Raw genomic sequence first — 1,153,433 nt, 5'->3', positions numbered from 1 at the left:
GTGCCTTTCCCGGTGCCCGGGATTCCCCGTAATCCTCCTATCCCTAGGAGGGACCGTACCTTGTTAAGCCATGACCCTCCGAGGTCGTGGCGGTACTCTCGTCTCTCCGGCGTCTCTCTTTTCGCCGTTTCCCGCGGTTCTGTACACCTCCGGCGGTCCAACTCCTGTTTCCTCGATGGGGCTGCCGGTGACTCTGTTCTCTCGGTTGGCGTTCTCTCCTGTACGCACTGTTTCTCCGTCGCGTCTCCTCTGCTTCCCGGATCGTTGTCCGTCTTTTGTATTGCTCCCGGAACCCGGAAGTCGTCGTAGCTGTTCCGGCGTGGCGTCCCCTCGTTGTCAGGGGAACGCAACATATTCTCCGGGGAGTCTGCCGAGTAATGGCGAATTCGGGGTAAGTTAGACACGGTCTCCGAGACCCGTCTACAGGGACTCAAAGGCATTCCAGCCCTGGAACTATTGCTTACTGCTTCCTCCAGCCCCAGTATGTAGAACTGCGGAAAGTTGTAAAAAAAGAAATTGCTATAGCAGGGACTGAAACTGCATGTATTCAAGCCCTACTATATTAGTAGCCTGGCAAGATCAGAGAGGCTATTATCAGAGCTCTTACATAATAATATTGCTGCCATAATTTGTCGCCGCACTACATGGTACCAAAAGGATAAGTAGATTTTTTTTACAGGACAAGTAGATTTAAGAAGCAACCTGTCCCATGGACCAGTAGATATTTTATTAAATTCCACACCCCTGACTAGACTACAAAAATAGTGCAGAATAAAATAAAAAAAACAAGACCAAATTGACTAAAATCCAATCAGTAGAACCAGAGTTATATATTTTTAAAGAATAAACTGTGAAACAGTGCCTAAAAGCATAAATCGACAACCACAGCTATCTGGTCACACAGGACTGGGTCAAAATCAAAAGTTTAGGCTGACCACAATGGCATGTGGGTCGGACAGAGTCCTAGATTAGTCGTGATGAAGTTTTACCTTCTCAGGTTTTGTGCTAAGAGCCCCTTTGCGTTGGAGAGGGTGGACGGGATCAAGGAGAGCATCGCGGGGGGTTGTCGGCGTACCACGAAGAGCAGACCAGGCGTCACAACAGGTGGGCTTGAGCTTTCCAGTGGCGCTCTTCTGTGGACAATTGATGCTTGCTACGCAAAGAGACAGGCTGGCAGCAGCTCATGCTGAATGTTGGTGTGAGCTGCACAGTTCCAGTGTGAAAGAGCACGTTTGCAGTTGGTAAGAGCCCAAAAGCTTGATTTCAAGATCTCATGAGCCACACCAAGGGTCCAGAACCTAAGAGGCACCACTTTGAGGTTAGGACCTATCTGCAGTTGGGTCCAGAAGCTAGTTGAGGGGCCTTTTATGCCTCTGATGCTTAGATCAGGGGGCCAGCAGGCTAGCCCTTTGGGTTACTCTGGAGTCCTAGATCCAAGGTGAAGTTGCATGTCCAGTTCTTCTTCCCCAGGCAAGAGGGCAGCAGGTGAGCACAGCAGGGCAGCAGTTCCTTTGGAGCAGCAGTCCAGCAGAGTTTCAGTCCTTGTAGCAGCACAGCAGCAGTCCTTCCTTGCAGAGTATCCATAGGACCAGGAGTGTACTGAAGTGTTGGTTACTGAGGTCCTACCTATATACCCTGGTGCTCTGGTTCTGAAAGGTGGGAGAAGTTTCTAGACAGTGGCTCCATAGTGCACGGAATCCCCTGCCTCTTCTGCCCTGGCTTCAAGCTGGCTGAAGTGTCAATGCAGGCTTGTTCGACCCTTTGTGTAAAGGCAGAGGACAGACTATTTAGTTGTAAGTGGAGCTGGGATCACCTCCACCCCACATCCTGCTAGCAGATAGCCATCCAGGCACACATAATCCCTCTACTGTGTGAATGTTTGTGAGGAATTCACAAAGTCTGTCAGCTGCATTCTGTCATGTGACCCAGCCCATCCAGGTACACATTATCCCTCTACTGTGTGAATGTTTGTGAGGAATTCACAAAGTCTAATTGTCAGCTGCATTCTGTCATGTGACCCAGACCAGGCTATAGGCACAAAAGGGCCACTGGCAGAAAAATGCCAATATTCTAAAAGTGCAATTTTTATAACTTGATCAAAACCCCGACTATACCAATAAACAGGACTCCTCACCACAATTCCAAAGACACCAAACATGACATAGCCACCATTTGGGAAGTACAGCTTATTAAATGGACAAGGAACCCTCAATGTTACAACTAATTTATCCACTATTGAGTCACATTTGCAATACACTGTTTTGTTCTTGGCCCAGTCACTCCAATTTGACATCAGTTGCCATTGTGAACATACCTAAGGTTTGTAGCACATTAATTTGTGTTTCCAGTTTGTCTGCATGTGGTCTGCTAGCCATGGTAATGGCTGATAATCTTTTTATTAGAGCCTCACCCCTTATGACTCTTCTGACTTTGCTGGGGCTTGGCAGCAGAGACCCAGGGGCTCAAGAATGATGATCTATCAGCGTGTCCCCTTTAACTCTCGCTAATGGGATGTACTGATGGTCATATTCAGCCACAATAGTTGTGATCATGCGAACTTCCTCCTCCTCCTCGACGTCCACTGCTGTCAGAGGGGATTTGCAAGCTGTCATAACCTTTGAGTTGACTACGTCTGGACTCAGGTAAAGCAGTTCTCTGATACTGGAGGAGGGGAGCAGTGGCAGTGATAGATGATCCGCATGAGAAGTGGAGGGAGAACTCTGGAAAGACACAAGCCACACTGTACCTAATTCAGCTGCCTTCACATCTAATAGGCTCAACCACAATGGCAACACCCTGATGCTGCCTCCGCTTTCGATGCATTTTGATGTTTTTATCACTTTGTCACTCACTGCCTCTTCCTACCACTCTTTGCCCAGTTTCCACCCTGTCAGCCTTCGCAGCACTGCGGCAGTTCAGGAATTCAATCGGCCTTCTCCCCCGCCAAGTGCCTCACTAGTTCAGTGTGTTGTGTCATTACAGATATTAGTGCGGCCAGACACCAGGTGCAAAGAGGAGGAGCAGAATGCAGGATGGTCACAGAGGGGTTACATTAAAGGAGAGGCCATTGCTCCCAATACTGCTGCTCCCAATAGCACTGCTGCTTACTGGCCACCTCTCGCTTCAACCATGACCACCAATGTCGGCCACCACATCTTGCTCTGTGCTGCCGGCATCTGCTTGAATCTCCTCCTCTTTGCTCCAGCAACAGGTGCGGAATGCAGAAGAGGGATGGGCATGTCCACCTCATAACGTGCATGAGATGATGCTGGCAAACCGGAGCGCTACAGAGAAGCAGTGTAGGAGCCTGTGAGTACCGCAGCCGGGTAAGGCAGCAATGGAGACACCTCAGCTGCAGCTCCCTGTTCTGCTCACTCTCTCGCTCAGCCGAATGGAGCAACGATGGGTTGGTATGCCATACATGGTAGGCATTCACTTCCTTCCTTCCTGATGAAAGGAAGTCCCAGTAACGTTGATGCCTGGGCTGTGACTGCTCCAGGCTATACTCCTCTTCAGCCTCATCCTCTGTAAAGGACAAGTTTACCATGAAGTGCAACCCTCCACTGAATTACCAATGATAATTATTATACACCTTTGTGGTAGAGAAAGATTAGGTGGGGACCACCCAAAATAAACATTTCTTTAGATCTTCAGAATCATTGAAACCTTAGGCATAGCCAAAATGATCATTCAATCCTTTAGTTTATTTGATAGAGACAGCCGACACGTGTTTCGCCCCTTACATGGTAATCTACCCGGGGATTTCTCAAGGCTGTAAGCTTGATATAGTCTTTAATTTCAATTTCACACCAAATAGGGCAAGTAATACATCAAAGTCATATAGTTATTCCCGGGCTAAACCCCATACAAGCCTGGCAGCACTTTGCTGCGTTGTGGGCTTTTGGAGCTGTCTCAACCAATACACCTTTGTGGTGTCTTTTTCATTACCTCAGAAGGGTGAAATGTTGAGTGTACTCATTGAGATTTGTACCTGTTATGATGGGGTCAAGCACTGATTTCTGCAATGAATGAATTCATCCACTGAGTAATCAGACCTGGCTTCACCCAAGAACTCCACTGCAATGCTCCCTAATCTATCTGTAAAACTTCCATCGACTTATTGTGTAGCTGAGCCACATTCACAAAGGATATTAGTATTTATTTACTGATTCCAGTGTTCATTGGTTTGTTGCAAGTCTAGGTATCGAATCTGTGTTGTGAGGCCAGGTTATTTGATCACACTTCATGCCCAGTTTCCTTATTTCATGTATGTTTGTAAAGCACTCATCTTTGCAAACGTGGGTTTATTTTTAGGTTATTGGAGTGCCCAAGAATATAGCAGCGAATGATATTTGACAGAAGTGGAGACTCAAGGGTAACAAGTAAAAGAATGGAATACAGATTCAACATGCTGTGTGATATAAAGCCTAGACAAAAGATACCCGCCCACCAGAGAGAGTTGTTTCATATACTAACTTCTTTCCTGAAAGAACTAGGGTATTGTGTGCTAATAAATGCAGTATTAACACAACACTAACTAAAGAATTGTGTTTGTCCTGCACCTTTTGCCACATTAAAAAAAATATGTGGTGGAGGGCGCAAAACAATATTTTTTAAGACTTTCACTGTAGAGAGGGAGAGTGTGTGTGCGTTTTCCCTTGTGTTTATGTGAAAGTTCCTCGTAAAATCCAAGAGACACCTCACCATACCATACTGAAAGCACATGTACCCACTACTTTCCAGAAAATACATTTATTACAGGGGTGTAACACCCCAAACACCCCCACAAGCTACGCCCCTGCATATAACCCAGTCTTTCACAACAAACGTTTCCATATCCTGTCATCAATCGCCTTCCACACGATTAATAGATTATCTCCTTTGAGTGTCATTTGTTATCTTAAGTTCCATCTTCCAGTTGGTAGGTTTTACAAATAAGACACCATTGGGAAATTACTGACAACCCTGATAAATCAATAGTGCAACTGATGCTACAGAGCCCATCTTAGCCGCACGTCCGACGTCTAACTTCTAACATTGCATCCTGATTTGATGGTGATTGTTTTTCTTCACTTTTTAAATTCAATTGTTCATATTAAAATACTGACTAGAAAGCTTTTGTGTCACCTTCTACACACTAATCTCCTAATTATTAGGACATCACATGCAAATATATAATGTGTATAACTTACAACACCTAATCCTTGAGACTTTTTGTGAATCACTTAAAATTGTGTTAAATTGTAATCGGAAACCCATGGTGATTATACTATCAACTTTTGAAATAAGCTTTATCCATCTGCTATGGTTATAAATAGGTCTCAATTTTGGTTACTACACATTTCCGACTCCTACGCATCCTTCATCTGCAACTTACACACAGTTTGAGCTAAGCAACATGCAAAAACATTTTTCAAATATATTTTTACCCTTAATCTCAGCTACCCCCCTTTTAAGCCTGCCTTTAATGCCTCGATTTATCTCCTACTCATCTTGTAGCTGTCTGGTGACATCTCTTCTACACTCAGTTTTTTCTGACTTCTATTCCATATCTACCTCAGAATTCCTTAATGCTTTATAAAGCTTTATAGCCCACCATAGTGGGCTATACTGGCCATTAAAGGCCCGCTCCAGTGTTAAAGGCCATTATTGTCTGGTATAGCCCAGCTACAGCAGGCTATAAGGCTATCAGCATTACAAAACAGGCCAGCTAAAAGAACTACCACAGGATTCTTTTAGCTGGGCCTCTTTTGTAATGTTATATAGGCTATAAGGAGGACAGGCCCAGACTCACAACCTCCTTCTCCCTTTGTTTTTGTATATAAGGCTATTAAAACATTCTGCCACTAGAGGGTGAAATAATAAATAAAACAAAGGCCTCACGGAGCCCGATGGAATTTCACAGCTGTTGCTGTGGGACAAACACTGGATCCATCAAAGGAACACAGCTATGAAGTGGTGCAGTGTAATGCATGTTACCTTCAGTGTGTACTGTCTTTAGTCAAGAGCATATTGCAATTTGTTTTAAAATTCTAAATATGTGCTTTGAATGCTAGATTATCTGAGAGACATGGTCTTTTCCCAGCTATGAGCACGTCCTAACTGAGGATCACATTTAACAGCAGCCATTGAGTCTATTCTTTTACTGTGGGCCCCATTCATAATTTATTCCCATGAGTATGTGCATCATACAGCATGTGACTGTGATCTAAACAACAGCTAAAAACTCAGAACAAGCACCGGTAACGCAAATGGGCTTAGCTTCATGTGAAGGGGTTTGAAAATGGCTAGCCGACTTCCATAATAAAGCAACAATATGGGCTCCAACAATTGCTAATGCTGGAAGTAGGACCCATTTGCTGAACACGATGCATTATCAGAGCTAAGATATAACCTCAAAGAGCAGGTTTATAAAAATAATATTACGTTTGAATAGTGTGTTGTGAACCTAAAATGTGCAGGCATAAACATGTTGCATAGTGGTTACTTTTGACAAAGGGTCAGTATTTTAGTTTGCATCTTTAGGAAAGCCAATATGCTCACGTATATTTACTTTGTAAAACACAATGATGTAAAATCGACATGTTTTCACACTACCACAACAGCAAAGCGAAACGAATGACAGCTCAAAAGCAATTAGTGAGAACATTGTCTAATGAGAGAGCATCCAAACATCAAGCATCTCCTAAACAAAAATTCCACAAATCAGCAATTAAAATGTTGTTGCTCAAAAAATATTCTAAGTTATAGGGAGGGTGGGCTGAGGCATAGGGAATGAGCCTTAAGCCATGCTCGGATGCACCATGCTTATTGAAGAGACCAAGGGCGATTTGGGGGGTTCCTGCAGCCAATGGGAATGAAAGGCATTACAATGCTGAGAGAAGAAGGGGATAAGGATAAAGATGTACTATTTATTCTGGATTTCGCCTGCTGGATTCAAACAACTGAACTGTTGATATGTATTGACAATATATGCACTGCCACATGTTATATCTGTAGCAAGAGCTACTGCCACTCCGTGGTTGGAAAACTAATAAAAAGATTATGAAAAAATATACATATATGTACTGTATTCTCAAGCTATATTTTGCATCTGCAGTATAGCAAAAGGGTTATTTGATGGTCCCATCACCAAAGCCTAATGGGATCCCCTTGCAACCTTGTGTACCCTTGGACTGTAACTGCGTAACCTTGGACAGTCCATCTAAGCAGTAGCAAAACACATGAAAGTCAGTGGCTAAAGGGGGCTGACCTAACGCCCACTCTCGCCCTCTAACTCTTCTATTTGCACCTTTTTTAAGAATTGATAAAGCGAGGCGTTCCAAACAGCTAAAGCAGTAAGCAGTCAAAGCTAAAAAAAGGTTGTGACTTGAACCCTGTCTCTTTATCACACCCACCTCAAAGCACATCTTTGTCACTTCTCTCTTTATCAGAAATTATACCTGTTTTACTGTACGTTATTTAATTTAGCCTTTTCATGATGAACAGTACCATGTATGCCTCTATATGTAGCGCTTCGTGAAAATGCTTAAATTAAAAAGCAAGAGGAAAAAAGTATTAACTTGACTGCACGTATGTCTTAAAGCAAACCTGACTCAGTCCTGGATTTTGCAAACATATTCCTGAATATAAGGGGTAAAAGGAATTTACAAACGTGAGCGCTATGAGTGTGAGAAATGATAAGCATGACATTTTTATACAGACAGTAAAGGTTTGTGTCACTCACCCAGCAATTTGAATGTCTTCTGAGTTTCTTTCATATCCGCTTTATCGTCAACTCCTTCAATAGTTATATTTCCACCCAGTTTGGTATAATTAAATTCATTTGCACTCACTACAGATGAAAATAATATTTTATGTCTCACACTGTACAAGTAAATTATCAGCCAAGTTCTCTAACGAATCAGACGTACCCAGGTGTAGATTCTTAAATTCTTGCAGCGATGCACACGCACAAAGCTGGTAGAATACGTGGTAGTTTCTCTCATTTTCTGACTAAAACAAATGCAACAAAATACAAGAAAACGTTAAAAGTGTAATGTTAAACACGTCCGTGTTAACAAAATAAAAATACAATAATTAGTCGAACAAAGAATCAAGAGAATAATTTGTAAGTAATGCACTACATCTAAAATAATAGCCTAAATAAAGATTTACTGTGAAAAGTTGCAAACTCCGTTTGAGGAAGGCAGCCGTTCCTGCAACATATCCACTTACAGCCCCAAAATCATTTACTGCCCACAACAAAACATTATTGCATAATGTTTGAGGTGTGCTTGGCAGAAAACTGCTTGAGACTGACAAAGAGCCATGGAATGTTTTCGAAAAACAAACAGGAACTTCACAGGTGTGCTGTTCGGGAGTTATTTCTTTCACTGAAGAGCTACTATTGTACTTGACGAAGTGGTCGAAAACTGATTGCACGTAAGCAAAAATCACGGATTCCTCTTACTATGTAATCAGTGGCAGCCTGTAATTTGGGCATAGAGGGGTGGGGAGGCCACACACGTACACACATACTCACACCGATGCGTGTCCTAGTGTGCTCACATACGCATGCACACACTTATTCACAGCACCCAAGCACAAAAATACATACACACAACACACACTAAACATAAAAAAAATTTAAAAAATACATACTGGCTGCTAGCTGTGAACTTGCGTGGCCGAAGGGAAGCCTCAGTGGTTCCTGGGGGGTTGGGACTGCCGCCTCCTCTAATCGGCTGGCCTTGTTATGGGTTAGCAAATTAGAGAAGGTGGCAATCCCTTGCTTGTCACAGAATGGGATGTGGTCAGTGAGAGTGCTGTCCGCAGCTCACGCTTTGATGAGTGTCACTTATGGACAATCAGTCCAGGACACTTAGGCCTTAAAACTGAAGATTCCAGGTCTATCTGTGACGTGCCCCTTTGTCATGAGGGGGAGAACCTCCAAGCACCTTGCCAAGCTGAGGAGGTCCACCCACAAGGGTGTGAAATCTTTAACCAGGCAGAGTTCAGCTCAGGCAGCCAGACACGTGTGCATTTAGCTTATGTAATGCACATGGATACCATGGACAGAATATTGTCTGTCAGGCTGAGCTTTGCTCAGTCTGAAAGACACTCTTCTTATTTGGAAAATGGTGGGGGTGCAGGGCCGCTCCACCTTTAAGGAGAGGCTGCTGCTGTATAAAATGCAGATTTTTGCGGTACACTACCCATCAAAGTACATATTCTTATTGATCCAGATCCCTATAAAAATTAGAAAAAATATTGTTCTATGAAGGCGCAAATACCTTACCAAGTATTACTTAATAATAATATCGGAATAGCAGAAGAAATTCAAGTTCTATGTGTTTTTAGACCAACAGAAAGAGCACAGTTGTAACAAGGTATTATAATTCCTGCTTCTACAATGGTTGTTATGGCATTGCTGTGTTTACGCAACCCAATAATAATTAGTAATAGACCACACTGCAACATGGCCCCAGTCTTTAATTCACCTGTCCTCTCAAAAATGTTTGAGCCCATGTAGAAAACATAATTCTGAAAAAAGGATCCATCAGTATTTCCTCATATGAATCTCACTCAGAACTTCTATTGCCATAGAAGCATCATGAAATTTGCCTCAGTTTAAGCACTAGTGGCATAGGCATTTACAGTGCCCCTGAACAGTATATCACTTATTTAACATTCTCAGGATATTACCAAAGATGATGCATTACCCGTTACTGCTAGCAACGAAATCCCAAAACAATGTCTATTTTGCAAAAATCAAACATTACAGAGTTCCAAAAGAAATAACAATTGTTAAGGTTGGTTGGTGCTCAGTTATTCCTTGCATATAGCTGTTGTATCTGCCAAATTGTGGGTTATTTCTTTGGCTAACATACGTCTGCACTCTATCATTTTATACTGAATCTCAATAAAGAACTGGTGCTAGAAAGGCACAGTGTTTACTATGGAGATTCACTTTAAAGACTGCCCAGAGTCAAACGAGGCTGCTTTGAAAAAGGATAGCCCTGGCTGAAACTTGTTTGGGATTGCTTATGGTCCCTTTCAGATGGTGCATACTCTGGCTGTTCAGGTTGGATATCTATTGGACCAGAACCAAGGCTGATTTTCTTATTGTTGCTACCTATCTATAATGGCACATTTGTGCAAAAAAATTGATGGAAAGGAATGCAGTCCAGATTAATTACAATTGGCGGAGATTAATCAAGCATTTCACCCATCACTTTTCTTTTATGCCCAGACCTGTGTTCATTAGCTCACTGTCTTATAAGCATGAAGATGCACTTTACTGATGAATCCTAAAAATGCTACAACTAGGCTGGGGTTGTTTATGTTCTCATTCAGTGCGAATGTGTCCTAGTAGTTTGCACTGGACTCTTCCTGCTGGAAGAGTACCAAGGCTGATTTGCACTTGGTTAAAACGTTAAAGTGTTTGACTGCAACAAACACTGTAGCGCACTCCAATGACAGTTGGCCAAAGCTGGTTTCTACCTCAGAGTCCTACATAATTCTTAACCATGGCAAATCCACAGCCTTTCTTCAATCTTCCTACATTTATGCGAGCTGAAACAGGAACTACTTTTTCAATTCCTCAACTGTTCCACATGCCCATATTACACCTTTATACAGTAAATAATGCGTATTACAATTTCTACGATATAATTTCACTTACTTGAAAAACAACTCTGGATTTCTCGAGCAGGTAAGTTCGCATGTTCGCACCAATAATTTGGTATCTCTTGTCAAAACTGATCTCCATATATTTTCCAAATCGGCTGCTGTTGTCATTCCTTGTGGTTTTGGCATTACCAATAGCCTATAAAATAATGCAAGTGATATGCTGATTTAGTTTTAGTTAATGTGCCTAACTGAAGACTTTAGCTCGTGTGCATTCTTATGTTTGTTAGGGAATGTATTAGAAAGTGTTTATTTGACCTTAAAATTCAGGAACAATCACACAATTATCTTCCAGGTAATCTTATAAAAAAAAGTAATTCATGGTTTTGTGGGATGTGAATGAGGTCAGAATGGAAGCATTTACCACAGACCTTATGATGATGAAGTATTCTACCTATCACTATCACTGTTGTCTTTTGGCGATTATGCTGGTCCTGAGGCAGAGAAGATCACTCTTACTTAGTATGACCTTTTTCGCCCACTGGGGCTGTATAATAATTTTGTGACAGTGTGGTCCTAGTCATTATTATTACAATGTTTATGATACCTATCTTTTTCTACAGAGGATTTAGGGCCATATGTACAAACACTTTTTCCAATAGACACAGAATAGGTAAAAACCTTTGCTACATCTGGCCCTTAGTGATTTATTCGCATGGCAATGTGGATGTACTGTTATGAGATTACACCTTATTTCAGTTGATATGATGCGCTTGGTTTTTATTTCTATTTTCTTTTATGATTAATTTTTTCGTTGATTTGTTGGCTAGATTACAACAATTGTTGTAAATAGTTATGAGGTATTTCTTCTTTACCCGGGAGGATTAGGAATCAGTCCTACTTTAAGGTGGTGCTCGTATGTTTGGTTTAGGATCATTGGGGGTGTTACCTGTTTGAACACGAGTGCTTCTTTGTTGTTTGTTCTTTGCATCTGGGTGTTACTTAAACATCATGCACAGATTGTTTTGTTTTCCGAAATGCGTCTCTGTCCAGAGTTCATCTATTTCTGCATTGCAATCTGAGTGAGCGTGTTTCTATTTCTTAGTTGGAATTGCATGTATAAATAAATAAATATATATATATACTTGCTATAATAATACATTTTTAAAAATAGTAAATTATTATAAAAAATACAATCATTTTAATAATAGTTTTATATTACATATGTGTAAATATGCACACACATATATATGTGTGTTAGTTTAAATAAGTATATATATATATTTATATATATATATATATAAATATATTTAATTTACAGTATATTGTTAGATGCTAATATATTTAATGTTTACTATTTTTAACGATATATATATGTGTGTGTGTATATATGTATATATTTATATATATATATCTTAAAAACGATATTTTTGCATATATTTTTTGATATTAGTGTAAAAAGTTATTTTTTTTCAACAACATTGTAGTTTCCAATGTAGGTATAGGAAAACAATAATTTTGTGTTCCATATTTTTGAGACAATGTTTTTGTATCACACTATTTTTAGTTTTGATATTATGGGGCCGAATATGAGTTGGGCTACTGGAAAAACCAGGCTGCCAAACTGCTGATGAGGAGACCGCTACAGTGCTGGAATGCTCCCCACTTGCCCTATTACATGTTTTTTCCCTGGGCTGACCGGGGGAAACCTTGGTTTCCGCCGATTAGCCCTGTGAAAAACGTGCAGTGGCACTGGACTCGGCTGCTGCACTTGGGACCCCCCTAGCATCCTCTAAATGCTGCAAGGCAGATAGTGCGGTGCTCGGGAGGGTCCCCTGCACTGCCCACGATGATGTCGTGAGCAGGGCAGGGGCCCCCTTGTGGTGGCGAGCACTTGCTCTCCGCCAGACTTTTCATGGTGTTTGAACCATCATAAAAAGGCTGGCAGAGAACATGGTTGTAATCAGCACAGCGGCACTGACTTCATTGCTGCCGTGGCTGATTACAACTATGACTACCATCATCCTGTCATGATCAAAGATCTTGGCGGAGACAGTGGTCTTTTGGCTGTCCGACTGCAAGGGCCATAATGCAGTGGTCAGACCACCACAGCCGCAGCGGTACGACCTCCACCGCGAGTCTGACGGTCTTCAGACCGCCAGACTCATAAGGCCCTATGTCAGAGAACCCAGTAACCTTTGAGAAATCAGTCAACGTTGGAGTCAATAATGGAAACAGGAAAATCAAATCAATCATTCCTGCTTTTGCTAACCTACTGCTCCACTTGGCTAGCAGTTGTAGGAGATTTCTCTTCTGTTTATATCTTCTTCTCAGCACACTCTAAGCTTTTATGTTCTTTTGCAAATGTACTTCTCTTCCAACCAGCGTGCTGCCTAGCAACCAGCATGATAGCTTGCACTACTGAATTATTGAGCCTGCACTAGAATAAATATCTGAATTCTCTTAAACTACACATTTTTCAATTAATCATATTCACACAGCGGCAATATTACCTGTATCTTCTTGATGAAATCCACTCTATATGTACTGTTGGCTCCCTTTAGGGGCAGAAATTATGCACCTGCATTTAATTCATTTGCTTTATTCTTCATGTACCACAGTTATAAAACAAAACTCACTCACCTCTGTTATTGGATTTGTTGCAAGTACTTTGTCTTCCACATTTGCTTTACTGCTGGATTTACTGACTGTAGCAAAATATCTCATAGCATATCTGGCAGATACTGTCTTTCCTGCACCTGATTCTCCGCTAACAATGATAGATTGATTTTTATTGTTTCTAAAACAGAAAACAACATGCAAAGGTAAGTTATATATTTTATTTTAAATTATATAGGCATCTTCTCGGAATATGATGACATTCAATTCTCTTTTACAGAATATTATGGATTTGAAATGGATCTTCCACTGTAAATGAATCCAAAACCTCTTAAAAATGACTTCCACATCTAGGCTCCAGACACCATCATTGGGTCTGGCTACAGACAACTTTAGCTGCCTGGAAGAACGCAGTTCATCAAGCCTTCAAAACAGTACAAAAAGAAGTGGTATAGAATGAGTGTTGGCTTTAGGTTGGGCCCATCCGATGTTTTTTGAGAATTGCCATTGCTCAGTTGGACTGTCCTGCCATGCAATTTCATTTCTGTGGTTGTGACATGATGTGTTGTTTGTAATGGAGTGTCAGTATTCCTTGTTGTATTTACTTTGATGATTCAAGAACAATCTCATTGCTGCTTCACTTTGTTTAGTTCGTAAGGACATAGTTCTTGGATGCCTTAGCCTGCCAAAAATATGGGGCCTCATTCAAACGTTGGCGGTCAGAATGATTTGACAACCAAGACAGCAGTGAGGAGGCTGCTGTCATACTGGCGGCCTCCCCCCAAGTCATATTACGATGTTTCCATCAGGATGACCGGTGGAAACATAATATTACAACATTTCCACCAGTCAAACTTACAGAAACAGTGCCACGAACAGTGCCACGGTTTTGGCCTCGCATGGCGCAACAGCAACTTCGGAATGGGCACTGTCTGCACAGCATGGGCATTGCAGGGCCCCCTCTGTGGTCCCCAGCCCTGGCTTTCCGCCAGCTATTTCATGACGGGACCCTGCCATGAAAATACAGGTGGAAACAGGACTCATGATCAGCATGGCCACAACTCCGACCACTGTCACCCCATTGGGATCCATGATCCTGGCCGTGGCGGCAGTCCCTTGGTGGTACGACCACCAGGGTTGTAATTTGGCTGTCGGACCTCCACCGCAGAGCAATAAGCAGGTACTTCAGAAAATATGACAACATGCATAACTGCCCAAAATATGTGACTATTTGAGGGAAGAATTTGCAGTAAAGGTCTTGGGGTATCCAATGTAGAACCTGGAGCACAAGGTGCGGGCCACAGTTTCTGGATAACTATTGTGTATGTTATTGACCTCTCCTTAGTTCCACAGAATTTAGCTTATATGTAAATTCAGAAAATAGGAAATGTATCGGACCATCTCTAACATACACTGAGCATTCTTTCGTTACACTCTATCAAAAAAGCTAAATCAGTGCTATACATCATTTTTAAACTGCCACACTCATGGTAATCTGTATTTCTGGTGCCAAATAATGCTTTATTGAACTAATTTGGGAATCCTATGCTCACAACTGCTATTGAGGCTTTCAAGTGAAGGGCAAAGAGGTTAAAGGTGACTTCTTGTGGTGTTTGTCCTTGTTTGGGTCTAGTAGGGCATACGGCCAGACCAACTATTTCTTTGCATTCCTCTCACTCTTATCCTCTATTAAACCCCTCTCAATTCACCTACCCATATAATTATTTTCCTTCCAAAACATTGCTCTGCTCTCAAAACTATAACAATGAGAGAACTAGATATCTATTATATTGTTACCATCCGGTTGCCTAGATTAACTACACATATGAGTTCGCTCTGCTGCTTGCAAGTAGCACGTGGCTATGGATGGCTCCTCTGTTGCACCTGCGAAAGCCTGTAGAACACTTATTCTGACTGCCTATACTCAGTGCACACTGTGAGCAGCCCCTAAATTGCTCCTGGTTGGACCTTGCACAGCATTTATCATGGATGTATGGCTGGATTCTGTAGAGATCTACTGTATCAGGCACAACAATAAATTAATTCAAAATGCACAAATTAATCTTTCACTCCTCTTGACGTGAGTACATGCCAAAGTACAGTGACCTATAACAGGATTAGCGCATTATGTTGGTCTCATGAACACAATACCAAACCACTCCCCGCATTTGTCACACTATAGTTCATAATTCTTGCAGCCAAGCACTCACTTATGGTGTAGCATGCAACCCATGGGCTAATACACTTGGGCACATCATCAGAAGTATGAAGCACTTTATAAATGCAACTGCAATAAACACAGTATAATGCAGTACAATGCAAAGTGATCCAAGAAGGTACTGATCATAAACAAATTAAACCAACATACAATATTTAGGCATGTCCACCTACTCACCTACACCTACATTTTGGTAAATTATCAATATTCAATTAGGAGTAAGAAGAGAAATAAGGAAGGAAGCATGCTTATTGGGTGTTGCAGTCTATCAGTCCTAGGCAAAGAGTCAGACAGTTTTATAGAATCTATGAACTTAATAGAAGTTATTTCTTTCAAATATTTAATAGTTTCTGTGGATATGTTGTTAAAAATGACTGGACACTTCTTTTACACCTTGCCTGAATTAAAACATTTGTAAGCCCTTGCCTTGTTAACTGATTTCAAAACATTTGTACCTCGTACATGTGATAATGTGCTGTAGCTTGCTCTAATGATTGCACTGACGTATTATGTTGTGTGGCATACTGCAGTGATAGTCCAGCGACCTCCACCTAATTAAAAGTTGCCCTGTATTTGGAGTAAAATTAACATTCAGCAATATCCTACATACCTTGCCATTTGCTTGTATGCCTCTTCTGCCACAGCAAATATATGTGGATCCATATCACCCATATTTTGACCACTGTATGCATGGATAATGGCATCTCCATAGATTGGCAATTCTTTGTAGGGATTAATGGCAACCAAAATAATTCCTGTATAAAGGTAAAACAGAAATAAATATTACAATTTATTTTTCTACATTGAACATTTATTTAAGCTTCCTTAGTACTTGCCACAAATAAATGTTCAGTTTTTTAATGACAAAATGTTACGTCCAATATGTATTCTATGCTGATAGTTATAGAGCTGACCAACGCTTACTCATTCTCTCATTTTCATGTAGATAGCACATAGGATCACCATAGCATAAGTTTTATAACTTATAAAATGTTCCCTACTGTAGGATGTCAGAGGAAATGTCAACATCTGAAGACAGGTTTACTAAACTTTTCTTTAATGGTTTAATCTTACTAATATAAATTGTACCTCAGGATTGGCAAAGAAATTAGCCAAATAATCAAGGTTTTTGACTACTGAAAGAGTGTGTATGTAGGAATGGTCCTGTTGCATTCACTTCATTAGTCAGTGGTTCTGTAGCTTTCCTTCGGGACAAGGATTCATAAAAAAAACATATACAAGCTGTATTTATGGGAAAGTCGGGATGTTTGAGTTCATCAACGTAACCACATGTCAAATCCTCAGTGGCAATCACTCCTTTTTTACCTTTTGCCCTACAGCAGTGGTTCCCAAACTGTGCGCCGCGGCTCCTTGGTGCGCCGTCAAAATTAGCACACAGTCTGGAAACCACTCGGAGGTGCTTTTAATCGGTAGCTTTTCACCGTGGTTTTGGAAACAAAACCCCCTGCATTAATTATTGTGACCAGCGGAGGGCGCCAGAGTACCATTAATAATATCCCTATGACAAAAGAAAAGAAATAGTTTAAAATACATGGTTTTCAGGAACCTGAACGAGAGAATAAAGAAGTCAAACTGTAAATAGTGTAGGTACAGGTACAGGCTGGGATTACGTTCCCCCACCCGCCAAAAAAAAGTAACATAATGGGGAGCCGTGGCCAACACGGCCAATAGGTCAAAGGAGCCGGGGATCGAAAAAGTTTGGGAACCACTGCCCTACAGGATATCAAGGGTGATACCAAAGAAAATACCAAGTGCAACCAATAAAGAGGAAATGGTGGGTGCCTTTATGGGGCCACCACTTCCCCATCACTCTTGGAATGCTTCCTCTAGGCTGTAAATTGGAAGCGGCATATGAAGGTACACCCCTTGCCTATCCACAGTTTCTGCATCTGTCGGGCAATGCTGAGAGACATGATGAGGTGTTTTTCTTCTTGCCCAGCATCAGGGAGAACTCTATCCTCTTGGTACATCTTATGGTCATCTGTTCTTCTTTGGTGACTTCTCATGGCCTCCAGGTCAGGTCCACTCTGGACTCTTCTCATTCATGTTCATGGGTGGCTTAGTAGTCCTCAGGTCTTGAAGTGCGTGCCCATTATACTTCTTCTTAAGTCTTCTGGCTACCTGATCATAGCTGCCTGGTGTTTATTGGATTTACATGTTACTTTTCTAAATTTTATGTGTGACATTTATGACATGTTATTGACTAAGGTGTGAGTAACACTTTATCATTAGCAGCAAAAACAGTCATGTCCATGTAAGTAAATTAATTTCATGAACAATATGGATTTTTGCACTCTGGTAACTATGGCAAAAGTGCAGTATGAAGCCCTCTTAAAAAGTTACAATTACAGTATGAGAGCCATTTTCCAAATTATGAGTTAGTTCGGTTTAAGCATCATTAGAACATGTTCTTCATTGATATACACTGTGCCTATTGATCATGGGAAAAGAAATACTGTGTACAGGCAAGCTTTGAAAATAATTATGGGGGTCACTGCGACTTCAGTGGACGGAAAAGGCCGTCGGCTGAAGTCCCAAAGATCAGGTTGCTGCCAGTGCAGCCACCTTCCTGTGGGCCCCATTAAGAGTTTCACACTGGGTCAGCGGGCGGAAATGGTGTTTCCGCCTGTTGGCCCAGCAGGAAGCAACCTACTACATTGACGCCAGCTCATAATAGATAGTGAACATCAAGACGGGGCTGGCAAGGGGGGGCCCTGAACTGTCCATGCCAAGTGCATGGGCAGTGCAAGGCCCCTTTGAGCCCCCCGCACCCGGTCTCTGCCAGTAGTTACATGGCAGTGCCACCGCCACAGAACTGCTGGCAGAGAAGGGGGTTGTAATCCCCAGGGCAGCCCTGCTTTCAGCTCAGCCCTGGTGGATTAGGAATGCTAGCCCCTCCTATGGAGGAAAACAGGCGGTGCTGGTCGGTTTTCCTCCACAGGTCTGACCTCCACCGCGACCCAGGCGGTCTTAAGACTTAATGAGGCCTTATGTGTAGTCATATCAAGCAGAGATATTTCCTAGCATTCTAGGACTAGTAGTATTTTAGTAATGTAAAACCAGGTCTACAAATCCCAGAAAGCAAATAGACAACTTGGAGAAGGACAGTTAGTCTTGTATGGATCTTCGAAGGCAGCTATGCCCATGCCTCTTTCTCAATTGATGTGAACTCTGGCCCTCTTATTTCCTTATCAAACTCTCCTGGAGTGGTCCAAAGGAGACTTGGGTGACAAAGTGGAAGCAACATCAAGGTAGAAGCCCGTCTTGGACTGGATGCGGTTTGCGCTCCTCAGTCTGCTCCTACTTCCTCTGCTCTTACTTGTCACCTCCTTCATCATTCCACTGTTCCACTGTCCCCAGCCATACCTGACAGAACTGTGACAGTGAAAAAACTTATATCAGGTAGAATAATTTCCACCAGATATTGTCAAACAACAAAAACTCAAATGCCTCATTTGGGAGTTCTTAAAGGGAAAAAATAATCCCTGCTTACTTCTTAAAAACATATGAAGACAATTCCATTCCTATCTCAGTTGCGCAGACAGGGATAAAAAGTGAATCAGGAAGTGGAGGAATTACCCTAGGCTGTGCCTACAGATGATCTGTGTAGACTAAATACCCTGATTCAACATTGAAACGATGTGATCCACATTAGTGGTAAAATAGTCCATCCAAGAATTTTTGCCCAGTTGGGAACAGCAGGGAGGCTGAACAAGCTACACCGGCCTCACAGTTACCAGTTGTGCTGCATTACACCATGCTGGGCATTTCTTCTTTAAAGTGAGCCTCTGTGGCGGCCAGCAGGGGCATGGAGTCATTATTACCCTCAATGTTCAAATCATAGAAAAAGTCAACAATGCTGTTTCCAAGTACCCCCAATAATAATTATTCTGTTTTTTCAGATATTTCAGTGACTCGTGATCTGTCACTGAATCCACCTGTTAGTATTTCATCAGATTATGTGTGCTTTTCTAAGACATTTCATAGCCTTGAGTGTATTTTGTCTTCTATTATGACATTATTGGAAAACTCTACAGACAGCTCTGATCATATCTTGGATATCCTAATGGTAATACTCAAAGAATTACCATTAAAATTGGTTGCCAATTTCAATCTTAACAGTTTAAAAAGTTCCACAACCCGTTCTGTTGAGTCCGGTATACAAGTTGGTCATCTTGGGTGAAACTCACAGATGAAGGTCAAAAGCTGTGATTCATCAATGGATCTTTCGCCATCTGAAAGATCTATTTAAAGAAAAAAATCCATCTGAACCAGAGGTTGACAATAACCAGGTGGGGTCTCTTAGCCTGGTTCAGGAATAAGTAACAAAGTCTTTTCTTTAAAGAACACAAAAGGGAAAAAACGCCCTCTAATGCGCAGTAAGATGTGTCTGTGACTGGTAAAAGAAAGGTGAAAATAAAACTATGGATAATTTGTAAGAGAGGTTCAAGAACAGTTACATTTCCTATGTTTGATTTGCAGGCTGAGGTGCCTGCCACCCAACCAATATTATCCCAGGTGCCAGTACATGTAGTACCATGTGGAAAAAAAGCAAAGGAGGTCAGAAGTCCAACCACAAATAGAAAGTCTGATGGTGTTATAGTTAGTATGGAAATTAATCGGTTACAGGACATTTCCATTGTAAACGATGGAAGGGGTGATGCCTTTATACTGTTTTAAACCATCTGCATAACCATATGGTCCATCAAGAGGGCTTAGATCAAGGTACATTCTACCTATCAAACATAGATGCTCATTGGCTCATCAAAATGGATGAGCTCTGTCTGTGATTTTGATGACTCTTGATTTCATTTCATTGTTCTGTTTGATGATGATGATGATTATTGAAGTAGATCATTTTTGTTGAATTTCTTTAGCTCAAGTAGCTAATTTGATAGTGAACACATATAAGTTTTTTATTTCTGAAGGGATTTATATAGGACCATATTTTCCAAAATCATATATGCCTATAGTGAACACGTCACAAGGACCTGAACAAGTCAAGCCTTCTACAAAATTGCACAGTCTCAGCAGAGGAATTGGTGCACAATGCAAAACTAACCATAGTCTCTTACGAGGCTGGTAGTACAAGGGTAACTCTATAAAGTCAGAATTTAGTCCTCGAGATGAAGGATGGTGAATTGTCACAAATGCAGTGGCTGGCAGGGGCCTTAATTAAGGATAAGGATTTGAGGGCTCCCTTGTGGAAATCTATTTAATAATCCTAGTAAAATCCTCTCCTGGAATTTAGCAGTCCGCTCAAAAAGTGCAGAGAAAATCCTCAATCTTCTCCTATTAAGTCCAGGCACCACATATCTACAAGAGACATGGTAAAGATTACTTTGGGCCTGAGTATGACTTTAGTGGTCTGACTGTCAGACAGCCAAAGCAGCGGGTGAGGGTGCATCAAGCCTGCGGCCTCACCCCCTGTTGCTTACGGTATTCCCTCTGGTCAGCCTGGTGGAAACATTGCGGCCGCATAGGCCTCGGCTCCCTTAGGGAACTGAGGACAATACCGTCGCACACCAGCACCTCCGGAATGCGCTCTGTCTGCATTGTAGACAGAGCGCATTCCGAGGGTGCTGGCAGAGGGGCCCCCAGCATTGACTTTTAGCCAGCTTTTTATGGTAGCGCAAATGCCATGGAAAGGCTTGCTGAAAGTGAAGTCGTGATCAGCACGGCGGTGCCCCCATGGGCACCGCTGTGGCTGAAAACAATTTTGACCACCGCCAACCTATCGGGATCCATGATCCTGGCGGTGGCAGCAGTCTCCTGGTGGTCCCGCTGCCAGCATCATAATCCCGGACCACCATAACTCATAATGAGGCCCTTAGTCATTAGCAGTCCTGCAGAAAAATACAGGAAAAAGCATGCTTGAGGTGGCTTAGCCACATTGATGAGTACCAACTATTTGTTGTCACCCTATGGTACTTCGATAATTGATTATAAGCTCCTATTCGCTTTTTTCCTTTCTTAATGATTTGATGGTGATCAATAACATTTGAAGTGACCATAGAATCTTAACATTCAATATTGATGGCAACCATAAGATTATATCCCCTTGACAGATTGATAAAACTAAGGGGCACAACGGGGTGCATCTAAATATCATTAATGGTAGGGTATCTTGGAATATTCTGAATAAATTGAACCTATCTAGAGAAGTAAAAAAGAGCCATAGAGAAAATTCCAGCACATGGTTCGATTTCAGCAGAGTCTTTTGCAGAAGATATGCAAATATTTGTAAGGGCTAATTCGATTCTGCCAGTGAATACTTGCAAAACACCTTAGAAGCTTAGGAAAAATCCTAACGGGTTTTTATTTTTAACAAGTTAACAAACTTCAAAGACAACTCATTTAGTGCTCAAATGCTACATAGTAAGATTATAGATTGTTTTAGAAGGAGGTGGTTGGCAAAAAAAAAAACAGACATGGCTTGGGTAGAAATGCTGTAAAGGGGTGATAGTATACTGACGACAAATCTTTTACATGGACATGAGCATTTTAGTTTACATTTGGTAGATATGCAAGACATAAGTTATAGTACTCTTGAAAGTTATTTGAAATATTTTATGAAGAATAGCTCCATGGAATGACATTCGCCTTGTGGGGAAATATAGAGGCTGGGAGAATTAATACAGACTGGATGTGTCCCGGCGTGTCAACCTTTTTTAATCTGGAATCTAGAGCACAGTGTTTACTGCTGTATGTTATTGTATAGTCTGATCTGTCCCCCTCTACCTTGTGTCACAGATGTTTGGCGGCAAATAAATTGGGATAACAAATCGTGTAATCTATGTAAGGGGGCTGTACAAACGGTAGATCATGTCTTATTTGGAGGCTCTGCTTTAAAATTCCCTAGATGTTGTTTCTTAAAATCTCTCTTTGTGAAATATGCTATTAAATCAGCTAGAGAAGTTTCCGAGATGTTATACAGCTCAGCTAATGAAATGATGCACTAATGAAATTTGGGCAGACGATATATAGCTCTAACACTCCATGTGAAGGACAAGGTTGCGCAATGTGCATTGTTTGCTATTTATGTCAGACTTCCCCCATTTTAAGGAACTTTAACCAATGGGCACAGGATCAAAGCAAACAAAGTGCCATTCACTCAGATAGAGCTTACTGGATGTCTTCATGGAGGCATTAGTGGTAATGCAAAAGCCCTAGTAGGGAAAAAGTGCTATTGAGGCTGGAATGCTCACGAGTTCTGAACCTTGCTTTGTCCCAGTCTAAAAAGAGATGGAATTCCACAAGATGTTTTGTGGACTTCGCTTCTTGCAAATCACTTCAAAAGTAACAGTGATCTCCTCATTAAACAAAACCAGTTGTTTGGACATTTGTAATCTAAAATTCCGGCATAACAATTTGGCCTGTGTATGTCAGCAAGTGTGTGCCAAAGCCTCGCTCTTTCTGTGTCCATACAGGCAAATTCTTTGAGCAGTCAGGCTTGTACCTTTAATCCATTTAGTGGAGAGGAAGAGCGTCCCCTGCACCAATTTGGACTGGTGAGGTACCAGTGGAAAGTGGGCAAATGCTCCTCCTTTCCAATGTTACTTTTGCTGAGGGAATTCCTGTTCAGGGATTGCTGCAGGACGTCGTTGGAGGAGCATATTGGGGGAATCTATCTCTAGTCAACCTAGGAGGGAAGTAATTCTTCTATATCTAAGAAAATAATTAAAAAGGGAATGAGGTCATACCAAGCCTGTTTTGGCATTGAACTGTCCCCTGTGGGCCGGAGACAGACTTTCTGCCCCCTGCCTGGTCAGATTCTTTACCCCCAATCTGCACATCAAAGGGGCATAAAGATCACTAGGGTTAGAATTTTTTTTTAAAACCTATGAGGAGGGAGTGGTTCTTTGCTGGCATCAAGAGACCCTCGAGCTCCCTAAACCCCAGACAGTTTTCTGCCTCTCCCCTCCCCAGGGACAGATTGGGGGATTGATCCAGCCAGAATGTGGAAAGCCCAGTAGACACCAGGGAAATAAATGTAAAAAAGTACTGCATTCCAGACCATCTTTTTGTTCCCTGACTGGAACATTGTTATGAAAATAATTATGTTTGACCACTGACTTTGTGTTTCACCACTGTGCATATTACTTGTTCAATGTTCACCAGTAGCACATTACATTCTGTATTCGGTTTATCTGCCTATTGACTTTAACGTGGCATTATACATTACATTCTGTATTCAGTTTAGCTGCCTATTTCGACATTGAAACCTAAACCATTCTGTCAATGTGGGTCGCTGTGACATTTGGACAGGTGCTCAACCGTCACAAGCGCAATCTAACAAACACATACATTTATGAAAAGTAGACACCCAAGGCACACCTGTGTGGTGTGACTTGTGTGGTCCCCTTCCCAGAATGTGATTCAAGCATCAAACTTTGGTTACAGTTTTTTCATATTTCTGAGTGGGAAAGTTCCAAAATCTGTGAGCTTCCACAAACTTCATTTCATACAGTGTTGCCACACTTCACCTGATAAGAAAGGTACCCAAACCCATATGAGCAGAATTTTTTTTTTTGTTTTATTTGTTTTAGAGGGAAAGAAATGCCTTTTCCCAGGCATAGAGAGAATGTTCCACACCAATGACAATACCTGGTGTCTAGTGTGCTTTCTGCCCATCCGAGGAGGTCTAGCTGAGGGTAATCCCCTCCAATCTGAGACCCGTTGAGGCAGGAACACTGATATAGCCTTTTTGGGGTGGGGTCACAGACTAATGCTAGAGTGGGCCCCAGCACTCCTGTTTTAAAAAGAAAAAAACTCCCTGCGATGCAGTAGGCTTCCTGCCACTGTGGTAGGGGGGCAGATTGATGGCAAACTACCCATTCATCCCCCGGGGGCAGAAAGCCCTTTTCATTTTTTAAGAGGGGAACACTTGTCTGTACCCATGGGAGCCCTTCTCCACCCAAAGACAATTCCTGGTGCCTAGTGTGCTTTCTGTGCTTCTTTGTTAGGGCTGATCAGGGGTAAACTTCCCCAATCAGCCCCCAAGGGGGCAGAAATTCTGTTGTGGCCATGTTGGGGTGGGGTCTTGCTCAATTCCAGTTGGGGTGGCCCACCCCTCTTTTGAATTAAAAATATTCCTTGTTATCCATTAGGCAGGGTTACCCTCTCTAATCTGCAGGTTTATCAGAGATGAACGATTATTGGAATCCTTCTTTATCGCCCTTCTGCAGCAATTCCCAAGCAGTGATCCACTAGAGAAGACTGCTGGAAAGTGAATTTTGTTCAATTTCCTCCTATACCTGTCCCTTTTTGATGGATGCTCTGGGGACTGAGATATGCTGGCACTTTCACTTTCAAATGTGTTGCATCAGCACGCTGTATGAGCTGCTTGTCACACAATCTAATAAAAATAAACTTTGGAGGTGATAGCTCTTCCCTGGTGTTCCAACTTTATTTTAAAATAGAAAATCCTTTTAGTGTTGTAACCAGAAGTATTTTCTCACTGAATATAGCGGATGAGTTGTTCACATCCTCCATATTAAAGAGGCCCTGCAGAGGATGTCGACATTTCATCCACACTCAGCTAGTTCATATTTGAGAAGCAATTTAAAAACCTCCAGGCTGAGGCAAAAACTTCTTCCTAAGGATTAGACTTCAAAACTCAGCCTGATTTAGATATCAAAGCACAGCCTGGAAGTGCACAGCTTTGAAGGACAGAAAGGAACTACATGCAAGTGAGTTCTATGTAGTTTGTAATTTTTAAACAATTGTATAACACTTTATAAAATCTACTACATGATGGGGCATTAACTTCACATCTTCTATTTTCAAGATGGTGTACCAAGAATATAACCACCTCCATCTAGACTCCACTAGAACCATCTCTTGGCTTGCCATTACGGACGTTTCTAAACCTTTGGGAGGAGAAATGGACTCTCTGTTTGCTGTCTGCGTAGTGATGCTATGGGAAAGAAGATCATCAGAATCAAGACCACTTAGACTGGAGGATCCTTGGAAATGACAGTTAAGAAAATTAAGAATCCTACCCTTCAGCTCAAATCACCAGATACCTTAATATTGTCTACAATTTGTATAGTGTCACTATGCCTCAATATGATAGTTTTGACTTTGCTGGAGAGTTTAGTGGTTTTAGGCAGTGCTGGTTGTTGGAAAGCTGCTCTTTGTATGATCATATCAGATTTCTTCAGTTTCAGACTAGTGTGACGGGAAACCATATGACTGTTATTCAGGTTTCAATGCTTGGGCCCTAAATATAATGTACAATTGGCTAAACCTAACCGGCTTTCTGATGCTACAGTAAGTTAAGAAAGTCCAATAGGTAGAACAAACTCAGCTTCTGCAAACTTACCATACAATATGTAGTTAGAAAAATCTACCTTCACCGTTGAGCAAGATGTTTGCTAAATATTAAAGATAAAGTTTGAATACGTTATCTAGCATCAGTCCAAAAGTTTGAAAAGTATCTTTTAATCACAATCAGGCCTCTTCATGGACAAATGAACACATTAACCTATACAGTAAAAACAGAACTTTGTAGCTGATCACTCTAATGACACAGTATTCTACATAATAAGAATATTATGTTTCGAGAGCGACCATGCACTTTTCCAGACAAAACAGCTTGTCATACATGGGATTCTGATGCCGAAACAAAAGTTTTCCATCTGAGCCCGATTCAGAGTATCTCAATGTCAGGGGATGCACGATGGCTGCAACATGCTGCCTTGTCCTACAGGAGGAGCTTGACTTTCAGAAAAACAAACCTAAGGGCCTTATTAAGAGTTAGAGGGATGAGGGACTGTAGTGCCGCGCACCAGTGATGTAGCTGGTCGCTGGGCACTACTATAGGTGAAAGAACTGGAGGGGTAGTTACACAGTCCACTCATAGTATTCCCCCTCGGGGTTTAGTATGAATGGGCCCTACCCACGGTCATGTGACCTAGCCAATAAATAAAGCTGTGGCCGGGGTGTGGCAGTTAGTGTAGACTGCAGATGGACGCACAAGAGAGAGTCTCCGTGCACAGCGCCATTCTAGCACCGCACGCCGCCGCACACCAAAACGAACCGGTGTGTCCTGTGTGGTTATTTGGTAGTGCTGGCCACCGCCGACACTACAGTTTTGACGGCCAGGGAGTTTGTTCGCCCTGCGCCACGTGGCGGACGCTGATTGCGGTGCTCGTGCCACGTGGGCTGCATGGCACAGCCTGCCCTCGGGCCGCCCGGCCCTGCTGTACTGACGCTGCTGCCGACGCCCACTCACACCCCAGTGAGTGATATTTATAGCCTGGAGGCTCGACAGCCTGCCGCTCGGCGCCTCGACTATGTGGTCCCCACCCTGTGTTGTTTGCCTCAGCCTGCAAGGCCCAGCCACGCACCCAGCTTCATAGATGAGACGCTGTAGTTCCCAACGAGTGCTACACGTCGTGGGTGCAATTGAAACTCTCCCCAAGTAGCTTTTCTGCTACTCACTACAAGCACTTAAAAAAATAAATTAAAAAGTGACTCTCTCCTGTTTGCTTTGCTTCCCTACTGACAAAGCCTGAACTGATCCCACTATATTTCTCTCAAAAAAACAAAACAAAAACAAACTATATAGCCCACTGCTACGAGGGACACTCGTCAACATTGCCTCACACCCTCCGATCAATTATTACGCCCCCCCCCCTTACGCCATGTCGATCATTCCGCCTGTTGAACCCTTCGTAATGGAAGGAGCCCCTTCTGCACAAGCTCCAAGGTGGAGAGAGTGGGTGGAGATGGTCCTATTGTTTTTTGAGGCCACAAAAGTAGAAGATGCACAAAAACGAGCCCTACTCATCCATTTAGGGGGAAAAGACATCTACAAAATTTCGAAAAACCTCATTGAAGACATCCATTAGACACACACCACCTTAATAACGGCCCTAAATAGACATTTTGAGCCCATGGCCAAATACTGACTACGAGCGTTTCATTTTCAGACAAGCCCGACAACACACGGAAGAGTCCATCAACTCTTTCCACATGAGGCTACGTGACTTGGCCAGCACCTGCAGATTCACAGATGAAGCAGAAGAGATACCGGGGCAGATAATACAAGGGTGTGAATCGAAAAAACTCAGGGAACGGGTCCTCGAAGAGTCTGGGAGGTCCCTGGCCGACATCCTCATGATGGGACGCACGAAAGAACTATCAAAAGCCTGAGCGTCGCATATGGAGGCAGTCTTGCAAAGGCCAGTTAAAGAGGAGACTGTCAATGCAATAGCCATGCCCATAAATTGGGCAAAACAACGCACATACAAACCACTGATGAGACCGTGTGGACACTGTGGTGGTCCACCACACAAGCTAACCGAAATGCCTGGCGAAAGGAAAGAAATGTGTTGGTTGCAGGAAATTAAACCACTTCAAAGTGTGGAGGTCAAGTAGAACCCAAACTGGAAATGCGTCAATTAACGCAGCGACAAGTAAGTCAGAACACAGCAGTGACATGGACGATGACGAGCCAGAAGAACATGTCATCCACACCCTGTTCACAATAGGAAACATGACTGAGTCGTCAAAGAAACTACCCAAGTGTCAGATCAAAGTGGATAATCATAACATTCTAGCAGTTGTTGACAAAGGAGCGTCACTAAACATCCTCTTGGCCAATGAATACGGCCAAATGAAACCACCCCCGACTTTAAGCAAAGGTTAGAGTATAGGCATATGGACAAAACACGCCGCTAGCCCTAAAAGGAATCTTCCAGACTACCATCACCTATGAGTCTAAAATCATCCGTACAAAGGTATACGTGGCTGAAGAGGGACATGGAATGCTACTGGGTTGCAAGACAGCAAAATAACTAGAGATAGTTATGTTCCCCTTTGGCATACACCAAGAGTCAGTAGAAGAGCTCCTCACCCAGTACCACAAAGTGTTCGAAGGAATTTGGTGTCTGAAAAACAAGAAGGTGAAGCTACACATTCACAAAAAAGTCCAACCAGTCGCGCTTCGTCACCGACACATAGCATTCCACCTCAGACCACAAGTTGAAAAGGAGTTAGACCACCTAAAAAAAAGCTGGCATCATGGAGAGAGTGACGGGGCCAATGCCGTGGGTGTCGCCTATCGTAGTGGCACGGAAGCCAAAGCAACCCGGTGAGGTCCGCATCTGCATTGATATTGGCCTTCCTTATGTGGCTATCAGGTGAGAAAGACACTTAACACCCACGATAGACGTCATAATCGGAGAACTCAGCGGGTCGTGCTGGTTCTCAAAGCTCGACCTATGGTCAGGATACCATCAGCTAATTCTGTCCAAAGAGACACGCTACATCACACCTTCTACGCACACGTGGGTTTAAGGCGCTACAAGCGTTTAAACTTTGGAATATCCAGTGCGGCTGAGGTGTTTCAAAATAACATACAGGAGCTGCTAGTGGACTTGCCAGGCACCAACAATGTCAGTGATGACATACTGATTCATTCACCAACCATAGCGGAACACCACTCTCGGCTCCAGAGTGTTCTACAGAGAATACAAGAGTCAGGTTTGACCCTTCACCGCTGGAAATGCACATTCCTAAAAAATCAAATACAATTCTTTGGATACGTATTTTCCGCTGCAGGAAGAGCATCTGACCCAGCAAAGGTGCAGGATGTCAAGAATGCCCCTCCCCCTTCCTGTGTGACAGGGGTCCAAAGTTTTTTTAGAGATGGTGAATTATTGTGGTCGCTTTATTAAAGATCTCGCATCACTAACTCAACCTCTCCGAATATTGACCAAATCGTCAGAACAGTGGACCTGAGCTCAAGTCAACAAATGGCATTTGAAACAGTCAAAGACGCTTTGTCTAGCGATACCATCCTAAGATACTTCGACCCAAAGAGAGACACCAAGGTCGCTGTCGATGCCTGGGTGCGGTGTTATTTCAGAAGCAAAAGGAGGACGACTGGTCCCCGGTAGCCTTTGCAAGTAGGTCCCTCATGGAAACTGAACAGAGGTACTCCCAAATCGAAAAATAAGCTATTGCGATCCACTGGGGATGCAAACACTTCCACATTTATGTATATGGCCGCCCCTTTTTGGTCACCACTGACCATAAGCCTCTCATACCTCTCTTCAACGGCACCGCCTCGAAGCCCCCTCCAAGGATCGAACAATGGATGCTCCAACTGCAGGACTACGGGTGCTAGCTGGAGTATCGCCCAGGATCCAACAACCCTGCAGATTATCTATCCTGGCATCCCCAAGCCACCTCCCACTATGAGGTATGTGAAGCGGAGGAAACTAAAGAATACGTCAAGCTAGTCTCCGGCAGATCCAGACCACTACCTCTGTCAGTGGAAGAAGTAGTCCAAGCAACAGCCAGCGATGAATTCCTCCACAAGGCCCTGCAAGCTACAAAAGACTATCTATGGTTCCAAGTCAAGAAACAACTTCCGACCATGAAGATCACTGCTCAGCGCATCCTAGGGAGTTTGTATCATGTACGAGATGAACTAACAGTGGATGCTGAGGGTGTCTCCTCAGAGGGTGCCGGCTAGTAATCCCTTCGTCTCTCACATCCAGAGTAGTGCAATTCGCCCACAATGGACACCAACGAATAGTTAAGACCAAAAGCTAGCTAAGGTCCAAAGGTTGGTTTCTACTCATGGATGAGCTAGTGGAAAGCACAGTAAAGGCCTGTGAGTGGTGTCAAACATCAGGGGAGCCCAGCCGACCGACTCCAGTAGAAACGGAGACGGATCGCACGTCACCCTGGGTGTCAGCCAGCCTAGACTTTGGGAGTCTCCTGGACAGCCAGCATACTATGGTCATGATCCATGACTTTTCAAAATATCTTGAAGTTGAGGTCCTCCCCTCTATCTCGGATGAGGTAGTTATGCCTCGTATTGAGAAAATCATGGCAACTCGTGGACTCATTGCGGAAATCAAGACAGACAATGGTCCACCATTTCAAAGCCGAGAGTTGGCTGGATACTTTGAAATCGCTGGCGTCCGACATAGACGGATCACCCCACGATGGCCACAAGCCAACGGTGAGGTCGAGCGCTTTATGAGGACCTTGAATAATGTGATTCGCATTGCACATGCCAGTGGGCAGCCAGTTGAGCATGCAATATACTAATTTCTAAGGAACTACCACCAGACTCCTCATTCCACAAGTAACAGTGCACTGGGGCATGTGGTCTTTGGGAGAGCGGTCGTCTACTCAATACCACATCACCAGTCCTGGAGTCCCAGCTCTTTGGATCCTGACAAAGTTCATGAGTGACGGCTGGCCACCATTCGATATGCCAGTCATCTTCGACGAGCTCAACAGTCGGACCTCAAAGTGGACGATTTAGTACTGCTCAAGGAACTGTCTCCAGGCAGCAAGTTCTGCATGCCTTTTGACCCTGCCCCATGGCTGGTTGTGAAACGGCATGGATCTTCAGTGGTGGCTCGACGTGGCACAGACCTTGTGACACGTAACGTGTCACTGTTTAAGAGGTTTCACTCCAATACTGCACCTTGTCTGGGTTCAGGGTCCTCGGAATCAACAGATGATCACTCATCCATGCATGATGATGATGATGACAGTGATGTTCCATCTCATGAGGTGATGAATGAAGGCTCGCCCATCCCATCATCAGACGTGGTGTCTGCTAGTGATGGGACATTCAGTGCTAGCCGAGGAAGATCTGAAAACACCAGATACAATCTACGCAGTGACCCTGCTCCTTCAGTGAAGCTTCGTGACCATGTGACAGATGGGTGACTGTTTGAAAGTATTTGCTATTCTGCATTTCTGTGTTTTTCTTTTAATTTTTAGGAGGAATGTAGTGTCGCGCCAGTGATGTAACTGGTCGCTGGGCACTGCTATAGGTAAAAGAACTGGAGGGGTGGTTATACAGTCCACTCATAGTATTACCCCTCGGGGTTTAGTATGAATGGGCCCCCCGTGGTCATGTGACCTAGCCAATAAATAAAGGTGTAGCCGGGTGTGGCAGTTAGTGAAGACGGCAGACGGACGCACAAGAGAGAGTCTCCGTGCAAAGCGACAGTCTAACGCCGCACGCCGCCGCACACCAAACCAGTGTGTCCTGTGTGGTTATTTGATAGTGCCGGCCCCCGCCGACACTACGGGGGACATCCACTGAAAAGGGGCACATATCCCACAAACAATATTAGGAGGGCACTGCTGTCGAAGTACAGCAGTACAACAGACTGGACAGCCACAATATTTGGAGAATGTCCTCCCAACCTCTAAATAAGGGCCTATGACCCAAATTAAAATTTTACTGTCACATACTCTACCCTTGTTCTGTCACAGTCAACCTGAAATTGCAAAAACAATCATGGTATATTGCTGTCATTAACTTTAGTCAGCTCTTTTTGTTTTCTTGGGTCTTTTGCCTTAAAACTCTGAAAATTCATATCTAAGGTAACCTTAATCCTATGTGTATCCTATTACAAATATCCTGTCTGCTAAATTTGTTGGACGATATACTATTTGTTTTTCTGACTTTAACATTGTTATTTTGATGCTTAAATACTTGGTACACATCTCACTGTGGAAAAGTCTTTTGCTTGTGAATAGCCATCAGGGCTTGAGAAGGATTTTCTAATTGAAACTGCGCCTGAATCTAGCAAGATACTGTGTTAGGTTATTATGATAACTACACACTTATTAATGATACAGAGCTTCACACTACTAGTAGGCATGTACTACAGAAAATGTCTGGATAGCCTTTAACGCATGGCGTTGCTTGAAATACAAAATAAAGGCATCCCGATTAAGTAAGGAAGAGTTTCAACTGTCAAAGTACTTTCTTGTATTGAATCATGATATTTCTGACCGGCATGAATAAGCAGTATGCAATTAAGGAAAATATTTCACCTTATCTTGTGTATTCAGTGATAGCCAAGTCATATTGTAGTTGCATCTGTTCCTAAACAAAATTTATGTTTTTTTAATCCTGTGTGCATCAGCTGCCTCGTTATTTAAAAATCTGTGCATGATGCCCCAATTCTGTATACTGCACTGACCACATTGAGATAGCCAGACGTCTGCTATTTTCCAAGGAGGGGCAACATAAATTATTATAGAATATAATCAATATTATATTCCCTTTGATTATAAGAGATAGTAAATGTGTATAGTTTAACTTACAATTGCATTTAAATAGAAAATGTAGGTCAAATAATCTTTTCCAAGGCATTCCCTTAACCCCTCTGCAGTTAAACAAGGCTCTAAAAACCTACCCAAATAAACTGGCGTCTTCATAACTCAGTATGATTGTCCTTTTGCTTTATCAGTCCTCTCATCTGTATGCTGATTACCCTATCTTTCCTCTTACTCTCTCATTTAAAAAGAGGATGTGCCTGATATCAGCCTCTGGCCAGCATTAGCTGAAATTCAATTCAATTAATACGGCTTAAATCATTATTGTTAAGAATCCTAGATTCTAACATGCATTGAAATTAATTCAGATGTTAGCATGGAGGTTTTCGATGTGCACTGAACATCTTTGTTCTTATGTGACACTCAAGAAAAGACATCTGACTTACCACTGTAGGTGTAGATAAGCTTGGATTCCACAAAGCGAACTTTAAGGTTGTGTAGAACAGCAGGTTCATGAAGGTAACTGAGTGCTGTAAGGTCATTTTCACCCACAAGTATATCAGGGTTTCGCAGGGGTGGCAGATCTCGCGTTGCGTCTTCAACTGAGTAATCAATTGCCTAGGAAGGTCAAGATGCACAAATCAAAGTAGTCAATGCTCTCAAATTAATAGTATCACCAGAATTCATGGTCATCTCACAGTCACAAATATAGACATTATCTATTTACTGTTATCCTATCGTCCACGAGAGAACTTGTAACAAGCCAGCATGCAAAACAGAATCAACATATTTGTGGAAGATATTGGCCCATTTACTTTAAAGACCCCATGTGACCTTTTTGAGCTCGAAATAGGTAGTTTCTGCCTTTAAAGTACCTCAGAATTTGCTTGTGATTGATATGGTGCAACACAAAACTATAAAAGTACACAGAGGTGTGTTCTAACTGGTGATCTATAAATGTGGTTTATTTGTTGCACTCACCCCCTGACAAGTGAGTAAGGTGGGAATAACATACAAGAACATATCATGCAAGCCAGACAACTCATGCCCTCTATCAACATGTTACCAGTGTCATGCATAAAAATAATTTCTTGCGAAAAGTATTGCCCAATATATTTGGCACTGAAGCACAAAATCAGGCTAAAACATTTAGGTAATAGAGGGGATTACGGTAGTTTAATGATTCTGATGCATGTCAATCAAAGGGTTTCAAGACATTTCTACAATCCCAGAGTATGTGAGAAAACAATCAAGATCAAATTCCTCCCCACCTAAGAAAAAAGCACAGTGAGCATAATATTCGGTTCAGTACTATTTACCTCTAAGGTTCCGGGAACACTCAGTCTCCATTAGTAAGAAAAGCTACAGTCTCTTTCCTCCTTCATTCAAATTCCGAGGGTACGTAGCCAGTGGACTATTTGGACACATGTTGTTGTGTTACTGGAAAGCCACACCCAGGATAGCTTGAGTGCCTTGCATTTTGTCCAGTTCAACTTGTTTTATAGTGAAATGCCTTCCTTCACAGCACACAGGTTTTCACTTTCCTTGCCGTTTTAAATGAGAGAACTATCTACAAGACTATTTTTTTTATCTTCCCATTGAAACAATATGGTTCAAGTCATTTCATTTTGCTTTACCAAATGGTACTGTGGGTGTTTCCCAGATGGTAATTTCATCCAACTTTTCAGGGTTTACCCGTAGCACGTTCTGGGCAACTCTGACTCAACCCAGTGGTAAATGAGTATAACTCAAACTAAGGGGGTCATTACGACCTCGGCAGTCTTGGAAAAAGACCGCTGAGGCCGCGGGAGACTGAACACCGCCATTGCCGGCGATATTCCTGTCTCCCTATTATGATATTTCCGCTGGGCCAGCGGAAATGTCACATCAACATTGCAGCCGGCTCGTAATAGAGCCGGCGGCAATGCTGATGTGCAGCGGGTGCGGTAGCACCCGTCGCGCATTTCACTGCCCGAAATTCGGGCAGTGAAATGGGCGATGGGGCTATGTCTGGGGGCCCCTGCACTGCCCATGCCAAGTGCATGGGCAGTGCAGGGGCCCCCAGGGGCACCCCAAGTCCCCTTACCGCCAGCCTTTCAATGGCGGTGTTTACCGCCACGGACAGGCTGGCGGTCGGGGACTCATAATCCTCAGGGCAGAGGTGCTCTGGGGATTATGACCGCCAGGCGGAAACCTGGCGGTAAATTGGAGGGGCCGGCGGTATGGCCGTGGCTTTTGCACCACGGTCATAATTGCTGGCAGAACACCGCCAGCCTGTTGGCGGTGTTACCGCCACCTTACCGCCGGCCGCCAGGGTCGTAATGACCCCCTAAGTCACATGCTATATTGGTCGGTTGTTTTTAAATGTCACAAGATCTCATTGCCTTCCATTGTCTTTATTCCAGTCTACCCATTCCCTTCCTTTACTTTGGTATGCCCTAACTGCGACTGTTAGCCGTGGTGGATGCCAGAGCTCATGGGTGCTTGGTTATTCAGCTTACCAATACATTTCCACTATTCATTCAATTTTTTTTTTAATTATAACATTTTGACAAGTTTGTTTGTGCCTCTGCGTACATTGTGAGCACCATCCCCAAGCACTGCACCTCTGTGACTGCGTTCTAACTAATACTTTTGAAAGAATCTTTCTACCTATTGGATTTCTTTCTATATTAGGTGCCATTCATTATCTACAGTATTCTTGACTGAACTGTTCTCCTGTCACACTTTGTAACGCTCTACAGCTCCACCGTATATCAGGCAATATCGCCTCAGGCGTTTAATTTCTGCGCCGATCGACGATCCGTTTTATGTAAAGGAAAGTTGTCAGAGGTTTCAAGAGGGCAAAAAGTTAAAGAATAATCTGAAAACTTCCTTACAGCATTAACATGTTTGTCAAAATCATGCATCTTTGGGGCATTAGAAGATGAACTGATTAGAGACCAATTCATGGTTGACACAAATTCCAAAAGAATTCAAGTGAAATTGTGAGTATTAGGTGACCAAATTAAATTAAGGAACTTAGACAGCCAACGCTATTGAAAAGTCAGTCTATGTTATGGGTCCAAAAGGTCAATGTGAATAAAACAGAGAGTAACGAAGTATGACGTTTTTTCGGAATTAAATGCGACACCAGCAAAGAAAGTAGTAGAGTGGTATATTACTGTTGGGGCAGCATATTACAAGTAACTGATTCTGGATTGCCATTCACCATTAGCACCAATAATTTATTTAACAATCACTTTAGTTACATGGTATCCAAATCACGTGACCCAGATGTTAGAGCAGTATCCTCTGATTGCAATAACATTGAGTTTATTATTCATTTTTCTGCACAAGTGTTTTTCAAGGGAAGATTAGGATTGATTACATTTTACGTTGCTGTTAAAGGTGTGTGTGTTAGGGTGCCAAGATTATTGGAGATTGCAAATCATTCTAAATCCTTGTATGACTGAACAAGTACTAGGTGCAACAGAAGAATCTATCTGATCAAATTGTTCAACAATTTCCTTTCGCAGTGATTAAATATTACAAAAGCTAGTCAATTCCTCACACAAAATTGTTTTACAAGAGAATGTAAAGCCTGTGAAATGGAAGTTAATGGGGTTCACATTTGTGCAAGATCCGAATCACCACAAGTGTTAGACAGAAAACTGAAACAAGGCATAATTGAAGAGGTTTAGTCTGCCCTATGCATTTACCCTTTTGTGCTCACAGAAAAAGACAGCAGATTACATCTTTTTATAGATTTAAGTGCATTGAAAAAAACATTCTGGTTGACAACTGTTCCATGCCAAAATATAAGTGTAATTTAGCTTTTGAATGGTGCTATAGTTTTTCTCAAAACTTGGTTAAAAATGCGCTTAGCCATATGTGAAACTAGCAGACTTTTAACAATATTCATCATGTGTATGTCACAGCCGAGGAGCCATGCTGAAGCGAGGTTCTGGACTTGGGCCTGGGCTTCAATTCAGCTGCGCTGCGCTGGGCTCCACTTCAGCTGCACTGCACATTCGCCGCCTGCCCCCCATCGGCCCAGGACACACAGCTGGAAGGCGACGGCGGTGCAGAGGACCTGAGCTGCATAACCAGGCCCTTGCGGTGAGGAGCACAGTGGGGCTACTGGAGAAAGAGCAAGGTTGCAGCATGGTAGGCACTAAACTGTACGGTAGAGGGCTGTGGCACGCAGAAGTGGCCAGCCTAGGAGCTGGTGTGGTTTGCTTCTGCTGCTTTCACCTGCCCTCTTTCCCTTGTGCACTCCCTTTGGTTTTAGCCGGCAGTCTGCCGGGCCTGGGTTTTCTCTGGGTCTTTTCCCTGGCTTGGTTCTTTTCCTGGGGTTACAGCCTGCACGTGTCTGCCTGCCAAAACAACAAGTGATGGACGGAATGCTGAACATTGTCAAACACTCACCCCCAGTCATAGATCTGGGTTTAATCCATCGTTCTTTTGCTCACCATGCCATCCCAGTTTGGACCCAGCCATATGCATATCAGTCTTGACCCTGTTCCTCATGGGAACAGTCCAGCCCGAACTGCCAAGCCAGGTCCTCACTGGACCGGAAACAAGCATCCTGGGACCCTGCCTGCCTGCCTGTTATCAGAATTCTCCAGGGGCTGTAAAAGGACTCCAGGACGCGTCTTGAAAGGAGGAGAGGACCTTAACCTCCAAAAGAGGTGGGGCACATGGCAAGCACGCCAGCCAGGCGCTTCATTAGCCCTTCTACTTTCCTGTGGTGTGGAACGCTTTTTGAAAGGGGGAAGAGGACTGAAAACCCCAAAAGACCTTGCAGAAGCTGTGAGGTAGGAGTTTGGTCCTCCCCTTTTATCTTGATGACCCTTTTATCCTTCCCTGCAGAATCTGATATCCTGTTGATAAACTTTTGTTATGACATATTCTAACCAGAGTTTGAGCGACATGATAGAGCAGATTTACAACTTTTTGTAAATGTTTTACCTGAAGGCAAAACATACTGTTGTGTTAATATGGATAGAGGATTTTAATGTTAGCTTATGTCAATTTAGTGGCAAGCTTGTCTGTGGCTTTATGAATCAAAAAATGAAAATCTAACACATTTCAAGCACACAGTGTATGGCGAGGCACTAAATTCTCTTATATCGAAGAATAATTTAATTTTCACTAGTGATTGCCAGTGGTACTCACCTTAGAGAAGAGGAAAAATTAGATTCGGAGTAAAGCTTGGGAAACAGTGAACCATCTTTTCTTCTCATGGTAAGTTGTACCAAAGGTTAAATATCTGATTACAACAGAATTGTGGGTGTCTATTCTTCAAAAAATTTCCAATTGGGAAACAAGATGGCCTAATTTCCCAATTCAGATAGTGGGCTGTGCAGGACTCCCCGAAATCCACAGGGCCTCTCTCATGTAACAGAAATCAATAAGGTGGTTTTAGCTATTGAAAATTGTGTTCCTGGGAAAACACCAGGTCCAGACGACATCCCTGCTGATATTTTAAAATCGAATATTCATTTATGTGTCCTTCTGTTAACAACTGTCATAAAACCTAGGGTGAGAGGTCCCAACCCAGATTCCTGGAGAACAGCAACCATTGTCCCTATTTAAAAAAGGAGACAGATCATCACCATCATGGTACAGACCATTATCCCTGCTGGGCTCTAGTGTTAAGATCCAGGGTTGTGTGCATCTGTCTCGCCTGGAAACCTGAGCTGAAGAAAATATCATCCTGACAGAGGCACAATACAGCTTAGACCAGGAAGTGGCACTGTGCACCAGTGCCTAATTATTCCAATCAATCAACTCAATCAGTGTATTTTTAGAGTGTGCTACACACCCGTGAGGGTCTCAAGAGGCTTTGAGGAGGGAGATGGGGTGGGGAGGGGGAGAGACTGCTACTGCTCACACAGGCAGGTCTTGAGGAGTCTCCTGAAGGTTAGTAGGTCCTTGGTCTGCCGTAGGTGGATGGGGAAGGTGTTCCAGGTCTTGGCCACGAGGTAGGAGAAGGATCTGCCGCCGGTTGTTGCCCTGTGGATGCGGGGGCGAGGGCGAGGTTGGCGGAGCGGAGCTGGCGATTCAGGGTGTAGAAGGTGAGACGATCGTTGAAGTATGCTGGTCTGGAGTTGTGGAGTGCTTTGTGAGCGTGGGTTAGGAGTTTATGGTATAGCAGGGAAATATGTCATGGCCAAGGAGGAAGCTTTATGTCAGGCCATCCATTCGATATTTTGTTTTTGACTAATACTAAAGTATTGTCATTCTTTACACTTTGCTCCCACGTATCCTTAATGAAAGCAGGGATGTCTATAGAAAGAATTGCTTCATCTGGTGGGTTAATTCCTTGTGCACAACCATCTACAGGCATGCAAGATAAACAATCAGCAACATGGATCTTAACATCGAGAAATTAGTCTCGCTTAATGGTGTACCTTTGTAAGCCTAATACCCATTTGGAGATGCACGGGGGTAGTTTTCTCTGAACTACTAGTGGTGAGCATAGGGACCAATGGTTTGTGATCTGTCCTTAGTGTAAAAGGCACACCCCACAAATAAAACAATTCTTTTAGTTTCCCTCAACTGAGATAAGCTAGCAACTCAACCTTTTACTTGCATCAGAGGTTAACAAGGTCTTGAACTTGACATCAAAGTTTCCTATATGAGGAAAATTAATAATTGCTTCCTTGATCTTGGCAAAGGTCTTGACACTCATTCGTCCATTCTAAAGGAATCCCTTTTTTTCAATATGGACCTCAAGAGATACACATGGTCGGCAACATTCTTGATGTACTTGGACATATATTCAAGTGGGCCCAAAAATGATTTAGGTTCTTCTCTACATGTAGTAAATTGTGCTAGCCTGGCCGAGCCTTCTAAATTCTAATTGGCTTAATCCCTTCTTCAGAGATGGTATGCCCAAAGTATTCAACTGATTTGACACTTATTTTAAATTTCTCAGTTTTTATGTTGAACACTGCATTTTCAAGTTTGCAAAGGACTTCTCTCAGAGTGGTGTTGTGCTTGTCTTCCATACCCTCATAGATTAAAATGTTGTCTTGGAAACATAGAAAATTTTGTATACCTTGTAATATATGGTGCATTATGCGTTAGAAAACCACAGCCGCAGATGCAAACCCAAACAACATTCCACAAAATTGATATGCGCCAAAAGGATTTATGAAAGATGTGTGAGACTTAGAATCGGTATGGCTACCTACCTGATGACAAACAGATGAAAGGTCTAAAACACAAAAAAAAATGGCATCCTGGATGAGACTCAACATCTCATTGATTTTAGGCAGAGGATGTCTCTCCATTCATATATTTGAGGTTAGTTCTCCGAGGCCTACACATAAATGTACACTGCTGTCTCTATTCTTGGCAGGAAACACTATAGAGGATAACCACACTGAACATTCAAACTTTTCAATGATCTCTTATGATTCTAGCTTGTAAGTTCTTTACTAAAGGGTTCTCTCATTAGTAACGGAATGGGTCACAATTTATGTACTACTAGAATGGCATTAGGTTTCATCAAGAAACTCCTTACATGCTTCCATTCCTTTGATCGATCAATTGACTAGAAAACGTGTTCTACAGCATCAGGATTAAGTTTGATCTCTATGTTCTTCTGGTGTTTCCAGTCTGAAAGATTGAACTCTTCTTTAGTAATTTCCACTTTTCCCAAAGTAGTTCCATCCTTGAATGCAATGTGCATTATCAGCACACCCACTAAAGGAATGGGATATTTAATATATCCCCTTGTCTAATATCGGGTGACATAAAAGTGTAATACTTATCAGAGAATTCTTCCATGAATGTCATTTCATCTATCAAGGTGTACGGGGAAGATGAATCTGTGAAAACCTTGAAAGGTACACCATCTAAAAATATATCCCATGTAGGGTATATAGTTTCCGAAATCATACTCATGGTGCTAACTTCAAAAATAATCTATTCATTCTCAACTTCCTCTTTTTTTTAACAATGTGAAAATTTGTATTCTATAATTCCCTGCAAACATTGGCACTTCCTGCATGTCACTTCTTTTGCAGGGTATTTGGGATTGTTGGCTAGATGATTGTCGTTACCACATCTAAAACAGTTTAACTTTTCATACCCAACTTTCTGCTTATGCACTTATGTCCCACTTAAATTACTTACTTCATCACAATCAGATATGTAATTTATTCTGGTGGTTACTTTATGTTGCTCATGGGACTCGTTCATTTCCATAATACAACATGCAATCTGTTCAATGCTTTTAGTTATACATATGGCTTCAGGTAAATTAGGATTTTCAGATAGTAGTTTGTCTTACATTTTGAGATCATTGGTACACCTAACCAGTTGGTCTCTCATAAGAGAGACAGCTAATGACCCACTTTCAAATGTTGTAAATAATGCTCTATGTGCAGCAATAAAATCTACAACTTTCTCATTCTTACCTTGAGAGCTAGAGAAAAAGAAAATCCCCAAACTGTTCTTCCTATTTTCTCAACGTAATCTGGTATACATCTAATTGTATGTTACCATGTGCTTCACCATCATCCTCCACTTTCATCAGTCCCTAGTTCAGGTAAATCAAATTCTAGCTGTCTCCACCTATAGCAATTAGATATGACAGAAAAAGTCTTACCCATCTCGTCTATGGTAATAACGAGGTTCATTAAAAAATGCTAATAGCTAGAACATACTGAATGTAGCAATGTTAAAAATAAATCACATTCAAAATAAGAAGAGAAGCTCAACTAGCTCTAGGATCATTAGGGGATACAATAATCAGGGAGTTAGAGTCTTGTAAAAGTTGAGAATGACTAGACACTATAGAATTTGGTAGAGTTAATTTAAAGTACAGGCTGACTATTGTACAGATACAGCAATCAACAAATGTTAAGTTATCCAGACAGTTATCTGGAATGAAAGTCCTCTAGAAGACAATCACTGCCATTGGAGGGTTGTCAGTCATATTAACTTTAGCTTAATCAGTACTCTCTATCTCAACCCCTCTAAATGAGTGCCAGGCTCTGACAAGGAGATCTTTCTCGCCAATAATACAAAGAGAGAACAAGAAGCACCTCACTCAAGGATGGAGTTGCAACCACAAGGCTATAATAAAAAGATTCTCCTCAGTACTACAATGTGAGTGCCAAAACACCTCACCTCAGGATGCTGTCACAGCCGTAGCATGTAGAAAAACTAAGCCAAATATTCCCTAACCTCAAAACGAAACCAACTGTAGTACAATATTCGGCTTTTAATTCCTGCTCACAAGTTCTGTAATAGGCGGAGCGGGGCGTATTTACCTCTGTCAGGCTACGCTGAGGCAGATGAGCATGTTACTGCATCTCTCCTAGACAACACCTTGTAATGAGTCTGTTGCATTGTTGGAACTTGAGGCAAAATTGGTGAATGGTTGCCTCCTTTCCTTAGGGTTGATGGGACTGCCACCTCCTCAGGTGCTTTTCCCTTTAGCATTGTTGCCACTAGTTTGTAATTGCTTTGCCGCTTCCTCAGTTGCCTTTTCCCTCAGGAGTGCTGCCTCAATTTTGCAGCTGCATATAATTCTTGCGAAGCACTTACAAAATTAGCTTCGATTGCCACAGGCTCAGTCTACTTTTCAAGCCTATGTAGTACATTCAACGACACTACAGTTTAAATGAAGGTTTCCATCAGACATCATCACATCAGGGGTGAAGGCACAAAGCTGCCCCTACACAGCATCCCATCCACATTGCCATGTTTGAAACAATCTTTGGGAGAAGTAGGTGTTAGACCTGGTAGAGCGGCTGCCGGAATCCTCCCCGCTGGAAGGCGACGACCCCGCAGGCCTGACACCGCTGCAGCTTCGTTGCAGTCCGCGACTCAGTGGAAGTCGTCGCACTACGTCGTGACCACCAGATATCGACTCGGCTGGAAGTGCGCGGATCCAACGCCTCGCACTGATGCCACCTCACTTCCACCGCCCCGCAGCAAGTACCCGATGCCTCTTCGTGAGGCCTCTGCTCCGCAGCACCGGAACCGACGCTGCCTCGGATATAGTGACGCTGCGATCCCCAACTCCGTGCACCGGCTTCTTTCTTCATTTTCACGAGGTACTGTACCTGGGGGTCCATGTGACTCGATTGTTGGGAACAACTCTGTCACGACGCCGTGATATCACCAAATCGAAGCATTTGTGTTTCTAAGCACTATATTGAAGTTTAATCTTTTAAAAATTAATAACTTTCGGTCTTGTTTTGTTTAGATAAATATTGGCTATTTTCTAACCCGGTCTTGAGTCATTTTGTACTGTGTGTGTTAGTACAGATACTTTACACATTGCCTCTGGGTTAAGCCTTTCTGCTCGTGCCAAGCTACCAAGGGGGAGAGTGGGGGTTAACCAGGTGTTTCTCCTTTGCCCTGACTAGAGTGAGAGTCCTTGCTTGGACAGGGGGTAACCTGACTGCCAACCAAAGACACCATTTCCAACACTGGTGATCAGTGATGAGGAATTAACTTGTATTTGTACTTGACATACAGTGATTAAGTGTACACTACTATTTTCAGTGCAGACCATTACGTAACCAGATACCACTTGTTTTTGTGATTTTGCTTTTTTCTCTTCTTGGACTTCATCTGCTTCCATTTTTTTCTCACTTTTGAACTTCTCATTGGGAACTCTTTGTTCTGCCTTGGAACTTTGCACTTTTTACTTCATCTGGAGCGGTTTTTGAGTTGGAGAAGTGGGAGAGTTATACAGTTGCTCAACTGAAACACTTCAGTAAAGATCTGGCCTGTCCCATTAGGAGCTCTGCCAGGAAGGAGGAGCTGCAGAAGGCACTGAGGTCCTGGGTGACAGCCAAGGAGGTTGGGGGGGCACAAGAGGAGGAGATTGAGGGTGAGGAGGTGCAAGACAGCTATGAGGGTGTAGTAGAGGTACCTCTACTGCCTGGGAGAGGGTCTCCAGGGCGGGTGGCAGTATGTCCTCTAAGGGTCTGCCTCCTGAAGAGTGGCAGGACAGACAGGCAGAGAGAGTGCACCGATTTGAGTTGGAAAAGCTCAAAATGGAGATGGAGGAGAGGAGGCTGGCCATTGAGGAGAAGAAGATACTGCTGGCTTATGAGCTTAGTTTAAGGGAACTAGATCAGAGGAGCCAGTCTAGTAGAGATAGTGGCAGCAGTACTGCAGTGCAGTCTGAAAGGAGGGTGCACATTCCCAAATACCTAGTTAGGGATTACAAGAGGGAGGATGATATCTACTTGTGGTTTAAGGGGTATGAGTCTGCTCTCCACATGAACATGGTCCCTGAAGCACATTGGGGGCCGGGTCTCTGCAAGCACTTTGAGGTAGAAGGGAGGATCCTCAGGGACTCACCTACACGATCATGAAGGATGCTGTACTCGCAAGGTATGGTCTCACTCCTGAACAGTATAAGGCTAAGTTTAGGTCCTACAAGAAGAAGGAATCCCAAACATTGTTAGAATGTGTTGACTCTTTCTGCAGGTCACTGGATAGTTGGCTGAAGGGCAGTAAGGTAACAACTTACCTTGAGGGGCTTTACAACTTAATTGTTTGGGAGAAGTTGTACAGTCTTTGTTTTCCGGAGCTGTGCCAGCACCTGATTGACATCAAGCTGACTGACCCCATGAAGCTTGAGCAGGAAGCGGATCGTTGGAAGAGCACCAGGGTCTGGAAGAGTTATGGGGGAGACCATGCTAAGGGTGGGCAGAGTCCCTCTTAGAAGACTTAGGGGGGTAAGGGTAAACAGGGGGAGTTCTATAAAGGGCCCCTACCTAGTTCCCAGGGTAAGGATTCCCAGCCCCCAGGTGAAAAGAAGCCATGGTTTTCTAAAGGGAAACCGGCGGAGGGGAGTCCCCGCAAGTGGTTTGCATGTGACCAGGTGGTCATGTGAAGGGGCATCCCAAATGTCCCATGTGGACACCGGCGCCCACTGGTGCTCAGTCACTGGGTTTGGCCAGTGTAGCGCTTGGGAATGAGGTGGTTCCAGGTGGGTTTGAGTCAGCTGAGAGGACCCTTGTCTCACTAGAAGACAGTGAGATGGTATAGAGAACTCTTGTGCCTGAGAACACTAAAAAGTACCAGCAGTGGGTGGCCATCAATGGGCAGAGGGTGGAGGCTCTGAGAGACACAGGAGCCAGTGTGACTATTGTGAGAAGTCACCTGGTGTCTGAAGAGCAGGTAGATCCCCATGTACTTCACCAAGTAGTTGCAGTAAACAACTCAGAGCACCTGTGCAGAGTGGCACAGGCTCCCTTTGAAGGGGGGGGGGGGGGGGGTTATCAGCTGCCTTCAGAGTATATGTGAGTCCAACCATGCCTGTAAATTGTCTGCTTGGCAATAACCTGGAGGATTCCTCTTGGAAGGAGGGTAAACACAGGTCTCACTTGGAGATGTTGGATCTGTCTGGGTGGGTTTGTGTGTCCACAGGGTCAATGGCAGTCCGTCAGCGTGATCAGGAGAACCACGAGCCTGAAAGAGTGGCCCAGGTGTCTGCTAGAAGGAGGAAGGGCAAGGGGTGTGGGAAACCCACTCCAGACGTTCCCAGGGTCCGGGAGGAGGCTGAACCTGAAGGGGATGCCCCGGAGCCTACAGGGTAACAAGTGTTGAACTGAGGGAAGTCCCTGAGCTGATTCAGTGGCAGCAGGAAGGGGGCCCCAAAAAAGAAGCACGCTGTGAGGCACAGAAAACATGCCCTACTCTAGAGGGTTTGTGGCAGCAAGGCCATCAAAGACTTCCTCTGCCAGCACCTGGACTCTCTGCTGAGGCTCCTGCCAAGTGGTGCCTAATCAATTTCCTGGGCCCTTGAAAGGAGAAGCTGGTGGAAAGCCATAAAGATCCAAGGAAACCAAGTTCGGACGACTCCGGACTGACGCATCTGCCAAATCCTGTGGCACCGCACGGAACCAAAGCTGTGGTCCTTGCTGGAGTGTGATGACCCTGCAGGCCCAACGCCACTGCAGCCAAGCTGAAGTCTGTGACTCTGTGGAAGTCGCTGCACCATATCATGACGGCCGGGTATCGACTACACCAGAAGTGTGCAGATCCAACGCCGCCTCTCCTCCACCAGCCCGCAGCAAGGACCCAACACCTCTTCGTGATGCCTCCACTCCTTCGCTCTGTGGCACCGGAACCGACGCCTCCTGGGATCCAGCGATGCCACTATACCCTACTCTGAGCACCAACTCGTTTCCTCATTTTCACAAGGTATTGTACCTGGGGGTCTGTGTGACCCCGTGACCGGCACCATTAGTGTCGAATTGTTGAGAACGACTCCATCATGACGCGGTGATATCACCAAATCGAAGCATTTGTATTTCTAAGCGCTACATTGAAGTGTAATTTTTTAACAATTCATAACTTTGCTTGTGTATGTTGGATTCTTGTCGTTTTGGTCTTGTTTTGTTTAGATAAATATTGTCTATTGTTCATACTTAGTGTTGAGTCATTTTGTAGTGTTTTCACTGTATTACTCTGTGTGTTGGTACAAAAACTTTACACATTGTCTCTGGGTTAAGCCTTTCTGCATGTGCCAAGCTACCGAGGGGGCGAGCGGGGGTTAACCAGGTGTGTTTCTCCTTTGCCCTGACTGGAGTGAGGGTCCTTCCTTGGACAGGGGGTAACCTAACTGCTAACCAAAGACCCCATTTCTATCAGTGGGTAAAAATGAAAGTTTGTTAAGTTTGCTGTCATAACAAAATGCATCTCCAATCTCTCCTTTGCTCCGCCAACTGCCGCCTCAGAAATACCACACGTCAATATTCTAATCAGCCTTAAAGCTAATGTTCTACTCAGGCTCACTAGTCAAATGTTCAAAGGTTAAAAGGTGGGGGAACAAAGAAATGGGACATACCACAATAGCCCACTCCTGCATGGGCTGTCTGGCTCCCCATGTGACCGGTACTGTCCTCGCCAGTGCAAGAACCAACAATCTTCTTCCCCCATGCCGGCTCCATGTTGTATCAGGTGGTGGCTGCCCCGCTCCACCAGACATGGGTTGCGTGGGGAGGCACCACCATTGGTGGGAGACAGGATGGCAAGCCTCCTGTGTGAATCCACCAGGTTGCAGGCAACTATAGTCTCACACGCACAGCCCACACACGTGTGCATCCAAATGTATGGGTAGGCTTTTCTTTGAGAACACAAAATGACTTGAGTTGTCATCAGATCAGAAAATCTCCACAAGCTGAGAGACTCGCTTAATACTTGTCATATAAGGCACATCAGAAGGGCTTTCATATTCCATCCGGCATGTACCAACAGGATTTCCGAGGCCAACATTCCCAACAGGGGAGGTCTTGCTGAACAGGTGCCTAGCACTGCCGATCCCAGCTGATTGTCCAGGTAAGGCAAGGTATGAGTGAAGGCACTATCACAACCAGCTCCTTTGTCAAGGCTCACAGAGTGGTAATGAGACCAAATGGAAACAGAACAAATTGGTAGTGCTGAGACTTCATTGTAAATTAGAGGTAATGCATTCATTCATGTTCTGCTCTCTGCATGATAGGATGGTGTGCCTATGCTGTCTAAGATCCAAAGGAAATCTATTGGGTGTGGTAGATTGACACCTGAAACGCGACTACTTGGTCGGCATGGAATCCGTGTCAGGGCCAAAGTCTCTGGAGGCGAAGAGTCAAGAGGTGTCAGACTAAGGCAACATATTTGCCAACCTCTCAGGATGAGGGCTACCCATTTGAAGCGACCCATAGGGAAAAGGCGCCATCTTGAAGATATAGAGCATGATCTGTCAAAAAGCCGTGTGTGTGTGTGTATATATATATATATATGGAAAATGTCACTTACCCAGTGTACATCTGTTCGTGGCATTAGTCGCTGCAGATTCACATGCTGTGCACATCCCGCCATCTGGTGTTGGGCTTGGAGTGTTTCAAGTTGTTTTTCTTCGAAGAAGTCTTTTTTCGAGTCACGAGACCGAGGGACTCCTCCCATTTCGACTCCATCTTAGATTGTTTTCCCCGCAGAGGGTGAGGTAGGAGTTGTGTATGCTAGTAATAGTGCCCATGCAATGGAGTGAATACGTATGTACATAATGAAGTTTAAAGTAATATATTTACAAATTTAAAAATGTTCAAGATCAACTTCTAAACGGCTATAGGCTCCCGGGGAGGCGGGTGGGCGCATGTGAATCTGCAGCGACTAATGCCACGAACAGATGTACACTGGGTAAGTGACATTTTCCGTTCGATGGCATGTGTAGCTGCAGATACACATGCTGTGCATAGACTAGTAAGCAGTTATCTCCCCAAAAGCGGTGGTTCAGCCTGTAGGAGTTGAAGTTGTTTGAAATAATGTTCGTAGTACAGCTTGACCTACTGTGGCTTGTTGTGCCGTTAACACATCTACACAGTAGTGTTTGGTAAATGTATGAGGCGTAGACCATGTTGCTGCCTTACATATTTCGTTCATTGGAATATTTCCTATAAAGGCCATGGTAGCACCTTCTTTTCTGGTTAAGTGTGCTTTTGGTGTAATAGGCAGCTCTCTCTTTGCTTTAAGATAGCAGGTTTGAATACACTTAACTATCCATCTAGCAATGCCTTGTTTAGAAATTGGATTCCCTGTATGAGGTTTTTGGAAAGCAATAAATAGTTGTTTTGTTTTTCGAATTAGTTTTGTTCTGTCAATGTAGTACATTAGTGCTCTTTTGATGTCTAATGTATGCAGTGCTCTTTCAGCTACAGAATCTGGCTGTGGGAAGAACACTGGTAATTCTACCGTTTGATTCAAGTGGAACGGTGAGATCACTTTTGGTAAAAAATTTGGATTTGTCCGTAGAACTACTTTATGCTTGTGTATTTGAATAAATGGTTCTTGTATGGTAAATGCTTGAATTTCACTCACTCTTCTTAGAGATGTGATGGCAATCAAAAATGCCACTTTCCATGTTAAGTATTGCATTTCACAAGAGTGCATGGGCTCAAAAGGTGGACCCATGAGTCGTGTTAAGACAATGTTGAGGTTCCATGAAGGAACTGGTGGTGTTCGTGGTGGTATAATTCTCTTTAGGCCTTCCATAAATGCTTTTATGACTGGTATCCTAAATAATGAAGTTGAGTGCGTAATTTGCAGGTAGGCTGAAATTGCGGTCAGATGTATCTTTATTGAAGAGAAAGCTAGCTTTGACTTTTGCAATTGTAGTAAGTATCCTACTATATCTTTGGCAGATGCGTGTAAGGGTTGAATTTGATTATTATGGCAGTAATAAACAAATCATTTCCACTTATTTGCATAGCAGTGTCTAGTGGTAGGTTTCCTAGCTTGTCTTATGACCTCCATACATTCTTGTGTGAGGTCTAAGTGTCCGAATTCTAGGATTTCAGGAGCCAAATTGCTAGATTCAGCGATGCTGGATTTGGATGTCTGATCTGTTGTTTGTGTTGTGTTAACAGATCTGGTCTGTTTGGTAGTTTGACATGAGGTACTACTAAGAGGTCTAGTAGTGTTGTGTACCAAGGTTGTCTTGCCCATGTTGGTGCTATTAGTATGAGTTTGAGTTTGTTTTGACTCAATTTGTTTACTAGATATGGAAGGAGTGGGAGAGGGGGAAAAGCGTAAGCAAATATCCCTGACCAGCTCATCCATAACGCATTGCCCTGAGACTGATCTTGTGGGTACCTGGATGCGAAGTTTTGGCATTTTGAGTTTTCCTTTGTTGCAAATAGATCTATTTGTGGTGTTCCCCACATTTGGAAGTAAGTGTTTAGTATTTGGGGGTGAATCTCCCATTCGTGGATCTGTTGGTGATCCCGAGAGAGATTGTCTGCTAACTGGTTCTGAATTCCTGGAATAAATTGTGCTATTAGGCGAATGTGGTTGTGAATCGCCCAATGCCATATTTTCTGTGTTAGGAGACACAACTGTGTCGAGTGTGTGCCTTCCTGTTTGTTTAGGTAATACATTGTTGTCATGTTGTCTGTTTTGACAAGAATGTGTTTGTGGCTTATTATGGTTTGAAATGCTTTGAGCGCTAGAAATACCGCTAACAGTTCTAAGTGATTTATGTGAAACTATTTTTGCTGTATGTCCCATTGTCCTTGGATGCTGGTGTTGATTGAGGTGTGCTCCCCACCCTATCATGGAAGCATCTGTTGTTATTACGTATTGTGGCACTGGGTCTTGGAAAGGCCGCCCTTGGTTTAAATTTATACTGTTCCACCATTGAAGCGAGATGTATGTTTGGCGGTCTATCAACACCAGATCTAGAAGCTGACCCTGTGCTTGTGACCATTGTGATGCTAGGCACTGTTGTAAGGGCCGCATGTGCAACCTTGCGTTTGGGACAATGGCTATGCATGAAGACATCATGCCTAGTAGTTTCATCACCAGTTTGACTTGTATCTTTTGATTTGGATACATGGTCTGTATCACATTGTGAAATGTGTGAACTCTTTGTGGACTTGGAGTGGCAATCCCTTTTGCTGTGTTGATTGTTGCTCCTAAATATTGCTGTGTTTGACACGGCAGAAGGTGTGACTTTGTGTAGTTGATTGAGAAACCTAGTTTGTGGAGGATTTCTATGACATATTTTGTGTGTTGTGAACACCGTCTTAGCGTGTTGGTTTTGATCAACCAATCGTCTAGGTCCGGGAACACATGTATTTGCTGCCTTCTGATATGTGCAGCTACTACTGCTAGGCATTTTGTAAAAACTCTTGGTGCAGTTGTTATTCCGAATGGCAACACTTTGAATTGGTAATGTATCCCTTGGAATACAAACCTTAGGTACTTTCTGTGTGAAGGATGTATTGGTATATGGAAATATGCATCCTTTAGGTCTAGTGTTGTCATGTAGTCTTGTTGTTTGAGCAGTGGGATTACGTCTTGTAATGTAACCATGTGAAAGTGATCTGATTTGATGTAGGTATTTAATGTTCTGAGATCTAGTATAGGTCTCAGACTCTTGTCTTTTTTGGGTATCAGAAAGTACAGGGAGTAAACTCCTGTGTTTATTTGTTGTTTTGGTACTAACTCTATTGCTTCTTTTTGTAGCAATGCCTGAACTTCTAGTCCTAGAAGATCTATATGTTGTTTTGACATATTGGGTACCGCCGCCCGCCAAGCGGGAACCGCCAGAAGACCGTACCGCGGTCAAAAGACCGCGGCGGTCATTCTGGGTTTCCCACTGGGCTGGCGGGCGACCGCCGAAAGTCCGCCCGCCAGCCCAGCGGGAAACACCCTTCCCACGAGGACGCCGGCTCAGAATGGAGCCGGCGGAGTGGGAAGGTGCGACGGGTGCAGTTGCACCCGTTGCGAATTTCAGTGTCTGCAAAGCAGACACTGAAATTCTTTGTGGGGCCCTCTTACGGGGGCCCCTGCAGTGCCCATGCCATTAGCATGGGCACTGCAGGGGCCCCCAGGGGCCCCACGGCACCCCATACCGCCATCCTGTTCCTGGCGGCCGAACCGCCAGGAACAGGATGGCGGTATGGGGTGTCAGAATCCCCATGGCGGCGCAGCAAGCTGCGAAAAAAGACTTCTTCGAAGAAAAACAACTTGTAACACTCCGAGCCCAACACCAGATGGCGGGATGTGCACAGCATGTGTATCTGCAGCTACACATGCCATCGAACATATATATATATATATATATATATATATATATATATATATATATATATATATAGCATTTTGTATAGTATAAAGCTAGCCAAAAGGCAGCAGGCCTAGGAAAGATCAGTGGATAAAGCTGGAAACTCTGGTTTTACTGTTTCAAGACCCACAATGTGATCTGAATAAGAGCAAGAGATCAGCATGGAAAAGCACTGAGTCTCCGAATGTTCCCTGGGAGTGCAAATGTTTCCTTGCGGAAGAAGAGGATTTCTCTTTCCTGTGACTTTTTCGTGTATCATGTTGGAGGACACCTTGAGGGCCATTCTCTATCAGGGGAAAAAGCATACTTTGGAGTATCCTTCCAAGCCCTTGCCAAAAACAGATTAGCCTCTTTGATAGACTTGGGGTACATAGATGAACAAAAGTCACAAGCTGTGGTGCTGAAAGCGCAGACACTACATCCAGATGCTGAGTGGATCTGATAAAGATATCTTATTGAAACTCTGGCAGTGTTTAAACCCCAAAATCTTAGCAAGTGACATTTGACATAGTTCTGTTGAATTTCCTGATCAATTTAGATGGTGAAAAGCAGAGAGGATCTCCGGGGCTGCATCAGTTAGGAGTGAAAAACAAAAAACTGACACAAGTGCACCAGACAGCGACATATATCATCTGAGGTCACATATGGGGTGGCTGAGCCACGACTGGAGTTATGTGACTCTGAAGAGTTATTGTGGGTGAAAAAAATATCATATTCAAAATGGCAACTAAAGGATATTTTAATCTGTGGGCAGGAGTAGTTATCAGAAATTCATAGATGATTTAACTGAATACATTACCTCACAAGACACTCAATAGCTAAAAAAAATTATCTCTTCATCCTAAACTGATCCAAAGTACCCATAGGCCTAAACATGCAGCAGATGTCATTTCACTACCAGAAGGCCAAAATTCTCTATCTGGTAACCTCTGACATAATTAACGTAGACTCTCCCATGCAGGTGGTTGATCGGATCACTTCATCACTCCTTTAATTATTAATTATTTTTTGTGTATTCAAGCCCATCCTCAAGAGAACACTTAGTCATGTGTTAGTTAATTTATTGCCTGAGCTGTGAATTTTCAAACAGTGAAGAATCTAAAAAGCAACAAACACCACAAAATCCTCTTTTAACAAAATTAACCAAAAACTACTCAATTAAGTTACATAATCCCTGGATTTGAAATAAAACAGCTGACACAAATAGAGAATTGCGTGGAAACCCAATCAAATAAAGTCGTAAAAGCTGCCAGGAAAAAGTAAAATATGATCTCTTCAAAACAAAGCTCAACTCAAATGCTAATAAGAATTTTGTGCCAACTGGGCAAGCAGGGTCAAATCCTTACAACACAAACCCACTGGCTGCTAGTTTACAGTGCCACAGTATGGTTGCGAGACAGAGAATAATCAGCTGCTAAGGCAAGTTGCATAAAGAATGCATTGACACATGCTGTACGTAAAATTCTCATCCATTCAGTGCATAATCTATTTTCAGAATCTAAGTGGAGGCAAGACTATAATATGTCTCCGAGTATTATCCTCTGTCACTTTAACCTTGGGTCGAAACAATCAGAACACCATCATTCATACAGCATTTCAAAAAGATATGAAAGTTACCCCATGAGTCCCTTGCTCATCATGAACAATCCATACTCCTGGATTTAATTCAGTACAGTGCCTTCACTAGCACTATTTCCTCAGAGACAATCCATCACATACAAATGTCAGGCTAGTCCATGGCGTTCCTTTCCCTGTTGCTGACTCCTTCAACTACTTTCCTTAGGGGTCAAATCACATGGGTGTTGCCATCTTATACTCTGCCCTTGGCTATGCTGTCTTGCTGTTTGAAACAAGCTGATATAGAGGATAATATTCTTTCAAGCTTAATGGAGAATCACTTCATGCAGAGCTCTTTTGCCATGTTTAAGACTAGGGTTGCAATGACGAAATGACCTATATGATGGATTGAGCTACTTGACACTGAATTCTGTCTGAATAATAAGGTACTGTAACCAAATGTGTGGGTTGCATTGGATTTTAACGTAATACCGCTACTGAAGTCCTGATTAAAGCTCCTAATGGGTGCATGAGAATTGAAACATGTGACTAAGGTGGCAGGGGGTATGACTGTCCCTTGTCGAATGTCTGTGAGAAAACAAAAAAAGTAGATGGTTAGTACACTACTTACACAGTTTTAACTTTTGGGGTATTGTTTTAGTAACAAGCCCATTGTCTGAAACAGAGGTCTTTAACACATGATGGCAGTATAGCTGGGGACAACCATTACAAGCTCTTTTAATCTCACACAACAATTATAGGTGCATAAAAACCACCTTCACACTCTGCACAGCAATAATGCACTCAGGTGCCAGACTTGTATCTGGGCCAAATGTTTCAACCATGTTCCACCTCTAAGACATCCTCATTAGTTTTACAACCGAAGCCTGAATCGTGCATCTTAAATGTCCAACAAATTCCAGGTGGTTTTTAAAAATGTAAGGCGTACAGACATTCTGACTAGAAACAACTCCACCTGGTGCCACTCCAGCATTCTAGGGTGTTACACTGTTCCACTGGAAATGTTCACTCTAAACCCTCAGATGTTCAGCAAACCTCCTTCAATTGTGGATAAAACTAAAAATGCATCTATTCATTCTTGAGCTTCAAACACTTGCACCACTTCCAGTCAATCAATCAATCAATCAATCAGTCATTTGTAGAGCATGCTACTCACCTGCTAGGGTCTCAAGGTGCTGGGGGGGTGGAGGGGGTGGTAGAGGTGCTAGTGCTCGAACAGCCAGGTCTTGAGGCATTTCATGAAGGTCAGCAAGTCCTGGGTCTGTCGAAGGTGGACGGGGAGGGAGTTCCAGGTCTTGGCAGCGAGGTGGGAGAACGATCTGCCGCCGGCTGTAGTTCGGTGGATGCGGGGAATGGTGGCGAGGGTGAGGCTGGCGGAGCGAGTTGACGGTTGGGAGTGTAGAAGGTGAGTCGCTCATTGAGGTAAGCAGGGTGTGCTTTGTGAGCGTGGGTGAGGAGCTTGAAGGTGATCCTCTTGTTGACAGGGAGCCAGTGTAGATCTCTCAGGTGGGCTAAGATGTGGTTGTGGCGTGGGATGTCGAGGATGAGGCGTTCTGTATACGTTGCAGTTTTTTCTGGAGCTTGGCCATGGTTCCCACGTAGAGTGCGTTGCCGTAGTCCAGTCTGCTGCTGATGAGGGCCTGGGTGACCGTCCTTCTAGTTTCGTGGGGATCCTCCTGAAGATCTTGCGGAGCATGCAGAGGGTGTTGAAGCAGGAAGATGAGTCGGCATTGACTTGCTGGGTCATGGTGAGTGATGAGTCCAGGATAAAACGTAGGTTGCGTGCGTGGTCAGTGGGTATCGGTGCGGTTCCTAGGGTGGCCGGCCACCAGGAGTCGTCCCAGGCGGAGGGGGTGGAGCCGAGGATGAGGATTTCCGTCTTGTCTGAGTTCAGTTTCAGGCGGCTGCTCTCCATCCAGTTGGCGATGGCCTTTATTCCATTGTGGAGGTTGATTTTGGTGGTGGCGGGGTCCTTGGTGAGTGAGAGGATCAGCTGTGTGTCACCAGTGTAGGAGAAAATGTTGAGGTTGTGCGATCAGAAGATGTTGGCGAGTGGTGCCATGTAGATGTTGAAAAGGGTCAGGCTGAGTGAGGATCCTTGGGGAATGCCACAGATGGTCTCAGTGGCTTCAGAAAGGAAGGGAGGGAGGAGGACTCTTTGGGTTCTGCCAGAGAGGAAGGAGGTGATCCAGTCTATTAACCCATTCGGTTCTTGACAATCCTCCTTGACCCTGCTAACTTTCCTCCATTCCCAATGTATATCAAATTCATAGCTACCTATTGTCCATGCCTACTTGCCTTTAATCTCTTTCTGAAGACTATTTACCTTTTCTTGCTGTCCAACCTTCCTCACTTCTTTTTTTTTTTTTAACTACATTATACCTGGCCCAAGATCCATGATCTAAATTAGCTGTCCAACTCATCACTGGTTTAGTGTTTCATTTTTCTTTATATGGAGATGCTGCTCAATGGTTGTTTGACATAAATTTCAATTAGATCAAAATCAAGGCGGATACAATAAAAATGCAAAATAATAAATCCTTTATGACATATCAAAATATCTTCTTAAATACCTCAATTAATAAATTGTATATTGACATACAGACTGACTAATGGGCTACACCATAATTACATTGAAGGAATATCAGAAAAATAAGAGATCTGAATTTCAGATTTTTCCAATTGACAGCTTGTGTCACACCTATGCGAGAAGAACACTTATAAGTTGAAATATTTATTAAAGAAATGTTAGAACTCCACATAGGCCAAAATGTAATGTTTTGTCATTATATGAGCACCTTGCACAGTCCTTATTTCCACAAATTAACATTATGTTAGAGTATAAGTAGAAGTTAAAGTGTTTTAAGCGCTATAACATATAAAATTAAATATAAAGAGAAAGTATGTCATGTAGAATAGATTTATTTTATCAAACCAGGAGGAACCCATTCTAAAAGATTATATGGGTTGGAACTTGATAGGGTAAAGAATAACGGGTGCACCTTGTTTTTGAAAAACAGAAAAAGAAATGCCTAGTCTGTTTACTGAAAGTACTGACAATGTAAAAGCAATAGTGCAAAAACATTTTTTTACTTTTACATTCTGAATGTTTAAGGTTGCACAGCTTTTTTAATGCCACTGATTACAGACAAATATTTCAGAAACTTAGACAAAATAAATAAGGTTTTCTTACTGTTCCATCTTCCAAGCAAAGAAGAAGATCGTTTGCTCCAATTCTATAGTCCTTTAGGATTTCAGCAGACTTCCAAACTTCATCTGGATCAGGGATCCAAACCTTGTTGTACTAAAAATGGGGACGAAATATGTGTTAATATACTACAAATACAGAAACATTCATGTGCATATGATGCAGTAGTACAACATACGTGCTCCGCAGACAATCTAGAATCCCTCTACATAGCTTTGCTGGAAACCATATCCTCATACTATCAATTACAATTGTCAACTCAACTGTAGAAAATATTTTAGCATTTTACACTGTCTCATTTTACTACTAATAGTCATTTGCTCAGGTGCCTTTCACGTCTTTAATATTTTTATTTTTATTGGAAATTCTAATATATTCCGATGGTAGCTGAGTTACATATTTACCGTTTATATTTGTATTTCACAAAACCCACCCTTTCACAATCATCTGTATTGTTTGAGCAAATACATGTTTTCTTAATTTTAGGCTATTCATCTATTGCACTTTTGAATACTCATTTGTGTATCATTCAAAGTATTTTGTACACAATCTAATAATCACTTTGAGGAATCCCCCATATTGTCATGAATTTATTTATGTATTTCAGTGATTTGTATAAAGTGACAACATTAATCTTCGGTCACTTTTGCATCCCATGCATACAAGCAAGAAAATTACTTTGGCAAGCATGGCATATTCTTAGTAGTTACTCATCTATGGCAAACACTCAGCACACCGTTCAAAGTTGGTTTTAACAGTACTCGGGGAAGGTTATTAAGATAAGGTATATAGTAGGAGTGTCATGAAGAAAGCAGATGTTGAACAAACTAGGAAATAATGCTGCTGTTTGGTAACAATGCAACAGACTCACAGAAAGAAGTAAAAGAAACAGATGGCAGATGGGTGCGGGAATGAGTCATGAGGTGATCACCACTGCTATACGAAGTAAGTGACAAGATCAGAACTCTGAACTCTAGGCGGCATACGCCACACTTTTACGCCATGTTTGATTTTTCTTTAATGTTACATGTCAGGGAACGCTGAGGTAATGTCACTGATAGCAGGGAAGGGCAGTGTGGGTGGGACGGGATCACATTCAATGAGTTTGCGCTGCCAGTTGACATCATCACACTCCCAAAACGAAAGGAATGTAAGCCAAATGACTGGTATGTGTATAAGAGGACAGGACACATCCTAAGAGTAAGACAAGTGGTGGGTTATTACTGACTTGGAATATTAGAGACCTGAACGATGCCCGGAAAGTAAGAGGAGTAGCAGCAGACAAAGACACAAAAGGAATACTGCATTCTTGCATGTGACACATATGGTACCATTACATAAGGAACTGCTCCTATGCCTCATACAGTACTAAATCCAGGTGGGTGGCCATTCAGTTTAAGAGGGGAACACCATTCCGAGTACTAAGGAAAATTTCAGACCCAAATCGGAAATATGTCATCCTACAGGGAGTACTCAAGGAGCACCGTATAACCATGTTAAATATCTGCAGTCCAAATAGGAAATGCCCACAGTTCAATGCAGAAGACATATCTTTATACAGCAAAACAGAGCCTTGTCTATTACTAAGGAGAACGACCTTAACATTATTGCAGACATATTATTAAATAAATCAGCTGCAGCGCGCAGAAGATTGACTGCCTCAATCAGAACAATAAACCCGATAATGGAATAGAAATGCTGCGTTTATGTATGGAGACAAAACATTACACAGGTAATTGATACGCTTTGTTTGTCAGTGCATGGTGTGTATTGTTAATACATTACTGCCAAGCGTCAAAGGATATCTTCCATTGAGTTAGCAAATTTAGTCATCCCCCATGGTCTTGTACAATTAGAGATAAAACTGACAACTGAAATACAGCGCATCAGAATGTGGTGTTTCCTATCCGACGCACTGCTGGAGAGCACTTTTACAGCAATGGCCTGTTCAGAACTCTCAAACTATTTTAAAGACATTTTTACAGAAAGTACTGATGGGTAATGAGCTAACCCCTACACCACTAACTGCCTTACTGGGTGATATGTCAAAGAAATCCTCCTGACTGAGAAATGCATGACATTGGGCGCCCGCGCTGGCCAAGCTAGAGTTTCAATGTGCTATGGATGAGGGCCTAGCCCTAAACTTGATCAGTGGATCACAGACTTGGTTCTGTAATGATTCCTCGAACCATTACTTGACACTTCTCCCATGACAGGCATTGACTCGTGATACATCTTCACCACTGAGACAATACCTACACCTACAAGGGCAGTAATCACAACTCGGATGTACAATGGAAACTAGTGAAGGAGTTGGAAACACATATTAATGACCATGAGGTGACAAACACAGCACCAATTCCAAACATTTAATAGAGATGAGATCTACAGAGAGAGGGTCGGTCACACTGGGGAACGGAATGTATATACGATGCAAAAGGGGAAAGGTTGGAAGGATGATTATATAATATGAGATATCAGGAAAGCTAAACTTTTGTTCAAGAGACCTGATATTTGCTTGCACACTAATGAACATGAGGAGGTCAACTGAATATTGCTGTCTTATCACTAATAGTATTGTTTTACCTTTGGCTGTTGGTGTTTTTGAGTTGCTGGCCAGTTAATATACAATGATATGTCACTGTTTAAAAAAAAAAAACACTCAGCAGAAGAAACAGGAATTTTTCAGAAACGTGGCAGAAATTCATGGAGCCAGAATGACCAGAAACGATCCAATGGCACTATGCTCTTTTTGTTTCAATACAGCTGTTGCTTTTTCTAGAATGTTCCAGCTTAATGCCGGAATGCTCAGCATGCTGGGAATTGTAGTTCCAATGGCTACCACTGTGAAACTCATCACCAGAGACCACAACCTGCTGAGAACTGTAAGTTCGAGAACTGCAAACAGTGCATCAACATCTGTGGCGGCCAGTAGACCATGTATTCAAACCATCACTTTTATGTCAAAGATCAATAAAGTCTTGACGTCCCCTACATATAGCTAGGTGCCTGACACCTCATCACTAGTTGTGCTCATAAGTGTGATGACTGGGAGCAAATTATTATATTCTATAAAGTGCCTGCCCTTTCAACTGCTGCAGCACAGACCTCAACGCAGTTTTACATATGCACAGGCATACATTATATTGTTAAGAATGGCTGTCATAAACAGCCTCTATCCTTTACACAATACTCTAAATCTAGTAACTCATTTCAATGACGTAGCAACAGTCGTTAACAAAACTCATAACCCACTGTTGCCACTTCATAATGGAATTCCCGGTTGCTCTGGCTGGGTTTTTAAGAGCCTGTCAAAGAAGAGCTGGAAACCAGAAGCACAGCTTCTGTTGGAGATAGCACACAGAGAGTGGGGGTGGGTGACAGTAGGCCTGTTTTTTCTTTTTTTTAAACATTTTGAACAGGGAATGGAGCCCATTGTAAGGATGGCTCCCCCATTACTCCTCTGCCCCTGTGTAGCAATTGAAAGCAAGGGCAGATGATTGGGAGGGGGGTATGGAGAGAAAAAAACATAAAAATATAGATGAGTAAAAGTGAATTTCATGTCGGTGTCTGAGTGACATCATCAACATTTGAAGCTTCCCTCTCATCTATATGATATCACTTAGATCTCCTCTGTGAAAAACATTGTTGTAATTCACTGCTACCCATGTATAATTTTCTACAATATACACCTTCAACTGTGAACTCTGACAGAATAGTATCCTGGCAGAGTATGGCCTGTGGTCCCAAGCCTTTGAGGATGTGTGCGACTTCCAGCAAGAGTGGGTGTATTCTGTGTGAGCACTCGCCTGCATGGGAGGCCCCAGGCAAGATTTCAAAGGGCAGAGTCAAGCTGACCGACACTAGCAGACCTCGAAGTGTCTCCAGGGCTCACCATAGCTCCGCCTCTTTTGGGAACGGTGCAAAACACAGAACACCACAGGGTGGACTACTTTACAAGTATCTCTTGAGCTGTACATTAACCTAATGCATATTCCCCAATAGGAAAAACATTGTTGCAACCGGGAATTGCGAATTTGTACAGGGTATCTGCTATGTAACACTTATAATAGGGTGCCAGAATTAGATCCAGCAAATGTGTTCTCTTAATTAGCATATAACGAGCTAGCAGACTGTAGCTTCGAGCTTATAACAAATAAGAATACATTGCAGAGCATATTCCGGGCCACTCATTGTGAATTAACAAATGATCATCAAACTCCCTTCAACACTACTGTGTTCTAAAGAAAGTGTGGAAGTTCCCTTTTGACACATGGGGGGGGGGTCAATCTCACGCGGTCAGGTTGCCGCCAGTGCAGCCGCCTTCCCGTGGGCCCCATTACAAGTTCCCCACTGGGTCAGCGGGTGGAAATGGTGTTTCCACCCGCTGGCCCAGCAGGGAACAGCCCACAACATTGAAGCCAGCTCATTATTGAGCCGGCAGCAATGTTGCAGTGGGTAGGGTGCAACAGCACCTGTCGCGCTTTTCACTGTCTGCATAGTCCATGGGGGCCACTGCACCCCGTCTCCACCACCTTTTACATGGCGGTGCTACTGCTTTGGCAGCAGGCTGACTACCACAGTGGCCCTGGTGGTCTACAGACCACCAGGGTCATAATGAAGCCCATGGTCTTGTCTGGCCTAAAAAATATGATGATTCTTATCTCCTTTCCACTATGACGGTCTCTGTACTTAATTGTTGTATTTTAGATTTGGCTACTCAAGTGGAAGAAAAGCATACGTATCAGTATAATTTATTTCAAGAGTTGAACAAAGTCCACCATAGTAAAAAAGGACTAAAACAAGATTAAAAAACATCTCTTTCCATACAGATATTTATCAGTAAAGCTGCAAAAGAATATGCAAAACTGTTGGATAAATTAATGGATTTACGACGTGAAATTTCACTATGGCCACTCCCGGTCAAGGATCAACTAGCAGAAATACTAATAATGGCGAGTGACTGGGTTGATAAAGACACTATTTTCCATGGTCTCTATGACAATTATATTAGAGTCTCTGGCATGGTGAATGAGGGTAATCTTAGTTATCAGAACAGGCCCGATAAGAATAACTGGTTTTCTGATGTGTTTCATTATAATGCAAACCAGTCATAGTCATGGGATTCACCTAAATTATCTCACCTTCAACAAGCTGACGCTTGAATAAGGATGCTCAGGAAAGCTATTCAGAACCTGGTGCATTAACACCAGGGTTGAAAGATGACAGAAATTAACACGTGCTTTCCTTGTCTGACTATCTATATTCCTCAATTTAACTGGACAGATTAATTGAGGTAACTGACAAACAAACATAAAAAGCAGACAAAAAAAGAGACTGTAGTCCCTCACTCTCACCTTAGCACTTGGGATTTTCACAGACATTCACTGTAGCCTTGTAGGAACTGCTGCTGTCAATCTTGCACAGGGGTGAGCAGTAGTTGAGAAGACTGAGGCAAATGGAGTGGGATCATTATGAAGTCAGTCCCCTAAATCTAAGATGTCTGCCATATCATCACCTTAACATGGAGACTACCTTAGTTAAGGAGACTGAAAATGTAATAATAAAAACTCATTTGACTGCAAAGGGAATCTCCTCCTGTACGATGACCATGTGCCAACGTTATGCAGAGGTCATTTACACTGAGAGGATTTTTATCAAACTTTTAATGGTGTTTTTAGCTAGAAAAGTCCTCAAGGGATAGTACTGGTAGACCCAAAGCATTTTGCATGGATCAGATTGAGCTCAGTCAGCTGCTCATCATGGCACAGTCCAAGAACATCTTGCACCAGTACATGTACTTTCAAAACAAGAGTAAATGCACAGCACCTGACAAAACCTACAATCAGTGTAATTTGCTTGGGAAAATCATCAATACAACACCCAAAAAGGCAATGTAAATGCATGCAAAATGCCACGGGCAGATTCAATTTGTAAAGGGCATATCAGACAACCAACGACTGAACTTGGTTCACCAAACCAATCCAATGGTTGATGCGTGCTCAAGCAAATCCACTCTTTGTATATTGTTTGTTGTACATTTTTAACTTAAACAGTGTCGTTTTCAACTTCATAAACACCTAAACTGTCCGAAGCCCGACCTAAGAAAGAGACATTTTACTATTTTTATGTATTTTAGTTCCAGACACTGCCTACTGACGTGTGCCTTCCACTAGAACTTACCTGTCACTGGATTTGGTTACCTGACGACATGTCATGCAGTTTGATAGAAACTCTCTAAATATTACATGAAACAAAACTTTGTTTTAGTAATTGCAGCCAAACTGCAGAATCACAATGCATTAATGAAAGTAAAGAACGACTTGAGTTTGTCGTCTTTGTACTTGTGTTCATAGATATTATTACACCATCTACCCTAGGCGTTATGTGGGTTGTGTGGAAAGTGCAGAGTGAGCAACAGACAGTGCTCAAAGGGTGTTGAAAGTCTTTGGACTAATATCAGTTCTTTAACTCATAGTGTGAATGTATTTTTAAACTGCATGAGATTCTTCACAATCAATGAACCAAAATATTGCATACTGGTTATGCTTTTGCAAACCGCTAAAATAATGTATTACCAGAGCTTATAGTGCATTAGTTGAAACAATGTCTAAAATGTGCAATTCAATAACATAATAACCAACAAACTGATGAACTGGTTGCTACCATCCAGCCAGGAAATGTGTCTCCAAATGCTGGTGCTGCTCCTTGACACATCCTCTGCCTTGGAAGACAAGGAGAAGGTTCCAGGTTTAGGACCCTTATATTTGTGATATATTTGACTAACATTGCGAGGTTTTCAGAAAGAATTCAACAGTACTAGAGAATGAAATGATTAAGGTCTGCACACTGACATTTTACGTTTGTATAATGATACATTACAAAGTGAAGAAACTGAAGAATTTAATTTTAAAAACTAAACAATGCTACTTTCTCATTACAAGACACTTCTCAGTGTAGTATTTGAAATCATTGCCCAGAAAGAACATTACTTTCGAAAGTAGTGTGGTTTCATTTTTTAAAGCTCCAGATGTTGGTTGAAATACTAGTTTGGCCACTTCACACGGTTTATATTTCTCTGCCTTTCAAAATAAATATGTAAAATCAATAACTTAACAAAAATTATGAACAAAAAATACACCTAGATGATAATGCGAGAACGTTTGCAAATAAAATATCCATGTAAAAAAACAAAATGAGTTCTCCGTAGCAGTGCCTCCAAATGCAGGAAGCCACAGTCCGACGGACGGGGAAAAATGCCATTTAAATGCATTGCTTTTCTGCATGAAGGAAGAAAACACGTGGATCCTGGCCCTGGAAGGAGAAGAACCTGATATTGCCATCTGGCTGACATTCGAACCAGGAAACTACCTCCCCAGCTCCTTAAAGGCGTGCAATTTTGGAATTATTGTCGGCAATCATGTCTAGTTCCTACTCCAGTTCAAAGTCCCACTCCAGGACTCTAGTCAGTAACTATTCTCTTCAGACTGACTAGTAGGTGGAGCTCACAAGAGTCCTGGAATTGACAGGCTCAGACTATTACAAACAGTTAATTTCGACATCAAAACATTTACACTATGAAATAATCATCTCACCATGTACAACTTAAAATAGGCAAATGTCCCGAAACACTATCTAAACAAAATGGAATCAAGAAAAGAAACTATGCATCATCTTGTTCAGTGTAAAGAGCTGGTTCAAAAGACTGGTTAACAATGTGAGATATGTAAAAAAAAAAGTAGCTCCCAGAATCTGTCCCTAGTCATAACTAGCCCAAGGAGGATCTAGGCTAGCCTACTCACGGCCTGCCAGGCTCTGCCCACCCACCCACAATGCCCACCATGTTCTTTGGTACCCCTCCTCAAACCCCCTCAAAAACTAACATTTCCTACCTAGGCATATGAGCAGTAAACAGGACAAAATTTGGATACTACTTGCATGACTGCATTTTCGTTAGGCTATGATTACCCACCGAGTATTACTCAACCCCTCTGTCAATCTGGGGTTGTGCAGGCAATCAGCAGTGTAGCAAAGAGACTACTATTAAAAACCCTTGTCTCTCAGACTTATTAGGTACTACCAGTGAGGATAAGGCATCACAAAGCCAAAATACAAGAAGAAAGTGTAGACATCTAAATTCCTTAAATATATTGGTAAAGGTAACAATGAAAGGCCTGGCTGGAGTAATAAGATAACTGACAAACGTCACATGGTTGACTACAGTAAAGAGAAGGAATTAGAATTTCATCTATGAGGCTGCAACATGTCAGGCACATCACTCTCCTTGAGGGGACACATGATGTTCTATATTGGGAATCATGCAAAGCTGCTAGAAGCTACGTAAAAAATATGAAAATTAAAAAATAAGGCCAAATATGAAGACATTAAAAAATATGGCATAGGTTGATTACCCTTTTCTACCTGCATTATAGTGGGGGCTCCATATTAAATATATGGGCATTTGCATTATACTGGAGGCTCCATTTTAAATATATGGGCATTTGCATTATACTAGGGGCTCCATATTAAATATATGGGCATTATTGCTGCATGAAAGCACCACACATTACATTATATAAAACTGATTCCTAATTGGAGTGGGCTCAGGTCATTCTGAATCGATCCATCATTCATCACTCGAAGCTGGGTGGGGTTTCTTTTGCATGGGGGTGCCATAATGTGAAGGAGGTCTGTAGTGCTTTCCTCTTATTTAGTTTCTAAGCACTAACATAACACAACAGAAATGCACTTCTGAGGTCAAAGAAGACTTTTATTGTTGTTAATTCTTCCCCAACCACAATATTTATGAATGACGAATTAGTAGCTTTCAAGTCCGCGTTAATCAAACAAAATATATCAGTTTGCAATATACACAGCAGGTTATATTTATAAGATATTGAATGCAAAGCAAAACAAATACTTCACCGTGTGGGAACTATCTACAGCTTCATCTTTCTAAGGTCTGCAAGCTGATGATCCCTGTCAGCCGCGAGAAAGAGAGATTCATCTACCCACACGGGATTGCTGGCAGCCTGCGCCAAGCTCCAGCACGAGGTCCGGCAGATTCGAATCTGACCCTCTGCAGCCTGTTACATTCGTTACAAAGGTGTGCCCCCTCCTCTCAGACCTGGGAAACTGAGCAAGCCTTTTGGAGACTGGCCAGGTCTCCAAGACTACTCCTGTTCCCAAGCTCAAGCGAAGAAAAAACAACACCCATGTACTCTCTCTTATCATGTCTAGTCTACTGTGAGAAAAACATCTTGGTTCTCTGGTGCAAAAACACAGCTTGGAAAAATACAGCTTGGATTCTCAACTGCAAGATCTAACTCCACGTTAAAGGCAATAGGCAGCTAACCTAGATATCAAATGCAATGTCATGTTAAAGGCAACAGGCAGCTAACCTAAATATAAAATGCAATGTATAATATCATGTCAAAGCCCATAGGCAGCTGAGCTGAATATAAAATGCAATATATAATATCATGTCAAAGCCAATAGGCAGCGGAGCTGAATACAAAATGTAATGTATAATATCATGTCAAAGCCAATAGGCAGTTAAGCTGAATACAAAATGCAATATATAATATCATGTCAAAGCCCATAGGCAGAATATCTAATAGCATGTCAAAGTCAATAGGCAGCTAAACTGAATACATCATGTCAAAGCCAATAGGAATGCAATGTCAAAGCCAATAGGCGGCTAGACTGGATACAGCATGTCAAAGCCAATAGGCAGAATACAGAATGTAATGGCTAATGCAATGTCAAAGCCCATAGGCGGCTAAACTGAACAAAACATACCATGTGCTACTGGTGAACATTGAGCAACTAATATGCGCAGTGGTGAAACACAAAGTCATTGGTCAAAACAAAATTTATCAAATGGCAGTACATTCCGTCCTTTGACCAATGAATTTTTGTTTCACATATCTCTTGTTTCAAACAAAAACAAAAAAACATCAGCACAAAAAAAAAAACATTATCAGCAAATCAAATTTGAATGATCAAAGCAATCCCTGTAAAGCAATAGAAGTGAATTAACACATTGATCTCATAACCTTTCACATCAGATACATCTACATAGAAAAGACTGAGCAATTTTTTTTCTCTGAATGAGTCTCTAATTCAACAGTGTTAGCAATTTGATGTGGCATGAGTTCTGCTCATGTAAAGGTGCACGGTCCACCTGAAAGGTTTGCTGGAAGATAAGCAAAAGTCAGAGTTCCATACGAGAGGGGAAAAAAAAAAAAACACAGCTTAGTTCCAGTGGAAGAATGCAATCAAACAAGTTGAACTTGAACTGAAGGCGCAGTTTGCGCAAAATGGATCCATGGTGCTGGCACTTTACTCAGCCAGGTTCAGGTTGGGGGTTCGGACCCTTCCCCGACCCCACACGCACACACCGGAAGGGGGACCACACAGCACACTCAGGGACAGTGGCGAAACGTGGTAGGATCTGCAAAAGAAACAAGTATGACTTTTCTTGCAAATAACATTTTTCATTTAAACTGCATCCATCCTCTTTCTTTCCCTGTTTTATAATCAGCAGGACGTTTTTGAGGCCCTTTGTTATATTTTCTGCAGGTTCTGGAGGGTCACTTGGGTCTTCAACCCACACACCAGCACTGAGGTTTTTATCTGCTGCGCCACAGCTTCCCTTTTCTTGCACTGTCAGAAGGGCTGGGGCAGACTCCTTCTTTACCAAACCTCCATTCACTGCATTTTTGTCAATTTGGGCCATTCTGTCTCCAATTTGTATGAATGAATCAGATTATTTTCTAGGTATCAGCATAATTTCGATTTTTCCTTGGTAATTTGCAGCAATCACTCTCCCTAAAACCTGATCAATTTGCCATTTCTGTCCTGGTAACTTTCCTCTCCCCAACTGCTCTGTGACTGCTTGCATGACAGATTGCTTTTGTGCGTGCTGCACAGTTTTTATCAAAACTAGGGGAATGTGCATCTCTCTCATCTCTGCCCACCTGTAAGTGGCTTTTTCTCTCAGCTGTTCACATTTCTGGGGCACCCACTTAGCCATCCCCACTAAGGCAGAATTCTGGGTGTACACTTCTCTCTCTGAATTTTTCTCATTAACATCTGCAAGGTAATTGAACCAGTTAGGTGCTAAAACATTAGCAATGGACCAAAAATCAGCGTAAAAATGACACATCTCACGTAGCTCTTGCTTTAAAATCTGACACACATTATACAACGCTGTTCCTTCTACTGTGCCAGAAAACAACATTTCAGTCAATGAATCATTAGTAAAACAAACATGCTTTTTATCTTCAGTAGACACGAATTCAAATGGTGCACACAATTTCATTGGTAATTCTTTTATCTGTGGTACTCTAGCCCTGTCTTGCAAGTACCAGATCCATTGTATGATTCTAGCTAGGGGCACTATTTTCTTTCCTTGTTCTTGATTTACATGTACATAAGTATTTTCCTCTTGCACTGCGCAAAAACCAAAAGTCTGCATTATTTCATTTGCCAAATCACAAGCGCGCAGCTGCATATTATTTTTCACAGTGACCATATACAAAAGTGTTAGGATTTCACTCAAATGAGGGCTATTCTTTTTCCAAAAATCAAACAAGCTAATGAAACTCGGGGTGTCTTGCTCTAAAATCCTTCGTTTTACTTGTGCATTTTGCAACAGTAACTGGTAAATCACATTCTGGTCTCTCTCGTCCATGTTATCAGTTAAGGAATGCATTTTGTCTGCCAAAAACCCTGGCTCACACGAAAACTCAGTGCAGCTCGGAGCTGTCTTAACCCCCTCATTACTGGAATGGGACAAGAAAGATTCTTCAAAAACAGCCCTTTTATAACTTTCAGTCGGGCTAATTTGCTCACGTAAATTCCTATTTTCATGTTCCAACTTCCTACATTTCTCCTGCATTTCTCTGTAAGCAGATAAAGGTATCCAGACCTTTCTGTCATCATTACTTCCAAAAGACACGTTTTCTACATATGTACAACAGGAATTATTTCTCAAAGCATTATCAGGCATTTTAGCTACACATGCATTTTCTTCTGTAATTCCCCAAACAGAAAACAATTCACAGTTTTTCTTAGCACCATCAGGCAGTTTATCAACACATGTCTCAGACATGGTCTGCCGTGCTACTGTGATTCCCCAAACAGAAAACAATTTCTGTAATTCTCCAAACAACAAAAAACAATTACACTTTTAAAGTGTGCACTTAGAAATCTACCAACTCGTCAACACCCTCTTAATCACCTCTTAATGACCGACCCCACTCCTGGTACCAATTGTAGTGCTTTCCTCTTATTTAGTTTCTAAGCACCAACATAACACAACAGAAATGCACTTCTGAGGTCAAAGAAGACTTTTATTGTTGTTAATTCTTCCCCAACCACAATATTTATGAATGACGAATTAGTAGCTTTCAAGTCCGCGTTAATCAAACAAAATATATCAGTTTGCAATATACACAGCAGGTTATATTTATAAGATATTGAATGCAAAGCAAAACAAATACTTCACCGTGTGGGAACTATCTACAGCTTCATCTTTCTAAGGTCTGCAAGCTGATGACCCCTGTCAGCCGCGAGAAAGAGAGATTCATCTACCCACACGGGATTGCTGGCAGCCTGCGCCAAGCTCCAGCACGAGGTCCGGCAGATTCGAATCTGACCCTCTGCAGCCTGTTACATTCGTTACAAAGGTGTGCCCCCTCCTCTCAGACCTGGGAAACTGAGCAAGCCTTTTGGAGACTGGCCAGGTCTCCAAGACTACTCCTGTTCCCAAGCTCAAGCGAAGAAAAAACAACACCCATGTACTCTCTCTTATCATGTCTAGTCTACTGTGAGAAAAACATCTTGGTTCTCTGGTGCAAAAACACAGCTTGGAAAAATACAGCTTGGATTCTCAACTGCAAGATCTAACTCCACGTTAAAGGCAATAGGCAGCTAACCTAGATATCAAATGCAATGTCATGTTAAAGGCAACAGGCAGCTAACCTAAATATAAAATGCAATGTATAATATCATGTCAAAGCCCATAGGCAGCTGAGCTGAATATAAAATGCAATATATAATATCATGTCAAAGCCAATAGGCAGCGGAGCTGAATACAAAATGTAATGTATAATATCATGTCAAAGCCAATAGGCAGTTAAGCTGAATACAAAATGCAATATATAATATCACGTCAAAGCCCATAGGCAGAATATCTAATAGCATGTCAAAGTCAATAGGCAGCTAAACTGAATACATCATGTCAAAGCCAATAGGAATGCAATGTCAAAGCCAATAGGCGGCTAGACTGGATACAGCATGTCAAAGCCAATAGGCAGAATACAGAATGTAATGGCTAATGCAATGTCAAAGCACATAGGCGGCTAAACTGAACAAAACATACCATGTGCTACTGGTGAACATTGAGCAACTAATATGCGCAGTGGTGAAACACAAAGTCATTGGTCAAAACAAAATTTATCAAATGGCAGTACAAGGTCCCACCCTCCTTCTAGCAGCAACTCTGAAAGCTGAATGTCAAATTAGCATTATGGAGCTAGTGGTACAAGAACAAACCGATCAAAAGGAGACCCACATTTGCAGATCTAGTTTTCAGGCGGCGTATGAGGAGTGCATCAGTGAATTTCCTCTGGCCCACTAGATTGCAGGGATCTTTTGCATCCCAATGTTAAGTTACTCCCATCCACCTCAAGCTCAACTGCTGAACTAAGATTTTTCCGCAACCCTTCCACCCCACATTTTTAGGCAGAGGATGGGACTGAGGGAGAGGAAAAAGAGGGGGTCAAAAGAAAGTCCAATGGTAAGAACAAGAACATCAAATGTAGACAAAGAGCCAAACCAAAAGAAATTAGTAGTGAATCTATCTACAAAGACACTATCTGCAGTTGAGACCAAAGTCCTCCAGAAAGGCCTTGGCTTCACATCCCGGGAAGACAAATCAGGCTCTGTTCCTTTTTCAAAGACAAGCCTCCCCTGAATTATTATATAATCCTTCCAAATGTATCCCAATAGCAGGCATGATTCCACATGACATGTTACCCCATAAACAAGCAGTACTAAAAGAAATAGGAGCACTCAACTGTGGCATTGCATTCCAGAACAAGTCCAACGAAGAACTTTTGAAATAAAATCTTTAGACTATGAAACGGACATCACAATAAAACAGGCAGACCAGGGTGGGGCAATAGTTATCATGTCCACTGTGGATTATAACAATGAATGTCTCTACCAACTAGCTCATTGGAAGTACTACACCCCTACTGATGACAACCCCACAGAGACACTCAGTGCTCAGATTAACTCTCTAATTTCTACTGCAGAAACGTAGGGATTGATAAGTAAAAATGAGGCACACTTCTTAATTAATCCCCAAACTAAAATTCCTTACTCCTACATCCTCCCCAAAATATACAAGGAAGTTACCTCTACTACTTCCTGCAACCTTTGTTCACCAAAACACCTTCCTTTTCAAAAGACACAAGGGATGTTCTAATTCTGATAGATGAATCTAACAATATAAGCAACATTGAACATTGACCAGTCAGGCTGTCTTCCTGCGATCCCTCACTCCTGCACTGATACATGATTCGCTGGCACCTTGTTACTGGGGAGGAGACTATAACTGTGTCCCCGATCTAGACCAAGACCGCTCATGCTACCCTATGCCTGATGCTCAATGTGAGGTGCTTACTCACCATTTGAAACACTGGGCTTCCCACACACAGGTGCCCAAAGCCTGGTGCACCCTACATAATTTTATATTTCAGTTCCTGGCTTAGCCAGGGGGCGATGCTCCTTTGCCATTGTGAAAGAGCCTCCCCTGCATTTAGGTAAGAAGGTGCCCTTAAAGTCATATGTTTTTGATGCAGAGACTAGAGACTTTCTTATCTGATTCCATTATAGAAGAGAAAGTTGAACGTCACATTAAAGATATCTGGCTCTAAACATAATTGATGCCTTGCCAGCCCACAAATGGTGAGTGTACCTTCTTTATTTTAGTATGCTAGTTGATATTTACTTACTTATAAATGACAACACTAAAGAACTCAAGAAATTGGGACATGGACCAACACAGGATCCATTTTTTATTTACGGTTCATAATAATCTTTGGTTTTATGCACTAATATATGCAGGTTGACAGGATTTATTTTGCTTCCCTCTCCCACCGATCAGATGATATATTATACTTGGTTATAATTCAACCACGAGACACTAAATCACTGACATGACTATGTAAAAGTTGTGATATTTTCCTGAGACTGTGTTGCTGTTCTGTATAAGTTATGACCCGTCTGTTTTTTTTATTTTTATATATAGACTTTGTTTTTTAACACTGCATGCCTTTTTGTGTCAATGTAATTATGGTATGAATTATGTAATATTTTTTATAATTTTGGTGATATCGATATATAAGAAATATATGTAAGAATTTTTGTACACACTTTTACAGCCCCAAAGAAACTTCAGGTGGTAGAACAAAACGCGTTGGCTGAGGTTTTTATCATCTCGAAATCTATTTTGAATAAAGACAACTCCATGCCCAATTTCATGCGATTGGACTTTTGACTTGAATGAAAAGACTGTTTCCAAGTTCATTCTTCAGAAGGCATTGACTCAAGAAAAGTGGGAATGTGTCTCTCACAGTTGTAACTATGATCCATTACACTCATGATATTATGTGCAGAAACACTAAATAGCATAGTGGAGTATGCCCGATGTAGGGCAGTGTTGCACCATGCAGAAAATTAAACTTTACTTTTCAAGATAGAATCGTATGTGCAGTGGGGAACACTGATGTAAGATATAGTAGGACACAAGGCAGAATTCTATAGCAGCTTCATTTTGTGCAATGTGATGGAGTGCAGTATGACTGATTAAGAACACTGTAGCCCGGTGAAGTATGCTATATATGTTCCTATTGCTTCTTGAGAGTGTGCTACTACAGTCATGGTCATATGAATATCTTTAGGAATGTTTCCATTCCCTTCGACCAAGAGTCCGGTGATCTGCAAATTACACACAAGATCTCTTTTTTTTAAGTTTGAGCAGATCCAAACAACTAAGACATTTTGTGTTTTTCTTAAACATTCAGCATTTTTAAGTTTTGCAGTACTTAAAAATGGTACCACTGTACCTCCGAGTCACAATAAAATGATTGTTGTGATTGCATTGATGTATTTCGAAAGTGCTGTAGTACTTTTACGGTGATTAGGGAGATGCACTAGAGAGTATACACATCCTCTGCACTGTTTTCTGACTTTTTTCAGTAATTTTTCAATTTGTGAGAGTAATCAACAAAAAAAAAAACATAGACGATGACGTGAAGAAGATAAGGGTGGAGCTGAAGAGTCTCAGGAAGACCAGCAAGAATTGTATCCATCACTCCTGGAGGGAAAAAAAGTGTTTCCTTATGTAGTAACATGAAACGTGGCAGACAGAATTTTCAAGGGGTATTGGAAAAAAGTATTCCTTTCGGAAATCATGAATGATCAAGTACCTCAATATGTGGCACTCAATGCAATTCAATGCGGCTGAGAGAAAACTGAGTAAGATGAGAGAGTGTCAAGATCTTCTGCTCAAGTCCAGAGTTTTCAACCTAGTGATATTGCCACCCATACCCGAGACATCAATGCCTTGTATCCAATAATTGTCTTATATTGCATGATGGGCGACCAAATAATACCTGTTGATGAAAAGTGTGGCAACTAAAGATCAGCAGTTTGCTGCTCGCCAGGTGAACTGCAATAAATAACCACATTTTTATTTCTGCCAGGGAATAAAGGTATCTATCTTTTTTGTTTTCTCTAGTTAACGCACCTCAGAAACAAATTAGAACAAGCATTTGCAATGCAATAGGACTCGCATTTGCTTGAGTCAGAGCTATTGGTGCTGTAAATGCATAACTGGAATTTTGTTGCCACATAAATTGGTCAACCCTGCTGCATAATTTGGTCCTCTCTGCCACATAATTTCAGTGGCTGTAACAGTTTCATCATCATAGCTTCTCTGTAGCAAAACAAAACACACACACACACACACTTGTGCCTGGCGGCAGCAGAATCCCGCACTGGCATCACCCAAGTGCCAGTCTAGTGCCATTAGTGATCTAGAATGATATTTACTGTACAATTAGAGGAGATGAGCTCTACCTATAATCACACCAATACAGTTGTGAGGATCTCTACTCGGTAAGAAACTGACTCATTACTTCAGGTCCAAACTTTGATGTCTGGTCTAATACCAAGCCTTGGGAAACCTTAGTCAGCTCTGCACAGAATAAGATTTATTTCCCTGGGGTCACACAATGCATTGTTTGTTACATTCCTTTTCGATGAGACACTTTAAAAAAAAAAAAAAAAAACAATCAGGGGCTCGTGTGAACTTAAAAAAATCTTTAAGCCTAACAATACAACTTTTAGTTTGTCATGGTGCAAAAACTGCCCTGGAAGATAGTACCTAAGCTGACAGAAAAATATTCTGATAAACAGCTCTACTAAGGTGGGCCTTTTAGCTGCTCATGTCTGAGAACCCAGTCCAACAATTTATTGGACAGAAGCATCAGACATTAATCAGGGTTTTGGTTTTTAATCTATGAATGCTTATTTTTCAGTTTAAAGCGTTCTCACTCTCTGATGATATATGAAATTAGAAATGTTAATGAAAATTTAAATCACGCGCATCTAAGTGCTTAACAACCACAGAGAAGACCTTTGAGGAATGAAGATAACTTTGGGCTCTGCTGCAGATTATACATACTCGTTTTTTCTCACAATTGTCAATGGGGATACTGTGGCCCATATTTATACTTTTTTAGTGCCGCAAACAATTGTATTTTGTACGTTTGCGCCGCTTTTGCGTCAAAAAGCTGCACAAATGCAACGCTAAAAAAGTATATACATGGGCTCGTGTGTCTGCAGCTTGCACAAATATTGTTATGTGAAACTACGTGGCCGTTTTTAAAATGTTTTAAAAATACAGAGTATTTCAATTAATAACCTGCAGATCAAGACAACTGAGATCTACTCCTTGTGCCAGCAGCTCTGGCCTCCCTCGAGCATAATCAGTCAAGCTGCTTAAACAAGAACAAACCCAAAATAAAGATCATTGCACAGAAACCTTGCAAAAAGTGTTTCATACATGAGGGAGGAAACTGTCATCTATCCTCGCTACTTAGGAGGGATTTTCGCTGACTGAAATCTGATGAAATGTACTTGATTTGGCTCTGACCAAAGCAGTGATTTCTGTAATGAAAAAGCACCTGAGCAGCATCTGCCTCCACCCAGTCCTCACAGCAGACCTGTGTTTGTTTGCTTCAGCTGAAACGTGTGTGCTCCATTGCAACCTCTGTTCCAGAAGCTTGAGGCCTGGAAATTATGTTTGAAAGCAAGAGGCGCAGTGGATGAATTTTTACTAATAAAACACTCAGAAAATGTTTAAAAGGTCACCAAATGTTACAGAAACTGAGCAAGGGTGGGTGAGAAAGGGAATAAAGAAAGACACAAATTTCTGCAGGATGGATCTGCGGACAGAAATAAGTTAACAGGCTTGGAGGAGGGTGGCGGGAGACGGACATTGTGAAAACAGAGCAGTGTTTGGTTTCCGCTTAAGATTTATTTTCAATGATAAAGCAAAACATTTTTTTAAAGTCACAAAATAGAACAGAAAAGGCGCAAGAGAGAGTAAGGAATGGAATAAACAAAGTCACACATGACTGCAGATGAAAATAAGTAATAAACTTGGAGCAGTGGGAGGAGAAGAACGAGTGTGTGAAAACACGGGCGCTCCAAGACAAAGAACAGCAGTTTCTCCACTTAGTCTTTTTCAATGCATTACGGATCTTGCTCTTTCAATGTAGGCAGGTGGTTCTAATGAGGGAGTGCAGGCTCGGCTTCAGAGGACACCTCAAGACCACCCCCGGGCCCCCAGTCTACAGGGCGCAATGAGACGCCAGCAGAGCCTTTGCCGCAAATAGTTATGACACTAAAGTGTGGCAGCAGGGGGCCTAAACAGGCGCCCTCATAAAACAGCCTCTAACATTTGACCTCAGTCTTTGAATGCACAGCACATGTAACCAGAGAAGAACATAGTTTAGAGCCCTGTTAACAGAAACAGACTGGAGCCACTGAAACATCCAGTGGAAGGGTACAAATACTAGGGCCATGCTCCAGAGGAGTGTACAACTGTGGAAAAGGTGGGACAAACAAGAAGAATTCACCACTAACAAGCATGGATTTTTTGAGGACACTGAAACAACCAGTCAAAAAGCAGAGACCCCACAAAGAAGTATAAAAGTATATACTAAAGTATATACAAGAGGTCTCGAATGCGCGACCTAAAAATTTGAAAATGAGAAGGTTCTTCTTAGAAATATCTTTCCTGGTTAAAACATAGCAAAATTATTTTTGTTTCATGTGCCTGTAAATGTTAGAGTATGTCCCATGTATGAGTTTTTACCCAATCCTCCACTTTAAGCCAACATCCGTTGTAGGCCCTGATTTCAACCAAACATGGGGTGATCAACCACAGTAGCATAAAACCATGTGCATAGGGGGCTAGCCGTAGCACCTATCCTGTGGCCAGGCCCTCCTCCCAGACCATCAGGAAGCAGCCAACGCCCTAGCACAGGGCTTAAAACTATGCACAATGGGGGTCAGCCACAGGACCTGACCTGCAGCCATATCCAGCGCCCACTCCCACATGGAGTGGACAAACCACACTGTGCACAACCTTAGCAGTGCCCAGCAAGGGTTGGCCAGAGGGTCTGGCTGCTGGCCAGGCCTTGCATCCAACCAGCCTTGATGGCCAGGACTTTCAACCAACCTTCTCTATGGGGTGGCCAATTCAGCTGTCCATGGCCTTTGGGGGACTACTATTTTCTCATTTATTTATTTTTAAATGATTTTCTTGATACCACGGTGGGAGTACCACGGTACCCCCCCTTAAAACAATATCAGTGTTTAGACAAAATGTATATATGGAGAAAGTGTCTGTCTCCCCCACATGGGTATGGAGGTCAGTATGTACTCTCTCTGCCCACTATATCCCAATTTTATTGAGTTCCTGAGTCCTGTAAAAGCAGCCATCACATCTTTGCTGTTTTTACCGCCAGCCAATCAGATAAATTTGGTACAGTGGGACAGGTGCCAGTCTCACTGTAGTGAAATTGCATGCAGGAGAAACAGTTCTGATGAACAATCAGGTTCTAGTATATATTTTTTTTTTGGTACTGCGGTACTCCTCCGGTACCGTGGGAATATAACAGGACTAACTATCCAGATACACCTAATTTCCTCTAAGAGTTACCAGCTTCATGCCCAACCTGAGCCCCTCAAATTTCTCAAAAACAGCTGAATGTATTTCCATCAGTCCACCAAAAGTGCACTTTTTTTTAGTAATGTTCAAACTTTTTTGCTAAATTTGGTGTTATTCCTTTCAGCTATTTTTTCCGTAAAGGAGAACAAGGTTTCCTGTGGAAATTAACATTTGAAAGTGTCAGTTCCTTACCCAGAGTTCAAAACACCATTGTAGCAAATCTGCCTTTTCTGTATGGTCACCCCATATTTTTCACCTTTTTCCAAACTCGTTTAGCTGGGTTTCGGATTCTGTGCACTTTACCACTGCTAAACAGTAATAAAGTGCTTGAGCTTCCTCTCAGGAACATATGCTGTGCAATGGAACTCCCTGTTTAGCCTATATAACTACCCTATAAGTCCATTGTCAGTGGTGCCTAAAGTGCCCCTATGAATTAGAAATTTACATGCTATGTGGTGTGCGGTGTAAATATAAACTACCCACATATGTGACAAAATAAATTTCTGCCAGGAGCACCACTGTGCTTTGCCTGGGCTGCAGTTTGAATGCAATATAGCAACAAGTGGCAGTAAAACATGCCTTTGCATCTAGGAAAATCATATTTTTATATGTTTATGTCACCCTTAAAGTATGCCCTGTAAGCCCACAAAGCAGGGTGGTAATATATAAAAATGGGGCACACTACATATTTGGAATTATTGTGCACTCATAGTGAAATAAAACACAAAAGCTATGTCACTTCGGAACTGGCTAGGCCTTTCCCTAACAGGCCTCAGTAGGATTAAACTCTAATTTCCATCACTGCTTAGTTAAGAGTTATACAATGCTTTAAATTAATTTCCTGCTTTCTGACTTAATGATGAAGTCAAATTTTGGATTACTTAAGAAGAAAAGTAACTTTGTAAAAATGTACTTTAGGCAACACAAGCAAAAACTGGCTTAAAACTAGTTCTGCCATTCGTCACACCTCTAGAGCTGAAATACACATCCTTGGTTGGGTGAGTTACCAACGCTGGCTCAGAGAGCAACTTCCTCCTTCTGATCCCAGAAAGGGTCAATGAGTGTTTACTGCTGACCACTTAGAGGGGATAAGCACAAGCAGTTGGTAGCACAAATGGTCAGCTTTAGCACTACCTCTTTAAGCTTGGGGTAAAATCTTTGACCAAGACAGCCTGCTTGGTCTATAAGGCCTTCGCTTCATTGTGGTCCATGTCAAATTGTGCCTAGGCCCCAGTCCACCGTAAACTGTTATTTTTCCATAGTGTTTGACTTTTTCCTCAGTGGTTTTTGACTTAAAACCTGAAAACGTTTTATCTCCGGTTCTTCTTAACCTATTTTGGTTATCTTGGTGACTTTTTGCTCATTAAAATCTACCACTTACAAAGGGTTATTCCCTTTTTAATCATTTTATGCTTTCTATTTTCGCACTATTATGTCAGTTTGTTCTGTGTTTCTAGTAATTTCCTTCCACATGGGAGCCTGTGCGAAGGGTTTGGGGTTGCTGGCCCCCTGTTAAGATTTATTTCTTACATTTAGGCTGTCACAAGTGCTGAAAAGAGCTGAGACCATGCCCCCGGCACGCCCGCTTCCATGGCAGGCTATTTCAACACACAGACAGCCCGTCCGTGCAGCTCTACGACAAACCTGAACGGAAGCACACGTTTCTTTTCCTTGTAGCACGCTTCGTGTCTGGCTCCTACGCTGTGGGCGACATATTACAGAGGGTTATTCCTTTTTTTAATCGTTTATGCTTTCTATCGTTTCCCAGTAACGTCCTTCCACAGGGGGGCTGTGCAAAGGATTTAGCGTTTGTGGACTAGGGTGACCACCTGGCATTGAGGCAAATTCTGGACAGGACTGTAAATAATTCAGGACAAATGGTCAAAATTCAGGACAAAAATTCAAGAACAAACATCAGTTTTACAGACACATGCAAGAGAGGCCATGCCTCACTGTGTTGTCAGAGCATTTATTTACTCTTTTTTTAACATGCACTATTTATTCACTGTGGGCTTTTTCTGATTGCCTTCTGGTATGCTACACTCAGGCGTCACATTACGTCCTTATTCAGTAGTAAATTAATGCCCTTCAGTACTGCGGCAAGGCCATCACTCCTACCCAAATCTACACGCTCTTTCTTGAAGAGAAAGTAACAGCAAAATTTTGATTATGTTTCTGAACATCTTAAATCCCCTGGCAAACAGTTTGGGAAACATTAAGGTAATTAATATTATGCTAGTTTAAACAAATTGAACAAAAACATCTGGCTTACCCCTACCGTCCATGGACTTACAACCTAAAGTTTTTTGAAAGCGGCAGGGCAGATGGTGTGGGCAACAGTCTCACACCTAATGTCAGTATGTGGGGTACCCACAACTTGTCTGTAGTCTCACAGCACTAGAGTGTATGTCTGGAACTACATTTATCTCAGAAATGGGAGCCCGGACTACCAATCAAAGATAATAAAAGAGGAGGATGAAATTGAGATCAAATGGGAGATCCTCAGCAAGTAATTCAAAGGGTTGTTGCTAAAAACTGGATAAATAAAGAAGAGAAGAACAAGGTGGGACAATTTGTAAAATCATACAAGATGGGTCCACCAAGACTATTGGAACGTATTGGAAACCTGGGGAGTTGTCTCTGCACACAGGAGAGAAACAGAAGAGGCACTGTCAAGTGGCTGAACAAGCAACACCCATCCACCTTGGCAAACTCTTCTGGTGCAATGGTCCGCAGTTCGTGCTTGTGAGGAGTGAGCAGGGGACAGACCCCTTGCAAGGTTGTGCAAGGCAATAGTCCGCTTTGTCCATGTCTTTAAATGGTTTTTAAATTGAGCAAAAGCCAAACTAGTGATCTGGGTTAAGTACACATAGAATCTTCAAAATATTTGGGATGTAAATTGCACAAACACAATGTAAACATTTTAAATTGTAATTAGTGTTTCATGAACATATGGTACTGTTTTCCCCTTTACATGCAATTAGTTCTCAGATTGAACTGGAAACCAGTTACCTTTTGATACCTAGTGATTAATATCTACGATTCTCCCACTGATTTGCAGGATGGAAATCTAGGCAAAGCGTCACGGTCCCTCCAAGCCCAGTTTGCTTTTTGGTCTTCTCTTGTGCTTTCTGTAGTGAGCCACGTGGCACTAGTGAAGATGGTGTGCTACCCCAATGATAGTATTATTTTGCAAACCTTCCCCTGCTCATCCTTCATTCCTTTTTCAGACATGCCACACATCTGATTTGGTCGCTGCGGCGCCGTTGGGTAGCTCTTTCCACTGTTAAGCTACCTGTGACGGCAGGTGGATTAGGTCTTCTGGATTTAGAATGCTATTATTCAGCTGCACAGGTCCAATCGGTGGCTCGCTGGCTTTCTGCCCACCTCCCTGCATGGAATGGCCTTTACCAGTAAAGACTTTTAAGGAAGGCTTAATGCACTGCTCATTGTTTCCTCTTGACCATTCTACGGATCACCATCCGGGGTTATCATGCACAGCTTTCTCGTGTCTTGCTAGAACCTGTAAACTCACTGACACAAAGAAACCCTATGCTCCTGCACTACCTTTGCTAAGCCTTCCCACTTGCACAGGACGGCTATGCTCAGAGCAACTCCATCAGTGGCGTGCTGCAGGTATCTTAAAATTGGGGGATTTATTTCTGAACAGCGAGCTACTAAATTTCCAAACCCTTGTGGTAGACTACCATCTTCACCCCGGTCAACTCCTGACTTACAACCACCTTAAATAATCATTAAATGCCCTATTTCATGTCTTCCACCTAGCACTAACCCTACAAGAGGTGTGCCAGAAGCTCTATACCATAGGAAATGGTGGCAAACTGATAGAATGGGTGTACAGACCTTTCCTGCAACATGGAAACTACTCCAGGTCTTCTCGTCATACTACCTGGGTGATTGATGTGTCCTAACCTCTGCAAGATATGGACTGGACTAAAATACTGGACTTTCCCCACAAAGTATCCCACAGCTGTCACTTTAAGTAAATTCATAGTGCTTCTTTGTGACTGCATTCTGCCCATTGCTTGCCATTGACCTTGTGGTTTGTAACTCACATTTTGTTGCTTTCAATTTGCTGGCTTTATTTGTTTTAGGCTATGCAGCTTGAGTTCATCTCTTCCCATGACAAAACCTTATTTACAGTATCCTTCTGAGTGCTCCCTTTCTGTAAGCAGGCTTGTAAATCTTGTTCTTATCTCATCACATTTGATGTGCATTCAAAGAACAAAGTCAAATGTCAGGCTCTCTCTTCGGTGTGAACTTAGGCCCTCCTTATGACAACGGCGGTATTGACAGGCTACTGCCGCAGCAACGGACACCAAAAAACCGTCGCTGTGGCTACCTGCCGTCCACCATATTATGACCATAGCCGGAATTCCACCAGTAGGATGGCGTAATTCCGGCTGCGGCCATGGTGGCGGATGGCGGTAAGGTGTCGCTGCTGCCAGCAGTAGCGCCACGCCAGTAGACCGCCGCAGACCATATCATGACACACGATATGGCCTGGCGGTGTTCTGCTGGCAGACGCTGTTTCTGGCAGCAGCGCCCCGTCCCGTCTCCTGCCAGAGGACCCCCTGCAATCAGGTAAGTTGGGTGCTCCGACAGGAGAGGGGGGGTTGTGTATGTGTTTGTGTGTGCGTGCATGTGGGTGGGTGGCGTGTGGAATGCGTGTGTGCATGCATGATGTGAGTGTGCGTGTATGTTGTGTTGTGTGAATGTGTGGGTGCCTGTATGTATGTGTGTGTGGATGTGTGTGTGAATGGATGTAAGCATGCTTGGGTGAATGTGGGTATGAGTGTGTGTATGATGGTGCGTGAATGTGCATGTCTGTCGTGGGGGGGTCTGGAGAGGGAGGGGAGGGTGGGGGAGACCCCTATCAGTGACAGGAAAGAAATTCCCTATCACTGATAGTGCCTACCACCATGGTTTTCGTGGCGGTAAGGCAGCCACGAAAACCTTGGCGATAGGCGGGGTCATAATCCTGTGGATGGGACAGTGACGGCCGTCTGGCTGGAGACTGAAGTCCAGCCCGGCGGCTGTTACCGCCCTGACAGACGGAGTGGTACATTGGCGGTTTGGCTTAAGCAAAACCGCTAGTGTCATATTTTGGGGAGGAGTACCGCTAGCCTGCTGGCAGTACTTTTCTCCAAAGTACCGTAGTCCGCCAGGGTCGTAATGAGGGCCTTAGTGTTTACTTTTCTTTCTCTGACTTCAAAGTGAGAGGATTTTTGCGAGTATCTTGCTGGATACTGGGGTTAGGAAAGAGTTTTTTCTATCACATGAGAACATTTAAATAAACTTCAAAATATCTCAGAATTATGAGTACAAATGAAGCACATTTTTGTTAATTCTGAACTGTGCGGGAAACAAATAACTTTATATGATTAAAACAAATCATTGCATTAGGTGATGCAATTTCCAAACATCATCATCTGTGCACAGAATAGTTTGATTTGAAAAACTGTAAAGGTCATTTCAATCAAAAATGTGTTGTCTGTAATGGCAGTGTGTTAGCACACCATGCATACTTCACTCTGCTCTGCACCACTCGCCCTACTCTGTATCACACTACTTTACACCACTCCATGCCACTGCACTGCACTCTTCTCCATTCTGAACCACTCCACATTATGCCACTGCACTCTATGCTACTTCACACTATGCCTCTATTCTATGCCACTGCACTTTACGCCTCTCTACACCACTGCGCTCTGCTCCTCTGCACGCTATGCAACTCCAGTCTAGACAAAACCAATCTAATCCACACAACTCCACTCTCTGGCACTCTACAACACTGCACTGTACACCACTGCACTCTAAGCTAATACACTCTATGCTAGTGCACTTTACTCTGTAACACTCAACTCTATGCCCCTGCACTCTACATCAATACACTGTACGTCACTCTAATCTACTCTGCACATCTGCACTCTACACCATGCCATCACACTCTATGCCACCCTATGCAACTCCACTCTACCCTGCACCTCTCCACTCTAAGCCACTTCACTCTACTGTGAAACAATCTACTTTATGCCACTGCACTCTGTGCCACTGCATTCTATGCCGCTGTACTCTACCCTGCACCAATCCACTCTATGCAACTGCATTCTACTCTGAAACAATCTATCTACACCACTGTACTCTATGCCACTCTGGACTCCAGTTCAATGCACTCTACACCACTGCACACTGACACTCTACTCTGCAACACTGCACTGGCTGCCACTATACTCTACTCTGTACTACTGCATTCTGCACAAATACACTCTATTCCACCGCACTCAATGCCACTCTACTCTGCCCATGCCACTCTATGCCACTGCACTCTTCACCAGTGCCCTCTAAACAACTGCACTGTATGCCACTGCCCTTTACTCTGCACCACTGTACTCTATGCCACTGTTCTCTGTACCACTCCACAGCACTGCACTGACACTCTACTCTGCAGCACTGCACTCTACACCACTCTACTCTGTACTATTGCATTCTATGCCACGGCACCCTTTGCCACTGCACTGTGTATCACTGCACTCTATGCCACTGCACTCTGGGCACTATACTCTACTCTGCAGGCACGCGAACCTGGGTAGGTTAATTGCTGTATCGGGAGAACACAAATATTTTCCCTTTTACTTGAGGTTCGCGCATGCCTAGGATGCCTTTTCTCTATTATGGGATGGGCGACCTATCAACTATGTGACGATGACAAAAGTGCCTTCCTTCTGTAAGTGACTATATAGCACTTATTTCACTTGTTTTATATAATTAGGAGTAGTTATTTTGGTCCTGATGAAGCGCCATAGGACCATTTTTGTGACCAAAGCGGCGCGAAACATGTTGACCACTTTTTGTTGGGACTAGGTACACTTCCTTTTTCCTTTCTCTGGAGTGCTGTGAGACATTACTCCCCGTTCCCACTCCCATTGTTTCTTTTTAATCTTGGCCTGATCTTTATCCTGATTCATTAAATTATGATGCTTATGGGTCAGAGTCAATTTTAAGTATATTCTTTTTTCTCTCCTTTTCTCAGTATCTCTCGCAGACCTTATTTTCTCTGCTACACTACTTTCGGTTGAGTGCCACCACCATGTGTAGTTGGTCCGCCAGACATTGCAGTGCCGGTCTGACGAAGGAGATAGCCCAATGATGATGCTCAGCACCCTAGTGGATGCGTGAGGGCTCTCCTGCCAATACTGACCCCCTCGCTCTCCCTGCATACACATTTATTGGAACAGTGTACTATTTTCATTTATATACGTAGACTCTGGGAGACTGTACACTGGACCATAATTCTCCCAGTCCCTCTAATTTTTTTGACTATACTCTACTCTACAAAACTCTACAATACTCCACTATGCACCACTCTACACCACTGCACTCTATGCCACATGAGTCTACTCTGCACTCTGACACTGCACCACTCTGCATTACTGCACTCTCTGACACTTTATTGTATGTCACTCTACTCCACTCTATATAACTCTACCCCATGCCACTCTATGTCACTGCACTGTGTGCCAATGCACTCTAATCAACTGCACTGTACGCCACTGCCCTCTGCTCTGTACTACTACTCTCTATGCCACTCTACTCCACATCACTGCACAGACACTCTACTCTGCAGCATTGCACTCTCTGCCACTGTACTATACACCAATCTACTCTTTACTACTGCATTCTATTCCACTGCACTCTATGCCACTTTACTCTGCATCACTCCACTCTATGCGACTGCACTCTTCAGCACTATGCTCTGCACCACTCTACACTACGCCACTGCACTCTCTGCCACACAAGTTTACTCTGCACTCTATGCTACTGCACCACTCTACACTACTGCTCTCTCTGCCACTCTATTGTATGCCACTCTACTCTACTGCACTCTATGCCACTCTACTCTGTCCCAAGCCACTCCATGCCACTGCACTTTACGCCAATGCACTCTAAACAACTGCACTGTACCCCACTGCACTGTACTCTGCACCACTGGGCTCTACGTCACTGCTCCTATGCCACTCTACTCCACACCACTATGCAACTAACTTTAAGCCATGCTGAACAGCAGCCACTATGGTGCATAACATGGCTAATGGCTAAAACACAGTAGCAAAGCCAATAACTCTTTCGTAGACGAGACCTATTGGCTTTGCTAATATTTGTTAGTAGTAGGAGGTACCGAGGACCCTGAAAGAACTGTGAATGTGTAAGTCCTTATTTTAAACATGCATTAGATGCCTCGTCAGGGGTAGAAAGCGCTTTATTAATACAATTACATCATATTAAAGGCTGCTACAAAATACGCTAATACCTTTCGGTTAAATTTAAAAAAGTGCTTCTCAAATACAGATTTGAATAATATACAGTTTATACCTAGTACTAAAAATTGTTATAACACTCCATTAAAACCACACACTCCACAACTCACCTTTGAACACCATTTCAGTACCTCTCTAACAGAAAATATATTTGCCATCAGAAAGCTTCAAGTGACTTCGGTTAAAGTCAATGCAGGTTTCAAGCCCCTTTGCATTTGCAGATTTACTAGTTGCCCACATTTGCATTTCTTTAGGGAAGGAGACACCCTAGCAAGAAGGTCTGTTTCTTATCTGTCTGCCTCTCCCTCTCTCAGAGCAGAGGAGACTCCCTGCTGTTCAATCCAGCTGGGGAAAATAAACTGCCCCTAATTTCTACCTTCCATTGTCCTTTTGGTGAAAGGCTAAAATTACGGACAAACGCAGTCCGTTAAGCCTTTCATCACGGACAACGGACAGCAGGGCGAAATTACGGGCAGGCCATGAAATTTACAGACGGGTGGTCACCCTATGCTGGACTCCTGTTAAGCTTTATTTTACTCACCTGTTTCGGCTTGCGCAAACGCTGACAAGTGATCAGGCCATACCCCCTGGCATTCCCCCCTTTCATGGCAGGCTATTTCAATATGCAGACAGCGCAGACATGCCAAAAGGCATGCCTTAGGCAAGCCCGTCTGCACCCAGATCGCGATGAGCGCCAGAACAATTGCCAGTTTTGAGACCCACGTAGAATCTGTTATTTGAGGAAACAACTAATTTCTCTCAATAAAGTAGGTAAGTGTCCCAGTTGTATGCCTTAGATTTAAAGCCCACTATTCGAGTCTCTTATACTACCTGTCACGCATGTGTCTTTTATATAAATAATAATAGGGATAGTAAGCCAGTGACAAACCCTCCTTTCTGCTCTAAAAAAAATACTAATGATAAATGATGAATAAATGTGAGATTTCTTGTAAAACATAAACATGAAACTGCAGACCTTTTAGACACACATAAAATTGATATTCTGTTTATCGCAGAGACATGGGCAGACTCGATGTCTGGCCCAGATATGGTAACAGCTACTCCTTCTGGATTCCCAATTTATGGAGCTGACAGACCCGATAGAAGGGGTGGCCATTATACATCAAACTAACATGTCAGCCATATTTTCAGTATCCCTTCCACACTGCGAAGTACTCTCCTTCTCTATTGAAATCGCTAACTCTCAATCCTTTAATGGGGTACTAATCTATGGCCCATCTGGCTCTAGACACACCCTCATGCAGTCCTTGAGCACTATACTGGACTCAAGTACACCTGTCAATGGTTTTAGTTTCTTGGAGGCTTTAACTACTATTTAGAAGACCTAACAAGGACACCAAATTTTTACTTGATATGTCGTCCAGCTCTGGTCTTACACAGATAGTTATAGATCAACGCATTCTGCAGGCCATTGTCTTGATGGGATTTTCACAAATAATCCTTGGCTAAAGAACATTTATAGCCTGCTGATAACTTGGTCTGACCACCATTGCAGTAATGTTTGATTTAAATCGTCTTCCATGTTCACAAAAAACCCTCATAATGCACAAACTACTCGCTCTTGGCACAGGATACTACCATATGACCAATTCAATCAGATCTTGACTCAATCTCATTCTGTGATGACAGAGGACATAGACACTTTGGTCGCTAATTACTCAGCGTGGCTATGCTCTGAATATGTTATCCCCTGCCAAGATATCCACCAACCATAAGAGACATAAACCATCCGCACCATGGTTTAATGATAATCTCAGAGTTCAAAAACAATGGTGTAGAAAGCAGGAACATGATTGGAGAAAGAATTATCGCCTGTCTGAGAAAGAAATATACAAGGAAAACCATGCTGAGTTTTAAACCCTGCTTGAGAGAGAAAAATCATTTTATTTTACAGAAAAAATTGAGGCTGCAAAAAACACAGTGAAATAACTCTATCAATAAGTAAGCTTCATCCCTAGCAACAACCTAGCAGCTAGTAGCCAAGTGTTTTGTAATGCTTTGGCCAGTTTCTGTCACAATAAAGTGGTTTCAGAGTAGGTAACAGAACAAAAACAACCCTCTTATCAGCCACAGAAGAGCTCAGGACAACTCTGAATAGAGGAGGCACCACAGCCTTGATCCTGTTTCATTTAAGTGCGGCCTTAGATACCGTATCACACACCATTCTGATTTACAGGATGGCAGAGGTAGGAATAGCGGGAATAGCGGGAATAGCGCTCTAGTGGCTGGCCTCATAACTTCATAAAAGAGCTTTTCAAATTCATTAGGGAGACAAACACTCAGATTTCTTTCATCTGGATTGTGGTGTACCACAAAGCTCCTTTCTCAGCTCTATGTTATTTAACATGAATACTCGCCCTCTGGCTGAGATCATAAAATCATACAGTTTTATGGCGATATTCTACGCTGACAATACACAATCGTTTTACTTCTCCCACAGCAAATAGAATGCATGTCCAAACTGCTTAACAAATGCTTGACTCGTGTAGTTGAATGGATGGCAGGCAGCAGTCTCAAATTAAATGCAGAAAATAACAGAAGTGCTGGTAATATGAAACAGCCCCACTAGGCAGTTAGATCTGAACTGGCCCACTTGTATGGGTAGCCAGCCCATGCCTAAGGAGGAGGTAAAAAGTCATGGAGTCTGGGTCGACAGTAAACTTACCGTGGGAACACAGGCTAAGAAGCTGGCTGCCACTTGCCTTGGCCTCTCTAGTACTCTAAGAAGACTACTGAGATGGTTGCCAGATTCATCACAGAGAGTGGTGCTTCAAGGCTTAATTAACTTCCATCTAGATTACAGGAATTCTCTATATTTAGGAAGCCCAAAGACAGTCATAAACAAACTACAGGTTATACAAAATACGTCTGTTCGAACAGCCAATGACTGCTGCTACAACATCTCTACACTGGCTTCCTGTTCATAAAAGGATTCAATTCAAAGCACTTTGCCTGGAGGATAGAGTTGACCATAACAAGGGGTCTAAACGTATTCAGAAGCTAGAGACACTTCATTACCCAGCAAGACCGCTGCACTCATCAAGTCTGCACCTTCTGGCAGTGCCAAAGATTATGAAAGCCAGAGCCAGCAGTCGTTCATATTCTTACACCACTTCCCCTTAAATCAGGAGGAGAATCGAATCAGAACCTAATTTCAGAAAAATGCTGAAAACATTTGTTTTTTCGAATATTGACATTTTGTGTTTTTTGTGACCGGAGATTTAGCACTGGAAAGCCCACGGGGTAGGTATGCAATCTCTGGGTCTAATCTAGGTGAGACTAGACAAGAGGTTTACAAAAGATTTTCTTCCATACACTTTGGAGTATATGGCCGCATTCCCTACTCGTCCCAAATCTGGCAAATTTGTGAAATTTGAAGTCTAAGTCCCCAGTGGATCCTTGTCCACCATCAGTGGCCAAATCAGCACCTGACACCATTGTCACCAATTTTAATGCTATTTTTGACCAAATACTTGAGACTGGCTACTTTTCGATAGCATAGTACTCCCACTGATAAAGAAGCCTATTCTCAATCCAACCAACCCGAATAGCTTTCATACTATATCTTGCTTGCTGTTACCAGCCACAATTGTGAAAAACTTCATGAACCTGCAATTGGCAGCCTACATACATGATAAAAATCTATTGGATCCCACTCAGTATGGTTTGAGAAGTGGCACAGCACCGAGTTGGCATTGATCATGGCTACTGAAGAGATCAGAGAAGCCCTTGCTCAAGGGGGAGTCCAGCCCTTGTCTTACTTGATATATCAGCAGTACTCAACATTGTCAACCATGAGCTGATGATTGACCATCTCCAAAACATCGGTATAGGTGGAGCTGCTATTACCCTCCTGAGATAATTTCTTCTTGGTAGAGAACAGTCGGTGGCACTTAATGAATTCACTTCCAAACCATTCCCTTTGCCTAGTGAGGTCCCCCAAGGTTCCTCGTTAAGCCCCACACGTCTATGTTACAACCTTGGCTGATCTCATCAGATCGTTTGGTTTCTCGCTCATGTCTTATGCTGATGAATACACAGATCATGGTTTCTTTGTCCAAGAGTGAGCAGAACACGGACACCAGATTTCATGATTGTATGCAAGCATTCATTGACAGGATGGCCAAAAATTGCCTGAAGCTAAACTCTGGGAAAAGAGCAGGGGCGTTTCCTCCTGAGGAGCGGAGAAGCTTTGCCCCACCTGCTGCAAGCGGGGCAGGCAAACAAATAAATAAATTGTCATAATTAATGGCATTTTATTTCGCCCTCACACTTGCGCTGTGTACAGCACAAATGTGAGGGCAGGGGGCAGGGCTTGATTCTGAAATTGCAGGATGACTCCTGCCACTAACAGTACACATGTCAGGTTGGCCAGCTCTCTAGCTACGGCCAGCCCGGCACTCTAGCAGTCCCTGGGCTGTAAAACAGCCAGTGGGTTCCTGGCACAGGCTCCCAGCCTTAAAATGAGCGCTGGGTTAGCCTACTCCCCACCAATCCTGGAGCTGCTTTCATTCTCAAATCAGCATGACAGCAGTGTCAGGATTGGTTGGAATCCTGTTCCACTAAGCAGGAAGGAAGGGGGAGCTGCAGATATGGTGAGTTGGGCATTATCGCACCCCATCATATTTATTACCTGTAGGCCACCGCTGTAAAAGAGAGGTCATCTGTTTGAAAATCAAGTTTCCCCCTGGTCCCCTCCTTTGTGGCCTCAGGAGTTGGGCAACCTCCCGAACCCTGTTAGGAAAGTACATAACCTGGGTGTATTAGTTGACGATAAACTTACATATGGTGCTCTGGCAAATGCAGTCATATCTGCTTCCTTTCACACCCTTAGGACTTTAAAGAAGATTCCTCCTTACATCCCTTCAGATCTACAGAAAACAGTTGTTGCGTACATGGTCCTCGCAAAAATCAACTACTGTAATGGCCTCTACACAAACATGCGACAGCAGCATTTGAATAGACTACAAACTCGGCAAAACGCAGCAGCACAACTGCTGTTAGGAATCCCTAAGTTTAAATCTGCTTCCATGGCATTAAAAAAGAAGCACTGTCTGTCGGTCAGACAGGATTGTCTTTAAGGCCCCCTGTATCACTTGCAAAACCCTGTATGGAATAGGATATAACTATCTGTAAATCAATCAATCAATCAATTTTTGTAAAGCACAGCTATTCACTTGTGAGGGTTTCAAGGCGCTGGGAGGAGGGGAGGGTCCTCATCTGAAGAGAGACATCTTAAGGTTCTTCCTGAAGATGGTGAGCGATGGGCTTTGTCTGAAGTGCAGGGGAAGGTTGTTCCAGCTCTTTGCTGCGATGTAGGTGAAGGATCGTCCTCCAACGGTGGTTTTAAGAATGCGAGGGATGGTGGAGAGGGCCAACTGGAAGGAGCAGAGGGATCTGGCGGGCAGGTGGAAGGAGACGGGGTGGTTCAGGAAGGCTGGTTTTGCGTTGTGTATGGCCTTGTATGTGTGAGTGAGAAGCTTGAAGGTGATTTGTTTCTCGACTGGGAGCCAGTGGAGGTTCCTCAGGTGTTGGGAGATATGTACTCGGCGTGGGAGGTCGAGGATGAGTCTGGTGGTGGCAATCTGGATGAGTTGTCATTTTTTTATGTTTCTAGTCGAGGTGCCAGCGTAGAGGGCATTGCCATAGTCAAGCTTGCTTGTGACTAGGGCATAGCTGACTGTCCTGCGGCAGTCTGCTGGGATCCATCTGAAGATCTTCCGAAGTTTGCGGAGTATGTGCCAGCAGGAGGAGGTGATTGAGTTTACCTGGTGGGTCATAGATAGGGAGGAGTTGAGGATGATGCCTAGGTTGCGAACGTGCTCAGTAGGTGCAGGGGGGCACTGAGGGATGTGGGCCACCGGGAGTCGTCCCAAGCTGAGGTGGCGTGTCTGAAGATGATGAGCTCAGTCTTGCCAGAGTTGAGCGTGAGGCAGATTTTTCTCATCCAGGTGGCGACATCTTCCATTCCTGAGTGGAAGTTCCTTTTGGCCATGTCAGAGTCTTCAGTGAGGGAAATGATGAGTTGTGTATCAACGGCATATGGCACGATGTTCATACTGTGGCTTCTGACGATGGCTGCGAGAGGGACCATGTCTACGTTGAACAGTGGGGGACTCAGTGAGGATCCTTGGGGGACTACGCAGTCGACTCCTGTGGGTCTGGATGTGTAGGGCAGGAGTCTGACCATCTGAGTCCTCCCGGAGAGGAAGGAGTGGATCCATTCCATGGCTCTTCCGCGGATTCCTGTGTCATGGAGTCTGATGCGTAGAGTGCTGTGGGAGACCGTGTCGAAGGCTGCTGAGAGGTCGAGGAGTATGAGTGCTTCAGGAGGAATCGGATGTCGTCGGTGGCTGCCAGGAGGGCTGTCTCCGTGCTATGGTTGCTACAGAAACCATACTGGGAGCTGTCCAGGGAATTGTTGACTTCGATGAAATTCTGTAATTGTGCTTTGATTGCTTTCTCCAGTACTTCAGCGGGGGTAGGATAGTAGCGAGATGGGCCGGAAATTCTTTAGTTCTGATGGGACTGCAGAAGGTTTCTTCCAGAGAGGGCGTATTTTGCGTGTTTCCAGTCCTCGTGGTAGGTGCCAGTGTTGATGGAGCAGTTCATTGTGTTTCAGGGGTCGATGGAAGTGCTGGCTCTGATGTATATGTGGTGTGGGCAGGGATCCGTGGAGGCTCAGGGGTGGGTGCTGTTCATGATGCTCATTGTTTCCTCCGTGGTGAGTGTGGACCAGCTCTGGATGGTCTGGGTGGGTTCTGGTGAGGGGTCGCAGGATCTGGTTCCAGGATTTTCCGGGAGGAAGCTGTGTAGATTTCCTGGATCTTGCAGTGGAAAAAGGTGGCAAGTTTGTGCAGAGGTCCTGTGACGGGGAGATGCTGGTGGCTTTGAACGGAGGATTCGTGAACTCATTGATGTCGGCGCATTCGTTGATCCATGTGTTGAGATTGCGTGCTGCTCTGTTGGCGTCATCGGAGGGAGGGATTTGGTGAGAGATGAGGTGAGTTGCTCATTGGTGATTTAGTTCCATTTCCCGTGGGAGGAAGGGTTCTGGGGGTGCATGTGCCGCTGCTGGGTGCTGTAATTGTGAAGTGTATGCAGCGGTGGTAGGTACAGTCTGGGGTGGAGATGGGCTCAATGGTGATCCGGTTGCTTAAGGTGAAGATGGGGTCCAGTGTCCTGCAATGCATGTGGGTGCGGAGGTCAGCTGTCTGAGGCCGAGGGAGGCGAGGTTGTCGAGTAGAGCGGTGATGTTTAGGTCGGCGCGGTCCTGGAGGTGGAAATTCAGATGCCAGGGCTTGGGGGGTAGCAATGTCTATAACGTCGTCTATGAATGCTGGGCAGGGGCCGGGTGACCTGTACATCAGGGTGCCACCATTGGAGGAGTTGTGGTTGAAGTGGACCAGGAAGTGAAGGTGTTCCATGGTGGTGCATTGTTCTTCTGGGACAGCCTTGATACATAGTGAGGACTTGTGTATGATGGGCGAGTCCTTCCCCCTTAGGATGCTGTATCAGTGGGGAATGGCGATGTCTGGTCCCGAGATGGGGTTGGTCCAGGTCTTGGTAAGGAAGGTGATGTCCGGTTGGGCAGTGTTGATCAAATCCCAGAGTTCAGTGTCATGTTTGTGGAGGGAGCAGATGTTTAGGAGCAGGCAGTTTATGGGGTTGTGCAGGATGTTGGTATGTCTGTGTGGAGAGTACCTTCAGCTTGTTGAGGCTGGTGCTGAAGGTGAAAGGTCCGTGGGTGTCCTTGGAGGGGGATGGTGCAGCAGTTGCTGAGACATCCGGTTCTGCGGCAGAGGATGGTCTCGGCGTCCTAACAGAGGTTGGCCAGGGGGTGGTTTAACGGAGATCCAGGGTTCATGGCGCTGTGCGCAGTCTGGGCGCCAAGAAATTTAAAAGGTATTTACCACCAAGGACGTTACGTTCTTATGTAGTCAAAGATGCTACGGTTTCAAAATTCAGATGCACCACCTGGGGAGAGGAGGGGGAGAAGTTTTGCAATCAGTGCAAAACTCTGAACGTTTTACCCATTCATGTCAAATCCATGAATAATCTGCTCCCTTTTAGGAAAGCTTTAAAAATATGGCTTTTTGCGTCTGAGTGAGCTTCTTGTATTAGGTTTCAGTTGAGCTACCGCCAAGACACCTCTGGTTATACCTGAGCTCTAGAAATAAATTTAACATTATATAACTTAACAAGACATTTTAGCCAAATACGTGCCATGATCGGGAAAGAGTTAACTTTGCTCTGGGACCTTAGCCAACATTTTGTTTAGAAAACAAAAATCTAAATCTGTTCTCAACTTTTTTCCATCCAGAAAAAAACAATCATCATGAGAACAATGTTTGACATTGGCCTATTCCTCATCAAACCACGCTCTGATAACAGTAAGAAAATGGCCCAACTGCCCGATTTGTGCAATGCAGGTAAATGTAACATGCTTGAGTAAAGGCTATAATTCCTTGTGCAGCTCATATACTTGAATGTTGTAAGCAAGTATTTTTCTAAATATCTTTTTTACATTTCAGAAGGAATCTTAGCCTCTCGTCTGCCCTGCTACTTTGACTTACTGCAATCATTCAAAGTGTAGAGCATGGGCTTACCCAGGAAGTAGGCTGTTTTATAAGCGGAAAGTGTATTTCTGTTAAGTAACTAACTTCCAGAACATGAGGTTTCAGTGATTACTTTTGTATAAAGCAACGAGAGCATGATCTACTTATGTAGTTCAAAAACTCGTAAACACTGTTAAATGCATATGGAGATTACACACAAGGACATGGAATAAAAAGCAGTTTATCAACTTCCTTTTGACATTGGCTTCACTGAGGCATACTGCACGCCTCAGTGACTGCAAAGCATTTAAAGGTTGAAGTTAAAAAAACAATACTTTTGCTTTCCCTAAATGTGGAATATTTTACTAGCCTTTTCATTATGGAACTGTCTGAATCATTAGCCTTAATGTTTTATGAGCCGATTTACAAAGCTTTTGCTGTGATCTCTTGCAGTGCGCCTGAATTCCAGGAGTAAGCACGTAATACGCCAGGAGTACTCCACCCTTTGCTTACCCATGAAATTCAAGAGTAAGCAAGGAGTACTACAAGAGAAAGTCATACTTAGGGATGAACCAGTGTTTGAGAATCGTCTCTTCGATTTCAAAGTATTCACCAATCCAACAAATGCATAGGTAAACGTATATAAGATAATGTTCTTTGACTACTCTTTATTCTGCCTGTGTTGAGAGTTAAAGAAACAAAAAATAACGATTAGGTAATTTTACCCTAAAGATATACTTCTCAAAACCTAGTGGTCTACTGCTCAGTTATAGTTCGTCAGCTAAAGTGATCTATTTTTATAATAAAATAACATTCACGGTAAACAAATAGAAGGTCATTTGCTGTATGCTGCAAGACGTCGACACTCAATATTTGTATTCTAACACTTAACAATACACCACGCATACTTACAAGCATGCCTCCGTCGTGGACAGGTCAGCAGTATCACATAAACAATCTGATCCGTCAGGTGCACTTTCTTCCCCGTTTGTGTAAGAATGAGTATTCTTTGTCAAGCAAAAAGATAAGTTTATGATTAAGACAAGTTTATTCTACGTGGAACGTTGCTGCTGTTCTAGTTGCCTCCACGGGTAAATGCAGCCTGCCAAGTAAAGGTTTAATTTATCAAAACCCTGCCTTACAAGTAAACACGAAGCGTTTACTCAGCCAGGCAGCACGGTACGCCCAGTTCTGTTCTACGAACATTTCATCGTCTATCGTATATCATTTCAGATTAGAAACTGCATTTTCAGTTTATCTTCCGCACTATTGTACTGAATTTGCAGATAGTTGTTGCTTAAAAGTCTGCACCGATTTCTTTTTTGGGGCGCATACAGCAGAAATGCATGTACAGTCTTCATTCAGCTAACACAGCCGGTATTGAAAATGTACGATGGAAAGCCAACATCCGTTACAAAATCCACATTTAGTTATTCTTTTGTGTGTGAAGAATAAAAGTAAGAAGAGACTGACCACACTTCAATACACTTTATCATTACCATTAAAATTATGTTTCCATCAATTTCAGCATGTTTTAAGTTTATCCTGTGAATGCCAATCTTTTTGAAGATATAAGGATAAGGCACTATAGAGTTCTATGTGGGACTGCATGCTTTTCTTAATGTTTGAGCATGACAAGAGTGCAAGTCTAAGGCTTTAGTGACGGAGTTTAGCTGTTTTACTGTGCAATTATGTCATCACTGTTTTCACTGTAGGTGCCAGTTCAAGAAATGCATGTCCTCACAGTGATCTTGTTTGAACCAATCACTACTGAAATCTTGATTCAGAGCAAAGCAGAATTGCATGTCTTTGCTTTTCGAAACTAAAACCCTGTGTATAAAATGTTTTGGTTTACTACAGATACCACCCTTTTAAATGTTAGATTTGCAATGCTGGAAAGTAGCAGCTACTTGTGGTTGTAAAGAATGCATTTTCTGTTCATCATGTAAAGCACCTAAAATTTAGAAAATACTTTCTCTCAAAAATACATACTTAGGGCACAATACATCTGAGAAAGTAGAAAAACAAAAAACAAATTGTGAGAAAGTGACCTTTGGTGCACTCGCACCCACTCTTTGCATTGATGCTGCTGTTTTTTGACTCTCTGCACTGAAATACTACTAACAGGCCCAAGTGCATGAGTACTGACCCATAAAATGTGGGTAAATATGCTAAATCTTAATGGGCATATTTAAAAGTCCTATTAGGCCATAGTAAATGGTACAGAAATACACACATGGCATGGAAAGTTAAATGTCACCTGTGGACTGCAGAACGTACTGTGCCATCCACAAGTGTGACAGGGAAAACATGGCTTCAAGCCTACCAGAACAGTTTGACTGCTGCAGATTAAACCTGTAGCCCAACCGGTCAAATAACCTTTTGACAGGGATAAACCTCCCTTTTGCATATTGTCACCCCTATGTAGGCGGTGTAGCCCACAAGGTAGGATGCATAGTATTTAAATGTGGGGCATGTAAAGGTTTCTATCTCTCTAAAGTGAAGAGGGTCCAAACACAGTTTTTTTTGTCCTCATTCATTCCAGGCACCAGGTCTTTTTCTTCACTCTTGTGATCGCCCATCCTCCGTGACCGGAGAAGGAGGGCCTCCTTCTTTCTCTCTCAACATGTCCACCTCACAATAAACCAAACACTGTTTTCACTGTGGATGGATCTGGCAGTCCTATGAAAAAGCTGGAGTACAGCTTAACAAATTAATTCTGCTATCTCAAGTTTGGGACCAGCTAAAAATAAAATTTCAACCTCTAGTTGTCTGTCAAGGAAAAGCGACTTAGAAAGTTGACATTTCACTGCCTGAAGCTCCTGAAGGTTAATTTTCATTAGCTATCCCAGCAGCTACCAAGCAAATATTTGGCATTAATGAAATGTGAAAACTGCTCCCAGAGCAGAGACAATGGCCTGGATGTGGGCAAGTTCTTTTCATTCCCTGGCAGGACAACCAATTAGGGTTGGCACATGAACATATTCAACCCAGTTAGTGGGGAGTTACTTCAAGAACAGCTTTTGAGTGACCACAGAGGAGGAGGACTGTTCATTTCCCTGGTCACCCCTCTAGGTGGGTGTGAGGAAATGCCTCCTTGGCATGGTTACCCCCTAACTTTTTGCCTTTGCTGATGCTAAGTTATGATTTGAAAGCATGCTGGGACCCTGCTAACCAAGCCCCAGCACCAGTGTTCTTTCCCTAAACTGTACCTTTGTCTCCACAATTGGCACAACCCTGGCACTCAGGTAAGTCCCTTGTAACTGGTACCCCTGGTACCAAGGGCCCTGATGCCAGGGAAGGTCTCTAAAGGCTGCAGCATGTCTTATGCCATGCTAGGGACCCCTCACTCAGCACATGCACACTGCTTCACAGCTTGTATGTGCTGGTGGGGAGAAAATGACTAAGTCGACATGTCACTCCCCTCAGAGTGCAATGCCAACCCCACACTGCCTGTGGCATAGGTAAGTCACCCCTCTAGCAGGCCTTACAGCCCTAAGGCAGGGTGCACTATACCACAGGTGAGGGCATATGTGCATGAGCACTATGCCCCTACAGTGTCTAAGCAAAACCTTAGACATTGTAAGTGCAGGGTAGCCATAAGAGTATATGGTCTGGGAGTTTGTCAAACACAAACTCCACAGTTCCATAATGGCTACACTGAAAACTGGGAGGTTTGGTATCAAACCTCTCAGCACCATAAATGCACACTGATGCCAGTGTGCAATTTATTGCAAAATACACCCAGAGGGCATCTTAGAGATGCCCCCTGAATACCTACCCAAATTCTAGTGTAGGCTGACCAGTTCCTGCCAGCCTGCCATACGCCAGACATGTTGCTGGCCACATGGGGAGAGTGCTTTTGTCACTCTGTGGCCAGGAACAAAGCCTGTACTGGGTGGAGGTGCTTCTCATCTCCCCCTGCAGGAACTGTAACACCTGGCGGTGAGCCTCAAAGGCTCACCCCTTTTGTTACAGCACCCCAGGGCATCCCAGCTAGTGGAGATGCCCGCCCCTTCGGACACTCTCCCCACTTTTGGCGGAAAGGCGGAGGAGATAATGAGAAAAACAAGGAGGTGTCACCCACCAGTCAGGACAGCCCCTAAGGTGTCCTGAGCTGAGGTGACCCCTGCCTTGAGAAATCCTCCATCTTGAGTTTGGAGGATTCCCCCAATAGGATTAGGGATGTGGCCCCCTCCCCACAAGGAGGAGGCACAAAGAGGGTGTAGCCACCCTCAAAGACAGTAGCCATTGGCTACTGCTCTCCCTGACCTAAACACACCCCTAAATGCAGTATTTAGGGGCTCCCCAGATCCCAGTAAATCAGATTCCTGCAACCTGAAGAAAGATGAAGGACTGCTGACCTGCAAGCCTGCAGAGAAGGAGGAAGACGACAACTGCTTTGGCCCCAGCCCTACCAGCATGTCTCCAACTTCAAAAACCTGCTCCATCGACGCATCCGACAGGGACCAGCGACCTCTGAAGCCTCAGAGGACTGCCGTGGACTACAGCAGGGAAACTCCCATGAACAGCAGCCCTGTTCAAAACCAGCTACTTCTTTGCAACAAAGAAGCAACTTTCAAAGGCTGCACGTTTCCCACCGGAAGCGTGAGACTTCACACACTGCACCTGACGCCCCCAGCTCGAGATCCAGAGAACCAACACCTCAGGGATGACTCCCCGGCTAACTGTAACTGGTGAATATCTGTGGTTTCTTGAGTTCAAAACTATAATGTTGCCACTGACATAGGCCTGATTTAGATACCGCTGGACGGATTACTCCATCAAGGTGATGGGTATCCCGTCTGCCAAAATATAAATCCCATAGGAAATAATGGGAGTTATATTTCGGCGGACGGGATATCCATCACCGTTGTGACAGAGTAACGCGCCCACTGAAGTCTAAATCAGGCCTATATTCACCTAACTATAATGTTACTATAACCTTTGTTTTTTCAGTGTAGGCGTTTTTTTTTTTTACCGCTTCTGTGCCGAAGATGGGCTGGTCTCGCCCTCTGCACCTGTTGTCCCGGGGCCGAGGACGAGACCAGCTCGTCCTGCTATGGGCCCCCGGGGGGAGCGCTAGCAGTCCCCCCGATGGCCGAACATCCCCCTCCACTGGGCAGAGATGGAAGGGGAATCGCTTTCCTTTCCACCCCGCCCCCCGTGATCCCCGTGGCATCTGATGACGTCAGCACACTTTCGCACGCTGACCTCATCAGAGGCCTTCCCTCGGGCGCTGGAAGCTCAGCTCCTCCGATCACGTGGAGGGGCCAGAGAGGCATGAAGGGAGAGGAAAGGCCTTTCTTCTCCTTTCATATACCACTAGACACCTGGGATTCTTTTTTCTTATTTCCAATAAGGGGAGTGGCCCCTTGGGCAAGGGCCGTTCCTCGGGGGCAATTTATTTCTTGGCTATTTCTGCCCCGGGCAGAAATCCACTAGATACCAGGGAAAATTGTATTAATTTTTTTTTTTTTTATGTTTGGGGAGCGACCCCTTGGGCAAGGGTCGCACCAGGGGGGGGGAATTATTATTAGCCCATTTCTGCCCCCCCGGGGGCAGATCGGCCTTGCGATCTGCCCCCGGGGGGGCAGAAACCACTAGACACCAGGGAATATTTTTATTGGTGGGCTATTTCGAGTAAGGGGAGCGGCCCCTTGGGAAAGGGCTGCTCCTCGAGGGGCAAATTATTTCTAGGCCATTTCTGCCTTCCCTGGGGGCAGAAAGCCACTAGACACCAGGTGTACATTTTTTTTGTTTACTTTTATTTTTTTATGTTTGGGGAGCAACCTTTTATGCAAGGGTCGCTCTTGGAGGGGGCAAATTATTATTAGACCATTTAATTTAATATAATTAGGCCAATCTGCCTCCAGGGGGGGCAGAAACCAGAAGACACCAGGGTTTTTTTTTTTTATACTAACGCATGAGGGGAGTGGCCCCTTTGGCAAGGGCCACTCCCCGGGGGGGGGGGGGGGGAAATATTTTTAGGCCTTTTCTGCCCCCCCAGATGCAGATTGGCCTAATATAATTAGGAGGATCTGCCCCCGGGGGGCAGAAACCTCTAGACACCTGGGATTTATATTGTTTTTAATTTACTTTATGTTTTTATGTATGGGGAGCGACCCCTTCAACAAGGGTCGCTCCCCTGGGGGCAAATTGTATTTAAGCCATTTCTGCCCCCATTGGGGGCAGATCAGCCTCTTTTTGTTAGGCCAATCTGCCCCCAAAGTGGGCAGAAACCTCTAGACACCCTGGATTGGTGTGTGTGTTTTGTTTGGAGGGGGCAGCCCCTTGGGCAAGGGTCTCTCCCCATGGGGGCACATTACTGTTGGCCATAACTGCCCCCTTTGGGGGCAGATTGGCCTATTTTGGAAGGCCCATCTGCCCCCAAGGGGGACAGAAAGCCCACCAGAGACCAGGGAAGATTTTTTTTTTCAAAATAGGAGGTTGGTGGTATGGCCATACCCCCACTCCAAATAAATGGGGCCAAAGTTGTTCTGCCCACCAGTGGGCAGATTGGGTAATTACCCCCGATCCACACCCCAGGGGACAAAAAGTCTACTAGATGCCAGGGAGTAAAAAAAAATAAAAGAAAATAGTTGGGTGGTGCCTACCAACCAGTATGGGCCTGGTTATGCCCCCACCCGAACTGAAGGGGCTAACAGTCTTTCAGCTCTCCCCCACACACTAAACCATCTTATCCCATGGCAAGCAACAGGACATTTGATTATTTTGGGTTTTTGTTTCACATTTGGGCCATGAGAGGTTGGTAACTCTCAAAATCGTCCCACTTGGAATGGTGAGGGCTGCAGTTTTTTTTACTTTGGGACACTGCCATGTAGAAAAATCCACAAGACCTAGACACATCTGAAAACTAAACATCTAGTTGATTCCAGGGTGGTGTGCTTCACAGGCACCCCACACCATTTCCTTACCCACAATGCCCTGCAAACCTGCAACTTTGCGGGAAAGCACACATTTTTCCCACATTTTTGTGATGGAACCTTCCGGAATCTGCAGTAATCCACAAAATCCCTACCACCCAGCATTGTCTCATCTATACCGATAACATTTCTGCTGCACTTGTCAGCCTAAAAATGTTTTTTTTCAAACTGCCCTTTTGGACCCACTTTGGTTCCCCCTCAATTTTGACTTTTTTTTGGCTCTTCCCTGTCACAAACACTTCGCCCACCTACACAAGTGAGGTATCATTTTTATCGGGAGACTGAGGGGAACGTTGGGTGGTAGGAAATTTGTCCCGGTGCAGTGATCCCACACAGAAATGTCTGAAAAATTTGATTTTTTAGCTAAATTTAAGGTTTGCTGAGGATTCTGGGTAACAAAATATTGGGGGATCCACGCAAGTCACAGCTCCCTTGACTCCCTCGGGTGTCTAGTTTTTAGTAATGTCTGGGTTTGGTAGGTTTCCCTAGATGGCTGCTGAGCCCAGGACCAAAAACGCAGCTGCCCCCCCGGCAAAAACAGGTAGTTTTCTATTTGATAATTTTGATGTGTCCAGATAGTGTTTTGGGGCATTTCCTGTCACGAGCACAAGGCCTACCCACACAAGTGAGGTACCATTTTTATCGGGAGACTTGGGGGAACGCTGGGTGGAAGGAAATTTGTGGCTCCTCTCAGATTCCAGAACTTTCTGTCACCGAAATGTGAGGAAAAAGTGTGTTTTAGCCACATTTTGAGGTTTGCAAAGGATTCTGGGTAAGAGAACCTGGTGAGAGCCCACCAAGTCACCCCGTCTTGGATCCCCGTAGGTCTCTAGTTTAAAAAAATGCACAGGGTTGGTAGGTTTCCCTGGGTGGCGGCTGAGCTAGAGGACAAAATCCACATGTAGGCACTTTGCAAAAAACACCTCTGTTTTCTTTGAGAAAATGTGATGTGTCCACTTTGTGTTTTGGGGCATTTCCTGTTGCGGGCACTAGGCCTACCCACGCAAGCGAGGTACCATTTTTATCGGGAGACTTGGGGGAACGCTGGGTGGAAGAAAAATTTGTGGCTCCTCTCAGATTCCAGAACTTTCTGTCACCAAAATGTGAGGAAAAAGTGTTTTTTTAGCCACATTTTGAGGTTTGCAAAAGATTCTGGGTAAGAGAACCTGGTGAGAGCCCAACAGGTACCCCTGTCTTGGATTGCCCTAGGTCTCTAGTTTTCAAAAATGCACAGGTTTGGTAGGTTTCCCTAGGTGGCGGCTGAGCTAGAGGACAAAATCCACAGGTAGGCACTATGCAAAAAACACCTCTGTTTTCTTTGAGAAAATGAGATGTGTCCACTTTGTGTTTTGGTGCATTTCCTCTCACGGGCACTAGGCCTGCCCACACAAGTGAGGTACCATTTTTATCGGGAGACTTGGGGGAAAGCTGGGTGGAAGGAAATTTGTGGCTCCTCTCAGATTCCAGAACTTTCTGTCACGGAAATGTGAGGAAAAAGTGTTTTTTAGCCACATTTTGAGGTTTGCAAAGGATTCTGGGTAACAGAACCCGGTGAGAGCCCCATAAGTCACCCCATCTTGGATTCCCCTAGGTCTCTAGTTTTAAAAAATGCACAGGTTTGGTAGGTTTTCCTAGGTGGCGGCTGAGCTAGAGGCCAATATCCACAGGTAGGCACTTTGAAAAAAACACCTGTGTTTTCTTTGAGAAAATGTGATGTGTCCACTTTGTGTTTTGGGGCATTTCCTGTCGCGGGCACTAGGCCTACCCACGCAAGTGAGGTACCATTTTTATCGGGAGACTTGGGGGAACGCTGGGTGGAAGGAAATTTGTGGCTCCTCTCAGATTCCAGAACTTTCCGTCACCGAAATGTGAGGAAAAAGTGTTTTTTTAGCCACATTTTGAGGTTTGCAAAGGATTCTGGGTAAGAGAACCTGGTGAGAGCCCAACAAGTACCCCCGTCTTGGATTGCCCAGGTCTCTAGTTTTCAAAAATGCACAGGTTTGGTAGGTTTCCCTAGGTGGCGGCTGAGCTAGAGGACAAAATCCTCAGGTAGGCACTTTGCAAAAAACACCTCTGTTTTCTTTGAGAAAATGTGATGTGTCCACTTTGTGTTTTGAAGCATTTCCTGTTGCGGGCACTAGGCCTACCCACGCAAGTAAGGTACCATTTTTATCGGGAGACTTGGGGGAACGCTGGGTGGAAGGAAATTTGTGGCTCCTCTCAGATTCCAGAACTTTCTGTCACCAAAATGTGAGGAAAAAGTGTTTTTTTAGCCACATTTTGAGGTTTGCAAAAGATTCTGGGTAAGAGAACCTGGTGAGAGCCCAACAAGTACCCCTGTCTTGGATTGCCCTAGGTCTCTAGTTTTTAAAAATGCACATGTTTGGTAGGTTTCCCTAGGTGGAGGCTGATCTAGAGGACAAAATCCACAGGTAGGCACTATGCAAAAAACACCTCTGTTTTCTTTGAGAAAATGAGATGTGTCCACTTTGTGTTTTGGTGCATTTCCTCTCACGGGCACTAGGCCTGCCCACACAAGTGAGGTACCATTTTTATCGGGAGACTTGGGGGAAAGCTGGGTGGAAGGAAATTTGTGGCTCCTCTCAGATTCCAGAACTTTCTGTCACGGAAATATGAGGAAAAAGTGTTTTTTAGCCACATTTTGAGGTTTGCAAAGGATTCTGGGTAACAGAACCTGGTGAGAGCCCCATAAGTCACCCCGTCTTGAATTCCCCTAGGTCCCTATTTTAAAAAAATGCACAGGTTTGGTAGGTTTCCCTAGGTGGCGGCTGAGCTAGAGGACAAAATCCACAGGTAGGCACTTTGCAAAAAACACCTCTGTTTTCTTTCAGAAAATGTGATGTGTCCACTTTGTGTTTTGGTGCATTTCCTGTCACGGGCACTAGGCCTACCCACACAAGTGAGGTACCATTTTTATCGGGAGACTTGGGGGAAAGCTGGGTGGAAGGAAATTTGTGGCCCATCTCAGATTCCAGAACTTTCTGTCACCAAAATGTGAGGGAAAAGTATTGTTTTAGCCACATTTTGAGGTTTGCAAAGGATTCTGGGTAATAGAACCTGGTGAGAGCCCCACAAGTCACCCCATCTTGGATTCCCCTAGGTCTCTAGTTTAAAAAAATGCACAGGTTTGGTAGGTTTTCCTAGGTGGCGGCTGAGCTAGAGGCCAATATCCACAGGTAGGCACTTTGAAAAAAACACCTGTGTTTTCTTTGAGAAAATGAGATGTGTCCACTTTGTGTTTTGGTGCATTTCCTCTCACGGGCACTAGGCCTGCCCACACAAGTGAGGTACCATTTTTATCGGGAGACTTGGGGGAAAGCTGGGTGGAAGGAAATTTGTGGCTCCTCTCAGATTCCAGAACTTTCTGTCACGGAAATGTGAGGAAAAAGTGTTTTTTAGCCACATTTTGAGGTTTGCAAAGGATTCTGGGTAACAGAACCCGGTGAGAGCCCCATAAGTCACCCCATCTTGGATTCCCCTAGGTCTCTAGTTTTAAAAAATGCACAGGTTTGGTAGGTTTTCCTAGGTGGCGGCTGAGCTAGAGGCCAATATCCACAGGTAGGCACTTTGAAAAAAACACCTGTGTTTTCTTTGAGAAAATGTGATGTGTCCACTTTGTGTTTTGGGGCATTTCCTGTCGCGGGCACTAGGCCTACCCACGCAAGTGAGGTACCATTTTTATCGGGAGACTTGGGGGAACGCTGGGTGGAAGGAAATTTGTGGCTCCTCTCAGATTCCAGAACTTTCCGTCACCGAAATGTGAGGAAAAAGTGTTTTTTTAGCCACATTTTGAGGTTTGCAAAAGATTCTGGGTAAGAGAACCTGGTGAGAGCCCAACAGGTACCCCTGTCTTGGATTGCCCTAGGTCTCTAGTTTTCAAAAATGCACAGGTTTGGTAGGTTTCCCTAGGTGGCGGCTGAGCTAGAGGACAAAATCCACAGGTAGGCACTATGCAAAAAACACCTCTGTTTTCTTTGAGAAAATGAGATGTGTCCACTTTGTGTTTTGGTGCATTTCCTCTCACGGGCACTAGGCCTGCCCACACAAGTGAGGTACCATTTTTATCGGGAGACTTGGGGGAAAGCTGGGTGGAAGGAAATTTGTGGCTCCTCTCAGATTCCAGAACTTTCTGTCACGGAAATGTGAGGAAAAAGTGTTTTTTAGCCACATTTTGAGGTTTGCAAAGGATTCTGGGTAACAGAACCCGGTGAGAGCCCCATAAGTCACCCCATCTTGGATTCCCCTAGGTCTCTAGTTTTAAAAAATGCACAGGTTTGGTAGGTTTTCCTAGGTGGCGGCTGAGCTAGAGGCCAATATCCACAGGTAGGCACTTTGAAAAAAACACCTGTGTTTTCTTTGAGAAAATGTGATGTGTCCACTTTGTGTTTTGGGGCATTTCCTGTCGCGGGCACTAGGCCTACCCACGCAAGTGAGGTACCATTTTTATCGGGAGACTTGGGGGAACGCTGGGTGGAAGGAAATTTGTGGCTCCTCTCAGATTCCAGAACTTTCCGTCACCGAAATGTGAGGAAAAAGTGTTTTTTTAGCCACATTTTGAGGTTTGCAAAGGATTCTGGGTAAGAGAACCTGGTGAGAGCCCAACAAGTACCCCCGTCTTGGATTGCCCAGGTCTCTAGTTTTCAAAAATGCACAGGTTTGGTAAGTTTCCCTAGGTGGCGGCTGAGCTAGAGGACAAAATCCTCAGGTAGGCACTTTGCAAAAAACACCTCTGTTTTCTTTGAGAAAATGTGATGTGTCCACTTTGTGTTTTGAAGCATTTCCTGTTGCGGGCACTAGGCCTACCCACGCAAGTAAGGTACCATTTTTATCGGGAGACTTGGGGGAACGCTGGGTGGAAGGAAATTTGTGGCTCCTCTCAGATTCCAGAACTTTCTGTCACCAAAATGTGAGGAAAAAGTGTTTTTTTAGCCACATTTTGAGGTTTGCAAAAGATTCTGGGTAAGAGAACCTGGTGAGAGCCCAACAAGTACCCCTGTCTTGGATTGCCCTAGGTCTCTAGTTTTTAAAAATGCACATGTTTGGTAGGTTTCCCTAGGTGGAGGCTGATCTAGAGGACAAAATCCACAGGTAGGCACTATGCAAAAAACACCTCTGTTTTCTTTGAGAAAATGAGATGTGTCCACTTTGTGTTTTGGTGCAATACCTCTCACGGGCACTAGGCCTGCCCACACAAGTGAGGTACCATTTTTATCGGGAGACTTGGGGGAAAGCTGGGTGGAAGGAAATTTGTGGCTCCTCTCAGATTCCAGAACTTTCTGTCACGGAAATATGAGGAAAAAGTGTTTTTAGCCACATTTTGAGGTTTGCAAAGGATTCTGGGTAACAGAACCTGGTGAGAGCCCCATAAGTCACCCCGTCTTGAATTCCCCTAGGTCCCTATTTTAAAAAAATGCACAGGTTTGGTAGGTTTCCCTAGGTGGCGGCTGAGCTAGAGGACAAAATCCACAGGTAGGCACTTTGCAAAAAACACCTCTGTTTTCTTTCAGAAAATGTGATGTGTCCACTTTGTGTTTTGGTGCATTTCCTGTCACGGGCACTAGGCCTACCCACACAAGTGAGGTACCATTTTTATCGGGAGACTTGGGGGAAAGCTGGGTGGAAGGAAATTTGTGGCCCATCTCAGATTCCAGAACTTTCTGTCACCAAAATGTGAGGGAAAAGTATTGTTTTAGCCACATTTTGAGGTTTGCAAAGGATTCTGGGTAATAGAACCTGGTGAGAGCCCCACAAGTCACCCCATCTTGGATTCCCCTAGGTCTCTAGTTTAAAAAAATGCACAGGTTTGGTAGGTTTTCCTAGGTGGCGGCTGAGCTAGAGGCCAAAATCCACAGGTAGGCACTTTGCAAAAAACGCCTCTGTTTTCTTTGAGAAAATGTGATGTGTCCACTTTGTGTTTTGGGGCATTTCCTGTCGCGGGCACTAGGCCTACCCACACAAGTGAGGTACCATTTTTATCAGGAGACTTGGGGGAACATAGAAGTGTTATTGCCCATTGTTTTTCTCTACATTTTTGCCTTCCAAATGTAAGAGAGTGTGTAAAAAAGATGTCTATTTGAGAAATGCCCTGTAATTCGCATGCTAGTATGGGCACCCCAGAATTCAGAGATGTGCAAATAACAACTGCTCCTCAACACCTTATCTTGTGCCCATTTTGGAAATACGAAGGTTTTCTTGATACTTATTTTTGACTCTTTATATTTCAGCAAATGAATTGCTGTATACCAGGTATAGAATGAAAACCCACTGCAAGGTGCAGCTCATTTATTGGCTCTGGGTACCTAGGGTTCTTGATGAACCTACAAGCCCTATATATCCCCGCAACCAGTAGAGTCCAGCAGACATAACAGTATATTACTTTCAAAAATCTGACATCGCAGGAAAAAGTTACAGAGTAAAACGTAGAGAAAAATGGCTGTTTTCTTATCTCAATTTCAATATTTTTTTATTTCAGTTGTTATTTTCTGTAGGAAACCCTTGTAGGATCTACACAAATTACCCATTGCTGAATTCAGAATTTTGTCTACTTTTCACAAATGTTTAAGTTTCTGGGATCTAGCATTGGTTTCACACCCATTTCTGTCACTGACTGGAAGGAGGCTGAAAGCACATAAAATTGTAAAAATGGGGTATGTCCCAGTAAAATGCCAAAATTGGGTTGAACAATTGGGTTTTGTGATTCAAGTCTGCCTGTTCCTAAAAGCTGGGAAGCTGGTGATTTTAGCACTGGAAACCCAAATTTTCACTGCATTTTGGCAAATTTCTTGGTCTCCTTCAGGGGAACCCACAAAGTCTGGGTACCTCTAGAATCCCTAGGATGTTGGGAAAAAAAGGACGCAAATTTGGCGTGGGTAGCTTATGTGGACAAAAAGTTATGAGGGCCTAAGCGCGCCCTGCCCCAAATAGCGAAAAAAAGGCCTGGTACCTGAGGGGGAAAGGCCTGGCAGCGAAGGGGTTAAAACAAAAACATCTTTTGCTAACACAAAACTATAACGATACTTTACCCTTAGTTTTTTTCTCAGTAAATTTCTAGGGGTTTATTTTAGTATAAAGTAATATTTTATTACCATATTACCAACACCACAATGTGGCCAGGCCTTGTGACCAACCCACCTGGAGGCAGACAACCACTCCCAACAGGCAGCCAACCCCACATTGCGCACAATCGTTTGTTGCACAAGGTGTGGGGCTGGCCGCAAGGCCTGGCTTACAGCAAGGCCCTTTGTCCAACTCCCCGCAGGCAGTCACACAGAGGCAGCCAACCCTATAACACGCACAGCCTTTGGCCGTGCACAGCAGGGGGTTTGGCTGCAGGGCTTGTCCTGCCACCAGGCGCTGTGGCCAAACTGCCAGCAGGCTGCCTTTAGTGTGGGCAGTGTAGGGTTGAATTCAGGCCCCAGGGAACCCATCTCCTGGGGCGAAAACATATATATTAAGATGAGGGGTATGCAGCCCCCTTCCCAACCCTTATCTGGCCCTGGGGACCCCAACTCTGGGGAGCCAGTTCCAATAAAAAGGGGATGAGGTAATGCCGCCTGACTCCCATTTCTTAAAAAATCCAGGAGACCCTATCCCCCAGGACCAAATACAAAAAACAGGGAAGGAGGGTGTGCCGCCCTCCCTCTAGTAGCCTTACTAGGCCTGAGGGACCCTATCTCACGGGAATAAATATAATAAAAAATGGGAAGGGCATATAGGACCCTCCTCGACCCTTTATAGGCCCCAGGGACCCTATTCCCCGGGATAAGTAATTAATAAAGGAAAGAGGGGCAAGAGGTCCTCCTTCCTGAGCCTAATCAAGCCCCAGGGACCCCACTCTCTGAGGCCAATTATAATTTAAAAAAAGGCTGCTGCATGCCTCCCTTCCTGAGCCTTATTAGACCCTGGGGAACTCCCTGCGCGTGGATGTATGTTTTCCTTAAAGGGGAGGAGTGCTGCGTGTAACCCCCACCTGAGCCTTCTCAGGTGCTGGCGACATCATCCCCCGTGGCCATCTACTTTTGTGAAAAGGAGACGGGCTGCGCAGTTCCTCTCCATGAGCCTATTTTGGCCCGGGTTCCCCATCACCCAGGGATTCTATTTTTTTTAGAGGTAGGAATGACCCAGTGCCCACCAGGGGCACCCACCAAGTACAATGGGGGATCCCTAGGGTCCCTGCCAGCTCCCTGTGTGCTGCGGGAGCCTGCATTACCCCTGCATGGAGGGAGCAGGTATTTATGCTGCCACTTCGGGCAGGAAGAAACGGTTGTTTGATTTCCCTGCTCACATTAGTGCAGGCAGGAAAACAGAATACAAGTCTGCCCTCAGCCAGTGGGAGCATTTTTAAAGCTCTGCCCACTAGGAGAGGTCTGTGTTTGTGAGTCGGCCCAGGAGGATAGTGCCTGTGTGGCCATTTAAGGCTCAAGGAGGGGGGTTTCCCTGTACCCCACCCCTTATTAAATACATTGGACCCAGAGGGCTGAGGACTCTGGAGCTGAATATGGTTTGGGGAGGGAGGTCGTGCGCCCCCTCCTCTAAGAAACTAAATTGGGAATCAGGAGATAAAGCCACCGGGGTTAAAAATGGCTAAGGAGGGGGGCTGCACCTCCACTTTTGCTTAATAACTCATTTAGGTCCCTGGAGATGGGGGTCCCTGGGGCAGAAAATGGCGCTGGGAGGGGGACCATGCTCACCCTGCCCTTAAATATACATACATGGCCCCGGGGACGGGGCCCTTCTGGGTCCCCCTAGGTGACCTAGGGGGGCAGGGTATCCTTACTCTGCCCCCAGTATCATTATTTTTTTAGTTCAGGAGAGGGGACTAGGTCACCGACTCCTGTAATGGCTGTCAGCGACATTTTTTTCATATTGCTGCCAGCCAGTTGCTCCTACGTGGGTTTGAATCCTGAGGAAGCGAATTGGCCTATAGGAAATCTGGTGTAATTCCATTCAGCAGTTTTTGCTGTAGCCCTGCCTAAAGAAGTCAAGAGAAAATGCATGGGGATTTTTCCTTTTCAGACCCCCCTTTTTACCAGACCCCACTTGACGGATCACCCTAAAACCTTCCATTCACAAAGTAGTCAAATAGTAGCACCATTTTGGAACGTTTTTTGGGGGATTTGTCAAACTGTGACAAAGTTATTAGCAACACAAAAAACACATTTCCTTTAGAAATGCTGACCTAACTATAACTGCTCAGTGGCGACCACCACTGGGTAATATATATGCATTATGCAGATGTGCAGAGTGTAATGAGCTTGCCTAGGGGACATGACTCACAAGAGCAAAAGACTTGAGTGGCTCATGATGCCACTGTCCCCTCAACAATGATATATAAAGGTAATAAATGGCATATTACTCTTTGAGCATCTGCATGCTTGGTTTATGCCAAACTATCACTGGTACCACCTTTTCCACTGCGTATGTCACATATAACGTGACTGATGACATCACAAGCGGCATTATTGACTGCCACCAGGTGATATATATATAGATATATTCACTAGAATGGTTGCCTTATCAATCAGAGAGTGGCATATGCTTCGGATGTTCCTGTTTTTGAGCTCTTTGTGGCATTAGTTTATTTGTAAGTACATATATCCTTTCAAAATGTATGTTTTTTACAGCAAAATGCTGCTTTGATGTGAGTTGAATAGTTCATACTTCCTGCATTCATGCTATATGATTTAGAGAAAGACACACAATAGCTGAAGGCAAATGTGCAACACAATACATGTTCCTTTTCACACCTTCCATCACAAGTCAAATGGCTTGTTTTGTTCTCATAATAATGTTGGTAATCAGTATGGAAGACTGATATTTTAGCTGAAGAGAGGGGTTCAGCGTTTCAAGGGAGCTTTGAAGTCACAGAGTGCACTTGAAGGTCACACACTGGTGTAGGCTGATGCTATCTGTCACCTTCTCGGGAGCAGTACAGCATAATAAACACACAGACAGATCTTGCTTCCAAAAGGGAACCTGCAGACTGGGAAAACATCGTCTAACATAGGAAATTTGCTTATACAGCATTTTGGTGCTAATGCAAGGATTAGCTAGTGGCTAAGAAAGGAGGGTTTTCCAAGAAGATTCATTACATCACTGAATTCATTTAATGATTGCCATCTAATACGAAGCTAGCTGTCATGAACTACATTGATTATTTTCATTATAATCGTTTAACTCTCGCAAGTCTTCCCATAGAACTGTTACTAACCTACAGTAGGGAAGACAGAAACTCTTTATTGAGCTGCCACCTGGCTATTGTTTGACCACCAGTACCTCATCTACACTATTCAGATGACATGGAGCAAGATTGCACAATTGTTTTTCTTCCTGTGATGTGATCTTGATTTTGAGAATTCTCAGCAGTTCCTGTGCAATTAACACCTTCAATGTCACGTTAAATCCTCTGAAAAGTGTGTGTGTAAGTATTTGTGTGTGTGTGTGTGTGTGTGTATACACATATATACACACACATACTTTGGTGATATTGTTTAACATACTGGTGCAGAGTGTTCTGGCCAGGCACTTGAAGTGACGAGTTTATATTTTATAATCAGCAGAACATTTCTGTGACGAACCCTGCCTTTAATATAGCCCCTCTAACTAAGGGGGTAGTTGAACATGATTTAGAAGTGGATTCTAATTTCTTGTGTTTGAGTGCTTTTTGGAAGCACTGTGGATTTCTGCAACATATGGTCGTTCTCCAACAGAGGTCATTTTTATAGGCGAAGGAACCCACGTTTATTTTAGAAAATACAATGGACATCATCTAGTGCCTGATACTTTCAACGATAATCTTAGAGAAAACTGTTCTAAAGGAAATTACAACTCTTAAGGAAAGCTGACATTCATAACTGATTTTCTAGTTCTATTCAGGAGACAAGGCATTCTCTAGTGAAAGACACATGACCGCCCTTATCCAGCAGGCAGGGAAGGGACAGCAGGAAGCTAAGAATTTACTGTGATTCTCATGAAGTTAAAAATAGCAACTCAGTCGGACTAAAGAATGCATCGCAGTTATTTTTATTTTGTTCCTTCTAGAATTTTCTCCAGGCAGCCTTACTTTAAAATCTACTCAAGGGACCGGCTGTTTTCTATCTGCATACAACTCCCAGTCCTTTTATCTCCTATCTCCAGGCAATTAGTAACTAATACGGTATAATTAAAGGTGACTGAATGTAATTTAAGGTCAAAAGTAAAGAAATATGACCAAACATAAGTCAAGTCAATATCAAATCAATGGCAAGAAGAAAAATAATCATCTACAACGAAAGTGTCAATCTGATTAGGAAATAAATAACAAAACTGTAACCGAACAATTATATGAACAACTATAGAAAGAATGTGCATTCTCAATGGTTGAAAATTTTAGAGGGAGAACGTACCACACATGCAGAATGGTCCGAAGCGCCCTGAAGTAATGAAACAGTCTGCTGCTTCCTTTGGGACAAGTGCAAGGCAATTTAAGGTTCAAAAATATCCTTTAATTCAGCGTGATAGCTGAATATGCACTATTACAGAATAGCATATTCAAGACACTCATGTAAATATTCTGTGCCTACGTGTTGAATTTCTTTAAGATAGCAGGTCTTGCTCAAATACATTTTACACAAAATTATGTTGCTTTAATGCCATAGGTAGTCCAATTAGGTCGAATTGAGGAAATCAAGACAAGCCCTAAGATGCAATAATTTTATAAATGACATTTCAGCCTGCCCTAGGTATACACACAACTTTGCATCCAGCAATCATGCCAAGTTTAATTTGTGACAATAAACACACATTTGATGTTTACGATGTTGACAACAAATTTAAATTACCTTATTTTCCTTCTTGGAAAAGCCAATCCTATTATCATGGCAAATTGCAGAAAGCTTCCTTACTATAATACTAATATTTGTTTTTAGGGTCGAGTCTGGAGAGAATGCACTAGCGCATGCGTCTCCCTTGTGAGACACTGTTGTATACAAAAAGGGGTTGGAGCCGGCACATTGCTTTACCATTTGTTGGCTTGACATCATTCTTCTTTGTAGCCTCCTTAACTGGCTGATACAGCCGAAACACCATTTCCGTTTCTTTCTGTGGAGCAGGGACCAAGCACAGATTGATTTAAGTTAATATGAGCCAGTCTGCTGTGCTCAACCTGATTGAGGTACTATTTTTCTTTGTTGATCCTTGCTTGCCACTCCTCACTGCCCTGTTGTTGCTTATTTTGTTTTTTGTTTTGGAAGACTTGTATAGCATGAATGCACCTGCAGGTATTGTAGCTCTTTACATGAGCACCTGTCAAGCTGTCATGCAGGGTCGGTCCTGGGACTGTTGGGGCCCCAGACAGAAAGGGTATGTGTGAGGCCCCCCTAATTTGCATACAATGTGAAATCATAAAAAATTACATCATAGGAAGGACCATCAACTGATTTTTAATAACCGACTTTACAAGAAGCAACTTGGTGCGGATATCAGTAAAACAAAAACGTAAATATTAACACTGATAAAAGAAGTACATATATATTAAATTTCCGTTAAATGGAAATACCGTATTTATCGGCGTATAACACGCACCTCATTTTAAGAGGACATTTCAGAAAAAAAAACCTTAACATTATATCGGCGTATAACACTCACACATCATTTGCCCCCTATTTTCAGGGAGAAAAAGTGCGTGTTATACGCCGATAAATACGGTACATTTTATTATCAGACTGGATGGAAAGGTGTGGCCTAGGTCTCTCCAAAAGTTATTGTTCAGTCAAATGTTGATTTGTTTCCTCATTAGTGCATTAGATCTGTATCTGTGTATGCAGTGTTTATATAGGGCAAAACAAGCTGAAAGGCTGCGAAGCACTCTGCAGGGTAAACATGTGGTAAGAGGAGTAGATGGTTTATGTATTGTGACTGAATTATGATTTAGTTGTTTCATTTAAAAAAAGTTGAATATTCGTTGTTTTCTAAATTGGAGCTGACTTTGGGCGCCCTTGATGGATAAGGGAATATCATTACAGATTAGGTATGTGCAGAGTTGACAGAGTGAGACTCCGTGGAGTTGAAAAAAAACTCCATGGAATTCCGTGGAGGTGGAGTTCCGTGACCCTCAGAGTCCTGAATGCGCCCGATCTCAGAAGCACTAAGTCCGATCCTGCTTAGCACTTCCAAGATCGGACACATTCAGGAGAGGTCCTTGGCAGTGAAAGGTGCAGTTTCAGACCTCTTGTGCACCGGCCTGGGACAGGCCGGTGCACAAGAGGCCTGAAATGGCAGCTTTATTTCGCTTCCTACGGCCCTGGCCTGAATTTAGTAGCAGTACCCCCCCCACACACACACACTTTTTGCCTGGTTTCTGGATGCAACTTGGACTGGAGTGCGCTGGGATCATGCTAGCTAGGTTCCCACTGCCTGAGTTCTATCCCTAAAACATTGTAAAGGTAACTGGAAACACCTTTAGATACCACTATAAGTCCGTAGTAAATGGGTACCTAGGTACCCAGGTCATGGGGTGCTATGGGTAGGCCCCTGAGGGCAGCAGCACTGATTGTGCCACTCTCTAGAGCCATGCATCCAGATGCCCCCAGCACTGTCATTGAAGGCTGAGTGTCCTGGTGCTAACCTAAAACACAACTCGACATGGCACACTACCTGTGTGCCCTGCCCACTATTCACTGCATACACTATGAAGAAGCCACCCCTCTGGCAGGCCTTCCAGCTCTAAGGCAAGGTGCACCATATTATATGTGAGGGCATAGCTGCATGAACAATATGCCCCCACTGTGTCCTTGCCAAACCTGCGAGTGAACAGAGCAGCCGTTTTAATATATGTGCTGGGCACTGGTCAACATGTGTTTCCCAGCTACATGATGGCTACTCTAAACCCTGGGTTGTTTGGTAACAGTACTGGATTTATTATAGTATGTCACCTTAAAGGTGCCTCATGCAAAAGCTAACTACTCTGGCATGGTTGCTGTCCGGTCACAGCCAGACTGCCACCACGGACAAGATTCTGAATCCCTGGGGCAAGCCAATATACAAACCTTGGAGGAGAGCCCTGTCTCTCTGGTTTGTAAAACAATGCACTTCCTGGGTGGAGGAGCTAACACCCCCTCCCTCAGGAATGTGCACTGCCCTGGCGGTGAGCTACAATGGGCTTACCGCCCTTGAAACTCAAACCTCGGGCCTGCTGCTAGCAGCAGATGGCCTCCCCCTTTTGCAAACCCCCACTTTTTGAGGGACCCAGTCGGGAAACCACACAAAGTGTAGGAGGAGTGGCCCCACATAGCATGCACCACTCCTAAGGTGTTGCCTGCGAGATGGACACTCCATTTCATTTTCCTCCATCTTATATGGAAGGAAAATAGCAAATCAGGTTTAGGGAAGTGACCCTTCCCACAGGAAGTGGTCACTATAGTCAGTGTAGCCACCCAAAGGTAAGTGTCCCATTGGGCACTACCATGTTATCCCTAAAACGCCCACTAAATTCAGTATTTAGTGGGCATCCCTAGACCAAGAAACCAGATTCGAAGGACACAAAGAAGACCAGCACAAAGAAGAGCCAAGGCACGAGAACTGTGGACCTGCTGAATGAAGAAAAGGTGCAAAACCCTGCCCGCTGCACCCTGGACCCGACAATCATCCCTGCAGAGAAGCTGGACACTGGACTGACCTCAAAAATCCCAGAGGATCTCCAGGCTTCAATCACTCAAGAACTCCCTCCAGAGTGGAGGTACCACTCTGCAACAAACCAAGAACCAACAACCCAGTAAGGGTCACTTCACTGACCGGCTGATATTTACCAAACCGGACATTGCAGCCAGAACCAACGAGACACCAATGACTGGGAGGACAAACTCCGCAAGTGTGCCACGTTTGGTGGCACTGTACACTCCAGTGGCCGAATCATGTCAATACCCTGAGTACTTGTCAGCTGACTTCGGACACCAGGAAAACTAGCTCGCCCAGGGCTGAAAAAGGGCCAGGAGGAAGAATTAGTCGAGGGACTTTAGGAACCCCCTGAACACCCTGCCAGAGTGCCCCCGTTGTCCTGTAAGCAACCGTCAAAAAGACCTACCTCCAGATTCAAAGGGCATCTTTGCGCACAGCCTCTGGCTCACCGATTTGCTTTGCACCCGTCTTCCCTGTGACCTGCAAAGGAGAACCAGCTGTGCCCCAAGGGTCCCTCACCCCTTGGGACCTTTACACTCCAAGGGGACCCCAAGGCACCACCTTTAAACTTGAAAGAGCAGGCATTTTCAAAGTGGTCCCCCTCAGTGGCCCTGCACGAGCTCTAAGAGACTTTTCACCGCTTCTCCCGCTGGAACAGGTAGCACCAGAACATTTACCACTGGCACAGTGTACCCACCGATGACCTCAACCAACCTGCAAAAGCAGAACTTGGTAAAGCAACTGTGTGATTTTTTATAAATTTTTAAAGATGTCTTCCTATTGTTTCCTATGCTGCGTAATTACGCACAGAAAGACTGCATTTATTAAAATGTCAAAAATCCATATTTTCCAAAGTACTTAACCAATTTTGATAATCTTGGTCCTAAAATGTATATAAAATCAGAAGTATTTTTATCAATTGGTCTCAAGTTATCCTTTCGAAATGTGAGTTGCATGATTTTGTGAGTACAACAAATGCTTTGCACTTCTCCAAGATTAGCCTAACTGCTCGACCAAGCTTCTTCAAAAATTAGTGCATTAGGTGATCTTATTTTTACCTCTGGAAACCAACGTTTGGTTGCCTTGACCCCCTGCACTGTGTGCCTAGTTTTGCACACTACATAGAGGGACAGCCTTCTACAACGAGCACTTTATAGAGCCAATGACAAGTATAAAGCCAAGGACTGATGGGAAAAGGAGCAGGATTTGTGGTCTGTTAATGCACTATGCTAGCTTTGCAGATAATGCAGCTGAGCTTGAAGATGGTGCAGGCCAAAAAGGAGGACATGTGGAGTTCCATCACTGTGTTATGATGTTGTCATATTTCTTCAAGACATAGTTAGTTGTGCTGCAGCATGTAGAATGCCATTGAAGGGGCAAGTGCGGATTAAAGTTTCAAGATGGTTTTCCAGATAACTAGTGAAATATAGGGTATGCACAAAAAAGATATGAAAGCAAATTAAACAGTTGAAAATAGCTTGACTTCTACTAAAAGCATCACCTGAGTCACTGAAAAACACCAGAAACTACCAGAATGCATATGTAGGCTTAAAGAGATAAGTGCCATGAATGATGGCTACAACAACCCTATCAACATCCTCTGAAGCCTTTAAATGTTCTGGTACTAATAATTAGTATACACTTAAATAGCTCCAGAGTGCATTTAATTTTCTAAATTAGTATAATATGGATTCAGTTAACAGGTTTGAGATACCTCTCCTCTTATTTGATTTCTCCTAATTTTGAACAAACCCTGGAAAGCACACATTTAAATGCAATTAAATAATGCTGCGAGCCATTCCTAATAACCGGTCCATTTCCTCGGGCCTCACAGGGCTGGACTATGGCTACAAGGTCCATGAGAGAGAGGCCAGGTCTCTAGGTGTGTGTCTGGTAAGTATTTTATGATCATAGATAGTTTTTTCATGTCTAAGACAGAGCCTTGACTTCTCGCAATTGCAAATTTTGTGAAACATATTTAGAAAATAAACTCTGGTATTCAAACAGAATTAAATAGTCTTATGCTTCAAAACACCGATAGTTAACAGCAGTATCTACCACGCATACTGTCCAGTAAGTACCCAATACCATAGCACCTGGTCCAACTGGTACGTTTTAACCATTGAAGTACCAGCACTACACCATGGCTGCGAGGCACAGGGAGGGTCCCCCCTCCTTTTTCCCAGTAAGAAGACACACTTCTCCCTTTATTGAAGGAGAGGGGAACACGAAGATGAGTGCTCCAGCCTGGCTGTGGTACACTGGTGCGAGGCCCCATGTGGATGGGCAGGGTGCGGGGCACTGGATAGTGGCCCATGCTGCCCATGCCTAGTGCTGGCCCTGCTGCCATGCATAAAACAAGATGAAAATATACATTTAAGATCATGGGCGGCTCCTCCACAATGGCAGAGGAGCGTTGGTTCCACCACCCATGGAAATGCCACCAGAGTCCATGGAAGATCCTGCGCTGGATATGGAGGCAGCAGTGGTAGCACATGGGCCATGACCTACAGAGAGGCACACACAGCCAGCAGCAGGAGCAGTGCGCAGACGCCGACACAGAGTGCAGTCTGTGCACATTGAGGATGTCGCAGATGTTGAGTTTCCGGGACTTGAGGCATCACTAGTACAGGGTCAGCGCCTGCAAAACAGACAGTTGAGGTCAATTAACAGGAACCTAACAAGACTGCAGGCCACTATGACCCATGGGCTGGCTAATGTGGACAATCAGTTACAAACCATGAACACACATCTGGGGAACCTGACATAGTCCATCGAATTATTGGTCAGGGAACTGGTGGCTGACAGGGCACAGGCACGGTGCAGGGAGCGCAACACTGCAGCCCGGTTCGACAGACTTGCAGCATCCATTGTGCACCTGGCTACAAACACCACCTGCCTGTCAAGGCGCACTGTCAGCCTGCAGGTCGAATTGGGTCATTTTGCTGGTGATGTGGCACGGGGACTTGGCCGCATCAGCCATGCGGTTGACATAATGGAGACCAGACAGGCTGCAAGGGGCACAGGGCATACCCTGCCTGACAGCGAGGAGGGCTCTACAATCAGCAGTGTCTGCCACTGATGCGCGTGTCCTGCGGAGTAGCAGTGCACGGCAGGGCTCAGGGGGCCCACCAGGAGTGAGCCATGGTGGCCACAGTTGGAGGAGGCTGTGAGCCACTGAAATGTACTATTACTGAGGCACATGCAATTAATGTTTCTGATTTGACTGTTTACAATTCCAGACTGTGGCATACTGCACATTTCTAATGACATCATAGTTTAGCAATAAAAAGGTTTGTTTGTTTCACTACACAACTGGGCTATGTGGTTCCATCTCTGTCTGCCCTCATTTGCGATGCTTCTAACCCCAGGCTGTCGGTGTGGTAGCTCTTGCTCCTCATCCTCCGTGTCTGTGTCTTCAGGGGTGAGATGTAGCCCACGTCTGGTGGCAATGTTGTGTATGATGGCACAGGCGGCAACTATCTTGCATACTGTTTCTGGGGCATACTGACGTGTACCTCCACTTTTGTGGAGGCATCGGAATCTTGCCTTTAACAAGCCAAAGGTCCTCTCGACTATAGTTCTGGTCCGCCGATGTGCAATGTTATTTCGCCTCTCGTTCTGATTGCCAGGTGTTAGGTATGGGGTGAGTATCCATGGTCTCAGGGCATATGCACTGTCGCCTGTTTGACAAAAAAGGCAAATTTAGAACGGCATCACAGGGTTACACATTGACCTGTATGTAAGGCTTCAGAGTGTAGTCACCAATACCTAATAGATATCGGTCTCCAAACTCCCCACGTTCTAGGCGTTTGTGTATCCCACTGTGCCTGAATATGTATGAGTCATGTGTACTCCCTGGATATTTAGCTACAATGTCAGTAACAACATTATGGGCGTCACATACAACCTGGATGTTTAGTGAGTGGGTACATTTCCTATTGCAGAACACATATTCCAGATTTTCAGGTGGGCAAATTTGTGTATGTGTCCCGTCCACACACCCTATTACATGGGGGAAGTTGGCAATTCTGTAGAAGTCCAACTTGGTGCTGTTGATTTCTGCCTCATTCCTGGGAAGGTATATATATATGGACATGTGTGCGAGTATGGCATCTAAGAAACGTCTGAAGAATCGTGAGAGGGCACTTTGGGATACCCCACCTGCCACTCCAATCACCCCCTGATAGCTACCCGAGGCCAAGAGGTGCAGTGAGCATAGCACTTGCACATGTGTGGGGATGGTGCTGCCGCGCATTGTCTGTCGTTCAAGCTGAGGTTTCAGCAGTTCAATTATTTCTAAGATAACAGCACTGCTCAGTCTATATTTGTCATAAATCTCCTCCTCAGTTTGTTGGAATAGTGTCTGCCTGGTTCGGTATATCCTCTCCTGTCTCTGCCTCCTCCTCCTCTGCTGGGCAGCCTGGACTCTCCTCCTCCATGCAATCACGTACAGTTCAGCCAGTTTGAGTCACCCAGATGCCTTCTGGGTCTCCTTTTATACTTTGGTTCTGGTTACCACCTGAATCAGTGGTAATCTGGGTGTGCAAAACGGGCTTTTTGCAAATAGTCGCAATTTGCAACTGGCTTTTGCATATGGTTTGCGACTTCCTGATTGCTGGTCGCAAAATCAGGTCGCTATTTTTGTGAGTCGGTGCTGGGTCGCATCGCTATTTGCTAATCGGAAATGGGATTTTTGCATCCCATTTTGGATTTTGCGGGGTCGCAAATAGCGATTCGAGTCATTTGCGACTCGCAAAACTTTGCTACATCTGGCCCTTACTGCCTTGTAAAGTGGAAATGCATACTGGTTATCATTGCTTCCTTTAATATGGTATCTTTGGTCAGGATTTCACTGCTTGTTATGATTTAGAAGGCTAGGTTTATTAAGCATGGAATCACCGAACTGCAAGCCCTCTTTAAGGTCTAAAGGATCAGTCTGAGAAATCAGTGTCAGAGGCTGTGCTGAGGGTAAATTCTTGCACCCTGCACTGCCACCTGTGTCTATAAACATTCACCCAAAGCTAATTTAGAGCAGACTGTAAAGCAAGGACAATATGTATTAGGTACTGTTGAAGTTTACAGCAGACCCGGAAAAGTTCCTTTAAATTCCACCTAAAGACGTCTTCTAAGTTTACTATTGCTCAGGACTCGGAGACCTCACCAATTCCAAAATAAGTATCAAAGTGTACTTCAGAATCTGACAACAAGGCGCAGGGGATTCACTGTGACACAGTTGACAAGTGTGATTGTACCGTTGTTGCAGTGCCAGCATTCATTTGGCAATGGATACTGACATCAAAATGTCGGTTGGACTTGGGCGGGTTTTCGCCTATGGGACAGCCAACATCTAAATTGGGCGGGAGGACCACCAAGGCTGCGGATCGGTTTTTAGTCAGAAAACTAACTTGGGGACCGTTATGACCAAGATCTAAATCAGTCCCTAAGTTGTTTAGTAATGAGTATGTGGTTGCCTAACTTGTATTTTGGGATCCCTAAAGTCAGGTAATAAGGTCAGTGAAGCTATAAAGGTTCGTGTGTCATTTCATGTGTCCCTACTGTTGTTTGGAATTAGTGGAGAAATGGGTAAATGAGCACTTAGGGAACCCTAGAATTAACTAACATGCCTGTGATACAATTATGTTTTGTTAAAAAAAAAAATTTAAAAAAAAAAAATCAAATGAAGGACAATTTTGGATAGTGTTCTTTTTTTCCCTTTGGTCCAAGTTGCTGCTTGCTGCTACATTGTCTTAGTTGTATGGATTTCTTGAAGGCATGATCTGCCAACCCACATTTATGTTTTTAATCTTATCTTAACTTAATTTTATCTCAGCTGAAGATTACAATTATGGTTATGTTAGGAGGTTGCTCGTAAAGTCACACCTGCAACGCAAGGCAACTAAAGAATGAGGACTGATTCGAGGCTTGCTTGGACACTTTGATCGGGTGGCAGGAAGTCTGAACACCTGCTGGATCAGATGCGTTTAAATCCTGCAGTATTCTACAAATGAACATCCAGATGACACTGGAGATGGTTATATCAGATGCAAGTATAGTTTCCTGAATTGAATATCGCCTATTTCAAAACTGTTGCAAAACACATGTGGTTACGTTTCCAACTAATTTGCAAGATACATTTTTAACTAAGTTAGAACTTCCTATCCCACACGTCTTGCTTCAAATATGGAACTACAACTTCTAATCAATCTAGTAATATCAAACCAAATGGAACATTCCAGGATGCACTTTTGCACTTTGTCCTTGAGCTACTGCCGCCTATAACTTTAATTTTAGTAAATGACCCAAACAAAGAATCCTTTTAACTTCAACTCTTAATGACCATTTAGAACATGCTTGTCCAGCACAAGGCCAGGGGGCCATAATGTCTCCCCCTGCCACCTGCATGTCACACAGCCAATAAAGGAGTACTGTGTGTTTTATTGTATTATTATTTTAGCACCTAGAAGAGAGAGAGGGCTCGTCAATTTCTTCACATTGAATAGTGCCCAGGGAGCATCGTGCAAGCAGCTTCCAACAGCGGTGTAACAGAACATAAGGGCCCCCCATGCAAAGGTCATGGATGGGCCCCTTCCCTATCCACACGGAGCTAACAGGCCGGAGACCTGCAGCCTGGGCACATTGTACTGTGCTGAGAGAGCCCCCCTGGAGCTCGGGGCCCCCACCACTGTGGGGGTGCGGGGTCTACTGTTACGTCAGTGGCTCCCAATCTTTTGCTTTGCTCTAGGTGGATAAGCTGCAGGCAGAAATTAGTTAAGAGAAGTAGGCTTTCAAAAGACTTGGCAATTTGAATTCCCTCATTAGGTGTTAAAAATATATTTTCACACCAGGGGTCACACTTGCATGTCAACATTAAACTTGCTATAAATAAAAAAATAATGTTTTATGTATATTGGTCCGCTTAATTAATGCTTTTCATTTAATATTTGAACTCAACTTGCAGCTACTTTCCCTTTCTTCTGCCGGGGCTATTCTGCAAACAGTTAGGCCCCCCCATTACGAGTGGTCTGGAGCTGTTTCCCAACATGGAATTCCACTCCAGACTACTCTTCATTTCCTAATGTCTCCAAGACCAGAATAATTGAGTCTGCTATCTCCAGACCCAATAATTCCAGTCCCAGAGATATTAAGCACCAACTTAAATGCAGTGCTGCAAGTAGCACCAGAGCCGGACCCTGCCCACGCTGTAATGGCCAAAGGAGAAAAAAGGTGGTCTGCCAAATAAGGACCCATGGGACTTGGGTGGAGGGATGCGGGGTTGCATGTGCCACAATGTTCATGAATCATGCAAAACAATTATATTACAGATTTGTTGTACATTTGGCATATCAGAGATTTAATTATAAAAATTATTTAATATTAATTTCATATTAATTGCACATTGAACAGGTTTTACAACACACATGGAGCCATAAAATAAACTCGCACATTCGGCTTAATTTAGAATCTTGTGAAAAAGCTGCAAGAGGTTAAAAAGAAAAAAAACATATCCACAATCACGTATAGCATCATTTAAAATAAATCAATTACTCATAGATTAAATATTTAATTGGTTTTGCCGATGATCCACTATGTGTGTCTTAAATCAGTCGATACAGCATTTTTTGGTGAGTGAAATAGTAAGAAAGGCCCCAAACCATGCGAGTGTAGATTTAGTTTAACAAAACATATGTCTACCTAATTTTTTTATGGATTCTCCGCTTGTTCATGAAACAAGGAAATCAATGGTATGTTACTGTACATGCTATATTAAGTTCCTGAGAGGTACTCTTAGGAATAGCTGGACCAGAACATTCATTTTAAATTTAAGGTACATTTGCTTCCTGTCCCTTGTCATGTATTTTTTGCTGCCCTTTAGGAGGGGCCCGTTTTAGCAACCTGTGGGAGAGAGGGCCCTTCGTGAAAAGCTGCAGGCAACTTGAGGGAGTCCAAGAGGGTTGAACCCACAATGGAGAACCTTGCTGGCACCGTTTGTTTGCTCCACCTCGGATCGTGGACGCCAGGTGCAGTGGTCACTTCGGGTGTTCCGGAGGCTGCAGAGTCTTTTCTTGAGACTTTGTTGCAGAGCAGATTCACTGCTCACAAGAGTCTGAGTCTTTGTGGAAGGCAAGGCAGTCATCCTGGGTTTGTGGAGGCTTAGCTGCAGGATGAGTCGTCTTTTTTGTCAGAGTCCGTCGAGGTCAGCAGGCAGGCAGGCTGGTGGGGCTGGTACCAGGTCAGCTTCTTCTTCTTTTCTTTTCAGGTGCGACTCCTCTGTCTCCTTTTCTTCAAAGATCATCAGGACTGAATTCAAGGGTTCAGGGGTGCTACCTAAGTATTCAATTTAAGGGTGTTACAGGGAGTAACAAGTGGTAGTTAATGGGCTGACCACCTTTAGGGTGACTACACCCTTTTTATGATCACTTCCACTGGGAAGTGGGCATAACCCTAACCGTAGTGGCCGAATTCCTTCCAAACAAAGATGGAGGAACTTACAAGGTAGTATCCACTTCAGCTCGCCCACCTTAGGGTGGGACTGGCATGATGTGGGCACTCCTCCTAATCTGCCTAATTTTCCTGCCTGTTCTGCCACCAAAAGTGGGGTCAGGACAGGAGGGTCGGTCATCTCTGTCATCTGGAGAGACCTGGGTTGCACTATAAAAGCGGCTAGGTCTTTGAAGCTCCCTGTCCATCCTCCTCACCCAGTACCTGGCCCTCGGGAGTCCTTGCTCTTATCTTGAGGGGGCCAGAATTGTGTCTAAGGTGGCTGAACTGGTTAGGACCAGTCAGTCAACACACTAGTAGCTGGTAGGTTTTCTGGAGGCACCTCTAAGGTGCCCTCTGGGTGCAATATTATTACATTTCTCATTGGAATCAGTGAGGGTTTTTTAAGCTGAGATGTTTGATACCAAGCACCCTTATATTCAGAGAAACCATCACATAGCTGGGAAACTCGTAGAGACCAGTGTCCAGCACATGCATTTAAAATTGCATCCCTGTTCACTTACTATGTGCAAGAAACGACAGATATACCAAGGGCATACGTGCTCATGCATATATGCCCTCACATGTGTCAGGATGCAGTCTGGCAGAAGCAGTGGTAGGGGACCTGGCACACAGGGGTGTCTGACAGGTTGTGTTTTCAATGTTGACCTGCACCAACACATGCAGGCTGCAAAGGCAGCACTGTGTGGGTTTGGTGAGGTGTCCCTGGGGGTGGCACGATTGGTGCTGCAGCCCTCAGGAACCTACTGTAGTACCCAATGCCCTAGGTACCAGAGATACCATTTACTAGGGACTTATAGAGGTTGCTAAATAGTGTGCCAATTGTGCAAAAACAACTGTGCAGTTTTGGGAAAGAGCTCTGGCACTGGGGATCTGCTTAGCAGGGACCCAGTACACTAACAGTCGACATTATATCAGGTACCAGGCAAAAAATGGGCCAAAAAGGTGCTTTCCTGCAATCAGAGATTAGGGCCCTTTAGTATTTCTCCACGTATGTCCAGAAGCTTGTAATGTGATGGGAGGGCCAAGTTTACAGTTCTTTATTTGAGGCACAAGTCAGACTTGTGATGGGAAAAGTACTTGTGTGCCTAAATAAACTTTAAACTATTCATTAAAACAAAGGCATACCATCCGCAAGTGCTATATATATGCAGAAGTGCGCACTATATTAATTTCAAATGGGTATAAATATAAAGGTTTCCCCGGGGGCATGCCACATGGAAGTGCCTAGTATCTTTTGAGCAGTGCCTAAACCGCTCAAATAGTTGCAGGTGAATGGTACTGGCATTCATTGTTTTGATCCAATGAAAAAAAGAGAGGAAGTCAAAAAGGACACAGAAAGATAGGAAAACAGTGACAAAAGGAAAAAGCAGAGATGAAAAATAACCTACAAGAGTGAGAAAGAGACATGCAGTGTAGGTGTAGCGGAAGAATGATTTTGCAAAAATGTCAATCTGCGTCAGTAGGCTGTTATGAAAATGCTGGGTTAGTGCACATTTTACTTACTTAATGTACATATTTTTACAAGTACTTAGTTTTAGTCATCAACAAACTTTCCACAATTACTTTCCACCCTTACTTGCACACCTAACTATAACTCAATTTGATCTGTAGAAAGTAGTAGAATATTTGGAACAGGTCAGCGATTTATCACAAATATTTTACTAGAAAAAAACAATTGTGGCAAATGTCCATAGGCATACTTAATGCATAAATTGTAAGGGAATGTATACGACTAACCACAAAATTGTACCTTGCATTCGTGTGAGGATAATCTGCATACTGCCACACCACACTAAGAGGACGGCAGTGGTGGTCAGCGTGGTCGGACTTCCCCTACAGACCTACACATCCAAACAGGTACTGCTGGAGGGTGTGGGCCACAAGGAGCTCACAGGACATCAGCACTCCATGGGAGGCTACAGAGGGTGCAGGCGATGGAGCATGGTGCCGCCTCAGTTCCTGGCACTGAAGGAGAAGGCAAGAGCCCCAGGGCCCAGGTGGAACTGGAACAGAATGCACAGTGCTCCATACACAGGCGGACCAAATAGCAGAGTGCCTTGCGCAGTCCGAAGCCCTGACTTGGTCCAAGCTGAGAGCCAATCCCCAGGCAGAGCTGAACCCACATGAGGCCGAGGGGGGCCTCAAACTGTCAGAGGCTCCTCGCAGTGCTTCAGTATGACCTCACAGCTCGGAAGGCACAACAGTCAGGAGGACCACAGCATCACAGGTGCACACCACACCTGTTCAATATGTAGTATGGACCACTAGTGGCGGGGTGGTGTAGGAGGTTTCCTCCCCATGCTGATAATAGAGGTGGGGATGTGGATGCGCCTGGTGCCTTCCGCAATGGTCAAACTCAAGGTAGCATCAGCACCGTCCAGGACTGTAGCTGATATGCTCAGGCCCATTAATCAGGTGAAGGGCCACTAAGTCAGTTGGAGTCCACACTGGGGAAAGATACATGGCAATTTGAGCACTTCCTCTAGGTGAAGCAGGTCACCAAATCCACTCAGGAGGTGAAAATGGACTCAGTAACCATTGAGGTGAACCCGTCTGCGAGCAGAGCACCAGAAAACCAGTGAATCGCGTGGATGATACTGAGTCAGTGCTGACCTCAATGTGTCCAACGGTGAAGGAGGTACAGAGGCAGCTGCACAACTTAAAACAGAAATAAAGGAACTGAAGCAGTGAGCAGAAGATGCGGAGGGCTGATCCTGGCGCAACAGCATCCATCTGCTGGGGATTCTGGAACTGGCAGTAGGTCCCATCATGGAACTCTTTCTCAAGAAGTGGCTAGTGGACCATGTTCTGGCTAGTCGGCTTCCTACGTTTTTTTTCTGTGGAGCATGCACATCGCCTGCTGGGCAGCCCTCAACCTCTGGCAGGCTGCACCATGACCTGTGCCAGGCTCCTTAATTATCATGACAAGGACCTCATCCTACAACTTTTTCACACCAAAGGCCCCTGGCTCTATGAGGGCACTACAACCACAGCATACCCCAATTACACAGCAGAGGTCCAAAGGCACTATGAATCCAAATATATCTGTAATCCAGAAGTGGAGAACAATGGGCCTGAAACATGCCCTCCTCTTCCCCTCTAGATTTCATGTTGGAGACAAAGCACATTTTTTCGAAACTCCAGAGGAGGCCAGGAAATGGATACAGTCAAAGGGGAAAGACCCTGGAGGCATATGTACTGGGGCCCCATACACAAGTCACATATGGGTGAGTGCAGTTCCACGAACGCCCAAAGGATGACACACACAGACGGGGCGCACTCCTCCACCTATAAAACAATGACATGGAACATACAAGGCATGGCTACCCCCAAGCGTCGTCATGTGATAAACACATTTCTCATGCTCAGGCATATTCAGATAGGTTTTTTGCAGGAGACTCACCTGGTACAGGCAGAACTCTCTAAGCTTCACAAGAGATGGCAAGGACAGATGTATGGCACGACCTATTAGGCGTCTGCCCGAGGGCTGCTGATATGGATGGAACCGAGGGAGTACCCTTTATTTTAGACACATACAAGACCGACCCGGAGGCTAGATACGTGGTAGTGATGGAATGCCTGGATGGCGAATACCTGACATTTATTGTGCTGTATGCTCTGAATGTAAACCACTCTGCTTTTTTAGACCAACTCACCTCAGCATTCACAAGCAACTGGACCAATCTGCCCCACCCATGTCCAATGCAGTCAGCAGCAAATTAATATGACATTTCCAGAAATAAGCAGAGGGCAGACAAGTCTGCAAGATCTAGAGAGCAATGCACCCAACAGAAAGAGAATACTCCTCGGTACACCAACTCTACACACAACTAGATATGGTCTTTGATGGTGCGCAGCTCTCCTCCAGAGTGGTAGACTCAGAATATCTGTCTCACAAGATTTTGGATCACTGGCCCCTAAAGATAGTGATCCAGTGGGGTAGAGGCAGAGCAAGGGTACCTACTTGGCAACTGTGCACAGAGGAACTGCAGGATGCACCATTCCGCAACACTATTGAGACATGCATAGCTCATTACTTTACAGAAAATGTGGTGTCGACTACCACTAGAACAAGTGAGTGGGATGCATTTTATGTGGTGGTGCATGGCCGCTGCATCACCACCACACAGGGGATCAAATACACACTACACAGGAAGGTATTAGACCTTGAGCAAACCCTGTGCTGCAGAAAGGGGCAATACTCACACAACCAGATCAGTCAGACTGACTAAGAAAGCCAAGCTCACATGGGGTGAGCACAGGTTCATTTAGTTCACCCTTGGGAGAGCACCTCTTTAAATATTTGCCTTCTGTGGAGTCTCATGCGCATTGGTGACATAGAAAACAAAGATTGCTTAGCAGTATCCGTTGATATTGAGAAGCCCTTCGACACTTTGGGTTGGCCCTACCTCTTTGAGGTGCCCAAAGCAATGGTCCTTTGGTCCTGTTGGAAATGGGGTTCCTGGTTGGCTATGATAGGCGCCTCAGCCAGACAGGGACCACCACTCTAGTCAGGGCAAGGGAGCCACACGCCCAAGATAAGCCCTGCTCACCCCCTTGGTAACTTGGCACGATTAGTCATCTTATCTCAGAGATTATGCATAAAGCATCTGCACAACACACACAACACTAATGACACAATAAATACACGGCAAGAAAAACTCCACAACAAGTTATATAAAAATAAACTGTATTGCATAAAAAATCATTAGACCAAAAATGACATAAATCAGCAATATTTTCTGCCCAGCCGGTAGTTGTCAGACTCTCATAATGCAGTCCTAATGAAACATTTGCATCTGGCACAAGTCAGGAGAAAAACATCATGGAAGAAACATTACTGTGCATGTCACAGGGTCCCCTGAAACAGTATTTGCAAATACATCAACCCCAGAGTACAAAACAATGCAGCAGATAATGAATTACATATCCTCAGGAATACCTTCTCGATAGGTTACCAGCACAACCCCATAAATCCAGTTCACCTGCACCTCTGTTGTGTGGGAGGCAGTAAATACAGTGAAGAACATCACAATGATCACTCCACAATACCTCCCATGTGTAGGCCACTGTGCATTTGCGAGCCTTTTTAAAGTTATTTGGTAAAATAAATCTCACCACGGTCCTCACAGGAGCTCCTGTGCTCCTAGTATAATCAATGTGTTACTTTTTCCCACCCGCAGGAATGGGACCTCCATCAAGGTTTCCATCCATCCTGGTTAGGGCAGATGTAACACAAATGCCCCCAAAGTATGCCACCACTGAGGGAGGCGCACACACTGCTCTTGTCAGCGGGGAGACCTCTCTGGGTCCCCCACATAGGACAGAACACCTGGGAGCCGCCATGTGGGAGCTGCTATTGGACACTGCGGCTTCCTCTCCATCTGCACTTCACAGAGGAACATGTCCAGAGCCCTCCAGGGCCACTCGGACCGCTACCCTCTCCTGCTTGAGGTGGCCCGATTTGGGAGAAACCTTCTCATACTTTCAGCCGCGAGTCAACTCCGCAATTGCTCCGGGTCATGGCGATGAATCCTCCTAAGTAACTGTCCAACTGTGGCCTAGGGCACTGGATGAAGCACTCCTTGTTTGCTTGTGGCGCAGGTCATGAACACTCCTCGCTCTTCAGGTCCGGTGCAGTGATCTCCATGCCTTGCATCAGTCATGGGGAATGAAGTGCCAATTCACAGTCAATCAGGCAAGATGTTTACCAATGTTTCCTTTTGCAGGCACGTCGAGGTCATCAATGGATACCATGGACCAGCAGGCGAAGTTGAGGCAACTCCTGGTTCCGCCGGGAGCAGCTGCAGAAAGGTGATGGAGCTGGTGCTAAGCCACTGTGGGGGACCACTTGGAAGAGCACTGCACAGGCGGACTTAAAGGTAAATCCGGTGGGTCCGCTTGGGGTGTTGAGGTCACAAGAGGTGGGGGACCCTCAGGGCACAGCTGGATCTGCAGTGCAGGGCACCAAGCACAGAGCGGTTGAGTGCAAACTGAATCAGTGAGCCAGGAGTTGTGTGCAAAGGTGCCATTGGAAGCAGGAGGTAGGTACCCGGGTTGGTCACTTGCAGGTCAGCAGGGAAACTCTGGTGGGAGGTCCAGGTGGTTCCTGAAGCCTCTCAACTGGCGCTTCCTCCTGGTCCTTTTTCAGTCCGGAATGGACTGTCCTTCTGGGTGTTCGATGTGAGGTGACCAGTACCTAAGGCTATTGCATGGTCTGGCCACTAGAGGGCGCAGTGACACAAAACTTGGTATACTAGCAGGGTTTGTCCTCATGGTCTGACAGGCGAAGTTTGGCCTGACTGCAGCATCTGGCTCCTTAGTCAGGAGCTGGTCACTGAAGTGGCCTTCACTGGGACTGGAGGGAGATCTTTGGCAATCTTTGAAGAGTAGAGGTCCACGTGGGTCTCTAGAGTCAGTCTAACATCCAAGCAACCCCTCAGCAGCGATTGTCGAGCCCTGGATGCAGAAGACAGGGTTTTCTTGGTGCAGCAGTACTTCAGTTCTCAAGCCTTGGGTCTTCTTTGTTGCTGGTCTTCTTTTGTCTTTGGAATCTGATTTCTGGGTCTTGGGATGCCCACTAAATATTGTATTTAGTGGGCATTTAAGGGGGTAACTGGTAGTGACCAATGGAACACATTGGGATGGCTACACCCACTAAGTGACCACTTTCTGTGGGCAGAGGTCTCTTTCCTACACCTGACTGCATAATTTTCAACCATCCGAGATGGAAGAAAATGAAATGGAAAGGTCACCTCACATGTAACACCTTAAGGGTGGTGCAAGCTGAGGAAGACCACTCTTCCTACACTTTGTCTGTTTTTCCACCGTTGCTCCCACCAAAAGTGGGGGATTGCAACAGGTGCGGCCATCTGCTGCTAGCAGCAGACCTGGGGGTCAAGTTTCAAGGGCGGTATGCTCTTTGAAGCTCACCAGCAGGGCAGTACACATTCTTGAGGGAGGGAGTGTTAGCACCTCCACCCAGGAAGGGCTTTTTTCTGAATCCCAGAGAGGAGGATCTCTCACCCCAGGGATTCAGAATCTTTTCTGGTGGTGGCAGGCTGGCTGTAACCGGCCAGCAACCATGCCAGGGTAGTTAGCTTTTGCAGGGGGCACCTCAAATGTGACTCCTGGGTACATTTTGTAATAAATCCAATACTGGTACCATTCTGTGTTGTTTGATACCAAACAGCCCAAGGTTCAGGGTAGCCATTGTGTAGCTGCGAAACTCGTACTGACCAGTGTCCAGCACATGCAGTAGTATGGCTGCCCTGTTCACTTACTATATGTACCTATATTGCATGTAGTGTATAGTGAAAAGGGCACAGAAGCTGTGTGCCATGTTGAGTTTGTCTTTTAGTATTGCATCAGAACACTCAGTCTGCAATGGCAATGCTGTATGCTTCTTGATGCACGGCCCTAGAGGGAGGCACAATCCATGCCCTGGGTACCTAAGTGCCATTTACTAGGGACTTAGTGTGGCAGCTAAAGGTGTTGCCAACGGGGGCAGTGCATCACAACAGCTTTAGGGAAACAGATCTGGCCCAGGGAACATGGTTGCCAGGGGCCCTGGGCACTAACAACTTTGAGGGTACACCATATACCAGGCAAAAGGTGGTGGGCTAACCATGACAAAAGAGGTTTTTCTCAGCCCGTGCTCTCTGGGATTAAAGAAAGCATTGCTTTTGTAGCACTAGAGAGTAGGAGACAGGAGGAAAAAGGGCACACCACCCAGCCCCTGGAGAACAGCTGGGGAACAGTAGCAGGCCAGCTCATCAGGGTCCTGCCAGCAAGATGGCAGTCCTACTAGCAGGTCACAGGTCAGCACGTTAGCAGGTCAGTCCTAATGACAGTTCCTTTTTGTAGCATAACAGTTCCTCCTGGCAGATCCACGCAGTATCTAAAACCATGGGGAACAACCTCTGTACTTATACTCATTTTGCCCAGCTTCTAGAAGTTGGGAGAAGGTTCCAACCAGTTCTAACCAGTTCCAGGAATGCCCCTTCTCCTACACACTGACTCCAGACATCAGTGGGGGGTAAATAAGCCCTTTGTGTCAGGGCAGGACACAGCCTATACAAATGTAAGTGCACCCGCCTCTACCTCTCCCTCTCCCAGCCCAGGAAGATGACTCAGTATGCTGATGGACTCCTATTACACCTTCACCCTCCCTGTCTGATAGCTGTTTGGAAAGTATGCACAAAGCCCAGCTGTCACTTTACCCCAGACGTCGATTGAAGTCAAGCATCAGAGTTATAAGCACAGAGAAATGCCCACTTTCTAAAAGTAAAAATAAATATAAAGTGGCATTTCTAAAATAGTAATGTAAAATCCACCTACACCAGTAAGAACTTTTTTTCACTACCATTCCAAACATACTAAACATGCCTACGCTGCTCCTTATAGATCAGGACATACCACTTAGACATTTGCAAGGGCATTTCCTAATGCAAACCTATGAGAGAGGCAGTACTCACAGCAGTGAGAAACCAAATAGGCTCTTTGTCACACCTAGGACAGGGTCACACAAAAGGCACATGTCCTACCTCTTACCTACACAGCACCCGTTCCCATAGGGCTACCGAGGGCCTACCTTAAGGGTGACTTATATCCAGTAACAGGGGAGTTCCAGGCCTGGCAAGTAAATTTAGATGCCAGGTCCATGTGGCAGTAAACTGTGCACGCAGGCCCTGCAGTGGCAGGCCTGAGACAGGTTTGCAAGGCTACTTCTGTGGATGGCGCAAGCTGCACGGCCCACTAATAGCATTTAATTTACTGGCCCTGGGTGTAAGGAATACCACTGTACAAGGGACTTACTGGTAAATGAAATAAGCCGATCAGGTGTAAGCCAATCGTTTAGAAGGGAAAGCACATGCACTTTAGCACTGATCAGCAGTGATAAAGTGCCCAGTGTCCTAGAGCCAACAAAAAGAGGTCATTAAATGAGAGGAGGAAAGCAAAAAGTTTGGGGATGACCCTGTAAAAAGGGTCAGGTCGAATATTCCTAAACTGGATAAAAGTGTTATACAATAGGCCATCCGCCAGAGTCAACATGGGATGCATGATCGTCTAGCATTTTGACATACAAATGGGCACTCAGTAGGGCTTCCCCCACTCCCTGCTCTTCATTGCATTGGCAATGGAGTCCCTAGCATGTGAGATACGCTGGAAGACCCAATACTGGGGGGGTGAGGTGGTCTAGGAGATGGCACATAATATCCTCGTACACATACAATGTGCTAATTTATCTGCGGAAGGCAAGGGAGTCCTTCCCAGACCTAATGGTGAAATTGGAGAGTTCGGGGATGTATTAGGGCAGAAGGTCAATTGGAACGATTAGGCTAGAATGGCACTATGACTCATTCAAATACCTAGGCATGCAAATTTATCATGCGGAGGCAGATATCATAGATAGCAACTTAGGTAAAACACTAACATCAATCAGACAGTCTATGACATTTTGGACTTCCTTACCACTCTCCCTAATGGGCCGGGTGGCGATAGCTAAAATGCTAATAATCCCCAGGTTATTATATTTCTTTATGGCATTACTGGTGTAACCTTCCCGTCTCTTTTTTTTAAGGCCCTTAACAGTTCTCTATCAGATTTGATATGGGGAGGCAACAAGAAGAGGGTCGTGCTCTACCCTACACAGTGTCCACTGCAGGAAGGAGGCCTGGGCACTCTCAACTAAGCACTGCATTATGCCCTGGCGCAACTGGCCCTGGGTGGAAAGGTCAGAAGTCAGAGACATCCTAAGAGGCGATTCAGTCCTGGCATGGCTATTGGCCCGACTAGTCAGGTATAGGCTGAGACTGTGCTCATGGGTGCGGCAAGAATCTGCTGGAGTAAGCACCTTAACTAGTGTGGGTCACCACCCTCATATGCCTCAACACTAGATCTGTGGGCAATCCCTGAATTATGACATTCAGCTACGATACGGGGCAGAGTTTTGGTGACACACCCGGGTGACTTAAGTCAGGGACTTCTTTGCGAAGGGGAAGCTGCGCATATTCCGATGTGCAAGACACGTACAACATAACCATAACACATATGGTCAGGGCCCGATGGTGCCAGGGACAGGAGGAATCCCCGACATCTGTACTCCTCCAAGGGATTCTGCCATATGCTATGGCTCGTATAGCCATAACAGTCCTATTTGCCCTCCTGAATGCACAATTGTGTGCAGCTCGCACAATACACAGGGCCGCATGGGAGGGAAACCTAGGGTGGGAGATATCTGTTGAACATTGGCAGAAATTTTAAGGGCCGGTCAAGAGTGTTTCAAGGAACCTGAGATTCCAATACACTGATTTCAATTACCTTCATCAGACATATCTCACCCTGAAATGTATACAATGCATGTGCGAGGGGGCATCTTCGGCCTGCCTCATATGCCACTGCGTGGAAAGCAGACTTCTATCACATGGTTTAGACATGCCCCCAAACTGCCCCGTTGTGGGAAACTGTGGCTCATATGGTGTCCAACCTGGTACACCAGTTAGTGGTACACCCCTCAGCTCTTCCTGCTCGGGCTGATGCTAAGAGCAAAAACAGACAAAACTACACAAATGCGCCAGGGCAGAGGCAGACTCCGTGACAGAGGGGAGAGTACCAGATATCACCATATGGAATGGTACATTTCCAAACTGGAAACGAAAGACGACTCCCACCCACCCTGATAGCGCAGGACGCAGCGCCCACCAATTAAGGTATCACATAAGGTTCCTACACTCAGGACATGACCACTACCCATGACTTTGACATCACCCCCAGCTCCCTGACAGCATGAGAACTCCCCCAGCAATAATCATGGCACCCGCACCGTATACGCCACATTCTTACCATGACTCTTCCACACTTGTGGGGTCCCACTCACAATACTATCCTTTATCCCCGTTCTCACGACAAAGTGTCATGAAAGAAAGATGACCGAGTAACAAACCAAATTTGTAGAAGTTGATATGGTGTATTCATGTTATTGATTGCTGCACTTATTGTTGCCGATCTGATATCGACTAACGCTGTTGACAACAAAATCCAAAAAATCCAAAAAATAAATGTAAAAAAAATGAATCAGGCCCCAACTATGCAGCCCTCCAATAGCAAATCAGCACTAGTCTCTTACTTAATGTCCCTCATAAAACTATGCAGCAGACTTGCTTCCAAATTTCTGTTTTTCTACTAAACACTAGAAACTATGTCAATTTTTTTGCCTTATGCTTTGCCACCTTGCAGCTGAACTACATTATCACCTCGACCTTTTTGGGCACTTCACCAAACATGCATTCTTTGCTGCAATGCAGACTCCTTCTCTAACCCCATTATCAGACATCCTCTATATTGTTATTACCAATAAGTAAATGCACTAATACACATTTGTTAAGCATTCTTGTTGAAATTGCGCACAAGGAGTGCATACCAAGTGTGTGTTGCCAAAACATTCCTCTCTTCAAACAATTAGTGCCGTCAGCCATTAAAACCAGGAAGCTGAAGTGAGCCAGTCAGAATGTGAAACCTGTACAACGCCTTCAAAGAGTGCAGAAAACACAGCGAATCACTAAAAGTAAGCTAACACTTTTAAAGGAAGCTATTTGTTTGTTGGTGGAGCAGCATAATTTTGCCTGCACTCCTACACGTTACAGAAGTAACACAAGATGTAACTGACAACATTTATCTTGTCTGACTTAACATTACTAATGTAAAGTGAAGCATCAACTTGTATTACTGGAGGTGCATTCACTGTACGTATTAGAGTTCCATATATACAAGTGTGTCCTAAAGTTTGACTGTAACATAATGATTTGTAGCTCTCATTCACAGTTACACTCATACCCTGATGTATTGCATTTCCTGAATATGCATTTCATATGTTATCATGGATTTACTTATTTGTGTTTGAATTTAACATTATGTTGCAATTATATTCACGTATTAAAGAGTGTGCATTAACAATGATTTATTAAGTTAGAGTAAGTAGGCCACTCATATTACTATGAAATTTTTTTTTTCCTTGCTCTGCATGTTTCTCTTTGCAGGAGCACATTCTTGATTGCTTAGCTCGTATAAGGAATATTGTGTATTAGTGTTCGCGAGGCTGGAGCAAGAAGACCTTGGCACGGACTGGATGATTTGGTGTACCTTCTGTTCACCTTCTGTCTGGGAAGAATCCACTCAAGGTTGACTTGTTTGTTAGTGTTCCGTGGGATGGGAGAAATGCTTCATGTGGCAATTGTGATCTGTGAGAAGGGGGAATAATTGGGCTTTCAGGTGTTCAGAAGATACGCCTGGAACTTTCCACGTTAATTAAATGCTCAGACTTTTAGAGTTATAGCAGACATCCTTTGGACTCCAAGCAGTGCAGACCTGTTAGATCTCGTCCTCACAAGGTATAGCTTTATGCTAACACTGGATTCTTTATCTTTCAAAGACTTTTATTGAGGTCTTTGAAATGCTGACACCTGCCTTACTCTGTCCCAACCCCTTTACCTTTAGTTCAATTAGGTCAGAACTTAGCTGGGTGGCTGTACTTTTATTCTTGATGTCTAGAAAGAAACTGAACTCTTTTGTAGAATTCCAATTCGTATTGCTTAGTTTTGCATTTCTGCAACTGTAGTTTCCATACAGGGAGTGCAGAATTATTAGGCAAATGAGTATTTTGACCACATCATCCTCTTTATGCATGTTGTCTTACTCCAAGCTGTATAGGCTCGAAAGCCTACTACCAATTAAGCATATTAGGTGATGTGCATCTCTGTAATGAGAAGGGGTGTGGTCTAATGACATCAACACCCTATATCAGGTGTGCATAATTATTAGGCAACTTAACAAAAAACAAATATATACCCATTTCAATTATTTATTATTACCAGTGAAACCAATATAACATCTCAACATTCACAAATATACATTTCTGACATTCAAAAACAAAACAAAAACAAATCAGTGACCAATATAGCCACCTTTCTTTGCAAGGACACTCAAAAGCCTGCCATCCATGGATTCTGTCAGTGTTTTGATCTGTTCACCATCAACATTGCGTGCAGCAGCAACCACAGCCTCCCAGACACTGTTCAGAGAGGTGTACTGTTTTCCCTCCTTGTACATCTCACATTTGATGATGGACCACAGGTTCTCAATGGGGTTCAGATCAGGTGAACAAGGAGGCCATGTCATTAGATTTCCTTCTTTTATACCCTTTCTTGACAGCCACGCTGTGGAGTACTTGGACGCGTGTGATGGAGCATTGTCCTGCATGAAAATCATGTTTTTCTTGAAGGATGCAGACTTCTTCCTGTACCACTGCTTGAAGAAGGTGTCTTCCAGGAACTGGCAGTAGGACTGGGAGTTGAGCTTGACTCCATCCTCAACCCGAAAAGGCCCCACAAGCTCATCTTTGATGATACCAGCCCAAACCAGTACTCCACCTCCACCTTGCTGGCGTCTGAGTCGGACTGGAGCTCTCTGCCCTTTACCAATCCAGCCACGGGCCCATCCATCTGGCCCATCAAGACTCACTCTCATTTCATCAGTCCATAAACCTTAGAAAAATCAGTCTTGAGATATTTCTTGGCCCAGTCTTGACATTTCAGCTTGTGTGTCTTGTTCAGTGGTGGTCGTCTTTCAGGCTTTCTTACCTTGGCCATGTCTCTGAGTATTGCACACCTTGTGCTTTTGGGCACTCCAGTGATGTTGCAGCTCTGAAATATGGCCAAACTGGTGGCAAGTGGCATCGTGGCAGCTGCACGCTTGACTTTTCTCAGTTCATGGGCAGTTATTTTGCGCCTTGGTTTTTCCACACGCTTCTTGCGACCCTGTTGACTATTTTGAATGAAACGCTTGATTGTTCGATGATCACGCTTCAGAAGCTTTGCAATTTTAAGAGTGCTGCATCCCTCTGCAAGATATCTCACTATTTTTGACTTTTCTGAGCCTGTCAAGTCCTTCTTTTGACCCATTTTGCCAAAGGAAAGGAAGTTGCCTAATAATTATGCACACCTGATATAGGGTGTTGATGTCATTAGACCACACCCCTTCTCATTACAGAGATGCACATCACCTAATATGCTTAATTGGTAGTAGGCTTTCGAGCCTATACAGCTTGGAGTAAGACAACATGCATAAAGAGGATGATGTGGTCAAAATACTCATTTGCCTAATAATTCTGCACTCCCTGTATACCTTATATTGAACTTGTTTCGGCATGTTAACATGTCAATTTGGATTTTTGTACCTATATGGCCCGATTTTGATATGCTCCTATATTGGACTGACTGCTAAGTTGTAATAAATTTACTAAACTTCAATAATGATTCCTGGTCCTTCTTGTATAGCCAAATGGGCTGCACAGAATTGAAACTGTGGATTTGATACTAACTCCTTTGTCCACCAACACTCCGTAAAATATCAAGAAGACTAGCCACTGTTTCCATGTGCACTCCTGCATTGGCAAATGTCTTTAAATTGGTTTATATCAGAAATTCTTTCTTAAATATGACTAGTGTGGCTTTTCTAAACTGTTGTTGGATTTCAGCAAGTGAATGAGAAGACTTGTATACTATAGCACATCAAACTGAACTGCTCTGCTCGATTCCAAGTTGAGAAGATAAACAACTTTTATACACCACCACATATGAGGTGCTAGAAAAGAAAAATATTGTTATTTTGGGTAACATTGGCTACCCCACAATTGGCATATTTAATTTACTTGTAAGTCTCTAGTAAAGTGCATTATATGTGCCCAGGGCCTGTAATTTAAATGCTACTCGTGGGCCTGCTGCACTGATTGTGCCACCAACTTTCTAACATGTCTCGAGCTGCCACTGCAGAACCTATGTGGGCAGCTGCAAACTGACATTTTGACCTGGTAAGTGTACCCACTTTGCGAAGCCCAAATCTTCCTTTTTATTACATGTTAGTCACACCTAAGGTAGGCCCTAGTTAGCTCAAAGGGCAGCGTGAAGTGTATTTAAAATGTGAGGCACGTATGTTTAAATTTAACATGTCCAGATAGTGAAAAACTCTAATGAGTTCATTAGAGTTTTTCACTATTGCAAGACCTATCCCTCCAATAGGATAGTATTGGTATTACCTTGAAAAAATCTTTTAAGTGTAGCTTCTAATTGAAAAAAGATAGACTTCGAAGTTTGGTGTCCCTGGACACATAAATAAAATCACAACTTATGGTGAAGTCGGATTTTAAATTGTAAGTCTGAAAATGCCACTTTAAGAAAGTTGGAATGTTCTTACTTTAACCATTCTGTGCCTCTGCCTGCCTCTGAATACACATCTGGGGTTAGTGAGAGCTGGGCTTTGTGCATTCCCTTTATACAGTCACACACAAAGGGAGCTTGGGTGTGACACTTGCATCCTTATGGCCCATAACCAGGCTGAAAGGTCTAACTGGGCTAGATGGGTGAGAGGAGCTGACACACGTGAATAGGGCTGTGCCTCTCCTCACACAAAGGGCTGCCTAAAGCCCTGTAGAGTGTTTGGTGCCAGGGAAGGGAAGGGCAGGGACCTTGTGATTTTCAAAGGCCTCTTTGAAGTCTCCTCCCTCCAAAGGTTCATTTGGGTATAAGTACTCCAAACCCCAGAAAATCAGATCTCTACTGGAACCAAGGACACTGCCAGGAAGAAGGAATGTTGAGCTGGCAGGAGGAACTGCTATTCTACAACTGCATTGCTGTGTTGGCCTACTGCTTGTTGTGCTGTAGCAAGTACTACCACTTTGCTACTTGCTTTGCAGTGTTAGCTTGCTGCCTTTTGCCTGCAGGGAAAAGGTCTGGACTTGTTCTCTACAACCTTGAACCCAAGCATCTCCAAGGGCTTGCTGGCCTGCCCCCTGTTCTTCTGCAGTCTTAGGGACATCAAAGACTGCTTGCAACTCTTTTGGTGCTGCTGGACTCTGCCATCTGTGAGGCCTACCCTTGCCTGAGGTGCCCCTCTCCAGTCCTGGGCCTCAGATGTGGGTTCTGTAACTAAAAACAGTAAAACGTGATGCATGGCACAGAGTGCAGTAGAAAAATTGGCGCATCGCTCATCGACCCAGCAGCTACCTGGTGACAGCGGATTTACAGACCGCGTGGCCTGACGACAACATTCTGCATGGCTCGAAAACAACGCATCGCATTCACTTCCACGGAGCCCAATGATAACGGAGTGCCCTGAGTGCAGTAAAAATATCAATGCATCATGTCCTAACTGTCGATGCATTCCTCCTTCAAAGGTACTGTTTCAGCGACCCTGCGTGGGTTCTGTATCCAACCTACTCCTCATCACGGTTTGCCTGGATTTTGGATTTGCACTGGCCCCTCGCAACCTCAAGTAACCTTTTGACTGCTTTGAGTTCTGAGCTCTGTTTTCACATTTAGGGGGTTTATTTTCAAGCCCTGTGTGCCGCCGGTGCTTCCCTTTTTGTGAGGCATTGGCAGCACATTTTGCAGGCCCCATCTACAAGGCTACGCAAAGCCACTTTGAGTGGCTTTGCAAGGTCTTGTAGATATGGTGTTCGGCAACGCTGCGCAAGTCGCTGAGTTGCCTTATACTGTGACAGGAGGTTGTTGCAGTGGGTTCTTCCATGCAACATCCATGGGTTTTGGCGCATTCCTAGATTTACAGGGCATTGTAAACCTGGGAATGCGTCAAAAACTTACATCCCCCCACGGGAGGTGCAACAATGAGTAACATCTTTAAAGGAAAATGCCTCCATGGATTCTTTTTGTGAAGGAAGGCATCTCTTTCTGCACAGAAACAATCCTGTCTGCGACGCAGGCATCCTTGCATCATCGGTGCAAGGGTGCTTTAATATGCGCAAGGCATCCCAATGTGTGCCAGTGCAGAGGGAGCGGACAGAAATGCGCTGTATCTTGTAGATATGATGCATTTCTGCCCTTTCCCGGTGGTGCAGGGCAGCGCAGGAGGATCACTTGCTGTGCTGCCCTGCACCACGGGGCTTGTAAATAAGCTTCTGAGACTTTCAGAATTCATATCTTGACTTCTACTGGTTGGATTTGTGTTGTTTTGGTCTTGTTTTACTCAGATAAATATTTTATATTTTCTAAACTGGTGTGGAGTCTTTTTGTGGTGTCTCTCACTGTGTTACTATAATCTATAAGCCTGGCTGCTCTGTGCCAAGCTACCAGAGGGTGAGCACAGGTAATTTAGGGTATATATCTGAATTACCCTAACTGGGATTGTGGTCCCTACTTAGACAGGGTGCACACCTCTGCCAACTAGAGACGCAATTTCTAACAGTTATCTAATCAGGTGTGCTTTACATTTGTTAAATTTGGTTTCAGGAAGATTAACAAATTCCAGTAGTAGAAATATATGAAAATGGTTGTCATCTTTCAAAAAACTAATGAACAGATTTACACCAAACCTCGGTGAGGAGCAGACCAAAGAGCATTACATAACAGCTGCACAGTACGGGCTGCCATTCCAGACAAATCATTCACTGATGACTGACTTCAATGGTACAGAGAAAGAAACACAGAAAAAAATATGACTGCTCTCATTAGTGACCCTGTTAACAGCCTAAGTTAACATTCATTTATCCAGTGCATCCTGCTTCTAGGGACTTCAGAAATCTGCCAATGTAAGTAGGAAGACAAGGAAACACTGACTGGCCCAGCCCCAGGTGCAGTGAGGGAGCAATATTTACATATACACCAAAAAACAAGGATGCTGTACCCAGAGAGTCTGGAAAGAGCATCTGACCAGAGTATTAGTGAATAGAACAGTGGCTAGACTGCGATCGTCTGAGTAATCTTGACTCATGTCAAAAGCTATAAAGTCTTCATACATGTCTGAAATAGTGGATCATCTCTACTACACACCAGGTTCCTGTGCATGACTTTGAGACTTGCTGGATGGGGTGGCATGTTAAGTGAGGTAAAGCCCCAACAAATACCAATGAAGGTAATAAATGCAGCTCTTATATATATGAATGATAAAAAATATGGACTGCAAAATAATGTGTAACAAAAATATTGTGACAAAAATATTGCCAGTAGAAAAATATTCAATGGCAAAGTACAGAAGATATGAATATTGCTTCTTAACCAGATTACATGTTTTTTAACCCTTTTGCTTCTGAGGGGACTGAGAAAATAGGCAAAATTTTGAGAAATATAGGAAAAAGTGCTCCAGATAAACGTGCCTGTTTTTTTCCTTAACAATGGCATCCACAAATGTTTTTCTGTACTAAAGTCTCCCTCTTCCCAGCTTTCAGGAGCATGCAGAGACAAATAAAAATAAATCGCCTTTTTACCATCATTTTGGCATTTTTTTTAAGAGGCAACCTATTTTCCCAGTTTATGTGCTTTCAACCTATTTCCTGTTTGTGGTGGAAACCAGTGTGAAACACATGGGTGATTCAGAAAAGCTTTACATTTCTGAAATCTTGACAATATTCTGAATTCAGCAAGGGGCCTATGTGTTGATTCCTCAAGGTTTTTCCAAGCAAAATAACTGTTGAAATAAAGAAATATTTAAAATGAGTAGGACAGAATGGGCAGTTGTGTCAACATTTTCATCTGTAACTTTTTGTCACAATGAAAGATTGACAAAAGAAATATACCATTACGTCCACTAGACCCCTCTTGTTGCGGGAATAAGTAGGCTTTGTAGGCTCTCCAAAAATCCAAGGTACCCAGAGCAAACAACTGAGCTGCACCGTACAATGGGTTTTCATTGAGTCCCGAGTATAGACCAATTCCTATAGCGAAATAGACAGAGCGAGAAATGGGTATCAAGAAAATGTATGTATTTCTGAAATGGGAAAAAGATATAGAGTTTAGGAGCTAAGGTTTTTTCTACATCTCTGAATTTGTGGGTACCCGTACTAGCATTTCATTTGGAGGGTATTTTTCCAAATCTCATCTTTCTTATATACTGGCTTACATTTGAAAAGGCACAAATGCATAGAAATCCAGGTGGTAATAACTAATGTTCTACTATTCTATGCTCATACAAATCTCCAGATGAAAATGGTACCTCACCTCTGTGGGTAGGCCTAGTACCCGCAACGAGAAATGGCCCAAAATGCAGCACTGACGCAGCACATTTTTCCACCGAAAACAGATCCTTTTTTCGATGTGGGTAGCTCTTGATTTTGGACCCTAGCTCAGCTGGCACCTCGGGAAACCTAGCCAACCTGTACATTTTAGAAAAAACAGACACCTAGGGAAATCCAGGATGGCATGACTTGGGGTGATCCCATTAGTTTTTTTTACCCACAATGCAAACCTCAAACTTTGTCTGAAGTCACGCATTTTCCTTACATTTTTGTGGTGGAAACTTCAGAAATCTGCAGGAATCCACAAAATTCCTACCATCCAGCATTGCCCCATTTGTGCTGATAAAAACTCTGCCCCACTTGTGTGGCTGGGGCTAACACCAGTGACAGGAACTGATCTAACCACGGTCAATAAAAGACTCCTATTGACCTCAGTCAAAAAAATAGTCCCTGGTGTCTAGTGTACTTTCTGGCCCCTGGGCGGTAGGTGGTGATAATAACCCCCATCTGCCCCTCAGCAGACGCACAAAGACAAAGAGTGTGCCCATTGTTTTGGGAGGGGGTGGTGGCATTGCCATGCTCATTCTTGGAAGCCCCCACCCCTCGACTAACAAAAATATAGTCCCTGGTGCCTAGTGAGCTTCCTGTCCCCCTTGCTTGCCAAGGGGCCGCTCCTCCCTCCCTGGTGTCTAGTGTTGGATCCCTGCTTGGGGATCGCCCTCTTGTGGTGATCCCCAAGTAGAGATCCAATAGGTGAGGGTGCTACTGGAAAGGGGAGATATTGCCCTTTCAAATGATACCTTTGCCATCTGCCTCTGTGCTCAGGGGCTGATAGCACCACTAGCACTGAGGCAGTGAAAGTGAAATGAGCCATGTTAGAAATTGGGTCTTTGATTGAAAGTCAGGTTACCCCCTGTCCAAGCAAGGACCCCCTCTCTAGTCAGGGTAAGTCACACACAATCCAAATTATCCTGTGCCCATCATCTGGTATCTCGGCACTTAGCAGTCAGGCTTAACTTAGAATGCAATGTGTAAAGTATGTGTGCAATAAATCATACAATACCACAATATAACACCACAAAAATACACCACACAGTGTTTAGAAAAATATATAACATTTATCTGGGTAAATGCAGGTAAAAACGTTTAAAGACGAAATAAGCAAATGTAGGGATATCACTGAAAGTTATACCAAGGTGGTCATTCTAACCCTGGCGGTCGGTGTTAAAGCGGCGGCCAAACCGCAAACAGGCTGGTGGGAAAAAAAATGGAATTCCGACCCTGGCGGAAACTGCCAACAGCGACCGCCACATCAACACACCGCCCGCCACGGCGGTACAAACAAACAGCGCGGCGGTCACCGCCAACAGACAGGCGGGAGACAATGTACCGCCCACTGTATCACAACCTACCAATCCGCCACCTTTTCCGGGGCGGTAGCCCCACCGATAAAAACACGGCGGAAACAGCCATTTCGAAGGGAAAACGCTCACCTCCATACAGGCCACGAGGAATCAGGACAGCATGGAACCCGAACTCCACATACTCCCAGCGATAGTGTTCCTGCTCCTCTACCAGGAGCACGAACGCCGGCGCAGAAGACAACGGTGAGTACTGCACCTATGACACAGGGGAGGGGGGAGGGGAACTTATTACGGGTACGCATATACGCGACACACCCACCCTCACCCTCACCCACTACAACACATGTTGATACATTACAGTTACACCCCCCAACCCCTCAGAAGAGTGCAAAGACAAAAGGAAATGATTGTAACGATTGTAGTCAATTAAAATCCAGTACTCAAAAATATATATACACTATTAACAAATATATACACCAAGAATTCAAGTCCAGGTACTGCACCATTTATAGTCTGTGGACTACTGGGCCCAAAATGCATGGGCAAAGCCCACAAAAGATACCCTATCAAAACGGAGAGAACACTGCAGGGGCATCAGATAGAAATACAACAGGCACCTCAGGGGGACGTGAAGGGGGGCACCTCAGCCGGATGAGTGCACGATGCCAGATCCACGAGAAGGCCCCATGCCCACTGCTTTATCCTGGGGAGTGCAAAGCCACAGTCTCACAAGTCTCTCAAGTAGGTGGTTTGCCCACTGCTTTATCCTGGGGAGTGCCAAGCCACAGTCTCACAAGTCTGTCAAGTGGGTGGTTTGCCCACTGCTTTATCCTGGGGAGTGCAAAGCTACAGTCTCTCAAGTCTCTCCAGTGGGTGGTTTGCCCACTGCTTTATCCTGGGGAGTGCAAAGCCACAGTCTCTCAAGTGGATAACAGTCTCCACTGGTTCTGGAGGGGGCTTGGTGCTCAGAGTGCTTCATCTTGCCAAGGACAGAGGTAGTGGATGTGAATCTCCACTGGTTCTGGAGGGGGCTTGGTACCCAGAGTGCTTCATCCTGCTCATGGCGGCCTCAGTAGCGGCGGTGCTTGCGGCGCTCATTGGCCTGTGGTGCTGGTAGGTGGCTCAGTGAGCGTGCTGGGGGCGGCGGTGTCCTTGGCAGCGGTGCTGGTGGCGGCGGTGTCCTTGGCAGCGGTGCTGGTGGTGGCGGTGTCCTGGGAAGCGGTACTGCTGGCGGCAGTGTCCTTGGCAGCGGTGCTGGTGGCGGTCATGTCCACCGTGCAGGTTGGCGGCGACTTCCCTTTCTTTCTGTTCCCCTTCCCCACCTTGGATGGTGGCGCAGCTGTCTTCCCACTCCCAACTGTAGTCCTGGGAGAGCCCTTGGTGGCAGGTGTTTTGCCCTTCTCCCTCCGGGCAGTGGCCAACTTCTTATGCTTCTGAGGTGGGGGACTGTCCGTAGTCTGGCTACTTGGCACTCTGGCCGCCCTGCTGCTTGGCGCACTCCAGAAGCCGGTTACTGCTGGCACCACTGTTCCTGCTGATGTGGTGGCTGAGGTGCTGGGTTGGGACCTGGAAAGGTGTGCCCTAGGGGACTGAAGGGGTGGGGGAGGTGAGGGGAAGAGGTCAAGGTTGGACAGGAAAATTTTTTAGACACACTGGGACGGGTAGATGGGGGGGTTTTGGGAGTGGAGGAAGAGGTAGTGGTTGTAGGAGGTGTACGTTTGCTGACTTTGGGTGAAGGTGCATGGGCTGGAGGCTGTCGTCAGGTGGATGGCTGTTGGGTGGGTGTGTGACTGCGTTTGTGTACCTTGGGAGGTGGGCTCACAGACACACTGGGAAAGGACACAGGGGGTGGTGAGTGCACGTGAGCGGTGTGTGGTGATGGGTGTGCTGGTGATGGACATAGTGGCTGAAGATGTAGTGCATGCAGGTGTGAGTGGAGACGTGACAGGGAGGGAGGAGGGAGACGAGAAGGAGGGGGACACAGTGGAAGCAGTGGATGTTGGTATGTCTGCATGAGTATGATGCTTGTGTGAGTGCCTGTGGGATGTGTGGGGCTTATGTTTGCCAGGGCTTCCCTTGTGTGTTGAGGTGTGTGCATGCTGGTCTCTTGGTATGCTTGGGATAGGCTGAGGTACAGGGGTTTGGGTCTGGGTGGAGGAAGTTGGAGGGGGAGGCTGGACACAGGTACAATGGCTGCCATCAGTGCTGAGGCCAGAGTCTGAAAAGCTCACTGTTGGGCTGCCTGACCAGAATGAATGCCCTCCAGGTATGCATTTGTTTGTTGCAAGTGCCTCTCTACAACCTGGATGGCATTCAGAATGGTAGACTGCCCAACGGTGAGGGATCTGAGGAGGTCAATGGCCTCCTCACTGAGTGCAGCAGGGCTGACTGGGGCAGGGGCTGAGGTTCCTGGGGTGAAGGCGATGCCCACCCTCCTGGGTGAGCGGCCACGGGACACACGCTGAAGGGCTGCTGGGAGGGCAGTGCTGGTAGGGGGTGGCAGCTGTACCTGTAGATGCGGGGGCACAGAGGGGCCCGCCTCCGCAAAGGAGCTCCGATCAGAGGAGGAGTCCGTGTCACTGGTCTCAGCTTTTGTCCCCGCCATGTAGCGCCCCTCGCCCTCCATCCCACTGGTGCCTTCAGACTCCGTTGTCTCGCCCTCCAGGGCCATGTGGAATGCAGCTCCCTCCTGCTCCGGTGCCACTGCACCTCCGCCTGATGATGCTATTGCACACAAGAACAGGGAGACCACATAAAGGGGGGGGGGGGGGGAGACAGAAGAAAGACATGTTCAGTGCATGCAATACTGCTACCGTTGGTGGACACTACAGACACAGAAGCCCTCTGCACTACGCCGTGCACTTAGAGTTCCCTAATTAATCACAGGGACATGGGGTACAAGGCGATTGCTGCACACATGGAAGTCACACGAGCCTGACTAGGTGTAGTTGGCTCTCAACACTGATGGAGTGGGGTGCCACATGGCCTGCCTTACGAAGGGACCTTGCCTACTAAACTCCCCCTGGCCTAGGGGAACCCACAGCCCACCTCCCCCACCCAGACACCTCCAATGCATGCTGATTCAGCTGAATGAGTGTACTCACCCCCTTGTGGCTGCTGTGATGTTCTCAAGCGCCCATCCAACTCCGGATACGCCACCACCAGGATCCGGAACATCAGGGGGGTCATGGTGCGACAGGCACCCCTCCCACATTGGGAGGCCATCCCCAGCTGGGCCTCCGCCGTCTTCTTGCTCCAGCGGCGAATGTCCTCCCATCTTTTCCGGCAGTGGGTGCTCCCTCTGTGGTAGACCCCCAGGGTCCGGACTTCCTTGGCGATGGCACGCCAAATATCCTTCTTCTGGTGGGTGCTGACCTACAGGAATAGTACAGGGGAAAAGGAGAAGATATAACCGTCCAGACCGTCACAGTCATTGGCCCGCTTTCCTACCCTTGCCATGACACACATGCACTCACCGTTCTTTCATGCACGCCTCATTCTCCCCCCCCATCTTCCATCCACACCACTCCACACAGGCATTTCCCATACAGCATGCTCACAGTGTACTTACCTGTTTGTCTGGAGGACCGTAGAGTAGCGTGTACTGAGGGAGGACCCCATCCACTAGTTTCTCCAACTCCTCCATGGTGAAGGCAGGGGCCCTTTCCCCAGACACATGAGCCATTGTCTCTTCCAGACTGAGGACACAGCAGCACTTGCAGTGTAGGTCCTCTCCTGTCGAGAATCAGGTATCAAGTGAGTAAACAGATAGAAAATGGCGGTCACGTCCGCGGGGGTGCGGACCATCACCGCCGGCGTAAATCATCATTGGCTCCTGGGACCCATAGGGTCCAATGTTAACCAATGCAGGATTGGGCCGCGGTCTTCGACCGCCTACCGGGACGGTGTACAACGCCAGCGCAGTTACCTCATTTCCCCTTGTCCCACATTACAGGTCAGGCAGCCGCCATTTCAGGGGGCCACATGGCATTATTTTTTAATGCGTTACACATATCTAGGCCTTGCATACACAATAAGACAGGCACATAGCGGATTTATAAATGTGTGGAATAAAGTTGTGTTTTCGTACCTCAGTGTTGGCTGACCCTCTGCTCGCTGTTCTCCTCCATAGAGCACGTCCGCTGGGGCAGGTGAGGAGATGGCGGCATCCTCCGGTGTACAGACCGCTGGTGGACCTATTGACAATGGAAAAGCGACATATAATTGTCACCTACAGACTGGACCGTGCCACAATCCATGAACTGTGTGCCCAGTTGGAGCCGGACCTAATGTCAGCTATCCGCCATCCCACAGGTATCCCCCCTCTTGTTTTGTGATTTAAGGATGTTTATTTAAGTGCTAAATAGTGGAGGCTGTTGTAAAATGGTCAGGGGGGATGGTGGAGGAATGTCCATGGCAGAGTCCAGTCTATTAGTCTCACAGGTGAATTGTCCAAAGGGGCATAGGAAGTGGAGCTGGGGCAGTTGATGGATGGACAGGGGTGACAAAGTGTGACAAAAGGATGATATTCAGGGTGGTCTCATTTCTTGGCGGGGGTCTTGGCATTGTTCTCTGTCTTTGTCCTGGATCTCAGGGACCACTTGCGGGGTGGTTCTCCATCTGCAGGGGGTGGGGTGCTGGTGTCGTGATCCTGTGGCGGTGCCTCCTGTCCACTAACGCCGGCGGAGGTGGTGGGCAGTTCATCGTCCAGGCTAGTGTCAGGGGCCCCTTGTTGGGCCAAGTGTCCCTCCTGGTGTTGACGAGTTCCTTCAGCACCCCTACAATGGTGCCCATGGTGGTATTGATGGATTTGAGTTCTTCCCTGAACCCCAAATACTGTTCCTCCTGCAGTTGCTGAGTCTCCTGAAACTTGGCCAGTACCGTTGCCATCGTCTCCTGGGAATGGTGGTAGGCTCCCATGATGTTGGAGAGGGCCTCGTGGAGAGTGGGTTCCCTTGGCCTGTCGCACAGCAGACCTCCCAGTTCCCCTGTGTCCCCTGGACCGTGTGCCCACTGCCACTGCCCGAGGTCCCTGCTGTTCTTGGGGTAGTGGGTTAGCCTGGGTTCCCTGTAGTGGTGGACACACTGCTGCTTGACGTGTCCTGGGGACAGAGGTATGGGCCTGCTGGGTGGGTGCTGTGCTGGTGTTTCCAGAAGGGGGAGGCTCTGTTGTGGCTTGTGCCAATGTGAGGGGAACCGGCTGTCCCGAGGTCCCAGATGGGCCGGGCTGGTCATCTAAATCCAGTTGGACAGAGCTGCTGTCATCACTGTGGGCCTCTTCTGTGGGTGGAGTGGACATGTCTGGAACCTCTTGTCCAGTGACTTTGGGTAGGGGTCCTGCAGGGGTGTAAAGGCATGATTATTGCATCTGTGTGTGCCATGGTGTGCAATGGGTGGGTGACCCTGTACCCCAGTGCTTGCATTCTTGTGTAGGACCTTGTGTGCTAATTGTTTAGGGGTGTGTGGGTATGTGCAGTGGCTATGCATTGGTGATGGGTGTCCATGCTTTGTTGTTGCATGCAGGGCTTGGTGTTGGGATGTGCGGTTAGTGATAGTGGGACATATGTGAGGAGTTGGAGTGATGGGGGTGAGGAAGCGGGTGGGGGTATGTGATAGCATGCAGGTAGGGTGGGTGATATGGTAGTTAAGATTTGACTTACCAGAGTCCTTTCCTCCTGCTACTCCTGCGAGGCCCTCAGGATGCAGTATAGCCAAGACCTGCTCCTCCCATGTTGTTAGTTGTGGTGGAGGAGCTAGGGGTCCGCCACCAGTCCTCTAAACCGCAATGTGGTGTCCTGAGACCACGGAACGCACCTCCCCCGTAGGTCGTTCCACCTCTTCCTGATGTCATCCCGTGTTCTTGGATGCTGTCCCACTGCGTTAACCCTGTCTGCGATTCTGCGCCATAGCTCCATCTTCCTAGCTATGGTGGTGTGCTGCACCTGTGATCCGAATAGCTGTGGCTCTAGCCGGATGATTTCCTCCACCATGACCCTGAGCTCCTCCTCGGAAAACCTGGGGTGTCTTTGTGGTGCCATGGGGTGGTGTGGGTGGTGTGTGAGGTGGTGTGTGTTGTGATGTGTGGGGTGATGTTTAGGCGTGCGTGGTGTTTTGTGCCTGGATGTGTATGTGTGATGGTGTTGTGTGCCTCTGTATGGTGGGGTTGTCTTTGCTGTGCTGTCTCTCTGGCCTTCATCTAAATTTCTGGTCGTAAGGGTTTGTGGGTGATGTGGGTGTGTGTTTTATATTTTATTGAGTGTGTGGGAGTGGTGTGTGTATGTGTATCAGGTGTGTGTATTTCGATTTGTCCAATGTGGTAGTGTTTTGTAAATGTGTGTGTATTTGGAGCGCGGCGGTGTGTACTGCCAATGGAATACCGCAGTTGAAAGACCGCCGCATGGATTCGTGGGTCGTGATAGTGTGGGCATATTCCTGTTGGCGTGACGGTGGAGGTTTTGTTATCGCCAGTTTATCACTGACCTTTGGTGTGGTGGACTTGTGTGGGTGTCTGGATTTTGGCGGATTCCGAGCGCTGAGTCGTAATAGCTGTGGTGGAATTTCAAGGCTGCGGCGGTGTGTTGGCGGTCTTCTGCACAGCAGTAAGCGGGATTTACCGCCAATGTTGTAATGAGGGCCATAGTAATGTCTTTTATATGTCCTGACAGTTAAATATTGCTAAATTCGTTTTTCACTGTTGCAAGGCCTGTCCCTCTCATAGGTTAACATGGGGGCTACCTTTAAATCTGATTAAAGTGTAGATTCCCTTTGGGAGCGGATGGACATGTGGAGTTTGGGGTCTCTGAGCTCACAATTAAAAAATACATCTTTTAGTGAAGTTGATTTTTCAGATTGTGTGTTTGAAAATGCCACTTTTAGAAAGTGAGCATTTTCTTGCTTATACCATTTCTGTGACTCTGCCTCTTTGTGGATTCTCTGTCTGGGTCAGTTTGACAGTTGGGCTGGTTGCACCTCACACTAGACAGTGACACAAAGGGAGTTAGGGTGTAGTCTGCATTGCCTGATGAGCCATCTGTGCTAAGAGGGAGGGGAGGAGTGGTCACTTACACCTGAAAGGGCTGTGCCTGTCCTCACACAATGCAGTCTCTGAACCCCTGGTGAGTGTCTGGGCCCTGGCCTGGGCAAGGCAGGATTTCACATTCACAAGACACTTTACTTTGAAGTAGGCCTACTTCCAAGGAGAATTTGGGTATAAGAAGGGCACCCAAACCCACAGACTTTAGATCACTTCTGGACATCAAGAGGAACCTCTGCCTGGAGAAGAGCTGAGGAGAAATGCTGCCCTGCCTGTGACTGTGCTTTGTGGAGCTATCCTGCAGTTGCTCCTTCTGCCAGAGTAAGAGGGCAAAGACTGGACTTTGTGTGCCTTCCATCTTGTGAAGAAATCTCCAAGGGCTTGATTTAGAGCTTGCCTCCTGTTGTTTGAAGTCTCAGGGACAGCAAAGACTTCTCTCTGCCAGCACCTGGAGTCTCTGGAGAGACTCCTGCTCTGACAAGTGGTGCCCTATCCAGTCCCTGGGCCCTTGAAAGGAAAGCTGGTGAAAATCCAAGGAAATCGACTTCGGACGACTTCAAACTGACGCCCCTGCTGAATCCGGTGACGCCGCCTGCAACCGACTCCGTGAACTTCACTGGAACGTGACGACCTTCGCATGCCCGACGCTGCTGCAGCCCCGCTGAAGTCTGCGACGCCGTGGAACTAGCCGCACCACATCGTGACCGACATCGCTCGAAGTGCGCGGATTCAACGTTTCACACAGACGCCACGATCCCCGACTTTGCGCATCAACTTGTTTTCACTCTTCACCAAAGGTACTGTACTTAGGGGACTACGCAACTCCGTGTCCAGCTCCGCTCGTGTCGGCTTGTTGGGAACAACTCCGTCACGACGCTGTGTTAACACCTCATCGAAGCATTTTGTGTTTCTAAGCGTTATTTTTTTGTTTAATCTTTAAAAATTCATAACTTGACTTGTGTATGTCAGACTTTTGTCGTTTTGGTCTTGTTTTGTTTAGATAAATATTTCCTATTTTTCTAAACTGTGGTTGTGTCATTTTGTAGTGTTTTCATTAAGTTACAGTGTGTGTTGGTACAAATACTTTACACCTAGCACTCTTACGTTAAGCCTACTGCTCTGCCAAGCTACCAAGGGGTACCCTGACTAGAGTGAGGGTCCTTGCTTGAACAGGGGGTAACCTGACTGTCAACCAAAGACCCCATTTCCAAAAGTGTGCCATAAAAAAACTTTCAAATCCAAGAAATAAATAGTAAGTCAGTCTTAGTTAAAGCATAGCACCCTCTCCACTCAAATTCACGTAAAAACTCTCTTTAAAATAACTTTGCATTTGGTCAAAAACTGTTAAAAAAAACACTCTGAAATTGGCCATTTGTGAAGAGTTGCACAAGCAATATTTTACTATGCGCTACTCATGACGTCATGCATCACTGATCCCATCAATTATGACACAATTGATCACATCGTTGATATCACTGCATAACATATCTGCAATATGACATCACAGTTGACAATGTATATTGCATTTTTGAGGCCCACCCTGAGCTCTCTCATGTTTTCACACTATCAACTAGCTATGAAGGTAGGTGATGCCAAGTCGTTAGTAGACACTCGATGTGGCCGCATCCATGACTATTATTCTGTCAGATTCCCCCCCCCGACCCAAGCCCTCCTAAGTGGATGTTCTATTCAGAGTGTGGTGGTAGGCCTTGTCATGCACCGGTTCTTGCTACCCCAACACTAAATAGGCACAGTATGCACTTGTATAGCCTCTACCCAGTCCACTTGGCACAGCCTTCGGTAGACTTGATGTGTGTTTTCAGCCACTTTCTGTGTGTGCCCTGTCACTTTCCCACAGCGCTCACAATGCATGGCTTTTGGACATGGTGAGCGCACTGTGCTTTACCCGTGCATGTGTACCCAGAAAATCTGAACAGGACTGTAGAAAAACACACAAAAGATTAATCCTCTCAAATTCATTTGACACCTTTGTTCAAACAAATAAAACAGTGAACAGATTTCACCAAGTCACATCATTGGCATTATTCATGACGAGCTTGGTGTAGTTCTGTTCAGCTACACATTCTGTAGCTTAGAATATTTCTGCGGGATTTGAAATTAGAAATGTTGCTAACAGATAACCCCAAATGAATCTCTCAAATTTACCGATCCGCAGGAAATTTGAAAACAAACGAATATCAGTTGGATGAGCGAAACATGTGCCGAATTTTCAGAAAATTCGTCAAACTGCAACAAAGTCATTAACAAATGACAATAACCATGCCCTATGGATTCCCCGACGTAACCATAATTACAAAGTCGCTATCATCATCTCTGGAGTGTAATAGGGAGAAAGGCTGCTGCAATTGCACTTGTAATTAAATCAAGACCGTCTCAAACATTTAACCCATGGCTGCAGTACCACTGCCGACATCTAGATATCCCTGCATCAATTGCGAAATGCTCCTCTGGTTACACTTCTAAGCAGCATGTCGCCATCAGCATTCGGTTGTAAGGCTGTAGTACCACTGTCATCAACCAGCTAACCCCAAATATGTCACAGTAATAATAATGGCTGCGGCAGTTACTCTCACAAGCAATAGACTTATTCAACAAAACTGAAAGCACTGGTAAGGCTGCAGTACCACTTGAAAAGTGCAGTGAGAGGCAGTTTGTGCAATGTCACTGATAATACTACTGGTGAAGCCTTATGTGATTCCATCGGTGATACCAGTGGTGTAATTTGTGATGTAATCATGAAGGAGATGAGCAAAACAATAGGGTGCAGACTATGACAGATGTATAACTAACCCTAACTAGTGAATTTCTGTGGCTTTTGGGTTTTGGATCATAAACATTACATTTCTTCAACTATATAGTTTAAGAGAATATTACATTTTTTATTTTGTTGGTATTGCTCTCAGTAAACAATTGTAGTGTCTGTTGACGTACATTTGCCAGTGAATTTTGGGGGTTTTGTAATGATAAACAACTGCCTGCGGTTTGCCAATGCCCTGCCCTCAGAGCCAATGGGGCTGCAATCCATGTATGGTGTGCCTTAGGTGCAGGACACAGGCTTCGGCCATGTCTTGTTCCACATACCTCGCGCCAAGGACTCATTGGGTATAGACTAGTGGTGGACGAAACACAAAATGGGCAAGAAGACTAAAATATCTCAGCCGATCACATTCTAAGGTCAAATTAGAATTTTATTTTGTGAACTAGGTCACAAATGCGACCCTAAACAGTTATCAAAACAGATATGTTCACATCAGAGAAAGAAGAGAAGAACAAGTGCTGTAAGCCAAATCTGATGCAAAATAATCCAGTTGTTTTGGATTCACTATTCTGCAAACTTTGGTAAAGGGAATTTGAATGTAAAATTCATAATCGGTGACCTAGCTGAATCGCTGTCTACTAACAGAGATTTTAGTGAATCAGACTATGGCGAATTCCAATGCTCTCTGGTATCCCTTGGATGATAATACAACAGCAATAGCAACAGTCAAAGAGGCAGCAATGCCACAGGGAACTAACAGAATCCGAGGGTGGAGGATGGAGAAGCACTGAATAGCATCAAGAAAGTACACTGCTGGTGAAAAGAGCTTACTTAACTCAGCAATCTAGGAAACAGCTGAGATTAGGTGCACCTTAAGGCAGAAGCTAAAAATAAGTGGAAGAATTGGGAAAGCACAAGTATTTTTTCAAGGATCTGAAGGACGAATGTAGCAAAACAAAAAAGGTGAGAAGTGAAGGGGCAGGCCAAGCGCAGACTGGATGAATGTGGCACATCTAAAGCTACCTGTGTCAGTCCTGAGCCGGACCATGGTTAGTCCTAACTATATCCTCTGAACTGCTTCTAACCAATATGTACCTTTTTGTAGAATGTCATACAGATTTATCAAACATGGCCAAAGTTATTAGTGAGCAAGACAAAGCATTTCCTAGCTAAGCGCAAAGTAACCATAACTACAGACTTCCGAAAACTAACTCTTTAATAACAGGGTTGGCAATAGTGCTCTTTTAATTACATCACATTGACATGATTGGCTAAATTACAGCTGACAGTCAACAGTTGCCCTCACAGACAATGCCTAGAAATCAGAAGCTGCAGTATCACAGCCAGCAAGTGGATGTCCGTGCAGGGATTACAGAGTTAAAGCTTTTGCAGTTTCAATTGCATGGTTTCGTTTATTCCATAGCATATAGCAAGCAGATTTAAATAGGCAAGCCCACTAACCATTGAAAAACACTGACGTGACGTCGACAGGGCTCTGAGCCCTTTTCTAATACCTAAAGCGTCTCGCTGCGATACGCATGCGTGAGCGCATGCGACACAGGCTCGACCCTAAAAAGAGTGATAGAGAACACAATAGGAGAGTGTAACGATTATGATTTACATGTTGATACTTCCAGTATTTAGTATCTAAAACATTTACAAAACTTTCCTGTGGTACTCCCAGTCATGTTAATAATACTGTTTTAAATTTGATACAGGTGGTAGGAGAAAGTAAAAGGGCCTGAGGAATGATGATGGGCATACAGAAATAGGGGAAGCTACAGATGGGGAAAAGGAGGTGAGAAAAACAGTGTTACAAACCATTTTAATCTTTTAAAATGTAGATAGGTATGCAACCTTCAACTGAAGAATTTTAGGCAGGGTATGTGTTTGATATGTAAAAACTCTTCCTCTGAATTGATTTCAATAGCTCAACATCTCCCATGAGGACAAACATTTTCGCCATTCTTCCCAAAATGGAGAAAGTGACAACAAATTTATCTATGGATGAATACATTTTATATACCACGTAATAACTCTTTCTACTGTGAGAACTGTGAAATCAATTTAAAATACTATGGCTAACGCATTTTAAGTGACACAAGATTGGACCTGTCACAAGGGACTCAGGGAAGATCCATATTAGGCTGGGAGACACAGACATGCTAGCCTGTGCTCGAGGTGGAACCCACTGATGCAATATACCACTCTAGGTAGGTGAGGGTTCATGCTACTACTTGAGTACAAGACTGTACGTGATTCCATGAGCGATATCACTGTTTCTTCAAGTAGTTTGGTATTTCTTACATGTTTATGTCTTTTTACAAAGCACGTACACCAGTCCTTTAACTCATCTCACATTCTCTTTAATGTGTTAGCTAATTGTGTTGTACCTGCCCTGTATATGTGAGAATCATGTGATGTTCCTTCATCAACTACCAGTTATTATTTACTTATTCTTTGCGTTTGTGGGTTCCACTGCTGTGCCCACGTTACACCTTCATTGCGTTGTGAAGCTTGGTATAAAACTTTTGTCTACAGAAAAGAAAAACACTATTTGCATTGTGTTAGAGACTAAACATTATTCATAACATATGAGTAGACAAATCTTATAAATTACATGAATTAAAAGGAAATCAAACTAAAAATCTAAACGTTCATGTTTGAAATGTGGTTGACAGTGTCCACCATCTTGAGTTCTATGTGAATTAATAAATTACTTTGGAAATGTATTTTGATGATAATAACCATTTGTTCTCACAAAAGATAATTAACACTGATCAATAAAACTGATGATTTGAAATTAATACTGATTAAATATTGTACTAAATATGATTTGAAATACGTGACATTAATTAAGAGTTATGAAATACTAATTATGAGACTTATATGGTTTGAATATTAAAATAGTTTTATTCTTCATGTATTAGTATTATTCAAAAGACCTACGCTTTAGTATTTATCCACAGTAAAGTGTTAAGATGTTATGCTGACTTGATTTAAATTATTTTTGCAAATATTGTCTATTAGTCATTTTATTGAAAGCTCACAGTGGAAATCTACTGTCTTTTTCCACCCTGTTCATTCTGTACTTCCTTGTGATAAAACTGAAAGTTTTAACAATGGGTCTAAGTTTGTGGAAGGAAGTAATGTTTGCTAAATTGTCATGTGCTGTGCTGTTTTTTACAATGTTAATATTCTGCCAAAACTGTTATCCAGAGAGGAGCGTCAACATGGGTCTGTCTCGAAGAAACGTAAATAAAGTTACAAAGTGGAGAAAGGATGTAATCAAATTGGTTCACCGTCACACCTCATAATCTTGTCCAATAGGAGTCTAGTTAATGATTTTTATGGCTTTAGTTAGGCAAAGTTCTAGATGATGTAGTTCAGAACTTTCAGATTTCCAATAGAGCAGTTATACCTATGTCTAGTTATATATAGTTCTATAGATGACTTATAATTCTAACAGTTCAGATACTTTAGGCCCAACTCTACTGAGCTCTTGCCCTTTTCATATTCCTGATGCAGATCGCTGAAGACCTGCTGTTCCTGCGCTCTGCTGACGAAGACTCTGCTAACTGCTGTCTCTTTTAGGCGAGATATAACAAATGTGCATTTGTTTTCTTTGCAGGTTTCCTTAGAAATCCAACCACATTTTTGCTAGTGCCATAGTTTAGATGTTTTCCAAATTAATTTTTGCCTTATTTTTATTTTTGCATGTGCCAAAGCCCAGCCCACACATGCTTTTCAAATTAGAAACAGAAGTAGGGATGTCTGACCCAATAATTGAATTGGATGTTTATTAATTGATTATGACTGATTCAACTGCACAACTAATGAAATATGTTGCTATTTTTCAAATAATGCTGTTGTTATACTGTATAATTCTTTTGGAATGTTTAATGGTGGTTGCTATTATCAGACTATAATTCTTCAGACATTTTGGACAATCTGTTTTGTTTTTGCATTGCTGTCATCTGGTTTTGCATATTATTTGCGTGACTTTAGCATTGTTAGTATAAGGACAATAAGGCCCATATTTATGGATGGTTAGCGTCGCTTTAGCGCCATTAATTTTCGTGCTAAAATGGCCCTAACCTAACTCCATATTTATATTTTGACACTAGACCTGTCTAGAGTCAGAATATTGGAGTTAGCGCCATGTTCAGGATGGCAAAACCACCATGCGTCAATGAGATGCAAGGTAGGCGTTCCCGTCAAACACACAACGCTAAGCCCCTAGTGCCATATTTATCTCCAGGCGCAGAAACGGTGGGCAAGTAGGAGGTGGGCCTTAATAATGGTGCTAAGCCCGCATTGGCCCATTATATAACGCCTGGGTCAGACAAGGCATTAGGGTGCAGGTAAGCCCATTTCCATGGTGGAACACCATGGACTGGGCACACAGATGCCCACCCCAGGCCCCAGCAACACAACCACCCGCACCAAAGGGACACTACAGGAGGAGGTAGCCCATCCCATGTAAGTTGCAGGTAAGTGTATGTGTGTGTAGTGCCATTGGGGGCCCCTTACATGGGGCCCTCTGCCTGCCCCTGGGTATTTTGGGCTTGCCCGTGGGACACTGGTCCTCTGTGGTGGCCATTGGGGTGGTGGGCATGACTCCTGTCTAAACTTCGACAGGAGTCATTATTTGGCTGCGTGTGCATCAGAAAATGCTGCTAGGCTGATTAAAGCAAACAAACACAAATGATGGATGGAATGCAGAGAGAATCAAAAATTTACCGCCAGTCATAGATCTGGGTATAATCCATCAATTATTTTTGCTCACCATGCTACCCCAGTTTGGACTCAGCCATATGCAAATCAGTCTTGACCCTGTTCCCCAGAATATTTGCTGCCTAACGTCTTTTCAGACCCACTAGCACCATTCCTCTTAACGCCATTCCCCCGGCTATCGTCATTTTTTTTTTTTACACTAACCATTCCTTAACGCCATTGTGCCCCATTACTTAAATATGGCGCACGGCTGGACCTATGGAATGACGTTAGCTCACGCTAAATAAAATGACGCACAACTGCATTAGCACAGTTGTGAGCCATTTTCCATAATTGTGGGCCTAAATGTTTAAACTTTACTAAACTGGTGTGGTGATTCATGGCCACATAGGTCATAGTAAGTGTAAATTACTGACTCTTTAGTGCCTATTGTTGTTTATTGCTATTGGTTCGTATTGCTTGATTTGATATTACTCCTGTCTGAGTCAAAAGATTTGAGTCGACCTCTGAGGGTAGTAGATGTCACTGCCCTATTACGTGTCACCTATTCCTAATTTAGGAGGTCACACACCCACAATTGTCAATATCGGTATTAATGTACGATGTTAAAGAGAGAGTGAACAATTGTGGAATATATGTCAGTAGACTTCTTGCTTGGTTTTACATGTGAAACAATCAGTTTTTGAAACAGACTAGATTACATTTTTAAACAGTGATACTCACAGTGCGGCCCTCCTGACCTTTACATGCAGCACCTGGTCAAAAGCAGCACTTAGGTGCTGTTTACTCGACTCGGCACTAAAACTAAAAAAATGTTAAATAAACAGGCAAGAATTTATTGAAAGGGTAATTGAACTTAAAGAAAGTAAGTATCTAGGGTGCCCTGCACTGCTAAATTTTAGAAACGCCTTCATTTTTAAAGACGTCACGCAGCAAAAGTGTAAAAGTATGATAATGTTCCTTAAAAATTCAAAAACTGTACCATTTTGCCTTAGTATATCAGATTATAACAGTGCATTAACAAGTATTTTTTTTTTTAAAGTGATAATTTTCAAACATTAATTTAGAAACATTCACTCTTCCCTCCACCCTGGCAACAATGCCAATAGTGAACTAAGACACGAGTCACTTGTTATGTGAATTATTTGGGTGGCCTGGGTTTCTATTTTTATTATTCCATTACAGTCCATTAAATAAAACACAGAAGGTTTTGTACAGCACACATTGTGAAGCCATGTATGTGATAACGAAGAAAAAGGAGGTAAACGGAAATGAAACCATTGCCTAGGATCCCACAATTTGGTTAAGTGGAGAAGCTGGGATTATTCTCAAGTTTTTGGTTTCACATTGTGTAACTCAGACACTAGGGGGCTGATTCTCAAAGGTTAATTTACACTTTTGTGTAAGTTTACAATCGTTGGCTGTTCACTAAAGAATTTACAAGTGGTATCTTTACCCTTGTGGAGTCTCTACACATAAAGAGATAGGACTGTCCTATCTATTTATGTACGGAGGTTCGGCGCTCAAACATACTACTCGTAAATCCCTTTGTGAATAGCCAACAATCGTAAACACATACAAAAGTGTAAGTTTATTTTTGTGAATCAGGCCCAGATGTATATGCTTCGTTACATGTTGGGGTTTTGAGTCCATAGTAACACTGTTAAAAGCACAAATACAAGCCCCACCGTGCAACATTGTTGGCTTAAAAATAGTGATGGTATATGTCCCGGTTCCATTTGGCAGACCTAGTGAAATGCAAAATGAAAATGAGCTCCTGACTTTCTGCCTTTTTCTTCCAGGGAATCATAGGTTAACATCGCTTTAGGTGAGAGGCCAGAGGTGGTCTTTCCCATAGAAATATGAGTACTTCACTACTAATGGGATAACAACCAGAACAAAGCAAGAAGCATCGGTTAGACCTGTCTCAAGAGACAATGAAGGAAAAACGATGTGCTGGCATCCCTCTTCCGGAGCCCATCTTCTGCCGAGAGGCTGGTATGATTTTAGGTGGAGCGACCGAGTCTAAACTTTAACACGCCTTTCCTTGAACAGGTGCGGCCACTGCGGGGCAATGGTGCAGCCCTTGCTGTTTTTCAAGGGTCGCTAGTGTGGGTGCTATTTGTACATCGTCGCCTTAAACGCAGTGTACCTGCACGTCACTCCAGACTCCTGTGTAATGCACGGTCTAGCGAACATCACGAAAGAGACGTTTGAAAAAGACCCGCGGAATGAGGGAGCTGTGACCCGATGTACCCGATGAAATAGTCCCCTTCAGGCTGGATTGTGCTGGTCTCCATGGAGAAGAGTTCAGCATTACCACAACACGCTCGACGCGCAGTCTCCGCAGTGAGCGAGGGCCCGTGCCAATGCACAGATGCAAACATCACAAAGTTCAACTGCACTGCTACTTGCTACTTCATGCAAAAAAGATTGCGGGGTTTGTCAAAGAAAAAGCAGAAAAAAATACGTAAAAAATAACAGTTGGGCTCACATTTCGCGAGAGGCCGTCCGAAACCTAACAGGTGCAGTTCAGAAGGGGTGGGGGCGCTACAGGTAATAAGCACTGTTAAGAAAGCAGCTGGGAGACAGTAAACTCCCCGGGCTCCAGGAAGGTTCCTGTAAAAGACTCTCCGTTTAAGAAGACCCCAAGCATGCAGCACTTTGTTCGCAAGTTTTACCTGTGTATAGAGCTCGGCCAGCGCCATAGGGGGGGGCGTCCGGGTTCCGGAGGAGCCAGATCCCAGCTGTCACCGTCGTACAGGTGAGAAGCGGACACTCCGGGCGGTCCCTCCTGCTGCATCCGCCCCTCCCTGCTGCCTGGTTTCCGCCGACGGCCCCCGATCCTTGGCCGCCCAGGAGTGCCTTACTTCCAGACCTCGCGTCGGCTGCCCAGACCGCCCCTGCTGGTCCCAAGCTCGTTCCCTCTTGTCTCGTGCGCACACAGGCCACCTGAGTCTCGCGGCGCTCTCTTCCGTGAACCGGCGCGCGCCCTGAGATGGCCCAGGGGTGCGCGCACTAGTGACTGTGCATGCCCCTGGGCATCGCGTGGCCAGGACGCTGAAAACTTCTCTTTGGCTAGTTAAATAAGAAAACAGAAAGTATTTACCAAACATAAAGCACCTACCTCCCCAGAGCAGATTGATCTAAACAATGTAGTACAGGTAGGTACATATGACTTAAATGCTTCAGTCTTAGACATGTTACACAGGCCCACAGGCTCTACATTTAGGCAGCACGTGCCCGTCAGGGAGAACATGACTTACACGTTTAGGGAGTGGGGCAACACCAACGGCGGCTCCCACAGCTTTTCCTGCCAACGTCCTGCCTACTCTCGATGTGCTTTTTGCTTCCAAACAATGGAGAACTAAATGCATTTAATTGAAGGAAAGACAGCAGCAAGATGCACCTATAGGTATTTGATGTGGGCTGGACTGAGGCACTAGCTTCCGAGGAATCTGGGTGGGGGCTTTTTCTTCTCCAGAATACCACCAAACCTTCACTGTCACATCTCAACAGCAAACTGTGTTCCAGATGCAAGACCAAGATTCATTTTTTTTTCCAGAGCTGCATCCGGGCTGAAAGTAGGTCTTGGAAGTCAAGTGGTGAACAGCACCCCTTCGGGTGAAACTAAGATTCACCCCACCATGTCACTTCTCAAGTTAGCCAAGAGATAAATCGAGCAATAGATGTATTTTATGCCTTCAGCTTTCTTTAAAAAAAATGCAAAAGCCTTCGAAAGGAAAAGTGAAGAAAATGTGTTTGATGATGTCATTAGAACAATGAAAGCCAGGGTCTAGTGGCTGTTTAACCCCTGGTCTAGGTTTTCCTTGCCCAAGTTCTGACCTTGTGATCATTCCTGTCAATTAGACAGGTATTTTCTCACAGCCTTAAATCTTTCTACTATTTATTTTACTTTGGTTTTAGTATAGATTAAATATATATTTTTCCTTTCTTTCTCTCTGTTTGGAAATATTCTATCCTCCCTACCCATTAGACTGAAGCCACACTCTACTATTGCGTGAAATACCGTGGCTGATCTGAAGAGATATAGGGGGTCATTCTGACCACAGGAGCACCCCCAACAGGCTGGCGGTGCTCCCACGAGCATTCTGACCGCGGCGGTTCAGCCGCGGTCAGAAGCGGAAAGTCGGCGGTCTCCCGCCGACTTTCCGCTGCTCGGGGGAATCCTCCATGGCGGCGGAGCCATGGGGATTCAGACACCCCCTACCGCCATCCTGTTCATGGCGGGAAACCCGCCATGAACAGGATGGCGGTAGGGGGTGCCGTGGGGCCCCTGGGGGCCCCTGCAGTGCCCATGCCAATGGCATGGGCACTGCAGGGGCCCCCGTAAGAGGGCCCCGCAAAGTATTTCAGTGTCTGCCTTGCAGACACTGAAAAACGCGACGGGTGCAACTGCACCCGTCGCACCCCTGCAACTACGCCGGCTCAATTCTGAGCCGGCGTTCTCGTTGCAGGGGCATTTCCTCTGGGCCGGCGGGTGCTCTTTTGGAGAGCGCCCGCCGGCCCAGAGGAAATGTCTGAATGGCCGCCGCGGTCTTCTGACCGCAGTGCGGTCATTTGGCGGCGGTACCTTGGCGGACGGCCTCCGCCGTCCGCCAAGGTCAGAATCAGGGCCATAGTGATAGAGCGAAGGGATATTGGACTGTGTTGGACCTGGCTTTTTGACAGGGTCATCCCCAAACTTTTTGCCTTCCTCCTTCTCTTTTTCTGATCTCATTTTTGCTGGCTTTTGGACTCTGCGCACTTTACCACTGCTAACCAGTGCTAAAATGCATATGCTCTCTCCCTTTTTAAACATGGTAACTTTGGATCATACCTGATTGGACTATTTAATTTACTTATAAGTCCCTAGTAATGTGCACTATATGTGCCTAGGGCCTGTAGATTAAAGGCTACTAGTGGACCTGCAGCACTGGTTGTGTCACCCACTTAAGTAGCCCCCTTAACCTTGTCTCAGGCTTGCCATTGCAAGGCCTGTGTGTGCAGTTTCACTGCCACTTCGACTTGGCATTTAAAAGTACTTGCCAAGCCTAGAACTCCCCTTTTTCTACAGATAAGTCACCCCTAATGTGTGCCCTAGGTAACCCCTAGAGCAGGGTGCTGTGTAGGTAAAAGCAGGACATGTACCTGTGTAGTTATATGTCCTGGTAGTGTAAAACTCCTAAATTCGTTATTACACTACTGTGAGGCCTGCTCTCTTCATAGGCTAACATTGGGGCTGCCCTCATACATTGTTGAAGTGGCAGCTGCTGATCTGAAAGGAGCAGGAAGGTCATATTTAGTATGGCCAGAATGGTAATACAAAATCCTGATGACTGGTGAAGTCGGATTTAATATTACTATTCTAGAAATGCCACTTTTAGAAAGTGAGCATTTCTTTGCACTTAAATCTTTCTGTGCCTTACAATCCACGTCGGGCTGGGCTTGGTTGACAGCTCCTTGTGCATTCACTCAGACACACCCCAAACACAGGGTACTCAGCCTCACTTACATACATCTGCATTTTGAATGGGTCTTCCTGGGCTGGGAGGGTGGAGGGCCTGCTCTCACACAAAGGACTGCCACACCCCCTACTGGGACCCTGGCAGACAGGATTTGACTGAAAGGGGACCTGGTGCACTTCTTGGTCACTCTTTGAAGTCTTCCCCCACTTCAAAGGCACATTTGGGTATAAAACAGGGCCTCTGCCCTACCTCATCAGACACTTGCTGGAGAAGAAACCTGAACCAGAAACTACATCCTGCCAAGAAGAACTGCCTGGCTGCTCAAAGGACTCACCTGTCTGCTTTCTACTAAGGACTGCTGCCTTGCTGTTGGCCTGCTGCCTTGCTGAACTCTTGTCTGGCTGTGAAAGTGCTCTCCAAGGGCTTGGATAGAGCTTGCCTCCTGTTCCCTGAAGTCTCAGGACCAAAAAGACTTCTCTTTTTCAGTTGGACGCTTTGTGCGCCGACATTTTCGACGCACAGCTTGTTCTGCGGCGAGAAAAACGCTGCACACCGACGCTGATCGACGCGACGCCTTCGGGACAACCAGAACTTCGACGCACGGCCTCGCAAGGACAACGCCGCCCGACCTCCAGAGGAGAAATTGAAGCGACGCCTGCCGTGTGAGCGAAACTTCGACGCGCAGCCCCGCAGAACAACGCGCAGCCGGAAAACAAGCAGGAGAATCCACGCACAGACCCAGGACATCTGGTAATCCCCGCGATCCACAGAAAGAGACTGTCCGCGTGCCGGAAAACGACGCACGACTTCCCCGCGTGAAAAATAACGACGCAAGTCCGTGTGTTCTGGGGAGAAATTGACGCACACACCATTTTTCCACGTATCTCTTCTTCTGTGGCCCTCTGAGGAGGTTTTCCACTCCAAACCAGGTACTTTGTGCTTGAAAGAGACTTTGTTTGCTTTTTTAAAGACTTAAGACACTTTATATCACTTTTCAGTGATATCTCTACAAATTCACATTGCAACTTTATTTGTTTTGACCTACAAATATCCTGATAAATATTATATATTTTTCTAAACACTGTGTGGTGTATTTTTGTGGTGCTATATGGTGGTATTGTATGATTTATTGCACAAATACTTTACACATTGCCTTCTAAGTTAAGCCTGACTGCTCGTGCCAAGCTACCAGAGGGTGGGCACAGGCTAATTTTGGATTGTGTGTGACTTACCCTGACTAGAGTGAGGGTTCTTGCTTGGACAGAGGGTAACCTGACTGCCGACCAAAAACCCCATTTCTAACTGACTGTGACAAGGAATACCTAGTCTAGGGATGATGACGATTATCAGTAAATAAGAGGTTAATTTCCTCTACGTCTCGTGTTCCTCGTTCCAGTCCTAACATTGTGAAAATGTATCAAGTAATCAAACAGTAATAAACAAAACATTGGAACAGACAATTGATTTTATTGTGTATTTTCATGTATTCCCTTTTTCGTGATGCTTTAAAACCAAAAAGTATAAGCTACAGCGATCTTACTCACAAATATGAAATCTAACAAAGTGCCTTCTGATTTATCTGTTCAAACACAAGACAATACTCCTGCTTGGCATTTACAATCCTGACCTGTAGTCTGCAAAGATTGATAATGAGTCAATGTATCCAATGAAAGCCGTGTAGCACCCATGCATGTTTCATTTGATTATGTGCCTTTGATTTCATCACAAGAAGCCCAGGAACCCTGAATGTCCAAATTCATTTTTTCACTCACTGATTTGATGCAGGCAAAAATGCAAATTTGACCCACAGACTGTTAGTAGGAGTTGCAGGTCTTTAGCCCTTATTAGTTGTTCCGTAAGTAACCTAAAGAGAATTACACAAACAAAAAGATTCAGATCTTTGTAGGTAAATTAATATTTCATACTTAATGTCTTGTAAGTGTATTTTCTCTTTTTCCAGTGATGAAGTATTTGAAACAAAAAAAAAGAAAAATCCTTGTTTTAAATTAATTCTACAAATAATCCTTGAAAAAATTCTTGCAATGGTTTTAGGATTACTTTACCAGGAAAATTGTATCATATGGAGCATCTTTTATCAGAGCCCCTATTTCTTGTTTTACTGAAGTGCTTGCTGAAAGAAATGCAAAAAGGTGTACTGACTGATCGTAATGACTCAAAAGGGGAATCCTCTAGCCCCTTTAAACGTGTTGGTAACAGTACCCTATAGGCTTAACTTCTCATGGGTACTTTGGGAAAGGACACCGTCTCTCAAATTTATCTACATTGATTAATAATACCCCCAGTGATCTGAACAGTGCTTAATTTGTGCCTGTTTCCGGTGCTGAGCACTGGCACTTTTTTGGGGGGACCAGGGCTTATTCTTCTGCCTCAAGCATTTGCTGTGAGCAAAAGACACATATGGGAAAGATGGAGGAAGGGAAACATAAAAAAGCGTCACAAAGGGAGAAAGTAGAAAGCTGCTAGAGCGAGCTGAAGGGACAGGGAGCGGCTTTATATCGAGTGAAGAGGCCCAAGATGGCTTCATCAGTATTCCTTGTTCCCACGTTTAATTGCAGCAGCCGGGGGTTTAACCGGAGGACTTTGAGCACCGGCACGTTTTTATTTACAAATTAAGCACTGGATCTGAACCATCTCAGGACACGATTGGAGGGCTGGCTGGGAGCTATGGAGGATGATGACTGGCATAACACATTGATGGCTCCTCGAGTCATGACCATCTTCTCTAGATTATGGCTGGTACAGACCTACTGTCTCTACTTTGCCAACCTTACTCCAGATCGAGTGTACAGGATGGGCACCTTCCCGAGTCCCGCTTCCTTCAGATGCTCTCACACTCCTGCCAACTTCTACCAATATAGTAAACACAAAAAGAGGTTTGTAATGGGAAAAAATGCTACATTCGTAATTGCAACAGTAAATACATGAATTAGTCACTGGAAATATAGTAAATCATTGCTTAGAACACATTTATTATAATTCATCAGAATCATGCAATAGCCTGTTGCTTAATGCACCTAGTACCAGAAGTATGAAAACATCATGACATATCACATACATCAACAAATCACTAAAGCTCAAAAGACAAACAAAAACCGTGCCAGATTTCTGGCTGAAGATACAAATACAATTCACTACAGTCTTATTCCAATCTTCCAGTTTTACTCAACCTTGTGTGGCAGTAGTCCTCAATTTATGAAATCAGTCCACATAGAAGGTAGTTTGAACAGAGAATACATCTAGGGGACACTTCCATCCACTTCTTTTCAAACAGATGTGATTTCCACACACATTTTTATGTCTTTTTAGTTTCAAGCAACTCCTCAAAATAAGGTGTTGACGTTTTTTGGTCCCTGTCAACTACAGGCCTCCTCAGGACCATGGAAGAAAGAAGTGCCTCAATCAGGGCAGGGGGAGCACACATACCATCCACTCAGGCATGACAGTCCTTAGCCCAAACTGTTCGTATTATAGCATGTAATGTAGCAAATGTGTGTGTGGAATCACATCTTTTTGACGGGCTGTAAAAAGGTAAGCCCAGATATGCACAGTGGGCTGCCTTTCATTGCCTGACTGCTCATGCTCCGTATGAGGGTGACAGCTAGATAGTTTTAGCGTTGCATACTTTTAGCAATGCATTATAACTCTGGATATTAGAGGTGTTTGACCCCAGCGCCCTAGAAGAGAAACCCGCCCTGTCTGTAATACAGATATCGCTGGTTCTATCTCAAGAGGGATTTCCTGATTTGCATGGGGGAGTGGCTCCATGCAAATGAAGGAAGTACTTTGCCTCTGCACCTACACTGGGTTATGGATTCAGGCTCAGACACAAAGGGCCGTTAGGAGGCGTACTGTGTGCTACACTATAAGTGCACCTCTTGAGGGCAGTCCTCCAGAAATTCCCCGGGAGGCAGGTACAGTCTTTCACTGTACCCACCTGCATGGAGTTCTCTGTCCCCCTTTTGAAGTGCTGGCGGATGCCACCTGAACAGTGTAAGCGCTCCATCTTTGACGAATGTGCTGCCCTCATGGGAGTCACCAGCTAGTGTCTGCCTTGCGGGCAGAAAGTTATCAGTATTAAGGTGTACTATCCCTTTCTGTGCCCAATGCACCAGTTTGAAACTTTATAATATGGCCACTTTTTAATAGGTCTGGATTTGTCTTTGCATGCTGCTTTCTGACAATGAGCGTGCCAGTGAGACGGCTTTCTGCTTTGTTGATTGAAGGTTGATGGGATCCATGAAAAAACTGAGATTTTACCCTCTCTGAGCTGAAAGGTTGCAACAACTTCTTGTGTCCGCAGATGTTTTTTTTAGAATGCCATCTAGTTCTGAACCAAAACTTTTCTGTCCTTTAAATGTTGGATGAGAAATAAAAGACCTTGGAACTACCTCCAATTTCCAAACTTCCACACGAAGTACTGTCCCTGTCTCAGTTGAAGCTGAACGCAGAACAGCAAAAGTGGTGTCTGACAGAAGCCGTACTACCATCAGTGCCGTGTCTCCCAATGTTTTATTACAGTCCTCACCACTTTGTATGGTGTCAAACGAACTGAACGCCGCTAATAAATCCTGGTCAAGTATACACTGCATAAGTTGCTGTTTAGAATGAAAAATCTATAGCTGCACAAGCTCTCTTGAAAGTACCCTTTGCTTTCTTGCAATTAGGTCTAATAGTAGACAATATCTAGAGAAAAAACATACTGGCTAGTTCAGAATTAAATTGTCCCCAATATGCTGTATCGTCTTCACCCACTCGGACTCTTGGATCAACTTTCAGCATCTGATGGAACCAATTCAGTTATTTTTGAAGAATTTTCCAAGACTCTATTAACTGCTTTATCAATAATCGCCTGAAGGTCATTGTATGAAATGTAGATTAAATCCTCTCTGCGGGAGATTCGGAAGGGTCCTTAATATGTCACCTTTTGGCTGAACTCTTTCTTGGCTCCGTGCTGCCCTGCACATGATATAAAGCTCAGCAGGGCTTGGATAACCCTTACACTCAAAATGAGACGAAGTACACAAATAGCTCTAGACAGCCCCATCAACTGTCTAGAACGATCCAGGAAGATGCACTCATAGCTACCTTTGTCTCGACTCAGCACAAGCTTTCGAAGTACACATCTGCAGGAGGTCGGCTTACTGAGTCCACTCGCCTGCCCTATGGTGCACTGTTCTCATTACCACAGGGTTCCAGGAGTCCCACCTGATTCTATACCAATCAAGGCAGAGGAGTCATTCAACACAACGATGTTAGAAATGGGGTCTCTGGTTGACAGTCAGGTTACCCCCTGTTCAAGCAAGGACCCTCACTCTAGTTAGGATAAAAGAGAATCACCCTCAGCTAACCCCTGCTTACCCCCTTGGTAGCTTGGCAGAGCAGTAGGCTTAACCTCAGAGTGCTGGGCGTAAAGTATTTGTATCAACACACACAGTAACTTAATGAAAACACTACAAAATGACACAACACCAGTTTAGAAAAATAGGAAATATTTATCTAGACAAAACAAGACCAAAACGACAAAAATCCAACATACACAAGTCAAGTTATGATTTTTTAAAGGTTTAAAATAAAAAGTCTTTAGGTAGTTGTAACACCACACTAGCGCTGCTAGCGTGAAAATGTACCTGGTTTGCGTAAAAAATAACCCCGCACGGGCGGTGTGCGTCGAAAGTACCCCTGCACGGCTGTGTGCGTCGAAAACAACTCGGCACGGCGGTGCGCGTTGAAAAAGCCAGCCACACGACGATCCGAAAGTCCCGCGGCGCAGGGTGCGATCTCTCAGCCTCCGTCAGCGATGCTGCGCGTCGTTTCTCCTGCTCCGGGCGTCGGTTTTTCGGTCGCGTTTCCTGCGGCGTCGTTTCTCAGCTGCGGAACCGGCGTCGCGTCGTTTTCTCAGCCGCGATCGGATTCGCGTCGATCTTTTCTCCGCACGGCGCTCGGTGCGTGTATTTTTGTCCTTAGGCTGCCAGCCTCTCCTTTCAGGGTCCCAGGAACTGGAAGGGCACCACAGAGCAGAGTAGGGGTCTCTCCAGAGACTCCAGGTGCTGGCAGGAAGAAGTCTTTGCTATCCCTGAGACTTCAACAACAGGAGGCAAGCTCTACGTCAAGCCCTTGGAGATTTCTTCTTCAAGGTGGAAGGCACACAAAGTCCAGTCTTTGCCCTCTTACTCTGGCAGAAGCAGCACTGCAGGAAAGCTCCACAAAGCACAGTCACAGGCAGGGCAGCACTGGTTCCTCAGCGATCAGCTCTTCTCCAGGCAGAGGTTCCTCTTGATTCCAGAAGTGTTTCTGAAGTTTGTAAGTTTGGGTGCCCTTCTTATACCCATTTTAGTCTTTGAAGTCACCTTCCTTCAAAGGGGACTCACACCTTCTTGTGAAATCCTGCCTTGCCCAGGCAAGGCCTCAGACACACACCAGGGGGCTGGAGACAGCATTGTCAGAGGCAGGCACAGTCCTTTCAGATGAGAGTGACCACTCCACCCCTCCCTCCTAGCAGAGATGGCTAATCAGGAAATGCAGATCACACCCCAGCTCCCTTTGTGTCACTGTCTGGTGTGAGGTGAAAAACAACCCAACTGTCAAACTGACCCAGACAGGGAATCCACAAACAAGGCAGAGTCACAGAATGGTTTAAGCAAGAAAATGCTCACTTTCTAAAAGTGGCATTTTCAAACGCACAATCTCAAAATCAACTTTACTAAAAGATGTATTTTTAAATTGTGAGTTCAGGGGTCCCAAACTCCACATGTCCATCTACTCTCTAGGGGAATCTACACTTTAATCATATTTAAAGGTAGCCCCCATATTATCCTATGAGAGAGAGACAGACCTTGCAACAGTGAAAACGAAATTGGCAGTATTTCACTGTCAGGACATATAAACCACATTACTATATGTCCTACCTTATCCATACACTGCACCCTGCCCTTGGGGCTACCTAGGGCCTACCTTAGGGGTGCCTTACATGTAAGGAAAGGGAAGGTTTAGGCCTGGCAAGTGGGTACACTTGCCAAGTCGAATTTACAGTGTAAAAATACACATACAGACACTGCAGGGGCAGGTCTGAGACATGATTACAGAGCTACTTATGTGGGTGGCACAACCAGTGCTGCAGGCCCACTAGTAGCATTTGATTTACAGGCCCTGGCACCTCTAGTGCACCTTACTAGGGACTTACTAGTAAATCAAATATGCCAATCATGGATAAACCACTTACATACAATTTAAACAGGAGAGCATATGCACTTTAGCACTGGTTAGCAGTGGTAAAGTGCTCAGAGTTGAAAAGCCAACAGCAACATGTCAGAAAAAAATAGGAGGCAGGAGGCAAAAAAGTCTGGGGATGACCCTGCATAAGCAAAAGTCCAACACGACCCCCTACCAGCCTAAAGCCAGGGGAGAACAATCAATACCTTGATGTACTTCCCTGATTGGGGCGATAGAACAGGGACCCAGGCCCACAACAGCAGGGGCATGTTCCAGTTCTACGCCTTCCTGACTCCAGTTGGATCCCTCTGTCCATACTCTCAGGGCCCACTAAGCTAACCCATGGGGAACCCTTCTCCACATCTACAGACACCATCTGTGCAACACCTAACTTTACTTTGCTCACAGATGTATTGCAATGGGCAGATAGTACCACCAGGGCCAACACAGTGGTGTTGCCCACTCCACCCCCGGGGTGTGACTCTCGTCCTCCCCCCCCCAGGGGCAACTCTGTCCACCAGGACAGCAAGCCACAGTGGCCCCAGACAACTGTCAGGGATGAGAGCCCGACCTCAGGCCTCTCTAACCACTGTGACTGTGGAGAGTGGGGGGTGGTAGCCCCAGGTGCCTGGCACCCTTTGACCACTCTCTCTTCCACCAGGTCAGGGATGTTAACCTGACCCTGGTCCTCCCCTCTGGGGCTCTGTACCCTCCCTGCAGAAGCGGCACCCCCAGAGTCAAAAACTGTCAGGGTGCTTGTAGAAGCAGTCCTGCACAATTCTTCCATCAGTGCAGGGATGTTAACCTGCAACTGATCCTCCAACCTGGGGTCTGTACCTTCAGGTTGGACCAGGGCCAGGGGTGAGGCTTCCCTCCCCCTGCCCTCTCTTCTGGGGTCCTGAACCACCCAACTAGGAGTGGCCCCCCCAGAAGACAACATGGTAGGGGCACCGTTAGCAGTAGCCCCTTCCTCCAGGTCAGGGGGGACACCCTTAACCGGGCCTCCCAATCCAGGGTCTGTACCCACAGACTGGATCACTGCCTGGCAAACCAGGGCTTCCTGGGGGGCATACCTACCCCCTACCAGGTCAGAGTTTACCCTCTGAACCTGGTCATCCAACCTAGGGTCACCACCCTGCGGTTGAACCACTGCCTGGCACACCAGGACTTCCTTGGGAGCACACTTACCCCCCATCAGGTCAGAGTTTACCCCCTGAACCTGATCATTCAACCCAGAGTCACCACCCTGCGGTTGAACCATTGCCTGGCACACCAGGACTTCCAGGGAGGCACACTTACCCCCCTCAAGGGACACACTGTCCCGAAGGGCCACACAAGAGTCTGGCTGGCGCAGGTCCCCTGACCTCTGCCCATCTGACAGAGTCTGGATTCCCCCAACCCAGAAATGGTCTCACCAAGGTCATTCATGGGGGGCTCTGCTCTCAGAGCTGACCCCTGACCCTCCAGGTTCTCCACTGGGGTCCGCAACCCCCTCTCAACCCTCTGTCTGGACTTCTGCACCCCCTCACTAGGAGTGGTACTGCCAGACACCAGAACTGGTGGGACGCTGGCTACAGCCGCCCCCCCAAGTTCTCCTGACACTGTGGGGTCTCCCTCAACAGATGGCCCTATGGTACAGGCTAGGCTCCCCTCCTGGTGTTCCCGCAGGGAACCCTCCAGGACCTGGGACCGGATCTCGGGCACCTTGGGCCTCAACCCATCCCCATTCCCTCTCCTCTGAGACGGGACATGGGGTCCCTCACCCATCCCACTACACTGGGACCTACCTGGGACACTACAATCCTTCCCTACCTCACCTGGTTGGGAACTACCTAGACCACTCCTCTCAGGAGCACCCCCAAATGCCTCTTCAGACTCTCTGGTACTCACCAAGAGGTCTGCCTCCATTGTAAGCTCCCTGGGGTCAGAGAACTCACACTCCACCTGGTGTTGGCATAGCTCTGGAAAATAAGGACTAGACATATGCTCTCCAGCAATTACATCACTCAGCCCCTCACATGAATTAACCAAAGTACCCTTCACCCAACCATCCAGTGACTCTGCTTTGACAAAGCACCCCACATCACCCTCCTGAGACTGGTGAGACAGTACCTGACTGTCCCTGACACTCAACCCACACTCTTCTGGGATGTTTTCACACTCCATAACCAGGACTTCTACCTGGGGGGAACCCCTCTCCCTGTCACTCTCACCTAGAGTCAGTAGAGTGTCCCTCCCACCAGTAGGAATATGACTCCCCATGCCAGTTCCCCAATCCACCTCAGGGACCCTGTGCATCACTGGAGCTACCTCATACCCCTGAACCTCCTGGCGTGTGTTAACTCCCTCCTTCAAGTAGGGCACCACCTCTCTGGGCATGTGCACTTCTGCAGCATCACTGGATATACAATTGTTGCTGCCACCATTCCAGCTGGACTCAGCCCTCATGACTTCCAGCTCTTTCAATTTAAGCTCGTAAGCATAAATCATTTTTTTAATCTCTAAGTTCCTCCTCCTTTCTTCCAACTCTTCCCACTTGTCATACTCCCTTTGCATCCTCAACTTTTCTGCCTCCAACCGGCGAACCCTTTCTGCCTGTCTGTCCTGTAACTCTTCAGGAGTCAGACCCTTGGGTGACACCCTGCCATCCCTCCTGGGGACCCTCCCCCCAGGCGTAACAGGTTCCTCCACTACACCACTGTGTATCCTCTGCACTTCCCCCCCCATATTCTCCTCCTCTGTGTGCCTTCCAGCCTTCTTGATTGTCACCCAGGCCCTCTGTGCCTGTTGCAGCTCCCCCTCCCTGGTGGAGCTCTCAGTGGGACAGTCAAGATCTTTAAGGAACTGTTTCAATTGAGCAACTGAGTACTCCTTCAGTTTCTCCATTTCAAACACAGCTCCAGCTGTTGCATCTCCAGATTGAGACATGATGGTCACAAGTGCAAAGTTCCAAAGGCAGAAAAAAAATAATTTCCCAATGAAGTAAAAAGAATCAGTCAAGGGATCAGCAAAATCATGGAAGTAGAATAAAAAGAGTCCTTAAGAGAAAAATCAAAAGATCACCAAACAAGTAGTATGTGGTCACGTAGTGGTCTGAGATCAAAACAGTAGTGTACGCTCAATTACTGTATGTCAAGTACAAATACAAGTCCAAATCCCGACCGCTGGTCACCAATGTTAGAAATGGGGTCTCTGGTTGACAGTCAGGTTACCCCCTGTTCAAGCAAGGACCCTCACTCTAGTTAGGATAAAAGAGAATCACCCTCAGCTAACCCCTGCTTACCCCCTTGGTAGCTTGGCAGAGCAGTAGGCTTAACCTCAGAGTGCTGGGCGTAAAGTATTTGTATCAACACACACAGTAACTTAATGAAAACACTACAAAATGACACAACACCAGTTTAGAAAAATAGGAAATATTTATCTAGACAAAACAAGACCAAAACGACAAAAATCCAACATACACAAGTCAAGTTATGATTTTTTAAAGGTTTAAAATAAAAAGAGTCTTTAGGTAGTTGTAACACCACACTAGCGCTGCTAGCGTGAAAATGTACCTGGTTTGCGTCAAAAATAACCCCGCACGGGCGGTGTGCGTCGAAAGTACCCCTGCACGGCTGTGTGCGTCGAAAACAACTCGGCACGGCGGTGCGCGTTGAAAAAGCCAGCCACACGACGATCCGAAAGTCCCGCGGCGCAGGGTGCGATCTCTCAGCCTCCGTCAGCGATGCTGCGCGTCGTTTCTCCTGCTCCGGGCGTCGGTTTTTCGGTCGCGTTTCCTGCGGCGTCGTTTCTCAGCTGCGGAACCGGCGTCGCGTCGTTTTCTCAGCCGCGATCGGATTCGCGTCGATCTTTTCTCCGCACGGCGCTCGGTGCGTGTATTTTTGTCCTTAGGCTGCCAGCCTCTCCTTTCAGGGTCCCAGGAACTGGAAGGGCACCACAGAGCAGAGTAGGGGTCTCTCCAGAGACTCCAGGTGCTGGCAGGAAGAAGTCTTTGCTATCCCTGAGACTTCAACAACAGGAGGCAAGCTCTACGTCAAGCCCTTGGAGATTTCTTCTTCAAGGTGGAAGGCACACAAAGTCCAGTCTTTGCCCTCTTACTCTGGCAGAAGCAGCACTGCAGGAAAGCTCCACAAAGCACAGTCACAGGCAGGGCAGCACTGGTTCCTCAGCGATCAGCTCTTCTCCAGGCAGAGGTTCCTCTTGATTCCAGAAGTGTTTCTGAAGTTTGTAAGTTTGGGTGCCCTTCTTATACCCATTTTAGTCTTTGAAGTCACCTTCCTTCAAAGGGGACTCACACCTTCTTGTGAAATCCTGCCTTGCCCAGGCAAGGCCTCAGACACACACCAGGGGGCTGGAGACAGCATTGTCAGAGGCAGGCACAGTCCTTTCAGATGAGAGTGACCACTCCACCCCTCCCTCCTAGCAGAGATGGCTAATCAGGAAATGCAGATCACACCCCAGCTCCCTTTGTGTCACTGTCTGGTGTGAGGTGAAAAACAACCCAACTGTCAAACTGACCCAGACAGGGAATCCACAAACAAGGCAGAGTCACAGAATGGTTTAAGCAAGAAAATGCTCACTTTCTAAAAGTGGCATTTTCAAACGCACAATCTCAAAATCAACTTTACTAAAAGATGTATTTTTAAATTGTGAGTTCAGGGGTCCCAAACTCCACATGTCCATCTACTCTCTAGGGGAATCTACACTTTAATCATATTTAAAGGTAGCCCCCATATTATCCTATGAGAGAGAGACAGACCTTGCAACAGTGAAAACGAAATTGGCAGTATTTCACTGTCAGGACATATAAACCACATTACTATATGTCCTACCTTATCCATACACTGCACCCTGCCCTTGGGGCTACCTAGGGCCTACCTTAGGGGTGCCTTACATGTAAGGAAAGGGAAGGTTTAGGCCTGGCAAGTGGGTACACTTGCCAAGTCGAATTTACAGTGTAAAAATACACATACAGACACTGCAGGGGCAGGTCTGAGACATGATTACAGAGCTACTTATGTGGGTGGCACAACCAGTGCTGCAGGCCCACTAGTAGCATTTGATTTACAGGCCCTGGCACCTCTAGTGCACCTTACTAGGGACTTACTAGTAAATCAAATATGCCAATCATGGATAAACCACTTACATACAATTTAAACAGGAGAGCATATGCACTTTAGCACTGGTTAGCAGTGGTAAAGTGCTCAGAGTTGAAAAGCCAACAGCAACATGTCAGAAAAAAATAGGAGGCAGGAGGCAAAAAAGTCTGGGGATGACCCTGCATAAGCAAAAGTCCAACAAACGCGATAATAGTGCTCGCTATAGTGAAGCGCAGTGAACAAATGCTTAGACACTATAGGTGAACCTCTAATTTTGAAGAAACTGCCATCCCACCTTTCTGATAGGGAAAGAAACAAGAAGTAATGTGTGGATAAAGTCTTATGGGCGGTGAGGACGGAGTATTTTGGAACAGAGAGAAAGTAAAGACAACGACATTCTATTTCGTATGTATGAATATGAAAGTAAAATAAATGGAAGAGCGATTCAAGGAAAACACTTCCTTTATGAACAGGAATGCTTACAAGATTAGGACTGGGATGAGGAAGACAAGACGTGGTAAACCGTCATACTTACATAGGTTCGTGTGTTGAACTGAAGGTAAAATACATTGTGCAGCAGACATGGTGCTTGCATAATGACGTACGGTAAGACTTGGTGTATTTCGTTTCATCACTCAGTTTCTTCCTTTTTCCTCTCATCTCTCTTACAAACGACCTTAACGGGGGATTTTTTGATGATCTGCTTTCATATTAAGAGACTTTTTCCTGCACTGTATCGTAAGGAAATAAACCAGCTAAACTGTCCTATTCACGTCCCTGGTAGATTCAGTTCGGCATGAAGGCGCCCGAATCACCGACCAACAACCCCACCCGTCTCCCTTCCCCACCATGGAGCGCCATGCCTACTTTTTTGAGGCAGTTTACTTGTTTCCTGCAGTGATTATCCTAATATATCACTGCTAGTTCAAGATAAACCGGAGTTCAATATAAAATTACCCTAAATTACACGTTGCATTGCGAGTCTGCTGTGCAACATACCACAGAAGTGACCTCTTCGCCGCTTTATCTGGTTGGTATGTTAGGTACAGTGCCTGTACCGCCTAGACTCTGCTGGTGCACTCAGACCGCAGTCCTGTGCACTTTGGTAGCACTGTGAACGCCGGCTGCAGGTGCAGCCCACGGAAGGGCGTGTCTGGCAAGCATTCCACACGACTCCCGAGAAGAGGAAGTCAGTCTTGTTCCTTAACATGTTTAACTTTTTCTTTTACCTTCAGGTTGGTTAATCACCTGCAGCTGAGGTAAAAAAAAAATGGCAGAATAAAAACACCTAACCTTAAGTACAAACACTCTGTTCTTCAGTGAGCAACACGAGAGCGTAATGACGTGTAAACAGTGGTTGTTTTCCTGAAGAAAAGCACAAGAAGGAGGCAAGTCATTTTTTATAGAATTTTGTGCATTCGTCCAAATCATATTTTCTAACAGATAAGAGTAGTTTACACTGTTTTCTATGAGAAAACTTGAGTTTAGTCTCCTCCACCCCCAAAATACCGAAAAACAATGGTTGGTCCATGACTAAATATTCCTGAATCAGAAAGAATTAATATATTCTTAGTAATTTATGAAGGAAAGTCTTAATTTTATTAAAGATACAGAGGTGAGTATTATGCTATCTCTTATCTTGCTTTAATGAATAACAGCAGGCAAGAAACTTAAGAACTACACGTCCCATGAGGCCAAGAACAACAGGCCAATGGGACCGAAGCATATTCGTAGTACACTTCACCAACCAACACTAAGGAATAGTCTATTATACCTAACTTCACTTCAAGCAGCCCAAGATAAGTACCTCACAATTTGTTAAATGTGACATGTCCCCAGACTCGTTGTTGACTTCTCTACAAATGAACCCTTGAAGTCCTGGTCTTTTTCTTTCTCCATTTTCTATAGTACTGCTCATATTTCCTATCACTATCATTATGGAACTGGACAATTCTTTCTGTTTTGAAGAAAGTAACGAAATAAGAATAATTTAACTGATTTAATTAAATCCTCTGTGGCTCAAGCTGTTTTATCTTCCATGACTAAAATATTTAAAAGACTTTGAAAATACTATTCTCAATTTGAGGTTGTGAGAGAACAGGGCTGATTGCAGAGGCCCCCTAATTTTTTGCCCCCATTTTCCACTTTTTGCTCGTGTTTTCCTGACTCTGATGGTGCCCTGGGTACTGCTAACCAGTCCCAGGGCCTGTGCTCTGTGTAAAATCAGTATGCAAATTAGGCTAATTATAATTGGCTAAGTCAACCTACCTATAAGTCCCTAGTATATGACAGGGCAGGTAGGTTTAGGGACCCCGGCAGAGGTAGTGCTCCCATAGGTGCACTGCTGAGGTGCCCAGTATCATTTTAAAGGCAGGCCTGCCTTGCTGGCTGCTTTTAAATTAAAGTTACATGCAAATTCGACTTTGGAATTAAAAGTAGTTCCTAAGTCTTAAACTACCTTATTTGTACACATAAGTCACCCATAAGGTGTGCCCTAGGTGCCCCTAGGGCTGGGTGCCATGGAACTATAAGCAGGGACTTTATAAAAATAGTTTTATAAGCCCTGGTGAGGTAAAACAGCCAAATTCGTTTTTCCCTCATTGTAGTGAATGGCCTCCATAGGCTAGAATGGGGAGACTTTATTTTAATTTTTAAAGTCCCCTTAAGTAACAGATACCAGAAGTTTGGTATCAAATTAATTGTTATAATAAATCTCACAACTTCCAGTTGTTGGATTTAATATAACTTGTTCAGGTAAAGAGTTTTAAACTTTACCTGAAAAGTTGCCAGCTTCAGCCCAGCAGTGTTTTTGCTGCTGTGCTCTGATTGGCCAGCCTCTGGCAGCCTAGCCAGGCTGCCTTGATGAGGTGTGAAGGGGCCTGGCTCCACACAAAGAGATATGTCTGGGGGAGGAGGTCTCCTCTCTGCAGATAGTGAAGCAGGAAAGGGGAGGGCTGCCAAACTGGTCTTCAAAGGCAGAGAAGGACATTTGGAGCAATCCAGCAACACCCTCACATCCTACAAATCCAGACAATTAGGTGCCCCCTTGATTAGATTCGGAGAGGGCAGGATAGGGGGGTGTTTAGGATTTTTAGCCACACCAGTGGGTGGGCTCAGCCAGATGTAACCTCCAAAAATCACTTTCAGCCATGATGGATTTTTGAGGAATGTTGCTCCCTGGGATTGATTTTTGCCACACTTCCCAGGAAGTGGTCATCACAGGGGGAAGGACCCTGCACCTGATTGGAGAACCAAGACCCCTTTGTTTTTCACCCAAGAGCAGGGATAAAACTGGTAGACCTGCACCCACACCTCAGTTCCCTACCAGATCCCTACCAGGAAAAACTATAGAAGAAGAAGGACTGCCATGCTGGACCCCTAGCCTGCACCTGGACCCTGCACTCTTAAGGACTCCACCAGCTGCACACTTGGGCTTCACCACAAGAAGGACTTTGCCTGGCTTCAACTGGTTCAAGGAGGAACTCCCTGTTTGCTACAGGTGAAAAATTGCTAACCAGAGTCCCCTGCACCAACTCCTTAAGAAACCAACCAGCTGACCACTGTCCAGTGGCCAAAAAGGAGTTTGCACCAGGTGCATTCTGGGAGTTGTAGTCCACACCCCCACGGAGAATCTTAGAGCTTCTGGAACCTTGGGGTGAGCTGTGGACTCCAAAAGAACCTTAAAGGAACACCTGGAAGAAGATCCAGAAGTTTGGAGAACTTTTGAAAAAAAGCTCCATAGAGGGACCGACCTGCCACGGCAACTCTAGAGTGCTTGCCTCAACCGTGACTCGGCCTGACTTGCAGGTTCGTCCCGGTGAAGAAAATCTCCAAAAAAGAGACTAAGTCCGAACGAAGGAAGTTGACCGGGACCTCCCAGCCAGCATATCCGAGGAGGGCTCCAAGGACGTCAGATCAAGATCCAGGTTTGCCCCAGTCGAAGGATTTTCAGCTCGAAAAAAGGACTATGTCCGAAGGTAAAAATCTCCACCGAGGACTCCCGCGACGCTTATCCAAAGAAGAGTTCCAGGAGGTCGGATTGGACTGGCAGGTTCGTCCCTCTGAAGAAAGTCTTCAGAAAAACGACTGTCCTAAGGTAAACTTTCGACCCAGGCCTCCTGCGGGCTGTAGCCGAGCCGGGCTCGATTGCGGTCGGCCATTAAACTTTTGACTTTGCCCCGGTCGAGGTGCGACCAGATGACCAGATTGGCGCTTTTTTGTTTCTAGGAGCTAGAAAATAATAATTCTTTAAAAATTCATATCTCCGGTTCCTCTTATCCGATTTTATTCGTTTTTGTGTAATTTTAAAGATGAAAATATAATCCATTTTAATAAAATGATTTTGGATTTTTAAACTGTTTCCTGTGTTTTATTTAATTACTGGTTTGTGATGTTTGAATGCTTTACACTCTGTCCCCTAAGTTAAGCCTAGTCGCTCATTGCCAAGCTACCAAGGGTTGAGCTAGGTTTAATTTACTGAGACCCAACTGGACCTAAGTGGAGGTTAGTGGCTTATTGCTAAGTGTAGGTACTTACCTGCCCTTGCCAATAACCCATTTTTTCAACAGATGTCCCAGTCCAAATTGGCTCTATCTGTGGTGGACAGCAGAAAGCACAAGGCCACTGTGACTCAACCACTCAGTCTCTTATGTCTTTCTGCGTTATTGACAGGTGAGGATTCCTCACATGGGGTTAAGGTCGATGTTCCTCCAGGGCCTCCATCTCAGGAGGGGAATATTTCTGGTGCTAAATAGAAAAATAAATAAAAACACTCAGACAACAGTAACCCAAAAATTATTATATCTACTATCAAAGTTTAAGATGATGAAATGGGTGACCTGGATATTGACAATGATTCAGATGCGGGGGATGATTCAGACTCTTGGTCAGGCCCACAGGCAAAGAAAAATAAATTAGCTCCCTCCTCTCATGATCCTTTTCATGCCAAGACCATACTAGATGCCGAAGGTCAGCCCACGTTTGATCCCAGTTTGATTCACCACCCCAATTCTACAGAGTGGCTCTCTTCAGAACATGTGGGGGAATATCATTTACCCTTAGATAAACAAATGAGCAAAATTACAATCTGAATGACCCAGACCCATTTAATTGATGTAATGGGCCCACTCAAAAACTGAATTCTAGACAACAGAACAGTTTAAAGATGTAATCACAATTCAAAATAAAGCTCTATAGAGTCAATGCCATAACCAAATCACCCAATAATAAAAAGCAAAACCTTTTTGATGCAAATTACAAATAATAATAATACATCAAAATCACAGTAATTAAATCACCAATGAACTCAACACCAACATCACATAACCAAAAGCCTCACAGAGAATATAGCAACCCATCATGCATCATTAGATTCAGTACTTCAATAAAGCACTTGAACACACTCAACCATCAGAATAATTCTGCCCTATTTATACTTGCAATCCAAGTCATTCTGGAGCGTGAACAGCACTGCAAGTCAGGATCTTGGCAAAATCCACCAAGAAGATCCCCACCGAAAGGTTCACTAACTAGGGACATGCACGCCTGGGACAAAAATAAGGGAAAAATATTAAAAGCAAAAACTTGGTGCTGCTCTTTACCTCAAAACCATCCTGTGATACCACAAATTTATGGGCGCTTGGGACCTGGAGAATTTTGCACCCCCTCCAAACATTTCTCAGTAAAATGGCCACAATTTGATGAAATAATGTGTCAAATCTCAATTTCATGAGGCCATGTGTCTCCATTAAGGCATCTCTGAACATATGACAGTAGCAAAAAATATAGTTAATTAAAAGCCCACTCAAAAACGGAGTTCTAGAGCAGCAGAATAGTTTAAACATTTACTACAAATTCAAAATAAGGTGGTACAAAGCCAATGCCATGAAGGCACTCAATCAATCAATTAATCAGTGATTTTTGTAGTGCAGCTAATCACCCATAGGGTCTCAAGGCACTGTTTGTGGGTGTGCTGCTCAATCCACAAGCCAGGTCTTGAGGTCCTTGCAGTCCTTCCTGAACTGCTTCAGTGATGCGGTCGGCCTGAGCTTGAGAGGTAGCGTGTTCCATGTCCGGGCTGCAAGGTAGGAGAAGGAGCTTCCTCCTGCTGTGCTTTTCCATATCTTGGGAACAGCTGCAAGGGCAAGCTGGGAAGAACGGAGATATCTGTTGGGTACATAGAAGGCGAGACGGTGGTTGAGGTACGACAGTCCTATATTATGTAGTGCCTTGTAGGTGTGGATCAGGAGTTTGTATGTGATGTGCTTGTTGATTGGGAGCCATTGTAGGTCTCTGAGGTGGGAGGAGATGTGGCTGTGTAGGAGAAAGTCCAGGATGAGTCTGGCTGCTGCGTTCTGGATTCTTTGTAGTCTTGATTGTAGTTTCTTGGTGATGCCGACATAGAGTGAGTTGCCCTAGTCCAGTTTGCTAGTGACAAGTGTGTGGGTGACCATCTTCCTTGTGTCGGAGGAGATCCACTTGAAAATCTTTCACAGGAGTCGGAGGGTGTGGAAGCATGACGATGAGACGGCGATGACTTGGCACATCATGGATAGAGAGGAGTCCAGGATGATGTCCAGGTTACGTGCATGGTCCGTGGGAGCAGGGGCATTTCCAAGTGTGGTGGAAGGGGTGAAGCTGATTACGAGGATCTCTGTCTTGTCCGAGTTGAGTTTGAGGCAGCTGGCTTCCATCCAGGTGGCGAATGCTCTCATCCTGTTGTGGAAATTGCTCTAGGCCTTTGCAGAGTCATCGGACAGGAAAAGGATCAGTTGGGTATTGTCGGCGAAGGAGACTATGTGCAGCCCATGTTGTTTGATGATCTTGGCTAGCGGGGCCATGTAGATGGGGAAAAGTGTTGGGCTGAGTGATGATCCTTGGGGCACTCCGCAGCATGTGTCTTTGGGTTCTGACATGAATATCGGTAATTTGACAGTCTGTGTTCTTCCAGTGAGGAAGGACCTGATCCTATCCAGTGCTTTAACGTCATGTAGTCTGTCACAGAGGGTGGAGTGGGAGACGGTGTCAAACGCAGTGGAGAGATGGAGGAAGATGAGTGCAGCTGTGCCTCCATGGTCTAGTATGATGCGTATGTTGTCAGTGGCTACTATGACTGCTGTTTTGGTGCTGTGGTTGCTTCTGGATTGGGATAGGTCTAGGATTTGATGTGTCTCAAGGAATTCAGTGAGTTGCTGGTTGACGGTTGCCTTTTCGGTTACTTTGCCTAAGAAAAGGGAGTAGAGAGATGGGGCTGTAGTTTTTCAGCTCTCTTGGGTCGGCGGTGGGTTTCTTGAACAGCGGGTTGATCTCGGTGTGCTTCCAGTCTGACGGGAAGGTGGCGGTCTAGAAGAATCGGTTGATAGTTCGGCAGAGCTCAGGTGCTATGGTGGTGCTGGCCAGGTTGAATATATGATGAGGGCCCGGATCAGATAGTGCTCCTGAGTGGATGAAGTTCATGAGTCTTTGGGTGTCTTCTTTGGTGATGGGGTCCAGGAGTTCAGGATCTGGTGTCGTGCTTGGTCCATGGTGGTGTTAGTGGGTTTTGGTTCCTGAATCCTTCATAAATGTCCTGGATTTGTTGGTGAAAAAAGGTGGCAAGGTAGTTGCAGAGGCCTTGGGAGGGAGTGATGGATGAGGTGTCTGTCTTGGGGTTTGTGAACTCTCTGACGATGGCGAAGAGCTCTTTGCTGTTGTGAGCACTAGTGCTGGGGCGTTTTTGAATGGCGGCTTTTTTTGGCTGCTCCGATGTTCTGGTGGTGCATGGTGACTGCATTCTTGTAGGCTGTGCGGTTTTCGGTTGATTTGCTGTTCCTCCATTTCCATTCCAGTGTTGTCAGGAGTGATTAGATTCTTGAAGGTCTGCTATGTCAGTTTCCTTAGGGGGGCTACGTTTCTGGCATATTCCGATAACCAGCAGTGTAGATTGCGTGCGGTATCATTAGCATCCAATGCATCTGGTTGGGGTGGGGGTTGAGAGCATTGGTGCGTTGTGCTTCTGTAATTTTGCCTCAGCGTCTGCTAAGGGGGTGGGGGCATCGTGGCATGTAGTATTCTTTGTGAAGGTAAAGTGGATGCACTTGTAGTTGGTCCAATGGTGTTCGGAGGTGTGAGAGATGGTGATGTTGTTCCCTGCTGAGAAGACGGGGTTGAGAATGTGTCCGACTCTGTAGGTGGGGACGTTGATGAGTTGTTTGAGGCTGTGTACACTATGTAAAAGTATAATTACAGAGAAATGAGAAACCTAAAATAATTCCCAAGTAGGCAGCAAAACTGAGAGAAAAACAGATAGCATCTTAGGAAAGGCTTCTTGCTCTCCCACCAAATAAAGGCTTTTTTATTCAATATTTGCACATATCACATTAGCAGTACTGCAGATTTATCATGGTACGATCATAAATGTTACATTCATAGCAAATTAGAGCACAGCCTCCTAAAACATCATATTGCCTTAGCACTTAAGCACCATCCCCCACATGAATAATTATTCTGCCCCCTCTATGCCAGCTACATGAACAACATTGTTTTATATGAATGAATAAGGTGCAGTTATGTAGCGGAAAAACCTAAAGGTAATAGTTGCAGTTTGTGACTGAGGTGGGGAAAGTTAATCAAGAGCACAAACAATGGAAATTAACAGATGAAATCTTTCTTGATTGTGTGCTGCAGAAAGTGTAAGGGAAGAGAAGGGCAAGGGGACAAACACAGAGGAAGTCATTTTTGATAAAATGATTGACAGGTCTGGTTAAGAAGAGTCAGAAAAATGCACTTATATACAACGTAGGAAATTAGTTTAGAAGGCAGTAGAACTATATCAGTGTTTATATGTCTAATTGAGTTTGAAACTGTATTCTATTCTGCACATTGTTAAAATTGCAAAAAAATACATGCAGACAAATCCTCACCTTTGATTATTCTATAATCCTTAAACACACTACTAATCAAATTAGTAGACAATTATAACATAGTCTGCATTGCCTTCTGCTGCCTTCGAGACGATTCCTCCATCATTTCTAAATGGTTGTAAATGTGATCCTTAGCATCCTCCCATTCTAATTCTTCCCTCTTTCTTCTGAATGATCTCTTTTCACCCTTACACCAATATGTTAGGAAAAGATACTTTGAAAATTTGAATTATAATGACAGACCAATTGTACAAATCAATACAATTATGACAGGGGTTAAAATTAGCCTGAACATACCCACTCAGACTATCAAACCATTCACCAGCTTTCTTAAAATCCTTTCCTATCTCACCAATCCAGGAACCTAAAGCTTCCCACAAGCCATGCTCTTTTAAAGCATGGATTTCACAAGAAACATTAGTTAAATTTTGGGCATATTCATTAATAACCCTGCTGTTATCAGGTAAGAAGGTGCAGCACCCCCTAACCTTCAGTAGCTTGCAAGCACCACCTTTCTTTGCAAGAAAGTTATCTAGCACTAAGCAGTCTTGCATAATCACGGCACACATAGAAATTAAGTCAGAAGGAATCTGGCTTTAAGCGCCAACAGTGTTAGAAGCAAGCCGATCCACAACAGGAGACATATGTCTAATCTTCACAGCATTTATAGCCACACCTATAGATGGAATCAGAGCTCCTAATATATCTAATACAATCTGTCCAAAACCAGGTTTCAGTCTCTTCAAACCAACAGCATCATTCATTCCAATCATATGATAGACTCTAGGAACCTGAAGCAAGACAGCATGAACTCACCCAATTATGTGTCAGGTTGAAATAAGCAGTCTTACCAGACATTTAGTAAATCCCTCTCAGAATTGGTTCTTCAGTGTTAGGCCTGGCATCCTTGGGGTTGTATCTTATAACTTCTTGTATAGACCTGTTTTGCCGACTTCATTTTCGCTGGCCTTAGGATTCTGTGCACTTTACCACTGCTGACCAGTGCTAACGTGCTTGCGTTCTTTCCCTAACTCATGATAACACTGGTATATACCCAAATGGCATATTTAATTTACTATAAGTCCCTAGTAAAGTGTACTACCTGTGCCCAGGTCCTGTACATTTAATGCTACTAGTGGGCCTGCAGCACTGACTGTGCCTCCCACTTAAGTAGCCTTTTTAACATGTCTCAGGCCTGCCATTGCAGAGCATGTGTGTGCAGTTTTGAATTCTCATTTTGACCTGGTTTAGCAAAGTGGATAAAGAAGACCCAACAATAATACAACTTAGATTCTTACTGTCAATATCAAGGACATTAGGACAATAACATTGCAACATTTGCTATACCCCATTTTTATTGAGATAAAAAAGAAAAAGAAAAATGGAACTCAAAACAAATCAACAAAAATTTTGTTTGAAATCATTAATAAAGGTTTTCTGCTTTTCTTCTTTTCCCATGAACGTGATAATCAAAATCAAACTCAAAATAGACTACAAAAGCTGTGTTTTTATCAGTTCTTCTAGTTCAATTCATAAAGCTCCGTTTCCCAAACTCAGTTCGTACTCTGGACTCTTTAAACAAATGAAATTTATCTCTTTCAGTCTTTCTTGAGCCACTAAAGTGCTTATTCTTAATCTGGCTCACTATCAAAGATGTATTGACAACAGTTATTCGACTGCACACCCCAGTATCTGACTCCTCTTCTTCTTCAGATACTGATGCATACTTTCTATCGGGGATTCTATTGCTTGCTGCCCATGTTCACTGTTCTCTGAGTCTTTAATTTTGCCAATGCTTTGTTTTACAGGTTCTCTTTAGTGTTTTTGTTGATGTGATCCATGACTACGGATTAATATTCTCCACTCACTGCCAGACTTGAACTTTGATCAGCATCTGCAACTTAATTTACTGAGAACTGTTTTATTCCTCTGCGGGTTCTTGTGAATCAAATTTCCAACTGGAGATTTTCCAATGAAAATGTGAGTCTGTGGTGACGTCTCCCCAATCCCAGCTTGACTCCTCGGCTGACTAACCAATCGTAGAGCTACTTCTTTGTGAAGGCAGAAACAATTGCACAACCCTTCTCAGTGTATTCATGCTGAATAAACAAATTAAATATTGTCTACTCAATTCAACAGGAGAAAATCATCAGATTAAAATCAATTTCAAGTCACACTGAAGCAGAATCCTGTCAGGGACTATCCACTTCCGGCTCATATGGTTGCTCCCGTGCATCAATGAGTAAAAGACACCCACCTAGATTAGACACACAAACCTCTACAAGGAAAAACTAGTTAATTCAAAATACTCTATCTGTGTGTATGTTGCACCTCGCAAAACACACCACCTTTGTGCAGACAAGTTAGCTAGCTGTTTCAAGATCTTGGATTTCGACTAATTTGATAACCAAATCAAACAATGTTAAAACCAATTTTTTTTTCTCGCAAATCACAAATAGGAATAATGCATCAAAGCCACACTAGTCAAACCACTAATTGAACCCAAAATCAACATTGCATAACCAAAAATCTCACACCCGGTACACACATCATAAGACTCAGTACTTTAATAATACACTTGAACACTGTCAATCATCAGAATCATTCCGTCCTATTTTACTTACTTCTACAAATTGTTCAGCAGCAAAGCAGCACTACAGATGAAGATCTCAGAAAAATCCACCCAGGAGATCCACACTGAAAAATCCACTAACTAGGGACATGCAGACTGGGACAAAAAAGAAGGGAAAGACCTGTAATGCAGAAAGTTGGTGCTCTTTAGCAGCCATCCTCTGCTACCAAAAATTAGTGGGTACAGGGGATCCTGAAACTTTTCGCATCCCAAGATTCTACTTCAATAAAATGCCCACAATTTGATGAATCGGAGACTGTGTTAAACCTCAATTTCATGAGGCAATGTGTCCCCGAGTTAGGGCCCCCCCTCTACATATGACAGTATCAAAAATACAGTTAATTAAATTAGAGGACTCACTCAATAATTGAGTTCCAGATCAGAAGACTAATTTACAGGTTTAATATATAATTTAAAATAATGCTGTACTGAGTCAATGCCATAAAGGCTATCAGCAAATAGAAATGCAAAATCCCAAATTATTCTAAGTCCAAAGCGGGCATCAAAATTGAGAGAAAAATGAACAGCATCTCTAGTAGAACATGAAAGTCTTCTGGCTGACCCCCAAAAGTGAGGGTTTATTGTACATTTGTTTCGCATATCAAAGTAACGGAACTGCAGATTCATTGTGATATGATTGTAAATCTTGTATTCATAGTAAATGCTGCTTCTTCATCCTACGAATGCTCTGCAAAATATTATAATGGCTCCCCACTGACACCAGATGCATGGCCACCCAGTCCATCATCACTAGCATATTAGACTATGGCAACACACTCTACAACGGCATTATGAATCAACTTATTCAAAGACTTCAGGCCACCTAGAATACCACCACCAGACTTCATCTCAAGATTCCCCACAGCACACATATAACGCCCCACCTAAGAGAGCAACACTGGCTACTAATCCAGAAGCAATGCTAATTCAAACTGCTTACCGATGCATACAAAGTCCTCCACCACATTGGTCCTGCCTGCCTCAACCACAGCCTCAACTTTCACCAACCACCCAAGGAACTGTGCTCAGCCACACTCCACCTCATGCAAATACCCCACATCCACAGGAGCAAATCAGGAGGACGATCCTTTTCCTACACCACCATCAAATCCTGGAATGACCTTCCACACCGCACCAGGACCGCCCCATCCCTGCTCAAGTCTGCAAGAAATTGAAGACCTGCCTATTCAACTAGGAGCCCAATTGGCCTACTCATTTACTCCAGTGCTGAATTCCCCTCAGTCAACGCATAACAAAACAATCACAGTCAGTTTACTAAAATGTAATATTGCCTTAGCACTTAACCACTATCCCACTACATGAATAATTATTCTGCCCCATCTATAGTAATGTCAAATTGAGATGGTAGAACAAACTAGATACATGAACATCAGTGTTTTATATGAATGAATAGGAGACATTGATCTAGCTTAAAAAATATGAGGTAGTAGTTGCAATTTGTGACTAATCCGGGAATTGATCATTGAGAATAACTTAAACAATGACAATGGAAATAAACAGATGAAATATTGCTTGACTATGTGCTGCAGAGATAAGGAAAAGAAAGATGGGCATGGGGGAAAACACAGAGGAATCAATTTTTGATAAAATGTCTGGATGGTCTGTAATTAAGGCCTGGTCCACAAGAGTTGGAAACATGCACTTCTATACAACACAGGAAACATGTTTCAAAGGCAATAGTACTTGATCAGTGTGGATATGTTTAGGCACGTGTGAAACTGTATTCTACGTGTTGTTAAAATGCAAATAAATTCCACTGACCCTTGTAAAGATACCGTAAAGTCCAGTTTTCCACATTTCTGCTGGACCCATGCTTCAAAATGCATCCATTGTTGCAGCTTGCTAAGAAAGTGTGCTCATCCGCAAGTAAGCCTTACTGGCTATTAAGACAGGATGCATAGTAATTAAAAATAAGACATGTAAAGGTTTAATGTTAAACATGTCCTTACAATGAAAAGGACCTAAAGCCATTTTCACAGTAGCAGGGTTAGCCGTTCAATGGGAAAGCCCTGGAATGCAATATTAGATTTAATATTGCTATCTCTGCTTAGGAAATAGCTACAGAGTTCATTCTTGGACATTTTCTAATATAAATTACAAGCCCAATTCATTGGTAAATGTGGATTTATAATACATTTTTTATAACACTTACTTCTAAAAGGTTGGTTGTTACCTGGCTAAAGCCTCTAGAAGCCCATTGGCATGGGCTTCTAACTGTCACCCAGGAGCTGAATAGCCGCTTTGTTGAGGTGTGATCTTGTTCTCTAAGCTCGACAAAGGCCTTGGTCTGTGCCTAGGAATTTACCCTTAAAGAGGACTACTGTGTCTGAGGCAGATATAACTAACATTTGAGCCTACCCCATCCTTTGTCATCCTAATCAGGCAGGCACCAGGCCTAGTGAGAGAGGATCTGCCCAAAGAACAAGTTTGAGTGACTACAGATGAGGGGTTGCTCATTTCCCTGGCCACATTTCTAGGGTGGGCAGAGGAGATCTGAAATAGAAAAGGAAGGTTCTCCCAGGATTTGGACAGAGAGGGGCAGTGTGGGAATGGTTACAGTAAGATACACAAGAAGTGCCAAAAACATGGGTCACCCTTGGGATCTGTTACCTCATTGGTTAGAGACTGGTAGGAGTATCCCCCACTTACAATCTGCACTGGGCATAAATGTGACATCCCATGCCCCTACTCAAATCACCTCTGGGTCTGTGGATGAAGAGGATTTGGATCTGTTGCCCATGACCTGATAAGAGCCCAGAAGACTAGATCATCTCTCCCTCTTGTACCTTGGACAAAGAAGTGAACTACAAGAATCATAAAGCTGGCTTCTTGTTTGAGCTACAGGGACGCAAAAGGATTCAAGAGGCCTTTTTCTGTATTCCCAGCTGTCTAGTCCCAACTGTGCGTAACTTGGTCCCCTCTTTTGCCCTATGTGGGAGTGCTGACCCCCCAAGTACTGTGAATGCTGTCATTACATCAGGGATTAACTACATTTATCAGCTAGGTAGAGTTTGCACTATACTGGATGAATCAATAGATTGTCAATAGGAAGAACAATTATTTGAGCACATCTCTCTTCTATGAAATTCAGATAAAAGAATATCAGCATTCTTCAAGTACTGTAGAACCAAACACCAGTATCAAAAAGTGCACTCCTTCTAGTTGCCACAAAAAGCCATTTTTTAGGATTATGCATTTTAATCTAGTCTGAGCAAGCAATACACGTAAAACTCAAGTTTATAGATTAGTGTTCAGATTGCCCTGTTGATATTGTATAGAGACCTGAGAGAAATTGAGGTCAAGTGATAAAGACCTAATGAAAGTACAGACGCAATTAGGTACAAGTTCAGGGGCATAGGCCTTTTCAGGGCACATTTTCATCCTGTGGAATTAGCTACCTACTTTGATGATATTTGGCAACAGGTTCACTGTCTTCCATATGTCAATAAAGATGTTCCTATTATGCAAGGCAAGGACATTAAAGAGGTGGCCAGATAATACTAAAACACTTTGCCAAGTGCCAACTAAACACCTGGCAAGCGTGACCCAAAAGATGGGCTGGCACAAGAAGCTCACCTTGGAGACTCCTCTTTGGAACACAGTTATATTGTATTGCATGAATCCCCCTCCCACTCAACCACTCTAAAGTGGTTGTGGGGCAGCTCCCTTTACCACCAAAACTAAAGCAAGGCAGCTAAAATGTGCTTTGGGATTAAAATACACCTCTTATCCAGGCTTCCGTTATAACTAAATTATAAAAGTACAGGTATCCCCTGGTCCCTTTTAAATTAGCGAAATTCCTGGAAATTCCTAAACTGCCCTCCTTGGATTAAGCTAATTCACATTCCTCCCTTGAGGCATCCTGCCAGGACAAAGCTGTTGTCTGTGCTCTGAGAGCAGTATTTCACACCTCATCAAAGCAGCACCTACAGCCTAATTAGCTGACAATGGCTGCAGGCAGGGCAAGTCTTAATCGTTGAACTGGTAAATTAAATTTGATTATTAGTTGTGCAGGTTATGAGGAACAAGTAATAGGTCCACAGTTTCCTCTTACCGGGAACCAAGCACCCCATTGTAGTGCTGAACTCTCTCAGTGTAGTGAAGCTGAGTAGTCCAAGGCCTATTCCGGGGAGGTGGTGTGGACTAGTAATCACCATATGCTGACAAACAATAATAACGCTCAATAAATTATTGTTCAGGCAGATCTTTTTCACAAAGCACATTTAATACACACACACTACTAAATAGTATGCATTAATTTACAAATATATACATCAGGCAGATTAAAAATACCTTTGTGACATTCTGGAATCACATTTGACCCCTTAAGGGCTATAAACCTTAACATTATAGTACCTTCCATCTGCACAATAGTGGGGGTATCACTTTCAATAAAAAAAGGCCTGTTAGCTTTGTCAAAGGATCATCACAACACATACAAGGCAAGACTTTTGGCTTTGACAAATGTTCCCCATGTTAAAAGACAAATAACCCACATGTCAAAAACGATCATCATATCACTGTGTTTAGTAACCCCGTGTAATGCAATCCTTAATTTTAATAAAGCATTGATGAATAATTACTATCAGCAGTATAATGTTAACAAAGTATTTAAAATGAACATAACATGTCTGTGTCTTTTTATACACATTTAGGCAACATAAAATGCAATAATAGAACCAGTCCTCAGAAGGTGCTGCACTCTGAGATGACGAGAAAAAGCACTAGCCATAGAAGTACTTAAAACACAAACATTGACAAAGCCAATAAGTTTCACTTATGTCAGTTCTATTGACTTTGTCATTGTGTTATTTACATAATGCAGAGCAGTTGAGCTGCTGTGCAGTATAACCTAAAGTTGAACAAAAAAAGCACCATGACATGGACAATAGGAGAAACCTGTTGGTTTTGCCAATGCTCGTTTGTTGTTGTTTGTAAAAGATGTCCTTGACTTTTGTCATTTTGGTTGGATTGTTGTGTGCCCTAGATTCATGGTTCTGATGTTCAGATGATCACAAGTCCCTTTCATGGGCAAAGACTGTGGGAAAGGGAGGCAGAAAAGAGCTACGAGCAAGATGTGCAGAGAGAAACATTTAGGCCCTCATTATGAATTTTGGCTGTCAGCGTACTGTCAGTTGATGGTCGCACCCCCGCGGGCCCAGCGGTGAAGACTGCCATATTACAATTTCTGGAAAGGTATCTGCAGAACACAGTCCAAATCACCGTCCGGCTCGCCCCAGCGGAAGTGCTGGTGCACCAGGCAGTAGCCATCTTCAGCCTGGCGGTCAGGCAGCATCCCACGACCATATTACGAGGTTGCACACGCCCAGGATTTCCAAGGCAGAACCACCACCACCAAAAGCCTGGCGGAAACTAACAATATAAAGGGAACACCCACTTTCAGGAACACAAGCACATCCATAGGCACCATGGCATGCAGCTTTCAACTCCTTCCAATCCTCTACCTGGCCCTGCAACTCCTGGACCAGCGACAGCGACTACAACACCAACCGTAAGTACACCAGCCTAGCACACACTGGAGAGAACTACATTAGTACACACACACACACACACACACACACAACACACACACAACACGGGAAGCCATGCCCACACACACACACACACAAACACCCGTACCAACACACACACACCAATATCCACCACCACCACACATACATGGTGAATGAAAGCCAGGACTAGGTAGGTAACAACGACACCAACGGTGTAGTGTCCCATGAGAACCATGTATTGCTAAAATGTGCAACAACAAATGTACATACAGGCCCAAGGGCCAGTCCAAAATCCATAGTGCCCCCTAGCACACTGGGCACAAGATGACGCCCCAACTTGACCCCAGACTGCAAAGTGCAGACCTCCACAGGGCAGGGGCATCAATGGGGAATGCTGGCACCTCAGGGGTGAGAGGGGGTGGGGATGGGAAGGGTGGGTCCTTGGGCTTGGAGGGGGGTCCTTCTGTCTGGGCCTGGAGGGGGGCCCCTGGGCTTGCCCTTGGATGGGGGCTTAGCAAGGGGGGGGGTTGAGCTTGCCCTTGGATGAGGGGGCTTAGCTAGGGGGGTTGGTATGGGCTTGGCCTTGGAAGTGGAAGGAGTGGGCTTGGCCTGGGAAGAGGAGCGAGTGGGCTTGGGTTTGGCAGCAGGAGCAGTGGATGTAACAGGGGTGGAAGTGGCAGGTGGTGGAGAGGGGCATGGGCAGTGGCAGACTGTGATGCAGAAGGCTGGGGCAGAGGAAGGGTAGCAGTGCGCTTCGGGAGAACACTGACTGGGTCAGTGGTGGAGAACAGGGAAAACTCGTAGGAAATGTTTTTTGGGAACACATTGGAGGTCAGACGTTTCGGAGTGGGTATGGTTGTGAGGTGTATAGGTGGATGTGCCATGGGTGCAGGGGCCTAGGTGAATGAAATGTGTGTGCTAAGGGACTGTTGGGCGTGTGAGTATGCAAGTTTAGATGTACTGGGAAGAGGTGGGGAGGAGATGCAGGGAGATGGCAGGGGGAAGTATGAGTGTATGTTAGGGTGGAGTCTGCGGGTAACGTGGATGTGCTGCATGTGGGTGTGTTGACATTTGTGGTGTCTGCACCAGTGGTGTATGGGGTGCATGAATGGGGGTCAGAAAATGTGGTGACGGTGGCAGTGAGGGCACATGTGGCAGAAACAGTGACTGATGTTATGGTAACTGCAGGTGTGAGTGTTGTGTCGACTGTGAGGGGAGAGGTGATTGGGGAGTCGGTGCAGGGTGTGGATGCTGACATGCTTGCATGTGTGTGTTGAGTGTGTGCATGACGGTGGAGGCGTCTGTGGTGCCTATGTTTGTCCTCCCGTACCGTGTCTGTTGATGTCGATGCATGTGGGTCAGTAGGTGTGCCTTGGATAGGTGAGGGGAGAGGGATGTGGAATTGGGAACAGGTAGCTGGCGGGGTGGAAGAAGAAGGCACACTGGCTGCTGTCAATGAAGAGGCCAGAGCCTGATACGATCTCTGTAGGCCAGACAAGGCACTGTGAATGCCTTCCAGGAACGCATTGCACTGTTGCATCTGGGATGCCAGTCCCTGGATAGCATTCATGATAGTCGTCTGCCCCACAGAAATGGACCTCAGGAGGTCAAAAGCCTCCTCATTGAGGGCAGCAGAGCTGACTGGGGCAGGGGCTGAGGTGCCTGTCACAAAGGAGATGCCCACCCTCTTCAGTGAGCGGGCACGGCAACTAGGTGTGAAGCTACAGGGAGGGCGGTGCTGGTATGGGGGGAAGGCAGACAGGGATGGCCCCAGATGGGTCCGCCACATCCAGGGAGCTGCCATCGGAGGAGGAATCTGAAGATGTAGTGGTCGATCCGATCTCCCCTGTGGCACTCCCCTTGCCCTCTGTCCCACTGGTCCCCTCAGCCCCGTTGGTGTCAGCCTCCTGGGTCCCATGAGCTGCAGCTTTCCCACTCGCCAGTACCCCTTCTCCTTTGCCAGATGATGCTGATGCACACAAAGACAGAGGAGGACAGGGAGGGAGAGAAAGAGAGACAGGGTGCAATTGGTCAATGCATGCACAACCGTCACACAGGGTAGAACAACAGCATTTTATGCCATGACATTATACATTATGCCCACCTCTGAACATCCTAATACTTGGTGACACCATGGGGAAAACAGAAACACTGCACATGTCTACCGCTGATGGTCTGACTGAGGCATATCTTTACATGAGGGTGTCATACCCCTGCCACACCTGTCCAGTACCTGACCACTACACTTGGCCATTGAGACAAGCATGCAAAGGACTGGACACCCAAGAGGATCCTGCATGGCTAGTTGGCAGGCCCCCTTGGCTATTGTCAAAAAGCACTGTAACCACTTTGTGTACCCGCCCCACCATACATGCAGTGCCTGCCAGCTGATTGAGGTCATCTGCCCCGCTACCACTGACTGCATGGCATTACTTACACCTGTAATGTCAGTTGTGCCCTGATGGACACAATCAGTGTACCTAGCATCCACGTCACAGCTACCCATTGGTGCACACCCAGAGCCACCATGTCAACACATGTCACAAGTGAGAATGAGTACTCACCCCCATGTGCCTGCTGTGCTGCCCTCACGCGCCCATCCACCTTGGGGTAGGCCACCGCCAATATGCATGGCATTAGGGAGGGTCAGGGTCCGATGGGCACCTCTCCCTCATTGGGAGGACGTCCCCAGCTGGGCCTCCGCGGTCTTCCGGGCCCAGCGTCTGAGGTCCTCCCATCGCTTTCTGCAGTGAGTGCTGCGCCCAGCATGGATGTGCACTTGCTTGTCAATTGCACGCCAAATCCCCTTCTTCTGATGGGCACTGACCTGCATAGGTGACACAGACAGAAGAACACAGGCATGTAGGGTGGCATTCCAGGGACAGTAGTGGACAGCACACATCACACTTCCACACCCACATGCCCTCAGCCAATGTAGCCCTCAGCCCCTCACCCATGTCCATGCTCCAGTCACACTGCCACCTGCCGTTGACAGAGCCCACATTGCCCTGGTGCCATCCAGGAGGAATGAACAGGTGTACAGAAACCGCAAAAACTTTCATTTGGTCAATGTGCAGGTGGTTTGTCTCGCAGACCAGTACACCTCCCAGGTGACGGCCAAGTACCCAGGATCTTTGCATGAGTCCTACATCCTGCGAACAGCAGCATCCAACACATGATGCCACCACTCAAGAGGGACTGGGCCTGGCGTATCGGTATCTACCCCAGCATATGTGTGCTCCTCAGCTCACTGCACCCTTGTGTCCCTGCCCTATTGCCCTTCCAGTCCTGATATGCCTCTTCCCTCTATGCACACAGGTGACTCAGGCTATCCCAACCTGCCCTGGCTCCTGACACCCGTGAGGCGTCCAATCTCAGCTGCAGAGGACTGTTACAATGAGGCCCACGGTCATACCAGACGGGTCTGGTGAGTGATGCTTTGGTCTGCTGAAGGCCAGGTTCCAGTGTTTGCAGGTCTCTGGGGGTGCCCTGCTCCACAACCCAAAGAAAGTGTGTCAGATCATTGTGGCCTGCTGCATGCTGCACAATCTGGCCCTGAGGCATCACATCCCATTGCTGGATGCAGAGGAGGGTGTAGCTGTGCCAGTGGCTGATTAATGGGTCCCTGGGGCACAGGTCTGGGGTTCTGGATCTGGCTGTGGTATTGCTGCCACATGGGTAGGGTCTTCCGGTGTGTCCAGGGTGGGTGTGCCATTGGTGGACTGCCCAGTGGCCCCAGGGGGCCCAGGCAAGTTGTCCTCATCTAGACATCCAGTGGGGCCTTCATCCTAGGGAGGGCTGTCTGAGCCTGGAATCCTCTGCAGGGTGTCAGTGGCAGAGGTACCTGTGGATGGATACAGTAGATGTTCGTTGTGTGACTGTTGTTGTTGTGTGCCTGTTGTGAAGGCATGCAGTGGCTCGTCTTCTTTCCCAGTGATAGCAATGACAGCTGCTGCACTGCAGACATTGGTTTGGATTGGATTGTGGGAGCTGTGGTTCTTCACATTGTGGTTGACATCAGTGCAATTGGGGTTTGTGAGTAAGGAAGGTGGGAGTGTGGTGGTGTGGCATGCAGAGGAGGGGCATGGGGTGTTTGGGACTGGGTCAGTGGGGTGGGTTGCAATGGGTTGGAGAGTGGTGGGGTAGCATGCTGGGCATGGGTGGTTGGTGCTTGGGGGGTATTGCTGACTTACCAGTGTCAAGCCCTCCGCTGGTGCTAGCCAGGCCCTCGGATTACATGATGTCCAGGACCTTCTCCTCCCAGGTTGTCAGCTGGAGGGGAGGTGGTGGGGGACCACTACCGGTCTTATTACTGGCTATCCTCTGCCTGGATGCCATGGAACAGACCTTCCCCCTGAGGTCGTTCCACCTCTTTCTGATGTCTTCCGTTGTGCTTGGGTATGTGCCGACTTCATTGACCCTGTCAACGATCCTCTGCCATCTTTTTGGCTATTGATGTTTGTTGTACCTGGACACCCATGAGCTGTGGCTCGACTCTGATGATCTCGTCCACCATGACCCTGAACTCATTGTCGGTGAACTGTGGGTGCTTCTGGCGTGACATATGGGGTGGGAATATGTTGTGCGTTTTGGGTGGAGTACGGGGTGTGTGCTGATGTGGGGGTGTTTGGCTGTGTGTGTTGGTGAGCTGCAGTGTTGCTTTGTGCAATGTGTGGTGTGTGATCTTTGCTGTGTTTAGTGTGTGCTTAGTCTCGAGTGTGGCTGTTTATATTTGTCGCAACAGTTTGTTGGGGGGGTTATATGGTGGCGTGGTCAGGTGTGAGTGGTGTGTATATTGTTATCAGGTGTGGGATATTTGAACTAGCCAATGTGGTGTTAGCTACTTTCCGCAGTGCCTTTTTGTTCCACCGCGGTTCGAAATGCCTACGGTGTCCATCGTGCATGTTCCGCTGTGCGGGAGTTTTATTCATAATATGTTGGTCGGAATGGTGTCAGTGTGGCGGGCCCAGAAATTGATCAGTCACTCATTCACCGTGGGTTGGCCAGGTGGTGTTGGTTTTGTGTCTGCATTTTGGCAGTTTGTGGGTCATTCTGACCCCCGCGGGCGGCGGAAGCCGCCCGCCTGGCGGGAACCGCCAGAAGACCATACCGCGGTCGAAAGACCGCAGCGGTCATTCTGAGTTTCCCGCTGGGCTGGCGGGCGACCGCCAGAAGGCCGCCCGCCAGCCCAGCGGGAAACCCCCTTCCACGAGGATGCCGGCTCCGAATGGAGCCGGCGGAGTGGATGGGGTGCGACGGGTGCAGTTGCACCCGTCGCGATTTTCAGTGTCTGCCACGCAGACACTGAAAATCTGAATGGGGCCCTGTTAGGGGGCCCCTGCAGTGCCCATGCCAATGGCATGGGCACCGCAGGGGCCCCCAGGGGCCCCACGACACCCGTTCCCGCCAGCCAGGAAGGGGGTCGGAATCCCCATGGCGGCGCTGCTTGCAGCGCCGCCGTGGAGGATTCCCAGGGGCAGCGGGAAACCGGCGGGACACCGCCGGTTTCCCGTTTCTGACCGCGGCTGTACCGCCGCGGTCAGAATGCCCATGGGAGCACCGCCAGCCTGTTGGCGGTGCTCCCGCGGTCGTTGGCCCTGGCGGTCCATGACCGCCATGGTCAGAATGACCCCCTTTGTGTTTTGTGACTCAGAATCTGGCGGTCGCGCTATTCCGGCCATAATCATTAAAATACTATAGTTTACCCATCTTTTTAACATAATCACAAGAATCTTATGTTCAAATAGACTCTTTGAGGAACAGATTAACCCGTAATGTGGAGTGATGTAGAATTGAGAAGTGCACTCCTTCTAATTAGTGTAAAGGGAACATAATTCGCTCCATCAACACAGTAGTGGAGCAGTTTTTCCTCCAGCAGCACTGGCATAACATAAGCAGAAATACTAAGCCTTTCATTATCAGTGGCTTGTTTTGGATGTGATAATTATAGCATCTAACAAAATCCAGCAAAAAAGTGTTAAAAATGTATTGGACACAATAATGGTCTCTTTTTCCATGTTTTGCCACAAAGTGGGGTGTAACATGCAGTTTTTGATGCTTAATGCATTAAAATCCTAATGTCCCGGCATTACCTGAGCATTTTCCCTAATAAGTTTAGCCATCTATGACCTGTTAAAGCTTAACTAGAAAAGATTGTGAAGCTTCCATGTTTGCCATAAAACTCATAAATCCATAATGTGCTTTCAAGGAGTTTCTGCAATAAGACAAATGCTAGTAAAATAAATTACTGTAGGTGGATAGTAAGCCTGTGGGCACGACGTAAGCCCCTTTTAAGATTTTTGTTTTCAAATATAAAATATTTCACCACAGCGCAAGCACTGTGCAGGCGAAACCTAAAAATCATGGATATCTTGAGGGGGGGTCATAATTTCTTTGACCCGCAAACATAAGATCAGTTTTTAAAAGTTATTTTCTGGGAGGCTGGTGTGACTCCTACAGCCCCCACAACACTTTCTGAATTTGTTGGTGATGCCTCTGTCATCTGGGCACTAGAGTAGGGAAATTATATACAAATAAGCCTCCCCTGAGAGATTATGGGGTACTCCCAGTCGAGAAGTTTTGAATATTTTAACAGTGGGTCTCCCACTGTGCTCAGGAGCCCAGGTCTTTGTCTTTCTTTGTTTATTTCTTTCTTTTGCCTTCTTCCTTGTTGGGGGCAGTCCAGGAATCCCACTTCGACTGCTGCAGCCGGCTCCCTTCCCTTACCAGCACTTCTTATTGGTGGCACAGGAGCTAGCAGCTATGTCCTATCTGCCCGTTCCATACGGGCGGGGTGTTGCTTTTCTGGTGGCATGAAGCAGAAGCAAGCCCAACATTACTACTTCCTTCTTTACTGCAGGGTGCCAGAAATGATGTCCGTGGCACCCATCATTGTTTATGTGGCCCGTTGGATGGGGTCTTCAGGCAATAACAGAGTATGTGGTAGGGGTCCCATGCACACCACGTCCCTGGAAAAAATAAATTAATAAGTCTTGAACCAGCCCCCGGGCACTGGCTCATCTGAGGGTAAGTTTAGGGAGCTTGCCAACCTTTAAAAGGCCATTGCTCGGATCCCCCCCTTTGGCTGATTTGGATGATCTTGGGCTCATTATACTTTTGTAGCCACCAGAAACAGTTCCAGCATGTCTCCTGGCCTCAAAGTTGGCACAATTTGCTGCACCAGCATTTCTTCTTTTCTAAGTCTCTGGTGTTCCTTTCCTAATTCTGGGGCACAGAACTCCAGATCTCCCCCCCCGGTCCTCAAAAGGTGTAAAGGGGCCATCCTCACTAGCCCTTGGAGAGACCCCTGGTCCTGAGGTCAACCTGGGACAGAGTCCTTAGTCCTCTTGGGCATCAGGGGGCTAGTACTTCCAGTTGTCCATAGCTGCTGCAGCCATCCAGTTCCAGTGTCTAAATCCATCAGCAACAACTTTATGCAAGAGTTTTTAAATTGGGGTACAAGGTTCTAGAAGCCCCTTCACCCTAGTCCCAACCTTTCTGCAAATCATACTGTGACAGTTCAAGATGACATTGTCCAGAAGTCACTGATCATATCTCTTCTGGGAGCTTCGGCTCTGCCCCTAGCTAACCAAAGCTTAAAAGAGGACCCCCCTCCTGTGTTGGCTCCAGTTTTCTGGGTTTCCTCTTTTGTTAAGTGGGCCTGGGCTGTCCCACCTGTGTACAGTGTGGTAGCTAATTAACAGATGCAGTTTAATTTTAACCACCTCTTCTTCTATGGCAAGCACTGTTAATTACTCTTTTTATGTGGGGAGACCTTTGCTCCCTCTTCTGGGAGCAGTGTAATTAACCTGGCCCAGCAGTGAAATAAAGGACTGGGATCTGACCCTGAGCCAATGAAATATGAAAATTCTGGGCGACCCATGAGGTGTACATATATCTGCTTGGGATTCACATAATCAACCTTTGTGCAAACTTTTCACCTCATTATGATAACATGCTGGACCCTGTAGGCCGAAGGAAGTTGAAAATGCACTCTCTCGCACCTATTTATATAATAAAGTGTCACTGCAAGCAAAACTTTAAACTGTACTGACTTTTCCTATGAGTTCCCACTAATAGTATAAGACCCACCCTAGGTCAATATCTTACCCACAGAGTACCCCCTGCAGGCTACCTGAGTGCAGTAAGTGGGCTGCACATGACAGTAGTGCCACATGTGTAGCTCTCATGCATGTGCACGTATTTATGTACAACCAGCCAAGTGCCCCTTACCCTTGCTGCAACGCTGCAGCCCTATCTTAAAAGGTGGGCATTGGCTGTAAACACGTGTAGTCTGCTTACCATGTAATTGCCACGGGTGAAATACAATTAGTGAGCCTCACCCACAGTGAAAAGTCCAAAACTGGGTGATCCAAAAGCAAAAAATATGGGTGTATTAAATGGGAGGAACCCATTTTGCTACAGTTGGATTTTTATAAAATATTAAAATCAGTGGCTGAGTCATCACTGTAGCTTATTCCAGACCAAATATTGAGAACTTTAGGTTTTCATTAATGAAGTAGCTGCAGCCCTAACAGTGAAAATAGGTTTTGGAGGCTGGTTACTATAGGAACATGCAATCATTAAATTCTTACATGCCACACTTTTAAAGACCAGGCAGTCTACCCTGTGGGCTACAAGGCCTACTTAGGAGTGACTTAGTCAATATTTAAAAGTAAGGTTTCACTTCTGTCAAAAGTTTTATTTTGGCACGTCTTGCTGCAGGAGTCAGGCTTCACATGTAGGCCTGAAGGTATGTTTTCCTTTCCAGCCCAGTGAATTACACAATTGGTAATGAAGTCTACAGGCAACATTTAACTTTCTATGCTATAGGAGTATTTTTTCCATTATATACTATGGTCTTACTGGAAAGTTAAATATGCCAAATGGAAAATAGCCAATTTCACCATGCCAGACAATTTCACCATCTCTTTTTAGCAGACCTCTCAATTAGATTGTGAGGCTCTAAATTATAAATGCAAGTCTTGCAAAAAGGAAGCATTCAATGGGCTACTTATTTATCGACCCCAGGCCCTAAAACTAAATTTGTTGAGTTGTGTATACAATATCCCAATTTCAAAATTTTAGGTATTTTAATTTTCATTTGGAGAATCTAACCAATAAAGAAACTAAGTAATTGAATGATAATTTGCATTGTATTGACCCAGAACAATTGGTTAATAATGCCACTCACATAGCAGGCCCTACTCTTGATGGCATCTTCTCTAATACCAAGAAATTAAAGGTAAAATCAGTTATAATCTCAGCCAATCCTTCTAGAAGGCCTACATGTAGCTACTAGTAATTACACATGTCCTGAGCAATGCAGCAGTGACACTAACAGCCCCTATAAAATGTTTTTAAAAACTTAGAAACAGACCTACTACCCCCAGGATTTCAAAAGCCCTTTAAATTCTAAAATAAAAATGCAGTCATCAAAAAAAGGTAAATGGAGGGAAAATTATAGAGATGTAGAAAGAACCAAATATAAACAATATATCCTAGAATATAAAAACCTGATTATAATAAATAAATCAAACTTCTACACAGAGAAAATTAATCTGGCCAAAAACTCTGCCCAGGAATTATTCAAAACAGTTAAACTGCTGTCCAATCCTAACACCCCAAACACTCTGGTACCCGACTAAGCTCTGTGTAACAAAGTAACAACCTTTTTTTCAAGAAAAGATACAGGAAACATGCTGCAAGTTCAATCCCGGCCAAAACACAAAGGCTACGTGCACTAGGTTGGACAGCTCACTGATTTCACATGCTACCCTTTATGAGTTACCTCTGTTTAATGAGGAAAAAGACAGCATGCTCATAGATTCTACTAAATCAGACTGCCCTTTGGATCCAGGTCTGCAAAAAATCATGCAGATGGTAACAAGTTCGGTCTCCGCTTATTTTTCTAAGCTTCTAAACGTGATTATACAAGCTGGAATTTTCCCTACTGATTGGAAGAAAGCCTCTATTCTTCCCTGGATAAAAAAACCCTCACTTGACCCCAATGAAGTTAAAAACTACAGACCTATCTCCTGGCTTACCTTTACAGTGAAGATCATGGAGAAACACATCAACTCTGAACTTTCATCCTTTCTATACGAGAACAAAATATTAGATAATGCACAGTGCAACTTTGGGAAAAACCACAGTACCGAGGCGGCGCTAGTCACAGCATCTGAAGAAATCAGAACGATCATGGACAGCAGATGAAAAGCGGCATTGATCTTTCTGGATCTTCCCACCACAGTTTAATACCATTTGCCACTGAGTGATTATTGACGACTAGAAAGCATAGGAGTCAAGGGGAAATCGCTTATGACATTATTTCTCTTAAACAGAGAACAAACTGTAGTATTTGGAGATTCATTATCTGTATCTTCCACCTTACCATGCAGTGCTTCTCAGGGATCCTCTTTTAGCCCTACCCTATACAAATTTATGTGCCACCATTGGCCAAACTGATCAGATCCTTTGGCTTTTCCACAGTTTCGTATGTGGATGATATGCAAATTGTAGCCTACATCTCCTGTAATCCCTGCGACACATAGACAAAAGAAGCAGAGATAAAAGGACCAGAGAACAAGAAGAGAACAAGTTGCAAACAGACCCACCACCCACTAATGCAGACACCCCAAACGGCTCAAAGCTAGGATCCACCCCCCAAACCTGCAAAAACGCAATCAAAGACCCACAACATAGTGACAGGACTCATCCATGGGCCGTAAGGCTAGACACCCAACCCGCCAACCGAACCAAGACAGGGAAGGGAGGGCAAAGGGCCCAAGAAACAGGTATAATGTCAGAGCGGCAAGTGTGAAAAACAAAGATACTACAGCAGTGCCCCCTTATAATCATCAAGACCTACTGGTCCTCCGGCACCCATAGTCATTTAATCATTGTCACTTAGGTCTGCTCGCTCAGCTCCAGAGTCATCCGTCCTCACAGCCGCAGGCCTCCGGGGAATCGTTTTAACAAATTTAGCCGCCAACTTCGGGTCCGTAAAAAAATGTAATGTGCCCCCATGCTGTGCTCGGAGCTTCGCAGGGTAAATAAGAGAAAATCTAGCATCAGTCAAACTTAACGAGCGTTTAATTGGCAGGAAGGCCTTACACTTGGGGTGTACACCGAAAAGAAGTTTAGCTTAGAGTTCATATAGATCACCGGATGTCTCTCTCTGGCTATCCACAGCACAGCATCTCTATCGCAGTAGTTCAGCAGGCGGATAATAATGGGTCTCGGCAGAGTCCCAGATGGAAGCCGAGGCCCAAGCGATCTGTGGCTCTCTCCACCACGAGCATCCCGGAAAGCTCTCCAGGAAATAGGTCTGCAAGCATTTTCTCCACAAAGTCCTCCATCCTGACACATCCGTGGATTCCGGGAGACCAATCATTCTGATGTTGTCATGGCGCGACCGTGCTTCCAAATCTTCATTTTTATTACGAATGACCTCCAGCACCCGTTCCATCCGCAACAATTGCTCCAGTTCTCCGTGTTGTTGATCTTCCAACTCCGAAGTGCGCGTCTTTAACTGGTCAAAGCGAGCATCATGATCGTCCACTCTGGCTTTGATGCGGTCCATCTGTTCAGTTAAGTGATCTAATTTAGCGTCTATGCCAGCTAAGCTGTTTTTAAGATCCAAAAACATGGCTTTGACCGATGTGTCCGAAGGTCCTTCCTCCGCCGGCAGATCCCCTGATTGAGAGGCAGAAACGCCTCCCTTCCTCCTACCTCCGTCAAAGGAGATCTTCGCCTTCCTCTGCTCCGCCTTTCCCATACTGACAGCCGCCGAGAGCCCACAAAGGAAGACTCACCACAAATTGCTGAAAAGAGGAAATCAGCGCACCAAGTTTACACAGGGGGTAGCACCACAAATATGAGGCTCCAATAATAGCGCGATGTCCCTCAGGTAGCTGGCCTCTCATCCGTTACTGCCGGTCCCTGTCCACCTCTAAGATAGGCAGCCCACCACCAGTCCGCTAGTGGGACCAAGGCAAGCCCCAGATCAGGCCTACTTAGGGCTCAGAACATCGCCGCCAGCCTCCAAAGGACCTAAATGACCCCCCGGTCTGATTTGACCATCGATGGGGCCGCCCGGAGGGCCCTCCACCAAGCGCCTCCGCCAGCGAGGCCAGAGAAAGCCCCAATCCGAATGCAGGCCGCGGCGTCCAGGCCCCCTCCAAGACAGAAGGGGCCCTGCCCGACCCACAAGTCCGGGGCAGCCGCCCCAAACAAAGTCCTCGAAGGCCAGGTAGGCCTCAACAAGCCACCCAAGTGCCCGGGCCCATCAAGAGCCGCCCAGCCTGCCGGCGCCAAGGGCAGGAAAGCGCCGCCCCCGCGGGGCTGCAGGGCTCGAGAGGCTGCAGGCCACGAGACCGCAGGGCCGCGGTCCAATGTAACCGCAGAGCCAGCCCAGCAGAAGGTCGCCCCGGCCGGCCTCAGTACACAGCCAGTGGCAACTCCTCCTCTACAGGCCCAGCTGGCAACCAGCCCGCAGCAACACAGGGGCATGGCTCCAGCGCCACGGGCCGAGCACAGGCCCGAGACCGCCCCTCAGCCGCACGCTTCCAGCCGCCGCAGAGCCTCCACCAGCCCAGAATCGGGAGAAAACGGGAGTGCCGCCACCGGCGAGGACACGCCCAGCCCAGGGAGCGCTATAGCAGCCGCTTCGACAGGAGAAATGTAGAATTATGCCCTAAGCCCGGCAGAGCCTCACAAAGTGATGGCCATCTTGCCGGCAGGCTAGCCACGCCCCGACACTTCTCTCAAGTTAAGCTCTGAGAAGCAGAGGTCCTTCTTTCCAGTTACCAAAGTCAGACATCTGGGGGTGATTTTTGATAGAAATCTTGCGTTCTCGGAGCAAATCAATCAAATCACATTGTCTTGCTTCTATCTATTAAGAACTTTGATAAATAGTCTCCCTTTCAACCTGTTTGATCTACAAAAAAGAGTGATTACCTCACTCGTTCTCTCCAGGATCGACTACTGTAATGCCCTTTCTATGGGCATACAACAAAGGCAGTCAAACAAACTGCAGACAATGCGGCAGCCCACCTTCTCATGAAGATCCCAAAATATACTTTGGTTTCTCAAACTATTGAGGAGCTACACTGCCTACCAGTCAAAAAAAGAGTAGCCTTTACGGGGTTCTGCTTGGCACACAAAGCACTTCACGATTCTGGCCCAAACTATTGGGAAAAGAAATTCCACTGGTATATTGCTGGAAGAACTCTCCATTCTGCTTCCACTAAATCTATGGTATTGCCCAAAATCAGGAAAGCTTCCTGAGGAGGAAGAAGTCTTTCTATTGCTACAGTTAGACTGTGGAATAAGCTGCCTTATTCTCAAAGCTCAAACCATCCTTCTGTAATTTAGGAAACAGCTCAAAACCTGGTTCTTCTCACATTCTCTGTACCGTTCGCATTTCCTCTTCCTTATCTGCACAGACATGTTTTTCTGGCATCAAAAAAGGACACTAGCTCTAAGATGCCTTGGGAAATCAAGCGCTTTACAAACTATCAATATCAATTTGAGGGGCCAGAGGACACATACTGGAGGCTGGACAATAGTACCACAGTGTGCAGAGTTAAAGTAAAAAAAAAAAATCAGTATCATCAGTCCACAAAAAAATGTGGATGACCACACAAAAAGAGGCACTTTCTAATAGGTCTTGATAGGCATCAAGAAGCAAGGGGACATTTGGGGCTAGAGGGCCGTAAAACATTCAAAAACCTCAAGCAAGAATTTGATCTGGCAAACACCCAATACTACTAATACCTGCAATTCAAACATGCAGTGGTGAAATGCACCCATCTCCTACAAGGCGTACAAGATAAATCACCTATGGAATACACTCTAGTGGTAGAGCCATTCTACAAACACATCATTTCACAAATATACTGAACACTGATCAATAATACCTACGAGATACTTGCAACACCTAGAATGAAATTGGAAAACAATATTGGGACACTGGACTACATTGACTGGCAAGAAGCAGGCAGACACTCATGTGAAGCAGCAATAAAAGGAAGGTTTATAGCTGGTGCAATTTTACACCAAACATACTAACCACAGAAACAAGTGATGACATTTTGGAATGTAGGAACCAACAAATAATTCTGATGATGCCACCGGGTGAGAGCATTTATTGCCACTGTATTGGAGTGCTATGAATAGAAATATTTTGGAAAAGGGTTAAATATCAGATTTGAATGAGGTTTTAACTGCTGCCGCATTTAGCACTGTTTTACATGTGAAGAGCCACAAAAACAAAATATAACTGGTGATTCTGTAATATAGCCTTAACCGCTTCAATGCAGAGTATAGGTTGGAGCTGTCCTCCACCATGGTGGACATGTGCTGAGGATGGCTCTAAGCTGCTCTTGCACCCATCTGTGTTGGGAGCACCGGTGCTTCCCCTAATGGCCCCCGCAATATGCCCCACTAGGGATGGCAGTGGAAGCGCCTCCGTTGCCCCTTCGCCAGCGATGTGATGACATCAGTGTGCACACTGTGCAATGATTTCATCCAAAGCCTCTGAAGACGCGCTGGAAGTCATTTGCTTCCAGCTTTCCAAAGAGCAAAGTACATTTTCCTCCGGATAGGGATTGGGGAGGGCAGAGGGGCAAAAGTCTTTCCTTTCCCCTGGTGTCTCTTTGCAGTACATTTCTGTAGCAGGATTGTGGGTGTGGCCGCAGTCCTGCAGCAGGAATGCACCCACTTACCAGGGATTTCTTTTGTTTTGGGAGCGGCCCCTTAGACAAGGGTTACTGTTCTTTTATTGGGTCATATATTTTGACCATTTCCTACCCCTCGGGGCATATGAGCCATATTTTTTAGGCCGATCTGCCCCCAGAAGGGCAGAAAGCCACTAGACAACAGGGATAGTTATGTATCTGTATGTAAGGGAGCATTCCCTTGGGCAAGGGATTTGTACTGAGAGCACTTATTATTGCTGTTTTCTGCCCCCCAACCCCCGGGGATAGATCAGCCTTATTTGTAGGCTGTCCCCAAGAGGGTCAGAAAGCCATTAGACAAAGGGATATTCGTATGTGGACGTTGGGGAGGGGCCCCTTGAGCAAGGGTCACTCCCCATTATTTGGGGGAATACATTTTGGCCATTTTCTGCCCCCCTTGGGGACAGATTGGTCATATGTTTAGGCCAATCTATTCCCAAGGGGCAGAAAGCCACTAGACACCAGGGATGTTTGTGTGTTTGTATGTGCATGTCAGGGAGCAGCCCCTTGGGCAAGGGTCCTTCCGCATTATTGGAGGCACTTATTATGACTGTTTTCTGCCCCCCTGGGAGCAGATCCACCATCTGTTTAGCCCCATCTGCCCCCAACAGGGGCAGAAAGCCACTGGACAACAGGGATTAACTTAAGTACGTCAGGAGCAGCCCCTTGGACAAAGGTCAATCCCTATTATTGGAGGCAATATTTTGGCTATTTTCTGCCCCCTCAGGGGTAGATCGGCCATATTTGTAGGCCCATCTGCCCCCAAACTCACTAGATACCAGGGAATAGGTTTCTGTGTGTATGTGAACTGGAGTTTGGCTGACGGTATGGATGTACAGTTGTTTGGCTGGCTGTGTGTGCACTGGCATGTGACTGGCGGTGTGTGGGGACTGGCATTTAGCTAATGGTGTGTTTGAACTGGTGATTTTGCTGGCAGTATGAGTGGACTGGCTTCTGGTTGGTGATGTGTGTGGCTGACATTTGTATGGTGGTGTGTGTGAAGTGGTGTTGCCTTTGCTTTGTGCCCCCCTTAGGGGTCGATCGGACATTTGTGATGTTGATCTGCTGGTCAGACTTCATAGTGTTTTATAATGTTATCTGTTTTATTTTCTGTTCACATTCATATTTGTGACCTTAATGTTTTATTTCTCTTTTTTATTCTAGTGAAAAACTTTTGATTTCCTTGTGGGCAGCTCCTGGTTGCAGTTTTGACACTGGTAGATTTGGAGTTTGTGTAGTTGCATGTGTTTGGTAAGAACATGTTTTTTGTACTGCTACATCAAATGAGTATCATTGCCCTGCATTAATGCATTTTTTGAATGGTCTAATCATTGCAGCATATTTAGCTTCTGTTTTATTGCACAAATCTCTTTTGATTTATGCAAGAAATGTATTATGTTGTCTTGTGAGTAATTTTATTTTGTTTTTCTTCTTTTGAGTAGGATATTGTTGTTGCTTGCTGTGTCTGTGCCGAGTAGGTGCAGGTAATCCTCAGTTTAACTGTCTCTGGCAAGTGAGTGGTATTGTTATTGAGTAGATAGGTCTTTGTGTGCTTTGTACTGATTGACTTTTCCTTCCAGATTACTAGATGCCAGTAGTTTTACTTTCTGTTTGATAAAACCACATGATCCAGGGTTGCCAGGGAGGGTACTGTATTATAAGGGGCCTACTACACACTCAGACCAGTCACGGAGGTGGTAGTTGACAAAAACAAAACTATTTATTCTGTTTTCTTTTACAGTATTGTCTTTGACTCAGAAAAAAACCCAGGGAAAATAAAATGGAGATAAGTAAAGGTCAACGTTCTGTTCATTCTGCAGCATGCATAGAAAGAGCAAAATGCCAGACATGATTGTTTATGTGGGGCAAGGTGTCCCTTCCTGCACATAAACAATCATTTCAAAATGACGTTTTGGCACTTCTGTTTGTGCTGCATTCTGCAGCACACACAGAAGTGCCAAATCGCCATTAGTGATTGTTTATGTGCAGGAAGGGACACTTTCCCACATATAAACAATCCAATCCATCAACGCAGACATCCTTACACGATGGTGGAAGGATGCCTACGTTGGCGCAAAGCAGTTCAATTTAGCGACAGCGCAGGGGAAAACACAGGGGTGCGCCGTATTCAATTAAATATGGCGCATCCCTGCATTCTGAAAATGACGGAGCGCAGTGCTACCAATTTTGGTGCAGCGTCATGCTCCATCATTTTCCTTAAATATCGGCCTTTGTTTATTACTTATTTTACACAGTGATATTTATTTTTGACTGATTTGTCACATTATTACTTTTATTGGTAAGGATTATGGCTAGCTGCAGGATTACATCTCTGCACGTTGTTGGTTTGCTTTTCAAATCTTCTTCGGACCATGGCTCTGAAACGGACTATGCATCTGAGGCAAAGGAGAAAGTCCAATATTCTGGCAGTGTACTTTCCGTCCGAGTGGAATTATCGGATGATGAAGCCTCTCTCTGTGTGGAGGAATTGCCTCTTTTAGAGGAGGACACTGATATGCCAAGGAGGAATCTGGATTGCAGCCTGGGGCGGAAAGACTTCCCATTGGAAGTGCTGAACTCTGGATTGCCCCAAACATGGTGCAGCTTCTGTTACCTGCATTTAGTGGTGTTGCAGGGTATAGAGTCAATACCGAAAACCTTTTGTCTATACATTTCTTCCAGTTGTTTATGGATGATATATTTCTGGATGAGATTGTTGACCAGACAATGTAAATGCAGAACAGTATTTGAGGGACAACAGTGCCTGACTTAAGCCCCACTCTAGAACTATCCACTGGACTCCCACAAATCTGGATGAGGTGAAGAAGTCCTTGGGCTTTACGTTTTTGATGGGATTTGTAAGGAAGTGATCTCTGTTTTTAATACTGCTCTAGTAGTGCAACTGTGAGTTGTGATCGACATTTGCTTCTGCTTCAGATGCTGTATTTTGTTGATAATGCTTCAGCATTGCCAGGGGTCCACCCTGATTATGACCATCTCTTCAAAATTCAGCTTGTCCTTGCTCATTTTGTAGATCGCTTTTCAGGGATCTATGTTCCAGGGAAAGAAATAGCTGAGGTTGAGTCTTTGATCCTGTTCAAAGGCTGTATGCTTTTCAGGCAGTACATTCCTGGGAGAATGACATGTTATAACATTAAGATGTCTATGCTGTCTGATAGTAATACTGGATACATCTATCATTTCAGTGTATACTGGTAGGGATTGTTCTATTGACCTCCCCTGGTTGTCCGTCCACTTTTGGAGTCAGTGAGGAAATTGTGTGAGAACTTGTTAGAGGGCTTTTGAACAAAAGTCACCATTTATACATAGATCATTTTGACACTGGTTTGCAACGGTTCAAGGAATTGTTCAAAGTGAACATGGTTGCTTGTGGCACAATCTGCCCTAACTGTACTGGTTACCCTAAAGAACTTGTATGTGAAATGCTTCAGAAGGGACAGTGCAGTTCCTTGCAAAGTGATGAACTTTTAGTTGCGAAATTTTGAAACAAGAGAGATGTCCACAGGCTGACAACCATTCATGATGAAAGTACTTCACCTGTGACTGTTTGAGGTCAGGTTGCTGAAGCATGGAAACCTGTGAGCATTTTAGTCTACAATATGCACATGGGTAGTGTAGATAGGATAGGTCAGAGGTTGGAGCCTTACACTGCTGTTGGGTCATATGTTTGGTTTAAGAAGTTGGCTGCCCATTGGTTCATGTAGTAACCTACAATGTTTTTGTTGTATTCAAGGATTGTTTTCCAGTTTTAAAAATTACTTTTGTTCACTTTCAACTGTGTGAGATAGGCAGCCTTGTTGTAGTAGAGCAGGCAAGTGTTCCTAGAGTTGGAGTCATGGAGGAAGTAGCTAGATTAAAAGATCACCACTTTCCTGATTACATTCGTCCCACACCAAAAATAACCTTTCCTTGTAAGAGATGGAGGATCAGTGTCCAAAGATGCATGTGGAAGGAGAGTCGTATGTACTGCCCGAGTGTCCTTCTAGCCCAGGCAATGTGTGCCCTCTTGTTTTAAATTGTACCACATGCAACTGAAGTACTGGGAGCAACAATGACTGTAAAAGTTAACTAACTGGTCTGTGTTGTTTTATACTTTTTGTTCAGTTTCACGGTTGGCTGTAGTTTGATGTATTTAATTAGACCTGTTGTGTTTGTAGTCAGAGTGATTTTTGATTAAAAGAAATGTAATGGCAATGTGTGTGGACTGGCTCTTGGCTGGTGGTGTGTGGACTGGCATCTGGCTGACAGTGTGTGTGAACTGCCACCTGTCTGGCGGTGTGTGCGAACTGCCACTTGTCTGGCAGTGTGTGTGGATGGAGCTCAGTTGATGGTGTGGGCTGGGGGTGTGCTTGGACTGGCGCTTGGCTGGTCGTGTGCATAGACTTTTGCTAGGCTGGCAGTGGTCATTGGCTGGCAATGTGTGTGGACTGGCAGTTGGCTGCTGTTGTGTGTGAGCTGGCATTTGGCTGGCGGTGTGTGTGAAGTGACTTACTGCTTGTCACTACACACACACTGCCAGCCAAATGCCAGTCCATACACTCTGTCAGCTGCCAGACAGTGTGATTGCTGTGTCATTCCTGTGGGCATATGAGAGTGATGGGCCCTTGAATGGCGCTATCTGTTGATGTGAGTGTTGTAATTTGGTGGGCCAGCGGCTGGCGGTGTGAATGGTTTTGTGTATGTCATGCATGAAAGGTGGGTGAATGGCCTGTAAAGATGTTGGTGCCTTGTGTGGCTTTATAGATCATGAGCTGTGAGTCATTAGCTCAGTTTTTTAACATTCAATTATTAACAGTGTATTTAATTTTTGTGAAATCTCTTGTTAATAAAATTTACATTTTGCGCCTTTCACTCACCCTCACGCCAAATCGAACCAGTAGTGTGTGTACCTGAAGAACAGATGGTTGTGCAGTAATATTTATCTTTTCTGTCTTTCTCTGCCAGGGTGTACATTGTCTCTAGGGTTACTCTACCAGCTCTAGAGATTTTTGTACACTAAACACCAGGGGGTCTCCAGGGTGGGTTACTTGAGTCCCTCAAAGTACTGGAATCTGCTGGTAGCCTCAAACCTCCTGCAACCCAAAGCTGCCACATATCATCTGATAAAAATGGTATCTCACCTGTGTGGGTGGACCTAGTGCCTGCAAAAGTGCAGGGTCCAAGATGGAATGTGATAATATGAACAAATGGGCAGTGTTTGGCCCTCAGTTTAGCAGCCACCCAGGAAAACTTACCAAACTCAGGCATTTCTGAAAACTAGACACCCAGGGGAGTAGAGGGTTGTGTGCCTCTCATGGACCCTGTCAAGTTTCCACAATGCAGTGAAAACCTCAAAATTTGACTAAATACACACATTTTCCTTATATTTGTGTGCCATTTTCTTCCAGAATCAGAAGAAATCCTCTAAATTCCTAATACCGGGGTTTCCCCACATGTCCCAATAAAAATGCTACCTGACTTGCGTGGCTGGGCATAGTGCCCACAACAGGAACGGATCAAACTAACATCAATGGGAGTCCTCGCAAAGGGACCGTCATTGACATTGGCTTGATTTTTTCTGTCAAAGACACTAGTCCAGCTACACAAGTGAGGTGCAGTTTTTGTCAAAAGACTTGGGCTAATCTGGGTGGAAGGAAGTTTGTGGCCCTAGCAGATTACAGAACTTTCCATCATAGAAATGTATGAAAAATTAGTTTTTAGCCAAAGTTTGAGGTTTGCAAGGGATTCTGGGTAACACAACCTGGTGAGGGCCATGCAAGTCACCCCATCCTGAAAGACTTCCCCTGGGTATCTAGTTTTCAAGAATATACAAGTTTGCTAGGTTTCCCTGTGTGCTGGCTGAGCTAGGGCCCAAAATCCACAGCACGGCACATTGCAAAAAAAGCTTCCGTTTTCAGTGGAAAAATTTGATGTGTCCATTTTCCATTTTGGGCCTTTTCTTTTCAATTTTTATTGGGAGATTTAGAGGAACACAGAATAGTGGATCAAGTGTTATTACCAATTGTATTTGTCTGCATTTGTGCCTTCCAAATGCAAGACTGTAAGAAAGAAGTAATTTAGAGAAATGCCCTGTAAATCACATGCTAGTGTGGGTACCCACAAATTCAGAGATATGCAAATAACCACTGCTTCTAAACTCCATATCTTGTACCCATTTTGGAAATACATAGGTTTCTATTTTACCATAAGAACTGCTCTATACCCCGTATACAATGAAAAACCATTGCAAGGTGCAGCTCAGTTATAGGCTCTGGGTACCTCGAGTTCTTGAAAATCAGATGTAATTTTGTAAATTGCCATCCTGATGAGAAGTTACAAATAAAAACATTGTCACAAATGCCCATTGTTTCATACTAATTTTTTATATATATTTTTTCCAACAGTTAGGGCCTGATTTAGATCTGGGTGTTAACAGTCCCAACGATTTTCTGTCGGATTTCCCATCCACCTAGTAGGTGGCCCACCCACTCTATTTAGATGTTGGCAGGTCTGTAGGCAAAAGGCAACTGATGAACCTGTCACCACTACCATGAATCACAACCCGCATCAACGGCACCATAGGAAAAATCAGCTGGTGGCTGGACTCCAGCCACTTTTACCATGAAGCCAATCACAAAGTGCCTTCCCATCGATGCAACTGGGGCGGCTAAACCTCCACATCTGAGTAGGCAGATTGGCAGGGATAAAATGACGAAATTCATCTTTTTCTGAGTTTTCACATTTCCTGCTGCCATGAACCTGATCATAAAAGTCCTGCTGTTGCTGCTACTCTTGGACCAAGATGGAAGTCAACCCTGTCATCGCTGGAACAGAAGGTAAGTCACTGTTTACTGTGATTGTTGCTGCACATTAGCACTGGACTCAAGCATGTTTAACAAATACTTGCAAGCAATAGTACAAAGATGTGCAGTGCATATGTGTGCAATGTCGTAGTTAGAATTTGTTTTAAAAACAACACCCACCAATCTGGTTTTATCTGCCTTAATGACAATGGACACCTACACAAAAAGTCACAGCAATCCCAAATAGAAATGTGTCCATACATGTGTGTGCAATAATTCACCTAAACTACCATATCATATACATAAACAGAATCCCCAATAGGACCTACTGAAATCCATGATAATGTAGCAATTGCACTGCAAAATGCTACAAGTGCTGTACACAAAATTTACAACCAAAATTATTTCCAAACTGAAAGCATGTCAGAGATGTATGAAGGTCACATATCCCCTTAGTTTGTGCACTTTATGACAAACACACTATATGTAATTTACTTTACAGTGTCAGGTTCCCTGTATAATGCATATGTACACATTATTGACACAGTTAAAATAAACACACATGCAGTCTCCAGTTACAATAACAGAAACACATTTTAGTGTTAGTGTCCACAAACATGATGAATGCTTGCACCACAACTGACAAGTCCATCACAAATATACACACTAATGTATGCGTAATAAAAATATCTAAAAAAGAAAACCTGTGCCTGTCACTGTCACAAATGAGAGTAAGTGCATTGCACACACATGAGCAGAAATAACATCATAAGCAAACAATTTGTAACAATACAAAGGTATTCTCAAAATAAAAACAAATATAAATCCATAGATCCATAGGTTTGGGAGAGTTTGGGCTTGGAAGGTGTGGTTAGGATTTGGGAGGGGATTTGTTGAGGTGTGGAAAGGATTGGTTGGGGTGTGGAAGGGGTTCCAAGACGTGTGGGTAGGGGTAATCTGGGATAAGGAAGGGCCGAGGGCAAACATCAGGTCCTCCTTAGGGAAAAAGTAGGGTGTTCGGGAGGGATTTGCAGTTGGGAGGTAGAGGGAGTGGCAGTGTCTGATGTGCACGTGTCTGTTGATGGTGGGGTGCCTGTGAGTCTGGTGTATGTTTTGGTTTGTGTTTTTACTGGGCATCTATTGTGTGGGTGGGTGTGTGTGGGTGTTTGTGTACAGTTTGTGAGTGTGTATGGATCTGCTGTGGAGGTGTTGTGTGTGGTGCCTGTGGATTTGCTGGTGCATGTGTTTCTAGTGGTGGTAGTGGTGTCTGTGGGTGTGGTGGGTGTTAATATTTGTGTTGTGGTGGTTGTAGCGTCTGCAGGTGGGCTGGTGGTTGCTGGTGGTTGCGGTGGATAAGTGTGTCATGGTGGGTGTACTGTCTGGGTGTGTGCTGGTGGTGAGTGTGGATGTTTGTGTTGTGATGGGTGGGGTGTCTGTGTGTATGTCTGTGGTGTTGAAGGTGTGTGGTGTCTGTGTGTGTGTGTGTGTGTGTGTGTGTGTGTGTGTGTGTGTGTGTGTGTGTGTGTGTGTGTGTGTCTGTGTGTGACGTCACCCCTTTTAGGAGGCAGCTTCAGCCAACTCGGTAGGGAGCAATAGAGAGGGTGGAGATGGAAACATGAGTGGCAGACAATGATGCACGTGGAATTGTCGCACTAGGGTCCGTCACCACTGGGAACTGGTCTTCTGTGGAGGCCTCTGAAGATGATGTTGAGTCGCTGGTGGCCTCTGTGCCAGTCCCCTCACCCTCCTGTGGCACTGGGTCCCTCAGTGTCGGTGGTGTCTGCACCGGTACCACAATGCCCACCTTCTTCCCCACCGATGTGGCCACTGTCACCTTCACCTTACTCTAGTGATGCTAAAAACATAGATACAACAGTTTGAGTGTATCTGTGTTATCAGAATGGAACAACGGTACATGAACTTTCTCACAAAACATTTGCCAAGTGTACATATTAAACCGGCTTCAAGGCCCTCAAATGTGGCTTCTTTGTCATCAGTATCTCATGCATGTGGGGAAGAATTCCACAAACCATTTGCTTACAGGCTAGAAATTCCCCATACTAGCTCCTATATCATGTGTGCCTTTTGTTTCTCATCCACTTTTAATTCTCTGCATGACAAATGGCTTTGACTGCATGGATAAATACATAGGCCTGGATACATTCCTAACCCAGTACACAGGAAAAACATATCCACATTTCCAAAAGATTCATGTTTTCGGCCTGACATTGACTCATCAAGATGGGATACTCCAAAGTCTTTGTGATGTAACCTTCCATCTGCAAACATGCTTTTAAGTATCACTTTTCTCAACATCATTAATATCTCAACTGGACATAACTAAGGACACTTAAATGTAATTTAGGGTAAATGTAACACTGTCATCAATATGGACACATTCCTGTCTGTTTGAATCAATACAGTTTGGCAAAAGAATTTATGTTGGTTGACATAGACTGGCTTATATTCACATTTGTAAAGGAGTAAGGCTTCAGAATAATCTGCTACTGTCTACATGAACTGACTTGAATCTTGCTGGGGAAACATATTTTAGACTAGGATTGATGTCAATGTACACATGTTCTCTGTCCTTTTGGAGAAGATGCTCATGATCATATTAATATTGTACCAACTTACCAATGGAAAGTCTGACACATCAACTGTATCATAAGTGTATACTATGTCATGTCAGCAGTAATAGGGCCTACATTACCTGCTCACATTTGTGATGAAGCATCACACCTGACTCAATTCTCAAATGGGGCATGTTAAGTACAAATGTCCCTCATAAGACGGAGAAAATACAGGTACCCCTTTTTCCATACAAACACAGCATCAGACACCGTCTGAAAAATAAACACCTCCAGAAATCCTCGTCTGCATTGGATGTTTGGATGTATGTCAAGCGCCATGTTGATGGCAAACAACATTGCTGTAAATTAAAAAGTTTAAAGATTAGCTACATAACTCAACCTGTTGATGCTGGTGTTAGGTCCTCAACTACACCATTACCACCATGTTTGGTCCTCAACTACCCATGAAACTCCGGGTAGGCCACCACAACAATGCAGGCCATTAGTGAGGTCAGGCTGTGGAGCATGTGCTTTCCTCGTTGGGAACCATGGCTGAGTTGGACTTGGGCTGACTTCCAGCGTCGGAGGTCCTCCCACCTCTTCCTGCAATGCAGGCTGTGCCGCTTAATGACCCCAGGTCCCTTTTTTCATGACAATGGCAATAGATGTCCTGCTTTTGATGTGTGTTGACCTGAATGGATGAGAAAAAAAAAAAAAAAAAGAGGTTTTGAGTGCTTTTGTTTACCTATAGTGGTGTGGCACAATTTTGTTCCATCTCACATGCATTCCCAAAACAGTCAGTACAGTTTTTTTTTTCAAACATAGAACATTTCCTATGAAATACTAATTGGCAGCGATCCGTTGAGTACTCTCAACATTTTCTATCTCCTTATGTTTCCAATCCAGGCCACAAACATCATCTAGGCCAGGTCTAGGAAACCTTTCCTGTAGTGAGAACCAATCCTGATTAGTCCAAATAATTGTGAGACACTAAAGGCCAATCAACCTGTACATTATTTGCACATAACCCTATGCACAACTACATTGGTTTCATGCCCAGTGTTCATAGAGGCAGATACCATGGTTTGAACCACATGCAGTGACTAAGGGCAGTATGAGAGGGCTGCCATGTGTCAGTTAGAGGATGGTGTTGGGTGAACAACTCTGTGTCTTAATGGGACATACGTGTATGGATGACTTGAATCCTGTGTCATTTAAACTTGCAGCACAGGAAATACATTTTCCTAAATGTGGTACCATGACATGTTTAAAACATACAGATACTCTTCTTTCAAAATATGGGATGTAATTTAACTTGACAGAACAGCATCTGACAACTACACAACTCTGAAGATTCTTCCTGCACTTTACATTTCACTCATTTTCACATGGGTTGTATGCTTTCAATTATACTAGTGGTAAAGTGTTTATTTGCCACTGGAAGTAAGGGGCCTGCAGTTTGTCTAATGAAATCTTGAAATGCGAGTAACTTGGACTGAAAATTGAGCTTATTCTTTCAGGTGACTTTTTGTTTCAATGTACAGACATTTCTAACATTGTCAAACAACATTCTGCACCCAGCTACCTCATTCATTTCACTACACCCCAATGACAACACTTCACTCATGGGCAAAAGGGAATAAATTAGCTTGTGTACAAAAGAGGAACAAGTTAATTTGTGAATCATTTCCCACTCAAACATGTACCTGTTCCTCTGGATTCCCATATAGATGGCTGTACAGGGACAGGACCTCCCTAGTGAGGATCTCCAACTCCATAAGGGAACAGGCAGGGGCCCTGTCACCTGCTTTGGCCGTCATCCTTGAACTCAGCTGTTGGTAACAGTAGCAAACGTTGAGGAGGTGTTGTTGGCTGCAGTGTTAGGAGGCAAGTGAGCTTTTTTCCAGACACCGAGTACAAGTACACGGCTTACACGCTCTGCGGAGGAATCAGTCACAACCATTGGCTTTTATGCGTAGCCGTCACACACATTAGCCGGTGGCAGTGTCCGTCATTGTGTGTTCCACCTACTATGCGGTCAACTTCCACTGGATAGCCAATGCCATGATAGCAAGGTCACACACCTGCCATTTTAGGACATTTAGCTGTGTATTTTTAAATTGTTTGTGAGTCACCAGCACTCAACATGGTGTCTACTTTGTATACAAATCTCAGATACGTACAACACTCTTTTTGGCAAGATATGACACATAAAAAAGTGAACCGTTACTGTGTTTGGCATCAAAAGTGCTGCGGTATATGTAAAACTTCTGCTGTCTGTAAAAAAGAAATAAATAATGTACAAATAATACATTTCAAATGTATTATTCACCCATTATTTGTAAAAAAATGTCAGGCCTCTAAAGAAATATTGATTTGCATTAGCAAAGATGTTTGAAAATGATGGTAACATATATGACACCTTAATATCACTAATCTATCCTAGACGAGATGTGTGTTGATTGTGAAAGTCTTGTATGACAATTTTTTTTGATAGTTTGTTTTCTTTACATGCAGACATATGAACCCAGTGATGGGTAGAAGAAGGCATCCTCAAGCCTTCAGACCGTTTCCAGGCCTTGTCACCACAGAGGAAAAGGACATAATCAAAAAGTTCAGATTAAATTGACAAACTATCCTGGATTTGTGGCAGCAGCTGGAGTCTGATCTCATGCCTCACAATAGGAATGCAACAGCAATAACACCAATAGTGAAACTCATGGCAGTACTTCATTTTGTGGCCACTGGCTCTTTTCAATACACTGTGGCAATATCTGGAGACATGTCACAGCCAACTTTCAGTGGTGTGCTCCAAAAAGTCCTTGCTTCAATGATGAGACACATCAATAGTTTCATCCAGTTTCCAAGAGTTCAGAATTTGGCCAATGTGAAGGGAGAATTTTATGATTTTGGTGGCCTACCACATGTGGTTAGAGCAATTAATGGCACACATATTGCCTTGACGCCACCACACACCAGGGAACAAGTCTACGGCAATCAGAAGAACTTCCATTCCATTAATGTGCAAGTTGTCTGCTTACAAGATTTATAAATCTCAAGTGGTGTGCCTGCTTTCCTGGGTCAACACATGATTCATTTGTACTACAGAACAGCACCATACCCCTGCAAATGCCAATCAATCAATCAGTATTTGTAAAGCGTGGCTACTCACCTGTGAGGGTCTTAGGGCGCTGGGGGGAGGGCCTTGATCCAAAGAGCCATGTCTTGAGGTTCTTCCTGAAGATGGTGAGCGAAGGGCTTTGTCTGAGGTGCAGGGGAAGGTTGTTCCAGCTCTTCACTGCAGTGTAGGTAAAATATCATCCTCTGGCGGTGGTTTTGCGGATGCGAGAGACGGTGGCCAGGGCCATCTGGGCGGAGCGGAGGGATCTGGCGGGGGTGTGGAAGGAGACCCAGTGGTTTAGGTAGGCTGGTCCTGCATTGTGTATGGCCTTGTACGTGTGGGTGAGAAGCTTGAAGCTGATTCGTTTCTCGGCCGGTTGCAGGTGAAGAGTCCTCAGGTGTTGGGAGATGTGTTCTCGGTGTGGGAGGACCAAAATGATTCTGGCGGGGGCATTCTGGATGAGTTGAAGTTTTTTGATGTTCCTAGTTGAGGTGCTGACGTAGAGGGCATTGCCGTAGTCGAGCTTGCTTGTGACTTAGGCGTGGGTGACTGTCCTGCAACAGGCTTTCTGGGATCCATCAGAAGATCTTCCGGAGTTTGCGGTGTGTGTGCCAGCAGGAGGAGGGGACCAAGTTTACCTGGCGGGTCATGGACAGGGAGGAGTCGAGGATGATTCCTAAGTTGCAGGTGTGCTCTTCGGTGCAGAAGGGGCCACCAGGAGTCGTCCCAAGCTGAGGTGGCGTTTCTGAAGATGAGGAGCTCCATATTGTCGGAGTTGAGCTTGAGGCAGCATTCTCTCATCCAGGTGGCAATGGCTTCCATTACTGTGTGAAAGTTCCTTTTGGCCGTGTCCGGGTCTTCGTTGAGGGGAATGATGAGTTGTGTGTCATCGGTTTATGACACAATGTTCATACTGTGGCTTCTGACGATGGAAGCAAGAGGGGCCATGTGTACGTTGAACAGTGTGGGACTCAGTCAGGATCCTTGAGGGACTCCACAGTGGGTCTCTGGAGGTGTAGGACGGGAGTCTGACCCTCTGCGTCCTCCCAGAGAGGAATGAGTGGATCCATTCTAGGGCTCTTCCGCGAATTCCTATGTCATGGAGTAAGGTGCGCAGAGTGCTGTGTCGAAAGCTGCTGAGAGGTCGAGGAGTATGAGTGCTGCGGTATGGCCGCGGACTAGGAGTAATCAGATGTCGTTGGTGGCTGCTAGGAGTGCTGACTCCGTGCTGTGATTGCTGAGGAAGCCGGACTGGGAGCTGTCCAGAGAGTTTTTGGCCTCAATGAAATTCCGTGGTTGTGGTTGATTGCTTTAGCTAATACTTTGGCGGGGTAGAGTAGCAGCGAGATGGGCCGGAAATACTTTAGTTCTGATGGGTCTGCTGAAGGTTTCTTCAAGAAAGGGTGTATTCTGGCATCTTTACAGTCCTCAGGGAAGGTGCTAGTGCTATTGGAGCAGTTGATTGTGTTACGAAGCTCAGGGGCGATGAATGCGGTGGCTCTGATGTATATGTGGTGCAGGCAGGGGCCCGAGGGAGCTCCAAAGTGGGTGCTGTTCATGATGTTGACTGTTTCCTCTGTGGTGAACGCGGACCAGTCTTGGATGGTCTGGGCGGGTTATGGGGGGATGGGTCGGTCGCTGTTTCTGGTGCCAGGTGACAGGAAGCTGTCATAGAAGTCCTGGATCTAGTGGTGAAAAAAGGAGGCAAGCTTTTCGCAGAGGTCCTGTGACAGGGGGATGCTGGTGGCTTCGGAGGGGGGATCTGTGAACTCATTCAGGACTGAGAAGAGTTCCTTCGAGTTGTGTGTGGAGGAGGAGTTGTGCTCCCGGAGTGCGTCCTTCCTTGTGTTCTTGATTTTTTATCAGTGGGCGATGGTTGCAGCTTTGAATGAGGAGAGGTCTGTGCTGGATTGGCTGTTCCTCCATTTTTTCCCTAAACGTCTTATGGTATGGTTTGATTCTTGGAGTTCAGTGGTGAACCAGCTGGCCTTCTTAGGTACGTGTCAGGCCAATGTCAGCTGGAGAGGGGCTAGAGTGTCGGCCCATTCGGTGATCCATGCGTTGAGATTGCGCACTGCTGTATTTGTGTCGTCAGAGGGGGGAGGAAGGGATTTGGTGAACAATTAGGTGATTTGCTCATTGGTGATTTAGTTCCATTTCCTGCGGGGTGTCCTGGAGGTGCGGGTGCGGCTGCTGGGTGCAGTGATTGTGAATGTATGCAGCAGTGGTCGGTCCACTCTGGGGTGGAGATGGTCTTGATGGTGATTGAGTCGCTTGAGGTGAAGATGGGGTCCAGTGTGTGTTGGGCGATGTGTGTGGGTGTGGAGACCAGCTGGCTGAGGGCCGAGGGTGGCGAGGTTGTCGAGTAGAGCGGTGGTGTTTGGGTTGGTGCAGTCTTCGGAGTGAAAGTTCAGGTCACCGAGGAGGAGGTAGTTGACTTACGCCAGGGCCTGGGGGGTAGCGATTTCTACGACATCATCTATTAAAGCTGGACAGGGGTCGGTTGGCCTGCACACCAGGGTATCGTGGATGGAGGAGTTGTGGTTGGAGTGGCCCTGGAAGTGAAGGTGTTCAATGGTGGTCCAGTGATCTTCTTGGATGGCCTTGACACGTAGTGAGGACTTGTGTAAGATGCCGAGTCCTCCATCTGGGCGGGAGGGTTGGTGCCTCCTTAGGATGCTGTAATAGTTGGAAATGGCGATGTCTGGACCCGAGTTGGGGTTGGTCCAAGTCTCGGTGAGGAAGGCGATGTCCAGTCAGGTGGTGTTGATCAGGTTCCAGAATTCAGTGGCGTGTTTGTTGAGGGAGCGGATGTTCCGGAGCAGGCAGTTGATGGAGTTGTGGAGGTTGTTGGTATCTTTGAGTGCGAAGAGTACCTTCGGTTTGTTGAGGTTGGCACTGAAGTTACAGTTCCTGCAGGTGAAAGGTCTGTGGGTGTCCTTGGGTAGATGGTGTAGCAGTGGTTGAGACGTCCCGTGTTGAGGCAGAGGAGTGTGTCAGAGTCATTACAGAGGCAGTCCAGGGGGTGGTTTAATGGAGATCGAGGGTTCCCTGGGGCTGGGCGCGGTCCAGGTGTTGAAGGGCGCTGATGGGCTTGCCTTTGGTGTGCCAGCGGTGCATGCCCACACTGCTGCAGCCATTAAGAAGAGGAGGGGGCGGGGTGAGCAGTCAGCTGGGAGGCAGGAGGGCAGGTAAGGTGCTTTGCGGGGGGAGAGGAAGAGGGGAGAAAGGAAAAGCCACTAGGGAAAAACAGGGAATGATAGAAGAAAAAGGCAGAAAATGCAAGAGTGAAAGCGCGACAGAGAGAAGAAAAGGAAAGGAAAATACTTACTTGTGATGGCCACTAGACCACCAGAAATGAGGCACAGGGACGAGCCTGCGGGCGGAGGAGGGCCTAGAATTGAGAGTCAGGAGACTCACAGCTTGTTCCAGGAAAGAGGCAGAGGCAGCAGCAGCAGCCAGTGGAGCTGGAGAGGGCAGCAGACGCTCACCAGGAGGTCAGTGTCGTTGTCCTCTCGCAGCACTGCGGCCACCAGTAAGAAGGGGAGGGGGATGGGGGAGCAGTCAGGTGGGAGGGTGGGAAAGGTGCTTCGCGGGAGGGGAGGGGGAAGAGGGGAGAAAGGAAAAAGCACTAGGGAAAAACAAGGGATGATAGAAGAAAAAGGCAGAAAATGCAAGAGTGAAAGAGTGACAGAGAGAAGAAAAGAAAAGGAAAATACTTACTTGTGATGGCCACTAGACCACCATGGAGGAGGCATAGGGATGAGCCTGAGGGTGGAGGAGGTCCTAGAACTGAGAGTCCGGAGACTTTCAGTTCGTCCCAGGCAAGAGGCAGAGGCAGCAGCAGCAGCAGCCAGAGGAGCTGGGAGGGAAGCACACGCCGACCAGGAGGTCAGTGCAGTTGCCCTCTCACAGCGCTGTGGCCGCCGTTCAGAAGGGGAGAGGGGTGCGGGGAGCAGTCAGCTGGGAGGCAGGAAGGCGGGAAAGGTGCTTTGCTGTGGGGCAGAGAAAGAGGGGAGAAAGGAGAAAGCACCAGGGAGAAACAAGTGATGATAGAAGAAAAAGGCAGAAAGTGCAAGAGTGAAAGAGTGACAGAGAGAAGAGAAAAGGAAAATACTTACTTGGGATGGCCACTAGACCACCAGGGATAAGGCGCAGGGAAGAGCCTGTGGGTGGAGGAGGGCCTGGAACTCAGAGTCAGGAGCCTCTCAGTTCGTCCCAGGCAAGAGGCAGAGGGAGCAGCAGCCAGAGGAGCTGCAGAGGGAAGCAGACGCTGATCAGGAGGTCAGTGCAGTTGCCCTCTCACAGCACTCCGGCCGCCATTAAGAAGGGGAGGTGGACGGGGGGAGCAGTCAGCTGGGAGGCGGGAGGGAGGAAAAGGTGGCTCACGGGGGCAGAGGAAGAGGGGAGAAAGGAGAAAGCACTATGGAGAAACGAGTGATGATAAAAGAAAAAGAATGAAAGTGCAAGAGTGAAAGAGCGACAGAAGAGAAAAGGAAAATACTTACTTGTGATGGCCACTAGACCACCAAGGATGAGGTGCAGAGACGAGCCTGTGGGTGGAGGAGGGACTCGAACTGAGAGTCAGGAGCCTCTCAGTTCATCCCAGGCAAGAAGAAGCAGCAGCCAGAGGAGCTGCGGAGGGAAGCAGACGCTGATCAGGAAGTCAGTGAAGTTGCCCTCTCACAGCGCTCCGGCCGCCATTAAGAAGGGGAGGTGGGCGGGGGGAGCAGTCAGCTGGGAGGCGGGAGGGAGGGAAAGGTGGTTCACGGGGGCAGAGGAAGAGGGGAAAAAGGAGAAAGCACTATGGAGAAACAAGTGATGATAAAAGAAAAAGGCTGAAAGTGCAAGAGTGAAAGAGCGACAGATAGAAGAGAAAAGGAAAATACTTACTTGTGATGGCCACTAGACCACCAAGGATGAGGTGCAGAGACGAGCCTGTGGGTGGAGGAGGGACTCGAACTGAGAGTCAGGAGACTCTCAGTTCGTCCCAGGCAAGAGGCAGAGGCAGCAGCAGCCAGAGGAGCTGGGGAGCTGCATGGTTTGTGAAATGCATATTTGATTGTGTCACAAACTTGTTACCTAAAAATGTACGACATCAATACATTCAGATTTCATTGTTTCTATGTCCATTTGTTTTTAACATGGGAAACATATTACCAAATTTGTATCTCTTAGATCCAATGCATCCAATGCGTCCTTAGAATGGTGGTCAGCAGTGGAATGGGAAAGGATCATGGTCTGAAATGAAATGTGTTTTATAGTGTGTTTACAGGTTTAAAAATTGTCCAATATACATTAGGTGTGGGCTGCTAACATCCATCCAATAGCTACAGCTATAGCCAATGCTGAACAGGTCCCAGGATGGACTCCTGCTGTCATGGGACCGCCGCTAGTACACCGTCAGCTCGACTGTGTTATCTAAATATGGTTGGTGCAATGCCGCTGCCCCAACAGAGTGCTACTCACAAGCACTGGAGGCTGCCACTTCGCTGTGGGTTACAGCTTAGTGTCACAGGGTGCACTCCATACGCTGAACTGCCACAGGTTTAAATACAGCCATTGGAACATCGTTAGCTTGAGGGAGTACGTGGGACCACTGCAGTGGCAAAGTGGCAGTAATACCATCAAGATCTAAATCAGCCCCCAAGTTTCTTTGGGAAAACCTTGAATGATTTAAACAACTGACCCCTGAATTCAGAATTTCTTCTGGTTTTCAGAAATAAATAGCTTTCCATGATCCACCACAGGTTTCATACCTGTTTCCGCCACAAACTGGAAGGAGGTTGAAAGCACAAAAAAAAGGATAAATGGGATATCTCCCAGTAAAATGCCAAAACAGTGGTACAAAATCTGGTTTTCTGAATCAAGGCTGTCTGTTTCTGATAGCTGGGAAGATGATGATTTTAGCAGCACAAACCTTTCATTGATGCCATTTGTAGGACAAAAACAGACACTTTCTTCTGCAGCACTTTTATCTAAAAAAACAAAACGTAGCTATATTTTGGCTAATTTCTTGGTCCCCTCTAGGGAAATCCACAAACTCAGGGTACCTTTAGAATTGCTAGGATGTTGGAAAAAAGGGTGCAAATTTGGTGTGATTAGCTTATTTGGACAAAAAGTTATGGAGGCCAAAGCAAACAACCCCAAATAGCCAAAAAAGGCTTAGCACCAGGCCTAGCTGGAGGAAAAAGGCCTATCAGCAAAAGGGTTTATGGAAACAAGAACAGACATTGCAAGTCTCTAGGGAGGGTGGAACCCCACCCTCTTCAGAGAAATGGGGCAATAACAGAGATTGCTGCATGTTAGCAGAAAAAGTGATATATGCAGCCCGTGGTTACTACAAAAATGTTACAAAATCCGGGGAGCATGAAAAGAGATTTGAGACATCCAATTCGGGATAGACAAATAGTACAAAGGGGAATTTAGCACCACAGTATACATGCAATTATATGATGCAGTGAGACAGGGAGGGGATAACAGAAACCCAGAGTCCTTACAAGACCAGAGTAACAGATCTGGCATCCAACACACTTGGATGAATAAGGTATATAGAATAGAATTATACCTCCTGGTGTAAAGTTTTTGGTTTCTGGCTAAACTGTACCTTCTGAAACTTAATAAAAATGTTAAAGCAAAAATTACACTCCAGTTGTAAGATCGCTTACTCTGACACCTATAAAAATGTTCATTTGCCCAACAGTATTAAGAGCTATACAATTGATGATAGGCAATATTGCAGAAATGTTACTTTTGTTGCCATACACCTTCTTCGGATTTTCCCAGGTCACCCCTTACATTAAAAAATGGTATCCTGCTACTCTTACACAAATATAACAGGGGTTCTCAGCCTTACTAAAACAGAAAACAACACCTGCCATTTCAGGAATACCCTGACCCGAAGTGGGGAAGCAGTATTTCAAACCACTCAACCTTGGTCCCTTCAGTGAAGGAAAGGCTGACTGTCGTCATGTAGTATGGGCGCTGTATTGGCTTAGGTTGCATGGGCAGTATGCCGGCAATGAACTAACAACAGGCCTGAAAGGCCATGAATAATTGCATCTACCAGAGAGATGGCAGCATCTTGGATTTTCGAGTAGAACTTCCTTGTGGTTTATAGGGCCCTTTGCAGGCAATTATGCTGCAATCTTACAATTTTCCATGCCAAGACCTATTGTTTCGTAAAGGACCTTTTGACTGATATTTGGATTAGAGAGGGATCCTGAAATTCATGTGTTGATGAAAGCACATTTCAAATTATTTCCCTGCATGTATCTGAATTCTTAAAGATTAGGGTGGTGTATTGTACTATGATTGTCTCTGAGAAAACATTCCTCCCACATACCTCAGGTCCCCCATCACATAAATATATAAACAAACCTTACCTCTTCCACCACCATCTAGGCAGACACATTTCCCTACAAAACACACTATAAATAAATGTTATAATTACAGTCAGCCCAAAATGTAAACAACACTTGCAGTCCCCAGGTATAGTTACCAATGGAGCCAGCCGTAATGCTTACACTCTGCAGTTACTTTCGTTTTACACTGATTTGACAGCCAAGAGTGTACAAAAAGTCTGCAGTATTGGGTCTTGCTCCCAGAGGATGCCCATACACAAGAGACTTTACACCATATCATTTTTAGCATTACTTTAATACTTTTAGTAATAGATATATATTGAAGTCGACAATGTAGTTATAATTGAGTTTGTTATTTCATTTTAAAAGGCAGTTTTTGATTTTTATAATTTTGACCCCATTTACGGATTGTTAGTCTGTGGTCAGGGTAGGAGTCGCAGTTTAGAGGAAGCGGCCACCGTAGTTGCCAGTGCCGTTTGCCACACCAACCCTGCTCCCAGAGACTTCTTAAGGCTTTTGGGGGCCCTGGACCAAACGCATTTTGGGGGCCCCTGTTTGGAACAGCTTTGAATTTATGATGCAATTCGCGATAGAGACGTGTGTTTTCAACACTGTAACAACAGCAGCTAATTTTATTGCAAATATTCTATTATGCCGTCCCAATTCCCATATGCGAGGTCCTGTTTTGATAGAAAAGAGCTTTTTAATAGATGTTGCATTAAACATAAACACACCATATCCCTGCACAATGTCTGTATTGGACTCTCACACATCACCAACATTAAACATAAATTTAAGGAAATCAGTATTTACAACAATCTGTTTAAGAATTATTCAAGATCATCAGGGCAAGAATCTCTTCATAACAAAGATGGCTGTATCAGGGGACCCCTGAAAGGCTGGGGCACAGAGCCAGAGCCCACTTCACCGGTGCCTTAAAAACTCTCTGCCTGCTCCTCCCATTCTCTGCCGAGGACGGAGGCTAATCAGTACATAAGCAAAAATAATCCTCAGCATCAATATCGCAAATTTTGGCAAGCGTGGGGGAGGTGCTGTGCAGACTTGGAGCAGCGGGGCTGAGTGGACGGAAAACTGGAGTGAGATCAAGAAACGGGTGGTGTAGTCTCCTCCTCTCCTGCTTCTCCACGGATATGAAGATAAGATTTTCCCTTCACCCACTGTAACCTGCTAGGAGTCTAGAAAGATATAAACTTGTGTATGGGCTGTCAGGCACGAGAAACAGTTAAGGGCTGAAAGTTGAAGGGGGTTGAGGACCAGAAAGGGATATGGTGAAGAGGTAGTGCTTTAATATACAGGCCAGTATCCAGCAGCCTGTTAGGCCCACTAAACCCTAACAGTCTCAAGCCCAGCACGGCCGGTACTCTGATCTTGGGGGCTTCAAACTTTGAACTCCCCGATGCCCTCATCGTATCTGCCACATCCGAGCTACACACCGCCTTCCATGCTGTTGCTATGTGCCAACAGTGCGACGGGCCCACACCTGCATTCTGCCAACTCTCTCCTTTTGTCTGTGCCTATCTCGCCAGCACTTATTGAACTTACACTTTCAAATGTGCCTGTACCTGCAACCTATCTTGTGCAACCCTGTTTAATTTGGAGCCCTGTATGAAATAGTTGCATTCTGACTACCTGCTGCCCATCCGTGCCAGTATAGCTACTGGTGAAAAAAGAGCCACTGCAGGTCAACTACATCTGCTCCCAGCTTACCCCATCCTCTGTAGCAAGCATAGCTACTACAGTGCCTGGAGTTTGGGAGCCATGGTTGCGGAATTTCCACCCATGCATTGCGCAACATACTGAGAAAGGGTCCGAAGGTTTCCAAGTAGCTATTCTGGAGCTACATATGAGCTCTTTTGATACACACTGACCACCTTAAAGGACTTAAAGTACATCATAAATGCAACCAAAGTGCAGCTAGAGTGCATGCAGTGTGGTCTAACAGAATTAGGAGTGATTCGAAAAAGAGCAAATTCAACTAAGTCTGGCAGAGCAGCAGATCAGGGGCGAGAGCCAGAAATAGATAAACATACAAATGAAGGACGCATAGAGGGAACCACAGATGAGGTTGAAAGGATTTCTAATATCCCCAGTGATGTAAAGAACAACCTCACTTTCCTAATTTTATTAACTGGGGCAATGCAGAGTGGACGACACAGGGCCCAGAAATGTCTGTTGGACAAAACTAAGGGCTCTCCAGTGGCAATTGAGAACCATGACATCAAACAATGCAGTTGTTGACCCCATTACTCCCTGCCACCACCTGTCTGGGGTGGGTGGATCAGTACAAAGCAAATCACTAGAAGCACAATATCTATAGCACTCATTAAAAACAGACACATACCAGCAAAAGGAGAGAGTTTCACAAACTTCAATCTCTGATACAGTGAGAGAAGAGGAGACACCACCTGGCCATCTAGGCTGAGAGACCATAGCTCCACCAGATTCATCAGATCAATCACACCCGTTAGAGCCCTGAGGAGGGAGCCTCAACACTAGCAGTGCTCTGTCATTATGTTCTGCAAAGTACAGGACACACAAACTGGAGGATGTTAGACCCAGCAAGTCCAATGTCAAAATCCAGCAGATCTAATGATAGTGGATTGCATTATCATTGCCCTGTCATTGAATCCCTTCACATTTGATAATGCAATTCTTAATTTATACATAGTATATTTATCATCCCTTTTTGCAAGGCAGCATGTATACCTCTAAAGGTCGTAAAGATAGTGCATTTATCATATTCTTCAATTTTTCCCTTCTCTTCCATTTCCCTTCATTCGTATTTTCTAACCTCAAAATTTATTTGGCCAGACCCACCTCAAACATTTGGTGCCCTTGTTTTCACCTGTCCCCCTGTCCTGCTCCCCACAGCCCAAGAACCCCCTCCTCCCCTGCCCCAGCCTCCACTCAAAACAACAACCCACCCACAGCAGGAAGCCAGATCGGCCAAGCAGAGAGAGCAGTGGCAGACCTGAGTGTTGAGTGTGCTGGGTGCAGCCCAATTCCTCAGTGCATCTTAAAAGGAATAACAGTTAAATGCAAAATCACAAAAGTTAGATCAATGTCTGTTGGACTTGGCCCTTGTGGCAGGTTCATTCCCTGAATGTTTGCCTCCTTCCTCCTATTTTTTCTGACTTGTTTATGTTGGTTTGTTGAACTCTGGGCACTTTACCACTGCTAACCAGTGCTAAAGTGCATATGCTCTCTGTATCGAATTGTACCTGTTGATTGGTTTTTCCATGATTGGCATATTTGATTTACTGGTAGGTCCTGAATACAGTGCACTAGAGATGCCCAGGGCCTGTAAATCAAATGCTGATAGTGGGCCTGCAGCACTGGTTGTGCCACCCACATTAGTAGCCCTGTAATCATGTCTCAGACCTGCCACTGCAGTATCTGTGTGTGCAATTCTAAACTATCAATTCAACTTGGCAAGTGTACCCACTTGCCAGGCCTAAACCTTCCTTTTTCTTACATGTAAGACACCCCTAAGGTAGGCCCTAGGTAGCCCCATGGGAAGGGTGCAGTGTATAGTTGAGGTACGACATATACTAATGTGTTTTATATGTCCTGACAGTGAAATATTGCCAAATTCGGTGTTCACTGTTGCAAGGCCTATCTCTCTCATACGTTACCATGGGGGCTGCCTTTAAATATGATTAAAGCGTGGTTTCCATTTGGGAGTAGATAGACATGTGGAGTTTGGGGTCTCTGAACTCACAATTTAAAAATACATCTTTTAGTAAAGTTGATTTTGAGATTGTGTGTTTGAAAATGCCACTTTTAGAAAGTGGACATTTTCTTGCTTAAACCATTCTGTGACTCTGCCCGTTTGTGGATTCCCTGTCTGGGTTAGTTTGACAGTTGGGCTGTTTGCACCTCTCTCTAGACAGTGACACAAAAGGAGCTGGGGTATAGCCTGCATATCCTGATGAGCCATGACTGTGCTTTGTGGAGCTATCCTGCAGTTACTGCTTCTGCCTGTGCAAGAGGACAAAGACTGGACTTTGTTGTGCATTCCTGCTTGTGAAGAACTCTCCAAGGACATGACCTGAGCTTGCCTCCTGTTGTTAAAGTTTCAGGGCCATCAAAGACTTCCCCTGCCAGCACCTGGACTCTCTGCTGAGACTCCTGCCCTGCCAATTAGTGCCCTCAACAGTTCCTGGGCCATTGAAAAGTGAAGCTGGCAGACCAAAACTTTAAATACATGCACAGACTGCCATGCGAGGACATTTTTGACGCACCTTCTGAGATGTGGCTGAGAAACGATGTGCCGCCGGCCTCGCAGCTGAAATCAATGCTCCACCTACATCGCAGCTGGAAGATCGACGCACGTGGCTGGAGAAACGATGGGCAACACTTGCTGATGGAGGCTGTTAATGACGCAACCCCACATAGCACGGTTTTATGATACTGTGCGACCGGATTTTCAATGCAAACCACGCTGGGCGCGGAAAAACAATGCAAAGCCTGCCCGGACCCGAGGTGCCTGTCCGGACTGACACATCGCTTTCCTGCGGAGAGGAAAAACATTACACGCCGACCCGACCGGAGGAGGAACGACGCACGGTCTCACTTGTGAGTGAGAAATCGAAGCATCTCTGGCCTTTTCCGACGCACACTCGCCCGTGCCGTGTTATTTTGTCGCAACCCAGATACGTTTTCACACTAACAGTGTTAGCACTGTTTTCTAAGGATTTAAGACTCTTTTTGCTTTTTAATTCATAACTTGACTTGTGTATGTTGGATTTTTGTTGTTGGGGTCTTGTTTTGTTTAGATACATATTACCTATTTCTCTATGCCTGTGTTGTGTCATTTTGTTGGGTTTTTACTGAGTTACTGTGTGTGTTAGTACAAATACTTTACACCTATACTCTGAAGTTAAGCCTGCCTGCTCGTGCCAAGCTACCAAGGGTGTGAGCGAGGGTTAGCTGAGGGTGATTCTCCTTTACCCTGACTAGAGTGAGGGTCCTTCCTTGGACAGGGGGTAACCTGACTGCCAACCAAAGAACCATTTCTAACAATGTCTATAAACAACCTTCTTTTCATTTGCTAGTTAAGTAAGTGTCTCTTAGTGTTTTTGATCTCTTGCCAGCTCAACAAGTAGACTTGACACCCCCTGAGTTGAAAGAACTTTATCCACTGATGGAGCCTCCATCTTCTTTCCACCATTGCATGACAAAAGTATGGTCTCACAAAGAAAGCATGGCCATCTGTCTCCCTCTTTGACTCAAGTTGAGCTTCCTCGAATACTTTTTGCCTCAGTTAACAATTACTGAAAACATTTTTTATAGAAATCTCTGCACTCACTGTATCTTGTGCTCCCTGTTCCATTCTGCTATGTCAGGGAAAGCAAATTTAAATAACTGTATAACTAATCTTCTAATATTGTTTTTCTCCGCTTTCTTATGAATACTGAGAATTCTTTAGTTATTTCATCACTGGCTATTTACAGCATCATTCAGTTTCTATTGAACACTAATGATTTGTGTCTCGCAGCCACTTGTTTTGTCGTAGTTTGGACTCTTGCTCTGAGCAAGACTGCTGGTTTAAGGATGACAGTACTTTTGTTTGTAGGCGACTACGTCTTTCCTACAACAAGTCGCAACTGTTGTCCCAACCTTACCGGCTCACTAGCAGCACCTCACCAGAAACACAATAGTAAAAGGTGATTTATGGCAGCCGTTATGCATGAACTCGAGAATAAGATATCTCAGGGAGTGTCGTGGTTAAACGGAGATTACCCTTTTCTCACAGATATATCATGTCTCATACAAACACAGGCAATGACACAGATGCAGTAGAGTTACAATAGTTTTTATTTAACATAACTGCAATTTGCGATAAGTTGCATGGGCTGCAATGATTAGGATAATGACTAATGTAAGAAACAGAATTGTGAAGACGAGAGTCATTATTACAAAGACCCCCACCATCTTGCAATACGTAGAAAAGATATATGAGATGTAATATGCCCTAATACCCCAATGTTAAAGGCCTAACTTCCTACCTAAAGGAGAGCTGGGTTTGTTAAGCCTAATCTGCCAATGCCATGTCCATGAGAGGAGCCCCCAACCCTCGTTACCTTGGAATGAGGTCTCTATCTCAGACTCCGCAGGGACACGAAGACTGGGTCAGCGTCAAGACGACTGCAGCATCGGTATCAGCGATGGTGGCGATGCCCTCTGGTCAGAATCCCTCTGATTATCTGTCTAAAGTGTGATGTGAAACATGTCGACCCTTTCCTGAGGGTATTGTTAAACTACAGACCCTGGTAGTGTGTTTGCTCTTTGAAAGTAATTGAGCATTAACACTCAGTCTATTACTTTCACTTTTGGATTTTAATCTTGGTCTTCATCCCAGTATATGGATTAAAAGGTATGAAATAACTTTGGGATGAATAACTAATTTTATTCTCACTCTCTCCGAGCGTTTGCTGGTGCCTAAATTATAGGTATTTTTGTCTGATGAGATATTGTCAGAACAGGACGGCTGAGTGCCCCCCTTTTTAGGGGAGCCCGTCAGGCGTTGCAGCGCCAGCCTGGCGAGGAGCAATTCCCAATGATGATGCTAGTCATCCATTGTGATGCTTGAGGGTTTTGCTTCTGACACCTCAGGTGCCCTAGGCTAGTTATACACTTTTGGAACAGTGTACCTTTTTGTATATCATGCTAAAAATAAAACCTCCCTACCCTGTATTTGCCAATGTTGTGTTCCCCATACACTTTTCAAGTCAATAGTGGTCTTCCAGTATTCGTAACCCTCAATTGCGAGCCGGGAAACAAAGGGATCTGAATAAATCAATTTTGTATCAGTTAGCAAAATTTTCCTAATTTGTGCCGGAGGTATTTTAAAATAATATGACTCTGCTTTTCTTGTATCATGCCCAGAAAAGTATGTAAATTTATCGCTATAATACTTTGGACTCCCTACCAGTGGTGTAGAACAGTGTTCCCACTGCGTGTAGTTCAATACTGGCCTGTATCTAGTGGCACGGTGTAGGTAGTAATGTCCTCAATTGTTATAGCAGAACATTTCCCCATAATTCATTGTATAATCATATACATCATCACTTTCAAAAGCGGAATAGTCCTTCATTTCAGCTAGCATGGAATCAACTGTTTGGACATCCCAATCATCAGAGACAACATCAAGTGTAATTACATCAGTCATTGAAATCTTGAACACGTATGGTATTTGAATAATTTCTGTAGGCCTGTATATATCGAATGGAACTTTGTCCCACACAATCCCATCAGTAATCGGTATTGCTGTAATATTTACAGGGGACAAATCCCTCCGGACCTTATGTGAAGAATGATGTGGTGTTAAAACTTCATCAACAGGCTCCACTGAGGAGCGATCAGGAATATAGTGACCATTTATGAGCAAAAAGAAAACAGTCACAAAACCAATCCATAAAAATAATGCAAAAAATGTCAAACAGAACCACAAGTAGTTCCATGGGTATTTCAAATAGTTATTTTTAAGCCATCGATACAGCTTACAACTCTTTGAAAGATTGTCAATCACAGTAGTGGATGAATCTGAAGAAAAATCATCAATGTCAATGAAATAGCCAGAGGTAGTCTCTGCAAACACAGGAGCCGGTGTACTCTGATCCACTGCACGTGCAGGCTCTTGGTAGACAACGTCATCCGTCGTTGAATAGTTTGTGTAAAATACAGCTAAATTTTGAAGCGGGGTGGTCACTGAAGATGTGACTGGAACCAACAAGAGTTCATTTTCCACCCTCCCCATGGCCGAGGAGGTGTCTGGAACAGCAGTCGACACTGTTGCATAGTCTGTAGTAGCGATGTTCATCCTACTATGTAGATGGATGTCTTGTTGGGTAGTGAGAGGGGATCGGGAACCACCCAAGGGACCTCCTGGTCTACTGTGAAGGATTGGCCACATGGTGTAGTTTGATGTCATCAATGGAGATGAATCTGTTCGTCTTAGAACCAGACAGTGGTGGTAAGATGACAGTCCTGGTGCCTTGTATTCCCAAGACTGGTACAGGTGCTCTGTATGATGGACCGAACTCCTTCTTCACAGCGATCTTCTCACAAACCAGATCCCCAACTTTAGGAATCCAGCCAGTTGAAGTTTTCGCCAAATCCCTTATTCCTAAGGTGGCAGCACTTGCAGATGATTTATCATCACAAAATTGTTGAAGCTCCTGTAAAACAGTGAGACGTTCTTTTATGTCAAATGGTGTTTCTGCTGCCACCATACCAGGGGCATCAAGATCTGGGACATACATAGGTATCCCAAAGAAAACCTCATATGGAGAGCGTCCCCCCAAGGACCGTCTTGGCAGATTATTCAGTGTTCTCTGGACCCCATATAGGTGGTGTAACCAACTGCGGCCTGAACCTAATACTCGAGCTGTTAAGGACTGCTTTAGATCACGATTCAGACTCTCCACGACCGAATTTCCCTCGGGGTGGTATGGTGAGGAGTAATGGAGTTCAACACCCATCATCCCCATGGTGTCCCTGAACACCTTAGTGGCAAATGCAGGGCCCTGGTCCAAATGGAATGCTGCAACCGCATATGTACTGATAAAGATCAACAAATCTTTTATAACAGTCCGGGCGTCAGCCGACCGCTGTGGCCATACCCACAGGAATCTAGAACAGGAATCTACAGCCACTAAAATGTATTTGTATGTACCATCAGGCTGCGAGGGGCCACAATGGTCTAGGTATACACATTGTAGTGGCTTGTTGGACACTAAGAGGGATGGCTGCGCTGGGCGTTTGATATTAGAGCCCTTGATCTGCTGGCAAATGTCACAGCAAAGGACATACTGTTTAGTTTGTCTGCATAGACCAGGCCACCAAAATTGTTGCTGTAGGAGTGTTATTGTGGCCTGTATACCAGCATGCGCAGAAGCGACACCCTCATGCGCTGCTTTAATTAGGTCTAATCTCTGGTCTTCATTTGGGATCACTCGATCTCCAACTCCAGGAATCGTTGTGTAAGCAACGTTCTGTGCACTGATATGGTAAGTATAGTTCGTAGGGTATCCTATCGGAAGGGGCTTGCCTGCAGCCGAAGATTTAACGGCAATCAATATTTCATTATCCATTCTCGTTTGTGAACGAGTCACTGCAGCCACAGAAGCCGTAGCTACTGCTGTTTTGGCTGCCTCATCAGCCAATGTATTACCGGTAATATGTACTCCTACACGTTGGTGTCCCAATGTATAGACTACATGGACATATGGTAGCTTATCCTTAAGATCAGCCACCCTCCCCACAATGTCTTGTGTTTAATGGTGTTCCCTTTAGAATTTCTAAACCCGTTCAGTTTCCAATGATTGAGATATTCATTGTATGACTGGACGCAGTATTATGAGTCACAGACAATCAAATTCTGGCTTCCTGTCTCACTATGTTCGAGCGCTAGAATAAGAGCTTTAAGCTCAGCCAACTGGGCCGTGCAGTCCCCTAAGGTCTGCGTGTAGGTATTGTGAGGGTGGAAAACTCCATCTTCCATCACTCCGCTCACGGCTGCGCAAGCTGCCGAGTATTGATCTTTAGTACCTAGAGCCGGTTGTGCCGAACCATCAGTGTATATGACAGTATGGTAGCTGTCAAGTGGCAAGATATTCAGAGGAGCGAGGTACTCTTGTTCATACTGGAGGAATTCCTGTGTCTGAAGTCTTGGATCGAATATATAAATCGACCTCAGTGGCGGTCAGAGACGTTGCCCATTGAATCCAACGCGGATGTAATGCTTTAGCGTTAGGAACGCTTGCTTTGGTGACAGCCTCTAAGGCCGGCACCAGGGAGACAACAATAATACGTTTCCCCTGGGCAAGTGGCCTCTCTTTTATGACGGCCATTTGAACTGCTGTCAGAATCTTTTCTGTAGGTGCAAAACATTGTTCAGCATTTGAGTATAAATGTGATTTATATGCTATTGGTACCGTGTCATCCTCATTAAAGGTGACATAAGTAAATCCAATGCCACCAGCAGTTATTCTGATGACCAAGTTTGTTTTATTGTCACGTGTGTGTAAGTGTTTAGCTTCTAGCATATCCTGTTGCATGTCCCTAAGGATGTGCGTGTGTTCAATTGTCCAGTGTCGAGGACTTCGTCTGTGAGATATAGGTCATCCACAAAGGACAATGCCTCAGAATCAATATCATGTAATATTGATGTTACTCGGGCTGAAAATAGTCCTGGGCTATTTTATAGCCTTGAGGTAAACGACAAAAGCGTTTCTGAGAGCCAAATGAAAATGCACTTAGGTCCCGACTTTCATGTGCTAAATTCTGGCAGAAGAATGCATTAGATATGTCTAACATTGTTTATATTTTTTACACACTATGGCCCTCATTCCGACAGTGGCGGGAGGCGGGCGCTGCCCGCCGAGCGGAAACCGCCATTTGGCCGCTCCGCGGAGGCCATTCTGGCTTTCCCGCTGGGCCGGCGGGCGCCCGCCAAAGGAGCGCCCGCCGGCCCAGCGGGAAAGGCCCTGGAACAATGAAGCCGGCTCCGAATGGAGCCGGCGGAGTTGCAGGGGTGCGACGGGTGCAGTTGCACCCGTCGCGATTTTCACTGTCTGCAATGCAGACAGTGAAAATCTTTATGGGGCCCTGTTAGGGGGCCCCTGCACTGCCCATGCCAGTGGCATAGGCAGTGCAGGGGCCCCACGACACACGTTCCCGCCATCCTGTTCCTGGCGGTAAAAACCACCAGGAACAGGATGGCGGGAAGGGGGTCGGAATCTCCATGGCGGCGCTGCTTGCAGCGCCGCCATGGAGATTCAGCCCAAGCAGGGGAAATCCGGCGCGAAACCGCCGGATTCCCTTTTCTGACCGCGGCTTTAACGCCGCGGTCAGAATGGGCATTGAAGCACCGCCAGCCCGTTGGGTCTTGGACCGCCAGGGTCAGAATGACCCCCTATATTGTTTATCAGTGCTGTGCTGTGTGAATTTTGTATAGCATACGTGCGTGTATGACTATTTAAGTGTCTATAATCAACTACTATTCTATATGAATGGTCTGACTTTGCAACGGGGAATAACGGGTTATTCAATGCAGATGTACAGGGCTAAATTATACCCTGGTACTCAAGTTGTGATAGGATCTCCTTTACCGGAGCTTTCGCTCCATGTTTAACAGGGTATTGTGGCTGCGGTTGGGGTGTAGACCTAACGGGAATAATATGACAAGAAGACTTCTTGTCCCAACCTACATGATTGCGATATAGCGCAGGAGGCTGCGCTAAAGCCCATTCAGCAGCATAGGCTTCTTTTTGCGGATTCCGGAACAAGATCGGAGAAAGAAGGCAAAATGGCATCTTCCCCATGCGGGAGCTTGCGGACGTGTTCAGGTGGCCAATCTATTTCGGCCAATAGGATATCACTAGTAAGTTCATCCCAAAATATCACACTAATAGTAATGCGCTCCACGTCTCCCTCTATCTGAACTTTGAAATCATAAACCCTATTTGAGGAAGAACGCGGCCATCCGCTGTTTCAACCGCAATGCAATCGCTAGTTGCTGTCACATCCAGATGATCTTAAAGACTCTGGCGACATATCGTGACTTCTGCCGCACTGTCTAACAGAGTCACTGCCCACGTCTTGTTCCTCAACAGCGTTCTCAATTTTACTAGCATTTCTAACTGTCAGTGCTGCCACCTTCTTCTTTTTAACCTGTGGCTTTTGCTGAGGAGTCTTTTCTTCTTTTTTAATGGTAGATTGTTGTGAGTCTTTCTTCTCTTTCACGTATTCCGGACGTCGATCTGGACGGCCCCCTCTCTAGCTACCTCTATCCGGCGTGTCCTGAAAGGAATGAGAGGGACGTGAATCAGTATATCTGTCTGGAGTTTTAATGTGCTCCCTATTTCTGAGATTATATCTTCTTTCGGAGTTCTCCGGGTGTGGAGAATCATCTCTCTTATTTCTCCTTTCTTTGAAATCTTTTTGTTTGTCCCAGCGCTTCTAAGAGCCCTCTTGTGCCTGCTTCGTACCCTCCTTGTGGGCGGTACCTTGTAACTCCAATTTTTTTAGATTTGGCTCCCAAACTATCCCGTCCTATACTAGTATAGGTATCGGAAATTATTTTCGGTAGCTGTCTCTCTTGTTCCTGGTTTGGAGGTCCCGGAGACACGGACGAATTGCCAGTGCTACCGCTTCCTCCTTAATATTACTGAGTATTATTGAGGATACGGCGTCAAAGTTACGCATTCATTTCATCCCCAAATCTAGGGCTGGTGCAGCCCCATGCTCATTTTGTATTTGTTTGGTGGTAGTATATATGGCAGTGAAGACTGTACCCCATGTGGCACAGTCATCCACCGAGGGAACCATCCCAAAAGGCAAGCACATAGTGAGCAATCTATGTTTTTCCTGTGGACCCGTATGGGGAAACACAGCTTCCAGCTGATTCGTTTTCTGGGCAATCCAGAACAGTATTTTTTCCCGTTCCGTGGGCACTTTACCCATAATAGTATACACTGTTTGTGGATTAATCCCAGTAGCCAATTGATGACCACCAGCCACTGGCGGTGCTGGACATGCTGGTGTTGTGTTCAAATTTTGCAGTACGAACTGGACTAATCGTCTATATAATGCTACTAATTCATTATATAAAACTCGTAAATCTGCTATCGGCATATTCTGTATGCCTGGGTGAGGTGTGTATGTTGCAAACATAGGCCACGTAGGTCCATCATTACTTAAGGGACCTAACCTCACTCTTTGTAGTACATGTGGTAGCGCACCTTCGAACCAGTTCTGATGCTCCTGGTAGGTGAGCGATATTTCATGATACTGGTATGCTTGGTATCGTAAAGGTATGTTCGCAACTTCATATGTTTGAAATGTGTGCGTTCTTTGGTCAACCTCAGGAAAGGTGACCCAACAGTAAAATGTTTCTGTTTGGTATGCTTCATTAGCTTCTATTATCAGAGTAACATCCCCGCCCTCCTCGGTAAGGCCATGCGTTAATAAATGTTGTGTTAGTGCATGTCTAGCATTTTCAGGAATGTCTATGGCATCAGCCATATTTGTTTAGAGAAACGGAACACCAAAAATGAGTAGTAAAGTCCTTTTATGAGCTCGAACAACCTACAGCTTAATCAGGTGTTACCTTTTCAGCTGAGGAGTATTCTCCCAAAGACCACGGACGTCTCCGTATAATGGTACTTAGGATACCTGTTGTCTGTGAGACAGTGATAGTCAGGGTATCCGTAAATTAGTGCCTAAACACCATCGTTGGTAGCGCCATGTCGTAGTTTGGACTCTTGCTCTGAGCAAGACTGCTGGTTTAAGGATGACAGTACTTTTGTTTGTAGGCGACTACTTCTTTCCTACAACAAGTCGCAACTGTTGTCCCAACCTTACCGGCTCACTAGCAGCACCTCACCAGAAACACAATTGTAAAAGGTGATTTATGGCAGCCGTTACGCATGGACTCGAGAATAAGATATCTCAGGGAGTGTCGTGGTTAAACAGAGATTACACTTTACTCACAGATATATCATGTCTCATACAAACACAGGCAATGACACAGATGCAGTAGAGTTACAATAGTTTTTATTTAACATAACTGCAATTTGCGTTAAGTTGCATTGGCTGCAATGATTAGGATAATGAATAATGTAAGAAACAGAATTGTGAAGACGAGAGTCATCATTACAAAGACCCCCACCATCTTGCAATACGTAGAAAAGATATATGAGATGTAATATGCCCTAATACCCTAATGTGAAAGGCCTAACCTCCTACCTAAAGGAGAGCTGGGTTTGTTAAACCTAATCTGTCAATGCCATGTCCATGAGAGGAGCCCCCAACCCTCGTTACCTTGGAATGAGGTCTCTATCTCAGACTCCGCAGGGACACGAAGACTGGGTCAGCGTCAAGACGACTGCAGCATCGGTATCAGCGATGGTGGCGATGCCCTCTGGTCGGAATCCCTTTGATTATCTGTCTAGTGTGATGTATTTATACAGATCTACAAGGACCCCTGACGTAGGTGTGTTCCTAAACAATAGATAACAGACATGCTTGGGACACCAATTAATATAAACAATCCCTCGAAAGTATAGAGATGGAAAATCCCTAAGTTTGAACACCTACTGTTTGTTTGTCTTTGGTGCTTGATCTTGACGCCTTGGCGCGGTGACACTGATAATGTTACCCATAACAAGTGGCCTATCTATAAACAAGGCAGCCATCTTAGAAGAAATAAATAATTAAATGGGCTAAGACAGAGCAAGCTAAGTAGGTTAAAAGTCACTAGGTGACGGGGGCACGGGTCTGCAAGCAAGAGGCTAAGCTAACTCCTGTTATCCCATTAAAACGAACTAGGATTCACTACAGTTTGTTCTTTCACACCTATGAAATCAGACTTTTATGCTGCAGCGCATTTTCCTACTGCCCCTGAAGTATCTTTGTTGTAGCTCGTGCTTTTCTGGTAACAATCCACGTCTCTTGTGATGGGTCTTGGTCCTTTGATAGATAGCCACCAAACTATGTACATCTCTTTGTTCCATTATCTTTTTCAGGAAAGCAGATGTGGCTAGTGGTGTCTCACTGATAGCGTTGTGTTAGTATATGGGGAGAGACATAGGGGGTCATTCCGTCCCTGGCGGTCCATGACCGCCAGGGCGGAGGGCAGTGGAAGCACCGCCAACAGGCTGGCGGTGCTTCCTGGGCTATTCTGACCGCGGCGGTCAAGCCGCGGTCAGAAAAGGGGAACCGGCGGTTTCCCGCCGGTTTTCCCCTGGCCCAGGGAATCCTCCATGGCGGCGCTGCTTGCAGCGCCGCCACGGGGATTCCGACCCCCTTCCCGCCTGCCTGTTTCTGGCGGTCTTCACCGCCAGAACCAGGATGGCGGGAACGGGTGTCGTGGGGCCCCTGGGGGCCCCATACAGATTTTCACTGTCTGCTTAGCAGACAGTGAAAATCATGACGGGTGCCACTGCACCCGTCGCACCCCTGCAACTCCGCCGGCTCCATTCGGAGCCGGCTTCCTCGTTGCAGGGGCTTTCCCGCTGGGCCGGCGAGTGGCCTTTTGGCGGTTGCCCGCCGGCCCAGCGGGAAAGTTGGAATGGCCGCCGCGGTCTTTTGACCGCAGGGCGGTCATTCGCCGGTAACCGCATGGCGGGCGGCAACCGCCGCCCGCCGCGGTCAGAATGACCGCCATAATCTTTGTCTTGCACAATGTTGCTCAGGAAAGACAAACCACTCTGTGATTTTGCAACAGCCAGGCACATTCACTCATTAAGTACATTTTAATTTACCTGGCCGAATGGTCCCATTTCTCAGATGCAGAACTGTAATGGAAAGTTACAAAAGACTGCAACCCACTGACTTTCTTATACAAAAAGTCCATGTGAAGATCAACACAATGTGTCTGTCCCAGACTTTTCCCTGAAATTTGAGGTAGACTCAGACTTAAATGGAGAGAAGTAGAAAATGAAGCTCTAGAGGAATGGAGTAATTGCCCCACAACGAAGAAGACAGCTAATCCTCAGCCTCTAGAAGAGCAACAAAAGTTGAGAAGTGTGTCATCTGAAGGAGATAGCATGACTCTTCCCTGAATAGACAACAAAAAATCCAGGGAGAAATCAAGTCCAAGAACACAAGCAAACTAGTTGCTAAACACTGACAATCACCTTGTTAGACAAATAATGTGCTCTAAATTGATGTTACAATTGACAGAACAAGAATTACTCCAACAGATGAAAACACCGGGGACAACAATAATCTTAATAATGAAAAAAGAAAAGTGAATTCTACCATAGGAAATGGAAGGAGCTCCAGAAGCAACCAAGACATTAAACGGTTCTGCAAGGTGGCCTGTTGATTGCCGATGAAGTCGCTGGCCTTGTGTTCAAGATTCTTAAAGCTGCATATATTATCTATTTCCAGAATTTTCCCAAACAACCCTACACTAACCTTCTTGAGTAGTACATCAACGGATCGGGCAACTTCACTTCCAAATCATATAAGACAACTCTAGAAAACAGTCACAAGCCAGCATCTTTGAAAAAAGAAATGGTAAAAGAACTGTTTACCAGTCAACAGAACATTTGCATCATTCGAAACCTCCTATCAGGGAGCAACACAAAAAGGAAATCAAAAACTGATTTTCTCTCAACCAGATTATCTCAAGCCTAAAAAATTCAAAAGTACATGGATCGAACCTCCTCCCACATAGCTGTTCAAATCATTTTCAAAGTGGTGCGCGGAAATTCTGAAGACACATTAATCTCTGTAATAAAACCTTTTTCTTCCTGCACTTATCCTTTATAGCAGTGAATTTCTGATTTACATTAAAGACAAGATGACATATACTACATAATATATGCCCAACAGCTTGACACTGAAGCCAAGATGTTGACCAGCATAACCTGAAAAACACCTCAAGAACTGGAAGAACGTGAAGCATCTTCACCATGTTTTAAGGTATATTCAGACCTTGACTTACCACCACTTGCCAGGCCTCTAAACTATCAACTTTAGGGTTGAAATACTAAAAACATGAGAAGGAACACTTCTATGCCGCTTTTCTAGATTTTTCATCAGCAGTTGAATTTACTGACCAGAAAACTCTTTGGGTGAAGCCATGGACATCAATTCATCAAAATTTCAGGGGGAGCAGATTTGACACCACGTGCCCCTGGACCTCCACTTTCTCTCACACACACATACTTACACTCAAATTCACACTTGCACACACACTCTCTCACATGAATACACTCTCACCCGCAAGCATGCACACAACATACATTTAAACCATTTTTTCTGACCTTAGCTGCCATGGAAGGGCATATTCCCAACTAATTGTTCTCCAGGTTTATTACACTAATAGTGAATAATATATTATTCTCCATTAGTGTAATACAAATTGACAGAAAACAAAGAGAGTGGAGTACCAACTGAGGTCCATAAAGATGAGCAGCCACTATGTTCCTGACACTGAATTTGCCACCTCTGAGGCCAGGGGTCAAAAGGCAATACTAGGGGTCGAAAAGGGCAAGCAGGGGTCACAGATGCGACCCCTAAATTACATCCATGGGTGAAGCTGGGTCAAATAACCCTGAACCTTTTCCTGATTTTACAAATCAAGAAACTATACACAGACACATCCATACAGATGAGACATTGAGCCTGATTACGAGTTTGGTGGTTGGAAAACCCGACCGGGAGACTCATGGTGAGGAGCCTGCTGTCGAGGTGGCGGTCTCCCCACTGGCCCTATTACAACTTTCCCACTGGGCTGATGGGCGTGAACCTTGGTGCTCATAATTGAGCAGGCGGCAATTCTGACGCACACAGGGTGCACCAGCAGATAGTGTGCATTTCAAGGGTGCTGGACAGGGGACCGCATGGGCAGTGCAAGGGCCCCCCCTGTGGCACCCTGCACTTGTTGCCTGCCAGCCATTTCATGGTGGTGGAACCGCCATGAAAAGACTGGTGGAGAACAAGGTTGTCATCAGCATGGAGGCGCTGAGTCCTGCACTGCCATTGCTGATTACAACCAGGACTGCCGTCAGCCCATCTGGATCAGTGATCCTGGCGGGGACGGCGGTAGGTTGGATGGTCTGCCTGCGAAACTTGTAATGTGGTGGTTTGACCACCACAGCCGTGTTGGTCTGACTGCCACCACAAGGCTGGCGGTCTTCAAAACCTAAACATCTCTGTTCTCCTTCATGCTGATGACTCCTCAGTATTTCTGGAACATTCATCAAACACTAAAGCAGTTACTCCTTTACTCAGAAAACTATTGTAAAGAAAATGTATCATGATCAACAAAGAGGAAAATTATTATCATGAGTTCAGGACCCCAATCGAAGAAGTCACAATCTAAGCAATTCTACGTAAGGGGAAAAGGTGCAGGCCTTTACCTATTTGGGAATAACCTTTGCCCCCTCGGGCTTATAGAAAACACATGCAGCGCAGTCCTCTGGATAAACATAGGTGATTGTCAAGAGGACCCTTCACTTCACACGCCGGTTTACAGGCAGACAGAATACTGTCTGCCTATGTGCCACCCATAACACAAGCAAAATATCCACCTTTGGTGCGGAGGTATAGTCAGTGATAGAGAAAATCTCAGATCTGGGAACATGGCAGAGTCAGCTTTGGAAATCTCTACTTCAGATGCTTCAGTCTTTACCATTAGTATACCACCAAACAAATTGTGCATTCACTCTGGCTGAGCTACAGAGGGGGATTTGTGGCTCAACCAGAGGTAGCAAAGCACACACAGCTCACCTGGTCGACTGATGATGAGAAGAATTTGTCAATCTCAATAACAAAACCACCAAGAAATATCTATCAGAGCAAGAAGTAAGGAATCTCATTTGAGATGTTTTTCCCCACTGCTTCCCCAAAAGGCAGGAGTATCACAAAATAGTATTCAAAGAAAGTACACTACACTCAACCAGGGAGAATTGCAAGAAAAAGCAGACATGGTGAAGAGTATGCCGTGGCGTAGTGGAAGGAGAGAAAAAAACTTACCGCTCAGTCCCAATGTCCTGCTCCTTTGACCACAACCAGGAAACAAAAGAGAAGAAGTTAGCCGATAGAAAGGACAAGATACAGAAAGTCAAGGGGAAAGAGGATACACAAAAGAAGGACTACTGTTTCTCCTCCATAATCCATTCCCAGAAGGGGGAAGAGCGGGGGTGTTTCAGAGGCCTGGAAGAAATCACACAGAGGAATGAGTGAAGTTGGAAGCTGGCTTCTATAGCAAAAGAGTCAGAACAATGTAGAAACTGGAGGCAGCGAGACAAGGAGACCCGGAGCCCGAGGCACAGCAAGACAAGACTTCACAAAGAGCCGCCAAGCCTCTTTGCTGCTCAATAGACCAGAGAGGTGCCCGGCCCCAGCCACACTCCTGGAGCAGCTTGGCTTACACATGTGGGTTGATGAATAATTGCAAAACTGGTGACACGGGGGCTAGGGTCCACGGGGCATACAGCAAACTGGTAAAAGCCTAAGATGGGGAAACTGAAAAAATGCTGATATTGGGAAAGGAATATGAAAGGACCTACCCTACAAAGAAACACAAACTTTTTTTTGAGCTATGCACACTTGAAACAAGGGTGGTGCAGGAAGATGACAGAAAAATATGCTTCCTCACCTAACATTCAGAGGGCCCCTGGTGAGAATTAAATAAAACCCAGTCTTGGTTTAAGAAAAATCTAGATCCCTTATTTCATTTTTTCCTTTGTGGTTTATGTAGAAAAAGGTCAGAAACCGATTGTGCAGGAAAAAATTATCACTGGAAAGTAAGTGAGTGAGATAAGACAGGAAGAAATTCTGAAAATAAAGAATTGACAACTTACCTGTACTCCCTCTCTTCTTCTGAAGAATCTCTAGTCCGAAGACGCCTACGCTTATTAAGTTAACAGAGTTGGAGAAAAGGAATTGAGACCAGGAAGCTGGGAAGTAGTCTGTGACAAGAGAGCTCAAGAAACACTAACAAACTAATTATTAGAAATAAAACAAAAGCCAGTTTGAATCCCAACCTCGTGATGTTAGCATGGATTTAATTTCTTTGGCCATTTTCTGACTAAAGACTTAGGGGGTTATTACAACTTTGGAGGAGGTGTTAATCCGTCCCAAAAGTGACGGTAAAGTGACGGATATACCACCAGCCGTATTACGAGTTCCATAGGATATAGTGGACTCGTAATACAGCTGGTGGTATATCCGTCACTTTACCGTCACTTTTGGGACGGATTAACACCTCCTCCAAAGTTGTAATAACCCCCAATGGGGGTCATTATAACCCTGGCGGATGGTGTTAAAGGTGCGGTAATACCGCAAACAGGCCGGCGGAGAAAAAAAGGGAATCATGACCCTGGCGGAAACCGCCAACAAAGACAGCCACTTTTTTTTTTTTTTACATTGTTTTTTTATTGGAGAAAAAAACATAAGACGATACACAGTATGCATTGACATTTTTCAGTAATCCGTGGTTCAGATGATAATTTTACAAATGATATCTGAATGTACATTGTCTAATAGGTACATTGAATCGTCGGCATAGACTATGGGTTGAAAATTAGGAAGGGTGAGGGGAAGGGGGTAGAGGTTATTGGGGGGTCAAATTGTAATAGAGGGGAGCAGGAGAGAGAGAAGCGTGATAGAGAGGAGAACGGGGAAGTATGAGGGTTAGGTAGAATATTAGGGGGGAAAGGCAAATATTTTGGCTCCGTGCTTCTGGGTTATTAGATGAATATTCCGGTTGTTCCTCGTTATTTGCCGACGATCTTATAGGATTGTGCCATGTGATACATTTATCAACGTGTATTGTAGGATGAGCCAAAAGGATATAGTTATGGGGGGGGAAAGGGCCATTCCAGGGGAGGGTAGACAAGGGAGAGTATCTGTGTGGATTCAGGATTAAATGTATAAAGAATCCGGTTTTGCCTACTAATGTTGGACAGTTAGCCTCTGATCGAGCCAAGCCAGGAAAGATAGTTTCTAGTACGTATTTAAGCGGGTCGATATGGCATGGTGTAAAGGATGTTCTCTGGGATGAATAGTCTCTGGAGTGGAGGAAAGGGGTACGAGAGCAGGGAGGGAAGCGAGGGAAGGAGAGAAAGGAAGATGGTGGGGTGTCAACTGCCATCCACTGACCATCAGCCAGCTGCCTCATGGTCTTGTCAGGAAGGGGCTCCAAATTTCTGTAAATAGGGCCGCTTGATCCTGTAGGTTATAAATGACTCGCTCATGGGTAGCTGTTTGGAACATGGCTGTCATCCATTCCGTTGGTGTTGGGGCAACAGCAGACCTCCAGTGTCGAAGAATACAGATTTTTGCTGTGGCAATTGCCGTGTGAAGTAGGCGTTTATGGGGGCGTGATAGGGAGAGGTATGGGCGCATGTCGTGTAAGATAATGAGTGTTATCGGTGACAGGTTTGGTATTGATATGAAATCCCTAAGTGTCTGGAACACAGCTTCCCATAGGGGCTGTATCGTCGGACAGTGGCACAGAATATGAAGTAGATCACAATGGAGCTCTGCTCATCGCCAACACCTTGCATGTGGTATCAGACCTGCCCTGAAAAGTTTTGTGGGGGTCCAGTACCAGTCCTGGAGGATTTTGAAGAGACAGAATTTCAGGCGGGCCTCGCAGACCCCTCTGTCTAGGGCTTCGATTATGTCTTGCCAATCTTCTACTGTGTAGGCTATCGCTAGTCGATCTTGCCATCTGAGACGCAGTCGTTCTAGGAGGGGTTGCGAATAAAGATGGTTCGTAATCTCTGCGTATAGACCGGCCATAACTCCTCTGTGCCAGCCCCATTTCTGTAGGTAATTGACAACGGGTGAGGTTTTAATCGTCCACGGGGGGGTCCTAGGGCCTTGCGCATACAGTGCATGAGTTGCCTGTACCTCCATTCCTGATTTTTGTGGATTCCGAACTCTTCCTGTAGGGATTCAAAGGACCGGAAATCATTGCCATCTATTATTTGAGTTATGTTGTGGATACCAGCGTCGTTCCACTGGGGCCACCTTAGGGTACTTCCCCCTATTTTTATACATTTGTTTCCCGCTAAAGGGGCTTGAGCATGTAGAGAAGGGTGCGCTCCCAGTAGCCGGTGGGCTCTGCGCCACGCTGTATTTGTGGCCGCGAGGATAGGATTGGACGAGTGAGAGTAGTCAGTATATATCCCGCCTAGTTCGGAGTGTTGTCCCTGTATGTGTTTCTCTGTGATTGTCCATTGTGGGGGGTCTGGAGTGCCTGGTAGTGTGTAGGCTAGTTGTGATAGTTGTAGGGCTAGAGCGTATTGTTCTACTGAGGGTAGACCTAGTCCTCCATAGGGTCTGCGCGCTAATATTGTCCCCGGTTTTAGTCTTGGCCGTATAGAACCCCAGACAAAGGACCTTATCAAAGTATCAATCCTTCGGAGAAGAGAGAGCGGAATCTGTAGGGGGAGCATGCCTAAAACATATGTGAAGCGGGGAAGGGTGACCATCCTAACCGCCTGTGTTCTTCCCCACATAGATAGGCCGAGAAAGGTCCACTTGGCAAAGTCCTGTTTCATCCGGGATATAAGAGGGTCTAGGTTGTCCCTGACCATGTATTCTAAGCCTCAGTTAATATATGTCCCCAGATATTTGAGGTGGGTTGGGGTCCATTTGAATGGGCGGCCATGGATTGCAGCTCTCGTTGTTACGCGAGATAGGGGCAACGATTCACTCTTGTCCCAGTTTACTCGATACCCGGACAAGGGTGCAAAGCTTTCTATGATAGAGAGTAGGGATGGGATGGATCTCTCTAAATCAGACAAGGTTAACAGAATATCGTCTGCATATAGATAGATTTTGGAGGAACCCCCTGGTAAGGAGATACCGGTTATCTGTTGAGAATTCCTTATAGTTGCGGCCAGCGGTTCCATTGCTAGTAAGAATAAGAGCGGAGACAAGGGGCAGCCCTGTCGAGTGCCCCTTCCGATGGGGAATGGGTCCGACAGAAAGCCCCCGAAGTTAACTTGTGCCGTAGGGTGATCGTATAATAATCAGACTTTAGAAATAAATTGATCTCCGAGACCAAAATGTTTCATGGTGGTGAATAGATAGGGCCATTCGATGCGGTCGAATGCCTTCTCCGCGTCGAGGGATAGTGCCAAGGCTTCTTCTGGCAGGTTTAACGATTCAAGCAGGGTGTGGCATAGTGTGCGCATATGGTTTCTGGAAGTGCGGCCCGGTACGAATCCCACCTGGGTATGATGTATTAGGGAGGTATGACTTTGCGTAGACGTGCTGCAAGGACACTAGCTAGTAATTTAACGTCTCCGTTTAAAAGGGAGATGGGGCGATAGCTACTGCAAAGTAGGGGGTCCCTTCCGGGTTTAGGCAGGACGACAATCGTGGCCCTGTTGGACAGGGCACCCAGAGAGCCCTCCTGGCACGCCTCCATGAGTGCCTCGTGTACTGACGTGGTTGTCTCCTCTCCCGACCATCTGTAAAATTCCGCTGGGAATCCATCTTCGCCCGGGGATTTATGGTATGGGAATTTTGTGATAACCTGTATAATTTCTTCCTTGCTTATATCGCCCTCAAGGAGAGCTCGGCCGGCTTCTGATAGGCAGGGCAATTTTGCCACAATGAAAAATGCCTCTGTCTGTGCCTGGTTGGTCGGGGTTTCGGGGGTGTAAAGGAGTTGATAATATGTAGCAAATTCATTCACAATGTCTTGCGGGCGGGTCAGTACTGCCCCGGAGGGAGACATTATAGCTGGGATAGCTGAGGCAGCATCTCTCTGTCGGAGCTGTGCCGCTAAGAGGCGTCCGGCCTTTTCTCCTTGTTCATAGTGGCGGTGACGTAATCTTTGTAGTGCATATTCTGCCTGCGTTGTGTAAAGATCGTTGTGTGCCATTCGGGCTTGTTCGAGGGAGCGGCGCAGCACTGGAGACGGTTGAGTAGTGTATTGTTTGGTGAGGCGTTGGATCGTGTCTTCTAGGGTGCGGTAGCGGACCTCCCTATCTCTATTGGCCAGTGCTGCGTCCCTCATCATGTTCCCTCTCAGAGTGGCCTTAGCCGCTGCCCATAAGACCCGCTTGGATGTCACAGAGCCTATGTTTTCGGTCATGTATGTGGATATGTGGGCCTTGAGTTGCTCTTTCCCCTGGGGGGAACGGTATCTGTGTATGGCAAAGCGCCATGGTTTACGACCAGGAGAGGTCAAGCCCACCTGAATAGAGAGTGAAATCGGGGAATGGTCTGAGAGTCCGCTATCTAAGATGCTAGTGTCTAGTATTTGGAGGATTATGGTATGTGATACAAGAAAATAGTCCAGGCGTGATTGGGTGCCATGGACGGACGAAATGAATGTGAATTCCTTGTCCTTTGGGTGTGTTAGTCTCCAGCAGCCGACTAGACCTACATCTGCTGTGATGTCCGTCAGTAAGGCCCTATCGGGATTATTGCCCACATCGGTGGGGCCTGTCCTGTCCAGTATGGCATCTCTAGTAAGATTCCAATCCCCTCCGATGATATAGCGTGTGGTCCTTATTTCGGTCAGTACGCGATTGAGTTGTAGGAAGAAGGAACGCTTTGGTCCGGTTGGTGCATAGACAGAGCCCACACATAGGAAGGTATTTCCTATTTTCAGTTTGACAAATGTATATCTCCCTTCTGTGTCATTGCATGTTTTAATGATCGTGGTCGGCAGGGATTTACGTATTAGTATCGCTACGCCACATTTACGAGGAGTGCCTCCCTTGATTCCCTGATCTTCTGGACAGCAGCTGAAGAGGACCTTTCCTACCCAGTCACGTCTGAGTTTGTCGTACTCTATATTATCAAGATGCGTTTCTTGGATCAGGGCTATGTCTGCTTTTTTAGATCGGAGATATGACAAGATCTTTTTCCGTTTGATGTAATTCGTCATGCCATGAACATTCCATGAGAGGATTCGTAGAGGGCGTACTATGTGGGGGGTTGTCGCTGGCATACTGAGTTAGAAGAAGGAATTTCAGCAATACTGGGGGTGGTAATCGTGTGGTACTGTGTTCGTTGTAATATGAATATTTAGGAGTTCGAGGGGTGAGACAGAGGCAGCTGATGAGGGTCGGGTACCCCGACAAGAAAGGGGGGGGGGGGAAACAAGAACGTGTAGGGGTTGGTGATGGAGGGGAAAGGGATAATATGGGAGGAAAGAAGGCTAGAGTTAGCGTTTATCTGTAAAGGAGAATGGATGTGATGATTAGGAGGGGAAGAGGTTAGAGGGATATAGGGAGGATCGGGAGTACTATGCTCCCTTAGGGACGGTCTGTAAACGGCGAGTCCGAGTCCTATCCGACCTCCTAATGCCGTCGATGCAGCCTCTCTGCCGAGGAGGCGGCGTTGGGGCAGGGGGAGGCCAGTATTGATCCAAGGTGGTCGAATGCACAAGTTCTGAGCTGAGCTCTGGAGGAGGGGAACGGATATGGGGGGAAGCCATGGGCATATTATGGAAGGGGGGGGCCGGGAGAGGGTAGTAGCTATGTTGATGAGGGAGGGTATGATGTGTAGATAATGGGGGGGGATTTGGTGACATAATTTTAATATGGCGAGGGTGGGTACAGTGGGAAAGGTGGTAGAGAGGGAGTTCGCACTGGCCTGGATTAAGAGATGGAGAAGGATCCAGTTGATACCTCGCAGTGTCCGGTGTCTAAGTTAATAGGGTAGATGTTTATCCTATTTTCGAGTGGAAGGGGGCTAGCGATCACTGTACTTGATGTATGTCATCGCAATGGGTTCTATGTTGTGATGGTATATATTGGTCGAGGAGAGGGTGTGGGTGTGGATCAGGGCATATATTTGTAATCATGATTATAATGATAGATATAAATGTGGTGATGGTTGTAATGTAGATGTTACCGTAGGTGTTGGTATTTGTGTAAGGGGGGGGAGAAGTGATTTGTGGGATCAAGGGGTGGGTGTCTAAAGGGCCGGAGGAGAGGAGAGGGCAGGGGGGGGGGGGAAGGGAGCCAAGTAACATAATGCCGGTTCAGATCAGGATATTGGAGTACATTTGTACATAACAGTTGAAATATTACTATACTTATATAGCATAATATCGTTATGTCAAACAACATAATGTCAAACAGCATAATGTCACTGCAATCTGTTAATTTGTATAACATAACATAGTATAATATAGCATAACGTAACGCAATATAACTTATTTCCACACAGGTAATCTTATTACATTCTATTAGTTTATATGTCGCGGGACCAGCCCCGGCGTGGGTGTTGTTATTATTGAAGGGTGGAACATTGGTTGTGTATACAAGTGGTTGGTCTACTGCTCATCATCTACGTGGTCAGGTGTCATCGCGAGTATATGGGGGGGTTACATCCCCCTCATGGGGAGGATTCTGGGGGATACGTATGAATGTCGACCTGTTTGTCATGTCTCCATGGAGATATAGGCCCTCATTCTGACCCTGGCGGTCAGTGTTAAAGCGGCGGCCAACCCGCCAACAGGCTGGCGGCCAAAAAATATGAATTCTGACCCTGGCGGGAACCGCCAACACAGGCCGCCGCTTTAACACTCCGACCACCACGGCGGTACAAACAAACAGCGCGGCGGTCACTGCCAACAGGCAGGCGGCAGACAATGTACCGCCCACCCTATCACGACCCACCAATCCGCCATCTTTTCCGGGGCGGGAGCCCCGCCGATAAAAACACGGTGGAAACAGACATCTCCAATGGAAAACGCTTACCTCGACACACTCCACGCGGAATCGGAACAGCATGGAACCCGAACTCCACATCCTCCCAGCCATTGCCTTCCTGCTCTTCTTCCAGGATCACGAACCACGCCGCAGACGACAAAGGTGAATCCTGCACCTACGACACAGGGGAGGGGGGGAGGAGGAAAGGTTACGGGCACACACATACGCAACACACCCACCCCCACCCTCACCGAAATACCTACACACCTATGCAGATAAAAAAGTCAGAGTGACACCCCCAACCCCCCCCCAAACAAAGACAAAAGCCAATGCATGTAAAAGTAGAACCATATAATTGCAACAATAAAGTATAGCGACCTTAGCAATATATGAAGAATGAATACACATCTAGAACTCCATCCATACAAGCAGCAAAAGTCCGGCCCAGTCAATCAAAGTCCCAAGGTCCGTGGGCCAATGTGCAGCAACACATGGGCAAAGCCCACACACGAGATCCAGTCCATTGGAGAGAACACTGCTGGGGCATCACTAAAATAAAAAGACAGGCACCTCAGGGGGAAGGGAAGGGGGGCCACCTCAGCCACATGAGTCCACAACGCCAGATCCACGAAGGGCCTCCATGCCCACTGTGCCATCCTGGGGAGTGCAAAGCCACAGTCTCACAAGTCTCTACAGTGGGTGGATTGCCCACTGTGCCATCCTGGGGAGTGCAAAGCCACAGTCCATCAGGTGGATTACAGAGACCACTGGTCATGGAGGAGGCATGGTGGGCAGAGTGCGTCGTGAAGGCCTGCCCGACACAGAACCGGGACTGCCAATGGGCCAGCGGTGCTTGACAGGAAGGGCCCAGCGGAGCAGTGCTTGACAGGAAGGCCCAGCGGAGAGGTGCTTGACAGGAAGAGCCCAGCGGAGCGGTGCTTGACAGGAAGAGCCCAGCGGAGCGGTGCTTGACAGGAAGAGCCCAGCGGAGCGGTGCTTGACAGGAAGGGCCCAGCGGAGCGGTGCCTGACAGGAAGGGCCCAGCGGAGCGGTGCCTGACAGGAAGGGCCCAGCGGAGCGGTGCCTGACAGGAAGGGCCCAGCGGAGCGGTGCCTGACAGGAAGGGCCCAGCGGAGCGGTGCCTGACAGGAAGGGCCCAGCGGAGCGGTGCCTGACAGGAAGGGCCCTGTTCGGCGGTGCTTCTCGCGGCGGGGCCCTGTTCAGCGGTGCTCCTCGCGGCGGGGCCCTGTTCAGCGGTGCTCCTCGCGGCGGGGCCCTGTTCAGCGGTGCTCCTCGCGGCGGGGCCCTGTTCAGCGGTGCTCCTCGCGGCGGGGCCCTGTTCAGCGGTGCTCCTCGCGGCGGGGCCCTGTTCAGCGGTTCTGCTCGCGGCGGGGCCCTGTTCAGCGGTTCTGCTCGCGGCGGGGCCCTGTTCAGCGGTTCTGCTCGCGGCGGGGCCCTGTTCAGCGGTTCTGCTCGCGGCGGGGCCCTGTTCAGCGGTGCTCCTCGCGGCGGGGCCCTGTTCAGCGGTGCTCCTCACGGCGGGGCCCTGTTCAGTGGTGCTCCTCACGGCGGGGCCCTGTTCAGCGGTGCTCCTCACGGCGGGGCCCTGTTCAGCGGTGCTCCTCCCGGCGGGGCCCTGTTCAGCAGTGCTCCTCACGGCGGGGCCCTGTTCAGCGGTGCTCCTCACGGCGGGGCCCTCTTCAGCGGTGCTCCTCACGGCGGGGCCCTCTTCAGCGGTGCCTGTCTTCTGTTTCCAGTGAACCACACCTGGCCAATATTTGCTGCTCACTCTGCATCGGACCTTTCCATTGCGGGGCCCTCCTGTGATGGAGTCCTGGGGCCCTGGCTCTCCTTCGATACCCCCGGAATGGGGCTGGTGGGGCCCTCATGGCCAGGTCGGCTGCTCCCTGCCCTTTGCTCCTTGCCCTCCTTGGCAGACTGTCCGTGGCCCTTGGCTCCCTTACCCGATGTGGCAGGTGACGGTGCAAGGCTACCCTCCTTGGGGGCAGGCGTATCAGGCCTGTCGCGCCTGCCCTTCAGTTTCTTGGTCCTCTTCCCAGGGGGGGGGCTGGCTGTGCCTTTGCTGCTGGACGATGTCCCAGCCCAAGGAAAGGGCGGACTCCAAAAACCAGGCAAGACGTTCTTTGGAGTTGCTGGGCTGGTGGTGGCTGAGGTGTCTGTGGAACTCTTACGGGATGAAGGGGGTGGGTCAGGTGAGGAAAAGAGGTCCACTTTGGAGAGGAAAATTTTCTTGGGAGCCATGGGAAGGGTGGCTGGAGTGGGTATGGGAGTGGAGGAAGAGGATGTGGTTGTAGGAGAGTCAAGTGTGCTGTCTTTGGGTGCAGGTGCTTGTGACGGAGGCTGTCGTGAGGTGGATGGCTGTTTGGGTGCCTGCCTGCGTTTGTGTGGTTGGGAAGCGGGGGTGACAGACACACTGGGAGAGGACACAGGGGACGTGTACATGGCAGTGGGGGTGGTGACTGCACGTGTGCGGACTGGTGTGGAGGGTGTGCTGGTGATGGGTGCAATGGCTGATGGTGGTGTGCTTGCAGGTGTGTGTGGAGACGTCACAGGGAGGGAGGAGGGAGACGAGGAGGTGGGGGACACAGAGGAGGTAGTGGCTGTTGGCATGTCTGCATCTGGATGTTGCTTGGGTGAATGCTTGTGCCTCCTGTGGTGCTTATGTCTGGATGAGCTGCCCTTGGGTGTTGAGGTGTGTGCAGGCTGGTCTGTAGGTGTGGATGGGATAGGCAGAGGAACAGGGGAGTGGGACTGGGTGGAGGGAGTCAGAAGAGGGAGGCTGGAGACAGGGACAATGGCTGCCGTCAGTGCTGAGGCCAGAGCGTTGAACGATCGTTGATGGGCAGCCTGACCCGAATGAAGGCCCTCCAGGTATGCATTGCTTTGATGCACCTCCCTCTCCACACCGTGGATGGCATTCAAAAGGGTAGACTGCCCAACAATGATGGTCCTCAGGAGGTCAATGACCTCCTCACTGAGGGCAGCAGGGGTGACTGGGGCAGGGCCTGAGGTGCCTGGGGCGAAGGAGATGGTCGGCTTCCTGGCCTTGCGGGCACGGGCCGAGGGGCTGCTGGGAGGGCGGAGCTGGTGCGCTGGGTGGCGGCTGTACCTTTTTCTGCGGTGGCCACGGATGTTGCCGCCACCGCAAGGCAGCTCCCATCCGAGGACGTGTCGGTGACGCTGCCGTCTCCACGGGTCCCCGTGGTGGAGCCCCCCTCGCCCTCCGTCTCACTGGTCATGTCGGAGTCCGTTGCATGGGCCTCCGGGGCCATGTGAGATGCAGCTCCCTCTTGCGCCGATGCCACTTCTCCTCTGCCTGATGATGCTAATGCACACATTCACAGAAAAACAAAGAAAACGGGGGGGGGTGGAAAACATAAAGACAAGTTGAGTGCATGCATTGGGGACACCGTTGGCGGAGAGGACAGACTCAGAAGCCCCTTGCACTACGCTGCGCACTTGGGGTACACTACTCATTCACTGGGACATGCCCTACAAGCCTATGGGCGACAACTGCCCACACAGTATACACTGGTCCATGAATCGCGTCACTAGGCACCCTACAGAGGTGGGGGGCGGGGGCACAGGACCATACTTCACGGACGGGCCTATCCTACAGAAATCGCCTTGGCCTAGGGATACCCACAGCCCTCCTCCCCCACCCAGGCACCTCCACTGCGCGCAAAATAGCTGAATGTGCTGGTACTCACCCCCTTGTGTCTGCTGTGATGTCCTCAAGCGCCCATCTAAATCGGGGTAGGCCACCGCCAGGATCCGGGACATCAGGGGGGTCAAGGTACGACTGGCACCCCTCCTAGGTTGGGAGGCCATCCCTAGCAGAGCCTCCGCGGTCTTCCTGCTCCCACGGCGGATGTCCTCCCACCTCTTGCGGCAGTGGGTGCCCCTTCTGGTGTGGACCCCCAGGGCCCGGACGTCCTTGACGATGGCACGCCAAATGTCAATCTTCTGATGGGCGCTGACCTATGTGACATGTACAGGGGGGGAAGAGAAATCATCACTTTTCTGCATGCTCGATGTGAGTGGCCCCCCCCTCCCCAACCTTGCCATGTGGCACATGCTCTCATCTGTCGGGCCATGCATTCGTCATTTGCTGCCCTCCCCTCCATCGTACATCCTCCCCACTCAGGCCAGGCATTGGGCACTATGCATTGCCCCCCGTGTACTCACCTGTTGGTCTGGAGGCCCGTAGAGTAGCGCATACTGGGGGAGGACCCCGTCCACGAGCTTCTCCAACTCCTCGGAACTGAAGGCGGGGGCCCTTTCCCCAGTCGCAGCAGCCATTGTCACTTCCAGACCGAGGTCACAGCAGCACTTGCAGTATAGGTCCTCTCCTGTGGATGCTCCGGTCTCGTGTGGTCAAGTAGAGAGAAAATGGCAGTTACGGCCGCGGCGGTGCGTACCGCGGCGGCCGGCGCTCATCGCCATTGGCTCCTGAAACCCATAGGGTTCAATGTTGTCCAATGCGGCTTAGCGCCGCGGACTGCGACCGCCTACCGCCACGGTGTGCCACGCTTGCGCAATTACCTCACTTCACATTGTCACACTTCACAGGTCAGGCAGCCGCCATTTCAAGGGCCCACATGGCTTCATTCCTACTGCGTCACACATGGCTAGGCCTTGCACCGACAATCATACTAGCCATTCAATCCCGAGAGATACATGTACTGGGCATGCTGTGGGCACTTACCTGTGGGTTGCTTGACTTTGTGCTCCATGTTGTCCTTCCTAGGCATCGTCCGCTGGGACTTGCGAGGAGACGGAGGAATCTTCCCATGTACAGACCGCTGGTGGACCTGTCGACAATGGAAGAAAGACACGTCATACTCACCTACAGACTCAACCGTGCCACTATACAGGAACTGTGTGCCCAGCTGGAGACAGACCTGATGTCACCCATCCGCCAACCCACAGAGATTCCGCCTCTAGTGCAGGTGCTGTCAGTACTGCATTTTTTGGCAAGTGGATCATTTCAAACTACCGTGGCCATTTCATCTGGGATGTCTCAGCCTATGTTTTCGAAGGTGTTGTCCAGAGTGTTGTCTGCCCTGATGAAATACATGCGGAGCTACATCATTTTCCCTGAGGTGGGTGACTTGCCTACAGTGAAGGGTGATTTCTATGCCCTTGGACACATTCCCAATATCATTGGTGCCATTGATGGTACCCATGTGGCTTTGGTTCCCCCAAAAGACGATGAGCAGGTGTACAGGAACCGTAAAAACTATCATTCGATGAATGTCCAGGTAGTCTGTTTGGCTGACCAGTACATCTCCCATTTAAATGCCAAATTCCCAGGGTCAGTGCATGACGCGTACATCATGCGAAATAGCAGCATCCCTTATGTGATGGAACAGCTACAGAGACACAGTGTGTGGCTAATTGGTGACTCTGGTTACCCCAACCTGCCTTGGCTATTGACCCCAGTGAGGAATCCCAGGACCAGGGCAGAGGAACGGTACAATGAGGCCCATGGGCGGACTAGGAGGGTCATTGAGCGGACCTTCGGCCTCCTGAAGGCCAGGTTTAGGTGCCTGCATATGACTGGTGGATCCCTAATGTACTCACCAAGGAAGGTGTGTCATATCATCGTGGCCTGCTGCATGCTTCACAACCTGGCTTTGCGACGCCAGGTGCCTTTCCTGCAGGAGGATGGTCCAGATGGTGGTGTTGTGGCCGCTGTGGAGCCTGCGGAGAGTGAAGAGGAGGAAGACCAAGAGGACGACACAGACAACAGGGACAGAGTGATACTGCAGTATTTCCAGTGACACACAGGTAATGATCAACTCCAGCATTGTATTATATCTGTAACTGTAGTGGCTCTCTACTGTCTGACCTTTCACCCCAATGTATGGTAACTTAGTTGTGTATATCACTTCCTATTTCAGTGATCTGATCCCCACGGAGTGCCCTCTGGTTTTTTGTCCCCATGGACTACCGCTGTGTGACACGGGTATGTTGTCATCACAATGCAACTAGAACTGTTTTGTTGGTTATATCGAATACATTTGGTTTAAATAAATAGATAGCAGAATCCAGTTGGTTAATGTGCAATAATTAATTGTGTTTATTGAATTTTTAATATAGGTGTATGGTTCAAACAGGGTGATGGTGGAGGCATGTCCATGGCAGTGTCCAGACTGTCGTTCCTACAGGTCCATTGTCCATATGCCTGTGGAAGGTGGAGCAGGGGCAGTTCAAGGTTGGACAGGGTAAACAAGTGGGACAGTGGGATGACATCCGGGGTTTTCCGTGCATGGCGGGGGTCTTGACATCCTACTCTGTCTTCTTCCTCGATCTCAGGCCTTTCTTGCGGGGTGGTTCTTGTTCTGCAGGGGGTGGGGTCCGGGAGGGCCGTTGCTGTTGTGTCGGGGCCTCCTGACCACTAGCGCCGGCGGAGGTGGTGGGCTGTTCTTCCTCCATGCTAGTGGCAGGGGCCCTTTGGGGGGCCACATGGTCCCGCAATGTGGTGACAATCTGGTTGAGTGCCACCACGATTGTACCCATTGGGGAACTGATGGTGCGCAGTTCTTCCCGGAACCTCATGTACTGGCCCTCCTTCATGGCCTTGATCTCCTGGAACCTGGCCAGGACCGTCGCCATCGTCTCTTGGGAGTGGTGGTACGCTCCCATGATGGTGGTGAGGGCCTCTTGGACAGTGGGTTTCCTAGGCCTGTCCTCCCTCTGTCGCACAGCAGCCCTCCCAGTTCCTCTTTGTTCCTGGGCCTCTGTCCCCTGGACGGTGTGCCCACTACCAGTGCCCCCAGGTCCCGGTTGTTGTTGGGGTTGTGGGTTACCCTGGGTGCCCTGTACTGGTAGACACACCGCTGATTGACCTGTCCTGGAGACAGAAGCATGGGCCCGCTGGGTGGGTGCTGTGCTGGTGTTTCCTGAGGGGGGTAGGTCTGCTGTGGCCTGGGGCTGACTGAGGGTAACCGACGGTCCAGAGGTCCCCGATGGTCCGGGCTGGTCACCAGGTTCTAGGTCGACAGAGCTGCTGTCATCACTGGGGGCCTGTTCTGGGGGTGGGATGGACAAATCTGGACCCTCCTGGCCGGTGTGTTGGCGTTCGGGCCCTGCAGGGGTAAAAGAATATGGTTATTGATTTTGTGTGTGCCGTGGCGTGCTATTTGTGGGTGCCCTTGTCCCCCAGTGCTGGCAGTCCCATGTGGGAGGAGTTGTGAGGGTGGTTTGTGGGGGGGGATGGGTATGTGCAGTGGTCATGTTTAGGTGATGGGTGTCCATGGTTTGTGTTGGCATTCAGGGGTTTGGGTTGGGTTGGGTGGGTTGTGCTGGTGAGACATTAGCAGGGAGGATATGTGCTGGGGGGTTGGGGGTGTGGGGAGGGGTGTGGGTTGGCAGGCTGGTGGTTGGGGGGGGGTGAAGTAGTTGAGATTCGACTTACCAGAGTCCATTCCTCCGCCTAATCCAGCGAGGCCCTCAGGATGCAGGATGTTCAAGACCTCTTGCTCCCATGCTGTGAATTCGGGTGGAGTGGGTGTGGGTCCGCCGCCAGTCTTCTGAACAGCGATGTTGTATCTTGACACCATCGACCGCACCTTCCCCCGTAGGTCGTTCCAGCGCTTTCGGATGTCTTCCCGATTTCTGGGATGCTGTCCCACAGCGTTGACCCTGTCGACGATCCTTTGCCATAGCTCCGCCTTCCTGGCTATTGTGGTGTGCTGCACCTGTGTGCCGAAGAGCTGGGGCTCTACCCTGATTATTTCCTCCACCATGACCCTGAGTTCTTGGTCCGAGAACCTGGGGTGTCTTTGGGGTGCCATGGGGTGGTGTGGATGAGGTGTGGGGTGGTGTTTGTGGAGATGAGTGTAGTGGTGTGTGGTGTTTTATGCGTAGATGTGGTGTGGGTGATGATGTTGGGTTCCTGTGTGTGTTGTGGTTTGCGTTCCCTGTGCTCTCTCTCTGTGTATTGCGCCGTGTCTCTGAATTTCGCTTTGTGGGGGTTTGTGGGTGATGTGGGTGTGTGTTTTATATGGTGATGGGTGTGTGGGAGTGGTGTTTGTATGTGTATCAGGTGTGTGTATTTGGAATTGGCCAATGTGGCTGAGTTTTGTTAAGGTGTTGGTATTTTGAGCGCGGCGGTGTGTACCGCCAATGGAATACCGCGGTTGAAAGACCGCCGCGTGGATTCGTGGGTCGTAATGGCATGGGCGTGTTTGTGTTGGCGTGACGGTGGAGGTTTGGTCATCTCCAGGTTATCGCTGACGAGGCGGCCTTCAGTGGATGTCGGGTTTTTGATGGTTTGGCAGTTGTGGGTCAGAATGACCGTGGCGGTTTACCGCGGCCGTGGCAGGATGATGGCGGTCTTCTGACCGGCGGTAAGAGCCTTTTACCGCCAGGGTCAGAATGACCCCCATAGTGTTCCCGTAAGAAGTAGTGGTGCATCTCCGTAATATGTAATGTTGTGTTGTATTGTATTGTATCTTATCGTCCCCTGTGGCAGTACTCTAGTGATCGTCGGGATGTGTATTGTTGCATGTAGATTATATTACATTTGTTTCGTTTCCTGGAACGGCCGTTTAAGGGAGAAGTGGGGGGTGGTAGATTTAGCTGAGAGGGGACAGCGTTACGACTTGTTTGCAGGATCGGGCCTGTTCATGTAGTCTTGTTGTTATTGTGTGGTGTTGTGTTGTCAAATATTCTATATTGTAGTAGCTTCTCTTTAGGTGTTGGAACTTGTCCCTACTGAGCAAGGTCCCGATGTATGTGTTTGCATCACCTGTGGGGTCTGCAAGATCCGGCTTGTGCGTTTCGTGTTATACAGTGGATATCTATGCAACAGTGTTATAAAATAAGGCCCGTGTTATGTTGTAGAACATGTAAATATAATGGTCGTCTAATGTTGTAAAAAAAATAAAAAAAATAAAGGGTTATTGACAATTGTTAAGTAATAATGGTTACAAACAAAACCCGGGCTTGTACTCATCCTTCCGTGAGTTCTCGTCGTTCCGGTTTCAATGTCTTGTAATCATCTCACATGCGCCCAACGAGGGATCGGTGTTTCAGGGGGGTACAGTCATTGGTTTTAGAGGTGATCTGGATTTGTCTCTTTCTGACAGTTGGGTGTAGGTTGCCACAGCGTGGAGAACCTGACCCCTGTCGTCGTGTAGTCTGGCTAGCCTCTCTGTGTCCCTGCCCCTTTGATTGAGGTCGGTGTCATGATGGAGCAGGCCTTCTTTCTCTAGGCCCGGGGGTAAGAGTCCTCCCCCTTCATTTTCTCTCCCGGTATCTTGTGAACAGTCTGGATTGGTAGAGTCCATAGGCTGATGTTGAAAAGAGTCAAGGAAAAGGCTCAGTTCGTCTGGATTATAGAAGTCTTTAGATATACTGTTATTGGTGACCCACATTCTGGCAGGGTCGAAGAGGCCGAATTTCATCCCCATTTGGCGAAGTCGAGGTCTTAGAGCTAGGAAGGCTTTTCTTCGTTCGCTGGTGTCCTTGGAGTAATCAGCTGTTATTCGGATGTCATGTTGGCCTATCCGGAAAGGGCCCTGTTTACGCGCCGTTTGTAATATCTGTCGGGCATGGTTGTGGCGTAATAGACAAGCGATTATCGGTCTGGGTCTTAAAGATGTATCAGAAAGTTTCGGGCCTACTCTGTGTGCTCTTTGGAATTCCAGCGGTGGGTCGAAGTCCAGGGAGGTTAGTTTGAGGAGAACGGAGCCCAGGAAGGCCTGCATGTCTGTACCTTCTTCATGCTCCGGGATTCCCAGTAGGCGAATGTTATCTCTTCGGCTCCTATCCTCTAGGTCTGTGAGTTTACTCCTAAGGTAAAGGAGGTCTTGGTCTCTGTCTCGATAAGTGGTCATCTGCGTTTCTAATGAGCCCATGCGGTGTTCCAGGCCGGTCACCCTGGTTTGAAAACCTGCAATGTCTAATCTCATAGATTTGGTTTCCAGGGTCAGTGAAGACAGAGAAGCGTCCATTCCCTCTATTCGGCGGCTGACAGCGGTGATCTCCTGTAGTATTTTTTCCATGGTTATTGATTGTTCCTTGTCAGACATTGTGGTGGATTGTGTTGGGGAGGGTGGTGAGTGAGGTCCTGTTATCGTAGATATTGGACGCTTGTGATGGAGAGCTTCGGAGAATAATAATTGTTGTGCCGACTTACCAGTGGGTTTCTGGTTTGTTTTGCTGCCGGGCATCGCCTCGTCCGTCTGTGTGTGTTGTCCAACTGGTTTCGGAGTTTTCCTCGAAGTCTGGCGAAAGCAGTGTTACGCAGTCAGCCGGCTCTTGTCGTGTTCTGACTTTTGATGTTCTCCCTTTTTTTTTTTTTTTCCCCTCCTCTTCTTTTTTTGTTTTGTTTTGGGGGGATTTTAGGGTTGAGGCGGTAATTTATTTGGTCCTTTTTTCTGTTCCCGGATGTGTTGGGGGGGGGGATTTTTGGTGTGTTTCGTCTTTCTTTCTGTCTTCTCCTCCTGTTTTGTTTTTCTTTCTCCCCTTCCCCCCCTTTCGCCTCCCCTCTCCCTCTTTGTTTAGCTTAGTTCTTAGCTCTCTTCTTCCCCTTTTCTGTTTGCTCCTTCTTCCTCCTTCTCCTTATTTTTCCCTTACTCCCCTTCTTCTCTTGTTTCCGTGTCTTTATTCCTTTCTATTGTTTACTGTCCTGGTTCGCCCCTCCTCGCCTCCTCACCTTGTTCCCCTCGCCGCTCCGCGGTATTGTCTTCTTCTCCCGGGCCAAATAGAGGATAAATGCTCATCGCCTCCCTTTGGAAATAGGATGCGAAGGACTGTGCCTGCGACTCCAGTCGCCGTAATGGTAGGGAGGCCGGCTCCTCTCTCGGCTCAAGAGCGCGGCTCCTCCCCCACAGTTGGGCCTACCTCGATGTTGTGCACCCTAGGTCCCCTGATGCTCCGGAGCGTGTCCCCACTCAAGATCGGAGGTCCTGGGCTTTGGGGGGCTCCTCAGGGTCTTCCAGACTGGGTTCCTCCGTCCTTAAGAGAGCCGGTTTTCTGGTTGAGGAGACGCGGCTCCGCCCTCTCTGTAGGCCATTTTTCCCCCTTTCCCTCCGAGGCGCGCTGTCGGCCGATAGGGTCTCGGCGGCCAGTTGTTGAGGTTCGGACGGAAACTCAAGGTTGTGGGAGGGTTTCGGCGTGCGTTAAGGCGATTTTTCGGCCTCCATAGGGCCCCCGCCACCTCCTCGGGGCCACTGCGGCGCGGAGCTCGGGACTTAGGCGGCCATCTTCTTTCGTGGCCCGGCCACGCCCCCCAAAAGACAGCCACTTTAACACACCGCCCGCCACGGCGGTACAGACAAGCAGCGCGGCGGTCACCGCCAACAGACAGGCGGAAGACAATTTACCGCCCATAGTATGACAACACTGCGGAAACAGTTACTGCAATGGGAAAACGCTCACCTGAACACATCCCACGAGGAAGGACGACTCCATGGAGCCAGAACTCCAAATCCTACTGCCCCTTGTATTCCTACTCATCTACGAAGAGCAACGCCTGCGCCGGAGACGACAACAGTGAGTACTGCACCTATGACATAGGGGAGGGGGGAGGCAAAAGTTAGGGGGACACACACGCAACACCCCCACCCTCACCCCACCCTCGCATATTACAACACACACACCAATGCATTCACAAAAATCACAGTAACAACCCACAACCCCCCCGGATGAATGCAAAGACAAAACGAAATCAGTCCAAACATTGTAATGTATCAATATACATGTCTCAAAAATATACAGATATATTAGAAAATCATACAAAAGTATATACATTCTGAGAAGTAGTGCAGATATGCACATATAAATGTCCGTGCACCACTAGTCCAAAAATGCATGGGCGAGGCCCACAAAAGATACCTGTCCACACACGGAGAGAACACTGCCGGGGCATCAGATAGAAATACTACAGGCACCTCAGGGGGAAGGGAAGGGGGGGCACCTCAGCCGGAGGAGTGCAAAGCCAGGTCTACGACGGGGCTCCATGCCCATTGATGTATCCTGGGGAGTGCAAGGCCACAGTCTCTCAAGTCTCTACAGTGGGTGGCTTGCCCACTGTTCCATCCTGGGGAGTGCAAAGCCACAGTCTCTCAAGTCTCTACAGTGGGTGACTTGCCCACTGTACCATCCTGGGGAGTGCAAAGCCACAGTCTCTCAAGTCTCTACAGTGGGTGGCTTGCCCACTGTTCCATCCTGGGAGTGCAAAGCCACAGTCTCTCAAGTCTCTACAGTGGGTGACTTGCCCACTGTACCATCCTGGGGAGTGCAAAGCCACAGTCTCCCAAGTCTCTACAGTGGGTGGCTTGCCCACTGTACCATCCTGGGGAGTGCAAAGCCACAGTTTCCAAAGTAGATAACAGCCTCCACTGGTTCTGGAGGGGGACTGATCCCCAGACTGGATTAGTCTCCCCGTGGAAGTTCCTGTCCCGTCACTGTCCCACCTGCACATAGGATAACGATGCTTGATGTGGTGGCCTTTTCATTCTTCCTAGGTGCATGCCCTGTTCAGCAGTGCTTTGCCATGGCGGTTCTGGACTGTTCAGCGGTGCTTTGCCATGGCGGTCTCTGGACTGTTCAGCGGTGCTTTGCCATGGCGGTTCTGGACTGCTCAGCGGTGCTTTGCCATGGCGGTCTCTGGACTGTTCAGCGGTGCTTTGCCATGGCGGTCTCTGGACTGTTCAGTGGTGCTTTGCCATGGCGGTCTCTGGACTGTTCAGCGGTGCTTTGCCATGGCGGTCTCTGGACTGTTCAGCGGTGCTTTGCCATGGCGGTCTCTGGACTGTTCAGCTGTGCTTTGCCATGGCGGTTCTGGACTGTTCAGCTGTGCTTTGCCATGGCGGTTCTGGACTGTTCAGCTGTGCTTTGCCATGGCGGTCTCTGGACTGTTCAGCAGTGCTTTGCCATGGCGGTCTCTGGACTGTTCAGCGGTGCTTTGCCATGGCGGTCTCTGGACTGTTCAGCGGTGCTTTGCCATGGCGGTCTCTGGACTGTTCAGCGGTGCTTTGCCATGGCGGTCTCTGGACTGTTCAGCTGTGCTTTGCCATGGCGGTTCTGGACTGTTCAGCGGTGCTTTGCCATGGCGGTTCTGGACTGTTCAGCGGTGCTTTGCCATGGCGGTCTCTGGACTGTTCAGCGGTGCTTTGCCATGGCGGTCTCTGGACTGGGCATTGGTGTGTGGCATGACGTTCCCTCATTGCCCAGTGGGACTGTGGCAGCCGGGTCCCTCCTGGTCACTGACTCCGGCGGTGGTCTCCTGACCAGTGACAATACTTGGGCCCTCCTGGGCACTGACTCCGGCAGTGGCAGTGGTCTCCTGACCAGTGACGATACTTGGGCCCTCCTGGGCACTGACTCCGGCTGTGGTGTCCTGACCAGTGACGATACTTGGGCCCTCCTGGGCACTGACTCCGGCGGTGGTCTCCTGACCAGTGATGACGGTGCTGTTGGTGGCGTCCCGACTGCCGGGAAGGATGCTGCCCTTCTCCGCCGTGCTGCTCACACTAGGCTGTGCAGACTCCTCTGGCCCTTCCCCACCTTTGGAGGAGTCACAGCTGACTCTGCAATCCCCCTGGAACCCCTGTGAGTTGTTTTGCCTCCAGGAGTCTTCACAGGGTCCAGTCGGCCACTTTCCAATTTCAGAGCCTTTACAGGGGGTGGGCTGCCAGTGCCTTGGCTCCGGGTCACACTGCCTGCCCTGGTGGCCGGTGCACTCCACACACCTTGAACAGGCACCATTGGTATTGGAGGCTTTTTGGCTGAGGTGCTACGACGGGACTGATGAATTGGAGGGGGGGTGGGGGCAAAACGGTCAACTTTACACAGGGACAGTTTCTGACGAACACTGGGGTGGGTAGTTGGAGGGGGTCTGGGAGTGGAGGAAGAGGAGGTGGTTGTAGGAGGTGTAACTTTAGGTGTTTTGGGTGCAGGTGTAGGTACTGGAGGCTGTCGTGAGGAGGATGGATGTTGGTTGTGAGGTGCCCGCATTTGTGTACTTTGGGAGGGGGCGTCACAGACACACTGGGAGAGGACACAGGGGACATGTAAATGGGAGTGGAGGTGGTGATTGCAGGTGAGCGGGTGTGGTGCTGGGTGTTCTGGTGCGAGTCCTAGTGCCTGTAGATGTAGTGCATGCAGGTGACAGTGTAGACAACACTGGGAGGGAGGAGGGAGACGACGAGGAGGGGGACACAGTGGAGGCAGTGGATGTTGCTGTGTCTGCACGTGGGTGATGCTTGTGTGTGTGCCTGTGGGTTGTGTGGTGCCTATGTTTGCCTGAGCTTCCCTTGTGTGTTGACGTGTGTGCATGCTGGTCTGTAGCTGTGCTTGGGATGGGCTGGGGTACAGGGGATTGGGTCTTGGTGGAGGAGGTTGGAGGGGGGAGGCTAGAGACAGGGGCAATGGCTTCCATCAGTCCTGAGGCCAGAGATTGCAGGGTTCGCTGAAGGACAGCCTGACCAGAATGAATGCCCTCCAGGAATGCATTACCGTGTTTCAACTCCCTTTCTACACCCTGGATGGCATTCACAATGGTAGACTGCCTAACAGTGAGTGACCTGAGGAGGTCAATGGCCTCCTCACTGAGGGCAGCAGGGGTGACTGGGGCTGGGCCTGAGGTGCCTGGGGCGAAGGTGATGCCCACCCTCCTGGGTGAGCGGGCACGGGGCGAACACTGAGGGGCTGCTGGGAGGGCGGTGCTGGTAGGGGAGGTGGCGGCTGTACCTGTAGAAGTGGGTCGCACAGATGGTGCCGCCACCACAAGGGAGCTCCCATCGCCGGACGAGTCCGTGTCGCTGGTTGGTGATCCGGTGGCCGACGTGAAGCTCCCCTCGCCCTCCGTCCCACTGGTGCATTCCGAGTCCGTGGTGTGGCCCTCCATGGCCATGTGGGATGCAGCTCCCTCGTGCTCCGGTGCCACTGTACCTCCACCTAATGATGCTGATGCACAAAAGAACAGGGAGAGCACAAAAAGGAGGGGGAAACAGAAGAAAGACAGGTTGAGTGCATGGCATACCGCTACCGTTGGCGGACAATACAGACACAGCAGCCCCCTGCACTACGCCGTGCTCCTAGCCTCTGCAGATGTAATTTCTGGGATCTGGCCTACATGGCTATGGTGGACATCTGCACACATGGATGCCACAGGGGCATCTATACCTGTACTTGGCACTCTACTGTGGTGGGGTAGAGTGCCACATGGCCTGCATTACGGAGGGGCCTAGTCTACCTATTTCTGCCTGGCCTAGGTACACCCACAGGCCTCCTCTCCCAGCCAGACCCCTCCACTGCGCGCAAAGTCCGCAGAATGATGTTGTACTCACCCCCTTGTGTCTGCTGTGATGCCCTCAAGCGCCCTTCCAACTCCGGGTAGGTCACCGCCAGGATCCGGAACATCAGGGGGGTCATGGTGCGACAGGCACCCCTCCCACGTTGGGAGGCCATCCCCAGCTGAGCCTCCGCCGTCTTCTTGCTCCAGCGGCGAATGTCCTCCCATCTTTTCCGGCAGTGGGTGCCCCGTCTCTGGTGGACCCCCAGGGTCTGGACGTCCTTGGCGATGGCACGCCAAATGTCCTTCTTCTGGTGGGCGCTGACCTACAGGACATGCACAAGGGAAGAAGAGAAGTAATTAACAACCGCACCGTCGATGTGCTTGGCCCCCCTCCCTACCTTAGCCATGTGGCACATTCATTCACATGCATTAATGTTCCCTGAACTCTGCCCCCTTCCCTCTTCCAACCAGCCCTCTCCACCCAGGCCTAGCCCATACAACGTGCTACCTGTGTACTAACCTGTTGGTCTGGAGGACCGTAGAGTAGCGTGTACTGGGGAAGGACCCCGTCTACCAGTTTCTCCAACTCCTGAGCAGTGAAGGCAGGGGCCCTTTCCCCAGACGCAGCAGCCATCGTCGCTTCCAGACCGAGGTCACAGCAGCACTTGCAGTGTAGGTCCTCTCCTGTCGAAGATCAGGTATCTAGTGATTGAACAGCTAGAAAATGGCGGTGACGTTTGCGGCGGTGCATATCATCACCGCCGGCGCACTTCCTCATTGGCTCCTGGGAACCATAGGGTCCAATATTGACCAATGCAGCATTGGGCCGCGGTCTACGACCGCCTACCGCGACGGTGTGCAACGGCAACGCAGTTACCCCACAATCCCATTGTCCCAGTTTAGAGGTCAGGCATCCGCCATTTCAGGGGCCCACATGGCTTAATTTACTTCTGCGTCACACATAGCTAGGCCTACACTCAACACACATAAAGGAAGGGTTTTGTGTTTGGTGTCGTGTTCTGTGTAACTGTGGGTACATACCTGGAAAAAAGTTGACTCGATCCTCGCTGTTGTCCTTCCTAGGCGCCGTCAGCTGGGACATTTGAGAAGATGGCGGAATCCTCCGGTGTACCGACCGCTGGTGGACCTGTTGACAATGGAGGAGTGACATTTAATCGTCACCTACAGGTTTGACCGTGCCACAATTCTGGAACTATGTACCCAGTTGGAGCCAGACCTGATGTCACCAATCCGCCATCCCACTGGAATCCTCCCTGACGTGCAGGTGCTGTCAGTGCTCCATTTCCTTGCTAGTGGGTCTTTTCAGACAACAGTGGCCATGGCATCAGGGATGTCCCAGCCTATGTTTTCCAACGTGCTGTCCAGAGTGTTGTCTGCCCTGCTGAAACACGTAAGGAGATACATCATTTTCCCTGAGGTGGAAGATTTGTCTCCAGTGAAAGGTGACTTCTATGCCCTTGGACATATCCCCAACGTCATAGGTCCTATTGATGGGACCCATGTAGCTCTGGTCCCCCCCCACAGGAGTGAACAGGTGTACAGGAACCGGAAGAGTTATCATTCCATGAATGTACAGATGGTCTGTTTGGCAGACCAGTACATCACCCAGGTAAATGCTATGTTCCCTGGCTCAGTGCATGACGCCAACATCCTGCAGAATAGCAGCATCCCTGATATGATGGGTCAACTCCAGAGGCACCGTGTGTGGCTATTAGGGGACTCTGGTTACCCCAACCTGTCCTGGCTATTGACCCCAGTGAGGAATCCCAGGGCAGAGGAACGCTACAATGAGGCCCATGGGCGGACTAGGAGGGTGATCGAACGCACCTTCGGCCTCCTGAAGGCCAGGTTCAGGTGCCTCCATATGACAGGTGGTTCCCTATTCTACTCACCGAAGAAGGTGTGCCAGATCATCATCGCCTGCTCGATGCTTCATAATCTTGCTTTGCGACGCCAGGTGCCTTTTCTGCAGGAGGATTGTCCAGATGACGGTGTTGTGGCAGCTGTGGAGCCTGTGGACAGTGATGAGGAGGAAGCTGAGGAAGAAGACAACGACAACAGGGAGTCAGTCATACAGCAATATTTCCAGTGACACACAGGTGAGAACATTTTCATTTTTAACATTACATTCACTGTCACACGTCTTACTCTATCCTGTGTGTAATTAAATGGGATTATTTGGTAACTGAGTTGGTCCTTTTCATTACGGTTTCACAGGTGTGGTTACCAACGTGTGTCATCTGCATGCATCCTTCAAGGACTTGTGATGTGTGACATTGGTTTGTTGCCTTAACAACTAAAAAAGCATTTTGACAATGTCATTGATAATACATTTGACAAAATCATAGACTTACTCCAGAATGTTTTGTGGTTCAAGGGTGTTTATTTAAGTGCTCAAAAATGGAGGGTGGTTGTAAAATGGTGATGGGTGATGGTGGAGGAATGTCCATGGCAGAGTCCAGTCTATTAGTCTCACAGGTGCACTGCCCATCTGGGCATAGGAAGTGGAGCTGGGGCAGTTAAAGTATGGACAGCGTAACAAAGTGGGACGGTGGGGGGACAATCAGGGTGGTCTCATTTCCTGGCGGGGGTCTTGCCATCTTGCTCTGTCCTGTTCCTGGATCTCAGGGACCGCTTGCGTGGTGGTTATCCGTCTGCAGGGGGTGGGGTGGGGTGCTGGTGTGGTGGTCCTGTGGCGGGCGTCCTGTCCACTAGCGCGGGCAGAGGTGGTGGACAGTTCATCGTCCTGGCTAGTGTCAGGGGCCCCTTGGAGGTGCCACGGTGACCCTCAAGGCCTGCTGTATGTCCTTCGGCACCCCTACGATGGTGCCCAAGGCGGAGCTGATGGTCCTGAGCTCCTCCCTGAAGCCCAAATACTGTTCCTCCTGCAGGCGCAGGGTCTCCTGCAACTTGTCCAGGACCGTCCCCATCGTCTTCTGGGAGTGGTGGTATGCTCCCATGATGGAGGAGAGGGCCTCGTGGAGAGTGGGTTCCCTTGGCCTGTCCGCCCCCTGTCGCACAGCAGCCCTCCCAGTTCCCCTGTGTTCCTGTGCCTCCGTCCCCTGGACCGTGTGCCCACTACCACTGCCCCCAGGTCCCTGTTGTTGTTGGGGTGGTAGGTTATCCGGGGTTCCCTGTAGTGGTGGACACACAGCTGATTGACCTGTCCTGGGTACGGAGGTTTGGGCCCGCTGGGTGGGTGCTGCGCTGGTGTTACCAGAGGGTGGAAGGTCAGTGTTGGGCTGTGCCTGTGCATGGGGAACCGACTGTCCCGAGGCCCACGATGGTCCGGGCTGGTCATCAGGCTCCAGTAGGGCAGAGCTGCTATTGTCACTGTGGGCCTCTTCTGTGGGTGGAGTGGAGATGTCTGGACCCTCCAGTGTGGTGATGGTCCTTCGTGATCCTGCAGGGGCATAAGAGCATGATTATTGCATGTGTGTGTGTCATGGTGTGCAATGGGTGGGTGTTTGTGTACCCCAGTGCTAGCATTCCTGTGTGGGGGCTTGTGTGATGATGGTTAGGGGGTTGTTCTGGGTATGTGCAGTGAGCATGCTTTGGTGAGGGGTGACCATGCTTAGTTGTGTCATGCAGGGCTTGGTGTTGGGATGGGTGGTTTCTGTTATTAGTACATTAGTGAGGAGTTGGAGTGATAGGTGAGGGGGTGAGGGTGGGGGTGTGTGATAGCATGCAGGTAGGGTGGGGGATCTGATAGTTAAGATTAGACTTACCAGTGTCCATTCCTCCACTGACTCCTCTGAGGCCCTCTGGATGCATGATGGTCAAGACTTGCTCCTCCCATGTTGTTAGTTGTGGGGGAGGAGGTGGGGGTCCGCCGCCAGTCCGCTGTACTGCGATGTTGTGCCTGGAGACCGCTGAACGCACCTTCCCCCGTAGGTCGTTCCACCTCTTCCTGATGTCCTCCCAATTTCTTGGGTGCTGTCCCACTGCGTTGACCCTGTCGACTATTCTGCGCCATAGCTCCATCTTCCTGGCTATGGATGTGTGCTGCACCTGTGAGCCAAATAGCTGTGGCTCTACCCGTACGATTTCCTCCACCATGACCCTGAGCTCCTCCTCGGAAAAGCGGGGATGTCTTTGGCGTGCCATGGGGTGGTGTGTGTGATGTGTGAGGTGGTGTATGTGGTGATGAGTGTAGTGATGTGTAGTGGTGTATAGTGTTTTGTGCATGGATGGACTGTGGGTGATGGTGTTGTGTGCCTCTGTGTGGTGGGATTGTCTAATCAGTGCTGTCTCTCTGGCCTTCGTGACTAATTTTTGGTCGTAAGGGTTTGTGGGTGATGTGGGTGTGTGTTTTATATTGTGTTGGGTGTGTGGGAGTGGTGTTTGTATGTGTATCAGGGTTGTGTATTTGGAATTGTCCAATGTGGCGGTGTTTTGGATATGTGTGTGTGTATTTTGAGTGCGGCGGTGTGTACCGCCAATGGAATACCGCGGTTGAAAGACCGCCAGGTGGATTCATGGGTCGTAATAGCATGGGCGTTTTTCTGTTGGCGTGGAGGTGGAGGTTTTGTTTTTGCCAGTTTAACGCTGACCTTTGGTGTGGCGGAGTTGTGTGGGTGTCTGAATTTTGTAGGTTTCCGAGATGTGTGTCATAATAGCTGTGGCTGAATTCCGCTGCCTCAGCGGTGTATTGGCAGTCTTCTGCACGGCGGTAAGCAGCTTTTACTGCCAATGTTGTAATGACCCCCTTAATGCTTCACCACACAAAACTGTGGTAAATAATATAGTTGACAAAAATATTGTGTCAAAAATACAATTTACCACAATATCAAGCCCCTATGCATATAATGAAAATGTCAAAACTATTGGCTCAAAAAATATCATGGAAATATTTATTGTCCAAAAACAGGTAAATATATAATTATTTAAACATATATACACTTTATAGTAATTAATTTACATAAAGAACATCAATATAATGCAATATAAATAGATTTCACTAATTATATCATACTATATATTTATATAAACACACACATATATAACAATATATATAAAACTCGTTAGTTTCAAACTCTAATGCAGTTTAAAGAAAATAAAGAACAATATTTTTATAATTTTACAAATAAAGTGAATTTTAAATATTGTGATTTAAAAATAAAAACAGTAACCATGTGTACAACCAACCAAAAAAATTACATACCAAATTATTTAATTTAAACTATTACTTCAAAAACATACAATTTAAAAGCAAAAATCATTCCAGAAACAGAATTTAAAAAACTCTTACCATTAAATTAATTAATAATAAGTACAACGGTATAAATATACATATGATCAAATTATCAGTTACATATAAATAACAATTCAAATTAACAAAATTAGAACTTTAATATTTTCCAACCTTATTACCCTGCAAAAGAAAACAGCATTAAAAAATAAATGTGTAATAAACATATAAAAAATTTAAATACACATTAAATAATAAAACATCATAACATTAAACATCAAGTAAAAAAGTAAGTAATTTACTTTTTTAATATTCAAATCATATTTAAATAACATAACCAAGTAAATATTAAATATTAATAATTTTTTTTAATTAACTAACCCTATTTCCCTACAAACCCAGCAACCCACTACTAAAATATAACTTACTATTGCTAATAAGAACATTAGTATGTACATTAAAATTAACAAATTAAACTTATAAAATATAATATAACAATTTATATACTTAACAATCAATTAAATAATTAATTCACAATGAAAAAACCAATCACCATTATATTTAAATTAGATATATTTTAATCACCTTCCAACTATTTTTCTCTACAAACCCAACAAACCACTACTAAAATGTAACCTGTAGTCCTGTTTCTTCTCTTGCTGTGCCAGCTCTTCCAAAAGCTTTGCAGCCTTTTGTCCAAAGGCAGTTGTAACAATGGCAATACCGCCTTTGTGCCTGTGTTGTAGTGGTGTTATGACCACCCCCCATTGGCACGCCAATAAATGTACCTTTCAATAGGGATTGTTTGTTCCTTTCTGCTGGGCTGACCGGCAGAAACCTTGGTTTCTGCTGGTCACCACAGCGGGAAAGTGGCGGCAGCATTGTCTCCAGCTCAAGCAGGGGGCACCACCGCCCTCCAAATGCACACTGTCTGCACAGCAGACAGTGCGCATTTCAAGGGTTCTGGGCAGAGGTCCCCCTGTGGCCCACTGCATCTGTTGTCTGCCAGCCTTTTCATGGTGGTGGTACCGCCATGAAAAGGCTGGTGGAGAACAAGATTGTAGTCAGCTGGGCGGTGCTGTGTTCAGTGCCGCTCTGGCTGATTGCAACCTGCTGTCAGCCCACCAACCTCGTAATGTGGTGGTTGGACCACTGCAACTGCTCAGACCGCCAATGTCATACTTGGGCCCTGAGTCTCCCCTTACATTTTTACAAGATCATGGACAACCTTGTATGGTGTGGGAAGATCGGAAAGAATCTTTTGAAACTTACTGGGTTGCCATTGGGGCGATGTATTTGCTGCAAGAAGGAAACCTGCCATTTGCAAGCAGAAGGAAGAAAACTGCTTAAAACGTTGCCAAGACCTGGAGTATAAGGTAGAGAAGGTGATGCAGGGGTAGACAATGATTAAGAAGGTGAGTATGAAGGTGCATTAAAGGCGTTAGAAGAGAATTACGGAAAAAAATATGTTTTGTGGTTGAATGACAATTTTTTTCACATTCTCAAAAACAAGGCCATCTGCCACATGAAAATTCAGAGACTTCAGAGATAAAATCATAAGGGACCAACTCATTAACAGAACATATAATCTAAAAATATAAGAGAATTTATTGTGGTTGAAGAATCCAACGTTAGACAAAACTATAGCTGTGGCTAGACATATGGAAAATACCTCTTGTTATGTCAAGGAATTGGGTGGAGCAGGGTCTAAGGGTAATGAGGAACATGATTAAGTCCATAATGTTATTGAGGTAAAAAAAACAGGGTATGAGAAAAAATACAGTTGAATGAAAAAAATGATAAGATCCAAAACTTGGAAAGGAAGAAAACGTGTTATAGATGTGGCAATTCTAGGCACACAGCGGAAGTGAGTAATTGTCCTGCTACCAAAAGTAAATGTTTTAATTTCAAACTTTTTTGCAAACTGTCAGAAAAGGCCACCACAAAAAAGGCCGGTAAATGTGGTGAATAAGGAAAGAACAATGAGGGAAGAAGAAGAAACTTATGTAAGTGAGGCAGAGGAGGTTGATGATGTTGAAGTGCTGGTGGTGCGTGGAGTGGAACAAATAAATGTGTGGAAATTCATGTGAAATCAATAATGTGTTTCACCTCCAACATCAATGATCCAAATGGATGGGAATGAAATAACTGTGGGCAGATTCATGTTAAAAAAAACATGAATGCACACTTCCAAAAGAGATCTAAAAAATATCGATCTAAACCTAGTCCAGGGGAGACCAAGATGCGGTTCCTGTGGGTAACCTAAATCAGGAACAAGTGCCCTCACTCACCTGTTGGTGACATGTTTCATCATCGGGCTTTGCTCCTCGTCAGACCAGCACTGCAATGTCCAACGGGCCCCTATTGGGGGCTCTTTACCGGAGATCTTTTGAAGAAAATTGCCATAAGTGAATGCAATAATGTGGGACTGGTGTAATTAACATGAACTATTAAAATTGACTAGAAGGACCATTTAGTGAACTGTTTAATGAAAATGTGGGCCTCTGTCAAGATTAAAAACAATTTAGATGAGGGGAAGAAAGAATGATGTCGGTCTTACCCTATTCAAAATATGGTGTCAAATGTTGATGAGCCCTATAATCTAGCGATCAAGTATGTGTAAGGCAGAATCCCTACAATACCTAGATAGAAGGCCAACATGTTTCTCTCTGAAATAAGTCTAAAGACATCTTGGTGCTATTCTACAGGACCTAAATATAATCATTCCTAATCCTCACAGCTATAATAAGTCAAGTTTGCGATACAAGTACCTAAAAGAAGAGAAAGGTTCATTAGGAACACAATAGTCTAATAACATATGGTGCCAAAAATACATGCCAGTGTCAAACAAAAACACTAGTGAGGATCCCTAGTGGTACTTATGTTACATGTGAATGAACACTTCTAAATAACAAGGCTGAGGTTCTTACCCTCCTCAAATTAAAGGATGGGCCCCAACTGGAATAGCGGAGCGCCTACGTGATTATGCCAATATAATAATCAGCAAGTCTGGAGTGCAAGGAAGAACAAGTAGTCATTGCATATCGTCATTAAATATCTTGGGACCATATATAGGAATCTAAAGTACTCATCTTTAAATGTAAACATATATCAGGGAATACCCTAGGGTCAGGTATTGAATCAAGTATAGTGGATGATAAGTTATGTGTATATATCACCTAATAGGTTATGACATTGATGATAAACGTTCATCTACGTAATAGTACTTATGTCAAAAAACATGGTGGTCATATATAAGTCATCTGAATGTATGTGTAGGTATCAAAAATGTAGGGAAAATAGTGGTATAAATCCTCTAATGTCAGGTAGATAACAGCTCACACCAAGGTACACATGAATCAGACGTAAGTAAATAGTGTTGTCCATTGTGTAAAGTGACAGCTCCCACCAAGGAGTTAAATGAATCCCGAGTCTTAAAACATCCGATAATCTGATCATCAGGGGGCAATCAGGTCATCAGAACTAATCATATTGTGGAGGCCCCTGGATGCCGTAATAACACGTGGCTCAGGTTCGGCACATTTATGTGATCAATACACAAGTATACTCACCATGGAAATGGTAAACAATATCTAGAAGTAAAATATGCAGACCACTAGTATCATAATAAAGCGTGGCCCAGGAGGAGGTTGTAAAACAAGGGGTCCCCGGGTGTTATAAACATAAATAGTGCAGACTAGAAACACTAACATCGTTCATGGGTGACAAACACATCATATGTATGCAACACTCGCCAAAGGTAGAGATCAACATGTATGCCGTCATCGAGCATCAAGGTCATGAATGGCTCGGGAAGGGGGCACTTACTTGGGTGTCAATCAAGGCTTGCGTTAGCACCTACCCCCACTCCGCAAATCCAGAAATGGCTCCGGTGTGGAGAGCCTGGTATTTAAAGGGGGATGTAGCTTCCTGCGGAGCATAAATATAAAAAGGGGACTAGAGGTGCTTATAAATAATGGCGTCTGCCATCTTAAAAAAGTCAAATAATTCAGAGTGCCTGGTTGGAAGGGAGACTGCCTACTGCGGATCGTAGAGATAAAAAAGGGGACTTGCGGTGCTCATAAAGAATGGTGGCCGCCATCTTGAGAAGGAGAAGTCAAATAATTCCAAGCCCTTTCATAAACAGTCTGCTATGAGGGTGCTACGTGTTAACGGTACATTAATGTCAATCCATAGTAGTCATTGATCACTCCATAATGTTTGAAGAAAACAAGTGGAACTCAGGGCAATAATAGAGGTGCAAGCAAAAAGGAGATTGCTGCTGGAAAAGCATAACCGAGGTCCATATCTAAAAGTGGGGATTGTTGATCCAAAAACAGAATATTCTCATGGATCTATTTTCCTGCCACAACCCCGTACATAAAAAAAACCAATGTAAATAATACATAAAATAAAAAAATAGGGGTTATAATTCAAGTACTGGTCGGAGGAAGAATCTGCTACATATATCCTCACAAAACAAGTTGATCTAATATTGGTAAGTAAATTACGTGGTAGAGTCATATTAGTTCAGATCAGGGAAAATCATCTTTGAGCCCCTGATATGAGTCCTCAATCTGTGCCCCCAGCGCTGTTCCTTCTCAAAGAGTCTGTTACTGCAATCTCTGTTGTCCATAACACTCTGCAGGATGACCCATTTCATGTCATTCGGTGTGTGTTTATGTGCAATATAATGTATTGCCAACTTTCTAGAAGCTCGTTGGCATCCTATAGTACTGTGGTGTTCATTAATTTGTGTTTTGGCCATCCTGGTAGTCATTCCTATACATCAGAGATCGCAGGGAAATAGAATCATATACACACAGTTTTTGGTGCAACAGTTTGTATGCCTAGTCAACTGCCACTTATGTGTCTCCCCTAAATCTAATTCCACAGTACTCATAGATAGGGGACAAACATTGCAATGCCCGCATGGGTGGTGCCCTTTGACATTTAGCCATGGTTGTGGCAAAATAGTGTCCATGGTCTTTTTTAATCTAGGTCTAGTGTGTACAATGAGGTCCCTGATGTTCTGTGTCCTCTTGAAAGCAAATAGGGTTTTTTCTAAAGACTCCCTATTACTAGTCAAAATCGACCATTCAGAGGTGTGAAGGTAGTCACACAGGTTAACCTAGTCTGCTGGCCTTTTGTAGAATCAGTCAATAAAGCCTCTCTCGGAATATTGTGGGCTCTTTTCCTGGCCTGCGCAATAACCTGTGGGGGGTAATGTCGGTCCTTTAATTTCTGGCTGAGCATGGCAGAATGTGTATGGAAGTCATTGGTGTCACTACAGTTACGCCTTAATCTTAAAAATTGACCACAAGTTAAATTGGTCATCAAGGATCTTGGGTGATGACTATAAATAATAATAAACTGGTTTTTTCAGTCTGTTTGTGAAAGATGGAAGAATGTAAAATTCAGTGTTTCAATATGGTCCGTAAGTCTAAGGGCGCTACCTCCTTATCGGATATAGTGGCAGTAAAACATAAGTGTTGGTCGAGTGTATTAATCCAGCCCACAAACCTACTGGCCTCTTTTGTTTCACTCTTTCATACAATCAGGATGTCATCTATATATCTTCGCCATAATTGGATGCTAGAGAATAAGGGTTGTGTAGGTTCCAGAACGTGGAGTTTCTCAAAAGTGTACATGTAAAGACAGGCTAGACTGGGAGCTAAGGTGCTGCCCATAGAAGTCCCTTAAATCTAGTGATATAAGTCATCCTCAAATTGAAAGAAATTATCTTTCAGAGCTAAGATGGCACATTCAAAGACAAAACTTATGGGGGTCTTATAAGGCCAAAGGTTGGTAGTCAGAATCTCCTTAACCACTTTTAGAGTGGCATCCTGTGGTATATTAGTGTAAAATGCCTCAACATCCAGGCATATCAGCATATCCGTGGTTCCGCTGGTATTGATGTGATCTAACAGTATCAAAGTGTCTTTAGTGTCCTTAAGAAAGGTGGGTGTTTGCTGGACAATAGGTTGGAGAAAAAGTCACATAATTTGGATAAAGGTTCCAGAATAGATCCTATCCCTGAGACAATTCGGCAGCCCGGGGAGGGGCCCCTTTGTGTATTTTGGTAATTCATGCTCACCTTTATCGACAGAGCCATGAGGGATAAAGTGAGATTAAGTGAATTACACCCAACTGATGTTGAACCCGAAGGGTATTGTGGAGTCAAAATGCCTGTGTTGGGATATTTTATAGCAGAGTTAGAGTTGCAAGGCAGAAAAGCTAAAGGGAAAATGCATATCGTGGAAAAAAGGAGGTTATTGGTGGGATGAAAGTTTTCATTGGTAATAGTTCTTGACCCCAGTCATCCCAAATAGGTATTGTTAACTGAGGAGCATTACACAAACAAATGGGTCATCAAGTTTCCAAATGATTTAAAAAAAGAGTTAGGATGATTAAGGAAGTTTGAACATTGCATAGTGACCAAAGGTGGAGTAATTCCGAAGGTACACAAGGTGCAAAATGTTTCATTAGGGTTGCAAGAATTGTTGAAGGAGGAACTACAAAGATTATGTACTGAGGGGGGATAGAACCCATCAAGGCTTCAGATTGGTTAAGTCTTATAGTTTTCACAAGGAAAACCAAAGGGACTATTTGTATGTGTGTGGATTTGAATAATTGCATACGGATAGATCGCCATCCTCTTCCACTCATAAATTAGATGTTAGCAAGTGTTCAATTCAGTTCAATTGTAATTTTATACCACATGGTTACCCGAACCGGCTTCCCAGTGCTAGATGCAAGACAACTCTTCTGCAAGACTGAAATGAATCATTTCCCCAGGACACGTTTAAAAAAAAGGTGGGTTTTTAGCATTTTCCTGAAACATGCTTCTGACAGTTGCCTTCTAAGGGAAGCCAGGAGAGCATTCCAAAACCTGGATGTGAAGAAAGCAAGAGTGACCTCCACTCCTTGCTCTTGTGAAGAGTGGTAAATGTTTTACTACTTTGGTTTTATCCAGTGCTAATCAGCAGATATGTTTACATAATGAATCAGGGCATTTGATGTCATTCATAACACCAGAAGGGACACATCAGTTAATTTGCATGCTTTTGGGGTTGGCCTCTGCATCAGCCATTTTCTAAAGAGTCATGCAGAATATGTTGAAAGGTTGGTGAATGTACTGTTTTTCCAGGGTGATGTGTTTGGGGTGAGAATATAGCAACGCAACAAGATTATGGACGGACTGCAGAAACTTTTTAAACACCCCCAGGCACAGATCAAGGTTAAATCAATTGTTATTTTGCTCACAATGCCACCCCAGTTAGGACCTAGCCATATGCAAATCAGTTTTGACCCTGCTCGTCATGGGAACAGTCCAGCCCAAACTGCCAAGCTGAGTCCTCCCTGGACCAGAAACAAGCATCCTGGGACCAGTTTCGGGGTACCATCCCTCATCAGCTAGGTTAGGTTGAATCCAGTGGCATAGTAAGCAAGAGACCCATGTCTGGGCATACCCTGCTGAATGTTAAGGTGTCCCAGGACGATGTGTTGATTTGGAGTGAGAATAAACAACATGATGAGATTCTAAAAGAAGTGTTGAACAGATTAGAGAGAGCAGGGCTTACCACTATTTTGGAAAAATGCAAATCTTGTGTCAATTAGGTAGAATACCTGGGACATACCTTGATTTATGAAGGGGTGAAACCCAAGCTCAGTTTAGTGGAGGCTATAGAGAAAGCTTCCTCTCCAAAAAACAAGGATCAATTAAAGTCTTTCCCAGGCCCTGCAGAATATTATACAAAGTTTGTACACCATTTTGCTGAAAAGGTGCATCCATTACATGAATCAATGAAGAAGGGAGTAAAGGTCCATAGGTCAACAGAATGTCAACAAGCATTTGATTTGGTGAAAAGTTATATTATCAAAGCAGTTGCCCTAAAGCCATTGATCCTGAAGACAAAATTATAGTTTCAACAGATGGCAATAGTTATGGTCTGGGAGCAGCATTTGTTGCAAGTCCGTGAAGAGCGAGAAAGGGTGGTAGCATTTGAGCCACATATTCTGAAGGGAGCTGAGAGCACATATTGTACAGTTTAAAAAGGAAGCACTGCCATGTTGAATTGTCTTTTGGGGTGTGGAGCATGAACTTCACACAGACCATAGAGAGTTAATGGACTTGTTTTCCATGGCGGGGCTGGCAAGGCCACACCATGCATAGCGGAGTGGTTGTATTGCCTACACAAATACATATTCACTGTAAATGTAAAAAAAGTTTTTGCAGAATGTTTATCAAGATTACTGTTGAAAGATGTGTTAGAAAAAGAAGAAGAATGGATGGTAGCTTAAGCGGCAGACATTTGTGGGACCATAGAAAAAAATGAGTGGAAGGAGGCAGTTTTTAGCCGATTCCTTATTGGTGAAACTGATAGAAGCTTTGCAAAGACTCAGAACTGGAAATTAGAGCACGAATTGGTAGAGTTAAAAAAAAGTGTGTGAAAGGTTATATGTTGTGGATTGCATTCTGAGAAGAGTGAAGACTGGTAGGATCTGAAGGGTTACCAGATAGACTGTTGAAACAATTGCATGAACGACATCGAGGGATGACAGCAATGAAAAGGAAAGTGTGTGTTCACTTTTGGTAGCCAGGAATGGACATTGAAATTGAAAGATTTGTCCAGGAATGTATTCCATGCATGTACAGTGACAAATCTCAGATGCTACAAGCATCGACTATAAGTCCTGTAGCACTACCAAAACGAGCATGCAATAGACATTTGTGTCTTGAGGAAGGTATGCTGGTGAGAGCGTACACAGGAAACATAGCGAGGAAGGCTATCTCAAAGGTATCTGAAGCAAAGGAAGTAGGTAGTAGAAGTGAAAGGAAACACATTAAGATTGTCAGATGGCAAGTGGTGGAATATAAGGAGAGTGATAGTGTAATGATGTGGAGAAAAATGGAGGAGAAATGAGTTCAGGGTCAAACGGTGTGAGGAGAATTCCTAAAGAGACAAACAAGGTCTATGAAGACAAAGATATATAGGAAAGGATTTTGAGTTCTCATGTGAGAGTAAAACCTAAGTAACTACAAGATTATATATGTACTTTATCACAAACAATGTTATGATTATATAAGTAACACATTTTTAATAGAAAAGGGAATGTGTTCTGTTTGGAATGTCATTATGTCAAAAATGGGATGTGGTGCTTAGCAATGGTGTGCTTCCACTTCGGGAATCTGGTGTGTGGATTGGCAGAAGCTGAGGATCCCTGGTCAGAGGTTGTTGGATTGAGCTTAATAAACTCTTTTAAGAAAGTATGGAAGCAGTGTTGTTCACTTCAAAGGAAGCCTCAGGAGGGCTGCCTTCTCCTCGCCGCACTACTCAATAGCCTGCACCTTGTAGACTGGAGATCCAGAGACCTGTTTTGGCAGCGTGCCTTCTTAGGGGCCTGGTGGTTATTGTGAACACCTGATGCCACGGAGCCAAAAGGCATGTGAGGGGCATATGGACTATGCCTCATCGCACTGGAGATCCTTCTCTGAGCATTGACTGGGCTGCAGCCTACATAGCTGCCTTGACCCCACACCGTTGGAAAGATCAGTTGGGATTTATCACTTCCAGGGGCAGCCAGGGGTTTACTAGCTGAGACCCAAGGGGACAAAGTATACGGCATGGGGCACTGTGGGGGTTTTGCCATTCTGTTGCATCCACCGTGATATAGAACCAGCTCCATTTTATGTATGTGGATGGCTGACCTTGAGGCCAGGCTCCCCTCATGCCCCTCCCTATTCACTGGTTACATTTTTGGGGGAAGGTTGGGCCTACTGGACACCCCATCGCTGCTGTAGGGCTGCAGTTGACCCTTCCCAGAATAACAACTTGCAGTCACCTGGCAGTGTACACTTTGTAGCTGTGGTACACGTTGGCTGTGTGTGGGAAGTCATTCTTACCACTGGGAGGTGCAGAGTTGCTTTGTGCATATGTTGTAGATACTCGTGTACTCATAGGGACTTTCTCATGGCTCTGAGTGACCTGACTTGCAAGTCCCCTCTTGACTACAGTGCCCAATATAAGTAGTGGAACATGGCACCAAAAGGCACCTAGCATGCAGCCACTATGAATAGCAGGTGCTGTGTTCTACTACTTCTCTCATACAAAAGTGACACAGGACAGTGGATATTAGAAGACTTGTTTGGATGATTTTCTAATGATTCTCTTCTGGAATGTTATCCTTCTGATGAAGTCCTATTAATGAACAAAACACATTGTGCTGACAATTATTGTTGAAAGTTTTTATCAAGAAAACAAGAAAACTGCAAAAATATATGTGACACTTTTTACAAGAAATTGTGGATTGATTCTTGTGGATGGATGGAAAAATAATTTAAATGTTTCTACAAACATGACAGACTGTTGAAATTTAATTGAGTTTAATCTCCCAAGAGTGCCTGACAATGCTTTATATTTTGTACACTTTTGTGTTAACAAAGGGTTATTTGGCAGTGGAACCTCATGGGGTGAAGCACCATATAATGATACATTGTTGTGAATTAGACCAGTGCGGTGTGATAGAATTGCTACTGCCACTAAACTTCAGCCTTTCATGACAAGGACACAGCGCTGCAACTAGCCAAAGAAAAACAGAATTTTGAGAAGGCTGGCATAACAGGAACCGGCAGGGCTAGGAGGATTAATAATTAATGTTCTGGGCCTACTGAGTCTATATACGAACTGCAGGAGTTCACATAAAAGCTCAAATATTATCCTTGCCTGAGATATGTCCAAATAGGTTGTGTGCCATATAATACTTCCCCTGCCAGCCTTGTTTAGAGGCTGAGTGGGACCACGTTGGCTTCTCTGCCGACCCCCCTCAAGAGTTACCGCTATTATATTGTAAGTCTTATTTTGTTACTTGTCCCTCATCTTGTGGCGGCCGCTGCATATGTCAATGTGGGGTGGGGGCAGGGGGACAACGACAGGGGACGATAGGGTAAACAACATTTAAACAAAAAGAAAACACTTACCTCGTGCTGCCTGTCTCCTGCTGCCATCTCCTGCCATCTCACTCCTCTTGTGGTGTCCCAGCATTTGCTGGTGTCCCAGCATTTGCTGGGACACCAGCACAGGCTCTCCAGCAATCCTGGTGCTGCTTACATGCTAAACATAGTATGTAAGCAGCTTCAGGATTGGTTTGAGTGGCAGTGACTGCTGCCCAGACAAAAGTCTGGGGTCTCTGCTGTTTCTCCAGCCCGGCTGTAAATACAGCCGGGTTGGAGGAACCTAAGTGCGTATGTGTGTTTGGCCGGCCGTAGATGGCCGGCCAAACACACATGTGCACTTAGGGACATATTAAAGAGCCCCTAGCGCCTCCTTGCACCACATTACCATGAATTTGTTCTTAATGCTTATATGGCCCAACGAGGCCAAAATCGTGGCGCCATATTTACAAAGTGGCACAACGCATGCGTTGCGCCACTTTGTAACCCATTGCAATACATTATACCTGCACCAGGCATAATGTATGCAAAGGGGACATTCCTCCTTTAGCGGGGGTGAAAAAAATCGGAAAGATTTCTTTGCATCATTTTTTTCAACAATTTTAGCAGGCGTTAAAAGGAGGCATACCATTGAATAAAATGGGCCTCAACAGGCTTTGCAGGATTAGCAGCAAAAAAAATTATGCTAATCCTGCAATGCTCCGGCCTAGCGTAAAAAATTCTGACACTTCTCCCCTAACTACTGCCATGGTGGGCAATAATTTAAATACAGCGCACACATGGAGGCATCAAGGGGCTGCACTGTGTGGGGGCACTGTGTTAGAGCACTGAGGGACCACCAAAAACCCTGACAGGTCCTGCCATCCTTGGACAGACACCAGGTTAAAATTGCATTGTTGCAGGAGACAAACATTAGTACCAATGCTGATCCTATCTATGCTAAAAATAGGCCTCATACGATATTATGGTGGTCATTATGGCATTGGTGATAATGACCGCCAAATAATGACCATGGCGGTGATCCCTCCCATAGATAGCCAATGTATCACCCCAACTGCCAGTGCGGTACGACCACTGAACATGGCGATAGCAATCTCCAGGCAGGCGGAAGACAAGGATCCACCCACCATATTATGAGATAGCAGACCTCCAGGATTTCCGGGGCGTTAGCAACGCCACCAAAAGCCTGGCAGAAACACATCATATAAAAGGAGACACTCCCCTCCAGGGACACAGAGGAGTCCGCAGCCTTCATGGAACCAGAACTGGAAGTCTTCCTGATGCTGTACCATGCCATGGCCATCCTGGAGCACCAACGCCAACGACGACGGTGAGTACAGGCACCTAGCACACAAAGGAAGGAGGGAGGTAGGGGAGAGTGACACATACACGCACAACACACACCATACACACACACCCAAAATCATCTGCAGAGTAAATCGACAGTAACAGGACCTAGGAGCAAAGAAAGCCAGGACACATACCTCTGTTCCAACCACTGTAATCCAGTAGGATGAAGAGCCCAAATCCAAACAAATACAGAATTGCATAGATACATGCAGGGCCATTGGCCAGATGAAAGTCTGAAAATGTCCCCAGGACAAAGTCCAAGGCCCAACTTGACTCCTGACAACATCGGGTCTCCACTGTGCAGGGGCATCATGTTGGAAATGGGTAGGTACCTCAGGGGGAAAGGGAGGGGGTGGGGGTGTTGGGGGAGCTTCTTTTTGGGACAGGGTCCTTGGCTTTGGGAGGGGGTGAGTTTTTACCCTTCCGTTTTGGTGATGGAGGAGTGGACTTGGAGGAGTGGACTTGGGGCGGGGGGCTGGAGTTTCACTCATGTGCCCCTTAGTGGCACCTGAAGTCTTAGGGGGTCAAACAGAGCTAGATTTGGTGCTAGAGGTACTGGGCGGGGGAGTGGTACCTTTCTCTTAGGGGCAGGACGGGGGGAGGTAAGAGGTGAAGAAGGCAGGAAAGGAAAAGCTTCTTAGGACCAGTGGGGTGGGCTGTGGGAGGAGGTATGGGAGTGGAGGTAGAGGAGTGGTTGTAGGAGGAGGAGGTGTGCTGGACTTGGGTGCAGGTGCATGGACAGTGTGCATGTGTGGATGGCTGTTGGGTGTCTGAGTGCGAGCATTTGTGTGTCTTTGGAGGATGGCAGACAGGGTGGACGAGGTCAAACAGGACGTGTGGATGGATGTTGTGGTGGTGTCTGCAAGTGAGGTGGGTGTCTTTAATGAGGTGGTGATGGTGACTGCAGATGTGGTGTGTGGTGTGCATGTCTGCTGTTGTGGTGACTGTGGGCAAGGCTATGCAGTTGGCAGGTTCTGGGACTGTTGATGAGGTGCATCCAGGTGTGAGTGTTGATGTGACTCTGAGGGAGGAGGAGGAGGGGGAGACAGTGGAGGCAGTGGATGATGTTGTGTGAGTGCTTGTGGTCTGAAGTGTGCTGCCTGTGTTTGTCTGTGCGAGTCTTGTCCGTTGTTTTGGTTACATGCTTGTTAGAATGTGTGCGTGGGATGGGCTTGGGGAGAGGAGACTGAGAATGGGAAGTGGTAGTTGGAGGGGGGACAGGAGAAACAGGGACACTGGCTGTCGTCAGAAAGGAGGCCAGAGCCTGAAACGATCTCTGTAGGGCCGCCAAGCCCCAGTGAATGCCCTTCAGAAGGCATTGCATTGCTGCATCTGGGATGACTATCCTACAGAGATGGATCTCAGAAGGTCAATAGCGTCCTTACTGAGGGCAGTAGGGCTGACTGGGGTGAGGCCTGAGGTGCCTGGGGCGAAGGAAACAACCATCCTCCTGAGTGAACTGGCGCGGCCAACTCAGTGGGGGGCTCCTGGGAGGGCGATGCTGGTAAGGGGGGTGTCGGTAGATCCTGTAGCTGGGGTGGTCCCAGAGGGGTCCACCACCACCAGGGAGCTCCCATCGGAGGAGGAATCAGAGTCAGTTGTATCAGCTCCTTTCCCCTCCATGGTGCTCCCTCGCCCTCTGTCCCGCTGGTCCCCTCTGCATCGGTGGACTCTGGCTCCTGGGTCCCGTGGGCTGCAGCTCCCTCATTCGCCGGTGCCCCTGCTCCTTCGCCAGATGATGCTAATGCACACATGGGCAGGATGACAAAAGGAGAGATGGGGGAGATAGAAAGGGAGCACAGGGGCAATCACAGCACCAACACCACAGATGGCATACACATCACTATCACTTACTGAAACTAAGAATGGGCAGTTTGGACCATACTATAGTGGCATACCATTGCAGGTAGGGCCCAAACACTGCCATCTGCACACCAACTGGGACCAATTAAGCCCTGTCTGACATAGAAAGCCAGCTACCTAGCTATCAAATGTATGCATTCCACCCAAAATACCGAAGCTGTACCAGGCAGCAATGTCTAAGCTGGCATATTGGGGGCATCCACTGAATAGAACCCAGCAGCCAAATCCCTTGCCAGGCAACAAAGATGGTTGTCACACACACTAAACTCACCCGCTTGTGGCTGCTGTGATGCCCTCAAGCGCCCATCCAGCTCTGGGTAGGCCACTGCCAGTATGCGGGCCTTCAGGGGGGTCAGGTTCCGACGGGCACCCCTCCCTCATTGGGAGGCCGTCCCCAGCTGGGCCTCCGTGGTCTTCCGGGCCCAGCGTCTCAGGTCCTCCCAACGTTTTCTGCACTGGGTTCTCCACCGGCTATGGACTCCCAAGGTTTGCACGTCCATTGCGATGGCACACCACAACCCCTTCTTCTGATGGGCGCTGACCTGCAGAGGAACCACAGACAGAGGGGCACCATGAACCACACAGTCCAGCCTATCACACATATGACCTACATATGCATTTGCCCCTCATTAGGCACACACATGACCCGTACCTCTGCATTAACACTGCCACCAGCCATACCCTCCCCAAATGACACACTGTCAGCACGCAAACACATCTACATGCATCCATGTCACATGCAATGTACCCATGATGTACCCACCTGTTCGTCTGGAGGCCCATACAACTGCCCATACAGGGGTAGGACCCCATCCACGAGCCTCTCCAACTCCTCTGACGTGAAGGCTGGGTCCCTTTTCCCTGTAGCATGGGCCATGGCAGGCTCCAGACACAGGTCACAGCAGCACATGCAGTGGAGATGTAGTCCTGTGGAAAGTCAAGAATGAAGTGAAGTGATAGACAGAAAATGGCGACCACATCCGCCGGCGTTGATCATCATTGGTTCCTGTACTCCATAGAGCCCCATGTTAGCCTATGAGGAATTGCACGGCGGTGCAGACCGCCTCACGACCATGACGCCTAACGCCGGCGGAGTGAGGTCACTTCCACCTGTCCCTACATACAAGCCGGCGGTTGCCATTTTCTACTGCTAGTACACATTGATTGATTTAAAAGTGCATCATTGGTGTTGAATGTACACACCTAGACAATTCCAGGGTCCAACATACAAACATGCTCTGTGTACACTGATGTGTCCATAGTTCCTGTTTTCACTCCCTTCTTACTTTTGGGTCACTTAGGTACCAACCACTGGGGAGGAATAGGAGGAGGAGGCAAGCACCCGTGTACAGACCCCTTGTGGGCTTGGCTACACTGTAGGACAGGCACATCATACTCACCTATTGGCTGGACAGGGCCACAATCACAGAGCTGTGTGCACAACTGTGCCCTGATCTGCTACCTGCTATCCGTTGCACCACAGTAATACCCCCTATTGTGTAGGTGACAGTGAACTTGGCTGCAGGAATGTCACAGCCAATGTTCTCTATTGTGCTTGCAAGGCGTTTGGCAGCCTTGCTCAAACACGTGCAGCTACATTGAATTTAACCAGGCAGATGAATTGCCCACGGCAAAGGCTGGATTCTATGCAGTGGGACACATACCGCATGTGATTGGGCCCATTGACGGGACCCATATTGCCTTAGACCCCTCCCCCCCCAGGGCCAATGAACAGGTGTACAGGAATAGGAAGAGTTTCCACTCTCAGGTACACCTCCCACGTCACTGCCAAGTATCCTGGGTCAGTGCAGGATGCTTTTGCCCTGAGGAATAGCAGCACTCCCATAGCTGATGGCACAACTACAGAGGCACAGAGTGTAGCTTATAGGGGAGCCTGAGTCCCCACGGAATGTATGTCAGTGTATGCCTTCAGGAGTCACACCCCATGCAATTGTGCAAGGCTAATGTGTGTCCCTCACTTCTTCCAGGTGACTCTGGCTACACAAACCTGTCCTGGCTGTTGCCCCCTGTTAGGAATTTGAGAACAGGGGCTGAGAATAGGTACAATGATGCTCATGGGCGTACCAGGAGGATTGTTGAAAGGACCTTTGGTCTCCTGAAGGCCAGGGTCCGATGCCTCCATCTGACAGGTGGATCCCTATGCTACTCCCTTGAAAAGGTCTGCAAGATTATTGTTGTGTGTAACATGTTGCACAATTTGGCCTTAAGATGCCTTGTGCCCTATATGCAGGAGGAGGGGGATGACAATGCACCTGTGGCAGCAGTGGACAGTGAGTACATTGAGGAGAAGGATGTGGACAACAGGACATATATGATACAGCAGTACTTCCAATGACACTCAGGTAAGTCTGGTAAACTAAACATTTCTCCATTTAAGTGTTGTGCTGGCTGTGTGGCTGTAGCATAATGCCAGTCACTACCTTTGCATCCCAACTGACTATCACCTATGCCTTCCCTTATTGCAGATGCTGATGTGGTTACAACAGTGTAATGCTGTGATTTGTATAGACTGCTGAGACACGTATGTAGGACGGATCAACATATTCGTGGACATTTGCACAGGATTATGTAGTTCAGTACAGTTCAATACATTGGACATTTATTTCAGATAAAACACTATTACTCATGTTGTTTCCAAGGGTGTTTATTAATTAATCAGGTATACAATGCAAAGTGCAATAGGGTGCGGTGATGGTTTGGAAAAGTCCAGTGTAGTGGGACAGCCTGTTTGTTGCACAGGTCCAGTGTCCAAAGGGCCATAGGAAGGGGAGCAAAGGCATTTCAAAGTGGACAAGGTGACACAGTGGAACACAAGGGGGACATTCAGGAGGGGTTCATTTCCTGGCGGTGGTCTTGGTCTTTGCAACTGTCTCTGGTGTCTGTCTAGGCCGCAGGGAACATTTGCGGGGTGGTTCTGCTTCTGCAGGGGGAGGGGTGCTGGTGGCCTATGGGTCCTGTGACAGGGCGTCCTGTCCACTGGCTGCAGCAGATGTTGATGGCTGATGGGTGGAGTGGCTAATGGAAGTGGCCTGCTGGTGTGCTCTGTCCTTACGCAAGGTGTTGGCCATCTCACTTAGCACCCCTAAAATGGGGGCCATGTTGGCATTTAGGCCCTGCTGCATGACCCCCTTTTGGTGTACGCCCTGCAGCCGCCGGGTCTCCTGCATGATGTTGATCACCTGACCCATCCTGTCCTGGGATTGTTGGTATGCCCCCAGGACATTTGTGAGTGCCTCCTGAGCAGTCGGCTCCCTGGGCCTGTCCTCCCCCTGGTGCACAGCTGTCCTCCGAGTGTCCCTGGCCCCCTGTGCCTTTGTCCCCTGAATGGTGTGTCCACTCCCACTGACACCAGGACCCTCATTGTCTTGCCTGTGAGGTGTCGACTCAGGTCCCTGTACACGTGGGCACACTACTGATTGACGTGTCCAGGGGACAGAGGTCTGGGGACGTTGGCTGGCTGCTATGGTGTTAGATTCGGAGGGGGGTACTCTGTAGTGGACTGGCTGTGGGATGGGGTAGCTGAGTGACTAGTGGTCCCACATGGGCCAGGGAGGTCATCCAGATCGAGTGAACCACAGTTGCTGTCATCACTGAAGGCATCTTCTGGTGGGGGACTGGGTTGCCGTGGTACCTCCTCGCCGCCTGCATTGGCTGGGGCACCTGTGGGGATGTAAGTGATGTATTATGCTACATGTCTGTGACATATTCCGCATTACTAGCTTTCCCAATGTTATTCCTGTTGTCCTCCAACCTTTGGTTGTGTATGTTGATGGATTGTGGGATTGTTAGTTCTCCATGCTGTGCATGCATTGGTGATGGGTATGCATGCAGAGCTAGAAGGGATGTGCATGCAGTGGGTATGGAATGCAGGGCTTGGAATTTAGGTTTAGTAATTGGGGTGGTGCACTGAGTGGGATTGAGTGATGATGGTCAGGGTGAGGGGTCGTGGTGGCATACAGGTATCGGGCAGTGATAGGTGGTAAATGGTGACTCACCACTGTCCAGTCCTCCGGCTACTCCAGCGAGTCCCTCAAGATCTAGTGTTGCCAAGACTTGCTCCTCCCATGCTTTCAGCTGTGGGGGAGGACGTGGAGATCCACAAGCTGGTGCCTCGCTGCAATAGAGCACACCTTCCCCAATAGATTGTTCCACCTCTTCCTTACGTCGTCCCTTGTGTGTGAATGTTGTCCCACAGTGTTCACCCACGATTCTCCAACATAGCTCCATCTTCCTGGCAATGGAGATCTGCTGTACCTGTGCTCCAAACAGCTGTGGCTTTACCCTGACTATTTCCTCCACCATGACCCGCAACATTTCATTAGTGAATCGGGGTTGCCTTTGTGGGGACATGGGTGTTGTGTGGAGTGTGTTGTGCAGAGGGTGATGTGTGAAGTGGTGGGGTATGTGGTGTGTGATGGATGAATGGGTAGTTGTGATATGTGTGTGCAGTTCTCTCTGGGATTGGTGTGGCAAAGTGTTGCGCTCTTCTTGTGTTTGCAAAGGATTGTATGTGATATGGGGGTGTGTTTTATAGTGCTGTTGGTGTGTGTGTGGGGTGTGTGTATTTGTGTCAGGTGTGGGTTTTTGGTTCTGGCCAATGTTGTCTTGTTTTGTTTTTGGGTGGCCATATCTGCCGTGGCGGGGTGCTGCAGTTGAATGTCCGCTGTGGTGATTCGTGGGTCATTATTTGGAGGGCATTGTTTCGGTTGTGTAACGGTATCGGTGGTAGTACCGACAGTTCAGTGGGTCTGGCGGATTTGTGGTTGTGGCAGATTTCTGTCGGTTTTGTGTGTATGTGTCATAATCTGGCAGAAGGATGTCTGCCTCTGTGGTGGTATGTTGGTGGCAGTCAGTGCAGCGGTAATCAGTTTTTACCACTGTTAGAAATGGCGTCTTTGGTTGACAGTCAGGTTACCCCCTGGTCAAGCAAGGACCCTCACTCTAGTCAGGGTAAAAGAAAATCACCCTCAGCTAACCCCTGCTTACCCTCTTGGTAGCTTGGCAGAGCAGTAGGCTGAACTTCAGAGTGCTAGATGTAAAGTATTTGTACCAACACACACAGTAACTTAATGAAAACGCTAAAAAATGACAACACCAGTTTAGAAAAACAGAAAATATTTATCTAAACAAAACAAGACCAAAACGAAAAAAATCCACAACACATAAGTCAAGTTATCAATTAAAAAGCAAAAAGAGTCTTTATGTAGTTTAAAACACACACTAACACTGTTAGTGTGAAAATGTACCTTGGGTGCGTCAAAAATAACCCCGCATGAGCGAGTGTGCGTCAAAAAGGGCTTGCGATGCATCGATTTCACTCACGAGCGAGACCTTGCAACGTTTTCTCTTTTGGCCAGGTCAGGGTGCATCGTTTCTTCTCTCTGCAGGATGCGTCGATCAGGTCAGCACTCTTGGGTCCGGGCAGGCCTTGCGTTGTTTTTACATGACCAGCGGTACTTGCGTCGGAAATCCAGCCGCATGATGATTCAAAAAGCACACAGCGCAGGTTTCAATCCCTGAGTCTCCCTCAGCGATGCTGCGTGTCGTTTCTCCAGCTCCGTGCATTGATTCTTCGGACGCGTTTCCGGCGAGCGTCAACCTTACCCCCGCACGGTGCTCTGTGTGTGGATTTCCTCCTCTTAGGCTGCCAGCTTCTCCTTTCAGGGTCCCAGGAACTGGATGGGCACCACAGGGCAGAGTAGGAGTCTCTCCAGAGATTCCAGGTGCTAGCAGAGAGAAGTCTTAGCTGTCCCTGGGACTTCAAACAACAGGAGGCAAGCCCTAAATCAAGCCCTTGGAGAGTTCTTCACAAGATGGAAGGCACACAAAGTCCAGACTTTGCCCTCTTACTCTGGCAGAAGCAGCAACTGCAGGATAGCTCCACAATGCACAGTCACAGGCAGGGCAGCTCTTCTTCCTCAGCTCTTCAGCTCTTCTCCAGGCAGAGGTTCCTCTTGGTTTCCAGAAGTGTTCTAAAGTCTATGGTTTTGGGTGCCCTTCTTATACCCAATTTCTCTTTTGAAGTAGGCCTACTTCAAAGTAAAGTCTCTTTTGAATGTGAAATCCTGCCTTGCCCAGGCCAGGCCCCAGATACTCACCAGGGGGATGGAGACTGCATTGTGTGAGGGCAGGTACAGCCCTTTCAGGAGTGAGTGACCACTCCTCCCCTCTCTCCTAGCACAGATGGTTCCTCAGGAAATGCAGACTACACCCCAGCTCCCTTTGTGTCACTGTCTAATGTGAGGTGCAACCAGCCAAACTGTCAAACTGATCCAGACAGGGAATCCACAAACAGGCAGAGTCACAGAAATGGAATAAGTAAGAAAATGCTCACTTTCTAAAAGTGGCATTTTCGAACACACAATCTTAAAATCAACTTCACTAAAAGGCGGTGCAACCGCCATGTAAAAGCCAGTAGAGAGGGGAATCGTAATCCCCAGGGCAACGTTGTTTGCAGCTCTGCCCTGGTGGATTCAGACCGCCGGCACTGCCAGGCAAAAAAGTGGCAGTGCCAGGTATCCAACTGTGGCGCGTTCGCCACAGTCGTAATGTGGAGCCCGGACCGCTGCATTGGCGTCGTTCTGACTGCCACAGTGAGTCTGGCGGTCCTAGGACCCCCAGACTGGCAATGAGGACCTCAATGAGGGGCCATTGGTGATGGATGTGCACCACCTGGCTCCAACTGTCTTGGAACACTCTTTATTGGTGCTGACCCTAAGACCCCCCCAGAATGCTGATGTCCTGGATGTTGTGGAGATTGAATACAGAAGCACTCAAGGGCTTTGTTTACTTTCAGTTTAATATGGGCTTAGTGAACACTGTATGACTATATGGGATGCCTTTAAAGTTACAACGAACAGCACATGCACCGTGAAACAAAATGTGATTTCAAAATCTATTTTCATTCCCTTGTTTCAACTTGAGCAAGAACTCAATACATTGGAAAAGTCCCTAGCTTCCACAAATCATGCCAAGGTATAGGGGCAAATCAGATACACTGACCGAGCATTCTGAAGTGGCCGAGAGGGATTGAAGGTATGCTCAGTCAAGGGCATGTGGGGAGGGAGAGTGCCAGGAAGGTCGCTAGTAACCATGAATAAGTGCCTTGGACGGCCAATGACATTACACAGATAGAAGATGAGGCAGGTAACTGTCACCAGGACACCCCGAAGATATTATTGGCTTTCCAAGCATATTTTTTAGAGTTATATTCTTTTTCCGGATCCATGGCTAATGCAGCCATGACAGGCTGCCTGGATAGTACTGCTTTGGGATGGATAAGTGATGGCCATCCACAATTTCTGGAACATCCATTTATCTTTGATGAAATAAGAAAGGTTATAAGTGGACTACCCACATGAAAAACTCTTGGATCAGATGAGCCGCCTGCTGAATTTTATAAATACTATATAGATATACTTGCCCCCATTTGCTGGCAGTATTTGAAGAGTCCTGGAAACAACATCAGGCAAACAGGAACTGTACTGTGAGTGATACTGCCTTCTACATCTTCTCAAATGTGATACTAAAGTAGTAGCTAAATGAATGGGGCCCCGTCTGAATCAGTTGTTAACAGACTTGGTGCAGCTGTATCAGTCTGAATTTGTTCTGGGGCACTTCACTGCCTACAGTCTTGGTATATAATTCATGCTTATGCAGGACTTGAACCCAGAACTAGATTCAGTGGCTGTATTCATAGATGTGTCTAAAGTGTTTGACTCCATGGAATTGGATTATGTCCTCACAATTGTATCCAGTTTGGACCTGCCTAGTATATTGATAGGCTAGATAAAAACCCTTTATTACTCCCTTATTACTAGGCTTCAAATAAATAAATGTCTATCATCCACTCTGTGATTGCAGGGGAAGGACACAGGGCTGCCCCTTGCTCTGATTTTCTTTGCTTTGGAGCTCAAGCCTCTTGCAGCCAAGATCCAGTAGCATATGAGCTAAGATACAAAAATCGGTCAATCATTATATCCCTTTATGCTGATGACATGATGCTGTGTCTCAGGAACCCTAATATTATGTCTTAATGAGACTCTTAGGGAGTACCTTAGATATGAAACACTGTCAGGGATAGCCAGTAATGGGTCCAAGTCACAGTTTTTTTCACTTACGGATGGCACAAGTAGGTTTGTCCCGGAGTTCCCACTGGAGTGGTGCAATGTGTGGCTTAAATATTAGGCATATGGATAAACCGCAATATTTAGTCCATCATTAGTGAAAATTATGGGTTTGTTATCTGTAAGATGTCTGAGCATATTACAAGATGGATTTCTCTTCCATTATCAAGACACATAGAAAGAGGAAAAAGTCTCAGAGGATTGTATGCAGCAAAGTGTCCATTCCTGCACACAACCAATCCTGCCTACAACGCAGGCACCATTGCACCACGGCGCAAGAGTGTCTGCATTGCTGCAAGGCAGCACATTCTGCTCCAGAGCAAGGATAGGATAAGAATACACCCCATAGTGTTAAATGCTGTGCATTCCTTCTTGCTCCCTTTCATGAATGCAGCAAGGTTTTGTGATAAAACCAGGTCACAATTTTTATTTCTTAATGGGAACACTCCATGCATCCCCCTCAATTTCTTCCTGTATTACAGGTTAGAGGGAACACTGAGAGCTGTTACCCATGACTTTCCTAATGAAAACACTTCTTGTCATGCTCTAGAATTATTACTCTTGCCAAACTCTACCAAACAATTGATCCCTAAACTGTACCATGCAGGTGTCGACTGGTGGTAACTTGGCGGTGCCGGCGGTTGGACCGTGGCTGCTCCGCCAGAGTCATAATGTGGAGACCGGACCACTGAGAGTCTGGCAGTCCCAGGACTGCCAGACTCATAATGAGGGGCTTAGTCTGGTTCACAAAACGAGGTTCCAGAGGGAGGAAGAAATGGGCTTAGAGGAGATGTGGAAGTTTTGCTGTGCACAAACTGAGATGATCTTTTCTACCAGTACATAGAGCATCATTCACTATAGAATTAAACAGTAGGCATACTACACCTCCAAAATCCCACATGGATTTGGCTTGCAGGAGGATTCAAAATCTATCACATGTGGAGAAGTGGGGATGGACTTCATCCATTTAGCATGGTCCTCCTCTAGTACACAGTCTTACTGGCAGGAAGTCTTTGAGCCATTATAGGTCATGATAGGACAGGATGTACCTCGATACCCGAGGGTCAGAGTGTTGGGATGGGTATGGGCGATTCTGGTTTCATAGAGACGCTGTATAGTCCTAGTGTTTCTGCCGGCTAAAAATTTGGTTGCCTTCTGCTAGAGCGGGGAAGATCCCCTAAGTACAGACAGTAGATGGATTCCCTAATACACTGTAATGCGCAACTTGAACTCTATGTCAAATTCTTGCTACCCAGTTTTCGATGTAGAAATATATGCAGTCCACTGAAATCATTCTTGCTGTCTGATCCCCACCATGAGTGAACAACTGGGACATCAAAGCTGGTCAGCCAGAATATATGGGTTATACCAGAGGGACAATGATGTCCAGGCAAAATGGCTTCTCCTTAGAGATTGGATTCTGAAGTAGCATCTGCTACATTAGTATCCGAGGTGAGTTGGGGCCTACTGAGGTCAGCTAGAGGTGGTGATATTGCCAAAACCTTAACTGCTTCATTTGGATATCATGTGTTTCTGACTTCATGAGACAAAATATATAGTTGTAGAGTTGCAGTGCTGAAATGTTGCAACCAAGCTAAAGGTTAAAGTGAAGTTATACTTAGGTGAGAATTGCAGCAACAATGTAACATTATAAATGTACAACACCAATGAAATTTACCAGTTATAGTTAGCTCATGAATTCCTAAGGTTTTTTTTTTATGTAAAGTGATATTTTGCTACCACACCTTAAACAAATCCCCCTGTGGCCCGGCCCTGTATCCAGACAACCAAAGGCAGCCAACCCCATGCTACGCAAGGCCTTTGGCCAGGCCTTTCAGCCAATCCACCTGGAGGGAGCCAACCACCCGATATGCATGACTTCGGACCAACACAGTTGGGGGGGGGGTGACAAAAGGGCTGGACCTGCTGCCAGGCCCTCCTTCCAAACCCCTCTCCCCCCAAAGGCAGCCAAACCCATGTTGAACACAGCCTTTAGTGGCAGTGTGACCAGATCCAGGTGCTATGGATGGCCAGGAGACATTTCTGCATTCCTGAAAAAAACATAAAAATGCTGATGCAAGGTTTGCAGAATGCTCACCAATTTGTTGAACCGTAATTGATGACCTGGCCATCCCAGTTAGAAACACAATTTCTGTGAGCTTTGTGGAGGTAGAGAGAGCACATCCTAATCGCCTGGAGCAACTAGCTGAGTGTAGCATTGTTTTTTTCTGAAATTGTTTTTAAAGGTGCAAGGTTCTTGAAATGGCTCACTCTGGACATTAACTATTTTGAACATTTTTAGAAATCATTTTACACTTAAAGTTCCAAAACATCAATCTTGTAGGTACTGAAAAAAGGTTAAGAATGAAAAAAATAAGGAGTGCCTGGCATGGCAGAGAAGGAGGCCAGTAGAACATTAAGAAAAGGAGCCAGAAAATGTTTGCATTATTGGTTTGGAACCCCAAAAGGAATACACAGCAAAATATAGCATAGTAAATATTTTTGTTGGAACTGGCACCCAGTGCCAACCCCACCTAATATAATGTTCATCAGCCATGGAAGATATTTTGTATTGTTGGTAAATAAAATAATGAATCAAATAATGTTGTGATTAGATGCTATGATCAGTATTTTGGAAATTGTGCCACAGGAGGGTTAAAGCTACTGCATACAGGCAAAGGCAATTAGCACCAACCTACTGCTATCGCCTACCTAAACTAGGGAAAGGGTTTAACCCAAACCACTGCCTACAATAGTCACCCACTAGCTTCCAGGACTGGAGGGGCCTGGTGGTACAAAGGTGGTTAGCCCCATGCTACTGCCCACCCAGGAAAAGCTTCTGACACTGGAGGGGTCCAGCTGCTCACAGGCAATAGTGGTAAGAAACAAGCTCCCCATCACCCCGCAAGACCAGCACCAGGGCATGCATCATGGATTGAAGGGCCTGGCTGTGAAACTGCCAAAAGGCAAAACCGGTTAGGCGTGGGTATAGGCAGTTACCATCAAGCTACGGCCCACATGGTAGATCTCTGACAGGGAGTCTTCCCATACTGGAGGGGTCTGACTGTGTACAGGCAAAGGCAGTTATTGCCAAGCTATGGTCCACATGGTAGGCACCTGCTACAGCAAGCTGCCCGGACTGGCTGGTCTCAGTTGCACACAGGCGGTTACCACCAAGCTACCACCCACCCAGTAGACCCCTCCCAGGTAAGTCCCCCAGACTGGCCAAGGTACCATCTACCTTTAAAGCAAGACCAGGGCAAGCTTCCTGGACAGTAGAGGCCTCGCTCCGCACGGGCAAAGGCAGTTGCCAACAAGTTACTGCCCATCTTTTAGATCTGACAGCCTTAGGGTGGTCACCCCTAACTTTTTGCCTGCCTCCCTCCACTTTTTAGATACTGTTTTTGCTGGTTTTAAGACTGCACACTTTACCACTGCTAACCAGTGCTAAAGTGTATATGCTCTCTCCCTTTAAACATGATAACATTGGATCATACCCAATTGAACTATTTAATTTACTTATACGTCCCTAGTATAGTGCACTATATGTGCCCATGGCCTGTAGATTAAATGCTACTAGTGGGCCTGCAGCATTAATTGTGCCACCCACTTCCGTAGCTCCTTAACCTTGTCTCAGGCCTGCCATTGCAAGGCCTGTGTGTGCAGTTTCACTGCCAAATTCACCTTGGCATTTAAAAGTACTTGCCAAGCCTAAAACTCCCCTTTTTCTACATATAAGTCACCCCTAAGGTATGCCCTAGGTAACCCATAGGGCAGGGTGCTGTGTAGGCAAAAGGCAGGACATGTGCCTGTGTAGTTTACCCGTTCTGGTAGTGTAAAACTCCTAAATTTGTTTTTACACTGCTGTGAGGCCTGCTCCCTTCATAGGCTAACATTGGGGCTACCCTCATATACTGGTTAAGTGGGAGCTGCTGATCTGGAAGGAGTAGGAAGGTCATATTTAGGATGGCCAGAATGGTAATACAACATCCTACTGACTGGTGAAGTTGGATTTAATATTACTATTTTAGAAATGCCACTTAGAAAGTGAGCATTTCTCTGCACTTAAATCCTTCTGTGCCTTACAATCCACGTCTGGCTGTGTTGAGTTGACAGCTCCCTTGTGCATTCACTCAGACACACCCCAAACACAGGATACTCAGCCTCACTTGCATACATATGCATTTTGAATGGGTCTTCCTGGGCTGGGAGGGTGGAGGGCCTGACAATTACATGTCAAAGGACAGTAGCCTGCCCTCACACAAAGGACTGCCACATCCCCTACTGGGACCCTGGCAGACGAGATTGAACTGAAAGGGGACCTTGCACACTTCTAAGCCACTCTTTGAAGTCTCTCCAACTTCAAAGGCACATTTGGGTATTTAAACAGAGCCTCTGCCCCTATCAACTTATGACACTTCCTGGAGAAGAAAACTTGAACCAGAACTTACATCCTGCCAAGAAGAACTGCCTGGCTGCTCAAAGGACTCACCCGACTGCTTTCTGTGAAAGACTACTGCCTTGCTGTTGCCCTGCTGCCTTCTTCTTCTTCTTGGTTCCGCATTCCGTCCATCATTTGTGTTTTGCTTTGCTTATGCTGCCATAAGTGCGCCGGGTATGCCTAGACGTGGGTCCCGGGCTCACTATGCCACTGGATTCAAGCTAGCCTGGCTGATGAAGGGTGAAACCCTGAAACCAGTCCCAGGATGCTTGTTTCCGGTCAAGGGAGGACCTGGCCTGGCAGTTTGGACTGGACTGTTCCCATGAGGAACAGGGTCAAGACTGATTTGCATATGGCTGGGTCTAAACTGGGGTGACATGGTGAGCAAAAGAACGATGGATTAAACCCAGATCTGTGACTGGGGGTGAATGATTCATTCCGCATTCCGTCCATCGTTTATGTTTTGCTTTGCCCTGCTGCCTTTTGGCTGTGGTGAGAAGTGCTCTCCAAGGGCTTGGATAGAGCTTGCCTCCTGTTCCCTGAAGTCTCAGGACCAAAAATACTTCATCTCTACAAGAAGGACTCCTTGTGCGGTGAAAATCGACGCACAGCCTGCCAAAAACAATGCACAGCCTGCACCGGAGTGAAAAATTCACCACACGCTGAACCGGAATGCCGCAGCCCGATTTCACAACGACAAGATCGACACAGCGCCAGCGTAACGACGCACGGCCCCCTGGATGGACACATAGCCGAGCCGGAACAAGGCAGCCCGACTTCCAGAGAGGAATCGACGCATTCCATGAAACCCCCACTGGATCGATGCAGCCCCTGTGACTTTGTCCTGTCAGCACCAGAAATCCGCACATCGCCCCTGGGGCGTCTCAAAATCCCCCAACCAGAAGAGGATCCACGACCGAGTGCCAGAAATCAATGTACAGCCTTCCCTGCGTGAAAACTAAATGACATATCGCCATGTGCGGCCAGAGAAAACAATGCACACCTCCTTGTTTTACACGCATCTCCTCCTCTGCGGTTCTTTTCAGAGATTTTGCACGCAAACCAGGTTCTTTGTGCTTGAAAGAGACATTTATTGCTTTTAAAAGACTTTTACAGTGATATCTCAACATATACTTATTGCATTTTAATCGTTTTGACCTGCATCTTATCAGATAAATATTATATATTTTTCTAAACACTGTGTGGTATATGTTTGTGGTGCTATACTGTGTTATTGCATGATTTATTGCACAAATACTTTACACATTGCCTTCTAAGATAAGCCTGACTTCTCAGTGCCAAGCTACCAGAGGGTGGGCACAGGATAGTTTGGATTGTGTGTGACTTACCCTGACTATAGTGAGGGTCCTTGCTTGGACAGGGGGTAACCTGACTGCCAACCAAAGCCCCCATTTCTAACAACATCCAACAGACCAAGGCCAGGTCTCGTTCCACTGACTCAAGTGGTATCCCACTGCACATGGCTAAACAGCCATGTCAGGCCCTAAAACCCTGCATCCCTCTCATGCAATGTAAAACTTTGAGATCATTGGTCTCACCCCAACTGCAGAAAACCAAAGATCACCCACTGTGCATGGTAATAGCTCACACTCTCCCTTCAACCTCTGGCACACAGCCAAAGACCACTTATTGACATTTTTGTTCAGGGCCTAACCTGAGAGGACCTGTGGTCTACCCCTACTCTGTACAGTTAAGGAAGTACACAGTGCAGATTAGTTATTGATGTAGGTTTGAGAACAGTGTCTGCATACACAGTTCCTGGTGTAACTAGAATAAAGGGGCTTGCCATAAAACTTGATATCCAGTCAACCTCTGATTCATATGACTACATGCCATGTCCTATAATGGTTAAATTGTGTACAATAGATTTCTACAGAGACCACAGCTGTTCTCTACTTGTCAAAGCTACAATATGTTCACAGCAATGGTAAGACTTTAAAATAAGTTAAGGTGTGTTAGACCTATCAGCATTAGGGCGGTCTTTCCCCAAACTTTTTCCCCTCATCTCCTCCACTTTTGCTGGACTTACATTTGATGACCTTAGGACTCTGTGCAGGTTACCACTGGTGCTTGTGCCCACTCCCCTTAAACATGGTTGCATTGGCTTATACCCAATTGGGATACTTAATTCCCTAGTATATTCCTTACAGAGATGTATACCATATACCCATGGCCTGTAAATTAAATGCTACTAGTGGGCCTGCAGCACGTATTGTGGCACCCACTTAAGTATCACTTTAAAACATGTTTCAGGCCTGCCATTGCAGCCTGAATGCTGTTTTAAACTACCATGTCAACTTGGCCTTTAACCCTCATACTAGCCTTAAATACCCCTAATGTTTTACTGATTTATTACATATGTCACCCCTAAGGTAGGCCCAAGACAGCCCATAAGGTAGGGTCCTGTGTAATTAAAAGGACCTAACAAACCCATATTGTTACTGCAACTAGCTAGGAGCCAGGTCAGGGGGAGTTAGGTAATTCCATGCACTTTCAAAGTCACTGTCTAGAAGCTTCTGCCACCTTACAGAACCAGGGCACCAGGGTATAAAAGTGGGACCTCAAACACCAGTTCTTCAGTACACTTCTAGGCCTGTGGGTACTCTGCCAGAAAGAGGGACTGCCGTACTGCTGGAGGAACTGCCACTCTGCTGGACTGCTGCTCTACAAGACTGCTGACCTGCTGGATTGCTACCCCGTTTATCCTGCTACTCTGCTACCTTCTGCCTGAGGACAAGGACTGGATTTTCAACTGTCTCACAAGGACTAGTTTGCTGACCTAACATTCAAAGCAACAGGGACACCAAAGGCTTCCTCCATCTTTAACCCTCACCGGGAGCCAACATGAATGATTCCTGACCTTCTAGGTGGCATCCCTCCAGTCCTGGACCCTTGAAAGTGGCGCTAAAGGTACAGAGACAGTCAAAATTCAGATGTGGAACTCAAGACATTTATGGCTAAAAGCTACTGTGAGGACCAGGAGGAGACCAGGGACAACCTGCTTGCCTATCTAACTGAGATGCATCACCTGCCCTAAAGACTTTGTGGCTTTTCCTGCTACTTTCTTCTCTGCAGCAGCAAATCCATTTCAGCGGTCCTTCACCAAAGGGTTATCCAACCTCATGAGACTGTCTTCAGCTACAGCCCTCTGTCTCATCCCGCTGGAGGTTTTCTACTTCTATTTCAGAGGCTAAGGCCAAACATTGAAATCTTTACCGCAGCTTCAACCCAAAGCTATCCAGCATCAACAGCCCCTCATTAGACATTTCCTGCAGCCATGTCCCGCTGAACTTTACACCCTCAGAATATTATTCTCAAGGATTTTTCTTAATCTGAAGGTAAGCGCCGACTTGGGCCAATACACTTCTAGTATCAAAACTGCGCTCCATTGTAGTCGGACATATTTTTCAATTTAGATGTCTACAGCTGCTGCTTTGATCTTTAAGGTGCTATTTTTACTAAAAACTTTAAAAATCCATGACTCCAGTTCTACCAATTGGATTTGTGTTGTTTTGGCTTCAAATAACTTATTAAAGTTTGCTCTATATTTCTTAATTCTTTTGGGAATTTTCTTCTATTGTGTTTTCACTCAATTACTGTTTGTGTGGTGCATAAACAATTTTCACATTGCCTCTAAGTTAAGCCTGAATGCTTTTTTTTGCCAAGCTACCTAGGTTTAAGCACAGGTTAATTTGGTGATTTTTTTGTAGCTTGTCCCTCAAGGGATTGTGGTTATTGCTTGACCAGGTCTCACACCCCAGTCAACCAACAACCAAATTTCTAACAAGGTGCAAAATACTTCCATGTTGATTAAAAATGAGAAATTCAGTGAAAAACTAAAAAAAGGACAGTTGTGGCGACAAAATAAAATTGCAAAGTCATTGAAATTTGCAAGATATGGTTTAGTAAACTAATCAACTGGCCCTCTAATTCACTGTTTATGACCTAACATACTACCTTAGCCATGGCATGTTATGACATTGCCTAATGACTCCTCAAATGACATAATTGATAATATCATCCAAATATGCCATTATTCTTCCACTGGTCATGAATTTGATCCAAAGGTATTTGTATTTAAATGGACATAAAACACTTCAGTAAATAAATATATTGGATAAGATTTAAAACAGACTTACAACAACATTTGTCACTTGAGGATAGTCACACATCCACAACTTCCTCCTTAATGTTTTGTTCATGACCTTTTGGAAGCATTTTTTCTAGATCTGTGCAAAAAAAAATAACGAATAATAATAATTTCTAAGTTGGCTCAAATACACAAATGAGAAACTAACATGATTACAGTGGGGATAAATATAATCCTGTGCATATGTGTGTTTATTAATGTAAATTAGCTAGGTCACATTGAGATGAAAATGCCATATTAGATCAAATGAATGCTTTCTGTCATTCACACCCCTGTATTCACTCCCTCCCACCCTGTTCCCCTGTGTATCTTCTCTCTTCACAAGCTCTGCAGAGCAAAGACCGCTTATGTAATGGTTTTTCCACTTTTATAAATACAAGCTTTCAATGAATTTCTGGTGTTCCCAACCTATTGCAAATTCAGGGCCCTTCCTCTGTAATTCAACTGTGTAGATGGGTCTTGTTCATTTGTAGGAAGTGATATAATTGAAATGTTTCATATTTTGCTCAAACATTTCAGATGACAATAGCACTTAAGATGCTGAATGCTTTCTTAAAATGTGATAGTGCTAATGTGTTGAGGTAATGACGTTCCTATGTTCTTATTACTGATTTGCTAAAGAGTTGTTACTTACGGTCATATCATGGTGATTTTGTTGTTTTACTACTTTGTTATGCACAAATTGTGTATAAGAAGCCCTTGAATTTGGGGGCAAGCCAGATATTTAGACATTTTTTTTAGAAGACTTTTCTGTTCTACTAGGGATGCTGTCCAATCTTGTTCAGACTTTTTTACTATATTCATTTGGGTCTTAGAATGGTTTCTGATTTTAACTACTTTCTATAGCTGCATTAAGGAACGTATTGCATTTATTCTGTATCACTTCATATTGACATTTTTGTAATAAAACTCTTTAGCTTTTCTATGATCTAGACCTTCATTGTTTAGTGGTCCCAGCTGCTTGTTTTTGCTACTCTGGTAAATTGATGTTGGGGATAGTGTCTTTTCATGCAATTTCTTAAGGTAGAGTACCGTCTAAAGTGAATTTTTAGCTTTCTTGAGTTTTGGGGTGTCCTGAACATTAGGGTAGGGGTTTTGCTCCCACCTCACACATAATCTCATAGATAACACTACTGATGACCTCACACATGACATCATCATTTACATCTTATTTATGTCCAGGTTTGTCCCTGCTGAGAGAGGTTGTCCAACTGCCATAATATGGCCGCTGCGGAGCCGCCATGGTCTGACTGCTGGCACCACCAGGTTGCCGCCAGCTGATGGCCTGTTGGTGCCAGTGGTCTCAATCTGCCAGGACAGCTGTGCAAGCAGAGCTGCCATCCAGATTACGACCTGTGTTTCCACCATGCAAGGCTGGTGGCCACGGGGGGCCAGGGGGGACCCATGGAGGCCACTGCACTGCCCACGAACTTGGCATGGGCAGTGCAGGGGCCCCCATGGACATCCCAGTATTGCTTTTCTCTGCCCGAATTACGGGCAATGAAAAGTACTACATTGCCGCTGGCTCTATTACGTGCTGGCGTCAATGTTGTGGTGTGTTTCCCGATGTTTCCGCCTGCCGGCCCAGCAAGAAACTCGTAATAGGTACCACGGAGGGACGGCCACATATGCGGTCCTCCTGACGCGGGAGTTTGGCGGGCGGCGGCCTCCATCCCCGCTCGCCAAAGCCTTAATGAGGGCCTCAGTGCCTTAACCATATCAATGTAGAGGTAAATGTGAATGTGCAGGACATTTACCTGTAATGCTAACATAATAACACATAAATCTGATACTTGAGGTAAACCACAATCTTAATACCTGGCAACTGTTCTAGGTGGTCCACACTAATAGCAAAGAACTAAGCACGGAATATATATATATATATATATATACATATATATATATATATATATCCCTACACATACACACATTAGTGTGAACATGGATTATCTACTTCTTCAGTACAAACAGTTCCTTGAAATTATTATGAGGTGGCCTTCAATATAGGACAGTCACATAATACTAGTTTGTGCAGAAAGAAGAGGTTACCAGTATTTAAGTCAGGTTAGACTACCGCATATGGTGATACTGCACTGGTTTCTGGGTATCAGGAAAAAGGATCAGACTCATGGAATGACTTGAGGAAATTGGGCAGGTATCATTGATTCCCCATTATATGGAGGCCTATCATATTAGTTGTAATCTTGTGCTAAAAGCAGAACACAAAATTACCAATACCTCAGAGTATCATCAATACTGTGTGCGGTGCCTCAATAACCTTACAAGTTGCGATGGAGCCTTTATGTGTCTCTGGCTTCTGCTTAATGAAAGTGATGATGCAGAAAAGAAGGTCTAGCAAATATTCATATATCATATAATCAAAATCGTATAAGGTAGTGTGATTTTAGCAAAGAAAAATAAGGTACGTGGGAAATTTGTGCCCACGGGATAGTTCACCATTATTATAAATGAGCATAATTAATCATGAAGAATTGAAAATGTACTAATTCGTTATAATTGCAAATGTATTCTATGATTTTCTTGTCAAAACTGTTATATGCTTAGCTTAAATTTAGCAGAGGCTTTGGCCTAGTTGCCTGGTCTCAAGTTTAACTGCGTGGTTTTCACTTGCATTAACAAAGACATTGCTTTACTTTAAAGGTTGTATTTTTCCAGTAGAGATGATTAATACACGTATCTCAAGGTTTGTGCTAGGCCAGTTTCATCCCTTTAAAAGCAAGGTCAGTTTCTGCAGGTGCGGACAATAAAAGCACTGATACCGAAATAATTGGCAAACTTTGTTGTAACTTGTGTTCCAAGGCCCCAAGGACACCTTATGTAAAATTGAGTACTAGGAGAAATACACTATTCATTGGTCAAATTGAAGCCTCCCTATGAACCCTCCAATGTAAGACACTGGAGAATTTGGAATGTTTCTTACTTAAACCCGCCGGACAAAGAGAAGTCAGCCATTTTCCTCGATGCCATTTTGAAGCAAGATTCAATAAGCCATCTTGAACGACCCTTCGATAATTTTCTCTGTCGCAGAGAAAGAGACTTTAAGAATTCTCACCCTAGAGACTTTAACTTTAATGTTGCCCCGTCTTGCCCATGCAGTAACTTTTGCCCCATTCTCCTTGCTGCCGCAAGGAAACTTGCATTAACTTTGCCCCCCTTGAAATCTGCCCCATGTTGATCGAACTGATACCTGAAGGACGAAGACTTTCTTTGAATGCTGATTGTATTTGGTAAATATGAAAGGATAATTGTATTATGCATTGTGTTTTTTTCCTTCCTAAGTACCACCTGCTTATTTTGATAGGGCCCAGGCTAGAAGTTTTCTAAATTTGTGTTGACTGAATTCATTTTGCATTAAGCCCCACATGCCAATGCTAATTAGAGGCTAGTCGAGGTATTCATCTGATGCACCATGCTAAATTGAAATCTTGTTATGCTGACCGATGTATGAAATTAGTCAAATTCAATTGCTTATATTAGTGATTTGCATTGCAATAACCGAGTGCATTATAATCCAGATATTGCGTAGATTGCGTTTCTTCCGTCGCTATGTACAGCTAGTAATGTTCGTATACATATATCATTTGGTTTTGAGACTTATATACATTGTGCTAGCTTTGTTAATATAGGGAAATAAACTCATTAACTTTTAATAAACTGTTGTGGTTATTCATGACTGAAAGGTCATGTTGCGTCAAATTACTGATTGTTATTGATTCCAAATGTGTTAACTGATTATTAATTGATTATTGGTTGTTGAGTATAACTGGTTATTGATGATTAATTTGAGTGATCCGACTATTCTTGGATGAGGAGAGCCCAACTAGGTCAAAAGGTCCACCGACCTCCAGCGTGTCCAAGTACAAGTAATTTATAAGGACTGGACGCGCTATCAGTAGATGGTAGCATAGGATGGTTACGCCCTTTGGGACCCCATCCGAGCAATAGGCGGAGTCAAGTTAGAATTTTCTTTGATAAAACAAGTTGGAGAGATGATGATGCCCTAAGTCACCAATGACTTCCCTGGAATCTCGGAGCTTGCGAATGGAGGAGATGGAGGTGTGAGAATGTTTTCGGCGTTCCTAGTGACAGTATGAGTGAAGTTAGAGTTTCGCACTTGCAAAGCGTATGCCGCAGATGAATTGTGAAGTTTGTGAGGATTTTTAGGGGGTTACGAACTCCAATTGAAATTTTAGAGGAGTGGTACTCCAAGGTGTGAGAGTAGGGAAGTCGAACTTCATATGTGTGTAGCGCTTTGTGCAGGAAAAATTGTCCACGTGGTTGTTGATGTTGAGACGGGCCCTGCGAGGTCAAGAGACTCCGGAGTATGTTGAAAAGTGTATGAGACACTTGATTGATGTTGTAATCTGTCCGGTTTAGTAGGTTGATCGGGCGTGGTCAACAAGTCAGTATGAATATTGAGGAATGAAAGAACTATTTTCGACTTTGAGATTTGACGAATTCTAAGGCGCGCTAGAATAGTTCATTGATCAGTTGAGAGTAAAGTTTGCGGGTCAAATTTTGCTTGCGAAAGTGGTAAACCGAGAAAGATGGAATAACTGCTGAGGCTAGTGAAAAATCCCTAAGGTTTCTGAAGCGATTGTATTACCCTTCCTGTAGTAAACCGACAGATTTGTTTTCTTCTTTTGGTTAGTGCTCACGATACATTGCAGAAATAAGCTTTGAGTGAAGCTGAATGAAGGAGGACAAGCCGCAGGACTTTGTCAGCCGCAGTGTGTGGGTGTGACATCACTAGGAGCCGTGCTGGGATAGGTTGGTTGGCAAGAAGGGTCGTGCACGGATTGGACACAGTCCGTGAAGCGCAATTGGAGGGGAAAGGCAAGCGAAGAGTATTCCGGGAATTAAAGTCACTTATTGGTTACATTTTATTAAGGAAAATAAAAGACGGAAAGATGAAATTTTTCAAAGCATTTAAGAGTGCCTTGAGGGGAGATGTATATATTAAAGCAAATGTAGGAGAGGAAACACCACCTGAGGGTACACCAGCTTACATCATGCTTGAAGAAAAGGGTGTTGCACCAGGTCTTTGGCTAAAGCAATGGTGTAAATTGACAGAAAAGCATGGAAGTGTAGCGTTCCCTATCCACAGGTCGTTTAATCTAAGAGTTTTGGAGAATTTAAGATTTGCGCTATACGACATGAAAGTATCCCCAAGACCAGCACAGTTTGAAGCATTAGCAATTTGGGAACTAATGGCTAGAAATCAACAACAAAAGAAATTTGAGACAAGAGTGAGAAAAGTAGAAAAGACACTAGCGGATGCTAGATGGGATAGTACTCAAAAGGTTTGGAGATCAGACGTATTGCAGGGAATTAAATTGTTTCCAGCAATTACTGACGAAGCAGAGACGGAAGGAAGGAAATCTACCTATAAAACAAACAGGAGTCAGTCCAGAGATAAAGAAAACAACAGAAATTCAAAAAGGTCAGACGAGTCAGATGATGAGGAGTTTATTATACAATTGCTAAATGACCGCCCGCCACCATATGTGGAAAGCGAAAATGGCCCAAGCACCAGTACTGCCCCTCCAGAACCAATACAGGGTAATGTAACACCAAATTTGGGAATATCACAGAGGCAAAGATATGCCTTTTACACCACAAATACCACAAGTTCAGAGGATATATCCTGACGTGCCTAAATTGAAACCTGTCAATAATTATCAGCCGCAGGTTCAAAGGCGCTGTTGTGATGAGCATAATCTGGAAATGACTCCTAATCTAATGGCGCAGGGAGGACAGAATTATCAAAGACCGACATTGATTCAAGCCAAATCAACACAACTTTTGATGCCTCAGAAGCAGATGCAAGAAGTGCCGAGGCACACTCAAATAGCAGAAAACCAGTTAGAATTGCCAGCAATGATGAATCATAATGTGGGAATTAGCATGCCACAGAATTCGGGGAACAGACAGAATCCAGACGCAATATCTCTGCCTATCACTGTAGGTCCGCCAGTACCATTGTATGTACAGGCAAAGCCGAATGTATGCGACCAAGGGTTAATGACACAAAATGAGACAGGGAGAAGATGCATAGAAAATACTTCAGAAACGACTCCGGTAGGTACACTGCTAAATAGATCTGGGTCTTTGTTGGAATTTAGTCCGATTCCAATTTGTGCCCCGTCAACCGTGGCAAGGTCAAGTCCACCACTAGTAGTACCGCTAACCTCAAAAACAGAAGTGCTACAGAAGCCATCAGTAGCAGTGGACGTAAGTGCCACATTAATGGGACTGAATGCGCAACAGTTGACACAATGGTTAAATAGCCTGAACTCCCCACAGAGTACACCCAGCGGGAAGGGAGAAGGGTATTTGATTAAAATAAGGTTGGGTATGGAAGCAGATGAACTAGTCGAGGGAACGATGGGTCTGAACAGGTTAGAATCATACACCGAAGAAGAGCTGAGATACATGTGCCCTAGAATTACAAGAGAAGTAAGCAGCATACATGAGAAGTTACAAGAGATTGCAGACAGAAACGAAGTCAACATAGGTAAAACCAAGCACTTGAGCAGGAGTTACAGGTTAGACTTTGAAACAAAAGATTTTGAACACATGAGGTCTGCAGGAATGAAAACACACCTTAAAGAGATACTGCAAAGCGCACAGGTTTGGCGATGTTTAGACAAGTGGGAGAGTAGGTGGGTCAAGAAAGAGGATAAGAAGAAAGAAAGTACCCCAGATCGGAGTGATAAAGTACAACAGAATGATGACCTGATAACCATGTTGCCAATGAGAGAAACGGCAGGGGGAAAGCTTGTCCATGTGCCGTGGCACAGGTGTGATATTTAATCCTTTACGGATGATTTCCCCAAATTGAGAGAGAATCCGATCGAATGGTATCAACAAACAGATAGATTTGTGAAACTCGCAAAATGTCTTTGGGAAGACCTGAATACTTTATTCGAAATCGTGGTTCCGGCAGATTTGTGGGAAGATTGTAAAAGGGCCGTAGGGTGGCCAACAAGTGAACCAGAAAGAGATAGGGACACAGGTGCACCATCACCTATGGTAATGAGTTTATACCATAAGGTGATTGAGTATTTGAAAACAAAGGTTGCGTCGAAAAATGTGGATTGGCAGAGAATTGACAGAACAGCACAAGAAGTTAAAGAGTCGATACATGCATACTATGAGAGATTGTTGAAAGTGTTTAAAAACTACAGTGGTACGGAAACGATTGAGGCAAAGGACATTCTCCACTTTGTGTTCAGATTTGTGGAAGGATTGAGACCCGAAATCAGCCAGATGATTAAAATGCATTTGATTTGTTGGCAGTCAAAATCGATCGATGAAGTGTTGAATTATGCAAAATACTGCAGTGATGAGATTGAGACAAAGCTGAAAAGGTTGAAGGAAAAAGTGATGGTGATGCAGCTTAGAACAGCTCATACAGGTTTGCAAGGTTTCCAACAACAGTTGCCGCAGCAGCAACAGTAGGGAAATGCTATGTTTCAGCCACAGATGAGAGGCAGTGGCCGAGGAGGTTTTGTGAATAATGGTCCTGATTTAAATACTGTTATGATTCCAAATTGTATACAGGCAATGAAGAAGGTGATGCCATGTCACACGGGCGGAATCGTCGGGCATTGGAAACGGGAGTGCCCAATGTTGGTGCAGGAAGGTGTAGGTCAGCAAAACAATGATGTCAATTCCTTTCAGAATATGAGAGGACCGAAAATGAGGGGTCCAAATCCAAATTTTCAAAATAATGTGAATCAGATGCAAGGTTTAAAACCCATACAACCACAGCAGGTGCAAATGCCCTGTGTACAGATGGCGCAGTTGCAGCCAATGAAACAGCAGTTTCCCATGGTACCTAATCAGCAAATGCAAATACCTTTAGCACCAATGAATCAGCAACAAGTAATGCTTCCTCAACAGGTCACGGGTCAAGGAGTGAATCAAAATGACACAGTACAACAATTCCCGTTACACAGTGAGAATGGAATAAACGATGTGTGGGAGAGTGAAAGTTCAGATGAGGAGGGAAATTGTGTGCTTGCAGCATCCTTGGAAGTTGATCAAAAGGGACCATATGTTGAAGGACGAATTATGGGTCATAATGTTTCGTTCTTGGTTGACACAGGAGCTACACGCTCTACAGTCAGAAGTATCGAAGTACCAAATTTGACACTTTCAGGGAGAACGGTTCAAGTAGTGGAAGTAGCAAATAGGTATCTGACAAACCCAATCACAGATCCAGTGCAAGTCAGGATTGTTAACTATCAAGGGTCACATAAATTTGTGGTGTGTGACTCAAGCCCGAGAGTCTTATTGTGCAAATTGGGATGCTCGATTATGTGTTCAAATGATGGAATTAAAATTCAGACGAACAGTGATGAGGAAGAAGAGGACAGTTTAGGAGGGGACGAAGTGGAAACCGTCGATGAAGAGTATCCCCTGATTACTCTCTATCCAATGCTCACTGAAGCAGATATTCCTGCAGAATTACAGGAAACAGTTGGAAAGGAAGTGTGGGACATGACAGGGGAAGAAGTAGGCTTGGTTAAAGGAGCACAACCAGTGAAAGTGACTGTAAAACCCAATGCAAATTTTCCTCAGACTCCACAATACCATATGTCACAAGACACTCTCATAAAGGTCGCCCAACTCATTGATGAGTTTGTGAAACAGGGAGTACTGAAAGAGGTACTAAGTAGTCCATGTAATTTACCAATCATGGGATTAATAAAACCGAATGGAAAGGTCCGAATTGTTCAAGATTTGAGAAAAATAAATGACATAATAGTCAAGTGTTGTCCTGTAGTACCAAATCCAGCTGTGATAATGTTTCAAATTCCCTGTGATGCAGAGTGGTTTTCAGTCATCGACTTGTCACAAGCATTCTTTTCTGTGCCTCTTCATGAGGACAGCCAATTTCTCTTTTGCTTCAAATTCCTAGACAGAGTCTACAGTTGGTGTCGAATTCCTCAAGGGTTTTCGGAGTCACCATCAATTTTCAATCAGATCCTAAAGAAAGATTTGGAATCATTGGAATTACCTTTTGAATCAACCTTGGTACAGTATATTGACGATTTACTGATCGCATCCAAGACAGAGAATGACTGTACGGTTGACACTATTGCCCTATTGAACCACTTGGGAAGGAATGGACACAAAGTGTCTCCTTCAAAATTACAGTTCTGTCAGAAGAAAGTGAAATATTTGGGTCACCAAATAGAGAAAGGGTCGAGAAGAATTATGAAAGAGAGAATAACAAGTGTACTTCAAATGAGTCCACCGAAGACGAGAAGAGAGGTGAGAAAGTTTTTGGGAATGGTGAGCTACTGTCGCTAATGGATTCCCAGTTTCTCGGCTCTAGCCAAACCTTTGCTGAAACTGACCCAGAAAGATGCGCTGGATGAAATAGTGTTGAAAAGAGATGAAATGGATGCTTTTATTGAATTAAAGGAATGCATGTGCAGAGCTCCAACTTTAGGTATGCCTGATTACACAAAGCCTTTTACATTGTTTTGTCATGAACGTGATGCATGTTCCTTGTCTGTCTTGACTCAAGCCCATGGTGGCGTAAACAGACCAGTAGCATATTTTTCAGCTACTTTGGATCCAGTCGCAGCAGCCTTACCAGGGTGCTTGCGTGCTGTAGCAGCAGTTGGTATCAGCCTAAATCAGAGTGAAGGAATAGTGATGGGACATCCTTTAACAGTCATGGTCCCTCACTCAGTCGAAATACTTTTGACACGTTCCCGAACACAGCACATGACCGGTGCTAGGCTTACAAGGTACGAGACAATCATTCTGGGTTCACCTAATGTGCAACTGAAAAGGTGCACTACGTTGAATCCAGCAACGTTGTTTCCCAGTGAAAATATCGAAATTGAGAAAGCTGAAGACATCGAGCACAACTGTCTTCAGGTGACTGAATTTTGTACAAAGCCAAGACCTGATATCAAATAGACCCCATTGGAAGAAAATGATCAAATTATTTTTGTTGATGGTTCATGTTTAAGAGATGCACTAGGAATATTGAAAGCAGGATATGCCGTCTGTACAATAACAGGTGTTCTGGAAGCATTTTGGCTTCAGGGAGTTTATTCTGCACAGGTAGCGGAACTAGTAGCCCTTACTAGAGCTTGCCAACTTTCCGCACTAATGAAAGTCACCATTTACACTGACAGTCAGCACGGATTTGGAATAGTGCATGATTTTGGACAATTGTGGTCACAGAGAGGCTTCATGACCTCTTCAGGATCACCAGTGAAGAATGGTGAAAGAATAAGAGAATTGTTACATGCCATCCAGTTGCCAGGAGAAGTAGCAGTGGTAAAATGCAGTGCACACTCGAAATCACAAGACTTAGGCCCTCATTCCGACTTCGGCGGGCGGCGGTCGCCGCCCACCGGTCGGAAACCGCTGAAAGACCGCACTGCGGTCATAAAACCGCAGGGGTCATTTTGACTTTCCCGCTGGGCCGGCGGGCGATCGCCAGAAGATCGCCCGCCGGCCCAGCGGGAAAGCCCCTGCAACGAGGAAGCCGGCTCCGAATGGAGTTGCAGGGGTGCGACGGGTGCAGTGAAAATCTGTATGGGGCCCTGTTAGGGGGCCCCTGCACTGCCCATGCCAGTGGCATGGGCAGTGCAGGGGCCCCAAGGGGCCCCACGACACCCGTTCCCGCCATCCTGGTTCTGGCGGTGAAAACCGCCAGAAACAAGCTGGCGGGAAGGGGGTCGGAATCCCCATGGCGGCGGAGGATTCCCTGGGCCAGGGGAAAACCGGCGGGAAACCGCTGGTTCCCCTTTTCTGAATAGCCCTGGAAGCACCGCCAGCCTGTTGGCGGTGCTTCCGCTGCCCTCCGCCCTGGCGGTCAGAGACCGCCAGGGTTGGAATGAGGGCCTTAGTTTCTTTGGGAAACGGATATGCAGATCAAGTCGCAAGGTTTTGCGCATTGAACTGTATATTGCTCAGAGACGAATGGAACCTAATAAATGAGCCAGAACTTGAACCAAGTGAAGCTTTTGCTCTAAAGGCTGCAGATACAAGGGAAGAATTGAAATTCCTACAAAATAATGTCAGTAAGGATGAGAAACTATCATGGAGCAAACTACAATGCATAAAGAAACCAGATGATTTGTGGGTTTCAAGTGAAGGGAGATTGGTTCTACCAGACAGTCTTTTAATGCAATTGGCCAGGTTGTATCATGGACAAGCCCACCTTGGAAGGGATGCCATGATTAGACTATTCAAAATTGATTGGTTTAATCCCAAATTCCGTCAAGTTGCTGAAGCAGTTTGCCATCGTTGTGTCATTTGCCAACAAATGAACGCAGGGAAGGGAACAGTAGTAAATTTGAGCCACATTGGAAGAGCAGGTGGGCCATTCAGCAGGATGCAAATGGATTTCATTGAGATGCCTATGCATGCAGGCTTGAAGTATGTGTTGGTGATTGTGTCTATTTTTTGTCATTGGATTGAAGCATACCCTACACGCAGAAATGACAGTCTCACAGTTGCAAAACTACTCTTGAGAGAACTGATACTACGTTTCGGATTCCTGATCTCTTTAGAATCAGATAGGGGAAGCCACTTCAATAACGAAGTAATCAAATTATTGTGTGCAGCGCTGAACATTGAACAAAAGTTGCATTGTAGCTACCGTCCTGAAGCATTAGGACTAGTGGAGCAAATGAATGGCACATTGAAATCGCGGATGGCGAAAATATGCGCATCCACAAACCTGAAATGGCCTGACGCGTTGCCTTTGGTGTTAATGTCAATGAGAAACACACCCGATAGAAAAACTGGACTATCACCACATGAAATCCTCATGGGCAGGGCCATGAGACTTCCAGCAGTTCCTGCAAATGCTCTTGTAAATATTACAGATGATATGGTGTTGGACTACTGCAAAGGTCTGGCTGATGTGGTCCGCTCTTTTTCTCACCAGGTGGAGGCAACCACCTTGCCACCGATCCAAGGTCCAGGACACGCCCTGAAGGCAGGTGACTGGGTCGTGATAAAGAAACACGTGAGGAAGTCGTGTCTCGAACCCCGTTGGAAAGGACCTTTCCAAGTGATTCTGACAACCACAACCGCTGTGAAGTGTGCGGGAGTTCCCAACTGGATTCACGCCAGTCACACGAAAAGAGTGACGTGCCCCACAGAAGAGGAAGTCGAAGGGCTGAAATTACCAGCAACTGACAGGGAAGTACCAGGTACCGAGACAAGACAAAGAGAACCTTAAGGCGATCAAGCAGAAATAGCAGAAGGAGAAATATTTTCTGAGGAAGAAGCAGTTGATCCATTTGAGGATAACCGAGGAGGAGCCTCGGGAAGTGACGAAGATCCTGAAGGTGACAAAGAGCCTACGACAGGTGAAGAAGCAGGAGAGCCTGATCAGAGGAGGGCTTTCCCAGAAGCAGACGATACAGGAAAAGAAAAAGAAAACCTGATTGACCTCCTAGGTGGAGAAAACGAGGTGGGACAAAGTGAAATCGTTCAACCTCTTCCAGAACTGGTTGCAGGTCCATCAGGTGAAAACAGTGTGAAAAGGAGACAAAGCATATCGCCAGTGGGATCAAAGACTAAAGAAATATTAGAAGGAGGTGAAGGGCCAAAGTTGAAGGAGAAAAGAAAAGAAGTGTCTGTCACAATAACATCACCAAGTGAAGAAAAAGACACAGCCAAAGAACAAGACGTCAGCAAGAGGGAATCAAAAGGTGATGCGAAATTGAAGAGGAAAAGAATACAGAGCAGAAGATATTCTGGTCCTGAGTGGGCATACACAGCCACTAACGATTGGTCAGACGAATTTCTATCTCTCAGCCTCGAAAACGAAGAAGCAGAACAACACTTTGGTACTTGAGAAATGAAAATTCCATGAACATTACCGAATAAGACATTGACAACCTAATTGACTTTGAAACTGATTTTGAGACAAAGCTGCTAACCGATAAGAGACTAAGCTGCTAAAGAAAACCGTGTGAACATTGAACTCGTTCAGCTACATATATATATATATATATATACATATATATCTGCAAATTTGATTTGATAAAGTGTCTTCAACTTTCTGATTCTATATAGATCATGCCAGGCAATAATACAAAGGGACATAAAATGAAGTGTTGTAAATACATGTGTATAGGTCTAATAATTGCATGTGTACTAATAATTATAGCAATAGTTCTTGGAATGCATGGAAAGAATGAAAGAGATGCGAATGATGCTTCTACTTCTTAAACCTACTACTGAACTAACTCCTCAGCAGAAACTCGAATAAGATAAGAAATATTTACACGACAAGAAAGAATTGTCCTCAAACGCTTTCTATTGCTTGCTGAATGAGTATGTTGAGACAATGGATGCGAAAGATTGTTATGTGTGCACACAAATACCTACTTCAGTAAAAGAAGGAGTGACATATCATAGAATGCCTCTTACGTATGGAATTTCATGTAGTTTATTAATGACCAGATTATATGGCCAGGAGTATATTCACTACTTTTATTCCAATTATGATGTTGTATTTGCATATATCCCCATAATAGAGCTCCTGAGTAAAGCAGCAAGAGATTATTATATAAAGTTAGTTAGGGGTTTCTTTGAGCCATTTTCACCTTTTCACACAGCTTACGCTCACAGAGAAAACCTTACATGCTTTCTTTCACTGATAGAGAAAAGTTTTTTAGATCACACTGACGGTAGGAGGAAGGAGGGGAAGGAGAAATTAGAAAGGGAATTACACCAGAGGACATCTGTAGATAATTATGCTTTTGCCGCGATAAAGACACAAGGGAAAATAGCTTTAGATGCAATACACGTAGGGAGGCTTTGTGTATATAGACCTAAATCATATTATGACACAATCTTTGTGGGAACGAGTGAATGTAAACATACGTTTTTGTTTCAAGCTAAGTGGACATTCATGTTAAATGGCCTAGACCCAGTTATTCCAGGGGTATATTATATTTGTGGTCTTAACGTCTATTATCGTCTTCCAAAAAGATGGTATGGGAGATGTTATTTGGGAATAGTATTTCCAAAGATTTATCAACTAGACGACTTAAAGAAGCTTCCAAAGCTGTCTGAATCACATCAAGTTCAGAAAAGGGAGACAGCTTCTGGTGTGGTAGGAGATATATTTGGAGCAATGATTCCTTCAGTAGTGGTCATATTGAATTCAATTAAAATACGAAAGTTGTCTACTATTGTGGATAACATGTTGACAAAATTTTCAGGAGCCATAATCCTGATGGATGCTGAACTTGCTGCAGAAAGAGCTATGACTCTTCAAAATCGGCTTGCTTTAGACATTCTTTTAGCAAAGGATGGCGGAGTTTGCAAAATGCTTAGTGCACGTCATTGTTGTTCTGATATTCCAGACAACAGTGCGCAAATTAGGAAAATACGTACAAATTTAACTAATGAGAGTGCAGGTTTGAAAGAATTGAAAGAACAAGAAGTATGGGAAAAGGTTGGGAATGGATTTGCTTCCGTGGGAAATTGGCTCAGCAACATTTGGAACGGACTATTACTGAAAATAGTAAAAGGATTATTAATAGTATTAATTAGCTTGTTAGGTATTTGGGGATTATGGAAAGCTATTAAAATATTGAAATCAAGAAGCAAAAGGAGGAGAGAAGAGAAAGAACAAAACAAAATGGTAGAGATATACAGAGAAAAATCCAAAGGAACCAAAAGAAAGAGGGAATTGACTGAAGTGCCAAATTACTAAAACAGAATTTTAATGGGATAACATTTGTGGTGGAAGATTTGATGTGATGACATAATTAGTCATCAGAGGAGGGATTGATGAAGCAGAAAAGAAGGTCTAGCAAATATTCATATATCATATAATCAAAATCGTATAAGATAGTGTGATTTTAGCAAAGAAAAATAATGTACATGGGAAATTTGTGCCCACGGGATAGTTCACCATTATTATAAACAAGCTTAATTATTCATGAAGAATTGAAAATGTAGTAATTCGTTATAATTGCAAATGTATTCTATGATTTTCACGTCAAAACTGTTATATGCTTAGCTTAAATTTAGCAGAGGTTTGGCCTAGTTGCCTGGTCTCAAATTTAACTGCGTGGTTTTCATTTGCATTAACAAAGACATTGCTTTACTTTAAAGGTTGTATTTTTCCAGTAAAGATGACTAATACACTTATCTCAAGGTTTCGTGCTAGGCCAGTTTCATCCCTTTTAAAGCAAGGTCAGTTTCTGCAGGTGCGGACAATAAAAGCACTGATACCGAAATAATTGGCAAACTTTGTTGCCACTTGTGTTCCAAGGCCCCAAGGACACCTTATGTAAAATTGAGTACTAGGAGAAAGACACTATTCATTGGTCAAATTGAAGCCACCCTATGAACGCTCCAATGGAAGACCCTGAAGAATTTGGAATGTTTCTTACTTAAACCCACCGGATAAAGAGAAGTCAGCCATTTTCCTCGATGCCATTTTGAAGCAAGATTCAAGAAGCCATCTTGAACGACCCTTCGATATTTTTCTCTGTCGCAGGGAAAGAGACTTTAAGAATTCTCACCCTAGAGACTTTAACTTTAATGTTGCCCCGTCTTGCCCATGCAGTAACTTTTGCCCCATTCTCCTTGCTGCCGCAAGGAAACTTGCCTTAACTTTGCCCCCCTTGAAATCTGCCCCATGCTGATCGAACCGATACCTGAAGGACGAAGACTTTTCTTGAATGCTGATAGTATTTGGTAAATATGAAAGGATAATTGTATTATGCATTGTGTTTTTTTTCTTCCTAGGTACCAACTGCTTATTTTGATAGGGCCCAAGCTAGAAGTTTTCTAAATTTGTGTTGACTAAATTAGTTTTGCATGAAGCCCCACATGCCAATGCTAATTAGAGGCTAGTTGAGGTATTCATCTGATGCACCATGCTAAATTGAAATCTTGTTATGCTGACCGATGTATGAAATTAGTCAAATTCAATTGCTTATATTAGTGATTTGCATTGCTATAACCGAGTGCATTATAATCCAGATATTGCGTAGATTGCGTTTCTTCCATCGCTATGGACAGCTAGTAATGTTCGTATACATATATCATTTGGTTTTGAGACTTATATACATTGTGCTAGCTTTGTTAATATAGGGAAATAAACTCATTAACTTTTAATAAACTGGTGTGGTTATTCATGACTGAAAGGTCATGTTGCGTCAAATTACTGATTGTTATTGATTCCAAATGTGTTAACTGATTATTAATTGATTATTGGTTGTTGATTATAACTGGTTATCGATGATTAATTTGAGTGATCCGACTATTCTTGGATGAGGAGAGCCCAACTAGGTCAAAAGGTCCACCGACCTCCAGCGTGCCCAAGTACAAGTAATTTATAAGGACTGGACGCGCTATCAAAAGTGTCTCTATAAACATTTCTGTACCACTGCTCAAGCCTTCAGCTAGGATGAATGACTTGTTTAAAAGAAACAGTTTGCAACAGTTCTAGTATTTGTATATTTCTAAAGCGCACTTTCTTTCAGGGAAAAAAGTAACGCATAGCTATACGGGGTCCTTCCACACTTCAGCTTCCCAGAGGGGAACGCACTCTTCTTACAAGGAGCTCCAGAGATAAAAAGCATGTTTTTAAGCACAACGGCCTTTCTTTTCTGAGACAGATCTCCACCTTTCGATCGGTCTGTGCCTTTCCGTTCTGCTTTTTTTCGCGCACAGTTTTGCAAAGAGCACATCCTGCTAGGATTATAGGCTTTCCGGAAATTAAAAGGTGAAACAGAGGCTTTCTGAAATGCTTCTTTTCTACATCAGCATACTGACTTGTTATATATACAGTTCTGTTTTCACTCTAAGTAATCTGAAAAGAAATGACCTCAGTGCAGCTAAATAAAGCCCCAGGAAAAACAGTCCATTCCAGCATTTAACTCATTTAGATGTAGCATTTTTAAAAATATTATGTTTAACATTATACGCATATCACATGTGCGCAATGCATGCACCTTACCATTATTAGAGGCGCATATTAGTAGTACATTCAGGTGATATAAGTCACTTGGGTTTCATGTCCCCCGTGAAAATTACAGAATGAACGCCGCCCTGCACTGAGGCTCCAGAAATAAGGCTGATTTTCACGTTAAGTGAACGCAAAACAGGTTCACCAAGATCTGCAATGCCTTGGCATCGCCAAGAACCATTCAGACAGTCCTACTGCATAAAACACTTTCATTGGCCATAGAAGTAGAGCATGTCTCCTGTTTGGCTTGGGTGCATCGAGATCGTGAGTAGAATCTGTCCCTGATGACGATATAATGGCATTAATCAGTGCCCCTTGTCTTCACTTTCATCTGGATGGACTCTTTGTTTCCAACTCCAAACGTAGTTCAGTGATACTCAACCTACGACTACTGTTTGGAAGGGTTCTCACCGTTACACCTCAAATTAAGGCAGTGAATATAAATATTCCATCACTTCATCAATATTCGTCACCACCCCCACATGATTGTCATAATCATTTAAGTACTCTTATCTCAATTGGGCTATAGTATTGCTATCTGCACAGGGCTCGAGAAAATGTCTTCTACAACGTATAGCAATCCCAGAACCCCGAGGCGTTGCTCATATTTAACAAGAGCCACTAAGTGCACATACACACATTCTTAAACATTACAGGTCCCCCTATTGTCACATTGGGACTCTGTGGCTGGAACACAGGCCACTGAATGGCCACACCCCTAAGTGTTTCAGCTCCACCTACCATCAAGAAGCCTCTAGGAAGCCTCATACAACACCACGATGGAACAACCTACCTACCCAACAAATACATCTTCATGTTCCAATGAGGCTGTAAGCCCGCCTCAGTTAATTAGATATGGCCAGTGAGCACTCCGTGACCCAGCACTCTGATATGCTTGGTGACCCTCGCCACTCTGGGTCGATGTCTAAGACTGATCTTGTTACCAGTCCTTCACAGATGGCACAAACGAATCTGCCTAAGCGAGACAATTGTACTTCTTGCTTATCAAGGCTTACTCGTGCTTATGCACCTCTAAAACATACTAAACAGTTTGAGCTAGTTCCCTGATTTATGTCGTATTTCAAACACACTTGACTGGGAGGAAGCCAAGATAGCAATACATAGGATGCAGCAGGAGGAGATATAGGGATTTTACTACAGAGGAGGCAGCTTGTATGGGCACAAAAGAATGAGTGGGCTCTCTGAGAAGAGAAGAATGGGGCATAATTAATGAGAAGAGATGCTCTCATTACCTATTTAAACAAAAGGAAAGCAAGAAGGCAGGATTTCAGAAAAGAAGGAAGGTTCAGAGGTTGTAAGCAGGCAAAGTGGACAAGAGCAGGCGATGACATTGTGTGCTTTCTGGAACACTGGGTTTCGCAGCAGACTCCCTTATTGGTGCACAGCATGGAAAAGGAGTATAAAAGAGAAAGGAGAAAATGGGAGCAAGACAGGCTGTTTTTATCCCATATCAAAGGTTTTAATACAGTGATAGCTTTATTAAAATCACAAATATATAGTTTTCAATAGAAACCACATCTATCAATAATGCATTCTTTTGGTTACAGTCTTTGTAAATCTGATACAGAAACTCACTAGAATCCACATGTATCACTTTCTTTTCTTTGTGAAGCTCTAAAGAACAAACTCTTTTTAGCAGGACGTCTCTGATGGAGATTCTTCAGAATGTGGATCTATGGTTGGGCAAAAAACTGATCCAAGGGCAGAGATGCGAAAGCAGGAAATGGTCAGATACAGAACTTATTCCAAAAGTCCACTTTTAAATGTTATTAAACATAATAAATGAAATATAGTTATAAGTGCAGAGATAGTGTGCACAGGACTGTACATGCTTTAGTGAATGCGTTAATCTGTTTTGCAGCACACACACACAGGTGTTCCTTAATCTGCCAATCAAGCAACTATATGAAAGGGTCTCTGCAGGTTGTTGTTGAACTGCATCTAGCCAGAAGTACATTGGGTAGAGATAGAAATTAACATGCAATCCTTGTAGAGCAATATATCAAGGTTGCTGGAGCATTTTTCTATTCAGGAATATGATTTAAATAGGTCAATAAATCTTTTCACCCAGAATAAGGGTGTGGAGACATAGGCATCAAACTTCACAAACAAATAAACGTACTATGACAGTATGACCAATGAAGGAAAACTCCAGTCTGGAAAAAGTAAAGGGGTTTTATTACAGACTCAGATTCAAAGTCATGCAGGCAGTTCTCAAAGGGTATAAAGGTACAAGATCGCCAAGGGTTGACCAAGGCGACAAAAAAGATTCAAACAAACTAACATTAGAAGAGACAAACATTAAACAATAGTGGTGCAAAATATCAAAAGAACAACCTGTGAAACAGAGAGCAAGCCCTGATCAGTTTTTTTAAGCATCAATGCAATTTAAAGTCACCCAACCTCAGCTAGAACAGGTGGGCAAAAAGAAAAAAAGACAAATAGAACTTGGAAAAATGACATCTGCGGCAAAAAGTAAGTAACTAAAGTTGGCAAAAAGTAGGTAAAAAGGTAAAGTGTCAGCATTTCAGAAGCTCAGTCAAGAGTCTTCTTCTTGGGGACAAGGGAAAAGTTCCCAAATCTAAGCAAAACATTTCAAAGAAGGGGTAAGGGTAGAGAGGACTGCACCACTCAGAGTCTAAGGGTCCAGCAAGCAGGATGAAAAAGAACAGACTGCTGCTAGTCCATTTTGGGAACGGTATGTTAAAGTTAATAGAGGAAAATGATTTGTCCATCCATTGCTGCACATGACGTGTGAAGTGTAACTGTGCAATCATAGGCAGGCATGCAACATAGTACTGCAACATCGATGAAGATTACCATTAACGACATATAGGAAGCATCCATGTTAGCCTATTTGTCCAGGTTGGAACATTTGTATGCATTGTCCATTCCACAGTTCCTGAATGTACTGTTTTCCAGGTTAGTTTCTCCGGCTCACTATGTGTAAAACAATAGGGCATCTATTACCAACCTAGCATCTCATGGGAATAAGTCTGAAAGAAAAGTTCATGTAATCAAGAATGACTAAACATTTTTCCACACAGTCAGGAAACGGGGCCTTGCAAACCTCACTTAGGCTAAGCAAAGTGAATGAAAATGGCACATTCAATGATGCAAATAATACACACAACATTCATAGTTATGAATTCAACATTAATAATATTTGTAAGTCTTCATTGTTACAGTAGATTTAAAACGAAAAATGCTGTTAATACATTGCATTGAGTATGGTGCAGGACTCCAATTTTCAACTTTTGCATGTAACATTTAAAACATTTCTCTTCAGAAAGCTAGTGTCATTTTAGGGCATACTATTAATTAACATTATGAAATATAACAGAGTTGAATTAATTTGTTATATATGCAGTGTAAAGGCTTTACCACAACACTTTGTTCTAGTGACCAACAGTGAATGCACATTCAGAGAAGCTTTCAGTGCACCACTTTACAACAGAACGATTAGTACTCTGATAAAAAATATTCAAATATTGTCACATATAGGTAATCATTTTGTCGTCAGGAGTAGTGATAACATTTCTGCTACATCAAGGCAGAACACTTTTACAACTCTGAAATAATCATATGAAAAGTAGAAAGTAGAAAACAATCTAAAAAGGTGAATGCTTTTTTAATTAATGGTGCCAAATACAACCTTACGGAGAGATCAGAAAAAATATTTTTCTGAACACGCTTTCCAGGAATGCAATTGGCTCAATGTGAATGAATAACAAGTTATTGTGCACAAAGGCTTTTATTTTTTTATGCCCTCCAGCAAATTAAACCTGCTTTCATGTCCAGTGTTGTTTTATTGTGGTCATATGTTGCACAAATTAGAAACTTGCTTCCAAGAACAAAAGGTTGTTTCCGTGGTAACCAAAGAGATTGTGTGTAATTATTAAAGGACTTGATGATCCATGTTTGATGCATTGTTTTTAAAGTGCGTGATCTCTTTGCCTAGCAGATAGTACTTCATATTGGAAAGGGGGGGATTTGACATAAGAGATGCTTACAGTAATGTGATTAAACTCGCTACATCTGAATTTGGTTTACTAACGGAATTGAATGTGTACACTCTACAGACAGAGATTATGTGTATTCCTGAAGTAAATGGTAGTGTATGTTTTATTAGGGTAACTGAAATATTGAAAGCATTTTTTTCCAATTGCAGCTCTGCCTAAGTCAAAGGAAAACTAAGTCAAAGTTAAAAATAATGTTGGGCTTTTAGCTCACAGTATAACATCTGAATTTAGAAATTCAAATTTTGCTTCAAATGTGCAGTTGAAAAACCCAACTGTGTCTGTCTCTCTATTTTAGGAGCCTCTGAACAAAAGAACTTGTTCTCATCTCAAGTCACCTCAACTCCCCAGTCCTGTCTACAGTGACACCCTCTCAAATTCATGAACAAAATTCCCAAGCAGTCTCAAATGCCTGAATTCAAGTTCAGAATCTAGTCTATCAGTGGAATCTCCAACTTATCAGCAACTCCAGCTAAATAGACTGCTGTCTAATTCCTGACACCTAAAGTCTCTATTGTTCAGTTTATACAAAAATATATTAGCTAGGCCTGGTGTCATCTCATTGTCTACTCATTTTAGCTGGCAATCCTGAGCTGTTGGATACGTTAATCTCTGTCAGATGATGGTTGCTCCTATAAGAATCGATCCTGTATCTTGGAAGCTGACCCTCAATACCAGCTAATTATTGCATGTGACTGTTGTCCGTACAGATGGGCACTTTTCGTGACTTTCTCATTTGAAATTGATTCTCAGACCCACCTCCGAGGATGGAATTGCTTGGGTATCTATTCAAAGTTAATGAATCTGCAACAAGAAGTCTTCATCAAATGAGCAAGTTACTTACTTCGGTATTGCCTTATCTGGTAGAGACTAAGGGGGTCGCCGCCCGCCAAGCGGGAACCGCCAGAAGACCGTACCGCGGTCAAAAGACCGCGGCGGTCATTCTGGGCTTCCCACTGGGCTGGCGGGCGACCGCCAAAAGGCCGCCCGACAGCCCAGCGGGAAACACCCTTCCACGAGGAAGCCGGCTCGGAGTGGAAGGGGTGCGACGGGTGCAGTATCACCCGTCGTGAATTTCAGTGTCTGCTAAGCAGACACTGAAATTCTAAGTGGGGCCCTCTTACGGGGGCCCCTGCAGTGCCCATGCCATTGGCATGGGCACTGCAGGGGCCCCCAGGGGCCCCACGACACCCCATACCGCCATCCTGTTCCTGGCAGCCGAAACCGCCAGGAACAGGATGGCGGTATGGGGATCGGAATCCCCATGGCGGCGCAGCATGGAGGATTCCCCTGGGCAGCGGAAAGCCGGCGGTACACCGCATATATCTAGCTGCAGAATCTTTACTGACCTAACCATCCTCTGCTGTGCCAACAGATTTCTAGGGGCATGGATTTCCCTTTTAGGGACCTAGTTTTGACCAGTGGTCAGTGTTCTTCATGTATCCATGCTTCTGGGGTGGTAAGCCATGAAAAGAAACTGATGTCTGCATGCGTGGGTGGTGCCTGTATAGGAGTCACCATGCCATTTCCAGTGTGGATGACGACGGCCTCAGAGTTGATCAACACCACCTACTGGCACACAGGTGTACTGCTCACAATAAATCTTCCGGATCCAGTCTGACACCTGGGGATAATTCAAAGGTAAGGAATCTACAACTAGATACACTCCCTACCAGATAAGGCGTTACTGAAGGTAAGTAACTTGTCCTTCAGAAAGAGGACTGCATCTTCTGTGACCTGTGAAGGAAACTCCAAGGGCTGGACGTACTCCCACTTGTACCCAGGACAGAAGAGTGGACTCCAAGGGCTAGTTGGCTAACTTGTTAATTTCCAAGAACACAAAAGCTGCGTGAAGTCAGAGAATCTGCTGAGCCCAGCTGACCAGTTCCAACTGGGTTTGCAATGAACCTGGCCTATGGCCTAGAAGAGTCAGACCTGACCCCTAAGTGCTGCCCAAAAGGTGTTGGGCCCTTGGTTGGTGTTCATGTCCACTCCTTCAACCTCAAAACTGCTGGAACTGAACTTTGAAAACTTGGTTCCAACTTTTCCCTTAACAAAAGTCAGAGACTCAGAACCACATGTGACTGTTGTTCCTAAGGGCAGTCTTCTATTCGATTTTCATGTGGATAGATACAATTCTAATTAACTAAATGGAACCAGGTCTATAACATCATTCTTTACACTAGATCCTTCCACAAGCTCTTCAGATTAGGTCTGAATCATGAAGATTTTATGTGTGCAATACCATGATTTTATGTGAAGCAATATCATGTTTGTAGCACTCCCAAATCCTGCGTTCAGCTTGGGGCACATGCCAAGTGTAAATGAGAATTAGGAGCATTTGCATTCCACGTTCTATCTCACTTGTGAATTAAACAATCTCAAATTTACCATTTTAGTTTGCATGTATTTTGATAATTTTAGGAAGCACCCTTACATCCTACTTATTACATCCCATTATGAGTAATATGTTAATTTGATTAGCACAAACACATGCTACACTTATATCATTCTTTTCTATTTCTATGCTAGATTCCACCTGTGTCCACTATCCCAGACCCCTCATACTGCTAAACAGCATCAGCTGGACTTTACCCACCAGTGAGCATCAAAACTGCTCAAGGGAGGGGAGGAGTCTGTTGACCTCTCTGATGAGACTTTCAGTCTGTTCAAATTGTGATGCTAGCACTCTTTAAGTAATAAAGACACTATTCCTTAGTAAGTCCAGGTAAGTTCCAGTAATTTAAACTTGAGCTCAACCCTTGGTAGCTGTGGCATAGAGCAGTCAGGCTTAACTAAGGAGAAGTTTGTAAAGCATTTATCAGTACCAAATAGTTAAAAAGTAGAAAGCACAAGATCATAACATCTCCCTCTAATTTATAAAAATAGAGAACATTTTAGAGGGTGAATAAATACTAAACAATAACGTGGTGGAGGGGATTGCAGATATGATTTTTAGGTGTTTCTAGTGCCAAAAAGCACAAAGTGTCAACAGTGGTTATCTGCTTGTGCTAGAACGGGCCAAAGTCAAAAGTAAAGACCAACTGTGATGGAGTGTGGGTCATACACAGAGACCAGTGCCATCCTGCTAGAAAGTGTACCTTCTGACTTTGTTGTTTTTCAGAAGAAACATTCTCGTAGACAGGTTTGTCGATGGGTCGGGGTGCAGTCTTGATCAGAAGAATGGTTCATCAACCGCAGCCTGATGAATTCCTAGTCCTTGGTTGGTACTTTGCATTGGCAGGAATCACATGCTAATCGTCGTCGATGCCAAAACCTAGTCGGCGGTCAGAACCTCGAGTTTCATGAAACACGGGGCAGTCACCAACGCAAAGAGCTCTGTGTGAATGAAGACCGGTGTCTGTCAGAGAAATTGGGTTATTGGTTGAGGAAGGTGTTAACCCTTCTGAAGCAAAAACCTCAATCCTTTTCAGGGTGAACCACAAAAGTCACTAAGTTAAGTTGTGCTAAACCCTTTGTAGCTTGGCATAAAAGTAGTCAGGCTTAACTTCGAGGCACTGTGTAAGTAATTATGCAGCACACAAACAGTAACAAAGTTAAAATACAACACAAAAAAAAAAAAAACAATTTTAGAAAAATAGATTGTCTTTTTGGCCTTTGCTTATTTAATAAATAGCAATCAGTAGAACTGGATATATTGAGTTTTTAAGGTTCAGAAAAAAGTAGTGCCAAAAAGTGAGGGGATTGGGTCATCCTGGGCCAGGACAAAGTCACAAGTTCAGGCTGACCACGATGGAGCACGGGCCGGTCACAGGACCAGGTTTGGCCCACTGAGGATTGTGCCTTATGTCCCTGATAAGATTCCTCTACATTGGTTCGATAAAGCTTGCAGGTGTGCAGCAAGGCTTTATGCTAGAGTCAATGGAACCTTCAGTTAAGCCAGGAGTAGTTCTCTCTGATAACAGCCAATAGTCCAGGACCGGTGATACCTCATAGGGATCAGGGACACACTATAGCAGAGGCCAGCAGGGCCCAGGCACGTCTAGTGCGGCAGTTCAGCTGGGCAGTCACAGGCAGGCCTCTGGAGCTTGCTGTGTCCCTCACAACAAGGAATGCCGCCTTGGCTGAGGGTGAGGCTATTGAACACAACTGCTCCTTGATCCTTCTTGGCGATGCCTTTCCAACTCTAACAACGGCCGAAGTGGAAGATGTCCTGTCCTCCATGGTCACAGAATCGATTGGAACTTTACAAAAATAACTTTTCCTTTGAAAATTCGGTTTTATGTCACATGTTTATTTTTCAAATTTTTCTTCTACATGTTCATGTGTCCCATTGACTTGTCATAATTGACACTGCTTTTACATATATATCTAAGGTTGAGCTTTAGTAACAATTTTATATGTTTAGACTTTGAACCACCTTCAACAAACAAGGGAAGGGTGTTGTGTAGCCACTTTAGCCATAGCTCCATGCACGTTATTTTAACAATCTAGGCCAGGCCTCTGTGCACCTTAACCTAGATATATTTTATTTGGCTTCATTTTATTATTGTTACAGTAGCCACTTTTACGGTCTTGTTTTATTTTCTGTTTATCTAACTGTTTTTGCCTAGGCCAGCACTCTGTTCTCAAACAAGACATTCTTGATCACTCTGTGCTTCTTCCATGGCTACAGCACGGTGCATTGCCGGTGAACGTGGTAGAAGTTTAGTCTCCAACATTCGTAGAAAACACGCATCCTTACGTAGGGATATTTTCCCAGAACATCAGCTGTGTTGTTATAAAAACACTTCCTTGTCCCTTACACATTAGAGGGAGATTCCAGCCAGAGAACCACGACTGCATGCTGATTGCTTCGCTACAGATGCTAACGCAGACTACAGGCCTTTGCTCAGATATGGGGAATGATGTCTTCCCAGGGGAACCTGAAGGGCAGAATTAGAGCTTAACATGCTGTGCTCTATCATAGGTTAGGCAGGAGATAGTCTATTGGCAATAGTGACAATATGATAGCATTGTTTTTATGCTTCACTCTTCTCGTCACAATTTTAATACTGTCATGTTGTGTCGTCCTGGTTATTGCACCTCACACTTTGCTATCTAAGATGCAGTTGTTTTATTAAATTCATTACTAAAACCTACTGCCTCTGCTTTTCATTTATATATGAGACTAAATGTAATTGAGAGAAACAGATGAGACCTGAATAACCACGGCTTCCATGAGAATCCAATTATGTCATGCGCTCGGCTGCCTAATCATCCCTATCCTTGGGTAGAGATGAGGCACTGCTAGTTAGCCGGAGCAAAACCTGGATTGGAGTGACAGGCGACACCCGAAGTGGATTAGACTTAGGGGGTCATTCCGACCCTGGCGGTAAAAACCGCGAGGGCCGGGGTCCGCGGGAGCACCGCCAACAGGCTGGCGGTGCTCCTTTTGGCATTCTGACCGCGGCGGTACAGCCGCGGCCAGAAACGGAAAGTCGGCGGTGTACCGCCGACTTTCCGCTGCCCATGGGGATTCCGACCCCCTCACCGCCATCCTGTTCCTGGCGGTTTCGACCGCCAGGAACAGGATGGCGGTGAGGGGTGTCGTGGGGCCCCTGGGGGCCCCTGCAGTGCCCATGCCAATGGCATGGGCACTGCAGGGGCCCCCGTAAGAGGGCCCCACTTTGAATTTCAGTGTCTGCTCAGCAGACACTGAAATTTGCGACGGGTGCTACTGCACCCGTCGCACACCTTCCACTCCGCCGGCTCCATTCGGAGCCGGCTTCATCGTGGAAGGGTGTTTCCCACTGGGCTGGCGGGCGGCCTTTTGGCGGTCGCCCGCCAGCCCAGTGGGAAACCCAGAATGACCGCCGCGGTCTTTTGACCGCGGTACGGTCTTCTGGCGGTCCCAGCCAGGCCGGCGGCTACTGCCGCCGGCCGGGGTCAGAATGACCCCCTTAGTCTTCCACACCGCAGGCGATTCTGCCGCTCAAAATCCAGTAGTCTCATTAGAATAATGAGAGCCTATGTGACATGACTATCCAGGCAGTAGTGCTTGGTAAACATGTGCAGAGATGCTCGCATTGCTGTCTGGCACATGTCCAGGACCAGAACTCTGGTATGCTAATGCAGTGGTCACAGCCTTTGTTCTTGTTGACTGCGCTTGCAACCCCTAACAGGGTTGCTTCTTGGCCCGTGTGTAGCAGATCTTGATGCAGAGTAAGACCCAACAAGAGATGGTTCACTTCTGCACCACCTGACCTTTCTGTGCACCCATATACTCACTAAGAGTTGGTCGTCCACTTAGAACTCTTGTTCGATCAAGGTAGAACACCAATGCTCTTTTTGGGTCCAGGTAGTGGAGTCTTTCTGCTTCCTTAAAGGGATGTGGGGGGGTGTACAAAGTAGGCATGGTGATAAATTTGGCCGAGAGGAAAAGGCGTGACCACTTTCAACAGAAAAGAGGCTAAGGATAAACAGAGAGGTAAGGCGGCTTACATGTTAAGGTCTGCAGCTCACTCACTCTGCAGGCAGATGCAATTGCAACAAGGAAAGATGTTTTTTTATTGCAAAAGCCTGAGGGGACAGTTGTGAAAAGGCTCGAAAGGAATGCACATCAAAAAGGTCAGAACCAAATTAAGTTCCCACTCAGGCGTAATGAATGTGGATGAAGGGAAAAGATGAGTAAGACCTTTGAGGAACAGTAGATAACATTAACAATGAGGGCTGATCAGACCGGTGCAAAAAAGCAGAAATAGCAGACAGGTAGCCCTTAAGAGTGCCCAAAGCAGAGTCCAGTTGGGGAAGGTAAAGAATGAACAGCAGAACCTCAGAAAGAGGGGGAGAAAGTGGGTCACCAGACTAGTCTGTGTACCATGCCACAAATTTCTTCCAACGACAGGTGTATACTGCATTGGTAGAGGGAAGCCTGGATGCCAAAATGATGTTAAAGACTTCAAGAAGAATGTCAAAAGCTATCAACTGCCTCTGCTCAATCTCCACACAAGAAGGCGGAGAGCGGACAGGTTTGGATGAAGAGCCCCTCCGTGCTGCTGCAACAGAAGATCTTACCGAAAGAGCAACTGATTGATGGACATGCTCAGCAGCTCGGAATACCCGACTCTCCATGCCCAGTCCGAAGTGGTATGGGCAGAAAGGCATACAGGAGGCCTGGATTTCACTTGAGTCTTAAAGTGCTTCTACTCAAGTGCCATCTTGGAAACTCCAACATGCACACCTGCCGACATTGTACATTCTCGGCAGAGGCTAACAGATCTAACTAAGGCTCTCCCCATTGCTGAGAGGCCTTGTGCCACTTCTGAATGAGCCACTAGGCATTTTCGGCTGAATTTGCCTGCTCTGGTGTTCAGAGAGCCCACCCGATGTTGAACAACTAGGGATACACCCTCCTAGCCCAGCCATGTCCAAAAGCAAAGAGCCTCTTGATAAAGGGTCCACGAGCCTCCCCGCCCTGCTTGCTGCCTCATGGTGGTGGTGTTGTCCATGAACACATATACTATCTTTCCCTTGACCAAGGGTAGAAAGGTTTTCAATGCCAGTCGGACTGCTCAGTGTTCCTGCACATTAATTTGGAGTCCCGCTTCCACCGGAGACCAGATTCCTCTGATCTTCACCTCTCCCTGATGGCCATCTATCCCAGAAGCTACGTATCTGTCACTACTGTCAGAACTGGTTGAGGAAGGGAGAGGGATCTGTCTCTGGCCCAAACGCAGTTTGTTGACCACCACTGCAGATCTTTTGCAGTCCCATCCGAGATATGGACCATGTCCGAGCGATTCCTCCTGATGCTGTGCCCACAGTAACTTCAGGGGCCACTGCAGAGCTTGTATATGCCAACTGGCATGTGTCACCATCAGGATGCAGAAGGTCATGAGGCCCAGCAGCCTCAGAGTCAACCTCACCAAAATCTAGGATAGAGGCTGAAACATCGGTATTATAGTCTGAATATCCTGGACTATCGGCTTGGGACGATGAGAGAGAAACTGCACCATGTCCAGAAAAGCCCTGATGAAAGGGAGCATCTGAAAGAATGTCAGGTGTGACTTTGGCACGTTTATAGTGAACCCCAGTGAATGCAGGAGGTTTGCTGAAGTCTGGAGGTGGGAGGCAACAGCCTGGGCGCAACAGCCTGGGCGAGCCCGCCTTCAACAGCCAGTTGCCAAGATAGGGGAAGACTGATACCCCCGATCTCCACAGATGAGCTGCAACCACTGCCATCATTTAGGTGAACACCCAAGGGGCATTGGCAAGGACAAAAGGAAGCAGGGTAAAGTGAAAGTGCTTGCGACCTACCATTAACTGCAAGTAATGTTTGTAGGCAGGCAGGACGGGATGTGGAAATAAGCGTCCTGCAAGTCCAACTCTACCATCCAGTCTTCTGGGTCCAGGGTGTCACGACTCCATCTTGTGCCCTTTGTGCTGTGGATTTTACTCGCCGGACACGTCACCTTTCCCTTGTGCCTCACTATTCCTATTACTCCAAGTCATTCTTCCCTTGTAGCATCAGCACTCCATGGCCTTTCTCACAGGAAGCTTGAAACTCTTGACCCTCCTTCTCTATTGCTATGCAAGTTTAGTTTGTTATGCTCCTGCAGATTGTCACTTGTCTTTTAGGACAAGTTATTTCATCCACTGTGGCCCATGGAATTATATCATCATGCACTTGGGTTCCGTTATACTTGTTAATTGTTGCCAGTTACTGTCTGCACCAGACATCTGCAAAACCTTATATACATTGTATGCAACATGTGATTTTCCCTGGGTTCGTTGGAATATTCCACGCTTCCATGTGGGACACATGCCTTTCTGGAACACTCTTTCCTTCCAGTATAAATAACCCCTCTGAACCTGCATCAGCGCTTGACCTCGTTCCAGTTCTGTACGAGCAATGTGCTTGCACTCATCTGCTGACTTGCCCAGAACTTCCAGCTGTTCCAAGCTTTCCTGATGATCCAGGCTTCTGCGACGATTCCAGTGACTTCCTTCACGAACTACGATTCCTCATCCTCTTGCGTATCTCACACTGAGTCTCCTATCATCTTTGGATTTCAGTCCAAGCACCGCCGTGTCTAAGTACTGTCCCCTCAGGTTATTGCACACTAATCCAAAGGTTAGCAAATAATCCAAAGATTGTTTCCTTTGAAGGTGCAAGCATGTTTTCTGATATTAGACACTGTTTGAGTATTAACCCCATGAGGCCCAAGGCTCTGGACTCTTTCATTGCAACGTTCTGAACTCCATAGTACCTGAACTGAAAGTCTGCCACTGTGTTTCTTGACAAGTGGTATCCAGTATTTTGGGAAAAAACATCTAGAGCTTGAAGACCTGCATGTTCCAGAGTGCCTGAAAATCTCCAGTTTATTCTTGGAATAGTTTCTGCTCTCTCATGCAATATTTATGACAAATTCTATAAGTGTACAAACAGCATAAACAATTGATAGATCATTCTGAGTTTGAAACCTATGGGGAACATTGCCTCTTGTTTTTAGTGTATCACACCAGCATTCAGGATAACAAGGTCCAGGGAGTCCTGATCCTTCTAGGCAGTGCAAGAGACAGCTGAGCAGTTCCCTGAGTGATGCAAGTTCATCTTTTTTGTTTTATCCCATCCCCTTTTCCCTCTGGGGGCAGCTTGTAGAACCAGACACGTCTTACTTGTTTCACGAGGCTGCCCCAGCTGGGTTTGGAGGTTCAGCATTGTTTCTGCAGTTGGAACCAGGTGAGTGCATGACAAAGTGCAGGCAGGCGCCAACGTGAGAATTTTGAACTTCTCTTTCTTGAGATAGAGATTGAGGGCTTGTAGGTCTAGAACAGGGCGAAAACCCTTGTCCTTTTTGGGGACCAGAAAGTAGGAGGAAAAGCAACCAGAGTCTACTTCTGGCCCTAGAACCCTTTCTATAGCTCCCTTGGCCAAGAGAGCAGCAACCTCCTAAAGGAGTAGGGACAGATGATCCTCCGTCATTCAGACGTGAGATGATGGCATGGATAGAGGGGTATGACAATTGAGATACCACCGCCGGTGCTAGGGAAGGTTGAGGAGGTATTACTGGACTGGTTTCCTGGGAGCCCACTGGTGCTGAAGCTGCTGGCATGTAACCTCATGGACCCCCTTCCAATTCTACCAAGACTAAAGGCACGCCAGTGGTGTAGGACTGCACAAAAATGAGGCATATGGCCTTATAGAATTCTGAAAGAATCTGGCCAGAGGATGGTCTGGCTCCCAGAAAATCAAGGAGGCGCAGAGTCTGCCCAGATGCAGGCTCCACAGATGGAGGCCTAGAGCGACAATGCTCCCTCGTCTCATCAGCCAACGGGTGAGGTGAAGTTGAAAATTTTTCTTCTTTGACTTCTTATGCCTCGACTTACCCAGTTGTCCCTAGAAGTTGGAGTGGGACGATGATGATGGAGGACTCTGTGACCACTCCTGGGACCTTCTTCTTGACTGGGAACTCGACTTGCGCAGGGTCAAGCATCAGGGAGCCATCAGCTTCAGGGAGGGCTCCCTCAAAGCCTTCAGATGCATGGCCTGATACTCGGAGCAGAACTACGGGTTGCGCTCATGCTCCAGGCACCAAAGGCACACGAGATGGAAATCTGTCACAGACATCGCCGGATGACAGGAACCACAGGGCTTGAAACAGGTCTTCCTCAAAAACATCCCTCAATGTACCAGGAGTTAAACAACTCAAAAAAACATCAACATAAAGTTGAAAAAGAACAGTCAAAAAATGACTGAGGGGTAGCTCAATCTGAGGATCAGCACTGGCTTTGTAGAAAGAAAAGAACTGACGTCAGTGCACCAGGGAGGGGCATATATAGGACCTGCAATGCCATATCTGGCACGGACGGCAACTGATGTGGAGCCGATCAACGCCACCTAACAGCGCACAGGGGTACTGCTCATGAAAAATGTCCTGATCAAGACTGATGCCTGGGAAAATTCTAAGGTAAGGAATCTGCAACATGATGTCTATATCAGAAACAGTGCAATAATCCTAATGTGTTTTCTACTACATGACATCGGAAATATCCAGGATATTTTACTAACAATAGCTTTGAAAATCATTATAAAAGTACAATTTTCAGCTTCTGCCACCCTGCAGGGCCCAAAAGGTGTGCTGGCAAGTTCGGAGTGCCCAAAAATGAGGCTCATGGCCTCATAAAATTCTTTCATTTGGGCAGGGTCACTGTCTTCTCCTGGAAGCTCTGGGAGGCACAGAGTTGGCCCAGGCTCTGAAGAATGAGGTCTAAAATGATGACGCTTCATTGTTGCGTCGGCCGAAGGATGAGGAAAAGTCGAAGACCACTACAACTTCTTCCTCTCGACACAACCTCGACCTGCGTGGAGTCATGTGCCGGCCTGCCATCAGCTTTAGGGACCGCTCCCTCAAGGCCTTCGGATGCATGGCCCAGTACTCGGACCACGACTTCGGGTCATGGTCGCATTCCAGTCACCACAAGCAGACAGAGCGGATCGATCACCGACATCACCTGAGAACAGGAACTGCCGTTTAAAGCCTGTCTTACGTGATGACATCTCGAAACACTAGGAGGAGGAAACCTCAAAAAAGTTTGACAAAAAATCAAAAAAGGCCAGTCACAAAATGACTGAGGGGTAGCTCTCTCTTGGATCTGCACTGGCTGGTGAGGAAATAAAAAAACTGACGTCGGCACAGCACCTATATATAGGAACCGCAATGTCAGATCCGGCATGGACAATGCTGATGATGGATGCGGAGAGGATCAACACCACCTACTGGCAGGCAGCGGTACTGCTCATGAAAAATCTTCTGGATCAAGTCTGATGCATGGGGAGAGTTCAAAGGTAAGGAAGCTGCAGCTATAAGTCTCTACCAGATGTTAGGGTTCAGCAGATGCAGTCTTCCTCTGCTCCAACAGTGTTTTGAGGAGAGTGTCCAACAGTGCCATTTTTATGCTTGGCACTAGCCTGTGGGTGACTCCGTGACCAAAAGGGAAAAAGTTCACAGAGGTAAATATATCACCTTTGACATCACTTCCTGGGGGTTTGGCCCGTAACTATTCCAGTGTACTGCTTTGCCCACATCCACATCTTTACCTGGTCAGAGCTCTGGATACACCCTGAGGTGTGTCTAGGGAACAGCCTGATAACCAGTTCTGTGACAGGTTCCCTCTTCTGCGATTGGTACTTTTCTTGCTACATGGGCAATAGCAGGGCCAGGTCCAGATGTGAATTACAACTGCCCAGGGATACTCCTTTGAACGTGGGCAGTTGGTTGCCACATCCCCCAGGCCATCCTGTAGAAGGAGGTCATACCTCCTCCCAGTCAAGGCCCTTTTTTCCCTTTCCTGGGATTAATGTAGACCTCCCAGTAGGATGCCAAGTGACAGTTATAGATAAACTCTGAAAAGGCTACCAGACGCTTAGGTAGGAAAATGCCAACTTTCTATTTCAATTTTCAAAATAATAGTGGAAAATCTGACTCCCACAAGTGACTGGATTAAAAAAAACTATTAATTTTAGTTTTTGAATCATGGTTGCGCTATTCCCAAATTGAAGTTATGTGTTTTAAGGTGTTATAATGTAACCCAGTTCTTTTCTATGGGGCAGCCAGTACAATGCCAATTAGGACTTTTAGCCAAAGTAACAAATGTTGAGGCATCTGAGTATATGTACAGGGGATTGATTGTCAGGGATCCTATTAAAAAAACAACAGCATCATCATCCACAAAATAGGGGTGATCATGCAAACAGAAGTGTTTTTTATGTACACCTGAAGATAGGACACTGGGCAGGCACTGTCCGCTCATTGTGTGAGCTTCTGAAGCATAGTGCAAAGATGTTAATACAGAATTATTGTCCTTTTCTCAAGCCATGAACACTGGTTTATGTCATCTGCAATCGACAATTATGGGCTGGGCTAGGGTCAATTACATAATTACGGAAAGGGCAATTAATAGCTATTAATGCTCGGCAGCATGTGGACAATACGGCTGTTAGTATGAGTCCTCGGTGCATTATTTGTAAAATAATAAGTGTCTGGGCCAAAGATAATTTCTAGAAGCCACAATAACGGGCACCACCCACTGCACATTCCACCACAGCCTGAATATCAGTCAGTGCCCCATACTAACCATGTGACTCATACAGACAGGACATTTTGGAATATTATGGGCCACTTTATTCTGTAACAAATGGGATTGTTGTTTTTATTATTTTAGAAGTATGTATTGAATTGTTAAATGATTGCATTATTATTCGATTATAAACTAGACAAGTAGCGCCAGCATGTGGTGGACTGTCAGAAATAAGTACTGGAGCCAAGCACCGACAAACAGCAGCAAAAATTAAGCACTGTGAGTCCCCTGCATATCATCCAACTCGGGCAAAGAAAACATGTCTAATGAATTTTGTGCCTCATTTCCTTGACACTGTAACTAGGGTACACACAGACAAAAGTAGTTAGTGCTAGCATATTCTGAGCATTCCGATAAAGTGAAACATTTCTGCAATTTATACAGAGTAATACTAAAGAAATACTGATCACTTCCATCAGCACCAGGTCCTATCAGTCACTCTGTGAAATTCTGATTAATCACCTATGTGAGATAAGAGAAAGTAAAATTTTCTGTTTTTTTACATTACCCATTTTGTCGGCACTGTGCTATCACAATTTTACTTAATGTATATACCTATATTACACACTTGTTGTACTCTGCGTGCTAGTGGTGCAGACCAAGAGGAACAAAAGGAGAGATCAAGACATGGAAACAAGGAGCAGGAGAAATGGAAGGAAGGTGCAAATGTCCAACTTCCTCCAGCTTCATTAGTTATGAAGGGCCTGGCTCGCTCAGATTTTTAACAACAAAGCAGCATTATATAATCTTCAGGCCCACTTCTACTATTGCATTACATACTGCATTCAAGTAAGTAAAAAACAAAGCAGGTGCAGTTTCTAATAATACCATTAATCAGAATACATATAACAAGATCAATTGCCTAATACTCAAAAAGCCCCCTCGAGATCAATATCAAGAAATGCCCCAAGATGATGCAGTAGGTAATATGTAGAACCTTCTGCTGAAACTCGACTATTAGATCCTTCAATCACATTGGATATGGAAATTGTGCAAATCTCGTGCATTTGCACGCCGGGGCACTGTTTTCATTACACACAGAGGAGCACTTCGATGGTGGTGGTGTGTACCAAGTCAGGTAGGGCCTTTGCACACTGACAGGTTGATTTGGTGTTTTTTGCACTTATTTTGTTATTCAATTAAGAATATCCCTGTTGACATGCATGCACGTAATTGCGACACTGTATATATTGTCTTTGCAGCCTTTAAAAAGTCATGATGATAAATGACGTGTCGGCTGTTCTATCGTTTTGAAAAAGCTGTAATAAATTACAGATTGTCACACAATACTGCTGGAGAATTCTGGCCATTTGGAAGAGACGTGTAGTCGCTGGACATTCATTGTGTGCCTTGGTTATTTTGATGGATTTATCAGCCTCACTGGGAGCCTTTCCAATTGGGCATCTACACCCTAGGTGGCTGGGTGTGTATACCAAGACGGCACCACCTGCAAAGTGCATTTCACGTATAACAGTACCCCCAATACTTGTGGATTTGCTTTGGGATGTGCAAACAACAAAAGCATAGCCGCCTTTATCCTTTGATCTGACACAACAGAATAATGTATGAAGAGAGGCGGCTGAATGCCCCTTCAAGTCAGTATATTCTACATATAATTTTCCTAAAATCAAAAGTTCTTGGCTAATGCCAGATCTAAAAATAGGAGAGCTGCACTGCTCAACATGATAGTATAGGAAAAAAAAAGGGTTCCAGTGAGCAGAGGAGACTGCCCTAAATCAAGGAATTGAAATAAAAAGTAAAACAATCAAGACACTCCCTGCTTAAGAGGGCAAATAATGGGGGTCATTCTGACCCTGGCGGTCTTGGACCGCCAGAGTCACGAATGACGGAAGCACCGCCAACAGGCTGGCGGTGCTTCAAATGCCATTCTGACCGCAGCGGTAAAGCCACGTCGCCCTGCCGGGGCTGGCGGTTTTCCGCCGTTTTTGCCCCGGCTGGGAGAATCCGCCAGGGCAGCGCTGCAAGCAGCGCTGCCCTGGGGATTCTGACCCCCGTACCGCCAGCCTGTTTCTGGCGGTTTTCACCGCCAGGAAGAGGCTGGCGGTAAGGGTTGTCCTGGGGCCCCTGCACTGCCCATGCCACTGGCATGGGCAGTGCAGGGGCCCCCTAACAGGGTCCCGGCCAGCTTTTCACTGTCTGCCTAGCAGACAGTGAAAAGCGCAACGGGTGCAACTGCACCCGTCGCACGGCTGCAACACCGCCGGCTCCATTCGGAGCCGGCTCCTGTGTTGCGGCCCTCATTCCTGCTGGGCCGGCGGGCGCTAACTTGGTTAGCGCCCGCCGGCCCAGCGGGAATGTCAGAATGGGGGCCGCAGAATTTTGCCCACATGGCGGCCAAATGGCAGTTTCCGCCTGGCGGGCGGCGGTAGCCGTCCGCCAAGGTTGGAATGACCCCCAATGTGTTGTAAAAATGTACCTGATGAAAACATATTTGTCACTATAGAGGGAATTTACAAGAGTTTAGAACTGGTTCAACACAAAGGGGGTCTTCAGAACAGTTGTTTAGCAGGCTTGTTTTTCTTGTACCTCAAATGCAGCCTTTGATGGAGGGAGCCTTGCACTGCTGCTAGCCGTGCTGCATAGGAATGGAATGGAAGTTTGCACTACTTCTGTCCATGTGAAAGCTGTTTTATGAGGTTAGGTGTTTTGTACCTGTGCTGCTTATCCGGGGTAATGTTTACTGTTATAGAAAAATATGTTGAGTGTCTCTTAAGAGCAGCATTAAGGTGATGCCTGCTGGGTTGCAAGCCATTCCTTTCTAATCATCATTCTCTGACCAGCAAGGTAAATTTGCAATCAGGTTGATATGACACTTCTGGCACAACTTTAATCTTTCACTACTCTGACCATGGGTTGTGGGATATCATCACATTGTGGAATGGCTTCTTTATGAATGCTTATAGAAGGTAGTGTGACACAATTATGATTTGGTGCCAGACTAATAAACAGGGTTTGTTCACTGCCAGAGGAGTGGACAGATCGAGAACTGGGACAATGATCCTAGAACTCTTTCTCCATTTGTAGTAGCAGTGAAACATACTTTGCCAGCTAGTAAATGGTGTTCTTTTTCCAAGTTAATTAGTTGGCCAGGTGTTAAGACACTAATCAGCTAGGAGTCTGCCTATTTTGGAGTTGCTAAACAAGTTTACCCTGATGCTTCTTCAATGAAATATCCGCATTTTTTACAAAAGTGTCTGAGGGATAGAGAGCTTCCCAATGCACAAGATGGTTCTTGTGCAAAAAAAAGAACTTTAACATACCAAGGGACACTTATAAACACTGACCTTCAGAACCCCTGCAGGATTGGATGTGGGGTAGCAGAGCTCCATGGCTACATATTTAATGAAATGGAGTTGGATTTGTAATCATGGGGTGTCCTCTTCCAAGTCATAACATTATTCCACTGGTAGTGCCTTGGAATTATTCCTAGTCGCATGCAATGCCCCATACAGATTTTTTCTTCCTCCATTTTCCTCTAATAGGTAGATTTAAAGAGGTTTTGTGCTGCAAGCCAGACTTTGGAATCTCAAAGACAGCCTTATCAAACTTTGTTGTTCTTAAGAGAAATAATATTTGCACACAAATATACTATGCGTCACATCTAATGATGTAAGACTGAGATAATAGCTTGTTATTATGAATCCTACTAGGCTTTTGAGAAAGGATGTTCTGCCCCTATTTAAGCAGTGTTTTTAGGCTCATGTCCCATAAATCAGTTGTTCTCATGTGTAGGTTAGGTGGCTTCCAAATGGAACACAATTATTTATTAGGGGACACTTTGGCATTTCCACGTATGGGGTGAAGGACATCGAAGTTAAGAAGATACTAAGCTGCTAGTAGTCTACAGTTTTACCTGTGGATTGATATGGAGCTGTAAATGGGAGTGATTAAGAAACTGCAGTTGGTGTGGACAACACTGGTAGGCACTCTAGGTTGACGTGTCATGACTGTACAGTGAAGTCCAACATGAAGCAAAGGCTTCTGGGCATACAGGTCTGTAAATATTGCAATCCAGGTAGTAGGCAAAAGTCCTTATGTGTCAGTGCTCCTGCTCTGCCTCTTGGAAGACGGCTTCCATATTTGTGGTGACAAAATTTATTTAACACAATATTATTCAAATCTTTTGATAGGGTGCATAATCCTACCGTGTTGCAACCTTGCTTAATTACTTCTCCTTATGCCATCTTTATTGTGTCTTTCTGCATATTTTTCCAACTGTGTGATCTAAAAACTGTACTGTACTGACACCTAACTAAACTGACTGCAACTCTGGCCACTGTTACCCTCAACCTTGCACAATGAATGCTATGCCCATTTAGGTATCCTGCAGTGAGAATCATAGCTTCAGACACACTGGTATTGATTAGTAAGACTACCAGGTGGGCGTGTTAAGAATGGCTTCAGTTTTCACTCAAAGTTGTAGCACAACAGGCATTCTTTTTATGTCAAGTTAAAAAAATAACAGCAAACTTGAACCTGGATCACAGTCCTTTACATGTACCATGGTTTTGAAAATGTTTATTGACATGGACCCATTTTGCAATATTAAACATTGTTCAACAGCTTCAAACCCATCACAGCCTTCTACCTTCCCCAAGTTCTCCATCCTCTAGTTTAGGATACTCCTGCTATATGGCAATGTTCTTCTTCTACCAACACCCAGCACATCCAAAATAAAACAGTGTACTAGACTAGAAATCTATGTTTATTTCTTTATTTGAACAATATGCAGTGATATTTAGATACACTGTTTATGATGCTTACATTTATAACGTACGATGTCAGACACTGAAACAGAGCTTATATAGTCAACTTTATGGTATTGGGTTTTGTGGAGAAACCATTTCATGAGTTTTGCGTGTGAAGAGATGATTAAATAACCATTGAAAAAACACATTTGTGGAAGTTGGATTGGAGTGCTATGTTCTGAAGTAAATGATTTTCAAACTAATTCACATTTGTGGTGCAGTACAATGTAGATGTGTTAGGTCCATGTGTGATATTGACATTAAAGTCTTGTGTGCTTACGTTTCCTGCTGTACACCACTTTCTCTGCAACTACCAGTTGGCTAGATTCTTCTTCTTTACCAAATTAGTAGAACATCATCATGGTATTTTGACCAGCCACAATCTTGTGGTATTTCTCTGATCTTGTCAGTGATAACATGGACATTCGGAAAATGGTCTAATTCAATGGATTAAGGCAGCAGCATTAGCATTATGGCTCATTTCAACAAGTCAGTTTAATTTCTCATGTCTTAGAAATAAAGGTGCGTATTGAGGAAGTTCAGACAAGCTTCATGATTGCGGTATTAAGACTGAGCAGGGAATATAGAGCCAGACTTTAATAATCCTTTAATGTTTAGCTGACATTGAACATATGAACAATAAAAGAGACATGATCAGCAACCACTTAGACATCACAGACAAAGAAAACGCTGTGATTTAAGAATGTCTTGACAATGGGTCTTCAGATGTGTGGAGATACCTGGGAATTGGCATAACACAGTCATTGAGCTCGCTAATATTGACTGCTCAAAAGGTACGCAGAAACAAGCTTGTCAATCTAAATCCAGCCAGACAAGTTCCAAGCCATAGATCAGCACTTTTAAATAATGCACATTCTTTAAAATAAGCTATAGCCTTAATTAAAATATATATTATCATGGTATTTGTTTATGTCAGAAACATTGCTTGAAATGGCAAGACTAAAAAGCACTGGAAAATAAAAAAAGGAACTCCATGAGGTAATGACTGAGTAACGAAACAAAGTTATTTTATAAAACGACCATGGAAACATTCAGAAATGCAGAGAAAAGTATCAACAGATAATTACGATAAAACACTTTTAATACATGTTGCTCCAGAAGTTATACTCCATATATAAAGAAAAACAAATGTTGATCATGTTCCAGTATTTATTCCTTAATTTGAAGAAGACAATCAAAAGATTAAATTGACAATAAAGGGAAACAGAAATGTACAATTTGTTGCACGTTGCCAATTAGATACTTGTTTTTATGGTGCTGGTACCTCTGCGATTAGTTACAATATAAAGTGCACTACTAGGTAAGTAGAATATATCTACACATTAGGTACCCAACAATAATGTGACTGTATTCCTGACATGATATCAAAAGCAACACTGATTAAACCCCTATTTTTGAGCTTAGTAAGTAGTTCGATAAAATAAACGGCATCCTTTGTAAAAGATAAGGCTTTATACATGCAAACAAAACAAAATTGGAACATTATAGCACAAAATATAATTAAGCATACAGGTTTCCCTCAGGAATGTTTTTAAGTGAGTTTATATATATATAATAATTATTCCAGTTTGTAAGGCAAATTATTGTTGTAGTTAACACCACGCAACAAGAACGTGTGTCTTTACAATGTTAAGAACGATTTCCATACTACTAACAGATGTTTAAATCAGTGGTGGCCAACGTGTAGTCCGGGAACCCCTGGGTGTCCGCGAAGCCTCTTTAGGGGGTCCGCGACTGTTTAGAAAATAAGATGATATGAACAGATTAAGCCCATAACTTTCTGTAATGACTCCGTAGGGGGTCCCCAGATTCGAATTATGATTCAGTGGGGGTCCTCAGGTTACATTAATGATAAAGTGGGGGTCCACAATAGTCAAAAGGTTGGGAACCACTGGTTTAAATCTTTGTGCAAACACACAAAACTCCAGTTTTTGCTCATGTTAACAAAGCACATAGCAATACAAAACTGTTTATTACACTAGAATAAATACTAAGGGTCCATGGTGACATTTTGGGCTTTTTACGAGTTGATATCTAAATGTTTTAATTTTGCAAGTGAAAAGCACAGTGCTCGACAACGGAAGTCCAAATTCAGCAGTGCAAAACTGAATACGAATAAATTCATTTCAACGACCAGTCAAAAAAACATATGATTACACTCTGAGAAAGCAAAAATACTTTTATATATTTGGAAATTTCCACTGGGACAAACGGCTGGTATCAAATGTATAAAAACAAAATGAAGACTACAATTTATATTAGGCAACATAAAAGTGCATTCATGTCCAACAACAGTAAACCAGAAACATATTATTTGTGATAGAACCTGCATGTTTGCTACTAGCAGTACGTGTAAACAAAATCTAAAAACACAGCAGGTGCATTTCATGGTCATTTTTTCTATTCCATGCATTAATGAGCAACGTTCATATGTACTTGCTAGGGCCTTTTTGGTAAGTAAAAGGAAACTGCGTCTAAATTGACACTCGTCAGTAACAATAAAAGTGCATTACCGAAATTAGGTTTCTTGAGGAGATAAAGAAATGTATTATTTTTACCTCCAGTGATGACCAGTTGTATTTTAAATGTGTGCAGGCAAATCCTTGCCAATTTGACTTTCTAAAAAACAAGTATGCGTGTGTGTGTGTATACTATACGTAGGTGTTACTCTAAATCCGGTTATTAAGGAAAATAAATGCCTTCAGTTGTTTATATATATACATACATATCTATATGTATATATATATATATATATATATATATATTCGGAGAGGAAAGAGATGTAAGCTGAGATTTCATGCCAATTTTCTTCTGCAGCTGGACGCCTCTCTTAGATGGGGTAGCTGGTTTTCCATTCTGCTGTGAATGGCTGGTGCCTTCCAGACATGACGCAGGGCAGACTTCTATACATTCATTACTGGAGTAGTGGCCCATGAGTGCTGCCAGGACGGTAGAGAATGTAAATGAACTGCATTAACTGGAACAAAAGATAACTGAATGTGTAGAAACTAAGAAATTCGCCAGTCAGTAATGCAATCGTCTTGAGACTAGAAGGGGGCGACTTTCTGCGACAATCATACTGATTTTTGGAACCATTAGGCAACGTGACAAAACTCAGGAATTTAGGAAATCTTTTAAGCTATACAGACCATTTGGATTTTTTGTAAAGCTTCCCCGAACACAGAAAAGATGGTTATGACATTTTGATATTTTGCTAGTGAAAAAAGTTCCCATTAATGTCCACTATGAGTATTCCACATTATCCTGCCTGTTTTATGTTAAGAATGGTAATTTGTAATCATGAATGAAACGCAACTTGAGGCTCAATATCCAAGTTGCTACAGGGGTTTACCATAGAAAAGAGTAATGTGGCTACAGCATGTGGGATATGTTTATGCACATTTTCTATCACGGAAATAAGTTGACGCACAAATGAACAAGCCACTGTGCACAGATTAACCAGATGTCAATATTAAGCCAATGTAAATGCCCCACACAGGACATACAGACCATCCGACAAGAATGCAGACACAAGATGGCAACCATTGCTTTAATTATGATGTGGTCAGGGTGTCTATGTTAACTTAAACAGGGAGTATTCTCAGGTAGGGTGGATGTTGAAACAGCACTTCATGCTTCTTCACCTAATGGATACTGCCTGTGATAATGTTGGGATCGACAGCTAGGGAACCGCCTCATGGCCTTGATGCATATACGAGTTTGCAAGTGCAAGCTCTTTGCTCTTGAGAAATTCTGAGCCTTGAGCAACAACTAGAATGGAGATACAGATGCTTAAACGCTCTGCTCTCTTCCCAGGTGAACCAAAAAAGAGCTGGTTTATTGCCATTATGCCCCTTAGTAGCTGTTGGAGTCTTCAATAGCGTGCTCATTTTAATTCATAAGCACTGGGCATCTTGCTATCTATTGTAATGAGCAGGTTATACCATTCTCCCACTTAAAAAGGAACAATGCATTTTTGATTTTTTTTCCATAAGAACCATTGTTTGATTCAATGCATATATATATCCAATAAATTTGTCAAGGCAGAATTTCAAAGGAAACAGCCCTAGGTGACTAATTTGCAGTCTGAGAATACGCGCTGCAGTGAGTGGAGCTGTTTGCTAGACTGGGCAGACTAAAAGGTTGGCTCTCAGTTATGCAGCAGTGCTTCAATATAGACAAGGTATTAGAGTACACTACATTCTCACCAGTCTTCCTCGCCACAGTAATCACAGAATGAGCAATAGCTCCTCCCCAGAACCTTTTATGCAGAACTACAGTCTAGTTGTTCCCATCTCTCCCCTAAGATAGCCAACTTTCTCTTCCTTTAAACTAATGTACAAAAGAAAGCTCCACCCTTTCTTCCGCTTTTTTTTTTTTGGGTTCTATCCTAAACATCTTCAAGTAAGTTTGCATGTAAAATTGAAAGAATCTTTGATACCGGATCACATTTTAGGTACTGCGTTTAGTTTTCTGATCAATGCCACTAGCTGCTTCAGGAGGTGATGTGCTCTGGGTGCTTCTCTCTGTCTGAGAATCAGATGGTAAACAAGAGCTTCTGATTTGACATGCTGACATTGTTTCTCCCAATATCAGAAAAGTCAGCCAGAGGCATCCTTCTATGCACCTTCATGAAAAACTCATGTGCAATGATTGGAAATATACTGGCAAATTATCTCATCCCAGATAACTTTCAAGGAGGTATTCAGTTTAGAAATTTGCCAATTATTTTTTCATCCATATCAGTAAAGGTGGACTCGTTAATAGCAGAGCTAACATCACAAGGCATCATTATTTTGGAGTTTGCTCCCCTTCAGATCCTATTGATAAGAGGGTGGAAACAGCTGTAAAGTATACGTATGCAGCACCAAATGTTTCCATCAGGGCAGCTGCACTTCGTCTTACACTATACAATAACTTTGAAAGGTTTTTCAATGTTTGGGGGAGCAGATTGAACAAGGGGCGATATCACGTCCACTCTAGCAATTATGCTGTTGGATATTTTCTACGATATACTGAATGCAGTGGTTTCCTCAACCAGTTCTGTGATTCAACCAAGAAGGAAACTTTGACTGAGACACTGGAAGACCGACACGTTAGAAAAAGCTCATTTGATGAAGAGTCCCTTTTCAGGTCCTAATTATTTGGAGCTCCTTTAGGGGAGAAGATGAAAAAAGACAGTGGAGGACCAGAAGCTACTAACTCCTACTAAAGCCCAAAAGGAGAGGTTTTTAGATTAAAACGAACCTTTGGCTCATCTTTTAGGGACAAGTTGAATCAACCCTTTCGAGAAGGTGGATGTGGCTGGGGAAGGTGGGGGTTCCCTTCCTCAGACAGGTCAAGGTTCCAGCATTCAGATGGTAACTCCCAGTCACAATGAAGATGCTGACTATATAACTAAGGACATCCCAGTTGGGGCTCAAACCTTTTTTTCCTGGAAACCTTCATTATCAGACCGATGGGTTCTGAATGTTGTTGAGAAGGGGTACAAGATTGGTTTGACTCTCTGCCCCAGAGCTTTTTCAACAGACTTCCCTTCCAGGAAACGCTTTAAAGAGAAAGGCACTTTTTCTGGGTATTCAAGATCTGTTATCAAGAGCAGCTATCATTCCGGCACCACATTTCAGAAGGTTTAGGGGGTGTATTCAATACTGTTCTTGTCCAGAAGGTTTTCAGGGACTACAGACCAGTACTGGACCTCAAGAAGCTCAATTCATTCATCCCTCATGTCCCTTCGTGAGATCCTGCCATGTTTGAGAAATCCTAGCTTCCTTAGTTTTACTGGACCTTTATGTGCCAGTTCATCACATCCCGAAGATTCTTCAGGTTCTGTGTGCATAAACAGCATCACCCGATCCAGGTAATACTATTTGGCTTTTTTTCTTCACCAAGGATTTGTATAAAGGTGTTAGCACCATTGGTGGGTTTCATTCATAAAAAAGGGGATTCAGATCTTTCATTACTTAGATGAATGGCTAATCTCTACTTCTTCTTTTTCCAAGGAGACTCTGCATGTCTAAGACATGCACAAGGTATTGCAGGAACATGGACCTCTTCTCAACAGTAAGACGTCCTGCATTATTCCCACACAAGATCTGGTTTTTATTGGAGGCCATTTCAACATTCAAGTGGGTCAGGTGTATCTGCCAGCACAAAGAAAGGCCACTCATCATAGGAGGATTACAGCCTTCTTAAGACAACATGCACCTCCAATGACACAGTGGTTGAGAATTCAGGGTCTGATGGCAGCGGCACTAAATGTGCTACCTAATGCATGGCTATACTGATATCCCTTGATCAATCATTTACTGGGCCGCTTGCTTCCTTGTTCACAGTAGTACACTCAACAGGTGGTCATTTTAAACCATCTCAGGAGTTTGTTGGGTTGGTGGTTAGAGAAACGTAATCTGGCCAGAAATCTTTTTTTCCATGTAACTCCTACAATAGAGGGCACCACCAATGCCAACATGCTGGGTGGGGGAAGAGAGTACCTTAGAATCCTTGTCAATTCAGGGGAAATAGGACCAGCTACAGGCTTCCTGTTCCTCAAATTTCAGGAAGCTGAAAACAGTTCAGTTGGCTGTACAGGGTTTTTCTTCATATATTCTAGGTCACCATGTACAGATTTGAACAGACAACAAGATGATAATGGGTTATATGAACTATCAAGGAGGCTGCAAATTCCCGTCTCTCTGGGTATTGACACAGGAGATTGCCACGTGGGCAGAATCCAATCTGGAGTCCCTGAGAACGGTTTATATCACAGGGAGGGAAAAGTGGGCAGCAGACAATTTGAGTCAGATAAAAGTGTTGGACTTTTTGTCAGATGGGTTCAACTTTGGGTTTAGAGCCTTCAACTTTAAGGGCTCAGTGGGCGGTTCTTAAGGTTTTCAGAAGTGCTTCTCTAGATCATCTGGAAGCAATGGTGTCAAGATTATTGAAAACATTTTTCTTGAAGAGACCCAGAACAGTGTGTCCGTCACCTGCTTGGAATATTATCTTGGTTTTAAGAGCTGTGCAACGGTCAGCCTTTGATCCACTAGACATGGCAGAGTTGGCATTTCTGACATATAAGTTGTTATTTCTGGAGGCTATTGCGTCAGTTAAGAGTATTGGGGAGTTGGGGTCCTTCCAGAAATCGGAAATGTTTCTGAAAGTTTGTCCAGCTAAGATTGTCTTGAGATTCAACCCAACGTTTTTGCCCACAATTCTTTCAATAGCCAGCAGAACATGGGAGGCAATGTTACCAGTGTTTTTCCTGAATCCCCAGTCAGAGGAGGAGGAGGTTGAGTTACACCTCTTAGATATAAGAAGGGCAGTACTATTCTATTTGCAAAGAAAGGAAGGGTTCACAAAGATGGATTATCTTTTTGTAACTTTTGGTCCAGTTGGTAGAGGACTGGGACATCTAATTTTATCTTGAACAGATGGTTTAAGCAATTCATTCTGCTAGTGTATGAGGTACACGGTTCAGAATTAGAATGCTGAGTCCAAGAGAGGGCTTGAAGGAATATATCAACGTCTTGGGCCTATTTTAAGGGAGTGTCAGTGGAAGACATCTGTAATGCAGCCACTAGGCCTTCTCCCTACACTATTATGGATCATTATAGATTAGTGTTGGGTGGTAATTTGTCACATTAATTTGCATTGACTGTTTTGAATGGTAGCAAAATCTGTAGTATATGAATCATAACATAAGATATGGTGTGATGATGCATTTTGTGATCATTAAAATTTGTGTTTTGACATGACATGTACGAAGTTACATCTGTGTTGGGTTAAAAGTGTTTCATGAAGCCGTTAATAGCTTTAGTACCTGCTCATTCTGTGATTACTGTGGCAAGGAATACTGGTGAGGAAGTAATGCCCCAGCTACTTTCCGGTAATTTTTATTACCCTGAGTCCAAGTCTTCCTCGCCACAGTCGGATTTCCCATCCCATTCCTCCCTTCCCTTTCTTGTTTTTGGTTTCATAAACAACTGTGAGGTGTGGCAAGGAAAAAGAGAAGGAAATGGTGGAGCTTTCTTTCGAGTCCCCATCCACCAGCCTTTCCATGGTGGTTTACACCGCTGTAGAAAAGCTGGCGGAATGAGGGTGCCGGGGCACTTGGCATGGGCAGTGCAGGGGCTCCCACGCACAGCCCTGTCACGCATTTCACTGCCAGAATTACAGGCAGTGAAATGTGCGACGGGTGCTGCGCCACCTGCTGCACCGCCACAATGGTGCCGGCTCGATTCCGAGCTGGCGTCAATGTTAAGGCCCTCCTCACCGCAGGGCTGGCGGGCGGAAATACTGTTTCTGCCTGCCGGCCCTGTGGTGAACTTGGAATAGAGCCGGCGGTGTACTGCCTGCACTAGCGGTCGGTGTCGGGATGAGTTTGGCGGACGGCAAACTCAGAATGACCACCTGAGTCTCCTCACTCAAACCGAACCATGTAAATTGCAGGTTATGCACTGAACTTTATTTTATTTGGGTTTTTATAAGATGTGCATTTCACTAAAAAAAAGCATCAAGATTTTACAGGATTGCAGGAGAAGAATTAACCCACTATTCTTTAATTTTTATGTTTGACCTTGCTTATTTCAGAGCATTCATATCTAGTCACCTATTTAGATTTAAAAGTAGGTATATATATATATATATATATATATATATATATATATATATATATAATAATATTACAAAATATTGTGCATAACTGAGGGCCAGATGTACTTACACTAGGAATACCAATTTCCTAATTGCAATTCTCTCTGAAGCGCAGTTAGGAAATCAGTATTCGTAATGTATAAAACCTTTTTGAGTTTCATTAGTGATACCTAGTAGTTTGTAAATAGACCTACCTCGTGCACATTAATAAAGTAGGTTGCATTATGCGACCTAGGAATTGCAGCCATCACTGGGATTGTGGCCTGCTACGGCCGGAAGACCACCATGTCTGTGATTGCTTTTTGATAAAGCAATTGTTTTTTTTGTAATACAGCTGTTTTTTATTAAGGGAAAACGGGATGCGTTGAAAAGAAAAAAATGAAACTTTGCAGTTTCATTTTTAAGAGTACCCAGAAGTCTGTGGGACCACTGCCTGCTCTTAAAAAATATTATTTGCATTCTCAATGGGGTAGAGTCCCTTGGGAAACTCTTTCCTTTTGCCCGCAAAACAGTAACACATATCATACCGATTCGTTATTTGGAAGGGGTGCCCTAAATACACCCCTTCCAAACACCGAACTGCAAATTCAAAATGTTATTCAGTAACAAGTTACTGAACAACATTTTGCCTTTTGTACATTAGAAAAAGCATTTTAACGGTCACATGTGGCCCAATTCTGAGAATCTGGCCATTTGCGACCGGAAAAATCCTTTGTATAACTGGCCCTAAATTCCAATTATCTACCGCATTTGAAAGAATGAAACAATGATAGAAGAGATATCACTGTTCTAAATTATGGAATAATACTTTCACAGCAAAACTGTTATGTGACTAATTGCTAAACTATCCAAGGTACCTCTGCCACAGACAGAGTTTCCAAAATATAATGGGTTAATTGGAAGAGCAATAGCTAACTTTAGTTAAACTTTAGGAAAAATGGTTATGGATTCTGACATGCATTTCATATAAACAATTAAGATATAAAAAAATAAACGAGTTATGAAAAATAATTTATGCAGCATTCAACATGAAAATCTGCATGTTAAGAAGACTTTGGAATTCCCAGTGGGTAGCACTGCTAGGATTACTTAAAGAAGTGGGGGGCCACGGGGTGACAGGTCGCTGGTGGGTCTAGGCACCTTAATTGGTAAACAAGATATAGCCCGTAACTGGGCCAAGCCTGAAACCCCATCATTAAAGGCTTGGTGCAAAGAGATGAACTGGTGTGCAAAATTGGAAGAACCCGGCTACATTGACGGCGCTTGCCTGCACGAACACAAGAAGCTCTGGGGCGATGGTGGTGGCACTATGGTCTGAACTGATTGAGACTCTCTCAGGGATTGGCAGGATAATGGTGTTTGTAATGACTGACTGCACATTTTGATTTTGTTTCACTTGATGTAATGAGAAACATGAAACAAAATGTTATAAAAATAAGATTTTGTGATCCGGAACAACTATACAATCCAGGGTGAGAGAAGACATGTCCACAAATGTCCATCTATCTACAATTTCTGTGTAAATACCAGAGACTAGTATATGAGTTTTTGTACTTGCAATGGCTAGTTCCTTCGTCTCCGTCAAGCTGTGCTCTCATTCTGCCAGATGCTGCCTATTAACGTTCGTCTTTAAAAAGTAGATTGTGACAAGCCAAAGCCTTCTGCCAGGACAGAGATGCCGCTGTGCTATAGTCACATTATTACCATTAAATATTTACCCACGTTAGAAAGTAGCTCGTTTCCAAGCAGTCGCCTGAAGGAAGAGGATTTAATTTTACTTCCCGAGTATGCACTATTTATTATTCTGATGCGATTTAATTGTTGAATTTCATCAGAGCACAATTTTTGTTTTGACTGCACACAATTGTAAATACGCTGTAGTATTTTTTCAAATTGGCATTTGCCAGTTTTATGGCAATACATCCGTTGAAAGTTGTCTATGCAGCTCATAGTCACCAGTAAACAGAATTGTTGTTTGTTCCCTGTTTGAATTTGTCTACAGCTGACCAGTGATATCTGTAATAAAATACTCAGTCACAGAAACCAGGCTATCTCTAGTAATAAATGAGGTATGTGAATGTTGAAAGCTTATGGAAATCAAACGCATTTTTTTTACATTCTTAACATATGTAGTGTTTGGCATACTTTATATAATTTTATGTACGTTGCCTGCATATCACTTTTCAATCTAAGACATTTCTGCTAGTGTATTGCCTTCTGTTTCAAAACATACCTCAAGTTTCATCTTCAGTTCAAAATATACCCAAGGTTCTACACTCCTGCCTAAATCACACCTGATTTTTCTACCTAGCCACAGTTCAAAACACCTTCATACAAAGCTAAGGCGTTCTGTGCCCGGCTAATCAACTAAGGTTATGGTGACCTCTGAACTTTAAATAGGTTACTGCGGTTCAGTTACGGGGAAATTTCCATATACTGCAAACAGGTGGCGAATTCTACCCTCCTCAACAGTACAGGTATTTGCAACATAATTTTCGTTAACACATTATAAAATCGTGCCAATATTATACAGAAAGCATTCAGAACTCTGCTAAACGTTTCGGTGCCATGTATTTTCTTTTTTCCAGAAATCAAACTGTGAACATAACAAAAACACCTACTTAAAGACACTTTGCGACCAATATTCAAAAAGTCAAGTACAAAAAACATAAATACTGTCTGTGTTGCTGAAACATGTGGAAGCATCGCTTTAAGGGCAAGGGGTAAAAAAAAAAAAAAAAAAAAAAAAAAAAGTAACAAATCCCATCTAAGTACACTTTTAAACGTAAAGTTCCACTAACTCAAAGAAACCCAGCTCGAAAAAAGGATTTATTGTCCAACTTTTCGTGATCTTTTTCTGCTTTATAGCCTCTTCCCTCTAAAATAGTTTTGAAATTCACAAAATGAAACGAAATAGGCTGCACTGGACTGTACACAAATTGAAGGTGATAAACGTGAGCATTTTACTCTACACTGCCTAATATACATATTGTTGTTTCATTTAAGATAGCACAATATGCAGCAGCAATTCAATGTGTTTAGCGCACTACAGAATAAACAAGTTGAAAGCTATATTATTCAATAAACTAGCAGATCTTTATAATACGTATTCATTTACATCATACCGATAAAAACAAGGGGGCAAGTGAGAAGTGTTTGATATTCTCTCATCCTAGGTTCTGAAAAGTTGAAACATCGTGGAGAACACACTTCTGAATGCACTAAACTACACAATTTCTTATGTCTGCAGCTGTGTCATTTCTTTATTCATTAATGATTGTGATCAAACTGGCCCTGAACTACACACTGGTTTGCTACGAAATGTACACAACTGAAGCCTGTCACTAATCTTCTAGAAGTACCTTTAGGTAATTTAAGACAATTTCTGCTTAAAGACCCGAATTATTCTAATTAACATGTTACATAAATGTCAGTATGAAAGTAAATATCTATACAAATGCCTCACATCTTCTTAAAGCGATCACATATGTCTCGCGTAAAAAATCTCCAGCAGAGTGATGTCCTCTTCAAAAAATGTGTTTCCAAGTGCTCACTGGGCATAACATATATATTGCAGGCAAAATACATCTTACAGGTTAATAGTGCAATTCTGTTCAGACTCGAGTGAGGAATCCTAAGCCGAGGCTACTTGGAATCTGTATGGTTTCTAAAGCGAGAGATGATGGGTTGAATGGGAAAGTTACAGGGAAGATGTGTTTAGCATCCATTAGCAGCTGAGGGGAGTCCCTTCTGTCTCGTAAGCGCAACTGGAAAAAAGAAAATACAATTAATCCTTTCACTATGCAAATGAGAAATCTAAATTAATCATGCAATTAAGGTGAAACAGTATGGCTAGAATAACTAAGATTCCAAAACATTAAGAAATATTGTAAACCTGGGAATCTATGCACTGTTAGGTTTTCTCCAACAATTTCTATACATTTTGGCTTTCTGCGATTTCACAATATTCCAAAATAGTAGAACATCTGGAAATCTGGTGCCATCTTAACTTCCTTTATTCTTACTTCTGAGATTTGTTCACTTGGTGGATAATTTTCAGGAATAAGTGTAACAGGAAAAAAACCTCCTTAATCATTTAGTTCCTTTTCTGTCCACCTGATATATTTCCAGGTGAAGAAATCATTTCCATAAAAAAAAAATCAAATTAGGTGTGTGTGCATCCTGCATAACTTCGGTAACACCTTATCTGGTAGAAATGATATCTAGCTCTAGGTTCCTTACCTCTGAATTCTCCCCAGACTTCAGACTGGATACAGAAGATTTTTGTGAGCATTACCCCTGCGCGCTGTCAGGTGCTGTCAATCAACTCCAGTTCTGTTGTCAGTGTTGTCCACACATTGTGGGCCCTATATAGGTGCCACCCTGGTGCACTGACATCAGTTTCTTTTCACAACTTCTGACACCCGAAACACAGCACCAAGAAGAACACTGACTACTGGTATGTCAAAAACAAGGTCCTGAAAGGGGAGTCCCCTCCCTTAGAAATCAGTTTGCAGAGCGGGGAGGATGGGTGGGTCGGTAAGGAATTTGCAGCTATATGTATTCTCCACCAGATTAAGCGTTACCAAAGATAATTAACTTGTCCATCTGATAAACTTATAGCTGCAGATTCCTTACCTTTGAATGGATTCCCAAGCAATACCAGCACCAGAAGTGGGTCTGCGAACTAATTTTAGACTAGACAGTCCTGTGGGACCAAACGGGCAAAGGGCTCATTTCTACAGCCCTCACTGTCCAGGCAGTAGTGTTTGTTAAACATGCAGAGATGTCCATGTTGCTGCCTGACAGATGTCAAGGACCGGAACTCCTTGTGCTAATGCAGTAGTTTCAGCTTTAGCTCAGGTAGAATGAGCGTGCAAACCCATCAGGGGGTTGCTTTTTGGCCAATGAATAGAAGATCTTAATGCACATGTGGACCCATCTAGAGATGGCCCACTTCTGCACTGCCTGACCTTTCTTTGCACCCAAATACCCTACAAAGAGTTGGTAATTCACCTGGAACTCTTTTGTACGATCAACAGAGAACACCAATGCTCTTTTTTGGTCCAGGCAGTGGAGTCTCTCCTCTTTGTTAGAAGGATGTGGGGGTATGTAAAATGTAGGCACGGGGATGGACTGGCCGACATGAAGGGGTGTGACCCCTTTTGGCAAAAAAAGAGACTCTAGTGCTAATAACTGCTTTGTCTGGATAGATGGAAAGGTATGGTGGTTTAGATGATAAGGCCTGCAGCTCACTCATTCTGCAGGCAAATGTAATTGCCACAAGGAAGACTGTTTTCAACATGAGAATCCTGAAAGGATAATTGTGGAGCAGCTCAAAAGGAGAGCACATTAGAAAGGTCAGAACCAAATCCAGATCTCATTGGGGCATAATGAAAGGGGATGGAGGAAATAATGTGTAGTACCTTTGAGGAACCTGTGTACAAAAGCAGAACTAGCAGACAAATATCCCTTAAGAGTGCCCAAAGCAGAGCCATGCTGGGTAAGAGAAAAGATGAACAACAGGACTTCAGAGACAGACAGGCAGAGAGGGGGTCAACAGACTTGTCTATGCACTATGCCACAAAAATCTACCAAAGAGAGCCATATACCGTTTTGATGGAGGGATGCCTGGGTGCCAAGGTGAAGTTACAGACTTTGGGAAGAAGGTCAAAAGCTGTCATTTGCCACTGCTCAATCTCCACGCAAGAAGGTGATGAGTGGACATGTTGGGGTGCAGAAACCTCCCTTGCTGGTGCAACAGAACATCCTCCTAAAGGTGCAGTTTGATTAGAGGATCGATGGACATGCTCAGCAGCTTGAGATACCAGACTCTTCATGCCCTAGTCCAGAGGGACAAGGATTATTTGGGCCCGGTTGTGCCTGATCTTCTTGAGAACTATGGGTAGGAGTGGTATGGGTGGAAAAGCATACACAAAGCCTGAACTCCATTCAAAACATAAAGTGTCTCTGAGCGATTGCCGTCTTGGAAACTCCAATGCGCAAAACTGCTGACATTGTGCATTCTCTATGGAGGAGAACAGATCTAACCAAGGCTCTCCCCACTGCTGAAAGAGGCCTTTTGCCACCTTCGGATGGAGATGCTATTCGTGACCTGCTAGTGTTGGAGGCAGCACGTTCTGGTTGGCTGAGGCAAGGCCTTAGGCAGGCAGAACCTGTTACTCCCCGCAAGTGTGGGTGGTACACTCAATGCATAACCTGAGCTCACCCTTGGATAGCTGGGCACACAGCAGTCAGGCTTATCAAAGAGGCAATGTGTAAAGCAAGAACACCGCAATTCCCAACCACAATCATGCTGCATGGTACAAATGAGACTTCACACACAGTGTATGTATAAATAGATTGTTTTCAACACACACATCGTCAACACAGCATGATGATAATGTAACCCTGGGCCCACCACACATGACGAAAATAGTACATTACCTCCCCGCACCCACATAAGGTGCCAAACGTGGTCAGCACGAGTCCTGCCCTAGACTTCCCCACAATCAGTGTAACACATAAATTCAGGGTGCACCCCGTTTCCCATCATTAGCAGCAAACTGTACATACAAGGTTTACCACACCTCCACGAAGCATTGCAGCTGAGGCCGCACTAGTAAGACGTAATGGCACCTGTAAGAACTCCCTAACAGAGTAAATGTGACAGGCAGCACCAGGGTACTGCCTTTGTTTTCACCTGCACTCACTCCCGCACATCTACTCTGCACCGTCGTGTGGTACCATGGGTATCAGTCAGTACATGGACGCAGTCACTCATATGCACCTAAAAACATGGCTTTTCAAGCATTAACCGGCTCCTAACCCCCGCCACCGCACCCCCCACCCCTTGAGACCCTAACAGGTGAGTAGTGTGCTTAAGAAATTATTTGATTGATTGATTGATTGACTGATGCACTCACTCCTGGCAACCTAATGCAGTGCCCTGATAGGGGATACCACAGCGTTTGTAAGTACCCTGTGTCCCAAACCACCTTCCACCCACCAACTCGCTTTGGGTATCCCCTACAGAAGACATAAATAGGACATAGCATAATTATACAGTTGTTTGTGCTGCTTGCAAAGTGAAAAAGGCAGGACAAAGAGGCAGAACTGACCATTAGCAAGCAAGGATTTTTAAAGGACACTGTAATCAACAAATAAAAACGCGGAAACCCACAGTATACTTAAAAGTATACAACACGTTGAATGCTTAGGCTCGACCTAAAAAGGGCTCAGGATCCTATCAAGGAGGCAAACTCCTGCTGGCACCAGCTTCAGTGTCGCAAGAGGTCCATCTGGTTCCGTGTCGGAATGGGGCCAGTCTGCATCCAGGATTTGATCCCTGGGAGCCTTTCAGTGATGAAGCCTCTGGTGCGAAACCCTATTGGGCCCCATCCGACTCCACGGAGCCTGAAGGTGCTCCAGTGGGGTTGGGTGCCCAAAAATGAGGCACATGGCCTCATAGATCTCTCTGGGTTGGGCAGCGGTAGCTCTGGCTCCTGGAAACTCAAGGATGTATGGGGTCAGCTCAGGCACAGGTTTCTCAGAACAAGGCCTAGAGTATTGACACTCCCTCATCTCGTTGTCCGACGGACAAGCAGAAGCTCTTCGACTCTTAGATTGTTTCTTGTGCCTCAACTTACCCAATACTACAGAGGACTTGAAGTAGGGCAACAATGACTTTGGACTCAGTGACAGATCCCAGGACCTTCCTCTTGACCAGGATATCAACTTGCGTGGGGTCGAGCACCAGCTTCAAGGACCAGCTTCAAGGACCACTCTCTCAAAGTCTTTAGATGCATGGCACAGCACTCAGAGCACAACTTCAGTTTGTGGTTGCGCCCCAGGCACTAAAGACACATGAGGTGCAGTTCTATCATGGACATCGCCTGATGACAGGATTCACACAGCTTGAATCCTGTCTTTCTAGAAGAAATCCTCAACGTCCCAGGAGTAAACTTGAAAAATACTTTGACACAAAGCTGAAAAAAGACAGTCAAAAATCGACTGAGGGGTAGCTCTTTTTGGATCGACAGGAAAAAAACTGAGGTCAGAGTTCCAGGGTGGCATCTATATAAGACCTGTGCTGTCATATTGGGCAGGCAATGCCGATGACGCCGAGCCAATCGATTGTCACCTGATGGCGCACAGGAGTATTTCTCATGAAAATCTTCTGGATTCAGTCTGACAACTGGGGAGAATTCAAAGGTAAGGAATCTGTAGCTAGAAGCCTTCAGCAGCTTCAGGGACTTCTCAAGCCCTCAACTGCATGGCCCGGCATTCCGAGCACTGCTTTGGATTGTGGTCGTGATCCAGACACCAAAGACACCCGAGGTGCAGATCAGTCTCGGACATCGCCCATGACAGGACCCGCAAAGCTTGAATATTGTCTTTCTAGAAGACATCATCAATGTACCAGGAGTAGTACAAAAAAGCCAGTCAAAAGTTGACTGAGGGGAAGCTTCCTTCGGATCAGTGCTTTTCTGGCACAGAAAGAAAATAACTGACGTCAGTGCACCTGGGTGGTGCCTATATAGAACCCACAATGTCATATCTGGCGCGGACCCTGCTGACAGTGGACGTGGAGCCAATCAACGCCACCTACCCTGCACAGGGGTACTGCTCATGAAAATCTTCAGGATCCAGACTGACGCCTGGGAAGGACTGAAATGTAAGGAATCTGCAGCAGGATGTCTCTATCAGATTAGTCCATTCAGGTAAAAATTTAACTTGAAAATGTAATTTTGAGTTGATTTCTGGTTGCTTGCATTCAGAACACTGCTGCTTGAGTTCGGATTCGCACCTTCATGTTTCTTTCCAAATATTTGTGTAATGTATTTTCAATTACATTACCTTTGCAACTTTTGAAAGCATACCTCTATAAATATTTAATAATTTGGACTTAGGCACATGTATCTTTCTTGATTTATTTAACTACTAGCAATTGCTGCCCTTATTTTGTACATTTATGCAACCTATAAAACCTCTTCTTACAGCATGTTCAAAGGACATGCCTATTAGGTGCTGGATGTATCTCCAGGGCAATATACAACTATTTGGTATCTGTGGGTAGCCTTATGGGGTGATCCTGCAGTCTGCTGCCAGGGCTTAATGGCGGAGTTTCCCAGCCACAAGCTAGGTCCCTGGTTTCTTTTTAGTATTCATAGCTCTGTGCGTTTAGGCATGCAAGCTGGCACTCCTCATCTTCCCACCCACATCTATGAAGGTAGGGTTAATGGTGCAGGGTGCGCCCTGCTTCCCTCAGTCATAAGCACAGGAAGTGGGAAAGGCCCAACACAATGCTCCCTCAGCTCTGGTCTGTCCAGAGCCTAAGCAAAGTTGCAGTCCCTCTGGGCGAAACCAAGGTTGGGAGTGGGGAACGGTAGGCACTCAGTTGTGCATCGTCAACTCCTGGAGCTCTTGCCTCCCAGGGGATGTGAAAAAGTGGGGCGAGGGTGCTCTAAGTTCCACCTCTCATGTTTGTTTCCTTGGGTGCTGGCATTCCTGGGGCTATTTAGGAAACAGCTAAGGGCAGTTAAGGTTTTATGATCCCTGTGGCACCCTGTGGCACTATGGTTGGCAGCTTCTCCAAGAGCAGAAGAAACAAATGAAGGTTCCACTGGTTCCACTGGAGAAAAGGTGAGAATATATTATCATCTCTAACAAAGGGCAAGTATGTTTAAGAAGATATACTTGAGATATATACAAAATGTACATGTGAAGTGCAACTGTGTAAAAACATTGCAATAAAGAAAAGAGTTCACAGAGATAAGCATAGAACCGCATCAACAACAGACAAACCAAGGTCCCCAATAAAGAATCGGCTATGTAAAATCAATGTAAACACTACATTTGCCTTAACAGTAGCCTTTCTGAAGGGCAGATTGAACTAAGGAAATGTATTATGGTATACATATGTCTAAAATGAAATCATCGACCCATTGTTTCCAAAGTTATTATGAAACATTTTAAAACAAACAGCTTTAAAGACCTAATAAGCATACATTCTCTAACTACAGATGTGTACTTGCTTATACAGCTTTCATCACATCAAACCTTTAATAAATGAATTATGTTTTTTGTTAAAACAAAATAGAGCATACTCAAATGCAGAGAGCAATAAATAAACGAATAGTATCTTACCTGTATGGTACGTATAAATGATACCAAAACTCTTTCTTCAAATTCATTTACTGGAGTATATAAATTCAAAACCTTAACGATCTGTGAAGGAAAGCATATTTTTGAGTTACAGCCAAAACTGATTAACATTGGAAATCATACATGTCCAGTGTTCCTTTCCTTTGCAGGTCAAAATACCACCAGTATCATGTTTATTAATGTGACTTTGGAAACACTAACTAATAGTTGAAAAAAACTGTGGATTTTAGTTTAGGCACGTGACTACTGAGGTATCAAATAATGCTTCTAGTGGCCCCTGGTCAGGGATCCCCAAGGCTATACTTGTGGAGGAAAACAGGGCCAAATGTATGAAAATGCAATTTTGCATTTCTTTACTAGCGACTTCATAGAAATCGCTATTTAAGAAGTGCAAAATGCTATGTACAAAGATACTGATTTCCTAATAGCGATTCCTAGAATGTAGGAACCTGTTTTCGGAAATCGGTATTAAGAAATTCCATTTCATTGTAGTCAATAGGCTGGTTTTGCATTTCCTAAATAGTGGTTTCTTAATAAGAAATGGCTATTAAGAAAATGCAAAACCAGGGGTGGCAACGGCAAAAAGGCCCCCCTTGGTGCACCCTAAAAATCGGGGTGCACCTGTAGAGCACACATATGCGTAAAGGGCATGTGTGTGCTCTATTGCAATTAAAAAAGCATCTTGGGGTACTTTTTTTTATATTACACTTTACACACATTACCAACGACTTCAAGTCGGTGGTAATTGCACCTCCAAAATGTCCAAATCACATTTTGGCTATGCATGGTACATCAGAATAGAAAATGCAAATACGAAATCCCTATTTGAATTTCCTATTCTGGGCTTTGTACATTAGGAAAGCACAGTTTGCATTTCTTAACAGCCCGAAATATCGATTCGGACCGTTAATAAATGCAAACAGGCTTTATGCATCTGGCCCATAGTTTGTTGAAAGTGTCCAATAAATGTTGCAAGCTACTATAGCTCACTGTACTGACTTAATGGGACAGAGCTAGACCCACCTGTTAAAAATTCTTCAGTGGAACAATACTGCACTCTGTATATGGCCAAAGATCCTGTTTTGTCAAAAGGGAAGGACAAGGAGACAAGGAAGACTATGGGCCTCATTAAGAGTGTGGTGGTCTTATGACCGCCACACTCACGGTGGAGGTCTGGACCCCAACTGCCACATAACAACCCTGGTGGTCCGACTGAAGGAACCACCAGCTTTGCTAGGATCTTGGATATGATGGCCAGAAGGTGGCAGAGATGGTAATACACCAGGGCAGCTCTGCATGAAACGGTTGAGGGAGAAAAGGTGCAAGGGTCCACAGGGGGGCTCCCTGAACTGCCCATGCACTTGGCAATCTGAATCGTGCAAACTGCAGCATGATGTGTGCGGCAGTATACCCTACTTCTGATCATGAGATCATTCTGAAGTATCATTCAATTTTTTTGTTTTATTCTCTTAAGACAAAGGAAGAAGCTAATAAAATATTAAGGAAGGCAGACTATTCATCTACAATAGGAAGCATTATGTTACCGCAAGAAAGATTTAATTTCAGAATGTATAATTTGCCCAAACTTTAATTTAACAGAAGGGAAAAGGGCAACAGCTGTCACCTGCTGAACTTGATAAAACAAAATGCTGCACACACCTTGGTATAACAATGGATACAAATAAAGATGCATGGAGTGCATAAGTGTGTTTACCTGAGCTGTGGTAAGTGCATTGCACATAGAACAAATGGCCTCTGCATCTTCATCGGTTTTCTTTTTGACTTGCAGCAACTGCGCAGCTTGAATTAAGGGCTCTAGTGTTTCTTTTGCACCGCTGTTCATCAGATTCTTGTCTCGTAGCCACTCTTCAAGTTGACTCACATTGTACCTATAAAAATAAGGGATTACTAAAATCATGTTTTTTTATTCACTGCAGAAGGAAAGGATGTTAAAAAATGCTAGTACCTCATTGGTTCTAATCGTTTCTAAAACCAGTGTGCAAGATCATATTTCAATCAACAAATTGCAGAATATCCACACAGCCACCAGAAACTGATGATGATGAAGTCTTCTTGGAAGGCATAGTAAATGAGCTCTTAAGTTATTAATAATTGGAATGGACAGGCCGGGCGAAATTCAAATTATGCTGGTGTAATTTAGGAAATTGAATGTATTGCGAATTCACGATATTACACCAACACTTAATCTCACATAATTACGCTGCTGTTCACAGCAAAATTATAGTGTGAGAGCAAACCGAAAGTGTGCAGCTGTTGTTTGTGGCTATAGTATTTTTTGTGCTTTTTTCTTACTATGAAATATATCCTTGCGACAAAAATGTTTTTTTATTGATGGAATAGTACACTGCATTTCCAAATTGAGACTGGCCTTTTGAATCATTTAATCATATACTACTATACCCATAGGAGTTTGGTTGTTTTTGGGTTAGCAGATCCTTGGATATGACCCATGGGACCATTGTGTTTGTGTGCACAACCCCAAGGAGCCTCAACAAGAGGAACCATGAAAATACACTAGAGGGGCAAATGCATAATACCCTGCCATCTGGGGACAGCAGTAAGCCATGCAAATTGAATGAATCCAAACATTCCTAAGGAGTACTACCTAAGGGCAAACATCTCCTACCTGAGTAGCAGTTACCAGAGCCCCAAGAGAAACAACAGAGCGCTGCCACTAGAAGAATATATGGTGTGGTAGTGCTTCTATTTCTACCTCAAGGAGAAGTCAATGCCCGCTTGTAGATTTTGGATAGGTGCTGGAGTAAAGACAGAAGGACCGAAGAGGAGTCAATATCTCTTTTAAGGTTCTTAGGATTACAATAGTGTGAGGAGGAAATCAAGGACATGAAAGGGATTGGAAATAGGAGGATAAGTGAGTAGAGGGAGCACAATCCTGCAACCAGTGAGTGGGGGCATATACACCAGATTACAGTGAGGTCATGGGGAAGATGTTAGGTGGTTGCAGAAGTCTTAGACCTTAAGAACCAGGCAAATCTCAGTGTTCCTCACATAATAATCCCTTTGACCTCCAGAGGAATTAATAGGCCATGACAAAATCTTGAAATTAGGAAACTTGGATGACACTATTCACCTAATTTACAAGCTCTGTAACAGAATTAAATAGGGATCCACTTCTCTTTGCTCTGGTGCTAAGGGGTCACAGAGTTGAGAATTTGTGGACTAGGGCAATGAAGCATACACAACAAAGGAAGTGGAGCTATTGACCTTCTGAAAGTTTTAAGCCTTCAGACTCTCAGTTTTCCATGGGGCTTACACCGGGAAAGAGAATTTGCTGATGGGTCCCGGTAGAACATAACAGCCAATCAAGTCAAATGTATTAGAAAGATTCTTTTTTTGAATGTTTCTGCTTTTGAATATTTCTGCCTCATTCAAAATATCATAGGAAACAATGAAAAGAAATGTTACATACAATAATACAGTACAGAACTACTTGCACCCAATCAGGGAAGATAAACAGAAATAGCAGTTGTTCAATAATTGTGATATCCTTAATGTCAGAATAGTATTCACAATACGTAACACTTTCAAAAGATATATGAAGCTCTAAGCTGAAAAGTCACTACTGAATGAATAATAACATTACCACAAGAAATGTTAAGTCTAGTCCAACATTTTCAAAGAATGCAATGAGAGATGGCCATGATTAGAAGAAATGAAGCATAAGCAACTTGTACTAAGTTAAAGCATGAATTGACAAATCACCACTTCTCACCGTATCTGCATTCCTTTGCTCCACGAGCACATGTCCTTTCGCAACAGCAGGTTATTAAGAGTAACTGCACCGATGATATAGAACATTTGCTTGATAACCTGCTTTATCAGCTCTGGATCCATACCATGTTGGCACATCACTGAATGGAAGGCGTTCAACTGCCTTACAATAGAGTCCAATGTATATGTTCCCTCGTCAGCAATACTCGAGGTTCTTTTCCGCAGTCCTGTGGGCTTCACACCAGAGACACCCTGAATAGTTTCATGCTCCAGCATACCAGAAACTGTTAAGAAACAGTAATGTTATACACTACAGTAAAAAAACTAAATTTCTTTCAGAAATAAAACTGTGGATGAATATATTGACATGAATAGTGAAGACCATTGCAATACTGTTTATAAAAGTGACATAACCCAAACTTCAGAAAGTAGCATATCATGCACAATGTGCCGCTACTAAGGTAGGGCAATACTCCACTCTATAGCTGTGCAGACTCCACACTGGCTCCCATTCAGGGCATTCTAAATGTTGCAGCATGTCACAGCATGGCATGTAAGATGCGCTTGAGGAAACTCCCCTGGATGGTCAGCACTGTGTTAAGAAAGAACTCCATCAGTTACAAAACAATCATGACAAGCACTCCCATATTTCTGGGTGACACGCTCAACATCTCTGTTGGCTCTTGCACACTCCCAGCCAGGAAACATCAAACTGGAAGTGGACAGGTGACATAGACAGCAAACATCATCGGGCTTGTTACAACACTACTGGGGGTGCTCAGAGTGAGCATCAAGCCCATATTTTGTGCACTACGCCTAGGACTGATTGGTACTGTATCTGTCTGGACTTGTGAGGCGACAGCTGACTTGACACCTGGGACACCATGGGCCCACACAGTGGTTCCATCGAGGAAGGATGCCAGAAGCTCAGGTGGGATGTGTAACTGTCCCACTCAGGATAATACCTACTCCTTTTCCGTGTATTGTCAGCCCCTTTGGTCCTTTGGTACAAGGCAGACTGACTAATGCTGAGGTACCACAAATATACTATTTTCCTCACCAATGGCCAGCACTGCACACATGCTCAGATTGCGGTGACCTGTCTCCCTAAGAACAATAGAGTGAAGGGTTTTCAATCTTCTGGTCCTTTGCTGCAGACTTATAAATGCTGTTTGCAGAGTTTGACAGAACGTTTTAAGACCGGCCCCCATCTTCCAGGAGGCCCTCTGAGAATGTGTTTGTCTTTATTTATCATTCTCAAACTCCTCTCTGTCTGCCTCTGTCTACTTTAGACTCTGTCTCTCTCTCTCCTCTCTACCCACTTTCATCTTAAGGATTTTTAGGCTGTAATCAAAACATATTTTGGCTGTTTTTGTGTGACCCAGATAATTTAACATATACATCAATATTTGTTGTTATATTACAGGGTTGAATGAGCAGAAAGTAGGCTATTAAGTTCCAAACTGGGGCTCCAAAATATGTCTAGCGCAGGGTCCTAAGTATTCTTAAGATGACACTGGACTTAGGGGTCTCACCATCAGTTTGAAGTACCTGGAAGGTCTGTAGTGTTCTCTGTATTCCCTGCTCCAATCGCCCACATCTGCAATCACCAGCGGTCGCTGTTTTTTTTTTTTACATGCCTCCTGTTCAGTCACCTTATGCCCAACCCTAGCCTTTTCTGATATCTACACTTATCTGCACCATGACACACTGGTTTAATCGAAGTCGTCTCTCAGCTTGTTCATGTAACTAAATGGGCCTGGCTTCCCTCATACAAGTTGAGCATTCCTTTGTCACACCCAACGCCTCTGAAATAGTTACTCTTTGATGAAACTCTCCCTGTTAAACTAAGGAGTAACAAAAGCACTCAGGACCCAAACGCCAAGGCAAAAAAAACAATGTAATCTATCATACAGGTACTTACTGCCATCGGAGTGTCCATCATGCTGTCTAAGGAAGAACAGTGAATGAAAATGACAAAATCTTATCTATTCATTTGGACATTGTCATGGTTCAAACCAGTTCAGACTCAATGCAATGCTGCCTTGCGGCAGTTGGCAGCTAAATGGGTCTGCATGGCACTGAACAGCAAGACAGAAGCAGAGAAAACAATGGCAGAAAATTAGGGGTCCCAGAAAAGGTTGAAGAGGGCAATATAATGGCCTCCTTAAGCAACTTTTTGCCTATGTTACTGAACATGAACTTCTCTCCATCCTTGGAATTTTGAGGTGTTCACCCATCGCGGGATCCCCAAAGGCCTACCCACACTTCCTTTCTATGCCGTCAAATGAAGAACAGATCATCATGGCTGCTAAACGCAACAATGGTCATTTATTTATGACAGTGAAAACACCTTCATCTCAGCAGTTCTCTCATGAAACAACCATTAAGAGAAAGAAATTGTTTCCTCTCTGTCCACAACTCTGTAAATGTGACATCAGTTACAGACTGCTAGAACCATTCACCATTTTATTTACGACTAATTGCAGACACTAAGAATTCAATGAACCAGGAGATAGGAGATCTAGAAAAATTCTTGAAGACATATATAGAGGCCCATTTAGCACATCTCATTGAAAGGAGTTCACCCCTTTAAGCTCAATTACATCCCTAAATATCTATGAGGGACATGAATGTTCCCAACTCAGCAGAGAAAGGAGACTGAACAGAGTTCATCACAAAGAGGTGGGTGGCCAGGGAACATAGTAGTTAACATCTAAAAACCGAGATGGGGATAAGTTCAGATCCCTATACAAATCATGTATATATGATGCCCCAACAAGGTCTGGACTCAAGGTCATAGAGGAGTAATGTTAAACTCAACCCCCCAAACTCATAACTGGATCACACTCTTGCCAATCCTCCTTCACTTGGTCAAGGGGACTGGCTCCACTGCCTCCCCTAGTATAATTTAGTGAACTCTGTGGAGGCACCTGCCATAGTTAGTGGGCTTGCGTGGCTCTAGAAATGCGACAATGGGCACAAGTTGTGACTTAAACATGAAGAACAGTGAGGCGCTGCCGGAGACCCCAATGGTTTAGTTTGGTATTCTGTATTTTGTTTGGCTGGATGTTCTGTATTTTGTCATACTGTTCTCCATCCTCAATTCCCATCTATACTAGTGTATTCCATCTTGTCCATAACCTTATCTTAGCTCATCACAATGCTCGATACCTGTGCTTTCGGGGTGGGCGACAAATTGGTAGTGCTTCACTAACCTGCTTAAAATTAATGTTTGAAGGATTTCATATGGTTAGTTTTATTGTAGCCCCCTTAATATTGTTCTGAGGAAATTTCATTGTTACTGATTGTTGTTTAGGCTTGTGCCACTTTTCAACCTGGTCCACACCTATGTCGTCTCCTCATTTCACAACTTTTATCTTTGGCCTGTATGCACACAAGCCTGTTATCCTTCTGCTTACCATTTATGAAATCTTACTTCTTAGTCCACCAATTATCTTTAATCTCACGTCTGTTGATATGCTGAAACAAGTTCACGTGGGCCCTCATTGTGAAACTTTTGCTACCTATGAAAAGGGCTCTTGGCCTTAGATACAACAACTCTCCAAGGCTTAAGTCAGACATGATCCAATCATGGTGTGCTACAGCTCTTGAGTGGCATAGAGTCCACAAGCTCATGAAACCAGACCCCTGAATGTAGTTGAATGTGCCTATATTGGGCAATGCAGATTTTAAAATCAGTGGCATGGAACTACATTGCCAGGCTTGGGAGGAGGCAGGAACTCACTCACTAGTCCACCTCATCTTCAACTGCTGTCTAAAATCCTTTGATGAACAACTGACCCACTGTTCCAATCTGACTGGTCCATTGTGTTAAGACTATGCCTGGGTGCCTTGGTTCTCACGTCCTACCTCTCACATCTTAAAATACAGTGAAATATGGTTACAATTTAGAGGATTTGTTTCAGGCCTACGTGCAACATTAGTGACGCTGAATACACTTGATGCAAGTGTATGATCGGAGGTGGTATGATATTCTGCTATATCAGGAAAAAGGTCAGTGGGGTGGGAGGCGTAGTTACATCAACGTTGTACATGAATGGCATTAGTCTCTGTGGCGGTTACATCTGTCTCAAGTGAGTCCAGACCAGACCTGCTGGAGAAGCTGCCACGTGGATTGTAACATAACGTATATGCTAAGGTACTTTGTCAACCTTGCCTACATTTGGACACAGGAATGGGCATCCATGAAATTGGCCTACGTCTTATCCATACAAAGTAGACCTTTTTAGTCCTGTTACATGTTATGAAGGCTATCTCAGTGATTCAATGGCTGCAACAGCACTCTATATTGCAACGCTATCTATACTTAGGGATATAAAATACTTATCAGCTCATCTACTCCAACTGGTTCAAAGAAATAGCTTAATACATTGGCCGTCACTTTATAAAACCAAAGGAGACTGGACCCACTCCCTAAATCACTTGGATCTCATCCCCCTTGAGCTATGATATTCACTACCCTAATATGTACCATAATTGGCTATCACTCATTGAAGGCATTTACCGTCCAAACACCTCAGTCACACCCCAATTTGATATAACTATACAATGCATTTCTATGACACCCCAAACCCTTATGCTACCTATAAAATAAAACATATCCATTTGCCTAAGCATTCTTAGCAGCCAACAACAAAGGATTTCCACAACAGGTCTGCTGGCCATTGCAATTTCCTTCGGAGGGCACCCTATTCTCTGTCCAGCACTGGTTCTGAATGATTGGCTCCTGGACTTGTATTCCTCACTATACCATGAGTGCTTCTGTTTTTACTTTTGAAGACGGTATTCGTGTTCATCCTATATCCTGAAGCAACACCCCCTTGAATACAGTACAAGTTCAAGTTTGACTTTATTTGGACAATCAAGTCTAGAAACATATTATTTAAATTAAGTGTTCAACACAATCACACGTTTCTTGTTATCAAAATACAAAAAAATATATAAAACTAAGTACAATATCCATTAAAAAGTGCATTTACAAAAGAGTAATGATCATAAAAATTATTTGACCGCTAACATTATCCTATGAGCATATATATTAATTACAAATTGCCATGTGCTTTAAACTGGCTTTGGTCAAAGCTGCTATAAAGACATGATGTAGTAAGAAAACTCTGCTCAAACATCAAAAGTTTTTAAAATCTTATTTCATTAAAAAGACACACAGACTGAAACTAATTGCTGAACGTTATGATGCTGATAGCGGCAGGATAGTTGGGGCTGTCAGCTTAAAGCTGTCATTAGGAGAATGATTAATAAGTAAAATCAGAGTTTGATGAAAACCCTCCACTAGCAACCCAACAGCTATGAATTGCAGGTGCTTCGTTATTTAGCGAGAGTCCTCCAAGATGGAATACTGGCAAAACTGTGTTCCTTAATGGTTTCTCTGCTTCATCCAGAAATCTTACAAGACTTACGATTTCTTGTGGATGAGCTCTATTTAAAAGGTAGTCAACAGACACCTGAACCGTCCGTAAACCCTGATTAATCAGAGGCCATCGAAGAAGTCTTCTGCGTTCGTTTATTAAGTGTGGACAAATGCACAGGAGATGTGGCAATGTCTCCTGGTATGGGGGGCATACACAACATTTGTTAGAGGCAGGTTGAATCACCCAAGGTGCCAAAAGATCAAGGGCCAGATGTACAAAGCCATTTTGGATTTCTTAACAGTCCGAATTGCTATTTTGGGCCATTGAGAAATGCAATATGGGCTTTTCAGATGTACAAAGCTGTTTATGGAATCTGCGATCCTCTGAGTAGGAAATTGCAAATAGGGATTACCTATTTACAATCCCTATCCAGGTGTACAAAGCATTTCCTAAATGTGAATTGCCATTTAGGAAATGCAATTACCATTGACTTCAAGACAATTGTAACCATGTGCAATTTTAAAAGAGCACCCCAAAATGCTTATTTAAAGTGCAACATAGCATACAAATGCCCCTGGGCATGTATACGCTCTATATGTGCACCAACATTATTGGAGTGCACTTTGGGGGGCTGTTTGCCCAAAGCCATCCTTGGTTTTGCATTTCCTAAACAGCAATTTTCTAATACGAAATCGCTATTTGGGAAATGCAAAACCGGCTCATTGTCACAAACGGCATGGGATTTCTTATTACTTTGTAGGAATCGCTGTTTGCGAATTGGTATCTTGGTACATAGTATTTTGCATTTCCTCAGATTTCTATGGGGTCACTATTTAGGAAATGCAAAATCGCATCTATGTACATCCGGCCCTTAATGAAGAGAAACACATCTATATCTGCCAGAACTTCAGTTTATAATAAACAGTAAAGGGTTCGCTAAGATATTGTTGTGTCCCTCATAGCTATCAATGAAAAGGTGAGCATGTTTTCTTCTCTTTATACTGCGTCGGTCTGCTTGCTGTACTTTTTCAGGTCCTGGCAACGGCTGCAAGGGCAAGCTTGGAGGGACGGAGCCACCTGTTGGGTACTTAGAAGGTAAGGCTGTGGTTGAGCTATGCCGGTCCTATGTTATGCAGTGCCTGGAAGGTGTGGATCAGGAGTTTGTACATGATGCGTTTGTTGACTGGGAGTCAGAGTAGATCTCTGAGGTGGGAGGAGATTCAGCTGTGTCAGGAGATGTCCAGGATGCGTCTGGCTGCTGCATTCTGGACTCTTTGTAGTCTTGCTTGAAGATTCTTTGTGATGCTGGCATAGAGTGCTTTGTCATAGTCCAGTTTGCTTGTGATGAGTGCGTGGGTGACTATCTTCCTTGTGTAGGGGGAATCGATTTGAAGATCTTCCGCAGGAGATGGAGGGTGTGGAAGCTTGATGAAGAGATGCCGTTAACTTGGTGGGTCATCGATAGAGAGGAGTACAGGATGATGCCCAGGTTGCATGCATGGTCAGTGGGGGCCATATGCCAGCATGGGAAATATCTTTGCACTGATTATCTTCAGGACGGCTTCCAAAGTGGCTGTTTTATTGTATTGGAAGGCAAATTGAAGAGATGCAGACTTTGGTTTCAGTGACTTAAGGTGTGTTAAATTGCCCCCTGGCCAAGGTATTTAAAATTTGGTGGTTTTAATCAAGCAATTCTTGTCTATGAACAAGGCACCTGATATATTTTTCTGCCAAACATTAGCGCTAGTTTTTTCTAGATTTATTTTCATTGCATTTGTACTACTGTGTTTGTGCAGTGCATTAATCAGTCTTGAGAACACCACAGCAGTATGACTGAGAGGGACTACATTGTCCAGATAGAGCAACGCAGTTATATGTTGATGCACACGTTTTGCAGCCTGGATGACAACTGAATCCAAATCATTAATCAAATGTATAGATTAAAAAGGGCTGTGGCCTGCACACACCCTCGTTTAATACCATAGTAGATGTTAATTTTGCTGGAAATAATGTTGTTTCCTAATTTTACTCTGGCCCAGGTGTTACAGTAGAGCAGTTGAATTCCACACAATAATGGTAATGGAATTCGCCAGGTGGAAAGTTTTGCCTAAAGCAGCTGGAGATTTACATGCTGAAAGGCTTTGCTATGATCTATAAAACAGTAGTACAGTTGCTCTCCCTTGCATTTTTTTTGGCCACAAGCATCATAATCGCCAGCAGGTTATCAGCAGTGCCGGAAAAAACTCTTAAGCCAGTTTGATTGAATGGTATTACATTTCTGGAGTTGGCCCAGGCTTTGGGATCTTCCAGCAAGAGAGGAGAAAGTATTTGGCCTTAACATCCAAAACAGCAGTAAATGTCCGGAGCCACCACTGGACCTTTCTTATAGGCTGGGTGTAAAACCGAGCCTTGTCAATAGGATGGAATGGAGTGAGTACCTATGCATGTTCTGAAAAGCTTTTCCACGGATTTAGACCAGAAGCCGGCATCCTGTTCGCAAACTGACAACAGGATGGCGTTAGGACCGGAAGCTTCATCTGCTCTACTTCTTAGATCGGTTTCCTGATCCTTATAGCTATAAAGGTTAAAGTGAAAGACTGATGTTGATCGCGGCCAGCCTAAAAGCTTGTATCCTAATTATTTTGCCTGCTGATGCTTGGTGGTGGTTTCACATGTTTTGTTAAATCACCATAGAGGGAACTAATGTGAGTGATCCAGTCTGCTGGGGCAACATTATTTTCATTTACATTTGCAGTCTCAGATCCCGTGTACAGGGGATTGATGATGATCCAGAACTCTTTTGGATTTCTATTTCAACAAGCAAGATCAAATTGGATTTGCAACTTTTCCTCATAGTTTTGATTTGTTTACCAGGTCTGTTATTTGTAAGAACTGCGTAGAGCATTTATTTCTACCAACAGAGATGCATACACAGCCAAAGATTTCAGTAATCCCAGCTTCTTATTAAGTAACCTTTTGCTTAAAAGTTGGCCTTGGGGCTCTGGATGAAGAATTAGGCCAAGGTCTGCTGCCCCAAAAATGCAGCAGCTGCTAAATGAACAGTTCCCACGATGTCTCCACTTTTTCTTGATGTATATTCGGGGTGTCAGATTGGTATCAGAGCTAAAGCATCTTGGGTTGTACGATTGTTTGATAAGTCTGCCAGTGGTTGTGCTAAAGAACTTGATTTTCCAGCATTTGTAGATTAACTTTTTATGCATGCACTTAGTGCATTGTCATGGCCTCGGGCCCATATGGTTCGGATGTTGCAATGGTGTAGTTTCACCCCTCGAAGGCCTTAGTGATGATGGTGGCACTAATATATGAGGGTTTACTTATGACACTTTACTTTAAGGAGGCCACAGAGATTCTGTATGAAAATACACTCCCGTAGTTGCTTACCATGACTGAATGGGCTCTCGTAAAGTTGCAGGGCCAGTTGCTACACTGGCTGAAACACTTGTGACAGTTTGCTGCTCCATGGATGGGGCATTTGGTCCTTGCAGGCATTTGCTAAATTCCATTAGTGGCTTATCCATGGCTGTATGGGATCAGTAGCCGTTAAAGTGATTTTTTGGAACAGCGAAAATAAGTTGTCAGTCATACTGGCCTGTTTGGTGGCTCTCAAGATTTCTTCCTGTTTTTTATTTTGTTTTTCTAGTTGCTTCCTTTTACGTTGTGACAATTGATTAGACGAAATTTCATTAGTTTCAACTACTTCGTTAGTGCAAGGATAGTAATTCCAAAGTCATCTTTACCTAAAGGTGTTCACCAATGTACGAACTGTTTGCAGTACACTGTACAGCTATGATTAGAAAGTAAACATAGCTCAGCGCACTGTTTCCACAATGGAACCACTCCCAGCCTGCACACAAAATCTGCCTGTTTTAGAAGCTTCAAGGACCGGGAAGAAGAGAAACTCTTCTTAATGACTGCATGATGTGTGTTATGTTGTGGAATGTGCGTGGGAGAGCCTGTGAGAAGTTAGATTAGGGAAGTGTATGCAAAGACCACAAAGGGCCCTTAAGAAAAATTGCCAGGAGACCTCATCATATCCCATTATCTAGAACTTCTTAGTTTCCCACTACTTAATGCAGGAAAGTCCTATAAAAACGTACCTGTTGCTCATGACAAAACAGGGTCTAGATAACACCATAACAGACACTCCCAACAGAAGAAGACACGCCACTTAGAATAACGCATGCGCTGCATGCCAGCAATTATGCCTCATGAACATGTCCTGAAGTACCTCTGATTCTAATGATGTTATGGGTCCTACTGAGCAAGTGATGAGTTTACTAGAAGTGTACAGTTGACAAGACCACTGGAGTTAAGCGATTTTGCGGCTGCAGCGTTTATATATTTATGAATTTGATACATTTGCCACATTGTGGATAACATGCTTCATAATCTGTAGATTTCAACAAAAGACATGTTTGCAGCTCAAACGGACCAAAAGTTACTTAAGTGCAGCAACACGTGTTGCAAAAGTTGACTGGTCAACTTTCTGTTGCTTATTCCTGTATTTGGGTGTGAAAGTGGTACTAATGAGGTGAAACATTTGCCCAGATAGTGTTAACAAGTGTAAAAAATGCTAAAAGAATGAGGTACCACTAATATTAAATGTGCAGCATTATGTCTCATAATATACCTTTCTTGCTACATAATTTGGTCAACCCTGCTATATAATGTAATCCTCATCTGCCGCAGAATTCCAGTGGCACCGGCTATTAGGCATTCGCCATTTAAAGGAGTAGCTGAGTCAAAAAGGAAGTCTAGTGATTGGCCCACGCTTTTACATGTGCTGAAATGGGAAACTAAAATCCAAGGTTTGGACCTCAATCTCTTTTTCTGTTACCTTAACAAAGTGAAGAGAGTTCACACAGGACCTTCGGAAACAGGGAGCGCAGGTGCACACAGACTGACTAACAAGGGAACGAGTAATGTAACTCGATAATGCCTGCTTCCTGACATGCGACAACTGTGCGGATTGTGAACTCCCTCTGCATACTGCTGTTTTCCCAAGACTGATTCATGTTTGCAGAAGCATGACTCATCGACCAATCATCAAGATAAGCTTGAACAGGGATATAGCTGGGACGTTGCAGCTGGCTTTCCACCTCACAGGAATGAGGTCATACATTCAGGTGAAAGGTTCTGCCCAGTAAACAAAGTACGTTTGAGATTAAGCATTTCTAATGAAAAAGAAAGAATGGATTAAAAAATATCAACACATAATTTAATTTTAACTTCGCTGCAAGCTCTCCATTTTAATAACTTTTTTTTAATGGTGGTTTTTCTATCAACATTTGTGAACACTAACAGGCGGCAGAAAAACGAAAAACCATAAATGCATCTTGGTAGATGGCGTAAGCATATTTTTTGGTAAACCAGAGTGGCCTTTCGAGGTCTCCCAGTGATGCCTGAAACAAGTCTCTTGATAACTCTTTCGTTGCACTCCCATTTTGTGAACATCGAAAAGCTTCTCTTACTAATGGCCAAATCCTGAATGAACTGAGGAGGGTTGTTTTGGAAAGAGCTGACTGAATTGTACAACAGAGCCGGATTACTGGTGACTTAAATCTCGAGGCATAACAAGACTGGACCCCAAACCTGGCCACCTTAATAAACCACTTGACAGCAGGAACCCCAAAGCAATGGGTTGATACTGCTGAGCAAGAGTATTCAGGCTCTTGACTAAAACCTCACATTAAGTAATCTTGATAACAAAAACTGGTAACTCGAAACGCTCACAGGCCTGCCCACATTTCGATAACCAGTTAGCTGATTGCCAGCCCTCTAAATCAATAATCTTAGTACTCAGCAGGGCAAAAAAAAAAAAAATATGACTTCAAATATTTGATGACAATGCAGGGCTGCTCTTGAACAGATGAAAACCACAGGAATGTCAAACTCAGCAGAGGAGACGACAAAATCATACAATACCACCCTAGCTGCTATTACAAATTGTCTAGCACCACTTAAGCTGCCACTAAATTACACTGAGGCAAGTTTGTTCCGAGGTCGTAAATTGTGGTGCTCTCTGGTTTAAAATCCAAATTGAAGAATGATATCTTACATAGCCAAGATCCAAATTGATAAGGAAGCTACCAATGTAGTGAACATTTACTAACAGCCTATCGAAGGAGCTAAAAATAAATACTACTTTTCTAGGCGTCTGAGCAAAGGTGGGGATGGTAAAAGAAGGTTTCAAAGATCCGTGACCAAGGAAATCACGTTAAAGTATACACCATCAAACTTGAGCAGTTCAAGAACTTCACTATTGTAATTAAAAACAATCTGAAAATAAAAACAACACTATGGCAAATTATTAACACCTGTTCACCAGAAGGATCTATTAGCAGGTCAGTCTCAATAGTTGTTGAAAATGCCAAGGGGAAGATTTAGAGTTTGGTAGAGGGGTTTACTTCATCACAAAAGTGACAGATATCCCATGCACCGTATTATAGTTCCTTTATAGCCTATGGAACTTATAATAGCGGCAGATGGGATATCCGTCACGTTTGTGATGAAGTAATCCTTCTGCCAACCTCTAAATCAGGCCCAAAGTCTTTATTTTCTGCTAGTAGTCCCTCGAAATCTGGGTCATTTGAGGAGCTTGGATACGTAACTGAGGGTATAAATGATACTAAATTCGGTGGAAACTACTTTCACACTACTACTGTAAAATAATGTATTCACACTCAAGGATTACTGCTACAACACTTAATTCACTAATAACAACTTCTGATGATAAGTCCCTAACAGCGCAAAGTTGTTATGGAGCGCTCTGGTGTTGTGATGTTAAATGCATATGAGGGTAAATGATGCTGAAGGATGTTCATACATGTTATGTTCTACATTCTGGGTTGGAAAGTTCATGTTTGGTTTGGAGGACAGTTGGTTTCTGGTGCTGTAAAGATAAGACATGAATAAACCTCAACTGATACTGTGATTTAAGTTTCAGTGATTATTCAACTTCTACAATCCCCACATATTAAGGTGCTGTCTCGAAACACAGAGACCCAGCCAACTATCAATGTATGGTTGGTGACCCTTGTATAATCAATATATGTCACATATTAGCTCACATAGCATTTACCATTTAATGGCATACTGAATGCCAGGCAGTTGAACTTAAGGTAAGATAGAAGTCAAGTATCCTCCTTTCTTCATGTGAGAATACAGTTTTAGGGGGTGGCAGAAATTGCGTCAGAGGCTGACCATGACAATCTGCTACATATCTGCAAGAAGCAGCAGATTTGGATAACCAATCCCTTAAAGGGCTTTGATGATTAATAATGAATAGGTTAATAGGACGGTGCAGGAGGTCACTACGATCACATAGCCCTCATGAATGGGATGCTGCTGGAGGTCATCATGCTCATGTAGCTCTTGACCTGTAGCATCAGGCTATATAAACAATCTGATTTTCCTCAGAGCCCCTGAACAGATAGTCTATGCAGACCATATGTCCTAAGTATAAATATACATCTAGCTATATTCAAGTAGTTACAGTAAAATAGTGATTATATGATACATGTAGCTGAATGAAGGCAAAAGAAGGCCTTGTGCCTGACATGTGCAGTAGGTAACCTTGTAAAAATAAGATACAATGTGTAGGAAAAAGTATTATTATTGGGGGTGGGTAGTTGCCCACCTTGAGGAATAATAACACTAGCTTGTCAGGGTGAACTCCTAAAGTCATTAAATTATCCTGAATACAACTACTGGTTCCTATGACACAGAGGCTTAAACTTGGGCAATGTGTAACGTATTTACGGAGTAGCAAAGAATAGAAATCCTAAACAGAATTATAAAAACAGAATACATTCTAATAAAAAGAATGATACCAAACCTCAAAAACCCAATAAGGGGAACCAGAGGTGTGAAGTTTTAAAGTTGTTAGTAATCATAGCTCCAAAAGACACTAAGAGCAAATGATGGTCCATGGAAGCAGTAGACTGGGACCTAGGTGCAATTTCAGGCTGACTGTAATACAGCATGTGACAGACACACCAAGCAAGTTCCTATTTGTTAAAGATTTTACCTTTGACTTACTCTTTTTTATGGAGCACAAAATCCTCCATCTGGGAAAGCCTGATGCTGAATCCAATAGGGTAACTTAGAAATTAGACTGCATTGCCGCTAAGCACTAGTGATGCTCTGCAGGTCTTGGCAGCAACATTCTAAGTTCTACCTTCTCAGATTTTCTGGAGCAGCTCCTCTTGGCCAGTTCTAGTCTCTCAGGACCTCAGGGACTACATTTTAGGAGCCAGGACTCACTTCAGGAGAGGACACCAGCAAGGTCCAGTTCTAGTTGCTAGTGGTCAGCTTGGCACTTCAGGAAAAATGCCTCTTGCAGCTTGTTGTGTCTCTGTAGCCAGAAAGGAGTTCAGCTAACTGACTCTTGGAGCCCACGTCTTTGTCCAGGGTACAAGAGGGAGCACGTCTAGTACTTAAGGGCTGCCCTCAAGTTACAGCAAGAAAGGTTCAGTCCTCTTCTGATCTTCTGCAGTTCTAGAAAGTGTTCTCAGGAGGTTTCCTTGGGGTGACACCATAATGGTGTGAACTAGTCAGTGGATTGGGGTGACGTTTGGCCCCTCCCTAACCAATGGTGTAAAAATGTCCTAAAGTAACCTTACCCACTTTCTTTCAGAAGTTCTTGTTTGCCCTAGTGCAAACAATCCACCAGTGCACCAGATTCCTAAAATCTAAAATGGGGGAACCTTTCCTGTATTATGCAGAGCCCATTTGTCCACTCAGAGTTCAGACTAGAAAAATGAGTAAACCCCTCCAAACTGATTCTGGGGGTAGCTTAATTCCCACTGGAAACAGAGGCTTTCCCTTTCTCACGTCTCCCTTACACTAATCTATGAATCGGCAGGCTTTACCTCTATCCCTCTCAAGTTAATGAAGTGCCTGCACCCAGCCGAAATGTCTTTCCTGAGCTAAAAGCCATCACAAGCCCAACACCCAGACCATCAGGCTTAAACCACTGTCGTGCTCTGGAAGCAGTTTTCATACCTCATTAAGGTCAAGCAGTTGATAGGCAGCAGCTGGTAAGCTAATACAAATTAGCCTATACATAGCTTCAGGTATAGGCTAATATTTCCTAAATATTTTTTATAAATCCAACTTCAACCAATGAATTGGATTTTCAGTAAATATGGATAATAGAATTTCTACGAATATTCTAGACATTTCCTGTCAAAAGTTACACATTAAAGATAATAATGTGTAGTTCGACATTTCGCAGGATTAAGCTACAGCCCTGTCAGTGGAAATATCTTTTGGGGACCAATCACTGGAGAAACACGCCAACTCTAATTTCCCACAGGTCTCACTTTTAAACATCAGGTACCTTACCTTGTGGGCAACATGGTGTACTTAGGGATCACTCAATATTTAAAAGCAGGGTTATTTTGAAAGGTTTGATAGTAGATTTTTAGGCTTTGCTGTCAGGCTGCACAAGGTGGGGCAGAAATCATGTTTTACAGGCCCACACAGTAGACTGCACAATAGGTGCTGCAGTGGCATTTAACCTACAGGCCCTCGGTGCTCTCAGTGTATTTTCTACACCATATACTAGGGACATGTAGGCAAGTTAGATACTGCAATCAGAGATAAGCTAAATTACCCATGTTTAACAGGGGAGAACAGGCACTTTACTCATGTTTAGCAGGGGTGAAGTGCGCAGAGCTCTATATCCAGCAAAAATATGATCAACAGAAAGTCAAAAAAGCTGGGGTGACCAAGCACAAAAGGCAGATTTGCTCCACAATGTAGTTCTAGATTCAGATCAAGATCTACATTAGAAAGATATGCACTTCCTACCACTTGAAAATGTGATATTAGTGAGAATGATATGACTGCAACTATGAAGAAAATGAATCATATATGTTATAGATTACCATTTACTTTCTCAAAGAACTGCAGGTCCAAGCTAAAACAATGTGTTGAATAGGCATGTCTCACTCTGTGTCAGAATACAATGAAGGTTCAAGATATGTAAATTGTATAAGGAGCTTACTGCTTTCTTCGGTGCTGGGTAGCACAGTAGCTAAAACTGGCAGCCTCTTAAGCAACTGGTTTTTACAACAATCATTAATTCCCCAAAATACTACAAGTACAATGCATATGGAGATGATACATTACATTTTCAAGTCTGCATTTTAATAAAACTGCTACTATTCTTTTTTAAGGACAGTAATGTATGGACTTGTTCAGGAACTGAAGGATCTAGGCAAGAAAAAAACAAGTCAAAGTGTCAGAATGAAAGGACTGACAAATCTGTCCCTCTCCAGTGTAGGTGGAAGCAGGCCTCTTATAAAAGTAGAAATAAACTGTGTTCTGAATGAGCAGGAAAAAACTACTGGTGTGTAATCTTTTTTTGACACTACACTGGTGAGATACCAATAAGTTATAATTTTAGAGACTGAATTATGGAATCGGGACATACCTAATGTTTCTGTGTGATAATATATCTCGGACCCATAACATACATTTTCTGGTGTTTGATTCTTAGATAACGAATGTTAAGGGAAGCTAGTTTGTTGCATAAGGTGAGCTTTCAATAATCACACAGGAATGTACAATAATATTGGGATATGTCATAGTAAAGAGTGGTCAGTGTACTTTTCCAATTCGCTACTATTTATATGCAGAGGTAATTGATCCACATACACTTTACATACTATGCACAAAAGTCATAATTCTGGTGTGAGTTATGAACATGCCACATAGGGAAAACTAAACAAATTTGCTACCACCAAAATGACCATCAAAGATTTACATAACCCGGGACATGTAAACTTTATTATGCCTGTGGGTGGGTGCCTTGGATACCCACCCACCATACTCGAGCCTCTTGGTGGCGAACATTTAATCTACCTTTCATCAACTGCTAACCCAACAGCCTGTAAGGTACTGCTCTTAACTCACTATGGACACCAGAGTCAATGCTTAAAATCCATATCCACCTGAATGTAAATGTTTCCTTTACATGAACCTGGAGGTAGCAGAGCACTTCTTTTATTTGCAGCAAAACTACAGATCCCTTGGTAATACTGCTGCTGTTTACAAGAGGACAGAATAAGCCAAGAAGGACAGAGTTCCCAGCTGGGGTCACCGCCAGAGGTCATTCAGGTGGGGAGACAGGTACAGAAAGACTGGAATATCCTCGTGTATGCATGTGTCTTTGTGTGTGATCAATGAAAATGTAATAATTATTGTCATCACTTGTGAAACATCAGGGAGGATGAAAACAAGGACTCAGATGTGGAAGGTGCCATAGTGCCTTCAGCAACCAATGTAAAAACAAAAAGTCACTTTAAACTGATTGGAACTGGAGAGGGATCAGGACCCACATGAAGCTGGGCCACTAACCATTTTGCAATTCTGGTTACTTGTCTCTAATGCTCAACAAGCAGTCAAAACACCATATTTCAGAAGCTGCCCGTAAGAATGATTTTGATGCCTGCAAATTTATAGAGATAGTTTATTGCTATCTCTAGCTGTGACCAGCTAAATACTTTTTTTCCATTATTAAAAACATGTTGTATTTTAAAGTAAACACAAAGGGCTTTATTCACAAATGTATTTTGTGTTGTAAAAGTAAGTTTATGGCCTACATTTTTTTTTTACACCTGCCATTAAATCTCAAAGGAATTCCTGACGGGAGTAAGTGCGTTCACTATTGCAGATAAGGAGTGCAAAAAAATCTGCAGTAGTAAATCACAATAAAGGGTTGGGAAGTGAGCATCCCGAGCCATGACTTGCCTTGGAAAAGATAGATTTGTGAGCATTCCCAAATTTGTCTCAGACCACTTTTTAATCATAGAAATGGCTATAGATGTACTCCTTTTCCATGATGGGAAGAGAAATGGACCACATGCATTTTCATAGGAGACTCAATCGTTCCTCTACGGATATTTATGCTATGTAGTACTGCCCACAATGGTATGGAAGCCTGCTGGAATAGTCACATGGCATTCCCAGTAATACACCTGGAAACCTGCCCTTGCCACAGTTTTCTTGGCATACTGTTAGATTAAACAAATACCTTAAGAAAAGGATTTCTGCCTGTACTTTACAGATACTTAGTGCGTAGAACCCACATGGCCCCATGATCTGTCCGCCCTCGGTGCAAGCTCTTTTCCTCAGCCTGGTTGAACACCTTACTGGCCTCAAGACCAGAGTTAAGAGAGAATATAGATGAAGCCTGTAGTCTGCGGGAACAGTGGATTGAGAGATCATTAGACGAGTGTACCCCATAACAAGAATAGGAGACAAGTGCAGCACAAGAAGGGCACCTTGGTTTAATGGCCACCTTGCCTTAATGAAGAAGCAGAGCAAGAAATTGGCGAGATCATAGAGGAATAATTACGATCTTTACCTACAAATTGAATACAAACAGGCTTTTTTAGTTTATCATAATTAAATTAAGAAAGCTCAAGCCCTGTTCTATGAGGAGAAGGTAAGCCAGGCATCCAACTCTCCAAAGCAGTTTTTTAGTATTGTCAAATCTCTTATGGTCAGTGAACAGGTTAATATTTTACTGCCATCTTCTGCAGATGGATATAATGAACTAACGGCTTTCTTAAAAAAGAAAGTCATGGATATCTATGTCTCACTGGCACGTAACACAGCTGCACCTGTAGTCCAGGAAGATTACATCCTCCCCACCCCAGCATTGGCTTCCCTATCTCAGTTCCCAGAGGTTGATGAGGAGACTAGCCTTGCCTTGATTAGTAAATTCAAGTCAGGTTCTACCCTAGACCCAGTCCCTTTGAACATGCTTTCCAAGGGTCTACAAGTGGTACTTCCCTGTATAATTACTTTGATGAATCAGTCATTAAGGTCAGGGACGGTGCCAAAAAGTAGAAACAAGCTGTGATAGACCCCTGTTGATGAAGGCCCACCTTCATCCTACCATACCCACCAACTATCTGCCCATCTCCCTGCTGCCAGGGCTAGGGAAATTGCTAGAAGAACATGTCAATGGCACTTTTTAGAAGATAACCTCCTTCTATATCCCACTCAAATGGTTTTCGTTCACAGCACAGCACAGAATGTGTACTTCTGGTAGTGACAGAGGAACTAAAAATTCTACTGGATCAAGGAGCCACTGCGGCTTTTCTTCTATTGGATTTAAGCACAGCATCTGATACCGTAGACGTAGTCCTGGAATGAAGGCTCAGAAAAGTGGCCATACAAGATGGAGCTTTGGAATGGCTGTCGTCTTTTGTGAAAAAAAGAACTTTCCAAATAATGGGAAATGCTTGCTTTTCGGACATCCTGCCATCCAAATGCGGGGTGCCACAGGGCTCAGTTCTGAGTCGCATTTTATTATCTATATGCGTCCTCTGGCTAACAGTACAAGAATTTGGGCTGTCTAGTCTCCTGCGTGGAGGATACCCAATTAGTTTTCTCTTTACAAGTGGATCTAACTTGGAAAATCAGCTTCTAGCTCCTTGCCTAGAAAAAGTGGCTAACTGGATGGCAAGCTTCTGTCTAAAACTAAATGGGGAAAAGACAAAGCTAATATTTTTAGGAAATAATCTTTCCCCTCAGCGGGCTATTAACTGGCCTTGATGTCTGGGACTTTTTCCTATCCAGAGCCCTATTATTAAAAGCTTGGGAATGTGGATGGATCAATCCTTGTTGACGGATGTCCAGGCAAAAAAGCTTGTGGCCTCCTGCTTTGGTATACTTCTAACAATTCGGAAAATAACTGATCTTATTCCAGAAAACTCAAAAAGAAAGATGCTCCAATCCCTGGTGATCTCCTGTCCGGACTACGGGAATTCGTTGTTTTAAGTTTCTCAAAAATGTGTTCTCAAATGATTGCAAGTAGTCCAAAACACGGCAGCCAGACTTCTAAGAATTCTCAGCCATGAACCCAAAGTCCCCTGGTTGCCTAATGATGCAAGAATTAAGTTCAAAGCTCTGTGCTTGTCCATAAAGCTATTTACAACAAGAATCTAGTGAAAATCTGGAATCTCCTCTCCCTCTATGTTCGGTCTAGACCTTTAAACTCACCTCACCAACACCATTAGTTCCTCATAATGCAGAAAGTTATGAAATCTAGGTGGGGCGGTAGATCTTTCTCCTATCTGGTACCCAAACTCTGGAACTCAATGCCCCTTCAGTTAAGATATTTGAAGGACTAGACCAGCTTCAGGAAAAATGTTTAAGATTGGTTTTTCCCCCTGTACCCAAGATGTTTAAAATATACTTGCCACATTTTGTGAAGATTTACATTGTTAAGTCTGGTCTGACAGTGTAGCTGACTGCATTATTAGTTTATGTTATGTTAGAAAAACCCAAAATATTTAGTGAAAAAAAAACAAGTGTTAAAGTGAAATTATAGTTAGGAGAAAACGTCAGTTTAAATGTAATGTTAGTCAATGTATGTTGATATTTTACTCATTGGAATAAAATGAGGGAATTGGCATTCTTTCCCCTTAACCTTCTTAACCACCTTACTCTCCTTCACTTACACCAGAGAGGAGAGAATTCTGAATGGCAGCACGAGACAGAGACGATGGAGGTGAGTGGCAGGAGATGGAAAAACAAACAGAGAAATGAAATGATAAAGATACAAGAGAGGAAAATTATTGAAGTTATACAAAATACGTGCACAAACAATAAAGCAGTGGTGACTACATTGTGATATGAACATCACAGACTAATGGACAGTTATTTTCTAAAGGAAAAATCTTTGGCCTATGGATTACTTCATATTCAATGTGGCAAGGTGTGCTGCAGAGTTAAGATTTGTGTTATTTCACTCACCTATCATCGGCTGCAGGATGCCTTCCAGTGCCCTGACGAGCTGCTGATAGTTCTGAATGGCTAAGTCGCTGAGCACTTGCCTGTATTCAGCAAGATCAAAATTAGTGAGGCAGTGATCGTTCTGACGAGGTGTGTTGTGCTTCATGAAACCCTATAATCACACAATAAAGCAAACATTTTCAAGTATCCAAAACTCCCCGATACTACATAACAGATGTAAAATATGTGAAAAAAAATAAATTCTGGACTAGGACAAACTGTAGAATTCTCGTTGAAGTATAACTGCAAACCAGCTAGAAGCATGTGATAAAAAAAACCGTTTACAGGTACTGGTTCATGTTGTAACACTTTTTTGTGTGCTCATGAAAGTGTGTCTAGCCGTTAAATATTAGGCCCAAGGAGTAGAGACTGTCATTATACCACTAATGATAAATGACGTCACTTTTCAAGTCCTTCTCTCCCCATTGTAATAATTATTGGTGAGGAATGAAGCAGCACTGTACTACACAGACCACTGGCACTTTTATATGTTCTTGTAACATTGAATGTGTAAAGACTCTTCAATATCACATTTGCCAAAGAAATGCCTTCTGGCTCATCGTTAAAGATTTGAGAAGAGGATTAGCTGAGTACAACTGGGATCAGAGGAACAAACTGATTCAGAAAAGGACTGACCCATTAACATTTTTTTTTTTACAAAAGTTATCCCTTTTTTCTTGAGCTGAGACCGTACTTCAAAATGCTCTTAACCTGACTGAACTAAAACACAAGGAGTGTAGCTCGGTGATGACGGGTAATCACTGTACCTCTTCTCCACTGTACTGCTTCAAGCAATGCAGGAATCGGCAGGTATTGGAAAGCCAGAATGAGACTGTTTCAAAATCATCACCTCTTTTCTGAAAATACAAACAGATGATACAATTTAAAGGTAAACAGTGCAGTAGTGTAGCTATAATGAAGACTAGTATTAAACATAGTAACATGTGAATACAACGCATAGCACTTACTGATATAACAGAATTTACCATTGGAAGGCTAGGGGCTTCATAACAGGGTTTTAGCAAAATAGACAGCTAATTACCCTCAGGAATTAATCGGAGACTACCAGTGGTACTCTTAGGTTCCCCTTAAATATTATGAATTACATGCGTAATCAGTGAGCCCACATCCGATTATCCTAGTAATTCCACATTTCCCCACAGCTTTTCTTCCAGGAGATATAGGGCCTGAGTTAGAACTTGGCAGAAGGGTTACTCAGTCACAACGGTGACGGATGTCCTGTCCGCAGAAATCTAAATCCGATTATATTCAGTGGGAATCAGATTTCGGCAGGAGGGATAGCCATCACTATTTGATGAAGTAACCCGTCCACCGAGTTCTAAACCAGGCCCACAGTCTGTTTGGAGGAAACGAAATCTAAAGGAGAAAAACAAATGATTTTCTCTAAATCCTCAAACCTTGTCATTCTGATGGGACCGGTAACAGGGGTTACTGGCCCCATCAGAGGTATAGGGCAACTAGTAAATAGGGTAAATCTATACTGCATTTCAAAGAAAAGGTATATGGAGGTTTCTTTTTAATATCACATCACTGGCAGGACATTTTCACATTCAAACATAATACACAACAACATTTGTGTGGCTTCTGCTTAAAAAACGAATATGATTCCCCCCCCCACACATGCAACATAGTCAGTGGACGGTAATTTTAGAATGGAGGGAAGGCAGGCGGAAGACACACTCACACTCATTCATTCATACACACACGCACATCCATTCACAACACTCATCAACATTCAAACATACACGCATGCACCAAACATTCATTTAAAAAACACACACACACACACTTACCTTCAGCTCAGAGTTCCAAGCGGGGGGTTGGGACTGCTGCCTTCCCTCTCTTGCAGACCTTAGGTCAGCCAATGAGGGAAGGCAGCAGTCACAGAATGGGATGGGGTCAGTGAGTCTTCTGACCCCACCCCACGCTGTGACGAGGCGTCACTGGGTGCTTCAGGGCTTAGCCCTGAAGCACCCAGTTCGAAGTCAATCGATGACGCTTTCCCTTGCCACCGAGGGGAAGGGCCTCGAGGGACATTTGCTGAGCTGAGGAGGTCACGCCCATAGAAGCTGTGACCTCTTCAGCCCAGCAAATTTCAGCTCAGGCAGCCAGGAGTCTGTCTCACTCCTGGCTGTCTGACCTGAAAATGAAGAGTGTCTGTCAGGCTGACCTTTGCTCGGCCTGACAGACACTCTTCTTGAGGGGCAAAAGGGGAGGGGGTGGTGTGGCCCCTCCGCCCTAAAGGACGGGCCGCGGCTGAACATAGTGGATATTGGTTCTCATCTACAGACTATGATTTGCCTGAGTACCAACCGCCATATCTACTGGTGTCTTATTTATTATCATGTAGTGTATTTTTACATATGTTTTGTTCTGTTACTCTTACTGTTGATTAATGTACCAGTAAGTGGGTTAAAGAATTGTGCCATGAAGTCATGTGATACACTTCAGAAGTCTCTCCCCATTAGATCCTCTCCTGTTTACACCTCTTTGAAATTTGGCACTCACATGGCAGAATTGGAAAATGTAGATTAATAGTGAATAATACAGAGATCGGAAAAAGCACATTAAAAAGAGAGGGAAAGAACAGTAAAGACTTTGTTGAAACACCTCAAAATAGTAGACGGATGGGAAGCATTATTCATCCCAGACTGAAAGTTAGAAGTGTTAGCACAAAACTAGCCAGTTTTGTTTTGCCAATGCTGTTCCATTGCGGTTATTGGCTTTCCAAATGCTGGATGCTTTTGAAATGACCTGCATTGCAAAAGCCAATAGAGCCCATCTCAAAGTAGAGATAACATTGTCTTCTATACTTTATATACTGGCAAGATGGCCGCCACTTTGTGTGATGCAACATGATGGCACAATTGCTGGACATCTTGAAAGTAGAGAAAAACAATATTTTCATACTTTCAAGATGGCCATCATGGCGCATCACACAATGTAACAAAACAACTCTGCAGCCACCCTAATAAGACAGAAAATAATGTAACAACATGGGGCCATTTCAAAATATGAAAACACTGTTTTCTATCCTTTCCAGGTGGCTGGTGGGTCGTGTTACTACAGTGCACTGAGCTATGTGGCAGCTTCTTCTTGATTTGGTCAATGGTACTTTCTCCCACAGACCCGATCACGAGTAGAAACAGTTTATGCTATGTTATGCAGTTCTATACAGTGCACTATCACCACGAAGGGTATCCTCAGATTAAGCAGATTTGAGTCTAGGCAAACCTAACATCTAGTGGGATTAGTAGGTCTTCAACTTCTTGTGGAATTCAAGAAATGAAAGGGAGGCACTTATATGCAGTAGCTGGTCATTTCATGCTTCTGGAACAATGTAGAAGGCTTGACTGCAGATCTGATTTTTCAAATGCATGGAATTTGTGGTAGTAGGAGTCCAGGCAAGTGGAGATGTCTGGAATGTTTGTGAAAGCAGATATGGTTGTTGAGGGATGCTGGGTGAGTGTGTTATGTAGTGCCTTGAATGTGTGGGTGAGGAGTTTGAATTGAGATTGTTAGTGAATGGGGAGCCAATGAAGCTCCTTCAGATATGGTGTGATGTGACTGCGGCATTGGAGGTTGGGATTGATTCTGGCCACTGAGTTCTGAATGGTCTGCAGCCTTCTGGTCTTCTTTCTGTAGGGGGTTGGATGGGGTTTGGCTGGGACACTGCAGGAGATTCAGAAGGATGAGGCTCGCAGCATCTCCTCTCTCCAGAGTCATAAAGATGCCAACTGTAGCAGCTATGAAGGCAGTTTCCATGCTATGGTTGGGTCTGAAACCAAACAAGTGTTGTTGCTGGTTGAGGTATTCAGTGAGATGCCTGTTGATGATTTTCTGTAAGACCTTGGCTGGAAACAGTAGAAGGGCAATTGGTCTGTAGTTGGTGAGCTTTGAAGGGTCCGCAGAGGTTTTTTTCAGCAATGGGAGGACAGTTGTGTGTTTCCAAGCATATGGGAAGGTCTTCCATGACTGCTCTTGAATTGGGGTGGGTGTGGTCTTCATGTGGAAGTTCAGGTCTCCGAAGAAGACAGGTGTTCCATGTTGGAGGATGTGGTGCAGCTGATAGTGTTCTTGTAGATGATGGTGATTCTGCCTTCGGACTTGTGAAGTTATTCTTGCCTGGAAATCAGTGCCAATACAGTGGTCAGGCAGGTTTGTGTGGGGAGAAGCAAGTCAGGGGCATGGTCATGCAGCAGGTCCCAGATCTCTGTGGCATGTCTGGAGAGTGCGCGGGTGTTGAGGAGAATGCATAAGAGTGTGGAGTGTTCTGCAGATGGTTGCAGGACTGTGTGAGAGAGTGGAGTGCTGTTGGTGTGGGGAGTGTTGGGTGAGGGTAACAGCATGAAACTTTGCAGGTAGCGCAGGAGAATGCTCTTTCAGTAATGCATGGTGTGATGAAGCAGCAGTCTGTAGCACAGAGGCAGGGGCTGAGGGTGCAGAGGGTCGTAGCATGGTAGCGGTGAGGGTAGAAGACCAGGGTTCCTGGAGCTGGGCGCGGTCAAAGCACAGATGGTCTTGCCTTTAGTGGGCCTTTGGCACGTCCACTGTGTGTCGATGCTGCAGCAGCCATTAATTAGGTTCTGGGAGGGGACAGGAGTGATGTCACTTCTTGTGCAGATGGGTGATGGGAAATCCAGTGAAGTCACTTCCTGAGCAGATGGATTGTAGGAAATCCAGCAGTCACTTTCTGTGCAGATGGGTGATGGGAAATCTAGTGATGTCATTTGCTGGACAGATAGATGATGGGAAATTAAGTGACAAATGGGAAATCCAGTGAATCCATGATATGGTTAGGCTTCAAAATGCACTGCCAAAATTCCAGTGTTCTTAAAATAGCCACAAGGCCTTAGCCACTTATATCATCCTGGAAGTCCAACAAACAAATGAAGTCATCAAGAGTGAATGCTTTGTCAAGACACAGTGATGTGTGTAATATGGTATTTAGCCCAACAAGAAGGCATGGCCAACTCATGATGATGCAAATATGATGATGCAAATATGCTTTCCTTGAGTTCCAACACTCTGCCCTGTTTCTAGGTCTGACAGCACTATGCTAATATGGAGGAAAAGTGGTTCAGCACAAGGAAATGCAACATTGGCCCTGCAGTCCTTAGTAGTTACTGGAAAACACAGCCCCAAAAGTAACCTCCCCCAAGCATGCTGGGCAGCACTAAACATCAAAGCTCCTCACTCAGTCCATGCCTCATGGAAGTGACCCTATTTCTATACTTTCCTTGACACTCAGAAAAGAAGCACATAAAAAAGCCAAATATTCAGAGAGATAATGATTTACTATTCTAGTTGCAATCCTCGAATATTTGAGAGCAGTGTTTCTTTGTTAACCTTGCTGTGCTTTCGGTAAATAGCCCCCAAAAAATGCCAGCACTTTTTTGAGCATGCTTGAATTGTTTTTGCATGTATACCAGAGACTCCAAGGCACTGCAAGATGAGAAGCTCAAATAGATGAACACAGGCCTGTGAGGGGCTAGGTGACTCAGACGTTTCTTCTCATGGTTGGTAAGGCGAGGGGCTAATGAGCAGTATTTGCTCAGAGTTACAGGGGACTGAAACTTGAAGATCTCAGGGGCCTATGGGTCTGGAAGTCTTTTTTAAAAATGTATTTATTGAATTTCATAAAAGATTAAAAGAGTAACATTAAACGTTGTGCCACAGATTCATTACATGTACAGTGCTATTATCCAATCATGACACCCTCCCCTCCCAGGTAGGTAATAGGTAAATATTACCATGGAGCAAGTTAGAATCGGCATGAGGGGGCAAGGCTTAGACTGGGCGCAGAGCTTGATAGGGTGAAGTCTAAGCGGCAGCTCCATCTCACTCAGTGGTTTTGCTGTGCTCAGCAAAAGAAGTCTTGTCAGAAGAGGCTGTCAGAGGGGCATACAGGGGCATATATATGTATGAAGCGCATTCCAAATATCACGAGGTCTGGACATGGGAGGAAGTAGCTCAACATATAAAAACAGTTGCTCATTATTGTAAGATCAGTAAGCCAATTCTTTGAATTTCAGTGCCCTCCCACGTCCCAAGCAACAAGTGACTCTGCGTTTAGACAATAACAGAGCAAGCGCTATATATTTCCTGAAACCAGCCTCAAGCTCGCCATCATGTCTGGAAAGCACCAGAAGTGGGGTCAGTCTCAGGGCTTGTCCCACCATGAGGGAGAGTGCAGCACCCACCTCACACCAGAAGGTTTGCACTAGCCCACAGGACCATGCCAAGTGCAGGAAATCATCTTCGGCCCTCCCACATTTGGTACACCCATCATCTGGTCAAAGTCCATATCTATGTAGACGGGCTGCAGTATAATATATCCTATGAAGAAATTTGTAATGGATAATGTGGAGTCTATTACTGGCAGCTACCTGCCCCGTTTGCACACAACAATATTGCCAATGCTCGCCCGAGAGGACAGTCCCAATATCTCCCTCCCATTGCACTCGAGCCCAGCCCTGTGAAACAGCATATTTCGATTGAGCAGTGTGATATAATTAGGAGGATTAGGCCGGCTGCCACTGAGAGCAAGAACAACTGCAACAAACCTTGGCACTCAATTCCTGATGGGGGACCTGAGCTGCAGGCTACTTTGTGGCGAATTCCCTGTGAGATGGGGTGTGCCCTTGTGACCTGTGGGGCACATATTTTTGTTTTGGTCGCAGTGTCAAGTGCAAGTGGGTACGTCAAGTTATGAAAGGTGAACTGATGCACATCTGTCTCGCCTATATAGAATTTGGGGCTGTCTGCCATTGAGATCCAGGGCCAGATTAGGAACCCAAAGCAGCCCTGGCAAATTTTGTCAGACCAGTCCCCGTCTGGTCTGCGTAGGGTGCATAGCGAGCGTCTGGCCACTACAATGAGACTTGGGTGAGGGAAATGGGGGGGTTGGGTCTTGTCGCCCCCAAGAAAATTTGGGCAAAAATGGTGTATCCTACAACACATTTCAGTTGTATTCGTTTTTAAACCATAGTAAATGATGACTTTACAGTGCACCAGGATACAGCAATCTTTATTGGGGTCCTTCAATAATTCCCTCACCTTCACCCTCTACCAGTGCCTCTCATCTCTCCATAGCCCCTCTCTCACATGTATCTCATTTGTTTTATAGCCCCTATTATGCCAGTGTAGGGTGTTGGATCACCTTGCATCACACACACACATACAGAGACAGTATGTGTGTAAATCTGTATAACAATGTTGACAAAGGGGACTACAAGGTGTAGGATTCACATGTCATCCATACAGGTAGGCATTTTCTGGGAGTGCTTGGTCTGGGAAAGCATAAACTCAGGATTCAGAATGTAACACAGTAGTTAGGGCTGACTTTACTAATATCAATTTATTTCTACACAAACAATCCCTTTTAGCAGCATTAGGATAATCAAAGACTGAGGAAAAACACATAACTTTCTAATCTGTATCATGCAGTTTGCATGCAGCTCTTTGATGGCAGATCATAGCTCACTGTGCTAAATTATGATTGTAACTTATGAACCGCACAATAATAGAGGGAGCTCTGTGACAAAAGCAGTATCCCCCTGAGCATTGCACATAAAATACTTTTATGGAACTGCCACTAGACAAAACCCAATCTCTCTTCAGCAAGTACATTAATCTGTCGCCCAAGTTATCTTGGCTATTTTATTGTTGCCTTAAAACTTTTGTATCTGCAAGGAACTGTGCAGTGCTTTTAACCCTGCTACACTACTACAACCCTGGGCTCCCAGCAAGAACAACAACCCCGCCCACCCTTCCAGCCTCCTGGGGAAATGCCTGATGCCTGGTATTGCCAGTCCAGCCTTGTTGAGATCTGGCTCTGGGAGAAGCTGCGGTGCGGAGTCTGGTGAGGAACACTTCCTATGGGAAGGCTAGGTCTGCCTCTGTCCCTCTATTATAGTCTGGCACGTAGCGGCGAGGCAGGACCTGTCTTTGGACAGCTCTATTTCTCACACGCTATTCCTGGGTCTCTGATCATAGGGTGACATGGGAAAATCCGATGGTCGAGAATCTAAAATGCATTTTGATATTCACTAGAACTCCATAATAACGGACACCGGGTTGGGTCCCTCTCAGACTGACCCCCACCTTTAGCTGACAGACATGGGGGCACTCCTAGGGATAGAATACAGTCTGACTCCTACCTAATCCAAAACGGACTCCATGAGTGCCAGGGTAGATGCCATCACCCACAAACCTGAAAAGCACGATGGGCGACTTCAGGAGGCAGAACAACACATCAGTGGTTGAGGACACAATGCCCTCTCCAGTGGATTTGTTATTTAACATGAAGAAGGTGCTCAAAGTGGGAGCAGCAAAAAAATGAAGATTTGGAGGAGAGATCCTGTTGCAATAACCTTCGCATAGTTGGTGTACCCGAAGCAGCAAACACGGGTAAACCAGAGATTTATGTTGGAAGAATGTTAACCACTCTCTTTGGGGTTGACTCCTTTTCGTCTCTTCCCATCATAGTGTGTGCTCACCACACACTATTCACTTGTCCCCTGCCAGATGCTCCTGCACTCCTAATTATTGCCTGTCTACCCAACTTTCGGGACCATAGCATTGCCCTCCAAATAGCTAAGGAGAAACATACACTGAACTTTGACGGAAATACAATATCTTTATTTCCAGATTTCACAACTGCAGTTCAGGAGGCCTGCTGTAAGTTTGTTTCAATCAAGCACAGACTATGCCAAGCTGATATTCCGTATGCCATGCTCTACCCGGCGTGTCTTAAGATTTCAGTTAATGGCAAGATCACATCTTCAGGTGCAGGCAACAAGTGTCAGACTTCATGCGCAGGCATCTCTCCAGTGACCATGAGAGGGCACGGCACCTGCCCCTTCTAGGGCTACTTTACCAGCTGCTGATCTGGGCTGACCCGGAACCATGGGTGGGACCATGAACTCTGACCTGAGTATATTAACACTACAAGGACCCGAAGGTTTTGACGTTCATGCTCCTTAATTGTCCTTTGGTTACTCCTGCCATTGGACACATCATCTCTAAAAGCAGGGGTTTAAAATACTTTCCCCGGTCACCCTCACCCTGACGTGGATGAACCCTAATGGCTACCTGGCTGCATCCTACAGGCTACCTCTTATTCACATGCTTGTTTTTTTGTCTTGTTGTTCTCTGATTGGGGCTTGCTGATGAGTTATGTATGTTGCAGATATTTTAAGGGTTATGTTTGGGGAGGCAGCATATTTCTGATCAGATTGGGCTGTCAGTGTGGGCTGGGACTTAGAGGATTGTTTGTGTTTGTATGGTGTGCCGACTACTTTAAAATTCACATTGTGGAGTATTGCTGTCTTGGTTCTCTTGCCTTATCCCCCGACATGCGCTGCATGTGCCTGCTTGCCCCGTCACAGACAGATTAACGTACAGAAGGCGAATGCCACCGCCTTGCAGATGTCCTGCAAATACATCACATGGAATACTACGGGGTGGGAGACCTGTGCAAGCACAGGCATATAGACATGGCTCCCAAGTTGCTCTATTACAAGAGACTCACCTGGTTACTGCTGCTGGCATGCCTTTTGCAGATAAATGGGCGCGTACAGACTATTTTCCATATAGTCCTCATACGCTCGTGGGACAGTCATTCATAAGCAAGGGAGTACCGTATATACCACGGGGATCGTTATCTGATGCACTGGGTCGTAACACAATTGTGTGGGGGAAAGAACTATCCCATGACATTACGATTGTCAATTACTATGGGCCGACCACTGTTGACCCCACTTTCCTTGATAGTCTCTGGGGCCAAGTTACCTCAGTAGGTATGTCGTTGCTAATATGGGGTGTGTTCTATCTGTGGATATGGATCACTTGCATATACCGCCCACCTACTGCAGCACTTTCTCCCGCCATTTCCAAGATATTATTGAGCAGCACCCTTTGCTTGACGTTTAGAGAGCACATTATCCTATGGTAAGGGAAGGCACTTTCTACTCCGGGGTGCACAGAGGCTGGTCGAGGCTGAAATTACTAGCTGGTTTCCAAGGGGGTGTGATCCTAGGTACAGGAGGTTGTATATCCTGTACATACATACTCTGACCACTCTCCAGTCCTACTTGCCGAATCCATACCAATCCAGACTTCCCTCAGCACAAACTGGCATCTGTCCTCATGCTTGTTCCTGGATCTACACTTCAGAGAGGAGCGTAGGCAAGACAACTTTGATTTCTTCACCAGAAATACTGGTTTGGTGCCATTGATAAGTACAATTTGGGAGACCTTCAAGGTCACAATGAGAGGGTTGTGCCTAGCTAAAAGTGGGGGAGTTTTGCACTCTTTGTGAAATCACCTTGCCTGCTTGGAAGGCCAACTTAAACAGTTAGAGCCTCAGATGGGAGACATGGCTGATCCTTGTGTGACTCAACAGACCAGGGTGGTTCTATTGGAATTTTATGAAGTGGCTAACGGAGAATGCCTTTTTCTGGGAATGCTATTCTCTAGCCGTTATGCAACAGCTAGAGAATGTGGGGAGATAGAGCGTTCAGTGCACACTCTGGTTACCATGACCAGGTGACATTTGGGCACCAATACTATTCTGGGCATTTGAGATGTACCACCTCAGCTACACGTGGACACACAGGATACCCTCCAAACATTTTCCTCCTTCTATAGCTCCCTTTACACTTCTAAGTCGGGAGACCCCATTGATGTGCACTTTTACCTAGAAGATGTGTTGTTGGGCTGTCTAAGGGATACACAAAGGAACGTACTAGCTCAGGGTTTTACTGTTGATTAGGCATGGGACCCTATACATCAATTACAGGGTGGTAATTCGCCAGGGCCTGATGGTCTCCTGGCCAATTTATACGCAGTGTGTGTTGATCTCTTGGCATTAGTATTGGTTTCTGCCTTTCAGGAGGCAAAGATGGAGGGACCATTCCCTCCTTTTATGCATCCAGCCAAAGATCATTACATTGCTTAAACCTGCTGACCGATGGGAGTCCTAAACGCCAATGTTCTTTATTCACTGTGATGTTAAACTCTTAGCCAAATCGCTTGCCAACTGCTTATCTCCTCTCATGTCATTTTTGGTTCACCCAGATCAATCGGGCTTTATTCCTGGCTATTTCACCTTCTACAATATGCAAACTCTGTTCCCGGTACTGCAGGACATAATCCCGATCTGACCATGGTGGCAGTCTTTGTAGATGCTACAAAAGCCTTCTTCTCCATAGAGTAAGACTTGATGGTCCAACACCGGATGGGCCTACCCAACACTGTCATGGATTGCGCTCCTTTACTCCAATGCTGTTTTTAAAGTTCGCATTAATGGGGCGATCATCTCTCCTTTCGGAATCACACATGGCACACATCAGGGCTGCCCTTTATTGCCCTTACTTTTTGCTCTGGTGGTGGAGCCCCTCGCTACAAAGCTAAGACAACACCATTATAACTACACGCTACGATACACTAATCGGCATCTTTCGATATCTTTATATGCTGATGAGAATACCCTTTTTTCATGCAATCCCCTCTTAGTCTAAACGCTAAACTCTGAGAATTTGTAAGGTCCGGCAGGCTCTCTGGCGTTCAGATAAATTGTGAGAAATCGCAGATTTGCCCTCTAACACTGGCTACTAAACTGTTTTCCATTGCAGTGGTGACGGACCTCAAGTATCTGGAGGCTGTGATATCTTGGGATGGAGAGAAAGTGATCTGCTCCAACTATGGCACTGCACGGTCTTCCCTTTTCGATCCATAACTCGTTGGATCTCTCTCTCGCTGTCGGGCCGTATTGCCCTAATGAAAATGGTAATTCTGCTGCAATTCTTATAACTTTTTTTTTTTTTTTTAAATATACCTCAGCCATTATCTTGCTCCTTTTTCCAAACGCTGAAAACTCAATTAATTTGGTTGGCACAGGCAGGGGAACAGCCAAGCTTGTAGTGGAAAATTCGGACCTTACCTTTCTCAAAAGAGGAGATTCGAAGTTCCTTATATGGAGCGGTACTATTTAGGCGCTCAGGCTCACCGTGCCATCCACTGGTACAGACCCATCCGGCAGTAGAACACGGGTACGTGGCCTTGGTTCCTTCATTCTCCTTTCTGGGCACCTCCTCATCCATCCTCACCCACCTAGTAGTGTCTCCACGGTGGCATGTACCTCAAAAGCATGGGATGGTTTAGGGCGCAAAATGCGTATGACACACTTCTATTCTCCTTTGATCCCTCACACTCATCACCCATTACTGACAGTCACTCATGAGTCTTTACGCAAACCTCAGCTCAAACGTCATGGTTTCAAACAGTCTGACTGAGACATAACGTTAAGGCAGTCACACCGGATTTCCCGGCTGAGCTTCCTACTCTTAACACCTTGCAGATCATGCTTGATGTATATACAAGCCTTGGATCCAGGATCAGGAATTCCCACTTAGTCACATGTGGATGAGAGTTTTGTGCCCCCTGGCGTAAGTGCCCATAGCGAGATCAGTGAGGCAGGATGATGGCACATTTTGTCCCCGGACTGCCAGAGCCTCAGGTGCAGCCATCTAGACTTCTATTGACTTGAAGACATTAGTCACTAAGCAGCCTTCTACATCACCACAAATAATGTATAACATAAAAGGGTGAAAACTATATGTGTCGGACGCAGCAGCCATACATACCTTACTTGCACTATCATGCCTATTATTTTTTATTTTTAAAGTACAGAATTCACATTGAAAACTGAAGAAAAAGTTTGCTTTTAAAAGGTGCGCTTTAAAGCAAGAGTAGTCGCTACACTGCATGCAAAGACACATCCAAACAATGTCAAAAGCATATGGTTCCTTGGACTAGTAACTGAACAGCAGAAAAGCATAAACGCGGAACTTGTGCAGGTTTAGTTTCTGGGCTCACCTATGTTGCAAAAGTTATTGCATTTGTTTGATCCACCACTAGATGGCACCAGTTTCTCAAGTGGTGAGATTAGAGTCCAAACAAATTGTGCAGTTTCACTTTATGTCCGGAATGTGATAAAGGTCTGGCGCAGCGTCAATTTAGCACGAAATTAGTAAATCGTGCAGGGCTGACATCCGTCCACATGGAAGAAACCAACGAAACACAGGGAGAACAGGACTGAATTGACTGATATAAATATGTAACAAGAGTTAACAGTCAGTGGCGAGTCATGGATATCTGGATTGAGACTGTACATTTCACAGTAAGAGCACTCAAAGAGCATGTCTGTCCTACACAGGCACAATAATATAGCAATGCCCAGGATTATCTACATTATAGTATACGAGTTTGAAAACATCTAGTTTGGGGGAGCATTTATTAGATGATTGTTATCGCGTCCCGAATATACTCACGTGCCCTAACGTCTGTGCTTCCAAGAGCCCTGCACCCCTCGCTGTTCGTGGAACTCTACCCACACAAGTGCTACTTCCGAAGCCTCAACCAGTTTGTATTTATTTAGGGCTTTTTTGCGCTAACCAAACTAGTTCCTCTGTTTCGTTAAGCTTTTTATTGGTATTCGATAGTATTTGATCTTTGCCTTCCATATACGCATTTGTCAATCAAATATTTTTAAAATGTATTAGATGAAGGGGAAAAGGATAAAAGAAAAGCGGAGGGGCAGGTTAAAACCTATGAAAACCTTTAGAATAATGTGTTAACGTTAAAATGAAAATCGGCAGGTATCTTGCTTGAAAGAGGGTAAATAAAGGAACTACTGACCATATCATAATGGTTGCACATTATTTTCTAGCTCTTCCTCGTGTGAACTCTTCGTGTGAATTCATCTCTCAATTGGTCTCAGCTCCTACTTACAGGTCCACTATTGGATAGTGTCCTTTCTGGTCATAACCATAGCTGTCAAGTTTTCAGATTGCTTATGTGTGATATTTCCATGGTTTCAATTAACCTATGAGTGACATTCAACTGCCAAATGTGTGACACTTAGAGTGACAGTTGTTCACAAGTAAAACAAAGCAATGTAGTCCGTGGAAAGCGATAAAAATAATATATTCTACATTTGTGAGAAAAGATCTTGAAACCGCAGGAAATCCTTAGAAATGGAAGGACACTAACTTACTGCCCCTATTTTAAAATAATGACTTGGAAGTTCACAGTGTTTTCGGTTGCAGGCTAAGACCTCATAGCACTATAAATATACATTATGCATTCTCCACTGCACCAACCAGGATTTAATTCTGTTTCTCTCTGATTACACGCACATTCACATACATACATCGCTGCAGAGATTACATTAACCAACTGAGATTTCATATCGTAAAACAGTGCAATAATGCAAATCCAGACGACGGTGAGCAGGTAAATTCTAATGTCTGAAAATGTGCAAGTTTGCTCTCTGCAATGGTGGGTAAAACAATATCCCTCCACCACTGCAGGAGTAACAGACCAGCGTGCAATAAATGTGAGCTCGCACAGGGAGGTTAATGATGTGTGATGTGAGTCTGTCCCCGTGCTTGCGGCCGTGAGAATGCAGACTGACATATACTGGAAAAACAGACTGCATGCCTGGGTCAATCGGTATCATGACATGGGGGAAGAGAAAACGGCGCCTTGTTTAATATTGTACCAGGATGCACTGGGTCGGATTCACGTGGCCCAGGGAGGCCGGACCAATTCGTTTATTCACTCAATAAAACTAATGTTGCAGAAGCTGTTTGGCAATCAGTAGCCTAGCAAAACTCACACTGCCCAGCCCAGCTCACAATGACTCACAGACAACACAGATCAATTAAAGCCCACTGTTTATAGAAATACTGCAGCACCTCAGTGCACACATCTGCAGCAGGTGCTGCAATATGAGTGACCAATGCATTTTAGTGCAGTGAGGCGGACACCAGCACAAAAGTACATTAGTCTCACCCCTGATGTATGGTACTTGGCAGGGCTGCATAACAACGTTCAATACGATAAACTGGAATCCATGCTCTCCTTAAGTGAGATGTGGTCCTTTTCTGAAAGTTGGTTTTCATTGTATTTTTGTTTCCATCAGCCTCAAATTTAAACTTTCTGGCTTCACTTTAGGAACAATAGTACATTTCTGGTTACATTGTCCAGCTCATCACTAAGAGCTATCATTCATGTTTCTTCATGGAAAAAGGCTTAAAGTTCAGTTTAAGGGTCTTTTGATATAATTCCCGCTCCTGGTCATCTCTAATCCACTCCTGTACGTAAATCAAGGAGGCGTCATGAATCATCACACCATGGTCATATATCAATCATGCGCATAGGTCATTCATAGATCATACATTGCTGTTAGGTAATAAACAAGAGTTTACACATCTCACTCCAGTCCTGTCATCTGCATTGCCTCCTTTCTGGCAATTTTCCTGCTAGGCAGTCAAATTCATTTTTTTCAGGTCTTCAGAATATTGTTGGTTTACCATGCTTGTGAGGGGGTTAGCCTCTTACTTCTGCTTAGGTCCATATTGTTACCTAGTATGCTTTAGTGCCCTGCCGTCCGTCTGGCTGGTCTGGGCTGTAAGTGCTGTGCTCCGCTTACTCCCCCTCCGGCCCATTAACCCCGCTGTGAGGCATTCCCAGGTGAGTGACCTTTTCTTGGCACACCGCCTTACCAGGTGAGCTGCCTCACAAACAACTGTCCCCCTTTTTTCCATCATGTCTCCAGGCGGCTCCTCACCTGTCAAGTGTCCCCTCTTTTTAAAAAAAAAAAATTATGTGCAGCCCCACAGGACCATGACTGTCCATAGATTCCACCAAAACACACCCATCCTTCCTTGGACAGGTACACCTGTCAGGGCGTATAACTCTAGGCGTCGCAGGTGGATTGGGCCATGCCCGATGCTCTCAAGACAGTTCACCCTGCAGCATTCACTGACTGCAATATTGAGCTTTTTCCTGGGGTTGTCCACCGCACTATTAGACATGGCCCCATGCCATGTGAATCTGGGGATAATTTCGGACCAGATTATGGTTGTGTTGCCAAATGCTCTTGCCACCTTTGTTAAACCCAATCAGATATTGTTAAAGAGATCCTTTCTGCCCAAATTGCCCCCCATGTGTATGATCAAAACCTCTGGGAGTTTGGGCATCGCTGCGCACAGTCTGTCCAGAATCACAGAAAGCTGACCCCATCTCATTCCTGGGTAGCCCCACCATTTAATGTCTGTGTCTCTTGGGCCTCCTGCTAGTCTGCCGCTGCTGTGGTTCCACCAAGCTTGCATTCTATGGATAAACGAGTGCCGGCCACACACACTGTTCTGGGCTGAGCCCCTGTTAAGGTAACCATAACACTTCTGTCAATTGTAATTGTGGTAGGACGTGACCTGTTCATAGCAAATGTGGTTGTATATACCTTTTGTAATTGTTGGAACACCATCTGTCCAACTCCTTGATGCCAGCTTCGGGTAACCCATGCTCTGGTGCTGTTGTGGACGCCCATATCCTAAATGAGTGAGACCCAAGCGAGTAGGGGTTATAACCTGCATGACCCAGGGCTTTGCGCATGACTGCTGTCAACTGGTATCTGCTTAGCATCTCCCTGTACCTGTGCACGAAGAGAGCACCCACCCCACTAGATCATATTGCCAAGTAATCCCGTCAGCAACACACTGAGCAGTAACTTGTATCCTGTAAGCAACTGTGCTGTACCCACGCGCCCTCGCTTAGCTGATCGGTTTTGGATTTCCTGAGAAGCAAATGGACCTTTTCCGCATCTGGCCTAATATTGGAGACCTTCAAGCAAGCCGATCCCGTGTCTCTCTTTGCTGGGGACACTAGTTTGCTCAACCTGAATACCCCATAAAATGCAGAAGTAAAGGCCGCCCTGAAGGTGAGAACTCAAACGGTTGTCTGCCACTATCTCAAGGGTGTTGATTATTATGATCAGCTTTTCGAAATGTATGTGGAGGCTTGTGTCATGCTTTTTCCCTTCAAGGTATTTCCAACCTGTTGGAAATGGCCCTTTTTGCAGGGTTATCCCCAAACCTTTTGCCTTCTTCCTCCTATTTTTTCAGGTCTGTTTTTGCTGGTTTATTGTCTCTGCTCACTTTACCACTGTTAATCAGTGCTAAAGAGCACGTTCTCCCCATGTAAATTGTACTGTGGATTGGTTTATCCATAATTGGCATATTTGATTTACTAATAAGTCCCTAGTAACGTGCCCTAGAGGTGCCCAGGGCCTGTGAATCAAATGCTACTAGTGGGCCCGCAGCACTGGTTGTGCCACCCACATTAGTAGCCCTGTAAACATACTCAGACCTGCCATTGCAGTGTGTGTGTGTGTGTGCAGTTTTAAACTGTCAATTCGACTTGGCAAGTGTACCCACTTGCCAGGCCTCAAACTTCCCTTTTACTACATGTAAGGCACCCCTAAGTTAGGCCGTAGCTAGCCCCTAGGGCAGGGTGCAGTGTATGTTTAAGGTAGGACGTATACTAGTGTGTTTTATATGTCCTAACAGTGAAATACTGCCAAATTCGGTTTTCACTGAACAAGGCCTATCTCTCTCATAGGTTAGCATGGGGGCTGCCTTTAAATATCTTTAAAGCGCAGATTCTCTTTGAGAGCAGATACAAATGTGGAGTTTAGGGCCTCTGAGCTCACAATTTAAAAATACATCTTTTAGTGAAGTGGGTTTTTAGATTGTTAGTTTGAAAATGCCACTTTTAGAAAGTAGGCATTTTCTTGCTTAATCCATTCTGTGACTCTGCCTGTTTGTGGATTCCCCGTCTGGGTCAGTTTGACAGTTGGGCTGTTCACACCTCTCCTCTAGACAATGACACAAAGGGGGTTGGGGTGTCGCCTACATATCTTGATTAGCCATCTGTGCTGGAGGGGAGGGGAGGAGTGGTCACTCACACCTGAAAGTACTGTGCCTGCCCTCACACGATGCCACCTCCGACCCCCTGGTGAGTGTCTGGGGCCTGGCCTGGACAAGGAAGGATCTTGCAAACACTTGAGACTTTGCTTTGAAGTTTGCCAACTTCAAAGGCAGAACTGGGTATAAGAAGAAGACCCAAAACCCCAGATTGGTACAATCTTTCTGGAATCAAGCGGAACCTCTACCCAGGAGAAGAGCTGAAGGAGGAGTACTGTCCCTTTGCTGTGCTGCTTTGCTGGACTGGTCTGCCGTTGCTGCTTCTGCCTGAAAAGAGTGCAAAAGGTGAACTTTGCTGTATGTCCTGCTTGAGGAAATTCTCCAAGGGCTTGGAGTAGAGCTTGCCTCCTATTGGAAGTCTCAGGGACACCAAAGACTTCAGTTTCCTCGACCTGCAGCACTGGGAACTGTGTGTTTTGTGCTGTTCAAGAGGAGAAACCACCGCGACGCAGCCAACGACGCCGGTGGCCTGCACAGTGACCTGCCGACGCCACACGGAGTCGCATTGCCCCACTTTGCACCGTGACCCTGGTCTCCCCGACGCCATCATCGGACGACTTCACTGAGCCGCTGCTCGCACCGCGACCTGTGGGCCCTGCACTCCGGCATCGCCTGCTCACACCGCAGCCTGTGCATCCCAACGCCGCTCCTGCTGACACCGGCGCCGCTGCCTGCACTGTTGCCTGTGGACACCGCTTGTGAGGTACACAAAGCACCATCCTGTCCTGCGCTGCAGCCCTGGTCCACCGACGCCAGCACCATCGACTCCTGTGTCGTCACCAGGCATCCTGTCTGCACCGTGGCCTGTGGACACTGCTCGTGAGGGTCACAAAGCACGTCCCGTCCTGCATCGCTGGCTTGGGCCTACCACCGACAGTGCTTCAGCAATGACGACGCCGCTGCCTGCACCGTGACCTGTGGACAGCGCACGTCGCACCGCCCGCTTCACACCGAGCCCTGGTCGCACCAACGCCGCTGGATGCCGTCACTGAGCCGCTGCCTGCACCGTGACCTGTGGGCACCGCACGTTGCATCGTCCCACTTAGCACCGCAGCCCCGACACCATCCACGCTGGTGCACCTGAGTTCATCAGCCTGGAGTTTGATCTGCAACGTGTGTGACCTCAAGGGCCCGACGACTCCTGCACCAACTCCGGACCCGACACTGCGACGTCAGTGATGCTGCCCTCCGGAGCTCACCATGAGGATCACAACTCCTTCGAATCCAAGGTACTGTTTGCGGGTCTTCCCGACACCGTAGCTGGCCCACAACGCCGCAGCCGGCCTGAACTTTTGGTTTTGTTGATCACAACGCTGTGATAGCCCCAGGTGGAGCTATCGACTTCAAGGAACTGTAGTTTTGAGTAAATCTTGCATAATTCATATTTTTCGTACTGTATGTCGGATTCTTATCATATTTGGTCTTGTTTTATATAGATAAATATTGGCTATTTTTCTAAAACTGGTGTGGTGTCCTTTTGTAGTGTTTTCACTTATTACTGTGTGTTATGTGCAAATGCTTTACACATTGCTTCTGAGATAAGCCTGACTGCTCGTACCAAGCTACCAAGGGGGTGAGCAGGGGTATCTCCCTTATCCTGACTAGAGTGAGGGTCCCTACTTGGACAGGGTGCAAACCAACTGCCTTCTAGAGACCCCATTTCTAACACAACCCTTCATGGTAGCTCTAATGTAGTGGAAGGCTGTAGGGTCCCTACCATTCTTAGCTTTGAAAAAAGGCCCACTTCCGCTATTTGAGCTTGTGCTTCTTCCGTTGGTATGCTTTTTCGATGAACCATTCCACTGTCCCATCCATAGCTTCTGGGTCACCTAGTGTCTGTATCCCCCCACCTGCATCACTGTGTTGATATATTTGTTGTAGCACCTAGCTGGGCTGAGTGTGGGGGAATGTTCAACTAGTATAGACAAGTCTGCTCTGCCAGCTCCTACAATTCTCCTGGAAAAGGTGTCATTGCCTGGTGAGCCTCCAGTGCTAGCCTTATGAACCTGTCCATCTGAGAAAGAGAGAGTGCATCCGCCAGGGAGTTCTGTATGCCTGAAGCATGTCTCACCCTAATGTCAATGTTCTCCTCGAGCTGCAATCTAACCAAGCGCCTCATAAGCCTTAAGACATATGGGAATGTGGCTGTTCCCCTATCAATGGCCACTCCCTGGTTGTCAGACCAAATTGTGATTTAATATCCAGCATACTCTTTATACACACAGTTAGGCCTAACACTATGTGGAATAGCTTGAGAAAGGTGATGTTGGCCATACGCCGAGTTCGTGACATCTATCGGGCTACAGGCCTGTGCATAAGTCCTTCACCAGTACACCTATGGAACAATTTGTGCCTATGTGTTGACCTATACTTCTCCTGCTTCCCCTTGAAATAGTTAGTCTAAAAGGGCTGCTTGCCCTTCCCTGCCCAAGCCTTGACCTCCTCGACTACCATCATTTTATGGATGTATCCAGACACGTCCTCTACGTTCCACTCCATCTCCGGGTGTGCCTCCATTTTTTGCCTGAATCCCTTGTTATACTCAAGGCAAGCATCACCTGGAAATTGTCTATGCGCCTTGTGTATCTTGGACCCGTAAAGCCAATGGTCAGCTGTGCAGTGAGGGAATGTATCCACTATGACATGTCATTACCCTAAATGGGTCCAAACAGTTGTCAAAGTTCCATTCCTTTCTCACTCCCACCGGTCCTCTTCCTTCTTGTCACACAAGATGAGGTCTAGACCACAAGTTGTATTTCTAGGAGGGTGAATATGTCAATAAACTCTTTCTCTCCTTAACCACTAGGGGGATCAGGCTTGCTAACCATGTAGCCTTCATGATCACTGAGGGTTGTCCTAGTGAGGGTCTTGTATATGCCTCCAGTGCCTGACCAGCTGCTACCGGGCCTTTTGTTGTGGGTGCCCTACTAACCGCGACATTGCCCCTTGTTGCTGTGGGTGACACAGAACAGCCGTGCTCGCACATAATCGCTTGCCCTTCTGTCTCCCTCCCACCGGTAGGCCTTGCTCTGCTTACCTCCTCACTGCAGGAGCCTGTACTTGCACTGTACTACTGTTTTTGAATAGCATTCGTGAGAAAGCATTTTTTAACTATTATACTTATGTGCTCACCATCAGATGTCTTTTCTCTGTCCTTGCAGTTGGATCCTGCTGTCGCCTTGATGGCCGCAGCCCCAGATGGTTGCCCCGCTTGCCCGAGCCCCTTCTTGCTGCTGCCCTTAGGTACTTGCTGCCGACCCTCTGGCGCTTCTTTGGTCTCATCAATGTCTCCTCTTTGGTGTTTGCGTCTTCTGATTACTCCAGGGTGCTTGATGATCCCCCAGCCTGTTGTTCATTGGGACCTTCTTCCAACTCCTTTACAATCTTTTGGCGTAGCCAATGTGACCGGCCCTGGTCCGCCATGCTTAGATGTGCTGCCAAGTGCCATTAGGCTGCCCTCGCTGAATAGGGTCTGGGTCGTGCCACCTTGACAGGCTGTCCCCAGTCTCAAGTAGTATCGTGGGCAGGGTTGCGTTGCCTGTACTGGCTGTCCCCAGCTTTCTTAGTGTCCTCCTAATGACTTACCAGAACAACTTCCTCAATGGTGGTAGGCTGAAAATGTAAATCTCTACCTCAACTTGGCACAATGTATATCAGCTGCTCAGTCATTCACCTGCACTCCTCAACTAGACCTTGCAAGCAGATGTGGCAATTGCAAGTGGAAGCCACACTTCAGTGCTGTGATTTTACCCATTTAGCAGTAACTGTGTGAAAGTAATTATGAGCAGGTGAGGAATCGTGGCTAGGGTCCATAAACAAGTCAGTCAGCAAACTGAGGCTGAAGAGAACATGCACAAAAGCAAACCTGGATGAGGGTCTTACTCGGCAGTGCACCTGACTGCAACTGGTGTTGCGAATCCTTCCTGCCGTTTATTTGGTCCTATGTGAGAGACTTATTAACCTGACTCTTTGCCTAATAAGATACCAGGAATTGAACCTTCAACCTAGTGAATGGCAGTCCAAGAGTTTTACCAGTAGGTCAGAATCGGGCTACTTATGCTACTTGGGCACCCTCCCAAGAAGGGCCGGTAAAAGGGACTCAACTGCACGTGCAAAAAATCCAGAGCTGTCCCTTTAAAACAGCTCTCTTCTTGTGGGTCGGGCCATGATTTCTTTCTCGCCTGCAGTGCTCCTCTACTGCTACACACGCGCCTGCCTGCCGTGGGTGATGAGAGGTGCAAGATGTTAGGCTCACTGCAGGCTACAGACTTTCGGCGCTAGCTGTGCAGCGGTCCTCTGCAGCATCGGTTTCCCCGGTCACAGCAGTGTCCTTAGACTGCGATGGAGACCCTTGATAAACCCTTGTTCTTTGATGTGGCTGCCTGCCGGCCACATAACCAGTCAAACCGGTCCTTATGGGTCCAAGGTGGCCTTTATGGCGCCAGCCATCGATGACTACTATCAGGGCAGCCTCTTCAAATCACGTTGAAGCACAGACATTCAAAGTTGTGGATGACATCTTTGTGCTTGGAGGTAGTGCTTTTGCCGAAGATGGACTCTAAATTTTCTTTCCATGTGAAATGTTCCAGAATATTTGTTTGGACTAGGTCCGAAGGTACTAGGCTTTTCTAGGTTCATGAGTTATTCAAAGTGGTGCCTAGTGTCACATCAATATAAACATACTCACCACATGTAACTCGTTCCCCTTAAATGTGACACCCTGGTCAGAAATACAATAACAGAAGGTATTAGAGAGGGATTACCAGGATAGTCTGAAGAGAAGTCTATTCAAATTAGCTTTCAGGCATATTTTTTTTTAGCAGCAAAATATTTATGATTGGAATCTTAAGTTCCTGCCCCCTCTTACCTTTGTGGTGCAAGATAACTTCTCTCACATACACCACGGAACGAAGAGTCCCACTTTTAAGATGTTGAATCCTTCTGACCCTATCACACACCTCAGGCTGTTAGTATCTATTCCCGTCTGAACCTCTAGTCTTCTATCTTTGCACTAAAATAAATCTTCTACCCTTTCAAAGAAATGGTATTGTCATTCTTAAGTTCACGGCGGAGCTCACCCATCTGACTTACCCCTCATTAACTCGTCTTCCTTTCTTTGTTTTCCGATTTGTTTGAGTCAGCCAATAGATGCCTGACCAGAAACTCCCTGAATATAGAGAGAGGGAAATCTGAGGATGCAGACAACTTGCACATTACTGCTGAATGCGGAGGAGAAACAGGGAAAAGAAGCCTAGAGCATACACAATATGCCAATTACTCTACCCCTTCTTCCAGGCAGATCCACTCCCAACCGGCTTTGACCAAATTGTTCTCTTCACCGCCACAACACAACTATTCTTGCCCATGAATACTAAACAGCAAGACCAAATAACAGGGCAAACGTAGTCGAGAATCCAACACCGTTTCAAGCAGCGAAAATGTATGGACATGCCTCTATATTCTTATAGAGTCTATAACAAAGCAGCAGCCAAGCAACTTTGACTATATTGTGAACCCAATATATAATGCTCACTTTTAATTAATCTGAATAAACTTTATTGTTCACTGAAATTGTCTGTTCCTTCACATCTCTACCAAGTGTTCCCTTTTCCCTGAGATTTACCATGCCATATCATGGATGATCTGATAGTAGGGATACCTCTGCTGTTTTCCCACTTTTGCTGCAATGGCCTATGATAGTACTGGGAGTTTTTTTTTCCTTCAGCTCCTGTTTTGTACACAGGGCATTTTTTGGTCTGGAACATTTCTGCATCTATTTTTAACATTCTTGCTTCTGTAGCCACAAAGGACTTAAACCTGGAGGATGCTGGGTCTCTAATGACTTGAGGCTAGGTATTGCCAACAAATGCAGTCAATAATGGAGGTACTACCCTTCAGTGCAACAACTCCTTGCTCGCTTTTTTCAATTTCAGTGGCAGGCCTGTGGCAGGCATAAAAGCTTCTTACACAAGTAACTTTGCCAAACTAATCCAAATTTAGTCATATTGGTTTGAACTGCACCCAGAGCTAGATGTTGTAAGCACTATGGAATGTTCTTGGCTTCAGAAGCACAGGGTTTAATTAATAAGGTACCACATACAAGGTGCTGTTTCCATAGGGCTTAAAAGGACCCTCTAAGCCACATGTGCTTGAGTCAATGTTTTCTCTGCATAGGTCATCCTATAAAATGTTGAATTTAACCAGGCCCCTCTGTAAGAGAAGATATTTACCATTTTCAGCTTTTTGCTATTCTGCATACACTTTCATTTTGCCCTTTGGCATCACATTTCGCTCAACAAGACCATGGGTTTTGATGATTCAATTTGATTAGTTGTCAGCTATCCTGTTTAAGCAACCTTGAAGGCCCTTCAGTGTCCTTACACTGTCTTCAAATGATAATAAATGTCCTTACCAGGAAGATCGAATGGTCAGAACTAAGCAGCAAATGGACGTGTCTCATTTTCTCAAAAGCTCTGTAGTGAATCCTCAGGGCCTCTGGCAGGTCATTCACAGAAATTGTAAAAACAAAGGGCCCAGATGTCGTTGTGTCAACATCAAGAAACAACAGAGACGTTGGATTCTAACCAAAGAAGAGTCTGTATTAAATATCAAAATTGCTAGTTTAAAGACTGACAAAGTGGGGCAGGGTCACATCAACAAGCAACAATAACTTATATTGAAGTAAGTGCCATAGGAGGTAGCAGTTCAACTCATGGTAATGCAGTCATATGTTTGAGAATCAGAATTAGAGCTTGTTTTAAGCAAACTGCAACTTCTACCCTGCTCACACACCAAACTGATGAAACCTACGGCACAGGCAAAGTGAGCTGCATAAACAGAAGAATCAAACACCCAGCATCAGGTTGGCCACCTGCCTACCTGCCATTAACACTGCTAGATCTCGGTTTCTGTGTTCACTGGCAGGCTATTATCACAACCCTCAGATGTTACCATGTGTTTTAAAATGATATATTAGTATTTCTCTCCAAAACTCTTTAAGTCATCTCGCCAATAAGCTAGCCTAGTCTCACTTCTGGTTGTAATAATTAGCAGCTCACAAAACCTTTGGCTTGTAGAAAGCCTAGTTTTTCAAAAGCCTATCAGTCCCAACCACTCTGCACTACACTTCTATAAATAAAGAGGTTTATCAACACGGTGTTATCTTATTTACAATACACTTAAGGTAATTAGAAAGGCTTGCCTCCACAAAGGTTGTTACAAAATGAATCCCCAGATCACTCCCTGCTTTCAAATCTCCAGCACGTTTAAAAAACATTATCTGAATGGAGCAGTGTAGTTGTGGGAAAGCCCATCATGCTTCTCAACCAACGGGTACTTCAGCCTTAAAGAAGAGATGCATGGCAGAGCAGTTCCTCACCAAAACACTTATGCAGTGGAAGAAACTGGCTGCTCCATCCCAGGTGCAGGCAGTATCTCAGCACCCCGCTAAGCTGCCTCATAGTGATGGTCAGCATGTCCCCTGTGGAGCCTGCTGTGCAGTCCCTTGCCACCATTACCAGCATGAATGCTCAGTTACTTCCTAGCACGAAGATTTATTTGTATTGGGACTACAGGGCCCACTGAGCTCTCCACCCATCAACAATCTTATCATGTTGGGGATGAACATTGCACAGCAGCATGAAGGAGTGCAGTGGGAGACATGAATGCAAACTGCATCATCATTTAGCAGTTCAGCCGCTTAGGCTCTATGCCTTGTCCCATCCATTTTACTCTCATTCTCCTAATACTGTTCCTGAGCGCACTCCATTAACTACTTTCCATGGCAAATGGGTTATTGATGTTGTTCTGGTCCAATGCAACTTGAAACATTGGTACCTTCTAATCTCATTAGCCTAACTCCCTCTTAGGTGTCAGTGAATGAAAAATTCATCCTTTCTAGAACTGCAACTAACACTAACTGGAATGACAGTTGTTTTTGGACATCCCTGACCATGGACCGATTTGACTTGAGTAACTAAACAACTGTGAACTGCAGTGATTTGGGTAATTTACTCCTTCCTCCATCCCCTGAACTGCAATCCACTGTAACTTCAGTGAATCATTTCCCTTGCTCCCTCTCAACTGGCCCACAGTTGGTGCCACTACATCCCAGGGACTACAATCCACTCTTACCTGAACATATGTTACCTCAGAACAGGGCCCTACTGTAACATGTTTGTGGTACATTCATAATCAGAATAATGAACCACTACAATATAGTTGTGGTGCAGCAGAGAAATGGCTACTACTAGGTAGTGGATTTTCAGCTGTTGCAAAGTGGTTTGGAAAACCTAGGAAGTAGTATAACAGGAGGTATTAAGCAAGGACCCTCACTCTAGTCAGGGTAAAAGAGAATCACCTTCAGCTAACCCCCACTCACCTCCTTTGTAGCTTAGCACGAGCAGTAGGCTTAACTTCAGAGTGCTAGGTGTATCAACACACACAGTAACTTAATGAAAACACTACAAAATGACACGTCACAGGTTTAGACAAATAGAAAATATTTATCTAAACAAAACAAGACCAAAATGACAAAAATCCACAATACAGAAGTCAAGTTATCAATTCAAAAGTAAAAAGAGTCTTCATGTAGTTTTAAACACAACGCTAACGCTGTTAGCGTGAAAATTTACCTGGGTGCTTCAAAAATACCCCACACGGCGAGTGTGCGTCAAAAAGGGCTTGTGATGCGTCTATATCACTCACGAGCGAGACCTTGTGTCGTTTCTCCTTCAGTCGAGTCGCGTGCATTGTTTCTTTTCTCTGCAGGAGAGCGATGCGTCGATTCGAACCATGCTCTCGGGTCCAGGAAGGCCTTGCATTGTTTTTGCATGTCCAGCAATGTTGGCGTCAGAAATCCTGCCGCAATATTGTTCCAAAAACCACACAGCACAGGTTGCGATCTCACCGGTCTCCGTCAGTGACACTGCGCGTCATTTCTCCAGCCGCAGGTGTCGATCTTCCTGTCGCACTGCAGGCGAGCATCAATTTTCAGCCGCGAAGCCGGCGGCGTGTCGATTTTTCAGCAGCAGATTGGAGTTGAGTCGATCTTTTCCCCGCACGGCATTCAGTGCGTGCATTTCTCACTCTTGGACTGCCAGCTTCTCCTTTCAGGGTCCCAGGAACTGGATGGGCACCACTTGGCAGAGTAAGAGCCTCTGCAGAGGCTCCAGGTGCTGGCAGAGAGAAGTCTTTGCTGTCCCTGAGACTTCTAACAACAGAAGAAAGATCTAAATCAAGCCCTTGGAGAGTTCTTCACAAGAAGGAAGGCAACACAAAGTCCAGTCTTTGTCCTCTAGCACAGGCAAAAGCAGCAACTGCAGGAGGGATCCACTAAGCACAGTAACAGGCAGGGCAGCTCTTCTTCCTCAGCTCTTCAGCTCTTCTCCAGGCAGAGGTTCCTCTTGGTTTCCAGAAGTGTTCTAAAGTCTGTAGTTTTGAGTGCCCTTCTTATACCCATTTTTCCCTTTGAAGTAGGCTTACTTCAAAGCAAAGTCTCTCTTGTTTGTGAAATCCTGCCCTGGCCAGGCCCCAGACACACACCATGGGGCTGGAGACTGCATTGTGTGAGGGCAGGCACAGCCCTTTCAGGTGTGAGTGACGACGACTCCTCTCCCTCCTAGCACAGATGACTCATCAGGAAATGCAGACTACACCCCAGCTCCCTTTGTGTAACTGTCTAGTGAGAGGGGCAACCAGCTCAACTGTCAAACGGACCCAGACAGGAAATCCACAAACAGGCAGACTCACAGAAATGGTTTAAGCAAGAAAATGCTCACTTTCTAAACGTGGCATTTTCAAACACACAATCTTAAAATCAACTTTACTAAAAGATGTATTTTTAAAATGTGAACTCAGAGACACCAAACTCCATATATCTATCCCCTCCCAAAGGGAAACTACACTTTAATCATATTTAAAGGTAGCCCCCATGTTAACCTATGAAAGGGACAGGCCTTGAAACAGTGAAAAACGACTTTAGCAGTATTTCACTGTCAGGACATATAAAACACATTACTATATGTCCTACCTTAACCATACACTGCACCCTTCCCTTGGGGCTACCTAGGGCCTACCTTAGGGGTGTCTTACATGTAAAAAAAGGGAAGGTTTAAGCCTGGCAGGTGGGTACACTTGCCAAGTCGAATTTACAGTTTAAAACTGCACACACAGACACTGCAGTGGCAGGTCTGAGACATGATTACAGAGCTACTTAGGTGGGTGGCACAACCAGTGCTTCAGGCCCACTCGTAGCATTTGGTTTACAGGCCCTGGGCACCTCTAGTGCACTGTACTAGGAACTTACTAGTAAATCAAATATGCCAATCATGGATGAACCAATTACATACACATTTTGTAAAGGAGCACTTGCACTTTAGCACTGGTTAGCAGTGGTAAAGTTCCCAGAGTAACAAAAACTGCAAAACCAGAGCCCAGCACACATAAACAACCTGGGAAACAGAGGCAAAAAGTTAAGGGAGACCACACCAAGGATGAAAAGTCTAACATCTATTTATCCTGGTGGTATTTGGGTCTTTCAAGCAGAAAAAGGGAGAAGACTAGAGGAAACACAATTTGAGAATAGGATAAACATCTACTGCAGTGACATTAAACACTTAGAGAAGTCCAGACCTTTCCTGGATCAATCCCTGAGATTTTGATGTGTATCATTGATATGAGAGGTAACAGAAATCAGATTGTGATGGCTTGATTCACCATCAGAGGGGGGGAACTGGTGCAGCAGAGAAATGGCTGCCACTTTGACGTCACAATTTTGATCTACGTGTGACCATAACAACATTATAATGCATGAATTGATGCTGAACTAATGTAAAGTGGGCACTCGAAGTAAATAATGAAGTGCATTTACTATAGTGTTAAGGAAAGAAATATGTGTGGTATAACCATATTAATTAAAAAGTAATCACTGATTGTGATTTTATAACCATCCTTGTATTAACAGAGAGTGCTTATCTTTAAAACGATAATGATTTTCACAACGTGTCTATTAATGCTGTTGCCTAATGTTGAGAAATGTAGTTCTTCATCATATTAATTTACATTTATTGACAGTTTTATTTTGTTTATATGAACTGTAACATGAAGCTAAAATGTGAACGTAACTGACATCTTATAATGAAGAGTTGACATGCTTAAACTAATATGAATTACATGTGTAATTGAAATATTGTTTTAGTTAGCTTTATTAGGCCTCAGTTTCCTAAATGTGAGAGTTTTTTCCATTTCTGCTAACATGTCATCTCATTTCAGGTGGCTTTCACATGAAATGTTAGTTTAGAAGTAGAGGTGCTACTGTTTTACTCAGAGCCTGAGAAACTAACCTAGGAAGAGGTACTTGGATAGACCGAGAATGTTAAGACAGTCATGCAGCGGACAAAGGACAGTTATATTCTCAGGATGCTCTTCGGAATGAAGGAACATGTTGCAAAAGTTGCTGTGTAATGTGAGGAGATTGGACCACGTGGTTATCCGATCCTTGGTTGTTACCTATACAGTAATCATCATTTTAACTAGGACTTTCACTGATTGATTTTAGCTAGTAGCCAGTATACAGTAGTAAGAGGCAGGAGCAGATTCCTTGGACTTGGAGTAGACCTCTTTTCCCTGGCCCCGCATGTTTCCCAATGCTTGCTGAGAGCTGCTTAGACTTTTCCTGTCCCATTAGGAAGACTCTTGACTGAGCTTCTGAAATGCTTTCACCTTCCCTTTTTACTTACTTTTAACCTTCTTTAGTTAGCTTCTTTTTGCCCCAGATGTACCTTTTTCCAGGTTCTTTTAGTCTTGTTTTAACTTTTTAACTTGTGTCCTCATGTGCTGTAAGTATGGAGAATTCCCATGGGCTCTAGCTAGATTAGTTAGAAGACTTTATCTACACTAATGTGTAAATGGTTAGGGCAACGCTTATTTTCAGAACATCAAGTTTTGCTGTAGTTCTGCATAGCAATCATTGAATCTTTAGTTTGTCTTATGATCTAAATTTATTTCGGATGATTCAGTCATCCTATCTGTTTTTGAGAACTGTTTATCTTAACCTGAGTATTAATTTGTAATAAAACCCTTTAACTTTACTTTCGGTTTGTTTTTTCATTGTGTGGCCAAATTGGTCATACTGTAAATTAAATGTAGATTGATGTCATGTAATACTAGTTCCTCACCCCTTCTGGGGTGAAAAGATTTGTGCTCCTATACCCACTTAAACTACAACCTACTATTAGTTTAGTGACTAGTGCACATGAACCCCTAGAATTATACAATGTGCCCATAGAATTGTTCCTTATTAAAAGCAGATAGGGGCGTAGCTACCGTACCGTAGCTACCGGGGGCCATCACGGTGCCACAATTACTTAATGCTCCTTGTAAGCCTTCACAATCCTCCCTTGTTACAACTCCATAGGCCCATAACAGCTCCCTGCACTGTTGCTTGCATTTTAGGAGGATAAGTTGGCTTCCCATGATGGATCCCAAGAATGCTAGGTGGTGGTAGGTGCAATGACCGGACCAGGAGGAAACAGGCCGGACCCTAGATGTGTTCCTCCTTGGAAGGCAATTTTATGGGATGCTGCGTTGGCTTAGACCCATGCCATGGAGGAGCAGTGCCACAAAAGACAGACATGGTCCCAGTGAGACTGGCCAGCAGAACAAAATGCTGGACTAGTTGGGCTTGGGTCTGTAAACTGGCCCGCTGACAACAGAGTGGTGGTTCTCAGCAATGTATTGAGGTACCAGCCAGGCTGGTGAAACTCTAAGCTGCACTTGGGGGTTATGCTGGGCAACCATGCCAATGAGTGAGGCAGCACAAATGGTGAGGAGTTGCCATGCTACTGTGGTGTGCTCACTCTGCTTTGGTTGTGGTCCATGGAAGAGATGTATGGTTGGGGCCTAGGAGTGACTGCTTGTTTCTGAACGGACCCAGCTGTGAGGGAGATAGCTGGCCTGCAACACAATTATGTTGTGAGATAGTGAGGTTCCTGAAATTGTTGGGGTGCCCCCACTTGTTGCCTCACATTCCTTTTAATGGCAAAAGACAGTGGGGCATAGAGTAACCCTAATACTGCCTGAGAATGAAGTCTGCGAGGGAGAGGAGGACTCTCTCTTTCTCCTAAACAGAGTTACAGGATAGGAACCAGCATGATGAGCACCGCACTAGCCTGAAGAAAACAAGCTTCATATCTGGGCTGCCCAGTCCCATGGGGGACACTAAGAAATATCAAGAAAGATTCAGCCCACAAAGTCTCTGTGGTATCTCCAAGAGTGCTGCCAACATCCAAGATTTGGAAGAAGAGGTGGGGAACCTGCCACCATCTGGCCAGAGCACATCACTCAGGTGAACAGAACATTGCCAAAGGCTTGCTGTTGAAGCTATCTTGGAGAGGATGCACTCAAGCGCAAACCAGTAGTATCATTATGGGTCCACAATAGAGGCATGTTACTCACCATGGTAAAAAACAAGTCTGCGAAGATATCCCAGCAACCCAAAATCCAGATAAGCGCCATATCTACTGCTGCAGGGGAGGGAGCCGTGCTTTTGAAAGTGGAGGGCTCCAGGAGGGATCTGGGAGAGCCCGCCAAAACAATCAGTAGCTTGTAGGTTTCAGAGAAACTTTTGAGGGATTCAAACCTAAACGTTTCTTACACTACTGATTTAAATCCTAGATCCCAGAGGAAGCACGTTTCACATGTTTTGTGGTGAAATGCACCAAGAGAGCCTTATCTCAGAGACCCTTCTCTGGGAGCTCCCCCAAGCCTCGTTATATCCTGCATCTTGGACCCCATGGATACAGACATCATATTGCAAATATATTACACACACACACACACACACACACCCCAGGGTTCAGTCCAAGTTTGATATACATACATTTTACCTCTTAAATGAATACCATTCAATGCATTAAAAATTTAACCAACGCCACTATTTTCAAAATAATGCTTTTCTAATTTTTGAAGAAAATCAGTAAATAATCGAAGTGCAGATGGGACAGTGCTCATAGTGGTGCAAATGTTTTATATAAACAATAAAATCACACGAAGATCAAGGATTCTAAAGTCAGTCTTATCTATAGGATGATCAAAATCAGAATAATCCTAATGTAAATCTTAATCACGCAACATACTAGGTATAGTGTCAACATTTCGACCCAGTATTTTTCCTATGGGTCCCATCATGACTAGGCCATTTGTATTAACATTCTATAAAAGCAGAAAAGAATGTCATTTGTTACACATTACACATTATTAACAATGAGTCCTCAAACAAATTATTGGATATCACGTATCTCAAGAGATAAATCAGGTAGTGTAGTTACAAATATTCACTCGTTACACAGCTCAAACATGGTGTTCATAAAGAATGTTGAAACTTTAACAAAAAACACAACTTACCTTCAATACTTTCTTGATGCCATTAATAGAACAAGTCAGCAACGAACGCACTTTTTGATCATCATTCAGGTAGTCTGCATGGCGGACACACATAAACAAGATATATGCTGGCAATCCTGGGATGAGGTTGACTGCAACACCTCTTGGCTTTAATTCTAGGACAAAAATACAATTTTGACTTTAAATAAGGAACTGTTGTTAAAACCCCAAATTGTCCCCTGTGGGTCTACAACATATGAAGATATTCCCTCTGCCTTTAATAGTACATTAAAAATAATGAAACATAAAATGCACCACAAGGTGACAAATGTTATTTGGGCAGGGTGAGGGTTGACTGGCAGTGGGAAGGATCCATTGTTCACTGGTATTGGTACTTTGATATTATTTATAACCTCACTCTTTTCTTAGTGGCATACAAGGCACCAAGTTATTTTTGGCAGAACAGAAAAAATTCTGGAAAATCAACAGTGCAGAATCCATCCCATTTAAAGTCAATATCACCCTTTTTGTAGAAAGAAAATACAACAATAACCCAAGAATTCATACAATTTTGAATTGTTCATAGTTTGATTTCTATATTATTCAATCACATTTTGCTAAATATATGTATCATATTAAACAAACCTTTTCACCAGCCACATGATTGCAGACACAGCTGCTCAGTTTTCATTAGGTACACTTAAACATGAAGATCAAGCTTACTAATAATAACTATGTACTTAGTCTCTATGATGGAAGTCATTGGATCTAACTGAGCTTCAGTGTCAGAATGTTCACAGGATTCAAACCATTAAAGTCCCTTTTGTATGAAAAATTGCACTATCACCAACCAGAACAAAACTTCCCATTTTCCCCTTACTACCACTCCTTAACCCACATTGGAGTTTACTTGTTTTGAACATGAAAAGGAAAGAAAGGCAGACCCACGGTAGGGATATCCCCAGTATCACGCTTCCAAGACCTCACTTTGTATGAATGCTGCTATAGGAGTGTCCTCCGTAGACTAAATCAAAGGTGAGAACAGATGTATCCGTTAACATGCCCCCTTTTCTGTGGGCTGGAATCTTCAGTTGTCAGAAGGCTAGTGAGTGAGGCATAAGATAAGGGCAGAATCCGGACTAACCCTCCTTAGAAAATACTTAAAACAGTGCACTCACCCAGAGACTGGAGCAAGGAACTTTAGTCTTCAAGGTTGTAAATAGTGTGTTTATAGGATGCCATTAAGAGCTAACCTCAGCCGTTATTTCTGGATAAGGATTCTAGGGAGGACATCATCTTGCCATTTAATAATATGTGGTCCAGTTTTATCACCTATTTCAGTATGAAGTCCGTCCATACAGGTGCTTTACTCACAATACAGCTGTGTCTGCTTGCAATAGATAATGTGCTATGTACCATGCATGATGTGTGACCCACAAAACTGGGTGATAACGAACGAGTTTTAGTTTCTCCATTGATTTCAAAGTACCAATGCCCAACAGTGCATCGGTGATTAAGACCCAACTCATGTGTTTCAGTGCAGAGTGCATATAATAGTGAATGTTCTCCATTTGGAATACAAACCAGTAATATTCAGGATTTGGCAGTAGGAAACCTCTACATTCTGTGCTGACATGTAATTTGCTAATTCTCAGTCTTGGTTTCTTCCCTTCAAAGATAAACAGTTTGATAACTTGGGAAAGGTCCACAAGAATTGTTTTTAGTATCTCAAAAAGGATAATTGCAAAAGATGGTTAATTTGTAGCTTCACATTCATTTTTAACATCTTGCACCCTGCTCCATGACAATAGGTTCAAGGTTAACCTTCTCTCTATATCTAGCCTGATTTCGGACAGCAAGGGATGCAGGTTATCTTCCATTATGTTAGAGAGTCCTTGGTTGAGTAAAAATCCCAGATAGTTCAGGCTTTTTGTTTGCCATCTGATAGGGTGGGGTCCTACCGAAGCAACTATAGTAACCAGGATTAAAGGCAAAGATTCACATTTACCCCAGTTGATTCAGTATCTGGAAAAAGCTGACAAATCAGATTTGAGAGATAAGCTAAGGAAGTAACTGGAGTAGCTGGTCAAGAGGATGTCATCGGCATATAGTAATGCCTTCACCTCCCCTGCTGGAGTAGGTATTCTGAGGATCTTGGGGTGTTGTTGAATGGTATCTCAGAGGCAGCAGGACAATCACAAAAAGCAGGGGTGAGAGAGGGCACCCTTGCTTTGTTCCCCTAATTAATGGAGAAGGGTCCGGAGACATGTCAGTTGTAAGAAACTACTGGAGTGAGACCAGTGTATCACGGTTGCTAGGAATCTGTGGCCAACACCCATGACGTCCAAAACCTGAAAAGACAGTCATACTTCATCCTGTCAAAAGCTTTCTCTGCGTCCAGGGAAAGTACCATCCTCTCAACCATCTCATCTCAGGTTTGCAATAGCACTTGTGCCAATATTTGTAAGTGAGCTGCTGATGACCAGTGTGGGGTGAAAACTACCAGATACGGAGTGTATCAATAAGAGTAACAGGCCTCTAAGCCTATTGGCTAACAACTTAGCTAAGATCATCAAATCAACATTAATTAGTGAACTAGAGCAGTAGCTTGTGTAATATAATGGGTCTTTGTTAGGCTTGAGTATGACAGATATTCTGGCTTTATTAGCTTTGGTGAGAGGAGGTAACTGTCCAGAACTTCAATGAACATTTTGCACATGAGGGGAACCAATAGTTTTCTCTACTGATTTTATAGAATTCAGCTAGTAGCCCTCTATCCCTGGTTCTTTGGAGGCTGGTAGGTCATCTATAACCTGTCCTACCTCTTGCAAGTATAGACTCTGCAAATTAGGCTGTTGTCTCCAGAAAGAGTTTCTGTATGGGCAACCTGAGCAAATTAAGGATAAAGTTCTCCTCCACTTGTGTGGAGGTGAGACATTCGGATCTATATATTTTTTTGCAGGAAGAATGGAACATTGATATAATGTCAATAGGATGTGCCAGTAATTCTCTGGAATCGTTTCTAATTACCACAACTGTGTCTTGCTGCTCCATTTGATAAGCGAGTAGGCACCCTGCCCTCTCACCTCCTTCAAAAGGCCTCTGCTTTAGACTTAAGAGATCTTTCTGCATGTGAGGGGTAAATACTATTAAGTTGGGATTTCTTTCCGAGCATAATGTACGCAGAGAATGCATTTTAGTATAGCTCTTGTTGAGATGGGCTACCTGTGTTTCAGACTCTAGACCTCTCATTCATTTCCCTCTAAGACTTGCCTTCCCTGCTCCCCATAGCAAATGGGAGAGAAGATTACAGAATGGGTGTTCTCCTCAAGGTATGTGTGTATAAATGCTTGCACTTGACTTCCTTGGTCCTGTACCTCGTGGCATTAAACTGCCATTAATTTAACAGGGGTGTTGGGATTCTTACGGCCAGGCGAAGTCGCACTACTTCATGATCAGATGGCCATTCAGGGAAATATCTACGTCCTCCTTGTATGGAAGAAGGGTAGATGTTGTGAGGTAACAATCAATCCTAGAAGGTGTGCCATATGTGCAGGAAGTGAATGTAGAGTCACAGGTGGGGGGTGAGCCAGTCACCAGGGATGGGTCAGCGAGGGGTCGGATATTAAATAAGTAGGATTCTGCCAGTCTTTTTCAATAGTGGAGCACATGAAGGTCTGGCTTATCCATAACTGGGACCAAAACTAGGTTCCAGTTAGCTTCAAGATGCACTTTAGCTCTAGCAGGGCAAGGAGAATGTGATATACTGCTCTGAAAAATTGTCATTTGTCTCTGGTTCGGGCATATACAGAACCAAGACTTAGTGACACAACCCAAGTGCTTTCTTTACGAAGTAAGATGTGGCCCTCTGCTCCAACCCACATTTTTGGAACCTTCAAAGGTAGGCCTTTCCGGAACAAGATTGCCACCCCTCCTTTATAGTAGGACTTAGAGGAAAAGGTACCATTTTCTTCTCACTGCCTACCAGCCATGGCAGGGATTCTCAGTCTCCGAGTTGGAGAAGTGTGTTTCCTGGATGAACACTACATCTAGGTTTGCGTGTGTAAGGACAAGATTTTCTTTCATCTTGCTTAGTGGGTGAGGCAATTTACATTAAGAGAGAGTATGCTTGGGGCTTCTAGAGGTATACATGAGCTCAAAGATTGCTGTTTTAGGTTGTGATGAAACACCTTTGTGTCTGTCTTGTGTAATAAAGTCAGCATGTAGGTGTGGATCGATTAGCAGGAGCTGAAGCAAAAGAAGGGGGAAGAGGCAGAGTGAGTTTGTGAAACTGACCTTTTCAGGATGAAGCAGTAGTTGCCATGGGCATCGGCATATCTGGCAGCGCTGCTAACCAAGGCCCTAAGTGTAGAAGGAGGTGTGTAGTATGGGCTGTGACTATAGCTACAAGTGTCAGCAGTGACAACCACAGCCCCAGTGTATAAAGACAGTACACAGAATGTTCAGCGACAGTAAGTGCATAAAGTTTGTAAAATGCAAATAAATGATAATGAAAATGTCACTTACCCAGTGTACATCTGTTCGTGGCATCAGTCGCAGTAGATTCGCATGTTCTGCAATAGCTCGCCATCTGGTGTTGGGCCGGAGTGTTACAAGTTGTTTTTCTTCGAAGAAGTCTTTCGAGTCACGGGACCGAGTGACTCCTCCTTTTGTCTCCATTGCGCATGGGCGTCGACTCTATCCTCGATTGTTTTTCCCCGCAGAGGGTGAGGTAGGAGTTGAATTGTAGTAATAGTGCCCATGCAATGGAGTGACTAAGTATGCACCTATTTAAGGTTGAGATGATACATATATAAATAATTGAAGGTAACTTCCAAACTGCTACAGACTCCCGGGGAGGCGGGTGGGCACATGCGAATCTACTGCGACTGATGCCACGAACAGATGTACACTGGGTAAGTGACATTTTCAGTTCGATGGCATCTGTCGCTGTAGATACGCATGTTCTGCATAGACTAGTAAGCAGTTATTTCCCCAAAAGCGGTGGATCAGCCTGTAGGAGTGGAAGTAGTCTGAAATAATGTCCTCAATACGGCTTGACCTACTGTGGCTTGTTGTGCGGATAACACGTCTACACAGTAGTGCTTGGTGAATGTGTGAGGCGTAGACCATGTGGCTGCCTTACATATTTCTTGCATTGGGATGTTTCCTAGAAAGGCCATGGTAGCACCTTTCTTTCTGGTTGAGTGTGCCCTTGGTGTAATGGGCAGCTGTCGTTTAGCTTTAAGGTAGCAGATTTGGATGCATTTAACTATCCATCTGGCTATACCTTGTTTTGAAATTGGGTTTCCTGCGTGAGGTTTTTGAAATGCAATAAAGAGTTGTTTAGTCTTTCTGATGTTTTTTGTTCTGTCAATGTAATACATTAATGCTCTTTTGACATCTAATGTATGTAGTGCCCTTTCAGCTACGGTATCTGGCTGTGGAAAGAACACTGGAAGTTCCACTGTTTGATTTAGATGGAACGGTGAAATAACCTTTGGCAAAAATTTAGGATTGGTCCTTAGGACGACTTTATTTTTGTGTAGTTGTATAAAAGGTTCCTGTATAGTAAACGCCTGAATCTCGCTTACTCTTCTTAGGGAAGTAATGGCGATGAGAAATGCCACCTTCCAGGTTAGGAACTGTATGTCGCAGGAGTGCATGGGTTCAAAAGGTGGACCCATAAGTCTAGTTAGGACAACATTTAGGTTCCATGAAGGAACAGGTAGTGTTCTTGGTGGTATAATTCTCCTAAGGCCCTCCATGAATGCTTTAATGACTGGTATTTTATATAGGGAAGTTGAATAGGTAGTTTGCAGGTATGCAGATATTGCTGCAAGGTGAATCTTAATGGAAGAGAAAGCTAGGTTAGATTTTTGTAAGTGAAGCAAGTAACCCACTACCTGTTCTGGAGTTGTGTGTAACGGTTGTATTTGATTAATATGGCAGTAGCAAACAAACCTCTTCCATTTACTTGCATAGCAGTGCCTTGTGGATGGCCTTCTTGCTTGTTTTATGACTTCCATACATTCTTGGGTAAGCTGTAAGTGCCCGAATTCTAGGATTTCAGGAGCCAGATTGCTAGATTCAGCGATGCTGGATCTGGGTGTCTGATCTTTTGGTTGTGCTGTGTCAACAGATCTGGCCTGTTGGGCAATTTGATGCAGGGTACCACTGATAGGTCTAGCAGTGTTGTGTACCAGGGTTGCCTTGCCCAAGTTGGTGCTATCAATATGAGTTTGAGTTTGCTTTGACTGAGTTTGTTTACCAGGTAAGGAAGGAGAGGGAGAGGAGGAAAAGCGTAAGCAAATATCCCTGACCAGTTCATCCATAGGGCATTGCCTTGGGATTGTTTGTGTGGGTATCTGGATGCGAAGTTTTGGCATTTTGCGTTCTCCCTTGTCGCAAACAAGTCTATCTGAGGTGTTCCCCAGAGTTTGAAATAAGTGTTCAGAATTTGGGGGTGAATTTCCCATTCGTGGACCTGTTGGTGATCTCGAGAGAGATTGTCTGCGAGTTGATTTTGTATCCCTGGTATAAACTGTGCAATTAGGCGAATTTGGTTGTGAATTGCCCAATGCCAAATTTTTTGTGCTAGCAGGCTTAACTGCGTGGAGTGCGTCCCCCCCTGCTTGTTTAGATAATACATTGTTGTCATGTTGTCTGTTTTGACGAGAATGTATTTGTGAACTATTATTGGTTGGAAAGCTTTTAGTGCTTGAAAAACTGCTAGAAGTTCTAGGTGATTGATATGCAGTTTTGTTTGATGTACGTTCCATTGTCCTTGTATGCTGTGTTGATCGAGGTGTGCTCCCCACCCTGTCATGGAAGCATCTGTTGTTATTACGTATTGTGGCACTGGGTCTTGGAAAGGCCGCCCCTTGTTTAAATTTATGTTGTTCCACCACAGAAGCGAGAGGTAAGTTTGGCGGTCTATTAACACCAGATCTAGAAGGTGACCCTGTGCTTGAGACCACTGTGATGCTAGGCATTGTTGTAAGGGCCTCATGTGCAGTCTTGCGTTTGGGACAATGGCTATGCATGATGACATCATGCCTAGGAGTTGTAATACCATCTTTGCTTGTATCTTTTGTGTTGGATACATGCGTTGTATGATGGTGTTGAAATTTTGAATTCTTTGTGGACTTGGAGTGGCTACTCCTTTTGATGTGTCTATTATGGCTCCCAGGTATTGTTGTACCTTGCGTGGCAGACTTTTGGATTTTGTGAAATTGACGGTGAACCCTAGTTTGAAGAGGGTTTGTATGATATGATTTGTGTGAATTGAGCACTCTATTAACGAATGGGCCTTGATTAGCCAGTCGTCTAGATATGGGAACACATGTATCTGCTGCCTTCTTATGTGTGCTGCGACTACCGCTAGACATTTGGTAAACACTCTTGGTGCGGTTGTTAATCCGAAAGGCAGTACCTTGAATTGGTAATGTATTCCTTTGAATACAAACCTTAGGTATTTCCTGTGCGATGGGTGTATTGGTATATGGAAATAAGCATCCTTGAGGTCTAAAGTTGCCATGTAGTCGTGCAGCTTTAGCAATGGCAATACTTCTTGTAGTGTGACCATGTGGAAGTGGTCTGATTTGATGAAAGTGTTCACTACTCTGAGGTCTAGGATTGGTCTCAGTGTTTTGTCCTTCTTTGGTATCAGAAAGTACAGTGAGTAAACTCCTGTGTTTATTTGTGTGTTTGGCACTAATTCGATTGCATTCTTTTGCAATAGTGCCTGCACTTCTATCTCCAGGAGATTGGAATGGTGTGTTGTTAAATTTTGTGCTTTTGGTGGTATGTTTGGAGGGAATTGTAGAAATTCTATGCAATAACCATGTTGGATAATTGCTAGAACCCAAGTGTCTGTAGTGATTTTCTCCCATGCTTTGTAATAATGACCTATTCGTCCCCCCACTGGTGTTGTGTGGAGGGGGTGAGTGACATGTGAGTCACTGTTTAGTAGTAGGGGTTTTGGGGCTTTGGAATCTTCCTCTATTTCTAGGGAATTGCCCTCCTCTATATTGTCCCCGAAAACCTCCTCTATACTGTCCTTGGTAACTGGACGGTGTGGCTTGTGAGGTGCTGGCTTGTGTGCTTTGACCCCGAAACCCCCCTCGAAAGGGCGTTTTACGGAATGAGCTGTAATTCCCTCTGCTCTGCGGGGAGTAGAGTGCGCCCATGGCTTTGGCAGTGTCCGTATCTTTTTTGAGTTTCTCAATCGCTGTGTCCACTTCTGGACCGAACAGTTCTTTTTCATTAAAAGGTATATTGAGAACTGCTTGTTGAATCTCTGGTTTAAATCCAGACGTTCGGAGCCATGCATGCCTTCTGATAGTTACGGATGTATTAATTGTCCGTGCAGCTGTATCTGCAGCGTCCATGGAGGAGCGGATCTGGTTGTTGGAGATGGCCTGTCCCTCCTCAACCACTTGTTTTGCCCTATTTTGTAAGTCCTTGGGCAGATGTTCAATGAGATGTTGCATCTCGTCCCAGTGGGCTCTGTCATAGCGCGCAAGTAGTGCCTGGGAGTTCGCGATGCGCCACTGGTTTGCAGCTTGTGCTGCGACTCTTTTACCAGCTGCATCAAACTTGCGGCTTTCTTTATCTGGGGGTGGTGCATCTCCAGATGTGTGAGAGTTGGCCCTTTTCCTAGCTGCTCCTACAACGACAGAGTCTGGTGGCAGCTGTGTAGTGATGAAAACCGGGTCCGTAGGAGGCGGCTTATACTTTTTTTCTACCCTTGGTGTGATTGCCCTACTTTTAACCGGCTCCTTAAAGATGTCTTTTGCGTGCCGGAGCATACCAGGGAGCATAGGCAAGCTTTGGTATGAGCTGTGGGTGGAGGAGAGTGTGTTGAATAAGAAATCATCCTCGACCTGTTCTGAGTGGAGGCTTACGTGGTGAAATTGTGCTGCTCTAGCCACCACTTGAGAGTACGCGGTGCTGTCTTCTGGTGGAGATGGCTTCGCAGGGTATGCCTCCGGACTGTTATCTGACACTGGGGCGTCGTATAGGTCCCATGCGTCCTGATCTTGGTCACCCTGGCTCATGGTGGTGTGAGCTGGGGAGTGTGATGGAGTTTGTGCTGGTGAAACGTCAATCACGGGCGGAGGTGAGGGTGGTGGTGTAACTCTTTTCACCACTTTTGGTTGTGGTGTTTGTTCCGTCTGGAACTCCAACCTCCTCTTTCTCCTAATGGGGGGAAGGGTGCTTATTTTTCCTGTCCCCTGCTGAATGAAGATACGTTTTTGCGTATGGTCCACATCAGTTGCCTGTAGCTCTTCCTCAAACCTATGCTTCTGCATTTGGGAGGTTAGCGAGTGCTCTTCTGTATAAGAGCCTGAAGCTGGGTCGCTTGCAGTTTGTTTCGGCATCGAAACTTTGTCTGCGTGTTTTTTCGGCTCCGAGGTGACTTTTTTTCTTTTCGGGGCCGAAACCTCTCGGCGTCGATCTGTTTCGGTGCCGCTGTCTCGGCGTCGAGCCGTGTCCACACCGGCATCACGGTGTCGAGGCTTGTCTCCAGCACTTTCTCGGTCCCGAGAAGGCTGCGTGCCGGTGTCTCGACCGGAGTCGGACAATCTCGGCACTGTTTGGGCCTTTTTCGGTGCCGACGGTCGGTCACCGAATTTACGGGTCGAGCCATGGCCTGGTGGCAGTGGCGTCCCCTGGGCCTTGTAAATGTTTCTCTGTGTGGTTTTCGACGTCTTACTCACGGTTTGTGTATCGTCGAATCCTTCGGAGTCTGAGTCTTGGATCGAGAAGGTACCTTCCTCTTCCTGTTCCTCGAACTCCCGTTGGGCTGTCGGTGCGGACGCCATCTGAAGTCTTCTGGCTCGACGGTCTCGGAGTGTTTTTCGGGACCGGAACGCACGACAGGCCTCGCAGGTGTCTTCGCTGTGCTCAGGTGACAGGCACAGGTTGCAGACCAAGTGTTGGTCTGTGTAGGGGTATTTATTGTGGCATTTGGGGCAGAAACGAAACGGGGTCCGTTCCATCGGCGTTCTTCAGCACGCGGTCGGGCCGACCAGGCCCCGACGGAGGATCGAAAAACTACCCCGAAGGGCACCGGAGCTCTTCGATCTTTGATGCGGTGTTGAATGTAAGTACGCCGATCCCGAACGCAACAATACCGACGAAAATCTTCCGAAATTAGCTATCTTTCCGTTCCGAAACTCGGAGCGACAGGAACACGTCCGAACCCGATGGCGGAAAAAAAACAATCGAGGATAGAGTCGACGCCCATGCGCAATGGAGACAAAAGGAGGAGTCACTCGGTCCCGTGACTCGAAAGACTTCTTCGAAGAAAAACAACTTGTAACACTCCGGCCCAACACCAGATGGCGAGCTATTGCAGAACATGCGTATCTACAGCGACAGATGCCATCGAACATACAATTCTTGTCATCTTCCACCCGCCCTCACAATTCACCTATTCGTGAAGATAAAAGTGATATAGGTGCCAACTGTCCTGCCACTGCCGGCAACAGGGATGAACACAATCTTCATCAAATATTATGCACACTATGACCCCCTCAGCTACCTCAGCATGGAGCCCTTATCAGCACGCCATGACCCAGTCCAGTAGGAAAAAGAGACTATAAACCAGCTTTTGTGTCCATGCCAAGACACTGTGACAACTGTCATATATTCTTTCAGTAGTGGGCACGATGACTTGTCTCTTGTGGGTGGGCGCTCATCCTTGCTCTTGTGGTTCGGGCCATGGGACCAGTTCTCAGTAACTGCAAGTCTACCCATCTCCTGCTAGGCTGAATCATCTTGCATGCCCATTCTCTTGTTGGTCTCCAATTACCGCTGATCTGAGGAATGAGCCGTCTTTATGTCTTCTAAGTCCAAAGAATCAAGGAACTTCCCCGGAAGGCAGGTGTTGTCCAATTCTTTCATTTGGTTGTCTTTATTGATCAGCATTTGAGTGGGATCTGGTAGGCCATTTCAGAGGTTGAGGTGTTTCCTTATAGGTAGCAGTGGGAGGAAATGCTTCCACTTGTGAATAGTTTCCTAGGAAAAGTCTTGGTTCACATGCATTTTATGGTCCTCCAAAAAGAAAAGCCTTTGCTTTTTATCCCCTTTGGATCACTCCTCTAGCTTGTTGGTGCCATAAAAAACAGACAATTATCAATCCAGGGAATCCATAGCTCTGATGTTTCTCAATTTGATTCTATGGGCTCTCTGCAGCTCCAACGGTGGTTGAAAGACCATGTTGATGAAGGATGGAATGCAACGGAGAATAAAGGCAACATGTTATCCCCTCCCAGTTTTTCTAGGATACCAAAAAATGGTTTTGATGACAGATGCTAATAAACAATCGTAGTAGTGCAAGTGTCTCTCTTTTTCAGTTGAGGGTGACTGCAAAGAAGGTGGGCAACTAAAAATGTTTCACAGGTACAGGTGAGAGTAATTTGCAAGGGAATTTTGTCTGTTATTGCTGAGGTATTTTACAAGTATTTATATATGTTGTCTATATATGGTTATGCCATCATATTTACCAATATGTGAGAAAAAGGGAGAGAGAGAGAATGAGTGACAGAGAGTGAATGTGTGTTTGTGTGAGAGACAGAAACCCTGCAAGTGCAGAAAATATATGTAGTTGAAGGAATCCTGCAAAAACAACAATTACATTCTGTTAACTTACCAATGTAGAAACTACAATTAGACTACCAGCAATGCAGTGTAGCCTTAGCCTCTTGTATTCTAGTACTAAACCCTTGTAAAAATGAGAATGAGAACTAAACACTTGTAAAAACGACAATGTCTGAATTGTTGGTTACCTAGTGTGACCATACAACCTGGAAACTAATAAATTAGTACGTGTTTAATAGTACATAAAAGGAGGCATATCTTAATTGTTTTAGGAACACTTCTGAGAAGGTATGTGTTTACCCACACTTTAAGCAACTTAAACAATCGGACGATGAGATTGTGTGTTACACACAAAATTGACTGAGCATTGTTTTAAATTTGAATTTATTACAGTGACTTCTATTTTCTACAGCAATTATGTTTCATTAGTAAGTGAACCAATGTGGTATGGCTTGGTTTGTTCTATAGTCTTATAAAATAAAATAACAACTATGAAACAACTTGGTGCTGAATTACATGCATTATAATGTTATAAATTATTTCAACACTGAACTTTAAAAAAACAGACAATTCAATTTCTTTAACATCAATGTGAAAATGTTGCCTGCATTCTTACACAAATGTTTCTATACTAAAAGTATATGCTTCATCAGATACACAATCCAAAGCATTCAATCAGACACTTGCCTAAGATAAGATTTTTGATTAGTTTTGGCTCATCGTCCTTCTTATACTCCAGCATTCCCTGGAAGTCCTTTTCTTTTCTTGGAATGCTAACTGGTCGAATGGGTTCATCGATGATCTGCCCGGGAGATATGTTTTCAATCTGACCCACTAACACAAAGAAAACAATTGCAAATCAGTATATTAAAAATGGTGAGCACACAGGCCAGTATTTCTTCATGTCAAATACAGGAAAATCACAAAAGACTGAATTAGGGAGATATCATATAATTTAATTTGTTAGCAAAAAAACAAATGAATAAAAAAAATAAGATTAAAAAGTATTGAAAACAGGAGAAATCATAAAACATTTATTACAGCAGAAGTCGGTCTATACTGGAAGGAAATGTGAAACTTTCATGGATATATAGTAGGAAGGTCTAATTCTGTCTCCATTAATACCTTCCGCCACCTGTAATTTAGGATTAACCTTATCTGTTCAGACTATAACTTGTCACTGGTCATGTGCATTGAACCGTACATAGGAGTTTGCCTTCTTTCTCTGTTATATCAGGTAATTTATTTAATTATTGGAGAGCTGCAAATCAAAATGTTCTACTTGTAGGCTGCTTCAGTACGACCAAAAAAAAGTGTAAGTGTATTAGGAGACCAAACCAAGACTTAGACAACAGGAATTATTAATATTTGTCTTTGAAAAAGCCTTGTTTTGGCCTGGTTACTCTCAACCCTGACAAATATAGGTTTTTGCCAACCTTCACAGGGCTTAACCTGAGGTGCCGAAATTGATGCCTGGCGTATACTTGATGAATCAGCCATTTGTTTGTCACTTGATTCATTTTAACAGTATTTGTAAGAATGGCAAGCAGTCATGAATTTCTCTCTCGATTCAACTGTTATGCAGGTAGACAATAGGTACCAGATAAGGGTGCCCTCTTCTCCCTACTGTGCTTTGCTCTTCAACTGGAACCATTGGCTGGTAACACGTAAATGCAATGACAAAGGAATTAAGATAGGACAACCTGATATTTGTGTGCAGATGATATGCTTATCTATGTTGCTAACCAAGAGCTATCAATGGACAGGCTTCTCTCTCACATTTAAATGTGTCATCACTAGGCAGGGTTCAGAATTAATTGGACAAAATACATTCTCCTTCCTCCCTCAATCTCCAGTGGCACAGGCCTGATAGTAGCAGGCATTTCTCACATTAGTCTATACTCAAGGTTCTAAAAAAATGAACACTCACTAAACGAGATAAAGCCTTCTCAGTAGTGACAAAAAAGACTTGTAAATGGCATCCAAAAGTATTAGCTAAGCCGTATAAGGTACAGCGAGTTGTCAAAAGCATTAGTTCAAACTTATAGGATCACTTTGTCCTTGTAGTGTTTTATGTATAGCGTATTCACCTTTTGACCTGTTGGGGCCTACATTCTTGATACCTTAAGCTCAGCTCATGGAGAATTACTGTTAAAGTTTGACTTTAATATGTTGGTTATGAGCTGCTGCTACAATGACAGGATACCCTGCAACAATAAGTACAAACAATATACAGTGTGTACATGCCCGATTGTTACATTTTCAAAACATGCAGATCACATATGTTTGTTCTATGCTGCTGGTGTTCACTTTCAGTATTAGAAAGTGTTACTGTACACTTGTCTTGCAAATAAAAAGTATTTGAATAAGCATTTAATTACTGCAGTTTGTTAGTTTAGGAATGCAAAACAACTCATTTGGTCTGAGGTATTCATTTAGTAGTTCTTAAATGTTTACCTCTCTTCTAGAATTTATCACTGAGAAAAAAGTTAAGAGAAATAAATATGATTTCTCCTTTGTCCTAAATGTGCCTTTTAATTGATATCTACATGTTTCCTGCTTTAACTTTGTTACAGTCAAGTCACTTAGCAACCAAATGAGAAATGTGCGAAAACAAGGCATACCTTCTAGTTCACCAATCTTCTTGGCAAATACCTTCAACTGTTTTTTCAGTTTCCTGATTGTTTTGTCCTGTTTTTCAAGTTGCTCCATGAGGTCCTGTAAATCATAATGAGATTTATTATTCAAGGCAAAACCAAGCATCATCTGGCGGGCTGGAGACACAAAGTCATGGTTAGTTGTGAGCTAGTGACAAAAGCTGCAGTGAGGTGCATCTTGTGCTGACAATTTCTATGCTTGAATTATGCCAGTTATTAAAGCAACACAATCTTTACAAATATTATATCATAACCAGCATGATGGAGACAGTGCTTATTTTAGCACATTCCAAGAATGTGAATAATTTCAGAGTGTGAGAACAACTGTACAGGAATATGGGGAGCGGGTTAAAATTAGTTAAGACAACACAAATTAATTGAGAAGGTGTAAACATTTTAGGCAAATTCCTGATGCATGCATTTGTTAGAAGAAAGCTGAAAAAAGAAACAATTTCTTGTGCAGCATGGGTAATCAAGTGGTGGAAGTGGGATGAAACTATGCCACAATAATAATGGGAAGTGTTTGGGAGATTTTCCCTTGAAAAGGGAACTTTTTACGAAATATATACCCTAACGTTTAGGTGATTTAGAATGGAAAGTTTAGGAAAGAAACAGTCAAAATATAACTACTTCATCTGTTCATTAAATTGCAAAGATGTGGTTGGCAAATAATTTGTAGTGGTTTGCTAAACACTCCTAAATAAGTATTTTAGATGTTTTATTAATGATAAAGTTGGTAAGGTAAACTATAACATTAGAAAACTGAGTTTAAAGATCTTAAAAGATTTGTATTATGATTGCAAATGGCAATTTAAAACTATAATATGATTCTACCTTTCTAGTGGTGTTGGAACTATTTGGATTGTTTCTAAGTAATTTAGCAGTAATTTAACAGAGAGAAAAAGTTGATTTGGAGTTTCAGAAATATTGGACTTGTTCAATAAAATCAACCATTGGCTAATAAAACATGAGTTCTGTAACATAAATTGTGATTTACCATGTTAAAATACTTGAACACTTATTTTGAACTTCTGAAAAATCTTTTGAACAAACAATCGCACCTTTTCCTCTATAAATATTTTAGGACTTTTTAACAGAACACTCCTGCTATGTATATGAATAAAAAACGCTTATGATTTTTTAAAATCCACTCCAATGTGTATAAAACAGCTATTAAAATTCTATAATCATTCAAAATGTAGTAAAAATCTATATGATTTAACTGTGCAACACTAAAACAATTTAGTACGTTTTGAATCCCAAGCAAATTAGCCAAGCTAATTTAAAACTCCAAAATAAACGTAACATTTATTTCAGTTTCAACCCTTTTTCAGAACATCATGAATAAAATCTGATAACTTTTACATAATTATGTCTGCCTCTGTAATCCTTGAATACAAATATGATACTTAAAACCCATATATAATCTTAAAACTATGAAGCTGTCTTTTTTATAATCATATAGTTAATAAAACAGTAATCAAATGTAATTTATCCACAATTACACTAGCCATAGCAGTGCACACACTCAAATCACAGGCAATAGGGACAACTTATTATCAGGAATCTTTAAGAGTGTTTATATAAGATAGCCAAACAATGTTTATGAGTATGAGTGATTAACCCCTTCTGTGCCCAGGATGTAATGGTTACGTCCTGAGGCACAGTGCTCCGGGTTTTTTTTGTTGTTGTTGTTTTACAGATGGGGAGCGACCCCTTAGGCAAGGGTCGCTCCCCTGGAGGGGCAAATTGTATTTAGGCCATTTCTGCCCGCTATGGGGGCAGATCGGCTGATTTTAGGTCAATCTAGGCACCAGGGATCTTTTTTTTTTGCGCCGTCACGCAAGGGGAGCGACCCCGTAGGCAAGGGTTGCTCTCCGCGGGGGGGTTGGAGGGGGGGGGAAATTTATTTTAGGCCATTTCTGCCCCCCCCGGGGGCAGATCGGCCTATTGTTATTAGGCCGATCTGCCCCCGGGGGGGGGGGGGGGGGGGGGGCATAAACCTCTAGGCGCCAGGGTGAATTCTTTTTTTTTTTTTTTTTTAGAGATGGGGAGCGACCCATTAGGCAAGGGTCGCTCCCCTGGGGGGCAAATTGTATTTAGACCATTTCAGATCGGCCGATTTTAGGTCAATCTGCCCCCAAGGAGGACAGAAACAACTAGGCACCAGTGATCTTTTTTTTTGCGCCAATGTCACACGGGGGGGGGGTGATCCCATAGGCAAGGGTCGCTCCCCGGGGTGGAGTTGGGGGGGTAAATTTATTTTAGGCCTTTTCTGCCCCCCGGGCTGAGCTAGAGACCAAAATCCACAGGTATGCACTTTGCAAAAAACACCTCTGTTTTCTGTGAAAAAATGTGATGTGTCCACTTTGTGTTTTGGGCCATTTCCTTTCTTGGACGCTAGGCCTACCCACACAAGTGAGTTACCATTTTTATCGGGAGACTTGGGGGAACGCTGGGTGGAAGGAAATTTTTGTAGCTCCTCTCAGATTCCAGAACTTTCTGTCACTGAAATGAGAGGAAAAAGTGTTTTTTTGGTCAAATTTTGAGGTTTGCAAAGGATTCTGGGTAACAGAACCTGGTCAAATCCCCACAGGTTACCCCATCTTGGATTCCCCTAGGTGTCTAGTTTTCAAAAATGCGCTGGTTTGCAAGGTTCCCCCAGGTGCCGACTGAGCTAAAGGCAAAAATCCACAGGTAGGCACTTTGCAAAAAACACCTCTGTTTTCTGTGAAAAAATGTGATGTGTCCACGTTGTGTTTTGAGCCATTTCCTTTTGTGGGCGCTAGGCCTACCCACACAAGTGAGGTACCATTTTTATCAGGAGACTTGGGGGAACACAGAATAGCAAAACAAGTGTTATTGCCCCTTGTCTTTCTCTACATTTTTTCCTTCCAAATGTATGGCAGTGTGTAAAAAAGACTTCTATTTGAGAAATGCCCTGTAATTCACATGCTAGTATAGGCCCCCAGGAATTCAGAGATGTGAAAATAACCACTGCTTCTCAACACCTTATCTTGTGGCCATTTTGGAAATACAAAGGTTTTCTTGATACCTATTTTTCACTTTTTATATTTCAGCAAATGAATTGCTGTATACCCGGTATAGAATAAAAACCCATTGCAAGGTGCAGCTCATTTATTGGCTCTGGGTACCTAGAGTTCTTTATGAACCTACATGCCCTATATATTCCCGCAACCAGAAGAGTCCAGCTGACGTAACGGTATATTGCTTTAAAAAATCTGACATCGCAGGAAAAAGTTACAGAGTAAAACGTGGAGACAAATGGCTGTTTTTTTACCTCAATTTCAATATTTTTTTATTTCCGCTGTTATTTTCTGTAGGAAATACTTGTAGTATCTACACAAATGACCCCTTGCTGAATTCAGAATTCTGTCTACTTTTCAGAAATGTTTAGCTGTCTGGGATCCAGCATAGGTTTCTCACCCATTTTGGTCACTAACTGGAAGGAGGCTGAAAGCACAAAAAATTGTAAAAATGGGGTATGTCCCAGTAAAATGTCAAAATTGTATTGAAAAATTGCGTTTTCCAATTCAAGTCTGCCTGTTCCTGAAAGCTGGGAAGATGGTGATCTTGCCACCGCAAACCCTTTTTGCTGGTGCCATTTTCAAGGACAAAAACCACGAGCTGCCTTCTGCAGCCCTTTTTTCCCATTTTTTGTAAAAAAACAAAATTTTCACTGTATTTTGGCTAATTTCTTGGTTTCCTTCAGGGGAACACCCACAAAGTCTGGGTACCTCTAGAATCCCTAGGATGTTGGAAAAAAGGACGCAAATTTGGCATGGGTACCTTATGTGAACAAATGGTTATGAGGGCCTAAGCGCGAACTGCCCCAAATAGCCAAAAAAAGGCTCGGCACAGGAGGGGGAAAAGGCCTGGCAGCGAAGTGGTTAAAAGAGAACAGTTGATATGGAAACAATGGGAAAGTGTCAGAACACATTATAAATTGTTTTTCATTCCTTGATTATAGACCAAAACGAGGAAACATCTTTTACATTATCTTATAGGTGCTACAATAGTGGGAACAGTCTATCATAGAGGTGGCTTTCACCCCAGCGAAAATGCAACAGTAAATGTTGTTTATTTCAGTGGGAACACATAGTGCCTCATTATGAGTCTGGCGCTCTACTGACCGCCAGACTTGAGATGGCTTTCGGACAGTCTGAGTATCACATTATGACCATGGCCGTCGTGCCGTGGTCGAACCACCAGCACCACCAGGATTAGTCATCCTGGCGGCCCTAATCCAGGGGATTATGACCCCCTTCTCAGCCAGTGATTTACTGGCGGTAATACCGAAGAGGTGCAGAGGGCCACATGGGTGTCCCTGCTCTGCCCCTGCACTTGGCATGGTCAGTGCAGGTGCCCCCCTGGCCAGCACCGTGGCAATGCTCACTGTCTGCTTTGCAGACAGTGAACACTGCAACGGGTGCTGGTGCACACTACGTAGTACAGACGGAGACAATGGTGTAGGCCGTTTCCCACTGGGCTAGCGGGTAAAAACTGAGGTTCTGCCTGCTGACCCAGAGGGAAACTCGTAATGGCAGCAACCTTCCCGTCGGAATTTTGGTGGACATGCTTTTCTGTCCACCTAAATCATAATGAGGCCCAAAGTGTTGTACAAGCACTGCAAGGATTATGCTAGTTAAATGAAATGGTTAGTATATGTGCACACTCTGGTTATCCTTTTTTTTTTTTTTTGTCCTCATTTCACCACCCACGCTTTGGTTAAGAGGAAAAAGGCAATGGCCGAGGCAATATTGGTATGACTCCAGGTGTGCGGTCCGCAACACCGCTGGGCCGCCCCACCTGTTCTACTTATTGCACTTTTCCCAATCGACTGCCATCGACCAAGTCTTACTGTTTTCTTCGAGACCTGATCATAACCAAAGCAACACCCAATAAGGTGAGGGGAGTTCTAATCATTGGACTTAAATTTCAGGAGGAGGAGACCAAACAAAGAAACTACAAAACACAAATTATATAACTGAAACTACTCCACACTTATAAGCTACTGATAAACATTTTCCCAATCCACCCCAAAATTATCTCTTCTAGTAAGAGGACCTCGTTGTTCCATTTTGCACAGTCGATTTACAGATGTTTGCCAATCCTGAACAAGGGGGGGCAGAGGATCCACCCATTTACGACATATTTCCCGTCTGGCCAAAAGCATTAGTACAAACAACAAGTGTTCCTGTTGTACTGACATTTTCTGATAATTTATACCCAGCTCACAGGCCCCAAACACCACCGTAAGAAGGTTTATTCTTAAGTTTACATCAAAAATTACCTTCAGAATACTTCCTATCTCCTTCCAATATTTAATCAACATTGAACATTGCCAAAACATTCTGGTTATCCTTATAACATGTGGCTGGGCTTCACAGAGTGTCTAGAACTCTAGAAGGTTTACACAGAATATGGGTAACGATGAAAAGGGATTAGTGCTATCATAAATGTCGATAATAGCCAACTTTTACTAGGAGCATGGTGAGTTACGCTGTCTTGGTTTGAAATAAAAGTGTATTTTTGATCACATTATAATTAATGAAAACATTTCAGTTGATGTGAGAACTAAGTGGTATTTTATCATTTCGCAACACTTTTTCTAATTTTCTTTGTATTCTTGTTTGCTTTTAACAGATAATGTAACATTATGCTGAATCAAATTATTGGATTTTAAATACACTTTATTAATTTATTGCTCTTTCACTTTAACTAGTGTTTCTAAATTTCCCTTTTATCACCAATGCAAATGCAAGTGAAAACCTCTCATTTAAGGGGGGAGAAAGGTTGCTGTCACTTACATATATTTATGCTCTCTTAAAATTACCTGTAGGATACATGTGCACACTGTGGTCAAAATGTTGAAATTGTTGTTGAGCCACTGAATGACTATTATTATACCATTATCTTATATATTCACTACTGAACTGGAGGTAAACTACTCACTTGCATTTTTTGGGCTGGTATATGGAACTCTATAACAATAAACAAGGCATTGGGACACACTGGTTAACTATAAAATGACCATAAAGCAAACTATCCTTTAACAATGATCCTGCTTGTGCAAGTAGGTTCTTTGCAAAATACACCTGTAATGAGCATTTGAATCTATGTTTTGTGTGCTATGTTAGAGGAAAAACATTCTGTCAGTACTGGCGAAGGTGAGGGTTAGGTGTCTTTTGACTAACAATAGACAGCAATACATGCAGAAGTACTAGAACAACAGGATCCAGTAAGAGAATGAGAAAACAGAGATATAATTTGATAGTTAGTTGCCTAATTGGAGGGGACACCAATGCGTTTGGTTATGTAATAGAAGGTAGCTTAACATGCAAGAAAGGGTTACACATTGCACAGACTTAAGACTTTATTTCCTTACAAACACATAACAACAAAAAGGCTATGTATTACCATTTTTGGCAAAAAAATTAAGTTTGCAAGCAATGCTGTGCTTAGCGAACCATTTTAATTCCCATCCCATTGTCAAAATAGAGCTTTGTGTCCATCATACTGTAAAATTTTGATTAGTGAAAATATGCACTTAAATGGCATGCTGTGAGAACAAAAAACACTGTGTTTGCAGTCTAAAAGCTGTGGAAAGAAATAACCACCATCAAACCCTCATAAATACACTTCCTCAAGGGTAAGTGGGCTGAAGGACTGCTCTTGTGTTAGTTCTGCAGGACGAAAACAAAGAACATTGCAACAGAGACAAACCATTTGATCTACATACAATAATCCGTCTGTAAAGGGAAATCCGGTAGGACTGATACTTCATGGGATCATCTGCATATAACTCCTCAAAAAACTGAAAAAATAGGCACAGTGGTTTCTTTTATCCCATATGGATGCTTAGTAATCACGATAGTGACTAATATGTATCATACATAAAAAAAGACAACAGTGCTTAACTTATGGCTGGCATACAAACATTTGTATGCCAGTTATAAGTTACTTCCTTACAAACATGTGATAAGGTAACATTACAATGACTTGGAAACAGCAAGGGGCTATGTATGATGGATTTTTTAACAAGACCAACCTATATGTAATATATTAGAGACAAATTACAACCGAACATTGCCCATTTGGTTAAGGGATTGAGCTAAATCTCTTTTTTCACCTTCAGCAACACTGATAAATCTCTGGCATGAGAGGCCAGGACCACTCACTAGAGGGAAGAACTGAAAGGAAAACATGAGGAATAATAATAAAATACAGAACTTTGCCCAGTGCATGCATCGCACACATCCTGTCCTTTGATATAAAGCAAATTCAAATACTATCAGAACTGAAAAAGGCTTTCAATTTGATGTTTATCTTATTCTACATTAGTTTCACATTTTTTATTACAGGGAAATATGTAGGCTGTGGTCCACATTACTTTTATTTAACCAGTTCTTAAACCAGGTAACAATATATAGAGACATGTAGTTCCACATTCTTGGCACTGATGACCACTTATAGAACTCTAAACTAATTCAGGGGTTTTCCTAAAAATAAATAAATTAACCAGAAAACAATGTTGATGCAACAAGTGCTTCAGAATAGAGCTAATTTAATTCTATGAAATTTGAGAAATTCACAGTTTTATCACATTACTCAATACTATGGGGGTCATTACACGTCTGGCGGACACTAGATGCTACATTACAACCCTGGTGGTTGGGCCGCCGGTCTGCCAGGAACAGAGATCCCAGTGGTGTTGCGGTAGGTGGCGGTCCTAAGCCGCCAATGCAGCCCTGCAAGCAGCGCTACCCTGGGGATTACAAGCCCCTTTTCCGCCAGCGGTTTCATGGCGCTACCACGGCCCTCACAATTCTAGCAGAGAACGGGTGCAGGAGGCCCAAGGGGGGCCCCTGCCCTGCCCACGCACTTGGCGTGGGCAGTGCAGGGCTCCCTTGGCCAGCACCATTGCAATGTTCGTGAACATTGTGACGGTGCTGGTGCACCCTGCGTGCTACAGCATTGACGGCAGCTCGATTACGTGACAATGCTGTAGCCTGTTTCCCGCTAAGCTGGCCAGCCTAGCAGGAAGATCTCAATGGGGCCGGTGGGGAGGTAGCTTGTGTGGCAGCAACCTCCCTGTCGGAAATTCGGCAGACTGTAAAAACCGTCCACCAAACTCGTAATGACCCCCAACGTGTCTTTTTCTTTCCTGGGGGAGACTATTTCAGAAGAAAATGCATCAACATGAGGCATTTTCTGCTCAAACCTCTTTCTTCCTGGTTTCTTGCATGACATATTTACACGAGGTATGCCCTCTTCTACAAATGCCCTGCAAACTATTGGCAGATTTGTATGATTTGCATAATTGTGTGTGAAATTGAACAGAAAATAATTATGCAATTTCACACATCTTTAATCATTTATATTGGCTTTCCGTTGAACAGAGGATTCTTTTCAAGTCTATGTGCATTGTGTTTAGGGCCTTTCAGGAAAAGGACCCTGTATTGCTGCAACACAGACTGAAAAGATAAGTTCTGAAGAGGCTCCTGCAGTCTAACAGTGCAAATTTCATGCGGGTACCCAGGTTTCGGAAAAATCTACAAGGGGGCCGAGCCTTCTCTATTAAAGCTGTTCAAGTGTGGAATAAGCTCCCGGCCACTCTGAGAGTGCACAGATTTCCTGAAATTCAGGAAAGCCTATAAGACATGGTTGTTCCCAACATAGTAATAGTTTTTACTTGTCGCTTAAACAACTTTGCTTCAGTGCCAGGTTACTAGTCTCATCACAGTGCGCTTCACAAATGCTATATTATAATAACAATAATATTAATAATGATAATAATTTATAGCCTACACATCGTACTACCTAAAAGATTAATACTGACTAAAGAGCTCATTGTTAAAGTAAAGCTCCATCTGCTTTAGAGGTGGGTCAAGTCTTTCCTAATGAAATGGTAAGAATGTACTCTATTACCCAAATTCGTGAATTGGTGGTCAACACATTGATTTTAAGATTATTGCAGTTAAGAGTTCCACAGGTGTATAAAATGTACATTCCAACAAAACCAAAGACAAAAAGATATTTTCCGCAGATGGATTCTTAGTAAGTGGAAGACTACATGACAATGTGCCTCAGTCTCCTTTAAGGGAAATATCTGCATGGATTATAAAGATTATTAAGGGCCTGATTGCGGCTTTGGTGGAGGATATCACTCCGTCACAAAAGTGAAGGATATTCCTTCCACCATATTACAAGTTCCATAGGATATAATGGAACTTGTAATACTGCAGGTGGAATATCTGTCACGTTTATGATGGAGTAATCTCCTCCGCCAAGGCCCTGAGTGTATCAACTGAATTGAATTTCTGGTAAAACTGATCATCAAGACCAATTACTACTTTTCTCCCTTATTTTTGTCACTTACTCATAATGAAAAGTACGAATGACAAAATATCTAACAGTTATTGCAGTAAACATGCAAAAATATTATATTAAGATTATTCCTTAAAAATCTCCGACTCGGGGCACAGTCCATCTGCTCCTTTAAACATATAGCACATGACACTTACATTAAACCTGTTCAATTTTGGCAAAGCTTTATTTTATTATATAGCTTTAAGTTGCACTTTTGACATTTTAAAAAGTATATTAAGTAAATATAAAGTGTCAACAAAATTAAATTGAACTCAAATCAATAACTACCCTTTGTTATCAAATATTTCCTATCTCTTACACAAGTATGTTTAAAATGTAGTGTTTTGTCGTGTGAGTAATGTGAGCAGTAAGAGTGTAAATCAAAAGCTGTAGGCCATAAGGTATGGCAGTGCTGCACCGTGTTGCTGTCGGCTCAAATAGAATGCTTACCAAGTTCTCATTGGTCAACCTGGTTATCTCATGCTGCAGACTTGCTTCTATGCGGGCTTCAGGTGGAAGCTGCAGATTTTGAGCCAAGAGCTGCTGCTGGCGATTGTTCTCTTCCTTCAGACTCTGGATTTCTCCACGCAGAGCTTCCACCTCATTTTCATTGCTCTTTCTCTGGGCTTGAAGTTGAGACTCCAACAGTCTATGAAATGGATCAGAGAGATAGTTTATTCTAGTGGTTGAAAAGATCTTGCTAAGTAAAGATTAGCCACATATTTTCCCTAAAAAAGCATTAGCCATCACCATATCAGCGTCAAATGTTGTTTAAACCCATGCCTGCCGGTTTAGCAGTGGGCAAAATGAAACCATGTTTAGATCTAAAGGTATTTATTCACCCTTCCTGGTTCTATAAGCCATTTCATATCTGCAGCTTTGCACACTTTACAATACAAAAACCCATCTATGAAGCATAAATAGGCAATAATTTACTTAAAGACTGTAATGGCACCCAAAAACGAATTTATGGGCCCACCACTGGAAATTATTTAACAGAATATTCTAAAAGTCCAAGAGGGGGACACTGCCTTTAAGCCAACTCATAACACAATTAAGGGCAATATCCATTATAATGGCTATGACAATCACATCAACAAGAAAAGTGCCATTGTAATATATATATATATATATATATATATATATATATATATATATATATATATATATATATATATATATATATAGACACACCTTCTGGGTTAAAATATGCAGAGGCCTATCTAATAACCATTACAAATGCAATCATTCACTTCACCCATGTGCCTTAGCATGGGCTATTGCCATTCAGTTCAGCACTGGCATAAGGAGCAAAAGTGCATAGCAGACGGTCTGTCCTTTCCGTCACCCATAAAACATACAATTAAAGTTAGTCTTCAGCAGGCAGATAAAGGAAGGTTATTTTTAGTTTGTGCAAGCGCCAGGCAAGAGTAGATGTATTAGTAAGCAACATTTGAACTGCACTGTTTGTCCTCCTGGTCATCACTTTGTTAAGAATCATCTGCTGCTGGATGAGTGGCGGCAATTATTTGCTTAACCTGGGAAAAGTTTCAAACCTCAGTGGGCATGTCCTGACCACAATGGACAACGCTGTGCTTACTCTGACCATGCGCTCTGCCACACAATGACATTATGGGCTCGCCACAGTATCTGGAGATGCCGTATGGACTAAAGGCTACTGACTGAAAGCTCTTTACTCATAGCTCCTGCCTTGGGCAGGGCCAAGTCTCTGACAATTGCTCTCCAATAGGCTACTGTTCTCCACAGCCACCTGGAACACTTTGCTCATGGCTCTAACCCTATTTCTAGGTGGCCTTATATGTTTATCACAATAAACAAAAGACAAGCTGTAGACTTAAAACAGTTATGCACACCAGAGACCAATAGAAATCAGAGCAAATTATGGTACACTGTAAGCTAAAAATATTTATTTTACATTTTAAGTGTTGACTCCTCATTTCAGATAACACAGTTTGCCCCTTTAGGCTTACTTCACTATGTACGTGGTGAAAATATCACAAAGAGCAATAATTTCCTCTAATGATAGATATCTGGTATGATACCACCAAAACAGGGAAAACAGAGGGGCATGAAAAACTATTGGAATGTTTCTTTATAAATTAAAAGACAAAAACAAATGTGATTAAAAAAATGAGCATTCAAAGTCATTCAATATGAAAACTTTGAATTCATACATTTCATTATATTGTAATTATTATTTATTAAGTATTAATTCACTTCACTTCATACGTAGTTTTGATACTTCATCATTGTGCTATCTTAAATGTAGCTTACGCAGGGAACTGTCAACTTAAAATAGCTGTACAAAATCTCACATGGCTCTAATTAGCCACTAGATTCAGGGGCAAAGTTCCACTAAGTAGCACCAATAATAAAGAAAATCCTTTTCCCATTATTTTCAATTGAAACCATGGCATCTCACACAAAACTATTTACAGAGATTACAACAACATAAAACATACTATAGCAAATTTCATTAAAGTACATATTAGATTAAATAGGAACGTAGGTATCAGACACTTAGGGCCTCATTACGAACCTGGTGGACTTAAGGCCTCCGGGGTAGTGGTGGCAGTCGGGCTGCTGGCAATGTGGCAGTCCGACCGCCACAGTAGGGCGGTGGTCGGACTGCCAGCACAGCCAATCCACTGCCACAGGACGTTGTGGCAGTGCTGGCGGTCCTAATCCGACAGGGCAGCAGTGCAAGCAGAGCTGCCCTGGGGATTACGAGTCCCTTCTCTGCCAGCGGTTTCATGGCAGTGACACTACCATGAAATGGCTGGCGGAGGCGGGCTCCTGCACTGCCCATGCACTTGGCATGGGCAATGTAGGGCCCCCCTGGACAGTCCCATCGCAATGTTCACGGTCTGCTTTGAAGACAGTGAACATCGGGACAGGTGCTGGTGCACCTTACGCACTACGACATTGCCGCCGTCTCTATTATGAGCTGGCGTCAATGCTGTAGGCCGTTTCCAGCTGGGTCCACGGGCGGAAACTCTGTTTGTGCTCACTTGCCCAACGGGAAACTCATAATGGGAGCCCGCGGGAAGGCAGCTGCACTGGCGGCAACCTGCCCGGTCTGGACTTCGCCGGACAGCCTTTTCCATCCACCAAAGTCATAATGACCCCCTTAGTATATTTGATGGTGGGCACATTTATTGAAATCAAGGTACAATCACTGTCAATTGATCTGATGAAAGTGGTGGTAATGTAATAGATGATTTTAAGACACTCAGAATCTGTCCGAACAGAATACATCAAGACCCAAGCTTTTTTTCAGGGACAGAATTCCTTACTAGATGGCAAAGTAGTGTTCCACATAAAAACTGCCCCTATTGTGATACAAAATCATCACCCTAAAGCAACGTGATCAGTCTGTGAATGGCTAATAGCTCGAGTTTCTCAGCTCTTCTTTCCTTTGCCTTGGAAATTTATATTTGTCTTGACTGAAATTCGTTATAAGTGCATGAAGCAAAACCTACGAGAAGCATAGGCAACTTAAGTTCTGTGTTTGACTTTACACAAAATGATCTGTAGCCTTTAAATATGGCCGAAGCAAGTGGACAGCAAAGCATTGGTTAGTAAGACAATGCAAACTGGTAAAACCCCACTCAGAATATCTGGTAACCTGTTGGACTGTTTTAACCCTTCATAAACCAGCCATAGCTCTCCATCCTCATTCAGCATTTCGTAGTCCTGAGGAAGTGATCTTTAGAGAAAAGTTTAAAAAAAACGTTAATATGTTAAACGGATTTATGATGGTTAATCGACATGTTAATGTCCTGAAAAGCACAATGATTATGTATTGAGCAAATCTGACCAATACGTTTAACTGCATTCAATTCTCAACACTGACCATTTATGCTGTGTGCTGCCTATATCACATTCCATTCATACAATCTGCCATTGTATTTTCCAAACACAATTGCAGGGCTGTTAACAATTCCAGTTCTTGTACATGGATTAGAGAGAGAATGAGTCTGCTTTACGCACAACTGATTTAAACAGCATCACGAAACTCCAAGAAATATACTTTAAAAAAATATTCAAGACTTACAAAGCCACCTCAAATGGCCAATCCTTTACCCATAAGTCTGTCCACAGTGATTGCCACAGTACGTAGCAATCACAAAAGCAAACCTTATTTGCACTAATAAGACGTTTGTAATGAATTGTGAGGGAAGATATGAAGGGGGTGTGTTGCAGAGAATATCTGCTTCAATTTAGGTTTAAAGCAATGTTTAAGTAGTAGACCTTAACATTTTCCTTCCATCTTGATGAATACGACAATTAGGACATCAAGATTCTCACTGGAGCTAGCACTGTAAAGTGGGCTAGTGAACCGGCTGATTGATCAGCAGCAAGGATTACCAATGAGTGGAATATATTCGTCGTGGATAGTAAACACTATATAAATACAATTAAATATAAACAGAGAGTGTACCATTATTCTTACTCTTACATCATATATGATTCCTTGCACTCAGTAGTGGTACTGCCTTAAAGAGTGAAGACAAGGAATGCCTTTTTCTACATGGCAATATGGCCTGCTATAGACGTACCTCCTCCAGCCAGTGTAGAATAAAGGGAATGATAAAAAAAAAACTCCTGCCTGAATTGAAATATATTCGTAGGAGTACTCCCCATCTACGCCCATTTCCCCTCAAGGAAATGACTAACTGCACATTTCCACTTTGAAGAAATATGATCCTAAAGTGCATTTTAAACTTATAGCTTTCATATTTTGCTTATTTATGAAGTACAACAGTTTTTGGGGTGCTCCCCCTGAAAATGGGATGAGAATTTTCAAAAGCTGTACAGGAAGGAACAATGATGTAATAAGATTCTGACACCCATATTATCAAACAATTATACCAGATTGTAAACAATCATGGAGATAGGCACCCAACACCAAATATACGCTGATAAGAGACTTTGGATATTAAACATGTTGAGCCTTATTCATGAATAATAAAGCACATCGTGAAGATTATTATTTGTTTACGTGTATGCATTTTTGTTATTGTGAGTAGACATCAAAATCATAATCTAAGAAAATGGCAGATTTCCAAGTATACAAGGTAATGTTAATTTTCTTCATGGAAAACCTGCTCTTCACTCACGATGTAGCCTATCCTTTCCCTCCATAGAAAGGCATTTACTCCTTTTTACAGAAGGAAACATGCCTGTCTTGCCAGGATGAAAAATGAGCTGCAAACTGTGGATAACTATAAGTTTAAACATTTATGGATATTCATTCTAGTTCGAACGACCACCACCACTCTTCACCATCTACAATAATGCAGACATATCTGTCAGTATGCCTTCAGTTATAAGTGCAGACTGTTCACCTTTTGCAGTCACAAGCATGATTTGCAGACAGAAATCCGGATTCTGTAGTCAGGATCACAGCCAACCTAATTCTGAAGTTACATTCTAATCAGGTGAACAATGGCCCCTAAATTTGACACGTGTCTGTGTCGCTGTTTTCACAAGGCTGACTTCTCTAAACTCGCTATAAATCTAGAAGGAACTTAGAGCTTCATTTTTGGAAGGTCTCTTTACTTCAGATAGAGCAGGCTTGGCTATTCCAACTTTCATATTGCCCTTGGTCTCGCTCAGCTCACATTTGGGTCCCTCTACTAGCCCTCCAGGATTATGCAAGATTTTGTTTTTACATTCAGTACCTCAATCCAGCACACCCTGTCTCTCTAGTGAGAGGGAAGCAGCCTGTAATGGCAAAGTAGAACCAATTGATGAGCCTCCTTCCTCAACATTTTTAAAGGAAACCCCATTTTGTCTACATCTATTAAAATGAAGTTCTAGATTTGTTTCTGTGACAATTGAAACACTATTCACTTGTCTCAGTGGCTAAGTTATAAGAACACAACAGTGCTTCCAAGCACAAAATATTTTCAGGAGACTAAAGACTACGCTTAACTTTTCATTAAGACTTCTTTACTGTTCTCCCTAGAGAAAGAGAACCTAGCCCTTATAATAAGGCAGCATGGAAAAAGAGAATGAAATTTAGGAACTCCCCAGAGCAGAGTTTTATAAAACATAGGTTATATGTCCGTACACAACAGAGTTACTTATGCCTGATTCTACTGAGCTGCTTTTACGTGTACAGAGAAGAGTATATTCTCGAACAGTGGTTAAAGTCCCATTCTATCAGACCAATAGCAAACAGAGTCCTGGGTTTTGATTCGTATAAGACTAAATATACTGGTTGTTCCCTTTATATGTCTATGTTCTTAAAGTTCTTCTATTTGGTTTTTCCTTTGGTTCCAAATTCAGCATTCAGAAGTTGATAAGCATCATGTACCGATGCTACGAATCATTAAATGTACAGTCACTTACTAATTAAAAATATATCTCAAGATTGGGAAATTTTTGTGCTATTGTGCATTGACAGTGTGGTTATTCGCACACGTCCGCTATCCATTTGAGGTCTCCCCATTACATTTAAATTGTAAACCAGAACTTCCGTGCAACTTTGATCGTAACGTGGGAACCTACAGCAATTGTAACTTCTGTAATTTTCAACATGTCTTTGAAATAATTTACTGAGAACGCAATACATGGATCTTGCTGCTCTTCCATCTTTTCTACAGGGAGGCAATTAATAAGAGGTTTAATTTAGCCAGACAAGCACTAAACAATGGAAAATGCCAACTACTCTGGGTACATGAATAAGTCTAAAAAAACAAAACAAATAGAAAATAACCATCTAACAATGAAACAAAAATGTAGAACAATAAAGACAGTTTAACGGATTCATCGAAATATTTCATGAACACATTAGGCTGCAAGTATAAAAGATTATTCAATGTGACGCCCAATTAAAAATCCTTAATTGACTGATGATTAATTTCTCTCATTACAGTGAAGTTGAATCCACTAACACAGGCCATGTGTGATGGTAGAAAATCGCATATCATGTGACGTACAATCATCTTATAGTGTTTTACAAAATGTAGGCTTACTTTCGGCTACAGTGAAAGCAAATATCTGACTTCATCCACTTCTTCTACCTCCATCTACAACAGATTTTATTCTGCATCAAGAGACTGAACACTCACTAAATGTCTTTATGAGATTTACAGACAGATAAAGTGATTTCTTCAAAATATGGGCATCTGTGTAAAACATTTTTAAAGACGTGAATGAGACAGATAGATTAACAATACATGATCAGGATACAACAGTCTGTATATTACACAAAGAAACATAGCCACAAAAATATGTGAAATTTGAGAGGCGCAGAGCTTCATCAACCAAGGTAAATGAATGACATTACAAAAAACATCATACTATTACGGTGAATAGTCCAGTTACTCAAAGTGGCAATCAACTCAACCATCACAGAAGGAACTAAAATAAAAAAAGCTTGCAATGTTGTCAAGTGACCCAATGTGAGATGCCACACCTTCAACTAATCCAGCCCTTTACTTAAAAGCAATGCGCTGGGCTTTTCTACCCTACCCCCTTTCCAGCAGTGAGACCAGTGTCGCCACACTGGGCACAATGCTTGGAGGGCATTGCATTTTAACCAGTTGTGCCTTGTGCTTAACCGAAGGGGCGGGCGCACTTTTTTTGGGGGTGGGGGGTGAGGAGAATTAAACTGAATAAAAACATAATAATAATTAAAAAAACAAACACGTACCTCCTCCGCCGTGCGCCGTACTCTCTGTCCCTCGACGACTGCAGGCACAGGCTCCCAGGCTGCCCTGCTGCCAATCCTGACACTACTTAAAGCAGAGTCAGGATGGGCTGGGAAAGTCCAGCCAAGGTGCTCCCAGGCCGACTGGGAGCCTGTGCAGGTTCTTCTCCAGCCCAGGAACTGTGTTGCTAGGCTGGAGAGCCCTGTGTGCATGTGTTTTTGACCGGCTTGAGACCGCCGGCCAAACACAGATGCGCTCTGAGGGGGAATGCTCTGCACTCCCCCCAGTGCACGTCACCCCCGTGGCCCCACCCTTTTCCCCAAAAAATAATCATAAACACAGTTTATGATCGGTTTTGGGGAGAAGGTTTGCAGCTGCCGCTGTTGGCTGCCCTTATGGAGGAGCCATCCCTGATTTTAACATATCTTAGGGAGAAAAAAAACCTTCTGCAGAGATATTTGTGCACCTAGACATTTTCAGACGATAATAATAATGTCAAGATTAACTCTTCTAATTAATGTACTTGCTGATGCGCACTGTGTTTTGTCTAGTCACACTTTTCACTCATCAGAAAGCAGAATAGAGAATGTGCCTGCTGCAAAGCACAACTGTAACGTGCACATTACAGATTTGTGATTTTATGTAGATAGCTTACTGCTTTTGTCACAGGGATCCTTTTGGTACTCGCAGTTCATAAGTAAAAATCCTTCTAATATAGCACAATGAGCTATGATCTGGCATAAAAATGCAGGGTATAAGTTTAGAACCTTATTGTTTTTTCCTCAATATTTCATTAATGTAAGGTTGCTAAAAATGGTTAATTCGGATAGAAATACATTCCTAAGAGTGGAGGCAGCCCCAACCACTGTGTTACGCTTTAATTACTGAGTTTATATTTTTACAGATCAACCACTCTTTTGATTATATTGTTATGTGATTCTTACACCTTGTAGCTCTTATTGTTTTATGTAACATTTCCTATACATTGTTTTATACACTTTTATGATTCATTGTCTCTGCATGATATGTGTGTGATGTAAAATACTCTGACACCATACCAGTGGCGGCCGGCAGCTTTAGGAGGGAGGGGGCGGCGGGAAGCACACACACACACACACACACACTCATTCTTTCACACACAGGTACGCATGCACATCCATTAACAACACTCATACCATTCAAACATGCACGCACGTACCAAACATTCATTTTAAAAGATCACACACACTCATTCTTTAACACACACGCACGCACCTCCATTAACAACACTCATAACACTCAAACATGCAAGCGTGCACCAAACATTCAATTTAAAACATCACACACATACACACACACACTTACCTTCAGCCTCCAGGTCCCAGGAGGGTTGGGACTGCTGCCTTCCCTCATTGGCTGACCTTAGGTCAGCCAATGAGGGAAGGCAGCAGTCCCAGCCTTGTCACAGAGTGGGATGGGGTCAGTGAGACTACTGACCCCACCCCACTCTGTGACGAAGTGTCACTAATTGACACTCGCCCTAGGCGCTTCAGGGCTTAAACCTGAAGCGCCCAGGGCGAGTATCAGTGGGTGACGCTTTCCTCGTCACCCAGGGGAGGGCCTCAAGGCACCTTTGCTGAGCCGAGGAGGTCACGCCCATTGGAGCTGTGACCTCCTCAGCCCAGCAAAGTTCAGCTCAGGCAGCCAGGAGTCTGCGCAAATCACGCATGGCTCACTCCTGGCTGTGAGCTGAAAATGAAGAGTGTCTGTCAGGCTGGCCTTTGTTCAGCCTGACAGACACTCTTCATGAGGGGCAACAGGTGGGGGGGGGGGTGGCCCCTCCGCCCTAAAGGACGGGCCGCCACTGCACCATACAATGGGAAAAGTAGGGCTATGAAAATAATTCAACATGAGAGGGGCTATGGAGGCATGAGGAAAGCCGTTAGATGGCAATAGTGAGGGAATCTAGTGAGAAAATCAGTGGAGAAGGAGGTCATTAGACAGGTGCCTACAACAATTGTTAGACAGTGTACTGTCAATACTAACATCAGCCCTGATTGGCGTCAATGCTACGACTAAATGAAGGTGTCACATATAGCACAGACCCACTTGACAGTTCTACTGTTGGTAATTTCAGATTAGATAGTGAAGGAGTATTGGCTTATTCAAATCTCTAACTCAAGCAAACCTTCCCCATGATAAAAATAGTCGTAATGTAAAAAGTACAACAGAAAAACTTCTTCTGCATTCCGACAACAATATATTTCAACAGAGAAGCACCGATGGTCTCTAATTGTACTCAACATAACGTAGAATGAACTATCAATAAAAATGTTCAGAATAACACATAACCAGTTTGGAATACACATTGGGCCCTATGCATGCCAACAAAAGTCAACAACAATGGATGATAATGCAACCAATACCATTTTCTTATCCACACGTTACACTAGACTAACTACATACTACACCAAGTGGAAAGCACTTAAGAACCTTGACTAGAGATAGGAGGGCTTGAGAGAAATGCTGCAGCACAAATCATTAGAGATATCCGTTTTTCAAAGGTCAAAATGGGAAATCATAACAGACGACATAGTAACACAGCGGTTGAATGGAGACAAACAGATACAGCGTTCACTTCCCGTGAGGCCAAGAAGAAAACACACACTTTGTTAGGTTTACATCCTCACTTGCCAATAGAAAGTTTCTAAAATGCACTTTCCCTATAACTATATTAGTGTAAGAGAAAACACACACCTGATGGTTTCCTTCAGCCCAATGTAGGCCTGTGCGATCTCGTCTTTGTCCTTCATCTTCTGCACATCCTTAAAGAGGACAGCAGAGTCGGTCATGGTATCCTGCAAGAAATGAGTCAGCTGAGTTAGCCTCCAATTACAAACATTTTTGTTGCCATTTATCAAAAAACTGCAGTTCAAAAAAGTAGATTTATCAAAGTTGCATTACACAAAGCTGAATTGTGATGATGCTGATGGAGGTCGGTCTGAACTGTTAACTAATGCTTCTTACCACTGCTTCATTTTGATTAATCATACTGTCAACCAATCAAAATAGAGTACAATGCATAACAAGTCACCTGTTATGCTTATATTGCCTTACTAACTGAGGAGTAGCGTGTGAGCTACTTACTGGTAACTCTCCAGCTACCTAGATGTAGCTCTTTTATCTGAAATCAAACCTACTAAATTACAAGTTTTTGTATGTTTAAATTATTCTATGTATGACAAAATCAAAAAGCGTGTATTGGAGACTAAAATGCGTGTGTGTTTAGAACTCCTTAACTGATGCCTGGAGAAAATGTCTAATTTTCCAAAATATATTTAGGGCTAACTTTTGTGTAAATCATACAGCACTGATGATACTTATTACTAATATTATAAACTTGGTGGCAGGGGCATTGCAACTCTGGCTGTTCTGTATTACCCAAGCAGAGGCACTCTACACTGACAAGACATTTTTACATTATTGCTGGCAACCGTGCCTGATTCACTGAGGTGATCAATGCTGGTAATCTTGCATATGCTGGTCCCGAATGTAATTGTGTCTGATGTGGTCAGCACTGCAACTCTAATAATAATAGGAGCTCGGGTGATTTTCATTGAACATGAGTAGCTCTTCTCACAGTTCCAAGTAATTCTTGTTTTCATTTATTTTTTATTTCTATGCAGCTGTAGGGCTGGCAATTCATTTTAGTCACTTCAGAGTGCTGGCACTAACTGCACTAACAAATTGTAGGACTGGATTTCACTGGCCTATCTTTGGCGCTTGTAGCCTCCAGGTCGCAGTATTGGCAGCCCCAGTTTCTGTAAATGCACTTCTGGATCAACAGTGGCTCCTTGCTGTACCATAAAAACCACCCCAAGTTATGCTGAGCTTTAAAATCGAGTCCCACACTGTCAGCACCCTGGCCTGGTCCTTACCCTGTACATGGCAAACATGTACATTTTCTTGTAGAAAAATAAAGGTGGAAATAGTTAATGAAAAGCAATATTTTTAAAGAACAACACAGATCAAGAAACGTTTGTGAATGAGGGAGACAGACACTCCCTTGAATATCTGCTTGTAAGCTCAGCCATTCAAATCTTTAAATGTGCAGACATAAAACTGACTAAAAAAGCATGGAAAGTTATAAGGACATATGAACTCATGATTTTATATGGACGATTAGAAATGACAAGACTATCTTGGGAAACTTTCAGGTAAAATGTCTGCTACACTGCACATTGAATGATGGGAAGCCTGTCCTTTAACTACAAATAGGGTTCACTAATAAGCATACTGCAGATCCTTTGGCTTGTCTAGTCTCATAGCTGTACGCTCAACGAGGCAACAAAAAGAATATGTTTATCACCAAATCACCTAAAGCAATTATGATGCAGAGTTTGCCAAAACAAAAATACACATCTGCTTCGTGAATTCACCCTTCCACGTGTTCTGCCTGGAGCCATTTCCAACCATGATTTGACTAAGCAAAGTTCTTGCAAATTAAATGCTGCTTAATCACAAATGAGATTATACATTTTAAACCAACAGAGAGATGCTAGAAATGAATTTGCTTTTCTTTGAAACGTCATCTGTTTCCCTAACCACAAACAGAAAAAAATGGTCAAAGGTTTTTAAATACTTAGGGGGTTATTCCAACTTTGGAGGAGGTGGTAATCCGTCCCAAATGTGACGGATTTACCACCAGCCGTATTACGAGTTCCATAGGATATAATGGACTCGTAATACGGCTGGTGGTATATCCGTCACTTTACCGTCACTTTTGGGACGGATTACCACTTCCTCCAAAGTTGGAATAACCCCCTTAATCTTTACCACAACATTTACCATATACGCTACAGGAAAATGATAAAACTGAAATCTCACAAATAACTGAAACAAAGTGAAAAACTAACTTTTACCTTGTCATCCTGGAATATATTTATTAGAGAACAGGGAAGAAAGATAAAAAATACAGTTTTAATTTAGTTGGTTCTTCCTAAAAATACCCAGATAATCATTGCGTAACAAACAATTATGCTCATATAAAGCAAAGATCTTAAATTTATTATACATGTGATGGTTCAGATTTTGCTGCATCAAATGGAAGATTCTCTTCACAGTTTCACCAATAACAGTAAAATGACAGGTCTCATTAATATATGACTTTAGGCCTTATTTAGAGTTTGATGAATAGGGGATTTTGCCACAAAATGAAAGACCACCTGTTCTATTTACAGTCGGATGGACTATCATGTTTCTGATGGCAGGCACCCCAATGCCAGAAACCCCTCTGTTGCTACATCAGGTCGTACCCTATTTAGAGCAGAAAGTCTCATGTATGTTGTTTTCTGTTTAGTACCGCCAGGGCAAGCATGGGGACCTTGAACACCACCCCAAGCTCTACTTTAGGCCGTTCTGTAGTTGAAAAGGTCTTCATTTTGTGCCACAGTAAGTTATGCCTAATTCACAAAGCATTTCAAGTAGAAAGAAACAAAATAGTAAATCTTAACGTTTTTCAACTGCACTAACCATCACCATGCATGTCTTACACTATGTAAGACTACGCATATGTAATGTTAGAAAAACAGATGGCAGTATCCTTTCTTGGTGAATACTTTTAACGTTCAGTTGTTTCCTTTGACAGGCAGAACATAAAAATGCATAAATCTGAATATTTGGTTAATTAGAAAAGTAGATGTAAAGGAGGCCCACAAATAGCTTTAATTAACACACAGTTTAAATCTGATCCAGTATGTTTAGGCCACTAGAACTTACGCAACGTATGTCCTTAGATGCAAAAACCTCAGGAAATGGATTGAGTAACCTCGAGGCTGAGGTAAAAGGATTTTTATTAATCATAGGGCATTTCCCAAGTCGGGAAATGCAGCGGAAAAACATAAGCATTCAATTGAGGTGTGGTTTCTTCAGCCTAAGTCTAACAAACGCTATTGTATGGCTTTTAAATCAATTCTAAAACAGATTTACTCATCGGTTGTGTGTCATGTCACAATACATAACTCAGAGGTACTGAGAGATATCCATTTCTCATGCACAACAGTGTAAAAGAAAACAAATGAAACAACCCTTGAAATAAATCTTTAGACGGCTTACGGTGGCTACACAGAACATGGTCATCATCAGATTGTCAGTGCGACCAAAGACGTACACGGCTCCTTACCTTGGGTTGAATAGCTTCCTTCTGGCTAACCAGCTGTGACCTTAGGATAAGGACTTCTTCCTTGCGCACATCCAGTTCCTCACTAATAGCCATAAGCTGTTCTGAGAGGACTTTGTAGGCTGGTGCCCCCGGGGCAGTTACTTCGGGGGAGCCCTTTTCAGTCAGGGCCTTGCGCATCTCGTTCAAATCATTTTTCAGCTTCTTGTTCTCAGACTCTAGTTCTTGGCGCTAAAAGGTTGCACAATCACAAGAATATACTTAGCTGTTAGGCTATTCCAGAAGGAAAAGAAGTGATGAATGCCTTAATTGGTTTGAACTCGTTAGCGGTTGATACATTTATAACAAAAGTTCTTGATAAGCACCTGAATGGAGTGTACTGAAGTTTCTGCTCAAAAGCCAAATGACAATCTATCAACAACTAAGTGAAGCTAAACTAGAATCATTAAATTACATCACACACCTGCTTAAGTAGGCAATAAAATGTTTTTGTCTAAATATTAAAACATCTTTAAGAAGGAAAGGGTTAGGTATTCATTGAAGTGTAAGCAGCGAAGGTGTGCACGCGTATGATTTTTATACAGTGCTTTGTACTTTCACAAAAAGTGTATATAAGCGTTCCACACTACAAGTAATTAGGGCTCGTGGGCATTAAGTAATTCCACAAGATAATATATTCTGGCAAAGTGGAGAAGCTAGAATTGTAATGTAGATTTCAGAGTCAACAGCCTACCCATTCGAGAATACTACCAATAACCTACATCATTAAAAATGAGTGGTTACCTTCAGTGACTCATACTCTAGTTCTGCTCCTCTGGGTTTTGCATCCTCCTGGAAGAGAAATAAGACTGTGTTAAACAACGTCAATAAAAACATGGAACAGTCCTTTATCCTTACTATTTAAGGACTTACTGCAAGTCTGGAATAGGAGGTATCATCAGGCCAGATTATGAGTTAACTGGTGTTACTGTAACTGGAAATAAAAAGTGCAGGAATATCAAGCCTGGTTTTACTGTGTATAATCCGCAACTGGTAAAATCACGGGAACCAGGGGGCTAAGGCAGAATCTCAGTCCATACCCCACCAACCCACTGCCAAAGCACAAGGAGCATTCACACCCAAACCCAGGCCATACCCAACCCTTCCCTCCCACAATGGCTCTATTGTGTGCTATGCTGTGACTCAACATCTGACATTTAGCACCCTGAGTTTCTGAGTCCTAATATGTATTGTCTATTCTGGGGACAAATACCCCCAATGACTAGATTTTGAAGGCCCTTCTTCACTAACCACTGCACAGGTAAGTTTAACCATGCCATCTGTCTTTTTATGTCTTGTAGTACATGTATTCATTTTAGCTGATCAAATACGATCTCTGGCTTTGAGTCTAACAGTCAATAGTTTAGAATAGTGTAGAAATGATTGGTGAATGATCTAGTGTAGTAAGAATGTCATGTCATGGACAAATCTTCTGTCAGGGCCCTGTTTGAATCGACTTTGTGCGAAGGCCGATGGCAATAAACCTTATCTGGATATCTACATTCTAATATCTTGACAAAGGGTTGTTATTTTGTTATGGAAACCCTATCAAGGCCTGAGGCAATCTGCTCTAAACCTTTCTCTGGGTGCTCTGAAGATATTTTCTCACAGCTTATGTTCTCAAGCAGGGAGTCTTGGAGGGGCATTTTCAGATAGCAGCACATAGAAGTGTGCGCATGCGGTACGCCATGGGTGATATCACCACACTGTGCAACCTGGCAGTATAATTGAACAAATGCATAGAATCTGACCTCGGACAACTGTAAGCTTGGAGGTGTTTTGAGGGACTTGGCTACTTCCCATTATGAAGGTACAAAGCAGATCAGTTTGGTGGGGCTTGCTGCTGTCAGAGTGAGTGTGGTCACTGTGCTGTTGCGCAGTGGACCTGCTGAGTTACTTATTACATTTACCTTTTTCACTTTTGTTACATCTTGTGTATTTGTCTGAAAGACTGACAGGTTATACACAATTATTGCCTTATCATGTCAGCCAATGACTCAGAACACCATGCAACCAGTTTTACATCCTTAGTATTCCAGCAAAAGAGCTTAATCCATAGTGATTTCTAGTATCTGTCTCTAAAGGGATTGTACCATCACACCAGACAATCGATTGCATGTAGGACTGTCTGGTATGCTCAATGGCCTTGCTTACTGGAGTTATAAGGTCTAATGACAGAAGGAAGGAATCCCTGGAGACATCCTCTCAAGTCCTAAGGGCATTATATATCACTGGACTCAAAGTATTACCTCCTGTGGGGTACTGCTTTTATCCTGGTAGGATCCAGGAGGTGAGCTAACACTACTCTGCTCAGAATTCATGAAAACAGTTATCAGATGAAACATTAGATGTTTCTGCATGCACTGTCACCTAGAAGCAGTTAACATTTTTGCAACTTTCACAGCACATTCAAAGAGTTTTCTAGTCTCGGGCTTCATGACCTAAGGAAAATAAATAAGGCTTCTCATGTCATGTTTAGACCAGCTGCTTGTCTCTTCTCCCTCACTTTGGCTAGATAGGTAAAGGTCATCATGGCGGGTGCAGGAATTGAAGTGATTCATTCCAGGGCTTTTATTCTACCAGAGAAGAAGTGAATTCTGTAGCATTTGAAGCGGATGCTACGCTGGAAGATTTTAAGAAAACTGCAGTCTGAATACTAAATTATTTTTATATCCATTCTAAATCTGTTGCACAGCGTGGAGCCTGCAGGCTTCCCATTGAAAATCAATGATTTATATACTATTGTATCAGTAAATCAGAATTCTGTTAATGATAAAGAGGTAGATAATGCCCAGTTTTGCTCTCAAGCCAGTCCTTATGTAGCATCTTTCTTTAGAAATTGTGCACTGTTAGAGTGCTGGAGCTATGGCTATGTATCATGTTTTTGTCATGTGGATCCCTCCTGGATTTTGTTGTGTTTAAATTAATTTTCACTCACTTATGGTTTCTCATTAGAATATTTACTTATACAGTCTAAACCGTTTACATTTACCAGTTCTATGTAGTGATTTGGTTTTTAGCTTTGTCTTATGTTTTAAAACATGTCTCTACATGACAAATTATAAAACACCAGCATTGTCTTCAATACACTTAAATGATAACATCAGGCCACATTATATAAGACAATGATACTCAAAGGACCACTAACTTGAAAGTCATCTCAATGAGCAAATGCATTTTGAATGTTATGAAATACACGATGAGTAATTAGACTTAGTCAATTATTAAAAACTTAGAAAATCTTGTAAAAATAATTACGATGAACATAATATGCTCAGCATTTGAAATTTGCCAGGATGATTTTCACATTCCACATTGCTTAAAAATGCAAACCCAGTGAACCCCTCCCAGTAACCTTTGCTTTGGCTCGAATGGCTTGATCCTCCTTCCTGTCCAATTCATCTTGAAGAGCTTGCTTTTCCTGTTCTAACTCCATAACCCGTTTCTGCAGCTTCAGGAACAAAGACATGTCAAGTGGGGCCTTCTTCTCAGTGGGCTCCTGTCAAGAAGGAAGTCATAAGGAAGTCATTAAAAACACAGAAGTGAAAGATAGCATTGGTAAAATGTATGAATACGTTGATGCCGTTTACTAAGCACTAAGTATTGAGTAGGCACCTGGACACCTAGCCTGCCACTCCCTGTGGCATACAGTTCCTGCTTCTTCCAGCCTGATCCAGTGACACCATGCTGCCTGGGTTTTCCCACCCGGGTTTTTCCACTCACTGTTTATCCTGCCAAAGGAAGCCCGCCTCCTCAGGACCTACTTAATGCAAGCTGCAGCACGACTGGGCAGGACACGGGCGTGCCAAAGACGAGCCCATCTGCACCTGCTTCACAACCCCTGGCCCTCCCTTCCCCCCAAGATACACAATCACCGAGCTCTGCAACCTCAACCCAGGATGTCGCAACCAACACTGTCACCATGTCGACCCTGCAACAATTGCCACTTCACCTGCCAAAGCACACACACCAGCCTACCCCGAACACACCACAGGCACCACCTGAACAAAAACACCAACTCGCATGCGCCCTTCTCAACACACGCTAACTCTGCACGTACTCCACTGAGATTTAGGACCGCATCTCTACCCTCAAACCCGAAGTCCTCTTCCTCACTGACACCCGACTCAACCCCACTTCCATGCCAGACATCGCCACTGCAATACCTGAAGGATACAAGATCACCCACCCCAAATGCACCAACAAGCCTGGGAGAGGGATCGCCATCATACACAAGGAATCCATCCAGTGCACCACTACGAATGACATCACCCTAACCATGGAGCACCTCCGCTTCCAACTCTAAACAGACAGCAAAACCACCATCAGGGACACCTTCGCATACTGCCCTCCAGGACCGCGTCAAGACTTTTGCAACTTCATCGCCGACTTCATCGCTATAGGCTCTAACAATCGCATAGTCTTCAGCGACCTCAACTTCTATCCAGACGACCACAATAACATCAACACTGTGAGAAAGTCATCCTTTGAGCTCCATTCACCCCCATTTGTTTAGACTGAATCTGGTGGTAACATACTCTGAATGTGCCCTGGGTTTTGCTAACCAGGCCCAGGTCCAGTGCTCTGATCAAATAGGTACATGGTAATTAAGTATATTTACAATTGACAATGACAGACCCCTGTAACTCCCTAGTAGATAATAAGGCAAGGGGCATTCAAACTACCTATAAGATCCTAGTATATAATAGGGCAGGCAGGTTTAGAGGGGCAGTAGATTTCCGGCACTGCAATGTACACTGCTGTGTTGCCTGCTGTCATTTTTAACGGCAGCCCTCTTTTTCAGATTATCTTGAAAAAGTAAAATGTTTGCAAATTTGACTTTGGAATTAAAGGTACTTCCAAAGTGGTAATCTACCTTGTATTTGCATATAAGTCACCTCTAAGATCTTCACTAAGTGCCCTAGGAGTAGGTGCCAGGTAACCATAAGCAGAGACCTTATAAAGTATGTTTTATATGCCCTGGTGAGGGTAAAACTGCCCATTTTTTTTTTTTCCCATTGTAGATACTTAGCTCCACCATGGAATATTTTAAGTATAAATATTGCTAGGAAGGAACTAGAAATGTAATTCAAGAAGTTATAAGACTTTTGTTTTCTATGAGCCCTGGCCAGAAAGGGGTTCGGTAAATCAAACCGGGCTTCAAAGAGAATAGGACAGAAAGGAATGACAGCCAGGCCTACCCCTTCTCCCTGTACCCCACAATCCCCATGCCAGATGGCAGGCTAAGGAAAGGAATTTGCAGAGAATTTGGAGGGGAGTGTTAATGGAAATAAAAAGTTTAACAGAAATGAGCCACACCAGTAGGCTAGTTTAGCCTGGTCTTACTCCTCTGGAGAGGGATCCACCAGCTTGGATTTTTAATGTGCAGTGCTTGGTGGAACAAGAATATGCCACTCTCTGGAGGAAGCTGTCATGCTTTTTTTGTGGCACTCTGCTTTTCATTGACAGGGGTTCTCCCCTACTTGTCCCCCCAGACCACTGAATAAATATGTGAGAACTGCATAGCACCTCAGTTCTGCTGCCTGAAACCACAAGGAGAATGAGGACTTCTGCACACTGGAGACTACAGCCCTGAGGACTTTGCCTTGCTTACAAGATGATTAAGGAGTGCACTCCCTAAAAGCAACAGGTTAATAGAGCTTCCCTGCACTATCTCCCAGGAGAGCCCCCAGACTGCAGTGATTCTAGTGGACGTTTAAAGATTTGGCCAGGTGCCTTGTGGGAATTGTGGTCCCAAACTTCCAAGAACCATCTCAGAGTTCCTAGACCCTTGGACTTGTGTTTTGGAAACTTTGTACCCTCAAGGAGAACTTCAGGAAATAGTTCTAAACGTCTGGAGCAGTTCGGAGCAACTTTTGGAAAAGGTTCCAAATATGGCCCAACCCCCCGTTGTGAGACAAGCAGTCTACCTTCAAAGCCGACCCGGCCTGATTTTCAGGTTCGTCCCACTGAAAGCTCTGGAGCTCCAGACTTCCAGGATTTGACCAGGGCTCCACAGAAAAGCAATCAGACAATGTTGCATTGAAACTGGGTTGCTTCTTGCATGAGAGGACTGGATGACATTCAGAAGGAAAAGCTCCAAAGGTAAAATTTTAACTGAGGCCTCCGCTCAGTGTGTCCGAGCAGGGCTCCAACGTGGTCGGCCTCAAACTGTGACTTGGTCTCAGTCAAGTGCGACCAAATGTCCCCAGTTGGTGCTATTGGCTTTTAGGCACTGGAAAGCACATTTTTTATTTGATTTAAAAAAAATCATATCTTGGGTTCCCTATTTTGGATTTTTGTTATTTGGTGTCATTTTAGGGATAAAATGATTGCCTGCTTTCATAAATTAGTGTGTGATTTTTATTGTGTGTTTTCGTTACTTATTAACTGTATTTGAGTATTTAAATGCTTTACATACCTATCTCCTGAGTTACGCCTGCCTGTTCACAGCCAGCTTACAAGTTTTGAGCCAGACCTTAGTGTGGGGTGGTGGCCTCTTACTAGGTGTAGGTACTAGTAAGCCGCCCTCCAATAAACAGTACCAATCTAGTAGACAGCATGAACAACATCAGGCTCACCCAACTTGCCCATGACCCCACGCACATGGAAGGCCGGACTCCATATTCACCTCTAGCGACCACATCAGGGACAGTCACACTAAGGAGCACATCTGGACTGACCGCCCATTGTCCACTTCAACATCACCAGCTCACGGACCTCCACCCCCCCCAGAATGTCCACCTGGAGAAAAGTCTCAAAGGAAATATGGATCAACACCCTTAGCACCACCTCCTCCATCTCTTGAAACAACGTAGATGAGATCCTGCAGGAACCACAGGACTGAGAGTCACCATTACAGCAACCAATGACATCCGAGCCCTACTCGAGCGAGGAGAGACTGCAGCTCTGATCCTTCTAGACCTCTCAGCAGCCTTTGAGACTATCTCCCACCACACACTCATCCACAAGGCTGCACAACATAGGCATCCCAATGGCTGCCCTCAGATGGATCACCTCTTTCCTCACCAGAAGACCAAAAAAAAGTCTGAATTCCCCCTTTACCTGTGAACCCAAAGAAATCATCTGAGGAGTACCCCAAGGATCCTTGTTTAGTCACACCATCTTTAACACTTATAAGACAGCTCTGGCCGGCATCACCAAAACCCACAGACTCAACATCATATCCTAGGCCGAAGACACACAACTCATCCTGCCCCTCTCCAAAGACACCACCAAGACCAACTTCCAAAACTGCATGATAGACGTCACCAACTGGGTAAAGGACAACTTCCTAAAGCTTAACACAACATGATAGAGGTCCTGATTTTCAGAAACAAAAGCTCCACACTGAACGCATCCTGGTGGTACTCAGAACTTGGACCTACTTCTACACCCACCGACCAGGCTAGGAACCTAGGCAACATTCTGGACAACAGGCTAACCATAATGACTCAGGTCAATTCCGTCTCCTCCTCACCTCTGCATGTTTCGTAAGGTATTCAAATGACTACTCCAAAGCGCCAGACGCACCATCCCCAAGGCCCTCATCTCCAGCCAACTGGACTATGGCAACACTCTCTACGCAGGGATCACACTTCACCTTCTCAGATGACTACAGACTATACAGAACGCTGCAGCCAGACTCGTCCTAGATCTCCCTAGATTAACCCACATCACTCCCTAATGCAGAACTATCCTTTCATCAACGGACCTCCCTATTTCTTCCATAGAATAGAAAGTCCCTGAAGACCTGGCCACCTGGCTAATCAACTGTACCCCGCCAGACTCAATATACCCTCACAAGTGACAAATAGAGCTCTACAAATCTACTGATTGATTGAAGTACTCACCATTCTCACAGACTGTCTTCAAGATGCTGCCACAATCAAGATTAAAAACAAGTGCCACACATGACAATGTTTTGTGTCTACCTTTGTCTAGAGAATGCATCCAAGAGCACGCTTAGGAACAGATGCCTCCAGGACCTTAAAGGTCTGACCATGAGCTGAGGCATGTACCGCCCTAGGTAAAGTGACCTACTGCACCACACAGGCACAAACTCTGATTCTCAAATAAGAAATGTGGTGCCTCTCCATCGCTAGTTTCCAAGGCAGCAACCAAGTATTGCCTTGCCACACAATGGCCCTGCCACAGGTTAGGTGCAACATGGACTGTTCTCTCTAGCCAACAGAGACGCTCCACACAACTTACCATAGATCAGTGGAAACAGATATTTATTTCCATAAGGACTACCAGGAAATATATATTTGTGAACTTAGAGGTAACAATGAGGGCAGCCCATAAGGAAACCCAGCTAGGACAGAGGTTTGTCAAACTACCCATCACATAACTATGCAATATTTTGGGCTTGCAAACACTTTACATCGGAGGGCCTGAACAAGGATCAGATATATCTCCAGTTTCCTATTCCTTGATCTGTAGCCCCCACCCCATCTAGATATATTGCTGGAAACAAGGTTAGTACCCGATATATATGGCTGGTTTCTGCTATATTTATTTGCATTGTGCTGACAATGTGCTTCAAACTAATACGTTAGCATACTAAGTATGAAAGCATATGGTCCCTAGTTGAAAATACTTCACTCAAAACGTGCACAGTCATGAACAGATTAGGGCACTACAAAAATTTTATTTTAACTTCTAGGGTAACTATGCACCTCAACATGAGTATTATTTTGAATCTGAGTGACAGCAGAGCAGTATAGGTCAGAAATTTGCCTACACTATGATTTCACCTTAATATGTTTGAGTGGAATGTAACTTTCACTCGCATTTTGTTGCAGTGTTTCCCTATTAAAAGAATGTGCAAAATATTTACAAGTGGGAACAAAGGTTATACTCTGTGTAGCAGAAATCATCTCTTGTGTTGGTCTGAAGATGGACAGCTCCAAAAGCTACATAGCAAGTGGGCATATTGCTTTTGTTGGAAACTCCCATTTGACAATCAGCACTTGTCGTTAGAAGGTGGGTCAGCACATAAGCACAAGAACTCTACATGCAGATTTGGGCTGGCCCTCAGTACTTAAAAAGAAAACAGAGCTGTAGCCCACTGCTTAGTTATGAAATGGGTCCCAGGGCCACATATGTGTTGTAAAGGGGCCCAGTTGATGACTGCAGGTACACAACTGTGCATCTATATCTCTCATGGGAGCATATTGACATATACAGGTCTCAGGAGCACCCAATAATGTCAATGAAAAGAATTACATTTCCACCCTTAATTTAGAGGTAGAAATTTAATTGCATAGATTTAGATTTCTACTACTAACTTGGGACTTGAAATATTAATCTACATTCTGCCACTATTGCATTTCTTGAGAGGTGTAGTTGAAATTTGACAATGCAGAATGAGGACATTCCCGTTCCCCACCTGCACTGTGGTATTGTGACACAACATAATGCCACTGCCCATGGATGGTGCTACATACTTCCTGGAAGCATTTGTGCAGGATTTCAGGAAGGCTATGAAATGCCAGGGCAGCTACTTCAACACACAGCATGAGTGCAGGATGCATTAAGCAAATAATATTTGGTTTGCATAGCACCTAGATTTTCCAGGGGAAAACATTCTGATCAAAAGTGTCTAAATGCTTCAACTTGCTATGAGGTGAGATAGAAGGAATCACATTCTGCTTTAGTGTTGATGAGTGCTCTAGTGTTGATGAGAAAGACTGTACTGCAAGACAGATGTGGATAAGGATAGGCTAGATCAAAAGAGGCAGAGACAAAGTTGTAACCACTCCTTGTGTGTGTGTGTGTGTGTGTGTGTGTTTCAGGGGGGAGGGGGGTGGGGGGGTTTCTCTTTCCAATTTTACTTGATCCATCCGGGCCTCACCTAAAGGTGATTTCTGTGGGTTATTTGTGAGCCAACAGTCTGAAAACTGATAATTTTGGGTGTTCAATAAGTATGGGAATGGCTAAGGTCTCAGCAGCATTCTTAAGTATAGGGGTAAAGTAGGATCACTCGTGTGGCTTGGTACTCTGAAATCTGAACTGTGGAAAGGCGCAAGAACCGCTAGCAATTTATAAGGTTGCTAGCATTGCAGATGCTAGCTGAGGTTTAGGCAGTCTTGCTTCACTGTCAACACCTTTGGGGTCTGATTGATTTAATAAGGGACTCTGAATCAGTATCACTGATCCTGAGACACCAGAATGTTTTCTTTCTAGTAATAAGATGTATCTTGGAGAGCTCCTATTTATGGAGATAGCCTCTTTTGCTTTAGGCAGTACTTAAAGAACCTTTACTTTTATGGTCAGCTGCAGCAGATTCTAGACCTTGCTATATGCCAACTTCAATAGCAAACTGGTTGGAATCTATGAGACCCTTCAAAGGTAGGGTGACCACTGATTTCACAAAGGTCTTGTTTTCAGAAGCCAAACCTAATTTCAATAGAATATAAGAAAATAAGTTACTTACCTGTAACTGTAGTTCTCCAGTATTGGAATCTTTCATAGATTCACATGCTTGAATCATTCCCCGTCGTCGAGATGGGAGTCCCGGTATAAATTTTCATAAGTAATGTTAAAACATATTGAAGAGAAAAAGGCCCTAGTCCTCTTCAATTTGATAGTCTATCAGAGTCATTTTGTGAAAAGGACCAAACTTGATCCTCCACCAATCAGGCGACAGCACCCTTCAGAACCTCCTGAGAGAAGCTCTAGCACCTCAGATTTTCCACGCACAAGTGCGTATATTACAATGAGTATATGTATTACTAGAAAGAAAGAGGTGAAGTGAGCTTCTCCGGGGAGGTGGGTGGGTCGCATGTGAATCTATGAAAGATTCCAATACTGGAGAACTACAGTTACAGGTAAGTAACTTATTTTCTTACTCCAGTATTGGAACTTTCATAGATTCACATGCTTGAATCAGAGTAGAAAGCAATAAGTATGCACATTGTAAATTGACAACCCTATTAATAAACAGGTTATCTTAGACCACAAAACCTTATCATCATCATGTATAAAGTGATGAAGTATATAAGTGTACTGACATATGTCCCTACATATATATCTATATATAGATATACATATATACACATCTATCTATACACACGTATATATACATAAATAACAGTATGTTTTTATCTCTTAATATAAATAGGTATATTCCTGTGAAGATACATGCTGAAATTTAAATAACAAACCAGTATTAAAACATAAGACAGTAATGTAAGCTGATCAATATCTGATAACCCGCTTACTATGGGATTATGATTGTGTTCTATTATCTTTAGATACATTTTTTTTTATTTTTTATGTGCATACCTTTTCTAGGATGGAGGGATGGAGGAGAAATGGCTCACCTTCACCTGAAGAGATTCCTGAGAACCGCTTGGCCCACTGCTACCTCTCCGTGCGAGAGGGACTCCAAGCAATAGTGCTTAGTAAAGGTATGACAGCTCTTCCATGTTGCTGCCCTACATATGTCCTGTAGTGGCACTCCGGCAAACAGTGCCGCTGACGATGAGACTTTTCTCGTCGAGTGAGCATGCACAGATGACTGCAAAGGTTTGCCCACTGCCTGATGGCAGAAGCGAATAGCAGAGGCAATCCATCTTGAAATACTCTGCTTGGATAGCAGGTACCCCTTCCTAGGGGCACTGTACGCCACAAATAGCCGATTAGAGCGTCGAAAAGCTTTTGTCCTGTCCATATAAAATTGAACGCATCTTTTCACGTCTAGAGAGTGTAATGCCCTCTCTGCTGGAGTAGATGGATGAGGGAAAAAAGACTTGAAGACCAAAGGTTCGTTAATGTGAAAGTCTGACAGAACCTTTGGAATAAAATGCGGGTTAGTGCGCATTAGTAGTCTATCTTGTTTAAACTGTAGGAATGGCTCTTGGATGGAGAGCGCTTGTACCTCACTGACCCGCCTAGCTGATGTAAGAGCTATCAATAAGGCAACCTTCCACGATAAATGTTTGAGGGAAGCACAGTGGATCGGCTCAAAAGGATGCTTCATCAATTGTGCCAAAACAATGTTCAGGTTCCACGAAGGAGGTGGAGGTCTGAAAGGAGGGTAAACTCTGAACAGCCCCTTTAGAAATCTCTTAATCAGCCGAGAAGAGAAGAGCGAGGGTGTGTCCTCTGAACGTCTGTATGCAGCTATGGCTGCTACATGAACTTTAATGGACGAGTGTGCTAGGCCAGATCGAGCTAACTCTAAGAGATACGGCAAAATCTCTTCTGGTAGTGAAAGAAAAGGGTCAATTTGACGTTGATGACACCAGGCACAGAATCTCCTCCATTTACACTGATACGCCTTGTTAGTGCTATCCGCTCTGGCCTGTGACAAAATATCTCTGCAGTCCTGCGGGATATTTAAATGCGCAAATTCTCTGTGGTGAGGAGCCATGCCGCTAACCACATTGAGTGTGGATCGGGGTGTTGAACTTGGCCGTTGTTCATTGTTAGTAAATGAGGTAACGGCTCCAGCGGAATATGAGGTTTGACTGAGAGAATGAAGAGCTCTGTGAACCAATGTTGGCGTGGCCAATACGGGGCTATCAGTATGAGAGTGCACGGTTCTGTTTTCATCTTCGTGAGGACCCTTGGGATTAACGGAATGGGAGGAAAGGCGTAAGCAAAGATGTCTGACCAGACTATCGAAAACGCATTCCCCCAAGATCCCTTTTGGTGATGCCAACTTGCGAAGAACTGGCATTTGGCGTTGTCCTTCTTCGCAAACAGATCCACTGTTGGTGTTCCCCACTGGGAAAAAATCTGGGTGAGTACCGTCTGGTCTAATTTCCAGTCGTGGCATTCCGATTTCTGTCTGCTGAGTGCATCTGCTGCTTTGTTGTTTATTCCCGGCAAGTGCACCGCCGACAGTGTGACGCCTTGCTGCGAGGCCCAGTTCCAGATCGCTTGGGCTTCCCTGGAGAGGGTGAGAGATCTTGTACCTCCTTGTTTGTTGAGATAGTGCATCGTAGTGGTGTTGTCCGTTCTTATCACCACTCGCGATCCATGGATTCTTGGGAGAAATGCTTGTAAAGCAAGGTGCACTGCCCTGAGTTCTAGCCAATTGATATGCCTTGATGCCAGATGAGTTGACCATCTGCCACTTATTTTCAGGTCCTGTAATACTGCGCCCCAGCCTTCCAGTGAGGCATCTGTTGTTATGGTCCACGGGGCTGGCTGTTGAAGAAATGAGAGACCGATTGAGAGATGATGCTTTTGAGACCACCACTTGAGAGTTTTGATCATTATCGGAGTAATTTGTATCTGGTCTTCGAAAGTTCCTGATACTTGAAGCCATTGACGGTTTAGCTGCTCCTGCAAGGGGCGCATCTTTAGCCGACACAGAGGGATCAGAGGTATGCATGAAGACATCATGCCCAATAGGGATTTGAAGAGACGGACTGTAACCTTTCGTCTTCTTTGTATGAAACTCCCTAGGGTTAGTAACCTTTGTTGTCTCTCTAACGTGGGACATGCGATGCCGGATTCCGTGTTCAGTTTTGCTCCCAGAAAAGTAATACTGCGGCCTGGTAGAGGGTTGGACTTCTCCCAGTTGATCGTGAATCCGAGATTGGTCAGCAAGGAAACGCACTTTCTTGTTGACTTGTGTGCTCCTGTGTAAGTCTTTGCCTTTATTAACCAGTCGTCTAAGTATGGAAAGACCTGGTGCTTTCTTCTCCTGAGAAAGGCTGCCACTGGTGCTAGGCATTTGGTAAATATTCTTGGGGCTGATTTGAGCCCGAAGGGAAGGACGCGATATTGATAATGGCTCCCGGCTACGGTAAATCTCAGATACTTTCTGTGGGCAGGGTGGATTGGTATGTGGAAGTATGCGTCCTTGAGGTCTAGCGATGACATAAAATCTCTTTGATTGAGACGCAGAAGGACGTCTTGCAGGCTGATCATTCAAAACGATTGCTTCTTTAGGTATACATTTAGTTGCCTTAAATAGAGGATCGGTCTCCAATCCTTCCACTTTTTTCAAATTATGAAGAACCTGGAATAAAATCCTGTTCCTCTTTGAACCCACGGCACCTTCTCTATAGCTCCCTTGAGAAGGAGCTTGTAGACCTCTTCTTTGAGTTGTTGAGTGTATCTTGAAGGAGTCCTGCGGGGAGGGTTGGGGGGAGGTTTCTGGACAAATTCTAAAGTATGGCCCCGTTCCACTAATTGTAGGACCCACTTGTCTGACGTAATGGTTTGCCATTGACTGAGAAATAAGGAAATTCTTCCGCCCAGGGTGACAGGAGGAAGACTGGGCGTATCCGGCGCCTCGAAGACATCAGGTTCGACGAGCTGCATCCTTAGCAGGGCGGGTTGAGCGTCCACGACCTACCGGTCTATTATAGGCTGGTTGAGTCGGTTGTCTTTGGGAATAGTATGGCCGAAATTGTTGTGAAGATGACGGATAGGAAGAGTATCTCTGTTGTTGATACCCTCCTCTGTAAGAGGGCTGGCCGCGCCCCCTAGGACGAAAGGACGATTTCCAAAATTGCAGGGTCCCTAGTGACCTTGCAGTGTCCGTGTCCGTTTTAATTGACTGTAGGACTTCGTCCACATGTTTCCCAAATAACGCTTGGCCATCAAAGGGTAAGTCTAGGATCTTATTCTGGACTTCTGGATGAAATGAGGTGGCTTTGAGCCAACCCTGTCTTCTCAATACAGCAGCGCCTGCAAGCTGTCTGAAAGCAGTGGTCGCTATGTCCATTGCGCAGTCTATAAGCTCTGCAGACGCGCGTTGACCCTCTTGCACAGTCTTATTTGCCTCTGATTTTACGTTTTACGTCAGTTGACTAATGAAAGGTGCAATATCTGCCCAAAGCGGTCTGTCATATCGAGACAAAATAGCCAAGGAGTTGGCAGCTCTAAGCACTAAGCTGGCCATAGAAGAAAATATTTTTCCTATATTGTCTAGCCTTCTACCCTCCTTATCTGGGGGCACAGGAATTGGAGCAGAAGGATTCTTTGATCTTCTTTGAGCCGCTTGAGCTACTACGGAATCTGGAGGAGGATGGCCTGTCAAGCATTTTGGGGCATCATCAGGAGCTTTGTATTTCTTATCCAGACGTGGTAAAACTGCTGTGACTGTTGCTGGATTAGTCATGACTTTAAGGCCTTCTTCCCACAAGTAGTTCACCATCGGGATGGAACGCACAGACTTCTGGAAGGGCTCTTTAAAATCATAAAGGAAACAATCTGTTTGCTTCGTAGGTAGCGGTAATGCAAAGCGCTTGGCTGCCCTCTCTAAGAGATTGTGAAAACCTCCAATGTCTTCAGGTGGGGACTCCACCTTCGAATGAGAAGGAGAAGATGGAGCAGGAATAACATACTCGTCCCACTCTGAGTGAGCATCTATGAGCTCTCCTTCTTCTTGATCTCCATCTGAAATGTCAGTGTCCTGGGGAATTGTCATGTCTGGGGTAGCCACATCTGTGAGATGCAGTCGTCGGTCTTTGATGTGGAGTAGAAGGACCAGAAATGGGCGATGGATGAGGCTGTTCTCCTTGTGGAGGAAACCTTCTGTTATAATCCACCAACATGGCTCTAAGGCCAGTAAGCAGGTAGGAACGGATAACGTTCCCTGTTGATACTGCTGATGCTCGAAGGAAGCCTGGGGATCATAAGCTTCCTCATATGCCTCCTCTTCCTGATATTTTACATTCAATTCAGAGGGGCTGTGGGCCGTACCAAAAGGCCCATCTTCGTCTGAATCATCATCTCCCTCCAAAAGATGTACTGGTACCAGGGATGATACCTTACTAGGTGAAGTGTGGGTTGGAGTTAATGTTTCTGTTCTTTTTTGGTATTTTTCCCTCGTCGACCGTGTCGTCGACGATCTCGTCGATGACGTGTAAACTGACTTTGTCGTAGACGGTGCTGTCGATGCTGGACGCACTGTTATTTTAATAGCCGCAAGCTTCGCCGACGAGTCTACCGTCGACGAAGTCCTCGTCGACGGTAAAGCTGATACTGACATCAGCGTCGTCGACGATGACGAGGTGTAGACGGTCGTCGACGCTGAAGTCGTCGTTGTAGTTCTCGTCGACGGTGGTGTACTCATCGACGATGTCGCCGACGGAGCCGTAGACGACGGAACACTTAAAGTAGTTGGAGTCGTCGGCAATGCGCCCACCAACGGTGCCGTCGACGGGGAATCCGTCGACGAGGCCTTTTTTCCAGTCACAGAAGATGGCTTTTTGAAAGGCACAGATGGTGGAACAGATAAGGATTTTCTGTGCCTCTCAGAACTGGAAGAATGTTTTTTCCCCTCTTTACTTGAGAGTCTAGTTGGGGAAGAAGATGGGCTGCGACCCTTATAAGACCCTGAAGCAGTCTTTTTGAGGGCTTTCCTTGAGGTTTGTGAGGGAGATCTAGAGCGAGATCTTGCTCTTTTAGTTGATCTCTTGGAAGTGGATGATTCCTCACTCTCAGAATCAGAAACTGGATCCTTCCTATGCTTCAGTTTCTGCAGCCATATTAGTAATCTGCCTTCTCTATCCTTTAAGGTTTTAGAAGAAAAAGTACGGCAAATCTTACAGTCCTTGGCTGAATGATCTGGATAGAGGCAGTAAATGCAGTCTTGATGAGGATCTTCAGAATGAAGTCTTTTCTTCCCACAAGTCTTGCAGTCTCTAAAGAGACTTTTCTTTTCCTTGTCAGACATAGTTGAAAAATAGCTGACAAATCAAATAATTGAGTTTCTCTGAGAGAAAAAGAGCTGAATAAAGGTGTGAAAACAGAGCAGAGCTCTGAGGAGACTCCCTAGCACGACGTGCGGTAGAAAATCTGAGGTGCTAGAGCTTCTCTCAGGAGGTTCTGAAGGGTGCTGTTGCCTGATTGGTGGAGGATCAAGTTTGGTCCTTTTCACAAAATGACTCTGATAGACTATCAAATTGAAGAGGCCTAGGGCCTTTTTCTCTTCAATATGTTTTAACATTACTTATGAAAATTTATACCGGGACTCCCATCTCGACGACGGGGAATGATTCAAGCATGTGAATCTATGAAAGTTCCAATACTGGAGTAAATAAGCCTTATTGGCTTCAGGAGGTGTGGCAGCGTGTGGCAGCAGGGATCACAAGTATAGCCTTTTGAATGGCTGAGAAGCACCAGCAGCAAGAAAGCTTACATGTTGGATTGGTTCAGTTCTGATGAGGCGATGAGACACACTTTAGATTTCTTATGATTTGGATGGCTGTCTTGTGCTCATTAGTGAGTGTGCTGATATTGTTACCAGTTACAAAAGCAATAACACCCAGCTCAGCACATTTGGAAATTAACAGATAAATGCCTCATGTGAGAGACCTAAACTACTGTGATTGGTGGCGCCAACAACAATTCCCCATCTTTTATGAGAAGCCACACTGTGCTAAAGTCTTTAAAGAAAAGTAGGAGTGTTGTTGTTATCACATTTGACAAAAACATGGTAGAAATAAAGCACAGAAAAACCACATAGATGCATTAAAACACAACACAGAGGAACTCAATGAAAAAGAGATGAACGATCAATCTCCCATAGACATCCTGCCGCCACCAGCTGAACTGATCATGGAGTGCTATGGCCAGATTTTTAAGAAAAATATAAATAATTATTCTGTACTAATGTTTTCTGGAACAATTGCAATATAGGACTGCAATTGGAAATGGTTTACATTTAATTTATCCCATGTCATTGCTGTAGCAAAATTATGTTTTAGAATGTTCATTTGGATGGATTCAATTATCTAAACTGTAACTAATCTAGTCGCTACACTGGTTTGAACGTAATATTTTGCAATGTTCATAACCTATCAAAAATGAGTCTACCCTAGATTCAGTGATGTCCACTTAGCATCAAGAAGTCTCTTATAATGTGCAACACATGATTTTAGTACATGGTGAATAGCAATAGCTTCCATAGACATTTACCTCTCCTCTCAAAGGTGTGTCATCGGCCTCTGTGACCTCTGAGCTGAAGGTATATTCAGATTCGTTGCTGCTATGTGTGGAGTCTCTTCTTCTGTGTCCGGGTTTAGGAATGCTCTGTGAAATAGAAGCTGATTAGAATAAAACTATCCCACATTGTCATGTTTGAACAGCAAAATCATACTTTGGGACCGGTGTGATTTTATCTGCCACACTTGAACAATCTTGGTATCCTGTACGATGCTGACAGGATTACACAATGTCTTGTTCAACATTAGGCCATTACTATTATGTGTTATTATTTTTATTCTATTTGTTCTTGCTATTAGTTACTCTCCTTCATGTCAATTGGTACTGTCCCTATTCTCCGTTACGATCACCCATGTTGGCAGTTAGAATGCTGATGTGAGGAACTGTGGGAAACCTGCCTGAGAAAAGTGTAGGAGGCGATATCTCTATACTCAACAAACCGTTTACTTCTTTTCCTTTTTAATCGTGTCTTCAGGCAGCATGCTTTCACACTCTGTTTTTTAACGTGAGCGTTAATCAGCTCTTACTAGCTGGGGCAGCACCTGATCTACTGAAAAGGGACAGTTGAAGGGCCAATTCTTTCTGGTTTATATACAGTGCGATCAATCAGCCCCTCTTGGCCTGTGCAATGCAAATTCTGTTTCAATACATCTGAGAACAGGAAAGGGGCATCTGGGAATGCTATAGGGTCAGGAAAGATATTCAAACAGTTTAGTCTGTTTTTTTCACTGTGCAAGGGAATAAGGGAATGTTGTTAAGATTGTAGCCGCATGAGTAAATGATGGTAAGGAACTGAAAGCAAGATACTGCTAGCATCCAAGCTAAGGGTCGGAAGGATGAAAAGACTAATAAGCTGAACAGTTATACGCTCACTATATTTGAAAATGATATGGCAGGGAATGGTACAGTTTAATGAATGAGCCATGAAATTCAAGCTGGTTCCAGAGGTAACCCAAGCTGGGTAAAAATCTGTAATTGGTAGGTCGAGCAATCTAATGTACATTCTAGCTTGGAGCTGCTTGGTGGCTAAGGGCGGCAAGTGAGACCAGGATGTCAATCGTTGACGCTGCTGCACGGAAGCTTGTCTGAAAGAATGGAAGAATGCGGTTATCCTGAACCCAGACCTCTAACTGCTTGAGTAGTAGTTGTGCATATGTTTTAGCCTCAAGGGCTAATAGGACAATCAGGTAGTAATTCTGTGGCTTTGTTGGGTCCTCTTTCCTGAAGATGGGGCACAAGATATGGCCCCTCCACGCATCTGAGATTTGGGCAGAGAGCAAGGCTTGATTAAAGAGGGGTGTTAGTACCGATGCCCAATCCTCCAATGCACTTTTAAAGATTCTGCTGGTAGACTGTGTGGACCAGATGCCCCATCATTTTTCATTGCCTTGATGGTTTTTCTGACCTGAGCCTGAGTTGTAAAATCCTGCTGATTCTGAGAGATCTGGTCAACAAGCCCACATCTGACTGTGTGGGCTGGTGCAGCTGGGTGGCCTGAATATAGAGCTCTTACGAAGCTCACCTAATTCCCTTCAGAAACCTTATTGACCCTAGTTGAGTTTAAAGCTTTTAATTTGGTAATTTAATTCCAGAAAAGGAGTAGGCTTCTTTCTTGGAGCTTTTTTTTGGCTACTTGTTGTCATATTGACATTTTGAATAGATATTCTTAGTTCAGCTCCCAGAAGACATACAGCTTTTATGATGGAACTTTTAAGTGATGATTCAGCTTTGTTATTTAAGTTCTCCTTCCTCAGCTGGTCATTCGCTCACAAGGACCAAAGCCATGGCAGATGCCAGATGTATAATTCACAAAACTGCAAGTTTATAAGGTTATCCCTGCAACTAACTAAGCACCTCCTACATACTGATAAACTACTAAAATGTACTGCTCACTGTAGTTAGCTGTACCGAAATATTACTGATAAGCCTACATCAGCAAAATGAATTCCTCTTGCATATATCACACTTACCGTAATCACATTTATTTCATTCATCTCATCCTTTAAGTCATCATAACGCTCTTCTAATCGGCTATATTCATTCAGAAGATTCTGGTACCGTGACCTTTCATCATTCAAATCAAGTTCCAGCTGTTTTGTTTCCTCTGTCAACTTTTTTTCCATGGCCTCTATCCGATTAAAAAACATAGACATATCAACAATTACGTATAAGTCTATCTCGCCTGCATCAGTCCAATTTGAAACATATTGAACACTGAGACATACCATATGCAGTGCCTACTACATGTATAAACCCCTCATGGATGAAGTGCTGAAGTTTTGTAAAATATATACTTGAGAGAAGAAAAATAATTATGGCTTATTCTCTGACTTCATCATTATGCAGAAACAGCATATTTAATTTTGATTTCTTTTGCATTAATATTTCACACAAAGGATGGATGCAACAAAACACACAACACATTTGTTAATTAATTTGGTATGTTGATTTAGAAGGCATTCAAAGGTTTGAAAAAATTGCAGACTTAGATTCTACCTTACATCAAAGTGTAAATTAAAGCTACAGTGTGATACCAACCTGTCATAGTTTTGACTTGATCGTGAATTAGTTGATTCAGTTCCTCTTTTTCAGTCTTAAGCAATATGTTCTCATTTTTAAGGTCTGATATCAACTAAAGAAAATAATGAATGTTATTTTGCTCAAACTCGCATATTCAATTCAATCTACACACAAAGAGCTAGAATATCAGATGGTTACCTTTTTAACATTGCTTATTCATTATTAGGTAGCTGATGATTTCTATAAAAAAAAATCTCAAATTTTTCCAATTCAGGAACAATACACAACTGAAATTAGAGCAAATATTCTATCTCAAATGTAGGAGGACATGTCACCTGCCAAATCCGATCCTATCACATATGACTATTACAAGTACGGTGTCAACACCCTGGTAAATTACAACTCAAAAATCCCCAACATCTTATCAAATGTTTGCAAAACTCACACTGACAATCTGTACAATTTATTGCCAAACAAGTACATTATTTCTGATTGGTTCATGTGCTAATTACTGCTATAAATCCAGTGAAACAGATGTTCGATATGGCAATTTTCTTCGGGCATTCATATTTGCTAGTACTGAACTATAAAGTACGTAAAGGCCCAGTCGAGGCCAAGGTGAACAACATCCTCCCAATACCTTATGTGCTAAATGAACGTCTACAGGTCCACAGTTTACTCTAAAAAAACTTTGGATACGGCTTACCAGTTCACTTTCCTTCCTGTAGGAGCCTGCTTGTTCTTCAATTATTGCCTTCTCAGTCTGTGTCTGAAGCAACTCTTTCCTCAGCATGGCTAGCTCATCCTCGAGACAAATGAGTCGGTTTGTAGCATTCTTAGCCTCTTCCTCACTCATCCGGAGACGGTCTACATCGCTCTTCAACTTCTCAGTTTCAGTTCGATATGTATTCTCCAAGTTATTGAACCTCTCCAGTAATGATTTATTGTCTCTATTCTTTTAAAATAAAGAAGATATAAAAGAAAATACAAAAGTTCAGATGCACCTTGCAAAAGATTCTTGCTTCCTTTATCACTTTACAGCACTCTATGCAGTCTTTGAACATAATAATGAAAACGGTTGGCTGGTTGCCACTCGACATACACTTGCGTCATGACCTATTGCCATTATATTTGCATTTTAATTCAAAGATGTGTTCACTGACGTATATGAATATGACATACTGTCAGAACACATAGGCAAATCAAAATAACAACCCAGAAGGTATAAAGTAAATCACAAGAACATCAAAGTAAAGTGACAGGAATGTAGTTATTTGAAGAATGTTGCCTTTTCTCGGTATGTACTTAAGACCAGAAAGAAGGCCTGTTTGGCACTAGAACACATGTGCCTGTAGCTGAGATTACCACTAATAATTATATGTTCATTCCTTTGCTGCCTGTTTTTTATTTTGCACAAATGTTGCCCACTTTTGGGTACAACCTGATTGAATTTAACTCATGCCATTGATAGAGCATCAAATAATACCAATGTCGGATATCGGCACATACAGTAATTCTGTTAAAACATCTAAAAGTTTGCAAGTGGAACTCAGTCATTCAACACATGAGAACCTCAGTGAATTTACCCAACAATCATTCAGATCATCTCATGGCAGCACCCAAACTATGATGTGCCACATTTTTGATATAGTACACAATTAGTATTGAAATCCATTAGTAGTGTAATTGTGCTATACCAACTAGGAAGTCTGTAGATCAGATATATCTAACACTGGTAGAGGAGAGGTAAGATTAATGCCATGTTTCCAGGATAAAAAGTCAACAATTCATATTTAGCTGTATTGTAAGAAAATATCTCATGTGGTATCCAGATAGTCTAGCTAGGCCCCCTGTATCAATGTTGGAACGCCCTTGCTGTAGAAGCTGGCTCCCCAGTGCGGTGGCACGCTTGAAAACATAAGCTAAAAGCAAAGCTTCATTAGGTTCTTGTCTGTTAAAACAATAAGGGGGCCATTATGACCCCGGCGGACGGCATTAATATGGAGGAAAGTACTGCCAACAGGCTGGCGGTACTTTTCTCCATATTAAGACATTGGCGGTTTGGCTAAAGCCACACCGCCAATGTACTACACTGACCGCCATGGCGGTAATGGCCGCCGGGCTGGAGACTTCAGTCTCCAGCCCGGTGGCCGTCACTAACCCACCTGCAGGATTATGACCCCGCCTACCCTTCCCTGTCACCGATAGGGGTCTTTCCCGCCGCCTCCCCAGATTGCCCCCCAACCACCCTTTCTCCCCAGGCCCCCTACTACATACATGCACCTTCATTCACATACGAACACATGAATACACACATGGATACACACACTCATACCCACATTCATCCATGCATGCATACATCCATTCACACACCCACACACACTGACATACATACAAGCACACATGCATTCACACAACACAACACAAAATACATGCATTCACACATCCATACATGCACACACAGACAACACACATCACACACCCGTTCAGGCATACACACATCCCCACACACACAACTCCCCCCACCCATGTCGGAGCACCCGACTTACCTGATGTCAGGGGGTCCTCCGGCAGGAGACGGGACGCTGCTGCCAGCAGCAGCGTCTGCCAGCAGAACACCGCCAGGCCGTATCATGGGTCATGATACGGTCTGTGGCGGTCTACTGGCAGCGCCACCTTACCGCCATCCGCCGGCATAGCACAGTCGGATTCCTGCCATCGTTCTGGCGGAAATCCGGCTGTGGTCAAAATCCGGCTGACTTCTGGTAGCCGCAGCAACGGTCTTTTGGTGGCCGTCACCACAGCGGTAGGCGGTTTTTACCGCGGGAGTTGTAATGAACCCCTTAGTGTTTTTTATGTAACAAAGAGCCTTCCTGGCACAGTGCTTAAGACAAAATTGTTCAGGTTTCTCTGTCTTTGTACTGACAGTCTACGTCTACATAGTCCTACTTAGCATAAAACATGTGCAATTCTTTTACAGGGTGTATGCATTCATGTTACATTGATTACCTGGTCATCAATTTTACGCTGCAGCTGCATGATTTTGTTCTCCATGCCAATGTTCAGTTTCTTGTAGCGCTCCACTGAACGTGCTTCGATCTTCAGGACCTTCAACTCTCTCCTGGCTATCATTCTGCGGCAGCAGCACTGAAGGTAGATGATTGCCTTCAAGCTCCTCTTGTAGGTGGTACGAGCCAACCAGCCCCTCACATGCTTCTGAATAATTGTGGCCTTGTGCTCCCGAAGCATCTGGGTTTTGAAAAACAGAATTCAGGTCACTTATATGAATACTTTAACACAGATATCGCGGTCTACTTTAGACAACGGCAAAAAACATACATTAATTTAACCAAGCACATAGTATGCTAACTTAAGGTCAAAAGATGCCAGGAAATATTAAAAGGAAACAATTACAATAAAGTTCAAAGAAAAAATTGCTGGCAGGGTTACAAACAGAGGCTAAATAAATGACCCAAGTTGCTAAATTTACATTTTGCAAATAAATTAATAAAAATTTGACAAACATGCTGTACCGTGGCCTAAAGAATTTGGTCATCCAAGCTGCAAGATGGTTAAAATATGCACTTTACCTATTTTCTAACTGGAGGTTGGCCTTCTAAGACATAAAATTTACGAAACCTGTAAAGTCTAACTTATTATCCAATGTTTTTTCTTCGGTTACTTTACTGTTACTTCTTTCTGTTTGATTATCTCTGACAAACTTTGATACATGGGAAACACAAAATGACTGCAGTAAATAAAGACTCAAAGTTAAATAGACAAAAACGTCAATCAATAAAGAAGTGTTTAATTTAAAATATGCTAGACTACTCCAATTAATATATGCTTCTAGTCTGAATTCCGATAAAGACTGATCAGCAGGAATTGTGAAATGACATAACTTTAGCATCAAGTGTTTGCACTGGAGAAAACAAACACAATGTACAACATACAAAAACACTACAAAAAGGACTTTGAGCAACTGTACAAGTTGCAAGCTACATGAGAAACACATACACCTTCAAGGCAAGACTGAAAATCAGACAATATGATTGCCAGAAAGCCTCTACCACTGGTCATAGCCCATGACCACTACATTTCCTTTTATGGAGCACTCAAATTCTAATGCTACAGTTCTACAATCGATTTAAATTGGGCTGAGAGGCAGTGCACCAATGGGGCTTGAGTCTTTACTTGGGAACCGAAAGTAGTTGGGTTCACTACATACATATTAGTCACCTTCTTGACACAACAAAACCAACCTGATAAGATCCTTCAATTTGAAATGCAGCTACCAGTCAAATTGTTATCTCACCAATGATGAGCTCAGCTTTATGCCAAAATTGTTTTAAGGATTGATTAAGGGCTGTTTTGATTAATCTAAACTCATTGTGTTTTAGATAGCAATAGGATGTAGGTGGCAGCAGTGGGGCATTCTACCTCTTTCACGCGTGACTTTTGGTCACCATCAAATCTTAGCAACCTTCACTCATATATGCCATCTAAATACAAATTAGAGTTTATCGCTGGCATGGATATGTTATTTCTTCTCAAGGTTTATAAGCTAATCTTACCTTCCTTTTCCAATTGGAAATGTGCTTTTAATGAGCTTTTCTCAAACTATGGTCCACGCTGTGATTGCTTCCTGCCTACTGTATCTAACTTCTTGATCTACAACCAAGTTGCAACTTATTCAGAATGGTTAATGTTTGTTCTTTGTAGGCATAAATACATCTCTCATCTTATAATTATTCACTTGCTCTCTGTAACATAAAGTGAGGTTCTGAATTGCAGGATCGTTTAACAGAGGGCCATGCATAATCACTCGGCTCCATGGTATACTGCATCGTTAAAAATCCTCAATCCTCTTGTGAGTCTTTGTTTGTTATATGTGGTTGTGTGCATTGGCCCTCCTTTTAGGGAAATCAGTAATTCAAGAAAAGGGAGCCTCTCAAAGCACATGTTTTTGGTGAATCTAATCAAGGGATTCAAGGTGGTAATCCATTCACAGACGCTGTTACTGGTATCACTGTTGCCTTGTTCGAGTATTAGTATATCATCAATGTAACAGAATCATACCTTCTTATAGGCCGAGAAAGGATTGCCAACACTGCAGATCATATCTTTTTCAAAATGGGTCATATATAAACATGCCAGGCTTGGGTCCAAAGTACTGCCCATAGATGTGCCCTGTGTTTGATGCTATAGCTGGCCTTTAAGTTGAAAGACGCTGTTTCAATGCAAGGACAGCACATTCCAAAATAAAGTCAGCTGAGGTGAGCGATGTCCAAACTTCTGACTGAAGAGTGCTCTTTATAACTTCTATGGTGGCATCTTGAGGGATATTGGCATACAGAGTCTCTATGTTCAGGGAGACCTTCTCCTTACATATCAGTTTCTGAGGCAGTTTGGACCATTGTATCTGTTGCCTGTCTATGCCACATCATTTTTAATCATAACAAGGGTAGATGTATATTAAATAAGATTAGGTATCCCTAAGTTATTCTATCCTCACTTCACACCAGTCTACTCACATCACCACAGAGAACACTGCACCTCACTCTTTACATTGGTAAGACATAAAAGAACTCTGGCAAAGAGCCCCCCCAGTAAGGCCCGTTGGGTACTGCAGCGAGGGCCCAAAAGAGAGACGCCCGATGACGAAACATGACACCCATTTGAGTGTGTGAGGGCCCTTGCTCCTGAAAGACCATATACTCTGATCTGTTTTTTGGGTTATCTCCTTTCTCTCCCTTCTTTTTCTAACTTAGGAACTGCATACTCTTTCTACCTTATTGGGGGTGTGTATGTTGGACCTTGATTTGTCCCCTGTCCCTTCTTTTTGTGTTTAGGATAACACTTAATAGGCCAAATCAGAGCCCCTAATAAAGAGGCATCAGACATCTATGAGTATATGACTGAGGAGAGCTAGCATTCCTAATAAGAAACACATATTTAGAGAATCTACTGGTCAGTGTTGTTTTTGATCATGCCATTACAATTGCTACACATGTGTAGGTATTTGCAATAGTTTAGTGAGGTCAAACTGGCTTTATTGCAATATGTCTTTTTGTAAGGAATTACCAAAACCATTTATCAATAATGGTGTTTCGACATAAACTTCTAAAGTTTAAAGTCAGAAATGGGGTTTACTGAAGTTAACTGCTTTCCTTTACACAGGCCTGACCTACAACAGTATTCTCAATCACATAAACAAGGAAATTCTTTTCTACAGTCTAGGTGTGAATACCAATGTAACTGTGGCTATCAGTTTTGCTACAAAATGTGTAAACCACTTCCAGCAGCACAACTCCTTCAAATGTATCACCTAACTAAATAACTTAATCAAGCCCTTAACTTTTACGAGCAAAGACAATAGATTTGCTACCATGTATAGTTCAGTTTTTCTACTTAGGTGACTCTCTTTTGGATCACTGCTCAATATTTATTATCTGTAGCATTTTGTTGCTCTACTTTAATTCTTCTTATTACTTATAAACCCATGCTGTATTTTATCCTATACAAGTGGAGTATCCAGTGTCCCAATATAAGTCCATGCGGTTTAGCTCCAACCAGACTTTTAGGATATCCACACAAGATGAATTGGTATAGAATTTTATTTAAATGGCATCATGACATACCAAGTGGTTATTCTGAAACCTGCAATGGCTCTAGCACTCTGTACCAAACGCTGGACAACTCTGTTCTTCTAAATAAATTCTCCCAAAGTAATTAATGTAACTAGGCAGTCAGTATAAATGATGGAGACATCTACAGCACTGGATAGTGACCAGGCTACAGATAAAATAATCAGCATTTAAATACAAATCAGTGAACAACCAAAATATAGCTGAAGAAGTAAAATATAAAACAATTAATGATTCATAGTTATAGGTTATTAAGAACAAAATACTATGCACACAAATATCACGAAGAGGGGCATACTGTCTAAAATTGTTGTCTCATATGATGGAACAGGCAGTGACAATAAAGGTAGAAGTATTGAAATTGTTCTCAAAATAAGATTTGAGATGGTCTCAATATGGGAACCCCCTATCCCCCCTAAACAGCATTCATAACAAAGTATTTATGCTTTGTCACCAAACATTCAGGTATGGCACAGGTGCTTTCTGTCCGGCAAAATAGCTATCCCAGTTGCTGTATTTTTAGCACCTAGCAAACATTACCACCCTGTGTTAAATGACACCCATCTACCTGTATTTGTTTATCTGCTAATATAGGTAAGTATTGCGCAGACTGTATATTTTACTAGCAAGTGTAAATTAACTTCAATATTATTTCATTATAAACAGGTGAAGGTAATGGAAATTTCCAGTACCGCTAGGCTGTAATCCTGGTTGCGTTTAACTAGGTGAAAGCAAAGATAAGCTGGGTCTTAGTGGACCCATCTTTAAACAACATGTAGAACTATCCAATTAACATATCTATACCATCACTCACCGCTTGGTAGCACCTCCTGGCTGCGTATCCCCGTAAACGGGCCTGGAGTGCAATGGTAAAGGCTTGCATTCGCCGGTACTTCTGCCGAAGTACAAACATACGCTGGAACTTCTGAATAATGATAGCTGCTCTGGTTCTGCGTAGAAACTGGACGTAGCTAAGTAAAACAATAAAAAACTGTTTGAAAGCCTAATCTTTGAATATAAACAAATAAAAAGTACACAAACACAACGTTTTTTATAGTGCACTAAAGGTTTTCCTAGAGATTACAATGGTTTTACTTTCCAAGACAAGACATAGCATGAATCTTCATGCTATGTACATGCTACCCATCTTCCAGACTGTAATGGAGAGGTACCTAAGAAACAAAATACAATTTGCGACAGGGCTCTAGAAAAATTCACCCACATATCCTACAGGCAGCAGTTGCAGAGGAAGGGACAAAGGGCAGGTCAGATATCTGCATGGCTCAAGAAAGGTGGAAACGTCACCAAAATGTATAATACATTGTCAATATATACTTTTTATTGACAATGCCTACTTAGGATGGTGACCATTAATGAATTTTTCCAACAGTATCTGCAATTATATACATAAACTAACATATTCTGAAATTAAACAAATGGACATATATCTGAGATAATACTGTGTTTATAGGCTTACTCTGAAGGCAGGAATCTCTAGTCTCAACCCCTGATACGAAACAGGGAAGGACTCTGGGCATTTTTTATGCTTCCTGCAAAAAGTTATCAATGAAATTCAAATTCAACTATTGATAAATTACCTGGGTGATTGGTGGAAGAAGATGTGACTATTCAGGTAGGCAGGATTAATGTTGTGTAGTGCCTTGTAAGTGTGAGTGAGCAAATTGACTAGAGCGTATTCATGTATTGAGTCAGTGGTGTAGGTGATGTGTCCTCTGTGTGGTAGATTGAGGATGAAACTTGCTCCTGATTTTTGGCTGGATTGAAGTCTTCTGTGTGGCTCATACACATAAGGATATGTCAGATTTAAGTACAGGATGAGTAATTGTAGAATTAAATATTTCTATAGTGTTCTGTTCCTCTTTGTCCTCTCAATGATAAGTCATCATGTGACATTGCCCAAGACAATGATACTTCCCAGATGTGCCAATGTATTACTTGGCACAAGTCCCTTTTGTGAGATACATATATAAAAAATAATGTAATTCTTTGATATTGTCCTTGATGTGAGCGAGGCCATGACCTAGGGTGAAACTCTGGGCACTGAAGCTCCCCTTGGAATAGGACACTTTTTCCCCTTAATTTTGAGCTGACCTACCTTGTTACACAGTTGCAGCACCCAATGAGTTGGCTAGATGATTGTCAGAACCCTTAGAAACTTTTCACACTAAAACCATGAACTAAAACAAACTCACTGTGTCTTTGGTGAAGGTTTAGGCCTAGTGTGCTATACGTGGTTTCCTACATGAACAAGGTTGGGACTCGCATGTACAAGAAAAGTGATAAGGCAAACTTCTTATTTCTCTGGAGCCCCACTGTGTGATTCATCACATTTCCAGAAACTAGAGGAAGACCCTATATTGACAAGATGTGTGTGGATGCATGGATGTGGGTACCTGTTTGAAAGTGGCAAATCTCTTAAGTTCAATGAAGTATAGTCATGGTTTGCAGTAAACCTGGGACAATTGCTTCTGATATATGCAATGCTGACTACAGCGGCCTAGTTGACGTAGCACAGGCCTCACATCTGACGACCTCAATCCTAAACCACTGATACGCGAACGGACGCAAATGATTGCTAATCTACAAGGTAATACGTGAGGATAGTTCCAAAGCTACTCTGGCTCTAGGAACTAACTAGAAGACGGATTATGAAATACCTCTGACATATAAAAAATGAGGCAGAGCATTCACATTTGCTGGAAATGTGATCCGCAATGCTCTCTTTAAACTCACACAATTCAACTTCCCCTCAAAACCTCCCTTACACCGATGGGCCTGAGGGGAAGGCCCCAGGAGCAGAGCCGGACCACATGGTTTGGACATGGCCAGGGGTTGTTAAATACTATGAGAGCAAAGTAACTAACGTTCAGAACTCTATGCTGCAGATTATTGAATAGTCTACATACACTGCATTATGAGCCTACATCTGATGCCTTATGCAAAGTAGAGTAGTAATATTTTTGTTGCACACAGGTCTCGGGTTGGACTTGAAACGGAAAGAAATACTTCTTAGGAAGCAGTGTAGAAGCTACCTTTGTGCACAATGTACACCAACAAAAAATATTGCAATGATTTAAATGACTGTCATGCATAGACCAACGCCTTGTTGTACCCATCTGATACTCTGTTGCCATGATCATGCTTTGGATGCTCTGGTAGTGCTGTTGTAACGAGACAATTATGCAGTGACTATCTACTGAATTTTATGTGCAGAGGTAGAAATAGCTCAGTCAGTCTCCTTGCTTAAGTTCATTCTGTGTTTCTTAATTGACTATTATACTGAGACTGCTTAGTTGCTATTGTATAAACATGAATACAAATATTTCCCAAAAGTTTTTCAGATATACAATGTCTTGCCTAAACACCATACACGTATTGTAGTCAAACAGAAACCATTTAGCTGTTATGCTCACCATCGTGCCTGATATCCCCTAACATATCTCTGGATGTTGATAGCTGCATTCTTCATGCGCAGGTACTTCTTTCGCATTAGCCAGCCTCGGATGGTCTTTTGGATTCGGATACATGCCACTCGCAGTTTGTCTGCGCGTATTTTTTCCATATAAGCTACTTGGCCGGCTCGGAAGAAAATTTTGGTCTTGCCAAACTGGTATTTATTCTTGTCCTATTTCCAAAGAAATCATATGATCAGTATTGTAGCACAAAAGCTCAGAGATGTGACATAGATCATTTAGGTGTGAATTCCTAAATTTAGACAATGCCGCAACTTATCTCATACATACACAGATATTGATTTCAGTGCAGAAGAAAACAGAATCCTTCATGTTTATGGTAAATGTCTACTTAATTTTACACTATGCATCCTAGATTGGTTATATATTGTTATAAGCATGACCTTCATAATCCTTTTCTAAATATTAACAGAATAAGTTAGAAAAAAGTATGTGAAAAGTTAAATTCCCACAGATGTGCAAAGAATGAAATCAGACATTCTTTTAGCTCACTCTTCAAACAAAACACAGCAAACATTGTGTTTACTTTTTTGTTAGACGAACACAACATGCTGAGATAAGTGGTGGAGGATAAGACATGAGCAGGCAGTGCACACTGGGAGGAAGAGGGGGCCTCTTCAGTTTCCTTTTAAGAAGAAAATTGACCAAATCCAAGAAGCATACACAAGGAAGTAAAATCAAAGTCACAAAGATTTTCATCTTGTGAAATTCTCTTGACCTGAAGCAGTTGATGTTCATGAATGCTGTATATGAAATTTTTGAAAGCTGCGAAAAAATAAAGGAGCATCAAACATAGTCCAGATCATTTTCATTGAGATGAGATTCATTAACATCTGGAAAAATATAGGTGCTTTATTGCACACTGGCAGTCATATACTTTGAGGTGAGGAGCATATCACAAATCCAACAACAGGTTTCACAGCACGACTGAACATCGTGCAACGCTTTGTTTTTATGTAAGATGGGCCGAGTTTATTGCTAATACCATGGCCTTGACTTGGTGGTCTTTTCTTTTATTTAACGCCCCATTGTGAAGAAATTTTGTATGACATGCCTGCCTTTATTTCCAGTTTTAATTATCATAATTTATCATTTTTTTGTAACAAGTAAAATGTAATTGTAATTGACATATGTGTTCCTGGTGATTGTAATACTATTCCTTGAACTTTTAATTCACTTGGTCCTCACGTGCCTTTTTTCATTCATCTCCTACTTCAAATTAATCTGTGCAATTTCACATTTTGCCTTGCTCCTCTCTGGTAAGATCTTCCCGGTTGCTGAATTCAGTTTTGCAATATATAGATTTCCGGCATATTGCTTTAGGAGTTGAACATTGTCTAAGAACATGTTACTAAAACCTTTATACTCTGAGGCATCTTCTCCAGGAGGATAAAGGGTAGCCATTTTGGCTGATGATGTTGGATCTATATTTCACTTCTGTTCTATTTTTAGGATGGTTAAAGGCACTCTTTAGTCTGATTTCTTTGCACAAGAGGACTTGGTCCATTCCCTTTCTTGGACTGGATGATGAGACCTGAAAGTAGCCTGACCTAATTAATTTGTTGCCCAGGGCATTTCGAAGTTTCAAAGCAACAGCAAACTAAACAAAGAGTAACACATGAAGATCTGTAAAATCAGCGGAAAAAATAGACTATCATATATTTCTGTATCCTCTTCTGAACAGGTTATTTGCAATGAAGGGTAATGGTGTGAAAGAAATGGAGGGTAATTCAGTGGCCAGGAACAGGATATCAGCACTGGAGGGATTACTATATAGAAAAACTAGTGCACATAAATGTGAGTGGAGTACGCCTAGTATGGAGCTTCCACCATCTGCAGGCTATGTATGTCAAAATGGTTTGCCTGTTTAGGATGTCATGCAAGACTCACACCTGTTCATCCATTATTGTCACTCTCCATTTAATGGAGGGGGACACACCAATTAAAAAGCAAAGGTAATAGATGGTGGTGAAATGCATGCCACTGAGAGATACAGAGCAGCTCAGAAGGAACTAATATCCAAACACATTCACCTCTAAAATACAGTACAGTGACATTAACATAGTTTCCTTGCATTCCTGTACAACTGACTGGTGTGAAATATCTGCTTTTTAATTCCATAAGGTCAGTGAGAGTAAGTGCAGCCAGGTTTGGAGCAGGTACCACTGACGAAGATGTATCTTATGTCATAACACACATGAGCACCTGGAATAGGACCACATTTGGTCTAAAAATATGAGTCACAAAAACATATAAGTGGAAGATATATTCTTCAAAATGATGACTACAGTTTGAACTTGTTGGGGAAATCCATATGAAGACCTTCAACACTCCACTCCGAGAAATCCTCATCTTGTAAGAGGCCAATAATGTCAATGCAATGATAAATAGTAATCGAGAGGGGGAGAAAATGTGCAGGTACCAAAAGGTAATCTGAACTTTGATCAAATGCTGTGTGATCAAGACAGAGTGTCTACTAGAGATGTTTTCCTTCCTTATTTATCTTTTTACACATGAAGAGATCAGGACCTCAGGAGGATTTTCACATCCACAATCACTGCATGAGATTTACTCAGACTTCATATAAAGCATTCTGTTGAAACCTTACTGAACATCATTGATATGGAGGTATCATACATTTTTTGGAGTCAACAGACTCATGCCTTTGATCCTCAATTGTTACCATTTTACTGAGGTTTACAGAAAAGCACAGGTTAACAGTTGCAGACAAGCCCGCCCTTCTTTCCCCATAGCTACTGAAGCAGTGGAATATCTCTGAAAAGAGTGACTAACACTAAGAGTCTTGTCAAGCTTCCCATGACAGATACTCCAAAGTGAAGTCTATGCATGGAGAGAGTCAGATTCCACTAAGCATGTCTCTGAGCTAAAAAAACTCTAAGGAGGCGTGACCTCTCTGTAGTAATATCCAGAGATTCAAGGCATATGTGATTGGCAGAATATTAGCAACTGGAGGGTAAGGTATGCAGAGAACACTTGGCGGGTTAGAGCACACATGGTAAAGGTGTGCATTTTTCCCCCTACATGCTCACACATTTCTACAAATGATGAAGCACATTCTCCAATCACACCATAATATGTAAAAAAAAAATCCAAACTATTGGGAACGGAAGAGTGCTGATTGTGTAGGCCTATATTTCTGTTAATATATTTTTTCTTTTGTGACACTACCTTTCTGCATGCATTATTAAAACTAGATAAATTATATATTGAAATATGCATGACGTGGTAATTAAGAGTAACAAAAACAATATGTGACAACACATGAATGTCGGAACTGAAAACATGGGACTTTTGTTAGAAACATTAAACAATCAGCACTAATATAGCCATAAATTTGTGGCAGCCTGCCCAGATGGAAACCTATACTTTTGGTCTGTTTATCCACCTAGCAGCACAATACCAGGCAACTCATTCAGAAAGAACACCTATCAAAAGTCTTCTTAGGAGCAAAATATTTCTGTGCCTGCTGTACATCAATATATATGCAATATTTGTGTTCGCTCTATGTATGTACTCTGCCTAATATCCCAATATTCAGCATAATCACAAAGATATGCCAAATACCATTCATCCAATTGCTTAACTATATGAAACACAGTCTGCAACATGACATCCCAAGACAAGTTTTTGAAATCATTACAATTATAGTTCAACTAAAATACATATAAAAACTTAAATAAAGTTACATTTTTATTACCAGAATAAGCTTTTCCAACACATTTTTGCATGTTTGCTTTTTATCATTCAGGATATCCTTTTGCTTCATCAGCACACGATACCTGCTGAAAAACTCTTGATATGTCCACCTGTATAGAATTGACAAACATTTCATTAAATCTCATGAATGCGGCAATTTTTCACTGTTTATTCATTATACTAAACAATAACCTTCATGTCTAAGAAGTGACAGAGATCCCAAAATGTAAAAAAGGTGCTAACAATGCAACATTGAATGTAATTACAATTGAAGAAATAGTATAACAAAAGCAACAGATACATTTGTTTATACATTTATATTTCATTTGCCATTGTATACAATGTTTGGTGTTTTTGAAACCACTCTAAATGTATAACTTTTTTTTTTACAATTTTCTCAAGAGTAGTGAAAGAAAGATTTTTTATTTTCTTTATTTCCCATTCGGTTCTGATGAACAGAACACTGAATCTGAGGAAAGGTAGTAAAAACATAAATTGCTCTTTATTATTACCTATTATTCACCACATGTCATTAATGTATGTAATGTCTTCCTAATAAGTACAATTCACTTTTTGTTTTTAGAAAAGATAATTCTTCACCTTTGAACTGTATATCTTTAAACAAATACTTTTCTTACCCTGTTCTTCATAAGTCCAAGAGAGATTTCAAGGGAAACTACTGACTATCTGGGAACCATAACATATACTAAATTCATATACTAAATTCAATTTTTAATAATCACATTTAAAAGTATGTATAAGACAATGTAATTCATTTCACAGCCTGCTTTCTTTCTCTTATATTTAATTGTTGATTCAGAATAGAGAGATATTGTAGTGTTGAATTCCCCAGGCTAATCTATGTAAGTTTATATATTTTCACTAAAATGTCCCTGATAATCTGTCAGAAATATTTTACTTCGTCAGAATCCCAGGGTGTGCTGTTTGCTAGATGTTTAAAAAACTAGAAGGAGATGCCTCTTGCTTTTTTGTCACATTTGGATCAACATTGCCATCATGGCGACATCAAATGCCTTATTGGTATGGAACATATGATTTGCCACCTCTATTTTTTTTTTTTTTTACTTTGGAGCAACATTTACCCAACTTCACGTATTAATATTAAAAGCAATTATTTTCAAATCACAAAAAAAAAAATTATTCTGCTGGTTTTATCCATCTGATATAATTGTTTATGAACATTTCTGAGACCTTGGAACAAAAACCGTGCATTTAGATGTTACTATTCACAATATTTCAATACAACTGAACATCAATTTATTAAACACTTTGGCCACACGGTGGGCACTGAGTTGGTTGCATAAACAGAAACAGATTCTTTACCCACCAATAAATCACTGAGGGAAATACAAAACAACTGCATTAGGTATTTAATGTTCAAGTCCAGACCCTTAGGACCCAGAGCAAAGCAATCATCATACTCATTGTTTTGACACTAGACATACAAGTTTCAGTATGGAAGGGACATTAATTTTAGGTAGCAGTTTTTCCTTTGGCAAATACATTGAATCGTCTTGGGAAACTATCACTGAGTTTTTAACTAAAGTTGAGGTAAACAGTAGGACTTTTCTATAGCATGGTATGGCCACAAGTGTTTGAAAGATCTGATCATGGTATTGTTAGATTGTCAACTTTCAGCACCATACTTGTCTCCACCTCAGATTTAATAGGTTTTCATACCTGAGGAGAAATATTTAAATGTTGTGACATATGACCAGACATATGCCTTTAGGCAAGTGGAGCTAGAGGCTTAATTCCGAAGCAAACAACTTTATGTTGTGAATGCAGCTGGCAAAGAACAAAACATATTGTGAATACGGTCCATGAACGTGGTTAATATATTAAAAACAGACATTTCTAAAGGATGAGCACATGCTGGACAAATACAGAAATAAGTCAAACATTAAATACAACATTTAAAAATGTTGACAATTGTTACATTGTATGATCCTCATAGTTTAGAAAAATGTGTTTATAAGGCTAAATCATGAACAAATGTAATAAATGACTGGAAGTACCTTGAAGGGAACCCAGCTGCGCTGATACGAATTGTTTCTAGGACACCACAGGCCCTGAGCTGCTGTACTGCTCTTTTTGCATCAAACCTACAAACAAAGAAGAAACTGTTAAAAGCATAATGGAGAATTTCAATGGATTTCTAATTCTGCTCTCCCCACTTGAGATTTAAGACAACAAGCAAAGACATGTTTACAGCAAACCCACAATTACTCCAAAACATAAATTAGATTCAAATATAGGATGCTTAGGTTTATGGAAGAATATTTTGAGAGAGCAGAATGAACATTTATTAAAGTATTAACTGTACATTAACTGACTATTCCTTCATGGGCATGACATAAGGCATTCAATAGACCCTTAAGTAAAGACGTAGACTTAGAAAAAGACTTTCAACATAACTGTGGCTTGGAACATACCATAACAAGTAAGGCTCATTCCACAGCCACTTGCTAAAAACTAAAACATTTGCAAAAAGGTACGTATGATTCTTCAGTCAGTATTTACTATGGCTGCTGGCTGAACATTGGGTAACAATCCAACAAGAACGTTAAAAAGAAGCAGGGAAATAAGTTCTAAATATCTAAAAACAAGTGACATTTAATTACTTCAAAAAAAAAAAAAAAAAAGAAAAGTCATCGTCATCCATACAATTAAGGAAAACTACATAGCCATCATCAGACTAATTTTTGCCTGAAAATCATTGGAAGATGTTTGGCCTTTAGCATGCAAATCAAAAACACAATGTATTGTGTCCTGCATACAAAGGGGATTGGAAGGGAGAGAATTAGGGGACATGAGGGCTGGTCCGATTCATATGGATGTTGTTATTCATTATCACAATTTACTGGCAGCACATCAGTCTGGTTTTCATGGTAGGTATAAACAACAATCTGCTACTGCAGTGGACCATAAACTGCTATTTGACAGTCCTAAACAGGATGACCATTGACTGAAACGCTCATAATTGGTTCCTCAATGAACACTTTCTGCAGGCAAAAATTGGAAAACCCTTCTCAGATCCACCCCTTTCCCTTTTGATGTGCCTCAAGGATTCTTAATGTTAAACCTCTGGGGAAATAGCTTACAGAACTAAGTATCTCTTTTCATCAGTACACAAACAATATCCAATTGTAAACAAAGCTAAGCTCACCATTATTTGTCAAACGCGTAAAATCTCAACTTGACCGAATACAACTGTGGATCAGACAAAGCCACCTAACATCCAACTCACTTACGGCAAAACTTTCTCTTTCTGACTCCATTAAGAACAAACACATAGTACAATCAAGGATGAAAGCCATGAAGAAGCAGCCATTATGCACAAAACGGCTAACTCAGAAACACCCCTGGCATTCTGGATTCTTATTTTACAAGAATCTCTACTGAAAATACACCTGCAAATTATGGTGGATTGGCGAGATTTCATCTACAAAGAAACAAAAACCTCTAACGGGCACTATAAATCAAATGCTACTAGTGGATCTGTAGCATAAATTGTGCCACCCACTCAAGTAGCCCTTTAAAAACCTCTCAGACCTGCCATTGCAGAACCTGTGTGTATGGAGTTTTAAACCGCCATTAGGAATAAACCTTTTGTAAGGCCCGAAAAATAAAAATTTACCAACGCATCTTCTCTGCTGCGCAGCACACGCCCGTGTAGAACTGACATCTCCGCTACTGCATGGATGTGACCCATCGCGAAGACTCGCTTCACCACCACAACCCTCATCGCTTCTGGAACTGCCACTGAGTGATGCATCCTCAGCGCAGGGCCTTGCATCTCTCATCAACATCAGCCTCAAAAACGACGCCAGATTTCGCACTGCAGTCTCCTCATCTGTTTAGAACCAACGCATCACCCAGACTGCACACTGCAGCTTCAACACCAGACTTTGCAAGCCCCATTAATGGGACCCTCAACACAAGACCGTGTGCCGCAGCCTCGCTTCATCTCGGAACTGACTCATCTTCAACATGGTTCCACATAATGCTCCTCAAACCGGGATTGAAGATACTTTTTGGCTTAACTGGGTCCCTGCAGCCGGTTCATGGCAGTCGGCCTGAACTTGTTAATCTATCACAGTCTGGCACTATTTTCCCTAAAAATATTAAAATCGAATATCCCCAGTTTTATTGATTGGATTTTTGTCACTTTGGTCTTGTTTTATTTATTAAAAACTACACTATTGTTATTACTCTGGTGTGGGCTCCTTTTGAGTTGTGTTTTCACTGTGTTACTGTTTGAAGTGTTGAACAAATACTTAGACATTCCATCTAAGTTAAGGCTGACTTCTCTGTACTAAGTTGCCAGGGGGTTGAACACAGGTTAATTAGGGTTCACTTGTGCCTTACCCTGACAAGGATTGTGGTTGCTGCTTGACCAGGGCTCACATCCCAGTGAACCAACAACCCAATTTCGTACACATGCTATCCCAATAAGACCTAAAAACAGCAGTTGACTTCTAGTTATATCTTGACTGAACTACAGGTGTATCCTACTCACTGTCCTCCCAAGGGGCCACATTGTCCAATCTATGCTATTCGCCATCGAGCAGCCCGCTTCATGACAAGCACAAAACATGATGCACACATTAACTGTGCTCTCACAACTCTCAACAGCTACCTGTAGAGGAAGATGCTCCCTCAAAACAACCTGCATCACATATGAAGCCTTCCAACGAAATACTCTTTATATAGAAGATAGTAAGGAGACTGCAGATTTTTAGAAGCAGGAAAAATATCTTGCAGTACATATAATACATCAAAAAGATAAATACCTGTTAAACCTGTCAGTTTTAGGGTAGATTTCCCCCAAACATTTTGCTTTCTCTCTCCAATTTGCTATTTTGCTGAATTTGGTTGACCTTAGGAATCTGTGCACTTTACTTCTGCTAACCGGTGGTAAAGAGCTTGTGCTTGTTCCCAAAACATGGAAAAATTAGTTTAAATGTGATCAGCATATTTAATTTACTTATAAGTACCTAGTAAAGTGGTAAAGTGGTATAATATATATATATCTCCAGGGCTGGTAAATTAAATGCTACCAGTGGACCAGCAGCACTTATCGTGCCATGCACTTAAGTAGCCAGGGGTGGTTTCTCTACTAGGGTTGAGGGGCTGCGTCCCTCTGAAATTCCTACACATTTATATTCAAAAATATTAAATACATCAATTTGTTTAGAGATATAAAGGTATCGCTAAACAAATTGATGTATTTAATCTGTCCCAGCATGCTTGGCCTGCCTCTTTTTGAAGCACGAGATGGAAGCAAGGCAGTAAATCAACTTTCTACACTGTGACGCACAACATAGGGCTGACTGCTCTAAAGCCCTTCATTACCATTGTGGTCTATGGCAATATTCACTATAGGCCAGTGATGCTTTTAGTGTCATGATTTTGGGCACTGTTTTAATCCCTGCGTAAGGGCAGCCATCTGTCATTCTCAGGCACAGATCCTACCCTTTCCCCATTCGGCATGCATTAGGAGTGGATGCAAACAAGTGTGATTCAGTGCCTTGTCTTTGGTAAGTGTTATAATGCTAATCTTGTGCTACTTTTATTGTAATGTGACTTTTCGTCACGCTAACCTCCCCCTTGTGACACCCCAGGTCTTGGCTGCAGATCGCTGGCTCCTTTAGAAGCAGAGCTGCTGTATTTGTTCTAAAAGACGAGAAGGGTTCTTGTCGCGTTGCGAAGTTGATCCAAATATCCAAGTCAAACGCAAGGAGAGAAATATGTGCTTACAAAAAGGCAGTTATCTGCTGTATGGTGTTAAAACTGGCCCTATTTTCATGCCCTTAACATTAATGCCAAAAACATGGATTGATAAGCAAATAATAAATGCTACAATGTGTGTAATATGTGTCAGCCACTTAGTTCCTCTTATTTCACATGTTTTACTTAATGTTGCATTCCTCAAGAGAGTTAGCTGTCTCACCATGCTGCGTTTCTGTCCATTGTATTACTCTTGCATAGTGCATACTTTGACTCGTGCCAGGTGTTTATGAGGGGCTTTGACTGAGAGTGCTTGTGCTGAGGCTGAAGGCAAAGCAAAGTGTCTGTCAGTGGGTGGTTTCTCTGCAGAGCACACAGAACAATGGTCATATATTCCAGTTGCAAATTAAATTCAGTGTACGTGTGTGTGAAGGGGTGCGCATGGGTCAACATATTTAGAAGGCAAAAGTAAAATGAAATAATGTGCTTGAATGTGAATGTGAGTGCAGTGCATGTTTGGAGTGGTAAAAAGAGGGAGCTCCGAGGGAGTGCATTCAGGGGAGTGAAAAGAGGGTGCTGAAGAGAAAAAGGGCATACGCATCTACATAAAGCACACAAAGGCCTTACTTCTTTCATAGGACTCAATAATATTTAATTCACAGTATCACCATTTCAGAATTGAAACATTTTCAATGTTGATTATTTACAATTAATCATTGTTGTTACTCATTTATCTTAAGTAGTTAACCACTGACAAAGCCAGTAGAACTGACAGGTTTTAGGAGTATGTCAAATGTGTTATATTTCTGGATGCAATTACATCTCCGAGATACAGGCCAGGTGGTGCACTATGAGTCCCTTTTAGAGAGCTCCCACTTTTTTAATCCGACTTTTAGACCTGTCTGCACATATTTCTGTATGAATGATTGCAGGCAGTAGTTGTGGGTGCTTCCTGATGCCTGGTTAGGGAAATTTCTTCCAAAGTTGATGCCACATGCAGGTCAAGACACTGGGCAAGCACACACTTTAAAGGGCCTGAACTTATTGTGCTGTATAAGTTGCACATTAAAGTAACTGTTGAACGTATTAATGCAGTAAGCTATGGGGCAGTTCTTAATGTGTTTACTATTTAAAGAATAAACGTTCCCACTGCTTTATAAACCTTGATTCTCACTAAATTCATTTGCTTTCAAATGCACTATTTGTCAATCTTTTTTCAATTTTTTCTTTGGAGGAGGATCCACCTTGGACCCCACGTTTGTTTATTAAACTTGCTTGCTTCACTTGCAACATAAAACTCATACCCAACTTTTACGTCCACCCACTTTCAAATATCACCAGCCGCCACTGTAAGTAGACCCTTAAAGCATGTATCAGGCCTGCCATTGCAGCATGTGTGCAGTTTAAATATGCCAGTTTGAAATGGCAAATGAACACATTGCCAGACCTAAAACTCCCTTGTTAATACATAAACGTAATCCCTACTGTAGGTCGCAAACACAGAGACTTTTTAAGGCATGGGCAAAGTGGGCACTAGTTTTTCATGGGGCCCCCTGATAGACTAAGCTCTGTCCTGCAGAGTGTCTTGCCTTGATGATATTGAATAATTCATAAGCAAATGGTTTTAAATACCAGTTTCCTTTAATTTATTTGTATATTTGGTTTATGTGTGAGTCTGTTACAGATATTGTCCAGAGAAATGTTTGGTTTAGGTTTCAGGCAACATCCATAAAAATGTTTCTTCTATATCAAAACAGGACCTCTCTTTTGGGAAATGAGAGGGTGTCACAGAGAGTATGTGCAATAATGCCCAAGTGCTGCTGCTGAGTTACAGTATTAAAAACACACATCACTATCCCTGCATAATGGATGTGAACACATTCAGAATTTGGACTAGAGTGCCACTGCATTGTAAGTGACCTGGCCAAAGAGGGCATGAAAGAACTTAAATTATATCATAAATTCAAAGCTGTTCCGAACAGAGTCCCACAAAATACGTTTAACCCAGGGCCCCACAACACATACAATGACCTTGTCTAAACATAAAACTAAAATTTGCTTTTCACTACTGTGAGGCCTGCCTCTCCCATAAGATAATATTAGGTTATCTTATTATACATAATTATAACTTTTGTATAGGAGCAGGTGGACATTTCATGTTTGGTGACTAACTAATTGTAATTTAAAATCCTCTTTAATGGCAAAGTTGGACTTTAAGTAACAGTTTGGAAAATGCCACTTTTAGGACGTTATACTACAGTATACACAAATGAATGGCTGTAATGCTTGAATTATTCTCAGACACTGGTAATTACTTGGGCTGCATCCTTTTTGCACACCATGCAACCTCAGGAACTGGGATATGGCCCAAGCGACTGCCGGGGGTTTAAATCAGTTCAAGCATTCCAACCATCATATTTTTGTTATTGCTGTTGACTTTGAGAAAGTTATCATTTTCTTTTCCTACCCATTTGGTGTCAGCAGCGTGTTTCCAGGGTTACATAACAAGTTGTAATGTATTTGTCATTTGTGCATTTCTCCCAGACAGCCACACAATAGAGGAACTGGGTGTTGGCAGGATAAGCCATCCTAGCAGGGCGAGGGGAGCTGAGCTCTGCACAACATCACTTGCATTTAAAAGACACTGCCTCAGCTGACACACAACAAACTTCACAGTGACACATTGTGGCTGCAGACAACCTTGGACCAGGGTAGGGAGACAGGGAATTCCAGGCACATCTGTAAGGGGAAAACTCCAGACAATTCTGCCATTTCAAAGCTGGCACCAGGTATAAAATTAGGAACATCAGACCCATAATTCAGCTCACTTCTGGGCCTTTGGAATGACTCTCAGAGGACTGTCCTGCTGCCTGTGGCCTTCTGTGTATTTCAGAAGACTCCTGCTGCATAAAGAGGACTGTCCTGCTGATTGACACCTGCCTTTCTGCAAGACTTCCAGAATGACTCCAAGGGCTAGTTGGCTGTTCTCCTGATCAGATTCTCGTGGACAGAAAAGACTCCAACCATCTTGAACCTGCACCTGGACCCTCCAAGTATAGCCACTCCTGTCCCGGAACCCTGGAAGTGATGCTGAAGGTACCTAGATAGCCCAAATCCAACACTTGGATTTTCAGCCAAAAGTGCTCTGAGAACAGAGAGGACACAAGGACCTACCTGCTAACCGATACGCCGAATGTGCATCGCTCGTCAGTCTGTCTCACAGTAGCTCCCTCAACGTTCTTCTCCACAGCAGCAAATCCTGTTTAGCTGCTCCTTCCACAAGTGGTATCCAGCCTCTTGGAGCCCTCCTTGGCTGCAGCATGCAGCTTTATCCAGCTGTGGTTTTGACTTCCATGAAAAAGACTAAGTCGGAATGTAGAAATCATCACTATGATTTTGTTCAGTGGCTCCCTGACAATGGCACCTTCTCTTCATCCACCACTGGCTGCGTTGCTCCACTGAACTTTACTTTCTCATACCTTGTTTTTCAAACTTGTTTTTGAAGTCCAAAGGTAAGTGGAGACCGTGCCAATCCACTTCATATATCTGAACTGCGCTCTATCGTAGTTGACTATTATTTTCATCTTTGCCTTAGTGTTGCACAACTGGATGTCCAAATTTGGAGCTTTGATCTTTAGAAATTCATAACTCAGGTTATACTGATTGGATTTATTTAAATGTATTCTAGTCTAAATTAGTGTAGGATTTTTATTGTGCTCTATTTTCAGTTTATTACTGTTTAAGTGCTGAATAAATATTCTACACATTGCCTCTAAGTTAAGCCTGACTGCTTTTCTGCCAAGCTACAACAGAGGTTAATTTAGTGACTTTTTGGAGTTCACCCTGACAAGGCTAGTGGCTGTTGTTTGAGTAGAGCTCATCCCCCCAACTACAACCCAGTTTCTCACAGTTATCCAGATCCATCATAGGCCATGCACTCTGAATCTGGAATGCCTTACCAAACACCAAGAGCGCAACATCATTCTATGTTTTCAAGGTATGTCTCACAAATCTAGTCATCAACAAATACTTGATCATACAAAGTCAATTGTTGTATGTCTATCTCTAATTTGTATACTTTATTTCTCTCCAAAGCTGTATATACTTTACCTCAATGTGACTGATGCCTAAATGATTTGGAATAAATTCTCTAAACACCAATCTTCATCATCTATAATGGAACAGTAAAGACCCATGGTACAGATGGTGTTTAAAGATATGTAAATGTAAAGCTCGATTGATTTTGCCTTATGGATGTGCCAAGCAATATGTCACTGACTACAGCGATGCTTATTTCACCTCTCAAAGTTTTTTCTACACATAATTCACATAATACCAACCCACTGTAGCGGCCTTATAAATAAACTTGCAATTATGTATATACTTAGCATCCAAACCAGATCTACTTAATTACTACCAATGTCTAAGTGTAACCTCAGCTACTATATTAACACCTTTCTCTCTGTGATGAAATGGTTCTGAAAGGGGTCTCACTGTAATACTAGCCCTAAAACAATCTCTATATATGTACCCATAGCAACTGTATATTTTTCATAATCTTATATTAGCTTGTATGCTATAAGAAGATTGAATTATTTTCATTAAAGTATGCTGAATTATACTAACTTTACTCCATGTTACATTGTTTCACTGCCTATGAAGTGCTCTGAAGACCTTTTAGATATAGACTGAGTGACCTAAAACAAGTATAAATACATTAAATAAGTAAATCAGCAATAGTGTTTTTAATTGCTGATTGCATTACACCAATGAAAATATTAGTAAGATGCAGGATAATAAATTCAGGTTTTCTGGAGCTTTAGTGGTAATTGGTACCCTTCACACAGAAAGTTCGAGCTAATGTTTCAAACTGATTATCAGGATGATTATTACGTATATTTTCAAGTATATATATTGGTGCGAATGGATGAAAGCCCAGCATTCTTAGCAAGACAGACACTATTCTGATTGATTTTGGCCTCTCCTTTGAGAGCAGATTTTCTTGTAGCACAAGTTTTCCTGACTTTCCCTTGAGGCATTCCTCAGCTGCGGAGCAACTTTAATGCTCCTTTTTAACAAGTAAACGTCTCCCACTTCCCATCTGTTTTGTATGATTTTATTGTATGGTTGTGTTAGTGTTTAACTAGCGTATTATGTTTAGAAATCTTTGCTTGCTAATCGTCAATCGTTTGTAAAGTAATGCTCATGTACTATGCTGAGGTTCCACATATCTTTAGCTTATGATGAGAGGTGAAATATATCTTTAATAATTAGCTTATAACATTTATGTTGTGAGGTGCAACTACTTGAGGCAAACAATTATAAATATTTAATTATCATTGTTGCAATATTCACAAGTCCAAAGCACTGTTCAGTAACAGACACCAAACCAAAAGGAAAGTGAAAAATCAAATCTTTATGGTGTATGAAAAATAAAGGATATGAAAAGTGCACACAACGACCTCAGAAAGTATCCAGGAGCTGTAGGAAAACTACAAAACAAATATCCTATCAAGTTATATTATTATATAAATCTTCAGCTGTTTGCCAAAGAGCTGTAGTTTGGCTTAAACATCGAGAGAATTTGAACACGAGGTCAAGATTTTACGAGTAAGAAATAAAAGGCACGCTTTTAATGTCAAGTCCAGCAGATTGGGGTTCTTTAAGCAGCTAGCCTATAGAAGAGCAGAGCTGATAAGATGTCTTATCAGTAGTTAGAAAACCAGACAAATTCATGGATGAACCAGTGACAAATGCAAAGGCTGTTCTTTATAACAGACGCCTGTAGACTCCGGTCCCTTCAGAGAAGGCATTGAAGTAGCCTTGTCGCAGCATTTTTTATAGAATGCTGCAGGGCTACCACCATGTATTAGGTCATGCCCAAGTGTACAGATTTACTGTAGTCAAGGCAGGAATGGACACCACTGCATGGGTCACAGATTTAACTAAATAGAGCAGATAGATCTTGCTTAAATAGAGCAGATAGATCTTGCTTAAAGGTTTAAGGTACAGAAAGTGTGCATGGCCAGCTTGTTAATCTGTAACTTAAAGGTGAGTATTAAGTCATAAATTACGAGAGACTGTAAAGCTGCTGGAAGGAGCAGAGGAGAATTCAAAGAAGCACATCAAGTTTCTGACCAAGGAGAAGGAGTACCACTCAAAATAAGGACTTACACCTGTAGAGCTTTTAGGAATTCAAGCTCATCCAGTTATCAGTGTACATAAAGAACAGGCATGAACACATTTGATCAGGCTTGCTCATACAGATGCATGTGTGAACAAAGCAGCGCTCAAGCCACAATGCTAAAGGACCCCCACAAAAAAAAGGCCAAAAAGCACACTCTAAGTTGGAGGGGTGGAAACAATCTAAAGGAAAGAGGTGATCCAAAACAAGATAAGGTCTGTCACAACTAACTCCCAAATGAACTGCAGTAGAAAGTGGTGTCTAAAGCTACGGATAGGTCAAATAAGCTAAGAACAACTATTGTCCAAAGTCATTCACAATTCAGAACTGTGCTGTAACTCGCATCTATTCCATGCCCTAATTATGAGGCAAACATTTTATTTATGTTTTTTTTTTTTTTCCAATTCAATTAAATTCTTTATTTATGCTTTGGAACTTAAAAGAGGTCCACATAAAAACTAGATATAGCAATAAGAGTGAAGCACATTAATACAAATAACACAAAGTTTTTCAAGAACATTTGTAGAAGTAATTTTATGTATCAGATATTTAGAAAAAGTCTCTGCCACCACAGCTCAATTAATATTATTCTTAAAAACAATTCTGCTTAGAATTAGATGGTGGAAAAGGAACAGTGCAGTGCAAACAAATGGCACACGGAAAAAAAATCCTTAATGCCCATATTATCAGGGTACAAGGGCCATGATATAGCAGCAAACCTCAATCAAATTAATATAAATTCATAAGCACCTCTAAGAAAAATTAAATGTATGTGCAAATAAATTAATTTTGAGTGGAGAAAAAATAATTCTCACAGCGCTGCAACTGATTTGATATTAGTCTTTAAGAACATTGTCTTAGAAAGAGGCGGCACTGAATGGTCAGTGCGGGGCATAGCACAATTGTTGAGATCCTCAATACCCATGCTACACAGATTGCACACATTGTCTTTCCCAGCATATCACCTGCAACAATTTTCCCTAGATAAGGACTTTCGACCTCCATCTTCTCTGAACTAAAAACCGAGACATAGTTACTGGTATTTCAGCCTTGCTCTTTGAGACATTAATCTTCAAATAATGAATAGTGCCGTACTGTGTAATGAGACCTGCCTATTATTCAAGCCCTTGCGAGTTAGATTCAGGATTGCAATATCATCCACATACATCTAGCAAGGGAAAGGGTGGCCACCTATCGTAGGAGCATGGAGGTCTGAGACATACAACGAAAAGAGTTAACGAAGCCAGCAGGCAACCCTGTTTCCAAGTGTTTTTAGTTGGAATTATTGAGGATAATCCCTGATCTCTGCCAAGCAGTAGCTGAAACGAGGTAGATGAATGGACAGCGATTATTAATGAAAGGAGAATATCGGGCATAACTTCTTTAATTTCTTACATAATGTTGGACGGTCCACCCTGCTGAATGCTGTAGAAAAATCTATGCATGCCACATATACACTGAGCCCTCAAACTGAAGTATACATTTCCACTATGAGTTTGAACATGCATATGTTATTAGGTATACAGTGTTTCTTTCTAAAAACCAATTTGTTCAATAAGGAGGATCTGGAAACTACCTTGTAAAAGGTCCAACAAGCTGCTGTTCCCCAGAAACTATGAAATGTTCTTATTGACAACACTTTCAGATGATCGTAAAAGAATTAGTAAGTACTTGTACTTAACCATATAACTACATGTAAACATTTTATACTGCATTAGCTACGTACAGGTTCCCTGAAACCTATTTAGTGCTTTGTGTTATTTTAAAGACCCTGACTGTTTTACCCTTCTAAAAAGTTAGAAGCACTATACTGCTAAGACTTGTTGTCTATGCACACCAATGGTAAAGAATATTTGATGAATACTTCTTTCTAAGCCCCAAACCTGAAAATAACTATTTCATGACTGTTCTGTGATACATAATAGCACAATATTTGTTCTTTATGGATATGTGCAACATGTTTTGTGCTTTTCATTGCAGCTCTTCTTTACTCTGAATATTTATAAAATTCAAGACCTCCAAAGCACCGAACCAAACATTCTCATATGCACAATAATCTTCTGAAATCCCTTTCATCAGACTTAAGAAATCAAACCAAACTCATGTCTTTCAGGAAATGATTAAGATCCCACCTGTCCCTAACAACCTGAAGGACTATGTTTCCAGTTGAACCCAGAGCTTACTCAATGGTTTAACTATTACAATGATGTTTCAACTTTAATGTTCTTATCTTTGTATTGTTTCTTTACTTAACTGTAAAGTGTAATGATAATGTATGATGCAGCACTGATGTTAAGTAAATAAAAAAAGAAATATCTGTTCAAGCATTTTTCGCTTTTAGGTAACATCTTCACATAACAGTATAATATTTATTGGGATAAAGCACTACAGAATCACAATAAATAAACACAATATAATTTGATGAATATAAAAGGCAAATGGCTTACATTTGCACAGATTATACATAAACCTTAACTGTAAGCCCTGCAAGGAATATGGTCGTTATAAAATATAGGTCTTAAAAATACCAACAAAGTTAAACACAAACCACTACACAGTAGAATCTGCATTATGCCAAATAGCATCAAACATTGCAATCTCAAGCCATAATCTTACCATGTAGATAGCCAGAGAGACAAAAATGTCTCTTCTAGAGGCTAATTCCAGTATGTATTGAAAGGTTGTCCATGATAGGTCTATAAGCGCTGGCCCCATGCCATATTTTCAATATAATCTCTGCCTAAGTATATTAGTTCAACTGAGTTTCAATGTATTGATGTATCCTGAAATTCTTTCAATGTATCCTGAGATTCTAGCATTGATCTTGTCCTCCAGTACCTATGTTAAAGACCCATAATACATAACTTTCAAATGCATAGTTATTACTTCCAGTAATATTGAGTGGAAACGGCATGCTTAAAGCACACACATAATGTTACACTAACATTGATCCCTTGTGCTATCTGAAGATCATTGTCAGACAGAAAATGTCAGAGCAGTCCAAGATAACAAATAATACATTTACACTCCAGTCCGAACAAGCTGTGTCATTTGTACAGAGGAATAAAACTATTATGTTACAGCATATATCGAAATACATATTTTCTTAAGATTCTTCTGTACAACAAATAGCAAGCATTTGTCTGTCGCATACAGATAGCATTTGAAGGAATTGTAGATGGAATACAATGAGATCTTTAGACTAAAAAAACTCAGTCAATAAAAATCAAGCAATGGGACGGGAAAATAGACATAGCATAGATTCATGGCAGAGAAAGACAAACACTTCAAACCACAGATGTCATGCTAAAAAAAGACAATTGGAGTTTTTTTCATCTCAACCTGAGGGTGAAAGGATGTTTCAAATACCTGAGCAGTAAAATGTTCCTTATGATTAGTCACTCTGCATTCATTTTCTACAGTTTCACTGTAATCGCTTAGGAAAATTCTGTCTTCTTTAACTACAGGATTTTAGCCATGCACCTGTAGTTAGCTTGTAAGGAACACAACAAAAGCATGCAAGCAGATCCACCTTCTCTAAAGAGATTTTAGTAGGAAATACAATTTCTTTCAATGATTTCAACTTACGTGAAGGGGTACTTAAAATCATTGGGTTTAATGCAGCGCACATAGTGTGGTGTGGTGGCATTTAGGGTCTCCATCAGCAGGTTCAGGGAGTTCCGAAACTGCAACATTGGAAGAAAGGGGAGATGTCATCACAGTAAAAATCCATATGCGTGCCAAGATGTTTAAGACAATTATCTTGACCTTAATTTTCGTGGCTATTATTTTTTCATTGTCACTTGCGAATGTGCTCCCACGTTGCAAATGTTGACCACCTAGCCATAAGGGAATATTTCTTGAACATACATTCAAGCTGATGTACAAACCAGCGTATTCCTCCAATGCCTTTATTATCAGCAAGCTATCCAAGCAATCCAAAAAATCAAAACATTACAATAGGTAGCTTTCTTCATCTATGAAAAACACCCATCCTAACACTGACCAAATGCTACAAATTGAGCATTCTCATAATACAGTAATAAGTCGTGGAACATGTGTACATTAAATCAGTAAGGGTCCTCTGTATTCTGTGTGGCCTAATATTGTAATAAACAGGTTTGTTGAAGATTTCATAATGAAGGAATTAGCTAGAATTTATCTCCAAACTTTTTCAATATCCTGCAGCTCAAGTAAGATTTTCCTGTGTGAAGTTTACTTTTGTCTCACCACCATATAATATTTTGTGTCATCACAGATGCTGCAAAACCAGTCTACAAAAGGAGAGAGCAGCTGAATCGGTGGCTTGGTAATTCATGCCAACAGACTAGCAGTCTGTTCCACTGAGGTTTACAGGTCTCAGCACATCAAAGGCCAGCACGACAAGACAATCCTCAGTGAAAGTGCACATAGTTATTGTGCATTTCATACCAACCACCATACATTTAGAACTTTCATGTCACTAATTATTTATGGTTTAACTCTTTTTATAGATATTGCATACAATTAAACACTGCCTATATCCAGAGACCAGCAGGATGGTGAGCGTAATATATCATGTTAAATTTAGTCCCTATCTCGGATTATTACGATGTAACAGTAAATCCAGGAGCGGCTCGCAGGGATTTTTCGGGGCGGAGGCGCAGGAGAAACTTAATAAAAAAATTGCTTACCTGCTTTGCTCCTGCGCCATTCCTCTCACGTCGCTACTGCAGGCACAGGCTCCCAGCCTGCTCTGCGCCAATCCTGATGCTGATTGGCTGGGACTGCCCAGACAGGGTACTCCCAGGCAGACTGGGAGCCTGTGCAGGCTCTCTCCAGCCAAGCAACTGTGAGCCTTGTGTGCATGGGTGTTTGGCCTGCCGCGCCTGAGTAAACTCCAAATAAACCAAGCTTCCCTCCCCGCTTCATCTCCTGTTTATGGCTCCTTGACCTCTCGTTTGTACTCCAGTGCATGTTCTTTTCTTTCCTATAGCTCTTCACCCACTTCCATTCCTAAATCACACACGCCATTCCCACTGCCCATTTAGCATTGCTCTCGTCCTACAGTAAGAAGGACCCTCAAATAACCTGGGGCAAGTAACCTCCCAGAATTCCGATGTCAACAGACCCAAACCTGATTTCCATAGTATTGCAGATTTGTTTCCGCTTCTCCATTCCAGTTACTTCCCAGATCCTTTATAACCACATTCTGTAACTAAGAGCATCCGCCTTGCCCCACAGTCTGGGCACAGTCAGTTTAGCTGCATTCTAGAGCAGAGTAATTAAGCTTTGGGAGTGTGCTGGATCTCAAAGTCTGTTCGCCACTCTCAAGATAATATATGCTGGAAAATGAATACCTTTAATATTAAACATCAAGTCTAGCAAATCAAGAAATTCTGTCCAATATCTTTTAAGCTTCGGACAATGCATTAGTAGGTGGAGAAGACAGCCTGTTCCCCCACATGCCCTCCAGCAACTGGTATTTCTAATATTATTCTATTATTGTACCCCGGAAGATGTGTAATACCAATATAAAACTATTTTAGTGATCATCTCTTAAGCTGGCAGTATTACTGTCTGATCTAGCATTGGTCAGCCTGCGCACCAGCTAGGCTTCCCAATGTTTCTGCCTGGTTCACCCCTAAGGAAGCTACATATTTCAGTAATCACCAATTTTGCCCAACAACAACCTTTCAAATAAACATAGGTGCCTCCTTGCCATACCTTTGAACTCCTTCTGTGTGACCTAGGGCTTTTTTCATGACACTGGCTGTCTAATGTCTGCCAGGGTCGCGGACCTCCACATTACGGCCGCGGCGGTAGCGCCGCAGTCGGACTGCCAGCACTGCCACTTTTCGCCGGCACGACAATGTGGCAGTGCTGGCGGTCCTAATCCACCAGGGCAGAGCTGCAAGCAGCACTGCCCTGGGGATTACAACTCCCTTCTCCACCAGGGGTTTCATGGCGGTAGCACCGCCATGAAGCAGCTGGCAGAGACAGAGTGCACTTGGCATAGGCAGTGCAGGGGGTCCCCTGGCCAACACCATCGCAAATTTCAATACGTACTACACATTGCCGCCAGCTCTATTACGAGCCAGAGACAGTCCTTTTCACACTGTGCCGGCTGTTTCCGCCCACTGACCCAGCGGGAAACTCGTAATGGGGCTGGCAGGGAGGTGGGCGCACAGGTGGCAACCTACCACTCTGGAATTTGGCGGACGGGCTTTTCCATCCACAGAAGTCAAAATTAGGGCCCCAGTGTCTAATCTGACAATAGCTTAGTACATCTGCTTCTGGGATCCCAAACTGATTTACTCATTTATATTTGCTTAAGGGTTTTAACACCCTCTCTTTCATACAAACCTCCTACTCTCTTACATCCCCCTGGCCACGTGAGGTACTGCTTTTTATCCAATACAAGAGTAAAAGCAGGGTTGCCTATAATCAGATTGAGAGGCGATGAAAAGGTTGACAGCCTCTCCATAGTCATCTGAGTGTCCCAAACAGCCAATGTAACCATTGTCACTGGTGACCAATGCAAACTCCAAAGTGTACTTTTTTTCGGCAGTCAAATTGCTTTCCAGATATGAAACCTGGTATGGACCGATCCATAAAACAACAATGTTTCTTGTTCCCCTCTGTATTCCACAATGTCTCTGTTTATTTTTCACCATTAGAACAACAAACTAAAAATAACCAGCAGATATATTACTCAATGGAAACAGTGGACAATTTTGTTTACAATACCCGAGGACCGACAGTCTTCTTCACTTGTTTGGCCTCGTTTGGATTTGGTTGAATGCACAGATGTAGTTCTGGAGCGACCTCGCATGATAGAGTGAGGACAAGGGAGCACTCTCCCAAGACACAGGGATATGATAAGTTCAAACTTTCAAGCACAAAGAAGGACATATTTGAGACTCGATATACATGCAAAATCATACCTCTCATGACTTTGGATAGTTTGTTTGTAATGCAGAGATCAGATACGAGTAGTTCTAGCCCTGAAGAGTTCTGTTGCGACATTGGCAACAAAAGACGAAACACGTGTTGATCTGGGCGTTACAATGAGGAAATAAATCAAACGCATATCTGATATTTTGGAGTGCTCGGAGGCTCAATTTGCTGATTCTGGACATGTTCCAACAGAGCGAGAATGCGCGGCTTTCTCTCCTCCTAGAGGACCAAGTGATTGGGAGCAACAGTGGAGACTGATTGGATTACAATGGCTTTGGGCTACAGTGTGTTCACCTGTAACCCCAGCAAACAGTAACTTGTCTAGTTAAGGTTCCATGTGCTCTTAAAACAATTTCCAACCCACATCTAAATATTCTGCATGCAGGTTAGCTGGAAGTCTCACAGAGGTCAGAAGCTTCTTCTAGATCCATAGGTCCTTCTTCAAGCCAATGCTTACAGGAGGCAGAATATCTACCAGGGAAAAACAATCAAAGCCTCAAAATCTCGAGTTCCAGATCAGATAACTAATGTAGTGCAAGTCATTCCCAGCAGTAAAATGTGAGTGAGGTCTTTGCAAATCCCTACGTGTTTTATCAAAAGTATAACAGGAACGTTTTTAAGCAAAGCTTCAGTCTTCGAGTCTGGAACACAGTGAAATGGGCTGTGCTGGACCTTTAGAGAAAATACTAGTGGCACAATGTATCGAATTCATTTTGCTATTATGTATAGTATGAACATGGCTCTAGGGCATTAGAGTGCCTAACTTTAAAATAAACCAAGTTATGCGCAATAGCAAGCATAAGAGCAGCAAAACAAAACAGCATTTAAAGTGCAAGTCCTTTGGATGAATACGAGAGAAGTAAGGAGGCACTAATTCAAACAAACATCCATAAGAGCAGAGCCAAGATTGTTTTTTGGCAGAATATAAGTAATTCTTAAAAATATAGCGGCTTGAAACTATTTCCATGTGGGAAGATCAAAAGCAGGAGGTCACGACAGAAGAAAAGGGTTTTTATAGACACCAAGTAAGATGGAACCTACTCAGGCAAAGGTTATTGAGGACAATAGAGTAGGAAGAATGGAAGCCAGTTAAATAAACCTAGAATATGTGGAAAGACCAGGGAGAGGCACAGGAGTGGCATGCAGTGCTGACGTAATGAACAACTAGCAGGCTTAAATACAAAAGCAGGAGGAAATTAAGAGCCAGATGTAGCAAAGGTTTTTCCCCATTCTGTGTCTATGGGAAAAAGTGTTCATACATATGGCCCTAAGCCTCTAACTTAAATTGCCTTTGTAACAGGGGGGCTTTCTCTTTTCTTTCAGAATGCAAGAAGACAAAAAATGTTGCAAGAGTTAAAGTGTCGTGCACTACCTAAAAATGACTATGACAAAGCTGCTCTGTTTTTGAGGGATCATGGTTTAAAAAACGAGGGGCTCAGAACAGCGCAGGAGCTACTGCCCCTGAAATGTTTTTATCTTTTCTGCCTTCTGTATGAAAGCTGTCTTGATCTGGGCTCTAGCTTCTACAAGAAGACAATGGAGTGTTAAAAGCACAGGGAAAATTTAGTCATATTTCTTAGAACCATTTAGTCGACAAGGAAAATAACTTAGATTTATGCCAGAACTTCAACTGATCCATAGAACATAATAAGGGGCAGGTGTGTTATTTTGGGACAATCATGAACATACTGAGAAAAATGCAAGAATCCGTATATGAAGGTTAGCAACTATGCGGTATGTTGACTCTTGTTAGCATTCCGTTGTCAGCTCAGTGCATTCATTTGATGCCAAATCAATGAAAATTAAAAACGAAACTTAAGATTTCCTCGTAATACAAAACGTCCTAATTATATTTTTCGGAAATGTTTCAAAATGTAACCAAACTCGCACTGACAGAGCAATTAATTTAATGCTGAGTTACAGAGCGGTTAGATGGATCTTTTTTTAATTAAATCCAGATCTGAAATGTATCTAAAGTTAAACTCGCCATTTTAAAAAAATCTCTTGGTAGAGGAAGAAGATAGAGAAAAGCAACTAAAAGAGAGGATCACAACACATCAGTGAATGTCTGACGTAACATATCAACTTTCTTAATTGAAGCCTCTGTTTATTTTGACCATTAAAACAACAAACTAAACATAACTGGCACACAAATTACTCAGTGGAAATAGTGGACGTCTTTGTTTACAATACCTGATGACCGACAGTCTTCTTGTGTTCTTTGCTTATTTGGCCCGGTTTGGATTTGGCTGAATGCACAGATGTTCGAGACAGGAGAGTGCGACCTTGAGGGGTTACCGAGGTGGGGCTCAAGGACTTTTCCTCGACTTGAAACAACTGTGTTAACAGCTTGAACTGTTGGCATAGGAAAAATAAACACAAATAACAGTTATGAATAATTGCGGTCAATCCCTGAATGATCATATTTTACTAAGCAATCTAGAAAGCAAACATGGGTCAGGAGTACCAAAGGAGAAGGGGAAGTTCCCTCACTGCCACTCTGCTGTGTCCGCATGTAAAAGTGGGAATACTTTTGCCTTTGTAGACACTCTGTTTTAATGAACACCTGACAAAAAGTGCCGTGGAGGAACACACTAAATGTGTGAGCAGCAGTAGGCAGCACACCGAAAGCTCCCATCGGGCACTGGGAAGCTCAACGTGACTGCGAGGGATCTTTTCTCCTGCCAAATGGGAGTCGCAGAGTGGCACAGTCACGCTGTCAGTACATGTGCAGGGGTACCCAGAAACCTGACCCCTGAAGGTGGCTTCACAGATCCTGTTGAGGGGTGGATTATGTATGTGCATTAAAATACCAATTTGTGTGGATTATTGCTCCGTATTTCAATGCTGCTCTTGGCTGTTTGTTCAGTTGGTGCATGCACAGTAAGCAGTGTGCATGCCAGAACAAACATGGAATGTGCATCCCATTTTTAAAGCCACCCACAGTCTCGTGGAAAAGGACCTTAGCACTGCCCACCACCTGAGAAGAATCTCTATTAAATCTCAACAACATCATCCTACCGTGATATGGTTTTGGAATCAGCTTCGTTGCCATCAATTCATGCATTTAAAAATATAGCCACCATTGAGACCCTTGGTCAACTATCTGTTCTATTGCACCATCCGAAAGCAAGGAACGGCAGATTGTGCTCCAAATGTTCATGGCCATGGAAACACAGAGCACTGAGAACTTAACTCCACTGCCTCTTAGAATACTTTAAACTTTAATTTTGGGATGCTTCTGGCTTTGTAAAGGATAATGTTTAGCTCCTATTATTAGAGACTAAAAGCAAGGGGATGTTTTACGTCCGTTGCCTCCCACCAAGCACACTGCCTAGATCTTTCAGGGTTCAACCCGCTTGCCTTCATGCAGTAGTTAATACACTAACATTTTTGAGTCAGTAGTTTGACATAGAAACGTTGGGGTGAAAATGTTTAGATCAGGAGGAAAACGTACTGAATGCGACCTGCTGGCTTGAGAGATTAGTATTGTGAACCTTATGTGCCACTTAAAAGGACCTTCAACTACTCCCAGTTCATGGCAGCCGTATGAGACCCAGACACACTGCTGGGTATGGGAAGGGGTGGTTAAGCTTGTCGTCAATACTCACCTATTTATCTGATGATATAGGGAAGCTTATTGACTAACCCCTATGACACTCCCTGAGAAAAGGGGAGTTGAGCTTTTGGTATATAGTTGCCATGGTGCGATCTTTGATCATTGCTGGGGTGCTCCATTTGATTACATTTCACCTACCAGCTACTCCAAGTTGCTCCGTTAATTTTATACAGCATCATTAAGTCTGCTTCTGACTGCCATCGATAACATCTGCATCATGTTACCTACATTCGTGGCTGCACTAAACTGGAAAAAAACGGGCCACTATCATTCAAATAACCTAAGTGCCACGTAACTCTGGTGCCTGCTGTGTCTGAAAGTACTCTGCCTTAAGCACAAAGAACACCTTATAATGTGCAGCGTGATGTGCCACTGTATTTCAGTTTGGGTCAAATGCAATCACTACATTTTTTCCTACTAAGCAACCTCCCCTCATGGTCCAGAGTATAGGTCACTTGCTGTAAAAGAAAAAAGTTACTTACCTAGAACTGAAGTTCTTCAGTATTAGTATTTTTCATAAATCGACAAGCTTGTTTCATTCCTGTTGTCGAGTTGGGAGTGCCACGGTAGACACAGTGAGCAGTACAAAATTAAATACACACAGAAAGATGTTAACATAATCGCAAAAGTAGACTGTTCACATCATTAAAATAGGTCCGAAACTCAGCCAATCAGAACAAAACAGTCTTCACCTCTCCCTACCCAGGCCACCATACTTTAGATTTCATAGCACGTGTTAAAGTAATTTTTTGTATAAAGGAGTGTCTGAGTTTGGAAGAATGCATGTGAATCTATGAAATATAACGCTGGAGAACTTCAGTCACAGGTACAAAACGTTTTTTCTTCTCCAGTATTGGATCATTTATACATTCACATGCTTGAGTCAGAATAGCAAGCAATAAGTACAAATAGAGGATGATTCACTGGTTGGAGGGTAACAAAAGGTAAACAATCTTACCATATTGAAGTAGATGACCTAGAACCTGGTGTCCTTCTACAGCATCCCTTCATACTGAAGAATCTAGACAATATTGTTGTATAAATGTGTGCCTGTTTTTCCTAGTTGCTCCCTTGAATGTGTCCACAATGGATATGCCAGTCAACAGGGCTGAGGATGTAGACATGTATCATGTGGAATGAGATTCCGTTGAAGATGATCCGCTTCTTTATGTAAAAAAAAACATGGCTGAAGACACCAAGAGAGCTATACTTTGTTTCGACAACTACTGACATTTGTGTAGGTGACCATGTGCCACGGGTAACTGAACACACTTCCTACATCTGTCAATGTAAAACTTTAAACATCTTTTACCATCTAAATGTGAAGCACTCTTTCTGCTGCTGGAAAATATATTTTCAAAATCATTGTTTCAATTAGGACAGTGATTTTTTAACAATTTCTACTACCCCCTTTCTTAATATGATTGTGATTTCCCTTTGTAATAGATGGGGATGTCGACAGGGCATCTTGCGTGGTGGTATTGTTGGAGGGTCTTGGATAAACTCCAGAGCTGGCCTGAATTTTATAATGCACAACATAAAGTGGTCTGATGTTATTTTGGCTCACTGGTTCTAATGAAGAGATCGTTCCACCTACAAGCACGTTCTGTTTTTTTTTTATCGATGCCAACTTGCCACTGATATCTCAATCCACCTTTTTGTTCCCAGATTGGTTTTTGGCACTTCTCATTGAGGCCGTTCATGGTAAGAGGTAGATGGAGGAGCACTATACTGTTGCTGAAAGGACTGGAGGTAGTGCAGTCGAGGAGCAGTAAATTGCTGATATCTATAGGGTTGGTACCCTCTTCTGTATGAGTACATGCCTCTTCCTCCTCGAAAGGAGAGTGGGCATATTTGTTGAAGGCCACCTAGAACTGTTGGTGTCTCAGTGTATGACTTAATGGGCTGGAGAGCCTGATGATGTTGTAGACTTTGAAGCTTTTCTTTTAGGTTTAAAAGGAGGTGGTTCAGGAAAGCTTGTACAGCAGTCAACAAGCATCGGACAAAAATCCTTTGCACAGGCCAGGGGTACCCACATCATCTCCTCATCCTTTGTTTGTAGTCCTCTTCTTCTACTGGATCCTGGTACTTTACTTTTTAACTATGTAGAACTGTATGCCCGTCTAGAAAGTCCTTCATCTGAGTCTTGTGTGTCTAGAAGACACTGCAGTGGATAAGGCAAGACCTTACTTTGCGAGGTTATGTTCATCTATTACCATCATTGAAATACCGTTATCAGAAATCAAGGTTATTCTACATTTTTGTTGTTGCAGGGTATACATTATCGCTGACAGTGAGGTCATTATCAACAATGTGAAGGCATTCTATCTGAAGCTGTTGTTGATGGTGTCATCAATTTATTTGTCAGGGAGAGTTCCTTCACACACAATGTATGGTAGAAATCTGAATTATGGTGGCCGGGTGTGGAGAGGTGAACATTGTGCTTTACTCTGGTTGGCTGAGTCTTGGATCTTTAATAATGATGTGAACATGTTGCTGTTGCGTGTATGTTAAAATCTTTCTGTGTATTTTAACAGTGTACTCTCAGTATGTCTATTGTGGAACTCCAAGCTCGAAAACGGCGATGATTCAAATATATGAATCCATGAAAGATCCAATAATGGAGCATTTATCATGTTGCTTATCAAAAAATAAAGTGACAAGCCACATGCAACCACAACCCATTCGTAAAAGACAGTTAGACCTGCCAGTAAACCTCATTCAGTGGAAAACACTGATTAGTCAATTTTCCTGAAGCATTGCTAGCTGTAATCTATCGTGGCATAATGCAAAAGAGCTGTAACCAAGAGAGAAAAATAGATTTGAGACCCATTGGTTGGTTACATTCTTCAACATCACTGCAATGAAAGCTGGATCGGCACTGAGAAAACAATTCTGAAATGTGTTCATCCATACTTTACTGCTACTTGTTGGAATTTGAACTTGGGTAACTCAACCTACTTTAAAACTGAGTACTTTTCTGAAATACATGGTTGGAACAAACATCAAATAGTCTTACTTGTCTTGTTCCAGAAAATAGCTTTTTGAAAAGCTTTTACTTTTAACACTGAACATTAATCCTATGTGTAGTATCCTGTAAGTATCCTGTGGAAACACAGAGTATAAGTGAAACTCTTCCCTTTTCCTACATTCTAAGATATGGGCTGGCACTGTATAAGGTATGCAGGAGAAGGTTCCTCACTTGCCCACTGAAATGTGAATGTGAATATAATTGGCTTTATATAGTGCTTACTACCCCTGGTGAGGCACTGAAGTGCTTTATGCCGGGTAGCCCGCTGCTCCGGAACCCAAGTTTAGTAGTTACTCCAGTGTTATTGGCAATCAAGTAAACTCGTCCATTCCAGTACCTCTCATCATACCACTCCCCACAAAACATTATTGACTTGACCACAGAGTACACCTCATACTATTTGTTTGTCAAGCATCCACATTATTTGGATTTAGTCACCAGCTATCTTCACAACTGGTCTGGGCAGTTCTATTTACTCAAACTCACATATTTGAGAAGCCAGGCCCTTGTGACACCTTCACTCAGATCAGGACTAGAGAGAGTACCCACACGTTTTGTTGAAATTCCTCCATAGAGACTTCTCATCTTGATCACAGGGCTGCTACAACGTGATGCAGACTGAAGAATCCTTATATTTCCCCTTCTAACTCTGTATCTACTTACACATTTAATCTATCATTTACTTAGTATCTTACAGAAGTCTCTCATTCCAGGATGTCTCACTTGAGTGACATCCATTGAGGCAGGTTCAATACTAATCTCTTTAATATTTCACTTTAGCTTTCACCCAGCCAGAGATTTCCCATTAGGACCCTGTGATGGCCTGATGTATACAATTAGAATAGCTCCTGTCGGCCTGGCCCAGGAGGGTGTAATTCACTCCCACAGACCCTGGGTAAATCAAGTCCTTCTCATCTTATTCTGCCCCATACTGAGGGTTAGGGGGCCCTTGTATCATAGGGCCACTCTTTTTTTCTTCTTGACGTATGCCCTAGAGGTCACTCCCTCTTCAGAGCTTCTAGTGAAAATCTAAATTCATGTCCCTACTGTGTGAGCAAAACCTTACTCCCTGACCACGGCAGAGGAAGTGCAGCCAGCACTCCCAGTCGGCATCCTATGTCACCACTGGCTCGTCATTCATCAGTCCTACCTGTTGTTAATATACGTCAGCATCTATGTGCCCTTCCCAGCAGTGGCAACAACTAGGATGCTCTGGACTCACCCAGAAACCTAGGCCTCTGAAGTCTTCCTCTTAACAGTGGTGAGTTACGGCCTGAAGAACGAGTTACTTACCTTCGGTAACGACTTTTCTGGTGGATACATTAGCTACCTGTGGATTCCTCACCTGATGAATACTCCCATGGCGCCAGCATTCGACGGAAATCTTCTTACTAGTCTCTGCACGTCGACGAGGACGTCACTCTAGCCCACGCGACGCCGTCTGACGTCATACAGGCAATAAGAGGTCCTCGCCGACGTGCCGATGACAGTACCAACATTTTTTACGTGCATGAGAATAATAATAACCCAATGTAATGAAAGAGCAAAGCAACATCTCTTAATATTGTAAATCACACAACATTGCAATAAAATAGCTGTAGATTTAATATAACCTTCTTTTTTTTTTTTTAAACAAATAAATATATTTATACATACGAATCATGTATATACACAATATATATAGATTTATATATAAATATACACATATATACAAATATCATATATGCAAAATGTATTGCAACTTTGAAGACCAAAAGGAGCACACTCAAGGATTGCTTGGAGAGACCAAAAAGGCAACGGGGAGGCGGGTGGGACCGTGAGGAATCCACAGGTAGCTAATGTATCCACCAGAAAAGTCGTTACCGAAGGTAAGTAACTCGTTCTTCTGATGGATACAACTACCTGTGGATTCCTCACCTGATGAATAGAGTCCCAAAGCAGTACCACGCCCGGCGGTGGGTGCCTAAATGGTCAAACCAAGAAATCCTGCAGCACTGACCGTGCAAAATGACCGTCCCTTCTGACCTCAGAGTCCAAACAGTAATGTTTCACAAAAGTGTGAAGGGACGACCAAGTTGCGGCCTTGCAGATGTCGACCACAGGAACACCCCTGGCCAAGGCCGAAGAGGCCGACTTAGCTCTGGTGGAGTGAGCTCTAATGCCCTCAGGCGGATCCTTCTTTGCCAAAGAGTAACAGATTTTAATGCAAAGAACAACCCACCTGGAGAGTGTTCTCTTGTGGACTGCCTTTCCTCTCCTCTTGCCCACGTATCCGACAAACAGCTGATCCTCCAGCCTGATATCCTTCATTCTGTCGATATAGAAGCTCAACGCCCTTTTTGGGTCCAGGCGATGTAGTCTTTCTTCCTCCTTTGAAGGATGAGGCGGAGGATAAAACGTGGACAAAGTGATTGTCTGAGCCAAATGGAAGGGTGAAACAACCTTCGGAAGGAAAGCAGCCTTGGTCCTCAACACCACCTTATCCCCATAAAACGTTATATAAGGGGGTTTAACCGATAAGGCCTGCAACTCACTCACTCTCCTTGCAGATGTTATAGCTACCAGGAATACTGTTTTGATAACCAAATACCTTAAGGGGCAAGAATGCATAGGCTCAAAAGGGGACCCCATAAGGAAAGTCAGGACCAAGGACAAATCCCATTGAGGCATAACGAATGGTTTTGGAGGATATTGATTCAGAAGACCTTTCAAGAATCTGAGAACAATAGGGGATTTAAATAACGATGGTTGGTCTGGAAGACAAATGAAGGCTGACAAGGCCGACAAATAACCCTTAATGGTAGCCACTGCACAATCTTTCTGCGCTAGAGACAGTGCAAAAGACAAAACATGTGACAGATGAGCATGTAAGGGATCAATCTGTCTCTCTCCACACCACATAACAAATTTAGACCACCTATTAGCGTAGATAGATTTAGTGGAGTGTCGCCTGGCCGCTAAGATAACATCCACTACATCAGGCGGGAGAGAGAAGGAACTCAGGTTGCCCCGTTCAATCTCCAAGCATGTAGGTGCAGACTCTGGAGGTTGGGGTGTAAAACCTGCCCCTGCGACTGCGAGAGGAGGTCTGCCCTGAGAGGGAGACGGAGCGGAGGGCACAGTGAGAGTTGGAGAAGGTCGGAGTACCATACCCTCCTTGGCCAATCCGGAGCTATTAAGATGACTTGGGCCCGGTCTTGGCGAATTTTCCTCAACACTCGAGGAATCAAGGGTATGGGGGGAAACGCGTAAAGCAACTGGTCGCACCAGGTTATCTGAAACGCGTCCCCCAACGCTCCCTGCATCGGATACTGGAGGCTGCAGAATAACGGGCAATGCGCGTTCTCCCGAGTGGCAAACAGATCTATCCGAGGAAACCCCCACATCTGGAAGATTAAACAGACTTGATCTGGATGGAGACGCCACTCGTGGTCTGCCGAGAATTGGCGACTGAGACTCTCCGCACGTACATTCAAGACCCCGGCCAGATGATTTGCCACCAAGCAAATCTGATGGTCTTTTGCCCAGGACCATAGCCGAAGAGCTTCTCTGCAGAGAAGGTACGACCCTACTCCTCCCTGTTTGTTTATGTGCCACATCGTGGTAGTATTGTCCGTCAGGACCTGTACCGACTGACCACGAAGGGATGGGAGGAAGGCCTTGAGAGCCAGACGTACAGCCCGTAACTCCAACAGATTGATATGAAACACCTGTTCCTCTGGAGACCAAAGCCCTTTGATCTCCAGATCCCCCAGATGAGCTCCCCATCCTAGGGTGGAAGCATCCGTTATGACCGTGGCCACTGGTGGCGACTGCGCGAACGGCTTTCCCTGTGAAAGATTGTTGCCCGCAATCCACCACTTCAATTCCACAGCAGCATCTCTGGAGATCTTGACAGTACCTTCTAAATCTCCCTTGTGTTGAGACCACTGCCTTCGGAGGCACCACTGAAGAGCCCTCATGTGCCAGCGAGCATGCGTGACCAACAGAATGCAGGAGGCGAACAGACCGAGCAGACGAAGGACCTTGAGGACTGGAACTACCGCTCCATTTCGAAACATTGGAACCAATTCCTGAATATCTTGAATCCGCTGAGGCGGAGGAAAGGCTCGACTCAATGTTGTATCCAGTACTGCCCCTATGAACAGGAGGCGCTGAGAGGGCTCCAGGTGAGATTTGGACACGTTCACCGAAAAGCCCAGGTCGAACAACAACTGGGTTGTTGACTGCAGATGATGCGACACAAGCTCCGGGGACTTGGCTTTGATCAACCAGTCGTCCAAGTAAGGGAATACTGCTATCCCCTTCCTTCTGAGCTCCGCCGCAACCACTGACATCACCTTTGTGAAGACTCGAGGTGCTGAAGTAAGACCAAACGGGAGGACCGCAAACTGATAGTGCTGCGACCCTACCACAAACCGGAGATACTTCCTGTGCGACTTGAGTATCGGGATATGAAAGTAAGCATCCTGCAAGTCGACAGACACCATCCAATCTTCCTTGTTCAACGCCAAAAGCACCTGTACTAGGGTCAGCATCTTGAACTTTTCCTGTTTGAGGAACCAATTCAAGATCCTCAGATCCAGGATTGGTCTCAACTGACCATCCTTTTTGGGAATCAGGAAGTATCTTGAGTAACAACCTCGACCCTTTTCCTGCTCTGGGACCAACTCTACCGCGCCCTTTGAAAGGAGGACTTGAACCTCCTGTTCTAGCAACAGGAGGTGTTCTTCTGAACAATAAGATGGGCGGGGCGGGATGAGGGGCGGGAACTCCCGAAAGGGAAGGGCGTAGCCTTTCCCCACAATGCCGAGAACCCAAGTGTCCGTGGTGATAGACTTCCACTTGTGGAGAAAATGCTGTAATCTTCCCCCTACAGGAGAGGAGTGAGTGGGAAACGGTGGAAGCCTAAGGCTGCTTCCCCTGCTGCACCCCTCCAGAGGACGAGGAAGAGGCAGAGTGCTGTTGAGAGGCTCCTCTGGTACGGGCCCCACCCCTCCCCCTCCCTCTAAATGACCTATAGGGGAGGGAAGAGGCGGGTTGCTGGAACCTCCCCCGAAAGGAAGAGGAAGAAGAGCCACGCCCAAATCCCCGAAACCTCCTGAAAAATCTAGAAGAGGCAGAGGAAGAAGTAGCTTGCAGTCCTAACGATTTGGCTGTGGCTCTGCTCTCCTTAAATCGTTCCAAGGCCGAATCTGCCTTGGCTCCAAACAGTCTGTCCCCATCAAACGGGAGGTCCAGCAGGGTCGACTGCACATCCGCCGAAAACCCTGAGTTTCGGAGCCAGGCCTGTCTTCTTGCCACCACAGCCGTGCCCATCGCCCTGGCCACCGAGTCGGTCGTGTCCAGCCCAGACTGGATAATCTGGGTCGCGGCAGCCTGGGCGTCCGAGACCACATCCAAGAGACCCTGGGGGAGCTCCGTAAATGAAGACGAAATATCATCCATCAGAGCATGGATGTACCTCCCCAGAATGCACGTTGCGTTGGTGGCCTTCAACGCCAAACTGCATGACGAAAATATTTTCTTGGACTGCGCATCCAGTTTCTTGGAGTCTCTGTCTCCAGGCACCGTCGGGAAGGAACCAGGCGCTGACTTTGAGGAACAGGAGGCTTGCACCACCAAGCTCTCCGGCGTAGGGTGTCTAGAGAGAAAGCCAGGGTCAGATGGTGCAGCTCGATACCTCCTGGCCACAGCCCTATGAACGGCCGAGGAAGACACCGGCTTCTTCCACACCTCCAAGACCGGATCCAGCAAAGCCTCATTAAATGGCAAGAGAGGCTCAGCTGCAGCAGAGGCCGGATGCAATACCTCTGTCAGCAAATTCTGCTTCGCCTCTGCCACCGGCAAAGGCAGGTCCAAAAAGCTCGCTGCCTTCCTCACCACAGCATGAAAGGAAGCAGCCTCCTCCGTATATTCCCCTGGAGATGAAAGGTCCCACTCAGGGGAAGTGTCCAGCCCACTGGCTGTATCCAGACCATGTAGTCCGTCTCCAGAGTCCTCAATCTCTCCCTCCTCTAAGACTCGCTGGTACTCCTGCTCTTCTAAAAGACGGAGAGCACGCCTCCTCGAATGAAGTCTCTCCTCGATACGCGGAGTCGACATGGCCTCCGCCGACGTCGAAGAACGGCGCCGATCTCCAGAAGCATCTGACGCCGCGTCCGGCGCCACAGGCAGCTTCGGCGCCGAGGTAGGAGCCGGAGGACGAGGTCTTGGAGCCGATAGACCAACCGGAGTCACAGGGCAAAATCCTGACTTCGACGGAAGGGCAACCTCCGGGGCCGAAACATCCGAAGCCACCGGAGCGGCCACCGACGCCGGCACCGGCGCCGAGCCCACATTCCCAAAAGGGAGAAAGGGCATAAAGGGTGCCGGCCGAAGAGGCGCAGGATCACCCAACGAAAAGGCCAAGGGCCCCGAAGTACCAGCCGGAGCAGCTCCTGGAGCCATCTGCTGAAAGATGGTATACATCGCATTAAGAAACGCGGTACTATCGGCTCCAGGAGTGGGAAAAGCCGGATACTGGGGTGCCTGGATCGAGGGCGACCCCGACGCCGGCCTCGACGTCTGCGACGCCGGAGAAAACACAAGAGGCTGCACCACCTCAATCACTGACGCCTGACCAGGCGAAGTCGGTGACGCCGGAGAGGGCAACGGCGTCGATGGATGCGGCGTGACCGTGGGGCTGACCTCCCAAGTCCTCCGACGCCGAGCCGAAGGTGATCTCGAACGAGACTCCTTGCTGGAATGACGTCGTGAGTCTCTACGGCGCCGGGAGTCTCGATGACGCCGGTGAGACCTTGGCGAAGAAGACTTCTTATGATGTTTCTCCTTCTTCTTTGACTTTGCCATGAATAACTTGGCCTCACGCTCTTTGAGGGCCTTCGGATTCATGTGTTGACATGAATCGCAAGTCGAGACGTCGTGGTCGGAGCTCAAACACCATAGACAGTCGGAGTGAGGATCTGTAACTGACATCTTGCCCCCACACTCTCGACAGGGCTTGAAACCCGACTTCCTCTGAGACATTATTACCGCAGAGAAGACTACGCAGCAGACAATACACTGTAACCACGAAGGTAACAGTAGCTCCCTCGAAGATAACCGTTTCGAATGCACGGAAAAAAGGGAACTGTCATCGGCACGTCGGCGAGGACCTCTTATTGCCTGTATGACGTCAGACGGCGTCGCGTGGGCTAGAGTGACGTCCTCGTCGACGTGCAGAGACTAGTAAGAAGATTTCCGTTGAATGCTGGCGCCATGGGAGTATTCATCAGGTGAGGAATCCACAGGTAGTTGTGTCCATCAGAAGGTGATGGCTTACAGAGGTCTGAGATGGCACCTGGCGGCTGCAGCCCACCTCTGGTTTATTGGGAGAGACACCTCACACTGTGTTTTTGAAACATGCTTTACCAGGGACTTGTTCTTTTGCATGAAAAACCTCTTAGGGGACTATAGTGAAGATAGGTTGTACTTTTCTTTTTCTTCCATGGATCCTTGAAGCCACCTGTCCTTGGTTCCAAGAGAGAGAGTCACATGATCAGATTTACACTGCAGACACTCTCCTGGTCATAAACAATGTAAACAAATGCAACAAACGTCCACACCTGCTGTAAAATGTGTATATAAAGAACTGACACCTACGTGGGAGTTACATACGGAAATGTGGACCCCCCGCTGCTTGTTTACAATGCAGGGTCCATCAAATAGTTAGTTTCCTCTTAAATGCTGAGGAATTTTTCAGAAGTCTTGCCTTCATTAAGAGAAGGTGGTGAAGCACCTTTTAGTAATACAAACAAAATCAGTTGTCTCCAGGAGATAATTTCTAGAAAAATTATTCTGAACTGGGCATACAGTCTGGAACAGTGAACGGGGACAAATGTTCGGAATCCTATAGAGGCGCCCCGTAAGAACGATGCACACGCTTGAAACTTAAGTGCATACATGAATATCTTGCAAGCTGAATGTCAACAGCCAAATAATTTTACATCTCTAAAAATGTTTATGGGACCACAGTAAAGGCATGGAATATATGATTTCTGCATTTTGCTTTTCTCTGCTCGGTCATGTAATTTAACAAAAATCAATTCATGATGCTGAGCGAAATATGTTTATGAAAATAGCACGGCTGAGCAGCACAGAAAGCAGAGAGGTATTCTCAAGACCAATAACAGCATGTTTTTTAAGAAGCTGGAGCCAAGGAAAACATATTTGCACGATACCTTTAATAATAATGATCTGCTACACATACTGTGACGATGATCAGCATCGGCAAAGAAAAGAAAAGGCAAGGCCAGCACAATGATGGATGTGGGTGCATGCTGCATCATCACGTAAGCACACGTACATAAGTCATGAGGCTATGGTATTATGACATATATGTGCAAATGCTTCACCATGCATGCGCATGTATGCTTTACAAAGCTGACATTTTGTGACTATACAGTTCCAATGTGATGAACGTCTACTTTAGAGCGGTGAATCAAAATGGTTTAAAACTTCTTCTTTTTTGTTAACAAAAGTGTAGCCCAGCAGCAGCAGCAGAATGCAGCCATCACTGCATCACCACGTCTGTGCATGCCTACATCAAGAGTGGGCACCATTTCTTTTTTCATTTAGCGTTCTATGACTGCATATGCCATACAGAGCGGCAAATACAAAAATGATTATTTTCATTTGCATAAAAGTGCTACTTTTGAAAACAGGGTGGTCTGGCAGCAAATGACAGCTGCCCGGAACTCCAAATAAATTGGAAACAAATGTTTTATTATAAGAACCGTGAGTGGTGATGGCAGCAACGTAGGACTGGGTGGGGGTGGGGGGTAATTGGAGAGTGGGTGTGGGGAGCAACAGACAAGCTTAACGTCGAGAGGGGAGAGAAGCCATTAAAAAAAATGTTTAAAAAAAAAAAAAAGATGCGATGGGGAAAGCAATGGACAGGGTGTGGGATAGAGCGGATGAGCAACACAGAGGACGTGGAGTGGGGTGAGAATTGAGGAGGAAAGAAAAAAGTAAACGCACAGTGTAGAAAGGAAAAAAAATCAGGTACACTCAAGTGGACTGCAGATAGCAACGGAAAAAAAGAGTTACCCTGAATTTGTACAGTGAGAACATAGAAGTCACCCAGTCACAAGAATGGTAAAAAAAAAGCTATGCCCCAAGGGAGAGGCAAGCATAAGAAAAGGAAGGAAAGCCAGTAAACGTTGAACAAGAAGCAAGCAATTGAGATTGACAAGACAGCCAACCAATCGTAAACTACAGGCTTACCCTAAACCCACTGTAAGTATCGGTCTTCAATGACAGACACGTAACAGCTAAAAGCTGTCTGTAGGCGAGACCTAATAAGAACAAAATAAACGGGACAGGATTTCTCTGCTCCGGCCCACCAACACATCCTTCACACTCCAAAAAGCAGAACTGCTCTCAGTCCAGCCCTGCCAAGTTTCCCAGATCCAGGCGTGATGTGCGGCTCCATTCCCGGTTATTCTTTGAATTCTGGGGCTTGTATCTTTGTTTTTTTCCATTATGAAACAGGATTACAAGTCCCAGGTTTTAAAGAAAAAACATTACACGGACTAGAGCAGCACAACACTCATGGACCGCGGAAACTTGGCAGCTGCTAGTAACAGTTCAAGAGTATTCAGCGCAGAGTAGTTTCAAAATAGCTTAAAGACAGACTATAAAGACAGGCTGCACATCTGGGGCAGAGGTAGTCAGTTTGGTCTAGGATGTATCTTGTCCAAACGGGCAAACTCACTTACTAGGACGAATGCTTCCCTGGGCGCAGCTACCTGCAGGTCTGCTTCTGTCTGGATTGATGACTTTTGATGCTGCAATCAAGTGAGTAATTTATGTGCTCTTCCCGGGTGAGCAGTACTAGACGTTTGATCGGGAAATGCAGTGGAAAATGAAACGCAACCTTTTTTTTGGTCCCCCACAAACAGTAACTCGGAACACAGACTGACCAAGAAAAAACATTGATAACACCAGAGACTGAATTCTAATGTGTGTCATAGTCAATAGCAATTCTCATTGTATATACCTAGTTGAAAGGAAAGTGTCATTCTGAATGCACGGTTTTTGCAGAACGGATTGCTAGCAGACAACTCTAACTGCTCACTTTAGTGGAACCTCCGCTCCACCAAGCCACTGAACGGCTGCACTTTCACATAACACCACTGTTCAGCTGTTAGTTTGTTTTCTGAAAACAAGCATTAGCTTAGCACGCGAGGGCCCAGGGCCTCGAACATGCAAGGTTTTCCATGTGTGCGTCACACAGACTCTGCATGAAAGCAATTGGGCCATGCATTGTGGAGCAGACTTAGCATTTCTTCCCGCTGTCTGCTACGTGTCACTTCAAACTGTGCCCATGCAGGGATAAATGCAGGTTAGAAAAGGTAAATGCTGTATTGCAGAGTTTGTTTACCTTCTGGTGATCAGGAAAATCAAACCCAGGGAAAGAAAACGAAAGCAAATCAGTTTCAAATGCAATGTAAATATATCAAACTAGATGAGGAACACCAAATCATTTTTACACAACGTTTAAACTTGATAAATTGCTCTATACACCTTAGCATCCGCATTGATTTAGGGGGGACACAATAGCCAGTTCGTGTGATTAGGGCCGCGGTGTCTGGTTTTTGATTTCCAGAAGCGTTAACATAGTAAATGTCTACATGTACATATGGGTTTCATTACATCGTTCGTAACCTAAATATGAAAGATGTGTGATGAGTAAAGGGAGAAACTACCCCATATAAGTAAAAGGATGCCGTATGCCACTGAAGCTCTGAACAGTAGCACTGTCCATTAAGTCATGAAATTCCAAGTCTAAAATGATTACGTTTTTCCATTTCTGAAGGAGCCTAAATACTTCTGTTTCCAACATCTTGTGGTAAATGTTTATTATCTTTGACTTGCACTTACCCTTCTGTGCTCAGCAGGCGTGTGAGTTAAATATTCCAATCTAGCAGGTCGTGCACACATTCAACGGTGAAAGGCTGACGGGGACTGCTGGCGACACTTACAGAAAGGATTCGCGTCTTTGAAGGATGCAGTGAGAGAGGTGCCGGAGTACAACCCAGGAGACTGCTTACCCATGAAGCCACGCTTTCACAAAGGTTGCACATGGTGACAGCTAGTTTGAGATTATCTAGTTCTTCGTGGTCCAGAGCGTTCTTACTGGGTCATTAAGAGTACTCAGCTACTGCAGCCAGGGCTTTATTGCCAGAATTTATGGTTACCCTTAAAGATTATTTGTTAACATTTTTGGACGAGAATTAAGCCTGAACTGTATACAGTAAAGTATTCGTAGGAATCAAATCGTTGTTTGGAAAGAAACTCTATTTGTTTCTAATAATAATACAACAATAGATTTAGAAATGCAGAAAAAAACAACAGTAATAACGGTTTATTTGCACAGTTTACTGTACTAATCTGTAATAAGAAATCACATCAGTCATGGGACCATTTCAAATCGGAAATGAAGAGGGGCTCTGCCCTCATGACAAAAGCAGATGATTGACATTTACTTGGCAGTGTAAACCAGGATGATAGAAAGGCTTTAAAATCATGATGGTGCGTCTGTAATCTCATCTCAGCTTTAGTCCCAAACACGTTCAAGAGGCAGTAATAAAAACAACAGGGGCCCCGTTAAGATGAGAAATACAGATTTATGCTCGGACCAACAACTAAGTGGTATCTGGCAAGAGCATGGTGGGAACCCCACTGGACCTTCAGAGTTGGCACTCATTGTTTGATCACTGCTAGTCACACACCTCAACTGGGTGCCTTGAGAACACGGTAAACCGACCTTTTATTAGTTGGATCTTAAATTCAACTTGACCTATCCACAAGTATTGTCAGGTTGCTATGATTGAAACAGGGCAGGCACCAATCCCAAGACAGCTTTGTGAGTGTTTCCCATGGCTCTTAATATTGCGTGTATTAAACGTTCGTAAGAAAGAAAAAACTAGCAAGTTCCACTAATTATGCAATGACGAGCGAATGAGGGGTGGACATCCTATGCAAGATCTTTTGCCAACTCAAGCCAGCCTCAAAATTACTCAAGATCAATCAGTAATAATAGAAATTACCAAACAAAGTCTAGGTGAATCGTGGTTAAACATATGTCTAGGTACCCAAATCGTGAAAGAAGAATAAAGTCAGAGAGAGCTAAAAAAAAAACTATGTAGCAATATAATGATCAAGCCATTCAAGAGGGGCTGGAGGCTAATTACGGCATTTTAGATTTGTCAAACTTTATAGAAGATTTCTGCAGATTGCATAAGGTTGGTGATACGAGTGACAAGACTAATAGAAAGAATGGCCATTCTGATGGCAAATGCCAATAGAATAAGGTGTTCAAGTAGTTACAGAAAACATTTTCTTCGGTTTATTTTAGCGACTGACACATCTAATTTGAAAAAGCCCTGTAGCAGACTGCCATTTTCTTTATTTTATGGGAAGACCGAGGGTTGTGAGAATAAGATATGGTAGGTGGATATTCCTCTAGACCATATGCCACTAGAGGTGGCAAAGAATTGTGGATTATGGCCAAGAATTGGTCTGTACACGTTGATATCTATGCATTGTCAGAGACAGAACCAGACCCTCTGGTTATCAAATAATTCTATAGCAGCATGTCTTGTGTGATGCAACTGGTGGCCTTGTGTTTAAAATCACCAACGCCTGCAAAAGTGTTTGCATATGTGTGTGGGATTTCCCGAGGTGCTAAATGCTACTGCAAGAAAACAGAGGCAAATACTAACTTGTGAAGAATGCAAAGAACCATGCAGGATAGTGAAATTGTGAACTCAATTTTGGACATTTACTTGCATCATGCCTCTGCAGATGAATAGGGCTCTTCTTGGTAGTCCATAACCCTGGAAGGCAATCAACATTTACCTAAACGGATCTTTAACTTGCAATGAGAAATATCTTCTTGTTGCATGGAAATCAGTGTGAGGTAACTGTGCCTAGTAATTACTATCTTTATTGAAGTCCCTACACGTGTAGATGAATTTTGGATGCAGAGGGACTGAATGTTGCATTGAAAATTGTTTACTGATGTTCCTGCTTCACAGTTACAGACCCTCCAGAAAAAAATGGAAAGGGAAAAACCCCACAAACTGCATGTTTGTTGAGTTGGCACTCGATGCTGAGCTCATCACATGCTTAATGTTGTAGAATGCTAATGCATACCCTACTCTTAGAGAGGTGAGATCTAAAATCATGGCCTGTAGCTCTCCTGCACAGTGTTGTATGTCAGCACTCTAAAACCAGTGTCATGAACTGCATCAAAATAAGAGTGTATTTCAAATAGAACATGATCTGCTCCTGTGCCACCAATCAGATTTGTTGTTATTGTTAGTTGTTACTTGTATGAGGCAGTGAGAACAGAAGTGGGCAACTGACCAGCACACGTTTTGAAACCATCTCTTGAATAGTACAGCTCTATGCTGTGTGAGTGTGTGCATATGCATATATGTGTGAGAGCATGACTGTTAAATACGCCCTTGGTACCGGCTGAAAGTGGCGTACTGTTAGCATCCATAGTACACGAATGCCCACACCAGTCCGCTGGAAGTGTAACAGACCTTAAATAATGGTGGAAAAGCCTGGCAATGATAAGCTTTTGGTCTGAGAAATTTGCTCTATTTTCCTCTAGGAGACTACCCTCGTTCATCATGCATCTTGCAGACATGAGTTGTACCCACAGATGTATTTGCTGCTCATCCATATACAATTCCATCCTGCTCTCCATAGCAACTTTTAATTTGCAGCAATTATTTTCTTTTGCCTAGGCAGCAAATTAATTCGGAGGAGAACAATGTTTTCCTTGCAGGACATGTATATATCGATTCACTCCTCATTATTTGTTTGTTCTAAATTCATAAAAGGAGCAGTAATAACGATCTCACTTTTGCCTTCAAGCACTCCAACCTGAATAAACCCATGTATTTCAACGAGGATCCATTATTTAACTGTGCATGACAATTGTACCTACAAACCTCAAGTAAAACATTATCCAAAGTGTAACAAAAGATTATTACATAAACATTAACTTAGTTTGAATTTAGATCACTAGAACTGTTAGTATGACTTGTTCGGGTAGACGTTACTTTTATATTTCAAATATACTGCAATGTACAATCAAAGGAGGCACAGCATTTTTCATCCAGTTAATATTCTGAAAGATCTTAGAAATAATTGCGAAACTGTTCTACATTCAAGGAAAGATCTGACAAGGCTTCATTTATACAAGAAAATAATTCATCCGAACACTAACCTTACTTGATTTAATAACCTTGATTTGTTCGTCAAACACAGTATCCTTGTTCTTTTCCAAAAAACCATCACACTGATACTCAACCTAAAAATAAACGAAACACGTTTTATTTTGCCATGCTTATTAGTTTAGAAAGAGGCTTATTTAAAATATTAGAAGATGACTTTCATACAAAGAATATCATTTTGTTTATGGAAGTAAACTTGAGTAACAGCAAAATTAAACATTTGCAATTCATGATGGTAGTGCAATCAAATCCGGGTTGAGCAGCTGTCGAATTGCAAAAAACAGGCAAAAACGATCCACATACTGCCAGTGAACATTTAGTAATCTCCCTCCAAAATAGTTTATGGGGGGCGTGGTCTGGCCGTGGGTTATGATGGGTGTGCAGCATTAATTCCCCAACGAACCATTCAATTTGTGGCCCCACAGGGACAAAAGACGCTTCCAGTGGTGCCTGAATGGGGGAGATCTTTGGTTGAGAACACTGGGGTCAGCAGATGGATGCCTGATGGAGGAGGTGATGTGGGTCTAGTGGGGAATGGCGACTCCTGACCTCGAGGTGATGCCCTTGAGGCCTGGTTGATCAGGCGCTGAGATCGGGTGGGCAAGAGATGGAGCGGCTTCAGGATGATGAGCTTAGAGGCCCATACGGATGGGTGCCGGGAGGCCATGGCTCCTGAATGCACAGCCTGGCTGCGGGGCACAAGGAGCCCTTGGGGCTGCTACCACCGAACACTATGGTGTGGCGGCAGAGATCAGAAGCGGCCGATGTGAGGCTAAAAGAAGGCAGTGAGAGCTTCATGGCCAAAGATCATATATGGAAGACCCTCTGTACAGTGAGGAGAGGTGGGAATCATATTGTCTAAGATGGGCTCCTTGAGATCATCACACTGTGTCAGCATGAGACCTAAAACTAGTAAGGAACTTCAAAATGGTGCAGCAGACGCACTCCACATGCCTTTAATTGACAAAAGACGAGTGACTGATTGTAGGAGGCTGGCTTGTAGTGGGTACCAGAGGTACTTACACCTTGTGCCAGGTCCAGTTATCCCTTATTAGTGTAGAAGAGGTGTTTCTAGCAGCTAATGCTGATAGGAGGTAGCTATGGCAAAGCAGCTATACCACTGCTGTCATATGCACAATATCATAAGAAAACACAATACACAGATATACTAAAAATAAAGATACTTTATTTTATGACAATATGCCAAAAGTATCTCAGTGAGTACCCTCAGTATGAGGATGAGAAATATACACAAGCTATATGTACACAAACCAAAATTATGCAGGTTATAGCAAGAAAAGTAATGCAAGCAGTGTAAAGTTACAATAGATTGCAATAGGAGCACATAGGTATAGGGGCAACACAAACCATATACTCCAAAAGTGGAATGCGCATCACAAATGGACCCCAAACCTATGTGAGCTTGTGGAGGGTCGCTGGGACTGTAAGAAAACAGTGAGGGTTAGAAAAATAGCCCACCCCAAGACCCTGAAAGGTAGGTGTAAAGTGCACCTACAACCCCCAGAGAGCACAGAAGTCGTGATAGGGGGATTCTGCAAGGAAAACCAACACCAGTAATGCAACAACAGTGGATTTCCGGACCTGAGTACCTTTAAGACAAGGGGACCAAGTCCGAGATTTGCGACAGTGTAGAGAGTGGGCAGGAGCCCAGAAAATGCCTGCTGAGGGTGCAAGGAAGCTGCCACCAGATGGAAGAAGCTTGGTGTTTTGCAAGAACGAAGAGGACTAGGAACTTCCCCTTTGGAGGATGGATGTCCCACGTAGTGAAGAAGCTTGCAGAGGTGTTCCCACACAGAAAGACCGCAAACAAGCCTTGCTAGCTGCAAGGGTCGCGGTCAGGGTTTTTGAATGCTGCTGCGGACCAGGATGTCGCCACTTGGATGAGGAGAGAGAGGGGGCGCCCAGCAAGTCAGGGAGCCCTCACAGAAGCAGGCAGCACCCGCAGAAGTACCGGAACAGGCACGTAGAAGAAAAGTGAACTGGAGTCCACCCGAAGTCACAAAAGGGAGTTCCACGACGCCAGAGGACAACTCAGAAGGTTGTGCACTGCAGGTTAGAGTGTTGGTGACCCAGGCTTGGCTGTGCACGAAGTAAATCCTGGAAGAGTGCACAGGAGCCGGAGCAGCTGCAAATCACGCAGTACCCAGCAATGCAGTCTGGCGTGGGACGGCAAGGGCTTAACTCCACCAAACTTGGACTGAAGAGTCACTGGACTGTGGGAGTCACTTGGACAGAGTTGCTGAGTTCCAGGGACCATGCTCGTCACGCTGAGAGGGGACCCAGAGTCTTTTGTTGCCTGCGGTTGCAGGGGGAAGATTCCGTCGACCCACAGGAGATTTCTTCAGAGCTCCTGGTGCAAAAAGGAGGCAGGCTACCCCCAGAGCATGCACCACCTGGAAACAGTCGAGAAAGCCGGCAGGATGAAGTGATACAAGGTTGCTAGTAGTCATCTGGCTACTTTGTTGCAGTTTTGCAGGCATCCTGAGCAGTCAGCGGTCGATCCTTTGGCAGAAGGTGTTGAGGGAGATACAGAGGAACTCTGGTGAGCTCTTGCATTCGTTATCTGAAGAATTCCCCAAAGCAGAGACCCTAAATAGCCAGAAAAGGAGGTTTGGCTACCAAGGAAGGAGGATTGGCTACTAAGAGAGGTAAGAGCCTATCAGAAGGAGTCTCTGACGTCACCTGCTGGCACTGGCCACTCAGAGCAGTCCAGTGTGCCAGTAACACCTCTGTTTCCAAGATGGCAGAGGTCTGGGGCACACTGGAGGAGCTCTGGGCACCTCCCCTGGGAGGTGCAGGTCAGGGGAGTGGTCACTTCCCTTTCCTTTGTCCAGTTTCGTGCCAAAGCAGGGCTGGGGATCCCTAAACCGGTGTAGACTGGCTTATGCAGAGATGGGCAGCATTGGTGCCCATCAAAGCATTTCCAGAGGCTGGGGGAGGCTACTACTCCCCAGCCATCACACCTATTTCCAAAGGGAGAGGGTGTTACACCCTCTCTCAGAGGAAATCCTTTGTTCTGCCTTCCTGGGCTAGGGCTTCCTGGACCCCAGGAGGGCAGAAACCTGGCTGAGGGGTTGGCAGCAGCAGCAGCTGCAGTGGAGACCCTGGAAAGGCAGTTTGGCAGAACCCGGGTTCTGTGCTAGAGACCCGGGGATCATGGAATTGTCTCCCCCATGCCATAATGGCATTGGGGGACAATTCCACGATCTTAGACATGTTACATGGCCATGTTTGGAGTTACCATTGTGACGCTATACATAGGTAGTGACCTATGTATAGTGCACGCGTGTAATGGTATCCCCGCACTCACAAAGTCCGGGGAATTTGCCCTGAACAATGCGGGGGCACCTTGGCTAGTGCCAGGGTGCCCACACACTAAGTAACTTTGCACCCAACCTTCACCAGGTGAAGGTTAGACATATAGGTGGCTTAGAAGTTACTTAAGTGCAGTGGTCAATGGCTGTGAAATAACGTGGACGTTATTTCACTCAGGCTGCACTGGCAGGCCTGTATAAGAATTGTCAGATCTCCCTATGGATGGCAAAAAAAATGCTGCAGCCCATAGGGATCTCCTGGAACCCCAATACCCTGGGTACCTCAGTACTATATACTAGGGAATTATATGGGTGTACCAGTATGCAAATGTGAATTGGTGAAATTGGTCACTAGCCTGTTAGTGACAATTTGGAAAGCAGAGAGAGCATAACCACTGAGGTTCTGGTTAGCAGAGCCTCAGTGAGACAGTTAGTCATCACACAGGGAACACATACAGGGCACATACTTATGAGCACTGGGGTCCTGCCTGGCAGAGTCTCAGTGACACATAGACTAAAACAACATATATACAGTGCAATATGGGGGTAACATGCCAGGCAAGATGGTACTTTCCTACACTGATTAGCTGGGCGCAATCTCTAAAGGGGAGACCCCCTGGAAGTGCCTATTTATAATTATGGAGCAGCTCTGGTTGATGCTCGTCTTCCCTCTTCTCTTATACTTCATGCAAGATTCGAAGCCCAGGGGTGACTCTTATTTGGTTTAGGCCAGTGCCTCTGAAGAAACCCAGCAAAAAACGGTTTAAAATCTACTTAGGCCCACAAAAAGAGAGACCCATCGGCCCGGGTATCAACGGTGGAGAGTGCCGTGAGTCTTTGGCAACATTCAAAGCTGTAGACAAATCCCTGCCCACTAAAATGTTACTGAAAAAGTCTGATTTAGTTGAGACTGAAAATATTTAAGTCCGAACTAGCAGAAGTGATCCAATTTGGACCAGGTAACATATCTAGAGGAGTTGCACGCAGATCTGGGTAAAAATAACCCTTATCTCCAAACTGATGTTGATGCTGCTGGCACCAGAGTTGCCGAAGCTGAACATAAAATTCAGCAACTTAAACAGAATACTCAGAACCTTAAAGAACAGATCCATGCCAAGGAGACTCAAGCAGGGATAGCAACCCTAAGACTTGAAGACTTAGAAAATCATACCGAAGAGAGAATCTGCAAGTTTGAGGCCAGCAGGAGAACTTAACAACATTAGTGAGGGGCGTCTTCTCTACCCTGCATGATGACCAACTGGAGATGAAACTAGACAGATGGCATTGAGTTAGTTGGCGAGGTATGGGAAACATTTGTAGACTGCTACTTTGCAGATTCTAGTGAAATTCTATGACTTTGAACTTAAGGAGAAGACATTACCATCAGCACTAGAGTGAAACAGCGTCAGCTACCTAAACTAAAACGGTGCACTTTTTCAGGATGTTGCTCCATCAACCTTGGGGCATTGTCATGAGTTCCATCCCATCATGGACAAACTATGACAAAACAGAATATGCTACAGCATTCAGCCTCACCTTTGAATTCAGCAACAAGAATTATGAGACGGCACGACTCTTTGAGGCGGCTTGAATCATGAGTTTATGGATGGAGGCTCAAGCACCTGGCAATTTTTTTGTGCATTTCCCGCTCCTGCTGACCTAGCAGGAAATGCATAATGGGGCAGGTGGGAAGGAGACTGCACTGGCAGTCTCCTGACTGAAGGAGTTTGGCGGGCGGCCTTTTCCGCCCACCAAACTCGCAATTAGGGCCTCAGTGTTGTAACTTTGTGCAATGAAATCTCTGATTCATCTACATTACAATCTGCTTTACATTCCTCTAAGGAATTAATTCTCCTGTTATGAACATGTCAGGGATCATAAGGCAGGCCCCACTCTGTTGTGTTGAAAAGGGTACCCGGTAAAGTGCTGGTCTAAATGTGGGATTAAAACAGATGGGTGTGCTGAGACAGGAAAGTAGTCAAATGTAACATTTTGCTTATGGTGTCCCAGCGGAGACTGGAAAGTAGCCAAATGTAGATTCAGCTTAGGGTGTCCTAAATCTGTAGTGTTGGGAATGTAGGTGTGCTAAGATACAGTTTTGTTAGGCGGTCACACTTTGCTTTCCTTAGGACATCCCACATCCCACAGTGTCTGTGTGCACCAATATATTTCAACTGTGCAGGTCTATAGTAGGGTCTCAAGTCAGGAAGGGCCAAGTCTCCTTTGTCTTTGAGTTGGCACAGTATTTGATATGAAAGCCTAGGACAACTTCCTTTCTAAATACACTTAAGCATTGCTTTTTTTAAAGTTGATGAAGAAGCTCCCAGGTAGTATAACAGGCAAAGCTTAAAAAAAGGTACAGGACCTTAGGAAACAATGTCATTTTACTAGTTTTAATTCCACCTATCCAAGAAGTAAGATCATCAACTTTTTATACTTCCTTTTGTAATCTAGCAAGGGGAGAGAGGAAACTGGCTTTATTTTGATATGAAGAGTCTGAGGGTAAAAGAGCCCCTCAGGTATCTAATGGATTTTGAGGCCCAACAAAACATGGTACATTCCTTCCATGCAATGACCTTTGCATGTGTGACTGTGAGACACAATATTTCTGATGTGGTTATGTTCACCTTAAACCCTGAGACTGCGTCATATTCTCTCAAAAGCTCTTGTAAGCCTGGAATTCAAATAGCAGGGGATGGTACTGTTAACAAAAAGTCATCTACGATCAGCATCAGTCTGTGCATGTCTTGTCTGAACTGTGGGTTCAGTGTCACATCACCTCCCCAGATTTTCCTTGCCAGAGGCTTTATCTTGCAGGGGAGACAGTGGGCAAACCTGCCTAATACCCTTTCTCAGTCTTAAGGTGTGGGAGAGCCATCCATTCAGGAATATACTACAAGTGTTTTATAGCCTGGCAAAGCCATAGCTATGGATTTGGGACCAAATCTCAATCTCTGGAGAATCTGCGTTATAAAGCCTCAGACCATCTGGTCGAAGGCCTTCTCTGCACCTCAGGGCACTTTGACCACTGGTTTTGACTTTCTCCATGCCTTCTCTGCCAGGTGAAAGACCCTACTTAAGTCATATGTCTGGCAATGTTAAATAAATACATGTGAATCTGGATAATCAGATCCGGAAGAAGGTGTTCTGATGGTGTAGCTAATATGTTTGTAAAAATCATTATATTTAAATGAGGCAGGGCTGTAGGCCTTTAGGAGGTGCATAGTTTGGGATCTTTACCCTGTTTGTGTATGAAGGAGATCACTGTTTCAGGCATCATGGGAGTGACCGCCATCACCTTTGAGAAAATATTAAATAGATTTGTGAGGTGTGGGGACAGGAAGCTTCATTAAAACCACCCATAAACCCATCCAGGCCTGACGCCTTTTAAACCTCAGATGCTTTGACATTCATTTTTATAAAAATATAATTATATTACTTTTAAATAATTCAATGCATAACTTTGAATTATTCTTAATGCATAAATTTTTTTAATTAAATTTCAGAAAAATAAAGTTTAGTTAATTATTTATTTTTAGACAAATTTAAGATTTAAGTCATAATTGAGTGAATATCGCCATATCATTTTGTTTAATTTAAAAACAATATTTACATTAATATTTAACATAAAATATTTTGACCAATAGTGTTTAAGTTAAATACACTTTTTACTTTTCCCTGTACTTTACAATAGGGAGCCTCCACCATTGGTGTGGAGCTCTACCTATTGTAAAGAATAGAGAAAATGAGAAATGTTTGGGTAAACTTTATAATGAATTAGTAAAACAAATGTTTATATTAATTAGTACTGTAAATTAATGTTACATACTTATTTTAAATGTAGAACAAAATGTGAATGGTGCTACATCACTATTAACCTAAGTTAAATCTTTAAGTTAAATATATTAAATTAAATACAAAATATGTTTCAGAGGTTTACATTGAGACAAAAATCCCACCTAAACCAAAAACATATCATGCATTCCTAATTATTAACAGTGATGTTTGGAACCGATTAAAATGAATTTACATACATTCTAATCTAAAAAGTTATATTAGTCTTTACATTTAAAATAGGGCTATTGAAATATTTTGCAGTTAAATAATATATATGTACTATTTATATATACATATATTTTAACATTTATTTATGTTTTTAACTATTTTAAATAATGTCATTTAATATGCCATTATTTACGATAAGGTTTATTTGAATACCTCCAATATTTCAATGGAGGTTTTTGCAGTGGAACTGGTTGGCCATGTGTGGTGCTGGCATTACTGCTGTTCTTTTTTTCTTAGTAGTAACTTATACTCATGAATTTTTCCCTACTCCCTATATCAGAGGGTGAAGTTTACACTTTTGAGTAACTTTACACTCAGATTTTGCAAATAGCCAAAAGTAGTAAACATACTCGAAAGAGTAAGAGTAAATTACTTTTGTAAGTTATTCACAAGTATAAGTTGTTTTTTGAATTGCCTCATATCTGATCGGTTACACCAAGATGTGTTCTGCTTGTCAGCTGTTGAAAGTCACACTCTGCTTAGGCACATCCTAGAACTTTAGGGGTTAGAGAATGGGTTAATAAGTGACACCGGAAAGCAGATTGAAGAAGATATTTGCCTTATAATGGGACAAATGGAGTTCCGTGCTCTACGCTTCTGCTCCATTGGACAGTAAATAACCTCTAGGTAAGGTTCAGGTATAATCTGTAAATTTGTGGTATTAGGTGCATGGCGCTGATTTTCAGAGTTCACGTGACAAATCCACATGCATACCATCAAAATCTAAAATAATTTACAAACAAGACATGTTGGTGACACCTACAGCAAAATTAACACAATCCATGATATGGTTGATACTCTCGCAATCAAAATGTCATAATTTATTTAAAATGTACCAGTGATATCACATGAACAAGACTGATTTTACAGAGAATGTATTAACATCCACTTTGATATACATCTACTGTAACCCTTAAATTGCAGTTCATCATACCAAGTACCTCTATTAGGACTTTGGGTAGGTAGTCACATTCAAGTAAATTATATCAATGTTACAAAAAATCTGAAATTGTGACGTTAAAAGCACACTCTCTAGTTCAGCTGAATTTGGCTATTAACAGACATTTACAGTACTCAAAAAATGATACAATCCCATTTTTTTTATTTCTAAAAACATTTAGTTCAGTCTCCTGTTATTTGGAAAATGCATATGCACCACAATAGGACAAATCTATAATGTGCAAGAGCTTTACCTTGTCTGCAAAGTGCAAAATGATAAAAGCTTGGTTCGACATGCGTGGCTTCTCAAAGTGAGCCGATTTTTTTACATGAGTGTTGTACAATTTCTGAGCCCAGGTTTTATCTGTTCCTCTAGGCATCTGTGAGAAAGAAGTAAATAGTTATTAAAATCTGACATTTCTACCTTTGCATTTTTTTACTTATGTGCAAAGTTTAAGGGGTTAGCTTTTAGAGACACACGGCTCCCCTTGTAATGCTGCTACCTGTATCCACCTCATGAGGACCTGCATTGGTTCAATCAAATTAGATCTGTGTTAATGAGACTATAAGGGGACCAAACGTTTGCCAGTAGCATCCTTTGTTCATTGTCCTTGGTTCTGTCATTGATCCCAGTAAATAGGGGATCAGTGACAGATACGAAGGACATGCCATTTAGTATAACAGTAGAGCGCCTAACAAACTCCAATTCTTTCTCCGAAAAGATACTTCGTGCAGTTATACTAATCTCAAGCGAAAGAGAAATCTAACTTGGGAGCTGAAGCACAAGATACAAAACCCTCCCATGTCCCTAAAGCAAAGATCCAGTTACATCCATGGCTATTTTTTACTTACTTTACCAATATATTTGCAATGGGTTGGTATACATATTGTTAAATATATAATATAAAGTTAGAGCTAACAGAAAAAAATGAAATGAAAAGAAATGCACTTAAACACACTCTTCAATGATACAAACATGGGAACATATGCTTATCTCAGAATGTATAGCTCTTGAATATTTCTTGTAAGTGTGTGACACTGGAATGAACATTCCTATCTCTCCATGAAAAGCACAATCTAACAACCCTTGCCGTTTCGTAGATTATAGATGAAAAGATGGATTATATTGTAGTAGCCCACCTTACTAGACTGATTTCTCACCATCATATTAGAGTGAGACAACACTATGCCACTGCTAGTATAATGTTGTCTTCTAATTTTTCTCTTAAAAAATAAAATAAAAACAACCTGCTCACTCCTTCCTGCACAGCAGGACCTTAACCAAGCCCAACATGTTCCAGATGATAAGCCACTACATAATGAGATTATGTGAGGACATTGAGGCGGGGAGGAGATTCGGCAAGGAAAAAGATAACTTGGAGTAATGAAGATTTCTGGTACTGTAGTTACATGTTTCTTCCTCATCACTCTAACTACAGTCAATAAGTAGCAATCCGTCTTTGATCAGAGAAATCACACAAAATATACCACACTCTTTCTATTAGCACAAACGTGTTTATTGAGGAGCAACTAGTATTTTCAAAAACCTTCTGCTTATATCACTTTAAACTACAACTACAGTAATAAGACCCTCCCGTTGCCAGTCTGTAGTACTAGACAACCTTGACAAGCAAGTAAATGTAGAGCAGATTTCCTGCAATGACACGGTTTGACTTGTGGTCCAAGATATAACCGCCCCAGGTAGAGTAACCCTACAAAAGACCATCAAGGTGTTAGCAGTGAAATAATAACCATGATGCACTTACACCATGCGGCAAATTTACAGCATGCCGCATGCTGGTTAACTGACAATGACAACTGGGAAAAACAGATAATACCCTGGTGTGCCTACTGAGGGGGTGAGGGATCGATAGGATTGTCCCATTCCTTACCTGGCAAGGCAAGTGGCGCTCTGGGAAGAAGTGGTTGGGAAGGTATTGTGAAAGACCCCATGTGACAGGGATCTGGCATGTTCAAATCCCTGGATGTGGGTATGTTCATGGACAGATGGAGGGCAGGGGGAAGCTGGAACAAGCGACTTATACCCCAGAGAAGCCTCTATTACCTTTCAAGAGGTGCAGGAAACCTTTGGAGTGGGGCTGGGCCAATTTGTGTATTATGCTGGGCTGGAGCGTACTGCCAGAGAGATATGGACTGGGTTTCCCAAAGTGACAAAAATTCCTACTGTCACTTAAAACTGAGCCAATTATTCCATAAAAATTAAATTAATCTAACCCACATCCAACGAATAGAAATGAACCTCTGTCTTTGATGCCGACTTTGAAGATAAGTAAGGTATCACCAAATCCTTCTCTAAATAAAAAGGAAAAAATAGCCTGTGGAAAACCTTCAGTTTGTTACGGAGTGCACTAAGTCACCCAGTTCCCCAATTGTGCGTGCATGACCAACTTGGATGTCGCAGTAATCAATGTCACCTCTGCTAAGAGGTCAAATGTATGGTTCTACAGGGTGTGCAAAACCAAGAGAATATCCCATGGTGAGATTAGACCAAAGTATCAAAGGGCCCCTGAGCTACAAATTACCTAAAATCCTTGTAGCCAGATGTTTAACAAGAGCAGCACTGTCCCAAGAGTCAGCAAAGTTCCCTCAGCATGAAAAGCAAACCCCATTACTAACCCCCCAGAGTAATTCCAGAATGTTCTATGGATTTTACACCCTATGACATAAAACCTTTGATAATCACAAAATAATCAAATGTAACCAGTGCCAGATATATGCAGATACCTTAGTCACTTGTCATGAATCCTGAACACAGGCAGATAGTTCTCTTGAAGAATCCGGCCTGAACATCGTAGCTTTTCAAGGGTCAGACAGCCAGAGAAAGACACTGGAAGACTGGAAAGGAAAGAGTGCCATAACTCAGAGTGGACCAATGTACATTGGTCCCCTAGTGGGGCTCCAACCTGGGTCTCTTGAGAAGCAGGAACCATGGTAGACATGATTAACAATGGACAGCTAGCATCATCTTCGCCTCCTCCTCCTGCATCTACAGCAGAACCTCTGGGGAAAAAAGGGTTCAAGCTTAAAGAAGGATTTCCAGCTAATGGAATGTAATGACGTCTAACATCAAAGGAATGGAATGTGGTGTCCAGAAGCAAAGAACTGGAAAGATTGCATCTTTTCCGGTGCACAGATATTGGCCACATAGAGCCATTTCTCTCAGTCAGCTCCTTTAAGGCACAGGAATGGAGACAATAACTCACAGAGAATAGCTATAGAGTGCTAAGGTGATCTGAGTCCCAAGGGGATATGTTGCCTTTAAACAAATCAGATTCGTTATCCCCAATGTACAAGGAAACAACCAAATGGAGACATGTATGAAGTATATTTAAGGCAACTCAATAAGCTCCTTGTTGCCTGAATTTTGCTTTTTTTTTTTTACTAGGACTACTCACACTATCTATAAATACAAAATACGTGTTCACAATATACTGTTTGTTTGGTTGAAGTAAGCACTTACGTGTATTTTTGTATTTTTGTACTTATGGGTAGGAAACTAAGTGAACAATTAATTCTCTTGGGATTTAAACCTTATTATACATTTGTTGCTTGTCTTCACACTATTTTCCCTTGTGGACTAGCGGTACTTAGTATCAACACTCTATGTAGTGGGATGTTTCTATAGTTAGAACTTAGGACAGCTCAACTTTATGTATTGGGAAAATTGTGTTTCCTTACTTTTTTAAATATTAATCTATACTTACCTCTATGCACTCTCTCTTTTCCGTCTATTACTGTTCTTTTTTTGTTAAAACAATAATCTTTTACTGTCATGTTATAAGTGATATGGGTGGTGGCCATCTCGGCCATGTTGTGAACCAATTTTCTAGTTAAATTTGGCACAAATAAGAATGCGGACCTTTTCTACAGGACAGGTTTTGTCTATTTTGTCTATTGTTAATCAGTACCAACTGAGGGATACTATATGGGAGAGTATGTATAGAAATATTATCGAAGGGTTAATTGCCAACACTAACCCGTAACAACTGTAAACAGATCATGTCGGTAGACTGGTATATTTAGAGGTGAGTTGCACCATCATGTGGGGCAGGACTGTTGAGGGATATTTTCTCTCCTTTAGAAGTATGTTTCCGGGATTGTGTTTGACAATGTAGTTTAAGGTGTAGTTCCTCCTTTTTTTATCTCCTGTGAAGGACGATTGAAAAAATGGTCCTTCCTCTATTGCGTTGGTCAGTTATAACAAGGCACACCAATCATAGGCGTAGTCCCTTGTCTATGTTGAATGTGGGACGTTCGTGAACGGGTCCTTCCTTTATTTCTTGGATTAGGTAAAGTTTAACGGTCGATTACATGGACACGCCGCTTTCAGCTTCTACGCATCCTTCTTGCGGAGACACACGGAGGTTGTGTTTACTTCGGCTGGTGTCGGGGCAACTAGGATTTTACATGAGGTACGTGGTTCCCACTAGGGAACCGGAATTCATAACAATGAGGCTGCAGATGGGGTATTATTGACTTGTTCTATGGATAGCAGGGTATCTTACACTATGATAACAAATAAGGTTTATAATAATTGTGTTTGCAGGGCAGTGGATAGCGTCTCGTCTGCCGTTATGCCTGGGAAGGCAGTGCGTTGATAACCATTGACTGGGGGTTCACAGGAATATATGAAGTCTGTGATATGATGTTTTTGGAGGTATAGTGCCAATGGATAGAATATATTGGGCCATTACTTTGGTGGCTTTCAGTTATAACATGACAGTTAATAGTTTTATCACAATCTTTTTCTTGTGGATCTATATCTATATTTTGTATTTAATTTATCAACATCTCTTATTTACTTAGGTACACCAGGGTGATCTAGATTGCACGGTTTGTTCCCACTCTGGGTGTTTGCATGGATTAATAGGGTAATACTCTGAGTTATAATTGGTCTGTTGGACACTAATCCACCTAGTAAGTGTTGGAGTACTTGGTCTTACTATGGATTAATGAAACTTACTTTGAGTGACTTTAATATGATTACATTGAATGTATCTTTTTTTTTTTGATGATTCTTGTGATTTAGATAATTATGTTATTACAAGCGACTACATCCCAGTACTGAAGAAGCTGAGCGACGAAACACGTGTTGGCTGTGAGGTCGTTGTAAGGATTTGGGATTTTTTTGTTTCAATTTGGATATTTTGCTTCAACCTAAGACCATAAGAAGCTTTGGAGGAACAGGCGGTGAGGTCGTTGTTAGGCATTTGGATATTCCGTTCAAATTTGGATATTTTGCTTTAACCTAAGACTATAAGAAGCTTTGGAGGAACAATCAAGATTACACATAATGGACTTTGGAGATTATATGGAACACAATTAGACTGTTCGGTGAATTTGGAAGGAAATGAACTTACACTTATAGACTTTTGCAGGAAAGATTAATGTATTATAAGGGGGAGTTATGATGTATTTGTTTGAAAATGAAACAATAAGGCAATTTTTTGATCTGTAACATTTTTGATGTATTGCTTTTCGTCTAGCCATTTACAGTGTAATATTTGGTTTTAATCTTGATATACTTAGGAACTTATTGTAATGGTGAAAACCTTTATGTTCAGGATAATTATACACTTGATCAACGGGTGCCTCAATTTTCTCACTAGGTTACTGGCTGTCTTTTCAGTCAATATTAGGGGTTTTAGGGTGTATTTCCCTTTGTAGTGCACCCTTGCAGATATTAACGTTGGTCTAATTAAATTTAAGCTAGTTCTTCTTGGTGCGCCAAATCTCCCTCCACAATACGCCCCCTTTTCTAAAAACTACTCACACTGGGATCATGAGAGCAAAGGGTAGAGGAGCACGGTGCATCAACAATAGTTACTTCCAGCTTGAAGAAGGGACTCATCCTGCAACTGTTGCACTGAGTAATCTTCTAGGGTTGTCCTTCAGCCTCTTCCAATTGACAACAGTGGTGAGGGGACAGAAGGGTGTATGGATTTCTAGAAGCAACTCGCAAGGCAAATTCCTTCCTGACAAGCTGTAATACTGGTATCAAGAGTTGAACACTAGAAAGCAATAAGATCCAAGCTTCTTCAGACATAAAACCAGAAGGATTAAGTTGTGACACTGAGTTACCTCTGAACACGCTGCCATTTCGCCTTCAACCCTGTGTCAATTTCACATAGGTAGGAACTGTCTCAATTGTGGATGTCTCAGCCCACACTGTAACCTGATACCCTTAGATTGGGCCAAGAGACATAGGAAGGACTCTCTCATTCCTCTGGGCTTCAATGAGCTCCAAGAAGACACTGGCTGGAAGACAGAGCTTGTTTTAATTGAGTAGAAAGGTGAGGAAGAAGGAAGGAGCACATACACTTGCCTAATGGTGGCTTCCAACTTTGAAAAAGAAGATGCAAAGACTAAGCAATTATTAAAGAGGGACAAATCTGCACCTTTTAAGATGCACTGCTTCTTCAACTTGTGCCAGAACATTAAGAAACATTATAATTGTTGCCACCAGATTAAACATCAGGGGAGAAAACTGAAAGTGATGACCACTGACAGTGAAACAAACTAAAACAACAGGATGAATTAGAAGGTGTAAGTAAGGAGAATAGTAGTAAGGAGAATAGTTGGGGTCAAGAGAAACTTAATATTCCCCTGCTTACACCAGAGAACTAACTGTTGGAAGGGAACCCCCCTGAAAGGCTAATATGCTACCACTGTATTCACTCAAATCCATGTCCAGCCATAACTTTTGCATCAGGTACAGCAGTGATATTTCACCTAACCAAAACCCACACAAGTGAACGGCCACCTAGCCAGCTTCACAAGATGAGCTGAAATGTTTTCTCCTAGCACTGCTGGTTTGACTTGATTTTTGTTGGTATGGTATTTTGTGCATTTCCTGGTTCTGGAAAAGGGGACGGGAAAGCTAAATGATAACTTTCAATAGCTGTAAAATCCACAGACCATAGATGGAGGCATTCCAATCCTGGACAAAGTGTTGGAGAAGACAGCTTTCCTGACCTCAGGTCCATATTTAAATGGGACATCTGAGGTCTTGAATGGTGTCCTTTCCACACCCTGCACGTCAAAAAAGATCTTCTAGTTATGCCTCAGGTTTCTTCTTTCCTCCCCTTCTTCAATAAGATAAGGCCTCTCACTCAAAATAGATGGCCTCCCAGTAACAAATGAAACAGGGGATAAAAACATTTGTCTTCTCTGCCTGGGAGGTACTCATCTATAGTTTGTGCTGCTTTTGAGGACCCCAATGGAAAAAGTGAAATGTGAAAATAGTTAAACCTGCTGCTCCAGGATAGCCAGCAGTCTTCTTGCTTCATTAAATAACTGATGAAGGTTTTCAAGTATAGGTTGGATGGTATAGGAGCATACGTACTGGAGTGAAATACCTTCTTTACAGCCACATCTATTTTCCTGTCAGGTGGTTCTGTAGAGAAAGTATTCTTTGACAATTTCTGGGAGAATGTGCTAACGATTTGGGAAACCACCTTTAATACTGGTAGAAATGTAGGATTAAATGCCTAAAGTGGATACCGCTAGGTCAAGAAAATGGAAGGGATGAACTAGCTATATCCCTCCATTAAAGGAGAAGGACTTTACAAGCTGCTTATGCAAAGGAAATCAATCTGGGACTGTGGACTCATGGCAGTGGAACTGATGCTTTAGGTCAGAGATAAATGCTGGTTCTGGAAGGGAGAGATGCCTCAGATGACAAAGAACATCTGCCCACTCAACTTTGTGAACATGACTATCTGACTCCCCCTATGGTAACACAAAGTCTGCATCCCTGTGTATCATTGTTCATTTTATTGGAGCCTCCTGCTCATGTTCCCATACATAGGGCGAGACTGCTTAATTTAGTAATCCCAGGTAGTAACTGCCCCCAGGACTTAATAGAGCATGGATTGTAATTTTGCTAAGGTTACCCAGCTGGCCAGTGGGGCTGCATGCCAGCCTGCAGCACAACACTCAACCTACGAAAACTCACTCATGTGATGCATGAAACCATAGGGGATTAATGTGAATTGGCCCTGGTCTCCCTTGATCTGGAGAAAGCTTTTAATACGTTGGAGTGGGCCTACTTGATGGCAGTTTTGGGAGGGTTGGGATTTGGACCCATCTTTAGTGGATGGGTGCTCCTATTGCACACTAATCACATGGATCTTTTAAAAATAATGGTACACCTCTCAGAAGCGTGGTCGGTGGGAAGGGGAACCAGGCAGGGGTGTACCCTCTCTCCGCACCTTTTTTGACCTGGTGATTGAGCCACTGGCTCTGTTGTTGCACAAAGAATTTGAACCTTGTGGGATCTGGGTGGGAGGTCGTGACCACATCATTTCCTTAGACGCTGACAATGCCTTAGTATATGTCCATTCTCCAAGTAGGTCGGTACTGATATTGACGGGCCTGCTCAGTTGGGTAAGGTCTCTGGGTTTAAAGTTAATCTCTGGAAGACCCTTCTGTTTCTGCCTGGGTGCTTGTTTGGGAGGACCCTGGATCAACTACCTGCGGAAGGTCTGTTGTGGAAGACAGAGGGATTCAGGTACTTGGGCATGCAGATCATGTATACAAATGCATCACACAAATGTCTGAATGTTGCTAGGGTGGGGAATGGATTGGAAAGCATGATACTATTCTGGAACATACTCCCCCTCTCCGTTATAGGAAGGGCCGCAGTAACCAAAAATGTTTTTCTCTCCCTGTATCTATTGTTTCAGAACACAATATCCCCCCTGCATCCCCCACTCTTCCGCGAGCTGGATGGCCTGCTTGATGTGGGCTGGGAAGCGTAGCAGGGTAGCCATGTCAGTCCTTTTACGAGATGTGGGGGTCTGGATATCCAAGATATACTCTTGTACTATTATGTGGCAAATTTACAGCATGCCACGCACTGGTAAACTGACAATGACAAGTGGAAAAACAGCTATAAACAGATTTGCTAGGGGATGATACCCTGATTTGCCTACTGACAGGAGGGGAGGTCGATTGGATTGTCCTGAGGCAGGCAACAGTGCTCTGGGAATAAGTGGCTGGGAAGGTTGTGCGCAATGCCCCACTTGACAAGGATCTGGCATATTCAAGTCACTGGATGTGGGTATGTTCATTGACCGATGGAGGGCAGAGGTTAGGTGACAAGAGACTTACACCCTGGGGAATCCTCTATTACCTTTCAAGAGGTGCAGTAAACCTTCGGAGTGGGACTGGGCCAACTTCTGCACTATGCTGGGCTGGAGCGCACTGCCAGAGAGAGATGGGCTGGGTTTCCCACAGCCCTTTAGAGTATTACTTGGTCTGATTCAATGGGGGGAAGGGAGCCACTTGATCATCTTATTATTTAGGACTCTCCGTGAAGAAATGTTAAGTTCTCCCTATGTAGTGCGTAGGAATTGGGAGAGGGAATTATACGTATCCATCACGGATGCAGACTGAGCACTGGCCTGTGAGCTGGTGTGGACTGTGTCCTGTAATCAGCAATTTAAATTGATACATTTTCATTTTCTGCATCATACTTACATGACCCCCAGTCACTTGAACAGGACTGACCCTTCTAAAAAGGCCAAATGTGCACAATGCATCTAGCCTGGTACTGTGATGTGATCCAGGTTTTTTGGAAGGAAGAGATTCCTAAAATTACAAGAGCCACCGGTATAGTGATCCCTCTGACTCCGATGGCCTGTCGCCTGGGTGTGACAAAAACAACCTAAAGGGGGAAAACTACAGTACTAGTTCGCCCAACGTGCCTTTTTATTAGCCAAATGGAGAGTAGCCATTAGCTGGATGAGCACTAGATCGCCAGTCTTGAATGGGTGGCTGCGGGATCTCCTTGAATGGGGGGTAGCTTTAATGATGAACACTCTTCCAGCTTTGAGGCCAGTTATAGCGATGAGGAAAAAACTGGTCGGAAACTGTGTTAATGTGTTACAAATATGATAGCCAAGTGTGCAAATGATGCATTCCTCACTAGGTGACTATTGTTGACAACTTGGATCATGTGATGTACTGACACTCGAGAGACTTCCAGAAGGCCCCTGTCCTCTGTTGCAGATATTGTTGCTACTCATACTATATGTGATCATGATACATTTTCTGCATTGTACCTAGGCACTGCTCAAAGCTTAGCATGTATATTTTTATGAAACTTAATAAAATAGAGTTTAAAAAAAAGTTATCCTGATGGCTCAAGCTGGTTGAAAACAGGTTGCCACTTCTCTAATTAAGTTTTTTTGATTCCCTCTATGACAAAAATACCTCAAGCACTGGTGAGGTACTTTAGTTGACAACACACATTACTTATCGCGACCACGAGGTGCCCTTCAACGCAACCGACTGGACAGCACTCTTGTTTTAAGAGAATCTGCCATAACAGAGTTACTGACAATCCACTATAGCCCTCATTCCGACCTCGGCGGTCTTTTCAAAAGACCGCCGAAATCCTGCTGGACCGAAGACGGCCAACCAGATTATGACTGGTGGCGGCCCTCCGCCATTTGTTTGGGCAGTCAGCGGTGTAGTGGAGGCTGCCCTTCCGTCACCGCCACATCATCAGAACACCGCCCACCAAATTACGTTCCAGTATTCGGCGTGGCGGTGTTCTGGTGGCGGGGTGCTGGAGGCGGAGTAGCCCCCATGGATCCCATTCCCATCCGGATAAGCACTGTGTCAGGCAAGGTGATCGTCCGACAGGGGAGAGGGGTGGGGGGTGTTGTGTGGTGTGTGTGTGAATGGGGGTGTGAGTGTGAGTGTTTTGAGGGTGTGTGTGGATGTTTGCAGGGGGGTGATGTGTGTAGTTGGGAAGTAACATGTATGCATGTGTGCATGTATGTGCGTGTATGTGTGTGTGAGTGGTGTGTGCCTACGTGAGTGGGGGGTTGGAGGGTTTGTCTGGGGGGCCCATGGAGGGAGGGGGCCCTACCACCTTTGGGGGATAGGGGGGTCGTGGGTGTAGGGGGAGGACTCTTGGGAGAGGGAGAGACCCCTATCAGTGCCAGGGAACAAATTGTGTGATAGTGCCTACCGCCATGGTTTTCGTGGCGGTTCAAAAACCACAAAATCCATGGCGGTATGCGGGGTCATGATCCCGCAGGCGGACTAGTGACGGCAGCCAGGCTGGAGACCGTTGTCTCCAGCCTGGCAGTCATTACCACCGTGGCGGACGGTGTGATTCATTGGCGGTTTGGCATTTGCCAAACCGCCAATGTCATAACGGGGCAGTAATTACCATTAGGCCTGTTTGCGGTCCTACTGCCCACATTACACCGTCCACCAGGGTTGTAATGAGGGCCTAAGTTTCCACATCCTGAAGCACTGCAAGCAATCCTAAAAGACAATGCTTGCCACTTGTTGCAGCAATGGAGGCACTGCTGAGCTGTATCCTGAAGTTCCTGGACCAGACACATACTTAAAAGTGATAACTAATATAATGTACCACTAAACAAATTTATGAATGACTAGAAGCCTGTCTTGTATGGACACAAGCAAGAGTAGCTTGGGACTAAATCAGAACCAATTTAAGAAGGAAGAGGAGAGGTGAAGGTGTTTTCCTTTTCTTTTTTTGTAGAAGAATTACAAGAAGCTTGTTTTTCTCTTTAGAGGAGGCTTGGGGATGCCTGTCTGGTCTGTAACAAGGAAGGATAAGATGGTAATGGGAGTCACCATGGGCTTCATGCTCAGTCTCCAGGAGTTTTTTGCTTTAACTATGCCCCTGGAGTTACCAATACCAGGGGCACTGAGTATTATGAGTGGGAATCTGAGGGCCCCTTTTAATGAGGATTTATGGGGGTATTTTTGGTCCCAATATACCTGGTCAGTATTCATTTCTCCCAAGTATTACAAATGGAAACTCACATGTCTTTAACTGGTAAAATCTCCTGGTGAAAGACGCCAGATCTGCTGAGTTACAGCAGGACATGTAATTCCAATGGGATCAGTAATCGAGTTACCAGTCCCACTGTAATTATGAGGCCACTTGTAAAAAGCCCATGTATGTTTTTTTAAGGAAATGGGAAAGAGACTTACCTTGCATTCTTCATCCAACAAATCAAGAATTCCCATTTTGGCTTCTATGAGGTTTATACATGGCTGATTGTCATAGAATTTAATAAAGTCCCATGGGATTTGTTCCTTCAAGTATTCTTCCTGTTCCAGTTTAAAAACATGCTGCATAAAAACACAATCATGTATTAACAAACATTTGGATAGTGTGTGTCAAGTAAACTGTGCAAAAGAAATGTTTCTGCCAAAACTATATGCTTTCTAAAGATGGGTCATTCTTTTTTTAGAACGATATTCACTTTGGTTTCACACTATCACATTCTAATAACTATATATTTCAATTAAATTACACTTAGTACCTCTTGAATGCCCTTCTTCTTTGTCATTCATGTTTTGTAACAGACAAATGAATACACTTCCCTCCCCTTTCCTATTATCCAGTGTATTGTTCTAATCTAACCGAAACATTTCAAACCTATGAAACTACCTGTAACATAATGTATAACCATCATTCTCAAACTCAAATCGGTCGCCACTTCTCTAAATCCCTGAAACTTTACCATCAATAAATGTGGCCAATAGGCTATTTTATGTCTCTTCTCCAGATTAATCAGGATATGCTTCTATGCAGGGTTTGTACCTAGCAAACTTAAACATGCTACTGTCACATCACTGAGCAAATGGCCCTAATGTCCTAGTAAACTACTGAACAAATCAGGCCTCCTTACCATTGTCAAAATCCTGTAAGACGTTGCCACTACCTAAGTGTCTGACTACCTACAAATAAACCAATTCCTCAACAACTTCCAATAAGGCTTCAGACCTTGGTGAGGCACCGAAACAGCCTTGATGAATTTTAGAGAGTAATTCCTCTCTACCAGAGACAATGATCAATGTTGTGCCCTTATTTTCTTAAAAATGTGTTTTGCCTTTCCATGGTGGACCACTCAGCTGGGAACTGCATTTGGAATCTGTGACAGTGTGCTTCAAAGATTTAGATCATTCCTCTCACACTGCATCTACTAGGTAAACTGGGCCCTTTCCATCTACAATCAATCATGTGACTTGTGGGATGCCCCAAGGATAACCACTTACCAACTATATTCAATACCTACATGGCTCCACCCACAGTACCGCTTAACAGCTGCAACATTGGCTACTATATGTATGCCGATGGCATGCAAGTTCACATTAACATTCCGAAAAACCGTAAGTAAACAAATTAAGTGCAACACTGCCTCCAACAAGTACATAAATTAATGACAAATATATATATGGATTTGCGCGAAAAGTATGCAAACTGTGATCTTCATCATCTGCTGTGAAAAACCTGAAAATGTTACTCTAATCTAACCTCTGCCCGTGGATACTCCTCCTAACTTCTCCATCTCTATCAGGATTATCTTTTTCCTGTTAAGTTAACTCAGACAGACAAATGTGCTTTCCTACCTGTGCTGTTTCATTGAGGTACTCAAACTCCCCAAACTGAACACCACTTCCCCTACTCCCTGCAGATGTTCTCTCTTGTACTGCCTGTTGCCATGGAGTTTATGGGCGACCTCAAAGCAAAAACCTTGAGTAAACTACAAAAAGCACAAAACTTCATGGCTCGACTTATTTATTGCCTGAAAGGTTCAACCATATGGTTGCCCATCAAACAAATTACTGATTTAAAAATGATCTGCCTAGTATACAAAGCCATTCAAAGTTCTGCTACAAACTACTAGTTCAACTTATTCATCTCACATTGTCTGACCACAGGCACAGGTCAGAGTATGAGAACCATATCACACTGAACTGACCAGCAATAAAATAGGTTGATGGAAAGCCTATGCACCATTGATACACCTTCCTTTTAGAACTCTCACCCTCGGCATTTGCACAACCAAAGACTCAATTCTTCCTCAATGCATTCGGCTCCTGAATTACTTTTCCTGCCAAATGGCTTGTCAGTGCCAAACCCTTTGAGGTACTGGCATTCTGTTGCACGTTTTAGACCCATCAGCGTAACATATTACACTTCAAAGAAAATATAAAATAAAATAAATAATAGTTCTCTTTTAAACCTGAATCATAAACCCAGGGCTAACGTTTGATAGAACTTTGCCCAGGAATCGGGATTAAGAATTGTGTGATCATTATGAGATCCTTGCAGTTTTCACTGACAGATTCCGAGATGATTGCCCTGCCAAAAGTTATCGGGGGGAAATGGCCTGTTGAAAAGGCAGAACAGGTGAAATGTGGTATGTTAAAACATAATTCAGGTTATATATCATTTCTAACTTGAGACAATGGAAAATGAGATGTTTACCATACGTGGTGTGGTAACTACATCACCTGATTCCAACAACATATAATCTGGGCCGTAATGGCCTGTGATTTGTGTGTGGGACAACTATTGCTTGCCTTTAAAATGTGTAGTATCGATATTGGAGTGCGCTTTCACAAGCTAGTGTTAATATGGTCTCATCAGTTTAAAGTATAGTCAGGTGAACAAGTGGACTGCAAACAATAAGAGTTTGTTGAAATTCAGACAATGCTGCCACAACCAATTCTTCAAGTAAACATCAAGCTAGAGTACTTTCTACTCACCATATTAAACTGCTGCTGTAGTTTTTCATTGGCGTAGTTTATACAAAATTGTTCAAAGCTGTTGATATCAAAGGTCTCAAACCTGCAATAGCAATAATTTTATGAGAAGGCTACACACTTTTTTCCCCCCAAAATCATGAAAAATTAAGCCATGTGAAAACGAATTTACTTACCACAGTAACGTTTTTTAATCCATTCACTTTTTTCTATTAATAGTGCATGGGAAAAGTCAAGCTAGACTAATATATCAAAGTATTTGTCACTACAGCTTCACAAAATACCTAGGCTGTGAGTCTGTGCATGCACAGTTACACTTGGACATTCCCATCATGACCTTAGCAATTATTCACAATTTATTAAATGACTCAAAGTTATTCCAATATGGAGTTATGTCAGGTTATGTGTATTTGTAAAGCGCATAATCACCCACAAAGGTATCCTGGCACTAAGCAATTTGTGTGCTTAGCCCTGTCTATGGCAGGTTGGTTAATTGAAAAACTTGGTCTTCAGCTTCTTGCCGAATTCAAGAAAAGAGGAGGAAGCTCTGATGTGGAATGTGAGGCTGGACCTCGCTTTAAGAGTGATGTAAGAGAACACCGTCCTCCTGATCTTGATCCTGATCCTGATCCTGATCTGGTTCTGAGTATGTGTGGGGTGTGTTTGTGAAGGAGTCCTCCGGAGCGAAGGTATCTGGGTGGTTGGTGGAAGGACATGCAACTGTTCGGGTAGGTGGGGCTTAAGTTGTGTAGTGTCTTGAATGTATGTGTGAGGAGTCTGAAATAAGCATGTATGTGTATTGGGAGTCAGTGGAGCTTCATGAAGTGTGTTGTGATGAGGTTGATCAGGAGCCCAGCTGCTGAATTTTGGATGATCTGTACACTCCTAGTGAGTTGTTTGGTGATCCTCGCACAGACGCGTTCCCATAGTCCAACTTGCTCACAACTAGGCATGAGTGATGGTTTTTCTAGTGTTCCTAGAGAGTCATTTGAAGATTTTCCTCAGCATCTTAAGGGTGTTGAAGCAGGATGTAGTGACAAGGTTGCCTTGTGCTGGTCATGTCCAGTTTGCTGTCAGTAGATATTCCAAGGTCCCTGGTGTGGAAGCTGGGTGAGGGTCAGAGTTTGGCTGGCCACCAGCTGGAGTCCGATGGTGATGTGTTCTTGTCACAGATCACTACTTTTGACTTGTCGATGTTGACCTTGAGACTTCCAGTTAGCGGTTTAGGTCGGGGATTTTGTGTGTTGGGTCTTGCAGAGAACGAGAGCATGGGTTTCATGTTGTAGGCATGAGACAGGATTAGGATGCTGGGTGCATGGAAGCGGTTGGCCAGAGGGATCATGTATGAGTTGAAGAGAGTGCGTGCGTCTGAGCTATAAACCTTGAGGCACTCCGCAGATCAGTTTGCAGGCTTCCAAGCAGTAAGGTGCCAGGTTGGCAGCTAGACTTCTATCTGTTAAGAACATCAGATACAGCAAAGAGCAGGTCCTTGGATGCCAATCTTATGCAGGTGCCTGATGAGGATGCTGCAGAGAGGTCCAAGAGAATGAGGACTGCCATGTCTCTTTTGTGAAGGATCCTACAAATGTCATCTGTGGCAGCAATGGGTGCTGGTTCTGTACTGTGGCTCGGCCTGAATCTGGTGTTAAGGAGCTGATATTCCCTGAAGTGTCAGTTGATTAGTTCTCTAAGAAAGGGTATGGCAGGAGGGAGATGAGTCTCTAGTTGGAAACTGTGGCTAGATTAACAGATTGCTTCCTTAGAAGGGCATGATAGTGGCATATTTCCGGGTGTCCTGGAATGTGGTTGAGTCAATGGAGGCACTGAAGATGGATGGATGCTTCACTGGTCAGCAGGCAGGAGTGCTTTGGTGAAGGCGTGGTGGGCCCCCCTAAGTGCATGATTGTACTGATAGCAGTCATTTCAATTGTGCTGACAGTGGGCCACAAGATCAGGGTTCGTTATTCGGCCATGATGGGAAGTTGTATTGCAATGGTGAGGGGATCTTGGTTGAGGGTCGAAGCTGCTGTATTTGGAGGTAATGTTGCAAAGGTCTTATGATAGGGTGATGTTGCTGAAGGTGGCAAGAGACAAAGTAAAATCTTTTATGATGGCAAAGATTTCCTTGCTGCTCTTTATGCCGGCGTCAATGAAATCTGCAACAGATGTGCACCTGGTGCTCCGCATCTACTGATAGTAGCATCATAGGGCAAATTTGAAGTTGTCTATCTGTGGTGTCTTCACTTGTTCTGCATTTGTGCTCCAGTTGCTTGCAGCTTGCTCTGTGTACCTGCTGGCCTGTGGTCGGGCTCTTGACAATGGGTTCCACTTGAGAGGAGGCAGGGAGTTCCGGTGGAGGTAGGTCTGTGGTGGTGCAGGATGGATATGCTGAAGCTGACGAGGGTGTGGTTTGTCCAGATCTTAGCTGCTTGATTGTGTTGACCTTGATGTTGCTGATTGCGGAAACAATTGAATCCAATAGCTGTCTGGTGCTGTGGCTGGGTTCGGTAATGTGCTGGGTGAGGCAAAGTTCCTTAGATTTTCTAGAAGGGACAGAGTTTGGGCTGGTGGGTTCTTCTAAGTGTCAGTTAATGTCTCCGAGGAGGATGAAGGTGCCGGCACTTATGATGAGGGGTGTGATGAAGCCCCGTGATGTCGCTGGGGAAACAGCGGTGGAATCCTGGTGGTCTGTACATGAAGATTCCGCCCAGAGCGAGGATGCTGTGATGCCTAAAGGTGTGAGGTCAACCTGAGGTGTTTTATGTAGCTGGTAGGGGTGTCCTTGTTGGTGGTCTGGCTTGTCAACTACAATGTCGCTGACTGAGGAAAAAATCAGATCCGATAGGTTTCCAGCGCTGTGGGTGGGTTAATAATTAGTTTGATGAGGCCAAATTTTCTGAGGCCAGCATTAATGATGTGGGGTGTGATGAAGCTGTTAATGTTGCTGGCCAAACTTGTGAGGGATCCTTGTGGTATGAATTCGAGGGTTCTGCTCAGGGAAAAATTGCAGTGATGCATATCTTGAATGTGAGGTGTTCTATGTTGGTGGGAGGGGTGAGTTTGTAGGTGGCATAGCTGATGGTGACATCACCTCCGGGCTTGTGCTGACAGGCTTGCCAGGTAAGCTTATAGCCTTTGGGATGGCTGTAGCGATGTCCATTGCACAGGTTGGGTTTAGCCATGTTTCTATGAAAAAGAGCAAGTCTTGAGCATGGTTATACAGATGGTGCCATACCTCTGTAGCTTGTTTAGTGAGTAAGCAAATGTTGAGGGGCAGATTTAGGTGAGTGTTGTGTGGGTAGTGTTTGGTCTGTGTAAGAATGAGAAGGTGGTAAGTTTGTTAGAGTGTGACTGAGGGGGGGTGCTGTTGGTGCAAGAGTGGTGGGTGTAGAGTGTGGAGGAGTGCAAGATAATTTGCAGGTGCATGTGAACACTTCTTCCTTGTTGTGTGGTGTGCCAGCTGTGCGGCAAGTGGCAGTCATGTTTGCGAGCTGGAAGATAGTGGTGGGTAGGAAGAAAAGCAGTGGTTAGAATATTTAGGCTGTTTATACAGAGAAAATAGTCAGGGATGAAAGGATGCAAAAAATCAAGGAGTATAGGCTCAACAAATTTACCAAAACCCGAGACGAGAACGTGGGTGTGTAGAAGAAAGTGGGGAAGCATTTTGTTTTAAGGATGTTCTGGTGCCTGGTGAGAAATAGATGTACGGAGCATGTGTAACAAGAACTCTTGGCCTCAGGATTTGCACACATTCCATCGAAGGATTATGCTAAAAGACGATATTGGTGATTTGCAGATATTTAGTCAATGCCTTCATGCATCCCTGCTTTATATTCATGATGGTGCAGGCATAAAAATGTCTTCTGATAAAACCATCACAAAGCAAACAGTACATTTTAAAACCAAACTGAAAGCTCCATTAAGATACTGCAGGCAATCAGAGGCATAACATACTGACTAGTGAAGACTTACAGTGATTCCTCTACTCACACTTTCAATGCTTTTTTAAAAGCTGAGAATGTTGATGGCTGAGAGATTGTACAGTAAAAGCCAATGTTGTTCACCTTAGGGTTATCACAAGGTATTTAGCTTTGTTTTATCCACAGCTATTATATAAAATCTGGCAAACAGCAGCAATCACTGGCAGTCTTAAGAAGGCAACATGGCATCTCTTAGATGCTAATACCTTTTATTAAACAAATAGAATAAATACAAGTGTTTACAACATTGGAAATCTCAATTACACCATGATCTTTATGCTCCTTTTTTCGCTCCACCAAAGGTACACCCTAAACACAACTCGAAATGATCTCTATTTTGACCTGGAATTATTGATGTGTTAGGAAGTAGCCTACAGTGGTAAGGTGGAACTCTCATGAATTTAATAAGTGCCAACAATGAGGATAGATACCTTGTGAATGACGGGCACTGAGGGCGTCCATACGCAAAGACACAAAGACAAATATCGGTCCACTGACATTTCTGCAAAAAGAGATTGTTCGACCTGGCATCCTTGGCCTGGTCTCTCCTGTCTTTTTTTGCCTCTACATCCTGCATGCTGTTTTTGGACTCTAGGCACTTTACTGCTGACCAGGGCTAAAGTACAAGTGCTCCTGTGTAAAGGGTATGTGAAATGGGCTTTTCCATGATTAGCATATTGGATTTACTATTACGTCCCTGGTAAAATGCACTTGAGGTGCCCAGGGCCTGTAGATCAAATGCTACTAGTGGGCCTGTAGCACTGGTTGTGCCACCCACATTAGTAGCCCTGTAAACATGGCTCAGTCCTGCACTGCAGTGTCTGTGTGTGCAGTTTTAAACTGCCAATTCGACTTGGCAAGTATACCCACTTGCCAGGCCTAAACCTTACCTTTTTATACATATAAGGCACCCCTAAGGTAGGCCTTTGGTAGGCCCATGGGCAGGGTGCAGCGCATGGTAATGGTGGGACATGTACTGATGTGTTTTACATGTCCTAACAGTGAAATACAGCCAAATTCGGTTTTCACTCTTGCAAGGCCTATCCCTCTCATAGGTTAATATGGGGGCTGTCTTTAAATATCCTAAAAATTCAGTTTACCTTTTGAGAGCAGATAAAAATTTGGAGTTTGGGGTCTCTGAACAATTTAAAAATACATATTTTGGTGAAGTTGTTTTTTAGATTATTAGTTTGAAAATGCCACTTTTAGAAAGTGGACATTTTCTTGCTTTAATCATTCTGTGACTCTGCCTGTTTGTGGATTCCCTTTCTGGTCAGACTGACAGTTGGGCTGTTTGTGAATCTCCTCTAGACACTGACACCAAGGGAGCCGGGGTGTAGCCTGCATAACCTGGTGAGCCATCTGAGCTGAAGTGGAGGGAGGAGTGGTCACTTACACCTGAATGAGCTCTGCCTGCCCTCACACAATGCAGTCTGCAACCCCCTGGTGTGTGTGTCTTGGGCCTGGCCTGGGCAAGGCAGGATCCTGTAAACAACAGAGACTTTCCTTTGAAGTTTGCCTACTTCAAAGGCAGAAAGGGGAATAAGTACAGGACCCATAACCCCAGACTTTAGATTACTTCTGGAATCAAGAGGAACTTCTGCCAAGGAGAAGAGCTGAAGAGCTGGAGGAGGAGTACTGCCCCTTTGCCTGTGACTGTGCTTTGCTGAGGTGGCCTGCAGTTGCTGCTTCTGCCTGAAAGAGGACAAAGACTAGACTTTGTGGTATATTCCTACTTGTGAAGAATCTCCAAGGGCTTCAACTGAGCTTGCCTCCTGTTTTGAAGTCTCAGGACCATCAAAGACTTCCTCTGCCAGCACCTGGACTCTGCTGAGACTCCTGCCCTGCCAAGTGGTGACCCCATCCAGTCCCCGGGCCCTTGAAAGGTGAAGTTGGCAGACCAAGGGCTGAAATCCATGCACAGAACACTGTGTGGGAAATTTTCGGCGCACCACCTGCAACGCGGCTAAAAAATTACATGCCACCCGCTTCGCATCTGATACTGACACCCCACCTGCATCGCGGCTGGGAAATCAATGAATCGCGGGTGGAGAACTGGCGCAACACCCGCTTGCAGCTACTGATAACGACTCAAATCCCATGCAGGGCGTTTTTTCAACACCGTGCAACCTGATTACTTATGCATTGTCGCTGGGCGTCAAAGTCATTGTGAGCCTGCGCAGATCCAAAGTGCCCTGTCCGGAAATCGAGGCATTGCTCTCTTTTGAGGGAGAAAAATGACACATCGCCTACCTGACCAGAGAACAAACGACGCACGGCATCACTTGGAGTAAGGAATCGATGCATCGCTGACTTTTCCAACGCACTCTCGCTCGTGTGGCTTTATTTTTTACACAAACCACGTACTTTGTGTAAAATCAACATTTTCATTGTTTTCTGGAGTAAGGGGGTTATTCCAACTTTGGAGGAGGTGTTAATCCGTCCCAAAAGTGACGGTAAAGTGACGGATATACCACCAGCCGTATTACGAGTTCCATAGGATATAATGGACTCGTAATACGGCTGGTGGTAAATCTGTCACTTTTCCGTCACTTTTGGGATGGATTAACACCTCCTCCAAAGTTGGAATAACCGCCTAAGACTCTTATTCTTTTGAAAATTCATATATTGACTTTTGTATGCTGGATTTTTATCATTCTGGTCTTGTTTGATTTAGATAAATACTGCCTATTTATCTAAACTGGTGTGGTCTCCATTTTGTAGAGTTTACACTATATTACTGTTTGTGTTGGTACAAATACTTTACACATAACTTCTGGGTTAAGCCTTCCTGCTTGTGTCAAGCTACCAAGGGGGCGAGTGGGGGTTAACCAGGTGTGTTTCTCCTTTGCCCTGACTACAGTGAGGGTCCTTGCTTGGACAGGGGGTAACCTGACTGCCAACCGAAACCCCATTTCTAACAGAGATTATGATACTACGTTTCCACTCCTTAATGGTCAGCTGAAATGGAGGAACAGAGTGGAAGGTGCCCATGGGATCAGAAAGTGCAGATGGATATTCAATGGAATCACAGTATGCCCTCCTGGTCTCCCACGTTCAAACAAACATCCAAGGCATAGTTCTAGTTCTGCCACGGTGTGGTGCACAGTACTCATAAGTTGGCATTAGTAAGAATCCAGCAACCAAAAGAGCAATATGATTTTTCATCATTTTTTAAAATTCAGAAATCCAGGTATTGTCTTATCGGAAGAATGATTTCAAACTAAGACAAGTGTCTATTGCATACCGTTTTATGGCCCTAAGCCCTCTAAAGGTAATTAGAAAGCGATAACAGAGCACTGACCTTACAATGGAATCAGGTGGATAGCCCCAGAAAATGTATGAACTTTGTCATAAGGGGGTTGGGGTCACTCATGTATTATCTGTCTTAGAAAGCTGCTGTACTGTCCCTTTTAAGAAAAGGAAACACTCCAAGGTTGTAAACAAAAGCCTAAGAGAAACAACAGTAACATTTTTTCTATTTGAAGGGCCAGACATGTACAAGACAATCCCAACACTCCACTGATGCATTAATCTTTACGTCTGAACATGCCAAATAACTGCCATAAGGAAGGCAAAAACGTGTCTTTCCTTGCTTCGATGCTTTGGGACACTTTTAGCAAAAGAAATCAGGGTCTGAATTACAGAGTATACCCCAGTTTAGGTGTGTTCACATGCCCTAGGTCTGCCCAGATCATGTTCCATATTAAAAACTCAGCAAGTTAGTGGTTACACTGGAGACATTACTGGTCACCCATTGCTCAGTATTTCTGTACAGGTTCCCCGAAGAGTGCTGAGATGATGGTAAAGGCATCCATTTAGGAGGGGACAGTCACAGTCTGCACCCTCGGGGTTCTCTAGAACATACACTGACAGCCCAGCCCATGCCACTCTCAGTACAAGACACCTTTGGTCTCTCTTTTGAAGAGGGCCAGCCTCATCCCTCCTGTGGAGCACTTGCATTCTCTGTCCAGAGAATTTATACTGTAAGTAGCAAGTGTTCATCATGTAGCATTTACCTCAAGAGTCTTATTGCTAATGTGTTTGAGTCTCTAATACGCTGCAGGTGCACTTTAAAAAAGCACACTAGCTTAAAATAGGACAGCAAAACAGAGTTTTAGCAGTGGTATCCCAGGAACAATTCAACAGCATAACACACTTTATACTAGGCAGTTTCCTTTTAGAAACTGAGATTTTAAGTGATAACTGTTTATTTCTAGCCTAACCATAAAATACCCATAATTGTCTGAAGAGAAAGGATTAAGAAGGTTGAAATCGGACAGAGTCTCAACTAGAAATTTCATGACTGCTGTCAAAGTGATAGTCTGTAAAACTAGAGTCCATTGATCTGCATTTTGCACAACAGAATAGATGTTTATGTGTCAGATATGGTTGTATATGTTTCTCCTTTTACTGTTTAACAAACTGGTAGTGACACTTGTCTACCCCTTCCCCTGGCTAAAGTGGGCTCTGCCTAGAGACATTCAACTTGGCTAAGAGTTGACGATACAGAATTAAATATACATGTTTAGTTGCCTGAGAAGGTCTTCCCATTGACTTGTTATTTTTTCAATACTAAAAGAAAACATACAATGAACATGGGTGTAGCACTTCAATACAAAACACGGACAGAATGTACCAACCATCGATTTGGAACCTTTTTACAATTGTTTATGACAAGGGTGTGAAAGGAAGCTCTACCTCAAATATATAAATGAAGATCAGCATTCTGACTGAGCTTTTTCATTCCCTGTCATTTCAGCTCATCTATACACTTAAAGATACTGCACCTGCCAACGTGTGATGACATAATCCAGAGACTTCATAGTACGCATAATGATGATCAGATACATGACCGGCGGAATTGGATTTTTTTACGCCTGTCATGTTGCAATCAAATGGGCTATGCCCATGCGCTATAAAAAATATCCGCATTAAAGCCTGGGCCTTTTTATGCTATTTAAAGCAGTATACTGTTCAGTAATAGTTCCCGGCACCATAAATAACGTGATATGACACCGTAGTGCTTAAAAACATATCTTAGCCAGTTTGAAATCCAAATAAAAAAACTTCCATGTTTTAGAACTATTTGCACTCACAGTGGTTCCTTCTCTTGGTTAAAGATCAGAAGAGGCAACCATCAGTCAACAGTCAGATAGCTAAAGAATAACAATAGAGCGTCTGCAGAAAAATGAAAATCTAAGAGCAGGGTCAGTGTTTGTAATGGTTGAATGTCTTTACTTTGATAGCTTCATTTTCCAACAGCATAAATAATTTGTCCTTATGATACATATTAAAAATACATTACCTGATATATTTCTTTAGAACAGTACATATTTTACCACATAAAATGTTGTTGCTTGATAGAACTGCCTCACCACACAATTCGAGCAGATGTTTACAGTGAGATCATGCAAAGGTATACATACCCATAGATATCTAGCACGCCTATGAATGAGTGCTGTTTAATGGAAGCCATAAGAGCTTCATTGACACGGTCAACAATCCAGCCGAAGAGGTTGGCATAGATATGCTTGGACAGAGCATCTTTGGCATTGATGGCCTGTAATTTGCTGATAGGTTTGATAAACGTCTCTGTGTTGGTGACCAGCTTCCGGTGGCAGAGCCAGTGGTTCATCTCTTCATAGTCTACTCCCATCAGGTCACAGAAGATCGTCAGCGACTCGTTTTTTGGCTGAAAGAAAAAAAAGACAGTCATCGCCCCTTAGCACAACAGAAACTCACAGGAGCACTGCAACGCCTCACATTTACTTAAGAAGCAGATATAAGTTCTGCAGGTCCAGGGTTTAGGACTTATAGGGGCGTTTGAGGGAGAAGAGAAGGGGCCATAGGATCTCATTTGTTGCATCAGGTTAGCAGTGGTCTTGAAATCTATCAATATTCATTCTTTCAATCTGTTTTTAATCCTACTCAGGAACAGGGGAGTGTCTATCTAGAATAAGGTATTACCTAGCTTTATGTGCCAGGATATTTCCTGCCTTCATAAAAATCCTAGGAGCATGCACAAGGATGCTATCTCACTACCTCGAGCCGACAAGATGAAATCTGTGCATATACTGTGTTGCACTGGTTCTGCTCTTCACTAGCTATATTACTATACTAATTGGTATTTTTTTGCTTTTTTGAAAATGTGCAGCGCCCTGTACTGTTTATGTCTTAGTACTCACTCTAGGCATACTTCAAATAAATAAACTACAAAACCCAGCCCTCACCCTAATCAAGCAGCAACAATGGTTTTGAAAAGAGGTGGAATAAACACATGGCAAGTTCTGCAGAGAATGCCAGCAAACATGTATTTCAATATTTGAAACATAGCGCTTTATGACTGAAACCTACTTTTGTTCCTACAAGATTTAGATATCTGAATTATATTGTTGAAATCCTGGTGTAGGCCTTCTTAATCAGAGCACACAGGCTTGTGAAATACTTTGAGATTTTTGCAAACTCTATCTTAATGTCATACAGCTGCACAAGTGTACACATTTCACAATTGTATAGTGTTCCAATAACCAGTGTGTATTCCGGTCACAGAAAAAAATATCAGTTAATGGGATTTAGTCTTCTGAATTCAAGAAACTCAAGGCAGCACCCATGTGCAGATTTGTGGACTTGGCATTTTGTATGATTTGCTTGACTATGCACTTTTTTACCAGGATGAGGCAAGCTTTTTAACAGACCAGGAATTCAAGGAGTTAAAATTTGAATGCAAAATTATTAATCGCTGTATAGTGCAAACCAGCATCTCTATTGTTGTGCATTCTGAATCTGGGCTCCCCTTCGTACGGGCCTCTGAATCAGAGGTTTATGATGCTTGTTGGTGTTTGATATTGAAGACTTTGGGTGTTTAGTTTTGCAGTGGTGTGTGCAGACTGCTGTTAGTTGTGGGCATGTAGCTAGTTGTGCCGGTGGATTCACATGCTTTTTTGCAATGGGTGGTCAGATGTTCATTGACCGGTATGAGTAAAGTGTTCTCTTCCAATGCATTAAAGTGCAGGTAGGTGATAGTGGTGCCATGTTTTCAGTATAAGAGGTAGCGTGTTTATGCTGCATTTATCAAAATAGTTCAACAGTGTATGTTATTGAGGTGTGTGAAAGTTCTGCTAGTGTGGCAACGCTTTGCCATCTATAAGGCTCTGGTGCTGTATTGTTGACATGAGTGCCCCGTGAAAAAAGTGCAGCAAACTCTGCTCAACCTAATATCAAATGTGCAAAATGCACATTTTATATTCGAGCAGCAGAAATCCAGCCAATAGAAACAAAGATGAATTGGTGTCAACTTACGGGTATTTGACAGCTGTCCGCATCGCGTGACATAAATTCCACATTACCCAGGTGTAGAATGGATGCCAATATTTTGAAAATTCCCATCTGATAAGAGTCGTTAATTCCTTGAAAAAAATAGTGATCGATTAGTCTGACTTGGCAAAAATGTAATTTAAATAAAACAAGCATACAGCAGTTACATGTATTTAACCAGTGCCTTTGCTAGCACACACCAGTGCTTCAACTGAGGCTACCAATCATTCATACTAGTATATTTGATTTGCTGCACTTATTCAGGCCCCCTAGGCGAAGCTTCAGGTGGGTGTCTGGGGTGTTACACTCCCCTAATAAATAGTTGGGTACATGTGCACAAGGAATTTTTATATACACAGACAAATACACACACACTCTTTTTTGAAAGACCGCAAACATATTGGTTATGTTACAAAAAGGTGTATTTTCTCGCTTAGTACTCCTATAAATCCACATTCTTCTCCCTTTCTACTACCCCTTAGACCCCTCTCATGCGCTCTGCTTGTCCTATGATGTATTTTAACATTATATGCCAGCCTGGTTGACGGAAAATCTGAAACTTACATTCTCCCAATCTTACTGACCAGGCTTCACCCGTCTGACCCCACAACTGAAGCTAAGTATACCAACTAAATTGTTAGCCTCCAATTTCATATTCCTTCACATTTACAGGGCTTTTTTTTTTAATTTAGCTTTTTTAATGTATTATTTAATTTTCTAGATAGCAGTGGACCCCAAGAGTATGTGACACTGACCACAGGTTAAGAACCAGTGATGTCAACCACTCCCCCAGAAATGGACTCCACCTTAAACAAAATATTAAGGGAAATGGTTAATGAGAAAAACGTCTCTGTAAATCGATGTCCCCTATTCTGAGAGCAACAATTTTTCAGTCTCCTCCACTGGAGTGGCTGGCGGTCCTCATCTGCCAGGGCAGAGATTACTAGTCCCTTCTCCGCTGGTGATTACATGGCGGTAGCCCCACCAGGTAAATATTGGAGGAGACAGGGTGTAGGGGGTCCCATGGGGACCCTTGCACTTCCCATGCACTTGGCATGGGCAGTGCAGAGACACCCATGGCCAGCCCCATCGCACTTTTCACTGCCTGCTTTGCAGACAGTGAAAAGCACGCCGAGTGCTAGTTCACCCTAAGCACCGCATAACTGCCACCGGCTAAATTATGAGCCGGCGTCAATGTTGTGGGCTGTTACCCACTGGGAAACGTATCCATCCTAGGTGCTGTGAGGAGGGGACCACACTGACAGTAACCTGACCGCTGCAATTCAGTGGATAGCCTTTTCCATCCATGAAGTCGTAATTAGGGGCTATGTGTGTTGAAGAACGAAATGCTGCGAAGATCAAAAGGTTAGAGAAACAGACACTTTAGTTTCAAAGGGTCTGGATATTCACTTAGGCTGAGATCATCAGGGGTGCAAAAGCATTCCAGGCAAAATAGTACCAGGTTCATGGTTTATACTGAAAAATATGAAAGATGTACTCATACTGCCTTTTTTAAAATCATACTAACATTATTGATGACAAGTGTCCTCTGGGTTCAATGTGATAGAGACATCACAGCAGAGAAATATACAACATAACTCATGACTCTTCCAGTTTTTTTTTTTTTTTTTTAAAAGGACAGATAGTGAGCACCCAATCTTGTCATGACAACATAGAAAGAACTCTTTTTCATAGTCAGGCATAGCAAGGGCAGGAGCACTACACAAATTGCCCCTTAGTTCCAAGAAGGCCTTCATACATCTGTCATCAAATAGTACTGGATAACAGATATGTTTGTTAGTTATTCTTATTAAAGGTTTCACAGTCAGGGAAAAGTTTGGAATCCACTGGCGACAGTAGCCAATAAATCGCGGTAACATCCTTCCCTCCCATCGGGTGGTTGAAGGATTCATCTTCAGAATAGCAGAAATGTTTTTTTAGACTTTCATTGTTCTTTTTTTCAATGTAATGACTAAAATAATAATCAGCATATCGGGAGCAACATGGCGTCGGCGTAGCTGCGAGGCTCGCAGCCCCGCCCACCAGGAAACCGAGCACACAGCTTCCGATGTGTCCGCAGCGGAGCGGCCGAACAAGGATTGCACACCGCCTAGAGGGGAACGAGGAGTCCCCCCCCGGGTGCCTGGTTGCCTGCCCGCCACCTGCAGAGGGATAGATGAGGCTGCAGCGGCACTCGGGTAGAGGACGCAGAGCGCCGTGATAAGTTTAGAGAGACTGCCTGGGAGCAAACGCGCTGGAGCCCTAGCCGGCCCAGCGCTCGAGGCCGCGTTGGGAGGCCTGAGCAGAGGTACAACGAGGAGGATCTGTTTCGACCGCTCCTACTCACACCCAGAGGAGAAGAGGGTGTGAGCAGGCTGGGCTAGCCTTTTGACTTTAACCAGATCACCTGTGGAAAACTTGCAGCAACCAGGTACCGGGAGGAGGGCATAAGGAGAGTGTATATTGCAAGTAACCTGCTTTTCATGTAAAAAAAAAAAAAAAAAAAAAAAAGAGGCATCAAACGGCCAGAGACTTTTTGTAAAAAATCCCCCTCTTTTTTTTTTTTTTAACATTGATATAGACGGCGAGGATATTTTGATTGTCAACCAAACCCCCATCTTTAATAGGGACTATTCAGGTTAAGACGTGGAGATCTCTAAAAGTCCGATACACTCTATATTGCCTAATATTATCTGATACTGCCCCTTTTTTGCCCTTTTTTTCGTAGCTGGGAAAAAAGAGGAGGGGTGTTACCTAAAAAATTAAGGGGAAAAAAAAAAAGGGGAGAAAGGAATAAAAGGAGAACTTAAATACTTGGGGGCTCTAATGTTGTCGGGTGTGCAAGTCAATCCATCTTGGCATCTATATACCCCCTCACGGCCCTGGAGGAGTCTGATAAAACGAGCAATTTCTGGTGCACTAACTGCACCAGCCGGAATAATAGGTCTCTTTAGGCTGTTAGCCCACGTGTTAAAAACAAAGATGGCACCCAAAGCTACTTGGAATCCTGGAGACAAAACTGAAGGAGTAAAGGCGACACGCGTCGGAAGAGATAAAGGAGAGCTAGCAGGAGTAAACAAACGCCTGATGTCAATAGCAGGCAAACCTGCTGGGAAAAACATGTTGAGTCTGGGGAAAGATGCTAAGATGAGCGATAGTACTACCCCCCCTGGAAATCAAGGTAAAAGGCAAAAGTCAATCTACTATTACGACTTTTCTTGCAGGTGGGGCGCAAGATAGCCTCTCTACACATATAACCCCCCTCTGAAATCAGCATGTTAGGGAAAGAACCTACTCTCCCGAGTACCAGTAGCAAGAAGTTGTGTATCGAGAACAATGAACCCCTTATTAAACCTATACAAGGCACCAAGAATGTGTCAGAGATTGAAGACAATAATAGGGAGACAAGAGAGAAGGAGCCCGGCCCTCCCGCTGGGAACAAGCAACCTCAATTTGACCAATTTGAGCAACTGGAGCATCAGAGCGGGGAAGGAGCTGTAAGCACATCAGGATCTGCAACGGAAAGAGAGAATCTACATAAGTCTTCAGGAAGCCCTAAAAGGTGGGGTAATATAACTGGAAAAGACCCCCAATTTGTGGATTGGGGCAAAGATAATACTGATAAATTTTACTCTCTGACAGAAGAGTCTGATCTCAGTAGCGGCGATCACAGCTTTGGTGGATCTGAGGATAGCGAGACATCTGAGGCTGAAAATAAATCATCAAGTAACAAACCTACAAGCTGCGCCGACAGCGGAAATCTGTAAAAACACGACCCTGTTCTCAGGAGGGTCTTGAAAATTCGACATCCACGGGTGGTAGGACTTTAAAGTGGGACTATTCCGGTATTGAATTAGCAGACTCTCCTTCTATAAGCAACCAGGGCTCAGTTAACGGTAATAAGGAAACAGACACAAGACCCCCTGCTTGTAATTCGTCTGCGATGGGCACCGAGGCATGGATGCTGCAGTCAATATATAGTTCAATTAAAGAGCTGCAAACAGAGACTAGGATTGAAAGCCGGCGTGCAAGGATTGCTACAAAGAGATTGCAGGGGACGGTCCGTAAGGTTGCAAAATCTTGCACGGAAATCGAGACTAAGTTAAGCTCAATGGAAGAAAGGATAGTGGCATTCGAGGAGGATGTTGATACTCTTAAAGAGCAGAGAGCTACGAGAGACGAACAAATGATGGATGTAATGTGGAAATTGGAAGATTTTGAGAATAGACAGAGAAGGAATAATCTTCCATTTTTGGGTATACCGGAAGGGCTAGAAGGAATGAAAATGTCACTTACCCAGTGTACATCTGTTCGTGGCATCAGTCGCAGTAGATTCGCATGTTCTGCAATAGCTCGCCATCTGGTGTTGGGCCGGAGTGTTACAAGTTGTTTTTCTTCGAAGAAGTCTTTCGAGTCACGGGACCGAGTGACTCCTCCTTTTGTCTCCATTGCGCATGGGCGTCGACTCCATCTTCGATTGTTTTTCCCCGCAGAGGGTGAGGTAGGAGTTGAATTGTAGTAATAGTGCCCATGCAATGGAGTGACTAAGTATGCACTTATTTAAGGTTGAGATGATACATATATAAATAATTGAAGGTAACTTCCCAACTGCTACAGGCTCCCGGGGAGGCGGGTGGGCACATGCGAATCTACTGCGACTGATGCCACGAACAGATGTACACTGGGTAAGTGACATTTTCAGTTCGATGGCATCTGTCGCTGTAGATACGCATGTTCTGCAATAGACTAGTAAGCAGTTATTTCCCCAAAAGCGGTGGATCAGCCTGTAGGAGTGGAAGTAGTTTGAAATAATGTCCTTAATACAGCTTGACCTACTGTGGCTTGTTGTGCGGATAACACGTCTACACAGTAATGCTTGGTGAATGTGTGAGGCGTAGACCATGTGGCTGCCTTACATATTTCTTGCATTGGGATGTTTCCTAGAAAGGCCATGGTAGCACCTTTCTTTCTGGTTGAGTGTGCCCTTGGTGTAATGGGCAGCTGTCGTTTAGCTTTAAGGTAGCAGATTTGGATGCATTTAACTATCCATCTGGCTATACCTTGTTTTGAAATTGGGTTTCCTGCATGAGGTTTTTGAAATGCAATAAAGAGTTGTTTAGTCTTTCTGATGTTCTTTGTTCTGTCAATGTAATACATTAATGCTCTTTTGACATCTAATGTATGTAGTGCCCTTTCAGCTACGGTATCTGGCTGTGGAAAGAACACCGGAAGTTCCACTGTTTGATTTAGATGGAACGGTGAAATAACCTTTGGCAAAAATTTAGGATTGGTCCTTAGGACGACTTTATTTTTGTGTAGTTGTATAAAAGGTTCCTGTATAGTAAACGCCTGAATCTCGCTTACTCTTCTCAGGGAAGTAATGGCGATGAGAAATGCCACCTTCCAGGTTAGGAACTGTATGTCGCAGGAGTGCATGGGTTCAAAAGGTGGACCCATAAGTCTAGTTAGGACAACATTTAGGTTCCATGAAGGAACAGGTAGTGTTCTTGGTGGTATAATTCTCCTAAGGCCCTCCATGAATGCTTTAATGACTGGTATTTTATATAGGGAAGTTGAATAGGTAGTCTGCAGGTATGCAGATATTGCTGCAAGGTGAATCTTAATGGAAGAGAAAGCTAGGTTAGATTTTTGTAAGTGAAGCAAGTAACCCACTACATGTTCTGGAGTTGTGTGTAATGGTTGTATTTGATTAATATGGCAGTAGCAAACAAACCTCTTCCATTTACTTGCATAGCAGTGCCTGGTGGATGGCCTTCTTGCTTGTTTTATGACTTCCATACATTCTTGGGTAAGTTGTAAGTGCCCGAATTCTAGGATTTCAGGAGCCAGATTGCTAGATTCAGCGATGCTGGATCTGGGTGTCTGATCTTTTGGTTGTGCTGTGTCAACAGATCTGGCCTGTTGGGCAATTTGATGCAGGGTACCACTGATAGGTCTAGCAGCGTTGTGTACCAGGGTTGCCTTGCCCAAGTTGGTGCTATCAATATGAGTTTGAGTTTGCTTTGACTGAGTTTGTTTACCAGGTAAGGAAGGAGAGGGAGAGGAGGAAAAGCGTAAGCAAATATCCCTGACCAGTTCATCCATAGGGCATTGCCTTGGGATTGTTTGTGTGGGTATCTGGATGCGAAGTTTTGGCATTTTGCGTTCTCCCTTGTCGCAAACAAGTCTATCTGAGGTGTTCCCCAGAGTTTGAAATAAGTGTTCAGTATTTGGGGGTGAATTTCCCATTCGTGGACCTGTTGGTGATCTCGAGAGAGATAGTCTGCGAGTTGATTTTGTATCCCTGGTATAAACTGTGCAATTAGGCGAATTTGGTTGTGAATTGCCCAATGCCAAATTTTTTGTGCTAACAGGCTTAACTGCGTGGAGTGCGTCCCTCCCTGCTTGTTTAGATAATACATTGTTGTCATGTTGTCTGTTTTGACGAGAATGTATTTGTGAACTATTATTGGTTGGAAAGCTTTTAGTGCTTGAAAAACTGCAAGAAGTTCTAGGTGATTGATATGCAGTTTTGTTTGATGTACGTTCCATTGTCCTTGTATGCTGTGTTGATCGAGGTGTGCTCCCCACCCTGTCATGGAAGCATCTGTTGTTATTACGTATTGTGGCACTGGGTCTTGGAAAGGCCGCCCCTTGTTTAAATTTATGTTGTTCCACCACAGAAGCGAGAGGTAAGTTTGGCGGTCTATTAACACCAGATCTAGAAGGTGACCCTGTGCTTGAGACCACTGTGATGCTAGGCATTGTTGTAAGGGCCTCATGTGCAGTCTTGCGTTTGGGACAATGGCTATGCATGATGACATCATGCCTAGGAGTTGTAATACCATCTTTGCTTGTATCTTTTGTGTTGGATACATGCGTTGTATGAGGGTGTTGAAATTTTGAATTCTTTGTGGACTTGGAGTGGCTACTCCTTTTGATGTGTCTATTATGGCTCCCAGGTATTGTTGTACCTTGCGTGGCAGAATTTTGGATTTTGTGAAATTGACGGTGAACCCTAGTTTGAAGAGGGTTTGTATGATATGATTCGTGTGATTTGAGCACTCTATTAACGAATGGGCCTTGATTAGCCAGTCGTCTAGATATGGGAACACATGTATTTGCTGTCTTCTGATGTGTGCAGCGACTATCGCTAGACATTTGGTAAAGACTCTTGGTGCGGTTGTTAATCCGAAAGGCAGTACCTTGAATTGGTAATGTATTCCTTTGAATACAAACCTTAGGTATTTCCTGTGCGATGGGTGTATTGGTATATGGAAATAAGCATCCTTGAGGTCTAAAGTTGCCATGTAGTCGTGCAGCTTTAGCAATGGCAATACTTCTTGTAGTGTGACCATGTGGAAGTGGTCTGATTTGATGAAAGTGTTGACTACTCTGAGGTCTAGGATTGGTCTCAGTGTTTTGTCCTTCTTTGGTATCAGAAAGTACAGTGAGTAAACTCCTGTGTTTATTTGTGTGTTTGGCACTAATTCGATTGCATTCTTTTGCAATAGTGCCTGCACTTCTATCTCTAGGAGATTGGAATGGTGTGTTGTTAAATTTTGTGCTTTTGGTGGTATGTTTGGAGGGAACTGTAGAAATTCTATGCAGTAACCATGTTGGATAATTGCTAGAACCCAAGTGTCTGTAGTGATTTTCTCCCATGCTCTGTAATAATGACCTATTCGTCCCCCCACTGGTGTTGTGTGGAGGGGGTGAGTGACATGTGAGTCACTGTTTAGTAGTAGGGGTTTTGGGGCTTTGGAATCTTCCTCTATTTCTAGGGAATTGCCCTCCTCTATATTGTCCCCGAAAACCTCCTCTATACTGTCCTTGGTAACTGGACGGTGTGGCTTGTGAGGTGCTGGCTTGTGTGCTTTGACCCCGAAACCCCCCTCGAAAGGGCGTTTTACGGAATGAGCTGTAATTCCCTCTGCTCTGCGGGGAGTAGAGTGCGCCCATGGCTTTGGCAGTGTCCGTATCTTTTTTGAGTTTCTCAATTGCTGTGTCCACTTCTGGACCGAACAGTTCTTTTTCATTAAAAGGCATATTGAGAACTGCTTGTTGAATCTCTGGTTTAAATCCAGACGTTCGGAGCCATGCATGCCTTCTGATAGTTATAGATGTATTAATTGTCCGTGCAGCTGTATCTGCAGCGTCCATGGAGGAGCGGATCTGGTTGTTGGAGATGGCCTGTCCCTCCTCAACCAATTGTTTTGCCCTATTTTGGAAGTCTTTGGGCAGATGTTCAATGAGATGTTGCATCTCGTCCCAGTGGGCTCTGTCATAGCGCGCAAGTAGTGCCTGGGAGTTCGCGATGCGCCACTGGTTTGCAGCTTGTGCTGCGACTCTCTTACCAGCTGCATCAAACTTGCGGCTTTCTTTATCTGGGGGTGGTGCATCTCCAGATGTGTGAGAGTTGGCCCTTTTTCTAGCTGCTCCTACAACAACAGAGTCTGGTGGCAGCTGTGTTGTGATGAAAGCCGGGTCCGTAGGAGGCGGCTTATACTTTTTTTCCACCCTTGGTGTGATTGCCCTACTTTTGACCGGGTCCTTAAATATGTCTTTTGCGTGCCGGAGCATACCAGGGAGCATAGGCAGGCTTTGGTAGGAGCTGTGGGTGGAGGAGAGTGTGTTGAACAAGAAATCATCCTCGACCTGTTCTGAGTGGAGGCTTACGTTGTGAAATTGTGCTGCTCTAGCCACCACCTGAGAGTACGCGGTGCTGTCTTCTGGTGGAGATGGTTTTGTAGGGTATGCCTCTGGGCTGTTATCTGACACTGGGGCGTCGTATAGGTCCCATGCGTCCTGGTCTTGGTCACCCTGGCTCATGGTGGTGTGAGCTGGGGAGTGTGATGGCGTTTGTGCTGGTGAAACGTTAATCACGGGCGGAGGAGAGGGTGGTGGTGTAACTCTTTTCACCACTTTTGGTTGTGGTGCTTGTTCCGTCTGGAACTCCAACCTTCTCTTTCTCCTAATGGGGGGAAGGGTGCTTATTTTCCCTGTCCCCTGCTGAATGAAGATACGCTTTTGCGTATGGTCCGCATCAGTTGCTTGTAGCTCTTCCTCAAACCTATGCTTCTGCATTTGGGAGGTTAGCGAGTGCTCTTCTGTATAAGAGCCTGAAGCTGGGTCGCTTGCAGTTTGTTTCGGCATCGAAACTTTGTCTGCGTGTTTTTTCGGCTCCGAGGTGACTTTTTTCCTTTTCGGGGCCGAAACCTCTCGGCGTCGATCTGTTTCGGTGCCGCTGTCTCGGCGTCGAGCCGTGTCCACACCGGCATCTCGGTGTCGAGGCTTGTCTCCAGCACTTTCTCGGTCCCGAGAAGGCTGCGTGCCGGTGTCTCGACCGGAGTCGGACGATCTCGGCACCGTTTGGGCCTTTTTCGGTGCCGACGGTCGGTCACCGATTTTATGGGTTGAGCCATGGCCTGGTGGCAGTGGCGTCCCCTGGGCCTTGTAAATGTTTCTTTGTGTGGTTTTCGACGTCTTACTCACGGTTTGTGTATCGTCGAATCCTTCGGAGTCTGAGTCTTGGATCGAGAAGGTACCTTCCTCTTCCTGTTCCTCGAACTCCCGTCGGGCTGTCGGTGCGGACGCCATTTGAAGTCTTCTGGCTCGACGGTCTCGGAGTGTTTTTCGGGACCGGAACGCACGACAGGCCTCGCAGGTGTCTTCGCTGTGCTCAGGTGACAGGCACAGGTTGCAGACCAAGTGTTGGTCTGTGTAGGGGTATTTATTGTGGCATTTGGGGCAGAAACGGAAAGGGGTCCGTTCCATCGGCGTTCCTCAGCACGCGGTCGGGCCGACCAGGCCCCGACGGAGGATCGAAAAACTACCCCGAAGGGCACCGGAGCTCTTCGATCTTCGATGCGGTGTTGAATGTAAGTACGCCGATCCCGAACGCAACAATACCGACGAAAATCTTCCGAAATTAACTATTTTTTCTGTTCCGAAACTCGGAGCGACAGGAACACGTCCGAACCCGATGGCGGAAAAAAAACAATCGAAGATGGAGTCGACGCCCATGCGCAATGGAGACAAAAGGAGGAGTCACTCGGTCCCGTGACTCGAAAGACTTCTTCGAAGAAAAACAACTTGTAACACTCCGGCCCAACACCAGATGGCGAGCTATTGCAGAACATGCGTATCTACAGCGACAGATGCCATCGAACGTAATATACGGACGTACATGGTCAACCTCCTGCGTGGGGCCTTCCCGGAACTGGGGAATTGGGACTGGGAGAACGAGTTGCAGCGGGTTCATAGGTTTCCGGTAACCCAGCGGGAGGGGGGCCAACGGGCAGATTCTAAATACCCCAGAGCTATCCTAGTTTATTTTGGAAATTACTTACTGGGACAGGAGATATCTGATAAAGCTCGTCCTAACACCCCACGTACCGTGGATGGGGTTACTTTCTTCACTCACCCTGATTTCTGTCATGCCACTGTCGAGCGGAGATGGCGGCTCCGACAGCTTACTAAACCATTCTCAGACAAAGGCGGGGAGGCGTATCTTTTGGCCCCTGCTCGACTTAAAATAGTAATGAATGGAAAAGTAAAAGTATTCACTTCAGAAATTAAAGCAAAAGAATATCTGATGGGGGTCAAGTAGCAAAGCGCAGAGACACATAGTAGGCAAAGGTGTTCGGGAGACTGGTGGGTGGGTGGCACACACATACACAACTCCAATACTCAGGCCATCGGTGGTCTGATTGCTCAGCAGGATGGGGGGCCAGTCCCGGGGAGGGAGGAAGCATGGGAGGGGGATGGAGGAGACTGGTCTGGAGTGGAGGAGGGGGGGGAGGGGAAGGGGAGGACGGAGGCAGAGAGGGACAGGGGAGAAGGGTAGGATATGGGGGAAGGGATAGGAGAATGGGGGAATAAAATGGAAAGGAAAGGATCAAGGGAAGCAAGGGAAATGGAAAGAATAGGAAGAGGGGAACAAAGAGAGAAGAGAATTCAAGAGAGTGTGCAGTTGGATAACAGAAAGAGAAAAGAAATAAAACAGGACAAACCAAGAAGGGGAAAGGAAAAAAAAATAGTAAATGGCTAGACTTCGAATTGCCTCAATTAATATATGCGGACTAAATGATCCTCATAAAAGAAGGAGAGTGGTTGAAGAATTAAAGACTTTTAAGGCAGATATTTACTGCCTACAGGAGACACATGTGGAATATAAAAATTCTGGAATTCTTGCCTCGCTCGGTATGAAAGTGATCGTTCGGTCAGAACAAGAGGTTAGAACTAAAGGGGTGGCAATATTAGATCGGACTAATAAATTAAATTTCACCAGGCAGAAGGCGGACAGGGGTGGAAGATGGGTAATTGTAGAGTGCAGTTATGGCCATAGTAGTTTTACATTATGTTCTTTATATGGGGTACTCACGGACGATCCAGTAGTTTTAGATACATCCCTATATTCTATGTGGTGATTTCAACTTCAATGGCTCTTGGGAGGGACTACAGGATTTATTAGCACCCACACCTAAGAAGTATCAGAGCCGTAAACCTCGGGTATATAAGGCAATGGTCGCCATTCAGAAAGAATTAGGACTAGTGGACGCTTGGGTGAAATTATGTAAGACAGACCCTGGATATACTTAATATTCGCTCCCCCATGCGAAATTAGAACGACTCAATTATTTTTTGACATCTCCTGTATTATTAAAACAGGGCAGGATGGAGTCATATCCACGAGCTATATCAGATCATAATCCCTTAGTATTCGATCTGGAATTAGATGGGCTGGAATCAAAAGCTAGGAGATGGACGTTTGAAAGAGGGCTCCTTAAGGACTCGGAATATTGTGAGTATATGAGAAAATGGATAGTTGAATTTTTGGGGTCAACCAGGGATCAGCTCCAGTAGAGATAATCTGGGATACTCTAAAAGCAGGAATTCGAGGTGAAACGCGGAGTTACAGTTTTAAAAGGCAGAAAAACTCCCAGGGCAGAATTAAAGACTTCCAAATGAAGCTGAGGGTAGCAGAAAGACAACTGGTTATAGCTATAGAAACTGGGGTGGGTATAAAGAGGGCTCAGGAGGAAGTAGCTATAGTTAAAGCAGCAATGAATGAGGTTATGGCTCAAAGAATAGCAGAGAAATATTTAGCACAGCGCTCACAAGGGTATGAGTATGGAGAAAAATCCGGGCGCTTGCTAGAAATAAGGGCAAGTCAGAAGATAGCATCCGGGGTCATTAGAGAGATTAGAGATTGGCAAGGACAGATAGTATCCGAAGTGGATGGAATTAGGAAGGTGTTTCACAGATACTATACACAACTATATAACGATACATCAGGGTATCTGGAGGGAGAAATGGTGGAATTTCTATACCCCATTAAGGTAGTGATAATCTATATGTGGGAGAACAGATAGATATCTCGGAAATTGATAAGGCAATGAGTGATATTGCCACTGGAAAAGCCAAAGGCCCTGACTTGATTCCCTTAGAGTTTTATAAAACTTTTAAAGCAATATTATTCCCGGTAATGATAGAGTTATTTATCTATGTACAGAGTGGAGGGGAAACCCCCCCATCATGGGATATGGCCAACATAGTAATGTTTTTGAAAAAAGGGAAACCCCCATTAAACCCGGCCTCATATCGGCCGATCAAATTAATCAACAGTGATGCCAAAATATATTCAAAAATATTGTCCGCTCGATTATCTCTGGTGATTAGGAAGCTAGTTTCCCCTAAACAGCATGGGTTTGTCCCGGGAAGGGATACTACTGATCATATTCAAAGAGTTCTCGCACTCTTTGATGCTACGGAAGAAGCAGAAGAACCTATGGCAGTTGCATTATTAGATGCAGAAAAGGCGTTTGACCGGGTGAACTGGAATTACCTGTGGTATGTAACGGAGTATTATGGGTTAGGGAAGAAATGTATTGTAGCAGTAAGGGCGCTATATAAATCACCAGCAGTGAAAATACAACTAATGGGAGGACAGTCCGAGGGTATCCAGGTCAGGAGAGGTACTAGGCAGGGATGTCCATGTTCTCCGCTCCTGTTTGTTTTATATGTAGATCCCTTGCTTAGACAGTTGGAAGAGAACTGCAAGATTCCACTGGTATGCAGGCAGGGATGGGATACAATAGTTCTAGCATATGCAGACGATATATCTGTATTAACTCCCACCCCTGATACGGCATTGAGAGAGGTTGAAGAGGTGACGACGAAATTTGGAAGATTTTCAGGGTACCTGTTAAACAGAGCTAAAACGCAGTTACTGGTTAATCAATATACAAGCACCCAGGATACTCGGAGGGTGGATCATGCAGTATATCTGGGTATAAATATTACACCAAAAGTAGGAGAAATTGTTAGTCTGAATCTGGATCCCATACTTTCGAAAGTCAGAAAGGATATGTGCAGATGGAATAATTTACACTTGACTACTATGGGGAGGTGTAATATGGTGAAAATGATTTTCCTCCCTAAGCTGTTGTATCTGTTTCATGCTATACCACTGAGCTTTACAAATCTAAGATTCAAGGAGATAAGATAGACTGGTTATGAGATTTATCTGGGCATATGGTAAGTGTAGAAGAGCAAGTAAATTTATGTCTCTTGCTCGAGAAAGGGGGGGTGGTCCCTACCGAATATAAAATTACACTAAATGGCTGCATCTTTTCAGTATATGCGCCCATTATGGAGTCCTACGAAAGAAGGGACCGCGGAAGAGGATTGCTCTAATATATACAAGTTGCAGATAGGAGCAGCAGCCAATGGGTGTCTGGTAACATTCCATGAGCCTGGATATTATAAAAAAAACAGATTTAAGGTAATGGAAGCGGCCTATAAGTGTTGGTGATCATGGTATAAAAAGAAAGGACTTGGTAGATATAATTATTACACCATGATTGAGAAGAATCCATCGCTCCCTGAAATATTTAAGGATAGGTGTATGGCAAGTTGGGCCTCCCTAGGTATAGTGAGATTAGGGAATTTTTTCAACAATTTTGGGGTCAAGCGGTTTGTGGATCTACAGGAGCAGTATGGTTTAGAGCGAAGGGACTTTTTTAAAAATTTACAGATTCAAGATTTTCTCGCAAGGAAAACAGGGGGTGTGCAGGGATTTAGAAGTAATCAACTGTTGAATGATATCCTGGTCAACCCTAATATAGCAATCAAGTCGATTTACGCTTTACTGCTGGCAGAACAGCCTGATGATTTAGAGAAGAACAAGGAGAGGTGGAGAAAGAAGCTAATGGACGGGAGTAATAATTTTATAAGGTCACTAGAGCTGGGATATACTATCTTACTCTCCTCGTCCCTGCAAGCACAACATTATAAAAGCATGTTTGACCTGTATCATATCCCAGCTCATCTTGTCAAATGGGGGAGCTTGTCAGGAATAAACTGTCCAAGATGTGGAATGCATGGAACAGACATTGTACACATGATGGCTACATGTGGGGAATTATTGGCTTTGAGGGAGGGTATTCAATCTGTTTTGAAAGGGGTTCTGGGATATGATCTGGTTCTCACCCCAGAGATTATGGTCCTAGGAGTCAATGGAGAAGTGGGTGGTTCACATAGAGCATTTATCTTTGTAGCCATGGCAGTGTATCGAATATGTATATCATCTGCGTGGTTGAATGTACGGCCTCCGTCCTGGCAGCAATGGTTGGCTAAATTGTTGTCTGTATATTATTTGGAGATGGCACTGTATGAACGCAAGGGGAAACGCAGTAGGAGGAAAGGGAAGGCAATTTGGGGGTCATTTCAGGACTGGATCCTGGCTCATAATGATTAATGTTTCAATTGAAACCAAATTATCCTCCCCCAATTCAATTTAATTTAAATATTTGGGAAATCTCTCTCTGTCTGGATTAGTCAGGCTGCTGTGTTTCCCATTATATATTTAGGTGCTACTTTTCTTCTAATGTTTTTTTTTGGTTTTAATTTCTTCCATTCAGTGTAAAGTGATGTAAGAGTACATTTGCTGTATTATTCCTTTCCAGGAAAAAATAAAAATAAAAAAATAAAAAAAGTAATGACTAAAATAAATCATAGTGCTACATCACTGTAGATGAAACTTTATGGCCATTGTCAGCAAAATGGTTCAGCTTACAATTCTCCTTTGTCTTTGATGAAGCTGTATAGAAAACTGTAAATGAAAATGCATAAAGCCAATGCCACAAAGGCTCTCAGAGACAGGTCAATACAAAATAAACAGCAAATTAGGAAACAAATGGCAGTCGCAAATGAACATCAAAATCAATAAGAAATCAAACAGCCTCCCTTGTAGCATCGGAAAGTCATCTGGCTCACCCCCAAATTTAAGGTTTTAAACAGAAAACATTCTCAAAGACTAACACTGAAAATGCTAAATCATCATGTTCTGAGCAATGAGTTATAATTTCAGCAAATCCGAGCACAATTCTGTTAAGTGTCATATTGCCTTTCCATCTAACCTATAGGTGTACCTGGATTCACAATTGACATGAAAATACTCCTCGTAACAAGGATGTGCAGTTTCCTTTAGAGGGTACCTTTAACTTTATATTCTTGTTTTTCTAAGGCAGACAATAAATGCAAGGAAGCCACTATCTAGACATTCACAGCTTGAGGCATTGGATAAATGGGATTGGATGAAGAAGAAGGTTAAGGGCTCATTTAGACAGTGGGTGTAAAAAGCAAATGGGAACATTTCGGAGTGATGATGGAGAGAAGATATGATAGAAGGAGTGAGAGATTTCCCCTGCAATAGTTAAAGAATGAGCAAACAATAAGAACGCTGATGAGGGTATCAGAGAAACAGAACTGACAAAAGGATTCAGATGAGGACGATATCTTTATAAATGGTCTTTTGAGCTCTAGATCTCCTCCATAAACTGATGGTTTACAAAGACAGGTGCAGGTCTCTATATGGATGCAGTGGGAGAGGGCACATGTGTACAGGCACAGGGATTGACAGTGTTTGCAGTAATGGGTGCATAAGCAAGCGCTGCACCTGAGAATACATTGAAAACTTTGCCAAATACTAGTAGAAATGCTACTGTTGTCTCAACTTCGGTTTCCAATGATATGTCTATTACTGAGCCTCCTGAAAAGAGGGAGATTAACTTGGGGCTTTTTGTTACTTCCAATAGTTACACCTTTAATTTATGTATAAAATGTGTTTTTTTCAATATTACTAATGTGAATTCAATGGTGCTCTTTTTCTCCAATTCCTTCTCCCCATTGTTTCTCTAAATACAATCATTCACTGTAGAGATGAGGTACAGCCATGACATATAATTATACATTAATTTTACTACTGTTTTGTTTAAAGGATACCAGGAAAGTGTTGTGGCGAGAGGTGTTCCAGTAATGAAAACTGTTTCAATTACAGTCTATCCTATTTTGTGAGCACCAAAGAACAGAACAGCAGAATCCATGCCCTGTCTAGTGCCATCTGTCCAGCATAAACTCCAAGATGAACAACTGCATCATTGTTGAAGCCCTCAAGCTCCTTCCACATCAAAGGGACCATATCCCAGTGATGCCTACAGAGTGTTTTAAACAGGATCAAAAAGGTGAGATTAACAACAGCACTGACAAGAGAAATTCAATGTCATCCACTGCAGCCAGGTGATTGGTACATGTAAAGAAGCATGCCAACAAGAGCTGGCTTAAGGCATGATGGAAAGGATCTTATCAAGTCGCTCTTGTGACAAACAGTCCTGTGAGGGGTGCTGCAATCCCACCATGGATCTATGCAGCTCACACAAAATGAGTGAAGATGGCAGATGACGGAGTGGTGATAACACACACTAATTCAGGGTCAAGCACAAGTTGCAGCATTGGATCCAGAGGGGGAGTGCAGGATAATGTGAAACTTCAAAATTGTAATTTCAAAAACTGTTTCATCATAGTGGCTGTTCTTCTAGATAATTGTCACAGATGAACTGGCAACAGCTTATTTAACTGTAGAGCTCTGTATTTGGCTCTTCTTTACAAACATATTCCAGATCCAGGTGAAGTGTACTTTCTATTTGAAATTCTCTTTCTTAATGGTCTCTTAGAAACAGGCGATTCACTCTCACTAATCTCTGAATCAATTTCAACTACTTATGATTCGTTTCTGATTGTTTCTAACTTTTCACTCTCCCACTGTTTTCTTTTGTAAGTTATTTTCATGCTGTAGATGACACGACTTCTTTTCCTCTTCTACAGCACGACTCACAGTGAATTGATGAGCTGCGAACCCTACAGGGCCTGCCTTCATGGAGTTAAGATGTAGTGGAAACAACACATTTCATGAAGCAACGAAAATGGCAGGATCAAACAGCCTGTTTTTTTTTATGCTTTACTGTCCTAAGAAAAATATAAAATCAAGAAACATTTTTTCTTTGAAACTATCACTGTTTTGTGTTTTTATATGCTTTGTTATTTTTTTTAAATATTAAAATAAGTATTAAGTTAATGTATTATTGCCACATCTATTTGTTCTTTTCATAGTTTTGCAGGACTACTGTCTAAATTTGCTTTTAATACGTTATCAATCTTTTTTCTTGTGAACAAAACTGCACTTTTTTTAAAACGTAAGCTATTATGTAGTGGATCTGAAACTTACTGGCATCAGTCCTTTAAATCTGGCCACTGCCTTTAGTACTGGCTTAAGAAAACATGGGAGGACATTTAAGTTGCTGGGGAGGATGGCGATGCTCGCTGATTCAGTGCTTATTAGAGGTACCACGCAGCATAACATGCTTAAGTGCAAATCCTTCATACTGATTGTAGGAACATATAATTGCTTTATTCACAGCATTTACTAATATGCAAGAGCAAATAGTGAAATTGTAAGTGAGCACACTGTTGGTAAGTTTCACCAAATAATATATAGGCAGTAAACCATTAATAGTTATTATCTAGATAGTGAGAGATAAACACTGGTTTTTGTCATTTAAATGTATATGATTGGTGCAGCTGTACATAGTCATTTAATTAACAGTTCTTCTAATGATTTAGTTATAAAAATGACATAAAAAATAATAGTTTACCCTGTGTTGCTGACGTCCTCACATCACAAACAAAGAAAAACAGGAAGATGTTGACAAGAAAGACACTGGATGAATTTGCACTTAAACTTCTGGGCAAGGGGACACCCAGATACAATATCTGCCTACTTTGTACAAATACTGCACCAAGGATATTGTTAGCATTTGTTTCCCAAGCCATGAAAAAGCTTGTAGGCATTCATTAGTCTTGAGCAAAATACGCGTTAGTTATCCTTTCAGCTGTGTGATTAGCATACTCATGCTTCTTGTATGTAAATACTGACTGCATATCCATTACTGGATATTTGAATACATGATTAGTAAGATTTGTGAATCCAGTAAAATGATGGCTAAAAGGATACAAGAATCACATTATTATGACTTCAGCAGTGCTAAGTGACCTCTTCATCTCGGATAGTCACTGTCCTAAGGCATCCCAAACAGCATTCTTACCTCTAATCTTGCAACAAATAACAATACTGGCAGGTCCGTGGACAGTACCAACCAAATGTCCTGTACATACCATTACGTTTCCAAATGCTTCTCAAAACCCAATGTACTTTAGGTTTGAGAAGTGCACAATGAATGATGCACTTTGAAAATGCAGCATTCAAGCAAATTCCACATTTGGGACAGTTCAATTCCTTCTTTCACAAATACGCAATATGCCTCTTATTTGTGAATATCATTCTTCCGCATCCACTCCGTAAGGTCTGTCTACATAAAAAAAATATGCATCGACTATTTGTTGATAAAAGTAGCTCTGTAGTTATTAATTCATACAATCTCACTGTAGAAGAACCAGAGCACATTTCATGCATGTTCGCATGATGCAGCTTTATTCGCTGCACACATCCAACACTGGACCTGTGCTTTGTATGAGGTCTCAGCTGTCACGTGGTCTTTTAGTGCTACAGGCTAAGAAGATACGGAGCTGAGACACAAAATCTATAAGTAGTGGAGGCACCTTGAGGTTGGCAATATCAAAAATGTCCTGTTGGTATGGATGTGGAAGAGGTGAAATGGCTGCCAGATCGCCACGCTCTCCTATTTATCTTCCCATTGCAGCAAGAGCTGCAAAAGTTATGTTTGCATGCCAAGAAACTTGGCCTTTGCATTTTCAAATAATTACTCAAAAAAGTAGAAACTGTGCTCTTCTAGGAATTGCTATGGATAGATATGGAAATTATGTGGGAAGAAGATATGGAGTAACAGCCAGAGGTGTCAAATTTAGAAGTGGGGAACCAGGTTCCGAGTCTCAGTGTCAGCTCAACATCCTGTCATTCTGGACAAATCACTTAGGGCCATATGTACGAACACATTTTCCCATTGACACAGAATGGGAAAAACCCTTTGCTACATCTGGCCCTTAATCTCACTGGGCCCAATAAAAACAAAAACATTTGACTTTTTGTAATGTAACTTGTACTCATTTAAAGCGTTCCAATACCTTTGGGTCAAGTTCACGCTATATAAAAAAGCAAAAAAAATAAAAGTACGGTAGTAGAACCTTATATTTACCTAGCAATGTACAGGCGTGCCTCGTATTCGCCATTTCTTTGGCATCATCGATTCCATCAATCAGAGGATTTCCTCCTTGGCTCGTATAACGGAAATGATTGGCATGGCCTGCAATGAAAATACACAATTTAATAGTGTGAAAAAGTATTGCTCAGCCAATGAGGTCAGGGTGCTGCTTCTTGTGTTCTCAACAATATGGCCTGCTAAAAAATAATTTACTACACAATGGGGCATTGTAAGCCTAGTTCCATGCCCCACAGAAACATCACTGGAATATAACTCAGGCTTAGTACCTAAAACAAATAACAAAGAACTAACAGTGGGTGTAATGGACGGTAAATACTGGTATACAGAGAATGAAAACACACGTAACCCTCCTCCTCCCCCGCCACAGCCACACTCATTCATCCAATACAGTCCACAGAAAAAAATCTTATGGACTATGCATTTAAAGAATATTTTGTTATATCAACACATGTGATATTGTTAAAGCCTCCACATTACCTTCCGTCCCTCCCTCGCCTTCCTTTCCACCAATGAGGCTCCCTGCCTCCCCCTAGACACCTCCCTTCACCTTAAAAAAAGCCCACCCCACCACCTCCTGTTCTTTTTGTCTAGCCCCGCTAGACTTACCTTTTCCTTCTCCTCCACGGCGGGGCCTGGGAGGGGGGGCATTGTCTGGACTCTTGACGAGCACGGAGCACCTCGCTGGGAGTTTCCCGGCCATCGCATCTTCCGGTGGCAGGCGGTGCTGCCTTGGAGACGCGGCCTTGGAGTCAGCTGACGGAGTCGTCGGCTCTATGGTGGCTGGGTCTGTGCTTCCAGATCTTCGGCTCGCGTTTGCTGGGCTGATGTGCCGGTGGTGAATATTTGCATTTTGGCGGCAGGATGGGCGTTTCTGCCTGCGTTTTTTATGATTTTGGATTAATTGATGCACTTTTCTCATTTGCTGCTGTTGAATTCGGGGGGGGTGGGGGCTTTCTCCATTATTTTACTGGGTGCTGTTGGCCTCTTGGGTACATTTCTTGTTTGGATAATGGTGAGGCAGGTTCCTTCCAAGCGGCGCAGGATTGTCTCTTCTTCTTCAGGGGAGGATGTTGCGGTTCCCCTTCCCACTCCTGGTGGACACCAGGTTGCGCTAGGGGCTCCTGCGCCTCTCATGTCCAGAGAGGAAGTTCAGGACATGATTGAGGTGGCTGTGTCTCGTGCTCTTCAGGCTGGAGCATCTCGACCTGGACGTTCTACGGCATCCCGTCCTTCAGGGGCTGCAAAGGGGTCCTCTTCATCGGATGAGGACGCTCCTTCTCCTTCTGGTGGGAAGTATGTCTCCAGGGAGGAGATGTGGGAGGTTCTGACGCATGTTCGGGACAATTTAGGTTTTCCTGTTTTTCAACCTTTGGGGACGGATTCACACTTGTTCCCTCAATATCAAACACCTTCGAGGTTTGCCATGCCTTTTCAGGGCCCTGTTAAGGATATGGTGTTCCGGGAGTGGAAAGATGTGGACAAGTCTTAGGTTTCGCGCTTCCTTCAGAAACTGTACTTACTGGAAAGGGAGGATGTGTTGCCACCTTCCGTTAAGCTTGATTCCATTTTGGCAACTTTAATTGGCAAGACGGCGGTCAATCAGTAGGGCTGTGTTCCTGCTGATGCCACTGACAGAAAGGTGGATTCGGGTCTGAAGAGGGCATTTGCGGCAGATAATTTGGCCCTCAGAGCTGGTATTTTTTCTGCTTATTCTGCCCAATCCTTGGTGCAGGATTTTGACAAACTGGCGGTAGCTGTTCAGGAGGGTTTGGAGTGTTCGGAACTGCTGGCAGTTATGGAACAACAGGCCAGATTGCTGGCGGACATGTCATCTGATGTTCTCCGCACTTCGGCTCTGGCTTCGGGAGCTTTGATTGGGGCTCGTAGGTCCCTCTGGTTAAGGATGTGGAAGGCGGATCCTGGGGAGAAGTCTGCTTTTCTGAGGCTACCTTTTGAGGGGTGCAATTTATTTGGGGATCAGTTGCCTTCCATACTTTCGAAAGCTTTTAAGGAGAGGAAGCACGCCTTGCCTTACAAAGGTGGTTCTTCTTCTGGCAAGGGTTGGCGGAAGCATTCTCGTACTTCTCCCAAATTTAATTCCAAGTCTTTTTCTTCCAGGAAGCGTAGTTTTCAGCCCTGTTTTTCTCCTAAAAAGTCTGCTCCTTTGGGGCGGGAAGACTCAAGAAGGGCTCCTGACAATCACTGTGGGCCTGGCAGCGGGCCGGTTGGGGGGCGGCTGAGGCACTTTCTTCACATATGGCAGGAGGATGTCAACGATCGCTGGGTGCTGGACATTGTAAACAATGGCTACGCCATAGACTTCGACGTAGTACCTCCAGATACCGCGGTTCGTCCTACGCCACTGCCTGCGAAAGGTGCCCAGAGGTGGGCATTGTTGGAGGGGGTCCCGGACTTGCTTCTCAAGAGTGCCATATCACATGTTCCTGTGGGGGAAGGGAGGTCTGGGCACTTATTCCATCTTGTTCCTGGTTCCAAAGGTGTCAGGGGGCTTTCGTCCTGTCCTCAATCTCAAAGGGGTGAATTACTGGATCAAGACTGTACATTTCCGCTTTCCATTCAGTCGATTTTTCCTCTGGTCGGTCCAGGGGATTTCCTGGGGTCTCTGGATCTGCAGGATGCTTACCTGCATGTTCCAGTGCCTATATCTTCTCAGAGGTTCCTACGCTTTGCAGTGGGCCAGGACCATTTTCAGTTTTGTGTTCCGCCGTTTGGCCTCAAGTCCTCTCCACAGATTTTCACCAAGGTGCTGGCAAATCTGGTAGCTCTTCTACATTCCGAGGGGGTATTTGTTCATCCTTATTTGGACGATATTCTGATTCAAGTGCCCACTCAGGTTCTGTTAAAAAGTCATGTGGCCCGGGTTCTGTTGGTCCTGCAAAATCAAGTTTTTTTGGTCAACTGGGGGAAGTCAGATTTGGTCCCTTCATAGGATCTGGTTTTTCTCAGACCCGATTTCTGACTCTCCAAGGCTTGTTGACTGTGTTGGAGAAGCGGTTGTTGTGCCTCCAGTCACAGGTGTTGTCGATCTTGTCGCAGCCTGCTCCCAGAGCCCTTCAGTGGTTGTGTCTGCAGGGTCATTTGGCGTCTGTGGTTTTCCTGGTGCCATGGGCACAGTTTCACCTTCTTTGCCTGAGGAACTGGTTTCTCGTTCGTTGGTTTCCGAGGTCGAGTTCTCTTCGGACAAGGATTCCTGTGTCGGAGTTTGTTTGCAGGGAGTTGGGTTGGTGGCTGGTGCCAGCTCATCTTCGTTTGGGGGTGTCTTTATCTCCTCCTCGCTTGGTGGTAGTGACGACCGATGCCAGCCTCTCCGGTTGGGGAGCTTGGCTGGGGTCGGCTCAGGTCCAGGGGTTTTGGTCGCCTCTGAAGGCCAGACGCTCCTCGAATTGGCGGGAGTTGAAGACGGTGCTTCTTGCTCTGGTTCATTTTCAGGAATCCCTGAAGGGACTGGATGTTCTTATCTGGACAGACAACTTTGTGACCAAGGCTTATGTGAACAGGCAGGGAGGGACCAGGTCGCAGTCGCTGTTCCGCATTGCAAGGGACATTTTTGTTTGGGAACAGGGGTGGGTTCTATCTCTGCGAACCACCTACATTCAGGGAGTGGTCAATGTTCGGGCAGATCTTCTGAGCAGGGTCATTCCTTCGTCTCAGCTTTTCTCCCTCCGGTTGTCACTGTTCGGTCGTCTGGTTCGCCTGTGGGGTCTTCCGGTGCTAGATGTGTTTGCCTCCCAGAGAATGCGAAAGTGAGGCGCTTTTGCTCCTGGTTTTGTTGTCATCAGGCTTGGGCGGTGGACGGGATGTCGTGTCCTTGGCCTCCAGATCTTTTGTACGCATTTCCGCCCTTCCAGTTGTTCCGTGTGTTTCTGGTGAGGGTACATCTTCTGAAGGCCAGGGTTCTCTTGATCGCGCCCCATTGGCCACGGGCGAATTGGTTTCCGTTGCTTCGGTTGATGGCATCCGGTCACATGTGGACTCTCCCTCTCTGTCGCTCACCTCTGGAGTTTCCTTGCCTCCCGATGGGGTCGTTGCGGCGGATGCAGTTGACGGCTTGGAAGTTGAACGGAGGGGATTGACGTGCTTAGGGGTTCCGGTTGCTTTGAGTTCTACTTTGCTGGCTTCGCGGAATCGTTCCACGTTGCTATCTTATGGTCGGCAGTAGAAGGTTTTTTCTTCCTGGTGTTTGCGGCATAGGTTGGATCCTACGGCAGCTTCTCTGTTTGAGGTGATGCAGTTTCTGCAGGATGGGGCCCAGTTGGGTTTGTCTGTGGCTTCACTGTGTGCAGTGGGCTGCGATTCAGGCTTTTAGGGGTCCGTGGCGTAATCTGTCTTATGAGTCATTTGATGCCTCGGTTTTTCCAGGGCCTTCTTAACTTGTTTCCTCGTCCGGTGCGGGCCTTTCCTTCCTGGGATCTTTCTTTGGTGTTGAATGCTTTGACTGTTCCTCCCTTTGAACCTCTGGATTCATGTGACTTACGTCATCTATCTTTGAAGACTTTTTTTCTGGTGGCCATTACTTCAGCCCGTCGTTTGGGGGAGTTGGGGGCCTTGGCCTGCTCTTTTCCTTTTTGTAAGGCTTTTCCTGATCGGGTTGTGCTTGTTCCGGTTCCTTTGTTTGTTCCCAAAGTGAATTCGGCTTTCCATGCTCGACAGGAGGTTATCCTTCCTGCTTTTTGTCCCGATCCTTCCTCGGATGAGGAGGTTCGGTTACATTCTTTGGATGTACGTCGGGCTTTGTTGGAATATCTACGGGTGGTTGCTCCTTTCCGGAAGGGTGATTCCCTGTTTGTTAATTTCGGTCCGGCTCGGAAGGGGGAGTAGCCGTCCACTGCTTCCTTGAGTCGTTGGGTTCGCTCTCCGATTTTGATGGCTTATTCTTTGAAAGGGGTTGTTCCACCCCAGGGGATACAGGGCCGTTCTACCAGGGGTATGGCTGCTACGGTGGCGGAGCTGCAGGGCGCTTCTGTGGTGGAAATTTGCAGGGCTGCTACTTGGGCCTCACCTCCTACCTTTGTTCGTCATTACAGACTGGCGGACTTGGGCGGTTTGGAGTCGGTATTGGGTCACTGTGTCTTGTCCTCTATGATGTAATAGGGGGGGTGGTTGCCCGGTGTCCTTTTTTGGTTGTGATTAAACTTGTTGCAACTCAGTGTCCGTCTCCTGTTTTTCTCTTGCTATGTCTCATTGGTGGAAAGGAAGGCGAGGGAGGGACGGGAGGTAATGCGTCCATTACTTACGATAATGGCATTACTCCTAGTCCTACTCCCTCGCCTTCCTTTCTGTTCCCTCCCGCCCTCCCGGTACGGACCGCCTGAGTTGCTGTTTGGGCTTGTTTCTGTACAGGAGGTGGTGGGGGTGGGGGGGGCTTTTTTAAGGCGAAGGGAAGGGTCTAGGGGGAGGCAGGGAGCCTCATTGGTGGAAAGGAAGGCAAGATATATTGGTGGAAAGGAAGGAGATATATTTTGAAATATGTGTCCAGTTCACCAAAACAGCTCTCAAACTGGAGTAAAACACAAGTCTCTATGTTAAAAAGAACTAAGCAGCAATTTGGCAGAAGACCCTGCGGACATCTGACCTCTGTCTGAAAGCACACTAAATGTGACAAGATAGAAAAACTTTAAGGGCATCTTCAATGCTCATTCTCCTTTTGAACGCCAACATGATTATTTTGGGTGTGCTGCAGCACCCTGACTCCCCACTTCCAGCACTTCTGAATGTAGCTACGACGAGTGCAATAAAGAAAGCAGATGGCGCTGCGAGGAGAGTGCAATCATATAAGGTCAAGCTGCGCTCACTGAGTCAGACCTTGCTCAAACAACACTAGTGTTCTGAGGCGTAGCCAATTAGGGAGTTAAAGGATTTATTTTTCAAATAATACTACCCCATTTTTCAGTAGTCATAGAGACTTCTGTTTTTCGTTGTTAGGTCAAACCTATTAGGCAGCACATGTGGTATCTGTTCTGAGGCATATTGTGGCATACCCTGAACACTTGCTGTCAACTCACTGCTTACCAGTGCTTAGTGTTCTTTGTCACTTTCGCTTGCCTGCTTCTTATTTGTGTCCGAGCATCTCAACCTTGTGTTTGTCCTTCCCATGGAGCATGGCCTCTTTCCCGTGTGTGTTTGACCGGTGTCTGTACTCAAAGTTAGGGAACTACTTTTTTCTTTTTGCGTAAGCACTCACAGAGAGTGCATGTGCTTTTGGGCTGTCTATCTCATGTACTTCTCCCCCACTTGTGATTCTATCTCTGCGTGCGTCTCCCCGAGCCATGTGCTTGTTGATCCTGTCCATAAGTTTGTTTGTGTTGAGTCTGAATGCGTTGCTTCTGTGGCCCTTCCCTTTGTTTCTTCTGTCTCCGGCCCTCCCCTTTGTTGTTTCCATGTCCCTTCGCCATCCCTGTGGTGCTTCCATGTCGCCACCTCACCACGTGTTGCTTCAGTGTAACCCCCAATGCTTTGTCCCTGTCGCATCTGCTCCACCGCCAGTTTTAAAGAAATAAAAATATTGCTTCTGATTATTTTGTTTTGAGTTACTGATCAAAATCGGATCAGTAACTCAAAAAAAAAAAAGAGGCGGAGACATTTTGTAGGCCCTTGCATGAGCCCGTAGTGCACGCTACTGCTAACAATTCATCATGCAGATTGAAGCAATTATGCCAGCCCGATACTTGTACACCGGGTCACCACGTGGGGTTCTATATTGGCGCCCTCTGTTTTCTCGAGGCCTGTATTCCCAAGCACAGGTGTTTGCCGTGTTTGAGTCTGGCAATGCACTGAGCCCTGAGCCTTTTGACGGTATGAAATCAGCACAGGACAGGCTGAATGAGGAGCACAGCCTATGTTCACAGCAGTTCAGTGTTCAATAAAACATGTTCTCTGTACTTCACAAGCATGCATAAATTGGTAAATGTAAATGAGGTATAACAATGTTTATTCCATAAACTGCCTTAAGACATGTTAATGCAAGAGGCAAGAAAAAGTTCCTACCTAATCGAAGCGTTTTGAGTTCTGGCAAGGCAGCAGAGGCACACAGCTGATAAAAAATGTGATAGTTCCTCTCCTCCTCGGCCTTAAATACAAAATACAATTACTAGTTTGAAACATGCACTTTTAAACAACTGCAATTCTCATTTGCCTCAGTGCATATTTAGCAAGTAAGATTAAGTTTGGGACTGTAAGTGGTAACATAAAAAGCATCAGACACGCCTCATCTTTAGCTTAGAGCTCCTGTTCATAATAATTATGCTGTCTCGGCAAGTATATGCACAGGCAGGAACAATTAATTGCAAGTGCACCACACACAGTATACACAGGCAAAAACAATATCTTTAGGAGCAATATAAATGCTAGGACATGCGGATAATTCTTTGTTAGTCTACATGCCAGCACAGAGAGCTAATTCACCGTAGGCACTGTGTACGCACTACAGGTCTTCATATGCGCGCTGTACACGCTACGCATAAGCAGAGACAATTCTCGGAAAGTTCAAAATAAACACTGCACAGGGCGAAATAATTATTTCCAAGTACTCTATACCCAATATGACAGGCAGGTACGAATCTTGGAAGGCACTACACACAGGATCCAACATTGGAAAATACAATGCTTTACCATCAGAAGAAGAAATAATTCAAAGTAAATACTGTAAAGAGACAGGGAATTCTTTGTACGTGCAATGTACTTAGTGCACACGTTAGAAACAATTCTTCTGAGTACGCGCTCCACACAGACAGCTATACCTCTATGCATGCGCCAAATAAATACCAAAGGCGAGGAAAGACGATCCTTAGCAAGCAGCATTATGCACCATCCAAGGCAACTTTAAGTGCTATAAATGCACTGCGCAGAGGCAGGGGCGGTACTCTCTCTGTAAGGGCTTCATGCACACTGGACAAGGTCAGGGGCATTTTAAGCAAACGCTATACACACACTGCGCCGTGGACGTACCTGAAACACTACCCGAGACTTCTCTAAAAGGTAGGTTCGCATGTGAGCACCGATAATTCGGTACCTCCTTTCAAAGCCAATTTCAATATACTTTCCAAAGCGGCTGCTGTTGTCATTCCGAGTGGTTTTGGCATTACCTATGGCCTGTGAAGAAAACAAGTACACAAATAAAGTCTGAAAGCAGCATTGATGCAAAGGTCGAAACACATTTTATGTAAAACTCTCTCTGATGTCACCCTGTTCAATAGCAACGAGTGGCTCATCACAATAACAAAACCATGGGGTCGTTCATCTTGCAGCTGCTTGAGGAATCAGTCGGGAGGTGAGGAGCTCAGTCCTGTACGAGGCGTTCGTTCAGTCGTTGATTGGCTCTGAACACCCCTTCTAACTTTTGTCTCTTAACAAGGAAGGTTAAACACCCTCAAAAAGAGGCAGTCCCTGATGTGCGGACTCTGATAACTGGGTATATGAAGTGCTTTCAGAGGGTAGGTACTGAACCAGTGCTACGTTTATTTAATAAGGAGAATGCCTGCACTCCTCAACAGAGACACATTACTGTCAGAGGCAGAATACTGTCATTTCTCTGTAGGAAGAAAGTTCTCTAGGTTATAGAACATGACACGTGCCAGGGTTTAACATGAATGTATATCCTAGGCAGCAACAAAAAGATCAGAATATCACGAGTGACGCTGATACCTTCAAATGTATGTACAAATGCAGCACACAGTAAAACAATCAGGTCTGTCAGGCTACCAGAAACTTCCCAGAAGCAAAGGCAAGCATTCAGCAAGACCATTTGCAACAGTTGGAACTTTCAAAGTGTTGCGAGCACCAGTATCAAGCTATATTTACAAATGTAGCAGTAGCGGGTATTGGAACATCCTAGAATCTACCAGTGAAGAAAATGCTATGAAAATATGGAGTATTTTTTTCTATTTCTGGAACCCACGACTCAGCACCTTTTAGGTTGGTACATGAGTGAAACACGCCATTCATGATTTGCTGAAATAGTTGTGAGTTCGTGTCACCTAACAAGCAAGAAGCCATCCATGACTGGCTAGAAAATGAGTAAATATATAACAACCTCACAAGTATTTGTAAAATGCACACTGAAACTGCTAGTAACAGATTACATTTTTAAGCTCTGTGCATGCTGGTCTCTCATCACCACACCATGCCTACTACAAAAAAAGTTTTCTTGAAAACAAGTGCAGTACGTGTAGTGAAGTAATTCGGCACACTTAATTGGTGAGTGCAGCTCTGTTACCTAAGAGCAAATAAAGGATCTAGTCCTTGACCGTTATTTTTAGTCAACCATAGGTATAAAAACCCATGCAGTAAACTCGTCTTATACTACTGCAATGACTCATAATGCAATATATCATTAAATTCAATGTAAGTGTATTTCACCAAAAAAACACAAACTGTCTCACCTCTTGTAAAAAACCAGTAAAATATCAGCATTTAGCCATACATATTATTTAGTTCATGAAGTGACTAACTTTGGTGCACCACTGTCACAAGGAATGTGGAGTGATGCTTGCCTGAGTGTTTCTTCCGCCTGCCTCCACCTGAATCTTACTGCACAACTCACTGGACGTGGAGCATCAGGAGCTGCCAACACTGACCGTGGGTGAGAAAAAAAATGGAAAGATTCGACTTAATTCCCTTATTCCAGTCTATTGAATAGTAACATTCCTTTGAGTTAACTGGGGCACTTTGCCAAGCTTTTGCATTGGTTAATAGTTGATTCAGCTCTGGCTGAAGGACTCGAAATCCAATTACTTAACTGAAAGAACCATTATCCTGACTCCTGTTGACAAATTTGGAGCATTTCTTAGCTCCAGTTAATTATGGGCAATGATACTTAAGTAAAGAAGTGCAGCAATTGCAAGAAGTTGTTTATCTGACCGGGTTGTCCTGCACAATCCACTCTATGTTACTAGTGCAACATTGCAGGACACAGAAAGCCATCAAATAATTGTAGCTAAAACACTGCATGCAGTGTATACATTTTTACCCACCACATATTTTACTCCTGCTTTCTTGAATAGCATCATCAGATAATATCATACTCTATGGGTGTGATTACGAGAGGGTCGGTGTATTTTGACATGTGTGTGAACCTGTGGACGGGCTAGAATTTTGAGCTGGGAGTTATTTATCACATCACAGAATTATTGGGTGCATTAAATACCTCAACCATCATTAAATTTCGGCAGGTCAAACCTGCTGAAATATAGCAGGGGAAATGTGTACGGTATTTACTGTACCATAAGAATTTTGGTAAGATAAACATCAAAATCTGCATGTTATTCGCGGAAAACACCATAATACATGCAACACATAACATAACCTGGGGTATCATTTATTTATGAGGTGCAATAAACACCTTGTTTCAACACAAACCCATAATCAGGCTTTATGACAGCCTTGCTGAAGCTGGAAGGGGGACAAGTTAGACCTTACTCTCAAGTGGTAAGGGCATGTCTACTTATCCTGCAATTTAGGAAAAGGAACGGGTCATAGTGCTCTATTTCCCAAAGGAAAAGGATCCCATTTTCTCCTGAATTGTATCTGAATAGGTATTGTTATTGTAATTCATATAGCTAACCTTTGTGGGAAACAGTAGCTGAAGGATTTCCTTAATGTCTTATATAATTTATGTACTTTGTGTGCAAGATGCAAAACGGGAAATTCACGCAATCAAAGATTCATACGAGTGTGTCTTTTATGTTGACCACATTCAGGAGGAGAAAAACAGGAGTGTACAAAAAGGGGTGATCTCGGAGAGAGTGGGTGCTTGGGAGTATTTCACCTACTCCTTTGTCTGCAATTCCACAATGAGATTCCCCTATGGTTGCTCATGCAATAGCAGTGAAAGACGCAAACTACACCACCTTTTAACACTCATATGCTGCACTCATTTTGGTCTAGTTTGTCACAATGTGATACTTTGGTGAAACATTTTGTTTCCACAGTAACTTGTTTTTTCCACAACTATGAAGGCCAGCTAAAATTCTCTGCTGAGTGCCTTGCCAGAGCGAGTATTGTGAATCCAGGATATCATCAAATTGGAGGACCACCCACCATCCAGAACAGTACAAAAAGAGAATCCAACCACTACTCAAGTTACGCACTGCGGCAATGACCAGATATACATCGCTATTTTTTATTGTGTTAGTGATGAAACATGTCTTTGATTCATATGTTGCTACATATCCACATAGCTATAAGAAAGCAATAGCACTAGTCTGCATATAAGAAATTTACTGAAATCTGTTATACTGATGATTAAGTCAGCTGAATTTTATTTTAGTACCACGGCTAGCTGTGGCACAATATATTTGGGCATCGTGGAAAAAGCACAGAAATCAAGAATGCATTGAAGGGGGGGCATGGCCAACAACATGGCGGCCTAGACATGCCAGTGGCGAGCTTCGGCCTAACCCACATACATCCTGCTTGAATCCTGTTCCCAACACCTATCCGACCTATGAATATACATACAAAGAGGTCAGTGATGGTAACTGCCTAAGAGTCGGTGTCCCCTGAGAGGCAGCGACACCGCACAGCGGAGAGATCATGGAGCCGTTACCCCAGAAGAGGCCTGTGCAATATGGCGACTGTCATCGCTGCTGCCAGTGGGCAGGGTCTGGCGTGTAGCTGAGTGAGTGGCACCCCATGGGAGGAAAGCTGTGAGATGCTGCTGGCACAGCGCCCTGATTCCCCCTCCCGGGGAGTGATCCTACCACCAGGGGCACAGCGGATGTGTGCCTAACCTGCACGGGGAAAGGAGCTGCCTGAAGTGGGGCCTGCAGCCCTGGGAGTCAGCACTTGATGGTGGAGGGGGCCCATTGGAAGACAGCACCTAGATGCGCTGACTCGATCCTCCCAGTGATGAGCCTGCCCGGTCCTCGGGTTACGCCGTGGCCTGAGGTCTCAACAATGCTGAGGCTGGGCACTGGTGGAGAGTGGCCCTAAAGAGGTCAAAACAGTGAGAAGTGAGGAGGGACCGGCAGATTTCTTAGTGGTGGATTGGGGTCACCTGTCTAACCGATCCTGGTGTGGAGAGATCTTCGACAGTGCGGTGGAGCGTGCTGAGTGCGCTGGTGCTCCTTCAACTGGGCCCTCTCCGCCTCCACATAGTACAACAGAGATAAAGAGGGCCTGCTGTTTTGGCCTACAGCTACACCCCGAAATGCTCCTCACTTCATTGGACTGAAGTCAATAAACTGCCCTAAGTGGCCCAATGTGTCCTAATGTCCCTCCCTGTTATCCTGTAAGGTGCACTGCTAAACTGTGAGATAGACTGGAGGTCTCGTCTCTGTGGAGATACTGTATCAGCGTAGTGGCTTTCTTCTTCCGCACTTCCTCCAGAATTACCGCAGCAGGGGTTAATACAGTGGTCTACAGCCTTCTAATAGACTAGGAGCGAGGGCAGGTATCATCATAGGAGCCCTACTTTCTCCTAACCTCCAGTTAGTGGGACTCCCCCTCAGTGGAGACTAACTGGGAAAGAGCAGCAGCCCCAACAATCAATACATGTTGGAGACTGATTTTGCAACAACTGCGGCTCTCAGTGATCAGCCGCAAAACGACGGCCCGGGCAAGTAATCTAGGGACAACACATACTTACTTCATCTCCCCAACCCCACCATGGCAAAAGATAAGGATCCCAAACAGGGGAGGATTGACAGATATACTAAAACTCTGGAGCCTCTCAAGTGATAATACTGCCCAGATGCTGGATAATGCAGCCTTACTACTAGTGATCCAACAATCTAGAACAGCCCTAGAAACCAAAGTGGGCGAAGTAGCAGCAGAAGTCTCCTTGCTGCGACAAGACCTTCACAAAGTCACCGATATAGTAACTGAAGCAGAGATGAGGATACCTGTTCATGAAGATGTGACCCAAACCCAAGCTACAGACTTGACTACTGTAAAGGCACTTACTAAAGACCTTCTCTGAAGAGTGGATGTTGCAGAAAATTACGCACTAACCTCCGATTTGTAGATTTTCCTGAGGGATTTGGGGGCAAAAATACACCTGCTTTTCTGAAAAACTGGCTTTGTTCCTGCCTCACCTCTGCTAATTTCTTGCATGCTTTGTGATAGAGAGAGCTCAAAGAGCATTGGCGCTGAAACCGCCAGCTGGATCTCCACCAAGGGCCCTCATAGCATAGGTTTTGAATTATCATTATAGAGATCTTATTCTCAGGGAAGCACGACAGCTGGGCACGCTCACTTATGACTCTTGTACCATACTCATCTTCCCAGACCATTCCTGCAAAGTACAGAAATAACACCGCTCCTTCGATGCAGTTAAAGTAAACCTTCATGCAATGCAACTGCAATACATGTTCCTTTTTCCTGCAAAACTGAAGTTAATCCTGCAAGATACAAATACTTCTTTGAGATGCCGGAAGATGCATGGCAATGGGTGGATGAGTGACCCCCATCGCAATCACATTGGATGATCGAAGCTGAGAACCAGGAAGCAGGTCACTAGTGGTCAGACCTAAGACCGGGGCCTCCAAGAACATATGAGGGAGCCACTCGAGGAATGTTTGTGACGGATCCCATGGAACTTGCCCCACAAGACTTCCAATAAGGGACCACTCCTCAGAATCACACACTTGCAGAGGGCGGGCGTTGTCCCCCACTCGTAGTGAACTCTTCAAACAGTTGCAACTGTCACCAACGAGAGGAGATGGATCTGAACCACAAGAAGGCAGCCTCCCACCTGAGAGGCGCTAAACTGGCCAAGGTTACCCAAATAACATGGATCCGAGAAGAGGGACAGATTGTGACTCTGAACTCTGATGTACTTCGGGATATAATTATCTTCTATCCTCCGGGCTGCTGGATAGCTCCAGTGTGCAAATAGCCAAAAAAAAAAAATCACCTTTTCTCTTTCTCGCTCTTTGCCATCTCTCTACTTCCCCTTATCTCTCCCATCTACCATTTTCCTCTCTTCCCTCGTTAGTCCTTTCCCCTCCTCACTCCCCTCATCTCCCCCCATTTGCAGAATTCTGTCGAGAGTGAGTGTTTATTGTGATGGCAGTACACGGTTGGCTACAAGCTGGGAGGTAGTGATAGAGTGGCAGTTGACCTTCACCAGCCTGATTGCTTGTTAACCTGTTGCGAGGTGTGAGTGGTGGTGAGTGAATGCCTTCCTGGAGGTAAGTTAGGAGCTTTTAGAGTTCTAAAGGTGGGATAGGGTGGTCTACAGAATCTCAGGCCTGATCCAGTTACGCAACTGCCATAGTGGCCATGTGGCTTTAAGCAAGTGGGGGAAGGGGTTGGCGAAGGGGAATCTGGGTGGGCCTGTTGTGTGTTGTTTTGTTTATTTGAATGTTTTTCATGCTTGTTCATAAGACAACAAGGAAAGGGTACTGACAAAAAGCGATGTCCCATTCCACCAAAAGGGGACAAAAATGTGCATCATTATGGTAATAATGTCAGCAACTGATTCTGAAGCTAGGACGCATTCCATCCTCACATGGAATGTCAATGGACTGGGACATAAGGTTAAGAGAGGTCTAGTGACCACCTTTATTAGACGCCAGAAACCAGATGTTCTTTTACAGAAAACCAATATTTGGGGCAACCACTGTTGCTTCCTGGCTAGGGGAGCTTACACTCTGCTGGCATATGCTGGGTTTACTCCTGGGGCGAGAGGGGTAGCTGTCCTTATCTGGAAAAACCCTCCCTTTCAGGTCCACAGAACATGGTTAGACCCCAACGGGACTAATGCAGCTGTTCAAAGTATGTGGGGAAGAGAAGATGCTTCCATCATTAGTGTTTGTGCATCTCCCTTCCTACAACAGCCCACGCTGAACGAAGTGGCTGAGATCCTTTTGGAAACTGAGTCTTCCTTACATATTATCTGGGGTGACTTTAATGATGTGTTGGTAGCTGGGCTAGATAGATCACGTAAACCGCACACCACTCATGTGTCCCGGTCCACGCCACGGAGATGTTTTGTGGATACACTGAGCATGACTGACTTGTGGCGACGACATCACCCATAGCAACACAAAAGGATGATGGACGGAGTGCTGAACAATGCAAACACTCACCCCCAGTCACAGATCTGGGTTTAATCCATCGTTCTTTCACTCACCATGCCACCCCAGTTTAGACCCAGCCATATGCAAATCAGTCTTGACCCTGTTCCTCATGGGAACAGTCCAGCCCGAACTGCCATGACAGGTCCTCACTCGACCGGAAACATGCATCCTGGGACCGGTTTCAGGGTTTCACCCTTCATCAGCCAGGCTAGCTTGTATCCAGTGGCACAGTGAGCAAGGGACCCACGTCTGGGCATACCCTTTCCACATAGGGCAACTTTAGGAACACAAAAGGATGATGGACGGAGTGCTGAACAAGCGTTTGACGACATCACCCAAGCACAAGAGGTTACTCCTACTATTCTGGAGTCCATAAAGTGTTTTCCAGGCTAGATTATATATTCACACTTGCTGGGGAAGTGGGAACAATACAGAGAGCAGAATACTTAGCAAGAGGAATATCTGATCACTCTCCACTATGGGTTTCCATGGGCCAGCGACAACCGAGACAGGTGTAACAGTTGGAGACTGAATGCATGGGAATTAAGAGACAAAATGATCATTAGGAAAATCAGGACAGACACCAAACCTTCCTTTATAGAGAGCAAGGACTCTGTGGACTCAACAGTGACACTGGGGGAGGCTTAACAGATGGTGATGGGTGGTAGGACACAAGACATTATCGTCTACAAAAAAAGAAAGAAATTGAGGAAATGAAAGTCATAGAGGGCAGACTGACATGTCTGGAAGCAACGAATACGGATTACCCTACTGCTTTGACCCTTAGACAAATGGAGGTTTTACTGACTGATTATTAAGTACTAGCAACTAATTAGGTGAGAACGCATCTGTTGGCCACGCAGCAGTGCCTTTATGACACGGGTGATAAGGTGGGCAAACTGTTGGCATAGCTGGGACGTCAGGAACTACAGGCGAGATGGGCGTCTTGGATAGAGGAAACCAGAGGCACCCTTTGTGTAACTGACAAAGTGATAGTAAATGAGTTTGCCTAATTCTATGAGGCCCTCTTTAAGAAGCGCTAGAGTTGAGCAACAGCAGATAGAAGATTACCTAAGCGCTATTGACATGCCCATGATCACGACTGAGGACAGAGACTCCCTAGAGGGTGAGACTTCCATCACAGAGGTGAGATCAGCAGTGGCAAAACTTTATTCAGGGAAAATCTCTTGTCCAAATGGCTTTCCAGCAAAACTTTTAAAAAAGCGGATTGATTTATTAGCACCCTATTTCCATAACTTAGATGTGGCAGCACTACAGGAGGCAATAGTGCCACCCGACTTGCGCACGGCCATGATAGTGGTCAGCCACAAATCAGAGAAACCCCCCTGCTGAGTGTGGCTCTTACCTCCCGATATCTTTACTAAACATTGAAACAAAGGTCCTAGCCACAATACTTGCCACTAGACTCTAAAGGGTCATCCCTCCTCTCATTCATCATGACCAATACGGGTTTATGCCGAAACGCTCCACCAGAGGTACTCTAAGCAGACTCCATAACTGGATTCACACCCTGATTCCCATATATTTGTGTCACTAGACTCGGAAAAAGCCTTTGACGCCATTCATTGGCCTTTCATGATGCCTAACAGCCGGAGATTAGGATCTGGGGAAACATTTCTGGCATGGATAGCTCTGCTTTATAGAGAGCCCTACGTTGCAGTGTGGGTCAATGGAGTGATGTTGCCGTAATTTCATATTCAGTGGGGCACACATCAAGGTTGCCCTCTCTCTCCCCTCCTATTTGCACTCACATTTGAACCCTTGGCATGTCAGATCCATGACATCCCACTAATAAAGGGCTTTAGGGCCCTAGCTTCCACCCTGGTGGAGGAGAAAATGTAATTGTATGTGGATAATATTTTCCTCTACCTATTCCATCCGAATACTTCAATCCCCTAAATATTCCAGACATTTTAAAACTATGGTATACACTCCGGTTATACCATCAATTAGAGCAAGTTAGCTGTCTTTTATAACCACATGCCGGAAGCTGACCAGGCTAATTTAGGTAGATCGACAGGACGACTGAAAGTGTTCCGTGAGAGTTTGAGCTACTTGGGCATTTAATGCAACATTTAACCCTGACAGCCGTATAAATCGCAACGTCAGTAAAATATTATTTGATTTCCATGGGGACGTTGTGCGCTGGAGGATGCTCCCGCTCAGAATAAAGGGGAGAGCAGCAATGTTCAAGATGGTCGCTCTCCCCAAATTTCTCTATGTCCTGCAAACTGTTATTACAAACTCCTAGATGAATGCTTCACTAAAACTGACAGAGAGCTATGGAGGCTCTTGTGGAATGAGATGCATCCTAGGATAAGCCTAACGACACTGCAGCGGAATTGCTGCAATGGGTGTATCGCCCTGCTTGACCTTAGAGCATATCACTGTGCCTCTTATTTGATAGTAACCAATGATGGTGGTCATGCGGAGGGAGCCTGCCCCACGTACTCCCTGTAAAGAGTACAATTCAGAGACCTTCCCTATCTACACTACCTCTGCGGGCCTTCTGCCTGCAACCAAAGTTGGTATTAAGATATGGCACAAGACAACTAGTGGACATGAAATATATATTTAGAGAGATTGGTAAACTAAGAGGATTTTATGATGGGACACCACAGGAATCTCTAAGGTGGGTGACTTATTGAGAGAGGGAGAACTGATGCCCTTTTCGTCACTTCAGCAGGAGTATCAGCTCCTTGACACAAAACATTTTAGATACCTTCAACTTCAAAACGCATGGGGCCAGATGTACAAAGCCATATTACATTTCTTAACGGTCTGAATCACTATTTCAGCCCATTAAGAAATGCAAAATGAGCTTTTCTGATGTACAAAGCCTTTGAAGGAATTGTAAATTTTTATTTCTACCCTGTAGAAATCGCAATTTGATTTCCCCTGAATAGGAAATCGCAAATAGGGATTACCTATTTGCGATTCCGTTTCAGATGTACAAAGCATTTCCTAAATGCGAATTGGGCATTTAGGAAATGCAATTACCATCGTCTTCAAGTCGATGGTAACCATGTGCAATTTAAAAAGCACCCCAAGTACAATAGAGCATACACATGCCCCTTGAGCAAATGAGTGCTCTACATGTCCACCACTATTTTTGGGGTGCACCAAGGGTGGTCCTCTGCCTATAGCCATACTTAGTTTTGCATTTCCCAAATAGCGATTTCCTAATAGGAATTGTCTCAAATACTTTGTAGGAATCACTATTAGGCAATCAGTAGCTTTGTACAAAGCATTTTGCATTTCCTAAATAGCGACTTCTATAAAGTCGCTATTTAGGGAATGCAAAATTGCATTTTAGTACATCTGGCCCATGGAAAGCACAATCTATTTTGCCTCACCTCCGGGAGTACTCACCCTTGGAGGGCAGGCTATTAATGGGGAAAATAACAGAGAAGGCAGTCTTATTCATATACAAAACAATTAATATTAACATGCCTGGACACCCTACAAAACTCAGAGGCACCTGGGAAGCTGAAATCCATGGGTTTGAAGACATAGACTGGGAGGCTGCTCTCATGTTTTCCTGAGAGGGAGCGATCAAAACTATATCACAACTCATTCAGCTAAAAATACTTCACTGAATCTATCACAACAGAGCGTGACTCTATTATATGGGAAGGGCAGCCTCTCCCGACTGTCTATGGTGCAGGGGCCATAGAGGGGACTATCATCATTTGCTTCAGAACTGCCTGGTCATACGCCACTACTGGCAATACCTGCTTGATGAACTACTCAACACTACACTGCCGGAAGATCCTAAGCACATTCTTCTGGGAACACCATGTGGCGTAGATCTCCCTCATATGAAACTGCTGTTTTGTAATTTAGGCCTGCTGATAGCCAAGAGAGACCTTGCAAGGCATTGGGGTCGCCCCAGCGCACCAGAGGCAGCTGAGTGGAAGCGAAGGATCGACATGTACATGGCAGTGGAGAGGTTGGTTTACAAGAGCAGAGGTTGCCCACGTAAATGTAAAAAAATATGGGTTGACTGGATCAAATACTATGACCTCAACCCACAAGAAGATGATAGCTCTGAATGACATGATCATTGATAATTCCTCAGTTTGTCTGTGGATCTGCTCCAACTGACAAGTTGTTGTCCCCATGTATGTTGCTATATTGATGATGCAACGTCCTGAGACGCTACTAAGTGTACCTCAGCCTCTCTCACCATCTTCAATTGTATCTTGGGTATAGATCTATGACACCATTGTTTTGTATCATCAAAAATTCAATAAAAATATTTCCCAAAAAAAGAGTGCACTGAAGTAGGATAAATATAGTGCCTGATGAAACCAGACTGTATAAAGCCAGAGGGCCATTGAATACTTAGTGAATCTCCATTGTGAGGTTTTTATTAGCACCTTAATGGAAAATTTTTTTTTTTTCAACTTTACCTTTTTATTATAATATAAAATGCTGGACTTCAATTTAAGAAATACATCTAATACGTCTAATTAAAAAAGAAGTGAGTGGAATGCAAAAGGCTTTTGTGAGATCACAGGCTTAATAATGAATTTTGAGATTCCATTCCTGAATATTTCTTTTGATGGGGAAAACTGAACATACAGTCCGCAAAAGGAACAGTCAAGGGATCTAAAATCTGAAGCCTTACAGAGCCAATTCAACGTGCATCTTCAACCTTGTATGCGCTACCCACCTACTACATGACAAATAGGCTGGTGGTGATTTGTAACCACTGTATAGAATATTTGATTGACAGATGTCTTAAATGAAAGTTTATATAAAATACGAAATGTAGGTTTCCCACTCACCTCCATAATGGGGTTTGAAGCCAATACTTTCTCCTCCACATTGGTATCGCTGGCAGAACCACTGACAGTGGCAAAGTAGCGCATTGCATATTTGGCAGAGACAGTTTTTCCTGCTCCTGATTCCCCACTTACGATGATTGATTGATTCCGTTCATCTCTGAAACACAAGCAAATTTTTCATTACTCATCCGCCTCCTAAAGAGACAGATGTTTATTTTACTCAGCTCCTCAAATGCCCAAATCTCTTATACATTTCAGAGAAACCCAGAAGTCAGCCTTCTAGACACCATGGCATCAAGAGCTGAGTCAACGTGACAACCCAAATCAGAAATACAGATGTAATGCAACCAGCCCACAGCCCACTAGGCAATATTTGAGCATGCTTTGTTTGAGGTAACAATCAAACCCATGAGACATTACAGGAAAGTTAGTGGAAACTCAAGCCCTCTTTCATTAAGAAACTGCACACTCAAGAACACACAAGAGATACCTTTTAAAGGCTAATTTTAGAAATCAAAAGTCTAGCCTAGTGCAAAGGCTGGCAGAAAGCCAGTGTCGGGCCACAAGGGGGCCCCTGCACTGACCATGCCATGGGCAATGCAAGGGCTACCCTGCCCAGCACTATCGGAATGTGCATTGTCTGCTTTGCACCTTCAGAGGGAGCTGGAGTGCTAGGATATTGGCCTTGGCTCCCTTAAAGGAGGCAAGACCAATATCCTAGCACTGTTCCTGCTGGTCAGCCTGGCAGGAATGCATATTGCAATGTTCCTGCTGGTCAGCCAGACGGGAACATTGTAATATACAAGGGGGGGAACGTCACTCACTGCGCAGTGGCATCCTCCCTGAGGCTTTGGTAGTCCCCTGTTGGGACCACCAATGTCTTAATTAGGCCCTATCTTCTTCTGAATATCATTTGTGACTGACTGACGTGTAGTAAGTAAGTAGTACTACTGTAATAGCCAAACCAAATGACAAACCTGCAGTTGGAAACAGCCATGTCTACCTCTCCTATATTTTCTATGGGAGATCATCACACATGTAAGTTTTCTACTTAGTAGTAAAATGGGGGAGGGACCAGGGGAGTGTCTGGAAAATCTACTTCTAAAGCTCTGAATCCAAGTTTGTCTAGAATACAGGTGTTTTTTATCACGTCAGATAAATAACAATACCTTGGAGCACGTTATTTATTGGCTGTGTTAAATACAACATATTACAAGTTTCAGGTGAATAAGATACGTTTTGATGCTTAATGCACCAAAATCCACATGGTATGGCTCATACAACGCACATTTGACTGGTTAAATTCTGTCAGGCTTAATCTGCCAGCGTTTAATAATGGATGAGCTAGTTAATGCACTTGTAATTCCCGAATGCGCTAAATACTGCTCAATTTCTAATTTTAATTGTAAATCTAACCCCTGCATAAATAGTTATGTAGGGATTTGTAAACATGAACCCACTAGTAAGAGAGCTTAAATGGGAAGGGTTCAGGAAGGAATAAGGACAGGCTTAAGGAGTGGTTTAGAAAATGAGAGAAACCCATCTAGAAAAACTTAAGTCCATTACTATTCATAAACTGCCCTTCTAAAGATACTACAGTCAAAAGGGACCCTACACACTAGTATATGTAAAGCTACACAATCCCATAAATAGACTTAAAACAGGAAATAAGGTCAAAATAAATTAACTTATTTCAGCTCTATCAAGATATATACATAAATGCATTCAATGTTAAAAAATATACATGAACAATTTGTTTTAAGATAAACATGTTTAAATATAATAAAATTAATTTATATTAATTCTATAACTATTTAAGTAATTTTACTGTATAACAAATAAATAAAAAACATTTTACTATAGGAGGGATTTAAAAAAAATAAAACATTATAAAATTGTGATTTCATTTAATAAATCCAAGTTAAATATTTAGTTCAAAATTTAGTTGATAGTACCGTAGCATGTATTATTTTGTTCTACATTTAAAATAAAGCTTAAATATTAATTTACATTAATATTTAACAGGTACATATTTCGACTATGTTTTAAGCAGAATACACTTTTAAAATTGTTTCTTTACTTTATCATAGAGAGACCTCTACCACTGTGATAGAAAACTCTGCCTTTGTGTTAATTGTTACTAGTAGTAATTTTACATTGGTAAATTTGACCCCATGTAATTTTCCGGTGGGTGGAGACATACAAGTCTACCCTTTGTAGTAAATGTACACTCAGAAATAATGAATAGCCAAAATTAGCAAATTTACTAAAAAGTGTAAGAGTACATTCGCACATGTACAGTTACTCACATGTAACCAAACCCTCAAGCCATTGGCTAATCTGGTTCAGCCCCCCTTAGCCACTGTTTGAGACTTTTCCAGACACATATTGGACCAGTCCTGAGATGTGCACTTAACTCATAATGGCTATTATGTATAACATTCTACCTCCTAAAAAGTGGTTCCACTACAATGCATGATATTATGTTATATTGATTTGATGTGTACAGCACACTAATCAGCTAAGTGGGTACCCAGGTGCTTGGGCAAGTGTGTAGTTTTGTACAGTGCTTAAATTTGTAAATAAGAATGTGCTGGTGCACAAAGCCCTCCTCTTAAACACACGGCTGCTGCAATTAAATGTGCAAACATGGAATACTGAGGCAGTGTAACCCTGAAGCCATCTCGGGCCTCTTTAATCCATTAGCACCCACTTCCTGCCCCTTCAGCTCACTCTTGCGGATTTCTGCTTTCTTCCATTGTGACGTTTTTTCATTTTTCTCTTACTCGGTTTTTGCCATATTTGTCTTTTGCTGACAGTAAATGCTTGAGGCAGAAAAATGAGTGCCGGCCCTCAAAAATAGGTGCTGGTGCTCCGCACCAGAAACAACAAGCACACATTAAGCACTGGTTTTATGAGCCCCAATGTGCTTATAAGAAGAGCCAAGTCTTCAGTTTGTCGTGGAACACAAAAAGCGAGAAAAAGGCTCTGATGTGCAGAGAGGTCATTCCACGTCTTGGGTGCTTTGTAGGAGAATAAGCAACCTCCAGGTTTGATTTTGGGGAAGTGAGGAATGAGTGAGAGTGACGCAAAGCCTAGGTGTCTGGCGAGGCTGTTCAGGTATTCTGCTCCAGTGTTGTGTGGGGCTTTGTATGTGAGTGTGTGTGAAGTTTAAATAGACTGTGCTTGTGAATGCAGAGCCAGTGAAGCTTCTTGAGGAGCAGGGGGTGCAGCATAGGAGGTTAAGCACGAGTTTTCAAGTAGTGTTCTGGATGGTCTCGAGCCTGTGTAGGAGTTGTTTGGAGATTTCGGAATAGACAGTGTCGCAGTAGTCCAGCTTGCTGTTGATGGGTGCTTCTCTGCTACCGTGGTCATGCAGTTGGTGAAGTTTCTTCTGGCAGTGGTTGTTTTGTTCATCAAGGAGATAAAAATTTAGGTGTCATTGACGTAGGAGATGATGGTGATGTCTAGTGATCAGATGATGTCGGTGAGCGGTTTCATGTATATATTGAAATGGATAGGGCTGAGGGACGACCACTGTGATTGGTCTAGGGTGATTTGAATGCATTGATGGCCACGATGAGTGCTGTTTCGGTGCTGTGGTTCTTTAAGAATCCTGATTAAGTGTTGTCTAGAAGATGGTGAAGTTTGTTGTGAGTTGCTTGTTGATGGACTTCTCAATCACTTTGGCTGGATAGGGAAGCAGTGAGATGCATCAGAAGTTGCTCAGCTGATTCGGGTCGGCTTTGGGCTTCATGAGGAGGGTGTGGATTTCTGCATGTTTCCATTAATCCTGGAAAGTGGCCGATGTGATAGAGGTCCGGATGATGTGGGTAAGGATGCTGCTGATTGGTGATGTTTCAAGGTTGCAGATGTGGTGGGGGCATGGGTCTGCTGGAGTCCCTGGGTATCTGAGCTGCATGATTGCTGCTATGTTATTTCTAGTGATGGTTATCCATTCATTCAGGTGGCCATCTTTTTTGGAGGTGAGTAAGTTAGCAGTGAGTTCTCTGGGGTTGCACTGATGTGCGAAGTTGCTGTAGATTTTTACGATTTTGCTGAGGAAGAAATTGGATAGGTTTTTGCAAAGTTGTTGGGAGGCAGCGATGTTGGTGACTTTGTCTGAGAGGGAGGTGAAATCCTTAACGATCGAGAAGATCTCCTTAAAGCTGTTGGAGCTTCCTTCAATGGGGTCCACTAGTGTTTTCTTTTTGGTGTCTCTCATTTGCAGGCTTGTGGTTTTTCCCTGAAAATGGCATCAACAAAGGGTTTGCGGTGCTAAAATCACCATCTTCCCAGCTTTCAGGAACAGGCAGACTTGAATGAGAAAACCCCATTTTTCAACACAATTTTGCATTTTACTGGGATATAACCCCATTTTTACTATTTTTGGTGTTTTCAGCCTCCTTCCAGTTAGTGACAGAAATTAGTGTGAAACCAATGCTGGATCGGAGAAAGCTAAACATTTCTGAAAAGTAGACAAAATTCTGAATTCAGCAAGGGGTGATTTGTGTAGATCCTACAAGTGTTTCCTATAGAAAATAACAGCTGAAATAAACAAATATTGAAATTGAGGTGAAAAAAATACCGTTTTTCTCCACGTTTTACTCTGTAACTTTTTCCTGCGATGTCAGATTTTTTAACGCAATATACTACTACGTCTGCTGGACTCTTCTGATTACAGGGATATATAGAGCTTGTAGGTTCATCAAGAACCCTAGGTACCCACAGCCAATAAATGAGCTGCAACTTGCAATGGGTTTTCATCCTATACCGGGTAAACAGCAATTCATTTGCTGAAATATTAAAAGTGAAAAATGGGTATCAAGAAAACCTTTGTATTTCCAAAATGGGCACAAGATAAGGTGATGAGAAGCAGTGGTTATTTGCACATCTCTGAAATCCGAGGTGCCCATACTAGCATGTGAATTACAGGGCATTTCTCAAATAGGCTTCTTTTTTACACACTGTCTTACATTTGGAAGGAAGAAATGTCGAGAAAGACAAGGGGCAATAACACATGTTTTGCTATTCTGTGTTTCCCAAGTCTCCCGATAAAAATTGTACCTCACTTGCGTGGGTAGGCCTAATGTTCGCGAAAGGAAACACAGCATGGACACATCACATCTTTACATTGAAATCTGACATGCTTTTTGCAAAGTGCCTAGCTTTAGATTTTGGCCTCTAGCTCAGCCGTCACCTAGGGAAACCCACCAAACTTATGCATTTTTGAAAACTAGACACCTAGAGGAATCCAAGATGGGGTGACTTGTGGGGCTCTAACCAGGTTCTGTTACCCTGAATCCTTTGCAAACCTCATAATTAGGCCCAAAAAACACGTTTTCCTCTCACTTCAGTGACAGAAAGTTCTGGAATCTAAGAGGAGCCAAAAGTCGTCCGCTAAAAATGGTACCTTACTTGTGTGGGTAGGCTTAGCGCCCGCTACAGGAAAAGGCCCAAAACACAACGTGGACACATCACATTTTCTGAAAGAAAACAGAGCTGTTTTTTGCAAAGTGCCTAACTGTGGATTTTGGCCTCTAGCTCAGCCGGCACCTAGGGAAACCTTGCAAACCTGCGCATTTTTTAAAACTAAACACCTAGGGGAATCCAAGATGGGGTGACTTATGGGGCTCTGACCAGGTTCTGTTACCCAGAATCCTTTGCAAACCTCAAAATGTGGCCAAAAAACACTTTTCCCACTCATTTCGGTGACAGAAAGTTCTGGAATCTGAGAGAAGCCACAAATTTCCTTCCACCCAGTGTTCCTCCAAGTCTCCCGATAAAAATTATACCTCACTTGTGTGGTTAGGCCTAGTGCTTGCGAAAGGAAATTCCCCAAAACACTATCTGGACACATAAAAATTATCAGATACAAAACTACCTGTTTTTTGGGGGGCTTGGGGGAGGACACCGGCATTTTTGGTGCTGGGCTCAGCAGCCATATAGGGAAACCTATCAAACCCAGACATTTCTGAAAACTATACACCCGAGGGAGTCCAGGGAGGTGTGACTTGCGTGGATCCCCCAATTATTTCTTACCCAAAATCCTCAGCAAACCTCAAATTTACCTAACAAATCACTTTTTTCCCACATTTCTGTGTGGGAGCATCGAACTGGGACAAATTCTCTACCACCCAACGTTCCCCTCAGCCTCCCGGTAAAAATTATACCTCACTTGTGTAGGTGGGCCAAATGCCTGTGACAGAGAAGAGCCAAAAACATGTCCAAATTGAGGGGAAATCAAAGCGGGTCCAAAAGGGCAGTTTGAAAAAAAAACATTTTTTAGGCTGACAAGTGCAGCATAATTTTTATTGGTATAGCTGAGACAATGTTGAGTGGTAGGAATTTTGTAGATTCCTGCAGATTCCGAAAGGTTCCATCACAAAAATGTGTGATTCCAGCAAAGTTGGAGGTTTGCAGGGCAATGTGGGTAAGAAAATGGTGCGGGGAGCATGTGAAGCACACCACCCTGGAATCAACCAGATGTTTAGTTTTCAGATGTGTCTGGGTCTGGTGGATTTTTCTACATGACAGCGTCGCAAATTTAAAAAGTGCAGCCCTTGCCATTCCAAGTGGGACGATCCTGAGAGTTACCAAGCTCTCATGGCCCAAATGTAAAACCAAAACCCAAAATAATCAAATGTCTTCTTGCTTGCCGTGGGATAAGATGTTTTAGTGTGTAGGGGAGAGGTGAAAGACTGTTATCCCCTTTAGTTGGGGTGGGGGCATAACTAGACCCATACTAGTTGGTAGCCACCACCCCACTATTTTTTTTTGTTTTTTAATTCCATGCCATCTAGTAAACTTTCTGCCCCCCTCCGGGGTGTGGATCAGGAGTAATTGCCCCATCTGCCCACTGGTGGGCAGAACAACTCTGGCCCCATTTATTTGGGGTGGGGGTATGGCCATACCCCCACCCTCTTATTTTGAAAAAAATTAAATCTTCCCTGGTCTCTGGTGGGCCTTCCGCCCCCCTTGGGGGCAGATGGGCCTTCCAAAAATAGGCCGATCTGCCCCCCAGGGGGGCAGATATGGCCAACAGTAATGTGTGCCCCCTTTGGGAGCGACCCTTGCCCAAGGAGCAGCCCCCCCAAACAAAATACACACACAACAATCCCTGGTGTCATGTGGCTACAATACTTCTGCCTGGTGACGCAATGACGTGTGCTTGACTCAAGAGAGTTATGGCTTTGGATACTTCATCTTTGTAACAGACACTTGAAGCACTTGCAATGTACTAATGCATGCAACCACAGGCTTAAAAATGTGGTTTTCATTCGATAGCAAATGAACCCAGGCCTACTTTGCAACAGTAAAAACGTGTTTAAACAAAATGGAACAATATCTATCAAGAGGCATACTAAATGTTTATTCTTGCTGGAGTTGACACAGTTTGATTTGTATATTCACCCTGCCTTTGGATAACTGAGACACGAAAGATTTAAATGTATTGCTCTCCTGAAAGGTTGATGATGATTTCTGTGCTAGATGCACAGCTAAATATTGATGTGGCAAGGATACTGTTTTATGTGTTTAATGTGCATGCACCACTTAATGAAAATATCAATCTGTGTCAATATTATATGTATGTACCATAAAATACAAGTCTAGTTTTCTGATTTGACAACTGAGGCATACTTAGTTTACCCAATGCAACAAATAATGATGACGATAAGCCATCACTTACAACTGTGCCGGAATGTCAGATCTGCCAGAAGCACATCATCACACCATCCTTGCTCTTTCTGTGCTTTTAGGCTACTAATGCTAGGGTGTGATTTGTAATGATATATTTTCAGGCCACACTTGCATTGTTTTAATATATTGTAACTGTATGTATTGTTGATGTCATCCCACGTGTATTCCGTCCCATCCGACACGTGGAAGGGGGAGAGAAGCAATAGATAACATCGCCAGGAGTTAAGTTACCGCCTGCATTTCCCATAATACACACTTATTAAATACAGACTGGGGATACCTAATGCACTCATAGTGCTACCAATGTTCATAAAGTGAGCAAGATGTCTTACTGTAACCATCTAGTCTACACGTTTTACTGCATTTAAAAAATGGAAGTGTCAGAAAGTGGGCACATGCACGGGACTGATTGGAGGGGGTCCCTCGGCAGAGGGTGTGCACGCTGTGAGCTTGGTAGCCTCTCCCAAACATATAATAAATAGATAGATAATAAGGGCAGCTGATAAAACAACAATCTTTATTATTAATCCCCACTCTTCTTTCACTTTTTGAAGATTTAACTTTAAGGATTTGTAAATAACCCAATTTCTTTTCGAAGTAATATTTAGCCACCCCGCCCATTTAAGAGCATATTTGCTGCCAATCACATTAGCAATCAAAAGGAATTTTCATGAACAGACCCCACACAACTACTTAGCTATCATCTTAATACTGAAGATCGAAACCGAGTTGGGTTCAAGACAGCATGTATCCACTAAAGAACCACAAACACCTAGAGTGCATTTTTTCACGCCAGGTTAAGGTGTGATTTTCAATGGTGGGAGGAGAGTGAAACAGTCCCTGGTCCTGAGGCTGTTGCCACTTCCACGAGCCATCAGCTCGATCAGGTGGCACCCATTAAAGCCAACTGTATTTTTTTCTACAGAGGTCAACACTGCTGCAGAAATCTGGACCTCAGAAAAACTAGTGGTTCATATTCTTTAACCAGAAAAACGAAATGACCTCAATCCACGCATTTTGAAATAAAGAATTATCCACCTTCATTCAAAATGTAAAACAACGCAGAAGCTCTTGAATGCTAAATGGCATTGATTACTTTTTTGTCAAGTCAAAGGCTCTGTGGCTTTTTAGATCAAGGAAGTAGCTTTTTATGTACCCTGGCAAAAAAAGATGTGAGATAGTTGTTTTTTGTGCTCACAAAAGGACAGCACAAACAGCGTTGGGGCCTTTATCACTCTTCTCTCCATCCTTCTGTCCCTCACGCTCCTTTCGTGAATCAATCAGTATTTGTTTTTCGGTTCCACTAATCTCGAGCAGCTCACGCCCTGAAGCATCCCCTCTTAATCTTCATAGAACAACTAATTCATTTTCTGCACTTCTGCCAACAATTTCTGCCACTCTATGCTCCCTTCTGCTATTTTTACTTCTCTACATAACAGTCTTTTCTTGCCTTCCGCTTTCAGTATTACCATTAAGAAATGTGCTAACTTTTGTTAGCCCACCAATACATTATAAGGGAAGGTTATGATGCTTTGCACACCCTGACACCACTAGAGGTCCTCATCGGACTCTCTGTCTTATAGGTCCATGCCAATACTAACGCCGCTCTGCTGCTTTTCCAGCTGAGTGCACACAATGCACAGGGCTCGAAGTCTGACCAGCATCTGATGACTGTCAAGGATAAGCCAACGCCGGCGAAAAATAAATGAAGAGAAGACAGAAGGCTGACCCTTTCAATCATTCCCTATGTCCCACTGAAATTAGACTTGCTCAACCACCATCTAAACGAGTCCAAAATCTAGGTATTCAAATTTATTCCAACTTTCCAATGAAAGTACAGGTCTCCACAGTTGTCTCTGAATGTTCTTTCCAAATGAATACATTTCGGAAGAAACTGCTTTTTCTAACAGCAATACTCATCAATATGTGCTATCCAGCCTGATTGCAGCAAGGATGGACTACAACAATGGACTTTGTTTAGGCAGCAATAAATCTCTCTTCTAAAGCTTTCAACCTCTGCATAACAGTGCAGTCAGAGAGGGGGTTTCTACTTCACACCCGTTCGAGATTGTCTTTCTCTTTAGCAACTATTCTCTTCCCTGCACAAGCTAGAATTTCCTTCAAAATTCTGCTTACAGTTTCACACAATCTGTGGTTGATTTTTTCAATCTCTACTGAGCAGAAAGTTCAGCATCATTCGTTTACCTTAGACATACCCTGAAGAGGTCCACGATTGGTGGCTGTCTCTTTCCAGTTATATTACCTACACGATGGAACATTCTGCCCATTGATTTAAGAAAACACCCTATCTTCTGTCCTTTAGGAAAACACTTAAATCCATTATCTCTGAACTACAAGCCGAACTGAATTTCTCACTAAACAGTAAAACTAATCTACCACGTTAGACAGTTATGGCTAGTGTTACAATAGATGTATTTTGTCCTGCCAAGAGACACCATGGGTGTAAACATACTATAATAAGCTCTCAAAAAGTAACATAGGTTAACTGTAGGTATCTGGAACTTTAAAATGGCTTTGGAGCAAGCCAAAGAGGTACCTACAAACTGAAAGGAGTATTAGCTGTCTAGGACTGAATATCTAATTTTCCCTCAGCAAAAGCCTGTGGGGATTCTGTGCTACTACTCAATGACTTGTGACTAGGTGTGACTTTACTAATAACAATTTATTTCTACCCTAACAAACCCTTTTTAGCAAAAGTAGGATAATCAAAGAAAGGGAAAAAACATAACTTTCAAACCCGTACTACGCAGTTTGCGTGCAGCCCGTGGATGGCAGTTCATAGCGCACTGTGCTGGATTATGATTGTAATATACAAACTGCAAAAGGATCTCTATAACAAAAGCAGTACCCACTGAGCATTGCACACAAAACACTGTTCTGCAATCTGCATAGTACACGTTATTTGCAGCATGCATTTTAACCAGCTGTGCTACCTTGGATGAGTCAAAACTGTAACTAGCGAAACTCCGATCTCTCGTCAGCAGGTACATTAATCACCAAAGTTATCTTGCCACTTTTATTGTTGCCTGAAAACAGCTGGATACATACAGGGAGTGCAGAATTATTAGGCAAATGAGTATTTTGACCACATCATCCTCTTTATGCATGTTGTCTTACTCCAAGCTGTATAGGCTCGAAAGCCTACTACCAATTAAGCATATTAGGTGATGTGCATCTCTGTAATGAGAAGGGGTGTGGTCTAATGACATCAACACCCTATATCAGGTGTGCATAATTATTAGGCAACTTCCTTTCCTTTGGCAAAATGGGTCAAAAGAAGGACTTGACAGGCTCAGAAAAGTCAAAAATAGTGAGATATCTTGCAGAGGGATGCAGCACTCTTAAAATTGCAAAGCTTCTGAAGCGTGATCATCGAACAATCAAGCGTTTCATTCAAAATAGTCAACAGGGTCGCAAGAAGCGTGTGGAAAAACCAAGGCGCAAAATAACTGCCCATGAACTGAGAAAAGTCAAGCGTGCAGCTGCCACGATGCCACTTGCCACCAGTTTGGCCATATTTCAGAGCTGCAACATCACTGGAGTGCCCAAAAGCACAAGGTGTGCAATACTCAGAGACATGGCCAAGGTAAGAAAGGCTGAAAGATGACCACCACTGAACAAGACACACAAGCTGAAACGTCAAGACTGGGCCAAGAAATATCTCAAGACTGATTTTTATAAGGTTTTATGGACTGATGAAATGAGAGTGAGTCTTGATGGGCCACATGGATGGGCCCGTGGCTGGATTGGTAAAGGGCAGAGAGCTCCAGTCCGACTCAGACGCCAGCAAGGTGGAGGTGGAGTACTGGTTTGGGCTGGTATCATCAAAGATGAGCTTGTGGGGCCTTTTCGGGTTGAGGATGGAGTCAAGCTCAACTCCCAGTCCTACTGCCAGTTCCTGGAAGACACCTTCTTCAAGCAGTGGTACAGGAAGAAGTCTGCATCCTTCAAGAAAAACATGATTTTCATGCAGGACAATGCTCCATCACACGCGTCCAAGTACTCCACAGCGTGGCTGGCAAGAAAGGGTATAAAAGAAGGAAATCTAATGACATGGCCTCCTTGTTCACCTGATCTGAACCCCATTGAGAACCTGTGGTCCATCATCAAATGTGAGATTTACAAGGAGGGAAAACAGTACACCTCTCTGAACAGTGTCTGGGAGGCTGTGGTTGCTGCTGCACGCAATGTTTATGGTGAACAGATCAAAACACTGACAGAATCTATGGATGGCAGGCTTTTGAGTGTCCTTGCAAAGAAAGGTGGCTATATTGGTCACTGATTTGTTTTTGTTTTGTTTTTGAATGTCAGAAATGTATATTTGTGAATGTTGAGATGTTATATTGGTTTTACTGGTAATAATAAATAATTGAAATGGGTATATATTTTTTTTTGTTAAGTTGCCTAATAATTATGCACAGTAATAGTCACCTGCACACACAGATATCCCCCTAACATAGCTAAAACTAAAAACAAACTAAAAACTACTTCCAAAAATATTCAGCTTTGATATTAATGAGTTTTTTGGGTTCATTGAGAACATGGTTGTTGTTCAATAATAAAATTAATCCTCAAAAATACAACTTGCCTAATAATTCTGCACTCCCTGTAAGGAACCCTTTAGTGGTTTTAAAACTGCTGCACTGCTACAAAGCTGCCCCCCACACACTCCCCCAGTAACAAATGCGGCCCCCGACCCTTGCAGCCTCCCGAGGAAACACCCAATGCCCAGTACGGCCAATCCGGCCTTGTTACTACGTCGTCTCGGCAGTACTGAATGTATGTAAACCGGTTTGATAATTCTGCGCTAAATGTCTATTAGTGCAAAGGTCAGCGATTCTGAAAAGGCGCAAAACCACCTTGAAAAAGAAGGCAGGCTGCTATCATCGACCTTCAGCAAATGCAAACCAGTCCACAGAGGGAAGCTGTGGGCTATATTTAGCTTTGCTACAGGGAGGATGCCAGTCAATTCTATTTATACATACTGTTACATGTTGCTTTTCATGCATCAGCACTATGTGCTGTGTCCTTGGTGATGGTACGTCACATAATACCGCATTATGTAATGGGATGGAAACATACATTATCCTGACATTTTTTCATAGACTTCCCAAGAGGGATGCCTTTAGACCTAGTCATGCTTGCATTCCCCACAAAAGGAGTTTGGCTGGTGAATGCGGGTGTCCTCAAATCAAGCCCTTTGGTACCCAAGGGGATGCGGATTCACAGTAAGGCCCTGCTATAGGAACAGGAATACGGTTACCTTGATTTATTGCAAAATAAACAGGCCCATAATCCTGCCTGTAAGCAGCTGACCTTCTGGCCCACTTTACTGTGACCGCGGCTGAAACCAGTTTAGGCAAATGTGTCTTCCGGTGCTCTGTCGTGACAACAAAGCACAACTGTAGTGGAGAAGAAACGCTGAGCATTAGGTCGGGGTCCACCTGGTTTCGCTCGCAGAACACGCCAAAGGCCTCGAGCACACGGGCTCAGCCTTATTGCATGTAACTCAAAATGAGCAAAATGTAACGTGTGGGCTGAGTGTAGTCCTCTTAAATGTGTTATATTTATTAGCAAATAGCAAAGCGGCATTTCTTTAGGGTCTTCCCGGAATACCTTCTATGAATATGTAACACAAAATGTGTGTTTCTAATCCCCGGTGCTAAAACAGAAAATAACCAAGGGAAACTAAAGTGCAGTAGATGTATTATCTCACGAGAACACGAAGTAAAGCAGTGTTATTATAATTTTACGTTTTTTTCGGTCAGTTCTTGGTAGAATCAGATGTAAAAAAAAGAGGGGCTTATGGACTCCTTCCGCTGTATAGTTAAACAATAAATCAGAGCATTTGTGGCAGAAGGGAGTGGCTGTAGCCTATTTAAGCAAGCGAACATAGCAACATCAGCCCCTCTTTAATAATGGGTCGATATTTCAGTGTTGAAGGTTTCACGTCAGCTATGCATTGCCTGAATCCAGTCTCACAATGGTGCAGAAAATCAGTTCCAGGCCACTCAGTCCTGCTTTGCAGTGAGTTCAGACATAGACAGCGTTGACTGGAGTATGAAACAACATTTTGACTAAACTCGCCCAATGGAAACCTATTCATGCGGCCTTCTTAGGTCTCTTAACACCTCCTCTCCCCTAACATCATGAATTACCAGTTTACGCCTACATTGCCACTCTTATGCTGATGATGCTCAGTTGTTTTTCAATGTACTAAGATCAACAATTATGTTGATCGTATGCAGGATTGGTAACATTCCTTAAAGAACCAAAAAAATGGAAAACAAACAATTGCACCTAATTGAACTATTCTAAAATGGAGGTCATCCTTGTTGGTTTACTACACGTCCTCGCTCAGCAAATCTGTTGCATTAAAGGCGATTGTTAAAACATGTGGCAGGGGTAAAAAAATGACTGCTTCTATCCCCCAGAAGACTGTGCAATGGTAAACGGAGCTGTAGCCATCTCACTGATATGCTATTGCAATGGCTTAAACGTCGGTCTGCTGACAAGCTTAGTTAAGTCATTACAGATAGAACACAATTCGGCATTAGGATTTGAGCGAAGCCTCTTGAGAAACAGAAGTCTGCCAACCAAATACGGTATTTCCATTCACTTTCTATCCATGTCATCGCAATATTAAAAAACTTTGTCTCACACATAAAATTGTTACAGGCAGCAGCCTCAGCAATTTTAAAATAAGGCTGATTGCACAACACCATGACATACCATCCAAAATAAATGTCCCTCAATAATTCCTATTTAAAAAACAAAGACTCTTGGGAAAAGAGGGTTTTAAGGTTCAAGATATTAGTAAGTACGAAGATTAAAATGCTGTTGTGTCTTGGACAAAATGACTAGATCTTTCATAAAAAATTATAGAACCATCTTATAGGCTCTTTCCTGTTTAAACGAATGTTATTTGACTATGTGGTGACACAATAATGTGCACTATGTGATGACACATACTGCCATGCATCCAAGACTGCAACAATAACAAGGTGATGGATGAAATGCTAGAGATAATCTCAGCCACCGGCACTCGGGCCACATTCCAGTCCATCATTTTTCACTCACCATGCCTCTCTAGACATATGATAGCCTTATGCAAATCAGTACCGACCCTGATCCTCATGGTAACAGTCTGCCTCAAACTGTCAGGTGAGCCCCTCCCCCCCTCCTCCCCGAAGAGACCACTCGCAACCCCAAACCTGTTTTGCCATTCTTGGGGCTCATCAGGAGGGTGTAGCCCATTCTGAAGTTGCAGATGTGCCAGTAGGAACTACAATGAGAGTAAAATACAGACTGACCCATGAGGATATGGAGGATGACTACCACTGAAAACAGACCTTTTAAGAACTGGTAATGGAGATGTTGGCATGAACTACAATGGACAGAGAACAAGACTCCTACACAAAGTAATGGTAACTGAAGTGGTACTTTGTTAGATTGTGACAGTGTTATACTATTGGATAAGCTGGTGAAGTTCTGCGTCTTAGATGCGGTGGGCTAAGCTTAAAACAGCCTGGAATGATGAAGCCTATGAAAACTTTGTTAAATGGCAATAAGAGCTCTAATGTAGAAGGAAGGCACAGGCAGCAAAATTTTGGTTAGACGTTTGGCCATAGTATTCACTGTAAGGAGCTGTAAAACTAGTACCTACACAGCTCTGCATACCACCACGACAAAGTATCCAGACCCCTTACAATTTGAAGATCAAGGTACAGTCAATATTACTGTAAAGAGGGGTGAACAAGTGGTACATTTTGTTATTGTCATCTTCATTGTGTGGACATGCTTAAGTCCTAGAAGAACATCAGTAAGCAGCACAAACCAAATAAAGGAGGAACATGTACTAAGGGAGTCAAGGCATAGATTGGTGCAGGAAGTAGTGTTATCAGTTCATATGGGGTCAAGTCGGCATCAAGAGAGGGCACACAGGCAGAAGCTTGACTGGAGCTCCCAACAAATCTGTGGCATCTGGAGGCACACCAGAGGGGTCCTGAACCATCTAAAAAAACAACAGCTAGACGGATGAGATGTGCTACAGAGTCAACAATGACCCAGGAAACTCTGGTGCATCAACTCCAGAACTGAAATCGGTTCAAAGTAACATATCAAAGCTATAGTTCGGCCTTTTGGGACCTGGCTATTTGACCTCTCCCCAGAGCAGGTGCATCCTGGAGATGAAGAGCTTCGCTTGGAATTATTGGGTTTTCTTACTGGCTTGTCTCTCAACTTCACCTTGACTTTCTGAAGATGGCGAATGGGATCAACCCACAACTGGATTAATGCCTTTTTTGTGCTCACCAATATAGAGTTTAGCTTTTCATTCCTACATGGCCTTCAGATGCATGCAAGGCTTGAAATTATGAATGATGCACCAAAGACAGACGTCATCTGCATCAGTGACTAACATCTGTTTGTGATACCCACGGCACGGTTGAACACTTTACTTTTTTTTTGGGGGGGGTTATCCCTATACATGGTGAAAAATCTTCTGGATAAAAACCTTGGTGAAAATTTTTAATAATCTAAGGAACATAGATCCGAAGCCTCATTGAAGGGCGTGGAAAAATAGGAACTGACAGATGCACGCAGTGGTGGGGAGAGGCATTGTGTTTGGAGGCAGGATAGAGTTGTGATGGAGGGAGGCCAGTGGTATCACCAGCCAATACGCATGACCTTTTACAACATTTTCCAGATTGCGCCTAGTTCCTAGAGAGATTCATGAGGTTCACAAAACGTCTCACTTGCCCAGTCTTTCCCAATACAGTTGATCAGCTTCACGTTGGTGCATTAGAAGTCTTCAAATCCAAGTTGCTCACTGCAAACAAAATACATGCATCGCATTTTTCAATTAGTTAAAAAGAGGTAGAATCTATTATGGAAAGCTCTAATGATGAAATCCCAAATAAAGGAATCCATGGGAAACCGGGCAACTCAATTTGCCCGCACCTCTGAGTTTAACTGCTTCTGTGCCGAGGACGTAATGGTTACGTCCTGTGGCGCAATGCTTTGCATTTCTCTTCCGATCACGTGGGGGAGGCAGAGAGGCTTCAAAGGGAAGGAAAGTTATTTCCTTCCCTTTGAAGTCTCACTCTGCGTTTTGGCAGCCGGATTGTAAAGCAATCCGGCTGTCAAAACGCCCACTAGACATCAGGGATGTCTTTTTCAAAAAGGAAAGTGGCATAAGGGAGCGACCCCTTGGGCAAGGGTCGCTCCCAGGGGGGGCATTTTTCATTAAGGCCTTTTCTGGGCCGATCTGCCCCCAGGGGGGGCAGAAACCTCTGGGCACCAGGGATAAAAACATTTTTTTGTTTGTTTACTTTTTTGGTTTTTGAGGTGGGGAGCGACCCCTTAGGCAGGGTTGCTCCCCTAGGGGACAAATTATATTTAGGCCATTTCTGCCCCCCTTGGGGGCAGATTGGCCCATTTTTATGAGGTCAATTTGCCCCCAAGGGGGGCAGAAACCACTAGACACCAGGGAGTTTTTTTTGTTTGTTTGTTTTTCACGTAAGGGGAGCGACCTTGTAGGAAAGGGTCGTTCCCATGGGGGGCTAATTTATTTTAGGCCATTTCTGCCCCCCATGGGGGCAGATCAGCCTATTTTAATTAGGCCAATCTGCCCCCACGGGGGCAGAAACCACTAGGCGCCAGGGCAATTTTTTTTTTTTTTTTTTTTTTTTTTTTTTAGAGATTGGGAGCGACCCCTTAGGCAAGGGTCGCTCCCCCGGAGGGGCAAATTGTATTTAGGCCATTTCTGCCCGCTTTGGGGGCAGAAAGGCCGATTTTAGGTCAATCTGCCCCCAAAAGGGCAGAAACCACTAGGCACCGGGGAGTTTTTTTTTGGCGCCAATGTCACGCAGGGGAAGCGACCCCGTAGGCAAGGGTCGCTCCGGGGGGGGTTGGGGGGATGAGGGGGCACATTTATTTTAGGCCATTTCTGCAGATCGGCCTATTGTTATTAACAGAGTACGGGGGGGAGGGGACAAATTCCAGAACTTTCTGTCACCGAAATGTGAGGAAAACGTGTTTTTTTAGCCAAATTTTGAGGTTTGCAAAGGATTCTGGGTAACAGAACCTGGTCAGAGCCCCACAAGTCACCCCATCTTGGATTCCCCTGGGTTTCTAGTTTTCAAAAATGCGCTGGTTTGCTAGGTTTCCCTAGGTGCCGGCTGAGCTAGAGGCCAAAATCTACAGGTAGGCACTTTGCAAAAAACACCCCTGTTTTCTTTAAAAAAATGTGATGTGTCCACGTTGCGTTTTGGGGCATTTCCTGTCGCGGGCGCTAGGCCTACCCATACAAGTGAGGTATCATTTTTATCAGGAGACTTGGGGGAACGCTGGGTGGAAGGAAATGTGTGGCTCCTCTCTGATTCCAGAACTATCTGTCACCAAAATGTGAGGAAAACTTGTTTTTTTAGCCAAATTTTGAGGTTTGCCACGGATTTTGGGTAACAGAACCTGGTCAGAGCCCCACAAGTCACCCCATCTTGGATTCCCCTAGGTCTCTAGTTTTCAAAAATGCACAGGTTTGGTAGGTTTCCCTAGGTGCCGGCTGAGCTAGAGGCCAAAATCTACAGGTAGGCACTTTGCAAAAAAACACCTCTGTTTTCTTTAAAAAAATGTGATGTGTCCACGTTGCGTTTTGGGGCGTTTCCTGTTGCGGGCGCTAGGCCTACCCACACAAGTGAGGTATCATTTTTATCGGGAGACTTGGGGGAACATAGATTAGCAAAACAAGTGTTATTGTCCCTTGTCTTTCTCTACATTTTTTCCTTCCAAATATAAGAGAGTGTGTAAAAAAAAGACATCTATTTGAGAAATGCCCTGTGATTCACATGCTAGTATGGTCACCCCGGAATTCAGAGATGTGCAAATAACCACTGCTCCTCAACACCTTATCTTGTGCCCTTTTTGGAAATCCAAAGGTTTTCTTGATAGCTATTTTTCACTCTTTATATTTCAGCAAATGAATTGCTGTATAACCGGTATAGAATGAAAAAGCACTGCAGGGTGCAGCTCATTTATTGGCTCTGGGTACCTAGGGTTCTTGATGAACCTATAAGCCCTATATATCCCGCATCCAGAGGAGTCCAGCGGACATAACGGTATATTACTTTCGCAAATCTGACATTGCAGGAAAAAGTTACAGAGTAAAACGTAGAGAAAAATTGATGTTTTTTTCACCTCTATTTCAATATTTTTCTTTTTCAGTTGTTATTTTCTGTAGGAAACCCTTGTAGGATCTACACAAATTACCCCTTGCTGAATTCAGAATTTTGTCTACTTTTCAGAAATGTTGCGGTGTCTGAGATCCAGCATTGGTTTCATGCCAATTTCTGTCACTGACTGGAAGGAGGCTGAAAGCACAAAAAATCGTAAAAATGGGGTTTGTCCCAGTAAAATGCCAAAATTGTGTTGAAAAATTGGGTTTTCTGATTCAAGTCTGCCTGTTCCTGAAAGCTGGGAAGCTGGTGATTTTAGCACAGCAAACCCTTTGTTGATGCCATTTTCAGGGAAAAAACCACAAGCCTTCTTCTGCAACCCCTTTTTCCCATTTAAAAAAAAAAAAAACGAAATTTTCACTGTATTTTGGCTAATTTCTTGGCCTCCTTCTGGGGAACCCACAAAGTCTGGGTACCTCTAGAATCCCTAGGCTGTTGGAAAAAAGGATGCAAATTTGGCGTGGGTAGCTTATGTGAACAAAAAGTTATGAGGGCCTAAGCGCAAACTGCCCCAAATAGCCAAAAAAAGGCTCAGCACAGGAGGGGGAAAAGGCCTGGCAGCAAAGGGGTTAATATTATTCATATATCATATTGATAATTTATGTAGGTGCCACCTTTTGGTGTTCGATTGTTCACATAAGCAAAGAGGAATAGTTCAATGAAAAAATGCAAAAACTCTCATAGAACACCGGAACATGTGTACAATCTTTAAACTGAACAAATGTGCATTAGATTCTACATAAACATCGCTACTAACTTGATAACATGGGACCAGCAGATAAAACTTCACACACAGATCTAATAAAACCATACTAACAGAATACAGATCTACAACAAAAGAGGAAAAACACGACATGTACTACAACATTGTAATTTGTAAGCTCAGAAAAGAACAAAAGAAACCCAATAATCAAAATCTGCACGCTCGTGATGTTAAACTATTTCTAAAATGTGCATCACCCAGATTTAGCAGTTCGAATTCCTTTTTTTTTGTTTTGGTCATTTAGACCCAGTGGCACGTGTAAATTTGGTTTGGATGTAAGGGGTTTTGTGGCAGTTCCTACAATGCCATTTTTGCTTACTTCTTTCTCAGCACAGGCTAATACCACTGTTGGACTTTTTTGCTTATGCAGGGTCATCCCCAATCTTTTTGCCTCCTGCCTCCTATTTGTCTGACCTGTTGCTGTTGGCTTTTGAACTCAGCACTTTACCACTGCTAACCAGTGCTAAAGTGAATATGCTCTCTGTGTAAATTGTATTGTTGATTGGTTTATCCATGATTGGCATATTTGATTTACTAGTAAGTCCCTAGTAAAGTGCACTGGAGGTGCTAGGGCCTGTAAATCAAATGCTACTAGTGGGCCTGCAGCACTGGTTGTGCCACCCACATGAGTAGCTCTGTAATCATGTCTCAGACCTGCCATTGCAGTGTCTGTGTGTGCAGTTTTAACTGTGAATTTGACTTGGCAAGTGTACTCACTTGCCAGGCCTAAACCTTCCCTTTTCTTACGTCAGACACCCCTAAGGTAGGCCCTAGGTAGCCCCAAGGGCAGGGTGCAGTGTATGGTTAAGGTAGTACATATAGTAATGTGGTTTATATATGTCCTGACAGTGAAATATTGCTAAATTCGTTTTTCACTGTTGCAAGGCCTGTCCCTCCCATAGGTTAACATGGGGGCTACCTTTAATCTGATTAAAGTGTAGATTCCCTTTGGGAGCGGATGGACATAAGGAGTTTGGGGTCTCTGAGCTCACAATTTAAAAATACATTTTTCGAAGGTGGATTTTAAGATTGTGTGTTTGAAAATGCCTCTTTTAGAAAGTAGGCATTTTCTTGCTTATACCATTTCTGAGACTCTGCCTGTTTGTGGATTGCCTGTCTGGGTCAGTTTGACAGTTGGGCTGGTTGCACCTCACACTAGACAGTGACACAAAGGGAGCTGGCGTGTAGCCTGAATATCCTGATGAGCCACCTGTGCTAGGAGGGAGGGGAGGAGTGGTCACTCACACCTGAAAGGGCTGTGCCTGCCCTCACACAACGCAGTCTCCAACCCCCTGGTGAGTGTCTGGGGCCTGGCCTGGGCAAGGCAGGATTTCACATTCAAAAGAGAATTTACTTTGAAGTAGGCCTACTTCAAAGGAGAAATTGGGTATAAGAATGGCACCCAAAACCACAGACTTTAGAACACTTCTGGAAACAAGAGGAACCTCTGCCTGGAGAAGAGCCGAAGAGCTGAGGAAAAAGAGCTGCCCTGCCTGTGACTGTGCTTTGTGGAGCTATCCTGCAGTTGCTGCTTCTGCCAGAGAAAGAGGGCAAAGACTGGACTTTGAGTGTGTAGGAGGCTGGCCTGGCTTGTAGTGGGTACCAAAGGTACTTACACCTTGTGCCAGGTCCAGTTATCCCTTATTAGTAGAGAAGAGGTGTTTCTAGCAGCTTAGGCTGATAGAAGGTAGCTTATGGCAAAGCAGCTTAGGCTGAACTAGGAGACACGCAAAGCTCCTACTATACCACTTGTATCATATGCACAATATCATAAGAAAACACAATACACAGTTACTAAAAATAAAGGTACTTTATTTTTATGACAAGATGCCACAAGTATCTCAATGAGTACCCTCAGTAAGAAGGTAAGTAATATACACAAGTTAAATGTTCACAAATCAAAATCAGGTAGGCAAGAGCAAGAAAGGTAATGCAAACAGTGTAGAATTACAATAGGTTGCAATAGAAGAACATAGGTATAGGGGCAACACAAACCATATACTCCTAAATTGGAATGCGAACGACAAATGGACCCCATACCTATGTGAGCTTGTAGAGAGTCGCTGGGACTGTAAGAAAACAGTGAGGGTTACCAAAATACCCCACCCCAAGACCCTGAAAAGTAAGAGTAAAGTGCACCTACTACCCCAAAAGGGCACAATAGTCGTGATAGGGGGATTCTGCAAGAACAACAAACACCAGCAGTGCACTGACAATGGATTTCCGAACCTGAGGACCTGCAAGCCAAGGGGGCCAAGTCCAATAGTCGCAACAGTGTCCAGGGGGGGCAGGAGCCCAGGAAACCCCGGATGAAGGTGCAAGGAAGCTGCCTCCGGATGGAAGAAGCTTGGAGTTCTGCGAGAAAGAAGAGAACTAGGAACTTCTCCTTTGGAAGACAGATGTCCCACGTCGCGATGAAGCTTGCAAAGGTGTTCCCACGCAGAAATACTGCAAACAAGCCTTGCTAGCTGCAAGGGTCATGGTAGAGGTTTTTGGGTGCTGCTGAGGACCAGGAAGGACCAGGATGTCACCTTTTGGAGGAGGAGACAGAGGGGGCGCTCAGCAACTCAGAGAGCCCTCACAGAAGCAGGCAGCACCCGCATAAGTACCCCAACAGGTACTTAGAAGAAAAGTGAACCAGAGTCCACATGAAGTTACAAAAGGGGGTCCCACGATGTCAGAGGACAACTCGGAAGGTTGTGCACTGCAGGACGGAGTGCTGGGGACCCAGGCTAAGTTGTGCACGAAGGAAATCCTGGAAGAGTGCACAGGAGCCGGAGCAGCTGCAAATCACGCAGTACACAGCTTTGCAGTCTAGCGTGGGGAGGCAAGGACTTATCTCCACCAAACTTGGACTGAAGAGTCACTGGACTGTGGGAGTCACTTGGACAGAGTTGCTGGGTTCCAGGGACCATGCTCGTCAGGATGAGAGGGGACCCAGAGGACCGGTGATGCAGTCTTTTGGTGCCTGAGTTAGCAGGGGGAAGATTCCGTCGACCCACAGGAGATTTCCTCGGAGCTTCTGGTGCAGGGTGAAGGCAGGCTACCCCCAGAGCATGCAACACCAGGAAACAGTCGAGAAAGCCAGCAGGATTAGGCGCTACAATGTTGCTGGTAGTCATCTTGCTTCTTTGTTGCGGTTTTGCAGACGTCCTGGAGCAGTCAGCGGTCGATCCTTGGTAGAAGGTGAAGAGGGAGATGCAGAGGAACTCTGGTGAGCTCTTACATTCATTATCTGAAGAATTCCCCAAAGCAGAGACCCTAAATAGCCAGAAAAGGAGGTTTGGCTAACAAGGAAGGAGGATTGGCTACCAAGAGAGGTAAGAGCCTATCAGAAGGAGCCTCTGATGTCACCTGCTGGCACTGGCCACTCAGAGCAGTCCAGTGTGCCCCCAACACCTCTGTTTCCAAGATGGCAGAGGTCTGGGACACACTGGAGGAGCTCTGGGCACCTCCCCTGGGAGGTACTGGTCAGGGGAGTGGTCACTCCCCTTTCCTTTGTCCTGTTTCGCTCCAGAGAAGGGCTGGGGGATCCCTGAACCGGTGTAGACTGGCTTATGCAGAGATGGGCACCATCTGTACCCATCAAAGCATTTCCAGAGGCTGGGGGAGGCTACTCCTCCCCAGCCCTTCACACCTATTTCCAAAGGGAGAGGAAATCCTTTGTTCTGCCTTCCTGGGCCAGAGCTGCCTGGACCCCAGGAGAGCAGAAACCTGTCTGAGGGGTTGGCAGCAGCAGCAGCTGCAGTGGAAACCCCGGAAAGGCAGTTTGGCAGTACCCGGGTTCTGTGTTAGAGACCCGGGGGATCATGGAATTGTCCCCCCAATACCAGAATAGTATTGTGGGGACAATTCCATGATCTTAGACATGTTACATGGCCATGTTCGGAGTTACCATTGTGACGCTATACATAGGTAGTGACCTATGTATGGTGCACATGTGTAATGGTGTCCCCGCACTCACAAAGTCCGGGGAATTTGCCCTGAACAATGTGGGGGCACCTTGGCTAGTACCAGGGTGCCCACACACTAAGTAACTTGGCACCCAACCTTCACTAAGTGAAGGTTAGACATATAAGTGACTAATAAGTTACTTATGTGCAGTGGTAAATGGCTGTGAAATAACGTGGACATTATTTCACTCAGGCTGCAGTGGCAGGCCTGTGTAAGAATTGTCAGAGCTCCCTATGGGTGGCAAAAGAAATGCTGCAGCCCATAGGGATCTCCTGGAACCCCAATACCCTGGGTACCTAAGTATCATATACAAGGGAATTATATGGGTGTACCAGTATGCCAATGTGAATTGGTAAATTTAGTCACTAGCCTGTTAGTGACAAATTTGGAAAGCAGAGAGAGCATAACCACTGAGGTTCTGGTTAGCAGAGCCTCAGTGAGACAGTTAGGCACCACACAGGGAACACATACAGGGCACATACTATGAGCACTGGGGCCCTGCCTGGCAGGGTCCCAGTGACACAAGGACTAAAACAACATACATACAGTGAAATATGGGGGTAACATGCCAGGCAAGATGGTACTTTCTTACAGTGTGCCTAACATCTTGTGAAGAAATCTCCAAGAGCTTGATTTAGAGCTTGCCTCCTGTTGTTTGAAGTCTCAGGGACAGCAAAGACTTCTCTCTGCCAGCACCTGGAGTCTCTGGAGAGACTCCTGCTCTGACAAGTGGTGCCCTATCCAGTCCCTGGGCTCTTGAAAGGAAAGCTGGTGGAAATCCAAGGAAATCGACCTTGGACGACTTCGGACCGACGCCGCTGCTGAATCCGGTGATGCCACCTGCAACCGACTCCGTGATCAAATATTATTTGCGATGGGTGTTTTTGCAACAACTATTTACATTGAAGATTAAACCACCATGTTGTAACAGCTGTGCACACACAATAGCTGCGGCAATGAAGCAAAATTGAGGTTTCTCACTTACTTTCCGTATCCTCATAAACTGGCATTAACGCTGATATACTCCAGACAGCATATATTCAGTTGTTGCAAATGCAATTCTGATAGGTGGTACTTAAGTTGTAAAAACTATCTGGATACTCCAGGACTGAACATGCGATAAGCAGTGGGTGGGCCCGTTATTACTCTTTGCTCTAAGTGCTAGATGATCTACGTCTGGTAAGAGAGCACAACTGTGAAATACTAGAACAAAGGCAAGAGGCATCATTTCCAGGTCTCTACTGAAGGGGCGGGCCACCTTTTCAGAGGCAGCCATCCGTGTACTAAGTGCTTAAAGACAACGAACAATGAAGGCAGACGCAGCAGCATTCCGAGGTTTAATAAAGATCTAGCTGGATAACATGGGGCAGATATCAATCCTGCAGCTCACCAATATAGATTCTTTGATAAACTACACACATTTGGGTGCAGTATTAAGCTCCTTAATGTTGGATAAAGAAGAAAACAACTTTATGTGTGTTAATTTTGTGCGCATGAGCCATCATTCTCCCCAACTATGTGCACGATGCCTTGCCTCTTAGGGGCACCGTTAGTATGCTAAACTGTGCATACAGATATTCCATCCTCATGTTTGTAAGCGATCCCTTCCCACTGCGCGTTCAGATTCTTCCAACCTTTCTGTGAACTATACCCTGTGGCACTGGAATTATGCGATTCCACGGCTGTGTTGGATTATCGATTTACTCCACTTGCCACATGAAATAATCCACCATCCTCTGCATAGTTTGCACAATTTAACATAAATGGCTTTTAGTGCAAACGGAACAACGGTTACTAAAATAGCTTCCACATGTGTTGCAGCACCGAGGCAGGCCCTTTGCTCCTTAGTGGCAGGTCGCTTTCCAGTTGTTGATTGCCAGCCTAGGTAGTCCTGACAGCCAGAAGAGATCCTGAGCTCACCCCTCACCAGATGATGAAGGTGGGATTAATATTTGACAACCCCGGGTGTTTGCAAACTATCAATAAAGCCCATTCAACCTCTCAACATGCAAAGGTTGCGGGCTCCCTAACAGATTAGCCACTGAGTGACAGAGCCTGGAGAGTGCGCCACCTTTTATTATTTTAGGCCATTTAGTTGCTCTCCTTCTGTCCTCTCGCGTGCAGGGGGTCCAGCACTGAGTTCAACTGGACAGGTCCAGGGAGCTTTAAATTCACAAACTCCTAGATATTGTCCCCTTGCCGCTAAGGCCCCTTGACACTGTTGATTCAAAAGAGTTCACTTTCTGTCGTTTTATTAGCTGTCCATTAAACAATCAAAGAGATACTATGTAACCTGTTTTGGCAGAAAAATCACGAACCACAGTTCCCTTATGCACAGACCTTTCGAACGTTACCTGTTCATGGACCTCATAGTTCAGTATTGGGACTGCTTGCAGCCTGTGTCTTTCCAGTTCGTCTCAAGTTAGAACAGTCTGCAAGCATTGTATAGTATTTATGTATTTATTTGTTGTGTTTGCTGCCCAGTAAACCTGCATGAGATCACCATTGTCATTGTGAGGTTTCCAGTTCAATGTGTTAATACTATATTATATTCAGCAATGTGCTTGATTCAGTGGTTTGTGATTCCTAGTAATTTGGCTTAGTTGTACTGAAAATACAATTACATTCTATGTAATAATATTAAAGGTGTTGTAGAACACACAACCATAGTTGTAAAAGTAGCATTTCTTTGCTGCTTTGACTACCTGAACTTAAACTAGACATTCTCTCTTCAGTTAAGCCATCGTCTGCTCACCTCTTTTCCTGAATGTCAAGGATGCTTAACTAACTCCCATATTTTGGGTTTGTGAGTTTCGTCTCTGCGCTAGTGACCAGGAACACTGAACTTTCCCTCTTAAATGAGTGTTAATACATTATTTTCATTAAAAAAGAAATACAAAATATCTTGGCTCATAATATTATCACACTGATCCTGAAATCCCAAGCTTGCCTGCTATCAAATCTGCCAATCGATGGTGTAGTGCGTTTGATATCATGTGTTCTAGGGCCCTCGAGGTCTTCGGTGGACTCTAGACAGGAATTATTTAATTGAATGGGACATGTTAAGGTGTGGTTATAAAAGTCATGACGCAATGCATCGAGAGCGCCATAGTATGCTGAAGAATAAAGATGTCTGTTACAGAGCTCCATGTGTGGTGTGTTCTTTTACATGCCCAAGGGCAGGGGAGCACACAACAACCTTTGATGAGTAGGGGATTCGCACCCTGAAGAAACAAAGCTGCTCTCCCTGAGAGTTTGCAAAAGTCCAGCAAACTGCTCATGCTTGCCAAATGCGCCCCAAAATCCTTGCAAAGTGGTTTGCGAGTGGCATATGTGGAGCTGAAGCCCCACTCCAGCCTACCCACGGCTATCAAAGAAGTTGAAGGCCCTGCAAAGGAGCACATTCGAACAGCCCACCATAATCCACTGCTAAAGCTAAAAGAAGAAACACTGCGCTGTGCCATAACACAAAGCCATCATCAATACGAAGCAAACACTAAAGGCAGTGACAACCAGGCACAAAAACAAAAACCTACTGCAGGAGGGAAGGGTGGATATAAGGACATGGGGGCTACGTAGATTTCTGAATTGTGAAGTTTTATTTATTTCACAGTATTAGGCTGAGACGTTTCTTTGCGTTTTCGTGGGGTTCTTAGGATTGACAGTCTTTTCCTTCTCTTCTATATGGCTGATTCTGGCCTTTATGTTCTTCTCTCTCGGTGTTCCCGAAAGGATGGCACCACCAGGATCCTCAAGATAAGGAAAAGCAGGAAGTAAGAGATTTGTATAACTTTTGTTCTCTTCAAATCACTACTTCACTCGTGGTCTTACTTAGGTTAGGGATAACCATGTATGAACCAACCCGGGTCTAAACAAGACTCTTGGAAGTGTCTTTTGAGGATGTTGAGGGGTTCCTTTCTATGGCTCCTGTCAGATCTTAATTACCGGAAAACAATCACCATGAAACAGTCTCCATGAAACAGTCTCCCCTTGAAAAAGGTTTATCACAGCCAGTTTCTGTAAACTCCACCCAGTCTTTGTGAGAAGCAATCAACAGTATACCTCACACAAGTTAGTGCATAAACCTAAAAAGAAATGCCCCTTTTTTCAGTGTCACCAGGTGAATTAAACAGTTGTGCCCATTTATATTCAAATGAAAAAGGGTCCTGTTTTTTTACAAATCATGTAGTTGACCTTCAGGTGGTGTCAGGGGCAATGAGGATAGCGGTACTCTTACCCCTCCCCCAAGGCTTCTCACCCCGCGGTGTCCCGCTCCCTCCCTCCAATCTGCCCGTGTACTATGAAGGCGTCCACCATACTTTGGTCCACATCTCCTCAGACTCATCGAGGAGGGGGGGGATGACTTATTTTTCCTTCTTCTGCTTCTTCTGGCATCCAGTGGCAGGATTCCTCTTTATCTTGGAATCCTGTGCAGTCTCTCTCCTTCCTGGCTCTGACGGCCTTGGTGGTTTTGACCCCTAACTCCTTTGGTCCACCACCTTTGTTTGAGACCACAAAGATTCAGAACATTGGTGCAAGGTAGACTGCATGGATCGAAACGTTCAATAATTTCATAGATACTCTAGGAGAAGAATAAGATAAGAAAATCATTAAGTAATTGAAAAATCTTGTAGATGATGGAGTGGTCTGAAGAAAGCCTCAGAAGCTGATGCAACATCATACCAAAAGATAAAAGAAGCGTTGGATGCCAAGTTTAATCAGATGCTGAACGTCAACTATGAAAGTTAGATCTTCAACCAAGCTTGACACAAAAAACTTGTGAAACGAAGGATGAATTTGTTGAGAGACTTGATGCGCTTCTCAAACACTGTAAGTTCTGTGACTTTAATGATGAAGAAGCTATACACCTCAGAACTATTGATGGCTGCCTTTCAGATTCCTTCAGAAACGGAATGCTGAGACAGCCACTCAGTTTCCAAAAAATGCATACATCTGCAAGGGCAGAAGAATGAGTAGATCAACAAGCTGCTGATATGGAAGCAGTAACAGTGCGTAATGAATCAGCGTTGATCATGAAAAGCTAGTACAAGCACAAAACAGATGCATACTCTCTCTTGAGAAGAAACAGTTATGCTTCCAATGTGGGTTTTCATTTCCCCATTAAAGTAAATGCCCAGCCATGGGACAGACCTGCAAGGCTGCAGTAAAGAAAACCACTTCTTAACGGTCTACAAAGTGATAGAGAAACCACATGCATCACAGCGAGAAGAGAAAGTGGCCACCAGAAGGCTCCTCAGCCATTCTAGTCACACCCACAAGGCCAAAAGGCAACATCAGTTGCAACAAGTGGAAACCAAGCACAATCAATCATCGCTAAGTTCATCGTATAAAGGCTCTTCAATGTCAATATCAAGCACTGATAAAGAAGATGGATGCGCACTAATGATATATCAACTAAGGAAGGATATGCACATGTAGGGTTAGCTGCTTGCAAAAAACATCAAAGTCAAAAGAAAGTCTCAAAACACAGCGACAAAATTCATTAGAACATTGTCCTAAAATCACCTTAAAAGTGAACGGCTGCTCCATAACCATCTTTATAGACAGTGGTGCGTCGATTAACATCATGCCAGCAGAAAAATTAAACAGCTTGTCTCCTGTGACACACCTGACTCCGTCAAACATGAAGGTATACATGTGGGCTGCTTCACAACTATTACAGAGTCAAGGGTAATTTACAGCAACTTTGTGACATAAAGCAACATCAGTTCAAGCACCAATCCATGCCCATCAACTTACTTCATCTTGCACATGCTTGCTTAGCTTTGGCACTGCTGCTGACGTAGGGCTGACATCTCTCAACTATAACATACATGCTCAGGCTGAAACTGTAAGTCAGTTCCCATTGTTGTTTCATAGCTTAGGAAAACTTAAACAGATGAAAGTGCAACTTCATATTAATGAGGACATTCAAACTGTTGCCCAAGGACACTGCAGAATTGCATTTCACTTAGAAGCAGCTGTTGAGAAGGAAATAGAAATACTGTTGAAACATGACATCATTGAACGCTCCACCGCTTCTAGGGCATGGGTTTCGCCCATATCTGTGGTGCCAAAAAAGGACAGTAGGGGTGCACTGTGAATGTGTGTTTATATGCGCCACGCCAACAAAGCAATCTAGAGAGAAAGACATCCTGGTCCTCACATTGGAGACACGATCATGCAGCTGAACTGAGCTAAAATCTTCTCCCATCTTGACCTGAACAAAGGATATCATCAACTTGAGCTGGAAGGATCTGCATGTATATTATCACTTTTTTTTAATAATGTTGGTTTGTTCAGAGTATTGGAGTATCCTTAGCTGCATAGATATTTAAGGATGCTATTTGCCAAATTATTCAACCTGTTCCGAATGCTTTCAACTACAGTGATGACATACTGGTATGTGGGCCTCACTCTGAATGCAGCAAAGTATGAGTTTCACAAAACACAGTGTTTAAGCACATACTCTCTGATGGGAGAATGACTCCTGACCCAGATAAGGTGCAAACACTGTCATCTACATGCCCCCCACAAGATGTAACCATGCTACGAACCTTCTTGGGTATCGCCAGTTACTGTTCGAGGTACATTTGTGACTTTGCTACAGCGAGTGACCCACTGAGAGACTTGACTTAAAAGAGAATGTCCCATTTCAGTGGTCTCCTGAATGTGATCACAGTTTCAACAAAATAAAATATATGATTGACAATACAACTGAAATGGCCTATTTTGACCCAAGTTACATTCTGAGATGGGAGGCTGGTAAAAAAGGGGGAGGGGAATAGTTGGGGGGATTGGACAATCCTTGCTCAGCACAATGGCCATCCAAATGCCCAGAGACAAACTGTGGCCTTTGCTAGCAGAAGCCTGTCTGAAACAGAAAGCACCTACTCTCAGCCGAAGAAGGAGAGTCTGGCTGTAGTATGGGCCTGCAAACATTTTCATGTGTTACTATATGGGAAAAGGTTCACTATCATCACCAACCACCAGGCATTGTTCAGTATCTTTGGAAACCCAAAAGCTAAAATGCCACCTCCCATTGAGAGGTGGGGGTTGCAACTGCAAGAATATGATATGTGATTGTACACAAGCAGGAAAGGACAAAAATCCAGCAGACTACATATCAGAAGTGCCGCTAAATCGCCACAGTTCAACATCTAGAGCGGCTGAAGACTATATCAATTTCATTGAGAGTTCCAGCACACCAACAGCTCTATTCATCGAACAGATTTATCTACCAAAGCAGATAAAGATATGCTCACCCTCAAAGACCTCATTACAACACAATCTTGGAAGACAAGTGTTTGACCTTTTGCTAATGATGTTGAATTCCAAGAGTTCAAAAATGTACAGGATTAGCTATCCATCACTCAAGAGGGTATCATATTGGAAGGCTCGAGAATCATCATACTTGAGAGCTTGAGGCAGCAAGTCACCAAGCTAGCCCATGACGGGAATCGTGGCACTGTAGCCTAGACAAATGAGTTAGGAGAGCTACAAGCATGGCATCTTTGTAACTGTTTATCCCACAAGATAACACAGTATTGTCATGAGTTTTTTTAAGCATTTATGAAGCCACATTTATTTTAGCTTCGGTCCGAGGCCTGTGCACTCTCACCTAGTCACTTGTCGTTTTATTCCTCTTATTATTTTAGCAAAACTTTATTTTAGTAGTGATGTTTTATTATTTTTACAGGTGCCCTTCCATGCAGAATTTGTTATTCATTTCTTTGCACAACATTTCATCCTGTGCTCGATCCAAGGCTGTATGTGATAGTTTACTGGGTATTGCCGGTCCAGAGAGTACAATGTCAACCCTACACAGAAAAGTTACGTTGTCACATCCGGGCAGTTCTCATAACAACAAGATATTTTATTATAAAACAACATGCTGCCCCCACCAACGTAGAGGGGACATTCCACCCAGCCTGCCATCTCATGCTGCACATTGTCGCAGTTTCTGCAGAAACCTTGCAATTCCTCTTCGTCTACAAGGGAGGTCTCCCAGCAGACCAACAGACCTCTTCTTTACCTCTCTTTAGATCCCTTCCCAGGACCAGAAGGGCAGATTAGGGCCTTGCTATTTGCTCTCATGTACAACTTAATAGTGTAGGTAGGGATGTTAGACACGCTATTGTGACAATATGGTCAAACTCTTCCTGTGTTCCACGTTGCTGGTCACTGCCGCAATTGTGTTGCATTTCATTATCCTCATAATCGCAATTCATGCCATTTTACATTGAATGCAGTTGCTTCAATAAAACCTACTGAACTAAGATCCTGCTTCTGTTTTGTCTTTGCATGTATGAGACTTGTATAACAGAGAAAGGGGTATGATCTGCTCCAGTACAACTTCCCTGAGCAGTCTAAGTGTCATAGACTGCCACAAATCACTTTTACTGGTGAGGTGCTGCTACCTAACCAGAAGGGTTAGGCCAACAGCTGTTCCACGGTGTGGGATCAGTCACCCACGCCCAGCAGTCCTGTTACTACAACAGGAGTTCTACGACAGTATCCAGTGACAATGTCCAACCTCCCTGTGCATGCCTGGGAGGGAGTTGCAGTTCATTACTTTGGGTTTCTGGAAAATGGATATCATCTGATGGTAGTCATTGCTGATTACTCGTGTTTTCCGTAGGTGGAAGACTTATCATTGACAACCCATGAAAAAGTAATCGAGCAGTTTGATGATATCTTTGCAGTGTGGGGCATCACCGTTATTCTCAAATCTGACAATGGCCCATCTATCAATAGCGAGGAATTCAAAGAGTTTCTTGATCAGCTCAATGTTAAGCATCAAAAGAGTACGCCTCTCTGGTCCCAAGCCAATCGTGGTGTTGAATGATTTATGGGCACCCTCAGGAGGGTAATTCAGCGAGCAACAGTGGAAGGAATCAATCTAAGTCAAGCCATGTGGCAGTACTTCATGCCTTTCGATCAACTCCTCACTCCACCACTGGTGAGAGCCCTGCCACCTTGCTATTTGGGAGAGCCATCAGAATCAAACTACCACAATGGACATTGAGCCGATCGGTGTATAGGGATAACGAATGTTTCACGGACACTTCTAAAATGAAAACATATGCTGATCAGCACCGACGTGCCTAGGAAACAGTCTTCGAGAAAAGGGGCTAGTACTGGTCAAACAGAAACGGAAGGGTAAAACAGACACTCGGTTTGCCATCAACCCTTTGAGGGTCATGACTTGCAAAGGACACATGGTGACAGGGCATTGTCCAGGAAACTTTATCACAGGGACTCATCACACTTTAAACATCTACCTTAGTGTTCGTCAGATCCTGGGATCGCAAGCAAGGAAACCCCGCCTGAACATCCAGATTGCACATCTGACCCTTTGCCCGATGAGGCTGCACCTCAACTACCTCATACCACCTGTTCAGGCAGATCAGTGCGAGCGCCTCAATGGCTTATTGAGGCAATATGATGCTAATGTTTTTACTTTTCATTTAACAACGGGGGAGATGCAGTCTTTGATAGCATGAGCATTAGGACCTTTGATGTCCTGGGTGGACTTTAGACAGGAATTATGTAATTGGATGGTAGGTGTTAAGGTGTGGTTATAAAGGTTATATCACAACACGCAGAGACTGCAACAATATGTTTAAGAATAAAGACGTCTGTTACAGAGCTCTGTGTGTGGCATGTTCATTTACATGCTTCTGGACTGGGGAGTGTGCTACAGATGGCAGCAATGTCAATGATGACAAGTGCTTGCCACTTCTATTAAGGTATTTTGATTCTTGTAATGATTCTCATACACCTTCAATAATCAGGAACTCAGCAGGTTTCGCAGCCACGTTCAACAAACACTGGGAAAGTCAACTGGTATGGCTTTAATGTCCTAATGCATGCACAAATGTGCTTTGCATGTGTTGCGTGTACAGTTGCAGTATAGAGTGTTAAAGCCTGATCTACTGTCTTTATCAATGGTGGGGAAAACTATACTACTTTCTATATTAAATGAAAATAAAAGTTAAAGGAAGGAAAATGACAGTGTGATGTACCTTTAAGATCTAACAAAGTCCCTCATGCATTGCTGGGAAAGCACTTGCAAGTGGATGGAATAATATAAACAATATCCAACAGCATGTGGCAAAAGAGAAATTTTCCATTAGGGAAGTCAGTACCCACTGTATGTATATTTTAAAGAATTGGAAATAATAGGTAAGGAAGCAGCAGTGCTGTCAAGCCAGACCTAAAGGCTACTGGTTTGGCACAAATGGACCATGGCTTTACCCCTTATGTCATTTTAATGTAGCAACTGTTGATTTTAAAGCATACTGAGCCAACAATGTTGGTAACATTAAAATACGCATAGCTTCTGGAACAGAAAACACATTTTATAAGCCCATACCTCACCCCCACATCAACACAAACACATTGGCCCCATAGGAGACATGTCTGTAAGAATGAGGGGCAAACAGTGCATTTCATAATACATCAGACCAAAAATCTAAAGGATTTTAAAACTGTTTTGCAGGACTGTAGCAAATAGCATGATTTATTACCAAATAGTCTGATTTGTTTGTACTCCGCCAAGAGTTTATCCAGGACAGAGTTTCCCAAACGTTTAAGAACCATCATCCAATTTTTAGAATGAAAAACCTTTGCGCCCCACTTAGCTTTAATGGACGTGAGACAGGCAATATTTTATTGTGACTAAAGCATCATGTGGCAGTGCGCTGTCATTTACAGACAGCTCATTTTCCAGTGAAATGGCCACTAAATGTACACAGGGATACAGTTTTACTAAATGTGTGTAGTGCTGGGTGGAAATTGGATTTCAGTGAATATTTATCATTTGTGCATCACCAAGCAAAGTGTCCATTTGTTTTGATCCTAATAAAATCTAAGTTGCCATCACAATTTAAAACGCTGTCATAACTGCTGAATGTGCACAGTTCCTCGCTGTTTACATTTTTTGTGTGTTACAATAAATGACATCCTAGATTACTTCTGTCTAAACTGAGCATGCCAATAAAATGTGGAAGAGAAAGAGAGAGAGCTAAATAGAGAAAAAACAGATAAGAAAGACAGATGAGGAAGAGGCAGCTGAGAAAGAAATGACACGTGAGAGGGGAAGAGAGAGAAGGAACAAGAGGGTAAAGAAAAGGAACTGGAGAGACAGATGAGAGACATCTGAGAAATACAGCTGAAAATTCTGAAAAGCAAATATTAGCGAACGCAACCTACATTTATGCTTAAATGTATGTCGAACTTGTTAGCAGATAAGGCCAAAGAACAGGAGATGCCAAAGGGGAAATGCATTCACATATTTTGAATACCAAAAGCAAAATGAAGCTCCAACGAACTTAAACTGGAAAGGTGAGCTATACTACCACTGGGAAGTGCACTGCACAAACATTTGCAATGCAATGGGTCTTGCGTTTGCTCGACTTAGAGCTATTAGCGTTGTAAATTTGTAACAGGACTTTTCTTGTCACATAAATTGAAAACGAAAAGTAAAACAGTTGACATAAGAAAGTCAATTCAAAACGCCATGGCCGCCATGAGTGTGACCGCGAAGGAGAGACACAAAAAGAAAAAGAAGTTCACTCGCATTCAAACGTATCGGAATGATGTAAAGAAACTGGAAAGTGTAGGATAAAGGAAGATAGAGGGTTGAGATGGAATAAAAACCAGACTAGCATTGGTATTTAGCAATCCCAGAATTCAGCAGGACTGGCAGCTGGCTCCCAAGAAAACGTTTGGGCCACTGCACAAATTATTTTACTTATTTGTTTATCTCGTTTTTTTTTAAATTAAGTACTATGTGCTCTAAATGATTTTACCCTTGATAGATTTACCAATTAGCAAAAGGTCAGATACCTTATTTGAGAACATTTTAAAACCATGCTTCTGATGTGAATTTTATAAATTGCCTTTAACTTCTGTACTACAAAATTAGTTCACAGTAGGAGAGAGTTGTGGCCTTCATACTTATCAGTAGCAAAAAGTGCAAAGTAGTTCCTCCATTTTTCTGACCTAATTTTTGCTGGTATTTGAACTCTCCATGCTTTCCCGCTGCTAACCAGTGCTTAAGTTCTTGTGCTCTCTATCCTGTGAACATGATAATACTGACTTATCCCCGGTTGGCATATTTATTTTACCCATAAATCCCTATTTAAGTGCACTACATGTGCTCAGGGGGGTTCAAATTAAAGGCTACGAGTAGGCCTGCGGCACTGATTGTGCCACCCATTTAAGTAGCCCTTAAAACATGCCTCAGGCCTGTCATTGCACCACCTGTGTGTGCAGTTTTAAACTTCCATTTCAACCTGCCAAAACACCTTTTGCCAGGCCAAAACCTTTCTTTTTAATACATGCAAGTCCCCCCCTAGGGTAGATACTGGATAGCCCAGAGGGCACAGTTGGTAGTAAAACATTCCTAAAGTTGTCTTTTCACTACTGCAAGGCCGATCTCTCAAATAGGATAACAGTGGAGTTGCATTATTACCCTTAGAAGTGTAATTTATAATTAGGAAGAGATAATTCTGTTCATGTTTGGTGTCTCTGGAATCACAAATGAAATTTCTAACTTATGGGGAATTTGGATTTTAAATTGTAATTCTGAAAATGCTACTTTTAGAAAGTTGGAATCCTCTTATCTCAGTCATTTGGTGCCTGCAGCCTGACCCTGATCACATGACTGGGTGTAGGTGGCAGTTGGGCATTTTATAGACATTGCCTAGACAGCCACACACAAATGAGAGCTTAGCTATGCCTTTAAGGACAATCAATGGCAGGATGGGAGGAAGGAGCTGGGCACAGTCTGACACCTGAGTAGGCTCAGTCCTATCCCTATACAAAGAGCCGTATACCTCTTGTAGTTAGTCTGAAGCCACAGAAGGGAGGGTAGAACATCTGTGCATTTCAAAAGCATGTCTTTAGAAGTCTCCCCCAATTCTAGGGCACCACTGGGTATAAATACTGGACATCAGACACCACCACTTATGTACACTTCTGGATTCGTGGACACTCTGCCAGGAAGAAGGACTGCTGTTCTGCTGAAGAACTGCCTCTGTGCTGGACTGCACTCTGCTGCTCTCCTCCTTTGATGTGCTGGCATATTGCCTGCTTGCCTCTTGGCTGGGTGAGAAGGACTGGACTTGCATCTCTTGAACCCAGAACCCAGAGTGACTCCAAGGACATAAACTTCCAACCACTATGCTTCTGCACTTGGACTCTGCCACTGAGAGGTTACCCAGCCAAATGGTGCCACTCCATTACTGAACCCTTGAAAGTGGGTCTAGGGTGCTTGACAGTGCAACAGGCACATCCTCTCTGCTGAGCAGTTCCTCCCCAAGCAGAACGGGAGCATCTCCTCGGCTGAACGGTGCATCCCCCGAGCACAACCAATGCTTCACCACTGCTGCATGGATTGGACCACAGGCAAAAGATTTGCATCACCGCTAAATCCTGCATCTTGGGTCCGATGTGTTGTCTTTGGAACTGCCGCTGTGCAATGCATTCACAGAGCAGATCCTTGCATCACTTATCGACGGCAGCCTCAACAATGAACCACACCATTGCCACTTAACTGTTCTTTGAAATCGGCGCATCGCCTCGACTGTGCATTTAATCCCCTGACACCGGCCTTTGCATCACAAGACATGTCGAAATGATCCTCGACGCAACAGCACCTTGTACCGCAGCCTCACCACGCCTTGGAATCGACAGAGCACCTCAGCTGCGCAATGCATGTTCGATGCGGATCTACACACACACTCCACAACCAGGATTTAGGGTACTTTGTTCAGAGGGCCTAACTGGGTCGCTGTAGTCGGCCCGCGCTCCATCGCGGTTGGCCTGAACTTGTGACTCTGTACCGGTGCAGAGCAACCAGATATCCCCAACAGATCTTTGTGCTCTTTAGTGCTATTTTCACTTAAAACTTTAAAATTCAATATCTCTGGTTCTACTAATTGAACCTTTGTTTTGGTCTTTTTTCATTTATTACAAACTACTCTATTTTCCCAACTCTGTTGTGGGCTGATTTTGTGGTGTGTTTTGACTGTATTACTGTTTAAAATGTTGCACAAATCCCTTACACACTGCCACGAAGTTAAGCTGGACTGCTCTGTGCTAAGATACCAGGGGATTGAGCACAGGTTAATTTGGAGTTAGCTTGTGCCTTACTCTGACAAGGAAGGCATTTGCTGCTTGACTAGCGCTTTCCCCCAGTGAACCAACAACCCAATTTCTTACAAGTACTGTCTTTATATTTTGTTTAAATATTTTTAGGTGTATGACAATTAGAAAACACTCCAGGTCCTAGAAGTGGAGGGTCATGTTTTAACACATAATTACTATTGGACTGGCCTTCTCTGCTGGGTCACAGCCAAACATTTTCTCTTCCTCACTCCTGTTTTCTGAACCCAGTTTTGTTGGCTTTTAGGACTTTATCTCTGCTAACCTGTGCTAAAGTGCTTGTGATCTCTCCCTTTAAACATGGTAAAATTGGCTTACGCCCAATTGGAACATTCAATTTACTTTTAAGTTCTTAGCAAAGTAGTACAACCTGTACCCAGGGCCTGTAAATTATATGCTACTGATAGAGAGCAGCACTCTTGCTGCCTACTGAAAGTAGCCTTTTTGAAACATAACTTAGGCCTGCCATTACTGCCTGTGTGCAGTTTTAAAGTGCCATTTCAATATGGCAAAGTAAACCTTTTGCCAGGCCTAAACCTTCTTTTTTAATACAAATAATTAACACCTAAAGTAGGCCATAGATAGCCCATACAGCATGGTGCATTGTATTTCTAAATGAGCACATATGCTTTCAGGTTGTACATGTCCTGTTAGTGAAATACTCCTACATTAATTTTTTACTACTGAAAAGCCTATCTCTCCCATTGGGTAACATTGGCTTAATTCATTACATTTAATAAGTGCTAATTTTTGACTGGGGACTGGTAGAAATGTCATGTTTAGTCTCAAAAGAATTGCAATTCTGAAAATGTCCCTTTCAGAAAGTAATCATTTTCTTGTCCTAACCATTTGGTGCCTGCAGCCTGTATCCTGAGTCACCCGGCTGGGAGTAGTCGGCAGCAGGCCTTTCTGTATTCCTCCCAATGAGACAAAGGGGGGGTCTAGGTGTTGGGAAGATGGGACGTCCTAGAAGGGAGAGGCAGAGCAGTTACCTACCCCAATTGTATTTCAAAAAGTCTGCTTCCAGCACACCCACAAAGAACTTTAACCAGCGTATTGTCACCCAGACCTAATGGATCCTGGTTTGGGGGGGTTAGAGGGGAAAGGAAACTCCAGAATCAGATGTGGGAGGAATTCTAGAGGTTTCTCCCACTTCACAGCTGTACCCAGCGATAAATATTGAACACTCAGACCAACTCTTCAGTACACTCTTTGACCTGTGGAAGGATAGAAGGAGGACTGCCCTGCTTGCATGAGGCCTGCCTTACTGCTTGAAGCCTGCTCTGCTCTCTGAGAAAGAATAGTGGGCCTGTTCCCTTCATCCCAAGCTACCTCAATGACTTTAAGGGTCAGCTGGCTGACCTCCTGTTGTGAGCTACAGGGACACAAGAAGTAACAGAGGCCTCCTTGCAACTGCCCACCTGACCTCAAATCAGGCACGGAAACCTGAGAAGGCTTTGCGAACTCCCAGGAGTTACTGGACCACAGGTTAAGAACCACTGATATAGAATATCTGCCATGACTGCTTGTATCGAGTGCATGCTATGAACTGCTCCTCTGTTGCTAATGGGTAGATTCTATAAAGACCCACTCAATCAGAAACAATAAATATTGTAATGTGTGTCTTACTCCTGCAAATGGACATCCCTGATCCACAATCAGTACTTCACCATGTACTGGGTCCTTAGCTTAGCATCAGAGAGAACTCCTCCTGACCTAACTGAAGATTCCATTGAATCCAGCACCTCACCTCACAATTGCAAGCTTCATCAAAACCAATGCTGAGCAACGTATAACATCACAAAGCCTTGCTGCACAGCTGAAAGCTAAATTGGACCTGACGTCAAGTGGGGCAGTCTGCAAAACCTCACCACACAGCTGCCAGCTTCATTTAAACTGATGCTGACCGATGCAAAGCCACGCATAGCCTCGCTGCACAGCTGAAAGCTTCATTAGAAGAACACTATATTTTGCAGAGCCCCACAAAGCCTGGCCACACAGCTTCATAAGCACCGATGCAGGACAACTCAAAGCCTTGCAAAGTGATGCTGCCCAGGCATCACACCAAGGACATAAGGTACAACTCTAACTGGGACAAATTTAGTCCTGTGTCCGGCCTGCGCTCCATCGCAGTCGGACTGAACTTGTGACTTTGTCCTGGTCCAGTGCGAATAGATACCCTCAGTTGTCACTTTGACCTTTTGGCACTACTTTTATTTAAATCTTTAAAACCCAGTATCTCCAGTACTAGTGATTGGATTTTTGCTGTTTTAGTCTCAAATTAGTTATAAATCACAATTTATTTTTCTAAATTTGGGATTCTTCTTGAGTTGCGTTTTCACTTTATTACTGTTGGTGTGCTGCATAAATACTTTACACTTTGTCTCTAACTTAAGCCTTACTGGTTTTGTGCCAAGCTACAAGATGGTTAAGCAAAGTTCATTTAGTAACTTTTGCGATTCTCCCTGACAGGGATTGTGGTTAATAAAAGTTTCCTCGTCTAAACCATTAGCAATCTCTCACAATTACATTTTGACTTCCCACCAACAAAAACATGCAATCGTATACTTTGCAATATTACTGCAGGGATGCATCAGCAGCCTGCCTTTTTTCTCATGTTGTGGTGTTACTTCTTATTGCAATGGTCAATAGGATTTTGCAAAAAAGCCTTAGTAAGAAACACTTTAAAAAACAGAGGACAGATGGAAATAGTAATTGTTTGTGAAGTGTGGCATACATTAAAGAAGTAGCTGTGAAGAACCACACAATTCTTAAAGGTCTGTTCAGTAGCAGAAATGTTGCAGTGCCACAGAACTGCATCAGGTAACAAGGACACTCTAAGTCCTGAAAAGTGTGGTGTAACTTAAAAATGAGACTGAGCTAAGGCTGGTGCTGTAGAGAGTGAGGAAGAGAGGAAAGGAAGACATTCTACAGAGACACAAGTGTGCTCACCTTAACCAATGTAATCAGACCACAAAGCAGAGTTAGAAGCCACTAGCACCACTGCACAGGTATTTTGAGATCATGGAGCCAAAGCAGGAAGGAAAATGTTAATTACCCAGTACACATCTGTTTGTGACATGTAGTGCTGTAGATTCACATGCTCTGCATTCTCCTACCATCTAGTGTTGGTTCTGGAGTGTTACAAGATGCTTTTCTTTGAAGAAGCAGTGTTTTACCAAGTCACGGGATCGAGTGACTCCTCCTTCTCGGTGATACTGCGCATGGGCATCAAATCCTTAGTTAGACTGTTCTACCGCAGGCGGGTGAGAAACAGAAAAGTGAAGGGAGCGTAGAATTTTTTTTCCATGCAAATGTATCTAAATATATATAAAATATATACAAAGGTAATGTAACTACAATGGCCATAGATGTCTTGGGAGGAGGTAGGGTGCACGTAAATCTACAGCACTACATACCACGAACAGATGTCTACTGGGTAAGTAACATTTTCTGTTCAATATCATGTGTGGCTGTAGATACACACACTCTACATATATTGTAAAGCAGTCGCTCCAAAAAAGCGGTGACTAGCCAGTGGAAGATGGAGTTGTGTGGAAAGGTATTCTTGAGCCAGTCTGACCTACATTTGCCTGCTGTCTTGCTTGTACATCTACACAATAATGTTTTGTTAATGTCTGAGGTGTAGACCAAGTGCTGTACAAATATCAGCTAAAGGAATATTTCCTAAAAATGCCATACTAGCACTTTTTTCCTGGTTGTATGTGCTCTAGGAGTTGGTGGCAATAGTCTTTTTGCCTTAGCATAACATGTTTGTATGCATTTTTCAAACCATCTAGATATGCCATTTTTTCTATAGGGGCCAGCGCAAAGCGCTCCGTCCCCTGATGTAATCTCTCTTTGGGCTTCTAACCACACCCATGTCACGTCAGTGCCTTACGTTGGTTCGTGGGCTTGCCTTTTACAATCTGCTTGCTTTCATTAGTGTAAGGCATACATATGTCATGCCTTTTCCAGTGTTTAGCCGTCCTCAAGCGCACCCACCAACTACCGGAAACATACCCATGTTTTCCGTATGGTTTCTGGACTAGTTTTTCTCTTTATTTTGCAGCGCGATTGCGCTCGTTTTTGTTTTTTTCCATTTAATATGGCAAGAAAAGTCTGGTTAGGAGTTTACAACGCTAATAGCTCTAACTCAATTAAATGCGAGACCCGTTGCATTGCAAATGCTTGTTACTGGATTGCCCTTGAATGGAAAGGCAAAAGCCATTAAAAGTTGTTTGGTTTGGTTTTCCTAAACTGTCCTGTTCTGTCAATATAGTACATGAGTGGAGAGCTCTTTCTGCTATTGAATCTGGCTGTGCAAAAATGACAGGCAATTCAATGGTTTTATTGATATGAAATTGAGTTACCACTTTTGGTAGAAAGTTTGTGTTTGCTCGAAGGACTACCTTATCTTTATGAATTTGAAAGAAAGGTTCTCCTAGAGTTAATGCCTGAAGCTCACTGACACGTCTAAGTGATGTGATTGAAACCAGAAAAGCTACCCTCCATGAAAGGAATTGAATAGGACATGAGTGAAATGGCTCAAATGGAGGACCCATGAGCCTAGTGAGTACAATGCTACGATTCCATGGTGGAACAGGAGGAAGTCTTGGTGAAATTACCCTTTTAAGCCCTTCCATGAAAGTTTTAGTAACAGGGATTCTGAACAATGAAATATGTTCTCTATTTTGTAAGTATGTGTGTATGGCTGGAAGGTGTAATCTGACTGAAGTGTAAGCCAGTTTAGTTTGTTGCAAGTGTAGCAAGTGTAGCAAGTAACAAATAATTTCATGGACAGATGCTTTAACTAGATCAATGTGTTTGGACTGGCAGTCCAATTTTGCTGCATAACATGCTCTAGTTGTCTGTCTCCATCAAAATGTCTGCTGAGCAGGTCTGCAAAGTCCATCCCTTGGAGATATTCTACCACTAGATGAATGTAGAGGTGATAAGAGCCCATTCCATATTGTTTGAGCCTGTTGTGATAACTGGAACAATCATGTCCCCCTTGTTTTTGTAAATAATACATCTCTGTATATTATCTGTCCAGACAAGGACAACTTTGTGTGAGAGGTCAGGTAGGAAAGCTTTGAGGGATAGACATTGATGTGCATTGAATGCTGTGTATAGTCCCAAAGACCCTGCACTGTGAAGTTTTGAACATGTGCTCCCCAACCTGTCAAGGATGCATCCTTGGTCAGAATGAGTTGAGTCACAAGGTCTGGAAAAAGCTGCCCTTTTAAGAGATTGGTGGTTTTCCACCATTGGAGAGAGTGGTACGTTTGGTGGTTTATCAACACTAGATCCTGAAGACGACCCTGTGACTGAGACCACTGACAAGACAGACATTGCTGTAGCTGACACATTTGGAGTTTGGCGTGAGGTACAGTGGCAATGCAATTTGCCATCATCTCTAAAAGATGCATGACAGTTTTGACTGTGGGAGTGTGATTCTGTTGAAACTGAGGACGCAGATGCTGGAAATTTTGTACCCGAGCTGCATTGGGGTATGCTAACCCCAATTGAGTGTTGAGAATGGCCCATATATGTGGTTGAATCTGAAGGGGTTGTAGATGAGATTTTACAAAGTTGAGGGTGAACCCTAACTTGTGAAGAAGGTTCATTGTAATTTTTATGTGGGACTGGTGCTGTTGCAACATGCTGGCTTTGATAAGCCAGTCGTCGTTATTTGTTTCCATTGAGTGTAGAAGTCCTGAAAGTGTCCCCCTTCTGGTGTTATATATGATTTGGGTTGAGGCAGTCAGTGTTTTGTTGTGGAACCTGAGCCCCAAGGCAGAGTTGTTTTGGCCCCTGCCTCTGAAATTATTACCTCTGAATGCCCCTCTGAAAACTTGAAGCCTGTTTGTTTTGAGGTGGAAGGATCTGATGATTATGCCGATTGGTAACCCCCTTTATAGAGTGGACGACAAAAAAATCCCCTCTGCTTGTGACATGGACTTTGCATTGTCTGTGTTCTTTTTTTAGCTTTTTCCAAGGTAGAATCAACCTGTGGACCAAAAAGGTTTTCTCTATTTAAGTGCATATTTAAAACTGCTTGCTGTACTTCTGGCTTAAAACCAGAGCACCAAAGCATGTCTTCTAATTAGGACACTTGTGTTTATACCTCTTGCTACGGTATCTGCAGCATCCAGTGCACACCTAATAGAGTTGTTGGCAATGGTTTGCCCCTCAGATACAATTTGTAGACCATGCTTGTGATGTTCTTCTAGGAGATACTGGAGGAGATCCTCCATTTCATCCCAGTGGGCTCTAACATATCGATAGAGTAAGGCTTGCAAATTGGCTATCCGCCAATGATTAGCGGCTTGCGCAGCCTCTCTTTTGCCTGCAGCATCAATCTTTTTACTCTCTTTGTCAGGTGCAGGAGAGTCTCCAGTGGCCTGGCTATCAGCCCTTTTTACTGGTGGTAGTAGCCACTATGGATTCTGGCGGCACTTTTTATTTCATAAATAAAGGGTCCAAAGGTGCTGGCTTGTATTTCTTATCTATCCTTGGTGTTATTATTCTGAAATGGACAGGCTCTTGGAAGATGTTCTTTGCATGTTGCATCATATCTGAGAGTATAGGGAGATATTTGGTGTCCCTGTGTAGTGATAAGAGTATCAAACAAAAAATCCTGTTTAATAGGACCCTTATGTAAAGCTACATTATGGTACGCAGCTGCCCCAGCAATGACTTGTTGGTAGCTGGTAGTATCCTCTGGAGGGGAACATCTAGAGGGATACAAATCTGGGTCAGTATTAATAACTGGGTTTGGATCATAAGAATCTCAGGGGTCCAGATCTTGTTGTCTGTCCTCTAAATAGTTTTCAATAAATAATAGTGAACCTTGTGGCGTGTGGTCTCCTGCAGTAGGAGAGGCGGGAGAATGAGGTGGGGGAGAAGTAAGTGGAGGTGAAATAGGAGGAGAGGGAAAAGGACGATGAGCATGATCCTCAGTGGAAACGTTCTTTTCCCTAGGGAGTTTTTAGGAGGTGGTGAGGTGTCCAGTGCCTCCTGAAAGGTTAGCTTCCTTTTAAAAGTAATTGTAGGGGAAGCTACAATTCGTCTTGTGCCTTCTTGAGTATATATTTTGAGCTGTCTAGTATCCATTGTCTCCAATAAGGGTTGAATAGGCAAAGGCGTGGTGGAGTGGCTTGAGTCCAAATTTTCCGAAGGAACATTTTACTTTGTTTTCTGTACCAAAATGTTTGGTCTGAACTTTTTCAGTGCTGAATTCGGATCTAAGGTTTGTTGGCCTGTAAAAGATGCGGTCAATGCAGAGTGCTTGGTGGTGAAAGGTTGGACCGAAGTTGATGAGGTTGGAACAGAAGATGCAGCTGCAGTCTTTATGGCTTTCGGTGACGAGCCAATGGGCGGGGCATCGGAAATTTCTTTCTGAGACTGACCATAGCTGGAGTGCAGTGACCTGGATATGGATTCTTTTTGGAGTTTTTGTGGGAGGAGGTGGGGCCACTGTATTCAGTTTGCGTCAAAGTCAGTTCTTGGCTCTCTATGTCAGATTGGATGTCTGAATCCAGATCTTGGATGGAGAGGGCTTCCTGTTGCTTGGTCCCCTCCTGTGCACGTTCTCCCTAAAAATATCCAGGGTGCCATCTGGAGATCTGCGCACCATCTCTAGCCTAAGAAATCATCTGTCTCAGAGAGTCTTCTTGCACCGAAACGATCAACACGCCTCATAGGTAGCCTCTTCGGGGTCCGGAGAGAGGCATAAGTTACACACCCGATGATAACCAGTGTAAGGGTACTTCAAATGGCAACGAGGGCAAAACCGAAATGGTGTCCATTCCATTAGGTTTACTTTCCTTCTGGTGCCAAAAGTATCGAGGACTAATGGCACAACGGGCCCCCGCCACAAAGGACATGCCGTAGAAAACTGGAACCGATGAGGCAGAACTGTCAACTTGAGAGTCAGAAAACCTGATTGAATGGACAATACCTTTGAACAGAAAAGACAGAGGGCAAAGTCTTAGACCGGAGTGAGTCGAAGACAGAGCGAAAAACTACACATCTGAACACGACAGCGGAGAGAAAACAATCTAACAAAGGATTCAATATCCAAGAAAAACCTCTTGTAACACTCCGGACCCAACACTAGATGGCAGGAAAATGCAGAACATGTGTATCTACAGCCACACATGCCATTGAACAACCTATTACTGTAACCCTTGCAAACACATACACGACAGATTAAAGCGGATGACACCACTGCTGTGATTAGACAGTGATAAGGAGACATCTCTAATCTTGAAAAAACATACCGACTTTATGGAAAGCACAAACTAAAACTCAACAAAAAGCAAGGCACGTGTTTTGTGAATGTATGGTGGAAAAATGGTGATCAATGGCAGGTGAACAAAAACAAATTAACTGAAAACTGACATAATCTCACTGGGTAATGTTCTGGGGACCAGACTGTGCGCTGCCTAGATTCTCTCTTCATAAGATAAAATGTGAATGATTTTTTTTTTTTTTAAATGCCTTTAAAAAGAATTGTTGCGCTAATGACAAGATTTTCTCAACTTGAAAGTGTAGATGGCTGCAGTGATCGGTGCAAGGTTTTTAGCCACCCAATGTAAAGTGACATTTATACCCTCACCGTAGGAACAATGTTGGCTTCTTGTGAGGACTAAGACATCTGTCCTTGTTGTCCTCAGCGACCACCTTTACCTGTCCGTGCGTTTTTTAGACCTGGATAATTGAGCTTCACAAAGTAATCCGTAAATGCTTTCTAATGTGCACCATAGATGAACATCTGTAGGATTGGCCATGTGGGCATACTCTAAAATGAGAATGAAATGTGACGGATAATCATTCATCTTCCCGTGGCATAACAGTTCCAAATATTATTCTTGCTTTAGCCCCTAATAATGTGGCTTCTCAGAGGTTCGTTGTCTTACCTATGATCTAAAAAGTCACTCTCTTTAACCCTAACATTCAAAATATTTTTCAGCTGAAAAAGACACATTTATCGAAGCCCTGGCTAGAAAACGGGCCTGCGATTCTGACTGTACAGTGCTAGCTCCTCAGACCGATGCCAGTCTCCGCTGTCTTACTACATTTTTGTTCACCAAGTCCTGTTTAATTCCTACTAATTCTGAGGGTTTTGGGGCATCAAGGGAGCTGTTGGATAGGCTGGCTGGGCGATTCCCATTCTGCAGCAACGATTAAGTAGTGTTTACGTTTACGAAACGATTTTAAGTATTTTTTGCAAAAGTTTGTTAAGTGTACTGTCCCAGTTTGAAGTGGCAAAGACAATGACGCATATTATCTCTTTAGGCTTATGCAACAAATGAAATCTCTATTCCACTGTATTTCATAACACGCACTTTATTTTACACATATTGCAGATTTCAAATTGTATCCAAATTCAAAATAATCCCCCAGTACAGATGAGAGTACTATATTTGCTACATACTTATATAAACCAATGCAGTTACAACGATTTTACATGTTACTAAAACATCTACAAGCCGTTGCATCTAAGATCTCGTGCACAGTCCTAATCCACTGCTCAACTTCAACTTGTTGAAGAAATACAGGGAGTGCAGAATTATTAGGCAAATGAGTATTTTGACCACATCATCCTCTTTATGCATGTTGTCTTACTCCAAGCTGTATAGGCTCGAAAGCCTACTACCAATTAAGCATATTAGGTGATGTGCATCTCTGTAATGAGAAGGGGTGTGGTCTAATGACATCAACACCCTATATCAGGTGTGCATAATTATTAGGCAACTTCCTTTCCTTTGGCAAAATGGGTCAAAAGAAGGACTTGACAGGCTCAGAAAAGTCAAAAATAGTGAGATATCTTGCAGAGGGATGCAGCACTCTTAAAATTGCAAAGCTTCTGAAGCGTGATCATCGAACAATCAAGCGTTTCATTCAAAATAGTCAACAGGGTCGCAAGAAGCGTGTGGAAAAACCAAGGCGCAAAATAACTGCCCATGAACTGAGAAAAGTCAAGCGTGCAGCTGCCACGATGCCACTTGCCACCAGTTTGGCCATATTTCAGAGCTGCAACATCACTGGAGTGCCCAAAAGGACAAGGTGTGCAATACTCAGAGACATGGCCAAGGTAAGAAAGGCTGAAAGACGACCACCACTGAACAAGACACACAAGCTGAAACGTCAAGACTGGGCCAAGAAATATCTCAAGACTGATTTTTCTAAGGTTTTATGGACTGATGAAATGAGAGTGAGTCTTGATGGGCCAGATGGATGGGCCCGTGGCTGGATTGGTAAAGGGCAGAGAGCTCCAGTCCGACTCAGACGCCAGCAAGGTGGAGGTGGAGTACTGGTTTGGGCTGGTATCATCAAAGATGAGCTTGTGGGGCCTTTTTGGGTTGAGGATGGAGTCAAGCTCAACTCCCAGTCCTACTGCCAGTTCCTGGAAGACACCTTCTTCAAGCAGTGGTACAGGAAGAAGTCTGCATCCTTCAAGAAAAACATGATTTTCATGCAGGACAATGCTCCATCACACGTGTCCAAGTACTCCACAGCATGGCTGGCAAGAAAGGGTATAAAAGAAGGACATCTAATGACATGGCCTCCTTGTTCACCTGATCTGAACCCCATTGAGAACCTGTGGTCCATCATCAAATGTGAGATTTACAAGGATGGAAAACAGTACACCTCTCTGAACAGTGTCTGGGAGGCTGTGGTTGCTGCTGCACGCAATGTTGATGGTGAACAGATCAAAACACTGACAGAATCCATGGATGGCAGGCTTTTGAGTGTCCTTGCAAAGAAAGGTGGCTATATTGGTCACTGATTTGTTTTTGTTTTGTTTTTGAATGTCAGAAATGTATATTTGTGAATGTTGAGATGTTATATTGGTTTCACTGGTAATAATTAATAATTGAAATGGGTATATATTTTTTTTTGTTAAGTTGCCTAATAATTATGCACAGTAATAGTCACCTGCACACACAGATATCTCCCTAACATAGCTAAAACTAAAAACAAACTAAAAACTACTTCCAAATATATTCAGCTTTGATATTAATGAGTTTTTGGGGTTCATTGAGAACATGGTTGTTGTTCAATAATAAAATTAATCCTCAAAAATACAACTTGCCTAATAATTCTGCACTCCCTGTAGAACTTTTCTGTTTAACTGTACGGTGTTCAACAGTGCTTGTTTATTTACGTATTCCAAAAATGCTCTGAAGTCCCGGCTTGTGACAAGACGCTGCCTCCATGCACTACGTGTGAAAGACTGCTTACCCTATGCAAACAGATCACATTCCTCAGACGTATACAACCTATCAAGAAATAGAAATTTAACAGCAGTATGTGTTTGGCGGGACAAACCAGAACTAAAATGTGAAAACTCATCATTCTGTACTTTTGTTACCAGGATGCAAAATAATGCTGGTAAAACACACACTTTGACATATACTGCAATAATATGTAATACATTTACAAACCTGGCCATTTGTTTGTATGCCTCTTCAGCCACTGCAAAAATATGGGGGTCCATATCCCCCATATTCTGACCACTGTATGCATTGATGATATCTTCACCATAAATGGGTAACTGTTCATATGGATTAATTGCAACCAAAACGATACCTAGAAAAAGAGATACACTGCATATTGAAAACGTTTATATTTAACAGTACCACTGTTAAATAAAGAAACATTTAATATAATCTTTTTAATTCTGGGTGTACGGCAGCAAATAAACATTTGCTCAATTTCACAATGCAAAGGCAGTTTTTAACTATCACTCCTAAATATGAATGTATATGTGCGATGTCAATTCAACGCCAATGCGTTTTTGCAAGGTTCCTAAAAACCACACAATAAAACTGAATGAACAAATAAAGAAGTCATTGTATTTATGATAGATCGGCCATCCCAACATTTACTCTTGAAGGCGGTTCTGGATCTAACCACTGCAGCCAGCACACCAAGACAAAAAAATAAACAGATTGTTGACAGACCAACACCAAAAAACCTCTCTGGTTCTCTGACACCCTCAAAGAATCAAAGAAAACTTGTCGTGCCCTTGAGAAGGCCTGGCGCAAGGACCACACCGCTGACAACATGACCGCCCTCAAGAACGCTACACGCGAACACCACCACCTGATCCGCACTGCCAAAAGGAACTTTTTCACCGACAGACTAGACAAAAACAGCCACAACAGCAGAGAACTCTTCAGCATCGTCAAAGAGTTCTCCAACCCCAGCGCCAGCGCCAACGCCGTCACGCCCTCACAGGATTTGTGCGAATCCCTCGCCACTTTCTTCCATCGCAAGATCAGCGACCTCCACGACAGCTTCGGACACCAGACCCAACCATACACCACTGAACCCGCTTCCCCGGACATCACCCTCAACAACTGGACCCACATCAACACGGAAGAAACCAAATCCATCATGAACTCTATCCACTCCGGCGCCCCTTCGGACCCCTGCCCGCACTTCATCTTTAACAAAGCCGACGACATCATCGCCCCGCACCTCCAGACCGTCATCAACTCTTCTTTTTCTTCTGCTACCTTCCCCGAATGCTGGAAGCACGCTGAAGTCAACGCCCTACTAAAGAAACCTACGGCTGACCCAAGCGACCTGAAAAACTTCCGCCCCATCTCTCTTCTACCTTTCCCAGCCAAGGTAATAGAAAAGACCGTCAACAAACAGCTGACCACCTTCCTGGAAGACAACAACCTGCTCGACCCTTCACAAACCGGATTCCGAACCAACCACAGCACGGAAACCGCCCTCATCTCAGTCACAGACGACATCAGAACCCTGATGGACAACGGTGAAACAGTCGCCCTCATTCTCCTCGACCTCTCGGCTGCCTTTGACACCGTCTGTCACCGCACCCTAATCACCCGCCTACGCTCCACCGGGATCCAAGGCCAGGCCCTGGACTGGATCGCCTCCTTCCTCGCTAACCGCTCCCAAAGAGTTTACCTCCCTCCGTTTCGCTCAGAACCCACCAAGATCATCTGCGGCGTACCTCAAGGCTCATCGCTCAGCCCGACACTCTTCAATGTCTACATGAGCCCCCTCGCCGACATCGTACGCAAGCACGACATCATCATCACCTCCTACGCCGACGACACCCAACTTGTACTCTCCCTCACCAAGGACCCCGCCAGCGCCAAGACCAACCTACAAGAGGGTATGAAGGACGTCGCAGATTGGATGAGGCTCAGCCGCCTAAAGCTGAACTCTGAAAAAACGGAAGTCCTCATCCTCGGCAACACCCCGTCCGCCTGGGACGACTCCTGGTGGCCCACGGCCCTCGGCACCGCACCGACCCCCGCAGACCACGCCCGCAACCTCGGCTTCATCTTGGACCCTCTTCTCACCATGACCAAGCAAGTCAACGCCGTGTCCTCCGCCTGCTTCCTCACTCTCCGCATGCTCCGCAAGATCTTCCGCTGGATCCCCGCCGACACCAGAAAAACCGTGACCCACGCCCTTGTCACGAGTCGCCTGGACTACGGCAACACCCTCTACGCCGGGACCACCGCCAAACTCCAAAACCGCCTGCAACGCATCCAAAACGCCTCGGCCCGCCTCATCCTCGACGTACCCCGCAACAGCCACATCTCCGCACACCTGAGACACCTGCATTGGCTCCCAGTCAGCAAAAGGATCACCTTCCGTCTTCTCACCCACGCACACAAAGCCCTCCACAACAAGGGACCGGAATACCTCAACAGACGCCTCAGCTTCTACGTCCCCACCCGCCCCCTCCGCTCCGCTGGCCTCGCACTTGCTGCCGTCCCTCGCACCCGCCGCTCCACGGCGGGTGGGAGATCTTTCTCCTTCCTGGCGGCCAAGACCTGGAACTCCCTCCCCACCAGCCTCAGGACCACCCAGGACCACTCCGCTTTCCGGAGACTCCTAAAGACTTGGCTGTTCGAGCAGCGATAACCCCCCCTTTCCCCCCTAGCGCCTTGAGACCCGCACGGGTGAGTAGCGCGCTTTATAAATGTTAATGATTTGATTTGATTAGACATGGCAAACGACGGCGACCCGGCAAAGAGGCAGGTTTTCCACCAGATGAAGCGGCGGGTCCAGTGATAAACAGAATCCAAAAGTCCCAAATAGCTGTAGTGAATTGATGTCTTACCAATGTTTCTAGTACTTGCCACACTTACTAACTCAAGAATTCTAGCACACCGTTAGTAGCCCCTAGATTAAAGTCAATCAATCAATCAGTTTTTGTAAAGTGCGGATACTCACCCGTGAGGGTCTCAAGGCGCTGGTTCTTAAAGACGGTCCCCTATGTATTTTCAACAAGCCCTGTAATCACCGGACACCAGACAAAAGCTCAAGTGGACAAAACTAAAGCATAAACCACTCTATAAGGAAAGGCTTTTAGCATAGTCTCAGTTCCATAAAACCTTGACAAAAGAATAGACTAAAGACCAATGTCTCAGCATCAAGGTTGTAGGGTCAACAGTTTTCTGAGGAAGAACGATCACAGTTGTCACCTGCCTGTCCCCAAGATCTATTAAATAAAAAAATCGGAATAAGGAGGATTTAATGTGCAGGAAGTGCAAGCAAGATAAATTGCTTTTCAGATACTCCTTTATGTTTTCCAGTTAAAGCTCCCAACAATACGGTGGCATTTAACCACAAACTCTACTTAGGGGATCTACATGTTTGACGAGGCATATCCCCCTTGTCAGCTTCAATAATAAACCAGGAATTTCTCAAATCATACTGTTCAAGTTCAATAAAACATTGTCTTGTAATAGCAAATGTAACACTGCACTCACTAGTCACCATAGTCGCTATCTTACTTGTCACAAGACCTAACAGCTTTGTAAGCTTTCATTATGAGACTGCATGCACTACTTTATAGGAGTATAATTGGCCAGGATGCAGAGTCTTAGAAGGCTAAGCTCTAGTCTAAGATGCACCTCAGAGGTCAGTTCTTTTAAAGTCAGACGTTTCTTTGTTACAAGCGCACTACTACAATTTAATTGCCTCCCTGAACCCACTGAATAGCTATTATGACAGACTGAAAAATTAATTGCCCATGCAAAAGCTTGTGAAATGTATTTCCCTGGCAGATTTACTTCTGTGAAAAACTAGAATACATGCCTTTCCGGTTTGGGAAAAGAAAGGATCCTCCCCCCACTTTCCTCACATTTTATGGGATTTAGGAGAAGGGTGTCTCCTTGATGAAAGCTGTTTTCCCAGTGAGGGAAAAACAATACTAAAAGAAACAATGTGGTCTCCCTCTTTGATGGCAAGTGCACACCTTATTCCATCCTTAGCACCTCTATATTTTCCTACCTAATATTGATAGGTTAAGGGAAGGGCAAGTAGTAGAAATTGCCACAGCCTTCATGATCCCTAAGACAAGGCATAGCAATTTCACAACTAGGGGTATTAAACGGTAAGTCAGGGCTAGTAGAAGGGCTTACAACTAGATACCAAAATCCTACTAATTGTATAAATCTTCTTAGATATTATCTGAAGTCCCTGCACGAAAATCTACCATATGGACATTATTTTAGATTGCACAGAAATGGTAGCAAAATACACAAATCTGACTCACAAGCTAATGACTTATCTGAGAAACATGGAGGCAAGAAATACCCCAAAATAAACAATAAATAGGTAAACAAGAGATCAATGAACACTCACAGAGACGTTGTTCTGCAAACAAATAAAAAACAAAAACAGGATACTCATGTGTCTCAACCTTCACCCCAATTTCCAATTATATCTAACGACTAATAATTCAAAATTGATTAATCCTAAATATAGGTAAAATTACCATAAATCGACCATTATTTGCCTTAAAGAGAACTACAAATCTGTGTGACATCCTGGTGCATACCAGAATGCATTCTACAGACAGGACTTAATCCATCACAAGCATCTGTGGTTCTCCCCCTCGCCATCGCTGGGCATTTCCTTTGTGGGAACTATAATGTGTGCACCCTCACAATGAAATCGGCTTAGGATTCCAGCACAAATGGACATTACCAAAACACACCAATTGTAACTCAATAAATGTGTACCAGATAACATTTCTTGCAGATTGCGATATGTAGGAGTGACAACCGGGAAAAAGAAGGTTAGGATCAATGAACACTGAAGCACTACGCAATGTAGAATATCCAAACAAAATTGACTGTCCGCTATCTGGGGAAAAGCCATCTCCCCAACAAGATGGAATGTGCCATATCAGAATCATTAATAGGCAACCCATTTGTTAAGCAAAGACTTTTTGAAAAAGACCAAAGACGGGTTTTAAACTGAAAACTGATCATATTGGGCTTAATGACAAAATCCCCTGGAACTCTTTAAATTAGTGATAAAAAGAAATACTTGTATCCATAGACACTGGTTACAGGATATTCCTGAATAACCCAGGCAACATCTAAATACCCAAATCATCTATAGTATCTATTAACACACATTGGTGGCCATATAAAAGAGCTTGGCAAAGAATTCAACACACATATTGCGCTCAATACATTGGTCATAATTAGGCACTATCACACGGCTAACTATTAAGTTATTAATGAACTTTTTTTCTCCAATCCTCAGAAGCCACCTTTTTAATGAGGACATTCTATTGATACATCCTATCAGCTTTGCTGATAATTATAACTATGATTTGTACAGTGACAGTTTAACATTGTACAGCACTATGTGGTAACCAGTACTTAAGCTTACGTGTTTGTGTAACATACACAGCCTAGTAGGTACTTGTTGAATTTTTACAATTTTTTAAGGCACACTATGTCACCAAACATATACAATTAAATTCAAAATAGCATGCTGAAACAAGCTACACATAATTTGTCTTTTACTCTACAAAAGAAATGTGTCTGAATTTGTCACCACTAAAATCTGGTGGCCACATTTCAGAGTTATGAGACAGGCTAACAATGCAGAATCATGCCCCATGCAGATATGTATTTCTGCCCCTCACTGAAGGCACCTGGAAGCCATTTATTGAAGCATCTCAGCTCCCTTTTCAAACGTGAAGGAAATCCTCACATTGACCGTTCGGTGATGCAAAGGCAAGCATTTGGGGGACATCATCAGTTGACTATACCTGGAGAAGTAGGTATATTTTTGGGTGAACATGGCGTTCTTAAAGTAGGAGACAGGCAGCACTGGGATTCTTCTTTTTTTTTAGAATTCTCTCACAGGATGCAGAGACCCCTTAGTTCCCTATGTAGCCCTGATTATTCCTAGTTAGAGTCTGGGAACTGATGCATGCAGTTTCAGTGTATTTCATACAGTGTGTGGTGCAATGGCATTATATATTGCGCCCCAATGGAACTACATATCTAGTAATAATTCACACGCATTCCCTTTCTGTGAACAGCTATGCTGATGTCTGATTTCGCTTTGTTTGTTATCCCCCATAAATCTTCCTATGAGTTTTTGTTGTGTTGTGCACAAAGATTGAAGTCATAACATGTAGAGTTGTAGAGCGCACTATCACCCAAGAGGGTGAGCAGCTGAGCAGGTCTGAGTCCAGCCAAATCTATGGCCTAGTGTGACTTCACAAGGGCAGCAGTTTCTTCTGGCGTGATGATGGCAATGTGGTTAGCATTGGATCTTTGGATAAGATAAGGAGGTGTTTGAGAAAGTTTGTCAGGATAGGTTGTGGGTTGCTGTACATGGCAGTGAGTTTGTTGCTAAAGAATTGAGAGAGATTGTTGCAGTGGCCCTGTGAGGGGGGAATCACATTGGAGGCGGCCACTGGTGAGTTGAAAACCTCCACAATAGCAAAGATTTCTTTGCAATATGATCCACCAGAGTGGCAAGTTTGGTGGTCTGGATCATTTGATGGCAACATCTCAAGGCGGATTTAAAGTGCTCCTGTCTGCATTGTAATGGCTCATACTCCATTTGCGCTCCAGTTGTTTACAGTGACTGTTCATCAGTCTAGTTCCTGCACCTACCAAATGGCATGGGGTCTAGATGTTGTTGTAGAGGGGTCAGGGGCAGGGAGTCAGGGCAGGGGATCCAATTGTAGAAGTTCTTGATGCATTTAGGAAGGCTGCTCCTGTGTTCGGGTAACTTACCACACAGTAAGATTAGGGCTTTTGAACTTGATAAGTGCCATGGACCCTACAGGGACACCAAGGGCAAGAAATATGTTGACCTATTAGGATTCTACAGATAATTGCACCCATCGATTCACTACTGTTTTTAACCATAGGAATTGCCATAGGTAAATGTATCCACCTGTTAGTTATTGGCCCACTCTATTATTCTAAAAGAGAGATTTGTCAAAAGGAGTAAGTTCGTTAGCCCTTATTGGCTTTTTGAACATAGGATAAAAGATTTCTGTAAGGAGCTCTGTAAGGATTTCTTCGAGTACTGCATCCCCCACCCGAAGAAGAGCAGGTCCCAATGACAAAGCATGATACTTTAGAGGGTGAGGGCCCTATATCCTAACAATAGATTCCCCTAAACATGGGATCATTCTGTTTGTAGCATTACAAATTATGTGTTGATCACAACTGTGTACACAGATATATCTCCAGAATGTCATACCCGTTTTTGCTAATTGTACACAAGCACATACAACCTACCTACCACTTTGAGAAACAGTTTTTGTTAATGTCATATTTAAATATACTCATTTTGATTTTGGAACCCAACCACATTGGTTAGAAACCCAGATTCAACATGCATAGCGGGTGCAATGTCCTAAATTGTAATTGTGTGTCATATAAAAATGTGTAATGTCAAACCTGCCGCTCAGTGACTCTCTTATTAGCATGTGGCTATCCCCTACAACCTCATCACATTCTGTTTTAGTAATCTTGTTCTAACAAGGGGTGAAGGTAACTTGTGGAGGTCTGGGTAGCATAATCCCTCAGAATTACCTAGAAAATGTAATGAGATTATGCAGGATTATGCAAGAAGAGTAAGTCTTCATTTAGGGCTATTTTCTTAGTGCAAAAATGTCCCAGAGGATGCATTTTGCACTAAGAAATAATGCGAAATGCAACAAAACATGAATGGCTGTGTGAGTAGCCACTCACACACACTAAACATGCACTTGGTGTACGATTTCCCCCAATTTACTCTCGCCATTTATCACTAGTTTCTCAGTGCAAAGTCCACCCTTGCATCCAAAATGGGTGCTTGCTAAATGTGCTCTTGTGGTAGGATTTTGTTCGCCAAAACTGCTTTGAACTACGCAGATAAGAGTAATCATGTTATTATCAGTAACTCTGCATCAAAGGGTAACACAGAATTACCAAAATTACTCCGGTGTGATTACACTTATTCCCAGGACTAGTTCTAACAACATGCCTTGCACACAATATGAGTTATTCTACTGGACCTCATATTTCTGCTGATATAAAAAATGTTCTTGCTAATACCCTATATTATTTCAAGGAGTTATGGGCAGACTACATCAAACACTGAGCATGCAATAGAAGTAATCATAGGGTTGCTTACTAACATATACATACATACACATTCTCATCTCACTCTCTTTGGTCAGTAGGGGCATTAACCTTTGAAGCCTGAAACTGGCACATTACCAACATATCACAGTAGCAGACATAAGAGCGCTTATCAAAGTCACTGAAATCAGATCCTGTGATCTGTGTAATTTTAGATGGCATGTGCTGGAGGTACATTAACCCACCAAACTATCTCTCTGATATTGTAATCTTTGATATGCAGTGTACAAACAGATCAATGCAGCAGCAGACGCTCAACCAAATTAGCTATGTTTTTGGGACTGGTCCCTGTACTCAAAAGGAGTAGCAGTTTGCATGCCATATGCTCATTTCCCTTTCCCTCTCTGTATATTGCCATATTTTCTCAATCTCCTTTTACATAAAGAACATGCATTTCTTAAAAACATTTGAAGGACATGAATAATATTTAGAATATATTCATTTTTTCCTACTGGCACCACTGACTGTCATAACTCTACCTATAGCCCTTCTTGATTCCTGCACTCCACCCTCTGCCTGCATGTTGTACCACTGATTTTTGTTGGGTAGATAGAAGTGATTTTGGGGGAATCTCAGGATGACACCCCCACAATTCCAGTGACTAAGATACATTCTGTGTGAGCACTGAGAGCTTGTACATCATATATGCAATGGTTGATATACGTTGGGCTATATGGTGCTGTACTATGAGCAACACATTGATTTGCAATACAGGAGCAACGTGTGATGGATGCCTTCTAGTTGTTCCATGTCAGATGCGAGTAGCACATCTGTTCCTTTTTAGGGATTGCTTAAAAAAAGATTGGGTTCTGAAAAGGAAAACACACTGTCAGAGAGTGATGTAATTACATGCAAGTCCTGGAACTGTCTTTACCACAGAGCACTTTACTTTTGATCCCTGATTTTTAAGAGATGCTGCTACATCCAACTCTCACATATGGGACAAAGTGGAGCCTGATTGTTCGTGCCAGTATATGCTCTTTTAACTCATTTACTTGGCAGCTGATTGGTTATCCATCTCCCATCCATCCATCTGTGTCGACTCTTACAGAGGAGAACAAGCCAATTTTGCTTGTTATCATTACATACTAATACCAAGAATAGTCTTTTAATGTATGAAGCACTTATGATATTTGTGTTTTTTTTAGGTCCTGCTATAACCAACTCTCAAATTTGGGACAGATTGCAGTTTGGTAGTTGATGCCTGTGGGGGCAAACTGCAATGATTTCCCTTCCATCTTAAAGGCCACTCACTTTCAATTATGCTTAATAGTCTCTGCCAGCTACTACAAAGGAGAACAAGCCAATGCACAGCGTCAGTGCACTAAGCGAGTCCAGTGTGTCACTAACATGCTGAATGGTATACTGGACATGTATATGAGCTAGGGATTCTGGCGATGTCTTTATAAATATATGTTTCAGTTAATTTTTACAGTTTCAGTTGCTTTAGAAGTATAACCACTTATTTCTTCAGCATGCCCGTGGAGAATTTTGATAAACAGAATTGTCACAAGTAAAACTATTGAGAAACCTGGTTACTATCGGTAAGGTTTTAGCAGATCTGATACAGCCCACTGGAAAAGAAGATGAAAAGGAACAAAGGGAACAGTGTAGGTCGCAAGCATGTTGGTGCATTATTATTGATTATTACCAACCAAAAGTTGCTAGAAAGGATATCATTACAAATAAGAGACACTCTACATATATGGTCTGAGAGACACAAGATTCTTATAATGCTATTATTCATATATTAGGGACAGGCCCCCCTTAGCTCCCCCACCCCATCCCTCCCCCCCACCCCCCCCGCCGCAGGCAGCACACCCGACTGCCCAAGGCCTTCAGCAATGCACAGGTCCTGTAGCCAGCCCACCTGAAGGCAGCCAATCTGCCCCATAGGCTGCCAACCCCGTGCCACACACAGCTTTTGGCAACACAGCATATGGGCAGTGAAGAAGATCTTTGTCATCAAAATAAGTTGTAAAAAATCAAATCTTTCTTGAACTCAGTCCTGGAGTGCGAATTAGGTGTCTGGAGGGTGAGACACTTTTTTGTTTAATATATATATATATATATATATATATATATATATATATATATATATATATATATATATATATATATATATATATATATTGAGAGAGAGCGAGAGAGAGAGAGAGAGAAGGGGGAGGGTTATTTCTGCTACTAAAAGCTAACTAAGTATAATGTTTGTATATATGCAAGTATAAGTTAATTTCAGTTCTCTGTTAAAAGAAAAATCTACTACCTTTAACCTTTTCCCTTCCCTGCTCTCCCTAACCCATCTCAAACGTTCCCCACTCCTATGAACTCCTAAACATCATTTTCAAATTTACCTGAACTTTCAAGCCAACTAATAAAGCACACATACACAATTACCAAAATTCCTTTACAAGCTTTCCCCTCATTTTAGCTACTTTACCAGACTAACAGGCGCACATGCCCACTACTGCTAATAACAACTTACAACCTCCCCTTTTCTAAGCCTTTCCCATTATTCTATCCCTACTAATGACACTGCTAAACACACAAGGACTCAAGAGCACAAACTTCCCACAAAAATCAACAAGGAAAAAAGGAAAGCATATTTAACTAATTTACTAACTATTCAACTCTAATATTAGGTTCCGGCGTAGCGTGCTACTTGCCACAAAGTACTTCAACGCCTTGTCAGGGGTAAACACAATTTACAAAATATGCCAGATTGACATGGACCACTTACCAGCTTAAACATAGGCAAATGGAAAGAAAATTATGGGAAGCCCAAAAGTGATTCGTCCTATAAGTGTTTTATACTTTTGATGTTAAAACAAGGGTGATTTTTTATCAAAATACTATGATGCTCCTAAATGTGATACTACAATGCTGCTGAGGTTAAATTGTACCTAAAAGTGGATTTTCACCTATTAATTCACCTAATAGTAATGTTACACTTAAACGTAATTTTTGTTTCCAAACACTTATGTTGATGTTGCACTAAGGGAGATTTTGCACCTCGATCTGCTGTGAACCAAATCCATGATCCCACTGATTTTCCTACTAGGGTACAGGATCCTCCAACTTAATATAATGAAAAACATCATGGAGAGTTATTTTATCCAAAAGACGTCTATTAAATAACAATTGAATAACTCACGGTTTTAATCGTTCAAGTGCCTCACTGTAAAGATACCAAACACTGCACCTAGACAGCTGAGTTTGAACAATATATACCGGCCACCTGGCAGTAAACAACAGTTTTATTGCTGTTTTTCTTGGTTGTACCACTGATAAAATTACCTCTTCATGTGGCAAGATGTTTCTTGGAGTCTGGATAAAAAACAAAATAGGGTACAAACGGAAGGAGAACGGTTCTACAGAACCACAGCACAAATGGTTTGTGTGGTGAGGTTGCTTGTGTTGGTACAATAAATAGTCCAACTATTAGCTGTGCCAGTGCTATAACTGGATTATCGCAGAATGCAGAAATAAAATATCAACACCAGACATGCAGCTTACATTTGACAGTCTGAAAGGCAAATACAGGCATTTTCATCCAAACCTTCTAGACATACATCGATCACAAGAAGGTAATTTTGCAAACCTAGAAGAGGTGTCATGTCATGTGAGATCCTTCAGCCAGCCCTGCAGTATTATCCAGTAGCAACCTCGATGCTTGGAATTTAGGCCCATACTCATGATAGTAAAAATAAAAGTAAAAGTCTCAGAACCAAAAGTACTGTTGGCTAAAAAGGAGGGACAGTTCGAAAAGTGTCACACGTACCAGCTACATACATCACAAATGGAAATAAGAGTTTCTGAAGGCTGCATTTCCTCTTTTTGTTAATAATTTGTTTTCTTTTTCTTTCGTGCTTTAAAGCAATTTTTGAGTTGAAAAAGTTTGAGGAGCTACAGTGGTCATTCTGAAAAATTGTTTGTAGCCACTGAATACATTTCAATGCAGCCATGAAGCATCACAAGCAGTACGTTCTGAATAAATGCACCTTGTAGATTAGACAATGTACTGTCAGACTTAAATAATTGCTTTGAAAACTGAATTTCTTTCTAGCTGAGCACGAAAGCAAATATCATATGCAAAGCATATAAACTCCATTCCTGAAGCATGAACCTCACATTTAACTGTTGCTCAACCATCCTCAAAGCTAGCATTGCAACACAGCACATCCATTATTCCTATTGTCTGTGTCAGAGGAACTGTCACAGCAATGGTGCATACGTCATCCATTAAGCCAAACCTAAACAACCTCACCAATCCAGGTTAGATAAGAGATAACCTAAGTGGTAAAACTAAAATTCAAACGGCCTAACTGTGCATGACAAAAGCGTTATAAAATAATATTTACATTCTACAGAAGAGAAAAGCTCAAATACATTTAAATAAAACGTCTGGCACCATCTGTCCAACCTTCTCTGACCTGTGTTTATATTTGATGATACTACAGAGGTTCGGCAGACAGGGCTGGGTTTTATTTTCCAATTTTTCCATAGGAGATTCTCTTTCCAATACTGTACCTCATTGGTACGTAGCCTTTTAACTTCAGTGGGTCCCCACTGAATCACTACTGGAGCAAGGGATCCCTGCCTAAGTAATTTCGCTATTCTGAACCTCAAACCAACAAAAAAAAAGCAGAAACAAGTAGACATAAAACACACGCACAAATGATGAAATACTTTATGTAATTCACAAATAAAAATCTACATACAAATAAAAATATACAAAACTGAAATGTTAATGGTAAAGTTGTAGTTTTTCAGAATTTGGTTTTATTTCTTAATACAGTAGACTTTAGCATTTGCTTTTTCTTTTCTGCTACTTTTGAAGCTCTTTTTAGGTCTGCGTATACCAGAGCTTTAGTTGAAGCCACTAATCGTCCATACTTGAGTCTGTTCACTGTACTCTCGCTTCTCCCATGTAACAAGCTTAACACAGCAAGGTAATGTTTTAGCATCCAACTTGAAAATGTCCACTTTTACAGAGCGTTTTAAAATGTTCATTCTTTGGTTTTATATATATGCACTATATTAATGTGCTAATAATATTAAATTTTCTAAAAAGTCAGGGGCCACCTGAGTAGGTGCCGTGGACCACTGCTCTTCATAATGCGCGTCCAAGAACACACAGAGTCAAGGGACAATGTTTCAGTAGCCCTGTGTGCATTCAGTGGAGCAGTGCTTATGTGAGCCTGTGGTAGCCAGTGGGGGGCACCGGCACCTATTTGTGGGGACTGGCACTTAATTCTCAACATCAGACATTTCCCGAGATTAACAGAGAGAAAAACAAAACCAAAGAAGGAGGAAGAGAAATACAGAAAATCCGTCACCAAAAGAAAAAGCAGAAACGTGTAAGAGTGAAATAACGGGGCAGGGAGTGCCTGGCAGTGAATTCAAGAGGCCTGAGGTGGTTTTAGGAATGCGCGCCCTTGCTGTTAGCGCTTTGACAATTTATAGCGCCAGTGGTAGGTGTTTGAGCACCGGCACTTATTTTACAAATAAAGCACTGCAGTGTACTTGTTACTGAAATGAGAGCACGCCAGTATTATTGCGTGTTTTGTTGCTAGAACAGAGCTGGCATTTCATATTCATTAAATGGCTTTTTCATTGTCAAAACATGTCAAATACATCACCCTGACATGTTCTAAGTAGAGTAACATTTGCCTGATTGTTTAATCTCCTTGAACGACATTTGCTTTTGCTACAAAAGCCATGTTTAAAGAAATGCAGTCTTGTGAATCATAGACTTAATTTGTTGGTGTAACAAATGGGGTTTCCGTGGTGGCAAACTGCATCCCGATAGCTTTTGCCTCTGAGTTAAAATACCTCGTTGAGGGTTTGCCTATAATCAAATAATGAAAAATCTTTCAAGAATGTACCTTTATGTGTTTTTCAATACAAAACAAAATGAATTGTGAAGCTTTAGCGGTGGCATTGTCTTTTGGGCCTGCAGCTACACACCGTACCGAGGCACAAAAAACAAACCACGTAATTCAACATCCTACCACACTATACTTCACTACATTACACTACATCAAATCCTATCTCAATGCAAGACAATACATAATACAATTTTACACTACACCTCACCAAAGAGCATGCCACACCTCACACCACAGCTTCGTAGACTGCTCAACACCTCCCATTAGGCATTATGCTATTCCACAATGGTTGTATAACAGAATAGCAACGAGTGACATGAATGCTTTGTCAAAAATATTTCCCACAAAAATATTGAGTTTACATGCATTGTATGTAAACTACAGAAATATAATGATTTCTATATATAGCATAATTATTTTATTTAAAAACGTACATAGTTCAAATAATATAGGTATATATTCCTTAAAAATATATAAAATGAAAATTAATCATTTTTAACCCTTTGGGTGCCACGTACGTGATGGTTACGTCCTGGACTCGACCCCCGGGGAGTGCTAGTGGCCCACTCCCTCCCACGGAAATGGCAGCAGAAGACCTGCTGCCATTAGTTCTAACCCACCCTCCCCCCTACCAGTGACATCTGCATAGTTTCCAGCGCGTCCCGAAGGGGTAGGTCAAAGAGGCATCGAAGGAAAGGAAAGGCTTTTCCTTTCCTTTCACGTTTCTATGAGCATTCCTGCAGCACAATCGCTGAATGCCCACTAGACAACTAGGGAGTTTTTGCTTGTGTGAAATGTGACATAAGGTGAGCAGTCCCTTAGGCAAGGGTTGCTCCCCATAAGAGCCTTATAATTTAAGCCTATTCTGACCACCTTTGGCGGTAGATCTGCCTATTTATAATATGCCCATCTGCAAGGGGGGCAGGAACTACTAGACACCAGGGATTTTTTATTTTTATTTTTATTTTACATAGGGGCAGTGTCCCCTTCGGCAAGAGTCCTTCCCCATAGGGGCATATTATTTTAGGCCATTTCTGCCCTCCTTTTTATTAGGCCCATCTGCCTCCAGGGGGGAAAGAAACCACTTAGGCACCAGGAATTGTGTGTGTGTTTTTTGTTGGGGGGCAGCCCCTTGGGTAAGGGTTGCTACCCTTTGGGGGGGGACATTCATTTTGGTCATTTCTTCCCCCTTTTTATTTGGCCAATCTGCCTCCAAGAGGGGGGGGGGGGCAGAAACCCCTTAGGCACCAGGGATTGTTATGTGTGCGATTTCTTTCGGGGGCGGCCCCTTGAGCAAGGGTCGCTCCCCATGAGGGCACATTACTGTTGGCCATTTCGGCCCTCCTAGGGGGCAGATCGGCCTATTTTTATTAGGTCCATTTTCCCCAAGGGGGACATAAACCACTTGGGCACCAGGGTTATTGTGTGTGTGTAAGTGTGTGATTAGCTTGGGGGGAGGGGTGGCCTCATGGACAAGGATCGCTCTTCATGGAGGCATATTACTTACTGATGGCCATTTCTGCCCCACTAGGGGGGCAGATCGGCCTATTTTTATTAGGCCCCTCTGCCCCCAATGGGGGGCAGAAACCACTTAGGCACCAGGGATTGCTGAGTGTGTGTGCTTTGTGTGGGGGGGCAGCCCCTTGGGCAAGGGTTGCTCCCCATGGGGGCATTTTACTGTTGGCCATTTCTGACCCCTTTGGGATTGCTCGGCCTATTTCTATTAGTCTCATCTGCCCCCAAGGGGGGAGCAACCACTTAGGTGTGTTTGTTTTGTTTGGGGGTTGGCCCCTTGAGGAATGTCACTTCTCATGGAGCACATCAGGGTTGGCCATTTCTGCAACTCTTGGGGCCAGATTGGCCTATTTTTATTAGGCCCATCTGCCCCCATGGGGGAAGAAACCACTTAGGCACCAGGGATTGTGTGTGTGTTTTGTTTTGGGGGCGGCCTCTTGGGCAAGGGTCGCTCCCCATGGGGGCACATTACTGTTGGCCACATCTGCCCCCCTTGGGGCTGCTCGGCCTATTTTTATTAGGTTGATCTGCCCCTAAGGGGGCTAGAAACCACTTAGGCATCAGGGATTGTTGTGCGTGTGTCTGTTTTTTTGGGGGAGGGGGGGCGGCCCCTTGGCCAAGGGTCGCTCCCCTTTGGTGGGACATGCATTGCCCTTGGGGGCAGATTGGCCTATTTTTGTAAGGCCCATCTGCCTCCAAAGGAGCAAAAAGCCCATGAGACATCAGGGAATTTTAAAATAAAAACAAACACAAAAAAACAAATAAATGGGGACAAAGTTGTTCAGCCCACCAGGGGGGCAGATGGGGTAATTACCCCTGATCTGACGCCCCAGGGTGGCAGAAGGGCCACTAGATGCCAGGGGATTTAAAAAAAAAAAAAAAAAAAAAAAAAAAAAAAAAAAGAGTGGGGGGGTATTGCCGTACCCCCACCCCAATAAATGTGGACAAAGTTGTTCTGCCCACCGGAGGGCAGATGGGGTAATTACCCCTGATCTGCCCCCCTCAGGAGTGGCAGAAAGCCTACTAGATGGCAGGGAATGTAAAAAAAATAGACGGGTGAGGGCTGCCAACCACAATGGGCATGGTTATGCCCACCACCCCAACTGAAGGGGGTAACAGTCTTGGAGCCCCCCACAAACTAAAGCATCTCATCCCAATTGCAAGCAAGATGACATTTAACTCTTTTGGGTTTTGATTTTACGTATAGGCCAAGAGAGCTTGGCTAACTCCCACTATCGTCCCACTTGGAATGGTGAGCTGCTACACTTTTTGGACTTTGGTACGCTACCACCTAGAAAAATCTCTCAAACCTAGACACATCTGAAAACTAAACATTTGGGCAAACCCAGGGTGGTGTACTTCAAATTCACCCCACACCTTTTTCTTTCCCACAATGCCCTGCAAACCTCCAACTTTGCTTGAAATCACGCATTTTCCCTAAAGTTTTTTGTGACGGACCCTTCTGGAATCTGCAGAATTCCTCAAAATTCCTACCACCCAACACTGTTGCATCTATACCGAAAACTAAATCTGCCCCACTGGTCAGCCTAAAAACGTTTGAAAAAAAACTGCCCTTTTGGACCGGCTTCGGTTCCCCCTCAATTTCTACATGTTTTTGGCCGTACACTGTCATAAGCACTTGGCCCACCTACACAAGTGAGGTATTATTTTTATCGGGGGACAGAGGGAAACGCTGGGTGGTAGGAAATTTGTGCCGGTAGGGAAAGTGTTGGACTTTGCAGGGATTACATTCACTATTCTCACTTCGCCATGAGCAAAATCAGTGAAAGTGTTGCACTTTGGATGGGTTAAATTTACTATTCCCATTCCAATGTAAGCAAAATTAATTTTCACAAGCTAATTAAAAAAAGAACACAACAAATTGATTAAAACACACTGAAAAAAATATACTTATGAAAATACAATTTAATGTAAATAAATTCAAATTTAATTAAATATAATAAAAAATAAAAAACGAAATACATGTAAAATAAAAACTCTCCTCCATGCTACCCCAAATTAACCACAAGCACCCCAAAAAGGTAAATGATTAATAAAACAATAATATTAAAATAGTAATTAAATTAAATATAAATAAAAACAAATACATTCAATACACTTATTAATTGAATACATTCACCAACAAATTAAATAAAACATACCAATGGATATATATCTCTCTCTCTCTCTCTCTCTCTCTCTCTCTCTCTCTTTCTCCACTAACATTATCACTTGAAATATCTGAGAAAGGCACACTCCCTCCTGACGCTATGCTGTTTATGCTTATATTAAATGATTTTCAGCCCACAATGCAATGGTACAGGAAACACATCTAACACACACAGAAGCGACTTGGCACGCTCAGTTATATGCCAGCAGTTATTCCTCTCATGCCAGGGGTAGACTAATGTGGATATGTTCTGGAGTTCCTTTAGCAGTAGAGGAGGTGATGGTGGACCCTGAAGGGTGACAAGTTTTCCTGAAAGGCTGCCTGGACGGCCGCTATATTCTTATACAATACATTCAGAGCAAGCTCAATTCTTTCACAGTTTATCTGGGATTTTATCCTGCTGGTGTGGCCTCCCATGGTTTATAGCGTGCAACTTTAATTGTATATTGAACACGACATTAGATCACTCTTTCCCCCTCATTTGTCCCGCAAAGATGCTACCACTAACACCCATGCCTTAGGTAACTGGCTGCAACACTGATTACTTGGCATTTGGTGGAAATGCAATAAAACCACCACGGTGTATTCCATTTTCTCCTCACCTCATCACCTCCATGTACAGATTGACTGTCTCGTCGTCACACCCGATGATCTACTGTTGATCACTCCTACAGAATATTAGGTCGCACGCACTCTGAACACAATACTCTGTACCTACAAATTACATGGGAGGCAGGTTCTCGACCTATGCCCACTTGGCACTTACAGACAACAGCACTGGAAGACCCTCCCTTTCACCTAGCTCTCAATACGGCCATAGAGGACTACTTCCAACGCAATACCAAAACAGTATCCACCAAAATGATAGAACTGGATGCCTTCAAAGCTACAATCTTGGGGCACTGCCAGGGAGTCAACTGGTGCATGCGTAAGCAACTTGACTTGGACATATTGACCATCAATTCCTAGAACATGAGACTCTGGTAATACATGATCTTTCCCACATCCATCTCCTGGAGGTGGCGCAAAACGAACAGGCCTCCTTGCCACGTTTTATAGCATGTCACTGTTAGCACATGGTAGGAAAGGGTGGTGTTGGGGCAGCCATTTTAAATACAGTTAGTGCCTTTGGCATCTTAAGTTCATTCACCAATGACAGTCTGAACACTCCATGCCCTTTAGGCAGATCATCTGCTATCTGTTGGCCCTCAAGTCTCAGTGTTGAAAAGAAAAGAAGAGATAGCTAGAAAAATTGAAAGAATTAAGGATGGAATCTGGTGATATGAAATTGCTGAGCTGTAGACAAGCAAGATTCAGTCCCTACCTACCAAAAAAATAAAGGAACTTGAGAGGAGCGCTTTTCCAAAGCAAAAGGGATCAAGTACATGTTGTGATGTATGCAAAGCTATGAGTTAAACATCTGCGTGAGTGGCATAGTACTTACAGATTTGGAATACAAGAGGCTCAAGGCATATTAATATTATATTAGATATACGTTTGGTTTATTCTGAACTTTTGATGCAGTTGGTGTGAGAAAACAGGGCTGATTGCAGAGGACCCCTAACTTTTTATACCCCCAGTTTTCACTTTTTGCTGGTGTTTTTCCTGACTCTGATGGTGCCCTGGGTACTGCTAACCAGTCCCAGGGCCTGTGCTCTGTATAAAATGAGTATGGAAATTGGGCTAACTATAATTGGCTATGTCAACCTACCTATAAGTCCCTAGTATATGGTAGGGCATGTAGGTTCACGGATTCCAGCATAGGTAGTGCATCCATAAGTGCACTGCTGAGGTGCCCAGTGTCATTTTAAAGGTAGGCCTGCCTTGCTGGCTGCTTTTAAATTAAAGTTACATGCAACTTCAACTTTGGAATTAAAAGTACTACCAAAGTCTTAAACAACCTTATTTTTACATATAAGTCACCCCTAAGGTGTGCCCTATGTGCCCCTAGGGCTGGGTGCCGCGTAACTATAAGTAGGGACCTTATAAAATAGTTGTATAAGCCCTGGTGAGGTAAAGCTGCCAAATTTGTTTTTCCCTCATTGTAGTGAATGGCCTCCATAAACCAGAATGGGGAGACTTTATTTTAATTTATAAAGTCCCCTTAAGTACCAGATACATCACGTTTGGTATCAAAGTAATTGTTATAATAAATCCCACAACTTACAATTGTTGGATTTAATATTAAACTCTACCTAAGAAGTTGTCAACTTCAGCCATGTAGTGCTCTTCTCTGATTGGCCATCCTCTAGCAGCATGGCCAGGCTGCCTTGATGAGGTGTGAAGTAGCCTGGGCTGAACAACACAAAGGTCTTCCCTCAGCAGATGGAGAAGCAGGAAGGGGAAAGGGCTGCCAAACTGGTCTTCAAAGGCAGGGAAGGACACTTGGAGCAACCCAGCACCTCCCTCACATCCTGCAAACCCAGATAATTAGGTGCCCTCTGGTTAGATTAGGAGAGGACAGGAGAAGGGTGTGTTTAAGATTTTTAGCCATACCAGTGGGTGGGCTCAGCCAGATGTAACCTCCAAAAATCAGTTTCAGCCATGATGGATTTTTGAGGAATGTTGCTCCCTGAGATTGATTTTGGTCATACTTCCCTTGAAGTAGTCATCACAGGGGGGGAAGGACCCTGCATATGATTGGAGAACCAGCACCCCCCTGTTTTTCACCCAGGAGCAAGGATAAACTAGCAGAGCTGCACCCACACCTCAATTCCCTACCAACAAGGAAGAACATCAGAAGAAGGACTGCTCTGCCGGACCCCTGACCTGCACCCAGACACTGCACTCTGAAGGACTATACCAGCTGCACACTTGGGCTTCACCACTAAAAGAACTTTGCCTGTCTTCTACTGCTTCAAGCAGGGACTCCCTGTTTGCTACAGGTACAAAGGAGCTGCCCATAGTCCCCTGTATCAAGTCCCACAAGAGGAGCCCAGGTGAACAGCGCCCAGTGGCCATTTGAGGACTCTGACCAGGTGCATTCTAGGAATTGTAGTCCCAACTCCCAAGGAGCAATACGAGTTTCTGGAACCTTGGATCAAGTTGTGGACACTTCAAGGACCCAAAAAGGACCTCTGGAAGGAGATCCAGAAGTTTGGAGATGCCTTGAGCAACTTCATAAGTTGAAGAGGTGCATTGTTTAGTCCCAGACCCCAAGAGGCAAACCAGAGCCTTTGAACTCTTGGATAGTGCTGTGGACCATTTTCCTGAATCAAGAAACACTTCTGAAAGCAAGTGTGACAGTGTTACCTCGTGGTTGGCTGAGCTCTGGACTTCGTTCCTTTCTAGTTTGACCTTTTTTTTTTAACCCTTTGAGCGCTAGTTGCTTCTATGTGCTAGAAAGCATTAATTCCTTAAAAATTCATGTCTCCAGTTCCCCTTATCTGATTTTAATCGGTTTGGTGTTGTATTAAAGATAAAAATATAATCTATATTTATAAATTGGTGTTGGATTTGTATTGTGTTTTGTGTTTTACTTATTTACTGGTTTGTCATTTTTAAATGCTTTATACATGTCTTCTAAGTTAAGCCTTGTCGCTCGTTGCCAAACTAACAAGGGCTGAGCTGGGTTTAATTTACTGAGACCTAACTGAACAAAGTGGAGGTTAGTGGCCTATTGCTAAGTGTAGGTACTTACCTGCCTCTATCAACAATGGGCAGTTGAATGTTAGGATGGTCTTTTTTTTAGGAATTGCATTGTGGTAGAGTTAAAAGATTCTCATATTTAAACATTTCTTAGATATCATTAGCAATGCTCATAAATCAAAAGAATGATTCCCTTGGATATTTTGCTGTGCATCCAGCAAGAACCAGGGTATTTTACCTAGGTACCCCATGCAAGGACATTGTAGACAATATAAAACGGCAGTCAAAAGTCTCAACTGAGAACCGTGCAGAACTTTAGACTCAGATATAAAATGACACAAATCTGTTGATGTTGAGAAAACAGTGGATAATTATTATTTTCCATACGTGCAGGACGGGGGGAGGGGTAGGGAAGAGGTCAAGTTGGGAAAGGAAAATATTTTTAGGGACGTTGGGGCGGGAGGAGGGAGGAGTAATGAGAGTGGAGGATGAGGGAGTGGTTGTTGGAGGTGTATGCCTGCTGGATTTTGGTGCAGTGCATGGGGTGTAGGCTGTTTTGAGGTGGATGGCTGTTGGGTGTCTGAGTGCTTGCGTTTGTATCCTTTAAAGGGGGGGGAAACAGTGGGAGAGGACACAGGCGGCGTGTGCATGAATGTTGTGGAGGTGTCTGCCAGTGAGGTGTGTGTTCTGCTTGGTGTGGTAATGATGCCGGTAGTGGATATTGATGTAGTGCATGCAAGTGTGAGTGTGGACGTAACTTGGTGGGAGGAGGAGGGGGCAACAGTGGAGACATTGGATGTTGTCGTGTCTGCAACTGAATGGTGTTTGTGTGAGTGCCCGTGGGATGAAGTGTGGTGCTTGTGTTTGCCTTTGCCACTCTTGTGTGTTGTCTTGTGTGCATGCTCGTCTGTATGTGTGCTTGGGATGGGTTTGGGAGAGTGGGATTGGGAAGTGGAAGTTGGAGGGAGGATGGTAGAAATAGGGACAATGGGTGCCATCAGAGAGGAGGCCAGAGCCTAAATAGATCTCTGTTAGGCGGCCAATCCATCGTGAATGCCCTCCAGGAATGCATTGCTGCATCTGGGATGTCAGCCTCTGGTCAATAGCCTCCTCCTCACTCAGGGCAGCAGGGCTCACTGGGGCAGGGCCTGAGGTGCCTGGGGCGAAGGAGATGCCCACCCTCTGGGGTGGGCGGGCACGGGCAACTCACTGAGGGGCTACTGGGAGGGCGGTGCTGGTGCGAGGGGAGGTGGTGGTAGCTGTACCTGCAGCTGGGGTGGTCACGTAGGTGTCTGCCACCACCAGGGAGCTCACTGTGGAGGAGGTATCAGAGTCTGTTGTCCCCTCCAGTCTCCACGGTAGTGCTCACCTCGCCCTCCGTCCCACTGGTTCCCTCGGCATCGGTGGACTCTGCCTCCAGGGTCTTTTGGGATGAAGCTCCGTCTGTCGTCGGTGCCTCTGCTCCTCTGCCAGATGATGCTAATGCACATAATGACAGGATGACAAAACAAAAAAAGGGGGGGGAGAGAGAAAAAGGAAACACCGGGTCAATGGCTGCACCAACACCACCACTGGCGTACAAATCACCCTCACACACAGGGAACAGGCCTACGCACTATGCATTGCACTACCACTGAAATGGCTAGTCACCCAGGCATGAGGAGGGGCACACACCACCAACTGCAGCACACCTGCGACCCACGCAGCCCTGCCCAGAAGTGAATACTAACAAGCTATGTAAGCAGTATTTTCAATTCAAACCTTTAGCCTCCAGAGGACCTATGCTGCTAGGTCTGGCCTGGCCTAGGGGCACCCATTGACACACAACCACCACCCGGATACCACCCCACCAGCTGTAAGTTGTATTGATAGCCACTGTACACACCCCCTTATGGCTGCTGTGATGCCCTCAAGTGCCCATCCAGCTCAGGGTAGGCCACCACCAGTATGTGGGCCATCAGGGGGGTTCAGGGTCCGACAGGCACCCCTTTGTCATTGGAAGGACATCCTCAGCTGGGCCTCCGCTGGCTTTCATGCCCAGCGCCACAGGTCCTCCCACAGTTTCCGACAGTGGGTGCTCCGCCTTCCACAGACCCCCAGGGACTGCACATCCTTGGCGATGGCAAGTCATAATCCCTTCTTTTGATGGGCGCTGACCTGCAGAGGTAATACAGACAGGAGAACTCCATTAAACAAACAGTCCAGCTTGTCACACACATGGCCCACCATACCCGATCCCATCACCATTGGCACACATATAGGCCAGCTCACAACATGTACACCGCCAACATACAATCCCCCCACCCCACCCCCAATGCCTTCATGCCACATGCATCGTGCCCACAGTGTACTCAGCTGTTGGTCTGGAGGCCCATACAGCAGTACATACTGGGGTAGGACCCCATCCACCAGTCACTCCAACTCTTCGGAAGTGAAAGCTGGGGCCCTTTCCCTGGTCACACGGGCCATGGTAGGTTCCAGACACAGGACACAGCAGCACATGCAGTGTAGGTCCTCTCCTGTGGAAGGTCAGGAAACAAGTGAGAAATGTGAAATAAGATGGTGTTCACGTCCGCGGCGGTGCATACCATAACCGCCGGTGTAGATCCCCATTGGCCACTGTACCCCATAGGGCCCAATATTATCCAATGAGGAATTGCACGGAGGTTCATGGCCGCCTACCACCACAGCGCCCAATTTCGGCGGAATTACCTCACTGCCACCTGTCCCTCCACATAGAACAGGAGGGTGCCATTTCAGATGGGGGGTAAACAGGCCTATCGATAATTGCTGCGTCACAGGATAAATAGGCACATACTTTGAAACTACACTGTCCCAAAAAATGATTGCACGATGTGGACTGCTGTTGTGATATAGCTGTTCAAATTGTGACAGCCTACCACTCTTGTGTCCTTTAGATATCTACCGCTGCGGATGCATAAGAGATGGAGACATACCCCTGTGTAAAGACCCCTGGTGGACTTCGCTACACTGGAGGACAGGCACATTATCCTCCCCTATAAACTAGACAGGGCCACAATCACAGAGCTGTGTGCCCAGTTGGAACCTGACCTGATCTCAGCTATCTGCCAACCGACTGGGATCCCTCCTCTTCTGCAGGTTCTATCAGTGCGCCATTTCCTGGCAACTGGCTCTTTCCAAGTGACAATGGGCTTGGCAGCAGGAATGTCACAGCCAATGTTCTCAATCGTGCTGGCAAGAGTCTTGTCTGCCCTGATAAAACACATGTGCAGCTACATTGCTTTCTCCCAGGTGGAGGATTTGGCCACTGTGAAGGCCGGGTTTTATACACTGGGACATATCCCCAATATAATTGGGACGATTGACAGAACACATATTCCGTTTCGACTCCGTGAATATGCAGATGGTGTGCCTGGCGGACCAGTACATCTCCCACACATCAGTGCTAAGTATCCTGTGTCGGTGCATGATGCCTTTAGCCTAAGGAATAGCAGCATCCCAAATGTGATGTCCCAACTACAGAGGCACAGGTTGTGGCTAATAGGTGAGCCTTGGTTCCCACCCAGTATAAGTTGGTGTATGCCTATGCTGTTGGCCATATAGGAAAGTGTGTAGCTAAATGTTGTCCCTTAATATTTGCAGGTGACTCTGGTTACCCAAACCTATCATGGCTGCTTTCCCCTGTGAGGAATGCCAGGACAAGGGCTGAAGAACATTATAATGAGGCACATGGGCAAACCAGAAGGATCACTGAGAGGACCTTTGGCCTCTTGAAGGCCAGGTTCAGGTGCCTCCATCTGACAGGTGGATGGATCCCTGTGCTACTCACCCGAGAAGTTCTGCCAGATAGTAGTGGCATGCTGCATGTTGCACAACCTGGCCCTCAGACGCCATGTACCTTTTCTGCAGCAGGAGGAGACTGGAGATGCCCCTGTGGCAGCAGTGGACCCTGAGGACAGTGAGGATGAGGAGGCAGAGGATGAGGATGTGGACAACAGAACATTGGTGATACATCAGTACTTTCGATGACATACAGGTGAGACAGTGCAACTTCACATTTCTATGATTGTTGGTGTATTCTGTGTGGCCTTGACATGCTGACATTACACACTTCTTTCCCCTACTTACTGTTACTTATGGATATTCATTTTACAGATGTTGGTGATAGGACAACATTGTCCTGATGTGATCACAACAGCCAGCAACAGGTCATTAATTCTATGCTCATTCTATTTACAGTTCATTTGAAATGGTTGTAGCAGTTTCAAACAATACAAATTTGCAATACATGAAATACTAGTAGTCGAGTTTTATCCAAGGGCTGTGCTAAAATATAGCGGGGAAAGTGTAATGGAATGGGGTGATGATGGAGGAAAGTCCAGAGTATTGTTCCAGTCTGTTTGTAGCACAGGTGCATTGTCCATGGGGACATAGAAAGGGGATCAATGGCAGTTCAAGGTGGATGAGATGACTGAGTGGGACACAAGGGGGACAGTCAGGAGAGTCATTTCCTGGTGGTGGTCTTGGCAAGTGTCTCTGTCTTCTGTCGGTTCGCAGGGAATGTTTGTGGGGTGGTTCACCTTCTGCAAGGGGAGAGGTGCTGGTGGCTTGTTGGTCCTGTGGCGGGCCTCCTGGCCACTAGCGGCAGTGGAAGTGGAGGGCTGTTCAGATGACTGTCTAGTGGCAGGGGCCCGCTTGTGTGCCGTTGCCTCCCTCATGATGTTGGCCATGTCTGCCAGCACCCCTGCTATGGAGATCAGTGTGGTGTTGATGGCCCGCAAGTCCTCCCTGATCCTCTGATACTGTCCCTCCTGCAGCTGCCTGTTCTCCTGCACATATTCTAGTATCTGGCCTATTGGGTCCTGGGAATGTTGGTAGGCTCCCAGGATCTTGGAGAGTGCCTCCTGGAGAGTCGATTCCCCAGTCCTGTCCTTCCCATGGCGCACAGCAGTCCTCCCACTTTCCCTGTTGGCCTGTGCCTCTGTCCCCTGAACGGTGTGCCCACTGACCCCAGGTCCCTGATTGTCTTGTGTGCAAGATGTGGCCTGGGGTCCCTGTACAGGTGGGCACACTGCTGATTGACGTGTCCTGGGGACAGAGGCGTGGGTACGCTGGGTGGGTGCTGTGGTGTTGGTTCCTGATGGGGGAGGCTCTGTGGTGGTCTGTGAGTGGGCTTGGGTGACCGGCTGTCCAGTGGTCCCTGATGGGCCAGGTAGGTCTCCAGATCCTGAAGTCCAGAGTTACTGTCATCACTGTGTGCCTCTTCTGTTGGGGGACTGGATAGTGGTGAAACCTCCTCTCCAGTGACATTGGCTGTGGTACCTGTGGGGATGTAAATGATGAATTATGCTTGAAGTGTATGACATTTGTACTTCTGTAGATTCCCCTCTATGGTGGTTGTTACCCTGCCAGCTTTTGCTTGTGTGTGTTGGTGTATTGTGGGATTGTTAGTTTCCCTATGCTGTGCATGCTTTAGTGACGAGTGTCCATGCAGGGCTGGGAGCGGTGTCCATGCATTGGTACAGCATGCAGGGCCTGGCATTGGGATTAGTGAGATGTGTTGGTGGAGTGTGTGGGATGTGGTGATGTGAAGGGAGTGAGGGTGTATGATGGCATGCAGGTATGGGGGAGGTGATAATTGTTAAAAGTTGACTTACCAGTGTCCAGTCCTCCGCCAACTCCGGCGAGTCCCTCAGGATGGAGTAATGCCAGTACCTCCCATGCTATGAGTTGTGGGGGAGGAGGTAGGGGCCCACCGCCAGTCTTCTGTATGGCAAGCTGGTGTCTTGCTGCAATGAAACTTACCTTCCCCCACAGGTCGTTCCACCTCTTCCTGATGTCGTCCCTTGTTCTTGGGTGCTGTCCCATGTCGTTGAACCTGTCCACGATTCTCCGCCATAGCTCCATCTTCCTTGCTATAGATATCTGCTCCAAATAGCTGTGGCTCTAACCTGACGATTTCCTCCACCATGACCCTTAACTCCTCCGTAGTGAAATGGGGGTGCCTTTGGGTGCCATGGTTGTTTGATGTGTGCTTGTGGTGTAATGTGTTGGGGTATGTGATGTGGAGTGCGTGAGGGGTGTATTGGTGTATGTGGTGTGTGTGTGTCTAGTTGTCTCTGTGCTCTTCTTCTCAGTCTTCTGGTGGCAATAGTTGTTCGTAAAAGTTTGTGGGTAACGTGGGTGTGTGTTTTATAGTGGTGTGTGGGTGTGGTGTGTGTATGGTTGTCAGGTGTGAGTTTTTGGTAAAGGCCAATGTGGTGCTGTTTTGTATGTAGGTGTCCATTCTGAGTGCGCCGGTATGTACGCCAATGGTTTACCGCCGTTGAATGTCCGCCGTGGTGATTCGTGGGTGATAATGTGATGGGCATTGTTCTGTTGGCGTGGGTGTGGGTGTGGGTTTTGGGACCGCCAGTTTATCACTGACCTTTGGGATGGCAGATTTGTGTATGTGACTGTATTTTGTCAGATTGTGTGTGTCATAATATGGTGAACGGATATTCGCCAGCACTGCGGTAAGTTGGCGCCCACAAGTGCGGCGGTAAGCAGGATTTACAGCCAATCTCATAATGAGGGCCTTAGTGCCTTAAACATTTTCAGGCCTAGCAGGGCTACTGCAATAATATTACAAACAAGGCCTTTAAAAATACAAACTACTCCCAGCCATAACACAAAAGTTCCAGGCATGAGAGCTTAAAAAGACACTGAATAGTGGGAGAGGTTATTATTTTGGGGTCCCCCTTAGCCTAGTGTGGGGACCTAAAGATGACCTAGACAGAAAGAGCATGTTGTGCTGAACAGTTTGGTGGTGGTCCTATTGTCATAGGAGCACAGTAAGCTTAACACACGGGGGCACTGAACGCAGCCTCATTAAAACGCATTGTGCACCAAATGCAAAAACTGTAATGCGAGGAAAAACAATAACATGAAGCATCAAACAAGTCTAACTTTTCCGTACCTCTCCCCCCAAAAAAAACGTAAGTTCCATTTAGAAACTGCCTTACAAACAATAGAATGTAATTCAAAAGAGGGCATATAACCACACAAAACAACTTAAGTCCACAGTCCTCGTAAAGTAGAAGTACAAAACATTACCATTTCAAGTTTTTTATCCTTGCCCAACCATGGAATATGAGGCAAACAAAAGCTTCCAACCACAAGTAACAAACTAGCTCCGTTTCAGACACAAGAGTGTTAAGTGCAAACATCCGTCAAAAATTACCTTCTTTATTTCGTTTATTTCGGAACAAAACTCACCACAGAAGGAACTTCAAACAAATATATAGCATCAATTCAAAGAGCCTTAATTGGATATAAAAACCGTTCTTTCTTAAAGGAAGAAAAGAAACTGCAAACACGTTGTGCACCTACAATAATTTAAAAATTGTAACAGCCCACAAAAAAACAGTAATATAACTTTCAATCTACAACAAACCAAGATTCATCTGGAGAACTAAATTCCAGTGCTGTGTGAAGCTTCGCAAACGGTGATTTACGGCAATATGCGTCATGGCCACAGTCTAAGCTATGTTAGGGATCTTAACAGTTATGTTAATGGAGGCTTTTAACTAGCGTAGCTAACACCTTTTTAGCACAAACTTCAAAGGAATCAACCTTCTTCTGGGACTGCAGACTCCATGGAGCATCCTTCTTGCTAACAAAAAAGTAAGCACATTCTATGAAAATACTTACCTGCTCAACATAGCCTAAAGGCTTATAAATACACAATTAACTATTAACCACCTTTGAAAATATTTAAGTCACCGAGAAACAGCAAATTAACAAAACCATAAGTCTAGAGTGTTAGTAAACGAATAAATCCTTTGTAGCTGTGTTGGAAAAAAAGAGAGATATGCACAATCCGTAAAAGAGAAATTGACTTGGCTGTAAAGATCGTTATCATCAACAGCAGCTGTGATTTTACCTGCACAAACTACAATAAGAAACATGCGTAAATATAGTTCAAAACATATAAGTGGGCATACCAGTTGTTGGAACTGGCCCTTTTTGCAGGGTCATCCCCAAACTTTTTGCCCTCTTCCTCCTATCTTTTTTGATCTGGTTTGTTGGCTTTAGGACTCTGGACACTATACCAGTGCTGACCAGTGCCAAAGTGCAAGTTCTCTCTGTCTAAAATTGTATTGGTAATTGGTTTACCCATGACTGGCATACTTGGTTTACCAGTAAGTCCGTAGTAAAGTGCACTAGGTGGGCCCAGGTCCTGTAAATCAAATGCTACCAGTGGGCCTGCAGCACTGATTGTGCCATCCACACGAGTAGCCCTGTAAACATGTCTCAGGCCTGCATTAATTTATATAAGGCACACATCCAACATAAAGTCCATTGGAAATCAATGATTGTGTCTTTATTCTTCAATTCAGAAACAAACATTCATATCTTTGTTCTTCAATTCTTCAATTTCCAGCTGTTACTTGTCGGTTGCTACCAGAACTCGCCGGATGCCAACACGTGTTTCGTCAGGGGTGTACCCCAAGACTTCATCAGGGATGTAATTATATATTGGGCCTTTGGAAGTGGAAACTGATGACCTAAAGAAAAATCCGCACACCACAGCCATGGATTTTCCATGCATCGTCCCTGGCCGTCGAATCTTCAACATCAGCGCAAGGAACCAAGGCTGCATGTACAGAAATCAACGCATAGTTTTCTTGCAGGGAAGGAATCGACGCATCGCCTACTCGGCAGAGAAAGAACCAATGCACAGCCTCACTTGTGAGTAAGGAATCAACACATCACTTGCTTTTCTGATGTTACACCTCTTCTGCTGCTTTATTTTTGATGCATACCAGGAACTTTGTGCTAAAAACAACGTATGCATTGATTCCTATGTATTAAGACTCTTAACTTTGAAAATTGATATATTTTTCTTGTGTATGATGTATTTTTTTCATTTTGGTCTTGTTTTACTCAGATTAATATTGGCTATTTCCTAAACTGGTGTTCAGCACTTCTGTGGTGTTTTCATTTTGTTACTGTGTGTGGGTACAAATACTTTCCACATTGCCTTTGAGGTGAGCTCAACTGCTTGAGACAAGCTACCAAGCGGTGAGCAGGGGTTATGTTAGGTGTGTGACTCCCTTACCTGACTAGAGTGAGGGTCTTTACTTGGACAGGGTGTAAACCGACTGCCAACTAGAGACCCCACTTCTAACAACAATATATTCTTTTAGAAAATGTTATTTACATACAGAAATCACAGTTTATCACTCAACATATATATGTCATTGATCCTGCAGTGCACTATACATACATAACTGTAAGCACAGTACAAGCAGATATATAAGAGTGGTGATACGGCTACACACCTATTCCCCCGCACCCATTTTTTTCCCATTACTTACTGTCTTCTTTGATGTGTAAAAGGGGTTCTCTACACCCAAATATGGGGAGTCAGATTCCAACGGGAGAAAAAACAATTACATTATACAAATTGTTCTCTTGCAAAAGGCAAAAAACACATTAACTATGCCCATATTTTACACAATGATCACAAAAAATGCATGTTAAACCCACGGAGTGCACTCAGGAGAGCGCATTTAATTCAGTTAGCGGTCTGCGCACAGCCTGTTTAACACACAAAGTGCACAAAGCACAAGTTATTAATACATGGGATGCATTGATAAAGCGCATTTGAAGAAATATGGTAAGAGAGCGGACCATGTTTGACATGTGAGGCTCCGAGTGCTACATTAGCAACACACAAAATGCACTAGGCGGGGCATGATTAACGAACGAGGTGCACTAAACACACAAATTTAAACACAGGGGTGAATTGAACACAACTTGTTTCACACACGGGCGACTAAATGCATCATCATTACATAACAAGCATTTGCAATGCAATAGGCCTAGCATTTTCTTGAGTTAGAGCTACTGGCATTGTAAATTCAGAACTGGACCTTTCTTGTCACAAAAATCAGTCAACTCTGTCTCATAATTTTGTCTTTTCCTGCCTTGTTTTGGTGGTCACTGGTGGCTACTGACATCAGAAACGTCTGAACAGAAATTGGAAAATAAGGCTGGAAAAGTATTTTATTTTTATTTTAACGAAATGAAAAGTCTTGCAAGAGTTCCTGCCACACATTTACACAAAGCTTTAATGAAGTAAACAATAGCAGAGCAGCCCGAGAAGATTTATGGCCCCAAAAAAGGAGGTAAGCAATGCCCTGTGTGGGATGTCCTGAGTGCTGGCAGGGAGGGGCAGTGGAGAGAGAGACTCTGCCATTTACAGCAAGTTTCACATCATTGTTTCTAGGTTTAGCTACATTCTACTAGAAAGGGCATATTGTGGCTTTTGTGAGCAGTGAGCTAAACAACTGGGTGTTTCTTTTGTAAAATAGGCTTATTTTAGGAGCCAGAGGTAAACGAGGACTGCACTGGAATAAAGCCACAACAAATGTCAGCGACATGGGAGGAGGTGGGAGGAACAGAAGGTTGCAATAAAACAGGCAGCTACCAGCCTAAAACACCCACAGTGAAAAGGCAGCAACAAAAAATAATAAAAGTCTGTTACAGCAACAGATAAAGAAACCAAAGTGAAATAATACAGTAGTTGGTCACTGCTCTGAAGCATAAAAAGGAGGGAGAATAAGGCAGAACTGACCACAAGCGAGCAAGAATTTTTAAAGGACACTCCAACCAACAAATGAAATTGTTTTAAGCCATAAGAAGTATACTGAAAGTATATACAAGGTCAAACGCTTACACTCGACCTAAAAACAAGCATCATGCACTGAACACGGAGAGTGTAACACAGTGGTACACTGAGCACGTCTTGTTTAACACACAGGTGTAGTGAACGCAGTGTGATTAAAACATAACATATACCAAATACAACATCCTGCAATTCTGGGCATATCACTTAATATCCCTGTAGATAAAAAAAATGAATATGTTCTTGTGTAATGTAACTAGTGCTTATGTAAATGCACTAATAACTTAATGTCAAGTCTGCATTATATAAAACTGCAAAACAAATAAATAGCTATTAGTGCACAGTAACGCAACTTTAATAACGCACTTGTTTAAATAAACAAAAGCATAATATGTTTCAAAAAGCATAAATATGCATGGCAATGCATTCAAACAACACTGCTCCGCACATACACACAATAACCATGAGGCATCAAACAAATCTAACTCATCCGAGTTTATACAAAAAGACACTCCATATAAAAGTTTTCATCAAATACAATGGTATATGAGGCACAAGAGTGTTACCAACCACAAAAAAACTCCTGTTCACAAGCAAACGTACACACAGTTACGCGAGTCAAACAAATGCAAATCTCCCCATTTCTCAAAAAAACACATTCCATTTAGGAAATTTCCTTCAAAACAACATAATGAAAGGCAAAACAGGGCTTAAAAACACAAAAACACTCATGTTCACATTCACTATAATGCATCTGTAAGGAAATGCCTCCTTGGCATGGTTGCCCCCTGACTTTTTGCCTTTGCTGATGCTATGTTTACAATTGAAAGTGTGCTGAGGCCTGCTAACCAGGCCCCAGCACCAGTGTTCTTTCCCTAACCTGTACTTTTGTATCCACAATTGGCAGACCCTGGCATCCAGATAAGTCCCTTTTAACTGGTACTTCTAGTACCAAGGGCCCTGATGCCAAGGAAGGTCTCTAAGGGCTGCAGCATGTCTTATGCCACCCTGGAGACCTCTCACTCAGCACAGACACACTGCTTGCCAGCTTGTGTGTGCTAGTGAGGACAAAACGAGTAAGTCGACATGGCACTCCCCTCAGGGTGCCATGCCAGCCTCTCACTGCCTATGCAGTATAGGTAAGACACCCCTCTAGCAGGCCTTACAGCCCTAAGGCAGGGTGCACTATACCATAGGTGAGGGTACCAGTGCATGAGCATGGTACCCCTACAGTGTCTAAACAAAACCTTAGACATTGTAAGTGCAGGGTAGCCATAAGAGTATATGGTCTGGGAGTTTGTCAAACACGAACTCCACAGCACCATAATGGCTACACTGAAAACTGGGAAGTTTGGTATCAAACTTCTCAGCACAATAAATGCACACTGATGCCAGTGTACATTTTATTGTAAAATACACCACAGAGGGCACCTTAGAGGTGCCCCCTGAAACTTAACCGACTATCTGTGTAGGCTGACTAGTTTTAGCAGCCTGCCACAAACCGAGACATGTTGCTGGCCCCATGGGGAGAGTGCCTTTGTCACTCTGAGGCCAGTAACAAAGCCTGCACTGGGTGGAAATGCTAACACCTCTCCCAGGCAGGAATTGTCACACCTGGCGGTGAGCCTCAAAGGCTCACCTCCTTTGTGCCAACCCAGCAGGACACTCCAGCTAGTGGAGTTGCCCGCCCCCTCCGGCCAGGCCCCACTTTTGGCGGCAAGGCCGGAGAAAATAATGAGAATAACAAGGAGGAGTCACTGGCCAGTCAGGACAGCCCCTAAGGTGTCCTGAGCTGAGGTGACTCTAACTTTTAGAAATCCTCCATCTTGCAGATGGAGGATTCCCCCAATAGGGTTAGGATTGTGACCCCCTCCCCTTGGGAGGAGGCACAAAGAGGGTGTACCCACCCTCAGGGCTAGTAGCCATTGGCTACTAACCCCCCAGACCTAAACACGCCCTTAAATTTAGTATTTAAGGGCTACCCTGAACCCTAGAAAATTAGATTCCTGCAACTACAAGAAGAAGGACTGCCTAGCTGAAAACCCCTGCAGAGGAAGACCAGAAGACGACAACTGCCTTGGCTCCAGAAACTCACCGGCCTGTCTCCTGCCTTCCAAAGATCCTGCTCCAGCGACGCCTTCCAAAGGGACCAGCGACCTCGACATCCTCTGAGGACTGCCCCTGCTTCGAAAAGACAAGAAACTCCCGAGGACAGCGGACCTGCTCCAAGAAAAGCTGCAACTTTGTTTCCAGCAGCTGTAAAGAACCCTGCAAGCTCCCCGCAAGAAGCGTGAGACTTGCAACACTGCACCCGGCGACCCCGACTCGGCTGGTGGCGATCCAACACCTCAGGAGGGACCCCAGGACTACTCTAAGACTGTGAGTACAAAAACCTGTCCCCCCTGAGCCCCCACAGCGCCGCCTGCAGAGGGAATCCCGAGGCTTCCCCTGACCGCGACTCTTTGAATCCTAAGTCCCGACACCTGGGAGAGACCCTGCACCCGCAGCCCCCAGGACCTGAAGGACCGGACTATCACTGGAGGAGTGACCCCCAGGAGTCCCTCTCCCTTGACCAAGTGGAGGTTTCCCCGAGGAATCCCCCCCTTGCCTGCCTGCAGCGCTGAAGAGATCCCGAGATCTCTCATAGACTAACATTGAAAACCCAACGCTTGTTTTTACACTGCACCCGCCCGCCCCCGCGCTGCTGAGGGTGAAATTTCTGTGTGGACCTGTGTCCCCCCCGGTGCCCTACAAAACCCCCCTGGTCTGCCCTCCGAAGACGCGGGTACTTACCTGCAAGCAGACCGGAACCGGGGCACCCCCTTCTCTCCATTCTAGCCTATGTGTTTTGGGCACCACTTTGAACTCTGCACCTGACCGGCCCTGAGCTGCTGGTGTGGTGACTTTGGGGTTGCTCTGAACCCCCAACGGTGGGCTACCTTGGACCAAGAACTAAGCCCTGTAAGTGGCTTACTTACCTGGTTAACCTAACAAATACTTACCTCCCCTAGGAACTGTGAAAATTGCACTAAGTGTCCACTTTTAAAACAGCTATTTGTGAATAACTTGAAAAGTATACATGCAATTTTGATGATTTGAAGTTCCTAAAGTACTTACCTGCAATACCTTTCGAATGAGATATTACATGTAGAATTTGAACCTGTGGTTCTTAAAATAAACTAAGAAAAGATATTTTTCTATATAAAAACCTATTGGCTGGATTTGTCTCTGAGTGTGTGTACCTCATTTATTGTCTATGTGTATGTACAACAAATGCTTAACACTACTCCTTGGATAAGCCTACTGCTCGACCACACTACCACAAAATAGAGCATTAGTATTATCTATTTTCACCACTATTTTACCTCTAAGGGGAACCCTTGGACTCTGTGCATGCTATTCCTTACTTTGAAATAGCACATACAGAGCCAACTTCCTACATTGGTGGCAGCGGTGGGATACAAAACTTTGCATTTGCTGGACTACTCAGCCAATACCTGATCACACGACAAATTCCAAAATTGTCATTAGAAATTGATTTTTGCAATTTGAAAAGTTTTCTAAATTCTTAAAAGACCTGCTAGGGCCTTGTGTTAGATCCTGTTTAGCATTTCTTTTAGAGTTTAAAAGTTTGTAAAAGTTTGAATTAGATTCTAGAACCAGTTGTAGATTCTTAAAAAGTATTCCAACTTTTAGAAGCAAAATGTCTAGCACAGATGTGACTGTGGTGGAACTCGACACCACACCTTACCTCCATCTTAAGATGAGGGAGCTAAGGTCACTCTGTAAAATAAAGAAAATAACAATGGGCCCCAAACCTACCAAAATACAGCTCCAGGAGCTTTTGGCAGAGTTTGAAAAGGCCAACCCCTCTGAGGGTGGCAACTCAGAGGAAGAGGATAGTGACTTGGAGGAAAATTCCCCCCTACCAATCCTATCTAGGGAGAACAGGGTCCCTCAAACCCTGACTCCAAAAATAATAGTCAGAGATGCTGGTTCCCTCACAGGAGAGACCAACACCTCTGAAATCACTGAGGATAGCCCCAGTGAAGAGGACATCCAGTTAGCCAGGATGGCCAAAAGATTGGCTTTGGAAAGACAGATCCTAGCCATAGAGAGGGAAAGACAAGAGATGGGCCTAGGACCCATCAATGGTGGCAGCAACATAAATAGGGTCAGAGATTCTCCTGACATGTTGAAAATCCCTAAAGGGATTGTAACTAAATATGAAGATGGTGATGACATCACCAAATGGTTCACAGCTTTTGAGAGGGCTTGTGTAACCAGAAAAGTGAACAGATCTCACTGGGGTGCTCTCCTTTGGGAAATGTTCACAGGAAAGTGTAGGGATAGACTCCTCACACTCTCTGGACAAGATGCAGAATCTTATGACCTCATGAAGGGTACCCTGATTGAGGGCTTTGGATTCTCCACTGAGGAGTATAGGATTAGATTCAGGGGGGCTCAAAAATCCTCGAGCCAGACCTGGGTTGACTTTGTTGACTACTCAGTGAAAACACTAGATGGTTGGATTCAAGGCAGTGGTGTAAGTAATTATGATGGGCTGTACAATTTATTTGTGAAAGAACACCTGTTAAGTAATTGTTTCAATGATAAACTGCATCAGCATCTGGTAGACCTAGGACCAATTTCTCCCCAAGAATTGGGAAAGAAGGCGGACCATTGGGTCAAGACAAGGGTGTCCAAGACTTCAACAGGGGGTGACCAAAAGAAAGGGGTCACAAAGACTCCCCAGGGGAAGGGTGATGAGACAACCAAAACTAAAAATAGTAAAGAGTCTTCTACAGGCCCCCAAAAACCTGCACAGGAGGGTGGGCCCAGAGCCTCTTCACAAAACAATGGGTACAAGGGTAAAAACTTTGATCCCAAAAAGGCCTGGTGTCATAGCTGTAAACAGCATGGACACCAAACTGGAGACAAGGCCTGTCCCAAGAAAGGTTCCACTCCAAACTCCCATCCAGGTAACACTGGTATGGCTAGTCTCCAAGTGGGATCAACAGTGTGCCCAGAGCAAATCAGGGTCCACACTGAAGCTACTCTAGTTTCTGAGGGTGGGGTGGATTTAGCCACACTAGCTGTCTGGCCGCCTAACATGCAAAAATACAGACAGCAACTCTTAATTAATGGGACTAGAATAGAGGGCCTGAGGGATACAGGTGCCAGTGTCACCATGGTGACAGAGAAACTGGTTTCCCCTGGCCAATACCTGACTGGAAAAACTTACACAGTCACCAACGCTGACAATCAGAGAAAAGTACATCCCATGGCAATGGTTACTTTAGAATGGGGAGGGGTCAATGGCCTGAAACAGGTGGTGGTCTCCTCAAATATCCCAGTGGACTGTCTGCTTGGAAATGACCTGGAGTCCTCAGCATGGGCTGAGGTAGAACTAAAAACCCATGCAGCAATGCTGGGTATCCCTGAACTGGTGTGTGTGAAAACAAGAGCACAATGCAAGGCACAGGGTGAAAAAGTAGAGCTGGAGTCTGGAAAAATGGCCCAGCCTACCAAGAGAACAGGAAAGTCAGTTGGGAAACCAACTGCAACACAGCAAAAGAAAGGGAACCTCTCTTCTCAGGAAGAAGTTCTGCCCTCTGAGGGAACTGAGCCTTTGGAGCTTGAACCTTATCAGGTTGAGCTCTTAGGCCCAGGGGGACCCTCAAGGGAGGAGCTGTGTAAGGGACAAGAAACCTGTCCCTCTCTTGAAGGCCTTAGGCAGCAAGCTGCTGAAGAGTCCAAAGGCAAGAAAAATGGAACACATAGGGTCTATTGGGAAGATGGACTCCTGTACACTGAGGCCAGAGACCCCAAACCTGGTGCCACTAGGAGAGTGGTAGTGCCTCAGCTGTTCAGAGAGTTCATCCTAACATTGGCCCATGACATTCCCCTTGCTGGACATTTGGGACAAACCAAGACGTGGGAGAGGTTAGTCAACCACTTCTACTGGCCCAATATGTCCAACATGGTTAAGGAGTTTTGCCTCTCCTGCCCCACCTGTCAAGCCAGTGGTAAGACAGGTGGGCATCCAAAGGCCCCCCTCATTCCACTTCCAGTGGTGGGGGTTCCCTTTGAAAGAGTGGGTGTGGACATAGTTGGTCCACTAGAACCTCCCACAGCCTCAGGAAATATGTATATCCTGGTAGTAGTGGATCATGCTACCAGGTATCCTGAAGCTATTCCCCTTAGGTCGACTACTGCCCCTGCAGTAGCCAAGGCCCTCATTGGTATCTTTACCAGAGTGGGTTTCCCTAAGGAGGTGGTGTCTGACAGAGGTACCAACTTCATGTCAGCATACCTGAAACATATGTGGAATGAGTGTGGAGTGACTTATAAATTCACTACACCTTACCATCCACAAACTAATGGCTTAGTTGAGAGATTCAACAAGACATTAAAGGGCATGATCATGGGGCTCCCAGAAAAACTCAAAAGGAGATGGGATGTCCTCTTGCCATGTCTGCTTTTCGCTTACAGAGAGGTGCCACAGAAGGGAGTAGGATTCTCACCCTTTGAACTTCTGTTTGGTCATCCTGTAAGGGGACCACTTGCCCTTGTTAAAGAAGGCTGGGAGAGACCTCTCCATGAGCCTAAACAGGACATAGTGGACTATGTACTTGGCCTTCGCTCTAGAATGGCAGAGTACATGGAAAAGGCAACCAAAAACCTTGAGGCCAGCCAACAGCTCCAGAAGTTTTGGTATGACCAAAAGGCTGCACTGGTTGAGTTCCAACCAGGGCAGAAAGTCTGGGTTCTGGAGCCTGTGGCTCCCAGGGCACTCCAGGACAAATGGAGTGGCCCTTACCCAGTACTAGAAAGGAAGAGTCAGGTCACCTACCTGGTGGACCTGGGCACAAGCAGGAGCCCCAAGAGGGTGATCCATGTGAACCGCCTTAAGCTCTTCCATGACAGGGCTGATGTGAATCTGTTGATGGTAACAGATGAGGATCAGGAGGCAGAGAGTGAACCTCTCCCTGATCTTCTGTCATCAGACCCAAAAGATGGCACAGTAGATGGAGTGATCTACTCAGACACCCTCTCTGGCCAACAGCAAGCTGATTGTAGGAGAGTCCTACAACAGTTTCCTGAACTCTTCTCCTTAACCCCTGGTCAGACACACCTGTGTACCCATGATGTGGACACAGGAGACAGCATGCCTGTCAAGAACAAAATCTTTAGACAGTCTGACCATGTTAAGGAAAGCATCAAGGTGGAAGTCCACAAGATGCTGGAATTGGGAGTAATTGAGCGCTCTGACAGCCCCTGGGCTAGCCCAGTGGTCTTAGTCCCCAAACCTCACACCAAAGATGGAAAGAAAGAGATGAGGTTTTGTGTGGACTACAGAGGGCTCAATTCTGTCACCAAGACAGATGCCCATCCAATTCCAAGAGCTGATGAGCTCATTGATAAATTAGGTGCTGCCAAATTTCTAAGTACCTTTGACTTGACAGCAGGGTACTGGCAAATAAAAATGGCACCTGGAGCAAAAGAAAAGACAGCATTCTCCACACCTGATGGGCATTATCAGTTTACTGTGATGCCCTTTGGTTTAAAGAATGCCCCTGCCACCTTCCAAAGGTTGGTGAATCAAGTCCTTGCTGGCTTGGAGTCCTTTAGCACAGCTTATCTTGATGATATTGCTGTCTTCAGCTCCACCTGGCAGGATCACCTGGTCCACCTGAGGAAGGTTTTGAAGGCTCTGCAATCTGCAGGCCTCTCTATCAAGGCATCCAAATGCCAGATAGGGCAGGGAACTGTGGTTTACTTGGGCCACCTTGTAGGTGGAGGCCAAGTTCAGCCACTCCAACCCAAGATCCAGACCATTCTGGACTGGGTAGCTCCAAAAACCCAGACTCAAGTCAGGGCATTCCTTGGCTTGACTGGGTATTACAGGAGGTTTGTGAAGGGATATGGATCCATTGTGACAGCCCTCACTGAACTCACCTCCAAGAAAATGCCCAAGAAAGTAAACTGGACTGTGGAATGCCAACAGGCCTTTGACACCCTGAAACAGGCAATGTGCTCAGCACCAGTTCTCAAAGCTCCAGATTATTCTAAGCAGTTCATTGTGCAGACTGATGCCTCTGAACATGGGATAGGGGCAGTTTTGTCCCAAACAAATGATGATGGCCTTGACCAGCCTGTTGCTTTCATTAGCAGGAGGTTACTCCCCAGGGAGCAGCGTTGGAGTGCCATTGAGAGGGAGGCCTTTGCTGTGGTTTGGTCCCTGAAGAAGCTGAGACCATACCTCTTTGGGACTCACTTCCTAGTTCAAACTGACCACAGACCTCTCAAATGGCTGATGCAAATGAAAGGTGAAAATCCTAAACTGTTGAGGTGGTCCATCTCCCTACAGGGAATGGACTTTATAGTGGAACACAGACCTGGGACTGCCCATGCCAATGCAGATGGCCTTTCCAGGTTCTTCCACTTAGAAAATGAAGACTCTCTTGGGAAAGGTTAGTCTCATCCTCTTTCGTTTGGGGGGGGGTTGTGTAAGGAAATGCCTCCTTGGCATGGTTGCCCCCTGACTTTTTGCCTTTGCTGATGCTATGTTTACAATTGAAAGTGTGCTGAGGCCTGCTAACCAGGCCCCAGCACCAGTGTTCTTTCCCTAACCTGTACTTTTGTATCCACAATTGGCAGACCCTGGCATCCAGATAAGTCCCTTGTAACTGGTACTTCTAGTACCAAGGGCCCTGATGCCAAGGAAGGTCTCTAAGGGCTGCAGCATGTCTTATGCCACCCTGGAGACCTCTCACTCAGCACAGACACACTGCTTGCCAGCTTGTGTGTGCTAGTGAGGACAAAACGAGTAAGTCGACATGGCACTCCCCTCAGGGTGCCATGCCAGCCTCTCACTGCCTATGCAGTATAGGTAAGACACCCCTCTAGCAGGCCTTACAGCCCTAAGGCAGGGTGCACTATACCATAGGTGAGGGTACCAGTGCATGAGCATGGTACCCCTACAGTGTCTAAACAAAACCTTAGACATTGTAAGTGCAGGGTAGCCATAAGAGTATATGGTCTGGGAGTTTGTCAAACACGAACTCCACAGCACCATAATGGCTACACTGAAAACTGGGAAGTTTGGTATCAAACTTCTCAGCACAATAAATGCACACTGATGCCAGTGTACATTTTATTGTAAAATACACCACAGAGGGCACCTTAGAGGTGCCCCCTGAAACTTAACCGACTATCTGTGTAGGCTGACTAGTTTTAGCAGCCTGCCACAAACCGAGACATGTTGCTGGCCCCATGGGGAGAGTGCCTTTGTCACTCTGAGGCCAGTAACAAAGCCTGCACTGGGTGGAGATGCTAACACCTCTCCCAGGCAGGAATTGTCACACCTGGCGGTGAGCCTCAAAGGCTCACCTCCTTTGTGCCAACCCAGCAGGACACTCCAGCTAGTGGAGTTGCCTGCCCCCTCCGGCCAGGCCCCACTTTTGGCGGCAAGGCCGGAGAAAATAATGAGAATAACAAGGAGGAGTCACTGGCCAGTCAGGACAGCCCCTAAGGTGTCCTGAGCTGAGGTGACTCTAACTTTTAGAAATCCTCCATCTTGCAGATGGAGGATTCCCCCAATAGGGTTAGGATTGTGACCCCCTCCCCTTGGGAGGAGGCACAAAGAGGGTGTACCCACCCTCAGGGCTAGTAGCCATTGGCTACTAACCCCCCAGACCTAAACACGCCCTTAAATTTAGTATTTAAGGGCTACCCTGAACCCTAGAAAATTAGATTCCTGCAACTACAAGAAGAAGGACTGCCTAGCTGAAAACCCCTGCAGAGGAAGACCAGAAGACGACAACTGCCTTGGCTCCAGAAACTCACCGGCCTGTCTCCTGCCTTCCAAAGATCCTGCTCCAGCGACGCCTTCCAAAGGGACCAGCGACCTCGACATCCTCTGAGGACTGCCCCTGCTTCGAAAAGACAAGAAACTCCCGAGGACAGCGGACCTGCTCCAAGAAAAGCTGCAACTTTGTTTCCAGCAGCTGTAAAGAACCCTGCAAGCTCCCCGCAAGAAGCGTGAGACTTGCAACACTGCACCCGGCGACCCCGACTCGGCTGGTGGCGATCCAACACCTCAGGAGGGACCCCAGGACTACTCTAAGACTGTGAGTACAAAAACCTGTCCCCCCTGAGCCCCCACAGCGCCGCCTGCAGAGGGAATCCCGAGGCTTCCCCTGACCGCGACTCTTTGAATCCTAAGTCCCGACACCTGGGAGAGACCCTGCACCCGCAGCCCCCAGGACCTGAAGGACCGGACTATCACTGGAGGAGTGACCCCCAGGAGTCCCTCTCCCTTGACCAAGTGGAGGTTTCCCCGAGGAATCCCCCCCTTGCCTGCCTGCAGCGCTGAAGAGATCCCGAGATCTCTCATAGACTAACATTGAAAACCCGACGCTTGTTTTTACACTGCACCCGGCCGCCCCCGCGCTGCTGAGGGTGAAATTTCTGTGTGGACCTGTGTCCCCCCCGGTGCCCTACAAAACCCCCCTGGTCTGCCCTCCGAAGACGCGGGTACTTACCTGCAAGCAGACCGGAACCGGGGCACCCCCTTCTCTCCATTCTAGCCTATGTGTTTTGGGCACCACTTTGAACTCTGCACCTGACCGGCCCTGAGCTGCTGGTGTGGTGACTTTGGGGTTGCTCTGAACCCCCAACGGTGGGCTACCTTGGACCAAGAACTAAGCCCTGTAAGTGGCTTACTTACCTGGTTAACCTAACAAATACTTACCTCCCCTAGGAACTGTGAAAATTGCACTAAGTGTCCACTTTTAAAACAGCTATTTGTGAATAACTTGAAAAGTATACATGCAATTTTGATGATTTGAAGTTCCTAAAGTACTTACCTGCAATACCTTTCGAATGAGATATTACATGTAGAATTTGAACCTGTGGTTCTTAAAATAAACTAAGAAAAGATATTTTTCTATATAAAAACCTATTGGCTGGATTTGTCTCTGAGTGTGTGTACCTCATTTATTGTCTATGTGTATGTACAACAAATGCTTAACACTACTCCTTGGATAAGCCTACTGCTCGACCACACTACCACAAAATAGAGCATTAGTATTATCTATTTTCACCACTATTTTACCTCTAAGGGGAACCCTTGGACTCTGTGCATGCTATTCCTTACTTTGAAATAGCACATACAGAGCCAACTTCCTACAGCATCCCTCCCCAAAAATATAGGTTTGGTGTTTTTTTTTTTCGCTTGCCAAACCACAGAATAAAAAGCAAACAAACGCTTTCAAATAAACACGTCATTAAAACACAATGTGCACCAAGTGCAACACCCTATAATTGTTAAAAAAACACCTAATATACCCATACCCCCCAAAAAAACCATATCCTTACGTAATGTAACTAGTGTTTATATGAAGCACTCCAGTAACTTCGGGTTAAAGCCAATATTTTAGAAAGCGATATAAAAAGAAAGCGAAAAACATGTTAATGTGCAGGAGCACAACTTTGAAGACAGAAAATTGTTTCAATAAACAATTGCCTAAATATATTTAAGAACACCTAAATGTGCATAGCAATGTATTCACACAACACCGCACATACAATACAACAATAACCATGAAGCTTCACACAAATTTGACTCGTCTGCTTTTGTTCAAAGACAACATGTTCGATTTATAGGTTTTCATTACAAACTACAGAATGAAAGGAACAAAAGGGCAACCAACCACGCAAAACAAACTCAGCCGGAATCAAACATACATGCAACCACATTAAGCATCAAACATGTCTAACTTGTCCGCATTTCTCCAAAATAAAAAGACATGTTCCATTAAAATATTTTCCTTCAAAACAACAGAATGTACAGCAAAAGAGGACTTTCGACCACACAAAACAATTCACGTTTACAATCGCCGTAAAGCAAAAATCTAAAACATGGTTATTTCTGAAGCTTTTTTCCCATATCCAACCCCAAACACTGCAAAGAAACAGTGGCATGCCCAAAAGCAAAGAGGGTGAAGAAACAACATACGGCACAGAGCACGAACCAAAGAGGCAAAAGAAAAAAATAGTGTATGTAACAGGGTCCCCAAGGCGGTAACAAAACAGCCTCATGGCAGGACAAATGAAAAGCATTTGCCTATAATATACAGAGAACTTTGAATGACAAGCCAAAGAACAAATGAAAGTGATGGGAGTGAGATGGGCTGGTGAAAACCCACCAAATTAGATTACAACATGTCGAGACCTGAAAAGGCTCGACCTGAAAAGGAAGGCCTGTTGCTTTAGAAATTCTGCTTACTGTTCATCTCTACATTTTTCTATTTGTGAAAAGAGTGTCTTTATGTTTGTACATTTTCTAAACTAAAGCCTCCTTAGTATAGCGGGATTGTGCTTAAACTACAAAATATAAATTAGAACAATATTTTTTACAAAAGGTTGCTGAATCTCTGAGCTGGTGGATTTAGGTTTGCTACTCCTGCATAGAACTATTGACACGACAGGGAGTAGCAAAAAAGAACAATCATTCAAGGACCACAGTGACCTGATGATGACTGTATGATGTCATTCCTGTGAGAGAGAGGTCAGCATAAAAAATTGGCAGAGAACATACATAACCAGAGTTCCGCCCAGTTGGCACATTGTCACTAGAAGCCAGGCAACACATGGCAATTTCAAATTGTCTCATCTATGTTACCGCCTTTAAGGACAACTGGCTCTTCTGGAATGCCAGCAAAACCGAGGTCCTTACCCAGGTCCAACCACAGTGTGTCATCAATTATACCAGTGACCTGGTCCAAGGGATTAGCATTCAAACTGGAGGTCACTGGCGTAGCAAAATTAGCAGTTCACTCACAGCCAAACAACTGGGACTTTCATTACCGCAACAGAAGCACATTTAGTCCTGAGTACCAGCAAATGCAGGATCATGTTTGACGTACCACAACACAGTTGATCTGTTCTACCTTCAAAGGTGAAAATTTGTTTACAAGAGCCCTAATATGAGGTCACTAGACTGATTTACACTTACAAATGTAGCAACTATGTGAAAAGAAGAGTGTGAAGTGGCACAATTTCCAACACACAATGAAATGATGTAGGGTCTTTTGTATTCTGCATAAGGACTACTTCATTAAACATTATGAATGAAGAATAAACTGTGTGCCCCAATATGCGCTAGGATTTATCACTTTTCGGTTCGAAGTAGGAGGAAGGTGAGCATGTTTATGGAATACCTTCTCTTAAGACTAACACACGTTGCTAGATACATCCTAAGAAAGTATTATGTTGCAATACTAATTGGCTGTTTTCCTTTCTTTCTCAATAAATTCTCTGATATATGTTAGCAGCCGTAATGGTTCAGTGAGCGTACTTCTTGTGTTACTGTTGTATGCGTTGTTTGATGGCACACAGAAGAATTATCGTGCAGTTTCTTCCAAACCATGTGGACTACCTTGCAACCCCTCTAGTGTATCCAATTAAAATACAGCTCTTTTAAAATAGATATTTATGTTTTTATAGTTTATGCAATTTATCAATTACTGTTTATTAACAAATTACAGTGAAGGGTTTTGACATAAAAACAGCATATAGACAAGAGAACATAGCACTGCATTTGTAGGGTTAAAGGTCATTTAATGTTGCAGTGAGCACAAAGCATGTACTGTTACTTCTACTACACCTATAACTCCAGTGAACTGACCATGTAATTTTGAATGTGTCCTCACATGGCATGCTCGTGTTTTGTAAATTAATAAACAATAACAATTGTAATTCTCAAAGACTTACCACAATATGTGTAAATAAGTTTTGACTCGATGAACCGAACTTTGAGATTGTGAAGAACAGCAGGTTCATGGAGATAGCTGAGAGCTGTAAGGTCATTTTCACCCACAAGAATGTCCGGGTTCCTTAAAGGAGGTAATTCCTTTGTCTTGGGGTCTATGCGATATTCCAAATCCTGAAAAAAAACATTCATGAAGTTAAAGTATATAAGAGACATGGGGCAGAATTCAGAGGTTACTGTCTAGTTTAAAGTGTAGTGCCACAGAGTATTGTGGCTGAAACTCTTATCACACTTTGTTACAAATTCGTACTATAATTTTGTTTTGACCTCTTAAACAACAACTCTTAATTTAGCTCATAATTACAACTCCAGCCAGATCATAACTTTATTAGCTTGCTGAAAGTAACAGAGGGAACAGATCTTCTAACAATGCTTTTATTGCCAGCAGTTCTATGCCTTACACTTATACAACAGTCACCACAGGTTGCTTTAGTCTAACTGCTTGCCGGCTTGTAAAAGAACTGAGAGAAAGTGCATTCTTAGTTAGGTGACTGGTAGTATATCACCAGTAACAATGTCACTATTCTTGTTAGGTTCAGAAAAAGCTTCAGTAATTCAATCCTGAGCTCAAGCCCTGGTAAATATGGCATAATGCACACAGACTTAACTAAAGAAAATGTGTAAAGCATTTAGCAGTACCAAGGTCAAAAACAGAACACAATAAAAATCTCACTCCAATTTATTCATATAAAGAATAGTGTAATGAACACAATGGCGTCAGAATGACAAAAATCGAATAAGGGGAACCGGAGACATGCATTTTAAAAATGTACATTAGAAAATAACACCACAAGTGTTAAGCGCCAACTGCGGTCATCTGGCTGCACTATATTGGAGCCTAGGCACGATTTAAGACTGACCGTAGTGGATCAAGGGTTAGATACGAAAACCAGATTCAGCCTGATGAATGAGTTACTTACCTTCGGTAACGACTTTTCTGGTGGATACATTAGCTACCTGTGGATTCCTCACCTAATGGATACTCCCATTGCGCCAGCATTCGACGGAAATCTTCTTCCTAGCTTCTGCACGTCGACGAGGACGTGACATTTGCCCACGCGACGCCGTCTGACGTCATACAGGCAATAAGAGGTCCTCGCCGACGTCAGTACCAACATTTTTTACGTGCCTGAGAATAATAGGCCATTGAGATAAAAGAACAAATAGCAATATTTAATGATATTCCAAATAAATACATCATTCTAAGAACGTAATTCTTCTTTTTATTGTTTTTTTTTTAAACAAATAAATAAATATATGAGCAATATATATACATATGAACATATATACAGAATATATACAAGTCCTCAAAACCAAGAGGAGCACACTCAAGAATTACTTGGTTAGACCAGACAGGCAACGGGGAGGCGGGTGGGACCGTGAGGAATCCACAGGTAGCTAATGTATCCACCAGAAAAATCGTTACCGAAGGTAAGTAACTCGTTCTTCTGATGGATACAACTACCTGTGGATTCCTCACCTAATGAATAGAGTTCCAAAGCAGTACCGCGCTCGGTGGTGGGTGCCTGAATGGTCAAACCAAGAAATCCTGCAGCACTGACCGTGCAAAATGGCCGTCCCTTCTGACCTCAGAGTCCAAACAGTAATGTTTCGCAAAAGTATGAAGGGACGACCAAGTTGCGGCCTTGCAGATGTTGACCACAGGAACACCTCTGGCCAAGGCCGAAGTGGCCGACAGCTCTGGTGGAATGAGCTCTAATACCATCAGGAGGATCCTTCTTTGCTAAAGAGTAACACATTTTAATGCAAAGAACAACCCACCTGGAGAGTGTTCTCTTGTGGACTGCCTTTCCTCTCCTCTTTCCCACGTATCCGATGAAAAGCTGATCCTCCAGCCTGAAATCCTTTGTCCTGTCTATGTAAAAGCTTAGCGCCCTCTTTGGGTCCAAACGGTGTAGTCTCTCTTCTTCCTTTGAAGGATGAGGCGGAGGATAGAACGTGGAAAGAGTAATTGTCTTGGCCAAATGAAAGGGTGAAACAACCTTCGGAAGGAAAGCAGCCTTGGTCCTCAACACCACCTTGTCCCCATAAAAAGTTGTATAAGGGGGTTTTACCGATAAAGCCTCCCACTCACTCACTCTCCTTGCAGAAGTTATAGCAACCAGGAAAACTATTTTAAGAACTAACAATCTTAAGGGGCAAGAATGCATAGGCTCAAAAGGGGACCCCATAAGGAAAGTTAGGACCAAGGACAAATCCCATTGAGGCAGAACAAAAGGAGTTGGAGGGAATTTATTCATAAGGCCCTTCAAGAATCTAAGTAATATAGGAGATTTAAATAATGAAGGCTGGTCTGGAAGACAAATGAAGGCTGACAAAGCAGACAAGTAACCCTTAACAGTAGCCACTGCACAACCCCTCTGTGCTAAAGACAAAGCAAAAGATAAAACGTCTGACAAATGAGCACGTAAGGGATCAATCTGTCTCTCTCCACACCATACCACAAATTTAGACCACCTATTAGCGTAAATAGATTTAGTGGAGTGTCGCCTGGCCGCTAAGATAACATCCACTACCTCAGGTGGGAGAGAAAAGGAACTCAGGTTGCCCCGTTCAATCTCCAGGCATGAAGGTGCAGACTCTGGAGGTTGGGGTGTAAAACCTGCCCCTGCGACTGCGAGAGGAGGTCTGCCCTGAGAGGGAGACGGAGCGGAGGGCACAGTGAGAGTTGGAGAAGGTCGGAATACCACACCCTCCTTGGCCAATCCGGAGCAATTAAGATTACTTGGGCCCGGTCTTGGCGTATTTTCCTCAATACTCGAGGAATCAAGGGTATGGGGGAAACGCGTAAAGCAACTGGTCGCACCAGTTCCTCTGAAACGCGTCCCCCAACGCTCCTTGCGCCGGATACTGGAGGCTGCAGAATAACAGGCAATGCAAGTTCTCCCAGGTGGCAAACAGATCTATCCGAGGAAACCCCCACTTCTGGAAGATTAACCAGACTTGATCTGGATGGAGACGCCACTCGTGGTCGGCGGAGAAATGGCGACTGAGATTGTCCGCACGTACATTCAAGACTCCGGCCAGATGATTTGCTACCAAGCAAATCTGATGGTCCTTTGCCCAGGACCATAGTCGAAGAGCTTCTCTGCAGAGAAGGTACGACCCCACTCCTCCCTGTTTGTTTATATACCACATCGCGGTAGTGTTGTCCGTCAGGACCTGAACCGACTGACCGCGAAGGGATGGGAGGAAGGCCTTGAGAGCCAGACGTACAGCCCGTAACTCTAACAGACTGATATGAAACATCTGTTCCTCTGGAGACCAAAGCCCTTTGATCTCCTGGTCCCCCGGATGAGCTCCCCACCCTAGAGTGGAAGCATCCATTATGACCGTGGTCACTGGTGGAGGCTGCGTGAACGGCCTTCCCTGGGAAAGATTGTCGTCCGCAATCCACCACTTCAAATCCGTGGCAGCATCTCTGGAGACCTTGACAGAACCTTCGAGATCCCCTTTGTGTTGAGACCACTGCCTTCGGAGGCACCACTGAAGAGCCCTCATGTGCCAGTGAGCATGCGTGACCAACAGTATGCAGGAGGCAAACAGACCGAGCAGATGTAGGACCTTGAGGACTGGAATGACCGCTCCACTTTGAAACATTGGAACCAACGCCTGAATGTCTTGCATCTGCTGAGGCGGAGGAAAGGCTCGATTCAATGTTGTATCCAGTACTGCCCCTATGAACAGGAGGCGCTGAGAGGGCTCTAGGTGAGATTTGGGCACGTTCACCGAAAAGCCCAGGTCGAACAACAACTGGGTTGTCGACTGCAGATGATGCAACACAAGCTCCGGGGACTTGGCTTTGATCAACCAGTCGTCCAGGTAAGGGAATACTGCTATCCCCTTTCTTCTGAGCTCTGCCGCAACCACCGACATCACCTTCGTGAAGACTCGAGGTGCTGAAGTAAGACCAAACGGGAGGACGGCAAACTGATAGTGCTGCAACCCTACCACAAACCGGAGATACTTCCTGTGCGACTTGAGTATCAGGATATGAAAATAAGCATCCTGCAAGTCGACAGACACCATCCAATCTCCCTTGTTCAACGCCAAAAGCACCTGTGCTAGGGTCAGCATCTTGAACTTTTCCTGTTTGAGGAACCAATTCAACATCCTCAGGTCCAGGATTGGTCTCAACCGACCATCCTTCTTGGGAATCAGGAAGTACCTTGAATAACAACCTTGACCCTTTTCCTGCTCTGGAACCAACTCCACCACGCCCTTTAAAAGGAGGACTTGAACCTCCTGTTCTAACAACAGGAGGTGTTCTTCTGAACAATAAGATGGGCGGGGTGGGATGGGGGGCGGAAACTCCCGAAAGGGAAGGGTGTAGCCTTTTCTCACAATGCTGGTAACCCAGGCGTCTGATGTGATGACCTCCCACTTGCGAAGAAAATACAGTAACCTTCCCCCTACAGGAGAGGAGTGAGTGGGAATTGGTGGAAGCCTAAGGCTGCTTCCCCTGCTGCACCCCTCCAGAGGAAGAGGAAGAGTAAGAGGCAGAGTGCTGCTGAGAGGCTCCCCTGGTACGAACCCTACCCCTCCCTCTAAAAGACCTATAGGTGAGAGAAGAGATAGGCTGTTGGAATTTCCCCCGAAAGGAGGAAGAGGATGAGCCACGACCAAATCCTCAAAACCTCCTAAAAAATCTGGAGGAGGCAGAAGAAGTGGCTTGTAGTCCTAACGACTTGGCCGTGGCCCTGCTCTCCTTAAAACTCTCCAAAGCCGAATCTGCCTTGGCACCAAAGAGCTTGTCCCCATCAAAAGGGAGGTCCAACAGGGTCGACTGCACATCCGAAGAGAACCAAGCCTGTCTTCTCGCAACCACAGCCGTGCCCATCGCTCTGGCCACCGAGTCCGTTGTATCCAACCCAGATTGGATAACCTGGGTTGCAGCAGCTTGAGCGTCTGACACGAGATTCAACAGCCCTTGAGGAACCTCTGTATGCGTAGATGTTATCTCGTCCATCAGAGCATAAATGTACCTCCCCAAAATACACGTAGCATTGGTGGACTTTAAACGCCATGCTACATGACGAGAACACTTTCTTTGATTGCATATCCATCTTTTTGGAGTCCCTGTCCGCCGGCACTGATGGAAAAGATCCAGGCGCAGATCTTGTCGAATAGGAAGTCTGGACCACCAAGCTTTCAGGCGTAGGGTGTCTGGAAAGAAAGCCAGGGTCAGTTGGTGCAGCCCGATACCTCCTGGCCACAGACCTATTGACAGCCGAGGAAGATACCGGCTTCTTCCAGACCTCCAACACAGGTTCCAGCAGCGCCTCGTTAAATGGCAAAAGAGGTTCTGCCGATGTAGAGGCCGGATGTAAAACCTCAGTCAGAAGATTTTGCTTCACCTCAGTTACCGGCAAAGGCAGTTCCAGGAAGTTAGCTGCCTTCTTTATCACAGCATGAAAAGTGGCCACCTCTTCAGTATTCTCCCCTGGAGATGACAAGTCCCACTCAGGGGAAGTATCAAGGACACTAGCTGTGTCCAGCCCATGAAGACCCTCGCCATAGTCCTCAATTTCTCCTTCCTCCTGGACCTGCTGATACTCTTGTTCTTCCAAGAGACGGAGTGCACGTCTCCTCGAATGCAGCCTCTCCTCAATCCTCGGCGTCGATCACCGGATCCGTCCGACGCCGGGTCAACAGACGCCACAGGTAGCTTCAGCGCCGAACCAGGAGTCGGATGAAGAGAAGACTGCCTCGGAGTCGCAGAAGGCCCAGACGGCGTCACTGCCCGAAACACCGAAGCCGATGGAGCCGAAGCCTCTGGAGCCGAAGCCTCTGGAGCCACCGGAGCAGACACCGACTCCGAGCCCACGTTCCCCAAGGGGAGAAAGGGCATGAAGGGTGCTGGTCGCAGCGGAGCAGGAGTACCCAAACTGAAATCCAAAGGGCCCAAAGGCCCAGCCGGTGCGCCACCTGGAGCCATCTGCTGAAAGATGGAAAACATCGCATTTAAAAATGCGGTATTATCGGCTCCAGGGGCCGGAAAAGCCGGATACTGGGGTGCCTGGATCGAAGGCGACACCGACGCCGGCCTCGACGTCTGCAACATCAGTGAGAACATTTGAGGCTGTGGCACCTCAAATACTGAAGGCGGCTGGCCCGAAGACCCGGGCGAAGTCGGCGAAGCTGGAGAAGGCAACGGCGTCGATGGATGAGGAGTGACTGTGGGACTGACCTCCCAAGTCTTCCGACGCCGAGTCGATGGCGACCTCGACCGAGACCTCTCCTTACTCGACCGGCGCCGTGATTCCCGGCGGCGCCCGGAGTCTCGATGACGTCGATGAGACTTCGGCGAGGAGGATTTTCTATGGTGCCTCTTCTCCTTTCTCTTCGACTTTGCCATAAAAAGTTTGGCCTCCTTCAGGGCTTTCGGATTCATGTGCTGACATGAATCACACCTGGCCACATCATGGTCGGAACTCAAACACCACAAACAGTCCGAATGTGGGTCAGTAACCGACATTTTGCCCCCACATTCTCGACAGGGCTTAAAACCAGACTTCCTCTGAGACATAGTAACCTCAGAGAAAAAACACACAGACAAAAACACACTGTAACTGCCGAACAGCAACAGTATCTCCCTCGAAGATAACCGTTTCGAATGGCACAGAAAAAAGGGAACTGACGTCGACACGTCGGCGAGGACCTCTTATTGCCTGTATGACGTCAGACAGCGTCGCGTGGGCAAATGTGACGTCCTCGTCGACGTGCAGAAGCTAGGAAGGAGATTTCCGTTGAATGCTGGCGCAATGGGAGTATTCATTAGGTGAGGAATCCACAGGTAGTTGTATCCATCAGAACATAATTTTTACCTTTTGAGTTTCTGAAATGAAAGTGAATAAGTTACAGCAAGGCAAGGCAGCAGGCTGTAGCCAAGATGAGCTCCACAAGACCAGAGAGCCGTCGGGCAAAGCCCCAGTGAAGCCACTGACTTTTAGAGCAAAAGTTCTATGAGGGTGAAGTTGAAAATTCATGTCCGAAGAAGGTCCCTTGCCAGCATGATAGTTTTAGCGCCTTCGCCAGGTAACAAGTTCTACCTTCTGCCACGTTTTTCTGAGCTCAGATTCCTCCAGTAGGGGCAAGGATCAAAGCTGTAGCTGAACAGGGTTCCATGAGGCCGGATAGCACGCTGACATCAAAATTCAGATCACCCCAAAATTTTAAAAAAGACGGTTTTACTCCAGCACCCTTGATCTTGGGATAAGACTCAGCACCCTCCTCGACGTCAGGCCCAACAAATTAGCACAGTAACTTAAATAGTGACTGGAACCACTGAATAACCGAGTTCTAGATCAACAAAAAGTTTAAGGTTTTTTTTTATTTTATAAAATCTCAAACTAGCAATTACAGAGAAATGCTAACTACATATGTCATGAAGGCTCAGATACAGAGTATACAGTAGAAAATCAGAATTATTCTAAGAACCAATAAACATCAAAAAGTCATAAAGACTGCTTCTCTAAGTAAAATGAAAGGCTCCGAATAAATGGACAGCAGTTCCTGTGGATCAGGGAAAGTCTTTTGCTCATCCCCAAATTCAAGGAGTTTTTATAAACATTTTATGAATAGGTAATAAGCAATGATGGAAAATTCAGCATAGCACGACTAGTAGTAACACATATTGAGAGAATCAGGATTATGATTGTCACAAAACAATAACACTGACCCATTTCTATAGAGAAGAAGTCTCCAGCAGCTTCCGCAGCAACACCGCATTCCAGAGATGTTCAACACAATATGAAACATTTTCAAACAAAAGCTTATACACTGGTGTATTCTAGCAGGCCTACATCAGAACTTCTTGTAGAAGTGACTTTCAATCTGATACAATCAGTACACAAAGAAAGTTTCTTTCACAATACATGCTATCTAAGGAACATAACCAGTAGCGTCACAGTGTTATGTACTCTGCGAAGACTGTCAGGGACATTGATTGCGAGAGGTAATGAGCATGAGCAAGATGAAGAAAACATCAAAACAGTATCCATATTAATAGAATGGTGTCTCTGCAAAAGTGTGGAACAAAACTATAATAATAAACTCAGTTGTACACATTTAATAAAAATAGTTTAAGGTGCAAAGCTAATAATTAATTGGTTACAACTATATTGATCATAACAATAATTCTTATTCAAAAATAAATTGTCACCCAGCATTGCACATTTAGAAAAGACTACCACATTTACCACTGCAGAGACTACATAGCAGAGGTACAGAACTCCGCACATAAAAAGATGTACTATCTTTTTATGTGCCGCATTCTCAACCTTGAATGCGACGGCTCAGCAGTCGTAATCTTGCTACTAACTAGTAGTTTGTGAATAGCAAACAAAATAGTAAACTTACACAAAACTACAAGTTTACCTTTTTAAATCAGGCCCACAATGTATTCATAATGATGTCACAAACAATTTTCCTTGACTTGTGACTGTAGTGTCAAAACTCACAACTGGTTATCGCTGTAGATTATCGGGACACATGGTGAGCTTCTTGCAGCAAACCGGCTGCTATATGCTAGACATACTGTATGTATAGAGATTCTAAAGCTGTCATCTAGACAGCCCTCAGTTAAGTTCAGACTGGTGAACAACTATTTTGATTGCTGAACAGAATTCCAAGCTGTGTCTGTTGTGTGACTTTAATTTGTACATATGACTCCATTTAAAAAAAAAAAATTTAAAAAAAGGATTGAAGCTAAACTGTTCACAGAATTAGAGTCAGATGAGTTTATCTTTTTGTTTCCTGTATTTGCCCAGCTCACAGTTTATGGTGTGTCTTGAGGACAGGCCCATTCAGGAGGCTTAACGGTTACAATTTTAGACTTTCTTTTGCTAATGTGCAAATTTAAGCCTTGAAATAGCTAAAGGAAACTGTGTAGAATTCAGGCCCCACAGAGTTCTTGGGTTACTCCATGTCAGGCGCGAGTAGCACACACGTTCCTGATTTTGTTCCTGATTTTGTTCCCTTCTTGTACTTATCAAGAGCTTTATTAACAGGTTGCCAGGTGGTTCGGATACAATCTAAGTGGACTTATGAGCTGCAGTGGCTCCTAGGTCCACAGACCATCAACCGCAGCACAAGCCTTACTATCACTTATGTGGCAGATTTGTAGCAATGCACTCCACATTTGTATGGTTGTCACTGCACCCTCACCCACTTTACAGCTAACCATATACCTTTACTCTTTAGTTGTGTTGTAAACTATTGTATGGTACTAAATTCAGTTGAGTGAGGAATTACTGCTTGGCACTTAATATCCAAAGACTTTTGGCAACATGTTCTTTTTCCCCTCCTGTTTTAGCCCTGAAACCCAACCTATCTGGGACATGCCTTTATAGCTCTTCATCCTCGTTTCAGAAGTACACTTATCTATACAAAATTAACTTTATTTTAACTAGCTATTTTTGATACTGTCTTTTTAAATCTGATATTGACTGTGCAATTGGCAATAAGAACCAATCTAATGAAACATTCATTCATTCATGAACTGGATTTCCTTTTAGCATGGGAACAATCTGCACTCTACAAAAAATAAAAAGCAGAGTTGTCTCTGCCAGGATTTTAGAAGATTGGACAGTCTTTTGGTACTCAATGTAACCATAACCACTAGGCAGAATAAGACCCTGTTTGGTGAAGTGTGCAATCAGTAGGTTGCACAGGCAAGACATACTGGTATTGCCAATGCTTGTTTCCTCATGCACCCGGACGAACCACTGATAAGATAGAGGAAGTGAAAATGTGTTTACATGAACCATGCTTGGGTTTGTGGAACAAATTTGAGTTCTAAAAGAATCTGTCCATTATTATACACTGCCCAGAGCAGGAGCTGTTCATTAATCTAACAGAATTACCACCTGAAGAAGAAAGCAGTCATAATAAATGTGAGATTTGCATTAAAAATGTTATTTACATTTCTTATGCAGAATTACTACCCTTTTGGAATGCTACTATTTTTAGAGAAGATCCAGGGAAAAATGAAAATGTGGAAGGATACTTAACAGCTCTGAGCTAGTGAACACCTGCAAATTTGAATCTCACACTGATGAACCAATTAGAGATCAATTACACTCAATTGTAAATGTAAGAAATCATGCAAGTAGGTATAGCTCAAAGATAAGTCATTACACAGTGAGGTCTGCAGCCATAGAAGTGGAACACATTTGTAAATGTTTTCAGACTACAAAGCATGATGCCGTGAACGTGTCTGCTGAGAGTGTGGCTGCATGGATGGGTTCAAGCAAGGAAAAAGATAAGAGTGGATTTGGAAAACATTTCAAAGGCACTTGCTTCAGGTGTGGCAAGAATAGTAATTTTGCAAATGCCAAAAATCACCAAGCAATGAAAGCGGACTGCAATGGTTGTGGTAAACAGGGTCATTTTTTTGTTGCAGCATGGATTGGCAATACAAGGAAAAACTGAAGAAAGGGAAGTGTGAGGAAAGAGTTTTGCAATTGGCATGCAAGGTGGCTGATCATCCTGATGTAGTTATGACTGTAAGGGTTGAGCAAAGGATGATGTTCGACTTCTGCCGCATTTCTATTGTATCTGAAGAGTTTCGAAAATAAATGTACATTAGAGAAAAGGGACATAAACATGTAGTGCATGTTGGATAAGCCAATAAGATTATATTTTCTTTGAGGTGTGCATGGATTTCAACAAGATAATTGTAGGGGAAATATATGTCGCAGTCAAAAGTGATTGCATCATTGGATGGCCGCATCTAAAGTAGTTAGGGACTGACCTGGACCTTATGCTGAGCCACAGATGCAAACATGGGATGACTCAAAGAAATGACAGGTTGTCAGTGAAGGCTGTGCCAATTTTGAGAACATTTGCCCGAAAGACTTTTAAAAGAGAATTGATTGTTTATGGAATAATATTCATTGTAATTGTCTAAAGATGATAGCCAAACTTGTTTCAAATTAAGATAACTAACTTTGGGGGAACACTAGGCAGCAAAAATAGAGTTGAACTAGTTGTGTGAAGAACAGGTTGTAATTCCCAAAGAAACCTCATAATGGTTGGTGTGGGTTGAAGTGGCCAAGAGACTTTCAGGCAAGATGTGTTTATGTATTGATTTTAGAGCCTCAAATCATGAGGTGGTGGTGGATCAGTTTCCCCTTCCCAACATCACAGAGTTTCGGTCAGTAATGAGCAGAGAAAAAATATTTTCAAACTGGGATTTAGCCCTCTTATTAGGTGAGGTAAGAGGAAAGTTCCCAATAACTCACTTTCTTCATTACACCATTAAGGAAGCTTAAATTCTTATGTAAGCCTTTTGGGCTGGTAAGTGCCGCCTTGGTCTTCCAGCATACTATGTCTTTGTTGCTGAGGGAGCTTGCAGAGGTACGGTTTTATCAAGTTGACATTTTAGTGTACGTAAAAACATAGGAAGAGCACAATTCTATAGTTATGGTTGGTCTCTGTTGATTGGAAGCACAGGGTTTGATTTTGAGGCCAGAACAATGTTGTTTTGGAAAGGAGAAAGATACCTGCGTAGATCACACAATCAGTTCATCTGGTGCTTTAGATAAAAAGGATTAGACAGAAACTACTGATCACCCGGACTCTTTTAATAACAAAGAAGAGTTACAATATTTTCTAGGCATGATTGAATTTTGTAGCAAATTTGTGGAAAGACAGGCTGAAAAAAACATGCCATGTGTAATTTGCTAAGAAAAGGAGTAGAAAGTGTTTAGATCACTGAGTGAGAAGAGAGCTTCAAAAGAATCAAGTCAAACTAGAAGAGATTTCCATGTTTAAAAATGTGAACCAGGCAGGGATTGTATAATAACCACGGATGCCAGTGTGTGGGGGATAGACAGGAATAATGCTTAGGAGGCTCATCTAGTACTGTTTTACGAATGATAGCTTTATCAGGAATTAGAAAAACAATCTGAATAAAAGTCTCTTGTTTAAGTCCTTTTTTTCCACTTCCTATTTGCAGTGGTTGTGTCAGGTAACATTTCTTCTTTCTTTTTCCTTTGAAGGATCTTCGTAGTGGTGCCACCAACTCCCCTCAGGAAAAGGACAACCCAGGTAACCCATTTAACTATTAACAATTTGAGGTTCTATCTTTTATCCTGTCTGCCTGTCCCTACAGACTCTTTCACCCCTGCTGTTCATGAGTCTGGAGTCATTGCAGAAGCATTATCCATGTTAACTCAGTCTGAAGTACCAAGTACCCAGAGCTCTATCGTCCCTTCTCCAGTATGTATTGTGACCCATGCCATGATCTGGTGATGACGACCCTTCATCTTATATCAGGAAATCTAGGAAGTGGCTGCTCTTCAGCTTAGTCCTATCCTTCTACTACTGTTAGTCTCTTTCTTTGTTCTTCTCCAAGCTTACATATATCAGCTTACCAACCATTAAACAAAGAGACAAGCATTTCCCTTCACTTTATCCACCAGTTAGGAGAAAAGTAAAACAAAAATACCTTCACCAAATAAGTAAAAGAATTACTTTCAATCCCCTTCACCGTCTCCCACAATGTGTAGGAACATGACAACAGTTTGGTGTCGTAAAGGGGATTAGTCACACTGACCTGTGTACCCACAGCCCTCAGGAGTTGTGGCAGGCTGGGCAGCGACTGCTGGTTGCGTCCTGTACTCTCAGTCCACAAGTCTTCATCCTCATCTTCTTCTTTCACTGTACCCACTGGTTGCAGCGTCGCTCTGCCATCTTCCTCTCTGCTAAAGCCCCACAGCCTCATCCCGACTGCCTTCACTTCCTTTCTTAATACTCGCTGTCCTCTGGTTTTTGCTCCACGACGACCGTTCTCAATTTCTCTCCTGCTCTCCTTCCAATTTTTTATAATTCTGGCCTTTTCTGTCTCATGCTCCTCCCCCTTCGTGCCACAAAATTTCCTTCTTTACTCTCCTCTTTTTGTGTGCCTCTTGTGTCGTCTCTCGTGTCACCCCAGCTCCTTCCCTGCTTTTAATATTTGAAATTTTTCTAGGTTGGTACAAGTGTTATTGTGGGACCCCTCACCTTTCCTTTAACCCACATTTTTTCCACACAGTGTTTATGGCTTCAGACTGGATTTAGTTAAGGTGCGAAAAAATGGAGAACAAATGATAGCCTTTACACCCAGGGCATTAAAGGAAGCATAGATAAATTATTTCATAATAGAAAGGAAGCGTTAGCTGTTCATTGACCATCAACAAATTCAGAGAATTCATGTGGGAAAATTTGTTTACAGTGGGAACAGGCCATAAACGTCTAAGAGAAGTTTCTGAATGAAGCGATTGGACATGGTGCCTGGCCCATTGCATGGTGGGGGTAGGCCTATAGGAATACCTCCCAGGAGTAAAGAATCATGCTGAGGACTGTCTGTCTCGACTGTAACTGAAGAACAGGAGGAAGTTCACCAGGATGGGATGTGGGAGGGGGCTCATTGAACTTCGACTTTGGAATTTGATCTCCTGAAGCCCCGAGGTAGAGAGTTGTTTGGACTGCTTGAGCTAGCTTAAGATACACTGCAACATGCCTGGGAGGCTCAGGAGCACCAACAAGAGCCAACAACTGCCAGTAACACCAGCTAAGCCGTGGAAGTAGCAGGGTGCTCTCACCTAATGCCCTTGTTAGGGAGGCTCCTGATGCACCCCTGCACCAGTCCTCTGCGCTATCTGACATTTCCCCCTCACAGTCCAGGAGGTGGAGAGCCGCCCTCTGGAGCTGGAGGTTACACAGTCTACACAGTTGTGATATAGCGATAGGGCGAGAGCAGACTCTCAGCAAAATTGGCCCTGTTCCATTTGCTGCCCAAAACTCAGGGATGAAGCTGTGCTGCTCTCTGGTCCCCCGGGGTTGCCCATTCAAGTAAGATTTGCCACACTGTTGAGGAGGAGGAATCTACAAGATATTACTAAGGCCAGCTGCTTTAGTCAAGCAGGATGAGGAGCATGCTCACACATGCCACATAAACCACATGCCACCTACGGCTCGTTAAGCCAAGACACGTTTGGTACCTGTGACTTTGCTTGCACTTGTCTAAGGGCCACGATCTGCTGATAAAACCGCAATGCTCTCAGCCATTATCTACGTCAGTACTGTGCGTGAACTGTAGAAAGTGACTGGCTGTGGTGACTGTCCTCCTTGAGTCTTGAACTGTCAGTCACTAGAAACATAACACATTCTAGCAAGAGTTACATTAAAGGGTTGTATCCCCGTGACATTTCACCCCTTACTCCTCAGCAAAGTAAATATTCAAGTCTCCCTAGTACTATAAGGATTTTTCAGACTAAGAGGATCTCATAAACACTTAAGAGTCCCTATTTCTTCTGCTTCCTTAGGGCGCTGCCCATACAAGGTCATATTTAAAGGAAGCTACCTGGTTAATAACACAAGGAAAAGGTACTTCTACAGGAATCCTGGGCGTTGGAATCAATACCATTGGTAGGATTCATTGAACATCTTAGGGGGAGGCCCAGTGACATACATTAGCACGAGCATCCAAGCAAAGATCACAGAGCACAAGGAAGAAGACCTACCCTTCCTACTCATCAGGCTTGACGGCTGGGGAAAGAATATACAGGATCCAATGATCCTAGTCCATATGTACACCAATCCAAAAACTAAAATAATTGAAGCAAATAAGTTATTACCAGAACTGCATGGTATTACCCGAAAAAGCATGGTACAATCAGCATATTGGCTAATATCGGGCGATTTTAACCTCAATCTATTCCACACGCCTGGCGAAAATCATATCCAAACAGTGGCAACAGTGCCCGATCAATCTCTCCCATCTAAAATCAGGAAAGACAAATTAGGTGAGAGTTTCATACGCACCTGTGAAGGTATAGGCCTCTTCGCTCTAAATGGTCAAAAGCTGCCGACATCCATCCAGCATGGACAAGATCCTCTGGGAAATCCGTCTCCCACCTAGACTATACACTGGTAACCCCCACCCTGTACACATTAGTGAGTAACTTCGGCATTGTGGACCGAGTGGAAAGTGATCACAAGCCCCAGGTGATAGGGATCCGCTCATCACCACTAAAACCGGAAAATGCGGTAGCCCTGGAAGGGTCTTTTGGAACCGAAAACCTAAAACGACTTAAATGGTCATCCGATATCATTGTAACCCAAGCAGAAGGGGCTCTACTAAGGCTAGAATCAATGGCCAAGGGTAGGGCGAATTTAACAACGGTCTGGGAGACCACCAACCTTATTAACGCAGTTGACGTAGGAAACACAAGAAAGGAAGTGCAACTGAGCAACCAAAAGCGTTTATATCTTCCACAACCTATACAGAGAAGGAAAGCAATTGTAGCCAGAATTGTAAGGCAAATGCGAAAACTCGCAGACAACGGACCTCTACTGGCTGCTCTGCGAGAGCAGAGGAAACTTTTAAAAAGCAAATTATGGTCTTTTAAAAAACTGCAGCAGGAGACGCTCTGAGCTAAACTACACTATGCATCTAAATCATATGACCCAAAAAGATTCTGGAAAATCATCAACACAATGGACAAGGGACCAGTGGCAGCTATTAACGCAAATATTTCAGAGGAAGCATAGGTAGACCATCTAAAGTCGCATCTAAAGGAATTGGACACTGAAATCGTTCCGCAAACTTAGGGGTTCTCGGAGAGACAAGAACCCGAGGTTGCAGGAAGCCTAAAGATCTCAGCATCAGAATTAATAAATATCATTGGGAAGTCGCGAACTGATTGCGCCCCAGGGCCAAATGGTTTACCACAGGCACTGTTTAAACAGAAAACAGAAAGATAGGCCAAATTCCTGGCTGAGATGTTCAACTGTGTGCTCATACCGGGAATTGTCCAGGCAACCTGGAGAGGCTCAAAAAGGAGGGAACGCAGCTTCTCCAGGCAACTACAGACTCATAGCTCTCCTAGATGTCGACCTTAAGTATTTTTCATCTTGTGTGTTAAAACATCTACAGTCTTGGGTTACAGACAATAACATATTGCCATTCAATCAAAGTGGTTTTACCAAACATCAAGGAACACTTACGAACCTGATGGCACTGGGACTCATTATAAAAAGAGCAAAAACAACCAGCACCCCCACCTACCTGTGCTTTGTTCACTTTAAAGCTGCCTTTGATTGTGTTCCCTGTGGTAAACTGTGGGTTAAATTACAGCTTTGGGGACTTCCAGCTACTATTTTAAAAGCCATTGAATTGATTTATTCTGACACATGGGTGAAGGTAAAATTAGGGGGCGGCTCACATTTATCTAGGGCAGTTAAAACAACAGCTGGTGTTAAACAAGGCTGCGTATTGGCCCCAACACTCTTTAACCTGTATATAGCAGATCTGTCTGCAAAGTTAAACGTAGATCCATCCCACTCCCCCTCAATGGGCGGCCAGAAATTATCTAATATGTTATATGCAGACGACCTACTACTAATTAGCAACACCATAATGGGCATGCAGAAACTGCTAAATAAATTAGCAGAGTTTGCAAGGATAAACAAATTAGAAATCAACCACAAAAAATCCAAAATGATTATCATCAATCGCAGGCCCACTGGCCAGCGTAAATGGCTCCTAAACGAAAAGATCCTGGAGGAAGTAAACTCCTACAGATACCTAGGAGTCGTGGTTGACACTAGGTGCAATTTTGCGGCTCAAAAAGAAGTAATAAAAAACAGTGCGCAGACTATTGGGTATGCATTCTGCAAACTTGCTAAATCAATCTGTGGTCATGCTTTGAATCCCTTAACAGCCATAATGAGAGCTAAACTATTGGCAACTCTCTCGTATGGGGCAGAAATAATGAGGGGTATGGAGGAAACTCTTTTGGATAAGCTTTTGATAAAGACGTACAAGCGTGTCTTCCGGCTACCAAGGCATGCTTCCGCTGCCCAGGTCAGACTAGAATTCATGTTGGTTAAACAGTTGCTGGCTCGCCCGGCAGCTTTCATCAAATGTTATTACAAACTGAGCCGCGCCCAAGAAGGGTCTCTAGCCAACCTAGTCTGGCAGGAAATCACCCTGGAAAGAGGCAACGGAAACTACAAAAGGTATCTGGAAAGAAGTATAAGCCTCTTGAATCTAGTGGGGTATGGGATCAGTCGCTTATCACGCCGGCCTTTAACAAAGCAGTCAATAAGTCATGTAAATAACTTAGTTGGTTAAAAGACAAAGAGGCTCTGACCAAAAGGTCGCATGGCTGGCTGACCCTTAATTCGCATAAAGCTCTAAAAGAATCCACACTCTTGGCCGCCCCCTACTCAAGGAAAATTAAGCAATGCTTTTTAAGGCTTAGGCTGGGCGATGTCCCAATGCCAGACCTCCTCCCGAATTGGAAGAAAGGGCCACAAGTGGGTTCTCAGGAATGCTGCATTTGTCATCTGGCGGTAGAAAACCTCATGCATGTGGTCTGCATCTGCCCGGCACTGGCTGGAGACAGAATACATCTTTTGAAAAAATAACTGAACAGCCTAGGGATTAGATCCTGCAGACAAGCACTAATCGAAGCATTCAACCCACAAAACACCATATTGAATATTAGATTGGTTACATTTTTGGAAATTTACTCTGGTAAAATAACGGCTGCTGAAAGAAGCCTGTGATAAGGAGGGCGCAAATAGAGCCATAATCCACCTACACTGAGTAAAAACGTCAAAGAAAGAAAGGTATTTTGGTAATATTCGCCACACGGCCAGACCGCTATGAATTACTGTATTAGAACCCGGAGTCAAGTAGGGATTCTTCTTTTCTTTGTGAAATATATTTTCTCTCAGTTTTTAAAGAAACAAAAAGGGGATTTTATGTAATTTATATGCTTTAGTGTATGAGCACGGTTCTGTTAAACTTTTATGTTGAAGGATTACTTTTATGGTTTTAATTAACTAATAAAATAAACAATCTCTCTCTCTCACAAGTAAAAAAAAAAAAAAAAAAACTGCCCAAACGAGAAAACGTGTTGGAAACGTTTATCACACCCTATCCTTCGTAAAAAGATATTACACACTCTATAAAGCCATGGCCCTCAAAGAGGTGATCCTGTAAGGGTTAAAATAATGCTAAACCAAACCTCAATAAATTAATTCAAGATCAAGAGTTACCAATCAAAGCCATGCAACTGAGGTTAAAACCCTCTGAGAGCTCCCCACGAATATTAAGAACACCTCTGAACCACAAAATGATTTAGCCTAGGGTGAACGACGGAAAAGTGCAATTTCAGTCTGATAACCAGAACAAGGATTTGAGCACCTACTAGATAACTGCCAAAGATCGTTTAGAATAAAGAATCCTAGGTCTATAGCAGCCCTCCAATGAAGGTGACTTTCCCCAGACCAAGTAGAAAGAAAGAACGAATTGGCGAACTGGTATGAGCTCTCCGCTGCACTAAATGTAAACATTTCTGCCCTTTTGAGGCAAACTTTAACCCTTGTAAAAAAGTTACATTTAACACTAAAACTAGAGATTTTATTAGGGATTATAGTTACAAACCTGCAAAAACTTAATTCACCTATAAATCATGTACAAAATGAGGCTAGTGGGGTGCCTCCAACCTGCCGAGGCACGTGTTCCAGTCATTCTGCAATAAATTGTGAAGGACTTCAAATAGCCTCACCAACCCAGTTCAACCACTTAAATATGATTGTGACTAAATCACGACAGGCAAGAGATTTCAGTTACAGTACAGGTACACCAGCAATCTGCACAAGAGGCAAGACTATCTGACAATTTCACTCTTCCTCAGGATTGCAAAGAAATAGAAAAGACTACACATCTCTGCCAAGTTCCTCCATCTTGACTGCTGACGACGCTGTAATGAGCAACCTAAACCCCTACTCACTCTATGGTAAGGAGAAGCCAATCACTCCAATTACATGGTCTACCTTTCAGTTTATTCACATGTGTGACCAATAGTAAGAGGCTTACAATCTGCTAACACTCGCAGAGCTCCCCCACCCAACAGAATTTGAGGGCATGAAGAAAGACAAAAATATAGCAAGCAACAACGACCCCACCAATAACCTTTCCTGTGGGCCTAATGCCCAAGCCCCCGGTCCAAGTATTCATAATACAGTAGAAAAAACACAGAAGACGAGTTCACAATCTCTCAATTCAAATTGGTTCCAGAGAGAATGGATACTTACCCGTGAGTACCAAGGGAGACCAACCTAAACCCCTGTGATGGTATTTCTGCTTGGACTATTCAATCACCAGTCCAGGATAAGCACTCAAAAGGATAGCCCATAGGACTGGCTGATAAATTCAGTCTGGCAACCACGTCACCCCCCCCCCCCCCAAACATTTATCTGCAGCAAGCAACCAAATCTAAGCCTGCTTAGGGTTCAACCATGCAACCCACAAAACTGGATTTGACTTGGCGATACTAATGAAAAACAAAACTGGAGACAATATATCACCAGCTAAGGTGGAACTTCGCCAACAATTCTAACATGAGCTCACCGACTCTTACAGTGTTGTATTAATGAAACCTCTATATATTTCGAAAGGCCCTCAGGAATACCTACATTTCAATCAACACAAACTCCCAAAGTCACTTTCAATGCAACAATTCACTCTCAAAGCATTTCATTGTAAGTATTGCATTCCTACCTTCTCAGCAAACAATAACGATGAAACCACGGGAATGGCTCCAAGATTCAAAAATTAATTTGAATACATTATGCCACAAAAACCCTCTCTGGGAAATTATTTTTTCTGTACATTATACTATAGCTTTCAGATCAAATTTCACCAAGCCAATATCATTATCGTCTGTATGAAAAAGTATTTTACCACAAACTCCATTAAAGCCCCAGTCTCAAGAGACATCCTGCTACAATCCTGCAAACACCGAAGGTCTTGTAGGGTACCATGGAAAGGCCCATCAAAAAGAGATCACAGAAGCAGCATTTGGTCAGCTTCCATTTCACCACGATAAAAAAGCAATTCTCATTATTGTTAAAAATCGTTGTGACAGATTCCATAGACTGATATATACAGAAACAACAAATCGGGATTGGTCGTGGCTACTAGCAATACTTTCCAAGAACAACCAGACCTTAATCGATAACAGGATCCAAAACCATATTCCTAAAAAGAACTAAAGGAAGACCAGGCACATGGTGAATGCCAAATACACTAGCTGCAAACCGCTCATGGAATTTATCAGACTGGAATCAGCACATTTCCAGAGAGGCTGCAACTTACAATCTAACTGCATTTGACATCATATGCTTGCAAGAAACTTGGAAAATCGAAGAGCCTCATCTCCCATGCTATGAAGTCTATCGTAATCCTGCTTTAAAATGGAGAGGCCTGCAGGAGGTCTTGCAGTCTTCCCCAAAACAATACTTCACATCGAAAAAGACGATCTCGGGAAACCTTGGCTCTTAGGAATCAAACCGCATATACCAAGTGCCACTACACAGAAACTGAAAATATTAAACATATATTTAATTTACTGCAGTGGGAATTTTATTAGGGATATCCCATTTGCTCAGTTTATCCCAGAGCTACGGAAATGAAATAATTTTACTCTATACAAACAATTTGATTCAAGTTAAGTAGGGTGTCTGTAGGAAACACTGTTCATTAACAAAGGACTGAAACAACGTGTCCTGGCCCCAAAATTGTTCACTTTTTTTGTCGCTGATACAGAGCCGATGCTTCCAAACCATTTGATGCCCAACATCTTATCCCCTTAGAACACAGAAATTTATCTCGGGATTACACTTTTTTAATTATCCTTCTCTCTCAATAGACTTCCCCCCCCCCCTCCCTATGTGATAGACATCACTGCTACCCTCCTTCCCTAGTCATCATATCATACACCTTGTGGACTATTCAACTGTTGTAAACATTGTAACCATAATGTTTTACTGTACTAGGCCTCACATTGTCATACCATAACTCGACTAGATACATTTTCTTAGAACTTATCTAGTGTCATTTTATTTTCTCTGACTATTCCCTGCATACCTCCAAGTTCATTTTAAATTTTAAGTTGTGATACGTACTGTAATTTTTATTATAAATTGTCACTAACTTCCCCATAATCTAAAGTTAGCTGTATATTAAATAGAAACTACCTTCTTTTACATATCTTTCATTAAGAAAAATTCCTACTCAAATTTGTATCTCCCCACCCTACCTTTATTAGTATATATCTGCACCTGTCTCTTTCCCAGTACTCTAACCCACTCAGGCCCTCATTATGAGTGTGGCAGTCTGGAGACTGCCATACTCGCGGTGGCCGTCTTACCACTGCTGTGTCGGCATTGAAAACTGCCGAAGCCAAACTGCCACAACAACGCCAATACCCCCACTCACTCGCATGCACCCATACAAACACCCCTACTTGCATGCATCCCAATACACACACCTACTCACTCGCACCCCGACACCTCCTCCCCTCCGCTTCCATTCAGACACACACACACACACACACACACACATACATGAACTCACGCACACCCATACTGCTACACGTACACACACCACACACATGCACACACTTCCACCCTCTCCTCCCCCATCTTTCAGATGGTCCACCTACCTGTTTGCGCGAGGCGGTCGTCCGGGAGGGGATGGGTGTCAGCATTTTCATCGCCAGTGCTGCACTGCCGTGGAGGAACTGCTGAGCAGTATTATGTCTCGTAATACAGCAGGGGGAGTCCTTTTGGCATGGTGGTGCTGGAACTGCCTCTCACCCGCCGTCGGGAAGGCCAATGGTGTCAGATTTCCACTCTTAAATGGGCAGAAATCCTTGGGTGAGTCCTGATACGGCAGTCTTCGGTCTTTGGGCGCCAGTGACGACTGCGGTATTTCCAAACGATTGCCAAAGTCGTAATGAGGGCCTCATTGTTCTCACTGACAATCTAAGGAATTGTTTTTGTTTCTCCTGATAAATTGCTTGCAACAAAATTGTGTGGTTTATTATTTAACACTAAATTATGGCTCCTTATGCTAACCAATGTCAAAGTGTTGAAATGATATCTGAAGTATGCTTGGGCTACGTTTTCTCTTTATGTACCACGTCTAAATAAAAAAATTTTAAAAACTGAATACCGCCCCAAGCAAATAGAAAAGCAATGCAACCCCCTGAATGGGTACTGTTAATCAATGTATAAAAAGATGGCTACATCTAAAGAATTGTGTTGGGGAAAATAGAGCAAAAATTGGAACACAATATTTACTCGTAGGCCAGATCATTAACTTGATTAATGTAAAACGAATGGTGTTCTTTCGGCAGATCAAGATTAAGTAGACATGACAGCTCATTAAAGAAATCCAGAAAAACAAAACACTGATCATAATAAGAATAATCATCTTTGTTTTTACAAGCTATTTAGCATGAACAGATGGATAGTGCCAGAGCATAGCTGCACAGAAGGACATCCTACAAAACAGTTATCACATATTAGAAGTTCTATGTGCAGCACTTGAAAAACTATGAAAACAGAGTGTCTACTTGGCAGTGTGGAGATCCAACTGAGTAATGTCCCTTAAAAAATAGGTGCAGTGAGCCTAGCTGTTCCTCCCTTATATTGGGCAGTGTCTGTATAAGAACAATAATGAGTGCTATTGTTCATCGCACCATTCTGTTCCAATCCGATAAAAGTAAGTATAACTGAAATGATAAATAAGAAAAGAACCTAAAGGCAACATAGAACAAGCATTTGCAATGCAATGGGTCTCGTGTTTGCTCGAGTAAGAGATATTCGCATTGTAAATTGTAACATGCTCGATGTGATGCAAAGCGCTCAACTACTGCCAAGCGAGATCGCGCTATATAGGAAATAAATAGTAGAAAGTAGTCTAGAAACCATACGGAAGACACAGAGCCTCGTATGTTTTCGGTAGTTGGCCAGTGCACTCGAGTAGGGCTAAACACCGGAAAAGGCATGACGTAAGCATGCCTTCCACTAATGAAAGCAAGCAAATTTTAAAAGGTAAGCTAAAAAAAACAACCAAACTCATGGGTGCTGGGTGGGCGTGGTTACAAGCCCATGGAGAGATAACAGCAGGGACAGAGCGAATTGCGCTCAACACTAAAAGAGGGCGGGCTAGTCAGACCAGGAGCATGTCCTGGGAGAGTGGGGGGTTCTTAAGTAGCACCTATTCCACCACTTAGCACTTAACAATTTCCTGCTAAAAGGTGTAGGGAAAATCCTGATCAACAATTTATAATCATGAACATATAACCATTAATCTCTTACAATCATGGAACAGTACATCAATAAAATTCCGACCCAAACCACAACCCCAAATCTCCCAACCACTTTGAGTCACCCCTTCATGGGAAGCTTTGCGACGCTAGATTACCCCACTGCTATCAAAAGGGAGTAGCCAAGGTATGCCTATCGGGTTTCAAACTTCTGATGTTCTGACTGATCTCATCATGTGGAAATAAGTTAAATGATTTTTATTACTTTTCAACCTCTACAAGCTCCTCGCTCAGCCCTCAATTCCCTCAACTCACTACATTTGTTTTGCAAACCAACCTGCATCCCTCATCCCTCCTACCCATGGCGTTAAGGGTTTCAGCATCTATCTAGATGCATCACAGCAACACAAAAGTACGGGGTCATAGTGCCTGAACCCATAATTTTCCTCTTACTGATCATTTTCTTCTTGGCATGCTTTGTCTGCCGATACTTTGAGTCAAGGAGATAATCTAGCACATAATGGTTATATTGCAAGTAACCCCAACTAACCAGGACACTGGAAACTTGCTCTCTGATTGGCTCTTCAGGTACCAAGGTCAATCAGCCAAGGCTTAGCTAAAAGGAGGGGACATGAACACTGAGAAGGTCATTAAGAGTCTGGTGGAAGGAAAAGGCCGCCTACCAAACTCCCGCAGTCAGGTTGCCGCCAGTGCAGCTGCCTTCCCGCGAGCCCCATTACGAGTTACCTGCTGGGTCGGCGGGTGGGAATGGTGTTTCCGCCCGCTGGCCCATCGGGGAACAGCCTACAACATTGACGCCGGCTCATAATTGAGCTGCAGCAATGTTGCAGTGCATAGGGTTCGCCAGCACCCGTCGAGCAGTTCACTGTCTGCGCAGACAGTGAATTGCATGACGGGGCTGACCATGGAGGCCCCTGCACTGCTTATGTCAAGTGCATGGGCAGTGCAGGGGCCGCCCTGGGGCGCCCTGCGCCCTGCACCCTGTTTCTGCCACCCTTTACATGGCGGTGCTACCGCCTTGTAAAATCTGGCTGAGAGGAGGGTCGTAATCCTGAGGGCATCGCTGCATGCAGCACTGCCCTGGTGGATTAGGACCGCCAGCACTGCCAGCCTCTCCTGTGGAGTAAAAATGGAGGTGCTGGCGGTCCGACTGTGGCGCAACCGCCACGGTCGTAATGTGGCAGTCAGACTGCCGCCAAAGCGGTCAGGACCACTGCTTTGGCAGCAGTCAGACCACCACCAAGCTGGGTCGTAATTAGGCCCTGAGTAAATGTACCATACAATATAGTTATCACAACTACAAAGATGGACTATTAGGCAGGTAACATTATAAAAATACATCTAATACATATAAGAATTACAGTAAAAAGTTAAACAAGACGAAAAGGACATTAAGTCAAATAAAACAGCAAAATAACACAAGTAAATAATGATGCAACTCTGAGCATCCGTGTAACTCATAGCAGATAATGCTTTTTTTTATATCAATAACGGATTGTGAACACTGCACTACTTGTAAATGAAGAAAACAGAGTAGTGCAGTCCAACTGTCACAATCAGATTTTACACACACAAAACCATAGAAATTCAAGTATCAAAAAGACCGCCCTTCTAATGGGTTGGTGGCGTTCCACCATTGCAGAGAGCAGTGAGTAAGGCAGTCTAACAACCCTAGATCTTCCAGGTGACGCTGTGACTGAGACCACTGACGAGACAGACACTGCTGTAGTGGATGCATGTGGGGTCTGGCATGAGGAACAATGGCAATTCAGGATGCCATTATCCCTAAGAGGCGCATGACAGTCCTGACTGTGTAGGTGTGACTGTCCAGAAATTGGGGAATTATTATCTGAAAATTGTGAATGCGTCCTGGATTTGGGAATGCTAATGTCAACCGTGCATTGAGACAGATATGGTTGAATTTGAAGAGGTTGTATATGGGATTTGAGAAAGTTGATTGTGAACCCTAACTCGTGAAGTAGGTTTACTGTGGTTTGAGGACAGGATCAACACTGTTGTAGTATGCTGGCTTAGATGAGCCAGTTGTCTAGGTAAGGAAAACATGTTTTTTTTTATTGCCTTCTGAGATGTGTCACAACTACAATCAGGCACTTGGTAAATACCCTAGGAGCAGTCGTGACTCCAAAAGGCAGGACTTTGAATTGGTAATGTTTCCCTTTCACCACAAACCTTAGGTATTTCTGGTGTACAGGGTGAATTGGTATGTGGAAGTATGGGTCATTTAAGTCCAGGACTGTCATGAAATTGCCCCATTGAAGGAGTGCGATAACATCTTAAAGAGTGACCATGTGAAAATGCTCTGAGAGAATGTAATTGTATTTAACGGTCTCAGATCCAAAATAGGTCTGAGCGTTCCATTCTTTTTGTGGATGAGGAAGTAAAGGGAGCATGCTCCTGTTCCCTGATAGTGTAATGGAAGAGGCTCTATGGCACCCTAGAGGAGCAGTGATTGTACTTCTTTTACAAGGGTGAGATATTAGTTAGATAGCCTATGGGAGCAGGAGGGAATGTTTGGAGGTGTGGATGTGAGCTCCAGACAGTAACCATGTTTGATAATGGAGAGGACCCACAGGTCTGATGTTATGTGTGTCCACTGTGTGTAGTAATCCTGAAGTCATCCCCTACTGGTGTGGTGTGGGGTTTGGGGAGATGTATATAGTCCGTGTTTAACTGCTGAAGAAGAGCCACGAGTAGTAGTGGACTTGCCTCGGCCTCTATTATTTTTGCTTTTGTAGGCTCCTCTGAAATAACCTCTAGAAAAGAGGTAGAAGGTTGCCTTGGGTGGAAGGTAGATGGGTCAGAGACTGTTGGTTTCTAACTGCCACAAAAGGTTGGGCGATGAAAATTGCCTCTATGTGCCTCAAGACTGCAGAGCACCCATGACCTTCCCCGAGTCACTGTCCTTTTTTAGTTTCTCAAGTGTGGAGTCCACTTGAGGGCCAAAAAGATGCTCTTTGTCAAAGCGCATGTTGAGCACTGCTTGTTGCACTTCTGGCTTGAAGCTGCAACATCTAAGCCATACATTTCTCCTCAGAACTATGCTGGTATATATCCCTTGTTCAACTGTGTCTGCAGCATATAATGCACAGCATATTGAATTAATGAACATTGTCTGCCCTTCAGAGACAATCTGTTGACCATATTTACGGTGCTCATCTGGGAGATATTGGAGGAGCTTCTCCATCTCATCCCAGTGAACCCAATCGTCTCTTGATACCAGGAGCTGCGAATTGGCTATGCACCAGAGGGTTGCTACTTGCACAGCAACTCTTTTGCCTGCTGCATTAAGCTTTTACTCTCCGTATCTGGTGGAAAAGAGTCCACCTTAGCCTGGCAATTAGCATGTTTCATTGCAGTGGTAGCCACTAAAGAATCTGGTGGGCCATGAGACCTGATATATAGTGGGTGTGAAGGAGCAGGCTTGTGCATTTTGTCCACCCTAGGAGTTATAATCCTAGAGCAGACTGACTCTTTGAAGATATCCTCTGCATGACAAATCATGCCTGGGAGCACTGGAAGGAATTGAATATCTTTATGGGTAGTGGTTAAAGTGTCAAATAGAAAATCCTGTTCTATTGGATCTTTGTGCAGTTATACATTATGAAAGGCAGCCACCATTGCTATAACCTGTTGGTAACTGGTATGGTCTTCTGGGAGGATGGTCATACAGGATACAAATATGGATTGGTACTGATCATAGGATCGGGGTCATATGTATCCTATGAGTCTGGATCTGGAAATGTACCACCGAGATCGCCCCCTACAAAAAATGTTGATCCCTGAGCTGTGAGATCTCATTCAGTAGGAGAGGTCAGAGAGTGAGGAGGGAAAGAGGGTGGAGTAGAAGCTGAAATTGGAGATGGTGATGAAGGTTGTTGAGGAGGAGGAAGATGTAAAAGCCTAGGCAAAGAAGTGGTGGCCTTTTCTTCAGAGGTCTTTTTTGGAGGTGGTGATGTGTCCAAGGCCTCTTGAAATTATAACTTCCTCTTAAAGGTGACAGGGAGAGATGCAATAATACATCCTGTCCCTTCCTGAATGTGAAGACAGCGCTATTTAGCATCCGTGATCTCTAAAATCGAGTCTAGCTGCTCTGAAGCAGCGGTCTCCTTTGTTTCCGGTTTTGAAGATTTCAATCAGGGAACCTTTTTCAGTGCCGAAGCTGCAGGAGATAAGGGTTAGCTCAGAGCCGATGTGCTTGGTACCGAAGGCTTGGTGGATGACGGTCAGACCAAGGTGGAATAGGCCGGTGCCGAAGACTGAGGCATAGTCTTGGCTACTTTTGGGGCTGAGCCTGGAGGTGGGGCAGCGGAAGTGAATTTCCAAGACCGACCATGGCTTGGTGACAGGGGTGCTCCGGTGACCTCTGAAATATGTCTTCTTAAAGTCTTGGTATGGACAGGAGGGGCCACTGTACTCACTGGCTGCGCCGATGTGATGTTGTGACTCTTGATGTCGGATTGAGTGTCAGAGTCCAAGTCCTGAATGGAGAAGGCCCCCATTCTGGTCTGGTTCCTCCTGCGCAGGTTCCTCCCCAAAGTTATCCGGAGCGAAGAATACACGTCTGAATCTGATGTAGAGAGATACAAACTAACAAAGGACTCAATGCCCATGTGCAGTAACACAGAGAAGGAGGAGTCACTTGATCCCATGACTCAAAACATGCTTCTCGAAGAAAAACATCTTGTAACACTCCGAGCCCAACACCAGATGGCAGGAGCATACAGAGCATATGTATCTACAGCCACACATTCCATTGAACTATTAAATTATCTTACGTTAATCCAACCCTCGCCACGCCAGGCCTGGCCAATCCCCCATAGGCACCCTACTCCACGCCACGCATGGCCTCTGGCCCCAGGCCCATCGAGGACACAGAGTGTGCACTTTTATAAATCCTGAGGTGAACAAGGATGTATTCACCTCCATCGACTATTTTAAAGCATTTTCAACATGAAACTACGAAGAAAGCACCCTTGCTTTTTCTTGGATAAGTTCAAGAAGTTGGGAGGATTTGTCCTTTACATTTGTGCAGCTTCAACTGGGTCACCTGCTATATTTATATTTGAAGGTGCTTCCTGTTGAGGTTGAATTTCTGTGAAATGAGCATTGGTGCCAGAATGGATCATCTCCTGCTTATTTATCCAAGAGGAGTCCACGGTTGTACACAAAATGTCTACCCAACTCAATTACCCCAGGTCCCATTGCTCCAGCACACAGGGAGCAGCAAGAAATGCTGCTCCCTGCATATGGAAGCAATCATTTCATATGTTTTTTCTGCCCGCTTAACAGAGAGTAGGAAAATAGATAAACAGTCCTCTCCCAGCAACAGGAGCAGTTTTCCTTGCTCCTCCCTGCCTGGAGAGAACTTACAGTATGCACTCTCTTGGCAGGAACTCTCACTTGGCAGAAACTGTCATAGTTCCTCACAAGAGACAGCAAAGTACTATGTTCCAAGGGTGGGCGCCTCAGGATACAGGGAGCCGAGTCTGGGTGTGGCAGTCCTCAAGGCCACTAATGGATCCAGAAGGGGGGCTGCACAGCCCCCCTTCCTCTTTCTTTCAGGGCCAGCTCTGGGGAGGTGGTTGTTCCCAGGAGCAGAAAATGACTAGGGAAGGGGCCCGCACACCTTTAAATGGAAATCATGGCTGCAAGTGGGCCCCACAAAGGCAAAGGAGGGGGGCCCATGCACCACCCCGCCAATATTTACATAAAGACCCAGGGAGGTGGGGGTCCCTGGGGGTCTTAAGGGCCTCAAGAGGGGGGCTGTGCAGCACCCTGCAATCAAATCTACAATCAGCCTGCCCGGAGAGGGGGCGGTTGCCGGGGCGAAGATCGGCCATGGGGAGGGGGGGATGCGTGCACCCCTCTCCCCAAAATGTATACAGGTATATGCCCCCAGGACCTGACCCACCAGAGGGCTAAACTTTAAACAAGCTCAGGAGACTGTACTTGTTTTTTTTTTGTTTTGCTGGGATTTATGGATCCTCCGAAAATTTGCTGCATAACCTTTTTACAAAAATGCTTTTTGGCCCAGGCAGGGTTCCAGGGGGACCCAAGCACCAGGTCTAGTGGGTGAGGGAAATCCTAACCTGACCCCTTTTCTTTATTTTTAACTTTTGTTTTGGGACTTGGCTGAGTCAAAATACCATAATGGCTGCCAACACCTCCTGGTTAAAGTGCTGGCAGCCAATCGAGTCTCAGCTGGAAATCTGTTGGATCCATGGAGGATCCGCGTCCTTAGATATCTATACTCGTTTAGTAAAATGTACTCGTTTTGAAAATGTTGTAACGATTCAAACAGCACCAAAGTTATTAGCAAAACAAAAAAATGCTTTCCTTATGGAAACTAAGTTCTAACTATAATTAGCTACAGGTGACCGCCAGTAGGCAGTGTATGCGTGGGTTGGGGGTGGAGGGGGCGAGGGATCTGTGTGTACACATATACACATAGACACACACACAAACACTGTTGCGCTGTTTGATGAATCTTCACAAAACTTACCAATGTTCAGCCACCTCAGCTCATCCTATAAAGTTTTAGGGTAATCTGTCAAGTGAGCCGAGAAAATGCAATTTCCCTATGCAATTTCCATAGGGATTTTTGAACAGCAATATATAGATAATGGCTGAATAGAACTATACCAAATTTGGCAGAAAGCAAGATCTTCATCCAGAAAGTGTGCTTTTTGTGATGCGTCTGTTCAGCCATTTTGGAGTAATAAGAGTTCATAAAATAAAGATTTCTGGACGGCTAGTTGAGTAAACTATAACTTGTGATTAAATGTTAGTTTTTGTCTATCTCATTTCTCTGACTGCGTTTTTTTCCTGCAGCCAAGACCCGTGGCCAATCCCCAAAATGCACCAAACCAGCATACTCCATTTTTTTACATTATGTTTTGGGGTAACACTGCAGTAACATGGGGGGGGAGCCTGTGCGTGCAACGCTTGCAAAAATTACACAGTACCTCACAGGAAGGCAGCACCGGGTCCCACTGAAGTACTGAGGTACTGGTAGGCTAATTTCGGTTTTTAATTTTAACCCCTAGGAGGTTCCTCCAGGTCCCCTGCAACAGGTGTTTGGGGGGTTAACCTATCCCTTACACCATTTTTAAAACCTTTACAGGACCTTTTCAGTCCCGGAGTCCTGTTGTGGCAGCAGCAACATTTTCTTCTGAGGTGCAGGCAGCCAGTGATATAGTTTGGTTATGTTGTACCAGGACTAATCTTTAGGTACAAAAATGGCCGATGGGGGAAAAAGCTTCTTTGGTGCAAAAAGAGGGCCTTTTTTTAGATTTCTGTACCATGGAACTCCCGAGGGACCAACTGTTCAGTTATACCTAGCTTTTTAACATCTTCAAACCCAACCCAAACACCTGTTTAAATGCTAATTTCTCAAAAATTCCATAAACAAGTTTTCTGAATAAAGTTCTAAATCTCCAGATTTTTTGTAGTTCCGGTCAGCTGCTTTTTTATATCGGAGAGCAAAGTTTTCTATGTGCGTTAACATAGGAAATGAAAGCATTCGAACGCCCCCTCCCTGTTTATTGGTTCCCACTTGGTGGATCTATGCAAAGTTTTCCGCAAAGGAGCAGAGGTCGATCAACTTGTTTTTTGGAAGTTTCATGCAGATTTGTCAATTGGCAGCAAAGTTATTATGAAAACGAAAAACGTTCATATTTAAATTTAAAATGAATATCACATGCATTGTAGTGAGTTCAGAGGTTAAGGTAGGAAAGTGTACCTGCTTTATAGTGACTACGGATGTGGAACCGTAGCATCCGCTTCATAACTGCTCCCAGTGCAGAACCTCTGTTGTAAACAGATTACACTGTTCAGAGTTATGGGACTGGAAAATCATCTGGATTGTGTCAGGAAGACACACTTATCACAGTTTATTGTTAAAGCCTGCAAGTATCTTTAAATATGGAGATCTTATAACCTAAGTGTCCCAGAAACGTTTGGTCAGTGACACCATATTCATGTGGGGCAGTGGGCAGAGATCTGTCTGAACCAGACAGTCAGTGTGTTGGACTAGAGGTACAATGGCGCACACCTGGTCACAGTAGGTCCTCTTTAAGGTATCTGTATGATATGCACAGGCAAACCAGTCAGACTTCTACACTGCAAACTCTATTTGAGCAAAGGTGTGAATCAAGAGTACTTTTTCTGTCACCCACACTTGTACAGGTTTGTGATTTCCCCATGCCACACAATACTGAGCGATGACCAGTGGGTTTCAGGAAAAGGCATGTTAAGGGGAACTCACAAAGGTGAACAAAAGCAATTAAGAAAACATTAGCTCTAACATGGAATACGTACATCAGCCGCTACTCAACTGACCTATAATTGTGAATAGTACTTTCTTGGGTATCCCTCCTACAGTCCCTGCTGGGGGTACCAAGGACAACATTGAGCTACATATATATCTTTTGATGGAGTTCTTGGGCTGGTTAGCAGCTTCCATGCTGGCAATGACAGCAACAGCATCATGCCAGACCAATAAACTTCAACAGGTCACCAGGCGTAGTCGTAGACTTTGGGAAAAGGGCAACATGAAACTTTATATTCTCACGCCAGGCTGAGTCAGTGTACATCTTATATGACTTGAGTTTATCCACAACTTATATTTCCAGCCCGCAGCAGTCCAAATAATTACTATTTTCAGCTGATCAGGTAGGGTCGAGTTTCCCTCCTCAGACAAACTAGAATTAAGGGCAGACCTTGCTCTTTTCTCAGTGAAGAAAGTGAAGGATGGCGAAGTGTGAAGAATCAAAAAGTATACAAGGGTGACCGACAACCAAGCACTTTAAGTTACTGGGGAGGAATGCATCAACACAACAAACATGTGAATGTTAAAGCCACTAATCACACAATGCAAATGCACACTAAAAAACCTGTTATTTTGAGATACATGATTCCCTTCAACACCCTACTGGTATTTTGTACCTCCTAACTCATGGAAACATATACACAGGAACATTCTGACACATGTGAGGATCGTAGGCAGCAACAGTTATGGAAACTAACTTTGTTTTTAGGAACCACAAGGGTGACACATGACAGCAACAGCATAGCATCTGATGAAACTTTCCGTATAGTTGTGTCTCACACTTCAGTCAACCAACATTGACCATGAGGGTGACATGATGAAGGTACATGTTTGAAGTGAAGATCTGCTTTGTTCATTAAGTACATGTTTTACTTTATTTCAGATGTAGATTGTGAGTCACCCAAAGGCTCTGCCAATCATGAGTTTCAACTTAATGCATACCAATTCAAGTATGACCCTCTAAGAAGCCTCATTGTTCCTTTGGGGTATGTTCACAAAATTCATCATTCAACCCTTTCAAATAAAGATTACTTGGAGACTGCTTCAGATTCAATAAGTGCAGCTGTGTTGATCAAATAGTATTTGTGCAACTCTGACAGCTTTAACAGCTACATCATATAAAGATGAATCCATCAAGAGTTGTTAGGCACCCACTTATGTTTCGACATCCAAGTAGCTTTACACACGACTAAGCTAATGTTGCATTATAGGTAATGAAGACATGCCCTTACGTTCTTCCCCCGTAAACGGTTTTCATGGTTGCTCTGCTTCAGCAAGGTGGAAAGATAATGGTGGCGAGATAAGGGTGGAATTCAGTCGTGGCCCGCTTCACTCAAAAGGAACGGGGGGCAGGGGTGATCACTTAAAATTAAATTAAATTAAATAAAAAAATTAAAAAAACACTTACCTTTTCTGCGCTGTTGTAGTGAATCCTAGTTTGTTTTAATGGGATTACAGGAGTTAGCTTAGCCTTTGGCTTTCAGACTCGTGCCCCCGTCACCTAGTGACTTTTAACCTATTTAGCTTGCTCTGTTTTAGCCAATTTAATTATTTAATTCATCTAAGATGGCTGCCTTGTTTATAGTTAGGCCGCTTGTTATGCTTTGCATTATCAGTGGCATCGCACTAAGGCGTAAAGATCAAGCAACAAAGACAAACAAACAGTAGGTGTTCACACTTAGGGATTTTCCCTCTCTATATTTTCGAGGGATTTGTTTATAATAATTGCCGTCCCAAGCATGTCTGTTATCTATTGTTTGGGAACACACCTACGTCAGGGGTCCTGGTAGATCTGTATAAATACATCACACTTTAGACAGATAATCAGAGGGATTCCGACCAGAGGGCATCGCCACCATCGCTGATATCGATGCTGCACGTCGTCTTGACGCTGACCCAGTCTTCGTGTCCCTGCTGAGTCTGAGATAGAGACCTCATTCCAAGGTAACGAGGGTTGGGGGCTCCTCTCACGGACATGGCATTGGCAGATTTGGTTTAACAAACCCAGCTCTCCTTTAGGTAGGAGGTTAGGCCTATCATATTAGGGTGTTAGGGCATATTACACCTCTTATGTCTTCACTACTATTGCAAGATGGTGGGGGTCTTTGTAATAATGATTTGTCTTCACAATTCTGTTTTTTGCACTTTTCATTATCCTAATCATTGCAGCCCATGCAACATCTCGCAAATTGCAGTTGTGTTAAATACAAACTATTGAAACTTTACTGCATCTTTGCCATTGCCTGTGTTTGAATGAGACATAATGTATCTGTGAGAAAGGGGTCATCTCCGTTCAACCACGACACTCCCTGAGATGTCCTATTCTCGAGTCCATGCGTAAAGGCTGTCACAAATCACCTTTTACTATTGTGTTTCTGGTGAGGTGCTTCTAGTGAGCCGGTAAGGTTGGGACGACAATTGCGACTTGTTTTAGGATAGGCATAGTCGCCTACAAACAAAAATACTGTCATCCTTAAACCAGCAGTCTTTCCTAGAGCAAGAGTCCAAACTAAAGACATGGCGCCACCAACGATGGTGTTTAGGCACTATTTTACGGATACCCCGACTATCACTGTCTCACAGATAACAGGTACCCTAAGTACCATTATTCTGAGACGTCCGTGGTCTTTGGGAAATTCCTCCTCAGCTGAAAAGGTAACACCTGATTAAGTTGTAGGTTGTTCGAGCTCAAACTCATAAAAGGACTTTACTCCCCATTTTGATGTTCCGTTTTTCTAAACAAATATGGCTAACGCCATTAATATTCCTGAAAATGCTAGACAAGCACTAACGCAACACTTATTAGCGCATGGCCTTACAGATGAGGGCGGGGATGTTACTCTTATAATAGAGGATAATGAAGCATACCAAACAGAAACATTTTATTGTTGGGTCACCTTTCCTGAGGTAGACCAAAGAACACATACATTTCACACGTATGAAAGTGCGAACGTACCTCAACGGTACCGAGCATACCAGTATCATGAAATATCACTCACATACCATGAGCACCAGAACTGGTTTGAAGGCACCCTACCACACATATTACAAAGAGTGAGGCTAGGTCCTTTAAGTAATGACGGACCGACGTGGCCTATGTTTGCCACATATACGCCGCACCCAGACATACAAAATATGCCAATAGCAGATCTGCGAGATTTATATAATGAATTAGTGACATTATATAGACAACTAGTTCAGTTCGCAATGTGAACTTTGAACAACGTATCAGCGCATCCGGCACCGCCAGCACCTGGTGGTTATCAATTAGCTACTGGGATTAATCCACCAACAGTCCATACTATCATGGGTAAAGTACCCACAGAACAGGAATAAATACCATTCTGGATTGCCCAGAAAACTAATAAGCTGGAAGCTTTGTTTCCCCATACGGGACCGCAGGAAAAACATAGATTGCTCTCTATGCGCTTGCCCTTTCGGATGGTTCCTCGGTGGATGACTGCGCCACATAGGGTACTGTCTTCGCTGCTATTTACACTACCACACATGGTACCCCGACACTTGCCAATTTACTGGCGGTGTTAAAACAAATACAGAATGAGCACGGGCTGCACCAGACTTGGATTTGGGGATGAAATTAATGCGTAACTTTGACGCGGTTTCCTCAATAATACGGAGTAATATTAAAGGGGAAACGGTAGCACTGGCAATACGCCAGCGTCTCTGGGAAACTTCACACCTGGAACAAGAGAGACAGCTACCAAAAATTATTTCCAACACCTATACCAGTATAGGGCGGGATAGTTTGGGAGCCAAACCATAGAAATTGGAGTTACAAGGTACCACCCTTAAGGAGGGTACAAAGCAGACACAAGAGGGCTCTAAAAAGCACTGTGAAAAACAAAAAGATTTCAAAGATAGAAGAAATAAGAGAGCTGATTCTCCACACCCGGAGAACTCCGAAAGGAGATACAATCTCAGAAATAGCGAGAATATCAAAACTCCTGACAGATATACTGATTCATGTCCCTCTCGTTCCTTTCAGGATGCACCGGACAGACATAGCGAGAGAGGGGGCCGTCCTGATCAACGTGCTGAATACGTGAAACAAAGGAAAGACTCTGCAGTCTACCATTAAAAAATAAGAAAAGACTCCTCAGCAAAAGCCACACTGTAAAAAGGTGGCAGCACTGACAGCTAAAAATGCCAGTACCCTTGAGAACACTGTTGAAGAACAAGACGTGGGCAGTGACTCTGTTAGACAGCGAAGCAGAGGTCACGATATGTCACCAGAGTCTGAAAGATCATCTGGATTCGACAGCAACTAGCGATTTTATTGCAGTTGAAACTGCGGATGGCTGTATTCTCCCACCTCACAGGGTTTATGATTTAAAAATTCAAATAAAGGGAGATGTGGAGTGCACCATTGGTGTGATATTTTGGGATGAACTTACTAGTGACATCCTATTGGCCGAAAGACACTGGCCACCTGAACATGTCCGTAAGCTCCCGCATAGGGAAGATGTCATTTTGCCTTCCTTCTCCGATCTTGTTCCGGAAGCAGAAAAAGAAGCCTACGCTGCTGAATGGGCTTTAGCGCAGGCACCTGCATTATACCGCAATCATGTTTGTTGGGACAATGAGTCTCCTTGTCATGTTATTCCCGTTAGGGCCACACCCCAACCACAGCGCCAATATCTTGTAAAACATGAAGCGAAAGCTCCGGTGAGGGAGATCCTCACCCAACTGGAGTACTAGGGTGTAACTGAGCCCTGTACATCTGCAATGAATAACCCGTTATTCTGCGTTGCAAAGCCAGACCATTCATACAGAATAGTCATTGATTACAGACATTTAAATAGTCATACACGCACATTTGCTAAACAAAACTCACATAGCACAGCACTAATAAACAATATAGTGCGCAAAAAATATAAAACAGCATTAGACATATATAATGGCTTTTTCTTCCAGAACTTAGCACCTGAAAGTAGGGACCTGAGTGCATGCTCATTTGGCTCTCAGAAACACTTTTGTTGTTTACCTCAAGGCTATAAGAACAGCCCACGGCTATTTTCAGCCTGTGTAACATCAATATTACATGACATTGATTCCGAGGCGTTATCATATGTGGATGACATGTATCTCACAGACGACGACCTCGATATTCAACTTGCAAGGGTCGATCAGATCATTTTAGGATATGCAGACCTCGGTTACAAATTCAACTTTTTAAAAAAAGTAAGATCGCCTTTCTCAGTGTATTGTTCCTGGGATACGAGCTATCAAACGAGGGAAAGAGCCTGGCCCCGCACTTTCTAGAGAAATGTGCTCAACTGCACCCTCCTAACACACTTAAGAAACTGCAGTCATTACTAGGTTTCTTTCATTTTGGTAGAACATACATTCCAGATTATGCACAACGTATCAAGCCACTTTATGAATTGGTTCAGCTAAATTTTTCTAGCAGACAGTGGACAGTTGATTACACACGCATCCTTAGGGAAATGCAACAGGACATGCTAGAAGCTAAACACTTACACACATGTGACAATAAAACAAATTTGGTCATCAGAATAATTGCTGGTGCCATTAGATTTACTTGTCACCTTCAACGAGGGTGACACGGTACCCATAGCATATAAATCACATTTATACTCTAATGCAGAACAGCGTTTTGCACCTACAGAAAAGATTCTGACGGCAGTTCAGATGGCTGTCATAAAAGAGAGACCACTTGCCCAAGGGAAACGTATCATTGTGGTTTCCCCGGTGCCGGCCTTTGAGGCTATCACCAAAGCAAGCATTCCCAATGCTAAAGCATTACATCCACGTTGGATTCAATGGGCAACGTCTCTGACCGCCACTGATGTTGATTACATTTTTGATCCAAAACCTAAGACACAAGAGTTTCTCCAGTACGAACAAGAATACCCCGCTCTTCTAAATATACTGTGATTAGACAGATACCATACTGTCATATACACTGATGGTTCAGCATAGCCGGCTGTAGGTACTAAACATCAATACTCTGCCGCTTGCGCAGCCGTGAGCGGAGTGATGGAAGATGGAGTCTTCCACCCTCACAATAAACTACAAGCAGACCTTAGGGGACTGCAGAGCTCAGTTGGCTGAACTTAAAGCTCTAATACTAGCGCTCGAAGATACAGAGCCAGGAAGCCTGACTTTAATAGTCTGTGACTCATATTACTGCGTTCAGTCATACAATGATTACCTTAATCAATGGAAACTGAACGGGTTTAGAGATTCGAAAGGGAACACCATTAAACACGAAATATTGTGGGGGAGGGTGGCTGATCTTAAGGATAAGCTACCGTGTGTCCAGGTAGTACATACATTGGGCCACTAACATGTAGGAGTACACGTTACCGGCAACACACTGGCTGACGAAGCGGCCAAAGCAGCAGTAGCTACGGCTTCTATGGCTGCAGTGACTCGTTCACAAACAAGGTTGGATAATGAAATATTGACTGCGGTTAAAGCTTTGGCTGCAGGCAAGCCCCTTGCAAAGGGATACCCTACAAACTATTCTTACCATATCAGTGCACAGAATGTTGCCTATTCAACAATTCCTGGGGTTGGAAATCAAGTGATCCCCAATGAAGACCAGAGATTAGATCTAGTAAAAGCAGCACACAAGGGTGTCGCTTCTGCACATGCTGGTATCTCGGCCACAATAACACTTTTACAGAAACGCTTCTGGTGGCCTGGTCTATGCAGACGGACATAGAAATACGTCCTTTGCTGTGACATTTGCCAGCAGACAAAGGGCTCTAATATCAAATGCCCACCGCAGACATCCCTCTTAGTGTCCAGCAGGCCACTACAGTGTGTGTACCTTGACCATTGTGGTCCTCTACAGCCTGATGGTGCATACAAATATATTCTAGTCACTGTAGATTCTTGTTCTAGATTCCTGTGGGTATGGCCACAGCGGTTGGCTGACGCTCGGACTGTTATAAAAGACTTGCTGATCTTTATCAGTACGTATGCGGTTGCAGCATTCCACTCGGACCAGGGCCCTGCATTTGCCTCTAAGGCATTCAGGGACACCATGGGGACGATGGGTGTAGAACTCCATTACTCCTCACCATACCATCCCGAGGGAAATTCGGTTGTGGAGAGGCGGAATCGTGATCTAAAGCAGTCCTTAAGAGCTCGAGTATTAGGTTCAGGCCGCAGCTGGCTACATCACCTATATGGGGTCCAGAGAGCACTGAATAATCTGCCAAGACGGTCCTTGGGGGGACGCACTCCTTATGAGGTTCTCTTTGGGATACCTATGTATGTCCCAGATCTTGATGCCTCTGGTATGGTGGTGGCAGAAACACCATTTGACATAAATGAACGTCTCACTGTCTTACAGGAGCTTCAGCAATTTCGTGATGATAAATCATCTACCAGTGCTGCCACCTTAGGAATAGGGGATTTAGCGAAAACTTCGACTGGCTGGATTCCTAAAGTTGGGGATCTGGTTCGTGAGAAGATCGCTGTGAAGAAGGAATTCGGTCCATCATACAGAGCACCTGTACCGGTCTCGGGAATTCAAGGCACCAGGACTGTCATCCTACCACCACTGTCTGGTTCTCAAACAAACAGATTTATTTCCATTGATGACATCAAACTACACCATGTGGCCGATCCTTCACAGTAGACCAAGAGGTCCCTTGGGTGGTTCCCGATCCCCTCTCACTACCTAACAGGACATACATCTACATAGTAGGATGAACAACACTACTACGGACTATGCAACAATGTCCAACGCTGTTCCAGATACATCCTCAACCATGGGGAAGGTGGAAAATGAACTTTTGCAAGTCCCAGTCACCACTTCAATGACTCATCCTTTCCAAGATTTGGCTGTTTTTTACACAAACACTTCACAGACTGTTGACACTGTCTACCAAGAGCCTCCACGTGAAGTGGACCAAAGTACAAGTAATGCACCGGCTCCTTTGTTTGCAGAGAGTGCCTCTGGCTATTTCATTGACATTGATGACTTTTCTTCAGATTCATCCACCACTGTGATTGACAATGTTTCAACAAGAAGTTAGCTGTATAAATGGCTTAAAAAGAACTATTTAATATACCCATGGAACTACTTATGGTTCTGTCTGACATTTTCAGCATTACTTTTATGAGTTGGTTTTGTGACTGTTTTCTTTTTGCTCATAAATGGTCACTATATTCCTGATCGCTGTTGAGCCTGTTGATGAAGTTTTAACTCCATATCATTCCTCGCATAAGGTCCGGAGAGACTTGTCCTTTGTAAATGTTACAGCAATACCGATTTCTAATGGGATTGTGTGGGACAAAGTTCCGTTTGATATATACGGGCCTACAGAGATTATTCAAATACCATACGTGTTCAAAATTTCTATGACAGATGTAATTACACCTGATGTTATCTCTGATGATTGGGTTGCCCAAACAGTTGATTCCATGCTAACTGAAATGAAGGACTATTCCTCTTTTGACAGTGATGATGTATATAAACATACAATGAATTATGGGGAAATGTTATGCTATAACAATTGGGGGCATTACTACCTACACTGTGCCACTAGATATAGACCCTTAATATCACCGAGAAAAGGCTAGATGCAATGGTTAAGACTGGTACCTATAATTCTTCACTTTCCAGTCCCGGCGGGTGGTTAATATGGCCCACTGATACTAATGAGTGTCAAGCGCGTTTTTTGAACTCGTCAGTTTTTTTTTCCATCAACAGGCCAGACCCTCGCTTTATATCGGGTCAACACACAGTATAATTAAAACATACAGTGTGGGTAAACTATGCCAGCAATGGGTACAGACTAACACATTAGCCGCAGTTAAGAAACATCTGAACACGAAGAAGTACACTTGCAGGATTTTCTGCTGGGTCCTAGAAATCAGCACTCGAAAAGGTTCCTGTATGCTATGTACAATGAAATCTAGAAACTTTCACAGATTGAGGCTGCTGCGCGTTTAAGGCAATTGGATAAGGAAAATTTAGAGAAGGTTTTATCGGTTGTCGATAACGGCATGAATACTCTGTCCAACAGGATTTATTCACTATCAAATATAGTATCATCTGCTATTGATATCACTCAGACAGACTTGTCCCGGGTATATCATGGACAGACACAGCTACGTTCCATCATGCAGCTGGGTTGGACTTTACAGACACTGAAAAATGGCCGCATTCCATGGAAATGTATTAACAGGAGTGAATTATTCACTGCTTTTAACTTTTCTGGGGAACAACAGAGAAATTGCTAAAAGAGAAGCTATTTCCACCATGCTTCACGTAGAAAAGTTAGATAAGTTGCCTTTCACGGTAGCAGAGAGTCCTTCAGCTATCTGGCTCCTACATCGCATAATTAATTTACCCATTTTGACCTTTCGTTTCTCAAGCTGCCTTAAACATCTTGCAGTGGGAAGGTACGAGCAACTAGGCGATAGCTATATTAAGGAAGAGTGGGAGCTGCCCTTTTATTATAGATGTCTGAACAGCGAAACAGAGGTCTTTCTTAGCGGAAGCGAATGTGAGACTACTGTTAGTCATTCAATGATATGTAAGCAGGTGTCCCTTCACGGTCTTTGCTATGCGGGGGTCGCAAACTTGGCCTGTTTTCTGAAGGGTACTCCCGTCCCTTTGCTTCACCCGGTGTTTTATGTACTTTCCAATGGAAGTTATGTGGTACTGAACGATCAAAGCTGTTGCGGCATGCGACCAGGAATTGCCTACGCAATCTTGGTCTCGAAGGTCGTTACGCGTTGTGGACATGTTTAATTCCCCCCACACGAGAGATAAAAGTATCTGACATGTGGCCCCACATAGATACTATTAATGTGAATTTTGACAAGCTGAACAGGCTAAAGGCGCTATTGTTTCAAAAACAGGTCACCTTGGCATCCACCAAAGAGACGTATGCTCTCCAGATTGCGAGATCATCAGGCGAGATACAATCCCTATTAAATACCAACTTCCCCAAGCACTTTGGAGAACTGGTATCCAGAATATTCAATGCTTCGAGCACTACAGGGATTGTCCATTTCTTTAAGACTGTCGGGTCTGGTTTTGTGTCCATCTTCCAGACTGTCTTCGGAGTCATCCCGTCGGCCATCCATTCGCTCTTTTCAAGTGTGTTTGATGGCTTTCCAATTATTTTGGCTTTGATTGCCGGACTACTACTGCTATTTCTTCTGATTTGCAGTGGTTGTTTCTTTCCAGCTACGCAGAGCAATGGAGCCACTCCCACTAACTCCGCTGTGCCATGAACGCATGGTTCGGATCTTCGGTGTACCCTTGCTGGTGGAACTGGAGCATGACTGGTCTTTGTCATTTCCGCCCCTTCTCTGGTGCGTACAACCAGTTTTCTGCTGCACATGGTGCCTCTTTGAACATCTGCCTATGGTCTGTCTTGCTGTCGCACCAACATCTCCTGTGGACCACGAACTGCTGATGTCCCCGATGAGGGTTCATACATGGTCATGCCCCTTGAGACTGAGGTTGCTCCGCGAGGCCACCTACGAGCCTTACGTTTTAAGGACTACCATGGACCATGGCACTGCAACAGATGACTTTACACTAGAGACTACTGCTCACTACTGCTCTGTGGATCCGTTTGTCCGCCCAGCACTCGATTTAACATCAGATGATGTTGGCTCATTTTTTAGATCCTTGGTTGGTGACTTCAATGACACTCTTCAAGATCACGCGTAAAGCAAATAATTTGATGAATTGGCTTGCCATTTCCCGATTAAAACTATGCATTTAAATTAACTTGCTTTGGCACGCTGTGCTTGTCATGGTTGACATTAACATCTCTGTATGTATCTTAGCTGAATAGTTTTTATTCCTTTTTTAACACATTTTAAAGAGTTTTTTAGCTCGTTTTTATGCTTTTAGCTTTTTGGTTCAGAGCAATTTTAGCGTTTGGGTTCCTGTACCTTCATCATACCTGTTACGGCAATGGGGAGGGTGTAGTGAATCCTAGTTTGTTTTAATGGGATTACAAGAGTTAGCTTAGCCTTTGGCTTGCAGACTCTTGCTCCCGTCACCTAGTGACTTTTAACCTACTTAGCTTGCTCTGTCTTAGCCCATTTAATTATTTAATTCATCTAAGATGGCTGCCTTGTTTACAGTTAGGCCGCTTGTTATGCTTTGCATTATCAGTGCCACCGCGCTAAGGCGTCAAGATCAAGCAACAAAGACAAACAAACAGTAGGTGTTCACACTTAGGGATTTTCCCTCTCTTTACTTTCGAGGGATTTGTTTATAATAATTGCCGTCCCAAGCATGTCTGTTATCTATTGTTTGGGAACACACCTACGGCAGGGGTCCTGGTAGATCTGTATAAATACATCACACTTTAGGCAGATAATCAGAGGGATTCCGACCAGAGGGCATTGCCACTATCGCTGATATCGATGCTGCAAGTCGTCTTGACGCTGACCCAGTGTTCGTGTCGCTGCGGAGTCGGAGATAGAGACCTCATTCCAAGGTAACAAGGGTTGGGGGCTCCTCTCATGCACATGGCACTGGCAGATTAGGTTTAACAAACCCAGCTCTCCTTTAGGTAGGAGGTTAGGCCTATCTTATTAGGGTATTAGGGCATATTACACCTCTTATGTCTTCACATACTATTGCAAGATGGTGGGGGTCTTTGTAGTAATGACTCTCGTCTTCACAATTCTGTTTCTTGCACTGTTCATTATCCTAATCTTTGCAGCCCATGCAACATCTCGCAAATTGCAGTTGTGTTAAATAAAAACTTTTGAAATTTTACTGCATCTTTGTCATTGCCTGTGTTTGAATGAGACATAATGTATCTGTGAGAAAGGGGTAATCTCAGTTTAACCACGACACTCCCTGAGATGTCCTATTCTCGAGTCCATGCGTAAAGGCTGCCACAAATCAGCTTTTACTATTGTGTTTCTGGTGAGGTGCTGCTAGTGAGCCCGTAAGGGTGGACAACAGTTGCGACTTGTTGTAGGATCGGCATAGTCGCCTACAAACAAAAGTACTGTCATCCTTAAATCAACAGTCTTGCCTAAAGTAAGAGTCCAAACTACGACACTGTCGCGCGTTGCGCTCCTCTTCCCTGCTAGCTACAAGGAGGCACAGGCCCCCAGCCTGCCCTGCGGCCAATCCTGACGCTGCTCAAAGCAGCATCAGGATTGTCTGGGAGCACCCTGGCTGGGCGCTCCCAGGGAGACTGGGAGCCTGTGCAGGCTCTCTCCAGCCCGGCAACTGTGTTGCCAGGCTGGAGAGAGCCTACCAGGCATGTGTGTTTGGCCGGCCCTAGCCGGCCGGCCAAACATACCTGCATAGTGAGGAGGAGTGTTAAGTACTCCCCCTCACAGCTCCTCCTCCCAAATGCCCCGCCCCTTTCATTGTGAAAGTTTTGCAGCTTCTGCTGCTGGCGGGGGGCAATGCTCCTCTGCCCTAACGGAGGAACCGCCCCAGCGCATTTAGTGAGAGTGCAAGAACTAAATACACTAATAGAAAATACAAAATCATGCTGTCAGTGTGACTGATCCTTAGGTCACATAAGCATATACACATAGCCAAGGCTATGCATAACAGACCACCACTTGACATTAGACCTGGCCTAAATGATAGGATGGTCCGCATTAGGCATAGGTAAATATACCACCTACAGAGTGAGGAATCTAATGGTTCAACCTAGAAGGTTCATAGCCCTTGATGGACACTTCGTGGCACAAGATACATTTTTTAGCAACTTTCAGTAGAGGCACATCTCCAGCCAGAGGCATTTACAAAGCAGGGACACCAACATATCTGTAAAGTGCTGCTTATGATTTTCAGTCCCCATTCCTAAAAATACTAGTTAGTGAAAAAGTACCTTGTTTGAGGCACATTCGGTGTACAGTATGCCAATAAAATGCATGGGTGCTTCTTAAACTCATCCAGTGTTGAGGGCTTTTCTTCTATGGATGTGGGGTCTGTTGTAATCAGCCTTCGCCCCTATTCTCCAGCTAATGGGTCAGTTCTCCCCCAAGATAGCACAATAGACGTTTATGAAATATTTATGAAAGTCATGAATATTCTTCAGTTGGGTTCTGGAGCTGGTAAAGAATATGCATATGTTATTATGAATCGAACAGTGGCCAATATGCAATGTGTTCACTGTGCACTTACGACTGAGATGCTCTTAGTTCTAAGTACATGTTAAGTGATGATGGTTTGGAAGGAATTCCAAATGATCGCCTTCAAAATTAACATGCTAACAGGACAAGGGTCAGCCTCGAAGTTACCAACTAAATTGACTGGTTAACCATCCTTGGAAATTATAGACAGGTTTTAAAACAAAGTCATTCCAAAAGCATGGGGTTATAAACGACTACCAACACTTGCATTTTCACTATATTTGTATTTGTCTAGAAGTCTGAAGTAAATTTGGATTTCTATTATTTGAGAACATATTGCCCAACTCACTAGTCACACACGCCTCGGAGACATGATCACTTTGAATATTCGAAATCCAACCGATTTCTGACCCATCATCTTCCACTTCCAACCAAGCAGAGTCAAACAAAATACTGAAAATGTGTTTTCTTACCGAGCCTTCTTCAAGACTGAGCTGAAGAGCTGCATCTCCTTGCTTGTAATCCTTGCGGAGCTCTGCTGATTTCCAGACTTCTTCCGGGTCAGGTATCCAGACTCTGGCAAACTGAGAGAAAAATGAATAAGCAACTTTAACAATATTTCTGATGGAAAGCAGAAAGTGCCACAGCTTTATACATTCCAATACTGAAAAAAAGTTATTGGCTCAATTACAGCAGTCACATTCTAGGAAATCATATACGGAAACTAAATTTGTCCCACTTCACAGCTGTTTGCTAAAACAAAACGAGGACAAGCACAGAATGCAAGTACAGAATGAGGACAAATTACACCTTTTCTTTTTCATACTATTCTTTTCCTTGTTTGTGAAGATGATGTTTTATGAAAAATAATTGACCATCAGGACTGTATCTACTAACTGGGGCTAGAAGTAATCAAATGAATAAGATTAAATACCTCCATGACAGTGGGAAATTATTTATTGGCTGTACTACCACAGCCTCTGGACGGTATGTTTGGTGATAAAATAATAGACCAAACTAATATATGAAGCAGCAACTTACTGCTATGAAAATAAGCATTGGCAAAAGCAGGTGGTCTGGTGGGGACTGCCAGCCTTTTGGCTTTGTCAATGCTTCTTTTGCTTTGTCATAGTTTCTGGAACGTTTTACTGTTGGGGAAGCGGACAGGCCCTTGCCGAACTAAAAAAAAAAAAACATTCGCTTTAAGCAAAAATATGTCTTATTTCAATATGCACACATTACCATAATAGTTCTTCATGCTGAAACAAACAACTATTTGGGGGGATCTGTTCCTTGTAAAAAGAAAATGGAGCAATGCTGTCAGCCAAAGGCTGAAGTGGGCTGATCCACTATCCCATGCTTTATGCTGCAGTGGAGGGAAGAAAAATGTGAATGACACAATAATACATCATTTTATGAAGAGGGCTGGTTGAAACTCCCTATAAGTATATTATTCATATGATTTTAGTAAAATCAAAAGGTCTTTGCTAAAGCCATAACGAATAACCCAGACCTATACATGGCAGCATAAGTCCATACTGTGAAAGCAGCCAATCTGCAGTCAGATTCCAAATTCCATGAAACTATGGCATCAACCTAAAGAGGAATATATGTATTTTTATAGAGCCATGTAGACCTGATAAAATAGTATAAGGGACAGAAGACAAAATCAATAACACCAAGAGATGAACTCTAGTGGCCGTTTAACCTTACTAACACACATTACTCAATATACACTAAGGGTTCCCAACCTGTGGTCCGCGCCCCCCAAGGGGTTCGTGACACATTCCATGGGGGTACACAGGCCTGGGCCGGCAGGAAGGCACTTCCCCACCCGGGGCCTCTGACGGAAACACTTGAGTGGTTTTATATGTATCACTTCCTTTGTGAGCAGTTTTAAAAGCACTGCAAAGTTCCTTGTACATCCAGCATCTTTCAGGCAAAAATGAAAGTGTCAAGTTAACTCTGGTGATTAATGTTCCTACTGAGGAGAGATGCAAGTTTTGTCCAGTGGCAGTTTTGACTCATCTAAGGTATCGCAGTTGGTTAATATGCCTGCTGCAAAGAACAGTATTTTATGTGCAAAGCACAGTGGGTTACTGCTTGTGTACAGAGATTTATTTGTTACGGTGCAAATCATAATTTAGAATCATAATCTAGCACAGTGAGCTATGAACTACCATCAAAGGGCTGCATACAAACTGCATGACACTAAGTAGAAAGTTATGTTTTTTTCCCCAGTCTTGTATTTCCCTTATGCTGCTAAAACATCCTTCACCTTGTAGTTCCCAGTAAAGCGCTCAGACACCCTACAGTGGTATGAGAGGTGCTATAAAATAAATAAATTACAGGTGACAGAGAGGCTAAGGAGAGATAAAAGGCCCTCATGGTTTTACTTCCTTTCCACACCACATATTTATCTGAAAAAGCTTTCTCATGTCTTATGTCCCTAAAATATATAATCAGAAATCGCTTGAAAAATATATAATCTAACCTGAAGATTCAGCTTTCTAAATAAAACCAAACATTAAAAAGTTAGTCGCCGATATGCAGCACCAACCTTCCCACAAATGTTTTTCAATTTTTTCACATTTTTTCAATATGAAATAATTATATCTTTAGTAAATCGAGTATTTGTTTGTTGTGTACTTGTTTCTGTATTTTTGTGAATTACTGTTTTAATGTTTTAAATTTAATTGCCTGGGGGTCCCAGGCTTCCAGTAGTGATTCAGTGATGGTCTTCAGGATTCAAAAGTTTGGGAACTGCTGACCTACACCGCTGGTGTGAGGTTCCCCTTCAGTGGGCGGAGACGGAAGGTGGGGCACTGCACAGAGAGGCGGTGGAGTCTGAAAGCACCCCATAATTGCACAATGAGATTAATTAACGCTTGCCTTCCAGGAATATATAAAGAATCACACTAGACCATATTGAACAGCTGGGTTGGAAAATATGGTACTGTGTCTCTTTCCACACTCCACTTGCCAAGACACTTAGAACCCTCTGCCCCTTTCTCACACAGGTGTCCAAAATGTTTCAGGCATTTTGAGGAAGCTGTGACAATACATGGTGTTGTGGGAGACGGAAAGTCAGCGATAAACAAACTAATGATATTGTGCATGCTTTCCACTGGTACCCTTCATGGACTTCACTGCCAGGCTTTGTCGCATTTGAGTTCTTGCTTATTTTACTAGTTTCTACGTTTCCCTTGCTTATTCATTTGTATGATTCTTTCAATGCTAATCAGGATGAAATTGCTGTGGCTGAATTATGCAGATGATACAATCGCTTGTCAGCTATACTACTATGAGCTATTGAAGCCAAAGACATCTCCTAACGATACAAATGTTAATATCATATTTTTACAACTAAGAAGATTTCCATGCATACATAATATGTGTGTTATCTCCTAAAAAAATTTTTTAAAAGAACATTACTCAAAGGGGCTCAGAGAAAGTACATCGACGTCTTTGTCAGGGAAGGGGTACTTGACTAAATACTAATTTGTTATAATTTTTTTTAAAAAACTATCTACACCCTGGGTTCACAATATTAGACTGAAGAAGTTTTCCTAAAATAAAAGTACTTCCAAAACATACAAAGTAGTTAACATGAACATGTGAATATGAATTAGGCAGAAAGGTGCGTCTATGTATGGGCCTCCTACGTGATAGGCCTACATCTAGCAGTAAGTTACCACCAGGAGTTCTCTCCTATTATTACAGAAAGATACAGTGAGAAGCTACATGCAGCATTTATATACCTTCATGGTACCACTGATAGCCTCACTTCAGCATTAATTTGATGAATTAATTTCCTAAGAGAAGGACCTATACCCCTTTCTCAGCCAGCACCCATGTTTCTATGCTGGATTGTAGAACTGGCTGAGTCAGAGCATCACCACCATAAATAAGATCATCCAGCAGATATGGCAAGAGAGCAGCATAGTCCGAGGATCACCCATTTCTCTTGGTATAGTGGTATGTGTCCTTTCACACTGAAACAAAGGGGGAGCCAGCGACTATCAGCCAGTTATACACTAGAACTTTAGTCATATGGTCATTGCCCTTATGATACGCATACAGCGTGGCCACACTGGTTCGTCTGCTTCATACTGGGATCCATGAGAATACACATGACTTGGTGAAGCCCCTTTGGTGCCGTGATTTAACCCAATGAGGGCTCTAGTGCAAATCCATCAAACAATAGAGGCAGGTCAGAGCATTAACAACTGATGGCCCCACTCACAGGAAGTGGCTCTTTGGGTGGTCGATTGTGGCTAAATACAGGTATGTCATGATTGCCTGGAATCTAAATCTCCTTTAAAAATACTTTCCATTGTTTGTATCCTGCAGCTGGTATCAAAGCTAATTTTAGCAGCCGTGGTGACTCCTAGCTTATGGCCTTAGTGCTAAGAATTAATAATTAGCGTTGGGTGAGAGGATCATGGATATATGCATGGTTACTAGTAAATTTAGTGTTCAGGAACACTGATTGTTTTGTGCCTATTGAGTTTTAGTAATCTAGGATGCTGGTATGCCAGAGAGGTAGGTTTTCAGTGACTGGTGAGGCTTTGCTGATGGATGACACATGGGTGCATAGTGTGTTACCCGAGTAAGAGTGCTAGAAGAGGTTGCAACTGCAAACCTTAATAAGAGATGGTAAAAAGAGGCCCTGGTGGGACTCCAAGTAAGATCTTATGAGAGCCAAGCTGGTGTTAGCCCAGTTTATTTGCAGGGCAAGAAGGAAGTAAAGCAGGTCAGAGAGGAGTCATAGACTCAGGTTCCCCAGGTAAGGTAACAGAGTACAATCTTGCGGTCTATGGCATAATACGCCTAGGAGCCATGCAGCCTCTTTGTCATCTGCTTTGAAGGGGTCTTCACAGGTTTTTAAAAGAGCTATTTACAAAGCATATCCAGAGCATAAGAACCTTCACATTTTTTATCACTAAGGTTACAGCGAAGAGGACTGCAATTTTGTGGGCCTTTTTTGATAAGGCAGGTGATTTTTCATGGCCGATGAACACTCCAGTTTTAGCCATTATCTAAAAGAAAAATGAAGTTTAATAAAAAAGAAATTGTATATATATGTTTTTAAACAGTAGGTCTGATTCACTGATTTCTGAGAAGCCCAAAAGAAATAGATATTTTCTTACTAGTCAATATTGGATACCTAAACTCCAAATAAAGGACTTATTGGTTAAATACATGCCCAGTACAGTCATTCTTTTAATATATCCTGAAGCAAAAAACTCAACTAATACACTAAAACTTTAAAGGTACTATGGATTCCTCCACCCTCCAAAAAAACACATCATAACATTACAGGAGCTGGAGCCAGACATATTTGAAACATAAATCGAGAACAGATGTGAACATCCTATGTATACCTTGGGATTTATGGACCTTCAGTTCAAAGCTATTTTGCGGTGGCAAAGACTCTGAAGAGCAAAACCAGAGCCTTTGGGACTGCAAAATAGCTTTTCGATATGTACAAACCCCAAATTGAGATTCAATAACTTTTTACTGAATCACAAAATAGATTTTCGACTACATACCGAATCACAAATTGAAAAGGGCATGTTTAGGCCATCACTTACAATATGCGATTCCCTAAGGCATGTAACCACAACTGCTGTCAAAAATCATTGATGGGTTACAGACACCTCAAAGGACATGGTAACCCACTCATAAATGTAAAGGAATGCCTTAGAGACCCCTTACCCTCTGTCAGAGTTGTAAACAACATTTTTCAGGAGTAGGCAGGGATCCTTGAGGTCACTGCTTACTCATAAAAAACGTTTTAGAAACTTTTCTATTTCTTTTTTTTTTTTTTAAACATATACCATTTTCCTTTAAGAAAAACTGCCTGCGTTTAAAAAACATAAAGGATTGCTTTATTTAAAAGCAATCACAGACATGGTGGTCCCCAGAAGGCCACCACATCTGCGATGGCAGCGATTCATAGTGTGTCCCAATTAACAAACTACATACACTATGCATATTAATGAGATAGGTCAAACTGTGACCCCTCTCCCCCCAAAAATGAAGCAGAATTTTGTGAACCAACATGTTTGACTATATGACGTTCGCAAAAAAACAGTGCATTTGGTAAAAGTGGGCGCACAAATTGCAACTGCTTTTACCCAATACGTTGTACAAACAGACGGTCCCATATTTTTTTAATGGATTAAAACATTTATAATAAATGAAAAGACTCCTAGCTTAGGTTTTTATGAGTCCACGGGGGTTTCTCTGTGGAATCATTTTAAAGAGGTTTATGGCACTGCTTAATTTGTGCTGGTGTTTTAGGGGTGATTGATACTGGAACTCATTTTGGAGGCCAAGACTTATTTTTTTTTTATCAAGAATAGGAGAGAGAAAGAAAATACAGAAAGGAGGAGGAAGAGAAAGTTCAGAAAACAATGCTAAGGATACAAAAGAGACTGCAAGAGCGAGATTAATAGACAGAAGGTGCAGGGAATTAGAAAAAAAAGAGGGATGAGGAAGAACCTAGACTAGAACACCTTGCTATGCAGCAAGCCTGGCATTCGACAGCGCTCACAGCAGGATCACAAGAAAAACTTTGGACCCCTGCCCTTTTTTGAATAACCTAAGAACTGATTTGAGCTACAGACTCGTTTTAAATTGTTCTGTAGTCATTTGTTTCTCTTTTCTTTTCAGTACCAAATGGAGCTGGGCTAAGGCACAATGTGAAATATGTCATTTTGTTTTCTCTGGGCCGTCTAACCACTGCCACATCCATAAAATACGGTGCACATCCGGAACCAAAGTAAAAAACACACGCAAACTCTGAATGCACTTTAACTCTTTATTAACTCTGCTGATCGCACCACATATAGGATTATACCAGCCGTATCCGTGGGTTCAGGGCCGGCTTTAGGGGGGTGCGACTGGGGCGGTCGCACTGACGCAAAACCTGGGGGAGGTGCGCTGTGTTTAGCAATAACTTACAATTTAAAAGCACCTAAGGCAAAGTTCCTTGTGCACCAGCTGTCAGGCAACAATAAAAATGTCAAGATAACTAATGTTCCTGACACAGAAAAATAGGAGTTTTGTCCGGGAGCAGATTTGATTTGCTAGAAAGTAGTGCATAGGGTTATTAATAGGCGTGCTGCAATGAACAGATGTGTATTTTATGTGTTTTGGTGAGTGGATATGTAAAGCCAGCCAGTGCTTTAAAACAAATTAAATCTATGTGAGAGAGGGGCTATGGCGAGATGAGGAGCACTTTCACCATATAGTGCGAGAATCTGAAGAGGAGCTCCCAGTTGTTGGGGGGGGGGGAGGGGTCAAAAAAAGATTGTCGCACAGGGCGCCACCGGTGCTAAAGCTGGCCCTGCGTGGATTACCCGGGAACACGTTTCATGGTTGCGTTCCTCCAGGGGACTCCAGGTTAACACCTGCTTGGAATAATTTAATTGAAAATCTTTAATCTCAGCGGGAAACTGAAAGTGACTTAGAGGAAAGCTACTTATCTTAGCGGAGTTAAATGGATCCTTACTGCACGGCCAGAGACTGAGGGAGCGGGTTTGATCCAAGTTTGCAGACTCTCTTTAGCAATGCTGAAATCTAAATAGCATACTTCAAGTACAACCACACACAAACTATAAGTACAGCTATTACAACCAGTGCAATGAAAACTATCACAAAAACTAAATAACGTTTATTGACTGTCTGGTCTCTCTATACGATATATGCAGAGAGGTGTAGCAAGTGTACAAGGGCCACAATCCAAGCTGGGAAAATGGACCCCTGTTGACCCTTGCTGGGTGGTCAAACTCGGCCATCACAGAGAGGCAATGAGCCTCAGCTGCTGCTGCACTATTAACAGTAATAAGTGACCCCTCTACCAACCTGCCTACAGCAGCACTTTAGCTAAATTACACAGTTTTAATTTCGGTAAAGTCCTTCATCTCTTGAAAATTATAGTCAAGGATATTGATACGTTTCGATTATTCATCCCTCACTAAAACATTTTATCTAACTAATAGCAAGAAAAAAATACATTTAAAGACTGGCAAGACATAGTTAAACTAGTAATGGTCACATGCACTTGTTCGGACCCCCATCAGGATACTCTGCTGTGCTGCTCGGTGGGGTGTTTTTTTGGTGATATTATTCTATTTGTTTCCTAAGTCCTAATAGGACGTCATGGCGTCCTTCTTGTCCCAGTCCTATCAACCGAGGGTTTCGCCATCACCACAGAACTAGCACGTAAGTCCTCTTTTTTGCTTTTCTGAAAAAAAAGAAAAAAAAAGTTCCTGCCCACTCACCTCCTCCTTATTCTGTTCCTGTCGCGGCCATGCATGCTGGCCTCGGATGTATCGGGTGAGAATTCCTCATTTCTTTTTTCCTCTCTCCGATGTCCACTTTTGTTTCTGTACTGCTATCTGCCCCGCTGAGCTGGGAGGAGCGCGTTGTCGCCGACTGTTGGTCGCGCTCCCTGTGCGTGTACTGAGCTGGGGCAGGGAGCCTTTTCCTTCGCGCCTGATAGCCAGTCCATTCGGGAGTCAGTATATCGATTCCCGAGCCCCCGCCCCACCGGTGTTGTTTCCTATGCGGTGTGAGGGAGCTGGATGCACATTTTTATGGTTCTCACAAAGCAAGATTTTGGTTCCCTAAATACCATATACAGCAGGAAGGTGGACACTGCTATAGCGCATTGATGCTTCCTGTCATTTGTTTGCGAAAAATGGATACTGCCAATGCTACCAACGGTGCTCCAGCTCAAAGAGATGTAGAGGAGGTCCTGCATATTTCTAGGGGAGATCTGAAGGCCTTATTAATAGAGCATTGAAGGAAGCCATTCAAGTGAAGGTGATTCCTTCTAAACGTCCTTGCCTTGATGATGATGATGATGAGCCTGGTGACTCAAAGGGGAGATATGTTCAGGGTGAGCAGCTCAAAGACCTTTTGGCCCATATCAGCGTCCTTTTGGTGTTTGCCCTTCCAGATGAGGTGGATGAGGACTTTTTGGCTCAAAACCATTCTGTGTCTCAAGATGTCCTGACCCTTCATGTTGTAATCCAGTCCTTGCTGCAGAAGGAATGGAAGGGCATTGATAAATCTACTGTTCCTGGTTTTCTTTACTTGCTGGAGGAGTTCGATGAGAAGTTGCCTCAGGCACCTAAGTTGAATACTATTCTTGGTTCCATATCTTCTTGTTCGTCCTTGGCTTCAAACGACGCTGTACTCTCAGATCCAGTGGATAAGCATGCTGAAACCATCTTTGAAACGGCCGTATACTATCTCCAACTATGGCATTTGGGTGGCCATGGATGCAGCCTATGCTACCCAGGTACTTCTTAAGGACTTCCATGCTTTCTTTCATTGTTTTCAAAACCTGGAAGATCCCAGCACTCTTCTCTTTAATATGGAAAGGCTATGTCAGTTCTTATCGGACTCTGTTTTAGTCTTTGGGCTTCCACAACGTCAGCAGGTGCATCCATTTCTGGTCGTTGGTCCCTGGAGTTGAAATCCTGGAATTTAGAGGTTTCCCAGCAATCCATGATTCATAAGCTTCCTTTTTTGTGACCAACACTGTTTGGATCTGAGCTGAGTGACATAGTGGAGAAGGTGGCGGAAGACAAGTTCATCTTGCAGCCTTTCAAGCAGGCACAGGAGAAGAAGCAGTTTGGGTTCAAGCAGCCTACTTTTCAGTTGGCTGAGAGGTGTTCTTTCGTGGGCGAGCCCATGGTGGGGGATTGGGGGCTTTTATAACAAATCCGGACCTTCATCCTCCAGTACAGCAGATGTCCAGCAGCAACAGAAGTGACTTTATGATGGTGGGAGGTCGTCTTTGGCTGTTTCTCCCTCAGTGGAAGAGAGAGGTGACGGATGCGTGAGTCCATTCAATGAATATCCCATTCTGCTGCCTCACTTCAGACCTACCCCTTCTCCAAAGGACCCTGTCAAGCTTCAGTGACTCCTGCTAGGGGTCCAGTCTCACTTTTCAAAGGGACGATTGATCCAGTTCTGGTCGGCCAGGAGGATTGGGGGTTTTACTACATTCAGTTTTTAGTCCCCAAGCTGGACGGGTCCTTCCATCCCATTCTCAACCTAAAAGCCCTGAACAATTTTTTTCAGTTGGAACATTTCCAGATGGTGTCTCCAAGTCATCATTCCACTGCTCATGAAGGGAGATTTCCTGGTAACTGGAGGTATGCAGGACGCATATTTTCACATTCCTGTTCATGTGGAGAGTCAGTCATGCCTGAGGTTTGCGGTGGTGGATTTTTATTACCAGTTTCAAGTTCTTCCCTTTCGTCTGGCCACACCTCCCAGTGTCTTCTCTAAGGTATTGGTTCCGCTTGTTACTTTTTTGCATTTGAAGAGGGTTGTTTTGTATGCTTATCTTGATGACTGGTTGATGTCCTCTCATTCTCTTTCCAAGGCAAATCAGGATGTGGCTCTCGCCTTCTCCACTCTACAGGACTTTGGTCTTCTAGTGAATGTGTCCAAGTCACATCTCACTCCTAAAATACAGACGTTCATCGGTGCTTGTCTGGACACTCGAGTGGGTGGTGCTTTTACCCCGGAGGACATGCTGCTCTCCCTTTAGTCGGGGTTTAGAATTTGTTGACATGTTTATAAAGCTCTGCACTGTGTTGGTTGCAAGTGCAGGGTCTTTTGGCGGCCTCAACAGCAGTGGGCCATCACATCACATTCAGGCCTTGGTGGACAGGAAAGGAAGGAGTATGCAGGGGCCTTGCTGCAGGCCAGGTGTTGTCACCTCATCCCCATTGTTTTCCTCGGCTTGGGCGGAGGGGTGATGCCGGTGTGTTTGCACAGGCCTAGCTGTGAGGCCACCTTGACCAGAGTTGTCAACTTTGAAACTCAGGAACTACTTTGGAGTCCTGTCGTTGGCTCAACATCTTGTGAATCTGGGCAAATCACATAGGGCCATATGTAAGAACACATTTTCCCATTGACACAGAATGGGAAAAACCCTTTGCTACATCTGGCCCTTAATCACCTGAGGCCTAAAATAAAAATGAATTTAATTTCTTCCAGTAATGTAACCGCTGCTCATGTAAGTCACTCCAGTGCCCTTGGGACGAGTTCAAACTATGTAAAACAATTTTTTTTTTTTTTTAAATAACAGCTCACTGTTCATGTTTTTAAATTCTGCCAGGGCCCGAGCATGATAATTAAAGAGGAATCTTTATATATAGAAAGCATATTACTTTTTAACATGGCTTTTCTGCCTTTGTTAATTTGACGATCAGTCACGGCTTATTAAGTCAACTTTAGAAGTCATTATAAAATGCATTTGCATTACGTTTACTGTCATAAGTACATACTGATAAGGGGAACAAATACTGGAATCAGGTGATTTTCTTCATTTTCATACCCGCCAGGATATTAAAATACCGCGTTCGATCAAGTGTTGTGGCCCTTTGATATTATATTTCACCTTGCCTGCCAGGCCAAAATGCAGTGTTTCTAGTTTTTGCCCACATTACTGGCTCTATAAGCTACAAAATGCTAAAGTTATCAAACATAAATACTATAACTAAAAAATCCCTGTAACCTTTGGTGTGTGTGTGTGTGTATATATATATATATATATATATATATATGTGTGTATATATATATATATATATATATATATATATATATATATATATATATGGAAAATGTCACTTACCCAGTGTACATCTGTTCGTGGCATGAGAAGCTGCAGATTCACATGCTTTGCACATCCCGCCATCTAGTGTTGGGCTCGGAGTGTTACAAGTTGTTTTTCTTCTAAGAAGTCTTTCGAGTCACGAGATCGAGGGACTCCTCCCCTTTCGGCTCCATTGCGCATGGGCGTCGACTCCATCTTAGATTGTTTTCCCCGCAGAGGGTGAGGTAGGAGTTGTGTATTATAGTAATAGTGCCCATGCAATGGAGTAAACATGTATGTACATAATGTAGTTTAAAGTGATATATTTACAAATTTACAAATGTTCAAGATCAACTTCGAAACGGCTACAGGCTCCCGGGGAGGCGGGTGGGCGCATGTGAATCTGCAACGTCTCATGCCACGAACAGATGTACACTGGGTAAGTGACATTTTCCGTTCGATGGCATGTGTAGCTGCAGATACACATGCTTTACATAGACTAGTAAGCAGTTATCCCCCCAAAAGCGGTGGTTCAGCCTGTAGGAGTTGAAGTTGTTTGAAACAAAGTTCGTAGTACTGCTTGACCTACTGTGGCTTGTTGTGCTGTTAACACATCCACGCAGTAGTGCTTGGTAAACGTATGAGGCGTAGACCATGTGGCTGCCTTACATATTTCAGTCATTGGAATGTTTCCTAGAAAGGCCATGGTAGCACCTTTCTTTCTAGTTGAGTGTGCCCTCGGTGTAATAGGCAGTTCTCTTTTTGCTTTGAGATAACAGGTTTGAATGCATTTAACTATCCATCTAGCAATGCCTTGTTTGGAAATTGGATTTCCTGTATGAGGTTTTTGGAAAGCAACAAATAATTGTTTTGTTTTCCGAATTTGTTTTGTTCTGTCAATGTAGTACATTAACGCTCTTTTGATGTCTAATGTATGTAGTGCTCTCTCAGCTACAGAATCTGGCTGTGGGAAGAACACTGGTAGTTCTACTGTTTGATTCAAGTGGAACGGTGATATGACTTTTGGTAAAGAATTTGGATTTGTCCGTAGAACTACTTTATGCTTGTGTATTTGAATAAATGGTTCTTGTATGGTAAATGCTTGGATTTCACTGACTCTAATTAGAGATGTGATGGCAATTAGAAATGCAACTTTCCATGTTAAATATTGCATTTCACATGAGTGCATGGGCTCAAAAGGTGGCCCCATGAGTCCTGTTAAGACAATGTTGAGGTTCCATGAAGGAACTGGTGGTGTTCTTGGTGGTATAATTCTTTTTAGGCCTTCCATAAAGGCTTTTATGACTGGTATCCTAAACAGTAAAGTTGAGTGGGTAATTTGCAGGTAAGCTGAAATTGCGGTAAGATGTATCTTAATGGATGAAAAAGCTAGTTTTGACTTTTGCAAATGTAGCAAGTAGCTTACGATGTCTTTAGCAGATGCGTGTAAAGGTTGAATTTTATTATTATGGCAATAATAAACAAACCTTTTCCACTTATTTGCATAGCAATGTCTAGTGGTTGGTTTTCTAGCTTGTTTTATGACTTCCATACATTCCTGTGTAAGGTCTAAGTGTCCGAACTCGAAGACTTCAGGAGCCAAATTGCTAGATTCAGCAATGCTGGATTGGGGTGACTGATCTGTTGATTGTGTTGAGTTAACAGATCTGGTCTGTTTGGTAGTTTGATATGAGGCACTACTGAGAGGTCTAGTAGTGTTGTATACCAACGTTGTCTTGCCCAAGTTGGTGCTATGAGTACGAGTTTGAGTTTGTTTTGACTCAACTTGTTTACTAGATATGGAAGGAGTGGGAGAGGGGGAAAAGCGTATGCAAATATCCCTGACCAACTCATCCATAACGCATTGCCCAGAGATTGATCTTGTGGGTACCTGGATGCGAAGTTTCGTCATTTTGCGTTTTCTTTTGTTGCAAACAGGTCTATTTGTGGTGTTCCCCAATTGTGGAAGTAAATGTGTAGTACTTGGGGGTGAATCTCCCATTCGTGGTTTTTGTTGGTGATCCCGAGAGAGATTGTCTGCTAATTGATTCTGAATCCCTGGAATGAACTGTGCTATTAGGCGAATGTGGTTGTGTATCGCCCAATGTCATATTTTCTGTGTCAGGAGACACAACTGTGTTGAGTGTGTTCCTCCCTGTTTGTTTAGGTAATACATTGTTGTCATGTTGTCTGTTTTGACAAGAATGTGTTTGTGGCTTATTATTGGTTGAAATGCTTTTAACGCTAGAAATACTGCCAATAGTTCTAAGTGATTTATGTGAAACTGTTTTTGCCGAGAGTCCCATTGTCCCTGAATGCTGTGTTGATTGAGGTGTGCTCCCCACCCTATCATGGAGGCATCTGTAGTTATTTCATATTGAGGCACTGGGTCTTGAAAAGGCCGCCCTTGGTTTAAATTTATATTGTTCCACCATTGAAGCGAGGTGTATGTTTGGCGGTCTATCAACACTAGATCTAGAAGTTGACCCTGTGCCTGTGACCATTGTGATGCTAGGCACTGTTGTAAGGGCCGCATGTGCAATCTTGCATTTGGGACAATGGCTATTCATGAGGACATCATGCCTAGGAGTTTCATTACTATTTTGACTTGTATTCTTTGGTTTGGATACATGACCTGTATTACATTGTGAAATGCTTGTACTCGTTGTGGACTTGGAGTGGCAATCGCTTTTGCTGTGTCGATTGTTGCCCCTAAGTATTGCTGTGTCTGACACGGCTGAAGGTGTGACTTTGTGTAGTTGATTGAGAAACCTAGTTTGTGTAGGGTTTCTATGACGTACTTTGTGTGTTGTAAACACCGTTCTAGTGCGTTGGTTTTGATTAACCAATCGTCTAGGTACGGGAACACATGTATTTGCTGCCTTCTGATATGCGCAGCTACTACTGCCAGGCATTTTGTAAAAACTCTTGGCGCAGTTGTTATTCCGAATGGCAACACCTTGAATTGGTAATGTACCCCTTGGAATACAAACCTTAAGTACTTTCTGTGTGAAGGATGTATCGGTATATGGAAATATGCATCCTTTAGGTCTAGTGTTGTCATGTAGTCTTGTTGTTTTAGCAGTGGGATTACGGGATTTCACCATGTGAAAGTGGTCTGATTTGATGTAGGTATTTAATGTTTCTGAGATCTAATATAGGTCTCAGTGTTTTGTCCTTTTTGGGTATGAGAAAGTACAGAGAGTAAACTCCTGTTCCTTTCTGTTGAATTGGAACTAATTCTATTGCTCCTTTTTGTAGCAATGCTTGGTCCTCTAGTCCTAGAAGATCCATGTGTTGTTTTGACATACTGTGTGTTTTCGGTGGAATGTTTGGAGAGAATGTGAGAACTGTCCCCCTCTATATTGCCCCCAAAAACTTCCCCGCTGATATTGACTTTGATAAGTGGGCCTTGTTTGTGAGGTTGTGGGTTCTGTAGCTTGTCCACGAAACCCCCTCTAAACTGTGTTTTGCGAAATGTGCCTCTGCTCTGTGGGGAGTAGAGTGCGCCCATGGCTTTAGCCGTATCAGTGTCTTTTTAACGTTTTTCTATAGCAGTGTCCACCTCCGGCCCAAACAACTGCTGTCCATTAAAAGGCATATTCAGCACGGCTTGTATTTCCGGCTTGAATCCTGACGTACGCAACCATGCGTGTCTCCTTATTGTTACAGCAGTATTTACTGTCCTTACAGCTGTATCTGCTGCATCCATTGCTGACCGTATCTGATTATTTGAGATACTTTGTCCTTCCTCTACCACTTGTTGTGCCCTTTTCTGGAACTCTTTGGGTAAGTGTTGTATGAAATGCTGCATTTCGTCCCAATGAGCCCTATCATATCTTGCCAGAAGTGCTTGTGAGTTGGCAATGCGCCATTGGTTTGATGCTTGTGCTGCAACCCTTTTCCCTGCAGCGTCAAATTTGCGACTCTCCTTGTCTGGAGGTGGTGCTTCTCCCGAGGTGTGAGAGTTTGCTCTCTTGCAAGCTGCCCCTACTACCACAGAGTCTGGTGTTAATTGCTGCGTGATATACACAGGGTCTGTAGGCGGTGGCTTGTACTTTTTCTCCACCCTTGGAGTTATGGCCCTGCCCTTCACAGGCTCCTGAAACACCTGTTTGGAGTGTTTTAGCATTCCAGGTAGCATAGGTAAGCTCTGGTATTGGCTATGAGTGGAGGATAGTGTATTAAACAAAAAGTCATCCTCAATCGGTTCTGCATGCAAGGTGACATTATGAAAAACCGCTGCCCTTGAGACCACCTGCGTGTAGGATGTACTGTCCTCAGGTGGGGACGGTCTCGCTGGGTAACAGTCTGGGCTGTTATCCGATACTGGCGCATCATAAAGGTCCCATGCGTCGGGATCGTCCTGACTCATTGCAGTATGCGTTGGGGATTGCATCAGTGGTGGAGTGGCTACCGGTGATGTGTGCATTGATGGTGGTGGAGATGGAGGCGGAGTTGTTTGTCTTGCCACCTTTGCTTGTGGCTGCTTGTCCTTTTCTTGAAAGGCAAGTCTTCTTTTCATTTTAATTGGGGGAAGAGTGCTTATCTTCCCTGTGTCCTTTTGAATGTGGAGCCTCCTTTGAGTGTAGTCTGGCTCCATTGATTCTAGTTCTTGTCCGAACTTATGTCCCTGCATTTGGGAGGACAACCCCTGTTACTCTGTGTAGGAACCTGATTTCGGTTCCGAGGCTGGATATTTCGGAATGGAAACCTTTTCGGTAGCCTTTTTCGGCTCCGATGACACTTTCTTTATTTTCGGCGTTGTGGTCTCTCGGTGCCGACCAATTTGGTGCCGCTGTCTCGGTGCCGAACTTGCTTGGAGCCGCTGTCTCGGGCTCGAGATTGCTGTGTGCCGGTATCTCGACCGGAGTCGGGTGACTTCGACACAAGCATGCCCTTTTTCGGTGCCGATGATCGGTCACCTATTTTACGGGTTAAGCCATGGCCTGTTGGCGGTGGCGTCCCCTGGGCTTTTGTGGTCTTCTCGTGAGTTTTATGTTTCGACGTCTTACTCACGGTTTTAGGCGTTTCTTCGGGATCGAGCTCGTCCGACTCCTGGATGGAGAAGGTTTCTTCTTCCTCCTCCAAATGCCTTTGTCCTGTCGGCGCTGACGCCATTTGCAGTCTTCTCGCTCTTCGGTCTCTTAATGTTTTCCTCGACCGAAACGCTCGACAGGCTTCACAAGTATCTTCTTTGTGTTCTGGAGACAAACACAAGTTACAGACCAGGTGCTGATCTGTATACGGACACTTGTTGTGACATTTTTGGCAGAATCGGAATGGGGTCTGTTCCATCAGCCTTGAAGAGACACGAGGCCGGGCCGACCAGGCCCCGACGGGGGATCGAAAAAAACCCCGAAGGGCCACCGGAGCTCTTCAAAAGTCAGTGTCGTTCTGTAGTAACTAACCCGATACCGAACGCAAACAATACCGTAAAATTTTCCGAGATTCTAACTAACTTTCCGAACCGAAACACGGAGCGAAAAGGAACACTTCCGAACCCGATGGCGGAAAAAAAACAATCTAAGATGGAGTCGACGCCCATGCGCAATGGAGCCGAAAGGGGAGGAGTCTCATGACTCGAAAGACTTCTTCGAAGAAAAACAACTTGTTACACTCCGAGCCCAACACTAGATGGCGGGATGTGCAAAGCATGTGTATCTGCAGCTACACATGCCATCGAACATATATATATATATATATATATATATATATATATATATATATATATATATATTATATATACATGACCTTCTCATCTAGGCTTACCAGATAGCTCAATATCATTGAGACACTGTGTGCACAGCCCTGAAAAAATACATATTATATATATAAATAAATACATATAATATGTACTTGTTTCAGGGCTGTGCACACAGAGTCTCAATGATATTGAGCCATCTGATAAGCCTAGATGAGAAGGTCATACAGACATGGCTGCTTGGCAGCTACACATACCACATGTTCTGTAATCTCAGAACACCATTAAAAAGACGTCTGGCTGAACGGAAACAGTGATTTGTGGTATCGGTCTTATTTTTCAAAAGTCTAACTTATTTTTGAAATTTTGAGACTGTTACCATGTTTCTACTTTTTTTGCGAAAGCAACTGCATTCTTCTGAAAAATCTTAACAGGCATCCATTCTAAAGAAGGCGCACACAGAACATTAATCGTCATGGAAAAGGGCTTGCCAGCTGTGTCTTCCATATGAGATAAGAGGACAGATATTAACTTTGCAGTAAGAACATTAAACGCCAGAGAAGTCACAGGGCTGTGATTTGATAATGAAGGCCCAGGATGTGACTCAGGAACCACCTGCAGCTAGTGGTGTGTGGCTGGTAGTGCTAGGGGTACCAAAGCGCAAGGGTGCGACATGTGTGGGCTAGAAAATAAATCAACATGTTGTTTCACATCGCACCAAGTAGGGCTTGGCAGGGAACACATATGAGCTCTTGTCATCGGCTCGCACTTTGGTACCCCTGGCACCAAGCGCCCTGCTCGTATTGCTAGAGCAGGTGTTTTAATAAAAATATTAATGACTGTTCATGTATTCTGAGTAATGGATTTGTGCAGAAAATGTATTAATATCGAGAAACATAATGCACGCATTTGGAAATGTGTCCACGTTAGTGGCCGCCAGTGTTCACGAAGTTTATTTATTAATGGCTTATTACTATAAAATATGGAGCTTATGTTTGACTAAATGTAGTAGTACATTATATTGAGGGTTATGTATTATGTAGTAGCTTTATTAATTGTAGGCCTTAACTTAGTGGAGGTCTTGGCCTAGTTGCACAGCCTCATGTCAAGCTGTATTTCTGAACCAATTAGAAAAATGTTTGCTTAAATAATTAAATTGTGATTTTCCACTGTGCTAACCAAATGTGCTCGTAGCTAAAAGTCTTTCTCATGAGAACAGCTTGCTAGAAGATGCTGTTCTTGTTGAATGAAACATTGTAGAAGTAATGTGTGTAAGACTCACTTTCTCAGGAGAGAATAATAACCGCACTGACTGGAGTACAAGCTGCAACAATATTTATACCTGACGAGTCGGATAATGAGGACATTACGAGAGAAGCCAATCAGCGACATGTGAACTGGCTACTAGTAGAAACTGTAGATTTGAAGTTTTAGTTTTATTGGACAAAGTGTGAGCATGCAATCCCTTGACCAATAGGGACTTAGGAAGTAGTTTTAGGAAATCTAACTTAGCCGGACTGCACTGATGGAAGACAACGCATTTGCCCATTTTCTTTCCTGCCGAAAGGCCATCACTTTACTGAGCATCTAGATACGTGCCTAACTTTAATGCTTAAAGACTTTGCACTTCCTGAACTTTGATGCTGAATCCTGATGCCTTGCTGACCAAACTGATGTCCTGATGACGAAGACTACCTTAGCTTGCCGATCCACTTGAGGAGAGGTACATTGTTACACATGTGTTAGCTATGCCTATTTGCTTTTTCTTTCTAGGTACCAACCACACTATTTTGATAGAGCCATAGTTAGTTGTGCTCTAAATTTGTGTTGACTTAATTGTTTGGCATGAAGCCCAACATGCTAATGCTAATCTGGTGTTAGATAAGGATCCTCACTAATGAAAGTTCACTATAGGGAGTTACATTTGATGTCTTTCCTTTGCTGAATCTATATGTATAGGATATCGTTTGCACAATTGTTCTTGTTATTAGTTTGCACCGTAACCTTAGAATGTGTAATTGTTCAAGCTTTGATTAGACTGCGTTTTTTTCGCAGCTTTGGACAGCCGGTGATGTTTCTGTATGTCTATTATTTGATATTGAGATTATCTTACGTGACATTAGCATTGTAGGGAAAAATTCTAACTTTTACTAAAAGATGTGGTTATTCAGGACTGTAAGGTCATGGTGTGTGATAATTACTGACTCCGATTGATTATTGATTAATTTTTGATCTGCATGTACTGGATCTATGGTGGGAACATCTTAAATGCGAGTCAAAAGGTTCATCGACCTATTCGCGCGCCCTTGTAAGTTTACTTATTAAGGTCCGACGCACTAACAGGCGTGGTATGAGACTGATGGTTAGCCTCCTTAACTGCCCATCGTAGAAGTGTGGTACATGGTACTGAGAAATAAGAGGTGTTCCCAGAGATGGTGGTAGTCTGATGGTCTTGTCTTTGAGAGTTCATTATTACTGAGATTTGGCTTTTATTTTTCAATGATACGAATTGGAGAGATAATGTTCCCTTAAGCCCTCAAATGACTTCCCCAGAATTTTGGAGTCCGAAAATTGTTGTTTGAGGATGTTCTCGGCGTTCTAGTGACAGTGTGAAGGAAGTAGGTTTTGCACTTGCACAGCTTATGCAAATCGCAAGTGAATTGTGACATTTGTGAGGGTTTAGGGAGTTTGCGTACTCCAAATGAAATTGTGGAAGGAGTGTACGTACTCCGCAGTGTGAGAGTAGGGACGTTTTCGAACTTGTGTGGCGCTTTGTGCAATAAAATTGTCCATGTGTTTGTTGATGTATGGACCCTGCTTGGTCTAAAACTCCAGAGTATATTGTAAAGTGTATGAGACACTTGGTTTTATGTTGTAATTTGTCTGGTTTAGTAGGTCGATCGGGCGCGGTCGACAAGTCAGCGTGTGAGTCAAGGTGAATCAAAGAAAATTTTGACTGAGATCTGGTGAGTCCTATGTGCACAAGGACAGACCCACTGATCAGCTGAGAATAAAATTTGTGGGTCGAATTTTGCTTGCAGATCAGAGACCGAGAAAGAAGGAGTAGCTACAAGAGCGAAGCGCCATCAGTGAAAAATCCATAAAGTTTCTGAAGTGATTGTGTTACCTTTTCCTGTAGTAAACCCGCAAATTTGATTTAGATTTTTGGTTAGTGCTCGCAATATTTTGCAATAGTTTTGTGTGTATCGGAATTTGGCCACAAGACTTTGTCAGACATGTGTGAGTGTGACGTTAGAGCTGCGCTGGGATAGGTTGGTTAGTGAGAAGGGTTGCACACAGATTGGCAGTCGTCTGTGAGGCGCAATTGGTTGAGAAGGTGGGTGAAGAGAATTCTGGGATTAAAAGTAATTTCCTGATTTGATTTTGAATAACAAAGGTTGAAAAGATTACATTTTTCAAAGCTTTAAAGAGTGCTTTCAGGTGAGATACGTACATTACAACGCGTATAGGCGACACTACACCGCCAGCAGGCACACCAGCTTACATTGTGATAGAAGTGAAGGGTGTCATGACATGTCTTAGGTTAAAGCAGTGGTGCAAACTGACAGAGAAAGATGGAAACTTAGCATTTCCTACAAATGGATCATTCAATTTGAGGGTTTTAGATCATTTAAGGATGGTGCTATATGAATCGAAGCCCCTCCCGAGACCAGCACAGTCTGAGGCATTAGCGACCTGGGAGCAAGTAGCCAGACAGCAACAGCAACAGAAATTCAAAAGGAGAATAAGAAAATCTGAAAAGACGTTAACAGAGGCTAGGTGGGACAGTGTTCAGAGACTTTGGAGAAATGAGACTTTGCATGGAATTAAGTTGTTTCCATTAATTATGCAGGACAATGAGAAGGAAGGTAGGAAAGCTACTAGAAAGACTAACAGAAGCCCGTCCGAAATTTGGGAAGCTATAAAGTTTTCAACAGTGGAGGAAGAATCAGATGATGATAAATTTATTTTACAGGTACTGAGAAATCGTCCACCACCATATGCAGCTCAGAAGAGTGGTCCGAGCACCAGTGCTGATCCTTAAGCTCCGACACAGGTTAATGGGATAGCAAGCCTGGTGCAGGTTAATACTAGCCTGACACAGAGTCCGATGAACAGTAGTCTTAACGCGCCTACTACTCCAGTGGTACGAAGTCAGGTGCAACCGCCACAGAGCCAGAGAATTTACCCTGATATACCGATCTTGGAAACAGCTACACACTTAATGGTGCCTATGGAACAGGTTTTCCTGAGACCGATGTTGGCTCAGACAGAACCAACTCCACTTTTACTGCCCCAAGTGCAGCCACAAGCCTTGCTGAGTTTCACTCCAATAACAGGGACACAGCCAGATATGTCTTCAATCATGAATCAAAACATGGGAGTTACTCTCCCACAGAACTTAAGGTCCAGACCAACCCCAGATGCTATATCTCTACCTATTACTGTTGGTCCGGCCATACCCTCATTTGCACAAAAGAAACCCAGTGTATGTGAACAGGGCATCATGACACAGAATGCAATGGGGAGAGGAGATAACAAGAACAGATCGAGATCATTGTTGGACCTTAGTCCATTCGGAGTACTTCTGGATACTACAATAGGGTCAAACCTTAGTCAGAGCTTGAAATTGCTGACACCACAGACCCCGATTGCAGTTGTGCAACAGGTGCCACCGGTACAGGCTAGCAACATATTGTTGCAAGGTTTGACTGCTCAGCAATTGGCTGAATGGTTAGACATGCTGAATACCCAGTGGAGTGCTGCTAAGGGAGAGGAGTATTTGAACTACACTAATCTAAGCATGGAAGTGGGTGAGCTCTTTGAGGGAACTATGGGTGTGAACAGGTTAGAATCCTACACAGAAGCAGAATTGAGATATCTGTGCCCGAAGATTACAAGGGAAGTGAGCAATGTGCATCAGAAGCTAGCAGATCTGGCAGAGAAGTATGGCACAGAAATAGAGAAAACAAAGCATTTGAAAAGGAGTTACAGATTAGATTTTGAGACTAAAGATTTTGTACACATGAGATCTGCTGGAAGGAAGGCACACCTTAGGGAATTACTTCAAAATGGCCAGACCTGGGAGCATTAGACAAATGGGAAGGCAAATGGGTAAAGAAAAGAGACAAAAGGAAAAGGGATTCTGTGGAGCGGACTGCAAATGTGCAGCAAGGCCAAGATCCAGTGAAAATGTTATCAATGAAAGAGATTCCAGAAGGAAATTTTGTTTATGTCCTTTGGAGCAGAAGTGATATTCTATCATTCACAAGTGATTATCCAAAATTGAGAGAGAAGCCAGTAGAATGATACCAGTAGACAGACAGGTTTGTAAAACTTGCAAAGTGTCTATGGAAGGATTTTAACACTTTATTAGAGATAGTGGTCCCAGGGGATCTATGAACAGAGTGTAAGAGGAGTATAGATTAGCCAATAAGAGAACCAGAGAGAGATACAATTACAGGTGCACCAGCTCCTGAGGTAATGAAATATTACTATAAGGTGACTGAATTTTTGAAAAAGAGAATTTCACAGAAGAACACTGATTGGCAGAGAATTGACAGGACAGCCCAGGAAGCAAAGGAGTCAATACATGTGTATTATGAGAGATTGTTGCAGGCGTTCAAGCATTACAGTGGTACAGAGACAATTGAGGTGAAAGATACGATTCATTTCATATTCAGATTTGTGGAAGGACTGAGACCTGAAATTAGCCAGATGATTAAGAGTCATTTGATTTGCTGGCATGCAAAGCAGATTGATGAGGTGTTGCAGTATGCAAAATACTGTAGCGATGAATTTGAGTTGAAGCAGAGAAAGCTGAAAGAGAAGGCAATGGTGATACAGATTAAAGCTGCACAGACAGGCATACAGGGAAATTTTCCACAACAGTTACCACAGCAGCAAACAGGGAAACATGGTGTTTCAGCCCCAGATGAGAGGTAGAGGTCGCGGAGGTAATATGAATCGTGGCCCAGACTTGGGTACTGTAGTAGTTCAGAATGATGTGCAGGGAATGAAGAAACTGTTGCCTTGTCACGCTTGCGGAGCCATCGGACATTGGAAACGGGAGTGTCCAATGTTGGTGGAGGATGGTGTTGTTCAGCAAACCTATGACATCAACTTGTTCAGAACACGAGAGGACCAAGAATGAGAGGTCCTAATCCAAAATTTCAAATTAATGTGAATCTAATGCAGAATTTTCAACCTATGCAGCAGGTGCAAATGTCAGGTGTACAAATGACACAGTCGCAGCCAATGCAGCAACAGGTTCCCATGATACCTAGACAGCAAATCCAAATACCTCAATCCCCACTGGAACAGCAGCAAGTGATGCTTTCTCAACAGGTCACAGGTCAGAGGCTTAACCAAAATAATACAGTACACCAATTCCCATTACACAGTGAGAATGGAATAAACGATGATTGGGTGAGCGAGAGTTCAGATGAGGAGCCATGCATGCTTGCAAATTACTTAGAAGTAGATCAGAGAGGTCCCTATGTGATGGGAAAAGTCATGGGCCACCGAGTTTCATTCTTGGTTGACACAGGAACTACACGCTCTACAGTAAGATCAGTTGAAGTCCCGAATTTGCCCCTTTCAGGAAAGACAGTTCGATTGTGGGGGTAGAGAATCAGTATTTTACCAACCCGATTACAGAACCAGTTCAGGTTAAAATTGGCAACTTCCAGGGATTGCACAATTCATTGTCTGTGATTCAAGCCCTGTATCCCTACTGGGGAGAGACTTGCTGTGTAAAACAAGATGCTTAATTAATTGTTAAAACGATGGAATAGAGATTCAAACGAACAGCGATGATGAAGATGACCATGCCCCAGAGACAGAGTGTGAGACAATAAATGAGGAATAACCTCTGATTTAATTTTTTCCAGTGTTCACAGTGAAGGAGCTTCATCCTGATTTACAGGGAACGGTTAACCCCTTCAATGCGGGCGTCGGCCACTGCCCGACACCCGCACTACCTCCCTGGTGCGGGTCACGACCAGTGGCCGACACCAGGGAGGGGGTTAATAAATCCTCAGGTGCGTCGCAAAAGGTAGGTGCCCCCTGGGGGGGGGCGCGATCACACCCCCTCCCCCCCCCCCCGGGCAACATTATCTTTTATATATATATTTTTTTTTTTAAATGGACAGGGGGTCGCCCGTGGGCACGGCGACCCCCTGTGGGGGCAATCATTTTTTTAGTTGTTGTAGGTTTTCCCTGGGGGACATTTTGGCCCCCAAGGAAACCATACAACAACTAAAATATATATATATATATATATATATATATATAGATCTATATGTATAGATATATCTATGTAGATATATCTATGTAAATGGATATATCTATAGATAGATCTATAGATATATATGTGTATATATATATATATATATATATATATATATATATATATATATAAATATCTATAGATCTATCTATAGATATATCTATGTAGATAGATATATATATATATAGAGATAGACACTTTTGTCAATATATGTGTGGTTTCCCTGGGGGCTGCGATCGTGATAAAAGATCGGATAAAAGTGATTATATATATATATATATATATATATATATATATATTATTTCTTCAACAGATGGACTGATAGCCATCTGACGGCTGCACCGATCCCATCACGTATCTCCCAAGTGTCGAAGTCAATTGAGTCCAAAGCGCTCGTATTTAGTTCATAAAATTTATTTAGCTTATACAGGTAATTCAGAGTCCCGAATGAGATGTCTGTCAACGCGTTTCGGCAAAACGCCTTCTACTGGACAGTTTGGCTAGTCAGCCGACATCATTTTCATATAGCTATTACGTCCTACATTTATTTCTATAACACTGTGATGTACTACAAACGCGGCGGCCATTTTGAAGTGTGTAATTATAATTATTATAGATACAACAATTAATAGAGGAATAAACCTACATTGATGCCAATATTTACAGATAAGATCAAAGTTGAGATTAGACAGTCCTAAGGAATAAATATTGAATAATAAATATAATAGGAAAAAGGACAATTGCTTCCAATAATTCATAATATTTGATCATATAAAAACATTAATTAAATAACAAGAACAGTAATAGTGTAAATATAAACGAAGAAACGGTAATATCAATTTTTCAATTTTACAATGTTTAAATTATCATTCGTTATATATACATATAATTATTAATAATTAGTTAGTATCTTGTATTAAAATCATGTTTAGGTAGTGACAATAGTTATGTTTTAATACTATAGTTTTTATCGGATGCCCGTATAATCAAATCTAGTTCCTCACTGTCCTTATCTGTATACTAGGTAATTCCATAAACATACATATAAATATGTTGTATTAAAATGAGGCCTTGGCATAAAGTGCAATGTGCTGAAAAACTAAGCTAATAATAAGTGCAAAAGAGCATATAAAGTGCATAGAAGTGTTACAAAAACTCCAATTAAAACAGTCAGATCTATTGATCTTTTGGTCCATGTTATAATCTAGATGTACATATATACCTCTATATATGATATTTAATATTCTGCAGTCGCCAAGTTTTAGAAGAATAAAATGGAATCAAACATCATCATCAATGGTACAGTACAAATCTGTATACGAACTTATTCCATCTATATTTCATCAGTTTGTGATATGAATTCAAACTAGGGAAAGTTATTAAGTCATGTCCATTTTACAGATTACATCATGGCACGATCATTTAAGTTAATTAAGATCTTATCACCCATCTTCCTAAAAAGGAAATATAGATAACATACTACCAAATTAGCACTACTTTTTTAAAAAATTGAAACACAGGGGGAGTCTCTATCTAAAAAGCAATGAACAGTGTATTTTCATCTAAGATGGACATAGAGCTCAGCATCAAGATTGTGCCCCAATGGGGACTCGGACCCCAATAATAAAATCATCTTGGATTCCATTTGTCTGAGCTCGAGTGTTCTATTGCCACCTCTGGAGTTGTTTTTAATGTGTTTGATGCCATAGAAAGCTAAAGTGCCACATTCTCCTTTGTGTACTTCCCAAAAATGTTTAGCCAGAGGATAGGTTTTGTCCTGATTTTTTATGGCTCTAAAATGCTGTAAGAACCTAACTTTTAATTTATGAATGGTACTTCCAATATATTTTTTCTGGCATCCACATTCGATGACATAAATCACAAATTCAGTGTCACATGTAATCCGATCTTTGATCTCGCACTGTCGACCATCAAAAGTTTGGTATTTATATGTGTTTTGAGCATACTTACAGGCCTTGCAATGGCCACATTTCCAAAATCCCAAACTTTTTTGGCTCAACCAAGATGTATTGGTTTTTACTGAAAAATAACTTCTGGTTAGATAGTCTCCCAAAGAACGTGCTTTACGAAATGTTATGGACGGATGGGTTTCTATGTGATCATTAATAATGGGATCGTTCTGTAAAACATGCCAATTTTTTTGGAGTATAGTTCTGAGTGACTCATGTTGTTGATTGTACTGGAGAAATATTCTAGGTGCTGAATGTTGGAAATCATTACTAGTTACTGTGTTATTAAAAAGTAACTCATCTCTGCTTTTATTCCGTACTCTGTGTAATGCATCATTTAAGATTTTTGGAGGATAGCCTCTACTTAGAAACCTGTTCACCATAGCCTTAGATTCCAACTCATATTGATTTTCATCAGAGCATATTCTGCGGGCCCGCAGTAGCTGGCTATATGGTATGCACCATTTCAGTGAGTGGGGATGTCCACTATTGGCATGTAATATAGAATTACAAGCCGTGGGCTTTCGATATATGGATGTCTTTAAATGATTGTTTTCTACTTGTAGTAGGACATCCAAAAAAGAGATGGTATTTCTATTGTAGATGGCATCTAGATAAATGTTGAATTGATTATTATTTAATACATTTATGTATTCCAACAGCAGTTGTTCTGTGCCATCCCAGATAATGAACAGATCGTCGATATATCGCACCCACAATATCACTCTATCCATATAGATGTTATTGCTTTCTGACCATGCCACCTCCTTCTCCCACCAGCCCATATATAGATTGGCATAGGTGGGAGCAAAGGATGCTCCCATAGCTGTCCCTTGTTTTTGTAAAAAACTTTCATTATCAAAGAGGAACAGGTTATGTGTCGGGCAGAATTGTAGCATCGATAGGAGCATGTTAGTATGTTCCAAAAATTCAATGGATCGTGTTTGTAAAAAATACCTACAGGCCTGTAATCCATATTGATGTTTAATGGATGTATATAGTGATGCTACATCCATGGTGACCAATAAATAGTCTTTATGCCATGGGATGTCATGTATCTTGGCCAGAAAATCATTGGTGTCACGCAAGTATGAAGGTAATTCTGTGACAAAGGTGCATAAAAACAGGTCCAAATATCGTGAGGTATTCTCAAGTAGTGATTGATTCATACTAACTATTGGTCTACCTGGAGGATGGGTTTTGTTCTTATGAATTTTAGGTAGGAAGTAAATACAAGGAATTTTAGGATGGTCAATTTTCAAATACATAAACTCATCATAATCCATCAATTGCTTTGTATACCATTCATTTAGCATATCATGATATGTGCCTTGGTATTGAGATAGGGGGCTGATCTTCAACTTCTCATAATGCTCTCTATTCATCAATTGCCGATATGCTTCCTTAGTGTAATCAGTTGTGTCCATGACAACAATGTTGCCACCCTTATCTGAGGGCTTGATGATGATAGAAGAGTTCGACCTCAGTGTGGTTAGATCATGCCAATCTTGTTGCGTAAAATTAGGTCTCATCTTTCTCGATATCTTTAAAGAGCTCTTATTGCGAAATTTGTCAATATCGTTGATCACTAGCTCATGAAATATATCTATCATGTTACCACTGGGTAGTGGAGGATTAAATCTACTCAACAATTTTAGATTACTTTTTTCATAGAGGTTAGTTGTAAATCCCATCTGATTAAGCATATCAGTGCTCTTGTTTGTATCATCATGTATAGAACATCTAGCTTCATCGCTGTCATGATCCAACTCATTGATGGCTATCAATTCTGAGCTATCAGAAATGTTGAATCCAGAGAGTCCAGCCCTCTGGTTGATGTTGTCTGTCATTCGATTTATATCTTTATTTGAAAAGTGTTTGATGAGACGTAGTTTACGAACAAATTTGTACAGTTCAATACGGGTATTAACATAATCCCATTGTGTATTGGGGCAGAAGCTTAATCCTAAATCAAGTATGTAAAGCTGATTGTCTGTCAAGGTGCTGTGGGAAATATTCACCACCGTACTCAAGTCATTCAATTTATTGACTGATCCAGGATTAGGTTCTAATTTGATAGTTGATTGCTTCTTCTTCTTGCCCCTCCTCGTCTTCCGCTTCCTCGGCCACGCCTGCGATTTTGCCCAGGAGGTGGCGTGATCATTTGCATAAGGTGCATTTCCCCCTGAAAATCCAGCTTATTGCGCGGTATCTCATCAGCAGAAGACTCTACTTCTGAACTGTCATCTGCAGATATCTGCTGTACAGCACATTCAGCCCCAATCTTGGACATATCTTTGGTTCTTACAGTGTCATATTTTAGAGCAAATGTGTAGATTCTTCCATGTTCGTAATCTATCTTGTCTCTGTTGAATTTATGTGCTTTACGTGATTTGATTTCATCTTCCTTGTGTTTAATCCGTTCTTCCATTTTTGCTAATTGAATAGAAATTTCTTGTTGGTTAGGCATCTTTTCTAATTCTTTTGTAAGTTGTTCAATTTTAGTGATTTGTTCCTCCATGCGTCTCTTGGCTTGAGTTATTAAGGTTCCCATAAGTTTAGTTGAGCAATCTGTTGTTTGCATTCGCCATTCCTCCAGTAAATCAGAGTCCATGTCTCCTAAGGTGGGTAGAATTAGAATACGTAGACCTCTAGGAATTCTACCACTCTCAATGTATTTAGTTAATGAGGTCATTTCCCACCATTTTTTGAGTTCCGAAATGCGTGCTTTTTCTAGTTGATGTATGATGTTTGAGGTAGTTTGTATTTGAACCCCCATGGGTCCACTGCTGGTTTTCGAGTTGTCAAACAACTCGGCTGCTGCTTGTTCCCACATTATATATATTTATATAGATAGATAGATTTGCCACCAGTTGTCTTGCAGTTGCAGCTTGCGTCTTCAAAGCAATGCACATACTCCAACTGACGCTTTTCAACTGTAGCTTTTAGGCAGCAATAAAAAAAAGTCAAGAAAGTATTGTGATTATGTTTCTGCTACAAAAGGGTCAGATTTGTGTAGTGGCAGTTTTAGTGCCATAAAGAAGCGCAGAAGGTTTATATGCCTACTGCAAAGAGCAAATCTGTATTTTATGTAAATAGCTGAGTACATTAGTAAAGTCAGCCATTACCTGCGCTATAATACAAATGAAATGTATGTGCGGGGTGGAGGGCGGCTATGGAGAGATGAAGGGCACTTTTGCTGGGTAGTAATGAGGGAATCTGAGGAGGAGGGAGTGGGAGCACCAATAATGATTGTTGGACTGGGCGCAGGAGGTGCTAAAGACTGTGACGAATGGTATGTGACAAGGTGTTTTTTGAGTGTCTTGAAAGAATGTGCTGATTGAGGGAAGAAGCGCAGGTAAGGTGGCCTCTACTGTTGCACGTATCTCACACACACCATCGATTTTGTGACTGTCTACGTAGGCTAGTGTTTTAGAGCAACCGTTTAGCCAATAGCAGAGATGGCATCTTGATTAATGACTACTGCCAGCACTCGGGTTATAGAGGACAGCTCTGACATAGGATCAGAGACTGAGACATCAGATACTGAGACAGCATCTGAGGGATAGGATAATGGTCCAGACTCTGGGAATGATTTTTCAGTCGCAGGAGTCCCATTCGATAACTCCTCTTCCAGTACATTATGAGGGAGGTGATGAGGACAGTCCTGCTGTCCCTTCGCAAGCAATCTATGCAACTGGGTAATAGTGGGTTAGCCCAACCCAGAGAGCAGGTGAATGCAGCGGCAAGCAGAGAGAGAGAGAGAGTGCTCTCTTGGGAGCTCCCCCAATTTAGTTCAGCCCCAAATTCCACTGCCCAAATCGTATTGTGGAGACATCAAAATTATCTATCGCAAAACAAACTGGTTTTGTAAGGCAGGCACCTGTGTTTTTGGTCCTGGGTTTGGCGGCCATATAGAGAAACACACTAAACCCAAACATTTCTGGAAACTAGACATTCGGGGGAGTCCACAGAGGTGTGACTTGTGTGGATTCCCCAAAGTTTTCTTACCTAGAATACCCTGCAAAGCTGAAATGTTGAATAAAAACTCTATTTTTCTTGCATTTCTGTCACACAAACTACAGGAATATGCTGGGATCCACAAAATTCCAACCACCCAGTGATTCCTCACCTGTCCTGATAAAAACACTACCCCACTTGAGTGCCTACACCTAGTGCCTGCGTCAGGAATGGATCACCCCAGGGTCAACAGCTGCGTCATTTAAGGACCAACATTGACCGTTGTGTGATCTATTCCTGTCGCGGGCACCAGGTTTACCCACACAAGTGAGGTACCATTTTTATCAGGAGACTTGGGGGAATGCTGGGTGGAAGGAAATTTGTGGCTCCTCTCATATTCCAGAACTTTCTGTCACTGAAATAAGAGGAAAAAGTGTTTTTTTGGCCAAATTTTGATGTTTGCAAAGGATTCTGGGTAACAGAACCTGGTCAGAGCCCCACAAGTCACCCCATCTTGGATTCCCCTGGGTTTCTAGTTTTCAGAAATGCGCTGGTTTTCTAGGTTTCCCCAGGTGCCGGCTGAGCTAGAGGCCAAAATCCACAGGTAGGCACTGTTTTCTATGAAAAAATGTGATGTGTCCACGTTGTGTTTTGGGGCATTTCCTGTCGCGGGCGCTAGGCCTACCCACACAAGTGAGGTATAATTTTTATCGGTAGACTTGGGGGAACGCTGGGTGGAAGGAAATTTGTGGCTCCTCTCAGATTCCAGAACTTTCTGTCACTGAAATGTGAGGAAAACGTATTTGTTTAGCCACGTTTTGAGGTTTGCAAAGGATTCTGAGTAACAGAACCTGGTCAGAGCCCCACAAGTCACCCCATCTTGGATTCCCCAAGGTCTCTAGTTTTAAAAAATGCACAGGTTTGGTAGGTTTCCCTACGTGCCGGCTGAGCTAGAGGCCAAAATCTACAGGTAGGCACTTTGCAAAAAACAGCTCTGTTTTCTGTCAAAAAATGGGATGTGTCCACGTTGTGTATTGGGGCATTTCCTGTCGCGGGCGCTAGGCCTACCCTCACAAGTGAGGTATCATTTTTATCGGGAGACTTGGGGGAAGATAGAATAGCAAAACAAGTGTTATTGCCCCTTATCTTTCTCTACATTTTTTCCTTCCAAATATAAGAGAGTGTGTAAAAAAGACATCTATTTGAGAAATGCCCTGCAATTCACATGGCACCCCGGAATTCAGAGATGTGCAAATAACCACTGCTCCTCAAAACCTTATCTTGAGCCCATTTTGGAAATGGAAAGGTTTTCTTGATACCTATTTTTCACTCTTCATATTTCAGCAAATGAATTGCTGTATACCCAGTATAGAATGAAAACCAACTGCAGGGTGCAGCTCATTTATTGGCTCTGGGTACCTAGGGTTCTTGATGAACCTACAAGCCCTTTATATCCCCGCAACCAGAAGAGTCCAGCAGACATAACGGTATATTGCTTTCAAAAATCTGACATTGCAGGAAAAAGTTACAGAGTAAAACATAAAGAAAAATAGCTGTTGTTTTCAGCTCAATTTCAATATATTTTTATTTCAGCTGTTATTTTCTGTAGGAAAACCTTGTAGGATCTACACAAATGACCCTTGCTGAATTCAGAATTTTGTCTAGTTTTCAGAAATGTTTAGCTTTCCGGGATTCAGCATGGGTTTCACACCCATTGCTGTCACTCACTAACTGGAAGGAGGCTGAAAGCACCAAAAATAGTAAAAATGGGGTATGTCCCAGTAAAACGCCAAATTTGTGTTGAAAAATGTGGTTTTCTGATTCAAGTTTGCCCGTTCCTGAAAGGTGGGAAGATGGTGACTTCAGCACCAGAAACCCTTTGTTGATGGCATTTTCAGGGAAAAAACCACAAGCTTTCTTCAGCAGCCCTTTTTTTCCCATTTTTTTGGAAAAAAATTATTTTTTATTTGTATTTTGGCTAATTTCTTGGTCTCCTCCAGGGGAAACCACAAACTCTGGGTACCATTAGAATCCCTAGGATGTTGGAAAAAAAGGACGCAAATTTGGCGTGGATAGCTTATGTGGACAAAAAGTTATGAAGGCCTAAGCGCGAACTATCCCAAATAGCCAAAAAAGGGCTCAGCACTGGGGGGGGGGAAAGGCCCAGCAGCTAAGAGGTTAAGGAGAAAGTGTGGGATCTGACAGTAAACAAGATAAGTCTGATAAAAGGAGTGGAGGCAGTTAAAGTTACTGTAAAGCCAAATGCTATTTTTTCTCAAATTCCCCACTACCACATGCCACAAGATGTCCTTATGAAGGTCACTCAAGTAATTGCAGAATTTGTGAAGTGTTGAGCAGCCCATGCAATTCACCGATAATGGGTCTGAAAAAGCCCTGTGGGAAAGTTCGAAACGACCAGGATTTGAGAAAAAGAAATGACATTGTGTAACCCCGTGGTGCCAAATCCAGCTATGATAATGTTTTAAATTCCATGTGATGCCGAGTGGTTTGTTGTCACTGACTTGTCGCAAGCCTTCTTTTCTGTTCCTCTTCAAGAGAACAGACAATTTTTCCTTTGTTTCAAATTTATGGACCAAGTTTACTGTTGGTGTCGAATCCCTCAAGGGATTTCAGAGTCACCTTCCATATTCAATCAGATTTTGAAAAAGAATTTGGAGTCGTTGGAATTATTTTTCCAATCGACCTTTGTACAGTACATTGATGACTTGCTGATTGCATCCCAAACAAGGGACGCATGCAAGAATGACACAATTGCTTTGCTGAACCCTTTAAGAAAGAATGGTCCTAATGTGTCTCCACTTAAATTGCAATACTGTCAGAAAAAAGTGAAATACCAGGGTCACCAGATTGAAAAGGGGTCCAGAAAGATATCCAGAGAAAGGGTCACAACCATATTGCAAATGAATCCCCTGACCACACAGAGAGATGTCAGGATGTTTTTAGGGATGGTAGACTACTGCCGCCAATGGATCCCCAATTTTTCAGTCATTTCAAGACCATTGCAGAAGCTGACTCATAAAGAAGTCACCAATCCCAGTGTTAGACCAGGCTTGAATGAAAGCTTTTATTGAATTGAGAGAAAGTCTGTGCAAGGCTCCGGCTTCCTGTATGCCGGACTACAGGAAACCTTTCACATCGTTTTGTCATGAGCGTGATGCGTGTTCTTTGTCTGTCTTGACGCAGGTCCATTGAGGTGTAAACTGGCCAGTACCATATTTTTCAGCTACTTTGGACCCAGTCGCAGCAGCCTTATATTGTTTGTGTGCAGTTGCAGCAGTAGGACAGAACCTCACACAGTGTGAAGGCATTGTGATGGGATATCCCTTGATTGCAATGGTCCCTCACTCTATTGAGATCCTATTTACAAAGTCAAAAACCCAATATTTAACAGGTGCAAGTTTCACGGGTTATGAAACAAGCATTCTAGGGTCACCAAATTTGTAATTGAAAAGATGTACAGTGCTGAACCCAGCAACCTTACTTCTAAATTAAAATGTTGAAATTGAGAAATTGGAAGACATTGAGCATGATTGTCTTGAAGTAACTGACTTGTGCACAAAGCCGGGACCTGACATTAGAGATACTCGATTGGAAGAGAATTATCAAATTATCTTTGTCAATGGTTCTTGTCTAAGAGACAGTATAGGGACAATGAGAGCAGGATATGCCATGTGCACCATTACTGGTATCCTTTGAAGCTTCTTGGCTTCAAGGAGTATATTCTGCCCAAGTAGTGAACTGGTAACCCTTAGTAGAGCGTGCCATGTTTCTGCCTAGCTAAAAGTTACCATCTACATAGATAGCCAGTATGGATTTGGAATAGTCCATGATTTTGGCCAGTTGTGGTCGCAGAGAGGTTTCGTGACCTCTTCTGGTTCACCAGTGAGAAATGGTGAGAGAATTAAAGATCTGTTGCATACTATCAAAATGCCTGAAAAGATTGTTGAGGTGAAATGCAGTGCACATCTAAAGTCACAGGACTTCGTGTCAATGGGAAATTGATATGCAGATCAAGTCGGAAGGTTTTGCACATTTAACTGTATATCGTTCAAAGATAAGTGGGAACTTTTACCTGAAGAAGATAAACCATGTCAAAGTTTTGTATTGAAAATAATTGATACATTGGAAGAATTAAAAAAGTTGCAGAATAATGTTGAAAGGGAGGAAAAACGTTCATGGAGCAAAATGAAATGAGTGCAACGACAAGATGAATTGTGGGTTTCAGAAGAGGGTCACTAAGTTTTGCCTAATAGTCTGTTGTCCCAAATGGCTAGATATTATCATGGTCAAGCACATGTTGGGAGGGATGCCATGATTCGTCTGTTCAAGCACGATTAGTTCAATCCAAACTTTAGGCAGGTTTCTGAAGCAGTTTGTCATCATTGCGCCATTTGCCAAAAAATTTATGAAGGGAAAGGGACAGTGGTTAATTTAAGCCACATTGGAAGAGCAGGAGGTCCATTCAGCATAATGCAGATGGATTTTATGGAGATGCCTGTGTGTGGTTTGAGATACGTGTTGGTGATTTTTTGCATCTTTAGTCATTGGATCGAAGCATAACCTACACGAAGAAACTACTGTTTAGGGAACTTATACGTTTCAGGTTTTTGATCTCTTTAGAATCAGATAGAGGAAGTCACTTCAACAATGAAGTAAGTAAATTACTGTGTGCAGCATTGAACATTGAGCAGGAGTTGCATTGTAGTTACTGCCCTGAAGCATCAGGACTAGTGGATCAGATGAATGGTCCCTTGAAGTCAAGAGTTGCAAAGATGTGTGCGTCCACGAATCTGAAATGACCAATGCACTGCCTTTAGTTCTGATGACAATGAGAAGCACACTTGACAGGCAGACAGGATTGTCGTCGCAAGAGCTCCTTATGAGTCGAGCCATGAGGTTTACAGCGGTGACTGCAAATGCACTTGTCAACATTACAGATGATATGGTGTTGGACTACTGCAAAGGTCTGGCTGATGTGGTTCTCTCTTTCTCTCAGTAGGTGGAAGCCACAACACTTCCACGATCCATAACCCAGGGCATAATCTGAGGCCCGGTGACTGGGTTGTGGTCCGGAAACACATGAGGAAAACGTGTTTGGAGCCTCGCTGGAAGGGTCCTTTCCAGGTAGCTTTGACAACTACCACAGCTGTGAAGTGCGCTGGAGTTTCAAACTGGACCCATGCTAGTCACATGAAAAAAGTGGTATGCCCGACTGATGAAGAAACAGAGGTGTTGAGAGTACTAACAACAATAGGGCCAAGCTCAGGGCCGGAAGGAGAACAAAGGGGAACAAAGGGGAACTGAGACTGGATCTGAGCCCGTTGAGGACGATTCAGTCACTCCTGTGAGAGACGAAGAAAAAGACCTCCAGGAGGGTGACTGTGAGCCTATCTCAATTGAGGCAGCAGGAGAGCCTAGCCAGAGGAGGGCTTTCCCAGAAGCAGACAATTTTGAGAGACAAATAGAGTAACTGCTAGACCCCGAAGGGGAAGGAGTTGAGGCGGGTCAAAATCACTGTGATATTACTCCTCCTGAACCAGCTGCAGGTCAGTCACGAGAAGACACCATAGAACAATGAGAAGTTTCAAGTTCAAAACTGAAAAGAACATTGACCAAGGGTCCACTGAAAGGAGATAAGTGGCCGGAGTCACAAGCAAAGAGAAAGGAAGTAGTTGTTTAAACAACAATCAAAGAAGAAGTACATACAACAAGGAGAGAAGATCTACGTTAAGGAGAATTGAATGGTGGTCGAAAGTTGAAAAGAAAGAGAATAGCAAGTCGAAGATACGCAGGTCCTGAATGGACGTATCGAACTACAAGTGAATGACAGAAATAATTGTTGTCTTGTTGTTTTGATCGACACATTCCAGGTCAATATTTTGGCACTTGAAGGGAGCTGATTAACTGAACTATTGGGAAAATGTAAAGAAAAAGAGACTGTAAAAGTCTTTTCCGGTTACTTTCAACAACCTGATTTGACTTTGAAACCTGATTCTGCCAAGCTGCTTAACTGATTTTTGACAAAGGATCCTGGAAGAGAAACTGAAGCTGTACATAACTGCTGAAAGAAGATTTTTGTTTTGATTTTTGCTGCATTTCTTTCTGAATTTCTCTTCTGCTTTCTGATTCTTTATAGATCATGAGTAACATTAGCCAGTAGGGTAGAAACAATAGGTGCTGTAACTACATGAGTATTGGTTTGGAGATTGTATGTGGGATACTGTTAGTGGTATTGATTGTGGAAATGAGTGTTCTTGATAAGAGAAAAGCCAACCATACTTCTGCTTTTGAGACAACTGCTGCATTAACAGCAATAGAGAAGTTTAGGTTAGCTGAAAAGTATTTGCACGAGGGTACTAATGCACAAGGGGAACTTTCTTCTAATGTCTTCTCTCACTTATCAAGTGAGTATGTTGAGACGATGGATGCAAAGAATTGTTATGTGTGTACGCAGATTCCTTCATCAGTCGAAGAAGGAGTTACTTATCACAGTTTGCCTCTTACTTACGGGATAAGTTGTAGTCTGTTGCTTACAAGATTCTATAACCAAGAGTACATCCAATACTTTTTCTCCAACCACAACGTGATGTTTTCGTTTATCCCTATAATTGAGTATTTGAGAAGAATAGCTGAAGATAATGACATAGTATTAGTTATAGGTTTCTTTGAACCTACATTAATCTTTGACATGGCTTATGCACACTGTAACAATTTGACATGCTTGCTTACACCTACAGAAAAGAGCTTCTTAGATCACACAGGTGACAGGAGAAAGGCGTTGAAGGAGAAGTTAGAAAAAGGCTTAGAAAAAAGGACTTAAAGAATGACTATGCTTATAGTGCGATTAAAACACAAGGAAATTAGTTCTAGATGCACAACACGTAGGGAAGATTTGTATATATAGGCCTAAATCAAGCACTAACACTTTATTTGTGGGAACGATTGAATGTAGACCTGTGTTTTCGTTTCAGAGTAAATGGATATTTATGTTGAATGGGCAGGCTCCAGCGATTCCTGGGATACATTACATCTGTGGTCCTAGTGCTTATTACCGTCTTCCAAGAGGATGGTATGGGACATGTTATTTTGGAATAGTTTTCCCAAAGATTTTTCAAATGAATGATTTAAAGAAGTTTCCGAAAATGATGGAATTACATCATATGAGACAGAGGAGAGAGACTCCTTCTGGTATAGTGGGAGATATATTTGGAGCAATAATTCCTTCAGTGGGAGTTGTTCTGAATTTGATAAAGATTCGAAAGTTGTCTACTATTGTGGATAACATGCTTACAAACTTTTCAGGAGCCATACTCCTGATAGATACTGAATTAGCTGCTGAAAGAGCTATGACTCTTCAAAATGGCCTTGCTTTAGACATTCTGTTAGCGAAGGATGGCGGAGTTTGTAAAATGCTTAATTCTAGGCATTGTTGCTCGTTCATTCTTGACAATAGTAGAAAAATTAGGAGCTTACTTACTAATCTGACTAATGAAAGAGCTGATCTGAAGGAATTGAAAGAACCAGGTGTTTGGGAGAGAGTTGGTAAAGGTTTTGCTTCAATGGGAAATTGTCTCAGCAACATTGGTAAAGGGATCTTATTGAAAATTATACAGGGGATATTAATTATCATGGTTTGCCTAATTGGAATTAAGGGAATATGTAAATTGTGTAAAAGAATTACATTGAAAAAGGTGAAGGATAATCAGAGGAGGGAAGAAAAGAAAAGAGAAAAATTGTTTAGGGAAAATTTGAAAAGGGAACAAAGATTTGAAGTGATTGAAATTACAGAATTTTAGCTGAAGCAAACATTTTGTGAATGATAGTTTGTTGTGTTGACACATTTAGTCAGCAGAGGAGGGATTTCTAGAGCAGGTATTTTAATAAAAATATTAATGAATATTCATGTATTCTGAGTAATGGATTTGCGTAGAAAATGTAATAATATAGAGAAAAATAATGCACACATTTGGAAATGTGTCCACATTAGTGGCCGCCAATGTTCACAAAGTATATTTATTAATGGCTTATTAATATAAAATATGGAGCTTATGTTTGATTAAAAGTAGCAGTACATCATATTGAGGGTTATGCATTATGTAGTAGCTTTATTAATTGTAGACCTTAACTCAGTGGAGGTCTTGGCCTAGTTGCACAGCCTCATGTCAAGCTGTATTTCTGAACCGATTAATAAAATGTTTGCTACAAGAATTAAATTGTGATTTTCCACTGTGCTGACCAAATGTGGTCGTAGCTAAAAGTCTTTCGCATGAGAACCGCTTGCTAGAAATGCTGTTCTTGTTGAATGAAACATTGTAGATGTAGTGTGTCTAGGGCTGACTTTCTCAGGAGAGAACAATAACCGTACTGACTGGAGTATAAGCTGCAACAATATTGTTACCTGACGAGCTGGATGATGAGGACATTACAAGAGAAGGCAATCAGCGACATGTGAACTGGGTACTAGTAGAAACTGTAGATTTGAAGTTTTAGTTTTATTGGACAAAGTGTGAACATGCGATCCCTTGACCAATAGGGACTTGGGAAGTAGGTTTAGGAAATCTAACTTAGCCGGACTGCACTGATGGAAGACAATGCATTTGACCATTTTCTTTCTTGCCGGAAGGCATTACTTTACTGAGTGTCTAGATACATGCCTAACTTTAATACTTAAATACTTTGCGCTTCCTGAACTTTGATGGTGAATCCTGATGCCTTGTTGACCAAACTGATGTCCTGACGCTGAAGACTATCTTAGCTTGCCGATCCACTTGTGGAGAGGTACATTTTTATACATGCGTTTAGCTATACCTATTTGCTTTTTCTTTCTAGGTACCAACCACATTATTTTGTGTTGACTAAATTGTTTTGCATGAAGCCGAACATGCTAATGCTAATTTGGTGTTAGATAAGGATCCTCACTAATGAAAGTTTGCTATATGGAGTAACATTTGATGTCTTTCTTTGCTGAATCTAAATGTACGTGATATCGTTTGTGCAATTGTTCTTGTTATTACTTTGCACAATAACCTTAGAATGTGTAATTGTTCAAGCTTTGATTAGATTGTGTTTCTTTTGCCGCTTTGGACAGCCAGTGATGTTTCTGTATGTCTCTCATTTGATTTTGGGATTATCTTACATGACATTAGCATTGTTAATATAGGGAAATAAATATTCTAACTTTTACTAAAAGGTGTGGTTATTCATGACTGAAAGGTCATGGTGTGTGATAATTACTGACTCCTATTGATTATTGATGATATTGATTTATTATTGATCTGCATGTACTGGATCTATGGTGGGAGCAACTTAAATGCGAGTCAAAAGGTTCATCGATCTATTCGCGTCCCCTTGTAAGTTTACTTATTAAGGTCTGACGGGCTATCAGTATCAGTGGTTAAGCTGGCAGTGACAAAACCGAGAAGTGCACATGACTCTAGGAGGCATCTTTATTTTCTATAAGTTCCACTCCATGTCCTTCCCTCGCTTCCACTGAGCAATCAGGAGATTGTTAAGGGCGAAAGAGAGAAAGGGGTTGCCCTTGTGATAACATGGAGGGTCAAAGAATGTGTGACGTCACACCCACTAATCATGGCATCTTGGAGAACGGACGACCATGACTGAGGGCTGCAGAAAACAAAAACAAAAAAATCAGGAGCAGTAGGTCTTTCTTCTTCACCCTACAGTCTAGTGCCACATAATACCAATGACTCATTTATTTAGCGAAAGAGAGGACACTCCTATCTACAAGTTACCGGAATCGAGGGTCCCGCAGAGAGCAGACCCGGTATAGTCTATCTGCAGGATTATTCGGGAAGTGGAAGTGATGGGAGGCGGGCAGGGTTGGTTAAGGGTATGTAGGGGTGGGACAAAGGGAGGGGGTTTATAGGGCTGAGGGGGAGGGACTGGCCTCTTTCTTGCTAGCTCATCGCGAGGTGTAGAAGTTGGCTGGTCCTGGAAAGTCTTGGCGCCATGGCAACAGGTCACGACGCGGAGGCTGTTAGGGCCGCGCTTCGCGTTTTGGGTAAAGCCGGCCGAGCTCCTCAGGCCTGGGTCGGCATGATGCGGCCGATGTGGGTGGTGGCGGGGGGGGTAGCGGTGGCAATTGCTGCTTGTGGGTCTTCTGAGAGGCACAAAAAGAGAAAATCAGCTGGGGGAGGGTGTGCAGTGCGTCCAATCCCGCCTCACCGCCCCCAATTTTTTAAGGCAGGCCACCCAGACAGGGGCAGGTGAGGCAGAAGGGGGGGAGGGGAGGGCCTGTACAGTGGGTTTTGAACAGGGCCCAGAGGGGCCTGAAGTAATAGTGGATGACATGGGGGAATGATTCAGCACAAGGGTGCAGGAGGAAGCGGGGCCCAGTACTAGCTTCCTGCCATTGGTCTTCTCTGTGCCTAAGGGCAGGGGAAGCATGGGAAAGGCAAGTGGGGCCCCTGAGAAGAAGAAATGCAAAAGTGCAGGGAGGTCGAGGCGGCCCAGAACAGTGCACAGGATGCGGGGGAGGCAGCGCAAAACAGAGAATTGAGTGTGCATGGCGGGCACCCTGGAGGTATGCCAGGAGCAGCGAAGGAGGGCCCCCTGGGCAACAAGGCTGGCCAGCAAAAGGTTGGGGAGGTGGCTGCTTGGGACTTGGAGGCCAGGATCAAAGAAGAGAGGTGCATGGTGGCAGAAACGGAGGAGAGGTGGGCCCAGTTATGCAAAGACAGGGAAGGGTCATGGGGAAGAGAGGCAACTGAAGAGACCATCAGAGGTATGGGCACGGAAGGCCCATCGGGCCCTGCGGTAGGACAAGGCAGCTGGGTTTGGGTTCCACATGTGGAGACAGGGAAGGGTCAGTAGGCTTGTGCAGCCGGGGGGTCTGGTAGCACGATGAGCACGAGTGGCGCACACAGCCATGAGAGGTATGGAGAGTCAATGCCAGTAGCGGAGACTGGCAGAAAGAAGGTGATGCAAACGGTGCACAATACGGCCTGAAGCACAAGAGGGGTCTTCGGCTGCCTTCTCTACGACACGAGAATGGGGCCCTCGCAGAGATGGCTTACGCCATGGGGGGGACAGGTGCCAGAGGCGTTGAACAATGTGATGGAGGTCAGTGGAGATGACGGCAAGAGGGATATGGATGAGGATGATGTGGTGGAGCTCGATTATGAGGAAGAGATGGATGAGTAGGAGGACGGGGAGATACATGACAATGAGGTGATCAGGGGCAAAGGGAGGCAGAAAGGGTGCAAGAGCAGGGAAACCCCCATTTCGTTTTCTGTATTTCAGGAGAGCAGGAACTGTGGGGAGACACAGGAGGAAGTCAGCGGAATGGTGGGGCAGCGAGAGGAACGCAGCCCATGGTTCCCCTTGGAAAGGTAAGGGAGAATGGTGGTCAGTGTGGGAGGAAGGAACAGGTGCTGTCGGGGCTAGGACACAAGTCTATCGGGGTGGGAGATTATTCTGTGCATGAGACACCTGGGGCAAGGGCGCCTCAGGAAGGGGACAGCACACAGACTAAGGACCCAAGCATGACTACGGTTGGTGAGACAGGGGACAAGGCGCTCGGGATGGTACAGGGATGGAAGACAAGGGGGGCAATGGGGCATAAGAAGCGGCTCCTCTACATGGGTCTGGCAATGCCTGTGGGATCCCATGTGGCAGATAAGACAAAGGCGATGATTTGGCGGCACAGTATGTTGATGTTTTTAAGCTTCTGCATAGAGATACACAGGCTAAGGAGTGTTCCAAGGAAGAGGAGTGGGAATTAGCTCGCCGACCGCTGGTACCAATAACAATGGATAATTGGAGCTCGGCGTTTCTGATATTCGCAAGGATTTACTGCGAGAAATTTCCAGACAGAGCCATCACGCTTTTCAAATACGTGGACATTATATTTAAGGCTCAGGTGCATTTTGGGGGCTTTACATGGTTGAGCTATGACGAGGAGTTCAGGGCGAGGGTGAATCTGGACATGCCATGGGGGGCAAGTGGGAGGGGAGTGGATCCAGAATTGTGGATGCAGTGGGTGACGTCATTGCAGTCCACGGCACCTACACACACCGCAAGTGGTTTACTGGTAGTACACAAGCCGTTTCAGTCATGTGCCACCCAGGGAGGGGCGGGTGTTTGCAGGCGGCCCCCGGTACTGACTTCAGGGGTATGCTGAAACTTCAATAAGCGTTTTTGTTCCAGACACCCATGTAAATTCATACATGAGTGCTACAAATGCGGGGGCTGCCATCCGGTCACACAATGTTTCTCGCTTTCCAGTCCAGCTGAGCAATGGAGAACGACCAAGGGTAGGGGCATGCAGGGCGCTCCTGCACCAAAGGGTTTCTACGCCAATTAGGCTGGAGACTTTATTGCCCTGGCTGCACATGTATCCGGATAGAGACATGGTGTGTAAATTAGAATGGGGTTTCAGGGAAGGTTTTTGAATAAGCTACCAGGGCCCAGGAAGGAGGAGATGGGAGGACAATTTCCAGTCTGCTATGGACATGGGACATGCCACAGGTTTTGACTGACAAACTAGACAAAGAAGTGTCTTTGGGCGGAATTGTGGGCCCCTTTTATGATTGGCCGATGGAAGACTTAATGATTTCCCAGCTAGGTGTGGTACCAAAAAAGACTAGTGGTGAGTTTCACCTCATACATCATTCGTCCTGGCCGGAAGGGGCGTCAGTAAATGATGTCATCGTGCCGGAGGACAGAAGAGTGGTACACGCATTGGTGGATGACGCCATCAGGCTAATTCGCAGGTGCGGCAGGGGATCAGAGATGGCAAAATGTGACATACAATCGGCCTTTAGGTTGCTGCCCATAAACCCTGAGGACTTTGCGTTACTAGTGATGCAGCTTGATGGGGCAATCTATGTTGACAGAGTACTCCTGATGGGTTGCGCCATTTCATGTGCGTTGTTCGAAGCCTTTAGTACCTTCTTAAAATTAGTTTTTGTTGCTGTGACTCATTACTTGGACAATTTCCTTTCTGTGGGTAAGGCAGGATCTGGGTCTTGTGGGCAGGCTCTGAATTTCTTCCAAAAGCTGGCACAGGAGATCAAAGCTGCACATATACATTAGGTGTACAACGCAAATGCAGATTTCCTGTCTCCTTCACAGTGGCAACGGTTTTGCCGTTTGGCACTAGGAGCAGAACAGAACAAGACAGCAGTCCCGGCAGACATATGGGAGTGGGCGGCATGATGATCAATGGGCTGGTGGAGATGTCATTAGCGGAATCCACTCGGAGGAGCTACCAACTGGCATGGTTGGAGTTTCAGAGTTTTGAAAGTTTTGTGGGGAATTTCTGGTTACAGAACAACAAAGAGCTTGAGTTACGAGTGTTACATTTTGTACTTTTCTTGATACAGAAGGCTTTGTCGCCCACCACAATTGGGGGAAAGCTGGTAGGGGTGTCCTTTTATGGGAAGTTGTTTTTTTTATTGCGATCCGGCTAGGGATGACCTGTTGGGAAAGATGCTGAAAGGTTGGGGACGGGTCAGAGCAGGGTCAATTAAGGTGGTAAGGGAACTGATTATGTTTGAGTTATTATTGGAGCTATTGCATGTTTTACCGGTATGTTGTGCAGATGAATATAAACTGGCTCTGTTTCATTTATGCATGGTGTGGATGTTTTTTGGGGCATTTCGGGTGTCTGAGCTTCTGGGCGTATGTAAATCAGTGGGCGTGAAAGTGGAAGAAATTTGTATGCATGGGGGCGTTTGGGCATATGGCTTAGACGATCTAAAATGGATCAGCTAGGGAAAGGAAAATGACTATGGCTGGAGAAAGGAGGGACCGCAGCGGCTTGCCCGGTTCTGGAGTTGATGGGTTTTCAAGCGCGGAGGATGACAGTTGGTGGGGGAGGGGTGTTTAGCCACACCAATGGTAAAAAGCTCACAGCCTTCCAGTTGTTACAGGTATTGCGGATGGCTTTGCGATGGACAGTCAGGCAGGCACAAGGTTATGGCACGCATTCTTTCAGAATAAGGGTGGCTACAGCTGCGGTACATTTAGGATGGGACTGGGCACCGATTAAGAGAACTGGGAGGTGGAAATATAGATGCTGTGAGGTATATGTGAAGGTTTGAAGTTCGGGCGGCAGGGAATGGGTGTAGAGTTGGTGGCAGGGTCTTGCATACAAGAGTTGGGAATTTTGGTCAAAGGTGATATTACAGTTTGTTTTCTTTGCAGGTTGCGTGTCTGGTCCCAGGAGAGAGAAAATGGTCACATGACTGGTCGGGCACTTGTTTATCCGTTGGGCTGTGAAATTTGCAGAGAGGCAGATTTATGGACGCGCCTTAAAACTGCCTAGTAGCCAGCATGAAGTTTTTTGGTGGGGAAAGAGTGGCATGAGGTGGGGAAATTTGCTTCCTTTTCTAACGTCTATCATGCCGAATTGGGGTTGTCCCGATCTTCTGTTAATACACCTTGGGGAGAATGATCTGGTGAGGCTGTCAGGGCTCACCCTTGATGAAGCTGAAATGAAGGTTTTACATTTATTAGCGCATAAACGTAGAGTGAAATAATCATGTGTGACTTTAACCGAACTAATAAAGATTGTACGGGGACAAAATGTGCCCTTAGAGTAGTTTGCCAACATTTATAAGCGTGCTTTATATAACGTGATGTATTAGAAATGTACTAATCGGACATAATCATAAACGTGTGCTACGATTTGCTTGTTTGAAATGTTTTAGCTTAGCCTTACTTTAGTGCAGGCTTCGGCCTAGTTGCCTGGTCTCACGGTTTAGATGCTCGTATTTTTCCAATGTGCTAATAAACGTGTATTTTTGCTTGAAGCTGTACTTTTCCACTGAGATCGTCCACATGCTTATCTTAAGGTTTCGTGCCAGCCTGGCATTTTTCTCTTTGCTCCAAGGTCAATCTGCAGGTGCGGACAATGGAAGCTCTGAAAGTGAGTTAATTGGTATAAAATGTTGCAACTTGCGTACCCGTCTCCAAGGATAATGTATGCTTAAGTAAAAGCTTGAGAACTGTTGTTTTTGATTGGATAATTTGAAGCCAACCTATGAACCCTCCAATGGAAGACCCTACTGGATTTGAACTGTTGTCTATTTATACCAGGTGCACGAAAAGAAAGTAGCCATTACAGCTATTACTGCTATTACCAGCCCGATACCCGCCATTTTGCAGGACATTGCAGCTATTATGGCCCACCTTGCTGCGATGCCATTTTGAAAGAGACTTTGATGCTTTCTCTAATCGAGAGAAAGAGACTTTAAATGATTCTTACCCTAGAGACTTTAACTTTGATCCCTTTGCATGAAGTAGTAGTTTTATCTTGCCGCCGTGAGGCAATTGCCCCGTCCACCCCTGCCCCTTTGCCCCGTCCCATGCTGATCGAGAAGCGGTACCTGTGAGACGAAGACTTCCTTGAATGCTGATTGTAATTGGTAAATATGAAAGGAAATTGTACAATTGCATTGTGTTTCTTTTAGGTAACCAACTGCTGATTTTTGACAAGAGCCCTAGCTAGGAGTTTTTCTAAATTAATGTTGCTAAATTGTTTTGCATGAAGTCCCACATGCCGATGCTAATTTGAGGTTAGGTGAGGATTCCTTTTGTTGCACGATGCAATTTGAGACCTTGTTATGCTGACTAAATGTATGCAATAAGTTCATTGCAGATTATAGTATTAGTGATTTGCATTGCTATTATCGAATGCCTTGTTATTCAAATGCTGCATAGATTGCATCTTTTCCGCCGTTATGGACAGCTATTAATGTTCATTTATGTTTATCATTTGGTGTTGAGACACATCTATATTGTGCTAGCTTTGTTAATATAGGGAAATAAATTCACTAACTTTGCAATAAACTGGTGTGGTTATTCCTGACTGAAAGGTCAGGGTTCGCCGAAATGTATTCTGGATTAATTGTTAAGTGTTATGTTGATCAGGGTATTGCTTATGTTCGTTATTGATTATTGATTTGATAAAATTGACTGGTCTCGGGTGAAGAGAGTCCCACTTAGCCAAAAGATTCATCGGCCTAAAGAGCGTCCAAGTACAGGTAAATTATTAGTACGGAACGCTCTATCACCCTACTGCAACATATGCAACGGGACTTGGAATTGCTCTGGCAAAAATTGCACAGCACATGCTTGGTCTGGACAGGGTTGGTGCCTAGACGGACATGAGAGTGGCAATGAAGCATGGAGCCATGGAAAGGGCTCGGAGAAAGCTCAATCGGGCGATGCGGGTTTTTTGTTGGGCACATGATATCAAGGTTTTGAGACATGAGGAGATTACGGCACAAGAGGAGGGGCTGTTCAGGGCTGATGGTGTGCATCTGTCCGAGTTGGGCAATGCTTATTATCTTACAGAGCTCAGGTTACTTGTGGAAGACTTGTGGGGAGGGAAAATGTGGCTAAGAGCGAAGGCTTAAATGGTGCTATGTTGCAGTGGGTTTCGCTGGTGGGGCAGCAAAACACCAAAAGGTTTTGTGCTGGGTGGCAGTAGATGGGGGATGGTGGAGAGTCAGACGTGGGCCTGGCCACCCTTTTAGTGGGGAAAAAGAAGCCAGTGAAGGATGAGTGTGGGGGATGCCCAAAGAAGGTAGGGCATGAAAGGAAAAGGGGGCATGTGTGGGGGAATGGAAGTGAAAAGTGAAAGAATGAGTGAAAAGGATGATCAAGGCTAAAAGTGTGGGGGTTTCTAAAGTTGGAATTTGTATGATAAAGTTAAATGTTATGTATAAGATGCAATACTGTCCTAAATAAATGGCATTTTACACTAAGTAGACTGCGCCACTGACTGCGTCCCGAAACCTCATCCAAAGAAAAAACAAGGTATGATTTACTCAGTGAAAAAAATATAGTTAAGTCTGAAAATTATGTTGTACATTAACTCCACAACACATGTTTAACTTGCTAATTCTGCTGCAGTTGAGGGGGTGAGGGAGGAGAGAAGATTGGAGTAATCGCTTTACTGCTTTGTGCGCCCAAGTGACAGCCTGTAACACAAGAGAGAGCTGGTTACCTGACATTCTAGTCCCCTGGCTCTATTTACTTATATAAACATTGACTCCTATGTAATCAGCCGAAGGCCGGTGTGAGACTGCAGAAAAGATGCAGGCAGAGGAGCAGATCAACTTGTAGATTGTGGACTGTCATCATCATTGGTCTCTTGGAACCCAAGAATAAGAATGCCTGGCTCTGTGCAAGACCTCCCACTCACCACAATCTGTAAGATGTGAGCACGCCCAGGGCCTCCTGATGCTCACAAATACAACAGTAGAATGAGCAGGAAGAATAAAGCATGAGTAATAGCTTCAGGAATGCCAGGCACCAATGACTCATCGGTACACACATCTAGAATCAGTCTAACCTTTTAGCAACATCTCCAATAGCTCTAGATAACGAAGTCACCAATCAAACCAGCCCTTTTCAATGTCTCAGAGCTGTTCGTTCATGGCTGCAGGGTGACAACATGCAGCTCTTGCAGTGTCCGACGGCAGCACGTACACGTACTCGAAAGCGATCATGAATCATCCCCATAACACAAGACTACATTAGTGCTAGCTTACCATCTGATCTATGGTGTTCGCATCAAGAAGAGCAGGGGATGACGGGAAGGAGAAGCACGTGTCATGCAGCTCCCCCTCTAAGTCTTGTGACAAACAGTGGTGCCCTGTTATTCACACAACCTTTTAACGCCGGAGAGCAGTTACCACCCATGCTTTCAGCTTCTTTGGTTCAGGTCTAAGGCTCGTAATTGTTGCTTCTTATTTGTCCAACGTGACAGACATGTCTGAGATTACAATCACTCTGGTGGGTCCGTGGTACACAAAACATAGCCTGGTAGGACACGCACCTCATCCGACATTACCTTAATAGTTAAAAAAAAAAAATGGCAAAACCAATTAGTCTGAGTTGGCTGCCAACCTTTTTGCATGATTTTGTTTTATCATGAGTTTTGTAGAACGCTGCTTTTGGTGAAGCTGGGAGCTTGAATAGAAAAGAATACATTGCTGAAGGCAAAAAAAGTGTTCTTGTCACAAACAGCACACACTGTCATAACAGCCCTTTTTGAACTGAAGGAACACTGAGTGCGAATGAGACCCTAGTGAAATAGCAGAATGGCATCACTCACGGTGAAGATAGCCAACGGCTGAAGTGGGCTGCATTATCATGAATGTAATAGGTAAATAAAATGTTAATGACACAACAGACCAACGAATGACGAGGAGTGGCTGAGAGCCCCTATAATAAAGTATAATACATATATATTTATAAAATCAAAATGTCTTGTCTAATGTTAGAGCTAATGAATCAGAAAAACAAACCAGTAGGCAGATTTATCCACTGCGTGGTTTATGTCTCACCGTAAGTCTCCAGAATTGAATCCTGTTAGAGAAAATGAAAATAATCCAACAAGCATGAAAAGGTGCATTAATGACCTTAAATAAACTAATGTAACTATTATGCTAGCATGACATATGGCGTGATAACAGTGTTGGTAGGGCTTCTTTCCTCGAGTATCCCATGCCTGTGCCATGTTAACACTGGTGCACAATCTAACTCCAAGCAGCACACACAGACACGCTCTATCGATTCCAGTGCCTTTTACTGTTTGCTAAGTACTCTGCAGTAGTCATATGAGACATGCAGCACCCCCAAAACCCTAGAATTAGTCAACAGAAGTGCACTAAAAAATTACTCAAAATCTAAAACTTAGTCCAAACCCTAATTGTAATAAAGTGCAATGGCGAGCATAGCCCATTGTCATGATATCTACAAACTGCATGTTAAACTTCACGGAGCCTTAGAAAAACTGAATACTGGTCTTCGTAATGTTGTTGAAGTAGGGAGCATACTTAATAGTTTTCTTAAATTCCTAAATGGAATTCTAAGCGAACAGCAATGAAGAAATGGCTTCACATCAGTCATAGTTCCAATTTTGTTAGTGAAGTTTTCTTCAAATTCGGAGCATAATAACGGTTGTTGTGGGGTTTGTTTTCAAATTTCACATACAAGAGACAGTCCAAATTTCATCAGCATCTTATAGAAACACTGAAAGAAATCTAAGCTGTCTAAGGGTTGTTTACAGCCAAGAGAATAAAGCCAGCGTAGAGAGTCCAGACGGAACATTTCTGTGCGTCCATTGATAAACATTTCATGCCTGTTTCAAGCAGCAGCCCTCATATGATCTCACTGGAGGTCACATGTAGAAAACAGCAGATCTCTTCCATTACTTAAGCCTCCGGTCACAAGACGAGCAATCTCTTATCCCAGACCATAGATCTGTCTGCTTGCTGTGAACCGAACAAACAGACCAGGACCCAACGTGCTCACGAAAAATCTGAAAATCGAACCCTCTGCGATGAAATTATTATGCTTTATTAATTAAAAAAAAAAAAACTGTTATTTTAAGGGCAGAGACACAATGTGAAGGCAACAGCCTTGATCAACAAATGTATGATTATATACTGTGGACGAAGCAGGTGTCTTATAAAACAATGTTGGATCTGGCAACACATGGGAAATAATTACTCAGGAAAAACAAATGGCTGCCGAAAGTCCACTGAAGCCACACCACAGATACAGAGTTTATATGACATTGATGGAAAACACTGATACCGTCAAGCACAAGAAAAGATTCTGTGTTTTCAAGACACTAACATTCATTTTATCTTATCCAAGCTATAAATCGTACACTCAATGAAGCAGAAAAAAGAGTACTTCAACTTTACGACTATACCAGCACATAACAGTGCAAAATCATTTGCAACACACACAATTCTTTAAAGAACATCACATGAACTTCTCAAAGTGCTTCATACTAGTTTTTTATTTAGAATAAGCCGTTCTGATGTTCTTACTTAAAATGTGGCACCCATTAAAGACCTTGGATCTGCAGCTTCTTATTTCGCAGTGGTTCTCCTTTACCGATCTCCATGCCCCAAACGTCCCACAAGGTAGTGGCATCCCGTTTTTGGCTTCCAGCTGTTGACCGGGCCAGAGGTAGTTTCCCTAACGGAGGGGGGAGTGGTGGACCCAGGAAGACACGCCAGATCCTTTGACAGCAGGGCATCCTGTGGAGTGGTCCGCTCACATGTGAGTTGAGGCAGCGGGACCAGCCTACTGAGGAGTGGAAGTAGGTGCGCCTTTTTCTTTGGCGGTGCCAACATCTCTTGCAGATGGGCTACATGGCATTTTTAATTGTTTTTAACATCTTTCGGAGTTACTCTACCCAGGGATTTACATCTCTCTGCATTTAGGCACATTCTTCTACATCTCTTAGATTGCTGGTTGTACTGGCTCTATTAGTTTACCTGGATTTAGGGCCTGCAGGTCTTTAAAGGATCCCAAGTTCATGGCAATCACAGTGTCTTCAACTCCTATGAGGCTTTATTATTTTACTGGCCTGGTGTATGGGCTACAAAGCGCTGTGGCAAGTGCAAGGGGCAGGCAGAACTATGATACTCCTGATAGGTCACTATTATAGGGAAGGTTAACAGGTTTAAAGAAAATGCTGGTGTCAGTTACACCTTCTTCTGCCAGAACACATTTACAACAACTAATGGCCAGTTTGCAGCAAACCAGCCGAAGATGAGGGGCGTCCTAGACAGTCTGGAGTAGCTTCAAAGATGGCTTACCATTGTCAGGGTGAGTCCACCCCTATAGTCATCCCACATGATAGGATACGTTCTCCTATGGCAACAGCCTGAATCACCACCTTAAACACTTTGCGTCTGTGCTCTTTTAAAGATAGACCAACAGTGCCACCATGTGGTGGGCTGTCATAAATACTTGTCAGTGTTTAGTAATAAGTGCTGGGCATGGGCAAGCACCAGCACGAATTAAGTGCTAGTTACTCCAAGTAACTACAAGACTTCCTCCGGACCCAGAATTAGAAATCATCAGACCTGATTGTGCTACAGCGAGGGAGGAGGGGGGAGGGCTGCCACCAGAATCACAGCCTGGCCTACAGCAACCTTGCAGTAGCAGGGGAGAGAAGACAGTGCTCCTCCCAGGCAGACAGAAAGCTGCAAAGATCACACAGAAGTCCATCTTCCTCCATGGCCCACTCACTGGCACTTTCTACCCGCTAAAAGCAGTGGAAAGTATCAGTATTTTTTCACTAGAATCTGGAAAACTGCCCCGTAAAGTACAGAGATCTTCAGGTCCGAGCAGTCATTACCCCTCATGGGGTCCTCCTCGACCCAGTCCAAATGATTGAGGCTTGCCCTCGCATCCATATATAACAGCTCCCCCCCCCTGCCTCATCCTATTTTGTTTCCTGTCCCGAGCGGTTTGCTGATGGCCCTTCCCGTCGCTCTTCTTTCTACACGCAACAATTTGCAAGTACATTTCCCTTATGGTTGTTCTGTTGTAATGTTGTTCTCTTACCTTGTTGTTCCGTGCTGCAGGAGCGCACTGTAGTTGTTCTTGTCTCGCTCCAATGCGCTTCCTGTCCATGTGCGGAGGTGGGACAGGGTGCTCTGTTGGCATCGGGTGCGCAGCTGCAGCGAGGGCCGGTTGGCAGCTTCCTCTTTTCATGCATTTCTTGATGTTTGGCGGCTCTGGGGGCACTTTTTATGTGGCGTTCGGTCTAGTGAGTTAAGGTTTAGTTGCCATGGTGCCCTATTTAAACCGTAAGTGCAGGTGCTGTTGTTGCGGGTCATGTTGCTTCCGTGTTGGCGTGCTTGCCTTCCTGCTGCCATGGCTAAGCAAGTTGATAAGCATCTCAATTTGCAGGTTCCGGTGCCGGATGACGCTGAGGAGATCCTGCATATTTCTGGGGATGATTTGCAGTTCTTGGTGAAAGAGGCAGTTGATGCTGCTTTGTTGGAGAATGGCCTTCCTGCTATGCGCCAAAGGATGGATGATGAGGCTACTGATCAGGACTGTAGAGGCCGCTATATCCAGTCTGATCAAGTTAAGGAGGTTTTATCGCATATTTGTGCTCAGTTGGGGTTTCCTGCTCAGCAATACAACACCTCTCCTTCTGACCGTTTACCCTTACATGAGGTTATTCACAATCTCCTGCTTAAAGAGTGAAGTGACATTGACAAATCGGCTATCCCTCGTTTTCTTCACAAGAGGTATCTACTGGAGGGCTTTGAGGATAAGTTCCCTCAGCTCCCTAAAGTTAATACAATTTTGGCTTTTATGTCCTCTTCTTCCATTTTGGCTTCTGAAGATGCTGTCCTCTCTGAGGCGACAGATAAAAAGGTGGAGTCTGCCTTAAAGCGTGCTTATGCTGCCTCTAATTATGGGATCCATGCCAATGCATATGCTGCGTATGCTACGCAGGCTCTTTTGAAGGACTTCCATGCTTTGTTTGATTGTCTCCAGGTTCATGATGATCCTTCGGACTTGTTGGCTAATATGGAACTTTTGTCTCAGTTTTTGTCTGATGCTACCTTTGATAGTCTTTTGGGCATCCACTGCTGCGGCAGGCGCTTCAATTGCAGGTCGGCACTCCTTGTGGTTGAAATCCTGGCAGTTGGAATCTGGCCAGCGTTCCATCATTTGTAAACTGCCTTTTTTGGGGCAGAAGCTGTTTGGTCCTGAGCTCAATAACATGGTGGAGAAGGCGGCTGAGGAGAAGACGATTCTACGTCCTTTTAAAAAGGGCACGGATAAAAAGCAAGTTTTTTTTTTAGTCGGGGTGCTTTTCAGTCCACGGAGCGTCGGCCCTTTCGTGGAAGGGCCCATGGTCGGGGGGGTCACCTTCTACAATAAATCCCGGCCCTCATCCTCTGGTGCCTCTTCCGGCCGGCAGCACAAGTGACTATATGGCAGTGGGGGGTCACATCAGGGCTTTTCTTCTTTGTTGGAAGCAAGTCATCTCAAATGCCTGGGTCCTTTCCGTGGTGGAACATGATTATCAGATGCGAATCAGAGATGTCGTTCCATCTCCTCCAAAATCTCCCGAACTGTGTCACAGTCTCCTGGTGGGCATCGAGTTGCTGGTGTTAAAACAGGCAATTGTTTCAGTTCCGGAGTTGCAGAAGGGTTTGGGATTATACTCAACTCTTTTTTTGGTCCCAAAGCCGGATGGTTCCTTTCAGCCAATCCTCAACCTCCGGGCTCTGAACAGGTTTCTGCTTGTGGAACATTTCAGAATGGTGTCCCTTCCTTCCATCATTCCTCTTCTCATGAAGGGGGATTTCTTGGCCACGGCCATTCATGAGGTTCATGGTCTTCGACCAGCACTTTCAGTTTCAGGTCCTCCGTTTCGGCTTGGCCACTTCGCCCAGAGTGTTCACTAAGGTATTGGCCCCTTTTGTTGCTTTCTTGCATTTGCAGGGTGTTGTCCTTTATCCTTATTTGGATGATTGGTTACGTTCTGCTATATCTTTTTTCAAGGCTCAGAGGCATGTGGAGTTGGTGCTGGAAGTCCTGCACGACTTTGGTTTCCTGGTGAATCTTCCAAAGTCTCACCTTGTTCCCTCCCAGTTGCAGATGTTCGTCGGCGCTTGTTTGGAAACTCAACTGGGTGCTGCCTTCCTGCCGGATGACCGGATTCTTTCTCTTCAATTGGCAGTGTCAGACTTGTAGACTCACTCGCACAGCTCTGCAAGGTGCTGGTTGAGGTTGCAAGCCCTGTTGGCAGCCTCCACTGCTGTGGTCGTCTGGATCCGGTTTATTTGAAGCCGATTGTGAATCAAATCCTCGCTCACTGGGATCCCTGCTCCAAAGACTACAAAGTTCTGATTTGTCTTTCAGATCAGGTGACGCGTGCCCTATCCTGGTGGTTGATCAGGGTCAATCTGTTAAAGGGCGTTCTTTTCCAGTTTCCTCCCCCAGTTCTCTTGACCAGGGATGTCAGCGAGTGGGGTTGGGGTGCGGTTCTGGGTCACCTAGAGAGGAGGGCCCCTTGGTCTCCGGGCGAGAGCCGGCAGTCCTCGAATTGAAGGGAACTCATGGCAGTGATGCGGGCCCTCCCTGCTTTTCAGCCTCAATTACTGGGTCAGAATGTGGTGGCCAGGACCGACATCCAGGTGGCCAGGGCTTAAGCAGACGAGGGTATGAGGTGTGGGTACCTCAATCAGGTTGCGTCCCAAAATTTTGCTTGGTCAGAGACTCATGTTCTCCTTCTGAAGGCGGTTTACATTAGGAGGAGATGAATTACTGGGTGGACAGTCTCAGTCGGAACCTTCCAGCCTCTGTGATGTTTCACCTGGCCCGGCCTTTGTTCCTCTTGATTTGCCAGAGGTTTGGGGTTCCCTTGCTGGATCTGTTTGTGTCCCTGCGCAATGCCCATTACCCACAGTTTTGCACGGAGCTTCCTTCTCCTCTGGCCTGGGTGGTGGATGCTCTGTCCGTCCCTTGGTCACCAGGGCTTTTCTATGCTTTTCCTCCGATCCCTCTCCTGCCCTGGGTTTCTGCAGAAGATCCGGGGGGAACACTCTCAGGTGATCCTCATTGCTCCTTACTGGCCTCGCTGTCACTGGTTTCCTCTCCTGCTTTCTCTGGTACGGGGCCACTTTCTGGTTCTCCCTCACAGGCCATCTCCCCTTCATCTTCCTCCCATGACGGGCTTGTTAGCATCCCAGTTACGTCTGACGGCCTGGCTCTTGAATGGGTAGGTTTGGTTCAGTTGGGCTGTTCTTCTCAGGTTGCTTTGGACATTCAGTCTTCCAGGAAGCAGTCTAATTTGAAGTCTTATAACAAGCATAGGAGGTATTTTTCCTCCTGGTGTAGTTCTCATTCTGTGGACCCTGCTGTTGTGGCTCCTTTTCGGATCCTGGACTTTTTGACGGATGGGTTCTTGAAGGGGTTTGCCCCCAGCACTCTTTCTGCCGCGTGGGCTGCTATCCGCGCTTGTCGCTATTTTTCTGGGGACTTGTCTTCCTTGTCTCCCCTGGTGTTGCGCTTGCTCCGTAGTTTCAGGTTACAGCGTCCTCCTGTCCATCGGTTGATTCCTTCATGGGTTTTATCCATTGTCCTGAGGGGTCTGCAGGGTACTCTTTTTGAGCCTTTGGAAGATGCTGATTTACTTTGGTTTCAGCTAAGGTAGTTTTCCTGGTGGCCATTACTTCGACCAGGTGCTTGGGTGAATTGGGTGCTCTCATGGCAGTTTTTCCCTACCTAAAATTTTTCCCAGATCGGGTTGTGCTCCGGTTGGATCTTAGGTTTGTTCCTAAAATGTCTTCGTCATTTCATTTTTCTCAGGAGGTGGTTTTGCCTGTTTTTTCCGATTCCTCTTCATTCATTCCCTCCTCCTTGGATGTCAGAAGGGCTCTTCTGATTTACTTGGATTGTACTAAGCCACTTCGGTTGTCTCAGTCCCTGTTTGTGACTTGTGGTTCGGGCTCCAAGAGTTCCAAGGTTTCCACCCAGACTTTGAGTAGGTGGGTCAGGCAGGCTATTGCCCGTGCTTATGTTGCTGTGGGGGAATCCCTTGCTGTTGATATCCAAGAGAGGTCCACTCGGGCTGTTTCCACTTCCTGAATGGAGGCGGGGGGGTTCCCTTTTGGAGATTTGCAGGGCTGCCACTTGGTCATCTCCTCTTATGTTCCTCACTCATTATCGTCTTTCTGTGTGTGATGATCTTGATGGTCATTTTGCGTCAGCAGTTTTGTCTACTGCGGCTCAGTAATCCTGTTTTGTTCATTAAACATGTTTGCTGGTGTCATTTTATTGCATCCGTGTTTTCTTTCTGCTTGGTTACTTCCTCAATTGTTTGGACTGGGACGAGGAGGACCCCAGGAGGGGTAATGTTCAGTTACATACCGGCAATATTCTTTACCCTAATTAGGTGTCCTCCTCCTCCCAGTCCTCTATCCCTCCCTACCTCCCTGTTGCACCTTGTCTGGCTCTGCTTGGTAACATACAGGACAAGGCAAGGGGGGGAGCTGTTATATAAAAAATAAAAAATAAATTAAAGAAGTATTTTCAGTGGGAATACTGCCGGGTGGAGGGCAAGCCTCAATTGTTTGGACTGGGACGAGGAGGACCCCTAATTGGGGTAATGAATATTACCAGTAAGTAACGGAACATTCCCCTTTCTGTGGGCAAAAACTTGTAATGGCTGGAATTAGGTGTGGAGATACCGACCGGAATTAGAGCTAGCGGACTCACGGTAAACCTGCCCAATATTCGGGCTAACTTGTATTGAATCCCTAAGCAGCAATAAAAGCCCTTTGTTTTCGATCTGTGCTGCATGCAGTGCATGTGCTCCCTCGTCTAGTTACTACTTTTGCAGAACAGGATTGTTTTATGCTCCCAATAGTTAGTTATGCAAAGCTACTGGTGCAACGGGGGATTTAGCTTCCATTCAGAGGTCTTCCTATGTGGCAATTATACACGTAGTGAGAGGCAGGGCCGGACAGGTCTCTTATTCCACTGGGCATTTCCCCTGTGGGCTGAAGCCCTTGGAAGCCGGCCACTCCCGGTGCACTGTCACTTTCCCCAACGCCCCCAGGTTAATTGCAGCAGGCTTAGGTTGGCTGAAAAAGGAAGGGAGGGGATAGTTAGTGAGAAAGCGATCGCAGAGAGAGAAGAGGAGAGACGGGGAGTGGCTGGAAGGAAAGAGAGAAACAGCGTAAGGATAGGAAGGCAGAGGGTCTGGTTTAGAAATTTCTGCCAGGAATTCTTTTGGTTCCCCAGTCCGATACTGGGGAGGAGTTTGAAGAAACAGCATGGGTGTGACACCAGGAGATAAAGCAGCACATGCAGTTAAATGGTATGGCAGGACCAGTTCCTGAAAGCCATGCCTCACCCTCATCAGTGTGCAACACAATAGGGAGCAAAATGTACATTTTGACATTTTATATGAGATAATGTTCTCACAACAAGTTCAGCACAACTGAAGATATATGTGCATCACTAGTGCTACGCTAAGAAAAAATGAAAATTCCAATATAAAGAAAATGTAAAATAGTTACAATTAAATTTAAAACGTGATACAAATACTTAACACTAGTCGTAAAGATGACACATGCGATATGGCCCAAAACGGTGGACCCACACCAACTTCCAGAATGCTAAAGCCATCATTTCAAGCAACAACTCCTAGCGGATCTCTTTAATCTCACTCATTTTCCAAGAGTTTAACAGACGTATAACCGATTTTTTAATTTGTAAAATAAATAACTAATAGGTGCAGGAGGTCAGATTTGTATTGTAGCCTAGTTTTGATTTCACCTTATTCTTACTACTTCCACCAACCCTAAACTTCTTCTCTCTTTTTATCATTCTTCAGGTGATTTTTTTCATCCCTGCTTCCAGCCTTTGTCACTGCTTCCTTATGTTTCAATTCCTACTCCTATTTCTCTCTTCTGCGGCTCTCGCTCTTGCTTTCTGAGGTTGAAAAATAAGTTCCACTCTCCAAAAATGAGTGCTAGCAACTAGCAGATGTAACCAATAGCATAAGTTTAGCACCGTCCTTGACTCACTTGTTTTACTTTCAAAATGATTTACTAATTTACTTTGTTGTTTTGGATGCCTGAAACTCTCAAAGAGTTTATGCAAGTATTATTTTATACAATAGGCTAGTATATTTCTAAACTTCACGAACTGTACTAGTAAATAATATATATAACATATAAATATTTTTCTGAAGATTTATGTTCCATTATTTCCTAATGTAATTTATTATTATAAATGTTTACAGTCTAAGTACTTTTTTAAAATATAATTTAAATCCACATTTTTGGCGGGGTTTGGATGTAAAGCGCTTTGGCATCTCTGGGCCTTGTTTACACTAAACAAAAACTATATAAAAAGGAAAAGAAAAAAAGGAAAAAAGGGAAAGAAAAAGAAAAAAAAGAAAAAGAAACCTACAATGACAATTAGGCTTCAGTGACACAATTTTCAGCAGTTCGTAAAGTACCTGTCGACTTTTGCTCGACTGTGGAGCATTATGCTTGAACCCATAGACATTTTATTACCATAATAAGACCGGAATAGTAAATGCATATGTGCTTCTCAACTAGAGTAGATTCAGATTGTCCTGGCTTGGCAGTGATGAAACTAGGAGTGGACGATAAATTCTGCTCCACATTACGCTTGTAACATGGAGTCCTGGCCAAATTCAGCTGACTGCCACTTGGAGGAGTTTTTTCTCGTATTGGTGAGCGAGAACTGGAATTCCCTAACATGATTTTCGTGCACTGGGAGGGCACCCAGTGAGAATTACTCACCACAGAGATCGCAGTAGGTCACGACCACTCGCGGTGGGAAAGCAGTCACTCAATTAGAAAATGTACTCGAGCACCACGAAAATCAGCTTATGTAGCTGCTGCATTTGGGGTCATGGTTGATCAGCGGATGTTTTCTTGAGTAGGGGTGTGACAGTTGTGTGTTTCCAAATGTCCAGGAATGTGGCTTGGTCGATGGAGGCATTGAAGATGGGCGTTAGTGCTTCAGTGAATGGTATGGGTCCTCTGGTCAAGGCATGGAGGGACAATTGTAAGATGAGGCCCCTGAGCGGATGGTCTTCATGATAGTAGTGGTGACCTCGGACCACAGGGTCAGGGTTCGATCTTTGGTCGTGATGGGAAGTTGAGTGTGCAACTGTGACGGGATCAAGTTGAGGGTTGAAGCTTTCATGTATGGAGATGATTTTGTTATAGGAGCCTTCCAAGAGCTTGTTCCAAAGGTCTTGCAAGGGTGGAATGTTGCTGTAGGTGACAGGAGGTGTGGTGGAATCTTTGATGATGGTGAAGATTTACTTGCTGCTGTTTGTGCAGGAGTCAGCAACAGCTGTAACTTGGTGTCCATATCTACTTGATGCTAGAACCTTCGGGCAGATTTGCAGATACCTTTATCCATGATTTCTTGACTTGTTCTCCATTTGCGTTTCTGTTGCTTGCAGTTGAGTTTCGGCAGCCTGAGTTCCTCTGTGTAGCAGCTGGCCTGTGGTCGGGTGATGAGAGTATAACTTTACAACTACTGCCTTCTCTCTGCCCGCTCCTGCTACCATGTATCTTGTTCTGATGTTCTAAAGCTTCTATGTTAGCACAATAAACCAGACCTACTGGTTTTTCCAATGCTTGTTTATGTTTGGCGCTTATTGGCAAATCAAGACCTTTCTGGGGTGAATCACAAAAAAAGAGGACAAATCAAATAACCGTAGATGCCTATCACCACTCTGTACATTCTAGCAGAAGAGCACTGCCATCAATGCAATTCATTATTCTGCAATCTGGTGGATCAACAAAAACTCAGATGCAGCTTCAGAGCCACCAGAACATGAAAGAACGATAGGGTTAGGTTAGGGAGGAGTGGATTTATGGTAGGGGTCAGAGTAGGGCCCTCTGCAGTACCCTGCAAGCTGCGGCATATGCTGCATATGTTCTGTTTGAGAGGGAAGCTTGCACTGCTTCTGCCGATATTGTAGAGGATGTATATATGTGGACCCTTGGGCTGCAACTGTACTTGCTGCATGCAGGGAAAGCTAGCTCTGCTGCTGGCCCTGCTGTACCTATTCTATGTCAGAGAAGCTTACACTGCTGCTGCCTATGCTGGAGCAGTTACATAAGTGCCTATGCTATAGCGCTGTCATGTGTGAGAGCCCTTGCACCTCTACTGTACTTGCCGCATGCAGGGGAAGCTAGCTCTGTTACTGGCCCTTCTGTGCCTATTCTGTGTCAGAGAAGCTTGCACTGCTGCTGCCTATGCCGTAGCAGCTGCATACGTGCCTATGTTGTAACGCTGTCATGAGTGGGGACCCTTGCGCTGCTCCTGTGCTTGCTGCACGTATGGGAAGCTCGCTCCACTACTGTCCCTGCTGTACCTATTCTGTGTCAGAGAAGCTTGAAGCCGCTGTCTATGCTGTAACTGCTGTATGTGAACCTATGCTGTAAGTGCTGCATAAGTGCCTATGCTATAGCACTGTTATGTGTGAGGATCATTGCACTGCTACTGTACTTGCTGCACATATGGGAAGCTAGCTCCACTACTGCCCTACTGTACCTATTCTGTGTCAGAGAAGCCTGCACTGCTGCTGCCTATGCTGTAGCTGCTGTACGTGTGCCTATGCTGTAGCAGCTATTTTGTGTGAGGACCCTTACTATGCTATGGCAATTGCTGCATGCAGGGAAAACTAGCTCTACTTCTGGCCTAGTGTGGTCTATACCTATTCTGTGCCAGAGAGACTTGCAGTAATGCTGCCTATTCAATTTCTGCACTGCATGTGAGGAGCTTCCACTGCTGTTATTTGTGCTTCACCGCTTGTATGTGTGAAGCTTGAACTGCAGCTTCCCAGGTAACACCTGTTCTTTGCCTAGACAGTGCCTTTTCTGTGTGTAACGTGGGTTGCAGTAATGCTGCCTGGGCTGAAGCCATCGTTACTGTGAGGTCGTCTAGCGCTGCTGCTGTCTGTGTTACACCTGTTGTTTATCAAGAGATGCTAGCACGGTTGCTGCCTATGTGGTACCTGCTCTGTTCGACCTTGTAACGCTCACTGAAACGTTTTGACTATACAAAAGCCAAAAAGATTGTTTTTTGTCAATGCTTCTTTTAGACAATAAGTAATAGAACCATTTCTGATCGGTAAGGCTTCCAGAGTTCAATTTACATGAATGCAGCATTGGTGAGCAGTGACATAAGACAAGTCGAGCTGTACCGTGAAACCTGGTGTAATGCACGTCTGCTATTTTCAGGGCACGAACTGGATGTTCTAGTGGCAAACTCTCCCGGTTGCTTTTGACACATACGATCCGGTCACATAAAATAAGGGAGTCATTTACTACAGAAGTGGAAAAGAAAGCGTTTGTTTTTCTTTTTAAAATGCTACCAAACATGTTAAAGCTTCTACCACAAGCTTTGTCAAGGTTCTAATTTCTGATAATGGGGACTTGCGACATGCAGGCGGTAGAGGCGGGCCGCTGCCTATACAAGACATGGGCAAACCAATCATTATATCAGGGGCAGGAGCGTAGCCGTGGTGTCATGGACCCTACTGCAAGGAAGGAACTGGGCACTGGGATGATGTTTAAATTGTAAACTCCATCATTAATCAGGGTTCAGTGGCCCCTTAGGCCTTTTGTCCCGAGGGGCTACTGCGCTTGCTGCACCAATGGACGCCACGCCACCGATCAGTGCTTATTTATGGCTTTGCAAATTTCTTCAAACTTAGACGACTATCTTGTAAGAAATTTACCGCAAGGTTACACCATTTGAGGATATTCACTTTTCTCTATGCATTCATCTGAAAGTGTGAGAACCAAGCATTGATAAAGCCAATAGGTCTCGCCTATGCAAGAGCTATTGGCTTTGCCAATGTGTTTTAACGATGTTGTTTATAAGCGTAGTTGCTGTTCAGCATAGCTACACGTTAGTGGCATAAAGGACAGTGGTGTGGAGTGTCAGATTGAATAGGCAAAGAGTGGAGTGGAGTAGAGTGTTGTACATTGGAGTGGTGGACAGTGCCGTGCATTGGAGTGGAATAGTGTGGAGTCACAGAGTGGCATACACTGGAGTGGCACTGAGTAAAGTGCACTGGCATAAAATGTGCAGAGTATAGTATAGAATACAGTGGTGCAGAGTAGAGTGGTGTGGAGTACAGTGTCGTAGAGTGGTGCGGGATGGAGTGGCAAAGAGTTGAATGATGCAGAAGGGAATGGCCCACAGAAAGTTGAAAGGCAGAGTACCAGAGTGGTACAGAGTAAAGTATAGTGCCATTGAGTGCAGTGGCATAGAGTGGAGTGGAGCAGAGTGGAGTGGCATTGAATTCACTTGGGGGAAGTGCAGTGTTGCGGAGTGTCAGAATGCAGTGGTGCTGAGTTGAGTATAGTGGCGCAGAGCGCAGTGGCTTAGAGTACAGTGATGCACAGTAGACAGCAGTGGCGTAGAGTGCAGTGGTTAAGAGTAGATTGTTTCAGAATAGAGTGAAGTGGCAGAGAGTGGAGTGGTGCAGGGTAGAGTATAGATGCATAGAGTGGCATAGAGTGTAATGGCGTAAAGTGGTGTAGAGTGCAGTGGTGCAGAGTAGATTAGAGTGGCAGACAGTGGTTTGACGTAGAGTGCAGGGGCATAGAGTTGAGTGTTAGAGTAAAGTGCATTGACGTGGAGTGTATTGGCATAGAGTGGAGTTGTACAGAGTAGATTGGTGTAGCCTAGAATAGAGTGGTGTACAGTGCAGTGGCAAACAGTGCAGTGGTGTAGAGTAGAGTGGCAAAGAGTGAATTGGCATAGAGTAGAGTGGTGCAGGGTGGAATAGAGAAGCATAGTGTGAAGTGGAGTAGAGTGGAGTGTTGCAAAGTGCACTGGTGTGGAGTGGTGTGGTGTAAAGTGGAGTGGTGCAGACTAGAGTGCAGTGGTGTGGAGTGGTGCAGAGTAGAGTAAAACATTCATGGTGCATTACAGACGGCATATTTTCAATTTAAATGACCATTACATTTGCATAGACAGTTTTACTAATAAAACTGTATAGTGCGCAGATGAAAATGTGGGGAAATTGGATTACCTAGTTTAATGATTTGTTTTGATCATATTAATGTATTTGTTTCCAACACACCTCAGAAATAATAAAAATATGTGTTGTATTTGTGCATTCATAATTCTGCTATATTCTGAAATACTTACACAGTTTATTTAGACTTGCCTGTGCTAGAAAAACTCTTCCCTACCCCCAATTTACAGCAAGATTGCCCATAAATAATCTCTCACTTTGAAGTCAGAAAAAGAAAAGTAAACAAGCGCCCTTGGGAGACAGCGTCTGATATTTGAGGTCAGTCTTTGAATGCACAGCAAATGTGATGACATAAGAACAAGATTTAAAGGCATGTTAACAGAAAGTGAGTTCGTGGAAGAATACAGAAAACACGGTTTAGGCAATGAGAGGGACAAACTGAGCCGGGAGAGCCTGAAGTAAATAAAGCCAGCAAATGGAAAGCCAGAAAGTGTGAATTACAAACCACAAAGCCATGCATTCCTATGTCAACTTTCTGAAAGCCCTCAAGATGTCTTTAGCAAACCAGACAGCTGTGCTGTCTGGTAGGCTGCACCATAAAAATGCCATTATGTTGCCTCTCATTGGCTTACTGCTAGCTGAGCACGTGGCTCTAAAGGAACTATAAAAAAAAAAAAGTATGCCACACAGTCTGAGTTATTCCGAGAGAGTAGGCGTGCTGCGCTGTGCACTGCCATTTGCAGACAAACAAAGAACCTGCAGAAGTGACTCAACCTGAAAAATGAGATTCTGCTCATATTTTAGTTGTCACAACATGTTGCAACACCTGTGCTATACATGCAGCAGGTAACACTTTTTTTTAAATAACTTTTTCCGTTTTGTCTTAGTGCATAATTTAATGAGCTAGCTTCTTAAAGGTAACACAAATGATAGAAACAATTAGAGATACAGATATAAACACTGTTTAAATAACCCTACACGGCCAATTTAGCTTTAGGAGCTCATTGAGGGCTTTAGAGATACTTACATGGAGTTTTAAGCATAACCAAGCACTTACGTTCTCTGATGTTACTTTACACCTCTGAACGAATACTTCCATTTTCTTTCTTACCCTCATTTGCTTTAACCTTTTACTCACATTCTACATTCTTGTCCTTTGCTCGTGTTTTCCTGTTCTTGAACCCATCCACAGATCTACACTTGGACACTACTGGTGTCGACCGATCGCAGATAAGGACGTGCCAACCTATACTTACAAGGGTGAATGATTAAAAAAGCACACCATTAGGTGTTCGTTGTAAACTATTTCACATGATATTTCTGAGAACTGCCAATGGAGCTCACTATAACATTGCAAAGACGTCTTCCACATTGGAACAAAAAAAGAAAAATCATTACCTTCATGAGCATGAATTAGCAAACACCCCATTTCCATTCTCTGTCATGCGCATCCATTCCTTACACCTGCTCATATTCAGATGAGCATGACAAACGTCCAAAAAAACTGCAAACAAAGGGTCTGACCTAATGGCAGATCAACACCATTCTCAAAAACAAATTTTCGCTATGAGGTACCTCAAAATCACAAATATATTGATCTCTGCTAGAAGGAAGGATTCGCAAATCGTTTCCCTTACAAAATGATTGACACTTAGAGACTATACCTTTCTATAGATTGCTATAGCTAATAGAAAGAAGAATAAACTCTTTCCTTCCACAGTCAGCTACTTGGCTGAGTCAAAAGGATGTATAATGCATGTATGACCCGCACACCCATTTCTAAGTATAGGTCAGACTTTCTCCTGGAAACTCAGGATAAAGCCACACATCACAAAAATGGTTTAAGAATCAGGCCCACAGAGAGAAAGGTCATTCCGGATGTTACTAAAGCCACCGAAGGCTACTATCCCTTCATGACACATGAAAATAAATTGAATGTATTAGACCCTGTTCCGAACCAAGGTGGAGGATTAGACTGAAGACATCCGGTTAGATATACCATTTATGCTATCATTTGCACAAATTCCGGAGGTCTTCCAGTTTGGATGTCAACATAAACATCTTCAAACAAGTAATAATTACATTTAAGCAACAAGCAGCAAATTAAATATAAATTTTGCACATATGCAACATGACACCTGGCAATTATTACAAAACTATGTATATAAACGACCCAGTGCAGAAAAAAAACAAAGCAAATCTTCCCAATTGAGAAACCACACATACGTGATTGTGTTGTAAGGGGTACAAACACCAATGGCCTCAGCATCCATGTGAGTGAGCAGGACAAAGAGAAGCAAGTAGGCAACAGCAACAACTCTGGAGCTGCTATATGACAAGGTGACATAGAATGTTCCATGTCACAATAATGAGATCTCGGCACATCTGCAGTTTATGCTCTGGTGTGCACAAACAATACCAAAATCCCAAATTGGAGGGCTCTGTCCAATGTTCCTTTCTAGTAGTAACCTTTTTCACCCACTTGAATGTCACCAATAGGATAGCAGTGTGAAGAGTGTGGACTCACAGGGCCCAATACAGAAAACAGTAAATTACAGATGCAGTAGTAAACATGAACTTTCATAGTAGTCTTCTGCCACATAGGCCATCAAAAGCAAAATGATATAATATCGGTAAAAAAACAGAGAAATGCTAAATCTGGGCTACAAAGCAATGCAAGACTGGCCAAGCCCTGACTCGTTTGATGGGATGGAATGCTATCCCAAGTGATTGTCAGTGGTCAGGGTTACTGCAAGCATCCTTCCATCATCTTTTGTGTGTTTGAAGAATGAGTGCAGCAAAACCAGCAAGAAATCAGACAGCATCCCTAGAGGCTCAGGTAAGGTCTCAAGCTCACCCTCAAGGGTTTAAATTCCGTTTTCAGCATAGAAAGTATTAAAAATGCAAAGTTACCATGGTATAATCATTTCTCCAACAAGTCACATTTTCATATTTTAAAATGTCACATAACTCTATCACCTTTGACCTAACCAACTGCATGCATATTGATTCGCCCCTTCCGATTTATATCATTCAGAGCGAACAAATGAGTTATATAAACAACAGTGAACCATTGTGAATGAATGCAATACAGTGTGCAGTCATGAAGGACTCTACATATTGCAACAAAGGGTTTCCTCCAGTGGGCTCTTCTAGAACAGCCTCATACAGAAGTGAACAATCCACATTTTGCTACACGTAGCGTCAGGTGAGAAATATAAAACACAGAATAAACATCATGATAGGCATGCATTTTGAACAAGGTGGCATCGTGGACTAACAGGTCTAGTTAGCCTAAGCCAGAAAACACACTTTAACACATTGTAATAATTTTGTTTCAATTACAATAGCTCTGAGTCAGTATACATGTGTGAATTAAGGCACAAAGCAAATGCTGTTAATTTACATTTTAGTTTAAATGTAGTAAAGCTCACTAAGTCAGTGGTTCCCAACCTGTAGTCCAGGGACCCCTGGGGGTCCACGAAGCCTTCTCAGGGGGTCCTCAACTTTAAAAAAAATTCTATTATATTAACAGATTAGGTCCCCAGCTTTCAGTAATGACTCAGTAGGGGGTCCCCGGATTCCAATAATGATTCAGTGGGGGTCCCTGGGTTCCAGTAATAATAAAATGGGGATCCACAGATGTCAAAAGGTTGGGAACCACTGCCCTACGTTTCAAACAGAAACTGCTTTTGGTTTCCAATTGTGCATCTGTGAGTTTCCCAGTTATGTGAAAATACTTTAAGTGATCTGTAACGTGAATTGCTTCCGGGTTTACAGATCTTGACAAGTTTCCACAAGTTTTCAAAATCTGGTGACCAAAACAATGTTTAAAGTGTACTGTAGTACTTGGCTGGTTGTCAAAAGAGTGAAACTAATTGATGCCAAAACCTAGCCGTCAAAAGACACTGGCTCATCATATCCCGTATAAATAGTTGTCCAACACCAGTAAAAAAGTTGGATGCCTTTGGTGGCTTCAGTTCAGTGGCAGATTTAAACAGGTGATTTAAGTTAAGGATCCTTAGGAGGAACAGTACACATTACAAAATGTTAAGAGACCACAAAAATATAGAAGAATCCTAAATAAATCTAATTCATATACGTGGTGTGGAATGAAGTTAATTAGCAAGCCTGCACGGTAACATGTGGGAAGAAAAGCTATTTCAACATACTTGAGTGGTACCTCAATTTATGGCTTTGCCATGTTACTTTCATGTTGCAAACCCGAGATAAGTGTTGTGTTCAAGGCATGGCGAATCTCAGTTACAATATGCGTAGGTATGTAAGTATATTTAACTAGATAACGCAAATTGGAATTCTCTCATTATCCGAGGATTGTAAAAGAATTGTGGATGGCTGGGTAAATAAATCGTTATTTGTTGCGCAACATTTATGAAATACACCAATAATTCAGGCCCACATATTTCAAGTGAGTCCTTCCGATAATTACAATCTGCATTCACTGTGATGGCTGCTCTGCCACTTTGACACGTTACTCATAATAACCAGTGGGCCCAGAAAGTGAGTCACTGGGCCCATAAGGATTACAAGTAATTCAGAAGCACGGCAGGCCAACAGAGTTTATCCTTGGTTTCTCTGAAAACGAATCCAGACACGAATGAGGAATAACAAACACACAAAGGGTGATGGGAGGATGCTTGCAATGAGTTTAACCACTGGCAATCTCTTGGGTATCATTCCAATCCATCATTCTCAGTATGAAGATAGCAAATATACACAAGATATATGTACACAATACCAAAATATGCAGTAATAGTATTAGAAAACAGTGCAAACAATGTATAGTTACAATGGGATGCAATGGAGACACATAGGGATGGGGCAACACAAACCATATACTCCAAAAGTGGAATGCGAATCACGAATGGACCCCAAACCTATGTGACCTTGTAGAGGGTCGCTGGGACTATTAGAAAATAGTAAGGGTTAGAAAAATAGCCCACCCCAAGACCCTGAAAGTGAGTGCAAAGTGCACTAAAGTTCCCCAAAGGACATAGAAGTCGTGATAGGGGAATTCTGCAGGAAAGACACAAATCAGCAATGCAACAACGATGGATTTCCAGTCGAGGGTACCTGTGGAACAAGGGGACCAAGTCCAAAAGTCACAAGCAAGTCGGAGATGGGCAGATGCCCAGGAAATGCCAGCTGTGGGTGCAAAGAAGCTGCTACTGGACAGTAGAAGCTGGAGATTCTGCAGGAACGACAAGGGCTAGGAACTTCCCCTTTGGAGGACGGATCCCCCACGCCGTGGAGAGTCGTGCAGAAGTGTTTTCCTGAAGAAAGACCGCCAACAAGCCTTGCTAGCTGCAAATCGTGCGGTTAGTGTTTTTTGGATGCTGCTGTGGCCCAGGAGGGACCAGGATGTCGCCAATTGCGTCAGGGGACAGAGGGGGCGTCGAGCAAGACAAGGAGCCCTCTCAGCAGCAGGCAGCACCCGCAGAAGTGCCAGAAACAGGCACTACGGGGATGCGTGAAATGGTGCTCACCCGAAGTCGCACAAAGGAGTCCCACGTCGCCGGAGGACAACTTAGGAAGTCGTGCAATGCAGGTTAGAGTGCCGTGGACCCAGGCTGGACTGTGCACAAAGGATTTCCGCCGGAAGTGCACGGAGGCCGGAGTAGCTGCAAAAGTCGCGGTTCCCAGCAATGCAGTCTGGCGTGGGGAGGCAAGGACTTACCTCCACCAAACTTGGACTGAAGAGTCACTGGACTGTGGGAGTCACTTGGACAGAGTTGCTGGATTCAAGGGACCTCGCTCGTCGTGCTGAGAGGAGACCCAGGGGACTGGTGATGCAGTTCTTTGGTGCCTGCGGTTGCAGGGGGACGATTCCGTCGACCCACGGGAGATTTCTTCGGAGCTTCTAGTGCAGAGAGGAGGCAGACTACCCCCACAGCATGCACCACCAGGAAAACAGTTGAGAAGGCGGCAGGATCAGCGTTACAGAGTTGCAGTAGTCGTCTTTGCTACTTTGTTGCAGTTTTGCAGGTTCCAGCGCGGTCAGCAGTCGATTCCTTGGCAGAAGGTGAAGAGAGAAATGCAGAGGAACTCGGATGAGCTCTTGCATTCGTTATCTAAGGAATCCCAAGAGACAGAGACCCTAAATAGCCAGAAAAGAGGGTTTGGCTACCTAGGAGAGAGGATAGGCTAGCAACACCTGAAGGAGCCTATCAGAAGGAGTCTCTGATGTCACCTGATGGCACTGGCCACTCAGAGCAGTCCAGTGTGCCAGCAGCACCTCTGTTTCCAAGATGGCAGAGGTCTGGAGCACACTGGAGGAGCTCTGGGCACCTCCCAGGGGAGGTGCAGGTCAGGGGAGTGGTCACTCCCCTTTCCTTTGTCCAGTTTCGCGCCAGAGCAGGGCTGAGGGGACCCTGAACCGCTGTAGACTGGCTTATGCAGAAATGGGCACCATGTGTGCCCATGAAAGCATTTCCAGAGGCTGGGGGAGGCTACTCCTCCCCTGCCTTCACACCATTTTCCAAAGGGGGAGGGTGTAACACCCTCTCTCAGAGGAAGTCCTTTGTTCTGCCATCCTGGGCCAAGCCTGGCTGGACCCCAGGAGGGCAGAAACCTGTCTGAGGGGTTGGCAGCAGCAGCAGCTGCAATGAAACCCCGGGAAAGGCAGTTTGGCAGTGCCAGGGTCTGTGCTAGAGACCCGTGGGATCATGGGATTGCACCAACAATGCCAGGATGGCATAGAGGGGGCAATTCCATGATCTTAGACATGTTACATGGCCATATTCGGAGTTACCATTGTGAAGCTACATATAGGTAGTAACCTATATGTAGTGCACGCATGTAATGGTGTCCCCGCACTCACAAAGTCTGGGAAATTTGCCCTGAACAATGTGGGGGCACCTTGGCTAGTGCCAGGGTGCCACACACTAAGTAACTTAGCACCCAACCTTTACCAGGTAAAGGTTAGACATATAGGTGACTTATAAGTTACTTAAGTGCAGTGAAAAATGGCTGTGAAATAACGTGGACGTTATTTCACTCAGGCTGCAGTGGCAGGCCTGTGTAAGAATTGTCAGAGCTCCCTATGGGTGGCAAAAGAAATGCTGCAGCCCATGGGGATCTCCTGGAACCCCAATACCCTGGGTACCTTAGTACCATATACTAGGGAATTATAAGGGTGTTCCAGTATGCCAATGTAAATTGGTAAAATTGGTCACTAGCCTGTTAGTGACAATTTGTAAAGAGAGAGCATAACCACTGAGGTTCTGGTTAGCAGAGCCTCAGTGAGACAGTTAGGCATCACACAGGGAACACATACCTATAGGTCACAAACTTATGAGCACAGGGGTCCTGACTAGCAGGGTCCCAGTGACACATAAACATACTGAAAACATAGGGTTTTCACTATGAGCACTGGGCCCTGGCTAGCAGGATCCCAGTGAGACAGTGAAAACACCCTGACATACACTCACAAACAGGCCAAAAGTGGGGGTAACAAGGCTAGAAAGAGGCTACTTTCTCACACCCACTATGCCACCTCAGTTTGGACCCAGTCCTTTGTATGCAAATCAGTTCTGACCCTGCTACAATAGTACCACTCCAGCCTGAACTGCCAGGCCAGGTCCTTTCTGAACAGGAACACAAGCAAACCAAGCCCCGCCTCGCCCCCACTGGATCGATGAGTTGGAATGCTACCCAAAGTGTTTGCCAGTGGTAAATTTATTGCAAGCATCTTTCCATCACCTTTCATGTGTTTGGTGAATGAAAAATAGCCTTGGGAATCCGACATGTTAAATCCAACTGCCCTGTTTCATGCCACTAAGCTGTCTGTCAAGGTTCAACTCGTAACAGTCAGTGATTATGACCCCAAGAAATGCCTTTCTGGGTGGTCATGGTAATTCCAGTGCTTGGAACGACTGAAGCCATTAATGGGCACTCATAAAGGGGGTCTACAGGTTTATAAATGTTTTACTAAAGTGTAATAAAAATGAAAGGCTGAAAAAGTAACAGTACTTCGCAAAGGATGGGAGAAATACTTTTTGCGAATAGACTATCAGAGACCAACTGGAAACAATGTTTGTGTAGAAAGGAATGGAGTTCACATCTTTCCTACAATATCACTTAAGCCTGTGTCAGTACCTGTTCTCTTCAATGTGTTCAGATGAGATGGATTGGAGGAGGGGTAATTATTTTTGGCTGGACTCAAGAAAAGTGCTAGACCACAGGCAAATTATCCAGCACAGGGACAGTATTTGTATGGCCACTCCTTATTGCTGGGAATAGAGGATGAACCTCACTGAGTCATCCTATAAAGAGTGTTGAGGAGGCAAATGTATTATATTAATGATTACTAGAAGAGAGAGTCCTGGAGAAGAGAGGAGCCCCTTCCCCTGTGTGGAGGTAGTAGTATCTAACTGTGAGGACTGAGCTCTTCAGTGAAGGAGATAGGTCAAGAAGAGACACAACCAAGACAGGAGAGGCTGACTAGAGCCAAAAGCAAGCATGCATGAAACTAGAGTAATCTAAAGATATGGACCCAAAGACAGCTGAGTGGGGGTGGAACTGATGTCAGTGCTCCCAACAGCAGCAATCTTCGGGGGTGAAAGCAATTGTGTGATGAAGTAAGTAGTGGTTTGGTGGTGTTTTGGACACATTTAGATGGATGAATGGCTTGAAGGAATGGATGACTATAGCACCCATTCCTCCAAGCCATTGGGGATAGCTATAAATGGACTGGGGGTAACAGAAACCAAAAGACATCATGCTTAAGGCATACCTAGGTCCTAGAGAACAGAGCATTGCAAACGTTCACAGAAAATAGAACATGTATTTTGTTTAACACCACTCTTTGTGTACCTCGCCCTAGTCTCTTATACAGAGGGTTGCCTGGTGGTGTTACTTGGGAAGGGGGAGAAATAGATTTGGGTATGTCTCCTGTTCGATGTGTTTTTTCAGGGTTACAGCTACCACTATTTCCGAAGACTCAGAAAGAAGGCAGACAGGGAGCTAGTTCTGGACCAGATGTCACCTTCTGTGAAGAGGCCCCATCGCTTTTTGGTACTATGGCTAAGCTGTCACCTCAGGACTACTTGTTTCCCATGTAAGGAAATTCTGGTCAGGGCACTAGTTTAAGTGTTTTGTTTGCTTTTACAAACACACCATGTAAGTGTAATAAAAGCAAAAAATTGGGTAATGTCTTTAGTTGCTGACTGCATGAGGGCAAACCAGTTTAATTTTTGGTCAGTACTTTGATGTACTGTGCATTGAGACATATGGCTACCTCCTGAACAAACTCACTGACTGCTTTCATGGGTTACAGGTGGCAAGTGTAAAAACAAACTATTCCAATTGTAGGTGGTAGTCTATAACCAATGTCTGTGGGTGGAACTCTTCTTTGTTCAGGTCTTCTTAGGTTGTCAAAATCTGAGTTCCAGGGCTCAGGGTTGCATTGTAAATGCATAATGTAGGAGTGTTACAGGGAGTGCCAGGAGTTAGCCAATGGGCTGACCACCTTTAGGGTGGCTACACCATTCTTATGACCACTTCCGCTTAGAAGTGGGCTTAACCCTAACCCTAGGGGACAAATTCCTTCCAAGGAAGATGGAGGAATTTGAAAAGTAGTGTCCACTTCAGCTTGTCCACCTGTGGGGTAGGACTGGCATAAAGTGGGCTCTCCTCCTAATTTAACTAATTTCCCCACCTGTAATGCCCCCAAAAGTGGGGTCAGGACAGGGGGGGGTTCAGTCATCTCCGTCATCTGGAAAGACTTGGGTCACATTACAAAAGAAGCAAGGCCTTTGAAGCTCCCCTCCCTGGAATGTCCATCCTGCCTGGGAGAGGAGGTCACACCTCTGCCCAGTGCAGGCTTTTGTTTCAGGCCCTCAAGGGCGCTGGCTCTCACCTTGGGGGGCAGAAACGCATCTCTGATGGCTGAACTGGTCAAGACCAGTCACTCAACACACTAGTAGTTGGTAGGTTTTCAGGGGGCAACTCTAAGGTGCCCTCTGTATGCATTTTCTAATAAATCAGTGAGGGTTTATTATGCTGAGATGTCTGATACCAAACACCACAGGATTCAGAGAAGCCATTGTGTAGCTGGGGAACTCGTAATGACTAGTGTCCAGCACATGCATTTAAAATTACTTCCCTGTGCACTTACCATGACTCAGAATCGACATAGACATAGCAGGGGCATATCTGCTAATGCATATATGCCCTCACATGTGCCTGGATGCACCCAGTCTAAGGGGTGACTTACACCTGGCACATGTAGTGACAGGGAACTTGGCACACACGGATGTGTGACAGATCATGTTTTCAAGTTAGCCTGCAACCAACACATACAGTCTGCAATGGCAACATTGTGTTGGTTGGGTGATGGGTCCGTGAGGGTGGCACAGTTGGTGCTGCAGTCCTCAGAGACGTTCCCTAGTACCCTTGGCCCAAGACCAAAGAGTTTGTCAATTGTGCAAAACAACTGTGCAGTTTTGGGGAATGAGATATGGCACTGGGGACCTGGTTAGCATGGACCCAGTGCACTAACAGTGAAAACCACATCAGAAACCAGGCAAAAAGTGGGGGTTAGCCAAGTCAAAAAGGGTGCTTTCCTACAGTAAATAAGACAGACCATGATATTTTGGACCACTGGGGTTTCTGCAGATTTATCTATACGAGACTGAAAAAGAGGTTCATGCAGTAATGCATCAGTTGCTGACTGAAACAATAGCAGCACACAGAGTTTTGAAATGGAAGTGCATATCTAAACGTGCAAAACTGATGCTACAGATGATATTTATTTTCAGTTGTCTGGAAGAATCGTCATCCAGGATTGCCCTAGGGATTTACTTTAGATGGTCAAGTGAGGCCCATATATGACAGCCAGATTGGTAACATCCAGTGAGCCAGTATCTAAAAGTAGTAGTTAAGTAGTTATGTCTTTTTGCAGTTCATTTTTTAAAAAACGGAATGTAATTTTTGGCTCACCTCTAAATAATCATGGAATGAAGTTAATGGATGGGGAGATTAAAAGTAAGAGCAGATAATGATTTGGGTACTATATTTGTAAGGGTAAGCATAGAGGCCAAGAGATGGAATCAGATGGGACAAAGGATGGGTGTAGATATTAAAATGTAATGAGGATGGTGAACAACCCTGTGATTTCCCTAATCACCTGAATAAAAATCGTCAAGTTTAATAGAATGAACTTGACCTTTTATGACCGATATATGGCATTCCACTGCAACCCCAGTGATGCCAGTTTCCCTTGTCTTGCAAACCGCAGTATTATGGCCAACTGTGTCAAGGCTACTGGGTTATCTAACTCGATCAGTCCAGTGGAATCACCATCATCATTTACGAATTTCATCTCTTCTGAAGCTAATGAGGTAGTTTCAGAGCTTCTTTAAGGCAAAATCTGAACTGTCAGTTATTGTTAATGAAATTTTGTTTCCAGACAGTGAGACGGTATTCCAAGGAAATAATGACTAAAAATATATAATTCACAAACATCAGGTCAAAAATATTGTGTGACAGAATACAGAAGGTAAAAATATCATCTTTTCATTATGTATTATAATTCTTTAATTATATACTATTGTTGTATTTAGTATAGTTGTATAGAAGATGTTTAATTCGTTTGATAAATATGAGTTATTTTAGTATTGTAACTTATTAGTATTGTAATAATATTTGTGCTTAATTTGCTTTACTGTAGCATATATGGACTTTTTTATTTAAATAGAAACTATTCATTCAGAAACTAGGGTCTTAAGGGATTAGGGTGGGAAGTTTTTAAAATGTAAATTATTGTTTTTAGTTTATAATTTGTATGTGACTATTTTTATTTGATAGGTATGTAAATTAATTGTTATTTTAAATACTTGTTGATTTTTAATTGCACATTGGTTGGTTGGTTTATTTATTTACTTGTGTTAATTGTACATTTATTGTTTATTTTAATGGTATTTAAGTTGATTTATTATTAATTTTTCATTTTTATATGTGGTTATTAGTTTTAGTTGTGAGTTTTAAGTTAAAATATATATTTTTTATTTTACTTTATATGATGAATCAAATAATTTTTTAAACATTTTATTTTGGTCTATATTTGAATGCTTTATTTAAAAAATGTATGAGTGGGGATAGTAAATCTGACCCTTCAGAGTCCAAAACCTTCCCTACTTTTGCTTACACTGGAGTGGGAACAGTAAATGTGACCTCTTTAAAGTCCAACATTTTCCCTTCCTTGTCTTTTGATACCTACTAGTTCTAGTCTCGGCCTGATCACAAGCAGCGTTTTTGATTACCTAATTTCATGACGGTGCTCTGATTTCTACAACGCAGAGCTTAATTTATAAATGAATGAGTGCTGGAGCCCCAAGCTCTGCTCAAAAGCCCACGGCCGGTTCTAATACATGTCAGTGCGCCGAATAATCTATTCTGGAATCCACCTCATGCCTTCTGAATCGACTAGCAGACAAACCCTGCCCCTTTATCTTATTCTTGCAGGTTCCTGCTTTTTTTCTATGACAGTGTTCCAGCTTTCTCTTTCTACTTCTTTCACATCTGTTTGTTTTACACTCGCTTGCTTCCGGAAAATGCGTAAGGAGGAAAAACAAGTGCTGGTCCCCAAAGATGAGTGCCATAGGACCCCACAACCACTGGCGCAAATTAAGCACTGCGACCACGTTTACCTTCTATAGTGTTCTGTTGTATGAAGTGTTAAGGAAACAATAAAATAATCTATTTGTGAGAGAAGATTACAGATGTACCATCAGCTTCAGCTGAATAGACAGGAAGAGCATCTCTGCACAGTACGCATTTATTGCCACTGAGGCGCCCACTGTGTGGCCTGCTCCACCCTGTCCACAGCACATCTGCACTGAGGTAGTTCTTATATACTGCTCTTTTGGACAGTACATGACTTCAGGGCAGACGTCTAGCTGCTATTCCATCTCCTGCTACGATTTATATCCGACAGGGGAAGGTTGCTCACAGTGTCAGTGGATATCAAGGTAGGAATCTTTACTTCATGCTCACATCACTTGTGACTTGATCACGAGTCCGGCGAATACATCCGCAGATGATTACACAGCTGACTGATGCAAGAGTTGCCTATGTGCGCAACATCCTGCACAATCTAAACAGAGCTGCCTTGTTTTCTTTCTGACCTTCAAATAAGTTAGGACAGAGTAAAGGCCGGTAACCCCACATGTCAGTTGCTGGTTAGAAATTAATCTCTCAAAATGACAGAGATGCGTTCGAATAAGCAACACATTTTACTGAATGCCCAGATGAGGAATTGACTAAAAATTGAAGCCTGGTTTATGACTAAAGCCAAGAAAGTGCCATTGCTGTAACAAAAGTAAGACAAGACAATGATGCTCATAGAAACGAGCTCATGTACTTCAGATGCTCTTGCATATTATCTGCGGTGGGCGTGGTAAGTGACATGAGCTACTAAACAGGGCCTGCCAGTTTAATCTCAATGTGCTCTCACGCATCTGCACTCGAGGCATGACTGGCATCTACGGTTTAAGACTGGCACATTAATCTACACGTAACCGAGAAGACATCCAAGAACAGCCTCAATTGTAAAATGCAGTTAGCAAAATCCACATTTTAAGGCAGCTGCAAAACATTCATAAGCCTCTCCCGTAGACACACAAAGGACCACGAATCACAGTTCATATTTCGCCTGTCACACGAAGAGGCGCTGTTCAGTGGTTTCTGTACAAAAATGAAGACCGAAATGCAGGGAAAAAATGAGTGTGACTTGAGCACCGAGGATCTGTTGTTGAAGCAGCTATTACAGTCGCCCTTAAGTTTGCAGTGCTTACTTCATTAATATAGGCTGCAGGTCTTGTGACTTCTTTAGGTTAACAGGTTATACATTCAATCACTCAAGGTGGCAGGCTTTGGCTAGAGACTATGGCCTGTGCTAATTAACGATCAGCAATTGCTCCGTGGTTTTTGTTCGTATGGTGGGATGCTCTTCATTGACAACAACCGGGCTTTGATCTGTGGATGACAGGACAGGTGTAGTGTGTGCGTTTTGTTGTAAATAGCATTTATTTTTACAAGGCCAAAATCGAGCATAAGGTATTGCTTTTGTGAGACCACATTAGGTGTTATTAATGTAGGTCCAATCAAAGTCCACTTGCGCTCGATGCCATCTTTTAAAATACATGGTGAGGACGAATCTGAATCGACCAACTTTCAACCTGTAGTGCGGCGCGTGCCCACGCTGGTTGTCTACCAAAAAGAATAAATTGAATACCTGATTGAACAGCCTTTAGTTCTTCAACGCACAACCTTCCAACTCCACTCGATCGTCCTTAAGCAACTTTGTACAAGTTTGTAGAGTTCACTTTTCTGTTTCCAGGTTGAGCCTCCGATTGCAAAAGTCCTAAAATAACTTACAGAGGTTCACAGCCTGCCTACTGCTTACCATTTGTAGGCTTTACTGTCACTCGCATTTGCTTGCTTCTTATTCCATGTATTACCTTGTCCCAGCCTGTCCATCTTGTGTTTGTTCATCCCCTGGAGCATAGCTTCTTTACCATCTCTTTGACTGGCTTCTATACTTCGAGTGCCTAGGCCCTCCATAAGAGCATGTTTTTTCCAGCTCTCTCCCTTATAAGGGAGATGTTTGCTTCATGGAAATATAGCTCTCAAGCATTAATGCCACAGTTAGTGCTCTACAACTATCGACTGAAAAAAATAGATATTCGGGTTGATTTGCTTCAGTTTTTGCCCTCTGTTGTCTCAGGAATATATTTAAAAATCGGCCTCTTAAACAGTGTCATCCATATGGTTAGCAAGGAGACAGAAGTTTATATCAAATGCTCTGATTATGTAATTTTACGGAAAACTGAAGAAAAGTCAAACAACTCAAATGGATGCCAGTGAGTACTCAAAGGTTGAGAAACCAGCTGCATATTGTACTAACTGGGAGGAAGGTCCCCTTTAATAACATCCTCCATGGTGCCCAACTCCATGCAGTTGGTTTCTTAAACCCTGAATGTTCTTCTCAAGTTACCTGTTACGACTTGTGTGTCATGAATGCTCATATTCACAACCCCAGGCAACCTACATGTACTGCACGGAGTTTCTGGGAATGTATATAAATACTAGACACCCTACTAGCCTACCTCCATAAAGCTTGGTAAATGCCACGACTTTTCAATTATGTTAGGCAAAACACATAGTTTATGTTCTTAAACCCTTGTTACTCCCTTTGATCATTTTCTAATAGGAATAATGAACATTCTATAAGGCCAATTAATGAGTTGTGAGCTTTTGCATTCGCCTCTTGACACAAAACGTGGGTGAAGGTCAATTCCCTCTTGCTTTTTCCTTCTAGAGTGTTTATTAGTGCTGTTCCATGTCCCCCAGTAAAAATAAGCGTATTCCAGCTGCAGGGTGATTGATGGCTAGGTCTACTGTAACATTAAGTTGTGTACATGTGGTGTATCTTTGAGCTCTTACTAACGGATCCCAGAGGAGTCCCGGGAGCGATACCGGAGTGCTCATAGTGTGCTTTTGGATGGGCAAGGTATGGCTGGAGGAACGGGCTGGAGCTTAATTGGTTAAGTGTCTGCCAGCAAATGACAATGCACGTCAGGGCGGGGCCTGCTATGGTTGTTCTGGGAGAAGAGCTTCCCCCGGAGAGGTCCATATCAGTAGGAAGGGTAAGCCGGGAGATGGAACAGATCCCTTTGGAACCCTAGAGCAGGTCAGCCTGGGCAGATCCCCAGGGGCCACCCTGGTCGCTTGCCAAGATAACTAGATGGCGGTGATTTGGACCGGAAGGAACCCGGACAGTAATTGTAGATTTGGCTCTGAGACCCCACATCATTGAAAAGCCCAGATAGCGACGGGATTCACAAAGTTGATAAAGAAACTGTAGCCTATCTACCATGTTATTGAGCTGAATAAGAAACTTAATAAACAAACACTGATGCACGCCGTTCCAGATCATTCGTGATCTTGCACGATAAACTATGGGGAAATGTGGGCTTGCTCTCTTTTCATACAGTAAACTGCAACTGATAGACTTTTTTTAATCAAAACTGCTTTCGAAAACAAGGGAACAGCCATTTTATACCTCTTCAGCTCGTTCCTGGGATATGTAAACCATCTGACTTCATGTCCTGACTGGCAGACGGAATGACTGGGCCGCTGCGTTGCTCACTGTCTTGCTTGAGTCATGACAGGAATCTTGGTCTCTGCCTCGCAGGCATTTCATTCAGCAACACTGATGGTAAAAACGCGGCCCTTCAGCCACAAATGTACACATATTTGTGATACATTAGTAAGATTTAAGAACCATTAAAGACGCCTTCATTTTCTGATGCAACAAATCTCGGTTGTAACTTCACAGCGATTACGTGCTCACATCATCGGCATACATCATTTTTCTGATGGCAGTTCACGACTCATTGCGTTTCTGATAATCTCCTCTGAGGGACGTCAGCTGAGGGGGCCAGACAAGCTCTGAAATGCCCTCACCGATCCCTACTGCAACATGGGAATGCAGAGTAGCGGCGCCTTCCCCAATGGTCTGTAATGACCGGCTGGATTAAGACGTTTATGAAGGAGAATGCCAACATACTCCGCCTCTATCATGTGATGAATATGTCTGATGCTGCCGCCTGATGTTTTTTAGGTTCGTTAGGTCAAACGATACTTTGTGCTCGCAGACTAAAAAAACAAGTATTTGCAATGCAACGGGTCTCGCGTTTGCTCGTGTTAGAGCTGATAGTGTTGTAAACTCCTAACCCAACTTTTCACTGGTCATGAAACCTATCGGCAAAAGTGCATTTAGGTACGTAATCCGAAAAAGTGCAATTAACTGTGTAACAGGGCCGATATTATGTAAAGCGCTCGACTTCTGCCAAGCGCTGGGAAAATAGAGAAAAAGTAGTCCACGAGCCGGACAGAAAACAGCGAGCCTCGCATGTTTTCTGTACTTGGTCGATGCGCTCCAGGAGGGCTATCCACCGGAAAAGGAATGACATGTGCATGCCTTCCACTAATGAAATCAAGCACATTCTAACAGGCAAGCCCACAAGCCAATGACAGACACTGACGTGACATGGACAGGGCTCCGAGACCTTTTTAATTACTAAAGCGTCTCGCTTAGCGAAACGCATGTGCAAGCGCATGTGACGCAGGCTCGACCCTAAAAACATGGAGCGCTCGCCAGACGTCCACCTTGACAAGTTCCATTATAGAATAATGTGGCTGTCGAGACCCAGGCTAAGATTTCTGTCTGAGCACTCAATTCCACACTAAATTTGCATTAATTTGCTTTAAGAGTAAACAATTTTAATTTGCATGAACTTATTTTGTTGAGGCCCAAAAAGTCTGTTTTTAATGTGAAAGCCTTTTAAAGACTTCAGTAAAAACATCTGGGGCCCAACGTATTATCGCAATCGTCATCGCAAAAGATGTGAGTTGCAAAACCACAAGCTATGTGATGGCAAAATGCCTTTTGCACATCATTACAAATCACACTTATTACTGAAAGAGCGCAGCTTGGATGTGCCACTTCATCTCTGGGAAAAAAGAACGTGAAAGGGTGATCATGTTCTGGTGGTCACAAGATGGTGGCCATATTTTGTGTAACGTTTAATATGATTCATTTAATTCCTGCACTGCAAAGCAGTTTATGATATGTAATTAACATTTTATGAATATCTTTTTGAGACTAACAATTTAAAAAAATATTATTTTGCATACTCATCTTGTATATTCTTATATGTAGTGTTCAGAATTCATGTAATTTCAAAGTATATTTGTGTTTTATTAACTTGGCTGGAGTGAAGGCCTACATATATCATTTTCTTTTTCCACCAAACTTTAATAGTGGAGTTGTTTTCTTAAAGGTTTCTTTCGAGATACAGGTGTTAGGAGCGGAGACAGAGTCAACAAGAAGCCCATTTGCTTAAAAGATAAAGCCTGGGATGAACTATGCAAAGAGGAAGAGAGTAGTGTTCTAGAAGCTTGGCAGTCGTAACTCTTTTGAATTTGATGAGACCGAAGAGTATCAAGCTGGGATGCGTCAGGGTTTGGAAATTGTAACTTCCAATTAATTTTAATTAGGGTTTAATTCCAGAACCTTCAACTGTGATGTCATTGTTCTAGGAAATTGTGACTTAAGGAGGGTTTAGTTCACAAAGATTCAAACCCTTTACTATCTTTCGAGCTCAGCTGACCCTTCTTAGGTATAGACCTGATACACTTTGTGGCTTCATGCCATGACAACTCTTAACAGAATATTCTACTGAATTTCTGTTTGCAGACCTTTCTCAAATATTTCTAGTATTAGGATACTTCAGAATAGAGTTTAGTTTAAATGGTTAAGCAGTAGAGTTTGGTTCTCGTGACCAAGAATCATATGCTTTTCCTGATCTTTTGTAACGCTGCAATTGAAGTTTTAGTCTTATGTATGCTAACTAAGTTTAACACTGTACAACGCTTTAATTCTCCTTCAGTAACATTATGGCCCTCATTACGACTCTGGCTGTCTGTTTACAAGACTGCCGCAAGCACCGAAAGACCCCCAGTGCTGGCGGATGTTAAACAGCCCCTTTAGGACTGCCGTCAGATTTCCGCCCAAAATCAGGTGGAAATCTGACAGCAGTCGTAAAACGGCATGGCAGTGTCCTGATGGTGGGGTCCTGAGGGGGGTGGAAGCGCCAGGACCCGTCCCCTCCTGGGCGACCTCTTTGACGGATGAGGTAAGTGATCGGCCGACAGGGGACGGGGTGGGGGTGTGTGAATATCGTGAATGCAGGGGGAGGGGAGTGCATGTATGTTGGTGTATGCAGATGGATGGGGTGAGTGCGTGTGTGTGTGCGGTACAGAAGGGGGAAGTGAATGGGTCTATGTGGTGCGGAGGGGGCGTGAATGGATGCATGCGGGTAGGGGGAGGGGGTGTAAATGTGGGTATGGGCTGGAGGAGGAGGGGGTAAGTGAATGTGTTCGTGTCAGGGTGGGTATGGATTAACAAAGGGAATGCTGTGTCCCCCTCCCCATGTCTTCCCAAAAACCTTTGTTTTAAACCAGCACCATTCCCATTAATAGAATGGGCTGCTCAAAAAGAAAATGAGAAAAAAAACTTTCCGATTTGGGAATGCAAATGCACAAATGGAAGTTTACTTTCAGGCTAACATCTCTCATTTGAAGACAATTGTTAAAAATAACAATCTGTCTAATTATTATTCATTAGGCAGGTGGATTTGTGAGCTCCTGTACAAAGGAAATTTCAGGTTCTCCCTATTGTACATAAGTTATGTCGTAAATTGCATTCCTGCTCAAAAATCTGTAACTTGCCCATGGTCGGGCTTGCATAGAGGTATTAGTACACAAGTCAGACCATAAAAGGTAAGGTCTTGACAGCACAGCTGACACCAGACAATTATGTGAGCACCACTAGAGAGGGACTTCGGCACCACCCCCATGTTGGGAGCCAGGAGTAGACATTTTGATAGGGCAGAAGTTGTGTGCTTCCACGAAAAAAAAAGGGCTCACTCTCCATGCAGCTGTGATAGTTTTGCCTATTTACCCAGCTTCCTAAGCTTGAACATTTAGTACCGTACAAATTACATTACAATGATATTAAGTGTATTTGATAACTAGATAATTTAATTTTGATTTTTTCTGGCAGCAGCACCGATGGGAGGAGGGCAGTCATTAACCTACATAGATGCTTAGGTCTTGCCCGTCAGTGCAGCTATCATCTGACCTTTTAACCTACTCTAATACTATTCTACAGTTTTTTGCTGCCACACAAATACATATATATTCCCATGTTATTTACTTGTAATGCTTCAAATTATCATACAACATTTCTTTAAAGCCAAATATATTGACATTTCCAATGCTGGATTTATGTTTTCCCAGCCAGTTTTTAAAAACAATTTAAATCAATTCTTCTGCTCTTTGGCAGGGGCATAAAGCATGCCCAGGCAGCCTGTGGAGTAGGGAGATCTCCACCTTTCAGTGGGCCCACACTAAGCCAAAAAAGCCTACGAATTTCTAACAGACATGGGAGGGCCAGGGGCCCCAGACACCATGCTGTGAGGGAGCCCCATCATTTTGTGTTATGCCACTGTTCTATGGGAGCGGGACATCCTATAACTCAGAGGGTTTTGTTCCTCAGTGTCAATATAGGATACTGCGTTCTCTTGGAGTGTATGGGCATCAAATATACCATTAAATCACGCAAAGTGGACAAAAAATAACATATGAAATATACTTGGGTTTCACAGCATTACATTTATTTCACTAGATTGCCTGACGCTTTCATCCCAGGCAATATGGTGGTAAATATGAACAAAAAAAATCGTGCCTCATGTTTGACAAAAACGGCTAACCAGAATTGAACCCAAATTATATTAACTTAATAAAGGGAAAGCACTCCATGATTTCTGAATAATAGTTGCTTGGAGCTGAGATACACTGCTAATCTTATGGACTGAATTTATAATTTAACTCTTATCAAACAGGATATTTCAAAACTATGAAAAGAACATCTGCCGCTGCAAACTTTCCACAGCTACAAAGCTGCTGTAACTAGTCCGCAAGTCAATAATAAACGTACACAATATATTCCACGAAGGAGTTCCCTACTCGTCATCTCTTAAGGGTATGTATAGTTGATGTCATTGCTGGCCCATACACCGAGATGCTCAGGCGCTACTTATAGGGAGGGTTGCATAGATCAAGCATCCTCAAGCCTGTAGACAAAATGGCCACGCTCTGCCCGCTCAGCCGGAGAGGAGCAGTTTCAAGTCAGATTTGTCACAACTCATCAACATGATCCATGTTCATAGAAGTATTGAGGCCTGCAGTCTGGAATTCCATTCTAGGTGAACAGCTGAAAGGTCAAATCCCAATGCAGCGTGAAGTGGAATGCAATTTCTTTTTACTGAGATGGTACTAGAACACATCATGAAGAAAATGTATAAGGCAGGATTAGAATGCAAACTTTACACATTTTATTATGCATCTCAAACTCTTGACTTGTGATAAACAAAGTTGGCGCCATGTAACAAGGCAAAATGGCTTCATGCGGAGTTTGGTGGAAATTAAGAGTCCTCCGATTTCCTCCGAAAAAGTCAAAAGAACATCCACTGGTAGAATGTCCCACATCAGAGAGGTAACATTGTGAAGGAAATTCCACCAGTGAACTGTTCTTGGAATTGAACATTTCTTTCAGAAAGCATGATTTTCTGTTAGCACCCAACCCAAAATCAGGCCCAAAGTCTGAAAATTGCATGGTTAACCCCTTCTCTGCCAAGCCTTTTCCCCTCAGGTGGCAGACCTTTTTTTGGCTATTTGGGGCAGTTCGCACTTAGGCCCTCATAACTTTTTGTCCACATAAGCTACCCACGCCAAATTTGCGTCCTTTTTTTGCCCCCAACATCCTAGGGATTCTAGAGGTACCCAGACATTGTGGGTTCCCCTGAAGGAGACCAAGAAATAGGCCAAAATACAGCGAAAACTTTGTTTTAAAAAATAAATGGGAAAAAAGGGCTGCAGAAGAAGGCGTGTGGTTTTTTCCCTGAAAATGGCATCAACAAAGGGTTTGTGGTGCTAAAATCACCATCTTCCCAGATATCAGGAACAGGTAGACATGAATCAGAAAACCACATTTTTCAACACAAGTTTGGCATTTTACTGGGATATACCCCATTTTTACTATTTTTTGTGCTTTCAGCCTCCTTCCAGTTAGTGATAGAAATTGGTGTGAAACCAATGCTCGATCCCAGAAGGCTAAATATTTCTGAAAAGTAGACAAGATTCTGAATTCAGCAAGGGGTAATTTGTGTAGATCCTACAAGAGTTTCCTACAGAAAATAACAGCTGAAATAAACAAATATTGAAATTGAGGTAAAAAAACAGCAATTTTTCTCCACGTCTTACTCTATAACTTTTTCCTGTGAAGTCAGATTTATGAAAGCAATATACTGTTACGTCCGCTGGACTCTTCTAGTTGCGGGGATATATAGGGCTTGTAGGTTCATCAAGAACCCTAGGTACCCAGAGCCAATAAATGAGCTGCACCTTGCAATGGGTTATCATTCTATATTGGGTATACAGCAATTCATTTGCTGAAATATAAAGAGTGAAAAATGGGTATAAAAAAACCTCTGTATTTCCAAAATGGGCACAAGATAATGTGTTGAGAAGCAGTGGTTATTTGCACATCTCTGAATTCCGGGGAGCCCATACTAGCATGCAAATTACAGGGCATTCCTCAAATAGACATCTTTTTTACTGTTTTGCATTTGGAAGGAATCTAGGGAAACATACCAAACCCAGACATTTCTGAAAACTAGACACCCGAGGTAGTCCAGGGAGGTGTGACTTGCATGGATCCCCCAATGTTTTCTGATCCAGAATCCTCAGCAAACCTCAAATTTAGCTAAAAAAAAAAAAATCACGTTTTCCCCACATTTCTGTGTGGGATCACCGCACCGGGACAAATTTCCTACCAGATGTTTAGTTTTCAGATGTGTCTAGGTCTTGTGGATTTTTCTACATGGAAGCGTCCCAAAGTCCAAAAAGTGCAGCCCTCATCATTCCAAGTGGGATGATTTTGAGAGTTAGCCAAGCTCTCATGGCCCAAATGTAAAAACCAAAACCCAAATGTTCTCTTGTTTGCCGTGGGATAAAACGTTTTAGTGTGCGGGGGGATAGCTGAAAGACTGTTGGGGGCATTACCAGGCCCATAATGGTTGGTAGCCACCACCCCACTATTTTTTTTTTAATTCCCTGGCATCTAGTAGACTTTCTGCCCCCCCCTGGTGTGGATCGGGGGTAATTATCCCATCTGCCCACTAGTGGGCAGAACAACTTTGGCCCCATTTATTTGGGGTGGGGGTATGGCCATACCCCCACCCTCATATTTTGGGGAGAAAAAAAAATCCCAGGTCTCTAGTGGGCTTTCTGCCCCGCTTGGGGGCAGAAGGGACTTCCAAAAATAGGCCGAGGGGGGCAGATATGGCCAACAGTAATGTCCTCCCATGGGGAGCAACCCTTGCCCAAGGGGCTGCCCCCCAAACAAAACACACACATACACACACACCAATCCCTGGTGCCTAAGTGGTGTCTGGCCCCCAGGGGCAGATCAGCCTAATAGAAATAGGCCGATCTGCCCCCTGGGGGAGCAAATATGGCCTAAAACAGTGGTTCCCAACCTGTGGTACAGGGACCCCTAGGGGTCCGCGATGCCTCCTCAGGGGGTCCGCGACTGCTTAGAAAACTAAATAACATCAACAGATTAGGCCCTCACCTTTCAGTAATGACTCAGTAGGGGGTCCCCAGAGTCCTATAAAGATTCAGTGGGGGTCCCCAGGCTCCAGTAATGGTAAAGTGGGGGTCCACAGAAGTAAAAAGGTTGGGAACCACTGGCCTAAAATAAATCTGCACCCCCCCCCATAGAGGGGCGACCCTTGCATAAGGGGTCGCTCCACTTGAGTGAAATTTGCGCCAAAAAAAATAAAACGGTGCCTAGTTGTTTCTGCCCCCCCTTGGAGGCAGATCGCCCTAATAAAAATAGGCCAAATAGGCAGAAATGGCCTAAAATTAATTTGCCCCCCATGGGGAACCACCCTTGCCTAAGGGGTCGATCACCTTGCGTGAAATTGACGCAAAAAAACAAAAATCCCTTGGCCTAACAAAAATAGGCCGATCTGCCCCCAAAGGGGGCAGAAATGGCCTAAATACAATAGCCCCCCAGGGGAGCGACCCTTACCCTAAGTGGTCTCTCCCCATATATAAAAAACAAAAGTAAACATAAAAAATATATATATCCCTGGTGTCTAGGGGGTTTCTGCCCCCCCTGGTGGCAGTTCGGACAAATTATAATAGGCCGATCTGCCCCCAGGGGGAGGGGGGGCAGAAAAGACCTACAAATATTCCCCTCCCCCCAGGGAATGGGCCTTGCCCAAGGGCCACTCCCCTCATTGAATAATATAAAAAAAAATCCCTGGTGTCTAGTGGTTTCTGCCCACCTTGGGGGCAGATTGGCCTAATAAAACTAGGCTGATCTGTCCCCAAGCGGGGCAGAAATGGCCTAAATGTAATTTTCCCCCCAGAGAGCGACCCTTGCGTAAAGGGTCGCTCCCCAAATATAAAAAAAAAACAAAAAATAAACAAAAAAAAGTATCCCTGGTGTCTAGGGGGTTTCTGCACCCGCCTGGGGGCAGAAATGGCCTAAAAATAATTTGGCCCCCTGGGGAGCAGCCCTTGCCCAAGAGGCCGCTCCCCTCATGTCAATAACAACACAACAAAAAAAATCCCTGGTGTCTAGTGGTTTTGGCCTACTAAAAATAGGCTGATCTGCCCCTAAGGGGGGCAGAAATGGCCTAAAATTAAATTTGCCACCCTGGGGAGCGACCCTTGCCTAAGGGGTCGCTCCCCACATACATATCACAAAAACAAACAAAAAAATGTATCCCTGGTGTCTAGCGGTTTCTGCTCCCCCTGGGGGCAGATCGGCCTAATTGTAATAGGCCGATCTGCCCCCGGGGGTGGGTGGGAGGGTCAAAAATGGCCTAAAAATAAATTGCCCCCCTGGGGAGCAGCCCTTGCCCAAGGGGCCCCTCCCCTTATTCAGTAACAAAAAAAAAACAAAAAAACATTCTCTGGTGTCTAGTGGCATTTTTGCTGCCTGATCGCATCGGGATCGGGCAGCAGAAATGCTGAGAGAGACAAGAAAGGAGATGAATGGCCTTTACTCTCCTTTCATGCCTCTCGCCACCTCCACATGATCGGAGGAGAAATGCTTTAGCATTTATCCTCCAACCCATGCTGGAAGCTGAGCTTCCAGCGCGCTGGGTGCAACCTCTGATGCGCTGACAACATCAGACACCACGGGGGAGATCGGGAGGGGGGTCGGGGTGGAATGGGAAGTGATTCCCCTTCCATACCTGCCCAGGGGATGGGTGTGCCAGGCCCACGGGGGAGAGCTAGCGCTTCCCCCGTGGGACCCTGTCTGGACGTAACGGTTACGCCCTGGGCACCCGAGCGGTTAAAGTTATCTGGACAAGATAAAACAAGGAACATTAACATACCAGGACTGAAGTGAAGATTACATCATAAAATGATAATCTTAAACCATTAATTTCTTATTTTAAAAGATGCACACTTTTTACAGTGGGCAGTTATCAAATAAGGATGACTATGGGCCTGATTAAGATCTTGGCAGATGGGATACCCAGTCACAAACGTGACGGATATCCCATCCCCCGTATTACAAGTTCCATTATATCCTATGGAACTTGTAATACAGCGGACGGGATATCCGTCACGGTTCTGACAGAGTATTCCATCCGCCAAGATCATAATCAGGCCCTAAGACTGCCTTTCATAGCTGTTTTATGCTTTTTTTTCACTAATTGCACAAACAATTCTTAAAGGTACAGAACATTTTAGTAATGAAAGTGATACCTGGCAGCACTGCAAAGCCCCGCAGACTACATGTGTTGCAGGCAGTAATGTTCAACTCCACCAGGGGTGGCCCTTGACAAACCTATGATGCCATGGCAAGAGGGTAAGTTTTTATCATGGTCAGCAGTCTTAGTCCTGCTGTCAGTTGTAGACCACCTAGTGCACCAGTGGTTTCCAGTGCGGGGCACCAGCTCTTATTTTTGAAGGCCGGCACTTATTTTTCTGCCTCAACCATTTACTGTGTGTAAAAGACATATATGGGAAAGATGGAGAAAGAGAGAAACGGAAAAGCGTCACAAAGAGAGAACGCAGAAATCTGAAGGGGCAGGGAGTGGCTGTAAATGCATTAAAGAGGCCTGAGATGGCTTCAGGATTAAGCTGCCTCAGTATTCCGTGCTCGCACATTTAATTGCAGTAGCCGCATGTCTCAGGGGAGAGCGTTAGGTGCCGGCACACTTTTATTTACAAATTAAGCACTGAGACCACCTCGCATCAGCGCAGCCTCTCTATTTACGAGGGGAGACTGCAGGGACGTAGCAGGCCAGTATACAGAAATATGGTCTCCATCCCCCTATTTGCTGGGGGAGGAGAAATAAATTGTGCTGCAGCTGCCAGACTAAGGGGGTCATTCTGACCCTGGCGGCCGGTGGCCGCCAGGGCCACCGACCACGGGAGCACCGCCAACAGGCTGGCGGTGCTCCCACGAGCATTCTGACCGCGGCGGTTCAGCCGCGGTCAGAAGCGGCAAGTCGGCGGGCTCCCGCCGACTTACCGCTGCTCGGGGGAATCCTTCATGGCGGCGGAGCGCGCTCCGCCGCCATGAGGATTCTGACAGCCCCTACCGCCATCCTGTTCATGGCGGGAAACCCGCCATGAACAGGATGGCGGTAGGGGGTGCCGCGGGGCCCCTGGGGGCCCCTGCCAATGGCATGGGCACGGCAGGGGCCCCCGTAAGAGGGCCCCACAAAGTATTTCAGTGTCTGCCTAGCAGACACTGAAATACGCGACGGGTGCAACAGCACCTGTTGCACCTTCCCACTCCGCCGGCTCGATTACGAGCCGGCATCCTCGTGGGAAGGGAGTTTTTCCCTGGGCTGGCGGGCGGTCTTTTGGAGACCGCCCGCCAGCCCAGGGAAAAAGTCATAATACCCTCCGCGGTCTTTTGACCGCGGAGCGGTATTATGGAGGGCTGAGAATCAGGGCCTAAGCAACTACATCAGCAAAATCCGAAAGGATAACGATGTGTCACATACAGTGATCACATGACAGCTGCATTTAGGATGAAAGGCGTTTTTATTGCCTTTATGATTTTTGTTTTTTCAACTTTAGAAAAGCTAGATCGGGTATTCAGGTGTTTCACCCTTTATACTGGGTCTTTATTTCAAATGTCAGTAAAAACAGCTTGATGTGGGAAAAGTGTGCTAGCTGGGGATTCCTTCACTTTTTAAGTGGTTTTATATTATGTATAATCTGGAAAAAAAGACTAAATGAGATTACGTTTTAGAGTTTACATATCAGAGGCTGTGGCAGACGGTGTTGGATAGCGACCTGAGCTGCCTACTTCGGAGTTGGTGGAACCAGGTTCGAGTCTTAGCGCCCGCTCGACATCTTGTGATTCTGGGATAATCACATAATCTCCCAATGCCTATAATTCAGTGCCTCGAGACCCTCACAGGTGTTTAGCCCCGCTTTACAAATCCTGGATTTATTTATTATTTCAGAAGGGTTATTTTACGATCAACATTTTGTTTGAAAGACAGTTCAAATATACTGCTTTAGTAGAGCAACCATGCTTTATCCTACATCCACACTTAGAGGCTTACAAATATGCTTTGGGACTTGCAAGAAAACTCGCTTGGTCTGGCAGACAAGTGTGAGTAAGCATAAACCACTGAAGAACGAGCAGGCGAGGAAAAGACTAGGAACACGACAGAAACTCACCTGCTCCATTCTGCCTTGTGCCATACGTGACTGCGGAAAGCATGGGCAGGAAGCAGCAGCCTTTTGAAACATTTACCATACCTACTCTATTCATGTCACAGTAGCCAGCATTTTGCTTACCCAAGAGACTCTGGAGGAGAAAGTGCCGCTGCACAGCATGTGACACGCAATTCTATACTGGCCATTCTTTTGGCCTGAGTTATGCAATGTATCTAGGACTAACAACAGGCGCCTTGGCCTGTACCCAGGGCACCGACAATAGAACAGCCAGACTACTACCTAAGGTCTCTAAATATTGTTCAGCAAACCTTCCATCGAGGAAGAACCGTAGGGTGCTTATTAATGTGAAGGCACTTCCTAGGGTCGTGTACATTGCTTACGACGCAGTCTGTGGGGCGAGGCCTTCGTTTTTTAAAACATGAGCTGCGCGGTGCTTAATTTGTAAATAAAAACGTAGCGGTGCTCAAAACCCTCCTCTTAAACACGCGGCTGCTGCAATTAAATGTGCGAGCACAGAATACTGAAACAGCGTAATCCTGAAGCCATCTCGGGCCTCTTTAATCCATTCAAAGCTACTCCCTGCCCTTCAGCTCATTCTTACAGCTTTCTGCTTTCGCCCGTTTTTCTCTTTCTCCGTCTTTCCCATATGTGTCTTTTGCTCGCAGTAAATGCTCGAGGAAGAAAAATAAGTGCCGGCCCTAAAAAATAAGTGCCGGTGCTCAGCACCGGGAACAACAAGCACAAATTAAGCACTGGAACTGTGGCAGCACTCTCGGTCACACGACCTCTGTCCAACAAGTCAGCTGGTACTCCATGTCTCTAGATTTCTAACGCCAGGAAAAGTGGCCGGGCATTCTTGGGCCTGGCCTGAAACTGTGGAATGCCTTGGCAGATGATAACTTATGCAATTCTTTCGGATATTTAAGTCACTGATAAATATTAGGTCCGTTCTCTTGCACACTATGGCGGTAGATGGGCTCCAGGGCTAAGAAGTCTACATTGCACTTAACAAATATTATACATAAGTAGAAAAAATACCGTGTGTGGCTTCTCTTGAAGAAACCCGCAGGAAGCAAGGTGAGGGACTGAGGAAAGGTCCGTAAATGCACACAGTGATGCAGCCCTAAACCTACAATGAATCAGTCCGAAGACTGGGATGCAGCTGTATAACCAGGTGATGAAGCAGAAAATGAAGGTTTTACATTTATTAATGCGTAAACGTAGTGTGAAATAATCATGTGTGACTTTAACCGAACTAATAAAGATTGTACGGGGACAAAATGTGCCCTCAGAGTAGTTTGCCAACATTTATAAGCGTGCTTTATATAACGTGATGTATTAGAATTGCACTAATCCGACATAATTATAAACGTGTGCTATGATTTGCTTGTTTGAAATGTTTTAGCTTAGCATAACTTTAGCGGAGGCTTTGGCCTAGTTGCCTGGTCTCACGGTTTAGATGCTCGTATTTTTCCTCTGTGCTAATAAACGTGTATTTTTGCTTGAAGCTGTACTTTTCCACTGAGATCGTTCACATGCTTATCTTAAGGTTTCGTGCCAGCCTGGCATATTTTCTCTTTATTCCAAGGTCGATTTGCAGGTGCGGACAATGGAAGCTCTGAAAGTGAGTTAATTGGCATAAAATGTTGCAACTCGCGTACCCATCTCCAAGGATAATGTATGCTTAAGTAAAAGCTTGAGAACTGTCGTTTTTGATTGGACAATTTGAAGCTAACCTATGAACCCTCCAATGGAAGACCCTACTGGATTTGGACTGTTGTCTATAAAACCCAGGTGCACAAGAAGAAAGTAGCCATTACCAGCTCGATGCCCGCCATTTTGTAGACTTCGTAGCTATTATGGCCCACTTTGCTGCGACGCCATTTTGAGAGACTTTGATGCTTTCTCTAATCGAGAGAAAGAGACTTTAATGATTCTTGCCCTAGAGACTTTAACTTTGATCCCTTTGCATGAAGTAGTAGTTTTACCTTGCCGCCGTGAGGCAGATGCCCCGTCCACCCCTGCCCCTTTGCCCCCGTCCTATGCCGATCGAAACGGTACCCATGCTGACCGAGAAACGGTACCTGTGAGACGAAGACTTCCTTGATTGCTGATCGTAATTGGTAAATATGAAAGGAAATTGTAAAATTGCATTGTGTTTCTTTTAGGTAACCAACTGCTGATTTTGATAAGAGCCCTAGTTAGGAGTTTTTCTAAATTAATGTTGCTAAATTGTTTTTGCATGAAGTCCCACATGCCGATGCTAATTTGAGGTTAGACGAGGATTCCATATGTCGCACGATGCAATTTGAGATCTTGTTATGCTGACTAAATGTATGCAATTAGTTCGTTACAGATTATAGTTTTAGTGATTTGCATTGCTATTATCGAATGCCTTGTGATTCAAATGCTACATAGATTGCACTTGTTTCGCCGTTATGGACAGCTATTAATGTTCATTTATGTTTATCATTTGGTGTTGAGACACATTTATATTGTGCTAGCTTTGTTAATATAGGGAAATAAAATTCACTAACTTTGCAATAAACAGGTGTGGTTATTCCTGACTGAAAGGTCAGGGTTCGCCGAAATGTATTCTGGATTAATTGTCAAGTGTTATGTTGATCGAGGTATTGCTTATGTTCGTTATTGATTATCGATTTGAATGAAACTGATCAATTAAGAGTACAGAGAGTCCCACTTAGTCAAAAGATTCATCGGCCTAAAGAGCGTCCGAAAACAGGTAAAATTACTAGTACGGACCGCTCTATCACAGGCAATGGTCTTATTAGGTTTGTGGCCTTTACACCACTGGCATGAAGAAGACTGATAGCTACATTGTGGTAAAAATCCAAGCCCCTGAAAAGTGAACCAAGAGGTTCAGTTCTCTAGGTAAAAAAAAATACCACATTACGTCACGTCCTCCAGCCAAGCAGAATTCTTTACATGGCTGTGTGCACACTGAATAGATGATCACTAACTACGGTAAATACAGGTCAGCAAAATTCTGGGTTGTGGCTACAAGCGGAAAGTGGAAGGTTACTACGCTTTACAGCTACTCTCACACAGTAACTATCATTTGACTCACATTATCTTTTGGTAGTACTACTGGTATGTCCACATGGGATGAAATGTTATTAAATTAATTTAAAATATGCACTAACCATCTTTATAATTACCCACACTATTGTATACCTGTATCGCACGCGCTGAAAGAGTTAAAGAGCCAAGGTTGAGTGATACCTTCGCTGCAAGGTGAGATGGTGGATAAGATACAACAGTAGACTACACAAAAGGGATGGTGTCTGTGTTGCACATGCAGCAGTGTGCTAATGTAGTTCTCATCAGTAATAAGCTCTCTTATGATATCATTCGTTTGCACCTGCTTATTAGCTTCTGAATAGACATGGGAACAAAGTATACTTGTGATAATTCTAAATGTGCTGCACGCTTAATGTATTATAATAAATGAAAGAAAACATCAAACTGGTTTTGAAGAATGCGGTGTTGTGCGTCTTTCCATGCGTGTTTTACCCTACTACAATTATAGGGCAGACCCAGAGAATCTGTATGCAGTTCTTTTATAAAGCCTATTAAACCCCTGTTCTGCAGACACTTAGGCCCTGCCCCACCCCTTTTTATCTTTTTAAAATGTTCTGATCCCATTAGATTCCTGTGGAAGCCAACGTGGCCCCTGCACTCCGGGAGACTCTAGGGGACCCCACTGGCTCCCGCAGGACACCATTGGAAACCCAAAAAAGGGTATAAAAATAAATTAAAAAATATATATATATATATCACATTTTTATATATATTTGTAGATCCATAAACACAGCTATACCTATATAGAAATTCATGAACTATTAATTACTGTACACATTTTCAACACTGTGGGGCTTTGAAGTGATTCCCTCCTGTCCCCGTTGTGCCTTCCTTTGATCTGATACAAGTTCCAATTAGTGAAGAGCTGTGCACAGCAGCGTCCAATCTCTTGATCATGTAAACTAGTAAACATGGCTCTCTATAGAAAATCCCCTTATTATTCAAATAGGCTAAAAACAGTTTGCTACTACTGAAAAAGATTAATACGGGGGAAATTAACCCCGCTTTGCTGCTAAGCCTCCAACAAGAATTGTTTTTTGCTTTTTGGGATGGTTCAGTTAGACCTCCATAACGTTTTGTCCACATAAGCTATCCACACCAAACTTGCATCCTTTTTTTTCCCCAACATCGGGATTCTAATGGCACCCAGGGTTTGTGGATTACCCTGGTAGGGACTGAGAAATTAGCCAAGATACAGCTAAAATTTGGGGGTTTTGGCAAAAATGGGAAAAAAGTGCTGCAGAAGAAAGCATCAATTTTTACGCTGCAAATGGCATCAACAAAGGGTTTGCGATACTAAAAATCACAATCTTCCCAGCTTTCAGGAACAGGCAGACTAGAATCAACACAGTTTTGGCATTTTAACGGGACATAACCCATTTTTCCTATTTTTTATGCTTTCAACCTCCCTCCAGTTAGTGACAGAAATGGGTGTGACACCAATGGTGAATCCCAGTAAGCTATACATTTCTGAAAAGTAGATGAAATTCTGAATCCAGCAAGGGGTCATTTATGTAGCTCCTTCAACTTTTTCTATAGAAAGTAAAAGTTGAAATAAACCGCCATTTCTGTCTACATTTTTATTTATAACTTTTCCCATCTATGTCAGATTTACGAAAGCAATATACCGTTACATCCGCTGGACCCTTCTGGTTGCCAGGATACATAGGGCTTGTAGGTTCACTGTTAGACTTTTCATCCTTGGCTTGGTGTCCCTTAACTTTTTGCCTCTGTTTCCCAGGTTGTTGATTTGTGCTGGACTCTAATTTTGCTGTTTTTGTTACTCTGGACACTTTACCACTGCTAACCAGTGCTAAAGTGCAAGTGCTCCTTTACAAAATGTGGATGTAATTGGCTCATCCATGATTGGCATATTTGATTTATTAGTAAGTCCCTAGTACAGTGCACTAGAGGTGCCCAGGGCCTGTAAATCAAATGCTACTAGTGGGCCTGCAGCACTGATCGTGCCACCCACATAAGTAGCTCTGTAATCATGTCTCATACCTGCCATTGCAGTGTCTGTGTGTGCAGTTTTACCTGTAAATTCGACTTGGCAAGTGTACTCACTTGCCAGGCCTAAACCTTCCCTTTTCTTACATGTCAGACACCCCTAAGGTGGGCCCTAGGTAGCCCTAAGGGCAGGGTGCAGTGTATGGTTAAGGTAGTATATGTCCTAACAGTGAAATATTGCTAAATCTGTTTTCTCTGTTGCAAGGCCTGCCCCTCTCAAAGGTTAACATGGAGGCTACTTTTAAATCTGATTAAAGTGTAGATTCCCTTTCGGAGCGGATGGACATGTGGAGTTTGGGGTCTCTTAGCTCACAATTTAAAAATACATCTTTTAGTAAAGTTGATTTTAAGATTGTGTGATTGAAAATTCCACTTTTAGAAAGTTAACATTTTCTTCCCTATACCATTTCTGGGACTCTGCCTGTTTGTGGATTCCCTGTTTGGGTCGGTTTGACAGTTGGGCTGGTTGCACCTCACACTAGACAGTGACACAAAGAGAGCTGGGGTGTAGTCTGCATTTCCTAATGAGCCATCTGTGCTAGGAGGGAGCGGAGGAGTGGTCACTCACACCTGAATGGGCTGTGCCTGTCCTCACACAAAGCAGTCTGAAAGAACAAGTGATGAATGGAATGCTGAACAATGTCAAACATTCACCCCCAGTACAGAGATCTGGGCTTAAATCCATCCTTTTTTGCCACCCATGTCGTTCCAGTTTGGACCCAGCTATGTGCAAATCAGTCTTGACCCTGTTCCCCATGGGAACAGTCCAGCTCGAACTGCCAAGTCAGGTCCTCCCTGGACTGGAAACAAGCATCCTAGGACTGGTTTCAGGGTATCACCCTTCATCAGCCAGGCTAGCTTGATTCCAGTGGCATGGGGAGCATGGGACCCACGTCTGGGCATACCTTCCCACTTGGGGCGACAAATGCAAAAAGAACAAGTGATGGACGGAATGCTGAACAATCTCAAACATTCACCCCCAGTACAGAGATCTGGGCCTAAATCCATTGTTTTTTTGCCACCCATGGCGTTCCAGTTTGGAGCCAGCAATATGCAAATCAGTCTTGACCCGTTTCGCCATGGGAACAGTCCAGCCCGAACTGCTAAACCAGGTCCTCCCTGGACTGGAAACAAGCATCCTAGGACCGGTTTCAGGGTATCACCCTTCATCAGCCTGGCTAGCTTGATTCCAGTCGCATAGGGAGCACGGGACCCACGTCTGGGCATACCCTTCCCACTTGGGGCGACAAATGCAAAAAGAACAAGTGATGGACGGAATGCTGAACAATGTCAAACATTCACCCCCAGTACAGAGATCTGGGCTTAAATCCATCGTTTTTTGCCACCCATGCCGTTCCAGTTTGGACCCAGCCATATGCAAATCAGTCTTGACCCTGATCCCCATGGGAACAGCCCAGCCCGAACTGCTAGGCCAGGTCTTCCCTGGACTGGAAACAAGCATCCTGGGACCGGTTTCAGGGTATCACCCTTCATCAGCCAGGCTAGCTTGATTACAGTGGCATGGGGAGCAGGCAGGGCCTGGCTTGGCAGTTCGGGCTGCACTGTTCCCATGAGGAACAGGGTCAAGACTGATTTACATATGGTTGGGTCCAAACTGGGGTGGCATGGTGAGCAAAAGAACGATGGATTAAACCCAGATCTGTGACTGGAGGTGAGTGTTTGCATTGTTCAGCACTCCATCAATCATCCTTTTGTGTTGCTCACACAATGCCATCTCCAACCCCCTGGTGAGTGTCTGGGGCCTGGCCTGAGCAAGGCAGGATTTAACAATCAAGAGAGACTTTTCTTTGAAGTAGGCCTACTTCGAAGGAGAAAATGGGTATAAGAAGGGCACCCAAAACCACAGACTTTAGAACACTTCTGGAAGCCAAGAGGAACCTCTGCCTGGAGAACAGCCGAAGAGCTGAGGAAGAAGAGCTGCCCTGCCTGTGCTTTGTGGAGCTATCCTGCAGTTGCAGCTTCTGCCAGAGTAAGAGGGCAAAGACTGGACTTTGTGTGCCTTCCATCTTGAGAAGAAATCTGCAAGGGCTTGATTTAGAGCTTGCCTCCTGTTATTTGAAGTCTCAGGGACAGCAAAACCTTCTCTCTGCCAGAAACTGGAGTCTCTTGAGAGACTCCTACTCTGCCCTGTGGTGCCCATCCAGTTCCTGGGACCCTGAAAGGAGAAGCTGGCAGCCTAAGAGGAAGAAATCCACGCACAGAACACCGTGCGGGGGAAATCGACGCGCCGCCAGCTTCGCGGATGAAAATCGATGCTTGCCTGTAACGCAACCGAAAAATTGACGCACAGAGCTGGAGAAACGACACACAGCATCGCTGACGGAGGCTGGTGAGATCGCAACCCGCACTGCGTGGTTTTCAGATCATTGTGCAGCTGGATTTCCGACGCAAGCACCAATGCAGTGTGTAAAAACAACGTGAGGCCTGCCCGGACCCGAGAGTGCTGAGCGGATCGACGCATCGCTCTCCTGCAGAGAGAAGAAACGACGCGCCCGACCCAACTAAAGGAGAAACGATACAAGGTCTTGCTCGAGAGTGAAATCGACGCATTGCAAGCCCTTTTTGACACACACTCGCCTGTGCTGGGTTATTTTTGACACACCCAAGGAACTTTTTCACGCTAACAGTCCTAGTGTGTGTTTTAAACTACATAAAGACTCTTTTTGCTTTTTAATTGATAACTTGACTTGTGTATTGTGGATTTTGGTCGTTTGGGTCTTGTTTTGTTTATATAAATATTTCTTATTTTTCTAACCCTGTGTTGTGTCATTTTGTAGTGTTTTCATTAAGTTACTGTGTGTGTTGGTACAAATGCTTTACACCTAGCACTCTGAAGTTAAGCCTACTGCTCTGCCAAGCTACCAAGAGGGTAAGCAGTGGTTAGCTGAGGGTGATTCTCTGTTACCCTGACTAGAGTGAGGGTCCTTGCTTGAACAGGGGGTAACCTGACTGTCAACCAAAGACCCCATTTCTAACATTCACCAAGAACCCAATGTATCCAGAGGCAATAAATGAGCTTTGCACTGGGTTATCATTGTGTACCAGGTATACAACAATTCATTTGGTAAAATATAAAGAGTGAAAAATAGGTATCAAGAAAGCCTATGTATTTCCGAAATGGGTAAAAGATATGGAGTTTAGAAGCAGTGATTATTTGCACATCTCTGATTTGGGGGTACCCACACTAGCATGTGAATTACAGGGCATTTCTCAAAATGACTTCTTTCTTAAAAACTGTGTTACATTTGGAAGGCGCAAATGCAGAGAAAGACAATAGGTAATAACACCGGTTCTGCTATTCTGTGTTCCCCCAAGTCTCCCAATAAAAATGGTAACTCGCTTGTGTGGGTAGGCCCACTGCCCATGTAAGGAAACGCCCCAAAACACAAAGTGGACACATCACATTTTTCCACTGAAAACGGACGTGTTTTTTTCAAAGTGCCTAACTGTGGATTTTGGGTTCAAGCTCAGCCGGCACCTAAGGAAACCTAGAAAACCTGTACATTTTTTAAAACTAGATACCTAGGGGAATACAGGATGGGGTGACTTCTGGGGCTCCCATCAGGTTCTGTTACCCAGAGTCCTTTGCAAACCTCAAATTCTGTCTAAAAAACACATTTTCCTCACATTGCAGTGATGCACAGTTCTGCAATTTGAGGGTAGCCACAAACTTCCTTCCATCCTGCATTTCCGCAAGTCTCCCGATAAAAATAATTCCTCACTTGTGTGGGTAGGTCTAGTGCCTTTGACAGGAACGCCCAAACACAATGGGGACACGTCACATTTTTCCACTGAAAAATGATGTGTTTTTTGCAAAGTGCCTAGCTGGGGATTTTGGGCTCTGGCTAGGCCGGCACCTAGGGAAACCTAGCAAACCTGTATGTTTTTAAAAACTAGACACCTAGGGGAATCAAGGATGACATGACTTGTGGGGCTTTCACCAGGTTCTGTCACCCACAATCCTTTGCTAGCCTCAAAATTTGTCTAAAAAACAGACTTTCCCCACATTTCGGTGTTGCAAAGTTCTGCAATCTGAAGGGAGTTACAAGGTTCCTTCCACCGAGCATTTCCCCAGGTCTCACAGTAAAAATGATGTCTCATTTGTGTGGGTAGGCCTAGTGCCCACGACAAGAAACACCCCAAAACATGGACACATCACATTATACCTCTGAAAAATTATGTTTTTTTAAGCAAAGTGCCTAGCTGTGGATTTTGTGCTCCAGCTCACCTGGCACCTAAGGAAACCAAGCAAACATGTACATTTTTTTAAAAATAGACACCTAGGGAATTCCAGGATGGGATGACTTGTGGGGCTCATACTAGGTTCTGTCACCCAGAATCCTTTGCAAACCTAAAAACGTTTGTAAGAAAACACATTTTCCTCACATCTTGGTGATGCAAACCTCTGGAATCTGAGGGAAGCCACAAACTTCCTTGCACCCACTATTCCCCCCAAGTCTCCTGATAAAAATGGTACCTCACTGGTGTGGGTTGGCATACGGCCTGCAACAAGGAATGGCCCAAAACATATTGTGGAGACATCAAAATTATCTATCACAAAACCACCTTTTCAAGGGGGTAACAGGTGTTTTTGGTCCCAGGCTCGGCATCCATCTAGGGAAACCTACCAAACCCAAACATTTCTGAAAACTAGGCACCAAGGGGAGCCCAGGGAGGTGTGGCTTGCATAGATCCTTCAAAGGTTTTTTCCCTGGAATCAGCTGCAAACCTCAAATTCAGCTAAAATAAATAGAAAATCAAATTTTCTTCACATTTCTGGGCGGGATCAATCAATCAGGAACTTGTAAAGCACACTACTTGGGTCTCAAGACACTGCACTGAGGGAGGGAAGGGGGGCGAAGGTGGAGGGGAGGTGCTGTTACTGCTCGAACAGCCAGGTCTTGAGAAGTTTCCTGAAGGTAAGGAGGTCTTTGGTCTGGTGCAGGTGGGTGGGAAGAGTGTTCCACGTTTTGCCGGTGAGGTGCGAGAATGATCTACCGCCTGTTGTAGTTCTCTGGACACGTGGGACAGCTGCGAGGGTGAGGTCGGCGGAGCGGAGATGTCAGGTCGGGTTAAGGTATTCTGGTCCGGTGTTGTGCAGTGCTTTGTGAGCGTGGGTGAGGAGTCTGAATGTGATTCTCTTGTTGACTGGGAGCCAGTGTAGGTTTCTCAGGTAGTCTGTGATGTGGCAGTGGCGGGGGATGTCCAGGATGAGGCATGTGGAGGCGTTCTGGATGCATTGCAGCCTCTTCTGGAGTTTGGCCATGGTTCCTGCATAGAGGGCATTGCCATAGTCCAGTTTGCTGCTTACAAGGGTTTGGGTGACTGTTCTTCTGGTTTCAGTGGGTATACATTTGTAGATCTTGCAGAGCATGCGGAGGGTGTTGAAGCAGGAGGAGGAGATGGTGTTGACTTGCTGGGTCATGGATAATGAGGAGTCCAAGATGAATCCTCGGTTGCGTGTGTGGTCGGTGGGTGTCTGAGCAGCACCAAGAGTGGCAGCCCACAAGCAGTCATCCCATGGGGAGGGGTGGAGCCAAAGATGAGGACTTCCATCTTGTCGAAATGGAGTTTGAGGCAGCTGCTCTTCATCCATGTGGCGATGGCCTTCATTCATTCGTGGAGGCTGGTCTTAGCGGAGTCTTTGGTGAGGGAGAGGATCAGCTGGGTGTCGTCGGCAAATGAGATGATGTTGAGGTTGTGGGATCGGGCAGTGTTAGCAAGCGGGGCCATGTAGACGTTGAGGAGGGTCGGGCTGAGGGACGAACCCTGAAGTACGCCGCAGATGATTTTGGTGGCCTCCGAGCGGAATGGGGGGGAAGGCGGACTCTCTGGGTTCTGCCGGTGAGATAGGAGGTGACCCAGTCCAGGGCTCTGTCGCGGATTCCTGCACTGCTGAGGTGTGAGTGTAGGGTGTGGTAGCAGCCGGTGTCGAACGCAGCCGAGAAGTCCAAGAGGATAAGGGCCGCAGTTTCGCCATTGTCCAGTATGGTTCTGATGTCGTTGGTGGCCGAGATGAGGGCAGTTTTGGTACTGTGGTTGCTGCGGAATCCAGATTGAGAAGGGTCCAGGGTACAGTTCTCCTCAAGCAAGCGGGTTAGTTGTCTGTTGACAGCCTTCTCGATGACTTTTGCCAGGAAGGGGAGCAGGGAGATAGGCCAGAAGTTCTAGAGGTCCTTTGGGTCCGCCTTGGGTTTTTTGAGGAGGGCGTTGATTTCAGAGTGTTTCCAGCTCTCCGGGAAGGTGGCAGACTCGAAGGAGCTGTTGATGATCTTCCGTAGTTGGTGTGCGATGACGGAACTTGCTTTGTTGAGGATGTGGTGAGGGCAGGGGTCAGATGGAGAGCCGGAGTGGATGGTGTTCATGATTTCAATGGTGTTGTTGTCGTTGACTGGGGTCCAGGAGAACAGGAGGATGGTCGGAGTGGTGATGGTGGTTGCCGGGCAGGGGGGTGGGGGTGTCTGAGTGCTGAAGCTGTTGTGGATGTCTGCAATCTTGCTGTGGAAGTAGGAGGTTAGGGAGTCGCAGAGGTCTTGGAATGTCAGGATGTCGTTGGTGTTGGAGCTGGGATTGGAGAGTTTCTTCACGATGTTGAAGAGCTCCTTGTGGCTGTGTGCGTTGTTGTTGATTCGGTCTTTGAAGACGGTTCTCTTGGGAGCTCGGGATCACTGTACTGGCACAAATTCCCTACCACCCAGTGTTCCGCTCAGTCTCCCAATAAAAATGACATCTCAGTTGTGTGGGCTGACTAAGTGCCTGCGACAGAGAAGGGCCAAAAATGTGCAGAAATTAAGGGGGCAACAAATAGTGTTGATGAGCACAGGGTTTTTTTTTTTTACATTTTTAGGCTGACGCTGCTTTGGGCACCCACACAAGTGAGGTATAATTTTTATCGGGAGGGCGAGGGGAATGCTGGATGGAAGGAAATTTGTGCTGGTGCAGTGATCTTACACAGAAATGTGAGGAAAATCTGATTATTTTTTTAGCTAAATGTGAGGTTTGCAGGGGATTCTGGGTTAGAAAATGTTGGGGATCCATGCAAACCACACCTCTCTGGACTCCCCCAGGTGTCTAGTTTTCCGAAATGTCTGGGCTTGGTAGGTTTCCCTAGATGACACCCGGGACCAAAACACAGGTACTCCCCTGGCAAAACAGGCCATTTTGTTATAGATAGGGGCCACCTGCATTTTTGTTCCCGGGCTCAACCGAGCACCTGCGACAGGGAAGGGCCAAAACTGTGTAGATTGACCTTTTGGACCCACTTTGGTTCCACCTCAGCTTTTCATTTCATATGTGTTTAGGCTGACTCTGCTTTGGGCACCCACACAAATGAGGGATCATTGTTATAGAGAAACTGAGGGGAATGCTCAGTGGTAAGAAATTTGTGCCCACGCAGTGACCCGACAGCTTTCCCACACAGAAATGTGAGGAAAATGTAACTTTTTAGCTACATTTGAGGTTTGCAGGGGATTCTGGGTAAGAAAACACTGTGGGATCCATGCAAGCCACACAGCCAGCCGAGCGCCAGTCCACACACACACCGCCAGCCAAGCCTGTGGGGATACTCCCTGACAATTCCATAAACATATTCCTGGTGCCTAGTGGGCTTTCCGGCCCCCTTGGGGGAGCAGACTGGGTTTAATAAACACCATCTTCCCCCTGGGCGGGGGCAAAATGACTGTGCTCATTTTTCTTTTTTAGGGGGTTGGGGGGGGGGATCATTGACATGCCCACGAAGTAAAAAATAGTCCCTGGTGCCTAGTGGGCTTTCTGCTCCCCACCCCGGGGTGAGTCAGATAGGAGCCTATTGCCCCCATTTGCCCCCCAAGGGGTGCAGAAAGACTGTGCTGATTATTTTGGTGGGGGAGGGGGGACATTGCAAAGCACATCCTGGGCAGCCCCCACCCCTAGATGAATAAAAAAAATCCTGGTTCCTAGTGGGATTTCTGACCCACTTAGGGGACAGATTGGGGACTACTGCACCCACCGGAGGGGCAGAAAAACTGGGCAACTTTTTGGGAGGGGTGCAGGCATTGCACTGTCCATTTAGGGCAGCCCCCCCACCCATAGATGTATATAAAAAATAAAGCATTGCTTTCTAGTGGGCTTTCTGGCACCTCCAGGAAGGGGGGGAGAAGAGGGGACAGAAAGACTAAATATAGGAAAAAACTTTAGAGGGGAGCAAAAGTCCTTGCCCAAGGGGCCACTCACCCCTCCCTGGTGCCTAGTGGATGGATCCCTGCTTGGGGCGCACCCTCCTGCAGCGATCCCCAAGCAGGGATCCAATAGGGAGAGGTATCATTACAAAGGGGGAGATTCTCCTCTTTTCAATGATACCTCTTCTGTGTGCCTCGGTGCTCAGGGGGCTGAGATAGCTTCCTTAGCCCCAAGGCAGTGAAAGTGAAATGAGCCGATTAGCTAATTTCACTTTCAGTTTCAGTGAAATGACGTCTGCACGCTGATTGACTTTTCACTGAAACAAAAGAAACAGCCTCGGGAGATGGGGAAGCTCTCCCCCCATCTCCAAGGCTGTTTCTTTCTAAAAGAAATCCCTCTGGTGCCTGCCCCAGAAGAATTTCAAGTGTTATGTGGTCAGACGGCCGGGAGTGGTCCAACACACATGAGCACTGTAGCATCGGACAGCACCCAGCCCTCTGACGCACAGAAGGGGTTAAAAAAACAATTTCTAAACACAGTAGAATAACAATATAGTCCAATGTTGTTTTAGTGTGATCTAGGCAGAATGGACTAGTTGCATTGTTTAAAAAAAAAATCTTGGCATATGGTGTGCCCCACAGCACTTATAGGATTTTTGAGATGGAAATTTACGTCATGATCCACAAAATAAGTCAGGAGTTAGACGCGAGTACATCACAACTCCTCACAGGAAAATCTTTGTGGATCAGGCCCTTATTTTGTACACAGAATGTGGAATAAGAGTACTAAAGATCTTCCCAGTGGCGAGACCTTTCCCAATTTACACACTAAAATTATCTGCTAAGGAGGGAGTGGATGGACAGTCACTCCAGTTAGGGCAACATGTTTAATTGTTTATTATCCCTTCGGATGTCGGTATAAAAATAAAAGACTGATTCAGCAACACAGCAGTTATTGGATAAAGCTTGGCTACCCAAAAAATGGAGTGAAAAAATGCCCACAAAATATAAATATAGCTCACATTACAGGAGGAGAAAAAATGTGCCTATGGTGACAGCAGTTCTTGTACTGTATAATGACGAAAATATATTTATGGAGCTAACGCATAGATGAGGCAGCACACAAGCTGCCTGGTGGTAACAAAATGTGATTATCAATCTGGATCGAATCCAAACAAGTGATATGGGAAAGAAGCTTTGTATACCTCTCTTAAACCACCAAACCAGTCTATTTTTAGGAGTTGGGTGTGCGGGGAATACAGTAGATTTATTTAGTTCACATTTTTATATGGAACAGATGGCGAGCACCTACATGATCTATTAAGTCAAAGTGAGGATATTCCATTCACTTCCCTAAAGCAGCAACCCAGCGACCTTTTTTCAAGTACAAAAAGTTGGGACAATTTTTTTTAAATCATATTAATTAAAGTTCAAAGGTATGTATGATGTTGATGGTTGATGTACAAGAATCTGTATTAGGACACATTGAATGTATGCCATGATGCAAATGGAGTGTGATTAAAGGGAAGTTTCATCACTGGTACCATTAACCCTGGGGAGAGAGCACCACACTGCTACTGGCTTCTGCTGGTGTCATGTCTCAAGTCTTAAGGATAATACAAATGATTCTTTGAAACTACCAGCAAGGGCCTCAATGAGTCAGTTAAATGTTTACAGTAACTGAAAGGAATGGGCAGTGGAATGTCTGCCATGTTTTTTGAATGAATTAAGTTCCTGAAGCCCAATAAATACACAAAAAGGCATCCTGGTGCTAGAAGGATAAGACTGCCAATACAAGCTGGGGAACAAGCCTTAACAGGGCTACACAGATATCCAGTTTTAAACAGCCATGTTTCAAGTTCTTTGCTAAATGTAGTTTCAGAGTTAATCAGATGTTCTTTAAAAGGAAGAGAGATCCAAAGTGAAGCGGCTAAGAAGACAAATAATCTTCCGCTCATTCTAGTACTTTTGAACCTGGGCATGCCTGAAGTAAAGCTGGAGCTTTCTTAATACGAGCTTTTAAGAGTAAACAAACATTTAAAGACTGCAATTCTTTCTGGCTGATAGGCAATGAAATTATTTAGGTGTTTTAAGACTTTTTATATCCTGAGTAGATTTTAAATAAGCCCGGCAGAAGCATTATGTAAGATCTGCAAGTAATGCATCAAAGATAGAATGAACTGCAGTAATGTAACCTTGAGGTGATTAAGGCATGTACAACTGTCTTTTGCGCCAAGACAGGTAGATACAAGTGGCAACAATCTTTAGGACCAGAGTAGCAAGAGAGGTTATTATGAAAAGGAACACCCAGGTTTCTGGCAGTATGAGAATTCATCTCTGCGGGCATCACTGATCAAACCAGATGTCTTGTTGCTTGACAAAAATGAGTATTTATGTTTTCTCACTATTCAGTATTAGGCAATTGTCTTTCATCAACTTAGTGGCTTCTACCATGCAGGTCTTAAATTAAAATTTCTCTTGTGCAGTAGAGGTGCTTTCTATAATGGTTACCATTAGTTAGTTGTTATTGGAGTATAATAGAATGGTAAACCCAAAGGATTTCACCAGCTCTGCGAGTCGACATAAATACATTAGACAGAGTATGGCTTTGGAAGCATGAAGGAGAAAAAAGGCAGGATGTGGCCATTATCTGTCACGTACAGTTATGCTGGTTATGCTGACTGTATTATGCTTGATAAAAATAATATATTGAACGTGTGCCATTATCCAAATGATGAATTGTGGAATTGTGCCAACATTCGCAAAAGAGTGTAGTGGAATAGTGAATATATGCCATCACGTGCTGGGGGAGGATGAAAGTGGTAAGATAATGCTTGCTATGGCACAGACAGGAGATGGAGTGTTTTTAAGTAACACCTAGCCTGGGGTATTTCTCTTATTTTTCTACTGAAGCAAAGATACCATTGAACTAGTTTATTTTCACGATATTTAAAGGCAAAGTGGTTCCTACAAGAAGATGTGCATTTGATCTGACAGTCAGGCATGGAAACTCTAGAACTTCTCACTCGCTCACCAGATGCCTAAGACTGGTCCTACACCACATCACTCTGGTCATACTTATGGCTGCTTGGGAACGTCGATTTTTTGCCATCATAGACAAATAATAAAGAACTAACACCTTCATGAAGAATCGGTCAAACCAGTGCTCCACAAGGTGTACAGTACACCAACAACAGCTCTTTCAGTAAACCATCTAACAGTCCCTTCTTCTTTCACTTACCTTTACGCTTGTGATGTAGAAAAAATGTTAGTACCATCCCTCATGTTAAAGTGATCATCTATGCGAGACACTTTATGCATTATGTTAATCATAGTATTAATCATTTAGTTGTAAAACTATGGACTGAGAAGCAATATTAGTGGGCATACACTCTAGACTAACTGACAAAACCCATTTGGTATAGCTAATAAGTTACATGTTTAAAGGATTAATTGGTCATCATCCTATATTTTAGAGTGAAAGCTAACAGTCTGTATTAAAATAATATTAAATCTCTAATGGGAAATGTTTTAAATTCATGTGAAAAAATAGAGAAATGTAGTTCTGTGCCATATTAACAGAAATGTGTTGACAGAGTTAAAGTTACTGTGACATGAATGCCAAATGAAAGTTTATTAATGTTGAATTTATAATTTGTGTTTAAAATGTGTTTTATATGCATAATTTAATATGCTGTTTTAATCCACCTGCATTAGCCTAAGTGAGGACTGCTAGGCCCTCTATTTGTGACTGTGCAGAAATGTTTAGTCATCTTGCTAACGTTCAGATTTCGTTCTCATGTGAATGCTACCTTGGTTATAGATTTCTAATGTTCAACCCATAGGCCCTCTTGCCATGGCGGTCCTTCTGCCGCGGAGCCAGTGGTAAGGACCGCCAAATTAAGAGTTGTGAGGCCTGTCAGACGCCAAGCCTCCACAATCCCGTCCGGCCCCCAGGGCATCGCCGTGGCCGGCGGTGAGGACCTCCAACACGGCGGCAGGCCTCAGCCTGCCGTCCATATTATGAAGTTGCACACCATCAGGCTTTCTGTGTCGGTCACCCAGCCATGAAAATCCTAGCAGTCACGCACCTGACAACAGCAATCTTGATTCCTGCCACCAGCACACACATACACGCATGTCCCCACACATCCCCCCCTTACCCGTCCACACACTCAAACCCACCACCCCTTCACGCTCACATGCATTGACATAGACACACATGCAGCGCACGCATACATGCACTCAGACAACACCACTCACTCGCATTCATCCAGACACTCCCATACACACACACACATTCACTCGCAGACATGCATTCACCACTCCCCTCCGCAAACATGCACACATGCACCAAAACACACAGACCTCCTCCTGCCCCCCCTTCGGATGCCCACTTACCTTCTCATTTGAGGGGGACGTCCGGGAGGGGATGGGTCCTTGCGGTCATCCCTCGCCACCACCATGCCAGCAGGACTCCGCCAAGCCGTAATACAGCTTGTAATATGGCGGGCGGAGTGCTGCTGGCGAGGGAACCGCCTGTGCAGCGCCAACCACCAGCACGACTGCTGGCTGTTTTCTGCCTCAATAATGGCGGAAAGCTGCCAGCACTGGTAATATGCCAGTCTGCTGAACGCCAGCACTGGCCAAAATCCAATGAGGGCCATAGTGAGCTTGGGAAGTTGTCCTTGAGTATGGAACATCCAGGATATACAGATGTTTCAATCTTGCATGGAATAGTACAGATGGGTGCAGTTCTCATGAACGTCTTGTGAATCTTCATTAATGTTGCAGTTTGAATCGCATGATAATTTTCTATTGGATGTTACACCCTCAACATCATTGGTCAGAATCTGAAGCAGAATTAGAACCCCAAAGAAGCAGAATATTTTTTCCCATTTTTTTGCGGCTTGCTGACCCCTTCGACTCTGAAAGGTATAATCCTCTTTGCCCTTGCGTCTTTGAGATGGTTTGTTGAGACTTAGAGCTTTTTCCCCTGACCCAAAGAAGAAGGCTCTTGACCAAGCTTCTGAAATGCTGATACTTCCCCTTTTTATTTACTTTTGCCTGCTTTAGTGAGTGATCTATTGCCCAAGATTTCCCTTTTCCAAATCCTTTTTGTCTTTCGTCCACATGTGTTCAGCACAGCACATGTTAATCCCTGATTGGCTAATCTGCAGGATTTTCCTGGCCCAAGCTAGCTGAACCTAGATAATTTAAAAGGCCATAATGCCTATTAAAACTGAGCAACGCTTGTTTTTAATATATCAGCTAATTCTGCTGATGTCCTGTATTGTATTTGTCGAGTGTTTAGTTCTTTTAATGTTAGTTCGTCTGAACCTATTTCATTGCCTTGGTCAACCCTTGGTGATTTTGTATCTTTATAACATTGTCTTGAGAGTTGTCTACATGACTGAGTCTAAACTGTATTAAAAACCCCTTACCTTTTTTTCTGACTGTAGGGTTCTTTGTGTGGCCACATTGGTCATACTGTGTAGCTGAATTGGTCTGTACTGAAATTTAATGACTTGCTCTCCACATCCTTATGCTGGGTTCTAAGACTCATTGACCTTGTCAGGCATTGATTACTGCAAAGGAAGAAATGCATCAACACTTGCACCAATCAAAGCGGCTAAAAAGCAGTAATGAGCACTGTCTAAAGCCGCCTGACTAAATGAATAAGTGTAAAAGTTGACAAACAGAATTCAGAGTTAAATGTAGAGCAAACTGGAAAACAACTTCGATTTGCATTGAAAATTTAGGAGCTATGTGTGTATATATCACTGAAAAAAAACAAAGGTTATAGGGATGTTATAGTTAGGTTCTGAATTTACTCGTACAAACCGATAGAAATTCAGCATTTATAATTAATAGTTCTTTCGAGTAACTATAACTTGCGCCCTAAAGTAATTATAACTCGTGGTGTCGCACTCTCAGAGTGCTTAAACAAAAAGAAAGAAGTAGCACCTGAAAGAGCAGTGGAAGAAAATAAGTAATGCATCCATGCTCCAGAGAGGGACAAATAAAACAACATGAAGGAAAGCCAACCCACAAGTGCACGAACAGGAGCAAGCAAATGAGTCTGACAAGAAAATCAACCAATGGTAAGCAACAAGCGGGCGCTAAGCCCACTGTATTCTAACAGTCTCACAAAAGAAAGCACATGCGCTGTCTAGTAGGCAAAACCTAACCATGTACACTTTCAAGTTGCTAAATTAGGGTAGGCTCCATGTACGATTTTCTTCTGATCAGAAATTACTTATTCCATTTTCTATAGCTATATGTATGCTCTAAACCACTCATCACAGGTCAGTCTGTTCACCTCCTCCCACAAAAACACACATACATTGTGAATAATGTAATGTTGTAGTTAGGTGAAATGTTCAGTAACATTTTAAACTCTAAAAGCCACAGAAATACACCAGTTATAGTTATCTCAAGTAACTATAATCGTGCCCTTGCCATGCACAGTTTTCTCATCAATAATTTAATTGCAAATGTTGCAGTGATATTATCAATGATATCATAGACGATGTAATGAGTGATGAAATATGCAGGGTAATTAGCAGTGCAAGGTGTGGGTGCAAATTATAGTTATCTTAGGGCACTAGTTGTAGTTACCTGAGATAATTCTAACTCCCACACGCCCCCTCCCTTCAATTAATTCCTTAGCTCTGGGGGATTGGGTCCCCGGGCCTAATTAGGCTCCAGGAGAGGGGTAGCACACCTCTCTCTTTTTTAACCTCAGCCCCAGGGGATGGCTCCGTGGGGGCCTCTCAGAGGATCAAGGAGGAAGGCCACTTGGCACCCTCCCCCCAAAAAATACATTTGTCGCCCACTCATCCCCCTAGGTCCTGGCCCACCCTGGATTTAAAAAAAAAATAATCATGATGACCCACTTGTCTTTTTATTTTTGCAGCAGATTTTCAGATCCTCGACAAATCTGCTGCAAAATAAAAAAATAAAAATGTACCCCAGGTGGAGTCACTCAGATGCCACTACCAGGCCTAGGCAGTTAGGGTAGCCCTACCCTCCCCTTTATGTCTTGTGTTCGTGTTTTTTAGTACATTGGACTGAGTCCTGATTCCTAAGATGGCTGCCACTACTTCCTGGTTGAGCAGCCAATCAGATCTCAGCAGGAGATCTGTCGGCTCTGCGGATCGTCCAGGGTGTGAAATATGCAAATTTGTTTTGCATTAATTGCTCAAACACTACAGAACAGATTTACATCCAAAAAGCACTGCCTCCAGAGCAATATCTAGCTTTCTGTCAAATCTGGGGCAAATCCGTTCATCGTTTTGGGGTGTATTTACAGTTCCTATCAAAAAATGAATGGGGTAAATGCATTTTGAGGCCCACCCTTTTTCTTGGACCCAGCTTCACAGATCACCTCAAAACTTTTTATTAAGAAATTAGTCAAATAGTAGCACTTTTTGGAAAGTTTCATGGAGATTTGGCAAACAGCGCCAAAGTTACTAGCAACACAAAAAGGCATTTTATATGGAAACACAATCTAACTATAACTACCCAGTAGTTTCACATATCATATTGATATGTTTACACTAAAAAAAACAAAGGTTAAGGGGATGTTATAATTCAGGAAAATGCCAGTTAAAACATACTGTTTTAAAGAAACAACCCAACTGAAATTCACCAGTTCTAATTATCTCAAGGGTCTATAAATTGTGATCTAGAGTAACTATAACTTGTGCTCCCCATGCACACTATTGTTACCAATGATATTATATCAGATACTACAGTGATATTAGCCTTGTTGTCATAGAAGATGTTATGACTGATTTAATATGTAAGGTAATTAGCAGTGCATGGTGAGGGCACAAGTTATAGATACTTTAGAGCACATGTTATTGTTACTTAAAATGACTATAACTGGTCAATTTCTGCGGTTTTGTTAATTTAAAACAATGGGGCATATTTATACTCTGTTTGCGGCGAATTTGCATCAAAATTGTTGACGCAAATTCGGTGCAAACCTAACACCAGATTTATACTTTGACGCCCGACCCCGCGAACGTTAAAATTCAGCAGTGTGCATCATTTTCTGGATGCGGGTAGGCGTTCCCGTCCAAAAAAAAGACTTTAAGACATGTGCGCCTTATTTATACTCCCGCGTCATTTTGATGCACAGGAGTGGGTGGGCCTTAAAAAATGGCGCACATCCTGATTTGCACTGTTTTTTAATGCCTGGGTGAGGGCAGGCATTAAGGGATCTGTGGGCTCCTTTCCATGGTCTCTGACCATGGAAGCAGTCCACAGGTGCCCTTCCCTGTCCCCAGGGACACCCCCTGCCACCCTCACCCACCGCTGGAGGACACCCATAGATGGGGGGACCCATCCCAGGTAAGTACAGGTAAGTTGAGATAAGTAAATTATTTTAAAAAAAATTAAGTGGCATAGGGGGGCCTAACTTGGGCCCCCCTACATGCCACTGTGCCCAATGACCATGCCCAGGGGACAGGAGTCATTTCAATGGGGGTTGTGCGTCAAAAAATGGCGCACGTCCGGTTAGAGCCATGATTTTTGACTCTAACCTGACTTGCACCGTTTTGACGTTCAACACCCATTCTTCCCTACGCCTGTGCTGCCCGGTTAGTCATTTTTTTTTACTCTAACCAGCCCACATCGCCGGCTAACGTCAGTCCATATGAGGAGCCCGCCTGGTGCATTGGAATGGCGTTAGCCAGCGGTAAATTTGTTGGCGCAAACCAGCGCCGGCGCTGGTTTGCGTCAAAAAGTATAAATATGTGCCAATGTGTTTTAACTGACATTTTCACCTAACTAGAACGTCCCTTTAACTCTTGTATTTTCAGTGAATTTATAAGGTACTTTTTTTTCAAAATTAAAATTGGGATATGCCCCTCGATATGGTTTTTTAACATTTTGTTTTAGAACTGGAGACGTATTAGCTTAGTCCTACGATGGCTGTCGTCACATTGTTGTTTATGTGGCGGCAGCCACTCAGATCTTGTCTCAGAGTCAGTCAGCCCATGCATCACATCTGTATTTTTTTAACCTTAATTTCTCAATTTACTAAACAGATTTACATCACATCACAAAAAGCACACTTTTCCGCACCAAGATCTATTTTTTTTGCAAAATTTAGTGCATGGAAAAATGAATGGGGAAAATTTGTTTTAGGCCTCTACTGCCTTTGTCGGCCCCTACTTGACAGACCACCTCAAAACTTTCCAGGAACACGTTGAGGTGGAGGAAATAAATAAGTATTATTATAGATAGATAGATGGATAGATAGATAGATAACTCAATCAGCACTGGGTAGTTATAGTTAGAATCTTGTTTCCATAGGAAATGCAGCTTTGTGTTCTAATAATTTTGTTACGGTTTGAAGAATCTCCAGAAAACTTTCCAAAATAGTGGTCTTTTTTGCCTAGTTGCGCATGGTAAGTTTCAGGGTGATTTGTCAACTGGGGTTCAGATGTGCCGAAACATGTTGTCCCAATTCATTTTATCATAGGATATTTAGACACAGCTGTAGCCTGAATCGCTGAACAAATTTACAACAAATTTGGTAGGTAGCTAGATGTAGGTCCAGAAAGAGTGTTTTTTGTGTTTTGGTGTAAATCTGTTCAGTAGTTTTTGAGTAATCAGTGAGAAAAATATATGTGGATGCAGAGGCTCAGTGGATCCCGCAGATCTCAAACTAAGATCCGACTGGCTGTCACCACCTCAACCACTAAGTGGTAGCAGCCATCTTAGGATTCGGGACTCAGTCCCAAATCCTAAAAAAATAAATAAATAAATGGAAGGAGACACAAATGAGCAAGGTAGGAATGTCTTGAACACCCTGAGCCCAAAGGCTTAGTGATACAGTTTGCGGGACATTTCCGGTGGACCTGCAAATCAGGTGCTGGGCACCTGGGGATAGCATCCCCAAGCTAAAAAAAAAAACAAAGAAAAAAAAAAAAAAAAAAAACAAGCAGCGTCGTCCGCACTTTTTTTTTTTTTTAAAGCCCCCTGGGTGGGCCAGATCACTGGGGAAACTAATATTTATATACTGGGGGTGGGAGGGGACCCGTGGGATCCCCTTCCCCATGCCAATTTCGGGCCTGAGTATACCATCCCTCAGGGCCCACCTACATTGTTATGGGGGATGGGTACTCAAGGCCCGCCCGCCGAGGTGATCCACCCAGTTTTCCCCAGCCCAAAAAAATTAGCTGAGCCCCGGCGATGGTGTCCCAGGGGCCAAAAACGGCCCAGGAAGGGGGGATGCATGCCCCTTAGTTTTAATTAGTGGCCCTAAGAGATGGAGTCTCTGGGGCCTATTCAGGCTTGGGGAGGGGGCCGCACAGCCCCTTCTTCTTTATTTTGGAAAACAGCCCTGGGGGATGGGATCCCCAAGGTCTTACAAAGCTCAGGGAGGAGGGCCGTGTGGCACCCCTCCCCTTTAATTTTCATAGTGGCCCTGGGGATGGGGTCCCCAGGGCCTAAGGAGGCTCGGACAAAGGGTCATATGGTCCCCGTCTTAAAATATATATGTCCCTGGGGCATGGGGTCCCAAGGGTTATAACACGTTCAAGGAAAAAAAAAAAAAAAAGACCCTGGAGTCCCCAGGGCAAGACTGTGTGGCCACAGGGTCTTGCCACAGGTCAGGCCTTGTGGCCGACCAGGCACAGACAAAGGCGGTACTCAGTATTGGGTTGGTTGCATGCAGAAGATTGCTCACAGGGCCTGGCCAGAGGCCAGGTCCTGTTGCCAACCCCCCATCATGCAAGACCAAATGCCCTGAGGAGCTTAGGATATGCTGCAGCCAATCCCCAGCTGCACACCACCAGAGGTCATGTGTGGCAGGTGGTTAGACTAACGTATGGTTATTAAATATTACTTTACGTTAAAAAAAATCCGTAGAAATTCACTGAAAAAAAGGTTAATGTAACATATAGTTAGGTGAAATGTTATGTTTTAAGCTCCAAAAACCACTGAAATTTACCACTGGATCTACCCAATTGGCAAGGAATGACTTATTATAATTGACTAGTATATGGTACCCAGGGCAACTGAAGGAAGGGTATGCACTCAGGGCTGTAATACTGTCTGTGCCACTCTGTGTGTGACAGCTACAAAATGGCCGCCAACCTGCCAGTACAGACTAGAAGGACAGTATTTTCCACTGCCAACTCGATTTTGCCATTCACTCCAACAGCAAAGCCACCCTATCCCTTAACAATATACTTAAGTGTCCAATAAGGAAGGCCTGTGGCCGAGAGCTGTATTTTGTTATATTTTTCATATGTCTTGACATCAACTCTTCTAAATTGCTTTTTTGCTGTGGATAAAGTTAGTAGCCCCATTGGCCTAAACAGGCAACCTGGCAGGCACTTCAACCCGACTAACTCCTGGACAGGACTACAAATCTGGGTCATGCAAGGTATCAAGTTAATCATAGCATTAAACCCGATCTGATGCCCAGGTCGAATGTAATACCACTATTAAAAGGTAAACAACTTTTAGAAAGCTGCGACTGTGCTCCGGGTAGTCCAGTGGCCTCATAAGGGCCTGGCACACAGACAGGTTTCTGCCACCTGGGGAGACGGCTGAATGACTACCCAGCAAAGTAACAAAGGCTGCTGCCACGGAAAGAGGTGTCACCTCATGTCCCAGGATGTCCACCCAAGGTGTTAGCCCAAAAGGCGAGCTTCAAAGGTGAAGCTGCCTTTGTGAGGGAAGTAGCGCCAACACCTCTAAGCAGGATGCCTTTTGTTCCTGCTGACAAAGTGGAGACAGGGCCAAGTGCGGAAAACTTTTAAGCTCAGAAGAGCTAAATTAACAAAACTTTCGAATGGTTTTTAGAGGTGAAATGCACATACTTAAAATATCCAACAAACGTTTTGCAATTCCAGATTTGGCAACTTTTTCGTCTAAGCTTTACACACATGCCCGAATAAAACTGCACTTGATTTTGTCAGCTGTAGATCTCCTGAAATCATGACTTAGGAGCACACAGCGGAAGGCAGAGCAGCTGTCTTCTACATAAATGAGTTACCTCTATGGCAGAACTGCTGCCACGTTATGCAGCGGACAGTTAAACTGCTGTGATAAATGCCTGGAAGGCAGCAATTTGTTAAAACAGCCTCTGTGTGGATAGTAGTCAATGGAGACAGAATGACAAGATGCTGCTTTGCATCATATTTTTTTAGGTTTTAGACAGAGCCAGTGACTCTTCCACATTTAATCTGATTACTATTTTTAGCACTTTTCAGAGGAAAATGTGGGACAAAGTTAATCCACCACATACTGCATACAATCCTGAAAAATACCGGAAGTTATGAAGTAACAATATATTGTGATTAAGTCTAAACTGGGAGTTTGTTTCAATTGTCTTTCTTTTAAATAATATTCCTAAATGCTTTTATCAGAAGGCTTCAAGAGCTGGGTACCGATGCCAGATACTTGTTTAAACGTGCACCACCGGGACAACAGGAAATGGATCTGCACTGGAAATCTTTCTGTTATAGTATCACAAGGTTGATCTGGACGTGGTATCTATGACAACCTACATTCAGCCTTCATCAAAGTATGCTGGGGTCAACTGACTGTATTTTTTGTACCATAGCCATCTCGTATGCACAACCTTAAGATGTGTCTTCTGTACATCTATATTATCATTTTAAGTGTGGTGTTTAAATCATTTCAAACATGTCCATCAAAACATTTTAATTGCAGGCCATAGGCTCCTGGGTCCCTGGAGAAGCAGCTATCTTTTGGAGCACATCCAGCCAACTTCTTTCAACTCTTCTTTCAAGCAGTATTGTCTGCTGTCCAGGAAGATCTTGCAGTGCTCATCTGGAGGCCTGTTTATATTCTAGACGCGGCCCACTCTGTCCCGCTCACATTACCAGATCCCTCTGGACTCCAGCCGAACTTCACTTCTGTGACAAATTAAGGAGTCTATAAAATCCTTGCACAGGTATAGTAGAATTGAGCCCATTGGTGCCTTCAGCAACGTTTTTTTAGTCCCTATCCTCTATTTTTCTTGGGCTGGTGTATTCTTACAGTTCTGATGATGATTTATTTATCTGTCGGAAGGATTGAAACGTTGCTGACTAGTTCTACAGACCCAGTTTTATTGTACATAAGAATAAAACAGGCTGTGTGGTTATTACTTAATACACACTCTTGATCACGTCAAGTCAGACCAATAAAATTACCATGATTGAGCGCCAGACGTTATTGGCTTGAACAATAATGGTGATGATTTTGTTAATTCCTGTTGCAATGTAAATGTTCAGATGCCAACCAAATCTCAAACCATGAGGAAGAGGTGAGAGCTGATTAGAAGTAGTTATTACCTAGAAAAGTCAGAGGACACCAACACCACCAAGGGGCTTGTCAATAAACATTTGAGTGCTGAAGGGTAGTTTTTGAATGAAGATAAAGGAATATTTGCTTTTGCACCAGCAACTCAAGATGCAAGAAAAATGCTTTGAAAGAACACCACAAATAAGTGTGATATTATTGAATCTCTTTCCTTCTCATCTCCTCCTATGCCCGCCAGATAATCGTTCCCTGTCATGACAATGCTTGCTATTCAAATTAGGTTTTATGATTTACTAGATATGACATGTTGCACCGAAACCTGGAAAAACAATCGTCTATGCAATTTGTCTTATTAAACACAGTTGTGGCACACTCCTACTACATTAGCTGAGTGCTTGCTAGGTTGATCTTCTCAAGAACATTCACGAGACAGCCTACCACATTCTTAAAAACAAATACGACCACACTCTTTGGAAACAACTTTGCCACTGTGCAAGACACCCACACCTACTCAAATGTTATATAAAATCCAGATGTCTATCCTCAGCCTCAATAGTCAAGTACTGTCCTAATCTCCAAACTTTGAACTTCTAAACTTAAAAAAAAAAACTCAAAACAAGCACTGGCAATGCTATTAGGCCTGGAATACAACTAAATGTCTCTCTTTAGTCACTGGTGAGTTTGGGCACTCATTAAGCCATCATAAGTGCCCTCTGTCGTTTATCCTCGCACTTATGCATCCCTTCATTCACCACTGTAATCATTCTTGCATTTGTGAATGGCTAGGGCCTGATTTAGCATTTGGTGGAAGGGTTACTTCGTCAAAACGAAGATGGATATCCCATCCGCTGAAATATCAATACGATAGGATATAATGTGATTTATAATTTGATAGACTAGATATTCGTCACCATTGTGACATCGTAACCCCTCCGCCAAACTCTAAGTCAGGCACTTAGTCATTCTAAATTTTCCACAAGTGGACTTAAACAAAATTACATGTTTGTAATAAATACTGCAATGCAACTAAATTAACAATTAATATAGAGACAATTAACATATTAGCAATATGGAAATAATGTAAGCGCCTTAAGTGGATGATTGGAGAAATGGCTGTGATGTTAATAGTAGTCTACAGTGGAAAAAGCACTTTGACACTTCGAAAATTCAGGCGATATCCACTGTGGGTTGGCTTGAAAAAGTTAAAGGGGATTTTGGGGGTTCTTCCAATGAGCTCGTGCTTAATGCATATAAAACAATGGTTCTCTTGTAATTGTTAAAATTAAAAGGCAACTGCTTCCAAAAACACTTTTAGGTCTTCATCCAAGGGCCATGGTTCATTCAAGCAGTTAAATTTGAAGTCAAGCTGAACTCTGCGAACAGCATTGCATCAAACCTAAGCCTACAGCTCAGGCACAAATTGATAACTGCTTCAAAAATAAAACCTGTCATCCCTGTGTTAACCCTATGTGCCAAGGAAATATGTCACAGTGAGCAAGATGTGGAAGAGAACAACTCAACAGGTTGGCGCAATATATTAAAAGACATTATTTTAAAATAATCATCCCTTTACGAACGAAAAGGGAATTAAAGGCAAGCAATACTCTAGAATCTGGGTATAGAGATTTAAGATGTGTCACCACTAAGGATTCCACCCTTTTTTAAGTGAGTCATGGCAGAATCTAACATTGTAGCACTTAAAAATGTGCAAACCAGATCAATGTGTAAGAAAGTGTTGGTTTCTATTTATTACAACCACTTATGGTGCAAATAAGATTACCAAAAATATAAGCTAATACAAAAAGATATTACAATATAAGTTGTTTTGTTGATCCAGTACAAAACAATACATTCTGAAGTTCGCAAGTATGGAAAAGAATCAGACAGTGAGTTTACTTGGACATCTTCGAATATGAGGCAAAAGGAATGCGATCTTTCACTTGAAAATATACCAGAACTGTACAATGTCTGGTGACATTACCTACTATTGAAAGTCTTGATAGACATTCATTAATACCTATACATTAGATCTGGTATACCCTAAGCCCTGAAAAAGACCAGTAAGACGATATATGTGTTGGCTGTGATGATCAATTGGATGGTTTATACAGGGATACAGCTTTCTTTTTTCTTGTTTACCAAATACGGTCTGATTTTTTTCCATACTTTTGAGTGCAATTATTCTACCTGTAGAGTTTGTTAAAGTAGGTAACACACATCAAAACCCTTGACTATTGTGGTAATTGTGAGCTTCCATGTAACAAAATACCTATCTAAAGCCAGTAACACCATGCAATAACAGTCCGCAATTAAAGGTGTACTGGCTTCAACATAGGCTTTTAATGATAAATATGGTAGGCCTTAAGCCTGTACTATAACTTTTCATATTAAACAGATCAAACCTATGGCAGCTAACATAACTTAGTCCAATGAACCAATCAAGTGTATAGCCTTTATCATTACCTTATAGCCATCACCATATCAGGCCTCTTGTGTTGAGCACAAGCTTTCCCACAGGACAATCGGACATACAGTCAAAAACCTTCTGGCATTACAGTTGGCAAAACAATATTCAAACCTTCCTAAAAGAGCCTAAAAATGATAATCACAAGGAAAATATTTATCCTAGGGTTTGTCAGAGGAGTAACCCATACCACAACCTTTGCCTACTACAGTAATCTGGGAGATTTCATGTAACAAAATACAGGTCTACAGACATTATCACAATGCAATAACAGTCTGCCCTTAAAGGATTACTGGCTTTAAATAATGTTTTTCACAATAAGGACAGATTCCTAAATGTGTTATTGTAAATGTTTATAATAACTAGATCAGGCCTATCACCTTGAATATCAGTTTTTCATGGAAAACAACTCAGTTCTGTTGCAATGAGCATACACCTTCCTGTAAGGCAAAACGTGCAATATACGTACCCCTTTTCAGCTGATCAAACAAGTTAGGCAACAGCTGCAATGTCAAGGTAGGCTTTAAACACAGGTCTCACAGCGCATCTACCAGTACATTATTGTTCATTGCACAGATGTGTATTTGAAACCCAATTTTTTAACAAACTTGTAAACCCTTCAAATACTTCACTTTACCAGTATCACTACCAATGAGCTTTCTAGCATTTCCCCACCCTTTGCTCGCAGAGCTTCATTACATTACATATCACCATTTCCTAGTTGCATTTCTTTGTTATATGCCCTTGGCAGATATATTTGCATTACTTTGCATTGGTGATGTTTGTTTTGCCTTGCTATTGTCTACGCAACCGTGCAGTGTCAAGTAAACATAAAAATGCAGTGTTTAAATCAACAGCACCACCAATTAATGAAGAACTGAAATTTAGTATCTAAATGTTACATTCTTTATGGGGGTTTAGACTCTGCTAGCCGCTATCCCTCTTTTGCTTCATCCCAAACCTAATTTTACTACTTTGATCTCCCAAATAGCACTTTCTAGACTCTTCCTTCCTCTATCCCTCTATTATCCTATTCAATCTAACTAATAGACTCACATGACCACTGCTTGAAATATAGATTTCCCTATATTAATCCACCAGTATTCCACTTTGGGTTCTCACCGATAAGCAATTCAACACCTCGTCAGGGGTAGTATGCGCTATATAAACACTATTACAATATAAAAAGCATTGATCTAAAGAAGGGGTGCATCTAACCACAAGTGGATAAATAATCATTTATTAACAAGCTTTAGCCACCAAATGGATTTCTTTATCAGACAGGCTCTTAATGAAACATTTGAAAGGTGAGGGGTAGCTCCCTACTGAACTATTTTTATCTGCAGACTATTGAGGTACCTCGTAATTTCCTTCTAGTGAGGCATTGCTCAAGGTTACAAAAGAACATGTACTTCACCACTCGAGGTTGACACAAAGTAAGCGTGGACCATTGCATAATCAGATATATGTAGCTGTACAAACAGGGACTGAAACCAGTCAACTCCAGACAATTAGGACAATGCAATAAGGAATATTAAAATAAAGAAAAAGGGGAGAAATACAAATTGTATCACATAAGAAGATAGTATCTCATGGCCTTCTACTGTACTAAAATATGGCAAGCGCAAACATAAATTTACAATATAAACACATATTCATGTCAGTATTCAGCTATAATACATATTTTCCTTTTCCATTGCTCAGGATCCCAGAGGAGCAGCACAAATCAAATGTCCTTACCTTAACAAATGCAAAATCCAAAAAGTTATTTGCCATTTTTCCAATTCCATAGGAGTCCAGGTGATTTAAAAGGTACACCTTATTTGCAAACAATCCTGTTGATCTTGCAATAGATTTCAAGAAGATACCACTGATCTTGCAAGCTCTGTGATAGTAACCAGCCCTGTCTGGCACTCAAAGCTCATATGAAACACGCAGGAGGACCAGCAGGACTGGGCGTGTGACACACCATGCTGAAGAAGTGAATTTCCTCATTGTGCTCGCCTTTTTACATCACAAGTTAATTTATCACTCCAGCTACACAGAGGGGCAGTGTGTTTAACTGGAACTGCGTCGAACATGCTTCCGAAAACAGCGGTCTTGTGATAATGAAAAAATGTGAAAAACCTCAATACATTATTATTAATGGCGACACCCTGAGCTGAGAACAGTTATACTTAACAATCTGGTGAGAATTTTGAAGCTACATTTAAAACCCTTGTGATGGGAGTCTATGTGCCAAGGACAACTACACAAATTGATTTTAAGGGCTTAACGTAAAGAAAGGCGATTTTCAGTGTGATATACAGCAGAGATTGTTATAAAGTGATTCCCAGCAACAATGCTACGCACTGAACTGCAGACAACCTAGGTGCCCTAAGATTCAATCATATTGTTAGTGAGCCCAAAACACTGCAGGCAACATTCTGGATTTGGATATTGAAACTTCAAGACCCCTGGTGCACCCACGTGTGGCTGGATAACTCATTTCGCACCCTCCCACAGACATTTAATTGGCAAGTACTAAACAGATCCAAAGCTAAGATAGGAGTTGTGAGGACCATTTTAAAGCCTCGAATAACACCATCAGAAGTGAACAATATTAGAGACCCCCACAAAGTTGTCCACCTCAAAATGTGTAAACTTCAATCTGTGCCGAAAACCTCAAATAAGTGGTATGAAGGTTCCCAACCAATCTAAAATGATAATGCCACAATTCAGAATACCTATGCCTTTACACATTGCCTCAAGAGGATTAAACACTGCAGGAGATACAGGGAATGTCAATGAAAAATAATGTGCCAGATTATACCGAAATCTACATCCAATTGGACAACAATTCAGAGTCAGAAAAACATAAAGGAATCCTTAAAGCATTTGTTCCAAAGGATATGCTCTCTATTTGAATGGAACTAAAACAGAGATTACAGAACCAACAATATGTGGGGATGCTGGTTTACAGGAATGTGGCCATAAAGTAACAGGAAAGTCATACTGGACGTTCTTTTCAGGTAGTGTGGAAAGGCTACTGCAAAGAGTACAAAGTATCTGTATTTCAATTTAGTTTTAACACAACCTCATGGCTAGAACGAATTCAGATTACAAGGTTTAGGTGCATTCACAAATTTTGTGTTAAAAATTGGCTGTGCCTTCTGCCATTGCCCTTGAGTTCCCTAAATGCGTTCCATGAATGATATAGCTATACTATAAAGCACTGCCACGGACTTGCCTGGGATGTGAAGATGATATGCTGAACTTTCAGTAACATCTACTCTTTCCAGATGAAACTGTGACCTTTACCTGGCCTGGTACCATGGGATTGGAAGTCAAGGCAATGTCGCACTAGTAAAGAGACAGAAGACCATACATCTTTCAAGACAGCAGTCAAGCAGTACCACTGCCCCCCGAAAGAAACAAAGAAGAAGGCCCTAGTAGACCACATAGAAGCCAGTGCAAACTGCAGCAATGAGTTTTTTGCCATTGTGAAGGAGTTCTCCAACCCCACAGCTGCCGAAAATCACAACATCCCCTCCCAAGAACTGTGTGACACCATGCCAAACTTCTTCCATGATAAGATCTCAGCCATCTACGAAAACTTTGACCCCCTGCCACCAACAGCATCAGCCTGCTGACACTCACGAACACTAACCCAGATCACCGGCTCACCCACAGGAACACTCTCACAACTCAAACCACAATCACCATCACTATCACTATCGTGAACTCAGTGCACTCTGGAGCACCAACAGACCCCTGCCCCACCATATCTTCAACCCTGGGAGCAAGATGATCAGCAATGAGCTCAAAAAAGTCCTGAAAACCTTCATCACCTCGTCCTCCTTCCTTGAGGACTGGAAACACGCTGAAGTGAGGTCCCTCCTCAAAAAAACAAGCTGAACTGTAAAACTACTGATGCATCTACCAGCTCCCCCTCCCCTTCCCAGCAAAGAACCTAGCAACCAAAGCAATCAACCAACAACTCACCAAATATCTAGAACTTAATCTCCTGGACCCTTCCCAACCTGGATTCCGATCCAACCACAGCACTGAGACATCCCCTATCACAGCCAGCGACATCAGGGCCCTTCCAGACCAAGGTGAAACAGCAGCCCCTTATTCTGCTGGATGTGATAGCTGCCTTCAATGCCATATCCACCGCAGACTGATCAACTGACTCCACCACATTAGAATCCAGGGAGATGCCCTTAAAGGGATTGCCTAACACCTCGCCGGAGGAACCCAGAAAAACAAAATCCATCTCCCACCCTTCACCTCAAAACCCAAGAAGATAATCTGTGGCATCCCCCAAGGATCATCCCTCAGCCCACCATCTTCAGCACCGTCAGATCACTTGGACTCAACATCATCTCCTATGCATAAGACACCCAGTTGATCCTCTCCCTGTCACAAGACCCCTCCACCACCAGAGCCAGGTTCCACAGATGTGTGGTGGATGTTTTCGACTGGATGAAGGACAACTGTCTCAAGCTCAACATGGACAAGATGGCAGTCCACCTCCCGCCACAACTGACCACGCCTACCCCCTCTACATCATCTTGGACAACAGGCTAACCATGAAGAAACAGATACATAGTCTCTTCTGCCTTCTTCCACATCTTACGAACGCTCCATAAAATCTTCAGGTGGCTACCAGTCAACACCAAAAGAACCATCACGCAGGCCCTCAAACCACAGGCTCGACTACAGAACACACTCTATGTAGGAGGTCACTGCATGCCTCATGAAGAGACTACAGACAATACAAAATTCTGCTGTAAGACTCATCCCCGACTTCTCCAGACGTACCCACATCACACCTCAAGGAACTACACTGGCTCCAGATCCAGAAGAGATGTCAGTTCAAGATGCTGACCGACACATACAAAGCCCTGCACAATGAAGAACTAGAATATATCAACAAACCCACAACATAACCTTCCACCAACTGACCAGACACCTATGCTCCGCCACACTCTGCCTCGCAGACACCCCCGGGTCCACCGGAGCAACAGCAGAGGATGCTCCTTCTCACATCTAGCGGTCAAAGCTTGGAACAACCTACCCCTACACCTCAGAACTGCCTCACTCTCTAGTAATTCAGGAAAGGACTCAAGACTTGACTGTTCAGCTGAGCAGAACACCACCTACCAGTTAGTTACTCCAGTGCCTAGAGACCCTCACAGGTGATTTACTTTACAAATCTTTGACTGATTGACTGATTGATGAATAGAGATATTGAATATGGAATGGCCAAGAACTGAATTGAGGAACGCCTACAATGTTGTGCTATGAATAAAATGGCTTGCACTGCCCTTAGTATGATACTCACAAATCATGTATTTAAACAGATTTATCACACTGAATGGAAGGTAAATGTGTTTATGCTGACTGATGGGGAAATAAAAGGTGCCATCTTCTGACAATCCCTAGGCATGCCTGCTGTTTCCTAATCAAGTACGAGTTTCTACCAAACTTACCAGTAAAAAGTGAAGAACTTGGTCTCTTGATGGACAAACATCCCGGTACAATCAGTGATAAATGGCTCTGTTTACAGCAGGCTTCTAATTTCCAGTTGAATTCTAGTTCAACGATTCTAACTATTGAATTGGGTAGCAATAAACATAGCTTATTTCAGTGCCGAAATACCCTTCAGGGTGAATGTGCTCTATAGAAATTGACATGTTATATTATTTTATATTTAAAAGCTGACATAGTTCAGTGATAAACTATGCAGCATTGGGGAGACTTATCACGTTGTGTACTGGAGCTGTGGCTGCTATGTATTACCCATGTAGAGGTATTCTAAATTAATGAAGCCTTTCCTACATTACTGCGGGCAACCCTTTGTGATGCAGTGAGGTGCTCACTGTTGATAATCTTGCATATTATGGTCACTAATTTAATCTTGTCTAATATGGTTATTCATACAACACTAATTATGTTAGTACCTCAAGGCAATTTTCATTGAATATAAGTAGCTCCTGTTACAGAAAAGGTTGGAGACCTCAGGTTTGCAGTCTTTCAGTGCCGGGCAGTGCTCTCAGGCAATTCCTCTAGACTTCACTAGAGTGTTGGGGGGGCGGAGAGGGAGAGGGACTGAAGGGGCTTCAGGTAAACGGACAACAAGGCTAGGGATGGATGCCAGCCAAGCGACTAACTCCAGCGGTAATAACCTGTGCAGGGTTCCACTGGCAACTTGATCTTTGGTCTCAGATAATTGAAGGCACCACCTTGTCTTTGCTGCACTCTCTACTGATTACCGGCAGATGCCCTATATTCAACTTGAAATTGCTGGTTTTGACCATTAAATGTTTATTGGATAGGTCCTTGTTAACAAGTTGATAAAATCTCCTGCTAACAGTCGGAGCTACCGACTTTGGAACTGAGGAGCCAGGGTACCAGATGTAAGCACAGCTGGTCGCAAAATACTGATCGGATTTTGGTCATTTGCGAAGTGACCTATGTAGTAATAGATCATTTTGAAAAATACTCATTCATAGTGGGACGCAGTTCGACCTACCTCATGAATATTAATGAGATAGGTTGCACATTGTGAGCGTGAACACTCGGAATTGCAGCTAACACTGGGATGGTGGCTTGCTGAGGCCAGCGGACCACCATGTCTTCAATTGCTTTTAAATAAAAGGAAAACGGGATGCGTTTAAACAAAACAAAAAGTGTCATTTTTTCATATTTTTAGGAGTAGGCAGTGGCCCTAAGCACTCTCCTTCTAAATACCAAATCCGTATTTGGTCATAAACCCACACTGGGATTCACTAACAAGTTACCAAACTAACAATTTGGTGTTTGTATATTTAAAAATTCATTTTAAAAATTATTCTTTGAAAATCGCCGAGTGCAACCTCAAAAATGCTTTGTATATGTGGCCCCAGGTTCGAGTCCCGTCGTTGGCTATATATCCTGCGATTCTGGGCAAATCAATGAATCTCCCTCTGCCTTAAAAAGAGACAATAAATCTGACCTTGTGTAATGTAATCTAGTACTCATGTAAAACACTGCAATGCCATTGGGTCGAGTTTGCGATATATAAAAACTGGAAACAACTATCACTCCCTGAGGCAAAATAGGAGGCAAAGTCAGACAACAGCGATCTTTGGCACCTGCCCCAGGAATCAGATTCTCTTTATTTACGCCAGTTTTCTTCTTGATTCTTATTTATGCCAGTTTTCTTCTTGATTCATTCTGCTCTTTCATTCATGCTGCTCTTTATATATTTGCTAAGGTGCAAATATGTATTTCAGTCCGTGGTGTGCACTATATATATAAAATAGAAAAGGAATATACACTTCTACACTATCCGTATCACGTCCTAACAAGGCTAAAACAACTTTAATCTGCGTGTTTAATGTAACAATATTGAAAGGAGTCTGTAACCCGGCGCTTGCGACCTGCACAAGGAAAATGCAGATTTATTCACCGGCTTAATGTTTAAAAGAATGAACAGGCGTTTAAAGTGTACAACTCAAATCAAAGGCACTCCCATACAACGTATAAATTCCACAAGTTCCTTCTGACAGCTTCTTTGTGAAATGCAGATCCTCCGTGATTGTTCACTCACGTGCTTTGTTCAATTTCCAAGTCTTTTTTGTTACTTGCGATTACAAAATAAGAGGACTAACAAATAATTAACTAATAAAGGTCGGATGTCAAAGTTTGCACACAAAAATATAAAATATGCTTAAGCATCTGATGGTCAAGTTTTTGGAGTACATGCACAATTGCAGTGTGCAAAAGGGAACCTTTATCTGTGGTGATTGTCTAGGGAGGTTCCTAGTAAAACAAAAGTCAAAGACGAGTCATGAGTGGCATTCAGGACAGAATGGAATGTGAGGGTGTGCCTCTCAGTGCAAGAAATCTCGAACAGTGCTTAAAGTTTAATTACACTTCTGAATACCAGGCTGCACTACGTCTGTGAAGGGAACGAACAATTCGGATTTAAAAAAAAAAATAAACAAATGAAACAAGGAAGTGACATTACTGCTTTTGAATACCTGGGATCTAAACCCCTGACACCGAGCAACCTTTTACATATGAAACAGAAATCTTACACATCCACAATTTGTATTGTGAAAACCACGTGATTCAAGTTACAAGGTGACTTAAGAACATTAAAGAGACAGTGTATCGATTCTAAGTTGTTGTTTAACAACATACTGCATTTTGGGAGAGGAAGTTCTGGTTCACTTCTGGACAGCTACTGGTAAGGACACAACGTACAGCATAGTTTGTAAAAGAAATGCCACGTAATAGTAATACTAAAGGAAAGTGTACTCTTTTAGTAAAAACCCCAGCACACATGCATTAGAGCATTAGTCGAAATGGAAAATTTTCCATTCATCAACACTGGTATAGTGACTACATTGACAAGTTTTGACAAATGGTAGCAGGAATTCTGGCTCAAAAGTAGAAAATGGCTAAGAAATGTCAATACCGTTCACAGTTTAACAACAACAAAAAAAAAAAAAAAAAAAAGATTTCTATATAAAGACAACTGAGCATCTTCTATTCAGCTCATCGATGAGATCTCAATGGTGGATCACCTGGTGCTGGTTTATAGTCCTGTGTCACATTATTCTGCTAAAGCAGTGCCACTCGTTCTCAATTTTGGCTGATGACCCTGTGAAAAAATTGCCCTTCAGGTGTGACAAGACCAGACAATATGTAATCAAATTGACAGACCGATTTCAGGGTGCACATGTTAAACTACGTTACAGTAAAATAGGATTTATAACCTAACCAGAAATGTATAAACATCTTCCCAAAATGTAACAGCAAAGCAGAGCAAACTCCGTTAGAATGACATACACTTAGGGATAGGGCTTTCCTTTTAGTTCACAAAATTACCTTTCAATTATGTTTTACGAGAGAAACTGTGAGCCTGATTATGAGTTTGGAGAATGGGTTACTCGGTCACAAATGTGATGGATATTCATATGCCTTATTACAAGTGTATAGGATATAATGGACTTGTAATAAGGTGAATGGGATATCTGTCCAGTAACATCTTAAAGATTTGTGAGGCACTGAGACTCCAATTTGGAGAAATTCTGAATTTAGTATCCCTTTTCAGCTCATTCAAGTCCTCATGAGTTCAAGCAATTTTGAATTATACTGTAAACCTTCAGAAATGGAGGCACTCAAAACAGCCAAAGCTGAAACACCAGCCAAACAGTACAAAAAGAAACTTGAACAAGCATTGCTAAAACCGATTTTTTTTTAGTTTGGATCTAAATTTTTTAATTGCAACAACATTTTTTGTGGTTTAACCAGCTTGTTACCCCTCATTGTGAAAAAGCAGGCTAAGTTTGCTAGTTAAATGTTTAATTGACTAGTGCATAATATTACATTATGATATATAAAAGGTACTGCATTAAATTGTAGCTTTAGTTACCAAATCTTTGTAATTGCACAAATATATCCTCTTCACTACTGAAGTTCTTGCTGCAACGATGAAAATCAAAGCACAGCTCAAAGGATTTTCTTCATTCCATTGGGTAAAATCCAATACCATTCTCCTAATTTCTCCTTTACTGCCTCGTTGTTCTTCTCTTATTTATGTGTTCACTTCTCTTAGCACTCCGAAGGAAAGAGAGGTAATGTACAAAAACAGGTGAAATAGAAAGAGGTAAAGAAGCGAGAGATAGATGTAGAAAGTGTTGAGGGAAAACAGAGAGACAAAAGGGTAGAGAGATGTCAAATTGAGAAGAAGTATGGAAAACATGGTCAGGTAAAGAGCGTAATAAGGGAGCCAGAAAGGCAGTGGGAAGGGTAGAAAGAAAAATGTGGTATAGAGTAAAAAAAGAAGCTGAGAGGAATACTTGAAATAGACAAATAGGGGCAACGTGTATAGAGAGGTAAAAAGTTATGAGATAGAAAAAGAAAAAGATGTGCTGAGGTAAATAGACCCATTAAGAACAATGGTATGGAAATCTACAAGGACAATATCCTTCCAGTAGAAAATGATCTGCCTAGACAAATTCTGGAACATTCCACACCTTATATATGTGCTCTACAGCGTAGCACACGTGCAATGTGGTCTGTTTGGAGTAATGAAAATATTTCTCAATTTTTACACCTGCTTCAAGGAGTCGTTTTTGTGACACAACACCCAAAAATATGTCTATTTTAATAAATTGTGCTTTGTGTCAAAAACTATGGGTACTACTGCTACTTTACCCCCTTCCAAGTTAAACACAAATAATGCCCCCTAAAATGGCCCAAGGCAGTGGAAAGCGCTATCAGTGCTGGGAAAAGGGCACCTTTCAAGAGTGAAATACCTTTTTGCACTGCTTTGAGTCACTTTGCATGACTTTGCCAAAGCCATAGTAAATCTGCTAAGCATACTCTGCTGTCAAGTTAGAAAAGAGGCACCCTTGGAACATGGGGCCCTGGGCAATTACCCACTTAGCAGAGACATCTTAAGGCATCGGCAGTTCTTCATGTTTGTCATGAAATATCTGATCCAAACAACTCTAAATTAGGCTCTGGGTGTTTTAGAGATATTTTCCTTTGCGGACACGGTCACTGTCTGAGACAATGTAAGAGATGGGACATGCATATTTTAGTGAATCTTTAAATGACACCATTTCCATTAAGAGACTGTATCCTATGGCCACCTGCAATATGCTTGAAAACACATTTTACATTTAAAAACAGTTTGCCTTTGTTAATGCTTGCCCTGTTTTGTCATGGTTTTTGCAAAAATAAGAAAATAACCATTGATTAACAGCAAAAATATTGTTGCCTCTCAAATCACACTAAGCCATAACAGTATCAAGTAACAAAGGGAACATATTTGTGCTGTGGGGGTGTGCTCTATGTGAAAGAGCCAAAAGCTGTCACTCCCAGCAAAGTTAGCCAAGGGCTGAACTAGACTGACCCATTTTTCGACGCTGTATACCGTAGAGGACAGAAGAAAATGTGAATCACAAAACATCAGATCAATTGGATGAAGCGGGCTGGCTGAAAGCCCATACAAGTAAGCATTTAATATATATTTAATTTTAGTAAAATCAAAGATCTTGGCTAACACTAGACTTAACAAGCATTGGCAAAGCCAATAGGTTACACCTTTGAGACCTATTGGCTTCATCAATGGTTTTTAGTAGGGGAGAAGCGCACAGGCGAGAAAGCAACAGGGGCGGGGGGACACAAGAGCAAGTTCAATATCAGAGTGAGGAAGCTCCATGTACCTCCCATGGAAATCCACCTTGACACAAAGTAATTCTTTACTTTGAGGCAATGTTCCAGCACAAAACAAGCTTTGCTCTCTAAAGTAAATCCCAAATCCAAAAGAATACGTTTTGTGCAGGTTTGGGTCACTTCTGTGATGCAAACCCAGCACAAAATGTTTGCAAACCTGTGTCACAGCCTCTAACACTAGAAACACATGCACATTTCCATGCCTCCTGATCCATTGAGGTATAAATGAGGTGTGAAGATAAGTGTGGGATTGTATTGTTCAAAAATACTCAGTTACTACTTTTTAGGTGTTAACCTGATCTGAATTGCATTTCTCTCACTGCTCACTTTCCATTCCCCTAACCACACCCAGTTATTAAAACTAATTTAAAGTCTGTGCACGGATAATGGATTCAAACACTGCCTACAGCACACATACATAAGTCCTAATGGCATGCATACATTACATGTAGAGTCAACTTTGTAAATTACTAGTGAGATAAGCAGACATACACCATTAACTCAAAACTATACCTAGAGAACAATTGTCAATCTGTCCCTTTGAGTTTTTGTACGTGTGTTTTTAGGCATGGAGTGTGTAAAGACATAAGTTACAAAAACTGTGATAATCCTTGAATGTTAACAAGTTGATACTAAGGAGAAATTATAAATAACATAATTACAATTATTTGACAAACTCAAAATGTGAGTAAATATAAATATAATTTAATGTTAATATATAGCCCTCTCAAATAAAACAGCTGCTTCAAACAATATTAATATATTATTCTAAGAGTGACGTTAAGGAAGCTATAGAGTATTACCTATCTCTGATGAAACAACTGCAACAATGAAAAGACAAATGGATCCACTCACTGCAGCCATGCTTATACCCTGCAACATTTCTCAAGGAAAAGTCAAAAGTGTGAAAGGAAAGATGATGAGACACAGTGCTGGCACGGTCTGAACATGTGGAAGCAACCTTGATCCATTTCATATACGGCCACTGAGCAATATCGCAGACAGAGGAGGTAAAGGCATCAGATGAACTTAGAGAACACGAGGCTGGCATCTTTGTACACTTGACATAAAATCTCTGAATAACTGCAGTTTGAAGTTACTCACAAGAGGATAGTGGACGGTTGTTTCATCACAGATAAGGTACCTGGGAAATTTGAGGAAATGCTAATGTACTAGAAGTGTTAAAATTAATAATTGAAGTAAAACAGAAAAAATAAGCACAATAGGTCTGGACTTTCCGTAGTTGCAGTCCTTTAAGATTTAAGTAGACGTTCCACTTGAATAAGAAGCAACAGCTTAACAAGGCTATCACAAAGCTGCAGTACCTCAAGCCCTTCCCAGATGTCACTCTTGGGTCAGCTGCAACAACTTCAAATGTCCTTCAAAGAGCTGAGCTTTGCGAATTGTGCTTGTTGTTTTCAGGTTAAGTAAATGTGCCAAAGCTGATTTATGATAATGAGTCACCATTGCAACTTTCAATAAAGGTTCTGATTAATATGGAAGACTTGTGGTGACATCCAAGTATACATGTGTACCAACAGTCACAGGTAAGTTCAAGTGCCTTCAACCGTATTCCTAGCAAACTGGTTTCAAGTGGCACAATAAATGCTTGTATTAAAGGCCACAGGTCTATGATATAAGCCGTCTTAGGAAGAAGCAAAATGTCAATGTCAGTGGAGCAAAGCAAATGTATTCACACATAATGTGTATATATGTGTATACATTTCACTATGTGTTGTTCTTGAGGTTAGCAAGACATTCACAAACCTGCAACTCCTCATGTAGGTACACATCGCTAACAGAGGAGCCCCTTGAGGAAGGTGCCAAATGGTTACTGTCCAATGTGCTGGCAAATTTCCATGAATGTCTTGATTCCTATAGAACACTTAGGGTGATAACCTAATATACATCCGGGGTGTAGAGTACCTATAGCCCCACGCCCAAGACACATTGTTTAGGGTCAAGGGCAATGCGTTTTCATGTTTATTTTATCCTTGGGACAAGTAGGCCCAACCACAAACCCTTTGGCTGCCAGTTTGCAGGTTAAGGGACTGTCTGTAGTTGAGGTAATATTTGTGTCCATATGTTAATGCTGTTTGAACTTGTATTTATGGTTTATTAATGCAAAGCCTTTATTATTAGGGTGAGCGCTTTAAATAAATATGGTACACCTGGACTGCACAACTGACAGTGGTTCAAAAACATAATATGTACACTCAAGTTTGAAACGTTTAACAATATGAGGCAATGTATAATGCTCCCGGAGTGTGCTTTGATTAGATGCAAATATTTTCAGATGCTTGTAATCAAGACTGACGATACTCTGCTTTTAAAATAAAATGTTCAGAAAAAAAAGCACCTAGGAAAAGCAACGGTATGCTTATTAATGTGAAATTTTAGGTACCATTTCTTTGAAGCATCATTTTGTAAAATGTGTTGATGCATGCTACTATTTCCAAAAAATTTTCATAATGGAAAATCAGTGTAATCAGTTTCCACAAGATTAAGGGAAAAATGAAAATAAACAAGCAATGGCAAAGCGAACCGATCCGACATTGGTGGTCAGTCTTTTGGTTTTGTCAATGTGTGTATTATTTTGACCTGGCTTTGTAAAACTTTACTGTTGTAGGAGCTGCCAACCCCTCACTCTTAAAAAGCACATATTGCCACCGTAGCTTCTGGCACTGAACAAAACTACTTTGTGTGCCAATATGGTCCTTGTGAAACAGCAGAATGCAACCACTCACAGTAAAGCCAGACGATAGATGGATAGAGAGAGAAATATTTTTAATAAAAACAGGTCGTCTGGTTAATACCAGACTTCATTAGGGGCCCAATTCTTAAAGAAAGTCACAAAAGTACGTCCACGTTATATGGCTTTACATTAGTGCAGAAATATGGCTTTCATTAATTCTCAAGAATTTACAAAAGTAGACCAGGAAATCATACTACTAGAAAATATTTGTCAACTGTTTTTAGCATGAGCAAATATCCATGTGAAGATTTGCTCATGCTAAAATCTATTGAGAGTTTAAAGTTTCCATTCAACCACTTTTTCTCCAACCATGGAAGAACTTCTACTTATGCCCTTGTCAAGGGTAGATTTACAGCTTTTCTCAGTATGAGAAAAGATTAGAGAAAAGCTGGTGAAAATTCTTAAAATATGCAAGTTAGTAGGTTTGCACAAACTCAAATGCATTCCAACCCTGGAACTATTGCTTACTGCTTCCTCCAGCCCTAGTATGTAGATTTGCAGAAAGGTAGCAAATTAAGGAAACTGCTATTATTCAAGCCCTCCTATAGTACTAGATCTGACCCAATCAGAGAAGCTACTATCAGAGCTCTTATGTAATGAAATTGCTACCATAATCTGTTGCTGCACTACACAGCGCCAAATGGACAACTAGATTTTTGTTACAGGACAAGTAGATTCATGAAGCAACTTATCACATGGACAAATAGATATTCTATTAAATTTCACACCCCTGATACATAGTGGTCATTTAATTCACTGGTAAATACAGGTCCATTCATATTTTTCTTAGCAAACTGGTTTAAGAGTTGCAGAATAAATGTGTGCCAATAATCACAGTAGCTTAAAGCCCACTGCTCTCTTTTGTGGTTAAAAGAAGCAAAATGTCAGTTAGTGGTGCAGAGCAACAGATATTTTATAAAATATTATTTTATTCATATACATAGACTATGGATTTTTCTTGAGGCTGCAAAGACATTCACAAACCTGCAGTAACTCAACTCGAAACATTACTAGAGGTCCATCTCAATGTCAGATGCAAAAGTCTCAAAATACTTTAACAAAGCAACAGTACATCAAATGGTTAAGAGGTGCCCCCTCAAGTCATATCCAACTGAAGTCTCCACAAACATGCAGTATCTTAAGTAATCACTCGCCAGTGAGATGCCAAAGACTGAAAATTATTTTATGAAGCTCCAGTAACTAAAGTGGCTATTAAGTGTGCATCCCAAGTTGGATGCAAGTGCTTCAAATGAACTTCAGAAATTTGCATAAAAAATTACATATACACTTTGGCTATTTTAATGATTCGTTTTTTCCATAAGATACATATTCCAAATGGGTTTATAATAAGGAGCTGGTATTGCAGGTTTCAATACATTTCTTGATTTTTAATTAAGTGATGACAGGTACTAGCAGTCATTCATAAATACAAATGCCTTCAAATGTTTGGCAATGGCACAAAGTTCAGTCCAGTTCAAATAACTTTATTTTGGCTGCCAGGGCCAGTAAAAATGCAAACAAGTTAAAACAAACAGTAAAAAATAAAAACATATTGCAGGCGAAAACTCAGTTTAAAACAATCTAGAAATTTAAAACACTAATTTCACAAAAATAAATACACATCAATCGTACAACAAAATAATATCTGATAAATAGTACAAATAGTATCAAGGAACTACAGAGAAAGAAAGAGGCTTCCTTCTGACCACCCATATAGCTCCCAAATATTTTACAACAGAAATGGATACAACTGGGTGACAATCTGTCATAACAATCCGAAGGGTGGCAGCATGGCTGTGTCCACCTAATAGCATCCAAATGTGAACTAACCAAGTAGTACGGGGTTGGCTGGACACACAAAAACAACATGCAGGACATTCTCCTCTAAAATAAATTACAGGCCGGGCACACACAAAATTCCCCACTAGTCCAGTTGGAAGTGAACGCTCTTATTGGTAAAGTGCCCACTCAAAACTGAAAATATAACTTTCTATCCAATACAACAGCCACCCGGTTCCAAAAGTGGGCTTAAAATCAATAAAATCATTGATGAGCTTAGAGCAGGTAGCTCTTCATGATGAACAGCCATTAGATTTACTCAATAATGCGTTCTTAAAAGATCCTTGGTCGGAAAGCTAGCAGATTCCAGATGCTCCCACAAATCGGGCATCCCCAATAAATAAAATACCTCCTTTATACACAAAAGCCAGGGAACCCTATTAAAACAATCAGCTTTCATAACATCCTTAAGGCCTTCGACATAGTGGGCAAATTCGGTAGTAGTCCATAAACATCACCAGTATGATAATGGGTGAAGCCAAATCTTGCCCAACAACCCTTTTAGGCCCAAATCCAAGCAGTGGGGTGCTAGGGGAAGAGAAACAAGGTTCCTAAGACATTTATTTTCAATTTTAGAAAAGTCTTCATGATTGCAGAAACCCCACAGTTCCACCCAATACAAGGCGGAAACCAATGCTTTGGGCTCATGGATTTTAAGAGGAGGCGTGATAGCTTTGGTATGCAAAGTTGAATGTTCCTTGAGTAACACACCTAAAATCTGCTTGAATTTAGTATCTGTCTTATCGAAATGGGAACACCAAGTCATACGGCCAGGCATTGTCACTCCGAGGTAAGTAAAAGCAAAAAGATTTTTTGTGTCTCAAAAACCACATGTTGCCATAGTAGTCTCTGATACTTAAGGGAACTGCTATGAGGTTAGCCAAGAGCTGAAGTGGACTCACCCACTGCCCCAGGCTGTATACAGTAGTGAGTGGGAGAAAATATTTGAATGACACAAAAACAGGCCTCTAGATGAGGAGGGCCAGCTGAAAGCCCCTATCATTAAGTATAGCATGCATATAACATCAATAAAATTTAAAGGTCCTTGGCTAACTGCGGACCTAAAAGTGACAGCATAAGTACAGATTGTGAAAGCAGCAAACACTTAGAAGGGCAGTCTTGTTATTGGACCATATACCTGATTAAATGGTTTGAGGAGCAGAAGAAGAAAACATCAATAACTAAGAGATGTACTATAAGGGTCCTTCCAATCTCACTACAACATGTTTGTGCAGCTATTAACACAACAAAAATAGTCCCTGCTTTGTCAGGGAAGGCGTGCTTGGCATAAAACTAATCAGGTATAATTTAATAGGCATACAATCTACATCCTCAGTTCACGACAACAGACTCTACAAGTTTTCTTAAAATACGATTACTTCCAAAACATCCAAAAGCAGTCTTATAATAAAACAGACATGAACACGCCGAAAGGAATTAGACAAAAAGGAATGTCTATATGTGGTCCTTACCACAGAAAAGGAATCATGGGAATGCCCAGTTCCAGCAATATGTTACAACTTGGCGTCCTCTACCCCCATTACAGGAGAAGGATTAACAGGGTTGAAGCATCTGAGAGTAGGCAGGCCTTGGTGGGATCCTGGCATTGAGAACACGGATTTCAGTTGGAGACTTACACATGGTTTTCTTCACAGAGAATCAAAGAGATGGTAAACAGGCTATGATCCATGTGTAGGTTCACACAATGAAAACTATCCAATAGAAAATAAGCAAACAACAGTGAAAGTGAGGCCAACCACTGGTACGCAATGGATGGGCTGCAAACCCTGTACATTCTTCATAAACTCACAATATGTTTTTCACAACCAGACAGCTTGTCCTGTCTGGTAGGCTTGACTTAAAAAGCAGAAGGGAGAAGGGCTTTAAACAGCTGGCAGTAACCCAACTTTGAGGAACAATATTTGTGCTCAATTTTAAAACCATGAACCTATCTTTTTCTCAATTGTAACGTCTCAACGTTTCATGCCAAGAGGTGAAAGAAAGGCAAGGGGGAAATTACAGAAAGAAAACAGGTCTTCTAAAGCCATGTTTACTTTCCGTTCCTATTGCTGCCATCTTGAATCACCAGGACCATAGGAGTAAGGATACCATAAACCTCATGGGTTCAGCTGGAGGGAAGAACGGTTGTTTGGACCTGAGGATTCATTTGCTTCATGGAACTGTGAGCACAGCTCTATGCATGGTATGCGAATGGGCTTGCATTAGAGGAAGCACCATGACTCCTTGCATCAGACACCAAAGTGAATCAGACAATTATCCCCAGTCAGTCATGCCTCCTCTTGCTTTAAGTACACACACCAACAGAACTACTTCAAACTGGCTCAAAGAGACACTCATGGGCTACATCCAGTTTAAGGGAGATCCTACTTCTGGGAAAGAAATGTATTGCACTTTATTTAGCTTATTGTTCTTATAGTTCCTCCAGTGCTTAATTTGTGCTTGCTGTTTCCGGTGCTGAGCACCAGCACTTATTTTTGAGGGCCGGCGCTTAGTCTTCTGCCTCAAGCATTTGCTGCGAGCAAAAGACACGTTTGGAAAAGACGTAGGAAGAGAAAAACGAAAAAGCGTCACAATTAGAGTAATCTGCAGGAGTGAGCTGTAGGGGTTGGGAGTGGCTATGAATGGATTAATGAGGCCCGAGATGGCCTCAGGATTACGCTGCCTCAGTATTCAGTGTTCGCACATTTAATTGCAGCAGCCGCGAGTTTAAGGGGAAGGCTTTGCGCACTGTCACCTTTTTATTAAAAAATTAAGCACTGAGTTCCTCATACACGTCCAAACAATTTCTGGCCATGGACAAGCACAGACACTTTAGAGACATCACAGTCAGTGTGTAATCTTGGAGTACATGTTGATGATAAGCTTTCCATGGAGACACATGTCAACAAAACAGCAGCCACATGTTTCGGGTTACTTTGGAACCCTAGGAAAATCGTACCACTGCTACCACAGCCAGCAAGAAAGCTAGTGGTTCACAGTTCAGTCCTCAGCAGAATTGGTTATTGTAATGTGCTGCTACTGGGAGCCTCAGACTATCTAATAAAAAGATTATACAGAGTGCAAGCTGTGGCTGCAAGAGTTGCAGTAGATAAACCCAGACATGCCTATTCCTCTGGCACTCTGAAGGAACTCCCCTGGCATTCAGTCAAAAAAAGGATCGCTCTTAAATCATTATATATGGTTTATATGGAAACAGAGCCCAAATTGCTAAAAAAAAATAATTCAAACATTACATTCCAGAAAGGAACCCACTCACCTCCTCAGCCAACCTATGTGTCCCAAAGTTTCGGAAAGTGTGGAACAAGCCGCTAGCCCCTCTTATAGTCAGCAAGAGCCTTTACACTATTTGAGAAAGAACTGAAAACCTGGCTTTTCCCTAAATAGCTAGATCCAAATCAGGAAAAATGACATAAAATTGTATTGTATATGGGGAGAAAGTATCTCTGTTGCTGACTCGGCTTAGGTAAGGTTGACATAGTGCCGAGATATCTGCAAGGTGATTTACAAATGTAATATAATAATAATAATGTGGTCATGGTACTACAGGAAGCTACGGACATCTGGGTAGACAGGAGGGAAGGGGGCTGCCTCAAGTCAATAGGTCACAAATTTATAGCAGAAGAAGTGGAAGGATGTGGTGTTGTTTAGAAGAAGCAGAAGCAGTGGTTAAGAGCTCCAGAGGAAGGGTCCCTGTTGGTAGTGAGGCCTACCCCCAAACCTTTTCAGTGTTATGGGCGTAGTGTGGGAGGGCACCGAGAGGCCAACCTTAAGGGTCTGGTCTAGTTACACGAGATGAAGAGTTTGTAAAGTTAGACAGTGGTTGTATCATACAAGGTTTTGCAAAAATGATTCTGAATGCACTCCTCTGCTTCACCGGTAGCCTGAGGAATGATCTTCGTGTTGGGAGTAATGTGGTCAAGTTAAAGACGTGGCAAGGAGTAAAGGGTGGTGCATTTGGGGGAGTAGTCAATAGAGCCCTTCCAAACGTACTAATACAAGGAAAACGTAATTACAAAAAAAAAGGACGAGGGGTGTATCTATTCCTGCACACCTTCATCCGTGTCTGCACAGGGGCACACTGTTACCGCGGTGAGTGCTCTCAGTCACTGACTGTGCAGCCATGTTGAAAAACACCGCCTTGTTTCTTTGCTAGGAAATACATCAGATTTTCCAATTTGCACACAGAACAGAGTCCTAAAAATAGCAGCTGGGAGTGTGCAATGAATCGGCTTTTTCTTGTTCCAACTCCCAAAGTGCGGATTAAGTAGAAGAGCAGACAGGCAGCCTTGACTGTCAGTTTTTTACGTTAGAATTAGGCTTGCATAATTCATCCTTTCAAAGCCTCTTTGTGCCCAGAAACAGAGCTTTTGCAATTTGATTGCTAACTCGGGCATCATACGCAGTTCTTGCTTATGGTAACTGGAGGAGGAAGCTTCTCCTCCCTCACGACGCATCAGAGCAATCATTCAGTGAGTAATTCCGACTAAAAACTCAAACTATTCTTCTAGTAAACAGACTGAGGCCAAGGTAGCAGCTACTCCAGGAAGACAATAGCGTTCTCTGCAGTGCTGCCAAAAGAGATTCCACATATTTGCCAGCACTTCCGGCCGGCTCTAGTCACTGGCCATTGTCCCATACATTTTTGCAACTTCGAACCTGAATACTGTGTTAATCAATCAATCAATCATTAAATTTATAAAGCGCGCTATGTACCCGTAAGGGTTTCAAGGTGCTGAGAGGGGGGGGGGGGGGGAGGGGCTGCTGCTATTGGTCGAAGAGCCAGGTCTTGAGGAGTCTCCTGAAGGCGAGGAGGTCCTGGGTCTGGCGCAGGGTGGTCGGGAGGGAGTTCCAGGTCTTGGTGGCGAGGTAGGAGAAGGATCTGCCGCCGGAGGTCTTGCGTTGGAATCGGGGAACAATGGCGAGGGAGAGGCTGGCAGAGCGGAGTTGGCGGGAGGGGACGTAGAAGTTGAGTCTGTTGTTCAGGTAGGAGGGTCCGGCGTGGTGTAGTGCTTTGTGCGCGTTGGTGAGGAGTTTAAAGGTGATCCTCTTGTCCACGGGGAGCCAGTGGAGGTCCTTCAGGTGGTGGGAGATGTGGCATCGGTGGGGTATGTCGAGGATCAGGCGGGCCGATGCATTCTGGATGCGTTGGAGTCGTTGGATGTCTTTTGCTGGGATGCCTGTGTAGAGTGCGTTGCGCTGCTACTGACGAGGGCCTGGGTCACCGTTTTTCTGGTTTCCGTCGGGATCCACTTGTAGATTCTACGGAGCATGCGGAGGGTGTTGAAGCAGGAGGAGGAGACTGCGTTGACCTGTTTGGACATGGTGAGGGCGGAGTCGAGGATGAAGCCGAGGTTGCGTGCGTGGTTGGCTGGAGTAGGGGGGGGACCCAGCGCGGTGGGCCACCAGGAGTCGTCCCAGGCCGAGGGGGTGCGTCCGAGGATGAGGACTTCCGTCTTGTCGGAGTTTAATTTCAGGCGGCTGTTTCTCATCCACTCGGCGATGGATTTCAATCCCTCGTGGAGGTTGGCTTTGGCGGTGTGTGGGTCACTGGTGAGGGATAGGATGATCTGTGTGTCGTTGGCGTAGGAGAGGATGCTGAGGTTGTGCTGACGGGCCAGTTGTGCGAGGGGGGCCATGTAGACGTTGAACAGTGTTGGGCTTAGCGAGGAGCCTTGGGGGACGCCGCAGATGAGGTTGGTGGCTTCGGAGCAGAAGGGTGAGAGTCGGACTCTCTGGGTTCTGCCGGAGAGAAATGAGGAGATCCAGTTGAGGGCTTTGTCTTGTATTCCGGCTTCGTGGAGACGAGTTAGTAGGGTGCGGTGGCAGACCGTATCGAAGGCAGCGGAGAGGTCTAGGAGGATGAGGGCTGAAGTTTCGCCGTTGTCCATTTGCTGTCTGATGTCATCTGTGGCGGCGAGGAGTGCAGTCTCGGTGCTGTGATTGCGTCTGAATCCGGATTGTGAGGGGTCTAGGATGGAGTTGTCTTCGAGGTAGTGGGGGAGCTGGGCGTTGACGATCTTCTCGATGACCTTCGCTGGGAAGGGGAGGAGGGAGATCGGGCGGAAGTTTTTGAGGTCGTGGAGGTCAGCCTTGGGTTTCTTGAGGAGGGCTTGGATATTGGCGTGCTTCCAGCTGTCCGGGAAGGTCGCAGTATCGAAGGATAGGTTGATGATCTTACGAAGTTGGGGGGCGATGGTGTAAGCGTGAGATAAAGTCATTCTGTGAAAATGAAGGAAGAGGACTGGCCTAACTAATGCCATGGTAGGAATAAAGTGCCCAGTATGGATATTGAGTACAGACTCCAAAAATAACAACAAATACGAAACGAAATAAAACACTTTTTACGAATCGTTGTTATATTGTTGATATAAACAGGTCAGACTGGCATCTCTCATGCCCAATTATGGCAAATGGAGCTAAATAATGCTACAAGTGGAAGCGACTTAATGTACACCTAGGCACCAGATGATAACAGTGCCGAACCCTTTCCCAATTGTAAGGTCTCAACAACCTCCAATTTCATGTCGAAAGGTGATTGAAAGACATAGGGTGGAAATTGTAGAAACTAAACCGCTCCCCTAGAATCAAGTTGACTTTTAGTTCCAATCACTATCATCATGAACGCAGAGGGTTAGCAGGGAATGATACCAAAAGGCAAGCGAGGGGTAGAAACTGCTATCCCTAGATACTCCTAAGGGTGGTATTCAGCAGTAATGCAAAAAAAAAAATAGTGGATGGGAAAAAAGATAAAATTTCAGCAACAAAGAGAAGCTAAATTATTAAAATGAGAGGGGTGGAGAGGGGGGTTAAATGAAGGTAAACAGAACGCTCCGCCTCCATTTTAGAAAACAGAAGGAAAATAAAAAAGTATGAAATGATGTTGAAAGACCGCAACCATTAGGGGATGGTCTCTTGATTATCTTCACCAAATTAACTCTGTGTCCATGTAAAACGCATGAGTCGTCGTTCAAGCACATCTCCTCTTTCCAGAAATGTACCTTTTTAGGTTTTGCCAGCCAGCGAAGTTAGCTCTCTGTAGGGAATACCTCTTGTGAGTCACACCAAAAACAAAGTAGGCTTAGAACGTGCCCATTACTTACCAATGGCTGGTTTTATTGCTGCTTTCCCTGACTTGCTTCTTATTCAGAGGCTTTCTGTGTTTGTCCCTCCCCTGGATAATAACTTCTTTACCATTTTTTTAATGGCTGGCCTGTATTCTTCCACTGCTCACATCAAGGGTACTACTTCTTACATTTTCATTCAGCGTTCCATGAGAATGCATGTGTTTTTTTACTCTCTCTCTCTCTCTCTCTCTCATGTGATCCTTCGTTCCTGAAAGCTAGCTATATGTAGTATGTGTTTCTGCCCATCTCTCTCGGGATGTCTGTAAAAGCATAGCAGCAGATATATATTTTATGAAATGACTAAAGAGTGGACTTTAGGAGCTGGTTTCGTTTTATCTTCTGCATTCTACATATTGCACAAAAGTTCAGGCTATGGCCCATAAACGTTTTTATTGCACTGGGCGAGGGGTCAGCTCCCTTCGCTCAGCTAGCATTTGAGGCAGAAGGTGTAACTAGAATGCATGAAAAAGAGATTATTGTTCTCCTGGAAGCCCAATAAATCTACTTCCAGGGCCACTGCAGCGGACCAAGTGGCTAGAGAATGTGCTCTGCAAAGTACATTAGGCCTTGACAAGCATTTCTCTTTGAGCGTCGTATTCTTTTGCAGTCTCTTCAGAGTTTAATGTGTGAAAAGTATCTGAAAAATAAACCATGCCATATATAAAATTTGAAAATATTGAATTCACTGTACAGTTATGAGATGCTTTAAAATATGTGCCTTTTCTTCCAGTATTTTGGGATATTTTTTATTTCACGTGTACACAATCCTTTACAAACAAGCATTAGCAAAGCCAATAACTTGCCACTCTCATTATAAAGTGTCAAGTGCTTAATGCTCACTGTATCTGCAGCACAAATTAATTTATATCAAACCACATGCCACTAATGTCGTGACCTGAGGGTGCATAATAAACTTTCAGAGCGGACACAAAAACAAAAGCTTGACCTCATAAACAAGTCATAATGGATTTCCTAAATGTGCTAACAGGTGAATGATATCACAATACATCTCAAATCCCAAACAAACATCATCAAAATAAGCAAGATTTGAGAATGCTTACTGTTGGTGGTTGTCAGAGATGAAAGAATGGGCGAAGAGAATGTTTTTCTACAGCCTGGGTAATCTTCTTTTTACACAGACTAGTTTAGTGGAGGGAGTGGGGGCTGTAGTCCACAGAAATGTCTCTCTGTTCTTATAGATGAGAACGAGGAGACGTCTCATAAGAAACATTAGATTCTTAGGAGTATTATAGAGTATCTGTAGTTCCTAATCAGTTGCCTCTATAACAGCCTTTTTGTGCAGCACCAGCCTGGGACAACAGCCCTGCACACTGTGAACGAGGGTCTAAAGCCCTTAATTAAGTCAGTCAACATGGCATTAGCTGTGTGAGGTTAATGGCCAGTCATCTTGTACTTACTTCACTTCAGAAAATGTAAGCTCCAGTTTCACACCTCCTTGAGTTATGTTCAGTCTTGTGCATGAAATATGGCCTAGATACACTAGTCTCCCTATCTCTGCCAATGCTTAATATGTAAAAGAATGAGTGCTGGTGCCCAAAGCTCTGCTCAGACGCCTGCAGTCGGCTCTATCAAATGTCAGCGGGCCGAATACCAAGGCTGCGTAGTCTTGAATTCACCTCAGGCCTCTTTAATTCGCTACCTGGCACTGCTGCCCAATTAACGCCCTCTTGTCGGCCCCTGCTTTCTCCCTTTGTGTTAGTTTTTTAGTCTTTTTCTACCGCCATCTTTTCACTTTGTGTGTTTTCCCTTTACTGCCCACAGTCAATATCTGGTGAGGAAAAATCAGTACCAGTTCACAAAACTTAGTGACAATAGGTCCTGCCACAGTTGATTTGCAAGCCTTTAAGCCATCTGTTAATACACAGACAGACAACTGTAATATATTTTGGGCAAAAGTTTCACATTTTAGATTCAAAATTTAACATTACTGTCACCAATGTGCAAGACGGAAGTATGTATCCCAATAATTGGGTGAAAGATGGCATTTAGAGAAACAACCTTAATTTAAAAATATGTAACTTAAGGGCATTTTTACCCAATCACAAATTATTCCATTTGCAGAAAATTTTGTAACTCTACTTCATAATACTTCCTTCCTTCCTTTCTCCCATGCCTATGGCGTATTAGCAAGTCATAAATGTAAAGAACTTTTTGTGGTAACTGAATGTGTCTGTGATAGACCTTCAAGATGTCAGAAACCGATTACAGATTTCCCACGGATGTCCGTTAGAAGAGGAAGTCGAGAAAATATAGATAACAGTTCCTCGTGCAGGAGACTTGCCCAGATAATGTACACACTCACATACAGTGCTTAATCTGTAAACCAACTAAGTGCCAGGGTCCTTCTCAGGAGGCAACTGCAGCTGGTACCATCCACTGCCGCTGCCAGCGTTGCCAATGGCAGTACCAACACAACTACTAACCATTGCACTCCTACAAGTGTGACAATTCAGTATAATCTAGGTCACTCAGAGCAATTAGAATGGCGTGGCACATCATTTTTAATGTATATTGAATCGTCAAACACTGTCCTTGCGCTCGTATCAAAATTAGACAGGCAGCGCCTTACACTAGTGGACTGTCATTAGTGCGGGGGTTGAGAATTAAGTGTTGGTGCCGAGCACCGGAAACCACTGGCTCAAATTAACCACTGCTCATTTAGTTTTACAAAGTTAAAAAAACAATCAGGATTACAGAAGAGTATGTCCAGGAGAACAGGTCTTCTTAAAGTAAGAGCATTTAACCATCTCTTATGAACGGTTGTGTTCTTGGTCATGGAAATAAGAGGCACTAGCTATGCACGATAGGACATGCCTGAAGCAAAGGTGCCTTCCACAGTGCACCACATATAAGAAATATACAGCCTTGTAACACATTCCCTTCAGAAAGCCAGAACAGTTGCCCTTATGTGCTTCCTATAGCAACAAAGTGCACAGGTCTGGAATACTTGCAAAAGCTGGCTACGCACAACAGATCCACTTATAACCAACGGTCGCGATCATCACTTCTGTACCCATGACCTCCATTCACCCATCAAAAACACAAAGGGCGATCACTGGGAGTAAGGGTCCGAAACAACAAAAAGACCTCGACCACAAATTATCTCAGATTCAGAAACTTTTGAAAATCATTTTTTTTTCTAGAAAACGTTTGGCCAAGACTGTCCAGGGTCTGCGATATAAGAATGTGATGCCCATCTCATTTAATGTACTTTGTCCGCCTGATTATTTTCCTTATGAAATAAATAGGATACAATTTTTTTCATTATGTGTCTCTGATGACAATCGGTGACATATAACAAATGAAATAAAACAGCAGTGTCAAACATTTCTTTGGGATGAGAGGAGCCATACTGCAGACCTACAATATGACTCAACTGCAGTATATTTTAAACAACTCGTGCTATTGCTCTTAAAGCCAACTAACAACAGGAAACGTCTAGAAAAGTGGTGCTGTACAAACTGAAGATGGCACAAGACAAATAGTTATTTTTGCCAGACAGCTCATCATACAGTTTAACGTCAGAAAGCGCGGCTGTTACTATCTAGTCCTCTGCAAATGCACAAAGGCGAGTTTTCATGGGAGCAGGATATCAGTGGCTTTCGTTCTGCCAGAGCTGCTAGGCAACAGGGCGCAGCTAATGACAACAAGGATCCACATTTACTAATTGGGCCGCAGACACAAGAGCCTCAGGTTAACAGCATCCCTGATCCAGCAATGAGCTGCGCGTTTGGCCGGATGCAACACGTCCTCCAATTCTGACGTCAGGCTGTGTGACGTCACTATTAAGAGCCAGTTGTGACTAGCCCAATCGTTTTGAAGTTGTTATAGAGAAAATGTCTTCGTAAGGCAGAGGCCCGAACACCCTAAGCGCGGCAATATAACAGTGAAAACTGCACACTATACAGTTTTCCATCACTAAGCGCTTCAGCGCCTCGTTGCGGGTAGTAAGGCTTGTACAAGCATGTTTTCTTACAAGAACGGGCAAATAATAGTTATTCTAGAGAAAGCTCCCCTCACATGCTAAGATGTACGGCACAGCCAGCTGAAGAAAAGGGAGCCTTTGTGCCGGACAAGTGTGGCGCACTCAGGCAGAAACTGTGAGCTTCCTTCACACACAAGTGCAGTTTGGGCAGCAGCACTGCAAGGATCCTTCACGCACAGCTCCCACAGCCTGCCCGGAAGCACTGCAAGTTTCTCGTACATGACTCCCTCAATAGAGCAAGTGAGCAGTCGGCATCAATGCAAGTTTTGTTCTCCCGCATTAGTGATAGACGTCTGGGCACAGAGCTACAGTGGCGGCGGCAGTCCCAGAGCCCTTTATGCACAGAACAGGTACTGCACAGTAATGTTTCCATAGCGGCACAAATCATGACCGAGTCGGAGGAAACAGTAGGCCCAGGAAAAAAATAAGCATTTATAACGCTAATAAGTCTTGTCTTCACAAGCGTGTAACAATTAAATTCCTGTCTTTGTCTAATTAGCTCTTGTAAACTCATACTCCGAGCTCCATCTCTGGATCCCAACACATCCTGCTCCATCTTGTAACAACTTGCAAACACCCTTCTGTCTTGTAACCTAGCCACTCTACCTAACCTCTTCTGCAGAAAGCAAGGAACCCCCGGACCTCACCAGGTATTCTCCAGTGACATTGATGCTGTCCTCTCGAGCCATATGACAATACAACTTCCATACTCCCAGACCAGCCATCTCTTAATCCTTAAGGCACTCCTGGGTGCGCCTTTAGGCTCCCTGCCTCTCGCTAAACCCAGAAATCCTTTAGGTACACTTATGTAACTCAGTTGCTCCGTCAGCTTACTAGCACTCACTGAACTCGCTGATGACGGTGCTGATGTTGAGAGTGGTGCTGCTCTTGGTAGCTTTGAAAGGCTGCCTTTGCCACTCGCAGTGGTCATCATGCGTGCCCTCCACAGGCTCGTCCTCCACCCTACTTTACACTGTGCATCTGCTGAGCCCCCAACCCTTTAGTGATGTGTATTCCACACCAGTCATACTGTCCCTTATTGCAATTACACTGATCTCTGGTTGTGACATGGGCCGGAACACTCTGAAAAGCAGCAGTTGGAAATCCAAATAGATGGGAGACGTGTCCATGAAAACAGCAGTTCACCCTCGTAGAAGGCCTACAAAAGACGCAGAATGCTAAGGTAGGACTTTCAACCAAAATGAAGAACTCACCACATACAAACTGAAAATGCACTACAATCTTAACATTACAATACAGATATAACATTATGCTGGATAGAAGGGTGCCAGCAGGTGCCATCTACCTTTGCTCAGTTTGTCACTTCTAGGCACAGAATGACAAATGTCCTCGAAAGAGAAGCGGTACTACAGCCAAAACAGTAAACAATGTAATGAATGCATTCCAAGAGCGGGAAGCATCATCTACATAAAGGAGGTCCAATGCAGCACCATTACACCAGACTAATACTTCTCCGTCATTGCACAGCAACGGGACGCATTACTTTGACAAAGCAAGGATATATGTCACGCATCCAACTATCTCCTGCCATTTTGTTATTTACTTGTAATACAGCAATCTAGTCGTTTTCACCAAGTGGTGAAAGATTTTTGTACACCAGGACATGCAAATATATACAGAATGTATTGGGGCAGCTAACCTAGGAAGACTAACCTATTTGCCCGCATGTAAAATAGGCAGAAAATGTACACGATATTACAGAAGAAAGAGAAGGCAGGTGGTGGTGGGGAGGGGAGAGGATCGGATTCCACCATTATATGGCATCATAAATGTATCGCATCCACTACATTGGTCAATCTAATACAATGCAAGCCAAGGATAGTTTAAGCAGAAGTTAAGAACAGTAAATATATACTTTCCATTGCAATACAATGCTAGCTGAAGCAGTGAATGCAATATTTTTGTAGGTCGATATTCACAACCTCAGTTGGGTGTCATACAACCACAGCAAGTGTCTTCATCAGATTATACATTTTATATGCAATCGAAATTGGGATTTGTTTCACCGACCTCAGGAAGATGAAAGCATGAATCTACCTTGCCAGGACTTGAAACTGTGGTCACAGATATGAACAAGCATTTGCAATGCAGTGGGTCTCACGTTTACTCGAGTTAGAACTATTAGCGTTGTAAATTCCCAACTGGATTTTTCTTGCCACATAAATTGAAAATGAAAAGTAAAAAGTTGTCATAAGTAAGCCAGTTCAAAGCGCCATGGCCGCCGTGAGCGCGAAGGAGAGACACAAAAGGTAAAAGAAGTTCGCTCGCAGTCAAACGTTTCAGCAAACATGCAATTACCCATGTAATAGGGTCGATGGCCAAGGTGATAACAAAACTGCCCCAAGAAGAGACAAACGTAAAGCACTTACTAATGATAACAGAGGATTTTTGAAAGGCAAGCTCATGAATGAGTGCTAGTGATGCGCGCACCGTGGGTATGGTTAAAAGCCTACAGATAGATTACAACAAGTTAGAGCGCTTGCGCGCTCGACCTAAAAACGAGTGCTCAACTCAATGAGCTATTTTACCAGGTTAGGATGATCGCCAAGTAATAATGCATTGCACCGGTTGCAGCGAGTTGCACTAGAGCCTCAGAAATCACCAGAAGCAGATTAAATGGAACAAGAAGCATGAGCTAAGCACAGAGACTACAATGTGTGTCCCTTGGTCTGCCATCACTGCAGCTGTGTAAGTGACTAAGTGACTTCCAGTCAGTGACAGAACACCAATCACCCCATGAATCGTCTGTGCATGCCGTCAGCTAAGGTCAAACTAATGGTTCCAGCCCTGAAAGATCAGGCATGTTTTATTTATGACACTGTGCTGCACAGCCTCTGGTAAGTGCTAATGCAGTCACAGGCCCTGGGGAAGGATTCTATGATGGTGGCTTGGAAACGGCTTCATTATTAAAAGAAGAGGAAGATAAATAAAGAAACAAGGAGACCTTATGGGACACCACAAGTGTTGTGTTTTAAAACAGTTTGGAAGAAGAACTTCATAAGTAATGGTACATTTTTCCCAAACAAAGAGTGAGAGATCAGTATATTAACCTTAATGTCACAGTTGAGATTGAGCAACTCCATTAAATATTACTATTGACGACTAAGCACATTGATAAAACTGGCAAATGACCGGCATGGGACATTATGGTCCCGAGACGCCTGCAAGGGCACAAAGGAAGGGCAAGGGACAAAACCAGCATTATTATTCAGCTTCAAGATCAATAAATCCATCAGCACGTGCAAGCCCCTCTCTGCCACGCCGCCATCCTTCATCCTTTATCTGCTACTTGAGAGTGCTTTATATCAAGTGCGTGTTTTGGGAGAAATTCCAATGCTTTTCTATATATGTATTTATTAACTGCGATCAAAATAATTAAATTGACTGTCTCATTTTCAAGACTGCAACTTCCGAGCTAATGCAGCATTAACGGATGGTGGAGTGCGCCAATAACCTAAGTTATTGGCTCTCACCTGACAAAAGGGACTAAGAACATTGGATGGATACAGTGTGAAGCCTCTCCAATTGAGATTTTAACCCGTGATCTGAGACAACCGGCATATCACTGCAGCAAGTGCTCAACATATTGCTGCAATCTTACCAGTAGCTGAAGAATGGTCTTCATATGGTGTGAGCAATAACATCTTTTTTGTTGTTATTCCATTCATTTTCTTCCAATCTGCTTTAGCAGGCTTTGGAACTACGTGCTCTTTACCACTACTACTCTATATTAAGGAGCCTGTGTTTCCTCCACAAAACACATGCTGTGCATTGGAATTACCCATCCTTATCAGTCCACAGCAAATAGTGCATCAAATATACTCATGGCATGGAACGTTCAATGCCATATATGGGATTCAGTGTAACCTCACACCACCCACAAAGATGAAAGAAAATGACATAGCTTCCAGGACCTCCATTATGTTCTGGCTGGGCTGCAGTTTAAACTGCAGGAAAAACTGCATGTGGAATGTAGAAAAGCCTATTTTATATATTCATAAGTCTTTCCTAAAGTATGCCTTGTACACCCACAGGGCTGGGTGCAAATATATAAAAATAGGACATACTATATATTGAGTTTAGTGTTCTCTCACAGTGAAATAAAATTAAAAAAAACTAGTTACATTTTAGGCTGAGCTAAAAACGTTCCCATCGAAAGACCTAAGTGCAACTAAAATAGTATCTACCTCCCTGACTGGGAAAATGCTTGAGAAATATGCTTGAGAAATCATTCAAAGTTATTTGCTGCTTAATTTCACAAATCTTATTTAATGGTGAAATCAGATTTATGAAAATGCTACTCTGAAATTAACTTTGTAAAAATGTACTTTGTGTTGCTTGACGCAAAACTGGGCAGACTGGACCTCATCTCACCTTGAGGGGGACCAGTATACTTGGCTGGGAGAGTTAATGATAAAGATATCTGCCTTGCGGAGCGCTGCCCAGCTAAAGCATCCAGCCTTACTAAGATGGGGAATTCCAAGAACCATAAAAGTAACTAAGACCCATGGTAAAAACCTTGCACCTTGCCCTGCTGAAGGATTTTGACTTCTATTTCAGAGACTAAGTTCTTTTAGAATGGGATGACCACTTTCACGTATCTGACTGCCATTTCATCACGGTCAGCGTCAAATAGCACATAGGTCAAGGACAACTGCAAAATGTCATTTTTCAATGGTGCTTTAATAATTCTAGGGTTGTTCAGCCTTACAAATTAAAAAAATCATATCTTTGTACTCCTTATCTAATTTTATTCTGTGTATTAAAACGTCTCTATATTTCTAAGTGGGTTTGGTAATTTTATCTTGTGTTTTCTTGACATCTCAAATGCTTCTGTACAATTCCCAGTTTTACTACAGCAGTAAAACTGCACTTAAACTTTACATTGAGAAATACTAATGCAATGTACATGAACATAACATGGTTAATCTTCCAAATTGTGTTAAACACTATTAGTACTTCGCATGCCAAAATTCTCTGCAGTTTAGCACAAGTGAAGGGCATGTGCTTACTTTGCAACTGATAAAATCACATTTGCAAGAACCACATATTGTAAAGCCGCCAACCACTCATAATCTGGGTGGACGATTTTATTACAGATTTTCTACAGTAACATGCAGTAATATTTTCACTGCAAGGTTCGGAAGGAATGGCAAAGTGTTTGCAAATGTGCATGAGAAAACACGCTTTTGAAGGAGAAAACAGTGCTCTTGTAAAATTTCCAATGTTAAAAATATTATTTGGACAACGTTTCTGGGAGGCTATCCCTTTAAACCATTTGGCTTCTGCAGTGGCGTAATGAAACTTGAGGGGGGAGGGGGTCCCTGCAAAGAACATGAGGATGCACCCAGACCCAGTTAGGGGCTCTCAGGCCTGGGACCTGTCGGCAGTTTAGAGTGCCAGCTGTGCTGAGGAGGCCCTTTGGAGCTCGGGCACCTGCCCCGCACTGCGGGTGCTAATATTACCCCATTGGGTTACTGGAGCATGAGATTTTCAATTTCACGTTATGAATGCATTGTGTTGAGAAAGAAAAGCAATAAAGAGCACCATTTTTGGACTTTAAGTTCAAAGAGCTCCTCCAAATCTCTTTTAGAATGTTTGGGTTACTAGCTATGTTCCACATATTTGCAAGGCTTCCCATACATATTTTGATTTATTAAGCTACACCACTGAATATCAGTGTTTACATTTCGTAGTTGAAATACCCTTGTCATGCACAACTATAATATTTTGTTTGCTTGCATTGATTAAATATTTACACATTAATTGTGTGAAAATATTTGCTGTTGTGTCATTCTGGTGGCACAATAGTACCACATTATTTGTACCGTTGATTAGGGGGAGACTACGACAAAAAGGCATGGGGAGCACTGCTCTAGTGTAGACAACTGTGCGAAAACTATTACAAGGGGGAACACATTCTATGCCATAAAAAAAGGGGATTTTAGGTTTATTGAAACGGTACCTTAAATTGTAATAAATATGTTTTACAAGTTATATTTTGGGAACATCATAAATGTTGTAGTTCTATAATAAAATGCTGGAGAATCAGAAACTGAGTTTAGGTTGATGCATCCTACACACCTCACTTTAACAGTAGTCTCAGGTTACATGGCCACAGTCCCTAGCTAAATTATGGTGTAGTTACTTTCATGTCGACTCCCACACCCAGTGCCTCCACTCCTGCTCCTAAGGTATCACACTCCTAGCTTCCATTGGTGCAGCTGGAGAGGGGCCCACTGAAACGTGATTATTGCTGTATTTGCACTGTAACTTTCGTTAAAACAGTTACGGCAAAACAGTAGGATAACCACTCAACCAAGCTAAAGAATAGAACTGCACGGAAAACAGATTAGATTAGAGGAAGGTCATCACAAAAAAGTCATGGAGATTTGATTGTGACTGAGACGGCTCCCTTCTCATGCTGGGATGTACGGAGTTCCAAGAGTTCCAGGCTAAAGCTACAGCGCAAGTGAAGGACTACTTCTGAGGGAGAGATGTTTTGAATTTTGTTACCTCAATTAGAAGAAAGTTGTCCCTTCTGAGGCCTCTTAGTGCCCCCAGAAACAGAAGAACTGTTTTAACAGATACATTTGTAAGCAAGGCAACGCAGTTTGAAAATATACTTTGCATTACTAGGGAGCCAGTGCAGTTGCCTATGGTTGTTGAATTAAGTTATAGGCACCTCCTAGGATACTCAAAGTATAGCCCAGGGGCCGCATGCAGCCCCACTGACCTTTACATGCAGCCCCCTGGGCAACAGGAGTACAGGGCTGCTGTTCACTGAATTCAGCTCTAAAAATAAAAGATCTTAAATATTTCATGGTTAACTGGTGGAAAGGAAGTATTTAGAGAGTCCTGAGCTCCACTTAAGAAACAGGTTCATTTTTAAAGACATCCTGCAGGAAAAGTGTAAAAATATCACAGTTGCTTCAAAATGTGTATTAAGTTAACATGATGAACCTTTCAACCTAAGTATAAGTTGTTATATCATTGCAATGAGAAGTATTAATTTAAAAGTGATAGTTTTCAAACATGAATTCAGAAACATTAATTCTTACCCTACCCTGACAAATATGCCAATAGTGAATTAAAGAGGCAAGTCAGATGTTCTGTGCACGTTTTGAGAGGCCTGGGCTCCTACCGTACAGGAACAATTTTATAGTTTTTTTTTTTACATCAAACACAGGAGCACATTTTTACAGTGTAGATGCTGAAATTTTGCTGTCCTCATGTGTGATAATGAAAAAAAGGAGGGAAATTGAAAGTAAGCAATTGTCTAGGATCACACAATTTGGAAAAGTGGGGAAGACTAGATTAATCTCAGGTTTCCTAGATTCATATTGCTCAAATCAGTCACTAGGCGTGTATCCTTCACTTCGCCTACCCATACCTAGCAGCCAATCCCCCTAATTCCCTCGCTCGGCCGCCATTTCTCTGGCATCGATGTGGCCCTCGGGCACATCACAGACCAAACTTTTTGGCCCCTGTGAAAATGTCTGTGAGTACCCATGTCCTAGAGCGTTACTGAAATCCAGACTACAAATAACACGCATGGATTGCTGATATTTCATGATGGAATTATTTTTAAGTAAGTAAAAATAGAAATGTTGATTTGGCCTCTCTGTTAAGATGCAGTATTGGAGTTCTGATGGGATGATGGGATCCAGAGTGAATCCAAGGAATTTTATTGTGGGTAGAGGGAACCCCCAAAGCCATTGTATTTCAGCAAATCTCACAACTGTGACATGGAACAAGGAAGGGGAGCTCTGTATGTTGATCAAGCATGTGATATTTTCTAACATATATTTCTTGGAGCTTTTCAGGGAGGTGCATATAGTGAATTTAGTTGTTGTTTTTAAGTATATTTTCATGCCACTGGCATGTTGCTGGATGGACAGAAATAGTGGCTGCAGGTGCAAGGTGAACAGAGCAAGTGCCAGATTTGAACCCTGGGGTACATTGCATGACATTGCAGTTGCTTCTGATGGAAAGTTCTTCATTATTTGGAACATGTTGACAAGAGAGGATGAGAACCATTCTTCAGGCAACAAGCTTCCACTCCGACCTGTAGAGGCGTTTCACTTCTCGCCATAATGTTAGTGGACTCCACATTCTCAGTGTCATGCACCGACAGCCAAAAAAGTTTCTGAACTGGTTTAATGAATCCGACTATGTACCCTGTCCAGCCACCTGCATCATCAAACCATTCATCTATACTGTTTAATTTGTGACTTCTAAACAAAAAACAAGCTGTAATTCTGGAATAAACTTTGAAGACTTTTATCTACACGTTTTTCAGTTTCAGGAATCATAAACAATTGGCCTTCACCTTACCTCAAATACAGGAGCATGAAGTCAGCCAATAAGAGCAGCAAAGAGGGTACCCCAGTGATACTTTCCTTGTTAAGTCAGTCTCTGAGGCCTGATCTCTGTAGTCAGCCTCATGAAATTCTGCTCTGGTTTGCCCAGATTCACTCATAGGATTCACTTTCTCTACTGCATGCAGCTGAGCTTCCAACCGTCTTTCTCGGTCAACCGCTCTCTTACAACTCCAACTCTGCCTGGCTCTCTCAACGTTCCAAACCCATCACCTAATCACAACATTCTGCTGTCTGACAATGCACCTGCTTTGTCTACACAGTCAGTTTAAATAACACCAGTTTAGAGGTAACTTCACAGGAATTGCACAGGTGCTCCAATTTGTTGTTAGCTGGAAATGCTATTAAATTGGCCCTTAATATCTACACATCAATAATTATTTAGTAGTCCCAAATGCATATCAAGAGGCCAATAATTCCAGGCTCAGGCGTGTCTTTCAAAGTTAGCCCCTGAAAGTCCCGCAGAGGTCCTGACAAATAGCATAACATTAGTTATTTTAAAAAGCCACCATAGTAAGACGGAGATTTATTTAATGCTGAGATGGGCTAGGTTTTAGATGCAGATCAGGTGAGGGCTTTTATAAAACAGAAGCAATTTTTCTCTTGGGTAGGAAATGTTTAAATTCAGTTTTAATCAGAACGTGTGCCGAGGACTAACAAGCATTCCTCATTCTCCTACTTATATACAGCTGCGGCCTGTCCTTTAGGGTGGAGGGGCCACACCACCCCACCTTTTGCCCCTCATGACGAGTGGCTGTCAGGCTGAGCAAAAGTCAGTCTGACAGACACTCTTCATGTTCAGCTCAGGCAGCAAGGAGCGAGACATGCGCGATTTGCGCAGACTTCTAGCTGCCTGAGCTGAACTTTGCTGGGCTGAAGAGGTCACAGCTCCTATGGGCTTGACCTCCTCGGCTCAGCAAAGGTGCCTCGAGGCCCTCTCCCTCAGTGACGAAGGGAAGCATCACCCATTTACTCCGACCTGGGTGCTTCAGGTTTAAGTCCTGAAGCGCCGAGGGCGAGTGTCAATCAGTGACACCTCGTCAGAGTGGGATAGGGTCAGAAGTCTCACTGACCCCATCCCACTCTGTGACAAAGTTGTGACTGCTGCCTTCCCTCATTGGCTGCCCTAAGGTCAGCCAGAGAGGGAAGGCAGCAGCCTCAACCCTCCTGTGACCTCCGAGCTGAAGGTAAGTGTGTGTTTGTTTTTTAAATGAATGTTTGGTGCGTGCATGCGTGTATGTTTGAATGTTGATGAGTGGTGGGTGTGTGAATGAATGAGTGAGTGAGTGAGGGAGTGAGTGTGCTTCCGGGCCGCCCCCCTCTATCCTAAAATTACCGGCCACCACTGCTTATGTAACTTCTGAAGATTAAATGTAATTCAATTTAATTTTGGTTATTTACAGTGCAAGACATTACAACTAAGAAGTAGCACATCCCTATACAGAGAACTGGGTTCACAAAAACACAACCTGACAAATAGTGCAACTAAAATAAGGGACATGGTCAAACATGGGGAAAATGGGGGCAAAGCTCCAGCAAGTAATGCAGTTCAGACTCCACAGAATCAATGCTCAGGGAAGGGTTGTAACCAACTATATGAGATCCCATGACGCGAATGGGGTTAGACATATTTTTTTTCCTCCTCGGAAAACACAATAAATGTGGTATAAACAGTAATATTGAAAGGTCTTTAAATGTACTGTAATTCTTTCAAGCTTGCAAGTAGATTAACGTATTTCATACCCCAAATATTTTATTTGATCACACTTAACATGCACTTTTATTGTTGATATACAAGTAGCACAGCATTCCACATCCTAAAAGGACACAATCAATCAATCAATCAATCATTACATTTATAAAGCGCACTATGTACCCGTCAGGGTTTCGAGGCGCTGGGGGGGGGGTGGGGTGGGTGAGCTGTTAGCGGTCGAAAAGCCAGGTCTTGAGGAGTCTCCTGAAGGTGAGGAGGTCCTGGGCCTGTCGTAGTGAGGTGGGGAGAGAGTTCCAGGTCTTGGCGGCGAGGAAGGAGAAGGATCTGCCGCCGGAGGTCTTGCGCTGGATCCTGGGGACGATGGCGAGGGCGAGATTGGCAGAGCGGAGTTGACGAGTGGGGGCGTAAAAGTTGAGTCTGGAGTTGAGGTAGGTAGGTCCGGTGTTGTGTAGAGCCTTGTGAGCGTGGGTGAGGAGTTTAAAGGTAATCCTCTTGTCCACGGGGAGCCAGTGGAGGTCCTTCAGGTGAGGGGAGATGTGACATCGGCGGGGTATGTCGAGGATCAGGCGGGCGGATGCATTTTGGATACGCTGGAGTCGTTTGATGTCTTTTGTTGGGATGCCTGTGTAGAGTGCGTTGCCGTAGTCAAGTCTGCTACTGACGAGGGCTTGGGTCACCGTCTTTCTGGTTCCTGTTGGGATCCACTTGAAAATTCTGCGGAGCATTCGAAGGGTGTTGAAGCAGGAAGAGGAGACGGCGCTGACCTGTTTGGACATGGTGAGGGCGGAGTCCAGGATGAAGCCGAGGTTTCTTGCATGGCTGGCTGGGGTGGGTGGGGGACCGAAGTCGGTGGGCCACCAGGAGTCGTTCCAGGCCGAAGGGGTGCGCCCGAGGATGAGGACTTCCGTCTTGTCGGAGTTGAGCTTCAGGCGGCTGTCGTTCATCCACTCGGCGATGGCTTTTAGTCCCTCGTGGAGGTTGTTTTTGGCGGTGAGTGGGTCTTTGGTCAGGGAGAGGACGAGCTGGGTGTCGTTGGCGTAGGAGATGATGCTGAGGTGATGTTGGCGGGCCAGTTTAGCGAGGGGGGCCATGTAGACGTTGAACAACGTAGGGCTGAGGGAGGAGCCTTGGGGGACGCCGCAGATGAGGTTGGTGGCTTTGGAGCGGAAAGGGGAGAGTCGTACTCTCTGGGTTCTGTCGGAGAGGAAGGATGAGATCCAGTTGAGGGCTTTATCTTGGATGCCGGCTTCATGGAGGCGGGTCAGTAGGGTGCGGTGGCAGACTGTGTCAAAAGCGGCAGATAGGTCGAGGAGGATGAGGGCCGAGGTTTCGCCGCTGTCCATTTGAGTTCTGATGTCATCTGTGGCGGCGAGGAGTGCAGTCTCGGTGCTGTGGTTTCGTCTGAAACCGGATTGAGAGGGGTCTAGGATGGAGTTGTCTTCGAGGAAGAGGGCGAGCTGGGTGTTGACGATCTTCTCGATGACTTTTGCTGGAAAAGGGAGGAGAGAGATCGGTCGGAAGTTTTTGAGGTCGTTGGGGTCAGCCTTGGGTTTCTTGAGAAGGGGTTGGATTTCTGCGTGTTTCCAGCTGTCTGGGAAGGTGGCGGAGTCGAAGGAGAGGTTGATGATCTTGCGGAGTTTGGGGGCGATGATGGCGTTGGCTTTGTTGAACACGTGATGTGGGCATGGGTCCGTGGGGGAGCCTGAGTGGATGGTGTTCATGGTTGTCATTGTTTCGGTGTCGTCCACGTGGGTCCAGGCGGTGAGGCGGCAGGCGTCTGTGGAGATGTCCGGGGTGGGGTCTGGCGGCGGAGTGGTGTTGAAGCTGTCGTGGATGGTTGTGATTTTCTGGTGGAAGAAGGTGGAGAGGTCGTCGCAGAGTTTCTGGGAGGGCGGGATGTCGTTGGAGTTGGCGTTGGGGTTTGAGAGTTCCTTTACGATGCCGAAGAGTTCTTTGCAGTCGTGGGCGTTGTTGTTGATGCGTTCAGTGAAGTGGGCGCGCTTGGCGACTCGGATCCGTTGGAGGTGTTCACGGTTGGCGTCTTTGAGGGAGGCGAGGTTGTCGGGTGTGCGCTCTAATATCCACTTCTTCTTGAGCTTCTGGCAGCGGCTTTTGGAGGCGGTCAGTTCGTCTGTGAACCAGGCTGGTTTTTTCTTTCCTTGGTTGGCGGTGGGTTTCTTGAGTGGGGCTAAGGTGTTGGCGCAGTCGAGGATCCATTGATGGAGGTTGATGGCGGCAGTGCTCGGGTCGGTTGAGTCGGGTGGTGGGTTTTTGACGAGGGTGCTGGTTAGTTGGTCTTGGGTGATTTTTCCCCAGCGGCGGTGAGGAGGTAGGGGGATGCGGTGGTGTTCGGTGATTTTCGTATAGGAAAAGTGGACGCAGTGATGGTCGGTCCAGTGGAGTTCGGAGGTGTGGCTGAAAGAGATGTGGTTGCTTGAGGTGAAGAGGGGGTCAAGAGTGTGTCCGGCGATGTGGGTGGGAGTGTTGACCAGTTGACGGAGTCCGAGGTTGAGGAGGTTGGAGGTCAGTGATGCGGTGTTGACGTCGTTGTTATTTTCCAGATGGTAGTTTAGATCTCCCAGGAGGATGTAGTCTGGGGAAGCGGGGGCGTGGGTGCTCGCGAGGTCGGCGATGGTGTCGCTGAAGGGGGCTCTTGGTCCTGGAGGGCGGTATATGAGAGTTCCTCTGAGGGTCGTGTTGGGGTCCGTGTGGATCTGGAAGTGGAGGTGTTCGGCTGTCTTGAGGGTGTCGTCCGTGTGGGTGTGGATTTTGAGGGTAGATTTGTGGGCGATGGCTATTCCGCCGCCGATTCCGTTGGTTCGATCTCTTCTGGTGATTTTGTATCCCTCCGGTATGGCGATTGCAATGTCCGGGGCCGAGGAGTCATTCCACCAGGTTTCGGTCAGGAAGGCCACGTCAGGGGCGGTGGTGTCGAGTAAGTCCCAGAGTTCGATGGCGTGTTTTCGTGCGGAGCGTGTGTTGATGAGGATGCAGTTCAGGTGGTTGGTGTTGGAAGTTCTTGTTGTTGGCTTCGCCGTTCTGTCGCAGGAGAAGTTGCAGGTGCGGCAGGAGAAGGGTCCTTTTGTGTGCTTCGGGGTTGCAAGGAAGCACTCTGCGGAGGGGCCGGGGTTGAGTGCGCGGAGTTCGTTGATTGAGTAGCGGACGCAGGGGCTGCGGGGGGCGCGGGGACCAGGGGGGGTGGCGCTGGGCGCGGTCCAGGCGCGGACGGGCGCAGACGGGCTTGCCTCTGGCGCGCCTCCGGCGCGGACGCGCAGCGCCAGCCATTAAGAAGGGAGGGGGTAGGGAGGAGCAGCTGGGAGGCGGGAGGGAGCGGCGAATGGGGGCGCGAGGGGGGCGGGGCCGCAGGGAGGCAGCAGCAGGGATCGGAGAGCAGGGGGAGCGCACAAGGGGCAAAAGGCACAAAAAATGAGCGAAATTAAAGGCAGTCACAATATGAAAACACACAGTATGAAATACAGTAATGGCACAGTACACGATCGGGGAAACAGCAATCAGAGGGGCACAACGGGGGCAGAAGCGCCAGAGGCGAGGCGCAGAAAAATGAGAAAAACAACTTACGGGACGGCGGAAAGCGGCACACGGGTCAAGTGAAGCTAGTCAGAGCCCACTAGACCCCAGGGATGAGGCGCAGGAGGATGCCTGCGGGTGGAGGAGGGCCTCGAACACGCAAACAGCAGCGTGGTCGGGGGACAGAGGCAGGAGGCAGTAGGTTGGTGCTGCGGTCGTGGGGGGCGAGCTCAGGACCTGAAACAGGTCAGAGGTCGCTCACTCGCGACGCGCAGCGCCAGCTATTAAGAAGGGAGGGGGGGAGGGAGGAGCAGCTGGGAGGCGGGAGGGAGCGGCGAATGGGGGCGCGAGGGGGGCGGGGCCACAGGCAGGCAGCGGCAGGGATCGGAGAGCAGGGGGAGCGCACAAGGGGCAAAAGGCACAAAAAACGAGCGAAATTAAAGGCAGTCACAATATGAAAACACACAGTATGAAATACAGTAATGGCACAGTACACGATCGGGGAAACAGCAATCAGAGGGGCACAACGGGGGCAGAAGCGCCAGAGGCGAGGCGCAGAAAAATGAGAAAAACAACTTACGGGACGGCGGAAAGCGGCACACGGGTCAAGTGAAGCTAGTCAGAGCCCACTAGACCCCAGGGATGAGGCGCAGGAGGATGCCTGCGGGTGGAGGAGGGCCTCGAACACGCAAACAGCAGCGTGGTCGGGGGACAGAGGCAGGAGGCAGCAGGTTGGTGCTGCGGTCGTGGGGGGCGAGCTCAGGACCTGAAACAGGTCAGTGACATACTGACTGAGATGTAAATAATCCAAAGAACCTAATCAATTTTAAAATCAGTAGTGTACTTCATACTATCCTCTCAACCACCATGGGATCTGTTACAGACAGCGGGGATCTAAGAGTTGAACACCATTTCTATGTGTCTTGGCCAGTGATCTCCACAGAGGATATCTTCTAATGAGATTATGTCATTTTACTTAACATGAGAATCAGACTTTCAGCAAACATAAGGAAACCTTCTCTGTTGACCTGTTAGTGATACCAATGTGGCAGTGTTGTGAAATTGTATTTTGCTATTTCTCACACTCATAGGAAACTGCAGTAGGTGATATAGTTAAATTAGATGATATTTTACATCACAGTAAATAACTATTTTACTGTAGCAAATCATGGCACCTGCTAAACAAAAATGACACGCTACAACAAATTAAATATCATGTAAAATGTTTTTCAAATCTCTATGAACGGTCTCAAATGATAACATTACCATTACGACCATTATTCATGAAAGATATGTATTTCTAAAAGTCAGTATTGTATTGTTCCATTTTTTCTTTTGACTCTCTTCGACACAAAGGTATAATATATTGCAAAAAAGTGGAATATATTGAAAAATGTTAACAATATTAACCTTTGGTACAACATGGAGCAAACGTGTCAGTATAAAAGGTATGGGCCAACAATTGCTTATTTGGCAACTTTCCAGTGACGAGGTGGCGATATCTGCAAGAATTTGTGGAGGATAATTATTTCCTTTGGAATAAACCTTCAGTCTTCTGGTTTTTGAGAGTAGCTGTAATTGCCTTGAGAGGAGCTTCTTCAGACACTGAATAAAGATAAGCCAGCAACCCTAATGGCCAATCTGTTAGTGGTCTACAATCCAATGAACTTGCTGGAAAGCCTAGGGTGAGGCAAATGAAATTGATTGATCCATACATTTATCGTCCTCTAAAGTCAACCAGTATTGATCACTGGAATTTATGGTTACATATCTCTGTGTTTCTTTGAGCACAGTCATTAGTAGTATACCACGTGCACGTCCCAAAGTACACTGTTGCAGCCAAAATGTACTTCCAAACTGAAAAAGGCCCATGAACCACTCAAACGAAGTCACGTTTTAAACCTTGTGTTCCAATAAATAAAAAAAGGACCTTGGTCTGCTGCAAATCGAAGGCACCAATCCAGAAATACCCTCAACTTACTATTAACTTTAAAAATCAGAAATGCCCCCAACAAATTAACAAAAATTTTTAAGTATGGAAATTACATTCAGCACTGATTTCTCATTTGAAATTCAGTTAAACGTTGTGCTCAAGGACGTTAAGCCACTGAGGAGGACTTTGTTTTTATTAAATGTACAGCTATTTATTCAGTTCAGTGCGGAGGATGGCTCCAAGCCATTGTCTGCACTGGTCCTTGTGTGCTGAGCCGCCGTCCTCAACCATGACGCAAGAAATCCCCCTGGTTCTTCAACTAAAATTAGCCTCGGGAGCTGGGGAAGACATTCTCCATCTCCCAAGGATAATTTAGAGTTGTTCACTGAAATGCCGATCAGCGTGCATGGTGTGCTGACATCATTTAAATGAAAATGAAAGTGAAATGAGCCAATAGGTTCATTTCACTTCCACTGCATCAGTGCTCGGGCGGCTATCTCAGCCCCCCAACCCCCAGGCATCGATTCAGACAGAACAGAATCTCCCTTTTCCAATGGTACCATTCCCGAGTGGATCCCTGCTTATGGATTGCCACATGGGGCCACCCAACCCCATAAAAATGGGGAAACAGTCTTTCAGCCAACCCCCCCCCCCTTGCGGGGCAAATGGGGGAAATTACTCCCATCTGCCCTCCACACCCTGGGGCTGTAAGCCCACTAGACACAGGGGATGACATTTTAATATATACCTGTAGTGGGTGGGGCTGCCAATCATTGGCATGGCCATGCCTCCAAAACCATAAAAATGGGGAAAACGTCTTTCTGCTCCCCCCCCCTCCAGGGGGGCAGATGGGTGAAATCTCCCTCATCTGCCCCAGGGGGACAGAAAGCCCACTAGACACCAGGGGTTATCTACTGTTTTTTAGAATTGTAGGAGTGAGAGGCTGCCCAGCATGGGCATGGCCATGCCTCCACCCTCATAAAAATTGGGACACAGTCCCCCCCCCCGGGGGTAATTACCACAATCTGCACCCCCAGCAGGGTGCTCCCAGGCAGACTGGGAGCCTGTGCATGCTCTCTCCAGCCGAGCCTACTGCGCATGTGTGTTTGGCCGGCGCAAGACGGCTGGCCAAACACATGTGTGCTCTGAGGGGGAAATGCTGTGCACTCCCCCTCACTAATATTCATCCCCATAGCCCCGCCCCTTTCAAAACGAAAGGATAATAATCAAAGTTTATTATCCTTTCAAACTGAAAGGTTTGCAGCTTCTGCTGCTGGCGGTGGGCGACGTCCTCCGCTCTAACGGAGGAGCCGCCCCTGCTACTCAGCGGGGGATTCCAGTCCTAACAAAGAAACTGGTGTAACATCTGGCTTATAAAATCTTTTAGGGGAGCCATCATATGGCGTACTTGTTCATGGAATCTTCCCTAAGCTAACAGGGAGAAACTGATTATGTTCGCCAGAAATGTCTAAGAACTACTGATTCCACTGATATTCCATCATGAATGATTGGTAACAAATCCACAGCTGAATAGGTACGGCCTCCAGCATGCAGTATTACTTGAGCACCGCCCTTAAATCCCTTTGATTGGACTTATTTCTCATATAGCTCCATCAGCCACCACATGGGGGACTTTGAACACTCATACTGTCTCTGTACATAAAGCTTTAAACTTCCACTGTGGAACAAATACATTGAGCTATCCTGAGAAGTCTCATTTTGGGAACTGCCATGAGGAATCTTTTGGGGTGGGAAAAGCTACAATGAAAACACCTACAAGTAGAAATCTATGCGGGGCTGGATGCTTTTGGAAAGGCATCCATATATTTAAATAGCATCTATATTTTAACACACACCCTGCTATGGGGCAACGTTCAGCTCGTTAAACCTAGTTTAAAGCCACACTGCAAAAAGACTGAACCTATCTGAAACCAAAAACAAATTTCTGGATTACTGTATTAATTGAGCACGGAACCTCTGGCAAAGTCCTAACCTCTGCGACGGTGAGAAATAGTGTGTACAAAAGAGAATTAAAAATAAAAATAAAAACAGTAGCAGGCGACAGCAGAGTTGGTAAAAGGAGAATAGTACACTTGGTAAACTCCAGACCCTAGAGTGGTTTCGAAAGTGGTCCTGGTAGGTTCTTCTTTGGCCACATGCCACTGGCGACAGAACCACGTGAAGAGCCACCTAAAGCTATCCACTGCACAGCCAGGTGGTGAAAAGCATTAAAAGTTTATATTCCTGCCTGACATGCTAATCATGAAGGGGGCGGTCATATTGAGATTTTAACATGTTTTCATCACAGCTGGCGCAGGCGCGTTAAATTAGCCACAGAGGTCATATTGTAAATTAAGTTTAACATTTTAATATAATCCTACACCTTTACACTTCTAGCCCCACCTCGCTGTCTTAATTACAGTAGAAAATACAGCTGGACAAAACAGGGACAGAAGAAGACACTATGCACTTACATGGATTCTACAATGGTATAGATCTTTTCTGTGTAATAAAGGTTGCAGGCTCTTTTTCTAAGCCTCACGGGAAGTGAGCCCTGTTATAAATGTGTGTTCGTTTAAGCGATAACTAGGAGAAATATTGTTCAAATAATTTCAAGATTAGAGATCCTTTGTTTTCTTGTCCCCCTTTTATGTATGTGTTTTAGATACGTCTGAGATTTTAATGATCTTATGAGTATATTGTACGGCCTACATTTATAAAGCTGAAACAGTAATGTCTAACTTGCGGTTTGTATTGCTCTGGCCTAGAAAGCTTGTGCACATGGCAAACTACGAGCCGAGCAGTGCACAACTGACACTAGAGCCACAATATAGTTCATGTAGGAAATAACAAGGAGGTTGTTGAGCAGATGTGCCTTCCTATTCCTGCTCGCCAGGCTCGTGCTACGGCGATAGCAGGGTACCTGCTCATGCATATAGGCAGCAACATACCTTGCACGACACTGAGATAGCGAGGATGCCCGCTAGCCTAGGGGGAAGGAGGAGAACTGCCAGGAGACAGGAAAGGGGCAGGACGTCTGCCATCACATGCAGAGATGTGGAAGACGCTTGCCAGAACACATACATCTAGTGTTGCCTGGCAGAACACAGGGAAAAGGGATTGGCTACCATGTCATAAATGCTGGGATGCCTGGTGCTTGCCAAAATACGAAGAATGGAAGGGTGCCAGCCAGCACACAGAGGTAGGAAGAATTACTGTTAGCAAACAGACAAAAGGGGATGCCACACATTACGCTGAGATGGGTAGGATGCCTTCCAGCACAAAGCAAAGTCGGACGCCTGCCAGCACAAGGAGACAGAGGGATGCAAGCCATTCCACAGAGAAGCCCAGAGAAACCACACTGATAAAGAGATGTATGTCAGCAGACAGAGAAGCAAGGTGTTTGCTAGCAGAGGGCGACAGCAGTATGCAGGTTAGCACACACTGAAACTTGACGCCTGCCAGCATACAAAGAAGCCGAACACTTGCCACCACACAGCGGGGTGGATGACAGCACACATAGGTGGTGGGACACCTGCCAGCATACAGAGAAGACGAACAATTGCCACCACACAGTGGGGTGGATGACAGCACACATAGGTGGTGGGACGCCTGCCAGCATACAGAGAAGCCGAACACTTGCCACCACACAGCGGGGTGGATGACAGCACACATAGGTGGTGGGACGCCTGCCAGCATACAGAGAAGCCGAACACTTGCCACCACACAGTGGGGTGGATGACAGCACACATAGGTGGTGGGACGCCTGCCAGCATACAGAGAAGCCGAACACTTGCCACCACACAGCGGGGTGGATGACAGCACACATAGGTGGTGGGACGCCTGCCAGCACATTAAGATCGTGGAAGGCCTGCCAGCGCACAAAAAAGTTGGACACCAGCAGGCACACAAAAATTGAAGCGATGAATGCCAGCACATAAGGATGCAGTGGTACCTGCCAGTGAAGGGCGAAAATGGGGTATACATTTAGTACACAGTGATAAGAGGAATGCTGCCAGCACACACAAAAAATGAGAGAGGATGTCTACCAGAAACCAATGATGGAGACACCTGCCACGACACAGATTCTGGGATGCCTACCAGCACGCAGAGATACGGAAGTGACTGCAAGCATGCAGAGGAGCAGTGGTGCCTATCAGCACACTGAAATTGCGGAATTCCCTCTGCCCCACAAAGCTGGAGGGATGTTGCCAGCACGTTGACAGACTGGTGGTTGTGGTAGGGGAAAGCTTGCCAACTGGCAGCACACATGGTGAATGCCTGAAGGTAGAGCGATAGGAGGATGCCTCCCAGCACAAAGACTAGGGTGACCGCCTAACTCCAGTACATTAAGGATACTGTTTCCAGTTTTGGACTTTGATGAATTAATTCTAGGTGCAGTAGCCGCGTTTATCCTTCCTTTGAACTGATTAAATAAACACAGGCGAAACCAAAGATTTATGGGTGAAAGGTCCAGGATAAGAGAGTATTCATAATGACCTTGAGTGAAATGGTTACTCTTACATAGAGATGAAGTAACAACTTCCAGAATACAGAAATGGAGGGACACCGCCAGCATACAGCTATGGAACGGTGTCTTCCAACCAAGCACACAGAAGAAGGGGGGCTGTCTGCACGCAGTAATATGGGAGTGCCGCCAGCAGAAAGATATTGAGTGTGCCTACGAGCACACACACACACAGAGATGCTGGGATGCCTGTCAGCGCAGTGATTAGTAGGTGGGTGACATATACAGAGAAATGAGAGTACCCAATAACACACAGTTGCTGGGGTGCTTACCAGCAGACAAATATGGGGTACCTGTCAGCACAAACAGATGGGGGGATACCGGCTCCAACACACACAGGCCGAGATGCCTGCCCGCACAGACACAGATGCCAAACTACTTGCCTTATCACACAGAGATGGTGGAATGTCTGCCAGCACAAAGAGATGTTGGCGTGGCTGCCAGCACACAGATAAACCAGAGTTCCTATCACACAAAGATGCTGTGGTGCCCAATAACACACAGTTGCTAAAGTGCCTGGCTGCCGACAGAGATCGTCATACGGCAGAAGAGTAATGCACATAATCCTAAGAAGTAAAATACTGTTCATTTACTCATGTCACAGTAGACGTTTTGACTTAGGCATACATGCAGTGCTTTAGTTTTTTCATCCAACTTTGTTTTACCCCCTATAAGGCATGCAGGCCTGGGCCTTTTTCAATAAAGTATACAAAAAAAGTGATGGATGGAATGGTTAGCCACTGGTAATTACATGGGGATGTATCCCACTTCATTGTTATTTTGCACACCATGCCACCTCAACTTGGAGCCAGCTGTAAGCAATCACGCTTTACCCTGTTCCAATGGGAAGAGTGCAGCCCAAGCTGACATGTTCGGTCCTCCCTGAAATGGAATACAAACAACCCAGAGCTCACCCTAGAAAGGCTCATCAGTCAGGTGTAGCTTGGGTTCAGTGTCACAGTGTGCACAGGACCAGCATCTGGGTATACCTGTCTCTCACAGGGCAACGCATTAAATTATACAAAAAAAGCGAAGTATGGAATGCTTGAATTAATCTCAGACATTGGTAATTACTCAGGGCTGCATCCCAGTCCATCATTATTTTGTACATCATGCCACCGCGGTTTAGATGTAGCAATATACAAATCAGAGTAAGGGTAAAACCGTCTTGGATTGTTTGTCAAGACTGGAGTCAAGAGTGATTTGCATATGATTGGGTCCAAAATGAGGTGGCATGGTGAGCAAAGAATGATGGATTGGGATGCGGCCCAAGAGATTGTCAGTGGCTGAGTCCAATTCAATTATTCAATCTATCACTGTGTTTTTGATGCCTTAAGTGTGATGGCCAAGATGTGGTTCCCAAGCTCACTGTGGCACTGGAACCAATCTATATCTGTATGATGGGTCCTAATAAGAATTAAACTGGTCCTGGATTGCTTGAGTTCTGTTTCAGGCAGGACATTGTCTAGTGAGTATGAACTGGACTGTTCCCAAAGAAGCAGGGTCAGTGGCATGGTGAGCAGGAAACAATGGATAAGGATGCGGTCCAAGCAATTGCCAGTGGCTGAGATAAATTCAAGCATTTCATCTATCACTTTGTTTTTGATGCTCTTGGAAATTTTTAAGACTGTCAAAAGTACGTCAGAAACAAGAACATAGTTATAAATCATTTTTATTTTTTATCAAACATTTGCTAAGTTGTTACTCTGCATGTGGTCGATCACAAAATACTAATCTTGAATCATAGGTAAACGTGAGACACACATGAGAAATTAAACAAAGACTAAACCTGCTACATTAAGTGCATAAATAGAAGAGCAAACGTATAACAGAAGGCTTGTGTGGCACCGGCATTGGGTATAGGAAGCTTAATAAGCAAGTTTATTGTAAAAGGAATATGTTTCTCATTTTGGATTCTAGCTTTATGTTTTTGAATTTTGTTCGAGTGTGCGAATTATATTCAACCCTTAAATTTGATTACTATATATATATATATATATATATATATATATATATATATATATAGTCCCTAGTAGGGAGGTCTAATTAATTCTTGTATAGGTCCAACACATATTACAGTCCAAACAAGCATTTGCAATGCAACAGGTCTCCCATTACATCGAGTTAGAGCTATTAGCTTTGTAAACTACTAACTGGACTTTTCTTGCCACATTAAATGAAAGAAAGAAAAAAACTGAGCGCGATCGCGCTGTGTAAAACACACAGCGCAATCGCGCTGCGAAATAAGGAAAAAAGGGAGTCCAGAAACCATCCGGAAAACATAGAACCTCGTATGTTTCCAGTAGTTTACCGGTGCTCTCGAGGAGGGCTAAACACCGGAAAAGGCATGACGTATGCATGCCTTTCACAAATGAAAACAAGCAGATTTTAAAAGGCAAGCCCACGAACCAATGAAAGTGACTGGCGTAACATGGGTGTGGCTAAAATCCCCCTAAAGAGAGATTAGGAGAGGGACGAAGACGTTTGCGCTCGCCCCTAAAAAGAGGAGGTAATGGAAAAATAGCTGAGTAACATTAAGGATGTGAAGAAGAAATGAGGGGAAAGAAAAAATATTTTGGTCCCTAAATGGCAAAAGGTGGAAATAAGTACCTTAAGAGAACTGATGGTTTCTTTAATATGGAACTGATGGAGTTAGAACTGTTAGAAAAAAAAACACAAGCAAGCAGGTGTTAATGAACTTACCAGGTCTACCTATAAAATGCTAAAAAGAGGGACATTATTTCCAGTACTGGGCCAAAACCTTGTGAGAAACTGTGATACCTTGGAATCATCGTAGTCCCACGTACATCACTCATGTAGTGATCATAATGGACAATGTAAATGGTTTAGAAGCTGCTTATACTTAAGGCTTAAGGCCTTGAGGCTTAGCAGGGATGGGTTTAATTCTTAGTGTCTATGTAGTCCCTCTTCCGGGTCATGGCCCTGTGAAAGATGCAAGAACAACCAATCTTGTGTCGTCAGGAAATGCGGTCCAAGAGCTATGGTGGTTCTGGTCCCTTATGGCCCAGGGTTAGGTGTAGTAATCAACACAAGGGAAGTTACACGTTTGTCAGGGAAGCACCCCATCAGCACTCAGCTTGAGGAATGCCTACCAACACACATTCATGTGATTTCTACAAGCTTCATGACTGCTTAGTGTGTGGACAGAGGATACACTTGGTGTCTCCTCTATACCTGCCAACTGGATATGTTATCCATATCAGGGCCACATGGTCATTTTGTAATTACTTTAAGGCACCCTTACATTACAACCACCCAAGTGACACAAAAAAAGAAGCAATCTACAGGACGTCATATTCAGCAAAAATGCACACTGCCCTTTCTCAAGGGTGGCAGCCCTTGGGAGCTAAAGTAACATGATGTGTGCAGGATTATTGATTCGACGCTCTGGTTGAGGCATATGTGGAGAGCACGATATCAAAGTGTACCCAGCAAGAATGATACCCCTCAGGACAGATGTGAAGAGATAGGAGTAAAGGCACTATAAGTAGGGGCCAGGCATGCTGCAGCACCTCCAAAATAAACATGCTGGAGTTCAGAGGGTGAATGAATAATAAAAATGCCTTTACATTTTGTATTTTATCTTCTCACATTAGCTGTGCATTCAAAGACAGAGGTCAAATGTCAGGCTATGTCTTCTGATACATTGCTATTTATTCTTTTATCATGGAGATTGGTGTTTGCTTTTCTTTCTCTGGCTGCAACGAGAGAGGACTATGTGACAATCTTGGTGGAGTACCAGGAGTGAGAAAGGAAAGGCTGCACGATGACATTTCTTTCTAACACATAACAAAATTTAAATACCTCTAAATTAATTGTACAAATGTTTCAAAACATATCAGCTGTTAGGAAAGCACAAATGAAGCACGTTTCACTTCTGAAACATGATGGAAACAAAGATTTTAAAAGGATCAAAACTAATCAACATCCTTGGTGATACAAAAACGTTACATATTTGCTGAAACTCGTTTTTCTACACATTATTATTTGTGCCCTATACAGTGTCATCAGTAAAATTGTGCCTGTGCAAATTTGGTGGGCACGTCAATGTAAAGCGTGCTGTCTGTAAATGGCAGTGCACTACTAGACCATGTTTTGGTAATATATATGCAGTGTGCTCCAAAATAAACCACAAGCTACACACTACACCCCTGCAGAATGGGCGTAGCAGCTCATTTCAATCAATCACACATTATGGAACGCGGAAAATCAGCTGTGAGAGTCTCGAGCAATAGCTACACTTTTGTTTGTGTGACACGTGGATTTTTCACAATCCCTACAACTTCGGTGATGTAACGTGGATAGCTGCACACCCCACTCTGAAAATTGTTCCAGCACCACTGGTGGAGAGGCATTCTAGGGCCACTGGACAGTGGCACGAGAAGATGTTATTCATATGTGACTGCAGCATACAGCTTAGATATTATGTGGGTAGCGGCAGAGGGGACATGTATCAGATATATTTGGCGCTGCGCTATATATGTCATTTGCAGCAGCCGAGCCGAGGCATGGGTGCACTGGGCCCGCAGGGCAGCTCTACCGGATCCTTCATTCATTCCCTTCCAGTGCTCGGGCTCCTTTGTCTCATCCTTTTCCCGCTGCAGGGACCGCCCTGCCCGCCCCCATTTCCCTCCCGCTGCCATACACCATGCTCACCCCGCCCGGCACACCTGCACAAAATAACCAGCACCGCCCGCAGCGAATAAAAACCAACATCACAGGCGTGGGCTTCTCCGGCAGCAATGGGCACTCACCTTGGTGTAGAGCTCGGTGGCAGCCATGCCGCTCGCCATTTGAACGACCTCCTAGGACCTATCGCTCGGCCAGGGGAAATCGATAAGCACTGCGGTCCCACCCGGGGACAACAGAGACCTCTCAGCTCAGGGCGGCTGCCAGCACCGCCATCATACCTGCCCAGATTCTTATTTTGGAGTCAGACTCTGTGCATTGTGGGTATGCAGAGGGATGGCTGCGGGGAGGTGTGCTCTGCCTGGCGATGCTCTGCTGTGGAAGCTGCTCTGTAATTGCTGGGTGCGCTCTGCCTCCCACAGGCGGCAGAAGCACAAGCCCCAGCCTACTCCAAGAAATGCTGTAAAGCCTGCAACTCGGCTTCTCGGTTAACCCCTTCACGGCGAAACCAGCTGTAGCGTTGCCCTCGCGACATTCAAAGCTAAGTGTTTTTTTTTTTTGCTAAATATATCCGGCCACGTGCGCCCTTGTTCATCGTAATTGTCTGCCTGATGTTGTTGCCGGCTGCAAACAAAATAAATAATGACTGTTTTTCACTATGGGCTGTTGGCAAATCCTGATGCCTATGCTAACCTGCCTTATTAAACTGTTGTAAAACATTATTTTTTTCTGCAAATAGCAAAGCTTGGCAAAAGAGAGGATCTCATTAAAAATGGCAACAATAAAATCATTTTTTAAAAATCTCTAAATTGATATCTTTCTGGCTTCAAAATCCAGTGATAGTTAAATATCAATATTTATTTTCTCAAGTCTACAACCCCTTCAACAGCCGCTTGTTTATTTCTCAGTTTTTGTGTTTCACATTACTGCGCTTTGTTAGTGGAAAGGAAACTCAAGGGCGTACCCAGTACGTTCTGAGTGCAGGGGCAAGGGCAAGCGCGCTTAGCACCTCAGGTCCTCCAAGTATGGGTGATGTGGGTGGCTAGTGTATGGGAAATTCTAAGTGGCCCTCCACTAATTTTTGCCATAACCACTGGGAAACCAACTTTATAACAAACTTACGTATTTCCCATCGGCCACCATTGAGAACTGCTGTAATACTGCCATCTCCTAGAACCTGATCAGATTTCAGTGTGCACTATATGAGACGGCATTGGCCAAGCCAATAGGCCTTGCCTTTTTAATGTGCATGCCGAGCTGTCGGTTTTGTTTTAAAAAGAAAAATAATTAAAAAAAATACTGGAGGAAAAGCAAACACATAGCTTATGGAAGTTCCAAACTGTACATTGAAGTCACTAAATTGTAATTGTATTTATATAGCACAAGACAGAATCTCCTCACATGCACACAACAGCAAGGAACTTTTCAGCATCATGAAGGAGTTTGCCCAACCCAACAGTGAAACAGACATCCCACTCTCACAAAACCTCTGCTACAGACTCAACACCTACTTCCACCACAAAATCAAGACCATCTATGACCGCTTCAACAAGGACAACTCAGGTGCTGAAACCCCTCCACCGGAACCAACGATCACTAACTGGACCCACCCCCCTTTACCACCGAAGCCACTCTGAAGACAAATTAAGTCCACACATTCTGGGCCCCCCCCCAGACCCATGCCCCGACCACATCCTCAACAGAGCTGCTGACATCATCGCCCCCAAGCTCCGCCTCACCATCAACCGCCCCCTTGCTGACACCTCCTTCCCCAACGAGTGGAAACACGCTGAGATCATCCCCTTCCTCAAGAAACCCTCGGCGGACCCCACCAACCTCAAACTTCTAGCACATCTGCCTGCTCCCATTCCCAGAGAAAGTCATAGAGAAAGCCATCAACATCCAACTTGCCACTTTCATCGAAGTCCACAACATCCTTGACCCCTCCCAATCTGGGTTAAGAAAAAAACACAGCACTGAAACAGCCCTCCAGGCCACATCCGACGACATCCGCTCTCTGCTGGACTAGGGAGAGACTGCGGCACTCATCCTGCTAAACCTATCGATGGCCTTCGACACCGTCTCCCACCACACCCTGATATGCAGACTTCACGAAGCTGGCATCAGAGACAAGGCCCTCGACTGGCTCCACTCCTTCCTCTCCCGCAGAACCCAACGAGTGAGACTGGCCCCCTTCATCTCAGACTCCACCCCCCCCACCTGTGGAGTCCCCCAGGGATCCTCCCTCAGCCCTACTCTGTTCAACATCTACATGACCCCATTGACCGCCATCGTCAAGAGCTACGGAATCGTCTCTTACGTCGATGACACCCAACTCATCCTCTCCCTAGCCAATGCATCCAACAGAGCCAGACACAACTTCCACAAAGGCATGGGAGCAGTAGCCAACTGGATGGAAAACAGCTGCCTCCAAGTCAACACAAACAAGACAGAAGTACTCCTCATGGGCCCACAACCCGAAGCATGGAACGACTCATGGTGGCCACCCACCCTCGGAAACCCGCACACCCCCACGAACCAAGCCTGAAACCTCAGGATCATCCTAAATGCCAAACTCAACATGGACCACCAAATCAGCTCAGTCACATCCACCTGCTTCCACACCCTCCGCCTCCTATGCACAACCTTCTAATGGATCCCCCTGGAACACAGAAAGACCGTCACACATGCCCTTATCGCCAGCAGACTGGACTACGGCAACATGCTCTATGCTGGGATCAACAAAAAGCTCACCGCAGACTACAGAACATCCAGAACGCCACAGCCAGACTGGTCCTTGACCTGCCCAGACACTGCCACATCTCTCAGCACCTGCAAACACTTCACTGGCTTCCAATAGAAAAAAGAATCCCCTTCAAGATCCTCACCCACGCCCACAAAGCCACCATGACACCGGACCAGCCTACCTGAACAGCCGACTAAACTTCCACGTACCCCACATGACCCTCCTATCAGCCCAGCGCTCCCTCGCCGAAGTACCCCGCATCAGGAAATCAAGAACAGGGGGACCCTCTTTCTCCCACATCACAACCACAGCCTGGAACACCCTCCCACTTCACCTCAAACAAACTACCTCCCTCCTCAACCTCACGAAGGAGCTGAAGACATGGCTTTTTGGAGAACCGCATCACTGATGGTAGCTACGCAATCCCTCCCCCCCACCGCCTTGAGACCCTTAAGGGTGAGAAGCTGCACTATATAAGCAATGCCTGATTGATTGATATAGCGCTTACTAACCCTGACGAGGCATCAAATGAACACAATTTTAAAAGAATAAGGAAGTATCAGACCGTGAAGAGAAACACTTTCCATGGCCCAATTAACTTTCTACAGGATTCATCGTCATTTGTATCCTCTGCTGTAGCCCAGGGAGCAGATTTATTTGCCTCTAGAAGTGTCATGCTTAGTACACCATCTTCCTCAGATATCAACTGAGTGCAGCAGATGGCCCCCTCCCCCAGGCCCATAAAAGCATGGGTTGGACTAGCCTATAGGACAATTAGTCATTACCCAACTGGATGGTCTGACATGTCAGTGTGTGGGCTGTTTTTGTTGCTGTTTGTGGCCTGTTTTATGGTCTGCTGGGCTCGGTTTTACTGTTCATTCCCCTGATATTAAAACAAACATTGCCTACAGCAATCTCCGATACATGCAGTCTTCCAGATCTTGCAAAATACTTGTGACAGTTGTCTTTAAAAGTTCAAAAATGACCAAGTTTGTAAGCATGAGACCCTTTTTGTAGCTTTCTATTTCACTAATTGGGCCACTTTTATTTTGGCGCCGGGCCCATTTTCTGTACCAGTCCAACCCTGGCTGAAGCATGTATTTTCATGCAATTTGTGGAATGCAGGAGCTAAAATAAAAATAACTCTTAAAGTCTACTCTTCAGCCATACACTCAGCAGCAATAAATATCCCTGTTGCTGTGCTTCTACAGACAAGATGGGATGGGTGGGGAGCAAAACAGCACCAGGAGGGGGGGGGATTATTTAAAGAGGGAAGCAGCACACCAGGGACAGAGCTAGAAAACGCATGCACCCAAATGAAGCATTGAATTAAAAACAAAAATGCAGTTTCCTAAATGTGAGCAGTAGAAGAATACAAGTCGGGCAATGAAAAGTAGCTAAGTACAGTGTTTGGATCAAATGTCTGCTCAAATTCTTGGAAGTGGGCTCGTAACCTGCACATAAGCACAACAGAGAACCTGATTGCCAGCATGCATGACACTAAATTGAACTTGGTATTATTGGCCTACAAAAATATTGCATCCATTACAAAGACTTACATTTACATTGTCAGGTAAGTACATATCACTATCTAGCTATCTTTGAAATTCAAAAGAATATATTTGGTACATTTAAATGATGCTGCAGTGAAAGAAATAGTATTGATTAATTTAATTAAAACTGTACCAAAATGAAACCTGATAAATTGATATGTTGATTATTGACATTAATAAACAAATATGAGAATAAAACAAAGGGAACTTTTTTTTATTTTTATAAAAAAAATGGTTTGGGAAAAGGTATTTTATGTTCATCTATATATATATATATATATATATATATATATAAAATCGTTCTGGATTTTATACATATGTATATAGCTGTGTGCGTGTGTTTGACATTAGGACCAAATGTGTGTGTATAAATACACATATATTGTATTTGTGTGTGTGTGTGTGCGTATATATATATATATATATATATATATATACACATATAGCTATTATGTACATTTTCATATCATATTTGTTTGTTTCAGGTATTAGGACTTTAAATATGTACATATATGTTTTATATATGGTATAAGACATTAGGAATTTATGTGTATTTAATAATTTAGTGTGTTTTTACATCACTGGTAGTTCATTTATACAAATATGTGTTTATTCCATTAGGAGTAAATATATTATAAATATAACTATATTTCATCTTAACATACATTTAAAAAAAACTTTGAAGTTAACCTCAAAAACACATTTAAAGTACAGTTATAGCTACAAAACAAAATCTACAAAGCACTACAATCAACCAGTTGTAGTTCAGTGTACTAACAATAACTCATACCACTATCATGCACTACTTAAGAATTCACATATTGCATCACTCATGACATACTGTGACATCATTGACACCTCAGTTAACATTATTGATGATATCACTGCACACTATATTCATGATACTGCTATTCACTTTACTTACTAAAACCCTACTTCATTCTAAAAAATAAAGTTAGTAGTAAAGGGCCCACAGTCATATAAAGCATAGAACTGAGGCTATACCTTGCTCTCTCCAGATGCCACACTCAAACAACGGAACCCCCACAGGCTATCAATTACTTAATTTTGAATACACAATCCAGTACATCAATCCTGTGTGTGTTTACTAATTATTTATGATATTGTTGATATGAATCGTTCAAGACGATTATTTACTAAGTATACAAGCAAACTCTCAAGATAGAGAATATATTATACAATTATAGTGAACAGAAAAATACTTAACAGATAACGTACATTGATACAAACATCAGTATTAGAATTATATACAAATCTTTTTTCCAGAAATATTAATCCAAAGAACTACCCATTTAAAATCGAGCCTTATGAGTTAGCATAGACTATCACTTAGTTTTGGCCTGAGGCCTATAATGATTCAGGGAGGGGGGGCATGCGCTGCCCCCTCCCCCTTTACAGTAATTTTGGCCTGAGGGTGGGCTCCCTAGGACCTTTGGAGGCTCGGGGACAGAGCCAAGCGGTCCTCTCCCCTTATTTATTGATTTCGGCCCGGGGTTGAGCTCCCCCAGGCCTCTGATGGCTCGGGGAGAGAGGAGCACGTCTCCCTCTATTTGACCCCAGGGGTGGGCTCCCAGGATTCTGTGATGGCTCTGGGACGGGCCTGTGTCGCCCCCCCCCCCCCACTCTCCTAATATATATCCATTTCAGACAGGGGTTGGGCTGCCAGGGGCCAGGGGATGGGAGCTGCACGCCCACCTCCCATTATTGAAACAAAGCATCACCAACCACGTTTTTTGTTGTTGTTTTTTTTTATCTACTGGGAGTCCCGTGGGATTGCAGCCATTCTTGCCAATTGTATTTTGTTTTTGGTCCCAGGGGTTCCCTCTGGGTTTACCCCATGGTGTCTAGGGAGTTAGGATATCGCTACCCTGCCCCATTATAATATTTGCTTTCAAACCTGTTCAGGACAGGGGACGAAGTGTCTGAGTCCTGTAGTGGCTGCTAGAAATATTTTTCTCATGTTGCTGGAAGCCAATCGGAGGGCTTGCTCCTGCGGGAGTCTGACTCCTGCAAGAGTGAGATGGCCCAAGGGAAATAAAGCACCCTGGGCCAATCAGAAAGCAAAACGTTTTTAAATTTGTGCTCTTGGAAGAGTCTCCCACAAACTGTTAAGTTATACAATTATTTTTGAACCTTAAGTTCTCAAAACCTACAGAACGAATTTACACCAAATCATAAAAAGCACAATCTGTGGAGCAAGACCTAGCTTCCTTCGAAGTTTGTTATATTTCCGTTCAGCAGTTTTTGCTGTAGCCGTCTTACAGAAGACTATGGAAAATGCATGGGGATTTTGGAACTCTCCCTTTTTTTTTTTCTCTCAGCCCCACTTGATGGATCACCCCAAAACTTTCTATGCCCAAAAAGTCAAAAAGTAGCACCTTTTTTGGGGAATGATTTTAGCAATGCCAAAAAATATTTTCCTATGGAACAGCTGACCTAACTATAACTAGTGGCACACTCCACTAGGTAACATGTGTATATATATTTATATAAATATATATATTTATTGTTTATGCTTAGAACATTAGTATCATATGAGGGATACAGATGAAAATTGGCAGACATTTAGCATGTTCAGATCACTATTGGCCTATTCAAAATCCTGCTGACTCCTAAAGTATGTGGCACATTTTTATTTTTATGATTTATCATAAAAGGTGGCAAACCATTCACTTTTCTCTCGGTATGTCAAGTTTTATGCAGATCAATCAAAGATGAGAAAATTGAAAGCTCAACACTCACCCCAGTCGTGATCGACTCACTCATAACAGCAATGTCCCCAAATGCCTAGAAACATGCCACACTACTCCCCTAACTCAAGAAACCCTCAGCACACCCGACGACACTAGCACCCTATATCCCTTCTACCCTACCCGGCAAAAGTCATGGAAAAGATGATAAACAAACACTTAGCCACCCTATGACAACCACCTAATTGATACCATTCAATCCGGCTTCTAGTCCAACCACAGCGTATAGACCAGCCTCATCACCGCCAAGGACGACATCCTAATGATAATGGAGAGAGTTGATACCTTGATCATCCTCTGTGGAAGATAAATTAAAAACATAAGTGTCCATGATGAGGAAACAAAACTAAAATTTTAGTATATGCCCACAGATGACCTCCTGACATGTGTTCCTCTCTTCAACACCAAGAATATCTGTTCAGATCACCTTTCAACCCTGTTGACCCTGGAAGAATGTGAAATAGTGGTTTCTGCTTTGAATTATTTGCTATCCCTGCACGTTGCTTACCATATATCACTGCACAAGGCTAAACCTTTACTTATTATGTTTTGGGAAGTTAATTGCTCTTTTAATTGTAGGAAGCCTTGCTTAAAATTATGTTGCACAGCTGTTAAAATGTAAAACATTTCTTTCTCTTACGGGAAATCAGCTGACCTGTGATCATGGAGATTTGTATATATACTGTCTGTGTTTTCAGTCTTGGGAGGAGTTTGGTGGCTGATGTTCTCCATCGGTCAACACACTTCTTCGACGCATCTAAATACCCTGATCCCTGACCCCAAAAACAAAACTACCCCACCCCAAAAACAAAGGTACCCCAACTCCCCAATCCCAAAAACCTAACTACTCCGAACCCAACCCCCGAAAAACCAAACTACCCCACCCCCAAAAATCAAACTACCCTGATCCCCTCCCACCCCCAAAACAAAGCTTCCCCGACCTACGCCCCTAAAACCAGAACTACCCTGATCCACCCGCCCCTAAGAAACAGAACTACCCCGATTTACCCGCCCACCCCTGCCCCATAAAAAACAAACTACCCTGCCCCAGCTACACTTACCTAACTGCGTCCTCTCCTGTTGCACTCTCCCTTTTTCTCTGCCTTAACCACGAATGTGCGCTGTTCAGCACATGCGTGGTTAAGGCAGAGAAAAAGGGAGTTGCTGTTAATGAAAGCGTTGTTCCTCTTGCATTAACAACAGAATCGCTGTTCCGGAAGTTTCCCAAGTTGGGCACCATATAAATGTGCAAGTAATAATGGTAATGATACTTATGTTAATCATTCTATCATTGTCTTGCATGATAATATCAGATTTTCTATAAGTAATGATGATATAAGTAGATGTAAAAGATGTGGTAAACGCTGCAGTACCCGTACAGTGCATTCAACCCCAAAACACTTCACGCATGGATCCCGAGTACTGGGAACAGAAGGTTCCCTGGTTACTCAATATCTGATCATTAAAAAATGTGCTCTTTCACCAGCGAACACCCATCCTTTGGCATCCTACCCATTTCCAAGTCCTGCACAATGTTTTTCTTTGTAAGAAAAACACCCATGCACCTGGTGATCTACAGTGATATGCAAACATACATTTTGCATTGTGCCTATCTATTGATTTAATAAACTGGGTAAAAAAGAGAATGGAGAGGCCTCTAGAGAAAGTGAACACTACTAGCCCTCATTGAGTGCGAAGAACTGTACTAGAAGGAGTTTTTGGCAGTGCAAATTCACATGTTACACCATTGCAGTGGATGGAGAAGTAAATGGGCGCCAAGGGTATGAGGTCAGGCTGGCTGAATAGAAGGTTGCTACATTTGTTCAAAGGGACTGATCGACTGCACTTATAACTCACCTCACAAATAGCAGACACCATCGTAGGGAGCATTAGAAGGACATGCCCCCCAACTACAAGCCTACTAAGATGTACTTTGGCCTTTAATACAGCCTTCACTCTTTTGCAAAGACACTCTCTGAATTTGCTAGTGGCCATGTGCCTTATGTTCTGGTGAAAAGTGCCCATTTTGCTGTAATAAAAAGATTACCTGTGCTAGAGGTAGGCTCATGCCTTGATTCAGCTCTCTCACCTATTGTCACCATGAATGACCACTACCCCCTGGAGACCACAGCAGTTGTGGACGTGAAGTTACTCCTGGAACAAGCTTCCTGGATCTGGAAGCCAACAACAACTTTCCTATGGGCATTGGGCAATGGAACATTTTCTGGGAACGCACCTTAGAGGACACTGCAATCTCAGCAGGGTGAGTGTGAGGTCCCAGAGTATTTCTGCCTGGAACCCTGGTTTCCTTATGCCCGTTGTCACTCTTTTGCCCTTCGTCTCAAGGTAAGTGTCATGACTGCCTGGCAAATTCTTGTAGACTCTATCCTACAATAATAGTGAAATAATGAACAGAGAGAACAAAGCTAGGAAAAAGGTAGAGAGGATGAAGACTAAACTAGGTGCCAGTATGAAAGCCATGACCCTTATTAACCAATTCATGAATCACTCATTAAAGATAGCTAAGGGACACTTTTCAGAGTAGTGTAAGTATGGCAGATGGCCAATAGCACAATTCAGAAGGAAAGGTGGTGAGATTCCTTCCTCTGCAGGGAGGGTGTGGGTTGTTGTGTGTGCCTTAAAATTATGTTTCTTCATAATGTTCCGCACAATGCCCATGCTTTGGGAAGTAACAGGTATATGTGCTGCATGACAAAAGAGTTTTTAAAAAAAGGCCAGGGTTTTGTAGAGGAAATAATAGACGACAGGAAGAGGGGGGGAGGGGTATACTAAAGATATAGAGTGACCAATGGTCATTGAAGAGGGCTTTAAGTGTGCTTGAGGAAACTCAAAAGAGGGTAATTGTGGAAGATAAATGAAAAACTCACAAGTCCCCATGATGAGGAAACAAAAATAAAACGTGCGTATGTCTGTGCAGATGACCTCCTGACCAGTGCTCCTCTCTTCAACACAAAGAATATCTGTGCAAATCACCTTTCATCCCTGTTGACCCTGAGAGAATGTGAAATAGTAGTTTCTGCTTTGAGACATTTGCTATCCCCACACATTGCCTACCATATATCACTATACAAGGTTGAACTATTAAGCATTTGGGACTTACAATCATGTTTTGGGAAGCTTGAACAGTTTCTAATTGCAAGAAGCCTTGCTTAAATTATGTTGCACACCTGTTAAACTGCAACACATTTTGTTTGTACAGGCCTCCTGTTATGGGGAACCAGATGACCTCTGACTGTGGAGATTTGTATCTACATTTCCTGTGTTTTCAATCTCGGGAGGAGTCTGATGGCTGTTCTCCATTGGTCAATGCACTTCCTCGATGGGTCAAAATAAATGTGTATTCTGGTGTTACCTGAGTAAATTGTTTTTTTCTTCTACGCATCCTACTGGACCTTTTGGCAGCCTTCCACACCATCTCCCACCCCATCCTTATCCAATGACTGCACAAAGCTGACATCCAAGGACTTGCACTTGGCAGGATTTGGTCCCTCCTGGCAGGCCACACCCAGTTGGTCAGCCAGGCCCCTTCACCGCATATGCCGTCAACCTCATTTGTGCAATGCCCAAGGATCCTCAGTCAGCCCACCCAGTTCAACCCATACATGACCCCTCTCGCCAGCTTCATTTGCAGCCAAGAAACCAATATCATATTCTACTCTAGATGGCAGTAGTAATCTTTGGCAAAGACACCTCGCTCAGGGACTCCGTCTGGTTGCCTGCCGAACTCAGAATAATAATCAACAAGCAACTTACCATGACTGGCCAGGTGAATCCACACACACAAGATACTCAAGAAGATCTTCAAATAGCTCCCCACCAACACTGGCAGAACAGACATCCAAGCCCTCAACACTAGCAAGCTGGACTACGGCAATGGCCTCAACTGGTTAGGAGACTCTGGACTATACAAAATTCAGCGGCCTGGCTCAACCTCAACCTTTCCACTTTGCACCTACATCACTAACACCTCAAAGCGCTGCACTTGCTCATAATACACAAATGAACTCTTCAAACTCCTAATGCACACATACAAATCCCTACACAGCATTGGCCATACTTACCTCAACAACTACATAAACTTTTACCAGCCCAGCAGACACCTCAGCTCAGGCAGACTCCTACTTGTACCTCTCCGGCATGCACAGAAACAGGTCCGGTGATTGTGCCTTTTTCTGTCGGGCTCCTAAAGCCTTGAGCAACTTGTCCTTGCACATAAGAGCTGCCTCCTCAGTTCTTGATATCCACAAGAAACTGAAGACCTGGCACTTCACCTAGCCCAAGCCCTGGCTTGGCCCATACAGCTCCTGCTTCAGCACCAGGATAGCCTCCTGGGAGAGGTGTATGCTATACAAATACATATAACATAACACAAAGCAGGTTACAAGCTCTCTTTTATAGCAATAAAAGGTCTAACACAGCAGTCCCAATGAGTCTGTTCTGCCACATGCCATGCAGGCATAGTTTCAGATGTTTACATGGTACAAATATTTCTGAGAAGGTTATGCTCAACCCAACAGCCTTTGTCCTTTAAGAACTCACTGAGTTTGTCAGCCTAGCTAGTGAAAGCTGCTATCCCACAACTTAAGGATGTATCACTTCACTGTTGGAAACTTAAAAGTTTCTGAGGGGTGTGTGAGAGGGCTGGCCTCATGTCATCATTCCAACCAATGCAAAAGAAACACACATGCTCTGAGGGACAGCAGTGAGGGAAGTAAGATGAGCATGGAATGAGATAACACAGGATGAATGGAAACAAGGATCTGTAAAATATTTGTTGTAGTATTAGAGAGTATAAAGTCCTCACCAAGTAACTACAGAAGAGAGCTGGAGGAAAGAACAGACTCATGAGTGTAGGTCTCTCTAATTCCTAGATCCTGCCAACCTCTTGGCTGTGCGGGTCTTGCGGTTGTGGCAGTGACTGGCGTCACTCCAGCGTGACGCCGCGCTGCTGCTTGCAGCCGTCTGAGCCGACAGCATCGTAGCCTGCCCTGTGAACTCCTGTGGCCTCATTGCGTGTAGTGTGCACGTTTAAATCCACGTGCCTGGAAGGTAGGCCCCGCCCACCCCGGCTCTCAGAACTGAGTCTTTTTGATTGCTGCTATGCTGGCTCTCTGCCACGGCTGTCTGCATAGTTTTGAATACTCCACAGACGCTCTATCTTGTTTGTTCACATCAGGGCACGTATCCTGAGCCCCCAGAAGGCTGTGCTGCCCATCACTGACATTTAACAAGTACTTATTGCTCCTACACATATAGTGACACCTCCACTGCCCTGTCTCTGTATTTCCAACACAAACCACTTACAGCTGCTTTCACCATGTCAGCAATACTGCCTGTAGAACCTTTCATTGTGGAGGGGGCTCCTTCTGCTTAGGCTCCGAAGTGGAGAGACTGGGTGGAGAGGGTCCTACTGTTTTTTGAGGCCACCAAAGTAGAGGACGCTCAGAAGCGTGCAATGTTCCTGCACTTAGGAGGCAAGGACATTTATAAAATCTCCAAGAACCTCCTGGAGGACACCCCCAAGACGCACACCACTCTGATTGCTGTCCTAAACAGACACTTCGAACCCATGGCAAATACAGACTATGAGCGTTTCGTTTTTTGGCAAGCACGCCAGCAAGCAGAAGAGTCAATTGACTCGTTCCTCATGAGGCTCAGGGATTTGGCCAGCACCTGCAGGTTTGCAGATGAGGTAGAGGAGATAAGAAGACAAATAATCCAGAGTTGTGCGTCGGCAAAGCTCAGAGAATGGATCCTAGAAGAGTCATGAAGGTCTCTCCCGGATATACTCATGATGGGACGCACAAAATAACTTTCTAAAGCCAGGGCATCTCATATGGAGGCAGCCCTACTGAGACCGATAAAAGAGGAAACTGTTAATGCCGTCGCCTCCTCTGCAAATATGACTGAATACCGCCCAAACAAACCACCAACGAGAGAATGCCCGGCAAGAGGGAAGAAATGTGCGGGCTGCGGAAAGCTGCACCATTTTGTGAAAGTATGCAGGTCCAGTAAACAAGCTCGTCCCGGTAGCGCCACCATTAACATAACAACCGACAAGTCAGAACATGGCAGTGACATGGACATGGATGACGATGAAGGTGGAGAACATGACTCTTTATTCGCCGTCGGAAACACAGCACAGTCAGCAATGAAATTGCCAAAGTGCCCAGTTCAAGTAGGCACCCATAACATTCTAGCTGTTGTTGACACGGGAGCATCAATAAATGTCCTAGCTGCTGAAGAACTTTGTTGAATGAATCCATTCCCCGTGTTGACCAAAGCCAAAATCAGAGTTTATGCATATGGACAGAACACACCGCTAGCTCTGAAAGGAATGTTTCAAACTACCATCACATATGAATCCAAAGTCATCCCTGCAAGAGTGTATGTAGCCGAAGAAGAGCATAAGATGTTGCTGGGTTGCAAGGCAGCGGAAGAGCTGGGGGTAGTCACTTTCGCGTTCAGCATACATCGGGAGTCGCTGACGGAGCTACTCGATCAATACCAGAGAGTATTTGAAGAGTTCGGGTGTCTAAGAGGCAAAGAAGTGAAGCTGCACATTGATAAGACTGTGCAACCAGCTGCGCTTCGCTATCGGCGTTTAGCGTTCCACATACGACCTCAGGTGGAAAAAGAGTTAGAAAAGAGATGGAAAAAGCAGGCATCATAGAGAAGGTGACAGGACCGATGCCATGGGTCTCGCCCATTGTAGTCGCACAAAAACCCAATCAACCAGGAGAGGTCTGCATTTGTGTGGACATGCGCCTCCCTAACGTCGCCATCAAAAGGGGAAGGCACCTAACACCTACAATCGATGACATCATAAGCAAGCTCAGTGGCTCATGTTGGTTTTCGAAACTTGACCTGCGATCCGGATACCATCAGTTGGTGCTATCCAAAGACTTACGTTATATCACAACCTTCTCCACTCATGTAGTGTTGAGGAGAAACAAACGTCTGAACTTCGGAATCTAAAGTGCAGCTGAAGTCTTCCAAAATGTGATACACGAACTACTAACCGACCTACCAGACACCATTAATGTCAGTGACGATATTCTAATCCATGCGCCCACCATAGCTGAACACCACCTAAAACTCAAGAAAGTACTGCAACGGATCCAAGAATCTGGTTTAACCTTACAATGTAATAAATGTGAGTTTTTGACTGACCGAATACAGTTCTTTGGATACATCTTTTCCGCCAGTGGGGTGGCACCAGACCCTGCGAAGGTGCAAGACGTCAAAGATGCACCACCCCCCACCTGTGTGACTGAAGTGAGGAGTTTCCTGGGCATGGTAAACTACTGTGTCGTTTTATCAAGGACTTGTCATCTCTTACCCAGCCCCTCAGGAAGTTGACCAAGTCATCAGAATCGTGGACATGGGAATCAACTGAACAAGCAGCATTTGATGCCATTAAAGACGTGTTGTCAAGTGACACAACCCTCAGATATTTTGACCCCAGAAAGGAGACCAAAATTGCAGTCAATGCGAGGGCCAAAAGGCCTAGGGGCTGTGCTATTCCAAAAACAAGAGGGTAGTGACTGGTCCCCAGTGGCTTTTGCAAACCGGTCTCTAATCGAGACCGAACAAAGATATTCTCAAATAGAAAAGGAAGCAATTGCCGCGCATTGGGGTTGTAGACATTTCCACCTCTACGTGTATGGTCGCCCCTTCTTAGTAACAACTGACCATAAACCTCTTATTCCCCTGTTCAATGGCACAGCGTCAAAACCTCCTCCAAGAATAGAGAAATAGATGCTCCAACTGCAGGACTACCGGTGCCAGTTGGAATACCGTCCTGGGGCTGACAATCCTGCTGATTACTTGTCAAGACACCCCCGAGAAGCCTCAAATAGCGAAGTGCGCAACACACAGGAAATAGAAGAGTATGTAAAATACATCTCGGACAGTTCCAGGCCTTTACCCCTCTCAGTGACAGATGTTGTCCAAGCAACAACCGAAGACAAATGTATTCAGAAGGCTCTGGCTGCATTCTTGACCAACCAATGGCATGTGGTAAAAAGACAGCTGCCCAGTCTCACCCCCAACTGTCAACGTATCCTCTGGAGTCTTTACAATGTGCGTGACAAACTCCCAGTCGATGCTGATGGATGCCTTCTCAGAGGATGCCAGTTAGTCATTCCATCATCTCTCACCAAAAGCGTAGTGCAGCTAGTTCATCATGGCCACCAAGGCATGGTCAAAACCAAAAGCCGCCTGAGATCCAAAGTGTGGTTTCCTCTCATTGATGAACAAGTGAGGTCGTGTGAATGGTGCCAAGCATCCGGAGAGCCCAACCGGCCACTCCCAGTTGAAACTGAACCTAGTCCTGAGTCACCCTGGGTCTCTGCTAGTCTCGATTTTGGAAGCCTCATCGATGGCCGTCACACCATGGTCCTGATTGATGACTTCTTGAAGTACCCAGAAGTAGAGATCATACATGCACTTACAGCCGAAGTAGTGATACCTCACATCGAGAAGATCATGGCCACCCACGGTCTTATTTCTGAAATTAAAACCGACAATGGCCCTCCATATCAAAGTCGAGAGCTAGCTGAATACTTTGCGAACATTGGTGTTCGACATAGGCGAATCACACCTAGGATGCCCCAGGCCAACGGTGAAGTGGAACGTTTTATGCGAACCCTGAACAAAGTCATACGGATTGCTCATGCTAGCGGTCAAGCCAGTGATTATGCAATATATTCGTTCCTGCGGAGCTACCGCCAGACTCCCCACCCCACCACAAATCAAGCTCCTGGGCACGCAGTATTCGGGAAGGCGATAGATGACTCAATTCCCCACCACCAGTCATGGGCCCCTGTGCCCATAAATCCTGATCGAATTCAAGATCAACGATCAGCCACAAACCGATATGCAAGCCGTCAACAACGGGCCAAACCCTCTGATCTCAAAGTTGGTGATATTGTACTTTTGAAAGACCCGTCCAGTGGAAGCAAGTTCTGCATGCCTTTTGACCCCAACCCGTGGACAATTATTTGGCGGACTGGATCTGCGGTCGTTTCACAATGTGGTTCCGACATTGTGACCCGAAATGTGTCTCTTTTCAAAAGATTCAATCCTCCACCCAGTGCCTGTCGAAACCATGATCATCCTTCAGCAGATGATGATGGTGCATCCCTCCCTGATAGGGATGCTGTGGACGAGCCATCCCCTGAAAGGCCTGTTGATGTCGCACCGACCCCTGACCCAGGGGTTGACCCTTTGAGTGGTCCGGGACAACCCGCAGACCAAGGGAGGTCGGCGGTCACCAGATACAATTTGCACAGTAACCCTTCCCCCTCTGTGAAACTGCGCGATCATTTTCTGTATGTGTAACGTGCTGTTGTGAATTTCTGTTGTTGTTTAATTTTAGGAGGAATGTAGTGTTGCGGACCAGTGACAGACCTGGTTGCCAGACACTACCATTGTAAGTGGGAACAGAGGGGCTGAAACAGTGCACTACTATTTATTCTCCCCTACTGTGACTGCATGTGGTGGTATGTTCACAGTCACATGGTGGCAGTTTATAAATAGAGTGTGGCCTGGAGTGTGGCAGGCATCAGCACGACTCGAGAGAGCACGCATATACTAGCTTTGCAAGTGCGGTATAGCTGAAGCCTGGGGCCTTACGACACATTAACATTCACACGAGTACAAACCGGTGTCCGGAGCTACCGACACTACACCTAGAGGGCACCATAACAAGATATTATTTAGTATTTTAATAGAAAGAGGAAAATAGAATGGAAAAATAAGGAAAATCGTTTTTTAATCAATGTGTGTGTTTTTTTATTAAATTTAGCATTTTTAAATTGTGCAAAAGTCATTTCTGAGTATTTTGAATGTTCTGGGGGTTTGGGGAAGAGGAGTTTAGTTAAAATAGCCTGTGGAGGGAGTGGAAATCATTTTTACTTGTATTAAACAGGAAGTGAGGGTCAGTAAGAGCCCTCCTTCCTGTTGGGACCGCAAGTTAGCGGTCTAGTGTTAGGGAGCCGATTCTGGGCTGGGCCTCATTCCTGCAGGCATAAATGTGCCGGAATGAGCGACCGTGCTTGAGAAGAAAGCATCTTTTTTAGCTCTTGCTGTTTTAAGGTTTGTGTGGTGACATCTGCTTTTTATAACTACTGTGGCTTTGATGTATTAAATTTTAGTATTTGAATAGAAAGAGGAAAATAGAATAGAAAAATAAGGAAAATCGTTTTTTAATCAATGTGTGTGTTTTTTTAAAATTTAGCATTTTTAAATTGTGCAAAAGTCATTTCTGAGTATTTTGAATGTTCTGGGGGTTTGGGGAAGAGGAGTTTAGTTAAAATAGCCTGTGGAGGGAGTGGAAATCGTTTTTACTTGTATTAAACAGGAAGTGAGGGTCAGTAAGAGCCCTCCTTCCTGTTGGGACCGCAAGTTAGCGGTCTAGTGTTAGGGAGCCGATTCTGGGCTGGGCCTCGTTCCTGCAGGCATAAATGTACCGGAACGAGCGACCGCAAAGGCAAGCCCGTCTGCGCCCGTCCGTGCCCGACCGGGCCCCAGGGACAGAAATGCTGCCCTTTTTCATAGCTGTGCAGTATCTGGGGAAGAGGAAGATTACAGTAAACTATCGCCTAATCCCACTAATAATGTAGTATCTAAGCCTTTAAGGAAGGGTGGGGCTATCTGGACCTGTGAAACCTGTAATTGGGCTATTCAAGTCCCTATAGAGGCAACAAAGGTGAGAAACCAAGACATTAGGCCGGCAGGGTTGGGAGAGAAAAAAATGAAACAGAAGGCATTTCATAATTACAGCTTTCAGTATGCCTTAATAAATGCTAGGTCCCTTCCCAAACATAAACAGGAAATCTGCGAAATGATTGATAATTGGCAGATTGATTGTCTATTTATTACTGAAACCTGGGGTAAAGTAGAATCGGACCCAGACTTTATTGTCACCTCTCCACCAGGTTTTACCTTCCACAGACTTGATAGACCTCAGAACAGGGGGGGGGTCTGGCTATTATCTATAGGTCTACGTTGGCATGCACATGCATTAGTTCTTTGACAGATTCATGTGAGGCAATGACATTTACAATTTCTCAAAACAGTGGGGTACTACTAGAGGGGCTGTTGATATATCGTCCACCGGGACCGGATAAAATCTTTTTACAGTCTTGGCCTAAGTTGATAGAACCTATGGTTCTGTCTGCAAAAGCTGTGATATTGGGCGATTTTAACATGCACTTTGATGAGACGTCCACTCCTAAGATCCGTGAATTCATTGACTTTATGGAGGCCCTGGATTGGACCTCCAGAGTCTCGTCGGCCACCCATATTGCAGGGCATATTCTAGATGGAGTGTTTGCACGAGCTACTCAACAGGTGGAGGTAACCATGATTCAGTTGAGTTGGACGGATCATCAGCTGCTGAAATTTAAACTCGCCTCAAAGAATAATGGGGCTGCTAACGTGGAAACGAGCAAGGTAGCCAGGTCATGGAAACAGGTTAAAGTAGAGGAAATAGGCCCAGCTTTAGAAGCTGGTTGGGATAAGGCTAAAGCTATGGCCTTGCCCCTGATTGACAGCTTTCTGAAAGGAGTGGAAATGACCATGGAAGAAATGGTACCCCCCGTAATTAGAAGGCCCAATATTCAGAAGAAACCAGGTCACCCTTGGTTTACAAAAGACCTCAAACTCCTTCAAAGAAAGTATCGACAGCAGGAAAGACGGTGGAAACTTAATCCAGTACCTGAGGAAAGGGTGGCCCTTAAGTCCAATCTAAAGGCTTATAAAGCAGCACAATTTATGGCCAAATCTAGATTTTATACTACCAAAGTAAAGGAGGCTATTAATGCCCCCAGGGAACTTTTTAAGACTATTAAGGCCCTAACTGTGCCCATGAAGCCGTCTGGTCTAGAAAACTCTCAGGGTTTCTGTGACAAAGTTGCTTTTCATTTTGAAAATAAGATATTGCAAATACATAGCAACTTTGATACCCAGATTATTCCCGAAGTATTACCCCCCATGATAACAAAGAGTGCTACAGCAGATGACCAGTCACTAATGTCATATTTCCAACCCCCTTCCATGGATACTATTAAAAAGAAGATTCTTGAAATTAAATCGGGCTCCCCTCTGGATCTGTGTCCTCCTTCCATTTTTCACTTGGTTCCGGATTTAATGGCACGGATGTTGGTCCCCATTTACCAAGAGGTAGCTATGTCTGGGGAGTACCCATCTATCTGGAAAGAAACAATAGTAGTACCCCTCAAGAAAAAAACAGAGGGGGATAATCAGGACATGAGTAATTTGCGGCCAATAGCACGTCTCCCGATTTTGGCAAAGATTCTAGAAAAAATTTGAACTCTGAATTGATCTAATTTTTAACAAAAGCGGATACTCTTGATATCTCCCAATTGTGGTTCAGAAAAGGGCATAGTACTGAAACTGCCCTAATCTCATCCTCTGATACTATTCAAAGGATGGTTGATGAAGGCAAGGGGGCCATTTTGGTTCTTTTAGATTTATCCGCTGCCTTCAACACTATCTCTCCCAAATGTCCTGTTTGCATCATGTGGGTTTGAGGGACAATGCGCTTAAACTTTTGAAGTCTTTTCTTACAAATAGATGGACCACAGTTAGCTGTGGTGATTTCAAATCTAGACCTTATCTTCTGCCATGTGGGATTCCGCAGGGATCTTCCCTCAGCCCCACTTTGTTTAATGTGTATGTAGCGCCTTTGGCTAGTCTAATTTGTACTTTTGGTTTCATTCCATCTTCCTATGCTGATGACTCCCAGCTTATTATTCCTATTAATCAGCCATGGGAGGAGGTTGCAGATCGGTTTAGTAATTGTATGGTGGAAGTGAGTAAATGGATGAAGACCAATTGGCTAAAAATGAATGCCACCAAAACTGAAGTTTTATTGTTTTGGACCTGGAAAGAATTTATGGAACTCACGGTGGTGGTCCTCTGAATGTGGTAACTGCCCTGTGCCCACTACTGTTACTAGAAACCTAGGCATCTTGTTCGACGAATATCTGTCTTTTAAAAAAACAGATTAATCATGTGGTAAACATCAGTTTATGGTCAATTAAAATGCTCAGAAAAATCTTCCCCTATCTGTTACATGAATGGAGAGTATCTGTTATCCTGGCATTGGTAATGTCCAAGATAGACTACTGTAATGCACTGTTCCTTAATCTGTATAAGGGGCTTATAAAAAGACTCCAATTAGTTCAGAATTCCGCTGTCAGAGCGGTTCTTAATCTCCCACGATTTATATCAGTTAGAGTGAGTCTTAGGAAATTACATTGGTTACCAGTGGCGCAGCGTATCCAGTTTAAGTCGCTCTGTCTTACTTTTAAGGCAGTTCATGGAATAGGACCACAGTACCTGACTTCCAGACTCCTCCTGCATGTACCTAAAAGAAGCTTGAGGTCTTCCCAAGCTCACTTGATTCAGGTCTCTCACACACATAAAGCCAAATGGGGAGACAAAGCTTTTACAGTAGCTGCAGCCAGAGGATGGAACTCTCTCCCACAGAGTCTTAGGCAAGAATCAGGTTATATGAAATTTAGGAAAATGGTGAAAACTTGGCTCTTTCCTCGTTAACTTTTTGGTACATCAAGATCAGGGTCTTTGATTTAGTTTGTTTCAGTCTCTTCTATTGGATGTTTTTCTATCTTCATTATTTCTGTTATTTTTCTTATCCTCTGTCTATTTTTTACTACGTGTTTTCTTCCCAGCGCTTCGATGCTCTTTGAGTAGGAACACGCTTTATAAATCTCGAATTACATTACATTACATTTGTAAGAAACTTGGTCATGTAACCATATTTTTAGCCCCTAGAGAGCATAACCCCATGAAAAAAATATGAAATAAGTAATGCAGTATAACCATATACTTAGCCCCCAGAAGGCGTTTTTAGGGCTAGCAGGCCTACTATAATAATATTACAAATGACCTTTAGAACAAAACTTCTCCCAGCTGTAAAAAAAAAAAAAAAGCTTCAAGGCACTGAATGGTGGGAGGGGTTATTATTTTTGGGCCCCCACTAACCTAATGTGGGGACCAAGAGATGATGTAGACAGAGCATTTTTGAAGGTGGTCCTAGGACCACAACAGGCTGAGTTATGAACACAAATATTTTGTAAAGGTAATGCCCTGCAAAGCATTATGTGGCAAGTTTTGGTGCCCCGAATATTATAGTATGTTGACTGCAATGCTCAGAACAGCCTCTAGAGAACACCACAATATGGTCATATAACCATACAGTCAGCCTTTACAGAGAATAACTACATGAAAAAAGAAAAAAAAAAAAAAAGTAATGCGGTGTAACCATATATTTAGCCCCTAGAGAGTCTAGTGCATTACACATTTCCAAGACTAGCAGGACTTTTGCAATGATATTATAAAATGTAACTTATTCCAGGTGTAAAACAAAGTTCCTACCATGAAAAAACTAAAATATAGTGAATGGTGGTAAGGGTTATTATTTTGGAGTCCCCGCTAACATAGGGTGGGGACCCAGAGATGATTTAGACAGAAAAGCACATTGTGGTCAATGTTTTGAAGGTGGTCCCATTGTCCTAGGATCACCACAGGCTGAATTATGAGCAAAAATGTTTTGTAAAAATAATGCCCTGCAAAGCATTATGGGGCAAGTTTCCGTGCCACAAGTATTTTAGTATGTTGCTATGATGGCAATGCTCAGAACAGCCCCTAGAGAACACCGCATCAAAAATTGCATTTGGAAGAAACATGGTCACATAACTATACAGACAGCCCTTAGACGGCACAACCACATGAAAAAAGAATAAGAGAAAGTAATGCAGTACAACCATATGTTTAGCCCCTAGAGAGCATAGTGCATTACACATTTTCAAGGCTAGCAGGCCTATTGCAATGATAATAAAAACAAGGCCCATAAAACACAACTTCTCCCAGCTGTAAAACAAAAGTTCCAGCCATGAGAGATCTAAAAAAGATAATGAATGGTGGTGGGGTTATTATTAGAGTCCCCACTAACATAGTGTGAGAACCCAGAGGTGGTATAGACAGAAAGAGCACATTGTGGTCAATGTTTTGAAGGTGGTCCCATTGTAATAGGAAAAATGTTTTGTAAAAGTAATACCCTGCAAAGCATTATAGGGCATATTTCCGTGTCACAAATATTTTAGTATATTGATATGACTATAATGCTTAGAGCCGCCCCTAGAGGACACCACACTGAAAATAGCATTTGTATGAAACATGGACATGTAACTATATAGTTAGCCCCTAGAAAGCATAGTGCAATACACATTTTTAGGGGTAACACGTTGTTGTGGATGTTGTGGTGATGGTCCCATTGTCCTAGGACCACCACAGGCTGAGCTATGAGCAAAAATGTTTTCTAAAAGTAATACCCTGCAAAACATTATGGGGTGAGTTCCCCAAGTGCGATGAGAGCAGCTTTCGCTTTGAGGATTTATGTTTTATGTAAAGCATTTACCATTTTCAAGTGTTTTAAGTGGCGATCCACAAGAAATGACTCTGATTAGTTAACTGAACATTGTGACCAGCACTCTAATACCACCAATCAAGTTCACTCTGTTGTGCCTGTTCGTGCTGTGAGTGCCATGACCGCCATGCAGCAGGAAGGGGAGGGACAAAAAAAAACATTTTGCCCAAGCTGAAGTATATCGGCAATCGTGCAATCATCCATGTAACGGGGGCGATCTTCAAGGCGTGACAAAAACAGCCTCAAGGCGGGACAAAAGTAAAACATTTACCAATGACATCAAGTGATTTTTGAAAGGCAAGCCCAGGAACGAATGAAAGTGATGGGTGGGAGATGGGCATAGTTAAAAGCCGACAATACTTACAACAGGTCAAAGCGCATGCGCGCTCGCCCTAAAAACTGCCTACGGGACAGCAACATGAGTTGCAGGGTTCCTCCAATACATTCCTGAAGTCATTTGAAATGAACTCTAGAACAGGAAGTAGAGGATCTAGAAGGCCCCTTGGAAGTGAAGTGTAAAGGCAGTCCTCGCCCTTTCTACTTCATATTTCCCAAGAGGTGTTATCCCCCCTCACCAAATTGAGAGGTAGTTGAGAGAGGAGGTGTTTTTCATCTTTTGTATATTTGCTTTGAGTTTCACTGACAGGGAACTCCAAATCCTTTCTGATGCTAAAGGAAAAAGACTATTGCTTGAACAGTATAGGAATAATATGCAAAAGTCAGAAATTACCCAAAGCTGGTCTGAGAGATGGGCCTGTGAAATAAGCAGTCTCTGTTGCAAACTTGATATAAGTATGATACTGAAACTCCCCAGACCCAGTAACTAATGCTAGGGGTACCTCATCTGTGGAGACCTAAACATCTGAGCTCCAGAGCTGGGGTTGCTGACAACCAACTCCCCTTTGCCACTTTCAGGCAGAGAGGCCTACAACCTGCCAGGAAACGCCCCATTGATCATCTTGAAAGAAGGAGCCAATGACTGCTGGAAAAGGATACAAGAATGAGCCCTCCGTGAAGAAGAAACTGCCCAGAATAGTAGGGCCTTCGAGGACCTGTGAAGAAAGAACTGATTTGTTTTATCCCAAGAAGGGACCTGCACTGCCTGGTGGTGTGGGAGGTGTTGTGTCCCTGGACATTCCTGCAGCATGAATAGGAGCAACACCACTCACTCTCCCCTTGACCAGCCCATTGATAGAGGCAGAAAAGCAAAGTGACTCAGATGAACAAATATAACAAACATTTTCAATGCAACGGGTGTCGCGTTTGCTCGAGTTAGAGCTATTAGCGTTGTAAACTACTAACCGTGCTTTTCTTGCCACACAAATTAAAAGAAAAAAAAAACACAGCTCGATCGTACTATGTAAAATGCAGCGCGATCGTGCTGAAATTGAAAACTGAAAAAACGAGCATGATCGTGCTATGTAAACCCCAGCACGATCACACTGCATGGAAAATAAACAGATAAAGTAGTCCGGAAACCATATGAAAACATCGAGACTCGTATAATTTCAGTAGTTTACCGGTGCTGTGTAGGTGGGCTAAACACTGGAAAAGGCAAGGCGTATGCATGCCTTTCGCAAATGAAAGCAAGCGGATTTTAAAAGACAAGCCCACAAACCAATGAAAGTGACTGACGTGACATGGGCGTGGTTGGAAGCCCAAAGAGTTCATACTAAAGGGGACGGAGCGCTTTGCGCTCGCCCCTAAAAAAAAGAAGCACCTGCGATTACTTGGTGAATGCTATCAGTGGTTTCGTAAGCAAAAGACAAAACACCTGTTACTAATGGAATGTGTAACTGTAATGAAAGGCCTGATCATCAGGAGAAAAAAAGCCTATGAAAGTTTGGTGCTGAGGAAAGATCGTGACCATACTTTTGCGGTCCTAGTTAACAAGATGCTTGTTGTGACTTGGTGTGAGCAAGTGGGTTCTTTTGTTCACCAGGGTACGTGAAGCACTTCCCTCCTGGATTTGAGGTACATATCTTCACATAGTGACACCTCCGGGGTGCATCGCAAAAGGCTGCATAGCCTGGGCAGAGCAAGGCCCTGCTACTTCTCACTGACCATAGGTGCGGAAACCCACTGTACGGAGCCCCAGTCTGCAGACAAGACACAGGAGATCCCCTTGCATGAGATTCTTAAATGTATACTGGACAGCCAACTATTGTGTGGTTCACAAGTAACATTTACCCACAATGGCACAACTACATTGATAGCCACTAGACTAGAATAACTTCCCCACATTATTATCATATTATAATTGCTTTGCATAAGTACTTTTTTCTTTTTAAGTAAAGGGTCTACCTGTACAATCATTTATTGATTGCTGTTAGATGCGTAACTAAGAGTCTCTACCCCACACTACCTCCCTGAGTAAGACTTAGGCCCTCAGTGCAACCCTGGTGGTAAATCCCGCTTACCACCATGCTGAAGGCCTCCAACATACCGTGGCGGCGGCAGAAATCCACTACAGGTATTACGACCCACATCTCGGAATCCGCCACAATACAGACACCCATACAAGTCTGCCACACCAAAGGTCAGTGATAAACTGGCGATACCAAAACCTACATTGTCACGCCAACAAGAATGCGCCCACACTATCATGACCCACGAATCAACGCGGCCGTCTTTCAACGCGGTAATCCATTGATGGTACACACCGCCGCACTCAAAATACACACACACTTACAAAACACAACTACATTGGACAAATCGAAATACACACACCTGATACACATACACACACCACGCCCACACACTCACACCACTATAAAACACACACTCACATTACCCACAAACCCTTACAACAACATTTTTTTGAAAAAGCAGAGAGAGAGAGAATAGCAAACACAACACCAGCATCCACAGGCACACCACAACATCACTCATACAACATTCACGCACCTCAAACACAGCCCAACACAACACATCACCAGCACAACAAGCATCACCTCACACATCACCCACACCACACTATGGCACCTCAAAGACACCCCAGGTTTTCTGAGGAGTTCAGGGTCATGGTGGAGGAAATCATCCGGGTAGAGCCACAGCTATTCGGATCACAGGTGCAGCACACCTCCATTGCTAGGAAGATGGAGCTATGGCGGAGAATTGTTGACAGGGTCAATGCAGTGGGACAGCATCCAAAAACACGGGATGACATCAGGAAGAGGTGGAACGACCTACGGGGGAAGGTGCGTTCAGTGGTATCCATACACCAGATTGCTGTACAGAGGACTGGCGGTGGACCCCCACCTCCGCCCCCACAACTAACAACATGGGAGGAGCAAGCCTTGGCAATACTGCTCCCTGAGGGCCTCGCAGGAGTAGCAGGAGGACTGGACTCTGTTAAGTCAAATCTTTACTACTATATTCCCCACACCCTACCTGCATGGCATCACATACCCCCACCCACCCCTCACCCCCATCACTCCAACACCTCACATATGTCCCATGCCCTCACAACCCACGCATCCCAATACCAAGCCCTGCATGCAACACCAAAGCATGGACACCCATTGGCAAAGCATGTCCAGTACAGATACCCACACAGACCCCAAAACACTAATCACACAAGGGCAAACACAATAATGCAAGCACAGGAGTAGAGGGTAACTCACCCAATGCACAAGATGGCATACACAGACACTAAGGGGGTCATTACGACCCTGGCGGTCGGAGACCGCCAGGCGTAATGTGGCATCCGTACCGCCAACAGGCTGGCGGTACGGAGACCCTTATTACGACCGCGGCGGTAGCGCCGCGGTCGCACCGCCGGAGCCTGCGGTTTCCCGACGTTTTAGCCCCGGCGGTGATAACTGCCAGCCTGTTTCTGGTGGTTTGCACCGCCAGGAAGAGGCTGCCGGTAAGGGGAGTCCTGGGGCCACTGGGGGCCCCAGGACTGCCCATGCCACCGGCATGGGCAGTGCAGGGGCCCCCTAACAGGGCCCCGTACAGCTTTTTACTGTTTGCATAGCAGACAGTGAAAAGCGCGACGGGTGCTACTGCACCTGTCGCACGGCCGCAACACCGCCAGCTCCATTAGGGGCCGGCTCCTATGTTGCGGCCTCATCCCCGCTGGGCCGGCAGGCGTAAACTAGGTTTGCGCCCGCCGGCCCAGCGGGGATGTTGTAATGGGGTCCGCGGGAGTGCGGCTGCATTGGCGGCCGCACGGCAGTTACCGCTGGGCGGACGGGCGGCGGTAGCCGCCCGCCAAGCTTGTAATGACCCCCTAAAACTCTGCATTTACACCCCAACAGGATCCATACCCAACGTCACCGGACAGGAGATGCCAGACATATCCAGTCCCCTCACAGAAGAGGCCCACAGTGATGACAGCAGCTCTGCATGCCTGGATCCAGATGACCAGCCCAGCCCATCAGGGACCTCTGGACAGTGAGTTCCCCTGCCACAGTCACAAAGCACCACAGACCCTCCCCCCTCAGGAAACACCACCACAGCACCCATCCAGCGGGCCCATGCCACTGTCCCCAGGACACATCAATAAGCAGTGTGTCCACCACTACAGGGACCCCAGGCAAACCCACCAACCCAAGACAATCAGGGACCTGGGGTCAGTGGGCACACGGTTCGGGGGACAGAGGCACAGGACAGGGAAGCTGGGAGGACTGCTGTGCGACAGGGGGAGGACAGGCCCAGGGAACCCACTCTCCACAAGGCACTCTCCAACTTCATGGGAGCATACCACCATTCCCAGGAGACCATGGGCACAGTACTGGCCAAGTTTCAGGAGACCCAGCGGCTGCAGGAGGAACACTACCTGGGGATCAGGGAGGACTTGAAGTCCATTAACACCCCCGTTGTCACCATTGCAGGGGTTCTGGCAGACCTGGCCAACACCATGTGGGACACAGTGGGACACTAACGGGCCCCTGACACTAGCCTGGACGATGAACAGCCCTAAACCTCCGCCGGCGCTAGTGGACAGGAGGCATTGCCACAGGAACAACAGGCCACCAGCACCCTAACCCCTGCAGAAGGAGAACCACCCCGCAAACGGTCCCTGAGATCCAGGAACAAGACAGAGAACATTGCCAAGACCCCCACCAAGAAATAACACTCTCCTGATTGTCACCCTTCTGTCCCACTTTGTCACACTGTCCACCTTAAACTACCATTGCTCTACTTCCTATGCCCCCATGGATAATGCACCTGTGAGACCAAGAAACTGAACTCTACCATGGACATTCCTCCACCATCACCCCAGCCCATTGCACACCCCCTCCACTTATTAGCACAGAAATAAACACCCTTGAATCACAAATCAATCTGGAGTCAGTCTGTACTTTCACAAATGTGTAATTGCAACCTCTCTGAAATATAGCAATGTCAATGTTCATGTTCACATACCAATGTTACACAGTTGTTGGGCAGCAGTAAACATAGGAGAGGGCACAAAGTGGGACCCAGATCTGTGAAATGGAAAGGCAAAGTGACATGTCAGGGTCCATACACAGAGGTAAAAAGGCAGATTTATGCTATGTCCTACAGTAGTATGAGATGTGTGAAGCAGTGCCATCCTCTTACCTGTGTCTCACTGGAAGTATTGCATGATGATGATGTTGTTTTGGTTGACTATATCTTCTTCTTCTGCCTCCTCTTCTTCACTGTCCGCAGGCTCCACAGCTGCCACAAGACCAGCATCAGGCCCATCCTCCTGCAGAAAAGGCACCTGGCGTCGCAAAGCCAGGTTGTGCAACATACAGCATGCCACGATTATCTGGCACACCTTCTTCGGTGAGTAGTATAGTGAGCCACCTGTCAGATGGAGGCACCGGAATCTGGCCTTCAGGAGGCTGAAGGTGCGCTCTATTATCCTCCTAGTTCGACCATGTGTATCATTGTAGCATTCCTCTGCCCTTGTCCTCGGATTACTCACTGGGGTCAGTAGCCATGACAGGTTGGGGTAACCAGAGTCACCTGCAAATATCGAGGGACAACTGTTAGACATCCTCCAAACAGTGTGGAATCTCCCATACCCAGACACCTATTTAAACTGTGTGGGGACCTTGGGCTCACCTATTAGCCACACACGGTGCCTCTGGAGTTGCCCCATCACTTAAGGGATACTGCTATTCCTCAAAATGTAAGCATCATGCACTGAGCTAGTATACTTGGCATTCACATGGGAGATGTACTGGTCTGCCACACACACCATCTGCACATTCATAGAATGGTAGCTTTTGCGGTTTTTGTACCCCTGTTCATTCCTGCGGGGGGGGAACAAATGCCACATGTGTACCATCAATGGCACCAATGATGTTGGGGATATGTCCCAGGGCATAAAAGTCACCTTTCACTGTGGGCAGATCCTCCACCTGTGGGAAAACAATGTAGCTGCGCATGTGTTTCAGCTGGACAGAGAACACTCTAGAGAACATTGGCTGTGACATCACTGATGCCGTGGCCACTGTTGTTTGGAAGGACCCACTTGCCAGGAAATGGAGCACTGACAGGACCTGCACTAGAGGGGGGATTTCTGGCAGATGGTGGATTGCTCACATCAGGTCTGGCTCCTACTGGGCACACAGTTCCTGGATTGTGGCACAATCAAGTCTGTAAGTGATAATGATGTGTCTGTCTTCCATTGTGGACAGGTCCACCAGGGTTCTGTACACCGGAGGATGCCGCCATCTCATCACCTGCCCCTGCGGACGTGTCCTATGGAGGAGAAGAGTGAGCAGAGGATCACACACCACATAGGTTTCACAAGGCTGTTTAGCACAATCGTGAAATTATCTCTGTGTGCCTTTGTCTGTCCATATTCCTGGCCAAATTAGCTGCGCAATTCAGCATTGGTTATCTTTGGGCCCTATTGGTTCCAGGAGCCAATGACGATGTACGCCGGCGGTGACGGTACGCACCGCCGCGGACGTGACCGCCATTTTCTTTCTGTTCCCTCACTTGATACCTGACCTTCAACAGGAGAGGACCTAAACTGCAAGTGCTGCTGTGACCTGCGTCTGGAAGCGACAATGGCTACAGTGTCTGGGGAAAGGGCCCCTGCCTTCACTGTGGAGGAGTTGGAGAAACTGGTGGATGGGGTCCTCCCCCAGTACACGCTATTCTACGGTCCACCAGACAAAACAGGTGAGTGAACCGTGTGCATGGTGGATGGGACATGATTGTATGGAGTGTCGTGGATGGAAGAGACGGGGGCGACAGGCCAGCATGTGAGGCTGGTGAGTGTATGTTTTTCTGGGACAATCAATCAATCAATCAATCACTGTATTTGTAGAGCGCACTACCACCCGTGAGGGTCTCAAGGCGCTGAGGGGAGGGAGGGGCGCTGCTACTGCTCAAATAGCCAGGTTTTGAGCCGCTTCCTGAAAGTCTGCAGGTCTTTGGTCTGTCGTAGGGGTCTGTCGTAGGGGTAAGGGAAGTGTGTTCCAGGTCTTGGCAGCGAGGTGGGAGAAGAATCTGCCTCCGGTAGTCGCTCTTCGAATGGTGGCGAGGGCAAGGTCGGCTGAGCAGAGTTGCCGGGATGGGGTGTAGAAGGTGAGGAGTCTGTTGAGGTAGGCTGGCCCGGTTGTGGAGTGCCTTGTGTGCGTGGGTGAGGAGCTCAAAGGTTATCCTTTTGTTTACGGGGAGCCAGTGTAGGTCTCTCAGAAGGGGAGTGATGTGGCTGTGGCGGTGGGCATCGAGGATCAGGCGTGCGGAGGTGTTTTGTATGCGTTGCAGTCGTTTGAGGAGTTTGGCCGGGTCTCCTGCTTAGAGGGCGTTTCCATAGTCAGGTTTGCTGCTGACGAGGGTTTGGGTGACTGTTCTTCTTGTATCTGTAGGGATCCATCTGTAGATCTTGCAGAGCATGCGGAGGGTGTTGAAGCAGGATGAGGAGACGGCGCTGACTTGCTTGGTCATGGAGAGTGTTGAGTCGAGGATGTCGCCCAGGTTGTGTGCGTGGTTGGTGGGTGTTGGGGCTGCTCCCAGAGTGGTCGGCCACCAGGAGTCATCCCAGGCTGAGGGGTTGGCGCGGAGGATGAGGACCTCCGTCTTATCTGAGTTCAACTTCAGTTTGCTGTTCCTCATCGATTCGGTGACAGCCTTCATTCCTTCATGGAGCTTGGATTTGGCGGTGAGTGGGTCCTTGGTGAGGGAGAGGATCAGTTGGGTGTCGTCAGTGTAGGAGATGATGTTGAGGTTGTGTAGCCGGGCGACGCGGGCGAGCAGGGCCATGTAGATGTGGAATAGTGTAGGGCTGAGGGACGAACCTTGGGGAACGCCGCAGATGATCTTGGAGGCTTCGGAGCGGAAAGGGGGGAGGCGGTAACTCTGGGTTCTGGCAGAGAGGAAGGAAGTGGTCCACTCCAGAGCTCTGGCCAGGGTGGGAGGTTTGTGGCCAATGTGTGAGAAGAACTGTCCTTTTTTACTTCACTATTCCTCTAGGTCAGCGCCCACCCGAAGAAGGGTATTTGGCGTGCCATCGCCAAGGGAGTGCGGACCCTGGGGGTCTACCATAGATGGAGCACCTACTGCAAGAAAAGATGGGAGGACCTGCGCCACTGGAGCAAGAAGACGGCGGAGGCCCAGCTGGGCATGGCCTCCCAACGTGGAAGGGGTGCCTGTCACACCATGAACCTCCTGATGTACCGGATCCTGGCGGTGGCATATCCTGAGTTGGATGAGCGCTTGAGGGCATCACAGCAGCCACAAGGGGGTGAGTACACTCTCATTCAGCTGACTCTGCGCCCTTGACGGGGTGTCTGGGTGGGGGAGGTGGGCTGTGGGTTCCCCTAGGCCAGGGCAGACGGGCAAAGGTAGATCCATTGATTGGCAGGGTCTGTCCCACTCCAACCCCAAAGGTGGTATTTGCCCTCTACACCTAGTCAGGCTCCTATGGGTTCCAGCTGTGCATGAAATGGGTCTAGACAGAGTCCCTCATGGGCATGTGCTTTTCCCCTACACTGTTAGTGCATGGCTTAGTGCATAGGGCTGCTCCCTGTGTGTTCTGTCCGCCAACAGTAGGTTGCAGGCATTGACCATGTGTCTCCTCTGTCTTTCCCCCCTTTTTGTTTTGTCACCCTGTCCTTGTGTGCATTAGCATCATCTGGCGGAGGAGCATTGGCACCGGAGCAGGAGGGAGCTGCAACCCACATGGCCCTGGAGGGTGAATTTACGGAGTCAGAAGGCACCAGTGGACGGAGGGCGAGGGGAGCTCCACGACGGGGACAGGAGCAGACACCAGCGACAGCGACTGCTCCTCTGATGGGAGCTCCCTTGCAGTTGCGGGCACCTCTGTGCCCACCGCAACAACAGGTACAGCCACTACTCCCTCCTACCAGCACCGCCCTCCCAGCAGCCCCTCATCGAGTTTCCCATGCCCGCTCACCCAGGAGGGTGGGCATCTCCTTCGCCCCAGGCACCTCAGGCCCTGCCCCAGTCAGCCCGGCTGCCCTCAGTGAGGAGGCTATTGACCTCCTGAGATCCCTCACTGTAGGGCAATCAACCATTTTGAATGCCACCCGGGGTGTTTAGAGGCATTTGCAGCAAACAAATGTGTACCTGAAGGGCATTCATTCTGGCGTGGCGGCCCAACAGAGAGCATTTCAGGCTCTGACCTCAGCACTGATGGCAGCCATTGTCCCTGTGTCCAGCCTCCCCCCTCCAACTTCCTCTACCCAGACCCAATCCCCTGTACCTCAGCCTATCCCAAGCATACGATCAGACCAGCATGCACACTCATCAACACACAAGAGTGGACATGGCAAACATAAGCACCACACATCCCACAGGCACTCACACAAGCACCATCCCCATGCAGACACACCAACATCCACTGCCTCCACTGTGCCCCCCTCCTCCACGTTCTCCTCCTCACTCCCTGTCTCGTCTCCACTCACACCTGCATGCACTACATCTTCATCCACTACCTCCATTACCAGCACGCTCATCACCACACACCGCTCACGTGCAATCACCACCCACACTACCATTCACACATTCCCTGTGTCCTCTCCCAGTGTGTCTGTGAGCCCTCCTCCCAAAGTATACAAACGCAGGCACACACCCACCCAACAGCCATCCACCTCACAACAGCCTCCGGCCCATGCACATTTACCCGAATTCAGAAGACGTACACCTCCTACAACCACTACCTCTTCCTCCACTCCCAAACCCCCTCCATCTTCCCGCCCCAGCGTGTCTAAGAAACTCTTTCTGGCTAACATTGACCTCTTCCCTACACCTCCGCCCCATCCTTCCCTTAGGGCCAGGATGTCCAGGTCCCAGCCCAGCACCTCAGCCACCAAATCCTCCAGCACTGTGGTCTCAGCAAGTCCTGTCACATCGCGGGCGGCACCCATCAGGGCTGCCAGTGTGCCACCTAGAGAGGCCAAGGATCAGCCCATTCCGCCACCTGCCAAGGTGAATAAGGTGCCCACATGCCGTAGGGAGAAGCCGCACCAACCACCCAGCAAGGGCCCTTCCAAACCAAAAGGGGACAGCGCCAAGGGACCAGCAGCGACAATAAAGGTAGGGAAGGGACACAAGGCGAAGGGCAAGTCAGGACAGGGCACGGAGCCTCCGGCTGAGGGACCAGAGTCACCCCTTCTGGCAACCAGAACAGCAACCTGTACGGCGGTGGACACCGCCACCTGCACCGCCACCTGCACCGCCACCTGCACGTCTGCTGCCTCAGCAACAGTCCCCGGGATCATCCCCAGTGGGTAGCCGTCCGAGGCTGCAGGAGACGTCCTGCTGTGTCCCTCCATAGGTGCTGACACATTCACCACCCCCAGCATCTCTGCCACAGACACCGCCGCAATCACAGCCACCAGCCCCGCGACGTGCTCAGACAGTGCCACCACAGCTGACATGGCTATCATCCCCAGTGGCCACCCGTCTGAGGCTGCAGGAGACATCCTGGACCCTGCACAGCGTACATGAGGCACGACACCCAGCACTGTTTGTACCTGCAGATGGCAGGTGAAGTTGCAGCAGGGTGGAGTGTGTCTCTGCCTCCATGGAGTATCATGCTACCTGTTCCCAGGCAATCTCGTGGCACACACACCCAGGTGAGGGAATGGGACCTGCCACACTGCATGTGAAGCACTCTGGGCAAAATGTCCCCTCCAGAACCAGTGGAGAAAAGCATCTACTCCCCCAGTCCTTGGCAGGATGAAACACTCTGGGCACAATGCACCCTCCAGAACCAGTGGAGAAAAGCATCCACTCCCCCAGTCCTTGGCAGGATGAAGCACTCTGGGCACAATGCCCCCTCCAGAACCAGTGGAGAACAGCATCCACTTGAGAGATTGTGGCTTTGCACTCCCCAGGATACAGCAGTGGGCAAACCACCCACTGGAGAGACTAGAGAGACTGTGGCTTTGCAGTCCCCAGGATAAAGCAGTGCGCAAACCACCCACTGGAGAGAATAGAGAGACTGTGGCTTTGCACTCCCCAGGATAAAGCAGTGGGCATGGAGCCCCCTCGTGGAGCAGTGGTGTCGTCCATTCATCCGGCTGAGGTGCACCCCCTCCACCTCCCCGTGAGGTGCCTGTTTATTTTCGACCTGATGCCCCAGCAGTGTTCCCTCCGTTTCGAGTCAGGTATCATGTGTGGGCTTCGCCCGTGCATTTTCGGACCACTGGTCCACGGACATGATTTCATTACTATCCGGACTTGTGTAGTTGATGTACATATTTGTATATACTGATGATTTTAATTTTGGCCTACCTGATTTTTTGATGATTACACTTGTTACAATCATTTCATTTGGTCCTTACGTTATTCCAGGGGGTGACGGGGTGTAAATGTAATGTTGATGCATGTATTTGTGTGTTTGGTTTTGAGGGTGGGGGTGTTGCGTGTTGCGTGTGTGTGTCACTCTCTTTTCCCTCCTCCCCTCTCCTGTGTGCTAGGTGCAGTACTCACCATGGTCGTCACCGGCGTCTTTGCTGCTCCTGATAGAAGAGGAGGTAAACCAACATGGGCAGGACCTGTAACTTGGGGTCCATGGCATCCTGGTTCCTCGTTGGGTGCTGTGAGATGAGTGGTTTCCGTTCCACAGACTGTTTCCGCCGTGCCTTTGATGGCGTTGGTACCGCCCCGGAAAAGCTGGCGGATTGGTGCCTGGCAATACCATGGGCGGTACATTGTGTTCCGTCTGTCTGTTGGCGGTTACCACCACGGTGTTTGTTTCTACCACTGTGGCGGTCAGAGTGTTACAGTGGCTGTCTCTGTTGGCGGTTTCTGCCATGGTCGTGATTCAATTTTTTTTACCGCCGACCTGTTGGCGGTACTACCGCCGCTTTCACACCGACCGCCAGGGTTGTAATGAGATCCTTAGTCTTGTTGACGTCACGCTCTCTTGTTGAAATGCTAAAGAGGTGTACTCAGAACTAAGTTTTGGGTCATACAGTAAGACAAAGCCCCTTGGCATCAGTGCTGAAAAAGTTCCCGCAGCCTCTTACCAAATACAATTCACAACTGGTGTTCAGTCCAGAAGCATAACTGTCCACCTTTCACAGAATCACAAGGAATACACTCTTGCAAAGTCACTCCAAGCTCAGCGAGAGAAGGCAAGAACAGTGTCGATCATCATGAAGGAGCTAACTGACTTGAAGACACCAATACATTGATAACTGAGGGCATTAGTGGGAGAGAAAAATATTGAAAGAAGGATTAAGTACGAATGCCTGTGTTAAAAGCACACCCACATCCCAACATCAGGTCCATTCAAATTGAAAGACTGCAAATGTATCAATGTGCTTTGCACTCACACAATCTATACATCACGGTATGTTATGTAATGTTACAAAAGGTACTGTTATGCTGTGCTATATTTATGGCCCCCAAAAACATCAAGGCATTTAAAGAGCTGGGCAAAATTATTTCTGCATTATCAATTATTTCTGAAATGTTATCTTCACATTGTAGGGATTCTTTATTTCCCCTTGGTTGTACATGCTGTTTCTGTATCCAAGTCTGATGCAACAAGGGGCAACTGGTGGAAGCTAAGAAATTTAACCTTGAACATCTCGAGGACAGACTTCATGGCAGCCCAGGAAATGGGAAAACATTTTTTTAAATGGCAGAAAGGATTACCACTGAGACAAGCAAATCCTATTGCATGAACAAAAACAGAAGATAAAAGCTCAAACATTTTCTAATGTATCCAGTGTGAAATCAATAATTTGACACACTCCATTCTGCTACCTGAGCAATGTTATGAGGGCCCTATCAGATTTGTGATTTTCCATATCTGTAGCCAACTTCATTCACTACCGAAATCTGTTCCCAGCAAAAGACTCAGAGATGCAGCTTTCAGCAGAGTTGCATTAGTATGCATTACTCAAATCTAAAGCATGGCACTTCTTTGTTTCAAAAATATGATCATTTTTTGGAAGGATTTCTAGAGTTTGTTTCTCACAGATAAGATACATAAAACTAAGCAACTGAGTGATTCACGCAGTGTGTGTCTCATTTTAGGCAACATATAATAATAGTTATTTTGCACATGACAAGTTCAAAGAACAAGAAGATTATTGCAAGGATATTTGCATTCCATAGCTGGACTGAGAAGATAATTACATTTGCTTTACAGATAGATCAATAATTATTAGATTAATAGAACTTAAATGGGGGCATCACTCAAAAGGAGCTCCACTGACTGTTTTTATTGTGAATTAAAATAAGAATTAAAATCTATAATTGCTAGAGTACTTAATTCCCAGACAAGTTTGAGGGGGTGGCTACATTTGCATTAAAGGGAGATCACCAAAATCAGGCCTTAAGAATCTTCATGAGAAGGTTGAATTGAGGCCAATACTACTTCATAGATCTGAAAATGAGTCTTTACTATCTAGAGAGGTGGAATCAATGCGAGTTAGGGATATAGTTGAGATACAATGTCAGCTGAGTAACACAAATAGCAGCTGAAACCGTTTGTTCTTCGATTGGGAAATAAATGTAAGCTCAGGAGGAAGAGTTCAAAAAGGAAATCTCCAGCTGGGATTATTGTCAATATGATGTGCCCGAAAATGAATGTACAATCATCTTGTGGAACTGTGGGACTGGATTTCAGACATATTTTCGAAAATGTAGTTGCATAATAAAAATGTTGCGGCTCCAAATTACACTGGAATGAGATTTGCACAAGAGTAACATTTACTAGTCCTACAGAAAAAGAGAGCCTGCTGAGAGAAGGGGAAGGATTAGGCCCTTGCGTTCCTATCTAATCAGCTAGATGTATTATTAGTGCAAATTGGCGTAGGTGAAGATGAACTTTGAGAGAATTGCTCCCTTGATCGCACCTATGGTCATTAAGACATCTAGACTAAGACAAGCTAGTTCAAGGGATCCCTGCACAGCTAAAGTTTAAAGAGTAGATTCCATTCAGTAGTCTCAAATATATTTTGTTTATGACAGGGTGTTTTTGTGTGGGTTGCAAGGAATCGAACGTGTGGCAAGGAACAATGGGCCAGATGTACGAAACGATTTTGGTCCGTTAAGAAATGCTAAATTGCGTTTCCAGATGTACAAAGTCAGAGACGGAATCATAAAATGTGATTTATAGCCAGTAGAAATCACATTTTGCGGCTCCCTAAATAGGAAATCGTAAATAGGGATTTTCTATTTGCAATTTCCTAAACACATGTATTAAGCATTTCCTAAATGCGAAATGGGCATTTGGGAAACGCCATTACCATCCATGGTAAACATGTGCAATTTAAAAAAATGCATTTTTTTAAAGTACCATTTAGCGGGCACATGCCCCTAGGGCATTTGTGCGCTTTACATGTACACCACTTTTTTTGGGGTGCATCAAGGGCGGCCTTAGGCCAATAGGCACCCTTGGTTTTTGCATTTTCAAAATAGCTATTTCCTAATAACGATTCCTACTCTGTAATAATCGCTATTAGGAAATCTCTATTTTTGTACATTCCATTTTGCATTTCCTAAATAACGATTTATCAGGAATCACTCTTTAGGAAAGGTAAAATAGGAATTTCAAACACCTTGCCAAATGAGTCAAGATGACAGTTGTTTGAACAATATTCCTATTATGGACAGGACTTGGTTCAAGAGGTGACAATCCTTAAAAAGTTAGATATAAAGAAGCCTATCAATCGGTGTGCAGCAGAGAGGGTAAAGAGGAGGCTATAACAAAAAGAGATTGGGGCACTTAAGTAGGATGTAATATGGGGAAATTATAGCAAGCATAAAGCCATTGCTTGATGAATGAGTTGTATGTTTCATCGACCATCTAGATAGAACAAATAAAATATCAGAACAGAATTTGAGATGCACTATTATTGCTCAAGAAGAGGTAATGAATGGGTTGCTTTAGCAGAGTTTTCTTATATAATCCAGTAAATGTATCAGTAAGCGTGTCCGTGGTTTTCTGTGCTACAGTTTATAATGTGTGTGTCTACTGAGTTACCTGAAAAAACAGTAGCAGGAGTAAAATATATATTGCTAAATCCATGTTTCAAAATGTGTCTCTGTTGAAAACTACTAGGGTAAAGATGGATGTAGAAAATGTTACCTTTAGATGCAACTATAGCAGAGGGATCCCCAGAAATATTTGATTACATCTATTTTAGATTTACTGACCTAAATAGGGCATCCATGCGATTTGTTCGATTGAAAAGGTTATGGTCAAGATCATGAGAAGCAGTAAAAACTATTCATGCTGATGAAATTGTTTGGCATTTTCGACAAGCACACAGGTGCATTTGGAAACTTCCATTCCAGCAGGGACGTGTAAGACGAGGGTGGAGCTTGAGGGCATTAAGGGAACTACATGTACTGATACTTGTATATGTCCAGAATGTATACTGTATTGCAACACTTCCTTTGCCCACAAGGCCCATAAAGCCAAGTTTTACGCTCTGGGGAGAATAGGAAGACAGACCGGTACTCCCCATTCCATATGCTGAACTAATTTTTGGAAGTGTGAGGGTGTTTACTCAAACATCGTGTTTCCACGTTTAAATGAACACAATGCTCTCTTTGAAGCATTCAGTAGTATTAGTATATATTACATACAGAAGCTGATTAGTGCGGATACGGAGCTTTAGCAAGATCATTCTGCATAAATGTTTTACTTTGTAACCAGACCCTCCATTACTGTCAAGGAGCAAAACATTTAAACATCGAAATTTCTCCCTCAGCCTTGGTAGTTTAGAGACTTTGCAAGGTTCTAAAGTATCGTTCACAATTCCAAATTCTGAGAATGTCAGTTCAGTAATAGAATATACCTTTTAATCAGTGCTTAATTTGTAAATAAAAACGTGCTGTGCTCAAAGCCCTCCACTTAAACACACTGCTGCTGCAAAGAAATGTGCGGACACAGAATACTGAGGCAGGGTAATCCTGAAGCCATCTCGGGCCTCTTCAATCCATTTAAAGCCCCTCCCTGCCCCTTCAGCTCATTCTTGCAGTTTTCTGCTTTCTCCCATTGTGACGCTTTTTCGTTTTTCTCTTCCTCCGTCTTTCCCACGTGTCTCTTTTGCTCGCAGTAAATTCTTGAGGCAGAAAAATAAGCACCAGCCCTAAAAAATACGTGCAGGGTGCTCCGCACCGGAAACAACAAGCACAAATTAGGCACTGCTTTTAATTTACCATACGAAGAGCATGATCTAAAATTGTAAAATTAACTTTTAAATTTTTCTATGTCCATTTATCTATTAGTCGTTTTCTCTGAATAATGTGATGATTTGTACATAAGTGCCATTGAAGTGTATTTAAGTCTCGTTTAGACCAATCTGAAGGCTCTGGGTTTTTCAAAAAATCATTCACACCTGTGCATTCAATAAAGGAATCAAGGTGCTGTGTAACTGAGGTTAAGGAAAGATCACGTGGCCATTGCTGGCAGAGTTTGCTAACACTGTGTGTTATGACTGGAATCTTACCATAACGGATCTGAATTGCATTTGGCAAGTCATTGATGAACTTCATATTCATGCAAAATCCAAATAATTGTTCCTTTGTAAGTGTAAGAAGCTATGTAAAGTGTATCCCTAGCCAGAAAAGCACCACTATTTGATGCTCCTATATCCATTTCACATGTCTAAATTGAAAAAAAGAATGCTGTTTAACCACTTGACTGCTAAACTTCTTCTACTCCCTCCCACCTTCCCCTAGTGCTAAGCTCTTTTTTGATGTTTGGGGCTGTTTGCACATCCTTCTGAACGTGCTTTTCACAAAAAGTATACAGGCCAAACTTGCATCAATTTTTCCCACGTTTGGGATTCTAGGGGTATCCAGGGTTTGTGGATTTCCTGGAAGGCCACAGAGTAAATAGTCAAAATATAGCAAAGTGTGAGTATCTTTATGGAAAAATGGAGACAAAGGGCTGTGAAAAAATCTGCATGTTTTCCCCTAAAGATGGCATCAAAATAAAGGTTTTGCAAAGTAAGATCACTCTCTCCCCAGCTTCCCGGGACAGGAAGAGTTCTAAAAACAATATTTTACCGTAGTTTCTGTTTTTTTAAGTGATAGTTGATTTTTCCTAATGTTTGTGATTTCTACTTACTTGCACTTTGTTGTAGAAACAGGTGTGAAACCCATGGGCATACCTTGAAAGCTATATATTTCTAAAACGTAGGCAACATTTGGAATTCAGCAATTCATATGTTCAAATCTAATAAAAGAAAAACAGCTACACAGAAAACCTTTACATTTTTGAAATGTGAAAAAGATACTGAGTTTAGGACTCATAGTTATTTGTAACTCTTACGGCCTCATTATGAATTTAGCAATCGGACCCCTAGACCACCATGTTGGCGGTCCTGAAAAAACGCCATTTTGGCGGTCTTTCAGACTGCCCCTTTACTAGTTACACAGGCAGGACTGCCATCTGCCAACCAAATAAGGCAGGCTGGCATCGGCACAGAGGCCAAGAAGACTGGTGTTGACCCTCCCAGGGCCCCATTACATCTCTTTCCCTTGGAGGAAAAGGTCTTGGGCCATCCTGAGGGCTTGGCCGCAATACCTGGGGGAGTTGAGTCTGGTAAATCACCCTACTAAACGTCACCAAAATGCTATGTCATACATGCCCACAGCACACCTTTTGCCACTATTACTGTCACTCCACTCACCAGCCCAGTGTCAACCAGTCCAAAGACCTCTATTTGGCATCTCACATTTGAAGTGTACTCACTCGGGAGATTACATTTGTATAGTGTGTGTAGTACAGGGACTGACATAATTCCAACTCCAAGCAGGCACTGTTCTACAACTCCAAACACCAGACCAGTGGTCACTTGTCCACATACCCCTGTTTGGCAAATTACAAATGAACTTCACTCACCTGGGAGGATACCATTTGTCAAGTGTGGGAAGCAGGGAGAGTGATCTGACTGCAACTCCCAGGACGCACTATTCCTGTAACTACAAACACTAGCATAGTGGTCACATGCTACAATACATCAGTCAGTGAACTGTCAATTGAAGTGTAATCACCTGGGCGGATACCATTTGTATAGTGTGTGTAGTAGAGGAAGTGATCTGATTGCAGCTGCCAGGAGGCACTGTTTCTCTAACTCCAACGCCAGACCAGTGTTCACTTGTCCAAATAGCCTTGTTTGGTAACTCAGTTGAAGAGTACTAACCTGGGAGGATACCATTTGTATCATGTGTGTAGTGAAGGGAGTGATCTGACTGCAACTTCCAGTAGGCACTGATTCTCTAACTCCAAACGCCAGACCATTGTTCTCTTCTCCAAAGACCCTTTTGTCTTAACTCTCAATTGAAGTGTACTCATCTGGGAGTATGATATTTGTATATTGTGTATAGTACATGGAGTTACATGACTGCAACTCCCAGTAGACCATGTATCTGTAACTCCAAACACCAGCACAATGTTCTCTTGTCCAAGGACCCCTGAGTCTTAATTCTCAATTGAAGTGTACTCACCTGAGAGGAAACCATTTGTAAAATGAATGTAGTACATGGAGTTACATGGCTGCAACTTCCAAGAGGTTCTCTTACTGTGATTCCAACCACTAAACCAGTGTCCTCTTCTCCAAAGATTCATGTTCGGGAGGTCTCACATGAAGTGTACTTACCCGGGGGTTATGACATTTATCAAGTATATGATGTAGAGGGAGTGACGTGACTGCCAAGACCAGGAGGCTCTGTCTCTCCAACTCCAAACACAAGCCCAGTGTTCTCATGCCCAAATACCCCTGTGTCTCAACTCTCAGTTGAAGTTTACTCACCTGGGAGAGTCCAAGCTACAGATCATGGTCAATTCTGAGATGTGTCTGGCCACCTAGCTTCATCTTGACCAGCTAACTCAAGATGAAACTATTGAGGACAGGAAGGACACCTTTCCCAGTGTGCAAAACAATGATCCCAAATGTCTCAAGATGCATCACCAGAATGGTATTGGCAGCAGACACCTGCACAATGCACTGACCACATGACGACTCCAGTCACATATACAATAAAATCCTGGGTCTGCCTACATAACAATCAACTAGGCCTCAAAATATGCCAAAGATATATCTTGCCTAGCCACTATTTTGCCTGAACGGGTAGCAAGGTAGCATTCTCAGGCCACCCTCCCAAGGGCTAATGATAAGCACATCTCAGCAGCTGCTTCAGTCAATAAAATGTGGCATGCTCCACAAATGTCATGTCGATACAACCAATGTCATGGCTACATGCCACAATAAGAATAACTGCAAAATAACTTTGTACAAGGTCTATGCTTAATGTAACACTAACTTGATGGAGGTAGATGTTACAATACAACCAGTAACATTGTATCTTTCACATCAACAGGTTGAACTCTGAATGGGCACACAGAGACCACAGCAAAGACTGCCACTACCCCATGGATGAAGCTCTCAGTGAAGAAGACACTCCTGGATGTCTGGTCATGGGGAAAGGTTCTGGCCCATCTGGGCAACTTGGTCAGACTCCAACAGTGAGTCTCACTGGGCCCACATCAACACCTCCCAGTCCGGTTGCCTCTATATCACAGGCAACCATTTGCCCCTCAGCCTGTGTTCCTAGCACACTCTCTACCATCTGGTGCCCCCCCAGTCCTGGATCCTGAGTTGCAACGCAACACTTCCAACAATGAGGGTCCAGGACCCAGTAGGAGAGGGCACCCTGTGGGAAGGGCACAGGCCCATGGGGGTAGGGTGCATGGAAGGGATGCGGTGGGCCAGCAGGATGAGAACACTGGGGCTGCTCCTAGCCAGGACCCCATCAGCCACGCCATGGAGAAGGCCCAAGTCGCGATGGGCCAGGTCTTGACTGAACTCCAGGAATTAAAGCAGCTACAGAGAGACCTCCATAGGGATATGTGTGAACAGTGGGATGCTCACAATACCAACGTGGCCTCCCTAACAAGGGTGATGAGGGAGATTAACAGCACCCTGAGATGGACTCTACAACACTACTCTACCCCTTCTTTTGGCGCATCAACACCAGGCCCTTCTTCATCAGTGACAGCCACTGGAAGAGAGGCCCTGCCAAAGCAACACGCGCCAGACACCCCTGCCTCTGTAGCAGCGGATCCCCCATCACGCAAGCGGGGACGTCCGGTGAAGAATCCAGGTGGTGCAGATGGCAAGACACCAACCAATGCCGGCAAGTGACATCTTCCTAAACAAACTCCTTTGTGTGCCACACATTCACTGTGTTGACTGATCCTGAACTATCTACCAGTACCAATGGAAGGAGTACTCTGGACTTTGGACTCCCAATGGTGCGGCATCTACTTCATTGATTCCATTCACCATGACTGAACCCTTCAGTTTATCATTTTCTTTTTACTCTCCAAATTGTATTTACTGCATCAGTACTGTAATAAATTCGCCCATCACAAACACATTGTCTACATGCTTAATTTCAAAATTTTGCTATGTAGAGTTGTAAGACCATGTGAACCATATGATGAAGACATGACTTACTTGTGAAAGGAGGGATATGTCTCAGATACACAGTGTCCTGCTCAGGATTACAACCATTAAACACAAACACATAATGTTAGACTTGGCACCCTTGGCGTGCTCCCCCCTAACTTTTTGCCTCTGTTTCCCAGGTTGTTGATGTATGCTGGACTCTGTTTTTGCTGGTTTTGTTACTCTGGGCACTTTACCACTGCTATCCAGTGCTAAAGTGCAAGTGCTCCTGTATAAAATGTGTATGTAATTGGCTTTCCATGATTGGCATATTTGATTTACTGGTAAGTCCCTAGTACAGTGCACTAGAGGTGCCCAGGGCCTGTGAGTCAAACGCTACTAGTGGGCCTGCAGCACTGGTTGTGCCACCCTTATTAGTAGCCCTGTAATCATGTCTCGGACCTGCCACTGAAGTGTCTGTGTGTGCAGTTTTAAACTGCTAATTCGACTTGTCAAGTGTACTCACTTGCCAGGCCTAAACCTTCCCATTTCTTACATGTAAGACACCCCTAAGGTAGGCCCTAGGTAGCCCCATGGGCAGGGTGCAGTGTATGTTTAAGGTAGGACATATACTATGTGTTTTGTATGTGTTTTATATGTCCTGACAGTGAAATACTGGCAAATTTGTTTTTCACTGTTGCAAGGCAAATCTCTCTCATAGGTTAACATGGGGACTGCCTTTAAAAATGATTAAAGCGTAGATTCCCTTTGGGAGCAGACAGACATGTGGAGTTTGGGGTCTCTGAACACACAATTAAAAAAATACATCTTTTAGTAAAGTTGGTTTTGAGATTTTAGGTTTGAAAATGCCACTTTTAGAAAGTGGACACTTTCTTGCTTAAACCATTCTGTGACTTTGCCAGTTAGTGGATTTCCTGTCTGGGTCAGTTTGATCGTTAGGCTGTTTGCACCTCTCTCTAGACAGTGACACAAAGGGAGCTGGGGTGTAGACTGCATATCCAGATGAGCCATCTGTGCTAGGAGGGAGGGGAGGAGTGGTCACTTACACCTGAAAGGGCTGTACCTGCCCTCACACAATGCAGTCTCCAACCCCCTGGTGTGTGTCTGGGGCCTGTCCTGGGTAAGGCAGGATTTCACAAACAAGAGAGACTTTCTTTTGAAGTAGACCTACTTCAAAGGCCAAAATGGGTATAAGAAGAGCACCCAAAAGCACAGACTTTAGATCACTTCTGGACATCAAGAGGAGCCTCTGCATGGAGAAGTGCTGAGGAGAAGTGCTGCCCTGCCTGTGGTTGTGCTTTGTGGAGCTATCCTGCAGTTGCTGCTTCTGCCTGGGCAAGGTGACAAAGACTGGACTCTGTTGGACATTCCTGCTTGTGAAGAAATCTCCAGTGGCTTGTCCTGAGTTTGCCTCTTGTTGTTGAAGTCTCAGGGCTATCAAAGACTTCTCCTGCCAGCACCTGGACTCTCTGCTGGGACTCCTGCCCTGCCAACTGGTGCCCTATCCAGTTCCTGGGGCCTTGACAGGTGAAGCTGGCAGACCAAGATTGAAAATCCACGCACAGACCGCTGTGCGGGGAAAATATTGACGCACCTTCCGAGACGCAGCTGAAAAAAGACGCGCTGCCGGCTTTGCAGCAGAAATCGACACTCCACCAGCATTGCGTCTGGAAGATCAACACACGCAGCTAGAGAAACTGTGTGCAACACCCTCTGGTGGAGGCTGATAATGTCGCAACCCACATAGCACGGTTTTACTGATACCGTGCAGCAGGATTTTTGACACAAACCTCGCTGGGCACGGAAAAACGGCGCAAAGCCTGCCCGGACCCGAGTGCTTGCCTGGATTGATGCATCGCTCTCCTGCAGAGAGGAAAAACGACACACGCCGATCCGACCGGAGGAGGAGAAACGATGCATGGTCTCGCTTGTGGGTGAGAAATCGACACAGTGCTAACCTTTTCCGGCACACACTTGCCCGTGCGTGTTATTTTGATGCTACCCAGGTACTTTTCAGCGCTAGCAGTATTTTTACTGTTTTCTCAAGGATTTAAGACTCTTTTGCTTTTAAAATTAATGACTTGTGTATGTTAGATTTTTGTCGTTTTGGTCTTGTTTTGTTTATATAAATAATACCTATTTCTAAACCTGTGTTGTGTCATTTTGTAGTGTTTTCACTGAGTTACTGTGGGCCAGATGTAGCAAGCCGTTTGCATGTCGCAAACTGCGAAAATCGCAGTTTGCGCCATGCAAACGGCCTCACGCAATGCTCATTCCCAAATAGGAAGGGGTGTTCCCTTCCTATTTGCGACTCGCATCGCAATTCAGAGTTGCTTTGTGACCGCGAATGCTGTTATGTTGCAAGAAACCATAATTTGGCTGACTTGCTGTTGTACTGCCCTGTAGCCTGCTGAGCCACAAGAAGGACTGCCACTTCGCCTGCAAGGACCCTACTGTGTGCTGATCTTCTGCATGTCCTGTACCTGGTGTCGCCTAGTGGTCTCAAGGGGCTGGATGGTATGACCTCCTTCACCCCTGTTTTGGGATTTCTAGTGTGAGGCAAACACTGTGGCCCAAGGAAAAGTGCCTGGAGGGTACTTCAGGATTCTGCCTTTTTCTGCTGGAAGGTGTTTTCTAGTCCCAGGAGGGGCTGAGGAGAACAAGGAGGGCAGTATCAGTGTTTGGAGTCATCACAATCGTAGTGTGCACTCTCTGGTGCCCCTGGGCCCTGGCAGGTCCTTATTGCCGAGTCGTAGGTGTAGAGATGCCCGCCCTCTGCTCCCCGATTCTGCCTAGGGTGTTTTCACCAGAGAGGCCCATGTCAACAGAAGAGGGCCCCCTGAGGCCATCACCACTGCAAGGAGCTGCGCCCAGCTGTGTCTCCCCCAGCGGATCAGGAGGCAGCGTTGAGGACACCGCACCACCTCCCCTGGCCAATTGTAGCAACAGCTGGAGCTGCTGTCTCACCTGCTTGCAGGCAGTGGCCTTGTGGAGCACCGAGACACCGGTCTGCGGAGCCTGGAGGGCTCTGGACGTGCCATCCATGGCAAGGCAGTTAAGAGGAAGGAGCAAAAGTTACCCACTGCTGCGCAGATGCAGTTGATTACTGATTGCTCTGCCCCATGCAGGGGGAAGGAACCCAGAGCAATCTTCCTGCCAGTAAGGGATGTGTGAGTGCTCCCCCCTTCACTATTGAGGGGCATACCTGTGTTCGCGGGGCATTCAGTGTGAGGCTAAAAAGATGAGGCGGCAACCCACGACAGAGGTCCACATTTCTGCTAGAATGACCTGACTAGACAAGTAATGCCCTGATGTAGTAGCAGCGCAGGAGCTGAATTGTGGAGGTGTATCGGGTGATTCCCAGACCATTATTATTACTTGCTGCATATCCGCATTCTCATATTGATACATGTCGTGATTCTTCCAGATAGGAGTACTGACTGCGGTTGAAGGGGTTGAACAATATGAGCCTGACTGCTCGTACCAAGCTACCAAGGGGGTGAGCAGGGGTTATCTTGGGTGTGTAGCTCTCTTGCCCTGACTAGAGTGGTGGTCGCAGTTACCACCAGTGTGACACTGGTGGTAACTCATTCGCAAAAGGGACCACGGGACCCCTTCCCCTTTGTGAATGTCGACAAAAATATTTTTTCAGAGCAGGTTTCCAAATGGTTTCGGTATTTTTTTCATTTTGCAACTCGTTTTCCTCTAAGGAAAACGAGCTGCAAAATGAAAAAAAAACTGCTTTATTTAAAAAGCAGTCACAGACATGTAGGTCTGCTGACTACAGCAGGCCACCATCCCTGTGAGTGCAGGGACTCGCTATGGGGTCGCAAAATGCGACCCACCTCATGAATATTGATGAGATGGGTCTTTGCGACCCCATAGGGAGTCGCAGACGGTGTCTGAGACACCGTTCTGCATCCTGAATTGCGACTCGCAATTTGCGAGTCTCTCTGACTCGCAATTTGCGAGTCGCAATTCTTGAATTTCGCACATCTGGCCCTGTGTGTGTTGGTACAAATACTTTACACGTAGACTCTGAAATTAAGCCTGCCTGCTTGTGCCAAGCTACCAAGGGGGTGAGCGGGGGTTAACTGACTGTGAACCAAAGACCCCATTTCTAACACATAAGTACAAGTGTCTGATCACAACAAACTCTTCAGGCACCCTTTGGCTGAATATTGCAGGGTAGCAGCTCCCTAGTTGTTGCTAAAATACTCAACTCCACACATTCTCACACCTACCATTCATTGTATATTCACGGTCATTACATCACATGACATACTTACACTCATAAAAACAGCTGTTGATGAGATCTTCCCACAAGTCAGCTCCTTCCTCTTTACCACTGTCATCCTCACTTGGCATTTCAGGTGACTCACCCGGTGGCACTGCAGGCCATCCCTCTACTGGGATGTATGGGATGTCCGTTCCAGACACCTATATCTGGCCTCCATGAGCCCAAAAACCTACTCCACTACCCACCTTGCTCTTCCATGGGCCTCATTGAAGCAGACTTCCCTTCACGTAGTTGGATTTCTTATTAGCGTCAAGAACCAAGGACGGTTTGGATATGTGGAGACTCCTGTTATGTAATGGGACATATGTGCAACAATGAGTCACTCACTTCATGATTTTAGCCCCAGACATTTTATATATATACACACACACACACACACACGGACGAACCCAACAGGTGGGACATCAATGGCCCCCATCACATGTGGCATGCGTGCAGAACCATAAAAGTCAGCCTTCACATGGGCTAAATCCTCACGTCTGGTAAACTGGATATAGCTGTCCAATTGTTTCAACATTGCTGAGAGGACATCCTCCAACACCATACTGAACATAGGTTGGGACATGTCAGCAGATACGGCCACTGTATGTTGGAAGGACCCTGTGGCTAAGAAGTGTAATACTGACATGCCCTGTACAAAGGGTGATAGGCTGGTTGAGTAACTAATACATGGAATTAGATCTGGTTCCAACTGAACAGTACAGCAGAACGATGTATCATTCTACCATGGTCTGAAGATCTGGCAGTGGATGGTAGACAGCAGGTTGTTGCATCCTCCCTCTCCCAGGGTACCCACGTATAACAAGACATAATTTCTAACATTAGTCAGTGTGACCACAGCAACATACATGATGCATGCCAATGATATCATGTGACAAGGCATTTCTGAATGGGTAGATGTTAGAAATGGGGTTCCTGGTTGGCTAGGGTAGGCACCTTAGCCAGGCAGGGCCACCACTCTAGTCAGGGGAGGAGAGTTACACACCCAAGATAATCCCTGCTCACCCCCTTGGCAGCTTGGCACGAGCAGTCAGGCTTAAACCAGAGGCAATGTGTAAAATGTTTGCACAACACACACACACATACAAGTGACATGATAAATACACCACAAACAAAACTCCACAACAAGTTATATAAAAATATACTGTATTGCATAAAACATCCTTAGACCAAAATCTACATAAAACAGGAATACCCTAAGGGCCATATTTATACTTTTGACGCAAAACTGCGCTGGTGCAGTTTTGCGTCAAAAATATTACCGCCAGCTAACGCCATTTTGGTGCGCCGTGCGGGTGTCAAATTTATACTTTGACGCACGGCGGCGCAAACCATAGGTGGGAGCCATTATTTTTGACACACACCGCAGCGGCAAGTCGTAAAGCAAAACGACGTTAACGCAGCGGAAATGACTGTGGGTCGATTTACGACCCCGCAAACCGGATATGTGCTGTTTTTTGACACAATAGCGTAAAAAAAAACGCGAACACTGCCATTTCACCAGAGGAGAGCCAAAATGGATCCCAGATGCAACTACAGACCCCAGGAAGATGACAACAGACCAGGAACCAGCCAGGAGGACCCACACAAGAACCAGGACACTAATAAGAAGAAAATAAAGTGTTGCTTCAGTGCAGAGGAGCAGGAAATTCTGGTTAAAGAGGTGATGGAACACCAGCACCAACTGTTTATCGCCTCAAAGTTGCCAATTAGTAGGAGAGAGGCTATATGGTAACAAATTGTCGACAAGATTAACAGTGGCAGAAGTACGCAGAACCGTCATCGAGTGCAAGAAACGCTGGCATGACTGCAAGCGCAGGACAAAGGAAAAGATGGCCAGGAACAGGAAGGCAGCACTGCAGACTGGAGGGGGGAGTCCAGCACACCAGGAGGCCTTGGACCACATGGAGGAGATGGTCGCAGCTGTCATCCCTGAGGAGATCGTCACAGGGATTCAAGGACAGGACAGTGCAGACTACCAGGAGACAACGCACATGCAGGGTAAGTCGCATGGGGAATTAAAATGCAATAATGTCAACTGTAAGCAGGGGGGGGATACCGACCACAAAATGCATGGAAGTCATCGTATACATGGAGTGGCATGGGTAAAGGGGCTCGGCATGGGGGCATGGCCTGCACAAACAGAAGCTGGGGCACACCATTACACAACACCAACAACAGTCCCATGGGGGCATGCTGTCATGCCAACGATGGAGCAAAGGGAAAGCCACGCCAGGAGGGAAGGGCACAACGTCAAACTGACATCCCGGCAGACGTCAGCCACCATACCCCCTACATTAACTAGGGCCCTCTTAACAACCTCTAGCCATACCGACAACTGGAATGTAACTGCGACAACAGTTGTCACTACCACCTCCGCTCTGTGTGCAGCTCAAGTAGCCAATGGCAGTAACCTCCCCATGGATCATACACACCTAAATTAGGTGGTTGAGGATGACAACATCAACAATCCCCAGAAACAAGACAAAGGCCCCAGTACTGTTAAATGTCAATGCCCATAGTTGTCGCAAACATCAGCCAATGTAAACAACAATAGGAGCTACACAGCACTAAGGACACACCCATGCTGCATATGTCAGGGTCCATCCTGTGCCTGGGTAACAATGGCACATCCCAAATGTCATACTGCTCAGACAACAGCATTGAGGGGGGGACACATGTAACTGGTCACTGAAATACACCTGCACAGTCAGAGGAGGAAATAGGACACTGATTCGATTATCAGGGCAATCCAATGTAACACACATTCCCCAACATCAGCAGTACACATTACCAATGCCAACATCCATATTGTGTCATAACATTGCTATGCATAGGATATGCCACATGTCAAATACATTTAAGTGGATGTGAAAGATCAGAGATTCGGGCAGGTCGAGATTGTTAAGTGTGCTGCCAGGGCCATCAGAACACCCACAGCCAGTGAAAGGTCTCACCATGAGAATGGATGTAGACGGAGGCTTGAGTAGGACAAGAAGGTGGCAATTCTCTATTTGTCCTAAACCAACACCTAGAGGCGATGATGCCGACAAGTCTAATAACTCAATAACATACATGTGACCTGCAGGTGGGCCATAGACCTGGAAGAATGCCCATCTGAAGGACTGGAGCAATGAACACAAAACAAGACCACAATGTGAATTCATCACAAGGCAGGCATGTCACATCACCCATGCCACAACACAGACACACTAATTGTACCCTGTTTCATTGCAGAGGAAGATGGATCTCCTGCAGATATGCCTGTCCCAGATTACCCTGATGACATGGATGACAAGCCGATAAACATTCCCCAGGAGACTATCCAAAAGGTCCTTGAAACCCTCCAGACCCCACCTTCAGTCACAAGGATGAGCACAGAACAAGCAGCCATCGCAGAGGATCCACTCACCACCCCAAGTGTAAGACCTGCCAGCTCCAATACAGCTGAGGACTCAGACGACACTGGCATCAGCTTTGAGAGAACTGTAGTTGGAGTACAGCGGGAGCTGGCCAAGGAGGTGCGGGTGGGGATGCAAACTATGGCAGCCAGCCTAGAGGGGGTGCGTTCATGCATGATGTCATCTGCAGATCAGGCAGCAGCTATGCAAGCCCTAACATCTATCTTGCAGGAACTGCAAAAAACCCAGAAGGAAATCAGCACAGCTGTAATACAGTTGACCCAACACCAACAACAGCAATCCTGTCAACACGTGCAAAAATGCAACATTGAACCACTCAGGGCCGACCTGGCTGCCTACCATCGTGATGTGGCTGCTATTCTCAAGAACCAGCAGATACTCCTTGCTGCAGTACTGCCCTTAAGACCTTCACAGGGAGCAGCAACCGGGATGTCTGACTACACATCCTCTAACACTGAGGTGTGTGTTGCCCCTTCACAACCACCACCAACAAGGACAGAGGAGGCAACACACACATCAGAAGAAGAAGACATGGAACAGATCACATTTACAAGGAAAAGTACCCAGAAGCACTAGTCCCTGCCACATGGCCAACTATTACCAAGGTCCTGCGCTTTGTAACTTGCCAGTCTTGCAACAACTGTACTCAAGCACTGTTCTGCAAACCACTGTATATCTTGTCACCCAGCCCAGTGATTGTCTTTCTCCTACTCATTGGCAAATTCTGTCCCTCTGCACTGTCTGAAACATAAACCCCAGCATTTCAAAAGCATTTCGGTAAACCCTTGTGTAGGATCACAATGTAAGATGTCACTATAATGGACTCACAATCATGGACAATGTACAGATAGCACTACAGAACTTTTCAATAAATAGCACTTACACAACAAATCTGTCTCTGGATAATGTGACATATCAACTTTGCAGTAGATAACTAAAATGTGACTACTGTCAAAATACGTAGCTTGTCAATACAACTGTCCTGATATTATGTAGTCAGATAAATCAGCACAGTGCCCATGATTGCATCATACTCTGCCCTTCCTGAGGGTAAGATCTGATGAAGTGAGAAACCATACACCATCATGCTGTGCTGGACAGAAGAATGCTTCCTCAAGGGATATCTAAGTCATCAAATAGTGGCCGCAAAATGTTGTCACCATGCAATAATAACACATATAACAGTGCACACTAATCTAAGCAAACACTACAAAAACTGCATAAATTAAGGTGTCTGAGTTTACATACAAATAGGTAATCATGCTGAACTGTGTCACAAATTACGTATGAGAGTCATGAAGACAAGAATACAAGAGTGCCAATCAGAACTCATCTTATAAGGGTGTCCTTGATCATCACACTGCAGTCAGACCTAAAACTGTTCCCCAATACCAAGTCTGGAAGCACTGTTTGTGACTTTGAAAACACACTTATCAACAGAAACACATTGTCATCCATATTAACTGTGATTGGTGGTTGCAACGAAGGGTGGACACTTTGCAAGGTAGCTCTAGGCTAGCTGCCAATCGTACAGCTCAGTTGGGATTTGTTTGTAGCATAGGACACAAATGTAATAATACAAAATTCATGTACACTGATTCCAAACCCAGGATCAAGTACCATTTAACACATACTGTTAAGGGTTAACCAAATATTTATTAAATGCTAATCAAAGAAGTGGAAACTGGGGGAAAAATCTTACCTACCCTAATCTACCCTGACTAAACATTACCCACAACTGTCCCTAACTAACCTAAGCTACACTTACTTATCACATGTAACGAAACGTTCTAAACATCCACTCCCCACCCCCTTATGAGACAGGACACATGGAGGACAACATATACTAACCTAAACACATACTATACTATCCTAAACAAATATATATTTTTTAAATGTTTTTTTGGTATATATATATTTTTTTAAACACACAAGAACCCCAACGTAGCCCCCACCCACCCACACACTTAATAATTAAAAATAGAAAGAATCAGGACCCCCCACCCACACCCACTAACACTAACTAAACAGCCTATACTAACCTATCACTAAGCCCCCTAAGCCCACTAACTATAAGAACAAGGAAAGAGGAGGGAGGGGAGGGAATCATTTCCATTTCAAATACAGTCTAGAGGTTGGCCCTGCGGAGGGTCCTCTTGATTGACTTTACACGCCTGTTAATGTGGCGCACATCCCGACTCAGGTGGCTTAACTTGCGCAGCACACGGTCCATCTTCCGTTCCATGTTGTGGAAGGCTGCAGGGTCAACAGATGGAGCTGTGGCAGTCTGGGTACCAGTGGAGGAGGTCTGTGTGTGTGTGGAGCCAGGCCCAGTGGGCGGTCCTGCACCTGTAGCAATGCTGGGGCCTGGAAGTCCAGCAGATGTAGGCACAACAGTCCCAGCTGTGGGTGGGGCCGCCTGGCTTGAAGTGGTGGTTGTACTGGTGGTGGCTGTAGTGGGCAAAGTAGGCCCACCCTGTGGGAAGTCTCTCCATACCCCGGAGGCCCGTTCATGGTGATATCGCCGGGCCATCCTCCTGAACCCCGACTCCACTAGCAGGATGTGCTGGTATCTCATGGCCCGGCGCTGGAATTCACGGACCTGGCCTGGAGTCATGTTTGCAGCTGTGAAGACAAATACAAATATTCTACATTAGTAACTGCATTGTGTGAAATGGCACAAGAAGTTAATCAGACAATACATCTACTGTACTTGTAACAGCTCATATCACAATACAGATCATTGAATGTCCCTGAGGAAGTACATGGCAGGCCAGCCTACAAAGGTCACATCACACATAGCACATCCATAACCTACAAGATGGGTAACAACTGGCTTTGACTTGCCATCTGAGTTCTGCCAGTTATCAGCTAAGAATCATGCTGCATATCCTCTGCCAAGACCTGGGCTACAAATGTCAGTGTATGGAATGCAAAACTAAAGCCACATGGTCTGCAAGTTGTAACTGGACTTGCCAGTATAGTACCAAGTGCCATACCTGAGTGTGTATACTAGGTTCTAACTAAACAGTCACTTATTCACATGTATGTGTAACATACTGGTAGCATCAGTACTAGGTACCCCATTCACAAACCCATGCCCGTGTTTGAGGGTGGGGGGTGGATAAACAACTATCAATTTCCAACAGCATGTACACTGAGGAGTGTATAGAAAACTCCACACGTGTTTGGCTCTACACACACACCACAGGTAAGGTCTATCAACAATTAGGAGTCAGCAAACCCTACACCAATCATAGGGCCACACATGTCAGGAAATGCAGAACTTGGTACACAACATATACTTCCAGTAAGGCCTGACTTACATCAGACACAGAGTTGCAAGAACACCCATGATCATGATTTGCATGCACACCTAGGCCATTGCACTCAAGTTCCACATACTTCTAGCACTACATGTGGAAGTACATGCTGCTAGGAGGTTCTACCTACAGTTTCATAAGTACGTTGGTAAATAGGGAAGCAGAAGTCTATTGGAAAGCAATTTCCTGTACCAATCTTGGAGAATGTGGGTCTGACAGGCTGACTAAATCGGAGCTGACTTCCAGTGCGACTCTTGTTGATACAAGTGTCATCCACATGACTAACCCCACCACTCACAGTGGGGCCTACAGGAATGGCCTACAATCCCTAGATAATACCATTGGATACGCATTGGCCAACTCAAAACATTTGAGAAACTGAAATCCCACTCATGGAACAAGAGAAATGATTGCCCAACGCATCACACCTTGCTATGCGTTCAACACACACGAGTCCATAAACAGCAAACACAACATATAACAGACATATCAACATTTACTGGAGTGGTCGGGGTCCTCAAATGTCGCCACCTCTCCCACAGCTTAGGGTGCCGGTTCACCTGTAAGGCATGGAAGGAAGAAATGTGCTCGAAATCTGTGCACAGAGCAACACTTTCATAAACATATACAATGTGTAGGCTGAATAAGGAAATGGCAGCCATTCAGGCATGATGATACTGCATCTGATATATCACGGCCAACTTGTACATAGCATGGGTCTCCTGTGACAGTTACACACATATCTGCACACATACATTGGCCCTAACTATCATGTGGTTGCAAACATGCCCCGTAATTGGTGACCAGAAATAAATATGGAGTGCAATCGTCTCATCATGTGCATCCAAGAGAGACATCCAAAGCCTGGTTACTTGAGGACTGCATTACCAGTCAAACATGCCTTGTGGCCATGACACATTTATTACACATAGTTACAATGTACAGAGGGAGGGGCAGGGACTTTTGTAAGCCCTCCTGTTGTTACATTTGATTCAATTGATGTGGCCCAGCTATGGTGATTTGCACCAACCATGGAGATGTGAAACCATGTGCATACCTTTGGACTGCCATCCATATTTGGAATGTGGCACAACTAACTCCAACAAACATTCTAAGATGTTAGCTGAGGGTACCTTTCACCTTTTCACAATGTTTTCAAATCCAGATCTGACATGTATCCAAAAAGATAAAGGAACACAATAATCCCAAACATTCATAGTACTTCCGTGAACGCTTTCCTTCCACACTCACCAGACTCACATGAGACATATGTCTGAGCCACTTTGCTATTATCAATTGACGTGAAGGCAGCACTCATTTTCTGCATCATGTAGTGATTCTAGAGTCAGTCTAGCTATTGCGTCAACAAAGTTAGCCAATATGTTGGTACATCTTTACTTCTCTGTCAAAAGTGCCCTATATAGACATGATTGGCTCCTATTTTGTTTGGTTGTCTGACACAAGCGCCGCACCAATTTACTTAATGGAAAAGTATCCTGTAAGTTTGCTGAGCACGTGCTACCTGACAGCTAGCAATTGTGATCTTTACCATAGTGCATCAATTATCCCTGTATGTTTCCCCAGCATTACACACAGTCAGCAAGTTAGCTGGCAGACATAGTACAAATCCTCTTATGTCACTACAGAGCATTTAATTGTGCACATTTACATGATTAGTACTCACCAACAGTGCCACCAATCACGATTCCCAGGTGGTCCAAGAGATCCTGCTCCCTGGTGATGAGGTCAGCCCACCGGTGCTTCAGCTGGTGGTCACTCCTCTGGCTGGCATACACACGCTGCAGGTGATGCAGCACCTTTCCCCACTGGATTCTGCACGCCTCTGTTTGATACCCCTGTATCACCCTGCCCCCTGCCTCGATCATGAGTGGCAAGAAATGGCACACAAGCCATATGAACCCCCTCAACTCCTCTTCACCCATCCTGCCAAGACATGGCCTACCAGACATAGTGGAAATGTGAAAGGGAATAGGGGTTAAAGAAATAGAAAGGGGAAAAGGGGGAAAGTAGGAGTACAGATACAGATGAAAAGTAAACTTAACCACTAAAAGAGCCCAACTATCCCCAAACTACCACTACCCACAACAGACTCCCACAAGCAACAAAAACACTAGGTAAATGGACAAATGTACACAAAACACAGTAGTACAGTATACACCAACAATATTTATTTCACAAATTGACAATACAGATAGCACACAGGCCAAAAAAGCACAAAATCTCAGGACACCACTCTCTACACAGCCACACAGTCTAGAAGAATCATAGACTGCAAAGTGAAAGTGAAAGTACACCCACTGTACATGATTTGTAAACAGGATATCCTATTACATCACTTCCTGTATGAAATGTCCGCCCTTTTTCACGTTATGCGTCATTTTTTGTCCACCAATACTGTATATGCGACTTTTTTTTGACGCACAGGAGTGAAAATTAGTCCGCATCCAAATAATTGTACATGGCCTGTACAAATATCTGGATGCGGCCTAATGTTCACTCCTGTGCGTCAAAAAAAATGACGCAAATACAGTATTGGTGGGCAAAATATGACGCATAAGGCTAGGAACGTCAACATTTCAGTGCCTTAACTGGTTTTGGGCAATTTTTCAGTTTTTTTGGTATGTTACATTTGGGACACATCAGAGATAGTCTGATTAAACACACTATGGTGTTGATGGTGTATGTTCACATGTGTGACATCATACTGCAGCGGACCATGATCCGCTACTCCCTTCACAGTATTTCTACGGTTGGCTGACGCAATAGATGGTCATAAGTGTGGCCTACATATATGTGTTGCACAAATTGGGCATGTTTGGCATAAGGAGAGGATAGCAATGTGACGCACATATGTACAATACCTAAATGCCTTTGGCTCAAAGTGTGTGCTTTGGCAACTAATGTATTTGTTGACCAAGTGTGTGTGTATCACATGAAGCATTATTGCACATATGTTTGTATGATTGTGACATCCATGTGTCCAATCCTTAGATGCAAGTCATTGTGGAACTGAGAGAGGGCATGTGTTAGTCATACATGTAGCAACATCCGTAATGTGGACTTCCAAGATTTAGGGTAACGTAGACACCACATGTGACAAAGCATGCACCAGATAGATGGCAGACGCTTGTTCATGTCAATGGTCCACATTTTCAACATCCTATGTCCTAGAGTTTTGGTAACAGCTTCCTAGACACTAGTTGGTGAATTCCACAGTGAGTCATACACATGCATTGAGGAAGTGGGTACCATGTTGTTTGCCCAGACAGACAAGAGTGAATCTCAAATGTATGATGACACCACAGTGGAGGCCATAGAAGTGAGCCACAACTATCAAGTGGCTGTGGTGGACCAGCATACAAGGCAGCACGTGTCCACATATTTCCAGTGATCAATTGCACATAGGTGTCTTGTTCATGTGTGTGGTCCAATGATGATCCTGTATATAGTTTGGGGTGTAATGTGTCACAGTTCGGTCCAGGACTCATCATGAGTCAGTGGCAGCTATTCCTGTATCTACTGAGTATCCTTGGTTGATCAATGTGAGTAAAGTGGATGAGGACATGTGAACCTACATGGGGATGGTCCCACCCTGTCACTAAAGACGTGTAATGAGACAGTCAACAGGGCAACCTTGGTGTGCTGAGTGAGATAATGTCTCAGGTGTCATGTTCCGGCAGGTGTCATTACAACATTTGTACACAGGTTAGCCTCTGCAATTCCCACTGCATCTGGGAACATCATAGCCTCTGTGCTGATTATTCTCGCAGCTATTAACCACACACGGCCCATCAATATGTTGTGATTCTGTGTGTGAACTGTCAGGGTCCTGACATGTGTGGATTTTTCGTGGACATTATCAGAGGTTGCTGGTTCTGTTGAAGGCCCCGTACCCAATCCCTGCATATGGCCCTTGGACACAGTCACACTTTGTCATTCATGCATAAATGAGACCCAGAGAAGGGATGGGCCATGAATTTTGCTTTTCCCAGAGGATTTTACTCAAATGGTACAGTTAAAAGGCAGATGATGCTATACAATGTATTTGGGTATGCATTGAAGAAGCCCATGCCCAATACCCCCTGATGAATGAGAGGTTTGCTAACGCAAGTGTGGTACATATGTAGACACAGGGATACTTTAGTGTGACGCACAGACAGATGCCAGTCAGGCTGACAGAATGCAGGGTGATTCAGGATCCAGCAATTTGACAAGTTACATAATCAGTGGCCTGACTCATACTGTTTGGAGGACGAACTAGAGAGTTGATATGCCAAACTGTGTATGTCCTGTGTTTTTGAAGGTGACAAATGAACCCAGTGGCTGTGTTACACGGCTTAATTAGTATCAATGCTTAATGGTGTATTTGACATAATGGCAACTCCTATGCTGTTCCAGGCATCAGCAGGGGCAGTGCTTGTTGAAATGGGTGGTGTGCATGGGGGTGATCACAAGTGTGGGCTGCATCTGTTTCTCACCAGTCCTGTAGGTGAGATTTGCATTCTAAGGGCTAACATACTTTTTGACACGGGAAGCAATCTACAGGTGCTAACAGGGCTTTGAAACTAGAAGACAGTGTATAAATTAACCTGACGTCCATGCAGTCAGATGTTCTATGACAATGGCATACCATAGGAAAGGGTGTAGCACACTGGATTGCTATTGTTAGTCTGTGTGTGTAGAGGAGGTAATATCAGGGTACGCATCTTAGTATTCCAGGGACCTCATCAGACAGGTGGGTTGTGACCAGGTGCATGGGTGTGTCAGGAGTTAGGAAATGGGCTGACATGTACATGGAATATCATGTGTGCAATGCTGCTCATATGAGTGGCACTTGTGCTGTCTATGTTCTGCTTCTATGGAACTCTAGTCATAGATAGTCTTTGCAAATATTGGATGCAGTTGGACTTACTGCTGTCAAGGGTCTGGTCAGACATTCCTGTTACTGATGCAAAAGCACATTGACTGCCTCATGTATGAGGCTTGTTTTCCCCTTATTGAGTGATGGTGTCTTAGTTGTGTGCCATATGCTGTGTTGGACCTTGATTTCAACATGTGTGTGTGAAATAGGTGTGGTCCTCTGCTATTGGCCTTTAAAGGAGAAATGTACATGATAGATGTCATTTACAGTGTGTGTGTATGTGACCATTGTATGTTAGGCATCACATTAGCTCTGGGATTTTCAGTGTCCTAATCAGTATCTCAGCAATGCTTCATGAGGCAACACTCTTATTCTGATAAGTAGAGATGAAGGTGTGCAAAAATGATTAGCCAGACCATGATATGGTGATTATTATAGGTGTTTATTTAAATTAGTTAACTAAAGTGGTGAAGGTGATTATATTTAAAAGAAATTGTTGACGATATGTTGCCGCCTGCGTATACCAGCGGCTGTGTTCTGTAGTTCCCCCTCATGTTGCAGGCCAGCATCCTCCTCTTCCTCCTCTTCAGGCATGTGTGGCTCAGGTTCCAGGAGGGGAATGTTCCTTTTGATGCAAATGTTGTGCTATATTGCACATGTTAGGATGATCTTACAGACCATCTCTGGGGAATATAGGAGGCTACCACCAGTAATGTCGAGGCACCGGAACCTTGACTTGAGGATGCCGAAGGTCCTCTCGACTATGCTGCGTGTCCTGCTATGTGCGTCATTGTAGGCACGCTCTGCAGCAGTACTCGGGTTGCCAATAGGTGTCATAATCCATGGCTGGATGCCATACACCTGATCAGCTGCAAGAGAAAATGAATGGGATCATGTTGATGTAGCTGGCCCTACTGAAATGACCTTGCATGGCAGTAGTTGTCTTGTGGTGTCTGTGACTCTTTTGTGTTATAATGTAGCATCCTAGGCTTGTAGGATGTACCATCTGCATTGTGTTGTTTCCTTGGCTGAACAAGTGTTTGCCTGCTGACCGTTTGTCAGCAGTATGTTTTGGGATTTGCAGTACAGTGTGCCCTCCCTAGCATTGTGACTTGTGATACAGGTGTCCGTGTGTCTTCACTGGGGGTGAGATGATAGTTCCATACACAGTTAAAATTGACAGTGTTGTTAACACGTTCATATCAATGTACCCTGGACATCCCATACCTTTAGACTTAGGCAATGGATTAATGTAAAGGTCATTGGGACACTTACATTTTGCAAGGTGACATTTGGGCAACCCACTCCACACGTTATCATCTTTGACGTCTTAACATTAGACTGTACACTAATTTCCGATGTGTGACAGGTTCATTGGTGACCTAAGAAACATGGCTAGCGATGTCACGACCTCAGTATGTTCCTGTTCACATGTTGCTGTTATGGTGTAGGTGTTGTGTGTCCTAGAGGGTTGCTGTGCAGTGTGTATATAAGTAGGTTTTTGTACTTACCAACAAGTAGTCCATTGCCATACCGTCCATCCTGGAAGTGTTCATTGATGGTGCAGTGACGGAAGATGAAGGAGTCATGTACACTCCCAGGATATTTAGCCACGATGTTGGTGATCAATCCCTGGTGATCGACTATGGCCTGCACGTTGATGGAATGTGTGTGCTTCCTGTTGCGGTAGAAGTGCTCAGTTGCAGCAGGTGGCAAAAGGCGTACATGTGTGCAGTTGATTGCCCCAAGGACATGTGGGAAGCCACTGATGAGGTAGAACCCCTGTTTTGTTTCCTGCTGCTTCTGCAGTGTGTTAGGGAAGCAGATGTGGCGGGGTGTAAGTCCAATGATGGCATCCAGTACTTTGGGCAAAAAGGCAGAGAATGATGGCTGTGATATTCCGCCAACCAGTGCACCAGTTGTTTGAAAAGAGCCACTTTCCAGCATGTGAAGTACGGCAAGCAGCTTGGTTTCTGTTGGGATGGTGCGGGGTGTCAGCAAAGTAGGTGCCAATTGCGGTTCAATGTTGCGCAGCAGCTGCTGAACGGCCTGCCAGTTCAACCTGTACCTCTGGATGATGTCATGTTGCCTGAGGCCATGAAGAGTTGTTCTGGGGCGGAATATCCTCTCCTGCCTTCTGCGCTGCCTTTGTGGTCCCTGCTGGTGTTGTTGTAGCTGCTGTTGTTGCTGCTGGGCTCTGCGTCTGCGTGCACGCTGGATTAGAATCACCTCCATGTCTCCCTGTTGCTGCTCTGCTGTTGCTTCTATGTGTTCTCATTAAATGCAGGTGTGTTTGCCCCATTTTAACACCTGCCCTGACCCAGGCGTTTATTTTTTACGCAAATCGGGCTGTGCGTCATTTTCCGGCTCCGCCTCCCGGCCGTGCGTCATTATTGCCCGAAAGCACAAATACGACGCACGGCCGTTTAAGTAATTTTTTGGACGGGAACGCCTACCTTGCATATGATTAATGCAAGGCGGGTTGCCGCATCCACAAAATGACGCACACGGCGGAATTTTGTCGTCCACGGACTCGGGCGTCAAAGTTTAAATACGGGGCAACGTTTGCGCTGAATGTGCGTCAAAATGTTTGACGCACATTCGGCGCAGACGGAGTATAAATACGCCCCTAAGTGAGCAGTTATCAGATCACCATCATTATAAAAACAAACAAAAAAATATATTCTCATACTTTGCATATCCCATAATAGAAACATCACCAATGCAACATTACTGCTCATATTATTCAGCCCCTAAAACTGCAGTCAGTACCCCTGTCTGGAGGAAGCATGATTCACATCAATATGGGAATGTGGATATGCAGAAAGTAACAATAATGGCCAGGGAATCACCCAATACCTTTCCACAATTGGGCTCAGTGTATGAATATAGCGCCCACTGCCATTATATTAATGATGGATGGTAATTCTCGGGACTCACATGCCGAATGCAGGAGCTCCTGTGCTCCTACTACCTCAGGGCAGTACTTGTCCAGTAAAGTCATTCTAGCAGGAACAGGGATCTCCATTGAGGGTTGCCGCCCGTCCTGTTAGCTTCACACTCAATGTCCTGTGAACACAGGTATGTCCCCCTAGAGCGAAGGGGAGGCCACTCAGACTTCCCTTTCTGGCAGGAAGATTCCTCTGGCTTTCTTCCTCCCGCCTGGGTCAGAGTAATCAGTAGTCACCAACATCCACTCGGCGGCAGGTATCATCAGCGGCTTCCTCTCAAGTCGCCTTGTTACTGATAGTGTGTCCAGAGCCCTGCAGGGCTCCCCAGATCGCTGTCTCGGTCTTCCACAAGGCCGCTGCCAGCAAGCAGGCAGGTGCTCTAATTGGGAGGTGGGGCTGCCTGTGGAGGTGGTGCAGCGGCCGTAACGTTCCCTCCGGATCCACTAGGGGAGACACAGCCTTCGCAGCTCCTTGCGGCGGTGATGGCCTCTGGGGCCTCTTCTGTCGACTTGGGCTGCGCTGGTAAAAACAGCATGGGCAGAATCGTGAAGCAGAGTGGGGCTGTCTCTACAGCTCAGACTCAGCAGTAAGGTCCTGCTAGGGTCCAGGGGCACCAGAGAGTGCGCACTATGATCACGCTGACTCCAAAAACCAACGCTGCCTTTCTCATTTTCCTCAGCACCTCCTGGGACTAGAAAACAACTACCTTCAGAAAAAGGCAGAATCTTGAAGTGCCCTCCAGGCACTTGTCCTTGGGCCACAGCGTTTGCCTCACACTAGAAATCCCGAAACAGGGGCAAAAAAGGGCACACCATCCAGCACCTGGACACCAATAGGGGCCACCAGGTAGAAGGCATGCAGCAGGCCAGCACACTAGGGTCCTTACAGGCAAACTGACAGTCCTTCTTATGCCTCAGCAGGCCACAGGTCAGCACAACAGGAAGTCATCTAAATGGCGGTTCCTAGCAGCATAACAGCCCCCTCCAGCAGCATTTGGTTCCCAGTCCCTGTAGTGTCCCAGAGTGTCTTAGGGGGTCATTCTGACTGCGGCGGACGGCGGTCGCCGCCCGCCAAGCGGTTCCCGCCGAAAGACCGCTCCGCGGTCAAAAGACCGCGGCGGTCATTCTGGCTTTCCCACTGGGCCGGCGGGCGACCGCCGAAAGTCCGCCCGCCAGCCCAGCGGGAAACACCCTTCCCACGAGGACGCCGGCTCAGAATGGAGCCGGCGGAGTGGGAAGGTGCGACGGGTGCAGTTGCACCCGTCACGAATTTCAGTGCCTGCAAAGCAGACACTGAAATTCTTCGTGGGGCCCTCTTACGGGGGCCCCGCGGCACCCCCTACCGCCATCCTGTTCCTGGCGGGAGAACCGCCAGGAACCGGATGGCGGTAGGGGGTGTCAGAATCCCCATGGCGGCGGAGCGCGCTCCGCCGCCATGGAGGATTCTCAAGGGCAGCGGGAAGTCGGCGGTACACCGCCGACTTTCTGTTTCTGGCCGCGGCTGAACCGCCGCGGTCAGAATGCCCAGCGGTGCACCGCCAGCCTGTTGGCGGTGCTACCGCCGACCTCCGCCATGGCGGTAATTACCGCCAGGGTCAGAATGACCCCCTTAGTCTCTCTGTCTTCTCTGTTTTTTTTTAACATGAGGAAATGAGGAAGAACCTTTATACTTATACTCAGTTTGCCCAGCTCCTAGAATTGAGAAGAAGGTTCCAACCAGCTCTAACCAGTTCCAGGAATGCCCCTTCTCCTCCACACTACCTCCAGACATCAGTAGGGATATACGAGCCTTCTGTGTCAGGGCAGGACACAGCCTATACCAATGAAAGTGCATCACACCTGTACCTCTCCCAGCCCAGGAACACCACTCAATATGCAGATGTACTCCTATTACACCTCCACCCTCCCTGTGTGATGGCTGTCTGGAAACTATTCACAAAGCCCAGCTGTCACTTTACCCCAGACGTTGACTGATGTCAAACTGCAAAAGCATCAGAGTTAGAAGCACAGTAAAAAGTGGTATTTCTATGGTGGTAATAGAAAATCCACCTACACCAGTAAGCAGCATTTCTCACTACAATTCTAACTATACCAAACATGCCCACGCCACCCCTCATAGATCAGAAAATACCACTTAGCCATATGAAAGGGCATTTCCAATGCAATCCTATGAGAGAGGCAGCACTCACAGCAGTGAGAAACCAAATAAGCTGTTTGTCACTACTGAGACAGGCCACACAACAAGGCATATGTCCTACCTCTTACCTACACAGCACCCTGCCCATAGGGCTACCTAGGGCCTACCTTAGGGTGACTTATATGTAGTAAAAGGGGAGTTCCAGGCCTCGCAAGTAAATTTAGATACCCGGTCCATGTGGCAGTAAACTGCACATCTAGGACCTGCAGTGGCAGGTCCGAGACAAGTTTGCAAGGTCTTAGAAATTGGGTCTCTAGTTGGCAGAGGTATACAACCTTGTCCAAGTAGGGACCACAATCCTAGTCAGAAGAAGTCACAACACAACCCAAATAGCCTGTGCCCACCCTCCAGTAGCTTGGCCCAGAGCAGTCAGGCTTAACTTAGAAGGTAATGTGTAAAGTATTTGTGCAATAACTCATACAGTAACACAGTGAAAACACTACAGAAATACAACACACAGGTTTAGAAAAATAGATAATATTTATCTGAATAAAAATAAGGTAAAAACAATGAAAATCCAATGTACAAAAGCAAAGAAATGAATTTTTAAAGATTAAACCCCACTAAAGTGCTTAAAAACACAGGGCCATATTTATACTTTTTGACGCAAAACTGCGCCGGTGCAGTTTTGAGTCAAAAGTATTACCGCCGGCTAATGCCATTTTATTGCGCCATGCGGGCGTCATATTTATACTTTGATGCACGGTGGCGCAAACCACAGGTGGGAGTCATTATTTTTTACTTTAGTGCAGAGGAGCAGGAAATTCTGGTTAAAGAGGTGACGGAACACCAGTACCAACTGTTTGTCACCTCAAAGTTGCCAATGAGTAGGAGAGAGGCTATATGGCAACAAATTGTCAACAAGATTACCAGTGTGGCTGAAGTACGTAGAACTGTCATTGAGTGCAAGAAACGCTGGCATGACTGCAAGCGCAGGACCAAGGAAAAGATGGCCAGGAACAGGAAGGCAGCACTGCAGACTGGAGGGGGGAGTTCAGCACACCAGGAGGCCCTGGACCACATGGAGGAGATGGTCGCAGCCGTCATCCCTGAGGAGATCGTCACAGGGATTCAAGGACAGGACAGCGCAGACTACCAGGAGACAACACACATGCAGGGTAAGTCAAATGGGGAATTATAATGCAATAATATCAACTGTGAGTGGGGGGGATACCGACCACAAAATGCATGGAAGTCATCTAATACATGGAGTGGCATGGGTAAAGGGACACGGCAGGGGGGCATGGCCCGTTCTCAGAAGACCTGGGGCACACCATTACACAACACCAACAACAGTCCCATGGGGGCATGCTGTTATGCCAACGATGGAGCAAAGGTAAAGCCACGCCAGGAGGGAAGGCCACAACGTCAAACTGACATCCCGGCACACATCAGCCACCATACCCCCTACATTAACTAGGGCCCTCTTAACAACCTCTAGCCATACCGACAACTGGAATGTAACTGCGACAACAGTTGCCACTACCACCTCTGCTCTGTGTGCAGCTCAAGTAGCCAATGGCAGTAACCTCCCCATGGATCATACACACCTAATTAGGGGGTGAGGATGACAACTACAACAATCCCCACAAACCAGACAAAGGCCCCAGTACTCTCAATTGTCAATGCCCATAGTTGTCGCAAACATCAGCCAATGTAAACAACAATAGGAGCTACACAGCACTAAGGACACACCCATGCTGCATATCTCTGGGTCCATCCTGTGCCTGGGTAACAATGCAACATCCCAAATGTAATACTGCTCAGACAACAGCATTGAGGGGGGGACACATGTAACTGGTCACTTAAATACACCTGCACGGTCAGAGGAGGAAATAGGACAATGATACAATTATCAGGGCAATCCAATGTAACACACATTCCCCAACATCAGCAGGAAACATTACCAATGTCAACATCCATATCAGATCATAACATTGCCATGCATACGATATTACATTTAAGTGGATGTGAAAGATCAGAGATTGGGGCAGGTCCAGATTGTTAAGTGTGCTGCCAGGGCCATCAGTACACCCACAGCCAGTGAAAGGTCTCACCATGAGAATGGATTTACACAGAGGATTGAGTAGGAAAAGAAGGTGGCAATTCTCTATTTGGCATAAACCAACACCTAGAGGCAATGAGGCTGACAAGTCTGATAACTCAACAACATACGTGTGACACACAGGTGGGCCATAGGCCAGGAAGAATGCCCATCTGAAGGTCTGGAGAAATTAACACAAAACAAGATCACAAAGTGAATTCATCAAAAGGCAGGCACGTCACATCAAAATTGCCACAACACAGACACACTAATTGTACCCTGTTTCATTGCAGAGGAACATGGATCTCCTGCGGATATGCCTGTCCCAGATTTCCCTGATGACATGGATGACGAGCCGATAAACATTCCCCAGGAGACTATCCAAAAGGTCCTTTACACCCTCCAGACCCCACCTTCAGTCACAAGGAGGAGCACAGAACAAGCAGCCATCGCAGAGGATCCACCCACCTCCCCAATTGTAAGACCTGCCAGCTCCAATACAGCTGAGGACTCAGACGACACTGGCCCCAGCTGTGAGAGAACTGTAGTTGGAGTACAGTGGGAGTTGGCCAAGGAGGTGCGGGTGGGGATGCAAACTATGGCAGCCAGCCTTGAGGGGGTGCGTTCGTGCATGAAGTCATCTGCAGATCAGGCAGTAGCTATGCAAGCCCTAACATCCATCCTGCAAGGACTACAAGAAACTGTCAAGGAATTCACCACTGCAGTAAGGGAGTTGCCACAAAACCTTGCACCCCAAACCTTCCACTGCATGCACAAATGCAATCATGACCCCTCAGGGCCGACCTGGCTGCCTACCATCGTGATGTGGCTGCTATTCTCAAGAACCAGCAGACCCTCCTTGCTGCAGTACTGCCCTTAAGACCTTCGCAGGGAGCAGCGACCGGGATGTCTGACTCCACGTCTTCCTACACTGAGGTGTGTGTTGCCCCTTCACAACCAAAAATAACAAGAACAGAGGAGGCAACACACACATCAGAAGAAGAAGAAATGGAACAGATCACATTCACAAGGAAAATGACCCGGAAGCACTAGTCCCTTCCACATGGCCCACAGTTACCAAGGTCCTGCGCTTTGTAACTTGCCAGTCTTGCAACAACTTTACTCAAGCACTGTTCTGCAAACCACTGTATATCTTGTCACCCAGACCAATGATTGTCTCACTCCTACTCAATGGCAAATCCTGTCCCTCTGCACTGTCTGAACCATCAACCCCAGCATGTCAAAAGCATTTCCGTAACCCCTTGTGTAGGTTCACAATGTAAGATGTCACTATAATGGACTCACAATAATGGACAATGTACAGATAGCACTACAGCACTTTTCAATAAATAGCACTTACACAACAAATATGTCTCTGGGTAATGTGACATATCAACTGTGCAGTAGATAACTGAAATGGGCCTACTGTCAAATTACGTAGCTTGTCAATACAACTGTCCTGATAATATGTAGTCAGAGAAATCTGCACAGTGCCCATGATTGCATCATACTCTGCCCTTCCTGAGGGACAAATCTGATGAAGTGAGAAACCATACACCATCATGCTGTGTTGGACAGAAGAATGCTTCCTCAGGGGATAACTAAGTCATCAAATAGTGGCCGCAAAATGTTGTCAACATGCAAAAATAACACAAATAACATGGCACACTAATCTAAGTAAACACTACAAAAACTGCATAAATTAAGGTGTCTGAGTTAACATACAAATAGGTATCATGCTGAACTGTATCACAAATGATGTGTGAGGGTCATGAAGACAAGAATACAAGATTGCCAATGAGAACTCATCTTATAAGGGTGTCCATGATCATCACACTGCAGTCAGACCTAAAACTGTTTCCCCAATACCAAGTCTGGAAGCACTGTTTGTGACTTTGAAAACACACTTATCAACAGAAACACATTGTCATCCATATTAACTGTGATTGGCGGTTGCAACGAAGGGTGGACATTTTGCAAGGTAGCTCTGGGCTAGCTGCCAATCGGACAGCTCAGTTGGGATTTGTTTCTAGCATAGGACACAGATGTCATAGTACAAAATTGATGTACACTGAATCCAAACCCACGATCAAGTACCATTCAACACATACTATTAAGGGTTAACCAAATATTTATTAAATGCTAATCACAGATGAGGAAACTGAGGGAAAAATCTTACCTACCCTAACCTACCCTGACTACTCATTACCCACAACTGTCCCTAACTAACCTAAGCTACACTTACTTATCACATGTAACGAAACGTTCTAAACATCTACCCCCCCACCCCCCTTATGAGACGGGACACATGGAGGACAACACATACTAACCTAAACACATAGTATACTATCCTATACAAATATATATATATATAAATATATATATATATATTTTTTTGGATTTTCTTTTTTTTAAAACACACAAGAACCCCAACATAGCCCCCCACCCACCCACACACACACTTAAGAAGCAAATATATCAAGACTGTGGACCCCCCACCCACTAACACTAACTAAACTAACAGCCTATACTAACCTAACACTAAGTCCCCCAAGCCCACTTACTATAAGAACAAGGAAAGAGGAGGGAGGGGAGGGAATCATGTCCAACTATAAATGTCTAGAGGTTGGCCCTCTGGAGGGTCCTCTTAATAGACTTAACACGCCGGTTAATGTGGCGCACATCCCGGCTCAGGTGGCTCAACTTGCGCAGCACTTTGTCCATCTTACGTTCCATTTGGTTGAAGGCTGCAGGGTCAACAGATGGAGCTGTGGCAGTCTGGGTACCGGTGGAGGAGGTCTGGGTGGGTGTGGTGCCAGGCCTAGTGGGCTGTCCTGCACCGGTGGCAATGCTGGGGCCTGGAAGTCCAGCAGATGTTGGACCAACAGTGCCAGCTGTGGGTGGGGCCACCTGGCTCGGATTGGTGGTTGTGCTGGCGGTGGCTGTGGTGGGCAAAGTAGGCCCACCCTGTGGGAAGGATCTCCATGCCCTGGACGCCAATTCATGGCGATATCGCTGGGCCATCCTCCGGAACCCCGACTCCACCAGCAGGATGTGCTGGTATCGCATGGCCCGGCGCTGAAATTAACGGACCTGGTCTGGAGTCATGTTGCCAGCTGTGAAGACAAATGCAGATATTCTACATTAGTAACTGCATTGTGTGAAATGGCACAAGAAGTTAATCAGACAATACATCTTCTGTACTTGTAACAGCTCATATCACAATACAGATCATTGAATGTCCCTGCGGAAGTACATGGCAGGCCGGACTACAAAGGTCACATAGCACATCCATAACCTACAAGATGGGTAACAACTGGCTTTGACTTGCAATCTGAGTTCTGCCAGTTATCAGCTAAGAATCATGCTGCATATCCTCCGCCAAGACCTGGGCTACAAATGTCAGTGTACGGAAATCAAAACTAAAGCCACATGGTCTGCAAGTTGTAACTGGACTTGCCAGTATAGTACCAAGTGCCAAACCTGAATGTGTATACTGGTTTGCAACCAAACCGTCACTTATTCACATGTATGTGTAACATACTGGTAGCATCAGTACTAGGTACCCTATTCACAAACCTATGCCCGTGTTTGAGGGTGGGGGAGGTGGATAAACAACTATAATTTGCCAACAACATGTACACCGAGGAGTGTATAGAAAACTCCACGCATGTTTGTCTCTACAGACACACCACAGGTAAGGTCTATCAACAATTATGAGTCAGCAAACCCTAGAGCACTCATAGGGCCACACATGTCAGGAAATGCAGAACTTGGTACACAACATATACTTCCAGTGAGGCCTGACTTACATCACACACATAGTTGCTAGAACACCCATGATCATGAATTGCATGCACATCTAGGCCATTGCACTCAAGTTCCACATACTTGTAGAACTACATGTGGAAGTACATGCTGCTAGGAGGTTCTACCTACTGTTTCATGATTACGTAGGTAAATAGGGAAGCAGATGTCTATTGGAAAGCAATTTGCTGTACCAATCTTGGAGAATGTGGGTCTGACAGGCTGACTAAATCAGAGCTGACTTCCAGTGCGACTCTTGTTGATACAAGTGTCATCCACATGACTAACCCCTGTACTCACAGTGGGGCCTACAGGAATGGCCTACAATCCCTACATGATACCATTGGATATGCATTGGCCAACTCAAAACATGTGAGAAACGGAATTCCCACTCACGGAACAAGAGAAAAGCTTGCCCAACGCATCACACCTTGCTATGCGTCCAACTCACACGAGTCCATAACCAGCAAACACAACACATAACAGACATATCAACACTTACTGGAGTGGTCGGGGTCCTCAAATGTCGCCACCTCTCCCACAGTGTAGGGTGCCGGTCCACCTGTAAGGTATGGAAGGAAGAAATGTTCTCAAAATCTGTGCACAGCGCAACAATTTCATAAACATATACAATGTGTAGGCTGAATAAGGAAATGGCAGCCATTCAGAGATGATGGTACTGCATCTGATATATCACGGCCAACTTGTACATAGCATGGGTCTCCTGTGACAGTTACACACATATCTGCACACATACATTGGCCCTAACTATCATGTGGTTGCAAACATGCCCCGTAATTGGTGACCAGAAAAAAATTCTGGAGTGTAATCGTCTCATCATGTGCATCCAAGAGAGACATCCATAGCCTGGTTACTTGAGGACTGCATTACCAGTCAAACATGCCTTGTGACCATGACACATAGGTACAATGTACAGAGGGAGGGGCAGGGACTTTTGTAAGCCATCCTGTTGTTACAGTTTATTCAATTGATGTGCCCAGCTATGGTGATTTGCACCAACCATGGAGATGTGAAGCCATGTGCATACACTTGGACTGCCATCCATATTTGGAATGTGGCACAACTAACTCCAACAAACATTCTAAGATGTTAGCTGAGGGCACCTTACACCTTTTCACGATGTTTTCAAATCCAGATCTGACATGTATCCAAAAAGATCAAGGAACACAATAATCCCACACATTCATAGTACTTCCGTGAACGCTTTCCTTCCACACTCACCAGACTCACATGAGACATATGTCTGAGCCACTTTGCTAATATCAATTGACGTGAATGCAGCACTCATTTTCTGCATCATGTAGTGATTCTAAAGTCAGTCTAGCAATTGCGTCAACAAGTTTGGCCTAAATGTTGGTACATCTGTACTTCTCTGTCAATAGTACCCTATATAGACATGATTGGCTCCTATTTTGTTTGCTTTTCTGACAAAAAGGCAGCACCAATTTCCTTCATGGAAAAGTAACCTGTAAGTTTGCTGAGCACGTGCTACCTGACAGCTAGCAATTGTGATCCTTGCCATAGTGCATCAATTATCCCTTTATGTTTCCCCAGCATTACACACAGTCAGCAAGTTAGCTGGCAGACATTGTACTAATCCCCTTATGTCACTACAGAGCATTTAATCGTGCACATTAACATGATTCGTACTCACCAACAGTGCCACCAATCATGATTCCCAGGGGGTCCAAGAGATCCTGCTCCCTGGTGATGAGGTCAGCCCACCGGTGCTTCATCTGGTGGTCACTCCTCTGGCTGGCATACACACGCTGCAGGTGATGCAGCACCTTTCCCCACCGGATTCTGCGCGCCTCTATTGGATACCCCTGAATCACCCTGCCCCCTGCCTGGTTCATGAGCGGCAAGAAATGGCACACAAGCCAGATGAACCCCCCCAACTCCTCGTCCCCCATCCTGCCAAGATGTGGCCTACCAGACATAGTTGTGAAGTGAAAGGAAATAGGGATAAAAGAAATAGAAAGGGGAAAAGGGGGAAAGTAGGGGTACAAATACAGATGAAAAGTAAACTTAACCACTAAAAGAGCCCAACTATCTCCAAACTAACACTACCCACAACAGACTCCCACAAACAACAAAAACACAAGATAAATGGACAAATGTAGACAAAACACAGTAGTACAGTATCCAGCAACAATATTTATTTCACAAATGGACTTTACAATTAGCACACAGGACAAAAAAGCACAAAATCTCAGGACAACACTCTCTACACAGCCACACAGTCTAGAAGGATCATAGACTGCAAAGTGAAAGTGAAAGTACACCCACTGTACATGATCTGTAAACAGGATATCCTATTACATCACTTCCTGTATGAAAAGTCCCGCCTTTTTCACGTTATGCGTCATTTTTTGTTTACCAAAACTGTATTCTGGATGCGGGCTAAATTGACTCCTGTGCATAAAAAAAAATGACGCAAATACAGTTTTGGTAGACAAAAAATGACGCATAACGCTAGGAACATCAAAATTACAGTGCATTAACTGGTTTTGGGAAATTTTTCTTGTTTTTTGGTTATGTTACATTTGGGACACATCAGAGATAGGCTGATTGAAGACACTATGGTGTTGATGGTGTATGTTCACATGTGTGACATCATACTGCAGCGGACCATGATCCGCTACTCCCTTCACAGTATTTTTACGGTTGGCTGACGCAATAGTTGGTCATAAGTGTGGCCTACATATATGTGTTGCAGAAATTGTGCATGTTTGGCATAAGGAGAGGATAGCAATGTGACGCACATATGTACAATACCTAAATGCCTTGGGCTCAAATTGTGTGCTTTGGCAACTAATGTATTTGTTGACCAAGTGTGTGTGTATCACATGAAGCATTTTTGTACATATGCTTGTATAAATGTGACGTCCATGTGTCCAATCCTTAGATGCAAGTCAGTGTGGAAATGAGAGAGGGCATGTGTTAGTCATACATGTAACAACACCCATAAAATGGACTTCCAAGATTTAGGGTCACGTAGACACCACATGTGACATAGCATGCACCAGATGGATGGCAGATGCTTGTTCATGTCAATGGCCCACATTTTCTACATCCTAAGTCCTAGAGTATTGGTAAGAGCTTCCTAGACACTAGTTGGTGAATCCCACAGTGAGTCATACACATGCATTGAGGAAGTGGGAACCATGTTGTTCGCACAGACAGACAAGGGTGAATCTCAAATGTATGATGACACCACAGTTGAGGCCATAGAAGTGAGCCCCAACTATCAAGTGGCTGTGGTGGACCAGCATACAAGGCAGCACGTGTCCACATATTTCCAGTGATCAATTGCACATAGGTGTCTTGTTCATGTGTGTGGTCCAATGATGATCCTGTATATTGTTTGGGGTGTAATTTGTCACAGTTCGGTCCAGGACTCATCATGAGTCATTGGCAGCTATTCCTGTATCTACTGAGTATCCTTGGTTGATCAATGTGAGTAAAGTGGATGTGGACATGTGAACCAACATGTGGATGGTACCACCCTGTCACTAAAGACATGTAAAGAGACAGTCAACAGGGCAACCTTGGTGTGCTGAGTGAGATAATGTCTCAGGTGTCATGTTCCGGCAGGTGTCATTACAACATTTGTACACAGGTTAGCCTCTGCAATTCCCACTGCATCTGGGAACATCATAGCCTCTGTGCTGATTATTCTCGCAGCTATTAACCACACACGGCCCATCACTATGTTGTGAGCACTGTGATTCTGTGTGTGAAATGTTGTGGTCCTGACATTTGTGTAATATTCATGGACATTATCAGAGGTTGCTGGTTGTGCTGAAAGCCCCGTACCCAATCCCTGCCTACGGCCCTGGGACACTGTCACACTTTGTCATTCATGCATAAATGCAACATAGACAAGGGATGGGCCATGAATTTTGCTTTTCCAAGAGGATGTAACTCAAATGGTACAGTTAAAAGGCAGATGATGCTATACAATGTATTTGTGTATGCATTGAAGAAGCCCATGCCCAATACCCCTTGATGAATGAGAGGTTTGCTAACGCAAGTGTGGTACATATGTAGACACAGGGATACTTTAGTGTGACGCACAGACAGTTGCCAGTCAGGCTGACAGAATGCAAGGTGATTCAGGATCCAGCAATTTCACAAGTTACATAATCAGTGGTCTGACTAAGACTGTTTGGAGGACAAACTAGAGATCTGACATGTCAAACTGTGTATGTCCTGTGTTTTTGAAGGTGACAAATGAACCCAGTGGCTGTGTTACACGGCTTAATTAGTATCAATGCTTAACGGTGTATTTGACATAATGGCAACTCCAATGCTGTTCCAGGCATCAGCAGGGGCAGTGATTTTTGAAATGGGTGGTGTGCATGGAGGTGATCACAGGTGTGGGCTGCATCTGTTTCTCACCAGTCCTGTAGGTGAGACTTGCATTCTAAGGGCCAACAGACATGTTCACATGGGAAGCAATCTACATGTGCTAACAGGGCTTTGAAACTAGAAGACAGTGTATACATTAACCTGACGTCCATGCAGTCAGATGTTCTATGACAATGGCATACCATAGGAAAGGGTGTAACACACTGGTTTGCTAATGTTGGTCTGTGTGTGTAGAGGAGGGAATATCAGGGTACACATCTTAGTATTCCAGGGACCTCTTCAGACAGGTGGGTTGTGACCAGGTGCATGGGTGTGTCAGGAGTTAGGAAATGGGCTGACATGTACATGGAATGTCATGTGTGCAATGCTGCTCATATGTGTGGCACTTGTGCTGTCTATGTTCTGCTTCTATGGGACTCTAGTCACAGATAGTCCTTGCAAATATTGGATGCAGTTGGACTTACTGCTGTCAAAGGTTTGGTCAGGCATTCCTGTTACTGATGCCAAAGCACATTGACTGCCTCATGTATGAGGCTTGTTTTCCCCTTATTGAGTGATGGTGTCTTAGTTGTGTGCCATATGCTGCGTTGGACCTTGATTTCAACATGTATGTGTGAAATAGTTGTGGTCCTCTGCTATTGGCCTTCAAAGGAGAAATGTACATGATGTATGTCATTAAGAGTGTGTGTGTATGTGACCATTGTATGTTAGGCATCACATTAGCTCTGGGATGTTTAGTGTCCTACTCAGTATATCAGCAATGCTCCATGAGGCAACACTCTTATTCTGATAAGTAGAGATGAAGGTGTGCAAAAATGAATAGCCAGACCATTATATGGTGATTATAATAGGTGTTTATTTAAATTCATTAACTAAAGTGGTGAAGGTGATCATATTCAAAAGAAATTGTTGACGATCTGTTGCCGCCTGCGTATACCAGCGGCTGTGTTCTGTAGTTCCCCCTCATGTTGCAGGCCAGCATCCTCCTGTTCTTCCTCTTCAGGCATGTGTGGCTCTGGTTCCAGGAGGGGAATGTTCCTTTTGATGCAAATGTTGTGCAATATTGCACATGTTAGGATGATCCTACAGACCATCTCTGGGGAATATAGGAGGCTACCACCAGTGATGTCGAGGCACCGGAACCTTGACTTGAGGATGCCAAAGGTCCTCTCGACAATGCTGCGTGTCCTCCTATGTGCGTCGTTGTAGGAACGCTCTGCGGCAGTACTTGGGTTGCCAAATGGTGTCATAATCCATAGCTGGATGCCATACCCCTGATCAGCTGCAAGAGAAAATGATTGGGATCATGTTGATGTAGCTGGCACTATTGAAATGACCTTTCATGGCAGTAGTTGTCTTGTGTTGTCTGTGACTCTTTTGTATTATTGTGTTGCATCCTAGGCTTGTAGGATGTACCATCTGCATTGGGTTGTTTCCTTGTCTGAATGAGTGTTTGTCTGCTAACCGTTTGTCAGCAGTATGTTTTGGGGTTTGCAGTACAGTGTGCCCTCCCTAGCATTGTGGCTTGTGATACAGGTGTCTGTGTGTCTTCACTGGGGGTGAGATGATAGTTCCATACACAGTTAAAATTGACAGTGTTGTTAACACGTTCATATCAATGTACCCTGGACATCCCATACCTTTAGACTTAGGCAATGCATTCATGTAAAGGTCATTGGGACACTTACATTTTGCAAGGTGACATTTGGGCAACCCACTCCACACGTTGTGATCTTTGACGTCTTAACATTAGACTGTACACTAATTTCCGATGTGTGACAGGTTCATTATTGACCTAAGGAACATGGCTAGCGATGTCACGACCTCAGTATGTTCCTGTTCGCATGTTGCTGTTGTGGTGTATGTGTTGTGTGTCCTAGAGGGTTGCTGTGCAGTGTGTATATAAGTAGGTTTTTGTACTTACCAACAAGTAGTCCATTGCCATACCGTCCATCCTGGAAGTGTTCATTGATGGTGCAGTGACGGAAGATGTATGAGTCATGGAAACTCCCAGGATATTTAGCCACGATGTTGGTGATCAATCCCTGGTGATCGACTATGGCCTGCACGTTGATGGAATGTGTGTGCTTCCTGTTGCGGTAGAGGTGTTCAGTTGCAGCAGGTGGCACAAGGCATACATGTGTGCAGTCAATTGCACCATGGACGTGTGGGAAGCCACTGATGAGGTAGAACCCCTGTTTTGTTTCCTGCTGCTTCTGCAGTGTGTTAGGGAAGCAGATGTGGCGGGATGTCAGTCCAATGATGGCATCCAGTACTTTGGGCAAAAAGGCGGAGAATGATGGTTGTGATATTCCGCCAACCAGGGCACCAGTTGTTTGGAAAGAGCCACTTGCTAGCATATGAAGTACGGCAAGCAGCTTGGTTTCTGTTGGGATGGTGCGGGGTGTCACCAAAGTGGGGGCCAACTGCGGTTCAATGTTGCGCAGCAGCTGCTGAATGGCCTGCCAGTTCAACCGGTACATCTGGATGATGTCGTGTTCCCTGAGGCCGTGAAAGGTGGTTCTGGGGCGGAATATCCTCTCCTGCCTTCTGCGCTGCCTTTGGGGTCTCTGTGGGTGTTGTTGTAGCTGCTGTTGTTGCTGTTGGGCTCTGCGTCTGCGTGCACGCTGGATTAGAATCACATCCATGTCTCCCTGTTGCTGCTCTGCTGCTCTGCTGTTTGTTCTTTGTGTTCTGATTAAATACAGGTGTGTTTGCCCCATTTTAACGCCTGTCCTGACCCAGGTGTTAAAATTTGACGCAAATCGGGCTGTGTGTCATTTTCTGGCTCCGCCTCCCGGCCGTGCGTAATTTTTGCCCGAAAGCATGAATACAACGCATGCCCGTTTAAGCCATTTTTTGGACGGGAACGCCTACCTTGCATATGATTAACGCAAGGTGGGTTGCCGCATCCAAAAAATGACGCACACGCTGGAATTTTGGCGTCCGTGGGCTCGGGCGTCAAAGTTTAAATACGGGGCAACGTTTGCGCTAAATGTGCGTCAAAATTTGTGACGCACAATCGGCACAGACGGAGTATAAATATGCCCCACAATACCTCCAACTGGGGCTATGACAGAGTCGATAACTGTGTCGTTCCCAATAATCCGACGCCACAGGCACCGGACACGGAGTCGCACAGACCTCCAGGCACAGTACCTTTGAAAATGAAGAAACAAAGACATCGCATGGATTTGTGACGGTGATGCGTCGTTGGAGCGGGTGCGGTGTCAGTCCCTTACAGCATCCAGGGAGTTGGTGGGATCAGAGACCCAGTTTATATACCCAAAAATGCCTTTGAAGTGGGGGAAACGTCAAAGAGTGGTTTTGAAGTGCACAAGTCCCCCTTTTAGCCCAGTCCTGTCTCCTAGGATCCCTGTGGGGGGATATCAGTTCTTTGTGTGAGGGGAGGCCACTGGCATTTGGAAAGTAAGAGGGAGCCCTTCCACCCTTCCTACCCAGGGAGACTGCGGATGTGATTGGGTGTTCTGTGTTTAAGGCTGTCTGGGTGGAATGCACAAGAGGAGCTGTCAATCAGCAGAGACCAGGCGTGGATTGGGGACAGGCTGTAAGGCGCAGATGGCAGTAAGTACAGAGAAATCCCCACTTTCTAAAAGTGGCATTTCTAAAATAGTAATATTAAATCCAACTTCACCAGTAAGCAGAATTTTCTATGACCATTCTGTCCATACTAAACATGAATGGGCCACTCCTTCGGGATCAGAATCTAGCACTCAAAAGCATAGTTTAAGAGAGGAGCAGGCCTCACAGTAGTGGAAAACACGTTTGAGAGTTTTTCACTATCAGGACATGTAAAACACATAAGTACCTGTCCTGCCTTTTACGTACATAGCAGCCTGCCCTAAAGGTTACCCATGGCCTATCTTAGAGGTGACTTATATGTAAGAAAAAGGGGGTTTAAAGCGTGCCAACTCGAAGTGGCAGTGAAACTGCACACAGGCCTTGCAATGGTAGGCCTGTTACATGGTTCAAGGGCTACGTATGTGGGTGGCTCAATCAAATGCTGCAGGCCCACTAGTAGCCTTTAATGTATAGGCCCTGGGCACATGTAGTGTACTTTACTAGGGACTTACAAGTAAATTAAATTTGCCAATTGGGTATGAGCCAATGTTACCATATTTTTAGGGAGAAAGCACATGCACTTTAGCACTGGTTAGCAGTGGTAAAGAGTCCATAGTCTTAAAGCCAACAAAAATGAGGACAGAAAAAGAGGAGGAGGAAGGCAAAAAGTTTGGGGTGACCCCTCAGAGAGGAACATTTTCCATCACAAGGCTACTTCTGTGGGTGGCGCAAGCTGCACTGCAGGCCCTCTAGTAGCATTTAATTGACAGGCGCTGGGTATAAGGGATAACCCTGTACCAGGGACTTGCAGGTAAATGAAATAAGCCAATCACACCAAGTTTAGAAGGGAGAGCACATGCACTTTAGCACTAACCAGCAGTGATAACGTTCCCAGAGTCCTAAAGCCAACAAAAAGAGGCCAGAAAAATAGGAGGAGGAAGGCAAAACGTTTAGGTACGATCCCGCAAAAAGGGCCAGGTCCAACACAACCCCCCACCAACCTACATCCAAAGGAGCCCAATCAATGCCTTGATGGCCTTCCCTGCTTGAGGCGACAGAACATGGACCCTGGTCCACAACTGCAGGGGCACGTTCCAGTTCTTTTTCAATCTAAACCCTGTTGGATCCCTCTGCCTATGCTTTCCAGACAAGCTAAGCTAACCCATGGGGGCTTCCTAGCTGTCTGTGGCCAGATCCAGGACCCAGGCCATCCATGGGCCTCTGGGCTCTGAAATCTCTCTGAGTAGGGGGGGGCAGTAGCCCCAGGTGCACAACATCCTCTCTCCACTCCACTTCCCACCAGTTCAGCGGTTCTACCACTGAGAAAGGGGCATCAATGGGGCAGCCAGGCACCTCAGGGATCTGGGGCAGGGGGTGCTGGGGACTCAGGTTTGGAAGGGGTGGGGGGTCTTGGGCGTAGGCTGTGGAGGTGGAGAGGGTTTGGGCTTGCCTTTGGAAGGAGGAGGATTGGGCCTGGACCGGGGGAGGCAAAGGGACCAGGGGCAACACGGGCCTTCTTCCTCCCTGGGGAAGGGGCACAGGAATGGGAAGGGCGGACTGGGGAGGACTTTGAAGACGAAGGAGTGGACTTGGTGAGGCCAAAGGAACGTTTAGGGACAAGACGGGGTGGGCCAGTGGGTTCAAACAGGTCAACACAGAAGAAGAAAAGCTTTCTAGATGCAGCTGGAGGGGTTTTTGAGACAGGTTTGGGAGTGGAGGTTGAGTGAGTGGTGGTAGGAGGTGTGCTGGATGTGGATGCAGGTGCCTGTTTATTCTGTTTAAGTGTGGTGGATGTGTGTGGAGTGGATGAGTGTGAGTGTTTGTGTGTTTTGGAAGGAGGGGGGTGGACACAGTGGGACAATACAGGCTGCCAGTGTATATGGATGTTGTGTGGGTGTCTGCAGGTCTGGTGAGTGTGCTGCAAGTGTCTGTGAATGCAGTCTTGGTTAGTGCAGGTGTGGTGTCTGGGGTGCATGACTGGATGTCAGCTGTTGTGATGACTGCAAGAATGGGGGCAACACCAGTGACTGAGGGTACAGTGCATGTGGGTGTGCATGGTGAGGTGACAGACAGGGAGGAGGGGTAGGGCGACACAGTGGGGGAGGTGGATGTTGGTGTGTCTGCTTTGGTATGTTGGGTGTGTGCTTGCATGTGGTGGGACGTGTAGTGCTTGTGTTTCTCTATGTGCTGCTTGTGTGTTGATTTAGTTGCATGGCTCTCTGTATGTGTGCTTGGGAAGGGTGAAGGGAGTGGGCTGCATGGAGGAGTAGAGGTGGTGGAAGGGGAGACGGAAAGACCAGGGACACTGGCTGCCATCAAAGAGGAGGCCTGAGCCTGAAAAGATCTCTGTAGGCCAGACATCGCACCGTGAATGCCTTCCAGGAATGCATTGCTGCATCTGGGATGCCAGCCCCTGGATGGCATTCACGATGGTTGTCTTCCCTACAGAGATGGTTCTCAGGAGGTCAATAGGCTCCTCAGTGAGGGCAGCAGGGCTGACTGGGGCAGGAGAAGAGGTGTCTGGTGCGAAGGAGACGCCCACCCTTCTGGGTGAGCGGGCATGGGCAGCTCGGTGGGGAGCTACTGGGAGGGCGGTGATGGTATGGGGGGTGGCGGAAGATGGCAAAGAATGGGTCGGCCCAGTAGGGTCCGTCATGACCAGGGAGCTGCCATCGGAGGAGGTGTCGGAGTCACTACCTCCAGTAGTAGTCACCTCCCCTGTGGTACTCCCCTCTCCCTCCAACCCACTGGGCCCCTTGGCGTCGGTGGACTCTACCTCCTGGGTCCAGTGGGCTGCAGCATCCCCACTCGCCAGTGCCTCCGTTCCCTCACCAGATGACGCTAAAGCACAAAAGGACACAAGAGCACGGGGGTGACAAAAGAAGAAAGAAGTATATCAATGTTAGGGAAAATATACATGTTGGGACACATACACCCCCACTCATCTCACGCATTAACCCGCAGACACAATATATGATTTGAATGTGCCCTGACTGGTAGGCATGATCCGACAGTACTCTACATTCCCATCCTGGCCCTCTACTCTGGCACACTTTGCAATGTGAAACAATGAGAGACAATGCCAATACAACATATCTGCAAGTCCATGAGGCTACATTAAAACCAATAGCCCAAACAGGGGACCCCTCACAGGCCTACATTCCCAGCCACATCTACCTAACGACACTATCCCATGGCCGTAGAGGGGGGCAGGACTGCAGGGACACACCTGTCTATGGGCTAGGCACTACAATGCGTGCATCCATAGCACCTAACTACACTCATCATGGTATCATCACAACAGTGTTGGTACTCACCCCCTTGTGGCTGCTGTGCTGCCTTCAAGCACCCATCCAAATCTTGATAGGCCACCACCAGAATGCGGGCCATTAGGGGGGTCAGGGTCTCCGGTCTTCCTGGCCCAGGGCCTCAGGTCCTCCCATCGCTTCCTGTAGTGGGTGATCCGCCGGTTGTAGACCCCCAGGGTCCGCACTTCTTTGGCGATGGCTTGCTGCATTTATTTCTTCTGATGGGCGCTGACCTGCATGGGACACACAGAGTAAAGAAACATATGTCAGTGTGGGTGCGCCATACACAAATGCCATGCCAGTTCAACCTCACAGAGGCCAATGGAGACATACATATGGACAATAGGCAAGCCAAAAACTGCCAGACACACTACGAGTAAGCATTCACACAGACAACAAAAACACCTACAAGAATCACCCACATTCACACAGCTTATAGGAATCCCCATGCCATACCTACAACTGTGCAGGTACTATCTGTGCTACATTTTTTGGCCAAAGACTCATTCCAAGTGACAGTGGGCATGGCAGCAAGTGTATCTCAGTCAATGTTCAGCCACATCCTGTCTAATTTCCTGAATGCATTCGTGCAACACCTGCAAAGTTATGTCCAGTTACTCCAAAGAGCTGATCTCACCACCATCAAATCAGGATTCTATGCTTTTGCAAATATCCCCCATGTGATAGGTGCCATTGATGGTACCCACATAGCCCTCATTTTTTTTTATATTTCTTTATTGCTTTTATATGTTAACACGTCAAGCAGCAGTGTGTCCACCACTATAGGGAACCCAGGCTAACCCACCAACCCAACAACAGCAGGGACCTAGTGGCAGTGGGCACACGGTTCAGGGGATAGAGGCCCAGGAACACAGGGGAACTGGGAGGGCTGCTGTGCGACAGGGGGAGGACAGGCCCAGGGAACCCACTCTCCACGAGGCCCTCTCCAACATCGTGGGAGCCTACCACCATTCCCAGGAGACGATGGCAACGGTACTGGCCAAGTTTCAGGAGACCCAGCGGCTGCAGGAGGAACAGTATTTGGGGTTCAGGGAGGAACTCAAAGCCATCAATTCCACCCTGGGCACCATTGTAGGGGTGCTGAAGGAACTCATCAACACCAGGAGGGACACTGTGGCACAAGAAGGGGCCCCTGACACTAGCCTGGACGATGAACTGCCCACCACCTCCGCCGGCGCAAGTGGACAGGAGGCACCACCACAGGACCACAACACCAGCACCCCACCCCCTGCAGATGGAGAACCACCCGCAAGCGGTCCCTGAGATCCAGGACAAAGACAGAGAACAATGCCAAGACCCCCGCCAAGAAATGAGACCACCCTGATTGTCATCCTTTTGTCCCACAGTGTCACCCTGTCCATCCTTAAACTGCCCCAGCTCCACTTCCTGTGCCCCTTTGGACAATGCACCTGTGAGACTAATAGACTGGACTCTGCCATGGACATTCCTCCACCATCACCCCTGACCATTTTACAACCCCCTCCACTATTTAGCACTTAAATAAACACCCTTAAATCACAAAGCTATCTGGAGTCAGTCTGTGCTTTCGAAAATTTGTATTTGCAATAACTGAGCAAAAATGATATATCCATTGTATTGTCAACATACCTATGTCATGCTCTAGTCCATCAGGAAACAAAACAGATGTCACACAGTGGGACCCACATCTGTGAAATCGAAAGGGAAAGTGACAACTCAGGCTCCACCCACTGGGTGAAAGTGACAGACAGATGAGAGGTAGAACAAGTGTATCAGATGTAGCAGGCAGTGATGTCTTCTTACCTGTGTCTCACTGGAAGTATTGATGAATCACTGTGTTTCTGTTGTCGATATCCTCTTCTTCTGCTTCCTCGTCTTCACTGTCCACAGGCTGGGATTTCTCACTGGGGTCATTAGCCATGACAGGTTGGGGTAGCCAGAGTCACCTGCAAATGTCGAGGGACAACTGTTAGACACACACTAACCCTTAGGGACAACCCCAGACCCAGACACCCAGTCACACAGTATAGGGTCCATGTCCCCACCTAATAGCCACACACGGTGCCTCTGGAGTTGACCCATCACATAAGGGATGCTGCTATTCCTCAGAATGTAAGCATCATGCACTGAGCCAGGAAATTTGGTGTTCACATGGGAGATGTACTGGTTGAACAAACACACCATCTGCACATTCATACAATGGTAACTCTTCCGGTTTCTGTACACATGTGCACTCCTGCGGAAGGACCAAGGCCACATGTGTCCCTTCAGTGGCACCTATGATGTTGGGGATATGTCCCAGGGCATAGAAGTAACCTTTCACTGTTGGAAAATCCTCCACCTGAGGGAAAACGATGTAGCTGCGCATGTGTTTCAGCAGGGCAGGCAACACTCTGGACAACAAGTTGGAAAACATAGGCTGGGACATCCCTGATGCTATGGCCACTGTTGTCTGAAAATACCTACTTGCCAGGAAATGGAGTACTGACAGCACCTGCACTAGAGGGGGGATACCTGTCGGATGGCGGATGGTGGATAGTTGACATCAGGTCCGGCTCCAGCTGGGAACACAGTTCCAGGATTGTGGCACGGTCCAGTCTGTAGGTGACAATTACATGTCGCTCTTCCATTGTCGACAGGTCCACCAGCGGTCTGTACACCGGAGGATGCCGCCATCTCCTCACCTGCCCCAGCCGACGTGCTCTATTGAGGAGAACAGCGATCAGAAGGTCAGCCAACACTGAGGTACGAAAACACTACTTTATTGCACAAATTTTTCAATCCGCTATGTCCCTGTCGCAATGTGTATGCAAGACCTAGATATGTGTGACGCATTGAAAATGAATACCATGTGGCCACCTGAAATGGCGTCTGCCTGACCTCTAATGTGGGACAAGGGGATATGAGGTAACTGCGCTGGCGTTGTACACCGTCGCGGTAGGCGGTCGAAGACCGCGGCGCAATCCTGCATTGGTTAACATTGGACCCTATGGGTCCCAGGAGCCAATGACGATGTACGCCGGCGGTGACGGTACGCACCGCCGCGGACGTGACCGCCATTTTCTCTCTGTTCACTCACTTGATACCTGATCTTCAACAGGAGAGGACCTACACTGCAAGTGCTGCTGTGACCTCAGTCTGGAAGAGACAATGGCTCATGTGTCTGGGGAAAGGGCCCCTGCCTTCACCACGGAGGAGTTGGAGAAACTAGTGGATGGGGTACTCCCCCATTACACGCTTCTCTACGGTCCTCCAGACAAACAGGTAAGTACACTGTGAGCATGCTGTATGGGCAATGCCTGTGTGGAGTGGTGTGGATGGAAGATAGGGGGGGGAGAATGAGGCGTGCATGAAACCACGGTGTGTGCATCTGCGTCATGGCAGGGTAGGAACGCGGGCCAATGACTGTGACGGTCTGGACGGTTATATCTTCTCCTTTTCCCCTATACCATTCCTCTAGGTCAGCGTCCACCAGAAGAAGGATATTTGGCGTGCAATCGCCAAGGAAGTCCGGACCCTGGGGGTCCACCACAGACGAAGCACCCACTGCCGGAAAAGATGGGAGGACATTCGCCACTGGAGCAAGAAGATGGCGGAGGCCCAGCTGGGGATGGCCTCCCAACGTGGGAGGGGTGCCCGTCGCACCATGACCCCCCTGTTGTTCCGGATCCTGGCGGTGGCCTATCCGGAGTTGGATGAGCGCTTGAGAGCATCACAGCAGCCACAAGGGGCTGAGTACACTCTCATTCAGCTGATTCAGCACGCATTACGAGGTGTCTGGGTGGGGGAGGTGGGCTGTGGGTTCTCCTAGGCTAGGGCGAGTTTAGTTGGCAAGGTCCCTTTGTAAGGCCGGCCATGTGGCACCCCACCCCACTAGTGTTCAGAGGCAACTACACCTAGTCAGGCTCGTGTGACATCCATGTGTGCATCAATCGGGCATAGGCCTTGTACCCCATGTCCCTGTGATTAATTAGGGAACTCTAAGTGCACAGGCATAGTGCAGAGGTCCTCTGTGTCTGTAGTGTCCACAGCACTCATCAGCAGCAGACTAGACTACGGTAACGCCCTCTACGCTGGCACCACACTCAAACTCACACGCAAATTCCAGAGAAACCAGAACACAGCCGCGCCGCGTCCTTGGCCTCCTCCGCCGTGAACAAATCTCACCACACCTCAAAACCCTTCACTGGCTCCCCATAAACAAAAGAATCACATTCAAGATCCTCATCCACGCACACAAATCCCTCCACAACACCAGCCCGACATACCTCAACAAAAGAGTAAACTTTCACACTCCCACCCGCAACCTCCGATCAGCCAACCTCGACCTAGCCACAGTCCCCCGCATCCAACGCACCACCACAGGAGGCAGGTCCTTCTCCTACCTCGCCCCCAAAACCTGGAACTCCCTCCACACCAACCTCTGCAAAACCAAAGACCTCCTGCTCTTCAGAAAAAACCTCAAAACATGGCTGTTTCGAACAATGACCCTTCTGCCCCCCCCCCCACCAAGCACCTTGAGACCCTCACGGGTGAGTAGCGCGCTTTATACATTTTTTTGATTGATTGATTGATTGTCCGCCAATGGTAGCGGTAGTGCATGCACTCAACATGTCTTTCTTCTGTCTTTCCCCCCTTTTTTTGGTCTCCCTGTTCTTGTGTGCAGTAGCATCATCAGGCGGAGGAGCAGTGCCACCAGAGCAGGAGGGAGCTGCATCCCACATGGCCCTGGAGGGTGAGACAACGGAGTCTGAAGTCACCAGTGGGATGGAGGGTGAGCTCCACGGAAGGGACAGGAGCTGAGACCAGTGACACGGACTCCTCCTCTGATGCAAGCTGGAGAGACTTGAGAGACTGTGGCGTTGCACTCCCCAGAATACAGCAGTGGGCATGGAACCCCCTCGTGGATCTGGCATCGTGCACTCATCCGGCTGAGGTGCCCCCCCTTCCCTTCCCTCTGAGGTGCCTGTTGTATTTCTATCTGATGTCCCTGCAGTGTTCTCTCCGTTTTGATCGGGTATCGAGTGTGGGCATCGCCCATGCATTTTGGGCCCAGTGGTCCACGGACTTTAATAGTGCAATACCTGGACTTGTATTATTGGTGTATATATTTGTTTATAATATATATATTTTTGAGCACTGGATTTTAATAGAATTCAATCATTCAAATAATTTCCTTTTGTCTTTGCATTCTTCCGGGGAGGGGGTTGGAGGGTGTAACTGTAATGTATCAACATGTATTAGTGTGTGTGTTGTAGTGGGTGAGGGTGGGGGTGGAGGTGTTGCGTGTGTGTGTCACTCTCTTTTCCCTCCCCCTTCCCCCGTGTCGTAGGTGCAGTACTCATTGTGGTCTTCACCGCCGGCGTTTGTGCTCCTGGTAGAGGAGCAGGAAGACAAAGGCAGGTAGAATATGGAGTTCCGGCTCCATGGCATCCTGGTTCCTCGTGGGGTGTGTAGAGGTGAGCGTTTTCCCTTACAAGTCCTGTTTCTGCCGTGTTTTTGTTCACGGTGAAACCGCCCCGGAAAAGGTGGCGGATTGGCCTGTTGTAATACTGTGGGCGGTACTTTGTCTTCTGCCTGTCTGTTGGCGGTTACCGCCGCGGTGTTTGTTTGTACCACCGTGGTGGTCGGAGTGTTAAAGTGGCTGTCTTTGTTGGCGGTTTCCACCATGGTCGTGATTAAAAAAAAATTCCGACGGCCTGTTGGCGGTTTTACTGCCGCTTTAACACCGACCGCCAGGGTTGTAATGAGGGCCTATGTCACTAGGAAAATTCGCCAGGTCTCTAATATACACCAGGAGGTCATACGCGTACAGAAAGACGGCAAGCGCCCCATCTCCCAGTTGTATTCCCCAATCACGTCCTGCCTCACGGAGTGGAACCGCTATTGGCTTCACTGCAAGAGCAAAAAGGAGGGGGGACAGTGGGCATCCCTGTCGTGTGCTTCTCCTATCATGTATGGGGGACGACACCAAGCGTCCCATTCTGTTACTGGCCAATAGATACGTGTACAATAGCCTCACCAATTGTATAAAGCGAGAGCCAACGTCATATTTTGGTAGGATTGCAGAAAGGTAAGGCCACTCCAACGAGTCAAACGCCTTTTCCAGGTCAATCACCAAGTAGCCCGCCCATGGCCAATGGCAGGGAGCATACCGTAGTGTTGTGTAGCACGTTATTTTAACATACTAGGCCTGCCGCTGTGCACTTTAACCTAGATATTTTATTTAGTTTCGCATTATTATTGTTACAGTAGCCACTTTTACGGTTTTGTTTTATTTCTTTATATCTAACTGTTTATCCCTAGGCCAGCAATCTGTTCTCAAACAAGACATTCTTGCTCACTCTGTGCTTCTTCCAAGGCTGCAGAAAGATAGGTTGCCAGTGAACGTGGTATAAAGTTTTATATCTGACATTCATAGAAAACACACATCCTTACTTAGGGACATTTTCTCAGAACATCAGCTGTTTTATTATAAAAACACTTCTGTGTCCCTTACACGTTAGAGGGAGATTCCAGCCAGAGAACCACGACTGTATGCTGATTGCTGAATGCTTGGCTACAGCTGCTTATGCAGACTTCAGGCCTTTGCTCAGGTATGGGGGATGATGTCTTCCCAGGGGAACATGAAGGGCACAATTAGAGCTTAACACGCTGTGCTCTATTATAGCCTAGGTAGGAATAAGTCTATTGACTGTAGTGACAATATGGTAGCGTTATTTCTATGCTTCACTCTCCTTGTCACAATTTTAATCTTGTCATGCTGTATCGTCCTAGTTATTGCAGCCCACGCTTTGCTATCTAAGATGCAGTCGCTTCATTAAACTCATTATTGAAACATATACTGCCTCTGTTTGTCATTGTATATATGAGACTGATGTAACTGAGAGAAACGGATGAGACCTGAGTGACCATGGCTTTCCTGAGAAACCAGTTATGTCAGGCTGCCCAATCGTCACTGCCTTGGGTAGAGATGAGGCACTGCTAGTTAGCCGGAGCAAAACCCGGATTGGAGCAAGAGGTGTCATCTGTAGTGGACCAGACTCAGTCTCCCACACCGCAGGCAAGTCTGCCGCTTAAAATCCAGTAGTCTCATTAGAATAATGAGAGCCTATGAGACATGGTGCTGCCAACGTTTGGCCAGGCTCTAATTTTCGGGTCCTCCAGGGTATCTTTGTCTCACTATATACAAAGACACCGCAGTACTATATACGGAGACGTCCGTGGTGTTGAGGATTTCCTCCTGAGCTAATTAGGACACCCTATCTCATGCTGGAGGTTGTTCAAGCTTGAACTCTAAAAGAAAAATCCCCATTTGACGTGCCTTCTCTGAACAAATTCATCATCTACTATGGCGAATCCGCAACAGGTAGCAATTGCAGTCAATATGAGACAACCCCTGACCTCACATTTACTGGCAAATGGCCTAACAGTCAGGGTGTTCAGTCACATTTGTGGTGGACGCACATGCAGCTTATAGAACAGAACTTTTTTTCATTGTTGGGTCACATTTCCAGCAGTCGATCGGAACACAAACACATTTCATCACTATACACTTGCAAACATACTTGGACAATACAGAGCATATGCATATTTAGAAATACCTTTATCTTATCAAGAACATAATAATTGGCTTGATGGTGCCCTACCCCACATGATTTTACCAGTTAGGTTAGGTCCTCTAAGTAATGATGGTCCTACCTGCCCTTTATTGGCCACTTATACACCTCACCCTGCAGTAGCAAACTTAGCAGTAGCTGAAGTCCCTTGCTTATATATTGAGCTGACGGCAATATATAGACGATTAGTACAGTTTGTAATGCAAACATTGAATACAAACCCAGCAAGTGCTGCTCCAGCGCAACAACATGCAGTGACGCCAGGTATTAACCCTGCAACTGTACATTAGATTATGGGTAAAGTACCCGCCAAAAGAGAAGAAATTCTGTTTTGGCTAGCTCAAAAAATAAATGCACTGGAAGCAGTACGGGACCTCAGGATAAACATAGAATTCTAACGCTGTGCTTGCCATTTGGGATGGTCCCCACAGTAGATAACTGTAATGCATGGGGCATGGTATTTGCCACGCTCTATACTACCACACACAGTACTCGACACTTGCCAACTTCTCAGAAGTGTTGAAACAAATTCAGGATGAATACAGGGCTGCCCCAGCCCTAGACTTAGGGATGCAAATAATGGGCAATTTTGCCACAGTGTCCTCAATTATTTTGAGTAACCTTAAAGGGGAAGCGGTCGCACTAGCAGTGAGCATTCGGCTCCGGGATGTTCCTCAGCAGGACCAAGAATGCGAGCTGCCAAAGATTATCACAGAGACCTATTCCAGTATTGGTCGAGATAGTCTAGGGGCCAGACCAACTAAACAACAATTTCAGGGCAAATCAAATAAAGATTTTTCCAAGCAAGTTCCTGAGTGTAACAAGAAACGCAGGGTTCAAAAACAACAAAAACCTAAAAAAGAAAGGGGAGAATCTCCGCGTACGGAGACCACACAGAATAGATGTAATCTAATGTAAAAATACCTCCTAGATATCAATATACTGATACACGCCAATCTCGTTCTTTTCAGGACTCATCGGAAAAACGCAGTGAGAGAGGTGGGTGGTCAGAGCGAAGAACAGAGTACATGAAACCGAGCCAGGAATCACAACCCTCAACAGAGGTTTCTGTTAAAAAGGAAGAGAAACCTCCCCAACAAAAACTCTAATTTAAAAAGAAAAAGGTGGCAGCAGTTGCAGTTCGACATGCCACTCAAGAAGAGGGTCCTCTTGAAGAACAGGAAGTGGGCATTAGCGCTGCTAGACAGTGTGGTAGACGTCACAATAGTTCACTGTAGTCTTCTAGAACATCTGGAGGTGAAAGCAACTGATGACTTTCAACAAGTAGAAACTGCAGACATGCGTGTCTTGACGCCTGATAGGGTGTACAAAGTAACGTTACAGTTAGAAGGAGACATTGAACGCACAATAGACGCAATCTTCTGAGATTGCGTAGTAAACATATATAATGTTTTGTTGGCCGAACAAAATTGACCACCTGAATTTGTCCTTACCTGCCCATATGGGGAAGATGTTATTAAATGTTCTTTCCCGCCCCTTGTTCCGGAGGAAATCGCAGAATCCTACGCCATCGATTGGGCATTGGCGCAGGCTCCAGCATTATATCGCAATCACATAGGATGGGACAAAGAATCCCCCTACCATGTCATTCCTAATAAAAATCAACCCCAACCTCAACCTCAGTATCCAATAAAACATGAATCAAAAGCACCTGTGAGAGAAATCCTCACACAACTGGAGTACCAGACCGTAATTGAACCCTGTGTCTCCCCAATAAATAATCCTTTATTCCCAGTAGCTAAACCAGACCATTCATACAGAATAGTCTTAGACTACAGGCATCTAAACAGTCATACATGCACATATGATATTCAAAACTCACATAGCACAGCGCTCATGCATCATTATTGTCTCTCCCATTCCAGCCCTCGAAGCTGTTACAAAAGCCAACGTTCCTAACGCTAAAGCATTACATCCAAGTTGGATACAATGGGCCACATCTTTGACAGCCACTGATGAAGACTACATTTTTTACCCAAACTTACAAACTCAAGAATTTTTGCAATACGAACTAGAATACCCAGTTCCAGCAAACACGTTGCCAATTGATCAATATCAAAGAGTCATGTACACCGATGGCTCGGCACAACCTGCAATTGACACAAAGCATCAATACTCCGCTGCTTGCACAGTCATAAGTGGCTATGTGGAGGATAATAAGTTTTGTCCCCAACATATATTTAAAAAAACCCTAGGGGATTGCACAGCACAACTAGCAGAGCTAAAAGCTCTGGTGATGGCACTGGAACATACGGATGCTACACAGCACACGCTGATTGTTTGTGATTTGTATTACTGTGTCCAGTCCTTCAAAGAATACCTGCATTACTGGAGCCAGAATGGGTTCAGAGATTCTAAAGGCAACACCATCAAACACAGACTACTGTGGGGGAAAGTAGTGGATCTGAAGGAAACGCTACCAAATGTCCATGTTGTACATACACTTGAACACCAGCGCATTGGAATACACGTTGCTGGGAAAACACTTGCTGATGAAGCCGCAAAGTCAGCAGTCGCTACAGCCACTGTTGCGGCAGTAACTCGCATAAGTGGGAAACTGGACGAAGACATATGTACTGCTGTGAAAGCTACAGCTGATGGTACACCCTATCCAAAAGCATTTCCTGCTAAATATTCCCACCGAATGGGAGGCTGCCTAAACGCTGAAGTTTAGATATCAGGCGTAGGGGGTTTGAGATATTCCCAACAAAGATATAAGACCACCAGAGTTGATTAAAGCAGTGCATGAGGGGGTAGCATCTGCCCATGCTGGTGTGACGGCTATGATATGTTTGCTACAAGCCCGTTATTGGTAGCCAGGCCTATACAAAGAGGCCAAACAGTATGTCCTTTGTTGTGACATCTGCCAACAAATGAAAGTTTCCACGGCTAAACGCCCACCGCAGACGCCCCTCCTAATTTCCAACAAACATTTACAATGTGTGTACTTAGACCATTGCAGTCTCCTAACACCAGACAGTGCATACAAATACATCTTAGTCGCTGTTGACTCTTGCTCCAGATTTGTAAAGGTGTGGCCACAACGCTTGGCTGACGCTCGGACTGTTATTAATGATTTGCGAGTCTTTATCAGTACATATGCAGTTGCGCTTTTCCATTCGGACCAGGGCCCTGCTTTTGTCTCAAGGGCATTCAGGGATGCCATGGCTTCGTTGGGGGTCCAACTCCAGTACTCGTCTCCATTTCATCCAGAGGGAAATAGTGTTGTGGAGTGATTAAACATGATCTAAAGCAATCCTTAACAGCCAGAGTCTTAGGTACGGGTCGTAGTGGCTTGATCACCTGTATGGAGTCCAGAGAGCAATTAACAATCTGCCTAGAAGGTCCCTGGGTGGTCATATTTCATATGAGTGCCTGTTCGGAACTCAAATGTATGTTCCAGACCTTGATGGTCCTGGCGTGGAGGCGGCAGAAACACCTTTTGACCTAAATGAACATGTCACTGCCTTACAGGAATTGCAACAGTTCCATGCCGAAAACGCTTCTGCCAGTGCTGCCTGCACAGGAATTAAGGATGTACCCGTAACGCCTACAGGCTGGATTCCTAAAGTTGGGGATCTAGTACATGAAAAGGTTGCTGTGAAAAAGAAATTTGGTCCTTCTTATCGTGCACCAGTCCCAGTCTTGGGAATGGTCGGCACCAGAACTGTCATTCTACCATCGTTGGCTGGTGCCAAAGAAAATCATTTTGCCTCCATCGACCGTGTCAAACTACACCATGTGGCCGATCCTGCACAGCCGACCAAAAGGAACAGCCAGTAGTTCCTGAATCCCTCTCACTACTGGTCAGGAAGTTCCTCTACAAGTTATAAACAGCAACACTGAGACCTCTCCGAGCTTGGGGAGGGTGGAAAATGATCTTCCATTAGTTCCACTGACATCAAATAATACAGAGATGATTGATCAATTTGACACAACTTCAACAAAGACGGATGGTGCCATTTATTCTGTGTCACTGCGGGAAACACCAACTCCACCAACTAACACAGCTCAAGTTTTTGCACAAACTGCTTCTGGCTATTTTGCTGACATCAACGATAATGTCTCTGACTCATTCTCCTCTTCGACACCTGAACTGTCAAAAACACGTAAGCTAAAAAACTGGCTTAAAGTAACATACTTTATTCTTCCATGGAACTATCTCTGTCTTTCCTTGACTGTACTACCTTTCCTGTTTGGATTGGGTTTGTCATCACTATCTTTTTGTTAATACATGGTCATTTTCTTCCTGAAAAATCAACAGTTGAACTGGTGGATGAGGTCCTAAAACCACATTTTTCATCACATAAGGTCCGCAGAGACTTGTCCTTTGTGAACATTTCCGCTATGCCAATTACTGATGAGATTGTATGGGATAAAGTAACATTCGATATATACAGCCATACTGAGGTCATTCAAATACCATGGGCCGTATTTATACTCCGTTTGCGCCGAATTAGCGTCGTTTTTTTCGACGCAAAAACAAAACAAACGCCATATTTATACTTTGGCGTTAGACGCGTCTAGCGCCAAAGTATGGGCAAATAGCGTCATTTTTTTGCGTGAATGCCTTCCTTGCGTTAATGAGATGCAAGGAAGGCGTTCCCGTCTAAAAAAATGACGGCGACGCAAATGCGTCGTATTTATACTCCCGGGCAAAAATCACGCCCGGGAGTCGGCGGGTCAAAAAAATCCGCATTTGTGCCACTATTTAACGCCTGGGTCAGGGTAGGCGTTAAGGGGCCTGTGGGCTCAAAATGAGCCCACAGGTGCCCTCCCCTGCCCCCAGGGACCCCCCCTGCCACCCCTGCCCACCCCAGGAGGACACCCAAGGATGGAGGGACCCACCCCAGGGACATTCAGGTAAGTTCAGGTAAGTATAATTTTTTATATTTTTTAATTTTTTTTGGTGGCATAGGGGGGCCTGATTTGTGCCCCCCTACATGCCACTATGCCCAATGACCATGCCCAGGGGACATAAGTCCCCTGGGCATGGCCATTGGGCAAGGGGGCATGACTCCTGTCTTTACTAAGACAGGAGTCATTTAAATGGCGTCTGGGCGTCGAAAATAATGGCGCAAATCGGGTTGAGGCGATTTTTTTTGCCTCAACCTCACTTGCCCCATTTTAAGACGCCCTAACGCCATTTGCTGCCTGGTCTACGTGGTTTTTTTCCACGCACACCAGGCAGCGCCGGTCTGCTAGCGCCGGTTAACACCATTCCATAAATACGGCGCCCGCATGGCGCTTCAGAATGGCGTTAGACGGCGCTAAATTTTTTGACGCTAAACTGCGTTAGCGCAGTTTAGCGTCAAAAAGTATAAATATGGGCCCATATGTGTTTAAACTTTCAATGAATGCCATAATAATACCCAGAATTGTTTCTGATGATTGGGATGTGAAAACAGTTGATTCTATGATGAATGAATTACAGTATTATACTGTATTTGAAAACAAAGATGTTCATCAATCTAAAGAGAATTATGGCGATGTGTTTTGCTATAATTATTATGGCCACCATTTCATACACAGAGCAAGCAGCCCAAAAACTGTTTTTAATTACCCGCAATGGGAACATTGTCCTACTCCCCCGCAAGGGAGTTCTAAAACATATTCTGAAATGTTTACATATTTTTCTGGGCACGATGTTAAAAATGCTGAGTCATATTATTTTAAATTGCCACCTACTGAAAACATACACATACTATTGACAAATACGAAATGTATATATTCGGATTCCTTTGTTTCCCGGTTGACTATAGAGGGCTATGAATATTGGCTGAGGTCGATTGACTCAAAAGGTGTGTGGGGAACTAGACAATGGCAAATAAAGGTGAAGGAAGCTTTATTTAGAGCATGCCTGATACCTGTTTATATGATATTTTTTAAATGAAACTGTACAACAAACGAGTTGTTTAGGCTTAGCAAAGATCAAGGAATAGAACACGCCCAGTATACCTGCCCCTGCAAAATTTTATAAATGGCAAAAATATATAAATGCAACTGGAGATCAGCCTGATGAATAGGTCCAGAACGGCATGTTTAATGTTTCACTGACACATCCTGGTGGGTGGTTATTGTGGCCAATAGATACCAATGGGTGTCACAAACGTTCCATCAACTCCTCGAGGGGGTTTTAGAACTAGTAGGCCGGACCCTCGCTATATATCGTCTGAACATGTGGGTATAGTAACAACTTACAGCGTAGGGAAACTAGATGCAGTTAGAGAACACCTCAGTCTCCTGCCTAATAACACCGATTTACAGGACTTCCTGTTAAGCCCCAGAAAACAACGCAGAAAGTGTTTCTTATATGAAGTATATAATGAAATTGGAAAGCTTTCTCCACAAGAAGCTGCTGCCCGGTTAAAGCAAATAGACCAGGAAAATTTAAAGAAGGCATTAGCTGTTGTAGATAATGGGATCAATACCCTGTCCAACCAGCTATACACCTTAAATAACATTGTTTCTTCTGCTATATACATTATACAAACAGATATGTCTTCCTTACATCATGGACAGAGTCAGCTAAGGTCCACTATGCAGTTGGGTTGGACACTTCAAACACTGAAGGCGGGTCAGGTTCCCTGGCAACATGTCAGCGCAAGGGAAATATTTTCTTCTTTTAATTTAACACGACAAAAATAACTAATGGCTAAGAAAGAAGCGACTTATGTTATGCTAAATATCGAGAAATTAGAAAAGTTGCCTTTTACTGTGGCTGAAATACCATCTGCTGAGTGGTTAATACACTGGGTCATTAATCTGCCTATTTCCACACTTCAGTTCACCTCCTGCCTAAAACACATTCCGGTAGGCAGATATGAAAGGTTGGGAGATAGTTACATCCATGAGGTGTGGGAGCTTCCCTTCTCGTACAAATGTCTCAGTGGCATGAAAGAAGTCTTTCTTAGTGGTAGTGACTGCAAGACTTCTGTCAGCCATTCAATGGTTTGTAAACATCTGTCCTTGCATGGGCATGTAACGCGTCTACAGCAAATTTGGCTTGTTATCTGAAGGGAGTTCCAGTCCCCTTGATTAGACCTACGTTCCAGGTGCTTTCAAACGGCAGCTATGTCCTCCTCAATGGTGAAGACTGTTGTGGGATGCGAGCCTGAATAGTTTATGTTGGTTTGGTCTCTAAGATTGTTACATGCTGCGGAACGTACTTTTTCCCCCCACTAGAATAAAAGAAGTAGCGGACATCTGGCCTCACATTGCTACTTCTAATTTGAATTTTGACAAGCTGAGCAGACTCAAGGCTTTATTGTTTCAAAAACATGTGGCTCGTACATCTGCTTGCGAGACCTATGCACTTCAGGTGGCCAGGTCGTCAGCAGAGATACAGTCCCTTTTAAGTACCAACTTTCCAAGGCACTTTGATGAACTCGTGGGACGGATATTTAATGCATCCAGTACTACTGGAATCGCAAACTTCTTTAAGGCTATTTGTTCTGGTTTCATTCACACCTTCTCCTCCATATTCGGTGTAATACCATCAGCCATCCACTCAATTTTCTCAAGCATTTTCGGGGTATTTCCAATAACTTTGACAATAATTGTTGTCGTTTTTCTGTTGCTATTTTTAATGGGCAATGGCTGTCCGGCCGCAACAAGGAGGAAAGAAAGCGCCCCCATCAGCGCAGCTGTGTCGTGACCGCATGATGCAGTATTTTGGAGCAACACTCCTGGAGCAATTGGAGTGTGACTGGTCTCTGTCATTCAGACCGGTTTTACATTGCGTGCAGCCTGTGTTTCGGTCCAGCTGGTGCTTTTTCGAACATGCACTGGAAGTTTGTCTTTCTACGCAGCGCTTGCTTTCATTGGACGCTGATCTGTTGATATTCTCGCTGAGGGCTTATTACCAGTCATGTGCCTTGAGGGTGCAGTTGCTACGGGAAGCTACTTATGAGTTGCCCTTCCTGGAAGATGTGACTCTTAACTCATTATGGGGCACACCACGGAATACCGCCTTGGCTGAGGCTCAGGCTATGGAACACAACTGCTCCTTGGCCTTTCTCAGTGATCCCTTTCCAACTTTAACACCTGCCAAAGTGGAAGATTCCTGTCCTCCATTGTCCCGGAATAGTTTGGAAATTCCAAAAATAACTCTGACTCTTGAAATTCGTTTTTTTTTTTGCCACATGTTAACAGTTTTAAATTGTCCTTTTATGTGCTCGTGTCCTTTTAACTTGTCATTATTGAAGTTTTTTACGTATATATCTAGGTTGAGTTTTAGTAGCTTTTATGTATATTTAGGCTTTGAATCACCTTCAACCGACAAGGGGAGGGTGTTGTGTAGCACGTTGTCTTAACATACTAGGCCTGCCGCTGTGCACTTAAACCTAGATATATTTTATTCAGCTTTGTTTTATTATTGTTACAGTAGCCACTTTTACGGTCTTGTTTTATTTATTTCTATCTAACTGTTTTTGCCTAGGCCAGCACTCTGTGCTCAAACAAGACATTCTTGCTCACTCTGTGCTTCTACCAAGGCTGCAGTAAGATAGGTTGCAGGTGAACGTGGTATAAAGTTTTGTCTCTGACATTCATAGAAAACACACATCCTTACGTAGAGACATTTTCTCAGAACATCAGCTGTTAAATTATAAAAACACTTCTCTCTTTCTTACGCGTTAGAGGGAGATTCCAGCCAGAGAACCACGACTGTATGCTGATTGCTGAATGCTTTGCTACAGCTGCTTATGCAGACTTCAGGCCTTAGCTCAGGTATGGGGGATGATGTCTTCCCAGGGGGACCTGAAGGGCAGAATTAGAGCTTAACATGCTGTGCTCTATTATAGCCTACTTAGGAATTAGTCTATTGACTGTAGTGACAATATGGTAGCGTTATTTCTATGCTTCACTCCAATTGTATAAAGCGAGGGCCAAACAAAACCATATTTCGGTAGGACTGCAGAAAGGTAAGGCCACTCCAACGAGTCAAACGCCTTTTCCAGGTCAATCAGCAAGCAGCCCACCCATGGCCAATGGCAGGGAGCATACCGTAGTGTTGTGTAGCACGTTATTTTAACATACTAGGCCTGCCGCTGTGCACTTTAACCTAGATATATTTTATTCGGTTTCGCTTTATTATTGTTACAGTAGCCACTTTTAAGGTCTTGTTTTATTTCTTTCTAGCTAACTGTTTATCCCTAGGCCAGCACTCTGTTCTCAAACAAGACATTCTTGCTCACTCTGTGCTTCTTCCAAGGCTGCAGAAAGATAGGTTGCCGGTGAACGTGGTATAAAGTTTTATATCTGACATTCATAGAAAACACACATCCTTACTTAGGGACATTTTCTCAGAACATCAGCTGTTTTATTATAAAAACACTTCTGTGTCCCTTACCTGTTAGTGGGAGATTCCAGCCAGAGAACCACAACTGTTTGCTGATTGCTGAATGCTTGGCTACAGCTGCTTATGCAGACTGCAGGCCTTTGCTCAGGTATGGGGGATCATGTCTTCCCAGGGGAACATGAAGGGCAGAATTAGAGCTTAACACGCTGTGCTCTATTACAGCCTAGGTAGGAATTAGTCTATTGACTGTAGTGACAATATGGTAGCGTTATTTCTATGCTTCACTCTCCTTGTCACCATTTTAATCTTGTCATGCTGTATCGTCCTGGTTATTGCAGCCCATGCTTTGCTATCTAAGATGTAGTTGCTTCATTAAAATCATTATTGAAACATATACTGCCTCTGTTTGTCATTGTATATATGAGACTGATGTAACTGAGAGAAACGGATGAGACCTGAGTGACCACGGCTTTCCTGAGAAACCAGTTATGTCATGCACTCAGCTACCCAATCGTCCCTGCCCTTGGGTACAGATGAGGCACTGCTAGTTAGCCGGAGCGAAACCTGGATTGGAGCGACAGGTGTCACCTGTAGTGGGCCAGACTCAGTCTTCCACACCGCAGGTGATTCTGCTGCTCAAAATCCAGTAGTCTCATTAGAATAATGAGAGCCTATACAACAGTAGTATGCGAAAGAATCTACGTAGATTGGGAGACGTTGTGCGACCCGGCACAAAGGCATTCTGATCCTCATGGACCAAGGAGTGCATCAGTGGGGCCAGGCGTGTTGCAATCACCTTGGCCAATATTTTATAATCTGTGTTCAAAACCGCCAGCGGTCTATAGGAGTGCAGATCAGTGGGGTCTTTATGTGGTTTAAGAAGGGAGACTAACATGGCTTCTCGTAACGTACTAGGCAAGCATGCCAGCGCCAAGGACTCCTCGTACAGAGCGAGCAGCTTAGGGGCTACTTGGGTTGTGTAGGCTTTATAAAATTCAGCCAGTGGCCCATCCGGGCCAGGCGCCTTGCCGTTTGCAAGTGACTGAATGGTCACCCATATCTTGGACAGTAATAAAGGTTCATCTAATTCCAGACACTGCTCAGCTGTGATCCGGGGCAGGGATACTCCTGTGAGGAACCGCTCAACATCCTGTAGGGGAGGAGGAGAGATGGAGCTATATAGAGATTCATAATCAGTATGAAATGCTGCATGTATTAAAACCTGTGTGTACAATAAATCACCGGACAGCATCCGAATAGATAGCACTGAACTAGGGGCAGTCTCCTGTCGTATTAAGCAGGCAAGCAGAGTGCCAGGTCTATCCGCCTGCGCATGTACATTTACAGAGTGCGCCGCATTATTGAGGCATCGCAATCGTTCAGGGAGCTCTGAATGGGTTTTCCGCACGGCTAGTAATTGAGATTCTGCACGACTTCTGACTCATGCTGCAACAGATGTCGCTCTATCGCGGACACCTTCCGGTCTAGCTGCCTGCGTGCTCTAATACCAAACCTTATACAGTGGCTGCGTAACGCAGCCTTAAATGCGTCCCATTCTATCGAACTTGATAATGCTGTGTCAGCATTTAGCTCAAAGTAGCTAAGGATCTGCTGGCCAGCCAACTCGCGGGAATGCCGAGTCTTCCAACACAGTTGGTTGCATTCTCCACGTAGGAACAGGGGACTGCGCAGCCCCAACCCAGTCGAGTTGAAGCTATTGGGGATTGTGGTCCAAGTGAGTACGCCCCATGTAATCTGTCTCCACAACTGCCTGAAGCAGAGCGGCCGTGCAGAGTAATCTATCTAGTCGGACATACAGACCATGTTGTGCCGAGTGGAAGGAGTGCACTCTGGCATCCGCATTATAATATTGCCACATGTCTTTCAATTGCCATAGTGCAGCCAAATTGCAAGAAAGCGGGCATTGGATACGGCAGTGGTGTGTGCTAATGGCAGGAAGGATCTGTCTAGGTACGTATACTGCACACAATTTAAATCACCCCCAATCAGCCAAGGAATGTCACCCCAACGTGCCAGTAGTCGACGGAGTTTGTTTAGAAAAATAGCATGATCTACATTGGGAGCGTATACATTGCCAAGGAGAACTTGACGACCGCTCAGTCGGCCATGGACGAACACATATCGGCCATCAGTGTCTTGTTCTAACAGATGAAATGGAACCCCCGACCGGATCCATATCAGTACTCCCCGCGTTAGGACGAATAATTAGTGGAGTATACTTGGCCACGCCATTTTCTTCTAAGTGTGTCTACTTCTGAACTCGTTTGATGAGATTCCTGCAATACAGAGATATGGGCACTATGTTGCTTCAAATAGGAGTATACAGCGTATCTGCACGCAGGAGTGAGCATGCCACGTATATTCCACGTTACTACATTAATGCACGCCATCTTTCATATGACTAATAAACAATGGTGCTTAGCATAGTTGACACACATCCCACAGTGGCAATGCGATGTGCAAAGGAGCTGAACAATGTATGGTAAGTGCCTTCATGTGTGACCTAGAGCTGAACAGAGATGTGTGCAAACAATCAACATATTGAAACCATGTCATAATGAATACCAAAAGAACAGTGCACCAGAACCTGTGACCACCCAGACTGGGAGAACTAAATTAATATAAACCTATCCTCACAGTAGGGACGACCAGCTGAGGGTCTACCAAACACAGTAGCAAGGGGAGTCGAACATATGCCACCTTGTAAATAGTACAGTGCGTTCGGCTACAGAAGAAGTATTATACATTAATAACAATTGTGTTTGTACGGAGAGACACGTCATAGACTGGCTGGCAGTTGAGCTCAAAAGAGAATTTCTGATGTCTGCAGGGTGACATCTGGTGGAATATGTGAGCTCTGCAGCAAGGCCACGTAACAGCAAAACTTTCTCCATCTGAGGAGAAGGAGCCCTGTGCTTCCGGGCTAGTGCATCGCTCTACATTTGAAAGTGCGGCTACCTGCTGCAGTGCACTGCGCTGTTCCTGTCAGGGACTGCAGGTAGGTTTGCCTCTTCTCATGCTCTCATCCTGCGCTGCCGCCTGCGACGCATCTGTGCGGCACCGCCTCCCAGCAGCACCAACCGCAATAAAGAATTGGCACCACCATCGAAACGCTCAATCCAGTGCCATGCCTCCTCAGGGATAGCTAAAAAAGTGCGTAGTGTAGTCACCACACGGAGCTTAGCTGGGAAGAGGAGAGAATAAGTGGACCTCATCTCACAAGATGCCGCTTCACGGCCAGAAAGCTATTACGTTGCTTCTGCACAGCAACTGTGTAGTTGGGAAAGAACATCACTTTGGCGTTCCCCACCCCCACCTCTGTCATCAAGTGGGTCTTCTTCAATACTACGTCTCTATCTCGGTAGTGAAGAAATATCACTACCAGCAGTTTCGGTTTAGTGCCCACCGGTGGTCGCTTGGTCGGCACCTTGTGCGCTCGCTCAATGGAGAAAAAGCAGGAGAGTGCGCCCGATGGGAGTGCAGTTCGTAGCCAGTTTTCCATATACTGCACAGGGTCATGTCCCTCAGTGCCCTCCAGCAGGCCCACCAGTTGAACATTGTTTCTGAGGGATCTGCCCTCTACATCCTCCGCACACTGCTCCAGGACTCGCACTCTGTCTGTTAGTGCCTTAAGTGAGGTTTCCAGGCTATGTGTTCTGTGCGATAACGTCTGGGCATCTTGTTCCATCAATGTCACTCTATCTGCCAACTTCCTATAGTCCACATGCAGGAGACTCGAATCAGAGGAGACCGTGTCTATTTTAGACTCCAAAGAGGTCCGTGTGTTATCAATGGCCATCAGTACAGCATCTAATTTGTCCTCTAAGGTGCTGGGTCGCTCTGTAGTATCCATGGTGGCCATCAACCGCAGCAGGGACCCCCTGCGGTGAGGCACAGGCGGCAGTCCCCTAGTTCACTGGCAGCCTATGGCTGGCTGCGTGAAGTCATCTGTGAGGCAACAGGACATGTCTGCACGGCTTGCGTTTGCCCCCTGCAGTGAGCAACCCTACGAGGAGCCAGCCGCACAAGGGTCAAGTCAGAGTCTGCGTGGCGGGATGGAAATATTTATAATAAGGGGAAGCAAAGGACATCTCGCACTATCTAGCACCTCCAGCGCAGTACATCTGCTGCCATAGGGGGTTCTACAGCCTGGGATTAGCAGTGGTCAGGAGCAGTATCTGTTCCGTACAGCCAGTCTTACTGTCCCATCGCGACACCTGGCGCTAGATCCCCTCCCCAAGGCAATAGTGCTTCGGTTCAGTTATGGGTCCAGGCAGCACCTGCAGCATCCAATCTCAGCATCACAGCCTCTGCACACGTGGGGCCCACACTTCAGCCCTGTCTCTAGAGAGCTGTCGCAGCAGGTCCAGCCGTGCCTGTATCTGCCCCCCTTCCAGCCGGTGTAATCTCGTGGGACCCTGGTACCATCAAGGGGTCCCTGCTTCCAGTCCTCACAACTGCGGCGGCACCCCCATTCCAGTGCACCCTGATGGGTCATGGCCTTCACCCCTGGCGGGCGCCGCTCACCTCACCTGAGGAAAGCCACGCTCCATCCGGCCCTTGCGGCCCAGCCTACAACACTCTGCACCGCCGCCGGTGCTCCCCGCACCACTCTGGACAGCCGCACGGCCTCAAGGTTTTTGCAGGCACACTGCTGCCTGATCCGCTCCTCTGAACGCCATTTTGTTTTTAAGGCTGCGCCGTTGCTAGGGGCATTCTCGGCCACCTGTGGTTTCCGAGAAGGAGGTATGGGTTGGCATTCAGCTCCCCCACTCCACAGGACCCCGCCGCATCTCTGCCAGGCCAACTCTCCCCACACTGCACCTGTTTTAGACAGGAGAAACGGGTGGCATAGCGGAGCTCCGCTAACACTAGTCAGCCATGCCGGCTCCTCAAGCCACGCCCCCACCCACATAGCCCTCATACCCCCCAAGAGTAAATAAACAGGTGTTCAGAAATCGTAAAAACTTTCACTCCATGAATGTCCAATTGGTGTGTATTGCTGATCAGTACATTTCTCATGTCAATGCAAGGTTCCCAGGATCAGTCCATGATTCTTTTGTCCTGAGAAACAGCAGTGTGCCACACATGATGGGACAACTACAGGGGACAGAGCTTGGCTCCTAGGTGAGTCTGTATGACACTGTATTAGTTACACACCTGACAGGCAGGCTATATGCACATAGAAAGTATGTGTTTTAACCCTCTTTCACCCACATTTCCAGGGAATTCTGGCTACCCAAACATACAATGGCTCCCGACACCTGTGAGAAATCCCAGGACAGATGCAGAAATCCATTATAATGAGGCACATGGTCGCACTAGAAGGGTGATAGAGCGAACCATAGTATTCCTGAAGGCAAGATTGTGTTGCCTGCATCTTTCCGGAGAATCCCTGGGCTATGTCCCTGACAAGGTGTGCCAGATAGTGGTGGCCTGCTGCACGCTGCAGAAATTGGTTGTGAGGAAAGCTGTCCCACTTCTGAAATAGGAGAATGCTGTCCAACCACCCCTGCCACCTCAGAGGATGGATGAGAGTGATGGAGAAGAAGAGGGGGAAGACATGAACTCCTGAACCCAGCAAATCCGGCTATACTTCCAGTGACTCTCAGGTACATTTTCTATAATGGTAATGGGTTTACTGCATTGTTTAAGGGTGACATGTACTAAGTGTGTGGTGTCCCTTACCATTGATGTGGCAACTTTATAAAGAAACAGATGTGTGTTACAGCAATGGAGTGTACAGTGTGACATACTTCAGACACTACAGTCTGTTAGACCCCCTCCTGCAATAAATTCGGCATTATGATGGAAACTGGCTAATGAATACACATTCACATTTGATTGCTAATATTGAATAAGGACAGAAATATTGTGTGTACAAGTGTATTTGTAGATAAGACATACGTGAGTGATGGGACAGTGGAAGTGAGTGGGCACATGATGAACTATATACTCAAGTACATTTCCACAGCTGTTGGTAGCACAGGGACATAGTCAATGGGACCATTGGAAGATGGTGAAATGGCAGTGGCATGTCACGTTTGCAAGGGGGAACCTGGGCTGCAGGGGAAGGGTTGCTGGTGTCCTGTGAGTCCTCTGGCAGTGCCACCAGTCCAGTGTCTGCTGCAGATGTAGATGGCAGGGCAGTGTCCTGATTAGTGGAAGGGGCCTGCAGGTGGGTGGAGGACTCAGACTGGATATTAGTCTGGCGCTGCAGCACCCCTGAAATGGAGGCCATGGTAGCATTGAGCTGTTTCCATTGCTTCATGGCCTCCTGATGGTGTGCTACCTGCAGCCTCTGATTCTCCTCCAACGTGGCCAGGATTTGGCCCATGCTGTCCTGGGAATGGTGGTATGCTCCCAGGACCTCAGCAATGACCTCCTGGGCAGCAGAATCCTTCCTTGGGCCACCCCCCTGGGCCACTCATAAACTACCACTGGTCCTTCCCAAACCAAAAACGCCCCACCCCAAAACCTAAAACCCCCGACCCCCCACCCCCTCCCCAAAACCAAAAACGCCCCACCCCCCAACCCCACCCCAAAACCTAAAACCCCCGACCCCCCACCCCCTCCCCAAAACCTAAAACCCCCCACTTACCTGAGTCGTCGCCTCATCTGCGTCATCCTCCTCAGCCGACTCCCTTGTTTGTACCTTAACCATGCATGTTCGTTGTTCAGGACATGCGTGGTTAAGGCACAAAATAACGAAGTCGTGGTTAAAGAAAGCGTTGTTCCGCTTTCGTTAACCAGGACTTCGTTATAAAAAAGTCGGCATAAAGGATGTTTCCCGTTAAAAAACATAATTGAGGACATCACTGAAAACACCTTAGTCATATCAGCATAGGGTTATGAAGTGTACACGTGTGAGTATGTAGCATGGATTTAGCATAAGCCTTTAAGGCAAGTGTAATTGTGCAATGTTGTACATGGCCCTCTCCATAGGGTTAACCCCAAACTTTTTGCCTTAACCCCTGCTGTTTTCTAAACCATGGGCAAAGCACAATAGGGTAGTAAGGGTGAAAGGAGCCGCACATCTAGGCAGTAAAACAATATTTGTAGACAAGTATTAAGGTAACCGAAGAGTCTGGTGCAACCTGGCCCAGTGCCTTACTACCCGGTAGGCACCAAAAAGGGTATCAGAGTACCCAAAGACAAAATTGAACAAAATGGCCACAGCACACAGGAAGTATAGTCCAAAACTGGTCCAGTACTCATTCAGACAACTCGGTGCCACACGTCCCTTCGCCTTTTCAGGTTCCGACCACAGGCTTATCAGGGCCTGCCTACCTGCCTTTTCATACTTGTCCAATTTCTTACTCAGCCACACTATTGATAGATCTACTCCAAGAAGCCTTGATAAAGTCACTGGTGTGACGAAACACGTGTTGGCTGTATCTCGCTGATGGTACTATGATTTCGAGTATCTACAAATTAAAGACACCATCTACAAACAAGACTTGAGACTCCTTTCAACTGTGCACCTCAGCAACATACTACCAGGGATACTTATCCCTGCCATACTTTTGGACTATACTTCCTGTGTGCTGTGGCCATTTTGTTCAATTTTGTTTTCTGAACCAGTTTTTGTTGCCTTTTAGTACTCTGTGCACTTTACCACTGGTAACCAGTGCTAAAGTGCTTGTACTCTCTCCCTTAAATAGATACAATTAGTTTAAAGCCAATTGACACATTTAAGGGCACACTTATCAATATTGTGTGAAAAGAAAAAGGACAGGAATGTACTATGTTTAACATAAAATGGCACATTCCTCTCCTTTCCTTGAACTGGTTTCACTTTTAGCTCCCCAGTGCCTGCACCGTGGTATATAGGTGTCTGTATTGCAGATAGGATTGCTTTTGTGCAGGAAGGGGCACCTTTCCCACAAAAACAATCTTTTGAAGCTTTTCATCTTTCTATGTGTGCTGCAAAACGCAGCAGACACAGAAAGATAAAAAACAAGGAGAAATAAGAATATTTCTCCTCATTACATCTCACCTGGGCACATGTAGCATTTTGACACATTCTTAGGTCTACCAGTGTTGGTAAATCTGGGAATGCGCCAAAATCCACTGTTGGATGCGGGGGAACATAAACACTCCACCCATGGAACGCCTCCCTGAGGCAAAGTAACACAACACAGCGATTTGTGCTGCATTGCATTACTCTTGATTTAACAAGCTACGCAGGACCATTCAAAGTGGCCTTGCATGGCTTGATAAGTCTAACTTAGCAGTTGCATTTCCCTTGCACCCCTTTGTGTGGTGCAATGGTGATGCAACTTCTTGATAAATATGCCCCTTAATTTACTTGTATATTCCTAGTACAGTGGTACTACATGAAACCAGGGCTGTAAATTAAATGCTACTAGTGGGCCAGCTGCACTGATTGTGCCATCTGTGTAAATAGCCCCCCCTGCAGAACAAATACAAAGAGGAAAATTCCTCCCAGGATTGTTTTCATGCAGGAAGGTGTTCCTTCATGCACAAAAACAATCCTGCTTGCAACGCAGCCCATTGTGTGCCAGCACAGGAGAAAGGAAATTAATGCACCTTATGCTATAGATACGGGGCACATTCCTGCCCTTCCACTTTGGCGCAGGTGACTTGCTGCGCTGCGCCAAATCCCCATAAATATGTCCCCAAGTTCACAACGATTTCTACTGAGGTGTAAAAAGTGCTCGTGCAGTGCCAACATTGGGAAAAGGGTCAAGAATGATTGAAATATGGCTGGGTCTAAACTGGGGTGGAATGTTGAGCAAAAGAACAATGGATTAAACCCATATCTGTGACGGGGGTGAATGTTTGCATTTTTCAGCACTTCGTCCATCATCCTTTTGTGTTGCTAAAGTTGCCCTAAGTGGGAAGGGTATGCCCAGACGTGGGTCCCGTGCCACTGGATTCAAGCTAGCCTGGCTGATGAAGGGTGATACCCTGAAACTGGTCCCAGGATGCTTGTTTCTGGACCAGGGAGCACCTGGCCTGGCAGTTCAGGATGGACTGCTCCCATGGGGAACAGGGTCAAGGCTGATTTTCATATGGCTGAGCCCAAACTGGAATGGCATGACAAGCAAAAAAACTTATGGATTAAACCCAGATCTGTGACTGGGAGAGAATGTTTGATTTGTTCTGCATTCCATTGTTTTAACATTGGTGTAAAAAGCATAAACAATAGAGATCCATATATAACATTCAAGATCATTTTGTATGAAAGCCTGGTCAAAATGCAAAGGGGCAGATTTATGGAAAGTGGCGCTGAACCAAGTGCAGCTCCACTTTCCCTGGACCCCTTAGCACTCGCTACCGCCACTATGTGTGCACCATATTTAAAATAAGGCGCACCATGGCACAGGGTAGGGGGCAATAGCGTCATTTTACATGACGCTATTGATGTACTCTGCAGGAGTACAGCCAAAATATTGGCACTACTCCTGCAGAGTACATAGGGGCCCATTCAAAATAATGGTAGCCCCCTTTTAAGCCCTACTCTGAGCAGGCGTTAAAAGTGCCATAAAAATGGCACAAGGAAATCTTGGAGATTTCTTCGCGACATTTTTTTGGCCCTCCTAATGGGGGAACACGCCCTTTACATAATTTATGCTGGTACAGGCATAATGTAGCGCAAAGGGTTATAGAGTAGCGCAATGCATGCATTGCGCCACTGTGTAAATACGGCGTGGGGATTATGGCCTTGTTGGGCCACATTAACGTCCAAAATGATGATGTTAATGTGGCACAAGGTGGCACTAGGGGTTTATATATACGCCCCAAAGTTCATTCACAGAGTCTCAACAATTGGGACAAGTCCATTTAGTTTCCAAGGACTGTATTAACCCAACTTAGTAATTTTGATCATTGATTGGTACATGGTTTTGGTAAATTGTCATCTATGACTTTTTAACTCCTGTGTGTGCTATCAAAATACTTTCTTTCATATTTAATAAGTGAATTAGTCAGAACCACTATGTATGATACAGTAGCCTGAAGAAGGACATAACTTACACCTTGAACCCAGGACCGCCAGAATGACTCAAAAGGATTGTTGGCTGGCCTCCTGATTTGAGCACCAGGGACACAACAGGCTCCTCTGGACCAACTGGTCTTGACGCAGGACCATGCAGCGCAGCTTCTGCTCAGCGGCTTCACAAGCACCGACTCAGCATGATGCATCTAAATTCTAACAACCTATATAGCTTGACGCACCTGGGTGCAGATCACATATTGCAGCTTCTGTCTGTCGGCATCATAAGCACTGACACGGTATGACTCAGCTGACAACCGTCCCACTTGATGCAAGTCCTCACAACACCAGCTGGTTCATTGGCCTCAATGTAGAGCAACGCACCTCGACACCTACATTTCACCTCCTGATCAGTGTCTTCATCAGCACTGTCGCAGCACAACACATCTTGATGCAGTTCCTCACAACGCAAGTTCTTGTTGACAGCTCCTCAACACCCACGTCATGCAGGGTGACGCAAGGATGTCACATCTCGACACCCAGAATACAAGGTACTTTTTTAACAGTGGACTCAACTCATTTCTGTATCCGGCCCATGCTTCATTGTGGTCGGCCTGACTTTGTAACTTGGACCTGGTCCACCATAACCAGATAACTGCAATTGGCGCTGCTTGCTTCTAGGCAGTACTTTTTTCAAAACAGTTTTTAATCTATTTTTCCAGAGCCAGACTTGTGTGGGATTTTTCTTGTGCTGTGTTTTAATTTTATTACTGTTTGAAGTGTAGCATAAATACTTTACACATTGCCTCTAACTTAAGTCTGACTGCTTTGAGCCAAGCTGCCAGAGGGTTAAGCATAGTTCAATTTGGGGTCTGCTTGTGTTTCACCCTGACAAGAATTGTGGTTGTCACTTGAGTAGTGTTTCACTCCCCTCAACCAATGACCCAATTTCTCACACACATGTTGAAAGTTATATGATGCACAGTTTACAAATTAGTAAAGTTTTGGGGGCAAGTATTACTCTGTGTTAAACAAGGTAAAGGCTGAGTGCATCTGATGTGGGTTGCTGAAGTAGATTTGTAAATAAGTTGAGGCTTAAAGCCAAAGACTGTTCCAGAAAATTAGGGTGGGAAAGGCAAACGTATCTGTTGACAATATATCTTCCACCAGTGGATACCTGGGAACAGGCACAGTGGTAATACAGTGGTATGGATAAATTCTATGTAGCGAGGACGTTCATAAATCTAGATGTATATTTTCAGGACTCTGTTGAAGATTTTAAGGCATTTCAAATTGTTGATAAGGTAGAATGTAGGTGGGTCTACTTTCGAGATGGTTTATCTCACACTGGTTTGGCTGTAAGGGTGTATGCCAATATATGTCACTGTTCCCATCTCAGGAAAGTGTGCAGTGTATTTTTACTAAACTACAGAATGTTGCCATTAGGGCCTGGCAGTAGATGTCTTTTCAATGGCAAACATATAACTGTCAACCTCTTGACTCAAAATTGTGGGTCATGTGAAGTCTTTAACAGGGTAAGCCCATTAAGGAAAGCAGGAAACTGGCCACAGGTGTAGCATTTTGAATTGCTTCAAGTCCACAAACCTTATAGAACGCTAATTGTATGGTGCCATCAGCAATGTGATCAATGATGTCATTTAATAAGTCATATGTGAGGTCATAAGGGGTGCACGGCCAGTATGCAAGTTATAGTAAGCTCAGTGAACTGTAACTGGTGAATTTCAGTGTGTTTTTGTATTTTTTTGTTTTTGAAACATTTTATTCTATTTCAACATCTTACCATATAGTCACTTAAAGTCACTTTATAGTTAGGTGAATATGTCAGTGACAACATTTACATGTTAAACATCTCAAATGATATAATTGATGGCATCACTGATCACATCATCCAATGAGTGTGTTAGTTTTTTTTATAGTTTACATAGTGGTGGGCAACTACCATATTAATGTTCTAATTAATTTTGTACAGGCTGTGTCCAGCTAATAGATGTAATTGTTAACAAAATGCATGTGTGCCTAATGCACCATAGCTGTGTAGAGATACTGAATACATTATAAATCTTTGTATTGAAGAGTAACTCTGTGTGCAGGTGACAGTTGACAACTTGCGTTCATTATGTTCCACACAAGTTTTTTGGTACTGCAGAAAATGTTTCCAGCAGGTCAAAGAGTCTACGTACTACATACTATGTGTAAGACAGAATTGTGTGAGCATGACAATTCCTAGTTAACATAGAAGACGGTGTGCACCACGTACTAACCTGTGTACATGTCCTTGTTTTGCTTCAGAAGATGGGCTACCTGTAAAGTTTTCTACACAGTATGAAGGCTACAAGTGGTATGATCTTTAGCAGCTTCAGACATTAGTTATTTTACATTAGCTGGGGGCTGCGGAGGGGGGTGGCTCCATGGCCTCTGTGGTCCCAGCCGGCTCCCCACATGCAACAGGAACTGGCATTGCTCCCACCTGCAGGGGACATCTACTTATGCTTACTTATACATCAGTGTGGGCAGGAAAACAGATCAAAAGCCTGTTACCAGCCTGACCCCCTCCCCTTTTTGCAGATTTTAGCCCCAGAGGTGGGCTCCCCGTGGCCTTTAATGGCTCAGGGGTGGAGGACAGCAGTCCTCTCCCCATTTGTCATGATTTCAGCCCCACACATGGGCTCCCTATGCCCTCTAATGGCCTCCTCCCTTTTTTTAATATGGCCCCAAGGGTGGGCTCCTCGGGCCTATAATGAATGGAAGCAGCTCGGCTGCCATCTTTATTTATTTTTTCCGATTCCGCAAGCGTCCCGCTGGATTGTGGCAATTTTTTCATTTTGATTTTTGTACCAGGGGAAAGTTCTTCTGGGGCCAAGTTGGGCAGGTATCCATGTCCTGCACTGCCCCCATATATAATTTTTGGCAAGTTCAGTATAGGGGACTAAGGGGGTCATTCTGACCTCAGCGGTAAAAGGCGCTTACCGCCGGTCAGAAGACCGCCATAACACCTGCGGTCGCGGTAAACCGCCACGGTCATTCTGACCCGCAACTGGAAAACCGCCAAAAACCCGACATCAACAAAAATCCGCCACACCAACGGCCAGCGAAAAACTGGCGATGACCAAACCTCCACCGTCACGCCAACAGAAATACGCCCATGCCATTCCGACCCACAAATCCTCGCAGCGGTCTTTCAACCGCGGTATTCCATTGGCGGTACACACCGCCGCGGTCAAAATACACACACCTTTACAAAACACTACCACATTGGACAATTCAAAATACACACACCTGAGACACATACACACACCACTCCCACACACCCAATACAATATAAAACACACACCCTCATCACCCACAAACCCTTACGACCACAATTGCGACTGAAGGACAGAGAGAGACAGCACAGAATAGAGTAGACCATCACAAAGAGGCAAATCACAACATCACCCACACAATATCCACGCACAAAACACCATACACCACCACACTCACCACACTCTACAACACATACACCACCCCTCATCCACACCACCCCATGGCACCCCAAAGACACCCCAGGTTCTCTGACGCAGAACTCAGGGTCATGGTGGAGGAAATAGTTCGGGTAGAGCCCCAGCTCTTCGGGACACAGGTGCAGCACACCACCATTGCCAGGAAGATGGAGCTATGGCAAAGAATAGTGGACAGGGTCAACGCTGTGGGACAGCATCCACGAAATCGGGACGACATCAGGAAGCGGTGGAACGACCTACGGGGGAAGGTGCGTTCCATGGTATCAAGGCACAACATCGCGGTGCAGGAGACTGGCGGCGGACCCCCACCTACTCCCCCAGAATTCACAGCATGGGAGGAGCAAGTCTTGCACATCCTGCATCCTGAGGGCCTCGCAGGAGTAGGCGGAGGAATGGACTCTGGTAAGTCAAATCTTCACTACTTCATTCCCCCCACCCCACCTGCATGCCAAATCATACCCCCACCCCCATCACACCAACTCCTTGCAAATGGCTCACCATCACAACCCACCCATCCCAAAACCTAGCCCTGCATACGTCCCCAAAGCATGGACACCCATCACCAAAGCATGCCCACTGCACATACCCATCTCCCCCACAAGCCACCGTCACAACAGCCCCCACAAGGGAATGCCAGCACTGGGGTACACGGCCACCTATCCATTACACGAAATGGCACACACAGAAGCAATAACCATACTCTTATACCCCTGCAGGACCCGAACGCCACCACACCGCCCAGGAGGGTCCAGAGATGTCCATCCCACCCCCAGAAGAGGCCCCCAGTGATGACAGCAGCTCTGTCTCCCTGGACCCAGAGGACGAGCCCGGCCCATCGGGGACCTCGGGACAGTCGGTTCCCCACAGACAGCCACAGGCTACAGCAGACCTAACCCCCTCTGGGAACACCAGCACAGCTCCCTCCCAGCGGGCCCATGCCTCTGTCTCCAGGACACGTCAATCAGCGGTGTTTCCACCACTACAGGGCACCCAGGTTGACCCACCACCCCAACAACAACAGGGACCTGGGGGCAGTGGTAGTGGGCACACGGTCCAGGGGACAGAGGCCCAGGGAAACAGGGGAACTGGGAGGGCTGCTGTGCGACAGGGGGGGACAGGCCCAGGGAACCGACTCTCCAAGAGGCCCTCTCCTCCATCATGGGAGCATACCACCGCTCCCAGGAGACGATGGCTATGGTACTGGCCAGGTTCCAGGAGATCCAGGTACTGCAGGAGGAACAGTACATGGGGTTCAGAGAGGAACTGAGAAACATTAGTTCCGCAATGGGGACCATCGTCGTGGCTCTTAACCAGATAGTCACCACATTGCGGGACCATGTGGCACCACAAAGGGCCCCTGTCACTAGCATGGACCAAGACCAGGCTACCACCTCCGCCGGCGCTAGTGGACAGGAGGCCCCCACACAACGACAGGTCACCAGAACCCCACCTCCTGCAGAAGAAGAACCACCCCGCAAGCGGTACCTGGGATCTCAGAAGAAGACAGAGTAGGATGCCAAGACCCCCGCCAGCAAAGGATACCCCCTGATGTCATCCCACTGTCCCACATTGTCACCCTGTCCAAACTTAAACTGCCCCTGCTCCATCCTTCCACAGGCATATGGACAATGCACCTGTGAGACTGAAAACTGGACTCTGCCATGGACATTACTCCACCATAACCCATCACCGTTTTTCAACCATGTCCCTAAATTTAGCACTTTAATAAAATCACTTATTGCACTTAAAAAATCTGGAGTCTGCTTGTATTTTGAAAAAATGTATTAGACATAAACGGTGCCAAAATGTTCAGTTACATTGTGATGACAACATACCACTGTCACACAGCTGTAGTCCATGGGCAAACAAAGCAGAGGACACACAGTGGGGCCCACAGCTCTGAAAACGGAAGGGAAAGTCACAACTCAGTTAACAGGAACTGGGGGGAAACACAGACAGTAGAGAGGCAGGAGACTTTAAGTAAATGTAAAATGGCGGGGTTGATTCGTACCTGTGTGATACTGAAAATACTGTTGTATCACTGTGTCCCTGTTGTCTGTGTCGTCCCCGTCGTCTTCCTCCTCTTCACTCTCCACAGGCTCCACAGCTGCTACAACACCACCATCTGGACCATCCTCCTGCAGGAAAGGCACCTGGCGTCGCAAAGCCAGGTTGTGAAGCATACAGCAGGCCACGATGATATGGCACACCTTCTTTGGTGAGTACATTAGGGATCCACCTGTCATATGCAGGCACCTAAACCTGGCCTTCAGGAGGCCGAAGGTCCGCTCGATCACCCTCCTAGTCCGCCCATGGGCCTCATTGTACCGTTCCTCTGCCCTGGTCCGGGGATTCCTCACTGGGGTCAGTAGCCACAACAGGTTGGGGTAACCAGAGTCACCAATTAGCCACACACGGTGTCTCTGTAGCTGTTCCATCACATAAGGGATGCTGCTATTTCGCATGATGTACGCATCATGCACTGACCCAGGGAACTTGGCATTTACATGGGAGATGTACTGGTCAGCCAAACAGACCACCTGGACATTCATCGAATGATAACTTTTTCTGTTCCTGTACACCTGCTCACTTTCACTGGGGGGAACCAAAGCCACATGGGTCCCATCATTGGCACCAATGATGTTGGGGATATGTCCAAGGGCATAGAAATCACCCTTCACTGTAGCTAAATCGCCCACCTCAGGGAAAACAATGTAGCTCCGCATGTATTTCATCAGGGCAGACAACACTCTGGACAAAACCTTAGAAAACATAGGCTGAGACATCCCTGATGATATGGCCACTGTTGTTTGGAATGATCCACTTGCCAAAAAATTGAGTACTGACAGCACCTGCACCAGAGGGGGAATCCCTGTGGGTTGGCGAATGGGGGACATCAGGTCTGGCTCCAGCTGGGCACACAGTTCCTGTATAGTGGCTCGTCAAGTCTGTATGTCAGTATGACATGTCTTTCTTCCATTGTCGACAGGTCCACCAGCGGTCTGTACACGGGAACATTCCTCCATCTCCTCGCAAGTCCCAGCGGACGGTGCCTAGGAAGGACAACATGGAGCACAGAGTCAAGCAAGCCACAGGTACGTAACCACAGCTTGCACAGAACACGATTCGCTATGCATTGAATGGCTTGTATGAGTGGCAATGCAACGCCTAGGCCTGTGTGACGCAGTAGAAATTAAGCCATGTGGGCCCTTGAAATGGCGAATGCCTGACCTGTGAAGTGTGACAATGGGATGTGAGGTCAATGTGCTGGCGTGGCACACTGTGGCGGTAGGCGGTCGAAGACCGCGGCGCAAAGCAGCATTGGTTAACATTGAACCCTATGGGTCTCAGGAGCCAATGACGATGTGCGCCGGCGGTCGCGGTACGCACCACCGCGGTACGCACCGCCGCAGGCGTGACCGCCATTTTCTATCTGCTTAATCACTCGAGACCTGATCATCCACAGGAGAGGACCTATACTGCAAGTGCTGCTGTGACCTCGGTCTGGAAGAGACAATGGCTGCTGCGACTGGGGAAAGGGCCCCTGCCTTCACATCTGAGGAATTGGAGAAACTTGTTGATGGGGTCCTCCCCCAGTATGCGCTACTCTACGGTCCTCCAAACCAACAGGTAAGTACACTGGGACCATGCTTTGTGGGCAATGCCTGGGTTGAGTGGGGTGAATGAACGATGGTGCGGAGGGGAGCGTATGAGGCATGCATCAAACGACAGAGGAGAGCATGTGCCACATGGCAAGTGTGGGGATGGGGGGACACTCACATCGAGCATGCCGAAAATTCTGATATTGTATTTTCTCTCCCTGTACGTGTCACATAGGTCAGCGCCCATCAGAAAGTCGACATTTGGCCTGCCATCACCAAGGACGTCCGGACCCTGGGGGTCCACAACAGACGGGGCACCCACTGCCGCAAGAGGTGGGAGGACATCCGCCGCAGGAGCAGAAAGACCGTGGAGGCTCTGCTGGGGATGGCCTCCCAACATAGGAGGGGTGCCACGCGTCAATTGACCCCCCTGATGTCTCGGATCCTGGCGGTGGCCTACCCAGATTTGGATGGGCGCGTGAAGACATCACAGCAGACACAAGGGGGTGAGTACACTCTCATTCTGCTGACTATGCGCACAGTGGAGGTGTCTGGGTGGGGGAGGAGGGCTGTGGGTATCCCTAGGCCAGGGCAATTTCTGTAGGCTAGGCCCCTCCGTAAGGCATGGCTCTGTGCCCCCGCCCCCCACCTCTGTAGGGTGCCAAGTACAGCTATCCATGGCCCTGTGTCACCCATGTGTGCAGTTGTCGTCCATAGGCTTGTAGGCCATGTCCCACTGATTGAGTAGTGTACCCCAAGTGCGCGGCGTAGTGCAGGGGGCTTCTGTGTCTGTCCTCTCCGCCAACTGTGTTGCCAATGCATGCACTCAACATGTCTTTATTCTCCCCCCCCCTTTTTTGGTCTGCTCTTCCTGTTCATGTGTGCATTAGCATCATCTGGCGGAGGAGAAGTGGCATTGGAGCACGAGGGAGCTGCATCTCACATGGCCCCGGAGGGCCATGCAACGAACTCTGATTTGACCAGTGAGATGGAGGGCGAGGGGGGCTCCACAACGGGGACACGTGGAGACATCAGCGACACCGACACGTCCTCGGAAGGGAGCTCCCTTGTGGTGGCGGCAACATCCGTGCCCACCGCAACAACAGGTACAGCCGCCACCCAGCGCACCAGCGCCGCCCTCCCAGCAGCCCCTCAGCGTTCGCCCCGTGCCCGCTCGCACACCAAGGCGGGCATCTCCTTCGCCCCAGGCACCTCAGGCCCTGCCCCAGTTACCCCGGCTGCCCTCAGTGAGGAGGTCATCGAACTCCTCCGGACGCTCATTGTTGGGCAGTCTACCCTTTTGAATGCCATCCAGGGGGTGGAAAGGGAGGTGCATCGGAGCAATTCATACCTGGAGGGCATTCATTCGGGTCAGGCTGCCCATCAGCGATCGTTCAACGCTCTGGCCTCAGCACTGAAGGCAGCCATTGTCCCTGTCTCCTGCTTCCCTCCTCCAACTCCCTCCACCCAGTCCCACTCCCCTGTTCCTCTGCCTATCCCAGACACACCTACAGACCAGCCTGCACACACCTCAACACCCAAGGTCAGCTCATCCAAACATAAGCACCACACATCACAGAAGCATTCACACAAGCAACATCCACATGCAGACATGCCAACAGCCACTGCCTCCTCTGTGTCCCCCTCCTCCTCGTCTCCCTCCTCCCTCCCTGTGACGTCCCAACTCACACTTGCATGCACCACTTCATCAGCCACTACGTCCATCACCAGCACACCCACCAGAAAACTCCGCACACGTGCAGTCACCATCCCCAATGCCATTTACACGTCCCCTGTGTCCTCTCCCAGTGTGTCTGTCACCCCCTCTTCCAAACCACACAAACGCAGGCAGCCACCCACCCAACAGCCATCCACCTCACGACAGCCTCCGTCACAAGCACCTGCACCCATAGACAGCACACTTGACTCTCCTACAACCACATCCTCTTCCTCCACTCCCATACCCACTGCACCTACCCTTCCCATTGCTCCTAAAAAGTTTTTCCTCTCCAAAATTAACCTCTTTCCATCACCTGACCCACCCCCTCCATCTCGTAAAAGTCCAATCTGCACCTCAGCCACCACAACCCCTGGACCTACAAGGACCATAGTCCAGGGATATTGGAGTCCCCCACCTTCGAGGGCAGCCACATCGGCCAGCAGCAAAGGGACAGCCAGCCCACCGCCTGGGAAAAAAACAAAAAAAGTCAAGGGCCGGCGCCAGAAAACAGAGACGGCAGCCTCCACAGGCACCACCCTGGCACCGTCAGGGAGTGGGGTGCCACCTGGCACATCTCCAAAGGGAGGCAAGGGCCACAGAGGATCAGGCAAGGATGGCAAGGGCAGCACGGCCGACAAGTCCGGCAGCAGGCGAGCTGCCCAGGAGGGCCCCACCAGCCCCATTCCGGGGGTGAAGGAGGACACCCACGGGCACGGGACACCAGCACAGGAGGGCCCAGAAAGCGAGAAGTCGGATGGCGAGTGAACACCATCTATTGGCCGGATCTGGTGCCCTGGAGACACATGTGAAGCACAGCTGAACAGGGCACCGCCGTCTCAAGAACCGCTGAACAGGGCCCTTCAAGACAAGCACCGCTGAACAGGGCACTGCCGTGTCAAGAACCGCTGAACAGGGCCCTTCAAGACAAGCACCGCTGAACAGGGCACCGCAGTGTCAAGAACCGCTGAACAGGGCCCTTCAAGACAAGCACCGCTGAACAGGGCACCGCCGTGTCAAGAACCGCTGAACAGGGCCCTTCAAGACAAGCACCGCTGAACAGGGCACTGCCGTCTCAAGAATCACTGAACAGGGCCCTTCAAGACAAGCACCGCTGAACAGGGCACCGCCGTCTCAAGAACCGCTGAACAGGGCCCTTCAAGACAAGCACTGCTGAACAGGGCCCTTCAAGACAAGCACCGCTGAACAGGGCACCGCCGTCTCAAGAACTGCTGAACAGGGCCCTTCAAGACAAGCACCGCTGAACAGGGCACTGCCGTGTCAAGAACCGCTGAACAGGGCCCTTCAAGACAAGCACCGCTGAATAGGGCACCGCCGTCTCAAGAACCGCTGAACAGGGCCCTTCAAGACAAGCACCGCTGAACAGGGCACCGCCGTCTCTGCACTGCTCCGCTTGGCCCTTCATCTCAAGCACCGCTCCGCTGGGCCCTTCATCTCAAGCACCGATCCGCTGGGCACCGCCGTCTCTGCACCGCTCCGCTTGGCCCTTCATCTCAAGCACCGCTCCGCTGGGCCCTTCATCTCAAGCACCGCTCCGCTGGGCACCACCGTCTCTGCACCGCTCCGCTTGGCCCTTCATCTCAAGCACCGCTCCGCTGGGCACCGCCGTCTCTGCACCGCTCCACTGGGCACCGCTGTCTCTGCACCGCTCCGCTTGGCCCTTCATCTCAAGCACCGCTCCGCTGGGCACCGCCGTCTCTGCACCGCTCCGCTGGGCACCGCCGTCTCTGCACCGCTCCGCTTAGCCCTTCATTTCAAGCACCGCTCCGCTGGGCCCTTCATCTTAAGCACCGCTCCGCTGGGCACCGCCGTCTCTGCACCGCTCCGCTTGGCCCTTCATCTCAAGCACCGCTCCGCTGGGCACCGCCGTCTCTGCACCGCTCCGCTGGGCACCGCCATCTCTGCACCGCTCCGCTTGGCCCTTCATCTCAAGCACCGCTCCGCTGGGCACCGCCGTCTCTGAACCGCTCCGCTGGGCACCGCCATCTCTGCACCGCTCCGCTTGGCCCTTCATCTCAAGCACCGCTCCGCTGGGCCGTTCATCTCAAGCACCGCTCCGCTGGGCACCGCCGTCTCTGCACCGCTCCGCTTGGCCCTTCATCTCAAGCACCGCTGACACATTGGCAGAAGGGGCAGGCCCGGATCAGTGTCGGACAGGGCTGCACGATACACTCTGGGCACCAAGAGTCCTCCAGTACCGCTGGAGTCTGTCATCCACTTGTGAGACTGTGGCTTTGCACTCCCCAGGATGGCACAGTGGGCAAGCCACCCACTGTAGAGACTTGAGAGACTGTGGCTTTGCAGTCCCCAGGATGGCACAGTGGGCAAGCCACCCACTGTAGAGACTTGAGAGACTGTGGCTTTGCACTCCCAGGATGGCACAGTGGGCAACCCACCCACTGTAGAGACTTGAGAGACTGTGGCTTTGCACTCCCCAGGATTGAACATTGGCCGTGGAGGCCCCTCGTGGATCTGGCGTCGTGGACTCATGTGGCTGAGGTGGCCCCCCTTCCCTTCCCCCTGAGGTGCCTGTAGTTTTCCTATCTGATGCCCCTGCAGTGTTCTCTCCAATGGATTCGGGTCTCATGTGTGGGCTTTGCCCATGTGTTGAGGACCATTGGCCCACGTACAATGACAGAAAGCCAATTCTGACGGGACAATATACATATGTGTATATAGTTATGGGATGTTCGTCTTACTTATTTACTTTGCCTTACAATATATTTGTATTACAATTACTTATTATTTTGTCTTTGCATTCTTCCTGGGGGTTCGGGGGGTGTCACTCTGAGTTGTTGCTCTGCATTGGTGTGTAGGTAGTTGGGGGGGGGGGTGTCGCGTATGTGTGTGCCCGTAATCTTTTCTCCTCCCCCCTCCCGTGTGTTGTAGGTGCAGTACTCACCGTTGTCTTCTGCGCCGGCGTTCGTGCTCCTGGTAGAGGAGCAGGTAGACAATAGCTGGTAGGATGTGTAGTTCTGGTTCCATGCTGTCCAGATTCCTCGTGGAGTGTGTAGAGGTGAGCGTTTTCCCATTCGTAGTCTGATTCCGTCGTGTTTTTATCGGCGGGTCTCCCGCCCCGGAAAAGGTGGCGGATTGGTGAGTTGTGATAGGGTGGGCGGTACATTGTCTGCCGCCTGTCTGTTGGCGGTGACCGCCGCGCTGCTTGTCTGTACCGCCGTGGCGGTCGGAGTGTTAAAGTGGCGGGTTGTGTTGGCGGTTCCCGCCAGGGTCGGAATTCCATTTTTTTGGCCGCCTGCCTGTTTGCGGGTTGGCCGCCGCTTTAACACCAATCGCCAGGGTTGGAATGACCCCCTAAGTCTCCAAGTCCTGTAATGGCTGTGTAACCGTATTGGTGCAGAGGAATCACTCAGAACTCGCGTGTTCTATGTACAAGGGTATTTATTTTTAGGTTTTGGTGGGCTACAGTTCAGGTACGTATAAGTCTTTCTTCAACTGCAGTGGATAAGGTGGCTGTTACTCTCATGGTTCGTTCTTCACTCGTCTCTTTCTGTCTCCTTGTCTCACAGGTTTCCCCGGGAAGCACATGTGGAGAGAACAGAATAATAGCGGTAAGTGGTCAGGGTTTTGTTTACTCCTTAAGGTTTACTTATTCTCTCTTTTCCTCTCAGGGACTCGTTTATCTGACCTTTTCTGTTACAGTTTCTTTCTATGCGCTTTTCCTCTTTCTCTTTCCTCTTGGCCTAGATCTGTTGCTTCATGCCTCTTCTCTTCTCTTCTGTGCCCGTACGATTCTGTGCGCGGTGCCTTTGGTGCGGACTACACTGGATACTGTGCTTTGTTGTGGTCTGTGGATAGTGCTTTCCCAGCTCTCACCCCTCTCAGTGCCCGTGCCTTTTCTTTTCTTTTCTTTTCCCTCCCCTTTCCCCCTTCTTTCTCTCTCTCTCTCTATCAGGGACGTGGTCCCACGCACCTGGAACTGCCACGCTTCTCCAGAAGCGTGGCGGGATGCAGCGTTCCGTCCTCCTGGTTGCCTGTTGCAGGTGATCCCGTCGGGCGTCTCCGGCCTTCTCCTCGAGCACAACCCTGGTTTCGCCGTCTCCGGGTTCTGGTCAGGCTCCGCTCTCCGTCTTCCTCGTCTGTCTGTCTTTCGCTGCCTTCCTCCTCCGTTGGTCCTTTCCCGTCTTCTTCCTGGACACCAGCCTCCTCTTCACATCCCCCGACGCCCGCATGTTCTGACATCAGCAGTTTTGACCTCCCGGCATCCCGCCACCGCCGACCGTCCCACCAATCACGGGAAGGGAGGCCGGGAAGGTCAAGATCACAAGAGGCAGCGTCAGCACAAGTCAGGGGTGTGTGCGGGAGATCTGGTTCCAGCCCGTCACAGGCTGCCAGCAACATTTTTCTGATGTTGTTGGCAGGCAATCAGAGTGCTTAAGTAACAAAAAGCTCCATGTGCCAATCAGGATGCTCCATTTTTAAAATGTAAATGTGTGGACAGTTGTGTCCACGAGAGGCTGGGGAGATTCTTGCGGACCTAACTGTCCAGACAGCTAGATAGCTAGATTTCTTTAACTTTAAATTCTCAAAAACTGCTGAACAGATTTACATCAAATCACACAAAGCACAATCTGCATGCCAAATTGGTGCAATTCCTTTCAGCAGTTTTTGCTCTAGCCCTGTATGAAGAAGTCTATGGAAAATACATGGGGGGTTTTGTGTTTTGGGACCCTCTTTTTTCACAGCCCCTGCTTGAGGGATGACCCAGAAACTTTTCAGGTACAAACTAGTCAAAAAGTAGCACCTTTTAGGAAAGGTTTGTGGAGATTTTGTCAAACGGGGCCAAAGTTATTAGCAACACAAAACACACTTTTTCTGTGGCACAGCTGACCTAACTATAACTACACAGTGGTGGCTTTTTATATATATCTATATAGAGTTATTTGATTAAAGTGTTTTGGCCAAAACAATCAAACAACAATTGACTTCCTATGAAAAATTAATGAAAAAGGAAATAAGTAAAAGTTGGGAAGTAATTTCTTTGGAGAATTATCCTGAAGTAGGTAGGGTCCCTAGGTGCCTGAGGATATTGATTACTCCTAATTATCAAAATCTCAATCCCAAAGTTCTAGAGGAATGGTCTAAATTAATGGCAGAGACTTGTAAATCTATGTTGAAGCTATTGGTCAAATATGCTTCCTTAGATTTAGAACAAGTGACTGAAGAATTGAATAAAATGAAGGAAATTCTGGATAAACATCCAGAACAAGAACTTATAAAGGACTTTTTGTCTTTGATGGATAAGAGGCTGGAAAAATATGAAGAGGAGATTATACAGAGGAAGAACGTTTTTGCGAGATAAGCAAGATTATGCCCAAGGGAGAATTTTGACCTTTGGACAGAGATATGATGAGGCTATTAAACAATACCAACAATTTGGCTCTTAGAGGAAACAGGAACTGGCTACATCGGAATCCAGTTCTGATAACTATTCTTCAGACTATGATGAGCCTCAGGTGTTACCTGGCAAAGATCATGTTCCCTTTACCTCATTGGAAGAATATTGCTTTTTACAACAAAATCAGACTGGTCGGGGCTGATTACTAAGACGAAGAGAAGAAAACAGTGCAAGAGAAGAAGGACACATAGGGGGAAATGGAAGTGCCAAAGGCGTGACAGCACGTGGCAGGTTTATGAGGCAAATAAAGAAGAAATGATTGGGGAAGTTTCCCCAACTGTTATTAACTTATCGCAACATCAATTAACTCCAGCTGAGTGTTCTCTTTTGGAATTGGGTTTATCTTTTTGCCCCACTGCTGATTTTGATTTTTGTCGGACTAGGATTGACATATTTTTGTTTGTATGTAAATTGAAACTTAGGAAACTGTTTTTACAGCAAGAGAATAAGAAAAGTCTTTCAGATTCAAATACGATTTAATCTACCACTATTGCTGTTACCCCAGAATTAACATTAAGTGATGTGGATGGCCTTATGGCTTTAGCAAGTTTAGCAGAAATGGATGTCTCTGGTATGAGTGAACGTGAATTTCTTGAGTCCATGGATGTAGAATTGGGTAGACCTGAGTTTACACATTTTAAGCCGAAATCTATGTTTAATGCGTCTACTACTTATGATTCGATTGATACTTTTCATGAAGTTGTCATTCGAGATTTATTTCAAATGTGGCATACTATTAAGAGGAGGAATAGTTAGCTAAATCTTAAACATGAGCAAAGAACGGCTTTGAAGAGTTTAATTGATTATCATAATGTTGTAATTAAACCTTCAGATAAAGGTGGTAATGTTGTTCTTTGGGATGTGAATAAGTATTGTAGTGAAGAAGAAAGACAACTCAAGAATACAAGGGATTATGAGATTACAACTATGCTTAATTATAATCAATCAATTGACCAATATCATAGTAAATTGTTCAATTGGAGAGACAGAGGATTGCTTAACATGGATGAATATTTGTTTCTTTTGGTTAAAAAACCAACAGCACCATGTTTGTACATGTTACCAGAAATTCATAAGGATTCTCATCATCCTCCTGGGCGATCCATAATTTCTGCGAATGGCAGTCTTTTGGAACGTACATCCATTTATTTAGATTTTTTTCTTCTACCATACGTGTAAGCCTTACCTTCCTATTGTAGGGACACCATGGATTTTATCTCTAACATTAAAGGTATTCCTTGGGAGCCACATTTTTTGTTGGTTTCCTTGGTTGTGGAATCCCTCTACGCTTGTATCCGGTATGACTTGGGGATTCAAGCATGTAGATATTTCTTCCGTGATAGACCACTCAGTAAATATGACCATTCTATGATGCTGTTAGAGATGCTGGATTTTTGCTTGAATAATAATTTCTTTCTATTTAAGAATACTTGGTATCAGCAGTTAGTCAGAACTGCGATGGGAAGTTGTTTCACCCCAAATTATGCTGGTATTTTCATGGGCTGGTGGGAGGCCACTTGGGTTTGGGTTGAGGAAAATGAGAAATGGACTAGGTATATATCCATGTGGACACGATACATTGATGACCTTTTTTTGATCTGGGAGGGTCCTCGTCAGGACCTGGAGGAATTTTTGGATCACATTTCCCAAAATACCCTGAATTTAAGATTTACCCGATTTGACACATTTAAGGGCACACTTATCAATATTGTGTGAAAAGAAAAAGGACAGGAATGTACTATGTTTAACATAAAATGGCACATTCCTCTCCTTTCCTTGAACTAGTTTCACTTTTAGCTCCCCAGTGCCTGCACCGTGGTATATAGGTGTCTGTATTGCAGATAGGATTGCTTTTGTGCAGGAAGGGGCACCTTTCCCACAAAAACAATCTTTTGAAGCTTTTCCTCTTTCTATGTGTGCTGCAAAACGCAGCAGACACAGAAAGATAAAAAACAAGGAGAAATAAGAATATTTCTCCTCATTACATCTCACCTGGGCACATGTAGCATTTTGACAGATTCCTAGGTCTACCAGTGTTGGTAAATCTGGGAATGCGCCAAAATCCACTGTTGGATGCGGGGGAACATAAACACTCCACCCATGGAACGCCTCCCTGAGGCAAAGTAACACAACACAGCGATTTGTGCTGCATTGCATTACTCTAGATTTAACAAGCTACGCAGGACCATTCAAAGTGGCCTTGCATGACTTGATAAGTCTAACTTAGCAGTTGCATTTCCCTTGCACCCCTTTGTGTGGTGCAATGGTGATGCAACTTCTTGATAAATATGCCCCTTAATTTACTTGTATATTCCTAGTACAGTGGTACTACATGAAACCAGGGCTGTAAATTAAATGCTACTAGTGGGCCAGCAGCACTGATTGTGCCATCTGTGTAAATAGCCCCCCCTGCAGAACACATACAAAGAGGAAAATTCCTCCCAGGATTGTTTTCATGCAGGAAGGTGTTCCTTCATGCACAAAAACAATCCTGCTTGCAACGCAGCCCATTGTGTACCAGCACAGGAGAAAGGAAATTAATGCACCTTATGCTATAGATACGGGGCACATTCCTGCCCTTCCACTTTGGCGCAGGTGACTTGCTGCGCTGCGCCAAATCCCCATAAATATGTCCCCAAGTTCACAACGATTTCTACTGAGGTGTAAAAAGTGCTCGTGCAGTGCCAACATTGGGAAAAGGGTCAAGAATGATTGAAATATGGCTGGGTCTAAACTGGGGTGGAATGTTGAGCAAAAGAACAATGGATTAAACCCATATCTGTGACGGGGGTGAGTGTTTGCATTTTTCAGCACTTCGTCCATCATCCTTTTGTGTTGCTAAAGTTGCCCTAAGTGGGAAGGGTATGCCCAGACGTGGGTCCCGTGCCACTGGATTCAAGCTAGCCTGGCTGATGAAGGGTGATACCCTGAAACTGGTCCCAGGATGCTTGTTTCTGGTCCAGGGAGCACCTGGCCTGGCAGTTCAGGATGGACTGCTCCCATGGGGAACAGGGTCAAGACTGATTTTCATATGGCTGAGCCCAAACTGGAATGGCATGACAAGCAAAAAAACTTATGGATTAAACCCAGATCTGTGACTGGGGGAGAATGTTTGATTTGTTCTGCATTCCATTGTTTTAACATTGGTGTAAAAAGCATAAACAATAGAGATACATATATAACATTCAAGATCATTTTGTATGAAAGCCTGGACAAAATACAAAGGGGCAGATTTATGGAAAGTGGCGCTGAACCAAGTGCAGCTCCACTTTCCCTGGACCCCTTAGCGCCCGCTACCGCCACTATGTGTGCACCATATTTAAAATAAGGCGCACCATGGCACAGGGTAGGGGGCAATAGCGTCATTTTACATGACGCTATTGATGTACTCTGCAGGAGTACAGCCAAAATATTGGCACTACTCCTGCAGAGTACATAGGGGCCCATTAAAAATAATGGTAGCCCCCTTTTAAGCCCTACTCTGAGCAGGCGTTAAAAGTGCCATAAAAATGGCACAAGGAAATCTTAGAGATTTCTTCGCGCCATTTTTTGGGCCCTCCTAATGGGGGAACACGCCCTTTACATAATTTATGCTGGTACAGGCATAATGTAGCGCAAAGGGTTACAGAGTAGCGCAATGCATGCATTGCGCCACTGTGTAAATAAGGCGTGGGGATTATGGCCTTGTTGGCCCACATTAACGTCCAAAATGATGATGTTAATGTGCACAAGGTGGCACTAGGGGTTTATATATACGCCCCAAAGTTCATTCACAGAGTCTCAACAATTGTGACAAGTCCATTTAGTTTCCAAGGACTGTATTAACCCAACTTAGTAATTTTGATCATTGATTGGTACATGGTTTTGGTAAATTGCCATCTATGACTTTTTAACTCCTGTGTGTGCTATCGAAATACTTTCTTTCATATTTAATAAGTGAATTAGTCAGAACCACTATGTATGATACAGTAGCCTGAAGAAGGACATAACTTACACCTTGAACCCAGGACCGCCAGAATGATTCAAAAGGATTGTTGGCTGGCCTCCTGATTTGAGCACTAGGGACACAACAGGCTCCTCTGGACCAACTGGTCTTGACGCAGGACCATGCAGCGCAGCTTCTGCTTAGCGGCTTCACAAGCACCGACTCAGCATGATGCATCTAAATTCTAACAACCTATATAGCTTGACGCACCTGGGTGCAGATCACATATTGCAGCTTCTGTCTGTCGGCATCATAAGCACTGACACGGTATGACTCAGCTGACAACCGTCCCACTTGATGCAAGTCCTCACAACACCAGCTGGTTCATTGGCCTCAATGTAGAGCAACGCACCTCGACACCTACATTTCACCTCCTGATCAGTGTCTTCATCAGCACTGTCGCAGCACAACACATCTTGATGCAGTTCCTCACAACGCAAGTTCTTGTTGACAGCTCCTCAACACCCACGTCATGCAGGGTTACGCAAGGATGTCACATCTCGACACCCAGAATACAAGGTACTTTTAACAGTGGACTCAACTCATTTCTGTATCCGGCCCATGCTTCATTGTGGTCGGCCTGACTTCGTAACTTGGACCTGGTCCACCATAACCAGATAACTGCAATTGGCGCTGCTTGCTTCTAGGCAGTACTTTTTTCAAAACAGTTTTTAATCTATTTTTCCAGAGCCAGACTTGTGTGGGATTTTTCTTGTGTTGTGTTTTAATTTTATTACTGTTTGAAGTGTAGCATAAATACTTTACACATTGCCTCTAACTTAAGTCTGACTGCTTTGAGCCAAGCTGCCAGAGGGTTAAGCATAGGTCAATTTGGGGTCTGCTTGTGTTTCACCCTGACAAGAATTGTGGTTGTCACTTGAGTAGTGTTTCACTCCCCTCAACCAATGACCCAATTTCTCACACACATGTTGAAAGTTATATGATGCACAGTTTACAAATTAGTAAAGTTTTGGGGGCAAGTATTACTCTGTGTTAAACAAGGTAAAGGCTGAGTGCATCTGATGTGGGTTGCTGAAGTAGATTTGTAAATAAGTTGAGGCTTAAAGCCAAAGACTGTTCCAGAAAATTAGGGTGGGAAAGGCAAACGTATCAGTTGACAATATATCTTCCACCAGTGGATACCTGGGAACAGGCACAGTGGTAATACAGTGGTATGGATAAATTCTATGTAGCGAGGACGTTCATAAATCTAGATGTATATTTTCAGGATTCTGTTGAAGATTTTAAGGCATTTCAAATTGTTGATAAGGTAGAATGTAGGTGGGTCTACTTTAGAGATGGGTTATCTCACACTGGTTTGGCTGTAAGGGTGTATGCCAATATATGTCACTGTTCCCATCTCAGGAAAGTGTGCAGTGTATTTTTACTAAACTACAGAATGTTGCCATTAGGGCCTGGCAGTAGATGTCTTTTCAATGGCAAACATATAACTGTCAACCTCTTGACTCAAAATTGTGGGTCATGTGAAGTCTTTAACAGGGTAAGCCCATTAAGGTAAGCAGGAAACTGGCCACAGGTGTAGCATTTTGAATTGCTTCAAGTCCACAAACCTTATAGAACACTGTCACAATAATTGTATGGTGCCATCAGCAATATGATCAATGATGTCATTTAACATGTCATATGTGAGGTCATAAGGGGTGCACAGCCAGTATGGAAGTTATAGTTAGCTCAGTGAACTGTAACTGGTGAATTTCAGTGTGTTTTTGTATTTTTTTGTTTTTGAAACATTTTATTCTATTTCAACATCTTACCATATAGTCACTTAAAGTCACTTTATAGTTAGGTGAATATGTCAGTGACAACATTTACATGTTAAACATCTCAAATGATATAATTGATGGCATCACTGATCACATCATCCAATGAGTGTGTTAGTTTTTTTTATAGTTTACATAGTGGTGGGCAACTACCATATTAATGTTCTAATTAATTTTGTACAGGCTGTGTCCAGCTAATAGGTGTAATTGTTAACAAAATGCATGTGTGCCTAATGCACCATAGCTGTGTAGAGATACTGAACACATTATAAATCTTTGTATTGAAGAGTAACTCTGTGTGCAGATGACAGTTGACAACTTGCGTTCATTATGTTCCACACAAGTTTTTTGGTACTGCAGAAAATGTTTCCAGCAGGTCAAAGAGTCTACGTACTACATACTATGTATAAGACAGAATTGTGTGAGCATGACAAGTCCTAGTTAACATAGAAGACGGTGTGCACCACGTACTAACCTGTGTACATGTCCTTGTTTTGCTTCAGAAGATGGGCTACCTGTAAAGTTTTCTACACAGTATGAAGGCTACAAGTGGTATGATCTTTAGCAGCTTCAGACATTAGTTATTTTACATTAGCTGGGGGCTGCAGAGGGGGGTGGCTCCATGGCCTCTGTGGTCCCAGCCGGCTCCCCACATGCAACAGGAACTGGCATTGCTCCCACCTGCAGGGGACATCTACTTATGCTTACTTATACATCAGTGTGGGCAGGAAAACAGATCAAAAGTCTGTTACCAGGGGGCGTGGCCGGGCCACGAAACAAGATGGCCGCTTAGAGCGAGAGCTCCGTGCCGAGGCGGTCCCGGAGGGGTGACGGGGGCGAGAAGACAGCCGGACAACACACCGGGTTCGGTGCCCCTCCACCCCTACAACAGTGGCGACACGGAATCATGTCCGGGGACCCCATAGGAGCGGGACGCAAGGCAGGAAATTCGCGACTCGCCCCAGGCCGATAAGGCCTGACAAAAGGGGCGGAGTCGCGTCTCCGGAAGACCGGGGACGGCGTGCCCGCAGCGGCAAGGAGCAAGCTGAACAGGCCGCAGGGACTGTGGGAGCCGTGACGACCCGCATCCATCTCCCTACAACGCCAACAAACACCCGTGGACCTTCGACCCCCCACAGGGAGACGGGGAGACGCAGCAAAGGGGTGCGGCCCCTTCGACAGCCGGGAGAGAAACCCGGTCAGAGAGGTAGGATCGAATCTCTCCAAACTAAGAACGGCATCGCTGGAGGTAGAGGCACGACTTCTCCCCTCTTTTCCATCACGGAGGGACAACAAAAACCCTCCCGCTAGGATAATAAACTTTCGCCCCCCCTCCCTCCAGACAACTAATACTGAGGAGGGCAGAGGGGCACGACGGGAGGCACGTGGGGGCGAGGAGACGGGGGGGGTGAGCGACTGGAGGGGCATTGGAGATGATGAGAGCCAGAGGGAGCCAAGAGAACAGAGATACAGGAGAAGGGAGAGGATTGGCACCAGTGTAAGCCACCGAACATCTATATCCTTATCGGAATCCACGGAGGGAATCTCGGGCCCCACGTGGCCAGACTCTGTGGACACTTGAGGCGATGCCCGGCAACAAACCGAACCATAAACCTGTCAGCAAGCCTGCACGACAACTACTATTCTCAGAAGCGCTACAACACAAACGCCTAACCCCCACGAAGATAAACCCTCAAACATCTCCACCTTTAAACGAGTCCACCGCGATGTCTGATAAAGATCAATCCACAACTATGGACAGGATACTACAAGAGATCACAACCGTCAGCCGCCGCATAGAGGGGATGGACGCCTCTATAACTTCATTGACACTAGAAACCAAATCCATGCGATCTGACATTGCAGGCTTTCAATCTAGAGTGACAGGACTAGAGCAACGCATGGGATCACTAGAGACGCAGATCAACACGTCTCAGGAGCGAGAACAAGACTTCATCTACCTCAGGAGCAAACTAACGGACATGGAGGACAGGAGCCGGAGAGACAATATCCGCGTACTTGGGATCCCGGAAAACAAAGAAGGCTCGGATATGCAGGCTTTTCTGACCTCCACTCTTCCAAAAATGATTTCATTGGACTTTGACCCGCCGCTAGAATTCCAACGGGCACACAGGATAGGCCCAAAACGCTCTGACAACTCCTCAAGGCCCCGCCCAATCATCGCATGCTTGCTGCGGCATAATCAAACCCGACAAATACTCCAAGTAGCACGCAACCACGGCCCTTTCCGAATAGACCAGCACGAGATCCGAATAACCGCCGATTACTCCAAGGAAACCAACGAACGTAGAAAGGCTTTCCTAGCCCTACGACCCCGGCTTCGCAAACTAGAGATGAAATACGGTCTCTTTGACCCTGCAAGAATGTGGGTTACCAAAAATGGAGTATCCAAGGACTTTTATAACCCAGACGAATTGAGACTCTTCCTTGACTCTTTCCAATCCCAGCCTATGGACTCTCTCAACACAGACAGTGAGCATGACATTGTAGGAGGCAGTGATAGGGCCGAAACCCCCCACTCGGGAATAGAAAAGGTGAAGACGGCTCTACACGACACCAGAGCCAGTCATAGAGGTAGAGACATGGAGAGACTAACCAGATCATATGATGACAGGGGTCAGATTTTACACGCAGTAGTAACCCACACCCAGCTATCGGAAAGAGACAAATCCCGCTCCCCTTTAAAGCCTACAACTGGGTCTTCTTGAGAAGGTAACGCGACAAGACGACTTGTGGGACTATCGCTAGAGAGTCGAAAATAACAACTATAGACTCTGCGGAAGGATGAGTACCTTTCCAGATCATATGTGTTTTACTATTGTAATTGTCTAAGACTGCTAGTATCAATGTTAGAACCAGATACATGAAAATACTTATGCTCTTTATGACTAGAGCCGAGGCCCTATAATGGAAAACTACCAGTAAATCATTATTTGCCCTCAGTACACAACAGATGATGATTATTAGAACAGGGATCAGACCCCACCAACTCCCTGTATGTTGAATAAGGGCCCAGTCCCGACCCTATAACCCTATAACAAGGTAACAAGGTAACAGGGGCATTAAACAGATAACAAACATAAACACCAATTAACTATCATGGAACTTACCTTATATTCCACACACTACAAAATATCTCATGGTAGTAAATAACAAAGTATGTGAAACCTCCCTAATACACACCACACTCGACCAGCGCTGACATTAGAACCGTTTAGCCCCCATTATCACCCCAAGGGATAGGACTAGACCGCGTAAAGATCAATTAACTCCAATACAGGGACACACAATATGATATAATCTGAGACATATCAAAGCTCCCATTACTTGACTTTACTTTATTCTACAATAAGTAACTGGGGAAAAAAAAAAAAAAAAATAGAACACGAGGACATAATACAACATAATACCGCATAACGAAGCGAAATAATATGACATTCTACACTGCCACTCCGCACCACATTATAACATCACAATGTAAATTATAAACTATTAGCTATTCCTTTCCCCAGATGTTCGTACCTACCCCCATCCTAATCATTATTACTATCTTAACCTACCATCTACAATAGAACGACTATGATGGTGGCACATACCAAGTAAGACCTTAGTAGGTCAGTATTATGATGTAATAATACACGGCAAGGAGTTAGTAATAGGATGAGATACGCATTATCCTCGCGTAACCCGGGGCTCAGCTACACTCATTACCTATCCTACGATTAATAGAGAGACGCTTGGCATAATGGCTCCTAACATGATAATGTGATAAGATACCAGGATATGTTATGTTGATCAACCTAATATGTCATTGAAAAGTTGTAAGGCGAGACGAGACGAGGCAGTGTTATAGTTGAATAGAAATGCTCAGGAAGTATTATATTATACTGTATATTGGCATCTTTATGTACCCATGCATACGCGAGAACTGTAATACTCTGTTTGAGCTCTTTCCCCCCCCTCCTTTGCCCTACCCCCCCCTCGCCAGCCGGTCTCGGTCTTTCTGTCTGCCCAGTCCCTACTTTGATTTACGACCCTATCTTATGAACTCCTAAACACCCTACGATACCATACAACATCAAGTACTAGGCACAACATCCTAAACACCATACCCCATCAACACCCGACACCCCCCCTCCTCTCCGGCGCCGCCCAGGTACTATAGTTATTAACCGTCCATTACTTCTGCCAATATACATTTTAGTTATATAACTAATACACTAGCCACTAACCACTGATGAACAGACCCACTTCCCGATACATAAACATAAACATAAGCACTGCTGTGTACCCCCTCCACCCCTCCTTATCACCGACATATTGATAACTGGCTGTCTGTTATTTCCCCCCTCACCCCCCCGATCGAGATCGCCCGACGGCACGAGAGCTCCGAGAGAAATCGGTCCCGCCGTTTACAGACCTAACGAACGAAGGAGGTTGGACTCCTAACCTCCCTCATCCCTATCCTTCTCCACTTCTTCCCCCAAATTGCACGCTCTCTTGCTATACTCTCAATCTCAACTTCAGCACACGCATCCATCCCTTCCCCCTCCTTCTCCCTCTTTTCTTCTCCCTCTCATTTCTCCTTGTCTTCTTTTCCCCTCATATTTCCCCTCCATCTGGCTCTCATCCTACTTATATTGCCTCTCTTCCTTCATCCTCTCCTCTCTCTTCACTTTCTTCTCCAGAGGACTCCCTTGGCCTCCACCAGCCGCTAACCCTCGTATAAAATAAAACACCGTATCACATCGAAACACAACTCCCACTCTACCAACTAAGTCAATATCTCCCACCCTCCCTCCCATCCCCACCAACACCAACCCCGGAACGAGGGTGCTTATTCACAATTATCCAATATGTCGAAATCCCACCCTCAAGCGACGCGACCATTACGCATACTCTCTTGGAATGTACACGGCATGACGAGCTATGTTAAGCGGAAAAAGATACTGTCCTATCTTCAATCCAAAAAAACAGATATAGCTCTGATTCAAGAGACTCACCTTGACACTCTGGAATCCAGTAAACTTAAACGGGATTGGGTAGGGAGGGTTGCCTTCAGCTGCCGTCCGACGAGTCAGGAATCTGGAAGTAACGGACCCCGCAAATGTGGAGTGGCGATACTAGTACGGAAATCCCTCCCAGTCACTATCATTAAAACCTGGAATGATACGGAAGGAAGGTATATATTTGCTAAGCTAAAACTAGGGGACACTGTTTTATGCGTGGGATCCATTTACGCACCAACCGGCCCAAAACGCCCATTCCTTCTCCAGCTAAATCGCCTCCTGACAGAAATCGGAACTACTCGATACATAATCGGGGGAGACTGGAATCTCGTCCAAGACGCCATAATGGATAGGACAGGCCCTGTTGATATATGTAACAATCACGACAGAGCGCTTCTGACAGACCTGACCGCCGACGTCGGTCTGGTGGACTGCTGGAGAATACAACACCCGAAAGATAAAGAATATACTTTCCTATCCACCGTCCATGGCACCCAATCGCGTCTGGATTATTTCTTAGTATCACACGCTGTAATCCCTCATATACAAGACACCTGCATCCTAGATAGCGGGCTCTCAGATCACTCCCCAATACTAATCCGGATCCAGGTGGGACTCTCCTTCTCTGGTCGTAAACCATGGCGATTGGCTGTACACAGATATCGCTCTCCCCAAGGGAAGGAACAATTAAAAGCTCATGTAGCTACATACATGGCCGAGAATACAGGCACTGTATCCTCAAAAAGGATCCTATGGGCGGCAGCAAAAGCAACCCTAAGAGGGAATATGATGCGAGATGCAGCACTGGCCAACAAAGATAGAATAGCCCGCCAAACCACCTTAGAGACCACGATACAGGACCTCACTAAACAATATACCGCCCAACCATCCCCTAGGCTGCGACACGCCTTAGAACAGGCCTGTATGGCACACAATGAACTCTATACATCTCAGGCGGAATACGCACTGCAAAAATTGCGAGGCCGCCATTACGAACAAGGGGAAAAAGCAGGTCGCCTCCTAGCGGCACAGCTCCGACAAAGAGAGGCAGTCTCTGCCATTGCGGCCATAACATCTTCTTCAGGAGCAGTGCTAACTCGCCCACAAGACATTGTAAACGAGTTCGCCAAGTACTACCGACATTTGTACACTCCTGAAACAACGACAGATCAAACACAAATGGAGACATTCCTTATCGCGGCCAATCTGCCCCGTCTGTCTGAGGCAGGCAGGGCCCTCTTGGACGGTAACATAAGCAAAGAAGAGATAACCCAAGTTATAACAAGCCTCCCCTACCATAAATCACCAGGAGAGGACGGATTCCCTGCGGAATTCTATAAATGGGCTGGGGAAGAGGCAATAACCGCAGTACATGAAGCACTGACGGAAGCATGTCAAGAAGGCTCCCTGGGCGCTCTATCCAATAAAGCCACGATTGTCATCTTGCCTAAGCCAGGGAGAGACCCCCTTCTTTGCGGCAGTTACCGTCCTATCTCCCTTTTGAATGGGGATGTCAAACTCCTAGCCAGTGTTCTAGCAGCGCGGCTACGCAAGGTGATACCATCATTGATTCACAATACCCAAGTAGGATTTGTACCAGGCCGTACCTCCAGAAATCATATTCGAACTCTTTGCCATACACTGTTAGAATCCATACAATTACCTGACGAAGCCCCAGCCTTGTCCCTAGACGCGGAGAATGCATTTGACCGCATTGAGTGGTCCTACCTATTCACAACCATGAAGCATTTTGGCCTGGGGGAACAATTTATCTCTAAAGTGCGTTTATTATATGACCATCCCACAGCACAGGTTAACTGTGGGGGCATCATGTCAGACCCATTCCCTATCGGAAGGGGCACACGCCAGGGATGCCCCTTGTCGCCACTTCTATTTTTATTGGCTATGGAACCCCTAGCTGCCACCATACGAAATTCTCACCAAATAAAAGGGATCCATATCACCGGGGGCATATCCAAAATATATCTCTACGCAGACGACATTCTGTTAACAATGTCCGATCTAGAAACCTCGCTCCCAGCACTACTTTCCACTATAGAAGACTTCGCATCCCTATCCGGATATCGGGTAAACTGGGATAAAAGTGAGGCACTACCATTATCCCGCATAACGACGAGGGCAGCGATACATGGCCTCCAATTCAAATGGACCCCGACCCGCCTTAAATATTTAGGAACGTTCATTAACAGAGGCCTAGAACATATGGTCAGGGACAACATAGACCCCCTTATATCTAAAATGAAACAAGACTTTGCCAAATGGTCCCTACTAGGCCTGTCCATGTGGGGCAGGACACAGGCGGTCAGAATGGTCACCTTACCACGCTTCACATACGTGCTAGGCATGCTCCCCCTACAGATACCTCTTTCCTCACTCCGATTAATAGACGCATCCATAAGGGCCTTCGTCTGGGGCTCCTCACGCCCAAGACTGAAACCTGCAATAATACTGGCACGGCGGCTCTACGGAGGATTAGGACTACCCTCGGTAGAACAATACTCTCTGGACCTACAACTCTCACAGCTAATATATACACTTCCGGATATAGCCGATCCACCGCAATGGGTGATCACAGAGAAACTCTTATATGGACAGTATACGGAGATGGGAGGAACATACGCCGACCATGTTCCCTTAGCTAACCCCATCCTCAAGGCTACAAACACAGCGTGGTGCAGAGCCCATCGACTACTAGGAGTACACCCCTCCCTGCATACTCAGGCTCCCATAACAGGGAATAAAAGCATTAAAATAGGAGGGAATATTCTCAGATGGCCCCAATGGTCCGAGGCAGGTATCCACAATATATCTCACATAATAGATGGAGATAGCTTCCGCACATTCGCCTCCCTCCAGGAAGAATTCAGCATCCAAAGTAACCAGGAGTGGCGATATCTACAGCTCAAACACTGTATGCGGAGAACATTAGGAACCCCCCCGTGGATGCTCAAAACCTCACCCATCGTCACCTATCTTCAGAAATGGGGCCGACAAAAAGGCGTCTTGGCTGGCCTCTATGCTGAATTAACTAACCACCTTTACTCTCAGCCTTTACTTGAACGACTACGCTTAAAGTGGCAGGATATTCTAGAGATAACCTACACGGACGAAGAATGGCCAGACATACTAGAAGCCCTCGACAGGGGCGTACGTGAAGCACGCCTGAAATTTTGCCTATTTAAAATCCTTCAGGGGTGGTACTGGACCCCCGTTAAACTCTTCAGGGCAGGGCTGATACCTCACGCGAACTGTTGGAGATGCACAGAGCCATATTGTGACCAACTCCATATTTTATGCCACTGTCCAACGGTACAGTCACTATGGGACGCGGTACGCCTCGCCTTATCGGACTTCATACAGATACCAAAACCGACCCCACCAGCATTTATCATTCTACATGACATTCGTCCGTATCCCTCCCTATCGCGGGCACATAAACGATTAATCCACACGGCGCTTGCCACGGCCAAAATATGCATACTCCGGCACAGGAGATCTAGCATTGCCCCCACACCCATAGAATGGATGACGGCCATGTATCAAACGGCTACCCATGAACGAGTGATTTATAACCTACAGGACCAAGTAGAACAATTTGAGGAGGTCTGGCGCCCATTCTTGAAGAGCCCATGAAGTGGCTGGTGGATGACCAACGGATGATCAATGTTCAATGATCAATGATTAGGGAATATCAATTACCAATCACCCTCTGAGAATCCTAGACTCCGGAAACACATTTAATCTCCTACTGTCCCCTCTCTCTCTCCCTAGCTACGCTATCCTCTCCCCTTTCTCTCTTTTTTCTCTCTCTCTATCAATCCACAGGCCTCTAATTTTGTCATATGCACGAGACCCTGAACTACCCAACATAGTAATACAAGTCGCTTCCTAACACAAACAAGGACTGAGAAATCAACTCACATAAGACGTAGACACTCTCTAACCGACCTTACCATATCTAACATACATACTATCTACCCCTAGATAATAACTTGCTACAGACGGAGCAGTACAGAACGATCTACTCTTAGGCCTGAACAAGCTAGTCTCAGGATACAAAGAACTCTTCATTCTACATTCCCCCGGGATTACCCTTCCTCTTTCTTCCTCTTTCTTCCCCTTCTCTCCCCCTCCCCATTTCATATGACTATTTCGTCTCTCCCCTATACCAAGATCAACCCCTCCCACACAACCCTATCCTTGCTCCCCCTCCATTTACCCCCCCCCCACCTGTTCTCCACTTTTCTTCAAAATAAGGGTACAAAACTCAACTATGCAACTGGGAATTCTTACTTACCTGACAGTACATGCATATATGCTCACAATGGAAATAATTGTGGTAAAAGAACAAAAACAATGTTTTGAAAGCTAAACAGTTTGTTTATATGCTGTATGTATCGCCTTATATATTCTTAATAAAACTTTTGAAACTTAAAAAAAAAAAAAAAAAAAGTCTGTTACCAGCCTGACCCCCTCCCCTTTTTGCAGATTTTAGCCCCAGAGGTGGGCTCCCCGTGGCCTTTAATGGCTCAGGGGTGGGGGGCAGCAGTCCTCTCCCCATTTGTCATGATTTCAGCCCCACACATGGGCTCCCTATGCCCTCTAATGGCCTCCTCCCTTTTTTTAATATGGCCCCAAGGGTGGGCTCCTCGGGCCTATAATGAATGGAAGCGGCTCGGTTGCCATCTTTATTTATTTTTTCCGATTCCGCAAGCGTCCCGCTGGATTGTGGCAATTTTTTCCTTTTGGTTTTTGCACCAGGGGAAAGTTCTTCTGGGGCCAAGTTGGGCAGGTATCCCTGTCCTGCACTGCCCCCATATATAATTTTTGGCAAGTTCAGTATAGGGGACTAAGGGGGTCATTCTGACCTCGGCGGTAAAAGGCGCTTACCGCCGGTCAGAAGACCGCCATAACACCGCCGAGGTTGCGGTAAACCGCCACGGTCATTCTGACCCGCAACTGGCAAACCGCCAAAAACCCGACATCAACAAAAATCCGCCACACCAACGGCCAGTGAAAAACTGGCGATGACCAAACCTCCACCGTCACGCCAACAGAAATACGCCCATGCCATTCCGACCCACAAATCCCCGCAGCGGTCTTTCAACCGCGGTATTCCATTGGCGGTACAAACGCTGCGGTCAAAATACACATACCTTTACAAAACACTACCACATTGGACAATTCAAAATACACACACCTGAGACACATACACACACCACTCCCACACACCCAATACAATATAAAACACACACCCACATCACCCACAAACCCTTACGACCACAATTGCGACTGAAGGACAGAGAGAGACAGCACAGAATAGAGTAGACCATCACACAGAGGCAAATCACAACATCACCCACACAATATCCACGCACAAAACACCATACACCACCACACTCACCACACTCTACAACACATACACCACCCCTCACCTCATCCACACCACCCCATGGCACCCCAAAGACACCCCAGGTTCTCTGACGCAGAACTCAGGGTCATGGTGGAGGAAATAGTTCGGGTAGAGCCCCAGCTCTTCGGGACACTGGTGCAGCACACCACCATTGCCAGGAAGATGGAGCTATGGCAAAGAATAGTGGACAGGGTCAACGCTGTGGGACAGCATCCACGAAATCGGGACGACATCAGGAAGCGGTGGAACGACCTACGGGGGAAGGTGCGTTCCATGGTATCAAGGCACAACATCGCGGTGCAGAAGACTGGAGGCGGACCCCCACCTACTCCCCCAGAATTCACAGCATGGGAGGAGCAAGTCTTGCACATCCTGCATCCTGAGGGCCTCGCAGGAGTAGGCGGAGGAATGGACTCTGGTAAGTCAAATCTTCACTATTTCATTCCCCCCACCCCACCTGCATGCCAAATCATACCCCCACCGTCACCTCCACCCCCATCACACCAACTCCTTGCAAATGGCTCACCATCACAACCCACTCATCCCAAAACCTAGCCCTGCATGATTCCCCAAAGCATGGACACCCATCACCAAAGCATGCCCACTGCACATACCCATCTCCCCCACAAGCCACCGTCACAACAGCCCCCACAAGGGAATGCCAGCACTGGGGTACACGGCCACCCACCCATTACACGAAATGGCACACACAGAAGCAATAACCATACTCTTATACCCCTACAGGACCCGAAAGCCACCACACCGCCCAGGAGGGTCCAGAGATGTCCATCCCACCCCCAGAAGAGGCCCCCAGTGATGACAGCAGCTCTGTCTCCCTGGACCCAGATGACCAGCCCGGCCCATCGGGGACCTCGGGACAGTCGGTTCCCCACAGACAGCCACAGGCTACAGCGGACCTAACCCCCTCTGGGAACACCAGCACAGCAGTTCATGTGTGCATTAGCATCATCTGGCGGAGAAGAAGTGGCATTGGAGCACGAGGGAGCTGCATCTCACATGGCCCCGGAGGGCCATGCAACGGACTCTGATTTCACCAGTGAGACGGAGGGCGAGGGGGGCTCCACAACGGGGACACGTGGAGACATCAGCGACACCGACACGTCCTCGGAAGGGAGCTCCCTTGTGGTGGCGGCAACATCCGTGCCCACCGCAACAACAGGTACAGCCGCCACCCAGTGCACCAGCTCCGCCCTCCCAGCAGCCCCTCAGCGTTCGCCCCGTGCCCGCTCGCACACCAAGGCGGGCATCTCCTTCACCCCAGGCACCTCAGGCCCTGCCCCAGTTACCCCTGCAGCCCTCAGTGAGGAGGTCATCGACCTCCTCCGGACGCTCATTGTTGGGCAGTCTACCCTTTTGAATGCCATCCAGGGGGTGGAAAGGGAGGTGCATCGGAGCAATGCATACCTGGAGGGCATTCATTCGGGTCAGGCTGCCCATCAGTGATCGTTCAACGCTCTGGCCTCAGCACTGACGGCAGCCATTGTCCCTGTCTCCTGCCTCCCTCCTCCAACTCCCTCCACCCAGTCCCACTCCCCTGTTCCTCTCCCTATCCCAGACACACCTACAGACCAGCCTGCACACACCTCAACACCCAAGGTCAGCTCATCCAAACATAAGCACCACACATCACAGAAGCATTCACACAAGCAACATCCACATGCAGACATGCCAACAGCCACTGCCTCCTCTGTGTCCCCCTTCTCCTCGTCTCCCTCCTCCCTCCCTGTGACGTCCCAACTCACACTTGCATGCGCCACTTCATCAGCCACTACGTCCATCACCAGCACACCCACCAGAACACTCCGCACACGTGCAGTTACCACCCCCACTGCCATTTACACGTCCCCTGTGTCCTCTCCCAGTGTGTCTGTCACCCCCTCTTCAAAACCACACAAACGCAGGCAGCCACCCACCCAACAGCCATCCACCTCACGACAGCCTCCGTCACAAGCACCTGCACCCATAGACAGCACACTTGACTCTCCTACAACCACATCCTCTTCCTCCACTCCCATACCCACTGCACCTACCCTTCCCATTGCTCCTAAAAAGTTTTTCCTCTCCAAAATTAACCTCTTTCCATCACCTGACTCACCCCCTCCATCTTCTAAAAGTTCAATCTGCACCTCAGCCACCACAACCCCTGGACCTACAAGGACCATAGTCCAGGGATATTGGAGTCCCCCACCTTCGAGGGCAGCCACATCGGCCAGCAGCAAAGGGACAGCCAGCCCACCCCCTGGGAAATAAACAAAAAAAGCCAAGGGCCGGCGCGAGAAAACAGAGACGGCAGCCTCCACAGGCACCACCCTGGCACCGTCAGGGAGTGGGGTGCCACCTGGCACATCTCCAAAGATGGCAAGGGCCACAGAGGATCAGGCAAGGATGGCAAGGGCAGCACAGCCGACAAGTCCGGCAGCAGGCGAGCTGCCCAGGAGGGCCCCACCAGCCCCATTCCGGGGGTGAAGGAGGACACCCACGGGCACGGGACACCAGCACAGGAGGGCCCAGCAAGCGAGAAGTCGGATGGCGAGTGAACACCATCTATTGGCCGGATCGGGTGCCCTAGAGACACATGTGAAGCACCGCTGAACAGGGCACTGCCGTCTGAAGAATCGCTGAACAGGGCCCTTCAAGACAAGCACCGCTGAACAAGGCACCGCCGTGTCAAGAACCGCTGAACAGGGCCCTTCAAGACAAGCACCGCTGAACAGGGCCCTTCAAGACAAGCACCGCTGAACAGGGCACCGCCGTCTCAAGAACCGCTGAACAGGGCCCTTCAAGACAAGCCCCGCTGAACAGGGCACCGCCGTGTCAAGAACCGCTGAACAGGGCCCTTCAAGACAAGCACTGCTGAACAGGGCACCGCCGTCTCAAGAGCCGCTGAACAGGGCCCTTCAAGACAAGCACCGCTGAACAGGGCACCGCCGTCTCAAGAACCGCTGAACAGGGCCCTTCAAGACAAGCACCGCTGAACAGGGCCCTTCAAGACAAGCACCGCTGAACAGGGCACCGCCGTCTCAAGAACCGCTGAACAGGGCCCTTCAAGACAAGCACCGCTGAACAGGGCCCTTCAAGACAAGCACCGCTGAACAGGGCACCGCCGTCTCAAGAACCGCTGAACAGGGCCCTTCAAGACAAGCACCGCTGAACAGGGCACCGCCGTCTCAAGAACCGCTGAACAGGGCCCTTCAAGACAAGCACCGCTGAACAGGGCACCGCCGTCTCTGCACCGCTCCGCTTGGCCCTTCATCTCAAGCACCGCTCCGCTGGGCCCTTCATCTCAAGCACCGCTCCGCTGTTCACCGCCGTCTCTGCACCGCTCCGCTGGGCACCGCCGTCTCTGCACCGCTCCGCTTGGCCCTTCATCTCAAGCACCGCTCCGCTGGGCACCGCCGTCTCTGCACCGCTCCGCTTGGCCCTTCCTCTCAAGCACCGCTCCGCTGGGCACCGCCGTCTCTGCACCGCTCCGCTGGGCACCGCCGTCTCTGCACTGCTCCGCTTGGCCCTTCATCTCAAGCACCGCTCCGCTGGGCACCGCCGTCTCTGCACCGCTCCGCTGGGCACCGCCGTCTCTGCACCCCTACGCTTGGCCCTTCATCTCAAGCACCGCTCCGCAGGGCCGTTCATCTCAAGCACCGCTCCGCTGGGCACCGCCGTCTCTGCACCGCTCCGCTTGGCCCTTCATCTCAAGCACCGCTGACACATTGGCAGAAGGGGCAGGCCCGGATCAGTGTCGGACAGGGCTGCACGATACACTCTGGGCACCAAGAGTCCTCCAGTACCACTGGAGTCTGTCATCCACTTGTGAGACTGTGGCTTTGCACTCCCCAGGATGGCACAGTGGGCAAGCCACCCACTGTAGAGACTTGAGAGACTGTGGCTTTGCAGTCCCCAGGATGGCACAGTGGGCAAGCCACCCACTGTAGAGACTTGAGAGACTGTGGCTTTGCACTCCCCAGGATGGCACAGTGGGCAACCCACCCACTGTAGAGACTTGAGAGACTGTGGCTTTGCACTCCCCAGGATTGAACATTGGCCGTGGAGGCCCCTCGTGGATCTGGCGTCGTGGACTCATGTGGCTGAGGTGGCCCCCCTTCACTTCCCCCTGAGGTGCCTGTAGTTTTCCTATCTGATGCCCCTGCAGTGTTCTCTCCATTGGATTCGGGTCTCATGTGTGGGCTTTGCCCATGTGTTGAGGACCATTGGCCCACGTACAATGACAGAAAGCCAATTCTGACGGGACAATATACATATGTGTATATAGTTATGGGATGTTCGTCTTACTTATTTACTTTGCCTTACAATATATTTTTATTACAATTACTTATTATTTTGTCTTTGCATTCTTCCGGGGGGTTTGGGGGGTGTCACTCTGAGTTGTTGCTAGGTGGTAGGTAGGTGTAGTACTCACCGTTGTCTTCTGCGCCGGCGTTCGTGCTCCTGGTAGAGGAGCAGGTAGACAATAGCTGGTACGATGTGTAGTTCTGGTTCCATGCTGTCCAGATTCCTCATGGAGTGTGTAGAGGTGAGCGTTTTCCCGTTCGTAGTCTGTTTCCGCTGTGTTTTTATCGGCTGGGCTCAAGCCCCGGAAAAGGTGGCGGATTGGTGAGTTGTGATAGGGTGGGCAGTTCATTGTCTGCCGCCTGTCTGTTGGCGGTGACCGCCGCGCTGCTTGTCTGTACCGCCGTGGCAGTCGGAGTGTTAAAGTGGCGGGCTGTGTTGGCGGTTCCCGCCAGGGTCGGAATTCCATTTTTTTGCCCGCCTGCCTGTTTGCGTGTTGGCTGCCGCTTTAACACCGACCGCCAGGGTTGGAATGACCCCCTAAGTCTCCAAGTCCTGTAATGGCTGTTTAACCGTATTGGTGCAGAGGAATCACTCAGAACTCGCGTGTTCTATGTACAAGGGTATTTATTTTTAGGTTTTGGTGGGCTACAGTTCAGGTACGTAAAAGTCTTTCTTCAACTGCAGTGGATAAGGTGGCTGTTACTCTCATGGTTCGTTCTTCACTCGTTTCTTTCTGTCTCCTTGTCTCACAGGTTTCCCCGGGAAGCGCATGTGGAGAGAACAGAATAATAGCGGTAAGTGGTCAGGGTTTTGTTTACTCCTTAAGGTTTACTTATTCTCTCTTCCTGTCTCTCTTTTCCTCTCAGGGACTCGTTTATCTGACCTTTTCTGTTACAGTTTCTTTCTATGCGCTTTTCCTCTTTCTCTTTCCTCTTGGCCTAGATCTGTTGCTTCATGCCTCTTTTCTTCTCTTCTGTGCCCGTACGATTCTGTGCGCGGTGCCTTTGGTGCGGACTATACTGGATACTGTGCTTTGTTGTGGTCTGTGGATAGTGCTTTCCCAGCTCTCACCCCTCTCAGTGCCTGTGCCTTTTCTTTTCTTTTCCCTCCCCTTTCCCCCTTCTTTCTCTCTCTCTCTCTCTCTATCAGGGACATGGTCCCACGCACCTGGAACTCCATAAACCCCAGGCCAATAGAACCATCTAAGTACTGCTTCCTCGGTTTTCTCCCTCCCCAAGTACCCTTCCCCGTTATCCCCATGTGCTAATTGTAACACCTGTTGGTGGTGACTTCTAGGCACAACTAACTGTAGTTAATTTCCCCTTGTTGTGATGGGATTCCGGTATAATAGATTATTACGAATCAGGAATCTGGGACCTACCCCTTGTGCTGCCCCGGATACTGCCTGCTGCCATGCGTGTTTCAGAGAGGGGTCCTCATTCTGACTCCGCCGGAAGTCCCCTGTGACCGTACAGACCTTCCCAGTAACTATGTGACCGTCTTGTGGTGGAAAGTTCTGTGCATAAGAACGTCGTTGCTCCCTTTTCTGTCTCCTACTGAGGGTAACCCGTGCTTCTTTGGGCTCCTCCATAACCAATCCACTGGGTGCCTCTTTCCACCAGTCCCTCAAAAGGTGTTCTTGCCCGTCTATCTCTAATAAAGAGGGAAAATCCTCATAATCCGTACCGAGGATTATGTCCTCATCTAATTTGGAGAGTACCCCAACCCGTAGGGTCTCGGTTCGGTCTCTCCACTTCAACCTTATAGTGGCAAGGGGGTAGTACCGTTGATGGCCATGCACACAGGCGATTAGGACCTGAGTTTCAGTATCCTTTTGACCCAGCAATACTAGATCTCCCCTAATCATGCTCTGGCTACAACCGGAATCAATTAGGGCTATTCTTTCCCCTTCATTGATGATGATGGGGAGGGTATATTTTGTCTTTTCTCCTCCAGTCCAGAACACTCTCCCCCTTGTCAGACCTATCTCCATGGGTTCCTCTGCGTCTTTTTTATGAGGGCAATACCTGCCAATATGTCCCCACTCTGAGCAGTTAGAGCACTGCGGTCCGGTGCCTGAGTATCCGGAAGCCACCGGGCCCGCTGGTTGGGAACGGTCAGGGCTATGGATCAATACTGGCCGATGAGTGATATTTCTAGTCATGACCGGTCGGACAGGAGGTGGAGGGGCTCGACTAACGGTAGCACGGAAGTCCGGACCCCTATGATAAGCACAGGCAAGATCCACGGCCGTTTCATTAGTGAGTCCGGGATGTTACCGTACCCAGTTACGGGTGGTAGATGGTAAGGCATCCAAGTACTGCTCTAAGGCTATGACATCAAACATTTCTTCCCTGGATTTCTCCATGGGATGTAACCACCTTCCTGCTGCATGTTGGACTCTGTAGTATAAGGTGCGGGGTTCTCCTGATGCTGCCATTTTACTTGTCGGAACCTGGTGCGGTAGCTTTCATTATCCAACCCCACTCTTTCTAAAATGGTTTTCTTGATTTCCCTATAAGGAAGGGTACCACTTGGATTGATGGCTTGGTATGTAGACTGCAAGTGACTGGTGAGAAGGGGGGCGATATACTGGCCCCATTTGTCCTCAGGCCAATTAGCTGTGCTGGCAACTCTCTCAAAATTTGTGAAGAAAGAATCTGGATCTTCCTGCTCCTGATAACGTTGCAACACACTACTCAGTACATTGGGGTGTACTTTTGTATGGGTGATGATGTCGGTAAGCTTTCCCAGTGCTGTTTCATTTACCAGCTGATCGTTGGCCATAATTGTTGCCTGGCTCTTAAGAGCAGTTTGCAACGCCTCACGTTCCTCTTTGGCTTCTTTCATTTGTTGTTCCCATATCAACTGGAGGTGTTGTTGCCCTTCGGCCAACTGGGTGATTACGTCGGCCATTGTTGCCTTCTCTTCCATGGTGACGGTCCTCAATATCACACTTCTGACACCACTTGTAACCGTATTGGTGCGGAGGAATCACTCAGAACTCACGTGTTCTATGTACAAGGGTATTTATTTTTAGGTTTTGGTGGGCTACAGTTCAGGTAAGTCTTTCTTCAACTGCAGTGGATAGGGTGGCTGTTACTCTCGTGGTTCGTTCTTCACTCGTTTCTTTCTGTCTCCTTGTCTCACCGGTTTCCCCGGGAAGAGCATGTGTAGAGAACAGAATAATAGTGGTAAGTGGTCAGGATTTTGTTTACTCCTTAAGGTTTACTAATTCTCTCTTCCTGTCTCTCTTTTCCTCTCAGGGACTCGTTTATCTGACCTTTTCTGTTACAGTTTCTTTCTATGCTTTGTTGTGGTCTGTGGATAGTGCTTTCCCAACTCTCACCCCTCTCAGTGCCCGTGCCTTTTCTTTTCTTTTCCCTCCCCTTTCCCCCTTCTTTCTCTCTCTCTCTCTCTCTCTATCAGGGACGTGGTCCCATGCACCTGGAACTGCCACGCTTCTCCAGAAGCGTGGCGGGATGCAGCGTTCCGTCCTCCTGGTTGCCTGTTGCAGGTGATCCCGTCGGGCGTCTCCGGCCTTCTGCTTGAGCACAACCCTGGTTTTGCCGTCTCCGGGTTCTGGTCGGGTTCCGCTCTCCGTCTTCCTTGTCCGTCTGTCTTTCGCCGCCTTCCTCCTCCCTTTGTCCTTTCCCGTCTTCTTCCTGGACTCCAGCCGGTAGTTTTGACCTCCCGGCATCCCGCCACCGCCGACCGTCCCACCAATCACGGGAAGGGAGGCCGGGAAGGTCAAGATCACAAGAGGCAGCGTCAGCACAAGTCAGGGCCGTGTGCGGGCGATCTGGTTCCAGCCCGCCACAGGCTGCCAGCAACATTTTTCTGATGTTGCTGGCAGCCAATCAGAGTGCTTAAGTAACAAAAAGCTCCATGTGCCAATCAGGACGCTCCATTTTTAAAATTTAAATGTGTGGACAGTTGTGTCCACGAGAGGCTGGGGAGATTCCTGCGGACCTAACTGTCCAGATAGCTAGATAGCTAGATTTCTTTAACTTTAAATTCTCAAAAACTGCTGAACAGATTTACATCAAATCACACAAAGCACAATCTGCATGCCAAATTGGTGCAATTCCTTTCAGCAGTTTTTGCTCTAGCCCTGTATGAAGAAGTCTATGGAAAATACATGGGGGGTTTCGTGTTTTGGGACCCTCTTTTTTCACAGCCCCCGCTTGAGGGATGACCCAGAAACTTTTCAGGTACAAACTAGTCAAAAAGTAGCACCTTTTAGGAAAGGTTTGTGGAGATTTGTCAAACGGGGCCAAAGTTATTTGCAACACAAAACACACTTTTTCTGTGGCACAGCTGACCTAACTATAACTACACAGTGGTGGCTTTTTATATATATCTATATAGAGTTATTTGATGAAAGTGTTGTTATTACTGAAAGTGGCTTGATGGTCTCAACTACTGGGAGTGAGCTTTTGGCCAAAACAATCAAACAACAATAGACTTCCTATGAAAAATTAATGAAAAAGGAAATAAGTAAAAGTTGGGAAGTAATTTCTTTGGAGAATTATCCTGAAGTAGGTAGGGTCCCTAGGTGCCTGAGGATATTGATTACTCCTAATTATCAAAATCTCAATCCTAAATTTTTAGAGGAATGGTCTAAATTAATGGCAGAGACTTGTAAATCTATGTTGAAGCTATTGGTCAAATATGCTTTCTTAGATTTAGAACAAGTGACTGAAGAATTGAATAAAATGAAGGAAATTCTGGATAAACATCCAGAACAAGAACTTATAAAGGACTTTTTGTCTTTGATGGATAAGAGGCTGGAAAAATATGAAGAGGAGATTAAACAGAGGAAGAACGTTTTTGCGAGATAAGCAAGATTATGCCCAAGGGAGAATTTTGACCTTTGGACAGAGATATGATGAGGCTATTAAACAATACCAACAATTTGGCTCTTAGAGGAAACAGGAACTGGCTACATCGGAATCCAGTTCTGATAACTATTCTTCAGACTATGATGAGCCTCAGGTGTTACCTGGCAAAGATCATGTTCCCTTTACCTCATTGGAAGAATATTGCTTTTTACAACAAAATCAGACTGGTCGGGGCTGATTACTAAGACGAAGAGAAGAAAACAGTGCAAGAGAAGAAGGACACATAGGGGGAAATGGAAGTGCCAAAGGCGTGACAGCACGTGGCAGGTTTATGAGGCAAATAAAGAAGAAATGATAGGGGAAGTTTCCCCAACTGTTATTAACTTATCGCAACATCAATTAACTCCAGCTGAGTGTTCTCTTTTGGAATTGGGTTTATCTTTTTGCCCCACTGCTGATTTTGATTTTTGTCGGACTAGGATTGACATATTTTTGTTTGTATGTAAATTGAAACTTAGGAAACTGTTTTTACATTAAGAGAATAAGAAAAGTCTTTCAGATTCAAATACGATTTAATCTACCACTATTGCTGTTACCCCAGAATTAACATTAAGTGATGTGGATGGCCTTATGGCTTTAGCAAGTTTAGCAGAAATGGATGTCTCTGGTATGAGTGAACGTGAATTTCTTGAGTCCATGGATGTAGAATTGGGTAGACCTGAGTTTACACATTTTAAGCCGAAATCTATGTTTAATCCGTCTACTACTTATGATTCGATTGATACTTTTCATGAAGTTGTCATTCGAGATTTATTTCAAATGTGGCATACTATTAAGAGAAGGAATAGTTAGCTAAATCTTAAACATGAGCAAAGAACGGCTTTGAAGAGTTTAATTGATTATCATAATGTTGTAATTAAACCTTCAGATAAAGGTGGTAATGTTGTTCTTTGGGATGTGAATAAGTATTGTAGTGAAGAAGAAAGACAACTCAAGAATACAAGGGATTATGAGATTACAACTATGCTTAATTATAATCAATCAATTGACCAATATCATAGTAAATTGTTCAATTGGAGAGACAGAGGATTGCTTAACATGGATGAATATTTGTTTCTTTTGGTTAAAAAACCAACAGCACCATGTTTTTACATGTTACCAGAAATTCATAAGGATTCTCATCATCCTCCTGGGCGACCCATAATTTCTGCGAATGGCAGTCTTTTGGAACGTACATGCATTTATTTTGATTTTTTTCTTCTACCATACGTGTAAGCCTTACCTTCCTATTGTAGGGACACCATGGATTTTATCTCTAACATTGAAGGTATTCCTTGGGAGCCACATTTTTTGTTGGTTTCCTTGGATGTAGAATCCCTCTACGCTTGTATCCGGTATGACTTGGGGATTCAAGCATGTAGATATTTCTTCCGTGATAGACCACTCAGTAAATATGACCATTCTATGATGCTGTTAGAGATGCTGGATTTTTGCTTGAATAATAATTTCTTTCTATTTAAGAATACTTGGTATCAGCAGTTAGTCAGAACTGCGATGGGAAGTTGTTTCACCCCAAATTATGCTGGTATTTTCATGGGCTGGTGGGAGGCCACTTGGGTTGAGGAAAATGAGAAATGGACTAGGTATATATCCATGTGGACACGATACATTGATGACCTTTTTTTGATCTGGGAGGGTCCTCGTCAGGACCTGGAGGAATTTTTGGATCACATTTCCCAAAATACCCTAAATTTAAGATTTACCCGAAAAATACATCCAACAATGATGGAGTTTTGGGATGTTTTGGTGGAGATAGTAGAAAATAAATTACAGACAAGGTTATACCGCAAAGATACAGCGGTAATAATATTTTGCATGCAACTAGCCACCATCCCACTAGTCTCAAAAATAGCATCCTTTATTGTGAATTACTTAGAGTCAGAATGAATTGTAGCACCTTGGAATTATACAAAGAGGAGGAGAGTAGGGTGATCAGGAGATTACAAGCAAGAGGTTATTCCAATAAGATATTACGTATGGCTAGTAAGAAGGTTACTAACATTAATAGGCAAACATTATTGGTGAAGACTGAAAAGAAATGTAATTTAATTCCTGAAATGAGGATGATTACGATTTATAATATGGCTAGTCCCATGGTGAGGAGGATAGTCATGAAACATTGGCATCTGGTGAAACATGATCCTATAATTGGGAAAACACTGTCTCCCTGTCCTCAATTTACGTATCACAAGGCTAAATCCTTGCAAGATATTCTGGTCCATAGTTATCTATGATAACAAGATAAGACAAACCGTGGTTGGTTTAATCAGCAGAGGGGTTTTTACAAATGTAGTAGATGTAAAGCATGTAAAAATAGCAGAAATGTTAAGACGTTTAAGACAGCCTGTGGAGAGGTTAGAACAATTCACAAAGTTATTTCATGTGTTTCAGATTACTGTGTCTATGTATTACAATGCCCTTGTGGCCTCCAGTATGTTGGTAGCACCATTGGCCCGGTTAAAAAGAGGATCTTAGAACATTATAGGGCCATCAAGAATTATGACACTTGCTATCCTGTGGCGAGACATTGGTCTAGAATGCATAATAGAGATGCTGATTGTTTAGTTTATTTTGGGATTGATAGGATTGAGAGAAATGTACGGGGAGGAGACAGAGAGAGACTCCTTAGGATTAGGGAATCAGAATACATTCTTCTTCTTGGGACGAAGTCCCCTGGGGGCCGTAATGAGGATAAGGAACTTTATGAGCATGTTGGTTAATTATGATTATTCTTATTGGGAATGCGCATTTTATCTTTCCCTGTCCTCTCCGTTTGGGATCTCATGTTTTGATTATAGCTTGGGACATTTAGATACAAGCATAATATATACATATTATTTGCAGTTTGAAAACAAAGCAAAACCAGGGCACTCCAAATAGTAAGTCCACGATGCAAGATAGATTGCAGAGTTCTTTATTCCTTTGTACTAAGAAAATTAAATCAATGTTCAGAGAAATTCACATCCTCATGTTTGGAAGAGTTCAGAAACAGCCAACACGTGTTTCGTCCACACAGACTTGATCAAGGCTGAAACAAGGGAGAAACAGAATCTCTTAACATTACAGAAACTACCAACCGGTAGGTATGAGCTACATTAACAAAAATGGCTGGCCAAAAAGCAGTATAAACAAATATAAATAGTAGACAATTATTTTCCATAGAGAAGGCAGCCATAAGAGGTGACAAGAAAGTCTCATAAGAGAGATACTCCCATGCTGGAACGTGTTAAAATAAACCTGTTGTGAAAAGAGATCAAAGAGGTGCCAGGATGGAGAAAAAAGAGAAGTGGGAATGAGCAATGCACTGATATAAGAGAGTATGGATATCACCACGTGAATGTTACATAACGTCAAAAGTGAGATTTCCCTGAAGTGAATCTGGGAAAGACACAGTGAGGTCGCTGCTGGAAGTTGCGTGCAATAAAAAAGAAAGCAAAATGAAAAAAGAGAATAACTCTGTCATACCAAGAGAATGGTTGAAGAGAACAGTATCCAAAAAGTCACTTATCACATAGGGAGATGGTAGTCTTTGGAGATGTATGGCCTGTGTGGAGTACGGCATCCGAAAATTATGGGATGTCACGTATAAGGGCCCTGATAAGCCCACACCTGTGTGGCAGAAAAAAACAAAACAAAGACACAATGCCGATGAGTGGAACCTGCCTGAACAAAGGCAGAAAACAGTAGTATTAAATAAAGAAAGAAATAGGGAGTGTCTAACTAGAAAAATAGTCATTAAACATCCACAAAAAATGTTGATAACCTTAGTTACAATAACTCTGAGACACGGGAGATTGTAAATGTGAATCTGGTAAGTAGCCGGTAATTACAGAGAAAAATATGTTCCGGAATATAAAAGAACTGCAGAGGCTACATTACCGTAACGATGTAGAGATTTGCCCCTTGGCTTAGGCATGTGCTTATAACATGCGCGTTGCCACCGTTTTACAACACGTGAGCCCAGTAAATAAAGAAGTATAACTCATGTAAAGAAGATTACCGGGAAAGCCGCCCTTCCGAGTACATGAACTCGGTAAGAATTACAACAGCCTCCCGAGTTGCTATCGGCCCCCGCTAAGAGAGCGGGTGGCCCGACAGCGAGTAAGCCCCTTACCTGAGCTCTCGCCGGTCCTGAGAGGCAGGGAGAGTTACACAAAACGCGTCGTTCGTCTTATTTATAGTTTGTAAATGATTGGTTATTATTTATATTTTTAGCTTATTATTGATGGGTTATAAAGTTGGTATTATTTTTTAATTGTTTAGATATTATTCCTAAATTGTTATCTTGGTCATACATTTGTAGTTGCATATTATTAGTGAGGGTACACAGGTTGGAATAACAAGGATTATTAGATTTAAAATATTGGTAATTGTACCTTGATTTATGAGTACATTATAGTTTATTTAAATTGCTTTATAGCATTCATTCTGATTTTGTTGATGGTATCATGTGATTTTTTCCTTTTTATAGTATTTCTTTTCTGTTTACTGCAAGGGGTATTTAAGTATGGCTTGGCAAGTGCCCAGGTTTTTTCAATTTGGCCATGATGAAGACACTTTGGTGTTGAAACGCGTTGTCTTTGAGTCAGATTGCTTGTTTGTGGATAATATATTTTTTGCAAATAAAATTCTATTTTTGAGGAGTGGACATGTTGGGTGCGACTTTTTGCTGCTTTTTTGAATGAGTGGCAGAAATGTTCTTTATATTTATATATATATACATATATATATATTCTCACTGAAAAAAAACCAAAGTAACATTATAGTTAGGTCAATTTGTCTGTGATGTTACCACAGAAATTCACCAGTTATAGTTAGTACTACTAATTATACCTTGCGCCTCCGCCGTGCACTACTTATGACATCACTGATGACATCTCAAATTGCATAATTGGGGACATCACTAGATGACAGAGACAATAAGCAAATTCTCAAATTAGGCATTTTGGTTAGCCTATTCTTTGCACTTCAAATAAGTAATATGTAAGTCCCTTGTCTTTGCTTCAAAATCACTCAATATTTTTGTTTGTAGCAAAGGATTAATATGTTCAGATAGACAAGGGGTTTTGATTGAATTTTTGTTCTACGATATATATGTTGACTTATAATATATCTATATATTTCTTTTTATCACAATTCTTTTGTTTACATTTAATACGGTCTTGATTTGAAAATGTATTATTCCTGTTATTTATTTAGGACTGTTTGAATCTTAAAAAAATATATTTGTTTTGGCCTTGAAACGTAAGTTACATCAATATTGATATCAGAGCATGTGCACTTTATTTTCTGTGGTATTTTACTTGTGCCATTTTTCTTACCAATAGACTTTGATGTTTACTAAAAATGTTTTATATATTGTACTTTATTTCTTTTAAATCTTCCCTTTAGTGCTAATGTTTGGAACACACATTGGTAATGATTTAAGTAGTGTATGTGGCTTTTGTTGTTGTTTAAATATTTATAACAGCCCTGAAGAAGTCCCAGTGTTTAAGGGACGAAACGTGTTGGATGTGACCATGTCCATGTTATACTACTCAAGTGGATTGGACTTTAGACATTAATTGGATTTATTGACTTTGTTGGCTTTCCCTGATATGATAATTTACAAAAGAAATTCTTTAATTTTGGATTTGGGTATTTATCTAAACCAATGTAAATGTTTTAATTTTTAACTGTGAGGGTGTGTTTTGGGATAGTTAACCTGGGGAGAATATTAACTGTTGCGTGGGAATGACGCAGTGTGCTGTGAATTATACCACAACCGTTGTATAGTTGCAATGTGTACATTGACTTAGGCGGTCATTCTGACCCTGGCGGTCAAAGACCGCCAGGGCGGAGGACCGCGGGAGCACCGCCGACAGGCCGGCGGTGCTCCAATGGGGATTCCGACCGCGGCGGTAAAGCCGCGGTCGGACCGGCAACACTGGCGGGCTCCCGCCAGTGTACCGCCGCCCCATTGAATCCTCCAAGGCGGCGCAGCTTGCTGCGCCGCCGAGGGGATTCCGACCCCCCCCTACCGCCATCCAGATCCCGGCGGTCCGACCGCCGGGATCCGGATGGCGGTAGGGGGGGTCGCGGGGCCCCTGGGGGCCCCTGCAGTGCCCATGCCACTGGCATGGGCATTGCAGGGGCCCCCGTAAGAGGGCCCCTAAATGTATTTCACTGTCTGCTGCGCAGACAGTGAAATACGCGACGGGTGCAACTGCACCCGTCGCACAGCTTCCACTCCGCCGGCTCGATTCCGAGCCGGCTTCATCGTGGAAGCCTCTTTCCCGCTGGGCTGGCGGGCGGCCTGAAGGCGACCGGGCGGCCTGAAGGCGACCGCCCGCCAGCCCAGCGGGAAAGTCAGAATTACCGCCGCGGTCTTTCGACCGCGGAACGGTAACCTGACGGCGGGACTTTGGCGGGCAGCCTCCGCCGCCCGCCAAGGTCAGAATGAGGGCCTTAGTCTGCTTCTGTGCTGGGTGCTAGTACATCCGGATTAAAGCAAACAGAGTCGAGAGTAGACGTATCCAGATATATATTTATATTCATCTTTAATATAGATTTTTCTATTTTGTTTCCATTTGTACTCAACTACTCCCAGACATCAGAGACGTTCCCTACTACAGAAAAGAATGACCCATCACAGTTTCACAAGCCCTTTTACAGTGAATCTAGGTGATGGTTGAGGTCCTCACTAAGATACAGGTGTACCCAGAGGCAGCTCAGCAGGAACAAGACTTCTTCTAAGATAAAATGAACCAGATTACCCCTATGTCGACTGATGCTTCACCAGGACCTTCATCCCTTATTACTAGTCCTCAACATGACAGAAAAGAGAATATCCTTGTTATCTTCTCAGATGTGGGAGGAGGTTGAGGTATTTACAGAGGTGGTACTACTTTAGTATATCCTTGTTATCTTCTCAGATGTGGGAGGAGGTTCAGGTATCTACAGAGGTGGTACTACGTTAGTATCTCCAGAACAATACAGTAGAGACCCACATATTTTCCAGTCATTGTTGGCACAGTATAACTTACATTATTTGGTTCATCCATGGTAGTTATATTATTGTGATACATGCTCATGATGCCATGGCGTGGGCTATTTCACTGATACGTCACAATAGCCCATGGCAATCAGACTCAAAGTACTCCTTAATCATGTTACATTGCTTTACAGCAATCTTTGGAAAGTGGCAAGTTGTTCAAGCAGCAAATACTGGCTTACTAACTCTTCCTCAGGGATCCTGGGATGTCACGCCCATTTTCATCAGCCTGTCTTGGATGTGGCTATGATGGACAAGGCAGCTGCAACAGCATTTCATCATTAACTAAGAGAACATCTAAAGGATGTTTTATCATTAGTTATATATCGCCTAGGACCTTGACTGCTCTTATTTGTAATTACAAACTGCTATACAACAACGAAACCAGTGTTCAGAAAAGAGATGCTCTTATAGAAGAAACAATTCCACCTGAAGTACCATCAGGGCAACCTAAGCATATGGGACATATTTGTATACGCATAACAGCAGAGGAAAAGAAAAGGGGAAGAAAGGCTGACCTTACCTATTAGGAAACAGGGTGAGCTCAGTCATACATTACAGATGCAGCACAAGTGTGAATATCCAGCCCAACTCTTGTCAATGAATATACAAATTTTTATCTCCTGGTCTTATTGTCCAGTCCAGAAAGAACATTACACATTTGTACATCATGTATTCTGGTGCTTCATGCTATTTCATAGACAGTACATTTCAGAAAATGCTTAATTTGCCAATCACCCAGAAGGCAGCCAGTGAACCTGATTAAGGTATTGCTGGCTCAGCATTACCCTCTGGAGATATTGTGTATTAGACTGCTACCCATCTCATATCGTCTTCTAGTGGGGACTTGGAGAATGTGAAGATTCATTTAATTTATGCACCCTCACTTTCTAATCTTTTTGGTACTCCTTGGCTCAGTCTCCATAGCTCCTTTATAAATTGGCAGGAGCAGACAATGAAATTCATCTCAGGGGTTTGTGTACAGAATTGTGTCCCTTGCCCCACTAGTTAAAGTCTTAACCCTAAAGTTGTTCTAATGTTTAGAAAACAGATAGTTCTGCCCTGCCACCCCAGTATAAGAAGTTTGAAGATGTGTTTATCATCATGAGAGTTGATACCTTACCTACTCATAAGGTGCTTGATAGACTCAATAGACTTCATATCAGTATGCAAGATACCTCATGGTAGGATTTACCCTTTTACTGTCAAGGCAAATGTAATAATGAAAAAGTAGTTAGAGAAAAACCTTGCTAAAAGTTTTATTAGATATTTTACCTTCTCAGCAGGGGCTCCGATCTTTTTCATCCCAAAGATCTTTTTCCTCCCGAAGCAAGGAGGGTACTACAGACCGCAAGTGGACTACATGGAATTTACTGTGATAAATAGAGGCAACCGTTTCTCCAGCCCATTAACTTCTGTTAACTTGGCCAGGTGGGGAAAGAAAAGTTTTTGATAAGTTGGATGTGATAGGTGCACACAATCTTGTCAGAATTACATTAGGTGAGGAATGGAAAACAGCATTTAATACCAATCATTGGGCATTTTGAATATCTAGTAAACCCTTTCGGCTTGTGTAATGCTTCTGTGGCATGACATGTTTTGAGACATACTAGACTTCTTCATTATTTGCTTAGAATATATTTGAGTGGTTTAGGATAGACTGGATCTGGACTAAATCCTTTGTGAAGTGCTTTCCTAGTTACTACAAAATCATCTCTAAGCAAAGTTGTAAAAATGCATTTTTTAAGTTTCTACTGTTACCTTCCTAGGATTTGTATGTCGGAAAAAGGGATCAGGAAAGGTTACGGTAGTATTGGAACGGCCTTGATCCCAAAATGGATGATATTGAGCGTTTGTGGGGTTTGAGTAGTTTTGCAGACATTTTATGCACACTTTTTTATAACTTATAAACCAATCACTGGACTGACTTGAAAATGTGTTCTCTTTCCATGTTGAGAGGAACATGAGGAGACCTTCATCAAAGAAAAAAAACATTTCACATGTATTTCTATTTTACAACATCTTAATGGTAAGCTGCCCTTCCCTGTCAAATCAGGCATGTCTGATTTTGTGTTTGGGATGCTCTGTTGTAACTTTATCCAGACACTGAAGTAGGCACTCAGGGGCATATTTATACTCCGTTTGCGCCGAATTTGCGTCGTTTTTTTCGACGCAAATTCGGCGCAAAACTAACGCCATATTTATACTTTGGCGTTAGACGCGTCTAGCGCCAAAGTATGAGGAAAGAGCGTCATTTTTTTGCGTGAACGCCTTCCTTGCGTTAATGAGATGCAAGGTAGGCGTTCACGTCTAAAAAAATGACTGCGCCGCAAATGCGTTGTATTTATACTCCCGGGCAAAAATGACGCCCGGGAGTGGGCGGGGCAAAAAACCCCGCATTTGCGCCGGATTTTAGCGCCTGGGTCAGGGCAGGCGTTAAGGGACCTGTGGGCTCAAAATTTGCCCACAGCTGCCCTCCCATGCCCCCAGGGACCCCCCCTGCCACCCTTGCCCACCCCAGGAGGACACCCAAGGCTGGAGGGACCCACCCCAGGTACATTCAGGTAAGTTCAGGTAAGTATAATTTATTTATTTTTTTATATTTTTTTTTGGCATAGGGGGGCCTGATTTGTGCCCCCCTACATGCCTCAATGCCCAATGACCATGCCCAGGGGACATAAGTCCCCTGGGCATGGCCATTGGGCAAGGGGGCATGACTCCTGTCTTTACTAAGACAGGAGTCATGTAAATGGCGTCTGGGCGTCGTTAAAAATGGCGCAAATTGGGTGGAGGCGATTTTTTAGCGTCAACCTGACTTGCACCATTTTTAAGACGCCCTAGCGCCATTTTTCCCAACGCCGGCGCTGCCTGGTGTACGTGGTTTTTTTCCACGCACACCAGGCAGCGCCGGTCTGCTTGCGCCGGCTAACGCCATTCAATAAATACAGCGCCCGCATGGCGCTTCAGAATGGCGTTAGCCGGCGCAAAATGTTTTGACGCTAAACTGCGTTAGCGCAGTTTAGCGTCAAAAAGTATAAATACGGGCCTCAATTGCTTTCAGCCAAAAAGAACTACACCATCTATGATACCGAGTTGTCAGTCATCAAAGCAACATTTACACACCGGTGTCACTATTTGGAAGGAGCTTTATTCTTGTATGAATTGATCTTGAGAATGTAAAATGTTTTAAATCCATGAATTCTGCAAATCCTATGCATCTCAGGTGGACAGTGTTCTTTTTTCCATTATAACATCTGTTTTTGACCAGACCGTATATATGAGAATACTGTCAACAGGAAGGAACTGGACCAGAACCGCTAACGCTCTACCTCATGGACACATGAAGAGAACTTCAAAACAGTACACAATACATCTCATAGAACAATTATCGGGACAACAATGACTTGCCTTACAACAATGTATCAATGAGGAACCTGGGAGATACAAGATTAAGAATCAACTACTCTGCAGAAATCAATGCATGTACGTACATTTCTGATAAAAACTCACAGAAACATGTGATACAACTTTGGCATGACACTCCTGTTGCTGGTCATCCAGGACTGAGTAAGGTCTATGTGACTTGAAATTACTCTCGGCCAGAGCTTGACACTTCAGTGAAGATGTATGCACAAGAGTGTGCCTTATGTGCACAAGCAAAAGCATCCCATCAAAAACTTCTATGTATACTCCAACGGTTGCTCACTCCCAAAAGCAATGGTCTGTAATTTCAATAGATTTCATTATCAACCAACCTAATTCTCAGGGTTAGACGACTATTCTGGCAATCATGTTTTATAATATTTAGGTCAGATTCTTAATTGCATTAATACAGCTACCCACTGCTCCTTAGCAAGCTAACTTCTCTTAGGGGACTATGATGTATAGGTAATCTCAGTTTACCTCTAGTTTTAGTGTGGAACTCTTAAAAAGATTAGGAATGGTCTTTCATGATTCCAATGAACACCATCCACAGACGTAAGGGCAATACCAAAAGTCTAAGCAATCACTGGAACAGTATTTGAGATGTCTCCTCACGACCAGACAGAAGAATGAGGTAGGTTGGTCAGCTGATACACAGTTTGCCCACAACAACTCTCTCCATTCAACTTTGAGGTTGCCACCTTTTTTATTGCATCTATTGAATATATCCCAAAATATGACCATTATCTATGGGATCCCCTGAACTGCCATTAATTTCATGTTTGTGAAAATAGATAAGAATATTCAGAGGAAGTGCAGTAAAACAACTCCATTAAGGCAGAATACAATAAACAGGCATACTGTCATAGGTTCTTGCACCCTTCCTTTACTGTACATGACAAGGTGTGGTTGTCATCAAAGTTCCTTTCTGTATCTGGTAAAACTCCCAAATTCTATCCTTCACTTTTTGGGGTCCCTTTGCAACTGAGGCTTTAAACAAAAAAACAGCTGTTCATTTGAAATTAGCACCTCTGTGGAGAATACACCCCATAGTATGTGTTTCAAGAAAAGCCATTGAGAAGCACAGAACAGAGAACGGGGTCTCCTACACCAGTCCATGATGATAGCTCCCTGGAACTCAAAGTAAAGGCTATTCTGGACTCACAAACATCTTGGAGTAAGTTGCAGTATTTGATAGCATGAAGGGGCTGCCATGTGCCAAAGCGACCCTGGGAGCTCATTCTCTTCGCTCAAGCCCCTCATTTGCTTTCAGCCTTTCACCTTAACAGAAACCCTGATAAATCTTTTGGTAATCGGTCTTCCTAGGAAAGAGGGGATTTTATGGCGAGGGTACTGTGAGGACTTTACAGCAGGATAATTGCACAGCATCCCTCAAGCAAGTGTTTCCCCGTAGGTACATATTACTTCACATGTTCATCTGAGTAAGCAAGCAGGGCATTAGGAAAGATGACGTGTAGGGGTGGAGTGTGGCTCTGGAGAACTGGATCATTAGGAATGCTGGAAGGCAGTCTGATGTAATGCCACTGAGTGCAAGTTTTTCAGGTGCAAGGTTAGTATAAATCTAATTATTGGAACAATCCAGCTTTGATACAATGTGAGGAATAATGATCGGAAAAACCCTAGCAGAAGTCTCCCAGTCCCAAAATGCCCAAGTCTGAGAGTTTATTTTCCCACAAGCTGCCAAAATGAGGGGGATTTAGTGCTTTATGAAGTCCAAGGATGAGTTAAAATTACACTTGCCTTGGTCATCTGTACGGAACGGTGAGAAGACACCAGGAGAGCACCCGGTTCTCCAAACTAACTCCCACTCTGCAAGAAGACCTCCCACAACCCTTTCCCTTGAATTCTTGAATCCTGTAACTTACCAGCAAGGAATGGTGAGAAGACATCATATAGTGTCCATGTCTGCAACCCAACTCCCTAAGACTTGCAATGTTGTGTCTATATAGAGCTTCCCTTTTTGCCCCTCTGTTGTCCATCTGAATGGTTGTTGGGAAGAGACAATGAGGAGACTTCTTTCCTTCCTATTGGCTCCATTTCTGTGGTTGCCCGCCTATTATCAGGAGGAATCCTTCCCCTTTCTGGCATTTTACGTTGCTTCTATGGCATGGTAGCCTCTGGTTTGTGGTCTTATTCCTATGCTGATACCCCTAATAAGACATCCTCAGAATCCGTGGGTCTGTCTGCAAGTCTAAGGCAAAGTAGTCACTGAGTGAGGTAAGCTCGGCAGAGATATGGAAACTCACATTAGGGTAACCTTCTTGGAATCCAAATGAGGCACACTACTCTGAAATCCCCTGTGTGTCTAGGTTTCAAAAATGTCTGTGGTTGGTAGGTTTACATGGGTTGAGGCAGAGCATAGTCTCAAATAAGGAGCTAACCCTATCAGTGATCTCTGCACATAGCGCTTTATGTCCTTCTGGCTCTTGGCCCACCCAAACAAGTGAAGTACCATTTTTATCAGGGAACTTGGGGAAACATTGGGTGGTAGGACATTTGTGGCTTCCCACAGGTTTCAGAAATTTGCTTCACAGAAATGTCATGAAAATGTGTGTTTTTAGACAAAGTTTGAGGTTTGCCAGGCTAAAATTACCTTGGTGAGAGCCATGCAGGTTATGCCACCCTAACTCTACTGGATGTCTAGTTTCTAGTTTTCAAACATGCTCATACAGGCCTCCTCCCTCTATTGTGCGTCTATCCAGCCAAACACCAATCCCAGCCGGAAAAGAACAACCCCAGAACCAGTTTTGGGCAATAACAGTGGAGGGTTTTCCTGATCACACCTATATATTGGGCACAAAAGCTATGCACAAGGGAGGAAAGAATCTGCATGTTGGATTTAGGTAGAGGGGGCACTGTGCAATTGTTTGCAGTATGGCACACACACGCTACTGCAAACGTGGGTAGGATTACCCTGGGAACTTTTTCCCTATTGGTCAGGGAGAGGAGAAGAGTCACCCCACCCACTGGGCAGTGTCAGTCATAAAGGAGGCACACCTGGGCACCCACGTCAGAACACTACTGGGCTTTTGGAAGACAGAAGGTCTGCACCTGCTATTGGGACTCGTGTGTAGTACCCTAAGGGCTGGACCTGCTCCCCCTGTTACCCAGGACTGAGAAGTTGACTCCAAAAGCCATGGCTGACCTACTGTTATGTTACAGGGACACAAAAGCTGCAAGAAGCCCACTTTCCTGAAAGAGCCTAGCTGATCAGTTTTGACTGGATCTGCCCTGGACCCTGATGGTAGCTTCTGTGGGTGTGAGTCGTGGCCCCATGTGCGGCAGATGATTTCTAGAACCCTTGGCTGGTGTCAGTGTGTACTCCTCATCCCTAACCATAAGTGCTGGGATATTGAGGGTGCATTGCCAAAGGGCTTGACTTTGCTTAAGCACCTGCTGTATTCTTCTCTGCAGCAGCAAATCTAATACAGCAGGCTTGACGCAGACGGCATTCCAAGATGTCGAACCCTCTTAGACTACACCCTTCCAACCTTGCCCCACTGAAGAAATATAACTTCCTGAAAAGAGCTTAAGATGTAGGGTAGAAATCTTTTCCTAGCCTGACGCCGAGTAGCATCCAGTTGTGAACTTCCTGGCATCTTCAATAGAGTGGGCTTTCCCAAAGAGGTGGTGTCAGATAGGGGGACTAATTGTATATACACCTATCTGAAAGCAATGTGTGGTGAATGGGTTGTTCACCACCCCATATCATCCCCAGGCCAATGGTCTGCTGGAAAGATTCAACAAGACCATGAAGTGCATGATCATGGACTTAGCTGACACGCTCAGGGGAGGTGGGATGTTCCCCTGCCATTCCTGCTCTTTGCTTATAGGGATTTTAGCCCCTTTGAGTTACTTTTTGGTCATCTTGTAAGAGGGCCATTGAGTTAGGTTAGAGAAGTTTGGGAGAAGCCTCTTAAAGAACCCAAACAAGATAAGCTGGATTAAGTCCTAGGCCTGCAGTCCCGCATGGCAGAGTACATAAAGAAAGCAAGCAGCAACTTGGAAGTCAGCCAAGAGCTCATTAAGCTCTGCTATGACCAGAAGGCTACTATGCCTGAGTATCATTTAGGACAATTGATGTGGGTGTTGGAGCTTGCGCCTCCCAGAACAAATGGACTGGTCCCTACCCCATTCTAGAGAAAAATGGTGAGGTCAGTGTCACAAATTGGATCTCTAATTGGCAGAGGTATGCACCATGGCCAAGTAGGGGCCACAATCCTAGCCAGGGTAAGTCAGATACACAACATAAATTAACCTGTGCTCACCCTCTCGTAGCTTGGCACATAGCAAGGAGGCTTAACGTAGAAGGCAATGTTTAAATTATTTGTGCAACACGCACACAGCAACCAGAATGAAAACTCCACAAAAAGGACTGCACTGGATTAAGAAAGTAGCGATTATTTATCTGAGTAGATCAAGACCAAAATTACAAAAATCGAATGAATATATCAGGGGGTATTCACTTTAAAGTACAGCAAAAAGGAGTGCTTTATGTTGGGCTCATCTTATAGCCTTTATGATATTATTGAGGAATACGTGTATACTACTGCGAAGAGTGCAGTGCAGAATGGTTGGGCCGCTCAGGTCCGGCCTGGGTATTGAGGTAAAATACAAGTATGCTTTATCTCTCACTGCACAGAGTACAGTGGAATCTCCCAGACCGCTCAGGTCTAAATTGCCAGGGAATCTACCACTGCAGCCGTGGGCCAATAACAAGGAGATACCTGGTGTGGGCCGGTACTGTGGCAGGAAGCAGAGTTACGCTGGAGTGCGACTCGACGTCTGAAAAACTGTAGGCGTGACCAGAGCATCACCTTTGCCTGGGCAACCACGTGAGGCACCCCGGACTGCATCGCCTGGAGAGAGAGCAGCAAAGGCATCCGGTGCAGCAACGGCTGCGCTCTTGGGAAAACCTTTCAGCAAGGGACAAGAAGATCAGCCAGCCATCATGCTCCAGCTGAGCGCACAAGAAGGCTTTCCTCCAAAAGAGAGCATATCTTTGCTGAGCGGTGTGCGGAGTATCAGTGGGGCCGCTTACAGAGCTTTTGATAAGTGGTGCAGCAAACTGAAACAAACCCACTCACTGAGTCCTTGATAAGCGGTGTGGCAGTCTGAATTGAAGCCGTTCACAGAGTCCTTGATAAACGGTGCAGTAGTTCTAATTACGCTGCTCATGTGCCTGAGACCTCAGGGAAAGAACAGGGTGCAAGTCAGCATGCCCTTGGAGTCACTCTGGGTGCTGTATGTAGCCTCTCTTGAAAGGGCAGAGGTCAGCAGGTGTCATGGCAGCACAGCAAAGCAGAGCTGCAGTTCCAGGGAGCAGTCAGTCACAGCAATAGGGCAATCCTTTCAGTGCAGAAGCCTTTATTGCAGCCAGGTTCTTCCAGGTCAAGAAGTGATCTGATTCTAGGGGGTCAGAGGCCCAGTACTTATACGAAAAAGTACTCTTGATGTGGGAGATGACTTCAAAATCAGTGGGAGGTAATCAGCCCCTTTGTGGGGTCTCAGGCCACTACACTTTGAAGTGTAAGTGGGAGCCCTTCCCGACCTCCTCCCCAAGAAGACCCATCAGTATGCAGATGAATACAGATGCCATTGAGTATCCTGTGTTGTGGGTGTTTGAAGGTAATGCAGAAGTGTAGCTGTCACCTAGCCCAAGCCAGACGTGTATTGGAGTCAGGCCGTGGGCACACAGGGCAGTGACAGCAGAGAAATGCCCACTTTTTAAAAGTAGAGTTTCTAAAATAATAATAATAAATCTGACTTTATCTGTAAAGAGGATTTATCATTACCAATGATACCAAACATGCTGCAACTGCTCCTCTCAGGAATTACAGCCTAAAAATAGTTTCAAGAAATTCCCAATGCACAAAATGGATCAATGGAGGTAGTAGTACACTCTACAAAGTTGACAGACCAACAGCAGAAATCCTGCAGACAAGCAAGCATTGGAACAGTGTCTGGCCTATTCTACCTGACCCCTAGCCTCACCACTTGGTGTGTTCATGACAATGGTAGAAGTCTACTTATCAAAAACAAGTTGTACGGGTTGTCTGGCCAAGTCACAGCCAGCATTAAGTCTGAGGTAACCAAGATGCTGGAGTTGGGGGTAAATGAGCTCTCTGACAGTCTATGGACCTGTCCCGTATTACTGGTGCCCAAGCCTAATCCCCAAGATGGAAAGAAAGAATTGAGGGTTTGTGTAGGGACTACAGACGTCTGAATGCAGTCACCAAGACTGACGCTCACCCCATACCTAGAGCTGATGAGCTCATTGATAGGTATTAGGCTGTCCTCAGGTTACTGGCAGATTGCTCTAAGTCCAGGAGGACGGGAGAGATCAGCATTTTCCACCCCAGAGGGCCAATTTGAGTTCAAAGTGATACCCCTTTGGCTTGAAGGATGCCCCTGCCGGCTTCCATATGTTGGTTAAAAGAGTCCAGTCTAGGTTGGAATATTTCAGTACAGCTTATTTAAATGATATAGCTGTATTTAGTTCCACCTGGGAAGAGCACCTAGTCTGCCTGAGGGAAGTGCCTGCAGCAGGCAAGCCTTCCTGTCAAATCAAGCAAATGCCAAATAGGGCAAGAGTCAGTAGTACACCTGGGCCACCTTGTAGGTGGACGTAACATACAACCTGTCCAGCTCAAGGTGTAGACTATATTGGATTGGGAAGCTCCTCATACCCAGACACAGGTCAGGGCCTTTCTTGGCTTGGCTGGGTACTACAGAAGGTTTGTGAGGAACTATGGGACCATTGTGGTTCCCTGACAGAGCTTACTTTAAAGAAACAGCCCACAAAGGTCATTTGGACCCCAGATTGTCAGTAGGCCTTTAACACTCTGAAGGAGGCTATGTGTTCCATACCGGTTCCACTAGCCCCTGATTAAAATAAGGAGTTTGTGGGTCCAGGCAGATCCTTCAGAGCAAGGTACTGGGGCAGTACTAACACAAGTAAACAAAGAGGACTAAAATAAAATCAACCAGTTGCCTTCATTAGTTGGTGACTACTCACCAGATGGAGTGTCATTTAAAGGGAAGCATTTGCTGGTTTCTGGAGAAATTGAGGCCATACCTGTTTGGTACTCACTTCTGTGTTCAAACTAACCACAGACCTTTCAGATGGCTCATGCAGATGAGTGGGGGGAAGAACTCAAAATTGTTCAAATGGTCCATTCCCTACAGTAGATGGACTCACAGTGGAACACAGACCTGGGACTGCGCATGCCAATGCTGATGGACTTTTCGGGTTTTCCACTTAAATAATGAGGACTACCAGGGTATGGATTAGTTGTCCATCATCTTTTGTGTGAGAAGGGTTGTATACGAAAGTCATCCTTTTTTGCACTGACCACCTCACTTTTGTGACTGATGCTGGTGATTACTCTGAAAGTGCCCTGGTTTTTGCTAACCAGACACATGGCCAGTTCTCTGCCCGCTAAAGGTATTTGGTAATTGGTATGAATCTAAATGGCAAAGACAACCTACCTGTAAGTCTCTAGTATATGGTAGGGTGTGTAGGTCTAGAGACCCCAGTGTACTTAATGTACTCAAGTGTGCACTAATGCAGTGTCTGGTGTCATTTTAAAGCCAGTTTTTAAAATAAAACTATGTCAATTTTGACCCTGGAATTAAAAGTGCATATAAAGTACAAAACTATCTTTATAATACTTATGAGTCACCCCTAAGGTCTAACTTGGGTGTATTGTTACAAAAACCAGGGACAATATGAAAAGTGTTTCATATGCCCTGGTAAGAAACAAAAGCCAAAGTTGTTTTTCCTTATTGTAGTGCTGTTAGCCCCATAGGTTAACAAGGGAAAGGCTTTATAAAATTAAATTAAATCTATCTTTGCATTGGAGCTAGCTGGTAATTTCATTCAAAATATCAAACTAACAGTCACATTAAATGCAACAACTTGACAAAGCTGGATTTAGTTTAACTAGTCGAGCCCTGCAGTGATGTATTCTGATCGGCACTGCATCGTCGTCAAACCTCACAGTCGGGTCCTGCATCATTGTTGAATAGGCACTGCGTTAGCTTCCAAGGAGGATGTGGTGGCTCTGATTGGCGCAACAGCATCAATATGGTGATTTTTGCAGAGAAACAACTGTAGAACCCACTTCTGAGACCCAGAACTGGATTGGCGACCCAGGCAGGCAAATATTCACAGTTAGCAGAGTCCAGCAGTTGAAGCAAAGTTGAACAAAGTCTTTGATGGACTTCAAGAACAGAGGGAAAGCCAGCAAGCCCTTGGAGAAACTTACATACAAGGATCTAGAGAGCAGGTCCAGTACTTTTCAATCTTAAGAAAGAAGCAGCGGTCAACAGACCAATTCAGCAAAGTGGCTATCCCTCCCTCCTAGAGCACAGCAATCAGCAGGCCAACACAGCAAAGCAGTTAGCAAAGTGGCAGTCCCTCAGGCAGAATGTCCTTGATCCAGAAAAGTTCCAATTTAGTGGGGTTTTGGGTCCAGTATTTATACCCAGTTGAGTCTTTGAAGTGGGGGAGACTTTAAAGAGAGGCCTTTGAAGTGCACAAGGTCCCTGGCTTTCCTCCCCTTGCTCCAGACATTCTACACGGGGTTATGCAGCCCTTTGTATGAGGAAAAGCACAGCGATACTCAGGTGTGTCAGCTCCTCCTCCCTCCCATCTAGCCTAGGAAGATTCATCAGCCTGGTGATGGGCCATCATAATGCAAATGCTACACCCAAGCTACCTTTGTGTCTGACTGTCTAGAGGGAATACCCAAAGCCCAGCTATCACCCAGTCCAGACGTGTATCCAGAGGCAAAGGATGATTAAAGTAAGAAAAAATCAAATTTCTAGAAGTGGAATTTTCAGACATACAATTTAAAATACGACTTCACCACTGGGCCTGATCCATTGGGTCAATCACAGCTCCCCAGTCATTCCATGGCCCTCCTGCCTGCTGCTGACAGCTCTGCCTGCATTCCTAAGCCTGACTGCTACAGCTCTGCCTGCATTCCTGACCATGAGTGCGACAACTCTGCCCTAATTTCTGCTGATGCCCCTGCCGACACCTCCTTCGTTCCACTGCTTTTCCCACCCTTCTGCCTTCCCGCCTCCCACCATGGCCACTCCAGCTTCCCAGGAAATATAATGGAGGGTGCAGCGCGGCCACACCACTGGTACGTCAAAGGCAAGCCTGACCATGCCCAGCGCCTTAACCTCTGACCCTCCCTCCGCTGTTACACAACCAAGGAGCTCCAGCCCCACTTCAGACACCCCATCAACAGCTGCTTCACGGCCTCTCCATGCTCATTCAATAGACCCTTCACCTGCCTACACTGCCTTTTCTCCTGCAACGCTGGTTCACCTGCACACACTAATACCTGCACTGCATCCACACAGAAGACTCAAACAACCAAGCATCGATCCAGTACATTCTTCTAAATCAATCAATCAGGAACTTGTAAAGCGCACTACTCACCGTGAGGGTCTCAAGGAGCTGAGGAGCGGGGATGAGAAGGGAGGGGAGTGCTGCTATTGCTCGAACAGCCAGGTCTTGAAAAGTTTCCTGAAGGTAAGGAGGTCTTTGGTCTGGCGCAGGTGGGTGGGAAGAATGATCTACCGCTGGTTGTAGTTCTGCGGACGCATGGGACGGTTGCAAGGGCGAGGTTGGTGGAGTGGAGACGCTGGGTCAGGGTGAAGAAGGAGAGCCGTCTGTTGAGGTATTCTGGTCTGGTGTTGTGCAGTGCTTTGTGAGCGTGGGTAAGGAGTTTGAAGGTGATTCTCTTGTTGACAGGGAGCCAGTGTCCGTTTCTCAGGTGGTCTGTGATGTGGCAATGGTGGGGGATGTCCAGGATGAGGCGTGCAGAGGCGTTCTGGATCCGTTGCAGCCTCTTCTGGAGTTTGGCCGTGGCTCCTGCATAGAGGGCATTGTTGTAGTCCAGTTTGCTGCTTACGAGGGCTTAGTTGACTGTTCTTCTGGTTTCGGTGGGTATCCAATGGTAGATCTTTCGGAGCATGCGGAGGGTGTTGAAGCAGGAGGAGGAGATGGCGTTGACTTGCTGGGTCATGGATAATGAGGAGTCCAAGATGACTCCTAGTTTGCGTGCGTGGTCGGTGGGAGTCAGAGCGGCTCTGAGAGTGGCAGGCCACAAGGAGTCATACCATGCAGAGGGGGTGGAGCTGAAGATGAGGACTTCCCTCTTGTCGGAATTGAGTTTGAGGCAGCTGCTCTTCATCCATTTGGCGATGGCCTTCCTTCCTTCGTGGAGGTTGGTCTTGGCGGAGTCCTTGGAGAGCTAGAGGATCAGCTGGGTGTTGTTGGCGTTTGAGATAATGTTGAGGTTGTGGTATCGGGCGATGTTAGCGAGCGGGGCCATGTAGACGTACAAGAGGGTCGGGCTGAGGGACGAACCCTGGGATACGCCGCAGATGATTTTGGTGGCCTCCGAGCGGAATGGCAGGAGGCGGACTCTGTGGGTGCTGCCAATGAGATAGGAGGTGACCCAGTACAGGGCTCTGTCGCGGATTCCTGCATTGCTGAGGCGTGAGATTAGGGTGTGGTGGCAGACTGTGTTGAACGCGGCCGAGAGGTCCAGGAGGATGAGGGCCGTGTTTCGCCGTTGTCCAGTATGGTTCTGATGTCTTCGATGGCGGCTATGAGGGCAGTTTTAGTACTGTGGTTGCTGCGGAATCTGGATTGGGAAGGGTCCAGGGTGCAGTTCTCCTTGAGGAAGCGGGTAAGTTGTCTGTTGACAGCCTTCTCAATGACTTTGCCGGGAAGGGGAGCAGGGAGATAGGCCGGAAGTTCTTGAGGTCCTTTGCGTCCACTATAGGATTTTTTGAGGACGGCGTTGATCTCGGCGTGTTTCCAGCTCTCTGGGAAGGTGGCGGACTCGAAGGAGCTGTTGATGATCTTCAGTAGTTGGGGTGCGATGACGGAGCTTGCTTTGTTGAGGATGTGGTGAGGGCAGGGGTCAGATGGAGAGCTGGAGTGGATGGTGTTCATGATTTCAATGGTGTCATTGCTCCTTATGCAAACACAACACGGAAATCTGGGACACCATCACCACCAACGACCAAGACATCACCTTTATCACTGAAACATGGCTAACACCCTCCTCAAACCCCCACATCCGCACACCCACTCCTGACGGCTACAAGATGATATATCATGACCGCACCAACAAACATGCGGGGGGCATCGCCATCATCTTCAAGGAAACTATCAAATGCACCATCACCGACGACGACCCAATGCCACTCCTGGAGCACCTTAACTACCGATTCCAGACTGATCCCAACACCACAATGCAAGACTCCTCGCATACAGACCCCAGCCTTCTGCGATGCCATTGCCAGCCTCATTGCCGCCTCAGCATCAACTCCCTCCACTACGTCCTACTCGACAATCTAAATTTCCGCATCCATCCTCCTCGGCCTCTCCTCAGCCTTTGACACCGTCTCCCACTCCACCCTCTGCGACAGATTACACGACGCCGGCATCTGATGTAAATCACTGGATTTGGCCAGGTCCTTCCTCACCAGAAGAACACAGTGTCAGACTACCGCTGTTCACGTCAGAAGCCAAAGACACATGCTGCAGAGTAATCCAAGGATCTTCACTCACCCCAACACTTTTCAACATCTACATGGCTTTGCTTGCCAAAATCATCAAACAACACGGACTAAACATAGTCTCCTATGCCGACGATACCCAACTGATCCTTTCCCCGTCTGAGGACTCTGCAAAGGCCAAGAGAAATTAACACAATGGGATGAGAGCAGTCGCTGCCTGGATGGAAGCCAGTTGCCTCAAACTCAACTTTGACAGAGATCCTTGTAATCAGCTCCACCCCCTTCCGCCTGGAACGATTCCTGGTGGCCCACCGCACTGGGAAACGCCTCCACCCCAATAGACCACGCACACAACCTGGGCATCATCCTGGACTCCTCTCTATCCATGACCCGCCAAGTCAATGCCGTCTCTTTGTCATGCTTCCACACCCTCTGACTCCTGCGAAAGATTTTCAAGTGGATTACCTACGGCACGAGGAAGACAGTCACCCACGAACTCGTCACTTGCAAACTGGACTTCGGCAATGCACGCTATGCTAGCATCATCAAGAAATTTCAATCAAGATTACAAAGAATCCAGAATGCTGCAGCCAGACTCATCCTGGATATCCCCCGACACAGCCACATCTCCTTACAACTCAGAGACCTACACTGGCTCCGAGTCAACAAGCGCATCACAGACAAACTCCTGATCCACACCTACAAGGCACTGCACAACACACGGCCGGCATACCTCAACCACCACCTCACCTTCTACGTACCTAGACGTACCAACAGACATCTCCATTCTTCCCAGCTCGCCCTTGAAGCCATCCCCAAGATCCGGAAAAACACAGCAGGAGGAAGATCCTTCTCTTTCCTAACAGCCCGGACATGGAACACGCTACCTCTCAAGCTCAGGCAGACCGCATCACTGAAGCAGTTCAGGAAGGACCTCACGGCCTGGCTCTTCAACTGAGCAGCATGCCCACAAATAGTGCTTTGAGACCCTATGGGTGACCAAGGTCCTATTCATCAGACCAGACACAAAACCTCAGCATCATCCTTGACTGCCAACTACCCATGAGTTGACAAGTAAACTCAGTCGCCTCCCCCTGCTTCTACATCCTCTGTATGTTCCGTTGAATCTTCAAATGGATCCCTACCAACACCAGAAAGACAGTCATGCATGCCCTGATCACCAGCTGCCTCAACTATGGCAACTCTCTCTAGGTCGGAGTGCCCACCAGCTACTTAAGACTCAAGACTCTACAGAACACTGCAGCCTGACTCATCCTCAAATTCACCAAGTGTTCAAATATCACCCCACACATCAAGAACCTCCACTGGCTCCCCATTTAGAAGAGATGCCAATTCAAATTCCTCACACTTGCATACAAGGCTATCCACAACCTAGGGTCATTCTACATTAACCATCAACTGAGCTTCTACGTCCCAGCAAGACAACTTCGCTCCACCTCACTAAACCTCGCATACACCCTGCATCCATTGCAGCTGCAGTGGAGGTTGCTCCTTCTCCTAGATATCAGCCAAGTTCTGGACAGCCTGCCCCTCCACCTCTGAACAACTCACTCCCTGGCAGACTTCAGAAGGTAACTCAAGATGTGACTTTTCGACAGAGACACAGCAACCTCTTCGCCAAGATACCCTTAGGGGTGACAGTGATGCGCTTTGCAAATGCTATGATTGATTGACTATAAGTTGTGAATCCAGAGACATCAAACTCCAAAGTTCCATCTTTTCCCAATTGGGAGTTACACTTTAACCTCTTCTGTGCCGGGGACGTACTAGTTATGTCCACCGGCACAGTGCTCCTGTGCCGAGGATGTGACCATTACGTCATGGCACATGAGCTCGGAGGGAGCGCTAGCGCTCCCTCCATGGGCTTCACTCCCAACCCCCCAAGGCAGGGATGGAAGGGGAAGCCCTCCCCCTTCCACCCCTGACCCCCCCAGTGACGCCTGAAGACGTCAGCACGCAATCCTCATCAGAGGCCACCTCCCATCGCGCTGGAAGCTCAGCTTCCAGTGCGATCGGAAGAAAAATGCAAAGCCTCTTATGATCATGTGATGGGGGAATGAGAGGCTTCAAAGGGAAGGAAAGGAATTTCTTTCCCTTTGAAGTCTCTCACAGCATTTCAGAAGCCAGATCGTGAAGCGAGCTGGCTGCTGAAATGCCCACTTGACACCAGGGATTATTTTCTTATGGGAAACTGGCATGAGGGGAGCAACACCTTGGGCAAGGGCTGCTTCTCAGGGGGACAATTTTTTTCAAGGCCTTATGTTATTACGCAGATCTGCCCCCCGGGGGAAGAAACCTCTAGGCACCAGGGATCTTTTTTTTAGTTTTTTGTTTTCGTTTTTTAGAGGTGGGGGGGCGACCTCTTAGGCAAGGGTCACTCCCCTAGGGGGCAAATTATATTTAGCCTGTTTCTCCTCCCCTTGGGGGCAGATCGGCCTATTTCTATTAGGCCGATCTGCCCCCGAGGGGGCAGAAACCACTTAGGCACTAGGGATTGGTGTTTGTGTATGTGTGTGTTTTGTTTGGGGGGGCAGCCCCTTAGGCAAGGGTCGCTCCTCATTGGGGTACATTACTGTTGGCCATATCTGCCACCTATTTTTGGAACGGGGCAGAAAGCCCACCAGAGACCAGGGAAGATTTTTTTTTCAAAATAAGAGGGTGGGGGTATGGCCATACCCCCACCCCAGATAAATGGGGCCAAAGTTGTCCTGCCCACCAGTGGGCAGATGGGGCAATTACCCCGGGGGGGGGGTTGAGAAAGCCTACTAGATGCCAGGGAATTTAAAAAAAAATAAAAAATAGTGGGGTGGTGGCACACACTAAACCATCTTAGTCCACAGCAAGCAAGAGGACATTTGATTATTGTGGGTTTTGGTTTTACATTTGGGCCATGAGAGCTTGGCGAACTCTCAAAATCGTCCCACTTGGAAGGGTGAGGGCTGCACTTTAAGGACTTTGGGACACTGCCATGTAGAAAAACCCACAACACCTAGACACATCTGAACACTAAACATCTGGGTGATTCCAGGGTGGTGTGCTTCACATGCACCCGTACCATTTTTTTTACCCACAATGCCCTGCAAACCTCTAACTTTGCAGGAAATCACACATTGTTCCCACATTTTTGTGATGGAACCTTCCAGAATCTGCAGGAATCTACAAAATTCCTACCAGCCAGCATTGTCTCATCTATACCGATAAAAATTCTGGTGCACTTGTCAACCTAAAAACTTTTTTTTCAAACTGCCCTTTTGGACCTGCTTTCGTTCTCCCTCAATTTTGACATGTTTTCTCTTCCCTGTCACTTGGCCCACCTACACAAGTGAGGTATCATTTTTACCGGGAGAATGAGGGGAACGTTGGGTGGTTTGTCCCAGTAAGGTGATCCCACACAGAAATGTGGGAAAAATGTGATTTGTTAGCTAAATTTGAGGTTTGCTTAGGATTCTGGGTAAGAAAACATTGGAGGATCCACACAAGTCACACCTCCCTGGGCTCCCCTGGGTGTCTAGTTTTCAGAAATGTCTGGGTTTGGTAGGTTTCCCTATGTCTGCTGAGCCCAGGACCAAAAACGCAGGTGACCCGCCAACCCCCCCCCCCAAAACAGTTAGTTTTGTATTTGATTATTTTGATGTGTCCACATAGTGTTTTGGGGCATTTCCTGTCGTGGGCACTAGGCCTACCCACACAAGTGAGGTACCATTTTTATCGGGAGACCTGGGGGAATACTGGGTGGAAGGAAATTTGTGGCTCCTCTCAGATTCCAGAACTTTCTGTCACTGAAATGAGAGGAAAAAGTGTTTTTTTTGGCCAAGTTGTGAGGTTTGCAAAGGATTCTGGGTAACAGAACCTGGTCAGAGCCCCACAAGTCACCCCATTTTGGATTCCCCTAGGTGTCATGTTTTCAAAAATGCGCAGGTTTGGTAGGTTTTACTAGGTGCCGGCTGAGCTAGAGCCCAATATCTAAAGCTAGGCACTTTGCAAAAAACATGTCAGATTTCAATGTAAAAATGTGATGAGTCCATGTTGTGCTTCCTGTTGCGAGCATTAGGCCTACCCACGCAAGTGAGGTATCATTTTTATCGGTAGACTTGGGGGAACACAGAATAGCAAAACAAGTCTTATTGCCCCTTGTCTTTCTCTACATATTTTCCTTAAAAAATGTAAGACATTGTGTAAAAAAGACGTCTATTTGAGAAATGCCCTGTAATTCACATGCTAGTATGGGCACCCCGGAATTCAGAGATGTGCAACTAACCACGGTATATTGCTTTAAAAAATCTGACATCGCAGGAAAAAGTAACAGAGTAAAACGTGGAGAAAAATTGCTTTTTTTTAACCTCAATTTCAATATTCTTTTATTTCAGCTGTTATTTTCTGTAGGAAACACTTATAGGATCTACACAAATTACCCCTTGCTGAATTCATAATTTTGTCTACTTTTCAGAAATATTTAGCTTTCTGGGATCCAGCATTGGTTTCACACCCATTTCTGTCACTAACTGGAAGGAGGCTTAAAGCACAAAAAATTATAAAAACGGAGTATGTTCCAGTAAAATGCCAAAATTGTGTTGAAAACTTGGGTTTTCTAATTCAAGTCTGCCTGCTCCTGAAAGCTGGGAAGATGGTGATCTTAAAACCACAAACCCTTTGTTGATACCATTTTCAGGGGAAAAACCACAAGCCTTCTTCTGCAGCCCTTTTTCCCATTTTTGTAAACAAAATGTTTGCTGTATTTTGGCTAATTTCTTGGTCTCCTTCAGGGGAACCCACAAAGTCTGGGTACGTCTAGAATCCCTAGGATGTTGTTAAAAAAGGACGCAAATTTGGCATGGGTAGCTTATATGGAGAAAAAGTTTTGAGGGCCTAAGTGTGAACTGCCCCAAATAGCCAAAAAAAGGCTCATCACAGGAGGGGAAAAGGCCTGGCAGCGAAGGGGTGAAGACTGCTTCAAGGTAACCTCAATGTTAACCTATGAGAGGGATAGGCCTTGTAGAGAAAAACAAATTTAATAATTTTTATTACCAGGACATGTTAAACTTAACAGTACATGTCCAACTTAAACTACACTCTGCCCTTGGGGCTACTCAGGGCCTACCTTAGGGGTGACTTATATGAAACTGCACACAAGGGCTCTGCAGTGGGACATGTTTAAAGGGCTACTCTAGTGGGTAGCCCAATCAGTGCTGCAGGCCCACTAGTAGCATTTAATTTACAGGCCCTGGTCACATATAGTACACTTTACTAGGGACACTAAGGGCCTGATTACAACTTTGGAGGAGGTGTTAATCCGTCCCAAATGTGACGGATATACCACCAGCTGTATTACGAGTTCCATAGGATATAATGGACTCTTAATACGGCTGGTGGTATATCTGTCACATTTGGGACGGATTAACACCTTCCTCCAAAGTTGTAATCAGGCCCTAAGTCTTTTAAAAAGTGCCAATTGTGGTTGAGCCAATGTCAACATGTTTTGGAGCACAGGGTATCTGCACTTTAGCACTGGTTAGCAGTGGTAAAGAGAACAGAATCCTAAAGCCAGCAAAAATAAAGTCAGAAAAATAGCAGATCCAAAGGCAAAAAGTGGAGGGAAAAGGCAGAAAGTCTAGGGATGACCCTGCAGAGAGGGCAAGCTCCAACACTATTGCAGGAAAGCAATTTTAGAATGTACTATCCTAAAGTTACCTAAAGCAGCCTCCTGTGATTGGTCAACCTTTGACAGCCTGAGCCAAGCTGCTTCCTGGGAAGTGGCCTGTAGCTACACCAATACAGCCATTTGGTGGGAGATTAGCTTCCTGGAGAAGCCAAGGAAAGAAAAGGGGTTTGGGGGATTAGCTGAACTTCAAAGGCAGGAGAACAAGGGTCATAGGACCCAGGCCAGCACTCATTTCTTTAATCCCCAGCCAGATGGAATAAGGTTGCAGCCTACCAGACAGCACAGCTGTCTGGATTGCTAAAGACATCTTGTGGACATTCAGAAAGCTTACTTAGGAATGAGTTCTGCCTGTTGCTTGCCATTAGCTTTGTGGTTTGTAACTCACCTTCTTGCTTTTCATATGCTTTCCATTTGCTAGCTTTATTTGTTTAGGCTGTCCAGCTTGAGTATGTACCTTCCCTTGACCAAACCTTACTTACAGTATCCTTACGAGTGGTCCTTTTCTGTAAACAGGCCTGTAACCCTTGTTCGTATCTTGTCACATTTGCTGTGCATTCAAAGACCGAGGTCAAATGTCAGACGTTGTCTTCCGAGGGCGCTTGCTTACTTTTCATTCTCTGACTCTAAAGTGAGAGGAGTTCTGTGACAATTTTACTGGATATTGAGTGTAGGAAAGAGTTTTTTTCTAGCACATGACAACATTTAAATGAACTAAGTAAGTATTTCATTTTCGAATTATAGCAGAATTGCAACACAAATGAAGCACATGTATAATTATTTCTGAAGTGTGCTGAAAACAAATACTTTGATATGATCAAAACAAATTATTGAACTAGGCAATTTCCACACATTTTCATCTCTGCACTGTATAGTTTTATTAGTAAAACCGTATATCTGGCAAATGTAATGATCATTTCAATTGAAAATGTCTTGTGGAATAGCAGTATGGTACCACACCATGAATACTCCACTCTACTCCGCACCACTCCACACTACTGCACTCTACTCTGCACCACTCCACTCTATACCACTTCACGCAATTCTACACCACTGGACTCTATGCCACTTCACACTACACCTCTATGCTCTACCCTGTACCCCTCCAATGCACTCTTCACCACTCTACTGTACACCACTGCACTCTTCACCAGTTCAGTCTAGGGCACATCAATCTACTCTGCACAACTCTTCTCTATGCAACTCTGCAACACTGCACTCTATGGCGAGCACAATCTATGCCAATGCACTTTACTCTGTAACACTCAACTCTATGCACCTGTACAGCATGCTAATCTACTCTGCACCAATGCACTCTACACCACCTTACTCTATCCCATTACACTCTATGCCACTCTACACAACTGCACTCTACCCTGCACCATGCCACTTCACTCTACTCTGAAACAACCTACCCTACTTCACTCTATGCCACTGCACTCTACACCACTCTACTCTTAACCACTGCACTCTACACAACTGCACTCTCATTGTACTTCACAACATTGCACTCTACTCTGCATCACTGTACTCTACGCCACTGCACTCTCTGCCACTGAACTGTACATCACTCTATTCTGCACTACTCCACTCTATACTACTCAACGCCACTGCACTATATGGCACTATACTCGACACCATGCTATGCCACTGCAATATGCCACTCAGCTCTACTCTGCATCACTCGAATCTACGCCACCCCACTTTGCACCAGTCTATGCCACTGCACTCTACAACACTCCATTCTGTACTTCTACCATGCACCACTCTATTCTGCACTACTGCGTTCTACAACACTGCACCATACACCACTGAATACAGTGCCAATGCACTCTACATCATTATACACTCTGCAACACTATGTGCACTCTTCAACAGTCCACTCTACTCTATGCCACTTCAGTGTATGCCACTTTACGCGACTCCACACTATGCCAGTACAATACACACCACTCTGTGCCACTCCACTCTGCAACACTCCACGTCCCTCTTCTCTATGCCACTCCAACCCCACTTCGGACACCCCATCAACAGCTGCTTCACAGCCTCCTCATGCTCAAACAAATGACCCTTCAGCTGCCTACACTGCTGTTTCTCCTGCAACGCCGGCCCACCTGCACACACTAATACCTGCATTGCAATCACACAGAAGACTCAAACAACCAAGCATCGATCCGGTACATACTCAGCAACTTTTAGCCATGCTGAACAGCAGCCATACAGGTGTACAACATTGCTAAAACACACTAGCAAAGCCAAACGTTCTTGCATAGGTGAAACCTATTGACTTGGCCAATGCTTGTTAGATTAGGAGAGGGACTGTAAGGAGAATGTAGTCATTTATTAGCCACACCTTTAGGTTGAGTTACACAGACACCCACATCAGTGAAAGATTTTCTCCATTTTGATTTTGGGAGAACAGAGCATTCAGGGTAAAAAATGTGCCACACTTCGAAGTAAGTGGCCATAGTAGAGGGAGGTGGCTTTACCCCTACTGATTAGGGTGTCCCATACTTCCCAGTCCAGAATAGAAGATTAATATTGAAGAGCTGCTGGAGCTCACCATATCACTGTGTGGAAACGTCTGGACCCCGGTTCGCACCATAGAAAGCACTCTGAAGGACTGCACCTGTTGTACTCACAAGATTCCACCAAGAAAGGACTATCCCTGACTCAAAGAAAAAGGAGTGAACTCCCGGAGCAGCAACAGGGACAACAGAGCTGGAAGAAGTCATCCGCAAAGCCAAAGAGAGGAACACCCCAGATGACCATTTGCAACTGGATTTTTCTTTAAGTATGCAGGTGCATTGTGGGAGATTGAGTCCTACCTCCCATAAGGCAATCCAGAGTCTCTGAATGCTTACCTGGTGCTACTGGACCCTTATTTTCCCCACAAGAAACAAGATCTGAAAGTTTGGAAACCTTCTGCCATGTTTTGCAGAAAATCAGCAGCAGTTGATTTACAAATTGGCCTGAAAACACTGGTATATCCAGCTAAAAGCTCAGAAGCTACTCGTCATTGAGGACAAAGACTTCCTGAGGCTCACTGAGTTGTTGAATTTAACTCTGGGTCCAAAGAACCTGATGACTTGTCGTCAAGAGAAAAGTTCCAAGAAAAAGACTAAGTCAGAAGGTAAACTTTTGACAGGGACCTAGCCCCCAGCATTTCCGGCCCGTGATCCATTTCGTTTGGCATAAAAATTTGACTTTGACCCAGTCCAGCTCAACAAGATACCTGTAAGTGTCACTTTAAGCTCTTTCGAGCTAGAATGCGCATTTATTTTAATTTAATCTTTTATAATTCATCCCTGCAGTCCCCTAAATTGGATTTTTTTCATTTTGGTGTTGTTATGAAGATATTAAAAAAATCTCGATTTTTATAAATTGGTGTTCGATTTTCACTGTGCTGTGTCTTTTACCTATTTACTGTTTTAGTGGTATTGAATGCCTTGTACATACCTGTCTCCTAAGTTAAGCCTGACTGGTTGTTTGCTAAGCTTCCGAGGGTTAAGCAAGGATTAATTGAAACTTGACTGAACCGGTTAGTGATTGAAGTATTACTAGTTGAGGGTGAATACCCTCAACTACTAATAACCCACTTTCCCATCCACGGTTTCTGGGTGGACCCCACAAACATATTACGGACATCTCTGCAGTAATTCTTGTTACTCTCCAGGTGGTCTCCACATATATACTATGGTGTTTTTTGGATCTCATCTGCTCATCTTCTTGATGGACTCTGGAGGGTGAAGTTATATTTGTACAAGCTGGTTATGAGGCCACAGTTCCTTTGAACTGTGACTCGACATATTGGCTTCATTTGCCTACATTCCTTATAAGCCTGCATACCAGTGACCTTCACTGCTCGTATTAATGCATGCTCTGGACTGCTACTGTATCGCCCAGTGGTTGCTTCCAAAGTGCCTCCATTATAGCTACACAGCAGTAGGTTGCTATTCAGTGATCATTAACAAGTTCCATACATCTCCTATGAAGGCTGACCTTATCCAGTGCATGCCCCATGGGTTGCTCGCCCATCACTCCTCCAAGGACCCTGAAAATCATTACTTTGGCTTCCTTCACCCACAGTACTGCTATTAGTCACTCCCGGTTGGGCCTTAAAAATTATTATGGTCATATTTGCCCTGCGCGTGCCTTATCAGTCCTGCAAAGACCAGGAACATTTACAATGGCTGACTGCATACAGTGCACGCATGTGTATTGCTCACCTGCTGCTGGTTTAAGTTATATATCTAGCTATTTGTGATAACTGCTTATACCCAGGATGCTCCTGTCACACAGGTGACTACTATGCAGACCCACTCAATGAAGCACAACAAATGAATATACATTGGAAGCATTCCGCTATTTGCTTCCATTCACAACTACCATTAGACACCAAGGAACAGCAACCTAGGATAAGAACACCACTCTTGTTTTAGGCACGTCATCAGGGATATGAAGTGTTATTTAAATGTAATTATAACACAATAGTTTATAGTACATAAGCTTATCAGAATTGCCGTAGAAGATGCAAAAAAGGTTCCTCTAGTGGTGTTAATATGGTAGAGCCCTCAATTCCAACAATACCAATAAGCATGTACGCACCTGGACAAAGTTCACAGATACGCGGGGCAGTAATTTTAAATTCACTATTTTTTTTATTATTTACAGAAACCTGTACGACTACCATACAGCCAGTCTCCTCTCTATTAACATAAACTGGCTGAGTTTCAAAACCCAGCAAACATCAGCATCTCAATTCAAAGTAGAACATCAACCTTTGTTAATGTGTTCGAACAAACTCTCTCTCGCTATTACAACTTGAGTTACCAAACCAATATTTTCTGCATAAAGTTCCATGTTTTCCTTTATTTTCTTCAGCTCCTTTAGGCAATGTCACTTACCATGCTTAATAAAGTTACAAAAGAGCATACTTGTTTCTTAATAAACTCATATTATTAGGTATGTTTCTCCTGAAACCAGAGTATGCCAGTTCTAAGAGTTTGTGTCATAAGTCCTCTTGTATGCACTTACATGTTTTTATATTCCTAGAACTGGTAGAAGCGTAGCTTTTCCTAATGGTAGGCACTTCTAATGAATATCCATCAGTGCTGACCGCAAACGACATGCAACTTAGGAAACAGCATGGTATGTTTCTTCTATAACCTCAAGTAACTCCTATTAATCGGTGCCCATATTCAGCATCCGAACAAGGAGAGCAATCTGAATAGACCGCAAATACCTCACCTAAGGGAACATCGATGTTCGCACAGTTGCAGAAAAGTAACACTATTTTCTGTGTAGCCACCAATATGACCTTGATAATCAATCCAAAGATGGGACTCCTGAATATTAAACTTCTTAGTTCACTCTGCATTCTTCTAAAATAGAATTGTAAGTGGAAGTTTATTTATGTTTATTCATGAACAGGCACCTTTCCCATTCAATTTTGTCTGCCTGCAGTTTAAACCTGGCTGGGCCAAGAGTATTAAATTGTCTGCAAACAGCATGATTGTCCTCCCAGAAATTTTGCTTTTTTGTAGTGCAGTTTGTGCCTTGAACAGCCTTCAGTAGATCAGAGGAAGGTGGAAAGTGACCAAATACCAGAGGACGTTTGTCCAGTAATTGGCCAACACTAATCCCTGAAGTAATGGCTCCAAACATGACAGCATAACTTCCTTTTAGCTCACTCTGCAGTTCTTGTACCACTCAAATCTTGTCTATAGCAAATGGGTTCTCCCATCCTTTCTTTTCTGTATAATAGGAGGATTGTACCAGTCTTCGATAAAAATCAAGGCAAACGGTTTGGAAATAAAGAACAAGTTACTTACACTCAGTAATGCCTTTTCTGGTAGATACTCTAACTGCAACCAAACAGGGTCTTTCACATAGCCTTATGTTTGCGTTTATCATACATACATACATATATCAAACATCTTGGCTTCGCTAATAGTTGTTCTCTCTAGAAAGATTTTATAGTCCTGTAATCACCTTTGCAATCTTCTGTAGCAAGCTAGGCTGTATAGTTCTAACTTAACCTTCATAAAGCAACACTAGCACCTTCTTCTGTGAATAGGCTTGCATTCCTAACTTCTCCCCACCAATCTCCAAGTGTGTTTTATTCTAGTACATCCAGAAACACTGTTAATAATTCTATTCTTCATCTTTGTACACTTTATTGGATTTGTGGAGGAGCCAACAGCTCTGAAATATCAGGTTGAGTTAGGACATGGTTTGGAATCGGGTCTGATGGAGAACCGCTTCTGGAGTGAGACAGAGGTGCACCTTGATGCTTTCACACCTTCTCTGGAGTCAGAGATTGGCGGGAAAGGACAGAGTCCCGCTTGGACATCTTGTGCTTTTTCCTTGACTTACCAGAAGACTTAGATGATCAGTCACAGGAATGGGAACTTCCCACTGACCTGTTAACAGCAGTCCTTTAGTGCTTGATGACTGCTTCACCTCTCAGTCCTGACTAGGCCTTGGGATTCATCAAGACACAGTCACTGCAGGCCCTGGAGTTGTGTTCCAACCACGGGCAAGCCTGATGGGTATCTATCAGACATCTGCTTGCATCAGTCCTGACAAGGCTTTAACCCTGTAGTCTTGGGAGGTGACATTTTCCCTTACACACTGGATTTTTAACAATAGTTTTTCAATTATAAGGTCTCATGAAGAGATACTCTGGTGATGCGGAAAGAGAGAAAATGACAGCAGGGTGTAACTGGCATTTCTATGCTATTTCGAGTGTCACTTCCGGAGAAAAACAACTTCAGCTTGCAGCTATATGGAATCATCTACCAGCACACAGTGGTACTGCTAAAAAAGTTTCCAGATCCAGTCCGTCACCTGGGGAATAGTGAAAAGATGAGGAATATGAAGTATCAATTAGAATTTTTCATTGAAAAAGAGGTGAGACAAATTACAGTCTCGAACTGGAACTACTAACTCTGTTGCATTTGAGCTTGAATTCACTTCTGACTGCCTACATAAAACAAATCCAAACAATACACAGCTGGTGTAAGTCCCAGTCTTCTCTTCTTTTAATGAAGTCTTCACATTTTTCATAGCAATGATAGTGTTCTATAAGAATAACACCAATAACCAGTTTGTTTGATAATCAACAGCTTAAAATATTGGAGGGTGCTACTATTTACTTTTTAACAAATTAACTTAACCTTCAACAAACTCAGAGTCCACAATGCAGTGGCTCCAGCTCAACTTTTTTTTTTTTTTTAACACAGACAACTGCAATACATCTGATATTTCCCTTAACTTGGGGTAAGTTGTTGCATGCATTTTCACTAGAAAAACACCAGAAGAAACTAGTTCCCTTTTCAGGGTCGAGACTGATAGCATGGGCTAGCGCACGTGTATCGCTTGTCAGATGCTGTTGTATTTAGAAAAGGGCTTTGAGCCTGCCTGTGGTTTATCATTTGTTAGAATGCATGGCATTCTTTTTTACAGCTTTGCAGTTGGCATTGGCTGGCATCCCATATTTTCCATTCCTGTCCATGGAGCAGGGACCAAGCACTAATTGATTCAACTTAATTAGTGCCCATCCACTGCTTCCAACGTGACTGAGAAACTATTTGTTCTTTTTAACTTCCAGTGCTCTGCAATCAGAAGGTGCGTGACTTGCAAAAGCGTGCTTAGCAGGACAAACAAAATTGCAATGTTGTATTTTCTATATTTAACATTTTGTTTTATTTTGCCAAATTGTCTTTTCTCACTTTACATTCATGTCTTCTTTTGTTTTTGCTAGTGGGCACTGTTTTAAAAAAAAATGTTATAAATATTGCAAAGCAACATTGTTTCTTTCTTACGTGAAATTTTCAAAATTACGCTTTAACACATAATTGTGCAGTCCACTTAACTCCAATCCAATCCAATCTGCCTCACTCCAATCCTCCCAACCCACCCCAATGTGTCCAGCTCCAACCCAAAACAATCTGTCCCGCTCCAATCCAAAACAATCTGCACGGCTCCAATCTAAAACAAATCTGCCCTGCCCCAATCTGCCCCACTCCAATCAAAAACCCTCTGCCCAAAACCAATCTGCCCCACTCCAATAAAAAACAATCTGGCCTACTCAAATCCAAAAGCAAAGAACAATTGTTCATATGGAACTCATTTACTAATTTCAACATAATATAATATAGCAGAAAATTCTGTGTAGAGTGAAGCTTTGAGGGTACATTTCCAATAAGACAGTACGCATCCTGTCAGGAATTAACCAATATTAATAATCATTGTGTCAACAAAATAACCAGTACGCATAGTCAATCAACAATAAGAAAACATTTTTTAATTATTATTCTCATAGGATACGTATAACAAGCTAAAACAATCGCAACTGGTGAGCAAAGTGAAAGTAGAAAATACACCCCAAGTGAAGCAAACCAAAGCAGGAAGAACAATGACTGCTATTGTAAACAATGGTAGGAATATAGCCTTAGAAACCGCCGTAGCGGGCTCAAGCGGCTATTAAAGGCCCGCTCCCGAGTTAAATGCCCGAGCCGAAGGCGAGGGCATTTAACAAGGGAAAGGGCCTTTAATAGCCGGTAGAGCCCGCTACGGCGGTTTCTCAGGCTATTAGAACATTCTGCCACTCAGGGCAGAATGTTCTCTTAAAAAAAACAAATTGCTCACGGAGCCCGAGGGGATTAGAATCCCCTCGGGCTCCGTGAGGCTTTGTTCACAGCTGCTGCTGTGAACAAAGCCCATTGGAATGTTGGCGCTGCGGGCTTTTACCGGCCAGTAAAAGCCCGCAGCACTCCATTGTTTTCAATGGAGCTGCCAACTTCCAATGTTCTAATAATGGTTAAATTGATACAGCAGCCTCAAATGTTTGAATACATATACTCGCACAGGATAAATCAGGGTAGTTCCCAGTGTAGGTAGATCAACAAAGGTCTTTCTTTTAAAGGGCCAACGGCGTTCCAACCCTTATAGAGGATACAAGGGTCTCATCAGGACCAATATTACTCTTGGGATGGTTGCAAAATGAATTGGTCTCTGATACATCAATTCACAATAAACATTTGAGCTCCACCACAGGGGTTCCGGGAGATAACCAAGAATTAAAGGAAACTGTGCCAACGTTGTGCTGAATAGATGGATAGGAAACAATGGCATCAATGTGTATACTCATAAGTATTAGCAGAGAATACTCCCGGAAAAGCCGTGAGTATCAAATAATGGAGGGTAAAACTTCGAGATGGAGCCAAAGGCTGAGTGATGCAGCACAAAAAGGTAGGCTCACGACTGGAGATACAAAAAGATCTTGTGTAGCCGAGGCATCCAGATGGATCCAAGGCTGAGTGATGCAGCATCAAAGGGCAGGCTCCCAATCAGAGGAAAGGGTTGAAATGCCGCCAACACTTTAAACGACTGACCTTTGTTCATCAACATACACTGGGAACTACCCGGATTTACCCTGTGTGATTATACATATGTACACATTTGAGGCATTTTGTATAGATTTAACCAATATTCCAGCCGCTGTTTACAATACCAGTCACTTTTCTTTCTGCTTGGTTTTGGTTGACTTCCTTTTGTGTGTATTTTCTACTTTCACTTTGCTCAACAGTTACAATTGTTTTGGTTCTTTGTGAATATCCTTTGAGAATAATATATATCTTTTTCTTTTTGTTGATGGACTATACATACTGGTTATTTTGTTGACACAATGATTATTGATTATTATTGGCTAATTCTTGACAGGATGGATACTGTTTTATTGGACATGTTCCATTAATGTTTCATTCAACGCAGAATTTTCTGGTATATTATATTCAAATTACTAAATGAGTTCCATGCCAACGATTGTTCTTTGTTTTAGTTTATGACCCATGTTCACGTAGTCATTCGGGTTGCTCTTGTTGCTCAGAAGACTACTTCCATCCAAAAGAATCTAACCCATTCCAATATGCCCACTACTCACCAAAACAATCTGCCTCACTCCAAATTCAAAACAAATCTGTCCCACTCCAAATTCAAAACAAATCTGCCCCACTGCAAAACAATCTCCTCCACTCCAATCAACCACAATCCAACCCACCCCATTCCAATCGAAACCATCCTACTCCAGTGTGTTTGGGTCACAGAAAACCTGTGCACAGTCCATTCCACTAGGAGAGAACCTTGTGCACTATGGCCCCAAAGTCCTCTATTACTTAAAATTAAAAGCAGTAGTACAATGTGCATAATACACATTTGCAGAATAGAATGTAAATAGGGCAGAGTATGGAAAGTGGTGGCTGTCAAGATGTCCACTTCATCTAGACTGCCAGTTACTTCTATATCTTACAGAATACTAGGCACAGGTAGAACTACAGATGGTATGGAAGAATTCATCTGAGGCGAAGGCTGAGGACTTCTCCCAAAAATGCCCACAAAGTGGTTGTTGGCAGCAAAACAGTAGAACACACAAGGGCCTGGCAAATGCAGTATTACTACTGCATGAGTTCTAATACTGGGTCTGGCAAATGCAGTATTACTATTGCATGAGTTCTAATACTGCACACATAGTAAGCAAAGGGTCTTCAGCATTACAGTAACATCCAGGATTTGATTATGTAACTGCAAAAATACTTCTTTTCATCAACCGCTGGCAATAGAGCACCATTGCTCTAGAAAGCTGGCAAAAATGTGCTCGTCACATGTATTGGCAAGTGAGGTGTATTTCCTGACCCACAATCAGACTTTGGCTTCTTCAGCTTGTACTCAAGGTTGACCTCCAGGTAAAGGGCTAGGCAGCCCTCATTTGCGAGTCTCATCCTCCCAGAATGGCCAACAAATATACTGCCTTGATCAAACTGGCAACCATGGTTTAGACAAGTTTACTAAAAGTATCCCTACTTCCACCCTGCTCAATTGCAAGGGGCAGTATACAGGGGAGGCTTGTTACACGATTAGTACTGGGCTTCTGCTGACACTATTTAGCCTGCTTTTGGGAGCGCCTTTAGGCCAGTGGGGCTATTCCTAGGTTTTGTTTGTACACTTACTTTTCAAATTAACACTACTGTTATGGTAGCGAACAGCTGGCTGTTTCAATTTTCCACCCCATCATCATAGATGTGTCTAGGATTTCCTGTTTTAAGTTTGTTATGAATTTCTCTGATTATTTCAGTGTTTCCTAATATCGGGGAAAACTGGTTATCGAGGCCTATTCCCAAAAAAACAATAATAATAATAATCTGTCATGCTTATAATTCTTTGCTCTGTACTTTTTTTTAACTTGCTCTTTCAAGTAACATTTCAATATTCCTCAGCACACAAACTCCTCTTTAAAGTAGTCCAATCCCAGCCCATTTCCAGGATGTGCATGGATGGCGATATGTTTATGGTGAGATTTCATTGCCACAGACAGGTGGTTAATGGTGAACAATTAACACACTGTCCTGGTACTCCATTCTTCAAATAGCATAAACATATTCTAATTACGGCTTGAGATATGTATAGTAGTGTTCTGCTATTGCAAGACAGTAGTGTTCTTTGTGCCTACATATCAAGAAAGAACTGGGTTTATACATGTAGTTTATTCTCTGATTCAACCTACTCCCGCTCAAAAGGGAGGAGTTTGCTATGAGTCCTTGGTGACAGTCAACTTCACTGCTTTATAAAGAAGTAGCTGAATTACTAAACAGACTTCATGGCCTGCAGGATGTCTCTGCCTGCTTACCAGCAATACCTTCAATTGGGCTCCAGCAAAGATTAGGAAAGTCATATAGAAAACAGTTTAATTTTAAGTTGAAGACAAGTAAAACCTTTTGGACTATTGGCCATGTGGAGTATCCTCACCAAGGTCCTCTACTTTGTTTTCTATGAATTTGGACATGCAATGCCTCCGTTTGCCTGTGCAGTTCACACAGTAAATGAAGTTTATTTTACATTACTGGCTCCACTAGTCTTGGATGACTTTGGGCCCAAACCCTTGGTCCGCCCATCATATTTTAAGTTTGACAGGCTTCTTCTTTCAGTTAGTGGTGATGGCAAGCTTTCTCCAATGGTCTGGCAGTGTTGGACACATTTTAGAGAAAGGCACCTCACAGCTGATACCCATCACCAAACTTTCAGCAACTGCAGAGGAACCACCACGAGCAATGGGTCCTGTGAAGACCCAGATATCACTGCTGGGCCAGCAGTGACCTCTAACTTGTCAGGTCATGCTCAATCCAGGGTGGTATTTGCCAGACTTAATTAGGCCCTTTGTGTTCATTTCAAATCCAATGCAAGGCTCACTACATATTGAATTTTAAAATGGAAGCAAACCTATTTGAAACAGCGTCTGACTGCTTCTTCTAGGCTTGTGTGAGAGTTGCACAAGGCACTTTACTTCTGTTTTATGTGCAGCGTTCACTGCTCTAGTACCTTTTCCGCCTTGAGGCAAAGAACACGCATAGCTCTGTTAATATGGTCGTTTGCAAAGTTTGCCAAGCGTTAGACCTCAGAGTTTTATTTACATGTTAGGCAGTAGGAATAAAAGTTGAGATTGGTGATCCTGGGGCTGTATACTTAACATGTTAAACTCTTAAAATGCAGGCTCAGAATGGGGCTACGGACAACAATTGTACTTTCTGCAGTATGTATCAGGAAACAGAGCAGCAGTTGCCTCGTCAGGTTTCTGAGCTCCATGGTCTACATATCATGCAGTAACTCATATTCCCTGAGTTGATGTATACACTGGAGGCATCTCAGTTTCAGCACAACTGATGTATGACTCCCTGAGGAACTGTGCATGGCTGCAGACTATTAGAAAATGAAATGGTTTCTTACCTGTAGAAGTAGTTTTGCAGCTTGAAGAGTTTTCTGGATTCACAAGCTGTGCATTATTCCGTCATCTAGTGGTTGGGTCCAGAAAGCTGTCTTCTAGTCTTTTTTTTCCTCTTTTCCAGGGGGATCGTCGACCACAATTTGGTTCTTAGTCCATCTTTTGTGTGATGTCAGACATCACCCCAGACGTTCCTGTAAGTGGCTTTCTTCAGATTCTTTTTTTCTTCTTTCTCCTTCATTTTCTTTAATTTCCTTCCTTTTTTTCGCTTTCTTCCACCTGTTTGCTTATTATCCCATTTCTTGGAGAGTTGGGAGGGTCGCATGTGAATTGAGAAAACTCTTAAAGCTGCAGAACTACTTCTACAGTTAAGAAACCATTGTGTTTTGTAGCATAAATCCTTTCCTAGATTTACATGCTGTGCATTAATTTTTACAGAAATATTCCCTCTTTTGAGCTGGCTGAGGTGAAATGTGGACGAGTTGGAAAGCAGATGATGCAGTACCTTCTGCTCTAATTGTGCTTCTTTGTTCATTTGGATGTCTCCACAGTAGTGTTTTTCGAAGGTCTGTGGGGTTGGTCCAGGTCGCTGTGGTGCAGAGCTCCTCGACTGGTACATTTGCCAGGTAGGCCAACCTAGCACTTTTTTTCTGGTTGAGTGCGCTCTGGGCTTGATAGCTAGCTGCTTCCCACTTTTTCGTAGCAGATTTGGATGGTGTTGACAATCCACCTGACAATACTTGCTTTGGATCATGGTGAGCCCTCGTTTGCTTTAAAAAATGACACTAATACTGGTTTCATTTGCGAAAAGCTGGTCTCCTGTAAGTAGTACATTAGGGACCTTCAGACATCTAGAATGTCAGGCACTCTCTGGTCGTGTCTTTGGCTCCTGGAAAAAGGCCAGAAGGAGTATGCTATAATTAACATGGAACTGCGTTTCTACCTTTGGTAAAAACCAAGGGCTAGTTCTGAGAACCACTTTGTCCTTGTGAATACGGTTCTTGTACCGTTAGCTCTTGCAGTACACTGGCTCTGCAAAGTGATGTGATGTGATGTGATTGCTATTAGGAATGCCATTTTTATAGAGATTTACTTTAGAACTGATTTGTGCATGGGTTCGAACGGCTCGGTCATCAGTTGTTTTAACACTGTGTTTAGGTTCCATAATGGTGTCGCTCACCCTGGTGGTGCTACTCTTCTTCCCCCTTTAGGAATCTCTTTACTACCGTGGATGTAAAGAGGCTGGCTACGGATGTGCCCCTAGTGTATCCCACTATTGCTGCCAGATGTACCTTTAACAAAGCATAGGTGAGGCCACTGTTTAGCAGGTTGCTGATGTATATTAATATTGTGTTTTGATGTGTTCTGGAGTCCATTTTATTGTTGGCCGTACACCAATTGATGTATCTTTTCCATTTTAGAGTGTAGCATTTCTTTGTGCTTGGTCTCCTTGCCTCCCCTAGGATTTTCATTGTCCTTGGAGGAAGGTATAGGTGTCCAAACACTAAGTATTCAGGAGCCAAGCTGCTAGGTAGAGCCCAGCTGGCTCTAGGTGGTGGACTTCCCTGTGTTGTGTGGTTAGCAAATCCTTCACTGGTTTCAGTGGTATTTGTCCACTAGACATCTCCAGCAGATTAAAGTACCAGGCGTATCTTGCCCACTGTGAAGCTATGTGGATGATTTTGCGCCCAGAGTCTCTGGCTTTCTCCAGCACCCTGTGGATAAGGGGAGTTGGAGGAAAGGCGTACTCAAATTTCCCTGGCAGTTTACTGACAGGGCATTCCCTTTAGACCGGGGATGGGGAAACCTGGAGGCGAAGTGTTGGCATTTCACGCTTGCTGCTGTTGCGAACAAGTCTATGCTTGGTGACCCAGGTGTTAAAGATTTCTTGGATGACTTCCTGCTTTACCTCCCACTTGTGCACATTGTTCTCTTTTCTGCCTAGTCTGTAGGCGTCAGTCTTGAGTTCTACTGATAGGTACATTGCTTGTAGGGATATTTGGTGGTGTATTGCCCATTGCCAGAAGTCTTGGGCCAGCTTTGACAGGATAAAGGATTTTGTTCCCCCCAACCATTTGTTTAATTAGAACATGGTGGTTGTGTTGTCCATTTGTAACAGAACCAGTGTTCCCCTCAGGTGTGTCTGGAAAGCCTTTAAATCTAGGAAGATTGTCTTCAGTTCCAAATAGTTGATGTGTTTCACTGAATCTATTTAGTTCCATAGGCCCCGTACCCTCAGAGGCCCTGTGTGAGCTGCCCCCCAGACCCCTTTCTTTTGTTAAGTATCCGTGGTTACGGTCACAGTAGGAGCTGGTGGTTTGAAGGTCCTCCCTTTGCTCATGTTTGTTGTGTTCCACCATTGCATCCCCTTTTGTACCCTTGCTGTGACAACCACTAGATTCTCTTAGCAGCTACTGATCATTTGCTGCAGATCCATTATTGGCACAGATTTTATGCCAAAAGGCAGCACTGTGAATTGGTAGTGTTCCTTGCCTAAGATGCAGCATATGTATTTCTTGTGGCCCTTGTTCGTGGGGATGTGTAGGTAGGCGTCCTTTAGGTCTAGGGTAGCCATGTAATTTCCTTCTGCAGTAGCAGGATTATCTCTTGTAAGTTTGTCATTTTGAAGCGCTGTGTTCATATGTGTTTGTTTATGAACTGGAGGTCTAGGATTGGCCTCAAGGTTAGGTCTTGTTTTGACACCAGGACGTGAAGGTGAATAGTTTCTTGTACCCCTCTCGTGTGGTGGGACGAGTTCTATGGCTCTTTTTAAGAGAAGTTCTTGGACCTCTGTTATAGTTCTATCCCTTGTAAGGCCTTGCGCTTGGTCTCAGCTGGGGTAGTTCGTTCAATTTTAAAATGTTTAGGACCAATTTGTCTTTGGTGATGTTCCTCCTCCTCCTGTTCCTCCTCGTGCTCTTGTTCCTCCTCTTGTTCCTGTTCCTCCTCCTCCTGTTCCCCCGCCTCCTCCTCCTAATGTTCCTCCTCCTCCTGTTCTTGTAGGCTGCAGTTTTGTGGCTGGAAAGGAAGGCCCCCTTGCTGTTGCCCCACACTGAAAGGCATTCTGCCTGTGGGTCTTCTACTGGGTATGCCCCTTTTATGTGTGCCCTGAGACCCTCATGGTTGAGTAGTTGTGCTTTACAAATAAAAAATGATTGATTGGGCATCTAAACTGTAAGGCGCCCTCAGCTCTTGCAGTCATATTATGTTTTTTTTACATTTTTTTATTCGATATAGGGGGTCATCCACAGCTTGTCCAAATAGGGTTTCCCCTGCTGAAGGCATGCTTATTATCGATGCCTGTACCTCTGGCTTGACTTCTGATATCCTGAGGCAGGCGTGTGTTCTTAAGGTGGTGCCTGTGCACATCTGTCTGTTGGCCATACCTGCCGCATCCAGCACAGACTTTAAGCATGCATTTGCTTCCTTCCTGGATGATTGCCTTGGCCCTCTTTTTGTGATCCACTGTGAGGTGCTGCAAGATGTCATCTATTACCTGCCACTGCTGTTGCCCTTATCCGTTCATGAGAGTGTTGGACTTTGCTATCCTCCATTGAATGGCAGCTTCCCTCTACATTTTTCTTCCCACTAGGTCTAGCCTCTTGCTCACCTTCACGGGTGGTGGACCCATGGAGGTGGGAGTGTTGCGGTTTGTCAAGGGTTGCAGCACCTTCAATGCCCTGGCTTTATCCTTTGTTCCCTCACACTCAATGTATTTTGTGGACTCTTTTGACAATACTTTCTGGGCTTGAGTATCCCTTGATCAGGACCCACTCAGCTCTATCCGTCTTTGCTGACCATGACTTGCAGTTAATTTCGGCACAGAGGCTACATGTGTTGTCTTTCCAGGAGGGCTTACCTTCTTACTCTCAGGGTCCTTTAACACTTTCTTCTGTGGTGGAGTCTCTCCCCCCCTCTCACCCTTTCGGCCTCCTCCACATTCTCCTCATCATTGCTCAAGAGACCTAGGTGTCGGAGTGATTCCTATTATTGGGACATGGTGTGGTGTTCTAGTCTTCACCTGCGTAATGTTTTTAAAGTCTTTGGTACAAATTCCATGCAGGCCTCACAGTCATTGTGGACCTGGGGTAGGCAGAGGTTGCAGACTTCGAAAGGGGTGGGATGGCTTTTCGCTAACTTGTGGTGCCACTTCAAGCACAACTTAAAAGGGGTATTTTCCATGGCCCTTACTTGCTTGATCTGACTTCATTCTCCAAGGGTGGTGGATGCGATCCCCTCCTTTGATTGGAGAAAAAGGTTTGTAAGGTAGAGAAGGAACACAGCCATATAGCAGCGCAACTCGAAACCAAGAAGGAAGGGCACACTGCAATAACATTAGAATCATTGGTGCTTGAAGAGCCAAGTGTCAAACTATACGTGGAGGAACTCCTCACCAACGCCAAAAAGTTTTCAATAGTGTGTGTGGGGGGGGGGGGGGGGGGGGGGGGGGGGGGGGCGGTGTGAGGTTGGGCTGGGACACTGAATTGGACCCTATGGCAGATAAAGCAAGCCTTCTCCCCGCCAGCTTTCATGGATGCATCTAGCCGTACGGATATCTGGAGACTACATAACCCCTTGGACCGCCAGTACACATTTCACTTGGCAGGCCACTGTAGTGCCTACCGACTTGACTAATGCCCCATCATACGACGGCCTACAGATTTATGGGGTCCAGACACAGGCCTAGCGGTATATCCAACCCCTGTCAGTGACATTCCAGGGGACACTCCCTAGGCCAGAGACAACGCCACGCATAGACCCTTGGTACTTTAAAGATAAGAATAAGATGCCACAACTTAGAATAACAGTGGGGCACTACTTTCAAGAAAATACAGACCAGTCCAGTTCCCTAGTATACTGTGGGAGGCATTTAAAACATTGCTTTGAAGCCAGGCAATATCGATGACAAAAAAAAAGGAAATGCTTTGGAATGAGCAAGACAAGAGTTAGAGAACGCAGCCCCAGATCAGCCAAATGCAGAGTGGTGCCATGAGATCTGGATTAAGCAGACTGCCGAAAATATAGCCAGAAAACATGCATTCTGTACACAAAGACCACTATATGAGGTTGGGAATAAAGCATGCAGACTACTGGCGTGGCTGGAGAAATGCGAACAGGGAAGAGGTGCGTTAAAATTCAGAACAGTACAGGAGATTACAGCGAGTCACCTGACAACAGAGGTCTTTGAGACATAATATGAGACTCCTCTGGGGTAACATTGGAGTACTCAGATCCAGCTTCTCAGAGCCATTCAAGTCCAAACCCTATCTGAAGCTGACAGACATTAGAGAGCGGTCTCTCTGAAGCTGAAATATAAAAAATAAAAAAAAAGCTGAGCTCTCCACAAGTAGGGAAGGCATTGGGCCCCAAATGCCTATCTGTGTAAATCTACATTGCCATAGCATCTAAGGTGTATACACACCTATTGGCCATTAACTGCGATGCCCTATGGGTGGGCAAAGCTCCCTATGGACTAAGGACTGGCAACAATTGTGGTGATCACAAAGCAAAATAAACCACCCACAGAGTGCTCCGAACTCCCCCATTTCAATCCTGAATATGGAGAATAAGGTGACACCAAAGGCATTGGATTAGAAAGTGATAACTACACTAATGCACCCCCAATCAATCGGAGTTTATGCCTCAATGAGAGACACGTGAATTTGCAAAGGCTATAAGGGATACTACACGCAACAGGGACAGCCGATCGAGAACCTGCTGTAGTGTTGTCAGTAGTTGCAGAAAAGGCTTTTAACAGCACGGAGTCAGACTCTATTTGCTGCTCTAAGACGTTTTGGTCCTAAGTTCGGTGCATGGGCCTGCTTTCTATATACACGAATCCACTAGCGAGGGTCAACAGAGTATTTCCAGGCCCTGGCCACTTAGGGCAGTCCCAGGATGCTCGTTTACAGTCCAGGGAGGACCTGGCCTGGCTGTTCAGGCTGAACTGTTCCCAAGGGGGAACAGGGTCAAGACTAATTTGCATAGGGCTGGGTCTAAACTGGGGTGGCATGGAGAGCAAAGGAACGATGGTTTAAACCCAGACCTGTGACTGGGTGTGAGCGTTTGAAAAGTTTCAGCACTACGTCCACCGGCCAGGCTGGCTCTGAATAAACTCCAGAGAGGAATATATGATGGGGGACTGGTGACCCCAGACGTACTATATTATTGGGCCACCCAGCTGGTGGTAATTAACAACTGGGTATACACAGACCGTCAAGAACCAGCAGTGCAGGTGGAAAGGGAGGCAACAGTAACTAGAGGCTACCTTCCTGGATTAGATCAAAAGAAACAGCACTACCCATCCATACTAAAACAGTTGTCGATACACGGCTGGTGAGCACGCGTTTCTTGGGATGGACGGATAAAATAACAGAACGGACCCCACTCTGACAAAAGATCACTATCCCAGAGGATTGAAGGGACTCTCAAAGAAGGAAAAGAGAGGCTGGGGTATATTTGGAAAGTGAAGGGACCCCAGACCTTTGAGGAATTACAAACAGGGGGGAGGGGGGGAGGGAGGGGCGGGGGAGAGACAGTGTGTGTAGAGGGGGAGTAGAAGGGGCAGGTGTAGAAGGGGTGGGTGTAGGGGGAGGGGGTGGGTGTATGGAAAATGGCACTTGCCCAGTGTACATCTGTTCGTGGCATGTTGTGCTGCAGATTCACATGCTGTGCACTGTTCTTGCCATCTAGTGTTGGGCTCGGAGTGTTACAAGTTGTTTTTCTTCGAAGAAGTCTTTTCGAGTCACGGTACCAAGTGACTCCTCCCTTTCGGCTTCATTGCGCATGGGCGTCGACTCCATCTTAGATTGTTTCCCCGCAGAGGGTGAGATAGGAGTTGTTAAAGGATACTAGAGGTGCCCACACAATGGAGTAAATGTGTATGTACATAGCGTACTAAAGTCAAAATTATTTACATATTTACAATTTTAGTGCAACTAAAATGGCTACAGGCTCCCGGGGAGGTGGGAGGGTGCATGTGAATCTGCAGCGCAACATGCCACGAACAGATGTACACTGGCTAAGTGACATTTTCCGTTCGATGGCATGTGTAGCTGCAGATACACATGCTGTGCATAGACTACAAAACAGTAATCTCCCCAATCCCGGTGGTTAGCCTGTAGAAGTTGAAGTTGTCTGAAATGTTCTTAGTACAGCCTGTCCTACTGTGGCTTGTTGTGCTGCTAACACATCTACACAGTAATGCTTAGTAAATGTATGAGGCGTAGACCAAGTGGCTGCCTTACAAATCTCTGTCATTGGTATATTACCAAGAAAAGCCATTGTGGCGCCTTTTTTCCTAGTGGAGTAATGGGTAATTCTCTTTTAGCTTTTTGGTAACAGGTTTGCATGCATTTGACTATTCATCTGGCAATGCCGTTTGGATATGGGGTTACCTGCATGTGGTTTTTGGAAAGCTACAAACAATTGTTTCGTTTTACGAAATTGTTTTGTTCTGTCAATGTAATACATTAGCACTCTTTTTATTTCTAACGTATGTAATGCCCTTTCTGCTACTGAGTCTGGCTGTGGGAAGAAGACTGGGAGTTCTACGGTTTGGTAGAGATGAAATGGTGATATGACTTTTGGTAAGAATTGTGGATTTGTACGGAGAACCACCTTATGTTTATGTATTTGTATAAAGGGTACTTGAAAAGTAAACACCTGTATTTTGCTAACTCTTCTAAGTGAAGTGATGGCTATTAGAAAGGCTACTTTCCAAGTTAAAAATTGGATTTGACAATAATGCATGGGTTCAAATGGTGGGCCCATGAGTCGTGTTAATACAATATTAAGATTCCACAAAGGCACTGGTGGTGTCCTGGGGGGTGTATGATTCTTTTTAGTCCTTCCATAAAGGCTTTAATAACTGGGATTCTAAAAAGCGGTTTAGTATGTTTAATCTGCAGATAAGCAGATATTGCAGGGAGATGTCTTTTAATGGAAGAGAAGGCTAGATTGGACTTTTGTAAGTTTAGTAAATAACTTACAATGTTTTGTGTGGAGGCGTCTAGTGGCGTAATCTGATTAGCCTGGCAGGAACAAACACATCTTTTCCATTTGTTAGCGTAACAATGTCTGGTTGTGGGTTGCCTTGCTTGTTTAATGACCGCCATACATTCTTTAGAAAGGTTTAGATATCCAAATTCTAAAGCTTCAGGAGCCAGATTGCTAGGTTGAGCGATGCTGGATTTGGGTGTCTGATCTGTTGTTTGTGTTAACAGATCTGGGCTGTTTGGTAGTTTGATGTGAGGTACTACAGATAGGTCCAACAGTGTGGTGTACCACAGCTGGCGAGCCCACGTTGGTGCTAGAAGTATTAGTTTGAGTTTGTTTTAATTCAGTTTGTTGACCAGATAAGGAATGAGTGGGAGAGGGGGGGAAAAGCGTAAGCAAATATCCCTGACCAGCTGATCCATAGAGCATTGCCCTTGGGCTGAGGGTGTGGGTACCTGGAAGCGAAGTTTTGGCGTTTTGTTTTGTTGCAAATAGATCTACGTTTGGTGTCCCCCAGCGGTAGCAGTGATCTTGTAGAATCTGGGGATGTATTTCCCATTCATGAGTTTGCTGTTGATCTCGACAGATTGTCGACCAACTGATTTTGAATGCCTGGTATGTATTGTGCTATCAGGCGAATGCTGTTGTGAATTGCCCAATGCCAATTTTTTTGTGCTAAGAGAGACAGCTGTGACAAGTGTGCCCCCCTCCCGTTTGTTTAGATAATACATTGTTGTCATATTGTCTGTCTTGACAAGAATGTGTTTGTGGGTTAGAAGTGGCTGAAACGCTTTTAATGCTAGAAATACCGCTAGCAGCTCCAAGTGATTTATGTGAAGTAGTTTTTGTTGATTGTCCCATAGACCTTGTATGCTGTGATTGTTGAGGTGTGCTCCCCACCCAATCATGGAAGCATCTGTTATGATAATGGCGTGAGGCACTGGGTCTTGAAAAGGCCGCCCTTTGTTTAAATTTACAGGGTTCCACCATTGAAGTGAAAAGTGTGTTTGGTGGTCTATCAACACTATCTTGGAGTTGACCCTGTGCCTGCGTCCATTGTTTTGCTAGGCACTGATGTAAGGGCCGCATGTATAGTTTTGCGTTTGGGACAAGCTATGCATGAGGACATCATGCCTAGTAGTTTTATCACAAACCTTACCATGTATTGTTGGTTTGGTTGCATGCTTGATCTTACATTTTGAAACAACTGAACTCTTTGCGGACTTGGAGTGGCAATTGCTCTTTGTGTGTTGTGCTGCTCCCAAGTATTGTATTTGAGATGGTTGTAGAAGTGATTTTTGGTAATTTATAGAAAACCCTAGTTTGTGTAGAGTATCTATGACGTATTGCGTGTGAAATTGACATTGTTGCTGAGTGTTAGCTTTTATTAGCCAATCGTCTAAACATGGAAATACGTGCATGTGCTGTCTCCTTATATGAGCTACTGCTGCTAGGCATTTTGTAAATACTCTGGGGGCTGTTATTCCAAACGGTAGCACTTTGAATTGATAATGTTTGCCTTGTATTACAAACCTGAGGTAATTCCTGTGAGATGGACGGATGGGTATGTGAAAATACGCATCCTTGAGATCCAGTGTTGTCATGTATTCCCCCTTTTTTTAGTAAGGGAACTACGTCCTGAAGGGTTACCATGTGAAAATGATCTGATTTAATGAAGCGATTCAGTGTTCTGAGATCTAAGATAGGCCTTAGTGTTTTGTCCTTTTTTGGAATAAGGAAATACAGGGAGTAAACACCTGTTCCCTTCTGGTGTTAGGGTACTAGCTCTATGGCTTGTTTTTGTAGCAGTGCTTGGACCTCTATTTGTAAGACAATCTGTGCGCTTTTGGTGGAACATCTGGAGGGAAGGTTGTGAATTCTATGCAATAACCATGTTGGATAATTGATAGGACCCACGTGTCTGTGGTAATGTATGTCCGATTGTGGTTCGTATTTGGTTACTACCCTCCCCACTGGTGACAAGTGTTGGGGATGAATTACATTGAAGTCACTGTTTGCTAGGGCTTGGAGGGCTGGAATTTCCCTCTTCCTCTTGGGAATTGTCCTCTGTAGGAACCACGAAGCCCCCCCCCCCGCCTTTGGTACTGCGACTGGTAGGTGGGTTTTGTTTGGGAGGTGGATGGTTCAGATGTCTGTTGTCGAAACCCCCCTCTAAACTGTGGTTTCCTAAATGTGCCTCTGTATTGTGAGGAGTACAGCGCCCATGGCTTTGGCCGTGTCTTTTTTCATTTTCTCGATCACAGTATCCACCTCTGGCCCACACAACTGATGTCGATTAAACAGCATATTTTAGTACCACCTGTTGAATTTCTGGTTTAAATCCCGAAATTCACAGCCATGCATGCCTTCGGATAGTTACTGATGTGCTGACAGTCCGTGCAGCTGTGTCTGCAGAGTCTAGGGCAGACCGTATTTGGTTGTTTGATATGGCCTGTCCCTCTTCTATCACTTGCTGAGCACGTTTTTGGTGTTCCTTGGGCAAATGCTGGATGATGTCTTGCATTTCGTCCCAATGTGCCCTGTCGTAGTGTGCAAGTAGGGCTTGCGAGTTTGCAGTTCGCCACTGATTGGCTACTTGTGATGCCACTCTTTTCCCCACTGCAAACTTTCGACTCTCTTTATCAGGGGGTGGGGCATCCCCTGATGATTGTGTATTTGCCCTTTTTCTTGCAGCCCCCCACAACCACTGAATCCGGAGAGAGCTGTTGAGTTAAAACACTGGGTCTAACAGGGGCTGTTTATATATATATATTTTTTTTACCCTTGACCTGATGGCCCTCCCATTTACCGGCTCTTGGAAGACCTGTTGTGCGTGTTTGAGCATGCCCGGTAGCATTGGTAAAGATTGGTAGGATGCATGCGTGGATGGCAGAGTGTTGAACAGGAAGTCATCCTCCATCGGTTCCGAGTGCATTATGATGTTGTGGAACGTAGATGCCCTGGCTAGTACTTGTGTATATGCTGTGCTGTACTGTACTGTGCTGTACTGTACTGTCCTCTGGTGGTGAAGGCTTGGTTGGATAACACTCTGGGCTGTTTTCCGATATAGGTGGGTCGTATAGATCCCAGGGATCCGCATCATCTGGAGTCATCCTAGTATGTGTGGGTGACTATGCCATCGGTGTACCCACTGGTAACAAGTGTGGTGATTGCAGTGGGGATGGTTGTGGTGAGTACTGTGGTGGTGACTTGTCTCTAACCACTTTGGCTTTTGGTTGATTCTCAGTCTCTTGAAAAGCTAGTTTTCTTTTTGTTTTGAGTGGAGGGATGGTTTGTATCTTCCCTGTGTCCTTCTGGATTTCTAACCTTTGTTGTGTTTGGTCATGTTCTTCTAAATCCAGATCTTGCTCAAATCTGTGCCTTTCTTTGAGCTGCATAGAAAGCTCTTGCTCAGGAGTGTAGGAAGAGCGTTTGGCTCTGAAGCAGTTTTTTTCGGTACCGAAATTCCCAACGAAATTGTCTTTTTCGGTTCCGATGAGCTCTTGCGAGGCTTGCCCGCCTCGATAACTCAATGCTGATTTTTTGCGGTGACGGATTCTCGACCAGAGTCGGAAGTCTTCGGCAAATCTTTGGCCTTTTTCGGTGCCGATGTTATTTTGGTCACCCTCTTTTTTTTGTGGGTTGAGCCATGGCCTGCTGGCGGTGGCGTCCCCGTGGCCTTGAGTTTTTTGGTGTGACCCTGGGTGTGGGACAGGGCAGGCGTATTCACTGTTTGCCGCGCCGTTGAGGGTCAATCACCGGATTCATCAGAGTGTTTCTTGGATGGAAATTCTCTCTTCCTCCTCGACGTCGAGATGTTGTTTCGGCTTCGACGCCACTTGTAGTCGTCTTGCGTGCCGATCCCGCAAGGTCTTCTTGGATCGAAACGCTCGGCAAGCTTCACAAGTATCCTCTCTGTGTTCGGGCGACAAACACAGGTTACAGACCCGGTGCTGGTCTGTATAAGGATACTTGGCGTGACACTTAGGACAGAAGCGGAAGGTGGTCCGGTCCATTAGTCTTGGACGACGGGTGTGGTCGGGCCGACCAGGCATTGATGAAGAGCAGAAGCCCCGAAGGGGGTCTTGATGTCGGTGAGGATACGCTAAAACTAAACCGGTACCGAATGAGAATACAGACGAATTTGATTCTTTTCTAACTTTCCCGATTCCAAATACGGAGCGAAGAGGAACACGTCCGAACCCGATGGTGGAAAGAAAACAATCTAAGATGGAGTCAACACCCATGCACAATGGAGCCGAAAGGGAGGAGTCACTCGGTCCCGTGACTCGAAAGGACTTCTTCGAAGAAAAACAACTTGTAACACTCCGAGCCCAACACTAGATGGCAGGAACAGTGCACAGCATGTGTATCTGCAGCTACACATGCCATCAAACATAGATAGATAGATAGATAGATAGATAGATAGATAGATAGATAGATGTTTAAGACAGACTGGTGCCAAAGCGCAGAAAAAGGTATGAGGCAGAGGATGTATGAAAGGGGAGGGGGGGGAGGGAGGGGGTACTTGAATAGTGGGACTCCCAAACAATGGAGACAATACTGATCAGCTAGAACTAACTAGACAAAGAAGGTTGTATAATATTACATAGCAAAAATGTTCACCATTGTGTGTCTGACTATAAGAGGGGTGGGGGTAGGGGCACTGCCAGAAATAGCGGGATGACAACATATACCTTTGGTAGTACAATGTTACATATGTGTATTGTGACCACTGATTGAAACTTTACTGCGTTTTGATAGAGGCTGAAAAAAATATATACTTAAAAAAGCATAATATATAGATACCTTTGACTGGTCTCCAGAAAAAATCATTAAATTCATAGAAACGAGTTTAATTTGCAGCAGAAGACAAGTCAAACCTTTTGGATTCTCGGTCATTCAGACGATCCTCACCAGGGGTCCTCCTCTTCGTCTTGTAAGCATTTGGACATGCTTGCAAGACCAGTAGGTGCTATATAAGGTGTCTTAATGATTCACAGCAGCTTGAGAGACCTTACTGGGAATAAATTAATTGATTGATTGATTGATTCTTTCTTTCTTGCTGACTGAACAGATGATGTGGTGATCACTAACCTAAGTGAGCAGGTGGACCAATGACATCAAAAGTGTTTTCTTCCAACAAGGAGGGCACATCCAATCTATGGTGAAGAAAGCCAACATTGTGGCAGGATTTCCACCACCTTGCCCATAGAGTAAGACCATGGCCTGTGAGGTTTGTCGAGTAATATGGAGGGTTTCAGAGGAGGCTTTGTAAAGCAGAGATGACGGCTTTATTAAGCACCTTGCTTAGAAGTGTTAGATTGGGTGTTTTTGTGCCTTTTGGGAGTTTCTATCATTCATATCGATGGTTGACATTCGAATGCTTTCTTACCAACATAGTAAATGTTCTTATGGATATTAATATATAGTAGTTTAGGCAGTTTCATGCCATTTGCTACTATTACAAATGACTGTGGGGCTCATAACCGGACAATAGGGAACGACTCAGGGATGCAAACCTATTCAAGATCCAATACTGGAAAGAAACTGATCTGAAAGAATTTGTATAATAAGGTGCTGAAAACAAAGGAAACATGCATCATAAGATCACATTATTTTTTACATGTAAAGGCTAATTAAAAACATACCTTAGCAAATAGGGAAAAGTTGATTACAATTGAGCCAGAAAAACGAGCATTAAAAACCATTCAAAACATTAGGAATCCTTAACATTATTCAATTAATGTGTGTAGCTATAAAGAACTACTTATGTCATTGAGTAAGATAGACGTCTATGTTGTACACTAAAGTAGTGACAAGTAGAACTGCAGTAATGTTTATTGAATTATCCATGGAAGTAAATTCAGCAGCACATTTTTTAAATATCTATAATAAATAAAACCAATTCAAGCCAAAATACGTGGCACAGTTGAACACCTATTAACTGCCGATGTTGGCAAGTATCAGTTTCAGCCAGTTATCAGTACTATTACCACCATACAGATTTTTTTTTTTTTTTTTAAATGTGAAGTGAAACAGTACCTCTTAGCAGCATCGTAGACTCCAATACTAACCAATGTACAAAATATCGTTTTTGTTCCTGGCACTGAGGGAAGGGCAGCACAAAACCTAATCAGCACAAAGATATTTTCTTTATAAATGCCCAGCAAATCTGATTAACTGTAGTACAAGCAATGCATTATTAGCTGGAACCTTCTTTTGTGAACGTGCAAGGAGCACAATATTTCAAAATATCCTCAAGGTGAAACTACAGAGATTTCCAGTTACTAAATTTAGCAATTCATTCCCATCGTAATTCAAAGTGCTCCTGTCATGGGGTTTTATTAATTACAGGTATTCACTGAATGTAGCTACACTTGTGCCAAGTGTCCACATTCATACAAGGATGACACATGCTGCTTATTTAAAACTATAAAAATTACACATTTGCAAAAAATTTGTGCAAAACTATTGTATTTACAAAATGGCACAAGAGTGAATTGAACAGTCTATGCACATGCACGCTTCATTCGTATCTTCAAAAGAAGAGCATTCTAGACTACACAAATGAAAGGAATACCAGTTTCAACAGGCTGTTTTCATTGAGCACTAGGTTCACAAAAGGTTGTATCAGAATGGGCAAATATTGCCCAAGTCAATGTGTATTGTTAAAGCTGAAACAGGTTTTAAGGCCATTCAAGTTAAAAGGTCTGACAGAGCTTAGAAATAAACCTTTAAGAACCCAGTCTATTTTAACACATGCTTTACCTCCAGCTAGAACCAGTGGTCCAAACAAACATTTTATCTTCACAAAAAGAGAAGCAAAGAAAAAAACTAGTACATTATAAGTATAATGATAACAAGGAAAGCAGATATTAAAAATGGTAAAAGCCGCTGAACTCAAATGCCAGTTCTATTCCCAAATGAGGAAATAGAAATTATGTACATTTTTCAAGTAGATTTATATTACCTTAACAAAGAAATTCCATTATCAGTGCATTGTTCTCTTTAACTAGTACTACACATTACTCGCACTTCCTCACAATAGCAGCACATGCTACCGTTTACCTGCAAAGATGTCAGTCTCAGTTATTTAGTGTACGAAAAAAGCTGAGAAATAATGAACGTTAATAACAAATGACAGGAATGAAGGATTCATGCAATGCAGGTTCTTTTATCAGCCAGCCAATTTGCTTGCAACAAGGGAAGGTTTCCTCTGTGGAAGGTCCTGTGGAGTGGGAATGTGATCTCCAGTGACCTCTGCCTTGTCAGTAGTGGCAGTGGGTAGCTGTTTATTCTTAATCTTTGCTTTTGCCATATTGTAGTCTCCAGAATCAAAGTACTTTTGCTGGAAAGAAAAAATAAAATAAATAATGAGCATAAGCCTTTCAAAAATCACTCCGACCCTTCTTTCTACAAGTTTCAATTGAGACAACAAATCTAATCATTATATCAATTTTACTGTCTGCCATGCAAGCAGAGCTATTTTGATAATCTTCTGTAGATTATTCCTTTAAGATCAAACAATCATAGTATAATACCTAAATGCAAATATAAAAAGTAAAAACATAAAACTTTTCTATTAAATTTCCACTGAAATTCTAGTACGATACAATTATCACGAGGACCTGGACCTAACACGAATACAAAAATATATACTGATTAGCCAATTGATAAAATTAGCTCCCATGCTTCTTACCTTCTATACCAAGTCCCACACAGTCAACCTCAAGCTCGCCAACCTTTAATCTTATGCTATGACAGACAACAGCTCAGGTGTCTGAAGTGCCTTTTGTCCAGCACCATCCCACTACTAGAACCCACTACTAGAACCCACTACTAGAACCCACTACTAGAACCCACTACTAGAACCCACAACAAACCAGCCTGATACCCATACATAGTTTGCTAGACATTAGGCAAGATGACCCGGTTTGTTGTCAGGTGGAAGCAGGGTTTTAGACACACTCAATAACACAAGCAGAGAGTTAACTAGGGCAGCTCTAAACCCGAGTGGGCACCCATGAGGCTGCTCTCAAAAGGCATAAGAAGCAGGCCTGGGTTGCTAGACACAAAGATGACACATTTAAATTGTTGGAAAAGCAGATCTGAACCACAGTCAAGGAGCTAGAGACAGAATTAATATCCTACAAAATCAGAACATGTTGGGCCATAACAAAGCCATTGAAGTAATTTGCAAACCATTGGGTGGGGGAAGACGGCAGGGGGAATGAAAACAGAAAGGGATGGAAATGCAAAAGGGGAATTGTCTATTATAGTGCTTAAGGCCACCCCCATTTGAGAACTTCCACTTGTATTCAGTAGAAGGTACCTGTTCTATTCTGCAAAAAGTAACCTGTAGCACAACCCAAGCTGGACAAAAGGAATAATAAATCTTAATGCTCATGTTTGTAAAACGTGTGCACCTTCATAGAGAAGGTTTCCCCCCAAAACACCACTTTGGGTTACACTGAATCATGGAAAATTAGAAAGGTTCACAATGGGACGCTTTGTCATGGCCCCCTGGTATGTGCTGACCAGTGTTGTTGAAAGAGAAGTCTAACAAATTTTCAGGGGGCCCAAGCAAATCATCCTGCAGAGCCAAGAAAAACACTGATTAATTGTGCAAAGGACTAGTATGCTTTCTTTTGGAGGAGGCCCAGCCTCAACTACAAACCCAGCCACACCTTGATATTACATCTGAGCGCATGAAGGATTTGCAGTTAATCGAGCTTGAAAGCATTAGCCCACATACAGTGATATTTCTAACACCTGAACTGGGTGGGTAAATGCTGGAAAACTAGCACAGGCCTGACTACATCACTCAAGATCAATAACAGACCAATAAAGTAGCAACGGGTGACAGAATGCACAAGATTTGTCAAAAAGATCCAAGCAGACGAGAGGCAAAAGGACACCATTGAAAGAAGATATCAGGAAGGGTGGAAAACTTGGTGTAAAGGCTGCAGACTTCATAGCGCCCGAGGAGCAGAGTGCTCAAAAGAACTGGGGGAGCAGACTCCCCATATGTGGCACAGGGGGTCACAGAAAAAAAAAAAAAAGGGGGGGTGTTCTGCACATCCCCTTCCCTTTTTTGCTGCATGCCCTAATAAAGTATTTGTGCCCTCCCTGGCCCATCCAGAGTGCTTTATTTGAAGTGTGGGAGCCACTTTTTTTTTTATATAGTGCAAATTTGCAGCAAAATGAAGTATTAAAAAAAAAAATATATATATATATATATATATATATATATATATATATATATATATTTCAGCACAAACAGTCTTTGAAGCAAGGCACTCTGGCTGCTGGTGCCGGTGTGAGGGTTAAGACCACGACCCTCATTATTCTGAGTTTCTTTCCTTGTTGATTATATATATATATATATATATATAAAGTCTTCAGTGGGCACAGGAGAACCCTGAATTTTAATGTCCCCTCCTCCCCCCCAGTCCTAAGATAGCTACTACCACATCGTTGTGGATGTGATGCCAGCCAATGAGCTCTCCGCTTGAGATCTGTCAGCTCCGCAGATCCTCCATGGTGATATATACACAGTTTGAGCTCAAAAACTAATGAACAGATTTACATCAAGTGACAAAAAAAACAAGCTGTCTGGACCAAGATCTAGCTTTTTTTGCCAAATTTGTACATCTCTTCCACCATCCACAGAAATAAGGCGCTTGCTGAGGGCTTAGTCTCGAATTAATTTAATTTGTGCACAGCATGAACAAGGTGTTTTGGTCAACTCTCCCCACCCCCTCAATGCAGCTAACAGCCCAGCCCCCCCCACCCCCCCCAAAAAAACAGGTAGCCAACAGGGTGGGTGGCACCCAGCACCCTTCCTGGGCCTTTTGACCCCAGGGACCCCATCCTCTATGGGCCCTCTATCTTTTTGAAATGGGGAGGGGAGAGGGCACACAGCCCCCCTCCCCCCCCTTACCAATCCTCTGACTAGGTCTAATTGAGTCATACCTTAATATGTGCTAGCTCAAAGCTCAGCTGATGCATCCAAACTCTGGTGGGGAAATCACATTGTGTGTCTCACCTCTGTAGATTCATTTTTCTTGACAAGACACCATTCTTTTTTTTATTTCCTGCACCAATACTCAACTATGTCCTTACAGTGGAACTAATGGCTCACACTCGAAGCTCCTACCCACTTAGTAACTCTAGAAATGGCCTCTACAAGTACTCAATAGATCCCTCCCCTCTGGCAAAAAAAAGGCCTCAATTCCTTCAGAATCTTCTACCAACTCAATCTCTCTAAATATGCCTCCAAATACCACATGAACTCCCTGAAAACCTCATTTCAGATCTAATATTTAAAAAAGGGCGGCCAAATAACGGACCTCATCTACTACACGTAGAGAGGAAGATGAAAAGCATTATTTCTGAATAACTGGCGTGTCTAACTCGGTCAAAATACTGTAGGACCTTACACTCAAGTCACTCAGGAGGGGAAGCCTCAATATCATACAAAAACAGCAACATTCTGGTCCAAACCTCTGAGCATAACCTCAAAATAGTTCTTCTCCACTTCCTTTGGTGGGACCTTATTTAACTGTCATCTGTACTTAATCACCATTTATAGTGGGTGTCACATTATGAGGACTGTACAGCAGTGTGATAATCTGGTGTCATGTACTCGCTTGATAAAACTCAACATTAAAATAAATAATTTCCGCAAACCAAGATGTGCTGGTAAACACATTCTGAACTACTGACAGAACATGCACTGCTAACCAAAATAAAAGGGGGGGGCACAGAAGTAATAGGTAAAAATGAAAATGGTAAGCAGATGGTAAAGCCTAATAAGGAAAAGTTTTTTTTTTTTTAAAAAGGAGAAATTTCCTAGTAAGATAGGGAGGGGTATTAAAGGCATTTTACCTGTTCAAATAAGGTGCAGGTAGTGGCAACAGTGGGGGGCAGTGGTAATATTGATTTTTCCCATAATATTGTTTTAATAGGGGAGATTTTACTGCCCTTTTGCCAATTCATCCAAGCACCTCTCCTCAAGGTAAGGTCTTGCACCTAATTCAGGTACTGAATGAGCAGAACAGAGGCTTACCAAAAATGGAAGTTTTAGTTTCATGATGCAGCACAGAACAGGAGGCATGAGCTAGCAGAGGAAGCCCTAGCTTTAGGCAAAAATATAATGGGTTGCCACTTGAGAACCCCTCAAACAAGTACTGGGTCAAGCTGATATGCTACTAAATCCCAATGTCTCCAGGTTCCGTTCCATCCCTTGTGGATTAGCTTCCTGTCTTCCAATACACAATCTCTGAAACTTATCGTGACACAGGTGGAAGCATCTACAATTTCAACCTTGTGGACCGTCTTGATAATTGGCACCATTGGATCTGGTGATTTTGAACTCACAAAGTCGTCTCACACCAGCTTATGTGCATCCAAGAAATAGTATTTTTTTTTAAAAAGTTATTGTGCTCAGATTCAGGTATATAAAAATCAAGTCCTACACCAGATTCGGTTACTGTCTGACCTGATGAAAAGTATCCTTCCTCATCTATCAGTATGGCATGGAAAGTATGATGCACAAAGAATTAATCAGAAACAAAGCATAGGAAGCCTCATAAAATGTGTTAAGTGCTGCACATTAAACAACTACTTAATTAGAAGAATATACCACAAGATTAGACAGAGTAATTTATAAATGTGTTCGTGAGGCATGACACTTGCAACACATAGCTCATGGTTTGAAGTACAGTGAAGAATTGATGGAAGGATGCAGTGATCTCATCTGCCCACTGGTATTTGCACAATTGGTCCAAAGGTCATTATCATACAAGTTATTAATTAGCATTTTACACATCCTTAGATGAAGGGTACATGTGCTGATGTGAAGATACAAAAGAGAATGACCAAACGGTCAGTTTAAATCGGATGGTGGATCTATGGTGAGAAGGTTTTACTCCACGCTGGGCGAAACTCCATTCTGGCTGAAGCAGTAGTGGTACCAGACACAGAGGCCTACCTTCTGGCAAAGGCAACCAACCAAAAGGAGAGAATAAAACCAATTCAGTGCTTGAAAAATTACCACCAGTCACTAATTTTATTTTAGTCCCCAAAGACATTTCTACCTGTAATCTAGATGAGACAATCTTCCTTCAGGCATGCTTCTGAAATACTACCCCTCTGGCAAAAATCTCTTAAGAGACAACATGTAAAAGAGTACTCTGAGACAATCAATGGGAAAAGGACTAAGATGTGGTAATAGCCCTCGTTAATTATGGAGCTATGCATACACGTTTGCCACATCCAAACAGTCCAAAGTATAACCTACAGTGGCATATAATAAGAATTCTTAAGACAAGTTTCAATCAACCACATTTGCAAATCTGCCAACTGGAGATCAATCCTTACCATTATCAAGTCAAGACTGACACAAAAACATAGGTTTGTCAGGCCTCAATTAAAAAATTATTTAATGGAAAGAATTGAATCCTCACCATGTTTCCCAATATGGCCATTCTTTTGACTTTCTACATCAACTGATAGGCAAACTACGAGTTCTAAATAATATGAATCCTACAATAGAGAAAAAACCTGCACATAATTTTCATTGAGATATATAAAAAAATTATGACTATGTCCATCTCTTCTGTAAGCTGTGTGATTGATAGGAACAACAATTTCTGGTTGACTGCTACTCCATCCCAGATCATCCTTTTGCTAAGAGGACTCAATAAGGCCAACAGCATGATTTTAAAACTAAATTTCCCCGCAATGCGCATTTGAAAAGTGTATGAAAAGAGCAGTTTTGTCCAGTTGCACTTAGATTATGCAAATCACAATGGAAGATAAAAATCTGTTGATGGGCCATTTTTTTTTTAATATTGTTTTGGAGGAGAAATTGAACTTGGGAAAAGTGAACTGGGATCCAGTGCATAAGTGATTACAAACAGATCAGTGATGGAAAACTAGTAGTGAAAGCATATTTAGTTACTTTGCCTTTTCTCAAGTATGAAGGAGTGCTCTCAGTAAATTACAGGCAAGGTTTATTACTGTTTTGTCATTGTCAACCCAAGGAGATATACCTGGTTGTTTTGGTCTGAACTGAAGCCGGCCTCCGACTATGAGACATTATATTACTTTATGCACACCTAGTTTTGGGATTTTAGTTCTATCAGAAAGAGGAGGTGGATGGTGGTTTAGCAACTTTGACTTGTACATAGTACTTAAATATTGATAGTTAGCTTTTTGAACTAGATCCATACAATACGACTTGGAGGTACATTTCAGAGTTGTTCGTTAGTAACAAAATTATGTATTTAACCATTTACAGCTTTAGTCACACTCACTCCTTTCTGAAGTCGTTTTCTCAAGAAATCAGACCCTCCAGGCTTTGGTCCTAAATGGGGATACCTTGATTTCAACTTTGCTTCTTCCACCTTTTCTGGACTGATGACCTTATCATCCATTTCCTGGGAAAAAATATTTTAATAGAATTAGATATTACCCTTTATTAAAAGAGGTAAATTCAAGGAGAAGTTTAAATAAACGTTATTGCACAGTCGAGATTTTCCTTCATGAATACATTTTATTAATGACAAAATATTTTCAGGAGGCATGTAAGGAATTATTGTGTTTGACAAGTACCTTTTCTTTTCCAAGAGGAGGCGCGATTGTAATCAGAAAAAGCAGCTTATACAAATTATTATTCAGTTGTGGACCCAACTGAGACCCACCGTATTCTTGTACTTGCAATCCTTTGTTTATGTGGTTGACCTAATTGCGAGGGATTGTGACTTTAAGTTATGGAAACAAACACATTCCACATTTATTTTTCTTCTGAGTAAGCACAGCTTTTCAGTGGTTCTGTTTGTAACAGAACAGTAAAAAGAATGGCCTCTAAGCCTTCCCAAGGTAGCAGAAGAATGCCCCAGACACCGAGAACAAACGCATGGAGAAAGTGTGGTTACAAAGTAAGCAGCTTCTGCATTTATTATAATTTAGGAATCTGATTTCACACAGTCTTTCACAACACAATCTTGAAAATGTTACCATTTCATGGTTTTACCTTTCGGCAGAAAGCTCAGATCTTGAAAATCTCAAGACCTGTTAAAATCCCAAATTCAGAAGCAACTGAAACATATAAAGAGATTGTTTACATGCAATGTGATAAACATGGAAAAGAAAGACAAAAGGTTGTTTTTGAAAGATTAAAGAACCAAAATATGCTGAAGACTTACTGTGAGGGATGTGGGGGGAGGGCAATAACTGAATGTTATACATGCACCCTATTCAGGTGGGTGTTGGTGCTCCACTGAAAGACTGGATCATTCGGATGATACTTTAAGAAAGAATAGAACAAGTTACTTACTTTCAGTAATGCTCTTTCTGGTAGAGACTATTTAACAACTGGTTCCTCCCCTTTTGAGTATTTCCCAGGTGTCACAATGGATCTGGAAAACATTTAGCAGTACCCCTGCACACCAACATGTGGCACCAGAAGTTGCTACACTGCAGAAAAGAGGGCCAGGGCTCACTATAGGAGACACCCATGCATGGTGACAAGTTGCTTTCTGGACTGTCTGTGCCGTCAGATGCAGAACTCAACTACAGATTAGTGGCAACTAGTGTACAGAACTCTACTTGGGACCCATTTAAATGAGAGCTCAGTTCACAGAACAGGGAGGATCAGTGAGGAATCTGCAGTTAGAGTTTCTACCAGAAACAGTGCTACTGAAGGTAAGCAACTTGATAGTCTGATAGAGATTTCTAACTGCAGATTTCTCACCTTTTGAGCAGATACCCAAGTAATCTCTCCCAGATGATGGGTGTGAAGATTCAAACTAACAAGTCCTGTAGGACCAAGTGGGCACAATGCCCCTCTTGGGGGACTGGACCGCCCAGACATCAGTGCTATATGAGCATAGGGAGGGACAGCCACCTATCCATGACAGGCAACCCCCCCGCATACCAACAGTGGTATCAGGCTTGGCTGTGGTGGCGTGAGACTCAAAACCCACAGCGGGATGCTTTTTTGGCCAAGTCCTATGCAGAGCAGATCAGATCTTAAAGCATAGGACAATAGAGATGAGTTTTCTTCTGGACTGCCCTGCTTTTTTGGATCCAATTGATGGAATCTCTACTCCTTCTTGGAATGGTGAAATGGAAATGTTATGTTCTGCCCGACAGGAAATGGAATCACTGTGAGGAAGGAGCCTCGAGTTTGTAGAACCACTTGTCTGGGTAGATAGTGGTGTGAGATGGGTTACCCGAGAGGGCTTGTAGCTCGATCACCCGTTGAGCGGATGTAATGGCAACAAGAAAGTGCCTTGGAGAAAAGGGAGCACACGAGGAATGAAAGAATCAAATTTAAATTCCATTGAGACATAATAAACAGAGAAGGTGGAAACAGCGGGTAAACCCTTGAGGAAACATCACTACTGATAAAAAACAATGAAGGCTGGACTGGGAATTATTACAAAGGTAGTGAAATTAGACAAAATCCCTTTAACAGTGCCCAAAGCAACAATTTGCTTGGCGACGACAACACAAACAGCAGCACTTCAGACAGTTTAGCATGAAAAGGGTCAGTCTGTTTGGTAGCACACCAAGCTATGAACTTGTATCATCCGCTGACGTATGCCTACTTGGCACAGCAACGCCTGGCTTCCAAGATTACATCAACAACCTATAATCTCCAAGCATGAAGGTGGAGTGTGCTCAGGTTGGGGGCAGCACCCTGCCACGCTGTAGTGCCAGGTGATCCTCCTAACAGCCAGCTTGATGAGCTGAGAGGGGCTCGTGCTCAGGAGTTCAAAATACCATACAGGGCCATGAGGAGGACTTGGGCCTGGTCGGTTCTGATTTTCAGAACTCTGGGCAAGAGAGGTATCAGCAGAAAGGAAAACAGGAGTCCCAAGTTCCAGTCTACAGGGAAGGCTTGTCCAAGGAAGAGACATCTTGGACACTCCAGCACGGAGAAGTGTCAACACTGATTTCTCAGCAGTGGTGAAAAGATAGAGCAAAAGTTATTACCATTTGTAAAGCTGCCATTCGTGACCTGCAATGTGTCAACAGGAGTTAGCCACCCTGATGTTTCAAGATCCCAATCAGATGGCAAACCCACAGGAAAATATCTAGCCAGTGCAGCTATGTCCAGATAAGCAGGATCACCTGGCACAGGATCCCCAACCCCACCTGTCCTGCTTGGCGGTGGAATTGTCCGAGAACCTGTACCAGCTTACCTTTGATGGAAAGGATGAAAGCCTTTAACACCAAGCGGATGGCTCAGAGTTCAAGCTCACTAATGTGGAGAGAGCCTCAACCAGAGGCTCCGATCTCCCCCTCCACAGGTGGTCACCTAAACTCCAGGAGCAATTCATCAGGAACTCCTGTTAGCTCTGGATAGGGTGGGTAGATGGTCTTCCACTGACCCTATCGTAATGCAGGAGCCACCACCACAGGTCGTTCGCAGTCTTCTCCGAAATACCAGTGAGATGCCCATGGTGCAGTGTCCTATGGAACTTCTGATTCCCATTGCAGAGCCTGCATATGCCATCTAGCATACTTCACAAGCAGGATAAAAGAGCCTCAGTCACCCTCATTGTGATCCAGGACAGGAGCAAAGTCTGAATGTACTGGACTTTTTTCAGGAGGAGGCTTCGAAAAATCAATAAAAAAAAAAAAAAAAAAAAAAGTAATGTATTTGGCCTGTACAAAATGTGTGTTCCAAGGCAGTTATTTTATTGAGCCACCTTTTTCCTTCATTATCACATATGAGAGTACCTTCAAATTCGCAAGTTCAGTATTTCTGTAGTAAAAAACAAACAAAAAAAAATATTTTTTATTTAATAAACTAAATGTTTCCTCCAAGAATCACGCCCACAGAGGGTACACATGACCTGTGACTTGCCTCTTAGTTCACTAATAGCACCGTCATCAGGGCGGGGGCAGGAATTCTCTCATCAGTTCATGTTTTAATTTGTACCAAAAGTGAATTTTTTAAGAAGAAAAAAAAAATGAGAGAGACAGCACATTTTCCACTGAAATGGCCACAGACTTTCCTACACACATGCAGTTTAACTGATGCAACTATATAGTGCACGAACAGCGTTAGAGGAAAAAAGGTTTCAGCAAACATTTATAATTTGCACATGACCAGGTAAAGTGTTCTCATTTGTTTTCATCCAATAAAAATTTGCCATAATTTCACATCCCATCATTTTGTTTGATCCACACAGAATTTGATAAATGTGTCAGCATAACTACTGAAATACATTTTTGCAATGTTTGTTCCGTTCACTTTTAGTTATTTCATTGATGTGTTAGAAAAAAGTGTGACACTCATTTCACACGTGCAGCACCATTTTCACAGTAAACTTTACAAAATCGAACTACAAAGTGAGAGAAAGAAAAGAAGTGTTACAAGACAAACTGACTTTTGACCTCGGTCTCTGAATGTAGAGACAATGTGATAAGATAAAAAGAATATTTAAAGGCATCTGTCTTGCTTGTTCACTTTGAGTGAACAGAACACCTATAATTTATCAGCTGGCCAGAGCAGGAGATTAGGCTCTAAAAATAGCTCATCCTGATGAAATCTAACTTGACATAGAAAGTGGGCGAGTAGATTTAGAGGCCTGAGGAGCGTAGGCGTAAAACTGCAATATTCAGGTGGCTCCCATCAAGGGAGCATCTACTGCAGGTGAGATTTCAGCACACTGATAGTCATCCACAATGTCAGGAGGTCCGTCATAATATGGAAGTAGGTGACTACTACCGGGGGGGGGGGGGTTGGGGAGAAGGGGGAAAAGGGCAAGGAGAAACCCCTGAAATATGTGCTGTATGTACCCAATGTGCACTGGTGGGGGCAAAAGGGAGTGCAGTTGATCTACAGGACAGGATGTTCAACTAAGCGTTCTCCAGGTCCAACTGCATCATCCAGTATCCAGGGCAGAAAGAGGGAGAAGGTCTACAAAAAAGGTACAGAGGCCGCCGCCATTTTTCAGCACCAAGATGTAGTTGGAATAACAACCACAACCAACTTATAAACCCTCGCTATGGTTCCTTAGACCAAAAGGGCTGCTCTTTCTGCTGCAATAGGGACAAATAGTTCTCCGTAACCCAGTCTGGAGGATCGTGGAAGGAGCAGCAGTATTTAGGAATAGTTCGACAAAACCCACTGAACTTACCTGCCCAAAGTGTTTGCATGCCATCCTGGCAGAAAATGTCAGCTCCGACCTCCGATAGGTTGGCGCAGTGCCTTCAACACCACAACTGAGGCTTGGCGTAGGGCATAAGATTAGGCCGGGCACTGTCCCCGTTGTGCATATTTTCTTTGGGTACTACAGTCTCAACAGATGGTTTGGGGAGGGGAGAGGAGGGGGGGGGTTGGGGGAAACGGCACAATAAGATTGCTATACTGGCTAATTCTGCTCGCGATCCTGAAGATTTGAGTGGCAACATTTTCTTTTTCACACTGTAGAAGTTTAAGAAAACTCAATAAATATAGTCTCTAAAGAGAAGAGCAGTAGTGTTGGGTCTGTTGGCGCAGAAAGAAATTAACTGATGCCACTGCGCATGGGTGGCACATATATACCCCCGCCTCTACGGTGTCACTTTTGGAGCCATGTCTATGAGAAGCATGGCGCCTCCTGTTACCATGCAGGGGTACTGCTTAATATTTTCCATGCGAGGGAGTTGGAAACGCAATCCTATTCACAGACGAAGGTGCTAATGGAGCTTGCAGAAGGCTAAGCTAGAAATATACATCTCTCGAACACTGCAACCTAACATTGGAGAGATTATGGCAGAGGCACTATTGATTCTTCCTAGAGAGAAAAATTATTAGCAAAGAGGTCTGATGTTTGCATGAGGTAAGCAAACAAGGCTGTATGTCAAGATGCCGTGCTGTAGGGAAATGGAGTAGGCAGGGGTGACTAGGCCACAACTCTGCAGGTTGAAGTAGTTTGCCATTGACGTCCTGGGGGCCATCCTACTACAGCTCTCCAAAATGAGCCAGGGGCCCAGGAGTCTCAGAGTACTGATGGCGAGCAGTCAAGCAGTTACAGGGCTCTTGGGGAAGTAGCGTGGGTTAATCAAATTCAGCAAATAGAAAAAAATCAACTAACAATCTTATGCCCAGTGCTCATCTTTACAAGCAAGAATGTACTTTCACTAAATATTACACAATTCAATGATCATGCAAGCCAACGTGCCAGTGTGTGGTCCACTGAAGGAGCTACACCCTCCAAGCTCCCTCCTGAACACTTGGTTTCCTCACCTCTGTGAAATGAGGCGTATGCCGTGCATTAGAACATTACTGAGCATTTGTGCAGGTTTGCATACATTAGTTCTAGGAATGTAGTCATCAATAATGCTTCCCCTTAACCTTGCCCAATTAACCATAGACCATAAACACTGTGGCAATGATTATGTATCAATGGAAAGGGGCACACAGGACGTTACAGCAATGAAATAATTAGTTGCAGGTCATTTCTTCAAAAAGATGAGGGTTGTCCATTCAGTAAGGTGGCGGTTTCGGTTGGAGCTCTCTGGGGTTGGGTCGGTGTGGGAAGTTGCTGTAGATGTTCACGATTCCGCTGTGGAAGAAGTTGGTTACGTTGCTGCAGTTGTTGAGAGGCACCAGTGTTGTTGACAGTGGCAAAGGACGAAGTTAAACCTTTGACAATAGAGAAGACCTCCTTGCAGCTGTTGGAGCTTCCTTCGATGCATTCCACTAGTCCTTTTTTCTTGGTGTCTCATCAGCATGTGATAACATCTGAGTGCAGCCTTTCAGGTAGTTCTGATGTGGCTGGCTCTCCATTTCCATTTTTTTTTTTTTAATAGCGGTTTACAGTGTTTGGTGTCGGGCGTCTTCTGTGCATCGGTTTGCCTGCTTGTTTGATCTACTATGCTTGTTGGGTTTGATAGGTGTGAGTAAGTCTGCGCAGTTCTTGATCCAACTGCTTTACTTATTGATGTCCTTGTCGAAGTGGTCTGTGGGGCTAGGCTATTCAGTGCTGAAGGCACTACGCCAATCAGAGTCTGTGATTTTGCCCATCTACGGCATGGAGGGCTGAACCTGGTAGGGGTGTTGACTTGAGGGCTGTAGATTTGGAAGTGAATGGCCAAGTTCATGTGAGCAGTGTGCTGGAATTATATTGATGCTGCCACTTGTGGTAAGATGGGGTCCAGTGTGTGACCTATGGGATGTGTTGGTTCTGTGACAAGATGGGTGAGATCAATGTTGCTGAAGCTTGAGAGGACTGCTGTGGAGAAGAGATTGTTTTGTTCTTCCAGGTGAAGGTTGAGGTCACCGAGGAGAAGGTAGGCTCAGGGGTAGATGATGAGCAGAGCATCAAAGTGGGTGATGACGTTGGTAAAGGTTATTTGTGGTCCGAGTAGTCGGTAGCCAAGGATTCCATTAAGAGTGAATTTTTCTGAAGTGCATGTGTCCCATGAATTGGGTGGCATTCTCTGTGGATGAGGCATCGGATGGAATACATGCAGAAAAAAGCAAGTCCTCCTCCTGGCTTGTGAAGGTGGCCCGGTCATGCAATCTTTGAGCCTGCTGGGACTGCCGTAGAGATGTTGGAAGCCGATGAGGGGTTCAGACATTATTCTGTGTTGGAGAGTGGAGGGTGCTTCCCTGTCCAGCAGGTCCCATATTTTGATTGTGTGCTTGCTGAGCGAATGTGTTGAGAAGCATTCGTGTTGATGTGCAGGTTAACAATGTTGTAAGGTTGTAAGGTTGGAGAGCAGGGGTTGATGGTGCTTGTGTGGTTTGTGTTTGAATAGGTTGTTGAGGGCATTGCTAGTATTTGTGATTGAGGTGTGGTAAGGTGGATTGCTGTGAGGTGTATTAGAGTGGGGTGGAAAGGATGGAGTGGATTAAGGTGGTGTGGGAAAGATTGGATTGGGGTGGATTAAGGTGAACTGGGGCGGATTAAAGGGGTGTGGGTAGGATTGGAGTGGGGCTGATTAAGGTGAACTGGATTGGATTGAGGTGGGTTTAACTACTGGGATACGTACGTTGGGTGGATTTGGTTAGACTGGATTAAAGTGTGGTGGTTTGAGCGGGATGGGTTGGACTGGAGTGGGATTGGCTGGACTAGAGTGGGTTGGATTGAGATGAGTGGGGTGAACTGGGGTGAGGGGGACTCCAGTGCAGCAGGCGATCTGGAGTGGGGTGGATTTTTTGGGATTGGAATGGGGTGGATTGGGACGCACTGCACGATTATGTGTAAAATTAGAATTTTGAAAATTATATGCAAGAAAGAAAATGTAGAGGATTTGCAATATTTAGAGGAAGATAAGTCATCTTTTCAGAACAGCGCCCATGAGCAAAACAAAAACATGAGTGCAAAGTGAGACAAGACTCGAGAAAAAAAAAAAAAAAAACACACACGTTTTAAATATAGAAAATACAACTTTGTCCTGCTGGGCACGTTTTTTGCACTTTCTGTTTGCAGAGCACTAGAAGTTAAAAGAATAAGACAGTAACTCAATCACGTCATGAGCGGCGGACAGCACGGATTAAGCTGAATCAATCAGTGATCCACAATGACAAAGGAAGTGATGATATGGCCTCCTGTGAAGAATGAGGCTGTGAAAAAGAGTGCTAGGTGGGAGGGCTCCAAGTCCTTTTCTAACTACAACAGCGTCTTGGTAGCATACGCAGGCACTAGAGCATGCCATCGCTGGCTCGACCCAAAAAAAAAAAAAAAAAAAAAGGAAAAATACATACTACTACTACTACTACTAATAATAATAATAATAATACTACTAATGCTACTACGAATAATAATAATGCTACTACTACTACCAATAATGCTACTACTACTACCAATAATGCTACTACTACTACCAATGCTACTACTACTACCAATGCTACTACTACTACCAATGCTACTACTAATACTATGTCGGCTAATTGCTGGGCCACTGGGGCCCAAAGGCCTCAGGACGGCAATGGCTGACATTGTTGCAGGCCTAGACAAGCAGTGAGAGCCCGCCACTTACCTGCTGTGCACTTGGGGGAAAAGCAGTGCCTGGATTCACACTCACCTCCCTCCCGCCCAAAATAAAATCAAAAGTCTGGAAGAGATACAGGCCGTGTCTATGAGTGGTGCATGGAGTCCCGCGGGCTGGACTGCAACCAGGGAGCGAATCAGTCCCACTCGCTACCACTCCTCAGGACCATATAAATCCCAAAACATCAAGATGCACAGTTCCAAAAAAAGTTAAACACTCAACCCAATGAGGGGACAAAAAGAAATAAGGAATAATAGGTCCCTGAAAATATCCAATATTTTGGAACAAGAGCCGTCAGCCAACAACTGGTGACATGCTTCATTAACGGGCTTTGCTCCTCGTCGGGCCGGCGCTGCAATGCCAGACAGGCCCCTCAAGGGGGCTCTTTGTCAGAGATCTTTTGTTGAAGATGTTTGCCGGTTGGTGAATGCAATAATGTGGGGATTGGTAAAGAAGCGGTTAAAAATGACTAGAGGGAACAATCTAAATGAAACAATTATTTAAAATAAAAAAATTAAAATTAAAAAACAGAACCCTCTGTCATGATTAAAACAAAGAGTATGGGGAAAATAGAACAGAATAAGGTCTACTGTACCCTATTATATACAATACCTAGTGCCCACAACCCCTATTTTCTGGGAATGTGGTTAAGGCAGGATCGGTAGTCCCTAAACTGCCCTCAAGTAGGTCAACATGTTTCTCGCTTAAGTAGTCATTCAAGATCTAGTGAGATTCATCAGGACCACAAATCACCTCAAATCACCTACCTAATCCTCACTCCATAGTTTCAGGGAGCTGGGGTGGGTGCATTACACTGATCCATCTAAAAAGAAATGTACGTTCACTAACATTGTGATTGTTGAAGAAAATGCTGTTTGGATGACTGGACCACTGAAGTTCTCCGACATCCCTATGGGGTCCATCCTTTAATGTGAGGAGGGTTCCTGTATTACATAATTAATTTAGTCTATCAGTGGAGTGAGGATTAGGTAGGTGATTTGAGGTCCTAATGAATCGCACTAGAAAGCGGTAATGCACCTGCGCTCCTCTCTGCACTATATTTATAATGGGGCTGGTTCTGGCAGGTTGCTCCTGGCGTGCGACAGAGGTGTAGTCATGTGTGAAGGTGCGCCTCCAAAATTAGGGGCTGGGCGACTAAGGTTACCAAGGAAACTCCATTGTGATAAAGGGCATGATGAAAGAATTGGGGAAATTGTGAGGGCGTGAGCCTTGGGATATGTGATGTACTGGAAGACAAAGACTTGATGCCCTTCTCCCTGAGGTGGTATTATCATCTCCATCAAAGCCAGTATTTGAAATCTGCCCAGTTTCAGAATGCCTGGCTGCCTGAGGGTTTGGACACAGTTGATATATTCAAATATGCCCGCTTGATGGTAGGTTACTTGTGGAAGAGCTGGGGAGCAAGGTAATTTCATACATCTACAAAACTATCAACAATATACCTGACACACTAGCAAACTGCGAAAGACGGCGGACAGATATTGGATAGATTGAGGATACGGAGGTGGCAGCCTTGATGCATCCCCGTGAAGTTGCCATAAAATCTAGACTTAAAAACAGTTTAAAGTCCTTCACCGGGTCTATTATGACCAAACCCGGCTGCATAGGATGGAAAGGGACTAGTCCAGATTGTTTGAGATGTATGGGGGTTAGAGGCAACTTTCTGCACACACTCCGGAGTTGCCCTACAATTCAGATCTATTGGGCTGAAGTTGTCCAGGAACTCCAGGCTATCCTTGAGGCTAATATTTTATCTGACCCTAAATATGTAATCCTAGGGATACAAACAGAGATAGATCACCTGTCGACCCTACTTCTGTTCTGTAACATGGATGTGATAGTAGTAAAAAGAAGAATGTGGTCTTTTTCTGGGGCGGGGGTGAAGGGGGGGAGGGAATCGCCACTCTCCATGAATAGAAGGAGAGTATGGACATGTTCGTGGCAGCTGAGCAAGTCAGGTGTAAGAGCAGGTAGTGGCCCCCACAGATAAAGAGAAATGTGGACCCTGTATATGTTTTTATGACTTGGGGCATGAGACTGATGAGGTTGGCAGCCAGGAACCTGGAGCTGCGGCTGCAGTGTCAGAATTGTCTGGACAAAATGGTGCCTATAGTGGACTACCCTGATATGCTTGTCTGCTTTGTTGACCACTCTGTGTTGTGGTCATTGATGAGAATCTTGGGAGACCTTTCTTTTTCTTGCTGTTCTTGAAATTTCATTGCTTAAGATGTCTTGGGTGTTCCGCAAAAAACCATGTCTCCTACAAAATCACTTTTTCTGTTTCGGATGCTCCATGATGTTTGTGTACTTTGTTTTAAAATAAATAAATAAAATTATATATATATATATATATATATATATATATATATATATATATATATATATATTTTGCTTCCATTACGAAAATGCTGTTTGGATGTTGCTGTGGTATGGAGATAGTTTTTGTGGAAATGGAGAACAAAGAAATAAACCAAATATCTATAAATTAGGAGTTAATTAAATGTTAACTGGATTATTTGGCACCACGTGTCAATGAGGAAGTAGATGAACCACAAATATGTAATGTAGTATAAAACCTTGCAAAGGAGCAGGATGGCCAACTCATTGTTAAGCTGAATTAACTCAGGAGCTGCATTAAAATGTGAAACCTTCATTCCAGGGTTTTTTGTGCAATCCTCCATTTCAAGAAGATTTTGATGCAGACTTTTTGCACAGTCAGAGTTTACAAATTGTTGCAACCAATTGTAAGTCACTACACTGTGACAGGCTCTCCTGCAACCCAGAGTTTTGCCAATGGACAAATATACCATCATTTTTTTTATTTTAAAACAGTTTACAAGAAACCGTTACTTCACATAAAACTTATTTCACATTGGAAGATAACACAACCCCAAAAGTAAGGCACTCAATCGCAGCAAGAACAAAAGATACAAAAATAAAAATATTTTGTATTATTTTCAATAACAAAAAAGGTACTGTGTAGATTGTGTGAATTAATGTCAAGGTGCAAGGGTAGAATGTGTGAATTAAACTCAGCCACCGGTATGTACTGTAAGCCATTTTCCAGCCCATATCTTTTTTTAATATAATTTGGCTACTATGCTACTCTAGGCAGTGACCAGCCATATACAGATCTGTTACAGCATAAGCAAGACTGAACAGCCCAGCAGAACTGTCAGAGTGGGTCCCCTGTAGATGGGAACAAAAGCAACCCCAGATAGGTTTCAGCCTGCTGCAGTCCTCATCAGTGCAGTATATCTAGATTCCTATGCAGAGTGAGCCCACAAGTGAGCGTACTTGTTGTAGTTAGGGCATCACAATGAAAAGAAAAAAAAACACCAAGTAGTGATTAATGGAATGCTTCAATTAATCTCAGTCACTGGAAATTACTCACGTCCCATTTCAGTCCATTATTGTTTAATCCATATGCCACTCTAGTGAGACCAACCAAAAGCAAACCAGCCTTCGTCCTGCATAAATAATGATGGAATGGGATGTGGCCTAAGCATTTGCCTCTCATGATAATTTTTGTTTTCACTATAATATTTTCAAGATATGATCTTCATTAAAACAAGTATTAGCTGTGCCAATTATTTGTGTACTAAATACTCACCTGGCAGTAGGTGAATTGTCAGACTGGAAGCTACGCAGAACATAAAGAACGGCGCTGCAACTCCTTATACATTGCTGGGAAATTAAAGGAGACCAGGGCCATCATCATCTAACATCACAAGGGCTGGCAGGAATTTAGTGTCTGGAAAGCTACATGATGGAAAATGGTCTGATTTTTTTTGCATCATAATTTGAATTTAGCTAATGGAAAGGAATATCAAGGGCAGCCCGTCTAATGTTTCTATTCAACTGATGATTATGTCCAAGAATTATTTTCAAAGTATCAGATTTGTGTTTGACAGACAGGTTTTTGGCAGATCCGTTTGGACCTCTCCTTCAAAAAGCACATCACCAAGAAACCAAAAGAGCATGGAAACTCTACTCCCTTCAAGATAGTGAATTTTTTTTCCTCCAGAAACTGACTTCAGTTTAACTGTTGAAGCCCTGGTCCTGTCCTACACAGACTGAGACAAACCCCCAATCAACGACCTCCCAATCCTATCTTGGTAGCCCAGTAACCTGTTGATGTGATCTGGCAGCACATTGCATCAAAGACCCAAAGAAGTATAATCGCATCACCCTAACGCTCTAGGACCATGATTGGCTAACATATTTTTGCAATGACATCAAGTTATACCATTTTCAACAGGGAGAGGCACATGCCAAAACTAGTTAAAAAGCTACTAAAGAAAGGCAGGCATCAAAAATAAAAACAATTCAAGGCACTCATTAAAATGTTTATGTCCTGTGAATTAGAACCAATCACTAAATAGACTCACTTTATACAATTTGATACAGAAGCTAATGTGCCAATCAAATGGCCAAAATCATTTATCGTATGTATGAACAGGATAAATGATTACTAAAAAGGCACCTTCACCTGGTGAGTACTTTGTTCCTCCTAACTGTTTATAGATGAGTAGAAAAACAAAGAAGGAAGAAATGCTTGTGTTGCAGACAAGCTCACCATTTCTGGTGGTTCTCTGCCCACTGTGGCAGACACGAACAGACTCAAGACGAAAGGCTACTCTGCATCTATGCACTCTGGATCTGGAACAATATCCCTGTATCTATCTGGACTGCCCCAAAGTTGCTCCAATTTAGTAAAGATTTAAAGACTTGGCTCTTTAAAGAGCACATCACAATGCATTAACTGGCAGCAACTTCCTCCTCCATAACTTTCCGACTTTATTTTGATCATGGACCATGCACAGTATTCTGCTACCTTTTAGTTAAATTAATACATAAATATTAATCACATATATAACTTATTGTACTACTCTGTTCAATTTAATTCAAACTTACCAATAGGTAATCGACACACTGAACTGCAGAACATGTCAGTGATAAAGGTCATCTTACTTCATCACAAAAAAATGTTAAGGGAAAGTAGGAGTAGCAAAGAAATATCACAATATCACATGTACACTGTCAATACTTTCAAAGAAGTCAGGATGGCATGTATAAACCTAAATGTGTTCAAAACGCACTGTTAATAGTAGGAAAGCTCTTAATCACATGAAAGGTGGCATGCTTCATCACCATTTCCTCCTGGCAGCACCCATCAGGATCCAGGGGTGAAATACTACTTATAGAAGGGAGCTTGTGAGGTAGTCATTTAATACCTGGGTTTTATCTCGATTTGGCACAGAGTAATGAGTGGGTGTGTTTAGGGCTCTGAATACAGAGGGGAAACTAATGGGTTTAAAACCAGACACTGATTGACTTGGAGAATTTTTATTGTGCCCCAAAAGTAGACATAAAAGAAATGGAGATTAATTTAACCAACCCCAAAAAAAAAAAAAAAAAAAAAAGGTCAAACTGTTTCGGCTTTAAAATCTCCCTGTAAGAGTTCTAGGCGCTTTGAACAGAACCATTGAACCACTCCGCAGTAAAATGCAAAAGACAAAAAAAAAAAAAAAAAAAAAAAAAAGATTTTACAATCAGTGGTTTGTAAATAATTTGTCTATAAGGAAAAAAATGCAGGTTGGGGAAGGATTAGATATTTAGGTCAGCATACTGTGTGAAAACAGTGTACATTCAAGTACTAAGAAAATTGTGTCGCGTGAAATCAGCAGTACGCACAGGCCTTGTTTCTGAATAAAATTACTGAACCTTTACTTCTACAGTAGGGTCAGTGGTGCCATCTCATGACACCGGAGGAAAGGATAGGAGCCATGCCACTACCTAAAAACAAAATGTTAGTTAATTGGGCCTTGAGCCAACTATGTTAACCGGTACCACTTGGGGAGATGAATTCAAATATGTCCTATTGGCAAGGTATGGACGCCTAGAGATGGCAAATATGTGAAAGCAAGTCATAACCTTGCTTTTTCTGAGTTACCACTCCCAAGATACCTTGATGTAAATGGAAATGTGTTCATTATTGTGATTATTAAAAATGACAATTACAGTAAGTGTGATTATGTAAATTGATCATATTTTAAGTACACCAAGTAAAATGTTTTAAATAAGTTATTTTTCAGAGCTCGTGGTGAATGAACATGCAGCATCATAAAGACTGAAACAAGTACATCTTGTCCCTCTGATCCCCATTGTATAATTCATTTATAGTTAAGCGTACAACATGAAGTTACACTGACAAGCCGCAGGACTACTCATCGTTAAAAACTTTGTTAGAGGCAGCTCAAGTAAAGAATCACATTTTTTTTTTTAATTATTTTTTCTTGTTCTTTATACATGTCAGAAGAGAAGGACAATACAAATAAAAAAAAAAACATAATATTTCCACAAGCAACAACAAAAAAACTGAAAGGAGACAGATTAATCATCACATATCAAAATAGCCAACAACCTCTATGGTGTATCTTGATTTTCCAGCAATTTGGTCAGTGGTGCCCAAATTCGTTCCCCCCATGTCTCTTCTTATAACCTTTTAGTTTATAAAAGCTTAGTTCAATATTATAGATGGCAAGTAATCTAGAACGCCATCCCTCAAACGTAGGGGGTTCTTTTTTGATCCAGTCTGTTGCAATACAAAGACGATATATTGCAATTGTTACAAATAAAAATCGCCTTATTTTATACAATGAGGGCTCCATACCTTCAGTTGAATCCATAACCCCGAGTAATACCAGCATAACAGATAACTGAATGTTGCAGCCCGTAATCTTAAGGAATACCTCAATCTCACACAAAAATACCTGCAACATTGGACATGCATAAAACATGTGCAGTATCTCAGCTTCCTCCTCCCCACAATGAGTACCAAGCCCAGAGGATTTCCCCCATTTTTTCATTTAAGCAGGTGTGTAATATAAATCCACCAATGTTTTAGAATGCTGGGTTTTCAGATTAGCTGAGAGAAGTGTTGTGTCAGCCATCGCTAAAGATTGATCCATCCAGTCCCCAGCCATGCCAAACCGTGTAGTCCATCTTTCATTCTGATGTGCCATATCATCTGATTGTAGATCGACTAGCAAAGTATATATCATGCCAATCTTTGCACCACGATTAATAGCCTCAATTAATAGAGTCATTTCTGGCATGCCGTGCTTCTGACAGAAAAAGAAATTTCGTATTTGCAAAAACTTGAAGAAATGGGTCTTAGGTAAACCATATTGAGATTGCAACTCTATAAAGGATTTACATCCAGATTTACAATACATGTCTCCAACATTCTTTATTCCCCTAGAGCGCCAAAACGCTAATATAGGATCTTTAAAAATATAATTAGGAATAGCAGAGAAATTCATTGGTGTATAGGCTGTAATCCTTCCCAATCCCATACTCCGTTTTACCTGGGCCCAAACCTTGTAGGCGGCTAAAAAAGGCTTAAATCTTACTTTTTTTAAATAACTAGGTTCCTCGAATTTCGACAGCCACCCGCTTGCTTCCCCGCCCGCCATCATAGTATAGATAGAGGTTTGATTTAATTCTATAACTCCTCTGGGGCTTCCCCTAATAAGTTGATCCATATGTTGGAGACAATAAGCATAGTAATACAGTGTAAAATTGGGAACTGACCAGCCACCACGACCCTTAGGAAGTGTCATATACTTCATCGCCCTTCTAGATTTAGCGTATCCCCACAAGAAGTTATTCCCTATTTTTTCCAATCTTTTAAGCCAATTTTTAGTAACCTCGAGGGGAATAGCACGAAATAAATATAGTATTTTCGGAAGAACCATCATTTTTAAAACATTACAACGACCCTCCAATGATAAGTGCAAATTATGCATTCTATCTAAATCACTTTTTATTCTACTTAACAATGGAGCGAAATTAAGTTCCACCAATCGATTGACCGCAGAAGTGATTTTAACCCCCAAATACACCGCATCGGATACCACCCGCTTGTCTATTAATGAGGTATGCTCAGAACATACTATCTGCGTCTTGCCAGAATTCAACTTGTATCCGGAATATCTTCCAAACTCTCTTGCCTCTATTTCAACTGCCTTAATAGCATCCTCCGGACTACTTGTCACTATGGCTACATCATCAGCATAAGCAAACACCTTGTATTCTTCTCCATGATATATTAATGGTTTAATATTCTTGCATTCTTCTAATCTTAATAGAAAAGTATCAATATATAAAGCAAAAAGCAAGGGCACCCCTGTCTGGTCCCCCTTGAAATAATGCCTGACTCCAAACCTGCAATACAAATTCTAACTTTAGGGGCTACATATAAGGCTTTCATAGCTGTGATATACCCTCTCCCTATACCCTTCCACTGCAGAGTTTCCCATAAAAACTTCCATGATACTCGATCAAATGCTTTCTCGGCATCTAATAGTAATAACCCAAGAGTTGTTCGATGCAGATCTGCAAGATCAAACATAGATATTATTATTCTTATATGATCGATCGTATCTCTACCGGGAATAAATCCATGTTGTTTTTTCCCTACCAAACTAGCTATTACATTTGCCAATCTACTGGCCAAAACCTTTGCATAGATCTTCCCGTCTACATTCAGCAAAGATATTGGTCTATATGAGCTGGGAAGCTCTGCTGGTTTATCCTTTTTTTTTTTTTTTTGACTCCATAATATTAGCGTGTTCCCAAGATAAGGGTGCTTGGCCTGCCTGTGCTTTACAAAAAGTGATATGTATGTCCCTTTTTATGTCTGTCAAAAAAACCTTAAGTGATATGGCATCAGGCCCAGCCGCCTTACCCGCTGCCAAGGAACTCACGGCTTCAATTATCTCTCCAATTTGAATTGGTGCATCTAATACACTTTGTTCCTCGAGAGAGAGAGCCTTGTGCTTTTTAATTCACCCAAAAATCCGCTGGCCTCTTTTTGAAGTTATTCAGAGTGACCTATATCCTCTCTATACAGATCCCGATAGTAATCCTTGAAGACCTCTCAAATTTCTTCTAGCTGTCCGTGTTTCTGGCCATTAATATCAGTGATATTTAAAATATTTTGCTTGACCGCCTTTTGCCTTATACGCCTAGCTAAGACTTTTCCTGTTTTGCCATATTCATAATACTCAAACCGGTGACTTTGATAATCAGCTGCGACTGTTTTGTTCAGGTAAGCATTTATTCTAGCCTTGAGGATCATCGTCTGAGTCTGTATAGAAGTAAAATCTTCCTTACTAGTAATTTTAAGAGCTAATTCCCTCTCTTTTGCTATTAATCTTTTCTGAAGCTCTACAATTTCTTTCCCCCTGGCTGCTTGTACTCCCAAACTATAGCTAAGAGTTTCACCCCTCACAGAGGTTTTAAATGAATCCCATACCATCCCGCAATCTGCCATCTTTCTATTGATTTAAAAAAAAAAAAAAAAAAAAAAAAAAAAATTGATGAATCCACTCTCATACGAGATATATATCCTGGGTCGACCAACAGTTTCCTATCAAATGTCCACACACGACGTGGACTTACTGGCCCCCTTACTGCTACAGACAGAATTTGTGGATTGTGATCTGATAAAAATCTAGGCTTACATTCTATTCCAACCCCTTGAATTAAACTTTGTGAAATAAAAAAATAATCCAGCCGTACTAATTTCGCATGAGGGAAGGAGTAATAAGTATACCCCGGGTTTGGAGCTTTAATATTTGCCCAAACGTCCGCCAATCTGTGATCCACCGCTAACCTCCTTAAAGCCTTCCATACTTTAGGCTTTCGACCCCGATATAAGCTCTGAGCACCCATACTGTTGCTACCTACCTCTAGATGAATATTTAAATCGCCACATACAATTAATGGTAAGGGCCATCCAGTTAATTCTACATTCAACGTATCCAGAAGCTCAGCCTCATCAAAAACTGACCCATATATGGTACGGAGAGTACATTTAAACGTGTTCACAGAGTTCTGCAAGAGCCCAACGTCCATCACCACTTGCTAGAGATCGGCAAACATGAACATTACCCATTATAGCAAATCGCGACACCACGTGTCGATACCTCCTGTCGGGTACAAACCACAAGTGTTAAACCGAGTTCTCTCAGTAGCTCACGTCTGCTCCATGAAATGTGTTTCTTGTAAACAGTACAAATCTGATTTAATCAGTTTAAGACCAGCTGCCACTCTTTTCCTTTTTTGAGGGTTATTAAAACCACAGATATTCACCGTGCAGATCCTTAATCTATTTGCCATTTTGACCAATTTGTTGTACCAGCCTCACGACACTGCTCCTTCCTCTAAACAAACCTACTTGTTGGTTTTGAGCCCTATTAATCCTCCTCTTCAGGCATGTCCACATTAACTTATTCCTTACGTTAATACCTATACAAGTGCTCCCCCAACCCCCACCTCCCCCCTCCTATTGCCCCACCACCTGGCACCCAGCCCTACTACCAACCCCATCCCCCCCCACCTATACCCCCCGTACCCTTACCCTTGTCCTTACACCCAGTTCATGGAGAGTATGGGATCCCACTGTCCCTAATGATGGTAGCACATATGCTCCGACCGTCCCACCCAGTGCATTTGTACTTTTTATACCTAACCTCAAGACTACCTTATAGCGTCATACCCTTAGCATTTTATATCTATCTAAATGCTATCTGTGTCTAAATTTTATGGTTGAAAAGAAAAAAAAATGGCAGGGGGTTGTGGGGGGGGGGGGTGGGGGGAAACGACGACACAGAATTATTTACCACCACCACCACATCCTCCCACCTCTCAACACCTTACCCATTCTGCTTTCCCCACCCTCCCCCCCATTAGTCAGGAACCCTACATCAAGAGCCCTGACCACCTAGTCTGCCCAAAAAGGCTCTTGCTTTCACCTCTGACGTGAAATATTGGGTCCTGTTATACATTACTACCTTCAATTTAGCAGGGTTTAACAGAAAGACCTGTGCCCCCTTATTTTGAAGTGGAAGAATCAACTGATGGAGCCTCCATCTTTTTTCAACAGTAGTATGACAGAAATCTGGCCTCACAAAAAACACACACCCCTTAGCCTTGCTACTAGAGTAAGGTTGGGCACAATCATATACAGCCTGTCTCACCTGAAAATTAAGCAGAGAGATTAAAATCGCTCTCGGCCTACCACTTACTCCTGCTGGGGATAACCCAGCTCTATTAAAGGGGAATCGGTGGGCTCTTTGGATCTCTCTGTCTCAATCCCATTGCTGTAAATCAGGAAAGGCCTCCTTAAAAAGTGCAACCATAAAGCTATGTGTATCAGATCCTTAAGCTCCCTCTGGTATACCCAGTACTCGCAGGTTATTACGCCTTAGTCTGTCCTCTAAATCCGTCAGTTTCCACTGAGTATCCTCAAGTTGTTTCTCCATAGCTTCGAGTCACTTGCTGGGATCCAGCCTCATCTTCCAAATGAGAGATACGAGTCTCCACTTCTTCCATCCGCGTAGCAAACTCCGAACATGTTTTAGCCACCCGACGAATTTGGATTTGCATCTTTCAACAGGCTAATTGGGTCCTACGGCTCTCATACTTAGATTCTTCTCGATGTTCCATAATACTTTGATATATGGTTTCCAACGACACTGGGTTAGATTGTTTTTCGGTATTATCATGTAGGGTCAAATCACCCTTAGAATATTCCCACTGAAGACCCTTAGTATCCAGGGAATTAGTAGAGTGCTTATTGAGCCCTAATTGTTCACTTCTCTTCCTGTTTCTTCCTTACCGTGGCATTCTTACTACTTTCATGTAACTCCTTCTCCAGCACTAAGGAGGACATTTCAGAATCAAGCTCCGAAGAAGTCCTATCAGCCTCTAAGTCCAATTGCTCATTACTTGACCAGCTTGAATGATCCGATAATGAGAAGAACTTATCCCCTTGCGTTATCTCATTGTCTCGTGACGCAATAACACCCTGTTTTAATGGGCTTGTACCAGCGAAATGTAACAAGTCCTCTCCTGGGCTATCGACCCTATTAGCTCCATCACAACCGGGGGAGTTTTGTTGTTGCTGTTGTTGGCCCACCTCTTCTACATGTGACAGTGTCATATCATTTTGAAAGCTATTCAGCCGATCCACCTAATTGTCGACAACATGCTTTTTTGAGCACACTACATCTGAGGCATAAACCTGCCCCCCCCCCCCCCTCCTTCCTGCGGGGGGGGGGGGGGGAACCTTTCATCAGCCTCCATCTCAATAGTGTTTGTTTGATCAGCCACCACAACAGCAGAGGGGGCCCTCTCATCTATAACCCCTACCAGTATATCCTTCCCTCTCTCAAAAAACCTATCCAGCGAGGAATTCTTGGTTTTATGATCCGTCTTCTCCCCCGAGCCATGTTTTATATCCGCTGTTGCCCCCTGTCGAATTGACGCGCTAACCCTTAACGGTTTTCCACGTCCAGACAAAGTCATATTTTTCGCTCCTTTAGGCGGCATTTTTATCCCATTCACTCTCCAAAACACATATGAGTTACTGCAATAAGTACCAAATGCCAGACGCTGATAGTAGAAAAAAATTCGAACCGTTTTGTAAATCCGCATCTGAAGGTTTCCAGGATTGGCGTCCGTGGCCGCAAAACGGGCGTTGCCCTCAAACGAAAGCGAGTGGGAGCCAGGGCACATTTCTCAGAAGGGGCGTGTAATCCGCCGGCAACAAAAAAAACAGTATCAGCAATATTTTTTAATGTAGCAGCCCGCCGCTACAGTGTATCCGGCCGCTGGAGATGAGGACGCCGCAAAATGTATCCAGTCACAAAGATAACCGCTTCCCCCTAGGCCGGCTCATAAGAGAGCTGCTACCGCTGCACTGAATGGGATCTGGCCAGAGCAGACGTTCACGGCCGAATCAAGCGGCCGCCATCTTGCTTTCCCCCTGTATTGACCAAAGAATCACATTCTACTGTTAAACATTGCGAGAAATGTGGAAAGCAACACGGTTCCCTAAGTATTTTTCACCACAGGAAGTGCAGGAGCCTGTTTACTATGAAGAAAGATTTATAAACTTGTAAGTGAAAAGCTGAAGCAAATGTCAGTGATTATGCTGGAATGATTGAGTATACGCTTAATGATCTTCTGTTTAAGTCAAATGTGTATGCTGAAGAATGTATATTTTGTGGAAAAATAAAATGCTACAACGGAACATCAACACGTGAGAAATGAATCAAGGCCATGGAGCTTAGAATTGCCAAAAGGCTGAGACAATGTGCAACCATTAATTGTGATTCAAAGATATTAGCAATTTGTAGTAAGGACATAATGGCTGCAGAAGCCCATTACCATGCATCTTGTTATAGGAACTATACAAAGCCTAAAAAGCAAAGAAGAAAGATCATGCATCTAGCATTCAGACTGATCACTACAAAAATATGAGATGACACATAAGTTGAACTATTTCAATACATTTGAACTGTGATTATTCCTAACAGAGGTAACGCGTTTGACGACTCTCACTGAAAGGCTTGAAACCCTCATGACACGCAGAGGAATACAAGTAATAAACAAAATCAACCAAGAAGCATATCAGAAGAACTTTGGACTTTGAGTTCAGTGAGCCTCCACATATTCCCAGACAACCAAGGAAAATAATTGGCCCAACCTGATAGTGTGATGCTCCAAGACGTTGTAAGAGAAAAAGAGTATTATCAGTTTTAAAAGTTGAGGAAACATACATGAACAAGATCATTGATCTAACACCATTGCACCTAAGAACAATGATTAAAACAAACTTGACAACACCACGGCCATATCATCCATCAGAAGTTGATAAAGATCAGGGATGCAGAATTCCTATCGCCCGACACCCGGGACATCTTGTTTGGAGTCAAGGGCAACAAGTTTTCATGTTTATTTTGTCCTTGGGACAAGTAGGCCCAACCCTCTGGAGCACAAACCCTTTGTCTGCCAGTTTAGAGAAAGGGGAACCGCCTGCAGTTGAGTTAATGTGTGTCCATATGTTAATGCTGTTGGAACTTGTATTTATGGTTCAATAATTGAAGTCCTGCATTATTAGGGTGAACGCTGTAAATACATGATTTACGGTCACACTGCATTACTGACAGTGGTTCCAGTAAAAAAATAAAATAAAAAACAATTTCACACGTTTGAAAAGTTTAACAATATATGGCTAAGTATAATGCTCCCAGAATGCTCTCTGATTAGATGCAAATGTTGCAGAAGTTTGTAAGCAAGAGTGAGGATTCTTTGCTTTTAAAATAAAATGTTCAGAAAAAATACAACTGGGGAAAAAAATACGTTTTGCTACTATGAACTTTTAGGTGCTATTTCTTTGAAGCTTCATTTAATAAAATGTGTTGATGCATGCTAGTATTTCCAAAAAATACTCCTAATGGAAAAATCAGTGTAATTATTTGACAAGATTATGGGAAGCATGAAAATAAACAAGCACTGACAAAGCCAACCGATCTGACATTTTTTGTGAGTATTTTAGTTTCATCAATGCGGGTCTTGTTTTGACATGGCTTTTGTAACACTTTATTGTTGTGGGAGCTGCCAGGCTCTCACCATTGTAACAAACACTGGGAAAAACGAAAAAGTTTTTGATATCTAAAAGCACATGTTGCCATCAGTGGCGTAACAAAGGCTCCACAGCCCCCTAAGAGGGGTCCTTCAGCACAGTACCTTCCCTGAGTGAGTCTAGAGAGGGGACAGCCCCTCCATGTTCTTTGCAAAGGGGCCCCCTCCAGTTTAGTTATGCCAGTAATTGCCACTGTAGTTCATGGCACTGAACAAAACTACTTTGTGTGCCAATATGCACCTTGTGGAAGAGCAGAAAGTGATCACTCAAAATAAAGCCAGCCAATAGAGAGAAATAGAAGTTTAATAACAACAAAAATGTCTTTATCCCCAGACCTAACTAGGGACCCAATTTCTAAAGAATGACATGGTATAGGTCTTTGAATTAGTGGCTTTCATGAATTCACAAGCAGTATACCAGGAAATTGTACTCCTATGAAATATCTGTGAACTGTATTCTACCATAGGCAAACATGCATGTGTAGATTTGCTCATGTGAAAGTCTATTGAGCGTTTACAAGTTCACTTTCCCTCCAACCACTCCCCTGCACCCCCCCCCCCCCCCCAACCCTGGAAGAAGTTCTACTTTTGCCATTGTCAGGAGTAAATTTTCAACCTTTCTTTTTATAGGAAAAGATTAAGGAAGAGCTGGTGAAAATCCTTAAAAAACATGCAAGTTAGTAGGTTTGCAGACTCAAAGGCATTCTAGCCCTAGAACTATTGCTTCCTCCAGCCCCTGTACGTAGATCTCCAGAAAGGTGGCAAAATAAGGAAATTGCTACAGAAGGGATTGAAATTGCAAGAATCCAAGCCCTACTATGGCAGTAGCCCTGGCATTACCAGAGAGGCTATTATAGGAGCTCTTACATAATGAGTTTGCTGCCACAATTTGTTGCCGCACGGCATGGCACCAAAGGGACAAGAAGATATTTGTACAGGACAAGTAGATATAAGAAGCAACCTGTACCATGGACAAGTAGATATTTTATTAAATTTTGCACCCCTGAAGAATCATTTACAGTGCTGTATTACCTTTAAACGGTTCCGATTAGGACTTTTGACTGGAGATCCAGAAAACACAGAGTCGTCCAAAACAGTCACCTTACTTATGCAATTGTTCAGTCAGTACATTATATATGCAGTCACAAATGGCCAGCAGAATCCCCCAACCAATTGTTGCTCCCATATGCCATAAAAACGCTGAAAGGCAATGTTGAAATCATTCACACTCTAAAAGAGACTTGGTCATGGGATTTCATACAACTGGAAGAAAATGATACTGACTTGTGTCTTCAGAAACGTGCTGCCACCTTAGATGAGCAGAATGTTCTTCCAGTCGACATTCAGTCACATGTCCCCGCTAATTTAGCATGGGATAACACAAATAGGTTGGAAGATACTCTTACTGGTAAGGGGACAACGCATTGAGTCAATGGTAGAGTGGTGCAGCCCAAGTTGTTCGGACCACAATCTTTTGAAGCTCCTCTCCCAAGCATTGAGAAACAAAATCAAAGAAAATTGATCACAACAAATACTGAAGAATTGCTCATGTACATTTCTGGTGAAGGAGTTGGGCCTCAGCATTGATGACAAGTATTGAAGTCATGCGGGAAAGTATCAATTGAAACATGCACAAAATAAGAACATAATCTGGGTTGTTACAAGACAAGAGCCTTGCACAGATAATACCAAGTTAGACAGGATTTAACATCAGTAGTAAAGACCTAGGTGGTGTATCACAGGAATCCATTGGCTACTTGCCCACCATTAATGCCCCTGCAACTGAGTTGACAACTGTCTGAAATTTTGAAACAGTCAGCACTGATAAGGGAATTATTGTATTTAGCTAAAATTGTAGTGGTCTTGGATCAAGCTCTACGCAAAAGCAACAGATTGTGTGGAAGCATAAAGCAACATACAACAAGATCATTGTTTGAATGGGCACCTTTCAGGCATTTTGAAATTTCATGTCCATTTTTGGAAAACGCTATCAAGACATTGGCCTTCGCGACCTTTGAACTGAAGCAGACATAATAGCAGAGGGATCAACATCATCAGTACTAGAAGGTCGTATGTACAATTGTGCAGTTCAAGTACACAAGTGTGTGTATGAAGATATGTTGAGACTGGCTTGGCTGGAATTTCTCCCCTGGGTGAAGAAGAATTACGAAGAGAACATTCAGGTAGTCTAGTCCTTCATTAAGGATCTTAATGACTTTGCAAAAGACCTATGCCAACAGAGATTAGGCGACCTCTTGCAGAATGCTGCTTTGCCGGAGTAAAACAGCTTGGGGATGCATCCCTGTTGTGACAATGGGGTCACCTCTGCATTTTGGATGTCGTATGTGGATATTGCTGAAAATGTCTTGCTGCCTCTGCTGCATGCTGCTCGAGAAGGAAATTGAGATTTGCATTTTACCGCCACACGCTCTATTATACAATGGTGTTTTATATATGACAGGATGGACTACGCTAGATATCTTTCTGTACACTTTGCCGAAATGACATTACTTGCAGTGAAACATCCAGAGATACACCACAACTTCATCAACGGATGCTTTCCAGTTCAACTGTCAGATTGTAACCCGTTTGGACTAATACATATATAAATAAATAAATCTGGCTCAACCTAAATATCTAAAAAGAACAATACAGTGTGGAGAGGTGGTCTAGTGGATGAGCTGCAGAAGCCCAATGACTGCGGTTCAAACCACAGCGGCCTCACAATAAGGTGAATGACTATCTCGCTTAGTCTAAATATCTGCAGTGTTTGAGAGAGGTTACGGCCCATTTGATACACACAATCATGCAAGGGGAAGGGAAGGTGTTAACATCCCCATAACATGGGCAAGTTGAGAGGTATGTTTATGCATGCAGTTACAGCATATCCAGTAGACACTATGGAGGGTGGCAAGTGTTTAGCACTCTTAAGTGGCAATGTTTTCGTGAAATATCTCGGTGAGTTGAAATACTTTTTTAAAGGGGGAAAATATACAGATTGGGTTTTACATAGCGCGATAGCACTTGGTTTTTTGGTTTTACAACACTCATAGCTCAAATTCGAGCAAATGCGAGACCCGCTGCATTGCAAATGCTTGTTAGTGTTGCAGTCATTGCAGAACAACAAATATAGGTGTAACAGAGATTATTTAAAGAGAAAGATGCAGTGCGTACATACGCTTGGAGCATCCTCTATTAACTACCGAACTGTGGCCGAAAGGCCAACGTGGTAACGACAGATCACTGGATGAGGACTGGGGACCGGGTAAAAGAACACCATAATCATACAGTAGAGTGAATAACCTGACACGCTAAGGTTTGTACAAGTGATGACATGCACTTTATTACAAGGTTGGCGAATTTGAATAGTTAATCACTGATGATAACTGGGTGCAGTGGCACCAATGCAAGAACTGCCGGGGGCAGCAAAAGCGCCAACCACTTCTACGAATCGACACAGGTAACAAAATCTACACCTCTCAAATAAGGGCCTAAGTCGCAGACACCACTACCCCAGTCTATGTTAAAAATAAATAGAAACACCAGCGTCGCAGCCGAGAACAAGAGCGCTTGGCGTCTAGACGCTCTGCGTTCAGAGACGACAGAGGCCTCCTTGACGGTAGTAATGTCACTCGGGGCTCGAGTACCGTCGGAGACCCAGCACCAGGCGATGACCGTCACTGCTTTCACAGGCACCGGGGGGTTTGACCAACGGCATAAAGCAACACCACAGTCACAGGAACAAGTAACAAGCTTTAGTGGGATCCGCCCCGGTGAGCCTGACCCGGCCGCCCATCAGCAGGCGGTGCAGCCACGAGCTGACAAGCGGCGGACCGGCTCGAAGAGCAGCAAGGTCCAACGCTTACCACGTCAAATACACGTTTTAAATATTACTTTCCACGCAGAGAGAATGCAAGGATAGCGCTGTCGGGTCTTGAAACCCTACAGAGAAAAGAAGCCCTATTCTCACAGTACACTATAGAGTACAGAACGAAGCACAGATCAGCCACCGGAGGCTGCACGGCAAGCAGAATACCGACGCTCACCTTCTGCTCGTCAGTGATGTTATCTTGGAAGGCTCGAGGTGGCTCGTACTCCGCGGACATGGCCCCTAAACAGGACACGAGTCAGTAACACGGGCACAGTAAAGAAACACACCGCCCTCACTATCCTTTTCCACAGAACGCACCGCCTACTCCGGCGGTCTTATTGCGTGTGACGTAAAGGCGTACCGACAAGTCGCAACCTCTCCCCATCCTGTCACAAGGACCTCTCCGATCCGGAAGAGACTGTCATTGGCTGATGCCACTCCGTGTTACGTAGATCGCCATGTTTAAGGGGAGCACTTTGAGCGGAAATTGAAGGCGACTAATTGTCAAGAACTAAATCATCCCGGTAAAGTCCCTCCCGTATGCCCTAGACTTTTTTCCAAAATAGAAGATTAATGCAATAGCGAAACAACGCTTTCTAAAATAGAAAGCGTTGTTTCGCTATTGCATTAATGGTACCCTGTTGTTTAAACAGGGATTCGAGTTACTAGTTTCGCTGTAAAAAGACTTCCCCCCAATTCTCTCCCCAGATGAATTTTGACAGGTCAAATCCACAGAAAATTAACAAGGCTAAATACCGGTATGTGCATATTCTGGTGCAGAAATCATCAACATTCATGTTTTATTTTATTTATTTAATGCGTTTTTATATAGCGCGGACTTTACCCGAAGGTGTCAGAGCGCTTCACAATAGGCAAAGTAAAGATACAAGAGGAGAAGAATTACAAGTGAGCCTGTTACAAAACAAACGTTACATTACATGAGGCAATAGTGATAATTGTGCAAGTATCAGGAGCAAAAAATACACGAGGTAGCAAACAATACGTTACGAAAGGAAAAAGTGACGTGTGCAGGATACAAGAGCAAATAAAGTACGAGTAGAGGTAAAAAAATTGCAATAAATGGTGGATACTCAAAACACTAAAACAATAGTTACGTTACATGAGGCAGTGGTGGCCGTTGTGCATGTATCAAAAGCAAACAAGATATAAGAGGT

General features: G+C 44.4%; 3 protein-coding genes across 6 annotated transcripts in view; all 3 read right to left on the bottom strand.

Moving 5' to 3' along the window:
• The window catches only part of MYO5C (myosin VC), a 717,152-nt gene extending 555,973 nt beyond the window's left edge, over positions 1-161,179 (bottom strand). The window contains exons 1-8 of the mRNA XM_069222459.1: positions 160,866-161,179; positions 55,873-55,983; positions 32,971-33,142; positions 16,059-16,203; positions 13,255-13,411; positions 10,667-10,810; positions 7,914-7,995; positions 7,727-7,834 (exon numbers count right to left, since the gene is read on the bottom strand). Of these exons, the coding sequence (XP_069078560.1) occupies positions 7,727-7,834; positions 7,914-7,995; positions 10,667-10,810; positions 13,255-13,411; positions 16,059-16,203; positions 32,971-33,142; positions 55,873-55,983; positions 160,866-160,892 (946 nt within the window). The 5' untranslated portion in view covers positions 160,893-161,179. The remainder of the gene's footprint in view (positions 1-7,726; positions 7,835-7,913; positions 7,996-10,666; positions 10,811-13,254; positions 13,412-16,058; positions 16,204-32,970; positions 33,143-55,872; positions 55,984-160,865) is intronic.
• Positions 161,180-344,097: 182,918 nt separating this feature from the next.
• MYO5A (myosin VA) lies at positions 344,098-915,619 on the bottom strand. 4 transcript variants are annotated; one of them, XM_069222454.1, is made up of 41 exons: positions 915,220-915,619; positions 744,520-744,630; positions 699,394-699,565; positions 653,784-653,928; positions 604,477-604,633; positions 592,587-592,730; positions 591,627-591,708; positions 584,595-584,702; positions 565,066-565,172; positions 563,193-563,458; positions 553,787-553,868; positions 551,219-551,359; positions 539,467-539,592; positions 530,867-530,950; positions 512,120-512,281; positions 506,576-506,673; positions 493,089-493,175; positions 491,051-491,159; positions 487,273-487,484; positions 484,653-484,809; positions 480,201-480,440; positions 477,898-478,146; positions 477,210-477,303; positions 476,642-476,799; positions 474,645-474,758; positions 460,105-460,248; positions 457,494-457,541; positions 456,714-456,941; positions 453,290-453,390; positions 446,518-446,598; positions 443,319-443,517; positions 440,239-440,313; positions 433,443-433,536; positions 431,506-431,652; positions 419,230-419,384; positions 387,736-387,825; positions 386,930-387,080; positions 366,739-367,021; positions 364,699-364,873; positions 362,967-363,047; positions 344,098-356,584 (listed from the first exon to the last, which is right to left on the bottom strand). In XM_069222454.1, the coding sequence occupies exons 1-41, from the start codon at positions 915,256-915,258 to the stop codon at positions 356,432-356,434; spliced, it is 5,649 nt and encodes a 1,882-aa protein (XP_069078555.1). In that variant the 5' UTR covers positions 915,259-915,619; the 3' UTR covers positions 344,098-356,431. The 4 variants fall into 4 exon arrangements, with proteins under 4 accessions (XP_069078555.1, XP_069078557.1, XP_069078558.1 ...); XM_069222456.1 differs by lacking the exon at positions 440,239-440,313 and having other exon boundaries at positions 915,220-915,618; XM_069222457.1 differs by lacking the exon at positions 446,518-446,598 and having other exon boundaries at positions 915,220-915,618.
• Positions 915,620-1,117,676: 202,057 nt separating this feature from the next.
• On the bottom strand, positions 1,117,677-1,152,596 carry ARPP19 (cAMP regulated phosphoprotein 19). Its single transcript, XM_069222453.1, has 3 exons — positions 1,152,434-1,152,596; positions 1,125,179-1,125,301; positions 1,117,677-1,119,204 (listed from the first exon to the last, which is right to left on the bottom strand). Exons 1-3 carry the CDS (start codon positions 1,152,491-1,152,493, stop codon positions 1,119,034-1,119,036), a joined length of 354 nt encoding a protein of 117 aa, XP_069078554.1. The 5' UTR covers positions 1,152,494-1,152,596; the 3' UTR covers positions 1,117,677-1,119,033.
• Between the last annotated feature and the right edge of the window lie 837 nt (positions 1,152,597-1,153,433).

This window comes from Pleurodeles waltl, chromosome 3_1, assembly GCF_031143425.1.
Source record: "Pleurodeles waltl isolate 20211129_DDA chromosome 3_1, aPleWal1.hap1.20221129, whole genome shotgun sequence".
Classification (NCBI taxonomy): Eukaryota; Metazoa; Chordata; class Amphibia; order Caudata; family Salamandridae; genus Pleurodeles; species Pleurodeles waltl.
Note: the sequence above shows the minus strand (reverse complement) of the source record. Positions and strands in the feature narration are given on the sequence as shown.

What these genes read in the sequence shown, in the direction of transcription:
- MYO5A (XM_069222454.1), bottom strand. Translation starts at nt 915,258, where the DNA reads ATGGCGAGCGGCATGGCTGCCACCGAGCTCTACACCAAG. An exon ending in GCAGCTGGGTTCCCTTCAAG is followed by an intron (nt 491,160 to 493,088) that starts GTACTTCCAGTC and finishes AATTCTATACAG; the next exon opens with GTGGACATATCAAGAGTTTT. An exon ending in ACAGGAAGGAAAGTGAACTG is followed by an intron (nt 477,304 to 477,897) that starts GTAAGCCGTATC and finishes TATTTTCTTTAG; the next exon opens with TTGATATCAGACCTTAAAAA.
- ARPP19 (XM_069222453.1), bottom strand. Translation starts at nt 1,152,493, where the DNA reads ATGTCCGCGGAGTACGAGCCACCTCGAGCCTTCCAAGATAACATCACT. An exon ending in ACATCACTGACGAGCAGAAG is followed by an intron (nt 1,125,302 to 1,152,433) that starts GTGAGCGTCGGT and finishes ATTTTTTCCCAG; the next exon opens with GAAATGGATGATAAGGTCAT. An exon ending in GAAAACGACTTCAGAAAGGA is followed by an intron (nt 1,119,205 to 1,125,178) that starts GTGAGTGTGACT and finishes TTTTCTTTCCAG; the next exon opens with CAAAAGTACTTTGATTCTGG.